Genomic DNA, 1,109,039 nt, shown 5'->3' with positions numbered 1-1,109,039 from the left:
GAGCAGAGGCTACACTGTAGTTACTGCCCGAGGCTTCTGGAAAAGACGAATAAGTCAATAGAATGCTGAAGTCACAGCAGCTGGTGTGTGCATCTACGTCTTTGAAATAGCCGGATGCTTTGCCTTTGGTAATGATGAGTCCTCATAGTACAAATGAAAGGAGGACAAGGCTATCACCCCATAAGATCGTCATGGGGAGAGCTAGGAGACTGCCTGCTGGGCCTGCAAGTGCACTTGTAACCATCACAGATTATATGATTTTCGACTACTACAAAGGACTGGCTGATATAGTACATTATGTGTCTCACCTGGTTAATGCTGCCACTGCTCTCCCACATTAAGAACAGTGCCATAACCTCGGTGCTGGGGACTGGGTCCTGGTGCAGTAACATTTCCGTAAGATGTGTTTAGAGCCTCACTGGAAAGGTCCTTTCCAAGTCATCTTAGTGACCAACACAGCTGTAAAGTGTGGGGAGCTACCCAACTGGATTTATGCATCACACACCCGGTGAGTGGAGCATTACCTTGATGATGTGACTGTACCAAAACCGGAAGTACAATCAGAAGCTGCCAGATCCCTGGAAGTACCAGAGGGAAAGTGAGGTGAGTGAACCTGAGCCCAAAGATCCGTTGGAGAGTCAAGACTCCAATGTGGTGCAAGAAAGGGTTGAGGTGATCCTTGACTCAATGGTGGCCAACGCTGGAGCAAATAAAGAAACCTGGCTGTTTGCGAAGGTGCCGACTGACCCTGATCCTGGTGAAGGGCCAAGTGGTGTGACCAGCAGAAACCGAGTCAGTGGCGAGTGGCCGAAATGGCAAGTAAGGGTGAGGCAAAGCCTGTCAATTGAATGCATACCACAAACTGTTGTTGAAGAAGCAGCGAACAGTGGGGCAAGTGACAGTGAAGAGAAACGGTCAGTGCTAAGGAGGGCAAAAAGGGCTCGGGTGCCTTGCTACAGACGGTCGGCCCCTGAACGGACTTAGTATACAAATAGTGACATTGTTCGAGTTCCTTACTCTTTCGATGACAACGGTGCTTTACTAACAAAGCCCACATGAACCCGAACCATGCCATACAATATAACTTGATATGGATTTCATGCTCAGATGACCTATTCAACAAACTGTGCTTGCTAAAAGTTTTTATTGAACTGAACTTTGAAATTTTCCTTTGAACTTTGATCGATTGAATTTTGAAGAGTCCCTAGGGTCAAGGCTGCTAAGGAAGAGTAAGGGCGTCCTTCTAGAAGAAGACAGAATAGGGAAATTGATGTCTCATGAAAACTGCTGTATATAAGAACAATTTTTTTTATCAACTTCAGTTTTGCCTTTTGCACAATTAGAAATGTTGCAGAGGATAAATCTGTTTGCTGTTGTACTCAATGGTCTGATTGTAGTGAAGTAATGAGTACATATAACCTGATAGACATAGGTTGCTGGTAGTAGGGATATTAATTATTGTTATTATAGTGCTGATTGCTTTGCTCATATAGTTAAGTCACCCAACACCTAATGATTCTGCAAAGTCCAACTTTCCACCCACTGAGCTTAGTCCTGCTGTAGGAAGTTTGCAGAATTTTGATTTTATGTTGCTACATAAGGATGTTTCTAAGGGAGATTTTTCCTTGAACACATATTTTAAGTTGTTTTATGACTACATTGACACAATGGGTGCAAAGAATTCATCATATCCCTCTCACTTATGGTATTTCTTGTAGTATTTTGCTTAGTTTTCTGTATCAGCAGGGTCACTTTGAGTATTACTTTTCCAATTATGATCTAGTTTTCTCGGACATACCCATGTACAAACATGTAAACCTACACCTTGATGTGAAGGAGCTGGAGACTGCCTGGAGCTTCTTTAGGTCCATAAGTAAGCTTTTGACACTGCTTATGCCCATAGATGAAATTTAACCTGCTATGGGAATGTGATTTAAAATAAATGTATTTATTCACAAATTAGAGGATAGGAGAAGGGTGATTGATGAAAGAACAGAAATTGGAAAAGATGTTGGAAAGTATAAGTGCGCAGCATGGGAGATTAATCATAAAATGAGTGGAGTTCAACCTACCTTGACTTTAGATTGACAAGATTAGGCGGAGTTGTGTGTGTATAGAATGTGAAATGTGGTGCGTCATGCTTTTATGGGAGAAAGTAAGTATGAACAAATTCGAGTTAGGGGGAAACACTGACCAGATTATGGGAGGGAAAGATCCTGTCATTTCAGGAGTCTATTACGTGTTCGGCTCTAATGCATATTTAACCATACCCAGAAGTAGGTCTGGAACTTGATAAATATAGCTGTAGTTTTCCCAAAGATTTATCATGTAGAAAAGTTAAAGGAGCATTAAGGGCATTTGCCTGCTATGCTGAAATGTAGTAATAGAGTATCTGAAATAGTAGGAGATGTTTTTGGAGCAATGATTCCATCTGTGAGGGTTGTTCTGAATGATTTGAAGATTAAAAAGCTTTCTACAATAGTGGATAAATTAGCAACCAGTACTGCTGGATCATTGTTAGCTATTGATATTGAAATTATTTCCATTAGGTCTCTGGTGTTACAGAATCGCCTTGTATTAAATAGGTTCAGTGACACAACATCGATGTAAAAAATATTGGGTAAATAATGTAGACAACAAAAATATTGACTCCTATACTTAAACAGGTAAGTACAAAAATATCCACTAAAGAATATCAATGTATAAAATATCGACTTTTATATACATATTAAATAAAATAATATATATGAAATGTATTAAATAGTAATTTAACAAAATAACATACATGTAATATACATTTTAATAAAATAACAAATAAACTTAATAAAAAACATAAACACAAAAATAATAATATATACATATATATTTATTTTGAAACAATTGGTAAACTATTATTTTTAATTTATGTTAAAATATTGAAATAATATAAAAAATAGCAATATATTAATGATTTAAAATTTTAAAAAACAAACATTTGTAATAAATTAAAACATTAAACTATTTAAAAAAATTAAACTTACATTTTGAAATACAATCAGTGCAACAGTAGGGAAAGTGTTGGATAGCATAGGGGTAAAAATAACTATTCCCACTCCAGTGAGTGCAAACTTAGGGTAAGTTTTGGATAGCGGAGGAATTCAATTTACTATTTCAACTACAGTGTGTGCAACAGTAGGGAAAGTGTTGGATAGCGGAGGGGTTTAAATTACTATTCAGCACTCCAGTGAGAGCAACAGTAGGGAAAGTGTTGGATAACGTTGGGGTAAAAATTACTATTTCCACTACAAAGAGTGCAACAGTAGGGAAAGTGTTGGATAGCGGAGGGGTAAAAATTACTATTCCCACTCCAAAGAGTGCAACAGCAGGGAAAATGTTGGATAGCGGAGGGGTAAAAATTACTATTCCCACTCCAAAGAGTGCAACAGCAGGGAAAGTGTTGGATAGCGGTGGGGTAAAAATTACTATTCCCACTCCAGTGAGTGCAACAGTAGGGAAAGTGTTGTGTAGCGGAGGGGTCAAAATAACTATTCCAACTCCAATGAGTGGAACAATAGGGAGGATAGCGGAGGGTTAAAAATTACTATTCCCACTCCAAAGAGTGCAACAGTAGGGAAAGTGTTGGATAGCGGAGGGGTAAAAATTACTATTCCCACTCCACAGAGTGTAACAGTAGGGAAAGTGTTGGATAGCGGAGGGGTAAAAATTACTATGCCCACTCCAGTGAGTGCAAAAGTAGTATAAGTGTTAGATAGCGGAGGGGTCAAAATAACAATACCCACTCAAGTAAGGGCAACAGTAGGGAAAGTGCTGGATAGCAGAGGGGTACAAAATACTATTCCCAGTCCAGAGAGTGCAACAGTAGCGAAAGTGTTTGATAGCGGAGGGGTAAAAAACTACTATTCCAACTCCAGTAGGTGCAACAATATGGAAAGTGTTGGATAGCAAGGGGGTAAAATTTCCTATTTCTACTCCATCCAGAGCAACAGTAGGGAAAGTGCTGGGTAGGGGAGGGGCAAATATTACTATTTCCACTCTGGTGAGTGTAGCAGTAGGGAAAGTGTTGGATAGCGGAGGGGTAAAAATTACTATTCCCACTCCAGTGAGTGCAACATTAGGGAAATTGTTGGATAGCGGAGAGACAAAAATTACTATTCACACTCAAACAGTTAAAATAAAAATAAAAAAATCATAAAAATAAAAACAAAATCATAAAAATAAATATATTAAATATATAAAAAGAAAACATATTATAATATTAATTACATATAACAAATACCTAAAAATAATATATAAAATAAAATAAATACATTTATAAGATATTATTCTTTTAAGCTAGAAAATATTTACAAACAAAAAAGTTAATTAATACATAAATGTATTAATTTTATTTCCTACCATATAACACCACACCAATAACAAACACTTCAACATTTTTAATTACATTTACTTCCATAATTAACATAATTAATAATCAATTAAACAAATATTATTATTAAAAAAAACTAATAAACATTAATTGACTACACACACTTTAACACTACAATATCCACAACATACACCTAAATTAAACTATAAAATAATAAAGCACAGTTAAAACTTATTTTTAAATTAAAAACTATTATCAACCAATAATAAAGTAATTAAAATATATTTTAAAAAACACACAAAAAATCAACAATTACCCAAAATAAATATCAAATAATTAACATTAATTAACAACTATATATTAATTAAATACAAATTAATTCCCACCCTTTACTCCTATAAACTCCACAACATACACCTAAAATTACACAGTTACCATAATTAATTACCAATTCATTCATTAAAATTAACAAGTTATTAATTAATTAATAATAAATTACTTTACACATTTAACACTATAACATCTCAATTAAACAAATATTAATAAATAAAATATAATCAATAAATGTAATATAATTAAATTACTTCCCACCCTATTCCCCTCTATACCCACAACCCGCTACGGAACTAAAAACGCAAAATTCCAATAAATTAATAACTATTAAAAAGTTAAAACACAAATAAAAAATAAAAAACTATTATACAAAAAACATACATCACATACATATAAAATATATACTAAAAAACATAACATTAATTAAAAAATGATATTTTTAACAACTATATTTTTGCAAACGATATTAAACACTTTGATATTTTTAAAATCGATATTACTTACCTTAAGTCGATATGCGTGACCACGAAATTCTTGCTGTCAATATTTCTGAACCACGATATTAATGACTAGATATTTGTGCAACTCAATATTATTTACTCGATATTCTGTCCCTGCACTCATTAAATATTTTCCTTGCAGAGGAAGGCAGAGTTTGTAAGATGTTGAAAGTTCACAATCCTGTACTTACATTCCGTACAGGAGTGAAGAGATAAGAGGATTTGTGAGGAACATCACTGATTTGAAACACCATTTAAAGGAATTAGAAGCTGCTGGTGTCTAGGAAGCACTTGGAAAGGGATTTGCTGCTGTAGGTAATTGGTTTAGGTAGTGGGTTTTAAAGCACTATATTGAGGTCTATTATAATCACTGCTATTTGTTTGCCTTGCTGGTTTGTCATGTTTCAAGGATTCAAGTGCATGACATCAAATAGAAGGGGGATTAAGAGAAAGAGGGACAAATTATAACTAGAGGACCATCAGCAGTGGCATAGTGAACCCCCGCTTTCTCAGCTTAAGCAGGGGTGGTGTTCACACATAATTATTTATGAGCTCTTAAAAACAGTGTAAAGTTCTTCTGTACGTTTTTGTTCTCTCTCCTTCTCCTTTTTTCTCTCAATATTTGTAATGCATTGCCAAAATGTCTTTTCATTGGATCTTGGCTCACAGGAAGGGAGGGAAAGGGGGGAGGGGAGGGTTCAGTTTGGGAGGGATGTTGAAAATATGTTTTATAAACATTCTGGTAATACCTGAAAATTTCAAGGAAGAGAATACCCGGACTATTCGACAAACACTGTATAAGAAATTAGATACCTAATGGCTATAGAGGAGAACAGTGATTGAATGTATTACCATTAGGGGTGGGCGGAATTTGCGGAATTAACTTCCGCAAATTATCGCGAAAATGCAGAAAATCTCCGCAAACACGCCGGAAATATCGCGAAGACGCGGAAGTTTTTTTGCCGCCTGTTCGCGGTATTTTTTGCGTGATCGCGGGTCGCCAACTTACCCATGCGGTTGCTCACGGGCGCGGCCATCTTGTTTTCACTTGTCCCGCCCTCTCGCGATGTTTACTTCCTGTTCCGGGTCGCGCAATGCATGTTCGCGGTCGATATTTCCTGTTCGCGACCGCTTTTACTTGATCGCGTTGCTTTTTGCTCGCTCGGGGAGAAAATATCGCGCGAACTTGCGCACGTGGTCGCAATGGGCGCGGCCATCTTGTTTTCCACTCTATTGCATGGTTCTGGGGCCTGATTTTCAATCCTCCCTAAATCTTTTCAATCCTTTGTTTATAGCCATATTTTTGGTTTTTGTCTACTTTTTTTTTGTTTTTTAGCTACTTTTTCTCTTTGTATTGCCCGCTATTTATTTCCTTTACTCCTTTATTTATTTTACCTTTTCTTTCCCGCCCCGTCCCCAGAACCATGTCCAAGGGCAGGGCTGTTAGCCGGCGCAGCCAGAGCCGTGACCGCCTTCCTTGCGGAAGGCGGCGCCCACAAGGGGTGCAGGCACGGGCCTTATTTGGGGAGGCGGAGTTGGCTGCACTAATTTTCTTTGTGCAGCGCCACCTCCCCTCAACCCTGGCAGCAGGTGGCAGGCCTGGGTCCGGGTACGGCCTCCGGGAGCGTCGGCAGCGGTGGGGGAAGGTGCGCCGGGCAGTGTCGCGCATCTCTGGGGTCCGGCGCACCCAGGCACAGCTGACGCACCGGTGGTCCGACATCCTGGACCGTGAGCAGGACCTGCTGGACCTGCTAGGAGTGGAGGTCCCGGGGCTTGGTGAGTACCTATTTAATTATTACAACTTTGTGTCTGTTCTTCTGCTCTATGTTATATATTGCGAATATCTTTTTTTCCTTCCAACCAGCTAGAATGTTGCTGCTTACAATACATTCCAGGTTAATAACGTTTAAAAGTCTTCTGTGATTATGACACAGGTGCTCTTCTGCGCTACTACTAATCTTACTTGTTTGCAGCTTTACGTTTGCGCTTGTTTATTTTAGAGAAATTAAGTTACGTAATGCTACAGTGACTCACGTCCACTCCTTACTTTGTCCTGTCACTAATAGATAGGGGCGGATTGATACTTAGGTTTAGGTACTTTGTATGAGCTTCTAATTGGTTAGTGGTATGCGTGATGCCCCCCCTCACTCAGTTACGTGACGTGCTGCTAGTACGGCAGTCTTTAGAACCTTTTCTAGTTTGTTCAATGAGTGGAGGTAGGCTTTGCAGTTACTTAGCAGTAGCAGATCAGCATCAATAAAACCAAAATTTGGTGTATACAAAAAATGTAGTCATGTTCATGTGTCCTCCATGATTGGATCATACACATTGTTGAGGAATACAGTGGAAATGCATACTTAATGTACAATTGGCATGCCTGGAATAGGTGGGCTAGGTTGGGTGGTACGTTGTACTAATACTTAGGCTTACTTGTAACTTAGTTTTCTGGAATCAGAATGGAAGAATGGATTACTGTTGATAAATAGTAACTTAAGTAGTCGAACTGCGAATCCCACGATATTACATGTTGACCAGATGAGATCGGTCAATGTAGTTATTGCAATTGTTGTTTACATAAGTGTTTTTTGACCGTTGTTGAGAAATATTGTATTTGTTTGACACCATCCATCAATGTTTGTCTCTTTCTTAATTCTTATATCTCTCCTGTCCATCAGCACCCAGGGGCAGACCGACAGGTACTGGACAGTCGGCGGGACAGGAACACCACCAGGAGGACACCGCTGAGGGCTCCTCTGCTGGCCCCAGTAAGTCTTCTTGTTTTTAATAATATTTCTTATTCCATAACTTTTACTGCCCCATTTCTCCCGAACTATAGTGTGTTTCCAAATGCTATTTTTTTACCACCAATTATCCTTCGATCTGTACGGTTTCAAAAAGCTTATCCCTGCCTCCGCTATGATGACTGAGTACTACTACATACTATCAGTCTGTCTGTCTGTACTGTAGTAGCTAGTCTTGCCCAGTTGGCCAGTGCCACTCTTTGTGAAAGGTTGTAATATAAAACTCATATTCACCAGTAGCTCGTACAATCCGTTGGGTCGTTGTCTTGTACTACTTTTACTCTTATTGATGTTGAGGCTTTGAAAATTCACAGCAACAACAGCCCTACCAGATTTCTTAATATTTTGATATGATACCCTATAGGACATACCACTGTTGTAGGGATCTTGCACATACATTTGCACCAGAAAATAGGATGTTGGTGATGGTAGGTTGGACCTTCCTTGCACACCTCAATCAGAAATTCCGCACCCACCACAATTCCACTGCTTGACTATAGCACTGTCTTGTCATACCTATTAGGTCTCGGAACCCTCCCCCCAAGATAACCAACAAGTAGACAACCCAGAACATAACACACCCAACCTCTGTCGTGGAAGCAATTCACATGCACACCCTTACTTTAATTTGCTCACTAGTGTAAGTTAGTCCACTCCACACCAAATACCACGAAGTCTATGTAAGTTTAAAATGTTTATTTCAATTTGAGAAGGTCTGTACACTGTTTTCTTAGCAGCACCAACCGGCAAATCAATAACATTAAAACAATATACATTGTTACACTTATACAGTTGGGAATTAAATCATGATAACTGAACAGTGGTGGAAGGCAGCACCACCATCCCATAGCAATTTAGTTTATATACATTTATAAATGAAGATGTGAGTGAAGGGACCCCTCACCTCAGAAGAACCTAGTACTGGTCGTTGGTGCATCGTTCAGAAGCTCTGGTTCGTAGAAGGGAATCTTGCGTCTGTAATGCGAAAAAAGAAATGGTGTGCGTTGGTATATTGCAACTTGCAAGCATTTCTCAGCCGTGCCAAAAAGTGTAGCATCTATGGATAAGCAATATGGACTAACAGTAACAGTAGTACACCAGTTCTTCCTAAAAAAGTGGCTTGTTAATGTTTGTTGACCGCTTGTACGCAGCGCGTAGACTAGACAGTAGCAGTGTGAGGCAGGTCATGTGGGCTCAAAGGTGTCTTAAGAAGCTGCAAGGTAAAGGTAACGTCACATGTGCATGGCTAGGGCTAATCAAGCAAATGCTACAATGATCATATAACTTAGTGTCTACTCTATTACTACCTGATTTGTACTAGTGATGTATGTTAGTATTAACTCATTTTTCAACCTTGCTACTGATCAATAGGGGGGAGGTGTATATGTCGCCTAATAAATGTGTAATGTTTTCTAGGCGCACTACCGACCACCATTGCTGGGGCCAGCGAAGGCGACGCCGAGGGCGAGGATGCGGCAGTTGCAGATAGCAACGGAGGGGGAGTGGCAGCACCAGTGGCAGGCGGTGGTAAGTTAGATTCATAATCTTTAACTATTGTTGAACTTGACAGCACACTCACTGCAAAGGTGTACTGTATGTATATGTATACTGTACAGTTGTGAATTAGGGCCCCATTAGGATGGTGGGCGTATTGCCCCCGCCGGGCCGGCTGGAATTCACTGCCGTCACCGCAGGGGCAAACCTCCCGCCATCCCTGTAGAAAATATTCAGACATGTCAAGGCGGAAAAGGGTTCAATATGGCGGTGGTGTCTCTCTCACCACACCGGCAGCCATATAATCTGCATTTTGGAATGCCTTTGCGTGGCGGCATTGCCGTCCGCCACGGAAAGGCATGCACACATTGCAGAGTATGCTTGGGGGCCCCCATGGAGGGTACCTACCGATGCTATGGTACCCCCCCGACTTTCAAAGCAAAACGTGACAGGCTCCGTGCGAGGCCCGTCATGTTGTGCTTGGAAAAGCAGCACAACATTTTAGCATTGCTTTCAGCAAAGCCAACCAGAATTTAAATTTAAAAAAACAGGGTGCGCCCGCCACTGTGCCGGGCGCATCATCCTAATTAATTGTCCCCACGGGACCCCCACCCTTTTTAGCAGTCGGATGGCGGGCGGACAAAGTCCGCCCGCTATCCGATGTCGTAAGTAAGTATGAGTTCTTGGGGACGTTTGAAGAGTGAACTAGAAGACTAGAATTCCCTTTAATTGGTATAGGACTAGGAGCCGGAGTATTGAGTAACCAATGTCCTCATCTATCTGATTTCAACTCCGCTTTGAAAGTTTTATGGAGAAGAGCACCTGGTGCACTGTTCAACTAAAAAGTGTAAGACAGGTGGAAGGAAGAAGGACGGGCGACATTTAAAATGTTATGTACTACTGTGCTTTATTTTATAGTGCTACTCTACCATGCCACTATGTGTATAAATAATTACCTTGTCCTACTGTTTTATTAAGACTATATTTTACAATTGTCTTGTTTTTTTCTTTTTGATACACAGCAACTCCGAAACTCAACCGTAAGGAGTTGGCCGCCAAGGCACGGCGCCGGAAGCTGGAGGCAATCCAGCAGGAATACCGGCGGCTGGTGGTCCTAGCCGAGGAGGAGGAGGAGACTGCTGCAGCTATTGAACCCTCCTCCAGTGCCCCGGGCCCCAGCCACCGCCCTCCAGCGGTACGGCGCCACCGCCTGGCGGCTGCCCGCCGCCACCGTCTCATCTCCGGTGCCCCCCCCCACTGTGGCTGCAACTGCAGCGGCCTTAGACGCCGCGTCGCCCATTTAGAGGACCAGATGCGTGTCCTCCTCCAGTCCCGCCCCACCAGTTAGTCCCTGTAACTGCCCCTTTTTTAATTCCTGTTCGTTCTTCACTCGTTTGGGCGTTCTCTACTTCTATGGACAGTCGTTGGGGTTAGGGAGGTGGGTGGGTCAGCTTTTGTGGGTTTAGTTTATTTGTTAGGGTCAATTAAATATATTTTTCTATGTTACATGCAATGTTGTTAATGTTTTGTAGGTGGGGTAACTGTTTTACATCACACTGTTTCCTTGCTGGTGCATGGCCGCCCATAGCGTGTGTTTGATTTCAATAATTTGCTGACTGTATAAGACACAAACAGATAGATGCAACACACCTCACTCATTGACTGGTCCTACTATGCATTCTTTGGAGTGGTGTTTGAAACTGAAATCATTGACAACATGTCCATTATTAATTCTGCCTCCCCCAAACTTCTCTCTTACCGGTGCTTGATGTTTATGTCCAACTGTGGCACAGCACTGGCTGCATGGTGAAGATGGTTTCCTTTTTCATACATGCCATGATTGGGGTGGTGGTGGTGGTAGTATAGTAGTAGTAGTAGTATACACTGGCAGGGTGGCAGCATTTCCAAAAAAAGAAAAGGAGATAGTCAATCGCCTTTGAGAGACTGTTAGAGGAGTAGTTGAATGAAGTACATCACAGAATTTACCGAGCAACAATTATATGCTCAAATATTTGACAAAAAAACTGAATGCTGGTTATTATGAGGATAGCCTACTAGACAGAGTTACAAACTATAGTTTTGTCGACTTGACTATGCCTACAGTCTAACAGTTAGTGCTGCATATGAGGAATGACAACAAACAAATCCAATCAATGCCGGCAATTCATGCTGAGGTATATGTTCCTTTGGTAAATAAAATAACCTCTGAAATATCCTACTCATGGGTGGGCAAGCAGAAGAAGATCATCGCTCTGCATTGAAATTGAAGTAGTGTTGCTTTCACCACATCCGCCCCAGCAAGTGTGTGATTAAGTATTGGTGTACATTTAATTTAGTTACACCTCGACAATAAGTCACACAGCCCGGGGGAAGAGGGTTAGGGTCCGTTGATTGGATGGGAAGGGGGATTTTGAGAAAGGTTTGACATAGAAAAACAGTATGCATACATAGACAAACAAACGACAATCATTGAAGACTACTATACCATATCCATTCCATATGTTAAGGGAGAAAAAGGCAATGCATGCATGATGATGAGACCCGGATTACATACACTTCTATTTCTTGTTCTGTTCCGGCCTTAATACTTTAACAGATAGCAAATAGAAATTTTAAATATTGGTAGTGAAGAATCGTAAACACAGAGCAAACGTAATGATGATTGATAATAACAACTCCAAGAACACACTGTTGTAAAGAATGTATACAAGATATTAATCAAATTATTTAAAAGAAGTGAAAAGTGGATACTGTTACTGTCTTATCCTGGTAAAAAATGTGGACTGGTTTTTTGCATCTCGGCATTCCTCTTGCTCCTCTCGTCCATCAATCTTGGGTGTGTCGCCTCGCCACTGCCCGGCTGGAATAAAAAGGTGATTGATTGGTAAGGTAATTAATATGCATTGTAATGTTTTACAAAGTTTTGGACAAGGCCCGGCCTGTAATTTTAGATTGATAACCAAAGGGGATATTCAGAAAGAAAGTGAAAACAAATGCACAAGTGATGGTGTAGTGCAACAAGAACACTTTCCGAGGTGGCATGTATGCATATGCATCATCTCTACTGTAGTCTGTTTCCAGCATAGACCTTCAACAGTAACAGGAGAGATCAGGCTCACAGTGCTTACCATTAGCACATCCTACTTTAACACTTTAGAGTCCTTTTTTTTTCTCTCAAAGAGTTGGACAAACGCAAAGCACATTATCCATTCCAAACATAGCATTTTACAGTTAAAGTTAGTAAAATCAATGCACTGCAGTCATCCCACCGCTACACTCTATTCAACTTCTACACAGACATTTGGGTGTGCTGTGGTTGTTGTTGACGTGTTTACCTTTAGGCTTTTCCGTTTTATGCCACTCATGAAACATCCTCCTGACTTCATCATCAGCTCTGATACTTCTACTGACTGACTGGAGATCGGCCTGCAGTACAAGTGTAATTTTTATGACACAACAAGAGTAGAAATATAAATATTACTGACTTGAGTCATTCTTTATTGTGTACAGAAAGATAGATTACCACTAGTACACTTTGACATCACTTTGTGCACAACAAACAACGCAAACACAAAGACCAATAGCTCAGAGTCAGGTGTCCAATGCATGCCATTAATTGTCATCATTCATTACCTGTTCCTTCTCATCTTAAGTTAACGGGCCGTCTCTTTCGCCATCATCATGATGGACGGTGCTGTTAAGTCACAGTCATTTGCATTGCGCAGATTGAGTGAGTCCCCTTCCTGTATTGAATTAAAAGCAATGTATCACCAAGATGCAGGAGAAGTACACATTTCTTGTTTGCCAGAAGGGGAAAATTAGTAATTACTAGTGTGTTCTGTAGAAAGTTGATTAGTGGCAGTGCACAATTACATCAATTCGTGCGCAACACACACCACAAAATCTACATCATTCAGTCTGCCATTCTGCGGCCAATGCATGGCATCAATCATTACCTGTTGCATCTCATCTCGTTAACGCTGCAGGCCGTCTCTTTCGCCATCATCATGATGGACGGTGCTGTTAAGTCACAGTCATTTGCATTGCGCAGATTCAGTGAGTCCCCTTCCTGTATTGAATTAAAAGCAATGTATCACCAAGATGCAGGAGAAGTACACATTTCTTGTTTGCAAGAAGGGGAAAATTAGTAATTACTAGTGTGTTCTGTAGAAAGTTGATTAGTGGCAGTGCACAATTACATCAATTCATGCGCAACACACACCACAAAATCTACATCATTCAGTCTGCCATTCTGCGGCCAATGCATGGCATCAATCATTACCTGTTGCATCTTATTTTCAGTTAATGACCAGTCCCTCTCGGCTCTGAAGGAGGATAGCTATAGAAGTCATCAGATTCATGGTCCACTTGTTTTGGAAGGACGAGGAAAGTTTGAATTTGTTGTTACCATCATCCAATCATCATTCATGAGGGAAATGGAATTGACCAGGAGATGCGGTATGATCGAGCGGAGGAGCTGGATTCTGAGGACTGTAGTGTCAAATGGCAGACACCTGAAACTTGTATCTTAAATTAGAAGAGTAGAAGACGGTGATAATGCATTTGTTGCGATTCACAAGTTTATAACCGGAACGACAGACACAAACAAAGGGGGAAAAAGGGGAGGAAGACAGTAAGTGTGAGCCTAATTGTCAGGGAAGTATAGCTCGTCCTCAAACTCTGGGGGATCTTCCAGTAGTAGGTAATCATCTGACACAATACTTCCGTCACCTGAGCCGCTGTCCTCATCTTCCTCTGTTGATTCCTGCATTGTGTAATTCGGTGGTATGAAGTGCTGATTCATTTTGATCATTGTTAACCTCTCCACGTTTTTGGGAGATAGACTGGTCCTTCTCAAGGTTACAATGGAACCAGCAGCACTGAAAACTCGTTCAGAAGAGACACTTGCGACAGGGCAAGCCAGATAGCTTAGCGCCAGCTTGCTGAGCTGTGGCCAATCAGACCTTTTCATATACCAATACTGCACTGGGTTTTGATCAACGTACACCTCTGTTGGGTCGTCCAGATAGGCCTGGACCATCCGCTCAATGTTCAGGGTTGCTGCTGGTAAGCTTTTGTGCTGTTTTTTCTGTGCATCAGCACTGTGCTTAAGGCCCATCTTTACGTACCAATCTGATAATGATTGTACTCGGCCGAATGATCCAGTTATTGTTTTTGTAGTCGATGGTGATGGTGAGTGTTGCGATTGTGAGCCAACCGCACTGCCCTCAGCCGACGAAGTTGCACTTGATTCTGCATGGCCTGCTTCAGTATCAGTACTTGTTGTGGGTTGATTTGGCGGGCTTTTAATTAGCAGCCCTTCGTTTTCAAACTTGATGGCTGCTTCAGCTATACAACTTTTGTAGCGGGCAACATCATTGTCGGAAAAAGAAAGGAATAGTCCTAATTTTGCACGTGGATCCAGAATTGTGGCACAAATGTAATGTTCTTGTGACAAAATTTTATTTTGTATCCTTACATTTTCTGATAAGCGCCTGGATAAGCTCTCCACCAAGTCATGGGCTTGCCTTCTGTCCTCTACACCTTTGTAGGATTCAGACACATTATTCAGCTCATGCTCTAGCATTTGCAACAATGGGATAGCTTGGCCCATTGTACAGTCCTCCTTGCTGACTTCACGTGTGAAGACCTCAAAAGGAGACAGCATCTCAGTCAGGCATTGAATTAGGGTCCATTGCTCCCTCTGAAGGGTCATGCCTTTAACACTAGCATCACTGCTTCTGTACCAGACATATTCATTGAGTGACCTGTGCTGTTCGTACAGACGATCAAGCATGTAATACGTTGAGTTCCAACGTGTTGCCACCTCCTGGATGAGTGCCTTGACTGGCATCCTAAGGTCACGTTGGATGATCCTCAGCTGCTTCCGAGCTTTAAAAGAATGGCTGAAATGAGTGCATATTCTTCGGCAGATGGCCAGTAAATTGCTTACTATGGGTTCTTTTTTCAGAAAGTCTTGCACTATAATGTTTATGCAGTGTGCCAAACACGGAACCCTGAAATAGGAACCAAGTTCCATGGCCTTCAGTACATTACTGCCATTGTCTGTGGTAACAAAGCCAATACCAAGCCCTCTGGGCCGCAGCCATTCCAAAACCTTGGTGCGAAACTCTTCTAAAATGTTTTCAGCCGTATGAGATTTCTCCATGGCGAACATGGCTACAGTTGCATGTTTCCGAGTACCTTCAAAAATCGCAGCTGTGTCAACAACACCTCGTGCAGATAGTTGATCTCTAACCCCCACAAAAGAGATCCAGTGTGCAGTGATGCACATGTAATCTGTGGCTTGGCAACTGCTCCACATGTCTGTTGTCAGGTGGATATTGTGCACAGCACTCTGCTGCAAACCGCGACCAACCAATTCCAGCACATCATGATGTAGTGCCGGAACCGCAATTCTTGTGAAATAGGACCGGCTGGGAACTTTCCATTTCAGGCAGATGGCAGACACAAATTCAAGGAAACCCACCCCTTCCACAAATGAAAAAGGAAGAAGGTCCAGCGCTAACATTTTAGCCAGCTTCGCATTGTACAATCGTGCCGTTGGGTGGTTGCGTTGGAACTGCCCCTCCAACCTAAACATGCTGTCAATGGTAGGCTGGCTTACTTTCCTTAGTGGTGCTGTTTTCATTAACCCACTAAGGCTAGATTGTCTCATTGAGGTACTCGCTGGTCACCTTGGTGTCTCACCCACACTCTGAGTATGGCTCTTACTGCGGTGCCACTCTGATGTTACTGAGGAGGATGTGGGCGTTACCACTGCAGTGACTGCACTACTGGAGAGAGGGCTAGAAATGCCTCCCTGTTCTTCACCTGACACCACAATAATATCGCTCCCTGATTCCTGACCAACTTCAAAGGGTTTAGTTTTTCTACTTTCTTTTAACTTACGTAGGTGATCCTCCCACACGATATTGTGGTGTATTTTTAGATGACTTGCTTGTCCTCCGGTACCATAGTTTGTACCAAGCTTACCACGCCGAACACCTTGCCGACAAATTGAGCATATAGCAACGTTCTCCTCCTTGGCGCTAACAGAAAAGAAGTCCCAAACTGGGGAGGAGAACTTTCTGGCACTGCTGGATGTGCCACTTTCAACACCAGATGAACTTGAGGGGGTGCTTGAAAATATGTGACCCGGTCCACCTACACTGTGACTTTTACTACCACTTCCTACTGAGATGGTTGAGCTGGATGTAGGTCCCTGCCGGGCCTTGGAAAATATGGCAGCTGGAGGTAGTGGTGGTGTAACCTGTGTTGGTGAGATCCGTGCTACATCCCGCTCAGTAGCAGCCTTTCTGGATAGGGTGAGAATGTCGGTCTCCAATCCCTTTGGGGCGGGAGTAATGTGCGTGATGACTGGCTCGTCTTCATCAACATCATCACCCCCCTCTTCTACATCTACCTCCATAACTCTAAGTTTTTCTGGGACCTTCCTTTTCAGAAGCAATGTCTTGTGGCGTACTTCACTCTCAGACCGAGCTGGTGGGACCCAAGTGTCATCACGATCATCAGAAGCGGGGCTTGAAGAAGAAGATGATGGACTAAGCCTCCTTTTCCTTGCTGGTGGTCTGGAAGACAATTGATCTTCTGAAACAGTGGTTTGACTTCGCTCCACTTTGTCTGCAGGAAGCTCGATTTCCTGAAATGCCCCTACGTCAGGAGCAACAACTACTATGGTGGGCTATTGCGGCTGCTGCTGCTGTTCTGGTTGCGGCGGCTGCTGCTGCTGTTCTGGTTGCGGCGGCTGCTGCTGCTGTTCTGGTTGCGGCGGCTGCTGCTGCTGTTCTGGTTGCGGCGGCTGCTGCTGCTGTTCTGGTTGCGGCGGCTGCTGTTCTGGTTGCGGCGGCTGCTGTTCTGGTTGCGGCGGCTGCTGTTCTGGTTGCGGCGGCTGCTGTTCTGGTTGCGGCGGCTGCTGTTCTGGTTGCGGCGGCTGCTGCTGTTCTGGTTGCGGCGGCTTGACACTGATCTGCTGAGTTTGCGCCTGCGTTGAACTGGATTGTGTACTACTTTGCGGTAATGACATTTCTTCAACATCGCTGCTCGTTAGTAGACTGGCTACCTCTGCGACACTAAAGCCCTTGGGCCTAGGTTGGTGGGGTTTGACCGCTGTGCTGCTCCCAGCTTGGTTCCCGGACAACGCTTTGGTGCCAAAAAAAACATTGGCCGGCACACCACCAGTCGCGGTTAATGGCACTTCCTTTTTCGGTTCCTTCTTCTCACCGGCAACTTTCTTGGTACTGGACCTGGTACCTTTCTTTGGGGCCATCTTCTTCAGATGTCAGGCAGGAGGCAGATGCACAACAAGTTCTGGTCACACGTGGGCGTGATGCGCAGCAGGACTTCTGTCTGGCTGGCAGTACAACGGGTAGCCAGGTGATGCCGATGACACCTCCTACTATGTCTTTTGTGCACCTAAAAGCAAAGAAGACAGGAGAAGAACATCAGTGAAATGTTGCATTTGTTTTGGTGGTTGTTACTTAGTACTGTACTAGTGCAAACAAAAGATAGTCTAGCCATTTATGACTATTTTTTTAACTAGAGCTATGTTATACTACTACTACTGTGTACAGCCACACACTACACTCTCAGGAAGGATAGGAAAGTTAATAATAAACAACAAAATAAAAAACTAATGGAAGTGTGGTGGACCATTGCATTATTTGAGCATCTCAGCATCCATGGAGCTGCTGCTGGCAAAGGGGGTGGATGGATGGAAGCAGTAAGCCAATAGGAAAACCATGCAGGCCTATATGGCAAAAGCAGGACACTAATAACTCCCAACACAAAAAAGGCCACCAGCCACATGGACACTCACAAATCACAAACAAGCAGGGGGCCTGGGAAACACCAGGAGCTGACAAAAGGCCTATAAAAGTCAGGTAAAGGATGCATGCTGAAGCACACTGCTCTGCCTTTTTAATGCAACAAAATGCAAATACGAACATTCACAGGCCCCAAAAAGGTCTGCAGGGAGCATGCATCGCACACCAACACTCACCAGACACACACAACAAAAGCATGTCTTTAAGACAACCAACATCAGAAAGCCCACCCCAAAAAAACACACGTCCCCAACTCAATCCAATGCCATCCATGCCCTAATTGATGTCTAAATTCAACAGAGCACACAGAAAACAGTAGATTACTAAAGCTGTGGCTACCTGCTCTGGTAGCAGTGGATGAAAGCAGGCCTGTTGGCAGACAAGGCCAGGCAAGCTTGCAGGCCTAGGCCTCAAAATGGCCACCAGCCACATGGCCAGGCCCAACAACATCAGCAAGGCCACCCCAAAAAACACACTTCCCCAACTCAATCCAATGCCATCCATGCCCTAAATGATGTCTAAATTCAACAGAGCAAACAGAAAACAGTAGATTACTAAAGCTGTGGCTACCTGCTCTGGTAGCAGTGGATGAAAGCAGGCCTGTTGGCAGACAAGGCCAGGCAAGATTGCAGGCCTAGGCCTCAAAATGGCCACCAGCCACATGGCCAGGCCCAACAACATCAGCAAGGCCACCCCAAAAAACACACTTCCCCAACTCAATCCAATGCCATCCATGCCCTAAATGATGCCTAAATTCAACAGAGCAAACAGAAAACAGTAGATTACTAAAGCTGTGGCTACCTGCTCTGGTAGCAGTGGATGAAAGCAGGCCTGTTGGCAGACAAGGCCAGGCAAGCTTGCAGGCCTAGGCCTCAAAATGGCCACCAGCCACATGGCCAGGCCCAACAACATCAGCAAGGCCACCCCAAAAAACACACTTCCCCAACTCAATCCAATGCCATCCATGCCCTAAATGATGTCTAAATTCAACAGAGCAAACAGAAAACAGTAGATTACTAAAGCTGTGGCTACCTGCTCTGGTAGCAGTGGATGAAAGCAGGCCTGTTGGCAGACAAGGCCAGGCAAGCTTGCAGGCCTAGGCCTCAAAATGGCCACCAGCCACATGGCCAGGCCCAACAACATCAGCAAGGCCACCCCAAAAAACACACTTCCCCAACTCAATCCAATGCCATCCATGCCCTAAATGATGTCTAAATTCAACAGAGCACACAGAAAACAGTAGATTACTAAAGCTGTGGCTACCTGCTCTGGTAGCAGTGGATGAAAGCAGGCCTGTTGGCAGACAAGGCCAGGCAAGCTTGCAGGCCTAGGCCTCAAAATGGCCACCAGCCACATGGCCAGGCCCAACAACATCAGCAAGGCCACCCCAAAAAACACACTTCCCCAACTCAATCCAATGCCATCCATGCCCTAAATGTGCTTGAAAATGAAATATATTCAAAAAACAAAAGGAACAGTTGCTTCATCATGCACACACACACCCATGAGGCCATGCCCATGGCTAGCTCGGGCCTACTACTGCAACCCACAAAATTTAAAAAAATTTTTTAAAAAAGGAATGATGATAATTAATTATCAAAAATAAATTGTAGTTACACAACAACTGCAATGCCCACAATCAAACACAACAACCACTTACTTGTAAAATATCCTAATCCAAAAATCCTGAAATCCAATTGCAATGATGCAGCAGACAAAAAGAGTGATCTTTCCAGCTCCAAATCCAAAGGCAGAATGAGCAGGAGATGGACAAAGCACTGGGAGGAGCCTGCTGGACAGGAACAGGAAGTTGGAGATTCTGTGTCACTTCCTCCCTCTCTCCACCTTGTAAAAAAATGACTCCTTGCACAAAAAAGGAAAGCCAAATGTGAATGTAAGGAGTTCTTTTCATCCAAAATCAGTATTTGCAGATGGTTTCATGCTGCTAGAGCCGATATTCCTCTCAAAATTGTAAATTTTACGTTGTTGAGTTCTCGAGCCTCACATTACTTCCGCCGGCGTGTCGAAAACGATATGATCGCGTTCTCTTCTTTGTCCCTGTCGCGTTGGATATGACGTGTTCGCGGTCTCTTTCTCCTGTTCGCGTTCGATTTCAAGTGCCCGCGTACCCATCCTCTGGCTCGCGATGTAGAATGACATGTTCGAGATCTCAATCTTCTCATACTCGCGCGGTGCATGATCGCGAGAAGAAAGACGTGATCGCGCGACAAATGACGTGATCGCGTGAAAAATGACTTTAATGCGGCCGCGAACTCTCGCGAGACAGCGCAAAATGGCTACCAAAATCCAACATCTCGTGGAGAACGCGACCGGGTCAAGAAAACTTGTCGGAGAACGCAGGGATTCAGGTAAGGCGATCGCGCGCGCGCGAGAATGTATTGTTTTACAGCGCGAGCAAGAAAAAAATTATCGCTAAGCTGCGGAATGCGGAAATTTTGACATTTTCGCGCTTTCCGCGGAACGCGAAAATGCCAAAATATCGCAATTTCCGCGAACGGAACGGAATTTTGGCCCAGGCCTAATTACCATGCTTAATGCTTTGAAAAATAAATAAAAACAAGTTTGACAAAAAACTTAAAACTGTGTAAAGGAAACTGAAACCGAGGTCCAGGATGCAAATCCAATCACAGAAAAAGAGGCCCAAAAGGTGAAATGATGATGGGAAGAGAGGAAAAGAGTTTGCATAGGCGTAGTTTTCATAGGTGCAGCAGGTGCAGTGCCACCACGGCACAGAGGCTTAACAGGCCCACCCAACTCTGATTTTTGCTGTATTTTAACAATTAAATGCCAGAGAGGGGGAATTTTTTTCCTTGCAGGAAGCTTCACAATACACTGGCTATGGTACTCAGACTGTGAGAGAAGGGTTGGAAGTAAGAGTGAAATGAATGGCACATAAAAAGAAGAAAAACTGACAAGAAGAAAGGCCAATATGCATGAAAAGATGCATGCAAGAATGAAAGGACTAATGATAGTTGAAAACAATATTTGCATGGGTGGGTGAAAGAATGGCTGGAATTATGAAATGCTGGATCAACGAACGGATGGACAAATGGAAGTCTGGATGGATGAGTGAATTGATAAAAGGAGGGTGAAATGATGGATAAATGAAAAAGAATGGATGTATGGGTGTGAGGATGGCTGAATGACTGGAAGTGGGAGTGGAAGAACAGAATGAATGGGGGCGTGGCCAAATGGTCCGACATGGCGGACGCGCTGTAATGTCACTCCCTGTAGCCCACCAGTAATCCGTCACTAATCCTGCCATCCCGCAGTCACTACACTACGCGGAACATTGAGGGGACGTGGTGCAGCTGGGGGACATCGGTGCTGCTGATTCTGGGTGCTGCTCCTGACGTGGTGCAGATGTCCTTACCTGCGGGCGTGGGCCCGGGAGCCAGCCTACATGCATCCTGTGCAAGGACAATGGGCCTGCCGCCACGAGCTGTGGACTGGTGCTGGCTGTGCGTGCCTCTAGGCTTGCCCTGAGGCAGCCCCAATCGCAGATGTGGTTGCCTGAGGTGTGCCTGCGTGGCGTCAGCGGTCAGATCGAACTGCGAACCGGATGCCCCGCTCTCCATTTACGGGTGCGGATTCCGACATCGGGGACCTGCTGCGGGCTGCAGAGTCTGCTGGGAGACGTGCTGCGGTAGACCTGGGTGTGCGAGGCCCTGAGCGTGCGGCCTGCTGCCTCCCGGCTCACCTGCCTCACCCTGCGTTGACTGACTGCAGATCTCCCAATGGCGGTGAGTTACCACTTCAGATCTCTGGGAGCTGTCCTGATCGTGCCCTCTGCGAGTCACTACCGCGGTGGTGGCTCGATGTGGTGCGTGTGGGGCCAGCACTTCTCTGGTGGGGCTCTGGTGAGTGCCCTGGGCCCCCATGCCTGCTCTGCTGCTGTTTATTCCTGCCAGGTGACCAGGGCGCCTCTCAGTCGGTGTGCTGCCCCGGGCACTCCTGGTCTACGTGCTCAGTGGCCCGCTTTGCACTGGAAGACACCACCGCCCTGCCTTTTGTAGTGCACACCACAGACTTCCTAGCCCACTTGGATGGGGCTGACTCCGGCTCGAGGCCTGCTGTGTGACAGAGGGCTGGGGACACCCGCTAGGGGGGTGTAACGGCCACCGCCTACAGAAGCATCCGGGCTAGGTCCTGGTGCGGTTTGTGGGTGCTGGGGCCACCCCCGGCTGCCCTGAGATCTTCTCCTGTGCTCCAAGTTAAGGTCTGGAGACCTACTGGCACACCACCTGTTCTGGACTGGTATACTTAATTCTCTCCCCTCAGCCTGCTCCATAATGGCTAAGGATAAGCCTACCGGAGCCACGTCGAAGCAGTCAACCACGGACGAATACACGGGTGCCCAGCTACCGGGTCCTGAGACGGCCCCAGCGCCTATCCCTGACAATTACACAGTCGAGGGATACCTTGGAGGCCAAAATTGGCGCAGTGGGGTCTGATGTCATGCTCTTTCGCCAGGTCCTTCGCAACGCAGTTCAATGAATTACTGAGGCAGAAACGCGAATTTCCGCAACGGAGGGTACAGTGACCACCCTTTAAAAGAACGTGTCTAACCTGGATTCGTTGACGTGCGGCCTGGCAGCCTGAGTGGAGGATGCGGAGGGCCAGGCCCGATGAAACAACCTCCGCTTCGTGGTCTTTCCGGAGGGTTGCGAGACCAACGATGCTGCAGCCTTCCTAACTAAATGGCTTACGGAGTGGCTTACGGTGGACACCCTTTCTTCGTGCTTCATCATCGAGCGGGCGCATCACGTGTTGCAGCAGAAGCCGCCCCCGGGGGCACGTCCCCGTCCGCTGATTGCCCGCTTTCTCAACTACAGAGACAGGGATGTGATTATCCAACAGGCTCGGCTCAAAGGAGCCTCATAGCCCATCATGATCTTCCCTGATTACACTCAACCGGTTCAACAGCAGCGGCAGTCAATCTCCGAGGCAAAGGCCCGCCTACGTGGCCTGAAAATTCAGTACTCCTTGCTATTTCCGGCCCGCCTCCGTGTCTCATACAACTCGCAAACCTACTTATTTGAGACACTTGAAGAAGTCATCAATTGGACAGATGAATCCAATCCACAAAAGGCAATACCCCTCCTGGCGCAGACTCGGATGCCTCATCGGTGGGTTCCGGCTGGGACCTGTCCAAACTTAACGTGAAGCACCAGCACAGATCGCGTTCGAAACGGAAATCACAACCTTGTAATAGTCCTCGCAGACGCACGACGGAGGGTCGCCTATCCCGGTCGCCCACATGAGAAGAAACTTTCTCAAATCGTACCTGGGTCATATCTTCCTTGATGGCAACTCAAATGTGGGCTGCTTAGGTTCCTGTACATTGGGGTGAGACTGTGGGTACTGTAATGTACGTATTATGTTTTGTTGGGATCCATTGGGTGGGAGCTGACCTTGCCACCCGTTGGGGGTGGGAGGCGCTCTGTGCCGCGACAGATGCTTCATCGTTATTGAGGTATTGGGGGGTTGAGGGGGGTTTTGGGAGAACTTATGTTTTCTTGTTTATGTCACAGTGCTATACATTCTTCTTAGGCTCCGCGCGCACTTTACCCGCTTGCTGGTCCAGTTGCATGACATACCCCCGACATGACGGAAGTTCAGGCTAGACGCTTGACCATTGTCAGTTGGAACGTTCGCCGCTTATTAGATAAGATTAAGAGAGGGGCGGTGCGCCGCCAGGCTAAGCGACAGGAGGCTGACATCCTAATGTTGCAAGAGAGACACCTACTAGGTAAAAAGACGCCCTGCCTAGCACGCTTCGGGTTTGCTCAGACCTACCACTCTGGATTCACTAGTAGCTCGCGGGGCGGGACGATATTAATCCACCGTAGACTGCCATTTCTTCATGACCGGTCCTGGTTTGATTCTCAGGGCAGGCACTTGGCGGTGTCCGGCACGCTATATGGTGAAAATCTCACTCTGGTCTGTGTGTATGCCCCACCCTCCTCTACCGCCGTCCTGCGTGTAACGGATTGCTCCCTTTGGGCTGAGCTTCCACGGGGTCTGCTGTTGGCTGGGGGTGACTGGAACGATGTTATGCATCCCTCCATAGACAGACGGCACAGCGCACGGCAGCAGACCGACACACACAAGTCAAAACTCCACATGCTGACACAGGGACTAGGATGGATAGATACCTGGCAATATATGCACCCTACGGACGAAGCATACACATACTTTTCAACCGCACACAACTCCTTTTCTCCCCTTGATTATATATTCATATCGGCTCATTATGCCCATAAACTTCAGATGGCAGAGATTTTGCCCAGAGGCTTGTCCGTTCATTCTCCGCTTGCACTGGTGCTGCGTTTCAGCCCAAACCGTTCCCCGCTGGTGCCTCTTGATGTGGCTGCTACAGGACGATTCCTATCACCAACAAATGTTCGCTGCCCTTACTGACTATTTTACATACAATATAGGTATGGTGGACTCCCAGAGACCCTTTGGGAGGTTATGAAACCGATGCTGTGGGGGTGGACATTGCCTTCTCTACCGTGCGGCATAGACAGAGACACAAGAGGCTGGTCCGTACAGAGGCACACTGAAGTACTGGGTATTTTAAACCCAGCGGTGCAGGGGCACACACCCTATGACTTCCGGGTTCTCCCTGTTCCAGACCTACAGAAACACAGAGTCTTCTGGGTGAAGTCAAAGATTCATTTATTGGCTGCAGACCAATTACAGGTATCCTAGAAGTACAACAGCGTGTATGTTCTCAGGAGACTGCTAAAAATCATAGAAACGGACTTCTTCTTAAATACACTTTTTCCTGCTTCAGGCATACATTCCTAGGTTTATGATACGGCAATATACAAGTGTACATTTCAAACGAAAGAGCAGAGTCATGATGACCATCCCACATTCCAGTTAAGCCAGCCCACAATTATTTACACAGCAAGGTTCAGATCCCACATCAGATATCGATAGGCCCCAATAAAACACGGGCAGCTCCTGTTGATAGAAACAAGTCATAAAGCAGGAACAGTCAGGTGTGAAAGAGATTAGCCAGAGGCTTGTGGGATGAAAGGACTTTATGGCGTGTCAAGCCCTGATGCTAATCACAGGTGGCCGGAGGAAGGGGAGCTCGTGAGACCAGTTTGACCTGGGGCAGCAGAGCCAAGCTGCCCAGGTCACAGAAGAGTCATGGAAAGGCAAATGTGCTGTGAGGCCCGTATTTGCTTCATTATAGCCTATGTGAGGGCAATCACAAGATGGCCACCGCTTCCAAAATGGAACCCGCGTAGTGATGCAGAATAACGTGTACACAGTGTATTCATAGCTAGAACGGTATACAAAGCACTTGTACATACCGCATTAACCATTTGCGGTTCGCCAATACCAGGATAGACAGGGGTGGGGCCCTGTCCCCTACGCGGTCACAGAGATTAAAGTACGACAGACCCTCCTTTTGCCCTTACATAGGCAATCACTATACTCATCTTAATCCGAGTCTAGGTCAATGTTCACAAAGTCATGGAGATGTTGCTGTAGCATCATCCTATTACTTAGCTCGTCCCTCGATACAGGTTTCCTTACACATAAGGTAGCGCAGAGGCCACATATCGCAGGAGCACACTGTATGCACAGACAGAACAGGAAAAGAATGGCTAAGATCATTCCAATGACCATCAGAACTTTCCAACCCCAGGCAGATATCAGTTCCCAGAACCACCCCACCAGTGACCAATCTCCTTTATCCACGTGTATGGACTCAGATATTTTATGGAGTCTGGAGATGGCTTGATAGACTGTTGGAGCATTATCTGGTATGAAAATGCAACAACTGGATTGGATAACCTTACATACCCCACCGCGGTCTGCAAGAATAACGTCTAGAACCATGCGGTTCTGCAAAGTCATGAGGCGATCCGCTTGGAGCTCAGCTGTCAAATTACCGAGGGCACCAGCCGTTACATTGACAGTGGATTCAACCACACGAGTCAGTTGTCTCAGGTTCCTACTATTTACCATAGGTCCCCAAAACGGCAGGAAACCCAAGAAGAAGTCTCCCGCTTCCTGACCGGCAGTATCCTCCTTACTAATTACGCCCCTCACAACTCTAGTCTTGTGATAGTCAGAGGCAGCAGTAAATGTTGGCGGTAGCAAGTTCGCAATATAACATGTGCCCGAGAAATCAGGGGGCAACCATGTATATGCTCGGTCATTGCAGATGAAATATGTGCCCTTGGCAGCCAAAAACGCAGGAGAAAACTGTGATGGGAAAGTGTACGTTTCAGTACAGTCACTTCTCCCCAGTTGAGCTCTAGGATTCTGACCATTACCCTGTAAGCAGAACTGACCTATGTGGGGTACGACCCAGATTGGGGATGAGATTTTTCGCTGTCTTTCACCCAGACTAATACTATACCCCGTTGCGTTCCATCCTACATAAGGTCTCAATTCTTCCTTGGGTATGGACGAGTATGCATCGATATCTCTGCTCATATCGGCAACTCCTTTCATCAAAGCCTTATTATTGGTGATAGGTCTGATGGAACGCGGTTGTCGCGGGGAGTACGTATCTAGAGCATAGAGAAACATGGTCTGGAATGCCCATGACGATCCATTGTAACTAAATGGCAGCACCAAATAGGGAATACCCTTATTAATGGTATGTGGCATTAACCCACACACCCAGCAATTGGTTGTATTCATTACTAGTTGGTGTTGGTGCAAGAGCTGAATAAACAAGTTATTTACAAACTCTGATCGTCTGGTTTGTTCATGTTCAGGCAGAGGGTGAAAAGAGTGTGAGGAGGCAGTAGAAAGAGGTATAGGCTGTACAGTGGGTGCAATGGGCTTTTGAGAGGAGAAAAATACAAATCCAACGATGAACATTATTATACTACATAGTATAAATAGGCACAAAAATACAAAACATTTACTCTTTATAGTTTTACACATCCTTGCTTTAAAGGTCATTTCCTCAACGGGTCTCTCCATCTTAAAAAACTCCATCCTCTAATCGGGCCGCTCGCGGCGGATGAGTTTCTTCTGCTAAGGAGTACGCCTGTCAGTCCAGGGAAACGCCCTAGACCAACCAGAACCGTTGACCTAACGTCTTCGGCCTGTACCCCAAAGTCTTGGCACCGCGACCCTGCGGCTGAACCCGGATGGTGGTTCGAAAAACAAATATCAAGAAAGTCCTTCAGATGGGAGAGCTTATAATGTCAAAAAGAAAAGATAGTAAGGAAATCTTTATTTGTCCATAGGCCTTGGTCTCAAATTATAGCGGAGACGGCCAGGTGCTGTTTGATCCTGGAACAAAAGTTCAGGCTCTGTGGTGTCCAATCGACTTGATGGTGGCACAGCTTCTTGCAAAATATCGTTACTCTCTTGGTCTGAAACTGTGCCTTTTATGCGTGCATCACTGAATGGTACAAAACGAGGTACAGTGTCTGTTTCTGAGTCGGCGATACCCTCCTGGACCCACTGGTCATATGGCAGGGGCAAGGGGACTACCTTGCAGTGGGTGCCATGGACCCAATTCTTTCTCCCTTTCACCCGAACCGCTGATCTCGTTGACAGAAGTACAAGGTGGGGGCCGATCCAACGAGGCTCGTCGTTGCTCTTGCGCTGGAAATTTCTAATCAGCACCCATGTGCCAGGGTCCATAGGGTGTCCAGGAGTTTCAGAAGCTTGGGGAAGAGTATCATGCACCTGTTGATGTAAAACACGTAGTTTAACAGTCAAATCATACAAGTAATCGAGTAGTACTGGATGCTCGATCTCACTGAATTTCGTACGCCTTGGTACACCCCATACGTTGGCCGGGCGGCCAAAAACCACTTCGTAAGGACTAAGTCCCACTCGTGAGTGTACGGTCATTCTGGTGGACAGGAGTGCTAAAGGCAGAGCATCAGGCCATTTAAGACCGGTGCTCGCCTGGATTTTGGCCAGTTTAAGTTTTAGAGCGCCGTTGTAGCGCTCTACTAATCCAGCTGATTGGGGGTGATTTGCAGCGTGGAACTTCTGCCTAATACCTAGCCCCTCACACACATTCTTCATCACTTTACCCACAAACTCACTTCCGTTATCACACCACATCATTCTTGGCATTCCAAACCTAGGGAAGAACTCTTTCACAAGGGCTTTGGCTGTGGATAGGGCAGTGTTATCCTTTAGAGGATAGGCCTCTACCCATTTTGAAAAAGCGCAGACAACCACCAATACATATTTCAGGTTGTTGCACCTTTCCATGTGGATAAAGTCCAGCTGCAAAACTTCAAATGGGTATGATGGGGGTGCAAAATGACCAGCTGGAGTTGGCGTTCCCCTACCAGGGTTATACTTCAGACATACCATACAATTCTTGACCACATTCTCTGCACACTTGGGAATTCCAGCATTCTGCCATACTGGAGCCAACAACTTACAAATTCCTTTCGTACTGATATGTGCCATTCCATGTGCCATTGTAACTACTGGAAGCACATATGCATCAGGCAACAACCATCGCCTATGTTCTGTCAGATCAATCCAACAACCATTCTCATCCAACTTACCCACACTTTCTCTCCACTTGCTTAATTCTTTCTCTGTAGCTTCAGCTTGAAGCGACTTCACACTCTCTATCGTGTTTTCACACATTCCAACATCATCAACCCATCTTGCGGGGCCTGCAACATACATTCTAGTCTTTACATTCTGTGCTGTTTCTTTCGCAATCTCATCAGCAAACGCATTCCCACGTCCAACATCATCTGTGATTTTCCTGTGCGCACTGCATTTCATAATCGCAACTTGCAACGGTAGGGTCAGTGACTCAAGGAGATCATTCACCAACTTGCCATTCTGAATTTTAGCTCCATGCGACGTCAGGAACCCACGTTCTTTCCACAATCGCCCAAAACTATGAGCCACGCCAAAGGCGTACTGGCTATCGGTGGATATATTCACTCTCATTCCTTCAGACAACACGCATGCTCTTGTGAGGGCGATTAATTCTGCTGCTTGGGCCGAATTATGTGGCACTCGTGCAGTTTCCACAACCGTGTGTAAAGTCGTGATAGCATATGCAGCAGTCGTGTCACCATTAGGGAGCTTGAAACACAAACCATCCACCCATAAAGTACCATCACACTCAGTCAGGGGAGTATCTTTTAGATCTACTCTCCCTTTCGTCTCTTCTTCTGTTCTGAACAGACAGTCATGTTGCTCAATCTCATCTAGGTCTGCTGGAATTGGCAATAACGTAGCTGGATTCAGCGTGTTGCATCTCTTTATGTGTATGTGGTTTGCTAACAGTGTGAGCTCATAGCCTAATAATCGCGCACTAGTCAAGTGTTGTGTCTTGGTTCTGTTTAATAATGTGTCTACAGCATGTGGAACCATAACGATCAATGTGTTGTCCATTACCAAACCAGCAGATTGTCGGATAGACATAGCTGCAGCAGCTGTCGCTCTCAGACAGCTTGGCAATGCCCTCGATACAGGGTCCAAGGTTGATGAAAAATATGCGCAGGGGCGCGGTCTGTCACCAAAAGGCTGTGTTAACACTGATAATGCACAACCATCTTTCTCGTGAACATACAATGTAAAAGGCTTGCTGTAGTCAGGGGTACCCAACACAGGAGCTGAACATAATGCATTGCGCAATTCCACAAAACTTTTCTGGCACTCTTCAGACCATGGGATAGGATTCGGTGTGTCTTTGCATGTTAATGCTAACAAAGGTTTTGCCAACAGGGAAACATTTGGGATCCAGTGCCTACAGTATGAGGTAATGCCCAAGAAAGCACGCACTTCTCTCTGTGTTCTTGGCACACTCAACTGTGCAATGGCTTGAATTCTTTCTGGGGTCAGTTTCCTTCCCTCCTTCGACAAGAGATGACCTAAGTAGGTCACTTCTTGTCGACAATATTGCAGCTTTGAGAGAGACACTTTGTGATGGAAAGCAGATAAATGACGCAACAATGATAATGTGGCTTCTTTGCAGATCTTCTCAGTATCCGCGGCAATTAGTAAATCGTCAACGTACTGAATCAGGATAGCGCCACTAGGTAAAACAAGTGCATCAAGCTGCGCTTTCAAAGCTTGGCTGTATATTGATGGACTTTCACAGTAGCCCTGGGGAGCGCGTTTGAAGTGGAAGCTTCGGCCTCCCAGACTGAAGCCAAAAATGTCTCTGCTCTCCTCTGCAATTGGGATGCTAAAGAAAGCATTCTTTAAATCGATCACTGAAAACCATGCAGCAGAGGCTGGAATCATCGTTAACAAGGCAGTTATATCAGGGACAACTGGAAACTGTGGCACAACAATCTTATTAACCTCTCTAAGATCAATCACAAATCTGTAAACAGGTGGCTGTGAAGGGTCCGTTCGTTTTAAGACAGGTAAAATCGGACTATTGCAAACGTTGCCTCTTGTCTCTTCAATTACACCCTTATTAATCAAGTCGCTGACAATGTCTAACAATGCTTTCTGGCCTTCATTAGAGATCTTGTACTGGGGAATACGTGGCAGTCTGACATTAGCCTTCAAAGTTACCACGTATGGCGGTATCTCCAAGAGGCCCACATCATTGGGACCAGTAGCCCAAAGGACATCCGGAAGGGATGACAATTCAGGCGGCATTGTATTTTTAGACAGGTACATCGGGGAAATAACTTTCCTGCCTAATGTAAGTTGTACTCCTGATGGTGAACAATACAGTGTAGCATGCAATCTATTTAACAAATCTAACCCTAGCAAATTTTCACCACAACCTGTTGTTAGGATCAGGGGTGCTTTCAGCTCGCAAGGTCCAATAGAAAGTGACATGGGACTAGAAATCGGGTTCCTAACTGGGGCACCAGAAAAACCTACTGAAACATTTATATCGCCAGACAAAGGTGCGCCAGGGAGTTTTGAATGCATGATTGAACTCTTTGCAGCACCAGTGTCTAGCAGAAAGGGCTCCGTTACATTTGCTGTAGTCACCTCAACATACGGTCCGCTCTGATCCACTGGCACTGAAACAACTCCCTCTCTCTGTCTACGGCTGTCCTAGTAATCATTATTTTCTGCATCGCCGTCCTCTGCATTATAATCATTATTGTAGTACTGAGCTGTATTACTAATCGCGTTGGCTTGCTGATCAAAGCTATTGATGGTATTTTGAGGCGGAAGAGGACGCGCGTTCTGGGGAACATTCCCATGCCCTCTGCCTCTAGGAGCTTGCTGACCACCCCTCCCTCTTGCGCCATACATATTGCCGTTACGCTGCATCAATTTAGGGCAACTATATTTAAAATGACCTTCCTCTTTGCAGTATGAACATTGGTTGGGACCTACAGGGACACGTGGTTGATAATACCCATTCATTTGCTGATTGTCTGAAATTGTTGGGTTTGGTGATAGACACCTTGGGGTTGCCTGTAATTATTCTGACCTTCACGTGGCGGATAGGCCTGCTGTAAAAGGACCTTTGTTTTTAGTTCTTTCGTTTTCTTTTCTGTTCTATCTTTTTCGTCTTTATCTCTGTTTTCATAATACTGTGCAGTAGCCAGTATTTGCGCTGAAGAAGAAACAGCCCAAGAACTTTCTGAATCTTTTAACTTTTTACACAGGTCAGGAAGTAAATTCTGCACAAATTTATCCACAAATAACCGTTGGCCACCCTCTGTACTCATATCTTGCCCACTGTGGTCAATAAACGTTTCTTCAAACCTGGTAAAGAAGTCTGACACTGTCTCATCTTTCTTCTGCTTGCATGCAGATAGCTTGTCCCAATTTACGCGCATCGCGGGCATTATTGTCTTCATATACGTGATGATTCTACCAGGGAGTTCTGCTATTAAAGGCTCTGGTTTCGGGCCACCAATCTGTCTAGCGTCAGCAGCGATGATGTTAGCCCATGTGTCCCCTAGTTCTGCAGCATGATCCATATTACGAATGGATCCCCACAAAGGCTGTGGAACCACATTCCCAAACAGCATATCTATATCAGCCAGATTCATTACACAGGATTCTGCAGTTTGTGACAACTCCTTATAATAACCGGTAGGGTTTTTACGGGGATCACACAATGTCTGCTTAAGTGCTAACACCTCAGATCTTTTCCATGGAACATGTACCCAAATACGCTGAAAATGTGCTAAGACAGGTGGATTAGCATTTGGTTCAGCAGGTCTCCAAACTGGGGGAACCTCACGCATCGGATATTGGCGTGCTTTTACCCTTTTTCCCACAGGGACATCAGGTTCAAACAACGACTGTTGACAATCATCATTCCTGAAGGATAATACAACCGCAACTGCTTTATCTACATCGCGATCCACAATGGTACCAGTTCCAAAATCAAATCTCACTCGACACAACTCCTGCGGGCTTGGGTCTTTACCACTATCATCCAATTCCTCACAGAGAATTTCGCACATTTTCTCAAAGACATACCTCTGTTTTGAGGCATCCCATTGATGGAAAACGTTGACAACTGATTCCACATCATATAGTGAAGGGAAAACAATCCATCTACGCGCCATGCGATCTATTACCTTTTTCTCATCGGCGTTAGGCAATTGACTGCGCAATTGCTTACGCTGTAAGCCAGGAGTCGCACCGGATGACTCAAAGAGAGGTGACATTAACGTAGTAACCACATTAGCTAAACGCTGTCGCGCTGAAGGAGAAGTTGAGGCGAAAACAGGGGGATAAACAGAGGGGAGAAAAGAGGATGCAGAAACAGGTACTGGAGTGGTGCAAGGAAGAGTGTCAGGGGAGGCAGCTGCTGAATTAGACAAAGTCGCAGGAAGCGCGGGGGCAGTTGGAAACACAACTGGCGGCCCTTGAGAGGGCTGCGCTATAGGGATAGGAGCCGGCTGCGAAGCAGCTGGCGGTAGCGGCAAGGCTTGCAGTATATTAACTGGAGGTGGCATATTCACAAGCTGGGGAGGCGCCGTGGCATTTTGAGCATACGGGGGTGGCGAACTCAACAAATGCGACATCAGGGGATCTTTCTCCTTTTCTTCTAACTCATTCTGTTTAGAGTGCGGTAAAGCTGGGTAACATTTGTCGATCCCTAACTTACGCTGTCTGTGCAATTGCTCATTCATCTGCTCCTCCTCATTGTCTTTGAATTGTACAGCTGCTTGCATTACTGTCATACCTTTTTCTCTCCTATTCTTTTTCGCTAGCTTAATTTCCTTCTGTTTGGCTTCCTTCCGCCATAAGCGGAAAGAATCGAACATCGCCGGCCGGGCTTTCTTTTTAAACAATTTAATTTCCAAATTATCTAAAATATCGGTATCGAAACTACCATTTTGGGGCCATTTTAAAACACCGTCTTTTCTGGTGTAGTGGATCCATACTTCGTTATATGTAATGGGGCCTACGCCATGTTTTACATAGAGCTCATAAGTTGGAGTTCCAACCGGAGGAACCGGACATGATTCCTCCAGCTGGAAATCTCTTCCACAACCCAAACAAAACAATCTACCAAATATTCTAGAACCAGGCATCTTCGCTCACTAGTCTAGATCCAAACGTCAAAGGATTATCGATTACGATAGTCTCGTGAATACACGAGTCCTCTGGCTTTGGCGTTTGCAAACTCCAAATTTCCAAATCAAAACGATCCCGAGGGATACCAAACAAATGGGAGACGCTCCACTTATACTTAACTGAATATTGATGATCAATGGCGTCACCAGAAGACTCTCTCGATTGTTTCGGTCTATCAAAACTCGTCAAGGGTCCAAAACAGGTCGATTAATCAGGGCAGCAGTCCTTCGTAGCCGTCGGGACGCGGAGAACCTCGCAGAAAAGACTTTCGGACCACGTCGACATGCAGGGGTCGATGAAGTGGCGGCCTTCCTCCGGAATTTCCACACGAAGCTCCTCACGAACCTCTGGCTTGGACTGGTACCGCTGAAATCGTCCTGAGTTGGGCGCCAAACTGAAGTACTGGGTATTTTAAACCCAGCGGTGCAGGGGCACACACCCTATGACTTCCGGGTTCTCCCTGTTCCAGACCTACAGAAACACAGAGTCTTCTGGGTGAAGTCAAAGATTCATTTATTGGCTGCAGACCAATTACAGGTATCCTAGAAGTACAACAGCGTGTATGTTCTCAGGAGACTGCTAAAAATCATAGAAACGGACTTCTTCTTAAATACACTTTTTCCTGCTTCAGGCATACATTCCTAGGTTTATGATACGGCAATATACAAGTGTACATTTCAAACGAAAGAGCAGAGTCATGATGACCATCCCTCATTCCAGTTAAGCCAGCCCACAATTATTTACACAGCAAGGTTCAGATCCCACATCAGATATCGATAGGCCCCAATAAAACACGGGCAGCTCCTGTTGATAGAAACAAGTCATAAAGCAGGAACAGTCAGGTGTGAAAGAGATTAGCCAGAGGCTTGTGGGATGAAAGGACTTTATGGCGTGTCAAGCCCTGATGCTAATCACAGGTGGCCGGAGGAAGGGGAGCTCGTGAGACCAGTTTGACCTGGGGCAGCAGAGCCAAGCTGCCCAGGTCACAGAAGAGTCATGGAAAGGCAAATGTGCTGTGAGGCCCGTATTTGCTTCATTATAGCCTATGTGAGGGCAATCACAAGATGGCCACCGCTTCCAAAATGGAACCCGCGTAGTGATGCAGAATAACGTGTACACAGTGTATTCATAGCTAGAACGGTATACAAAGCACTTGTACATACCGCATTAACCATTTGCGGTTCGCCAATACCAGGATAGACAGGGGTGGGGCCCTGTCCCCTACGCGGTCACAGAGATTAAAGTACGACAACACATTCTGGAACTGGAACGTAGGGGCCGGGAAGCCGATGGTGAGGCAGCTCACTGCCAACTCCCCGTAGCCCAACAGCTCTACGCCAGTGACCCTCTAGACGAAGCCAAACTGTACTGGCTTGCTACGAGCAGCCGCATATACCAGTGGGGTGACAAATCTAGCGCCCTATTGCATCGCCTGTGCCAACAGACGCTTCGACCGGCGACCCTCCCTGCAATCCGAGGACCATTGGATGAGGTGCTCACAGACGCAGCCTACATTGTGACCAGCTTTGCCGAATACTACACAAATCTTTTCGCCCCGTGGGAGACCCTATTGGCGGCCACCGTTGACCGTTTTTTGGCTGACTTGCCCCCACAGTCTCTGCCAGACTCAGTGCGCTATGACTTAGATGCCCCACTCACCGTAGAGGAGGTCCAAAGTGCCCTCGCAGAAATGCACCCAGGCAAGGCGCCGGGTCCCAATGGTTTTCCCTGTGAGTTTTATAAGAAATACTCATCCTAGCTCTCAGTATACTATTTGGCTACTCTACATACTGCCGCTGTGGACGGCCGTTTACTGGCAGATTGGCGCCATGCCAAGATACTAGTCTTCCCTAAGCCGGGCAGGCCCCCAGAGCTGAACGCGTCATATAGACCTATTTTGTTACTTAATATCGAGGCCAAACTCCTGGCCATAATATTTGCCAATCGGATAGTCCCACATATCACTACCCTGGTCCATTCTGATCAGGCCGGCTTTATGCCCGACTGCGCCACCCATCACACATTTTGTCGTGTGCATAATGCGATTGCCGCTGTTGACCGACTGCAGGAACCTGCTGCGCTCCTTCTCGCAGACATGGACAAGGGGGTGCTGTGCGGGTCACGCTACGAACGTGCTATCAATCCACGTTCTGTTAGGGCCTTGCGACTCCAGATATTCAGTCGTATCACGCAGCATCACATCTCTGTATCCTTAACGATTGGTGGTATGGGGATCGCCGTGACCCTGCCTGAACACTGGCTGATGGGCTCTAAATAGCTACACTTGATTCTACATGCCAACATGATTCTCAAGTCGCTGCCACCTGCGGGTCCGGGTCGGACCGTCTTTGTGACTTTGCGGCAGACCCTTCGCAGGGTCGGTGGTGGGGCAAACTTACAAAGGAAACCAAACTTTGGCGCAATGGCCTTTTACCTCAATTGCTTGACCTCTCCGGGTTTTTAGGCTGGGATGCCATTGGCATCTGAATGATTGGGGCTATTCTCCAAGGTCAGACCCTTAAATCCTTTCAACAATTACAATCCGACTTCGAAATGCCCAGATCCCAATTTTATAATTATCTCCAATTTCGCCACGCGCTATCTCCTTATCTTGCGCGACAAGACACTATCCCCGATTTCAATCCCATTGAGGCCAAAGTGTTTATGGGTGCGATAGGCACACACAAAATCACAGCGCTATATCGCACCCTGGTCACTAATATCCACAAGACACTACACAAGACTAGAGATGCCTGGCAGGAGGACCGCTCGATGAAGTTGACTGGGTGGAGGCTCTCGAATCCCCGCGGGGTGCGGCTATCGCGGCGCGCATACGCTTTGTACAATTTCAATACCTCCACAGGGTCTACTTTACACGTCACAGACTCTGGCAGGCAGGCATGATTGACTCCCCCATGTGCCTGCGCTGCGGGCAAGCGGAAGGTACTTTCCTTCACACTATATGGGACTGCACCACCCTATCGCGGTTATGGCGCAGAGTATTGACTTGCCTCTCTGAGGTCTTGGGGTGGGATGTTCCCCATTGTCCGTGCCTATCCATGCGTCATATTACCGATGGGATCGGAGGTAATAGGTACTAAAGGCATCTGTTGTTCCTGGGGCTCACCTTAGCGAAACGTGATATTGCAAGTGCTTGGAAGGTGGCTCTCTCATCCTCTGTTGGGGCATGGAAGAGAGGCCTTGATTTCTCCATGGGGCTGGAACTTCCGATTTTCAAAACGCGAGGATGTCCCCAGAAACATCCCAAAATATGGAAGCGAGGGGCGGCCAATCGAGGTATATATCTTGAGCCTCTCCCTCCAGCCCCCTGCGCAGAAGATTTGCCGTAAGGATCAGTAACTGGGTATGCGCATTTTGATTCATTGCTCATACATTGATACGTTGAGATCGGAGTCACTACCACAAATTACTTAGATGTACACTGTGACACTGTTGTTCATGGTTTATAAAGTTTTCTTTTGTTTGATTCGGACACGTATCTTTTATTCTTCATCGAACTTATTGTAAAACGTTGACATCTTTATCAATGCCATTTTATGTATGTGATGTACTGCCCTGGCCGTTCTTGGACTCATATTGCCTGTCAACAATAAAATTTGTTGAGAAAAGAAAAAAGAACGGAATGATCGATGAAAGAATGAATAGTCTGTGGGCACCACCCGCCACAATGCTGGGAATGGAGGATGCCACCGCCACGGTGGCATCCTAATTGCAGGTGCGGGACCGCCGCACCACTGGCGGCCGGTCCCAACAGCGCTATGGTAGGGGGAGGACTAAAGTCCGCCCCCATCCTAATCGTTCCCAATATGTTGAAAACAACACATTTTTTAGATGGTCTCAAAGGGAAATATTCATTTATTTAGTGGTGGCAATCCTAGTCATCAGAAGGAGGATTGGAGCAGTGTAATCTAGACTTCACCCTCTACATATATCGTATTCAAATGTTACAATATAGAATCTGTAGATTTAAGGTGTGCCTTAACTCATTAACTCGTGTGTGTCACTTATATGCATCATCATTGCTGTGTACATTTACAATTCACATGTAGTGTATTGGAGTGAATAAATAACTAATGTATTTGTATTTATTGAATATTCAAGTTATAATGAAAACAGCTCATTTACCTATGGTCAATAATGTTATAACGTGCCTCCATTTTGATTCTCTAACTAATTTAGTCGAGTAGAATACATTTTAAATTGTTAGTATGCTGTTTCTATCTTTCTTTGCAGGTGCTTTATTAAGTCCCTCATTAGCTAAAGAAAGACTCATTATTTTGTACTAGACTGATAGTGAAAAGTTGCCACTAGATGTGGCAAAAGGACGATGAAAGGAGTCCCCTATACCTGGCGTACTATGAAAATGCAGCTCTCAAGGACGAGCAGATGTGTACCCAAATTGTATTGGAATGGGAGCTTAGAGGATACCTGTCTATCTGCAAATGCCGCCAGGGGATTGGCTCTGGGCTATGGAAATGAGATATGGATGCTCTGGGACCTTTGATTGTGTTTTAATTGGTGTTCCATAGTAGTTAGGGGAGAGACCTCTTTCTGACTTAGAAGAGAGCAAATCGCTCAATTTTTCTGATTTTCTTTGAGTTTTGAAGCTTCATGCTAAACACTGTTTTCGTTTCCTCTGAGCTTCAACTGAGGTTCAGATGATCCTGACACTTTCCTCGTTTCTCCTGTTGAAATCCCCTTTGCACTTTCATTGCTTACTTTAGCTAGGGTTAGTTTCTTTATGGGACACTCGGTTTGAATGTTTTGCATTCTTTACAAATTGATTATTTGCATTCTATACTTCATAATACTTAAATTCAGAGTGCTTGAGCGCCCTAACATTTTTCCTGTAATGAGATATTTATTTACTCATTGCCAATTTTGCTGATTGCTATAAATAATTTTAAAATCAACCTTTATGGTTGCATACCAATCTCTCCGTTGTTATTGTGGACCTGCACTAGCTTAATTGAAATACAAATGAATTCTAAATGTTAGCTCTCCCTCCATTCTTCAAGTCGACTACCAATGGTCCATACGACCACTGGGGGAATCTGTTTGATGACTATACCAAGAGAAGAGGATTAAAAATCCCCACTCCACTACTGAAAAAACTGAATGAGAAGGCATCTTGAAAAAGGCAAATATATTCAGTTTAAACCGCTGAAACATGACACATGTATATTGTCAGTATTCACTATTAACCAGTCAGTCAATGCGGTTGTAATGAATGTACTGTAGATCTGATGTATGGAATAGAAGTTAGGAACTCATAATTTTTAATTGTGTAAGTGAAAAACACTGATGAATGGCTGTGCTGGAGAGAGAAAATTAAATCAAGTTTCATGTGCTTTATGGAATAGAAAAGCTAATTTAAATATCCTGTAGAGTTGTATAAATATCGATTATAAAACATAATTCAAGGTTGCCACTACTTCTTAGCAGTATGCAATGCCTAATCCACTAATTGAACTATTTTTGAGAGAGAATAATGAACTAGAGCTAGACGCTGGGAAAGGAGGCTCCTCGGCTGAGATGACAATAAAAGACGCTAGATATGTCGAGGCACAAACTGAACCAAATTATTCGCCAGAACTTTCCTGAGTCCTATATAAATAATTTAGGAGCGCTGTGATCAGGCCAAGCATACTGAAGGGCCAATCAATCACATGTTGTTATGTAGGAAATAATGCTCTTTTGAACCCTGTCCAGTAATTTGGTGTCATCTGACTTGATAACCATGTGCTGGTCCTATAATAATATTGAGGTAAATGAATAGGCAACAAAGCAGCATCATGTCTCATATATGAGACTAGAAATGCAATCAAGGGCTGAGCATCCATTAAGCCTTTTGGGCAGTATAATGCATTCAAATGCAATTGGAGGGGAACACCTGCTCAATAGGCATTTACATATTATATTTGTGCCTCCGAGCGCCTTTGGCGTTACTGAAGGGGATGCACACATTTGTGAGGCCTCTTCCATAAGTGCATTGTGTAGACACAGTGTTAGCACATAGCAGAATGGGATCTCTTGCATTTTCAAGGGGTCTGACCCCAGGCAAATAAGGGAACGCCTTCGCCAGTACTTATGTGCCATATTACAGAAGAAGTAGTATGGGCAATGAGGCCCTTAAGGTATATTCTAACAAGTGCGACACCCAAGTGGAGGAGTAATTAGAACCCACTCCAAGGGCACTTCTTAGGAGCAAGCATGGAGTGTGGCAGGGTCCTCCCCATACATGAGGTTGCAAGCAGCAGTCACAGATACAGCCCCCACCCCCAAATAGTATCCCATCAAAGGCAGGGGATGACCCTGCATTCTAACTGCCCCAAATTAAGAAAGCAGCAAGACGGGCCAATGCAGGTAGGAATGGCGCAGCATAGGTATCCACCGTCAGACCTCCAAAATAGGCATTACTGGAGGGGTTAATCAGTGGAGTCAAGGGCCTAAAACCAGTCAGTTGTAGTTTGTAAGGAGGCAGTATTAAAGGATTTTTCTACTTTTCCATTGAGGTGTTGAGGAGCCAGTCCAAATCCACCATGAAACCAGGGGACGGGGGTATGATGCCCTGGTAGGAAAAGCGGCATAGAATTGATTTATTATTATTCCCCTTGATAGTACCACAGGCCGGTTACATAAAACATTTGGAACCAACTCGCAGGGCTCTACTATTAATTACCTGATAGTCTACTCATCACTCAAAGTTCTTTTTAGAGATATACAAACATACCCTCTGCACTTTAGTGAACACAAGGCATTAGTGTGTAAATTGAAATGGAAAAAAACACACGTTAAGGATACTTTTTGTATTCCAAAGCCATTAGGGAAAAAAATGGGATATCTCTGATATGGACTAACATTGACGATGAAAAAGTGGTTCCTTTGGTGGTCAATAGTATATATTCTGAAATAATGATCTGCCTTAACTTAGACTCTCCCAAAACAAACGTGGTGGCAGCTTTTGAGCTAATCATGAAGGATGTGAAATCAAATCTTGCATGTAATGCCCCTAGCCGTAATTCTTTTAGACGAGGCTGGTTTGATTCAACCTGTACCAAAACGTTAACTAAACTCCATAAAGCCCTTCATTCAAACCCTAGGGAACAGCCAATGGTTAGCTCCATTCGTAAACAATATAAAGAGGCCAGAAAGTATTGACAGAAAGTATTAAAAGAAGAGGCCTAGCATCGTCTCGAACAGGCTGCCATCAAAAACAATTCAAAAGATTTTTGGGCGGTAATCAACTCTCAGTTTTTGGCAAATAATTTAGATCCTACCCTTGAGACTCATGTGGATGAAGATACTTGGGTAGAAAATTTTCAAAAAATGTTGGTCTTATTTCTGGCGAGCTGGAATCTTATTTGAAAGATCCCTTAATAATTTCAAACACCTTATTATTCTTTGAAGAACCCGAGGTCAGAAACGCGCTAGAGAAGTGTAATAGGAACCAGGCTCCTGGACGGGATGGTGAGCCTATTGAAATCTTTTTTGATAAAATGGACCTGTGGGGATCTTTTTTAACTAATGTTTTTAATGCAATAGCTAGAAGGGGGCCACCAGAATCCTGGTCAAATTGATTAGAGTTCCAATATATAAAAAAGGTGATCGACTAATCCCTAAGAATTACAGACCTATTTCTCTGATGGAGGACATAGCTAAATTAATGGGACATGTCCTATTGAATAGATTAGAGTAATAGGCCAGTCAGAGAAATATTTTGATCCCTGGGCAATATGGTTTCAAGAAACACAAAGGTACTATGGATCAATGTTTAAATCTACATTTGCTTATTAAATACACTGTAGCCAACAGGGGATCCCTCTATATGGTCTTTATGGATCTGTCAGCATCCTGTGTTTCCCACCCTCAACTGTGGCTTATTATGGAAGAGATGGGCATTGATAAAACCACTATCTCCTTCATAAGACAGTTGTATGAACAGGCCACGGCTTGCATACGATATGGAAATAAAGGAGAATGTGCTAGGTGGTTCAAGTTTGAAAGAGGGGTTATAGAAGGATGCATCCTTGCCACTTTTTTATTCTCTTTATATACCAATGGGGTGGAGGCGCCCTTGCTTGCTTCAACTCTCGATGTCCCCATGATAAAACAGACCCATATTATCATACTTCTTTATGTGGATGACTCAGTCCTAATTGCCCGGATGGGCATGGCACAGCAGAAACTGATAACGGAGTATGTGTCGTTTATGGAATTCCTGGACCTTCGTGTAAATGAAGCGAACTCCTTTGGGGTAGTGGCTGGCAAACGGGCAAAGAAAATTCCGGTCTTTCATATGAATGGGTGCAAAATTGAACAAGCAGAAATTTTTTCGTATTTGGGAATACTGTTTAATAAAACCATCTTGTGGAACCATATGGTTGCTAATAGAAGCTTGTTTTTAGAGACAAGTATTAATGCAATTTTCACTTTTATTAAAAACTGGGTTCCAAACCATTGGATGCTATCAAAAAGATAAATAGGGCCAAAGCTATTTCTGTGGCAACATATGGAGCAGGAGTATGGGGATACACAAATTCTGAGTCTGTTCAATCGATAGAAGATACCTTTTTGAAAAACCCAGTAGCCCTCCCCAGAAGTTGTTGCTCTTTTAATTGCCACTGTGAGCTAGAAGTACCTTATATAACTGACCAGGTCCGCCTAGCAGCAATATTGCTGTGGCATTCTATATGGAGAAGGGAATCATTACACTTAACTCAAAATATCATTAAGGTTGTCTTTTATAATGCTCATAAAATGCCATGGATCTCATACGTTCAACGTACTTTTACTACTCCAGGCCTGCAACAGCTTTTTGAGATACCATCTACATGTGGGCCAATGTCCAAAAACCTAATTAAAAAACAATTTTTATATAAAATGGAAAGAGTAAGATATGATTGTAATAGCAAAAAAAGAACGGTTTTAACCTATTTCAACGTACCTGTTATCCCAGAAGGAACAGCGTCCTATCTGTCATTTGTAACAAATTCTCAGCATCGATTTGTACTGATAAGATTGACACTAAATGTTATCCCCTGTATGCTTTGCTATCCTTCTGGTATCTACTCGCAGCAAGCTTTACCTCCTTGCCATTGTGATGGAGTTTCAACTCAAACTGATCTCAATTTTCTGTTTTTGTGTAAACACTATGCAATTTATCCAAAAAAATGATGTGCAAATATAATATTAGGCAATGCCGAGCAGCGTTCTACTTTTTGCAAATGTTACATGATCATTCTATTTGTTTTTCAGTAGTATCTTCTCTATGTCTAGCGATAAAGGCAAGAAGGCTTATGAAGTAACGATGAAATAGCTATTTTTAAACATCTGTTTTTATCTGACTTATTTTATTACCTCGTGTGTATATTTTTTTGAAAACTGTGTTTTGTGCTTTTATTATCTATGTGTGTTTTAGATCAAATAGAGTATTTTGATTTTATTCATAAACTGTCAAAGTACTGTGTCTTACTGTAGGATCAGCATGCATCTGATTCCAATAAAAGCATGACACCGGTAATTGGAAAACCTTGCTATCTATAGCAGAACCTCGTGAGAAAGGGATAAGAAAGGAGACAGAAAGAAATAAAGCCGGTGGTGGAGAAAGACAGAGGACGTTTGTGTTATAGCTGATCTGGTATGGCTCATTTGAAAAAGAAAGATATAGAGAGTCTTAGTTTCTTTGCTAGTATCAGGTATGTATCGTAAGAACATAAAACACAGAGAGGCATGTTTACCCATGAAAAGAACAATCTGGCACATGCATCAAACAAAAATCTCCGAGCAAAAATACCGAATCACTAAAATCTCCCGTTAGCGAGTGACAAACAACGAATTCCAATTCATCAACACCAATAGCGAAAAAATAAAGAAACGCTAAAATATTCCCCGTAAAAATAAAGAATCGCTAAAAAACCCAGTGAAAAAAAAGAATCGCAAATTAAAGAATCGGCAATACCGAAAATACAAATGGCGCCTGACATTAGCGATTAGCAAATAATGAATCGCAAAACAATGCATCAAAACTCGCAAATACCGATAATCTCCAAAATCGGTATTTAGCATGAGCAGATTAAGGGGAATCAGAACCAGGAGGTAAAGTTGCAGAAAAAAAAAAAGCACAAGTGTACCACAGATGTAATCAATCCGAAAGCCATAAAAATTGGGCCTGGAGACCCCGTTTCCTTTCACAAAATGGCAGCCCTCTACGTGCTTGCAAGGAGGATAAGAATAAATGCAGCAGCACAGCGCAGAGGGTATTCAGAGTGCGCATTACATTGCTGGGCCAAAATGAGGATGAAGTATATGACAAGTACCGTCTCAATCATGCAATGATAATGTGCCTAATTGCTGACCTGGAACCACTACTGCAGCACCAGACACGTAGGACCAATGCCATTCCTGCGCACGTCCAGGTCCTATACAGCCTGCACCTACTGGCGTCTGGAAGTTTCCAGGGGGTCATAGCGGTAGCGGGAGGCGTATCACAAAGCGCACTTTCACGCTTCTTCCGTAAATTCATTGATGCCATGCTGACAATGATACATACCCACATCAGCTTCCCCACAACCCCACAGCAGATGGACCACACCAAACAGGAATTCTACCAGGTGGCCCAATTCCCCCATGTCATAGGATGCATTGACTGCACGCATGTCCCCATCTGTCCCCCCTCAGCCAATGAGTACATCTTCTGTAACAGGAAGTCCTATCACTCCATCAACGTGCAGGTCGTGTGCGTTGACAAGCACATCATCACGGACTTAGTGGCACAATTTCCAGGGAGCACACACGACTCCTATATATTCAGACACAGTGGCATCCACAGGCGTCTGCTCAATGGAGAATTCGGAGAGGGACTCCTGCTTGGTACGTACTCATACCTATTCATAACATCTGTATCACACATTTATCATCATTACTGCCGCTAAGCCTTTGCTTCCCCCTGTAGGTGACAGTGCATACGCCCTGCGGGAATATATCCTCACCCCCTACATCAACCCAGCTACACCACAGGAGCAACGCTACAGCACGGCTCATATTAGCACAAGAAATATGATTGAGAGGACATTCGGGATCCTGAAGAGTCGCTTCCGAATCTTACATAAGACTGGTGGTGCTTTGCAATATAAACCAGACACCTGCTGCAGAATTGTAGCAGTATGTGCCATGCTGCACAACATTGCAACCAGAAGGGGGATACCCATAGAGGTGGACAGAAATGACAACTATCGGGATGATCATCCACCCGCACAACACCGACAGTCACACGTTCCAAACACAGCTGAAGGTCAAAGGAGGCGGACATACATCACACAACATCATTTCAGAGCCAGGTAAGAATGAGCCATGACGATATATGTAGGAGTGCTACTGTTTACTTCACATGAGCACTTATGAAAGTAATGTAACATTACTATGCAAATTACAGTTCCCCCAAACATTGTGGCAAAAAACATGACCGTTGGCATCACGGGAGTGCCAAGGCAAAATTAAAGTGGCCCATGGTTACCCCACCATGGTCAGGGATGCAGGACTGAATGTCTAGTGGCACTTCCCACGAACCCCCAGCCTCCTATGGCGTGTCTCCTCCACCTCACCACACTGTGTCTCTGTGTCTGTGGAGCAGCGCAAACTGCGCCTCCTGGTGCAGGTCTCCAGCACCGACACGCTGCTCATACTGGATGCGGTCTCACTGCCCTCCTCCCCTCCCAAGTTGCTGCCACTGAATGTCACTGACTGCAAGTGTTCCACTGCAGTGGTCACCTGGCCTAAGGCCTTCACCACATCCCCACAGTAATGGCCGAGGTCCACCTGCAGTGACACGGAGCGGCGGGACAAAACTGCAGTGCTATTGCAGAGCTTTGTGATGGCCCTGGTCGATGCAGTGGTACGGAGCAAGTTCTGCCTATGCCTCCGGCGCTCGCTGTGTTGTCCTGCTCGGATGGCACGGGTGAGCTCCTGGAGGTTCTGACTTATGTTCCGATTGCCCTCCGCCACAACTGTGGTCATGTGCCGCACAGCGTCTGTTAGAGTGCACATGTGTTTGGCGAGTTTTGAAATATTGAGGTTCATTGTCCCCATGTGTCTCCCCTGCAGGCGCTGAACACGCAGCATCTGGGCCTCGACACCACCATAGATGTTCCTTGGCTGGTCGCCTCCCTCGGCAGTACTGTGCATGGACCTGCGCCGCTGTGTGACTCTGCCACGTGCTGGTGGTGGGGCTGGCGGTGTGACACGTGTCTGACTGTGGCCACTTGTGGGTGCTGGACTCGGGTCTGCATCCATCACCTGCAGGGAGGGGACATGTGCCCTGCGTCTTGGTGGTATTGTCGCTGGTGGTGGTGGTGGTATTGTCGCTGGTGGTGGTGGTATTGCTGCCGGTGGTGGTGGGGATTGACCTTCCTGCGGAGTGTCGCCATCGGTATCTGCCGGTGTCTCGGAGATGATGAGGCGCTCACTGTCATCAGAATCCCCAGGAGATGCATCTGTGTGTGAAACAGTGCATTGTTAGTTTATTTTGTGACTACATCTGTTTGTCATTCTGCATTTATTTCCTACAATGAATTACATGATTTGACACTCTGTTGGCCCTGTACTGCTGATCAAATTTATTGTGCATTGGTGACTATACATGCACACTTGGCTGACATGACTACGACTCCCATGATGCAATACTAATGTGAGGGCATATGTGTTATGTACTTCTCCCTGCACACTGTGATTGACCTGGGGGGATGGGGATGGGTATACAATACGCAGCGTATGGGCGCAGGCATGCATCTTACCTTGTTCTGTGGTAGCTGCGCCGGAGGTGTCCATCGGGGTTACTCCGACGACTGCCTCTGGCTCAATGGTCCCCTCAACGAGCTCCTCCAGGGCAGTGTTGGCAGGTACTATGGATGGCCCCCCTCCTGTGCCAGCTGCCTCCTTGACCCTTTCGGCAATGCGTTCCTTTGCCCTCTTCCTGAGGTCATACCACCTCTTCTTTAGGTCGTCGATGCTGCGGTGCGTCACTCCGACAGCATTCACCCTCTCCCTGATGCGAAGCCAAATCTTCCACTTCTCATCTTTGGGCACCTTGAGTGACAGCTTCCCAAACAGCTTGTCATGCTTGCTGCTCACCCCCTCGATCAAGTGCTCAAGTTCCCTGTCAGAGAACTTTCTCTTCCTCTTTCTGGGCGTGTCTGAAGTGGCAGGTGCATCCTTGTCCATCCTGTATGAAGGTAGGGTGGATGGGTTCAGAGGGTGAAGTCTCCTGCCTCAGCCTGTATGCTCTGCCTCCTCCTGTGAGTTCCTCGGGGCAGTGAATGAGGGATGGCTGGTTGACTTCCTGGTTGTGATGTCATCAGCCCGCTTCTTGTGCGACCTGTTTTTTGCGAATTCGCTAATTCCGAACTCGCTAATTCCGAACTCGCTAATACCGAATTCGGTAATATCGATTTCGGTAATTGCTAATCTTTATTTTAAAGAATCGCTATTGAGTTTTCGGTATATATTAGCGATTTTTAAGGAAACGCTAAAATATACCGAATCTGTTCATGCATTCCGGAATGCGATTCCTTATTAGCGATTCTTTATTTCTCGCTATTAAGGAATCGCTTTTCAGAATGTTGATGCATGTGCACCAATATGCGCCATTTCCAAAATATGCTGAACTCACCGCAACACACTGTAGACTCATTAGGGGAAAGAATGCAAGTTACACTCACTGGCGTGGTTCCCGGTAGAAGAACAATGCATACCATGGCTGTATGCTCCGATCTCACTGCACATCTAAACTCATAAAAGGAGAAGTAATGGACCTCATACGAGTGTCTAGTAATCTGAATTAGCTTGGTTTACATGAATGGTTCCTTGAAGCTTGTTCTAAGGCAAAGCTTTTATCATCTCAAGATCTTGGCATCCAGGCACCTTTCTTGGGGTTTCAGTGATCTGTCAGGGTACACCAGCACGGATGAGGGCAATATAACTGCTATTAAGAAGTAGCCTTCTCCAACTGCGAGGACATCCGTAGACTTCACCGGATTCGTTAACTTTTACAGACATTTCTGGTGCCTTTTCATCTGTCATGGCTCCTGTAGTAGCTTTGGCTTTCAGACTTGCCAGGTTCGTTTGGGGATCTGATCAAGGTGGAACCTTTTCGACTATGACAAAAGACTTCACTTATCCTACACTTCAGTAGCTAATGTGGTGTTTCACCCTTAGAGGAGGAGGAATGTACAGACAGTGTCAGGGATGGCTTCCAGAGAGAGCAACATCCACGTGCAGGGACAAGCTTAGGGGTCTGGCTCTTAAATTGCGCCAAGGGCAGAGAGATTTGATCTGCCTACTATGATAGGAGTGGGATCCGCAGTGACTGCGCGGCATCACGCAGACATAATTGTACATTTGACAGGAGGGCCGTGGCGCACACAGTTGAGAATTAATTACTAGCCCTTAGTCGGAGTAAGAGGGACTGAACACCGTTTAACAAGCTCAAAATGGAATTATTAGGGGCAGAAAAAACACAGCTACAGTTTACAATGAGGGCTTGAAAGATAACTCCATGAGCAAGGGAAATGTGGAAATCTGATACAGGTTGCAAAGATACTTTGAAAGGCTGATGTCAGGAGGTTGCAAGAGTTTCAATGAAGTTAAAAGATCAGTTCAAAGACTGGTTTGCACAGATTCTAACGGCCAAACACAATGGATAGAATCATTAGGTACCTGCTTGAAACTGACGGTGAGAAAACGTAAATGAAGACATATTTTTCAAGACTCACTCTGAGGTTTGAAAGGGCAAAGGAAATTACAGTCGGGCAGATATGCAGAATAAATGATCAACTCAGCAAAGACAAACAGGAAGAAAGGTGAGTCAGCAAGATGGATACTGGGTGGCAAATGTCCAAAAATGGAAAGGAAAAGCGATTACTTGACTGCAGTGGGCGTCAATCCCTAGAGCCAGGCACATAGTACTCCATTTAAAGAGTGAGTAGCTAACACCTTACAGTGGGTGATTCTTGTCCATTAATATGTGCTCAATTTTGCATAAGTGGCAGGAAAATACTAATGTACACACTATGATGAACCATGAGGCCTGCATATGCACAGTCACTACCTATTCATTCTATTCTAGTGAAAGCCAAACAGAATTTCTATGCTGTTGATGTACCCATCTGTTGTTCGGAGCCTTGGCAAACATGGCACGTTTGCAGGTGACATATTTGATCAGTCTTGTGGAACTTTTACCATTCAATTTGCTAGATGAAACACAACATAAGATAACTATAGGCATGCCAGAGATGTCTGAGAACATCCCGGAGACCAACTGAACAATTATGCAGTTGGCTTGACATGTAAATGCTGTTGGTCCCCTTTGTAAAATATGACATGAAAGGATACGAGTTAGAAATCTGTACTTACAAATTTATTAGCCATCACATTGTAGCCATTTAGAAAACAAGGTTTGTTTTGTGTGACCAACGCATTGAATTTCCAGGATTCTTCAGTGAAAAGGGGGTTGAAAACCTACTCCCACATTGTGACTATAACTACAAAACAGATTTGATTCTAAACCCTGGTCACTGTCCCTTGGAATCAAATGTACACATTAATGGAGGACAGACAATCATTAAATAAAGCATACAATAGATGCTTCATAAGGCCATCTGAGTCACTAACTTTCCAAGGAAGAATGAGACGCTTATTGCATTCATCGATTTTCAAGCTATAAATAAAATTACCATCAAGATGAGAAGTTAGCTCCTCATTCGTAAGGGGGAGGGAGCACACTGCCTCTCATCCCAGCAAAGTTCACCTCATTGTATTCTGGTAAATGCAGTATGCTTATTCCAATGTTGCTGTAGTTTTCAACAAAGCTGGTGCAGGTAGTGCTGTTATCTCTAGACACGTGTTTTGGGGTTTAGCCCTACACCAGTAGAGATCAGAAGTAGTAGAGAGCAGAGAAAATGTATCTGGGGTTGCTGAAATGCTGCCAAGGCTTTACAGGTCACAGTACCACTCCACAGGCACACAGGAGCAACCCTGTCAGCTCGTCAGCTCGTTGGCTCAAGGGAGCTTTTAAACACAAGGGGGAAGGGAGCACACTGTCTTTCATCCCAGCACTGTTCACTCCAAGCATTCTAGTAAATGCAGTATGCTTACTTCAAAGTTGCTGTGAGCTGACAAGCTTTTGGAGATGCACCTGTGAGCCTGCGAGATGTACTGATGCCTGAGAGGACCGTGGCAGGATTCTCAGCAACCCATGATATAATTTGTTTTTTATCTCTACTGATGAAGGATAATATCCAGAAACACATGTCTAGAGATGAACAGCACTATCTGCTTCAACTTTGGTGAAATCTACTACAAATATTCAAGTAAGCGCTAATTGTGAACTGCATTCACCATAATGCACAGGGAAAAACTGTGCTGAGGTGTAAGGCAATCTTCTCCCATCGCCCTTCAGCTCCTTGTTCGTGTTCTTCTTAAAATGGAGCTCTGTAATACATGCAGGGAGGGTGTTTTTAGAACAAAGTTACTTATCTATGGTCACTTATCTATTACTGTTGGGTCATAATATTTGGGTAATGAAACACCACAGCCGCGTTCCAATAGGCTAAGTATTATGAAAATACTCAAACCAGTTTGTGGAAGTTTCCCTGGAAGACATGCTGACATTTCCCACCTCACCAATAAGCATGTGCATGCAGTCCTTACAAAAGTTCGAAATATTTTCACCAAATTGGAGAACAGTGAATCCCGTGTGAGGAAAAGTGAGTTCCTAAGATTCGTAATTCCAGTAGGTCTAACAAAGGAACATAAGGAGAACAAGCAGTCCTGAACTAACTAATGCCCACCTGTCCTCGTGCCAGGCATTACATTTCTGAAAGGAAAATTTACTTCCAGTAAAATCCTCAGTGCGGATCCTTAACAACCATTCCAAGTGGGTATTTTCAATCTTGTAAATTGGGTAGTGTGACCCAAAGACATGGATGCACTGGATACATTCATATTATTAAACTCCTTTCTTCAAAATGTCCAGCTTGACGATAGCATCAAGGTCAAGTCATTGTTTTCTATAAAAGCAGCCATACATGAGTGAAGGAGCTCCTCGCTGCTCCAGTGATCACTGCTCTTTACTGGCTACCAATATCAGGAAGAATTGATTTCAAATTATGTTGCCATGGTAAACGGCGTTTACTTAGCATGCGTTACTTCGCATGCCATTACTACGCGGACGTTAGTACGCACGCGTTGTCACTTAGAAAAGCTTTACTACGCAAGTCGGAACAGCGTCTTGCGTTAGGGGGGGGAAGGTGTTGGATTTAAAATCCAACACCTTCCCTAGTGACCGCATAGACTGGAGTTGGAATAGTAAATTATACTATTCCAACTTCCAGCACCCCCTACTGCAATTCGTTGTTCCGAATTGCGTAGGAAAGGAATGCGAACTAAAAACGCGGTCGTACTAACGACCGCGTAGTAATGGCATGCGTACTAAACGCATGCGAAGTAACGTCGTATATTCTGTTGCCATACCTATAAAGCCATCAACTGACTGAGACAACCCCTAAACCTATCCGAATTGCTCACCATTTTGGGCAACCAAATAAGATTCAGAATCAAAACTTCCTGAAGCTTCATGAACCAGGGGCCAAATGAGCGAACCTTTTTCTGAAGGTCCAATTTTCAGAATTCGGCAGTTTGCAACTGTAAAATGTCTTTCTGTTATGTGTGAAACCCAAACTGCAATTCTGTAACACATTACTGAATGGCAATTTAGGTTTGTGACCAAATACTTAATTGGTATTTGGAAGGGGCGTGTTTAGGGCGTCCCTTCCAAATACCGATTCGGAATGGGATGTATTAACGGTTGCAGCGAAAATCCGATTGCAAAACATTAATATTTTACTGAAGACTCAAATGTAGTGGTAGGTGTTTTGGAAACTTCCATATGGGACCCTTTACTGTTTGAGAATGCTGCAAAAATATTTTTTAAGAGTAGTCAGTGGTCCACGGAACCACTGCCTGCACTTAAAAACGGTAACTTAACATTTTCAGTTTATTTCCACCTCATTTTCCTTAAAGGAAAACAGGTTGTACTCCCAAAAAATTGCTTTGTTTAAAAGCAATCACAGACATGGGGATTTTCTGTCCTCAGCAGGCCACCATCCCTATAAGGGCTGCGATTCATTGTTGGTTGCAATTTGCGACATACCTCATTAATATTCATGAGGTAGGTCAAATTGCGACCCACTGCAAATCGGATTTTTGCAAACTGACCTATTAGAACATAGGTCACTTCGCAAAAACAGAATGATTAAGTTAACTTTGGTGCGCAATTCACAACCAGTTTTACCAAATCCACTCTTAAGACATCTGTCCCCTAGAAACAAAACATTTTTTGCCCAGAAACGCTTTCACTGATGCCGCATCAACCTTATGCATCTCTTCCTATCAATATAAGAACAAACCCCAGACTTCTCTAGTTTAGTAAATACCTAAAAACTCACCTCTCTTGAACATATGTCTGATGCATTCTTCCAAATCAGTTAACAGTCTGCCTGCCTCAATGCATTTTCTGTTGCCATTCTTTCTACTGAAACACGTTTCTCTATGTGCAATTATTAGCTTCTATGCTCTTGCCAATCTGAACAATACAATTCATCTCTGATGTGAGCTCAAATGAGTTCTCTGTAAAGCACTCCTAAAATTCTGTAGTGCAGAAGCTCTATATAGAAATTATTAAACAAATAAATTTTTTTTAAAGTATATGTTCGTGCTACCCATACACTGACTGTTTGAGACTGACTGCTGAGACCTGCAATGACCGAAGGCAGCAGGTTTCGAGCACTCGTCATTTAAGATACCCATTGTATTCGTTTTTCACATTACGAATTTCCAATCATTTCATCCAGGTAAGAAAATGGGAAGGCATATGCCTTATTACATGCACCAGACTGTATTCAGGAGCTAGTATAAACAGACTTCCTAGTCGGTCAGCACCACATTTGGTATTTAAAATGCAAAAAGATGCAGAACACGGCTTTAGGGGACAGGTACTCTCCGTTTGAACTCCAGCTATTTAAGTAGCAAGTACCAATGCATACAACACATAATAAGTTTCCATATGTAAGGACATATGGACATCTCTACACCTTCCACCCCTTCCATGCAAAGAACCACCGTCAAAGGCCATTGAGCAGTGTCACAGTTCTGTATGAGGAGAGCATGAAGGCATGACTTAGATAGTGGTCTTAGTAGAAACAATTCCGGTGGCCAGTCTTACAGACTGATGTTCCTTGTTATAGTCAGCCCTGCATGCATATCTTTGCAGTAAGGCAGATAAGCAGCCCATACTCACTAGATGCTTACGACCTTTATCGATGCCACTGTATCCATATCATATTATTGCTCTAGGATTTGTAGCAGGCCTAGTCAACAATCTAGCGGGGACACTATTCTAGACACTATAGCTGCCCTAATTAATCTGGGACACTTCATTGTACACAAAGGCATTTCTCTGGCACCTACATTATGCAGGGTAACAAACTGAAGGTGGCCCCTGAGGTTGTTACTACAGGCAGGGGTGGAGGCAGATTATTTCATGTTTCCAGGAGGCGTTTTTTGAATTGGTGGGACTGACGTACGCCTGTTAAGTGAATACTAAAACTGTACCGATGGCCAAATCAAAAGGGCCAATCAAGAGGTCGAACAGTATCTACAATTCTTTTTACAAGAAAACGAAAAATAATTGTTTGACATTATTTAGTGTGCATAATTCAAGTACAGTGCACTACATTCCTCAACCGAGTATTCCACCATTGTTTGTCATGTATTGTCCTCTTAAAATAATAATGAAACCCTTTTAGTGCCTCATTACCATTTCTTGGTGACTCGGTACATTTGCTCAACTGTGAACATATGGACCTGAACTCTGACCAAAGCTCAAAATAAAACTGTAAGTGTTCCAAATTGCTCATGACACAGATACGAAAATATGACTAGCACCTTTGTGCAAGGCAAGAGGCGAGCAGGGGTATTCACAAAGATAAGTTACATCTGTGAGTAAGTTACACAGGTAACTTTACTCTTACACTTTTTTTGAAACCGTTTATTACAAAGTTCAAAGAATATACAAAGATGGGCCTACAACCTTCAGGCCGGCCGCTAGCAAACAAGAGGAGCATATGATACACACAGTAGAACGCATGCTGCGGCAAAGGGAAACGTACAGGAGTTAGCCGCGTTGATGGCCACACCATCCGGACCCCACATGACGGTTTCTTTTTAACATAAATAACAACAAACAAAATCAAACCACAAGGCAACCCACGATCGAAAACAGCAGCATGTGCTCCCCTAGAAGGGGGACCCTACCAATCCATAGGAGTATCAAGGGGGGGGAGAAGGTCAGAACAGGGACTGGGTGGACTCAGGGTCCGGTACCGGAGGGCTAAACCGGCTAAGGGGACGGGGCAGGCGATGGATCGGGCAATAACGGCGGGGCACAGATTCCCCCGCGGTAGGCGTTCCAGGGGCCCCATACTTTCACCCATGTCCCAGGCTTACCTCTCGCTACATACACCACCTTTTCCCGAAACATGCACCAGTCCATATTTTCCTTCCAGGCCGAAACAGTCGGGGACCTCTGGGAACCCCACAGTTGAGCAATATCGCGCTTGGCCACCATATATCCCAGAGTCACCCACCACGTCTGTGGCGCCGAATAGTCGGTTGGTTCCCACACGTTCAACAGGCATCTCCTCGCTTCGGGCAGCAGCGGCACACTCGTAACCACCCGCAGGACCTCATGCACACCACGCCAGAATCGCTCCACCTCTGGGCATTCCCACAAAATATGAAGAAAGGTCCCCAAAGAACCACACCCACGCTTACACAACCCGTCCACAGCATAGCCCATACGCAATAGCCTTGGCCCCGTTATGTAGACCCTATGGAGTATCTTGAGCTGGACGAAGCGAAGGCGGGCCGGTATGGCCACCTCTTTCGGGGAGGCCACCGCAGAGACCCAGTCCTCGTCGTCCAGCTCCAATCCATCGGCAACCCAAGCCTCGCGAAGATCAATCAGCAATCTCGAGTGGTCATTAATCAGTTTTTTATAGATTAACGAGATCGTGCTTTCCGGTACATGTCCATCCAGCACTCTATCCTCCAGAGGGGAGTACTCCGGGATGGAGGCGATGTCCGGGAAGGCGGAGCATAGTGCATGACGGATCTGCATATACCGAAAGTACTCCCTGTCTTGCAACTGGAATTCCGTCTGCAGCATCTCGAACGTTTTGAATCCCCCCCTCGTCCAGAGATCCCCCACCCTGCTGATGCCTATCATGTCCCACTTCTCGAAGCCCTTCGAGGTCCACAGGGAGCCCAACTGCTCAGATGCGTACAGTGGTGACGCCCGGGTCAAACGATCCTTCCACCCCATCGCTACATTAGCCGCGTGCCACACTCGTACCATGACACGCGTGGGGCCCGTCAGACGTGCGTCGAGTGAGCTGGAGTAGAGCGCTCGATTATAGTCACCACCCGGCAGTAGCATCTTATCCATTTCAAAGGCCGGGTTTAGGGCGGGCCCGTATAGGCCGTGATTAATCGGAGCCAGCTGGGAGGCCCAATAATACCGTTTAATATCCGGGAGGGCAATCCCCCCGTCATACCACGGGAGCGTCAACTTCGCCAGGGCGATACGCGGTCTCCCGTCCCAGAACAGGCGGCGTTGCAAACTCTCCACCTCGCGGAAGTAGCGCGCCGGGACGAGGTCCATTGCATTCTGCAGAGCGTACAGGAAACGCGGCAGCGACATCATCTTAAACAATGCCGCCCGGCCGAGCGGCGAGAGCGGCAAACGCCGCCAACGCGCGACATCCTCCTTCAGGCGCTGGAGGGGGGGAAGCAGGTTTCGATCATACCGGGCCTCCGCGTCCAGGGTGATGAAGATACCCAGGTACCTAAATCCCTGCGGGGCGATCTGGATAGGACAGCCCCGCGGAAGGATAGGAGCCTCCCCAGAGAGAACATACACGCACGATTTAGCCCAGTTGATGACAAGGCCGGAGTTACGACCAAATGAATCCAATACATCAACCAGTACTATCAGTGATTTACGTGGGGAAGCCAGGTACAGGAGAATATCGTCAGCGTATAGAGATACGCGGTCCTCATACTCGGGGGTCCAGCGGAGACCACGAATAGAAGGTTCCCACCGCAGCCACTCCGCCAGGGGCTCCAAGGCAAGCGCAAAAAGGAGCGGCGATAAGGGGCAGCCCTGCCGCGTGCCCCTGCCCAACTCAAACAGAGCCGACACTCTACCGTTCACAACCACCTGTGCCAGTGGGCCAGAGTACAACAATTTAACCCAGCTGATAAACCCCGGGCCAAACCCAAATTTCGCGAGCGTCGCCCAAATATATGGCCATTCAAGTGTGTCAAACGCCATAGTGGCGTCCAAGGATGCCAAGATGGCCGGCTCCCGTATGAACGGGACAGGTGCGAGCACCCCATGCAAACGCCGCAGGTTAAGCGCTGTGTTACGATGGGGAATAAAGCCGGACTGGTCCTGGTGGACCAAGTCACACACCACGCCGACCAGCCGATTGGCCAACACCTTGGCGAGAATTTTGGGCTCCGCATTCAATAACGAAATGGGTCGATAGGATGTGACCCGGTCCCGTGGCCTCCCCTCCTTGTGGATAACCACGATGGTAGCCAGACGCTGGTCTAGCGGGAGGGAACCCACCGAGTGGGCCGCAAGGAACATAGCACGGAGATGCGGCGCCAGCGTATCCGGTCGCAGTTTATACAACTCGATGGGAAGACCATTAGGACCCATGGCCTTGCCGGAAGCGACCGAGCGTATGGCGAGGGCAATTTCTTCAGAGGTTGGAGCGGCGTCCAACAACACTCTGTCCTCCTCCGAAAGGGAAGGCAGCGCGATATCTCTGAGCAGGGCCTGGGAATCCTCTTCAGAGCGGGAAGACACTGGGGAATACACCCCACGGAAATAGTCCGCGAAGCAGGAGACAATTTCCTCCGGTTCAGTGACACACACACCATTCGTTTTCTCAATCAACGGGACAACTCAACTCGCTCTCTCTTTTTTATCCAGCCACGCAATCAATTTACCAGCCTTATCACCCACATCATACAGTCTCCCCTGTTGCTCTCTACTGAGGCCCCTGGCCGCCTCCGTGACGAGGGCCTTATAGGCCGCTTGCTTGAGTTGGAGAACATGTAATTTGTCATCCGTCACCCCACATTCTAGATCACCCTCCAACTCGGTTATCTCAGCTTCAACACGGGTCACCTCCTCCCGCTCGCGGCTCCGGGAGTGGGAAATAAGGGACAGGGCCTCTCCTCAGAGTACTGTCTTGAACGCCTCCCACAGTGAGACCGCCGATGACACAGACCCCACATTCTCGTCAAAATAGCGCTTAAGGGATTTAATCAGCTCTGCGCGAATGGTGGGGTCACGCAGGTACCAGGGATTGATCGGGACCACTCTACCCTCTCCCCTCAGCAAAATATCAAAGTGCAACAAGAGCGGGGAGTGGTCCGAAATACCCCGTGCCAAATGGCGCATCTCTCCCACCCTCCCCACATAAGCCGCTGGGACCAGGACATAATCTAGCCGTGAGAGACTACCATGAGCCCCTGAATGGAAGGTGTACTGTAGCTGCGTGGGATGTTTTAAACGCCAACAATCCACCAGCCCCAGGGTATCCAAGAGGCCAGATAACCACGCTTGGGCCCGGGGGAGATCCCTAGGGGGGTGACGATCCACAGTTCCGGAAACTACAGCATTAAAATCCCCCCCCACCACTAGAATCCCCTCCGGAAGGCCAAGGAGGAGGCGCCCCAGGTCCGCAAAGGTGGTCGTCTGCAGCCCCGGCGGGACATATACTGACACAAAAACGACCACTCTGCCCTCCATTCTGCCCACCAAAACCGTGTAACGTCCCCTATCGTCATGGCGCACCTCATCAATCTCCAACGGGAGCGAGTTTTTAACCATAATGCCCACACCCCTTGAACCAGACGTGAAGCCCGAATGGGCCACAAGGCGGTAGCCCCGTCGATTCCTAGCGCAAAAGGAGTTGCCAATGAGGTGCGTCTCCTGCAGAAAAACTATATCGGGCGAAATTCGCTTCAAGAACTGCAGGACCACACCTCGTTTTATCCTGTCCCCCAGCCCATTAACATTCCAGGACAACAAACTCAGTCCCCTACCCCCCATCATAAACAGAAGTCATCACTCGTCCCCCAGAGAGCACTGTAGAGATAACACAATGATACGTTTGCCTTGTGGTGTAAACGAACAACACCCCACCCCAACCCACCCACTCCAACAAAACTCCCCCCTCCCTGCACCCCTGCATGAGCCCGGACAGCCCCCCCAACTTGCAGTGTGCCTGTCGCCCCTATAGAATGAAACTAGCTAGACCCCCTAGAGGAGGAAAGAGTACCCCTTCTAGACCCCACACAACCTCCATGGGAGGGGAATGTACAAAGACAGACGCTTGATCGAAAGTAGCATCATATTCGTCCAGAGTGAGGCCCAATATTGACCCCTCAGTCCCGATCCAGTGGGCCGTCTCCTCCCGCCGCCCCCCCCGCCATCTCGATCACGATCCCCAGACAGAGTGTCCAGCCAGTCCCCGGCCGCTTCGGGACGATCAAAAAAGTGCGTGCGACCATCCACCTCCACTCGCAGCTTGGCCGGGAAGAGCATGGCGTACTTTAAGTTCTGGTCCCGGAGTCGGCGTTTGACGCCCAGGAAGCTCAGTCTTTGCTTCTGGACCGCTTGGGTGAAATCAGGGTAAAAGTTCACCTCCATATTTTCCAGCTTAACCGGCCCATGTAGTCTGGAAGCTTGCAGGATCGCGTCTCTGTCCCGAAAGTTAAAAATCCGGGCAATGAGAGGTCGCGGAGGGGCTCCGACCTTCGGCCTTCCCCCGGGAACCCTGTGGGCCCTCTCCACGGCAAAAAATTTACTCAGTCCCCGAGGCTGAAGATGGGTAGCGATCAGGTCCTCCACAAATAGATCCGCCGCCGCTTCCTCCCGTCCCTCGGGTACTCCGATGATGCGGATGTTATTCCTCCGGGCCCGACTCTCGGAATCCTCAAGGCGCCGATCCATAAGTGCGCTCGCCTGACTAAGCCGGCGTACCTCCAGTTGTAGTGCCGCCACCTCAGTCGTAAGGCCCGATGCGGTTTGGGCCAAAGAATCAACTCGATCGTTGGTCTTGGAAAGATCGGCCCTCACCAGGCCAACATCCACAAGGACCGCGTCGATCTTCTGTGCCAGGGTGTCGAACCGCTGGCCCACCGAGGCCTTCATCTCGGAAATGGCGCCCATGACGTCGTGGAGAGTCAGATCCGTGGGCAAGTCCGGGGCATCAGAAGGGCCCTCAGGGGACTTGTGCGGTCCGCCGGGAGATCCCCTCTGGAGGGTATAGCGGTCCATGCTGTTGGCCTGATGGACGGTGCCACGCCGGGTCGACTTGGTCTTTGACCGATCCCCGTCTTGTTTCGTGGCCATCGCCGCTGGTCCCACAATCGCACCAGCAACGCCGTAGAGGGCAGGCAATCAGGGCCACGAGCTCCGGGGGGGCCATCCCAGATCGGCGGGGTGGGTCACAGCCGGCAGGCAGGCAGGGTCCCCCAGCGAGGCCACACCAACACAAAAGGCTCCGCGATCTCACTTGCAGAGACGGTGCGAAAGCGAAAGCGAAAGCGAAAGTGCGGGGTACGCGACTCGCCAGGCCCGGCCCGCCGTTGTTGTTCACTTTGCCACTGGGTCACCCCCCAACGCAAATCCGGGGTTCGGCGAGTAGAAGGCCGCAAACTTCAATCGGTGCTCACTCCGGCACCCGAGGTCCGATTCGAGAACGGAAAACGGGTACCACCTCAGCTCAGGCTCACCAACACAGTCCCCTCAATCGAGGCAGGATGAATTCAGGATAAATGTAGGAGGTTGCGGAGGTCCTCGGGAGCCTCGCACCTACGCGGCCATCTTGGTTGCGCGCTAGGCTCCTCCCTACTCTTACACTCTTAACTTTACTACTTCTGGTTATTCACCACTTTGAGTGTAAAGGTACTCAAAAGTGTAGACTTGCATGTCTCCACTCCCTCAGTTTAGAGGGTGGAGTCAGAATAATCACAATTTATGGCTGAATACTTATTATAAGTAACATATAACCATATTTTGTGTGTAGAGGGACCTTTGCACTCATGATTGAACTTCTACATTCAGGCCACAGACCTCCACGGTAGTGAATAGGAGACCTCCGTACTCGGAGGGGAATCTCCGCACTCGGGGTGGAGACCTCTGGATGGTCTCATGGCAGGAGAATACTCTGTGACTGCCTTGGGGAGGATGCCTGCACTGCGGGAGATGTTAAAAAGAAGTGCTAAGATGAAATGAGCCGGGTGAAGGAGAGGTTCTCCAGGAATCAGCTGGCAGAAGTTCTTCCTGGAGTTCTGGAAACTGGATCCCGTTTCAGTCTCACCCCTCCTGAGAAGACTTTCCTCTCAACAACGCATCTCACCTGTTATATGTGCTACCTCTTTCCGACAACACTAACATGGTGCAAAAAAAGAATATAACCACAACTATCCCTCTCTAAATTCAAAGCAACATGCATTCATTCATACCTGTCCTTTACACAGATCTGAGTTATCACACACCACATATATACCCCTCCGAAACACACTGCACCAAAAACTCTAAAAAATCATTGATGTTGTGTTAATGTGGATAATAGCAACTTTTTCAAGTAGATTGATTACTTCAGCTAAGGCAGTGGTCATTGTAACTGCAGAGGGGAAACACACAGGGCACGTCTTGTAAAGCAACCTCCCTCCATACGCAGGTTATGTCCTTATGCTGATGATCTTTTAATACACTGTAGAGGATTTTTATCACTTGTTTTTTATTAAATCCCAACACTATTTTTTTTACTGTGTATTCTGCAATGTCTTCTAATAATAGTCAAATGTACACTTATTGTTAATACTGTTACACTATTTTATACTCATACTTTTATTTTAATCTATTTAAAGCCCTGTGTTGTTGTCCATTCAACACCTGCCACAAAATTGACTTCTCCTCGTAGCAGTACAACAAAACCTGGACTGGCACCACACAGTAAAAAAGTGGTACACAATGGTAAGTTAAATGTCTGCTCTTTAGCCCAAGGATTTAACCTCTTTGATACTGACAGGGAAGCTGTATGTCTTTTATCACACCTCATGGTTGGTACCATGCTCAGTATGAATGCAGTAGCGCACCCGGAAATGGGGTGAGTCCCCCTGGGCACAATCTGGATCCTGCGTAGGGTTTTCACATTTAGTCATTCAAAAAGAAGAAAATAATCCAGAATTTGTTGAATATTCCATGTATATTCTCTACATTGTATGAATTTAAAGTTTCAATCCATAACAATCAAGTATTGGCAAAGGTTATCAATGACAATTAATAAATAATGATTGTCCTCCTTTGGTTTATGCGTCCCAATGCATTTCGGGCGTCTCGCTCTTCATCAGGGAACAATTGTATAGTATAAAGAAAATGAAATGCCATGAGGAATCCTTCCTGGGTCAAAGTATAACAAAAAAAATAACAGTATGAAGTACTGTACTTTGGTGATACCTCAATGATGTACAGTGATCACATGCACATATAGGGAAAGCGATTGTGATACTCAATATGGAGTGGCAGCTGAATTCACATGGTCAAAAAGGGTTAAATGATCATCATGAGAAATTAAGAAGAGTGTTGTGAAATATAGTGAAATAGAATAAAATCGAGTGCCGTGAGCCGTATGAGCCAGTAAGTACGGCATTCTCAATGATTAGTGTGACGGGAATATAAAAATGGTGTATAGAGAGCTTCAAAAGCGATGCAGACATGTGTTTATGTGACAACATGCACAAAATGTTTCACATGAAGCGTGACATTCCACCGTTACTCATAGACTCAAACCAGTGATAAAGCTCATGGATAAATTCAAACCAGTGATAAGACTCGTGATTTTAACTAGGTGATACGACAAAAGTCAAGCAAACCCAAGCTTCAGGTGGCGGTTAGTGGAAATCAGCGGATTAAAAAACATCGAGAGTCTCAAGATACACCGGGCCAGATGTGTCTAGCAATCTGCATGTTTTTAGTGCTCAAGTACTTACTCGTAAAACTTGCATTGGTCGACTCACTGAGTGCACGGTCAGTTCACGGTTGTGGCATGCTTCAAATATGTTAAGAGTGAACGCGGTAAAAGCAAGTATAACGGGGCAGGTATGTTCTACTACGTTTCAATGAGATAAATGTCCAATCAATCAACGGTTACAAGTAACATTGACATTCCATTCCATCATTTAGCCCACGTCGTTTCAATGAGTCGGGTGTTTAATCCAAACATTCTCTCTTTGCAACAAATAGTTATTATTGTCTCTCCCCTCAATCTTGACAATGACTTCTAAAACCAGGAAATTCAATTGTGATTATGCTCAATGAAATACCGTCACAACAGACTTCATATTTTTAGTTCTGATATTACTTTTATGTTCGTTGATCCTAGTTTTAACTTTTATCTCTGTTTTTCCGACATATACCTTGCCGCACAAGCATTTCAATAGGTAAATCATATTCATAGTGTCACAGGTGGCTGTAACTTTAAATTGATTTTAGTACCCTTCCTAGGGTGCGTCATGGTGGAACCTTGGATAACATTATGACAGTTGTTACAACATGGAATTGTCCCTTTAAATTTGGATTGCTGGTCATTTTCTGTGGGTTGTCAAGATTTATCCTAAGTTCTAGGCAAAGATCGGATTTTCAGTGAGCAATTGGTTAAAATCAGGCTCCAGTGTTAAAATGGACCAGTGTTGTTTATCTTCTTGAATGCACCACTTATGGAGGAAAATTTAGATACAATAACCATGCGGTTTTGTGTGGGTTTGATCCTGCTCAAAAGTAATTCCCTGTGAGTTTTTTGATGGCAGCAAAGTTTTGCTTGGTCTAGAACCAGCATAGAGTAACCACATTGTGCGAATCTGTGCACCATGTCTTCCATCCGTTCTGTCGATGTTGCGGGGTTGGATACTATTATTTTGACTCTAAGTAATTGCGAATATGGTAAATGGCATTTAAGTGATTGTTGGTGAAAGCTATTGTAGTGTTGTAGTGAAGTGCATTATGTCTGTCCGTCTTTTTCCTAAAGATGTCAGTTTCAAGACCATATTGGGCTTTTCTGATTTCAACATCCAAAAAGGTAATACGATGTTCTTGTATTTCAAACGTGAATTGAATCATTTTGTTGATTTGGTTAATTAACTATTTACGCTCACTTTTTCTGAATACGAGGTTGTGCGCATACATCAAAAAAATTTGGTATACCATGCTCAGTATGTCATCCTATCTTTCCAGATATTATATATTGTCTTGAAATTGGCCCTAAATTTGGCAATGTAAGAGTAATACTATAATATGTCTGGTAGGCCGTGTTTTAATTGGCAGAATAACAATATGTATGGTTCTCAAAGTTAGTATATTAGTATTGAAATCATATTCTTAACACCTTCTTTTATGATTAACAATGATTTACTCCACTATGTATGTCTCTCTCCTTTCAGCTTCGGTCATACAAAAGACCCTGATGTTCACCTTGACAACATCCACAATGATGAAATCATGGGACATCCTGGTAGCTGCTTTTAGGCCACCTTCCATCTGTCAGTCAGGTAAGCCTGGGAATCTAAGATCTTACCTTTTGCATCTCATCAGTAGTCCTTTCACTAACTCATTTATCTCTGTTTGTAAGTTTATCAGATGTTAAAAGTCTGTTTACTGGGCTCATATATATATATATATATATAAATATATATATATATATATATATGTATATTATCTACTGGCGGTCGCCAGTAGTTAGTTATAGTTAGGACCGTGTTTCCATAGGAAATCTGCAACATTCTATTTGGAATAACTTTGGCGCCGGTTGACGAATCCTCGCAAAACTTTCAAAATAGGCGGGGCGCTCCGCTCCGCTCCTACCCTGAAAGTCTCGGGGGGATTCGTCAAGCGGGGGCTGAGATAAAAGGGGGGTCCCAAAACGCGTTTTCCCCATGCAATTTTCCATAGGGACCTTTAGTCCAAGGTACAGCCCGAACGGCTGAACAGAATTACTTGAAATTTGGCAGAGAGGTAGTCCTCAGGTCAGGGAAGTGCCTTTGGCAGGTCTGGTGTCAATCTGTTCAGCAGTTCCTGAGAAAATCAAAAGTAAAATCATATACATATGTGGGCGGAGCCTAACTACACATCTCATCCTGAGATCTGATTGGCTGTCAGCACTTCATCCAATAAGTGTTGGCAGCCATCTTGGGACCAATATACATGATAGCACCTCATTAAAAAGCATTGCAGTTAATAGAAGGTTTTAAGACTTTAGTTACATTATAAATCATTTGTTGATGGTACCATACGCATTTTAGGAATTGTGGTATGTTCTGAGGTGATTTCACCATGTGAAAAAGCCTTCTGCTGGGATATCATGATTGAGAGAAAAATATTTTCTCATGCTTTTCCCACAGAGGTTTGGAAGGTGATCTATAAGCTAAACTGAGAGCTTATTTTCTGTAAATTCACATTATATTTCTCAGTCATGTGAGAATGAAGTCTGACATTCTCAGTAAAACATGTACATCCAACAAGGGCAGAGACTGTCAGTTGATTCCTTTGTGTTCTACTGCAGCTTCCCAGAGTGTTCCAAAGAACAACTAGAGCGCTAACAGTCCTACTTATGATAAACGTATGGCACACCTGAAGCCATCTTGCTTGGATTAAAGTGGTAACTCTTAAAACATTTAATTTAAAAAGGAACAAAATGAGGGGGTTCATTTTTCCATAAAAAGTATGATTAGTGCTGCAGAAAGAAAAATTAGGGCACATTTTGAGTGACTTCTCAAATCCTCTTCTATTTCATTACAAAATTCTGACATGCAGACTGAAACATGCACTTTCAATACCAGCAGCAGTTTTCCCTGGTGAGCAGTAGCTTTACTACAGTGATCTAATGAGCAAAAAGAGTGCTAACATTCTGAATTTATGGCAAATGTGTGACACATCTGAATGCCTTCTGGATGGAATCAAAGTAAAAAACTGAAAGTATTTCCTACTGAGTAGACTGCAGTAAATGAGGAAATTAGGAAACTTCATAACAAATAAGTCTCCCAAGATGGCCACCAGAGACAAAAGAGCCCAAATGTAGCCCAAATATCACCCAGATGTAGCCCAAGTATAGCCCAATGACAGAATGTCCCAGAGTGTTCTTAAAAACAACTAGAGCGCTTACTGTCTTCATTATGACAAAAGTATGACACACCTGAAGCCATCTTGATTGGAATAAACTGGTAACACTTAAAACATTTAATTTAAAAAGGAACACAATGAGGGGGTTCATTTTGCCATAGAAATTATGATTAATCCTGAAGAAAGAAAACGAGGGCATATTTTGAGTGACTTCTCAAATCCTCTTCTATTTCATTAAAAAATTCTGACATGCAGACTGAAACATACACTTTTAATACCAGGAGCAGACTTCCATGGTGAACAGTATTTTTACTACAGTGATCTAATGAGCAACTAGAGTGCTAACATTCAGAATTTATGGCAAATGTGTGACATATCTGAATACCTTCATGATGGAATCAAAGTAAAAAACTGAAAGCATTTCCTACTGAGGAGACTGCAGTACATGAGGAAATTAGGAAACTTCATAACAAATAAATCTCCCAAGATGGCCACCGGAGACAAAAGAGCCCAAATGTAGCCCAAAATCACCCAGATGTAGCCCAAATATAGCCCAATGACAGAAGTGTGCAAAACACTTATTATTTTGTGTTTTTGCAGTGTTATATAGTGCAGACTTGTCAGGTATTGGAGTGCTTTACATGAGCATTGGTTACAGAACACAAGAACAAATTCATTTTGGTTGTCGACATGGGGAGACTAAGTGATTTGACCAGAATCACAGAATGTCGAGCTGAAGCAGAAACTCCAACCTGGTTCCCCAGTTGCAAAGTCTGCAGTTCTGGAAGTAACACCACATCCTCTCCCCTAAGTGCAACATTTAATCAAGTGGTCAACTGGATAAAAAAACATAAAGATAACAAATAATTTAAAAGTGCTTTGGCGCTATTTGAAAACTCAGAAAATATGTCCTTATTTTAGTCTTTTAGAGCACTAACCATAATTTTGATGCCAATAAGACCCTCTCATATATGTAATTTCTAAAGGAAATGCTCTAGGTATTACAGTTTTGATTACATCAAGATGACGTCAGGCGTTCCACACTTTTGTAATAAATATAGAATGTTAGCAATCTAGTTGTTCATTAGGATACTGTTGAGAGGCAGAGGCCAGGGGCACAGACTCTGACAATTGAAGGCAGGTAGGAGGGTGCAAAGGCAACAATTTAACCACACTGAGCAGGCAGGAAGGGCCGTGGCAGCACAACAGACTATGGAGGGCAGTGGAAAGGGGGGCAGGGGCAACAAACCAACAATACAGGACTTGCAAGAGAGGCTGTGGCAATGTAATAGACCATTGTGGGCAGAAGGAAGAGGCAATGGTAGTACAACCATACATGCCAACAGACCCGATTCAGCCAGGAAACGTCCAATGTTTTTAAGCTCAAATGGGCTTTATTTGATCTGTCTCCTGTCTACAATCTCCTCTTTTTCAATGTAACTCAAAGGGGAAAATCAATACCCCAGTTTTTTTTCAAAATCTCCCTCTTACCAAGTTCAAAATGTTCGCAAGTATGGTACATTGGATCATGGAAGGAAATGGGGTAGGGACATGGACTTGGATAACAGAGGACAGGAGGGACATGGAGAGGTGCACCAAACTGACCCTGCAGGGCAGGCATCAGGGTTTGCAGCAGCACAATACACCACACAGGGCATGCGGGACGGGAGTGCAGCACAACAATCCATAGAAAGCAAGAGGGAGGGGACAGGACCATGCACATGGACAACAGAGAACAGAGGGGCAAGAGGCAATGGTAGCTATCTGACCATAATGGACAGACAGGAGAGAAAGCTGCAGCATAACAGACCATAAAGGGCAGGAGGGACGGATCAGGGGCATTACAATGGAATAGACAAGCCAGGAGGGAGGGAGTAGGGGTCTGCACATGTAAACAGAGGGCTGGGGGCAAGGGGGCAGGGCAGGAGCAGCAAGATAGCCATGGAGGTCAGGCAGGATGGGCACTAGAAGCAAGACACACCATGAAGAGCAACAGTGAGACTGGGATGGCATTCACACAGAACATGGAGGGAAGGTGGGAGGGGGTCAGGGGCAGCTAACTGACCACACAGGGAAGGTGGGAGGGGCCATGGCAGCACAGAAGACCATGCATGGCAAGTGGGAGGGTTAGTGGCAGCACAATGGCTATGATGGGCAAGAAGGAGGGTGCAGGGGCATGCACAAAGGACGATGGAGGATAGAAGGGAGGGTCAGGACCTGTGCACAGACAAGAAAGTTCAGGGGAAGGGGCCTCACAACAGACCGCACGGGGCAGGCAGGAGGAGCAGTTGCAGCACAACAGACAAGGGAGGGCAGAAGGGTGTGGCAGTACAATGGACCATGTAGGACAGGAGGAAGAGGATAGGGGCATGGCATGTGGACAGGCAGGGTGGAGGTGGCAGAGACAGGTTACAGTCATCTGACAATGCTAGGCAGGTGGGAGGGGAGTGGCAGCTCAACAGAACACTCAGAGTAGATAGGAGTGGCAGGTCCATGGAACATGGTGTGCAAAAAGGATGGAGCAGGGGCATGCACAAAGACATCGGAGGGCAGGGGGAAGGAGAATAGGGGCAGCAAGCTAAGCACAGAGTTTAAGCAGGAGGTCAATGATGGGGCATAGAATTGGGCAATGGAGGGCAGGAGGAGTGGACTGGTACATCATACTAAATTGAGGGCAGTGGCAGCACATCAGACCATGCATGGCAGGAGGGAGGAGGCTAGTCCATGGATTCACACAACAGAGGATAGGGAGGAGGGGGCAGCAAGCTAACTGTTCAGAGAAGGCGGGTATTAGGAACTTTATTGTATTTAAAACATGTGTCTGTGCGAACTACTTAAAATATGAACAAGTATGCAGCATAATCTCACTTTTATTCAGGAAGAAGAGGACGTTTGTGACTGTGACTCCGGGCTCACTTGGCAGAAACACCCCCTGACCCTCCACCCCCTATCGCAAAATGTAATGCCCGTGAAAAGGGTAGGTGAACACAGTGTTATATAGAACATAGTCCTGAGAGCACGATTGAAAATGAAAACTAGATATAGTGTATGGTATAAACTATGCACCAAAAAGTGTGATATAAGATGAACCGGGCGTGAAATATAATATGCAATACATTGTGCGCAATGACAGATTCATTGGAGAGCGCGAGATAGCACAGGCACTAGCGCGTGCTATGCGATATGCGCCTTGGAGTGTAATATGTAATATGTTGGAGCGCCGGTGGAGGTCATCCTATTCTATTGACACAAAACTTAAACATAAACTGGCCCTCAAAGAATACCGTAGGAAAATAATTGAGCATAAAAAACGTTACCTGGAGGAGAAAATTAATAGAGCGCATGGCTCGGCCAGGGAAATTTTTAACACAGTGAAGACTTTCACAGATCCCTTGGCTCTTAAACAGTGTCTTCAGTCTCTCAGGCCCTTTGCTCCCGCCTCTCTGACTTCTTTGAAGACAAGATCGCAAAGATCTATGACACCTTCCCCAAGAATAATGATCTAGGGAGTGATACGCCTTTACCTGACCGCATCGAGTCTTCTTCCACCTTTTCAGACTTTGAGGCAATCTCACTGGAACACTCACTGATGGAACTGTCTAGATGCCGCTCCGGCTCAGCACTTGACCCTTGGCCAGCCAAGCAATATAAATTATTGGCCTCTTTTCTTAATCCCTTCCTCAACTACATCTGGAATGACTCGCTCAAAACCGGAATTTTCCCGGAGTCTTGGAAATATGCCCAACTGGTCCCGATTTTAAAGAAAGCTAATATAGATCCTAATGAGCCGGAGAACTATCGACCCATTTCTCTGCTCCCAGCCCTTGCCAAGGTCCTTGAAAAGTTAGCTCAGCAACAACTGGCAGGTTTTCTTGAATCCCATGGCCTACTTCATGAATCCCAACATGGTTTTAGAAAGTGCCATAGCACTGAGTCTGCCCTTATAGAAATGGCCGACTCTGTGTGGTGGAAACTGGATGGGGGTTCCAGAGCGGTGCTGCTGCTGCTCGACTTGTCGGCAGCATTCAACACCGTCTCTCACCCCATCCTGATTGACCATCTTCGTTCGAAGGGCATTCAGGGGAAGGCCCTGGAGTGGCTGACCTCTTTTTTGTCTAATCGCACCCAGGCAGTCTATACTCACCCTTTTACCTCTGTTAGCCGTACCCTGAAATGGGGTGTCCCTCAAGGCTCGCCTTTGAGCCCACTATTGTTCAATGTCTATTTTTCTCCTCTGGCTGAACTCATTGCTAGGTCGGGCATCATAGCTATTTCCTATGCAGATGATATTCAGCTGCTTTTCTCCTATGAGAGTGCCACGCAGACTACTTTTGATCCTCTGAAGGATTGTCTGCGGGACATTTCAAAATGGATGGACCATAACTGCCTCCGCATGAATGCGGCGAAAACGGAGGTTCTCTTTTTCCATCAACCCTCCCCTCTTGATGCAACTCTCTGGTGGCCACAGGAACTTAGCCTTCCCCCTGTCCCTAAGGACTCTGTAAAAAATCTAGGGGTCAAGTGGGACTAAAATCTTTCTTTTAGCAACCAAATACAAACCGTTTCAGCCGCTTGTTTTTCCAAGATCAGGATGATTAGGAAATTCATCACCTATCTCCCTAGTGACACCAGGAAAACCATAGTCCAGGCTTTGATTACATCTCACCTGGACTATGCGAACGGCCTCTATTTAGGGTTGCCCACGGGCCTCCTACATCGGCTCCAGACAGTCCAGAATGCGGCTATTCGGCTGGTCTGCAGGGTTTCCCTACGCACCCATATTTCGCCTCATCGCAGAGCATTACATTGGCTACCAATCCATCAAAGAGCTGCATTCAAAGCCATGACCTTAGCCCATCGAGCAACTAGGGGTAGGGGATCGGCCTACCTCTCTGTTAGTATCCGTCCTTACTGTAACTCTCGGAACCTCCGTTCCAACTCCCAACATCTGCTTTCCATACCAAGATTCAGGAAAGCACGTTCTGGAGGTAAAACCTTCCAGGTCTGTGCCACAACTCTCTGGAACGAACTCCCGATCGCAATTAGGATGATCCAGGAAGAATTACCCTTCCGTAAGGCACTAAAAACTTTTCTCTTTTGTTAACCCCCCCAGGACTATCACTCTGCTTTCACTCAGAAGCGCCGGGACACCCCGTTGGGGTAGCTGCGCGCTATATAAAATACACAAAATAAATACATAAATATGCACAGGGCAGTGTTGTGTAACCTAACTAGTCTCTAAAGTTGAAATATAAAATATGTGCTGGGGAGTGTAACGTTGCATATGCACTGCGACAAAGATATGGATCCCAGATTGTAATATGTATGGCATAGCACTGTGCGTTATAACATAGGCATCGAGGAAGGCACGTTAGAAGGGGCAATATAACCCGTGCGAAGACAAGTGTGGCATGACATATTCACGGGGTGGTGTTACAGTACACATGGGCTAGAGAGTGTCATAGCATACGCACTAGCTAGTGGAATACAACACAGAGGTGTGTGGCACTCAGCAGGCAATGGTGGGTGTAACACAGCATTGGGCTCTGCCAGGAGCACGCTGTGACTCTCAAGTGATGTTCGTCCCCTTTCCAGAGAGTAAAATAAAAAGTATTACACATCCGGCAGTGGATGTGTGTTTTATTAACCGTGAGGGGGGTTTCTTGCATAGTTATGGTCGAATTTTTGTCGAATCCCCTTTGAATAGCTTGGTGTGCATGTGTATTAAATGTGCCCGTCAATAGCTACCCATGTTTGTATAAATAAACGACAAGGGTGTCTACCAGGATTAGGCACGGTAGGGCATCAGACATGTCAGAGCTTCACTAGTGGTGTGAATACATTCCACGTGGATTCATTGTATGCATAGTCGCCTTTTAATGAATATCACGCGAATCGTCATGGTGATACGTACAGTTTGTCCAGCATGTCCTAGGTGTGTCTATAAATATATATTTTTTAAAAATAATAAAAAACAGTGGCCGTCCCTGGGGATTGGGGTCAAAAAAATATAATTAGGAGACAGGCCCTGGGGGATGGGGTCATCAGGGCCAATAAATTAGAATATGAAGGGGAACCACACAGCCCCCCCTTCTTAAAAAATTAAAATAAATAAAAGACTGGCATCGTGCCGGAGGCCACGCCCCCTCCTTGCAGCACTCTGCAAACGCGCCCCCTGGCGAGTTGTAAGTTGGGGAATTAATTCCTCTTCAATATTGAGGGTCCCTGAGGGCCAACTAGCCCAACAGGCATCTCCAGTATGCGCCAGGGAGCTGCGCTGCAGACAGGTGTTCTGAGGCCAAGCCCCTTTTTACACCTCTCTGCAACGCAGCTCTGTGGCGCTTACTGGAGGTACCTAGTGGTCTAGTTTGACCCTAGGGACCCTTAGGATTCAAGGGGACTTAATCTCTTAACTTAGAACAGCCACAGGACGCGTTTACACAGTGGTGAAGGGAGGGGACGGGGCCTGAGGTGACGTGTGCAAACACACACTATGGCACGTTTTAAATTGGGGATATAATTTCCCTTCAATACTGAGGGCCCCTGGGGCTAACTAGCCCACCAAGTGCTTCCAGTAAGCGCCACTGAGCTGCATTGCAGAGAGGTGGTCCAGGCTGTGCCACTTTGTACACCTCTCTGCAACGCAGCTCTGTGGCACTTACTGGAGGTACCTAGTGGGCTAGTTGGACCCTAGGGACCCTCAGGATTCAAATGAACTTAATCTCCCAACTAAAAACGGACACAGGGCGTGTTTACACAGTGGTGAAGGGAGGGGACGGGGCCAGAGTTAACGTGTGCAAAAACGCCCTGTGGCCTGTTTTAAGAGGTAGTTTTAATCCCCCTGCCCTATTATATACTAGGGGCTTACAGAGGAGGTCATGCTGATCACAGGGGGACCCCAACGCATAACGTTGTATGTAGGTGTTTTCACTGTATTCTAAGTGTCTTTTAACATAGCACTGGCTCTAGGACTGGTTAGTCAGACTCAGTTACCACCAGTATCCGTCTGAAAAAGTTGAGGGTACAGGATGATTTTGCAACAAGGCTTCTTTCTGCTCTTCTTTTTGTTCTTTCTGCACGTTATCCTTCTTCCTGCACTTTTCTTCGTCTTTGAGGACTTCTGTTTCTTCTTTCTGCACTTCTTTTTTTTCTTTCTGTGCATTTTTTCTTCTTTCTTCACATGTCCTATCTCTGTAGGCATAGTTAGAAATTATCATTTAAAAAAACTTTGAAATTCACAGAAAAAAACATAGGTTTCAGCCACGTTATAGTTAGGAATTAGCATTTAAAAAACCTCAGAAATTCACTGAAAAAACCATAGGTTTCAGGGGTGTTATAGTTAGCTGGACTTTTCACTTGTACAAAACCATTGAAATTCCCCCGTTAAAGTTAGTTCAGCTAACTATAACTCACGCGCCCGCAATGCACTGCTGATGACGTCACATATTACATCACTCATGACATGGTCAGTGACATCACTCATGACATCACTGATGACATCTCAAATGACATCACTGATGACATCATCCTTGTGATAGAGTGGCAGACCTCCTCTCACCCTAATATAACCTTTGATACACACATTCAAAAATAGAGACTAAAATTTTCAAAACAATGGACATACCAATACCAGTTACACATCCACTCATTCACCAACAGTCCTATACAGTCACTCATACATGTACTCACTCATCATATGTACTCATACACCTATACATCCTGTTACACAATGCCACTCATCCATAGAGTTACTCACACACATAGTCACTCATGCTAATAAAGAATCAAACATACATTTACTTGCATATACAGTTATACACACACCACCACACTTACTTCTACGGAAACTTACACATACTTAGTCTTTTAAACAATCACTTATAGAAACACATACTTATTCATACAGGAACTCTTTTAATCTCTCACTCTCACATATACTCACTTATATACACCAATAGTCACATATACTAGTTTAAAACATATGTAGTTACTCATAAAGACACTATTGAGACAGTCATTCACTCACTAACACACCCATACACACACTCATCCACCCATACAGTCCTGCACACATGCTGTCTTCAACACATACAAACAGTGAGTCACTCATTCATGCACCTATGCTCTACGTAATACCCCCCACCGAACCATGCAGACACTCAGACTGATACTCAAAAAAACAACTAATAACCTATACAGACACCCATGTAGCTACTCACCAACCCATGCAGCCACTTATACACAAAGTGAGAGACTGATACAGATATTTACATATTTAAACATTACTCACTAAGCCATGTATTCACTATGATACACTTAATCAGTCAGTTACACAATCAATTTTTCAAAAACAAATCATCCATTTAGACACTTATATACCCATTTATTCTTTCATCGACCTTGAGATATACATATATAAAACACATTTAATTTTCAGAAAAACACACATTCACTGGATGATGTCATCAGTGATGTCATCAGTGATGTCATCTGAGATGTCATCAGTGATGTCATGAGTGATGTCACTGACCATGTCATGAGTGATGTAATATGTGACGTCATCAGCAGTGCATTGCGGGCGCGCGAGTTATAGTTAGCTGAACTAACTATAACGGGGGAATTTCAATGGTTTTGTACAAGTGAAAAGTCCAGCTAACTATAACACCCCTGAAACCTATGGTTTTTTCAGTGAATATATATATATATATATATGTATATATATATATATATATATATATACACATATATATATATATATATATATATTCACTTAAAAAACCATAGGTTTCACACATGTTATAGTTAGGTGGATATTTCACTCGTAAAAAACCAATGAAATTCCCCCGTTATAGTTAGTTCAGATAACTATAACTCGCGCGCCCGCAATCCTGCTCATGACGTCACATATTACATCACTCATGACAAGGTCAGTGGCATCACTCATGACATCACTGATGACATCATCCTTGTGATAGAGTGGCGGTCGCGCGAGTTATAGTTATCTGAACTAACTATAACGGGGGAATTTCATTAGTTTTTTACGAGTGAAATATCCACCTAACTATAACATGTGTGAAACCTATGGTTTTTTAAGTGAATTTGCAAGGTTTTTTAAATGCTAATTCCTAACTATAACGTGTGTGAAACCTATGGTTTTTTCAGTGAATTTGTACTGTTTTTTAAATGCTAAGTTATATTTGTATTATTATTATTTTTATATATTTATTTAACAATAAACTACGTATTAAATTATTTTTTTATTGTTTTTCACTGTGCGCGCACCCCCGTGATTTACAAAATAAATAAATTAAAATGTTTTTTTCTGCCTTCGGGGTCCTTCAGGGACCCCCTGACAAAGGCTACGGGGTCAGGAACTCTCTACCCTGCCCCCTTTTCACGTTCGCCACCTTCCTTTTTCACTCTCGCACTGAAAACAAACAAAATGGCGGCCGACACTTCCTGATTTCGAACGTTGACTGACATGTAACCACCAATCAGAATTACGCTCGCGCACGTTAGGGTGCGCGCACGGTGCGTGCACGCTGCGCGGCTATAGATATGTATGGGCTTTTAAATGCAATTTTCTCAGGAACTACTGAACAGATTGACTCCATATATGCAGAAGGCACATCCCAGACCTGAGGACTACCTCTCTGCCAAATTTCAAGTAATTCTGTTCAGCCGTTCGGGCTGTACCTTCGACTAAAGGTCCTATGGGAAAATGCATGGGAAGAACGCGTTTTGGGACCCCCCTTTTTTCTCGGCCCCTGCTTGACGAATCCCCCCGAGACTTTCAGGGTAGGAGCTGAGCAGAGCGCCCCATTAGTTTTGAAAATTTCGCGAGGATTCGTCAACCGGCGCCAAAGTAATTCAAAATAGAATTTTGAGATTTCCTATGGAAACACGGTCCTAACTATAACTATCTACTGGCGACCGCCAGTAGATAATATATATATATATATATAAAAAAAAGAGCTGAGCCATTCCATATTACAGGATACAGTCAATCTATAACTATATACATAGGTAGTTTATTGTAAAATAAATATAAAAAAAATATAATAATACATACATAAATTAGCATTTAAAAAACCTTACAAATTCACTTAAAAAACCATAGGTTTCACACACGTTATAGTTCGGAATTAGCATTCAAAAAATCTTGCAAATTCACCTAAAAAACCATAGGTTTCGCACATGTTATAGTTAGCTGGACATTTCACTCGTAAAAAACTAATGAAATTCCCCCATTATAGTTAGTTCAGATAACTATAACTCGCGCGACCGCCACTCTATCACAAGGATGATGTCATGAGTGATGTCACTGACCATGTCATGAGTGATGTAATATGTGACGTCATCAGCAGTGGATTGTGGTCGCGCGAGTTATAGTTATCTGAACTAACTATAACGGGGGAATTTCAATGGTTTTTTACGAGTGAAATGTCCAGCTAACTATAACATGTGTGAAACCTATGGTTTTTCAAGTGAATATATATAAAATGTATCTGCATTTAGGGTCACGACTTCTATAGATTTACAATATAAATTGAACCTAATTCTTACCGCTATAGTTGCTGAAACTGTAGCTACATAGAAACCACCAACTAAAAGGACCCACGTTCAGCAGCTGAGAGTTAAGGGGAAGCTCCCAAAAAATCATCTCTGTGACTGGAGCTGAGGAATTCATATTGCTGAAATATAATAATTTCATCCATGGATCAACCCTTAATTATATATGATGACTCATGCTCACATAGTACCAACATTATTATTTATTTGCAGATCAATGCTCATTAACATATTGTGTTGAAATTTAGACACAAGATTGGATTTAATGTACTGCATCTGTTGTATCTTCTTGTTTGGAACTGGGGACATTGCCAGATGATGATGATGCTGAACCATCTACAAGCAGAGGAAGGCATGCAATCTAAGGAGAGAATTCAAACTTATTCCATGCTACAATATCCGCAGTAAGCACTGCTCAACAAGAAGAGAAGGGGGAGGAGAAAGAAATGGTCAAGGAGGAGGAGAATGTGAACAAAGATGAGAAAATTTTTGGCCCCACACAGAACATCTTAAAGAAAGCCACTTCACAGCCTGACAGCAATGTTCCCCCTGCTTCATTTCTAAGGATTGAAATTCCCCAGCCATTAGTTGAGCAGCCACGGATGCCAGTTTCACCTCCAGACAGCCCTCCACTCACTGGTAACTCTGTACAATCTCTTACATACTCCTCCCATGAACTTGCATTTCTGGTCTTCTCTCAATCATTTGTGGGAGAAGACCATGGTGAGGAGCAGGTATGTCCCAGTCACGATTCTCACCCCTAAACCTCCCAGATGCCACCCATCTCTGTGCTAGACAACCTGCTGGCTATGTCAGATGGCTACACATGTGAGGAGGGGTGGGTTGGTATGGGCTAATGCTGATCACTGGGAGGATCAGTTTAACCAACAACAGTTTAATGTGAAAGTGGAGGTTTATGCTATGGGCCTTATCCTTCGTGAGATAGCTGATCCCCATAAAGGACTCCCACTGATAATTGTCAGGCAGAGCCTTCCTTGGATAACGTTGTGAAATGTTATCAAACCATGGTAAAGATGCAGCAAGAACATCTTTGAATTTTTAGGAAAGAGAGTGCAAAGGCCTTGGCAATCAAGATGATGGAGGCAATAGGCAAAAAATATAGATGTCAATCTTCACAGCCTATGCATACAGGAGATTGTATGGAGGCACCTCGTGTAGGGAAGATACAACACCCGAAACCTCACACATTTGCCACCTCTACCTATGCTACCTCAATCTCCACCAACACCAACTCACCCACACACAACACAAGCAGTCTTAATCATTCTCCTGCTACTCTGCCTACAGCATTGTGTAGGCAGAGTAGCAGGAGGAAACCCCTAAAAAAACTGTTTATTAACTATAAACAATTTTGACTAATGGAAATCTGTACATTTTGGATAACAAACCTGTGTCAAACGTTCATCTGTGCTCAATGATTGATGTTGCATTACCTATATAGGAAATTGTAATGTTGTATTATTTGGGAACTTTCAAAGTATAATGCATTTAAAAATTGCATTCTGATATGGAAAGCATCTTCTAAATAACTAAACCTTTCCTTTGCTGACATACAATGCATTACACAGTAACATTTGTAGACTAAAGAAAGAGACTGTTCTTTAAGATTGAATGTTATATACATATGTATATAGCGCTATGGAAATGAACAAATATCTTAATAAGAAATACATATTTTGGTGATACAAAAATCTGCCCTTAGGAAGGGGCCACAATGTGGGGAAAGGCTAACTTGGAGGGGGTTAAGTAAATACTAAAAAGATATCAGTAAATGTTAAGGGAACTACTCTATATACATAGGGGAAAATAAAAGCTTCTTGGTTAATAAGGAAACCAAAAACAAGAGTCCACTGTCCCAAAGTCTCAGAAACATGTTTGTAGCTTGGGGGCAAAAGTTGCTGGCCTTATTTGCTCTCGGTGTTCATAACGGTGTTCAAATCCTTCTCAGATGCGTATGTCAAATGACTGGCTGTGGCAGGACACTGCACTGGAAAGACGAATCAGTAGGGTGTCAGGGGAAACGGGACACAAGGAGGGTGGGGCAGGTTGGGGAGGCAGACAAGACATAAGACCTGCTATCAAGTAGGCCATATAAAGTTTGGAGCTGTTCAGTAACCGTCTCTCGGAGTAGCCAGACCTTGTCAATGAAGTCCTGGATATTCCAAGAGATTATTCCCTGAACCTGCCCGATTGGCCTCAGGGCATCCTTGAGAGCATCCAAGGACACACATTCAGGTGGAAGGAATTAGGCTGCACAGAGGGGTATAGAGTGACGAGGGGCAGAAGTGTCCCTCAACTCTAGTTCTGGGTGGGCATTGGGAGAAGGAGGTGATGCGTGGGAAGTGGTGCAGCTGGAAGCCCTGATGGAATTGGCTGCTCAGGACTTAAGAGGGATGGTGCAGATCCAGAAAATGTGGGGTCTGCTCTTAGAACACAACAGGTTGATCATATTTAGGCCAGTAAGAGACCCAAGATATTCCTCATTCTTGCTGTTACTGTCCAGATCCACTGCCCCCCACTGGCTCTTCAGCCTCCACCTAGAGCCTCTTAGCAACCAATCTTGTTAAGTCTTTCGGCCGGAGCATTAACCCTGCTGGTGGTTGGTTCCTCCTCCTCGCTGGTGGTGTCAAGTTGTCGTGCCCCTCTCCGAGCCAAGGATTTACATTCTTGCCCCTGATCCTGATGTGATCCTTCTTGGCCAGCCCAGTTCTCTGAAAAGGAATGTGTAATAAGAGACTTTTTGAGTTAATTTGGTCAATAATACATGCTTACATAAATTTAGCTAAATACAAGTGCTGACATTGTGGGGTCTTTAACAAACGTACACTATCCTCTACTTTCATACTGAAATGTTGGTAGTTACAAATAGTTAAAACGAAATATTCTCAGAATATCTGCAGAATCAGCCATTCAAAGAAGGAGAAATGGCAATCTGTGAAACATTCAGTTTAAACTGTTGAAAATACAGGTTTTCACTGAGATCCAAACATAGATTATCTGAGAGGAGATAGATTTAAACATGGCTACAAAGTATTGCAAAAAGATGTTAAACTACCCTACATTTTTAACATCAAACATTCTACACATTAATTAATTAATTTTGTGAACTTTGAAGGCAAAAGGTAATTGTGGTTAGGTAGTAAGGTAAACATGCACAGTGTCTGCATCTCAAAATAAAATTGGTAATATTGAAATGTTACAGATTTCAAAGGTATAATGTGAGTTTTAACTTTTATGTTGACAAAATTGTCCCTTTATGTTAAAAGCATTTCCATAATGTCAAGATCATATGATTAGTCAATCAAAAGTAAATAAATACTAAACATGCATGCTTGGAAAGTTTAACTTTCAAACCTATCATACCACAAAAAAAACAAGTTATTATAATATAACCTGGAATGTTATTGCAAAGCTCCCAGTGAACACATGACAGGATATTAATCTCAAAACGCATATGCACTTAAGTTGTTCATAATAATATACACTTACCGTCTCTCTGTTGCTCAAACTCTTCAAGCGGAGCATGGTGGGTTGGTCAGGCAGTTTTCAGGACCCTCCCACACAATGGTGTTATGAGGGTGCAACAAGAATGTGCTATGCCTTTATTCTGGCCCAGTAATGAAGTTCTGCCCAGCCCTCGTGGCATAGCCCACTGCATTGCAGCACAATACAATGTCTTCCCAGATTTGTGCCCTGCTGCACTGCTCAGATGGGTCTCTATACCACCATAAAGCTGAGGGTACTTGTCGATTAAATCCTGACTAATGATGTTCAATGCAGTCTCAGAGAATTGGGTGGGGGGGGCATTCTCATTAAATCACGGATTTTAGTAAGTTTTACCAAAAACATGTGTGGTATATGGGATTTGTGTTGTGATTTTGTTATTGGAATGATAAGTTTTATACTGTTTGCGAAAATGAATAGTCTAATTTAAACTAGTGCATTGCATGTTAGCCAACATTATGTGATGTAAATAGAGTTGTCTCAGGATGGTGTATACTGACAGTGTGTTATTTGTCACACACTGATGACAAGATACTGTACAGCCACATAAATGCAGTACCCAGATTAGCAGCTCAATAGAAAATTGAGTTATCTAGCTGATCCTGCACCTGCATACCCTTACCTGTATTCTGAACCCGACCCCAGTTACTTGGATGTGGGCATGGCTCAGGGTGAAAACCTATTTGAAAGCCCCTTCACATAATGACAACAATTTTGAGCACAACTTCTGCGACACCAACACTTCCCCCATACCATAATGACGTCTGAATTGTGACCTGAGGGTCCCAAAAGTGCGTTCAATAATCGCTTGATTGCGTATTTGTCTTTTTGTACCTCTGTTTAGATACTGTGGTTGGAAGTCTGTAGGCTGTGAGGAGATGAAGGAGGGAGCATACTTGGTTTCCCCTGCAACAAAGAAAAGTATTTTTTGTTTTACAAAGGGAAATCTATTCTAATTGTGATACATTATGGCTACATATATGCCTTGTGTATCAGGATAATGTCTGTGTATATTGTGTAGTGATTACCGATTCAGTTTGAGATGACACCCTCAGATGCACATGCAGTCCCAGTGTTAGGTGTTGTTAACAATAATCCACAGTCACCAAAATCCCACCAACCAAGCTAAATGCAAGAGGTGAATGTTGGAAAATGTAGCTGTCGTATATGCTTCCAGGAAAGGCAGTGTAAGTCAGTGAAGCAGCCACTGGCATCGCAGACACCCTGCACGGTGATGGAGTGCCAGAGGTGTCTGTTGTGAAAAACGTGTGCTGCCTGGTGAGGAGGCTGATGTGCCACGTGTGCAGTCAATGGCACATAGCACCCTAGGAAAATGGCCAAAGGCATAACATTTCCTTACCACCCTTTGTCTTTCCGCTAGTGACTGTGGCATAGCAATAACATGGTGCAAGCTTCTGTTAATGCATCTCAGAACCTGATGCAATGATTTCTGTGGGAGGGTGTTGCATTACCATGGTGTGGCCATTTGTGGTGCTGAATTTACTCCAGCTGTAATCTGGATTACTGTGGTAAATAATTTAATTACCGGGACTTAATTTGATACAGAAAAATAATAAATATAGCTCAGTAAAATAAGAGGCAAAATCCGTGATATTAGAGGTTCGGAATGGGCTTTATTCCAATGGACGATTTGAATCGTTGACTCCAGGTTCCATCACCACGGAGGTTCAGGAAGTGAAGTACATATTTTATTGATAAGTAATCACTTTTATACAATAGGCATTACAGTGAAGCAAATGCAGGAGGCGTAACAATTGATAGTGGGGATAAAACATACATGCGTAGCAAAAGTAGGCGTAACTGGGTGTAACTAAAGAACGTCATCAGGTATGATGTCATAATAGGGTGGTTCCATGAAAGAATTTCGCAATGTCAGCAGAAATACTTGACAGAAATGCGCGCGCAGCAGCATGACGTATGATTGACGTGCAACTAGGGGGTGAAGGGGATTTGACATTTAACTCTACATGTGGCGACAGATGTCTGGAGGGTCAAGTCAACCTAATCCCAAATCATATCTAACATCCTATGTTTAAAGAACTATGTTATCCAAAAGAGAGGTCTCTTAGAATAGAATCTTATTCTATACTGACTATACTGACTGTTAGTGCGTGTACAAGCGTCTAAGTGTCTACACTAGATGCGAGGGCAGAAGTCTTCCATAATAATAAGGCTATGAATTACTTGCATAAAGACAGAGAAGCCGGGCCTCTGCTCGGTAGCTGGAAGAATGTTTACTTAAACTACCAGACAGGAATGCATTGGGCAGGGAGCGGAGCAGATAATTTCGAAGGTGAAATACAGTTTTTGGCAGGCTACAAGCTGATGTCAGGCACCGTTAGCTGCGCAGAGAATGAGGACAAAGTTCATGGATGCAGATGCAGGCTCAGACTGGAGCTCTCAGAGGCAGAAAGCAAGAAAAGCTTGATGGCAGAATCAGGACCTACTTGCCTGGACTGTAAAATAGCATAAGTGAACCATATAAAGCCGGTGGCCTTTCGTACTTAGGAATGGAATATCCGGCCCATTCATGGCGGATCTGAAAGAGGACATGTTAACGGTGGACGCACATGTATTTGCGTCTTTATAACTGGAACTGGAGGGAACATACATGTACTTGTGATTTATACATGAAACCGTTGGGGTCCAAGATAGGGGACATAACTGATCATAAAAATCCATATTTCCACATTCCCTCCTTGTCCCCTACTTGCCCGTCAAGAGATATCAATCTTCATCAATCCATTGATCTGTTCATATAGCATCATTTGTTCTTCTTTTTTCTTCTGGGACGAACGAAATCTTGGTGGTGGAATACACGATGTGGCACACAGACCACAAATCGCTGGTCCACATTGTAGGCATAAGCAGCAACTGAATAGTATGAGAAAGCCAATACCTAGGAAGGATAGGACCCTCCATCCAAAGGTAGATAATACACTCCAAAACCAACCGGACCAAGTCCAGGTGCCTGGATTCTGGTGTATCTGGCTTACAATCTTATGAAGGCGGGTTATGGCTTTATATACAGACGGCGAATTTTCTGGTATGAAAATGCAACAACTTGATCCGATGACCCTACAAGCTCCGCCCCTATCGGCCAGGATGACGTCAAGGACAAGACGATTTTGAAGCACAACAATCCGCATAGCAGACTGCTCTTCTGTTAAATTGCCTAAGGCGGAAATAGTTTCGTTCACTACTGCTTCAAGGGTTCTAGTTAATCTACGTATCAGCTTACTATTAGTAACGGTACCTATATAGGGAAAGAGACCTTTATTGAAATCTGTGTATTTTTCCCATGCTGTTTCAGTATAATCGACTATTGGGAGATCTCTCCTTTCTCTATTGTGTACTAAATGAGTATTTCTGTGATAATCAGGAGGAGCTAGGAAAACAGGTGGCAAACGGAATCCGATGTAGCAGGTACCATCCCAATCTAGAGGCAGACGTATATATGCCGTCCGACCACATATAAAATAGGAATGGCGGGAAGCTCTAAATGTCGACTTGCCTTGATCACTAAATTCTATTACAGTGGTGCATCTACTATGGCCCATATGTATGGAACCATTCTTTCTTACACATAATTCACCTTTTACTGGAAATACTGACATTGCGGGCAAAATTGGAGTAGCTTCGGATTCGACATTTAGGATCATAAGATTAAGCGTAAAATTACCTAATCCATACACTTCGTTTTCTAGATCAGTTCCTGTTCTTTTGGGAAGTCCCTCCTTGTTAGGGTAGCAGACCTTAAGTAAAACTAAGTTCAAATTTCCCCATACCCAGTTGTCTTGATAAACTGCAGAATTCGAATCTAGGGAATTGATTAAACTAAACCATGCTCCACAGGAGCCGTTGTGTGTGAACGGGTATGGAAAGAGAGGTAAAATTCCTTTATAATTCTGATAGGGAGGGAGTCGGCCACATATCCAACAATTTGTAGCATTGCTAACCTGATGGGAATGATGTAACATACTAATAAAAGTGTTATTGCGCAGGCAGAATCTATAAGACAACTCATGCAGAGGTAATTCACTAAAAGAATGTTCAGCAGTAACATTATAAACATGTCTAGAAATAGGATAATATATGTGCAACAATATACTTGCAGTAATTATTAAAAGACTTAAGAAAAACAGAATTAATAACGTCACTGTGCAATGACTACGCAGTGATTTACAGTACGCATGTCGTTTCAGCTTTATCCTTTTGTTTCTTTCCCTGTACAGGTCTAAGGGATACATGTCAGAGACAAATTCGACCGCTTCACCTTGGAGAGGACTTAAACAATCAAATTGCCTGACTGGTTAGACCTGAGTTTTAGTTTATATAGTTCACGATTATTCACTTCAACCAAAGGAAGTTTAGAGTCACTCGGGGAAGACACGCAAGGTGTGTCGTTTACATCCGATGGTAGTCCATGAAATTTCTTGATATGACTTGAATGTATCCAGCCTTTTCGACCCTCGATCTTCACGGCTGTCCTCGTCGTTAGTAGTACGAGCTGAGGCGACCTCCACCTAGGATCCAGCTGAGACTTCCGATCAAAGTTCCTCACTAAGACCAAATCTCCTGGAATTACGTCATGGGGTTTCACCTCAGTGTTGTCGGGAAAAGCTGCAGCTACCTGTGAACGACAAGATTGTAGTGCAGACATCAAGGAAGCCAAGTAATCTGTCAGCATATTACAGTCAATATCAGTTATTTTGCGTGGTATAGGCGTCCCCCACATATTTGGTGGTCTACCGAAGATCACCTCATAAGGGGATAGCCCTGTTCGAGAGTGTGCTACCATTCTCATGTAAAAGAGTGCAACGGGTAAAGCTACTACCCAGTCGACACCTTTCTCTCTACAAATTTTGGACAATCTAATTTTCAGGGTCTGATTATGTCTTTCCACGAGACCTGCTGCCTCGGGGTGTCGGACACAGTGAAACTTCCACTGATAACCTAACAGAAGTGAAACGTGTTTCATTAGTTCGGATGAGAACGGCTGGCCGTTATCTGAGTAGACAACACGTGGTAAACCGTACCGTGGGAAGAATTCTCGAACTAACTGTTTGGCAGTAGTCGGGGCAGTGTAATCTCAAACCGGGTATGCCTCTGTCCAACGGGAAAGAGCACAGACAACTACGAGAACATATTTGAATCCTCGACATCGTTCCATCTGGATATAATCCATCTGGAGGACTTCAAAAGGGTGATCAGGAGGCTGAAATCCACCCTGTTCTACGGGAATGCTTTTTCCTGGGTTAAACTGACAACAGATCATACAGGTACGAACTTTTTGTTTAGCTGCTGCTCGTAAATGTTTGTTGAACCAAATGTGCTGGATGCTGTCTAGCATAGCTTTTTCTCCTAGATGTGCTGGACTATGTACAGTGTTAATAACGACTTGGACCATTGAATCAGGAAGGAACCACACAGATTTTTCCTTCATCATCCATCCTTGATCCGTTTGGATCCCTCCTAATTCAGTCCATTTCTTTATTTCGTCTGGAGTAGCATGTGTCTGTATGTCAATTACGTCAAGAGCGGGATCCTTAACCCTCATACAATGCGTTGGCGTCGGGACTATTGTCTTTGTCATGTCGGACGTTTGAGTTTGAGCAGTCTGTTTAGCTGTTCTGTCAGCTAGATCATTGCCTCGAGAAATGACATCAGTAACTTTCGTATGAGCTTTACATTTCATAATTGATATTGCAGTGGGTAGATGTATTGCATCTAATAAGGCATGAATGAGGGGTCCGTGCTGAATGTGGGCACCGTGAGAAGTTAAATAACCTCTCTCTCGCCACAGCACGCCGAAGTCATGTACAACTCCGAATGCATAACGTGAATCAGTGTATATGTTGACTTTTTTATTTGTGGCTTGAATACAGGCTTGTGTCAGAGCGATGAGCTCTGCTGCTTGAGCGGACAAGGTATTTATACAATTTGTTTCAATGATTTCGGTGTCTGTTGTGACTGCATAAGCGGCCACTAACTCTCCTGTACCTGTTCTCATACATGAACCATCTACATACAACGTCAGATCTGGGTCTGACAATGGGACGTCTGTCAAATCTTGTCTGGGTTTCGTCGTGATAGTGATAACTTCAATACAATCATGTGCAAGTGGGTCTGTTCCCTTTACAGGTAACAGTGTGGCAGGATTCAATGTACTACAACGTCTGATTTCTATATGTGGCTGAAACAATGTTAATTCGTAACCAGTGAGTCGTGCTATAGTCAGGTGTTGTGTTTGTGTGCGGTTCAAGAGAACCTCTACTGCATGTGGTACTTGTACTGTCAATGGATGTCCTAATACTATGGCATCGCTTTGTCTGATTGCTAAAGCTGTCGCTGCCACTGATTTCAGGCACGCAGGCAAAGCCTGAGCTACGGGATCTAATGTACTAGAAAAATAAGCACACGGTTTGTGTGATCCTGCTTGTTCCTGAGTGAGTACTGACAAAGCAGTACCTTTGCGTTCTGTAACAAAGAGTGTAAACTGTTTATTGTAACATGGTGTTGCTAGGACAGGTGCTTGACATAAAGCTTTCTTTAAACTTTCAAAAACGTGTGTATGTTCCTGAGTCCAAGGGAGGACAGTCGATGTGGCTGCCTCCTGTGTTGTCAATTGAATGAGTGGTTTTGCTAGAAATGCATACTGAGGGATCCACTGCCTACAATATGAAGTGAGGCCTATGAAAGCCCGCACCTCCTTTTGTGTCTTGGGTATCGGCATATTTGCAATTAGCTGGATGCGATCTGGTGTAAGCTGCCTTCCCTCCTTGGACAGCGAGTGACCAAGGTAAACAACTCGCTGGACACAGAATTGCAGCTTAGAAGGGGACACCTTGTGCCCCTTTTCGGCCAAAAATTGTAATACCGTCAGTGATGCTTTCTCACATTCAGATTCGTTTCTAGCGGTGATCAGCAGATCATCGACATATTGAAGCAGGGCAGTGTTGACTGGCATGTGGATACTGTCGAGTTCTCGTTTCAGTGCTTGGCTATAGATGCTGGGGCTTTCTGTAAATCCTTGAGGTGCGCGTGTGAATTTAAAGCTACGTCCATTTAAACTAAATCCGAACAAGTATTGGCTTTCCGGATCTATTGGGACGCTGAAAAAGGCATTCTTGAGATCAATTACAGTAAAGAATGTTGCTCCGGAATCAATAGCTGTCAGTAATGACGAGATATCTGGGACCACAGGGAATTGTGGCACAATGCATTTGTTCAATTCGCGCAGATCAATAACCAATCGATACACTGGCGGGGCCTTTGGATCTGTTCTTTTAAGAATCGGAATTATCGGGGAATTACATACATTGGAGTCTGTTTCCACAACCACTCCTTGGGCAATGAGCTCGTCAATGATTTGTAGTAAAGCCACTACAGCATCTGGTGGTAACTTGTATTGTCGCATTCGTGGTAGTACCACTCCTGCCTTTAGCGTAACTCGGTATGGTGTAATATTCATGCAACCAACATCAGTAGGGCCTTGTGCCCATAAATGTGTAGGTAAAGTCTGCAGTCGGGGATCCATGTCTCGAGACACATAGTGACCTTTGAAATCACGTAAAAACAATCTTACTCCTTCCGGAGAACAACATATTATAGCTCCTAGAGCTTTCAGTGTTTTTATACCTAACAAGTTTTCTGGACATGATTTAGTAAGCAATAAATCTGTAGTTCGGGTCAAAGGTCCTATCGTAAGTGGAAGAGGCTGTGATACTTCATTAACAATAGGTTTTCCTGAGAAACCAAGGGAAATATTCTGTGAGCCTGAGAGGGGTGCCCCCGGAACTTCACTACGTTTTATAGTTGTTCGACTTGCCCCTGTATCAAGTAAAAATTTTCTATCTTGGCCTAATAGTTCACTATGTACATAAGGTCCTTCTTGGTCTACGGGGACCTCGATAAGGGGTAAGTCAACTTCCCTCTCTAGGCTGGTTCATGCGTATCGTTGATAATCAGGATAGTCATACTGTGCGGTCTGGTACAGCTGTCGTGTCGTGGTTTGTGTGGCAGCAACAGGCAATGCTGGTGCGGCTGGCACAAACTGTATAGACTGTTGTGGAGCTGGCATGGACTGTGCATGCTGCGGTGCTCCTTGTTCATTCTGATCCTGTCTAGGTGGCCGTGGTCTTTCTTGTGTTTTACCTGTGGCGATATTACGCTTCAGGACTGGGCAATCGTGTATGTAATGACCTGGTTGTTTACAATAGTTGCATGTCCCTTTTACAGGTCCTGCTGAATCACCGGACTGTGTCGTACCCTTTTTATGACCTTCAGCTGGAACTGTCTGGGAGACTAGCATTTTCATTTTTGTGTCTTTCATGCGTCTCTGTTCATGTTCTTGTTCCTCTCTAATTCTATTGTAATGGTACTGTAACATTTGTAACATTTGTGATGGGGTATTACCTTGCCAGGTACTCTCGAATTTTAATACTCTGTTCTTCACCTGGGGCAAGGAATTTTCAACTAATTTTGTCACAAACAGATGTGGGTATGACTCGCTACTTGCTTTTATGCCACTATTTATACCAAAACATTTTTCGAATCGGGCATAGAAATCACTAGTGTCTTCATCTTGCTTTTGTTTACAGGCTGAGATTGCACCCCAGTCTTCCTTTTTCGTGGTTAATAAACGTGGCAGTACCTGTACTAGTAATCCTGGTAGTGCTTTAGTTTTATCCCCAAGCCCCGAACCTGGACCTCGGGCCTTTTCTTCATTTTCTAATGCTGTCCAGTCTATCTTTTGGTCTCCCACCTCCCACTCTTTTTCCTTGAGTTTTTCATAAATGCCAGCAGGCATTAATACCTTTAATATTGTCATAATGTCGGGATAGGTATACTCTCCCATGAGTAACATGTCTTTAATTTCTCGGTGAAAACCCGCTGGGTCTTTGTCATGACTGGGTACCACTTTCTTCATTTCTAACAATTCTATTTTCGATATGGGCGTATATACATATACACGTTTAAACTGATTGTCCTCGCCCTTTATTGGGTGTACTTCTCGTAAGGGATTCTGTCTGTCCATGTAATACGTCGTTCTTTCCTTGATGGGCAGTGAGACATGTTCTGGGCATACAATAAGAATGTACTGCTTTCTTGATTCTAGTATATCTCTAATTAACTTAGTACCTGAACCTCTCCATCTATTCGTGAGTAATTCAGTCAATATATCAGGTAAAAGACCAGGATCGGAATGTTCATTTTTATAAAGTATAAGAAGTTGTTGAATCATATAAATCCCAGCTAAACGTTGTTCATCTGGGGTGAGGTTCAAAAATGTGTGTGCTACTGTATCATCACCATATTTTCCGGGACTGTCAACCCAATGAACGGCTGACCTGGCTAATTCTTGTTCATCCATGGAATCGAGTAAATGATAACCCCTTCGTTCTCGGAGTAATTTGTCAGCGGCTTGGAACGAATGCTCGGGGGACCTTATATTCATTATAGGTGTTTGGAAATTCCTGTTATTATCTGAACATATCGGACGTATCGGGTCAGTGAAACATCTAGTACTATTACAAGATCTTCCTCTACCTACATAGGCTATGGTTTCTGACTGTCCTGTGGGCAGTCCTGATCCTTCCTCCTCCTCGTTTTGTTCAAACTGGTCTACCGCTAATCTCTCTTCGTGTAGGCGTTCTATTTCCTTACGGATCTTTCGGCACATGGCTATTATACATGTTTGCCTATCATGTCTTCCCTCTGATATATTCTGGCTCCATCTGGTAAGAGTTTGCATTATTTCCGGATCTACCCCCGGTCGGTCTTGATTTCTGATCACACAGTTTATGAGGAAACGTAACAGTTCCCCCTGTATCTCCACTTTCTGGTATTCCATAGCTCTGTTAATACATTCAGAATCTCGCCCTGTTTGGACAAAATGATATATATTATCTAGATGCATAGTCATTCCTGGTAGCTTCCCTAAATACACCGCAGCTCGTCTGATACGTAATGATGCCAGGATCATTTCGTCCTCTTTTCCGGGCACCGGGTCATATCTACAATCTACAAGAAGTTCCTTAAGCGTGCGGGAATTTATGAGTTTGGGGGTACGTGGATGTGCTGATTCTTGAAAAGTAAGTTTATTTATTCTGGGTGGCGTAGAAAGAATGTTGGTAGCACCTCCGGTAGCCCCGTCTGGGGTATCGGGCGTGAAAGGATTCGTTGAACGCGATACAGCAACTATAGGTGTGGACACAGCTGTAGAAGCAGCTGTAGGAACAGATGTGGAAACAGATGTGCTTGCCGGAACTTGTGTCAGGATTTGATGCTGTAGAGATACAGATACAGGATCTTGGCGTTGAACCTCCCCGGCAGACGGTCTATGTGGGGCGGAGTTAGCATACTCGGGAGCTGCGTCATGTAAATATGAGGAAAGGAAAACATCTTCTGCTGTTCTAGGATGCCCCTTAGGATGCGTTTTTATTGGGAACAATGGGGGTGGCAAGTCTTTTGGTATCTCCGGAGTAGCCTTAGGTAATCCCTCGGCCAGAAGGGGATACATACCATTCATAAGGGCATTTCTTTGTCTGTCTACTTGTTCTGATTTCACTCGTGTACCTTCTTCAATTAATAGATTATCTCGGACTTTATTTGAATTTTCCTTACTCTTCTCTTCCTGTCTACGTGCTTTTTCTGTACGTCTATACGATTCTTTACGCCATAATTCAATGGCGTCTTTCTGTGATTGTCTAGCTTTCCTTTTCCATAATTCTTCCTCTACTTTCACGATGCAATCTGCATCCCAGGTCCCAGCTGCGGGCCACCTCTGACTTTCTGGTAATTCCTTAGTGTAGTCTACCCATAGATCAAGAAATAATATGGCGTCTAGGCCATGTTTATGATACATGAAGTACCCTGGAGTGTCCCTAGGAGGAATGGGAACAGCTTCTTCGAGTACCCCTTTTCTAGTTGTGATCTGTCTTAGTTTCGAAAAGAGCGGCATATTGAGAACTGATCTGATACTTGGTCTTGAACAAACTTAATACAATAAACACAATGATGAACAGTCATTCACACCACAATATGCAGGACGTATTAACACATTTAACATTTAACGTTTAAATGAGCAACAATGATGATGACGATCTAAGAAAACTTAATCACAAGACATAATCCTCGGCCTTAACTGAATTATTCTGAATTTATATACTTGATATACTAGATATACTGCTAAACAGTACAGATACACTGCTAAAACAGTGCAGACCGGATTTGTGTACCCAAACCCGTCTGGACCGGCACAACTTATGTGCACGCCAGAACGCCTCCCCAGTAATGGTACTCACCGGGTAGCTCGGAACGGAAGGCCTCGGAACGGAACTGAACTGAACTGGACTCGACTCGACTCGAAAACTTCGGAAACTTCGGAACATCGGAAACCTCGGAACTTCGGAACTTGGTGGGCCTCTGTATACCTCGGATCTTGCTCTCTCAGCTAGGCTCTGGTCGGGATACTTCGCACTTCTCACCGCCTCGTCTGGGTGTTGATCGCAGCCTCAGTCGCCCCCGCTTGACCGGAGGGAGATACAGGAAATCCTGCTGGTACGCGTTGTTGTCCGTCCAGCTGTGGCAGGAGACCGGGCCTGCAACGCACCGCCGGCGCGTGAGATGAGAAAGTGTCCCTGTTCGGGCGCCATTCATGTGGTAAATAATTTAATTACCGGGACTTAATTTGATACAGAAAAATAATAAATATAGCTCAGTAAAATAAGAGGCAAAATCCGTGATATTAGAGGTTCGGAATGGGCTTTATTCCAATGGACGATTCGAATCGTTGACTCCAGGTTCCATCACCACGGAGGTTCAGGAAGTGAAGTACATATTTTATTGATAAGTAATCACTTTTATACAATAGGCATTACAGTGAAGCAAATGCAGGAGGCGTAACAATTGATAGTGGGGATAAAACATACATGCGTAGCAAAAGTAGGCGTAACTGGGTGTAACTAAAGAACGTCATCAGGTATGATGTCATAATAGGGTGGTTCCATGAAAGAATTTCGCAATGTCAGCAGAAATACTTGACAGAAATGCGCGCGCAGCAGCATGACGTATGATTGACGTGCAACTAGGGGGTGAAGGGGATTTGACATTTAACTCTACATGTGGCGACAGATGTCTGGAGGGTCAAGTCAACCTAATCCCAAATCATATCTAACATCCTATGTTTAAAGAACTATGTTATCCAAAAGAGAGGTCTCTTAGAATAGAATCTTATTCTATACTGACTATACTGACTGTTAGTGCGTGTACAAGCGTCTAAGTGTCTACACTAAATGCGAGGGCAGAAGTCTTCCATAATAATAAGGCTATGAATTACTTGCATAAAGACAGAGAAGCCGGGCCTCTGCTCGGTAGCTGGAAGAATGTTTACTTAAACTACCAGACAGGAATGCATTGGGCAGGGAGCGGAGCAGATAATTTCGAAGGTGAAATACAGTTTTTGGCAGGCTACAAGCTGATGTCAGGCACCGTTAGCTGCGCAGAGAATGAGGACAAAGTTCATGGATGCAGATGCAGGCTCAGACTGGAGCTCTCAGAGGCAGAAAGCAAGAAAAGCTTGATGGCAGAATCAGGGCCTACTTGCCTGGACTGTAAAATAGCATAAGTGAACCATATAAAGCCGGTGGCCTTTCGTACTTAGGAATGGAATATCCGGCCCATTCATGGCGGATCTGAAAGAGGACATGTTAACGGTGGACGCACATGTATTTGCGTCTTTATAACTGGAACTGGAGGGAACATACATGTACTTGTGATTTATACATGAAACCGTTGGGGTCCAAGATAGGGGACATAACTGATCATAAAAATCCATATTTCCACATTACATTTACTACTTTTTGGGTTCTTTTTGGCTGTAGTAACTTTAAAGTACAGTTTGTTGTACATCAATGGGCTTACTCTTTTGTGAGTGGATCTTTCCCCGTTCATAAACCACTTCTTAATCGTCCCTTAACTCCTCCCCTTTAATAATAAGTAATCTCAATTTTCCAGCCACTCCCCTCTGTCCGTTCCACATTTACTACTAAAATGTATATACGCATGTACGGAGACTCTGCAGTCAGGGCAGAGATTTCTGCACAGAAAAAGACAGAGATGGAGGTGGAAAGTCTGCACATAGGTTTGAGAATATCATTTTGCAGTACGTTTGCAGTACTATTGTAGTACTACAAACGTACCACAAATGTAGTTTGTGAATAGGCCCCAAGATGTGGTTATCAACTAAGCACCTTCTTCTAGAAGGACCACACAAATGTTAACCTTCATAGAAATAAAGTCACCCACCCTGCAGTAGCATGATTTAGCTTTCTAGGAAACAGGGAAGTATGCTCAATGTTTATGCATCCCTAGTGAAACTAATAGCATGCAGTCTTTGGCTGAGGAAGCAACCATGTTTGAATGTAGTAGAAGATCCATAGAATGTAAAGTTAAAAACCCGTGCTCAACGAGTGTGGGAAATCAGAGTGACTCTTTAACTAACTAGTTGTGAATGTTTGGTGAACATTCTGTAGATGCATTGTGTTGATGTTGCTTGATCTTTATGTGGCATTTCACTCCCTTATTAGGTTGGTGGGTAGGTTAACAGCTAAAAAAACTATTCTCCTGTTTCTTATTGCATATGTGGTCTGGAGTGCTGTTGGTAAATTTACCTCAACTGAAACGGGAGTGACTTGTTGAGTGCCGTAGGACTCTTTTGCTTCACCAGCACTTTTTTGTTCCGGTGTTAACCATGACATTTTGACACAGATACAAAATATTCCCTTTTGGTGCTAGGGACCTTTTGGAAAAAAAAAATATATATATATTTTTACATCTTTATCTGCTTTTTATTTTTATTTTGCAAAGGGTGGGTAACTTCCCAGATACAGTTACCAGCTTCTCCCTGTGGCTTGTAGTGCGCTGCATCAAGGACTCCAAGCATGAGCAATCGTCACTGGGCTTAAAAATCAAGTATAGACACACATAGGGGAGTCATCTTTCAATTTTTTTTTACAGAAGTAAAAACCATTTAATGATGGACCTCTAAGCATTCGCATTATTGAACATGTAGAGGGATATCTTTCAGTGTTTTTTGTAACAAAAACAATTTCAAGATGAGCTCCTGTTTGATCACGTGTTTTGTAACAACGTATTAATTTTAAAAAAATCACAAGTAAAGCAAGCACTGGTAAAGCCAAAAGGCCTGCAGCCAATGCCTGACCTATTGACCTCGACAATAATTGTTAATATACGTGTGCAGTACACCAAGCCTCAGGACCGCTTTCAATGAGACCCAAATCATGTTTAAGCTGTCACATCCACTTGATAAGACCCTTGCTTCGAGCCATCCATTATACTTTTTCCATCATACAAGACTGGATGAGCAGCAATGTAAACCTTAACAAAATCGGCCCTGCTACCCTAACAATCAATAACATGTTTTAACTTTTCTTAATCACTCCTCAGGCCAAATTGAAAACTTAGGTTGTCATCTTTGAATTAACGTAGCTATGGCAAGCTCTATCATTGGTGTGCTGGCCACAAGGGGTGTGCTTCTTTGCCCATGTTGGCAGAAAGGCGTTGCTACAGCAATTAATAGTACATAACAAAAAATGATTGTAACATGAAAAAGTTTCGAATTTGACCATCATGCAACATATTACCCTCACTCTCAGCAAAGTCTCCCGTCACCTGCTAGACTGCTTCTCCGCAAAGTAGCCAGCTCCTATGCAAACCAAAACTCAAAAGGGCCCCTGAAGACAAAATATGGGGGGAGAGAGGCAGGGGAAATACTAACAATGAAACAACAAACACTCCCCTCTATAACTTTTTCATAGGCAATTGATCCTACAAATAATAGACAAACCTCATTACACCACAGAAAATATTTGGATTTTTAGTTTATTAGGTATCAAAAAGTATAGAAGCAATGCAACAGTATTTTCAAAATGCTTGATATTTGGGGGCACTCTATAAATTAAGTAGATCTGTGGTTCAGAAAGCCCTAATAGGCTATACATACATTTGCTCCTCACAGTACAAATTGGAACAATGAAGATACTAAACAGACTATACAGGGAAAAATATAGAAGGATAAAAAAAGGACAGACCACATGTATCGCAAAATTAGACAAAAAAGTACAAAAACATTAGAAAAACAGACAGAATTACGAATAACAAAAGAAAAATGAAGCATTTAGTATCTTCATTGTTCCAATTTGTACTGTGAGGAGCAAATGTATGTATAGCCTATTAGGGCTTTCTGAACCACAGATCTACTTAATTTATAGAGTGCCCCCAAATATCAAGCATTTTGAAAATACTCTTGCATTGCTTCTATACTTTTTGATACCTAATAAACTAAAAATCCAAATATTTTCTGTGGTCTAATGAGGTTTGTCTATTATCTGTAGGATCAATTACCTATGAAAAAGTTATAGGGGGGAGTGTTTGTTGTTTCATTGCCAGCTCCTATGCAACCAACCACCTAAGAACACACCGCACCAAGGGAAAGCTTTTTCTGTTGGTGCCTACAGTTTGCTGGTGGCAGGTCGTTTTTTTCTGTTTCACAACAGAAGCCTGAGGGGTTCATTACCCAACCTGTATTTCAGGAACACGGTAACATCTTAAATTTGTTGACAATTGACATCTGATCTGTAGATTGACACTACCCGAATCCCTCTGTCATGATGTCCTGGTTACCGTTCTATGAGACAATACAACTAACCAAAGGAGATATTGTTGTAATGTTCCCCCATGCGTGTACGTGTTACGCGATTACCTTATTACTACATGTATTTTTACATCCCTTATCCAATTAAAATATAAAGATATAGATTTGCAAAGAGAGGATTATATATAAATACAACTATTATCGGGTATTGAAACCTAACTATCCCAATTAAAATAACTCCAAAAAGGTATTTTCTTTGGAAGGATACAGTTGTGGGGTGTTTTTTGAGCAGCTATGCATTTCTGAAACACTGGCAACAGGGGAACTAGCTAATTTATAAGCCTTTATCAAATAATTGGGAAAAGTACATTATTGAAACTGCCAGCTATTCTTGAAAGACACTTTCAATAAAACCGCATTCAAAATGACATGGTAAGTTAGAAATGTACTGAACTAATATTACATTATCGAATGCAGTAGTGTTCAGACTGGCAAAATACATGACAAATAAAGCAGAGACAATGAACTCCTTTCGATAGATGGGAGAGGGAAGAGCTCTGAAATGCATTAAGATATTAGCTGAATAAAATGTAGAGCACACATGCAAAGTTAAATCAATAACTTTTTTGTCACCATCGGACATTACCGAGGTGCAGGACAGTTCAATGGAAATGTTGGAAACAATAATGTATTATCCTTGAAACAAATGTATGTGTGTGGTACGTGACATTTCTGCACACACACTGCAGGCCACACGGTCATGGCGTGGGCTGCTGACAAAACAAATGTTGTCAAATTCTCCCACACTCTAGTCAGCGCTCCGAAACAATTGAAAATAAGACCTTCGGGGCCCTACTGATTGCAGTCTCTCACTTGGATGGAGTCCAAAAAAAAGTGATTCAACAATAGCTGCTGATGCAACTTGAACTGCTTTGCACGAAGAATGGCGGAGGTGTGGAGGGCCCGTATTATGCCGTTTCCATTTGTTAAGCTGCTCTCATGCAGGATTCGGATTGCATGTTGTGCTAAATGAGGTAGAGTCGAGTGTTACGCCACAGAAAGCCCCACTGAAGATCAAAGGGAAGTCAGGAGGCTTACTCAACACAAATGGTACAGAACATTGTTAAATGGGGTTATAATGCCACATTACCTCGTCATCCACATCTCTCATTCCATTCTTTACTAGTTGCATTTGTGAGGCTCTGACTCATTTCTAGGACCCCTTAACAAGCACACCTTTTCCATTTCTACTAAAAAATAAGCCCACCCCTTTACTATGTAAGGGAATTATGTCATGAGTTTAAAGTCATGAAGACTTTCTTGTGTGCCACTCTCTCTCTGGTCATAGTACGAGGGACTTTTATGTTTATTTTTTTGTTTTTTAGAGGAGTTGTTTAGAATATAATGCGATGCATTAGCCCACATTATGGTGAATTATTTTCAGCTCTTGCATGAAAATATTTTAGAATGCATTATGCAAACTTCCTTTATTACTGTGCAGCAGCCCGTGCTTTGTGGGAGAAGCAGCCTTCACCCACTGCGGTGCAGCATCCCACGTGTTGTGATCTGGGGGAGCCTTCATCACAGTGCAGCAGCTTCAGTTTTATGATCGTTCGCCTTCATTATGGCCCATGTTTAGTGATCTATTCTAGGCTGCCTTTGTAAAGGTTTAGCAGCCCGCGTTTACCAATCCCACTTCTGATGTCTGCCACTGCCTGGGAGGTGATCGACAAGCGGTTCCCAGCAGTGCCCTCCTAACAGCATTATGGGCCCCCAGACAAAGCAGTGCACTGGGCCCTGTCTACACAACCACTCATAGGAATAAAAATATTTAATTGAAAATTTGTGTTAAATTCTGGTCTGCATGGGGCCCCTATGCTCGTGGGGCCCAGTGTGCCCATGCGTTAGACAGAACTGGTCCCCAGGACAGTTTAAGGGGGAACCGGTCGACTGCTATGGCAAGCAGTCAACAATTCTCAATTTTAAATCTGACTGGTGTCAATAGGTGGTGCAGGAGGGCAGCATTTGTGTGACATGATTTTGGAAGCCAGGGAAAGCACAGGTGATTTAAAAAAAATCTTACCTGTCATTAAATTGCCCATATGCAGTGGAGGGGCAAACAGAGGTGCATGCAGTGAGAATGACACCTCTTACGCTCTTAGCAGTGACTCAGCAGTGCTGGAGCTATTTGGATATCTACATTGCATGCCTACATAATTGATTAATTTATCGTTTGCTTACCTGCCATAAATAAATATTTTTGAAGAGATTTCGTTAAGAGTATTTAAAAGACAGGCAGTGTGTAGGGGTTGGTCCGAGGTGACAAAATGGAGACACAACCAGAAACCTCTGACACTTGCCTCCCTCTCCTCCTCCCAAAATGGGGCAACGGCAGGATTCTAGGAAGTCCTCAAGAGTTCGAGACCAGAGGCTTGGGTCACAGCATGTCAGGTAACCCATTACAGCTGATGGTCAAATCAATACCAGAAGCTTTTAATAAAGAACCGGAAGAGAAGGGCAGATGGAATTCCCCTGATTCTTCTCAAGGGTCATGTTCTTCTCCATGATAAGGAATTAGACAACAGTGAATTTGCTGTTCCTAGAGAGAAGTATATTCACAAGGAAGAACTTCATAAAATAATTTATAGATGTCTGCTAATCGTTAACAACCATCTGAAGATAAGTAAAGTTCAACAATTGGGGAGTAGTTCAGACAATTCAACAGACCTATGGCGAAGATTCCTGTTAACTCTACCATTCAGGATTCTTTTTTTTAAGCTTCAGTTCCGAGGACCGTGGTTAGACCCACACTTCCCGTTATCAAAGGGTGAGATAGAGCTGTCGCAAACATTGAGGGTAGAATTATTAAAGGTGCCTCCTTGAAGGGAGTGTATTTAGACCTGCATGTGGCAATAAGGGCAGGTCTTTATTCGATAGACACCTCTTCGCCCCTGGTGAAAATGTTTCAGTCCAAAGCCAGTCAGAACAGTGAGGATGTTTGAAAACTGTTTGCGACAATGCATTACTTTGCAAAACATTATTGGCGGTCACTTTTGATAACTTAAAGACTTTTTCTATGGCAGGTGGTCGTATAGTAGCAGCTAGAAGACAATTGTTTTCAGGAGTTTGGAAGGCTTTTGATACATAAGAAGCCTGTTTCTTGAAATTCCTTTTGCATGGAATAAACTATTTCGGGAAGAACTGTTGGATGCGATTCTCAGATCCTTTCAGAACCAGAAACAAGGACAACCTTTTAAGTAATATTAAGGACAAGAACATAATTTAGGTGATTTTTGTGGGATATTCAAAGAGCCTTCTGTCTCTTCCTTTTCGATTCTTGCTATGCAGCGACTCCTAATCAGAGGAACTAAGAAAAAAAAGCAACCTTGCAAGATAATGTGTTGATGCTGTTGGGTAGGAATGCAATTGTACCAGGCCCACAAGAGGGAAAGTGTTTAGGTTGGTACTCAATAGCATTACTAATAAAAAAAGTAATCAGGCAATTACTCACTATCATAGACATAGGCATCAGATTGTTTTCTCTGTCAACAATTCATTTCAAGATGAATTCCTTGCAGCATTAGTAGCAGAGGGTGATTACTTGTAGTTAATAGATCTACAGGGCGCCTCACCGCATGCCCTTATAATGAAGGACCATCAAAAGTATCTGAGATTTGCAGTTTGGGAAAGCTAGTTGAAATTCCAGGTACTACCGTTTGACCTTAAACTATCTCACAGAACATTCACCAAAGTTCTAGCGCCAGTGAAGGCACTCTTACAGAAGCTGGGAGTTCAAGTACATGTTTATTTGGATGATTTATTAATTGTGTCTCACTCTAGTATACACATGAGAGAGATCATACACAACACTGCTCTGATTCTGGAGAGCTTTGAGATTTTGTTGAACTTTCAGAAGTGTCATCACCAGCCACTGCCGAGCCTAGAATATATAGCTGCCTCATTCCGCACAGTCATGAGGATGGCGTGTTTACTACTACCGACAGGTGAACATACATGCTGGAGTCCAGCATCTCAAATGTTTAAGTGCAAGATGTCATTGACCCAGCTCCTGTGGAGGCTGGATTGTCATGACTTAGAAAACAAGCATTTGCAATGCAATATGTCTTGCATTTACGCGAGTTTAAGTTATTGGCATTGTAAATGACAATGCCTTTTATTTTATGTTTTAAAAACCAAAACATAAATAAAAGGCATTGTCATTTACAATGCCAATAGCTCAAACTCGCGTAAATGCGAGACCTATTGCATTGCAAATGCTTGTCTCTGTAGTTTAGAACAAGACCCGTTTTCTCTTGCGAAAATCTCTCCCTCCGCAAAAACTCGTCTTCGCCAGTAAGAAAACATGTGAGGAGGGGACACACACCAGCGCTCTGCACAGCCACTAAAGGTGGTGTGTGTGCCACGATGCCGCATCCAGAGTGGGCACCGTGTCCAGGGGTGGGCTTCCCTTGAGCCAGCTGCACACACACAAGCGCCCACGCACAAGGAAACCAATGTCAACAGCGGCAACAAATCCAAAGGTGCACAACCAGGGGAAAGAGTCACACCAGGGGAAAGAGTCACAAGAAACAGCGCTGCGGTCACAATCAATCATAAGGTGCTGTAACGCATGACACAGACACACACGCACAATTTAGCAAAGTGTTGAAGAGGCCCCTCTTTAAAGAGCACTACACAAAGTAGCAAGAGTACACATCTGCTCCCAGAACCCAGCTACCCCTCCTATCATTTACTGAGCAAAAGGGTGCCTGCTGTCTTTTGGTTACAATTGTGCTACAAAGATAACACATATATACAAATAGCATTAGGACAGGGTGGTAATGCTTTCTCTGATCGTTCTTTGTTCTGAGACACTTCCTTATATCAAAGAACTGCCAACGCTTAATAAAACAAGAATTGCGACAAAACACACCTTACTATGGTTAGGACTAATCCTCCTTCCTCCCCAACCCCCCGCCATTTCAGCACTGTATCGTTATGTTTACGTTTATGGGAGCACGACATATATTTCACTCAGTCAAAACACCAGAAAGGAGAATACAACTTTAGACCGAATCTATGCAATGAAGGAAAGTAACACTTCAAAAACGAAGCGAGGGGCATCGCTGAAGGATTCCCGAAGAGACGGAGTTGAAGTAGCATGAGATCTCAACTCTGCTCGGAAAGATCTGCAACTGTTACAGCCATCACTTTCCCTGCGCAATCCGCTCTGCACAGCCCCTAAAGGTGGTGTGTGTGCCACGATGCCGCATCCAGAGTGGGCACTCGGAAAGATCTGCAACAGCTACAGCCATCACTTTCCCCTGCGCAATCCGCTCTGCACAGCCCCTAAAGGTGGTGTGTGTGCCACAATGCCGCATCCAGAGTGGGCACCGTGCCCAGGGGCGGGCTTCTTTTGAGCCAGCTGCACACACACAAGTGCCCACGCACAGGGAAACCAATGTCAACAGCGGCTACAAATCAAAAGGCGCACAACCAGGGGAAAGAGTCACACCAGGGGAAAGAGTCACAAGAAACAGCGCTGCTGTCACAATCAATCATAAGGTGTTGTAACGCATGACACACACACACAAACACACACGTGCGCACTGTGGGAGCCTATGTTACGCCACAAAGTCATTACCTCTGGCAATTGGTCTGCTTGACAAACAAGTTTACCCAAAAAAGTGCGGCAAGCTGCTAATATCCCTACAGTGTCACGCCGCGGGTAAGAGATCCAATCCCGCTGGGCGTGGCTAAAAGGAGACAGGGTGGCAACAAGCACTGATTGCCATGCCTTCAGTGCAATCATTGCACTGCCTTTAGCATAATTTGTGACGTCAAACGACGCGCACAAATTAAAGCTGAAGGCAGAGCTAAGACGAGGCTTCTGGAATCGTATCGATTCTAAGAAGCCTCGTAAGACGAGAGCAGCGCATGCGCTGCTTACGTCACACGAGAACTAATAAATGGAGTTTCTCTGAGCAATCAGTCTTGGACAGTGATAACAACATATGTAATTAAATTGTGCTGGTAAGCAGTTCAAAGACCAGAGACAGCACAAGGGGTAGAATTGTGTTGACAGTAAGGTTATTTCTCCAGCTGGAGAGAGTTAATGGAGGTTTGGGAATCTCTGCAAAGTTTGTTGAAAGAAAATCAGGCTTTGGCAGCAGTCATAAGGATTCGCATTTTAGTGATGATGTCCCACTTGAACTGTTTTGGACCAGGTCAATCGTTGAAATGTCTAATACATATAATTCTGAAACGGGCAGAGAAGAATGTTTTCCCTCAGAGCAGTTCATATTTGAGGAAACAAACATTTCTTCCCCCCTCATCTCAGAATTTCATTTATTGACAATAATGTTATGGGGGGACTTGCAGGAGGTTCGATTATCCAACAGTAGATCTGTTTGTGAACTGTCGAAATGCCCTACTTCTTCAGTTCTTTTCCAGGTTCCCTTAGTGAGGTGGTAGATGCATTGTCATGTCAATGGTCTGCCTCTGAGGTATTTGCTTTACGTCCAGCTCTCTGGTATCTCACCTAAGATTGAGAATTATGAGGGACAAGAATGGCCAAAAAGACCGCAGTTCCGGCTTTCGAGGGGGATGCCCATAGTTCCTTTCATTGGAACCATGTCCTCTGGGCACTTCATGCCTGCCTCTGTCAACACTTTGGCATCCAAGACTGGTGACTTAAGGTTGAAGGGGAAGGCTTAAGAATCTGGGTCTTTCTCTTTCTGCGGCCAGTGCAATTCAGGCTTCTAGAAAAAATTCTAATAGAAGGTCTTACAATAAATACAACTACATCTACTAACATATGTTAAACATTTATCACCTATACATTGTTCCCATGAGAATATTCTTCAAAACCTTCGTGATGGATTCAACAAACAACCTTAGAAGTACAGCGGGATGCGGTCAAGACATTTAGATCTCAATGGGATCATCTAGGATTAATTGGAGGTTGGGTAGCTATGCTTTTCAGAGGATTTGAGCTCTGGACACGCAAAGATTAGATTAGAAGCACATTTTCAGGTTGAGTGCTACATTTGGTTTTAGCATCTCTACAAGACACTCACTTTGAACAATAAGACAAATGTTCATAAGAATTGAGGTTATTTAATGTCGTATTTTTAGTATTTATCAATATGGTAATACAGTTAAGGGAGTTAAATGCACTAAAGTGCAAAACTCCTTATCTTGAATTTTTGGATAACTTAATTGGATCCAATTTCTGTCCCAAAACTTAATTCAGCTTTTCTCAGGAGGCAATAGATAATACTACCTGTTTTGTTTTGCAACACAGTAAGATGTTATACAGAAATTATTCGATTTGGTTAAAGCATTGACGCTTTACTTGAATGGAACAGTGGAGTGCAGGAAGTGTTAATCACTTTCACAATTTTGGTGACGAAAACAGAGGATATAAGTCTTTCTTGTCCATCTTGAATACAATGGTGGCTGGCACGGCTCGCGGGTGGCAGGGCAGGAGTCGCGCCGGGATGGTGAGGGGGGAATCGGAGGGGGGAATCGGAGGGGGGAGGGAGGGGGGAGTCCCGAGTGGGTGGGTTGGGGTGCGCAATATTAAAATAAAATAAACGTACCTTGCGCCGGGTCCCATGCCTTTGCTCCTGCTCTCTTCGTCTTGGAAAAGAAAGCACAGTCAGGCCCCACTGATGTATGTTGTTTGTAGGCGAGGGGAAAAAAGATCCTCATCCCTTACTCATCATTTAATAAGCAAGTAGCCTTCTTGTACTGGTTCTTGCCCAGAAACAGGGGGAGATGCCCCTTTCCCCCTAAATTGAAGTGTTTTTTGTGGGTGTATCTGGGCTAGAGTGTAAATTTCCGTTGATTGGGATAAAAATCCAATTGATGCAAATAGATCAGATGATGAGAATCAGATATTTGTATTTTTTATTAGTAGCTGCAAAAGAAGAAAGGATGGCACAGCCAACACGTGTTTCGCCCCCTAATTGGCCATCAGGCCTGGGGCTTCCTCAGGGCTGTACATATACAATGTGAAACCAAGGGTTGATTAAGACACGGTGTGGCGAGTCATGTGTATATCATGTACATAATAGTGGGTGGTAAGTATAGAAGCAAAGCGTTAAGGGGGAGGACAACACAGCAATTCAGCGTTGTGATTGGTAAGCACCCAGGCTCCCCTGACTAATCACAATGCTGCAATGCAGTGCTGTGACACGGCGCTCAACCGGGGGCTGGAGGGATGGGCATGCTCTCCATGCAGGCTGTAATGCAGCCTGCATGGAGAACAGGCAAAGTGTGCATGACTGGTTTGGATGGCCCGAGAGAGCCGACCAAACAGTCATTGTGCACTTGGGAGTTGGCAAACCACTCCTCCCCTGCCCTTCTCTGAGAGCAGAGCAGCCCTGCCCATCCTGCCCGCCAAGCAGCACAAAGCACAAAATGATAACTCAAAGGTATTATCATTTATGTTTCGTACTTTGCAGTACTTAAAAGCAGTGGGGAAACGCTCCTCCGCCATTGCGGAGGAGCCGCCGCTGCTTGAATCGGTGGATTAAGGAAATTATCATTCTAGTATATTAGCTACTGATCATTGTGTTCCAGGTTCTGTGCAGGGACATTAAACAAAAAGAATGGCTGCCTTTTGGAGAAGTAGACTGGAGCCTCTATGACAGATACTTTAACTTGGGCTAATTCGTCTATGTTTCTTTATCACTACAGATTGAATCTAGCCCAAGCCAAATAATTTGAGTTTGGTACTAAGGTTCTCCAAGCGAATGGTGTACATTAATTTGCTTACTTTTTTAACAGGAATATATCTTGAATTAGGGTGATCTTTGTTTGCATAATTTCTGTCCTATTTGCATTTTCATTATTGCGAAAAAGACAGTTTTGGCTTTGGCATGTCTGCAATAAGTAAGTGGTAGGACTATAAATGTGAATGAGAAGATAATGACTAGATTACTTAATCAATCAATCAATCAATCAATCCGAGCATTTGTAAAGCGCACTACATACCCGTGAGGGTCTCAAGGCGCTAGGGGGGGTGGGGAGCGCTGCTACTGTTCGAAGAGCCAGGTCTTGAGGAGTCTCCTGAAGGTTAGGAGGTCTTCGGTCTGTCGTAGGCGGATGGGGAGGGTGTTCCACGTCTTGGCGGCGAGGTGGGAGAATGATCTGCCGCCGGCGGTCACTCATCGGATGCGGGGGACGGTGGCGAGGGCGCGGTCTGCGGAGCTGGCGGGTGGGGGTGTAGAGGCTGAGTCGGCTGTTGAGGTACGCTGGTCCGGTGTCATGGAGTGCCTTGTGTGCGTGGGTGAGGAGCTTGAAGGTTATCCTCTTGTCGATGGGGAGCCAGTGCAGGTCTCTCAGGTGGGGTGTGATGTGGCTGCGGCGGGGGGATGTCGAGGATCTGGCGTGCGGAGGCGTTCTGGATGCGTTGGAGCCGTTTCAGGAGTTAGGCCGGGGCTCCTGCGTAGAGTGCGTTGCCGTAGTCCAGTCTACTGCTGACGAGGGCCTGGGTGACCATCCTTCTAGTTTCGGTGGGGATCCACTTGAAGATCCTGCGAAGCATGCAGAGGGTGTTGAAGCAGGAGGAGGAGACGGCGTTGGCCTGCTTCGTCATGGAGAGGGTGGAGTCGAGAATGACCCCTGGGTTTCGTGCGTGGTCGGTGGTTGTAGGGGGTGCTCCTAGTGCCGTCGGCCACCAGGAGCCATCCCAGGCCGAGGGGGTGGAACAGAGGATGAGGACCTCCATCTTGTCCGAGTTCAGCTTCAGTCGGCTGTTTCTCATCCAGTCGGTGACGGCCTTCATTCCTTCGTGGAGGTTGGTTTTGGCGGTGTGGGGGTCATTGGTGAGGGAGAGGATCAGCTGGGTGTCGTCAGCGTAGGAGATGATGTTGAGGTCGTGCCGTCGGGCGACGTGGGCGAGCGGTGCCATGTAGACGTTGAACAGCGTTGGGCTGAGGAATGGGCCTTGGGATATGCCGCAGATGATCTCAGTGGCTTCGGAGCGGAAAGGGGGGGAGGCGGACGCTCTGAGTGCTACCGGAGAGGAAGGAGGTGGTCCAGGGCCTTCTCTTGGATTCCGGCGTCGTGAAGGCGCGCTCTTAGTGTGCGGTGGCAGACTGTGTCAAAAGCGGCTGACAGGTCCAGGAGGATGAGGGCCACGGTTTCTCAGTTGTCGAGCAGGGTCCTGATGTTGTTGGTGGCGGCAATGAGGGCAGTTTCGGTGCTGTGGTTGCTGCGGAACCCGGACTGGGACGGGTCCAGGATGTTGTTCTCTTCGAGGAAACTGGTCAGTTGTTTGTTGGCGGCCTTTTCGATGATCTTCGCCGGGAACGGGAGCAGGGAGATGGGTCGGAAGTTCTTGAGGTCCTTGGGGTCCACCTGGGGTTTCTTTAGTAAGGCGTTGATCTCTGCGTGCTTCCAGCTCTCCGGGAAGGTCGCAGTCTCGAAGGAGATGTTGATGGTTTTCCGGAGGTGGGGTGCGATGGTGCTGCTGGCTTTGTTGAAGATGTGGTGTGGGCAGGGGTATTCCGGGGATCTGGAGTGAACGGTGTTCATGATCTTGATGGTGTCGTCGTCGTTGATGTTGGTCCAGGCGAGCAGGCGACTGGTGCGGGTAGTGGTCGTGGGAGCGGGGGTATCGGCGGTTGCCGGGGTGGTGACGGCGTTGAAGCTGTCGCAGATGTCTGCGATCTTGCGAAAGAAGAAGGTGGCCAGCGAGTCGCACAGGTCTTGTGATGGTGGGATGTCGTTGGTGTTGGAGCTGGGGTTGGAGAGTTCCTTCACGATGCTGAAGAGCTCTTTGCTGTTGTATGCGTTGTTGTCTAGGCGGTCTCTGAAGGCGGTCCTTTTGGTGGATCTGATGAGGTGGTAGTGTCGGCGGGTGGCGTTCCTGTGGGCTGTGTAGCTTTCCGGTGTTTTTTCGCGGGTCCAGTTTTTTTCTAGTTTTCGGCAGGTACGCTTGGAGGCCTGGAGGTCTTCGGTGAACCAGCTGGCTCTCTTGCTGGTGTGGGCGTTGGGGGGCTTCTTGAGTGGGGCGAGCATGTTGGCGCAGTCGTCGATCCATTGTCTGAGGCTGTGGGCTGCAGCGTTGGGGTTAGTCGGGTCTGCAGGTGGGCTCTGGGCGAGGGCGGTGGTTAGCTGGTCCTCAATGATCTTGCTCCAGCTGCGGCGAGGCATCTGCTGGGTGCGGTGGTGTGTGGTGGGTTTCCGGAAGGTGAAGTGGATGGTCAAGCCAGTGGAGTACGGTGGTGCGGTCGAAGAAGACGTGGGTGCTTGCTGAGAAGATTGGGTCAAGCGTGTGGCCGGCGGAGTGGGTGGGTGTTGTGACGAGTTGTCTGAGTCTGAGGTTGCCGATCAGGGTGGAGGAGCTGGAGTCGTTGTTGTTCTCGAGGTGGAAGTTCAGGTCCCCAAGGAGGATGTAGTCCGTGAAGGCGAGGGCGTGTGTGCTGATGAAGTCGGCGATGGAGTCACTGAACTGCGGTCGGGGTCCGGGGGGTCTGTAGATGAGGGTGCCTCTGAGGGTGGTGTTGGGGTCGGTGTGGATCTCGAAGTGCAGGTGTTCGGCAGTGCTGAGGGTGTCGTCGGCATCTGTCGAGATTTTGAGAGTGTTTCTGTGGATGATGGCAATTCCTCCTCCTGCTCCGTTGGTGCGGTCCTTGCGGGTGAACTTGTAGCCTTCTGGGATGGCTATGGCGATGTCGGGTGCCGAGGAGGGGCTCAGCCAGGTCTCCGTCAGGAAGGCGACGTCTGGGGCGTTGGTGTCGAGTAGGTCACAGAGTTCGACGGCGTTTTTGCGGGCGGAGCGGGTGTTGAGCAGGATGCATCTGAGGAAGTTGGGTCCTTCGGTGGGTGGGCTTGCGGGCCGGATGCTGGTGGAGCTGCAGTTCCGGCAGGAGAAGGGTCCTTGGGTGCGCTTCGGGGCAGCCAGGCAGCAGGTGCGTGATCGTCAGGCATTGAGTGCGTGGAGGGTACTGGAGTCGTAGCGGAGGCGGGTGTCGTGGTGTAAGTGGGGGCCAGGGGTCCTGGCGCTGAGCACGGTCCAGGCGCGGTCGGGCGCAGACAGGTTTGCCTTAGGCGCGCGGCCTCCATATGAGGGGATGTGGGAGGGAGGAGCAGCTGGGAGGCGGGAGTGGGGTGGCGAATGGGAATGCAGGGAGGTGGGGCCGCAGCGGTGGGAAACACGAAGGGGGGAGCAGGCGGGGGTCACAGAAGGCAAGTGAGGACATAGGCAAAACGGGGCACAAGGGAGACACAAGGCAAAATGGGGGCAAGACAGCAGAAAAGCAGGAAAATACACAGTAATAGCAGTGGATCAAAAAAGCAGGCACAAACCAATTACGGGGCACAAACCAATTACGAGCGGCAGCAGCAGCGGGCACAGGGCACACAGGGGGGCTGTGTGGCAGTGAGGGGAGCGACCTGCCTGGTGACAGGGTCTAGGGTCGCTCTCTCTACCACTGCGCGGCCTCCATATGAGGGGATGTGGGAGGGAGGAGCAGCTGGAAGGCGGGAGCCGGGTGGCGAATGGGAATGCAGGGGGGCGGGGCCACAGGGGACGCAGCGGTGGGAAACACGAAGGGGGAGCGGGCGGGGTCACAGAAGGCAAATGGGGACACAGGCAAAACGGGGCACAAGGGAGACACAAGGCAAAATGGGGGCAAGACAGCAGAAAAATACACAGTAATAGCAGTGGATCAAAAAAGCAGGTACAAACCAATTACGGGGCACAAACCAATTACGAGTGGCAGCAGCAGCGAGCACAGGGGGGCTGTGTGGCGGTGAGGGGAGCGACCTGCCTGGTGGTAATCCTCCTTACTCTTATTGCACAGTCCTTGTACCAATGTGCATGTTATACATCTTCTTTGAGGGTTTTGAGGGCTTAAGTGTATCAGGAGGTCTTCATGCCATCATTCCTTTTTTTTTTGTAACCAGAGTTTACTATAGCGAGAACTTCACCCGAATCGGGTATCAGAGCGCTTGACATAGCACCATTTGCATTACATGAGATCACATTCATTTTTGTTAAGCACGGGTAGATAAAGTGATTTGACCAGAATCACAGGATGTTAAGCGTCATTGCCGAGACTCGAACCCAGTTCCCAAGATTCGAGGTCGACCGCTCTAGCCGTTAGGCCAACTCCTCTCCCTTTAGGTTGTAAAAGAAGTGGGGTCTTTTTATCACAAATTTAACTGGTGTGCTTGCATAGCGTGGTCTAGAAGTGAGACAGGACATCACAAGTGCAATTAGTTAGTACTGAGGGGAAGAATGTGGAATTGGAGTAATGCGGATTACATTTATGTATTCTAGACATCATATACTTGGAATACTATGATTTCCACAGATAAAACCACAGTTTGTGTGTGAGGCAAACCAAATGTTGTCAAGGACGTTCAGGGCCAATATCTTGGAAGAGAAAACGGTATGCTACTAGTGAAGGGGTCCAGTGTAATGCTGGAGTTCCACAGAAACAGCTGCAAGCTGGTGAATGCCAAACATGATGGCCATGAAAGATACGAGTTCATGGTCACACTAAGTAGGTCTGTTCTGAAACAATTTTGAAACATTTTATTTTTTTGTATATATTTTATTGTTCTTCACATCAAACCACATTGCATACAAAGCAAAATACATTGAGCATAACATAATGCATTTTAATAGGAAGCAGCATACCAGGTGTACTTACAGTGTAGAATTATAAACGATTGATGACACAAACACACCTAAAAATGGGAATAATTATGGATTATCAAGGATGTTAAGAAGGGAACAAAAGGGGGCTCAGGAGAGCTGTTGAGAGGTGGATCTCAAGCCATACAGAATTATGTAGTTCAAGTCAACATTTTCCATTGATTATGGACAAAATTCGCAATGGTAATGTTAATACGCAATAGTTTGATCAAGAAAACAAGGTATGGAAGAGTATTTCAGTCTATATACAACATATACTCTTCAAGCAGCTTTTCAATTTTAAATTGCTTATATTGAGCAGTAAACCCACCTAAAAGCTGTCAACAGAAACACAATATAAACTCAAACTCATATGTCGTTCAGGAAGGATGCTGAGTAGCGTGGCTAAAAACCATTGGCATTATTTGGTCCAGCGTTTGCCAAGAATATACACTTGGCACTTCTCAGAAAATCTCTGCAATGACAGCACTTCAAGTACCCACTATTGAATAGAGGACATGCCACCTGGCAGTATTCAAAAAGTATGGGCGCTCTACCTAGGACTGGTACTGTCCTGATGTACCCTTCACTCTCCCGGAGCATACCTTTGCCACACTGGGTCAGAATGCAGACAAGCCCTTTGGCATCCCCATCAGGCTACAGCACAATCCTGCAGCACCATCTTTAATATGGTGTCCGATAGAGGGAGGCAGAGACGTTTTAAGGCATGGGCAGCTTTCAGTGGCCCCCTGATAATACCAGCTCTGTTCTGCAGAGTCTCGTCCTGATGACCTTGAATAATTTGTAAAGAGATGGTTTTAAATACCGTTTTCAATAAATGCATTTTTAATGTATGTGTTGTGTGACAATATATTACAGACATTTTACAGAAAAATGTGTTTATGTTTCATGCAACATCTATCAAAAAAGTCTCTTTTAGCTCAAAACGGGACTTCACGTATGAGAAATGGGAAGGTGTTACAGAGATTATTTGCAGTAATATTACTGAGCTGCTGCTGTGTTAAAATATTGAAAATACATGTCACTATTCCTTAATATTAAATGTAAACAGATTTAGAATTTGCACCACTGGGCATGTGCACTGTCAGAGACCTGGCCAAATAGGGCATTAAAGGGCTGAAATTGCATCATACATTTAAAGTTGTTCTGAATAGGGGCTCCAAAAATACGATTGGCACAGGGCCCCTAAAATCCTTAAGATGTCCCTGGAGGGTGGGCTCAGCTGCCTGTGAATTTACAGGCTTAACGGGTGTCACCCATTCATCCAACTTACAAATCAGGGGCTCTGGTACTCGGGTATGATTTTGCTACCTCAGCGCAGAAGCTTCATTGAAGCTCCTCAGAAACTTTTCTTCTTGGCTGTCCAACAACTCCATGCCCTGGTACAATCTCTTCAGGGCAAAATGGAACAGTTTACAAATAAATGCTATGAACATTACAAATGCTGTGGGTGCAGGAGGTAACAGTGAAAAAGTACTAATTCTGAATCTTTTATAATAAGATGCCATTGGACATAAAGGCATGGCTGGCATAGGGAGAGGGCTTTCCCAACTTGTGATGATCCGTCTCGCTTAGTGTGATCAGCAATGAAACGATGCTTGACCAGGGGCAGCTCCTCTGTTATGGTGGAGGAGCGTCGCCCCACTAACTAAATTTACCCCAGAGATGGAAAAATAAAATGGCAATAGAGTTTATTTATTAACATTTTATTTTTCAAAACCCTGTCCCCAGCCAAGTGTCAGGACAGGGGGTGGGGCTTTCTGCTGCTGCCAGTCAGGCAGCAGCAGAAAGCAGTGATGGGCAGAGCACTTTAAGTTTAAAGTGCGCAGGTGTCTTTGGCCAGCTGTCTTGCGATGGTCAGCCAGACATGCAATGGGTTAGAGACAGCATATGGTTCCAGTGCCCTCGGGAGGCCACTGCGTCCAATCTTGGCACTTATTTCATGCTGCATGAGAGCAGCGTCAGGATTTGTTACTGCAGGTTCCTGGGTCCCATGTTGGGGCCTGCCTGCCTGGAGAAGACCCGAGCGAGGAGGACGTAACACCAGGGAGGTAAGTGAAATTATTTTTCAACGTATTTATTTACTTCTATTTTTGTCCCAGTGGGGCACCACCCTCTGTACATGCCAGCCGCCACAGTGCTTGACTGATATCAACCCTGGTACAGCTACCCACCAGAGTGCAGAGGTAAAGTGCTCAGTTTACAGACTCTTTTGAAAGGGGCTGCATTCTACGTGAATAAGTGGCTGGAAGAAGCCAGTCCTTAGACTGCACGGTAAATGCACAGCACATGCAACGTTTGCAAGCTGTAACTCGCCTCTGACAAACTCCTGAATCACACGTCTGCGGGCAATCAATCCAATGCTTTTCTGGTATCGATTCAAACATCTACATAGGTGTGAAAAAGCAAGAGTTATTTTAGTATTCTGCGTAGTGAAATAACGCAATGCTTAGGTACGAAGGCAGAAGGAAAGTAGGCAAGTCTGAAGTGCTGCAGGTTTTCAGACGAGGATGAGCTTGTAAACATCACCACGGATAAGAAGCCTGAAGCTCTGACCGGTTCACAAGGCTCTGCGCTGCAAACTGCGTCACAGCTACCACACACACGCTCTCTTTTATGTACTGGTGATACAGGAACAGTCTGCATTTAAATTGAGCTCATCATATCTGTTTATTCCTGCTTACCGAACACATCAGACATGATTTTTTCAACAATTTTATGAATGTATTTGTGACAATAGTTTGGTACTGGGCAGAGACACTGCAACAGAGAAAATCAATACTTGGGGTCGTCTACGCGTAAGGCCAGGTTACCGAAACCACTCCCATCCAACCTCGACATAGTTTGCCAATTTCCATGGAAACAAAGTCCCTGAAATGTCGCATATCACGGGGAAGAGCTCTTCCCCTCTAATGGGGCAGTCACCCAGGAGCGCAGATTAGCTGCTAATTTTGGAGTCAAACAAGAGCCAAGCAAAGTTCCTTTTCTAATGACCCTCCATGAACATCCCAACACCACAAACCATAGGACGGGCCTGGGGCCGCAGCAGCGTAGATTTCTTGTCGAGCAGTAAGCACAATCCACACGTCCGTAGCAGATATTACACTTACGAGTAGCCTCAATAGATAAACACTGACCGATATTGCGAAAGATTCTCTAAATGGCCCCTGCCCTTATTCACAGCAGAAACCGCTGTCCCAAACACGCAGCCATCACTGACAGGACAGGACCAACTGACAGGTCGCATCCTTTGCAACAAATGAGCATCTTTAGCCTCGCACAGGGTAGATGCTTGGGGTATATCGTATGCATTACTGATGGAGACAGGCTGCCTTAAACACTGTGACGGGGCTCGTTTAGAGTTCTTCTATTTTTATCAAGTGCTTGTTTGCAGATTCCGTTCACTCTTTTGGTAGAAAGTTTTGGACACACACAGACGAGTTAGTATCATGGCTTCCTGTTATCTAGGCTGACATATTTCTTTTTATAGATTTTGCTATTGGCACTGCCATAACGTCATGGACGCTTACAGTGGAAGCTGAGATGTTTTTATTGTTTTAAGTGGGCCGGGCCTCACCGGTGCTGAGCACCGGTAGTTTTTTTAAGGAGGCCTCGAAACGGGTCTCTATCGAGCTCTGTTGTGTGCCTTGGCACCGGCAGTCCGTTTTTTTCCGGACTGCAGTGACAGCAGGCACATTGATGTGCGCATGCTCACACTGCTCACTTCTCACTAGTGGAGAAGTTACTTCATGAGGTCATGCCAGGTGAGCTTGGAGGGGAAGGGAAATCCGTTAAAGAGAGTCATTTTCTCTCTGGATTTTCCATCTCTTTTTGAAACTCAGGAGCAGCAACATTGTCGTGGTGTCACAAGGGCTTTAAGTGGACGCTTTTTCAATATTATATACAAGCCATAGTCGCTGCTTATTTATCTTATGCAACTAACAACCACTGACAAAGTCAATAGTCCTGACTTCTTGTAGGTATGGTGTTACTTGTTGTATCATATATTTGCATGCAATGACAGAAACAACAAAATACAAGTCGGGTGGCACACTATGATAAGCACAGATTTTTAGCTTCCCTGTTTTTAAGCCACACTCTTAATTACATTGGCCAGCCGCTTTGAGAGACCCCCCAGTTTTTTCATCCCACTTAAAGCCCTAGGCATATAGTCTATTTGTAAATCGAGATGACACATTTCTCGCCATATTGATTTAATCTTGTTGAGACTTTAGGGTCTGCAAGTACTGTTTTATTTTATAAATATGAGTTATTATTGGTATTCGGATATTATAAAAACCCTGGTATCAGAACATTAATCTGCTCGCAGGCAGGTCACTCCCCACGCTGCTGTACTGCCTCGGTCTGTACTGGTGTTAACTCTGCGGCACTGCATTGTCTGCCTGATTGTTTTTGTTTGGTTGTAACCTGCCGTTTGTTTTCTATCCCCTTGTTGTAACTTTTTCTCCTCCCCTGTCTTGGTGTAACGTACCTTTCTCTCCTTCCTTGTTCCCCCCTGCCAGTTCTGTGCCCGATTTGCCTTCTTTTCCCGCCGCCCGGCACCTATTCTTTACCCGCTCTTCCCGCCACTGCCCCCCTGCCCCCCTGCTCACTCCTTCGCCGCCCGCTCCCGCCTCCCAGCTGCTCCTCCCTCCCAACTCCCCTCATATGGAGGCCGCGTACAGTGGGCGCGCCGCTGGCGTGCCTAAGGCAAGCCAGTCTGCGCCCATCCGTGCCTGGACCGCGCCCAGCGCCAAAACCCCTGGCCCCCGCGTACGTCACGACACCCGACTCCGCTACGATGCCAGCACCCTCCACGCATTCAACACCAGACGATCTCGCACCTGCTGTCTGGCCGCCCCGAAGCGCACCCAAGGACCCTTCTCCTGCCGGAACTACAGCTTCAACCCACCTACCAAAGAACCCAACCACCTCAGATGCATCCTCCTCAACACCCGCTCTGCACGCAAACACGCCGTCGAACTCTGGGACCTACTCGACTCCAACACCCCAGACGTCGCCTTCCTGACGGAGACCTGGCTGAACTCCTCCTCGGCTCCCAACATCGCCATAGCCATCCCGGAAGGCTATAAGATCACCCGCAAAGACAGCACCAATGGAGTAGGAGGAGGAATCGCCATCGTCCACAGGAACACTCTCAAAGTCTAGACAAACACAGACGACACCCTCAGCACCGCCGAACACCTGCACTTCCAGATCCACACCGACCCCAACACCACCCTCAGAGGAACCCTCGTCTACAGGCCCCCCGGACCCCGAGCACAGTTCAGCGACTCCATCGCCGACTTCATCAGCACACACGCCCTCGCCTCCACAGACTACATCCTCCTCGGGGACCTGAACTTCCACCTCGAGAACAACGACGACACCAACTCCACCACCCTGATCGACAACCTCACCAACCTCGGACTCAGACAACTCGTCACAACACCCACCCACTCCGCCGGCCACAAGCTTGACCCATCTTCTCCGCAAGCTCTCACATCTACTTCAACCACACCACCGAGCTCCACTGCATCCACTTCACCTTCCGGAAACCCACCACGCACCACCGCACCCAACAGATGCTGCGTACCTGCTGGAGCAAAATCACCAAAGACCAGCTATCCACCACCCTCGCCCGGAGCCCACCCGCTGACTCGACCGACCCCGACGCCGCCGCTCACAACCTCAGACAGTGGATAAACGACTGAGCCAACACCCTCGCCCCGCTAAAGAAGCCCTCCAACAGCCAATCCAGCAAGAAAGCCAGCTGGTTCACCGAAGACCTCCAGGCCTCCAAGCAAACCCGTCGAAAGCTGGAGAAGAACTAGATCCGTGAACGAACACCGGAAAGCTACGCAGCCCACAAGAACGCCACCCGCAGACACCACCACCTCATCAGATCCGCCAAAAGGGCCTCCTTCAAAGTCCGCCTAGACAACAACGCACACAACAGCAAAGAGCTCTTCAACATCGTGAAGGAACTCTCCAACCCCAGCTCAAACACCAACGACATCCCACCTTCGCAAGACCTATGCAACTCACTGGACACCTTCTTCCACCGCAAGATCGCAGATATCCATGACAGCTTCAACGCCGTGAACACCTCGGCAACCACTGAGACACCCGTCCCCACGACCACCACCCGCACCAACCACCATCAAGATCATGAGCACCGTCCACTCTGGATCCCCGTCAGACCCTTGCCCACACCACATCTTCAACAAAGCCAGCACCACAATCGCACCCCATCCCCGGAAAACCATCAACATCTCCTTCGAAACAGCGACCTTCCCAGAGAGCTGGAACCACGCAGAGATCAACGCCCAACTCAAGAAACCCAAGGCAGACTCCAAGGACCTCAAAAACTTCCGACCCATCTCCCTGCTCCCGTTCCCGGCGAAGGTCATCGAGAAGGCCGTCAACAAACAACTGACCAGCGTCCTCGAGGAGAACAGCATCCTAGACCCTTCCCAGTCCGGGTTCTGCAGCAACTACAGCACCGAAACTGCCCTCATTGCCGCCACAGATGACACCAGGACCCTGCTAGACAATGGAGAAACCGCGGCCCTCATCCTCCTGGACCTGTCAGCCGCCTTCGATATGGTCTGCCACCGCACACTACTAACACGCCTCCATGACACCGAAATCCAAGAGAAGGCCCTGGACTGGACCACCTCCTTCCTCTCCGGCCGAACACAGAGCGTCCGCCTCCCCCCTTCTGCTCCGAATCCACCGAGATCATCTTTGGCGTACCCCAGGGCTCATCTCTCAGCCCAACGCTGTTCAACATCTACATGGCACCACTCGCCCACGTCGCCCGACCTCAACATCATCTCCTACGCCGATGACACCAAGCTGATCCTCTCCCTCACCAAGGACCCCCACACCGTCAAAACCAACCTCCACGAAGGAATGAAGGCCGTCGCCGATTGGATGAGGAACAGCCGACTGAAGCTGATCTCGGACAAGACGGAGGTCCTCATCCTCGGATCCACCCCCTCGGCTTGTGATGACTCCTGGTGGCCGACTGCACTAGGAACAGCCCCAACGCCCCCCAACCAAGCACGCAACCTAGGGGTCATCCTCGACTCCACCCTCTACATGACGAAGCAGGTGAACGCCATCTCTTCCTCCTGCTTCAACACCCTCCGCAGGATCTACAAGTGGATCCCCACCGAAACAAGGACGGTCACCCAGGCCCTCGTCAGCAGCAGACTGGACTACGGAAACGCCCTCTACGCAGGAGCCTCAGCCAAACTCCTGAAACGGCTCCAACGCCTCCACACGTCTGATCCTTGACATCCCTCGCTGCAGCCACATCACACCCCACCTGAGAGACCTGCACCGGCTCCCCGTCAACAAGAGGATAACCTTCAAGCTCCTCACCCACGCACACAAGGCACTCCACAACACCGGACCAGCGTACCTCAACAGCCGACTCAGCTTCTACACCCCCAGCCGCCAGCTTTGCTCCACAGAACGTGCCCTCGCCTCGGTCCCACGCATCCGAAGAGTGACCGCCGGCGGCAGATCATTCTCCCACCTCGCCGTCAAGACATGGAACACCCTCCCCATCCGCCTACGGCAGACCCAAGACCTACTGACCTTCAGAAGACTCCTCAAGACCTGGCTCTTCGAACAGTAGCAGCACTCCCACCCCTCCCCCTTAGCGCCTTGAGACCCTCACGGGTAGGTAGTGCGCTTTACAAATGCTATGATTGATTGATTGATTGATAGATAATTGGAGGGGTTCACGGTAGGGCTATCAAGCAAGAGGTGACGTCAGTTTGCAGCAACAAACGGCCTTAGTCAGGGACTGCTCTGGGAGCAGTGCAGAGAAGTGGCCTTCAGCCTTGTACTGATTGTCATTCCCAGGCAAGAGCTGTAATAGAGAATAGTTGAGCAGCTATTTTTATGGTAAGGAGTATGCTGTGTGATTCATCCTAAGAAACTCAATTTATAGGCTTGCTATTTTCTCCTTCTACTAAAATTTAATATAGTGCTTAGAAGTACTGATAGGGTATTAGGATGCCATGACCATGTTAGGAATGTTAATATTGTGTTAGCCGGCCATATCATGCATTGCTGCACTTACATTTTAAACCTGTGTGGTTGCCATTCATATTTTATGCACACCTGGGTCTTAGAAATAGACATTTTATCCCGTTTCTTAGAGTTATTTTGAGTGTGTTATTCATTTACTTAAGAGGTTTTCGAATTTCACTATGGGGCAGATGTTTCATCATTGTATTGCAAAAAAGCATATTTTTCTAGGAAATCACAAATTACCACCAACTTCAAGTTGGTAGTAATTTGCGATTCTTTATGGCCAGATCGCAAATTTTGAGTGCTTCCAGATTTGCATTTAAGGAATCGCAATTTGTGAATCACAAATTATTTTTCGATGGCCTTTTGGGCCATCCCAAAAGGCTTTTTCCTGTTAGCAAATGGGCCGAACGGCAAAACCCTTGATACATCTGACCCTATGTCTCTGAACTCATCTAGTGGGAATGATCACGATCAGAAACCACTTTCCACACAATACTGCCCAGTGGGTTGTGTATGGATCGCATTTCAACTGGATTTCTAATTTTTACTGGTGTACCGAACTTAGTCCTGGTAACAAGGGGTTAGAAATCCAACCTCTGCAGCTCTGAAAGAGAGGGGGGGGGTGTGAGAAGTTGGCCTGATGTATGATGTCACTAGTTATAGTGTACACCTTATATCAGTCCAAATACCCTTATGGTGATTGGTTGTAAAGTCAACCTTATAGACCAGCTATCCTAGTGGTAGCATGGACAAGAGCAGTCTTAGGCTAAACTCTGAATGGCATGTGAAGCCAGCTGTGATACCATATATAATCCCTTGAATACCAAATGAAAGGACACCACAACAGATATATATATATAAAATAAAGTGTATTTATTCTAAGCAAACCCTCAGCACTCTTTATGAGTTTAGAGGTAAGTACAACACAGTCTTATTAATGCATACAGTAAGTCACACAGGTAAGTAATACAGTTAGGCCCTAGGGGCCACGCAAACCATATACTAAATAAGTGGTATAAGGACCACTGTCACGGAAATAGAATAGGCCTAGGCCTAGGGAATCGCTGGGGCTACACTACACTAGCGTGAGTTAGGAAGTGGGAGGCCCACGGGATTCGTGTGCAGAGTGGAAACACTCACGCGTAATGCGTAAAAGTCAATAGCAATGTTACAGTTTAGAAATAGATAGATTTAGGACACTTCCGGAGTAGCTAGGAAGTTGAGACTTGAAAACTAGACACTAGGATAGTCACTATCCTGATGAGCACCGGAGTACCCAAGTTACCTAGCCCACAGGCTGCGGGTGCATAGGGGTGAAGATGCGTCGTTTTCGTCGTCGACTCCTATGGATGCCTGAAGAAAGATGCTGACAGGCAGTCAGGGGAGAGTGTCCGGTGGATCCCAAGCCTGGGATCAAGAAGAGAAGAAACCTGCAAGCAGAGGGGACAGAGTCAAGGTCACTAGCCAGTGACCACGTGGAACCAGGAAGGAACCAGGCGATGTCGTGAAGAGTTGCAGGGGAAGGTGAAGCTTGTCGCTGCAGCCAGGAGGACCAGGAAGCGTCGAGGACGACCAGGACCAGGAGGCGAGCTGTCCCACGAAGGCTCTTGCTGTCGGCGGCGTCGAAGTTGGACTAGGACTCACCAAGCCTTGGCAAGCGGAACCCACGAAGAACAAGGGACTTGCTTCTGGTGCAGACCAGGAAGGTCTGGGGTGCTTCTTCTTTGCAGAGAAGCGGGTGCCAGTCTGGAGGAGCCAAACCAGCGCAGAAGATTTCAGGGAGCGTCGTCACAAAGGCCACTAGCCAGCGGGCAAGCAACCGGACAGACGCGGCAAGCAGGAAAATGCTGAAGGGCCCCACGCAGGACTCGTGGAGTGTGGGGGGCTGGTCTTCGGTGCAGATGGTGCTTGGGGTTGGGGCTTCTCAATCCCCGGTGCACAACTTCGAGGGTACCTCAGAAGCTGCGCTGTAAGTTACTAGCCACTTTTCCCAGGTAGCCGGTCCCACGTCGCTCGTCGCCTCCACGGATCTCAGCTCTGCTGCAGATGTGGATGAGGGTCGGAGAAGTCTGGAAATCAAGGCTCTGGTCGGGCTCTGCAGTCGGTTCCTCGTCGAACGTTTCACAAAGCAAAGGGTAGTCACTTGATGGTGCCTGTTTGCACAGGGTAGCCACTCCTTGGCTACAAGGGAGATTCTTCAGTCTTCTTCTTTCGTCGAATGTCGAAGGTCCAGAGTTTCTGTTCAGTTTTGCAGGTTCAGGATAATCCAAAGTCTTGAGGCCCAACTCCCACTCTTATACTAATCTGGGGGGCTGGGATACCTGCTAGGTCACGCCTTATGGGTGGGACCTGGGAGGGGGTGGTTACACCCACTTCCCTTTGTCCAGTTTCGCGCCAGAGCTGGGGCTGGAGTGCCCCAGCGCCGGTTTGAACTGGACTATGCAAGGAACACCTTGTGTGCCCCAGGCATGTCTCATTCCTTTCAGCCCACCCTGCCCCAATACACTAAAGGCTGTCTGGGGAGGTGCTAGCACCTCCCCAAGCAGGAAACCTATTGTCCAGGCTTCCCTGGCTGGGATCACTCCCAGCAGCAGGAGGTCAGACTTGTGTCTGTGGCAGCAGCATCCATTTTGTGATGCTGAGGCTTTGGTTAGAGTTAAACAGCAAAGTAGGATTTTAACATGTCTCTCCCTCTAGAAGGGAGGAATAATATCCTCATCACCAGAAATGGTATGGGGGTATTATTCCAAAGTGTTAGACACCTTACACGACATGTTTTGATAAAGCCAAACCATAGTTACCATAACCGTTTAAGATTATAAGGCACTTTAAGAGTATATGGTAGGCTATATCATAGAACAGCTATAAGGACATGGTTCCGAAAGCTGCAGACAGGCTCAGCTCATGCTAGAGCACCATCTCACATGTTACCAAGCACTCTGCCTCCAGGATTGTTAAGGCCTGCCATAGGAGTGACTGATAGGTACACATGTGTCTATATATAAGGGTAGATATAGGCATACTATATCTAAGCAAGGGGTGATTACACAACCTTGCCCCAGCTGAGTGATCAGCCAGTTGTGTCTGATTGGAAGGCCAGACCAGGGGTGGCATAATACATGCTACAGCCCCTGGGAGGCCTAGGGTACACCTATGCCCTGGGTACCTAGGGTACACTGTACAGGGTCCAATAAGGTGATCCTTACCAATTGGTTATGTACCTAGGGTACATGGAGTCCATTTTAAAGAGAGAGCAGACAGCCTGAGACCCTGAATGGCAGGATCTCAGGCCAACTAAGTCGAAAAACCAGCTAGACACTAGGCAAAAAGTTGGGGGTAACCATAGTCAGATATCCACCTTCCTACAGGGGGGGCACATGATAAGGTAAGCTCTTGTTAGGAATTTAAACTGTGTGAATCTAATCCTAATGTTGCTAATTCCCTTTTGGTATAAACAAAGATTATGCCGCACTCAGCATCAGAAAATTGCATCCCACAATCTTCCTTCCAGTGAGTGAGTTAAAAGTTTTGAGTAGCAAAGTAACCTTTTCTGTATGGTTCTACTGTTATTTTCACCTTTTTCTGGGCTCTCTGTGGATAGTAGGACTCTGTGCACTGTGATAGTGCCAGTCAATGTCCCAGTGTCTCAGTGCCACAGTGTGTGTGCTCTGTCCCTAAAAATGGTACAGCAAAATAATTTTTTGTTAATTGGGATATTTAACAGTCTAGTAAGGCTATTATAAATTAGCATAGCACTGTACTTGCATTAATGGTGTGGAAGTTAAATGTCATATGTTAACTGCAGTGTGTTTTTACACAACCCTCATATATGACAAAAATGCATGGCTCAAGGTAGCACCATTGTGCTCTTGCTGGGCTGCACTTAAAAGGACTCTAGTGACACATGGCAGGGAAAAGTGCTCTTGCCACGTAGGAAAATCTTTTTTTATACATTAGATAAGTCATCCCTAAAGTGTGCGTTGAAGGCCTACAGAGCTGAGAGCTTAGTATATGCGACATACTACATATTAGAAATCATATGCCCTCATAGTGAAGAATTACACAAAAGCTTTTTAGGTCTCGCCTGACCCAGTGCATGCGCTGGTCTGGCGAGACTTATTGAGAGGGCTCCAAAAAGTGCTACCAGGCCAGCCTAGAGCTACAGTGCATGTGCGCGGGTGCGCGTGCCGCGCTTTTCCGCGATTACTTTCACGGTCGCATGGCCGCTTTGATGTTTGATCGTGATCACTTTCGCGGCCGCACGGCCGCTTGGCATAGCCAATAGGTCTCGCTATTGGGACCTTATAAGTATTTAGTTATGCAACTGTTGCATGGCTAAACACTTATAAGGTCCCAAAGGCGAGACCTATTGGCTATGCCAATGCTTGTTTCAATTGTAGTGAAGGATAGATTTTCCGATAACAGGCTGGGTGGAGTCTGGGGCCTCCGTTATTAGATTTCAATCACTTCCCTCCTGTTTCTCTATATCTCGTTATAATGTGGATCTGATCCCTACTGCAATTTTGATGCAGTGCCCCTAAATCAATGCCTTAAATGCGTCCCATCTAGAGTGATGACACAGTGCCCAGGTTTTCTCTAAATTAACTATGTATTTCTTCTCCTGTCACATGTTTGAAGACCTAGCCCTCCAGCCTCTCTCCCGTTAGTCTCCAGATAGGGACTGTTGTTCTCTGTTTGCTTCATGCCAGCACTATTGATCGCACATTTTGGTCTGAGAGTTTTCTTTTTATGTATTCAGCTCTCTCATGGTTTGTAAATGCAGGAGACTTAATATGCTGTCCAGCCTCACATGTAGATCGCGTAGAGCTCAGGAGTGAGAGTAATCTCTACTATTTGGATGCAGTGTTCTCCATGAATCTATTGACTTCAACTGATATAGCCAAGTCAGCAATGTCCTTTTGTTACTTTTCTGTAACATTTAGAAATAAAACTGACTTCACCACTGAACTGAATTGTTTAATAACTGTTAAAAATTGTTGTTTCATTATATTTCTATGTAGTCCTATTCCTGAGATGCATTATTAGTATTTAATATTGCATCCAAGTGCTTTGCTATGGAACAGCCAACTCTGCTACAGTGAAAATAGATTTTAGGGGTTTTCACTGTAAGGACATGTTTAACATTAAACTTTTTCATGTCCTACATTTAAATATCACGCACCCTGCCTTATGGGCTGTAAGGCCTGATTAAGGGTGAATTATTAATATTTAAAAAGGAAGGTTTAGGCTTGTCAAAAGAGGTTATTTTGACAGGTTGAAGTAGTAGTTTTAAAACTGCACAGCTAAGTTATAATGGTAGGCCTGGGGGTATGCATTACTGTGCCACTGTAGTGTATGCCACAATGAGCTCTGCAGTCCAATGGTAGAATTTAATTTACATGCCCTGGGTACAGTTGGTACTATATACTAGGGACTTATAAGTACATTAAATATGCCAATTAGGAGTATACCAATTTAACCATGTTGAAAGTAGGCCCATGAGCACTATACCCCCTGGTTAGTAGGGGTAAAGTGCACAGAGGTCTAAAGCCAGAAAAAATAAGAGTTCAGCAAAACAAAATCCAGGGTGAACCTGCAGAAAGGGTACATTTCTAATAGAAGGCCATTAGCAAATATCTGCAGGGACTACCAAAGAGATCTGTCACACCGTACAAGTAAGGAATTCACATTTGCATCTTACACTTAAGGAGCAGATGTTCCAACTACTTTGCACCCTACCGAATCTAGGTATGTGCTCTTAAGAGATAAGAAAAAAGGTGAAGCCACTCTAGGAGTTTGAGAGACTTGAAAAGAGTGAGATCTACATGTCAAACACAAGGAGATGATGGACGGAGCGCTGAAACTTTTTAGACACTCACCCCCAGTCACAGATCTGGGTTGAATCAATCATCATTCTGTAGCTCACTTCGCCACCTCAGTTCAGACCCAGCTAAATGCAAATCAGTCTTGACCCTGTGCTTCATGGGAACAGTCCAGCCTGAATTGCCAAGCCACTCTTCTCTGAACCGGAAACTAGCATCCTGGGACCAGCTTCGGGGTAACACCCCTCATTAGCCAGGCTAGCTTGAATCCAGTGGCAAAGTGAGCAAGGGACCCACGTCTGGGCATACCCTGCTAACTTACAGTGAACAAAGCAAACACAAGGAGATGATGGACGGAGCACTGAAACTTTCTAGACAGTCACAGATCGGGGTTGAATCCATCATCGTTCTTTAGCTCACTATGCCACCTCAGTTCAGACCCAGCTATATACAAATCAGTCTTGACCCTGTGACTAATGGGAACAGTCCAGCACAAACTGCCAAGACAGGTTTTCCCTGAACCGGAAACAAGCATCCTGGGACCAGTTTCAGGGTAACACCCCATATCAGCCAGGCTAGCTTAATGGGTTGGCAAGGAAAACCAAGTACCTAGCCATGCCCTGATTGCGGCTTTTAAAAATTGTATGGGCTTCAAATACTGCAAGGTGGACACAGAGTTCATCCTCTCAGATGTTTTCAACTTGTAGCACATCTTGGAACTTTTTCTATAGGGTCACTTCAATAATGTTCTTGTATCCTTGGAACATAACTCTTCAAAGAATATCCTTGCAACTTTGGAACTTTTTAACCTCTTCCAGTGCTGTCTTCAGATGCCCCAGGTTAGCCACTAGGTAAGGAGAGATATATTTGTTTGTTTAGATTGTAAACAAGTTGGATTCTTGAACTGTCCAATGCACCTAGAGCTAGAACTCTACCTCATCTTCTAAGTTGTGCTGTAACACCTATCTCTTGGACCTTCACAGTTATTTAAAAATCCTGGTTAACCTTTGTTTCTGTTCAGTGCCTTAAGTTGTGGATTTTAACAGCTGTGTATAGGTCATCAGAACAAGACAAGTGTCACAATGATACCCTTGGCTCTAGCAAGATAAAAGTCCTCCAAAGGTACTGTACCATTGTTGTGCTGTAACAACTATCTCTTGGACCTTCACAGTTATTTAAAAATCCTGGTTAACCTTTGTTTCTGTTCAGTGCCTTAAGTTGTGGATTTTTAACAGCTGTGTATAGGTCATCAGAACAAGACAAGTGTCACAATGATACCCTTGGCTCTAGCAAGATAAAAGTCCTCCAAAGGTACTGTACCATTGTTGTGCTGTAACAACTATCTCTTGGACCTTCACAGACTTATTTACACATCCTGGGTAACCTTTGTTTCTGTTCAGTGCCTTAAGTTGTGGATTTTTAACAGCTGTGTATAGGTCATCAGAACAAGACAAGTGTCACAATGATACCCTTGGCTCTAGCAAGATAAAAGTCCTCCAAAGGTCCTGTACCATTGATACATTGAGTGTTTATTTTAACACACTTGCTGCTAGAGTGTTTCTTGGGTATTTGTCAGTTTCTGTACAATGTTAATGTGAAATCTATGTACAATTAAAAAGTGCTAGCAATTGAAATGTTTATTTTACTCAAACGGATAATATGCCCTTCCACACACTCAGATATGTCTCTAACAAGCTAAAACAATCCTGTACTTCCACTGCTGAACTTCTAACCAAAATAAAGAGACTGGAACATTCTTTTTATACTTTCAAATCGAAGGAGTGCTTATCAGAACTTATCAAAACCACAATCCAATTAATAAGGAATCCACTGATAATACCTCGTTATACTTGTTGAAAACTAGTGCAAAATGTTATGGAGGTCAAAATAAATCAGGTAAACTGTTAGCTAATTACCTTGAAAATCGGACATAGTAAGCTTCAAAATGAATCCATTATTGATGCACACCAGACACTAAGATATAAGGATTTGGAAATTTGAGACAAATTTGTGCATTGGCATAGATCATTATACAAGCCGAAGATTATACCTTCAGACGCTGTCATATCTCAATACCTCTCTGCTATTCAGAAATCTTGCAACATTTTGGTGAATTTCGATCTGCTGGAATCCGATGTGTCACAGATGGAATTGCATAATGCATTGAAGGATCTTAAAAAGGATAAAGCCCCAGGCCCAGATGGTTTCACAGTCACATTTTACTTACATTTTGCTCATTTACGCTTTCCACAATTGCACACTCTCATAACTTCCTTTTTACACTCACATAGGTCCTCTGGATCCTTTTTAGACACTTTAATTTGTCTTATTCCCAAAGAAGGAAAAGGCTTGCACTATTGCAAAAATTACAGACCAATTATTTTAGTCAACGTTGATATAAAAAAAAATTCTAAAGCTCTGGCTATCCGTCTTTAATCCTGATCGCCTCAACTACTTGGCACGGAACAATCTGATTTTGTTAAAGGGTGTTACATTACTGATAACACAAGTTTATTTTTTGATATTCTGTCAAAAACTTCACACTGTACTGAATCTCTTGCAGCGATTGCCTTAGATGCCGAAGAGGCATTTGACCAAGTATACTGGCCTTTTATTTTTCATACACTCAAATGGTTTTCCTTATTTCTCTACTCTATACTGGTCCAAAAGCTGCTATTTTTGCAAAAGGCCTTACTTCTTCCTATTTTACTCTGCATAGAGGTGTTCGCCAAGGCTGACTTCTATCCCCTTTCCATTTTAATTTGGCACTAGAACCATTTTTATTCAAAATACGACAAACCAACTTATTCATGACTTCACGTTTAACACTTATCAGATTAAATTAGCGCCATACGCTGATGATGTCTTACTGTTCCTCTCTCAATCTCAGTCCTAGCGTTCTTACATGAAGTTGAGTCCTATATGTTGGCATCTGTCTACAAATTGAATAATGAAAATGTGAAATATTACCTCTAACTAGTTATACTTTTAAGGAGGAATTTTTAATTTCCAATTTTACATAGTGTCCCCACCATACTAAATATCTTGGCCTATGGTTCACCCAATCTATTAAATTTCTTTAAATTTTGACAATTGCCTCAACACATTAAATATGCTCATAATGAAATGGCAGGGGGGCATGGCCAAGATGGCGTCTTGGTAGGACGCTTACACGGAGCTCTCCGCTCCCGCAAGGCCCTAAATAGCGACTCTAGCGGTGCGAGAGTGCCGATAGCGTCGACAAAATTCTTGGAAGCGGGGCTGTACTACATCGGAGGTGCAGCAGTACCGTCCACGTTCCGGAGCCAGCCATCTCCTGACGTTGAGGTCGCCTTACGGAGACGCAGATTATCCAGCAGGGCCTGCGGCGTTCCGACAGTGCACTCGGGGGACAGGCACCCCTTGGCGGCCCCAGCGAGTCCTAGGGGGGGGCGCTGCTAAACGCTGTCCCTGCAACATCCACCCCGGCAGAGCAAGAAGCTGATCCTGCCTGACGCCACCGGGAAGGCATTGGCCCGTGACACCTATGCGAGGCCTGGTGACAGCCCCGCCTGCAAGCCTCCCTCCTGACGACCCGTGGGGGAGGTGTTGCCCCAGCTGTGACCAGCATGACACCCTGCCACTGGCGATCATGCTCCACCGCAGTTTGGGGGACCTGTGGGGGAGCCCCTGTGGGCCAGCTGGGTGGCTCTCCAGACCTGGAGCTGCGCACCTCAGGACGACGAGGGCGTGGGAGACCACGTGCGGCCCGGAGGCCGGGCCTGGACACCGGCGGGCTCCCAGAGGTGAGCGGGCATTGATTGGCAGTCCCGGCGCATCCTGGGGTCCGCCCCTGCACTTCGATTTCACTGCATCCCCCCCGGCGAAACAGTTCCGGACCCTATCTGGGGCCACAGAGGCAGAATCGGGCTGTGGCATTCATGCGGACCCCCGGCGCCATTGGGACTAGGCCTCACCCATGTGGCTCGGAGGGGGGTGGAGCTACATCGAACACGACCCGCACGGCATTGAGCTGCTTCTCTGCCACCTTCCATTGCCCACTGCCTGTGGGGCTTACCGAGGAGCCCTTCGACGCCGGCTTGGCCGATTTCCCTGCCTACGGCAGTGTACTCTGGCCCGGAAGATGTGGTGAACAGCATACACGCTGCCTGTGTTTGTCATTGGGGGCCTAGGGGTCAGGCCTCGATCTCAGCGTACTTTCAGTATTGAGCGCACACGACGAAGGCCCTAGGTTGAGCATCTGTACATCCTGACTTGAGTGGGGGCTCCTTGTACTCGCTTTTACTGTGTGCAACACCTCCTGTCGCGGCAGAGCTCCTCTTCACGGACTGATCAGTCAACGGATAGCCCGGCACGGAGGACCAGGCTGGGATTCAATGGGGCCCGAGCGGAGGGCTTCGATAGTGGGGCCGACCCTGCAATCAGCTCTGGGCCCGCTACCTATTGTGAGCACAGGCATCACCCTGCGGAATCAACAGCGGGCCCTCCTGGGTACCACTACTGGGTTTGCACTCTTTGGGGCCTCACTCGCTACCACTTGCGCTTCTTGCTGGCAGAGGGGCCCTGGGGCAGAACAGCACTGCCTGCTGACTTAGCAGGAGGGGTGACACCTCAGCGACGCAGCTGAGCCAGAGAAACAACCCAGGCCACGGGCATCTATTCAGCCCAGACCGTGTTGCGAACCCTGCCACCTGATCTTGCTTTCCAGCAATACCGCAGGAACTCTTGCTCCAGCGGAGCCAATTCCTCTTGCTCTCTCTCTGTCCCTGAGCCCCGCGGACCTGTTCAACGTGGCTGCTCCCAAGGGCCAGAAAGACAGGACTGTCAAAGAGATGCTGCTCAAACCCACTCTGCAGTCCGAAAGCCAGGTGGGCCCGGGGCACGCAGACGACAGTGAGGGAGACGAAGGTCTGGCGGCCCGGGTCAGATGAGCGTTCTTAGAGTCCCTCTTTTCCTCCTTACAAGAGGACCTAGCCACGATGAAACATGACATGCAGGCAGATGTTCGGGATGTCTGACGTGACGTGGACTCCCTGGACTAACGAGTCCACACGCTGGAGGAACATGACGTTGGGAGGGACGAAGAAATTGAACATCTCCAACAAGACATCTTCCGACTGCAGGAGTAGAATCTGGATCTGCAGGCCCACACTGGGGACCTGGAGAACAGGTCCCAGCATAACAATATCCACATCTGCGGCATGGCACGCGATGATGGCGATGGCGACCTTGTGGCCCTCGTAGCGGGCCTCTCTGCTCTATCTTGGGAGAACCCTCTAAGTTCCCGATCAAGCTGGACCGCACTCACAAGGTGGGCCCTCTATGAGCAGCACATGTGCCTCCGGCAGACATCCTGACCTGCGTCAATGACTGCCAGCTCAAAGAGAAGATCCTCCGTGAATCTCGACGTAACAAGGACTTTACATATTAGGGACAGAAACCTACGCTTTTCCAGGACCTAGCCGCCTCTAAGCTTCTCAAACACAAATCTTTTCGACCAATCACACTTCATCTCCGAGAAGCTGGTATAAAATATTCGTGGGCCACCCATTTAGACTGATTTTCGTCTATAAAGGGGAACTGAGGCAAATCCGTGGCTTACATATTCAGGGCATAGATGAACCCGCCCCGGACCAACCTAGTCAGAACTCGCGCCCTCGCAAGTGCCGAAGCGGCCATTGATGGACCACCATCAAACCCCCAAGCCCAGTGTCTCGTCCCGACCAGGACACTATGGCCAAAGAACGACAGGCAGTGCTGTCATCTCTCACTGGGGCATCTTTGGAATGAGAGAGGATCTCCGCCAACCACCTTTTGGTGCACTACCAGTATGGCCTCGCCATAGAGGAGGGTGTTGATAAGACTCGCATGGACTTTCTCTGGTGGGAGCGGGGAGCTGTGAGCCACGAATACCTCTTTCTCTCTTTTACCAAGAGCAAGACGCTCTGGACATTGACTTTGATTCAGGTATTGTTTTTTGGTTTCGTTTGTTATGGAGTTTTCCTGTTTTTCATTGTAGGGGCCTCCTCCCCTTGTTTTGCCTCTCTAAATGCGCGCTCAAGGCTGCAACCCATGCATGGTATTGGCATCGTATTTAGGATATACCATTAATAGGGCGTTTGCGACTCAATTTGCTCTCGCACACACCCAGCTCATAGCTTTCTCCCTTTTTTACTCACTACGCAGATGAGTGTTAAGTTCCTCACACTCAACGTCAAAGGGCTCAACAACCCAGTTAAGCGCCGAGCCATCTTGTCTTGCTTAGAAAACTCCGGGACTCATATTTGTTTGTTACAAGAGACCCACCTGCTGGCCAGTGATACTCACAGGATGCGCTCTAAGGCCTTCCCATAACAGTACTTCTCCTCCTTTCCTACTGGGAAGGTTGGAGTGGCCATCCTGGTTGCGTGCACATTCCCTGGGATGATAGGGACTAGGGTATCAGAGTTCAAGGGGAGACTTCTGACTCACTCAGTGAACATAGGGGGACACACACTAACGTTGGCCACCATATACGTCCCCAATGAAAGGCAGGAGGCCTTCTTGCACATGGCAATAGCAGACTTGACCTCTACATCTGCCCGCCAAGTCCTTATAGGGGGTGACCTGAATATCTTATTCGATGGCCAGCTAGATCGCTCTGCACAGAGGTAGGGACAGACGGGGGCTCTCTCTGACACCCATCACCAGTGGCTGCATGATCTGAGGCTGGTAGACCAGTGGCGGCACCTTCACCCTCACTCTTCTGATTACACTTTTTACTCTCACGCCCGGGGGACTTATGCGCAACTTGATTATTTCCTAGTGACCCGCTCTCTCCTCCCGATAGCACAGTCTCGACGATTGCACCCCAGGCACTATCAGACCATGCAGCCCTCACTGTCACTCTGCAGTTTCCCTCGACTCTCAGACCGTCGTACTCCTGGAAACTTAGGGTCTCACTTCTCCATCGTCCTGACGTTGTCACACACCTCACAAAAACACTGGAAGACTATTTAGCTATAAATGATACACAAGGCACCTCTAGCGTCTCTCTCTGGGAAACCCTCAAGTTAGTGGCCAGGGGTGACCTCATGGCAACATCAGCTGCCGATAACAAGGCACACAAAGAGAAGAGGGATGAGCTCTCCACGCATGTACTCGAAATAGAAGGGATTCACAAATGGACGGGGCACCCCGCATATGGAGGAAATTGAAAGCGGCCAGGGCGCAGTTTGCCAGCCTCGACTTTGATAGGGCAGAACACGCCACGCTCCGCTTGACAAACACATTTTATGTTGGGGGACAAATGTGGACGGCTATTAGCCTATAAACTACGCTCGCAGCAGCAGGCGGTGACAGTCCCACTCATCTTGACTGACGCAGGCATTGAGGCGGTAGAAAATGTGTTTCGAGATTTTTATGCAAATTTATACACTGCACAGTCCCTGCCTGAACGGAATCCCTCCGGGTATTGCCCGGGTATAACCCACTCTAAGCTAACTGCTGATCAGAGGGCGACACTAGACAGCCCCATTAGAATAGAGGGAGTCATCTCGGCCATAGCTCGACTTAAACTTCTTAGAGCTCCCGGCCCAGACGGATTCACCGTCCTTTTTTATAAAAACTTTCTGCTCCCTTATAGCTACGATACTAACACGACTTTTTAATGCCACAGACGACACTACGGAGTTACCGCCCACAATGTTCTAAGCGTCAGTGGCAGTATTGCCTAAACCCGGCAAAGACAACAGATTCTGCGCCTCCTATAGGCCGATATCTCTCTTGAATATCGATTTAAAGATTTTCATGGATATCCTTGGGACCTATGATGCCGGGATTGATAGACCCGGACCAGCCCGGATTCGTGGTGACTAGGAAGTGCATCGATAATACTAGGCGGTTGTTACACTTGTTGGATAAATCCCATCGGCAGCAAGAGGAGCGGGTCTTCCTGTCCATAGTTGCCAAGAAGGCCTTTGATAGAGTCCACTGGCCCTTCTTGGAGACTGTCCTGGAGAGGTTTGAGCTTGGGCGTCGTTTCCGACAATGGGTTTTTAGCGGCTACCGCCACCCCTCGGCCACTGTCCGGGTAAACGGCTTTACCTCCGACCCCTTTCCTATCTCCAGGGGCACGTGCCAGGGCTGCCCGCTCTCCCCATTGCTATTTGCCCTTTATATGGAGCCATTTGCCCAATGGGTTCGGGAAAATCCACAGATCCAGGGGATTCTTTTCAGGGGGGGCGCTACACTATCAGCCTTTATGCCGATGATGTGGTCGCTTCGCTGAAGTCACCACATACCTCAGTTCCGGCGTTCCTGGCCGAACTAGAGGAGTTCGCGGCAGCCTCCGGATTTAGGGTCAGTGTGACTGAGTCCCAGGCATTGGGCTTCTCCTTGAAGCAGTCCACCACCACGGCTCTTGCCCACGCATGCCCTATCCCATGGGATCAAAAGACCATGCCATACTTGGGTATCACCCTATCCTCCTCCATTGCCGAGACAACATCTCTGAACTATTTCCCGCAGCTACGCCAGACCAGGCAGGAGCTCTGGCGATGGCGTCCGTTTAATCTCTCATGGCTCGGTAGAGTTACAGCCCTCAAGATGAGCACACTCCCCGAAGTCTTATACCTTTTCCAGACTCTCCCTGTTGAGCCACCTCTGGGGTTTTAAAACAAATACAATCCAAGTTTGTCAATTATGTCTGGGCAGATAAGAGACCGCAAATCAATAGGTCTCTGAGCTTTAGACCCCATGGAGAGGGGGGATTGGGGATACCCGATCTTGACCGTTATTATAAAGCCACCCAGATACGCTCTCTTTTAGAATGGGCTCAGCCAGAATCTGAGAAGTGCTGGCTCTTCATGGAGCGTGCACTAGTGAAAAAGGCTCTCTGGAAGATCCCCTTCCTTTGCAAAGCTTCCAGGCCCTCTGGGCTATATGGCTCCCCGGTGGTTCGCGCCACACTAAACGCTTGGGACGCTACTGCTACCTGCAACGGCCTGACAACTTTCCCATCACCCCTCACTCCTATTACCGAAAATGCGGACTTCTCCCTAGGCCTTGATTGGACCGCTTTCAGCCAGTGGGACCTAGCTGGGTGCAGCACATTAGGGTGTTTTTTCGACACAGAGGGCCCTAGACCATTTGAGGACTTTAAAACTGACTATGACGTACCCGAAACAGAACGCTTACACTATTTCCAAATACGACACGGGCTATGCAACCCCAAACCCTTCCCAGTGCGGAGAGTCCCCTCACTCAGTACAAATGTTGGCTACTCTCGAAACACTCTACAAAGCACCTTATTACAGAACTCTACCATATCCTGCGTCCCCCAGAACCGGTGGTCAAATCAGTGAGCCAAAGACCGTGGGAGGCTGAGCTGGGCCGGACCTTGCCCCTAAAGAATGGTCAGACGCCTACTATAGAGCCCGACACACAGCACGCAATACATCTAGCATCGAGACGGCTACTAAGATTGTGACATATTGTTATCTCACGCCCTCCCCACTCCATAAATACGACCCAGATCACTCCCCTACTTGCTGGAGGGGCTGTGACGCTGAAGGTACACTCTTGCATCTCCTGTGGGAATGTCCGACTCTTGCCACTTACTAGACGCAATTGCTGGACGAGATAGACAGTCACTTTGACACTACACTCTTACGCTTCCCTGCCTATGTGGGCCTGGGAGTGTCTGACATACTTACCTTTCCCCTCAAGTCCCATAAAGGTAAACAATTAGGTATAGCCCTAGGGGCAGCACCACAGAATATTTTATCACATTGGGGCACAGATAGAACACCAACCTTGCAGGGATGGTTGCATCGTTTGTGGTTTGTTCTTGGTATGAAACGCATCTCTACTACGCTTCAGGGGGACGGGGCCTCCTTTGCTGAGGTGCGGCAGCCATTTGTTACCTTGTTGTGCACTGAATTTCGTGGACTGTACTGCCCTAGAGATTTAGGTCTTTTGCGCCTTCCCGAACGGCACCAATGCGGGAGTATGGCCCTGCGCAAGGGAATGTGGGGTTTGTTATTCCCATTTTCTTTTGTTGTCTAGCTTTTCTTTTGGGGGAGGAGGTGGTGCAGGAAGGGAGGAGGGGGGATTCTGTTTTGGGGTTATTCTGATGCTCTTCGAAGCAATATGGTGGATGCGGGCCTGTGACATAGGCCTTATCTCTTGCTGCATCTTATTTGGTAATAATTCAATAAACAGATTTCAAACTGAAATGGCATCCACTTTATTTGTCCTGGTGGGGCCACCTTGACACCATTAAGATGATGTTAGTTCCTATCATACTTTATACTATCTATAACATTCCACTACCTATACCACTCAAATCCTTCTATACTTACATCATTTTTGTGGAATAATAAAAAATCTTGTATATAACTTTCAAAATTGGAACATTCAAAATCAGAAGGAGGTGTAAATCTTCCTGATTTTTCAAGATACCATAAGGGTTTTTTTAACGACAATTATCTAGTTGGGTTTCAGAAGTCTCATTAAACTCCCCATTATGGGTTGACTTTGAACATTACTTTCTTTTTTTTTTTTCTTTACAAGAATACTTGTCTTTTACCTGCAGACCACAAACTGTGTCTACACCGGTCCTTAAACATTCCTGTAAATTGCTTAATTCTGTCCTTTACTCTACCCCGAAGGATCTAGATACTTTTCTTACTTCCACTATTTGGCACAATAAATGTATATTAATAAACAATAATTCAATATATTGGAAATTATGGAGAAATAAGGGATTACTCTGGGTACATTAACTTTTTGATGAAGACACATTTCTACCATTATTACAAGCACGCCATCTTTTTCACCTTCCATAGAAAATGTTCTGCTCTACAAACCGCAGTGCACATTGCATATACTCACATCCAATTGTCCCTCTCCTCCTCTCTTGGTATGGGGTGGTATAACCTCCCACGTACAAGTCCCAAAGCGTCTACTATTTATTCTCATTTGACATCCTCTTCTACTGATAGAATTAAATCAATGATAGAATTATCCTGGGAATCGGATTTAGGTACGGATTGGTCCATCTCCCTCTGGAATAAGATCTGGACGAAACTCAGGAAATCTTCTAGAGAAGCAAACAACACACAAACTCTTTTCTTCATTTATAACAGACTTTTATTATCTCCTATGACCTTACATAAAATGCATTTTGAACTCCCTGATACTTGCTGGTCGTGCTCCTTTGAGCACGCTGACTTAAAACATTTACTTTCCACAAGGCCATTAGCGCTTGAGGTTTCGATGCAAATTTGGACTCAGATTAACACAATTTTTGATACCACAATTCCTTTTTTCATTTGCTAATATCTTCCTGGGAAGTATATCTATTGAATGGGATGTGTCCCTCTCGGATACGAATTTTGTATTTACTGTTGGCAGGCGCATTTCAGCAGATCATGAAAAATTGGAAGGACTCATCTAACCTATCCTTTCAACTATGGTGGTCTGCGGTTTGTCACAACCATAGATTGGATACCACGTTTGTATACCCTATATCTCTTGATGTGAAACGTTTACATTTATGGTCTCCAGTTACACAGTTCTTAGATGATAGTGCAAAGCGCACCCTTGCTCCTACACCCTACCAACGAGAAATTTTTCAGCCTCCTTAACTTTCACTTTATTGATATTAATACTGTTTTTACATGTTTATTTTTATCATTTAAACAATTGTATATTTTTATTTATTAAGTTTCTACATGTACAAGCTAGCTTTTTTTCATTCCTTGACTTATATTATTCCTTTTTTCCTTGGACAACTTATTAACATTAATACTGTTCCTTATGTAATCCCTTATGTTTCATTGCATTATATATTGATGTTTTAATATTTCTTCAACAAACTTACATTTGAACTGGAAATATATGTAAGAGCAGAGTACCAGACATCTGGTGTTCTGTTTAATACAGAGATCTATTACTTATGAGAGACTGCAGGACTCCCCAGAGAGCTTCCATTTGATGAGATGAGCTGTGTGACTAAAACCCAACTTGTGCCTTGTTACATATCGGTGCAGCTGCCATCAGTATAGAGCAGTCTTGGATGTGTTTGGCACTGCCGATGGGGAAGGAGAGAGGTGGGTTCCACATCATTTCTGCATAAATACTGGCATGTACAAGCTAGTGACAATGATCCTTATGCCAACATTCCACTCAGTTCTTTTAGATGAAGAACAAGGGTAGTATGCGACGTACTTACTCCTCAAATGGATGCTAATAAATTGCACACTCCTTGATGATTCTAGAAAATCGAAACAAAGGTTATCCAATGTTTTTGAGAGCAAGAAGATAACAGAGGTACATTTTTATGTTCACTTTCAGAAGTTGATTTACACTGCTATAATAAACAAACACTGTGTTTTGTCCTCCTTATTTTACAATAACAAATGTTTATTGAAGATTCACAGCAAAATTCACAGCATGTTTATGTGATCACATACATATATTCCAAACAATAGTGAAAGAAAAGAGTACCAGCGCTAAATGCCTAACAAACAGGATGTTTTCAGGATATTCATCCTATGATTTATCGTTGAATGGATCTCAAATATGTAAATGTTTAGAAAGAGAAATCCTGTTTCAGAATCAGACACAGATTCATAAACTAAACTACTCCTTAAAAATTGGGTTTTAGCCTTAAGACGACCAGTTTTATCTAACTTCAGCGTGGTATTTTTCAAAGGCAATTCTAATGATCCAGTTTTCCTATAAGAAAAAGCCATCAGACTGACTAAACAATTACATATTGGTTTTACGAAACAAATCTGAAATCCAAATCCGGATTACATGTTTTCACTAGGCGAATTAAGCTTGCTCAGATTTGTTCAAGGCCCCCAGGAGCGTGTTGTCCATATTTAAAAAAAAGTGACGGTGAAAGAGTCTTGGGAACAACCTTCGATTCTATCCAGCCATGTCTGAAGCTGTTGTGGCCAGGTGAAGATGGTATGGCCCTCTTTCTGAAGAGGTTTCAGTCGATCTTATAAATGAAAACTACAAGCGCATTAACAAATACATTAACATGCCTTACTCAATTCTTCCTCTCCTTTGCAACTGAATCAGTTCACTGGGCATTGGTGAGCATCCCTTTTTTAAAGTCACTTTATTAGCAATACAGGATGCTAGTTTATTAAATAACTACAGCAGCTCCTATAGTAAATTCTGGCCATTTGTTAATTTACATGAAATTTAATCCTGCTTTCGCAATTTGTTATTTGATAATTTTTTTCAATGCCTATCAATTGATCTTAGGAAGAATGGGATTTTATAATGCAACCTACAAGAATGTCAGAATTTCAGAAAAATACACTCTTAGTGAAAACTTAAACAATCCGCTTCTATTACCTTTTACTTCTTTGTAATTTTAATTTTCTGGGCTGATTTTCTACCTTTTTTAGGTTTTCTGGGATAAGGGTATCAAGACTGCAGCCTATTTTCACAGGAGAGACTTTCAGAACAGGGGCAACATCTTCAGGGCGCAATAAAGGTTTGTTTTGGTTTATCTGTTCCAGGGGATTTGCGGAAATATGGCCCTGAAGCGCATTTTCTACGGGTGCAGGGATCCTCAAGTTGTGACTACACACCACTGGATGTAAAGTCTGCACTGGATACTCAACACTGCTCTCTTGAATTGGCTTCACATCTGTAGGGATACAGTTATCCCTTTCGTAGGCTGCTTTCTTGCTTGTGGCCAAATTTTCGTCAGAGAAATGCCTCCTGCGCTTCTGCTGTGCTGGCGCTGCACCTCCATTTTGATTCCCATCTGGCAATTGTGATTCAGAGCTACATGGGAGTTTCCTGCTTAAAGTTCCTGCCTTGAAACACTCCCCAGAATTAGGTTTTTGCTGGCTGTTAGATTCATTTGGCTGTCTCGGATTAGCATAAATGTCCAATTCTGGAAGACAAGGCTCCACGCTGCTAGCAGCTGTTGTCATGCTGTCCAATGGCTGTCCTGTTCTGAAACATTGCATTTTAAGTGATCCATTAGAAGGAGTTTCTTCTTTTTCTTGATGGTTGTTTTTGGATTCCTTTGGTTCAAGAAGCATTTTTCTGGCTGAAGGCTCCATAACTTGTTCTTTTGTTTTTGTCTTCTTTATGCTGAAATAAAACACAAAAATACAGATGTATATGCATCAGTAAAAAATGTGAACTGATTCCAATTTAGGACATTATGGGCCAGATGTATCAAAGGGTTTTACCCATTCTATGTCTATGGGAAAATGTGTTCATACATATGACCCTATGCATTTTGGTTGCTGATTATGAACTACACCATATGAAGGTGTTTTAATGCTCCTATTCATCTCTGACAAGCAGTGTTGGTGGAACAATGTTTGTAAAATCCCCTTTTGTTTTTCCACCCCACAACACAATGAAGTAATAATGGCGCCGCTCTGAAGGAGGTCAGCCTTTCTTCCAGCTGGCAAAGCTTGATTCCTTGCAGATGCAAAGGGTCAGCGCCACATTTGCGTATTCATTTCTAGGATCGGTCGAATACAGCGTGCAATGATCAAACCACCCTCTTTCTTCGTACGAACTGTCTCTCAGGACAATCGCTAAAATTACTGCACTCGCTTCTCTGTTGAAATCAGGCCCACTTACTGACCAGCTGGGGAAGGAGTGAGGTCATGGCTGCCTTCAAGACAGGGAAGAGGAAAGGAAGAATTCACCGGAGAGAAGCAAGAGTGTTGTATATCAGTTTCTTCTACATTCCTTGTTAACTACAAAAGTAAAGACCGCGTAGGCTTCACATGTAAACTATCTAGCAACGTGGCACAAAAGCGGAGAATAGTTTAAATTTGGAAAATGTCGCTTATAGTCGAGGTCCCGAGAATAAAGCAACTAAAAAAAAAGATCTGAAGCAATTATTCAACTTTGATTAGTAACTGTTCAACTTTAATTGGTAACTGTTCTGTTCCAGACTTGCCTGGATAGGACTAAGGAATGTTCTTTAGCCTGCTAGGGTATGTGGGGGAAGAGGGGGTATTTAGACTGGCCTGGAGATAGCACTGAAGGAGGCTCCAGCAGCCTCCTACATATATTCACTCAGTGGCCCAACACAAGGGCAACCCTGAAGAATGTGAAGAGCAGGTCCGGATCGGGCGTAGCGGGCACCAGCCGTCCCCAGGTGGGCCAGAAGGGAGGGGGCAAGTTTTGTACCCACGGGGGGGCCAGTTTTGCCCCCTGTAACAAAAGCGGGAGCGGTGCTTCTCACTAGAAGCACCCCCCCCCCCTCCCAAGGGCCGGTCCGAGCAGCACTCTGCCAGGGCTGGTTGCTGTTCCCAGTCCGGCCCTGGTGAAGAGGGGCCCCTAAGCCTACCATAATTCACAGATATTCATTGGCCTTGGTCTGAATGGGGGCACATAGATGGGGTGGGGGCCGGAAGGGTTGCCGGCTTACCACCGGCACAGAAGAGGCTGTTGGGGCCTGCTTAATGCACGAGTGCCTTTTTATACCATCACTCCGTTCCAGCCAAGTTAAACGAATCCGATACACTACTTACAAAGTCTGCTTGCTAACAATGCACATTGAATTACATCAAACGTGAATATGCTTATTGTAAACAATAAAGTAAGTGGGTACACCTACATTTCCTTTAGGATAAATTGTTGCTTCTTTGTGGCCGAAGGAAGAGTAGCATTTCCGTTTTCTGTGTGTTGGATAAAATATTCGGATGTCCCACCGGAAACGCTGTCTTTCTACTCAAAAGGAAAACAAAACAGTGCAATTTAACTTCATAACAGCACTATTTCTAAAAGAACGGTCAAACCTTTTTAATTTAGACATACTGTGGCAGATAGGTTAGATTCGAATACTTTTCATTTTGTTGCCTGTGGTACTGAATTTGGCTAAAGCCAGGGTGGGGAATAAAAACAGTTCTGTCAAATGTTGTCATATTCGCCCCATATTGAGCAGAACTACTTTGACTGCAACAAGTAACACCTTTTACAGCATAAACGTGATAATCTCACAGTGATATAGAGCTCTAGTGATGGTGTGCACACAGGCGTTTAAAGCAAGCTTTGGGAAGCCCAATAGCTCTCGCCTATGGAAGGGCTATTGGCTTTGCCAATGCATTTTAGCCAAATTGTACACCAGCGTGGCTGCTGTTCAGGATGGCAAAAACTTAGTGGCACAGAGGAGAGTGGCGTGGCGTGGAGTGGCTTAGAGTGCTGGATATTGGAGTGTCAGAGTGGAGTTGTGTATAAAGGCATACAGTGGAGTGGCAGAGTAGACTGGATTAGAGTGCATTGGCGTAGTGTTGCAGAATACAGTGGCGTAGAGTGCAGTGGCATTGATTTAATCGGTGTAGAATGCAGTTGCGTTGATTAGAGAGTTGCATAGTAAAGTGCAGTGGCGTAGACAGCAGTGGTGTAGAATATAGTGCCGCACAGTAGAGTGGCATAAAGTGCACTGGCATAGAGTGGTGCAGAGTACAGTATAGTGCCGTAGAGTTCAATTGCATAGAGTGATGGAGAGTGCAGTGGTGTAGAGTGGAGTGATGCAGAGTAGAGTGGTGTAGAGTGCACTGACACAGAATGCAGTAGTGCAGAGTAGATTGTCAGAGTTCAGTGGTGCACGGTGAAGTGTTGCAAAGCAAAGAGTCGTAGAGTGCAGTGGTGTAGAGGGGCAGAGAGTGAATTGGCATATAGTGCAGTGATGTAGAGTACAATGGTGCACAGTAGAGTGCAGTGGCACAGAAAGGCATGGACTGGCGTAGAGTAGAGTGGAATGGTGTAGAGTGCACTGGCGTAAAGTGTTGCAGAGTATAGTGGCGTAGAGTGCAGCAGCGTATAATGCAGTGTTGTAGAATACAGTGAAGTAGATTAGAGTGATGGGTAGTTGAGTGCAGTGGCATAGAGTGAAGTGGTGCAGAGTGGAGTGGTGATGAGTAGAGTGGCATAGAACACAGTGTCGTACAGAACAGTGGCGTAGAGTGACGTAGAGTGTAGTTGCATAGTGTGTGTAGAGTGGAATGGAATGATGCAGAGAGCATTGACGTTTAGTGCTGCAATGTAGAGTGGCGTAGAGAGCACTGGCATGGAGTGCAGTAGTGCAAAGTAGACAGGCAGAGAGTGCAGTGGCGTAGAGTGCATTGACAGAGTAGAGTGGTGCAGATTAGAGTGCACTGGCGTAGAGTGAACTGGCATAGAGTGCAGTGCTTTAGAGTAGAGTGGCATAGAGTGGCGTCTAGGGCACAGTGAGGTAGAGTGGCGTTGAATGAAGTGGTGTAGAGCGAAGTGGTGACGAGTAGAGTACAGTGGCATAGAGTAGACTGGCATAGAGTGTAATGGCATAGAACAGTGTTCTCCAAAGTTGGTTCTGGAGGGCCGGATCCATGCCAGACTTTTAGCATATGCCTATTTAGATAAATTTAGTTATCCTAAAAATCTGGAATGGATCCTGCCCTCCAGGACCAACTTTTGAAAACCGTGGCGTAGAGTAAAGTGGTGTAGAGTGCAGTGGCATAGAGTGCAGTGGTGAAAAGCAGAACAGAGTGGAGTACAGTGGATTGGTGTGGAGTGCAGGGGCCTAGAGTGCAGTGTTTCAGAGTGGCATGGCTTAGAGTGGAGTTGTGCAGAGTAGAGTGGAGTGGCCTAGACTGGAGTGATATGGTGAAGAGTGCAGTGGTGTAGAGTAGAACAAGATTTACAGGCCAGTTTACAGAAAGGAGCACTTGTGGAAGCATATAAGGAGAGGTAGTGTGAAAAGGCTTTAGTTCTTGAGAGGGATGAACTCACGCTGGATAGTCTAGAACAAATAAAACCAGAAAATAGAAATCCAGAATATGTGAGTAACAAACCACAAAGCCAATGGTAAGCAGCGGGCAGAATAGATTCCCAGAGAAGCCTTCTGAATGTCCCTAAGATGTCTTGTCTTGTAACTGGCTCCCTCACCCTCTAGGATTTTGCTTAGGTTTGAGACAGTACTGCAGTTTACTAATTCCAAGGGATCAGCAGTTGATTCCTTCAGCATGGGAATCACAATTGCTTTAAAAGGATTCTATTGTAGGAGTATATTTCTGGCTTTTAAAAAAAAACATTTGTGAATCTACACCTCACAACCAATAGCAAGTCATACAAAACGCAGGAGAATTACGCTGTGGAGGTAGAGTGGACCAGTGTCACGATGGAATCTGGTACATTTACAAAACTTATGTCTGGAATTGGGTTACAATTTAAATTGGAGTGCACAACCTAAGTTGAGATAGCATCAACTTCTGGCAGTGACAGCTGATGCCCACAGAATGTGTGGTCACCACAGACCAGTGCAATACCCACCCCACTACAACAATGCTACAAATACATATGTTAATACTCTCAACTAGGTATGCCCCTGAAATGGAGCAAGAAAAGAAAATGGTTGTAGTTCACCAGCTACCCCTCGTCTCTGTGCAGGGGCCTTCTGATCGCTTTTCTATCTGTATACTTCGGTTGCAAGTATGCTACGAGAAGACCCAGGCAATTACAATTGTGAAAGAGACTGTGGAAAGTGATACAGACAATTCTACAATCTCAAAGCACTGTGAAAGTGCTGGAGTGGGCACACATGCTTTGTCAGGATAGGATATATCACCAGAATACCTTAGATACTGTTGTAGTTCTGGTATATAGATAAGGACTCATATAGGCAGTAAAATACCTTAACTGCAAATGGGGAACAGGGCAGGACATGATCCTGTGAATGCTGCATGTTCCAGATGCTTGCTTACCACAGGCTGCATTACTGCAAGAATCCCAAAACTCTGACTCCTACAGCTTTTCTGAACTCGCTTGTTTAAGCACAGTACCACCTGAGACCTGCAGAACATTAAGATTATGAATGACTTCCTTGTTTAGAAGTAAGTAAGGACTAAGACTAAGGGAATATTCAGGGAAAGAGAATCTTGGTTAAAGTGGTTAGCTGAAATGTCATTTTGAATGAAGAAACTGAGAATACTGAAGCTGTGTCAGCAAAAACTATTTATAGATCAGAAGGATTCCTGTAGCAGAAGGTATACCTGTAACTCCTGTTCTCTCATACAGGTATTTCCATGATAGTTAAAAGAGTTGAATAGTCCTGTCTGCCTGCGGGGACCCCAAAGCACTTTTTCCAATATATCTTCTTGAGTGCTGAAGTTTGGCCTTCTTCAGGAAGGCCTTGAATGGTCACTTTAGAAAGTCATTATGCAGCATATAGAATTAGGCTACAGTGGTCAAAATTCTTCATCTTGTTATAACAAAAAAGGGGAATATCCAAGGAAACATGCAACTATTGCATGTAAGACAACAGAAACAATCTTTCACAGATCCTTTGTTATATGGGCGAAGGATGAAGGCGTGCAGGGAAGTGTGGCCCACAGGTAGCCAGTATAAGGGAAGAAAAAGGAGGCTGTGCCTTTAAGAACTGTGTGACCTCCAATATTCCATCATGCTCAGCCAGAGGCAGTTACCTCTTTTCGTTTTGTGGGCTCTACTAGCTGAATAAGAGCAGAGCATAAAAGTGTCTCTGTAATCCACTGGGGAGGAGGGAGGGCTGCTTTTGACTATCATGGAAATACCACTATGAGAGAAGAGGAGTTACAGGTAAGAAACAATACCTTCTCTCGTAAGAGATTTCCATATATAGTCATAAGCATTGAATAGAGTATCAAGCCCATCCCCCCTGAAGCGGTGGAGTAGACAAAAACAATAGCAATCAATCAATCAGGGAATTATAAGGGCACTACTCACCCGTGATGGTCTCAAGGTGCTGGGGCTGGGGTGGCGGGTGAAGCGCTGTTCCTTTCAGCCGAAGAGCCAGGTCTTGGGCGTCTTCCTGAAGGTGTTCAGGGAGGGGGCGCGTCTCATGTCGATAGGGAGCTCGTTCCAGGTCTTGTCCGCGATGCAGGATGAGGCTCTTCCACCTGTTCAAGATAGATAGCTAAGCAAAGAGATTTCTTAGGGAAGTCTGTCCCACTTGAGAATCCGTTCTAGCATCAGCGTCCAGACAGTAGTGTCTTGTGAATGTGTGGTCTGACCTCAATGTAGCAGCTTTGCAAATATCTGCCAAGGAAATAATTCTTATCAAGGCAGAAGTGGATGCCTTGCCCCTAGTGAGGTGTGCTTTGGATTTACCAGCAAGAGTCTTATTAGTAAGCTGATTGCAGAGAAGGATGCAAGAAACAATCCACCTTGAAACTGACTGTTTGGAGGTAGTGCCTATGCGAACTGGGCCATAATCGATGAACAATTATTGTGATTTGCGAATAGATTTCCATTTATCTAAAAAAAACTTTAAAACTCTCTTAACATCCAGAAAGTGAAGGGCTTTTTCTGCTGGAGTAGATTGAGTTTGAAAGGAAGTTGGTAAAGATAATGTGGTTTACGTGAAAATCAGAGATAACTTTAGGGAGGAACTTTGGATGGGTCCTCATCACTACTTTGGAAGAGTGGACGACTGTGTATGGCTCATGAGTATCTCACTAACTCTACACACAGATGTTATTGCCACAAGGAATTTTCCAAGTGAGATGTTGGAGAGATGCCTTATGTATGGGCTCAAAAGGTAGTAGCATCAGACGTGAAAGAACCACGCTGAGTTCCCATGGAGGACAAGGGTGCCTAACAGGAGAAAAGACCTTCTTTAACCCCTCCAGGAAATCTCTGATGACAGGAATCTTAAATAAAGAGGTGTGTGAAGGACTTTTCCTGTATGCCATGAGAGCAGCCAGGTGGACTTTGATGGAAGAGAAATGCAGGCCAAATTTAGCAAGGTGCAAAAGATATGGGAGAGTAACATCCTCCTGGCAAGATGTAGGGTCCATCTGTCTGGATGAACATCAGATGCAAAATTTCCTCCATTTGAAGGCATATGCAGACCACGTGGATGGCCGCTTTGCCTCCTTTAGACTCTCCATACAGTCCTGAGGAAGGTTCAGGTGGCCATACTGTACTATCTCAAGAGCCGTGCGGCAAAATTGCTCCGAATTTCGTCAAGAAGTCTTGCCTGCATGGCAGCCTGCGATGTGGAAGGTGCAACCGATGAAGAAGGTCAGCGAACCACAATTGTCTCAGCCACTCTGTTGTGATGAGGACCATCTTGGGTTGTAGTTGAAAGCTTGAGCAGGACTGCAGCGATCAGAGGAATTGGTGGAAAATTGTAGAGAAATTTGTTGGACCAGTTGATCCATAGGGAATTCCCCTATGATTCTGGATGGTAAAACCTGGCGGCGAAGTCGCTGCATTTTTTGTTTTCCGTTGTAGCGAAAAGGTTGGTAGAAGGTGTGCCCCACAAGCAGAAAATATCTTGCACAACATCTTCGTTCAGCACCCATTGTTTTCGTCGAGAGACCTGCTGAGCGCATCTGCTTGGACATTCTGAACGCTTGGAAGGTTAGTGGCTGTTATCTTCAGATTCCTGGCGAGGAGCTAGTGCTAGATCATTTGGGCCTCTTGTGACAGGGCTCTGGGTATTGTTCACCCCCTGCTAGTTCAGGTAGTACATGGTGGTGGTATTGTACTTCTGAACAAACATGTTGTCGTTCATGAATGATGGGTGAAATGCCTGGAGCGCCTGATGAATTGTTGGGAGTTCGAGGAGCTTGATGTGGTATGTCCTCTCTTTCGGAGACCATAAGCCTCGTATTTGCAGGTGACCCATGTGGGCTCCACATTCGAGCAGAGAAGCATCCGTCACAAGGGTCTGTGTTGGATCCTGTTGCTGTAATGGCATCCCCTGCAGGATGCTCGGAGAACACCACTACTTGAGGGATCTGATGGCATAGAGGGATAGAGTGATCCTGTCTTCCCAGTGTCCTGAAAGCTGGTTTCACTGGTCCTCCAGACACTCCTGGAGAGGGTGCATGTGGAGTTGAGTGTTGGGAGCAAAAAAGATGCAGGAGGCCAACGAACTGAGAAGTAAGGAGATTTTGTGGACCGTTGGACAACACATTAGTTGGAGTGTGTGACATTTCTGGAGATTGGATAAGTGATGTTCCTCCGAAGGACACACGCTTGGGTGAATTGTGTTGTTGGTGCAACTTCTAGACCAGTGTTCAAGTGGACTTGAGAAAATTGACCTGACAACCTTTAAATGTAGTTGGGCTTCTGGAAAGTTTGATTAACCAGTCATCCAGGTAAGGATAGACATAGATTCAGTGTTTTTCGGAGATGTGCTGTCACCAAGGCCATGCACTTGTAGGACGTCCTGGGCGCTGACTTAAGACTAAATGGTAGGACGGCATATTGGTAGTGGTCTTTCTCCATGACGAATCTTAGGAACTTCTGATGCTTCCTTGCGATAGGAATATGAAAATAGGCATCGTGCAGATCAATTGAGCAAAGCCAGTCTCCCTGGTGAAGCTGAGTGTATTCCTGGTGTAAAGCCAGCATCCTGAACTTCTTATTTCGAATCTGGTTGTTGGCAACCCTGATGTTGACAATGGGGTTGAACTCTTGTTTGTCCTTTTTTTGGCACGGGGAAGTACCTGGAGTAAATGCCCTTTTCGCTTTAAGAAGGGACAGGTTCCACCATCTTCTTGCGACACAGAGTGTTGACTTCCTTCTTTGGAAGGTTGAGGTGGGAGGTGGATAACTTTGGTGGAGTGAGCGGTGGTGGGGAAGTAAATCTGGTAGACAATACCCATTTTTTACAATATTCAAGACCCAGGCTTCTGTCGTTATGCGGTCCCACTCTGCCAGGTAATGTGATGCTTCGCCCTACCGGAGTGGGTAACAGAAAAGAGGGAAGGGAGGATTCAGGGCTTTGATGCTGTTGGTTGTCAGCCCCCCTGGTGCTTGCACTGAGGTTGGTATGACGTTCGGTACTGCTGCTGCGATCTTCCAGTCTGCCATTGAGGGGTTTGAACCATATGTGAAGATAAACTACTGTGGTAGGGATGGAACGATGGGCGCTGGCCCTTAGATTTCTCAAGCCCTACGGCTTTTAAAGTGTCCATCTCCATCTTCATCCTTGCCATTTTGTCATCAGCGTGAGAGCCAAACAAATAGAGTGGAACCTAAAAATGGCAAGTTCTGAATATGCAGCTGAACGTCAGGTTTTAAAGATGTCAGTCAAAACCATTCATGTCTGCGCAAGGACCCTCCATGGCGGTAACAGTGAGCCACTAGACTATAGGGTACCTTCTTGGACAATTTCCAGAAAATCCTGCCGGTGATGTTTTGGAAGGTGTTCTGCAAAATGAAGAATGAAATCCCACAAGGGTCTGTCATATCGGCCCAAGAGGGCTGTTGCACTGGCCGCCTTCATAGATGTAGCCACAGTGTCGCAGACATTGCGACCCCAAGAATCCAATCTTCTACTCTCCTTATCCGGAGGAGAAGTGGCAGAAAGAGATGTGGGTTGAGACTTGCAGGCAGCCAGAATTCCCATGGAGTCAGCTGGGGGGTTGGAACCCAGAAATAACGGATATTGATCCGGAGAATGACATTTTTTCTGGAGGGCGCCATCTTTGCCACAACTGGAATAAGTAACACGTCCATGACTGGCCCAAGAAGACCTGGCACTACTGGATGAAAAAGACTCGAGGCTGTACGTTGGTACAGCATCTCGAAGATCACTGAGGTAGGTGGCGTTGAAACAGCCATTGGTATGTTCAGTTTAGCTGCACCTCTAACAAGGTCTTCTTGAAAGGTGTTTATAACGTTAACCGATGGGGAACGAGGCTGTGGAGAATTCGACAAGGTGGGTGAATAGTGGGGGGATGGGAACACACTACTTCACCTCCCAGCACAGTTAACCCCTCAGCATCCTGGTAAATGCAGTTCAGTTTAAATGCTTACTTGAAATTTTGCTGAAGTGTTTCACCAAAGTTGGTGCAGGTTAGTGCTGTTAATCTCTAGACACATGTTTCTGGATATTATCCTTCATCAGAGGAGATAAAAACGAAATTCATATGGGGTTGCTGAGAAAGCTATATTTGTGCATTTAGATTTTCCACTCACTGTGGCAATTATTATTACTATTTTTTAGAGTTTTCAAAATTATGGGTTGGAATACTACGCTACTTCGAGTGATTGCTGATGGCTGGAATTATGGCAAGCATGAGTCCCACCACCTTTTCTGTGTATGCCCAACCATGGGCTCCTTGCTCTCTGTGCCACTGGAACCAAGCTGCACCTGAATGACCCCAATCAGGGCAAAACTAGTCTTGGGCTGCTTGAGTTCAGGTACAGTGAGGACTTGGTCTGACAGTTCAGGCTGGACTGTTCCTACTAGTGCATATGGCTGGGTCCAAACTGAGGTGGCATGGTAGGCAAAAGAACGATTGAGTGGAGAAGTGTGGCTCAATGATTAGAGCGGCAGACCCTGATGCAGAGGTCTAGCCCGGGACCAGGGTTCAATTCCCCGCCTCGGCGGGTCTTGGGCTCAAAAATTCCACGGACATGATAATTCTTGCCTCGGTGCCTATTCCAATCATGGAGTCCCACTCTGCAACTCTGGGCAATAGCTTGCTTAATCTCCACAACGGCCCCCACAACGCTAAGGATGCCTGGCCTCCACCTTGGGGGTGCCCAGGAGTGGATGCCTCACAGGGAAAGCCAGGATGGGTTCCACAGCGGTATTCGTACAAGCGCCTTGAGACCCTTGCGGGTGAGTAGTGCGCTATACAAGTATCAATTTACATTTTTACATTTACATTTACAATGCTATCCAAGTGATTACCAGTGGTTAGATTTCTTGCAAGCATTCTTCCCATCACCTTTTCTGTGCTTGGGTTCCCAAACTAGCCAGAGGTTGAAATGAGGCTCCCCAAATGTTTGTATTTTAATTAACCAACTAACCAAAAAGGGATGCCGTGAATCAACTGTCTTATATTACCAAATATGAATATTAATGACAACTTGAAACATTATCTGTGGTCCTTCGAAATAGGAACATGAACAATGAACAGTGTCGTGTACACTGAAGAAAAACACAAGCCCCACCCCACTTCCCAAACATCAGGGTTTGGGGTAGATAACTATCTTCAACTTTTTCCGTTATATGGAACGTTATTTATCGTAGTAAGTCTCATTTTCTCATTACCAATACTTCGTAAACTCTTGACAGAACCTAACGAACAAGTTACTTACCTTCGGTAACGATATATCTGTAAGAAACATTAGTTAGTTAGATTCCTTACCTTAGAATATCCCCAGGCGTCAGGCTGGATCCTGAAAGATTTTTCATCAGCAATACCCTTGCGTGTCGCTAGGCGTCGTCTGCGGCTCCGTGTCCGCCGTCGGCGTCGTGATTGCCAGTATGACGTCGGAGTACTTAGACGCCGCCCTCGCGCGCTGACGTCAGTTCTTGTACATAGCTTTCCGCACCAGGAACGCAGAGCCATGCAAGAAACCGACACTGGTGCCATGAATCTAGGGCCCTGAAAGGGATGACCTTAACCCTAGATATCAGTTCGCACAACGGGGAAGATGGGTGGGGCGGTAAGGAATCTAACTAACTAATGTTTCTTACAGATATATCGTTACCGAAGGTAAGTAACTTGTTCATCTGAAAAAAAACACGTTAGTTAAGATTCCTTACATTAGAATAGATACCCCAGCAATACCAACCCCGGTGGTGGGTCTGCGAACCAAGATCACACCAGGAAGTCCTGGAGAACGGAACGGCCAAAGAAGCCGTCTCTCTGGACTTGGCTGTCCAGGTAGTAATGCCTGGCAAACGTGTGCAGCTAGGCCCAAGTTGCTGCCTGACAAATGTCCTGCAGAGGGACTCCCCGTCCCAGGGCAGTAGTAGCCGCTGTGGCCCGAGTGGAATGGGCCCTCAGCCCCACAGGAGGTTCCTTCTTAACCAAGGAATAACAGGTCTTAATGCACAAAACGACCCACGAGAGATGGTCCGCTTGTGCACCGCCCGCCCCTTCTTAGCGCCCACGTAGCCAACGAAGAGTTGGTCGTCCACCCGGAATTGTTTGGTGCGGTCCAGATAGAAGGAGAGCGCACGTTTTGGGTCCAGACGGTGGAGCCTCTCTTCCTCTTTCGAGGGATGCGGAGGCGGAAAGAAGGTGGGCAATGTAACAGACTGGCCGATGTGAAAGGCAGTAACCACCTTAGGGAGAAAGGAAGGACGAGTCCTTAGAACAACCTTGTCCGGATGGACAGAGAGGAAAGGAGGTTTAGAAGAAAAAGCCTGGAGCTCACTCACTCTTCTGGCAGAGGTGATGGCAACCAGGAAAGCAGTCTTAAGAGTCAGAAGACGAAGAGGACAACTATGAGGTGGCTCAAAAGGAGCGCACATCAGATAGGTTAACACCAGATTCAAGTCCAACTGAGGCATTACGAAAGGGACAGGAGGAAACATGTGAGTAATGCCCTTAAAGAAACTAGCAACAACAGGGGACTTGAAAAGAGAAGGCTGATCATGAAGCCACAAGAAGGCAGAAACAGCTGAAAGATATCCCTCGAGGGTGCCCAGAGCAGAGCCCTGCTGGGCCAGGGAAAGAAGAAAGACGAGAACTTCAGAAAGAGGGGCGGAAAGGGGATCCACAGCCTTTGCTGTGCACCATGCCTCAAATTTGTTCCACCTGTAGGCGTATACCGTTTTAGTGGAGGGACGCCTGGCTGACAGAATGACATCACAGACTTCAGGAGGCAAGTCAAATGGCATCAACTGTCGCCGCTCAATCTCCACGCATGAAGGTGGAGGCTGGACAGGTTCGGGTGGAGGACCATCCCCTGCTGCTGCGACAGAAGGTCCTCCTGAAGAGGCAGTCGAATCGGGGGATCGATGGACAGACTGAGTAGCTCGGGATACCAGTACCTTCGTGCCCAATCCGGAGCCACAAGGATGACTTGGGCCCGGTCGCGCCTGATCTTCTACAGCACTCTGGGCAGAAGCTGTATAGGCGGAAAGGCGTACAACAGACCGCAACTCCACTCGCGACGAAAGGCGTCTCCGAGCGAGTGCCACCTTGGAAATTCCAACGCGCAGAACTGATGACATTGCGCGCTCTCTTCGGTGGCGAATAGATCTAACCAAGGCTCTCCCCACTGCCGAAAGAGACCTTGCGCCATTCGTGATCCATCATGCACCGGCGGCGGAGTTCGTCCGCTCTGGCGTTCAGAGAGCCCGCCAGGTGTTGAACCACCAGGGTAATGCCCTGATGTTCCAACCATGTCCAGAGGCGCAGAGCCTCCTGACAAAGGGTCCACGACCCCACCCCGCCCTGTTTGTTGCAATACCACATGGCGGTGGTGTTGTCCGTGAACACCTGCACTACACTTCCCCGAACAGAGGGAAGGAATGCCATCAGTGCAAGCCGGATCGCCCGCAGCTCCAATAGTTTGATATGGAGCTGGGACTCCGCCGGAGACCAGAGGCCTCTGATCTCCGCCTCCCCCATGTGGCCCCCCATCCCAGAAGGGACGCATCCGTCACCACCACATGCTCCGGTTGGGGGTAGGGAGAGGGATCTGCCACTGACCCAATCGCGGTCCATGAGCCACCACTGCAACTGTCTTGCAGTGCCCTCCGAGATCAGGACGTGGTCGGACAGGCTGCCCCAATGTTGAGCCCACTGGAACTTCAGGTCCCACTGCAGAGCCCGCATCCGCCACATGGCGTGATGTACCAGCAGGATGCAGGAGGCCATCAGACCCAGCAGCCGCAGCACCAACCTGACCGAAACTCGGGATAAAGGCTGAAAGATCGGAATCAGAGCCTGAATATCCCGAACCCGCTGTTCTGGAGGATAGACCCAAAACAGTGCCGAGTCCAGAACCGCTCAGATGAAAAGAAGCTTCTGGGAGGGACTCAGATGCGACTTCGGCACGTTGATGGAGAACCCCAGCAAATGTAGGAGGTCGGCTGTAGTCTGGAGGTGGGAGACGACTGCCTGGGGCGAGCCCGCCTTCAACAACCAGTCGTCGAGATAGGGGAAGACTGGAACCCCTAATCTGCGCATATGAGCTGTGACCACCGCCATCACTTTCGTGAACACCCGAGGGGCACTGGCGAGTCCGAAGGGGAGCACGGTAAACTGAAAGTGCTTGTGGCCTACCGTGAACCGCAGGTAACGCCGATGGGCCGGCAGGACGGGGATATGGAAATATGCGTCCTGCAAGCCCAACGCTACCATCCAGTCTCCAGGCTCTAGGGCAGCCAGAACCTGAGCTAAGGTGAGCATCTTGAACTTCTCCTTCCGGAGGAAGGCGTTGACGCTCCTGAGGTCCAAGATAGGGCGTAGGCCCCCTTTGGCCTTCTTGAGAACCAGAAAGTAGTGGGAGTAACAACCCCGACCTACTTCTGGGCAAGGATGGCCCCCTTGGCCAAGAGGGCCGTAACTTCCTCCTGCAGAAGTTGCAAGTGATCCCCCGACATGCGGTGGCATGGCTGGAGGGGCCGCCTTGAAGGGGAGGGAGTAGCCCCTTCGGACGATTTGCAGCACCCACCGGTCCGACGTGATGGTATGCCAGTGGAGCAGGTGATGGCGAACTCTGCCTCCCACTGGCGTGGAATGGGCCTGAAAGGTCAGACTAGGAAGGCTTTGAGGCAGATGCTGCGGGGGCAGATGTCGGCTGACCGGCTCTCTGTCCCCCTGCTCCGCCTCGGTGGAATCCACGTCTGCAACCGCGTTGAGGCTGGTTCTGCGGCCTGTGGCTAGACTGACGTGCGGCGGCGCCCCTTCCTTGGCCACGAAAGTGGCGAAAAGCGGAAGTTTACGGGCGCGGGCTGAGAGGCCCAAGGACTTGGCCGTAGCCCTGGAGTCCTTAAAGTGCTCCAGCGCACTATCCGCTTTGTCGCCAAAAAGGCGACGGCCATCGAAGAGCATGTCCATGAGGGTGCTCTGGACATCCCCGGAGAAATTTGTGGATCTCAGCCAGGCGTGGCGACGAATCGCTACCGTCGTCGCAATCGCCCTACCTAGGGAGTCCGTGGTGTCAAGCCCACATCGAATTGAGTACCGTGCTGCATCCCGCCCCTCAGCAAGAGCCTGGGCGAGCCGTGTCCGGGCCTCCTCCGGACACTGGAACAGCACGTCCGCCACTGTATACCACAAGGAGTGGGTGTAACGGTCCAAAAGGCACGCGGCATTAATGGACCGCAACCCCAAACTGAGGGAGGAAAACAGCTTCTTCCCAAACTGTTTCAACCTTTTGGATTCCCGTTCTGGAGGAGCGGACGGGAAGGCGGTCTGGGACGTAGAGGTCTGGATAACCAGGCTCTCAGGGGTGGGGTGCACCGACAGAAAGCTGGGGTCACCCGGTGCAAGGCGGTGGCGCCGGGCCACGTTCCGGTCCACAGGAGTGACTGTGGAGGGCTTGGACCAGGTGCCCATCAGAACGTCAGTCAGTGCTTCATTGAACTGCAGTAGAGGCTCCGTAGAGCATACTGGCGGTTGAAGCACTTCAGTGAGGAGGTTAGTCCTCACGGCCACTGCAGGGAGCTCCAGATGAAGGGCTTAGGCAGCCCTGCGTAGCACCACAGAATAGCCACGGAGGGAGGAGAGATGAAGCCAGTGTCAGGGGAAGTGTCGAGACCACTGGCATCCCCCAGCTCTTCTGCCCAGTCCTGATGAAACTGGCACTGCTGTGCCAGAGGGTCCTCAGACCCCTCCCAGTCGTCCCCGTCATCTGATTCCTGGTAGACAGGTTGAAAGGATGGAACCGGGCTGTAGATGAATTGCTCATCCATCGGCACCGGAGACGGCGCCGGGCGGGGCCGCTCCGATGCCGGTCCCGGACTAAAACTGGGGACGACGTTGTCCGAAGATGGCGCCGGGGGGGGCACCATAGGGGTCGGCGCGGAGGAGTCGTAAGGTCAACCGGCATCGACCGGGATTCAGGCCTGGATCCCATGGGGGCCGACGGCCGGCGGCGTTGGGACCGAAGTGGACGACGGCACCGGGGCCAAAGCCACTGGCTCGCTAGGCCTCCCAGTCGGACCTGCGGGCCCGAAGGCGCGCTGGCAGGCCTCGGCGGCGGAGCAAAACTCCTCATGGCCACGAGGAAGTCCTGAATCTCGCCCGGAGTAACATTAGGCCCAGGGACCGGAGGGTATGGGGCCGGATGCGACTCCTCTGGCTCCGACGGAGCCGCGCGGGTGGTGTCACCTGAACCCTCAGCCGAGTCGCGCCACCGGCGAGGTGAGTCAGAAGAGCGATGTCACTTCTTCGACTTCTTACTGTGCCTCGACTTACCTGAATGCGAGAACTTCGAACCCGACGAGCAGTGATGGCTCCGCGACAGGTCCCTCGACCTCTTCCTCGACCGAGACCTCGAGCGGCGCGGAGCCGACTGCCGGATCTCAAGGAGCTTGCAGGACCACTCCCGCCTAGCCTTTGAGGTCAATGCCCGGCAGTCGGGCATGACTCGGCATCATGGTCGGCCCCAAGGCAGTGGAGACACCGACGGTGGTGATCCGTAACCGACATCAGTCGGTTACAGGCGTTGCACGGCTTGAAACCAGGCATCCCTACCGCCACCAGGAGTCGAGGTCGACTCGAAAGATGAACCAAAAAAGTCCAAAACGTTTAGTCAAAAAGTGATTAAAGGGTATGCTCTTCCCGGATCTGCGCTTACTGGCGCGGAAAAAAGAAGAACTGAAGTCAGTACACAAGGGCAGCGTCTAAGTACTTCGATGATGTCATCCCGGCGATCACGACGCCGACGACGGACGCGGAGCCGCAGACGACGCCTAGCGACACGCAAGGGTATTGCTGACGAAAAATCTTTCCGGATCCAGCCTGACGCCTGGGGATATTCTAAGGTAAGGAATCTAACTAACGTGTTTCTTTCAGATAAGACTTTTAATGTATGAGGAACTGGCCATGCACCTGATGTTCCTTGGCCTGCTCACTGCAAGCCTTTTCATAAAGGTAAATTTACATGTGATTTAATCTACAGAAGTAAATTTACTGGCTATTCACTACTGGTGGGCGGAATTTGCATAGTCGTGCTACGCAAAGTTCAGCGAAACGGTAAAAAATTTCCGTGAATGCTCAAAAAGTTCCGCGAACACGTGGAATTGCTTGTTCTGCATGTTCGCAATGCTTTTTTCCTGTTCGCGAACGCTGTTTGCGTGCTCGGGGAGAAATATCCCGCGAACACGCATTTTGAAAGCGCGAACAAGCAAAAAATTCTACGAAGCCACGGAATTTTTGGCAATTCCGCTTTCTCCGCGGAACGCAAAATTACCCAAATTCCGCGAGCGGAATGGAATTTACCGCCTACTATTCACCATTTCGGAGTGTAAATTTACGACAAGTAGATTTATATGTCCCCACACCCTGCAACAAGGAGGTAGAGCCATATTAACAAGTGAAAAGTTACAAATAGTAAACAGGAAAACTTAAAGATTATTACATTTTTAAGAAAAGGCAGCAAAAATATTGTTCGTGTTAAATACCACTGCAAGTAACTGTATATATGTATTTGAAATGTAGAACCAGTAAAAAAATGTTACAGCACTATGAATTTTGAATGACATATTTAAATAATGTAAATATACAAAATTAATAAAAAAAATATTTATTAAAAAAATCACACCTAATGTACTTTATTTCCTTATTATGTAGAAATAATTATTAAACATGTGTAGAGAATTAATGTAAAATATTTTAATTATTTGCTAAAAAAATGAGTTACATTTATTTTAAAATGTAAATTATGGTTATTAATGTTTTAATATTTTCAAGATTAAATTCAACATCTATATTTAACAAAAGTCAAAAAAAAAATTAATTTATTTTAGCATTATTTCCTACAGGGTGTTTCTTTAGGTCCTCGCCTCCATTATCATGTATGGAAGGGTGCTGCAGTACCAGTGGTTGGCCATGTGTGGTCCTGGGCATACTCCATGCCTGAGCTGCAGTACCTTTACGACTGTTTTGTGACTTTTTGGCTGTAGTAACTATAGACACTTAGATTTTGAATAACAATAGGCTGACTCTTTTGTAGGTCGGTGGGTGTTTGCCCCTCCCTAAACATATCCTTAACCACTATTCCCATTAAATCCTGTAGTTGGCATTCCCCATTTTCAAGCTACTTATCCCTGTCCCTTCCACATGTATAGCATTTTATAGTATGTGAGTAGTACTACAGCAGTGCTACTAAATGTACAACAAAAAGCAGTTTATGAATGGGGCCCTGTGAGTTCTGACAATATAGCTAGAGGATTATGCTATTGGCTACACCTGATCCCAGATGAGAAAGGAGCATGGTGTGCTCTGGTTATGTTTAAGCAAGAGATATAACAGTAAGTAGCTTCTCATATTACATTCCGCCACTGTGCCAGGCTATGGACTGCACTGCCAACCCATGAAGCACTTGTCTGCAAGTGGGTGCATCCAAGAAAGCTGGGGGCAACACACAAGTTATTTTGTAATCCTGGTGCTAACCATGTTCCTGGCTAGGACACTCCTCTAATACCAAAAGGCAATTGTTCACTCCTATTTAGAGGTGTGGGGTTATCCCATTGCATTCTTTGCTCTGTAAACACCAAACAATCTGATTTATATGAATAGTACTTGATTTTATGATTTAGCCAAACCTCCTTGCACTTTCTAATTCTCACCTGAACTGCCACATCGGCCATACAAAGGGAAATGACTCTGTAATATCTAGCAAACGCAAACACAAACCGAGCCCTATTACCTAACTACAGATGCCCGGTAGCTCTATTCCCTTTCATTCCATTAATTTATCTTGTGAGCTTGCATCTCAAGCTCTATCCCTGTTATAGGCCGTAGTTGGGAATAGGGTAGATAAAGTGCTGCTCTCCTGGAAATTAGGGATTTGCTTGTGTTTATGTGTGTGTGGGGGAGCAACTGGGTGGGGGTTTGTTTGGGGGTGTGACACGACCTCCCCCACCTAATAAAATGCATTCTTGGCTTGGTAGTTTGGTTTGAGTGACATGGATCCTGTTGGTAATGGCTCTGACTGTTTTTACTCCAGATCTTATGCAAAGAGACCTTTCATATTTTAAAGTGCAATTTCGTCCTCATTTCACTAATAAAATAAGTTTTAATTTGTTCATTTTTTGCATCAGGAATTTAAAGATATATGGCGCCTGCTTTACACAGAAAATAATAAGTCTACACTCTGAGAAGAACTCCTATGAACAGGCGCAGATTTACTACGTTTTGGAATTCACAAACATTGGCAGTAGTAGGCTTGGAAAGATGCGCCAATTTCATATCCCTGGGTTCACTACTGGCAGTGTCATGTGACATTTTGGTCATGTAACATTTTGGATGGATGTTACTCTTTCCAAAATGCAGCTTGTGCACACCATACCGCTCCTCGCTGGGAAAGGTAGATTTGTAGTTGGACTTTTTTTTCTCCACGTTGAAATCCTTCGAGAAACCCCTCACCCCACAACATTTTGGAGTGTTCCATTCCCCTTCCTACCATGTCAGAGGATTCACTTCAATGCTTTGCCGGAGTAAATGTCCAACAATTTCCAGTGAGTTAAAATGGTCAGAGAGGAGTCTGTAAATGCCCACCAAATCACATGTTGGCCACTCCTGCCACACTTCCTGCATGGAGTTTAGAACTGTACACGTACAACTATGCAGTAGCAAAATGTTAGGTATCCTTTGGTTGATTCTTGACAGGCGTGAATCTTTGGTAGTAAATTTGACTTTCGAAATTCGACCCACAATACCATATAGTTTAAGGGAGAGCAACGTAAATATCAAAGATCCTCTTTTCCTTATGTTTTTTTTGTCGTAGCGAAGTGTGATGTGCAGCAGCATGGCAAAAGAACACAACTGATCCATCAATCTAGCTCTGATGATGAACCTATCAGTAGAGCTAGATTGATAGATCGGCAGAGATAGAGTGCAGGGCTACACTGGGGGCTAAAAGCAGCCCATCCCTCATTGCACTGAGCCAGCAAGAGAGTTTGACCTTCTCCAGGAAGGTTTGAGTCATCCTACCAACAACATCTAAAATAAAGTAGGGGCTTAACAATCGATTTGAAAGCACACTTTCCCAAAAATATTTAATGGATAAAAAGCCATTTGCCCAATTAAAAAACTGTGAGAAAGCTACACGCACAGGTTTCTGACCCCTCAAGGGTGCAGTACTCCTTGTCATCTCACCCCTCTACCCGCGGAAGAGGTGTGGCGCAGAGGCCAGGGCGCCTGACTCCAGAACACGGGGGCTCATAGCATGGGCGTCTGCAGAAATTTGTCCGGGGGGGGGGGGCAAAATGTTAACGTCAACACCATCCTCCGACATAATGTGTGCCAGGTGGGGCACAAGAAACACTGGGGCGCAGGAGGAGCCATGGGGGCGGAAGCAGGCCGCATATGATCTCATACACCATAGGCAGGGGGGGGCAAGCGCCCCTCCTCGCCCCCCTGCGGACGCCCATGGCTCACAGTCGATCCCAGCACCATGTGACTCTGGGCAATAGCTCGCTTAATCTTCCTGATGGCCCCCAGCTCCTTGACACCCTCAGGGGTAATTGTTGGCGCTTTACAAATACCGGGTTTCCTTTCCTTTGCTGCCCACCACTATGTTAGTTGGGAAATTTGAGATTCACATCCCCCGAATCTCACTGACTAAATAAAATACGCCCCTAGCAGGAAGGGCTCTCTACCCAGCCATGGCTGCTGGTAACACCCTCTCTCGGAGCCGATGTTGGCCAGTAAGGAAACGGGTCAGACAGCAACTAACTAAGTGGAAGCCAGTGTTCACGGTCGTCTCCAAAGGTATCTCCTTATGGGACCTCTAACGAAAGCAAAAAACAGAGAAAACAAGAGGTTTTTTTTTTTTCCAAAAGATTTTTCATTTAACGTCTGTCTGAAGACGGTCACAGTGGAAAACACCATCAGTTGTATCCGTTTCTATTTTTCACTAAATTGGACAGACTTTAATATCCTCTTTTAGTCTTGTACACACCGCAAACATAATTTTGAGTTAAACTCGCCTTTGTGATCAGCTTCCTAGATGGTCATGCTCGGTGCATTGACTAAAGTCTTCAGTGTAATTTTCACAGCTGTTTGCCCTGTCCAGTAAGTTATTTAAAATTACAGGGAACAGGTCGCAAAATTGACATTCTTGCTTAAATGGGCCTCCCCACAGGCAGCGCTACACGTGTGTGTTAGTTGTCAGCGGGCACTCGTTCGCAGGCTATAAACGCTGAGATTATTGGTAACAACGCGTTTAATTTTGTGCTATCAAAAGTTCTTTGGCTTCGTGTGTTTGAACTTCATCATGCAGACGGACTTCAATATCTGACCTTTTAATCGGAGGTGAACTTTGCTAGTTCCCAAACGCCAAGATTTGCGAGGAGAACGCCCCAGGCACAATGAGGGCGTATTCCAAGTCCTTCTGGCGTCAGACCCAAAGCACCGTCTCAAATGGACCTTATCAATCGGATGCCAAACATTCAGAAAGTCTGGGTACTTTTTTTTTTTACACAAGAGGGTTGAATCACGGCAGACCTCTGAGAGTTCGGTCCCATTGTGCTCCAGAATGCGTTTTTTTCGTACAGTGGCCACGCTGAGGATAAAACAAATGCTGAAAACGAAATGATTTATATGTGAAACACTTCAGAACATGCCCTAGGAGTGCAGTAGACTTTCCCTTTGCAGCCACACCCTTGAAAATGCTGTATTTTGAGAGCTGAACAATTAACATAAGGAGCATGAGTCAGACACTGAACAACTGTGGGAAAGCAGAATCGTGGGCTGCGAGGAATGATGTAAACTCCCCGAGGCTGGACAATACCGACAGTCGAGCTGAAAGGAGCCATAAAAAACAACAAGGGATACTTCATGTTTGATGTCAATCTCGGCCTTACAAAAGGGGAGAATTATTTTATGTTCATAATGCGACCTAATCATGTGTCTAGTTGGTTGGCCCAGTTGCGTCGGTGGATTTATTTAGATTGCTGTGGGGTTAAAACGCGCACAAAGGGTAGCTGCGTCATTTAAGCAATCTCACACCTCAGTAAAACCATGGGCATGGGATTGTGCCCACCCTTACCACTGCACCCTAACACGAAACAAATGGAGGCAAATGGGTGCACAGAGTGTTTCACAACTTGTATCCTGCACAAAGGAATGGCTGCAGAAAAAGGAATTCCTACAAACTTCCTAGAGAACCCTCACGGTGGAAGATCATAAAATCCCACTGGTGCAAGATGACTTCCTGCTGTATCTACCTATATGGATCTAAAATTGACAGCATACATAGCTACTAAGGTTTCAGATTGATATGTGTGCCATTCTCATAAATTCAGTATAATTATGAGTGACGTTTCAATGACTGTGAGTGACACTTTCTTGCAAGCAAAATCAAGCAGTGAAGACGAGGGAAACAGAGAAATATCTGAAATTGCATTTGAGCAACGAGAAACTCTAAGATCTTAAAACCACTGCAAAGCACCAGAAATCCGGACAGTGAGGCCCACACAATACACCAGCCATGACGCTGCATTAGACTTGCTTGACTATAGTACTGCATGTTCAACCATAATAAAAATGATTACAGAGCTCTACTGAGCGGTGTCCTTTCGATCAGCGCACCGCTACCTGCTGTCCTGCCCCACTGACACTGGGGGTGGCGCCAGTTCTCCAACCTAGTGGTAATATATGTTTGCTGTAACTGCAAAATAAAACTTGTCTCTAGTCACATCACATGATTCTTGGTTTTAAAAACCACACCAGGAATTTGGCTTCGAGGTACCCTGGAGGAACTTCGCTGGAACAAGACCTGCGTGTCATTATTCGGCTCGGGGCTTCTATTTGCTGGTTCTACGAAGTGTCAAAAACTTCTCTTGTTTGTATCAGGAGTGGCAGAGTGACACCGCGTCACAGTGTTTGGGAGACAGGTACTGAGAACAGGTGCTGGAAAGGTAAATCGCCGCAGAACATGCATGCACATTATACCTTTGGCCAACCGCCTGTAGAAAACAAGCAGAAGCGCGGCAGGCGTTTATACTTGGGCAGTTACACAAAACAAGCTTAATCTCCTGTGGAAATAAGGAAAACAAACTGGACGGCCATTTTGAATCAAGGCGGCCATTTATAGTTGGGCTGTAGAACAAAGTAAGCACAATCATCAGTTGAAAGGAAAAAGGACCACCAATTTGGATTGGGTCCATCTATTACGGAGGAACACTTGATGGGCGTCACATATAAGCAATATGAAACATTGGCAGCTATGAAGGTGGACGCCATGCAGCTGTAAATGTAGTTTCGACGGTTGCAGTCGCGTACCTGCTTCACCCTTAGCGCGCAGGTGGTCAAGCCGTTGCTAAGATGTGTGATTAATGCATTTTATTGCGGGGATGTGGACCACCACATTAAAATGCGTTAGTCTAAAGCCTAATGCGTAGTACTAGGCAGGGCTGAGTATATCTACGATGCACACATTGCTTACTTATTTGTTTACTCCACCCATGTGGGTTTCAGAGCCCGATACAAAATGAAGAACAAGGGAAGAAAACGCATAAGGCGAACATGGTTTCTGAATTCTTAGCAGAGTGCAGACATGAATTAAAACGCTATTTAAATACCTCTGCTGTCACAAGAACATAGGAAGCATCCATTATAACATTCTAGAAAGCTGTAGAAACATTTAGAATGTTAAGTGGGAGAAGCGCAAAAGACCTGCGCTAACACAACAATAAGAGTAGTACTGACATGCAAACGAGTACATAGAAAAGTAGAAATGAGTAGCAGTCTCATAATTGCTATTTAAGGGTGGGTTTATAGAAGTCCTGAGAGTAGGTACTGTCCAGAGAATGGGCCATCTAATTCAGAAAGATCACAGCGCAGATTAGTGCACCACAGATGGAAGCACAATAAGGGCCTGATTACAGGTCTGGCGGTCCAAGAACCAGCAGACTTGTGAGGGCGTGGCAGTCCAGCCACCTCCGCACCGTCGGTCCAACTGCCCAACTAGGACTTTGTCAGTCGGACTGCCTTTGCACCACTGCAATCGACAGGGAACTGCGTACCCTGGCGGTCCCGCAGCGCTCTGAGGGCCACAATATGGTTGGTGATGCCCTGAGGCACCGCCAAGCATATTACGACTTTCTTTACCGCCGGCGGTGTTATGGAGGTTCTTCCTCCATGTAACTGCTGGTGGTGAGGAAAGAAAGAGGGCCCTACAGGGCCTCCACTTGCCCCCGTGCACGGGGTGCATGCAAGGGGGCACATGTTGTGCCCCCCCTATAGTTTTGCACTCAGAGATCCTGCACAGGAAGGAATGCACAACATGGTGCATTCCTTCCCATGCATGAACGTGCACTGGCAGTCTTGCCGCAGGGATGTTTAAGGCTCACAATGAGCCTTTAAACAGCACCGCCGCAAGACCACCCACCTGCCAGACCACAAAACTACTTGTAATCTGGCGGGCGGGTGGCAGCGACTCTTGGCGGTGTGGGGGCACGGCGGTGGCGTGCCGCCCGCTTCAGCACAACCAAAAGTCATAATCAGGCCCGAAGAGTCTTTAAACAGAACATTAGTATTGAGTTGGGAGGGTTGGATAGTTATCTTGTGAATCCATTCATCCCTTGTGAAGTGAGGTAAAGTTAAATGAGGTCAGTATAGTACAGTGAGAAAAGGCTACTGAATAAAGCAAGGAGTCTGGAGACATTTCCCGGGTAGCATTTTTAGAAGGTATTTGACAGCAGAGAAATAGGGAGAGTTCCTTATAAGTATCGACAGGGCAGCAGATAGTGCTTGCATTTTCTAAGATCTTTTGTTTCAGGAACGATGCCTCTGAGAAGCTCTAGTAATGGAAAACGTTTCAGTGAGTTATCTTGATGTGTTGAGGTGTAAGGCTTTATCAGTGGGGTAGGCAGATTTCATAGTGCCCCTAGTGTCAATAGGTAACACTATGGAATGCAAGAGTTACCTAGTATGTTCATGGTTTGGGGTTTGGTCAACGGTTGCCTCTCGCAGATGAATGTAAGACTGCTCTAAGAGGAGCCAATCTGCCTTGGGAAGGCTGGTGAGGATTGCTAAGCTGTAATCAAGGAGAGAATGTTACCAGAAACTTACCAGAGTTTCTACTGCCAATTTTAATGCAGGTCTTATGAGTTTTAGGTGTTTTGGCGGCTGAAGGTTAAAGTGTGTCTGGTTGAGCAGGTTGAACAGGAGAAAACTTGTTTGCTTGTGACTCGATTTAAACTTTTTTGTGTCTGTTTTTTTGCTGAGTTAATAGGGAGTTTAGGCAGGTGTCTTTTGCGGAGAGAATAGCTGATTTGTAAATTTTTGGGCAGGATTTTTAGCTTCTTCAGTGAAAGTGGGATTCTTTTAAGTCAGTAATTTCTTTCAGATTTTCGGGGCGTACATTTGCTTAAGAAACAAACGTCTGAAGAGCCATTTTATAGATTTTGTTTAATTTAGGGTGTTTCTAGGTAAAGGAATACATTTCTTAAGGATAAAATTAGCGCCAGTATGGTCAAGTAGTAGTTAGTCCAGGCATATCTTTCTTTGAACGAAAGGGCTAGCTGTTTGACTGAAGACTGAGTATTGTTCCACCTAGTGTTAAAATTCCCTAACAGGACAGTGTCAAAAAGGGGGAAGAAGATTAGAGGCCACACATTTGGTAATATCACTGGTGAATACAGAGTTGAGCACTGTGGTGCTGTAGATTAAATCAGTCTCTGCTTAGTTATAGCGGGGAGCGAGAGCTCAGCTTGGAGTAGGTCAAAGGATGAAAAGGCTAGAGAGACAAGGAGGGTGCATAATAGACTGCTTTTGTAGATGACAACCCTTATCCTCATTCAGCAAGACAGTCTTGTAATGGTAGAATAACTGGCAGGGACAAGAATGTCTAGGAGAGCCCTGGATGAGAGGTTTAACCATATGTAACCATATCTTGGTTAAGAAGAAGTCTACATTCCTATCCTTATATGGTAAGAGCTATTGGTATACTTAAAAGCTGGCAAGTACGAACTGAGAAGGGCACAACTTCAGGCATGAGAGGCAAAAAGGTTGGAGGATGAGGCATTGCTAGAAAGGTCTCTCTTCACAAGATGGGTATGGCACTGCTGTGTTCTGGAGGTGTGGTGTTGTCTGGACCATTTAATCAGAGGCATAGAGGAGGTCAGAAATGCAGTGGTGACATTTATTTCTCACATGCAAAGGAAGGTGCACCAAAAGGTAAGACCAGGTAAAGCAGATGCTTATCTCTGCAGCTCCTGATGGCAAGATACAATTCAGGGATATCTAGAAAGTTCAAGCTAAACCTATAGCTAGTTATGAATAAAGTTACTGTTGTTTACTTCCAATACTGTGTCCATGTTACTTCAACTGTACACTAACAACTAGACGATGCTTGAAATCCAGATATATATTCAGCGAGTTGCTTGACTGCTTTTGAGCTGCTTCCTGATGAGAGGCCTGAATTTTGTTCCATACAATGTTGTCCTACAATAAAAAGGTGAGTGGGCCTGGACCCAAAAAGGAGCCTGCGTCACCAAAAGGCAGTGCTGCCAAGCAAAGTAAAGGGACCTGATGAAGCTGATTTTCATGCATCAGTCAACCCCATGGTGCTAGTGTACCACCTCACTGTGATACTTGAGCCAGGTGGCACTCGATCGTGAGCTTGGATGTGCTGTAAGGGAACCCTGGCTGTGCTCCAGTCTTTTTGTTTGTTTCCTATCTTATGTTTCTAGTAGAAGTCAGGTGTAGTCTGGTACTGGAAGTTCCTGAATCTCTGTACACTCAAAATGAAGACGTTAATTCACTTCTTGTTGTTTACACGTCTTCTGCCTGCAAGAGATGGGTATCATTATTTAAGCCGTGCTGCAGACAGGTAAGGTGCTTGTCTTTAACGCAGGTCTTTCCAGAAGTACAGGTGGCATTTACTGGATGTAGGAATCAGTCCCATACGTCATTGATGGCAATCTTGCCACTGGCAATCCCGTGGCTTTATTCTATGCCACATCGTTCCTTTGAGAGTGTGATAGCAGTCATGGTTGAGCGTATACAATGTTCTCGGAGGTATTTACAACTTCCCCATGGTTTTTTGTGTTTGCCACACTTTAATTAGTATTTTGACAGTTGCTGATGCCACACAGATTTTAGAATGTTCAATGTTTCTTGTTTATTGGCATCCTTGGGTCACTGCTTTTTCTGGAAAACACTCGTTTCCCTATTAGGTAAGGGACTTCTTGGATATTAGGAGGTCATTTTAAAGAGTTGTGACTGCTCATTGAGGTACTTCTCAAGTATTTGTAACTCAGCAAAATAGTATATGAAGTCACAGATGTTGAGTGAGATACTGTTGTTGGGCAGTAACTCTGTTCTATGATTTTTTCAGATCCTTGAGTGAAATACTGTTTCCTGGTAGTAGCTCAAGACATTTATGGTTGGACATTGTGTCACTTGGGTCTGCTAAAGTGTCTAGGTTAAGAAGGTATTGTCAAGTATTGAGACAGACCTTGTTCACTATATAGTTTTAGACTAAACACGGACTAGTTGTTTCTATGGACTAAGCAAAAGCAAGTCTAAGAGACCTGTGCAGAGGAACACTCATATCTCCACTGGTGATAATATTCTTCTGGAAAAAAATGGCTCATCTTTCTCTTTGAAGTAAGAATTAAAAAAAAAAAGGACATAATTATTCAGACACTGAAAGATTCCTATTTTACAGAAATCACTGTGAAGACGTAGAGGAACATTCACTCTGAATGAAGCCTGCCATTATTTATTTTGGCCTCCGTACCACATTTGTGTATCACTTCCAGGCCCTAAACTATATTCGGAACTGAGGATGAACAGATTACTGGGTAAGGTGGGCCACTCACGTCTCCGCAAGTCACTTTTTGGATCCTTGAAAGGTTAGTGAAACTGTGAAAAGACCTTGAAGTCCAGGTCACAGCAGGCTTTGAGTCATCTTCCTAGGCATTTAGGCCTTTCCCTGCAACTGTTCAGGTGAAGGCATAGATTTCTACAGACAATCAATGACATCATGGGGTCAAATTTGTCATGTAAAAGGCGGTAACTGGAATAGAATACAAGGATTGTTCCCAATATGCAGGTGACTACAATATTTGTGGAGCGAGTGGTAATTTCGAGAAAGTATAAATTTATCAAAAGGCTGTTAAACAACATTCTCTCTTATGTAGTTCCCCAAGGCGCTCCATGGCGTAGCACAGTGAAGTGAGCAAGACAAGACATAGAGAGACAAGGCTTTACATAGCAAAAGCAAATGTGATTGATCTCAATCTCCTGAACGTGCAGAGTTGAGACAGTTAATAATACACTCGAAATCAAATGACGAAAGAGAAAAACATCACTGAACTGGTGCTACTATCAACAGCTGTGGCACAAAAATCCCATTATTGCTCAATCAAGAAGCACAAATAACGACTGGCACAGAATTTATGAATTCTACCACATCATATCTCATTGCAACCTGCAAACACGAAAATGTATGCTTATAACTCTGGGAAACTAAGGGTGTTTTCATTTCACACAGTCGCCTGAGGGATAGCAAGACGACTTTAATATATTTGTTATTGAAGCCACTGCTGGCAGAATGCCTTGTAAACTTTCGTTTAGCAGTGAACATTGGTCTGCTTCTGGTACTCTACTGCTAATTGCAAGCACTGAGACATTAGAAGAAAACAACATTGTCAAGTGTTAAGGAATAGGCAAGTTAAATGACCAGCAAATCAGACTGCATATTAAAGAAAATGTTAAGCCTGTGGCTCAGCATTTTGCAGAAACATACACTTCAACATACATAAGCAAGTTCAGACAGAAGTCAACAGTTTCTTGAAACAGTACATTTTTGAACCTTTGATAGGACCCAAGATATGATCTTCAAGAGTTTGTGTGCTCAAGAGACATCATGGTGGAGAGATCTGCCTCTGTGTGGACATGCACCATCCAAACCTGGCTATACAAAGAGAACATCACTTGTCCCCAACATCAACCAAACGGCACACAACTGAGCCTCAATAAACATCACCAGATGGAGATAAAATAATTATCAGTACTTCAATACATTTGAAACAACTACGGTTCTATTTTGATACAAAAACTTCTTTTCATGACATATCTTTCAGGAAGAAAATCAGAAGGTGATCTAAGGTGTTTGCAATTCTCAGCAAGAACACAATGATGCCCTTCTGAAAATCTGCCAAGCAGCGCCCCAAATCTAACCTGACCATTAACAAGAGCTGATGAGATTTTTGTCAGCCCTCACTTAACTTCTATGGTATACATTTTCTTGTGTTAGAGAACGAAACCTGATACAGACAAGACAGAAGCCCCTGCACCAGTGTCAGAAATTTGCAATGTTTCATCCTTTCAGTGTTTTGTTTCCAGGAAATTGCCAATTATTTTGTGAAGTACACTAAGGACTTTTTATATATCAATGCTGTGCTATGTGAGCTTACAAAAAAGGGACATGAATTACAGGGGTCCAAAGACAGTCCAGACAGTTCTAAGTATATGCACACAAGGATTCTGAAGCTGACGTAACACACTGTAACTCATTTTTAGGTTGCAGCCTACCAGACAGCGCAGCTGTGTGGTATCCGAAAGACATCTTGGGGAGTTTCAGAAAGATGACCTGGGAATGCATTCTGCCTATTGCTTGCCATTGGCTGTGTGGTTTGTAACTTACATTTTCTTGCTTTCCATTTGCTGGTTTAGGCTTTCCAGGTTCACTTTGACCCTCCCATGCCATAACCTTATTTACCAGTATCCTTCCAAGAGTTCCCTTTCCGTAAAGAGGCCTGTAAATCTGGTTCTTATCTCGTTACATTTGCTGTGCATTCAAAGACAGAGTTCAGATGTCAGCTGTGTCTTCCAGGGAGCTAAGTGTTTACTTTGGTTTCGGCTGATTTCAATCTCTTCATGGAGCCTACTGGTGCCCCTCCTATTTCTCCATTTACGAGGCTGTAACATTACCCTTATATAGCACATCATGTAATATGCGGATGTCAGATTATTATATATTTGTTTAGACAGAGAGAGAGAGATTAGTAACTTGCCCAGAATTAACACGATGTTGCAGCAGCGACGCCGTCTCAGATTGTTAAAATATGTTGTGATTGCTTGGGTTTTAACTTTCAAATTATGCATAAATGTGCTTCTGTAACAAGAGCTACTCACCATAATTATTAATTGAAGAGCCCCACGTCTCTGTCCTTAGCCTTTGCACCCACACTTACAGTGGGAGTACATTCTATTCATTCAGCAGGCGCAACAAGGAATCAGGGACATATTGAACACAGACTAGTGCTTATTTTATATTTTAAACAGGAGCCGAGGAGCCTGTTTCCTTCTGGGAAATGGAAACATTGTACACTGTCCACTTAACTGAGCACTTCCACACATGCGCACTTTCACACATTCCACTGACAGCATACTTTGTTAACTAAAAAGTATGCTGCCAGTGCTTTAGTGAAATTTCCACTACCTTCACCATTCTTCACTTACCAGCCACCGCTATAACACCCACTTTTTGCCTTCTGTCTGATACTGCACTTACTAGACCGTAGATTCCATTTGTGCAGCAGTTGCAGTGCACAGTGCCCTGCCTACACAAACCCATTCAACCCAGATGATTGCTTTATTTCTACATAGCCCTTTCCCATCCCTAGCCTTTACCCTCACATTTTCAGGGTCGTAGCTTCTGTTAGTGCAGCAGGCGCTGTAGCTCCAGGACAGTAGTCTCTCTCCCGTGTGCTTTTCATCATGATCTGCACAAGTTGTGATTTTTAGTACCCTTCTACTTGTAAACAACCAGAAGCCCATTATTATTATTTTTTTATACATTTTTATTGAGCAGAGCTTACCGGAGCAATAATATATTGTAACATATTAAAAATAAGGTAAAAAAGAGAGAGAAAAACATTTAATTCCTTAAAAACAGTTCAAAAGAATTCATTGTCTGGTGTATCTCATTATTCAGCCTGTTAAGCAAAGTACAATGAGTTTATACAGCTAAATTGTGATCTTTAACCAAGCGAATTTGCTTATGTCATCCATTAATTTTTTTTTTTTTAAAACCCTCAAATTTCACAATCAGCGAGATATTTCCAAGTCTGAGAATTTTTTTGGATTACCCCCGCTCGTTTAGCATAAGCTTCTTCAAACATTTTAGTACGCCTCATCTTATTAAGCCACTTCTCATACAACAGTACTTTCACCAATCTCCAGTTTTGTAAAATTAAAGAACGAGCCACCAACATTGACATAGCTAAAAAAAAAACTCGGATTTAGACAGCGGAACCCCGTGACTTGTTATACCAAACAGGGCAGCTTCAACTATTGGAACGTAGGGTTTCTGGATTGCTTGACTGAAGTGCCCAAAAATGTTTTCCCAAAACAACCCCAGTTTTGGACATGTAAAGAATATGTGCCTCCATCCCCCTTCAGATGGGGTGAGACAACGAAAACACCTATTTACAACCTCGGGATACATTCTGTGTAGAGCCTTTGGAGTGTAATAGGCCATCCAGTGAGAAAGAAAGGCCATTGTTTTATAATTAGCAGCTCTCAGGGCCCTATTTCCAGTAGTAGATATAGTTTGCCATTCTTGACTGGAAAAAGAGCATTGGGTTTCTAAGGCTACTTTATCCAAAAACTTTTCTACCAATGGGGATTCATTTTGGGCTCGTAGCAGGCGGTACCAGTTTCCTACCGCACTCATATTTACTGAGAATAATGCTGTAGCTGCCTTAGAAGGGGAACAATTTAATATTAACTTGTATTTATTTAAAAAATGAACTATTTGTAAGTATTAAAAAAACGGTAGCTTATTCCGAACGCGGCACCTGGTCTGAACTTCTTCCCAAGTAATTATCCTCTCCTGAATAAAAAACTGACTCATTACACCCAATCCAAAGTCCTGCCAATTTCAAAGATGGATGGAGTGAATATGAAGACCCAGATCTCTACACTCATTTCATTTAAGAGTGTAAAGGCTAGAAAAGCCACTCTGTTGAAAGAAAAACGGAAGTATACTCGACAAATCCAAAAGCGTTTTGTACCTGGTTTTTTTGGGAAGTTTAGAGCTTTTGAGAAATGTGGGGATTTGAGTTCCCGCTTCTTGGATTATCTTATTTATAAAAAAGTTATCTACACTTCTTGTATTAGACAATAAACAGGCTGCCAAATCCAAGAATGCTGACTCGCAGTATGTGCGAATATGTGGTAGTGCTAAGCCACCCAAGTTTGTATCTAGTTGTAAGACCGGGAGTTTAACTCTAGAGACCTTTTTATTCCAGATGAATGATCTTATCATAGAATCGAGCCCTTTAAAATAGCTAGCATTGATCTTGATAGTGATATTGGAAAAAAGAAAAATGAAAAGGGGTAAAATCGACATCCTAATAAGCGCCACTCGACCTATCAGAGTTAACGGAAGACTTGCCCATTTTTCCAGTAACTTCTGAATCTTAAAACTAGTAGCCTCATAGTTCAGTTTAACTAGCTGGCCATATTGACCTGTAACAAGAATCCCAAGATATTGTATAGGATCAGTGTTGCGAGCCTGCTGTTTTAAATTATCTGGCAAAAACTCGGCATCAGTATTTAATATTATAATTTCTGTTTTTGTTGGGTTAATTCTGCACCCCCCAATTAGTTCATATTGTCTAAATTCGGCCAAAGTCTGGTCTATGTTGGGCTTTTCAGGACGGAGATATAGAATGGCATCATCGGCAAAGAGCTTTAATTTTGCCATGTCTAAAATCGGAGCTTGAATATTCAAAAATTCAAAATTCAAAATTTCTTTATTCGGTCTTTCATAAAAAAAAGGCCATAAAAGATACAATTAAAACGTATACATGATAAAATTTTCGATGAAAAAAAAACCCATCAGTTTAAAATTCATCGCAGACAGGAGTGATCACAGTGATTTCTATTTACATGGTTAAAGTGGCAATGCAGGGAAGATATCAAGGTTAGGAGCATCAATTATGATCAATTTAACAGTAAATCAAATAAATTAAATTACCCTAGGTTCGGTCTATGTCGCATGATATACTGTAAGAGGTTAGAAATGATGTAAACCAGCCCCTCCCCCTCGAGTGACTGTAAAAAAAGTAACAGGTACGAAAGCCCAGACGTTTTAGTAGGGGGATTAGTAGGTTTCTCCGTTGGTCCATGTAATATTTACAGAAGAAAATGGTGTGGATGGTAGACTGAGAGGAACTCCCATCACAAGGGCAGGGTGGCAATATTTTAGCCCAATTATTCCTCAACGGGAAAGTCACCAAACGATGAAAAAGATTCAGTCTAAACCTAACTAAAAGAAACAGTTCATAGCAAGTTATAGTATAAGTTAGGTAAGGCTGAATCCCAAAGACCGTCTGGACTGTTAAACTGTGCCTGGCTGTTTGTTTCATAACCTCTGAGTTTAGTCTTAGGTCTTCAAGATGGTTAAAACAAAGTTTATGGAAAACCTATTTTGTTAACTCCTGGATCTGTGTAGGGTCATGGTAATATTTTGCCAACCCTAAATCAGTTAGAAATTTTTTGACATAGACTCAACCACCTAGATCTATGTGCATTATCAAGGCCCTTGCAGTCTTGAATAATTTTTTGGGTGAAGACTGTTTGTTCTGACGACCAGATTCGGTGCCATAGTAGCAAAGGCTGGATTCTCGCCAGGTCTATCACATAGGGGAGACCCAGTTCCAAATGGCAGGAATAATTAGCTGCTGTAGTTGGTAAGGCGAGAAGATATTTCAAAAAGCCATTCTCTACTGACTGAATAGGACCCACAGCTGCATGACCCCATACACCTGCTCCATATAAAGCCACTGAGATGCATTTGGCTTTAAAGATTTTAAACATTTCCACAGGTGTTTTCCTCCCTAGTTTCCTAGAGAAATTTACAAGTGCGGAAGTGGTTCTTGCAAATTGCAGTTTTCTCGCTTCAACTGCCGGTTTCCAGCTTAGTTTTTCATCAATCATGACACCGAGATAGGGATATTTGTCAGTGGTTAATAATCTTTCTTTGTTCAAGTAAATGGGCCTAGTTTTATTTTTCCTACCAATGCCCGCCTTCATGACGGAAGTTTTCCCGATGTTGACTTTAAGGTCTAGGGTGGCCATAAATGATGCATAGCTATTTAGGGCCCTCTGGAGTTCGTTGGGTGTGCGAGCCAATATCACCGCATCGTCGGCGTACAAAAGAGCTGGTACACGGCGATTTGCTACCATAGGAAGGTCATGGGCTCCTCTCAACATCTCCCTCTCCAGACCGTTGGTGTAGAGGGTGAATAGAAATGGAGCCAGAACACAACCTTGCCTCACGCCCTTCTCCACCCCGAACGACACAGTGAGTTCTCCGCTGATTCCAAACCTTACTCTGGCTGTTGCGTCAGCGTAAAGTTCCCTGATGTAAGTTACTACAGTCTGTTCCACCCCTAGATCTAATAGGATGGACCAGAGTTTTGAGTGGCTAACGCAATCAAATGCAGCTGATAATTCTACGTAGACCATATAAAGAGCTCCAGCCTTGATGTTGACATATTTATCAATCAATGATAAATTCAAGGCTTGGTCTATGGTCCCCAGACCTTCACGGAACCCATATTGTAAGTCAGATAGAATATTATTTTCCGCTGCCCACTCCTGCAAACGATCGAGTAGTATCATTTTTCCCGTGGAATCCAATAGGGAGATGGGGCGGTAGCAGGAGGGTAAGTTCCTATCCCCTTTCTTGAAGATAGGAACTAATATGGATTTCTTCCAGGATTCTGGAATGCCAATAGTAGACAGCGCATTAAAGACCCTGGTCAAAAGGGGGATCCAGAGCTCGGAGTGGATTTTGAAGAAGTCTATTGGGACACCATCAGGGCCCGGGGCCTTCCCTTTCTTGCTTGTGTTTAAAGCCCGTGCGACCTGGTCACATGTGATAGACAGATCAATGCGGAAAATCGAAGGCTGTTGGTGAGAAAAATCATTGTCTCTAGGGGCAGTTGATAACGAATTGGTCATAAAAATTTTTGAAAAGTGCTCTACCCATTCCCTTTCATCTATAGCGACCTCTACACTTGGAAGACTACCCTGATCGATCAAAAATGGTGTTTTTACCACCTTCCAAAAGGCGGCGCTGTTATTGCTAAGACAACTCTCATGTAGTTGGTCCCAGAGTTGTCTTTTTAATTCCAATTTCCTTTCCTTTGTAGCAGCATTATAGGCCCTCCTTAGTTTAGATATTTCTGCGCGGTCCCTAACTGTCTTGTGTAAAGCAAGTTTTAATTTAGTGTAGGCTACTGTGCACGTGTGGTTGAACCAACCCTGTCTATTCCTCATGGAACAGTTCTTTTTTACCATTAGGGCTTTTTTTTACGGTCTGTATCACAGTGCCAAAGTTAATAATAATGTCTGCGTCTAAGGTAGTCAGATCCAGACATTTCATAACAGACAAGTATGCTTCAGTGACCACTGTATTAACAGTTTCAATTGGATCAACTAAAGCCCACTTGAGAGAGTAGCCATTAAATCTAGCTAGCTCTAAATTGTTTTGATCAAGAACGCTAGGGATTTTAGTGTCGGGCCTAATGGAAAGAGAGAAAGTGATACTAAGAGGGTAGTGGTCGCTCAATACGGTCTGATGAACGTTAAAGGTAGTATCCCTCATTATCGAGCCATTTGAAAACAAAATGAAATCGATAGTGGAATTGCATCCCCTCCCATGATAGGTAGGGGCCAGCATCGTATTTCCGTTAGCTAGTTTGTTCGCAATTCTCAGATCTAGCTTAAAAAGTATTTCATTTAGTGAGCTACCTAAAGTCGAATGGGTGAAATGTGGAATGGGATTATCGTCCTCGTCATTTAAACCACATAAAAAAGAATTGGAAACACCACAAATAGTCTGGTTAAAGTCACCACCCCATATGATGGTCACCTCTCTGGCTGATTTCTTAATTATAGATAGTATTAAGGAAAAGATAAAATTAATTTTTTCCATTGCGTCTAAGTCAGAGAGATTATTATAATAATTGACCAAGAGGAGAGAGTCCCTCGCATTTAGAGTGAGGCTAAGAAGCTGAAAATTGGGGTCAAGTTTTATGACCCTTATCTTTTCCATCTTGATCAGATTTGATATATAGATAATTAATCCTCCCTTAGCCCGGCCAGAATTAGAGTGTTGGGCGGGTGAGAAATATGTTCTATAACCATCCAGATGGGTCACTGTTGTCAACCATGTCTCCTGTAGACACAAAATGTTAAAATTTAAAATAAAATTGGTCCAAACGTCGTTCCCTAATTTGGAGCGTAGACCAGCTACGTTCCAAAATGCAACCGCAACTTTTAATTTGCTGGACTCTTGCTCGAATGTAGTTTTAGGATTTAATATAGGTGTCAGAGATTCCAGCGATTCGTCCATCGATTGAGAATCGGTATTTAATGACAAAGATAATAGCTTCTTAGTAACTGAAGCGGTGCAAGTTAGAGAGGAATGGCAGGGATCACTATTTGCTTGTATCTTCGTTAAACCGCAAAAGGTGCCCCGGTTGGAATCTCGTGGGGAAAGTCAATCAACATCCTCTAACCCTCTAAGAGGAGAAAAACGGTTGGATGTTAAAATATTAAAATTAGAGGACCTTGCTCGGGCCCATGAATAGGTATTGGGCTGTATTAAGTTTCTGGTTAATATCTGTGGGTAGAAATAGGTCAGGTCATAGGTTCTAATGGAACTATGACCCTGACCTTGGAACCAATTAATTATATGCCTAGTTGCCCTGTAATCTCTAAAGTTGACAATAATCACGTCGCCTTGAGTTTCCTTCGGCCGTGGGCCGACCCAGCCAAGTCTGTGGACATTGAGAATTTCTCCATTAATATTTGGAGGTAAAGGCCTATTCTGTCTCAGCCAGTGCATCACCTTGTTTTTCAGATCGTAGTAGCCCTCTTTTTTCCCTGTTTCCAGGACCGGGACTCCTGTCAAAACTACAACATAAGGGACTGCCTCTGGGGGTAAGTCTATATGATTACAATTAAGACCCTCATTTATTCCAGGGGCGATACCAACAGATGCATTACGTGGTTTATATTCTGGTCCACTAATTTGAGGATTGACAGCAATCTGACCTTGTACTAGTTCGTTATTGCATTTTCCGCTAGATAGCAGGTTTTTTGGGCTAAATAAAGATGGTAATTTTTTATTTGCCTCTAAATTGGGTTGTCTATCATTAGTCACTGAAGATGGTTTAGGATCGGTAAGGCTGTTTAAGGGTACCAATGTATTGGGCAGTAGGTCTTTCAGTTGGTCAGTGTTTTTTAGTGTCAGCTTCTCTATTGATTCTAATTGTTTGGACAAACCCTTTATTCTTTCTAATAATGGAAGAACGAGTGATTTGACTAGTAACTCTAGTCGGCCCGTAATTTCATTCATTATTGGGTCATAATTACAAGGGCCTGTCTGAGTATCGGGGCCTTTTATCTGTTTAGCAGGTGAAAGACAATCAATAACCATGTTTCCCGCTTGGTTAAGCTTGTTGTTAGCGGGTGTCTTGATTTTATTGTTTTTCTTCGCTCCCCTCTTTCTTTTTTTCAGGGGAGGAGGGGCTGTAGTAGTCATTCTTCTACCCTTCTTCTTTTGAGGGCTTATGACAGTGGCCCTAGAGGGCGATAAGACCAATGTTGTGCAATCAGAAGAAAGGTTCGAATGAGATTTAGGAACAGGCGATGTTAAGTGGATACGGGATTGTGTCAAGGAGGTAAAGTCACAAGCGGGTGAAGGGATTCTAGAAACACTCCAAGGATCATGTATTAGACAGGGAACAGGTGTTGTAGGGTTCGGAGATACAGCCAATTCAATCAGTCCAAGCGAGGAGCGTTTGTTTTGAACATGTTCAGCCGATAGGCGTCTCTCCACCATAGCAATCTCCTTTTCGAGAACTGAGGCAGCCCTAGTAATAAAATTATCCAAGGTGCTTCGCACTGAACCGCCCAACAGTGAGGCTCTACTCTTCGAGGTACGTGTTGACATTTTGTCTGTATAGTTAGTCAGCTCAAACTAATAGATGCAGATGATACAGTCGGTACCACACAGTGGTATACACAGTGATCAGTCACGGACTAACCAATAGGGATTAGATGGTCACAGTATGTAAATGTAGATAATGTACCTTTCGTTGCGTTGGTCGGATCTCAGGGAGTGGGCCCAGCCCAGCCTCTTCCTGCCCCTGACGGCCACAGACGGCCCGCCCTTTGCCTGGGCTTAGCCCGGCGCGCGATCGCGCGGTGCGGGGGTTACGGCGATCTTTTGTGCGCCTATTGGCGCGAAACCGGCGTCGGCGGCTCCCCTGCCGCAGAGACTGCTGGGAAGGGTAGTCCGTCCCCACTCCGCGGCCGCTGTTGGAATTAGCGGCGGCGGGAGACGGAAGTGCAATGGCGGGGAAGGCAGTGCTGGAGCAGGTAAGGTTACTCTCAAGCTAGGTCCACAGGTTTTGAAAAAGAGGCTTGAATATTCCTATTAGCACGTATTTTAATCGCTAGGGGTTCTATAAAGAATGTGAATGATAAGGGATAGCCTTGCCTGGTCCCCCGATTAATATCCACAGTCCCTATTTGATTGCCATTGATAACTAACTGAGCCTGAGTTCCCCGATAGATGTTTTATAGCATGGAGATAACTTTAACCGGAACACCAAACCTTTTGAGCAAAAAAATAAAGCGTCCCAATTAACTAAATCAAAAGCTTTTTCCGCATCAACCATCATGATGCAGGCTGGTGTCTTGTTAACATTAAAATAATCAAGTGCTTGAATCAGGTAGCCAGTATTAGATGTCATGGTCCCTCCTGCGACAAAACCCGTTTGGTCGACATGGATTACTTCCTGAGCCAAAGGGGTACATCGGAATGCTCATATCTTCATCATTATCTTGTAGTCGGCGTTTAAGAGACTAATCGGTCTGTATGAGTTCACATTGTTGGGGTCCTTACCCTTTTTCATAAAACTGACCACGATCACCCTCTTAAACTCCGAAGGAACAACACCCCCAGTTTTTATATGATTAAATAATTTCTTAAGAAACGGTGTCAGCTCTTTAGCAAAAGTTTTATAAAATTCAATGGGTAATCCGTCTTCCCCGCAGGCTTTTGCCCTAGCCATGGACTTTATAACTACCAAAATCTCTGATGATACTATTTCGTTTTGTAACTGAGCAACTGAGTTCATGGATACCCTGGGAAGTTCTACTTTAGCAAAATATTCAAGAATCGCTTCCAGACTAATCATATATTTAGTGGTGTATAATTGTTGATAATGTTCAACAAAGACCCGGGCAATATCTGCTCTATCAGTTACTGCTGTATTAGATTTAGGGTCTATTACCTCCAAAATGCAGGCTGATTCCTGTTGTGCTATTGTTGACCAAGATAGCATTTTCCCCACCATTTGACTTTCTTCATAAACCCTTTGTAGATAGGTCTGAGAGCATTTAATTTCCTAGAGAATAAAATAGTCTCTCAGTGTCTTCTTTGCTTCTTCCCACTGCCCCCGTGTTGAGGAATTACGAAGCCTTGAGGCGCTTTCAAGAGATAGCTGAAGTTCTGCTATTTTTTCTAGACATTTTCTCGCCTTTCCTGCAGATGCTGCAATCATTTGACACCGGGCTACGGCTTTAAATCCACCCCAAACAGAGAATATTTCGGCTGTTCCTTCATTCGTATTAAAAAAATCTAGAATCCACTCCTTAAATCTCTCAACCCATGAAGGATCTTGGAGAAGGAGGCGGTCCATCTGCCACCTGGACCTCCTCCTCGCCCCGTCCCCAATTTCTAAATCGACTTGAACATACGAATGATCCGAAAAGGCATTCTCCCCAATTTCTGCAGCAGTAAGAACCAGAGAACATGATATAAAAAAAAAATCAATACGTGATGTGGTGTGAAATTTGTGGGAATAGCAAGTGTATTCCCAAGCAGCCTGATTAACCCTTCGCCAGCCATCAATTAACTGGAGATCCTGAGTCAAGGCGGCAAAAACTTTTTTTGTCTTTGGCTTCAACTGTTTCTTATTCCTGTTTGAGGTATCTGTTCTCAAATCTTGTATGAAGTTAAAGTCTCCACCTAAAATAATTTGACCAGAAACCCCAATAAGAAGCCTAAGTATTGTTGATAATGTGGCTGAATCGTCCGTTATGGGCCCATAGTAATAAATACAATTTAAAATATTCCCATTAATTTTGACCTTAATCCACATCCACCTACCCTGGGGATCTCGTTTTTCTTGTACAAATTCCCAATCCATCTCTCTAAAACAATAAATTGCATCCTCTCTCACCCCGACCCCAGCCGAAGCAAAAAAGGCTCTAGAAAACAATCCCGGGATAAAATGGTTTGGTAAGTTAGTTTTCAGATGAGTTTCTTGCATAAAGAGAATTTGAGGTTTTAGTATAGCAAGCCATCTTATTAACCCCCCGTATTTTTGTCTTTTCAGTATGCCATTGACATTCAACGATATAATACGACATCTACTAGTTGTATTCATATTCCCAGTATTGAAAAAAAATTCATAACATTCCTTTTTCCATTCTGTAGTTTACTATCCTGTTTGCTACTGCTCTTTTTTTAACAGTTTCACCCGTCCCCTTACCCCAAACCCAGTGAACTCCCACCCCCGAGACAGCCCCAAGCCCCGTGACCCCCCAGCCACCCTGGAAATGTGGTCGTCCCCACTATCTGCATTTCACCCCCCCTACTTTACTATATGGTGCCCTGGTACTGCACCTTGGGTGACCTGTCCCCCCTCTGGAATAATGCTACACCCCGAGCCTGTCCAAAAAACGCTTTTTTCACTTTACAATGGAAATCACTTTCAATAGTTCCTGCGCCTCCTCAATTCGTGTAAAAATATGACATTTCCCTTGGACTAGAACTTTGAGTTTGGATTGCTGTGCAATATAGGCTTGCGCTCCTTAAGCTTTAAAAAGATACAAAAGTTTTACGAACTCCTTGCGCCTCCGTGCAGCCGCTATGGACATATCTGCGAAAATCCTGCAATTAGTCCCCTCATTAATGTCAAATTGTCTCAACTGAATTGCCTTACTCCAAATGTTCTCCTTCACTTGATAGTCAGCAAGGTTGATTAGGATTGTACAGGGGAACTTAGAGTTAGGTGGAAGATGAGCTGGGACACAATGCGCCCAAGTCAAAGTTAAATCTCTGGAAACTTCTGGGAGCACTTTTTGTTTAATAAATGACTCCACCCATTGCAATGTATTGGCCCCCTCGCTCCCCTCTGGGACTCCCACTATCCGTAGATTCGACCGACATGAGTGATTTTCTAACTCTTCGATTTTGTTCTCTTAGATTATTTTGTCTTTCGCAGCTGAATTAACTTGCTGAAGTACGGCATTCATTTGGTCCTCTAGTTGGGAAATCCTCAACTCGGCTTCTTGGATCCTGAAAGGAAAACTGGTGACTGCTTCTTCAATTTTTCCCAGTCGGCGACGAAGTGCCGCTGTCTCGATCTCTTGCGATTTCTTCATGTCTCTTATCTCCTCTAGTATTAAGTTCAGCATGGTCTTAATGTCTATTTGATGCGTTTTAACTCCACTGATATGAGTTTCAGATTCAGATTCTTCAAGTTGTGGTCGACTCGTGAAATTATAATTTTGCCCACAAGACTCTAGGTTGTCCTTATCTTTAATTGGAATTAATTAACTTTTCTGGACCTGCGGGTAGCCCTCGGTGTGTTATTGTGATCTGGTTTCACAGGTGGACAAGTGTGGGAGCCGGGGTACTGAATTCAATGGACTTGTTAGAGTGCAAACTGGACGAACTTCTTCTATCAATATCTCTCCTGGTAGCGAAGCCTGAACTGAGATGCCTGAGGACGGCGGTGGAGATGGCGACGATGATGATAATGTTTTGGAGATCAGCGCTGAGTACTCCTTTGGCTCAAGTGTTGCCTCCCCAGCCTTGCCTTGACTTGATTGCAAAAGGACATGGCGAATAATAGGTAGAAGATTCTTTTTTACGAAGAGTGGAAAGTCTCTGGGGTTTTTTTATCTCTTGTTTTTTCATCCCGACAAGAGCCCCTGATGTTTTTTCCTGCTCCTTCTCCTGTATTACTGAGCCCTCCATTGAGATTGAATCATTCATGTCTTCCTGCCCTTGCTGCATTCTGACACATCTACCTCGGAGCTCTCAGGACTAGAGCTCATCTCAACCCGGAGAATTGTATTTCCCGCTTTAGTTGATACCTGATTCAATCTAGCATGAACTAGGCATTTTTAAGCCTTCGCCGCAACGATGGCATCCGTTTTAGCAGCAGCTGATACGAGTTTTAAATGCTCCCCATCTCTGTTGTATGGCTCGAAGTGGTCTTGCTGCAAACTGCAACCAAACTGCTACCAACAGGACCTAGCCACAAATCCACCACTTTCCTTTTCCCCCCTGTAACAACATTGCACGCAAACCACTTGTCGCCTTTCACCTGCTTCTCCCCACTGACTTCTATTGCGCCACCTCCTCTCCTCGCTGTGCAAGCGGTTACTTCATTGAATGGGTGCAGACCGAAAGATCAGCGTCCAGCATCCGGCGTCAGATAAGCGGAATCACGCTTTTCGCTTCACCGCATTAGTTGCCTCCTCGCTCCAAGACTCGCAGCTTTTTCTCCACCGCTCACCAAGTGAATTTATGGGATGCTGCAGCAGATTCCCCTTAATTATTTCTCGCTTGCTTCATAAGCGAATTTCACAGCGTGCAGGATCAAAGCGCTAGAGCCAGCATGTCCGGCATCGGATGTGCTCCATTACCGAGAGGAGGAGCAAGAGTCACCTGAGGCTAGGTGGAGGCGGGCATCTCCACCGGCATCAGCCTCGAGCGTGTCGCAACCAGAAGCCCATTAGTTGTTCTCTAGCTCCCCCATGCGCATCTCATTCTTCCTGTTCAGCTTAAAGCTCCACATCCCACCTTCATCCCCTTTTGCCTCCACAGCCTCTACTTGCATTGTCTCATCATACAGAGACTGCCTGTATTCCTGGAGTTTACTTTCAGCATTTATGGAATTTCGCTCTGTACCAATTACTCTCCATCCTTCATGCATTTTTTAAATTAGCTATTTACTGGCTGCTGGTATTCTCACCTGAAAACTATTGGGACATATCCTTCTGAAACAACAACAACTCCATTACTGATCTTCTATAGCGCCTCTCCCGTTCCTGCCCTTTGCATCTGCACTTCCCCAGGAGTACTTTCCATTCATGCAGAAGATACGGTGGCACCAGGATATGGTGGCTTTCGGGACCAATTGACCACAAGTTAATGCTTCAGTTTATATTCTAACAGCCCACATGGAGCCTATTTCCTTCCTTGCACAGAGGCCATCACACACTGTCTACCCCACTGCTCACTTACACACATTTTGTACTTAGCTCCGTTGTTAACTACAAAGTGTCCTCTTTCTGTGCTATAATAACACCATAAGCAGCTGTCACCCTTCTTCGCTGCACCCCTCTCCCAACATACCTCTCCATTCCGTCCCGTCCGTAGCCAGCGCAGCTAAACGTCCAGGCCCATTGCTTCCTTTTGTGCAGCAAGTGCAGTGGTACCGTGCACCAAACAAACCTATTAACCACACACTTCTGCTTCATTTCACCCATCTATATATCCTCTCCTGTCCCTGGAGTTTGCTCCCCATTTCCAAGGGCCTAGCCTCCATTGGTGCAGCAGGTGCAATGGTGCCACTACACCGTTCTCTCTCACATGTGCTTTTCATCTGACACCACGCTTGCTGTGCTTTTTTCCACTCATGTTACTTGAGAACAACCACAAACTGCAACTGTCATCTTTCTGGGAGACCACCCCCTCTCCATCTTCCTGTTCCACATGAAACTTTCACAACCTCCTTTCACGCTAATTTTGCCCATTTGCTGCCACCACATTCCATTCTAACAACATTCACACGCTGCTTATGCTTTTTGTTCAATTCTGTTCTACACCAATTACACTCCATTCTTCGTGCCCTTCCAGTCCATTCAAGAATACAATCTTTTCTCTTTCACACAAAGTGTCCTCTTCATACAAAACCAACTACTAAGGTATGCTGTTCTTTCCCGCCCCTACACCACACTACTACAGCTACTGGGCTGTAAGTTCATCATGTGTGCAGTACCACCGTATACCAAAAATACAATACTTTACAAACAAACATTAGCAAAGTCAACAGCTCAGCACTCGCATTATAGGGCTGAGACTTATTGACTTTACCAATGCTTGTTGTACACTGAAATCATTGTAGATGCCAGACATGTCGGATTAGTGCTCACATCTTACAAGGTCACAGTGGCACGAAAGCTCAATCAAAGTAACTGTGTGTGCCTGTCGAAACTTCACCAATCTAGCAACAGCTCACTCTTAACATGTAATGGAGGATTTAGCAGTGTTCTGGATGTGTGCACAGTTCCACCTGTTTGTATATGGAATAGCTGTAAACTGTTGTCACCGATCAACAAACACTCTCACGATATATGACAAAATTAAACCAAAATTACCCATTAGAACTGGTCAGAATCTTTCAGTTTAGCTCTATTAAAAGGCAAGAAAAGTCCCAAAAAACAGCTGATTTTTTTTCTCCTGGCTCACAACTCCTTGAAGCCAATTGCTGAGGAACATTTGTGATAGGATGGGCAGCTGAAACAATCAGAAACAATAAGTCGAAGCAACATATTTTAGGGTACCTGCACTAACACATCACCATTGATATTTGACCTCAATGAATCTCAGAGTAGAGTTGAATTACGTGAAGAAAACCTTTAGAAAATTAGAGGTGGGCGAGCCCACAAAATAAGAGAAAGCTGAGCTACAACTGAGGCAATGGTCCGGCAGGGCTCTAAGAGTCCACGCACGAGCCCAGTCCGGAAAATGTTTGGCACGTAAATAGTGTAACAAACACCAAATAAAAATAAGACGGCTCAAAATTCCAAAAAGAGATTTTTTTAACATGTGGAAGTGTTTCAACTTAGTACATCAGTTGACATCACTGCCTTGAGAGTAAAAGCGACAATTATCAAACATTAACTAAAAAATATTCATGCCCAGTGGTGTGGAAGGGGGTGAGGGGTTGGCGGTGGGGGCTGACTACCTCAGGCGGCACAAGTTTTAGGGGTGGCCCCCCATCCTCCGCTCTTACCTGCGGCCGTAAGAATCGGCTGCAACTCCCCTCCCCTGCTCTTCAATCAGGGTGCCACGGGGGCAAACGCAGGGGCCGTCACGGCAGCCTAAGGCCTAGCTACACCACTAGTCATGCCCCTCTACCTCGCCATGAGGACAATGCCATTAGTGAATTAAGAGACAAGTCAGTTGTTAGGTGTGTCCTATGTGTGGCCTACATTCTATCGTGGAACAACAATGTAGTCTATTTAAATCAGACACAAGAGAGGTGTTTGTATAGAGTACACCCTGAAATCCCATATTGCTAAATGCTCTCAAATACAATAAAGAGGCAAAAGAAAGCAAAGTGAAATAAAATATTTGCCCAGGATCATACTATTTGGTCAAGCTAGAAAGCCGGAATAAACCCTATATTTTCTGATTTCCTATTGTGTCATTCATCCACTAGATGAGTGCCTTATTCTGTTTCTTAGATTACATCAAAGGTTAAAATGTTTCTTTAATTCTCGCCACATGCGGTTAGAGTGTGGCTTGCAGGTAGAGTCCACATGAAAGCACGGCTGGTTTTGGACTCGAGGGTGAAACAGGACTTGCAGCAGTCAGAGCAAGGCATCTGGCTCGAGCTTTCAGTGGCCCGTCCATCTCTATAGAAAATGCAACCTCAAGGCGTTGAAAGAATTTTGCCATGCTCATAGTGAACCAGCAAAGTATTGCAAGGGTCTACTTGTTCAAGAGACTTGCTTAATCATTCCCCTGATCACTGAGGAGGAAAGCGGTTGACTTGGCCCGCAAAGACAAAAGAGCCTTTTAGCCACAAAGGGATTACTTACACATAAAGATTTTATATTCTGTAACTTCTTAGTACATGCATATAACCCTGGAACCCACAGCCATCTTCCTTCCTTGTTGCTGCTCATAGACAGATTAGTACAATTACAGTCTGTCTTACTATGGTGTATGAGAGTGGCTTACTTTAAATATATGGTCCCTCCAGAGAGGACGTGCCAGGGGAAAATGACTTGTCTCACTCTGGAAGGCCTGAGACAAATACCTGAAAGGCAGGATCCAGGAGAGTCATCGGAGTGCAGTTTGGTCGCCCAAGATGGAAGTTAACCCCAGGTAAAGAGGAACAGCTGGTTTGGCTGGACTTCAACCAGACTTCGAGGGACATCGACCCCTGTGGCAAAAGTTGCCCGACTGTGGATTGAGGAGTAGCCCTAGGAAGACCACCCGTCAGAGAATCAGCATCCGCAGCATCTTCAGCATCCTGTATTCTTTGCATCTGGACCACTCCTTTGAAGTTTTTGGCAATTCGCCCCTAGAACCTGGAACTGGAGTGGAGACTGCTTTGACTGCGAGGTATCAGCCCAACCAAGCCTCATGTTGGTTCAAGGGGTGTAGTAGGGCACTTATAAAGTCGGAGAAGTGTGGCCACGACGGACACACAATAGACTCTGCTCTGGCCAAACTTAAGGTCTTTGATTACTGCACTTCCTACACAGAATGTGTCCCCCTGGGCAAACTTCTGGCCTTTTTATAGGCTCTTCAAGTTGATAATAAAGGTAAACAGCTTATTTCTGAATGAATGTAAATTCATGTATTTTATTCATACATTGTATATCTTCATCTCAAATCTTTACTCATACTTTTGTAACTCATAGTATATGGATTGTGACATCCAATGCATTTCGGGTATCGTTACCCTTCATCAGGGAATAGTCCTTACTGATAGTAGTTAGTTTCATCTATCATTCAGTGTGTTGCCACAACAACGTAAGTAACTGAATTGTGTAAACTTGGTGGGCATTATGGGAGACGCAATTCACTTGTTCCGTGGCCATCCTGCATTGCTTAACTGTCAGCACAGTCCCCGGGCACTCCTCCCATCCTGTAAGCCTGTAAGCTGTGTATAGCATTGTGACAGCTTTCCTACCCAAGCTGTGTGTTAGGATGCACTGAAGTCCGTGAAGAAGGGTTGGTTTCTCCTGACCTACCGCCCATGTACCTCTGACCTCCAGGATGAGTGCTTTATAGGTAGGGCTCCCGGTTTTATGGTATTTATTTTTTTGTCATTTCTGTCTGTATTTATCCATATTTATTATTGGTTTTGTGAAAAACGTTAAGGTGAAACTGGTATATTTCCACATTTATTTAACCAGTAACTATGCAGTAATGCTTGAATGCCTGCCAGGTTTCGGTGATCTGAACACCCGCAGAAGATAAATCAACGCACTTACATGAAAATATGCACATTTCAGTATCAGCTTTGTGAATAGCTACTGCTGTGTAAGCCTCTTTACTAAAAATACTTTCTTTTTTAACTCCCCTTACCTATCAATCCACACAATTATTGGCCTGGCACTCATGGCAAAGTGTTTTTAGAATCACTCAAAAAGCACCCAATTTCCGTTTTTATCCGCATTTAAAAATAAATACAGACAAGAGAATAAATGGTGTTTGTCTGTATTTATCTGTAAAAATAAGTAAAAACGGAAAACAAGGAGCCTTAATTATAGGTAAGAAACGCTCAGCCCATATACTTCCTGCAGCTCCTGCAAGGAGCGCAGTGCACCATCATTATAGAAGTCACCTATACAGGACGCCCCCGCCTCCTGCTATGGTATTGGGTCATGTGTCCCAGCAGGGCTCTCATCATAGGCATGCTCCAAAGCGGCATTTGAGGTGCGTGGGGTGTCGGCTTGCGTTTGGGTTGCATATACTTGGCAGCGTGCACCAGTCTGCCAAGATCCCTGGACGGGTTGGCTGTCTCAGCAGCCAGTCCGGGACCCTCACATCTCGCAGCTCCACCCAGATTGTTCTACTCTCTCCCATGGTGTCACCTACCAGCCATCGCATTGGCCACTGTATCTGTGCCGCCGCAAAATATAGTTCGAGGTCCGGCACCCCCAGACCACCCTCCATTAGCGGACACTGGATTGTTTGTATAGACACTCGCTTGCAGGACCTGCCCCATACCAAGTCGGAGATGAACCCCTGCAGGTCTCAAAAGAATACCTTGATCTGGATAACCGGTACTGTCGCAAAGCAATATAAAAGCCTTGGAAGCACTAACATCTTGGCATGGAAGCCCAGCCCATAGGCGATGGGGGCAAAAGCGTCTATAAGCTCAGAGACTAGCGTACCACTGCCAGGGTTCTCCCATGGTTACTGCCTAGGAGATCCTTATCAGTGTTGTACACATTGATACTTAGGTATCGAAACGTCTTGTGATACCAGGGTAGGCGGCCAGGCTCAGGAACCTATATATGTGCGAGCTCCACTTTGCATAGGGGAAGTACACAAGACTTCCCCCAGCTGAGTTGGAGGACCGTCATTTCCCTGAATAGGTCTAATAGACCAAATAGCAACGGTAACAAGCGCTCATGGTCACGTAGGTACACAAACACGTCGTCCGCATATCGGGAGATGGTATGCCAGACAGGCCCCTTGCCCACAGGAGTGCGGCCAGTGGCTCCATGGCCAAATCGAAAATTATGCATGATAAAGAACAGTCCTGGTGTGTGCCTCTGCAAATCCCAAACTGCAGGGAGATTTAATGACCTGCTCTCACTCTGGCTCGAAGAGCCATGCAGAGCTACCTCACCCATTCTAGAAATACAGGTCTCTCCCCAGGGCCTCCGACACTAGTAGCAAATATGACCACAAAATGGTGTCGAAAGCTTTTTCTCAGTCTAGAGAGACTGCCATTGGAGGGCTTTCTGCCTCCTCAGACGTACCCATAATGTGACACAGACAGTGTATGTCTTATACTAAGTTGCCCCTTGGGGAATCAATCCACACTGGTCAGGGCAGACCAGTGTCCGAAACAATGTAAGTAGTTGATTAGCTAGCGCCTTTAAAAAAAACTTATAATCAATGTTGAGCATTGGTAGTGGGTAATAAGAACTCACCTCTAAAAGGTCTCTGCTGGGTTTAGGCAACACCGAGGGCCTCACGGAGGGAATCTGGCAACATGTCCCGTTGGTGCGCCTTCTGGTGTACCACCAGCAACTTGGGGGCAAGGGTGGCCCTAAACATTGCATAATATCCTACAGGGAACCGGTCAGTTCCTGGGACTCTATTTTGGACCATCTGGATGTATTGCCGCCTGTATCTCTTCGATTTGTAAGGGGTGTTTCAGTTCTTGGAATTGCAGGGGTGTCAGGCAGGGAACAGTAGCTTCCTGAATATAGTTACTGGACCTGGTCTGACGGAGGGTCTGGAGGAGCGGAGCAGAGCACTTCATAGTATTGGACAAAGGCCTCATTTATGTCCGCTTGAGTGTTTATGATGTCCCCAGCAGAGTTACGAACCGCTTCAATGAGGGTCCTAGGCACCAGCAATCACAGTAGCCATGCCAGAGCACGTCCAGGTTTGTCACTGTCTGCATGCTGGCGAGCCAAGGACGACTTATAGTCGATGTTGCCCAGGCATCACTAACCTCCCTACATTGTTTCTAAAGCTCAATTAACTGTGCATGAGCCTCACCGCTTCTACTTCAGAGGTACAGCGAGGGGCGTGGCACAGCAGGTGAACTGTTGAACAAGAATCAATTAATACCGTGCATCTGTCCACATCCCCAACAGCATCAGTCACGACTCCTGATGGGGCAAGAGGGGGAGGAATGGGGAGAGCGGCGCCTGGAAGTCAGTTTTCCAATGTCCTGAGTGCAATTAGAACATCCGTGGAGTCCAGATGGAGGCGTAGGCGGCCGTTCGACGTGGCCCCAGAGATACCTCACCAGTGATAGTTTATGACTGACTCTATGTGCCCAGTCAACAAGAATGAAGCCAAGCCACATCCAACGCTCGCAGCAAGCCAAGTCACAGTGCACGACCAAAAATTCTCCAGGCGTAGAGCAGCCTTATGTCACAACCCTATTGAGTGCAAATAAGGAGTGTGATATGCAGCGTTTGGGACAGGAGCAACAATCGACCAACGAGCCCTGCTCACCTGGAAGCAGGGGGTAGATGGGAAGACATGTTTCGCATGATCTATGTATTGCTCCTCCAGTAAGAGCTGCTGTTTACTACAGGTTCCCAAGTGCTTCACTCAGCTGATCAAGAGGCAGAAGGAGGCATGACCGTGTTCACAAAAACGGCCGCACAACTCTGCCACAGTTGGCCGCATGGGGCCTTTAAAAGAATGTCCTGCTTAGTGATGCAGTTAATCAGAGCAAGCATGGCTACCTCTGCCCTTTGGGCAGCCACACAGTAATCACTGAGGCCTCTCTTTGTCGGCTTGAGTGGCTAGGCAGCACGGCTGTCCCCCGCCTCACACAGGTGCTAGTTCTCAAGGGGGCCCGCGCTCTAGGGTCCCGCTTGGCCTCCGTGGCAATGTCTAGCACCGCAGCCGTCCAAAAAGCTGCACTCCTTACCGTGGCTGGAATCGTCCCCGGTTCTGATCGCCCCACGAATCCGGGCATGCCATGCCCCTTCAGCGCCTCATTTTCAGCCGCAAGGGGCCTGTGAACAGGTATCGCCCCTAGCCGTGCAGGTGGCTAATGCAAACGTGCCTGCCTCTGCCCTCCGGGCACCATGCAGGAAGGCAGCAAGGCCATTCAGGGTCCGACATGGGTGGCCACAGCTGATCCACTCCTCACCCAACACCATGTTTCCAGTTTCAAGGGGGCCTGCACTATAGGGTCCCGGATGGCCCCTGCGGTAACGATCAGCGGTTCGGCCGCTCTCCTTCAGACCTTGATGTCCCACCTCACCTCACACCTGCAGCCGATCTAGTCCCAGGCACCGTTCAATCCACATGGCTAGGGAAGTCTGACGACCCCACCATGGCTAGCCGCAGCTCCTCAGTCTGTTCAGGCAGCTAGGGAGAGTCAACTATCCAGTGTAGGGGGCCCAGATCGCCTTTAAGTTGAAGGATGCATACAGATGGGTCCGGTATAGAGAGGAGCTCTATTCAGGGGCGACTGCTCCTGAGCCATCCCACCGCCCTCCTCCGCCCAAAGGTAAAGTCTCTGACCATGACGAACCTGGTTGGAGTATCTGATCCCCGCTCCACTGCGGTCAATCTAAAAGCGTGCCTAGGTTTTGTGAACACTCTTTTCATCTATTCACTGTCCTCTGATATCTGGTTACGAAAACCGAGATTTATCACCTTTATGTTTGATAAAAGGACATAGGGCTGTTAGGTGCTATTTCAACTTAAAACCTTTGAAATTCATACATCTGGTTCCCTTTATTAGATGTGCGTTATTTTTGGTGTCGATTTGTTCATTGCCTTTTTAGGTCGAGCCTAGCGGCAGCGCGCAGGCACTGCTCGCTCTGCGAGGCATGCTGTAATAGAGTATGTAGGGGAAGCCCCGCCGACTATCCGCCCATATTTGTCATTGGCTTGTGTCACTGTACTTCTTAAATACTGGCTTCTGATTCGTAAAAAGGCTTGTTAATCCCTCCTTGGTACCGCCTTGTCTCCTTTAGTTACCGCCCATAACGACCGGACCTTTTACCTGGCTTGTTACACGGGCTGCCTTATTTAGTCTGTGAGCACTATATTTCTTTAATGAATAATGTGGGACAATGGCGGCGCTTGAATTTGCAGCGCGCCCACACAGCACTCGTGGGACAATTGCAGTTGCTACTTGTATACCGAGTGTGCAATGCGCGCTTTCACTTTAATTAGGCATGGGTCAACGAAGCAGCCTGGTGATGGTTGGGCAGAAAGTGAAAGTTTTACATGTGAGCAGGTACATCGAGTCTTTCGCATCTTCTACCTAAACGGGTTTTATACCGTCAACAGTCTAAACATGTCGGCTTCATGGGTGTGACACTCCAGGTATTTTAGTTTTTGTTGCTGGAAAAAATAACGTTTTCGGTTCTGGGATGATCAGGAGATGGTATTAGAAGTTCAGCTGCTTGCCTGCTTTCTGTAATGAAGTAAGTGTGTTAAAAGCTTGTGAAAGCGCAGCACACAAGCGTTACTCAGGACACTGAGTCACTCCTCTCCGTACAGCAAAGGAAGAGGCCAGTACGATTCGTACCCAAGAAAGGCAGCGGCGAACTGTTATCAGGGTCGCTGAGTTACTCTGAACTGACTATCTTTGTCTTAAGGACCCTGTTGTCTAATTTTGTGTTTTTCCATCTCGAGTTTTGCACAGAACACTAAATTGTAGCTCTTACGCTATGAGTTTTCATTAGAAAGAGACTGGCCCGACCAGCATCTTGCCACAGTTGTATTACTTGCAGTGAATTATTGTATGTATAACCTGGGATGAAAAAACTGGGGGCCTCTAAAATGGGCGTGGTAAACCTGTCGGGCGTGGTAAACCTGTTGAAGGAGTGTGGTCCACACAATTAGAGGCTTGGCTTAAATCATTTTCATGTGTTGACTTTGCAAACTGATCTTGCATCCACAACTGAGTGGCATGCCTTTGTCCGTTTTAAAGTTTACCATCACTCGTGCAAGTAGCAAGGAAACAAGCATTTGCAACGCAATAGGTCTTGCAATTCCGAGATTTTGAGCTATTGGCATTGTAAATGGCAATGCCTTTTATTTATGTGTTTAAAAAACCTGCAATAATAAAAGGCATTCAGGCACATGCATCAAGCAAAATACCGGTCGCAAACGGGCAGATTCTCAGAATCTGACCCTTTGCTCCCGGTATTTTAGCATTTGGGATGCATCATCCCAAATGCAAAAATCGCTATTTAAGGAATCTCAAAATAGGGATTCCTTAAATAGCGATTGCATTTAAGGAATCCCTAATTGAGATTCCTTAAATGCAATGCATTACACTTTAAAAAATAGCGATTTCGCTATTAGCGTGAGCAAATTACCATGAGGCTGGACCTCATGGTAATTTGCGAAAACTTAGAAAAATGCACTTCTTTGCATTTTTCTAAGTTACATGTTGCCCACACACATGCCCTTAGAGCATGTGTGTATGCAACATTTGTGCAGAGTGAACATACATGGGTGCAATAGGGTGTCATTTTGACACCCTTGCACCATCGAAATTGCGGGAGCAATTTGCGAGTACCTACTGGTACTCGCAAATTGCTCCCGCAATCTCTAATTCATTCCTATGGGCCTGGAGGCCCATAGAAATGAATGGGAAGACATTCCTTAATTGCGACTCGCAATTTGCTAATCGCAATTAAGGAATTTGTGGGAATCGCTATTTCTTTAGCGATTCCTACATGCATAGGGTTTTGCTATTCCTTAATTGCGATTCCTTAATAATCGCTATTAAGGAATCGCAAAACCCTATGATGATGCATGTGCCTGATTGTCATTTACAATATCAATAGGTAAAAGTGTCTAAAATGTGAGACCTGTTGCATTGAAAATGCTTGTTATAATTTGGTTTGGGATTTTTATTGCTTGGTATTGCATATATACTTCACACATTGCCCTAAGTTAAGCCTGTATACGCTGTGCCATAGCTACCATGGGGTTGAGTTCAGGTTAATTTAGTGATTTAAGGGTTTGGTTCATACAAACAGCAGTTGAGGTAGCAAGCCCAACCCAAATAATAATACCACTTCCTTGAACTTCCATTAAAGGTCTAGCTGTTGCTGCTACCAATGGTTTGTTCAAATTATCTTGAAATGTTTATTAACCTTTATTAAGGTTTTGAATCTTTTATCTCAGGATGTAACTTTAATGTTGGAAATGGTGCCAAGAATTTCATATGGATTGATGGTAGGAACTTTTTTTTTCCTTCCTCCCCTTCCTTACCCAATCGTTCAGTAATAGTGTTGCAGGGATTCTGCTTATACACAGAACTATGCGTAGAACCCCAGGACCTCAGTGAATTGTGGTGTACCAGAAACTCACCTCAGAACCCAGAACCCAGTATCCGGCTAGCATAAGTGTCCCATTCGTTATCCGAGATTTGGCTCGGCGGTCCCAATGAAAAGACAACCCAGAACAAGCGACTCAGTATACTCTCAGGAATGGTGGGAATCGGAAATACCCGTTCGTATATTATTCTCACATCAGTCCACAACAAGAATCAACAGAGACACGGTGAAAATAAAAAGAGTTTATTTTTATAGACCACGTGTCCTAAGATGCAGTACTTTGGCTAATACAAGCAGACAAATGATTAAAATCAAAACCATCAGCATCGTTACAATACCATAGAATATAAAAGGGGTGATCATGTTATAATGACAGTGGATACGACCACCTTCCCTTTACTAAGAAGCTAATATTATTATTATGCTAATAGAAGGTCTCTTAGGCTTGAATAGGGGACCCCATACCTCAAAGATCAGCTTAGTGAAATCACATCACAGGAGCATCAGGAGTCTTCTCGCAGGAAGGCTCGTCTTCGGTCTGAATAATAAACATGAGGTCCGTGATATTAAAAGCACCAACTTTCAGGTATTTGCAGCTGGCTGTGTGTTATGGCTAAATAGTGGGTCGCTCAACCTAGAGTAGAAAACATGCATTGTCTAACAAACCAGACTGTTTTGTCACGCCATGTACAGACCAAGGTCGCTGCGCAGAGCTCGGGATGGTAACAACAGATTGCTTTCGTGTGAGGCAAAGCTCGAGTCAGCAGTTTGTTTAAGCAATAACATGTAAACGCAGTGCCGTGCGCAAAAGCAGCAAGATGGCTTTCTAACATCTAACGTGGTTATGCTAACTTAACAATGTATGTACGTATTAAGGGAGTCCTCACTACATGCCCCCTTGATCGAAGCACTATTCAGTAGGCAAGAAAAACAGAGAAAGCAAAGTTCAGTGTCGACAGAGCAGAACAAGGCGTATTCAATTAAAAAACAATTGATAGTCCAGGCAAAAGCCGAAAACATGAAAAACGAAAAGGGGAGAAAAAATCAAAAAACCACAAACGTGTGATGGGAAAAAAATAAAAAATGTTGCTTTGGGCAGCAGTCCAAAGGCACGGGAGTAAAAATCTAGAGGACCACAGTCACTCAATCCATGAACGTATATGAAGCATACGTGGCAACTGCTTCCAACAAGAAATCGTTTGCAGAGCCACGAAAAGTTTCAGCCATCCAATTAATCAAAGAAAAGGAACATACATGTTCTTCAATAAGCGGAGCCTCTAGCACGATCAGAGGGCAACCGAATTGCTCCTCCAGATAGCTCATATTCAAGATATCATAGGCAGCCCTTGCGATGTCCCAATTACCCAGGATACCATGCGCCACACCACAGGCCATAATCCGAACACCAGAACAGGCAAACTCGTGAGACACTAAGGGCCTCATCAGTCGATCATAATCCGGCACCGGAGACACCGTGTTGGTTAAGCACAAATCCAGAGGCCATTCAAAGGGACAATCTAGGCAGTGAAAGACAGGTTGCACGCAGGTGAAGTATGAATACCGGAAGGATAATCCATATGCCAGGCTCAAAGTCGCCAATGGCAGCGTACCATAATATTCAAGCATCCTGTCACGGAGAAGATGTAGACGGGACAGGTTGTCGTGTGGCACAGAAAGAGCAGCCATTTCGTAGAATGAAAAGTAAAAGTAGCACTCCTGCCACAAGCGCCAGAATCAGCGGGACACCTCCAAAGACGCTCGAGAAAATGGAATGAAAAAATGCCGGAATCACACCAAAAATAGTTTGGAAAGAGGTCACGAGGCCGGAGCCCACAAGTTTAAAAAAATGAGCCAGGCCCGTCGTGGATGAGGCATTGAAAATTGTTTGGATCAAAGCTCCAAAATGCAGGGGGAGGTCAGTATTTAAAAGCGCCTGCACCTCAGTGCGCGTATTTGCAACGTGAAGGGCAAATGTTTCACGAGAGGAAGTCAATGGCACCTCCTTTTGGGACAAAAGAGCCCTTATTCTGCTCATCTTGTTGAACTCTGCTTTCAAGGTCGGAATCGAAGGCCAGATGGAAACATCCAGCCGCCCATGCGGGGGTGGAAATAGAACATTATTGCAGCAGACAACTCTCTGCGATACAGTTACTATGTATGGGATTCCCACTAGCATCCCGCAGGAAGCTTCATTGTTCAAAATTAAATAACTACCGTTTGCAAGCAGCGTGAAAGATGGCGTAATCACTGGCACTGGGATACCTTTCAGGACGCAGGCCAAATTCGGAGCTTGTACATTGCATGCACCGTGTAACTGAATGTGCCTACATACTACAGAATGATCAGGTGTCGTTGTACATTCCTCACCTTTCAGATAAACCTCAGTACCGTCCCTTGTACATCTATACATAAAAGGGAGGGACCAAACCTCATGTATGAAAGCGGTACCCAGCTGTTCATATCTACCCAGAGCATAGTGTTTCATACAGGACGTAAACTTGAAAAGCGTGAACGGGAGAGTGATCAACCCATGTAATAACCACACGGCTGAATCCAATTCCGCCACAGAGAAAGGTAAAGGCTCTAATTTTTCAATATGTAACAATGAATATGTAGCATCTTTCATGGACATGAACTGCTGTTTTTCAGTAAGGTTAAAGGGAAGAAATAAAGATGTTGTATTCAAATAGTCCCAGGGGACCTTCCCTGCCTTTAACGTTTGTAATGTCCATGCAAACTGCATAACAGAACGCAACTGGTTTTGACCATGATACAATACAGACACATCATCATGTACAATATCAACAATTGAAGAAACAATATTGTCCAATGTATAAATACGGGAAGACAGAGTGCTAATGCTGTTATCAATAACTGCCAATACCTTTTCCATATTAGCCTGATCAATAGCTCTCAATCGTGAAGCTGCCTCAATTTGCGACAGTTTCCATACTTCGTTGTAAATAGCATACGCCCACCTTCTGGATCTGCCACCCACCGGACCTTTAACAAAATCATTCAAATCTATTTTGTCATGTAATCTTGATAAATGAACTTTGACAGATGCCAAGGTGGAATGTCGCAGCCAGGATTGACATAATTTTCCCACAGAATATGTAGTTACTGTATGTGATGACTCAAACCGAGGGTCCACTCGTTGCTGAGTATACCCCGGTTTCAGACCTAGAAAACGACGTTGACAGGTATCAGAACTGCTTTGCCAAACCAACCATCCACCACTACTAAATTTCGAAATATTGAAAGATGTATTGGAAACCAATGACTGCAAAGCAGGAAGGGACAGATCTGTGTGGTTATCCCAATTGGGGTAAGCACCCAGATCCGGCACAGAAGGTGACTTTAGTTGTTTAGAAGTGGCCAATCCGAAACAGGTGGTTTGGAAGATGGTTGAATTTAAAAACAACATATGATTTGGTACGAGACAGGCACGATGCAAAGCTTCAGTTCCCTGAACCTGCCACGGTTTGGAACCCCAAACCGACTTAAGATCAATAGTAGCCTTCTATAGATCATAACCCTTGATTGACAACTCATCCATAAATGATTTAGAATAAAGTAATTTGGTGTGTGTCAGTCTAACCTTCGAGGCAGACTCAGGCATAACCTTAAAATAAAAGGATGCCGGGTCGGAAACACTGAAATCAGTAAAAGAAGTATACTTATCAACTAATGTATGTGAACTGCCGAAAGAGGGGGTGGGACAGTGTTCCCATTGGGTAAAATTTACAAAATTACGAAAAGTGTTTGCTTTATGCAGAAAGTGATTGCCATAATGCTGGAAACAATACTGTTCCGCATAATTAGCCGCATTCTCATACAAATCTTCAGCATCAAAAGCGGCATAATATTTCAAATCTGAAAACAGTGCTTCAATGGCGTGTACATCCCAATCATCAGAACGTATGTTCTGCTTAACTACATCACCCATAGAAACACGAAATACATTAGGTACATTAATGACCTCTGTAGGCCCATGAATTTGAAATTTAACAGCATCCCACGCGATTCCATCCATGACGGGCCAGGCAGTAATATTCACAAAAGTCTGGTCCCTTTTCATGATGTGGGACGAGGAGTGGGGGGCCAAAGTTCCATTGACAAGTCTAATTGTTGATCTCTCTTTGAGATAGTAGCCATCCACCAGACGGAAAAAAACTATTACAAATCCAATGGACATAAACAAAAAAATACTGAAAAGCAATAGCCAGATGTATGTCCAAGGGGTAACCAAAAAATGTCTTTTAAACCAGCTTGCAAAAACAGCAATGTTCGAAGGGGGAAAGGAGGGCAATGAATGAGTGTCAAAGGAGAAACGGGACTGGTCAAGCGCCGTAGATTGTAAAACAGGCAAGTGACCATTCGTAGGATAAGCATACTCAGTCTCGTCGGGCAGACCACCAGCCGGTGGTATTAACAGGGGATCAGTAACTGACTGCATCTCGATGGCAACATCAGACAAGGTGTTAGAAGCAGGAACCAACATTGAATTTCTTTGCATCGTCTGGCATGAAACTGCTGGAGTCAGACTAAGAAGTATCGGCCATTCGCTGAAGTTTGACATTGTCAATAGAGATGTACCTGTTTTCGTTTCGACCAGGAAGTGGAGGTAAAATGACTGTTCTTGTACCCTGCACTCCAAGCACTGGAACCGGTGCACGGTAAGAGGGGCCGAACTCCTTCTTGTTCTCCACCTTCTCACGGACCAGGTCTCCAACTCGGGGTAGCCAGCCGACTACCGGAATCTGAACCTCAGCTTCAGACGTGGAGGGCAAGTGTTCCTTCGAAAGAGTGTCTCTGGCTTCTTGTAGAGTCTGCAAAACAGCACAGTGATCATCTACGTCAAAGGGCGCGGTCGACGCCGCCATGTCTAGACCATCAAGGTCTGGAACAAACATTCTGATTCCGAAGAGCATCATGTATGGGGTCCGCCCACCCAGAGACCTTCTAGGGAGATTATTATTATTTTTTTTTTTTAAAAAACCTTTATTTCTTCAAGAGTCTGGACACAGCTATTCAGCCGACAACCCGGAGGTTCGGCAGCTTCGATAGGAGAGTACAAAGAATCGTCCACAGTACATTGAAGGAGCAGTGAGAAGGTTCCATTTTTAATAATTACAAACACACAACAAACCCCAGCAAGGCAACAACACTGAATGCCCACGGTGGTAGCCCCTCAGGGGGAGCCGGACCCCAATCGTCTAACAGTCACAGTACTATAATAAGAGGAAAAAGGGGGAAAAGCAGAGGCCCAAGAAGTCATTTAACCATCACATCTGCATACTGAGCTGGAAAGGTCAAGAAGAAAGCTGTTCCTCGGGAGGATCCAGATCAGGGGCAAGACATATTCCCCCCCTGTATTGATTCCACCGCCCCCAGATGGCATGCCACTTCCGAGGGCGGCCTCTGGCGCAATAGACTGTCTTCTCCCTGAGCATACTCCAGTCCATATTTTCTTTCCACGCAGTTAACGTGGGGGGCCCCCCGGAACCCCACAAGCGCGCGATGTCCCTCTTAGCAACCATGTTACCCAGGGTCACCCACTGGGTCTGTGCCTCATCATGGTCAGTAGGCCCCCAGACATTCAGGAGACAACACCGCGCTTCCAGCTGCATAGCAATGCCCGTCACCTCCCCCATCACCGCATGAACTCGCCTCCAAAATTCCGTGATGACACCACATTCCCAGATGATATGTAGGAAAGTACCCACCATACCGCATCCCCTCCTACATAGGCCTTCCTCAGAGTATCCCATATGAACCAGTCGCGGCCCCGTCACATACACTCGATGCAGGATCTTGAGCTGCACCAGCCTCAGACGCGACGGGATCGCAACCTCCTTAGGAGAGGAAACAGCAGACTGCCAGTCCTCATCATCCAACTCGAGTCCGTCCCTAGTCCACTGGTCCCGCAGCCCCAGTAGCAAATCAGCCCGAACATTTATCAGTTTCTTGTAGATGAGCGAGATCGTGCTCTCCGGCATATGGCCATCAAGGATCCGGTCCTCCAAAGGAGAGGACTCAGGCACCTTCTCACCCTCCACGAGGACTGACCGCAGGGCATGACGCACCTGAACATATCGGAAAAACTCAGACGCCCCCAACTCGTACTCCTTCTGCAACTCTTCAAAGGACTTCACCCTACCCTTAATCAGCATATCTCCAACCCTGGAGATGCCGATCAAGTCCCATTTGTCAAACCCTTTCGTATGCCAAAGCCTACCCAACCTTTCAGATTCAAACAACGGGGCTGCTAGGGTGAGCCTATCCTTCCAGCCCAGAGAGTCAGTCGCCATCTTCCATACACGCACCGCCACCCCAGTGGGCCCCGTGAGGGATGAGTCGAGGGACCGCGAATACAACGCCCTAAGATAGTTCCCCCCGCGCAACAACCATCTGTCCATGGCATAACCAGGGCTGAGGGCCGGGCCATAGAAACCGTGGTTAATCGCGGACAACTGGGTGGCCCAGTAATAGCGTCGGATGTCTGGAAGCGCAATACCCCCGTCATACCATGGAAGCGTCAATTTAGCAATCGCTATCCGCGGCCGCCCATCCCACAACAACGTCCGTTGGAGGCTTTCGACCTCCCGAAAGTACTTGGCCGGCACCCAATCTAGAGTGTTTTGCAATGCGTAGAGGAACCGGGGAAGAGACATCATTTTGAACAAGGCAGCGCGCCCGACGAGGGAGAGCGGCAGCCTCCGCCAGCCCTCAACATCCCGCCGCAGGCGCGCCAGGGGGGGGGAGCAGGTTTCTCTCATACCGCAAGGCGGGGTCCATGGAGATAAAGATCCCCAGGTACACGAAGCCCTGCTGAGCAATCTGGATCGAACAAGTTCGCGGGACCGGCGGAACCTCACCACTCAGGACGTATAAATACGATTTACTCCAGTTGATGACGAGACCCGAATTCCTACCGAAGGACGTAAGAACGTCACAGACCACTATGAGTGAGTTCTTGGGCGAGGCAAGGTACAACAAGATGTCATCAGCATATAGCGAAATGCGGTCCTCGTGTTCGGGCGACCACCGAAGGCCACGTATATCCGGGTGCCAGCGTATCCACGCCGCCAGAGGTTCAAGAGCAAGAGCGAACAACAGAGGCGACAGGGGGCAGCCCTGCCGAGTCCCCCTCCCAAGCCGGAACGGAGTCGATGCCCGGCCATTTACCACCACACTCGCAAGGGGTCCCTCATACAGCAACCTCACCCAGCTCACAAAACCAGGGCCAAAGCCGAACTTGGCTAGCACAGCCCACAAATACTCCCATTCCACCGTATCGAAGGCCATCGTGGCATCAAGAGACGCCACAATAGCCGGCTCTCGCAGCGTGCCAGCCCTGGCGATCACCCCATGAAGGCGCCGAAGGTTCAACGCGGTGTTGCGATGCGGAAAAAAACCGGATTGATCAGGGTGAATCAAGTCTCCAAGTACCCTGACCAATCTGCCCGCCAGGATTTTAGCCAGGATCTTCGGCTCGGCGTTGAGGAGTGATATGGGCCTATATGAGGCACACTTATCTCGGGGTTTACCATCTTTATGTATCACAACAATTGTCGCCAGCCTCTGGTCCAACGGGAGGGTCCCACTCCCCCGCGCCTCCACGAACATGGCGCGCAGGTGAGGGGCCACCTTATCCGGGAACAGTTTATACAGGTCAATCGGCAAGCCATTTGGGCCCGAGGCCTTGCCCGAGTTCAGCGCGCGAATAGCTCCCGCCACCTCATCGACCGTTAAGTCTCCATCAAGATCATCTCTATCTACAGCAGAAAGACAGGGAAGAGCGATATCCCGCAGGAGGTCACACGAGTCCTCGGGCGGCCTATCCGACACTGAGGCATAAACCTTACGGAAATAGTCCGAGAAACATTGGACAATCCCCTCAGGTTCCACAATCACCTCTCCCCCCTCTCCCATCAGCTCCGGCACTGCTCTATTAACCCGTTCTTTTTTATCCAGCCAAGCTAAGAGCTTCCCGGCCTTATCACCAACATCATACAGGCGGCCCTGCTGTTCCCTACTGAGGGTCTTAGCGGCATTTGTCACAAGGTCCTTATACTCGGCTTGCTTCAAGCTCAGCTCATGCAGTGAGGCCGCTGTTACCTCCTCCTCTAGCGCTCCCTCCAAAGCCACGATCTCCTCCTCCACCTGCATAACCTCGCCATCTCTCCGCCGCTTGGCCGCCACTACAAGTGAGAGGGCCTCCCCTCTCAGCACGGTCTTAAATGCTTCCCAGAGCGACACTGCCGAGTCCACGGACCCCTGATTATCCTTGAAAAAATTATCTACTGTCTTTACCAGTGCGCTGCGCATCTTGGAATCTCGAAAGTACCAGGGGTTAATAGGAGCCACCCTTCCCCCTCCCTCTCGGCCGACATCCAGCCTGACCCACACTGGCGAATGGTCCGATATGCCACGCGCCATGTGCCTGGCCTCAGACACCAAGGGGGCGTGCACAGCCAAAGTGAGCAAATGGTCAATCCTAGAAAGGCTACCATGCGCCCCGGAGTGGAAGGTGTATTGACGCTGTGTGGGGTGTCGGAGCCTCCAGCAGTCTATCAGGTCGAGTGTGTCTAGGAAGTCTGGAAGCCACTTCTGAGCCCCCCCTGTGTCTCTGGGCGGGTACCTATCCAGCAGTCCAGAGCCAACAGCATTGAAGTCCCCCCCTACCACTAACATACCCCCCGGGAGATCCAGCAAGGCCCTACCCAGATCTACAAACGTGGAGGCCTGCAGGGCTGGAGGGACATAAACCGAAACTAAAACCAAAGTTCTACCTTCCCACCTCCCCGCCACCGCCACAAACCTCCCCCTATCGTCAACAACGGTGGAGTCCACCTCAAATGGTAACGAGGCCCTGACAAGGATGCCCACACCCCTAGACCCGGAGGAGAAACCCGAATGAGCTATGAATTTATAACCCTTCCTATTAAGAGCAAAGCACGTGTTACCTATAAGGTGTGTCTCCTGCAGTAGGGCAACATCTGGCATTGACCGTTTCAAGTGTTGCAAGACTATCCCGCGCTTAATGCGATCCCCCAAACCATTAACATTCCAGCTCATAACACTTAAACCTCTACCCCCCATCCCCAACCACAAGGAGGCCCACCCCCCCCCCGAAGAGCCACCATGGGACAATACCGAAGATGATCACTACGCCTTGCAGAAACAGACCCCCCAACAACAACCCCAAAATCCCAACCATCCCCCCCACCCTGCACCCCTGCTGCAGCTTACAAAGCCCCCCCAACTTGCAGTGTGCCTGTCGCCCTACAAAACCCAAAATCTACAAAAAGCACCCTAAGGGAGGAAAGAGCTCCCCTCATCCTCCCGCAACCCTCCGCATTTACTGCACTCTGATCAAGTCATCAAATAAAGTCAAATCGAGTCAGACCGGCTCCGAAAAATCAGCCCTGCCCATCCCGGCCATTTTCCCCATCCGCGGCAGTGTCCTCTCCCGGCCGCCGCCGGGGCAAAGCGTCCAGCCATTCATCGGCCATGACAGGAGACTCAAAGAAGAATGTCCGATCTTCGTACACCACACGTAGTCTGGCAGGGAAGAGCATGGCATACTTCAGATCCCTCTCCCGAAGTCGCCTCTTCACCCCCAGAAAGCCTTGTCTCTGCCTCTGCACCTGCTGGGTGAAGTCCGGATAGAAATTCACCGACGCGTTCTGGAAGGGGACCGGGCCCGTCACCCTCGATGCTTGCAGGATAGCGTCCCGATCTCGAAAATGAAAGAGCCGGGCGACAATCGGCCTCGGTGGGGCTCCCACCTTGGGCCTCCCACCCGGCACTCTATGGGCCCTTTCAACCGCAAAGAACTTTCCAAGACCCTTAGGCTGCAGATGGTTAAGCACCAAGTCCTCGACGAGCAGGTCAACATCCGAGGACTCCGGGACCCCGATAACGCGCACGTTGTTGCGCCTGGCCCGGCTCTCAAAGTCCTCCAGCCGGCGGGCGGCGAGATCACTCTCGGTCCTCAGCTTACGAACCTCGGTCTGCAATTCCGTGACATCATCAGCGAGGCCCGTGGTCTTGAGGTCCAGGGTTTTAACCCGTTCATTCGTTTTGCCCAAGTCCGCACGGATCAGGTTAACATCCACCAAAATGGCATCCACCTTATGCGCCAGGGCATCAAACTGTCTCCCAATCGAAGTCTGCATCCCTTCGAGCGCGCCCATGACATCCTGCAGCGAGAGCTCCGGGGCCAAGGGCGAGGCCTCCTTCTGGGTATCCGGCGACTGGCTCGACCCACTCGGTGATCCCTTCTGCAGAGCATAGCGGTCCATATTATTGACTTGAGTATAGGCTCCCCGCCTGGTAGACTTAGGCTTCAGCCGATCCACCTCTGCTTTGCCCGACATGGTTGGTGCCAAGCGGGTCGGTTCAGATAAGACGGCCCCCTCTCAACGAGAGGAATCAGGAGTAATCAGTTCTGCAATGGGCCGCCAGAGTAGCATGTAGAGCGTCCAAAGGATAATAAAGCCACCAAGAGCTCTCCAGGGGCAGGGCAGACAAAGGGAGAGAAAACGAAAGTGAAAGGACGGGGACCTCCATCCGACAGTTCACACCTCGCCTGGCCGTTGTTGTTCAACTAGAAGTCGGGCATCCTGCCAACTCTAGCCCCTGGCATCCCTCGGAGATAGGCCGCAATCTTCCGCCATGCTCAACTCCGGTTCCCGGTGGGCGATTCGACCGCGGGTAGCATCAATCGCCTCCCTGACAGGTCATCTACACGATGCCATGCATACAGACAGGATTAGAGACAGGATAGTCGACGGAGGGCGCGAGGGTCTCGGGAGCTCAGAGCTCACGCGGCCATCTTGGTCAAGCGCTAGGCTCCTCCCCTCTTCTAGGGAGATTATTAAGTGCACGTTGGACGTTATACAAATGGGCTAGCCAGTTCCGGCCTGTGCCTAAAACACGTGCTGTCAAAGATTGCTTTAAGTCACGGTTCATTCGCTCCACCACACTATTACCCTCAGGTCGGTAGGGGGACAAAAATTTGACTAGGACCCCCAAATTTCTCATAGCCTCCTTGTAAGCCTTAGAGGCGAACGCAGGGCCCTGATCAGAATGCAAGGTACCACACGCAAAAGTTCCCACAAAGACACGCAAATCCCTGATGACAGTTCGCGAATCAGCACTCCTTTGTGGCCATACCCAGAGAAAACGTGTGCACGAATCCACTGCAACCAAGATGTACTTGTACGCAGTATCAGAAGAAAAAGGACCGCAGTGATCTAAATAAACACAACCAAATGGCTTATTTGATATGTACAACTGTGTTTGTGGTGGGCGCGCAACAGTAGAAGGTTTAATCTGTTGGCAAATGTCACAATCAAGAACATAAGCGCGCGCTTGTTTATATAAACCAAACCACCAGTAACGTTGTTGTAACAGAGATATAGTAGCGGACACACCGGCGTGAGCTGACGCCAACCCCTCGTGCGCCGCTAGTATCAGAGATGGTCTGCAGTCCGCGTTGGGAATAATTCTGTCACCAACGTCGTTAATCCTCACTAATGGGACGTTATCAGGACTTAAATGATAAAAATAACGAGAAGGAAAACACTTCGGGTAATCACTTCCCTTCTCTGTAGCAGCAATAGCTGCCAAGATGTAATCATCAATCTTACTTTTGGATCTTGTAACTGCTGCCACTAAGTATGTAGCCACTGCGGTTTTTGCTGCCTCGTCAGCCAAGCTGTTGCCGACAGCATGGACACCAAGTCGCTGGTGACCAAGAGTGTGAATAACATTCACAAGAGGGAGACGTTCTTTAAAGTCTGCCACTCGAACCCAAAGCAGTTTATGCTTAATTGTGCTACCTTTGTTATCTCGATAATCATTTTGAGACCAGAAGTGTAAGTTGTCATTGTCGGACTGGACACAATAAAAGGAGTCACTCACTATAAGAGTCGTGACTCGGGGATCAGCAAACTCCAGTGCAAGCACCAGAGCCCTAAGCTCCGCCAATTGCGCGGTACAATCACCCAATGACTGCGTATGCACTGCATCAGATTGGAATTCACCATTTACGAATGTACCTACGACAATTGCGCAAGCCGCTGAATAGGCGTGCTTTGATCCAATCGCGGGCTGCGCCGAGCCGTCAGTGTATATGACACAATGGTATTCTTCGAGCGGGCGCAAAGACAGAGGAGCCTGATGAACGAATTCATACTGCAAGTACTCCTGAGTCTGTAATGAGGCGTCAAAGATATAAGTGACATCTGGAGACGTCAGAGTTGTGACCCATTGTATCCACCTTGGATGCAAAGCTTTAGAATTTGGTACACTTGCTTTAGTCACTGCCTCTAGGGCAGGATACGGTGTTACAACCAGAATCTGTTTCCCATGCGACAGTGCGCGTTCCTTAAGGATCGCCATCTGTACAGCAGTCAGAACTTTCTCGACTGTGGAAAAACGTAATTCAGCAGAGGTGTACAAGTGTGATTTATACGCAATGGGGACTGTATCGCCCTCATTAAACGTCAAATACGTGAAACCCACGGCGCCTGGTACTATTCTTATTACCAGGTTAGTGCGGTTATCACGCGTCAGCAAGTACTGTGAAGCAAGAAGATCAGCCTGTAAAGACTGTAAAATAGCAGAGTGTTCTAGCTGCCAGCTAGACTTCGAAAAAGAAGGTTGTACCAAGGCATAAAGCGGCTTGATACGCTGGGCATAATCAGGAATATACGTACGTCCGAAATTCAGAAAGCCCAGCAGAGATTGCAATTTCTTCAGTGTGGTAGGAGCATGCAAGCATGCGCACTTCTCCAGAAAGTGGGGAGCTAACCCCTTACCTTCATTGTTGAGCTCGTAGCCCAAAAACAACACTGTATATTCCGCGATGTGAGACTTCGCAAAATTGAATTTGTAGCCATAGTCAGCAAAACTCACTATAATATTGTCGACTCGAGACAGATGCGGCATCAGCTCATCATCCGTGAGATAGATATCGTCAACATAGGAGTATGCGTCGGGGTCTATTCTTTCTAAGAGAGAAACCACGCGAGCGGAAAAGACGCCAGGGCTATTTTTGTAGCCCATGGCCAATCTCGTAAACTGTTTTTGTTTGCCGCCCGAAGTAAACGCCGTCCACTGGCTACTCAGTGTGGACAGGTTGTGGCTAAAAAAGCCATTGGAAATGTCAAGTGTCGTTTTAAATCTTTTACGCACGAGACTGTCGACAAGAGCCGAACTGTGTGTATTTTGTACCGCGCAGGTCCGGCAATGGGAATTTAGGTGCCGGTAATCCAAAACTAAACGGTACGAGCCGTCAGGCTTCGTTACAGTGAATAAAGGGTTATTCATAGGGGACACACAAGTTTCAATAACACCCTGATATTCCAATTGCTCAAGGATAGCCGCGACGTGGGGTCTAGCTTCACGACGCATGGGATACTGGGGTTGAGGCTGGGGCATAGACCGCAATGGAATCTCATGGCAGGGGGACAACCGGTCCCATCCCACCTGAGTACGATACACCGCCGGCGCAAGCGCCAGCGTCCACTCCCCAGCGTACACTTCAGCCTGGTCCTTAGGCACTGTGTGCGCAAAGGACGGGAGGATCACCTCCTCCCCTCTAGGAGTCTCTAAAATGAAAGCTGGGGGCCAATCCGCCTCCGGTAGGAGGATATCATAGGTGGTGGTCAGATTATCCCAAAAAATCCCCTTTATTGTACGTTGTATGTCACCCTCAATTAATAAGACTATTTCATAAAGTCTGTCAGGGGGAGCCACTCTGGTGTCAGCTGTTTCAACAGTAACCAAGATATCAGTTGCTGTCACCACCAGAAATGGACGCAGAGCTTGACGGACTATGGTAATTTCCGCTGCGCTGTCCAGTAGCGTCAGCGCCCATGTCCGGTTCCGAAGCTGTGTCCGCACTATCTGAGGCATACCTTGCCGTCAGAGCCGCCACTTTCTTCTTCTGAAACAGGGGTCTTTGTCGTGCAAGTTCGTCCTGCTTGCCTTTACCCTCAGTCTGTCGGGGCTGTTCACGTGGTTGTGGAGCACCCCGACCTTTGCCACCGCCTCCGCCACCGGACTGTGAAGCCGATGTTTCCTGTGAAGAACGAGGAGAATGTTGTTCAGAAACCTGAAACCTATCAGGAGACTTAATAGTAGCACGATCTCGCAGATCATAAGTGCGTTCACTACCTGACTGAACGGGAGAGGCAGGCCGAGAGCCCTGTTTCTGCTGCTGCTTTCCCTGTTGTTTAGACCGCCAACTTTGTTTTGGAAAGCTTGGCCAGTCATCCTTACCAGAGGTTTCCGCCTTACCCTGCTGCTTAATATCGGGAGTTTTGATCACAGGCTTAACTCCTAAAGAGCTACGACCCAAATCTCTGTATGCACACGAGATTATCTTCGCAAATTCCTGCGGCTTGTCCTCTTCAGCAACTTTCTTTAGTTCATTACGAACCTGGAACTGCAAAGCATCACCCTTAAGGTTACCCATTATCATGGTAGCCACCAGGTCAAACTGTCCGAGGAGCCGCATCCCTAACTCTATCGCAGACTCCGCACCGTGGTTCTCTTGAACACGTTTAATAACGGAGGGCAGCATTAACATAGACGGAGTGCCAAAGCACTGCGCGTACGTCGCTGCAAAGACCTTACCCCAATTAACACAATCATCTACGTTGGGGACCAAGTCTTTAGGCTAACTAATGGTAAGGATCCTGTGTTTCTCCACAGGAGATGTATTCGGGTATACCGCTTCTATTTGGTCAAATTTTTCAGCAAGCCAAAAGGGGAAATCATCCCTCGTTTGGGGGCGCTTGCCCATAACGGAATGAACCATAACAGGACTAATGACCACCGCGTGGCGATCAGTAGGTTGTCCCGCAACAGCAGGTGCCCCCGCCTGCACATTGCGCGACACATACTGCACTAACGCCCTATATACTGATATAAGGGCAGTGTGTAGTACACGCAACTCAGCCACCGTCACTGTGAGGTAACGGGGATGAGGCGTAAATCCGGCTAGTACCGGCCAAGTGGCCCCTGCAATTGATAAAGGGCCCATTCTCGGCGGTATAACCACATGGGGAAGGGCGCCATTAAACCAAATCTGATGCTGCCAAGCAGATATAGGTATTTCCTGTGTCCTATACGGCGTATAGTTCGCTGGCACGGCAGTGGCAGTGTAAGAATGAAAGGTATTATCGTCCCCACTCACTGCCGGAATCGTCACCCAAGAGTAGAATAACTCAAAAGGATGAGCCGCATCGGCTCCTACCACAAAGATGACGTTCATGCCAGCGTCCGGCACCCCATACTGCGTCAAATGACGTTTCAGAGCCGCACGGCTATGCGCCGCAATATCTACTGCCATAAGGACAAGCTACACTCAACGTAATCAGTAGCCCAAGGGTTCAATAACCTTTTTAATGATCAAGCTTGAAGAAACTTTTATCAACAGAAATAGGTAGGTTTAAATCCGTCAGACTTGTTATCCGGAAACAAGAATGAGGGTGTTGTGGACTAATATAAGCACTACTAAGGTGTTTCAACTCATAGACCAAACGTTAGGTGCGCCATGTTGCAGGGATTCTGCTTATACACAGAACTATGCGTAGAACCCCAGGACCTCAGTGAATTGTGGTGTACCAGAAACTCACCTCAGAACCCAGAACCCAGTATCCGGCTAGCATAAGTGTCCCATTCGTTATTCGAGATTTGGCTCGGCGGTCCCAATGAAAAGACAACCCAGAACAAGCGACTCAGTATACTCTCAGGAATGGTGGGAATCGGAAATACCCGTTCGTATATTATTCTCACATCAGTCCACAACAAGAATCAACAGAGACACGGTGAAAATAAAAAGAGTTTATTTTTATAGACCACGTGTCCTAAGATGCAGTACTTTGGCTAATACAAGCAGACAAATGATTAAAATCAAAACCATCAGCATCGTTACAATACCATAGAATATAAAAGGGGTGATCATGTTATAATGACAGTGGATACGACCACCTTCCCTTTACTAAGAAGCTAATATTATTATTATGCTAATAGAAGGTCTCTTAGGCTTGAATAGGGGACCCCATACCTCAAAGATCAGCTTAGTGAAATCACATCACAGGAGCATCAGGAGTCTTCTCGCAGGAAGGCTCGTCTTCGGTCTGAATAATAAACATGATGTCTGTGATATTAAAAGCACCAACTTTCAGGTATTTGCAGCTGCCTGTGTGTTATGGCTAAATAGTGGGTCGATCAACCTAGAGTAGAAAACATGCATTGTCTAACAAACCAGACTGTTTTGTCACGCCATGTACAGACCAAGGTCGCTGCGCAGAGCTCGGGATGGTAACAACAGATTGCTTTCGTGTGAGGCAAAGCTCGAGTCAGCAGTTTGTTTAAGCAATAACATGTAAACGCAGTGCCGTGCGCAAAAGCAGCAAGATGGCTTTCTAACATCTAACGTGGTTATGCTAACTTAACAATGTATGTACGTATTAAGGGAGTCCTCACTACAATAGTCTGCCTTCTCTTAGTTAATTGTCCAAACGCAGATTGCACATTTAGTATCATTAAGCACTTAGTGAAACTTTTATTTGGTGACAAGTTAAGTCAGAAAGACAATACCTTCAACTGTCCAGCGTCCACAAACATGCAGAATCAGGGTGTTCTCAAGTGTGGAAGTAGGCATGTATTGGGTCTATTTTAATGAAGAAATTCCCCACTGCTGTAACAAATCTATTTTCATAGAAGGACCATCCGTAAAGGTTGTTGCTATAGGAATTTGCTTAGAAACGTAGGGTTGAATAGTATTCCCCAAATTCATTGATTATCCTCCTTTTTCCTTTCTGGTCATGTGTTTTTTTACTGCTTCTTTGAGTTGCATCACAAAGAATATTTTCTTGTGGGTGTCTTAGGTGTTTTCTTGTAGAGTCTCTGTATATGTGAATAGTGGTGTTTTGTAAACTCAAGTGCATATCCATCCTTTCATATTGATTTCATCCACCTGCCGGCGGGTATGGTCTCCCAAGAGTCTACGTGTTGAGAGACTCTTCCTTCGCCTTAGGTGAGAGTAGAAGGGAGAAGATGCATTCATTTGATAGTCAAGCTAACTTCTTTGTTTGGGTCTTGTTTTGTGAATACTCTTCATCTATTGTTTAAAATGAAATACAGTGTCCGCTGATATCTGGGTTGGAAAACCGAGGTTTATCGCCTTTATGTTTGATAGAAGGAGCCTCTTCCAGTTCCAAAAGTTATTTTTTAATAGCCCACACAACCTTTTCGTAATGATCTGAACAGAATAAAAAGTGTGAGCCAGATTGATAAAGCCATTCTTGCACGTGTATGATTATGACTGCAAATTGCTCCACCTATGCCGGTCCGTATTCACAATGGGAAATACATTGGGTGTAAATTCTTTTACTACTGCGTGATTGTACGCCATAACGGAATTCAAGCAAGGGGTGGATCTAGGCGTGGTTTGCCTTGAGATTTTGTGAACACTGATAATTTCAGAAGTTTGTGGTAATTCAAAAACTCCTTTCCAACTCTTTTCTACCCTGAAAATGGCTTGAAATTACCTCCAGCAAAGAGAATAAATCACCTTCAATGGTGTAGAAAAGAATGGAGCTCCCCAACTTATTGAGGGAATGGAGGAAGAAAATTATTTCCCGATGGAGATCAAAAAGGAAAGAAAATAATGTAAATTGCACAGCGGTCAGCCTAGGACCCATAACATTCAGACTGAGCATACTTTGGGGAATAAGAAACAACAGATATGACATTTTCAGCAGCATGTCCGGAATCCAACAACTGTTACAGCTTTCCAGGCATAGTATTGGGAATGTGCATACATTCCCAAACACTTAAAGCTATCCTGGTGCATATAAGTACTTGTATTATTGTGGATATGTGAGTTTTCTTTGTGAATTGAACCTTGTATAATTGTGGATATATTAGTTTTATCTTTTAATGCAACCTTGTATGATTGCGGAGATGTGAGTTTTCATGGTGAATAGAACCCTTTGCTGCTAATCTTTCTTTAGTCCTTTTCTTCTCTGCTCCAATTCTACATTGGCCAGCCCTCAGCTTGCTTTTTAGGAGCTACAAAGGTCATCAGAAACTGACAAGTTGAAAACTGCTAAATAATCAATGGAACCCACAAATGGAAAGATCTAGGATGTAGGGAATTGGACAGCCTTTCTTTCATGTAGTGCAATTTACTTCAAACACGAAAAATCAGTAGGAAATACGATGATAATGATCCAACCATCAAAAAGGTATTAAGTCGTAACTTTCATTTCCCTGCAACATCCTAACTGCCATTTGGGGCAAAATGGTATAGTTCTAAACAACATATCAAATGCTCCCTAGGAAGATTACCTTCCAGAATGTGATTTGCTCAAAAAGTACTAGTGTCTGAAATGGATTCTAAAATGTATTGCTAATTTGGGAGTTTTATATAGTGCCATGCTTGTCCCCATGTGGCTACGGCAGAGTGCGTTTAGACATAATTACACAATTTACACAAAATGGGCTAGTGCGGCCTCCATTGAGGATAGAGGTTCATGTGTTATTAATGTGGATATCAGGGCTAGATTAAACATGCCCAATACGAAGCTGGTAGGGCAGGTAAACTTTGGGGGATGCTGAAGAGCGAGTTTGTGATGGGTTCAGTGGAAAAGGGGGTGCCCATTGATTAGTCATTGTGCCTAGTCTTAGTGGTAAGGATCCCGCGCTTAATCAAATTACACGCTCCCCAAGAGATAATAGTTCAACCACACGCACCCTTACAACGCTTGCTTTTCACCATCTTTCTGAGGAGAACGTTTATTGGTTGGGCTTTCAAGAGCAGATTATGCGTTCCAAATTATTCTGTCAACAAGTAGATGGCAAAATCTTGATGCGTTTTCGTGTCCTATTTTATAATAAGATAAGACTACTAAAGGCCCTAAAATTATCATCTGGCAAAAAAAAAAAAAAAAGTCACTTTAAAAGCGCGTTTTTTCACGTTACCCACTGTCCCGGGGCAGGGAGTGAAGGCGGACAACTGCATCATATTTTTCAGTGTAAGTGAGATGGAAAGCTGTAAGAATGCAAGGCTCAGAGAGAGCATTAGAGGCATTATCAGCATCACCACGCTGAGGCCAATTACACCGAGTAAATGCACTGGGAATGAGTTTCCGCATGTGTCATATTAGTGCGCCTGTTTCAAGAGAGCTTAGAACCAATTAGACTGTAATGTGGAAACAGAAGACGCACAAAACCGGACCAGGCCGTTTAGTTGACACTAAACTTGATATCAACTTGCTTATGTGAAACATTTTATGAAGCGGACACAAGTTTCTTTTGTGTCGCAGCTAACTGGAAGTTCGCTACAGAAGGTAACTACAAATTACTGTTCTGGGGCAAAAACATCCTGATATGCTCAAAGTTATGAGAACAGAAACATTTATGTTTAAGACTACCACATGTATTTCAAAAAGACTGCCGGGCACATAAAATATTTGCCAAACTATGGGATGCTGCTTCTAATCTCACTCCTCTTACCTTTTCCTCTAGCGGTGGTCACAATCTTTAACAGATAGATCTTAACAAGCACTGTCAATGACAATAGGTCTGGCTTTAGAGGAATGCTGTATGGTAGTGGGAAGCATTACAAGTAAATAGCTTGGGAATGGAATTATGTTCATGTAGAAGCAAAAAAACTGTAGAATAATATTGCTGTAGGTTAATAGGTCAAGTGACAGTTGCACTATCAAGGCAGACCTAAAAATCCATGTAGTATAATGACAGCCTTCCTCCTATCCCTGCTGCTGCCACAGAAAAACAAAATAAATTATACAATTATATAAGCATTACAATGCGTGTGCCCCTGAAAGATCTGGCCCAATAATCTTGATAAACCAAATGATCACAGCTGTGTGCAGGGCAAGCACTTCTTTGTGGAAGCACACAGCTTCTTTCCAATAAAAACATGTACTCCTGGCTCCCAACATGTGGACAGAGCCAAAGCTCTGGTGCTTCTCACATAATTGTCTGGAGATAAACGAGACTATAAAAACAGGACTCCAAAGTTGACAAGCTTGGAAGTGTTGTTCATGGTGACATCGGAACTGCAACAAGGATGAAGCAGCCTTCAAAATATGCACACAGACTTTATAATGCTTTGTTCAGGACAGTAGTTAAGCTTTGTGCATTGCAATTTGTACTTGTGTGTGTTACTCAATATACTGTTGTGACTCTTGTGAACAAAGCCATTCCAAAGTCTTACTCTAGGACAGTGGTCTTCAAACCTTTTTATTCCAATGCCCCTTGAGAAACATGGGTATCTGCCCTCCCTCCAACTCACCCCAAAAGGTAATCTGTTAACATTAGAAGGTAAGAAGTGTTTGGAACAGAACTCAAAATTCTACCACAATTTCCAGTGAGTCCTATCCACCCCGCTCTCCGCACATTAACTGCAAAGTATACATAGCACAGGTAGGAGCAGCCTTTCTCATCCAGTGAACAGGCACATCACAGTAATGGGCAAGGCACCAGCAGCCACAAAGAACATGATCAGCAAAGCAACAGCAGTACATGCTTTCCCCCAAACACAGAACAAGAATAACAGACGTAGCAGCAAGCCTCTCACCCACAAAGAAAGCACAGAATTAACGGAAGCTTCGCAGGCTTACCCACAGACAGAACAGCTATAGCAGGTACAACAGAAAATGGAGTATGGGGGGCTTCTAATCTTGACCCCAGTAGTGTATGGAGGGAGGAGTGGGGCATGGCCTGCTAAAGGGCCTTTATGCAGTGTGCGTCAGAGACCAGATGAGAGCATGGGAGACTCCTTTGGAACCATCTTTTCCACATCTGTTTATGTAGTGTTTATGTGAATTTGTCTCTTACAAATAAAAGCTTGTTTAACTGAAAAATCCAAAAGTATGTGAATATAAAATGTCGATTTGAATGCCAATTTGCAGTAAGCAGCCACAGACAAAATGAGCATAAAATAAATAAATAATGTACTGACATAAGTTAGCTTAACTGTTGATGCCATATTAATTGAAAATAATGCATTAACACTGAAAGACCTGTTTTCCACATTGAATTGCTGTTTGCTCAGATGTATTTCTCTTTTTTTGTAGATGTTGTAACTTTCCAGAAGCCTTCTGTTAGTTAGTGAATAGGCATTTATTTTGTAATAGACAACTGACAGTGAGCTTCTCACCGGGTGAAGTGGAGTCGACAGGAAGGATGATTCATGGGAAAAAGTGTCTGAACCGCAAAATGTGGATGAAGTATTGTTCAAGGACATGCGTCTATGGTCCATTGTACAGACATGAGAAATTGGAGTGTTTACCTATTACGTGGAGTTTACTGAAATCAAGTTGTATGTGGTGGAATGTAAAACGAAACATGTAACTATTTAGTATATATTGTGTGTTTATATGAGTGTGTGTTCCTAGAGTAGGAGAGGGGCTTTTTTTCTTGGGCTCTTTTTCCTTTCAGAAAATTGTCTTAGGGCGCTCCACTCATTCGCTTTTGCTGAGATCCTTCTCGGAGTTTCTCTACTCATGGGAGATTTCTTAGCCTATTTTCTCATGTCTGTTGTTTGATAGCTGAGAATACTTTCCAGCTTGATCTCTATTTTATTTGACATGCAAAGGCTTTATGCCTATGCATTTACTTCTCTCATCAGAAACTCTTTATTGGTTATCTGATCTGACAACTTATTCTATTTGCATTCTAATTTAAATTAGATTAGGGAACTTCCTTTATGGAACATGCTTGTTGTAACCAGTGCGGCACCACTGGGCTGAGCTCTAGACTTGGGCTGTGTCCTTAGAATTTGTGTGTCTTGCAGTTTTCAGGCAACAATAAAAATGTCAAGATAACTCTGGTGATTAATGTTTCTGCTAAAGATCTTAAGTCCAGTGGCAGTTGTCACTCATCATAAAGAAGAACAGAGTGTTTATATGCCTGCAGCAGAGAACGTGTACCATGCAGATCAAAGAATGTATTTTAGGTATCTAGCTCAGTGGATTACTGCTTTTGTCACAGACATCCTTTTACTTCTTGCAGTTCATAAGTTACAATTCTAATATAGCACAGTGTTCTATGAATTGCCATCAAAGAGCTGCATGCAACCTGTATCCTATTGGTTACAAAACTATGTTTTTTTGCCCCAGTCTTTCATTATCCTAATGTTGCTAAAAAGGGTTTGTTTGGGTAGAAATACATTCTTATTAGAAAAGCCAACAACAACCACTGTGTCACCTTTTAAAACCTGAGTTTGTGCTTATACGGACAAAACACTCTTAAAATATACTACCTACTAGTATGGATGACATCTGATTCCTACACCGTGTAATCCTCATTGTCTTATGTAAGATTTCCTATACACTGATTTACACACACATGATTTATTGTCTCTGTCTAAAGTGTGTGTGATGTAAAGAACCCTGGCACCCCTATACTGGTATAAGCAGCACTATAAAATAAATGAAAAGTATGTGATAGAGGTGCTATGGCGAGATGAGGGATATAGTTTGAGGGTGGTAGTGTGGAAATCCGGCGAAAAGGAGATTGAGGTGGGGGGCAAAAAAGATTGTTGCACCGGGCGCAACCAGTGCAAAAGCCGGCCCTGGTTGGCGTTAAGTAGGACACAGAGCAGGGAAAAAAGCCAACATAGAGTGCTAGGTCTCAAGGTGAAGGCCAGGCACTGCAGGGTAGTGGTGGGTCTGTCAGAAGATATCAACAAGTGTCATGCAGTTGTAGAGTCCATTGATAACAGAGACAGAGCTTCATGGTATCACAAATACAGGGTTTCAAAGGGCATTAGGATTCACCTCTTTTTCCAGAAATTTCACATGTGGTTGACACAGCTTTGCACCATGTTTTGACAACTATCAGAGCTGCTATACGTTCGATATGGCACTGTAAGTATATCTTTTTTTCTCTTCTCTTTCCTTTGTTTCTTGTTTACCTTGCTGTAAGGTTTCAGAATATGTCTAAAATGAGGTACCCTCTGCAATTCTCATGGCGCTTTAGATATCCTTTCTATCTCCTGCAATGCATATCCTGGCCTTCACAACTTATAAGACTTCCATGCCAGCCTGCACTCAGATCCCTGACCAACAGAGTCCACCACCAATACATCCAATGTGCAGGCAGTCGCTATACCAATTTTAAGCTCCTACGCTGGCAAATTTGCTTCAAGCAAAAGGCAGACACTAGGTGGGACTCTTCTAGGCTGCTTTACAGCAACCTTTATAACAGATTGCAAATACATATATATACATACATAAGTATGCAAGTATGTTAGTGCATTTACACAAATGTGTACTTGTCCTTGTTTATATACACAACTTGTTATCAAAATCTTGCAGTTTAGTTAGAATGTTAATATATTTTCCGCACAGCACGGACTGCATGCAAGCCGTAGGGAGTTGGATGGCCCAAAACTGCCTGAAACTTAACTCTGGGAAAACAGAGGTAGTGTTGTTTGGCAACGACCCTACCTTCTGGACTCCTAAAAAAGACATAGGTCCCCAACCGACTCCCATTAGGAAGGCGAAAAATCTTGGAGTCTGGATAGACAACAAATTAAGTTTCAGGGATCAGGTTGACACAGTCATATCATCCATATCCTATATCCTGAAATTTTGTAAAAAAATTATGCACAACAAACAGTGGTCACTGCACTTATAATGTCCAGATTGGACCACTGCAACAGCCTTTACTTCACGATCCACAATGGATCAGTGAACAAACTACAGATTTTGCAGAACGCAGCAGCCAGGCTGATTACTGGTACACCTAAATACGAGTCTATCTCAGATCAAATAAAAAAAAAGCTCCATTGGTTGCCAGTCAGGAAACGGACTCTGTTTAAGTCTCTCTGTCTGTATTTCAAGGCTCTACATGGAACCGGAACTGACTGCCTAAAACAACGTCTCTGCTGGTACACACCAAGCAGAGCACTGCGATCTTCAGACGCAAAACTAGTAAGGGTACCCAGGGTAAAAAAAGCTAACTGGGGCGGCAGAAGCTTTGTTGTTAATGCGGCTAAATCTTGGAATTCTCTCCCATTATCCATGAGAAAAATTTCCAATCTTAGGGCCTTCAGGAAAGCATTAAAAACGTGGCTTTTCTAATACTATTTTCCCAAGTATTCTCAGTTGACGACGACTGAGAATACATGGGAAAATACAGAAACAAGACTTATCAAGGTCCAGGGAGCCGGGTTGCCTGTAATTTAAAAGGGACATATTACTTTAGTGTCCATCGGTGTGGGAACCGCGAATGAATTTGAAATGGCACTCTACCCGTGAAATTTTTCGGCCTTGAAGAAGCCCAGGGGGGCGAAACGTACGTCGGCTGCTGATGCCTTTCATTCTAGTGTGAACTGTAATTAAAGCATAAAGAAGAACCTGATTCAAGACTTTTTTCGTCTTTCCTCAACCCAAAGGACATTTTGACTTGCGGCCTACTGGATTGACATTCTTCCTGAGTGTCACTAATTTTCCCTTCTTACTTTGTGACAGTTATCTTTTGGATTACAGATATAGTGATTATGTGTGCCCTGATGTTTTTGTGATTCTATATTGCCTTAGATTTTTTAATCTTAGCATTTCTATACCCTGGTGGGTGGGTATTTCAACATCATAGGAGCACCCGTAATAACAGTTCTTTTTAATATAGATTTGAGATTACTAATACAAATGGATGTGTAGGTCATCTAGCATACCCATGATCCTTTTGAAATGAATTTCAAATTATTATACTGCCGTCCTCCAGCCTTGACAGCTAAGGACAGGATGCGCTATAACGCATGATAATTATTTTTAATGTGGTGATGAAGGTACTTGCCTTCAAATGCGTTAGGCTAACGTGTGGTGTGTGGCACTTGGCAGGACTGCAGAGGAATTTTGCTGAAACTCAAACCTTTTTCTGTAACCCCAATTTTGACCACAAGCGTTCTCTGGCTCTACCAGAAAAATGTTATTTTGATAAACTGGCCCTGTGCTGCTCAACCCCTGTAAAGTCGCCCTTTCTGACCAGGGCCGGACTGGGAACACAAACCAGCCCTGATAATTCAGTTGGACAGGCTCCGGTGGAGAAGCAGTCTGGCCCTGTTTCTGACCTTCTCAATAATTACTTGTTCAGAAAAGGGGAGCATTCAATTTGGAAAAATTCCTACATATAGCCTGGTGGTTCCTAAAATTTTAGAACTACAACCCAATTTTTAGAGCAACAAACCTTTGCGACCCACCTTGATTTAATGGACATGAGGCGGGCAATTTTTAAATGTAACTAAAGCATTGTTTGGTAGTGCACTGCCATTACAGACAGAACATTTTCCATTGAAATGACCACTAAATTTGCACAGAGAGACATACAGTTTTATTGATAAATCTATATTGCACACAAATGATAATGTGTGGAAATCTGGTTTCAGTGAATATTTATAATTTGGGCACCACCAATTAAAGTGTCTTGGTTTGTCTTGATCATATTCAAATTGTTTCTATCACACTTCGGAATCATACCAAAATGTTTGCTTTCCTAACTGCGGAATGTGTACAGTTCATTTACAGGTATTTAAATTTTCTTGCTTTACAACAAATGAAATCCTACAGCCTTTACTTTCACCCATCTGTACCGCAGCAAGATTGTCACATAATTCACTTTACTTTTCTGTTGCTGACTGCAAAGTGAGATAAGTTTGTAAACACCAATCTCCATGTTAACATGATCCTAACTATAACTACCTACTGGAAACTGCCAGTAAGAGATGAGGGGGGAGTGTGTGTGTGTACGAACAAACAATGGTTCCTGATATCAATAACTTACTTTATGTTAAAAAAAACACACACACAACCAGACCATTAGAAATTCGCTGAAAAAAACTATTGTTAAAGTGACATTATAGTAAGGTGAAAATGTCAGTTAAAAAAAGTACAATTTTTTTGATGTACTGTATGAGCTCAGCCGTGAAAGATGAGGCACAAGTTTTAGATAGCTCAGTAGGCTATAATTGGCAGGTTTCAGTGTCTTTGTAGTTTAAAATGGTGCTATTTAACTGACATTTTCATCTAACTACATTGCCAGTTGAATCTTTATTTTTTTAAGCGACTATCTTGGATTATTTTAAAGTAAAGTAAGATCTTATTACCCTACCTAACTATAACGTCACTGACCTGTGGTGGACAACCCCAGCCTCGTGCACAGCCAACCAATGAGAGCCCTCATCCCATATAAAGGGGAGTAATTTTAAATAAGGCAGGTCTACTGGCTTTGTCAAGCGGTTACCACATCAATAAAAAAGGTAGGTTTATTTGGTTTGTCTAGAGGTGATCACATCAATATGCAAGTCACGTCTATTGGCTTTGTCCAGGGGGTCACCATATCGTTATATGGAGACAAGCCTATTGGCGTTGTCAAGCGGTGACCCCATCAATAAACAAGGCAAACCTATATGCTTTGTCAAAGGGGCACCACATACATATATGAAGGCAAGCCTTTTTGCATTATCAATTAGTCACCACCTTAATAAAATAGCATTCATGTTAGGATTAAACATTAAAACCAATTGAGTCCAAAACCATATTAAAAGGCATTTGTTACTAATGTCAATGAACCTTTAAATAAAGCATGTTTATTCAAAACAACACTATAAACATGTGTGTTAGTTTTTCTTTTAGATTCCTTAGGCAAAATAATTCAGCCATAAGACCACCCAATGGGGTTCTGCAATCCTCAGCTTCAGAGCAAAAGCTCTAGCTCTGGGAATTCTTAATAACTCCATAAACACTTTCTGTGGTCATGTTGTATAAGCTCCAGAAAACATAAGATTACTTTTAATAAATGAATTCTAGGGGATTCCTGCACTCGCAGAACCCCACACAAAATGTTTGTGGTGCCCCTGCCCAGGTTGGGACACCACAAAGCAAGATGAAAATATGGAAATAAGGCCACAAAGGGCATGAGGGGGCGCTCCTTGCTGGGAGCAGTGAACAATAAATTAGGGGCTCCTGCTGCTTTGTTTAGTTTTGCGACCTTGAATTGGTTTCACTTTCTTTTTAAACTAGCAGCGCTCTTGTCCCACCTCAGGCACCTGTATCCTTGCTCATTTTTTTTAAAACTAGTAGCAGGGCAGGGAGCCCACTCCTGCATTGCCAAAAGCAAGGCTTTCTGACTCCCCTCTCACGTGCACTCCTATTGCTGCAGCCGGCGGTGACCAACTTCAGTCTCTATTCGTGGAGCATGGGTGGGGTGCTATCAGCTTCACCCTCTGCAATCTGAGACACGGGGAAGGAGGTATGTTAGATTGCTCCTCGGGCTCTTGCCACCCCAGGAACAGTGTATGTGTGTGTATATATATCTGAAAAAAAACATAGGTTTCAGGCACGTTATAGTTAGAAATTAGCATTTAAAAAACATTTGAAATTCACTGAAAAAACCATAGGTTTCAGGGATGTTATAGTTAGTTGGACATTTCACTCATAGAAATTACCCTGTTATAGTTAGTTGAGCTAACTATAACTCGTGCCCCCGCAATGCACTGCTGATGACGTCACATATTACATCATTCATGACATGGTCAGTGACATCACTGATGACATCATTCAGTGAATGTGTGTTTCTATAAAATGTAAATATGTTTTACATATATATGCCAAGGTGTATTGAAGAATGAATGGGTGTATAAGAGTCAGGATGGATGATTAAGTAGGTGTGTGACTGACTGTATAAGTGAGTGATTAATTGTGTCTTGCTTAATGCATGTGTTAGCGACTGATACAGACATTCACACAGTTTAGGTTGTCAGTTGGTGTATAAGCAGTTCCATGGTTTGGTTAGCAACTAAATGAGGATTTATACGAGCTATTGATTGCTTGTCTGAGTACCTGTATGGGTGCCTGAGTGTCTGTGTGGGTGGGTGGGGGGTGTGACTGTGCATAAATGTGTGAGTGGATAATTCACTGGGTATATGTGTTCAGGTCTGTATGGCTGGGTGAGTGTGTGTATGAGTGTCTTGGTGAGTGAATGGATGCCTCAGTGGTACATGTGTTAGTAACTCCATATGTAAAAGGCAGTATATATGAGTGTTGGACTGTATAAATGACTATATGTGAGAGTGAGTGATTGTGAGAGTGCCTTTATGGATCAGTGTGTGCTTGTATTAGTTATTGTATTAGAGTGTAAGTATGTGTAAGTATATGTTTAAATAAGTGACGTGGTATGTGTATAACTGTACAGGTGAGTAAATGAAAGTGTGATTGATTATCTCATTACTGACTAGGTGTGTGTGAATAACTCTATGAATGAGAGGCGGTGTGTGAGTGTCTGTATAGATATGTGACTGGATATGATAATGCTGTATTAATGGCTGACTGTATGTATGAGTGAGTGTATGGGTGAATGAATGGATGTGTGTGTAGACCTACAAATTAGTGAGTGGATATGTACTAACTGGTATTGGTGTGTTCATGGTTTAGAAAATTATAGTCTGTATTTTAGAGTGGGTGTATCAAGTGTTATATTAGGGTCTGATGAGGTGCATCAAATTTTGACATGGATGATGTCATCAGTGATGTCATTTGAGATGTCACCAGTGATGTCACTGACCAGGTCATGAATTATGTAATATGTGACGTCATCAGCAGTGCATTGTGGGGGCGCGAGTTCTGAACCTGCTCTACGCAGGCCGGTGGGGCCACCAACGTATGCACATGGCTGTGGGCCCTTGCTCACCGCTACCTCTGGCCTACACTGTGGAAGAGCGGCGACAAATGGTGCCACTAACGGTCTTCAACACAACTGTGTCCTGAATGGCAGTCACCCCAACTCCGTGAGACAACCACAGCACCATACTCCCTTCGATCAGTGAGGCATATTTCCATATGCAACGGTGGAGACACGTGGTACCAGTAACCCTGTTCAACACAAGCCGAACAATCCCACATGTGGAACTGTGTCCTGAGTCCTGAATGGCAGTGACCCCAAGTCCATGGCAGAGAGCACAGCAGCATACTCCCTGATTAGTTAGGCATATTTCCATATGCAACGGCGGTGACACGTGATGCCAATAACTCTGTTCAACACAAGCCGATCCCACATGATTAACTGTGTCCTGAGTCCTGAATGGCAGTGACCCCAACTTCGTGGCAGCGACCACAGCACCAGACTCCCTTCAGTCTTATTTGTAGTTCTTTTCTTTAAATAATATTTTTTATATGTAAATCTATACATGACTATGATTCTTCTTTGTCCAACCGCACAGGGACACTTCCAGGCCCAAGAAGGTTGTTGGGGGTATGTTGGTAATGTGGGAAGAGGGTGTGTTACCTACTGATGTGGGGAGAGGCAGAGTCAAAGGGGTATCTATCACAGAAATAACTCCAATATTTTTTCACAAATGCCAGCTGACGAACTGAATCACAAAATGGTTTTTCAATGCTTATGTAATGTGAGTTATGAACAGTTCGCACCCAGGCTTGCAGAGGGACAGCTGCAGCCCGTCCGCTCGACTCACAAACGCAGTACTATGAGCCGTCAGCATCATTGTAGCTATCCCTGCCCTGTTCCGTCATACGCCACCCCACGCCACTCCGATTATGTTCCGACGTTGGCCCCACATAGCTACCTGGCGCAGGCGTACTCGCAGGTTTGCACACACATCACACCCATCCGGCACATGCGTCACAGGCCATGTGACCATGCAAATATAATAGATCGACAAAGTCACATCCTTTATTGCCGGTGCTGACTAGATGGCGGACGCTCCACGTTGCTCAACCATAAAGAGTCTTTGAAAAGTTGCGCAGAAGGTTAGTCGCACCCTGATCTATATAGCCGTCAGGGGCCTACCACCCCCTTGGCGCGGACTTCAGCTGCACAGGGTTAGTGCCACCTGAAGCTCATATGGCCATCAGGGGCCTACCACCACGTGGCACGGACTTGAGTTCCACAGGCTTAGCGGCCCCAAAAGCTGATGAGGTCTTCGCCATTGATGACTCAGCGACGTGTGAGATCTGCCGGGCCGCGGAGAAGCTGATGTGGTCTCCGCCATTGATGACTCAGGACTCAGCGACATGTGTGAGATCTGCCGGGCCGTGGAGAAGATGATGTGGTCTCCGCCATTCATGACTCAGCGACACCTGTGAGATCCGCGGAAAAGCTGATGTGGTCTCCGCCATTCATAACTCAGCGACATATCTGGGATGCACAGAGTTTTGACGGGCACGTGGAGTGTCGACTGCTGCACACTCCGATGCCACCAGGTAATTATTTGCTCATGGATGCGTAGGGGCAGCAGTGTCTGTCTCTCTCTCTCTCTTCCTTCTTTTCCTTCTATCTCTATAACTCTCTCTCTTCCTTTCCTTCCCTCTCTGGCTTTTTTTTCCTTCTCTGTTTCTCTGTGTCTCTCTCCTTTGATATGCCCATTACACATGTTCTTATTTTGTGCTTTATTTTCCAGGCTCTGTCGTCATCCATGGTCCCCACAGGAGTGTTCCGCCTTGTTGTTTTGTATTATTTTTGATCAATTTTGTTTATTAGTTTATCGTTCATTTATATATGTTAATAAAAAAATAAAGTTTGAAAATAGTTTATCGTTTACATATTTATGTTTATAAAAAAATAAAGTTTGAAAAAAGAAATTAATAACGTTTTTGGTTGTTCTCTTAACTGCTGTGTGACTCTTTCTTGTTCTTATTACTGTTATTTGATGGAGTCCACCATGGTGTTAAAGTTTGGGGCACTTATCGCGGGAATACTGGTGATGTCTGCTGTTTGCACCAAGTGTGCTAGATTTATGTCAACTTTACTTCCATTAAAGTGCTGATAATGAAATGCAGAATAGCCGTTCCCGTGCAAAAAGACACGAGGTGCACCATTGCGATTTATTCTAAATACTAAAATCCTGTATTGAATTGCACTGAGGTAGTGGCTGCACTTACAGTGTAAACACAAAATCAATTAAGAAATCTCATTGTATTTATATTGATTAGGAATAGTGCGTCAGGTGCTGGATCTTGACGAGATACACTGCTCAGTTCGTATATTGTTCTGCACACGAAAGAAATCACATCACAACTTTCACACCAACTGCAATGTGAAACAAATTCCGGCGATAAGCCACGTTAGCACCAGGGATTTTACACCTGCTTTCTGCTGGTGTCAAGCAGGACGACTACCTAAAAGGGAACACAGCCAAGAGCCACACCAGAACACCCACAGGTGCCATAGCGTCAATGAGCATGATACAGGGATACCCATGAGGGCCACAAGACTCATCGCAACAACTCCAGGACCGCCAACGCCCCCCAAACACGCATCTGAGCAAGTATGTCCCTGTGGTCATTGTCTTAGCATGATAGGCACAAGCCCTGCAACATCACAGTGTGCTGTCACCTCAGCGTTGGCAGTGAGCCTGGACATGTAGCTACGCACGCATCCTCCTGCATGCACAACCGGCGTGTGCTGGTCCGTGGTACACAGGTCAGCGCAGGGGGGTGCCTATCCGGCAAGGGGAACGGAATATCTCAGACATGTCTGTGTACAGGAAGTGTAGAAAGTGAGTCTCTGTGTTCTGGTGTGGCCTGCCACAAGGGCCGCAGCAGTCGATGTTGTAAAGTGGCATGCACCACCTCCAAACGGCACTGTGATGGTGTAGTTGGAATGTAGCAGGACATGCGCGAATAGGCATTACAATGGTGTGCCGTACGAGTGCACGAGGAGCAGCTGTTTGGCAACGTAACACACAGTGAACTCGCCCATATGCCACGTGCTGGGCATCTCATCCAGGATGACCACGGTCGCAGACATCCCACAACACCAACGACCGGCCTTTGTATACAACCTGTATGAATGCAGCGTGGTTTTCACTTCTATGCTCGTTCAGTGGTGTGATGTTGGCGGGTTGTGTGACTTGTGCTCCTTGTTGGTGCGTTTCATTTTGGCCATTGTTTGTCTATACTTGTGCTGTACTTAATTGTGGTTGTCTGTTGCCATTCTGCCCATCTCCCCCGTGACCCCACTCCCTGCTTCTTCCTCTTCCTGGTGCTGTTGTGTCTATAATTTTGTTGCTCCACACATAAATACATGTAAAGAACAAATTCAAATAGTTCCTTGATTCTTTTAGGTTTCAAAACTTCTCTCTATTGGTTTCTTTATAATTTTCCATATAAACCGTTTTTTAAATATTCAACAACATATAGAAGTCCGAAGTGCAACGTATTCTATCAACACACTTTCTAGAACATTCTACAACACGTGCAGGTTAAAATCTCATCAATTTTTTTAAACTTAACGATATTTTTTGCAACATTTTCTCGAACATTTAGCGGCACGTGCAGGTTAAAAGTTCACGATTGTTTTAAGTTCAAACAGTGCCTTCCAAATGCAAGTAGCAGGTGTGGTTGAGTTGAGCAAATTTTATCCTATGATATATACTCCATGTTGAAACTGCTTTTTCTTAACCAATCACAAATATGCTTTTCCACAAAACTAATGTGCACCCTACTTTTAAAAAAGAATGCTTTTCATCTTCCAATCAAGTATCGTTTTGTATGGCAAAAAGATGTAGTTCCCCATCTTTAAACATATCTCTTATTCTATCAAAGAACTGCATGAGCTACAGACATCTTTCCATACTTTCCAGCCATACCTTCAAAATTCTAGTATGGATCATAGGACATAGCTATATTTTCTGGTGCAAGAGGTATGCAGAACACAGACGTATTGACTTAGACCTAGGTTTATAAAATGTGGACATTAAATGGTTTGCACAGAGAAGATTGAAGTGGCATCAATTGCTACCTTTGGTTAAAACCTCTTTGCATCTTCCACACCCTGACCTCATGATTGTGCATTGTGGTGGAAATGACCTAGGCACATTGACTGGGGTAAGTTTGGAAATGCTTATGAAGGACACCTTTGGACACCTTAGCTCAGCTCCATGTGACTCTGGGCAATAGCTCACTTAATAGCTCACATAATTTCCATGCCGGCCTCGAGGGCCTTCAGACCCATAGGGGTGAGTAGTTTGCGCTTTACAAATACCGTATTGATTTGATACGCGCAAATTTACCTTCGCACTCCCAATATAACACCCTCTAAGCACCATACACTAGTTACAATGTTCAAAACAAAAGTTCCTCCAAGTAGGTATAACTACATGCTAACACTACTTGACAGATGTGGCGCAGCGGCCAGAGCACATGACTTCACAGCATATGACACACAGTTTGGACTCACCCTTTCATCCCCGACTCTGGCAGCACCTCAGCTTAGCACCATGAGACTTTAGACAATACCTCACATATTTTCCGTACCCCAGGACTTTCAAACCAGTAGGAGTCAGTAGTTCGTCCTAGTAGGTATAAACACATGCTGACACTACTTTCACAGGTGTGCTGCAGCGGCCAGGGCACATGACTTCACACCATAAGACACACAGTTTAGGCTCACGCTTTCATCCCCGACTCCTGCAGCAGCTCACCTTAGCAGCATCAGACTCTATGCAATACCTCACTTAATTTCCGTACCCAGCACTTTCAGACCAGTAGGTATGAGTAGTTTGCTTCGCACCCCCTCTATAGCGCACCCTAAACACCCCACAGAGGTTACAGTGCTCCTACCCTCCTTTCTTCACCCTTTTTTCCCCTTACTCGCTTCGACAGAATCAGAAAATGGCGGCCAACACTTCCTAGTTGCAACCGCTCGCAGCGCTCCCAACCAATAAGCAGCAAGCTCGTGCTCGTAACGCCTCAGCCAATCAGATGGCAGAATTCCCAAATATCAATATTTGTAATTTTCGATATATCTCAAAAACTACTGAACGGATTAACACCAAATAAACAAAAGTGTGCTTTCTAGAGCAAGACCCTTCTCCCTGCCAAATCTGGGATAATTCCGTTCACCTGTTCGACCTGTAGCCTTGTCTAAAGTTTCCTAGAGAAATTAACATGGAGAAAACATGTTTTGGGACCCCCCCTTTTTAGGTCGAGGACTACCGGTCTGCCGAAGGCAGAACCGGAAGTCGAGATTTAATGTTTCCTAGAGTGGCTCCTTAGCCCGCCTCTCTTTTTGCCTCTCCTCCATTGGCTGGCTTCCTAAACGGAGGCCAGCCATTGGAGGAGAGAGCCGTCCCTCCAAATAGGCTCCGTCTTTTTCAGATTCGGGGGCGTGTTCCTTGCTGTTCTTTCCACTTTTTAGCCACGCCCTTTTAGAACAGCAGGAACACGCCCTCGAAGCCGAAAAAGTTTTGGAGCTTCCATCCGTCCTTTTCGGATTCGGGGGCGTGTTTTTGTTTTTCTCTCCTCCAGCCAATGGCAAGAGGAGAGAAAAGAAAACCCGCCCCCGAATCCGAAACCTCCACTGCGTTTCTCCGAGGCATTTCTGCTTCGCCTCGGAGAAAGGCAGTGTTCCGGCCTGTGCCCTCTGCACGTGTGTCCTGTCTTCCGCAGCGCGCTTATGCCTTCTTACCACCAGTTATGTCGAGCTCCATGTCCCGGGTTCTACGGCCTGCTCTTGGCCTGGCTATGCGACCACTGGAGCCTCTTCTGCCTCGCGTGTGTTTGGGAGCCGCCGCCCCTACGCGTCCTTTCACTCGTAGCCTTTGGCTACTGGGTTTTGCCTCCACCCCTTAGAGACCCGGTCTGCTGCATTCCCAGCGAGGCCTGCCATCCGTGTCCTGCGGCTGCGGAGGACTGCACACAGAAGGTGAGAGCTGAATATAGGGAGGAACGCCAGGGCTGGGGAGAGGGATATCATTGCCAAGAAGCAGGGGGCGGTAACTGAATGAGCTTGTGCAGAGGCTAGTTATCAAGAGAGTTCGCCGGCGGCACGGCGTGGAGGAATACCGATAGACGCGCGATGAACAACTCTTAGAATGTGCTCTGGGTAAGTAGCCTTTACTGTAAGGATTTACGGAGACCGGTGTTGCAGATTTTTACTAGTGTGTCTTAAGTCCGATGTCCTTGGAGTTAGGGTACTTGGAGAGTCCTGTGTATGTCCTCGAACTGATTAATGTTACCGGATCTTTCTTTTGTTAACTGTTCGTAGTGAAGCGTCCAGAGCTGGTCAGGTCTCCGCCCACTCCGAGCACTGTGTATTGACTGCTAGGGATTGTAAGGGATTTGTGTCCCACGTCTGTTTTTAGTCTCCCTGGAAACGGCCCTCCCTGGACTCCCTCCTTCGGGAGAGGAAGGCCAGGCTGCTCGAAGCTCGCCACTAATTATACCATTGGTCTGAGCCTGCCTGCACACATACACGTCTAGCCTCCCATTTCTTTACCTGTCATACTTCCTGTCTGCCTGCTCACTCCTCTATCAATTGCGTTATCTGTTTTGCTTGTCTCTACATCGTAGCTACTCTTTCTCGATCTCTAATCCCCACCCCACCCTCTCGTTTGGTTTAGCGCCGATTCTGAAGCCTCAGGGCCCTGCATTGGATTCGCCCAGGGCAGTAGCGGAAGCAGCGGCACTGTTACGAGGCAGCTTTAAACACGGAACCCCCAAAACATGGAGCAGAGATCACAAAGAAACGCACTGATACCCCCTACCCAGCACTTTTTCACTTTGACCACATCTGTTCCCCATCTGCCCCAGCTTATTCACCTATACAGTCTTTCCACTGTAACCCTCCTCCCCCTTCTCCGTCCTCCTCGCTTTCTGTCCCCTCCCTTCCTCAAGAGCCCCCCTGCAGAAGGGGGAGGAACCAGGAAGCGAAGAGCAGATGTAAAGTGCTTCCCTGCCCCCTTTTTTCCCCAACCACGCCCCCGGCCTGCCACAGCTGCGTCTTTTGAGGTCACTGATGAAGTGTGGGGTGGGGGGGGGTTCTCCCGCCCCCGCTAGTCTGCATTCAAACCTGTGACCTGCAGGTTACCCAAACAAATCTTAGCAGCCACCGCATCGATTCATTGAGCAAAAAAACGTAAGCATTGAAACCTGTGACCTGCGGGCCGTGCTGATCTGCAGGTGCATTAGCCATCCGAGCAGGCTCAAAGCCTGTGATTTACAGGTTAAAAATGGACATGTCCAGTGGACGTTCAGCCCAATCCGCGGTCTATGGCCTTGAAAGCCTATCTTACCCGGCTGAAAATGTATTTATTTAGAAAACTGTATATGCCGCCAAGGCAGGCGGCCTCCAAGGGGGTCAGAGCGCCTCACAGCGCCTCACATTTATGCATGTTAAAGTACAGTATATACAGCAGTCCAGTCATGTAAGAAAGTATGGGGACTTTGAACCTGAGCACAGTGGGTACAGCGTCGGGGAGAGGTCAGTTTAATAATAAAAAAAAAAAAAAAGCTTTATTGTTGGGCTTCCACTGAGAGTAACTTCATATACAATATAATGCACAGACCATATATGGAAATAGTTAAACTGATGTTTAAAGTGCAGGAGACCTACTTCTTTCCTTTCAACCTGAGGTAACACCATTAACCCTGCCGGAACAGTTATTATTTGACAAGAAGTATGGGAATATATAAACATTGAGTAAAACATTAACTTCAACTGTGTGGCTCTGTGTGTGTGTGTGGGGGGGGCTCTGTGTGGGGTGGCTGTGTGTGTGTGAGGGTGTGGCTCTTTGTGTGTGTGTGGGTGGCTGTGTGTGTGGGGGAGGGTCTGTGTGTGTGTGCGTGGCTCTGTGTGTGTGGCTTTTTTTTGTAGGTGGCTCTATGCGTGGTGGGTCTGTCTGTGGGTAACTGTGTGTGTGTAGGTGGCTCTGTGGGTGGCTCTATTTGTGTGTGGGTTGCTCTGTGTGGGTGCCTCTGTGTGTGGGTGCAAATGCAATAGGTCTCGCATTTGAGAGTGATTAAGCTATTGACATTGTAAATAACAATGCCGTTTCTTTAAATGTTTTTAAAACATAAACAAAAATAATGTCATGAGCAATGCCAATACCTTTAACCTTAACAATGCCGAGACCATTGCATTGAGAGAGAGAAGTTGTCTGCAGGGAAAAGTGGATATCTAAAGACAAGATGAGATATAGTAATATTCCATCAGTAATGTTTCTCAAAGGTTCCTTGCAACCAGTTGACACCTCAGTTTCCTTTGTAGGATCCGTATCTGCCTGAGCCATGACTTTATGACCTCCTCCAGGGACCTTTCCAGTGGGCCCAACCCCATCTCTCTCTCTATCTCACTACTTCACTCTCTCTCTGCTAATACAATAGGTATCACATATGCAAAAAAAAAGCTAATGCCAATAGAAATGACAATGCCATTTATTTAGGGGTACAAAAATGATACAAAAAAATAATGAGCAATACCAATAGCTCTACCTATAATATTGCCGAGACCATTGCATTGTAAATGCTTGTTTCTCAGCCCCCCTTGACGAATCACCCCCAAACTTTCAACATAGGAGCTGATATGAACAAAGAATTAGTTTGGAAATCTTCATGAAGATTCATCAAACGACGCCAAAGTTATAAGTAAAACAAAAAATGCTCTTTCTATGGGAACTTGGTCCTAACTATAACTACCTACTGGTGACCACAGGATGGATGGAATATGAATATATATATAATATACCGTGACCAAGGTATTGTGAGAATACCGAAACGCGTTGGTTTGGAGACCTGTGTGTCTGGCACGATTGCTGATGGAATACTGAAATAAAACTTCTACAAACCGAGTAAACTGGAGTGCGACCCTGATTTCTCCTACGGAGAAGATTTTCGGCATATATATATATATATATATATATATCTATCTTGAATCCACCCTGCCGTCCCCCTTGTGACAGTATCGTTGAGCACAAACTCCTCTTGCCTTGCAAATAATTTATTCCCCAATCCAACAATCCAATATGCCGTTATCAGTTTCGGTCAACAAGTGACCTTGCTCACATGAATATATACATCTCACAGTATTCATGATAACATAGAAAGTGATAATGGGATAAGCATAATCCATGCTGAACAACCCAATTGTAAAGGTGCGTATAGCAATGACAGTAGGCAGCACAACAATTACATCTTACTTTTTACAAATCAACAGTACAATTTAATATTATTATTTACATTTTATAAGTGTTATAAGGAATATCATATTGGTGTTGCTGTCTATTGACATAATTTTGATTGGAAAAATGGACTGCTTAATTTAGTCTTTTGAGTAATTTGCATAGAGAGAAGAAATGAATGTGTTAATTGCTGATGATGGGTGTTACCCCGAATCCGGTCCCAGGATGCCGGTTTCCGGTCCCGAGAAGACCTGACTTGGCTGTTCGGGCTGGACTGTTCCCATGAGGCACAGGCTCAAGACTGATTTGCATACGGGTGAGTCTGAACTGGGCTGGCAAAATGAGCTAACGAACAATGATGGATTCAACCCAGATCTGTGACTGGGGGTGAGTGTCTGAAAGGTTTCAGCGCTATGTCCATCATCTCCTTGTGTTTGCTTTATTTGCCCTAAGTTGGCAGGATATGCCCAGATGTGGTTCCCTTTGCTCACTTTGCCCCTGGATTCAAGATAGCCTGGCTGATGAGGGGTGTTACCCCGAAACTGGTCTCAGGATGCTTGTTTCCGGTCCAAGGAAGACCTGGCTTGGCATTTCGGACTGGACTGTTCCCATGAAGCACAGGGTCAAGACTGATTTACATATAGCTGGGTCTGAAGTGGGGCGGCAAAGTGAGCTAAAGAACGATAATGGATTCAACCCAGATCTGTGACTGGGGGTGAGTGTCTGAAAAGCTTCAGAGCTCCGTCAATTATCTCAGTTTGTTTGCTTTGATTACTGAGAAATCACCATGTTATTTAACGAAAATTGATAAGTGTAAATTATTACATATATTTATAAGTAATTGCTAATTGACTCACGGACTGACATGGCGAATGTGATACAGACTCTAGTAGTTTCTTGTATTCCACATGATACACAGAGGACATGAAAGTTGTAAATACTGAATAGATCGCCATTTTTGTAATGCAAACACGGCTATGTGTGGCATATTGTATATTCATGAATTAATGTAAAATGGCTCACAGACTAACATGGTTAAATAGAATGCACACTATAGAAGTTGATTGTAGTTTACGGTCTTTGAATAGATCTTATATTGTCACTATAGAAATTCTAATGATAATTATAAATGACATCTTGTTACCCATTGTGAGAAGTTGGCCTGGCATATGCTGGTCACTAGTTCTAGTGGCCACCTTGTACCAGTCCAATTCGACTCTTAAGGTGATAGGTTAAAGACAACCTTTAAAGAAAGCTATCCTAGTGGTAGCTGTGGAGAGCAGCCTTCAGGCTAAGTCTTGAAGGAGTGTTAAGCTTATTGTTTTACCATAGATAACCTCTTGAATAACCAAATGAAAGAGTAGTCCACACAAGTATATATATAAAATATATGTATTTATTCTAGGAATAACCCCACTAGTCTCTTTATGAGGCTAGAGGTGAAGATACAATTCAAACAAGCATTGATAGTTACAATAAATAGCACTGGAATCACAAGGCCTCAGGGGGGGACCAAACCATATATCAAAAAAGTGGTATAAGAACCACGACAATTCTACAGACAATGCCTAGGGCATTTAGGGTCGCTGGCCCCTTGTGAAACCACCGAAGATAGTGAGGAAGGGGACCCACGGGAGACGCGTGCAGTGATTGAAGTTACTGTCGGGATCTCTATTATAGCCTATGGAGAATGTCGCGGTTTGATTTTACAAGTTTAAAAACACTTCTAGCAGGAGTTCAAGTTCAACACTTTAGAGTTAAGCTTTTGAAGGGCCCACACCCACAAGAGTACCGAGGTACCACTGTTACCTGCCCCAGGGAAGCCGGGTGCATAGGTCGTTTTCGATGTCGGGTCGCGGGCTGATTTTCAATGGCAAAACGGGAAGAACTGCTGCAAGCCACAAGCGTCGTCGTTGTCGTGAAGAATGAAAATGTAGATCTTGTAGAGAGGAACCTGAAAGCAGAGGGGACAGAGTCTGGGTCACGGCACAGTGACCAGGGGGCTCAAGAGAAGGAGCCCTTCAATGTCGGGTGCTTCCAGGTCGAAGAGGTGTAGCTTGGATCGTCAGCCACGGGGTCCAGGAGGCTTCAAGGAAGGCCAGCTTCTGGAGGGCGACTGTCCCATGAAGGAAGAATGAATGAATGAATGAATATATATTTATAGAGCGCATGGCTACCAGAATGAGGGTCGCTGCGGTGTTAGTGTCCGGATTGGATCCACTAAGCCTTGGCAACCGCAATCCACGCAAGAAACACAAAGCAGCTACTGGTACAGACCCACGAGGTCTGAGCGAGGTCTCCAGCGAGGAGACTGAAGAGCAGGCCTGGAGCAACCAGGGGACCTCTTGGAATCGAAGATTGTCCTCCGCTAGGGCCCACAAGTCGAGAGACAAGGGACCGCGGAAGGCAGCAATTTGGAGTGCGTAAAGGTGCGCCCAAGGGTCGCCGGAGCGGGCTAGAGCGTCGATCTTTGGCACAGTTGCTGCAGAGAGGTTGGCTCATTTATGGGCCAAAGCACAACTTCCCCACTCGTCGGGGTCGGTTGCTATGCAAGAGGTGGCCGGTGTCCTGGGGTATTGGGGATCTCGGCACCCACGGTGTCCACGGTGCAGAGCTTTGCTGTGCACACTCACTGGCCTCTGGGATACTTGGAAACCCACCTCAAGGTAGGAAAGGGTCGTCGATGTCCGAAGGAGCAGCGAGGTTCCAACTGGGTCACTTGCAGTGTTTCAGTTGCCTGCCAAGCAGGGGGGTAACTCCTTTACCCCAAGGGAGATTTCTTCAGGTAGCTGTGCGGCAGCAAGTCGAAGGTCAAGACTGTGAAGTTCAAGAATAATCTGAGGCTCTGGGGACCCAGTATTCACCTTTATCCAAAGATTAGGGGAGTGTCCAGATCAGGGCCCACCAATGAGAGGTCAGGCAGGAAAGGGTGGCTACACCCTCTCCCCTTTGTGTGTTTCCCACCAGGGCAGGGGACAGGATGCCCCTAAACCAGTTCCAGGCGGTGTATGCAGAATATAGGCACTGGAGAAGCCTACGTGCAACTCTGAAAGGTATCCTATGGTGCACCCACCCAGTTCCAATCCACATAGCCTGTCTGGGGAGGTGGGAACACCTCCCTGCAACAGGATCCCGATTGTCCAGCTGCCGTGGCTGGAGTTCTGCCCAGCAACAGGCAGCCAGAGTCGTGTGGGTGGCGGGTAGTATCCATTTTGTACTTCGCGTGCACTTTTAAATTGGTGTCTAAATTCTGCCGCTTTTCCCATATCGCCCCTCTATCAGGGGGGAATCATGCCCTCAGTCCCATGGCTGGATTGGGGGTATGATTTCTACATGTTTGACACCAAACACGATATGGTTCTGTGTAGCCATTCTCAAGCTATCACGCTATCGCGATATACTTATAATGCGGTTAAGAGTATATGGTATGGCTACATTACAAACAACCCAGTAATGATTTTACGAAGGTTGCAGAGGGGCCCTACTCAGGTAGGGGTCCCCCCTCACACATATCTCAGCACCCTGCCTTGTAGGATTAGCAAGGCCTGCTCTATGGGTGTCCTATGAGGATATATGTGTTGTATTGAGTGGGATAGAGGCTACCTATATCCCTGTAAGGGGTGCAAGCACCACCTTACCCAGACTACAGTAGTGGTCTGATGGTATCATTTGGTATGGCTGTCCCAGGGGTGGCACAATACGTGCTGCAGCCCCTGGTAGGCCTCTGAGGGACCCATGCCCTGGGTACCTAGGGTACCATCTACAAGGGGCTGGTAGGGTGTCCTCAGTATCCAATTGGTATGTACCTAGGGTACTCACATCAGTTTAGAGAAGAAGCAGATAGGCTGGGGTCCTGGATAGCAGGGCCACAGCCTGGCTAGTGTCATAAAACAGTCAAAACATCAGCAAAAAGTTGGGGGCAACTATGCAGTCGATGCCACTCTCCTACACCCATATTCAATTATTGCGAAGTATTGTCTAATTGCAAACTGAAATGCCAAGACAATTATGGCAGTTCATGGTGCCGCATAAATCTGCATAAAGTAAAACCGATATGGGATGAAAAAAGCCTTGTTAGCCGTGATTCAAATGATTGAATGACAAAAACAGGGAACTTAACAGCGCAACATACATTTAAAGATGCACATATACCTTTTCATCATTATTCATTCTCCTATGGGGCAGACAGTTTGCTTCGGACATCATTTTTGACTCCAGGCACCTTAACTTATGATCTATGCTCCCACCTCTGATATTGCTAGTAATGTTGTTGATAACATAATATCTCAAACCTTTCCAATCACTGTTGTGTGTTTCCTTGAAATGTTTGGATTACACATACTACAAATTCTGTTTTGCATGTGATATGGTTTGTTGTTTTGTATTTGTATCCTGTGCGTCTGATGTCTAGGTCAGTTATGTTCCAGCTGTAATTACAGGCCTCACAGGGGCCACAGATGTAAACACCCTGTCTGGGTATTAGCCATGTTTGTACTGTATGAATTTCCAAATCACCTTGTACTTATTGTCTTTTAGACGTGTACTTTTTCTGTTAGTAATCAAAGGTGTGGTGTATAATACTGTGCTTAATATTTCTCCACTCCTTAAAATGTTCCTGTGTTTATTCAGTATAGAGCGCACTGAGTGAGCCTGTACTGTGTATGTGATACTAAGGCAAACATGATTCTTGTCAGTCTTCGCTGTGTTGTCTCTCTTGTTCTCATGTCTGCCAAAGTCATGGCCTGCTTCAAAGATTTCATGGAATGCCCTCTGTTGCAAAATCTTTGTGTCATTTCATCTCATGTTTGTATGTATAATAGCTCTTAGCTACAATTTCTTTTGGCTCTTAAATACACACTATAGGGTATGCTCAAGCTTCAATTTTGTGGATGATTACTCCTTGCATGTAAGATTGAATTTCCTTCTGTTCCTTTTGCAAAAAAGTGTGCTTTCTATTTGAGTTTGGCTGATGTTAAGCTGTAATCCAAAAATTCAAGTGAGGTACTACTGTAGTTCAAAATAAGTATTATATTTAGGGAATTCTGATTGAGTACATGATGGAATAGTTTTAGTTCATTTTCCATACTTTTTCATATTAGGGAAAAGGTTGTCTATATACTTTATCCATAAACTATATAGTGTTAGGGAATTTTTGCATAGGGTGAGCATAGACCACCTCCTCCCAACAGCCCATGAAAAGGTTTACATTACTGGGGCTAAGCAGGAACCCTTCCCTGTACCTTGCATTTGTATATAATCTTGGTTCTCAAATAGATTTTTGTTTTCATGTGAACAGAGTTCGATAAACTTTTGCAATATCACTGTGTGTTCTAGGAATTTGACTGCTCTTGCCCAAAGATATTGTTTACATGCTCTGGTTCCATCACAGTGTCTAATACTTGTGTATAGTGCAGAGATGTCCTCAGTGATTAGAATATAGTCACACTTTAAATTAAATTGAATTGAAGGCAGTTCTTGGGTAGCTTGTGTAAACCAGACTAAGAATATTTTTTGCTGCTTTATGTAAGCGGATGTGCGAGATATCCTGCCAGTAATCTATCATCCTCCAGTAGAGAAACTGACTCTCTTGAAATGGTGCAAAAATATATAAACATATATATGTTATACAGTGGTGGTCACCACTGTGTAGTTATAGTTAGGGCAGAATTTCTATAGGAAGAGTGTTGTTTTGCTAATAACTTTGGCGCTGTTTAACAAATCTTCACAAACGTTTCCAAAAAGCTTTCATCCACCTCAGATCCTTCTCAGAATGTTTTGGGGTGATCAGTCAAGCATAGTCTGAGAAAAAGGGGAGTGTTCCAAACGTAATTTCACTAAGTAGTTTCCATAGGGAATTTTAGACAGCACTACAGCCAAAACAGCTGTATGAGATTACACCAAATTTGGCAGAAATCAAGATCTTTACACAGAAAGCATGTTTTTTGTCATTTGGTATAAATCAGTGCACTAGTATATGTGTAGTAGTATATGTGAATGTGTATATGTATACACACACCCACACAAAGGCTTAGCGCTGAAACACGTAGATGCTCTTTTACCGATTTGTTACCTTGATGGAATAAACCATATTTTGATTCAAGCAAGCCCTGTGGAGTGCGGTTCCTTCCTGTTGGGCACTCTGGGGTCAGAAGATTCTTGCAAAATATATATATATGTTTCAGGGACGTTATAGTTAGTTGGACATTTCACTTGTACAAAACCAGAGAAATTCCCCCGTTATAGTTAGTTCAGTTAACTATAACTCGCGCCCCCGCAATGCACTGCTGATGACGTCACATATTACATCATTCATGACATGGTCAGTGACATGACTGATGACATGACTGATGACATCATCCACGTGAATGCGCACCCCCATTTTAGTGACTACACACTTGGATCTGGAGCACAGAGGCATCAAGCAACAGCTGGGTTTGGGGTTGGTTGTGCAGGAATACTACGAATTGGGACGAGCGGGTGGTGCGGATGCGGGGGCCCTAAGTTGCTTTTGTAGACATGCATCCAAGACGTGCGAGGAAGTTTAATAGGGCTGGCTGCGAGACTCCTCCGACTCTCGCAGTTGTTAGTTGGAAGATACCAGAGGCCAACAGGTGCAGCACAGCCAGCAGCTTTGTCTGCGCAACGATGTTGATTGTCCGCTGTGTTGTTACCGTCAGCCTTTGGGCAATGTGGAAGCACGCATCATCTCTCGCTGCGCATACGCTGAGTGCTTCAGGTGCCACTAACTCAGTGCACTGCAAGTCACCGCCACGTGGCCTTATTGACGCAGAATTCATTAGGCAAAACACATTGCTCCCAGTGCAGCCCGCCCGGACCACGCATCATCGCTGGCTGCGCACACGCTGAGTGCTTCAGGTATCACTAACTGTGAAGCTCAAGTAAACGCCACATGGCTGTTGGCCCTTCCTGTCCGCTGCCTCCGGCCTACACTGCGGTTAGCAGGGCTGACAATTCAAATATAGTCACGATTGCAGATGACGCAGTCCAGTAGGCAACAGACATGTCATCCAGTGCGGCCCGCCCGGACCACGCATCATCGCTGGCTGCGCACACGCTGAGTGCTTCAGGTATCACTAACTCTGTGTAGCTCAAGTCAACGCCACGTGGCTATGGGCCCTTGCTGACCGCTGCCTCTGGCCTACACTGCGGTCAGCAGGGCTCACAATTCAAATTCAGTCCTGATTCATTAATTTCAGAGTCCAATAGGCAACTAACTATTACGTCCCTGAAACCTACAAATTTCGACAATGTATTCCATACATATTTCATCTTTTGTTCCATACGCCTACACTGCGGTCAGCAGAGCTCAAAATTCGAATTCAATCTTGATTTATTAATTGCAGAGCCCAGTAGGCAACAGACATGGCATCCACTGCAGCCTGCCTGTACAAAGCATCATTGCTGGCTGCGCACACGCTGAGTGCTTCAGGTGCCACTAACTCTGTGCAGCTCAAGTCAACGCCACGTGGCTGTGGGCCCTTGCTGACCACTGCCTCCGGCCTGCACGGCGGTCAGCATGGCTCACAATTCAGATCGAGTCGCGATTGCAGATGACACAGTCCAGTAGGCAAGAGACATTGCTCCCAGTGCGGCCCGCCCGCACCACGCATCATCGCTGGCTGCGCAGACGCTGAATGCTTCTGATGCCACTAACTCAGTGCACCACAAGTCACCGCCACGTGGCCTTATTGACGCAGAATTCATTAGGCAAAAGACATTGCTCCCAGTGTGGACGGCCAAAACTACGTATCATCGCTGGCTGCGCACACGCTGAGAGCCACTGTTGCCACTAACTCAGAGCACCACAAGTCAACACCACATAGTTGTAGGCCCTTGCTGACCTCTGCCTGCGGCCTACAGTGTGGTCACAAGGTCTCACACATATCCAATCCAATCCTGTCCTGCAAGGACACGCCATCATCGCTGGCTGCGAACACGCTGAGCTCTTCAGGTGCCACTAACTGTTTGCATCACAACTCATGGACCCTTTATGATTGACTTTCGTGCTGTAGACACCGGATGCAACAATGTCACCATGCAGCAGGAATATCCCAAAGGGACATTAACAATTTCTTCACATCAGCACGGTCATCTCTGGTACCCCTACCTTAGTGCACCACAAGTCATGGATCCTTTATGATTGAATCTCTGTGTGTGATCCGATTATCACTGTTGTAGTTGTTACCAGCACCAACCATTCCCTGAGGGCTGGCTTACACTCACCCCACACGCATCCAGCACAGATGTCACCGGACATGTGACCCTGGTAATAAAAAGGGGCAGAGCGCACATGTCCGTAGCCAGTTCCACTATCTAACTAACTGTGTCTGTGTGTTCATTATGTATGCAGGATGGCCCTGGTCCCTACCACATTACATTGTGCTGTTGACTGCGCACGCAACCATGTTACCTCTGGCAGTGGAGAAGACCTCGGTTATGTAACTTTGTCTGGGTCATTCTATAAGTACATGGGTAGAGACTGGATGATTAGAGTACTGCAAGGAGAGTGTATAGTGAATTTATAAGTGCTTTGGGATTGGCGGAGTGATTGGATAAGTACATATGTTGGCGGAGCCTAACCCCCTAGCACAAGCTTGGCTCTAATTGGCTGCCAACCAGTGGCAACTCCGGCAGAGCGTCAGGATTGCAAACCAAGCCTCGGGAAAGGTCCAGAATCCTGTCTGCAAGATATTCCCATCCCCACAGCTGGATCATTGACATACGGAGGATAGAATCTACGGAATTCTGTAAGCGTAGGCGGAGTGGGCTGAGCCGGCGTACTCCAGTCAGGGGTGCAACTAGAGCCAAATTTTGGGGGAGGCTGATAAAAATTTCAGGGGAGGGCTAATTCTTCCAGTCGTAGGCAGAGTGGAGATGCAGGGGCTCCCAGAAGAGGTGAAATCACAACAACGCCTCATATACAGTTAAATGGTCTTTTAAAGACCTGTTAATTACTCGGGTGCCGCGCAGAGAGCTGCGCACCCAGAGCGTTCAAACTAGGGGGTCGCGCTTAGAGCCGCGCACCCAGCACATTCACACTAGGAGGCCGTGATGAGCGCCGCCTTAGGATCGCCACTCCCAAACTTTTCTTAAAAATAAAACAGTCCACTTCCATTCATTTATATTCGCCCCGAGGACCCAATCCCCCGGGGCATGCCCAACTATTGAATGTTTTTATTAATCATTAGGAAGGGGGGCCGCGTGGTCCCCCTTCCCTTGTCCACTTCTGGCCCCGGGGACCCCATCCCCCAGGGCCTGGCCTCTTTGTTGGGGACGCCCCAATCCCCCCACGCTCCCGCCGGCTCCCCGCCTCCTGCGGGAACCAGCATTGCTTTTGGGCAAGGGGAGCTGCTAACATACAGCTCCCCTTGCCCAAAAGCAATCCTGATTTACTTCATTGAAGCAGGAGCAGGTTTTCCTCCTCTCGCTTCAATGAAGCAAACCAAGGTTTGCTATGACAGTGTGCGAGGCATGCTTCCACCCTGTCATAGCAAACAACAATGTCCCTGGGGTGGGCTCCACGGGACATTGTAGGAGCCGGCCCTGGATGGTGGCAGTCCCCAGGGCCATCAAGGGCTCCAGGAGAGGGGTTGCATGGCCGACCCTCTATTTTCAAAGCCCCGGGGAGGTGGTGGTCCCCGGGGCTTCGGGGGGCCCGCGAGGCCCACCCTGCATATTTAATTAAAGCCCCGGGGGTGGCGATTCCGGGGACTTGGGGGGGCCTCGGAGGCACCACAACAATTACAAAACAAGATCCGGGGAGGTGGCGGTCCCCAGGGCTGCGGGAGGGCCATGTGCCCTCCCGCATCTAATTTACATAGCCCCGGGGAGGTGGCGGTACCCGGAGCAGCGGAGGCCCGCAGGCCCCTGCAATATAATTTTTGGATTGCCCCTGGAACCTGGCCCACCCGGGGGCTCATTTAAATGTAGTGGGGGAACCCCCCGCTATATTTTATAAAAATAATAATAATTGTTCGGATTCGCGCACCCAGCGTGCATTTGGACGTTTAAAAAAAAAATTATAATCATTTTTGGGCCTGGGGGGTCTTTGTGGGACACCCTGAGCAGGACTAGGGGTTCAGGGTGTTTCTACCCTGTCCCTGTTCTTCTTGGAGGGTGCGCGAACCCACCGCTGCCCCAGATATCAAAACTTTAATTTTTTTAATTTCTCAGCAACTACTGAACGGATCTAAACCATTTTTAAGAAAGTCGCTTTCTGAACTAAGCTCTAACTTTTTGCCAAATTTGGTGTGATTCCGTTCAGCAGTTTGGGCTGTAGCCTGTAATAAAATTCCCTATAGAAATTAACATGGAGAAAACACTTTCTGGGACCCCCCTTTTTTCTCAGCCCCCGCTTGACGAATCACCCCCAAACTTTCAGGACAGCAGCTGACCTGGATAGACATTTTTGGGGAGAATTTTGCGAACATTCTTCAAACGACGCCAAAGTTATTAGCAAATAAAAAAATGCTTTTCCTATGGAAACTAGGTTCTAACTATAACTACCTACTGGCGACACCCAGTGGGAGGGGAGGAGTTGGGGGGGGGAGAATATGGATATGGATTCGTCAACGTGTCAACGACCTTCGTCGCGTTGTTCTTTTCTTGCACATTAAAACCTCCTTGGGGTGATAATGGTGTGCCGCCTTCTTTCTTATCGAAAGGATTGTCTTGAATTTCGTGGATCTTTGCCACCACGTCAGGCACCGGCAGTTAAAGGCAGGTGTACAGAGTTGGGCAAAAACCTTTGGAGATATATATTTATATTTCTTACACGCAGCAGCTATGGTTAGGACCTAGTTTCCATTGGAAGAGCGTTTTTTCATTTGCCTATAACTTAGGTGCCGTTGCACGAAGCCTAACAAAATTTTCAAAACTAATACAACACTTACTTACGCTGCTGACTTGAAAGTTTTTGGGGCGGGGTCTGAGAAAAAATGGGGTCCCAAAACACTTTTACCCCATTTTAATACCCATTGGCTTCAGCCTGAACTGCTGAACAGAATTACACCGAGTTTGGCAGGTAGGTAGATGTTGGTGCAGGAAAATGCCTTTTTATTATTTGGTGTAAATCTGTTCAGTAGTTTCAGAGATATTAACTGAAATCCAAATTTGTATATCTAGCGAGAGTGTGGAACCGTGACCCCTCCCGATCAAGTGCTGAGATCTGATTGACTGCCAACACTTCTAACCAGGAAGTGTTCGCAGCTATCTTGAGACTTGACTTGAGCCGAGTACCAGAAAAAGACATAAATAATGACGAGGGGTCAGTGTAGAAATAGCCTAACCCCCAGGCCTCTTGTGGGGGGTCCCACAGGATCTCGGTAGTGTCAAACTGTGTTTTTTTATTTTTGGCGTGATCCAAGGCTCCTGCTGAAAATGGAAAAACAGAACAAGCACGGGCTCCAATTGCCCCCCCAGGTGGGCCAGGTCCTGAGCCGCATTTTTGATGTTAAGGAGGGGGGCGAATGACCCCCCCAGGGCTTCTATGGACTGGAGACCACCACCTCCCTGGGGCTTGATTAATGATAAGGGGGGTGCTCTTGGACCCGCCAGGGACCAACACCTACCTGGGCCTTACTCCAAACAAATCGGGGAGGGTCTTGAGTATCCCCCGTGCCCCATGGACTACCACCTCCTTAGGGCTTATGCATTCTATGAGGGCTCTCAACTTCCAAGGGGCAAAGTTTATTTTTTTCAAATAGGGAGCAGGGGACACACGCCCCCCATCCCAGGCTGTTCCCGGCTCGGTGACTGCCACCTCCCCGGAGAGGGCCCTAAACAAAGAAATTAGCTGGGGCATATCTGTTTACTATGGCTTATGGGGAGCTTAACCGCTCCAGCCAACCCATATCAAACTGTGCTCAGCTTCCAGCAAGTGAAAGCATTAGGAATGCTCTCACTTGATGGAAGCGGAGCAGAATTTGCTTTTACAGAGGGGGTAGCCGGCAGGGTCCTTGAGGCTCCCTGCAGTCCCCAACAAAAATAAATCGGTTCCATGTGTAGGACCACGGCACTAAGAAGAGTGTCCCCGGGTCGAAATCGGCAAGGTAAAGGGGCCGCGTAGCCATTTTGTTTTAAAGGGGAGGGGGCGACAGAGCCACCACTTCTGAGGGGCCAGCTGGGAACAGATTTGCATTCTGTTTCCGTTCATGCACTGATGCGGGCAGGGAAACAGAACATATATTGTTCCAGCCCAGAGGGAGCAGCGTAAGTAGCTGCTCCCTCTGGGCTGGAGCAATGCTGGCTCATGCAGCATGCAGGGAGCCGGCTGGGGCAGCGGAGTCCTGAGGTCCCCAACATAGGGTTTGGTAAGGGGCTACATGCCCCTCTCCCCTTATTTAGATGTTTTGCCCCAGGGGATTGGTTCATGTGGCCATAGGGCAAACCCTACACTGTACACGCCAAAGGCTGTGCGAAGTGTGGGGTTTGGCTATGTAGGAGAGTAGGATCTGCTTCATATAGTTACCCCCACTATTTGCTCATGTTTCACAGTTTTCGACTTAGACTGACTAGGATCCTGCTATCCAGGACCTCAGTCTAGCTGCTTTCTCCTCTAAATTGACTGCATGTACTTTACACTCCAGATTGGATTCTGGGGTACCCTTATAAGTCCCTAGTATATGGTATATGATGTACCCAGGGCATAGGTACCCGAAAGGTCTCCCAGGGGCTGCAGCATGTATAGTGCCACCCCTGAGAGACCATTCAAAATGACAACACAGGTCTACTACAGCAGCCTGTGTAAGGTGGTGCCTGCACCCCTTACATAGATATAGGTTCACTATATCTATTCTATATCACTGCACATATAAACCTATCAGTCACCCCAATGGCAGGCATTATCAATCCTGAAGGCAGGGTGCTGGGTTTTATGTGAGAGGGTGCACCTGCATAAGCAGAGCCCCTCTGCAGCCTTTGGAACCTATTTTCCGGGGTTGTTTGTGATGCAGCCAACCATATATACCTAAGTGCATTATAACCTCGCGGTAAATGCTAAACTTTAAAACAGCTGCATAGAAACATGTCGTGTTTGGTGTCAAGCACCTTGGAATCATACCAGTATCTGGCAGGGGAGGTATGATTCCACCCTCTTAGAGGGACAAATGTGACATATCGGGCTACCTGGTACCAGCTTTCTCGACCTTGGCATCCCAAATGGATGCTGCCAGCCACAGACATGAGTCTGCCCTCCTGCTGCTGAGCCAAGCTTGAGCAGGGTAAGTCTTGACAATAGGTTTCCTGTCACAGGGAGGTGTGGCCACCTCACAGACAGGATTTAGTGTATTGGGGCTGGGTGGGTGCACTCTGAGAGTGCTTTGATGTCTGAACGGGGGGCACATTTGGTGTCCCTGTGCACAGTCCCGCTCAAACCAGTTGCAGGATGATATGCTCCTGCTCTGGCGCAAAACTGGACAAAGGACATGGGTGTAGCCACCCCTCTGTCCTGACCTTCCCGTAGGTGGGTCCCCAGAGTTTGTCCCACCCCTTCCTTGGGTATAAAGAAGGAATCCCTGACTACAGGACTTTATATTTTACCTGGACTAAACTCTGCTACAGAAACCAAGTACTTTGACGATCTGCATGACGCTGGATGACTGAATCTCCCTTGGAGTAAAGGAGTTACTCCCCTGCAAGGCACGCACCTAATACGCATCTGACTGGTTTGCATCTCCCGAGCTCCTGAGGACTCAGAAGATTTCTGCAACACAGGAGGTGGGTTCCCAAGGTCTCTGAGGTTGATCTGCACTCTCAGCAATTCTGAGGCCCATATCCCTCGTGGGGACTGTGCAACCCGAACCCCTGTGCACCACGTACATTTGCAGCAGCATATGCTTTCTGGCGATCCCCGAGGCTGTGATTTGGGCTACTTGTTGTCCTGACCCCAAGCAGTAATTCCACTGAAGATTTCCGGCCTACACTCCACGAGTGTTCTGTGGGCTGGTATTTTGTGATTCAGCTCGAGGTCCCTTCGCGATCCCTGGTCCGTTGGCCTGTGGGTCCCTGTAAAGGTAACTTTGACTTTCCGTGGTCTTTCCTGGTTGCTCCAGATGTGCCCTGACACTCCATAGCTTGGAGAGTCCCCAGGACCTTGCTGGTCCTCACCGAAGCATCTTTCCTCTGCCCGCATGGGGTGCAGTTGCCACGGTTTGTTGGTGTTCAATCTGGACACTGACACCCCAGCACTCGACATCCTTTGTGGGACAGCTCACCTCCGGACTTTGGTCGTCGTTGATGTCTTCTGGTCCCCGTGGCTGCAGAGTCAAGCTCCTCCTCTTCTCACCTGAAACACCCGACTTCGTTGGGCATTCGTCTATCGTTCCCCTGGTCACTGTGAAGTGACCCAGACTCTGTCCCCTCTGCTTTCAGGTTCTTCTCATCTCCGATCCAGGCTTGGATCACACCGGACACTTTTATCTTCCCGGCAGCAACACTTTTTCGCATCACGCCACTGAAAACGACGAAGGTTTTGGACATCACTTGACCCCTATGCACCCGGCTCCTCTGGGATAGATAACACGGGTATCTCGGTACTCTCAGGGGTGCTGGCCTTAGAACCTTCTATGTTTAACTGGGTTTGCTTAAAGTCCTCTCCGAAGTGTCCTTAATCTTTCAAATTCCAACCGCGACTTTCCCATAGAGTTGTACGGAGCTCGTGTCTGTGTTCTCACACTGCACCTGTCCTCCGTGGGTCCCCTGTGTCACTACTTTGGGTGGTTCCTTGGGGTCCCAGCGATTCTACGTGCTCTAGGCACTGTGTTTAGTCAAGTCGTGGTTGTTATACCACTTTATTAGTAAATGGTTTGGTCTCCACCTGGAGGCCACTGTGTATTGTGCTATTTACTGTCGTTCTAGTGATTTAATATTGTGTGCTTTGATCTCTAATCTCATAAATAGGTTAGTAGAGAGTGTTTAGTAATAAATACATATATTTTATATATACCTTCTGTGGTTCTCCTTTCATTTGGTCATTCAGGAGGTTCTAATCTGGTAAAACAAGCTGTTTTACATTCCTTCGAGACTTAGCCTGAAGGCTGCTCTCCATAGCTACCACTAGGATAGCTTTCAATAAAAGTTGTCTTTAACCTAATCATCAATAAGGATTATTTGGACTGGTAGAAGGTGCCCACTTTAACTAGTGGACAACATATACCAGGCCAACTTCTCACAGGCTACCTAGGGGTAGTTGGAAGCAGGGCCTGAGGCTGACCCCACGCCACACACAACCAAATCGGTGCCATACAGTTGTCTGCGTCCGGTAGGCTACCTGTGGGGAAATGGATGCAGCCAACAAAAAGATAAGGAGGTAACCTGGAATGAATACCTTCAGAGAGGTATAGCTTTCTCCAGATACAAGAAACAAAAAAAGAGCTCCTAGTATAAGTCAAGACATTACCCTTTCAGGCTTAGAGTGCTGTAATACTGTTCTTGGAATGGTAAAAGGCGTTTGTCATTTTTCAGATAGGCGTGGATGGCACTTGCTAATCCTGGGCGAAAAGTGTTACAGCAAACAAATGATGGATGGAATGCTGACAATGCAAACATTCTCCCCCACTCAACCGATCTGGGTTAAATCCATTGTTCTTTTGCCCACTACGCCACCCGAGTTTGGACCCAGCCATATGCAAATCAGTCTTGACAATATGCCTCATGGGAACAGTTCAGACCGAACTGCCAGGCCAGGTCCTCCCTGGACCGGAAACAAGCATCCTGGGACCGGTTTCAGGGTATGTCACCCTTCTTCAGCCAGGCTAGCATGAATCCAGTGGCACAGTGAGCAAGGTACCCACGTCTGGGCATACCCATCCCACTTAGGGCGAAAAGTGTTACAGCAAACAAATGATGGACGGAATGCTGACAATGCAAACATTCTCCCCCAGTCAACCGATCTGGGTTAAATCCATTGTTCTTTTGCCCACTACGCCAGCCCAGTTTCTGTGCATAAAGACTTTGCTATAAATTTGGCAAAAGGCTTTGTGACTCTCAAGCTAAGTGTGGATGGCACTGTGTTAATACTATGCTGAAAAGCTCTGCTAGAGAAACAGACATTTGAGATGAGCAGATTCACAGAGTGTGGGTGGTGTTGTATGGTGCTACATATAAAGGAACTCCTCTCCACATAAAATTAGGACCTAGCCTCACCTTCAATTTTTTGCATAAGAGTGTGACACTCTAAGCCTAAGAGCTCCCTTGTGTCTAGAAAAAGCTATACCTTTCTGAAGAGCTCAAACTAGAGTGAAACACACTGGGTGTTACTTTTATTAATTCCAGGTTGGCTTGGATGGAATTTTATCAATCCCTAGTCATAATAGTGTGCCTGAAGTGCTAAAAGGCTTTTGTCATTTTACAGCATGGTGTAGATGGCACTTGCTAACCCAATGCTTAAAGACGCTGCTGTAAAAAGGGCAAAATGCTTTGTCACTCTGTAGCTCAGTGTGAATGGCACTGTGCTAATCCTATGCTTAAGAACTCCACTAGAGAAGCAGGCATTTGAGCTGAGCAGATTCAGAGTGTTGGTGGTGTTGTAGGGTGCCCCATATAAAGAAGCTGCTTCCCACCTAAACTTGGAAACTACCCAGAGGGCCCTGCTTCTTTTTGCATAATTTATGCGTCACTCTAAGCGAAAAAGATTTATATATATACTCACACGGCTCCTGCAGTGGTGGACAAAGAGTAGAGGCCCGCTGAGGGGGCCGCGGACAACACACCGGGGAACCTGCAACACGCAACCCCTCTGGCGAAACTGTTGCCGACATCGGACGGGCGCTGCGGAAGAGGTGCCTGGCGGAGTTTGCTTCAGTGATACACGCGGTGAGAGATGCGCTCTGGGGCCTGCGCGGCACTGCGAAGTGTGGCCTTGTCGGCGCTGACTCCACACCGGGGCCGCATTTCCTGGGTACTGGCGGAGCGCTGCTGAGGAGAGTAAGAGGGGCGCTGAGTCGGAACACGGATTGCCATGGACCCACTCACGGAAGAGCCACAATCTACAATCAGTGTCATGCGGGCAGCCGGCCTGCAGCGGGGGCGCCCATTATAGATACACTGACTTCCTGGCCCTGCTCTGCGCCCAGGGGGCCTACCCTGGTTGTTGCTGATCCGCCGGTGGTGGGCGGCCGCGGCATGCACCAGCATAATGGACAGGCTGTTGCATAGGGCGAAACACTACCCTTGGTGTGAGACTCACGGCACGCACCCTGCCCTCGGACTGGGAACGTACTGACTCACTGTTAGCCTACACAAGACGCCTCCTCACGGTCCACAACTGCCACCAGTCCACAAACGCACAGTTATAGACCCAGTGGCCTCCTCAGTGGGGAGAGGCATGGCCGACGAACTGGAGGCGCCCACACCTGTCGGCTGAAATAAGCTAGTGAGAGGGAGGCGAGCGTTCTGCCATCACCACGCTCGGCGGAGGGCCTCCGCTGGTGGGGACCTTCTGCTAGGGGCTGCGGCTGACAACCAGGGGTGGGGGAGCCGTCCACAAAGCAGACGCGAACCCGGTGCACCAGAGGCCTCCCATGCTGGGGTCATGCTTAATGCCTCCGCCTGAGCACATCATTTGAGAAACGCACGCCCATCAGTCAATCGACCTCTCTCCTGCACTGCTGACGCGGTTGCATCGTATACACACCCGTTCCGCCGGGCGCTGGCTGCAAATGCCCATGGCGCAACAGCTGGTGATGGGTCGTATGCGTGCCAGGATGCAGCAAGGGCCGCTGCGCACGGGCACTCTCGGCCCTTCGCACTTGAGAGGTGAGAACAAAGCATAGCCGACATCCACAGCGCTCGCAGCCAAAATGGACTCTGTCCTTGCAGCAGTGGAGAAAATAGGGGTCGCCTTAGACCATACCAGGACATCCCTGGAAAACCGGTTTGGCAAAGTCACCTCGGACTTCATGCTCCTGCATGCGGATCACTGCAAATCAGCTGACACAGTCACCGCCCAAGGGCAAACACTCAAGGAACTGCAACCAGTCACTCACAGCCACGCTGCTGCTCTGCAAGATTTGTTGGATCGCATACATGCCCTGGAGGACAGGGCGGAGGACGCGGAAGGGCTTTCTCGCCGCAACAATATTCACGCTGTGGGATTGCCGGAAGGAGAGGAGGGGCGGAACCCAGAGCAGTATGTGGAGAACTGGCTGCGCGATCTTATGCCACAGGGAACAATGTCGACCCAGTTTGCAGTGGAAAGAGCCCATCGGGTGCCCACACAGAGGCCTCGGCCGGGAGCCAGACCGCGCCCATTCCTGTTCAAATTCCTCAACTACAGAGACAGGGATGCGGTGCTACGAGAGGTTCGGAAGTTGGATGGCCTCACCATGGGTGGCAGCCAGGTCATGTTCTTCCCTGACTACACTGCTCTTGTGCAACGCCGTGGAAACAACTATATGGCAGTTAAACGCCAGCTCAGGGAACAAGAGTTGCCATACTCGCTCTTGTTCCCCATCAGGCTGCGAGTGGTCGAGAAGGGAAAAACCCGCTTCTTTGATTCGCCTGCGGAGCCATGGGACTGGCTCGAGGAGTCGGGGCTGTGGACGGGAACAAGGTCGACTGATCCAGGAGACAGCACCTCAGCGGGCAAGAGAGATAGATGGCGCAGACGACGCAGGACCTCACATGGGACAACACCGAGAACAGTAGCCCCAAGCCCAGAGAAAATGCGACTGGAACGTCAAAACGCACTGGAAGCAGTAACAACAATCGCCAGCCCGAATCCCAAAGATCGCCTGGAATCCTACGTGCAACACACGGTGGTGGTGAGTGGCTCCTCGTCACCGTCAACTGAACTTTCTGACGACCTCTGCCTGCCGGAGGTCACCCCGCAGACTGCCGACGGTATCCTGGACTGAGAACACGATTATGCTGCACCATCCGGCGCACCGCTCACGCAAGTAGCTCACTGTTTGTTAATATGGTTCTACTCATGACCTGTGGGGGGTGGGGGAAGGTCAGCAGTGTCATTGCCCGAACATGCCCGTTGGGCGCTGCCAGGGAACCACCCAGCTTATAGCCAGACATCCCTTGGGGACCTTCACAAACAGCTGGCTTGCGCGTGACCTTACTAACCCCACAGGCTAATCTGGCGACATTTCTCAGTGGCACACCGCACACACATGGTAAGGAGGGGACAGCCACAGCAGACCGTTACCTGCGCACACACCCCTCCAGGTCACACCCTGACCTAGTTTCTACCTACGCAAGGTCACAGAAGTTTGGACGGACGCACACGCAAAGTTCGCCCAAGTCGTTATGTTTTTCACTGTTCATACATTGTTATTGTTACCTCAGACCGGTGCATACACGCTTAATCAAATTCCATGCTCACTAAGACACACCCCACCCCTAGCTTCCCAAACGACAATCCACTCTAGCAATGGCGTGAGTTAACATACTCACGTGGAACATACGGGGCATGCACACTCCCACACGGCGATACTCCATCTTTGCCTACCTCCAGAGACACTCAGTCGGAATCGCCCTTCTACAAGAAACGCACATGACACAGCCGGAATAAAACAGACTGCGTAAGTGTTGGAGAGGGCAGGTGTATGGTACTGTGTATTCGGCTCATGCTAGGGGCACCCTCGTCTGGGTTAGAGCAGGTGTCCCGTTCGCTGGCACAGACGTGGCAATAGATCCTGAAGGCAGGTACACCCTAGTACGTGGTACACTCAATGGTCAATCCCTATTGTTGGCTTCGCTCTATGCTCCGAATGTCAACCAGGTACCATTCCTCACACAGCTGTCGCTGGCGCTGACCCCCTACGCTGGGCTCCCCTGGTTGCTGGGAGGGGACTTCAATTCAGTGCTTGACGTGCACCTCGTTAGATTCTTTCCCCCTCTTCGTAAAATATCAGCCGTGACCAATGCGTGGGCGCTCACGGACTGGCTCTCACACTGGGCGATACTGGAAATCTGGCGGACCCTCCACCCCACTGAACGTATTTACTCCTATTATTCAACAACGCACGACCTACATGTGCGACTAGATAGAGTGGTAGGATCCCAGTCTTTGCTGCCGCTGGTTGTGAAATCGGAGTACCTGGTGCGGACACACTCTGATCATAACCCCCTGTGGTTGCAGCTCAGCTGGGATGCCGATTAGCCTCCTATACCCACATGGCGTCTCCAACCCACTGCGCTGGAAGACCCCGAATTCCGCTCCTCATTAGGGACAGCTATCCTTACATATTTTGATCACAACAAACGCACAGCGAGTAATGCGCTAGTGGAATGGGATGCCCTCAAAACAACACTTAGGGGTCACTGCTTAGGAGACACATGGAACATACGAAAGCTGCTAGCACAATCAATCACCCGCCTTGACTCTCAATTGCTAAAATACAAACGTGAGGGGGAGGGAGGTGGCAGGCACGCGAACCATTTGGAAGACCTTCGGACACCGCATGTGGCACTCCTGGAGCGCTTGAGGTGTCATAACTACGCGGCGCATACAGCCCGCACACACGCCACGGCGGATAGGGCAGGCCATCTGCTCGCCTGGCTCTTAAAACAAGAGAGTAACCGAGCTCCGATTGCAGCTATGCGCACACCGGAGGTAGACCTAGTGCATATGCAACGGGAGATCCACAGGGTCCTGGCAGACCACTATACACAACTGTACCGATCAAGAGTCCGTTGCTCAGGCCAAGACCTGGAGAGGTTCTTTGAGCGGGCCCAGTTAGCCACAGCCTCCGAAACACATCAGGAGACACTCAATTGCCCCCTCACCCTAGAGGAAATAGGGGACGCGATCTCCTCCATGGCATCTGGGAAGACGCCGGGTCCGGATGGCCTGCCCACCGAATTCTACAAGGCCTACCGGGAGTATCTTGTGCCTCACCTACACACGCCCTACGTAACGGCGCTCGAGAACGGCATGTTACCCCCCTCGATGCGCAAGGCCTACCTGGTGTCTCTGCCCAAACCAGACTGAGACCCCACAGACCTGGGATCTTATAGGCTGTTAGCGCTCCTCAGCATCGATTGTAAGATCCTTGCCAAGGTGCTGGCGGAGCGTTTGGCGCCAGTGGTCTCCGACCTGGTCCACAGGGATCAGAACGGCTTTGTGCCCAAGCGGAGCACGTCGCTGAACCTGAGGAGGTTTTTCAGGGTAGCCACAGACAATATACAGGAGTGGCCACGAGCGGGTTGCCTAATGTTGGATGTATGACTCCTTGGTCAAAGACGGGGGATTATCACCGGGGCAATTCTTAACTCACCGCTCATTAATCACGACCCTGACCGCTAAATGGGAAGACATGTCCACAGAACCCAGCCAGCACCTTACCATACAGTACCTTCACGTTATGGGGCGAGGCAGGCGTCTAATCCGTTGGTTCACTGCGTCACTATGCACACACTCGGCAATCACCCTAGAACCTCTCCGGCGCAAATGGGAACTAGACCTGGGGAGACAACTAGCAGACAAGGAGTGGGAATGGGTCTTGAAGAGCCCAGTACGCATACGCAGAAATATGAGACTCCGACAAATACAGTTGTTGATTGTGCATAGGGCATACCTCCCACCCGAGGCGCTCAATAGGTACTTCCACCGCACGGATGCAGTGTGCCCTAGATGCGCCGAACCCGGGGCTGATCTAGTCCACATGCTGCAGAGTTGCCGCAGATTACATGCATACTGGCACACAATCAGCGAGTTACTGCGCGTAAGCACAGGTCGCGACATACCCTTTGAGTGGACTGTTTACCTGCTGCACCACTTCCGTAGAACACCGGCCAACAAAGTCACATCCCGGTTTCTCGACCTGGGGCTAGTGGTCGCTAAGCGACTGCTGACCAAGAGGTGGAAAGCGCAGGACCCACCACATACGCAGGCATGGAGGCGCTCGCTCTCCGCGTGGGCCGGAGCAGAGGGAACCTCCATCCGCCGGGAAGAGACACTGGGGTTGAGGAAGGAGCCCATAGCTGCGCAATGGGAGGGATTGCTCCAGGCACTTCAGCGAACCGAGGAGGTATGCTCAGGGGGACAACCCGAGGGGAGGGATCCAGACCCAGGGTAGGTAGTGTGGGCCATGCCAGTGTGTGGCCGTAGTGTTCCATGTATGAAAATATCTGAACAGGCACCATGGTTGAATGCAGCTGGTGCCACTGTTGGGGAGCAACAGCCAGACTGCTGTACAGTGGAGTGTGGAGGGGGGAACAGAGGGGAGGTGGGGATACCTACACCTGCACCGGTCTATGTTGAGGTTGTTGGGTTTTGACTGTTTTACTTACTCGACATCTGTTCAGAAGTCCGCACTGATTCATTTGAAAGACTTTATGCGTTGGACTAATGAAACTATGCTTTCACTGCACTGCAGCCTGTAGTGTTCATGAAATGAACTGACCACGGGACTCGCAAGCATCCTGGTGCAACGGGCACTCCACGGACCCTTATAACGCTCCAACTTCATGTACCAGATATGTGTTTTCATTATTGATATGTGATCTACTGCATAGTTAATTATAGGAGTACATCGCCTTTCATGTACATGTAACCTAAAAGTTAATAAAAACAGATTTAAACAAATCAAGTGGCAAGCGCAGACTCAGACTCAATGAAAGGTGCCTCGCATACGATATTTCAGGGAAAAAAGAGCAACTGGGCAAGGTACCTCAGCAGGGCAAGAGACTCACTGAATATGACAACAGAATGTTTAACTAACACAAGTATAACAGCACAGCAGCTAAAGAGGTCCCTTAAAGAGAAGGACAAGCTGATATCAAGGAAACAGGATATTAATTAAATTAGAACACCCCGGGAGCAGAGGGACTCGAGATATCACATAAAGCCACTACTTGCCAGCCATATCTGAAAGTAGCCTTGGGAAGACAACATTCTGTTGACCAGGCTCCTAACATTGCCTGTAAGGAAATACAGGTCCCACTAGAAGAACAATCTGCAAGGTCATGAGGAGTGCAGACTGTGCCCACATCCTTCAGAATCCATGGTGCATATTGTATGTTGTTGCCCAGCACTGCTTCCAGAGAGGCGAGTATATTTAAGGGCAATTTTTCTGCAACATGTTGCAAGAATATGCAAAGAGGCAATTACATACATCTTTACATCTGACGTCCCGATCGAACTAGCATGGATTGGAACGTTTTTTTCTTTAGGAGGAAGGCTTCTGCGAGACGCTTGCACACTCCAGGGGACATATTTCTGACAAATCTCAAGTAGGAGCTGCAGACTGGAGCTGCTTATAAATGCTGTTGAATGGTATGGCACGACGACTTGGCACCTCGATAGAACAGGCCTGTTATAATCATTGACGAATCAGCACGTGGCACTTAGTGAATTTGCACCTTTGTGTTTCAAGCAGCTGGCTGGATCTGCTTTGAATTATTCGCTAAGTCTTAACAGCTTTGCACCTTGCATGTTAAGCATGTTTTTACTTGGCCCAGAGGTCTGGCATCTTGCACACTGTACCGCTGTCCGGTAATACTTGATATGGCCTGACAACATGCCACCTTGCACCATGAAAGAAAGGGCTGTTTACAATTACGCTCACTGCCCTGAACAATTTTATATGGCCTGACACCTAGGCATTTTGCCCCTTGAAAGAAATGTCTGTTTTATAAACTACATATGAAATGTCCATTCCTGCTGTATTTTATACTCTTTGTGTCATCCAAGCTCATCAACAAACTACAAAGAATCCAGAACGCCTCTGCACGCCTGATCCTCGACGTCCCGCGCCGCGACCACATCACCCCCCACCTGAGGAACCTGCACTGGCTCCCAGTCGACAAAAGAAACTCCTTCAAGCTCCTGATCCACGCACACAAGGCACTTCACAAAACCGGCCCAGTCTATCTCAACATTCAACTCTCCTTCTACGTACCCAACAGGAAACTCCACGCCCTGGCCACGGTCCCACGCATCCGGAGAACTACTTCCGGAGGCAGATCCTTCTCCCACCGCGCTGCCAAGACCTGGAACTCCCTCCCCCTCTACCTGCGACAAACCGAAGACCTGCTGACCTTCAGGAGACAACTCAAGAACTGGCTCTCGACCAATAGCAGCAGCTCCCCCCCCCCCAGCGCCTTGAAACCCTCACGGGTATGTAGTGCGCTTTACAAATTATTGATTGATTGATTGATTGTCGCACTGTTTTAATTTGGTTTTAGAAAAAATGGGTCCTTGATTTTATGTTTGTTTTTAATCTAAGACCCCACGGGCTGTGTTTTCATTGCAAAAATGTATTCTGTGCGTGTTTTGGCTCTTGATTATACTGTAAAGATTTTAAGTAATCACATAATACAGTATTTGACTGACAATGATTATCTATATTCCCCAAGTGTTATTTTAAAAATAAATATATTAAATTTTTTAATAACAAAATATTATTAATTAACAATTCCTAATAATAATACTAATTATAATATCATGTTTACAATTATCTATCATATCAAAAATAATAATACTGTTGATTATTTTAATACTTATGACCATAACAATAATTTGATTTTCAAGAAATAATATTTCTGAACCCAAACAACCATTAAGAAAAACATTCCTGAAACATAAGAAATAATACTAAAACACTCCCAAAAAACCTACCTTTGTTTTTCACTCTGAACACATTCCCACGCATGAACCTTAAAAACGTCATTACCCCAAAACCTCTACCCATCACTGATCCCTTCTAACAACTAAACCCTAAAACTCAAAACATTCCTTCAATTTAAAAACCCAAGAATCCTTAAAAAACACATGCTTTAACTCTGCAAAATATAAAACCTTACACCAAAACACACCCTAAAACCAAAAACTCCAGCCCTAAACCTGTTACCTCCAGGAATCTGTCACTGAACCCTAAAAATACCACAATCTCATACAAAAATCCCGCAACACAAAAAGCCAAGTTCACCAGAACCCGGATCCCATTCCCACCCGAACCCTGAAAACTCAATATATACATTAAACCAAATGATTATACATATAAAAAAAATTAGATAAATTTACATTTTTTTTACAGATTAAATTTCTTTAGTTTTAATTGAAACTATTTTTCCAAAAAGTACTTTTTTTAACTTATAATGTAAATTGAAAATTAATATTGAAATTAAACTTTCGCTAATAAATTAACAATTTACTTTACCTAATTATTGAATGTGCAATGTAATAAAATGTAGTTTGAAGTAAAGGACTGCAAGGCGAAGACAATAATACTTGTATGTTTTATTTATTTATTTATTTACTTGAGTTTTATATAGCGCTGGCTAGACCCGGGGGTATCAGAGCGCTTTACATGAGGCGAGTTACATAGGTTACAAATTAAACATTGTTACAGAAGGTACATACGTTAGAGGTTACATCCGTTGGTTCAAGGCGTGTAGAAGGATAAGGGGGTAATGTAAAAGGGTAGAGGGGAGGGGGATTAAGCGGAGCATAGGCATAAGGATAAAAAAAGTAGGCAAGGGAAGAGAAATTCAGGGGAGAGAGGAAAGAAATAGGGAAGGTAGGCAAAGAGTGAAGGAGGGAAGAGGTGGGGGAGGGGGTAGAAGACACAGTATGGAGACGATGAAGTAACTGTGTCTGACGTCCGGCTGGGTGGGAAATGGTTCCCCGCGGTAGAGGGGTCATTCCCAGTCCTCCGTTATGTGTGATTCCCTTGACGCGGTTGACTCTCTCAACGGGGTCACTGAGACTCCAAGGTATAGATGCTGGATCCCTCCCCAAAAAGGGGAGAGGAGTGCTTTGGTCACGGGCACACTCAGAAGACTGAAGGAGGGAAGAGGTGGGGGTAGAAAATCCAGCGTGAATACAGTGTCTGACGTCCGGTAGGGTAGGATATGGTTCCCAGTGGAAAGGGGATCCATCCCAGACCTCCACTATGTGTGACACCCTTGTCACTGTGGACTCTCTCAGAGGGGTCTCTGAGACTCCAGGGCAAAGATGCTGGATCCATCCCCAACAAGGGGAGTAGGAGCGCTTTGGACAAGGGCATAGTTATGGGCGCCATTTTAGGGAGTTGGGTTGGAAGAGAGAGGCACTCATTGTAGCAGGGTCTCCCCGACTGGGGGTTCTTCCGTGTCAGTCCCTGCAGCGCATTCGTCCACGAGCTGCATGCCCTTTGGACTCTCTCGGATTTGTTATTCATATAGCAGCCGCCGGGTGAAGGGGAAGTTCACAGGGCACGCGCCCCACTCAGGGGGCTCCTGAGTATCCCACAGATGTCCCAGTCCCTCAGGCAACCTAGACAATGATCCCAGGCCCCTCCCCTCCGGCCGCTCCGTACCATTGTGGCGGGAAGCTGGTCTTCCGCGAAAGCAGTTTTTCCTACTCGCAGGGGGCTGAGCTGCAGGGCCATGTAGCAGGATAAGAGCGGGGGGCGCCATAGATGTCCAGTGCAGGTTCCAACGGTTGTATAGTTACAAGTGGCGATATCTTAAGGTCAGAACACAGGCAATATGAGGCATCACAAAATCAGTATCTCTGTGCAAAATAACACTCCTGATAATCATCGGTATTTCACCAAAACCAATACTTGTCCAAAATTAGACATTCATTGCCGCATCAGAAAAGGATCACCGCAAGTGAGAGAAAGCGGTAGTATGGAACTGTAGCAGTTAAAGAGCCTCAGCATAGATCGAGACCGGAGAGAACTTCCAAAAACTAATGTACGGGAGGGCAATCAGGCAAGCTCACAACACCTCTTCTTTAGCACCGTTATAATTACACTGCATACCAACAACGATCGTCATCGAGGCAAAATCGGTCTCATACTGAGCCACTCAACATGTAGAACTGGCGCTGCATCAACACTGTCGCACTCGGCAACCTCAGAGGGGATTGTCCTGCTAAGTAAGGACAGGCTACTAATTAGACTTGCTGATTCCGTCTACCTTTATGACATTTACTCCCATCAAATGAAATGCTCATCAGACGTTGTTAAGGAGAAGTAAAAAATGCAATCCGAGTGCTTGCTTTTTGTGTAAAACATATTCCTTTAACAAGAGGAATGTGAGAAACCACCTTAGGTTTAAAATAGACTACCTAGAACTCCAAAATATTAATACAAAGCCATTCGCCAGCCGTCTATCTCCTCAGACACTACATCTGACATGAAACAATGGCGTTGCCCTTCTCAAGCTAATGTCAGAAATGCAGACCAAAGGGTCTGTAAAACTTACAAGACTAACTATTTTGATAGAATGTTAAATGGAGATTATCTTCATATTTGTTTCCTATGTGTTGTATTTGGCCGTAAGTCCCTCCCTGAGAATTTTAATAGCTGCTCCATTGCTTAGTAGGGGCAAAGACCTGGTGATTTTTCTGGAAGCACATGTTCTAGGTAACCATTTGGATCTGAACTAGAGTAGGTTATCTTTAAGGGCTATGAAACACTGTACAAAGGATGTGAGAATAGTGCAACCTTCTGCATTGACTAACAATACAAGATACAATGAAGTATATATAAATTCAGCTTGATTCACTGAGAAACACAGTGTATACCTCCCGGAGGTCCTCCAGATGCTGCTTGCCTCAAGATTTGGATGAACTGTGGCTGTGATAATTTAGCACTCCGGTTCAGTGAAAATGTGGGCCTATTATTGGAGTAATGACAATTGTTAGCACTGTGGCGAACACTTTAGGTTCTACAGTCAGGTACCATAGTACTGTCTCAACCACAAACACAATACTAGCCAATTTCCCACTGTGTGTCATGGTGATTGAGCAAGGATTCAAGAAAATGAAACTTGCTCGTAGCATTCTCTCATTAACAGTACTAATCATTGAAAATAGTAAAGAAAACTAAATTAATATACACGCACAACATTTACATATGGGAATAAGCGCTTTACGCATGCTTAATTAATGTAAATAGAACGCAACTAAAACCCGCTTTAAACTGGAAAACGCTTTCGCGTATGTGCGAATTAGAACTACGTAAATTGTAGCGTGACTAACCCGTTTTGAGAGGGAAAACTCTCACGCATGCGCAGAAATTACTAACATTGGGTCTTGAGGTACCGCGTGCCTGGCATATGCTTGCCTGAATTTAAAGAGAGCTGTTGCTGCTTATGCTTTTGCTTAACAAAGCAGCAAATAACATGGGATAGAGTAGAAGTGGGTGGTGAACAGTCAAAATCACTTATTTGAGAAATTCCTTTATTAATAGTGTATGTTTGGGCCTCCGGTTTCTAGACCTGGGGCTGGTAGTCGCTAAGCGCCTTTTAACTAAGCGGTGGAAGGCGCAAGACCCACCACACACGCAAGCTCTTAGCATGGGCCAAAGCAGAGGGAATCGCCATCCTGCGGGAACAAATACTGGGACTGCGGAAAGAACCCATTGGAACCCAATGGGAGCGACTACTCCACGCATTGCAGCAAACGGAGAGGAAGGCTCTGGGGGGCAACCTGAGCGAGAGGAATGCGAGCAAGAAGTGGGAGACGCGCGCCCCGCCAGCGAAATGCCGTGATATTCCAACAATACATATAAGCTACTCGATACCCAGCATAGAAGTAGTCGCTGCTAGTGAGTAGAGGCAACTACCAGGTTGATAGTAAACACTGGGTAGATGGGCGTGGGGAGGCAGGGGGGGGGATAAATACACATGTACCGGTCATTGCTGTTGTTGTTTTTCTTTGTTCTCAGTAATACCATCTGTTTAGAAGCCCACGGTGAATGAACTGGAAGGACTTTGTACAACGTCATTATGATAATACATTATTATTGAGATGTAACCTCTGCAATTTGTAATATGGATTGCACGCCAAGGTCAGACTTGATCCTGTACGAATGATGCCATAGGTACTCATGGTATGCCCAGCAATCACACAAAAAGAAATGTACACCAAATTGTTGGCAGATGATCTTATGTATAGATGAATACCCAAACGTATGTTGCCTTTCATAAATATGCAAAATTAAAATCAATAAAAACAGATTTACACAAAAAAAAATAGTGTACGTTTGGACCTAATGTGACACACAAAAGGAAAAGATAGCTTTCAAAATTGATGTGAGCTGGACATGCGCAGTGTAATAGTGATGTGACCTGATGACCGAGTCACTGACAGGCTGCCAAGAGCCAAGGACACCCGCAGTGGGACAGTTTTTCTCAACTGTAGAACTGTATTGTATGTATTTTAAATAGAAACATTAAATACACGTGAACAGGAAATGAGACAGAATATTAAATGAGCAAATGGTGATGGGTTTGGTTAGACAAAGAGTTTATTAAAGAATTAAACATGTCAGCGTAAGGTGATGACAACTCCCCTGTCCCTGCCCAATCAGAGATCATATTCCATCAAGATTTGAAACTTTTGAGGGTGGGACATGCAGAAATGAAGACTATAACTGGAGCGACTTAAAATTTTAGTGTAGTCAGGTGTAGTGGAGAGATCGACATTGCTGAGTGAGAAAGAGTCGACAGCTGTTGCTGCTGAGGAAAGAGAATAGACTGGGAAGATTCACCTTTGAAAGATACTTGATTAGATCGAAGATTCTGGAAGAATATCGAGGAGGAGATATGTAAGTGAGGGATGCGTCCCAGTGCGTCGGGTCTATAGAGAAGTTTAGTAAGTATTACCCTGTCCTGAGCCTGTCCTATAGCCTTTGTCTCTTGAGTCTTAATCAGGAGATCACTACCAGCCCTTTTTGGACAGAGAGTTGGGTTTCTATAATCACCTTTGGGTAATTATTATTCTGTCCCAAATTTGCATACTTTTATGCAAATGTATCATTTATTATGCCTTCTGTCTCTTTATCTATCCACTCTTAATGCATTGATTTGTTGAATGAGTCTGTGAATTGAATGTACATTGCTAAATGAATTTTCTCTCCCATGAAATTTGAATGGTGTTTGCACTGTGAATTTGTTTTAATGAGCGGTCATGACTGAGATTTAGATAAACTTATTAAATCTTACCCAGAGTCTGTGATTTATTTCACTAAGATCTGTATGTTCAGATTTTTTAATTTGTTCATATCACCATTAACTACTCAACTAACGATCCATCGACCAAAGGAAGTGTTGATCTGTAAAGATTAGTTAGACATTGAATACATTTTCAGGTGTAATACTGAATCTCAAGTGAGTTAACTAATCAAGATCAAAGTGAATTACAAAACTTAACTACCAGCAAAATAGCCAGGAAATCTGATTGTTGTATATGAGCCCATTGAAATTTTCAGTTGTTTTATGAGGTGTTTTGTACCTGGCTTTCCGCTGGATCAATGGAATAATGGAACAAACAGGTTACAGCATATGGCCACTTACCTCAAATGTCTCTAAAGTAAAAAGTTTCATTAGCTTTAAGACCTCTTTCATGTAATGTAGTTATACTGTATAAGAATCTATGACCTCATAATGTTACATGAACAGCTCGAAAACCTGCTATATCCAGGAGTTTCTGGATATAAAGTATGAGGTATATAAAGTGCATTTACTGTTGTTATTGGCACTCTAAAATGAAGAGTGCAAGTCTAAAATCAACGATTCAGAGCAGGGTGCGTTCAGAAGGACGAGATCCATATCAGACTTCCAGTATATCCACCTAAGAGAACTTTACATGCAGATAAACTCAAATCTAAGCACATAAACAATGGTTATCCTGAAAATCTGGCACAAGTCCAGCACTTCGGATTCAACACTGGATCTCCCTGATTCATAGAAATGCTCGCTACTGACTACGAAGTCAATTAATGACAAAATGAAGGAACTCTGTTGGTGTGCTCAATGAACTGTCATATTTATTAGGACAGTGATTTCTGCAAGGAAGCCTACATAATCTTTTGGATGTCTGGATGTAGATGACAAAGAATCTTGCAAGAAAAGTTGAAACAGCTCTCTTGCTTGTTACATCAAGTGTCAGCACGCGCAGCAGGAAGGCTTTGCATTTTTTGCAATCCTTGCTTTATGTCATCCAAACAATGCAGAAAGGTATTACACGAAGCAGCATTAGGGTAATTATATAATTAACATGTGGGTCATTCCCATATTACACTTGGCAAGAATGGAAAAATGGTGGGGGGTGTCTTGTGTTGAAGCATTATTATTATTATTATTAGTATTTGTAAAGCGCGACAGCTACTTCCAACGGAAGTGTCCCGGCGCTAGCATTCTACAGGTAGAGAGATGGAAAAAAGGGAAAGGAGAGGAGAGGAGAGGCTTAAAGATCGCAGAAGTCTCTAGGGCAGCCCAAATAACCAGGTCTTCAGGGCCTTCCTAAAAGGCAATTCCGCGTCAAGCTGTCGGAGTTCATTTGGTAGTGTATTCCATAGCATTGCCGTTTTAACGGAAAAAGCACGTCCACCTGTCCTAGCCTTCCTGAAGCGTGGGGTGACCAGAAGATTACGGCTATTGGATCTAAGCGTTCTTGCTGGATGGTATCTCTGAAGCCTCCGTTTCAGATAGAGAGGGCCTACCCCTCTAGTTGCTTTATGAGCCAGCACAAGAGCTTTGAACTGGAATCTTTTCCTTACGGGCAGCCAGTGTAGGCTGCTCAGATGAGGAGTGATGTGATAGCGTAAGGGCACATTTCTTATGAGCCTAGCTGCTGAGTTTTGGATACGCTGCAGTCTCCTCATCAGATAATCAGGGAGGCCGATGTACAGGCTATTAGCGTAGTCGAGTTGAGAGGTGATAAGAGCATAAACCACTGATTTCCTACAATTCATTGGGAGGAAATGTAGAAGTCTACGTAATGCCTTCAGTCTCCAGAAACACTGGGAGGAGACATGCATAATTTGTGCCTTGCCTGAAAGTTGCGAATCAAATCTGACACCCAAGTTCCTTGCCGCCGTTACAGGTATCGGAGGAGGATTTAGCTCTACTGGCCACCATAGCTCAGTCCGTGGTGGAGTAGGTTGATTAAATAATAGAACCTCAGTTTTATCAGTATTAAGTTTTATGCAGCTATCAGTCATCCAGGAGGAGATATTTAAGAGGCATTGCCTAAAATTGATGAACGCTGTCTCGCTATGTTCTTTAAAGAAGACCAATTGCGTGTCATCTGCATACGAAACAACACGCACACCCCATTTCTCTACAGTTGCCGCAGGAGGCGCAAGATAGACATTGAAAAGTGACGGGCTTAATGCCGAGCCTTGTGGCACCCCCTGCGACATGGATCTAGAGCTGGAAACATGAGGATGTAAAAAAACCTGTTGCGACCTGCCTTCCAGGAATGACTGAAACCAATGCAGCACGGTCCCCGTCACTCCTAACAGATGTAACCTATTCAGGAGGATCTTATGGGAGACCGTGTCAAATGCTGCAGATAAATCCAGCAGCACCAGCATTGCACAGTTTCCTAGGTCAAGGGTTTCACGAATTGATTCTGCAACTTCCAAGAGAGCAGTCTCTGTGCTATATCCTGCCCTAAAACCCGATTGGGAATCATGTAGGTGGTTATTAGATTCAAGGAAGTCTGAGAGTTGCCTCTGGACTTCCTTTTCTAGGATTTTTGCTGGAGCTGGCAGTAAGGATATAGGCCTGAAATTTTTTAGTTCTGCTGGGTCGGCATCCTCTTTCTTGGGGATAGGCCGGACAAACGCCTTTTTCCAGTCAGATGGAAAGATTCCCGTCTCCAGAGACGTGTTCCAGAGAGAATTCAAGGTATCATTGAGTAGAGGCGCTAAAAGTTTAAAAACTTTAGCAGGGCAAGGATCGAGAGGTGAACCTGACTTAACTTTCATTAGTTCCTTCAGGGAAGCTTCCTTCTCAAACCGGCGAAAGGTTGACCACTTGTCTAACGTGTTGACAGTTGTCATGTCCTGAATTTCTACCGGCGAAAAAGCAGAATAGATGGTCAAAATGTTATCGTGAAAGAAGGCAGCAAGTTCCTCACAGAGATTCAGAGAAGGTAAAATCGTGCTTTTTAGGATCTGGGGTTTCATAAAGCCCTCTACTATCCTAAAAATCTCTCTGGAGGAATTGTCAGCATCCATAATTTGTTTTGCCATATAGTCTCTCATAACCTTACGTTTCAGCGTATGGAATTTCTTTAGTGCTGCCTTATATACCCCTTTAGCTGAGGGTTGGTAGTCCTTTCTCCAGACTCGCTCGAATCTCTTGCATCGACTCTTTTCACTACGGAGCTCCGTATTAAACCATGGTGCTGATGGTTTGCTCCTACACACTTTACACGATCTAATCGGTGCTGATTTATCAAGGGCTACATTGATCCATGCATTGAAGAGGGAAGTATCTAAATTAGGATTCCCTGACAGTACGGGGGAGGTATTGTGTAATTCATCCCTCATAGATTGAAGCGTAACCTTCCTCCAATTTCTTCTATTCTCTGCGACAGATCTACTATGACTGCCACCGCGCTTCCAACTCACTCTAAATGTGACCAGCATGTGGTCCGACCAGGTTACAGGTAGAAACTCTTCCACCTTAATGACAGGGTCATTAGTAAAAAGGAGGTCCAAGGTATGGCCAGCTGCATGAGTAGGAGATAGTACTTTTTGCGTTAGGTTTAAACTTTTTAGGGAGTCCTCTAGTTGGGTGGCTAGAGGGCAGCTTGCATTGTCCATATGGACGTTAAAATCACCAAGAACGGTGAAATTAGAATAACGTACGGAAAGGTTTGCAATACAGTCAAACAGAACCGGCCAATAGGTGGCCACGGTGTTAGGGGGCCTATATACCAAAAGTCCCGCCATCGAGGAGCTATTTGAAAATTTGATATGAAAGGACATGGCCTCAATGGGCCCCATGCCTTCGATTTTCTTATGTGTGATTTCCAAACCTTCCCTTAAAATTATTGCAAGGCCTCCTCCTAACCTATTGTCTACCCTGTTGACTTGAATTAGTCTATAGCCCACAGGAATTGCTAGGCAAATATCAGGGTTTGAGCACTCTCTCAGCCATGTTTCTGTCACAAACAGCAAATCCCAATCATGAGTTTTTAATAGGAGCCAAACGTCTGCAGCATGTTTAGAGAGGAATCTGCAGTTGATCAGACCGGCCCTAATCTGTTGTCCGTAACTAGGGCTATAGGGGGGAACATAATGAGGCAATTCCTCAAAAATATCAGGGCCCATAGCTTCCTTCCTAAAACGCCTATTTAACTCAAACCCACAAGACCCACACTGGAACTTAGAGTGCCCTCTACCTCCAATTGATGTCTTATCAGGTTCAAAACACATAGGCTTTACACCGTTTGACTGTGAGACAGCAAGCAGCTGTTCTTTAGTCCACAACCTTCTCACCTGGGGGGGGGCTACCAGCAGCATGCCTGGCACTGAGCGCGATACGTGAGCGGAGGGGCGCAGACGGGCTTGCCTTAGGCGCACCTTTGGCGCGCCCACCCAAGCCTGTTTCCTAAGTACTGCCCCTGGTGCAGCGTGATTGGCCCTCTACTCGCCTCACTCAATTGGCCGCCGATGGTGTCACCGCGCATGTGCAAGGCACAGACACTAGCCAATCAAGCCTGCGCTTTCTACACCCAATCACCAGTTAAAACAGGTAATTTCCCAACAATACTTATGGAGCAGAGTTCAAATAGGTTAAAACAAATGTGCAAAGCTAGCAAGTTAAAAATCACAGTACCGCGTCTCTCCTGGCTCACACCTCAGGAGGATACAGTGGGCGCGCTCGCGCCAACCTGTTTCCTAAGTACTGCCCCTGGTGCAGCGTGATTGGCCCTCTACTCGCCTCACTCAATTGGCCGCCGATGGTGTCAGCGCGCATGTGCAAGGCACAGACACTAGCCAATCAAGCCTGCGCTTTCTACACCCAATCACCAGTTAAAACAGGTAATTTCCCAACAATACTTATGGAGCAGTGTTCAAATAGGTTAAAACAAATGTGCAAAGCTAGCAAGTTAAAAATCACAGTACCGCGTCTCTCCCGGCTCACACCTCAGGGGGATGCAGTGGGTGCGCTCGCCCCAGCCTGTTTCCTAAGTACTGCCCTTGGTGCAGCGTGATTGGCCCTCTACTCGCCTCACTCAATTGGCCGCCGATGGTGTCAGCGCGCATGTGCAAGACACAGACACTAGCCAATCAAGCCTGCGCTTTCTACACCCAATCACCAGTTAAAACAGGTCATTTCCCAACAATACTTATGGAGCAGCGTTCAAATAGGTTAAAACAAATGTGCAAAGCTAGCAAGTTAAAAATCACAGTACCGCGTCTCTCCCGGCTCACACCTGAGGAGGATGCAGTCCTCCTGAGCATATCAGCATCCCCTGGATAGCTGTGCCAATTAGACTGACCACTCGATTATAAGAGCAGGTCTTGCTTTTTCAATGCCATCATTAAATAAAGAGCCTTATGCCCTGCATGGTTCTCTACCGGTGTGGGCAACAAATTCCAGCAGCTCAGCCCACATTACAATTTAAAAGTTGGAGAATGCTTCAGGTGAGGCAAATGGCAAAGAATAAGCTCGTGTTTTATTAGATTACTCTTAAAAAGCTGTTAAACTGTCTCTCTATCTCCAAAGCACATAAATTACTTTACCTTAATAAAACTTTATTTCGGCCAAATAGCCACAAAAGTAGTTATACAGGTCTCAAAATACAGGTACGATCATGATTAAAACATTAGGTAAAAACAGCTAAAATCGTTTTATGTCTGTCCAAGTCCAACAATCTCCTAAGGCAACTAGACTGCTTAAAACATAAATGTGGACATGTATCACAGTCTGTTTTGTAGTTTCATTTACAAATTAAAACGCTAAAAAGAAATTTTAGCCAACCACGTTCATTGTAGATCTATCAGCAAATAAAGTTAATACAATACATAAGACTCATAATTTATATTAAAGTACTTTGTGCATGTGCAAATAAAGTTACAGCAGAGCCATAATATTTAATGAATAGCAACCATTCAAGATATTTAGTGATAAAGTGCAAAAAAAGTATCATTAACTGTAAACATTGACCTACACCCATGCTAGCCGAGTTGTCATATGCTGGGCAACAAAGAGTCAACGTGTAGGCTAACCTGCCCATCCTTATGCTGTACAACCTATTTCTGACAAGAACGTCAGCAGATTAACTTTATATAATAAGAAAAAAAAGATGCCTAAGATTAGTAAAATATATTACTCATTAAAAGTTGACTGTTAATTATTACAATGCAGTGGGGGACATCTTAAATAAACTCTTCGTGTGCACCACATGGAAAACAAGAAACCTGCGACCGAAAAAGCTATGTGTAGGCTGGCATTGTATTTCAGAATTATGTAAGCCTCTACTCAATGCCTGGTTCCCAGATTTCTGCAGATCTGTGTAAGCCATTGTTTTCTGGCTTTCTTATACCCAAGGCAAAATAATAGTATGTGTTGTTCAGTTTCAACTCCAATATTACATGCTGGGCAGACTGTGCATTGTGAGCCAGCCCATTTGGACGTAAAGGCACGCAAGGGGAGTACCCCATGCCTAAATTGCAAGTATAGCTTCCTAGCCACTGCCGGCTTAATGTCATCCAGATCTAATCTTTACTGGTCTTTGATTTGTAGGAACGCTAGAGTAAGTCTGCCGGTTGTACAACTCCCCTGTAGCAAAGTCAATTTATGCTCCCAGTAGAGATCCTTTAACATCTTCTTTGACACAATAGGGCAACTTGTTTGTAGACTAATCCACATATTACCCACTCCCATGGATACAAGCATGTTTTGTTTGGAGGATAACCATGGTATTTTTCCTGCTCCGGGTAGACTGATCACCTCATTTAATACTTCTTTAAAGCTAGCCAGTTCTGGGGTGGCCCAAAGACGACGCCAGAATAAAAGGGGTCTAAGGGCAACAGCCACTGCAATTGGTCTGACCCCCAAATCTAGTTTGAGTGGAATAAGGGGGAAGCTACGGGGGAGACCGAAAAGTTGTCTTACAAAATTATTTTCAGCCTGAGTAAGTCTGCTGGAATAACCGTACCCCAGAGTTCCGCCCCGTAAACAGCTGCTCCTCTAGCTTGGGTCTTATATATTTCCAAAACTGGGCCAACTGGTTTGTGGCTAGAGTTTTGAACTACTTTAGACAAACCCTCCATTGTCTGGGCTAGTTTCAGACTGGATTTTTTTAATTTGTGCCCCCCAGTCCATTTTATCGGTGATCTTTAGGCCGAGGTACACAAAAACCGGTACCCTTTCTAATGGGGTGCCATCCAGGCATGGATTTGGTCGAGTACATTTTGCTGGATTAAACACCATGTACTTCGTCTTTTGCGAATTAATCTCGAGACCCCTTTCCTTACAGAAAAGGACAAATTGATTGAGAATCTTCTGTATGCCCATGGAGGATTTGGAGATTAGCAAGGTGTCATCGGCAAACATCACTGCCGGAATCGCCAGTTTGGGTGCATCTAAATCTTGCTCTAAATATAAAAATTCAATTAACCCATTTATAAAAAGACAGAAAAGTGTTGGGGCTAGGACACATCCTTGTCGAACTCCTTTTGCTACTTGGAGAGGTGTGGTGAGTTCACCGTGTTTACTGAACCGTATTTGGACCAAGTTTCCCTTATGTAGCCGCCTCAACATTTGGCACAGATATACAAGCACTCCTAGCTCATAAAGGATACCACACAGTTTGTCTCTCGGTACCAAGTCGAATGCAGATCTCAGGTCTACAAATATTAAGTAGAGGCTGCCACCCTCAATACACACACTCTTCCAGTGAAATAGTTGTAGCTTGAAAATCTGATCCAAAGTAGACATTTTTTCCCTAAACCCTGCTTGTAGCGGGCTCAAGACATTATGCTCCTCCATCCAACTTTGGAGGCGGTCAAGCAGCAAACATGCAAATTTTTTTGGGCTGATATCGATAAGGCTGATTGGCCTGTAATTGGAAGGGAGCAGTGGAGAGCCTTTTTTGAAGACAGGAATGATCTCCGCATCAGCCCAGGTTGCGGGGATGTCCATGTATTGTAATATTGCGTTGAATAGAATCCATAAATATGGAGCCCAAATGGTAGGTTCGCTAGGGTAAAGATCCCCGGCTATTTTGCTTCAAAGCACCAATTACCTCTTTAAGGGTAATCATTGGACTGTCTTGATTACCCCCAGGAAGTATTATATTACCAACAGAAGTGCTGCCCTGTGAGGGGGAGTGGTCGTTATCTTGACTACCAACCTCTGTTTCAGCCCTTGAGGTGAGGGACTCAAAGTGGTCCATCCACATATCCGCCCCTAAGTTTGGAGCTACAGCTGAATTCCCATTGGCACAACTAGTATTAACTGTTAACCAAAAAGTCCTCATGTCATGAGCACCTAAAGCACTTCTCAGGGTGTCCCACTTTGCACTCTTCCACCCTTTTTTGGCCTCGTCTATGCTTTTACGGTAGGCCACTCTGCTAGTTTTAATCATGGATCTATCCTAGGCCTTAATAGCATCAATCAGGACAGTTTTAGGTTTTTGACATTCCCCGCTATACCAGGGATGTTTGGGTTTACTGCTAGTCCTAGGTTTTTTGTTCGGGGAAAAAAATTCTTCCATAGTGGATGTCAAGCTGGAATGGTTAGTGGAGACCCTCTCAAGGCCAATTGTTATGCCATCCTCTTGCACAGATTGCATTGAATTTTCGAGGATGGGAATAGCTGTCTGGTATAGGAGTGCTAGTTTTTCTTGGAATTGACTTAAGTCTGTCCATCTAACTCGCCTCCTGCAGCTAATGAGAGTTAGTCTGTCACCAATTGGTACTTCCTGACCAGGTGCACTCCCCGAGCATGCCACTGATAGCACTAAAATTAATGCGTTATGATCGCTATCAAAGCATGGTTCAATTACCTTTTTCTACCCTCCAAGACCGACACGGACTAAAACCGATGAACTTTTATAACTTCCTAAAATCTCTCCTCTCGATGCGCTCTATTAAACCCTTCGACCCGTCGGTAGCCTCCAAGATATCACAATTACTAGAGTCAGGACACACCGTCTCTAAAATATATAAACTTCTTTCTCACAAGCCTCGTAAATCTCACAGAAAATGTTAAGTTAAGTGGAAATCTGAACCTAACTCCAACAACATCCCAAATGACTGGGATAAAATACATATCACACCATTTTCAAATAAAATATCTCCAATACTGTCGCAAACCAAACTTATGCTAATAAATAGGACATACTGGACACCCGAGAAAAGTTTTAAGCTCAATCTAAGTGAAAGCCCGACATGCTGGAACAGTACAGCCGATGTTGGTAACCTCTCCCACATGCTCTTCTCTTGCCCCACCCTACAAACATACTGGGACAAGGTTTACAAATGTATAAGTAACACTTTCAACATAGCACCTCCAAGGGAATTTTCATATATTATATTAGGCGCCCTGGACCCTAAAGTCGATAATGTAAATGACCGATAGCTGCTAGACCTCATGCTCACCTTAGCCTGTAAAGTTGTACTGTGTAAGTGGAAAAACACCAACAATGTGTCTTTTAGAATGTGGCAAGAATGGCTATATTCCCTCAGAGGAGTGGACAATACCGCGCTCCATACCTCTCCATGGCGTAAAAGCCACAGGAAACTCTGGAAGTCCCTTGATGCCTCATCATTCTCATACGACCCGCTGTGAAAATCTCCTGTACTGTCTTGTAATTCTTGCCTCCATAGCTGCGTAGTATGTAACTTGTGCTATATACTGTACTGTACACTCCCTTGAACTCCCGTGGTGAACTGTACTGATCCATTTGCCTCTATATCTTTTACGAATTAACTGGGAATACCTTGGTTGGGCACTTTAGCAATTTATAGTTTCTTTTATTTATTATTGTTTACTTTGTCTTTGTATCTGTCTTCCCCTGTTTGATTGATTTACTTATCATTATTATTATTATTGCTGTTCTAATTATTTGCTGTTTCTTGTAAGTCAATAAAAACGATTTGAAATTTTAAATAAAGCGTGGTTCAATCTTAAAATCCACTACCCTGCAACAAGATTTAGTATCTATCAGGACATAGTCTAATATAGAGGAGTGCCCGATTCTGCTATAGGTATGTCCACCAGATGTGTCCGACTGTAATCTTCCATTGCATGCCCTCAAGGAGTGTCTGAGCGCGAGAGAGTTCATTTGTAGCACCAGAGGAGTCCAGACTCTTACTGGTGCACATGACGTCTCGGGTATGGCCCAGTGTTGATCCTCTTCACAGGGTTATCTTCATTCATGCCGACTAAAGGCTCGTATTGGCAATTGAAGTCCCCTCCAAGGATCACAGTGCAGTAGTCAGGGATGGTAGCTAAGAATGTTGTAAGCTCATGCAGGGTTTTGGACTCATGACTGCGACTTACGGGTCACGAGTATACATTTATTAGGGCAATTGTAAACTTTGTGGGGAAATTAAGAAGAATACCTTGGATGTCTTTTGATAATGTATCCAATTGATTTACGGTGCATCCCAGATGGGTGACCACCCAGATACACAGCCCCACTGAGGGTCTACCCTTACCCCCCGAAGTTGCAGCTAAACTATACCATGCATTTCCAGATTTGAGTGTATGCTCCCTTGCCCAAGTTTCTTGTTGCATACAAATCTCATGCTGTTCGATAAAACTGCTCCATTCAGGGTTCTCTAACTTGGAGGCTATTCCGGCTAAGTTCCACAAGAAAATCCTTAGCCTAACTGAGTCCGGCTTGTTAGCTGGTTCTACCGGTATGGGTAAGAGCATATTGAATATGCTACTTACCAGTATGCATCTGTTCTTGGCATGTAGGGCTGCTGACATTCATATCTGTGCATAGATCGCCGCCTAGTGTTGGGTCCGGATGTTTGCACGTTGTTGTCCTGGAAGAGTCTTCGAAGTATCCTGGGATAGGTGACTCCTCCCCTGGACTACAGTGCGCATGGGCATCCTCTCCATCCTCAGATTGTTTTTCGCCATTGTGGCAGTGATGGAGTAGATACAGAAAGTGATGACCATGCTTACAGTAACTCTGAGAGCTGCAGCTGCTACAGGCGCCGGGGAGGAGGGAGGGCGATATGAATGTCAGCAGCCCTACATGCCAAGAACAGATGCATACTGGTAAGTAGCATATTCAGTTCGAGGCATGTGGGCTGCTGAATTCATATCTGTGCATAGAATATATAGCAGTGCCCTCTTATTAGCGGCGGCTACCAGTGCCAGCTGCAGCGGTCTGAAAAAGAGTTTTGAGAACAGCCTGTCCTACAGCTGCCTGCTGTTTTGATTGCACATCTACACAATAGTGTTTGGTAAATGTATGTGTAGTGGACCAGGTGGCTGCTCTACATATGTCATGCAAAGGAATGTTTCCTAGGAAAGCCATTGAGGCCCCTAACTTACGTGTTGAGTGGGCTCGTGGGGGAATCGTTAAAGTACGTTTAGCCTTTTGATAGCAAATTTGGATACATTTAACGATCCATCTGGCTATTCCTGCTTTGGAGATAGCGTTACCTTTGTGGTGTGGGGCAAAGGCAACGAAAAGTTGTTGTGTTTTCCTAAAGGGTTTGGTCCTGTCGATATAATACATGAGGGCTCTTTTGACATCTAGTGTGTGGAGTGCCCTTTCTGCGACAGTTTGTGGGTTTTGGAAGAAAACGGGCAGTTCAATGGTTTGATTCATGTGGAACTGCGATACCACCTTTGGCATGAATTTGGGGTTGGTACGTAGTACGACCCTGTTGGCGTGGACCTGTATAAATGGCTCTTGAACGGTTAGTGCCTGGAGTTCACTAACTCTCCTCAAAGAAGTGATTGCTACTAGGAAAGCTACTTTCCAGGTAAGGAATTGAATCTCGCATGAGTGTAGAGGTTCAAAGGGTGGACCCATCAGGCGTGTGAGGACCAAATTGAGGTTCCACATCGGAGCCGGTGGGTGGCTTGGAGGAATGACTCGTTTGAGTCCTTCCAAGAATGCTTTGATGGCAGGCACTCTGAATAGAGAGAGGTGCTGCCTGGTCTGCAGATAGGCTGATATTGCGGTCAAATGGACACGTATAGAGGTGTACGCCAGATTGCATCGGTATAGGTGTAATAGGTAACAAATAATGTTTTGGATGGATGCGTCTAGCGGGTTAATGTCATTATTATTGCAATAAATGACAAACCTCTTCCATTTGGCTGCATAGCAAGCTCTGGTAGTGGGTCGCCTGGCCTCCTTAATGATGTCCATACAGTCAGGTGGCAGGTTGAGGTAGCCAAACTCTAGGACTTCAGGAGCCAGATTGCCAGGTTCAGCTGTTGCGGATCTGGGTGCTGAATCTCTCCATGGTTCTGCGTCAAATGCTCGGGTTTGATCCGTAGCCTTTGATGCGGCACCACGGAAAGTTCGAGAAAGGTGGTGTACCACGGTTGGCGCGCCCACGTTGGAGCAACCAGGACGAGCGTCAGTGAGTGTTGACGCAGTTTGCGTGCCACCAGCGGTATCAGTGGTGCTGGGGGAAAAGCGTACGCAAATCTGCCGGACCAGTTCATCCATATCGCATTGCCCTGCGACTGTGGATGTGGGAACCTGGCGGCAAAGCTTTGGCATTTTGCGTTTTCGCTTGTCGCGAATAGGTCTATCTCTGGATGACCCCACTGCTGGAAGTACGGTTGGAGTACTGATGGGTGTAACTCCCACTCGTGCATCTGGTGGCTGTGTCTCCTGAGCAGATCCGCCATCTGGTTGTCTTTGCCGGGGAGGTGTTCTGCCATGAGGAACATGTTCCTCTGAATGGCCCACTTCCACATGCTCTGAGCCAGATGAGACAACTGTGGAGAGTGTGTTCCTCCCTGCTTCTGTATGTAGTACATGGCGGTCATGTTGTCCATCCGGATCAACACGACTTTGTTGCACAAGTGTACTTTGAATGCTTTCATAGCGAGGAAGATTGCCATCAGTTCTAGGAGGTTGATGTGCATCTTCTTTTGTTGTTGTGTCCATAGTCCCTGCACTGTGTAATGGAGTACATGAGCTCCCCATCCCTGGAGAGACGTGTCCGCCGTCAGTATTATCTGTGGGACAGGCTCTTGGAACGGTCGGCCCTTGCAAAGATTTTGTGGATTCCACCAATGCAGAGAGTTGTATGCCCGACCGCTCACCAACACTAGGTCTTTCAACTGTCCTTGAGCCTGATTCCACTGATGTGCTAAGCACTCCTGAAGCGGGCGCATATGTAGTCTCGCGTGTGGGACTATGAAGATGCAGGAGGCCATCATGCCTATCAACTGCATGAACACTCGCGCGGGCAGGGAGTGTTGTGGTTTGAACTTGGAAATTAGCATTTGCATGCTGCTGATTCTCACTAAATTTGGCTGAGCTGTGGCTGCCAGAGTGTCTATAGTTGCACCAAGGTACTGTTGTACGTGTGCGGGCTGGAGATGGGATTTTGGGTAATTCAGTGAGAACCCTAGACTGTGAAGGAGGTGAATGGTGCGGGACATGTGGCTGGCACATTGCTGGGCTGACTTCGCTTGAACGAGCCAGTCGTCCAGGTAAGGGTAGACGTGTATGTGCTGCCTCCGTAGATGTGCCGCCACAGTAGCTAGGCACTTTGTAAACACCCTTGGTGCCGTTGTCACGCCGAAGGGAAGGACTCGGAATTGGTAATGCTGTCCTTGAACAGTGAACCTGAGGTATTTTTTGTGTGATGGGTGAATGGGTATGTGGAAATACGCATCCTTGAGGTCCAGTGTGGCTAGAAAGTCTCCCTGCTTGAGCAGCGGGAGGACTTGCTGGAGAGTGAGCATGTGAAAATGCTCGGAAAGAATGTATCTGTTTAGGGGTCTCAGGTCTAATATAGGTCTGAGTGACCCGTCCTTCTTCGGTATTAAAAAGTACAGGGAGTACACCCCCGTACCTTGCTCGTGGACGGGTACGACCTCTATTGCGCCTTTTAGAAGCATACTTTGCACCTCTTGCTGTAAGAGCGTTAAGTGCTCTGAGGACATAGGACGGTTTTTTGGAGGTATTGTGGGTGGAGTGGAGGTTAGTTCTAGACAGTAACCGTATTTGATAATATCTTTGACCCACCTGTCCGTGGTGATGGAGTTCCACCTGGACAGGAACCTTTGTAGCCTTCCCCCGACAGGTGTTATGTGGTCGGGAGGAAGGGAGAGGGCGTCACTGCTTGTTCTTGGGGGAGGACCTGGTGTTGCCGTAGCCGCGTCCTCTGCCCTTTGTACTGGAGCCACGATATCCACCCCGGGTGTTTTTATCGTAGGTGGTTTGTGTATTGCTCTTGTTGTATGTTTGCTGTGACCCCTGTCCTCTACCTGCTCCTCTATTTCCGGGGCGACGAAAGGAGCCGCTCCGAAAGGACTGAGTTTGGAGAGCCCCCATGGACTTTGCAGTGTCCGTGTCCTTCTTTATTTTCTCAAGGGGGGTGTCAACCTCCGGCCCGAATAAATAGTCGGGGTTGACAGGCTGGTTGAGTATGTTGTTTTGCACTTCAGGTTTGAATCCGGAGATTCGTAACCAGGCATGTCGTCGCAGCATGACGCTAGTGTTTATGGCCCTGGCAGCTGTGTCTGCGGCATCCAGCGCGCACTTGATGGATGCGTTTGTGAGGAGCTGTCCCTCCCTGATGAGGATCTCTGCACCTTCTCTGAATTGGTCAGGGAGATGTTGGATTAGTTGCTCTAATGTGTCATAGTGCGCTCTATCGTAGCGAGCGAGGAGTGCTTGAGTATTGGCAATACGCCATATGTTGGCTGCCTGGGCGGCAATCCGTTTGCCAGAGGTCTCTAACACCTTGGACTCCTTGTCCGGGGGAGGAGCGTCACCTGTTGTTTGTGAGTGTGCCCTCTTGCGAGCATTCGCAACGACAATGGAATCCAGAGGTAATTGGCCTCTGATGTAAGTAGGGTCCCCAGGCGCTGATCTGTATTTTTTGTCTATCCTGGGGTTTATCACTCTTGCCCTGGTGGGTTCCTTGAAGATGTCCTTTGCTGGTTTGAGGACACCCTTCAACATGGGTAGAGTTTTTATATTTCTTTCTGAGGAAGCAAAAGTGTCCATAAGAAAGTCGTCCTCGACGGTGTCCGAGTGAAGTTGCACCCCATGATTGGCCGCAGCACGTTCAATCAGAGCGTTGAATGCTGCCGTGTCCTCTGTGGGAGATGTTTTTGCTCCATAGAGTTGCGGGTCTTGTGCATCCATAGGTGCACCTGGGTCCACAGGGTCATCCCAAGTTTGATCAGGGTCTTGCTGGGCGTCAGGGTCCATGTCTCCGGGGTAGGGGACCTGGTCACCCATGTAGTCCCCCAACGCATCCGTGTCGGAGTGTGTGGGAGAGAAGGATTGTGGATCCTGGTAGGGTGAGTGGAAAGGTTCGTAAAGAACTGGTTCTGAAGCCACAGGCAGCTTTCTTTTTAGTGGAATCCTGAAGGAGTCCAAAGCCGGCTCCGAAGTTATTTTCCGTTTGTGGATAATCATCCTGCCGGTGTCGGCGTCGATTATATGCGATGGAGACGTCTCCCCAGAGTGTTCGGCAGGCGTGATTGTGGTATGGGTCACCCGTGTCCTGATTTGGAACATTTTCGGGGCCGTGGATGGTGGCAGGCCAAAAGTAATGTTGGCCGGTGTCGAAGAGGCTGCTGGAGCTTTAATTGGCTCGGAGCCCGACGTGTCCTGGAGGACCATTTTCTTTTTGGTGCTTTGCGCAGCAATGGGTCGAGTCTGGAGCGCCCTCGAGTCTTTCGCACCGACCGGTTCAGTGGAGGCGGTCGTGGATTTTTTCGACGCCGGTGGGTCATCGAGTCGAGGGGCGGGAGTGGCCGTCGACTTCTTCGATGATGGTGGCGTAGATGTCGCCGTGGAAGCGGCGTGAGACGCAGCAGGCTGTTTGACCTTTGGGGTCGGAGTCGATTGCGTCGGTGCCGGGAGCCGAGCAGGTTTGGTGGTACCGACGGCCTTCTTCCTTATGTCGACTCTGACATCGGCCGCTTCGAGTTCGGCACCGAAGTCTCGTTTGGTGCGCTCGGTGCCGATGTGTTTTGCTGGCGTCGAAGGTGTGGAGGGCCTCGATCCGACCAGCGCCACTTTCGGTTTCGGTTTCAAGTGAACCAATACTGCTTTCGGTTTCGCTTTTAGAGAAGGGAAACCAGCCATTTTTGGCATTAATGGCTGCCGCTGAATGTCCGAGGGCGGGGCCGAAGAACTGCGGGATAAGTCTTGGGTAAGGCCCGAAGGCGATCCCTCGACCGGAGCCATAGACTGTTGCACTGGGCTTTCTTCCGTCTGAACGGGTAGGCCTTGCTCGTCACCGGAGCTACTCTCTTCGGCCCCTAAGGCCTCATCGTAGTCTCCTACCTCGGTGTCGTCTTCATCTCTGCGAAAGAGTGTTTCATCGACATCCCCCGATCCGGAGTCATGTTCGGAAACGGGACTGGAGGGTAGGTTCTCCACTTCTTCGACATCTTCGGTCTCGGCGTTGAAGATGTCGGCCGGGGCCGGTGCCGCTTGCTGCGCCTCGAGTCTCGCCGCTCGTCGATTCCGTAGAGTCTTCTTGGATCGAAATCTGGCACAGGCCATGCATGTAGATTCGTCGTGATCCGGTGAGAGGCATTTGTTGCACACCGGATGGACGTCGACGTGGGGGTATTTCGCATTGCATACCGGACACCTCTTGAATGGTGTTCTCGATTCCATCGCTGATGTCGAATCGACGGTCAGGTAAGATGCGAAAGTTTGTTCTAGAAGTTAGTAAACTAACAGAGATACTATCGATACCGATCGATAACAGTACCGACGCGAGCTAAAGGCCTTTTGGCCTTGAAAACAGGTTTTCCTAACTTGAGTCAAGATAACACATCCGAACCCAATGGCGGAAAAAAACAATCTGAGGATGGAGAGGATGCCCATGCGCACTGTAGTCCAGGGGAGGAGTCACCTATCCCAGGATACTTCGAAGACTCTTCCAGGACAACAACGTGCAAACATCCGGACCCAACACTAGGCGGCGATCTATGCACAGATATGAATTCAGCAGCCCACATGCCTCGAACACCTAGTTACACTATTAGCCTTATCGATTAACTGTGGGATTCCTTTTATTGTATCACCTAAATGGCTAGTGTTTGGGTCCCTAGTTCCCCTATCAGTTGCTCCCATCCTAGCCGCATTCTTTTGCATACTTGTCTCATCCCCTCCTGGGCACACACTCCAATTTTGAACCTCCCTTGTTTGAGTATTTTCCGCCAGTGACTTGCCCTTATAATGAGGTTCCTCCAGCCTATGCCTTGTAGATTCGAGTCAATCTACACCCTCTACCATACTAAACCTATTGGTTGTATGGATGTTGTAATGTTGATGCCTAAACCAGTCCTGAGCTGGGTTAATTGGCTGGTTTGACTGATGGAGTTTGTCCTCCGCCTATCCATTTAACTTTCTTGTTTGGCAAGGACCCCCTATAGGATAGAAGTAGCCTAGCGGTAAAGCCACTATAGGCCCCTACTGTCTCCAGTTGTTTCTGTTTAAAATGGCTCTTGCTACCTGTGGGTTTCTAAAATTTATAACAATACAATCCCCCTGTCTATCCTTAGGTCTCCAGCCCAGCCGGTTAACTCTTCGATTCATTAGGATCTCTCCTGCTTCCTCGTATGGGAATTGCTTCTGACTATTTAGCCAAAACATACATTTGTTTTTTTATTCCTGGTGCGATTCAGAGCACCCCCTCCCCAACTCCTTGACTCCAGAGAGAACAATGACATAGGGTGTTGAGGCAGGTGGTAAATTAATGCATGGCAAGGGTGGATTATTTTCTGGGCTCTTGATAGAACCTGCTCCCCCCGAGGTCTTATTTCTTGCCCTGTTCTAATATTGGGAACTGTGGGATGGTAGAATTTCTCTTAGTTATATTATTGGCAGACAAAGTGTCTTGATTCCCAGCATTACTAACAATAAGGCCATTCAATACTGGTGGCGGGTCATCCTTGGTTAAACTGGGTGAGGCCTGTCCCTCTTGGGTTCTGTACTTTGTTGCTACCCCATTTGTTACCCCACAGTTACCAACATGAGCCTCAAGCATCACATCCAACTTTTCTACCCTTTCAGACAACTGTTTGAGCTCGTCTTTTACAATATTCCGTACTTGTATTTGCAAGTCCACCACTAAATTTGTAATCCAAATTGGTTGATCAGGGACCGTAGCTGCAAGGCTTGAGGTGCCGTCTAATCCCATGGCTAGGTTTATTGTAACTTCATCCGGTCCCTTCTTATGTTTTATCCCCGCTTTTACTGTAGCTTTGGGCTTTCCCCTTTTGGCTTGGTGTGTTAACCCGGCCCCCCTAGGCGAGTCATCATTGGGGGAGTCGTCTACAGTTAACTGTGGCAAAGATGTTTCTGAGACCAAAATTCCTGAGGCCTGCATCACATTCAAGTCAATCAGGGGCAAATCCATGTTTGGGGTTAACGATAACCGTCTCTCGATCAGTTCGATTTCATTTGACACTACCCCTATTGCTCTTTGTAACATTCTGTCAATCGAGGTAGGTTGGGCATTAGGCATCGATTTTGAGGGTGCGATTTTTTTCTTGTCCACACAATTGCGCTTCCCCATGGTTCAACAGATGTATCTAGCCACCAAAGGGAGGGATATAGAGAGGGTGTAGGAAGGTGGATATCTGACTATGGTTACCCCCAAATTTTTGCCTAGTGTCTAGCTGGTTTTTCGACTTAGTTGGCCTGAGATCCTGCTATTCAGGATCTCAGCCTGGCTGTTCTCTCTTTAAAATGGACTCCATGTACCCTAGGTACATACCCAATTGGTTGGATCACCCTGTCAGCCCCTGTACCAGTGTACACTAGGTACCCAGGGCATTGGTGTACCCAAGGCCTGCCAGGGGCTGAAGCATGTATTATGCCACCCCAGGCTTGGCCTAACAATTTGACACAACTGGCTGATCACTCAGCTGGGGTAAGTTGGTGTAATCACCTCTTACTTAGGTGTAGTATACCTATACCTAACCTTAAATGGGACACCTGGTAACCTATAAGTCACTCCTATGGCAGGCCTTAACAATCCTGAAGGCAGAGTGCTTGGTTCCATGTGAGATGGTGCTCTGGCATGAGCTGAGCCTGTCTGCAGTGGTCGGAACAACTTCCTTCTACTGTTTCCAGATATCGTCATACCATATACTCTTAAGTGCATTATGAACCTCGCGGTTAAATGCTATCTTTGGTTTGGCTTTATCAAAACATGTCGAGTAAGGTGTCATACGAATTGGAATACTAACCCCTCGCCAATTCTGGCGACGGGGTTAGCATTCCACCCTTCTAGAGGGACACGACATGTACAGTACCTGAAACCCGGGTAAAATCAGACATAGCCTCAGCTCCACAAAATGGATGCTGCCACCACAGACACAAGTCTGCCCTCCTGCTGCTGGGAGTCCTTCCAGCTTGGGAGGTGTGGACAAAGGGTTTCCTGCCAGGGGAGGTGCGTGCACCACCCCAGACAGGATTTTGTGTATTGGTCAGGTAGGGCTTGAAAGAAACCAGACATGCCTGTGGCTCACAAGGAGCCTCGGTGCATATGCCAGTTCAAACCGGTCCTGGGGCACACCAGTCCCGGGCCTGGGGCGAGCTGGACAAAGGATTGGGGGTGTAACCACCCCCCTTCCTGGTCCCACCCATAGGGAGGGACCTAGCAGGTAGTCCGGCCCCTAGAATCCGCTTAAAGGTAGGAGCTGTGTCCTAAGACTTCAGACATCCTGGAATCAACTTAACACTAAGAAGAAGACGGGAACTTCGACGCTCTGCTGCACAGAGGACTGAAGCCAATCTCCCCTGTGGTCAGGGAGTGACCACCTTGCTAACGCAAGCACCATCCAGCGAATCAACGTCTGCTTTGCCGCCGCCTCCCGCCTCCCGCCTCCCGCCGGAGCCCAGAGACTGACAAGACCTGGACCTCCAGACCTCTCACCGCCCGATCCACAGTCCCTGAAAAGAGGAGACCCGTGGAGGCACCGAGACACGTGGAGCCAGCCATCTTGGAACGACTACGACAAGCTGACAAGCGCAACAACCGAGGCTCCCTCCAAGTTGTGCTTTGGGATCTGAGAAGCCCAACACCCGAGCAGCATCTGCACCAAAGGTGAGCCCTCCAGCATCTCCACGATCTGCATGGGGCCCTTCTGCATTTTGCCACTCGACGCGCCTAACCGGTTGCTGGCCCGCTGGCTAGTAGCCATCTTGGCGACGAACTTCAAGAAATACACCGCTGGTCTGGTTGCTCCAGACTGGCCCTTGCTCCCCTCCAAAGGAGCAGTCCTTCTAACCTTGCTGGTCAGAACCATCAGCTTATTTCATTTCCTACAACAATTGCTTTTGCCAAGGCTTGTTTGCTTCGATCAAGTCGCCGACACCGCCGACAGCGAGAGCCTGCGTGGGACAGCTCGTGAACAGACTCCTGGACGTCGTCGACCTCCAGGGACCACGTGGCTGCAGAGACAAGCTACACCTTTCTTCCTGTTTGCACCCGACATTGCCTGGTACCCACCTGGTGCCACGCTGGTCACTGGCTAGTGACTGTGAACACTGTCCCCTCTGCTTACAGGTCTTCAACATCTCCGATCCACTCTTGGATCCACTGCATCTCTCCCGGACTGACCGCCTGCAGCATCTTTGTCTCCAGGCTCCACGGAACAGATAGAAGAAACCCGACGCACTTCGAGGCCTATGCACCCGCTTCCTGTGGGTGAGGTAAAGCTGGCACACCTGTGCCCAAGTGTAGTATTACATCTCTAGTGCCTGTGTTCCAAATCTTGAGTTCCTAGTCCATCCGGAAGATCCTCTTTGCAGTAACTTTGTACTTTTTACGCACCCATTGAAACCTATGGAAGCACGCGTGTGACTATTTGCTCTGCACACGCCACCCGTGGACCTCCTGGTCACTAACTGACGTTAGCTCCTTGTAGGCCCAGCGATTCTAGAGGCCCTAGGCCTTTTCCCTTTTCTGTTCGTGGTACTTATACCACTATTTTAGTATATGGTTCGAGTGGCCACCAGGGCCTATCCATGTAAAGTGCAACTTCTGTGTATTCTGTGATAATCTTGTTTGACGATTTGTGCTCCTGTGCTCATAAAGAGACTAGGGGTTACTTTGAGAAATAAATACATATATATTTTGAATATATATCTGTGTGGTGTCCTTTCATTGGTATAAAAGGGGGTTGCATTTGGTAAAACAGCTGGCTTAACACGCTTCACGAGTTTAGCCTCAAAGACTGCTTAGCCTACGCTACCACTAGGGCAGCTAGTCCGAAAAGGTTGACTTACAACCACACCATAAGGGTTGCTTGGCATGGTACAAGGTGATCACTTTAACTAGTGAGCATCATATACCAGGCCAACTTCTCACATTGGTGAGCAGCGGTGGGATTTGAGCTTGCTGTGTTTTACCATTGTAATCTCTTGGTTACCAATTGAAAGATCACATAGGTACCTGTAGGTACATATAAAACAAGATTAGATATACATAAGTTCTACTGAACTTAGTTGTTGTAGAGCAAAGGGAGTAGCACACCCTGACTACAACTACTAGATAGGTTTAGTAGGTAAACCCAAGTGTAGGTAGATTGCAACACATCCACCCACACTTAAGAGCAATGGCCGGGGCAGAGGGGTCCACTGTACCCATCTCTGTTGAGAGTGACCCCCAGAGGGCACCATCCAGCTTTGCTACCCTTAACCAGAATGAGCTCAGGCATTTGGCAACTCTTAGAGGCCTTAAACAGCCCAAGAACCCTACCTCTGCTGAGCTCAGAGAACTCTTACAAAATGATGAGAATCAGAGAGAACTCAGGAAAGCTTCCCAGTTAGCCCCCTTAGGGTCAGGAACAGGAGGCCCCCCTTCTGAAGATGCCACAGAGGTACCCCCTTCCAATAGCCATCCCTTAGATGAGCACCATACTACAGAGGAGGAAAGTGATGGGGATACAGAAAGTGGTGAGGATGAAGGGAGAACTAGCCCAGTGCCAAGTGTTATACTTGGCCCAGCTAAACTAAGGCTATTGGGGACTGACAATGGGTTTACCCCATTGGATCTCCCCAGTTGACTTAACACAGGGCTTGGGAGGCAAAGGAATCGCTCAGGTGATTCCAATGCTTCTCATGGCTCTAGAGGCTCTCAAGGTCACTCCAGGAAAAGGATGACCACCCCTCAGAGGAGGGAACATGAGGCCAGAATGCAGGAAGCCCAGCTGAGGATCAGGAAGCAGGAGCTAGAAGTAGCCCTGATGGAAGAAAAACTGAGGAAGGCTAGGCAACCTAGAGAGAGTGGGTCTATACCCACTGGTGGCAGCATTGTCCCTAAGGACAAAGATAGGGTCTTTGATAATAGGAACCTGTCTAAGGTTGTGCCCCCCTACAAAAGTGGGGATGACATCCACAAATGGATAACTGCTCTTGAGAGAGCCTGCAAAGTACAGCAGGTTCCTGAAGACCAGTGGGCAGCAATCCTCTGGCTCTCCTTTGAAGGAAGAGGCAGAGATAGACTCCTCACTGTTAGAGAAGAGGATGTCAGAAATTACAGAGTCCTGAAGAGTGTTCTGGTAGATGGGTTAGGCTTACCCACTGAACAGTACAGGTTAATGTTCAGAGACACCCAAAAGACACAGACTCAGGACTGGTCTGAATATGTTGAATGTGCCACTAAGGCTTTGGAGGGTTGGTTGCTGGGAAGTAAGGTATCTGATTTTACAGGATTGTATAATTTGATGATGAGAGAACAGATTTTAAGTAACTGTCAAAACCAGCTCCTCCATCAACACCTGGTAGACTCAGATTTGACCTCTCCCCAAGAATTGGGAAAGAGGGCAGATTACTGGGTCAGGACCAGGATCAGGCCTAAGAATCAGGGTGGTGACCAAAAGAAAGATACCACCAAACCTCAAGAGAAGGGAGGGGATAAGGCAAAAGAGAAGTCTTCCTCAGGGCCCCAAAACTCCACACAGGGTGGTGGGTCCCAAGCTCCCTCCTCTACCACAGGTAAAAAGCCCTACTGCCATGAGTGTAAAACTCCTGGGCATTGGAAAACTGACAGCAGTTGCCCAAGGGCTACAAACAAAACTGTTCCTCCAATTACTCCTGTCACACCACCTATTACTGTCAGCAGTAATCCCCCAGGTGGTGGGAGTGCCCCCAAAAATTTGGGTGGGTTTACTTGGGGAACACAGGGGGACCCTGGCTTAGCCAATTCCCCTGCAGCAGATACTCTTGTCTGTGATGGTGGCATGGGGTTTGCCAACTTCACTGCCTGTCCCAACACTTTGGGTAGGTACAGACAGGAGCCCTACATCAATGGTACAAAAGCTGAGGCCTACAGAGACACTGGAGCTAGCATCACAATGGTGGCCCATTGGCTAGTTCCCTCTGAGCAGCTTTTGCCTGGTTTCTCCTACCAGGTGACCAACATTGATGGCAAACAGAACAGTCATCCCATGGCAGAGGTATGTCTCAGCTGGGGAGGTGTCACTGGCCCTAAAAGGGTGGCAGTGTCCCCAACCTTGCCTGTAGACTGCTTACTGGGGAATGACTTAGAACTCTCAGCTTGGGCTGGAGTTGAACAAGACACCCATTCTAAAATGGTAGGCCTTTCACAAAAGGGTAGTGGGGTTGTGCCATTCACAACCCCTGTCCAAATAGATTTCCTCCCTGGAAAGGTTGGAAGGGCAGTGGTAGCCACAGCCCAGGCACAGACAGACTTCCCTGTAGAGACTGGCAGAGCTGTGACAGTCACAGCTCAAACACAAACTGAGTGCCCCCCTGAAAAGGTTGGCAAGGCTGTAATGGTCTCAGCCTATACTCAGACTGACATAGGTGTAGTGAAGCCTGAAACTATGGATCACTCCACACAAACAGAGAGTAGTGGGGAGGAAGAAAAGTCTCCCTCTCCCCAGACATTAGGAAAAAGTCAGCCTCCTCAGGGAGCTGACCTCACCCCTTGTGAAGGAACTGCCCCAGAGGTAGCCAGGCCTGGCCTGGCAGAGCCTCTGATGTCAGTGGCCCCTTCCAAGGTGGGACCCAGTCTGGTGCAGGTAGCCTGCCTCTCTCTACCCTGCCTCAGTCAGCCCAGGGCTGCAGAGGTCAGGGAGGCCAGTGGACCCCAAGAGGGCCCCTGTCCACAAGAACCCCCCCATCAAAAGAATGAGGATTGCCTGGCTAGTAGCCCTAGTCAGGTGATGGGTAAAAACATTCCTGAGGGATCTCCTTTACGGGTAGTTAGGGACCTCCCCCAGAGGGATTCTGTTGGGTACAGGCAAACATGGGACCTTAGGGCCCCAGACCTGACCTGTCCCTCCAGTAAGCCCACAAAAGGGACCCAGCCTCCAGCTTTAGGTAGCCAGAGGCTGACCCTGAGAGCACAGTGCAACTCAGTTAAGGAAAGAAAGGCATCCATGGTGGAGGATGATTGGAGGAAGCTGAGGCCTCACTTTGAGGACACTCACTTCAGTACTCCATCTCAACACCAGCCTTTTACTTTGCCAAGACACACCAAAGGTAGAGATTCCCTATGGTGGAGACCCTCTGATACCCTTAGGGTGAGGGATTGCTTAGTGGACCATGAGACAGGGGGTAACCATGCCAGTGCTGGTTCCTCCTTATATGGCCACTTGGGCAATATAGGCTTACCTGGTCAAGGTCAGCCTTATCTCCCTTCGTTTGGGGGGGGGGTTGTGTAGGAAGGTGGATATCTGACTATGGTTACCCCCAAATTTTTGCCTAGTGTCTAGCTGGTTTTTCGACTTAGTTGGCCTGAGATCCTGCTATTCAGGATCTCAGCCTGGCTGTTCTCTCTTTAAAATGGACTCCATGTACCCTAGGTACATACCCAATTGGTTGGATCACCCTGTCAGCCCCTGTACCAGTGTACACTAGGTACCCAGGGCATTGGTGTACCCAAGGCCTGCCAGGGGCTGAAGCATGTATTATGCCACCCCAGGCTTGGCCTAACAATTTGACACAACTGGCTGATCACTCAGCTGGGGTAAGTTGGTGTAATCACCTCTTACTTAGGTGTAGTATACCTATACCTAACCTTAAATGCGACACCTGGTAACCTATAAGTCACTCCTATGGCAGGCCTTAACAATCCTGAAGGCAGAGTGCTTGGTTCCATGTGAGATGGTGCTCTGGCATGAGCTGAGCCTGTCTGCAGTGGTCGGAACAACTTCCTTCTACTGTTTCCAGATATCGTCATACCATATACTCTTAAGTGCATTATGAACCTCGCGGTTAAATGCTATCTTTGGTTTGGCTTTATCAAAACATGTCGAGTAAGGTGTCATACGAATTGGAATACTAACCCCTCGCCAATTCTGGCGACGGGGTTAGCATTCCACCCTTCTAGAGGGACACGACATGTACAGTACCTGAAACCCGGGTAAAATCAGACATAGCCTCAGCTCCACAAAATGGATGCTGCCACCACAGACACAAGTCTGCCCTCCTGCTGCTGGGAGTCCTTCCAGCTTGGGAGGTGTGGACAAAGGGTTTCCTGCCAGGGGAGGTGCGTGCACCACCCCAGACAGGATTTTGTGTATTGGTCAGGTAGGGCTTGAAAGAAACCAGACATGCCTGTGGCTCACAAGGAGCCTCGGTGCATATGCCAGTTCAAACCGGTCCTGGGGCACACCAGTCCCGGGCCTGGGGCGAGCTGGACAAAGGATTGGGGGTGTAACCACCCCCCTTCCTGGTCCCACCCATAGGGAGGGACCTAGCAGGTAGTCCGGCCCCTAGAATCCGCTTAAAGGTAGGAGCTGTGTCCTAAGACTTCAGACATCCTGGAATCAACTTAACACTAAGAAGAAGACGGGAACTTCGACGCTCTGCTGCACAGAGGACTGAAGCCAATCTCCCCTGTGGTCAGGGAGTGACCACCTTGCTAACGCAAGCACCATCCAGCGAATCAACGTCTGCTTTGCCGCCGCCTCCCGCCGGAGCCCGAGCCCAGAGACTGACAAGACCTGGACCTCCAGACCTCTCACCGCCCGATCCACAGTCCCTGAAAAGAGGAGACCCGTGGAGGCACCGAGACACGTGGAGCCAGCCATCTTGGAACGACTACGACAAGCTGACAAGCGCAACAACCGAGGCTCCCTCCAAGTTGTGCTTTGGGATCTGAGAAGCCCAACACCCGAGCAGCATCTGCACCAAAGGTGAGCCCTCCAGCATCTCCACGATCTGCGTGGGGCCCTTCTGCATTTTGCCACTCGACGCGCCTAACCGGTTGCTGGCCCGCTGGCTAGTAGCCATCTTGGCGACGAACTTCAAGAAATACACCGCTGGTCTGGTTGCTCCAGACTGGCCCTTGCTCCCCTCCAAAGGAGCAGTCCTTCTGACCTTGCTGGTCAGAACCATCAGCTTATTTCATTTCCTACAACAATTGCTTTTGCCAAGGCTTGTTTGCTTCGATCAAGTCGCCGACACCGCCGACAGCGAGAGCCTGCGTGGGACAGCTCGTGAACCGACTCCTGGACGTCGTCGACCTCCAGGGACCACGTGGCTGCAGAGACAAGCTACACCTTTCTTCCTGTTTGCACCCGACATTGCCTGGTACCCACCTGGTGCCACGCTGGTCACTGGCTAGTGACTGTGAACACTGTCCCCTCTGCTTACAGGTCTTCAACATCTCCGATCCACTCTTGGATCCACTGCATCTCTCCCGGACCGACCGCCTGCAGCATCTTTGTCTCCAGGCTCCACGGAACAGATAGAAGAAACCCGACGCACTTAGAGGCCTATGCACCCGCTTCCTGTGGGTGAGGTAAAGCTGGCACACCTGTGCCCAAGTGTAGTATTACATCTCTAGTGCCTGTGTTCCAAATCTTGAGTTCCTAGTCCATCCGGAAGATCCTCTTTGCAGTAACTTTGTACTTTTTACGCACCCATTGAAACCTATGGGAGCACGCGTGTGACTATTTGCTCTGCACACGCCACCCGTGGACCTCCTGGTCACTAACTGACGTTAGCTCCTTGTAGGCCCAGCGATTCTAGAGGCCCTAGGCATTTTCCCTTTTCTGTTCGTGGTACTTATACCACTATTTTAGTATATGGTTCGAGTGGCCACCAGGGCCTATCCATGTAAAGTGCAACTTCTGTGTATTCTGTGATAATCTTGTTTGACGATTTGTGCTCCTGTGCTCATAAAGAGACTAGGGGTTACTTTGAGAAATAAATACATATATATTTTGAATATATATCTGTGTGGTGTCCTTTCATTGGTATAAAAGGGGGTTGCATTTGGTAAAACAGCTGGCTTAACACGCTTCACGAGTTTAGCCTCAAAGACTGCTTAGCCTACGCTACCACTAGGGCAGCTAGTCCGAAAAGGTTGACTTACAACCACACCATAAGGGTTGCTTGGCATGGTACAAGGTGATCACTTTAACTAGTGAGCATCATATACCAGGCCAACTTCTCACAGAGGGTCACTGTTGGAGATGAACAAATGGAAGAGGATTCAATCACTAACCTTCCACCAGCAGTGTCCTAGTTCTCGACCCTCTGCCTCCTGGAAAGAGGAACTCAAGGGGGGTAGCCCTGCCCTGTCTCTTCCTGGCACTGACGGGTAAGGACGGACCCGCCCTTTGCCCGGGCTCTGCACAGACGCTGCACGCGCGCCGCGGGAGCCCAGCGTGATTTTTATCGCGCCTCCAGGCGTGTAGTACAGCATCAGCAGCAGGCGCCCAAGCCTGCTGGGAAGAGTAGTTCAAGCCGTTCCCCTCACGGCACGTAGATTGGTCAGCCAAGCCATTCCCCTCACGGCTGTGACGGGCAGAGTGGCGGCTGGCAGTTCCCCTCACGGCAATGCTCCTGCTGGTTGATATCGTCCCCAACATAATCATGGTGAACATCTTCTTTTTGAAAGGCCTGCCTGGAATTCGGCCTTCTCTACTTCACTGTGCATGATGCCTTTGTGTCCACGCGACTCGGAGTTAGGATTCTGACATCAGGTCACATGCTCACTCCCAAAAAAACTCCCCCCTCAAAAAATTAGATGAGTAGAACTTTTACCCCACACACTTGAGTAGATATTATAAAGGACTTTGGGCATTATTTAGAGTCTGACAGACGTGATCAAAACCTGACAAACAACCCAATACACCTTATCACAAGTGTCATAATCTATAATGTTCTTGTAATACGACAGACTGGACCGTTGTTAGAAATGGGGGTCTCTAGTTGGCAATGGCTGGCCACTGTCCAAGTAGGGACCCTTCTTCCTAAGTCAGTGTAAGAGGGCTACACCCTTTGATAACCCCTGCTCAACCCTGTGGTAACGTAGCACGAGCAGCTAGGCTTATCTCAGAGGCAGTGTGTGAAGCATTTATGACCATACACAGTAACACAGTGAAAAACACTACAAAGGGACACCACACAAGTAGTTTTAAAAAATAAGTATCTTTATATGTAGACTTAACGCAAGACCAATAACGGTAAAAAGCCACAATACTGTAAAATAGGATTACTCTTGAAATGCTACAAAAATAGTTCAAAGTGTGCAAAGAGGAGTCCAGTTCAAAGCAGTGGTCTCTGCGACCCTTTTACTTACAATGTACCTGGATTTTGTAGCAAAACCAACAAAATGTCGCAAAGAAGCTGTAGCGATGATTTTCTGCACGCGAGGCCGGCGATGCGATGACTCCTTGCCGCGAGGGAGGAGACGAGGCGACGGTCCTGTTGCGTGTGCGATCGTGTTGCGATGCGAAGAAATGGCGCTCCGCGAGGGAGCAACGATCCTGATGCGATGAAAATGGCGGACGCCCTGCGTCTGCGCTGAGATGTCGTGATGCGATGATCTCGATGCGATGATCTGTGGGGTCAGCGAGCACTTGGCGGCCCGCAAACGTACAATGCGATGATCTGTGGGTTTAGCGAGCACTTGGAAGCCCGCAAACATGCGATGCGACGATCTTTGGTTGCAAGCACTCAGCAACAGCAGCGCAATGATTTTCCTGTGCGCTTTCAGCTGCGGCGGCTCGCAAACATGCGTTAGCGACAATTTCAGCACTCTCTTCTCTGTAGTAGAACTAGAGGCCCTGGAACTCACAGGAGCCTCACCTGCAGATAGAAATCCTCGCTGGGAGGCTGGTGGTGAAGTCTGAAGTGCCTGAGACTTCAACAGCAGGCTAGCTCTCTCCTAGCTGGGTGATTGCTGTAGCAAGATAAATAAAAGTTCTCTCAAAGTCCTTTCCCTCTTCTTCCAAGTCCAATGGTAACCACTGCAGGCCAATCCAAGAAACAGCACACAAGCACAAGGATAGTCACCTCCTGCAGATTCCTTCAGTTACACGGACAGAAGTTTGTCTTGTTGTCCAGGAGCAATGCAAATTGTAGGGATTTCAGCACAGATATTTATACTCCAAAAGTATTTGTTCTCAGAAGCTACAAGTCACTGAACCCAACCAGAACCAGTTCTGCCCAGTCCTGGAGCACTTTGTTTACCAGGCTGCATCCTTCCTTTCAGAAAGAGGGGGTCTGCCATCAGACGCACAGTAGGAGGTGGAGCCAGCATTCACCTTGCCAGGCACAGCCCTATTCAGGTCAAGGAGCTACCCCCCCTCCCAATACTCCAATGCAGATCTCTCTATTCAACCCAGGTCTGACTCAGCCTGCCCTGTCCCTCCAAAACCAGACAGCCAATACACATAACAGCAGAGCACACTGGAAGGCTTAGGCAAGAAAATACCTACTTTCTAAAAGTGGTATTGTCAAACACAGAATATAAAAATAAACTTCACTAAAAGATGTATTTTAACATTCTGAGCTCAGGCATACTAAATTCGTTTTTCTACCATGTTCCTTGGGTCAGTTAGGACTATAGAGTGTAATAGTCAAACGGCCCTTACTGGCCTATGGAGAACAGGTAGCCTTAAAGTAGTGAAAAACGAAATTGGGTGTAATTCACTACCAGGACATGCCACACACACCAAGGCATGTCCCACCTCACACATACAATGCACCCTACCATAGGGGTGGCTTACATGATGCCAAGGGAAGGTTCAGGGGCTGGGAAGTGGGTGCACTTCACAGCCAAGATGGCAGTTCTGGACTGCACACAGACTCTGCAGTGGCAGGTCTGAGACACACTTTACAAGCTGCTTCTGTGGGTGGCGCAAACCAGCGCTGCAGGCCCACATGCAGCATTTGGTTTACCAGCCCTGGGCACACGTAGGCCACGCTACTAGGGACTAACAGGTAAACCAAATAAGCCAATCATGGATATACCAATTCACATGTCATATTTACACAGGGAGCATTCACGCTGTGGCACTGAATGGCAGTGGCACAGCGCCCAGAGCATCTAACACCAGCAAAAACAGAGGAGACAACAGTGAAAATTGGAAGGGAGACCCACGCCAATGGTGCCAGGTCTAACAACCGTGTTTGTGACAGATTACCCCATCTGCTAAAATATAAATTAGGCCTTAAGTCCAGTATACTGTCTTCTCAACACTCCACAGAAGAGGAAGACACATAAATATTGTCATACCTTTTGAAGCTAGGAGACAAAAGGTAATTGCTGCACAATTAAATCTTTTAGAATGTTCTAGATTAAGACCAAAAGGTTTAAGACAAGATTCACTAGTCAACACCTGTCACCCACTAAAAGAGACTCTTTTCCTGATTGGAAGTACAAAATACACTTTGGCGTGGTACTACCTTAACAAGTGCATCCAATTTACATGTGTGTTATCCAATAGGTGATAAAGGTGTGTAAGAAAAAGAGCCTCCATTCTTGTAATATGAGCACAATGACAGGGCAGAAGTAAGATAACAAAAGTCCTCTTCATCTACTGATGTAGGCATCACTTCTGCCCAAGGAGCTCACTGTGTATTAATAGTAGTATTTTCTATGCAAATGAGAAACGAAACCGTACACGATAAGACTGCATTATTGTTGATTTAGTAATTTAACATACATACCATGGTTAAGCTATCACTAGTCCAGGGAGTGAGAGCTGGTTCATGCAAGCTTGTGCAGACCACAAATCTGTATGGAAATACTCTCAGCCCTGTAAAAGATTAATGAAAAGTTTAGTTATTCAACTATTTAAAGTAATGCATTCCAATTTTAAATTCTAACAATACATCTAACAAACAAATAGAAGTGGCATTATGAGCTTAAATTAACACAAACTACATATCCTCTTTCTAATATAGATGAAAAGCAGGCATTTTGGAACAAAGACTGCCACTAAGGCCAGTATTGCCAAGTAGATTGATTTACCTGATGTAGAAGCCACCGTGCAACACGCAAGTCACTCAATGAATCTCAGGTGGCTAAATAAACTACTCCCTCTTTAAAGATTGATACAATGAACACTTAGGGCCTGATCTAATTCGGAAAGCATTGTGACCGAATTGGTTCCGGAATGCTTTCCAGATGACTCGGATCGGGGAAGTCCGACCGAGCGAGTACGATGCATCCGGATGCTTCCGGATACGATTCGGTCAAACTTCCATTGACTTCAATGGGAGCCTGTGTTCTGAATGCGAACACAGGCTCCCATTGAAAAAAGGGGTTGTTGGGGAAAAGCATGCACCCTGTGGTGGGCACCCCATGGTGCCTGCCACACAGTGCATGGGTGGGAAGAGGGAACCCATGGGTATCCCCACAGGTACGATTCAGAGGGCCCAGGGTGAAGGGGGGCCTGCTACGGGCCCCCAATGACCAATTCCTGAAGCTGATTTGTTTCGGTGAAACCGAATCGGAAAGTTTGTCCGAATCGTTCATCGTACTCGCTCGTTTCGGAAACCAAGTCCATAGAGCTGTACGAATCAGATCCGGAAGGCTCGTCCTGTCCGAATGCCTTCCGGAACCTATTCGGTTATGCTAACGGTTTCAAGGCCTCATTCGTAACTGGGAACGAGTTGGTCGGAAACAAGGACTCTGGATTGGATTCTGCCAACCCGAATCTGATTCGAAGCCCTTCCGAACGACATTGGAATCGACCCCAAAGTGTTACTTAACAGTGTTCATATTTCCATAAGTGCTAAGTGAGGTAAGTGTTTTATCAAATCAATCAAACTATATTTCGGTTAAACCATTCTGGCTGACTCGAAAGTGGTAGGGTTATGCCACAGTGACACTACGGGTTCAGAATGGCTTTAAGATCATGGCAATTTAGGGCATGGGATGCTTTTCAATTTATACCAAAGACTAGCTATGAATCTTAAATTCTGAACAATGCTAATATTTGCCCAGGCCTACCCTGATTGTTTTCTTTCCAATAAAGCATTTTGGAAATTTTAATTTCTTCCCCATTTCCATCTTTTTAATTTGCGACACACAGAGACAAAATAACACAATTCTTCACATGTATAAATCAGAAACTGGTACTCAGTTATCTATGCTTTATGTAAATGTTTCTTAAATTTTTCTTACTATTTGGATTTATTATTCTTAGAGCCCCGTTCAGATGGCCAAGGGGGAAGCAGGAGCTATTGGTGCCAACCATGAGGGATGAGGCCATTTAATCCTGATGTCCTGGGGCCTGACCTACTATGGATCCTGAGCAACTGGGCGAAGTAACCCTATAACACTTGACTGACTGTTAGTGATGGAGTGGGTCAAGCAGTCCATGGCTTCTTGGTGGGAAGTATACATGAGGAGTGCGGGGGAGACAGGCTCACAACTAAAAATACATTCAGATGCAGCAGCAATAAATGACAGTCCAGCCAAATACCTGTTTATGAAAAAAGGAGTATTTACATATGAACACAGAGTAAAATACGATGGATCACTGACAGAATATCAGAAACAAAAATATTGTGTGGACAGAATATCGTGTCAAAAATATCAAGGACCAAAATATCGAGAAGGTAAGTGCACATTTTTTACTATTTACTTTTACTATTTTTAACTCCACAGCTATGTATCTTGACGATATATATTATATGATATATGTGGAGTTATATATAGTAAAACTTTGCTTACCTACAGAAACTTATCTTCACAATATTTTTGTCCTCAATATTCTATACACGATATTTGTCCACTTGATATTTTTTTCCAATATTTTGTCTAAACACCAAACACAACATTCACAAACAATACACATAGTCCCCTGAGGTCAGGACTCTATTGTTTTATAGCCGGCTCCCTGAGTCCCACTCCCCTCTCGCTAATGGTAGTGGTTATTCCCCATTTACTATAGATGGCATTTAAGGTAAGCCTTACCAATAGTCCTAGTCTGAGGAGTCTCACACCGACTCTTCATTAAAGTAAAAAATGCACCAGCAGGACATGAGAGCCTGGAGTCTCCGAGTGCTCTTCCTTTGCGGCTGCTTAAGTTGCAGCGGCTGTCTACAGTAAGTGCCTTGGTCCCCTGTCCTGGTCACATGCAGGAGTTACAGAGCTTTTCCTCCTCGCACATCCCGACTAGCTGATTCACAATTGACAATTTTGGGGGCCTCAAGCTCCCATTTTTATAGTCCATTTTCAGACACCAAATGTGATTAAGAGTCTTTGAAGTTTATGTGGGGCATCTGCTTACTTCTGATATGCCTTCTCCTCTATCCTGCCCATTCTCCAGAAAGCAGTCTGTCATAGCAGGAGCGACTCCACATCTGGTAGCCCCATAACACAGGCCATGGGAGTGACTAGAGGTTCACACCTGGATATTAGCCGCAGTAATATGTGTTTCAAAAAGGTTACCCCAGGGGCTCAGCCCTACTCTTTATGATTCTCTTTTCAGCCCCATATCCTTCCAGAGATGTGTCCGGGTCCCTTCCTAGTGACCTTTCTTGGAATCAAAGAGCACATTTGGAAGTGTGCTATAGAGCCTGGCTCTCCCTTCCTCCAATGTGTCCCAACCGGCTCGCAGGAATGCAGCAATCTAGAAATGTATCTGGGGGATTCATCTACCTCCTTATGTTCCTCCAATTAACCCTGGGTTTCCCAAAATGGAGCCCAGCATCTTCTATGTATTGTAACATTCACAAGCACAGCACTGTACAGCACTACATCCTTCACGTAGGTACCATTTCCATGTACATATACACCTGGCACATGACAATAACACCCACCCACTGCACAATCCACATATTGTGCCATTCACAGGCACAAATAAAGCCAGCACATGTACAATACACACACACACACTGTGCAGTACTGTGCATGGGGAGTTAAGCACACAGCAGTGGATTTTTAAATGAGTGAGCCTGTAGGCTTCTCTCCAGTGACACAGGCAGAAAGGCCTGTTCACTCCTACTGATCACTATATGGTATGCTGACTCCACAAGAGCAGCCAGAAGGAGCAGACAGGAGGGTGCTTACCATAGCCCGGAAGGCATCCAATGTTCCCTGAGTTGCCTTATCCAAACATCTTGTTTGTATTTACTTAGAAATGTGCAGACACGTGTAGCATATTTACTCAAAAAGTGAGACAACTTCCAGAGCTGGAAGGCGCTACAAATGTTGCTACGGGGAAGAGGACAAATTGTAAAAATGAATGTGGCACCTAGGCTTAATTATATATTTGGAAGCTGACAATGCCCATTCCTAGGACCAGTAAGGGATATATACGCAACTCTTAAAAACTCCACTTGGGTGACAATAAACCGTATCTAAATGTCTGACTTATATGCCTCCTCGAAAACTGGAGGTTTAAGAATGCCTCATCTTGTACTCTTATTAATTAGCTAATAGACATGCACCTTATTTTACGATTATTCCACCAATATGACATACCACCGGCATGGCTGACAATAGAGATATAATTGATAGTAGCAGAGGACAGCAAGGAGCTCGTTTATGGGGTCACTAGGACTTAAGAAGGGCAGATAACCAGATATTGGACTCTCCAAGACATGCTTGGCAAGTAATACATAAACTGCTCAAGGTACACCCACACGTGCATGCTGAGTTCCCACTGTGGAGGAACATGAAATTAAAAATGGGCGTCTATGCCACTGGGTAGAAGTTGTGGCCTGATGCAGGGTTACGGAACATGCATGAATTACTTCATGACGGACTACAATATACCAGCTAATCAAAAGTAGAGACATTTGCACCCAACTCACTATTTAAGATCGATCTGAGGGAAAACCCATTATGATCATCCTACCTCACCCACTGAGACATATTTATACAAGTGGAGCCCATTTAGTGGTGTTCTGTCAGGGTAATACGGGACAATTGTAGAACACGAGTTCTCGATACATACATTTCAGGGCCTTGAAAAACAAAGTCAAAGCTCGCTGGAACATGAGTACACAGAAAAAGGCTGTGGGAATGGGGGTGGCATTCAAAGAATGTCCACCCCCGGGCAGCTCCGGGCAGTTGGTGTCGCCCAGACCGAGCGCGTGCAGGCGAGGCGCCTGCTTTAGAACGCCGCGTTTTTAAACGCCACGTTTTAATAATTGGCAGTTGGGGGTCCTGAAGAGAGGTAGGCAGGCAGCACGCTCATTTTGTGCCCCACCCACCCTTCCCCTTTTTTGGTACAATTTTCATAGTTGCACTTTTTTCTTTTTGGGGAGGTTTCCGGGGTTCCATGGTACTTTTTCCTTTTTTCACTAGAGGTAGATTGGGACGGGATTGAGGCAGGCAGGAAGGGTTGGGGCAGGCAGAATAGCTTAGGACAGAATGGAAACAAAGATAAGGGGTTGGGGTCGAGGTTCCAGATGGGGGAGAATTGGGTACCTATTTGGGGGGAAAATTCATGAATTCGATTCGATATGGGGGAAATATCTTGGGGGATCGATATGGGGGAAATTTCATTGGGGGATCGATATAGGGATTTTTCATGGGGCATCAAGGAGGGGTGGCGGGGTTACTTGAAAGTCATTGATTACATTATGATACTGTTTTGTTGTTGCTGAAATAAAAGCGACCTTTTAACCCCCATCGGTCTGCGATGTGATTCATTGCCCGAATGAAACCGACGCTTAGTGTCTTCAAGGTCACAAATGGGTGGCACTGGGCACCACAACAGTTGCACAGATTAAACTTGAGTCCTAATTCCAATTGTTGGAGTTGTTGACAAGAAGAAGATATATTGTATATTTTGTGGGCAAGTCTACGACTAACACAATATTGGTAGGAAACTTATACAGAAATGGAGGTAGTAGAGGGGTGGGATATACCATTAATGTCACACATGGTGATGCTACATGCTCTTTCAGGCGTTTGACGTATGGCTAAACACTACCCTAACTGTTTTGCTACAGCCCTTGCTGTGGCAAAGATGTGCATGATTAGGAAATGGAAATATGATACCCCACAAAGAGCTTAAATGTATTCTGGGTTCACCTGGCCCTAAGTTCCAGATTCTGGCATAGTTTGCATTGTCATTATTGCAATGGTGGGCTACAAAAACTCCATTAACAATTGTATTTTAATTGCATTTATATAGCGCTTACTACCCCAGACGAGGCATCAAAGGCCTTTTTCGGCGAGCAGCGCGCTACTGCGAGACCCGTAAAGGATTAGTGTTGAATTAGTATAGTGAAATATGAGGAAATTTGAGTGGTGGATATGTTATTCAGTTATTTGGATAGAGAAGGGTAGCGGCAGGATAGAAGAGGGAAAGAGGTTTGTATTTATATAGTGCTTGTTACCCCTGATGGGGTTTGAAGCACTTTTTTGGGTGAGTAGCACACTACTCTGGAACCCATAAGGATTAGTGTTGAATTAGTATAGTGAAATATGAAAGTAATTTGAGTGGTGGATATGTTAGTCAGTTATTTGGATTGAGAAGGGTTGGGGAAGGGTAGAAAAGGGAAAAGGTTTGCATTGATACAGCGCTTGTAGCCCTGATGGGGTGTTGAAGCGCTTTATTGGATAGTAGCATGCTACTCCGGAACCCATAAAGGATTAGTGTTGAAAATTAGTATGTGGAATATGAAAGTAGTTTGAGTGGTGGATGTGTTATTCAGTTGGTTAGAGAAAGGTAGCGGAGGGATAGAAGAGGAAAAAAGGTTTGCATTTATATAATGCTTGCTTACCTCTGATGAGGTGGTGAAGCGTTTTTTTGGCGAGTAGCACGCTACTCTGGGACCCATAAAGTGTTAGTAGTAAATTAGTATAGTTGAATATGAAATTTGAGAAGTGAACATGTTAGTCTGTTATTTTGATTGAAAAGTATATTGCAGGGATTGGAGAGTGAAGGATTTGGATATTTTTTGGGGGGGGAAGGTCATAGCAGTAGGCGGAGGTTTTTGGATGAGTAAAAAGGGGTTGTGGAGGGGTAGAGTCAGAGGGAAGAGTTTAGAAAAGTTTGTTTTGGGGATCGGTATAGTAAAAGAGGTGTCAGATGATGCAAGGAGGGGTAGAGTAAGGGAGAGTCTAGAAAGGGTTACAGGGGTGTGGAATTTATTAAAATATCTACTTGTCCATGGGGCAGGTTGCTTCATAAATCTACTTGTCCTGTAACAAAATCCACTTGCCCCTTTGGTGCCATGTTGTGTGGCGACAAATTATGGCAGCAATCTCATTATATAAGAGCTCTTATATAGCCTCTCTGATTATGCCAGGGCTCATACCATAGTAGTGTTTGAATACTAGCAATCCCTTTATGTTGCTACGTTTCCGCAGATCTACATACTGGGACTGAAGGTAGTGGTAAACAATAGTTCCAGGGTTGGAATGTCCTTTTGAGTCTGTGCAAACCTACTAACTTGCATGTTTTAAGGGTTTTCAACAACTCTTGTCTAGTCTTTTCCAATACTGAGAAATGTTGGAAATTTACTCCTGACAATAGCAGATGTAAACCTTCTTCCAGAGTTGGGAAAAAAGTGGTTGGAGGGAAAATAAACTTGCAAACACTCAGGTTTTCGCATGAGCAAATCTACACATGCATATTTGCTCATGCTAAAATGCAGTTCACAAATATTTTCTAGGAGTACTATTTGTTGCCCTACTGCTGAAAATTCATGTGAATTCACGAAAGCCATATAGCTGCCCTTAATGCGAGGATATATACCAAGGGTGCACTTTTGAGACTTTCTTTAATAATTGGGCCCTTAATTTGGTCTGGCGTTAACCATGACCTTTTGTGTTTTTTAAAATTAGCGCGCTCTCTCTCTTTATCGGCTGGCTTCACGGTGAGTGACAGCGTTCTGCTCTTTCACAAGGAGCATATCACCACACAAAGTAGTTTTGGTAAGTTCCAGTAACTAATGTGGCAGCGTGTGCTTTTTTTTTTTAGACCAAAAACAATTTTTGCTTTTGCCAATGTTTGTTATAATGTAGAGGGTCCGGCAGCTCTCACATCAATAAGGTTTTACAAAAACCATGGCAAAACAAGTCACGCATTGCCAAAACTAAAAAGCTGACCACCATTTCAAACCTACTGGCTTTTCCAATGCTTGTTTATTTTTATGTTTCCCAAAATTTTATTGAAACTGGTTACACTGATTTTCTAATATAAATATTTTGGGAAAATACTAGCATGCATCAACACATTTTGCTAAATGATGCTGCAAAGAAATGGTACCTGAATTTTTACAGTAGTTTAGCAAAAAAATGTTTTTCCTACTTTCATTTTTTAGGGACATTTTATATTGAAAGCAAAGAATCATTAATCTTGCTTTCAAGCTTCTGCAAATATTTGCATCTAATCAGAGCATTTTGGGAGCATTTTGCATAGCCTCATATTTCTAAACTTTGAAACCGTGTGTACACATTTTTATACTGGAACCACTGTCAGTAGTGTAGTCAGAACTTAGATTTACTGAGAGCGCTCACCCTAATAATAAAGGCTTTCAATTAATGAACCATAAATACAAGTTTGAGCAGCATTAACATATGCACACAAATATTAACTTAACTGCAGGCAGTTCCTTTCCCTGATCCTTAATGTGGTACTGCAAACTGGCAGCCAAAGGGTTTGTGCTGCAGTGGGTTGGGCCTGCTTGTCCCAAGGACAAAATGCACATTAAAACTTGTTGCCCTTGACCCCAAACAATATGTCCTGGGCGTCGGGCTATAGGAATTCCACATCCCTGGGTTATTTTGGGGATCATAGTAGTGGTATGGGGTTTGGGATAAATGAGAGAGTGGGTATAGAGGATATATTGATAGATGTATAGGGTGAGAAATAGGGTCGTGCATTTGATATGCTGAATTAGAAGAAAGTGATACATTTATAGATCCATAAGTACATTGAAAGTAATTGGGTAACAGGATTTTCCTTTGACCTCTCAAACCTTGGTAGGAGGACTTCACCCATAGGTGGTGCAACAGTTAATAGCTGATATTCAGTTGCCTGGTAGCAGAATCTACTTACCTGTGTTAGCACTCTTCACAAGGTAACTCACAGTGTAGCCCATGTTATAGGGCCAGCAGCCAAGGATTGGTATATTTTAATATGCAGGATAGTTATTGGTCCAAAAATTGCCAGATGGCCTTACTCAGGTGAGCACATTTTTATAACACAGTCTCAAACATCTATATTTTCCAGTTGCATTGAAGTGGAGGACCGTTACACATCTTTGGTGCCTACACTTTTAATTGTAGTAACGGATACTTGGCTCTTGTAAAGGGGTACGTTGCTGCTTGATCCTAGTATGAAGAATTGTTCTGGCTATTATGGTGTCCTTTAAGTTGACTTCTTGGGTGAATGAGTATTCGCATCTGGCTTGGTCCTGCAGGAGGCTGTGCGGTATCTTTTGCTGGAAGAAGTAGGGTGGCGGTTGGGCCTTGCTATGCCGGCGTGCCGTGTGGGTCACTTAAAAGTTCTTCCTTGTCCTTGTTTAAAGCATCTATTAATGTTGAGGATTCTGTCGTACTATGGCTGGTGCTAGTGTCAACAATGGGACCCTGCGGTTAGATGCAAGCACATTGTTATTTGTCTCATGCTGAAACTGTAGTATTAATAGTATGGCCAGCAATTCCTGGTCTGATACTCTGTTTCAGAGGTTGGTAGGTATGTACCCGATGCCTGCAAGTGCAGGGTTTATGTGGATATTGGGAATGGGATACTTCCTAATGTAGAAGACAGCCGTCTTGATTTGAGTAACTGATTATGATGCCTTTGCATACTATTAGTCCTCTACGTCTTTCTGTTTGTCTGGGATTCATGTATGGGCTTCGAAGAGGTACCATTGCTGAAAGAGTTGTCCCTTGCTTTACTGTTTTAGTTGCGGTAATGCTTTGAATCGGAAATAGGGACATTTCATGGTTGTACTCCTTTCTGATGTGCTATGCACTGCCTATGAGGGCGAGGCAGCAGTTTGCGCATGTGTACTTTCAGTACCGTGCGACAACAATTTTTCATCGGGTGGGTGGTGACTGTGTATATGTTAGGGGATCACTTTCCTTTCCTCCGACTCCCATTTTACAGCTATGTTAGAAGTACTGTGTGTATACATGTGACTCATTTGTGGTACCAATATCGCCCCAGCTTTACAATAGAGTTTACGATCTCAGTCATGTCACAAAATGCCATTCTCTCCCTCCACCATACTCCTTCAATGCCATAACTCAATTTTCACAAACATGATTTTGCAATCAGATTTGTGAGCCTAATGGCAAACGGCTTCTCTGCGTGTTAAGGTCCTAATTATTTTATGCTACTTGAACAGTCATGATTTTCTGAGAAACTACAGCTAGCTTACTCCAGGATGATCCTTGGATTTAAAAGAAAAACAAAGGGCAGCTATTGTTGCTTCTTTATTGATGTTGGCTGCAATGAGCTGATGTCACTTCCTGACAGAACATGTAAGCTTTGGGAAACATGAAAACGGTTTTGGCTCAATGACCACATGTATTGTGAGGATTTATGGCAGTGGGCTGAACAAATGTTTTCGCTTGCATACACTTGTACCATGCAGTTAACTTTACAAAAGACAATAAAGACTGATTCACTAAAGTGATTCAAAGGGCAAACGCGTTTGGGAGACACATTAAAACTGATCATAAAAACAAAAGGCTTGTGCAACCCACCTGATTGCCCTGGGGGAGTCCACGCAGACCACATTAGACACTGCATTAATTGAGAGCTCTGTGAATTACTTCATTTCACAACAGGAAACAAATCATAGATGCATGCGAATTAAAGACAAGATCGGAAAATAGGGAACTCAAATTGAGATATACTTTACCACGATACTGCTGTTTTAAAATGCAACGGAGGTTGACCCATCTTTTTATGAAGTATGCAGCAATACGACAGCGGGTGCCTGCAAAAGAGACAACACGTTCACCCATCATGGATTAATCATCATTCTTAAGTGTAAAGTCCATACAAACACAATTCATTAGGAAACACAAAGTTACTGAAATCAAGAATCGAATAATCGTCAAATGCTCACAGCTGAAGATAAAAAACATGCACCAGAGTAACAAGTAAGAGCGTTATTTAACAATTGCAAAAACATCATAGGTAGAGACCCTTGAATACAATACAATTAATCCCCTTTAAAAGGGTAATAATAAAACCTCACCTAGGCTTGGCATAAATAGCACAGAATAACAAAAAATGAGTTATTTTTTTGTAAAGACACATGTTCGTAGCCGTTAGGACCTAGTTTTTTAAAAAATTCTTCCATCCTTTTGCGACAGACAAAAGTAAATGAGCTAAGTGACACTTATATCGGGTTAACAAATACAATGGTTAGGGTTAGTCACTGATGGAAGATACACCTCTGCATAAAACACAGCTTTCAGAGATAAATATGCTCAGACAGGGGGGCTTAGAAAATTCCAGGAACTCCACTTTAGCCTGGCATCAGTTTTCCTATTCCAGGTAATTTTTTTTTATTTCAAATCTGTACATTGAATATAATTAAACACAAGAAAGCAAACGAGTAGGAGACATACAGCAAAGGAGTTAAAGCCAAAGTCCATCATAGGTCGCAATATACAACACTGCGATTCCGTCAAACATAATCAATACACTGTAACCCAAATCTAAAGGTGGGGAAGAACTAAAAACAGAAGCAGACCTATGTGGTGCGGTCCCATTGGGAAATGTAATAGAGTATTGCCTCTGCTAAAGAGGCCCCAAGAGCACTAAAGATTAGCGAAACACAGAGGCCTGTCACTATTGAAAAGACTGAGTGATCAATGTTCAGATATATATAACAAATTCGGTATACCTATATTTTTATCTCTTAGAATTCTTAATATCAAACCTGGAAAGGATAACCTTCCAACAATATAAGGGGGAAACAACACCCCAGGAGAGGAAAAAGAGGGGAGGAGGGATGATGCCCCTGGAGCACCCTCCAGGTCAGTTTTAACACTTTTATTAGGATTGACAAATAGATCAGGGCGCCTCAAATGTGCAAAATTTTATCAACATAAAATAACAAGGGAATAAGCGGAACCCTATTAAGAGAGAAACAATCCGCAGTATGTCGTGGTTCAATTTCATCTTAGGCTGCCACCAAATACTTATCCATCTTGATAAAAGAGGAAGGGCTAACTAATCCGATAATTAAGACCCAGCTCTTGATGTGCAATATACGCTGGAGTAGATTGGGGAACGTTCAAACGACATTTTGTTTTTCACAGTCTGTAGTATAGTACTACCAGAGTAACCGCAAATGTTACTGTCTGTTAGCATCTGCAGACAAACATTTTGCCTGATAAATCGCCAGTGAAGTATTCAAAGTTTTTTTTCCCCAAGCCTCGTTAGTCAAAGACAACACAAATGGGTCGCATGAATACATTTTTTCAGTGGTTATAAAAGGGGGTCCAGGTCCAGGGGGTCCAGGTACCTTTCTAATCAAATAAGACTCTCAAGTAGTTAACTTACTCATATTGATTCAGAAAGTCCAAGACCGCCATAAGATTTCTTTTTTGAGGACCTAAAAACTGAGGGTCTCACCATTGTCCTACTCTGAGAACTCAGTTGTAAGGAAATTGTATAATATTCAAAATAGTTAAATCAGGAGCATATTCGATACCCACATTGTTAAAGTTACAATTGTTATTATATATAGAACCTCCTCCTTCTGCATCTGCTGCGGAGCAATTGCCGGCATGACTGTGCTGTGCTGTGTTCTAGATGTTGATTATGAATCATAATTTATGATTGTTCTCAAAATGAATGGCTTGAACATGTGTACCTAAGACCTACTGGTATTCTCTGCATTCTTAGTATGGCACTATTGTTTCTTTTTAAAAAGTTATTTTCAAATAAGTTTGCTTAACATTGGAAATGTTGACATCATTAACGCTGTAAATTATTGCATTTTATTGGTGTTCCTCGTGACACCAAACATGTATTGGCTGTCAACAATAAAATTAAGTTGTGAAAAAAAAGTTACAATTGTTTAATGGGTACGATCAGGTACTTGGTAACCACAGAAAATGATAATTTCTTGAGACCTTGTTCTAACACAAAATTATTGGCAGGTTTAACCACATGAAATATTCAACGATGTATATATCGAGGTTCCCCACCTTGAAACGCTTCATAAATCATCTTGATTTACACACACATATTTTCCTTCTTATGAGAGCTTTCCAAGAACTCGGGAAGCTGGTGGAACATAGCGCCTATACAATCTTGAATATCAGGGTTATCGTTTTTCCAAATCACAAAATACAAAACTGCCATCTTAAAAATAAGACCCACGGGTAGCATTTTAACCTTGCCAGTTACTAACATCACAGATTCTTGCAAAAAACCTCAATAGACCAGCCTCTTTTTTTGCCTCATGCTAGAAATCTTAGGTAAACCCAATATTGTATATTGATACTATACCAACAAGCTCGAAACAGACCGCAATTTGTAAAATATTTATATTCCACTAGAAATAGGCAGTAAAAACAACACAAATATAAAAAGAAAATGTTATGGAAGATACACACTGACTTGTAACAATGACTCTTTGACATTTAAGAAATAGTACTCTGACACTTAATTCTCTGTCAGTACACACTCCCTGAATACCTCTGTAGTGGATATTTCCATGCAATTGGAAATACAGAAGAATCTTCTGGAAACACAAACTATCACTAATCTGGCAATGTTAGAAACCTGGCCAAAGGACCCCGATAAGATTTTTACTAAATTTCCCCTCATTACTCTCGGAAATCTTAACCTCCTGCTGGATCGGACGAAATCTTCCTCTCCTCTGGATCCCTGCCCCCTAAAAACTCTGAAAGAGTGCAGGGACACCCTCTTACCACACATCCTGGATGCTATGAATAATGCCTTACAACATGGTGTATTCCCCTCGGCCTGGAAGAGAGCCATTGTAAAGCCGCTATTGAAGAAACCATCACTGGATCCGGCAGTATTAAAAAATTTTAGACCTATTTCTCTACTGCCGGCTCCAGCTAAAATGCTCGAGATGCATCTAAATCAGTGTCTGTCGACATTTTTGGAGTCTTCTGGTTTTCTGGACCAAACTCAACATGGGTTTAGAAAACTACATAGCACGGAATCTGCACTCACTGTCGTGTCCAATAACATCAGGATGAATGTAGATAAAGGCCTGACCACAATACTGGTTCTACTGGATCTGACTGCTGCATTCGACACCCTCTCTCCCGCGGTCTTAACATCTCGACTTAGGGAGATGGGTGTAGAGGGGTCCGCTCTTAACCTGTTATCCTCCTTCCTAGACCAAAGAGAGCAGAGGGTCAAAATGGATACTTACCTCTCCCCTGTAAAGTCTATGCAATGTGGAGTGCCACAAGGGTCGGCTTTAAGTCCGACCCTTTTCAACATCTATGTGGCCCCACTTGCGAGACTAGTAAGATCCCAGGGGATGGAGGTGGTATCGTACGCAGACGACACACAGATCATGGTGTCTGTGTCGCAGTCTATTAGCATCTCGGCTGCAGGTTTCAGGAGCTGCATGCAATCGATTGCCGACTGGATGACCCTTAATTCTCTGAGGTTGAATGGCGACAAGACGGAGGTCCTCATCTTTGGAAAGGATAGAGATGCCTGGTCGAATGAATGGTGGCCGCCTTCGTTGGGGGCTTGCCCAACCCCTTCTCAGTCTGCAAAAAACTTGGGGGTCATTTTTGACACTGAGCTGGCTATGAACTTGCAGATAAATAGAACTGTATCTACCTGTTGGGGAGTTTTAAAAATCCTCCGTAGAATAGTTCACTACTTATCACCACAAGCAAGAAAACAAACAGCTGTTGCACTGATCGGGTCTCGCCTAGATTATTGTAACGCATTATATACTCAGATCAACAAGGGATTGCTGCTGCGTCTACAAGCAACACAGAATGCAGCAGCAAGATTTGTCCTTGACCTTCCTATCTCAGCCTCTGTCACTCTGGCTAGGAAGAATCTTCATTGGTTGCCCATTGAACATCGTATCTCTTTTAAAATTGTTTGTCTAGTTCACAAGGCACTTATGGCAGGACCGACTGATGGATTGGGATCTCTGCTGTCTAGATATGTCCCTGGCAGATGTCTTAGATCTGCTCAACACAATCTTCTTGTTATCCCCGCTATCAAGAAGGCAAGATGGGGAGCAAGAGCCTTTGCATCGAGTGCTCCGCGTTTATGGAACGCACTCCCCTCTGAGCTCAAGGCTATCTCATCTTTGCCCCTTTTTAAGGGAGCCCTTAAGACCTGGTTCTTTAATAAAGCATATCACTAGCATCGCAGGACTATCCTTGCTATTATTTAGGCGCCTTGATGCCCTTTGGGCTAAGTTTCTGCGCATTATAAATTTTATTTCATTATAAATTTTATTTCATAGTGGCAAAAGTGGTATCTCCTTCATGAACATTGGGGATCAAACTTCCATTAGTTGTAGTTGTAGTGATACAATGTTTTGCTTCATTTTTAAACAATAATGGAAATGGAAACATGCTCATGATAAATAGGATGAAGCGTTAACACTTAACGGTCACACAAAGACACAGAAAGTACCAACACTGGACAATCACATTGCAGGCCATTCGTGCTTTTAGCAATGCATGGTTTACAGCCTTTTTGCAGGGTGACAATATCAAGGCCGCAGAATTTGAGAAGTAAGCATTTATCTTAAAATAATCTTTATGCTGCGCCTGGCGACGACAGCTGAGACGGGCTGCCGCGTTGATGGGAGAACTGCGGGGTGAGTAAATCTGCTCCCTGTGGCCGAGCTTGGGGGTTTCTTCCCCCCCCCCCGTCCCGCTGATCTGGGACTGTTGGGGGGTTCGGCGGTGCAGTCGGCCCGCGTGGGGGTGTCGGAGGGTGGCCCGGGACGCCCGCAGCGCTTCGTGGATGGCCTGGAGGTGCATCCTGTCAGTTCCCTGGGGTGTGCACGAGGCCCAGTGCAGGTACTGGTGAGATCTACGACCCGGGAGGCGCAGTGGTACCGGGGCCTGGGTAGTGACTCTGAGGCGCCACTGTGGGGCTCCGGTCGCCTGTGGTCTTGGAGAGTTGCTGACGTCCGCCAGCTGGGTAAGGTGGAGTGAGGCCGCCTCGCCCGCGCTGCCTGGAGCCGCTTGGCTGGGGCTCCCGGACGGCCGCCTCGGCAGATAAATCGAGCTGCGCGGCCTTGGATCGGTCTGCAGTGTTGCTCTGCGCTGTGCACTGAGGCCCGGCGAGGGGCACGGGACCGGCGCTTTTTGAGGGACGGAGGATTGCGGGGGTCTGCCTGCCCCATCATGACAAGGGACAAACCTGGTGGAGGGCCTTCCAAGCAGAGCACGCTTGATAAATATGCGGGCTCGGGGGGCCCCGCTGGGGCGGTGGCCGGGGCCCGAGTGCTGTGCCGGACAATGCTGCCCTCCTGGCGGCTATCACCCAGTCCAGAGACGCCCTGGACGCCAAAATAGGGGCAGTGGGCTCCGACGTAATGCTGCTGCGCCAGGACCTGCGTAATGCTGTGGCTCGTATCACCGAAACCGAGACTCAGATATCGGGGGTAGAGGATGTGGTGACTACCCTGCAACAACGAGTGGCGTCTCTGGAGACTACCCAGCGGGGCCTGGCGTCTAGGGTCGAGGACGCGGAGGGAAGGGCCCGGCGCAACAACCTCCACTTTGTTGGCTTTCCGGAGGGCTGCGAGTCTGGGAATATGGAGGAGTTTCTCAACCGGTGGCTAGAGGGCTGGCTACCTGCCGACTCCCTTTCCAAATGCTTTGTAGTGGAAAGGGCGCATAGAGCCCTGCTGCAGAAGCCTCCCCCTGGGGCCAGGCCACGGCCAGTGATTGCAAAACTGCTTAACTATCATGATCGGGATGTGATCCTCAAGCAAGCCAGAGCCCACGAACCTCTGCAGTTTAACAATGCCCGCATCCTCATATTCCCGGACTATACTAAACAGACTCAGCAACTGCGGCAATCGTTCCTTGCGGCTAAGGCCCGCCTGCGGGAGCTTAAGCTTCCCTATGCACTGCTTTATCTGGCCCGATTACGGGTCGTTTACCGCTCCCGCACGTACTTCTTTGACTCTCCGGAGGTGTTCAATTGGACGGACGAGACGGTGTGGCTGCGCCCTCACTCTCCACCTGGGAAGGAATCTGACTCTTCCTCGAGTGGGGTGACCCGTGGCGAGCCTGGTGGCCGGGTGAAGAAGTCTCACCGCTCCAGGTCCAGGAGGCGATCTAGGTCCGGGGACGCACTGGCGGGCGGGGGGTTAGCAATGGAACAGAAGACACCAGCGGACTGATATTCTCTTTTTATATGTACATTCATGCCTCTTGAATATATATTTTCAGCGGTCAGGGGAGCTCTGTATGGGCTGCCATCCTGGTTGGTATTACCAAGAAGGGATGGGGGCTAAGGGTTGATGGGTTGTAGTTTGGGGATCCATTGGTGGGTGTGGAGTGGTACCCCCTGTTGAGGTCTGCTGGCACTGCCTGCCGCAACAGGTACTTCTCTGTTCTTGAGGTATGGGGTGGGGGGAGGGGGTTGCAGGGGTTGTATTGGGATTTGTTGCTGTTTTCTTATCGCACTCTCTAATCGTGGGTTGGGGTCGCAATGTGTGGCATGTCCTGGGCAGCTGGAGCTCGTCTGGCTTCTGATGCTCTGCCATGGCAGCCGATACGGGTAGATTGCAGGGTCCCTCGGGGTCCCTGCACATTTTGAGCTGGAATGTCAGAGGGGCGATAGATAAGATCAAGCGTGGCGCCATCCTTAAGCAGGCCAAACGTGCTGGGGCGGATATCCTGATGCTCCAGGAGACACACCTCATGGGGACGAAAGCGCTGTGCTTCCAACGGTTTGGATATGTTCAGGTGTTCCATGCAGGTTTTGTGCGAGGTTCACGGGGAGTGGCGGTGCTGGTTCATAGACGGGTTCCCTACATTCATGTTAGAGCGTGGAGTGATGCACAGGGTAGATATCTCTTTCTACAGGGGGAGGTGTGGGGTGAGCCTGTGATCTTTGGGAGGGTATACGCCCCGCCGCCGCTGTCCTGGGGTTTTGTTGAGAAGCTGGTGACCGTGTGGGCGGATATACCAAAGGGGCTGGTGGTGGTGGGTGGGGATTGGAATGATGTGCTGGATCTGGCTCTTGACAGGCGGAGGCCCGATGGGGCCCCGGCTTGGGGAACCTCACCAAGCTTCATTCCCTCATGATAGGCCAGGAATGGGATGACCCATGGCGCCGGTTGCATGGCAGGACCCCGGGATTCACCTACCTCTCGGCGGTCCACGACTCCTTCTCTCGTATCGATTGTATCTTTGTGTCCCGGAACGACGCAGGCAGGGTGGTGGCGGCAGATATTCTCCCCCGGGGGCTCTCAGAACACTCGCCGGTCGCCATTACGCTGCGTGTCGGCCCTATGCGAGGCCCATTCCGGTGGCGTCTCTCTGTCTGGAACCTCCAGCAGGCGAAATACAAGGAACACATGGGAGACGCCATAGATCACTATTTGCAGCACAATGTGGGGACGGTGTCGACGGCGGCGTCTCTGTGGGAGGCGATGAAGCCCACACTCCGTGGGATTGATATCTCCTTCTGTGCCACGGCGCGCAGGGCACGTAGGGATTCACTTGTGCGGGCTGAGGCGAAGATCTTGGAACTGGAAGAGCGCAGTGGAAGTGGGGGGGGGGACGGCGGGCCCGCCGCCAATTATTGCTGGCGCAACAGGAACTCTCTTCCCTTTTGCTAGATGAGGCCCGTCAGGCATGGTTGGCAACCCACAGTAGGATTTATCAGTGGGGGGACAAATCTAGCAAACTCCTGCATCGACTGTGTCAAGGGGCGACTAGGTCCCTTGTTCTCCCGGGTGTAGCTGGGCCTGATGGAGTGCCGATTTCAGACTCGTTGGCCAATCGCTGAGAGCTTCGCAGATTATTATGCGGACCTCTATGCGCCCCGAGAATGTTTGCCGGCAGAGGTGATTGCCCGATTCCTGGATGACCTTCCACCTAAGACCCTGACTGATGGACCTTCCACCTAAGACCCTGACTGATGAAGTGAGGGCAGACCTTGATCATCCCTACACGGTAGATGAACTGAATTCCGCTCTTCAGGAGCTGCAGCCTGTTAAGGCGCCGGGTCCCAATGGATTCCCGAACTAATTTTTTAAGCGCTACTCTCAGCAGCTCAGCCCTCACTATTGCAGAGTGGTGGAGGAGGCCAGGGAGGCGGATAGCCTGCCCAGAGACTGGCGGCACGCTGCGGTGGTGGTATTTCATAAACCCGGCCGGCCCCCTGAGCACCACACATCCTATCGCCCCATTTCTCTTCTCAACGTGGAGGCTAAGGTCTTGGCGAAGGCGCTTGCTAATCGCCTCCGTCCCCACATTTCGTCTCTTGTGCATCCCGACCAGGCTGGGTTTATGCCCCAGCGGGCGACCCGCCATAATATACGCAGGGCACATGCGGCAATTGCGGCTGCTGGAAAGCTGGGGGTACATGCGGCGTTATTACTTGCGGATATGGATCGGGCCTTCGATTCCCTGAGCTGGGAATACCTATTTGCCCTCTTGAGCCGCTTGAATCTCGGACCTCGCTTTCTCTCTTATCTGACTTTGCTTTACACTGACATTACAGCGTCTGTGCGAGTGGCGGGCTCCGTCTCATCGGTCTTCCCCATTGGTCGTGGCACCAGGCAGGGGTGCCCTCTGTCGCCCTGGCAATGGAGCCCCTTGCTGCGTGGGTGCGTGTCGACGCGCAAGTGTCGGGGTTTGAATGGGCCACTGGCCTGTCCGACCGAATTGCCTTATACGCAGACGATGTGCTATTCTTTCTTGCGCAATTAGATAGAACTGGCCCGCGGCTGTTGCGCATTATGCAGGTATTTGGGGAGACTACGGGCTTGTATATGAACGAGCGTAAGTCTACCATTTGGGTCCTGGGAAATGGGGCAGATCCTGGTGCATGGGCCTCTGCGGTGCAGGTGGCAAGTGGGGGGTTGAAATATTTGGGGGCGTTCCTGTCGGACGCTCGGTCGACCTCGTGGGAAAAGAACCTGGTGCCGGTGTGGAACAGGGTGCGGGATGATATTCGGAATTGGTCTCACATGCCCCTATCCATATATGGCCGCTCTGCCATCTTCAAGATGGTTGCCCTTCCTCGAATGCTATATGAGCTGCAAAATCATCCATATCCTATTCCCTCGGGTTGGTTTCGCCAAGTCAATGCAATACTGGGCCAGTTTCTCTGGGACGGAGGGGTGGTGAGGGTGGCTCTTCGTACATGTTTTAAATCCACGTATTGCGGGGGACTCGCCACCTCCGACATTCTCTCCTACTATATGGCCTCCCACCTGCTGGTCCTGAATGAATGGTGGTACGGCGACAGGGCGGATCCGGCGTATAGCCTTGAGCGCCGCTTAATGGGAGATCATTCACTGCATACACTCCTCTATTCTGCGCCTTTGCGGCGTTCTTTACCGAGCGTGACGCAAGTGGTCTTTCAGATTTGGCGACAGGCACTGCGGAGGATGGGTTGGTGGAATCGCCTAACTGGGGAGACGCCGTTATGGAGAAATGGTGGCCTGCCGCAATTGGTGACCTTGCTAGGCTTCCAGGACTGGGATGCGATAGGGATCTCCACATTGGGGGATGTCATGAGGGGGCCTATTTTGAAATCCTTCCAGGAGCTACAGGCGGACTTTCACATGCCGCGCACCCAATTCTTTAAATACTTGCAGTTCCGACATGCCCTCTCTCCCAGTCTGGTGGGTCTGGAGGAGCGGACGATTTTAGTCCAATTGAGGCGAAGGTGTTCATGGGGGACTTACGAGACCATAAAATTTCGCGAATATACCAATCCCTGGTGACTCACTGCTCCCTGTCTCTGCAGCGTCTCCGTACAGTATGGGAGGAAGATGTAGGTCAGCTGGAGGAGGAGGACTGGACGGAGGCCCTGGCCTCTCCGCGTGGGGCGGCTATCGCGGTGAGCCCTCGATTCATCCAGTTTAAATACCTCCACACAGAGTTTATTTTACCAGAGTCCGATTGTATAAGGCGGGCCTAGTGGCTTCTCCGAATTGCCTCCGCTGCCTGCGTGAAGAAGGGACGCTGCTACACACTGTATGGGACTGCTCTGCATTAACTAGGTTCTGGCGGGGGGTATTGTCATGCCTTTCGGAGGTTCTGGGTTGGGATCTTCCACGGTCCCCTAAATTGGTGCTCCTACATGTGATGGATGATATAGGGGGCAATGTCTATAAGCGCCATCTGATGCTCCTGGGTTTTACTCTTGCCAAGCGGGATGTAGCGAAGGCCTGGAAGGTGACGGCCGCACCCTCAATATCTGTTCGGAAGGCCGGGCTGGATTTCTGTATGGGCCTAGAGGCCCCCATTTATGTGTTACGGGGATGCCCACGAAAACATTATAAAATCTGGAAGCGATGGGCAGACTACAGGGGACTGGAATTGGAACCCATTTCAGTGGAATAATTGCGTGGGTAGCGGACCATCTCCTCCCTGCTGGTGGGGGACATGTAACACTTGAGTGCTGGGCGCAGCAGGACTTTAGGGACATGGTGTATAGTAAAGACAGAATTGTAGTTGTGAACAGATTTACTGCCTTGACTAGATGGGCGGTGCGATGGGTGGGGGGTGGGGGTGGGGATGGTTTTATGTTCCTTTAAGTGGGGGGACTGCCTTTGTTATGCATGTCTCTTCTGTATTTTTCATTAGCTATCTCATGAGAAAAATGTCAAAGACGGTATGTGGACTCTTGATGTTGCGGAAGTCTCTGGGTCATAGAGCTTCGCTAAATGTGTATTTGACGAATAAAATTTGTTTACAAAAAAAAAAAAATCTTTATGGCCCATGTTAGACTTAACTCTAAAAAATAATATCAAGTCAACTACATTTTTTCCAATACTTTATTTCTTAATGTGCTGGTGTTACAACCTTAACTCCTGTAGACTGTTCTGATAATCAAGCAGGCAGGGAAGGTTAGCCTTATAGTCATAGAGACAATTACAAGCTAACTTCCAGTGACTGCACATTTCCTTTTTCAAAACAAACATTTGCCACTAAAAGCTGTTCTTTGGCCTCACGTCTTGATATTAATCGATAAAACACTTGAGATATCATTTGATACACAAAGACACTATTCTGCTGGAATGACGGAGTTCCTCATTACCAGTGGGCAATTATTTGCTCTCTCTGTATTGGGAACTAAGTACCCCATTGTAGCACTTAATACTCTCTGGGTAGTGAATCAGAGCAGCCTGAGGCCTACTCTGGGGAGGTGGGGTGGGCTAATACACGCACCTCATTGGTACGCAACACCAACACTCAATACATCATTGTCCAGTCAGTCCTTTTACTTATAGTAAGGAAAAGTACTTTATTACACATACTAAAAATACTACACATTAAATACATATATATACAAAAAGGTACATGGAAATGCCTTTGGTGACACCCTCAGAATAGTTGGCGCACCAGCAAGCAAGAAACATAAATCACAATAACCCTACACATATGTCTAGACACAATATCACAACACAAGAAGTTGGCATGACCAATATTGCAGGCCTACTGCTTTTGTGAGAGTGTTGCCATATTAGTAAAAGAAGAAGAATTGTATAATCTACCATTGTAACACCACTGAAATCAACGGGGACAGTATCGACATTCAATACTATTCACTTTAATAGCATTGTCCATCATCAACATTGTCAAAAAAACATTATATTCAATAACTTGTCCACCAGTCTTATTCCTACATGTACAATGCGACTGATGCAGCTTTAGCATTAACAGAAGTCCCTGCACTCCAGAGCCCATGTACAAATTTACGGGCTCAGGGAGAGCTTTAAATCTCACTACAACACTAAAACAAGAGGGAACTGACATTTCAAAAAGACTTCTACAGAGAGAAGCATTTTGGATAAAGAGATTAAATTCTCTTACACCTTCTGGGCTCAACCATAAGTTTGAAATGGCATGCTTTATATAGTTGAGACTCACATGCATTCAATCAACACAGATCACATTCCATAACACACAGTAGAGTTGACAATGTTGGTGGGATGTTTAACATGATATAAATCATGGAACCATTTATTTTTATTGATATCTTTATGTCATTAATGGTTGAGTGTCATTGTATGTACAGTATTCAATCTTGTACTCTTATTCAACACAGTATTATTGTAAAGTGAAGAAATTTGTATAGGACACTGATCATAAGTACTCCCTATGTTTGACTTGTAATATGCCTTTGTCTGTTGATTCTATGTTTATTAGAGGGAAGAACAAGTAATTTTAGCATAGGTGTGACCATACTATGATTTTTAGATGGAGCGAGGTAGCAGTACTTAGCAATACCGTGGTTTTGACTTACACCATCGGATACATTTATTGATGTGTGTTTGGCCTCTTAAAACGATGCAAGAAGGTATTTTGACTCGTAAGGATTCACGGAGGGCTATCACTCACAGTATTATTGGTATGGAGGTTTGAGAACACACTCAAAGATGGCATTTACTTTTAGAATCTCACATGAAGTCTTGCGAGGTTATGTGTTTGATATAGAAAGTACGCGGGTACGTTGAGGTATACAACTCTATGACTTTGTGAGAACCTGTTCTGTGTATCGGCACCGTGAAGACTTGTTGCGCTACATCGTTTAACTCAGGTATGACGGAGCTTCGCTACTGGCACTGATTGATTCATTGTTTGACAGAGTATCAGGTTGTTAGTTCTATAATGCGGGCTCTTGTTTTGACAGAATTATACAACGCGTCTAATGGCAGTTCACGTAATTTCGTGAAACACAAAGGAAACAGGTATGACGGCGTGTTGACTTTCCACTACGTTCTACGTTTATATCTAGGCACTTGAACACCATAGATAGGTCCGCTATAACCGAGGTTTGCTTTTTTAGAGATACAGACGTGACCGGAGTGTTTAGAACTATGGCGCAATAACGGAGTAACTTCAGTGAGTGATAACTGTCTGTTATACGACATTGGGCTATCACGGTGGTGGTTCAAACAATTTAGTGCTCTTTACGGATTCATCCTTCGGGTTAACTTGACAAACACGTTGGGGCTAAACATCATGCTTTCTAAACACTTAGAAGTCCCTCTAATTTTCTTTTGTGATATTTCAGAAATGTAAATTCATTGATAATGTGGTACATTAAACCACAAGTGAGTATGATTTGCTGATGATATTTTTTTGACAACAGGCTTGTGCCCCTGACGAAGGCACAGTTCGTCCAGAAATGCATTGGGCGAGGATTACATCTTTATAATTTTATTGTCAATGATTGACAGTGCAAGTTGTGGAACTGTCCATGATATTTAAATTCATATGTAATAATTTTGGTTTTACAAAATTCTGTTTCTGTTGTTTGATGGAAATGTTTGGAAATAAATTATGTTAAATAGCAATTTGCATATGCTTTAGTCAGAGATAATGGCTGTATATCACTAAGGCAGTGCATGCTTGAGTCCAGGTGATTGTAAAACCTGGCCACCACATAAGAGCTTTAAATCAAACAGAAACCATCTTTTGGGGCATAAAAGCAGCCCAGAGGAGACTGAGGGCAACTTTTGGAGGAAAGCTGTGTGGGCTTTGGTGGGAGCTGCTGCACTCCTGGCAACCCACCTGAACACATTATAGAACGTTGGCGGTCTTCCACAGGCACCACAATACCCAATATGCTAATAAGAGAGCAGGGCTCCAAAAATCATAAAAAGGTTACTAGACCTGCAGGTCTAATAAGCTGAATAATCTACTCGACCTAACTGTAATATACTTGACCCATGAACTGGTCTCAAATTGTGTGATCCTAGGCAAATATTTTGTCTTATTGAGCCACCTTTTTCTTCATTATCAAATAAGAAAGCACCTTCAAATATGCAAGTTCATTATTTCTGCTGTACAAAAAAACTCTATGTACTGGACTAAACGTTTGCTCAATGTATAATAAGAATCAAGCCCACATATAGAGTACACATGATACATTGCTTGCCTCTTAGTTCACTAAGAGCAGGAACAAGAATATTTACCAGTTTGAGTTTAAAAACTCACTTTTCATAAATAGATTACTAAAACATGTGGTAGTGCACTGGCATTTACAGATAGCACATTTCCCATTGAAATGGCCACAAAACGTTCCCACTAACATGTAGTTATACTGATAAAACTATATAGAGCATAAACAATGGTTAGAAATTGGGTTTCAGCAGAAATATTTAAAATTTGCACATCACCAGGTGAAGTGTTCTGATTCGTTTTGATCTTAAAAGAATCTTTTTTTTCTACAGAATTACAAAAATTTGTCTTCGGAACTAGTGAAATATATTTGAAATGTTGACATATTAGCCTTTTCAGTGTTGTGTTAGAAAAAAAAGCATGACATCTTACAGCCTTTCATTTCACATGCTTTGCACAGTGTGATTGTCACAGTTCACTTTATAAAATCCTCTAAATTCAGTCACAGAAAGAAAAGTAAATGCAGGGAGACAAAATTACCTTCGACCTCTGTCTCTCAAAGCTGAGCAAATGTGACAAGATAAGATTTAAAGGTATCTTTACTGCTCATTCACTCATTGTGAGCAAGCAGAACCCTTGTTGTCAGCCCTCAGAACAGGTGAGTAGGCTCTAAAAATAGCTCATGTTGATTCAATCTGGCTAGCCATAGCCAGTGGATTTTTCGAGCACTGAATATGCTAAAGAGAGAGCCCAAACAGTGCTTCTGGGAGGCTCTTTTCACCCTGAGGCTTGAATATTAGATTTGTGAATTCCCGCCTTCCCAAGAAGGGAAGCCATGACTGTGCAGTTTTGTTTTTAATTTAAGCAGCATTACACTGCACTGTCCCAATTTTTAAGGGCTGGGTGCTCCTTGCCCCTTCTTTGGGGCACTCAGCACATATACTCAGAGTGGTGTGGGGGAGCCCTCTCCCATGCAGGCCACCGACACAGCTCCAGTGCGCAAGAGCGGAGTTCCCCTTCCTTCCTCCTGGGTGGCAAGAAGTGCAGGTTGGGTGGCTGTGCGTTGGGTGCTTTCCCCTCCTCCCAGAAACAGGTAAGGAAAGACGGGTAATGCCCCCAGGGGTTTGTCTCTCCCCAGGAATTTCAGTTGAAGAAGCGTGATGGCACTCAGGTCCTTTTGTCTCCCTGGAAAATCTCCATGGCGTCAAGTCTGGGGGAAAGGTCCCAGGGGCCTTGGGTGGTTCTGTGGAAGGGGACCCGTGTACAACCCTTTCCCCATGCAGATAATTAAATTAAGTTGCGGCTACATGTGTGGTTGAGCCCTGTCCAGGAGACAACCAAGGATTTAGCAGCAGAGCTCTGTTTCCCCAGGGTCCAGAGTGTTATCTGCCTCATTTTTAGCTTTTTTTGCTGAAGGGATAGTGTATAGCTACCAGGAGCATTTTCTTCAGGGCTCCAGACCCTTAAAGTGTACTTATGTTGGGGTGCTTGGTTTTTAAGGCTCCCTTCAGCAGACGTGTCCTCTGCCTGAGCTCCTAAGGCACTTTCCTGCTTTGGGGTATGAGTTCCATAGCCGCTCTACAGCCACAAAACAGAGCACCTTCACTGCTGCACTCCCCATGCCTCCCGTGTGTCCGCAGCGGAGTCAGTGGCCACCCTTCATGGGAATTGGTACTCCTACAGGACCAGACCACAGAAGTCTCAGAAGAACCTCTCAGGCACACCCCACAGCGGGCCAATACCCCCACATTTTTCTCAGAGGGCAAAAGGGGCAGCATCACCAGCCCTGGAGAAGCCCATCCTAGTCCTGAATGCCAGATGGAGTCCTTCAGTCTCAATGGGTTAGGTGGCTTCTTCCACCACTGTCACTCCGAGGTCCAGTGTCTTCTCTAGTGTCACTCCCTTGTGCAGGGGTTTGTATGTGGGGCAGTACGTTCTGGAAGATAGGCACCTCTGCCCAATTTAACAGTGCCATATCGCCACCCCACCCATGCCTCAACAGTCGTGCACAGCTCTCTGGGACATTACAACATGGCAGCTTCAGGTGGTCTATGGAAAGACCTTCCCGAGGTACCTCAGCAACACTCCCACTTGACATAGATGCCTGACCTCTTCCCACCAAAACCTGAAACAGGAGCCCCTCCTGTGCTTGGCTCCAGATTTCTGGCCTTCTTCCTTTGTTTCCTTAGGTTTGGGCTTGCCTAGTCGATGTGCAGTGTGAAGGTATAATTAGTATATGCAGATTTCTACTCCATCCCTTCATTTCCCAGGAACTTGCTAAGCAATATCAATTGGCTCTACTTTGTGACAAGGTCTCCGGTTCTCCTGCTGGCCAGATGAGCAATTAACTTGGCCCAGTAAGGGGACAAAGGCCTTGAATCTGATTACGGCTGAGCCAGAGAAATATATAAATTCTCGAAGTGTCTTAAGGAGTACATCTATCACAAAAGAGACAGTGGATCTGTATTTTGTGTACATATTTACCCTAAGATTGACACTTGACAGGTACCTCTGGGCCTACAAATAGTGAAACTGCGGGCTGGTGCAGATTTTACCCATAAAGTATAATGCAGTGAGCATACACCCTTTCAGTAAGCACAACAGACCTACGCTATGAAGGCCCACTCACATTATCAGGCCTACATCAGGTCAAAACCAATCCCTGAATGGTCCCTTCTATGAAAGGCTACCTGTGCACAGATACCAAGCTAAACTAAACAGCAGTCTCATACCCAAATGCTCCCATTTCACTCTGAATCAGTGTGCACCAACCACTTGTGCATCCTGGATCAGTTACGATTTTATGTACATAGATTGTATAGCACCAGTGTGCTTTACACTCACTTAGTTCACTTGAACTGCATCATTGCGCCGTTTGGGATCGCTGTCTTTCTTGCAGATTGATATAAATATAAAATTGCTATAATTTTTTCTATTTTTTAAGAAATTTAAATAAAACTGTCTTATTGAACAATGAAACCAATCTCTTGATGGTCAAAATTACTCTCTCCTAGGAAGTAGAGGTTCAAACTTTCCCCTTGAGGGATCACTGTTCAGCCTGCATATGTGTGCACCTCTGTGTGTTTGCGTGTAACTAGCTCAGGGCTTCTTACCATAGCTGTGCAACAGCGACCTTATCTTAAAAGGCAGACACTGGCTGTTAGCACTCTAGGTCCTTTTCCACAGAATTTACATTGAATGAGACTCGCTTATTGTAAACTTCCAAAACCAGGTAGTCAAAAAGTGCAAATTTCTGGGAGAATACATTGGTAGCATCAATTTCCTACACTGATACCATGAGGTGCGGTATTTACTGGGTACCATTTTGATCTCTTTATCTCAGAATTGGAAATCATGGTAATACTATGTTTACACAGCTCCCTGCGTCATATGAATTTCACAGGTGTATTTGTATTTTAATTCTTATTTATCTTGTGGGGTGAACTAAGTGATCCAAATGATAGAAAAGGGACTTTGTACATGGTCATGAATCTAATATTCATCTTTTGCACTTTGTCGTTGCACAACCAGGAATACAATAACATATTTCTATTTAACTCTACATTTACTCTTCGACTACAAATTTCTCAGAAGGTTGGTTACTTAACATTCACTTGGTGTTTATTGTCCTTGGTGCCACCGCTATACCTCACACCCACTTCACACAAGTCAAAGTGTTAATTCACTGCTGAGTGGATAGTTATGAGCACTGTAAATACTCTAATAATATTTATCTTTCAGTCTTGCAGGAAAATTGGGAAGTGGGGTCTATACATTATTCATTGTCAGGAAAAAACAGGACACACAATATAAAACTTATTTGAAGCGGGCATTATGGTTGATACTCCATATACTAAACACGTCATTCACAGAAACACTTACCAAAACTGCCTTTAACAAGACTACTTTCTTTTAAAGACCTCTTTCACTGAAGTCTAAAAATGCAATTTATGATGAAAAGTGTGCATACCAGTGTTAGAAAGAGAGCCATTTTAACCAACACTGACTTTACATGTTCCTCCTCAGAGAGTCCAGAGCTGGACTCCATTACCGCTGAGTGTGATGTAGGCTACACTTGGATACTTTACTTTAATATAGCCCTATAGCCTGCTACCGAGGGCGATACCGGTTGTTAAAGGACTTAAACTTGAGTTACAGACCTGAGCCACAGGCGAGGACCTTTAACGAGGGTGAGGGCCTTTAACAACAGGTATTGCCCAAGGCAGAAGGGCCATAATGCTATTAGAACATTCCACCCACTAAGGCTAGAATGTTCTAAATTAAAAAAGGAAAAACAGAAATACAAATATTGAATGTTGGAGCAGAATGCTTATACCAGTCATTAAAGGCTAGGAGCCACTCCATTGTGTTCAAAGGAGAACTCAATATTCCAATGTTCTAATATAGCTTTAGAGCCTGCCGTAGTAGACTCTACCGGCCAATAAAGGCCTGCTCCCTTGTTAAAGGCCTGAGCCGAAGGCCTTCAATGGCCAGTAGAGCCTGCTATGGAGGATATTAGAACATTCCGTCCCTGGAGGGAAGAATGTTCTAATTTGTAAAACAAAGGCTTCACTGGGCCTAAGGGGGTTGATAATCCCCTCGGGATCCGTGAAGCCTATCTTCACAGCAACAGCTGTGAACAAACATTGGGATATTAAAGCTCTGAGCTTCTACTGGCCATTAAAAGCCCGGAGCACTCCACTGTTTTCAATGGAGCTTCCAACATTCCAATGTTCTAATTTTATTTTTTCCTTCCTCCTCTTATAATTTTTATGAATGGAAATGGAGCTAAAGGTGCATTTTATAATACTGGAAACTGACTCTAGTACTAGTAGCAACAGTAAAGATTTTAGAATCAACCCAGGAGCGGAGCAGAAATATATGGAGAAAAACTGTACAACAAGCCTTTTCATGTCTTATTGCCAGAACAAGTGACAGTTTTGTCAAACTGAACCATTTTTCAATGATTACCGACCTCAGAGTGATAGCTTGCCGTCTCTTGTAGGTATGTGAGTATATCATCAAATTCATAGAGGGCAAACTTAGCTATGAAGAAACAGACTGCTTGTTGTACAAGTACTGGGTATGAGACAGACAGGATCATGTTTAAAAACGGGAAGGGAAATCACTCCACATTGGTCATGTAAGTTGAAAGGGCTTCCTTATTAGTGGTAGATGATATGCTCCTTCTACAGCTAAGTTTTCAGTGCCTTTCTGAAGCACAGGAGTGACATAACAAACTGAATATGTAGCAGAATGTTTTCAGGATCGTTTGTACACAAGCCTGACAAATCTTGTTGTGTTCTTTTCCTTTTTTCAGGTTATTAACTTCAGACGGCCATCATCATTGGTGAGAGGAGTTGGCCTAAGGGCTAGGGCTGTCGACTTCGATTCTGGGGAAATGGGTTCGAGTCTCGGCATTGACGCTGAACATCCTGTGATTCTGGGCAAATCACTTAATCTCCCCGTGCCTAACAAAAATAAATGTGTCCTCATGTAATGCAAATGGTGCTATGTAAAGCACTCTGATACCTTCGGATCAAGTTCGCGCTATATAAAATTCCATAGAATAAAAAAAGAAAAAAGAAAAAGAAATCATGGTTTTCACACTGAGAGGATGAGGTTTGCTGCTAAGTAGGGCGATGTATTAATTGTGACTGACTAATGTGTGAGGCAGAAGGCCATGGCCCATTAAGAATGCCTTCAAGGAATCAAGTACAGGTCTTTGAGGGTGGTAGTAATGCAGTTTTGCTTGTTAAGTCTGCCAAAGTCCATGGCAGCATGCAGACCACAGGAGCCTGTTGAGAGTACGGTGCTGCCTCCTCAAGCTGGGACAGGATCAGCGTTAAGAAAGCATTATAAATCTGGATTACCAAAGGAATGGCCTCTGGGATAGAGAGTCCCAGGCAGTCTGGTTTTTCTTATTGATGATAAAAGAGGAGTGCTGTTGAAGTGAATTTGCATTTGCCGCAGGGTGCCTAACAGACTCGCACATTTTGATCTAGGATTGATATTTGCTGTTGGGGATGAAAATGAACATAGACTTCTTAGGCTTGCATGACAGAAAGGCAGTCTGTGGGAGTGGAGATTTCAAGATAGAGATATCCTGTTTCTGGCTCTCTTTCTGTGGTTGGCAAGAAGGATTCAAGAAATTACAAGGGAAGGGCCCTCAATGGGGAACAAGTAGCTGCTAGGTTCTAAAGAGGCCCATCTCGACAAACTGGTGGTGAGGGCACATCAAATAAGACACAGAGACAATGTTCTTCTGTGCCTATCGTAAGAAGGGCCTCGCCCATGGCATGGATACTATTTGTTCCACTGCTTTAAGTCTGAATGCCGAAGAGCTATAATGCTTTAGGCTGTAGATACTGATTTGGTCATTCAAAGCTGGAATAAAACTGCTGTCTCAATCATTTTCCATCGAAAGGTAAATATTAATTTGAGTGAAGCTGGCAAGGTCACCAGGCTTTGTATTTTCTTACAATTGCAGGAGGATTTGTCAATTCGTATGTAAGGGAAACACCTTTAAAATTAAGTGGTTGACAATATATAACACTGGCATGAGTGCTTTTCCAATGAGGAATTTCACGATGGATGATAGGAGAACACTGTCTTTGGTTGTGGTGGATTTAGGGCATGGTCACTGCAGGTAAGGTATGGAAGAGGGAGCATTCTGAAGTATATCTCCCTTGGAATGATCCATAGGAGAAAAGGAGGGAAGGCCATTACTTGCTTGGACCTGTTGTCAACAGCCCTGCTTTTTCAGCAAAGCATTAATATTGTTGTACTTGTTGGTTCTCTCCAATACCTCACAGTTTGATGACAGCTATGTAAAGGTCAAATTGTTCTAAGAGATTTAGCTGTGCTGATAAAGTTTATGAACAGAGAAAAGAGAGCTTTACATTTTGTAAAGTAATCCTGGACTAAAATTTGCGTAATTGTATCACGTTTGTGGATATCTCGCTTGTGGATAAGTTATAAGGAGTACTATGGGTTTCATGGAGTGTATTTTTATAGGAATGTGTTAATTTTGGTTTCAAAGATGAGGTTGAATGGATCAAGGAGAAAGTTGATGCTAGTTGTGGTCACAAATTAATTTCGATAGGGGAAGTTCTTGACTGTGTGACACTGTTGTTTGGTAGTTTTGGTTGATCTTGCTAGTTCATGGTGGATGCGACTTGGGAAGGCGGTGTGGTTCATGCTGTCAAATAGCATGGGAGATGGCATTTCTGAGGATGAATGGAAGTAAAGATTAAATTGGAAATATTGTCACTGGCGTGGACTTGTTTGCAGAAGGGTGCTTATTTATTTACGTGGATATTTATCGTGCAAACCTAGCCAAAAAGCAATGGGGCACCTTAAAATGACGTGGGTATGGTAAAGGGGAAAGAAGAGGAGATTGATGGATAGAAAAGGTCTTTACTAGGTGGGATGTATGATTCAGATAGTTAAGTGCAAATGAGGTGCTGCCTAAAGACAATAGTCGTCAGCTCCGTTCTGTTGAGCAGGAGTGAAGAAGCTTGCTGTATCTAGGTGGTGAGGGAATTCCGGTCCTAGGAGCACAGCAAGAGGAAGATCTGAATCTTGTATGATATGGCATTGCACATTCAAGAGGTCAAGTGTTCAAGTAATTTCAAAAAGGTAAAGGTCCCTGAGAGCAACGCTGCTGGAGTGGTTCATGGGTCAGGTGGAATTAAGGTTTGTTTCTTTAGAGCGCAGTCCATGGACATTTGGGAACGGACATGTCTAGAATTCGGGTAGAAGTGGGTATGACTCATATTTCTTTCATGAGGGTTGCATCTAATCGGTGGTTGATGGTGTTTGCAGCGCGATTAACTATGTAATGTGCATTAATGAGCATGAGGTGGGTATCTCAGTGTGTGTGCTGATGATGAGAGTGGTCTGTATGAGGTTCCTGGAATTGGATACGATTGTGAGTTGCATGCTAATGGATTGTGTTTTAGGGTGGAGACTGTGCAAGGGGTTTGTGGAAGCACGCACATTATGGTCACTTACCTGGGGATAAGGAAACAGTGGCCTTTTCTCATCCCAGCAAGCTCAAACAGGGGGTATCCTTGTTTTCAGCTTCCCTTTGCCTCGGGTACTTGTCAAGGAGGCCCTGGAAGTCTTGCTCTTTAAAGGGTAGAGGGAAAAGGAGAGCTTAAGCCTCTCAATGGCTGCTGATTTGTAGGTGATATGCTGGTCATGTGACCAAGGACCCTTTCTCATTGAAGGTTAAGTGCAAACTGGATACTCCTTTTTTATGAACTTTGGTAATAGCAGGAAGAGGAGGTTACATCTCTAAATATCTGTCAAGGGGTTGTTTGGTCATAGGGCCACACTTGTCCTGTGAGGTTTCTCAAATGAACATGCAGACAGAGGAGCTCTGCACTCATTTGCATAGCGGTCAATGACCCAATGCGTGTCTGGGGAGAGCACCCAGGGATTGGAAAGGAAAAGTAAGTGCGTGATGACAGATGTGCTTGGTGCACAGAACCCGAGACAAAATGTCAGATATATGGAACAACACGTCTTGAATCGAGCCCGCCGTGGTACAACTCAGTTGAAGATGCAAGATGCTAAGAGGGAGGGTCAAAGTGTAGACTCCCTCTGCTCCCCTGCAACAGCAGAGGAAAAAGATACTCAACTTCGTAATTCCACTGAAACAAAACAAATAAAATGTGACTTACTCCTGTCAAAAGAAACATAGTATATGGGACATATAAAACAGGTAAGAAGGGAGGCTGAGTGCACACTGGAGAACTGTACATGTGCCTTTGGCCTTCCGAATTTTTAGCTTTAAAAAGTGCGTTTGAAATGGAATAGAGATGTTAAAAGCAAAGAAATAAAAGTACGGTGTGCCATTAAGAGTCGGTTGAACCTGTCACAAAGTAGAAAACAACAACTGAAAATGCCAGATGCTCGGTAGCTGCGATATTACAGATGTTAAATATGTTTTTAACAACGCTATTAAAGTATGATGGCAGCTAATGCTGTGAAAAGCAGAAGTTGCATTCCTCTCGCTGAATGGTTCAAAATTATGAGCACAGTGATATCACATGCAGGCTGCCAGAATTCCCAAGACGAATGCCAATGTCAACTGTATAGTCAGCTTTGGTATGCAAGTGGGATTTTCTGTGAATGCCCCTTCTCCAAACGGTTTGACCTGTCGCCCCGTGTGATATTCTGTAATCTGTGAACTAAGCCTCGCAGTCGATGGACGCAGTCACGGGTTCTCGGACTGCTTGCCTGCTATGAGGTCTGGACTGCTTGCCTGCTATGACGTCTGGCTCCTGGGCTGCACGAGATTACTCAGGGGAAATGAAACTCTAAAAATTACTTAAAAGTTGATTTTTGTATAGTTATTACACTTTGCATGCAAGCGACGGGCTGACTCTCCAGGAGCATTCATAAAGTTACAAGTGTTTTGAGCAGATGCAGCCTAGAAAAAAGGTCGCTTTTTGACGTCCGCGTTTTAAGTTCATCAGCAAGCAGCGCGTTTAAGGGAGTAGCCATTTTTGCCTGGCTTGTTATGCTTCCCAGTCTGTCCCATGATAATGGGAGGAACATCAGACTGCGTGTTAAATGCTGGGCTATCCAACAACACTTGCTTTCCAGTGCAGTCACAGCCAAGCTGACTCGAGCTTCCTGAGGCTGCCAAGAGGAGTCTGCGGTGCAGCGTACAGCAGTGGGAAGCCCTCCCTCTCCCACGGCTATTAGTGACCATTCATCTGGGAGCCTGGGAAAATGCCTCGGAGCTGCTGAGTTATCTGGAGCAGGCTGGCAGGTGTTCGTTTCCCAGCACAATCTGGCACCTGCTTGGCTGTGCTGCTGAATCCTGCAAAGTCTCCAAAACCGCAAGGCAGGCCCAAGAAGGCAGGCTGCCTCGAGACGATGATCCCGCATGAGACACCTATCATTTGGAGGGCGCATCTCACATCCAGACTGACTCACCGAGCCGCTTCAGACATCACTGCTCCCTGCACACACTGTGCATTTCAAACGATGCACAGACAGATCGAATACTGGGTCTGGAATTCAAATACACCTTTTACTTTCTAATAGATTTAAACCTCCCGTGGGTGAAATCGAAAAAAGATAATAAAAATGGGAGAGATACAAGTGCTGTTAACTTACAAATCAAATCCCTCATATGGTATTAGTTCCTTATGTTCTTTGCACAGGTAAAAATCAGTGGTAAAAATATCTAACATTTCAGGATATAGTTAAAGTAAGAAGTTATCTCCCAATTATCCATGTATTTGAAATTGGAAATGTTTTGTTATATCACATCTGCAATGCTGGAAGCCTGTGGTCAAAGATGCTCTTCCAAAATGGCTTCAAAACGCTAGCTTCCCTCAACCCCAACCCTGTTTCAGCTGCGATTGTTTCTGGTTACAAGATGACAGGAATGGCCAACTACTACACGCCCAATGTTTGGCTTCCTGCCAACAATACTGAAGCAAGGCAAGGTACATAAAAATGCTGCATGAAGGGGTCTTCCATAGTATCCCTCCCATACAACCAGCAAGCCTTTTTCTGCATGCCCCCATCCCTAAAGCTTCACAAGGGAAATGAGAGGCTGATTTCCTACTCATCGCCAGGTTTGGGAATATTAACTTCTTACTCTTCACCCACTACTGCCTGCGATTCACATTGGGTCCCTGGTCAAGAACAATATAATGCGGGGCACCCAGAAACAACGTGGCACCTAATGAGCTGACTGAATGTAATGAAGACCCATAACAAAGTATTATGTGCCATAATAATTCTTTCAAGCCTTTGGGTCTTCTGTTCAGGAACAACCGCATCTACCAGCTTCCACCTTCATCCGCCTCGCTCAGATACTCATGACACCTCAAATGTGCACGCATTCCTTCATCAACCAATATCTGGCCAAACCCCCAACTAGGCTGCATCTACCATTCCAGGTATCGTTCCCCTCCCAATCACTCTAGACCCTAGCAAAATGCAACTCCTCCTCCTCCTTAAACTTAATATGTGAACACCCACAGTACTGTAGGGTCCCACTAACACTCCACAAAAATCAAACTGCTGCAACAAATTATCACCTTACCTAACCACTTCAATTCACCATCACTATACTCATGTATCTACATTCTGCCAGAACCCATAAACATCTATGGCAAGAGAACTGACAACGACAGCTGCACCTAACACTAGCTGAGCACAGAAAAAGGTCCCCCACATCCATTCCTATTTCTTTACTCAAACATCTCGGACACTTCGCCCTCCATCATAGAACAAGTACAGCCACATTAAATGTACATTCATTGACGACCGCTCTGCTGCACACCATAGACCAAACCCATATAACCTGAGAACCTACAATCAGCAGCTATGAAGCCGCTACACACTGGACCTATACCTCACAACCATCTGCAAATACATGCTCTCATACAATAAATCAACAGTGATTGTCAGTTCATGAGAAAGGAAGGGGCGGGGAGAAAATCTGCATCTGATAATCAGCTTGTCACCCTGCACCTGGAATGAAGCAGTCCAGGCATGCTGGAACAAAAGGAGGACATCCAGACCTCTGAAGCTCACACAGAGCTGGCTCACCTTTGAAATTTTAATGGGAAGGGATCAGGAAGGTGTGACAGCTAGTGGCAGAGCTGAGGCTCTCAGAGTAGTTCTGACAAGTAACAATTCGATGTTGCCATGTTGGATTGTTCCAGAATTCTGTGCATAAGGGTTTGGACAGGGGTGGAGGGATGATTTGGCAGCCAATGATTGGCCAGGGGGTGCCTGTCATCTATCAATTAATCAATCAATCAGGAGAATTGTAAGCGCGCTACTCATCAGTGAAGGTCTCAAGGCACTGATGGGGAGGGGGTCCGCAGATCTGTTTAGTAGAAGAGCCAGGTCTTGAGGGTCTTCCTGAAGGAGTTCAGGGAGGGGGCGCGTCTGAACTATAACTTTGTATGTCCACCTAAAAATCCCTGCACAAGGCAGGAACAGTTGAGAAGACAACCAAAGGATGTCCAGTTGGAAGGACAATCCACCTGTTACCCTGAAGGGATGCCTGAAGAAAACCAGCTAATTACCAGGACTTGGGTCTTTTCATGGTCAGTGGAGTTGGTCCCCAGAGGATCAGTTTGGGGAAAAGACCAGCTGGAGGAAATTGGATGGTTGCCCTGGTAAATCTATGGACTGGCCCTAGATTCCATTGCCTACCCCGGGTGTACTTCAAGAGGCCAGGAGGCTCTGGGGCCTGAAGAGTTCAGGCAGGAGGGTGATGTTCTGGATGATGGTGGTGGGAAGTTTGCACAAGATACCTTCCACAGCAGGGGAATGGTACCAGGAGACAGGTGTGGTGCAGAAAGCAGAAAGCAGTAAGAATCCAGCTCCCCATGCAAAGCATCCTTTGGAGGCCAGGAGACCTGAAGAAATTCCACTATCACTGATGCTGGATAAAAAACAGAAATTGATCATTCAAACTTTATTGTTGAAAGTATCATTATGAACAATGTGATGTGCCCTGAAGAGGTTTATATAAAACATCGATGTACCAAAAATTGTCAACATTTTGTTTTTGTTGTTGTCAACAAATTTCTAGATTGACTTAACCTCTTCAGTGCCCCGCCCTTTCCCCGCCCTGTGCCGGGCGTTGAATTAGCGGGCGGGGTTCATGACGAGATAGTCTCGTCATGGGCACAGCGCAACCGTGCTCCATGACGAGACTATCTCGTCATGGGCACTGAAGGGGTTAATATGAATTGATAGCAAACATGACAGAAATTATTCTAACTACAGGTGCTGCGTTGAAGGTGTTGAACTCCAAAACCAGCTCCATTACCTCTCGCCAGGTCTCACACGTATGCATGTTGTAATGATGCTCCCCTTATTTTTAATATGAGCTCAATTTGACATTGCTATTGAAACGCATTGGACTGGATGTATATGGTCAATGGTCACAGCAGAAAACTGGCAATTTGACTAAATGTTGACTACAAGGCAGTTACGGCCTGTCAACAAGCGTCACTTTAGAGCTACACACTCTGTGCCCTAGTACATTCTTTTTCTATCTCTCCTGTCTTAGCAACGTGAAAACGACCAGTCATTAACGAACTCCTGCTGCTGACTGAAGCCTTCACTTACCTCAGTCCAGCGGTAGATCATTCTCTTTACAGATGAATTATGCTCTGTCTGTTTTATGAGGGAGCCCATATTGACTGAGGCATAGACAAAGCTGTATGAATCATGAGCACCAAAAACCCAACCACTGTATTGTACTTTACGTTTGGGGAGGAGGGTGAGGTACCCAGGTTCCCCCAGACAGCAGGACAGACGCAGTCCGAGCATTGGCACTTGTAGAAATTAAAGTGAACTCTTCCTATTTTGTTTCCGGGTGAGGATGGGGGGCAATGGTCAGAGAGCAGTCACGACTTGTAACCTCTCTGCAACACACCGCCTGCCTGGATCAGGTGCAGCACGTGCACTGTGAAAGAGAAGATCAAGACACAACTACGGGAGGGGTTAAGTGGATACTTCCGTGCCAAGAGCATCTAAATGTGCACTGCAGGTACCACACATTTTCTATTACTTGTCACACTTCTCCCTCTTCGAGTTCTCTGTTGCCTGCAAACAGGATGTCACGCTACCTTACCCTCGTCAGCAGGGCCACAAAAGCTCCAAACCGGCCCACAACAAACGTGAGTGTGTGTGTGTGTGTGTGTGTTTGGGGGGAGAAGGTAGCAGCCTAGCTTCCAAGGATATGCTAAGTAGGATGCCCTCAGCGAACCCTAATGCTTTTTTCACATTTATGCGAAAAGAACTTACATCGTACAAACAGAACAATGACTATAATTTAGTTACCGACTTTTTTTTGCTTTACTTTTCAAAAGTTCGGCTTTTCTGAAACAGCAGTTTATTTTCATTTCAAAGAAATTATCTGACAAGAATATTGGCGAGGATACTGGTTGAGAGCTACTAGACGCAGCAATGCTTAGACTAATTAAGGGGAAGTAAAGTAAAGTCCCAGTTTAATCTACCTGCTCTCGTTCACATGGCTGTGCTTCCCTAATGTATATTGTGCGTCTATCAAGAAAAAAAACTACATAACAAAAAAAAACCTAAGTTATATAACACTGTGCTGCTGAAAGAGTAACTTTTGGAGACGTATCGAACAACTGCATCTGAAATCACCCTTAATAGAATGAGAACACGTACATTGAGTTTTTACAAATGAAAAGCAGACTGACCCTTTCAGCAAACCCTTATTTGAGTTTATAACACATTTGTAACTCGGGATATATGAACGTTGAAGACTCGGGGTTGGTGAATGGAACATTTATCTGAGGTTACTTGGTAGAAAGTGACTTTTAGCGACCAGGCTACATACCTCAACTAGGAGACCTTGCTTTCAATCTTAGCCCACCAACCTTATCAAATTGAATAACGCTTTATGTCCCAGTGACCCAATTCTCTTGTCGTTTAGCACTGTAGGTGTGCCGAAGGTGATTCACTTAGCAGTGTGCTGTACACAAACATGCACAGTTTGAAAAAGCACCGATGAGCCGTTCCTGACTCCCTTTGATATGAAGGGTATGCCTCCTTCAAAATGACCCCTTGCTTCCCAGCTTCCCATGAGGATATTTGCACAACATTTTTGCGCAGGGAATGGTCATTGTTTCAATATGTGGTGGCTCGCTTTCGCTGCTTGGTGCATTTTAAAGGGACACTCGTTTGGGACATAGAGGGACACTGTACACAAAAATGTATATGAGGTATCTTTTTGGCAGAGCTACCTTCACCCGACTCAACTGCACCCCGACTTTTGCTCCCAATTCATTTTAACCTCACCCAAAGTTCTTAGTATGTTGGTCTCAATGGTCATTGGAAGCAAAAACGGCGAATGAAACACACAGGGATGGTTTGCGAAGAGCTAGTCCGGAACCCGCTGGGTTCCACAACAAATTTCTTTTCCTGACCGGGAATACTTTGGGGAGTGCCTTTAATTTACCGCTTAGATCCCAAAACCTCACATCCCTCATAAATAGGGGAATAAATTATGGTATAAGACATCCGCTCTCTAGGCTAGATATTCTCCTACATGCAGTCTTTGGGGAGGATGGTGAAGAACAGCTAGGACATAAACCCCATACCTACCGGGGGATCTTAAGGCAAAGCGGACGGGTAGTAGTGATCGGCCACACGAGAGTCATGCAGCATGAGGAGCAGCTATGGAAAAATTGTCAAGTCAAGTAAGTGACAGCAACAAGAGCTTCTTAGTGAGGAAACACTATTTATTCACAAAGAGTAAGAACTGGAACTGCAAAGCCTGGAGATCAGTGTTCAATTTCCACACTAGTGGACAAAATAAAATACAGAGGCTTACGCGAAAGTGCAGATGGCACACAAAACACACCATGATGACATGATGACTCGTGCCTGGGGTGTGAGGTTGCCAGAAACTGAGGAAAATCACAGGCAGAAAACGGATTGTCCTCTTCACTGGAAATCTGGCCTCTCTATCAAGCCACTGCAACTCAACCCTACTTGAACTTGTCATTAACTATTAACTCGTTTGTATAATTTTCTTTCCAAATAGTAAAGAGAATAGTAGAAAGGATGAGTGCTTTACCTCGGCTAACAGACAGACTCATTTGCCCTTAAAAGTGTGCACTGCATAACAACCCGGCACCTGCATAAAGCATTAGCAGTCCATGGAAATAAAAATGGAGAAAAGGCCAAAAGAAAAGTTCTAAGTCTTTGTCCTGAGTGAACTGAAAGGGCCTACACATATTTAAATAATTTACGCTTGAGTCAGAACATCTTAAATGTTTTGCAGGAGAGGCACCATACGATCACAGTTTCTGCTTAGTGCTATAATACAGCAGGTTTTATCCGCAAGAATGAAGAAGAAATGGTGCTAAGTGATTAGGCCTGCATTTATCATCTAGTAAAGTGTAAATGCATTTTTCCTCCCAGATAACATGACTGAACTGGGTATGATTGATGGCTCAAAGTTTGTCTATAGATTAGAAGTAAATGCTATAAACTCTCAGCTCATCATTAATTGTACTTAAAGTCTTACACAGCAGCTGCAGGGAAGATAAGAACATTCTTCAGCCATATGTTCTCAATACTGTATCTCTTTGATGTCATCCCTTATCAATAGAGATTATCCTCACTTTTTATGGAAGCCTGTGTGGAGTAAAACAGAAAATCAGCCAACAGCACTGAAACCTTGGCTGGGCAACAACTAAAACCTACAAGTTTCGGTTTGAAGATGGTGACACCTGCGGGTGTAGCTATCAATAGTGCAGCATGTACAGTAGCACCACAGCCAATGGCTCTGAGGGGCCCACTGTACCCCACTGTAGCTGCTCTCTACTACCAAAGCGGCAGGGTATATTGTCTTTGCTTGCGTTAGGGCCATAGCACCCTTACTACGTTACTAAACATCTGCCATTTACAGTGCAACTAAATGGCAAAAAACATTAAAAGTGCCACATATATATTATTGATGATGTTATAAAAATGTTGCGAAGTAAACAATATAACAGACCTTATGTTCCACTCCAAACGCCCACTAAATGGAAAAACATTTTCCTCCTTCACCTTCCCATCACTAAAACAATCAAAATTCCGTATGGAATAAAAATAATGACTACCCCCTCCCTTACTTTTAATGGTGAAATTGATATATCTATATACAGGACTGGGAACATACTTGTACAAGCATCTGACCCTCACCTCAACATATTTGATCGACATTTCAGTACTATGGCGACTTTACTCTCACAAATTGGCCAAACACCCCAAAGGCCTCTTTCCTCCGTTTCACAACTCACTCGCCCTGAACAGTCTCATCGTCTTTCTCCTGAAAATTCCCCATCCTTATCTAGGTCACTCCTGAATCCCTCCATCTGCCCTACCTCTGCTTACAAAACTCACAGCAGATCCTTGCCCTCCCTACCGAACTCTTTGCCCTCCCTAACGTGCAACCTCTAACATTGTCCTTGATAATTCGCATGCCTGGCCCAGGGTAGCGGGCCCTCCTCTCAGTCCTGCCTCAGCAAACCCTAGAGCTGATGCCCCTCCTGTTAGCGGTACCCCCCCTTTTCTTGCGCCGAGGTGCGACAATCTCAGGACCTCAGACATGGACCCCCCTCATAGATTAGAGCTCCCTGCCCCCGACCTTAGTTTGACTGCACACTCTCCCACTCTCACTAACGCTCAATCTTCATGGGACACAACCAATTCCCTTAATTCACCTAACACCCACCCTATACAGATTCCCTCTAGATTATCTCCGCCTGCTCTCTCCGCTACACTCACTCACACTGCTACTAATGAAGTCCATGTAAATCTGTGCGATAAAACACTTCCCCTTAGAACACGTTCGAACAAGCACCCTTCCAGCACTAACCTCCATCTAAAGGCAGACCCTAAACATCTTACCCAGAGCATAATAAACCCCAGTCCAATGTCACTGACCAACCTCCCAACTGGTTGATCCCCTCCCCCTTCCTCACTGACCTACCAACATCTCCCCCTCCCTCATAACTGGTTGCTCCTTGAACTCTCTTGCTCAGATTCTGAACCGAATGGAACTCTCGGGCTACAGAATTGCCTCATCCTGGACTGGATCTTTCTAACCAGATCACCCACGCCTGCCCCTACACATCTGTTACTTCACCTACTAGTTCTCCTAATCCCCCTCAATGCCCCCGTGTCCTAGCACTCCCCTCTGCAGGCAGGCAGGCACTCAGGCCTTACCTTGCTCTCTGCACTCTCTCCGCTCTGGAGTTAAATGCCCTCTGCAACTCTTACCTTCCCAAGATCCAAGTGACTGACCATCTCCCCTCCTCCAACATCCCAGTTATAGTGGGTGTTAATCGTACCCCTGCAACTCACAATACACTGACGCAATACACCATCATGCACCCCCTCTATTCGGCTAATGATAATACCTACCCTCTTTCTTGCATGCTCGTTAACTGCAATCTGCTGCACTACATGCTACGGAGATCGCTGAAACCATCCTCAGTGATTATATTGACATTGCTTTCCTCTCTGAAACCTGGCTCAACGACCACTCGACAGCCATTCTTGACCTACTTACACTGCCCGGGTACTCCATCATTCGACGTGACAGACCTGACAGGGCTGGAGGAGGTCTAGCCATAATCAACAAATCTTAAATCCAACTCTCCCCTGTAAAAAAGGCTGAAAACTCAACCTTGAATACCTTGGTGTTGAACTCAGTGTCGAAGGCACTCCATCTATCAAGCTGCACAACATCTACCATCCGCCCGGTGAGCTCCCGCTCTTCGCTGATAAGTTTTCAGACCTTCTTACTCATTTCTCCCTTTCTGACTCGAAGAATTTGTTTTTAGGCGATTACAATATTCATTGGAATAATGCAGAAGATCCCACAGTCAGGCTCCTCGCAAATCTTCTTGAGATGATTGACCTTAAACAGCTCTGCAACAAACCTACCAACATCAAAGGCGCCACTCTTGACATCACAATCACAAACAATTAACTGGTCTCCCTCAATGATATCGTTCCCACTGACTGGTCTGACCACTATCTCATTCTGTTCAACATCTTTACCAAAGTCAACACTCCCCCAGTCTTATTTAACAAACCAAAGATTTGGACCAGAAACATCAAACACGTCCCTCCAGTTGAGCTTGAGTCTAAAAGTCATGCTCAATTCCAACGTCTCCCGCACTCTCAAAAAGCAAATATGCACGCTGACCCCTTCAACAAGGCGATTATGTAAGTTCTCGACCAAGTTGCATCGCTCAAACTAAAACAACAAACAGCTATCCAATCTAAATGTTGGTTTAACTTTGATCTTAACAATGAAAGAAGATAACTTAGACTAGCTGAAAGGACTTGCAGACAAAACCCCTCGTCATTACATTTAGCTCTCCTTAGAACTACTAGGTTAGCTTACAAGAAACACATTTTCAGAGAAAAAGCATCTTTCTTACGCACCCAACTTGACCGTGCAAAAAACAGGCCCAGAGATCTCTTTAACATTGTCAGAAGACAAACCTCATCTGCCCCTCCTGACCAAACCGCCTCAAATTAAATATGTGAGGAATTTGCCAGCTTCTTCACAGACAAAATTGCTAAAATCGATCAATCCTGCTCCAAAGTCATAGTATGTCCTACTCAGCAAATCTCTCTTAACTTCTCCCCTCTCTCCATGTCAACCCAACCTCCCGATCCTCTCTTCAATCAATGAACTCAAATTGAAACCAAAGACAACCTTTTCAACCCCCAATTGAAAAATGATGCCAACTGGACTAACTTCACACCCATGACCGAGCTTGAAGTCTTTAATATCATTGTAAAATTAAAACCAACCTCACACACCAAAGACCCTCTCCTGACAAAACTAGTACACAACTTTAACCACATCATCACCACATGCTGGACAAAAATCATTAACTCCTCCTTACCTCTGGATGTGTACCTGATTCCCTTCAACTTGGGCAAATCACACCCATACTTAAAAATCACAAGTCTGACCCTAATGATCTCAACAACCTCCGTCCCATCTCAAACCTCCCTCTCCTAGCCAAAACCGTGGAGAAATGTGTCTTACAACAACTGGACAGACATATAGGCAAATACAACCTTCTGGACTCCTTCCAATCTGGTTTCAGGAAAGGCTGCAGCACAGAAACCGCCATGCTTAACATTGCTGATGACATTCATCATTCCTTAGAGAATGGAGATGCCTGCCTTCTTATCCTATTAGACCTCTCAGTGGCTTTCGATACAGTCAATCACACATCCTTGCTGGAATCTCTGAAATCTCGCTCTGGCCTCAATGGCATAGCCCTGAAATGGTTCACTTCCTACCTCCAACACAACAAATTAAAATCAATTCCTGCCTCTCAAATCCCACTCCTGTCTCTCTTGGCATTCCACAGGGCTCAATTCTCTCTCCCTCTCTCTTCAACCTCTTTATGGAACCCCTTACTCTCATCTTGAAACAAGCTGGAATTAAGTATTTATGCTGACGCCACGCAACTCTACTATAAAATCAAATCTCACAGTGGCATCCTTCATCTTATCACATTGAGTAAGATTCAGTCTTGGTTACACGCCAATCATCTAAAACTGAACCCTAACAAAACGAAAATCATTCTATTCTCCCCCAAAAGTAACCTCCTCCCTATCCAAAGCTAAATCACTGACCTCAAGCCCTCGACTGTCCGCTCACTTTATCCAACATGGCTAAATCCCTTGGTTTCACCCTGGACAAAGTTCTGTCACTTAATGGCCCTAACAAAGACGCAGCCACAGGAGCCCTCTTCGCTCTTAAACACCTCCAAAAAATCAAACCTTTCATCCTATTCTGACGACTTCAAATGGGTTGTTCAATCGCTAGTCCTCCCAAACTTGACTATGGGAACACTATTCTCACTGGGACCACGAAAGTTCAGCTTGCTCCCCTTAGATCAGTACTCAACATGGCAGCCCATCTCATAACTGACTGCAAAAGGTATGAACACATCACACCCGCCCTCAAGCCTCTTAACTGGCTCCCCATCGAAGGTCGATGCATCTACAAGACTGCCTGCATCACCCACAAATCACTTCACTCTCTATCCCCAGACTACCTAAACAAGAAACACACAAGAGCAGGATGTACCAGACCAATGAGAAGCTCCAATGCTCTTCTTCTTGTACCCCCATTACTAAAAAAGAACTCTACCTTGACTCGCTCTCTCAGGCAGTGCTCCCAGCATCTGGAATGCCCTCCTGAGGGACCATCGCTGCAACCCTTTCTACCCAGGCTTCAAAAGAGACCTGAAACATCATCTCCTCAATAAATACTGGAGCCCCTGAATCTAATCCCCACATATTTTTGTCCCAACCTCATTTCTGTAATTTTTCCATTCATTGCTCTGCTACCGTTGGCTCTTGCCGAGCCAACACTTTATGTACTCTAAATTGTTACTTGTTTGGACTCCATTTTCAGCAACTTCATCCCTCATGTCCCTACAAATCGTTATTTGTACTGATTTATGTGTTTTCTTTTCTATGTTACACTTCACTTATTTTTAAGCTTATGTAAACATTGATTTTAAGATTATTGCCTTGCTCCTAAATCTGCATTGTTCTTTCACTTCCTTTACCATTTTGTATGTAACCTCTTCCATTGATTGCTGCCTTGCTCTTAATTCTGTAAAGCGCTCTGATATCCCCGGGTCAAGCTCGCGCTATATAAAACCTCTAAAATAAAATAAAATAAAAATATAAATTTAATAAAAACCAGGACAACTGTCAAAAGTTACTTGCAAAATCTCGACAACAGATTTCGGTAGATATTAAAACAACATTCATGAGGAGGAGCCTAGCGCGCATCCAAGATGGTCGCGTGAGCACAGGGCTCCCCGGACCCTTGCTGCTCCTCGGAATTTATCCTGAGAATATCCTGATGTGGTTTATGGAATCTGGCAGATGAAGACCGGCTGAGCACGTATCTCTTTTCAGAACTCGAATCGGACCTGGGAATCCTGAGTTGTCGTTGTTCGAACTTTTGGGACCCACCCGACGGAGGTGCCCGGGGCGAAGGTGAACCGTGGAGCCGTGTCGTAATTGAACAACAGCGGCTGCAGTGCGGTGCCAGTGGCCGCTCTACCACTTTCGGTTTCACTTTCGGACTTCAGGGGGCTGGCCTGCGAACGCACTTGATGTGGCGGGGTGTTTCCTTGGCCTTTGCACGAGGCCTTGTCTCCACCTGCCACTAGTGTGCCCATCGCCTTGGGTCCCCCCGCACCGCTATATTGTGGTCCCTGGTGAGGCGCTGGTCTGCCGTGCCGGTGCCCCTACGACTCTCGATCGGCGGTCCCCTGCGGTGTCCGTGACCACATGGGGGGCAAGGGGGGCCCCGAGGGGCGTAAGACTAAGGCCTCCCTCCGCGGGGGACCGGTCCAGGCCAACAACATGGACCGCTACACTCAGGGCAGAGGGTCCCCTGGAGCGACCGGCCCCCCCCGGATGCCGCCGGCGGTGGCACGACCGTCTCTCCGGAGCTTTCCCTGCAGGACATCATGGGCGCCATTGATGGCATCAGGGAAACCATCGCCACGCAATACGAGGCCCTGGCCCGTAAAATCGACACGGTGGCAATTGATGTCACCTTAATTCGGGCAGATCTCTCCAAAACTAACGAGAGGGTTCAGGCTCTCGATGCGCGGACCTCCACCCTTGGTGCGGATGTGTCGGACCTGCAGGCCGCGCTTGGTGACATTAAGGCGGTTAACGATCAGATGGCTCGGCGGCTGGAGGACTTCGAGGGACGGGCCCGACGCAACAACATCCGTGTCATAGGCGTACCGGAATCCTCCGACAACCGCCCGGTTGACCTCCTGGTCGAGGAACTCATCCTTCAACAGTTGGCCCCTGCAGGCCTAAGTAAGTTCTTTGCCGTGGAGCGGGCCCATCGAGTTCCGGGCGGTCGGCCACGGCCGGGGGCCCCCCCGAGGCCTATCGTGGCCAAACTGTTCCACTATAGAGACCGAGATGCGATTCTGCAGGCCTCACGGGTCCACGGCCCGGTTCGTCATGAGAACTCATCCATTAACTTTTATCCGGATTTTACCCAACTTGTCCAGAAACAGCGGATGGGATTCCAGGGGGTGAAGCGTCGTCTCCGTGAACTGGGCCTAAAGTACTCTATGCTCTACCCTGCAAAACTCCGAGTGGAACATGAGGATCGGACTGCCTTTTTTGACTCTCCAGTGGCCGTGAGCGACTGGCTGGACTCGCTGCCGGACAGAGGTGGCCGTCCCGGGCCCTCTGCAGGCGCAGGAGGTGACGGGTCCCCTTTGGAGTGACTTTTGGTCCTTGATTTTGCCATTTTGCACTGTTCAGCTGGGTTTTACTTCTTTTGTTCATTTTGTCTCGCTAGGACCTGTGTGGGGGGCGGGCGGGGACGGGTCCCTTTCCTCCTCCGGGGTCTTTTCGTAGAATGGGGTTAGTAGGGCGACAGGCACACTGCAAGTTGGGGGGGTTTTCTGGCCCGCAGGGGTGCAGGGTGGGGGGAGTTGGATTTGGGGGGGGGTTGTTTTGCTGTGTGTTTTTTGTTTGCAGGGCGAGGTACTGATTTTTGTCAAGATTCCGGAACTGTGCTACTGACTGGGGGGCCTTTGATCAATTGGAGGGGATGGGGGGGGACGGGTTGAGGCTGTTGTCATGGAACGTCAATGGGTTGGGGGACCGTATCAAGCGGGGTGTGGTACTGCAGTATTTGCGTCGTTTGACTCCTGATGTGGTGTTTATCCAGGAGACGCATCTGGTTGGTAATGTTTGTCATGCAATGAACAGGGGGGGATACCGCCTCGTGGCCCATTCTGGTTTCACAACTGGCTCCAGGGGGGTGGGCATTCTCCTGAGATCCTCACTTCCGTTGGATATCACTAGGGTAATCTCGGATGACAGAGGGCGCTATGTGTGTCTGATTGGGAGGTGGGAGGGACAGCCCCTTTCCCTGGTCTCAGTTTACGTCCCCCCGGGCCTCCAGAACTCCACCTTCGCGGACTTGGGTCGAATGCTGCTTGAACTTCCGGATAGTCTTTTGCTTATGGGCGGGGACTTTAATTCGGTGGTTTCGGGTGGCCTGGATCGTCACCCACCCAGGGCCCTCCCCGCTGCCCAGGCATGGCTTGGTGGACTGCTGGAGACCTTCGGTCTGGTAGATAGTTGGAGATTAATGCATCCGACCCAATGTCAGTACACCTTTCATTCTGGGGCGCATGGGAGTCTTTCTAGGTTAGACTATTTCCTTATGCCCGCGGCACAGACTGGTCGGATACGAGAGGTTAGGCACCTGGCGCGGGGTATCTCCGATCATTCCCCGCTGTGGCTGCTCTTTGACACCGAGTCGCGGTCTGCAGGGCGGATCGCTCCCATCAACCCGTGGTACCTGCGAGACCCTACGACTCGCGACAGCCTGGTTAAGGCTATGGACCAATACTTCCTTGAAAACGAGGGGTCGGTGTCGTCCGCGATGTCCCTGTGGGAAGCCTTTAAAACCGTAATCCGCGGACACGCCCTCTCCCAGATAGTGGTGGCTAAGAAGCTCAAGAGTGAGGCAGTGGTGAAGCTGGAGACTGACATCTCGGGGCTGGAGTCGGCCTTGGAGACGGGTGTCACTCCGGACGGGCTCCATGCCCTCAGCCTGAAACAGTTTGAATACAGGTCTCTTGTCACTGACGCTGCCAAAACGATGTATAGGGAGCAGCAGGGTCGATTGTATGATGCCGGGGACAAGGCGGGAAAGTTGATTGCGTGGCTGGATAAGAAGGAGAGAGTGAATCGTGTGGTCCCGGAGCTGCGTGTCTCGGATGGAGTGTGTGTGACTGAGCCTGGTGAGATTGTGGAATGTTTCGCTGACCACCTCCGGGCCGTGTACTCCCCGGTGACTGATAGGGATGAGGAAGACTCTCGCCTTCTGCTGCGGGATATTGCTTTGCCCTGCCTGTCCGTCGAAGACCGTGAGCAGCTGGACGCCCCCTTGTCTGTCGATGAAATTGCAACTGCGATTCGGTCCCTTCGTTCGGGCAAGGCGATGGGTCCCAACGGTCTGCCTATTGAATTATATAAGTTGCGCCCGGACAAACTCGCGCCCTTCCTCCGTCGTATGTTTCAGGAGTCCCTTGCGGCAGGCTCCCTTCCTGACGACCAGCGTCTGGCTACGATAGTCGTGATCCCCAAGGACGGTAAGCCACGTGACCGCTGTGCCTCCTATAGGCCTATTTCACTGCTAAATGCAGAGCCTAAAATCCTGGCTAAAGTCCTTGCCAATCGTTTGTTGAGCGTCATCGGCGATCTGATTCATCCTGATCAATGCGGCTTCATCCCTCACCGTAACACCGCTCTTAACTTGCGGCGGCTTCACGGCGCCCTTGCCAGGGCGGAGTACCTCTCCGAACCAGCCGTGCTGGTTTCTTTAGACGCCACGATGGCCTTTGACACCATCGAGTGGCCATTCCTCTGGGCTGTCTTGACCAAATTCGGCTTTGGGGACGGATTTCTTGGCTGGGTGAAGCTTCTTTACACCGGGCCCATGGCTCAGGTGGTGGTTAATGGGCGGGTCTCTCGGCCCTTCGCTCTCGGTAGGGGTACGAGGCAGGGGTGCCCGTTGTCCCCTCTGCTCTTTGCTCTTGCCCTGGAGCCGCTCGCTGCTTGGCTCCGCTGGGAGCCCTCGATCAGAGGGATCCGGTGGGCCCCGGGCTTCGAGGATCGGGTCTCGTTGTATGCGGACGATATTCTCCTGTATCTCACCTCGCCGCGGCAGTCGCTGAATGTTCTCTTTGATGTTCTGACTTCCTTTGGGAGAAATTCGGGTCTAACGATCAACTGGTCTAAATCCTGTGTCTATCCCATCTCCGGCGACCCTCCTCTCCTGCCGCCTCGGCTTCCGATCCAATTATCTCTGTCCGGCTTTAAATACCTGGGAATATACGTTTCGAAGGACCCGGTGGCTCGCTATGAGCAGAATCTCCTGCTTCCACTTCGGCGTTTGAGGGAGGACACGGCTCGGTGGTGTAAGCTGCCCCTGTCCCCTCTGGGTCGGGCAGCACTGTTTAAAATGATGTCCCTTCCCAGATTCCTCTATGCACTTCAGAACTCCTTCGATATCATTCCTGTGTCCTACTTTCGGGAGGTGGAGAGCCTGCAGAGGAGACTGGTGTGGGACGGACGGGCGCGTATCGCTCTGGTAAAGCTTACTCTCCCCTGGTACGACGGGGGCATCGCGCTTCCCGACATTCGCAGGTATTATTGGGCCTCACAGCTATCGGCCATTAACCATGCCACGTATGCGCCTGGCTTGAATCCGGCGTATGAGATGGATAAATTCCTGCTTCCCGGCGGAAACTATAATAGGGCACTTTACTCCAGCTCGGCTGGACGGCCCCTTACGGGCCCAACTAAGATTGCGGTACGGATCTGGAAGGCGGCCAATGTAGCCATGGGCTGGAGTGAGCGGTTAACGTGTGCTACTCCCCTGTTTGCCTCCGACCGACTGGGAAGCCTCTGGACAAAAAAAAAAAAAACAACATTCATGGAAGAAATCCTTAATCAACAATATGTGACTGCTGCATTCCAATGAACGATTCTTCTGATTTCTTAAAACAGATGAGCTTTATTTTGTCAAAGACTGCAACAAATGTCACATCATAAACAACATTTTCCCACTGTCTTGTCAAAGTGTCTGAAACCCGGATGATCTCCATGAAAGGCATCAAGAACAAAGTGATCAATCAAACTCAAACTGCCTTTTAACACCAGTGAGACACAGAAAGATGTCAGCTCTGAAGAGAAAAACTCAAAACCCCTGAACATGCAATACAGGTCCTCAGGCTCAGGTCTGTCCAAGGACAACTACGGAGCGAAATTACAGAGCTGAAGAGGTACATTTGCGTCTGGAAAATGTAAGGCCTAGTAAAAATGGTGAACGCTATAATGCTTGTAGTAGGATGCCAAGGGCCAAAATCTTGCGTACTTGTATTTGGCCATCAAACACGACAACCTAAATGATCTATATACAAACATTCGCAATTGGTATAAAAATGAAATTATGGTTCTCACACATGGCCTTACCCCTTACCGTTATGGAAATGAAGAAAGACATCACATCTAAAGGAGAAAGAAAACACTTTGAGGACGTTTACAGCCCTTTGACTTCGCCATAGAGCCTTTCTAATCACAGGTCTAAATGTTTCCTAGGGTCCAAAGTGGTATGTCTTGACCCTGTAGCATTGGAATGGTTTGACCGCTATTCAGAAGATCACTAACCACTGATCTTTATGTAGCCCCACAGAGGTCCATCTGCTATGTCGATTGATCTTACAGGATTTTTTTCTCATTCCTAGCAACAAGATGTCCCTGGGCAGATGTCATGCTTTTAGGTGAATCACTTACTTACGAGAGGAGATCTCATAACTGGGGAAAGAATGTGGGCAAACGCTAGGGCGGTCGAACTCGGAGCTGGGGAACCGGGTTCGAGTCTCGGCAGAGAAGCTCAACATTCTGCGATTCTTGGCAGATCACTTAATCTCCCCGTGCCCAACAAAAATGAATGTGTCCGTCTGTAACGTAACTGGTGCTCATGTAAAGCGCTCCGATACCTTCGGGTTTAGTTGGCGCTATATAAAACTCCACAAAAAAAAAACTAGACAGAAAGGGATTCCAGATCTAGTTTCTGCACAGCAGTGGGTTAACTTCCTCTGTTTGTGCATACATTAAAAAATACGTAAGCAAATGTATTTACGTTCTGGAGGGAACCATTCAGCTTTTTATGATTCGAGATGGTTGCTAAAAAATTTGAATGCATGTAATATAGAATCCCCATTGAAATGAAGAGCAAGTTACTTACCTTTGATAATGCTCTTTCTCTTGGATACTCTACCTAACAGCAGATTTTTCACCTTCAGAATATCCTCATGTGCTTGAATAGACAAGGAGATTTTTTTCGGCAATGATATTCATGTGCTACTATATGGTGCTACATGGCACAAATAGCGCAATCTTCACCACCATAAAAGATTTCACCTCTCCAGCAGCAAATTCCACGAGTATCAGCCCCTCATAAGACCTCTGCACTCAGCTGTCCTTCTTCAGCAGCAGGATCTCCAGGATCTACGACAACTTTGAGACCAAACCGGACCCCTTCCGACTGGCAGTTGCCTTAGCAGTCACTTCCAATGCCCAGAGGACCACCCTGACTACCTGGACCAACATCACCATTCACGAAATGGCAGCGACCAAGTGCATCATACACTCCAAAGCACAATGGACTCCTACAAACACATAAAAGGGTGATAGGAGGAATGCTTGCAATAAGTCTAACCAGTAGTAATCCTGTCACCTCTCGTGTGTTTGATGTGACACCCTAAGTGGCCAGGGGTATGCACAAACGTGGGTCCCTTGCTCACTGTGCCACTGGAACCAAGCTACACCTGACTGAAGAGCCCAAATCAGGGTGGACCCAGTATTGGAATTTCAGGCTGAACTGTTCCTTTTGGAGAATCATGGTGGGCAAAAGAACAATGTGTTGGAATGCTACCCCAAGCAATTACCAGTAGTTAGACATATTGCAAGAATTCCTCTGGTCACCTATTGTATTACTGGTAGTGCCTTAGTAATTTCATATGTTAATGATGTTAATGCTAATGCTAATGAGACTTATTGAGCGCATGAATAACAGGGGGTGTCTTGGCGCTATTGACTGCAGTAATTCCTCCTAGTTACTCATAGTGTGACAAAGGCCAGGCATGGCCTGACTTAGGTTCTTGGTCAGAAACTGCCATCAGAACAGGATCTGGTACCAGCAAGGCTAGCTCTATCAGTGGTGCCAGAACCCAAGAAACTGGCGAGGACCCAGGGCCAGAGTATGAGTCAGCTGGCGTAGGGGAGGATTCTCCAGTAAAGGTCCAATTGGGGGCCCCTATGGCTGCATCAGGCCCAAAGGTGTATCATAGCGAGCTGTTAGAGCATGGAAAGTTTGCAGTGTGGCCTCCTGGAAGGGCACTTCCTGATGCAGGGGCAATGACAACCCAGAGAATTTGGGGAACACCAGGACCCAATACAAGATCAGCTCTGAGCCAGAAGTTGATGGGCCCTATGAGTGATGCTCTTGCGACTTCTTATCAGACTCTTCGACAGACCACCTCCTTGATGGACTGGAACCTGCGACCCCCCTACCCCCCAGCGCCTTGAGACCCTTACGGGTGAGTAGTCGTGCCTAACAAACACCTGATTGACTCTAAGTGGTGGGATGAGGATGAGTCTCGCTTAATTTTCTTGTGCTTATGGCTTACTTTCGACTTACCAGAAAACTTTGATAGGAAACAGTGCACAGAAGCAGCCTCATGACCACAATCAAGCACGCCCCTCAACATGGAGTGGAACCTCTGTTTTGAACACAACCACATATTATGCTCAGTGACGTAAAGTTTTGTTTCCCTCGCCCTGATTTTATACGATGCATGAATGAGCACTTATCACACAACGTTTAGTCATTACCTGAAATCCCACACCACAGATACACACTGTGAGGGTTCATGATCGAAATCTGTTGCCTTGAATGCTACCATTTTTCGAAAAGACATCTTCCATGGATAACTGTTTTAGAACTAAATTTTGAAATTTGGGGAAAACCAACAAACTTGGGAACAGAGATGACATCTACCTTAGAGGGTTCAGAAAAAAAGAACTGATGTCCACGCACAGGCGTAGCGCTTATTTGCGACTCCGCTCCACTACTTCTGAGGTTGTGTTACGTCAAAATGGAGACATGTGGCACCACCTAACAGCTCAGGTGAGGAATCTGGAGCTAGAAGTAGCCATCAGAAGTAATTTCTACCATTGAAAGTCCCTTCAATCTGAAGGCTCCTAGAGAGTTAAATTTGACTTTCCACTGATCTATAAATTGTCATGATCTGTTGGTCCTCCCCGAGATGGAGGGATCGGATTTCTAACCCCTAGGTGCAAGGACTCAGTTCAATGCATGAATACAAATTAGAAATTCAGCTGGACTGCGACGCATACACAACCTACTGAGCAATACCTTGTAGGTGGTGTTTTGTGGTCATGATTAGTCGAAATAGACGAGTTCAGGGGCACAGTGGAACACCAACCCCTCTTTCGTAAATGAACACCACACTCAAAACAGCATTAAGAAATATGGGACTTTTAAAAGTTTGTTTTTAAAACCTAAGTCTAGTGCATAAAATATGAATGGTACCCTCATAGAATGAAAAAAAATAGGTGCAGCAATGTATGACATGGCAAGCAAAAACGATAGGAACATTCCTAACATGGTTAGCAAGTTCCTAACACCCTTTTGCTACTTCTAAGCACCATGCACAATTTTAGCAGAAAATAACCAGCCTTTAAATCGAGTTTCTTAAGATGGATCTCATGCCATTACTTCTCCCAGTAAAAATAGCTGGTTAGCTATTCTCTATCATAGCTCTTTCCCAGGAATGATAAGCAGTGCTGGGCTCAAGGCCACTTCTGTGCAATGCTCCTGGAGCTGCCTCCGACCAGAGCTGGTTGTTGCTGCAAACCGGCGTGACATATAACTTGAAGGCTATCTCGCAAAACCCCTTCAATTATTGGTCAATTACCTGGGACAACATAGTACCGGATTGCACATTTTATGACATGTTTTTAAAACTGGAGACACTAAAGTCTCAACAAGAAAAAATAAGTGTGCTGATAAATGTGTCATTTCAACTTACACATAGATAATGTCAACCTTCAAGGCAAGCGTCCATATTGTCATGGCAGCGACCATAAAAAAACAAAAAAAGGTCCGCCTAAATAGAAGGCAGATATACTAACACTTTTGTGTGTGCCTACAACTTCACACTTTCGTAAAAAGGAGGTAAAAGATCCTGCAAGTGAGCACACGATAAAAACAGAAAAGGCCTTAAAGGGACTCGTCATGGTGTTCACGACACGACTGATCAACCTTTGAGTGGATTCCCTGCAGAAAAATACAGACATTCCTCAAGGCTGGGACTGCGGCCAGAGATCTTCTGTTTAGATGGGGTGGAGAGGGGACAGCAGAACAGGAGTTAACAATACAGATTCGGTCACAAATCAGTCAACTGTTTTGAAGTTTGAGACCCTAAAAGCAAAGGCAAATTGCATGATGCTGTTAATGTACACACTCTGCAATCTCGATTCTGCCAAAATGTTGCTCGGTACATCCAAGTGGGTTTATAAGTGCACAAGTTGTGAAACACGTTAATGTTGATTTTTCTTAATGCTAAGCCCCCGAAAATAAAGGGTGCACACATTTTGCAGAACTCACAGTCAGCTTTCGCATGCTTACAGCTTACAGGTGAGTGAGTGACCCTTTCCTAGTGACTGGAGAATGCATCCCTCGTAGTAAAAAACACGAAAGAAGAAAGGCAGTTGCGCACCCCCCCCCCCCCCATTTTGAAGGACCGTGGGATCTACAAGCACCTGTAGAAAAGTAGAAATGTGGAGCAAATCTAACTCAGTAGAACACAGAAGTTACCATACTAAAGACAAGGGGGATTTGATTTTTACAACAGTCCATGAATGCACATTTCTTTACCCAAAAACATTAGGAGATGACCTCAACCGCACTGGGCAACAATCTCATAAAAAGAACTCTGAGCTCTTGGACATTGCTAAATAGAATCACATCCAAAAATCAGGCCCGCTTCTACTAGGTGGGTAATCCCTGTTTCCATTTGAAGCCCGTTTCATTAGAATATTTTAGCATGTTGTAGAGTGATATGAACACTACCAAACTCCCAGAGAGCCTTTTTCCATTTATGTTGGATATTATCTACTCGTCACACAGAGAGAACAGAGAACCTGAAATCTGGAAATCTCTGGCATCAGTAAAAATATGGTAAATATTTTATAGAAGGAGGTTGTGGAGTAACTTAAAAGAAAGCTTTGCCCATACCATCTTCTCTATCTTGCAAAGTCACAGCTTGGAACATTTTGTGTGACAGACACAAGTTACGCAACTGGAAAATTATGTCTGGGCATTTATTACAGATTTGAGGTTTTCGCTACTGAGTGAAGGTGGATAGACAGTGGACATTGTGTTTGATTTTACCTAATAATGAATTATATTTGACAGCGTCCAACAATAACACATATTGGATAGTGTACACCCAGATCCTGCATTTGTCCATGTAATGCGGTTATGTGCACAGATGTGCGTATCAAAGAACTTCGCTGTTTGTTCCTTTCTGTAAGGGGGATCATTAGCTGCTTATATGGCTTTGATGCAATGTTGTGCTTCCACTGACCAGTTCCTTTTTTGACTTTTTCCTAACACGTTTTGCACAATCTATTCTAATCTATGTATTGATTCTTTTACTTTCTTTTCCTTTGTTTTGTAGTATGTTGTGCTCCTTTGCTAAGGCGGTGAGACTTGCACTTACAAACGTGTTACTAAAGCAAAATTAGACTACATGCAAGTTACACAGCAATCAATGCATGGGTAAATATGGCTTCCTTTGCAAGGAAACCAGCACTATTTAAGTGCACCAGACATTCAGTGGGCTATATTTAAAATTAAGAATGATGAAGAAAATCTATTTTCTTGGGCATAGAAAAACAGCTGGGGAGATGGACTTGGAAATTCGTGATACACTTGTGTTTGATCAGTTTTCATCTAGATGCATCCTACCTAACATGGTATATACGCTACTCTACATTTAACTCATATTTGTATGGTGACATTTTGGTCAATACTGTCTGACGGATGCTGGAAAGCGCATGTCCAGTCCAAAAGAAAGCATATGTGTATATAAGGTGGGGACAGACTGCAGCTTTTGCCGCCTTCTGGAGACAATCTTAAAGTAACTAAATCTTTGTAAACTTGGCACAAGAATAGGTTACAGATACATTCATATCTATTCTGACATCACATGTCCACAGCTTTTTTCCCAGTCTGTGCTGTGCAACGGAACGGACGCCCTATTCTCTATGTAGGAGTTCAGTCATTGAAGCAGTAGTAAGCTTGGGAGAAAGAGGAGGTAAATGAGAAAGACTGCATGTTTAACTGGTCAAAAAGAAACCAAGGCGGAAATTACGTCTGCCATTCTGAATTGCTGTCCTCATTTTGTACAATACTGTTTCAAGCTTATTTTTCTTTATATTATGTCAATTTCGCTAAACAAACATAAACATGATCACAGGCTCATTAATACTTAAATCAAGTATGTAAACAAAAAGTTTTAGCCTCACACAAAACAGCTACATTTAAATTATACAATACATTTTGAAGCATCCTTTACTAGCTAGAAGAATGAGCCAAAGACGATATGCTATAAAAATTCTTAAAAATCAGCAGAAAGAAATTTATAAGGTGCATAATGTTCTCCATTATTAGTTTTAAGTGCATTCTACAGAAGATTCTTTCATAGAGTCCAGAGGGGCTGAAGATGTATGCAGATATCCTCAGAATGTGACACACAGAGCATTATAGTTTAAAACCCATAAAAGCAAAGCAGCACTATATATAAACTGCACTGCGTTCTTACTTCTTTAAACTGATAAAATACTGTACAGAATCTTTTCAGAGGCGCGACATACCACATTCTACATAAAATAAGCACAAATATAACAAGACATTTTTAATCGCTTTCTTCTAGCTTATTCTAGACTGGAAAATGGTGCTGCCCCAAAAAAGTATGTGTGCAACATTTATCCAAAATGTCTATTTATTGCCTTGGTTTATTACAATTACGAAAAATGGTGCTAGCCCAAAAACAAAATCGCATGCTACTTTAATCCAAATCGCTTATTTGTATTGGTTGTCCCAATCGCAGTCTACTTGTCTTGGTTTCTTAAAATGAACTTAAATCAGCCACCCATCCGCTCTGACGTTAACAATAGTGAAAAGAATGATCCAAGTGTAACACATAGCTTAAATTACCACATTGCATAACTGCAGCAAGAAGGCTCTCTATTTTCCTGATATTCGAGCATCTGACACCCGGGATTAAGACGCTCCTTCTTATGTGCAAGATACTGTTGGATGCAACAGGGTCATTTTTACAAAATGGGAATATTACTGTTCCCTTAGTGACTTTTCCACCAGCGTTTTTCTCCAGCTCAGTTGATGAATACCGTACTTGCCGGAGTCTTAGCTCCAACATCCATCTCCAGGTACCTCCCTCCTCCCTGTTTTAAGTGTGGCTGCCATTTTCCATTGGGCTGTAGATCCTGCATGTGACAGTGATGCACCCACCCTTTTTTCACGCTCCTCTCCATCTTTGCTACCAGATATTTAAGACTTTCCACCTGTTTCATAGTGTTATCTCAGTTCTCCTGGATTTATTTTTCCGGTGGGGTCAACTATTGCCATGATTTCACTTAAGTTACTGAGCCAAGATATTTGGGTTCCTGACTGGAGACAGTATTTTTGCTAGCAGACTTCTGCGATCACTCTGATGATGCATACACTGCCTATAATTAATTATTCTTTTGATAGTATTTACATTTTATATTCACCAATCCCAGGTCCAATTTGAGAGTGGAATTAAGTGTACTTTGGGAAGTTCGAGCCATTTCTCTAAAATATTCATTTCCACTCTATCAATGTATTTTATGTGCCTTTCTTCAAGAATCTCAGTACCTTATAACAAAAGGTTTACAATTTTCAGATTACAGGTTTCTTTTGAAACCTCCACCTATCTAATTGTGTCCTTGTTCGTGATCAAGTCAGCCATGACTCCAGCCACTGCGTCACTTCGTTGTTGTTGAGATGCAAAGTGGTTTATAAATTTAGGAATTTCTTTAACTATCATCCCAGATACTTGTATTCTGTAACTAGCGCTACTTTTCGGCCATTCAGCCAATATTACTGGTCATGATTTTTCACTCTGATTCTTGGAGGAAAAAAACATTGTTTTTCTCATTAACTCATTTTTTAGCAATTTGTTTTTGCTGCAGTATTTTGCAAATGCATTCAGGTGCAAAGGTTGCACTGGGCACACAGTTTATATCGAAACATACATGGTTACCCGCAAGAGAGAAAAGTTGCGCCTGAGTCCCTGTTAAGTAAAGAAATATTTCAGAACTGCCTTCATAATCTAAATGATGGCCTTGTATTCAATGTTAAAATGTGTTCTAAAATAAATCAACGTAGCCTAAGGTCTACAAAACGTACTTTGATTCAACATAAACCTCCTTGTCAAGGGTTGGACTAATATCACTCGGTGTAATATACTGCTGGTATGAATGAACACTCTGCCAAGGCTGCTTTAGGATTCAAAGCCGGTGCGATAGGCGGTCACCGCCATCTCTATAGGAGCTCCATCAGTTGGTATATTCGGTGTATAGTATTAGTTCTAGAGTCTGCAACTTGCACCACGAATCTGCTTGAGTGTGCAAACGACACCTTTAGAGCGATTCTGATAACTAGCCTTTAGCAAAAGACGTTGCTTATGTAGGAGGCAGTTTGCTGCTTATACAAAGACTGGACTGAGAGCCAACCCGGAAGCAGTCATTAATCGTTTACAAGGTTTAGAGACCTGCGAGCACTTCGACATCCAAACTATGGATTATTAGAAAAGATACTCAGGAAACATACGTTTAAGTTTCCCCTTTGCTTATTATTGCACCACAATGACTTGGTTCGCAAGTGCAGTAAATAAAAAAAACCACAAAAAACTGGCACTTCTACAGGATGCAGTCATAGCTATGAGAGAAAGATCTGTGCTGCCCTGCTCTTTAACCCATGAATGAATGGCTGGTACATTCTCAGTGGGCAGTGGTGTGTGCACGGTATACCCACAAAAGATTGGTTTGGAAGGTTGCCTGCAGCTTTTATATGTGAACAATGCGGTAATATTGGATGTTATTGAAAGACAGCTTAGTAACAGCAACTATCACATGCTTTTGATGATTAAGTACAGTAACCATTAATCACGACAGTGCAACGCAAAAATATGTTGCTGCTCAATTACTTTAATGAGCTAGTAACTGAGGAAACTGTAAGTCTAGTTAGGTGTCAAATCGACTAACATTGATAGGATCTGTCATAAAAACATAGCAGTTCTCAAATGCAAAGTCATTTTCCAGTAAATAGCTTTACAATGTACCTACTCATACATAAGAGGTATTTATGTAGGGAAAGCAGCTGAGAGGCCCTTTCTAGCAAAATCTTTATCATGCATTTTTGGAAAGTGTATAGCACATCCTTTCCTTGGGTATCTGCATTCTAGTCACCCCTCTTCCCTTTTGTAGGGTAGTCTGGCAAGGAATTTCATGAACAACGTCTTTGCATGAGTTTAATTTCAAATATAGGCCCCAAGAGGCAAATTCTGTTAAATAAAACGAAGGATAGCCACCCTACCCTTAGAAACACATCACACAGAGCTCCAGCTATCAGCAAACGACTTTGGCACCAGCAAGCAGATTTCAAAGACTCTGTGACAAACTTGCTCCCAGCTGAGTGACTATGGCCCAAATAGAGTTTATAAGTGACCATGACTACCCACATGAATAGCCACCATTGACTTGTAGACGTAGAATTAGGGTTTGCAACTGCAGGAGCCAGGTCTTTCAAGGTGCTGAACTGCAATATTTATATAGTGCTTAGAACCCCATGTGGGGCGCTGAAGCACTTGACTACACAGGCAGCGTGCTACACAGTTTACAGTGTGCGGTTGCAAGGGTGTTTTCTTTGCTTTGACATTAGCGCTCGGAGGCCACATCATAGACTAACTTGCTGTTATCTGTAGCATGGAGGTGGTTAAGACTTGAGGCTGCAATACTTCCGGTTGGCCACAGTTTCACTTTGGATAGGAATACAAAATAGAAAAACTATCGCCCCCTGGATTGTTAAAGAAATTAAAATGATGTAAGCTACCAGGTGGACCCTTAAAAATACATCCACTTTTGGGCTGTCCTACGGTATCCCACTAAGAATTATTTTGGCCCCGCGGCCTATTCAGCATTTGCAACATCTACGATACACACTATTTCTCCACAGAACCTAGTGTGACAGTATTCACAATAGTGTGCATCATTTATAAAAATTTCTGTACTAGAAGCTTTCATTGCTCCCTTCAATACTATCACTGCACTTCATCCAGGCTCGTAGAGCATCATAAATGTCGGATTGTTTTGCGCTATAGACAGTCTCCTGACGAAGGCAGAAGTGCCGAAACGCGCGTAGTTGTCATCTACCGCTAGCTTTCATCAAAAATGACAAGTCTTTATGAAAGACACAAGTATCGGTTGTACTATCTGAACTGATTTTTGTCTTTTATGTATATGCATATGTGTGTATTCCTTTTGTATTTATGTATATTTAAACAATTGATTCAGTATATAAAATATATAACAAAAAGAGATTGAATAGTAAAAAAATATATATTTTTACAATATAAAAAATATAAGAACGTGTCTCAGTTAGTTGTTAGCAACGGTTTGTTGTGTGGTTACACTTGGTTCCATTGTGCCTTGAATGCTTTAACCCCATAATAAATTGAAAGCTTGCTATAGTTTTCTTTACCTAATTTGCTTTGACATTATGCAGCAAGTGTGTCCATGGAGTGCGTTAGGACGGCCAAGGTGTGGTTCTCGTACTATGGGATGCAGCGCTTAGCAGTGTAATGGATGAAGAAGTGAGTGGTATAGGCACGTTCATGGTTTTCAGTAAGCTAGCGACTTCGAGCAGTTCTGCTATTTCCTTTGTGGTATTTCTTTTGATCGTAGTCCACTTAGCTGATTAATGCACCGGCTATCCATTCTGAGTTAATTTGTTCAAAGGTTATGGTCCTGAGCAGGCTTAGGTTAGTGGGAAAAGTGATGGAGGGATCTGTTGGGATGGTCTTTGCTACAGTCAGCCCATATCTCATCATTGTGCAATGCCAAGAAGCAGTCATAGTATGTATTTTGTTGGGACCTGCATTGGAAGACTAAATTAAGGTCCTCTGTCAGCGAGAGGCTTTGTAGATCTCTTCAGATAGTGATGGGTGATTTATTAAAGTGGACAGGTACAGTAAAGGGGGCTGGGCATGGCACATAGCATTTTAGTCTTATGTGAATGTAAGTAAGTCAAGCACCATAATGGAATTACTATGTAGCCTGTATGAACTACAATCAGCTGCCCAACTGCAAAAGTATTAGTGTGGGCCAGGAGGATTACATATGATTTAACATTACTATGTAATACCCAAGGTAGGCAAGGTCATCCCTTCATGACTTACATTGACACAGAAAGTAGTGTGCTATCGACTGCAGACTGTACTTAAAGGTGAGAATATTCTGGGTTCTATTCCAGGGCTGTCAGATGATGTAGTTATCTAGGAAATATCAAGGTTTTCATCTACCTTCTGAAGTGCATATGCCCCTGAATGCATCAAATCTTGGCTAGTAGAAGGTTCTACAAAATGGTGGCTTGTATTGAGAAATCAGTGCCTCCTTTGAATACCTAGTGGAAAGAAGAAGGCCTACTATCTGATGAGGAATATCAGTAACACAACATTTCATACCCAACAACCCCAGTAATTTATTTTTCGCCAATAATTCCACAAATTTTATATAGCATGTTGGTTTGATGATCTGTGGGGAAAGCGTGGAGCACAGTGATCAATTTTGTTTGTATTGATTGATTTTAACTTGCTCTTCTAGATAGAGGTAACTAGAGGAATGATCACAGGACGGGAGTCTTGCGTGCTTGTTTTTTGTGCCCTAGTTACTAAGGCAAAACTTGATAAAAGACAAGAACTTGGCTTTCTTCTATGGAGCAATGAGGGCCAATGTAAGGCATAGGTAGGAGCACTGTGAAGAGAAGGCACTATAGAAAAGTAGCATTAGAAATGAGCCATTTTGGTGTGACAATCCACAATGGTACTTGCTGAGGATATACCAGTTTATATGAAAAAACTCAAGCAATGTTAAGGAGGTTTACCGTTTTAATTTTACAATGTGAATTGTGCACTTTAGCAAATAATATTCAGTAATGTTCCATTTTATTGTGATTCCTTTTTCATACACGTTGTTTTGTTTACTTTTTCTCTATCCTGTCCCATTTGTGGAATAATTTGGGTTCATTGTATATTAATAAATACACATTACAAATAACTATCATATTGTCAATGTATGAGTAGGCCCTGAAGTAGCTACACTTTGTAAAATTAAACATTTTTTCAGTTGCACCCTTTCCTCTTTTTCTGAATAAAGTTCAGAAAGTTTTAACCTTAACAAGGACATGATTGCTTTCAATTATGACCTTTTGACACAAACAATCTCTCTAGTCTTCGAGAAATCAAAATGAATAGTGTCAGAGGGAGAGCAAGTTTTTGGAATTAACTCGGCCAAGAAAAGTATCTGCTAGACCATTACCTGAGATATCTTATCAAACAATGAAGGACCTGGATGACATACAGACAATTGTACCTCTATTTGAGCCTGAGTCAGTTAGACTGGAAACAACAGAAGAACACCTACATATATTTAGACTGATTTATGTATTGAGAGTGGCCTGAAATCTAAATATTTTTTTCCTAAATTGATGAATGAGAATAATATTGACACCTTACGAAGTGTACATAGAGATCTAGAGTCCATGAAATTTAGTAGAGAGCCAACTAACCTAAATAAAAAATAATGTGAGGCTCTTAATACATTACAAACCAATCAAGATATTGTCATTAAAGTGCGGATAATGGAAGCGGGTTGTTGTACCCAACTACAGAGATCATAACTTAGAATAAGGAGACAATTAACTGATGCTTCTTGTTATGTTACTGCTACCTCCAGCAATCTAAAGAAAACATATCTAGAATAAAAGCAGACTTTATTCAAATGGAAAGAGGTAGGTCTACTATCTGATGAGGATATAAATAACTCAACACTTTGTCGTGTAGTTCCTACAAATAAATAGGATCCGCGCATTTAAACAACATAAACTAAGGGATTGGTGTCCAAGACTGATTCCAGACACCTCCAAAGGATGTTAGCCTTTAGACCAGCTATCTGAAAGGGCCACTATAAGCCCCCAAACCTTATCAAGGAGAAAATAGTTTCTGGCAACTATCCAACATGACAACCCTTGATCCTTCAGGGATCGTGGAAACAGTGCAGAACTTTTCACTAAGTCACTCGTGCTCACTTCATCTCAGAGGTACACAGAATAAACGATGCAGACGTTTTCAATAAGCATTTATTGAACCAGCATCATCGTAGTATAAAACATGTTTAGCACCAACAGTGTAAATAAAAGGTAGAATTCTACCATGGTGCTAAAACAGTGAATATATTCAGGCATATAAATACATGTTAGTAATCAAGCTTACTCCACCATACCTAGTATGTGGTTGTAGAGCGAAGAATCCCCTAGGAAAGAGCCAACCCCATTACCGGATGGGAGAGAGCAAAGGACCCTGTATTGGTCTCGAGTGGGACATTTCACAAGGGATGTCAGACCACTGCGTGATGGAGCTACTGTGTGTAGGGACGTCAGCGTCTTATGTCAGTGTGGAAGCTTCTCCTCTGATTACCCAGTGAAGATGTGGTTCTTTTATACTATAAAGTTACCCTCAGGGGTTCTACCTAAATATTTAATGGTTTGCCATTATGTACAGTGGGCCTGTCGTCCAAGGATGACGATACCGGTGACTTTTGTACACAGTTATTATACAGAATAAGTTAATCCTGCTGTGTACATACTGGGCAGGGGATTAAGATATGATACTAGGAATCCTCATGCATAATAAACGAGGCCAGTTTCAAGTAAACTGATCGACATTTATTCAGTACATAACTGGGTAAAAGGTCAGTGCTAGAACCGTTATGCAGAGCAAGGTAGGACAAATGTAGGTAAAAGGTTGTGTAGCTATCTAGGCCTAGATTGTGTTACATTGGGGCTCATAACAATTTCATACCCAGCAAACCCAGTAATTTATTTTCCGCCCAAAATTCCGCAAAACTCTTAGTAATCTGCTAGGTAGACCATGTGTTTTTGGTAAATGCCTGCCCACTGAAAGACTCTCTGAATTTGTAGAGATTTTTATTACCCCTCTGGTTAAAACACTACCATTGTGCATCTCTGACACCATAGAATTTCTGAAATCAATTGGCAACATACATGGGAAGAAGGCATGCTACTTGTTTCAATGGGCGTTAAGTCCTTATATACCTGAATTGACCATTAAGATGGATTACATATTATGAGACAATACTTAAATTCTAGACTAGAGAACCTATAGTTACAAACTAAAGTGCAGACGGTATTTACCACATTTGCCCTGAATAACATCTTTTCTATGTATATTATGAGGGAGATGTATATCATCAGTACAATGGGTTCTTGTTTTGCTCGCTCATATGCCTCACTCTTTATGGGGTAGTACGAGAGGCACAGTAACTCACAGAGGTGATTTATTGAGGTATGAAGAAAATGCCTTGCTCTGGTTACGCTTTATTGACAACATCTTTTTCACATGAGAGGGAGGGTGATATTAATGAATTGTGTGAATTTCATGATTTGTTGAACATAATAAATCCATATAAAATAAAATGTTCACCTGATTTTAGTGATCAGTCAATTCATTTTCTTTTTTGTGTAATATATATATATATATATATATATATATATATATATATATATATATATATATATATATATATATATATATATATATATATATATAATATATATTATATATATATATATAAAATAGCATTCGATCTCCCAACCTCCATTCTGGTGATGAGAGAGATCCGGACTCCAGAATGCGTGGCAAAGTAGGTTTATTAAACAATCAAAGCCGTTATGACGCGTTTCGAGCACCTCCATGCTCGAGATCATATACGGAAAAACACAGTCTACTTTTACTTTTTATATTTTCCAAAACCACCTCCCAATGTCACGTGATTTCATAGACATAGACAAAATCGTGATCATGCACCATGGAAACAGTCTGTTTCCAGTAACCGATAGTTTCAAAATTACGGTTTCTTAACACATGGATATTTTGTTTGAATAAATAAATATATAAATAAACATATATATATTTTCTTATTTGCAATAAATTATTTAATAAATAATTTATAAAACAAACTTGAAAAGTAGTAACTGCTATTTCTGCTTAAATGCATTAATTGTTACAGTTATTAAAATCAGATGCATAAAATCTGATAAAAACCCATATGTGCAAAATCCACTGATATATAACATGCCATTTTAGACCAGGAATGCTTCATTTGAACCTTCAGTGGACGCTTGCGCCTCTGAGTATTCTTTCTAAATGTCTGCATAAATGCTGATAGAAAATAATTAGGCTTCGCTGGTCTCATCAATTCCTCATGATTAAACATTGTTGGCTGACATAAATATGATCGGTTATACTAATGATTCAAACTAAGGTGCATGTGTGAAAAAAACTCATTAATTTTTTATCTCTTCTTTTTCCAATTGATCCGGTTGGACAACCGTCCTACCATATATTAAAGTGCTAGTGCAAAAAGATTTAACAAAAAATATGTCTATAAATATATATGGTCACTGTGAGGTTAAAATGCGGATAGATTTAGCTGCCTGAGGTCTAATAGCAATGTGTGAAGGGAAATACTATTAACAGCAAGCATATTTTGTCTTTATGCATATTTTACTCCCTTCTCCCTATTTTTTACTCTATATTTCTTTCATGGTGCTAGGTAAACTTTTCTGATTATGTACACATGGAAAAATAAAAACATTTTGTAATGTTTTTATAGAAAGTTATGGAGATCCTCTGTGTTATTTAATCCATTGGGAGCCTTACAGTCAAGTTTGAGAATCATACGAGACTCAAGCTGGCGAATAAGTCTCTCCCTATTGCCTCCTTTGGGCATAGGTGGCACTGCTGAGATCACAAAATATTTAAGACAGTTCAAGTTATTATTGTGACATGTCTTGAAATGTCTGGCAACAGGGTATGCTGTATCATTGTTGACTATCGCTCTAAGATGTTGCAGTATTCTGACATGCACCTGCAGTTTAGCACTTCCCACATATCGTAAGCCACAGGTGCATGTCAAAACATATACAGCATACTCTGTCCTACAATTGTAGGTGCCTCTAATGTAGATCTCAGATTCTTGAAAATGGTGTGATACTTGGATTTGTTTTCTCCAAATCTACATGCCCTGCAAGTAGAGCATTTGAAAAACCCTTGTCTGAGTTGCAGCCACATTTTTTTCTTCAAATTAGATTCTGGACTGCTCCTAACTATTTGTGCTCTCATGGATATTCCTTTTCTGAACGTTATTGTGGGATCACTCACCACTATAGGAGCTAGAACTGCATCTGTACGTATTATCGGCCAGTTTTGTTTGATGATTGATCTTACTATTTTCTCCTGCCGATTATATGTTGTGATCAATCTAGGTGTACCATCTTCAGTTTCTTTCTTGTGGCTATCTTGGATATTAGGTTTCAACAGTGATTCCCTTGATCTAGCATTTGTTTTGGCTATCGCTTCTGTGAGTACAGCTTCACTATAGCCCCTATTTCGGAACCTAGTGACTGCATGTTTTATGCACACATTCAAATCCTCTGGAGTGCTACATATATATATATATATATATCAGTGAGAACAGAAATCTTAGTAAACTATACAGAAAGGCAACCTCAGTAAACAGTGTATTAAATGGATGTTCGGCTCATCTGAAACACCAAAACGACAATATTTTTATTTTTTTATTTTACTTAGTTTTATATAGCGTGAACTTGACCCGAAGGTATCGGGTATCAGAGCGCTTTACACAGCACCAGTTGCGTTACATGAGGAAACATTCATTTTTGTTAGGCACGGGGAGATTATGGGCCCGATGTAGGTGGCTCAATACCGGTCGTTAACGCCGAAATTCGGTAAATTTCAGCGTTACCGACCGGTATTTAGCCATGTGCGATGTAGGTATTACCGAACGCCATCAGTAATAACGAATCGGTAAAAATAAGGGAAACCAGTTACCGATTCCTTATTTACCGATCGGCAGACACCGAAACACTAAAATACAGAATCAGTAAATAAGAAATCGGTAATAAATCGCAAATGCGATGTACCAAAAATCGGCAATACTGAATTTGGTAAAAATCGATATTTAAGAATCGGTAATTACCAGAGACTCAAAGCAGGTGGTTATCAGCTGGACTGCATAAAAACAGCTCCAAAATGCAACAGTGTGAACACAATGGCAGCTCTCTACGTTATAGCAAGGCGGGTACGTTTGCGAGCAGCAGGACTGAGGGTCTGGAGGCGGGAAGAGCGTGTGTACAGACTGCGTATCACACTGTTCCAAATGACTGAGGCAGAAATACATGAGAGGTACAGGCTACACCCACAAACCATCCTAGACCTGATACGGGACCTGCACCCATTCCTGGAGCATCAGACACCAAGGGCGCATGCCATACCAACACATGTGCAGGTGCTCTGTAGCCTGCACCTACTTGCATCAGGAAGTTACCAGGGTGTGATAGCTGTAGCAGGTGGTGTGTCACAGAGTTGCCTGTCCCGTTTCTTCAACTCCTTCTTGGATGCCATGATGCAGAGAATGCATCACTACATACGCTTCCCCAGCACACAGGCGGAACTGCAGAAGACAAAGCTAGATTTCTACCAAAAGGCACAGTTGCCACATGTAATAGGGTGCATTGATGGGACCCACATACCAATCTGCCCACCTGCTGCTACAGAATACATATACCGCAACCACAAATCCACGCATTCCAGCAACGTGCAGGTGATATGTGATGCAGACAACATCATCACTGACATCGTGGCCAAATTTCCAGGGAGTACCCATGACTCATACATATTCAGGAACAGTGGGATCTACGCACGTCTGGCTTGTGGTGAATTCGGAGAAGGATACCTGCTAGGTATATCAATGTGACACACCCTGATGTATACCTTGGATGATTGTATTGGTGACTCCAATTAATGGCACTTTCTTTCCCATTTAGGTAACAACGCATATGCCATGCGGTCATTTATCCTAACTCCATACCTCAACCCTTCCACCCGAAGTCAGAGGAGATACAATGGGGCACATAAAAGCACATGCAACATTGTGGAGCGCACCTTTGGACTACTAAAAAGCAGGTTCCGTTGCCTCCACAAAAGCGGGGGTGCATGTCAGTACCGCCCCATCATCTGCTGCAAAGTAATAGCAACATGTGCAATGCTGCATAGCCTTGTCACAAAGAAAGGAACAGCAGTGGAACTAACTGACTCTGAGGGCGAGGACTGTCCACAGCCAGAGCACAGTGCAGCAGGTGTGGCAGCAGCACCGAATGGGAGACACAGACGGACTGAGATAACAAGCAACTGTTTCTGAGTAAGTAAGGAGACAGAACCAGTTACTGTATGTGAGTGATGGTGTTTAATGATCATAGCACACCACCACAACTTGAAGTGCTTCACATGTTAGGCCTAAATCAAATGCAGTGTCCATGCAAAAAATGGGTTACAAGTAAAACCATGTTATGGCTGGCTCTACTTCCTTCGCCCACGCGCTGCACTGCCGCGTTCCTTCTCCCCACTGTCCGCACTGCCAGTCAGTGGCAGCGCTGTGGCGTTCGTTGCACCTCCTGTACTCTGTGGGAGGGGGTGTTATGCTACTGCAGCTTGTAGCCTCTTCACTTTCACCCCCATCACCTGTAGTGGCCACCTTGTCAGTTTGAAGCACTTCAAGTGTACTGGTCACTGTGACCAGCCCCCTTGCCACATCACAGCTGCAGTGTGCCATCTACTCCTGCATGGCCACCGAGCGCCTGCACAGCAGAGAGGTGGAAGTGGAGAGGCGGTTCACCGCCTTGGTGTAATTATCAACTTTCTGCCTCTCCCTGCGCCTTGACAGACGGTCCTCGTCTTATTTGCCGCATAGCAGCCTCACAGCCTCGGACACGTACCGCATGCCCTCAGCCATGTTAGTGTTGATGGAACTGATGCCCTTCTCAATACGGTGCATGTGGGCATTCATGTGTGCCATCTCCAGCTGCACTGACCTAATTGCTCCTCCTTTTATGCGCTGGACCTTCAACATGTTCCCTTCAAGGCCAGCGAACACACTCTAGTCTTCGCCCTGAGAATGAGGACTGGCTGCCCTTGCCCTGCGGTGTCTGGAATGTGTGTGGGTGCGCTCTGTGGGGGACTGTGACGCTGCCCCGTTGGCATCCTCAGTCACCTGGGACTGTTGTCCTCCTGTGCTGTCCTCCTCGTACACCTCCATCTGCTGGAGGGTGGCCACCGGATGCCTCCTGCCTCTCTGTGCTGGTGGCGTTGATGGTGTTGATGGTGGTGGTGGTGATGGTGGCGGTGGTGGGGTGGTGTGCCCTGCAGGCGGCTGGACCTCCTCCTCTCTGTCCTGGGTGCCTTTACTTTGCTCCCCTCTGCTGCCCTGCGAGATGGCTCGCCTGTGAAGACAGAATGTACATATGCTCACTTATCTGGCAGCATTTGCATTCTAATAAATTTCATGCCTGACAATCACACTGAGTGTCCTCTGCTTGCTAATTGGTGTCACATGCCTTTGGGTTCAGTGGACTGACTGTTCTGACATGTGTTACTCCTGACTACATCTCCCATAATGCATTGCAGGTTTTAAGTAAAACATGGACTGGAGTGGGAGTCCTTATGCCTCTTTGGGGATTGGGGGTCGGGAGTGGGGGGCACAGCATGCTGTGAATGTATCTTACCTTGTTTGTTGGCAGCTCTGGCTGAGCTGTCTGCATCGCCAATTCCACTCACACTCTCCGGCTGGAGGGTGGACTCAACCAGGTGTTACAGAGCAGATGGTGCAGGTGCTGTGTTCCTCCCTCCACCTGTACGTTCGGCCTGCTTCTGCCTCTCTGCCATCCTCGCCTTCGCTGTCTTCTTTAGATCATACCATCTTTTTTTAAGGTCCTCAATGGAGCGCTGGGTGACTCCGATGGCATTGATCTTTCCCTGAATTGCAAGCCAGATCTGTCTTTTTTGTGACTCTGGCATGTGCAGGGACTGTTTTCCAAATAATTTATCGTGGTCCTTGGTCACATTCTCAATGAGGACCTCCAGCTCACTGTCACTGAATTTGTGCTTCCTTTTTCTTTCTGTAGACTCCTTCTCCCTCTCCTGGTTGGGCATTTTGCTGAGTATTGGTTGCAAAATGCAGTTAGTTTGCTCCTGGCTTCTCTGCTCTGCTCCCTGCCTCACAGTCAGCTCCAGGCTCAGTGCAGCTGCATGGGTGTGGCCACTTCCTGTATGGGAGTTAATGAGGATGCACAGGATTGGATGATTCAACATTTACTGATTTTTTAAATTACCGATTCGGTATTAACGAATCGGCAATGGGGAATCGGTAATTTTGTTTTACCGATTCATTCCGAATCGCTATTTTTTAGTGATTTTTACCGAATCGGTAATTTTTACCGATTCTTTACGTACATCTGGAATACCGAGTTCTTAATAACGAATCGGTAAAATTCAGTATTAAGGAATCGGTATTTCAGGATTACCTACATCTGGCCCTAAGTGATTTGCCCAGAATCACACAATGTTCAGCGCCATTGCCGAGACTCGAACCCAGTTCCCCAGATTCTAGGTCGACAGCCCTAGCCATTAGGCCAACTCCATTTCTTATAGTGAAATATTGAAGACTCGTAAATTGTGCGTATCTGATTTTCATTACATTAAGGATGCAACTTTAATTTTTAAAAAATCAATTTTTAGACAGAGTATCATTCCAAAGTAAATGACAAAGCACTTCATCAAACTTTAAAAATCAATAGCTATCATCTACTATATGAAAATAAACCGTCCAAGAAAGACAACCCAGGTGATCAGATTTCTAGATTTATCAAAAGATATAATATGAAGAATTTGAGTAGCTATAGAAATTTTTCTAAACACTGGCATTTCTTCCAGCGTGATAAGGAAGTATCCCAAAGCCAAAGTATCCAAATATTTAGGTGAGGGACCACCCTCAAAAACTGATTATGTCCCAGTGACTCAATAAGATATTCGAAGAAGAACTATTCAAAGGACCATTATTAATATCCCTGAATTGTTTAGATGAGGAGATTACATTTATTGTCCCTTTACTAACAAGTAATTTGAATTGTGATTCTCAAAAGAAAAAAGGATATCATATCAAAGAATTTCTAAATTGCAACAAGAAATCTTGCATTTATATGATTACCTGTGCATGTTCTATAATCTACGTAGGATCAACTCTCATACCGGTTAAGAAGAAGTGGAAGGAACACCTTAGAGCTTATAAATGTTTTTATTCCACACATCCAATGTCACTGCGAATTAGAGACTATGAATGCATTTCAAAACCCATGAAATAAAGTTTGTGGCAATTGAAAAGATATTTCTTCTAATGACCTTGTAATTAACGTTTGTTGTGAAATTCAGTTTAGCAGTTTGCATGATAGAATGCTATTTTTGACAGTGTGTTTTCTTCTGTGAAGAGCTATAGCTGACTTAGTGGATTTACAGAAAACTTTAAAAAAGATTCCTATCACTTTTATGAATGATATTATACGTACATTGTATAGCTAGTGGAACACTATCTAAATTGCTTTTAATTTATGATGATGCCGCTACTCAATGGCAATATCGAAGGTTTGTGTCCCACTTCCTCATTATTCCGCTTCATTATTCTAATAAGTCTTTCTTAAAACTTATTTTCAGTTGTAACATATTTCCATGCCATGGTTTTCAATTTGTAAAAGGTGTGGGCTTAATTGTATTTTATTTTTTATCTAATACACATATATTTGCCTACAACCATCCGGCTGGCAAGGAGCTCTGATATCAGTAGTGGCTAGTGTCAGAGGAGAGTGGGGGATGGGAGAAACGATGCAGACAACAACAAAAAAGGGAAAAAAAAAAAAAAAAAAAAAGAACATACCTGCTGCCCACCGCATTGCCGGTCTTCTGCTCCTCTCATGGCTCCAATGCAGGCACAGGCTCCCAGACTCCCCTGCAGCCAATCCTGAAGCTGCTCTCATGCATGAGGCTGGAAGCCTGTGCTTAATGTCTCCAACGCAGCTTCAGTGCACATGTCAGTTTGGCAGACCCGGCCTGAAAACAGCCTGCCAAACCAACATGAACACTGACAGCAGTGCATACCACTCCCCGTCGGTGCCTGTCATCCCCCTGGCCCTGTCCCCAAGTCTCAGCTGGGAAACAAAATAAAAAGATAATAAACCCAGGTTTCTTATTGTATTCTTTTTCCTTTATGCTGCTGGCGGGGGTGGGTGGGGGACGAAGTGCAGCCACTGTATGATACAGATAATTATGTAATTAAATAATGCCCCACCTCCCTTCGGTGGTTATTTGTGCATCTCTGAATTTGTGAATACCCGTACTAGCATGTGGTTCAAAGGGCTTTTTGCAAAAAGTCTACTTTCTTACACACTGGCTTACATTTGAAAAGCACAAATGCAAAGAATCCCAATTGGCAATAACACATTGCCTTCCATTCTGTGATCCCACATGGCTCCTGATAATTTTTTTTTTACCCCACGTGTGAGACTGGGCCTAGCACCAGCAACAACATATACCCCAGATACGCAACCTGGAGGCATCATATTTTACACAGCAGAATCCAATCCGTGCTTTCTTTTTACAATGTGGGTATTTGAAGGATTTTGCGCTAGCTCAGCCGCAACCCAGGAAAACCTTCCATTCCCAGACATTTCTGAAACAAGACACCTGAAGGTGTTCAGGGTGGTGTGACTTCTGTAGTTCTAACAAAGTTTTCTTACCCAGAAGTCTTTGCAAACTTCAGACTTTTTGCTAAAACACATTTTCCTCACATTTCTGTGATGTAAGTGTACACGGAGCCACACATTTCCTACCATCCAGCGTTCCCCCAAGTCTCTAGCTAAAAATGGTACCTCACTTGTGTGGATGGGCCTAGTCCCCCTGACAAGTAAGGGCATGGACACATTAACTTTTTCCACTGAAAATCAACCCATTTTCTGCAATTTGTTTAGCTGTGGACTTTCTGACCTGCACATTTCTGAAAACTAGACACCCGGGAGAGTCTACAGTGACATGACCTGGATGGCTCTCACCAGGTTATTTTACCCAGACATCCTTGCAAACCTCAAACTCTGGCTAGAGAGAGGGAGAGACAGTATTAATAACACAAAAGGTCATGGTTTACGCCAGACCTAATTAGGGGACCAATTATTAAATAAAGTCTCAAAGTGACCCTTATCCTTGCATTAAGTGCAGAAATACGGCTTTCGTGAATTCACAAGACTTTACAGAAATAGGCTAAGAAATAGTACTCCTAGAAAATATTTGTGAACTGCATTGTAGCATGAGCAAACATGCAGGTGTAGATTTGCTCATGCAAAATCTGAGTGTCTGAAGGTTCGCTTTCACTCCAACCACTTTTTCCCCAACCCTGGAATAAGTTTTATGTCTGCCATTGTCAGGAGTAAATTTCCAACCTTTCTCAGTATGGGAAAAGGTTAGAGAAGAGTTGGAGAAAACCCTTAAAACATAGTTAGTAGGTTTGCACAGACTCAAGAGGAAATTCCAACCCTGGAACTATACCTTCAGCCCCAGTATGGAGATCTGTGAAAAAGTGGCAACATAAGGGAATTGCTAGTATTCAAACCCTACTATGGAAGGAGCCCTGGCATAATCAGAGAGGCTATTTCAGAGCTCTTATATGATGAGGGACAAGTGGATATTGTTATAGGACAAGTAGATTTATGAAGCAACCTGTCCCATGGATAAGTAAATATTTTATTAAATTCCACAACCCTGAGAATATATCAGAATTGGTACAAATGAAGCACATTTTCTTTGTAATTCTGAAGTGTGGTGGAATATTTGAATAGGATCAAAACACATCGATACAATAGGTGATGACATGCATGTCCACACATTATCATTTATGTGCAGCAAAACAGTATTTCGGTGCAAATGTAATGGTCATTTCAAATAAAATGTGTTTCCTGTAATGGCAGTGCACGAATACACCATGCATACTTCACACTACGTCACTCCACTCAATCTAGTCCAATCAAACCCCATCTCACTCCAATCTCCCCCACTAGACTGCACTCCACTCAGATCGATCGCACTCTGCTCCTATCTACCCAGTCTACTCCACACCACTCCACCCTACCCCAATCCACCCCACCCCAATGTACCTCAATACAATCCACTACACTCCAATCTACCCAAATCCACTCCAGTCTAACCCCCTTCTAATATACCCTAATCCACTCCAAACTCCACTGCAATCTATCCAACACACTTCACTCCAATCTATCCCAATCTACCACAATTTACCCCACTCCACTCTATACAAAATGTACCCCACTCCATTCAAATCTATCACACTACTCTCAAATCTACCCCACTTCATCCAAATCCACCCCACTCCAATCTAACCCTTCTCACTCTACACTACTACAATACATATCCTCCCCTATCTACTCCACTATATTCCACTCCAGTCTACTATGCTCCAAACTACCCCACTCCAATCATATATCTTCAATCTATCCCACTACCATTCCAATTAACCCTACTCTAATCCACCCAATCTACCTCACTGTACCTCCACCATAATCTACCTTGCTACACTCCACTCTTCTCCAATCTACCTTCCTCCACTCTATCCAGCTCCACTCCAATCTACCCAACTTAACTTTACCCCAATCTACCCCACTCGAACCCACCAAATCTACCGCACTCCACCCCAATCTACCACATTTCAATCCACTCTACCCAATCTACCCCACTCGAACCCACCAAATCTACCGCACTCCATCCCAATCTACCACATTTCAATCCACTCTACTCAATCTACCCCACTCCACCCCAACCCAACCCACCCTACCACACTCCACCAAAAGAACCCAACTCCAATCTACCCCATCCAATCTGCCTCCCTCCAATTTACCCCGTTTCAATCAACCCCACTCCACTCCAATCTACCCTACTCCAAACTATCCCACTCCTATCTCACTCCACTCCAGTCTACCCCACTTCACTCCTATCTACCCAACCATAATCCACCCAAACTATCCCACTCCACCCTAATCTACCCCACTTCACTCCAATCTACTCCTACCCTTCATTCTAACCCCACTCCACTCCCATCTACCACACTCCACTCCAATCTACGTCCCTCCACTACAGTCTACCTGCTCCACTCTAATCTACCCCAATCCACTGCACTCTTTCTCAATGTATCTCACTCTGCTCCAAATCTACCCCAATATCTCCACTCAACTCTACCCAATCGACCCCACCCTACACAAGTCTACTCCTCTGCAAACCAATCTACCCCAATTCAATCGACCCCGCTTTAATCTGCCCCACTCTATCCCAATCTACCTCACTACCCTAGTCTATCCCACTCCACTCTACCAATCTCCAGTCTACCCAAACCTAACCCACACCACTCCGATATATCACATTCAAATTTACACACTCCATTCCAATCTAATCTACTCCACCCCAATTTACCTCACTCCATTCTATTCTACCCCACTTCACCCTACCCCGCTGCAATCAACCACACACCACTTTACCCCACCCCAATCATCCCTCTTCAATCTACCCCACTCCATTCCTATCTACCCTAGTCTACTCTACTCTAATCCACCTAATCTAACCCACTACCCTCTTCACCAATCTATCTCATTTCACTCCATTCTCGACTGCACTCCAATCTCGACTCCACTCCACTCTACCCCAATCTACCACACTCCATTCTACTCTAACCAAACTGCCCCACTCCACACGACATGCCACTCAAATCTACCCCCTCCAGTCCAATCTAATCTACTTCACCCCAATCCACCAAACTGCACCCCAAGCTATCCTACTCGAATCTATCCAATCCGTCCCACTACAATCTACCCCCACTCCAGTCTACTTCACTCCAATCTACCCAACCCTGACCCAGTCTACACCACCCCATCCCAATCACACCCACACCACTCTATCCAACTCCACTCCAATCCACCTCACTCTACTCCAATTTACAGCAATGTACCCCACTGCTAGCTATCTCACTCCAATCTACGCCACTCCACTCCAATCTACCCCACTCCACTCCGATCTACCCCACTCCACTCCGATCTACCCCAATCCACTCCGATCTACCCCAATCCACTCCGATCTACCCCACTCCACTCCAATCTACCCCCCTCCAATCTACCCCATCCTAGTCCACTCTACGCCACTAACTTTTAGCCATGCGGTCAGCAGCCACACTGGTGTACAACATGGCTAAAACAGAATTGTATAGGCGAAACCTATTGGCTTTCCCAATGCTTTTTTATTTTTTGGTTTGGGTAATGACGATCAGCAGACAGGGTGTGCTTACGTCATTTACTACAAAAGTGAAAATAAAATGAGCCGATCAGTGCTTAGGGGCCTGCCTCAGCTCCCTAAGCACTGACTTGAGTTGAGGGAGTTGCCCCCTGAAAAGAGATAATCTCCTGTTTCCAATGGTATCCATACCCGGTGCAGGGAAGGGTGATCAACAAGCAGCGATCCACATACTAGACACCAGAATTTGTTTTTCCAGAATAAGCGGCCTCTTGGACAAGGGCTTGTGCTCCCTACAATTCCCTCCAAAGATGTGGACGTTCTGCCTTCCTGGGGGTGGATGGGGCGATTACCCCCAAAGTTCTACTAAGGAGGAAGAAAGCCCACTGGACATCAGGGATTACATAAGCAAGCTAAAACATAGGGGAGGGGGCAATGTGGCCCACTCTGCTTCCTCTGAATTGGGGGTGGGGGAGCAGAAAGGCCACTAAACACCAGTGATAAATAGAACATAAATAAAACAGAAGGTCGGGCCGCCCACCATGTACAGGTCCGTGTCCCCACCCCAAAAAAAACAGTACAGACTTTCTGGCACCTATTAGGAGGCAGATTAAGCCTACCAGACACCGGGATTATATAATCAAAAGAAAATGTAGGGGCTGCCCACCATGGGCATGGCCATGCAACCAACCCAAAAAAGGGCGCAAAAGTCTTTCTGCCTATCCCCAGGGGTCAGATTGGAGGTTTGCCCCAATCTGCCTCCCCTAGGAGGGGCATAAAACCCACTAGACAAATAAAAAAACAACAAAGGTGTGGAGGCAGCCCACTATACACAGGGTTATACCCCCACTCCAAAAAAGGCAGAATAGTCTTTCTGCCCCCCTGGGATGGCATATTGAGAGATTTAAGACAGGGGATTTATGCCCAATTTGCTCCTTGGAAGGGCAGAAATCCCACTAGAGACCAGGGATCTCAAAATGGTGCCAAAACAAACACAAGGTTGGGTCGACAAACTCTGACATCGGTTCATACCACCACCAACCCAGAAGGGGCAATAGTGTCTGCGGGCAGATAGAAGGTTTGACCCAACTATAACACACCAGGGTGGTAGAAAGCCCACTACACTCCAGGATCCACCAAATTCCTACAGCCCAGCATTCCCCCAGTTGTTCTGATAAAAAGAGTACCCTTCTTATATGCGTAGGCCTAGACGATGCAAGACAGGAAAAGCCCCAAAATGTAATGTGGGGACATCAACATTTCCTGTCACAAAATGTACCTGATTTGCCAATGGAGTAGCTGCGTTAACTGGGCACAGACTTGACCGCCATCTAAAGAAACCTACCAAACCCAGGCATTTCAGAAAACTAGACACCTCGAGGGTTCAGGGTGGTGTGTCTTATGTTGATCCCACAACGTTTTCTTACACATAGTGCCATGCAATCATCACACTTTGGTGGCTGACGCCCGCACTCAAGGGGTTAAGTTCCGTTAGCGCCTCCTCCTAGTATCTAATCGTGTTAGGGGCAATTCCATAGAAGATGAAGTAAGTTGCCCACCATCAAACATCCTCTCCAGCACTAAATGTCCTCAGTTGTATTCCACATCTCCACTCTCTCCAATGTTTTCTACCACTTCATCAAGACTTTATATTGAGTACTAAGTTTTCCGTAGCCGAACATTTATTGCAAATGTGTGCACCCTATCATAGAGTTTTCACCACTCCTTATACCACATTTCAAAGCCAAGGTTTTATTTCTACTTTTTTTGTCTGGGTTTCTTGCACAAGGAGTGGTATCAGTAAGATATCTGTAGAAAGTAGAGTTCCGAGCTCTGTTATACAGGACATCTTTAAACCATTTCTCAAGCCCAGCGAGGGATCTCGAGTCAAGCGGCAGCTCTTCCGCTATAACGGAGGAGCGTACCCCCCAAATGCTGAGAGCCAGCTGAGAGAAACGGGAAAAATAAAATGATAATAAATTGGTTTTATTATCATTTTATTTTTCCAGTTTCCCTCTAGAGCCAGCCAAGTCTGGGCGGGGCTTGGCTGTCGTCACAGCCAGCAGGGGAGGAGTAATGTACGCTGTAAGTGCGCATGACGGTTTGGCTGGCCATCTTAGGCAGGTCATACCATCATGCGCACTCAGGCTTCTCCACAGCCGTGTTGGAGAAACAGCACAGACTCCCAGGTAATGTCTAAGTGGCAAACCAAGCCGCTCAGGCCAATCCTGGCGCTGCTCTCATGCTAGTGAGAGCAGCGCTGAGATTGGGTGAGGAGCCTGTGCTGGTATCCCAGGGACTGCTGAAACACCATCAGGAGAGAATAGGAGCACTGAGGTGTCCGGCAGCATCGGATCAGGTAAATGTTTTTTAAAACATTGTAATTATTTCCCTTAGCCCCTGTTTTGCGACAGCCGCCAATGCTCGAGGCTCCTTCTCTGACTGAAGGATCATATGCCAAACTTGCGTATACAAACACTGTTTAGTCTCCGGGAGACCAAACTGTTGTCAGAGTTTCTCATAGGGAATAATCTGTTGGTTCGAGAAGAGGGAGTCTACCATGAGGCATGTCTTTTCTCTCCAGATACGAAAGCTCGACATCTCTCTAGACAGCATAAAATAGATATAGAAGATAGGTGTGAATGGGGGGAGGAATTACGTGAAGCCTCATTTTGAGATAACTTTGTTCAAGATTGCTATCATGACACTAATGTCGAGTATAAACTCAAACTTCTCTGTGATTTACTCTTCCAAGATACCCGCCAAAGAGACATGCCAGCTGTTAGATTGTCCATAAACACCACTGCTTACTCGTTTATTTTTTTCCACACTGCACTAGAAATCTTAGTTGGTTAGCCTGAAAGTAATATATAATGTGTACAACTGCTAGTTCTCTTTTTGTTACTGCCCGATATTAAATCCTATTATCTATGCATGGAACTTTCCCTTCCCATATGTCAGAGTTTATTAACGCTGGAGCTGCGGAAAGTTTGAGGGTGGGACCAAAAGAGCGATTGCTTGGAGAGAAAGTGTTGACAGCAACATTCTCATCTTGATCACTGTAATGCTTCCTAGCCGAGAGAACTGCTTTGAGTACCATCATTGGAAATGCGGTCTCATATCTTTAATGAGTTTGGGGTAATACAGAGTCACACACAACCTGACTGGTGCTGTGACCAACTAGGATCCCTAGATATTTTATGCACTCAGAGGACCAGGGAATGTGCATGAGTTGGTAAAGGCGTTCCGCTTGATGGTATGAGGAGGGAATCTAAAGTGCCCCAGATTAAGTCATGTTTATTTCGAAGATGGAGGTAGCCTTAAACAAACATAGCTCATCTAACACCAGGGGAACTGAGTTCAAAGAATCAATTAATTAGACCATAATGTCATCAACAAACATGGTAAGTGTGAAAGTATCCTCACCAATGGTCAACAACCTCCTTGAGTTTCATGGCATTCACAAAAGATTCAATGGTAAGTGCAAAGATAAGCAGTGATGGGGGGGGGAGTAGCAATGTCTAGTGCCCTCTCTATCATAACTGGCTGCAATACAGTACCATTCATTCGTATCCTGGCTTTGGCTTTTGGTAATTCACTAAGGGAAGGGAGGACCCGTGCCCAGTCTCCTCAGGACTCCGATCATGTAGGTCAAAACGACTGTGCTGAATGTTTTTTCAGCATCCAGTGACAGTAGGAGAACATTCCTTCACTTCCTTTGGGCATTCTCCAGAATGTGAATTGTTACATTTTTTGTATTGTCCCCACACCGCCGCCCTGGAATAAATGTAGACTGGTCCGCTTTGACCATCTCAGAAAGGAGAGGTACAAGTCGTGCCACCAGAATCCCCGTGAGAAGCTTGACATCAGTTTTGAAAAGAGAAATGGGTCTGTAGGAAGTGCACTCGGCTGGGTCCTTCACTGGCTTGGAGATTACTACTGCTGCTTCACACATTGTATCTGCAAGCAATCAGGGCTCGCTATTGTTGTTAAAAAGGCAAACAAGGACCAGTGTGAGCTTAGCACAGTTAAGCTTGTAAAAGTTTGGTGTGTACCAGTCTAGGCCTGAGGATTTCTCTGATTTAAGCATGAAAATTACTGTTATTACTTTGTCCGTTAGATTGGGCGCATTTTGCCAGTCCTAAGGGAGGGAAAAGTTAAGGTCTTCCCGGAAACAGTACGATACCATATCTGGAGTTACTTGATCCCTGGCAGATAAATGATCATAAAAGGCGCAGAGAAAGTCTGCACTGGCAAAATAATCGCTAACTATTTTACCGGAGTTGTTGGTTATCTTGTGGACCCTTTCACAGTTTACTCTAGCTTTTAGTTGTGTTGCAACGTTTCCCTCCGTTGTTGGCCGAGCAGCAGTATTGTTGCTCGTTTTGGAAGTAAGGTGTACTCTGTCTTTCCTCAATCCAATGCTTTGAGCTAGGTTCTGAGAACTACAACTCCATGTAAAGGTCAATTTGATCAGATCTGTCCGTCATCTTTAACAGCCTGTGGTAGTGAGGAATCCAATGTGCATCTCTTATCACTTCGTACATTCTTATATCTGGCTGTTACTGTGATGAGAATGCCCCAAATGAAAGTTTTGAGTGAGTACCAGAGAATGTAAGATAACATATCAAGTGAGTCTTTTTCCTGTAAGAATCTCAAACTTTCCACACCCATCTCCACTCTTTTAGCTGGGTCATGTAGTGAGTACTCATTAAGGCACCAGGTTTGTTGGGGGGGGAAGGGATAAAGGGGGGGGGGGGAATAGGCTTTCAATGTGATTATAATGGGTGCATGATCTGACAGAGCAATCTAGCCTATTTCAATGTTAGCTTGTGCCCCTCTAATTCTAGGTCCAACCAAGAACTGTTCCAGGCTTGCACACGTTTTATGGGCTGAGAAGTAGACTGTGTAATCTTTATTGTATCTAAGTGTGTTTTCCAATGCATCTATTAGTATAATCTCCCTAAGCTAGTCCTTGTAGTGGGCAGAAACAGAACTGCCACCATCATATCGCTGAGCCGCTCTATCTATTGCATTATCCCTAACAATTTTCAGATTTTGTCCCGCACCAACAGGTCCCCTTGTGTGTATTCCAATGCAGTGGCAATGGAGGTCTTTAAACACAGTTCTTGCTGGGTATTTGGGTGATATAGGTTAACTACAGTGAATTTTCATGTTTCTTTCTATAGCACCGGACCCAAGACAAACTATGATTACACAACCTCTTCAACCCCACCCTTTTTGCAAGAGCCGAAGTAAAACAGTAGAAACCACAAATCGTGGAACATGGCCATCTTGTTTCACGTAGGTCAGCTACTAGATCGCTGAACCCGCCTCAACACCGAATTCTATTGTCCCCCATTGCCACCCGGAGTGTCTACTTCACACATTGTTCACTGTACTCTTTCATGGAGAGATTCCCCTGAGGTGACGCCTCCTTCTTCAGGAGCCAGATCAGCTGTTACCATCTCTCCGATTCACTGAGGGCTGTTCAGTTTGCCTTCTCAATATCACCAGGAGGGGGTGACACGCCTTTGTGATTCTTTGCCATTTGTAGCATACGTTGGTGTCAACCTCACTGGGAAAGATGCTCCTCCGCTCCTTTTCCTTCAGTATGTCCAAGACCAGTCGAGCCTCCTGGGCCCTTTTTAGCATAATGAATGTTTCTGTCATTCCACATGAAAATCAGGCAAAAGGGATTGGCCTTTTATAGAAGATACTGGCCTTTCGAAGGTAGTCTGTGATAAGCATCATGTTTTGTCTGCGCTTGAGAGCAGATGTTGCCAAATTATTGTAGACAGTCAGTTGTGTCTCTTGTAAATGACGTGGTCCAAGGCATGGACACAGGTCATTATCTCTTCTTTCTCTTCGAAGCAGGGAACACGAGTTAAGATGCCTGGAGATGCTTCTCTAAGTTGACCACCTGGTTAGTTCTGTGTGTGCAATCTAAGTTTCAGGGCAGGTCACATGATCGGTTCCAGATATAGTGTAGTAAGTTCAGACAGTAAGCTTTGATGTTATTTCCTTCTGCTCCTCTTGGGAGACCTTGAATCCTGATATTATTATGTCAGGATCTGTTTTCAGGGTCCTCCTGTCTGCGTGCCAGCTCGGCATACTGATCTTTTAGAGCCACGGTTTAATAGCCGCCTGGTGGGTTTTATCTGATTTGTCATTCATGTTATGTTCAAGATTGTGGATTCTGTAGCGGAGTTCCACTATGTCCTGCTGCATATCCTTGAGGTCGCTCTGAACTTTACTTACTCCAACCTTGATCTCCTTGAGGAACTGCTGGGAGAAATTCCTGCATATAGGCAACTCCCAGTGTTGAGCTAAGGTCTTCATTCACTGTGGCTCTAGTAGCCAAGGGATGCTTTTCTGGTCTTTCCACTTTAGAGCTTTTGTTCTTTAGCATAGCTTTAAAGGAGAAGTTCCTTTTATTTCTTTTGGCAGCCACGCTGTCAAAGGTCCGCAAAGTGTGATGAGAGGATGCAGTTCTACCTAGTTTACAGAAAGAGCTTCTTGGCCAGCTTTCAAAGCCTAGTCTTCTTACCGCATTAAGACTTCGCAATTGTGGCTGGTTTCTTGAGAGCTCTCCAAGGCCACCCATGCATTAGGTACTGTGTCTGCAATTCTGACAATGAGGCATGATATTTGAAATAATTTGTTTTGGTTATGATAATCAAATGTAAATATAAATCAAACACATTCTGCCCCTTCTTAACTTTTTATGCTGCAGATGTGAGATGTTTTGACTTTATACAGCATTTTCCCCGGTAACTTCCTCACAAACAATTGTCACTTTTTGTAACCATAACTGAATGCAACTGTTCTACAATACATTTTGTCTCATCTTTATGTTCATATCATGGTAGCCTCGGATGCCCCACATTTAGTTCACAATAATGATAAGAGTTTGGTCCATTTAATAGTAAAACAGGCAATACTTCGCCATACGAGTTTTAGAGGACATGAATGCCAATTCGCTTGTACTTCATCTATATTCATTGTTATGCTCTTCTAAAGAACATTACAATTAATAATTTCTTTCCAATATGCCCATCACTTATACATATTTCTTTGAATACGGCAAATGATTTGCTCACTTTCCTAACCTTCAGCCCTTAAATAGGCTCCAGTGAGAGGTAGATATACAATTTCTTGAAATACTTTACTTTATTTTTTTGTCACGAAACATGTGCTAGCCAGTTAATTTTTAAATACCCTTTCCTCTTTTTTTGAATAAAGTACAGAACCTTTTAAACTTGAGAACACCCTGGTTTTTTTAAAGTGTGACTTTTTGTTCTTAACAATCTGTCTTCTAGCAACAATGTCTAGGTGGATATTTCCGATTGGATGATCGCATCCTTTCATTTTTCCCATTGCTTGTATCCTAACCCCTGCTCTCTCTTCCTGCTTCCACCCTTTATACTTACCCTATGATGTCGAAATGTAGGTAAAGGGCCAGAATAATATGAAAAAAATTGCCAACATCCCACATGTCAGGCTTTAAAAAAACTGATTAAAAAAACACTGTTAGTTTTGTCCCATTTCAATCCTAGATGGTTAGTCAATGCACAAATGGTATGGCTTGTTTTTATTGAGAATAAGAGGGGAATGCGACATTGAATGGTTTTACCTTTACAGCACCTTTCCATGTATTACAGTACGTAATGCAAGGTAATTGTGTCTTTTAGTAATAGCTTAATGGTTTCAGGACATTCTGACATTCATGGATCCTAGAAGAATCAGAATGGAATATGAAAACCAAGGCAGCAAGGTACCAGCTCCCACGCCTGGAAAAAGTGAAACCTTATTTATCTGAAGCTGACTTCAGAACAACAGTGCAAGATTTGGTGCTTCCCACTCGAATGGAGACACTGCTTTGCTCAAAAGCATATCAAAAAACATATTGGCACCATGAAAGGCATCCATCATGCTGCATCCAACTCATAAAGGGTCTAAAGAAATCTGAGCACATAACCCCAACACTGAAGGAACTACATTGGTTCTGCATCAAGACCTGTATCATCTTCCAGATAAGCTGCATCACCTAAAGGGCCATCAGAAGCAACAAACATGAATACTTGGCACAGAAACTAACCACCTCACTTGGACTGCGCCACAAGAGGAGCCAGACATTGGCAGACTGGGGACAATGAAAAGAAGGAGGAAAAAACTAGAAGGCAGGCCTTCTTCTTGACCCTCACAGGATCTGGAAAAATATTCACAACAACATCAGAATAGTTCCTACCATTATGCAGTTCAGAAAGAAACTTCAAAGAAGACTTCCACTATCTACACATTGGGAGTCCATGTATTATCTGTCTTGTGTTAAACAACTTTATTCCTGGTTTCCTGCCCTACATCAAGCACTAAATTGCTCCCCAGCTAAATTATATCAATAATATTATATCAATAATATTATATATATATATATTCACTGAAAAAACCATAGGTTTCACACACGTTATAGTTAGGAATTAGCATTTAAAAAACCTTGCAAATTCACTGAAAAAACCATAGGTTTCACACACGTTATAGTTAGCGGACATTTCACTCATAAAAAACCAATGAAATTCCCCCGTTATAGTTAGTGCATGCAACTATAACTCACGCGACCGCAATCCTCTGCTGATGACATATGTGTCTTTATGAAAAAAAAAATATTTGCAATATATGTATAGCTAAAATTTAATGAAAGAAGACATGGGCAAATAAGTGTCTAAATACAGTATTAGCATCAGCAGAGGATTGCAGTCGCGTGAGTTATAGTTGCCTGCACTAACTATAACGGGGGAATTTCATTGGTTTTTTATGAGTGAAATGTCCGCTAACTAGAACGTGTGTGAAACCTCTGGTTTTTTCAGTGAATTTGCAAGGTTTTTTAAATGCTAATTCCTAACTATAACGTGTGTGAAACCTATGGTTTTTTCAGTGAATTTGTACGGTTTTTTAAATGCTAAGTTACTTTACGCCGTTCGTGGCGTGCGCGCCCACTTCATGCAGTTTGTTCCGTGCGCACACGGTGCGCCCACTTTACGCACGGTGGGCACGCGGTGCGCTACGCGCACCGCGTGCCCACGTTACGCTGGATGGGCCATGTACGCACAATGCGCTTCGCGCACCGTCCGCACACGGAGGACATATTATGAGCTTCGTTATGAAAGGTTATCTATTAAATGTTCAATATCTAAATATGCCATGCACAAAAGGTGCCCTGCCGGAACCTTTTGCACACGGGGGGGGGGGGGGAATTGAGGATATATTTTTTTTTTTAACGGTAAGCGCAATCGGCGTTTAAAAAAAAAAAAAAATGAATTTTTGCCCTTGGGGGTTCTTTTGGGACACCCTAACCAAGGCTAGGTGGTTAGGAGCTGTCTAGCCTGCCCCTTTTCCTGATATCGAACTTTGTTTTTCCTCCCCCCCTCAGAGTGCGAGAGAGAAAATGGCGGCCGCCATTTCCTGGTTTCGACGGATTCGAATGTTTACTAAGATCTAACAGCCAATCAGAATCGCACGGTAAGCGCACGGTAAGCTGCCACAGATATACATATTGATTTATATGCTATTTTCTCAGGAACTACTGAACAGATTTACACCAGACCTACAAAGTTCGTTTTTCAATTTAAAATGCTGCTGTTCCACTTTAAGGTTCTGGCATGATTCCAACCTCGTGGCCCCCTTAAATGTCAGGGTGGTGCAATCCTCCACGGCTGGGCTGCCGAGATAAACACAGTTCCACAAGTTGCCCCTAGAGCAAGGATGCACTCGAACAGCAGCTTGCTTGTGAAAGCCTTTATTTCAACAAAAACTGCAACCTGCATTCCAATAAAGTTTCAGCCTGATGAATTTCAGAGCTCCTTGCTCCTTTCTCAAAGGCTCAACACTGAGTTTCACAAGCTGACACACCTTTGAATAATTAATTCCCCGCCCTCTAATGAGCATTGCCTTCTGGGATCTGTAGTGTGTGCCAAAAAATACCTGCCCAAATGGGTGCTGTGTCTCTCAGGTTGTTGCAGATTTTCAGCCCTCCAATGGGCCTCAGAGTGCAAGTTCGTTTTTCAATTTAAAATGCTGCTGTTCCACTTTAAGGTTCTGGCATGATTCCAACCTCGTGGCCCCCTTAAATGTCAGGGTGGTGCAATCCTCCACGGCTGGGCTGCCGAGATAAACACAGTTCCACAAGTTGCCCCTAGAGCAAGGATGCACTCGAACAGCAGCTTGCTTGTGAAAGCCTTTATTTCAACAAAAACTGCAACCTGCATTCCAATAAAGTTTCAGCCTGATGCATTTCAGAGCTCCTTGCTCCTTTCTCAAAGGCTCAACACTGAGTTTCACAAGCTGACACACCTTTGAATAATTAATTCCCCGCCCTCTAATGAGCATTGCCTTCTGGGATCTGTAGTGTGTGCCAAAAAATACCTGCCCAAATGGGTGCTGTGTCTCTCAGGTTGTTGCAGATTTTCAGCCCTCCAATGGGCCTCAGAGTGCAAGTTTGTTTTTCAATTTAAAATGCTGCTGTTCCACTTTAAGGTTCTGGCATGATTCCAATCTCGTGGCCCCCTTAAATGTCAGGGTGGTGCAATCCTCCACGGCTGGGCTGCCGAGATAAACACAGTTCCACAAGTTGCCCCTAGAGCAAGGATGCACTCGAACAGCAGCTTGCTTGTGAAAGCCTTTATTTCAACAAAAACTGCAACCTGCATTCCAATAAAGTTTCAGCCTGATGCATTTCAGAGCTCCTTGCTCCTTTCTCAAAGGCTCAACACTGAGTTTCACAAGCTGACACACCTTTGAATAATTAATTCCCCGCCCTCTAATGAGCATTGCCTTCTGGGATCTGTAGTGTGTGCCAAAAAATACCTGCCCAAATGGGTGCTGTGTCTCTCAGGTTGTTGCAGATTTTCAGCCCTCCAATGGGCCTCAGAGTGCAAGTTCGTTTTTCAATTTAAAATGCTGTTCCACTTTAAGGTTCTGGCATGATTCCAACCTCGTGGCCCCCTTAAATGTCAGGGTGGTGCAATCCTCCACGGCTGGGCTGCCGAGATAAACACAGTTCCACAAGTTGCCCCTAGAGCAAGGATGCACTCGAACAGCAGCTTGCTTGTGAAAGCCTTTATTTCAACAAAAACTGCAACCTGCATTCCAATAAAGTTTCAGCCTGATGCATTTCAGAGCTCCTTGCTCCTTTCTCAAAGGTTCAACACTGAGGATTGCACCACCCTGACATATATATATATATATATATATATATATATATATATATATATATATATATATATATATATATATATATTCACTGAAAAAACCATAGGTTTCACACGTTATAGTTAGCGGAAATTTTACTGATAAAAAACCAGTGAAATTCCCCCGTTATAGTTAGTGCAGGCAACTATAACTCACGCGACCGCAATCCTCTGCTGATGCTAATACTGTATTTAGACACTTATTTGCCCATGTCTTCTTCCATACATTTTTAGCTATACATATATTACAAATATTTTTTTTTCATAAAGACACATATGTCATCAGCAGAAGATTGCGGTCGCGTGAGTTATAGTTGCCTGCACTAACTATAACGGGGGAATTTCACTGGTTTTTTATCAGTAAAATTTCCGCTAACTATAACATGTGTGAAACCTATGGTTTTTTCAGTGAATTTGCAAGGTTTTTTAAATGCTAATTCCTAACTATAACGTGTGTGAAACCTATGGTTTTTTCAGTGAATTTGTACGTTTTTTTAAATGCTAAGTTACTTTACGCCATTCGTGGCGTGCGCGCCCACTTAACGCAGTTCGTTCCGTGCGCGCACGGTGCGCTTCGCGCACCGTGCGCGCACAGTAAGCACGCGGTGCTTACTGTGCTTACGGTGCTTATAAGCCATGCACAAATGGTGCCCTTCGGGCACCATTTGCACACGGGGTGGAGAGAGTGTGGATAATTTTTTCTTTTATTATTTTTGTTAAAAATATTGTGGTTTTTCACATCACTGATAAGCACAGCACATTTGGTGGCCTGCGGCCACCAAAAGCACAGGGGGTGGGGAGAGTGTGGATAGTGTTTTTTTTTTACATTTTTTATCGTACGCGTACGGTAAGCGTCATCGGCGAAATTAGCGAAAAAATAAAAATGGCATTTTTGGCCTTGGGGGGTCTTGGGGGACTGCCTCATCATGGCTATGTGTGTGTGAGCTGTCAAAACAGCTCTTTTACATGTGTATTAGTTTTATTTAACAACCTAACTCTCAGTGCGAGAGAGAAAATGGCGGCCGCCGCTTCCTGGTTTCGGCCGATTCGAATGTTTACTAAGATCTAAGAGCCAATCAGAATCGCGCTCGCGCACGCCACCGTACGCGTACGGTAAGCTTACGGTAAGCGTACCGTAAGCTGGCTCAGATATATATATTGGTTTAAAGGCTATTTTCTCAGAATGTACTGAACAGATTTACACCAAACCTACAAAAGGCACTTCCTTGACCTGAGGACTACCTCTCTGCCAAATTTCAAGTAATTCTGTTCAGCCGTTCGGGCTGTACCTTCGTCTAAAGGTCCTATGGAAAAATGCATGGGAAAAACGCGTTTTGGGACCCCCCTTTTATCTCAGCCCCCGCTTGACGAATCCTCCCGAGACTTTCAGGGTAGGAGCGGAGCGTAGCGCCCCACCTATTTTGAGAAATTCGCGAGGATTCGTCGACCGGCGCCAAAGTTATTCAAAATAGAATGTTGCGGATTTCCTATGGAAAAGGGGTCCTAACTATAACTACCTACTGGCGACCGCCAGTAGGTAATATATATATATATATCCTACTGGCGGTCGCCAGTAGGTAGTTATAGTTAGGACCACGTTTCCATAGGAAATCCGCAACATTCTATTTTGAATAACTTTGGCGCCGGTCGACGAATCCTCGCGTATTTTTCAAAATAGGTGGGGCGCTACGCTCCGCTCCTACCCTGAAAGTCTCGGGTGGATTCGTCAAGCGGGGGCTGAGATAAAAGGGGGGTCCCAAAACGCGTTTTTCCCATGCATTTTTCCATAGGACCTTTAGACAGGGCTACAGCCCGAATATATATATATATATATATATATATATATATATATATATATATATATATATATATATGTACCTCAAAGTTAGACTGACTATGAGGTATGCTTCTCATCTTTGATAGATTGATTATGAGGAAGTGGTTACTTATAATTAGGGCTCCCGGTTGTATGGTATTTATTTCTTCAGTGCATGCATATCTATCTCTTGGATCCAGGGACTGAACAATGTCAAAAGCATGCCTCTCAATTACATATGAAGTGATAATCTGTGTGCATTTCTTTCCCCTCCCTTTTAGGTGTGTGTCTCTTCACCAAAGACATTTACAACTTATGAAGCTCTTGCTTTCATCGTTTCACCAAAGACAGTCGCGGCTCGCCACAGTGTCCACACCTTTTGGTAGCGGTACATTTTAAAGACACTTCTAAAGACAAACGAATTAAATGATTAGAGGCCAGAACACTGATAAGACAGACATCAATATCTGAACTTAGCCTATTCCTTGTGTTATATTTTAACAAATGTGCTATGGAAAACATTTAGCGCAAGTGTAATATCGCTGTGTTTTACGTTGTTGTATTTTATATTGATGCTATAACTTATTAACAAGGTAGTTGCAGTTTATGTACCCTATAACTTGAATTTATGTTGTTTTTTCGAGTCTGGTACACAAAACATAGTTTGCTTTGTTCATGAATCGCTCTTGTTTAATTTCGGAGTGTTGCAGGTAATGAGTACGCGTGCTATAAGTTCTGAAGCATAAAAGTATATTCAGTTTGCTTAGCGTTAAAAGGCGAACTTAGCAGAATCTGTTCCAGGGTAATTATTCAAGGGTGAAAATGTAATTTAGCTTCAATTATAATTATTGTTAAGGAAGTGGGTTTTGATTCCTTTTTGTGGAGCATAATTGCATCCAAAGATTTCTATTTTCAATACAATCTCCTCCTTTAAATTTCAAATTACTGGCCTAAAAGAACTTACATTATAAAGTCTTTACATAACGTGCAAAATGCGGACAGGTACTTTCAGAAAATCTAGACCCCTTACATGGCATACTTGAATCGTGATAATGATGAAATGACGTGCATCAAAAGATTGCGAATACTTAAAATCTAGGCCCTAGACTTTGTCTGAGCAGCGGCGTTGAAAACTGAGGTCCAGAAGGTGGGAGATTGCAAGCTGCAGTCACTGAGAAGGATGAGGGCAAGGCTTGTCCCTGGGAGGGGCGGCTTGTCCACTGCAGTGAGTAGGGCAGGCTGGTTAAGAGATCGAACAGACTGGTGGGATGGGTTGGGCAGAGGAAGGGGAGTTAACAGCCGAAGAAGGGTTAATGCCCACCTTAAGGTTGTTAGTTCATTCTTACCACTATAATGAAGAATTATTCAAAAATCCTATTTAATCAAAAAAGTGTTATCTTTAACCTGTGTGAAGTCAGCCAACATAGCACTAGAACATGTTATGTTAGCAATTTATAGAGCGCATGGTTACTCCTGTTCGAAGTGTCCCTGCGCTGAGATTCGGAAAGACCGAGAAGGTGATCAAACTACCTCTACTGTTGGTTTGAGGTTCTCCTAAACAGCCAGATTTTTTGGTGTTTTCCAAAGGACGCTTCTGAAGGCTCAAGTCTAAGATGCAAAGGAAGTAGGTTCCACTGTTTAGCTGCCAGAAACCTAAAGGAGCTGCCACCAAGGCGCTTTACATTGAATTTGGGAATGCCGACCAGTCCTGTTCCAGCTGATCTTAAACAGCGCTGTGGGAGGTATGGTGAAATCATAGCAAGAGGATAACTCGGACCATTGCCCTGCAGTATTTTGTGAACGTAGCACATGGCTTTAAAAAATATCCTTTCCTCTTTAGGGAGCCAGTGAAGTGTATCCAGAGCTCGCCCTGTGGGAGCACTTTTAGGAATGTTCAGCAGCATGAGTGCTGCCACCTTTTGCACTCTGAAGCATATGGATGCTCCTCTTGGAAGCCCCTAAATAAAGGACGTTGCAATAGTCCAGTCTTGATCCCACAAGGGCCTGGACTGCCGTTTTTTTCGTGCAGTCCGGAATAAGCCCTAGGATCTCCCTAATAATTTATAAGACCCCAAAACAGGTGCCCTATAAGAGTGGAGGTGTGGTCCAAAAAAGATAAAGTGGAGTCAAACCAAACTCTGAGATTTTTAACTTTGTGGTTCCGGGAAAGTAAAGGACCCAACTCACTGGGCCACCAGGTCGAGGACCAAATAGATGGTTGCTTCCCTATCACTAAGATGTCAGTTTTACTAGCGTTTAATCTCAGACAGCTGTTTTTCGTCCAAATCGCCAAGTCAGCTAGACATAATTTAAAGTCTTCTGACACTTGGCCGTTATCCTGGACCAGAGTTAGTATCAGTTGTGGGTCATCTGTGTGAGAAGTTGGCCTGGTATAGGCTGTCCACTAGTTATAGTGGGCACCCTGTACCAGTCCAAACAACCCCTTATTGGTTATAGGTTAAAGACAACCTTTCTTGAAGGCTATCCTACTGGTAGCTATGGAGAGCAGCCTTCAGGCTAAGTCTTGAATGAATGTAAAGCAGCTTGTTTTACCAGTCTATCATCTCTTGAGTGCCTAAATGAAAGACAACCGCACCAGGTATATATATCAAATATATGTATTTATTTCTAAACACACCCTCCTAGACTCTTTATGAGACTAGAGGTCAAAACACATAAGTTACACTTTAAATATGACAGTAATAAGCACAAATACACATCAGGCCCTAGGGGCGAGCCAAACCATATACTAAAATAGTGGTATAAGAACCACAACTTAACTAGACACAAGGCCTAGAGCCTGTAGAATCGCTGGGACCCCAAGGAACCACCCAAGGAAGTGACACAGGGGACCCACGGGGGCCGTGTGCAGTGTGTGAACACAGCCGCAAGCTCCCGTTAGCTTTTATGGGGAAAGTCGCTGTTAGATCTTTAAAGATTAGGGACACTTAGAAACGAAGTAGGACCAAACCCTTTGGGACTTAGGAAGTTCTAGGGTCAACACCCACGGGAGCACCGGAGTACTCATGTTACCTCACCCAGGGAAGCCGGGTGCATAGGTGTCAAATGGTGTCAGGCCGCGTCGTCGATTTCAATGGGAGCTGGCAAAGAAGTGCTGCTGCCGGGAAGATGCGAAGTGTCCGTAGAGATCCAAGCCTGGATCGAAGATAAGAAGAACCTGAAAGCAGAGGGGACAGAGTATGGGTCACTTGCCAGTGACCAGGAAGGCGATAGGCGGATACCCACCGATGTCGGGTGTTTCAGGTGAAGAAGATGAAGCTTGACTCTTCAGCCACGAGGACCAGGAGGCGTCGAGGACGACCAGGAGCTGGATTCGAGCTGTCCCACGAAGGATGTCGAGTGCTGCAGTGTTGGTGCCCGGATTAGACACCACAAGCCTTGGCAACAGCAACCCATGCAGAAAGGAGAAGATGCTTCGGTGCAGACCAGCAAGGTCTGAGGGACTCACCACTTGGTTGGGAGTCAGGGCACGTCTGGAGCAACCAGGGAAGCCCAAGGAAAATCAAAGTTACCCCCTCAGGGACCAACCAGTCAACGGACCAGGGATCGCAAAGGGACCTCGAGAGGAAACACAAAATGGCGGCCCACGGGTCACTAGGAGTGACTAGGCCGACAATCTTCGGTGGATCTGCTGCTCGAGGTGGGGGCTACAAGTAACCTCAAGCACGACTTCAAGAGATGTCGAGAAGTCAATGCACTTGCAAAAGTGCACGGTGACCAGGAGTTCCGGTTCCACGCTACTCACGAGGGCTGCAGGTCTCAGCTTTGCTGGGGACTCGGGTCGGCCTCTGAGATATCTGGTAATCCTCTTCCTGGGCTGCAAATACTTCGGAGTTCGGCGGGAGCTTTGGAAATGCAGACCGGCAAATTGCTGTGTTGGTGCCTGCCAAGCAGGGGAGTCACTCCTTGACCCCAAGGGAGATTTCTTTAGTCCTCTAGTCTTTAGTAGAGCGTCGAAGTTCCAGGATTCAGCTTCTGAGTTTCGTGCAGGGATATCTAAAGTTCTGGTTACAGAGGTTTCTTACTTATACCTAAGGAAGGGGTTGGACTAGCTCTAGGGAACCACCTATGGGAGAGTTTGGAAAGAGGAGTGGCTACACCCATTTCCTTTGTCCAGTTTCACGCCAGAGCAGGGTCTGGAAGCCCCTGAACCAGTTTGAGCTGGACTATGCACAGGGACACCAAATGTGCCCCCAGTGCAGGACTTCAAAGCACTCAGAGAGTGCTCCCACCCAGGCCCAATACAAATAAGCCTGTCTGGGAGGTGGTTACACCTCCTTGTGACAGGAAACCTATTGTCCAGGCCTCCCCTGCCAGAGTTTCGATCAGCAGCAGCAGGCCAGACCTGTGTTTGTGGCTGCAGCATCCATTTTTTGATGCCAGGACTCTGTTAAGTTTCTACCGGGTATACCAGTACTGTCATGTCTCTCCCTCTAGAACGGTGGGATCATACTCCCACATCAAGAACTGATGTGGAGGTATGATTCAAAGGTGTTTGACACCAAACACAACATGTTTCCTTGCAGCCAGTCCAAAGTTAGCATTAACCGTTTAAGATATAATGCACTTAAGAGTATATGGTCAGGCTGCACCACTGACAACCCCGGAGAAGAGATTCCGAAGGCTGCAGAGGGGCTCAGCTCATGCCTGGGCACCCTCTCACATATAACCAAGCACCCTGCCTTCAGGATTGTTAAGGCCTGCCATAGGGGTGACTGATAGGTTTGTATGTGCAGTGATAGGTGAGATATAGTGAACCTATACCTCAGTAAGGGGTGCATGCACCACCTTACCCAGCCTGCAGTAGCAGACCTGTGGTGTCATTTTGGGTGGCTTTCCAGGGGTGGCATAATACATGCTTCAGCCCCTGGTAGGCCTCTGGGGTACCTATGCCCTGGGTACTTTGTATACCATATACTAGGGACTCAAAAGGGTACCTCAGGAACCAATCTGTGGTGTACCTAAAGTACATGCAATCAATTTAGAGAGGAAGCAGCTAGGCTGGGGATCTGAATAGCAGGTTCCCAGCCAAACTAAGTCGAAAACCATCAAAACACCAGGACAAAAGTGGGGGCAACCATGCAGTCAGATTCCACCTCCCTACAATCTGCATAAGACACCGTCTGCACACCATGGCTTTCCATGGAGTCCGCCAACGGGTGCATATATAAGTTAAAGAGGGTCGGGCTCAGAGATGAGCCCTGGGGCACGCCCTGGTTCAGCTGCCGGGTGGCAGAAACAAATGATTGTAGGATGACTTGAAAGGTGCAACACTCCAGAAAGTTAGCCAGGCAACCCAGCACCATGCCTCCTACCCCTGCATGGTGTAACCTATCTAATAGCAGACCGTGGGAGATAGGGTCAAAGGCGGCACTCAAGTCAAGCATGACTAGTGCAGCTGTTTTACCATTGTCTGCTATTTTGCGGAGGGATTCAGATGCGAGTAGCAAGGCAGATTCTGTGTTAAAAGAAGATCTAAAACCGGAATGCGTTTCATGGAGAAGTGCCTTATCCTCCACAAAGTTCATAAGTTGTTTGTTGACAAATTTCTCAGAAATTTTTGCAAAGAAAGGCAGTAGGGATATAGGTCTGGGATTTTCGGGCAGCGAGGGATCGAAGGTAGGGTTCTTCAGAAGCGGGTTTACCGTTGCATGTTTCCACTCTTGGGAAACAAGCCCGAGCCAAAAGATAGATTTAACAACACAGTGAGTGCTGGAACAATGGCTTCTCTGCCCCGTTCAAGTATAGCCGGGGACACGGGGTCTAGAGGATATCCAGACTTTACTTTCAACATCAGACTGTTAGTTTCAGCCTCCGAAATGGGTTTTACATTTGAGAGCCTTCCTGGAGTATCTAATGGGGGCCAGGCAAAAATTGCAAACTGAAAGTTCCTAGCACTTTCATGGAAGGAGATGTAGATATTATTGATCTTTTCTAAGAAAGATTGTGCGATCTGATCACAAAGGTCAGAAGAAGGTGGAACTGACGCTGCTGTTCGTTTAAGAGATTTCAGAGACTTAATTATCTGAAAGAGTTCCTTCGACGAGTTTTTTCATTGCTCGATTTTTTGACCATAGAAGTTTGCACAGGCGTGCCTGAGATCTTTATGCTAATTTTTCAGGGCCGCAAGTAGGTAGTTTTGTGGTGCTCTTCGTAATCTTTGTGCCACATGCATTCCAGCCGCTTGCAAGACTTCTTCTTTTCCTGTAGTGCCTCCGAGAACCAAGGAGCGGAGGGTTTAGCCCGCATACTGGTGACTTCCTTCTTAGGAGCTAAAACGTCTAAGGCCTGATTAATCCACCCTATAAGTTGCCTACTGGTGGAAGATGGACACGCTACAATTGTAGGTGTGTTTTGGTTTAGAATCGCTGGGAAGCTAACTGAAGTAATGCAGGACCATTTGCACGTGCTTCGTTTCTAGGAAAGGACCACTGGCTGAGGAAGTTCGGAGATTCCAAAAGGGATCAATGGAATGGAATTCGAGTTAGTAAATATTGGGTCCAGAATGTGACCATGCACATGTGTGGGTACACCCACCAATTGAGTGAGTTGGAGCAGGCTGAGATCTTTCACCATGCTTTTAGCAAGAGGGCAGTTCTCATTCCCAATATAAAAATGTAGGTCTCCTTACTAATATGAAGTTGACATAGCGTACTACATAGTCGGGAATTACATCCATTAGATTTTTGACAAAAGTGGCAGGTGGGCGGTGGATTAAGAAACCTGTAAATCTATACTGTCTGGTCAAGGCTAAACTGAAGAAGGCGGCCTCGGAGATAGTGATATTTACCTCCTGCAGTTTACATTCCAAGCAGCGTTTAAATATTATCGCTAAGCCTCCCTCCCTAAGCAGGGGGCAGTCAAGCCTTAGTATGGCGTAATCGGGGGTCTGCATCTAGTATGTGGGAAGCTGAGGATCCTGAAAGCCATGTTTCGGTTAGGAAGAGCACCGCAGGTTGATATTCCATAAATAAGTCCGTTATCTCGGCCTTGAGTTTGGGTAGTGAGCAGCAGTTCAGGAGTAAACATTGGTTATGATTTTGACTCGCCTGGGTGGTCTTACCATGATGACTCGTTGTCTATTCCCCCAAGGAAAATTTGCAGTTATTGCATCCTTTGGGACTAAGTAGTACATAAAGGGAGTGGAAGCAGGCTTCCTTCACAGGGCGGTTTAGTTCCAACAAGTCCCTTTGGGAATCAAAGGTCGGCTTTACGGTATCCACCTTTACTGAACGGTGCAGGTTTAAACACTGAGGTTAAACAAGCCACCTTTTTCACACTTGAATTCTTCCCAAATTAAAGACTTTACTACTGACAAATCGTTACAGGCTAGGACTCCATGCCTAATCACCTGGTACATTTGTGTCAACAGACAAAAAATAGGAACTGCACTAAATAATACAGTCCACAACATAGCAGATGTTTTTAATTCGAAAGCAGTAACATTTCCAAACTGCAAACCAACCAGTGCCGAAACATTATTGCTGTGAAGATGTTTGCCGTCCTAACCTGAAATTCAGATTCCATTCCTGAGTTAACAGACCGATAGGCCTTGTACAACTTGAAAATGGTGGCTTTAAGGTGGTCTTTTTGTTAGTTACTAAAATATGTATAATATACTTACATATAGTGGCCTTCAGCCACCCCTCTTCATTTATTCATTGGTCTATTGTTGTGTAATTCACATTTTGCTTCCACCGTTTACAGCGTATTGCATGGGGCTGTGGGTCAGCCTACTTAAGCCACTGACTAACTTCAATTTTAGTGACTGCATTTTCTTCTCCCACAAAGAGCATAACAACACACAAGCTATTTCCCTTCAGTGCCAGCGTTTTTATTGTTTACTTTATGATTATTTAATTGTTGCCCTTGTGTTTGGGCCTGATGTGATAGCAAGACACTTTTGATGCACATTCTTTCTTTATCAGATCCCATCTCCTGCCAATGCTGTTGTAAATTCTTTTTGGAGTGTTTTGCTTTTCTAACTGCTGCTACTTCATAGCATACCATATCAGATTGTATACTTTGAAACTGTTCTACTTTCTTTTTTTTTCTCTTTTCCTTTGTTCTTTTTATTTATTTATTTTTACTTCTTTCTTGCCTTTTTCTTTTCTTTGTTTTGGTTTCTTTCATTCTTGCCTTACTTTTTTTCCTTCTCTCGCTCTCTTTCTTTCTCTTGCCTTCTTTACGTCTTTCTTTCTCTTTTTCCCTTTCTTTCTATTTCTCTCTGTCTTTTCTTCTCTTTTTATTTTGACTTCTTTCTTTCCTTCGCTTCTCTTGCCTTCTTTAATTTCTTCTTTTCTTTTCTTGCTACCTTTCTTTTTCTTGCTCCATCTGTTCTCTTTATTTCTTTCCCTCTCTCTTTCCTACTCTTTCCTTTTCTCTTTCTCCCCTTCTTTACTTCTCTCTTTCTTTCATTCACTTTCCTTCCTTATTTCCTTCAAGTTCCTTCCTTCGTTCTTTCTTACCTTTTCCTTCTCAAAGGTAGGAGGCATGCAGCCAATGCCAGACAGACTGACATTTTTAGGTTAGTGTTAGCCAAGACCTTTTGATTTGTCTAAAATTATGTGTAAAACATAGTTACCTATAGGGGTTTCAGCCAGACCTCCTCCATCAGTCTGTGGTTGGTGTCATTCACAGATTTTCTTCCACCTACTCCAGCACACATTACGGGGCAATTTATCAGCCCATTTCAGCAATTGGATGACTTCACTATGAGTTACAGCATGACACCCTTACACAAAGAACACATCCACACAGAAAGCAGTTCTTCAGTGTCAGGGAGTACTTTTGGTAATGTGTATGGTAAAGCGTATTTATTTAGGCAAAACAAACTTTGTGTGTAGTATTTTGACGAGGGTCTGATATAAAAACCATAACCGAACAAAACAAAACAAGAATTGACAGAAGGCTGGCGGCCAACGCCAGACCTACTGGATTTGGCAATGCTTGCTTAATCATGGTCCTGTAGCTTAAGATACATTGACTGATGTTCTGACCACTACAAAGGACCATTCACTTCACTACATACCTTGTCATTTTTTTATGTTTTACCTTGCGAAGCGGACCACCAAGTTTAACGATAAAGTGAGCTGTGAAGGGATGCCAGTTAAGAGATATCCAAAGTGGAGTAAAAAACTTGAAGCTAAGGCTTCTGGTGAATTTAATTGCCATTGAACGCAGCACTGCTGTCCTGAGTGCTAGGGTGATTTTTGAATGCATAAATAAACTGCATATCCGCAGTCACCCTGAACAATAGGAGGATCTGTTTCAAGCTTCTAAATTTTGGTGGACCTGCTTTCCAGAGCAACCCAGGCTACTCAGATATTCCTCTCTTTTAGAGGGATGGTAGTACTGCTGCAGATTTGTTCTACTTTTACATCATCTCCCGAACATCCATTAACTTAAGAATCCGTTAGCCACTGTCTGTTCTGGTCCGTGTCTAATATTTTTTGCTTCCAACATCCTTCTCGGTATCCAGTGTGACAATGCTACTTATTAAACAAACTCCTGGAATCCCAAAAATTCATCTTTTTGAAAACTGGCTAATGCCAGGATTCCTATTCTGAAAACACATAGTGGTATCATTCTTGCGGCGTTTCACAAATGGCAACCATAATGAGTACAAAAGTTTTTATTCCCTCAATGTGTTCAGTCAGTCACCCTCAGAGGTTGTCTTTTCAATGAACGTTGCCTTACTCAGTACAATTCCCATTTGTTGAGGTGTCCTTGGTGAAATTGCAAATTTGCTTGCAGCTAGGATTGCCAATTGCTTCTGCTACCTATTTCTCCCCATGAGGCTGGTGGGAGGCTAGTTCTTTGCAACATCCAGAATACAGTGGAAACTGGGCAACTGTAAGAGGTATTGGCAGTGGTCTGTAGAATCAAAGGAACCTGATACTACTAAGCACTTCATAATGCTAAGAGTCTACTTTCTAGTCTGCAACTCTCAGGGGGTGTAGGACAGTGGATTATTATGGTGTGGTTGTAAAGGCTCACCATGTAATAATGTCACAATAAACGCCTTAGCTCACTCCTGGGTAGATGTGGCATAGATCAGTGAGGCTTAATCAAAGGAACATGTGTAAAGCACATACAATTACTAAAATGGTTAATAAGTAAGAACACAACTAATAAAACATTTGACACCAATTTATAAAAATATGGTGTATTTCAATCTAAAAATAGATGGAAAATGTATTGAGGGGAACTGAATATATGATTTTTCAAATGTAAGTAAAATACTTCAACTTTAATCTTTTAGATGCAATAAATCATTGCAAGCGGTTGGCAGCCAATGGGCTAAAACTCCTGTTAAGAGTCCTCTTGGATAAGCTACAATGGGCTGCAGCAAGACACAGAGGCCACTCAGGTTCAGGATGACAGTTTACCTGTCGTAGTCAGCAGTCATGGGGTCCTTAATGCACATTTCTACTTTAATGCTGTGCAGCAAGGAACTGCCCTGATGCTGGGGATGAATGATGCCCAGATGCTGTAGATGTGCTGAAGAAATACTGTGAGTTTTCCTGGGACAATCCTGGGTTTTATGAACTTCAGGGGTGGTCTCCAGCTTATGAATTCAAAATCTAAGTTGCAGCAGGGTAGTCCAGTGCAGGTCGAGGTGCAACTGGTCAGCTGGTCTCCCAATTACAGCACGTTCAGCAGTTGCCTACAGGTAAGCACATTCTTTTCTTTGGAGACCCACATCTACTTTGAATTTGACTAAGGGTCTCACAGGCTTGGGGACACCTTAGGAAGGTCTGCAATCAATCACCCAGCAGACACTTTGTCATCCAGAGTCAGGCAGGCATTCCTAGCTGCTGGGCTTTAGGCAGGTACAGGTTAATTTAGCTTTTGGTGGCCCAGAAGGTTAACCCGAAGGCCAGCTACCTAGCCCTTGGAGTTACTTCTTCCGTCCTGGCACAAGTGGATCTCTTTTCCACGAGTGGGCACAGCTGGCACAGTCCTCTTTTCTGGTCCCTTGGGTGCAGCAGATGCAGTCCACTTTTTGGTGTATCCTCTCATTGCTGAGTCTGGGGAGCAGCAGGGTAGTCCTTCTCATCTTATTTCCAGTCCAGATGTGATTTGAGGATGGGGTTCTGGGGTGCCACTTTTATGCCATCTTCTCGTTTGTGGGAGGGTAGGACTTACTAACGAATGGGCAATAGCTCCTACAATGACACCCTTCTCAATTGACATCACTTTTGAGGGCTTTGGGTACTAAACCACCCCAGGATATGCCTCTCTACCCTAAACAAAGAAGATGCAAGCCTTATTCTCCTGTGAGGACCACTGGGGACACCCTTGGGGGTGCAGAGCATAATGAGCCACTCCTCCTGGAACACCGATTCTACAATGGATTTTCTCTCTGTGGGGGAGATGCCAGCCTGTCTGCCTACACAAAGGAGTAGGCAGGCGAAGGCGTGTTCGCCAATTGCTTCACTGAGGCGGTAGCCTCTATGAAGCTGGGCCATCTGTGGCCATCGCCCAGTAGTCATCCTGCTGGAGGCAGTCACACCTCCTCCCTTCAGCAATTCTCTTTGTTCCCTGTACCTAGGAGCGCTTCACACTTCCTAGCAGGGAAGCAGCATGCTGTCTCGGTGACAACTGCTGCAGATAGAAAAGGCTACTGGAGGTCTGGGCAACAAAGTGGTGGCTTTTTAAAGTCACCTTTCTATTAAAAGTTACCTTATACCCGATTTCAGTCATTTGATACCTTGCAGTATTATCTTTGGCGTTCCCAAATGGAAGTTAGCACTTAGCGTGGAGGCATGTGAAACACCATGTTAGCCAATGGAACTAATGGCCTTGCTACAGTGAAATCAGCAACTTCATGTTTTCACTGTCAGGAAAAGTTAGGCACAAAAGAAACATGACTTTCTTTTTAATAATAAACACCCAGCCCGAAACGCTAACAAGGCCTTCCCTGGGGGTGGCTTACTAATATTAACAAGCATTTGGAATGTAATAGGTCTTGCATTTGCGAGAGTTTAAGCTATTGGCATTGTAAATGACAATGCCTTTTAATTATCTGTTTTGCTAATTAACACATAAATAAAAGGCACTGTCATTTACATTGGCAATAGCTCAAACTTGTAAATGCAAGACCTATTCAAAGAAGCGACCACCATTGTCCCAGCCTGCTCGGAAAGTGAAAGCATGCATGGTGCGCTGAATGTTACAGGAAAGCATGTTGTGCCTGCAGTAGGAGAAACCCATTAAAGAAAATAGCGCTAACAGACTAAAAATGACGTGCCATGTAACAGCTGAAGTAAAAGGGCCAGTCATCATGGGAGGTTACAAATGAAGACAAGGCAGTACTAAGGAGGGACTAACAAGTCTACTAACGAATCAGAAGCCAGCATTTACAAAGGGCAATGACAAAAGCCATTGACCAATATGGGCGGAGAGTGGGCGGGGCTTCTATTCCATACTCCAATACAGCATGAGCATACGCAGAGCAGCTCATGCGCTGCCCAGGCTTGACCTAAAAAGGAAGGTTTTGACATGTCAAAGGCATTTACTTTGCCATGTTGAGCTCGCTGGTTTGAAGTTGCCAGGCCAGGATGCAGTGACAGGCCTAGAGTCACGTTTGCACCTTTTCACAGCAGTGGTGGCACAATTAAGTATTGCAGTCCACCAGTGACCTTTAACTTAGTATCCCATGGTACTTATTGTACCAAATACTGGGGAATTATTAGTAAGTTAAATCAGCCAATCGTACATGTACTTTGGGGGAAGTCAGAACACATGCAATGAGGCCTGGAAAGCAGGACCCAGGACACTACAGAGTAGAAAAACCAGCATCATCAATCTAATATCTTGGGGGTGAAAATACCAATAGAGGTAGTTTCCTACAAAGTCAGCAATAGTAAGCAGTCAAGGCTTACGCTTAAATGTCCTGAATGGCAGGATCAGGTACAATTAATACTGAAATGTCACGCTACAGCCAGAAGATACAGGTTTTGTAAATATTTACAGAAAACAGGGTAAGTTTCCCTCCCATGTAGAAAAGAGTGAATGAGTGAGCGAAATAATGTGACTTCCTGTAGCTTATCCTCCCCTAGGTGGGTAAGAGCCCTTCATGAGGTGATATGTGGTGCAAAGGCATAGGAAACACTGCATTTCTACAGGCCAATTGAGGGGGGGGGGCACAGATAGCCTTGGAGACAGCTGTATCAGAGGTCTGACTTGGCTCGAAGAGGCAAAGCACAAGCATGTGGTGAGCCATCAAACGATGTAAAATAGGCAAAGAATGTTAAAAAAATATATGACAATTTTTAGAGTGTCTCAAATAATCAAAACAATTATATCAATGAACTGAGTGACATTAATCAAAAGTAATATTTTGAACATAAAACATTTAGAATAACCAATGCACTGACGACGTTACCACAAGTTACCCAAAATGTGACCATTTGCCATGTTCTCTATTTATATAGTCTATAGTGTTATTAAATGTGAAGCAATATTATTTTATATTAACAACCTATGAGTAAGGTTTTTGTAAAGCATAGTAAACCAGAGTTAGGTGAAGCTATGAGCTGCTGGTCACACAATTTAGACAAGAGGGGAAGCCAATATTCAAGTCCAAGACTTCACATTGTGCACTTCAGATTTTGTACGATTACATCATTCTTTCTTCCATTTAATGTCATTGGTCAATGTTCTATATTCAGTTATTCAATTATTGAAATTCAATTAGCATTAGTATACGGAGTTCAATCGGTGCTTTGTGTGAGCCGGTGGTTTCCGGTGCTCGGCAACAGCACTTAATTCTTAGCAACAGCGCTTGTGACAATCTGCCACATGGTGGCGCTGCCTGCCAGATTTGATTATGAGCACAGCAGCTGTTTATTAATTTAATATACATTAACAATCACTAATACATGCCACACTAGCCATCCTTATAGCTTTGGGGGCCTTGACTAGTTTGAATTGTCACACTTGTAGGAGGAGTGTGATGTTAGTAGTTGTGTTATTAATAATAATAATAATAATCCACATTTGTAAGTAAGTAATTAACTTTTATTTGCATAATTAATTAAAACTATTACAAAATTTGCATGGTAATTACAATAAGTAAAACATTTATCATTTTAAAAGAGTTAATACTGGGGCTAAAATACTCTTTTCTTTCAGAAGATGTACTTATATTGTCCAGAGGTTAAGCAAGGAGTTTTATTGCTTCTTTAAGGAATTTGACTCCACGACTAGCTAAAATTATGGAGGCACCGCTGAGCCAACATATGACTGCCTGTCTGCAAGAACGAATGTTTAGCACGTTAAAAATAGGTTTCAATAAAAGTCGTCTCTGGTTTATCAGGGCCGGGCATATACAGAAAAGATGAACCAAGGTTTCTGTGTGGTATCCGCAAAGGCGGCATTGTTTCGTCTGATGCGGCGGATTCCAAGATGGTAATAGATCTTTTGAGACATGTATCCCCATCCGATAAGCTGTAAATATCTTTTTGAGGTGTACATTAAAGTGGGATGCTAGGTAGGGCAATGGTTTTGAAGGTGTAAAAGAGTTCATGATAGTCCAACCATGCCGACGTTTTACCAATGTCTCTTTGTCCTCTGCAAAAGATTTCCTTTTTGCCGCCGCATTTGCTAGATCCTGATTTCCATACTGATTCCAACTCCAGCATTTCCACACATTGTTTCTGATATTGGCCCCAAATATTCGGCTTTTCAGATTCCCCACGTTGTTTTATTTCCTCCTAGCTTAGCCAATCCAGTGTTTCTGAGTGAGCAGATAGAAGTTTATGGCAAAGTTTCACAAAACTGCTCATACTCCGATATTTCTGGTTTTGCAGACCAAATTCGAGCCTGACTTGTGCGGCTGATGCAGATTTTGGCAGATTAAAAAAAGACCGCTTTATAAATTTTGGTCTGTAAGGTGTTTAAAAGTTCAGCTTCCTTCCCGCACCATGTTACCAAGCCGTAGGGTAGGGTCGGCATTATCTGAGCTGCCATCACTTTTAATTGGTGGCTATAGTTGGGACAGTCCATTTTACCTTTTATGGAACGATGGGCAAAAATAAGGGATTGAGCCTTTGTTTTTAAAGCTGTTTTATGATCATTATAAATACCTCCTTTTGTTATAATTAGGCCCAAATATTTATAGTTCTCTTGTTCTTTTACTGTTATCCCTTGTGCCATCCATTTATCCATTTATATTTTAATTTCTTCGGATCAACCAACCGGACCACTTTTGTTTTTTCTTTGTTTAATTCCAAACTTTCCTTTTCCAAGTATGATGTTAGTTTGTTGATGGCTCTTTGTAAACCGATTGGGGTTTTACTCAACAACACTATGTCATCCGCATATTGTAAGTAGTAGATTGGGTTGTTAACCAAATGGGGGAGATGACTATCTGCTGAATCAATCGCCATAGTGAGGTCAGCAAGAAAGAGATTGAAGAGAGTGGGGGCTAAAACACAGCCTTGTTTTAGACCTTCGTATGTTGGAATATTTCCTGTTGTACTACCTCCGTTTCCCAGTTTCACCTTTGTCCAAGTGTTTTGGTATAAGGCTTGGATGGCTATTAATAGCTGTTGTGGCAGCCCCCAACTTTGCAACTTACTTCATAAGCGCTCTCTATTTACTCGGTCAAAGGCAGACTTGATATCAATAAAACAAGCGTACAGTCGAGTACCTTTTACTACAGCTTGGTCTATTAGTATTGACAAACAGGTTAAGTTGGTTATTGTTCCCATTCCTTGCCTAAAACCAGTTTGGAATTTTGGCATGATCTTTTTTTCTAAGATCCAAGCTTGTAGTTCTGCTAAGATGTAGGAGGCATATAGTTTAGCCTCTACATCTATTAGGGATATCAGTCTATAGTTTGAGGGGTTTCGATGGTCACCGCTCTTAAAGATGGGATGGAGGATACTCCCTTTCCAGGAGGCGGGTAATTCTGCATGTTTGTATATTCGGTTAAACAGTGGTGTTAGAGTCTCCGACCACAAGTCCGGGTCGTGCTTAAAAATTGCATTTGGCAGCCCGTTGGGTCCTGCTGCCCCCTCTGTCTTTAGTCTTGAGATTATCATCCTTAGTTCGTTAGTACTGGTTAAATCGTCTGATTTTGTTAGCCCATTCTCCATGTATTCCTGCTTGAATTCCCTATTTTTGTTTTTATTATCTCCTTTTAATTTCCCTACACCGGAGCTATTGTTTTGACCCGCCTCCGTTTTGCTATATAGAGATTGCACGTGTCTGATCCAGATGTCTGCTCCGACCCCGGCTTCCTGCTGGAGTTTAGACCCTTGATTAAGATCGTTTATGATGCCCCAAAAGTCCCGGTTGTTCGGATTTTTTTCCCGAAATTAGCAGCTTATGCCAGATGGATTCTTTGTATGAATACTTTGCAGCACTCAATGCCTTCCTGTATGTACTCCTTACTTTCCTCAATTTAGATGTATTTATCGTTAGTCCTAATTTTTTTTGATGTGCCAGGGCCCGGACTTCCTTAGCCACTATTCTTTTTTTTGTTCTGAGATCCATATTAAACCACGGCTCCTTATTGTTGTAATCATTTATGTGATTCCCTGAACTTGCTGGGAACTTATGTTGCAGAGCCTAAATCATTTGTTCCCAGTTCAATACTGTATCCTCCTCCTTTTGGGAGCCACTGTCAGCCATCTGTGCTTCAACTGAGGCCATGATTTTGCCCAGACCCTCCCCACGCCATTTTATTTTATTCAAGTTAAACTTTACTGCGTGTTGTAATAAAGAGTTCATTGTTGGGGCCATACTTGGTGCGGAATTCAAACTTATGATTTGGGGGAGATGGTCACAAGGAATTAGCTCGTCACTGGTTATGGTGTAATCAATTATTGATTGAGCCCTGCCACATAAATATGTGGCGGCAGCTGGCATGTCCTCCTTAAAATTCCCGTTTAGAATTGACAAGCCGTGGTCTTTAAGGCTTGAAGCTAACTGTTTCCCTCCACGGATTGCTTTTATCTTCACCCTCGCTTTGTTTTGGTCAATAAGGACGGTATTGAAGTCACCAGAGATGACCAGTGGATATTGTAAGTGAGTCTTTTGCAGGAACTGAATAAGTGATAACAAGGTCACGTGTTTTTCTTTTTGTGAGAGTCTATCGGGATGGATGTAAACATTAAGAATTAACAATTTCCAAGGTTCCCTACCCGATGACAGGTTTCCCGTAATTCTAATCACTTGGACCCACTTCAGCCCCACGTCTATCTCCTCAGATGTCCAATTGAACTTAAGGGTTATATATGTCGAGAGACCGCCACGAGGGTGGCCATACATGGAGACTCTTTCTGCGTATATTTGAAATTCTTGGAAGCCTGGTATTGGTGTTGATGCTAGTTTCCAGGACTCCTGAATCAAAATTATGTCCTGACGTTGAAAAAAGGCTTGGGTATCATGGTCATAGGCCATTTCTCGAAAGCCATGGACATTCCATGAACAGATTAAGACTATGGGCTCCTTTATTATTTTCTGGCGGGGCAACGGAAGCCATGAAGTCTCCGTAGAATTCAAAACTGGGTTAGGTAGCTTTTTTACTCAAGACAGCAGGAATCCAGGACCAATCCAATCTGTCTTTGTGACGGCAATCAATTTCTTGTGCCTGATGGGCTGCACTAGATGACTCTGGCGTAAAGGCCCTTGCGCCTCGTAGACAAGTGGACGTTTGGCCTTTGCTCTCTTGCCCCTTTGCTTGAACCCTTGTTCTAGATTGTAATGGGTATGGGTATCTCGGGCGCTTGTGGCGCATTATTGAAATTCCCCATGTTTCGAACTGAGGTCTTGCAAGATATATCCTGTCTGCCAGGTCCTTTGAGGCCCAGGTTGTAACTGTTTCTTCTGTGTCCATTTTGTTTGGGTTTTGCTGGAATTCCACAGAATAGAGATCCTGGGAGGTAATACCTTTTAGATTTGATACTTCTTTAAACAAAGTTAACAGGTTACCTCGGTTCAGGATGTCCTGGCAGCCCCTTGTCGTGTAATCAGGAATAAATGTTAATTTTTGCTCATATAAATCTGAGTAATTTCTTCCCTCTTTGAATTTTATATCTTTTTTGCCAGGAATAAGGTTACAACCTTGTAACCTGGTGTTGACGGACTTGATCGGTTGGTGTTCTTGCTCGTTCTGTTCAGAAATTAGTGCTTGCTTCTGTATAAGGGTTGTGTTTTTTGCCTTCAGTCGGGGCGTACTTTGATCTCTTTGTAAAAGAGAGCATTTACGTTCTTTTTCCAGGATAGTAATCCGCAGGGGGGTCAGTACTGGGTTGTTTGTGACTGTTACTGCTGCGCCACGTTGATTATGTAAATCCCTTTCGGGGATTGTAAATAGTTGTTGCTCAATAGAGTTTTCTGATACTGGGTTTGGGACCTCTTGATGGATGTTTTTTATAGCCAAACTGTTTGTTGCCGGGGGTTGGATCATACTATGTTCCTCATACACTCTATGTTCGCCCCCTTGGGATTGTTTTTCATCATTACATCCCCTCACTTGTACTAAGGAATGGTGGTTTGTTCTTGTGATCTCTCTGCATTCATCACCCCTGGGCAGGTATAGGCTTTGGTCGGCTCCTGATGTAGGGCGTTCTCCCCTGTGTGTGAATACTGGGTTTAGTTTGTCAGTTGGGTCTGCTAAAAGGCCCTCACCACCTGTTGACCCGTTCATAAGGCTAAAGTTATTTCCTGGGTGGAGTTTAGTTTTAAATATAGGGAAGATTTTCTCAGGAGCCCCATTGAGTTGTTTCTTATTCTCAAGCCTTGTCTTTTTCGCCCTTTTCCTTTCTCTCTTTGTTAGTCTTTTCTTGGAGTTAGCTTGGATGATAGATTGAGGGTCTTCATTGGCTGACACAATTTCACCTAGGCGACTTTCCTTTACTGATTGGTCTGGATCCGTTGTTTGTATGCTTTTTGAGGCCTTACTCTTGAGTATTTGTGGTTTTTCCGGGGAAGGGGTTAATTCTTGCACCTGTCTGTTAGCACGTGAAAGTTTAACCTCCCCTAGGATGTCCATCAGGATGGCCGGTAGGCTTGTTAGTTTTTCTATTATGCTTCCACAACCACAGTTTTGTGTTTGATCACTCCTTCCTGTGGTCAGATCTGGTTTCCCCTGAGTTGTAAGGAGCGCAGAAAGGGAGTCTAATTTTGCGTTTATGCCTGAGATGTGCCCCGCCATTAATGTAATAAGGTCGATCTGGACTTCCATCTTGTCAGATTGGTAATTCAGCACCCTTATTGCTTGCTCTAGGGTGCTTAACAAGGATTGGGTCCAAGATGATGAGGGTTCATTTTTTTCTATATTACTCAGGTCCTTTAGTTCTAAATCCGACATATTCCCTGTTGAAATTGTGATTGGCAATGGAAGACTCGGGAGTTGCTGAATGACCTGCGTTGTTATGCGGTCATTTGTGCCTGTTTTTTGTTCGTCTTTACTTGGATCCAGGCCTCGAGGGGTTGAAGCCAGCATGCCTGGGCTCAAGTGCTGGTTGCCGAGGCCAGATTTTACTCGTGGAGCTCTCTCTTGAGTGTCGATGTATTTTGTGATTCTCTCAGAGAGTTCCTCAAATCGAGAATCATTTGGTGAGAAAAGGAGGTTTAGCCATGAGTCCGCTTCTGGCCCTAAAAAGATGGATTGATTTTTTTGGCCTGAGTTTCCCTCGTGGACCCCCATATTTCCTTTAATGAGGTCACCCACGTTAACATTGTCGTCGAGTGTCGCGGCTATCACCTCACTTTTTCTCTGTGTCGGCCTTGTGGCCTTTTCGAGGCGCTTATCCGCCGTGACCCTTACAGCACTGCTTCCATTAATTTCATTTGTGGTAGCTGGTGTATTGGGACAATGCACTTGTGCGGTGGTCAATCCATGTTTGCTTTGAAGGGAGTGCATAGGGATGGTTGGAGACTCTGGTTTGGTGTTTGGCAGGTTTACTGGCTCAAGAGGGCTAGGAAGCTTAGAAGCCTCCACTGTTGGGGCATAGATCGGTGCCAACGGGTCTTTTAGGTAAAAGAATTTTAAGAGGCCGGGCTTCCTTTTGGGGTCGGGTCTTGGCTCGGGGGTTGGTACCGATACCAACTTTTCTCTTGTTTTTAGTTCATGCCCCGATTCCGATGTTGATTTTACTTCCATGGTTAACTTTCTGGATTTTTTTTTTTTTTTTTTACTTTCCGCAAGTTGGCGTGTTTTCCCCGATCTCATTTCCCCTTTCTGGGACCCACACTCCTTTGGGCCCTGGCGAGGATCAGGTCGTGATGTTTAATGGCCAAACTTGGTGGAGTCGGACGTGTTTTGGTCCGCCACACTACAGACCACAGACCGTGCTCTCCGGTACTCTCTGGTACTTTCACTGCGTCGAGCTCCCTCAGTCCCGTACAAGTGCAACAGAGGGCGCTATTGTCTGTCTTACTTTACAATTTCCTTACTCCTTGTTTCCGCGCTACCTTGTCCAGCTGCCTAGCCAGGCATGGCTCGTGTTTATTTATTTATCAATGTACTGGCTCGAGCCCAAGTGCAGGTGTGGGTGCGAGTATAAGATACGGAGAGCGGTGGACTGTGCGGTGGACAAAGCGCTGGGAGTGTACAGGGTGGCGGGGAGCGGGAGGACAGGAATTAGACAACTGCCCCTCCACTCAACCCAGCTCTACCCGACTCAGCTTGTTGATACATTTTCTCCATTCCCTTCCAGCTTCTTTCCACTCACCGCTAACAGCTTACACCTCTCGCCTCGCCCCTCTCGTCTCCTCTGATCACTCGCTGGTGTTTCAGCTGATTTCTGCTGTCCTGTCCTGCGAGGACTCTACGCTGCTCGTGGCAGCGTTTGGGGCGGCGAACCAGGGTAGCACCTCCTGTGCCTGCGACCTCCGTCCTACGTCAGTCACTGCAAATGCAGGCGGAGACGTTGCAGCTGTAACGCCAGCTCTGCGTGCACAATTTTAATCACCAATTTTAATCACCAGCTTTACTTGACCACTTAAGGTCGGTGCCGAGGTGAAGCAGAGAACAAACGAGCCGGAGCTCAGGAGCCGCGGGCGGGGGGGGGGGGGGGGTGGTGGAGGAGATTGAACTGCCACTCCAGCCCGCTCAACCCGACCCGACCTGTCTCTCTCTCTCCGCCGGATCGTCACGGCTCCGCAGCACCCGGCTCCACAGCTCCGCTCAAACTACTGCACTGGCAACCCGCGGGAAGCAGGGAAGCTCCTCCTCCTCCGCAGCAGCGGATCCAAGCACAACCGGCTCCACAAGGACAGAAGCAGCAAACTACATTTGTAAAGCGGGAACAATCACCCGTAGGGTCTCTAGGCGCTGCGGGGTCGTCGGAAAGATTAAGCAAGCTATTGCCTAGAGTCACATGGTGGTGGGCTAATCTGGCACCGGGGATCGAACCGTGATCCCCAGATTCCAGGGTCAGTCTCCCTGGCCGCGGCGCCACACCTCTTCCCTGGAAGTGGCAGCACTGGCAGGGGCAATGGGTGGTGCAAGGTGCTGTGTCCTCCTGACGAGGGCCCTGCCACCTTTTGTTTTACAAATCAAACACTGACAATAAATACACTTATCACACCTACATTCAAACGGACTCTGCATACACAGATATCCAGGTCTGTAGTCATGAGATTCAAAGGTGTGTTTCCGTTTGAAAAGTTTCTAAAGAGAATGAAGACAAAACACAGTGACAGAGCATGCTTGTCTGAAACGATGCTGCGCCCGGCAAGCGTCTCCATCCCCGCAGAGCTGTAATCTACATCAGACCGCTTCCTTTTTTTCTAACGATTTAATTATGGTTATTGAGGTGTTAAACTTCTCCTAAAATCAAGTCAGCAGTAACATGAACATAACATAGCATCTTCTATATTCCCTTTCCTCAGTTAGCACGCCTGGCTTGACAAACAAAAGGGCTTTAGAGGAGGTTCAACGCCTTACGGACTGCAATTAAATATTTAACAACACAAAGAGGTCAGTCATACAGCTCCCACCAGGGTTTGCTTCAAGGCGACTTAGGCATGCGCACATGGGTTCCAGACATGTTGTGTCTGCCACTGTTAGGTCAATTTACACTTAAAATATCTGGAAGGTGGGGCGTAAATGCCCCTTGACCCCTCAGTTTCAAGCCGATGGAGTAGTTCTCTAACCGTGTACGTAGAACACATACAATAAAATCATCTCATATAATATCAAGCTTTTTTAATGTGTCTGCAAATATCAGTGGCTATTTTACTATCAGTATTTCCGAGCAGCTTCCTGGAAAGCGCCCTTCTGACCTGGCTCACTCATCTTCAGAGACGAGGCAGTAAACGTCAGCCTCTCTGTTGATTCAGTTCGATCCAAACCTCAGTGGTTTCATTCAAGTCCAGAAACACAAACCAATATGGCAGCGCCACAACACATTAAAACCCCTCATAATACCACAAAAACATACTTTGTCATAACAAATTATCCTGTGCAAAAGATTCTGCCCAGTCAGGGCTCTTATAACTGGCCTAAAGGACAACAATTGTTATTCTTCTCTGTTTTGGTAACCGGTGCCGTACTAGGCAAAACAGCTGATTCAGACAGTCGTGAACTTGCTGATCTCGAAGAACTTTCGCATTAGAATTTGAATTCTTGCAGTCCTTTACATTCATTCATTTTATTTGCTTTTGTTTTCTAATCCAGAGGAATATGACACTGAAGCTCGAAACCTATATGAGGCCATAGAGTCGCGCTTTAGATCAGACAGCTCTTATGTGCAAATTCAAATTATGTTATACAACCAGGTACAGGTTCGACGAATAATTTTAGTGCGTGCTTGTGGGAAACATGCTCCTGTTGGAATAGGTGAATACGATGTCAATGAATACCATGATCTGTGCAGGCCCGACAACGGCAACCCCAATAAATGCATTGTCAAAGTGTGCCATAAACTGTGCCTGCATAACAATGTCAATACCCATAAATGCTATGTTAATGTATGCCGTAATCTATGACCGCACAACAGTGCCAATACTGTCAGTACCAATGACAATGTATGCCATGATCCATGTACGCATAACGATGTTGTTACCTGTAGAAACAATGTCGATGTAGGCCATGATCTAGGCATGTATAACTATGCCAATATCAGTAAAGACATTGTTGATCTACGCTATGACAACTGTACGCACAATGTTGAGAATGTTGACAAAAATGATATCAATGACTGCCATATTATTTTCAAGAGTTCTAGTGAACTCGTATCATTGCTGTCGGATTCACCCAAGGTGACCTCCCCATCAACTCCGTATCAGAGCTACATGATCAGACAAGTCCTACGAACCCAACCCATGCCTATCGCGTGACAGGTCCAAGTGGGGTGTCGCTTAGCCCAAAGACAAATGTGCACCCAAGAGAAAACCCTGATCGACCCTACAGATAGATAGCTGCACCACAAACTGGTCCGAGGATAATGGCCCCAATAAAACAAATTTGGCCAAAGGTGCACGTTCCCCAAAAATATCACATGTAGGTAAGAACAGACAGCCAAACAGAACACGACATGCACACCACACGTAGTGATCACACGCTCCCCACATCGGATATGTGGGCAAATACACTGGCCCACACTAGCTCTCCCCGAGGTCTACAGCCATCTGTGTCCATTTAAGACAGATGTTTTTTCAAGAATGCAGAACGGTTTTATTGTACCTCACAAGATGTATAAATTGACAGCCGAAACTTGTACAAAGTAAAACTTTCCTCAGACGCACTCTGTCGAGACAATCCCGGCTGCTGTATTTAATTAAACTAACTTGTTACTGTTATGCCAAACGCCTCTTGTCTTTCAATTTATTTAACGTAAAATCATATCCGAGCAACAATTTGGCAAGCCAGCCAGAAGAGATTGACATTTGCGCAAATAAGATCGGTGAGCAGACACCATAATGGATTAGAAATTCTGCTGAATCCACGGGGCAGAGGTCCAGCCGGAGACAGCCGTCACAGGGTAAGAGACTACAACTGATCCGTAGTCCCAAGAGGTGGAATGTGATAATATCACTGCCTCTGCCTTGACATGTAGGAATGGGCCAAGTCTTGGTAAATTTACACCACCCACCTTAGAACAGGTAACAAACTCACTAAGAGTTACCTTGTCTGGATCTCCACATGACCCATGCCCTCCAAAGAGAGCAGGTTTAGTGGCAGAGATCACTGCTCCCCCACTGACTGCCATCTTCCAAATCATGACTTCGGCTGGCCAATTTCCATCTATCTCGAAGAAAGCTTCATGTTTCCCACTTTAAAAACAAAAGCAAGCCTGGACCCTAAAAGCCCCAGCAGCTACCACCCTAGATCACGTCTCCCTCTCCCTTTCAAGATCACAAAGAAGTTCATAAATACACACATGATGGACCATATTGAATCTAACAACCATCTGGATACCACACAGTTCGGTTTTCGCAGCCGAAATAGCCCAGAAACAGCTTTAATCAAGGCAACCGAAGAGATCAGGCAGTTGCTCGATCAGAACCAAGGAGATGCACTTATACTGCTTGATCATGGAGTGCTATTAAACCGTTTATCCGAAATTAATGTCAGTGGTACTACATGGAACCTATTGAAATCTTTTCTTTCTGATAGAGAACAGTCCGTCAGACTTCACATCTCAATCTTTCTTATTCCCCTGTGGTGTTCCTAAGAGTTCTTCACTCAGCACTACCTTATTTAATATTTACAATACACCCCAGGCCAACCTCATCAAAAGCTTTGGCTTTTCCTTAACGTCCTATGCAGACGACACCCATATTGTCGTATCATTGGCCAAAAAAGACTCAGGAGTAGGCGGAAGATTTCACGATTGCATGCAGGCAGTACATATCTAGATGAGTAGGAATTGTCTCAAATTAAATGCAGATAAAACTGAAATAATACTTTTTGGAGCACAAACTTCCTTCTGGACACCATCATACTAGCCAGCAGAAATGGGCCATATGCCCGCTCCCATCACCAAGGCTTAGAATTTGGGAGTTCTGATTGAACATAAACTAACCTACACAAATCACGTCAACGCCCTATCAATGTAGATATTTCCCACTTTAAGGATGCTAAAAAAAATCCTTCCTTTTATTCCTTCACATCTGCAAAAAACTCATTGCATCACTAATCAGACCCTCCAGGATTTCGCGATTTGCCGCGAAATCGGCACTTATGTAAAAATGCCGCGATTTTTACAAAAGTGCCCGCGAAATCGGCACTTTTGTAAAAATGCCGCAATTTTTACAAACGTGCCTGCGAAATCGGCAATGTACAATCCCGTAGTTGATGATGTTCTGCCCCCACAGGCAGAGGCGCAACTAGAGCCAAATTTTCAGATGTCCGTTGTTAATATGCCCCTGTGTGCTTGTCAGAACATAATGGTACCTGAAGCAGAATTGTTCACTCAAATAAATGTGCACGTCTCATGTAATGAATGATGCCTTTTTGCGAGACTGAGCTCTGAAACTGTTGTGTGTCTTCCTTGTGGCAGTGACTGATAGAAAGATGGGAGAGAATACGACTTTGCCACGGCTTTTCTTCTTATTTTTTGTAATTCTCCACGGTCAATATTTTATTTGTCCTTCCCACGGTGCAGAGATAAGAGCAATTAAAATACTGGCACGGTACAGGAGCTGGCATCCGCCGCTATCGACAGAGCAGTGCCCATTTGCTAGAAATAATCTCTGTAGTTGTGATGAATCTGAACGGACTGTCACAGTCTATCTGTGAGCAGGTTCTCTCGGAGAAAAAGCGTCAAGTACAGATTACACGTAAAGGAAAGTTGAGATCTTTCATTGTACCTAAGAAAACAACATTTTTTTTTTTTTTTTTGCTCTCCATTCTGTACTGTTCATATCCCAGTCTGCCAGTTGTTTTTTTAAACATATTGCAATTGATTAGTTTGTGAGTAACAAACAACCACACCTTTTATGTACTTTTGTGTAGCTTTTAGAAATATTCTTCCCTTCTGCAAATCAGGAAGTTAGCTTTAGGATGTGGGAAGAAGAAACCAGAATCATTTCGAGCTTTAAAATAAATGGGCAGTGGTAGGATTTCAAAAGGTTTGCATACTAATAAAGTCAGTTATTTTTCACACAGTGGACCTTCTCGGACCTGCTCAACGGGCCATGGCCTGTCCACGAAAGCGGTGTCCAGCTGCCCTCAGACTTTCAGGCGAGAAAAGGGTTAAGGATGTGCCAAACACCGGTCCCGCAATGTGTCAAAAGGTGTGATAACTGCTACCAACCTATACTAAAGCAAATGGAGAATTGCATTTCCAAAGGATAACAGCCTTCACCTGTGAGCTGCTTCCTCTGTTCCATATTCCAGGTTGCCTATTCAAAGTGGAATACTCTGCTAAAAGAGTTTCCATTGATTTAAGGCTGAAAATGAATGATTATGAGTAAAATAAAGTGCCGCAAAAATGTCGCTAAATTTCCATATTTGTGCCGCTAAATTTCCATATTTGTGCCGCTAAATTTGCGAATCCATGCCGCTATATCCTGGGGGGTCTGACTAATTATGTCTAAATTAGGCTACAAGTACTACAAAATTCAGCAGCAAGACTTCTGGTAAAGATACCTAGACATCAATCTGTAACTACAACCATTAAAAATCTGCACTGGCTTCCTATCAGACAGAGGTGCACTTTCAAGGCACTCTGTATTTCCTTCAATGCACTTCACGGCTTAGGTCCCACTTATCTGCAGCAAAGCTTCAACTGGTATATCCCAGCCAGAACCCTACGATCGGCCTCTTTAAAACACATTGTTGTGCCCAGATTTAAACAGTCCATGGCAGGAGTTTATTTCTAGGCACATCCACAGCCTGGAATGCTTTACTATTAAACATCAAAAATGCACCCAACCTGCTGAACTTTAGGAAGCAGCTGAAGACTTGGCTCTTCAGTATCTGCTAATTGACACATATCTGCTTAAATCTCCCTCCATTATCAAAGCCAGTGCCAAGACACCTTTGGGTAATCGTGCACTTTACAAGACTTATTAACATAACATAACAAAACACAATCATTCACAGATCCATACAAGTACTCAAACAACCACTCACTCGCCCACACTGCTGCTCATACAACTAGTCACTCACACACGCACACACTCAGCCATACAGTTACTCACACACCCACTTCTTTACCTATACAACCACTCACTCACCCACGCAGCCTCACAACACAGCCACTCAGTCCCTCTTACAAGCACTCATACACTCACTCACTCACACGCCCACACACTTGCATATCAATAACACATATATACAAGCATTCACACATCTGCTCACTCACCCATATAGTCATTCACACATTCACTCTCCAATACAGCCATTCACACATCAACTCACTTAAACAAACATCCACTTAAACAGCCACACATTCACCCATGCAGCCACTTACACACCCTGTCACTCACTTATACAACCATTCAGACACCCACTCACTCGCCCATACACTCACTTACACATCCATTTACCCATCCATACAGCCACTCACACAGCCAATCACTCATACATACAGCCACTCACCTCACTCACCAATACAGCCACTCACTAAACCAAACAACCCACTTATACACCCATACAGCCACTCACACACCAACTCAGATCCATATACCCACTCACACACCCATACACCCAATCAAACATGTCACACAGCCACTCACATAATATATTTTATAAATAGAATCACTCATCAGTAGTACACAAAGTATACTACTGTTTGTAGTACCTTAGTATATATGTTTAACACTCAAACGCTTAGAAAACACTAACAACCAGTGGATGATGTCATCAGTGATATCATCTGAGATGCCATCAGTGATGTCACTTACCATGTCATGAGTGATGAAATATGTGAGATCATAAGCCGTGCATTGCGGGGGGGGGGGGGGTAAGTTATAGACCTCACATATTACATCACTCATGACACCATTAGTGACATCACTGATGACATCTCAAATTACATCACAGATGACCTCCAAAGAATCTCAGACGCACTCACACCCCAATATGACCTTTCATACATCCACTCCAACTTCCACACTAACATTCTCAAAACTATTTACGCACCCATACTAGTACTTACAAACAAACTCAGTGTCATAGGTCTACACACACACACACATCCACTCAGTCACCCATACAGCCATCATACACCAACTCAGTCACCAATACAGCCACTGATATATACACCCATAAAGCCACTCACACACTGTCAGTCATCCTTGGACCTACTCACATACCCATAGAGTCAATCACACAGCCACTTACTCACCTAAACAGTTATACACACACCCACATACTTATTCATGCAGCTACTTACACATACTCACTCACCTATACAGTCATTGACACAAGCACACACTCACCCATACAGCCACTCTCACAATCACTCCCTCACACATACAGTCCCTCATTCTCCAAAACTCACCTATACTGCCTTTCACATATGCAGTTACTCACCCATATACCACTGACACATCCATTCACTCACCTCAACAGCTATACACACACTCAGTCACCTATAAAGTCCCTCACAGATGTACTCACTGACCCATACATCCACTGACTAACCCACCCACTCATCCATACAGGCAGTCACACACCCCTTCACCCACCCACACAGATATTCATACACCCATACAGGTACTCAGACAACAAATCAATCGCCCATACAGCCACTCACGTACCTACTCACCAACTCATACAGCCACTTAGACACCAACTGACAGACTGATACGGACATTCCCACAACTTAGTCACTCACCCATACATTCAATGAGACACCTAATCACTTACTTATATAGTCAGTGACGCACCCACTGACTCATTCATACAGGCACTCATACACCCACTGATTCTTCAATACACCTTGGCGAGTCCACGGCAAAATTTTTAAAAAAATGGGTTTTACCCCCAGTGGGGTCGCTGAGGGACCCCCACCATATCTGGAGGGTCAGGGTATTCGCATCCTGCCCACTTTTCTTTATTTTCATCTTTTTTTCTGGGATTTGGCTTCAAGCCGAGTCTCAAGATGGCTGTCAGCACTTCCTGGTTGAAGTGTTGGCAGCCAATCAAATTTTAGTGGGATCTGCGAGAACACTGAAAGGACTCATATCCCCAGATATCTATATTTTCTTACGGTATAAATCTGAGAAACTACTGAACAAATTTACAAATCACAAGAAACCACGCTTTCTGGCCCAACGTCTAGCTTTGTGCCAAATTTGGTGTAATTCCGTTCAGCAGTTCGGGATGTAATCGTGTTTAAAAATGTAAATTCTGCAAAGACTTAACATGGGGAAAACGTGTTTTAGGGACCCCCTTTTTCCTCTGCCCCTGCTTGACGGATAACCCCGAAACTTTCAACACAGCAGCTGAACCATAAATTGGAAGTTTGGGAAAAAGTTCGTAGAGATTCGCCCAGCGGCGCCCACGGTATTGGCAAAACAAAAAACGCTTTTCCTATAGAATCTTTGGTCCTAACTATATTGGCTATTGCCAGTAACTAATATACATATCACTGTAAAAACCAAAGGTTACATGCATGTTATAGTTAGGCTCAGATTTCACTCGTACAAATTCTGGGAAATTCAGCAGTTATAGTTATCTCAGTCAGCTATAACGTACGCCCCGCAAAGCACTGCTTATGACCTCACATATTACATCACTCGTAACATGGTCAGTGACATCACTGATGACATCTCAAATGACATCACTGATGACATCATCAAGTGAGTGTAAGTGTTTTTAAGAGTTTATGGGTGTTAAACATATATACTAACCAACTACTAAAGTTAAATGATTATACTAGGTGCACTACTACTAAGTGATACTACTTCTAACATATATTAAGTGAGTGGCTGTGTAACTGTATGTATCCTTGTGTGTATGGGTGTGTAAGTGGCTGTATAGGTTGGTGTGCAAAGTTGGCTTTGGCGCTCTTTTTTTCGCTTAAATTAATTGACTGGGACTCCATACTCCATATGCCGAACTTGCCCTGCGGGGCCCAGGGCTCCCTTAATAGAGGATTTTGTTGCATTACTGATGTGACTTTGGGGGCACGGCCCACTTGCCGCCTTTCAGCACAATGGATTTTCCAAGAATTTCTGATTTGTAGGCATGTAAGGGTAGCAGAGGGGTATGAAACCACCTCTACTTGCTTGCAGGATTTCATGTTTCCCAATGAAGCAGTGACATTTATATGCACAAATGAGAAAATTTCAAATGCAACAAGTGGTTTTAAAAGTGCCAGCAATGCCTTATTTGAATATGCTGTCACACCAGTGCATGGAGGTATTTTACCAGGTGTCAAGTACCAACAAACTTTAGCTTCCACAGGAGCCGATGAGAGTTCCTCAATTCCCAACTTCCCTAGCTGCGAGTCTTGCTACTCACATATAGGAGAGGGGGGAAAGGGGAGTTGGAATAAGAAAGAGAGACTGCACTGCTTCGTCTTCTTCTGACTGGATTCTATTCTTCTTCGTGTTGAATCCTGCAATAAATTACATTATTTGCATGTAACCTCTAACATAACTTCCCACTACTATACCCTTCACTTTACTACAGTGTACCTGTCTTCCCACAGTGCTTAGCTGCTCTCTTGTATGCTGTTCGATACTGGTTCTAGCTCTCGTCAATACTGGTCTGGTGTGAACGTCGTCTAGGAGTCTTCCTGTAACACAAATTATCTGTAACCTCTGCCCACTGAAATAATCCCACTACAATGTTTCCCTCACTAAAACTAAGTTACCTGTGCGGTATTTGTGAGACGACTAAGAGATGCTTCCTTTCATAGTCCAAAAGATCCGTTTACTGCCGATGAATTGATTTGATATAAGCAGCTGATAGCGGACTTATGATTGAAGGGTTCTTGTCTTTAGATTGTTGAAGAAGAGGCAATGAAGGTAGAACAACCATATATATATATATATATATATATATATATATATATATATATATATATATATATATATATATATATATATATATATATATAAAAGAGATTTGCCGAGCCAGGTTTCTGAGTAAAAAATGCAGCTTTATTCACGTCTGCCAATCCTTACGCGTTTCAGCATCATTATGCCTTGTTCACAGGTGGGAAGCATTTAAATAAAGTGCGAGTGCTGTTAATTCAGTCATGTGACCTTCTTCGTGCACCACAGGTTCCACAATGCATTAGTGTCAGTAGAGCAAACGGTGGCATTATTTAATAAAGCTTAATAGCATCACTTGCCAACTCTGCACAGTTAAAACATCGCCAGTGGAATAAAGTGTCTGTGTGCATCCAATTTTCCCAAAACGGCAGTTAATACCTTTGAAGTTGCAAAGTGACTCAAAAACTGTCCGAGTGAGGCGTGCCCTCACCCTCTCCCTTTCTCGCTTTCACTTCCACGAAATACCTGGGCAATCCATTAGGTCTGGTGTGGAGCGAGCGGGTCATGCCCCCAGCAGTGTTAGCAGCACCAAAGTTCACGTCTCCAAATTGGGGGCCCCCGACCCTGCAGGGCGGCTCTGGCGACAACGGGAATGGAGGGTCCCGTCCAAAACATGCAAAAGAGATTTGCCGAGCCAGGTTTCTGAGTAAAAAATGCAGCTTTATTCACGTCTGCCAATCCTTACGCGTTTCAGCATCATTATGCCTTGTTCACAGGTGGGAAGCATTTAAATAAAGTGCGAGTGCTGTTAATTCAGTCATGTGACCTTCTTCGTGCACCACAGGTTCCACAATGCATTAGTGTCAGTAGAGCAAACGGTGGCATTATTTAATAAAGCTTAATAGCATCACTTGCCAACTCTGCACAGTTAAAACATCGCCAGTGGAATAAAGTGTCTGTGTGCATCCAATTTTCCCAAAACGGCAGTTAATACCTTTGAAGTTGCAAAGTGACTCAAAAACTGTCCGAGTGAGGCGTGCCCTCACCCTCTCCCTTTCTCGCTTTCACTTCCACGAAATACCTGGGCAATCCATTAGGTCTGGTGTGGAGCGAGCGGGTCATGCCCCCAGCAGTGTTAGCAGCACCAAAGTTCACGTCTCCAAATTGGGGGCCCCCGACCCTGCAGGGCGGCTCTGGCGACAACGGGAATGGAGGGTCCCGTCCAAAACATGCAAAAGAGATTTGCCGAGCCAGGTTTCTGAGTAAAAAATGCAGCTTTATTCACGTCTGCCAATCCTTACGCGTTTCAGCATCATTATGCCTTGTTCACAGGTGGGAAGCATTTAAATAAAGTGCGAGTGCTGTTAATTCAGTCATGTGACCTTCTTCGTGCACCACAGGTTCCACAATGCATTAGTGTCAGTAGAGCAAACGGTGGCATTATTTAATAAAGCTTAATAGCATCACTTGCCAACTCTGCACAGTTAAAACATCGCCAGTGGAATAAAGTGTCTGTGTGCATCCAATTTTCCCAAAACGGCAGTTAATACCTTTGAAGTTGCAAAGTGACTCAAAAACTGTCCGAGTGAGGCGTGCCCTCACCCTCTCCCTTTCTCGCTTTCACTTCCACGAAATACCTGGGCAATCCATTAGGTCTGGTGTGGAGCGAGCGGGTCATGCCCCCAGCAGTGTTAGCAGCACCAAAGTTCACGTCTCCAAATTGGGGGCCCCCGACCCTGCAGGGCGGCTCTGGCGACAACGGGAATGGAGGGTCCCGTCCAAAACATGCAAAAGAGATTTGCCGAGCCAGGTTTCTGAGTAAAAAATGCAGCTTTATTCACGTCTGCCAATCCTTACGCGTTTCAGCATCATTATGCCTTGTTCACAGGTGGGAAGCATTTAAATAAATTGCGAGTGCTGTTAATTCAGTCATGTGACCTTCTTCGTGCACCACAGGTTCCACAATGCATTAGTGTCAGTAGAGCAAACGGTGGCATTATTTAATAAAGCTTAATAGCATCACTTGCCAACTCTGCACAGTTAAAACATCGCCAGTGGAATAAAGTGTCTGTGTGCATCCAATTTTCCCAAAACGGCAGTTAATACCTTTGAAGTTGCAAAGTGACTCAAAAACTGTCCGAGTGAGGCGTGCCCTCACCCTCTCCCTTTCTCGCTTTCACTTCCACGAAATACCTGGGCAATCCATTAGGTCTGGTGTGGAGCGAGCGGGTCATGCCCCCAGCAGTGTTAGCAGCACCAAAGTTCACGTCTCCAAATTGGGGGCCCCCGACCCTGCAGGGCGGCTCTGGCGACAACGGGAATGGAGGGTCCCGTCCAAAACATGCAAAAGAGATTTGCCGAGCCAGGTTTCTGAGTAAAAAATGCAGCTTTATTCACGTCTGCCAATCCTTACGCGTTTCAGCATCATTATGCCTTGTTCACAGGTGGGAAGCATTTAAATAAAGTGCGAGTGCTGTTAATTCAGTCATGTGACCTTCTTCGTGCACCACAGGTTCCACAATGCATTAGTGTCAGTAGAGCAAACGGTGGCATTATTTAATAAAGCTTAATAGCATCACTTGCCAACTCTGCACAGTTAAAACATCGCCAGTGGAATAAAGTGTCTGTGTGCATCCAATTTTCCCAAAACGGCAGTTAATACCTTTGAAGTTGCAAAGTGACTCAAAAACTGTCCGAGTGAGGCGTGCCCTCACCCTCTCCCTTTCTCGCTTTCACTTCCACGAAATACCTGGGCAATCCATTAGGTCTGGTGTGGAGCGAGCGGGTCATGCCCCCAGCAGTGTTAGCAGCACCAAAGTTCACGTCTCCAAATTGGGGGCCCCCGACCCTGCAGGGCGGCTCTGGCGACAACGGGAATGGAGGGTCCCGTCCAAAACATGCAAAAGAGATTTGCCGAGCCAGGTTTCTGAGTAAAAAATGCAGCTTTATTCACGTCTGCCAATCCTTACGCGTTTCAGCATCATTATGCCTTGTTCACAGGTGGGAAGCATTTAAATAAAGTGCGAGTGCTGTTAATTCAGTCATGTGACCTTCTTCGTGCACCACAGGTTCCACAATGCATTAGTGTCAGTAGAGCAAACGGTGGCATTATTTAATAAAGCTTAATAGCATCACTTGCCAACTCTGCACAGTTAAAACATCGCCAGTGGAATAAAGTGTCTGTGTGCATCCAATTTTCCCAAAACGGCAGTTAATACCTTTGAAGTTGCAAAGTGACTCAAAAACTGTCCGAGTGAGGCGTGCCCTCACCCTCTCCCTTTCTCGCTTTCACTTCCACGAAATACCTGGGCAATCCATTAGGTCTGGTGTGGAGCGAGCGGGTCATGCCCCCAGCAGTGTTAGCAGCACCAAAGTTCACGTCTCCAAATTGGGGGCCCCCGACCCTGCAGGGCGGCTCTGGCGACAACGGGAATGGAGGGTCCCGTCCAAAACATGCAAAAGAGATTTGCCGAGCCAGGTTTCTGAGTAAAAAATGCAGCTTTATTCACGTCTGCCAATCCTTACGCGTTTCAGCATCATTATGCCTTGTTCACAGGTGGGAAGCATTTAAATAAAGTGCGAGTGCTGTTAATTCAGTCATGTGACCTTCTTCGTGCACCACAGGTTCCACAATGCATTAGTGTCAGTAGAGCAAACGGTGGCATTATTTAATAAAGCTTAATAGCATCACTTGCCAACTCTGCACAGTTAAAACATCGCCAGTGGAATAAAGTGTCTGTGTGCATCCAATTTTCCCAAAACGGCAGTTAATACCTTTGAAGTTGCAAAGTGACTCAAAAACTGTCCGAGTGAGGCGTGCCCTCACCCTCTCCCTTTCTCGCTTTCACTTCCACGAAATACCTGGGCAATCCATTAGGTCTGGTGTGGAGCGAGCGGGTCATGCCCCCAGCAGTGTTAGCAGCACCAAAGTTCACGTCTCCAAATTGGGGGCCCCCGACCCTGCAGGGCGGCTCTGGCGACAACGGGAATGGAGGGTCCCGTCCAAAACATGCAAAAGAGATTTGCCGAGCCAGGTTTCTGAGTAAAAAATGCAGCTTTATTCACGTCTGCCAATCCTTACGCGTTTCAGCATCATTATGCCTTGTTCACAGGTGGGAAGCATTTAAATAAAGTGCGAGTGCTGTTAATTCAGTCATGTGACCTTCTTCGTGCACCACAGGTTCCACAATGCATTAGTGTCAGTAGAGCAAACGGTGGCATTATTTAATAAAGCTTAATAGCATCACTTGCCAACTCTGCACAGTTAAAACATCGCCAGTGGAATAAAGTGTCTGTGTGCATCCAATTTTCCCAAAACGGCAGTTAATACCTTTGAAGTTGCAAAGTGACTCAAAAACTGTCCGAGTGAGGCGTGCCCTCACCCTCTCCCTTTCTCGCTTTCCCTTCCACGAAATACCTGGGCAATCCATTAGGTCTGGTGTGGAGCGAGCGGGTCATGCCCCCAGCAGTGTTAGCAGCACCAAAGTTCACGTCTCCAAATTGGGGGCCCCCGACCCTGCAGGGCGGCTCTGGCGACAACGGGAATGGAGGGTCCCGTCCAAAACATGCAAAAGAGATTTGCCGAGCCAGGTTTCTGAGTAAAAAATGCAGCTTTATTCACGTCTGCCAATCCTTACGCGTTTCAGCATCATTATGCCTTGTTCACAGGTGGGAAGCATTTAAATAAAGTGCGAGTGCTGTTAATTCAGTCATGTGACCTTCTTCGTGCACCACAGGTTCCACAATGCATTAGTGTCAGTAGAGCAAACGGTGGCATTATTTAATAAAGCTTAATAGCATCACTTGCCAACTCTGCACAGTTAAAACATCGCCAGTGGAATAAAGTGTCTGTGTGCATCCAATTTTCCCAAAACGGCAGTTAATACCTTTGAAGTTGCAAAGTGACTCAAAAACTGTCCGAGTGAGGCGTGCCCTCACCCTCTCCCTTTCTCGCTTTCACTTCCACGAAATACCTGGGCAATCCATTAGGTCTGGTGTGGAGCGAGCGGGTCATGCCCCCAGCAGTGTTAGCAGCACCAAGGTTCACGTCTCCAAATTGGGGGCCCCCGACCCTGCAGGGCGGCTCTGGCGACAACGGGAATGGAGGGTCCCGTCCAAAACATGCAAAAGAGATTTGCCGAGCCAGGTTTCTGAGTAAAAAATGCAGCTTTATTCACGTCTGCCAATCCTTACGCGTTTCAGCATCATTATGCCTTGTTCACAGGTGGGAAGCATTTAAATAAAGTGCGAGTGCTGTTAATTCAGTCATGTGACCTTCTTCGTGCACCACAGGTTCCACAATGCATTAGTGTCAGTAGAGCAAACGGTGGCATTATTTAATAAAGCTTAATAGCATCACTTGCCAACTCTGCACAGTTAAAACATCGCCAGTGGAATAAAGTGTCTGTGTGCATCCAATTTTCCCAAAACGGCAGTTAATACCTTTGAAGTTGCAAAGTGACTCAAAAACTGTCCGAGTGAGGCGTGCCCTCACCCTCTCCCTTTCTCGCTTTCACTTCCACGAAATACCTGGGCAATCCATTAGGTCTGGTGTGGAGCGAGCGGGTCATGCCCCCAGCAGTGTTAGCAGCACCAAAGTTCACGTCTCCAAATTGGGGGCCCCCGACCCTGCAGGGCGGCTCTGGCGACAACGGGAATGGAGGGTCCCGTCCAAAACATGCAAAAGAGATTTGCCGAGCCATATATATATATATATAACCATTCACACACTCTTCTACCCTGGAGACTATTGTCTTTAGACTAAGATCTTTACTAGATTTGATAATCCTTCTATTCGTGGTTTCCCTTGTTCTCTACGTAGGATTCCACTTGGCTCCAAAACTACAACTGTGGAAAACAATTCTGATAAGCTTTTGTCTCTATTGTAGAATTCTACTATAACTTGTAATGTTCACATATTCCATGAATCCTATTGCAGCCAAATAACTCTGGAAGACTTAGCTGTCTTTTTCTCTGGAACTCTGCTATTCCGGAATGCGTAGAATGATGACTGAAAAACCGAGCTCTTCAGAAACGCTGCCTTCTCCTCAGGAATTCCGTTGAAGTGCGCCACAGTAATCGCGAGCGAGCGCTAGGACAGCTGCGATCGCTCGCGGGTCTAACAACTAGACCGATAACCGCTGCTGCGGTGAACAGCGTCCATCTTGGAATTTCGTGGTCACGAACCCAAAAGAATCCGCATGAACAGGGAGACCTGGGGCATGGACAAGACTCGGCGTAATCTCCTATAAGCCTGATGCAGAAGCGACAGCCCTAAACTGTACCTACCTGACTGGATCCAGCACTCCTGACACCAGGACTTTTTTGAAATTCTGTGATGTGTGTTATGAAGTGAATGAGCTATTTTTGGTGCATTCTGGTCTGTGTATTTTACTTGAACTACAGATGAGATCATGCTTACATTTAAAAGGCAGTTTCCTCGACAAGGAAGCCTTTGCTTCCTGTGAACAAGTCTAGCGCTGGAGCTGAAACGCGTCACGGCTATGACAGGATGACTGCATGCGGTCATATTGAAAATAAAGCATTTTGAACTGCAAAGATGGCTATGGTGCTCTTTGTTTCGCTGAAAATATATATCACAGAAAAAAACAAAGGTTACAGGGAAGTTATAGTTAGTCTCACATTTCACTCGTACAAAACCAGTAAAATTCAGCAGTTATAGTAACCTCAGTTAACTATAACATACGCCCCCGCAATGCACTGTTTATGACCTCACATATTGCATCACTCAAACATGGTCAGTGACATCACTGATGACATATCAAATGACATCACTGATAAAATCAAGTGAGTGTAAACGTTTTGAAAATTTCGTGAAGATTCGTCGAACAGCGCCAACGTTATTGGCAAATCACAAGTCCCACACAGTAGGTTTGCTGAGAGATTTTCCGTGGCTACGCCCCCTTTCTCCACCACTCTGCAAACGTGACTCCCGGCACACTACTAGTTGGGAGATAAAGTCCCCTTGGACTGGTACCTCCTGTAAGTCCTACACAGAGGAATTCCTGAGAGCTGGTCAGAGGCCAAATCCCCTTTCTCCACCACTCTGCATACGTAACTGCTAGTTAAAAAAATCTTAGAAATTCACACAAAAAAACAAAGGCTACAGGGACGTTTTAGTTAAGGTCAGATTTTACTCATACATATATCATATATAATATGTGAGGTCATAAGCAGTGCATTGCGGGGGCACGAGTCATAGTTAACTCTGCTAACTACAATGACTGAATTTCTCTGGTTTTGTATGAGTAAAATCAGACCCTAACTACAACGGCCCTGTAACCTTTGTTTTTTTTGTGTGAATTTCTAAGGTTTATTAAAAATTCTGTTTGCTAACTATAGCGTCCCTGTAACCTTTGGTTTTTTCAGTGAATATATATATATATATGTGACCAAGACCCTGTGTGAGTTTGGAACGAGTCTGGTTTCTGTGCCGAATAAACAAATTTGAAGCATTCAAAACCGGAGTGGCTCCTTCCTTTCCATCTGCAAAGGATATATATAGATCACTGACGGGCACAGATTTGAAGTGAAATATATATATATATATATATATATATATATTCACTGAAAAAACCATAGGTTTCACACAGAGGTGTGGAGAGGTGTGGCTCACTGGTTAGAGGCGGCAGATCCGCAAGCAGAGAATCGGCCAGGGACCAGGGTTCAATTCCCGACGCGGCAGGGTTGTGGACCAGGGTCAAAACGGACTCGATAATTCTCGCCTCGGTACCTACTCTAACCAGGAACACACTCGGCAACTCTGGGCATTAGCTTGCCTCATCTCCACAACGGCCCCCCACATTCGCCGGGGATGCCTGGTTTCACCTTGGAGATACCCAGGAGGGACCATCTCACAGGGATAGCCAGGACGGGTTCCCCAGCGGTCTACAGCGCCACGACGCCTCAGGGCAGCAGTGCGCTTTACAAGACACATACATTTACATGTTATAGTTAGCGGAAATTTTACTGATAAAAAACCAATGAAATTCCCCCGTTATAGTTAGTGCAGGCAACTATAACTCACGCGACCGCAATCCTCTGCTGATGCTAATACTGTATTTAGACACTTATTTGCCCAGGTCTTCTTCCATAAATTTTTAGCTATACATATATTACAAATATTTTTTTTTCATAAAGACACATATGTCATCAGCAGAAGATTGCGGTCGCGTGAGTTATAGTTGCCTGCACTAACTATAACGGGGGAATTTCATTGGTTTTTTAGCAGTAAAATTTCCGCTAACTATAACATGTGTGAAACCTATGGTTTTTTCAGTGAATTTGCAAGGTTTTTTAAATGCTAATTCCTAACTATAACGTGTGTGAAACCTATGGCTTTTTCAGTGAATTTGTACGTTTTTTTAAATGCTAAGTTACTTTACGCCATTCGTGGCGTGCGCGCCCACTTAATGCAGTCCGTTCCGTGCGCGCAGGGTGCGCTTCGCGCACCGTGCGCGCACAGTGAGCATGCGGTGCGCTTCGCGCACCGCGCACCCACTTTACGCAGTTAGTGCCGTGCACACACGCTACGCTAGATGGGCCATGTACGCACGATGCGCTTCGCGCACCGTGCGCACATGGAGGACATATGATGCGCTTCGTTATGAAAGGTAATATTTTAATTTTTCATAGCTGTAATATGCAATGCACAAATGGTGCCCTTCGGGGACCATTAGCACATGGGGTGGGGAGAGTATGGATAATTTTTTTTTAAAAATAACTTTTACCGTACGCGTACGGTAAGCGTAATCGTCGAAATTATCAAAAAAATTAAAATTCCGTTTTTGGCCTTGGGGGATGTTTGGGGACTCCCTCAACATGGCTAGGTGCTTAGGAGCTGTCTAAACAGCCCCTTTACATGTTTTTGTCCTTTGTTTTTTAATCCACACTCTGAGTGCGAGAGAGAAAATGGCGGCCGCCGCTTCCTGGTTTCGACCGATTCGAATGTTTACTAAGATCTAACAGCCAATCAGAATCGCGCTCGCGCACGTCACCGTACGCGTACGGTAAGCGCACCGTAAGCGCACCGTAAGCTGGCTCAGATATATATATTGATTTAAAGGCTATTTTCTCAGAATCTACTGAACAGATTTACACCAAACCTACAAAAGGCACTTCCTTGACCTGTAGACTACCCCTCTGCCAAATTTCAAGGAACTCTGTTCAGCCGTTCGGGCTGTAGCTGTGTCTAAAGGTCCTATGGAAAAATGCATGGGAAAAACGCGTTTTGGGACCCCCCTTTTATCTCAGCCCCCGCTTGACGAATCCCCCCGAGACTTTCAGGGTAGGAGCGGAGCGTAGCGCCCCACCTATTTTGAAATATTCGCGAGGATTCGTCGACCGGCGCCAAAGTTATTCAAAATAGAATGTTGCGGATTTCCTATGGAAACAGGGTCCTAACTATAACTACCTACTGGCGACCGCCAGTAGGTAATATATATATATATATATATATATATATATATATATATATATATATATATATATATCCATCAAGATATATATATATAGATATATATATATTGATATATATATATCACTTCAAATCCTGGCCCGTCAGTGCCTCAACGGGACCACCAGGCATGGACCTCTTAGGCGCCTTCAAAAGAATACACAACTTCAGTGTTGTAGTTTTGCAGTGCTGTGAATTTATTCACCTGTGGCAGATAATCAGCTCCAAAACTGTTTGGGCATAGTGCCCGTCATGACGCGTGTCGCTCGCCACACGCGAGCTTGAACACATGACGCGTCCCGTGACAGGAAACAGATTAAATTACAAAAGTGCGCACAAATAACCATAAAATTGTTTACCTGGTTTGTGAAAATCAAAAACAGACTGTTTTTCGACAATGTCATCGTTAAACCAATTACTACATATTTCAATGCAGGAAAATAAATATGATTACTAAAGACAATCACAAGAGTCTCAAATATTAAACGATGTTCGATTTCCAACTGCAAGAGATCAGAATGTATATGCAAATTGCGCTCCTTATATTGTTCGACAATGAAGTTAAAATGCAACTACTAACGGAATTACTTTGGCAATAAATCGCTAGTGCTGACTACTAACAAAGATAAAATTAAATTGCTTTTGCTGATGCCATATATTAATTCCTCAATCTAGTAACAAATCGAACATAGGTAGGCGACTAAAAACTTCCATAAAATGTCAATGATCTCTATACCATTTCATCGAAAATTTCAATGGTTGTAACAATTTGACCAAAAGTCTTAGTAATCTGTATATAAAAGATTGTTGATTCAAGTAAAATAAATAAAGTGCTGTGCTATGTGCAAAAAAGCAGTTAACCCGTGCAAATATGCTGTGCAACTTACAATTTCTATAGCAGCATAGACAATGATTACTATCCAAGCCTGAATAGTAATAAAGTGCAAATGTCGATAAATAACATAAATATAGAGAGGTTTGCTTTAAACGAATACAGGACCTGGTTAAATTAGTCAGATAATCAGTAACTACTTAGGGAGTCACAAAATCCTTGCTGTGTGTTTGCATCGTAGGGACTCACTGATACAAATGTAGTCTAATCAACACTACTAGAGGAAGTTATGCAAGTCCTCACTGGTATTGAGACCGTTAGGCATCTTGGTATCAAAAGCCAGTATGAACTTCTCGATTCCCACCCCGGCCGGGAATGGGTACTGCCGCTAACACAGAATATTCCAAATCCTTGGGCATATTCTGCTGTACCATTTTAAAATGTCTGGCGATGGGATAGTTAGGGTCTGAATTAACAATTGCCCTAATATGTTGTAAGATGCATTTGTGTACAGGGAGCTTAGTGCTCCCTATATATTCAAGACCACATGTGCAACCTAACTTGTAGACTGCAAAGTCAGTGCAACATGTTAAATGCTCCTTAATCGAGATCATTTTTTCACTGAATGCTTTCACATAATGTGATGCATTTGTCACAAATGTACAGGGGCGACATGAGTTGCATTTGAAAAAAACAGATTTAGCCATGGCAGTATTGGTTTTAACATTTACATCAGTTAAAACTATGGGCCACTGCGAATAAATTATCTTGCAAATTTTACGCTCTTGTTGACTGAATGTAGTGATGAGTCTGATGCTGCGTCTATCACTATCAATCTCTCCAATAGGAGGGACCTGAGCTGCAAGAAAGTCTCTTTTAGGTATTAATAACTCCTCCCTAGGGTGTTCATTGGCTTTATTCAGGGCATGAACCAACATAGACCTCTTATAACCCCGGCTAAGAAACCGATAAAAAGCATCTTGCTGGCATTCTTGTGAGTCAGTTTGCAAACTACAAATACGGCGAATTCTCACGAACTCACCGTATGGTATACTCTGAATTAAATGGCGGGGATGGAAACTTTCTGCATGCAAAATAGAGTTGCCCGCAGTTTGTTTACGGTGCAACTTTGTGTGAATATGACCCTCACTTATGTACAGGAAAACATCTAAGAATTCCACACTAGAATCACTGATTGTGGCTGTGAATCCAAGATTTTGCGCATTAATGTTGATACCGGTCACAAAATTGATAACTGCCTCTCTACTGCCTTCCCAGATTAGACATATGTCATCAATAGAACGCCAATAATGTTTGACATGGGTTTCCCACTCAACCTTGTGCTGAGTCATGAGGACATGCTCCTCACACCAGCCAACATGAAGACATGAATAGCTGGGGGAGAAGCATGCCCCCATGGCAACACCTCTCAACTGATGGTATTCCTCCCCGTTGAACAAAAAATAATTGTTAAACAGACAAAGCTCTATCATTGTGATTAGCATGGCATTGTGTTCTTTCATATGAATAGCTCTGTTTTTCAAATAATATATGGCTGCAGCTAATCCATCTGAATGATTAATACTTGTATAAAGGGATTCTATATCCATAACAACAAGCAAAAAGTTAGATTTTCATGCTACATCATTGATTTTTATCAGAAAATCGGAGGTGTCTTTCACAAAGGATGGTAAAGTGATGACATGAAGCTGCAAAAAGTAGTCCACATATTTAGAAATCATTTCCGTCATGCTTTTCCGGGCCGAGATAATAGGTCTTCCAGGAATTGGTACTACCTTTTTGTGTCCTTTGGAAGAAAATAGAGAATAGGGGTGACAGGGTGTTCCACTTTCACAAAATTCAGTTCATCTTTTGTCAATAGGCCCTGCCTCTTCCATTGTGATAAATGTTGTGCCACTTTATCCTGAACCAAGCATATTTCATGTTTGGATGTTTTTCTGTAGCATACGTCTGACAAGTATCGATTGGCTTCGGCCAGATATTTGTTCTTTGGCCATAGTACAACATTCCCACCCTTGTCGGACTTGTTCACAATAATGTCATGATTGTTCAGCAGTTTTTTGACAAGGAGATGATATTGAGCCAGTTTATAATTCTTACATTGTTGACGTTTCATCATAGTGCTGTTAAGGCGTTTGAGTTCCTCCACTACTCTATCGTTAAAAATATCAACGGCATCCTTTGGCATACGTGGTAAAAAGGTCGATGGGGGGCGGAAAGGGCTTGATGCTGCTTTGTTGGTACTGATGCCCATTTCAGTCATTGCTTGCTGTGTTGATTCACAAGTGGTACTGTTATCGTTAGATAATGATTGCAGTGTCTGGAGAGTTGGAATATCCTTGACCTGTAAGTGGATGTCTGGAGCATGCATGCTGGTTTTGTACTAGAGGGAATTAGAGGTTTATTGAGTTGGAAATATTTGATCAACTTTACTTTCTGAATAAACTTTAAAAAAACGATATATATATATATATATCCATATATGATTCACGGAAGGGAGTCAGTTCCTCTGTTGTGGCAGAAGTACTAGAGGTCACTGTCTGCCTACTGTTTGTAGTCGCAGGAGGATCTATAATTCAGATCGTAAGGCCCTCACACACCTGTTAGGGTGTCATGCTTCATCATAGGGCGCTCCTCGTCAGACCGGCGCTGCAATGTCCAACGGGCCTGGTGGCATCTTTAGCGTAGTTCTTTTGATCTGAGATCGCCGTATGTGAAGGGTGTGTGTAAGTAAAGATTGAGTGAATCTTAGTGTGTGTTCTGAGTGACAAGGTGATTAAAATAGGCTCCAGCCCTATGAAAATTTTAATTCGGGTATTGGGGCTGGGACTAAGTAAAAACAGTGGGGCTACCACAAGGACTCAAAGTATCTAGGTAGCTACTGGGTGTATGTGGTCAACATGTTTCGTGTCGTTAATGCTCCAAAATCGAGCGACACTTCTTCAGGACCAAAAGTAAATGTGCAGGGTCCCCAATGATGGAGGACCAATTCCTGACTCCCCTAAATAAGGGGATGTACAATAAATGAAAACAAGCTCCTAATTCAGGAACCCGCAATACGTCTATGCCTCAATAGGGTGGAGAGTGAAACTTCATAGACGAGGGGGACGCGGCCCGACCACTTGAGCGGACCCATGAAGACAATGAGCAGGCATTACCGGAACTCCAACGCGTCGCCCCAACATCTGAATATGTATATATAAATAAATGCCTTTTATACCTGTCATATGTGGTAAAGACGTCTGCGTGGTAAAGACATGCGTCATACAATCCCTGCAGCCAGCATGGCCCCCTGTGCTCTTCCCATGGGAGTACTGCAGTACCTCATGAGAGGGCCACAAAGGGTCACTTTGTGTCCCCATCAATGAATGCCAGGAGTTCAGAGTGTCCATACACTGCCCTTTCTTTATATGTTTTTACACTAGTTCAGGACACTGGACTGAGCCCTGCTCCTGCAATGGCGGCCTCAACATTTGTTTTCAGGTGATGTCCAGCCCCTGACATCTTTCGTCTTTGCTGTAAAAAAAGCTTTCTTGCAAATCAGAGGCCCTTATTTTTTTTTAATTTAAAGTGCCACGGGTCACTGGCAGGACCAACTGCAAATTTTCAGAAAATGTGTGAACGGATTTTCACCAAATAGCAAAAAGTAGATCTTGGCCCTCCCCCTCACCACTATTCTCCCGGGCTTGTCTCTTGTGATATGTGCTGGCAGCAGAAGAGCTGGCACCTCAATTAAGTTACCGGCAGTACTTCCCAGCACTCCACACATTGTAATACTGCATAATATTCTCGTGGATCCTCTTTGGCATGGTTCAGTGCGGCCTGGTAGTCTGTGGCATACAGGGAGAGATAACTCAATTTCAAACTGCCTTGGAGGAAGTAAGGTGGTTAGATAGGTAAAGATAAACCAGTTCCCTGGCCGGACCAAAATGGACCAATACATCAGCAGAGTGGGCGGGGGAGTGGGGGGCGGGGGAGGTGCTTCGACCACCACCGACCTCTATATTCTCGGGATAGAGGACTGGTTGGCTCAGATGCTATACTGCAGGCCATAAGAGACAACAGTACTGCATTCTCACAGCTGTTGAACGTCTCCAGGAGGGAAGGGCAAAATATAACAATACCAGAATGGTAGGAATTGCGGAAGAAGGTCTGACTATGGAAGTCTTCCTTACAAACTTGCTGCACTCATGGGCTCCGGAAAATAGTCGTTCTCAAAGTTTCATCCTAGAGAGGGCACATAGATCATTGCAGCAGAAGCCTCCCTCCTACAGCACTCCCATCATAGTTTACCACATCCTCAACCATGGCGATCATGAGGCGATTCTCAGAGCACCTGGGTCCGCAGGCATATAACAATAATAAGATGATGCTGGTACCACATTATGCAGTCCAGAAGCAATGATGCTCTTTTGCTGAGGCCAAGTAGCAATTAAAAGCAATGGATGTAACCTACGATCTCATGTTCCCGGCAAGACTGAATACCAGCTTTAATGGTATAGCCCTATTTTCCAACTCCCTGGAGGAGGTTTGGGGCTGGGTGGAAGAGCATAAAGGCCTTAGTTGGAATGATGATTGCCCCAGCCTATGTGCTGCAGTTGGCGGGAAACGGGGGCCCCCGGGGCAGCGACCGCTTTCTTGCTGAGGACACTATTTTCCCTCGGACATCCACAAAAGACGTAATGCAAGAATCTGATAGTAAACACACTCCAGCTCAAGATCATGTAACAGATACAGACCTTCAATACTCACCTTAAGGGCTACGATCTAGGGAATACTCTGCAGCCTCCAAAGACGACTGTCTGTGGTATAGGGGGCTCTGTTGCCCAAGTTGGCAGTACTGAAATCCTGGCTCAAATCTTAATTTTCTTTTGAACTCAGTGGGTGTATGTACCCTATGGGTAGGTGGGGACAGGGTTAGCTTACTATGCCTCGCTCTTATATTTGTGCTGATTTCGTTTTTTTCTATGGGGCGACAAATAATTCAGAGGGCCATTGGTTTGGGCGGAAACTTCAACTCAGTGATGGATGCAGGGTTAGAAACTCACAGTAGACCTAGGTGGGTGGGAGGGTCTGGGCCAACTTGCTGGGATTAATAGACACTTGGCACTAATGGCACATGCAGACCAGACAATTCACTCACTACTCAGGCAAGCATCACCCCGCTTCCTGAATCTCCTCCCGACTCTAGAGATGCTGGTTAACTTGCATGTCTGTTTTGTTTGTAGGTACATGCTTGGTCAAATTGCTCCACTTGTGCTCCTGGTTGGCTCTGTTAAATAGGAGTGAGTTGATAATACTTATGTTGAAACAGCCTATTAAATATTTATGCTTTGTTATTAAATGCAAATAAAAAGTGTTCTAAAAAGATAAATCAATCTTAATTTTCGTTTGTGGTGTCTGTTCCTAATTAACCGGAAACATTTTCTTTAAACACATCTTTATTATTTTGTCTTCTTCCTCATTTAACGTCAATTTCTCTGCCTTCCTGTGTGTAATATATCTTATTTTTTGAAAAGGCATTGTAAATGGTGCAGCCACATGTTTTTGGTTGTATGATTTCTAATAAATATCAACAGATGTTTTTGTGTGCACTCAAGTAATATTTCTGTTTCGACCAGTAAACTGTTATAGGTGCATTAATATATCAGTGGCCTCAATGCATTTCTAGGTGTTAACCTCTTACTAAGGAATAATGATAATTTTAGTCAGTAGAGAGCTAAAAACCTGGATAGAAGCAAAGAAAACAGCTTGCCACTAAATGTACACGAACACAATTAACAGACTTTTTTTTCAATTTAATTTCCAGGTTGTTGAGTGTCGTCTCCCTTAAAACACTGAGTGCACAATGAACGCTACGGCTTAGTTGAACGTTCCATGACGGACAGACAACTTCGTTGGCCCAGGAAGCGTTTCTGGCATCTTAGCCTGCTGGAGGAACTGAAAGAGTCCCGGTCTGGTCCCCTAAAATAGGAGCAGCTAAGGCTCACCACCACCCACAAGCACACATTAACACCTGGTTGGGACACGCTACTTACTTTTAGTAACACCCTGTCTGGTGTACAATCTATCTAACTGCACATCCCCCACCACAGAATATATTCCCCAGACGCCAGACTAAATCTGGAAAATTATTTCAGAAGTCCACCCACACGCTTCTAAGTGGTACAGTGCACATCTGTGTTGGCTCCGCCCCAGAGTCACATATAGCTGTAATATTTTATATTATAAAGATTTTTATTGATCATACAATAAAGGGCACACCACTATAGCTGCCATCCTGTGCACTGATGCCAATGTATTTAGTTTTTCATGCCCTCCGATGTGGAGTCCAAACAGTTGTTGGTACCAGTCAGGTGACAGCATGGGACATTTTTAGATGCTAAAAATATGCCACTCCTCAGAACGGGGAGTGGGAGGGCGGTGAGGAATCTGTGGTTAGGTAGAGTATCCAACAGAAAGAGAATTAAGAAAGGTATGTAATTTGGTTTTCGGACGGCTCCTTCTAACCGCAAGTTCCACACATAAAAAGAGATACCACAACAGTACCTCTTCAAGGTGGGGGGTGTAGTAGACCCAGACCAAAAAATCCGGCAGAACCAAGTAGATGAAGCTTCAATCCTGTCGGAACTTGCCTTCTTTGCAGTAGTGTTGCATGAAAATATCCACTGAAACCCACTCCGCAGTATCGTGGATGTCAAAGACAGGCACTCTGCAAGTCAATGCAGTGGTAGCATCCTTCGCCCTGGTGGAATGGGCCCTCAGACCTTCCGGGGGCTGCTTCTGGACCAGTGCACAGCTGATCTTGAATCAGAGGACAATCCGCCTTAACAGGGTCCACTTCTGCAAAGCCTTCCCTTTCTTCACCTTGGAGAACCCCACATAAGACTTCATTGTATTACTTGGTACAACCAAGGTAAAAGCTTTAATCTCTTCTGGGATCCATCTGATGGAGCCTCTCTTCCTCTTTCAAGGGGTTTCAGGGATCAAAGAACTCAGCCAGGGTGATGTGCTTTCTAGTATGAAAGGGAGTCAAGATCTGTGGTAAGAATGCTGCCCTAGTCCTCAGCACCAACTTGTCAGGGGAAAAAAGAGATGTGCATGTACAACAAAAGTGTCTGAATTTCACTCTTGTTACAAGCTGACATAATCGTGATGAGAAAGATGGTCTTCAAAGTTAGACAACGCAGTAAGCAACTATGCTTCGGCATGATTGGCATACACTTGCAAAATTACAATACCAATTTAAGGACCCACTGTGACATCACAAATGGTCTGAGAGGGAACCTTAATAAATCTCATCACACAGAGTAGATTTTCAATCTGTGCGCAGATCTCCCCCTTTAGTGGTGGCCTCAGAATGTCTGACATACACCTTTATTACTTGGCAGCACACTCGGTTCCAATAAATGATGGGTTCAATGGGAGTTGGGATGATCCCGCCTACTGCCTGGAACTCCATCTAGTGGGCCTGGATGGTCTTGTTGACCTCCAATATTACCTTCCTGCACGCAAATCTCTCTTACCTTCTGGAGGACAGTTTTACATCTTATCCATTGGGACCGCCGCCTGACGGGGATGACTCCCCTGCGGCAGGGTACATGGCTCCGCCACCTTTCTAATTTGAAGGGCTTTACCCAGTGGGACCAAATTGGCATTTCTTTTCTGAGGGATGAATATAGAGGGGAAAACCTGATGTTGTTTCAAGATTTGAAGGAGCGATATGCATTGACCAATTCACAGTTATTTCGCTTTCTTCAGCTGTGGCACGCCCTGCAATCACATGCCCTCCCAGACACCCTGCTTCCTGAATATAACTCTCTTGAAGCAAAGATCTTTTGGGAACGCCTGGGGAAGGGAGCCATTTCTCCAATATATCGCTCACTGGTCATCCACGCACCGGATGGACTTGAGCAACTTAGACAGAAATGGATATTGTGGGTGGGAGACCTTGAGGAAGATGAATGGAAGGAAGCCTGCATGGCACCTCGAGAGCTGGCTATCTCCTCCTGCATGGGCAGGATAGCGTGGGAATGCCAGGCTTTTGGGATAAGGTGGGTCGAGACTCATAGTGGTTCTTGGTCGCTCGCTGGACTTGACCCCAGGTAATGTGCTGCTGGGGGTGGTAGAGGAACTGGGGGGCACACAGGCTGAAAATAAATTCCTTCGGGTAGCATTTTTGGTGGCCAAGAGAGATATAGCTTGTACATGGAGGCAACAGGCACCCCCTTTGTTTCCGTGTTGGCGTCGGGCGTGGACTGGTGTGCGAAACAAGAAAAGCCGATCTACATTGCGCGTGGGTGCCCTCACAAACACGAATGGGTGTGGGGGAAATGGAGCTCTTTCTATGGACTGTCGATGTAATGCAGTTAGTTTTCTCTGCCACGATGATGCCATGTTTTGATGCATCATTCTAAGCGCAGTTCCATCTGTATGCGATAACAAATGGCTTTGCTGTAAAACTTTCAATAAAGTTGGTTATAAAATATAAATAACTTAAAAAAATCTCCTCACAAAAGGTAATTTAAAAGAAGGACAGTTGATCCAATTAACCTAGAAAGGCCAAAAGGGAAGACAAATAACCTTTAAGCGAGCCCACTGCAAGGCCTAGCTGGGAGTAAGATAAAACAAACATAAGGATTTCTGGCAGCATTGTGTGCAAGGGGCCAATATTACGAGTACAACACAAAGCCACAAATTCATTCCAGCACCCGCATAAATGGATTTTGTGGTAGGGCATGTGGAGGTAAGGATGCCATTCACTGCCTCAGGTGGAAGGTCATACACAGTCAGTTGCTGAGGCTCAATATCAGTGCATGTTGGTGTAGACTAGGAATATTCTAGTGGAGGAACCTGCCCTTTTGCTGAGTCAGAAGATTTGCCCAAAGTGGTATAGTGATGGGAGGACAAATGCTCATGCCCAGCCATTCAGGGTACCACATTCTCCTGGCCCAACTCAGAACCACTAAGAGGACTTGCACCCGGTCGATTTTGATCTTTTTCAGAACTTGAGGCAGGTTCGGTAAGCATACAGAAGTCCTGTTTTGTATTCTTGTTGGAATGCATTTCCGAACGAGTGTTCTTGTTGAAACTCCAATGCGTGAAACTTTTTACACTGCGCATTCTCAACAGGGCAAAGTAGCCAGGGTTCTCCCCACAGTTGGAAAATGCCCTGTGACAACTGGGTATGTAGACGCTACTTGTGGTCTACTAGGTACCCACCTGCTCAACTCGTTCTCTCTGACATTCAATGACATTACCAGATGGTTCACAACCAAGGAAATGCCCTGTCATTCCAACTCCAAAGGTGCAGTCGTTCCCGAATTTGACATGTGGCTGCATGTCAAATTCGGTAACGACTGCGCCGCGAGGGAGTTTCGAGTCTGTAAGGGGCATATGATAGCCCAAGACTTTGTGACTACTGAAAATGATAAAATAACTAATGAAATACGTGACGTGGTCCACTACCATACAGAGAGACAAAAACATACCTAGGGACAAACGAATCCCAATGACAAGACTTGGACAGATATATACTACTGTTTGGTTATCCATACAAACAATGATTGAAGCCTTGAAAAAGTTTCTATGAAACGAAACACGTGTTGGCTGCCGGTTAATCGCTTGAAAGGAGGATTGCCACATCAAGCTGTTTATCCAGATTATATTGTTATTGTTTTGAACTTTGTAATTCAAGATTCTGGCATATATTCATATTAAATTGATACAGCAAGAACAATATTGATGTCCTGCTGGTACTTTGAATTGACTTGCTTGAATAACTTTATGAATGAACATAAAATTGAATAGGAGTGCTGAGGTTTATTTCTGTTGTATGTTCTCACTGGGTCCTATCGGGCTCCTGTGTTTTGGCACCTTAGGCAGTGGGGTGCAGTCTCTGTAACCTCGAGGGGCACCAATACTTGTATGCTGTCATTGAACGCACAAGGGGATTATATGTGCTACCAATCATTCCACCACTTCCATTTGTAAATATTATCATTACTTGTCTTGTTCTGAAGATGATTCCAGTACTGTGCTAAAGGGATCGAAACATCGTTGACTTCTCGCACTCTGACACAACCTTATACCCCTCATAATTATGTGCTAGGGTGTTGTAATGTATTTTCTGTTGGCCTATCTGATGTATTGTTTTTTTTTGGCCCCGCTTCGTCAAATGCCTGAGTTCTTCGTATTTTTAAAGGTTGTACATGTTCCCACTTGTATGTTGTTCTTTTAATTCCTTACATTAAACGATCATGTCCAGATGGACAGCTAAATATAGATATCATTGTATTTCCATATAAAAATCTTTTCTGTAAATCGTTTCCTTGTTAGGGATTGTTGTTCCTGCAAAATAGTCCTTTCTTATTGAGCATAACTATGTTAAGTAATGAAATCTTGCTAATAGAACAGGGGTGTAAACCAATCTTCTCAAGTTCTAAGTGGCATCGAGCGGTAAGTGACAGAAACGGTTGCAGTGTGTGCCTACTTAATCTGAAATGTTCATTGTGCCATGTTCTCATGGACTGTGCTTTTCATAAAACTGCCCATATTGAGTTTTTGAGACCCCTATTTTTAAAATATCAAACATATTCTAGGGTATAAACAATGGGATTATTGTCTGACGTGCTTTATAGATGTGTGTACTAGGGATAGTGTGTTTTATGCTTTTTATTAAGAATCATTTTATGAATGGACTGGGCTAGTTTGGTTTTAGATTGCATGTTTTTTAATTGTTTTTAAACTCCATGTTTGATTTAGAAGGTTTTATGGACGATTGCCCCAATAAACTTGCTATTTCTCTTTCACGAAGACAGATGCCCCTGCTGTTCTGGGCAATGCCTGCCAGACCCACACCCACTTATTATCAAAAAGGTGGTCCCTATGGGAGAAGTGCAGCCTTGGACTTCCACGGCTATAGTGACGTGAAGAAACTCTTCTGCTGATTATTTAAGTTATGCGAAAAGTGTGTTGATTTTGTCAAGTACATTCATATAATGTAAGACGGTTCATGATAATATGACACAGCATTCACATTTCGTAAAAGACAAGATAGATGCTGCTACAAAGTGACGGCACAGTGAGAGTGAATAAAGTGATTAAAACTTGTACACTGATGTTATATAAAAAAAATATACATGTGACTGATTGGAACAGTATGTTGTGAATGGCACTCGAAAACCATGATCAAATTTAAAACCAGTCCAAATACCCTATTGTCAACATTTCGACCCCTTAACACAACTACTTTGATTGGGGTCATCATCAGGACAGACTAAGAACAGGAGACACCAGGTGATGCTCCTAAAGGCAAAGAGACCCACAACCGTAGATGTGTCAAATACAGTTTCAAGGGAAAGCCTCAGCAAAATGCCTTAAAAAAGCATGGAACTGTGCCAATATTTCTTACAGGCACGACTGTTGCTTGTGTCCAATCTGAAGGCAAAGATTGAATTTTCATTTTAGCAAGTGTCAAGGTCCCCAACCATTCGGGAAAATATCACTTGTACGCAGTTAACCGTGGTTATTTACATCTGTGATCTCTGTGCATAAATCAAGTGAAAGAGACTCCTCAAAGGGGTGGCACAGAATAAGATATTATATATCTCTCTGTGTGCAAACAAATGGAAATTTCCTTAGCAGAAGAATGTGCAGACTGCCTTGTCTATATACCAACCTTCTGGAATAACCTCTGAACTTTTTGAATTGGTGTGGAGACTGTTTAGCAGGGGTCAAAAACTCTGGGAGCGTGCCATGGCTCTACTCTCCTTAAAGGTTGAACTCTGAATCTGCCTTGTCATCTCAAACGCCTGAGCCATCAAAAGGCATATCTGTGACAGAGGAGTGCATCCAAACATGTTGGCGATGGTAATGCTGGTGCCGACTGCCCTCCTCCAACTGGTAGTATCTAAGACAGTACAGATCACATATTTGGCCATGTCTTGTCCATCATGTGTTGTCTGAGCCAAGAAGGCCCTAAGGGCTTCTAGGACTGCTGCAAGATCTTGATGTCTATGCCCCACAGTACACGTTTGTAGTGACGCAAGACGCAGACAACACTAACCAATCACAATGCTAGACTGCCAGATGAAAACATATGCTTGCCAATGGCCTCAATCCTCTTGGACTCCTTATACAGAAGAGTCATGGGGAATGAATTAGGATCCTCCTTACTAGCTCTCTGGAGTAGGATGTTTAGTAAGAAGATCAGGATCGCCAGGAGCCAGGTCTGTGATGTCTAGCTACCTGCCTGGTCACCAATGGTCAGCAACAAGGCTTTGAGAAAGGACTGTCAAGGTATCAGTAAGGGCCTTGTTAAAAGGGAGACACAGTTCAGAGGTAGCTGGCCCAGGCTGTAAGTTTCTCTAGGGATGTTCATTTTGGTCTCAACTGACAGCAGCTGTACATCAAGGACCCCAGCAGCCCTCCACACCACCACTACAAAGGAGGCACTTTCTTCCAATGGTGGTCATAATGGTGAGTCAAGAGTCAAATCCTAACTTAGCGGAAGTGTCAAGCCCACTAGCCTCCGGAACGACCATGTAAAAGTTATCATCTTTGAAATGAGGGTGGAGAGAGCCATCTCCATCACCACCATCATCACCCTGGCCTGGGTTGTCCCTTGTTCGGAGTCAAAGCCGAAAAGATAGTGTAGTCTCTGAAGCACCGGGTCAGAGTCATGCTGAATGATGATCAGATCAGTTGAGCTTTTGTAATCTTGTGGTATGACTTTTTTTTTGCAGAGTTTTATATAGCGCGAACTTGACCCGAATCCAATCAGGTATCAGAGCGCTTTACATAGCACCAGTTACGTTACATGAGGACACACATTAATTTTTTTGTTAGGCATGGGGAGATTAAGTGATTTGCCCAGAATCACAGGATGTTCAGCGTCATTACAGAGACTCGAACCCAGTTCCCCAAGTCCGAGGTCGGGCGCCCTAGCCGTTAGGCGAATTCCTCTCCCCTAACTTGACCCCGATCTGCTGGGATCAGGCTCAAGTCAGATCAATGTCCGACATTGGAATTAGAACTGGATCCTCTTAAGGAGCCGGTGACATCAGTACGGGCGTTGCAAAAGTTAGGGCATGTCATAGGTTTTAAAGCCAGAGGGGAAAAATATACTTGAGATGGTACGACCCCCGAGGTGGGTCGCAAGGGGTCAGAAATCAATGAGGATGAATTTGCTTGGAGTAACCTGATTGGGAGCCCCTGAGCTTCGTATGGGCTCGAAGGTGAGCCAGAGGGAGCCTGAAGTAAACCAAAAATCTGCAGCATGACCTGCGTAAAGGCCTTAATCTGTTGCAGAGTTGCTGATGACCCAAGGAAACTCGAGGCGCACTGGTTCAGCTGAAGACTTGGATACGCAACCAGCGACTCAAGGTTGGACAACTCACATCATGATACCCTTGCGCCCTTTCCTTGGATTCAGAGGAGGAGAATGGGGACGAATCCCACTTCACTTTTTTATACATTTGCTTGGATTTTGACTCGGATTTATGGGAGGACTTTAAATTGGACGCTGACTGCTCACAAGTGTGGAACCTGCTTCTTGTGCTCGCCAACATATAGTTTTGCCTCCTGGATCCGGATCACCTTAAGGTGCATCAGGTGCATTTGGACACATACTTTGCATGACTTTGAGTCATGGCCTGAAGCCCAGACACAAGAGAAACCTTGTGTGAGTCCGACATCTGTTTCCTGGGGAATAGCTTTGGTCAGTAATAAGAGCGGGGGAGGGCTGCAGATTTTCCATCAATCACGCTGGCAAATCATGTTAAAATACATTATGTGACAAGCATGAAAGGAGCTTTAGGGGCAGGGGCAGTGGAAAGGGAGACGATTGCCGATTGGTTAGTGAGAGAAAACAATATTTGGTAAAACAACCAATATTTTTTAAGACTTTTAAAACAGAGAGGGGGAAAGCATGTGGGTTTCTGTCTGTGTGTATGTAAAAATTCCTGGTGAAATGCCACCGACACCTCACCATACCCGACTGAAAGCACCTGAACCCAACTATTTACTAGAAAAAAACATTTATTGGGGGGTGTTACACCCCAAACACCCCCGCCCTTGAAGCTCTGTCCCTGTTTATTTCCTGCCGTCATGGCATGGCTTGAAATTTGAAGTTTTAGGAAGGGATATCGTTCCCCAGCAATTCTCTGCAATTTTAAGAGTGAATGGGAAACCAGCAAGTTTGGGAGTGGAGCTCACGATACGTGTCAAGAGGCACAGAAAGTAATGAACTGACAGAACGCAAGAGTGTGGCTTATAAATGCCTCTGTTCGGTCAGTTTTGGGGCTGTATGGAGCCAACATGGAATTTCACTGAACCATATAATGGCGCACTGGAGCACTGCTGAAAAACGGTACTGGCTCTAGTCTGGCGCTGGGAAATATCCTAAATTGAGGAATTAACAGTTTGGGGTATCTATCAAAATCATGAATTCAATTACTCTTTTAGTTTTTATGGTAAAGCTAGTGTTAACAATATGAGTCATCCTCAATACCCTTTCAATTCAATATTTTTAAAGAATATGTATAGGTGTAGCCATACCTTCATAATTCGCCCTTCTTGACCAATCTGCACCAAACGTGGAGAAAAATGAATAGGAGAATAATGTACAGAAAGCCATGATAGGAGCATATCTGTCAAACCATTCAAATATTACAGGGGGACCCCAAAATCATTTATCAGTTAGTGGAAAATGTGACTTCCCAAAGGAAGTTTTTCTATATGCAGTATTCTAAAACTGCTGACCGGATGGTCGCCATATTTTGATGACATGGCAGTCTTTGGGTAATTCAATGTATGTTCTTGGTGTGATAAAAAAACCAAGCAGCTATTTTTGGAAATATAAAGTGAGCAGTATGAATGCCAAACTGTGTACTTTTCAAAAACATGCACTGTGGGGGCTTGATTGTCAGTGGCAAGCTAGGCGTGAGACCTGGCCAGAATTCACCCTATGTGACCAACCCCGCACTTCGCACGACCAGTGGCTGTTCACAGATGGGAAGGGACTAATTTCAAAGAAATTGCATGTTGCATACCATCAGAAACTCACTGACAAAACTGAAGTTATAGTTGATTATCACACCTTTACATATGCTTAAAAAAATCCACTGATATATACCAGTTATTATTTACACAAAAAACATGGACACCATAGTTCACATACCAACTTCAATGTTTGTAACCTCACAATCTTCATATCAATAACTAACGATACCTAAAAGCACAACACCATTAAATAAAAGCACATACTGCAACCAATGAATAATACTTTATTGACAATCGTCTCAGCGATCGTGTTAATGGTGATGTGATATGTAATCTGAGCTGTAAGATAATTTATGACATGTTTAGTCCATTTGTCACATCAGGGGGGGCTGTCATGAGCACTGCACCCTATGCCATTCAGGTGCAAAACTGAATAAAAGGAGACAATGAGTAAAAAATGGCAATACCATCTAGTGTTTGGCACGCTATCAACTCAAATACTCCAGTACATGATGGATAGAAGACATTCATCAAACCCAGCAGAGATCAAAGGTCAAAAAGGGTTGGGGATGGCTAACATGAAAACTCTGAAAACAGGCAATATACTTTGAAAAACTGGGCCTAGAGAACATTTGGACCAACCATCCTTTATTCTACACTCTTTGAAAAGAGATGCAAGATATTGAACAAATAATTACAGCCCAACACATTTATAGCATTGGAATTAACTGCACCAGTATTTAGTAGTGCTTGCTGAATGCATTGAAGGGAGCTCCAAAAGCTACAAGGAGATCTACTCAATCATCATGGACTTCATAACACTGTCGGCCTCCGTCAACCGCATCACCCCCCTCCCAAGAACTCAGCAACGACCTATCAAACTTCTCCCACAACAAAACTGCAAACATCTACAGCAACTAAACACACCAACCAGACACTAGCGATCTCATTTCGAACATCTGCTCAGCAAAAGACACACAATTGATGGACGGAATGCAGAACAAATCAAAACATTCACCCCCAGTCAAGAGATCTGGGTTAAATCCATCATTCTTTTGCTCACCATGCCACCCCAGTTTAGACCTGGCTAAATGCAAATCAGTCTTGACCCTGTGCCTCATGGGAACAGTCCACCCCGAACTGCCAAGCCAGGTCCTCCCTGGACTGGAAACAAGCATCCTAGGACAGGTTTCGGGGTTTCACCCCTCTTCAGCCAGGATAGCTTGATTCCAGTGGCACAGTGAGCCCAGGACTCACGTCTGAGCGTACCTGGCGCACTTAGGGCGAGAAAGCAAAAGACACACAATTGATGGACGGAATGCAGAACAAATCAAAACATTCACCCCCAGTCAAGAGATCTGGGTTAAATCCATCATTCTTTTGCTCACCATGCCACCCCAGTTTAGACCTGGCTAAATGCAAATCAGTCTTGACCCTGTGCCTCATGGGAACAGTCCAGCCCGAACTGCCAAGCCAGGTCCTCCCTGGACCGGAAACAAGCATCCTAGGACCGGTTTCGGGGTTTCACCCCTCTTCAGCCAGGGTTGGTATTGCTGCGGTATCTATTCTAAGGTAAGGAATCTATCACTAATTAATGTCTCTTACAGATATATCCTTACACAAGTAGTAATTTGTGCATCTGAAAGAGACACGTTAGTGATAGATTCCTTACCTTAGAATAGATACCCCAGCAATACCAACCCCGGTGGTGGGTCTGCAAACAAGATTACACCAGAAATTCACGGAGAACAGAACGGCCAAAGAAGCCGTCTCTACGGACCTGACTGTCAAGGCAATAATACTTTGTAAAAGTGTGTAGCGAAGCCCACGTGGCAGCCTGACAGATGTCCTGCAGGGGGACACTGCGTCCCAATGCAGTAGTAGCTGCTGTCGCCCTGGTAGAGTGGGCACGCATCCCCTTTTTATCCATAGAAGAACAGGCCTTGATACACAAGACGACGGGAGATAGTCCTCTTGTGAACAGCCCGGCCTTTCTTGGCGCCTGCGTAGCCAACAAAGAGCTGGTCATCCACCCGGAATGCTTGTGTGCGTTTCAGGTAAAAGGAGAGCGCACGTTTTGGATCCAGACGTTGGAGCCTCTCTTCCTCTCTGGAAGGGTGCGGAGGCGCAAAGAAAGTGGGCAAGTTGATAGTCTGCCCGATGTGGAATGCTGTGACAACCTTTGGCAAGAAGGAAGGACGAGTGCGAAGCACAACCTTGTCCGGATGAACCGACAGAAAAGGAGGCTTACAAGAAAGAGCCTGAAGCTCACTCGCTGTCTTGGCAGAGGTGATAGCCACCAGAAAGGCAGTTTTCAAAGTCAAAAGACATAAAGGACAATTGTGAAGCGGCTCAAAGGAGCGCACATGAGATAAGTCAAAACAAGATTCAAGTCCCATTGAGGCATTATGAAAGGCACAGGAGGGAACATATTCGTAATGCCTTTCAAGAAACTCTGTACAACAGGGTACTTGAAAAGAGAAGGCTGATCTGGAAGCCTCAGAAAGGCTGAAATGGCCGAAAGGTGCCAACAGGAGAAACCAGAGGGGTACACCCAACCACATGCACCCTTCCCAATGGTGGCCGCATGCTGCTTACAACTACCCTCCGTTTCCACCATTTGGACAACCCCCTCCCTTTGGACAATCCTGTCCCTATCCCCCGCCTCCACAAGTGTACTCCAACCAGCCTTTTTTAGGGTTTGGCCGAGGACGATCAAGGGGAAGGAGACGGAACCAAGTCCAGTGGTTAGACCAACAACAAGGGACTCCACCATTGAACTCGAGGAACACTCCAGTCGCTCCGAGCACGAGCACGACCTAGTTATTAATTTATCCAGCAGAATCCTCACAGCTGATGAGAACTCCCTTCTTAATAAAGGTCTTGGCTTTGTTCCTTCCTTCAAAGGAGACATGTTCTCCATCCATCAGGAACTCGCCCAATTCTTTAGGAAAATTCGTTTGAATTTTTTCTTCAGAGCAGAATCTCTCAGCTCTCCGAGCGACCATGACTTGAACACGGGCTTACGCATCAAATCCTCTTTTAATCCCTTGCCAAGCCAAATTCCTCCCCAGGTTCTCACCTTCGAGAAAGCAGTGACCTCTCAGGTATCTTCCTTCAGCGGCTCTACTAACCGCCAATATCAGAACCTCACCAAGTCAGAACGCCTGGCGTTACACTCCCTTACCTCTGATGATTCCATAATGATCAAACCAGCCGACAAGGGCGGCGCCACTGTCTTGATGGACACCACTGCCTACCGCTCTGAATGCTTGAGACAGTTGGGCAACACCAATTTCTATCAACCCCTTGCCGAAGATCCCACCACACGTCTACTTCAGACTATCCGGATCTTAGTTAATGAAGCCAGTGCCAACGGCTGGATTACTTCTAATGAAGCACAATATTTGGTCAATTCCACTGCTACCATACCGTACTTCTACATCTTACCTAAGGTACACAAGAAGGTGCACCCTCCTCCTGGCCGCCCTATCATCTCAGGCCTGGGGTCCTTATTGGAACCCCTGTCGGCATTTACTGACCATTTCCTTCGTCCCTTTGTGTCGAAGATGCCCACTTACCTCAAGGACACCAAGGATATTCTTATCCTCCTTAGGGATTTGTCCTTTGATTGCACTACTGATTTTCTTGTATCATTTGATGTGGAGTCGTTATACACATGTATCCCGCAGGATGAAACTTTAGCTGTCATTGAAACTCTCCTGCTTGCAGATCCACCCGACTCCATTACTCCTGTCTCTTTCATCATGTCATGTGCCAGACTTGCAATGAAAGAGAACTTCTTTCAATTTGAGGACCAGCTATTCTTGCAAGTATCAGGTACTTCAATGGGGAGCATTTTTGCTCCCAGCCTGGCGAACCTGTACGTTCATGTCTTTGAAGAACAACATGTCCTCAGTACCACCAATCCATATAGGGATCACATCACGATATGGAAGAGGTATATAGATGATGTGTTTGTACTGTGGCAGGGATCTCTGTCCTCTCTCTTGGCTTTCAAAGACTGGCTCAACAACTGTGATCCCTTTTTGAAATTTACTTGCGAGTACTCCCAGACTCATTTACCATTCCTTGACATTCTCATCACCCCCTCGGAAGGGCGTTTGGGCACTGAGCTATACAGAAAACCCATGGCGGTGAATGCTCTTTTAAAATATGATAGCTTTCACCCACGAGCTCTGCGTGATAATCTGCCCTTTGGCCAATTCCTGCGCCTAAAACGAAACTGTTCCTCTAGTGACAAATACAAGGAACACGCCAACAATCTCTCCAAACAATTGAAGGCTAGAGACTATCCTAAACATCTCATTCGCAGGGCTTCTAAACGAGCAGCTAACAACAACCGAGAGGCTCTGTTAGAACCTAAGATTCCCAAGGCATCCGGGAACAGACTCACGTGTGTTCACACCTATTGCCAATTTTCCAATAAATTCAAGAAAATCATTCTAACCAATTGGAAGATTCTCAATATAGGTGAGGGTGGTCTACCTAAACCCCTCTTTGCGTTCAAACGCAGCAGCAATATCAGGGACCAACTGGTACATACCCGCCCACGCACTAACCAGAGATGCACCCAACCTACCCTGTGGGGTCTCCCTCCAGTTGTGGGCCATTACCCATGCGGTTCTTGTGCTGCATGCAGTCTTACCTCCGTGACCAAGGAAATTGACATTGGCACTGGCCGACCTTGGACTCTGAGGAGCCATACGAACTGCAATAGCTCTCATCTGATTTATTTGATCACCTGCCCTTGCGAGCTGAGATACATTGGCATGACCACCCGCCGTATTAAAACCCGTATCTTGGAACACAAGAGCACGATACGGTGTGGCCGCACCTCCACCAAACTCACAAACCACTTTTTGGAGGTGAATCATGCTCCCGATGATTTACATTGGACCGTCATTGACAAACCCCACATACCACCACACCTTACAGACAGCTCCGCTTTTCTTTTTAAACGGGAGCAGAGGTGGGTGTACAAACTACAAACACATGTTCGGGGTCTCAACGACGATATCCCTTGGCTATCGTTATAAACACACTTAGCCTGTCCTTTTGACCTCGTTTCACATTTCTGAGATGGGCACTCGTGATCCAGCCCGCACCACATCATTGCCTTGCCTACCCTCTGTATACACTGGCTTAAACACCTCTGGCCGTTGTATATATACATATACATTTTGTTCCCTAACCGTCTGCCCATTAATCCGTGGCCTCCCCGGGACATCCCACACCACCCATGCGAAAGTAGGTGTTTTACACATCTGCCCGTACTCTCCATGATGCCTCGCGCATTCCAGAGCAACACGTGCCTTGACAGCCTACCTTCCAACCTGACGGCGGCTTCCGCATTCTTTACGCTCCCGCGTCATCTCCCTGACTCATCATGACGCTCGAGCCAGCGATATCTTGACAGCGTCATTCTTGCCCTGTCATTCCCATCTCCCAGGTTACAGCCAGTTAGTTGAGACAGCGCTTCGTATTGGCTCCTACTCTGGCACGCATACATTACCTGTCGCGCGATTGGCCCTCCATCCGCCGGCAGTTTTTCATTTCTTTCGCCTCCGTCCAACCATACGGGACCTTCGGCTGCAGGCTCATTCCAGCCTGGTTCCCCGACGGACAGGTAGGCTTTTTCGCTCTCTGGGTTTCACTTGATTACTTGAATTTGAAGGCGCCTACCCTCGAGCGTTGCCTTTTTTGCCTCAACTTTGGTTCGCCTCTGTACGGACTTGTATTACCTCACATTACTCTGACTATCTGCTCAGCATTCAGCCACGTTTTAATCTTCACGATGATCTCACTGAGCTCATTTTTGTGTGCAGACACTGCCTCCGGCAGTTCTCCCTCGTTTTCAGTTGATTTTCCCACTTCTTTTACACTTGCTCATGATATGTAAGCCCCCATCAGCAGCCTTACATTTTCCTTTCAGAGCGGTGTTCCTTCCTGAGCGGTTGCCAGGTGGAGGTCCTCTTACCACCCAGTTTGTACGGGTGAGTGGACCATGCTTCAAGTTTATATTTTTCCTATTAGTCATGACTGAGCATATTAGTTCCACACATTTTTACACTGTCTCCCCTTCTTTTGTTATCTAGGTGCTGTATGTATCTCTGAGGAGACTTGCACTCTACAATCAAGTTGAGGGTGCCCATCATATCCTTTGTCACGTTGTTTTTTCCTTGCAGTAGCTTCAAGGTCCTGATGAAAGCCTAGCCTAGATAGGCGCTATGGCTGAAACATGTCGACCACATTCTCTCACGATGCTTCATTGATCACACCAGATTAGTGTTGCCCCCTCTTCTTTTTAATCTAATATCGGTACGGCATTGTTTAACAGAAGTCCTCTGGCCGTCCCGTCACTAGTTTTAATACACTCCCCTTTTCACTACTACCAGCACTGCAATCCCCACTCACTTCAGGCTCATTTGTGGATTTATTCCACTTTCTTGGTGCATAATAATCATAGCACAAAGTACTCACGTCTCACACAAGGGCGCTGTCGCCCCTTGAGATTTTGAGATTTTCTTTGGGATGAAAATCCCATGTGATGGGGTTAGTTACCCACGGTGATTGTATGACCATGGTTTTGGAGCTTTCTCCAGTTTCACTACGTACATTAGGTTTTCCCTCCTCACCCTACATACCACCTATTTCTCTTTACCATTAGACCCCAGGATTTCTTTTGTGTTATAAGCCCTTGATAGTGCCCAGAGCAGAGCCCTGCCGGGCAAGAGAAAGAAGGAACAAAAGGACCTCAGAAAGAGGGACAGAAAGGGGGTCCACAGTCTTGGCTGTGCACCATGCCACAAATTTGTTCCACCTGCAGGCGTATACCGATTTAGTAGAGGGACGCCTGGCTGCCAGAATGACATCACAGACTTCGGGAGGCAAGTCAAATGGTATCAGCTGTCGGCGCTCAATCTCTACATATGTAGGTGGAGGCTGGACAAGTTTGGTGGAGATCCGTCCTCTGCTGCTGCGACAGAAGATCCTCCCGCAGAGGCAGTCGGATCGGGGGCTCCAGGCTCATATTGAGTAGCTCGGAATACCAAACTCTTTGAGCCCAGTCCGGAGCCACAAGGAAGACCTGGGCCCGGTCGTGCCTGATTTTCTTCAGCACTCTGGGTAGAAGAGGTATAGGCGGAAAGGCGTACAACAGACTACAGCTCCATTCGCGATAAAAAGCGTCGCCGAGCGAGTGCCGCCTTGGAAATTCCAACGCGCAGACTTGCGGACATTGCACGTTCTCTTCTGTGGCGAATAGATCTAACCAAGGCTCTCCCCACTGTTGAAAGAGACCTTGCACCACCTCCAAGTGAAGAAGCCATTCATGATCCATCAGACACCGGCGGCTGAGTTCGTCCGTCCTGGCATTCAAAGAACCTGCCAGGTGTTGAACCGTCAAGAAAATGCTGTGACGTTCCATCCATGTACAGAGGCGTAGAGCCTCCTGACGTAGGGTCCATGACCCCACCCCGCTCTGTTTGTTGCAATACCACATGGCGGTGGTGTTGTCTGTGAACACCTGCACTACCTTCCCCCTGATAGAGGGAAGGAATGCCTTCAGTGCAAGAAGGATCGCCCGAAGCTCCAGAAGGTTGATATGGAGCCGGTACTCCGCCGGAGACCAGAGGCCTCTGATCTCCGCCTCTCCCATGTGGCCGCCCCATCCCAGGAGGGACGCATCCGTCACCACTGTGTGCTCCGGTTGGGGAAGGGAGAGGCATCTGCCGCTGACCCAATGCTGATTCGTGAGCCACCACTGCAATTGTTGTGCAGTGCCCTCCGAGATCTGGACGTAGTCGGACAGGTTCCCCTGATGCTGCGCCCACTGGAACTTCAGGTCCCACTGCAGAGCCAGCATGTGCCACCTGGCATGGTTGGTCAGCAGGATGCAGGAGGCTATGAGTCCCAGCAGCCTCAAGGTCGTCTTGACCGAAACCCAGGACAAGGGCTGAAAGATCGGAATCATAGCCCGAATGTCATGGACTCGCTGTTCGGGAGGATAAACCCGAAACTGTGCCGTGTCCAGAACCGCTCCGATGAAGAGAAGCTTCTGGGAGGGAATCAGGTGCGACTTTGGCACATTGATGAAAAACCCCAGCAAATGCAGGAGGTCGGCCGTAGTCTGGAGGTGGGAGATGACTGTGTGCGGCGAGCCCGCCTTGAACAGCCAGTCGTCGAGATAGGGGAAGACTGAAACCCCTGACCTGCGCAGATGAGCTGCGACCACCGCCATCACTTTTGTGAACACCCGAGGGGCGTTGGTAAGGTCAAAGGGGAGCACGGTGAACTGAAAATGCTCCTGGCCCACCGTGAATCGCAGGTAACGCCGATGGGCCGGCAGGACGGGAATATGAAAATAAGCGTCCTGCAGGTCCAGTGCCACCATCCAGTCTTGTGGGTCGAGAGCAGACAAGACCTGAGCCAGAGTGAGCATTTTGAACTTCTCCTTCCGGAGGAAGCGATTTACGCTTCAAAGGTCTAAGATGGGATGTAGACCTTTGTCCTTCTTTGGAACCAAGAAATAGTGGGAGTAACAACCACGACCTACTTCTGGCATCGGAACGTGCTTGATGGCCCCCTTGGGCAAGAAGGCTGTAACTTTCTGCTGGAGAAGTACCAAATGATCCCCCGACATGCAGTGGAACTGCGGTGGCATGACGGGGGGGTGGTAGACTCGAAGGGGAGGGGGTAGCCCCTTCGAACAATCTCCAAAACTCATCTGTCTGATGTAATGGTGCGCCAGTGGGGGAGGTGATGACGAATCCTGCCCCCACTGGCGTCTAGTGGGCCTGAAACACCAGACTAGGAAGGTGTGGAGGTACTGGCAGCAGGGGTGTTGGTGGACTGACCCGCACACTGGCCCGTGACCCGCCTCTGCTAGCCCCACGTCCGCGGCTGCGCTGGGACTGTTGCTGCGCAGGCCTGTTCTGAAATGAACGTGTTTGTACGCCCCTTCCGGAGCTTCGAAAGGAACGAAAGTTAGAAGCGGAAGGAGTACGTGTAGCTGAAAGGCCTAAGGACTTGGCCGTGGCCCGAGAGTCCATGAAACGCTCCAATGTGGAATCCGCCTAATCACCAAAGAGACGAGTGCCATCGAAGGGCATGTCCATCAAAGTATTCTGGACATCTGCTGAAAAACCAGTCGTCCTCAACCAGGCATGAGGACGTAGCGCCACCATTGTGGAAATCGCCCTACCCAGCGAATCAGCGGTATCAAGACCACAACGTATAGTGAATTGGCCGCATCTCTCCCCTCCATAAGAGCTCGGGAGAGAACTGCCCGGCCACCTCCGGACACTGAGGTAGCACTTGTTCAATCGCATCCCATACAGAATGGGAATAGCAGCCCAAGAGACAGGCAGTGTTCACAGACCGCAGTCCAGAACTTGCAGAAGAATAAATCTTCTTGCCAAACTGCTCCAACTTCTTGGATTCCTTGTCTGGTGGAGCAGAAGGAAACGCGCTCGTTACGTCGAGGCCTGAACCACCAAACTCTCAGGCGTAGGGTGTTGGGTGAGGAAGGCAGGGTCGGCCGGGCGATGGCGTCGGCCTACACCCTTGTCCACAGGGGCCCCTGTGTTGGGCTGGGACCAGGTGCCCAGAAGCACATCAGTAAGTGCATCATTAAACGGCAACAGCGATTATGTAGAAGAAGAGGCTTGCCGAAGCACTTCAGGCAGTAGGTTGGTCCTGACAGCCACAGTAGGGAGCTCAAGGCCAAGAGCCTCGGTCGCCCTACGTAGCACCGTGGAAAAGGTACCACTCTCCTCCATAGTAGCTGAAGGGGATGGTGAACCAGGCGCCGGAGTGTAATCCGGGCCACCGGCCTCCTCATCCCAGTCGGGGACAGACTCGCACTGTGCTGCGAGAGGGTCTTCAAACCCCTCCCAGTCCTCCCCTTACTCCACAAGTGGACGAGGACGTGGGTGAATAAAAGGGTAAAAGTCCCCCATCGGTGTCGGGAGACATCCCTCCGGCACCGTCCCGACGTCGGAAAAGAAGTCGATGCCGGCGTCGGACGCCGGAGCTGCCGGCATCGTCGACGTCGATGTTGACGGGGGACATACGGAGTCCACCGGCAAGAACGGGGAGCCACAGCCGGAGCCATGGAGTCCTCTGGGCGTCGACGACGTCGGGGCCAGAGCCGGCAATGTCGAGGAACACGGAACAGTGGGGCCCAAAGGCATGCCGACGGGGCCGCACGGGCAGAAGATACATGCCATTGCAGACACGAACTCTTGCAATTCGGCCGGAGTCGCCGATGGACCCGGGAAAGGTGGGTAAGCCAACGGTAACTGCTCAGGCTACATTGGAGCCGCAGGGGCGGTGCCACCTGCCCCCTCAGCCGCGTCCCGCGAGGGGAGGACGAAGAGCGGCGACGCTTCTTCGACTTCTTGTGCTTCGTCTTACCTGACTCCGAGTGCCAAGACTTTGAATGATGGTGCTTGCTCTGCGACCGGGCCCTCAACCTCCCACGGGACCGGGAGCTGGAACGGCGTGGGGTTGACTCCTGGGCCTCCAGCCACATTCGGGTTCATGGCCCGGCAGTGGGAACACGACTCGGTGTCGTGGTCACGCCCCAGGCAGAAGAGACACTCACAGTACGGGTCCGTCAGCGACATCGTGCGTGGACAGGCCTCGCAAAGCTTGAAACCGTGCATCCCAATGCACCAGGGGTAAGTTTAATTACAAATTATAACAAACAAATACTTAGTCAACAAGTGACAGGGCACCGCTCTCTCCGGATCTGCGCTTGCTGGCACGGAAAAAGAAAGAACGGACGTCAGCGCGCGTGGGGGTGTCTAAGTAGCTCCAGTGACGTCATCTTGGTGAATACGTCGCCAGCAACGCACGCGAAGCCGTACAACGACGCCTATCGACACGCAGGGGTACTGCCGACGAAAGCTTTCCGGATCCAGTCTGATGCCTGGGGATATTCTAAGGTAAGGAATCAATCACTGACGTGTCTCTTTCAGATTCTCCAAGCATCTCCTACACAGATTTCAGACCATTCAGAACACCATCGTAACACTCACGCTTAACCTGCCACCCCACACCAACATCTCACCTCACCTCAGAGAGCTCTAGTGGTTCCCCATTCAGACATGCAGCCAATTCAAACTCCGACCACACACATACAAAGCCTTGAACAACACTGGGCAGCATACCTGAATAGCCAAATACAGTTTCACCAACCTGCGAGATACCTACGCTTAGCCTCACTCTCACTCATAAACACACACCCCCACATTCAAAAAAGCAGAGCAGGAGGTCTATGATCGCCTCCATTGCTCCAAAAAACTGTAATGAACTCACAAAACACATCAGAGCCTCCTCCTCACTTCTGAAGACCTGGCTCTTCGAATAACTCTATGGGGATCACACGCCTATACACCTGCTCAAGTGCCTGGACTCCCTCACAGATGCTTAGTGCGCTATACAAATCGACATAACATAAAATAACAATTGTATCTGTTAGATAAACATATTTCACATGATTATTCAATTCCTAGATCTCATACTCATCAACATATCTGGATCAGTGCAGGTAGGGACTTGTATCATGCCTTACATGCATGGTTGCATCTACAGATAAACGTGTGCCACATTTTCTAGCCTCAAGTCTACAGCTGTTAGTTTAGTCCCCATCACATCTATTTTTAATGCAGTCCATTTAGAGTACAATAAAATGCCTTTCCTACATATGGACTTTAGTGGAATGGCTTTCCCCTGTACCTGTTTTCTGTTTCACTTTCATCTTGTGAGTCTCATTGGCATCAGAGCCAAGTAAAAAAGTGCAACCACTGACTCTCTCCCCAATTGTATTTGTCCTGCCAAGGGTGTCTTTGGAGGCCACCTTTTGCTCCTGCTGTGTTTTGCCTATGGCCTTTCAATTGAGAGAGCTATGAATTTAGCAACTCAGATGAACCCAAGCTCTCCACATATTTCTCAAGCAGCTTGATACCCACCTAGATATATGTACCATATTTTACAACTGAATTCTAAGCTGAGATCGTGCAGAGGACAGATAGTTGAAGTCCACCTTCAGACCAAAGTGTCTTACTCGGTTCTTTAATTTCAAATCTTTTCTTTTTCAAGATATTCCAAAAAGCATGTAAATGCGATACAATGAGAGGCATGCGTCAGACTTCCAACTTTGCAAAGTAAAGCATCATCGTACCCAAGCTAGGCAACAAAAGCATTAGTCAAGGTAGCCCATAAATCTGACATACAGAAAACTGTAGCCAAAGACGGCCACTAACCTTTGGAACAGCCGACTGTGTAAAATTAGAACCGTCAGAAACGTACTCAGTTGTAAATGGTACAAATCTGCTCTCCTGAGGCTGCCGGAGCAGCACTATACTGCACCAGCTTTCACCATCACACCTCCAATGCCACAGCACACCGCTATCTTCACCCTTACAACAGTGTTTCTTTATCTTTACCAAGGTCAGTCACTGCAATCTTCCGCTCTTCGCAGATCCAGGGGAAGAGGTAGAACTTTGAGAATATCTAAATTGAAGATTCATTAAACTAGGTACTGAAGCCTCCTTCTGGGACAAAAGAACTTATGACCCTCTCCTGCAGCTTCAGTTCTAGTTCAGTCTGTTAGATTGACCAGACTAAAAGCATCTGGAGCACAGAGATTGGATGACCATTTAGACACTTGTATGGCCGTTCACCACAGTTTATAAATATTTAGGAAATTTGGAAAATTTTGGTATTTTGCTGTCATGTTTATAGCTGGCTTTTTAGCATGCATCTAAGGTGCTGCTGGGTGCAAATGCAGGAGTAAAAATTGATCTATTTATCAGGTCACTGCCCTCTGTATAGTTCTTTGAGATTCATAGTTCTGTCATAATTTCTTTTACTTGTGGTGTTGTGTTTTTCCTTCATCAATGAGATAAGCTGATAGACTTTCAGTGCAAAATTAATAATTAGTATTTGTAAAGCGCAAACATATCGCCCTTAAAAGTAGCTGGTGCAAGGTGTACAGTAGGTCTAATATAGTTTAGAGGCTTGTCTGGATGTTCTTCAATTTCCTGAATAATTTGAACGTCACTTCTAGTTTCTGTCAAATTCTAGTTTAAGGATGGATAAAGCAAGAGTCCTTATTTAAGGGCCTTTATTTTCCCTAGACTGTTTATATGGAAAGGTTGACCCCAAGTAATTTCCCCTTTTCTTGGATCACTTCTATGCTCACTCCCTTGTCCATTTTGAGCTTTCGTATTACCTTTCCTTTGCCTATTGATGTTCATTATAGAAGCTATTTGGCTGCTCCTTTTCTATATCCTTTGAATTTCTCCTTCAAAAATAGATTTTTAGTGATTAAGTTTTTCTCTGTTCCATGTCAGAAGTCAATAACTCAGTGAATGAATGGGCTTATGTGCTTATTTTTTTACTAGATGTGGCCAATACATTTATCATTAAACAAACATTCTGCTTTTTGTGCAATAAAATTCTGATGTATGATCCTTTATTTCCTTTTTACATTTGTCCATGTCTTGTTGGTATCTAGTCAAATCCCTTTGTGCATGTGCGGTTGAAAGGTCAATCACGTGATTGGACAAATCAGTGCTATTCTTTTCTGAAGACTGCATTAAAGTCCAATTCATGTCATTAGGCTCCACATGTTACAAAACTATGAGGCCAGAATATGCCTAAATCTTTGCAATCACAACCACACAATACCAGCTTTAAAAGCACTCCTCAGGCTCACGGTGGATGCCATTATCAAGTTAGAGTTCCTGGCATTATACATATATCTTACTGAGGGAACTTTCCAGAAGACTTGTGAATGCTGGACCCACATCTCCCAGGAATCTATAGTCCACAACTGCAGGCAATCCACCATCACACAGATCTTTGAGAGTTCAAGTCCTTAGGCTTAGGAATGCCATGTCCCAAACCTGAGAGTGTTATTCGAACATGTTGATTAAGTAACACTTGAAAACCAAACTTTTTAGATGTGCATACAATTAAACTTCATAAAGAAAATGGGTTGTAATCACAAGATAAGGCACCCAAGTTATTCAATCTGACTTTAACTTATGCCATGTTTATTCATTTTTCATTTTCCAATCTTTATTTCGACCATTTGGTCATAAAAGATGCACATGCAAAAAAAAATCACATGAATTCTGTCAGATTTGTTAAAACATCAATACATGATTTTAAGATCAACACAGACAATAAAAACAGTTATTAAGAATTGAAGTGATTCTAAAATCTACCCAGCATTTTTTAAAAGACGAATACGCGTATACCAAACATTCGTAAAGAATTTGGAAAGTGCAAAAACGGTTGGGCCAGAAACATCGGATTTTAAAATCCTGTACATAGGTGTATATTCCCTACCACCCAAATTCTTAATCAAGGGAAGCAGCCAATGCTTTCTGGCTGCCTTGTAGGCTGGGCAGAAAAAGATCACATGCAAATCATTTTCCTCTTTATCAACGCAAAGAGGACAGTATTTGGTGGAAGGGACTTGTAGCCAGGTGCTTGAAAAGGACCGAAAAGGCAATGTACTGTATCTCCACTGGAGAAATAACTTTCTGGTGAGTATGGGATATATGGGATCGAAAGCCTTCTCAAATCTGTAGAGATCCTTAGTTTGCAGGAATATGGAAGAGAGGGACCCCTCTGTCTGGGTAGCTAAGGCCCTTGCCCTTTTGTGTTCGTGATACAGATTCGCCAGGGATCTCTTAGAGATTCCTGGTGCTACATTCGCTGGTTCAGTCCACAATTCAGGGAGCCCCAGATCGGTGCAAATTGACTGGATGTTTTTGACCCAGGGAATACTGAGCGCCTTGGGGTGCTTTAATAGTTCGGCCAATTCCGCCCTATAGTCGGCGAGATCATCGCTGCTCCATAGCCTGCGCCAGAAGGCAATGGGTCTTAGACTTATCTCGTCGGCAAGTGGCCGTAGCCCTAGATCAAGCCTCAGAGGAAGAAGTGGAGTGCTAGGGGGAAGTGCGGTTATTTGTCTTATAAACCTATTTTCCGTGGAAGACAGGTTCCGACATGGAATGTGGCCCCACAATTCAGCCCCGTACAAGATCGCCCCCCTGGCCTGGGCTTTATATATCTGAATTAAGGCCCCCAGTGGGCGGTAGGTCGAACCAATCATCATCCGGGATATACCCCCGGTAATTTGCACTAATTTAAGGTTAGCCCTGCTCTGATGGGTCCCCCAGATCATATTTTCGTTGAGCGTCACGCCGAGATATTCAAACGTGGCTACTCTTTCCAGCCGCACTGCTCCCAGTTGGGGATTCGGGCGCTGTTTGGGGCTCGGATTCAATACCATATATTTGGTTTTTGTGGCGTTGATTTCCAACCCTCTATCCTGGCAGAAGGCCACAAAGGCATCGAGTATCCTTTGGATGCCCATGGGTGTTTTAGATATTAACAATGTGTCGTCCGCGAACATTATTGCGGGCACACTGTTGCCGTTTAGTTTGGGGGCATCTGTGTAGTCGGTGGCGTTAAGATGGGCGATTACCCCGTTGACGAAGAGGCAAAACAGGGTCGGCGCCAGCACACAGCCCTGTCTTACCCCTCTGCCAACGGGGAATCTGTCAGTCAGTTCCCCCGACCTCCCACACCTCACCTGGGCATAATTGTTATGATGCAACCTCTGCAAGGTCAATAAAATATCTGGTGGTACGCCCATCCCTGCCAAGATAATCCAAAGTTTTCCCCTGGGCACGAGGTCGAAGGCGGCCCGTAGGTCCACGAAAATCGTGTACAAACTACCGCCCTCGAACCTCACTGTCCTCCAATAGACCAGATTCAATCTAAAAACCTGGTCCACAGTCGATACCCCTTTCCTAAATCCTGCCTGGTAGGGACTGAGGGCGCCCACCTCCTCTATCCAGTCCTGGAGCCTATTCAGGAGAACCCTGCCGAACAGCTTCTGCGCTACGTCTATCAGACTAATCGGTCTGTAGTTGGCTGGGAGGAGGGGGGATCCCTTTTTGAAAATCGGGACCACCTCAGCCCCCAGCCAAGTACTAGGGATTTCCATCCCACCGAGGATACCGTTAAAAAGAGCAGCGAGGTAAGGCGCCCAGACGGTGGGCTCCTGCTTGAACAGGTCTCCCGGTAGCCCATCCAGTCCAGGCGCCTTCCCCGAAGCCAGGCCTGAAATAGCAGCAGTGACCTCACTCAGTGTTATTGGATCCGCCTGAGGGCCCAGCCTCTCCGGTTCGATTGGCGCAGGGAGTTCTCCAGACTCAGCGCTATATAGGGACTGGAAGTGGGCCTGCCACACTCCAGGAGCTATGTTAGGCTCCACTGCCGAGTGTAGACTCCCTGATCCCCCATTCACAATTCTCCAGAACAGGCGTTGATCTTGAATTGCTAGGGCCTTTGTAAGTTCTTCCCACAGATTTTCCTCCCATTCTATTTTGGCCTGAGCAAGAAGCTTCTTGTAAGCTTGCCTGCGTTGCTTAAGGCGTTCCCCTCCTGTGCCCTCCTTAATTGCTCCAAGGAGTTCTGTTTTGGCCCGTCTACAGGCTACATTATACCATTGTGTTTTACCTTGGCACCTCTCCCTTGGCTTTCGTATGTTACGAGTAAAGTGGGGTGCCGCAACTTTTATAAGTTCCTCATGGGCAACAAACAGTTTGCTCCTTATATCTATTTTATTTGCCACACTGTCAAGATCCCCAACAGTTTTCAGGATGGGAGTAATCTCTGCATAAAGCAGTGGGAGTTTATCCTTGCTTGTGACCATATGTTCCCACCTAATTCTTCTCCTACTGTTGTCTATGAGGAGCGTGGGGCGATTCCCTTCCTCATGGGTCACTGGGGCCTGAGGTGCTGGATGAGCAAGGTCTAACTCGAGGGCATTGTGGTCACTGTCCAACCTGTCTATTACCCTGAAGTCCTGTATTGTTGACCATCTCGCCAATTGGACCAGGACATAGTCCAAATGAGACTCTCTTCCCCGCCGATTGGAAGTATTTTTGCCTGGTATATCGGATTTAATTCGCCCATTACACGCTCTGAGTCCAAACCTTAACGTAAGGGCAGTGATTTGCAGTGCCAGTGGAGTCCAAGCTTTCGGAGATGGCACATCAACCCATGGTACTGCCCACCTAACTTCTTCTTCTGATAAGAACCCTTCCTGGAGGCCGGGGAGTGGCTCAAAGTGAGAGTTAAAGTCCCCACCCACCACATAATATGAATCAATCGACAGTTCAGATAAAAAGTTCGAGAGTTCATCAAAGGTCGATGATTCTTTTGCCATTCCCATCGGCCTGGAATAGATGTTAACCAGCAGGAGGTTAGCTTTGTTTGACCATGTTAATAAGACCGCAAGGATGTCATCAGAGTTGAATGGGAGCCGTGTGGCCACACAGCCCAGGTGCGCAGCAACCCACGTCGTAAGGCCCCCTGATGGGCGGCCTTTGCCTTCCCACCTTGCTGGGATGAAAAATGACAAATAGCCTTGATGTCCATAGTCCTCTCTGGCCCAGGTTTCCTGGAACATGCTAAGCCGGGTCTTCCAGTTTGTTAGCTAATCCCGCGATGTTCCAGGAAATTATCTTCAAATGTTCGGAGGTGGCAGATGCCATACCATGAGGGTTGGAGGAGGTGAGTCCATGCCCCACTTCAAATGCGGGACCTATAGTAGGGGCAGCAGAAGATGCATGTGGCACCGGTGGTCTTGGCGCACCATTGCCCACAAGGAAAGGAACCGTAGTTATCCCCTCAACAACAACTACCCCATCAGTGGCTTGGTGAAAAGATTCGGTTCTGCCATGGTCTGAAGCAGCTGGATCATTCAGGGGGCCAGAAATTGAACCGGAGGACACAGCGGGGGAGCCCGAGACCCCTGGCACTGTCTTACAGACGGTAAGTCAGTCGACCCCACCCAAACCGTTCAGGCAGTTAAAGCGATTAAAATCGCAAAAAGGTGTTTCAGGCGGTTGGAAGTACGGGCGTTGTCGAAAGCCTTTGTGTTTACGTCTGTGTTCCACCCTTGTCCAGTCATCGTGTGTTGGGACCTGGAGCCTGGGAATCGGGGGGAAGAAAAAAGATACTGGGAGGGTCTGTATGGTGGAATCAAGGGATCGGTTCATTCCTCCACAAATGTGTCGTACCGTTCCCGGATCCTTAAAGGTTACCATAATACAGTCCCCCACTATGGTTTTCCTGGTCTTCCCTAGCCATGGAACCCTTCTCACCATGATGATTTCGTTATTAAAATGGGATGGCAAGGGTCGGTTCCAGTTAAGCCATTTGATTACCTTTTTCTTAAGGGATTGGTAGTCCTCATTTTCCCATGATCTTAAGTGGGGGGCACCAGCTAAGACCACCATTAATCTATTAGCTTCAGGCGGGAGGTCTGGCCTTCGTGGTCTGGGAGTTGGGCAAATGGGCGTGGGTGGGGGGGCGTTAACCTGATCTTGATGTATTCCAGAGGACTCTATTTGAGAGCTATGGGAGGCTAAGTCCACGGGGTGGGTAGGTCTGTTGCTTTGATTATTGTGCCGTGCCTGGAGTTGGATGGCCATAAGGGGTTGCAGAGGGGGGGCAGGCGGTGGGTTTCTGGGGGGGGCTTTATTGGCATTTGTTGCAGCTTCTGCTTTGTAAGGATCCCCAGCAAAGGAATAGGTTCCCACTAGCTTTGTCTGCTTACTTACTAGAGTGTTCAAAGTGGTAAGAGAAGTTTCTAGTAGGGTGAGTCTGATCTCGACTTTTTTTAAGCTGTCGGTAATGGGCTGCAAAAGGGAGCGGAGTAGGAATTCAATGCTCCCTTTGGCAGAGAGTGGGAGGTTTAAGTTTGAAGAAATTACCTCTGGTTCTTTAGTGGTGGCCGTTATACTGGGGTTTGGGGGCGTGGGCGGTGGAATGGTAGGCACTATCTCCGTAGGCTTCCCCGATAGAGCGGTGTTAGTGCGTTTCTTGCCAAAGTCAAGATGTGATATTTTGGATTTCCCCCGCCCCCCCACTGTTTTCCGAGCACGTTTGCTGGGTGGAGGCCTATGTAACTCCGCCACTACATTTAATTTGGACTTGCTCTTATTAACCAATTGCGTAGGTGGGGTTTGAGTTACCAGGTTAATAGGGGTATGGGAGAACTCGAGAGGGGCTGGCTCTGTGTTTTTTCCAAGCGCTATCCCTGGAGTAGAGGGAATTTCCCTTAGTAAGACGGGGAAGTCCTCGAGTGTCGATTTAATCAGACTGCTGGGTGGAGTGCCTTCCTCTTGAGTGGTGGGATAAGGAATGATATCGGTCAAGGGCCTGGTTTTCATAGATTCAATGGAGCGCCTGCGCTCCACCCTACGGTTCTCAAGCGAGCTTTCCTTGTCCGCTTCTCCTTTAGTGGGTTTAAAGTAATTATCCAAAGTCCCAGAGCTGGAGGCGCCATCCCTTGAGGGGGTTTCCCGTGGTGGGGGCGAAGGCATTGCCTTAATTGTAACACACAGGGGGATCAAGAGAGTGGGCCCAGCCCAGCCTCCTTCGGCCACTGACGGCCAAAGACGGTCCCGCCCTTGTCCCGGGCTTCTCCCGGGACGCTCCCGCGCAGCGGTGTTCGTGCTCTTACTTATGGCCTAGGATATAATTGGGTAATGGGTAAGGGCGTGGCGATGAGGGAGAGCGGCCCAGGTGTTGCGGGCGGAGCTGAGCTGTGACTCTTGGGAAACTGGGTCCAGCCCCTCCTGCTCGCAGCCCTCACAGCCCTTAGCCCTGGTCTGTCCCAACAACGGCAGCTCCCAAGTTCCAGGCGCCCCTTGGCGAAGCGGGACCCGCGGAGCGGGTTCCGCGAGGCGTGAGGTCAGAGACAAAGGCAATGGCGATCCAAACGCCGTCCAGCAGGTCCACGTACTGCCCAGGTATGTGCGAGTGTTGTCCCACGTAGAGGGAGGAATCCGGCAGCTTTCACTGGTCAGCTGAGGGCAGGGCGATGAGGGAGAGCGGCCCAGGTGTTGCGGGCGGAGCTGAGCTGTGACTCTTGGGAAACTGGGTCCAGCCCCTCCTGCTCGCAGCCCTCACAGCCCTTAGCCCTGGTCTGTCCCAACAACGGCAGCTCCCAAGTTCCAGGCGCCCCTTGGCGAAGCGGGACCCGCGGAGCGGGTTCCGCGAGGCGTGAGGTCAGAGACAAAGGCAATGGCGATCCAAACGCCGTCCAGCAGGTCCACGTACTGCCCAGGTATGTGCGAGTGTTGTCCCACGTAGAGGGAGGAATCCGGCAGCTTTCACTGGTCAGCTGAGGGCGGGGCGATGAGGGAGAGCGGCCCAGGTGTTGCGGGCGGAGCTGAGCTGTGACTCTTGGGAAACTGGGTCCAGCCCCTCCTGCTCGCAGCCCTCACAGCCCTTAGCCCTGGTCTGTCCCAACAACGGCAGCTCCCAAGTTCCAGGCGCCCCTTGGCGAAGCGGGACCCGCGGAGCGGGTTCCGCGAGGCGTGAGGTCAGAGACAAAGGCAATGGCGATCCAAACGCCGTCCAGCAGGTCCACGTACTGCCCAGGTATGTGCGAGTGTTGTCCCACGTAGAGGGAGGAATCCGGCAGCTTTCACTGGTCAGCTGAGGGCGGGGCGATGAGGGAGAGCGGCCCAGGTGTTGCGGGCGGAGCTGAGCTGTGACTCTTGGGAAACTGAGTCCAGCCCCTCCTGCTCGCAGCCCTCACAGCCCTTAGCCCTGGTCTGTCCCAACAACGGCAGCTCCCAAGTTCCAGGCGCCCCTTGGCGAAGCGGGACCCGCGGAGCGGGTTCCGCGAGGCGTGAGGTCAGAGACAAAGGCAATGGCGATCCAAACGCCGTCCAGCAGGTCCACGTACTGCCCAGGTATGTGCGAGTGTTGTTCATTGTGAACTATTTTGATAAAAAATTTAAAATTCTGAAAAAACTGAGTGGGAACATGCAGCGTAATATTTTCAAAATAAGTAAATAATATCAAATAAGGGGACAGATTGTGTGTGGCACTTCAAAACTTTTACATATTTCCCACCACTCAGAGTTCCCCAATCAGTCTTGTAGGCTCCATGATAATGGATCTTGCTTTCACACCCTGTGACGTAGACAGGAGCATTATGGGTTGGAAAATGTTTATGCAACAGCCTGTTCTATCGATATTCATATATACTGCATTCACTGCAGTTAAGTCAAAGTTGTGTTTCATTCTGCTGGTGTACCTCCCGAGCTACTCTGGAAGTCGGCTGATGGACACTTAATGTGGAGTTTCAATAACATGTCACTTGAGAGATCACTCTTTTCATATTAACTCATCATATTAAGAAAAACCTTGCGTTATTCATGCTCCATGGCACTTTAGGACATATTTCTTTTACTTTTATTGTTCATTATCAACTTTTCTGTCAAATCTATCGATAGGTACCTATAAACTAGTCTTGAGGAAGGTCTACGGGAGACCCCAAGTGAGCGAAACACGTGTCGGCTGAATCAGTGACATTTTAGCATGATTGATGAATCTGAATAATCAAAGAAATATTAAGACTCATAACAAATAGTACAAAACGTGACACTGAATTACTGATACAGTTATAATTGTACTGATTAGGTACCCAATAATAACTCTTTTAAGTATGCAATTTCACAAATGTGAAGAGGGGCTAACTCAAGGGAAGGGGAGGGGCTATACAGCTGAAAGTAAAAGTAAATAAAAATAGGACAACTACTATGTTCATCTTATTGTTATTAGATCATGGTAATAGAGTGAGCTCCCTACTGTTATATGACTTTACCATTAAAAACACTCTGAAAACGGTCTTTATCTTGTTCTACTGAAACATTCAAGGAGCTGAAAACACACAGAAGTTCATATCATAGAAGCTCTAAAATTGACATTAAGTACAAGTTACTTACCTTTGATAATACTTTTCTAGTATAGACTAACTGCAGATTCCTCACCTTGTGAATTTCCCAAGGTGCCAGACTGGATCCATAAACTTTAACTGCAATTCTCTAGTGCATCGATAGGTGGCATATTGCAGCTTTGCATCGGATCAGTAGGTTCTGGATGTGAGGTTTGGTATAGGGCCATCACCGTCACATGCTGACATCAGTTTCTTTCTGATCTTTGTCTGTGCCATCGGACGTGGAGCATTTGAAATCAGAATTTCAGTGTGTAGATGTTTCAGGTTTAGGATCTTATTAATGGATCATGTAAGTCAATCCCACGGAACAGGGAAGGGGGAGTTGTTGATGATTCTGCACTCAGATAGAGTCTCTAATAGAAAAGGTGTTACCAAAGTAACATGTTCTTCTGATATACTTCTAACTTAAGATTCTTCACCTTGTAAATAGATACCAAAGCAGTACCTCCTCAGGTGGTAGGTCTGTGGAATGGCTAAGACCAGGAAATTGTAAAGGACAGATTGGGCAAAATTCCTGTTGAGCCTGAGCTGGTTATACAGGCAGTAATCCTTTGTGAACATGTGAAAAGATGCTCATGTAGCAGCCTGGCAAATGTCTGTGACTGGCACACCATGCCTCATTGTAGTGGTAACTGTATTTGCTCTAGTAGAATGAGCACACAAGCCTTCTGGGGGCTGTTTCTTAGCTAGCCCATAGCAGATCTTTATGCATATAACAATATATCACAAAATGTCTCTCTTCTGTACTGCTGTTCTCGTTTGGCTCCAGAGAAGCAGACAAAAAGTTGGTCATCATGCTGGAATTATCTGGTGCGATCGGTATGAAAAGTAAGAACCCTTTTGGGGTCAAATCAGTGAAGCTGTTACTCCTTCATAGAGATGTGAGGTGGTGGTTAGAAAGGCAAGGTGACGGATAACCCTATATGGAAGGGTGTAACCAACTTCAGTAGGAAAGCCGCCTTTGCCCTAAGGACCAGTTTGTCTGAAAAAAATGACGTGTATAGTTGCTGGAAACACAAGGCCTGGATTTCATTCACTCGTCTAACAGATGTGATCACGATGAGGAACACTCTTTTGACAGGCATAAGCGACAAAAAAGCACATGTTTAATAGAGTGCACATTATATAAGTGGGAGCCATATTTAGGTCCCACTAAGGCATCACAATAGGTGTTGGTGGTACCATGTGGGTTGGCCCTTTCAAAAAACGCATCACAGCAGATGACTTGAAAAGAGATGGTTGATCGAGTAGGCATAGAGAGGCCGAAAAGGCTGACAAATAACTTTTTACTGTAGCCAAAGCAAGCCCTTGCTAGGCCTATGAAAGATAAAACAGAAGGATGTCTGACAAACTTGCTTGTAAGGGTTAAACATCATGGAAGGAATACCAGGCAATAAACTTCTCTAAGAGCCCTGAACATGCAGACTTAGGGAGGGGCATCTGGCTGCCGGAATGACACCAACCACTTCAGGAGGAAGACAGAAAGCCATCAAATGTTGCTGCTGAGTCTCCACTCATGAAGCTAAAGGCTCAGGTGCAGGATCTGGCTGTGCTACTGTGACAGAAGATTCTCCCAAAGTAGGAGTCAGATTCAAGGACTAATGCTCATGGACAGACCTTCCGAGTACCACAATCTCCTTAACCAGTCCAGAGCCACTAGGGCGTGGTCGTTGCTAAGCGTTTTCAACACTCTGGGCAGGGAAGGACAGAAAGGCATAAAGAGGTCCCGATCTCTAATGCAGATCAAAGGCGTCACCCAGGGAGGATTGTATTGGGAATTCCAGCGTGCAAAATTTACACACTGCAAATTCTCTGCGGATACGAACAGACAGAGCCAGGATCCTCCCCATTGCTCGAAGACACCCTGTGCCACCTACAAGTGTAAACGCCATTCATGATCTGACAGGCACCGGCGGGTGAGTTCATCAACCATGGCACTTAAAGACCCTTCTAACTGTTGGTTGATCAGGGAGAAGTGTTCAGCCACTTCCTGAGGCGGAGAACCTCCTGAAGGACCCACAACCCCAATCCCAATAACGATGCATCCGTAACAATAGTTAAGTTTCAATGGGGTAGGGAGAGGAGTCTGTCACAGGTCAATTTGAGGTTGAGCAGCCACCACTGCAGATATTTTGCAGTCTCCTTCGACACCTGGATGAAGTCTAACAAGCTGCCTTGGAGCTGACCCCACTGAGACTCCAGACCCCACTGCAAAGCCTGCATTTGCCACATGGCATGGTCCACAAGCAGGATGAAGGAGATCCAAAAGAGACGCTCTCACTGATACTCAAGTCAAAGGCTGAAACATCAGGATCATAGCCGGAATGTCCTGGACTCGTTGAGGTGGAAGAACAGAAGGAAAAAGCACAGTATCAGGATTGCTCGGATGAAGGGGAACAGCTGTGAAGGAGTCAGATGTGACTTCGGGACATTGATAGAGAATCCCAATGATTTTAACAGGTTGGCCATCATCTGGAGGTGGTTTACGACTGTTTGAGGCGAGTCAGTCTTCAGTAGCCAGTCATGAAGGTGCTATACCAAACCTCCGCAGATGGGCTGTGACCACCCCCATCACCTTTGTGCACACTGACGTGCAATAGTCAAGTCAAAAGGGAGTACGGAGAAGTGAAAGGGCTCTTGGCCTACCAGAAACCACATGTAGCGTCTGTGGGACTGCATGATGGGAATGTTGAAGTATGCGTCCTGCAAGTCGAGAGACACCAGCCGTTGCTGTTGGATAACTGCTGAGTTGCAGTGGCGTAACACAGGCCCCATAGAGGAGCCCCCAAGCTCCAGGAGGGCTCCTCAGCACAGTATTCTGGCAGGAGAGCTCCAGATTGAGTCTGGAGGGGGCCCCTCCACGTACCTTGCAGGGGGGGCCCCCTCAAGTTTCGTTACGCCAGTGCAGAGTTGGGCCCAGCCCTTGACCTTTGCCCTAAACGTTTGAGCCTTTGAACAGCATGAGCATGAGGGACTGGTGGTCGTTAGAGTAAAAACTGTGGAGCAGATCCAGGATTAGTGCCTACGTACCATGGTGGTGGTGACTGCCCTACCCAGGCAGTCGGTTATGTTCAGGCCAGAACGGACTGCAAATATTTTACAGCATCTTGGCTGTCAAGGATCAGACATTGTAGGGTGTGTCTGGCATCCTCTTGGACAGCTGGCAATACATCCATCACTCTGCCCCACAAGGTGTGTAAATACTATCCCTGGAGGCACAATGCGTTGATGGATTGCAGGGCAAGAAAGGCACTGTAAAAATGTATTTTGTAAAATTTTCCATTCATTTGGGTTCTGTAAGGTGGAGTGGTGGGAAACAGTTGGGGTTCTGGCAGCTGGAGGATGCCTGTACCATCAATATCTCCAGAGTTGGCTGTTGTATCAGAAAGTCTATGTCTTCAGCAGTGGACCTGTGTTGTCTTGCCATCTGTATTTTGAACGTGAACAAGAGCCTGGCTTCGCCCAGGGGCCCACAATTACATCTAAAAGGGCCTCACTGAAAAGAAGCAGAGGTTCCTCAGTGGTGGCTGCCTGGTTAAGATCCTTTGTCAAAACGTTTGTCTTTACCTCCTGCTTTGGCAGGGTAAGGTCAAGAACGTCGGCAGCCCTCCTGATGACTGTTGCAAAGGAGGTATATTCTTCCATGACCAGCTTACATCGATGTGAGGGGAGGTATCCAACTCACTGGCATCTAGCAGGTCCTCAAAAACATTGCCCTTCTTGTAAAATACATCCCCTTCAACATCTGGATCATAAAACTCTTGATCAGCATCATAAGTAGAAACATAACATGATGGAGAAGGCAGCGGCCGAGCTTTCAATTCTGATAAAATTATCGGTTCCGGGTCTGGCGTCATTGAAGTAGGTGTCAGCAGAGAGGCTGTACCCCATGGAAACAGTCTCGCCACTGGAGATGGCACCAGGCATTGTGCACGAGCTAGAACCAGTGGTGCCATACCGGAAGGCAGATCAGACCTCGGGTAGAGGTCAAGTGGTGCAGTCTGCGTCAGGACGGGTCAGCCGAAGGGCCTCCAATGAGCTGCCACCTCAAATCCTTTGGGGTCCAAAGGTGCACCAGAGGAAGGTGGGGTACCAAAGATGACTACAACGGCCTGCTTCAGACAACACATCTCGTCTGCTTTAACAGTCCGCTGAGACGGATGAGGTCGAGCGGAATCGCTAGTGGAGCCTGCTATCGCGAGGCATCAGACAACTCCGAGTGAGGAGAGTGGCGGGATAACGGAGAACTGTGCTTTGATTTCTTGTGTTTCTTTGACTTACCTGAACTGGATCTCGAGGAGGAGCAGACACGGTATCTGTCACAGCAGTGGACACGTGACCACACCCTTGACCTGCTCCAGGACCGCTTGTATGACTTCTTCCAGAGTTCAGCAACAGCGAGCTTGGTGGTGCAGTCTCAAATGGCCTTACAGATCATTTTAGCACAACACAAGTATGGCTTCATGTTATGAGTAATGCTGAAGCACCATAGGCAGACTGTGTCTGTCTCCGTCACCGACATCCGTTGTTGACAGTCATGAAACGGTCTAAATCCTGCTGCTTTGGGGTCCATATTCTGTACACTGTGAGAGTTTTGATGAAATAAACTAGTTTTCCGAGGGGAAAGTTCTGTCAAGAGACAGGACTGCTAGCTACTGATCTGCAGCAGAAGGCGTGAAAAGACAGGAATGGACATTAGGGCACAGAGATGGCGGTCTTGTAGTGGCCCTGACGTCACATCCCGAACTAGCAGACCCGATGCAGAGCGGCACAATGCCTACTGTCGATGTACAAGGTAATTCTATTTAAGTTTCTGGATTCAGTCTGGCACCTGGGGGAAATGTATATGATGAAGAATCTGCAGTTAGAAGTCTCAATCAGAAAAACGTAATGTAGCAAGACTGCCTATGCAAACAGTTCAATTAATTGAAAAAGCTGGTTCTAATCAAACGCCTGATAATATTTTGGACATGCAGCCAGGGCGACTTTCTTTTCTATGGATGTTTAGGACAGTGCAGATGTCTGCAAGAGATACTGTTAACAAATATTTAAAATTTATATAGTGTGGAGTTTGGGTCTGCCTAGAGGAGTGTTACAATCAACTCTTGCTATTGGCTGTTTGGTGTGTTACTACCCGTTCTATGCAACACAAGAGGGACTATTTTACTACTCAAAAATACCCGATCGCATCATATATTATTTCCTTGTCTATTCCATGCAGAACTCTTTTTAATGTTTTAGTCAAGATTCACATTTTGCATATTGGAATGTATCATATACATGGACAAACACGCTTTTGCAAAACCAATAGGTTTAAATGTAATAAGACCACAAAGGCATGCACACACACTTTTTGCATACTTATGGAATTAGAGCTAGACATTCTGGATTTGACAATGCCAGTTTAGACTGGCACATAGATTGTCGGTTAAACATGTAGTTGTATAAAAATGTTACAATTTCATCATCCCTCGAAATTAAATAAACTAGAACTAAAGATTTCGAATGTTACAAAATATTCCTATAAATACAATAATCAACGCTGTATAAGTAGTTTTCTCTCTGTCTCAGTCAAAGCTCTGAAATTGCATAATCCTTTTACCTTTTAGAAACAATGGATTGCTCTGTGTAAATTCCTTGTTCTTCTGTTGACCATTAGATTTTCGAGCTTCCACAAACTGTTTAACTCTTGCATCAATAGGATCTTTGAGAAGCATACAGACTTCCTGAAACATACAATGTACACGCTAAGTCAGTGCACAACTAGTAAGAAATATCCTCAGAATGCATGTGCATCATGAAAACATGTAACTTTAAAGTGTTCTAAGATTTGACACTCACTGATGTGCAACGTCTAATAGCAAATTAGATACATCCACAATTTCGAATGGCACTATGACATATTTGTAATACAGTGAACCTGTCATGGTCACAAAGCAACAGCAATGAATGATCTCTGGGGCAGGCTTAGCTGCACAAGACACAATATATAAAAATATATATATTTATTAAATATCAGTAAATATACGCAATGATTGGAATGATCATGCTATGCTATGCGGTCACTGGTGAGTGGCGAGTGAGTTTTGGTGGAGACAGGACATTCCCTTAAAAAATACCCCTTAGCAATATGTGGGGTGAGTCAGTAGTTCCTAACCTTTTGACTTTTAGGGACATCAAGTGACTGACTACTGGACCCCAGGGCCCCCCACCTAAGCAATTTCTATTATAAGAACCTCAAAAAAATATGCAAAGCTACAGAAACAAGTATACATTAAACAAATACAGAATATTAAAATATTTAGTTTAATATATACACAAAAGATATACAAATATCTACATTTTAATAGACTGTTTCAAAATGTTTGTTTTAAAGAAGATAAAGCGATGCTAACGAGTCGAGCATATTGCTCTGTCTCTTTTGCTCATAATGTATGCTCTTTTTTTATTGGTGCATAATAGTGATTTAATTAAGGTAACCAATTTTCCATACAACTGTTTTCTGTAATTGCGCTGCTCCTGCAAATGAACTTAATTTTTAGCTTCCAATTTCATATTCCTTTATATGTACAGAACATTCTAAAATAATCAATTTTCAGTTTCCATTTATCTTTTTTATGTATATATAGTTTACTAATCTGCTAATATTATTGAATTTTTGTAAACAGTTGTGGACCTTCTGAGTAGTTGTTGTGGACCCGGGTTAAGAACCACTGATCTAAATTATATACTAAAGGAGGTGAGTTTCTTTGTATGGATCTGAATAAAACTGGTGGAATACTGCGACTACCCTCTTTTGTCTTTTTGCCAAGTTCTTATTTTTGGAGTCTTCAACGCAAATGAATGAATCTCTTGCTCTCTCGTGTTTTGCTTGCTAAGCTAAAAGATTAGCAGTGCTGGTGATGTGTTATGTGTTATTGCCCATAGAAAGTTTATATTTCCAAATGGGCCTTGTGTGCTTCACTTAGAGATGTTGTCTTCTCAAAGTTAGCATTTTTTCATTTCTGACTATCTGCAGCTTCCTATGAAATGCAACTGCCACTTAGGACTGCTTGAAAGCTACACTAGTACTCTCCAGATTTATAATCAGTATTGTGCCCCTAATTCGTTCTTGAAATTGTATGTGTTCCAGTGAGGGTCCTTTACATCTCCATCTTGAGGGTGCTTGTTTCCAAACCTGCTAGATAAACTTCCATTATTACACTGATAAGATTGAATAAATGGTAGATCTTATTGATATATGTGTAACCCTTAAATGTGGAGTAACTAAAAGAAAATGGAAAAACACTTAAGTTGGAAAGTTTAAAAAAATAAACCATGAAGGGCACGGATGCTTATCTTTCACATTATCTATTAATTTATAACTTTTCGTGAATTACTGAGAGGTTTCACGGCCATTTTCCTTGAGGAATTAGCCCACCTAAAAGGTTAGCTGAGAAAGAGTATTATAACATTTACACCCTAAAGGATAGCTTATGGGTAGGGTATCTTGATTTGGATTATAGCACTAGGATAGTCAACTACAGGACCATACTATAAACCAATGATTCCCTTGAATATTTATGTGAGCAGTAATCCAAATGCCATTTAAGTGGTTCATATATTTTAGAATTTGTAGCCCCAGTATCTCTAGAAAAATAATGACTGTGCTGAAGATGCACATAAATATCTGGTTTCTAGAATCCATCTATACATTCCCTTATATTGTAAGCCGTTCAACTTTTCTGAGGAAACATGTTTCCTGGAGTACACCAAAGCTGGAAACCTTGCTTTTTAAACATTAAAATGAGGAACTGCATTGTCTGGAGTCAAGAAACCCCTTCACGCTTATGAGTAAGCACCCCATTCTAGTGAAATTGCAGTAGTTTCATCCTTTACTGTTTTTCCTCAATCACATACCAGGTATTCTTTTTGACTCTTCGTCTAATCTCCCCTTCCACCCAGTTCCCTCCCAGCTCAAACCCCTCCCTCCCTTTAACTCTTCCACCCTTTCGATCCCAATGCTTTCTGACAGAGGAGGATTGTTTCTGGAACCAACCTTCCCTCCTGCCAAAATGTGCATCTTGGCAGTCTGTCATAGAAGAAGGCATAGTGATGCACTGGTCCTTTACTCCAAAAACACAGTTTGTCCCAGCTAAATTCAAATATATTTCGACTTTTTTCTGCTATGTCCTCACTTTGATGTAGTCAAACCGTCTAATCCTGAATCATACTGCCTGGATTTACATAGGAATTCATATGGTCACAGTCTCGATATCAGGTCCTTCAGCTTTCTGGCTTCATCAGCTTCTTCAAGGATGTGGAATGACCCTTTCCATAACACCTTCGGGTCCACCATGCCAGTCAGTATAGGAGAATTCCTGATTTCTTAAACTCTGCCATTCGAGATCTCATCTCCTTTTGTCGCCTGGCCAAGCTCAAGGCCAGGCCAGGAACATTTTTAAAAGTGAAATCAAAAGTTGTACAGATGCGTCATTGATTTCTTGCACATGCTATGACCTTATCCTTGATCAGGTATTCATGGAAATGCACAAAACGTTCTTGGGGCCCGAAAAGGTACAACTTGGGTTTAGGTGATGCGCAGTCTTGTAGCAACTCAACTAATAATTTAATGATGGATTTCTCCTCTTTTCCACACGTAGTTTCTGTTACAGAGGGGCCGTCTATGTCCTAGGAGATCCCAACAATATAATATTTGCATATTGTGACTGATTTTCTAAATCTTTGCGCCTTCTCTCTAGATTTTTGACTTCGCCATCTTGGTGTGCAGTTTTTGTGTGTATCATAACCTCTATTTTTGACATCTTCTCTTCAGTATGCACAGTGGCTTAGGACAGATATCGGATACTTTCCAACAGCTCATCCACTTTTGCGTTGAAACTTTCATGATTTATCATGTAAATTGTTTGGGGAAGGGGTTTATTGTCTTAGCCTGTTGGAGTATGCCGTTTAGGAGCGAGTTAACAGATGACTAGAGTTATGGGGACCTCTGGTATTTGGATGGCACTTTCTTTACCTTTTCCTTTTCTCGTTGCAAAGGTTTCATGGCTATGTTTATTTGCTTTTTCTCTTCCTTTTCCCAGCAGGATCTAAGTGTCCATCTCAGAGCTAGACTCTTTTACTGCTTAATCTAATGGAAGCCGTGGTATTGAATAGAAGATTGCATCATGAGCCCTGGCTCAGTAAATATGCAGCATGATCTTTTGGCTTCACACTTTTTCTTCTTGACCTTCTCTGTCTAAGCAGCTTCTCAGGCCCTAGCTAGAGATAAGGTGTCTTTGGTTTTCTGGAGAAGGTTTTGGCCTATTCAACCTTCTCTTGTTTTCTCAAATTTGTTCTTCATGGCTGGAGGAGAAAGCTCCAGCGATGCTGGGGTAGCTCCGAAAGTTTCAGTTTTTCCTTTGATATGGTGGCTAGGCCAGTTGGCTCAGCTACCTGCTAAGTTCTGACCTGACTTCATTCTGATTGTTTCTCTCAAATGGTAATGATGTCCCCTCTTGATCTTTCCTCACTTTTACAACTTTTTCAAAAGGTTACCACTTGTGATTGTATGAATGTATTGCCCTTATAAATGGGTTATATCCCCTGAAATGAAGAGGAGAATGTTTAATGGACTGAGTAGAGAAGGTGGTTAACCTAAGATGAGCTTCCCTTGCAGTTGAGGGGTTGTGCTTCAGCTGGAAAGACCAGGGTCGGATCATGAGGATTTATAGTTTTCCAATCCATTTGAGCTGCTATCTCCTCTGTTTCTGTGCATCTATTAATGTTCAGCAGAAGATTCCCAAGGCACTCCTACTTTAACATGATCATGGCGAATAAGCTGTTCAGATGTGCTGACCTGGTTGACCCTCTGTCCATGGGACACAGAAACTTCTGAAGTAGTGATAATTAGAAATAATTTATAGTCCTAAGTCGCACTGTAATGGCGGGGCTAAAAGTCTGTATATAATTGTTTACACTTGTGCTAATTAGTATTTTCAGATGCTTTATTGTTGTTTTAAATCCACCATGTATTCATACGAATAAATGATTCTGTGCATCATCTTTCAAGCTTCATTATGAGAAAAATAATAATTTCTTCTTTGTGAAACAATTCACAATGTGCAATTCCCAATGCATTTCTGACAAACTGATGTTTGGATACCTTTGATGAGGAAAAATTAATCACAAGGTTTTCGCTTGACTCCTCATGTTCCAAAGTGTTGTTTCTTGATCTTTCTTTTTCCTCTCCAATTTCCTGATTGATCTGGAGGTTTGTTGTTGGATGTTGGGCTGATGGATAAAAAAACTGGATCTTTCACGTGGATGCTATCGAAACTTGATTTTGTTCATTTCGTGAATCTTCTATATTTGCTTGTATGTAGTGTGTGGACCTTGTGATTACTACTTTGTCATCCTCAGAAGCGCTGCCTTCCTCTCTTCTCATTCCTGTGCTTCTCCTGGCTACACGCTTTGGTGTAAGCTTCTGCCCATTTGCAAACTTTCTGTTTTCTTTAGTCAATGGTAGCACATTGACCTTTTCTTTCATTAATTTCTTTAATGTATGTCTTGAGTTTGCTGTTGAAGTTTTCTAATGTTTTGTGCCAGGTTTCTTCCTTTATGCTATGTGTCAATTAAGATTTTGATTTGCGTATTTCTTCTACTAGCTCTAAGTAGCTTTGCTAATTATTCAATTATCAATACTATAAATTTTCAATATCATCATGTTACACAGAAGCACAATCAAACACCTAGTAAGTTAGGGAGATCATACGTTTGGATTTGGTAATCTAACACAGCCACAGCTTTACAATCTTTTCATCTGATTAATGTGGCTTCCACATGTGTTTAATAACCTACCTTCCTTCGTCCTCGCACTATTTAATAAAGAGATTTTTTGATTAATGACAAACACAAAACACAGCTTGATAGGCACCTTTTGGTAGGGACAATGGCATGTTTACTAGGTTTTTTTTGGCCTCCTCCAGTTAAGGACAGCTATGTTTTGCTTTTTCAGAAAACAAAGGAAACTTTCCAGATGGACAGATTGTTCAAAATGGATTCGGAACTACAAATTGCAAATTATTTTACAAAGAAGAAATTATCTCTAGCTAGATTTTGAACAAAGTGTGTGTCACTCTCAAGGAGGGGACTTTGTTGACTAATGCAACAAGGCTAATAGTGTAAGAGATGGGTATTCCATTGTTCTGAGGCTTGCTTGTATCTGGGGTTGGATCTTTTGGTTCGAAGGTGGCTTCTTGCATTACTACTCCCAGCGCTCTGGGCAAAAGCTTTTGATGGTCTTCTAACACAGGGCTGAGAATTGGCTTAACTCCTTATCCGCCTTTCACAAAACAAGGCTCATTAGTGAGACTTTAATATGGGCAACATTTTATTAGAAGAATGGAGTAGGCATATATTGATGAGGAGCTTTGCAAACATTTATGATTGACTTTTAATTGCAGAAATGTGTTTTAACTGTGGGTATTTTTATGTGAGTTTCTCCAACTTATGTTGTGTTTTGTGTTTACAATAACAGGAACACAGCTGCAGTATGTATAGACAGCTTTCAGAAATGACAATTTACAGTTACAGAAGACAGACTACTTGAAAGGGAAATGCACAAGTAGGCCTTTCATCTTTATTTATTTATATTTTCGATGGCATAGATGGATTTTTTTGAATGATATGCACAGTTGAAGCATTCCCAACTGGGGCTTAATTTCTCTAAAGAATGTTCTTTTTTTTAATGTGGGAAATACTGTTTGCTGACCAGGTGTTAGATGAAAATGAATGCCGTTGACTTTTATCAAGGATGTTATTTTGGTTGTTATATTTATCATCACGGTTTAAGTATGTCATGCTACACAATGGTCAAAAGAGCATGCAGCATGTTTTCAAACAGGTATTTAGTCACTGATCTTACATTTAATTTCACAGGAGCGTGCACTTTACATAGCTTGGACAACTGAAGTAAAATTGTTCCGGATTAAATTGTCTGTCACTATCAGCCAGTTCTATCCTGCTCTACAGATGTTATTTGCTTCATAGTCTACCTCCATATTTTATATTTTCTGTTGTATGGAATAATATGGAGCATCTAAATACGCCCATACCGTATCTATACTTTGCAATATTGACCTTGAGTTGACAAATATCGCAAATTGACTGTTTATTTGGAATATTGTGGTTTTTATGTCTGTGTAACTTCATTGTTTATGCACCAGCTTAAGATGATGTCAAGACCACAAAGCAATGTTCAGTCCTTTGTTTATGTTGAGTTATGACTATGACGTAGTTTTAAAAACTGTGTTCTGACTACAAGTCAGTGTTGTGATCAAGGCTTGTCCAAGACGAAACGCGTTGCTATTTTCTCTGCCAATTTGTAAATAAATCCTTTGATTTCACACCACCAGGAGTGCTGCCCTTGTTATTTTCAATACTTGCGGAGCAGGATTGTAATATATATATATATGCACAACCCCTACTCCCAAAGGAAGAGGGCACGCATACGAGGGCTGCAGGTTTGAGGCTTCTTTATTGATTAGGGTCTCCTTCGACCGAGCATCCATGTGAGATGCATTTCGGATATATATATATATATATATATATATATATATATATATATATATATATATATATATATATATATATATATATATATATATATATATATATATATATATATATATATATATATATATATATATTCACTGAAAAAACCATAGGTTTCAGGGGTGTTATAGTTAGCTGGACTTTTCACTCGTACAAAACCATTGAAATTCCCCCGTTATAGTTAGTTCAGCTAACTATAACTCGCGCGCCCGCAATGCACTGCTGATGACGTCACATATTACATCACTCATGACATGGTCAGTGACATCACTCATGACATCACTGATGACATCTCAAATGACATCACTGATGACATCACTGATGACATCATCCAGTAAATGTGTGTTATTCTGAAAATTAAATATGTTTTATATATGTATATCTCAAGGTCGATGGAAGAATAAATGGGTATATAAGTGTCTAAATGGATGATTTGTTTTTGAAAAATGGATTGTGTAACTGACTGATTAAGTGTATCATAGTGAATACATGGCTTAGTGAGTAATGTTTAAATATGTAAATATCTGTATCAGTCTCTCACTTTGTGTATAAGTGGCTGCATGGGTTGGTGAGTAGCTACATGGGTGTCTATATAGGTTATTAGTTGGTTTTTTGAGTATCAGTCTGAGTGTCTGCATGGTTCGGTGGGGGGTATTACGTAGTGCATAGGTGCATGAATGAGTGACTCACTGTTTGTATGTGTTGAACACAGTATGTGTGCAGGACTGTATGGGTGGATGAGTGTGTGTATGGGTGTGTTAGTGAGTGAATGACTGTCTCAATAGTGTCTTTATGAGTAACTACATATGTTTTAAACTAGTATATGTGACTATTGGTGTATATATGTGAGTATATGTGAGAGTGAGAGATTGAAAGAGTTCCTGTATGAATAAGTATGTGTTTCTATAAGTGATTGTTTAAAAGACAAAGTATGTGTAAGTTTCCGTAGAAGTAAGTGTGGTGGTGTGTGTATAACTGTATATGCAAGTAAATGTATGTTTGATTCTTTATTAGCATGAGTGACTATGTGTGTGAGTAACTCTATGGATGAGTGGCATTGTGTAACAGGATGTATAGGTGTATGAGTACATATGATGAGTGAGTACTTGTATGAGTGACTGTATTGGACTGTTGGTGAATGAGTGGATGTGTATGTGGATCTTAGAATTACTGAAGAGGTTGTTGTAACTGGTATTGGTATGTCCATTGTTTTGAAAATGTTAGTCTCTATTTTTGAATGTGTGTATCAAAGGTTATATTAGGGTGAGAGGAGGTCTGCCACTCTATCACAAGGATGATGTCATCAGTGATGTCATCAGTGATGTCATTTGAGATGTCATCAGTGATGTCATGAGTGATGTCACTGACCATGTCATGAGTGATGTAATATGTGACGTCATCAGCAGTGCATTGCGGGCGCGCGAGTTATAGTTAGCTGAACTAACTATAACGAGGGAATTTCAATGGTTTTGTACGAGTGAAAAGTCCAGCTAACTATAACACCCCTGAAACCTATGGTTTTTTCAGTGAATTTCTGAGGTTTTTTAAATGCTAATTCCTAACTATAACGTGCCTGAAACCTATGGTTTTTTCTGTTAATTTCAAAGGTTTTTTAAATGCTAATTTCTAACTATGCCTACAGAGATAGGACATGTGAAGAAAGAAGAAAAAATGCACAGAAAGAAACAAAAGAAGTGCAGAAAGAAGCAACAGAAGTCCTCAAATACGAAGATAAGTGCAGGAAGAAGGATAACGTGCAGAAAGAACAAAAAGAAGAGCAGAAAGAAGCCTTGTTGCAAAATCATCCTGTACCCTCAACTTTTTCAGACGGATACTGGTGGTAACTGAGTCTGACTAACCAGTCCTAGAGCCAGTGCTATGTTAAAAGACACTTAGAATACAGTGAAAACACCTACATACACTAGGGAACATTATGCGTTGGGGTCCCCCTGTGATTAGCCTTACCTTCTCTATAAGCCCCTAGTATATAATAGGGCATGGGGATTAAAACTACCTCTTAAAACAGGCCACAGGGCGTTTTTGCACACGTTAACTCAGGCCCCGTCCCCTCCTTTCACCATTGTGTAAACACGCCCTGTGTCCGTTTTTAGTTGGGAGATTAAGTTCATTTGAGTCCTGAGGGTCCCTAGGGTCCAACTAGCCCACTAGGTACCTCCAGTAAGTGCCACAGAGCTGCGTTGCAGAGAGGTGTAAAAAGTGGCACGGCCTGGACCACCTCTCTGCAATGCAGCTCAGTGGCGCTTACTGGAAGCACTTGGTGGGCTAGTTAGCCCCCAGGGGCCCTCAGTATTGAAGGGAAATTATATCCCCAATTTAAAACGTGCCATGGTGCGTGTTTGCACACGTCACCTCAGGCCCCGTCCCCTCCCTTCACCACTGTGTAAACGCGCCCTGTGGCTGTTCTAAGTTGAGAGATTAAGTCCCCTTGAATCCTAAGGGTCCCTAGGGTCACACTAGACCACTAGGTACCTCCAGTAAGCGCCACAGAGCTGCGTTGCAGAGAGGTGTAAAAAGGGGCTTGGCCTCAGAACACCTGTCTGCAGCGCAGCTCCCTGGCGCATACTGGAGATGCCTGTTGGGGGCGCGTTTGCAGAGTGCTGCATGGAGGGGGCATGGCCTCCGGCACGATGCCAGTCTTTTATTTATTTTATTTTTTTAAGAAGGGGGGCTGTGTGATTCCCCTTCTTATTCTAATTTATTGGCCCTGATGACCCCATCCCCCAGGGCCTGTCTCCTAATCATATTTTTTTGACCCCAATCCCCAGGGCCGGCCACTGTTTTTTATTATTTTTAAAAAATATATATTTATAGACACACCTAGGACATGCTGGACAAACCGTACGTACCTATCACCATGACGATTTGCGTGATATTCATTAAAAGGCGACTATGCATGCAATTAATCCACGTGGAATGTATTTACACCACTAGTGAAGCTCTGACATGTCTGATGCTCTACCGTGCCTAATCCCGGTAGACACCCTTGTCGTTTATTTATACAAACATGGGTAGCTATTGACGGGCACATTTAATACACATGCACACCAAGCCATTCAAAGGGGATTCGACAAAAATTCGACCAAAACTATGCAAGAAACCCCCCTCACAGTTAATAAAACACACATCCACTGCCGGATGTGTAATACTTTTTATTTTACTCTCTGGAAAGGGGACGAACATCACTTGCGAGTCACAGCGCGCTCCTGACAGAGCCCAATGCTGTGTTACACCCACCACTGCCTGCCGAGTGCCACACACCTCTGTATTGTATTCCACTAGCTAGTGCATATGCTATGACACTCTCTAGCCCATGTGCACTGTAACACCACCCCGTGAAAATGTCATGCCACACTTGTCTTCGCACGGGTTGTATTGCCCCATCTAACGTTCCTTCCTCGATGCCTATGTTATAACGCACAGTGCTATGCCATACATATTACAATTTGGGATCCATATCTTTGTCACAGTACATATGCAACGTTACACTCCCCAGCACATATTTTATATTACAACTTTAGAGACTAGTTAGGTTACACAACACTGCCCTGTGCATATTACACTCCAAGGCGCATATCGCATAGCACGCGCTAGTGCCTGTGCTATCTCGCACTCTCCAATGAATCTGTCATTGCGCACAATGTATTGCATATTATATTTCACGCCTGGTTCATCTTATATCACACTTTTTGGTGCATAGTTTATACCATACACTATATCTAGTTTTCATTTTCAATCGTGCTCTCAGGACTATGTTCTATATAACACTGTGTTCACCTACCCTTTTCACGGTCATTACATTTTGCGATAGGGGGTGGAGGGTCAGGGGGTGTTTTTGCCAAGTGAGCCCGGAGTCACAGTCACTAACGTCTTCTTCTTCCTGAATAAAAGTGAGATTATGCTGCATACTTGTTCATATTTTAAGTAGTTTGCACAGACAAAATGTTTTAAAAACAATAAAGTTTCTAATACCCGCCTTCTCTGAACAGTTAGCTTGCTGCCCCATCCCCCTCCTCCCTATCCTCTGTTGTGTGAATCCATGGACTAGCCTCCTCCCTCCTGCCATGCATGGTCTGATGTGCTGCCACTGCCCTCAATTTAGTATGATGTACCAGTCCACTCCTCCTGCCCTCCATTGCCCAATTCTATGCCCCATCATTGACCTCCTGCTTAAACTCTGTGCTTAGCTTGCTGCCCCTATTCTCCTTCCCCCTGCCCTCCGATGTCTTTGTGCATGCCCCTGCTCCATCCTTTTTGCCCACCATGTTCCATGGACCTGCCACTCCTATCTACTCTGAGTGTTCTGTTGAGCTGCCACTCCCCTCCCACCTGCCTAGCATTGTCAGATGACTGTAACCTGTCCCTGCCACCTCCACCCTGCCTGTCCACAAGCCATGCCCCTATCCTCTTCCTCCTGTCCTACATGGTCCATTGTACTGCCACACCCTTCTGCCCTCCCTGGTCTGTTGTGCTGCAACTGCTCCTCCTGCCTGCCCCGTGCGGTCTGTTGTGAGGCCCCTTCCCCTGCACTTTCTTGTCTGTGCACAGGTCCTGACCCTCCCTTCTATCCTCCATCGTCCTTTGTGCATGCCCCTGCACCCTCCTTCTTGCCCATCATAGCCATTGTGCTGCCACTAACCCTCCCACTTGCCATGCATGGTCTTCTGTGCTGCCATGGCCCCTCCCACCTTCCCTGTGTGGTCAGCTAGCTGCCCCTGACCCCCTCCCACCTTCCCTCCATGGTCTGTGTGTATGCCATCACAGTCTCACTGTTGCTCTTCATGTTGTGTCTTGCTTCTAGTGCCCATCCTGCCTGACCTCCATGGCTATCTTGCTGCTCCTGCCCTGCCCCCTTGCCCCCAGCCCTACTCCCTCCCTCCTGGCTTGTCTGTTCCATTGTAATGCCCCTGATCCGTCCCTCCTGCCCTTTATGGTCTGTTATGCTGCAGCTTTCTCTCCTGTCTGTCCATTATGGTCAGCTAGCTACCATTGCCTCTTGCCCCTCTGTTCTCTGTTGTCCATGTGCATGGTCCTGTCCCCTCCCTCTTGCTTTCTATGGATTGTTGTGCTGCACTCCCGTCCTGCATGCCCTGTGTGGTGTATTGTGCTGCTGCAAACCCTGATGCCTGCCCTGCACTGTCAGTTTGGTGCACCTCTCCATGTCTCTCCTGTCCTCTGTTATCCGAGTCCATGTCCCTATCCCATTTCCTTCCATGATCCAATGTACCATACTTGCGAACATTTTGAACTTGGTAAGAGGGAGATTTTGAAAAAAAACTGGGGTATTGATTTTTCCCTTTGAGTTACATTGAAAAAGAGGATATTGTAGACAGGAGACAGATCAAATAAAGCCCATTTGAGCTTAAAAACATTGGACGTTTCCTGGCTGAATCGGGTCTGTTGGCATGTATGGTTGTACTACCATTGCCTCTTCCTTCTGCCCACAATGGTCTATTACATTGCCACAGCCTTGAAGGAGGGTAGATTTTGTATCACAGGGGGCCCCTGGCCCGTTCTGTCCACACCTGAAGTATGAGACCCTTGTTCTTGCCCTGCCAGCCGCATTTGTAGGCCGTATTAAATTGACCAGCGGGTCCTGTGTTGCTATATAATTATCCTGAGACATCCTTACCACTCAGCCAGCATAAAACCCCTGTGTAGGCCCTTCTGTTCAATATGTAGGCCTCTTTGTTAAATTGACCATAGCTCTGCAATTTTAGTGTATAGCAGTCTGAAGGCAGGTCTGCGAGGCCTTCTGCTCCAAACTAGTAGCCCCCACCCTACCCGAGTGCTCCGTGCTCGGTATCAAAGTTCAACATCCCCCTGAAGCTGTCGACATACAGTAGGCTGCATCCTGGACTGGTACTTGCTTCCTGGGCAGGTTTCCCGCTTTTAAGGAAGTGGCAACCGCAGAGCGTCAAGTTAGGAGAACTGAGGAGATTTTATACATGAATATATTGAATTCCTGTACAATACCCATTATTTTCTGCTTGCTCTATGGAACTTACGATAAGCGATTGGCCTGAGAGACTGACCTTTTCACCCAGTCCATTGTCAGCATTAAGTGGGTAAATGACGAAATGTCTGGTAAAATCTGCAGACGAAGCTTTTGGGTAGCATACGTAGGTAGATGTAGCGTGCAAAGGAGCCCACAAAATGATATAAAAGGGAGCACCCACAGATATCGACGGACTACCTCGCCGTCTGTATGTAGGTTAACAGGCAGTGCAGGTTTTCCCCAAGAGCTGGGAGCTCTTGTCTTCCTTTGCTTAAAATGTCTTGCTCTGCTTTGCTTGAAGTATCTTATTCTATTTTACCTATATGAAATGTCATGTTATGTTTAACCATTGTTCTCTTTACTTTTGCATTTAAAAGATGTTGTATTGTAATTGCAGGAATGCTTGCTCTAAGAGTAAACGTGAGTGTTCCTAGGTAACATTTTCCTTGGTGTAACTTGTTTCTCATGATGCATTTATAGATGTGTTTTCTCTCTCTCTCTGTCAGTCCATTAATTGAGATACAGAGAATATCATGACAGCTGTATGATTATCTGGATTCTGTATTTTGTACTTTATGTCTCTATTCTGCGGTTTCTTTGAAGTTGCATCTTCTCATTAAACTGCCATTGTATTCTGCCTCCAATTCCATGTCTCATATGTCTGTTTTCTTCATTTTTGGAGCAAGCGTTCCTAGGCGCCCCGGCTCAAATTAAGTTGCCCCTTTTGTCCCTGACTCACTCTCCTGCTCAGTTCTGTGGTGGCTCCCGGGGCTCTGGGGACCGCCCCTAGCTTCCTTGACCCGTAATAGATCTTCCCTCCAACAGCCTCTCTTGCAAGTCCTGTATTGTTGGTTTGTTGCCCCTGCCCCCCTTTCCACTGCCCTCCATAGTCTGTTGTGCTTCCACGGCCCTTCCTGCCTGCTCAGTGTGGTTAAATTGTTGCCTTTGCACCCTCCTACCTGCCTTCAATTTTCAGAGTCCGTGCCCCTGGCCTCTGCCTCTCAACAGTATCCTAATGAACAACTAGATTGCTAACATTCTATATTTATTACAAAAGTGTGGAACGCCTGACATCATCTTGATGTAATCAAAACTGTAATACCTAGAGCATTCCTTTAGAAATTACATATATGAGAGGGTCTTATTGGCATCAAAATTATGGTTAGTGCTCTAAAAGACTAAAATAAGGACATATTTTCTGAGTTTTCAAATAGCGACAAAGCACTTTTAAATTATTTGTTATCTTTATGTTTTTTTATCTAGTTGACAACTTGATTAAATGTTGCACTTAGGGGAGAGGATGTGGTGTTACTTCCAGAACTGCAGACTTTGCAACTGGGGAACCAGGTTGAAGTTTCTGCTTCAGCTCGACATTCTGTGATTCTGGTCAAATCACTTAGTCTCCCCATGTCTACAACCAAAATGAATTTGTTCTTGTGTGATGTAACCAATGCTCATGTAAAGCACTCCAATACCTGACAAGTCTGCACTATATAACACTGCAAAAACACAAAATAATAAGTGTTTTGCACACTTCTGTCATTGGGCTATATTTGGGCTATATCTGGGTGATTTTGGGCTACATTTGGGCTCTTTTGTCTCCGGTGGCCATCTTGGGAGATTCATTTGTTATGAAGTTTCCTAATTTCCTCATGTACTGCAGTCTCCTCAGTCGGAAATGCTTTCAGTTTTTTACTTTGATTCCATCATGAAGGTATTCAGATATGTCACACATTTGCCATAAATTCTGAATGTTAGCACTCTAGTTGCTCATTAGATCACTGTAGTAAAACTACGGTTCACCATGGAAGTCTGCTCCTGGCATTAAAAGTGCATGTTTCAGTCTGCATGTCAGAATTTTTTAATGAAATAGAAGAGGATTTGAGAAGTCACTCAAAATGTGCCCTCATTTTCTTTCTTCAGCATTAATCATAATTTCTATGGCAAAATGAACCCCCTCATTGTGTTCCTTTTTAAATTAAATGTTTTAAGTGTTACCAGTTTATTCCAATCAAGATGGCTTCAGGTGTGCCATACTTTTGTCATAATGAAGACAGTAAGTGCTCTAGTTGTTTTTAAGAACATTCTTGGACATTCTGTCATTGGGCTATACTTGGGCTACATCTGGGTGATATTTGGGCTACATTTGGGCTCTTTTGTCTCTGGTGGCCATCTTGGGAGACTTATTTGTTATGAAGTTTCCTAATTTCCTCATTTACTGCAGTCTCCTCAGTAGGAAATACTTTCAGTTTTTTACTTTGATTCCATCAAGAAGGCATTCAAATGTGTCACACATTTGCCATAAAATCAGAATGTTAGCACTCTTTTTGCTCATTAGATCACTGTAGTAAAGCTACTGCTCACCAGGGAAAACTGCTGCTGGTATTGAAAGTGCATTTTTCAGTCTGCATGTCAGAATTTTTTAATGAAATAGAAGAGGATTTGAGAAGTCACTCAAAATGTGCCCTCATTTTTCTTTCTGCAGCACTAATCATACTTTTTATGGAAAAATGAACCCCCTCATTTTGTTCCTTTTTAAATTAAATGTTTTCAGAGTTACCACTTTAATCCAAGCAAGATGGCTTCAGGTGTGCCATACATTTATCATAAGTAGGACGGTTAGCGCTCTAGTAGTTCTTTGGAACACTCTGGAAAGCTGCAGTAGAACACAAAGGAATCAACTGACAGTCTCTGCCCTTGTTGGATGTACATGTTTTACTGAGAATGTCAGACTTCATTCTCACATGACTGAGAAAGATAATGTGAATTTACAGAAAATAAGCTCTCAGTTTAGCTTATAGATCACCTTCCAAACCTCTGTGGTAAAAGCATGAGAAAATATTTTTCTCTCAATCATGATATCCCAGCAGAAGGCTTTTTCACATGGTGAAATCACCTTAGAACATACCACAATTCCTAAAATGAGTATGGTACCATCAACAAATGATTTATAATGTAACTAAAGTCTTAAAACCTTCTATTAACTGCAATGCTTTTTAATGAGGTGCTATCATGTATATTGGTCCCAAGATGGCTGCCAACTTTTCTTGGATGAAGGGCTGACAGCCAATCAGATCTCAGGATGAGATGTGTGGTTAGGCTCCGCCCACATATATATATTGATTTAAATGCTATTTTCTCAGGAACTACTGAACAGATTTACACCAGACCTACAAAAGGCACTTCCTTGACCTGAGGACTACCTCTCTGCCAAATTTCAAGTAACTCTGTTCAGCCGTTCGGGCTGTAGCTGTGTCTAAAGGTCCTATGGAAAAATGCATGGGAAAAACGCGTTTTGGGACCCCCCTTTTTTCTCAGCCCCCGCTTGACGAATCCCCCCGAGACTTTCAGGGTAGGAGCGGAGCGTAGCGCCCCACCTATTTTGAAAATTTCGCGAGGATTCATCGACCGGCGCCAAAGTTATTCCAAATAGAATGTTGCGGATTTCCTATGGAAACAGGGTCCTAACTATAACTATCTACTGGCGACCGCCAGTAGATAATATATATATATATATATAATATATATCTCACTTAAAACCATTAGGAAAATGACTTACCTGCATTGTAAAGTACCATTAAAAAAGTCCTTGTGGTACTTATCAACATTGGAAATACTTGCATGGTTCTTTACTCCATTGTAATGACTGCTTTGTAAAGGTGGGAGGCTGCATACTATTAATTATTTTATACATTCATTTGGATATTTAAGCTGTTTAATTGTATTTATTGGGAGTGCTGTTACGTTCTTCACCCCCATCGAATAACTAATAATTGTTGTATGTTTGCTCAGACCAAACTACTAATGGCAAGTCAGAGGATGCATTCAGAAGACTATCCTTCTGGGCTATCCTACTCAGGGGGCGTGGACACTCAGTCAGAGCTCACATCAAGACTGCGGCTGTTCTCCACCAGGCAGACATGAAAGGATTTAATGTTCCGCTCACCATGCATTCTATTGAGGCCATGGTCAAGCGTACAATAATCTCAGTAACAGGAACACAGTCAATCCCAAAACCGAATGTGGCGGAGACGACTTCATGCTGGTTTCAACCAATGAACTGGCAAATGGAATGGAGGACATTCTGATTCAAGTCGCGTATATTCTAGTCTTCCCAGGTAAATAGTTACGTAGCACTATGTGCGCTGAACTGTGAATACAGGTCTTTATTTAACAGTTCCTGCCTGCTCATCAGTCATCAATGCAGTAATATGAAGTCCTGAACTAACTACGCGACTCCCAATGTAGCATAATGATCCCTTGAGCGACTAACATTTAAGAAGAGCATCACAGCACTAAAGAACGGTTCTCTTCACTGTAATGCATGGATTTGCAAAGTCCAAATCCACCATGTTTTTGCTTGAATTACTAACTAAAATATACAAAATTACAATACAAATTTGAGAAATAACATTTCCCCTTTACCGTAGCTACGCACTTGTAGATGATCTGTAATCAAAACAACCTGAAGAACATATGTCAGACGTAGCCTGAAAGAATCACATACATTTTCTTGGACTTAAATTTCCTAAACTTGCTGTATTACAGAACTGTTACAATAGCAAACACGAGCAGATGAAGTCATAATTTTTAGCAGAAAATCAAACAAGGGTGCATGTTCTAAAGGCAGTGTTTCCACTGGCTACCTTCAAAGCATGTAACTTCACTGGAGCTACGCACACACTCCTGCACGGACTCAATTAAAAACGCTTGCAAAAAGGTCAGAAAGACGAGGATTCGCATGCTATTATCAAACAGGCCGACACCAAAGCCGTCACTAAGTAAAGGAAAGGAAAACAGAAGACATCACAGAACTAATAGTCCCAGGGGAGTAGTTAGGGGTTAGGCATCACCCGGAGTGCTCTCAGCCTAACAATGAAAATAGGATCCGCGCGCTAGATCAGTGCGGCCGGGCTCCCTCCCTGCAGCTATGCGCTTTTGAAGTTGAAATGGTTTTGTTGTACCTCCTTCTCAGGGTCCGAAAACCAGCTGGTGTCTGTGCTGGAGCCTCGAGGCAACACATGAAGATCCACCAGGACGGCGAAGTTCCCACACTGCAAAACAAAAGAGTCCCATTACAAGCTGCTGTGAGGCGCGAGTCTGAGAGGCGAGAGGCGGAAGCCATGTTAAGCAGGCGCCTCGTGACATTACTGCAGCCCCACAGGTAACAATGGGCTCATGGCTGGGGCAGGCACGCTTGCACGCTTTCACACTTTGTCTGCATCTTGTCCCCAGTCTAATCACCACTGTGAGAAACACGGCAAGGCTGCGCAGGTTGAGGTGTCAGAGAGAAATGTAGCTGCAATATATCTATTAATTATCTAGTTTTGGACGGTCCTTCCATTAAAAAGGCATTTTAGCGTATGCCTTTTGACCCGGTCAACAGATTTGCACGAACGAATTTAACAATATATTTACTCAACTAAGTTTCGACAACCCTCGTTTTGTGACAAAACGCCCACCGGGAAAAGTAGTAAAGGGGAGATTAAAAAACAGTATGATTTCCTATTTTAGCATGAGATTTTGCAGAAAGGTAGAGCAAAAAGTGCTGAACAGATTTACTACAAAGTTGGCATGAACGTAGAACTTTACTCAAAAAGCGTGCTTTTTTTATTTGATGTGAAACTGTTCAGTAGGTTTTGATTTCTAAGCATTTGAAAAAGGTGCTGTGGGGGGATGAACAGGTGAACACTTTTGTAGAACTTGTCATTTGAAAAGCCATCTGTTAATTTGCTTACAACTTCAACTCCTTTGAACAATATGCCTGGAATTTGTAGGTTCAGATTACAACTGGTATTTTGAAACTAGTGCATATCTATAAAAGGAAGGGGGCAAAAAAGCGTCCATTTGCTAATTTGTTGGGCACCATGTGATGAATGTGGACAACATTAGGCAGAAGCTACAAAGGAACAGGTTTCTAAAGGTAAGTCGTGTTCTCTCTATCCATACAGGTGTGAAGCTGGCAACGTTATAACTGTGACTTTGATCAATCTTTGGATCAAGCAGTTAGCAAGTGATAACCAGAGCAGGTAAGTTAGGTTTTGTGAAAATCCATTTTTGGGGGGAGGGTCCAAAAACAATTTTCATGAACTAGTAACTTAGGTGTCATCTGATGTATCTGTACAAATGTGGCAGAGACTTAGCATGTTTAGCCTACTCTTGGTTTTCTCAGTTTCATATAGGCATGTCAAGGTGGGGTGGGGATTTCATGGGGGTAAGAGAAGTGTTCATCTCCTATTAAGTTTGGCATTGTTTGATGATTTGGCTGATGTTAAGCATGTTTAGCTTACGGTTGGTTATGTCAAATTTTGAGCCGATCCATCAGGGTGAAACGGGAAAGATACATGGGAGGGCAAATACAGATTAATTCACTAATAACTTTGGTTCGTTTTAATCAGTCTGCATGAAATTCTGCAGCTAGCAAATTAAACCCAGTGCAGGTCAAGGCAAGCCCTGTAACCTCCCCCGCTGCACACAGCCAAAAACCGTTAGGCACAGTGCCTGGCCAAAGTGTGCACACAGAACTTGTATATGGTGGGCTGTGCGCACACTGTGGGTTGGGCAGCCACAGTGGGCCGGGAGCAAGGCCAGGCTGCAGGCCTAACTGTGCACAGCCAAAGACAATGTGCAGCAGTGTTCCGGGACAGGATGCAGGCGTGATTCCATCCCTTCCCCCCTACACTCATCCAGGTACACATGTGGTTCCATACCGCGACTTACCAATGGCTGAAACTAAGCATGAGTTAGATAGATGTGATCAAACATCTTTTTATAGATAGCAGTTTGGTTGTTGTATATTGTAATATTTTTTTTTTAATTTCTTGTATTTTCATGCAAAATTAAAGGAATATAATGTTACCACTGCATTAAGTTAATTGTATATGACATACCCTGAAACCCTGTCTATGTTGCTCAAGCAATTGCTATGGTAATGTTACGCATAAGATTATTACCACAAGAAATTCACTTGTATAATTTGCTGAAAACCAATAAAGAATACTTAAAAAAAAAAAATATGCAATGTGCAGCAGGGATTGAAAATTAAGTGAAACAAAAAAAAATGAAAATCTATGAAAAACACAGTCCCAAAGTGAGTTATGTTTGAGGCTCAAACGCCTAAAACCACTAAAATTCCTCTAGTATGTTTAAGAACGCACACAACATAACTCACAATCGTCTGCCATGTGGATTTCAACTTTATTTTTATTGTGGGCAACCTTGACTTTTGCTGTGCCGAGTGCAGTCTTAAACATAACCATCAAATTTCAGCGGCTTTACAGATATGAGGTACAATCACAGCCCAGATTGTAACTGTTTTGCTGAAGAAGAAAATAAAAAAAATATATATATATATATATGCAGAGTATAATATGTTTGATGAAAAAGACTTGTTTGTATATATAATTTCTATGCAGCAGCGGAGTGCAATTTATTACTATTGTTAAGTGTGGGGAGGGGCCATAACTCACAAGTTTTGCACAAGGGCATCTGATTTACCACTACATTTTACCATAAATCATAGGAATTGATGGCACCATATCAGTGAACAGATATATTAAAGAATTAAAGGCCAATGCACGTAGTTTTTTTCTGGTCACAAACGTCCCGATTTGCAGAATTGGGCAGTTTGTGACTGGAAAAATGCATTTTCCTATGTACCAAACCCATTTTTAGTTCTGGTAAACTATTACTGAATCGCAAAATGGGTTAGCGATTCGGTATTAGGAAGGGGCGTGTTAAGGGCGTCCCTTCCTAAAAGCGTTTCGCAGTGCTATGTACAAATGTTTTGTGGTTTCAAAACATTAGCATTTTAACACCTACTTCAAGAAGGCGGTAACCCATTCGCAAACGGAAAGTGGTCCCCAGGGTACTCAATCCCTTTTTTGAATCCATGCAAAAGAGTTTTCAGAGCAGGCAGTGGTCCTACGGGCCACTGCCTACTCTTAAAAAATTTAAACCTGAAATGTTTAAATCTTCTCTTTGAAACGCATACCGTTTTCCTTCAGGGAAAGCGAGCTGCAATTAAAACATTTTTTTTAAAGCAAACACAGACATGGTGGTCTGCTATCCCCAGCAGGCCACCATCCCTGTATTCTTAGCAATTCCCAGTGGGTCGCAAATTGCACCCTACCTCATGAATGTTAATCAGGTAGGTCAATTGCGACCCCATTAGGAATCGCCAAATGTGTCAAAGACACATTAGTACATAGGTGTTTGTGATTTCCTAATAGCAAATTCGCTATGAGGAAATCACAAAATGAAACCTACGTACATGTGGCCCTAAAAGATGAAAAGACCCCTTTGAATGCGCTAAGACCATACACATACCACCTCCTGCCGAGGACTGAAGAATGCCCCAAAGATAGTTTCACTAAGGTGAGAGGCACATGCCCGTCTCCCCAACATCTGTACAGCCCTGTGGATCGGCATCCTCTACACTTTTTTCCGATCACTTTCTTAACAACCAACCAGTGATGCTGGAACAACTTCCAGAGAGTGGGGTGCTGCTATCACTGTTACATCTCCGAAGTTATAGGGTTTAAATAAAATCAAAGCGCTACATAAAAGACAGCACTTTGCAGCAGGAGCGTGCTGGGAGTTGTGAAATGTGTTCAGTGGTGCACTTTGAAGCATATTGTCTCAAATATATGAGTGCAGGATGGAACGGTAGGTTACCGCCATGTACAGACAGCTTTTCCATTAAAATGTCCTCTTTCAATTGCTCTCACATTCGCATGAGGCATTAAGTTTCACTGCTAACTGTATATGGCATGCACACAATAACTTGTGGAAATTTGGTTTCTGTGCATATTTATCACACAGGTGATAGTGTACTGTATTTTTGTTACCCTATTAACATTTTTGTATCCATCATAATTCTGAAGTGGCAAAAACCATGGCTTATTCGCACTTTACTTGCTGCTTATTTATTTAGAAATTTTTGTAAAGTTAATTTACAAGTATTTCAATTTTGTTGTGTGCTAGAAAACAACAGCATTTTCCTTTCACACATTTTGCAAAGCAGAGGTATTGTGACATTGTTGCAAATTCATTCTCTTTGCAGTAGGAAAAGGGACAGGTAAAGACCAGTCTCCTTGTAAAAAAAAAAAAAGGTAACAGTGAACATACTACATTGCCTGGCATTTGACCTCCGTGTTTGAATGCACAGTAAATGCTACACGATAAAAACAAAAGTCAAAGGACTCTGTATTGATCGTTCTCATTTTCAAGTCCTGCAAGGTTATTCTGGGGGTGCTGCAGATGTACCCCCACACCCACCTCTTTCCAGAGCCAATACAACCAGGAACCAGACGAGACATTGCTAAGTGGGAAACAAATTTGGGAATGGAAGTCGATAGTTGTCAACAGTGACAGCATAATGGCAAAGTAAAGAAAGAGTATATTCTTATTCAACTTCCTGCATTTCCAACCAGTTTTGAAGCATAATCAGTGTACATGTTCTGATTCTTTGAACATATTCTTTGTTAGTTTTAGCATGAAAATTGTTTACAGGGCTGTTAGCTTTGTCTCTCAAACACTAAAAATTCTCAGGTCCCTAAAAAGAGGAATCGGAATATCTTTATGAAGGCAACAACTCTAATCCTGCATCAGTGCATCTACTCATTAATACAAAATGGTGAAAGAGGACACAAGTGGATTTTATGGCGATGGTAACTAACCATGCCTTCTTAGACTCTGTAAAAGATGGCCCATAATACATACTGCCATTTGGTACAGTAAGAATTATTTTTTATAATAGGAAAAGAGAAATGAAACAACAAGGGGTAGGTGGACTTAAATATCGTGATCTTAGACATTATTTTAGGTATTTCATTAACCTTGTATTTTGAACTGTAATGTATTTTGCATTATATATATTTTTATTTTTTCCATATATGTGTACATGATGGAATGTTTTTTTCAGTATGCCAATAAACATAACTAACTAGAGGTTTTAACGTGTCTGAACTGTCAGACCTGGGGAATTATTAATACCCTTGGTGAAGAGCTAAGAAGTATGAGTGGTGGCACAAGTTACCTTCAGTAACAAATAGGTACTTGACTGTCAAAGTAATTAAGTTGCTTTGTATCGGATGAAGTCGGCATTAAAACGTTTAGGATGATGTTGCTATTTAATATGCATCAAAAAGTTCCATGTTTCGACAACCGGTGACTAAGAAAAAGTTGCACGATAATATGGTACCATGCATAAGCATTCAAAGTTCCTCAGGCTTCATTGTCAGATGGTATTAAAATTCTTATATGGTGTTTAGGTAGTAGGCTAGGACATCTTTCAAACAGATATAAACTTGCATTTGGTCCACTAGAAGCTAATGGAAAGTGAGGTCGATACAGTTGTGCCACAAGTGAATTCTTGAGATAGGCCATACTTATCCTAATCTTAAATTTTGAAAATAACTTAATGGGGCCAATCAGGTTTGACAAAAAGTAAAATTTCTTTAATTGCCGCAATAAACACCTGGAGCAAACAGTTTAGCTAAAGCTTTTGGCTTACAGTTTAGAAGCCAAAAATAAAAATAAAAACCTTTGTTCTGTTGTGTTCAGGGAACAAATTTGGTTGAATAAGCGCATCTGCATCTCCTTTTTCACTAAGGGTGTGGGTGGCAAGTGGCACTCACCTAAAGATAACATGTAGGGTTGTCTTAAGTAATGATAAGACTGAAGAAATAGCTTACATGCTGACAAGGGTCTTCATTATATCTGGTTTGGATGTTTGGTGTACAGAAAGATGCTTCACATTCATGCTATGGTCCCAGATATGCAGCTGCATCCTCTTCCTCACCCATTTGCTCGAATACTGTGAAATGACTTCCCAAATCTTAAGTACTAGCAAACTGTAAATACTAGCAAACTAGTAATCTAGTTACACAATTGCAAAATGATCCTGTTGTCTAAGTCTTTACTTAAAAAGACATGCAGTCAGTTGTTCGTGTAGCTACTAATCACTGGACCTTTTGTAATGTAAATATATAATTTGAGGCTAGTACAAGTGATGCATGGAAAAAGAGCCATTCACATGTATCATGATAGCAAATGTATTTGGGCTATTGTAGAACTGTATCTGCACACAAGAAGTTGACCGATTTACCCTCTAATTGCAATGCTACCACTGCATGCAGGGGCCTGGTGGCAAGTGTTTGCAGTATGAAGAATGACCTTCTGCAGGATGAAAAGAAGGAAAACAGTGTTGAAATATTTCAAGGCATATGATCATTTTAAACTTCTTTGAGGATTTCCGACCAAATGTGCATCTTTATTGATTTATATATACCTTGAACCATACTTGACTCACTCTCCTGCAATACGAAGACTAGAATTAAACATGGGAATGTTGTGCCAGTGGCTCACCAAAACTAGAGCCCCCCCGGCAAAGTACATGGAGGGGCCCCCCTCCACGGCCCACCACCTACCACTTTTGCTGACGGACCCCCTGGAGCTTAGGGTCCCCCCCGCACTGCGAGGGCTACAGGAGCTCAAGTTATGTCACAATGTTGTGCCATTTGTTTTCTATTGGAGAAGTACAGTTCTCCAGCATGGTAGCCTAATTCACACGCTTAAATTATATTCTGTGGCCAGTATAGAAATCTTCAGTAGTCAGTGCTTAAACAACAGCGGGGGTATGAGAAAAAATGTACTATTGATTTAGCCAGGCACTATGTGCAGTCCCTCCGCTTCATTATGTGGCCTAGACTCTGGGTAAAGAGACTTTGGCACAGAGACTTCTGTATCTCTGACTTTCAAAGTAACACGTATAAACATGATATAGCCTCATAGACTAGGATAAGAGAGAGGGCTGTGTGTCGGTGTAAGAAAGAAACTAAAGATGGAGACCTGTAGGCCCAGATAAGTAACTTTTTCCCCTCCAGTATTGGATCTTTCATAGATTTACATGCTTGAAGTATCCTTGAAGTATAGCTCCGAGGATTCCTCAATGACAGGTTGTACATATTCTGAGCTATGGAAGCCTTTGAGGGCAGTGGATTTCAAACTTACTTCCAAATGGGCCATATAATGAGTTGGAGGAACTGCACATAGTGCATGCTTAAAGCAATGATAAATGAGTGTACCTGACCCCTGCTGTTTAAATATAGGCTACTGGTCACTGGGACTGCGCGACCCTGAGACCTGGTGGGGCGCGGTGGCAGCAGCAGCAGCACCGGCGGACGACAGTAGCCGACCCAGCATTTCCCATAAGACGCAGCTGTCCAGCCATGCAGCAGCACAGGAGCAACGCTCGGAACCAGGAAACGGGAGCCTAGAGCCCACAAACGGTGAGAGAACCGAGGCCCCCCCCCCCGCCCGCCCCTCAATTCATTTGGGGCAAGCGAGGGGGGTTACGGAGGAGGCTGCAGAGGGTCAGGGAGCAGAGAGAGTAGCAAGTGCGACAGCTGCAGCAGGCTGCCGCGAAGTGTGGCCCCAAGGTGCCGCGGAGACGACCCGGTCAGACCGGGCGCGGTTTGCGGCACCTCAGGAGCGCTGCCATTTGCTTGACGGCCTCTGACAGCACCCGCTCTCCGGAGCGCACCAGCCAGCAGCGGGCCAAGTGGAGCCCTTAATCAGGCCCGGTGCAGCTCCAGTCCTCGCAACAGCCCCACTCCCAGCCCCTCAGTCAAGTGTCGGCAGTGCAGAGTCACCTGAACGCTGAGTTGAGCGCAGAGAGGAGTGCCAAGGAGTTGAGGACAGCTGGAGGAGCGCGCAGGCATCAACATCACTGCCAGCAGTCTATGCAGGGGGGTCTCCTAAAACCTCAACACAAAGCTAACCTTGGACACGATTCAGGGGAACGATCACCCCCGCACCTCTGGCATCTTTCTAGTTTCAGTGCATTCTCAACTACTGACTATACCACACCAGTCCAGGCCAGACAGCCAAAGCACTATCCCCCTCTTTCTTTAGCAAGATGGGACCTAAAAAGAAGGATCGACCACGCATGACCCTTGAAGAAATCGCTAACAGACAATCGCCAACAAAAAGGATCACAAGGAGTACATCTCTATCAGAGAGCCCAAATGAAATCCCACAAGACGCCCTACAAAGGGGGTCGATCAGGCACTTCTTAAAAAAAAAATGGTAACCTCAGCACCACCCATGGCACCATTCAGGGCTGGCAAAAGGATGAACTCCAGGATACACCACTTTCTGGCTATGATCCGTGCATCTCACAGGAGATCAGCACCAAAAGTACGAGCAGAAAGTTCTCCAACTGCTCGCATACCCTCAAAGGAGGAACACCTCCAAGTCCGGCAAGCCGCAGTGAGCCGGAAATGGCTGATTCAGTCAAATCAATGGATCACCTTGTGGCCATATTACACCCTCACTCAAAGAAAAGGTGCCCGACTCCACAATTAGCAGGAAAAATGAAACAGCATTGTCTAAAGAGGATTACATCCCTGTGGCAGTGGCTCAAATTCACGGGACCAAAGGCCATGATAAAGACATCCAGAACGCGGTGAGCACTAAGCCCACCCTATCAGCCACAAGCCCAGTGTCGATTCTAGATGACCCGATACCAGAGTCTTCAGTGTTAGGGGCCCTCACAGCCTCGTTCCTTCAAAAACTGGACCAAAAGATTGAAAGAACCCTAGAGTTAACCCTTAACCTGATGACTATTACAGCCTCCACGGGACTCTAAAGCAGATCACCTTACTTCTAACAACAGTATAAATGAAGATCTATAGAAATTATCTACGAATTAGATAAACAGCTCCAAAAACAGAGCACTACGGTGGCAATCATCAAAGATGGAGGTCCAAATAGACCTCCTGCAATCGATAGCAGCCCGCCTAGTCAATTTAAGCACCAGCGTGAAAGATCTGGAAAACAGGACTGTCCAGTACCTGGTTTCAAACCCTGGGGAAGGCTCCTGTTCAATCCTTATGGAAAAGTGGGCGTCTCTTCCTGAGGTCCTAGCGGATATAGTTGAGATAGTTAAAGGAAGTAGGGACACGCCAACTTCCAGCACCACTGACGGTAGGGCAACTTCAAACAACTACCATCCGGCTGCGAATAAGAAAGAAGGAGTCCCGCCAGGCCCGAAGTCAACAGAAAGAGCCGATCATAATCTGGCATAAAGGGTGGAGAGCCCTGCTCACATGCCGAAAGCAGCTCAAGGTACACAAAAGGCTAACAAGAGAGGAAGCAGGGGAAGCGACGTTTCGGCAACTGATACGCAAGAACCCACTCGTAGCACAATGGACAGGTCTGATCCTCCCCTATCTAGGAGAGCAAATAACGCGGAGGAAACAACTGAAAAAAACAAAAATAACAGGGAGACAATTGCAGCTATGGAAGACAGACCACTCACCCCCACAAAGTAATGCTAAAAACAGACAGTTCTATCCAATATTTTCAGTCAAAAACTGGGGTAAGAAAGACGCCTCATCTGTCCCGTCTCATGGAGACCACCAAGTGCAGACAAAGTTACCAAGCCATTCCATTGCGAAGGACCCAAAGACATTGGAAGACCAAGTGTGTCTTCAGGGCATGAATTAATAACTGGAATAAGCACTGCACTGGAAGATATAACCTCCCAGGCATTGACAGCCATTACACCACTGCAGCTGGATGGTTCAACACAACCCTAGCCAAGTATCACGAAGCAGACAGGCACAGTGAACAACCAAGTATGGAGAATCAGGGCCCAAGCAGAAAATACCTTGCGTCATCAAGCAAGCTCAAACTCTGCGTTAAGACCGGCAGTGCATGCATCAGGAACAGGAAAAGTGGTTCCAACCTCAGATTCCCCAACAACAGCATGATATTCTGAATCGGAGCAATATTCTCAGCCTTTTCAAACATCTTGCCACACTGGACCAGATACAAACAGGGGACCTGGAATGGGTGAGATTCTTGAGCATCCAGGGGGATACCAATGGCGAATCCACAGTGGTGGGTCTGAAGCAAAAGGAACTACAACAAGCCGTTTTGAACGAATCATCACAACTTGCTGAGTGGGGCATAGACATCCAGATTTTGCCACACGCAAAATATCCACACGTCCTTGCATTAAATAGCGGGGGCAAGGGATCCTGGTCGGTCCTGCACGGGACAAATAGTCTAGAGACTCACAGCAGCAGTTTGACGGGCTCCAAGGACCCCATGGGCATTAGGATTTCCTGTCGAAACAACCATCGGGCCATTTATACAAGCCCCCGTGCTCTGGACCAAACAGGAACTCAAAGAAGACGGCAGCACTATTCCTAACAGCTGTGGCACCAAGCCAGGCAGGGCGGAGGCCAGGGGAGCAATTACATCCAAGCAGCAATTAACCATAATTTCATGGAACATTGCAGGGATCAGTAAAATTACAGAAAAAGAAAATACGAAGCAGTTTCTAGAAAATGGAGATATACTGTGCTTCCAAGAGACATGGGCCCTGACCAGTACTCCATTTGCAGGGTATTACGAACCCCATGTGTCAGCAATAAAAAGGAATCTCTTTGGTCGACTATCCGGCGGGCTATCGATTTTCATAAAACATGCCAGTAGCCTTGTGGCCACAGATATCAAACTGACCACACCTGGGATACAAGCTTTACAGATTAGAGGCCTGAATTCTAACTCTCATTCCCTCCGCCTTCTACTAATAAACTGTTATATTAATCCAGCACAGACCACAATGAAAGACTTTATGGATGCGCTGTCACGGAAACTAGAGGATCTCTTAAACAAACATAAATTTTATCAGGTCATTTAAGCGGGGGACTTCAATCTGAGGGACCTCGACAAAGCTAAATCCCCTCCTCCGGGGAAGGGCCGGGCAGAACCCCTCTACAATCTCCTCAAAAATCATAAGCTATCTACAACTCATGCACTGAAAGAAGTACGAACGACATCCTGGAAGCCGCAACCAACCTTCCGGGATACCTCGAGAATTGACTATATTATAGTCAGTGAAGCAATCGCAGCCAGACTGAAAGACTTTGAAGTCGATGATAGGACGGAAAGTGACCATAGACCATTAAGAGCGGTGATTCAGTTGGAAGTACCGACAGCCACCATCTTTCAAGCCATCGGATAGTTGAGAGGGGAAGAAAATCATAAAGTCCTGTGGAGGATAAAATGGTCAGAAAACATAGGCAAGAAGATGCAAGTCTGGTTTGATCAGAAGCAGGAAGGCACTCCAACAACGCACCTATCATCAATAAAGGATTGGGCGAATATCGTAGAGGACCTCTAACTGAAGCTGAGAAACCCTCAGCTCCAAAGCTCCAGCATCAAAGCGCCATTAATAGCAGGAAGCAAACGCCTAACGAAAGACATACTTGAAGGCAAACGACCCCTCCGCAAGGCCTTAGAAGCAAAAAAAAAGAGGGAGTACTTTAACGGAGGGACCATTGGTCACAACACTGAGGTCTGCCCTAAGAAAGAAATTGTGGGAACACAAAAAGAACACACAGAAAGGGAATGGCTTAAAGTTTTTTCTCTGCTTAAGGAAAAGAACCTCGCTGGGCTATAGAGGCACATCAATCAGCTGAGTAGTCGAGGGGTAACAAGAGAAAACAGAGTAGCGGAGCATGACTGGCCGAATCACGTGAAGCAACTATATTCGCACGCTCCTTCAAATAAAGGTTGCTCAGAAGAAATTACCTGTGAGGAGGGGCAGAGCCTGCCAAAAAATGTCAAGTCTCAATAAGTGAACGCCACCCCTGACATCACCCTCATCGAACAGAGCGCCCAGGTAGAGGAGCATCACAGGTCGCCAGGCTTGATAAACTCCGATATGGTCATCAAGACCCTCAAGATTATGAGGAACGATGGAGCTCCAGGGCCTAATGGGATACCTGCACCTACTTTTAAAATTGCCCCAGACTTTTGGGCAGCAATCCTAAGCCCTCTTTACAACCATATCCTCTCGACAGTCAAGACACCAGATTCTTGGAGGGGCTCCATACTGGCCCCTATCTTTAAAAAAGCCGATCGTTCGAAGCCATCAAACTACAGGCTCATCGCCCTTCTCGATCTCAAAGCTAAGGCCTATGCTCGCCTCCTCTTGAAGGATCTGGAGTCTTGGGCACAATAAAAAGTCATTCCTTTTATCAGTCAGGCTTCATGTCACAGTCGTCGACCCTGGGCAACATTTTGGGGCAGGAGATCCATTTTCGAGGAGACAGGTTTGGTCTGGCAAATCAGCCTGGGCAGAGCCATCAACATACTGAAGATAGAGGAAGCAAGTTTACAGTTACTGGAAAGTCCACATAATGCTTGGAAAAAAGCGATAAACAAACAAGTGTGTGAAATATCTTTTGCTCAAGACACTAAGCCCCTCCGTTCAAGCTCGATCCATTGACTAAATCGTACACATCAGGAAAAGCCCAACTCTACCTAAGTGAAGCCCTAACACCACAAGCCCGAAGCAAAATATTTTTTATGAGACTTATCACATTATGTATCGCTGATTTTAATCCAGCATGGGCCCGCAAGGGAGAAAACACAGAATGTAGGCTGTGCTCCTACACAATGGAATCCTGGTTGCACCTCCTATGCTGCTGCCCCAATCAGCCTTGTGATTTCCCACAACAAAAACTATGACCTTAGCAAGATTGGGGAAATTCACGCATCTGATCAGAGTTGCCTTTAAGGCCTCGAATTAATGCAATCCAACTTTGGCGACTGGTACGCCAAACCCTACGGAAGCAAGCAGACTGGTCCCTGACAGGCACGGAGTGCACCACCTTTTTTACCAGTCCTTTCAAGACCGTGCTTTTTAAAATTTCTAATGAGGTGTTTTTAATCAAAATGAGTATTAAACAACATTGGGGACTGCATAACGTGTTTGAGGGCACATGGCCAACTATAAAGCCAGGTTTTGGTTGGCATGGGAAGGTGCCGGGGAAAGGAGGGTGGCATTTTGCCAAATACAAATACGATTATTTTTTTAACAGTGTCTGTTTTTACTCTAATGATTTTAATTAATCGATCAGTTAATAAAATTCTATTCAAAATATATGGAAATTTATTTTAACAATTAATTGAATCTAGAATATTAAGTTGGGTGGCGTCTTGTTCTCAGAGTGCACGCTGCATTTTCTCCCCATAAAATTGTGATACAGAAATTACAGTCAATGGATCTGGTGGCTGGAAGGTCAAATTGATGGGCTGCAGGAATATGGTTTGGTGCCCTACATCACAAGTCTCAATCCTGATGTGTGCACTAAACTTTTAATCATCCTTTTAAAGTAGATGAAATTAGTATGACTGAGTTTGGTAACATTTAATATACATTTTTTCTGCAAAAAACTTTATAACTTGGAGCGCAGGCATGTCATTACAATATTTTATTATAATTTATCTACATTTAGAATGTCAAAAGATGTGTAACTTGGCAACATTCAATGCAATGGTTAAGTTGAAGCTGTTTTAAAAGCTGTGTTAAAAGCAGCGTTAATGCTAATTTCCATAATTAGACCAACTAAAATACATTTAAGCAAAGGGGCACTATGGTTCGCCACTCCTTTGTATATTTAGCAGACTACTTAGGCCCTCACTAGGTTTCGCCTAATAGTTATTGAGGTAACAGTGCACCTAATAGCTACCAATGACACCGCACTCTGTATTATCTGGGTGCGGTATTACCCCACTAGTCTGAGTTCCGAACCTCAGAATGCAGGACTATGGAGTTATTATAACTCACTGTTTGCTACAAAACTCAATTTTTTTTCCACCAACACAAATTTCACCTTGTTTTACCGGGTGAAATGTGTGCGTTGGGAAAGTATGGTAGTTTAGCATAACTTTTAATCAGGGTTGCTACCTGGCCGTTTTTATACCGGCATAACCAGTATTTTAATGCCTTTGCCGGTAGAAGAATCTCCTAAAGACATCATTTTTAGGTCTCGCCTGATCCAGCGCATGCGCTGGTCTGGCCGCGACATTTAGTATACAGCTTTTCAAAGTGCTGCCTGTGGCCTAAAGCTTTCGTGAACGTGGGCGTGCACACGCACAGCCGCCATGTGTCTTACCTCCACCGTGCTTGATCGCGTCCGCGATAATTTTCACTTTCGCGGGCCGTGTCATTTTCACGGCCGCGCGGCCAATGCTTGTTAGTGCTTGAAGTGTCACCCTTTCTTACTGGTACTTGAAATGCACACTATCATAATAGTGCTTAAATTGTTTTCCTCCTTGCTGGTGTATTCTTCCTGGTATCTGAAGTGCTCACTGCACATTCTTGGCACCAGAACTGTCCTGCCTCCCCGTCCCCATTTCCTGGCACGTGAATAACCCCCTGTTTCTTGGTGGGTGAAATTCTCGCCCCAGGCACCTTAATTGCTCCACCTGCTCACAGTGGCCTGTAACTACCTCTTTCCTATTGGTGCCTGAAGTGCCCCTTTCATTTCAGATGCCTGTATCTCCTTATCCACCTTCTTACTGGTGCCAGAGTTACTGTATTTTCTTACTGGTTCCTGAATGGCCCCGCCATCCATTCTGAATTCTGAACTGACCGCCCTGTCTTACTGGTGCCTGCATTGGCCTTCATTGATAGTGCCAGAGGTTTATCTTCGTCTTACTTGCAGTTCCAGTGCTTATATACTCTGACATGCACTTCAAATGTTTGCTCCTTTGTACTTGTGGCTCAAGTGCTCCCCTCTTGGGTGTGCATTAGATCAGCAACTCCCACTTTGCTGGTGCCTGAAATGCCATACCTTTGCTGGTACACCCGCCTCATCATGGCGTCTCAAGTGCTGATGACGCAAGGGCTTATATTTCCGTACTAGCATATGCTGTGCCCAGGCCCCTTCTTCGAGGAGACTGCAGTGCTTCTACCTTTTTCTAATTGCACCTTCTGTGCGCTGGCCCCTTCCTCCTTTCTGGCGCCAGCAGTGCTCTCACCTTCCCTACTGCGGTTTGCTTGCAGTGCCCCTCCTTAATAGCAGCTGTTGTGCTCCCGCTCGCCTTACTGCCACCTGCTCTAAACCGCTTTCCTTAGCTCTAGTGCTGGTGTACCCCACCCCATGCTTCATGGATACAGCATTGTTCATTTCTTACTAGCGCCTACTGGGCTCACCCTACCTCGCTCATTACTGGTTCCTGGTAAGCTCTCTACCACCCTCCTTACTGGCTCTTGCTATACTCTCCTTACCACCGCCCTCACTAGTGTCTGTCATGCCCGCTGCACTGTCATCCTTGACAGCCCGTACTGTTCCCCACTTGCCTCTTTACAGCGATTTCCTCTGCCTCGTCTGACTCTCGTAAGTAATCTGCTGTGTCGAACCCTTACTTATGCAGAATGCTCTCTTTCCCTACCACCTTACTGGGCCCTAAATAAATCCACCCCCTCCTAACTGCTGCCCGGAGTATCCTGCCACAGCCTTAAAGACCGACCCACCCCCCCATCACTGCTTGAATAGCCACCACACCTTCACAAAGTCTCCCTCATTTAGTGCTTCCGGGGCCCTTATCTCTTCATATTTTGCATTTATACTTGGAGTCACCTTCATTGATCGCTTGACCACTACCCCGCTGTACTCCTTACTGATGCTCAAACTGATCTCTTCCTTACTGTTGAAGGTGCGACTTTTATGCTCACACTGTCAATTCTACTAGTTTTCCTTCATCCATCTGGTGCCTGCAGTTTTTTTTAACCTTTTTATTTTACTGATGCCTGCAGTTTTCCCAATTCTCTTAAAGGTGACTGTAGTGACTTACTCTGCATTGGCCCCTTCTTATTGACATCTGCTGCGCCCATCCTTAATAGCATCAGAGTGCCCTATCAACCTGCTTATTTCACCCAAAGTGCTGCATAAAACTTCTTACTAGGACCCGAATTAACCAGCTGTGCTGCTTACTGGCAAAGGATTCCGCCGCTCTTTAATAATTGAGACTAGAAATGCCATTTGCAGGGAAGTGAGTCACTCCTACTGGATCTCATGTATTTATTACATTGGTAACTGCCCAAAGAACTCCACAAATTATATAGACATGGGATGTTCATAGTGCCCTTGTTAGTCTGAAATTTTGTTTGCAGTGTCACCGGCTTCTTTCAATCTTTAAAGGTATATACAGACCGAGAGCCATCTATTTTTGCATCTGTATATATTTTTCAATTTGGATTAAGAAACTAATATTAAGAAGTTTTTGAGTGATTCTAAAGGCAGTCAGTCATGACTGCTAAGCTAAAGGCTGTGCAGATTGGCTGCTAAGGGAGTAAAGAGAACGTTTCCTAGTGAGGCTTAAGCAGCTGTAGATGTGCACAAGGTTGATACTAAAGTGTGCATGTTTTCATTTGTTTATTGATTTATCATCCATGGGTATTCATATACTTGTAAGCGGTCAGACATTCAAGCTGCTACATAAGAACGTGAAACAAATGCTTGCATGCAAATACTAATGAGGCTCCATTGCCAACATTTAGAAGACTAGTATCACCATCACTCTTTCCTTGCATGCTCCCTGAGTTTGTTTCTTGCGCACTTGTTTCACTCACTTTCTGTTCCTCTTTTCTAAGGTATGTGAAGACCAGAAATGTCTTTCCCTTGGCCATGAACTATGTAGACCGCTACCTGTCCTGCGTGCCCACCAGGAAGTGTCACCTGCAGCTGCTTGGGGCTGTCTGCTTGCTGTTGGCCTCCAAGATGAGGGAGACCACACCACTTACAGTGGAGAAACTTTGCATCTACACAGACAACTCTGTGAACCCCCAGGACCTGCTGGTAGGAACACTGCTCACTACTGCCGGTCATCTGGAAGGGAGGTGAATACACATTTATTAATTAAAACAAAAAACAATCTTCATCAGAAGTTGTATAGCTGTAGTTAGAGCACCTTACAAATGTTAGCAAACATAAAATAACCTGAGAAATTCAGTTAAAGTACTGTTAGTACATTTATGGTGTGGTTACATATTAAAATAGAACAAGCATTGGCATAGCCAATAGGTCCGCCTTTGGGGCCTTATAAGTGTTTAACCATGCAACAGTTAATTTTATTGCACCAAGGATATTGTGCTGCATAACTAAATACTTATAAGGTCCCAAAAGCGAGACCAATTGGCTATGCCAATGCTTGTTTCCTCTTATCACTACGTATTTCAGGCGGTGATTGTTAGAAGAAAACATTTTAAAATGCGTTCTACGGCTGCCCTTAAGGCCCCTCACTGATAATTAAAGTAACCAAAGGCGGAAAGGCCATGCTGAAAATGAATACAAACATTTCATGTAAAGTTCTTATTAAAAAAAGCATGTCTGGGAATTTGCTGAACCTTAAAACGTGATCAGACGGCTGGTGTTTTTCTCTAGCAAAGGAGGCAACCCCATTTGTAATCCTGATGGCAATGAGGGCCTGAGAAGAAAAGTGCATTCTGAAAAGCTAACCATTGTCCCAAAAACCAACTGCTCTTAAGGTTTATTGGGATCAAGGATTGTTATATCTTTGCATTTTCATTCGTCAAATCTCTTAAAACCAAAATAAAAAACAGAGGTCAGTTATACCAAACCCTCTTAAGGTAAATTGTTCTGACAGGTATGAGACTAGTCTCTCTTCCTTTCTCGCTTGACCGCAGCTCTGGTCTCCATCATTTCTAGTTCCCCTGATCTATCTCCCAGTTCCCTACTGACAAGCGCTGTTTATTTTATTTTTTGTGTGAGCTTTGGTAAGTATGAAGGGAAATTGCTCAGCACCTCTCTGCCCTTTGGCACAGCTATCAGGACTGAGATTTTATCAGCCACGTGAGCAAAGATCTTAGCAAAAAATCTGTCCTTGAAAAACAATGTCTGTGCACGGTTGTACAGTTACCAGGAACAGATGTTGAGAGGGTGTAGGACATGGGGGCACAGTCAGAGGACTGCTCCAGCAAAAACGTAACTGATTTAATAAAGCCTTTTGGAGCATTTAAAGGAGGGTGTTTACTGCACAACTGTTAGCAGCTCCATTTTCTTTTGGCGTGTTTATTTTCAACTTTGCTGTAAGCTGGCTCTGTCCATTATCATCTTTCCAGAGCACAGTGAACTGCAACCTAGCCTCCCAATGTAACATGAAGAATCTGAAAGAGAAAACACACCACAAAGGAATGGCACGCTGCATCTTGAGAAGTATACATTAAACCCTTTTAATGATAAGAGAGTCTATGTAAGGACCGGAGGCGAGGATTATGCTTTTACTTTATTCACTTTTGATATAGTGCAAACTGCATTTTATTATTTGTAGGGGTGCATTTTAGTCACAGGTATAGAGCGCACCCACATGTAATCCTTTGTCGTATTAGCGTGAAGTGTTAGAATTCGAAATGTAATAACATGAAACATGAACTATTAAGGCCATTGAAAAGTAACTTGAAGAAGTAAATGTAACTAGCTGAAACCGTTAACATGAAGAACTCATGTTGTGCAACTGACAATCATTCATTTATTAAAATGCGTTTATTAATGTGTCATTTTCAATGTAGGTAGGAATAATAACTGAACGTGCCTTAATTTCTTATGCAATTAGTTAAACTCATATGCCATTTCCTAATTGTTAGCTGAAATTGTAGGCCTGAAATGCAATTTCCCTGGAAGCTCTCGCTTTAGAATTAACAGTTTGAATTGCATGTGTGCTGTGGATTTCATTCTTTCTCACGTTTTGTGTTGCAGGTGGAAGAAGCAGTCTTGTTAGCGAGAATAATGTCTTTGTTTTTTTAGTCAAGCAAGGAGAGAAGGAGATACATCGTAAGCTCAAGCCGATAATGGAAATTGTTGTGTTTTCACACAGGAGAAGGCCTGGAAATCAAGGTCAACATGCTTCATGCTAGGAACACCACTTTCCCATGGAACATTACCTATGAGATAGTGTTCAGAGGGGATGGCGTGACCTGCACGGACTCTTGGGAAAAATACCTTTAATAATGCAATGTTAGAAATGGGAAAGTGCCCACTTGTTCTCTGCCTTCAGAGAGAGAGCATCTTAGAACAAGCTCTGTATCGATATCTTTATGCTATCCGACCTATCGATGGTGGAGAGACTTCTTAGGAAGACTCCACATACTGACACCTTTATGCCTTTCCCTGAAGATGCTTAAGTAGGGATGTCATGTTAGTGCTAGTGTAAGGATAGACTGATGCTTTATTTTCATCAAACCTCAATGCAGGGAAATTTGGACTCATGCCTTCTGATCCTCTGCATCCTATTTCTTGAGTTAATAGTTTTGTGCATGTTGCATCGCCTCAACCTTATTCGCAGATTTGGCTTTATGCTGATTCCCATGTATTTTTACACTCTCGTTTTGAGGTGTCTCTATGTCCAGTTATATTTGGCTTTGTACTAAATTAACTAACCTTATGCAGTCGTCTGTGCGTACTTTGTGTCCAGAAAAAATTCTGGTTGAATTGATAGGCATTGATAACTACTTTCTGCCCTCTATGCTTACATGCTGCTAAAAACAACCATTGCATTGTGATTCTAGAGTAGGTATAGAACATATGGGCCCGGCCCTTTAAGTTGGTAGCAGAGTAGGATGCCAAAATACAGCAAAAAACACATTGAGGGAGGGGGGGGATGGGCTACAGAAGAAAGTGTCTGTTTTTTCCCTGCAAATGGTGTCAACAAAGGATTTGTGGTGCTAAAATCACCACCTTCCCAGCTTTCAGGAACAGGCAGACTTTTGTCAAAAAAACAACATTTTTGACACTGTTTTGGTATTTTACTGAGACATAGCGTATTTTTCCAGTTTTTTGTGCTTTCAACCTCCTTCCAGTTAGTTGTAGAAATGGGTATGAAACCAATAATGGATCCCGACAAGCTATACATTTCTGAAAAGTAGACATGATTCTGAATTCAGCAAGGGGTCATTTATGTAGATCATGCAAGGTGTTCCTTTAGGAAGAAACAGTTGAAATAAAAAGAATTGAAACTGAATTGAAAAAAACAGCCATTTGTGGCTACATTTTCACCTGTCTCTTCATCTAACTATGGTAGATTTTTGAAAGCAATACACCATTACGTCAGCGGAATCCCTCGGATTGTGGGGATATATAAGGCGCGGAGGTTCACCAAGAACCTGAGGTACCCAGAACATATAACTGAACCGCACCTTGCAATGGTTTTTCATTGTGTACCAGGCTACACAGCAATTCATTTGGTAAAATAACAAGAGTCAAAAATAGGTATCAATGAAACCTATGTATTTCTGAAATGGGAACAAGATAAGGAGTCAGAGATTATTTGTGCATCTCTGAATTTGCGGGTACCAATATTAGCATGTTGAAACGAAGGCATTTTTCAAAATGACTTATTTTTACACACTGTCTTACATTTGGAATGCAGAAATACATAAAGACAAATGGCAATAACACTTGTTCTACTATTCTGTGTTCCCCTAAGTCTACCGAGAAAAATGGGAAACCTACCAAACTCAGACATTTCTGAAAACTAGACACCTAGGGAAGTCCAGGGAGGTGTGGCTTGCATGGATCCCCCAAGGTTTTCGTACCCAGAATCCCCTGCAAACCTCACATTTAGCTAAAAAGTCAGATTTTCCTCACATTTCTGTGTGGTAAGGTTGTGAGAACACTAAGCCGGCATAAATTTCCCACCACCCAAGGTTCCTGATAAAAATGTTACCTCACTTGTCTGGGTGCCCAAAGCAGAGTCAGCCTAAAACCTTATGAGAAAAAAAAAACCTCACAAGTGAGGTATCATTTTTATCAGGAGACCGAGGGGAACGTTGGGTGGTGGGAACTTTGTGCTGGTGCAGTGATCCTACAACGTTTCAACAAAAAAATGTAAGGCAAGTGTGACTTTTTAGATTATTTTGAGGCTTGCAGGGGATTCTTGGTAATAAACCGATGGAGGATCCATGCAAGCCCCATCTCCACCCAAGCTCCATCCATGCACACCCCCAGCCAAGCACCATCCAAGCGCATCGCCAGCCAAGCGACACTCCGCACAAATTGCCAGCTAAGCGACAGTCCACGCACACCGCCAGCCATGTGTCATCCACTCAGACCACTAGCCAAGCGACAGTCCACGCACACTGCCAGCCAACCATTAGTCCACACACACTGCCTGCTAAGCCCAAGTCCACACACACCACCAGCAAGATGCAGGTTTTCACAAAGCCAGAAAAACGCCAGTAAACACAGACCGTCAGATGAACTCCAGTTCCCACAGACACAGAGATTTTCGCTCGTGTCTAGAATTTTTCTGCCCCCAGCAGGGGTAGATGAGCCTAAAAAGATCACTAATATGCCCTCAAGGGGGTGAAGAAACGGCCAATATGTGTGCACAAAAAAGGGGGGAACAACACTTGCCTAAGGGGCTCACTGACATGCCAATAAACATATCACTGCTGCCTAGTGGGCTTTCTGCCCCCACAGGGGCAGATCGGGGGCTATTGCCTCCATGTGCAACCAAGGGGGGCTGAAAGACTGTGGCTTTTTTTTTGGGGGGGGGGGCATGGGCATCCCCATTCTGGGCAGCCCCAACCCAATAACTGCTAAAAAGAAAATAGTCCCTGGCTTCCTAGTGGGCTTAGATATGGGGCTATTACCCCCAAATACCCCCGGGGGCAGTAAGATTGTCCATTTGTTTTTGAGTCGGGTGGGGGCACTGGCATGCCCATTCTGGGCAGCTCCCACCCCTACACTGGTTAAAGAAAATACTGCAAACACAAGGAGATGATGGACGGAGTGCTGAAACTTCTCAGACACTCCCCCCCCAGTCACAGATCTGGGTTGAATCCTTCATCGTTCTTTAGCTCACTTTGCCACCTCAGTTCAGACCCAGCCATATGCAAATCAGTCTTGACCCTGTTCCTCATGGGAACAGTCCAGCCTGAACTGCCAAGCTAGGTCTTCCCTGGACCGGAAACAAGCATCCTGGGGCTGGTTTTGGGGTAACACCCCTCATCCTCCAGGCTAGCTTGAATCCAGGGGCAAAGGGAGCAAAGGACCCACGTCTGGGCATACCCTGCCAAATTAGGGCGAACAAAGCAAACACAAGGAGATGATGGACGGAGCGTTGAAACTTTTCAGACACTCACCACCAGTCACAGATTTTGGTTGAATTCATCATCGTTCTTTAGCTCACTTTGCCACCCCAGTTAAGACCCAGCCATATGCAAATGAGTCTTGACCCTGTTCCTCATGGGAACAGTCCAGCCCGAACTGCCAATCCAGGTCTTCCCTGGACAAGAAACAAGCATCCTGGGACCGGTTTCATCGTCTCCTTGTGTTTGCTCTCTTGGCCCTAAGTTGGCATTAAAGATTCATTAAAATGTAACCCCTGGTTCCTAGTGGGCTTTCTACCCCCCCCCGAAGGGCGGGGGGCAAAAAGACTGTGCCTATTTGTGGGTGGGGTGGGGCATTACAATGCCCCTTCAAAGCCGCCCCCAATCCTAAATTTACATTTAAAAAAAATCCCTGGTTCCTAGTGAGCATTCTGCCTCCCCTGGGCGGTGGGGCAGATCAGGAGCCATTGCCCTGATCTGTCCCCCACGGAGGGCAGAAAGAGTGTCTGTTTTATGAAGGGTGGGGGCATTGTTATATCCATTTTGGGCAGTCCCCTCCCATCCCAAAATATACAATTAAAAATAATCCTTACATGTACCGAGGCGAAATTTGTGCCCCCCCCCCCGACAGAGTGACCCGGATATTTCCCCCTCCCCGTGAGTCCAACGATAAAAGTATTTTGTGTACTGATGCCTCCTTGTATATGCCACTGCCTATATTGTATCTCTGTGAACTTATGCCATGTTGTCGAAGTTCTTATAATAAAAAGAGTTTTAAAAAAAAATTAATAATCCTTGGTGGTTAATGTGCTCTCTGCCCCCCGCCCCCGGGGGGGGCAGCTTGGGGGCTACTGCCCCCCAGCTGAGGCAGAAAGACTGAATATGCCCAGTTCAATATGGTGGGAGCAACGGCCCTTGCCCAAGGGGCCGCTCCCTCCTCCCTGGTGTCTAGTGGTGGATCCCTGCTTGGGGATCACCCTCCTGAAGCAATTCCCCAAGCAGGGATCCACTAGGGAAAGGTACCATCGGAAACAGGAGATTCTCCTCTTTTCAACGATACCTCTCATGTGTGTTCCGGTGCTTGGGGGGCTGAGATAGTCCCACAAGCACTGAAGCAGTGTAATTGAAAATAGGCGATCGGCTAATTTCAGTTTCACTTTCAATGTAATGACATCAGCGCGCCATGCGCGTAATTGTCATTAAAATGAAGAAAAATAAATGCCTCGGGAGTTTGAGGAAGCTCTTCCCCACCTTCCAGGGCAAAAAAAATAAAAAGGAAATCCCTCTGCTGTGTATAGCAGAGGGATTTCTCTGTGGTGTGCCCAGGACGGAACAGTTACGTCCTCGGCACACCAGCGCACAGCTGAGGACATAACAGTTACATTCTCAGGATGAACGGGTTAATGTTATTACAGTGGTGACATCACTCAATGTTTATTTTTGCTTAAGACACTCCTATGCCATCTTTCTTCAGAACTATTAAAAGGTATATCAGCATTTATTTGGGGATAAAAAAGGCTGTTAGCAGCAAGGAAAAACCTTTATGCTTCATAAGAATAAGGGGAATGGGCACTTCCTGATTTAGTCTTACTACCCACCAACCCAGTGAATTATCATACCAGACATTAGTACATAATATAACACCTTTCCTTTGCAGGTTATTACTGGTGATCATGTGCTTCATGGCTTTTATGATAAAATCCATAACCCTACAACTTACAAAAGAACTGAGTACCATACACTTAGGTACTTACGCGGGGTACGCTCTATGGCTAAAAGCCCAAAATAATTAGCTAGGATGAAAGTCTACCACTGACACCACACTGAAGGCAGTTTTATCCACAAACATGAGTAGGAGGAATGCCTCTGGGTGAACATGTGTTGTGTCATTTCAGTTAATTCAACAATTCCTAAACCTTCATTTTTGAGGTAGTTATATAAATCTCTATTGCTGAGGAACTATTTTTCAAATATTCAAAAGATAAGAGTCCAGAACATTTAAAGTGGTTTTTCTCTGCCTCCCAGGAAGTGCCTATATCTGTATGGGTTTATGAGAATCTGGTGGAACTGTAAGCCACAGCCAAAGAGAACGTAAAACAATTCTGGCAACAGGACTTGTGAGGCCAGCTTCTAGAAGAATAACGGAAGAGTATCAATGGGGAAATTGATCGTTAGCTCAAAGATTTGTTGAATAAGACACTGTATACCAGCTGTACATGACTCCAAAAAGAATAAACCGCTTTACTCAGTCACTCTCACCATTGAGTACTAGAGTGTCTGGAGGCAACTGAAAGCTTATGCTGTAGGATTCTTCTGAAATCAGGCCATCCTGGAACTTGTTTTCAGTTGGACAAGGGACAAGCCTGGAGGAGTGACAGACCTGGGCACTTGCATACCTAAACTGAGAACATGGCAAGAGCCTGAAGGAAGAATTAAAGCTAAGCTCTCTAAGGTGGCTATATCTCTCATAGAGCAGAACTGAAGATCTGCAGAGATACTCACAGGTTTTGGATGGATTTTGGAAATGAAGAGAACACTTCAATAGTTATTTTGCATTAGGAAGAGGTTCTAGGCTACTTTTGGAAAAAATAAGGGAATAGGCAAAGAAGTGATTCAAATAGTGAATTATTTTGAAACTGGGTGACATTTTTATATCTTCCAACTTCCTTTTGTGATATTTCTCTTATGGTTATGAAAGAATCTTTTATATTGTTTGAAGTTCACTTTCCACCTAGAGTGGCAAATACTGGCAGAATCACATCAGGCAAGACTACTTTAGTAACAGTAAGGTCTACCCCAGGCAGAGTTGCCAACAGTAATGTCCAAAACCTTACAACAATACAAAATACCTCAACACAGGTAATAAAATGACAGTCACTACGGTAAGAGCCCGTTAAGTATATTTTGGAAAACCATCATCTTGTCTCCAAATAACAGCATATCAGTAAAAAAAAATATAGACATTTCAAGTACAAAAGCTTGCCAGTTTTAGAAAACACCACAGAAAAATACTAGCTTTCATTTAAAATAAATACAGTTTTGTCCCCAAAACATCATTGTGTCATTTATTCACACGTACAAATACGAAACATTCTGATTCTGCCTCAAATCACCATGTGCTTCCATCACATGATAGAGATGGCACCATAACACTTTGTTATATGTGCACTCTACAATGTCAAGGAAGCACACAATATCCCTAAGATGATATCCATTATGCTACTAGAACCACACTTGTGCTATTGTTGGACACTTTAATGCCAAGGATGCCTACAATATGCCAAGAATAGCCATAATTATATCAGGGGTGGCCCTCATTGTTTACAGGTTGGCAGAACTAGGCCAATAATGAGCATAATATATAAAGGATGGACACCATTATGCCAATGCTGACTACAGTTAGGCCACAATATACCAAAAATAACCACCAACATGCTACAATTGCCTGAATATTTCACAGATGCACATTATCATGACGGGGGGGGGGGCACCATTAAGTTAAGGCACTGTATATTTTTATTCCGCAAGCATGATCTTATGTAGATCCCAAATATGCTGGTACCAACAGCTTGCATAATTTTCCATTGTGCAGTACTTGCTTTGAGTGAAAATGTCTTTCGGGAACTGTGAAGCTGGATGTGTGCTGTATACGCTATGATAGTACAAGAAAAAAGGTTGCAGCGGTACACAATTCAATAGACAAAATGTAACATCACCCAGAAACAGATCTTACAATGAATCAAATTTCAACATGTGCTGATTTATTCAGTGACACAGCATGAATAGCATGTACATTTGTATATGAAATGCAGGTGCTCCAGAGGAGGTGAGAAGAAAGTGCTCGAAAGGAAGTATGCAATTGTGAGGGTTGTAGAGAAGGAAAGGCAATGTGCAAATAATTACATCGGCGGACTGATAGAGACCTATCCAGCCACATAAAGCCAATATTTACATGTGGACATAGTGACATTTGACATAGATAATCAATTTCTATTGTCGGTAATATATTCATTGTCCTTTTATCTAATCATCATCAAATTTAATATGTCCATCACCAGAATAATGAGGTTGCATCATTAATTTATTGAGGGTGTCTCCTCCCCCCCTTTGTTCCTGATGAAGACCCCAATGTAAGGATTAATCAACCTACATGAGTCAGGGGGTTGAAACGTCGACGGTCCTTGACAGAGTGGATGAGCACAGACAATAGAAATTGAATATATATGTAAAATGTCACTATGTCCATAAGTAAATATTGCCTTTATGTGGTTGGATAGGTCTCTATCAGTCAGCCGATGTAATTAATTGCACATTGCCTTTCCTTCTCTACAACCCTCAGGAGTGCACACTTCCTTTCGAGCACTTTCTTCTCACCTCCTCTGGAGCACCTGCATTTTATATACAAATGTACATAATATTCATGCTGTTTCACTGAATAAATCAGCATATGTTGAAATTTGATACCTTGTAAGATCTCTTTCCGGGTGATGTTACATTTTGTTATTGAATTGTGTACCGCTGCAACCTTTTTTCTTGCACTGTAATTTACCCGGGTCCAGTGGTCTTTCAGGTTACCCCATTGTTATATAACAGTATATGCTATGATAGCATCATTCACTGCATAACTTAAAGAAAATAGTTTGACAAATAAAGTACATATATTAGGAATATTTGGCCCAGCGATGATGCACCGATTTCAGATCATCTTGGCAGGTTGGTCAGGGTCTCCCATTGGTTCTCAGAGCAAAAAGTTGGCAACAAGTTTCTAAATCTCAGGTTTCCAGATTTGTTAGGAGAACATTTAGACACCAGGTAGGGGTCAAGAGGACATCATTTGTGGGATCAATACGCATTCCAGCAGAGACCAGCAGCATGGTCCAAAGCAGGTCCAGTTGGAACTGGTCATTTTTACTCAAAGTAGAATTCATGGAGCCCTCTTTGGCCGCAGCCTGCCACCTTGCCACCCCATAGAATTTTTGACTTCTACTCCAGAGATTAAGTCCAAAGGTAAACCTCGTCTCGAGGATGAACCCAGTCATTGTATTCAACCTGTGCTCCATCGCAGTCTGCATTAAACCAAACCCTTATCCTGGTCAACTGCAACTAGGTGACCATGGTTGGCGCTTAACACTTTTTGATGCTATTTTGAACCTTAAACTTTAAAAAGTCATACCATGGTCAACTTCTTTTTTTTTGTTGTAATTTTGGTGTCATTTTATTTATTAAAATGTACTCTTCATTTTCTTGGTGTGAGTTCTTGCTGCCCTGACTCTTGACACCTACGCTGTTGTGAATACAGGCGCTGCCGTGCACGTGCCCGCCCACTCCAGTCGCATTGAGAGCCAAGCAGAACGCTGATCGCCGGCATCATCCGCACCATCTTCGTTAGTTGGACCCGTTTGGACTCTTACTCTTGCTCATTGCATCAGCTCCCCAGCATTTCCCTCCACTCCATGTGCAATTTTTGTGACACCCTGTCGTGGGGCATAAGACGGGGAGCCGGCTAAAAGGCGTAGGGTGAAATCATAATCTGAAGCCTGAAATGTGATTTACCAGTCCCCTAGGGGCCCAATGTGCTGCTATTGTGTCTGCTCAGCTCGGGGAGCCCAGAGGAGCATGGCGGGCATCAGCGCAAGACCGCCGCCCACTGGGGGCCAAGTTTGGCAGCTGGTTGCAACCTATTTGGACCGAGTTTGGAGGGGGCAATCAAAGTCTTGAGTGTCAAGGAAAACTGGTTTACTAATGAAGAAGTGAAAGGGTGGAGGCGATGGTAAGAACAAAAGACATCTGTGGGAATCCAGGGATACAAGGAGCATCTAACATATTCCCCCTAGTGTGGGTAACCATGGGATATTATCCAAGGTGTGCTAAAACTGTGGGGTGGGATCTCAACACTGACAGTTAAAAAATAAATAAGGCACTGCAGAAGGCTTTGTTGGGGTGCCTCCTCAAAGGAAAAGAGGCGCAAAACCCATGGCTCTAGCTAAGAATACGAAAAGGGCATGGGATGTGAAGGGGCTTGCCGCAGTCTCAAGGATTTTTCGGGACTGGAGAGTTTTCCACCTATGGAAGGGGAGCATGCAAGTCTCCTCCAAACAGATCGATCCCTAGGAAATCAAAATATGCAATTTTCAGCAAAGGCCCTAGCTATTTCAATCAAGGGCTTTATGGGGAAACATTTTAGGAACATAGTTCTACAGGATTCTGGGACAACCTGCCACATGACCCCCTTATAGGAGATCAACAGGAGTCATTGAAAGCCCAGGAGAGGGTAGCCCTGGATGCCCAGGAGAGGGAAGCTCTGGATCTGTTTGAAGAGATTGAAAAGACCCACCCCGTTTATCTACTTCTCCTTGCCTGTTACATCCCTCTGAGCTAAGCTTTGCAGGCTCTGAGTAGGAGTCGGGAGCTAAAGAGGGGAATGGAGGGAGTGGGGGGAGCAGGGAGAAGCCAGAAGAGGCCATGTCTAAGGGAGTTATTGCTGCCATGATGGGGACTCATCCGTGGGGATCAGGGAAATCTTACTTTGTTTATGGTGAATATATATTCCTCACTGTCTGGCCCCTCCCCGATACTCGACGTGTTGTTAAAGACCTTACATGGCTTACTGGAATCATTCCTCTTTACATCTCTACTAATGAATCCCTGAGAGCAGAAACATGCTTCCAAAAGAGATCCTCTGTACGCTAAAATCAATTAACTCCGGTGTGCCTACCCTTGTCAGGACTGTGCCCTCTCTGAATCCTTTGCCTGGCGAGGAGGCATAGGAGGATGTGGGGGAACAGGGAAACCCTTCTGTGTATACCAATGTTGGTGAAAAGATGGTGTCACAGTGGTTTGAGAACTGGCAGCTTCGCCATCGTAAGCCATTGAAAGGCACATGTAGAGGTAAAGGTTCGACAAACGTCCCGCATAAGGCTAGGAGATTGTGCTCTGCGAATGAGTTGGTTAAATCCCCAAAAGCAGCGGAGAAGAAAGGAAGAAGCACAAGGGTAAAAGAAGGGGGAAGGTTGAAGATAGAAAAGGCTCCTGTTCCAACAAAGTTGGACCCCCAACTGTAGGGGAAAGTCTAACCGTAAGGGACCAAAGAAAGCAAGGCGTATGGGGAGTTCTGTTGGTGGGACTATAAGAAATACTTTTCCAGGCAGGGTAGAGAACTCAAAGCACATGAACCCTCTTCACATTACGATGGATAGCCAAGTTGGGCAGGGTAGAGAGCTCAAACCACATGAACCCTCTTCACATTATGACAGATAGTCAAGGTGATTTTGCTTCAGATCAGATTTTGATACAGGTCCCTTATAGAGCTCCTAGAGCAAAGCATTGGTATCTGGATGTTATGCACAGGGGAAAGAAAGCAAATAAATCTAAGCCTCTGAATTGGTCTAATCTATTGCAGGTGTTTACTTTGTAGAAGATTCTGGAGGAGGTCTCATCTTGAGATCTAGATCATGTGAAATTTAGAAAATCAACAATGGGGAAGGGAATTATGAAAGTCTGCTTTACCTTTCCAGTCTTTGTCGATTTGGCAGCAGAAGCTGGTGATGATTTTATGGATTTAGGTATACGAATTGTGCAAGAAGGAGAGGTTGCGACCCCGAAGGACGCCATTATTATTAAATCATGCCGGCCTAAATGTGCAACAAGTAAAGTCGGTAATAGGAACAGACTGCTTCTCGCCCCCCTCTCTTCTAGATGGATATAAGCATGGTAGCTTAGAGGTTACAGTAGCAGCCCACTTAAGAGGTGAGGTGGTGGACTACATCCCGCTCCACAACCGATTTGTGTGCCTGAGAGTTGATTGGGAGAGTGTTTCCTCCTGGGACAGGGGATTTAGGTGGACTAGGTAGATGGCTCTACCGACAGCCTGGATGTTTTTTCATGGAAAGTTCCCACAATAGATATTACACAATTATGGGAGGAGAAAATGATTATATGCTTTCAAGAGACCTGGCTGGTGGGAGAGTTAGCATACTTATGTGGATTCAGGCAGTTTGCAAAGCAGGCAACAAAAGTGGGGTGAGGGCGTCTAACAGGTGAATTGCCGACACTAGTTTCAACTAAATATTTCAAAGGGGCAATTATCATTCAGACAAGTTGTGAATGGATTTTGAGTTGTCACCTTCACTTGCAGGACGGGTGCCACTTAAACAACAGCCAGATAATCATAAATGGGTATATAAATCAAGGTGTGGCTCCCGTTTGGAGATCCCGGGGGCCTCAACCATTTTACTAATGGGTGACATTAATCATCGATTGTCGCCTGTCCAGGAAGAGGTCTGTTCCAGTGATATGTTGGAAAGTTATAAAATTCCATATGCCACATTCCTGAAATGTACCCAATCTAAGTACGATCTTCAATTAGTTAGGTTCCACAATGAGTTAGGATTTGCGTGCTTAAATAGGACGGTTTAGGGAGGATCAGCTGGCATCCCAAACATTTGCTTATTGTAACCAGAGCTGCTAGGCATATTATAGGTTTATACAGGCAGGGTACTTCGAAGCTTGTTAAGGCTTCGAAGTGGCAAGATGGTCCCAATGGTCAGGCAGTGTAATCATGAGGTATTAAAGAAAGCCCACGCTGGACATCCACCAAGCCTTGGATCAATAACGAAAGTTTGGGTTTAAGGGAATGCTAGACCATTGCGGGGTTTCCCAGAGGGCTCTAGGGTAAAATAAAGGTACAATCCCATAAATATGGAACATGCCGCCCTGATCAGAAGGAAGAAACATGCTTACTTATCAGGTAAAATGGGATTTGATGATCTGAACCCTCCAGTCTAAAGATATGCAAAAGTTCTGGAGGTTAGTTCAGAGTGGACGCAGAAAGTCAAAGGAACCCCTAAGGTGTTTTGTGCCAGAAATGCTTGGGTCACATTCCTAAGAAATATCTATAAAGCCAGAGAAAGGAAGGTGGCCCAATCCGGGGAACGATATATTTGGGTTTTTCTCTGAACTCTCCTTAGAGAAACTGATAGCCTCTTTAAATTAACCAAGGCATCAGGCCAGTATAATTTACCCGCCATGTTTTAAAATCCAACCCAAAGTGGTGGGCTCGTTTTTTATCGAAGGGCTTTGTAGCAAGGACAGGTATTTTTTCTCCTAGCTGTAAGGGTGCAATAATTAAGCCTATTCACAAGAAAAAGGAGCTGGATGACCCAAGAAATTATCGTTTGATAAGTTTGCTTGATGTCAGAGCTAAATTGTATTCCAATGTGATCTTATTTTCCCTGAAAGACTGGACTGAGACCAATAGCCTCGTCCCAATGAAACAAGGAGGTTTTAAGCCAGGTCGCTCTATGGTAGACCATTGCTTCAGTCTGTGGGCTCTTGGGCAGAAGGCAATGGGAACGACAGGGAATCTTTTTTATTGTTTCGTTGATTTTAGTTCAGCCTTTGACCTAGTGGACCACGCTATTTTGTGGGATAAGCTACGACTTCTGGTTATTCCCAGTAGCTTACTTGCAATCCTACAGCAACTACATCACCAGAATTGGGCTCAGGTAGATTTAAATGGGACCCTTTGAACAAAAATTCCAATGGGTAATGAGCTAAGGCAGGGCTGTGTCCTGGCTCCCATGTTGTTTTCACTATTCCTAGCAGATATTCCCTGTGCCCTAGATAGTACTAAATCTTTTTCGCCGCAAATGGGTGGCAGGCATATCTCATCTCTCCTCTAGGCGGATGATATGGCCATTTTAGATCTGACACAAGTGGGCCTCCAGAGGAAGCTGGAAAGGTTTAATTTGTGCTGTGTGGCTAATAAAGGTTAATTTGGAGAAAACAACATTAATTTTGGGAAAATAGCGAAAGCATATACGTGGGTGCTAGGTATTGATACAGTGGAGGTGGTAACATCATATAAATATTTAGGAATGTTGTTTAATAATAAATTTCACTGGGCCTCGCATAAATAAATAGTGGAGCCTCATGCACTCTCCACTACAGGATGTCTAGCAAAATTTAAAAACACATTTGGAGGACCATCTCTGTCCTTAGTATTTACTGCTTATAATGCTATGGTGCCAACTCAATGCCTATATTGGGCAGAACTGCTGATCCAAGCTGGGAGAAATGTGTGGGTAAGTGCCTGAAAAAGCTATTAGGGCTGCCCAAAGGCACAACGTGTCCGGCAATACAACTGGAAGGGAACCTGCAGGTGTGGATTTTTTTAGCCCATAAATCTACCTTACGCTTTTGGGATGCTTCAAAAGGTTTCAAGTATTTGTGCTGTGGATATATCAAGAAGTGAACTAAAGTGAGATGCGCAAGTTAGAAAAGATTAGTGAAAATTGCTGAGACACTGAAGGTGGGAAAATTTGGAGTAATGGAGGCATCCCACCTATTGAAGTGGGAGCTGAGAGAGGCCTGTAAGACAGAATGTAGGGCAGCAGATTTCCATTACTTTTCAAGAAAATCCTTCGCGAACTACATGTTGGAGTCCTGGGACAACTAAGGTTGTATTCTTACACATTGACATTGCCTAACCCCCAGATGCGTATGCTGATATTAAAATTTCAGGTTGCATTTAATTTTCGATTTCTAAATCTGGAGAAGTTTGACGCTCTTTTTGACTGTGAAAATAAGTGCATCTGTTGGTTACGGTCCACAAATTTTTATGTTCATCTTTTAGTAGATTGGTTGCATTTTTCCACCCTCCTTCTACCATTTTTACTCATTTGTTCTATTTTTTGCTTTATGATTATGATCACGAATATGATATATAATATTATGTTCGCAAGAGTCATTGATATTCATCTAAGCTTTTGTCACATTATCATCACATTATTACTAGGTTATGTTTGATTCTGATTCCGCTTTTTATAAGTTATTTTTGAACCTATGTTGTACCTTATACTCATACAAAACCAATGAAATTCATTGAAATAAAAAAATAAAAACCCCGCTCTTTTTACAATATAATATTTGTCATCGCAACGAAGCACTGACGCTTCTCACAAACATGGAGTCCCCGAGAAATAACTTGTGCTTTAGTAAAATTCTTAAAAATAAGCTTGGGCTAGCATTATTGTTAGAGACTAATCATGATTAAAGCTGACCTAACTCCATGTTTATTTTGCTGGAGGAATATTGGAGTGGCAAACTTGATTACTTGTGATATTATGCTATATCGTTTCTAGTGTGATTAGGTGTGGGGGGAACGAGTAGGTTGTTTTAATGATTTGGAGGGGTGGTAGGGGTTTTTATAGTGAATGTTTTCATTGTTTATAGACATGTGTCTTAAAATGTACCCTATTTTCGAAATTGGCTTGGGCTTTTTCTTATGTTCTATCGACAATATTACTATTTGAGTACTGCATAAATGCTTTACATATTGCCTCTAAGTTAAGCCTTCCTGCTCTGTGCCATAGCTACCAGAGGACTAAGCTCAAATTAATTTAGTGACTTTAGTGGTTCACCCAGACAAGGATTGTGATTATTATCTGAGGTGGGTTCTCATCCTTCTCAAATAATACCCACATTTCTTACATGGAAATATACATAACAAACATGTAATAGTTAGTGTGGGGGAAAAAACAATAAAAATTTAGGATGTTTTGCAAATACTTTAGCTATTTAATGCAAGTGAATTTTAAATTCAGCTTTGAGCCGTAAGATTCAAGTAGATCCCAGTTAACTCTAAAGAAATCCAGTAGTGTAATAAATAATAAACACTATAAATGTCCCCATATCACCTAAGGGCTGAATTTTCAGGGTAATAGTAAAGAAGAAAGGGATCTGAAAAGTCAGTCTGTTCCACAGCTCTCCTTTTGCACTGTCTGTTGGTTATAGCAGTAGACATCGAGACACAACTATAATAATTTATGATAGTGATATTCTTCTGATATTACAAGTAAATAGTGATAACACAAATAGACTGTAATAAGGAAATTAAGTAAACTGCAATACCCCGAGAGGGTACAACCCAAAAACATTGCCTGGAAAATGAGTCCAGAACAGCCAATTAGGTTGCCATGTTTTCTGGATTTCTCTCCAGAACAGACCCTGAGAAAAGGTTTTCTAGACCCTCTGGCACAAGAACGTATTCAATATGCCAACATGAGACAGAGAATCTGATGGACAGCAACCCTCCCCTACAACCCACTTAGCATTACTTGAGTAAGGTGCATTTTAATTAATGATCAGTCCTGGGAAACTCACAGGAATAGTTACCAGAACCCAAACCCTCTTTCGTCCTAAATAGACACACTCAAGAACGCTAGGAAACTAAGAATATAATTTCAGGATTTATTAAAATCAAAATCTTACTTCAGTTAACACAATATGAATACTAAGGATTATAAAAGTAAAACGAGATTGTGGAAACAATATTTGTCAACAAGCAGGACAACAAAAATATTGTAACAGTAAGATGACATTTTAGGGCTTTTTTGAATTGACATACTCAACCCATGCCTTGGCTAGCTAAGCTAAATTGAGCACAAATAGGGCTTACTAGAGATTTAGAGGCAGTTTACATCTGCATAACGTTTCTGAAGAATATAAGCAGAATTTAATATCTGTCTGAACATTGCTAAATAAACAATTAATAATGACGTCCCTCTAGCCTTTTACCTACTTTTATTCGCCCAAACATTACCTACTGTTCAAAAATAATAACTGAGAAATCAGGATATTAATTTCTACGAAGACTTGTTCATTGCTGAAAAACACTACTGTGAAAAACTATTCGAATCATGTTAAAATAAGCATAAACGTGGGGGGCGTGGCTTGCGCGCCGCTGTGAAATGGCGGTCAGCGCTTGAGCTCCGTGCTGAGTAGGAGCCGACGGAGGTTTTGCTGCCGCGTCGGAATGCCCCGTTCTCTTCAGAAGCTGGCCTCAGGGATATGAAGCTGCCAAGTGTATTATTACGGAGGTTTCCTGATGTTTACCGCTGCCGGTGACCACATTTCAGACGTCTTCAGGTGACGCTCGGTGTTTTCGCGAGTGGCCACCATTTTGCTTATTCACGAGCGGAGATGTTGTTTCTCTTCAGCACGATGATGATACTGCTACAGTCTGGCCAGGACTAAGAGGAATACGAGCTGGTGATGTTTTTTACATTTCCTAAGTCTATTTTGATTTTTGATTTCCTCCTGCTGAATTGCTGCCGATTATGAATATATTTTCGGTTTCTTTGTGATATATTTTTCGTCAGAGCACCGCCATTGCCCTTCTATGGGGCCTCTTTGACTTATGTTTTTCTGCTTTTGGCTGTTGGAAGGAGCCCTCTTGGTACCTGCAGGGCATGATATTTTTGTGAGGAGGTTTTCTTTTCCTTGACCTTGCAAGCACGCCACTACTATTTTCCTGTTCTTTTGCTGAGGGCGCGCTCGCCATTTTGGCGCATTTCCTTAGGGCACATTGAGTTTTCTTACTTCCTCTGGCGTTTTCTTTCCTAAATTAGCCTGAAGGGGTGTATTTTGCACTTGCTGAGGTGGTGTGCTCTATGGCTGCGAATATGGGCCCGTCTCCTAATGCTAAAGAAGCAAAGGAATCTAAGGCGTCTCTTAAGAGGTCCAAACAGATATCCCCTACACCTGAGTCTGTGCCAAAAGACCCCAGTTCCACTCTTGAGACTATCCTGTCGCGCCTTAATGAGGTTTATGAAATTGCGCAGTCTACCAAGACTAACACAGATTTGTTGCAAGTGGTGGTGTTAGCCATCAGAAATGATTTTAAGGCCCTTTCCCTTTGTGTTTCGGACACAGAAGCACGTATTAGTGGCACAGAGGATTCCATGCAAAAGCAATCTAGATCTCTCTGCCAGTTAGAGCGCTCAATGGCATCATTGCGGAGAGACCTCACTGAACAAGAAGATCGTAACCGTAGATCTAATCTGCGCATTTTTGGTCTTCCGGAGGATGTTGAGAAAGATGCATCTTCTATGATTGACTTCCTTTATCAGTGGATTCCTTCTACGTTGCAAATTTCTTTCCAAAGAGATTTTGAACTGGAACGTGCACACCGGGTACCCACCTTTCGTCCTAAGTCTGCTACGCAACCTAGAGCGATAATTTTTAAGCCACTGCGCCATCAACATACAGAACAAATTCTGGCCCATATGCGGAAGGTTAGAGTTGTCTCTTGGAATGGCCATCGCATTTCAATTTCGCAAGACTTTGCCAGGGACACGGTAATAAGGAGGAAGGGCTTCCTTAATCTCAGGAAGCGTTTAGCTGAGATGAATATTCCCTTTTCTTTTGCCGGCCCTTCAAAATTCCGCATTTCTTTCAAAGGTCGCTCCAGAGTCTTCGATGAACCTGCTGATTTGGCCTCTTTTTTGGATAATCAGATGGAGGCACAAATGGATCTTCAAGTGGAGGCCTCGCTTGAACCTGGTCCCTCTGGCACCTGATGTGACTCTACATACTGCAATGAGTTTTCTTCTTTGCCAGATCTATTTGATCTCATCTCTCATAGATCTGCGCGGTGATTTTAGTGTTCATTGCTCTTGATGTGCTGTTGTCGTCTTTTGGTGTTTCCTCCCTATCGTTATAGTGTTGTGGTCTTTTATGGTCGTTATTTCTATTGGATGATTCTTCCAATAATTCGTGGTAGTTTCTTGATGGTTTTGTTTCACCCCTGTTCACTTGTCGTCCTTATTACTCCTTTCCTTCCCACTTTGTCTCTACACATATTGGTCCGGGTCCGTTTCTTATCCCATTGTATGACTTCTTTATTTGCTTCAAATTTGTGGGTGTGACTTGGTCTCTTCTCTATTGGGTTTTGGTCTTTCTGCCTGATCAACGTCTTTGGTTGTCTCGTATTTATGGAGTACGCTATTGTTTATTAATGTTTTGGTGTTTCGTTTGGTTACATGTTTGATTCATAGATGTTTATTAGATGCTTATTAATTGCTATATTTAGTGTTAATTTTTTTTTTTTTTTTGTATAGTTAGTTTTATATCTCTTTTACTGCTATATTATTGCTTATTTTGATTACTTGTTATTGTTAATTGTCTTTTTCGATTAGGTCGGAATTCTATTGTTGTATTGTAATTGTTGGGTTCTTTGTATTTGTGGTCAGTTATCTATAAGCTTATCTATAGTTTTTACATATTTATATATAGTCTCATTTCTCCTATGTATTTGCCATAGGCATTCATTGATTGTTATATTGATCTTTACTATATGCCGTCTTCTACTATGGTTCACTTATTTTCTTCACAATGTCCCATATAGTATCCTCTCTAATAGTGACGATAGCTTTTAGCTCATGTTCCTTTATAGGTGGTATCTATTTATTAACTTTGTTACACATGTCGCCTTTATAGACTTATATGCTGCACTGTTTCTAGAGTATTATAATTAATTCCTGTTCATATCCTCTAGATGGTTCTTCTTTTTAATTACGCACAATCAATTATGTACTGTTTTTGGGGCTATTTTTGCTGATGGGTTTTACTCCTTTGTTGTTTCTCTTGCTCTTTTTCCCACGTTCCCCCTGATATGAATTTGGTCTTTTTCAGACCTTCCTTGTGGGCTCTTCTCTCTCTTTTTCTGTCCACTTTCTTGCTTTCTTCTTCCTCTTCTTCCTCCTCTTCTTTCTCCTTTTCTCTTTGGATTTCCTCCTTGGACTCTCCCTGTTTGGTGTTGATGTTTAGTGTCTGGAAGCGTATTTTTTTGGAGGTTGTTGTTCATATATCATTCACGCAATATCCTTTTCTCTTGTTTCTGGCTCTATGTCTGGTTTGAATATACTCTCCCTTAATGTTAAAGGGTTAAATCACCCAGTTAAAAGGTCAAAGATTTTAGACTATTGCAAATCTCTTTCTTCGGATATAGTCCTTTTTCAAGAGACAAAGGTCTCTGTCAAGGAGGCGTTATTGCTGAAGAAAGATTGGGTTTCTGATGTTGCGTGTTCAGATGCTTGTGGTAAAAGAAATAGGGTACTTACTTTAGTTTCTAAACATTCTGGATTATTTATCGTTTCCTCTGAACAGGACACAGAGGGACGTTGGTTACTATCTAAGGTGTCCGATAGTAATGCTGTTCTCTTTGTCATGAATATTTATGCCCCTAATAGAGACGATCCGTCTTTTTGGAAAGCAATCACCAAAAAGCTACATGACACACCTCATTTGGGCAATCTTATTGTAGGTGGAGACTTTAATTTACCAATGGATCCTATATTGGATAGGAATTCTGCCTTTAACTTTCGTCCCCCTCAAGCACATAAACAAATGATTAATATGTGTTCTCTGATCCATCTTCAGGACGTTTGGCGTCTCCATAATCCCACTGGCAGTGACTTCTCCTTTTTCTCTTCCCCTCATTCGTCTTTTTCACGCATTGATTATCTTTTGGTTCACTCCTTTCTTGTTCAATCTTCCTCTTCTCCGCTTATTCATCCTATTTTAGTTTCAGACCATGCTGCTGTGACCTTCACTCTTAAAAGGAACTCACGGACTTAGCGGATGAGATTAAACGTCAGGAATCTCTTTTTCGACATTCTAAGGATAAGTCATGCTTACAATCTATTAAGAATTTAAAATATACGTACAATACTATTGTCACTAAGAGGGCTCATATTGGTCTTCAGGCTCAGAAATCTAAGAAGTTGCTGTTAAAAAATCGCGCGGGCAAGATCCTTGCAGCTACATTGAAGTTCCAGGAATCTTCTTATAAATCTTCCCAAATCTCTTCTATTTCTGATCATCTTGGTCAGAAAAAATTTCAGACTGAAGAGATTCTTGAGGTCTTTCGCGATTTCTATAATAATTTATATACTCCCGCTACTCAAGCTTCTTTTGAACAATGCCAGGAGTTCTTGAAGGCAGTTCCTTTGAAAGCTGTATCGGAGGAAGATAATAATTCATTGAATTGCCCGATTACCTCTGATGAGATTATTTCCGCGATTAAAGCTACTCGTTCCGGTAAGGCTCCGGGTCCCGATGGGTATCCTATTTTGTTTTATAAGACCTTTCTTTCTGTGATTGTTCCTAAACTACAAGTGGTCTTTGATGCTTTTATTAAAGATGGCTCTGTGTCTGGTTCCGCTGCGGATGCTACTATTGTAGTAATCCCCAAAGAAGGGAAAGACCATTCAGACCCCAAAAATTTTCGACCTATTTCCCTTCTTAATATGGAAGCTAAGATTTTTGCTAAAATCTTAGCTAAACGTTTAGAATCCTTTATTCCTCAATTGGTTCATCCTTCCCAAACGGGTTTTGTAAAGGGACGTCTTGCACGTGATAATATCCGTACTTTTTGTCACATTCTCGGTGCCGCCAAGCGATCCAATCTTCCGGCGGCGGCCTTGGCCCTTGATGCTGAAAAGGCCTTCGATAAGGTTTCTTGGCCTTTTTTACGAGCTGTTTTATGTGCGCATAACCTTGGTGATTTCTTTATTCGTATGGTTATGTCTCTTTACTCCCGACCTAGAGCTAACATAAGAGTGAATGGTGCTACGTCGTCCTTTTTTAACCTTCGCCAAGGCACTAGACAAGGTTGTCCTTTGTCTCCTCTGTTATTTTTGTTGTCCATTGATCCTCTTCTCAGAATGATTGACTTACATCCTGATGTTAAGGGGTTCTCTTTTGGGTCTCATCAGATAAAAACAGCTGCTTATGCGGATGAATGATGTTCTCATTTTCTCGGATGACATTGCACTGGCCATCCCTGCTATTTCTGATACAATTTCTATTTTCTCAAAGGTTTCAGGGTATACCCTGAACAAAGATAAGACAGAGATGTTCCCCTTAAATGCTTACTGTTTCTCCTCTCATATGGGTTCGGCGGGCTTTAAGTGGCAATCTAAGCAACTAAAATATTTGGGTATTTATTTTTGCTCCACCCTTTATGGTACGGTTACTTATAATGAATCTCAAACTATTCTTAAGGTGCGACATCTTTTAGAAAATTGGTCTCCGAAACATATTTCTTGGTGGGGCCGTATCCAAACTCTTAAAATGATGATAACACCTATTATTAATTTTGTTTCTTCTATGCTTCCAGTAAAGTTCTCTGATGCCTTTTTTCACGAACTTGATTTACTTACTTCCAAATTCTTATGGAATGATAAAAGGGCTAGAATTGCCCATAAATTTTTGAGGAAATCCTATGATATGGGAGGTTGTAATCTTCCTGATTGGGGGAAATACCAGTCTGCTTTTTTGGCTTCTCAGGGTGCGCTCTGGTTTTCCTCTCCCTCTATTCATGTTCCAGCTTGGTTGCTAATAGAACAGGAGTTGGCCTCTCCTCTTCCGACTGCCTCTTTCTTAACCTCGCATACCCTTTCTATTCCATTCTCTAGATCTATTATTCTAGACACTATTGCTGCGGTTCCCAAGGTTGATAAGAGAGTGGCGATTCCACTGCATAAAACCAGATGGTCATCTATTTGGCGGAATTCCAAAATTAAAATTAATATTGATCCAGACTTGATGTCTTATTGGTCTGGGAAAGGTATCTTGCTTGTTAAACATTTATATGATTCCAATAATGATCCTCTCCCTTTCTCTACCCTGGCCCATCAATTCTCTCTTTCTAATTTAGATTTTTATACCTTTCTTAAGATAAAGGTAGCACTTGCTAAAGTACATCTCCATTCTTCTTCCCCTACGATTACGCTTTTTCAACTATGGATTAAATCTGGTCATGTTGCATCTAGGATTTATAAATTTTTGTCGACTTCGACACCTCCTTCGCAGACTGTTGCACAGCAAAAATGGCTGCATCATTTCGAGCATGGTGTTACTGATCATATTTCTTCAGACACTTGGCAAGATATTGGTAGACTCTCTCTTCGTAATAAAATCGCCCCCTCATTAATGCAATCTAAGTTTTTTTCTATTAATCTTCTTCACTGGACTCCCACTCGTTTATATTCGTTAAATCTCAAAGAAGATAATCGATGTTGGAGTTGTGGTCTGGCACCAGGCGATTTCCAGCATATGTTCTTTGATTGCTCTCTTCTCCAACCCTTTTGGGGTTTAATTCACAAACAACTTATGATTATCTTTAATATCAAGTTTCAACTCTCTTTTCCATTAATTCTTTTAGGCCCGTTGGCGGCCTCGGTCCCTTTGCCTTTAGATTCCATGGATTTACAACTGTTGGATCTTTTACTAACTATTGCAGTCAAAGTAATTCTCATGGAGTGGAAATCTTTTTCTTCAGTTTCTTACCATACTTGGTGGGCATGGGTTTCTTTTTTACGTAGTGCTCATACGTCAGTTGATCATGCTCATCTTTCTCCGTCTATATCTAATGGTGTATGGCTGGCTCTAGATAAGTATATGCAATTGGCTTCAGAGGGGTTGGTGGATCAATATCCTTTTGATTTGTCTGGTTAATGTTGTCTTGGGTGGTGGGTGAATCCTTTGGAAATCCCTTTCTCTTCTTTCTTTTCTTCTTCTCTTTCTTCTTCTCTATTCTATCTTTTTTCCGTCTTTGCTTTTTTCCTTTCTCGTCTTTTATCCCCAAATTAATATCTGATAATGATACTTTTGATAATCACTTCTCCCGGTTGTTAATTGCTTCCTCTCTAATTAATTTCTCTGTTATTTCTAGTTTAATGAATTTTATGATGATATTTTTATTGTTTAATCTCAATCTACCATCTTGTGTGTTTTAGCTGATATCAATTGTATCATTTTTGCTTGTATATTATGCTTGCATTTACTCTTTTAAAATAATAAATTCTTTTGAAATAAAAAAAAAATAAGCATAAACGTATTTGAGTAAGATGAATTATCATAGTCATGTGTCTTAAGCCCACATACAAACAATGCCATCTTTCAACATGAACACATTTCTTAAGTTGCCTTCCCTTTCACACAATACCCTTTTACACACATTTGCAGGCCTGACAATGCTGGTTTAGTTTCTCTGAAACTGCTTCGCTTACAGATTCCACTTTGTGAGACCATTATCACGACTCCTTAAACACCACGTACACACATTATGCAAATGTTCTATTTTTCATCCACAAGGCGACATGGCCATCTATAGACCATAACAATGCTGGCTTCCCCAGGACTCGCAAGGATGCTCTTCAATATGCTCTATAAATAAACAAGCATTTCCGGGTTTAGTTAGAGGAGCACTTTGTTGTCATTGGCGAGGTCTCTACACTCTGAAGCTTCAGTCCAGCAGCTTGCTGATATCCCTGCGCGGGTGTCCAGCTTGTGACCAAGACGTGGACTTACATTCTTTCCCTTCTTGGAACCAGGGTTGGATCATACTGTATGGGGATTCTTGGCAGAACACACACACACGCCCTAGACACTTAGGTTAGGGACTGCATAGTAGGAGTACGTCAGATTTTCTATATTGTTTTATATGCCTGCATATATACATTGCATTAGCATGATGAGGGAACTTTTTATTCTCTTCAATGTCCTGGTCCTTCTAATAACTTTCATTGGCTTCTGTCTATTGATCATTACAGCACATATATTCTATACAAGAATCACGTTGGTTCAATAAACATTGAAAACGTCCCACTGTATATTCATTGTATACTTCAGTGAGAATAAGAGAGCACGAGTGACTGAGCAAAAGGGTTCGAGATCTGTTACCACAATTCCTGGGGGATCAGGGTTGTCATGTTCAGTGGTTGCCAGAACCATTTGCTATCTGCCTAGGTTTAGGGGTACTCGTGGTGTCATTGTGAGCTAGCTGGCATATAGGACAGCATATCCTGAGGGGGTGCATAGAATCAGTCTGGCACCAACCCAACAGTTATGCCGCCCACAAAAGCGCAGTTCCTACCATAGGGTGGAAACTACATGACATGGCGCTGCCAACGTAGGTTAGGTACTCATTTTGGTGGATCGACTGAGCAGTTCAATTGTGCCTTCTCACCCCTACTTAACTCCAAACTGGAGACATCCATGGTAGGAGGGAAAATGCTCCTAAGCTGGGTAGGTAGCCCCTATGTATTGGCCGTAGGCTGTTCAAGCTGGAACCGTAAAAGTATCTACCTCCCACTGTGCTTACCCACTCTGTAATTCATTTCTTATGTCCGGGGACAAAGGTTCTCAGGCATTAAACATTGCAGAGAACTGCAGACATGCGGTTACTCTGAAATCATTACACCATGGTCTCATGTCCAGGGGTGAAGATGTTACCTTCGTGATTGTGGCACACGAAGCATTTAGGAGAGAGGTGTTCTATTATGGGTTATATTCCCGGCTGCAGACAATGTTACACAATTATTTCACACCTGCACGGAGAATGAAATACCGGATATCTACACTTCATATGAGGAAATAGAAGTTCCTCTCAAGAACACATAAATTGGTTTAAGACGCCCTCCCACAAACAACAGCAAATGTTAGGTTCAGTCCACTCAGCAAGGAAAGAGCAACATGGCCAGTTTTAACCGGTTACACACTGCATCCTAATGTTGATAATTTACCAGCATCAAGGGTGCGAAGACTATATACAAAGACTTAGCAACATTATATACAAGTCATACACAGTTCGTTATGCGAACCCTGGCACTTAACCCTGCGCGGATTGCTCAAGCTGCACAACCACAATTGGCTACCCCAGGCGCCAGCCCACAAACGCTAAATGCAGTCATGGGAAAAGTTCCCGTCAGACGGGAGGAGATGCTGTTCTGGATTGCACAGAAGACCAGCCAGCTTGAAGCAGTGTTTCCTCATATGGGCCTGCAGGAAAAGCAAAGAATGCTAACAATTTGCTTGCCGATGGGATGGCTCCCCCTGTGGAAGACTGCACAACTTGGGGTACAGTCTTTGCTGCAGTATATACAGAGAACGTGGTACCCCTTCTTTGGCTGTTTTGCCTGAAGTGCTGAAACAGCTACAGAATGAGTATAGGGAAGCACCTGCCCTGAACTTAGAGATAAAACTGATGGGCAATGTTGCCGCCGTAGCCACAATTATGTTAAACAACGTAAAGGGGGAAGCAGCAGCGTTGACCATACGTCAACACCTAAGGGATTAGACTCCTGCACAGCAGGAGCAAGAATTTACTAAACATTATCAAAGCAACCTATGTTACGCTAGGTAGAGATAATTTGGGAACCAGACCAGGAAAACCACTATTAAAGAGTAATTCTGAAAGGCATAACTCTGAGCAAGCACCTGACTCTTCAACAAAGAAGAAGTGGGACAAAAAGCAAAAAAATAAAGATAAAACAAAATCACGGGACAGGTCTTCTCAACAGGAAGCAACTGAAAAACGATATAATCTTTGGAATCGTGATAATATTAGACCGCCTAACAGGTATCAGGACACTGATAAATGATCGTCTTGTTCCTTTTGTTCCTTTCAGGAGTCATCCGATAAACGTTCAGAGAGAGGTGGATGGTCAGAGCGTAGATTGAAAGAGTATGTGAAAATTAAGAAGGACTCACAACGCTCATTTGGATACTTAATAAAACCGGAAGATAAAGCGTAACTTTCCAAGTCTCAATTTAAAAACGAAGAAGGTAGCCGGACTAAAAGTCAGGCAAGCCCTGGATATTGAGGACCCTGCTTCTGAGCAGAGAATGAGCAGTGATAATGCTAGACAGCATTACAGAAGCCACGATAGCTAGCCGGAACCTGATGCGATTGTCTGGTGAGAGTAACACTGAGTGAGCAGATCAGAGAGGAAACACTTGATACTAGGATAAGTGTTCCACATTGTTTATACGAAATACAACTCCAATTGGAGCGGGACATACCCAAATACATCAATTGGCTTGTGTCTATTTGGACCACTGTAGTGCTAGAGGCACTCTTGTGGTCTGACACCACGTGATGACCTTTGACTACCATCATTTTAATTGACTTTGGTGTGTTATTTTATCCTAGCCTGAATGTACGACGCCCTGCATATGCCTTGTTTCTCTTGAAGATTTCTTCTCGTAGTTTTGAAGTGGGAGCTGTCACAGAGTAGAACAGCATTGCCAAGAACAGAATGTGTAGGATGTGCATTTGAAAGCATGAGAGAGAGAGGTGTGGAATGTACTTTTTGGTCTCGAAATGCAGTGCTATGAGCAATGGTGCACCCATGTGCATTGTGCTGTACATTGCGAGATGAAGCATGTGATGCTATAAGCAGTGGTGCACAAATGTACATTATGTTGTACATTGGGAAGTAATATAAAGTTCTTACTATTCAATCAATCAATCAGGGGGTTTATATAGAGCGATACTCACCTGCGAGGGTCTCAAGGCGCTGGGGGGGGAGGCAGCTTCGGGTCAGACGAAGAGCCAGGTCTTGAGGTCCTTCCTGAACGTGTGCACGGTGGGGGAGCGTCTGATGTTCACAGGGAGCTTGTTCGAGGTTTTCGCTGCGATGTAGGAGAAAGCTCTCCCGCTGGTTCTCTTTCTGCAGATGCGGGGAACCTCTGCCTGGGCGAGGTCGGTGGAGCGGTGGATCCTCTTGGGTACGTGGAAGGATAGTCTTTCGTTGAAGTAATTGGGGCCAATGTTGTTGAGGGATTTGTTGGTGTGAGTTTGAAGGTGACCCTCTTTACGACGGGGAGCCAGTGGAGGTCTCACAGGTGTTGTGTCATGTGCTTGTGGCGCGGTGTCCCGAGAACGAGTCTGGCTGCCGCGTTCTGGATGGTTTGGAGTTTGTGTAGGAGATTCCAGCGTAGAGGGTGTTGCCGTAGTCCAATCTGCTGGTTATGAGTGAGTGGGTGAAAGTACTTCTGCAGTCGGGGGGGATCCATTTGAAGGTCTTACGGAGGATGCAAAGGCAGTTGAAGCTGGTGGAGGTGACAGCGTTGATCTGGCGGTTCATAGAGAGGAAGGAGTCAAGGATGATGCCGAGGTTCCAAGCGTGGTCTGTAGGGGTGGGTGGGCTCCTGAGGGCGGAGGATCACCAGGTGTTGTCCCAGGCGGTGGTGGAGGGTCCGAGGATGAGGACCTCGGTTTTCTCTGAGTTTAGCTTCAGGCAGCTGTCCTTCATCCAGGCTGCCACGTTCTTCATTCCTTCCTGGAAGTAGAGTCTGGTGTCTTCGGGATTATTCGTGAGTGAGAGGATGAGTTGGGTGTCGTCGGCGTATTGTAATTGTATTGTATTGTAATTGCATTTGTATATCGCTTACTAACCCTTACGAGGCGTCAAAGCGCTTTTTTCGGCGAGTAGCACGCTACTACGGGACCCATAGAGGATTAGTTTTGAATTAGTATAGTGAAAGATGCAAGTAAATTTTAAGTGGTGGATAGGTTAGTCAGGATTTTGGATTCGGAAGGATAGCAGAAGGATAAAAGAGGAAAAAAGGTTTTTATTTATATAGCGCTTGTTGCCCATGATGGAGTGTTGAAGCACGCTACTCAGAAAACAAATAAAGGATTAGTGGTGAATTAGAATGGTGAAATATGAAAGTAATTTGAGTGATGGATATTAGTCAGTTATTTGGAGTGAGAAGGATAGCGGAGGGATAGAAGGGGAAGAAAGGTTTGTATTCATATAGCACCTGTTACCCCTGAAAGGTGTTGAAGCGCTTTTCTGGCGTGTAGCACGCTATTCCGGAACCCATAAAGGATTAGTGTTGAAAATTAGTATAGTGAAATATGAAGTAATTTGAGTGATGGATATGTTATTCAGTTATTTGAATAGAGAAGGGTAGGTGGCGGGATAGAAGAGGGAAAGAGGTTTGTATTTACATAGCGCTTGCTTCCCCTGATAGGGTTTTGAAGTGCCTTTTTGGCGAGTTGCACGCTACTCTGGAACCCATAAGGATTAGTGTTGGATTAGTATGGTGAAAAATGAAATTAATTTGAGTGGTGGATATGTTAGTCAGTTATTTGGATTGAGAAGGGTTGGGGAGGGGTAGAAGAGGGAAAAAAGGTTTGCATTTATAAGTAACCCATATGGGGTGTTGAAACGCTTTAACGCCCCATCACGCTACTCTGGAACACATAAAGGATTAGTGGTGAGTTAGTATAGTGGAATATGGAATTTGAGAAGTGAACATGTTAGTCTGTAATTTTGATAGAAAAGGATAGTGGAGGGATAGAAGAGTGAAGGATTTTTTGTTATTTCTTTTTTTTAGGTCATAGCAGTAAGAGGAGGCTTTTGAATTAATAAAATGGGTTTTTGGAGTTGAAGAGTCAAAGGGAAGAATTTAGTGAGGTTTGTTTTGGGGTATCAGTATGGTAAAAGATGTGTCAGATGATGCAAGGAGGGGTAGAGTAGGAGGTTAGTTTGGGGATAATAGTAGTGGCATGGGGTTTGGGATAAATGAGAGAGTGGATGTAGAGGATATATTGATAGATGTATAGGGTGAGAGATAGGGTAGTGCATTGGAAAGAGTAGTAGAAAGTAGTTTGAGATGTCAGAAAGTTGGGCTAGAAGATATATTGTGAGAAGTATAGGCTGAGAATAGGGTAGTGCATTGGAAATGCCAAATTAAAAGAAAGTGATACATATATAGATCCATAAGTACATTGAAAGTATATAGATGCATAAAGGAGGTAAGTATATGTAGATTAAAGATATTGATAGAGGTACAGGATGAGAAATTGGGTAGTGCATTGGATATGCTTTTTCTGGAGAAAAGTAATAGACACACAGATCCAAGTACATGGAGGTACATAGATGCACAATGGAAGCAAGTACATGTAGACCAAAGATAAAAAAAAAATTAACATTATTATTCTACATGTTTATACAAAGCAATACACAAAGAGAGATACATATCTATAGTGAAAATAAATGCTTATATACAGAGGGATATGCTGTCAATGTCTATTTGATTATGGTTTTCTGAAAATAAGGTGGTTGTCAGTGGATCTTATGTTGGGGGTAAAGAGTTCCATAGTTTGGCTGCTTGAACAGAGAAGGATGTGCCACCCATGTTTTTTTTCTTGTATCTTGGGATTCTGAGGCGAGATGCTCCTTTTGAGCGGAGGTTCCTTTGTTGAATGTGTTTGGTGATTTTATTCCTGATGAAGAGCGGTCCCATTCCATGTATTGCTTTGTGGGTGATACAAAGTAGCTTGAACAAGGATCTTCTGGCAACCGGTAACTAATGCAGGGCTTTCAAGGCAGGTGAGATGTGGTCTCGCGGTTTGATATGCAAGAGTAGTCTGGCAGCCGAGTAGGATACGATGTTGAGCCCATGCTGTCTGATGATGGTGGCGAGGGGGGCCATGTAGATGTTGAAGAGCATGGGGCTGAGAGATGATCCCTGGGGTACTCTGCAGCTGATTTCCATGGGTTTGGAGAGGAAGTGGGGGAGTCGGATCCTCTGGGTTCTGTCGGAGAGAGGAAGGATCGGATCCAGTCGAGGACGGTTCCTTGTATTCCCGCATCGTGAAGTCTGGCAGTGAGCGTGTGATGTGAGACGGTGTCGAAAGATGCGGAGAGGTCCAGAAGGATGAGGGCAGCGGTGTGTCCCTGATCCAGTAGCATGCGGATGTCGTTGGTGGCGGCGAGGAGGGCGGTCTCGGTGCTGTGGTTGCTGCGGAATCCAGATTGGGAGGCATCAGGGATGGAGTTCTCTTCTATGAAGGTGGTCAGCTGGGTGTTTATGATTTTCTCGGTGACTTTGGCCACAAAGGGGAGGAGAGAGGTGAGCCGGTAGTTTTTCAGGTCCATAGGGTTGGCTGTTGGGTTTTTGAGGAGGGGTTTTACCTCTGCTCGTTTCCAGTCGTCTGGGCAGATGTCTGACCTGAAGGAGGCATTGATGGTGTGTCCTAGTTCGGGTGCGCTGGCGGCGGCGGCCCTGTGGAATATGTGCGGTGTGCAGGGGTCCGTTGGGGCTCCTGAGTGGGTTTTCTTCATGGTAGCGGTGATGAGTTTGATGGTAGCGGGATCCCAGGAAGTGATGGTAGGTATGTCGGCAGGGGTGGGTAGGGGGGTGGTGTTTGTCATTGATTCGCTGAAGTTGTCATAGAGGGACTTGATCTTCTGATGGAAGTAGGAGCTGAGCTTGTCGCAGAGTTCCTGGGAGGGGGTGACATCCGTGAATTCGCAGGTGGGTTTGGCGAACTGCTGTATGACGTTGAACAGTTCCTTGGCGTTGGATACGTTGGTCTGAACTTTGTCTCTTATGAAGGTCCATTTGGTGTCTCTTATGCGTTGGTGGTAATCCTTAAGGGCGCTCTTGTGGTTGTTCTGTGATTCCGTGGTTCTCAAGGTTCGCCAGGTCTTCTCCAGGCATCTGCGGGATTGTCTGGCTTCTTGAAGTTCTGCAGTGAACCAGGTGGCTTTTAGAGGGCGTTGTCTGGCGGGGGGGGGGAGGGGGAGAGAGGCAGAGGGATGCGAGCTTGTCGGGACAGCAGGAAACACAGCGGTGAAATTCCCTGGCTGCGGAGTTTGTGTCGTCCGTGGTGATGTGGGGGTTTTGGCGGAGGGTGGTGTTGAGGTGGCAGGCGCAGGGCGGGTTTGGGTGCGGTGGTGGTGTTGAAAGTGAAATGGACGCAGTGGTGGTCGGTCCAGGAGGGTTGGGTAGTGTGGCTGAATCGATGTTAGTCCCTCCTGCGAAGATGGGGTCGAGGGTGTGACCCGCTTTGTAGGTGGGCGTGTTGACGAGCTGCTTCAGTCCAAGGTTAGCGAGGTTGTCGAGGAGAGCAGTAGAGTCGGGGTCGGTGCCGCTGTCGAGGTGGAAATTCAGGTCCCCGAGTAGAATGTAGTCCATGGAGGTGATGGCTTGGGGGGCGGCAAGCTCGGCGATGGTGGTCACGTAGTGAGTGCAAGTCCAGGCGGTCTGTAGATGAGGGTGACGCGTAGCGTGGTCCTGGGGCTAGTCTGGATCTGGAAGTGGAGGTATTCTGTGTTGGAGTGGGGGTCACTCGTGCTGGATGTGGATAGTCGGAGGGGGATCTTGTGGCGAGTCCTCCTCCTGGGTGGTGTGGCTGGTCTTTTCTCTGGATCTTGTAGCCATCGGGGATGGCAATGGCGATGTCGGGGCCGGAGGTGGCGTTGGTCCAGGTTTCCGTGAAGAATGCGACGTCGGGTGAGAGGGCGTCGATCAGGTCCCAGATCTCTACGGCGTGACGGTGCAGGGAGCTCACTTTGAGAAGGATGCAAGTCAGGGTATTGGTGGTGCGTGCACCGGGCGTGCCTTCGGCAGTCGTGGGCGATTTGGCTTTGACATGGCCTCATGTCATCCAGAATTCTGACTCTGCCTTGCTTGAGCTTTTCTGCGCGCACAGACAGGCCCCCAGAGTGTTTGACCCTGGAAGGCTTTCATAAGCTTCGTCAAGATAAAGGGTGGAGCATATGAGAATGTATAGGGAACATGGGAACTTCTACTTGCCGTGGAATACTTGCCTGGAAACTGGCCAGTTCCAGTAAGTTTCCTTGGTGCAGAGGGAAAGACTCTCGAACCTTCTAGTGTGTTTTGAGATTATAAAGCTGAGCGTTGTTGACTTAGAAACTGGGATTTTGGAACCCGAATGGGGACGGACGCGTCTATTTCGGTACGGCGGAACCCTGGTTGCTGAGGCTCTTATCCCCGGCTGTTAAATCACCCAGTCTGGAGTGGGCTGAGATGCAGTGTTTGCACCAGATGAAGTGCTGAGTTTTGATCATTGCCATTGTGACGTGTGGCCAGTGGCTTTGATCATTTGAGGTGTTTTCTTTGTGATGTGTGAGTGAGTCAAGGTGCACATCCAAAGTAATCATTTGATGTATTTAGTGTACATATATCTTTCAGATCTCTTGCAGGACGTCCCGTATTATTTGCTTGAGTTTTATCTCATATTATTTGCTGCTTGTATTTTATAATATTATCCATATATTTAACTGTTGCATTTACCAAGCGTGTTAATATTGTTTGCATATAAATATATATCTCTATATACATTTGAATGTTGTTCATTTGACATTTGGGAAAGTCTTTCTGTTAGAGAGCTTTGCATAAATAAAACCCCAAGCCTTATTCTAAAAAGAGAGTCTTTTCATTTTGTAAAGTGAAACCCTTTTCTAGGTGTTGTTGTGTTGTAGGTCTCCTGCTTCGCCATGTTTGAGCCACTGTGTGGGAGTGGTATTTGTGGCACTCTGTATTATCTGAAAGGCGAAGCAAGACAACCACTGCTGCTTTCTAGAATCAGATGGGGCTTACAAGTATATCTTGGTGGCAGTGGATTCCTGCTATTGATTCCTGTGGGTATGGCCACAGCAGTCAGCTGTCGCCAAAACTGTTATAAAGAATCTGCGTGTCTTTATTGGGACATATGCAATTGGCACATTACACTCTGACCAGAGTCTGGCGTTTAGGTCTTGGGAGCACAAAGAATCCATGGGAAGATTGGGTGTGACCTTGCGTTACTGCTCCCCCTATCATTCTGAGAGAAATTATGTAGCGGAGAAGAAAAAAACGTGACTTAAGGCAGTCTTTAACAGCGAGGGTACTTGGCTCAGGTCGCTGTTGAGTCCATATGGGGTCCAGAGAGCACTCAACAACATGCCAAACAAGCATTGGCATAGCCAATAGGTCTCGCCTTTGGGACCTTATAAGTGTTTAGCCATGCAACAGTTGCATAACTAAATACTTATAAGGTCCCAAAAACGAGACCTATTGGCTATGCGGAGCGGCCGTGTGGCCGCAAAAGTGAAAGTAATCACGGCAAAGCGCGGCGCGCGCGTCCGCGCACATGCACTCTAGCTCTAGGCTGGCCTGGTAAGCTCTTTTGGAAGCCCTCTCAATAAGTCTCGCCAGACCAGCGCTTGCGCTGGGTCAGGCGAGACCTAAAAAATCTCGGGGTGGTCAAACTCCCTAAGAAATCCTCTTTGAGGTAAAGATGTGGGTCCCAGACCTAGACAATCCCAGGAGAGTGGTAACAGAAACACCCTTTGACATCAAAGAACGTTTGGCTGTTTTACAGGAACTGTACAAATTACGGGATCAACAAAGCAACATCCAAGTAAAATGCACCGCCACTGAAGAAGTGAAGGTAGGCGAGGCTTAGCTGGATCCTGGAGGTTGAGGATCTAGTCAGGGAGCACATTGGGGACAAAAAAAGAGTTTGGGTCATCCTACAGAGTGCCTGAACCTGTCACGGCTGTTGAAGGTACCAGAACCTCACTTCTTAAGCCCCTTGCCGGTCACAAAGAAAAAAAAGACTTGTCTCCTCTGATCTGATCAAACCACCTTATGTGGCCGATTCTCAACAGTAAGACATAGCGGCTCCTGGGTAGCTACCTGCCTCCTCTCGCTACAGTACAGGAAGTTCAGATGGCAGGTTTAATAACTGAAGAAGCATCCTCTCTCCAACGAGAGACAACAAAAAACAATGAAGTATCTCTTCTACCTGTTACAACAACAACTACTGTACAGTCAATTAGTTCAGAAACTCAGATTTCTATTCGGAATCAACACAAGAATAAAGTCTACATCAATGTACCACAGATTGAGTCATTTCCCAGTTCTACAACACCTGCCGAGCTGCCAAGGATTGATCAGATTGCCTCTGGCTACTTCATCAACTTTGATGATCTCTTCCGGCGCTTCAGATCCACCACAACCACTGCCTCTGCCATTGAGGCTGAAAGTACATATTTCCTGACTTTGGCTGAAAAGGACATATTTTGTTTCTCCTTGGTTACACCTTTGGATTACAACTGGGTTACTTTTCCTGGTCCTCTGGATTGGTTTAGTGACAGTCTTTTTCTTGCTTCTAATTGGACATTATCTTCCAGAATGCTCTGCAGTACAACTGGTGAACTTGGTACTCAAGCCACATGCGTCCTCACACCGTGAACGAAGAGACATTTCCCTGATGAACATTTCAGAGGTTCCAGTTCTCAAGGGGATTGTTTGGGATAGGGTATAGTATGATGAGAATGGTCCACTAAACTTTTACAAATTCCATATTTGTTAAAAATCTCTTTGAATTATAAGATTACCCCTAGTACTGTTTCTGATGATTGTGACATTAATACAGTGCATAAACTGCTACAAGACCTAGAGCATTCAACTGTTTTCCTCTGATAAATTGTAGGATGGTACATCGAATTATGATGACATGTTCTGTTTACAACATTACGGCCATCATTTCCTGCATAAAGCAAGTGTTCCACGTGCTATTTACTATTACACTCAATGGGAACACTGCCCTACAACACCACAGGGTAGTTCAAAAACATTTGCACACAAGTTTGCTTATTTTTCTGGTTACGATACATCAGACCCAGACTCATATTTATATAGGCTTGCACCATCATCTGCAAAGTAAAATATGTTAATTGACACCAAGCTGTTATATGCTGCCTCTTTTCTTTCGCAGCTTTCTGTGCAAGGTTTCGACTTTTGGAGGGACACCATAGATGTAAAATCGATTTGGGGGACAAGAGACTAGCAGATTCAGGGAACTGAGGCTTTGTTTAGAGTATGCTTGATACCACAAGAAATGATTTTCCTGAACAAAACTATGCAACAAACATTTCTTGGAATAGCCAAGATGAAAGATGTGAACACACCACAAATTCCCAAATTTGCCAATTTGTGAAAACTTGCAACAATTTACACACTACAGTGATGATACATTGGATGCCATGCTATGTAAGGTACATACAATTCATCTGACCCCAATTGGAAGGGATGGTTAGTTTGGCCACTGAACACTAACAGGTGTCAGGCACGATTTCTTGGTAATACCGAGGGTATTAGACCTGACATGCATTATGTGCAGTCTGGACACGCGGGGTAGTGACAACTTCCAGTGTTGGGAAGTTGTACCTTGATTAGCTAAAACCCTCAACACTGTCTCAGGTGAAACAACACTTGTTCCTTTTGTCTGATGACCTGGAACGCAGGGACATTTTATTGGGCCCCCGGAAATCACATCAAAAGTGCTTCTTAAATGTCATACACAACAAATTAAGGATACTGGTGAAAGACTGCCAAAGATTGACAGGGTTCATTTAGAGAAGCCTTCGGCAGTGGTTGAAAACAGTATGACCACCTTATCCTCTAGAATATCGCCTTTGAGCAACATAGCGTCATCTGCAATAGACATTATACAACAGGATATGTTCACATTACAAAATACAAATACTGACAGGGTGAGAGCCTGTATGTAACTGTGCACTGTTCACAAAGTGTCTAGTCTGACACTATACCATTTTTGAAATCATATTGTACTTTTAATTTACAAAAAGAAAATCATCAAATTATCTAGAACATTTCGCGTTTTAGGTGCGAGACAACAAAAATGTATTTACGATTCGTTTAAAAAAACAGTTCATTAAATATTTACATGAAGAACGCAGTATCATACAAAGGTAATGTGTAACATACTGTCAATTACATGTTACAAGCATATAATAATGCATCAAAATTTCATCACAACAGAAGTGTCAATGCCCAATGCATTGCGGAACCAGCCGGTTCCTTCGTCAGGGCCCAATCTGAAAAATATAAGATAAACCATTTTCTAGTGAATGAAATAGTACCCTCGGCTCGTGTTCTTTCACTTGCTTATCCTGTGCGGAGCTTGTCGGTTTCTCTCTCCCCCGGTCATTTTTCAGGTAAGGGTCCTCTCACGGGTTTCCGTTGTAGGCATATCCTTTTGTTTATCCCGGTCGTAACTTACTCTGACACCTCGTTCTGCTTACTTTTCTCCCCAGCATCTCACGTACCTCCTTCTCGAGGTAAGATTTCCATTCCGTTCTATCGTATTTTTCCTAAGATCACGTAAGCCTCATAATTCTAAGGTTTTGCTATTCACATTTGCTCTACACTACCCGGTATTCTATTTTTGCAGAGACACGAGTTCCCATTAACTCAGGTAAGCGTGAGTCTTTCAGCCAATCATCGCCATTATTTACGTACACTCCTCTGCTTTAGCTGCTGCTGACACCAACACATTGTTGTTTTTTTCAGAGCATATCAAATTGAACACACCAACAGGTAACTCACAGAGTGACGTTTGCACATCATCAGATCAGTAGAGATTGAGCCAAAATACTTTTCATTCACTAGAAAATGGTTTATCTTATATTTTTCAGATTGGCCCCTGACGAAGGAACCGGCTGGTTCCGAAATGCATTGGGCATTGACACTTCTGTTGTGATGAAATTTTGATGCATTATTATATGCTTGTAACATGTAATTGACAGTATGTTACACATTACCTTTGTATGATACTGCGTTCTTCATGTAAATATTTAATGAACTGTTTTTCAAACGAATCGTAAATACATTTTTGTTGTCTCGCACCTAAAACGCGAAATGTTCTAGATAATATGATGATTTTCTTTTTGTAAATTAAAAGTACAATATGATTTCAAAAATGGTATAGTGTCAGACTAGACACTTTGTGAACAGTGCACAGTTACATACAGGCTCTCACCCTGTCAGTATTTGTACTTTTACGTAGTAGGAGAGGACAAACTCCTACATAACTGCAGCACCGCTGTTCTAAAATTCCCTCAGAACTTTGCAAAAAATTGGTGTACTACACGTACCGGAGTGCTCTCCCTTCATAACCGTTTTTCACATTACAAAATAGGCACTCACAGCTTAGGTCTATAATGCTATTGAGCTGTACACTTCAAACACTACATACTGCTCAAGTGCCATGGCGACATAATGCCACTAGTCTGCTTTCTCCATATTACCTGACGGAACAGCAGATACTCATGGCACGTAAAGATGCAAAATACACCATGTTGCACATTGAAAAGATAGAGAATTTACCTTTCACCTTTGTGGAAACGCCATCTGCGGATTGGATAATCCATGGGTATTTACTTGCTAATTTTGACATTCCATTTCCAAAATTGTCTGTAACACCACCAAGTAGGCAGATATGAAGCATTAGGGGAAGGGTTTCTACATGAGTATTGGGAACTGCCTTTCAAGTGTCGATGTAGAAAAGAGGAAACTGAAGTCTTTCTTAGTGGTTCCGACTGAGAGAACACTTTAAGTGGGTCCTTAGTCTGCAAAGGCATCTCGTTGCACGGTGCTTGTAATGCCTCTTTGGAGAACTTGTACTGTTACCTGAAAGGTTCCACAGCGATCGTGATTCGTCCAGCTTTCAGATTTCTCTCTAATGGGAGCTATTTGAAGCTTAACAATCAAGGCTGTTGTGGAATGAAACCCGGCAACGTTTGTCTGGTGACAGTAAATTCCATAGTTACTTGTTATACTCAAGTTCAGTTTCCACCTGCCTGCACAGTTAGGGAGGCAAGCAACGTTTTGGTCTTCAATAAATGTTTCATGCGCTTTGATGCTCTGAGCAAACTGAAAGCCATGCTGTTTCAAAGAGATGTGGCCTTAACATCCGCTAAAGAGACGTTTGATCTCCAGGTTGCAAGGTCCTTTTCGGAGATACATGCGCTACTCCGTACTAACTTCCCACTGCATTTTGGGGAGCTGGTCCATCGTATTTTTAACAAGTTCGATACGAAGGTGATAGCACACTTTTTTAAGACTATAGGCTCTGGGTTAGTTAGTACCTTCCAGGCACTTTTGGGAGAAATTCCATCCTTCATACACTCCATACTCTGAAGCATTTTTGGAAGTTTTCCTGCTTGTCCTGCTCCTGGATGCCGGAACTGTGATTTTAATTTTTTCTGATCCACATTGGATGTCTCAGTTCAAAAAGAAATGAACGACCACTACCACATGTGCTGCTGTGCCGTGAACGCATGGTGCATTGCTTCTGTACACCTCTGCTTCAGGAACTGAATGAGCATTGGTTCTTGTCATTTCGGCCTGTCTGGCTGAACTGCGTGCAACCTGAATTCTGCTGTGCACTTTCGAGTGTGACTTGGATTTATGCCTCGGATCGCAATTGGTTGAGCCGCCAGACATTGGTGTACTGGTGGACCCCTTAAAGGCCCATTTGTATAGTTGGCCCCAGCGTATTCCATTGCTGTTGAACACATTTTTCGAGCCATCCTGGGATGCTTCAGCTTCTAGTGAAATGGATCTTGGCACTGCTGACCTTCTACAGGCTGCGGTCACTCCCACAGCGGCTGATGTGGGGGCTGGATGGGAACACATTTGCTCCATAAACCTGCTTTGAGGTGCGTATTTGGGAACATCGTCTGCGTGGCCGGGAACAGATTTGTTGCGTCTGCCACTCAGAACACAAGCAATTAGCTATTCTGTATGGTGGGAACTCTTAATTTGGCCTGATTTTTCTAAAAGTGATTTAAACCAGATTTTATTGACTTTTATATGTTTTATACTTTGAAGCAAACGGCTTTCCGTGTGCTTTGACTTTCAAATCGCATGATTGCCTTTTTCTAGCATTAGTTTTAGATGATTTTATATCATGGCTTTTATGTGGCAATGTTTTTATATAGCTTTTCTATTTTTAGATCGCTTATTGGTCGCACCTTTGTCTGAGGAGTGGGTGTCATGTGTCTCAGTTAGGTCCATGTACAAACAATGTGATCTTACACCATGAACACGTTAATTAAGTTGCTTTCCCTTTCACACAATAACCTTTTACACACATTTGCATGTGTTACAATGCTGGAGATTAGGTTCTCTGAAACGGCTTCGCTTACAGATTCCACTTCACGAGACCATTATCACGACTCCTTGAACACCATGTGCAAGGCCCAACAACACACATTGTGCAAATGTCGTCCTACTTTTTATCCATGAGGCGCCACGGCTATCTATAGACCACAGCAATGCTGGCTTGCCCAGGACTCGCAAGGATGCTTTTCATTATAGATAAACAAGCATTTCCGGGTTTAGTTAGAGGAGAGATTTGCTGTCATTGGCAAGGTCTTTACATGCTGAAGCTTCGGCCCAGCAGCTTATTGATATCTCTGCAAAGGATGTCTGGCTTGTGACCAAGATGGGGCTTACATTCTTTCCCTTCAGGTAACCGGGGTTGGATCATCCAGTATGGGGATTCTTGGCAGAACACACACACACATGCCCTAGACACTTAGGTTAACGACTGCATATTAGGAGTACATCAGAAGGGGATAACAAAAGGGGATACCTAAAATACAGACTATATGAAGATTATATCAAAGTATTATACAAGTTTCCTCTCTAGATGCTTGGTGAAAACCATGTAGGCTGTGGTGTAGTGTGCATGTACGTCATCTGACAGTGCAACAGCCTGAGCCTTGGAGCAACAGGTTATGCTGGACCACTATAGTAGGCGCTTCTGATGAGCACTTGCCCCCATATTTTTTCGATTCAACGAATAACAAAATCAATAATAGATTTGAGAGACAATTTTCTTAAGAGGTGCAGCAGGATGCCTAGTGGGCTTTCCAAGACACAGAAACGCATCAACATACAAGTAGAATGGATGGCTTATAGGTTAAGACCCTATTGTTGCTTTACATCTTGTAAAAAGGAGGTGAAACTAAAAAAGTCAGATATTCTACAAGTACGCAATTTTTGTTAGGTGTCTCAGGGGGCATTGAGCGAGACAGACACCACTCTCCAATGAATGGGATTACAATATAGTGGATAGGCGGGAGGAGGATAAAGGGGTGGGGGTGAGATTTCTTAGGTCAGCTTTGCCATGCCTCACGAGATTGTAACGGAACAGACTCTATGATGAAGCCTGCCACACCCTATGGATGAGGATCCGATGTTTAAAATAACAACTTTATCCAGCTACACCACATCAGTACCCATATTTAACCCAAACAGGGCTGGTAACCCATAGAACAAATGCCATATTTTTGTGGGACTTGCATTAGTCACAATGGGACATAATTGGCCTGAGGGAACAAGGCACTGATACTCTGGAAATACTTGGGGACAATGAAAGGAGATAAGCTGTAAATAGCCTGGGAACTAGAAGCTGCAGAAGCATCCTTCATCCTTAACTTCCAGGAAAGAAGTTGAGTTGGAAATCCGCAATATAACAATTAGTAAGAGAAAGAACACATGCAGAATTGGAAGTTGACTGCTGAAGTATAATAGATGGTAACAATACATGCACAACAGTATGATTCAGTCTTAGGAAGGGGCCACCTGAAATCATGGTAGATAGTGCCTAGGGCTCTTAAACATTGGGGCCAATGAACAAACTTTGAAATGCTGGATTATGTCAGTGAAATAACCCTGGCCAAGGGTGGGGCTCACAAGGTGGGGGTAAGGTTTCTCGCGGATACTTTGCATCATTAAAGATATTCGTTTTGCATCACTAAGCTACTTAATGCTTTGTATGTCACAACCCAGAAACTAAGGCTGCCACAATGGAGTGAATAATTCAATGTATCATGTGGAACACAATGCCCATGTGCTGTCCTTTGGCTGTGGATAGTCTCCACAGCACACTGGATGTTCTGATCAAAACAAAGTAACACTATTTTCCAATCGAAAGTAGTAAATTCTGTACCATGCCTCATAAAATTGTCAATATCACACATTATGCGTCCACATTTTATATCGGTGGTGCCTGGTAAGCTTTGTTCCATGACGGAATGCACAATGTAACCCTAACTCTGCCAAGTCGTCTATACATCTGCTGTACACACATATGACATGAGAGTCATCAGTATTCGGTGCGCATATGATTTTCACTCCATTATGCGCCGATGGCAAAAATATGGCATTTGTTTACCGTCATTGAACAGATAAATGATCCGGCAGTTGAAGGTTTGGTCGACCCTGTTCACTCGCATGTATATTAGACTATCGCTTCCAAAACAAGCATAAGTAAGGGGTTCCTTACCAACTGCCTGGCATTTCCTGTGGTAATAATGCTCTTAGTGAATACACACATGCAGGGCACGGTATTACCACATCATTCTGAGTTCTGAGTCTTAATTGAACGTCAAAGCGTAAGGGGGCTCACCCTCCAAATGAATGTTGTTGCTAGCGAAAGCAAGCATTGCAATAATTACTGCAAATCTTGGAATCCAGGTTCGAGGGCAAACTGGTGTTTCTGGAGGGAAAAAATCTGGAATAACTCAATAGGCAGAATGAAGGCCTACTGTGTACACAGCTGACTTTATATATCCTGGGCACGCACAGTGATGCATCAAGCTAACATCCATTACTTTTAAGCAGTGCAGATAGTCCGCACACCATCTATCCGAATGCACCGATCCAAATTCGAGCAGTAATTGTTCTGTAAATCCCAGCAGTAAACAAACTCGTTTCACATTTAAGTTGTCTTCCCTTAAGAGGTTACAGGTCTACTGGTTCCGGCCAAAACAATGTTGACACAGTTGCACACCGAATTATTACATGCTGATATTGGGAAACAGTGCACAAAAAATATTTTTCCACTTTGTGAAAAGGCCAGACTGTTTACATGCTTAAGTGGCTAGAGACCCTTCTCTGCCTGTGTGTGTGGTCTCGCGCTGCAGTTATCAGAGCCGCGGATAGAAAGGACGAGCAGCCTTCGACGATGTACCCCGCGCGCTCGAGGCCTGGCAGTAAATTATCTGCCGCCAGAACAAATGCTGGAGTTCAGATACCTTACATGGGCATTTCAAAATCAGGATTTGGTTGAATATCTACGCGTCTTATTGTAAGCAGCCGCTGCTCCGTATCGGTTTAGTTCCAAGCAGAGGTCATAAAAAGAGATAAAACGAGCTCGCCTGCTTACGACAAAGCCAACATATTAGCAGCTACGCTTACCACTCACACGGAACGTGCAGCAGTACTGAGTGGGCGCATCAGTGAACTTTACACATATGTACAAACACGCATTATTTAAAAATCGCAGATCGCACAAACATTGTCTAGTAACAGGAGCCTGCTCTTTCAATGTTTTATTGGATAGGTGTCCAAAGGGAACCCCTCAAAATATGTAAATACATTACATTTCAATCTACTGTACGCCATTTCATTTTATGAGATCAGCATATATGGCAAGGATCCGGGCGTCTAGGATTGACCTTGGGCAACCCTGTTCACTTGGACGCGCAACGGTCACCTAGGAAACATACCACTAGGTGGTTTGAGTTGCTAGCTTTCCACATAAGCTCATGCAGTCTAACCTAGTTCCTTACATCTGCAGACCCAACTAATGTTTCCCCCAGCACAATCCTGCTCATTAGGGCGCGTGCAGAGAATACAACCTCGGCCCATCAGCAGCAGTGCTAAGGGTCAAATGAGTCCAGACCCTCCCACTCCCTCCCTCCCCGCAAGGCTGCGCACTCAATATTTGGCAACATTAAACTGACACGTTGATCAGACAGTTAACGGTAGGCAGTCTGCGATTCACAGAACCCCAGTGCTATTGCGCACACAACGCTAATAAGAGTGTAATTCACCCTTGCATCACTGGACCAGCAGCGGCTGGCTCACGGGCAAACAGAAGTGGCAATCACAGGAACAAGTGTATCCAGGGAAACACTAACAGTCCAGCATGAGAAGCAAAGATTAAACTGACTCGAAGAAAAAACACAACCGCATGGTACAAGGAAGTGTCCATCGATTCGCACTCCATAGAGAAGCGCGTGTAATACTTCAGAGTTCAGGAGAGGAGCAAACCCGTTATCAACAAGTAACACGTTATGGTACGAAGTTCATACAACGGCTAGATTGCCACACAACCTCCAAGCCTGCGCAGCACCGACCATCCCCAGCAGAGGCGGCACACTACACAGCAATACCAGCAAGTAGGCTCGCACCCACTGCCCCACACGACCCCAGGGCCTCTTCCTTCCGCGGTGCTTTCCTAACACGATTGCTTTGCGCTCATCACCCGCCACATGACTGTCGAATCAGTCAACTGGCTTTCTAAAGCCTGCTTGGCCACCCACAAAATAACGTGCCCTCCATCAGCAGCGAAAAACCAATGTAAGGGATCGTTTCACTTCCAGCGGCGTCTCCCTTGGAGCATAAGTTTATAACGGACCGCCCCAAGGAGCACCAACAGGCCCACCTTCAGATCTTCACAATCAGTATCTCCCGCCGCCTTCAATATAAATAGAAATATTGGCTGCATTCGACCACATTTTTTTAAACAGTGTAAGAAGCCACTATGAAATGAGAAACTAGCCTCCTTCTTAACACATCTAACGGACAACCATCCCACGATAATGAGTTAGCCAATGACCTATATTTCACTGTCACCCAAATAATTCTCCCTTATTGAAAATTGGTGGTTTCCTGACATCAGCAGGGACTTTTATAGTACTTCCTTTAGGAAGCAGGACTGGGTGTCTCTCTCACTAGCCCCTAGAGCCCAAGTGCCACGCCGCAACAGTGCCAGCTCCGCATTACCCTCTAGGTTACCACATTACATGTACACTGAGCAATGGCTTCAAACATGTCCTCCTTCCGGCTTCCGGCAAACTGTCCAAAGGGCAATTAAAATGTGCGGTCTTCTGGCAGTTCGGCCTGGACTGTTCCTATTAGGACCAAGATTAATTTGGGTCCTGTGCCCACTCTGCCATTGGACTTAAGATACAACTCAACGACAAAGCCCAAAAGGCAGAAACCAGTCTATGGATGTGTATGTTCCTTTATGGAGAGGACTTGGTCTGGCAATTCGAGCAGGACTGGTACCACTGGAACAAATCATGACTGATTTGCATATCAGTGGTCTCTGCCTAGGGCAGCAGAATGGGCAAAAAAAAACCAATGGAATGAAACCCTAAGTAATTTTGGGTGATTAAGAATAATGAAAGCATTTTCCATCACTTTTTTGTTTTACCACTAGAACACAACACCAATGACCGTATTTATCTAATGTGCCCTGGCGGCACACAAGGCATGTGTGCCTGCTTTCTGCATTGCTAGGACACTTTAGTACATATAGCACAGTGTTCTCTCGTTTGCATAAGGGTGTGGGCTCATGTAAACGAAGGGAACACTTTGTGCTGCGCGCATGCCATAATAGGGACATGGCCACAAAGGCAAGAGATCTACAAGAAGTGGCGCAAAGAGGTATCACACAGTTAGGGCACCCCTCAGGGCACCCTCTGAAACGGTGTAAAAGGGAACCTATGGCCCACAGACATTCATCTGAGTTCAGTCACTCACTGCACCTGTGTGCAGGGGATCCCGGTCCCCCTTTGTGGAGCAGATCAGGTGCTACCTGCACTGTGAAAGGTGGAACAGCTGCTAAAAACAGGTGCACCTCTTATAAATAATGGGGCTCTCCTGAAAACCGAATATTATAAGTAACAGGGCAAACTGACCTTGTTTCATCTCGGGGCACCTAGTTATAGGTGTACCAGAGTGTAAACAGGGACAGTGCGCCTGTAGGAAATCCACCTTTTCTGCTTTTGTCAACCCAGTGTTTTCACCTTTATCTGGACCCTATATTTACTGTACTTAGAACTCTGTGCTCTTTTACCGCCAAATAGTGTCTGTGCTACCCGTTTCAATATGGTTAAATTAGCTTAGCCCTGAATGACATATTTAAGTTGACTTCAAGTCCATAGTATATGGTCTAAAAAATACACCCAGGTCTAAGTTAAATGCCACCTGTGGTCTGCAGCACCTATTGTGCCATCCACAGAATGGGCCAGAAAAATATAGCTTCAGGCCTAACATATGTAGCCTGACTGCAGCAGCCTAAAACCTATTGAGAAAACTGTCAAAATACCCCTTTCTGCCAGGTGGGAAACCCTGCTTTTAGATATTAATAACACAAAAGGTGATGGGAGGCTGCTTACAATAAGTCTAACCACTGGCAATAGCTATGGGTAGCATTCCAACCCCTAGCTCTTTTGCTCACCAGGTCACCTCAATATGGACCCAGACATATCCAAAGCAGTCTTGACCCTATTCCTCATGGGAGCAGTCCAGCCCGAACTGCCAAGCCAAGTCCTCTCTGACCCGGAACACAAGCAACCCAGAGCGGATTTCACTCTAGGGGATGCAGCCCGAGTAATTATCAGTGACTGATATTAATTCAATCATCCATCTATCACTTTTTTGTATACATTGATGCGTCGTCCTAAGTGGGACGAGTATGTATAGACATGGGTCCTGTGCACTCTGTGTAATTGGAACCAAGCTGTACCCGGCTGATGAGCCCATAACTGGGACGAAACCAGTCCTGGGTTGCTTGTGTTCCCGTTCAGGATGGACCTGGCTTGGCAGTTCGGGCTGGACTGTTTCCATTGGAGTAGGGTCAAGATTGATATAAATATAGAGGTGTTCAAACTGAGGTGGCATGGTGTGCAGAATAACAATGGATTGGGATGCGGCCTGAAGTAATTACCAGTGGCTGAGATTAATTCAAGCATCCCATCCATCACTTTTTTGAATACTTTAATGTGTCGCATTAGGTGGGAGGGGTATTCCCAGATGTGGATCCTATGCACACTGTTATTGGAACCAAGTTGTACCCGGCTTATGAGCCCATAACTGGGGTGAAACTGGTCCTGGGTTGCCTGTGTTCTGGTTAAGGATGGGAATGACTTGGCAGTTCCGGACAGACTGTTCCCACTGGAGCAGGTTCAAGACTGATTTGCATATAGCAGAGTCCAAACTGAGGTGGCATGGTGTTCAAAATAACAATGGATTGGGATGAGGCCCAATCCATTGTTATTTTGGACACCATGCCATCCTTCACTTTTGTGTATACTTTAAATATCAATACATCACCCCCAAGTACATCTTGTCACCCACAAGGTAGGGTGTCTGATATTTAAAAGCGGAACATATGAGATTTTAAAGTTGGCATGTTCCTCCAGTGACTAGCTCCAAAAGCGATTTTCACTATCAGTGCTGTTGTTGGGTCCCAGAAGATGTCAAAGTAAAGATTATAAACTATAATATGTAACGTTTAACAGGAAACTGCCAAATTAGTCATTCAAAGACTATTTTTCATATTTATTAAATGTCCTATTCAATGATGAAGTTAGATTTTTAATAAATATTCAGGAAAGGTAACTTTTAGAAAGTTGCCCTTTTACTGCCTTAAGCTTATGGAGGCTAATTACCATTAGCCTACAAGCAGCTGCCCAGCAAGTGCTTGACCTTAATGTGACATAAAAACTGCTCACAGAGCAGAACAATGGCCTGGGAACAGAATGTATTGGGCGTGAGGAATATGATCCCCATCAGCCCATGAGGGAGAGTGGGCCAAGAAACTTCATTAACGTCTGAGGGACAAAGGTGAGGCTTGGCCATTCATAGTTTAGTGTAAAGTGAGACCCCAAAAAAGGCAAAGACTTTGTCCCCAAGGTTAATACTAGCAGGCTCGCTCTGAACCCAGTGGGAGGGCAGCCACCCCCTACAACTAGTTTAGAGTGGGGGAAGTGCTCATTTCCTTGGCCACACATCTGGGTGGACACCAGAACTCAGCACAAGGAAGAAAGTGTTTCCCCATCTTGGATTGCAGGAGTGAGAGGTACTGTAGGATTTTTTGCAGTAGGGAAAAATACAGACACTGCTTAAAAACTGAGAAGAGGTGCCCCCAGGATAGGGAGTACAAGAGCCACCTCATACACTAGCTAGAGCCAATCATAAATAAGTCACCCCTATGAACCCTTCTCATAACACTTTCTGGACCTGCAGAAGATCAGAAGAGGACTGGACCTGCTGTCTGTGAACTGTCTGTGACCTGAGAGGAGTCATGAAGGACTGAGTCTGCTCCAATTCCTTCATGTACACAGGACAAAAAAGTGGACTCCAAGGGCCAGCTGCCTGACTTATGTGGCTACAGGGACAGAAAACATCAAGAGCTCTTTTTCCTAAAGTGACCAGTTCCAATTGGACGGGGACTGGACATTGCTAGTGGCCTCTGCTGGAGTGAGTCCTGGCTCTTGAGTTCTGTCCCTGAGCCTTAGACGAGACACAAGAGAGCTGCTTCAGAATCCCTGAAAAGCTATGACTTCGAATATTTTTGGACTATCAAGACCCCCAGAGCCTTTAGGGGGACCTCATGGCAAAGGTGTCCAATTTCGATGCACCTTCCGTGGCTAGAACTTCAGGCTTGTTCAGCTGGAGGATTACGAGCTTCATGAGAAAGACTAGGTCAGAAGGTAAGAAAGTAACATTTTTGACCGGAATGAACCCGATTGGTGTATGCAACTTGCGCCCCATCGTGGTCAGCCTGAAATCGTGCCCAGTTCCCAGTCTACCACATCCATAGACTATCATCGGTCCTTAGTGCTACTGGCCTTGCTTTTACTTAAAACTTTAAAAAGTCATATCTCTGGTTCCGCTTATTGGCATTTTTATAATTTTGCATATTAAATTTTACTCTATTTTTCTAATTTGGTTTGGGATTTTTATTGTTTGGTGTTTTGCCTTGATTACAGTTTAGGTACGGCATAACTACTTTACACATTGTCCTAAGTTAAGCCTGTCTGCTTTGTGTTGCAGGTACCAGGGGGTTAAACTCAGGATATTTTAATGACATCAGGAAAATGAGTGTTATCATTCACTGAGGTGGGCGACTGCCCACCCCAAACAATAATACAATTTCTTAGACACACTTTCTGTAATGTGGCTCCAAATTTGCATGCCAAGGGCTAACAACCTTGAGACTAGTCAAATGAGGGAACTTCAGTGTTAGCGTGGATTCCTGATCACGTTCATATTACCACCTCTAGCCTGTGATGCAAAGTACAAACACAGAATCATCTAGCACATATGTGTCTGTTTTAGGGAATAATGCAGCAACACAGTGAACAGGCAATCCACACTAAATTGAAACCTAAAGGAATTAAAATGTGATACAGGATCTGATAAATATACCAGAAGACACATGACAAAAAATATTCCAATTCCAAAAATTCTTTATTTCGGTCATATAGACCATAAAAGATGCAATAAAAGCATTACAGACATTAAAACATTATAAAAATACATTTAAGTAAAAACGGCTCTCCCAGCGAGGAATGGGTTAAAATCGCATTTGGAAAGTTCTTTAAAAAGTTCAAGGAGCTTCAGACGATTTTTTTTCTTCTAATCAGCCATATGGCCATAAGAAATTTGGAAACAGCAAACACAATGTGGCCCAGGGTACTAGTTTTCAAAATCCTGTATGCTTGTGCATACTCTCTGAACCCCAGGTTCTTACAGAGTGGCGCTATCCAATATTTTCTGGGCCTTTGGTATGCAGGGCACACAAACAAGATATGGGGGTCGTCTTCCACATGGTTGTTGCAGAAGGGACATATTTTGTCGCCCCCATTTGTCCACTTCGAGGTGTATGAATTGATAGGTAGTGTGCTATACCTCCATTGAACATACAGTTTCCTTGCCAGGATAGGAAAGATAAAATCCATAAAAGGTTCAAAAACATAAGAATTTTTGGATTCTAAAAATTGCAAGGTTAAGGTGCCACTATTTTGAGCAGCCGTCAAATGTGCAAGGGACCTGGCTTTGTAGATTTGAGCCAGAGCCTTGCGCGAGATTGCACGGCAGCCTCGTGCAGGGTCCTCCCACAGGAGACGGAGATTAATGGCAGACAGTTCGTTTTCCACAAAGGTGAGCCAGGGGATTTTGCCGCTAGAGTTTAAGCTCATGACATGGATGAGATCCTCCCTATAATGATGGAGTTCGTCCGTAGACCAGAGCCTGTGCCAGAACTTCACTGGCTTTGACACAAGCTCCTCTGCAATAGGGGGGAGACCCATGTCCATTCTCAGAGGCTGGAGTGGCGTGGCACTTGGAAGGGCTAGAAGGCGCCTTAGAAAGCTATTTTCCACTATTGATAGGCCCTTCACCGTTTTATGTCCCCATAGCTCACTGCCATACATGGCCGCAGCCTTGGCCTGGGTCTTGTAGGTTTCAAGGGCCGGGCTTATGGGCTTGAAGGAAGAAGTGTTGGCCACTTTCAGGATTGCACCCGAGAGTTGGGATAGTTTGGCCTTGGATCGTACTATCTGTCGATCCCATGCCAAGTTTTCCTGCAGTGTAACCCCCAGATTTATGAAGGTGGACACCCTCTCAAGGCTCGCGGTCCCCAGAGTAGGATTAGGCCTAGTTTTAGTTGGTGGGTTGAAGATCATGAACTTGGTCTTTTCTGTATTCACCTCCAATCCATGCTGACTGCAGAAAAGACCAAAACCATCCAGGATCCTCTGGATCCCCATTGGGGATTTTGAAAGGAGGAGGGTATCATCGGCAAACATGATTGCCGGTACCCTCCTACCTGCCAAACAGGGGGCGTCGTTATCCTTGACGTTTTCCAGGTGTGAGATGACATTATTGATGAATAAACAAAACAGGGTCGGTGCCAAGACACAACCCTGCCTCACACCTCGGCGCACAGGAAACCTGGATGAAAGTCTACCGTCCTTCCCACACCTAACTTGCGCATAGTTGTTCTCATGCAGCCGGGCCAGGATGTTAAGCAGCTGGGGGGGAATTCCTAACTTTTCCAATACCTCCCAGAGCTTCCTGCGCGGGACTAGGTCAAAGGCTGACCTCAGATCCACGAAGACCATGTACAATCTCCCGCCCTCAATCCTCACCGTCTTCCAGTAGAGGAGAACTAGGCGGAAGATCTGGTCCATGGTCGATGTGTTTCTCCTGAAGCCAGCCTGAAGGGGACTCAAGATGTCATTTTCCTCCACCCAGTCTAATAGATGGTTCAGAATAAGGCGCGCAAAAAGCTTTTGGGGAACATCTATCAGGCTGATAGGCCTATAATTTGCAGGACTCAAAGGGGACCCTTTCTTATAGATCGGAACTATTTCAGCCCCTAACCAAGAGGAAGGGATCGCCATACCTCCCAAAATGGCATTGAAAAGGACAAGAAAGTACGGGGCCCAAATGTCAGGGTGATATCTAAACAAATCACCGGGTAGCTTGTCCAGCCCCGGTGCCTTCCCCAGCGCTAAGCCCTCCAGTGCCAGCTTCACCTCCCCCAAAGAAAATTCCAAGGCCCCCTCTGGCAGGCAGGGGGACTCTACCACCATCCCTTCCGGCCAGAGAGTGGATTCTTGATATAGTGACCCAAAGTGAGCCTCCCAAACAGAGGGGGCAATATTGGGTTCTACTGCAGACAACAGATCCCCTGTACCATTGTTTACCAGAGCCCAAAATTTTCTAAAGTCTTTAGATTTAAGGGCTCCAGACAAGTCATGCCAGTGGTTCCAATCCCACTCTGCCCTTGCGTTGGCCAGTACTACCTTATACCCCCTCCTAAGGGCAGCGATCTTCACCTTATCACTACCCTCTTTAATTGCAGAGAGAAGCTCAGACTTAGTTTTCCTACAAGTGGAGGTGTACCAAGTCGGAGCACGAATCTTTTTCCTTCTAATAGGCAGGGCCGGATTGAAGACATCTGCAAGGTCCCTTACTAGGGCCTGATGAATACCAGATAGTCTCTCATTGTAGTCTGCGGGTCTAGATTGGTTGATGAGGGCATCCACCTCCTGGAACCTAGGGAGTGCTATGCCATAGAGGTTTTTTAAAGCTTCTTCTTTCTCAACTAGCTTCCCCCATTTCACTCGGCGCCTGCTTGTGGTGAGTAATATGTCTCCCTGGTCGGTTACAAAATCGGTAGTTGGCGTCCCTAAGGCAGGGGCTGGGTGCTGGATCACCAAGGAAAGGGCATTGTGGTCACTGTCTATCCTCGGGATCACTCTAAAATCTAGAACTTTGGGCCACAGGGAAATATCTATAAAAATGTAGTCCAGCCTTGACTCATGGTCCTTTTTATTGAAGGTGCACACCGAAGGAGTGTCAGAAGGGGTGCGCCCATTGCACGCCCTCAGAGCAAAATTCAGGGTGAGAGAAGTAAGTTGTACTGCCAACGGGGACCAGACTTTGGGGTGAGGTGATGAAGAAGGAGGGACTCCCCAATGGTCATCCTCGGCAGTAAAAGCACCCTCCGTTAGGCCCTCCAGGGGTTCAAAGTGGCAGTTAAAATCTCCTCCCACCACTATTTTCAGGTTACCTGTCAATTGCCCTAGAAAAGATGAGAGATCAGCTAGGGTGGGAGATTCTTTACCCACAGCGACTGGTCGAGAGTAGACATTAACAAGAGCCCACGTACTTTTATCAGGCCATCTGAGGAGCACACACTGAATGTCCGGTGAAAGTGTATCCATACCAATCGCCTGACACCCAATATGGCTTGCCACCCAGATTGCCAAGCCTCCCGAAGGTCTCCCTCTCCCATTCGACTTTGCCGAAATTTCAAAAATGTCATATCCCCTCCTGGCCAGTGGTACCCTAGCCCATGTCTCTTGAAAGAGGAGTATGTCACTTTTGCTAACCAAAGTTTCCCACTCTGGGGTATCCACCTTGCTTGAGATGCCAGCTACATTCCAGGACAGGATGGTCATACCTGGACCTTGGAATTGGGGACCAGCTTCACTTAGTGCAGACGGGATGTCATATGCAGAATTACCCAAGTCACCCAAGCCAGTGGTGATGGGCGACCGAGTGGGTAATTCAGCAAGCTCCACCAATTGCGTTGCAGCAACAGTTAATGTATTTGGTGGATCCTCGTCTAACACTTGGGTGCTTCCCATTGTAGACCCTCCGTCTTTTGCAGGGGCCAGGGACCTTTTTTTGTTTACGGGAGCGGATGTACCTTCCCCCCTAAATGTAGACCCATAGGCAGAATTTATCGGGTGTTGCGGAATGACCCCCCTTATTGGTCAATCTACTAGGTCCAGACAGGAAAATCTATTCTGAAGGACAAAATCACCATGGACAGGCAATGAATTATACTTGGGTCTGTACCGTGAACCGTCTACGGCAAAGCCCACTCTAGTCCAACTCTGTTCCCTCCCCACTCCTAAATTGGAAACATTTGGATAGAAATGCGAGAGAGACACTACGTCTATGTTGGATTTATCCGGCCTTACCAGCCAGTTACAAATGTAAGGGGCAACTAGTGGGCTTTTAAAACTGATTATGATACAGTCCCCTGCCCTATTTTTGGGGGTAGTTCCAATCCATGGGATCCTTCTGACCATCAGCACATCACCTTTGATGTTAGAAGGGAGGGGCCTATTAATATTAAGCCAACTAATTACTTTATTACGAAGTGAGTCCTGTGGCTCTCTGATGTCACTAATGAGCTCAGGGACTCCCACCATAATCGCTGTGTAAGGCACAGCCTCAGGGGGCAAATTTACCACCCTACGCCTACTGTTAGGACTCATGGGGCGATCAGTATATTCATTGTTGGCTCGCCCCCCACTCATTGGGAGGGGTGGTGTTGGTTGTTTAGATCTTCTGGGTGCCGGGACAGGGGGCCTAAGCATTTGTAAAGGGGGCAATGGGGGAGCATGGCTACCTGTAACACTATCTTGTGCCCCAACCGGGACCTGTGTACTTGTTCCAGCAGTAGACGGTCTAAACCCTGCAGAATCCCGGGGAGCCGTCTGTGCACCTGGACCCAACCCCCTACTAGGACTATTCCTATTCTGTGCATCTTCTATAGCCTTAAGTCTAGCAGCTATGGAATCCAATTTTGCAGACAGTGGCTCCAACAGGCTCCTAAGGATGTCCCTAAAAGAGCCAATCAGAGCCTCGGTTGCATTTAGAGGATTTCCACCGAATACAAACGGGCCAGAACACCCAGGTACCACTTTTGCTAATGGCGAGTCTGAGTGATCAGAGCCCATTCCCGGGGAGCTAACCACGGGAGAAGCCGGAATGCCAGAGCTAGCAACTGATGTTGGGTTGATTTTATCCACTTTGGCCCTTTTTGCCCCTCTTAGTTTCCTTAACCTTTTCCTTTTCGAAGGGTGGTAGACTCTCCTGCCTACGGGATCTGTTGGCGCTACAACCTGCCCTTCATCCTGCACTTTAGACATTTCCGCAGAGTTAATATACGGAGTGCTCTCCACCACCCCCGAGGGGCACAGAGACTCACTATCCCTCAATAAATTTGACGGGGTCCTAAGTTGTTGGAGGACTGTCTCGATTGTCTGATCGATACTATCCATGAGAGATAGATGAGTGGCGTCAAATGGTGTTGGGGTACTGATATCAATAGCTGAAGAGTCCGAGGGGACCATTGAGACTGACACATTTTCGACATTTACCTCACGGAGAGTGTCTGATGCTGTGCGACCTTTATTAGCCACGGCACTAGACTTAAGAAAGAATTTGTCCAGTGTGCTGGAGCACTGTTGGGCAGCCTTACTCCTGGATACTCTAGTGGCCATGGCGGGCGGGACAGTCAAAGCCACAGGCTGTTGGAGTAGAGAAAGAGCCTTGGGACAAAGACAACGTTGGAGAGGGGGCCCGGTCCGGTCTCTGCCGGCCTGTAACGGCCTAAAACGGCCCGCTCTTTGCCCGGTCTTCGCCCCGGGCTATGTCCCGCGCGCGTCCCGCTTGCGCGTTGAACAGGTTCGCAGTTTTATGGGCGGAGAGCGTTGAGGGGGGAGGAGCCGGGAAGAGGAGACAGCTGGTGCGGCCGCCAAGCAGCCTGGTCCTCGCAGTCCCGGAGTAGAAGTTCAAATGGTTAAAAGCACCCCCACTCAGCACAGCGTCTTAAGTGTCCGTGAAATCCTTGTACTTCAGAGCCCAGGTAACGTGAAGTTGATTGCCAGCCTCCGAGCGGCACCCGCGAAGCGGGGGCCGCGAGGCGTTATGTACCTGCAGGGGGAGGGGCCGGGAAGAGGAGACAGCTGGTGCGGCCGCCAAGCAGCCTGGTCCTCGCAGTCCCGGAGTAGAAGTTCAAATGGTTAAAAGCACCCCCACTCAGCACAGCGTCTTAAGTGTCCGTGAAATCCTTGTACTTCAGAGCCCAGGTAACGTGAAGTTGATTGCCAGCCTCCGAGCGGCTCCCGCGAAGCGGGGGCCGCGAGGCGTTATGTACCTGCAGGGGGAGGGGCCGGGAAGAGGAGACAGCTGGTGCGGCCGCCAAGCAGCCTGGTCCTCGCAGTCCCGGAGTAGAAGTTCAAATGGTTAAAAGCACCCCCACTCAGCACAGCGTCTTAAGTGTCCGTGAAATCCTTGTACTTCAGAGCCCAGGTAACGTGAAGTTGATTGCCAGCCTCCGAGCGGCACCCACGAAGCGGGGGCCGCGAGGCGTTATGTACCTGCAGGGGGAGGGGCCGGGAAGAGGAGACAGCTGGTGCGGCCGCCAAGCAGCCTGGTCCTCGCAGTCCCGGAGTAGAAGTTCAAATGGTTAAAAGCACCCCCACTCAGCACAGCGTCTTAAGTGTCCGTGAAATCCTTGTACTTCAGAGCCCAGGTAACGTGAAGTTGATTGCCAGCCTCCGAGCGGCACCCACGAAGCGGGGGCCGCGAGGCGTTATGTACCTGCAGGGGGAGGGGCCGGGAAGAGGAGACAGCTGGTGCGGCCGCCAAGCAGCCTGGTCCTCGCAGTCCCGGAGTAGAAGTTCAAATGGTTAAAAGCACCCCCACTCAGCACAGCGTCTTAAGTGTCCGTGAAATCCTTGTACTTCAGAGCCCAGGTAACGTGAAGTTGATTGCCAGCCTCCGAGCGGCTCCCGCGAAGCGGGGGCCGCGAGGCGTTATGTACCTGCAGGGGGAGGGGCCGGGAAGAGGAGACAGCTGGTGCGGCCGCCAAGCAGCCTGGTCCTCGCAGTCCCGGAGTAGAAGTTCAAATGGTTAAAAGCACCCCCACTCAGCACAGCGTCTTAAGTGTCCGTGAAATCCTTGTACTTCAGAGCCCAGGTAACGTGAAGTTGATTGCCAGCCTCCGAGCGGCACCCGCGAAGCACAAAAAATATAAAAGTAACAGAGTGGGCACATCCTCTCTACTCAGACAGATTTCACACAAGTAGACAAATAACTGATGCACCACATGGCAAGAAGCTATGTCACCTTGATTCAGGGGACTTTTCCATGAACTTGCATCCAATGAGCACCTGTGCATATTGTGATGTGCCAAAATATAATCTCTGCTGCAACACTAAGTCAGTCATAGAGACAAATGGGCAGACCAGCATGAAATTACTGGTGTGCCACAATTTTTTTTTTGGTGTGATTTGCATTTTAAACAACAGCAATACATGGCATCTTACAGCCTATTGCAGTAATGTGGAGTAAAATAATCAGTATAGTTAAGCATGAATGCACTAGATAAGGCATCTGTACCGGGTGCTCCTGGGTGTGGAGATTTGCCCTGTTTTGAGTGCTTACTGCTCATGGACTGCCATATCTGGCGCTATTGTAATGTAACTTGGAACTGAGGGGACTGAGTGGGTGGGGGCGGGCAGGTTCAGCTGTAGTAGTGATTGTGGGCTGGGCGGTACTGGGCAGGGGGGGGGCACGGGCGGGCGCCCCTGTGTGTCGATCGAGAGTGGGAGTGGACTGGGTAACTCCGTCTTAGGGAATGGTCCTTACAAGTCTAGTCCGTTCATGGAAGCAGGTTGTCAATTCCTGCCACCTTGTGGAAGTGCATAAGTAGAAAGGGGATATGGGCTGCTGTCGTACCTGATGAACTCCTCGTATCGGAGAGCGCCCACCTCCACTGCACCCAGTTTGCACATCACTCCTCTCCACACCTCCACCGGGAGACTTGTTGGGGAACGCCAGTGGAGTGTGAGCATGTGTTTAGCGAGCAAAAGGGCCAGGGCTGCGAAGTGGGTCTGTATTTTATGTCGCTTCTTGCATCTGAATATGTCTAGGGAGCATGCTTCTCACGTGTGGATGTAAGGTAGCTCTGTTACCTCGTAAAGGGTAGTGTAGATAGTGTGCCAATAGCTTTGGAGGGCTGAACAGGACCACAGCATGTGTATAAGCGTCATGTCTGGGGTCTGGCAGCATGGGTATTCAAACTGTGTCTCAGGGAAGTAATGGTACAGAGCAGCTGGGGTTAGGTAGGCCCTGTGCAAGGTGAAGAACTGTATGCTCTTGAACTACGAGTTGAGGGAGACCGTTTTGGGGAATTCAAGTGCCCGTTCCCATTCACTGTCATGCAGCACCCTCCCAAACACGTCCTCCCACTTTTGGCGGAGTGCTGTGAGGGGGTGATCGTCAGTTAGCATATGGCCTTATACAACCAGGTGATAAGGTGGCGACCAGCCCACATAGCCAAGATGGTCTTAAGGACAGGGTGCATCGTAGGTTCTCCCCCGAAAGATCCCAAAAGGCATGGCAGGTGAGACTGAGCTGTCTGTGAAGGAGGGACTGCCCAGGTGATAGACCACTCTCCCCGGCCAACTGGCCGAAGGGAAAGAGATGTCCCTCGGCAAAGAGGTCGCCCACCTCGAGCAGTGAATGGTCGGTCCAGACCCTCAGCTCCCAAACAGTGTAATAATCTTGGATGTGGAGAAGGTCAACCAGGGGAAAATATGGGGCATAGGGCCGAGTCTTCAGTGAGAGGTGATGTATCCAAGCCATGCATGTCTTCGCTGCCACTACCTGTATGTGCCAGGGGGGCTGTGGATTGTGCCTTTGGGGGGGGTAGGCCTTGGCTCACTGGTATCGACAGGGGCCCAAGGTCTGTGCTGACCTCGCCCAAGGAGCGCCCAGCTGTCCAGCGGGACAACCATTGGATCTGTGACGCCAGAAAGCATGCTTCAAAGGATGGGGCGCCAAAACCTCCCTGGTCCATTGGCAGCTGTAATTTGGTCCAGGGGACTCGCCTGCAAGAGATCCCCCCTATGAGTGTGCAGAGGAGAGAATCCAGTTCCCTGAAGAAGGAGAGAAGTGGTATAGCCATGAGATTCGCAAAGTAATACAGAAGGTGGGGCAGGATAACCATATTCGTCAAGGATATTTTGCCAATAGAAGTTAGGGGAAGGAATCGCCAGGAATGAACCTGGGACCGGATGCCCGCCAAGGCCCTGCAAAGGTTTCCCTCATATAAGTCCAGGGGGGTGTGGTTGAAGCAGACCCCTAAGTAACGCATCACTGCTGAATGCCAGTTGAGGCAGATGTCACTGAGATATATATCCCGAGGTGGCTGCTCAGGACAGAGTGGATACGCTGCCAACTTCGCCCATTTGATTCTAAGTCCAGCAGTGGAGGTGTAGTCCACCAGAGTATCTCGGAGGGGCGTTAGGTCGGCTACTATGCCCCTTATGTACAGGAGTAGATCATCAGCATACAGGGACACCTTGTCCGTCCTGCTCGCTAGCGGGATGCCCCACTCTCGGCCTCCCTCACGTAGTTGCACAGCCAGAGGCTCCATTGCGAGCGCAAATAGTAGGGAAGAGAGTGGGCATCCCTGTCTCGTCTCAGCTCCCTTCTATGTTGGCCGAGGGACAAGGCGACACAGGCGGATCTGGGATGTAGAGTTGGTGTAAAAATTTTTTAATAGGCTTAAAGTCTGGGTCTGATCCCCATACGAGTTAGCACTGCGAACAGGTAATGCCAGGTCAAGGTGTTGAATGCCTTCTCTAAACCAAGACTGAGGCAAGCCATCCGCGGGAATCGCCCCCTCATTTCGTCCTGCACATGGAAGAGGTGGTGGATAAGCTAGGAGTTACTACGACCAGGGACGAAGCCATTTTGATTGGGGAGCACCAGTTCCTGGAAGATCTGGACATATCGATCAGCTAGAATCTTGCCAAGAATTTTGTAATCCACCCTGAGTATAGCGATGGGTCTGTATGAAGCCAGAAACTTGGGATCTCTGTCTGACTTGGGGAGGGAGACCAGGAGGGAGTCACAAAGTGAATGGGGAAAGCTCAACAATGCTTAAAGCTGCTTTATACATTTCTGGCAGTTGGGGGTGCCAAAAGTGATGAAAAGGTGTTACAGTACTCTAGGGGCACACCGTCTAAGCCCGGTGTTTTATTCCTGGCGAGGTCATGTATCACCTGCTTTACATCCATGGTGTGATCTCCGCTTCCAAGGAAAGTCTTTTGGGGGTCAAGATTCCTTTCAACAGCAAACAAGTTGGACGAGGTACTAGCAGCCATTGAGCATTCCCGAGCCTCCAGGATTGGCGCCCTGCCTACAGACCTTAACTTCTTATGCGATGATCACTGCAAGCTCACAGGCAAAGTCTCAGAAGGGTAAAAGGCCCTGGGTAGCCTGCAGCTACTCACCAAAGGCAACCAATCGGTGATCCGGGACCTGCAAGACCACGCCCTAGACCTTGAGAACGGAACAGAGGATTTGGAGAGACGCTCCGCAGGAGCAATATCCCCATCTTGGGGCTCCCAGAGGCAGTTGAGGGATCGGACCCACTCGCCTACCTAGAGACATGGTTTGAAAATTTCCCACCAACGCCGGACCTCATTCCCTTCTACTCTCTTGAAAGGGCACACCGAGTGCTTGTGAAACTCCTGCATTTTAAAGACTGCAACACCATACTTGGAGCCGCCAGGTGAGTGGGCCCCCTCCAGATCAAGGACAAAGCCATCATGTTGTTTCCTGACTATACCCGGGCTGGACAGCGCCAGTGCTCCTCCTTCCTGGACATTAAGTGACGCCTCCATCAACAGGAGGTGCAGTACTCACTGCTGTTCCCCCGTCCGCCGCAAGATCATATTCAACGGCACTACCGTCTTCTTTACAGACCCCAGAGAAGCCTAGGTTTAGACAAACCTGCACCTGGCTGAGGCCACAGTCGGTTAAGTCAAGCCGGCAGTGAATCCCCCTGTGCTGCACACCCGGCGATGAAGCAAGCCATGCAAAGACCTTTGTCCAGGGTGTCCTCAGCCAGCTCCCCCAAACCTGGAGCAAATCATTACAGACAGATGGCGGGACATACAATTGCCGCCAGGTTGGTACCCAGTACCACTACAACGATGACGAGAAGGCCCCCAGATATTCTACTCTGAAAAAGACAACACCCACTCTGAAGAATCTCAAAATTACTCACAGACCCCCCACTAATAACCCCACAGATAGCAGACACTGTCATTTGAAGATCACAATATTGATCTCTCTGACAGAATGCCTAATGTCAGAGCTATGTCTTGATATCTCACCAAACCCGAACTGGCCATCACTGACATATGGGCCCCCCCCTGCCAATGCGCCACGCTCAGGCGCCTTGTGCTACGCATATCTGCCCCTCATCAGGGACGCGTGCCACACGCATGGCCCTCACAGAATGCACCGCGGTCACCGGCGGCTCCCCGCTGTCACTGGCAATCCTTGATCCTCATCTCTGAAGGGCATTAGGACTACACTGTTTCGCTCCACGACTAACCTTACCCCCATGATACACTAGGGCTTAACAAACATGCTATGTTTGGGTGCACCCATGGTTGAGGTAAGCTCCCAGCTTTAAGATTTTTGCCTCCCCAAGTTGACATAGTTCCTGTTAGAACTGGGGGTCTCTAGTTGGCTGAGGTAGGTACCTTAGGCCAAATAGAGACCCTTGCTTCTAAGTCAGGGAAAGGAAGGACATCTTCTCAGATAGCCCCTGCTCACCCTCTCTTTAGCTTGGCACGAGCAGCCAGGTTTATCTTCAAGGCACGTGTGTAAAGTATTTGCAACCACGCTCTCAGTAACCCAATGATGACACCACAAATAGACTCCACACAAGTTTCATAAAACAAGTATATGTTTATATAAAAAGATATACGATGAGACCACACAATATACATCCAACACATGTGTATTTGTAATATTCCTCCTGGATGTTTATTAGGTCAGCCAGCCCTTGTAGGTTCTGGCGATATTAATGAGCAATTCTAGATGATCCAATGCAGTCCTAATGCAATGCTATGCAGCTAGTAATGCAAGATTCAGGCACTTCGCAATGTAAAAAGAATGCAGTTTGTTATGCAACCATCAAGCAGTTCGTAATGCCAAAATAATGCAATGCGTAATGCAACAATCAGGCAGTTCGTAATGCAGATATAATCCAATGCGTAATGCAACAATCAGGCAGTTCGTAATGCAGAAATAATGCAATGTGTAATGCAACAATCAGGCAGTTCGTAATGCAGAAATAATGTAATGCGTAATACACTCCAGCACCGATCACGGTGCTTTAGACGGTTACTCCGCCACTCGTACTGACTCGCGTTCAGCTTCCACCATCATATGCCCCCAACACGGGTATGGTGCAAACCAAAGTGCAGCTTCGCACTCCGGCCCCGGTACTGCCACTCCTTGGGAAGTACGGGACGCAATACGAGCTGAAGCAGAGGCCCGTGCTGCAAGAATGGGAGAGGCCGAGAGCATCTCTCTCCCAGCCCGCACCCCGCCCCAGGAGGCGACACACGTTACCTGGGGGGTGCGACCTCGCACTCCTCTTCTCGTGACTTGGGCCTCCGATGTGACTTTGTGGATTCCGGGCAGTGGCGATAACAAAGATCTCAGGCTGCAACAGGGCACACGCACACAGTGTCGCTGAAACTCCCTTGAGCTTCGGGTGTGCACGATCATAGGCCAATCCTCACAAAGGTCTCAGGCTGCAAGAAGCACACGCACACAGCGTCGCTGAGACTCAGTTGAGTTCCGGGTGCACACGATCACAAGGCAATTCTCACGAAGGCTCAGGCTGCAAGAAGCACACGCACACAGCGTCGCTGAGACTCACTTGGACTTCGGGTGTGCATGATAACAGGGCAATCCTCACGAAGGTCTCAGGCTGCACAAAGCACAGGCAAACAGCGTCGCTGAGACTCACTTGGACTCCGGGTGTGCACGGTAACAAGGCAATCCTCACGAATGTCTCAGGCTGCACAAAGCACACAGCGTCGCTTGGACTCCAGGTGCCCACGATCACAGGGCAATTCTTACGAGGGTCTCAGGCTGCAAAAAGCAGACGCACACAGCGTCGCTGAGACACACCTGGAAACATTTGTGTTCCTGAGTTTCCACAACAGGGAGCCAGCTCTCCTCGGGCCCTTGGGGACAAGTTACATCAGGACACAGCACACATCAAAGTCCTTTCAAGCAGGGGGACACAGCACAGAGCAACGCCTCTCCTTGGTTAAATCAGCAAACTGCAGGTCAGCCCCAGAACACACAGCAAGGGTCAGTCCTTTCCTTCAGTCTCTTCAGGTGTTTCTTCCTTGGCAGAGGTTCCTCCTGACCACTAAGTAATTTCAATCCTTTTCAGTCTTTATCAATACAATTCCAACGTTCAGGGGATTCAGCTCTCATAGTTATACCCCTAAATGCCTTTAAGTCTTTGTGTTCAGGGGGGCACTGACCCCTGTCTAAACCAGTTCTGGGTGTCTCCCTGCCAGTGACACCTTCTTCCCTTGATAGTGGGGGTCTGGATCCTTAATCACTCAGCAGGAGATGGAGCCATTGTTTTATGGCAGCAACCCAGGCCTCTTCACCTCCAGGGGCTGCTCCTCCCCCTACACTCCAGATGCAGGTCTGCCTGTTGCTGTCTCACCTCCTTCCCTGGGTCAAGACATTCCCCAGATCCTATCACTTTCAGATCCAGACAGTCAATCCACAACCAGGCAGAGACACACAGAAATATTAGAGTACAAAACTCCAGCCACTTTTAAAAGAGTGGTTTCTAAACACACAATGCAAAAACCACCTTCACAAAAAGATGGGTTATTGAATTGTGAGTTCAGGCACACTAAACTTCTCGTCTCCATCTTAAGCCTTTGGGAAGACAGGCTGGAAACATATTACACAGCCTCCCCATTCTGTCCTATGGACAAGATGGCCTTTCAGCAGTGAAAAACGAAATGGAGAGTGTTTCACTGTCAGGACATGGTACACAGATCAGTGCATGTCCTACCTTTCACATACACTGCAGCCTGCCCAGGGGGTACCTTGGACCTACCATGGGGATGTCTGATGTGCATAGAAAGGGAAGGGTAAGGCCTGGCAAGTGGGTGCACTTGTCAGGACAACATGGCAGTTTAACAAACTGCGTGCAGGCACTCCAGTGGCAGGCCTGAGTTCTCTCTTTAAGGCTACTTGTGTGGGTGGCGCAATTAGTGCTGCAGGCCCACTAGAAGCATTCGCATTACCAGCCCTGACACACATAGTGCACTTTACTAGGGACTTTACTAGTAAGGCAAACATACCAATCATGCACAACCAATTACCAGTACACTTTACACAGGGAGCACTTGCACTTCGACACTGATCAGCAGTGGTAAAGTGCCCAAAGCATCGAAGTTGGCAACACCATGTCAGAAAAAAGGTCTAGGGGGAGAGCAAAAAGTTTAGGGAACTTTAGCCAAAAAGGGCCAAGTCCAACAGTTCCCATTAAAGACGTCCTCCCCCACAACTCCACCATCCTGGTGGGCTGGCTTTTCATGGTTCCCAGTGCTCAAGCAAGGTGAATGGGGGCGGCCCCCCTGCAGTCTGCACTTGCGCTACTCACACTAATCATGGTTCCTAGCACGGACATTCGATTCCTCTCCCTAAACATTTGCGGCATGCACAATGCTAGGAAGCGTTATGTCATCTTCTCCTATATCATACACCAACAGGTGCAAGTAGTTTTCTGCAATAGACCCATGTCACTGTGGGGAGCTAGACCACTTGCACAAGTGTTGGAGGGGCCTCTTCAGCACCACGACCTACTCGGCATATGCGTGTGGTGCCATAGTGTGGATTTGCCCAAGAAACTGACAATACAATGGACAAGAACGGCCGATACGTCCTCCTCGAGGACCACCTAGAGGGCCGCCCAGTTTCCTCAGAAGCATTTACTCGCCCAAAACTGATCAGGGGGTATTTTGGGATACCTTCCCTACTGCACTAGCCCATTGCATCGCATTGCCATGGATGTTAGACGGGGACTAGAACTGCATTCTCGATCTAGCCATAGATAAGGCCCATCCTCCCTTACCTTGCACCCCCCATACACAGGTAGACCATTTCCGAACCTGGGCGCACCACTGGGCACATACGGACGCATGGCAATCACGACTCCCCAGGTCCCGGCTCTTCCTACTTCCACTCCATTCTGCCCAACTGGCATGTACGGCTCAACCGCTTCCTCTTCTCTCCCTTATTCAGCATGCAGATTATCTGAGGCGAATAGTCTTCGATCATGATGCACATGTCATGGATCTCAAATGGACACCCCCCTTTCCCGCCACACCTACTTGGAAATTGCTGCAAGACTGTCTGGATGATCTGGTGTTCCTGTAGGAGCAGGGAGTCTGAATCCGGCAGTATTTTTCCGAAAACCACAACACTGCGTGTATAAGACTTTGGAATGGGGTGTCTTTAAAGAGGTCATGAGAGGAGCCTGTATCCAGCAGATAGGAGTCCTCACGACTCTGGAGAGGGACATAGAAGCAGCTGAGCAGGCCTTAGATGACCTCAGCAAAGCAGCAGACATTGATCCTGCACTCGCCCCGCAACGAGTAGATGTGAAAACCACATACTTTGCCCTCTTTGAAAACCTATGGCGCTATAACTTAACAACTCATGCGGCTAAAGTTCACCGGGAAGCGACAAACCTGGCATTCTCTTAACTTGGCTTATCTGGCAGGAGCCGTTGACTCTGCCCACAAATTAAGTGGTCGATCTAGCAGTTGTTACGGTCCGCACCCAAGTAGGTATACTGCAGGACTTCTATGATTACTACTCATCCATCTACAAGGTGCCCGAAGCACTTCGACAGACCACGAAGACCATTTGCTGGCCCATGTTCCCTGGCATATGCTCGAGGGTATCACCAGGTGATTCCCTGTGCCAGTTTGGGAGCCCACCCATGCTGAATTGTGTGGCCCTTCACGGGGGTAGGTATGGCGAGTCGACTCCTGCCGGCCATGGGTATGGTGTTGTTGTGGGGAGTTCCTTCGGCCCCCTCAGGAGGTCTGCGCAGATTCAGCAGTGTATGGGTTGCTCTGGGCCCTCGGGACAACAGTCCGTGGTCAGCCGCTCGCACCTGGATTGATGAGAAAGGTAGCAGAAAGAAAGAAAAGTTTGCATCTTGCCGACTTGTCGTGAATGGCTGTGCGCTCCCGCCCACCTAGTTGAAGTCGTCTATTGCCTCACCGGATCCCGCACACCTCGACTGTGGTTCCAGAGTAGGATACCGGTGGGTGTGATGAGTAGGGTGTCCGTGACGTCCTTAGACTCTGCAAAAGAACGGGCCCCTCAAATCTCCAGCTGCACCTGCGCTAGTAATGTTAGGAAGTAAAAGGGAGTGAGGCCACCCATTTGCAATATCAGGGATCCGCTCAGGGCGTGTAATAATGAGACTCTGGCCTCCTCGCTCAGGGTTGCTTCTGGGCCGTGGACAAGCCGATCCTTTACTTGCGCACCTCGATTATGGTGTTGGTGTGCAACTGCTGAAGTAGAAGACAAGGAAGAGAGGGCCCCGCCAGCTTGCTGTGTATGGATGCTTCCCCTCTATGTGCCTCGATAGTGGTGCTGGCGCGGGAGCTAGGGGGGTGCCAGGGGCAGACTTAATGGGTCCCCCCTTCTTGGCTATGACTGTTGCGGGCAGTTGCTACTCGTGCCTCAATAATGGCACCGGCAATGTCAGGGAGTGGAAGGGAAGAAGGCCTCTCCGTGACCTCTATTTGGGCAGTAGTGTAGGGGGTGCACAGGATGATGCAAAGTCTAGTGCAGTTTGGGGCAGTAAAGGACCCATGGAGGCAAAGGAGAGGGGCGACCTGCTGGGCCACTGGGTAGTGAGCTGGAGGCGAAATGCTAGGAGGGAAGCTGTTATACTTGCTGCTCAGCCAGTGTGAGTGTGGTATGGAATGTTGGTGCGTGGTGATGCTGTGGAATGTTGGATGAGTGAGAGTATCAGTTTGTGTATGGGCTGAGCAGCAGGAAGGCTGCTACTGGTGGGGCTCCCTGTACTTCTACTCTTGATCTTACATTCTTAATAAATACTACTTAAGCTACCCAGGAAGCTGGATCCTCATTCTTTTAAAAAAAAATTGGCGACGCTTTACAAAGAAGAACCTGCGTGTGTGAACTAGACTCTGGCAAAAACTAATAAAGAAGAGACTTGACTTGAAACTAACCGCACGGAGTGTAACAGGTAGTCTGGCAGCCCTGAGCCCAACCTGTGACCATCAGACCGGTCAGCCCCAACCAGGTGTGCCAGATCTTGCTGTGTCTTCCTGGACTTGTGCAGTGGACCTGCGGTGAATTCAGCTGGTGTGGCAGCGTCCTCTCCCACCTGGAACCTTTGGTATCGGTCTGTCTCAACCACGGTGTGGAAGGACCTATCACGACATATCTCAACCAGCTGTGCGTGTTCCTGTGTATTCCACCGTTACCAGCATTGCGGTGTTTTCAGAACTGTGTGGGGATTTGGGCTATTGATCGTGCTCAACATGCTGACTTCGTCCGCAGCGCAAAAGCAAGTAAACTGCATCCCTGAGTTATTTTTGAGAATCTAATGCGAGGCTGTTTCTGTGACTTCCCCACACTTCATGGTGAGAAGTGCTATAAGGAAGGAAGGAAGAGGCAATCGACACCCACCCATGTGTAATCTGACCGGCAGTGAGACGGAAAGTGGTCCGGTGTGTGGTGCTACTGAGGCAACTGATCACTTCTCCTGAGGAAAGGTATGACCGCTGAACCGTTTTTTAAAGAAAAAGAATATTTTAAGTTCGAGCACTCACCTGTCTTCAACGGTTTTGTCCAGTGCGAGCCGTGACATCGGGAGCTCGTGGAGTGGTGAGAAGCCCTTTTCCCTTATGCTGTGCTGCACGTGCATGCCTAGAGCCACCTGGAACGCTCCTAGTGTGCGTGTTGCCGACGTGCTGCCATCTTTGCACCTTTGGTGAAGGTTCTGGATAGCTGATGCCTTTGGTGATGGTTCCCTATGAAAACATGTGTTCCTCCTACTCCAAGTAATCGGCATCCGTGTCAGAGGAACTGTCTGTGTGGCATGCTGTTTCAGCGTACCCTTGGATATCTGGTGAGGGCTGTGCTTTCTTTGCATTTGTTGATGGGCTCTTGTTCCCTTCATGCTTTGGCTTGCGATGTTGGTGTGTGGGCAAAGCTACATCCTCGTTTTTGGCACCACTGCTGCTGCTTCGTTTGGAGGAATATTCACTCTACTTCAAGATTGGTGTCGCAGCACACCATTGCAGCCCTGGCACCCTCTAAACTATGAGTATGCTAGCCGGCTTTGTTGTATCATCCACACTTCAAATTGTTTGGGCTTTTGATAGGAGGAAAGATGTAAACGCAGAGTGGGGATCGGAGTAGGTAACATGGATGGGTGCTCCTTTTGACGAATGTGTGACCCCAAATGTCCCCACCTCCTCTGTGACCATGATGCTGGTATACCCTAAAATCTAGGGTTTCAAGTTTCCATGAACCTACTAACAGGTAGGATAGTTTGGTAGGACCTAATTAGGAAACCTCCTTGAACAACCTAATCAGTCTTAAGAGTAGTTTGTTTAGAAATACTTCACCAATAGGGATCCACATGCCCTGAGGAATGCCCCAGTCCTTTCAGGCTATTGACGATGGGCAGAAACATGTTGGCAGGTAGTGGATGGGTGTGAGTCAATGTACTCCATAACCCACCTAATTTTGACTTTTTAACCATACCTAGTGTTCCACTGAATAGAGGTATTTCCCCTAGTATTTTTAAGTATACATCTGGATCCCCTTTCCTGTGGTGTTGTCCAGTAAGATTTATGTAAGAACTCCCTCCTATTTAGTCAGTCGTCAAGGAGGTAGAGTCCGCCTTGGTGGTACTGTCCTACAAGGGTGGGGAGAGGATTCCAATGATGACGCATGACACTAAAAAGTGTGTGAGGTATCCTCTTCCACTAAGGATGACTTTCAACAGGCAGTAATCTAAGGTTAAAGTTCTGCTCAGCCTATATACATGTCAGAGCCAATAATCTTGGAGCATAATTACACGGCGCATCAATTTATGAAAAATTGCCACTGTACACTTATGTTGTGTTAGATGTTATGCAAAGGGACGTACGGTGTCACACCCTTCTCTTCTCCTTAATTGTGTTTTCACAAAAGTATATACAACACAAGATCGACGATACTGAAATTCGTTCCAGAAGAACCCATATCAGGCTAAGGGGCATCAGTAATGACATTACCAATGCAGACTAAGAGGCCCACATACAGGCTCTTTTTAATCATCATCTGCAGACGTCGGGGTGGGGGGCGAGAGACCATCTACTAACACAACACACATAGGGTGTAATCAAAATATCAACAATGGAGGAACTTGGTCCCTGACCTTATAACCACAATACACTATTTTAAGGATGAAGAAAGGATGCCGTCTGCTGCTCGCAAACAAGAACCGATATTCTTCATGGGCCATCCAATCTCGGTCTTTCAGGAAGTCTCCTCTTTCACACTGGCCAAACGCAGAGACGTCATAGATATCACTTCATACCTAAAAAATAAGAAAATCTCCACAGTTGGGGATACCTGTTCCGCTTGCATTTTACTGTACAGGGGAAACAACATGCTGTGACAGATGTGAGTAAAGCAAAAGAGCTACGCGGCCTTCCGATCCAAAGAGATGCATCGCAGACAAAGAAACAGCCCATTCAAAAGATATCCAAGGTAGATGGAGGAGCACAAAAACAAATAGCGCAAAGAAAGCAGGCACTTGTGAGAGCATCCGGTGGGCTGGTTATAAGAGCGCTGTGTTGCACAGAGAAATGAGTAAAGGTAGGGGATCAATTGATAGGGCTCGAGCATGAGACCATTTACTGGATTGACTTAGAAAACCTGACATGGATGATATACCTGGAGAGGAATGCACTGAGTAGTAATTTCTGAACAATCTAGAGAGGAATGCACGCTGTAACAATTTCTGAATAAACATACCTTGGGGTGAGAGGCGTTAGACCATGCCCCTGGGCTTAATGCAACTCAGTGATTCAGGGTGTAATAGGGTCGGGAGCTTAAGGGGATAAGGGGGGAAGAGAGGGAGTTATTGGTTAATTCAAGAAAGACTGATTTCATTGATGGTCAATAATGCTTACGTGATGATTTTATTATCTTGATCATATAATTTGAGAAATGTTTGTCTTATCTAAAATGCTAATAAAATTCTGTTTACAACAGGGAAAAAAAGACCAATATTTGGTTTCTGACAATGTCTAACTTTCTACTATTGTTTATGCACCAGTGTCTCCAGCACTTTCAGATGCACAGAACTTTTGTAACGAATAAAACTATTCGATTACAAGCCAATTCAAATTCTTTCATTGTGACATTGTCGAATAATGGCTTGTTGGTTTGGAAAGCTCCTAACTAGTTTACATGTTGCATACCAGATTGGCTGACAATTAGAGATTCTGTGGGCATGAATCTATGTCGGTTGGGTTGGGCATTAGCCTGAAACCCCATAACAGAGTTAGCCACAGAGATAAGGACTGGGTGGACTACCACACCCATATTCACTGACTGGGGCTGCACGATTTTGACTATCTTGATAACATGGTTGAAATTGCATAAACATCACTCAGCGAGTTTGCAATTGCTAGCTAATGTTTATGTTGTTTTAGCTCAGCAACTTTGGCTGGTTTAAATATTATCAAGGTGCACCATTGGGGAGAGAGACACATAATGTGCAGAGTAGGCTTACAAATGGGGGAAAAGGTACCGAAAGTCCTCCAAGGTTGGGAGCAGCACAGACGTCTACCACAATACAACCAACTAATCCATTAACAGTGATATCCCTCAATATACAGGGCATTAATTCCCTGGTCAGACAAAGAGCAGTGCAGTAGTGGCTGAAAATTAATGAGCTTGATATAGCTTTCATAGAGGAAACTGATGTTCTCACCAACGGCATACCAGATTTACGTTTTTTTTTTGTTCCCCACACAGTTCCATTCCACTAGAAATGAGAAACAAAATGTGTATCTGTTCTCCTGCGACGAGGGTAAGCAGTTGCATTGGATACAAAATATGTAGACAAGTATGGCAAGTATATTGAAATTAGAGGAAGGATTGATCAATTATCAATAACATTCATCTCAATATATGCACCTAAAGACAAAGAAAGATTTTATTCCTGACTTCTGTCATGAAAAAGCACATTAAGTTTAATCTTGGGGAGAACCTTAATGGCATATTACATCCTACGTAAGACAGATCCCCTCTGCTGAAAGCAAGTCCAAAGTCCTCATCTTCCTTATTACAAGGCATTAATGACCTGAACCTTCTGGACATCTATAAGAACCAACACAAAGGTGAAAAAGACTTTACATTTTTTTCTAATGTATCAAATCATACATGTGAATAAACCTTTACCCTTTCTCTTTCTCGGGAGACCTGTCCCCAAAGATTCGCATTTTTCCATAGAGGTTAAAACTCTAATAGACTATGCTCCAATTTGGCTAAACCTCGACCCACTATCACCTCAGGAACTCAACTTACGACTATGGAGGGTTAATGAGACAGCCTCATGTGACCCAGCTATGAGATACAGCATAAAGAAAGTAACAGAAAGAGATTGTGGAGTAAATAATAATGATGGGGTGAAATCTAGTGTATTATGAGTTGCAGTAAAGACTGTAATATGGGGAGAACTAATCTCTTATATGCCTAATTCTGAATGGCTATCTAGAAAAAGGAAACTGGAATTAGACGCTCCGCTCTAAAACAGCTAGAATACCACCATAAACCGAGCTGGTCCATGTGAATGGACAAGGACTTCAGAAAAGTCAGAAGGAAGCTAGAGCAGGTCACCATGAAATATGCAGATAAAAAACTTGAAAACATTAAGCAAGCACAGAACAAAAAAGTGGAGAAGGTGGATAAAGTGTATAAATTAACACAGATGCAAACGCGCATTAAATAAATAAAAGGTGAAGAAGGCACTACACACAGACACCTCTGGTTTCCTTAAGGCATTTACTAATTTCTATTCATCTCTCTAACAGCAACCACTAGACTAACATAAACAGGATGAATATCGAATCCATTGTAATCCACCAACACCAATTAGAGCCGAATCCCTAGAAGAAGATATCACCATGGAAAAGGTCAAGGCAGCCATGAAAGGAATGTCAGGTCAAAAGATAGCAGGACCTGATCTCTTGCTGGGGTCGTTCTATTTTAGCCTATCCGCTCACATAGATTTTCTACGGCATTTCAACGTTCAGCAAGGTCGCCCACATCATGCTCGAATCTCTCTTACTGAAACCAGACAGGGATCCAATGTCCTCTATTTCTTATAAGACTAAAGCGCTTCTTAATTGTGATGTCACATTGTTCAAATGTATTGTTGTCTCAAGACTGCATTCTATTTGACCTCAACTAATCTTAATCCAACAATCAAGAGTATTATTAGACTGCGTGACAGGGGACAATTTGAGTTTAGCAGCTACGCTTTTAGAAGTGGCAGAAAGGAGAAAGGAGGCCTTAGGTGGGGGTCACTGGCAGTACTTAACCCCTTCCATGCGGGGCGGATTCCCCCGCTGTGCTGAGCGCAGCTTGCGCGGGCGTGGTCATGACGGAACGGTTCCGTCATGAGCACAGCTCAACCGACGCTCATGACGGAACCGTTCCGTCATGAGCGCCGAAGGGGTTAAAGGTGCTAAACAAAATAACACTGAGCCTGATAATGAAGACATTAATTCACTGTAATTATAAAGAACCCTTTGCTAAATTAAAGGTAAATTGGAATTGTTCTACCACAATCCCTATAAGAAGAGGGATGAAGGAGTGTGTAGCATGCCGATCATACCCGCTTGGGATACTGTTATTGTGGCTTGCCCCAAAATAGGTCCAGGAGGGCAGATCATGGAGGGGGAGGCACTCCTTGGGTTTCCTCCCCGACTGCCGAAAAGCAGGAATTGGCACCAGCTCCGATAGAGTCCCCTGACCTCTTGAGATTAGAATGGTGTGTCTGACTGGGCCAATGGATGGGTATGGATAAGATAGCAGGATTGTGGGACACCTGAATACCAAGGTGGGGAAGTTTTTGCACTTTATTTACTTTGTTAAGATTTGTGTAATGTGATTCCCCTGACAGTCCTCTTTTACTGTGCCGTATTGACAGTTACTGACACCACACATTCATGTGCTGATTGATCCATTATTGATTACTTTTCTGTAAGCCCCCATATGTCCCACTGTATTATGAAGATTAGTATGTTATGTGTTGTGGGCGGGAGTAGAGCGAAAACAAGACACTTGTGTACTTTCCAATAGAAGCTTTATTGGAGCACATAACCTGGTGTCGATCCGCAGCCAGAACAAGGGTTAACTGCCTCCTTGGGAACACACTACGCCTTACGTTCTAGAATGGGTTAACATCTTAACACATCCCGCTCTCTCCCAGGAGATACATTAACAATAAAAACATAGTGAAGTAATAAATAGAATAAGATTCAACAAAATAATGGAAATAAGCTAACCTGAGCCCCAAAGGAGTTCAAATTACCAAAAATAAGCCCGTTAAAATGATGATTAATGAACCAACAGTGAACAAAAAGGATAAACCACGAGGTAGTTAAGACAACACATACTCCTTCAGGTAAGATGCTGGTCTTCGAACTCTTGCTTCAATGCCCACTATTGAACCACACACCTCGCCTTCCACTGAGTCGTTAACACTCTCAACAACCTCACTAGAAACTTATTTTCCCAGCAACAACGTGCCCGAACATCCATCATCCTCCTCCCTCAACACACGGTACATCTTTGATACAAAGTCACATTCCTGAAACTCTACCTTTCTACACCTTCCGACACAATCAAAAAACGCCCCACCTTCTCCGCACGGAAAGGGCCTCTGAATTTAGTGAGTCCCTCTTTCACCCTTCCTGACTTGATCTTGACCCAATCACCAATTTTAATTCTGGACTATTCCGCAGGCCTTACTGCACTCTTCCCACTGAAAAAAACCCATCCTTTAAGCCATGCCGGAACCAGCTTGGAACCCGCTGAGTGCCCTCTCATGAGGTGAAATGGGAACTTACATGTGACACTTTGGGTGGTGGTGCGACAGACCCACACCATATCAGCCATCATCCTTTTCACACAACGACTAGTGACCGCCATCTGAATGGTACCTTTGACTATTCTGTTGGCTCTTTCTGCCATACCATTTCCTTTAGGATTACATAGAGCGGTATGTGATTGTTTTATTCCACACCTCTGCAGAGAGTTTACCATCTCACTAGAGGTTAACTGGGTCCCATTAACAGTAGTGGGCACAGAAGGAACACCCTCCTCCTCAAAAATATTCTCCAACATCTCTATGGTGGACCTAGTGGTGGTATCGCTCAAACACTTCACAATAAGCCACTTGGAATGTACATCCACGACCGCCACAGCAAATCTCATCTCATAGGGCAACTCCAACAAGGGACCAATAATGTCTAAGCACACCGTATGCCAGGGCTTGCCTGGATCCTTAATGTGACCTCTCTCCCTATTGCTGCCCACTCTCGATCTCTTTTCACTCTCCTTACAAATTCTAAAATGTATTTTCAACCCACCTTTTGACTTGTTCGTCCAAACCTGGCCACCAAAACTCCCCCAGAGTCACTTACTGGTCAAACACTGACCCAAATGACCTTCGTGAGCCAAATGGAACAACTTCAATCTTAAACCTCCCGGACGCACAGACCGATCTTCCCTCATCACCACAGTATCTCTACACACCAACAATTCATCCAATACCTTAAAATATGGTCTAACAGATGAAGGAAGTGACCCGACTAGGGCCACCAGGGTCACTCGCGACCACGTCTCAGCCTTCTATACAAATGAAGAAGCGGTCAGACAGTAGAGAATACAAACCAAGTATATTTTATTCAGGTACACTCGAGCGGAGTCCAGTCTGACCAGTCTCTAAGGATTGCTGCAGAGGGACTGACTTCAGCCAACATAGAGATACATTATGTACATTTCTAAACCAAGAAGGTCCCTCCTATAATGGAATTCTACTAGCAAGTGCAGCTAAAACAAAGGAATAAAGTAAGACAAGTCTCGACTCTGAGACCGGGCACACATTACCTTTATGCCAAGGTCATTCAGTTTGTGTCTACCGCTAGGCTATTGGGAGAAAGCCTCTATCTGTGGGAAAGGAATGCGTTAATAAGAACAGTGTATTTATTAGCAGAGCAAGGCCTAACCTTGGGTAAATGGGACTTTCCACAGCCTGCTTCTTGAGAAGGGAATACGCATCTTACAACATAGTTCAAAATGGCAGCTGAGCATAAAATGGTGCCACGAATGCTAACTTAACATAAGAACAAAACACAAGCACGGTAGCGAAACAGTCATTTAATCAGACCCTCCTTTTAGCATTCGCTAAACTCATTTTAGAGTGTGGGTGGAAATGATGTAAAATTGTGAGGAGCAAAAGGTCATCAACACTCAGAACTATCCATATACTCAGAATTGGGAATGGAAGTTGCAAGGGACGATGTAGAACCAAAGATGCCCTCATCAATCTGCATCATGTCATTAATGTCCTTTTGCAACATGATGGCAGCACTAGTGTCATGAGCTGGCTTTTTTGGTTTAGGGGTGAGAACTAGGGATGTGGAATTCCTATAGCCCGACGCCCAGGACATATTGTTTGGGGTCAAGGCAACAAGTTTTAATGTGCATTTTGTCCTTGGGAAAAGCAGGCCCAACCCCCTGCAGTACAAACCCTCTGACTGCCAGTTTGCAATACCCCATTAAGGATCAGGGAAGGGCACTGCCTGCAATTAAGTTAATATTTGTGTGCATATGTTAATGCTGTTCAAACTTGTATTTATGGTTCATTAATTGAAAGCCTCTATTATTAGGGTGCGCTCTCAGTAAATATAAGTTCTGACTGCACTACTGACAGTGGTTCCAGTATAAAAACGTGTACTAACGGTTTCAAAGTTTAGCAATAAGAGGCTATGCATAATGCTCCCAGAATGCTCTCTGATTGGATGTAAATTTTTGCAGAAGCTTGAAAGCAAGGTTAGTGATTTTTAGCTTTCAATATAAAATGTTATGTTACTAAAAAATGAAAGTAGGAAACTTTTTTTTTGCTAAACTACTGTAAAATTTCAGGTACCATTTCTTTGCAGCATCATTTACTAAAATGTGTTGATGCATGCTAGCATTTCCCCAAAATATTCATATTAGAAAATCAGTGTAACCAGTTTCAATAACATTTTGGGAAACATAAAAATAAACAAGCATTGGCAAAGCCAATAGGTCTGAAATGGTTGTCAGCTTTTTAGTTTTGGCAATGCGTGACTTGTTTTTGCATGGTTTTGGTAAAACCTTATTGATGTGAGAGCTGCTGGACCCTCACCATTATAACAAACATTGGCTAAAGCAAAAATTGGTTTTGGTCTCAAAAAAGCACACACTGCCACATTAGTTACTGGTACTGAACAAAACTAATTTGTGTGCCGATATGCTCCTTGTGAAACAGCAGAATGCTGTCACTCACCGTGAAGCCAGCCTATACAGACAGAGAGAGAGAATTTTAATAAACACAAAAGGTGATGGTTAACGCAAGACCAAATTAGGGGCCCAATTATTAAAGAAAGTCTCAAAAGTGCACCCTTGGTATATGTCCTTGCTTTAAGGGCAGCAATATGGCTTTCGTGAATTCACAAGAATTTACAGCAGTAGGGCAAGAGATAGTACTCCTAGAAAATATTTGTGAACTACATTTTAGCAGGAGCATATATGCATGTGTAGATTTGCTCATTCGAAAACCTGAGTGTTTGCAAGTTTATTTTCCCTTCAACCACTTTTTTCCCACCTCTGGAAGAAGGTTTACTTCTGCCATTGTCAGGAGTACATTTAAAACATTTCTCAGTATTGGAAACGATTAGAGAAGAGTTGTTCAAAACCCTTAAAACATGCAAGTTAGTAGGTTTGCAGACTCAAAAGGACATTCCAACCCTGGAACTTTTGTTTACCACTACCTTCAGTCCCAGTATGTAGATCTGCGGAAACGTAGCAACATAAAGGGATTGCTAGTATTCAAACACTACTATGGTATGAGCCCTGGCATAATCAGAGAGGCTATATAAGAGCTCTTATATAATGAGATTGCTGCCATTATCTGTCGCCGCACAACATGGCACCAAAGGGACAAGTAGATTTACGAAGCAACCTGCCCGATGGACAAGTAGATATTTTAATAAATTCCACACCCCTGGAGAACACTAATACAATAAGTGCAGCAGGTCGGGAGACAGTGTATGCAAAGGTAAAATGTGAAGAAAATACCAGCAATCACAGCTAGAAAGATAAGGATCTTCCAACCCCAGGACGTGAGCATACCCAGAGAGAGTCCAAGTACTGTTTTCTTGGTGTATGTCAGATGAGAGTCTATGCAATTTTTGTATGGCAGCATACACACTGGGGGCGTGGTCAGGTATGTACACACAACAGCCACTCCCAATGACGGGACTGGCCCCACACCTATCTGCAAGTATAACGTCTAACACCATCCGGTTCTGCAAGGTAACTAACAGCGTAGCCTGAAGTTCAGCAGTGATGTTTGTCAGTATACCAGCTGCTGTATTAATGACCCCTTCAACAACCCTTGTTGAATTTTAAGGCTATTGGACATGGGGTCCCAAAAGGGTCTGATACCCTTCATAGCATCCTCAAACTGTTGTAAGGTGGTATCCGTCTGATCTATATCCTTTGTGTCAATGACCCTTCTGCCTCGGGCAAGTATACACTCCTACGCTGCAGCTGATGATCTTTATCTGAATTGGGCGGAGCAACATACACCGGTGGAAGACGAAAAGAGAGGTAACATCTGCCTGACCATCCCCTAGGAAGCCAGACATAAGCTTGGGATCCACAGACAAAATACACATTAGGGGGTAAGATCAAAAGAGGACTATTAATCGTGCTGAGTGGGTAGGTGAAATTGCATTTACTTTCCCCCTCCTCTATCTCCCCCCCTCCCCTGGACAAAGAAAGCAGCTGTTGAACTGACTACAGACACCGGTATTGGTTTGTCCTTAGTGACATTATGATCTTGGAAAGATTGGGAATACTCAGAGGTGTTAAACTTCTGGAAATCAGCCATTTAATTTGAAGCCATGTGTTGTTCTTCACCTTCTCATATTTGCTCATACAGGAGTTTGGGGACAAAGTACCAGAGATGCTTAGTCCTGCCTTACCTTTAGGAGTGAACCTATGATGAAAACGTATATAACCGATCACAGTGCGAAAATCAGCAGTTGTCATAACCTGAGCGGAGTGGTAGAAATGGTAGTGTACCATGACAAACAATGCAAACCAACACTCACAACTTCTCAGATATGACAAAGGCATGGACAACAAATTATCACTTTTATGAGTAACTGAGGGGAGCAATCCACAAACCCAACAATTTGATGATTGGACACGTCATGAGCTTGATGCAACATTTGTATAAAAACATTATCTGTGTAAGTCTTTCGGTGCTCTCCTTTGTGAGGAGTCAAAGTAACAAAAATGGGTTCGGGGGAACGGGCGTTGTACCAACCAAGGAATGTATGGGATACTTCTCCTCTAGAAACCAAGATATTCCAAGTATTGCTACTAGAGCAATCCCAAATATTAATGCAAAAACTGTTTTACTCTTTGTAGACCAACCCAGTGCTGGACGCGGTGGTGCAAATGGCTGTTCCTCCTCATTACTTGGCCAACCAAACAGATGCATTATGAAGCAAAAAGGGAATGCAGTAAAAGGTAATAACAAAGGCAATTGTTCCCAGTGTCCGTCTGAGCCTCACTGGTACAGTTCAGTTGTTCATCAACGTTGGAGCTCTTGAGCACCGGCGGTGGAGCTGCTCAGTCCTAGCTCTCGAGGAATCCCGCGTCGCACAGGATAATGTACCCCCCGCCAAGGGAGTACGTTCGATCTATCCTGTCCAATGTCAGAACAATGCACCAATCTCGCCTCACCCTGAACTAACACTGTTGGTACTATGACAAAGTACATCCTGACTTGCAAAGTCCATCCCTAACTAATCTGACTTCTCCTTTGGTGCACCATTCTTCAACAGAGGGCGCAAATTGTACCTGGTGACTCCAGGCACAGAGGGGTCAACGAAGAGCAGCTCTTTTATTGCTCTGATTTCGGGAGGAACCGCTGCATTTAGTACATCGTTGTTCTCAGCATCCGTTTGGGTCCATATAAGCTGCGCATCACTGTAGGGGACGAACTGAGGTATCTTTTCTCCCTCAGCATCACCAATACCATCCCTCACCCACTGGTCATAGGCTAATGGCAAGGGTACTCTGCGGCAGTGACTGGAATGAATCCAATTCTTTCAGCCAGCGACTTTGACAGCAGTTCTGGTAGCGAGGAGGACTAACTCGGGACCCTTCCAACAGGGCTCTAAACTCTTCTTCGGCTGAAAATTTCGCAGCAACACCCAATCTCCCAGCTGGATGTTATGACCGGGCCCCTCTAGTATGGGCGGAAGCTACACTTTAATCTGTTAGTGAATAGAACGCAAATTTTCAGTTAACTGACATAGGTAATCTGTCAATAAAGGGTACTCAATCTCTGAGAACCTAAGCGGGCGTGGGACGCCCCAAACATTCGCTGGGTGTCCGAATACGACCTCATAGGGTGACAATCATGTCCTAGAATGTGCTGTAGTTCTTGTGGACAAAAGAGCTATTGGTAAAGCATCTGACCACTGCAACCCGGTGGTCTCCTGAATCTTTGCCAATTTCAGTTTGAGAGTACCATTGTACTTCTCAACCAAACCTGCTGACTGGGGGTGATTCGCAGCATGAAACTTCTGTCTGATGTGTAGTCCCTCACAAACTAACTGAATAACCTAAGCATTGAAATTACTTTTGTTATCTTTCCAGATCAAACAGGTATCTTTGCAGTCGCAATGGCTGTATTTTCGTTCATGGGGTAGGCCTCAACCAATTTACTGAACGCAGAGACAACCACCAACACATACTTCAAATTATTGACCCTGTCCAGCTCTATGAAGTCCATTTGCAGGACCTCAAAAGGGAAAGTTGGAGGTGCAAAATTACCGGGTGGTGTAGAGGTACCCTTGCCAGGATTGTGCATCATGCACACCATGCAGTATTTTCCTAAATGTGCAGCTGTCTTCGAGAAGTTGTCATTTTGCCATACGGGATCTAACAACTTGCAAATACCCTTAGCAATGATATGAGTCGTGCCATGGGCCACTGTCACTACAGGAAGAACATATGCATCTGGCAACATCCATCTTTGCTTCCCTGACTTATCAATCCAACATCCCTCATCGTTCAAGTTTGCTGTACTTTCTTGCCACATTGCTAATTTCTCAACTGTGGCCTCACTCTGCATCTCCTTCACATTGTCAAGTGTATCCTCAAACATGGAGAACTCGGGTACCCACCTGGCGGGACCTGCTACAAAACATTCTTTTAATCTTAGTTCGGGTCTGATCTGCAGAAGCGTTCCCCTTACACACATCGTCAGTAACTTTCTTCTGGGCGCTGCACTTCATTATTGCCAACTTCTTAGGGAGTGTCAAAGCAGACAAAAGCCTATATATGAGAGGCAGTGCTTTATTCTCGTCCCATGGGAAGTAAGGAACACTCTCTCTGCCCACAGTCGCCAAAAATTATGCCCGGCCCGAAGGCTGTCAGTATAAATATTGACAACCAGTCCCTTAATCAATTCACAGGCTCGAATTAAGGCCACTAACTCTGCAGCTTGGGCCGACTGATAGGGAACTCGTGATGTCTCAACTACCCTGCGCCGCGCAGTAATCGCATACGCAGCTGTTGTGGTGCCATCTGGTATTTTAAAACAGAGCCATCGAAATTTAGTTCCCCTTGGGGGTCAGATAAGGGAACATCAGTCAGTTCTACCCGTCCTTTCGTCTCTTCCGTCCGGAAGATACAATCATGTATATCGATTTCCTCATTCTCAGAAGGGAGGGGTGGTAATGTGGCTGGATTCAGAGTGGCACAGCGTTTGATTGTAATGTGCTTTTGAAAGAGCGTTAGCTCGTAACCTGTCACACGTGCACTGGTGAGGTGATGTGTCCTTGTCTTATTCAAAAGTGTATTCACAGCATGGGGTACCATAACTGTGAGGTCAGTATCGAGTACGAGTCCTGCCGATTGTCTTATTTAGACAGCTGCGACCGCTCAGACAGTTTGGGAGGGCTGGGGCGACAGGGTCAAGCACAGCAGAGAAATAAGCACACGGTTGTTGCTTATCTCCACATTTTTATGTTAGAACAGAAAACGTACAACCATCTCATGGACATACAATATGAAGCATTTAGCATAGTTAGGGGTACCAAGCACTGGAGCCAAGCAAAGCGCAGTTTTTAATTGCTCAAAAGACTGCTGACACTCTGGCGTCCAAGGCAAGGGGTCATGCACATCCTTTAGTGTTAGCGCAAGCATGGGCTTAATAAGCAATGAATAACCAGGTATCCACTGCCTGCAATAGGAAGTGATACCTATGAAAGCACGCACATCTTTCTGAGTTTGCGAGACAGACATTTTAACAATGTACTGATGCACTCAGGGGTCAATCTCCTACCCTCCTTCGATAGTAGGTGACCTAAGTAGGTGACGTCCTGTCGACAATACTGAAATTTGTAAAGGGATACTTTATTGCCATGTTGAGCTAAATGTAGCAGCAACTTAACTGTACTGTCTGCAACCTTGTTCTGTATCCGAAGCAATGAGCAAGTCATTGACATACTGAAGCAATACATTACCTGTAAGGAGTGACAAGGAATCCAGCTGACCTTTCAATGCCTGACTATAGATACTCGGACTCTCTGTATAGCCTTGAGGAGCGCGACAGAATCTAAAACTTCTTCCAGCGAGGGTGAACCCGTACAGATATCTGCTATCGTGATGAATGGGAATTCTGAAGAATGCATTTTTCAAGTCAATGACAAAAAAGAATTTAGCAGAAGAGGGAATCATCGTCAAGAGAGTTGTAATGTCAGGGACCACCGGAAAGTAGGGGATCACTATCTTGTTAACTTCACGCAAGTCAATCACAAAGTGATAAACATCTTCGGGATACTCAGAGGGACCCGAAGTTGTCCTTTTAAGAATGGGAAGAATAGGGCTATTACAAAAATTATCAGTCGACTCCTCAACCACTGCATTCTCAATCAAATCCTGCACAATATTTTTCAAAGGATGCTCACCTGCTCACCTGCCTGCGGTATTTTATACTAAGGAGTTTGGGGTAAAATAGCACCTTTCTCGACACGTTTTGAAACAGGCAATATCTGCAACAAACCCATATCTGTGTCGCCCGTTGCCCACAATGTGAGTGGCACATCATTAAATTCAGGAGGGAGGGGCGCATCTTTGGACAGACACTGCTTAGCGCACACCACATCAGGACCCATCGTCATATAGATGCCGGCTGCGGAGAAGTAAATTGTAGCATGCAATTTCTTCAACAAGTCCAAGCCCATCAAATTCTCTCCACAATGAGACGTCAACAAGAATGGCGAATCCAAAGTGAAAGGACTAATAGTCAAAGCAAGAGGTTTTGAAATGGGGATCAGAACCGGTACACCAGAAAATCCTACCAAAACATTATTATGACCAGACAGAGTAGCCCCAAGGATCAAGGAATGAGAAATAGAGCAGTTTGTTGCACATGCATCCCCCAAAAACTCCTTAGTCGAACCATGCACATCCGCACTAACATACGGACCTCACTGGTCTACAGGTATCAGAACTGGTACCTCACCCTGTCCCCGGCTGTCCTAGCTGTGAGACATCCCGGTCACCTTCTCCGTATTATAGTCATCATGATAATACTGTTTGCCCCGAGGGTCGTCAAAGTAGTTCTGATCAGTACGACCCTGGGATGCCACAGCATTCCGAGCCCTGTCCTGGCCACCATCTTCACGACCCCGTCCATGAAACACTCATCCTCTTGGGACCCCCACCTTTTGCAGAAAGACAGGACACTGGCTGCGCCAATGTCCCACCTCCTTACAATACACACACTGATTCGGCCCCACCGGCGTAGTATTCCTGCTAGTACGGGGAAGCTGTCAGGCTAAACCACCACGTCCTCTACCATTCCCTCGAGAAGCCTGCTGTAACAACACCTTCATCTTCAAATCCTTGTGCTTCTTTTCCGCCTTCTCCTTATCCTCATTGTCCCTGTGCTCATAATACTGCGCCATATTCAAGATAACAGAAGGAGAAGATGTGGAACGGGTTCTCTCAGAAGCCTGTAATCGAGTCGCAATCTCGGGTAGCAAGTTTGAAACAAATCTACTGACAAATACTCAAACCACGTTCAATTGACAAATCTTGTCCACTATAATCTAGGAACACACCTTCAAACTGAGTGAAAAAAATCAGACCCACTCTCGTCATTCTTTTGACGACAAGCTGAGAGCTTGTCCCAATCAACCTTTCTAGGCGGGATAAGAGAATGCATATACGTGATAATGAGGCCTTGCAAGGCAAGTATCTCTGCTTTAGGCTTCTCACTAGGCTTCCTCTCCTGGTCCCATACTTTATTTTGATCCCAGGTACCACCCAATTCCGCAACATGATCCTGTGTGTGTACTTGTCTCCAAATATCAACAGGAACCAACAAACCAAACAACATTTCAATATCCGCAAGCGTCATTACTGTCGAAAAAGCTGCCTCAGTCAATTCTTTATAATATGCAGTGGGATTTTTCCTAGGGTCAGGTAACTGAGTTTTAAGGGACAAACCCTCACTCCTTTTCCATGGAGTATAAACCCACTGTTCTTGGAAAAGGGTTGCTAGCCCTGGTCTAGTAACAACATTATGCTGATCTCACAGCTCTGGTATTTCAGGGTGATATATAGGGTGGACCTCCCTCATTGGAAACTGAGATACTGTATTCAGGCTTTTCTCAAGCAGCCTGCCCCGATAAGCAACCAGCATTGCAACATTACCAAAAACTTGACCAGATGCCATATCAGCAACGTATACATGATCCTCAATATCATAGATAATCTGCGGTGCCGCATCATTGAAACACTGCTCCCAAAGTCTAATCAAAGTAGCCGACGTGCTTATGGGCATGCTTTTGTACAAAAGGCTCATAATCTTCCATTACATAAGATTTATCAATATTCAGTCGAAACCTCCTATCTTCTTGTTCAATTCCTATCTCCTGCTTCTCTCTATCATGTGCTGCAGCTTTCTGATTCAATGTTTGCATTCTCCCCTTCCGGGTCTCTTTCTCTGCTTTCATTCGCCTCTGTTTAGCCTCTTTTTGCCATGTTCTGAGTGAATCAAACATAGACTGCCGGCTTCTTCTCGCAAACAACTTCTCCTGTAAAAACTAAATTTTTTGTTCATCAAAAGTGCCCGTCAACGGCCACTGCAACTCGGCATTGTCCCTCGTATATTTGTGCCATAACGTACTAAACATAATAGGGCCAAGGCTATGTTTTACATACATATCAAAATTCGGAGTGCCTTCTGCAGGTGCTGGCTGACTTTCTTCCAGTCGAGCATCAGCAGAACAACAACGACAACAAGAAACCAAAAAAGCGACTGAACACCGGCATTTTCAAAAGTAAGCCAAATTCGTTATGTTGCCGGGCAAAGTGTTCACAAATACTTTGTATCCAAATCTGTCCTCAGACCCTACCGAATGCAAACCAAAATCTGTCCTCAGACCATACCAAAGACAAACCAAAATGATACTATATCCACAAAGAACCAAAACAAGCTCCCCTGGTGCACATACGTCAAACAAATGTATTCTCTACTGCCGACTCTTTGGACCAAACGGTCAAATCCAAGGTTTCGCCATTCAGGACCCTAGTCGGGATGACCGCTGGGCGGGGCACCGACCAGCCTGACAGACGGGGCAGCTGCAAGTTCAGGACTCTCTTGTGCAGGGATCCCTGGTCCGCCAGTCCCACCCGACGATGGCCCGACCTCCACACCCGTCCGCGGGCGAGGATGGGTCACGCGATGGAGTCCCTGTTTGAGCGCAAACTGAAGGAAGTGAGCCGACTAGGGCCACCCGGGTCACTCACGCCCACCTCTCTGCCTTCCATACAAATGACGAGTCGGTCAGACAGTAGAGAATACAAACCAAGTATATTTTATTCAGGTACACTCGAGCGGAGTCCAGTCTGACCAGCCTCCTAGGATTGCTGCAGAGGGACTGACTTCAGCCAACATAGAGATACATTATGTACATTTCTAAACCAAGAAAGTCCCTCCCATAATGGAATTCTACTAGCAGGTGCAGCTAAAACAAAGGAGTACAGTAAGACAAGTCTTGACTCTGAGACCGGGCACACATTATCTTTATGCCAAGGTCATTCTATTTGTGTCTACCGCTAGGCTAGTGAGAGAAAGCCTCTATCTGTGGGAAAGGAACGCTTTAATAAGAACAGTGTATTCATTAGCAGAGCAAGGCCTACCCTTGGATAAATGGGACACTCCACAGCTTGCTTCTTGAGAAGGGAATACGCATCTTACGAAATGGTTCAAAATGGTGGCTGAACATAAAATGGTGCCGCGAATGCTAACTCTACATAAACAAAATACAAGCAAGGTAGTAAACTTATTCATTTCATCACAGACAGACTTATTGTACTTTCTCTCATGGCATCATTTTGGATCATCTTAACAACCTCCTTGAGGACCACATCAGATTCCGTTTCCCACTCCAACCTTGTGTAAGCACCCAAGCCACTACACATTACATCCTGGATGGCTGCCACCGCTCCTTCCGCATCAACGCTCCTCACAGCCAGTCCATCCACCACCTCCCATTCCAACAACAACCTAGAGAGGCAATCCGCTAGTACATTCTTCTACCCCTGAATGAATTCCACCACATACAAGTATTCTTTCAATCTAGCAGCTAATCTGGCCAGTCCTGTTGAGCCTTTAGCTGCCCCAGCAGATGACAAACTCTTGATCAAGGGTTTATGATCCGTCCGCATGACAAACTGCAACCCCCCACAAATGCACCCTAAAATACTCAGCTCCCAAACCAGCAGTAAAATGCAAATAATTTGTATTAACCAAAATTAAAAAATAGATGAGGAGTGAGAAAGGGCTCCCGTCTTCCACCCTAATATTCACTTTATCAATGGAACCACTTGGCCAAAGAACATAAAAGTTCTGGAAGTAGGCAATGTTGAACATAAATTAGCAATATTTGTGGATGACATCTTCTGCTTTGTCACAGACCCAGACACCTCTTTATGAGCGCTACATGGAGAAACTCACCCTTTGTGGCAAAGTCTCTGGCTTTAAAATTAATCTCTCAAAGTCACAGGGGAGAGTGTTTCCGGTTCGATATAAATGACATCTGTGAGTCACTTAGATGCAATGTTTTTAGTTGGACTGAATGGCGCATTAAATATTTATAAGTAAAATTACTAGAAAAAGCTTCTGACATGTGTAAGTGCAACATCCCACAATCACTCCAGGCATTATACAGAGACCTATACTGATGGGGAGGATTGAAATTACTTGGCTGGGGAGGACGACAATTTTCAAGATGAACTTATTGCCCCACCTACTAAATATAGCTAAGACGAAACCTCTCAGGTTCTGTAAAGCTATACTGAAACAAATTCAGGAGAAATTATTGTCATGTGTATGGAAAGGCAGAATTCCCAGAGTTATGACGAACAGTCTACAGAGAAGCATGGAGGGAGCTTGGGGGGAGCTTTACGACTACCCACTGTCAGAACCTGAATGCAAGCAGCCCAAATTCTACCAGGCTTAGAATGGAATCATGGCTATACATTACATATTATAGCTTCCCACTAGAGCTAGGCCCGGCACCAAAAACATCTTGAAGTCAACTTTAATTTTTCTATAATACTGGCAACAGACTGCAAGAAAGAAAGGGCGCCAATCATAAATATCTTGGCTTCCAGGTCAGACTAGTGGATCAACGTTTTTTAAAATGGAATAATTATAGCCCACCATCGTTGACTGATCTTTGTGTATGGTGAGCTTAATACAAAAAAACAAATTCAAGACAAATTGGGCTTACCCTATGAAGATGGATACCAACTCACAAGCAGGGGGCAATCATGCAAGGCAACGAGTGCAAGACTTGTGTGGTTCAGGCACAGAGATCTCACTCTGTGAAGGACCCACACTAATTACACTAACTTTATGCATCACAAACCACTTTTGAAAAAAGGCACAGAAAAGTCGACTGAAAAAAGGCTACAACAACTTAGAACGAGTTGTTGCATATCTGACACAGAAACTCATGATCTCCGGAGGAACCAGAAACTCCAGATCCGCCAGGGATTTCCTGCTCCAACCTGCACGTTTTCGGAAAAATAAAACGTACAATCGGGCCTTCTCAGGGGCTGCTCCACGAATATGGAACTCTCTGCCACCCCACATCAGAAGAATCCCCTCACTGTCTCACTTCAAAAAGGATGCCAAAATCTTCCTTATGGGCAAATTTCTCGTCTAACACTACCTCAACTACTTCCTTGGCATAGCCTATGACGGCCCACTACCTCCCCCCTAACTACCGGGTCTCCTGAAACACCAGAATCTTGGGACCGGGTCAGAATTATTGAAAATGTACTCTGTAAATATGGTTTGTCGCTCTTTGTAATCGGTTATGTAAAATGTAAATACATGCTTTGTGTATATATATTCCTGCACTATACTGCTACTTGAGCTGTAACCGATGTATATTGCTTTGCTCCCCTGTAAAGCGCTCTGATACCCTAACGGGTCAAGTTCGCGCTCTATAAAACACATAAATAAATAAATAAATAAATAAATAAATAAATATTACACTCCAAAAATTATCTCTAGGTGGTCCTCTAATAATTCTTTCAATGATTGCACAAAATGCCCTAAATGCTCCGCCCATGCAGTCGACTTGGATCATATGTTGTTTTCCTGTCCTACTTTCATAGATTATTGGAGGGACATTCAGAAGGTTCTTGAAATCAAACATATTCAGCTGCCTTCATTTTCTGCTGCCTCGGTTTTACTAGATATATATCCTACCTCCTTCCCACAGCCTGCTCTGGCCTCAATTCTTATGTCCTGTGCTAAATTAACTTTGGCCAGAGCTTGGATTCGCCCTGACCCACCAACGGTGTGGGATTGGTGGGCGCTGGTAACCGAGATCCACTCGATGGAGTTAGCATTAGCAAATCTTAGGGGGGCACGCTCTATGATCAAATATAAAAAGAACTGGGGTACGTTTATGGAATAGTGTGGTTCTTCTCCTCTGTTTTGGACTTGTTTTATGTTTTTTCGATTATGTAAACAACCTATTGATTGTAAAGATGAATACATGTATTAATGTATGTTATATCCTTCAGCCTGTACTCAAATAAAAAAATTAAAAAAAAAAAATTCACATTAAACTAAAACTCCCATATGGTCCCAGTGAAAAACGGAAACACTGGTACAGCCCAATGTAAGGCAGTGGCCCACAAGAAGAGACACGACGAGGGAGAGCAGGTAAGTGTCTTTATTAACACCTCAGCTGTAAACTGATTTCTAGCTTTCACTCCTCTACACTATATGATCGCTATAGCATCATAAGAATCTAGAGTAGAATCCTATGATGTGATGTACATGTCGTCTTACAAAACATCACACAGCCCCCTTCTTTACAACAACTAATAATAATTTTTTTAACTACTAAGATACATGTGTTTAGTATACAATAAGAACAACATTTGCATATTCTAGACATCTAATAAAGATGCCATGTATCTTTAAAAATGATAATACAAAAAATATAGAGAACAGTATACAAATATTACACAAAAAACTGTCCTTATTCACCAACATATGCGTCTAAATAGGTGGTCTCCTACATATCCTGGTACTTCTCATTGCCGTACCTGTACCCTACATCAGTGAATCTTTATTTACACCCCACCCTTCATTTTCCTTTCTTACATTAGCTCTAAACTCATCGTCTCAAGACCCATCAAAAGGTGAGTACAATAACACGATTTTTGTTCCATAGTCTACGATCATCTATTTTGACAGAATTCCTAAACACTTTTGTGACTTTTTGAGCATTAGTAAACCTTGACCATTGGGCACACCCAACAAACACTCTTATTTTCACCCAATCACCAACTCGAACATCCAACTTTGACATTTCTTTTTAATCAAAATAGACCTTTCACCTGTTTTGCAAATCCCTCTCACACTCCCTCCAGACACCTTTTCCCAAGTTCACCCCGCAGGGCATATTGATGGAAAAATAAGGAGGGTGCGAGAGCGAGATGATGCGGATTAGAAAGCAGGCCTCAACTGTACTTTAACCCCTGTGTTGCATCATTTCCGGCAGCGACCACATGGTGGCACTATTCCCTCATGTTGGGATAGCCAGGTCGTTAGAGGAGCTGTTATGAAGAACAAAGCAGCATATACCCACTTATTAAACAAATGGTTAAAATAATATGAAAAAAAATGTCTCGTAAGTGAACAAACTAGACTAAAAACAATTAAGATAAAAATCCCAGTGACACTAATGTGGTTGGCAATTATGCTATGTAAGCTTATACAATGGAACCCTTTCTAGTTAAACTTCCGTTAGTTTTCGATATTTGTAGTTTTTCGATTTGTTTTTTTGAACTGCTGTGCCACCACTTCAACTTGAAAGTGTAAAGAAAGCGTGCTGAATCACGAGTTCATCTGAACACTTCTTATCAAAAGTTCTAACCCCCAAACCAGGACACAAAGCAGCAGGTGCGGCTAATGAAATATTAACTGGGAAACGCCCACGCTTTCACTTTGGGAGCTATTTACACGGAAGTTTTACACTCCAGAGCTGTGAAATATTAACAAGACTGTTTTAGAAAAACAGACAAGCCTAAAAAGCATGATCGACAGTCATTAGACGGAATGCTAAACAATCACATAGTCAGGGCTACTGAAATTATGCGGCAGGAGAGGGTCAAATCACGCGGTTGAATGAATTATGCTGCAAGAAAAGAAACATTATGCGGCGTAATGCGGCACATTTTGGGATAGTAATACTTCATTATTTTGTCATATTTACACTTGGTAATACTGTGTGAGTGTTGCTAGAATCAGTTTAACACCCAAATATTGCAGAAAGGTGACAAGCCACAAAAGGCCTTCCACTGCGAGGCAACACATATTGCTGCGTTTTAGTAACTTTTGAACCGTTTGAGTTTGAACCAAAATCTGCATATTATGGAGCAGATGATGGATTCTGTGGCAAAGCAGAGTCTGACAGTCCACTTACACATTTATTAAAAAAAATATGCTAGCACAGAAATTGGCAACAAGGACAAATGTGACAGTTAATCTGTTCACAAACAGGCTGCATTTTAAAACATCTTACAGGGTTAAGACACCTGCTGCAGAGATCTTTGTGCGCCCACCAATTTTGAGGGGCTTATAATAGTGGCAAGATAACTCTAGCGGCTACTGCAGCTCTGGGAGAGTTCTGTGTTTTGCTAAATCACAGTTTTAACTCAAAGTAGCATAGAAGGTTAACGTGCCTGTTGCATGGCGCATAATGTAATATGAAGATCACAGACTTATATTTTATGTAGATAGGCACGTGGGTTCCTACGTTTTAAACTAAGATCATTTTGTAACTGCCAGTTCATACATTATTTTCTCAATCTGTTGTTATTCTAAGATTGCAAAGAAGGGCTCCTCCGAGAGTTAATAAAGTCTTGTTAGTACAAACCACCCCAATCACTGTGTTACTTTTTATTGACTGGCTTTGTGTTTCTCCCGGCTGTTCACGCTTAACATATATTGTATACAAGTATGGATGATATGTGATTGCTAGACCTTATAACCCTAATTCTCTTAAGTAACATATCCTGTAAGTTGATTTAAACACTTGAATTATTTACTGGTTCTGTGAGTGTGATGTCCAGAGCTCTGACACATATGCACTAGGATGAGTAGCGCTATACAAAAACTAAATAAAAAACAAATTAGCAGGTGCTATGTATATCCTTATTAGTGTATTTACTCACAAACTCAGATAAATCTTGCATTCTTCCAGTGCATGCATATATCTTACACAGAAGGGTTGAACAAAGTCAAAAACCTGCCTTCAAGTCATAGTTTCTCTAAAGTAATTGTGAAGTGATAAGCTATGTGCGTTTGTTTCCTTTCATGGCATTGGCATCTAGGTGTTAGGCTCTAAATGGCTCCAAGCTAGGATGATATGTACACAAAAGAAGGGCTGAAGACTATTTAAATCAGGCCTTTGCGTGTGCTCGGCAGCAAGGAAAAATGAAAAAGCCCCCTTGCTGCAAACAGAAAGCTCAACTCGCTTTGTGGCCTAAGAGCCAAGAGAACCTAGAGCTGAGCCAGAGCCTTCAGTGGCTCACCCACCTCTATCACACAATGGCAACCGAGGGGACAAAGGCATAGGAAGGATATCATTTGATTATCTTAAAACAAATTAGTGAAGCAAGAGTACCAACACCACAGGGCAGGACTCCTTGTTTCAAGATTCATAAAGTTCTCACTGCGCCATATTTGAGTGAGTGGGCTGGGACACTCCCCCATGGGTAAAATAAATGACTTTGGGTTACAGCCCTATTATTTTATTACATACTTACTACCAGTGTTTAGTTTTAAGGTTTCATTAAAAAAAAGGAACAGACAAATATGTTCAGAAAGTGATTACCAAAGAGTGCACAATTTGTCACAAGGGGAGCCCAAGTAAAAAAAAACACCCATGCCTTCTGCTTGCATAGTTTCTATCTTGCTCATTACAAAACAACTGGGGTGTGAGTGGTTCGGATGGTGAGACTCGGAGACTCCTCTCACATACGATATTCCACAGTGCTGTGGAACGTGCCCAGACCTTAAGTACAGATTTCATAACCATCATATTTTGGTAAAATGGCAAAGCCGGGATTAAATGTCAACTCTCAGTGACATGGCCAAAACCTTTCCACTGTCCAATGTTTACTGGTGGAGGTTGGGTGTTTGTGTCTGCCCACGTCAGTGAATTGCACACCTTGATGGGGAGGGGGGGGGGGGTGTCCTTGTCATGGATTTAAAGAGCACTTGCTACTTTAAAGATGTTTCTGAGCACTCCTTATGTTTACAGATAAGAGACTAGAGGCATAAGGAGATTGTTGGGGCAGAATAGCCAGCAGACGCGTACCCTTGTCCTGAAGGGCCAAGCTGTATTGTTGTCTGGATCCCTAAGGCTGATTTTTTGTCATAAGCGAACAAGGATCATAAGTGTGCACCTTGACATAGGCCTGCCTTACGGATTGCAGTCTTTTTAGACCAGGAGGGGTGCCCAAAGAGCTCCCTCATAGTGGTGGAAGGCTCCAGCAGTTAACAAGAACAAGTGAGGTGGTGGCGGTACACCGGGTAGTGATAAGTAGTAGTGAACAGGGCCTTTTTAACCTGTATCACTGGTGTGAGACCCAAAGGCTGACTCACCTTTTTCAATGTTCAGCTGAAGTGGGCTTAAACTCACCCTTGGCCTACAACAGGTAGAGGTGAAATGCTGTGCAGTGCAGAAGTAGTGACTTTGCATTAGTTGTGTGTGTGCCTGGGAAGGGTACAATACAAGGACTGAGCAGTACTGTGCAGTCAGTGTATGTGAGGTTAGTACATGTACTGGATGCATATATGCCTGAGAGGAATACATTACATGACATATGTTGTGCTGTGCAGTAAATGTGTGGATAAAGCATGCGGTGTGTGTATGTATGACTGCGTGAAGTCCAATACATAAAGGGTGAAGTGTTGTGCAGTGCACACGTAGTGAGTGTGTTTTTTGGCAGTGCATGTGTTTTGAAATAACACACCTGGTTAAAGATGAAAAAGCTTCAGTGCTGAACAATGCGTGCAGACTGAGCGTGTGTGCTGAATGCATGGATGCACGTAAGCGTACAATGCATAGCGGTATTAGTGCTTGACAGTAAAGTGTGCTGTGAATGTACACTGATTAAATGCGACTGCAAGAGTACATTGTTTGGAGGACCCTGTGTTCCATTTTGGGAAGCCCAGGCCTGCCTAGTAAAGACATGAGGAGGAGAGGAATACCCCCAGACAGATATATGTATTGTTGCATTCCTCTTAGCTGGGTGGGGGCACACTTAAGAGAAAAGGAAGAGACTCCCTTACATTCAAAAAGACTCCTCTTTGATCAGTGACAAACACAAAAAAGCATTTGCAATGCAATAGGTCTCACATTTACGAGAGTTTGAGCTATTGGCATTGTAAATGACAATGCCTTTTATGTGTTGTTTTTAAAACAGATAAATAAAAGGCATTGTCATTTACAATGCCAATAGCTTAAACTCTCGCAAATGCGAGACTTATTGCATTGCAAATATGTGTTATATTAAATTTGTTCAAAACCATTAGAGGGAGCATGTCCTGCAGGTAGGACAAAGCCATTTGAGAAAATAGTGCTCGGAGGCTGTAATTAAAGCCTACCGAGTAACAACACACGTAACAGGGGATGTCTCCATGGGAGGTCACAAAATGAGACAAGGCGGTAGTAAGGAGGGACTACTAAGCCTTTTGCTCAATGCACAGCCACAGTTTACAGTGGACAAGGACATAAGCCAACTAAAAATATGGGTGAAGAGTGGCGGGAGCTTCAAGTTCCTACCTGAATACAGCATGCCTCGAAGAGCATCGCATGCGCTGCCCGGACTCGACCAGAAAATTGGGCCGTTAACAATTCTGTGCACTGAGCAACAGGTGCCCCAGCAGCCCGTGCACCACTTTAGGCAACATGCACGAGGAAGACCGAAAATAATACTGTGCATTTAGGGACACATGTCGTGCAACAGCCAGCAGCCATACCGTGCATTTGCAAAAATGAGCACTAGAGCAGGACTGTGCGTTCAGGAACATGGGCTCCGGCACGAAAAAGCACCAGGCTGCATTCAGCAGAACGTACAGCAGCAACAATGTATATTCAGGAACAAAAGCAACAAAACATCCAAGAACGAGAATGCGCAGTCAGCAGCACGGTAGTACACCCATGAACCAGGCTGCGCAGTCAGAAGCACGTGCACCAGTAAACCCATGAACCAGACTGCACAGGCAGCAGCACTCGTCTCAGCACACCGCAGAATGAGTCTGTACATTCAATAGCATGTGCACCAGCTCATCCAAGAGCCAGAGGATGAAGTCAGCAGCACATGCACCAGTACATCCAAGAACAGACTACACAATCACAAGTATGTGCATCAGAACACCCAAGAACTGGTCTGTGCAGTCAGCAGCGCGTGCACTAATACACCCATGAGCCAGATTTTGCATTCAGCAGCACGTGCACCAGTACATCCAAAAACAGACTGCAAAGGAGGCAGCACTTGCCTCAGCACACCCATGAACCAGACTGCGCAGTAAGCAGCACATGCACCAGTACATCCAAGAAGCAAGAACAGACTGCACAGGCAGAAGAACTTGTCTCAGCACACTGCAGAATGAGTCTGCACATTCAACAGCAAGTGCACCAGCACACCCAAGATCCAAACGGTGCAGTCAGCAGCATGTGCACCAGTACATCCAAGACCACACAGTCAGCAGCAAGTGCACCAGTACAGCCAAGACCACACAGTCAGCAGCAAGTGCACCAGTACAGCCAAGAACCAGTCTATGCATTCAGAAGCTTGCGCACAAGTACGCCAAAGAACAATTCTGTGCATTCAATAGCATGTGCACCAGTACACCCATGAACCAGACTTCACATTCAGCAGCATTTGCACCAGTACATCCAAAAACAAACTGCACAGGAGGCAGCACATGCACCAGTACATCCAAAAACAAACTGCACAGGTAGCAGCACTTGCACACCGCAGTGTGAGTCTGTACATTCAGCAGCATGTGCACCAGCACACCCAAGATCCAGACTGTGCAGTAGGCAGCATGTGCACCAGTACACCAAAGAACCAGTCTGTGCATTCGGGAACTTAGGCGCAAGCACGCCGAAGAACAATTCTGTGCATTCAAGAGCATGTGCAGCAGTATGCCAAAGAACCAGATTGCGCAGTCAGCAGCATGTGCACCAGTACACCCAAATACAAGACTTCATTCATAGCATGTATTGGAACATGTCAAAAACCAGACGGTGGGCTTGATCACGTGCACCAGCACACCAGGAAGAGTACTGTGCACTCAAACAAATACATGGATGTATGAGGTATTCATAAAGCACAAACCTAGCATAAGAGAGCAGTGAGGTACACAGGGTCAAAGACAAGCATAAAGTTAACGAGTGATGGGAGAGGAAGCGGTGTTAGGGACATTTAACATTTTTAAAGAGGTGCACCAACACAAAATGGAAACGACTGTGTATGACTTTTGCTGGTTTATCACTTAAGCAGCTAGGAGACTGGACCTGTACCATCCGGATTTTGTCCTTTGGCCAGATGATGCAGGGGTTTGTTTAAAGTGCTTGGTCTGGTGTCCCTGCCCATCTTAGCTAGGAAAAGCTTTGCCTTTAATGCTGAGCCGCTGTAGTCTGCATTTGTGGACTTCTCCCCTGCTTCTGATGCAGTCAACCGAGATGTATTATGGTCCAAATGAATTTGAATATTAAACACCCAAAAAATCTACTCTCAGTTCTAGGCGAGTACACTTGAACACACAAGGCCACGTCTGGCTTGAAAGTCACAGCACTGTGTAATAGGATGGAAGGAAAGGTTGTGTCCCTGTGCCTCTTATTTAATGTAGACATTAATAATGTTCTCAATATGCTGAGTGCTGCAAATTTACTATTGCCCAAACGTGGCACAGAGAACATGCTACGTGTAGGACATGCCTACGACACTGGCAACAGCTTAAGGACACTTCAAGAGACAGTCCACGTACTCTGACTACGGTAGCACTCCAGGGCGGGCAAAATTGGATGTTTGCAAACACCAAAAAACAAATTAAGTTGTAGAAAAATATAACAGGCTCCTCAGTGGCGTTGAACGGCACAAAGTATCCACAACACCCTCCATCATCAACGCTCCATGTTTTGGAACTGCTTCCGTCTGCCCCTCCAACCGAAGGCCTGAAGATTTCCTGATACAAAAAAACTGATCGAAAATACATTTCTTCCTTATTGAATGTGGTGTCCCTGAAGCGGGCGCCGCACTCCGTATGAAAGTTTGAATTTTAAAAATAAAACAGAAAACAAAATGCAAATGAGGTTAGGAAGCGGCCACCATTACCGAAGCTGGCACCCCTTGCGTGCTGTGTCCCTTAATGAAGTAAGTAGTTCTCGGAGCTGGTAACGAAAGCAAGCGAGTTAGGACACAGTAAAAGATCGAGTCCTTATGGGCGGTACAAAATGGAGACAGAGCAGTAACAAATGGAGACAGGGCCGTACAAAGGCGGGACTAACAAACCTCACAATAAATCGGAAGCAAGTGTTTACCAAGGACAATGACACCAGCCAATGAAAAATATGGGAGGAGAGTGGGCGGGGCTTCCACAGCACTTCCACACCATACCCTACTACAGCATGCCTCGCAGAGCGAGCAGCGCATGCGTGCTGCCGCTAGGCTCAACCTAAAAAGGACCTGGTCACATCTCAGGAAGGGAAATGGGGCTGATAAGAGAATCATAAAAAGAGTTGAGCTGGTGGTCTGCGTGCCAGGGCTCGTGAACACCTAAGCTGCGATCCCATATGCCAGGGTGGGGCGCCATGGGCAACTGGACCTGAGGAGTCTACGTTGCATCTGAAGGGTACCACGACAACTCCATATGCCATTGAAGGCTGCCAGCATTCAATCATCAAAGACTTGAGGCAGTCGTCATGGACTGACGTGAAGCTGTGACCAGTGGGTCTAGCCACACCGAAGGATCGGCTTGGACTGACCCCTGTGGACCAGGAGGATGCTGAGAAGGACAAGATCCCCCTCCCCACCTTTGGGACTTCAGTCGAGAGCTGAAGGACTGAATTCCCCCAGCTTAGACCTTCACTTACAGCATCGCTATGAGCTGGAATCAGCTCCGATTGCTGGGAAGAGCAGCCACGCCACACCGGAGAGTGAGCCAGGGCTTGCCCGATGCTGCAGCGCGTACAGCGAGCAGCCTGACTCCTCCAAGCAGGATCTGATTTTGCGAGTGCCCGCACAGAGGGCACCCCCTACAATGCAGGAGACTTCCGTGCTGAAAGAGCAGGTAAGACTTTAACTAGGGCATTTGGGGGACCAGGAAATTCGCTGCTGAAGGTGCTGCTGTACCACAGACACTTTTGACAGAAATCCTGAAGAGTCAAATGGGAACTCTTGAGCACAGTCTAACAGTTTGCATTCCCTGATGCAGCCACCAGTGAACAGGGAATAACCTTGAACACATTACACGAAGGAAGGTGGAACAGGGATTTTCCTGAGAACTACAAGAGCCCTGACCTCAAGGGGGATATTATTATTGCATTGGAATAGCTCATCTCTTTGCATGTGTACAGTTAGGAATAAAATACTATTTTTTAAAATAAAAGATAGTATTTGGCTGTACATTGATTTATTGGTCATACTGTTTGCAGTTTGAGTTATGAGTGGTAGTCACTGACCTCTATTTATATCCTCCCAGAGGGAGCCTAGACTGTTCGACCACAGCTACCGCTGAGAGTCAAGTGCAGAAGGGGTACTTGGCCCAGTTGAACAAGATTCACAGTACGTCGAGCCTCGGGACATCAGGAGTGAAGGGCCTCAACCACCACGGTTGGGCCCACTAACCCTGCATGCCCCTGGGCATCTGACAGAGATTCTGAGGCCTAAGTATCTATTACATTCCAATTATTACCAAGGGTAGTGATAACAAGCAGAGAAGGCTTACCCCAAGGCACAGGTAGAGATACAGCGGCTCAGATACAGCATAACACAGTACTGTCAAATCTATGACTCTTCTAGGGATTAGCAGCCTACTTTAAAGGGCTTCATGGAACGAAACCCTCAAAATAACTGTGCACACCATGGACATCTTTTGTTTTCCCTACATAGCCCTTCCACCTCTCCTGCACCCTGGCAGTAATGTGGCCCTCGGTCACACCACAGACCATAATTTTTGGCCCCTAGGAAAATGTTTGAGAGCACCCCCGCTTTAATGGAATACTTAAAACATGTCAGCACAAGATGGCTGACAACCGAAGTTAAGTTTAGGAAATTGGAGATCAATCAGTATGGGAGATTTTTGATCTACCCCTCAATTAGACAGCATAGATCTCAAAGTCATAGAGGCTTTGAAACAGATCCTTAAAGGTCTAGAAAACCGCTTGCAGCAATTGCGAACACAGGATGCAAAAAAAGAATTACTGAAATGTCAACATGAAGTGGATTGTGAGAGACAAGAGGCCGATTTTGTGAAATGTGAGAAATTAAGTTCGAAACAGATTTATTATAGAATCGGAGTATAACTAAAAGGAACAGGATTTATAAATGCGCCTAGACATATGGCAGTGCAACCATCAACAGACCAAGGCCCAGCTGGCAGACTCTCCATTATCTTCGGATGCAGAAAGATCAACAAGTGATATAAAAAGGCTGTGGGAAGCAGGAAGACCGCTCAACCTTTCTTGGTTTAAGAGAAACCAAAAAACTTTCCCATAAAGAGATGTGTCAGCACTATAAGAAGGAAAGAAAATGTAAGAAGAAATCTAAGACAGCTACAATATGAAAGAACCACGGGAAGGTGTGACAATCAGAACAAGAGAAGAGGGCCATAGCAGCCAATACTAGAGGGACCTCACTAGCAGTCATTCCTAACATCAACAGCTAACAGGGATGGAAGAACCATTAGAAATACTAATCCTTATGCCCAAAGACAAACTAAGAGCTAGATAGCTCTGGAACCCGTCTGTTGCGGATTAGAAGCGCCGTTAAAAAAATAGCACATTGCAACCAAAATAGTGGACAGTAGAGAAATATACAGCAGACCAATACCAAAATAACCAGTCAAGGGATAGAGGGTGTAGAATGTATATGTTCAGTGGCAGAAGGTGATGAGTCCACACCAACATTAGAAACATTACTGTAAAAATTGGGTATAGACAGCAACTGTAGGAAAGAAGTCTGAAATATACACCCACTTTTGTTCTGACTTTTCACCCAGGAAGTTCTATACACATGTTCATTGGTCATTTAGCACTTAGAAGCCCAGAAAAACAAACACTGTAAGCCAAAATAATACATCAGTCACAATTTAATGCATGAGGAAATGAAATGCTGCACTCCTTTAGCAATAACAAAGGCAAAGTTGAGAAAGAGGCCGTCTCCATGACAAGAATGATGAACTGGTGGCCTACATTTCATATCTTAACGCCAACCGACATTGCTGATTATACTTACACCTGGAGTAAGATGTACTACAGTTGTGAACATATGGACCTTGAGTGAGATGTATTAAAGTGTTGGACATATTTATTTATTGCAGATTTATAATGCGCATGGCTGCCCCAGCAACGAGGCGTCCCAGCGCAGTACAAGGACCAGAGACGAGAACCAAGGCAAATCGAGGCAGTTAAATAGTAGAAGTGGTAAAAAGCCAAGTCTTCAAAGCCTTACGAAACGGCAGATGGTTAGAAATGGTTCTGATAGGGGTCGGGAGTGAGTTCCATAATTTTGCCGCCAGCCAGCGGAACGAGCGCCCCCCTGCCCTAGCCCTCCACACTCGAGGGGTGCAGACCATAGCTAGTTTACTTATGTATTGAATAATTTTTTTCACCCCAGACTTTACAGGAAGTCAACTTCCACGAAGCAGCTCCAGAGTAATTGATATTTAGGAAGAGGGCATAGAAAGAGAGCACTGAGTTTTAATACTCAGGAATTAATGAGCATTAATGGAGGAAAGGTCTACCAGCCTGATACAAAAGAAGGATACAATGAGACCATATATATTTATTCTATTTCTAGGCACACTTCAGCATGCTTTCATCACTGTATTATAATTGTATTAATAGAGTGCTTCATTTCCCCTAACAAAGCACCAGTACTCATGAGCGGGTAGCATGGTATACCCGGGGAATGCTTGGCTTGGAAGATTCTTGATTGCAGTTTGGTCAACCTGGGAAGTGTTTTGGTGTTGTGTGCGCGTGATTAAGAAGTGAAGAGAAGGAAACCATAGACATGCAATGTAAACAAACCGCCATGATAAATCATCTTGCTACATCCAGGAGCATTGCGGGGAATCCACTGGGGTGGATAGGAGAAATGCAACCATATTACTGCTTGTTTGAGCTCTCAGGAATGACCCACAAGAGAACACATGACATAATGACTGCTGTACAGGTTCCATGCAGGAGCCAAAGAGGAGTAGCTCAGCACAATTACCTAATGAAGGCAGTAGGGATAAATGCTCTATAGTGTTCATCCTACAAACAGGAGTACCCTGGATAAAGACGGCCTGAATAAATGATCAATAAAGTTCACTGAGAGGAGAGTATCCCTTGGGCATGGACTCGATACAGTCAGTCATCATTGTATATGTAAAGATTCTGTTCAGGAGTGTGGAGAGTAGCCTACAGACCCACAGTCATAGTAGGTACACTTCAGAAGCTACCCAGCAGTGACATGAGCATTATTCCACAGGTCAGCCAGGGCTTCAACGTCACCGTTAGCCATGCAGGCTTACCTAAGAAAGAATCTACACAAACAAATGTGGCAAGTCACAGATCATGGAGGCTGTAACCTAATGCCCAGTTCATGAGGATATCCTCTGCCTTACGAAAAACATCAAGCAGCAGAGGAAGTGAGACAAACACCTGTATCACAGTAGTAGATCCATAGAGTGCCCCATATTAAGAGAAGAGAGGGTACCAGGGTTACCACAAGCACCTCAGTCTACTGGGTCCATCTAGAGGCTGAGAAGGCGCACCCAGGAAATTTGCATTCACCTCAGTAGAGAACAGATGGAATACAGTGATGGCAGAACCAAGGAGACTCAAAAACACATTGGTACCAGCAAAAAGCAACAAAGACACAACCAACAGAAACCCTAGTCTAGGGCCTTTTTGGAAATTCTCTAACACAGAAGTAGAAGCCCATGGGGTGTACCACAAACAATGATTCTCAGACACCTTAGTAGAGGGACTATGTAGGATGCACACAGGAGCGGTGAGGGAGCATCCCAAAGAGATTTACAGAAGCCTCATTAAAGCGTCTATGACATCCTACTCAGAACGATGGTACAGACAAATTGCTGGTGGTGATGGGATTAAGGACACGTGTAAAATATGAAAATTAAAGGAAACAGAAAGTGAGGTAGAAGGAGAAATGCAAAGGTTAAAACATGCACCTAAGTTGAGAGTCTATGTTTTACCTCCCAAAAACAATGAAGGCATGACCAACAAAAGTGGGTCTGTATTAGGAACCCTGTAGGAAGAATGCATTTTGATGAATGAGAAGGGGCGGTGTGGGGACAAAGGCAGGACTTGTTGAGAAGTAACAGGCAAAAAGGTAAATTTATGGGTCATGTCCTACTCAGCCCAAACAGGCACAAATAGGGAAGCCAGCTTTAACCTCTATAGTCTTTACCAGGATACCATGGAAGGAGAGGTGGCACAAGGCAAGTGGGCGGGCCCCTGACCACACTTGTCAAGACCAGGCCACTAACATATAAAAAGGTCCTGTAGGACAGGCAGAACAAGTAATCAATCAATCAATCAGGGGTTTGAAAAGCACACTACACACCCAAAAGGGTCTCAAGAAGCTGGTGGGGGGGAGGGGCGTGTTTGAGGGTGTTCTTCGGAGATGAAGAGGAAGGGTGATCCATGCCTTGGCCACGAGGAAGGAGAAGGAGCATCCTCCTGTTCTGATCTTCCTGATGCGGGGTTCTGTTGTAAGCGAGAGCTGGGCAGAGCAGAGGGAACTATGGGGTACGTGGAACAAGAGGCGGTGGTTCATGTAGGCTGGTCCAGTGTAGTGGAGGGCTTTGTGGGAGTGGGTGAGGAGCTTGAAAGTTATTCTCTTCTCGAGGGGGAGCCAGTGTAGTATCCGTAGGTGTTGGCTGATGTAGCAGTGGTGTGGTAAGTTGAGGATCAGTCTGGGGAGGGCGTTCTGGACATTCTGGAGTTTGCGGGTGATGTTCTTGTTGATCCCAGAGTAGAGTGCATTGCCGTAGTCTGCTGCTGATGAGTGCATGGGTGACTGTTTTCCTGTGTTGGAGTGGAATCCAGTTGAAGGTCTTTCGGAGGAGGTGGAGAGAGTGGTAGCAGGAGGAGGTGACAGCATTGATCTGGCAGTCCATCTTGAGTTGGGAGTCTAGGATTATTCTGAGGTTGTGTGCATGGTCCGTGGGGGGAGGGTGGGTTCCAGAGGACGGGGGGTCACCAGGCATCGGTGTGTGGGCCAATGATGAGTACTTCGTTTTTTTCTGTGTTAAGTTGTAGGCAGCTGTCCTTCATTCACCTGGCGACTGCTTCCATTCCTTCTTGGAAGTTGTGTTTGGAGATGTTGGGTTCGTTGGATAGGGAGAGGATGAGTTGGGTGTCGTCGACGTACAATACGATGTTGACTCCCTGTGATCCGACGATGGATGCGAGCAGTGCCATATGGGTGTTGAACAGGGTTGGGCTGATGGAGGATCCTTGGGGGATGCCGCAGGTGGTCGGTGTGGGTCCCGAGATGAAACGGGGGAGTCTGACCCGTTGCGTTCTGTCAGAGAGAAATGTGCGGATCCAGTCGAGGGCCTTGTTTTGGATTCCCGCGTCGTGGAGTCTGCAGGTTAGGTTACGATGAGAGACCGCATCGAAGGCCGCGGAGAGGTCCAGGAGGATGAGGGCCACAATCTCTCCTCTGTCGAGGCGTGAGCGGATGTCATCTGTCACAGCGAGTAGGGCGGTTTTGGTGCTGTGGTTTTACCTGAAGCCGGAATGGGAGGAGTTGAGATGTTGTTTTATTCTATGAAGGAGGCGAGTTGGCTGTTGACGGCTATTTCCATGACTTTTGCCTGGTACAGGAGTAGGGTGATTGGTCTGTATTTCTTGAGGACGGTGGGGTCCACCAAGGATTTTTTTTAGGAGGGGGTTGATCTCAGCGTGTTTCCAGTCGTCGGGGAAGGAGGCGGTCTCAAAAGAGCGGTTGATGATTCGTTGAAACACCGGGCTCTGTGGTTGATGTGATGGGGGCAGGGGTCTGTGGGGGCCCTGGAGTGGATAGACTTCATAGTCTTCAGGGTGTCTTCAGTGCTGAGGCTGGGCCAGCTGTCAAGTATCAGCAGTGTGTTGTAGGAGGTGGCAGGTATGGGTTCAGTGTGGGGGTTGTTGTCGTCAAAATTGTCGTTAATGGTCTTGATTTTGAGATGGAAAAAGGCGCTGAGTCTGTCGCAGAGGTCCTGGGAGGGTGGGATGTCGGTAGTCTCGCTGTTAGGTTGGGCGAACTCTTTGATTATGCCAAAAATGTTCTTGCTGTTGTGTGCGTGGGTGGAGATTCTGTCCAGGAGTGTTTTCTTCCTCGAGTATCTGATGAGTTTGTGGTGACTGCTTTGAAGTTATTGAAGTGTACTGTTGTTTTGGAGTTCCTCCATAGCTGTTTCTTCCTCGAGTATCTGATGAGTTTGTGGTGGCTGCTTTGAAGTTATTGAAGTGTACTGTTGTTTTGGAGTTCCTCCATAGCTTTGTAAGGCATCTGCAGGTTCGTCTAGATTCTCGGAGTTCGGTGGAATACCAGCAGGCTTTCTTGGCATGGGGGTTGGAGGTTTTCTTGAGGGGGGCGATGGTGTTGGCGCAATCAGTGATCCATTTGTGTAGGGTACAGGCGACAATGGTAGGGTCGTCATCTGTAGCGGTGGGTGCAAAGCTGCTGAGGGAGGCGGTGAGCTGGTCGTCGATCTTGTTCCAGTTCCTGCACTGGAGCTGGTGGGGACGTTTGGGGGTGATGTTGGTTTTGAAGGTGAAGTGGATGCAACGATGGTCCGTCCATGGGAGTTCTGAGGTGTGGCTGAAGGTGATGGAGTTTCCTGCTGTGAAGATGGGGATGAGGGTGTGTCCTGCTGAGTGCGCTGGTTCTGGTACGATCTGTTTGAGTCCGATGTTGGGGAGCTTGTCCAGGAGGGAGGCGGAGTTGGGGTCTTGGAGGTTGTCGCAGTGGAAGTTGAGGTCCCCAGCAGGGTGTAGTCGGTTGAGGTGATGGCTTGCGGGGGTGATGATGTCGGTGATGGACTCGTAGAAAGGTGCGCGAGGACCAGGGGGGTCTGTAGATGAGGGTGCCTCGGAGGGTGGTGGACAGGTTGGTATGTATTTTGAAGTAGAGGTGTTACATCAAGTCTGTAGGTCTGTCGGTGTGGGTGCTCAGGCAGAGGGTGGACTTGTGGGCAAAGGCGATGCCTCCTAGGAGAGTTTGGGGCGGTCCTTCCGTGTGATCTTGTAGCCTTTGGGGATGGCGATCGCAATGTCGGGTCCCGAGGCGGCGTTTGTCCTGGTTTCGGAGAGGAAGGCGATGTTGTCAGGGGTGGTGCTGTGGAGGAGGTCCCAGATTTCTGTGACGTGCCTGTGGAGGGAGCAGACGTTGAGGAGATGCATTGCAGGGTTTGTGGTGCGATGGCGTTGTTGCTGGATGTTGGAGGAAGGGCCTGGGTCTTGGCGAGGGTGAAAGAGTGATGGCAGTGTCGGCAGGTGAAGGGTCCGTGGGTGTCGAGAGGTGAAAAGAGTTTGCAGTTGTTACTCTTACCGACGTTGAGAGCATAGAGAGCCGAGGAACTGTAGTGTTGGCGGGTCGGAGGGCCAGGGTTCCTGGCGTTGGTCGTGGTCGGGTCGCGGACGGGCGCAGACGGGCTTGCCTTTGGCACGCCTTCAGCACGGCTGCGGAGTGGCCGCCATTAAGTAGGGGTCGGGTCAGGCGGGAGCGGGAACACGCTGGAGGAGCCGCAGGGGACACAGCAGCAGGAAGGGAGAAAAATAAACGGACATAGGAAAAAAGAAAGAAAAATAACTAAATAAAGGAGAAAGGAGTAGATAAACAAAGAAGGAAATAATAGAGAAGATGAGAAGAATAAGATTTTTTTTAAAAAGACAGCAGAAACCGAGAGGGCAGAGAAGGCAGCAGAAGGCCGAAGAGGAGCAGGCCAGAAGCGAGGCAGAGCGAGGCGCGGCCTCGAACTGGGGTCAGCGGAGGGACCAGGATGCAGGGCACTCACTGTGGAGCTGCGTACCGGAGAGCAGTATACTGGCCAAAAGGTCATGGGTCTTGCTCGCTTAGGCACGCAATCAAGTAAATCAAGTAACAGACATGATTCTTAGTAAAGTTTGAACTTTCTGCCAAATTTGGTTTAATTCCATTCTGCCATTCTTCTGTATAGGAGTGCAAAATTTCCTATGGGAATTAACTGGGGGATATCACACTTTTTGGACCCCCACACCCCTTTATCTAGGCTGAAATCTCTCCATGAAGGAGCAAAGGAGGATGACATGTTTTGCAAAGTTTTGTGCAGACTCACACTTTCCCAAAAATATTAGTGAAACAAAAAACGCTCTTCCTATGGAAACTCTGACCTAACTATAACTACACAATGGGAACCACCACTCCGTTTCATATACATTTCACAGTTATATATAGCGTGAACTTTGTCTAAGGGCATTAGAGTGCTTTACACGAATACTAGATGTTTTACAGGCAAGAGAAGATACACTTTAAAAAAAAAAAAACTAGGCCTGGGGAAGTTGAATAATTTCTATAGAATCACAGAATGTTAGGCCAAGGCGCCAGATTCGAACCTAGGTCCCCAGTTCCAAAGTCGCCAGCTCTAGCTAGCTTGAGGTCACATCTCTAGCATTTTGCCAGATTCGAACCTAGGTCTCCAGTTCCAAAGTCGCCAGCTCTAGCTAGCCTGAGGTCACATCTCTTGCATTTTGCCAGATTCGAACCTAGGTCCCCAGTTCCAAAGTCGCCATCTCTAGCTAGCCTGAGGTCACATCTCTTGCATTTTGCCAGATTCGAACCTAGGTCCCCAGTTCCAAAGTCGCCATCTCTAGCTAGCCTGAGGTCACATCTCTTGCATTTTGCCAGATTCGAACCTAGGTCCCCAGTTCCAAAGTCGCCATCTCTAGCTAGCCTGAGGTCACATCTCTTGCATTTTGCCTTCGAACCTAGGTCTCCAGTTCCAAAGTCGCCAGCTCTAGCTAGCCTGAGGTCACATCTCTTGCATTTTGCCAGATTGGAACCTAGGTCCCCAGTTCCAAAGTCGCCATCTCTAGCTAGCCTGAGGTCACATCTCTTGCATTTTGCCTTCGAATCTAGGTCTCCAGTTCCAAAGTCGCCAGCTCTAGCTAGCCTGAGGTCACATCGCTTGCATTTTGCCTTCGAACCTAGGTCTCCAGTTCCAAAGTCGCCAGCTCTAGCTAGCCTGAGGTCACATCTCTTGCATTTTGCCTTCGAACCTAGGTCTCCAGTTCCAAAGTCGCCAGCTCTAGCTAGCCTGAGGTCACATCTCTAGCATTTTGCCAGATTCGAACCTAGGTCTCCAGTTCCAAAGTCGCCAGCTCTAGCTAGCCTGAGGTCACATCTCTTGCATTTTGCTTTCTCGTATCAGCAGCCTAAAGAGATGGCAAACCTGAACCAAATTATTCCTTGCAACTGCAGTGACCTCAAGAGGAAAAGCAGACAACGAAAATGCAGTGAAGCCCTTTCAGACACTATTATGGCATACCCCAGATTCAGCTCCCTAAGAAGTGCTGGAAGGACTTTCTCTAGACATGGGCTAGAAGTCATCTGCAGGCGGCTATGAGCACACCCCAGCGGTTGTGTGACCACCACAGCGGCTGTGAGCACACCACATCACCTTGGTCTTCGAAGAAGATTTTCAGCGACCGCCTTGTGCGCTGTCAGGGTCCACCCGCCTGCTGGCTGGATGCCAGCCCTGAGGCTGTGCCAGCCCATCCATCCCCACACGTTTGTGGTTTATGAACGCAGATGCAGGCGCAGTGCAGACAAGCTTAATTAACTACACCAATTCCGCTGAAATAACTCTCATGCGCCACTCCCCTCCCCTCCTGGCTGCTAAATAAAAGTTCAGGAAACACAGATGTAGTTTTCAGTTGTTTACGCGGAATAACATTTGAAAGCGTAAGTCTCTACATGCAGGCCCTTGTTTAATTACACACTAGCTTGATTTATGTTTTACTGTTGCGTAACAATGTGACACGGGCTGGCCGCCTAGTTCCTTGCGTTCCGGTGCATCTCTGTCGTCAGTAAGAGCGCACAGGCCCCAAACAGCTTTATTAGAAACTCTTGATGCAGAGCTCGAGGAAACTTGCAGTGAATTTTATATTGCTTTTCTCCGGCTTGCGAGTTGAACATCCCTCAGTGAAAAAAACAGTAATTACCATTTTAGGAAAGCCGACACGTCGTTTCGTCTGCATACAATAGTTACCTTGTTGGCATTTTGCTCAAATGTAGAGCAATTGCTCCCCCTGCTGTAAAGAACACATCACTTCTCTGCATGACACACTGGCGAGATTGGACTACTTAGTAAGAATATACGACACCAAAGAAGAGATTTTAAGACACGGTATATTATCAATTATATATCATGAAGTAATGCAGATAATAACATATCACAAGACCACACAGGACAGCACCACTAATGCGCCTTACCCCGTCAAGCCTATTATATATCCAAGTTAAATTAAGAACATTTGCTTGATCAGACATCTGTTTTCTTGGGACACCTTAATTAGTCATTTATGTTAATCTGTGCAATGTCGTATGTATTTATGTTTTAGTCTTGATATTTGTTATTTCTGTATTTTTCATTTAGGTATTGTATATGTTAAGTAACAGTCCTGTGTGGTCTTGTGATATGTTTATTATCTGCATTACTTCACGACATATGACTAGTTATTTATTAATTTTAGGAGTTTTATATAGCGCTGGCTGGACCCAGGGGTATCAGAGCGCTTTACAGCATATACAATTATGTGCAAATAGACGGTACAGGTAATAGGTAGAGCATGAGAGATCGGGCCGGGAAGGGAACAGGTACATAAGCGAAGGGGCAAAGGGGAGGAGGGTGCAAGACAAACCAGACGATCATCCGAGCGTATTCATTGTTCAATTAGTTCGTACACAGAAAGTTTTCTTGATCCGAGACAGTGTCATCGGTCCTCTATTATCTCTATCACCTCGGTTATCTATTGTGTCGTAAAAATCTCTTCTTTGGTGTCGTTTATTATTATTTTGTTTCAACTAATGCACAATTTATTTGTCAATCAAGTTCAAGAAAACTTTATTTCGGAGTAACTCCATAAAAGTACATAAAATGAATGTAAAAACATTTGACAACAATAGATAAAATGTTTAAAAATAGTGCAGCCACACGGCTAATACATGCTAATTACATACAATGAATCAGATTGGCATTTTTAAATATTTTTTCCGTTTGTGCCAAAAAGCCCCCAAAAATTTTGCCACTGCGAACACAATGTGCACGGCCGTTTCGCTCTTAAGAATTCTAAAGGCTTCATGGCACCTGGTGAAGCCCAGGTTCCTACAAATAGGAATAATCCATTTTCTGCGCGCCTCAGTATAACCCGTGCAAAAGAATATAAGATGCAGCTCAGTTTCATCGCTTACTCTACATGCCGGGCAAATACTGGGTGTCGACAGGGACCAGGAACTAGTAAAAGCACGAATTGGCAAGGACCTGTGCCTCCATTGCAAATAAAGCTTCCTGATTATTACAGGGTAAACATTGTCAAGGGCCAATTCAAAGGTGTAAGTACTCTTCATGAGAAGGAATTGATTTGTTAGAGACCCTAAGGATTTAGAAGGTCGGAGTGAAGGTGCTTTGGAATCATGATACACTTTGGTTAGAGCTTTTTTAGAAAGCTTGGGACAGGCGTTACAAGGATCATTCCATAGTGCATCTAGACCTAGGCTCACCAAACTATTCCTTACGAATTTAAGCCAGGCAATGTTCCCCGAATTTGGGAAGCTGAGAACTTCCTGGAGGCCCTGTCTGTAGTGAGTCAGTTCGGGCACCGTCCACAATCTGCGCCAATAGATCACGGGACGAAGTGCCAACTCTTCCTCCAGGGGTCTATCAATCCCTAGTAACAAATGAGAGCAAATAATGTGGAAAATAAATATTGCTTCCCCCACACAACCGATTGTTGTTACATACCACTAGATTTTCCAGGTACTGAGGAATACAGTCACCCCATTATTCTTAATGGTACTTTGTAAGCACAGCAGACAAAAATGTCTTTACACTACATAAAATATTAGTCAGGATGGAGAAAAACATGCGCAAATTGAAACCCTAGGATGATTTGAATTTTTCTAGCGTACTTTAAAAAAAAAAAAAGCAATATGTTAGTAAAAAATAATTGCTGTTATTTATATCTTTTAACACACGATCATTACTCTTCACCCCGCCCTTATCCCTTCCCAGGCCTCCACTATCTATACATCCTGTTCAGTGCGTATTTATGAAAACTGCATAATGCTTCTTCACAGAAATCTTTAGCGCCTTTTAAAACCTGCATATCAGGGAGCATGAAGGAATGCGGTCTTATTGTACAAGCTTAGGTACAAAATTCTACTTTAACGTTTCATAAGGCGTCACATAGTTGTCACAGAAGGTATTCTTTTTTATATTTATTAAAGTAGAAAGTGAATCACAAATAGAAACTGATCCTTGTCTGCAAGGAGAAAAATCAACATCTATCTTTAGTCACGGTTACCTTTACCTTTCAAGATTCTATCTATAGTTCAAATTTCTTTTTTTTCTTTTAACAATTCGTTATTAGGATGACCACAAAAATTTGTAAACAAACAAATGTGCAAACAGCTACCAAAAGAAAATATTCAACACTATAGTATAACAGCTAGACCTGGCCCTCTCTGCAGGGTCACTCCAAACTTTTTGACTCCACCCCCTCCTGTTTAGATGAAATTGTTTTTGTTCGCTTTAGGACTCTGTGCATTTTACTGCAGGTAACCTGTGCTAAAGTGCTTGTGCTCACTCCCTAAAACACCCAATTAGCACATTAAATTTACTTGTAAGTCGCTAGTAAAGTGGTTCTAAATGTAGCAAAGGCCTGTAAATTAAATGCGACTAGTGGGCCTGCAGCCCTTATTGTACCACCCACTTATGTAACCCCTTAAAACATGTCTCAGGCCTGCCATTGCAGCCTGTGTGCATACGGTTTTAAACTGCCAGTTCTAACTGGCAAAACAAACCTTTTGCCAGGACTAAACCTCAATTTTTAATACATAGAAGTCACCCCCTAAGGTAGCCCCAAAATAGCGCATAGAGCAGTACGCAATTTTATTTAAAAAGTTGCACATGTATTTTAAATTTTCACATATCCTGGTAGAGAAAAACTAATTTTTCATTACTGTTAGGCCTACCTCTCCCATAGGATAACATTATGGTTACCTCATTACATTGATTAAGTGATAACCATTGGTAGAGAGCAGGTAGGAATGTCATGTTTGCTTTCTGAGGAACTGTAACTTAAAACCGTCTCTAATAATAAAGTTAGATTTAAAAACACAATCCTAAAAATGTCACTTTTAGAGAGTTGCAAAAAGAATAGTTGAAGGACGGAATGCTAAAACAATGCCAAACATTCACCCCCAGTACAAAGATCTGGGCCTAAATCCATGTTTTTTTTAACGACCATGCCATTCCAGTTTAGTCCCAGCCATGTGCAAATCAGTCTTGACCCTGCTCCCCATGGGACCGGTTCAGCCCAACCTGCCAGGCTAGGTCCTCCCTGGACCGGAAACAAGCATCCTGGGACTGCTTTCAGGGTATTATCCCTCTTCAGCCAGGCTAGCTTGACTACAGTGGCATCTTTTTTGCATGGTGTGCAATAAAACCTATGGATTAAACGCAGATCTTTGTGACTTCGGGTGAATGTTTGCATTGTTCAGCATTCCGTCCATCATTTGTTCTTATAGCTTTTGTACCTAAGTGGGAAGGGTATGCCCAGACGTGGGTCCCGTGCTCAGTGTACCACTGGATCCAAGCTAGCCTAGCTGATGAGCGGTGATACGCCAAAATCGGTCCCAGGATGCTTGTTTCTGGTCCAGGGATGACCTGGTTTGGCAGTTCGGGCTGGACTGTTCCCATGAGGAGCTGGGTTAAGCCCTGATTTGCATATGGCTTGGGCCAAACTGGGGAGGTATGGTGAGCAAAAAAATGATGGATTAAACCTAGATCTTTGTGAGTACAGGTGAATTTTTGCTTTCCGTCCATCATCTGTTCTTTTCACTTTTACAGAGTTGGCATTTTCTTGTCCTAACTATTTGGTGCCTGAAGCCTGTTTCCTGGGTCAAATGACCAGGTGTGGTTGGCCTTTGTGTATTCCTCCCAGACAGCCACACAATAGAGGGCCTGGGTGTTGGCAGGATAGGCCATCCAAGGCAGAATGGAGGTGTGGAGCTGTGCACAGCCTTACATGCAGCTCAAAGACACTTACTCAGCTCTCACACAAAGACCTTCACGATAGCCTGTTGTGACTGCAGACAGACTGGGACCAAGACAGGGAGGTAGGAAATTACAAACACCTCTGTGGGGGGAAAATTCCAGAAGCTTCTCCCATTTGAAAGCTAGCACCAGGTATAAAAAAAGGGACCTTCAGACCTGCTCTTCAGATCACTTCTGGACCTGTGGAAAACTTAAAAGAATGAGTGCTCTGCTGCACGAAGACTGGAACGAAGACTGCAGTTGCTCGTTGAACCCAGAACCCACAGAGTGATTCCAAGGGCTTGCTGAGTGGCCCCCTGTTCGGAGCTACAGGGACATGACATAAGCGCCAGAGACCTGTCGGCATCTGCCCAGTTGCCCATACTCAACAGGATCTGCCTGTGTCCTGCTGCTGGCCTCTGCTGTTGGAGTGAGTCCTGATCCCCAAGAGGTGAACCTCAGGCCCCAGATGCTTGGTTGACATCAGGATGTACTCCTCCTGGTTTCCTCAGAATTGCAGTAGTGCAACACAACACAACACAGGATCTCACATCGCAGCACTCGCAGCTCCTCATTGGAATTGACACACTGTGGCACAGGAACAGATGCAACACAACACAGGACCTTGCATCGCAGCTCATCAGAACAGATGCAGCATGACACAACTCAACTCTGGGCATCACATCGCAGCTCATCAGAATCAACACAGAGCAGCTCAACGCTTCGCATGAAGGACATAAGATACCATTCTCAGTGGGACTAACCTGGTCCTTGTACCTTGCCCGCACTCCATTTCGGTTGACCGGAACCTGTGACTTTGTCATGGGGCGGCGCGACTAGATAACAGTATGTTCTCTCCCTTGTGCAAGAGTTTTTGTTTCAAATCTGTTTTTTAAGAATACAATTCAAATAAAAACAATACAACCATCAAGAGCATCTGGAAGGAGAGAGAAGAATAGGAAGAAAAAGAGGAGAGAAAGAGAAAATCAAAAGAGAGGAGGGAGAGGAGAACATTCAGCATCCCACAGTGTCGGTGAGTGTAGATTTAGGAAGCAGGACTGCCGTGTGTGACAAAGCCGGCATGGGCCAGAAGTAGCGCTCTGAGGGAGGAAAAGGCTACTCAACTTGCAAAACATGGTTGGAGGATGAAGGGTTCCAACTGAGGGAGGGGGGCTGTGTATTGAGGAGGCGTGATGAATAAGGCGTCCCACAACTAGAAGCTGATTTCTAGTAGGCGGAGAGGGACATGGAGAAAGAGGGGCATGATTGTGTGTAGAGGATCCCCCACGCAGTGAGGACATTAGTCAGCATCTCTATTGGGCCCCCAGAGACTATCCGCATCAGAGGGGAGTAGGTTATCCCCAAATAGGCGGAGAGCCCAGAGCTTCGGAGGCTGAAGACGGGCATGGTCCAATTTGCAAAAATAGTCTATCAGCGGTTGCCAGAGTTTGGTAAAGTTAGTATCTCGGAGCTGCAAACGTGCTGTCAGTAACTCCATTGCCATGGTATGCCACAAGTGGATGAACCAGATATTCACTGGAGGCGTTTCAGCCTTCTTCCAGTAGAGGGCTATGATTTGCTTAGCTGCACCAAGCATATGCAGGCTTAGGTGCCAATCCCTGCGAGTCATGGCAAGCAGGTTCACAGGCTTGAGGCCTAGAATGACTGTGGATGGATCTTCGGGCAAGGGGTAGCCAATTACCAGTTTGATGTGGCTAAGGACCTCTTTCCAATAGATGGTCAAGAGCGGGAAATTCCACCGGATGTGGAGAAATCTCCATTGGCTCTCGAACAACACCAACAGACAGGGGAGGAAGTGGGAAATATTTTGTGCAGCCTATGGGGGGTGTAATACCATTGTGTCATAACCTTGTATGCAGTTTCTCCCTGGGGGATGCTGCGGAAAACCTTCGGAATGTCGTGCCACAGATGGTCCCGTTGTGTAGGTGTAATGTCAGCAGATGTATCGGACTGCCACCGGGACTGGTAGGTGTGTGGGATAACCCGAGAGGCGTGTTGAAGAACTTGATATGTGCAAGAGATCAGACCCCTGGAGTTGTCAAAGGAGCACACCAGCCGTTCAAAAGGAGTAAAAGGGCGGGTGGCTCCCTGCGCAGAAGACGACGCCTGTACCCAGTGCCAGAGTTGAAGATACTGTAGGTGAGCTCCCTCGGAAAGCTGAAAGTCTTGTTTGCATTGTTCAAAAGATTTAAAGAAATCCCCCTTAAAAAGGTCCCGGAGTGACCGGCAATCCCCATCCGACCAGGCCGAGAAGGAATGTGGATGCAAGGCGGGCAGGAAGTGTAGATTATGTGCAATAGGAGTGTGAGGAGACGGAAAAGAGGTGAGGCCCCTGGACAACGCCAACTTATCCCAGATATCGAGCACAGTTTCTGTTGGGATGGCCATATAGGCGCTGCGTGATCTAGCCTCCCGTGGAAGCCAGGCATGATCCCATATGGGTCTACAGGTCACCGCCCTATCCATATGAAACCAGACTTTCTCCCTCTCCCACACCCTCCATTCTGAAATGAAACGAAGATGGGAGGCCCAATAATACTCCATTAGATTAGGACAAGCCAGCCTCCCCTGACCCGCGGTAGCAGAAGTATTTTATTGGAGAAGCGTGGTCGATGCCCTCCCCAAATGAAATTAGTGAGTTCACGGTGAAGATTCAGAATCTGGTGCTGTGGGTGGAGTCTGAAATAGATATATTTTTGGTAGGACCAACATTTTGACTGTGTTCAAGCGACCCAGGCAGGAGAGGGGGAGAGACTTCCACATTCGCAGATCCTCGAGAACGGCCTTTTTACATTCTTGCCAATTGGCTTGCGACCATGTGTTAAGAGTAGGAGTCAAGTTAAGCCCTAGGTAGTGAATGGAATGGAAAGCCCATTGATATGGGACAAGAAGTGCAAGAGTTTTTAAAAGGGTGGAAGGCTCTAGAAGCCAGGTGTCCCTGGCCTATCCATGGGTGCCACATCATGTTTTAACCCCTGTCTCAACTCTGCTGCACCCCATGCTGGGACAGTTTTACATTCTTGCCAATTGGCTTGCGACCATGTGTTAAGAGTAGGAGTCAAGTTAAGCCCTAGGTAGTGAATGGAATGGAAAGCCCATTGATATGGGACAAGAAGTGCAAGAGTTTTTAAAAGGGTGGAAGGCTCTAGAAGCCAGGTGTCCCTGGCCTATCCATGGGTGCCACATCATGTTTTAACCCCTGTCTCAACTCTGCTGCACCCCATGCTGGGACAGTTCAAGGTGGCATCATCCAGGAGTTACTGGTCACATTTTTTCCTAGGGTCTCAGCTTCACCCCTCGCTGACATGACTGCCGGGTCCTTTCTAACCAAAACTTCAAAGAGGAGCCCCTCCTGTGTTGCCTCCATTTGTCTGGGCTTCCTCCTTGGTTCAGCGAGCCTGGGATCCCCTCAGCCCTGGTACAATTTGACATGTAATTAACAGATGCATATTTTCATCTCCACCCCTTCCTGCACAGGAAGAGAGGGAAGCACTGTTAATTACTCCTTTTGTGTGGGGAGGCCTTTGTTCCTGCTGCTGAAGAGAAATGTAATTAACCTGGCTCAGTAGGGTGACAAAAGGACTGAGCTTTGATCCTGAGCTGAGCCAGAGAAATATGACAATTCTGGATGAACCATAAAATGTACATGTATGCTTGGGACCTGTGAATATGTACTGGATACATATTGTCCACCCCAGTTTCAAACCTCATACCTCACTGGACTTTGTAAGCCTAAGGGAAGCAAAACTTCACTCTAAGGCAGATTTACCCGTATGTGTATAATAAAGTGTCACTCCAGACAAAACAGTACATCACACTAACTTTACCTATGAGTGCCCACTAATATTATAAGGCCTATCCCAGGTCAATATCCAATCTTTAAGTCCCTTCTGTGTCAAGCTACCTTTGTGCAGTTACCGGTCTGTCAATGACTGCAGTTGCACATGCGTAGCCCGCACACATGTACACATACATATGCACCTGTTCACATGTAACCAGCCAAGTGCCCCTTACCCTAACAGTGTAGCAGCAACCTGATCTTAAAAGGCAGACACTGGCAGTAAACAAATGCAGTCCATTTACTGTGTGATTGCAGTGCGTGGGACATGTAGTGAGACTCACCCACCGTAGAAGCCAAAAACGGGTGATTCAAAAAGCAAAAAATCTGGGCGTTTTAAATGAGTGGATCCATTTTGAAGCAGGTGTCCAATTTTAGTTACAAATACATAGTTTGTTCACATCATGCCGTGGGACAATACAATTTAAGTTATGTCTTCCACAAATTCCTCCACCACCTCCCTTGAGTAGAAAGCGATTTTATGGTTATTATATTGAAGGGTACCAGCGTACCAGACTGCTCCCACTATGGAATCCCAACCATTACATTTAAAGATCCATGTAATCAGGGCACCTGGTATGAGCCTAGCAGTCAAAGCCCTGGGAGCCATTTCCACCGCAAACATTTTAAATAGTCCTTGAGAATTTATCTCATAAAAAAACTATTTCTCCAGGAACAACTGAGTCACTCTCCCCCGCTCCAGGAAGCCTGGCCACCAAAAATAGTTACGACATGACTGTCCCTCAGCATCCTCTGCCCTTTTTTCCAGGGTTCTGGTTACCTGTGTCATCATGGCACTTGTTCTAAGTACTTCTCGTAGGTCCATGCATAGCAGATTGACCTCTATTTAGTCCGTTTCAATTTCCCCTTCCAATGCCATTCTCGAGCCATGAATAGCGCCAGAATGTCTGTCCTTGACGGTTACTCCACCTGGACCTACTGTGCTGCCAGGGGCTGAGCCCCTGTCGTCTAATGGTCCTCTAAGAATCTATTGCATGGTGTACTGCATGATGGCATTGCCCTGTTTGGCCCTGGGGCCCCTGTCCTATCCCATTGCATACTCCTACTGTCAGTATCTTTATGAGGAAATTATGAATATCCGATGACCACCAGGCACTGCAGAATACAAGTATCTGACTAGCCAGGAAAATCACTCAGTCACTCATTGATTTTCTCTGCCACTGTAGCTCCAGTCAGAGCAGAGCAACTGAACCAGGATCACCCCACATGAAAAATGCCTTTAGATACCCCGGTATCCCTTTATTATTGTGTGTAAAATTTTGAATTATAGGTGTTTATAGGGGGATTAGTATTCTTACACCTATCTTGTCAACATGTTTCAGCCTCTGATCCTGGCCTCTTAGGTTTCTAGGCTTTCATCAGGATGTCTGGAAAACGCCCAGTTTAAATTGTAATATATAGCCCTGTCCCTATTGTTTGCACGAGTACAAGGAAAGACCAAAAACACAAATTCACGCGCTCTTACTTTTCCTTATGAGTCAAGCACCTATTAGTGCCTAGAAAGAATAAAATAAAAAACAATCAATGATGCCTATGGTAATGCCAGAAAGCTGTAGGGTACCCTGGCATAATACCTAACAAACAAACAAATTAAATACATGCTGGATGGCCCGCTGAGGAAGGTGGACAAAACAACTTGTGCAAGACATGCAATAGTCACACATGATGCATTGCATTGCAAACTTGTGAAGGTATGCACACTGACATCACAAGTGAAAGTAAGGTCTCATCCTAATTGTTACTGGCTATTTGCCTCTCTCTTAGGAAAGCGGGACCAACATGTCACCGTAGTTACACACTGTACTTGGAAATATATACCATAATATATGAGAGTTATTAATTAACAGACACCCAATAGTCAATCTGTGTCACCTTAGAAAAGGTATGCAGTACTTACTCCCTCAAGGGTGCCATTTCACATTTCAACCTACTTATGTCCTGCTGTCTTCCTGCTTGTGTGCTGTAGTCCTGAGAAGCACCTGTTATATTCGTCATACCAATGTGTTTCTGTAATGTGGGTTATTGTGACCACATCAGCCCGGATATGACGTCACCACTGTGACCAAGAATGCTGGAAAATGTAGTTGCTGTCATTGGTGTTGCAGTACTAGCAGTCCTGGGTTTTTCTAAAAAAATGTATTAAATGCCATTGCTATATAGCGTGCTTCAGTGCTAACAAAGGAGGTTTGATTATTATTGGGAAGAACATGCCTTCAATTTTCTAAAAGAATGTTGCCACAACCCCTGTTTATTATGTGTCTTGTTCTTGGCATTTTTTCATTTCTCACCACATAAATACTTTATCTCACAATGTGGTCATGATCATGAGTACGTACACTGTTTGTTAACCATTGTCTAAACTCTGTTTTGTCGTTATCCAATTGAAGTTAACTGATCCCAAGGAGTTTTGTAATCGAGCCCCTTATGTCACTTTTTTTTATTTAAATGTATTTTTATTTCGTTTCTAAATAAAACAAAACATTAAACAGAGCATGAGTACACAATACACATTGCATAGCATTCCACATTGGCCATGTAGGGCAATTATAGAACAGAATGTCTATCGCAACTGAATCTGCAAATAGGTTTGAGCGGCCTGGGCGCAAAGAAAAATCAGAAGCACTGTTACAGTTTTTCATGGTTACACATACTTGGAACAAACAGCACATCTTTCAAGGCTCTTCCCCCGGTCCTTCGAGCGACAGACTCCCACCCTCTGCTTCTCCCTCCATCTCCAGACCATAATATTTTATCCATGGGGCTCTTATTTTCCGGAACTTCTTGGGACAGCCCCGGGCATTGTATGTCACCAGTTCCGCAACCATATACAAGTCAAGACCCTCCATTCGTTAAGGGTAGGTATTTGCTGAGCCCCCCAGTATTTAGCAAAATCCTGTTTGGCTACTACCAACCCCAGGTTAGCTAGAACAAGTTTGCGCCTTGGGATGTCTACCTCTGTCGGAATTTCAAAAAGTAGAAACCGTGGCTCCAGTTCTATTTGGACTTCCAATATGTGATTGAGCTCCCCCACAATTGATCCCCAATATGCCTGTATCTCATTACACTCCCTAAAAGGTATGTATGAACGTCCCAAGTTCAGTGTGGCATCGAAGACACTCCAGGCTCTCGGCTCTCCCTATTGTATGCAATTTGGCTCTATCAAAATAAGCGCGGTGTAGTATTTTGTACTGGATGAGACGTAACCTTAATTTAATTGCCACTTCACGTGGATGCATGAGAGCGGCCTCCCAATCTATATCCTCCAATACACCAGTGATCTTTTCCCATTTTGCTCGAAGTGGACCCAGTTTATCGGACATGTTATTAAGTAATGTTTGGTAGGTAAATGAAATAGCTTTAGCCGGGAATTCTTCCTGGAGGAGACAACCTTCTAATGGGGCGTATTCCGGTAGTGCCACCCCATCTAACCCCTCCGCCACCCATGCATGTTGCAAACCCATGCATATGTCTGAGTGTCATGAAGTTGATATCTAGCTTGCAGCGGGTTGAAAGAGGCCAACAAACCATGCTCCGATGATATGTGTAACGGGGCCAGACTGTAGCAGGAGGCGGGACAATTTATCCAGCGTAGGCTGCTGGAGACGCGGGGGCATAAACACTGACAATTAGCCAAGGTGTGTGATTCCAGGTACCCTGGACCGCTACGTATGTGCCGTCCGGGTCCTCTCAACGTCGAGTGACCCGGAAGGGGGGTGACCTTTTGAAGACAATTGCCACTCCTCTCGACCCTAGGATAAACCCCAGAGTGGTGTAGTGCCCCCTACCCAGGAAAGAGCAGTGTGGCCCCATGAGATGAGTTTCCTGTAGTAGTATAATATCCGTTTTAAGCCTTTTAAGATAGTTCGAAACTAACCCCGTTTGATTGTATTCCCTAGTCCATTGATGTTCCACGTCATCACTGTGTACCCATCAATAGCCATTGTGTAAGAAAAGCTAAAGCTTCCCGTGATCATCTAAGTCTTCCAACACCGCCCATGCAATCTCAGTATTCATGCAAATTATCCGAACAGAACTACCCTCCCCTCTACCCAAAACACATAATCCAGAACATTTAATATTGTCTTTGTATCCCACTGCCCACACTCTGCAGGTACCCCCACCACCCCCAAGCTTGTCAACGTGACAACACTGGTGCAGGTAAACCACCCAGAGGTCTGTAGTCCTCCCCCTTCCCCTACTCACTCAACTACATTGCAATACAAAAATCACAACCCGCTGTATACTTCCCTCTCCCGTGGCAAAGGTTCTAAATGTCCTATAAGCGTCGGGAATCGTACAGCGTCTCCAGGAGGGCGTCTGGCCCCAACTCATCATTCCTTCTCACCATTATTTAAAGGTTGCAGTGGTTGAGAGTCCTCGCCTGGAGGGCTCGGGCCTGAAGCCTTCAGCTGTTGAATTCTCTCCAAAAGAGGGTGTGCGTCGTCCAGAGACAGGGACTCGTGCTTCTCCGACTGCTCAGAATCTCCATGGCCACTTGATCTCTGAGAAGTTCTCGACGTGCATTCCAGGGCTGTGTCATCATCCGAGTCCGATATGGTAGTTGTCTGGTCCCTGAGCCTCAGGGATCTCCCCCGGCGTAGCCCTGATGGAAGCCCGGTGTTTGAGCACTCATCTCCGTGGCTTTTCCTGAGGCCGTTCCCAACTGGGGCTTGGTTGCTTGTTAGCGAGGAAAAGAGAGCAGTGGAAGTCGACCCACGCCTCAGTCGAGGCCGTTCTTCAATCCAGGACCATGCCTCTTGTGGTGTCTGAAGAACTGCGTAGTACCCTGAAAGATAACTTTAAGTTTGGCAGGAAACAGCAGCATATACTGGATCTCAAGAGCACGAAGTTTCACTTTTATGGGGTCAAAGGTGCGCCGCTGTTTTTGAACATCTCGCGAATAATCAGGTAACACCATCACTCTTGTGTTCTCATATTTGATTTCACCCTTCTTTCGTAACTCTCTGAGTATTAGATCCCTGTCCTGAAAATTCAAGAATCGAGCTATCAGTGGGCGAGGGGGGGCCCCAGGCTGCGGTGGGACACCAGGCATCCTGTGCGCTCTTTCTATAACAAAGCATGATGAGAATTGTGTCTCTGGAAGGGCATCTTTAATAAAGGTCAGTAGGAAATGTCCCGGGTCAGAGCGTTACGCGTTCTCCGGAAAACCTATAAATCGCAGGTTATTCCTATTTTGTTTTCGGCATCATCGACTCTCCAGACCACATCCTTCACTGACGCCATAAGTTCGGCTACTTCTTTACGTGTGGTCCGTGACGTGTCCTCAAGCTCTGAGACACGCTGTTCAACTTCGGTCACTCTTTCGGCAACCTTGCGCCGATCTTGGCGCAGAAAGAAAACCTCCGTCCGCACCTCTGCCATCTTGCCCTCCAGGCTTTCTCGTGATAGGTGAATTGCCTGCAGTAACTCATCCATGTCTGGGCAGGGGGCCGAACCTCCCTCTGCCCCTAAGGGCGCAGAAAGTACCTTTGCAAATCGGTCCAACTTCCCCTGTTTGGATGCCTTGGGCTCCTTGTCTTTTGCCATCGTGGCTGAGCTGTTGGCAGGCCCCCACCACGCGCCCCACTTAGGTTAAGCGCCAATCACTGCCCCAGGGAAGGGTATCCCTGCACCTCACACCTCGGACCCCCAACAGGCTTGTAGCACCACAAAGTTTACTACTCCCAGGCTACAAAGAGTCTCAGGAGTGTGCCCTTGTCACCCTCACCAGGCAGGCAGGCAGGCTAAGAAACAGTCTGCTGCTCCATCCTCTATTTACATGTCTCCAGGGTGTAGGCTAGCGAGCCGGTAGCGCCCCCATAAATCAGGACAGTGTCGTGCACTTACTTCAGTCCCCTGGGCTAGAATCTGCTCTGCTCCCCGATGCTATGTCCGGAGTGCTGTAGTAAGCCTCAGCCAGGTCATCCTCAATCGCACCACGTCAAAAGGTCCAGTGTAGGAGGCGGTGGTACTCACCAAAACTGTAAACCCCTGGCCAGGTATGTCTCAGCCTCCGGTGCTCCGCTGTCCCACACAATATGCCCAGGAGGTCAGAGCTCAATAGTCCCCTCGTGTCACACCATGGAGGGCTAAGATGTCGCTGTGAATGGCGTCGGGAGAGCGGTGGCGGGTGCACCCCCAGGAGCTGCGCCACCACATGACAGGCCCACCTCCAAAGTGCACCCCTGCACCAGGAATGCAGTGCAACCCCTTATTGCGGCCCACCGGGGAGTCCGGGCTCACAGGACCTCAGGCTCACCGTCTGCCTAAATCACTGCTGGGGCCCAAGATCAAATGTCCAATCACACTGGTTACTGGTGCCCTGAGCAAATCACTATGTGTTGTACTGTTATGTGCAAGTCCCTGTTGCTCAGCTCTTCATTTTAGCAGGAGACACAGGGAGCTGGGCGTCCTTCCACGGAGGCTCCCACCGGTCTCCCGTGTTGTGTCTGTCTTTTATTATTATTAGCTATTTGCATGTAAGTATTCCATAGTTTACATCATTGATGACACATGGAATTCCCAGGTGTCATCAATGGTCAGTTGGAGACTTCAAGCCGTGAGCAGCTGTTCCTATGTATGCTGTGTTGGCCTTTACTCTGTAATACTCAATAAATTCCTTTTCAACTACTATGTTCCAGAAGATCTTTTACCTAACAAAATTGGCGACGATTTGAGGAGAACACCTACGTTTTGACTAACGTCGAGTCAACACGGATTCGACAAGGAGGCATTTCACGGGGAAAAAAACTGGTTCTAAGGTTGGAACTAATTGGATTGCAGAAGATTGTGAGTACGCAATCTATATTTTTGTTATTTGGGCCAACACAGCGAGCTAGGTGGTTTACCGGCAGTTGAATTAATTAGGTAGTATTTTTCAAACTACCGAACATTCCTTCAACGTACCTGGGAACCGCGTGAGTTGGAGCATGGACGCGGCTCGGCTCGAAGTTCTTTTGGCAAGTCTGCATTGTGTGTGACGTCAAAGAGCGTCCCCAGTGAACTCTCAACTTGCGTCTGTACGCAACGACGCAGTACGTGCCGCCATATTGTTTTACGTGTGCAGTGTAATTTAGCAGCACACGGGAAGTACTGTGAGTATAGCGGCATACGGAAGGTACTGTTATTTAATTCCGCTTGTTTTTTTTAACTTTAATACCTTGTTATCCACGGTGACAAGCACACCATGAACTAAGGATTATTATTATCGTGTGTTTTCTTGGTGCTAACATTGGAAAGCACATCACGAAGTAAGAGTTAATATCGATCTGGTATCTTCGTACAAACATTGGTAGATTCAACTTCCAAATGTGTTAGTTATTGAGTGTCATTTATTGCAACAAGCACACCAGGGGGTGAAGTACCTTATCAGCATATCTGGTGATAGGTACACCAGCGGAGCAAGAACTTACATTAGTATATTGTTTTTTTTGCAGGAAGCACACGTTACATGTTATTACTCTGATTTTTATTCTTTACTATCTACAATTTTTGCGGGAATTTACAAGTGTTACATACTTGCCTAATTCTAGTAATTATATAAATTAGTAAAATGTGTGCTGCGCAAACATTTTCATTAACTCCACCACAAGCCTTCCTGTCTTCAAAAGGAGATCCCCCAATTAAATGGAAAGAATGGAAAGAGTACTTTCTAAATTATATAGATGCACTAGAAGATGGAGAGGATGAATTAACACAAGCAAGGAAAAAGAAAATTTTACTCCACTCGCTTGGTCCTCAAGGTCTGATAGTATATAACTCAATGAACAAGAAAACACACGCTACAGATGATGTAAATGTATTTACTCATGCCTTAGAAGACCTTGATATTTACTATTCCACGTCAGTGTGCATTGCCATCGACAGGCATACATTTTTTGGAAGGAAACAAGAAAAACAAGAATCTGTTGAGGATTTTGTGTCGGATTTAAAGAAATTGGCCTTGACTTGTAGATTTGGCATGTTGGAGGAGGAACTCATTCGTGATCAAATCATAATGTTTGTGAACAATGAACATGTTCAAGAAGGTCTATGGGTACATGGTGAGGCAGCGTTAGCAGATGTTGTTGCTTTGGTTAAAAAGGCAGAAATTACTAATAAATGTGCTAAAGCCATTTCTGAACCGTCTAAAGAGAATGAAAAAGCTACGGTGAATAAAATATCATCTAAAAATAAAGGAAAATTCCAGAGACCATCCTCCTCCTCTAAAGAAACTGATGACAGTCAAATGAAATCTACAGTTTTAAGATGTTATAGGTGTGGAAGCAAAAACCATTTGGCCAATTTCAAAAATTGTCCAGCTAGGAGACAGAAATGTTTGCATTGTGGAGTTTTTGGTCATTTCACAAAGGCATGCAGACGTAATTTAAAAAAAAAAGAAAAAGGTTAATTTATTGAAGGAAGATTATAATGGATCTTCACCTTCATCTTCGTGTGATGACACACCTACTAAGAATGTTGATTGTGTATTAGGAGTGTCTGATAGTGTCAACTCGTTAAATATTAATTGTAAATCTAAACCTGTATGCAAAATGTCCATTGGTGGGGTTGCAACACTCATTGTAGCAGACTCGGGGTCTCCATATACGATTATAGACAAGGAACAGTGGGGAAAAGATTTTGTTCCTAATATAGGATCCACTTTAGCTCCACCAGATATTTCCCCGGAGAGTTTCACTGGAGAAAAGATTGATTTAATAGGTTTTAGGGAACTTATTTTTGAATTCAAAGGGAGGTCTTCGGTGGGGAAACTTTATGTAGCATTAGAGGGTCCTCTGGTATTAGGTTGGATTGATCAGAGGAATCTTAATATCATTTTAAATCCAAATGGGGTGGAACAAGTCATGATTTTGGACCACAGTACTGATTATCAAATTGATCTTAAAGATAAATTTCCAGAAGTTTTTAATGATAAAGTAGGCCTGTTGAATGGTTATGTACATACAATTATTTTGAAGGAAATTGCACAACCTACAGTACAAAAATCCAGACATATTCCTTGGGCTGCTCGTGAAGAGGTAGTCAAGGAGTTAAAACGTCTTTTGGATGATAAGATCATTGAAGAGGTTGAAGCTTCAAATTGGGTTGCGCCTTTGGTCGTCGTTCGCAAGGCTAATGGCAAAGCCAGCCTATGCATTGACTTGAGGTCTTTAAACAAGAATATAGTGGTAGAAAGATTTCCGCTGCCTAAAATCAATGAGCTAATTGCACTTACGAAGGGCATGCGATGGTTTTCAGTGATTGACTTAACGTCAGCGTATCACCAAATTCCATTGCATGATGATAGTAAGGATTTAACAACATTCATGACTCCGCAAGGTTGCTATCGGTTTTTACGTATGCCGTTTGGCCTTGCGTCAGCGGCTGCGGTGTTTCAGAAGCTTATGTTTAAGTTATTCCATGATTTACCAGGCATTCTTTTCTTTCAGGATGATATCCTTATAATGGGAGAGAATAAGTCTATACATGATGAAAGAATTTATTCGGTTCTTAGGATTTTAAAGGAATGGGGTCTTACTGCAGAACTGTCAAAATGTAAATTTGGTGTCAATTCTTTAGATTATTTAGGCCATGAAATCTCGGCGAAGGGTATTATGCCGAAATCAAAATGAATGAGTGCTATAAAGGATGCTCCTTCTCCAACCAACAAGGATGAATTAAGATCCTTTTTAGGACTTATAGAATTATACAGTAAGTTTGTAAGGAAGTTCTCAGAAAAGACTTTCAATTTGCGTCAATTGTTGAATAGTAGATCTGTTTTTGAATGGTCTCAGACATTGCAACATGATTTTACAGTACTCAAAGATGAGTTATGCAATGCAAAAGAATTAGTAGGGTTTGATCCCCTTTTACCTTGTATTGTTACAACTGATGCAAGTCAAAAAGGACTCGGTGCGGTTCTTTCGCAAAAAGAGAAGAATGGTAAAGAAGTAGCGGTAGCATATGCATCTAGAGCCTTGTCACCGCCTGAAGAGAGGTATTCAGTTGTTGAAAGGGAGGCGTTGGCTGTAGTATGGGCACTTGAACATTTTAGATGTTTTATTTGGGGCTACAATGTGGAGGTTAGGTGTGATCACAAACCTCTGGTGAAAGTACTTTCTTCTGATGGACTGTTAGCTGCTACACCTAGGATAGCAAGGATGTCTATTCGGTTGTTGGACTATATGTATTCAGTGAATTATATTCCTGGGGTTAAAAATCAAGTGGCTGATTGTTTGAGTAGACTGCCGTTACCATTGGAAGTGTCTAGTGATAATTTAGATGATTTCCAAGTAGCTGGTATAGATCTTAAAAGGGAAAATGTAAGCCTCAGTCCACAAGAATGGGAAGAGAGTATGAGTAAGGACGAACTCCTTATCAGAGTCAAAAGTTGTGTTGTGAATGGGTGGCCAGTTAAGAAATTACTTAGTGAGGAAATGAAACAGTTTTGGGAGATAAAGGATGAATTGTCTCTTAAGAATTGTAACATTTTAAGAGGTGAGAGAATCATTCCTCCAAGGAATTTGAGGGCCAAGGTCATTCAACTTTGTCATGAGGGGCATCTTGGCATTGTTAAAACGAAAGAGTGTATCAGAGAACTGTATTGGTGGCCAGGAGTAGATGCGGAAGTAGAGAGAAGTGTAAGGGACTGTTCCCTGTGTAGCAATTCTGATAAATCTGTAAGAACACACTGCCCTCCTTTGTGTCCTGTTGAATGTCCAGAGATGCCTTGGGAAACACTAGGTTTAGATATTACGGGGCCTATTATGAAAGATGATTCTGCTAAGTACATTTTAGTCGCTGTAGACTACTTTTCTAAGTGGCCAGAAATTAAGGTTGTTGAGAAAGCTGATGCTTCTTCAGTTCTGGAATTTTTAGATGATTTATTTCAAAGAGAAGGACTTCCCAAGGTTATTATAACTGATAATGGAGTCCAATTTAAAAGTCACATTTTAGAGGAGTTTTTAAAACGTAATGGCATAAATCATAGAGTTACTTCAATTTATCATCCAAGTGGGAATGGTGAAGTTGAAAGGTTCAATCGGGTGATTAAAGAGTCTATTCAATTAGCAAACCTTAAAAACCAAGACTGGGTAGTAGGAGTTAAGAAAATGATTTGGATGTATCGTATAACGCCTACTGTCACTGGTTATAGTCCGTTCACTATTATGAAAGGACGTGTTCCGTTCACGAAGGACAACCAATGTTGGATGAAACATTCTCGATTATTAGAATGGTCACCTGAACATGTGAAGGGGAATGTTTAGCTACATCAAAAGAAATACAAAAGTTACTATGACAGTAAAAACAAGGCTAAACTAATAGATTTTGAAATAGGTGATCAGGTACGAGTTAGATTACCTTTTAAAGTGAGGACAGGGCAAAGTAAATTCTCAAAGCCTTTTTCTATAATTAATATTGGGAAAAATTCTGTTCAATTATCTGATGGTAAATTTTGGCACATGGGCAGAATTGTGAAATGTAAAAGTAAACTTGGTGAGTGGAGTGGAGAAGGAACTAGTCGTATGAGGAGTTTTCACTGGTTGGATGAAAAGAATGTAGGGGTGGAATGTAGTTTGGGATCAGTACAGGATGAAAAGAATTCACCTGATTCTAATATGGTTGATGTTACAAATCATGGTGATGTTCCTTCTGTTTCTTCACAAGTTGAGAATGATGATCTCTTAGATAAGGTTCATTCTGAATGCATTTCTGATGATGTTGCTCTTCATTCTGATTCTTCAGAGCTAATTGGACAGGAAAAATCTTCTGTTTCTTAATCTCGACCTCAATCTCAACCTCAAGGTAATGATGCTCATGTTAACAGTTTTGGTAGGGTGGTTAAACCACCGGAGTATCTCAAGGATTTTGTCACTAATTAGTTAATTCATTCCTGTGATAGGTGCATATGTATATACTTGTGTTGTTGTGAATTAGTCATTGTTAGAGAGAGGAGATGCGTGTTATGTAATGATTAGTATTTCAAATGTTAGTGTTTATTATTTTAAGTTAAAGGGAGAAGATGTGTTGTGTCTGTCTTTTATTATTATTAGCTATTTGCATGTAAGTATTCCATAGTTTACATCATTGATGACAAATGGAATTCTCAGGTGTCATCAATGGTCAGTTGGAGACTTCCGGCCGTGAGCAGCTGTTCCTGTGTATGCTGTGATGGCCTTTACTCTGTAATACTCAATAAATTCCTTTTCAACTACTATGTTCCAGAAGATCTTTCACCTAACACCCCGCCAGCACCCGCAGGCTTCAATGGTGGCCGCAGCAGCCTCAAAACTCCTTCTCTCACAAGCGCGGGGAGTCCCCCTCTCTTCCAACCTCCTCTTCTCCGTCGGCTTCGGGGCCGCCGTGCCAGCAGAGGGGTCCCGCAGGGCAGCCGCTAACCTCCGGTAATGCCGCCGCAGTGGAGGAACAGGGCGGTGCGATGTGTTAGTCTCTTTCACCGCAACCAAATTGGCATGCGCTTTGTTGTTATGTGCCAGTCACCGCAGCTCCGGTCTTCAGTTTAACAGGAGACACAGGGAATCAGGTGTCCCACCATGCAGGCTCCCACCGCTCTCCAGTCAAAACCTGCAGGCCTCAAAAGTGGCTGCCACGGCCGCAAAACGCCGTCTCTCGCTGGTGAAAGGAGCTCCCCTCTCTTCTGACCTCTGCCTCCCTGTCCGCTTCGGCGCCGCTGCACCAGCAGCGGGGTCCCTCAGGGCAGCCGCGAGCCTCTAGTTATGCCGTCGCAGCGGAGGATCAGGGCGGATCGCGGTACTAGTCTCTCTCACTGCAGCTTACGCTCGCTCAGGCCCGCCACTGGCACGCCGGATGACGGCTCCACAACTCCAGCCTGCAGCCTCAATCAGTCTGCCCCGGCCGCCATCTTGGAAGACCGCGGGCAGAACGTCGCGCCGGAAAGGTGCCAATTTCGGCCAGAAAAACACCTTGAAACTCCTTACCAGGCACACCACCACTTGCCCGTGCCCTCCGACCACTGGCACAGTGTTTTAGAAGTGAGGAGGAACAGGATATTAACAGGATTTAGTTTGGGGCCAGCGGAGCTTGCAAAAACGCAGCTACCCATGTTGTTGGCCATGCCCCTTTATGTAATTTTTTAAACTATAAACTCACCTTTGTTCCTGTCAGTAACTTCTTTCTCATGTTGGTATTTGGAGGTATTTTTTACAATGACGTCCATTGCAAATTTTTTATGAATGTCGCAGAGCGAAGAAATGGGTAATCATCCTAGAAGTAATCTTAGTAGTAGGACATTTGCACTACATATTGCTGCAGCATTCAAAAATTCAATGGGCGCGCCTAGTGCCTCTGCCAATAAAGGAAGTGAACCCCAGGTGGAAATTGTTGAGCAATATAACCAGATGCAGGATGTGCAACTACAGAGCAGAATTGTTGGTACACCTAATATGTTGCTGCCCTGCCCTACTGCAACACCAACACAAATTGTTAAAACCAATATTTTTATGGCATGGTCTCAGAAAATGCGTTGACGTAGTGGACCTGCTCCAGACCTGCACAGAGCCTACGGATCTGGCCAAATTTGGCAAATTTATGAGCATGACATGAAGGGTCCTAATTGAAAACAGCACAGATGAAAATTGTGCGGTCGCAATCGTGCATACCTCTGTTGTTACAGAAGGGGACGAATGGTGATGTTCCACCTCCAGAACAAGTTCCATGTGGTCCCCACAAGACCCGCAATGCACTAAGAGACTTTCCTTGTCAAGAACATATAAGGGACTCAGACATTTAAAAAAAAAAAAATGTAATCATCATTTTAAATGATGTATTTTAGGGCAAAACTCATATTTCACAAATGGTACAAGACCGGTGTTCAAATAATATTTTTTTATTTGATATACGATTTGATACAGGTATAATGGTGTGAGACACGTTTTTATACAGTAATTTTAATATCGCATTGCAATGATTTTAAGTAATTACTCAAGTACATATGTATTCATTCATTCACAGATCATTATTTTTACTTTGCTGGAAGTCATCCCAATATAGATAAGACCACGTGGGCATCTAATCATGTAAATGACATTTGAAGAACTACAATTTGTGTGGTGGTGCTACTCCCAAGGTCAAGGTAAGCCTAGATCTATAGTTTTAGATGCTGAGGTAAGGTTATAAACAAAGCAATGACCACACAGGTGATGTCCAGTTACCTGTAGTAAATTTCACACTTGTGTCTCATCCCTGTATTTCTTTTAAATGAGAACACTTGATTCTCTAAATTCAATCCATTTGCGTTCAATTTATGCCAAAGTTTACTGATCATTTAAAAAAAATCTGATTTGAGTTGTTGGTATAGGTGCCGACACAGATGATCTGTTTTGGTTCAGTCCTTTTTTTGTCCATTAATAAAGAGTCTCGCTGGGTGTATCTAGCCCTTTTCTGTTTTGGCTAATGGCTGGTAATCAATTTTTTGCTTAACGCTTCTGCCTCTGATTTGAAGTCTTCCAAATTGGAGCAGTTCTGTTTAATTCCTAGGAACTGCCTAAATGGTGGGTTCTTCTTCAAGGCGTGGGGATGGGCACTCCACCAAGAGCCATGATTGATAGAGTCAGAAAGGACATCTCAAGTTCTCTCATTGACTTAATTGAATGTTAAATATTGATTTTGAACATTTAGTTAAATCAAAAAAGTGTTTGCCAGTTCCTCAGACCCCTGCAAAATGATGAAAATGTCATCAATGTATTGATGCCAAAGGCACACAGGCATGTAGTAAGGATTATTTGTCTGGATGTTTTCTTCTTAAAATTGATGTACATATAGGAAACAAAAGTACTGCCCATGGAATTTTCATGTTGTTGGTATATTGCACCTTCATATTCACAATAATTCTGAGGAAGGGCCATCCTGCCTAGTTTTGTGATGAACTCAATATTGCATTCCCCTGCAAGTTTGTGACATGGCACCCTTGATGGTGTAAGTACTGCATACCTTTTCTAAGGGGACATGGGATTGACAAATGTGATTCTGTTAATTAATGACTCTCATATTATGGTATATTTTCTAAATACCGAGTGTGACGACAAGGGCATGTCTGTCCTTGACTTTAAGGATGAGACCTTACTTTCAGTTGTGATGCCCGTGTGCTCACCTTCACAAGTTTGCTGTGCAATATATAACATATGACTATTACAATTCTTCCACAAGTTGTTTTGTCCACATTCCTCAAGGGGCCATCGAGCATGTATTTGATTTGTTTGTTTGTTAAGTTTTACATCACGGTTATAATTAGGACCACTGGACTCATGCGGTAGGAGAGGGACAAATTACGCGGCAGCATTGAGTAAATTATAACTGGCTGCATTATAAACACACACTTTAGTTAATTATGGAAAAAGGTCAATGCTCAATTAGTCATCTTGAATCATGTACAATTTGCATTTGACATTTGTATCCATATAATTAGGAAGGGAAGTAAATAATGTGAAGGTCCATCAATAAGATATGCAGTGGCTGCAGTAGTTGTATAAATACTTTAAGATTTGCGACATGTTTATGGTTTTAATTGACTGATAAACTATTATTACAATGAGTAAATTAGGCAGCAAGAAAAGGCAAATTGTAATGAGACACATTTTCTGATAGTATTACTTCATTATTTTTTCATTTTTACACTTTGTAGGAAAGTGGGATCTGTTTTATGGTTACCTCCACTTTTTGCCTGGTGCCATGTTGTTGTTACTGACTAGCCTGACTGGGATCCTACTAATCAGGACCCCAGTCTCCGTGCTTTCTCCCCTAAATTGGTATGGTAAGTACTTAGGTACATCCCAGATTGGACACTGGTGTACCCTTATATGTCCCTAGTATATGGTACTGAGGTACTCCGGGCATATGTACAACAGGGGTCCCCCAATGGCTGAAGCATGCATTATGAAACTCATGGGGGGGTCACTCAAACTGTAACTATGGGCCTGAGATTGCAGTCTGTGTAAGATGGTGCTAACACCACTTACGACAGATATAGGTTTCCCTATATCTGAGGTGACTGCACTTAAAACCTATAAGTCACCCCTAAAGCAGGTCTTTCAATCCTGGAGGCAGGGTGCTCTACAACCTTCGGAGCCCTGCCTCCCGGGTTCTAAGTGCATCACCCATTACGATACATAGAGTGGCCATGCATCATTACGCGATGACCATCTCTAAACTGGCTGTAACGAACTTGGTCATGTTTGGTATTAAAAATGCTGAAATCATACCTCCCACACCGTAAACTGTGTGGGAGGTATGATTCCATGCATTGTAAAGCTCCTCCGGGAGGCCCTCAGTGCTCCCGGTACCAGTCTTCTAGACCAGGACAGCACAACATGACTGCTGCCTACCAGAGACACGATTCTGCCCTCCTGCTGCAGAGTCAAGCTCGAGCATGGGAAGGCAGAACAATAGGTATCCTGTCTCAGGGAGGTGTGACCACCTCCAAGACAGGGTTTAGTGTTTTGGGGCCGGGTAGAAGCGCTTGCCAGCACCACTCAGTCTGCTTGAGGGGCACATTTGGGGCCCTCCTTGCATAGTCCAATTCAAAACAGCTCAGGGATCTGTTGGCTCCTGTTCTGACGCGAAACTGGACAGAGGACATGGGAGTATCCTCCCCACTGTCCGACACATCCCCTGGGAGGGAACCCGGAATCGCTCCAACCCTTTGCTTAGGGTACTTAAGGACTTACTTGTAGGTGTGTCCCTAGATTCGTTGTGGGACAAGATTCATTTCAAGACATCACTTCTTCGACCGTCTGGGCACTCTGGACTTCGCTCTGGGCATCAAGACTGCAACTGGGAAGAATCCTGCTGCACCTGGTTTCATCGCCCTGCTCGTCTGGTGCAACCTCAGTGCCTGTGCTCCATACAGGAACCTTTCAAGGCCAGTGGACATCCAAGACACCTTAAGGAATGTCACTTGAAGTGAAGGAGTCACTTCCCTGCATCTGCAGGCACCACAACGAAGCTGACAGGTCTGCTGATCCTTGGCTACCACGGACTTTGAAAGGCTCAGCAACACATGTGGTGGTTCTTCACAGACATTGAAGCCTGCCCTGTCCTCTCACAAACTTTGAGGCCAGTATCCCTCATCGGAGCCGTAGGAACCAAACCCCTGTGCACAGACTCGACTTGCCGTTGCAAAGGCTTGTTGGTTTCTTTTCAAGATCTTCCGGCTCCAAGTAGCTCCAACCTCAAGCATCTCCTGTGACCAAGGGACCAAGATCTTCGTCGTCACCACATCATTTGCACCGTGAGCCTGTATCTTTAGTGAGCTGCTCGAGGTCCTCTTGCGACTCCAGTGCCTCTGGCCTGTGTGTCCTCTTGAGGGTCTTCTTTGATTTCTGCCGGCTACCCTGATTGCTTGGGGCCTGCCCTGACTCTCCTGCTTGTGGTGGGTCACCTCAACCTTGCTGGTCCCAACACTGCACCTCCTTCGCTTTCCACGTTGTTTGCAGTTGCCAAGGCTTGTTGGTGCTCCCGACAGACACCGACCACTCAACTCTCAACATCCGACGTGGAACAGCTCGTGAACGGCTCCTGGTCCTCCACAGCGTCACCTGGTCCTTACAGCTGCAGCTCCCAGGTCACCGTCATCTCTCCTGCAACACCCGACATCGGTGGACATTCGTCTTCCGTGCCTCCTGGTCACTCCTGAGTGGCATAAACTCTGTCCCATCTGATTGCAGGTACTTCTCATGTTGAATCCACCTTTAGGTTCCAACGGACACTTTCGCCTTCTCCAGCAGCGGCATCTTCCTGAAGTCCTCCATTGAGTTCAACAGCGGTTTCTGACGAAACTTCACACCTATGCACTCTGCTTCCCTGGTGTAGGCATCCTGGTTCCTAGGGTATCTCTCCAACCTTCTGTCTACCACTGGGTTTCTTCAGGGTCCACAGGGAAGGGTCCTTCTTCTTTAAAAATTGCAACCGCACTTACCAATTGACTTGTATTGAGCCCGCGGTCGTGTTCTCACTCTGCACACATTCTCCGTGGGGTTCCTGGTTACTTACCTCAGATGGTTCCTTGGGTCCCCAGCACTTCTACTTCTTCTGGGTATAGACTTGACTTGAGTCGTGGTTCCCATACCACTATTTTTGTATATGGTTCGGTCTCCCCCTGACGACCACTCTGTATTCGTGCTACTTACCTGTTTTTATTGCAAAGTATTGTGCGCATTGTATATATCTCTGAGTAGGAGATATTTGTATGTGTTAGTGAGTGTCTTATAATAAATACATATTTTTATAAATACACTGTGTGGTTCTTTTTTACTTAATCTATACCAATAAGATTTTGTTCTGGTAAAACAAGTTGCTTTACACTTCTTCTGGACTAAGCCTGAAGGCTGTTTTTCACAGCTACCACTTAAAGAGCTTTCTAAGGTTGTCTAATACCACTAAAATCACCATAAGGGTTGTCTGGATTAGTGCAGGGTGCCCACTTACATAAGTGTGCACCGTATACTAAGCCAGCTTCTCACACACTTATTAACACTGTCTGGGCATAGGTTGTACCTAATTTGTACCAGTTTAACTCCCAAATATAGCGCAATAAAGTATAGAAAAACTCTCCAGTCTGTATATTGCTTTAGTAGGCGGAATCTCTCGCCATCGTAACATCGCTCCCTAGGAAAAAGCCAAGAAACAGCAATGACTATCAGGGCACCTGAAATAAATGCACATATATTAGGCAAAAAACATACAATGAAAAAAGCAATATATATGTTATCCTTTTTACTGTAGATATTAGAAATCAAATAGTTTAGATAATATGTAATCAAATAGTTTAGATAATATGTAATCACATTTATAGGAGCTTATATATAAATAAGTAGAGACAAAAATCAGACACTAAGAATTAAAATATCCCAATCTCTAATCTAAACTTCCACACATACCACATTCATACAACATCCAATAAACACATCCTAAAAACAGGAAAAGATATATACAGGTCTGGCGAGCCAGAACCCATGCAGTATTTAGGAGAGCCTAAAGTAGTGATGAACAACTCTATATAAATAGTTATAATGTAATAGATCTCAATGTCTTGAACTGGTGGTCTCTCCAGTCATTGATAGTAATTAATCTTTCTGTAGAAATAATTATTGTATAATCAATCTCAATGCCCTGGACAAATGCTCTCTTCAATAGCTATATACAGCGGTCTTATCTTGAAGGTCTCCGGAACTTGCAACGATGCGCGTTTCGGTGATGACCCCAGTACTCAGGTCGCACCTTCTTCAGGGCGCTAAAAGGATAAGGTGATCAGAGGGTCTTGGAGTCAAGCAGTAGATAAATACTATCCAGAAAAGGGGAAAAACTAAACACCTCAAGGTGCAGATGCACCGAGACACCGCGAAAATGAATGGAAGTCCCCCATGGTTAAAAGTCTTCCTGTGATAACCTTGGGAGGGATCACTCAGCAGCCTAATGCAGAAATATGTGGTGGGGTCGGAGGGCGTCACAGTTCGTCAGATCAGAAATAGCTAGAAACAGTCTCTCTGTGTGCTTACAACAACTCCAAAATATAGCAATAAGCAACAGAAATTTGACCATTCAACCTTTGCAAAGGCCCTTCCACTATCCAGCAACATGTGTAGCTACATTTTTAGTAACTTTTGAACAGTCTGATCAAGAAGCAAAATGTTCTTTTTGTTAAAGTCAGAAGATTATGCCGAAAATTATGGATTATGTGGCAAATGTAGTAAATCTACAATTATGTGAAAAACGCAGCGGGCAGACAATTGCTTAATTCCAGTGGCCCTGGTTAGAATACCCTTCTTTGTCTGCATGTCATGGGTTTAACTTCAGAATTACAATAGCCTACAGATTTGTCCACATACAGCGCAGCAGTATATGCTTTTTTAGCATTACCAGGAATCATTGATTAATTTATAGTTTTACATTTTCTAGGCACCAATAGGTGCTCAAATCATGAGACTCACACAGACATTATGGACAGGACTATACATTAAAATTTAAATTAGGTGTTTTCCAAACGTCCTGATGAACGCCTAGGACCTTAAGTGACCATTATATCGTAACAGGCTGTAACATGTCGACGAGATAGGATAAAGGATACTAACCTCCTAGAAAAACCTATAACTCATCATTTTAACCTTGCTTGTGAAACCCAATAATACAGGGATACTGGGGTATATAAAGACATTGATATCCTTCTCTCTCCCTGTTCCACAATATCTAAAAGTGCTCCCTGGAATACGGTTGAGCACATGCTGGTTTTTAGGAACCAGGATGAGAACCGCTGATGAAACATGACACTATTAGAGTGTGTGAGGATCTAACAAACTACTAAACAATTGTTCATGAAATTTCACTGAACGTATTCTTGAATAAGTAGCAGGGTCAGACTGGGGGCGCAGAATAATTTGTGGTTGATAAGCTTCATGAGTTGAGGGGAAAATATGATGATTTGAAGGATAGATCCAAGAGGGATTATGTAAGATTAAGAAATATAAAGGAATACTTAGAGGAAGATGATAATCAAGTCTTTCTGCACCGACCTATTTAAACATATCCTACAAGGTGGGGAGACTGAGACAATGGGTGTATTGAAAGCGCACAGTGTGGGAGCAACACGATCTTTGCCAGCTCACAGACGTGAGACGCCTTGGTTAAGCTATCCTCTTCAAAATTCAAGGGGAAGATATTACAAGGGACCAGGAAATTCAGACATAATTGACTTCAAGGAGCGCCAGATCCAATTGCACCAATAGTTGTCTAAAGGAACACTAAACAAACTGAGAGCTCTGTAAGAAGCAACAACTGTTCACCAGATAAGGTATGGGTAGGCTTGTTTTTGTTTTAATATTCCAGAAGGATGGGAAAGCTCATGTGATCTGATATCCTGAACAATCCAAGGCTTTCAGAGACCGCGTCCTCCAGTTTGAAACAAGAATTACGATTTCAGACTAGATATAATGGCAGGTGGGATCAAACTTGCAATCACAGAAAGAAAGGCAACTAAGGCTTTTCCCCCAGAGAGACTTGCCTTAGATGATGCCCTTGCAAAGGGAAACAGGAAAAGAGCTCATCTTTTAAGTTCACAAATGTTCCTGTTTCTCTTCCTTTTTGTTATGTTGTGTACCCGCTGAGCTGCCAGCAGAAGTGGATTCACCAGAACTCTAGGTGGCATTATGAATAATGTTAAGTTGGGAGCGGGGGGTATAAACCAAGGAAAATGTTGGTACTGGGCTATGCGCATAGACTCAAGCAAGGGATTATGAAGGGAACTGGGAGAAGCATAATGCCTGATGATCATCACTCTTGATACGAATGCAATGTATGGGACTAAATTTCACTATTAAGTAACATAAGATGTGGAGGGCACTGCTGCAGAAATCGCCTTATACAATATGTTTACAGAAAAACCATCTTATTGCCAAGGGTACTAGAATAATGCACCACATGTCTTATCCCACCCGATATTAAGCAAGAGTGAGGCAGGTGGTGCAGAGTTACAATTCATAGGGATATTTAATTTGATAAAGACGAGGCATAGACAGATATCCAACAAAAATGTATTCAATTCAAGCAATAGAATGTGTCATTCTTTACTGAGAACATTCCGGGAACTAGGAATCGTTGATGTGTGCAGAAGTACTCATCCAATGAAGAATAAATATAGGCGCTTCTCTTACAGTCACTGAACATATTCGAGATTAGGTATGTGGAATACAGATGGGCTACTTGTGGAAACAGATACAATAGAAACAGGAGTAATTACTAAATCTGAGCACTCACTAGTTATATGGAATTGTAACACTGGGGAGAGGTAAAAAAAGAGAAATACCTAGAGAGTTGCCCCTAATTACTGAAAGACAAATCTCCGAAATCAAATGGGAACATATTTTCAAAAGAATGATAATGACAAGTCACAAATAGGTATTGTAAGGAATTGGATAATTAGTTGTGAAGGATGGGAGTCCTTCACAAGTAATAGGTGCAAAATTATCTTTTGTAGCACTTGATTCTCTCAGGGGAGAGAAGCAGAGCAGGACAAAACCTACTCAGGGGAGGTGGTTTGGGCTAGTAATCTCAGTTCGCTGGCGCACAATAACAACACTCTATAAAGAATTGTCCAGTTAGTGCTTTTTCTTCTAAAAAGGAAAAGTACTGCAGTTGCACACACACACTACTAATAACTGCACATTAAATTAGAACTATATGTATTAGGTAGATGGAAATACCTTTGGTGACACCCTCATCAAATTACACCCCTACTGGGTCCTCAATCCCATAATCACAATAGCTCCCATCTATACCAGATCCAACATTATAATTAGGGTTCCCGGTTTTCCGTTTTTATGGATTTTTACATATAAATACAGACGGAAATCTATATTTGCTTTCTCTGTATTTATATTTATAAACAGCAAAATACTAGAAAACGCTGCTGTGCTCAAAATCCAGAGTTATCCCTCCACGTCCCCTTCCTGCTGCTGGAAATTCCTTCCCGGGCACACATACAGCCGCACCCGAGTACTTTACTGGTCTTTTGAAAGACCATTTACTTGTTAACGAGGCTCTATTGTTCTTTCAACCCATGCTGTAGCCTCCCCCTGTCCCAGGCCCCATACAGTGCACGTTGTAAGCACTTAAATTCACAGTGCTGCAGCAGCGCATCCTAGCACTCGGCTTTTTAAAACTTAAACAAAGATGATTTCTCCTCGTATAAGGAGGTGTTGTATCATTTATGACGCACAAAAGTGCTGGCGGGCAGGTATTTTTGCATTTCTTTCACTCCACAGTTATGCAATGTTGCACACAATCACTCAGTGGTTTAATGCATAGTTAATGATGGAACACATCATGACTAGTCTGTGGTACACGGACGTGCCTGTGAGGGAAAGGAGGGAAAATGAGGGGCAGATTGCTGGTGGCAGGGAGGCGAATGAGGGGAGGTGGAAATGTCAGACTGCCCAAGACAGAGGTAATGAGGGAAAGGTAAAATGCATGGAATAATAGAAAAATATTTCATTTATGTAATGACAGCATCTGTTCTGTCAACCAGCATCAGGTAATTTTTCACCCGAGGAGTTCTGTCTATATTTTAAATTTGAAAGGAAAGCTTGATGTCATGAAGCATTTCATGAGGCAGATCAAATGCAGTTCGTCTGCCATCTACAAAATATGACTGGTTCAATTTGTCAAAAAATGGCCATCTGCTGTGGAATACCAATTTCACACAGCATTCTGTCTGTGGTTGAGAATTATCATTTTTTGGCACAGCTTTATATGTTCATACCCTTCGAACTTTGCTGTGGTGTGAGAAAACATGGATGGAGTGGAATAAGAGACAATTTATTCTGCTCGCTGGGATCACCCTAGAGTGGTTTAGCATCTATTTTCAGTCGGTGAACCTTAGACCGAGATAGTACCTTTCAGGGCACGTATCGTGTAGCTTGGGATCTATCTATCTGTCCGTCTATCTACACATAAACACACCACCACCAATATAGGTAACCTTACGTACTTTGTGTGTGAAAACCATAGACATTTGAAGGCAGATTTCTAGCTGGCTTTAGATGGAAATACAGAAGCGCTGGCACATGTTTGCTCCTGATAAGTGCTTGTACTCTATCCTAAAGTGTTTTTATAGCAGAACTGAGAAGCACAGGTACTCTCCTTTTCAAATTACTCAGTACCGAACCATTTAAAGCACTGCTAAAGCCACAACAAATCGCTAGTTTAAGTGAGCGCATGTGTGCATTGTCAATTTAAATAAATGTGGAAAAATACTAGCTGTAGCATCGTCTTTTCCTTGTGGCAAAAATAAATGTGGATAAATACAGAAAAAATGCCCAAAAAATAAATATGGATAAATACAGACGGAAATGGCAAAAAAATAAATACCGTAAAATCGGGAGCCCAAATTATAATATAAGAGGTGTCATTTTAAATAAAGCAGGCCTACTGGATTTGTTAAGGGGTTTTTTTCTCACCTGTTGTCTGTGTGGACTGAAGAGGGAGCTTTGGACTGCGAGCACGCTGGAGCTGCTCTTCCTTTAATCTCCTCAATCAACTCCTCGCGGAACCCGCTCCGCGGGTCCCGCTTCGCCTCTGGTTCTCTGTTTAGCGCTGCTGGAAGTGCGCTGTGACTGTGAGGTATTTCATCAGACAGAGCCTCTGTGGCGGTGGTGTGGGCAGGGCTGTGGCGGTGGTGTGGGCAGGGCTGCGAGCGTGGTCAGGCGAGGACTTCAAGTCCCAGGAGCGCCTGACCCTCGGCATCACCAGCAGCTGACCCGCTCTCCCTGCTGGCTCCTCCCCCGCCTCAGCGCGGCTAAAACCAGCGCGTCAGTTTCACTGTTGGTTTTCTCACCTGTTGTCTGTGTGGACTGAAGAGGGAGCTTTGGACTGCGAGCACGCTGGAGCTGCTCTTCCTTTAATCTCCTCAATCAACTCCTCGCGGAACCCGCTCCGCGGGTCCCGCTTCGCCTCTGGTTCTCTGTTTAGCGCTGCTGGAAGTGCGCTGTGACTGTGAGGTATTTCATCAGACAGAGCCTCTGTGGCGGTGGTGTGGGCAGGGCTGTGGCGGTGGTGTGGGCAGGGCTGCGAGCGTGGTCAGGCGAGGACTTCAAGTCCCAGGAGCGCCTGACCCTCGGCATCACCAGCAGCTGACCCGCTCTCCCTGCTGGCTCCTCCCCCGCCTCAGCGCGGCTAAAACCAGCGCGTCAGTTTCACTGTTGGTTTTCTCACCTGTTGTCTGTGTGGACTGAAGAGGGAGCTTTGGACTGCGAGCACGCTGGAGCTGCTCTTCCTTTAATCTCCTCAATCAACTCCTCGCGGAACCCGCTCCGCGGGTCCCGCTTCGCCTCTGGTTCTCTGTTTAGCGCTGCTGGAAGTGCGCTGTGACTGTGAGGTATTTCATCAGACAGAGCCTCTGTGGCGGTGGTGTGGGCAGGGCTGTGGCGGTGGTGTGGGCAGGGCTGCGAGCGTGGTCAGGCGAGGACTTCAAGTCCCAGGAGCGCCTGACCCTCGGCATCACCAGCAGCTGACCCGCTCTCCCTGCTGGCTCCTCCCCCGCCTCAGCGCGGTTATAACCCTCCCTTGTGACACCGCAACGCGGGAGCGCGCGGGAGCGCGCCGGGAGAAGCCCGGGACAAGGGCGGGACCGTCTGAGGCCGTCAGAGGCTGAAGACGGCTGGGCTGGGCCCCCTCCCTTGGTTCTCCGGTATTAAATCTGTGTGACACTGCCTCTATAGATTCGTATTGTATTTTAGGATTCTTAGGTTTCTTATTCTACAATTGTTATTAATTGATTCTTACTCCCCTTCTAATACAGTCTCATGACGGCTAAAAAACTACGCTCTGGGCGAGTGATTGTAGGGAGATCTGGGTCTAAAACCAAATCTAACCCCCTACGGAACCAAATTGCAACTTCTATGCAATTGAAAGGTCAATGTCAGCTTTTCAATTTATGGGACAAAGGGAAAGATAAACCCACTGATCTGCAGCCCCCGAATGAAATCCCAGGGTTTAGTGATTCGGTGCCTGTTAATGGGGTCATTGATGTTTCTTCTAGTTTAAGCTTGGTTGCTAGTCAATCTTTGCCTATTCTAGTTAGTCCCGAAGTACTAAGGGGCTCGCCTTCGGCGTCAAACAATGTACATCTGAAACAGAATGCTCCCCTTGAATCTTCGGGTAATATGCCCTCAAAATCTGATAAAATTGTCCCCTCCCAAGTTGCACTAATGGATGTTCCTAAAGTTTCAGTGAATACTGATCTTTTGTCAGCCGCGTTAGTTAAATCCCCTGTAGTAGGGAATGATTTTACACTGCCTGACATTGATTTAACAGCTCATAGGGCGCGGGTGGGATCGTTACATGGGAACCCTAAAGGTGTGCCTTTGGAGGAAGCAATAACTATTTCGAGTACCGGTCCTCTAAGTAGCACACCTTCTAATAAACTAGATTTTTCCCTTCCACAATTAAACTTTACATCTTGTTCAGGTCCAGTGTTGAACAATTTAGCTGAGGGTTCTCCAAATATTAATGGGTGGCTAATTTCTAATTCTTTGTCCTCTTTGGAATCAATTCTTTCTTCGATTTTGAGTTTACTTGAAAAGTTTGTGGGAGGTTCGGAATGTATTTTTGACACTGTAACGCAAATTTTGCAAGTTCTCTTGCTAAGTAAAAATGAGTTAGTGTCAGATCTTCCCATACCATCGGCTTCTCTGTTGGTGCCCCCAAAAATAAGCGCTCCTTCCGCTTCGGCAGTTTTGGATTCAGCTCAATCTTCTCCTTTGACAGAAGGTCAAAGGGAAAAGAAGCCTGTAGTTCTTCCTGCTGTCCCCAATCCTTCCAAAGTGGTTTCGGCTGGCGCTAATTGTATAGCCCCAATCAGTGATAAGATAGAGGTAATAGTAACATCTCCTCTCATTCCCAAATCCGAAATTCCATCTCTCTTTCCGATATTCTCCTTGCCATCAAGCAAAGAAGAGGAGATTCCCAAAGTAAATACTGGATTGATGGGAAAAGTGAGTCCCCTGAAACACAAAAAGATTAGAATGAAGAAGAGGAAACCCATCCGAAGATTCGCTAAAAAAAGACAGAGGAAACTTCTTTTTGATAAGAATGCTGAATTAAGTCTAGAAGATTCTCCGCAGGTGGAGCAGTCTCCTACCTCTCATGTAGAAGCTAGGGTTGTCTCGCCTAAAGAAGACGCCCCTTCCTCTGGTCTAGGTCCTATAAGCTTTACCAATCCTTTCCTCCCCAAGGTTTCCCACCCTTCCGCCAATCCTTTTTCAGCATATTGTAATGTTAAAGCAGGATCTTGCCAAGTTATTTCTAAGGTTACCTCTTCTTCTGTCATCCCGTCCCCTACTTCCCGAAATCCTTCAGCAAGACCCTTCCAGGTTCCATCCTCAATGACAGTTATTCTCCCAAAAGAAAAAATAAATGTGGATACTTTATATCTTGATTTTTCTCCCTTATTTGAACCAGATTTAATTTTAAATAGATCTGCCCTACTGATCTGTTTTAAAGAGATCGAAAGTTTGAAATTAATTCAAACGTCCGATTTAGATATTGTATTTCTCCTTAACTCCTTTGTGGGGAAACCAATAAGATCAACAAGGGTGAAATTCCATTCGAAAGTTGTGTTAAATCTTGTTCTACAGTGGGCAGAGGAATTACAAGTTAGAGGGATAGATGTCATGCCACACTTTGGGGAAAAATGTACTCAAAGTATTCTCGCCAATTCTTCACTATCACTTCCCTCTAATACGGGTGTGCTGTTGTCGGATTGGTCTAATCTCAGATCAGAGGACCTAAAAATTTGTGTGGCTAGGAATGAAAGGCTAGTTTCATACAAAAACCCTCCCCTTAAGCAGACAGTGAAGGATGACCAATCTAAATGGAGTTGGTTACCTGGAGTTCTAGCGAGTAAATCTGCTCCCTGTTCTAAACAACATTCCAATTTTTAACAGAGAGCTGAAATTTATCTCATGGAACACTGCCGGATTCAAGGATTATAAGGAGAAATTGGGTTTCTTGCATTCTCAAAAGGCAGATATAATCTGTTTGCAAGAAACCTGGGTTGAAAGAAGATTAGCCTTGGAAAAAGACTATTTTATTTTGGAATACAGCGCAACCAGCACTAGAAGAGGCCATGCTAAGGGAGGGTTAGCATGCTTGTTATCTAACAGATTGCAATGGAACTATTCACACTATCTAGATCCAGGGAAACTGTTTCAAGCAATAACCCTAAAAGATGTATTTGAGGATTGCCCTAATAGATTGTTGATTGTGGTTAACATTTATATTCCCCCCAATTGTAGTTTTAATGCTGGTTTAAAAACTTTGTTCACTTTTTTAACTAAAGCGTTGGATGTCTCCCCAACTCCGCATGTGTTAATGTTTGGGGACTTAAATTGTAATATATCTAACTGTGGGTTGGAGTTGTTTAGAAATATTCAATTGGAAGAGTCTTTGAATATACCATCTGCCCAGTTTCCCTCCAAAATTAAAACTAACAAAAGAGGTAAACTTATCTTAGATGGTTTACTTAAAGTTGAATGCTTAATAGTAAATGGGAGGCTTCCGTCTGACACCCCGGCAGCTTATACTCGTAAATCTAATAAGGGAAAATCTATTATTGATTTTATCATGGTAGATTATGCCGGTTTTCACCTATTGAAGGATATGAAGGTCATTGAGTCTATTCTCAGTGACCATAATGCATTGATGCTTTCTGTCTCCGTTAATCTTCAGAAAGTGGATCCGTGGAGTCTGGATATAGATTTTGTGAATTTTGATTCCAGCTCAGGGAAATGTTTTTGGAACCCTTGTACTGTTGAAAATGTGGTGCCTCTTTTGTATTTTACTGTTGAGAATTTACCCCTCTGGGAAGGGAGAGAGCTGTTGAGTTTTATTAATTTTTTAGATTCTGTAACTGCTAGTGCAAAAAAGAAACCAGGTGTGAAACAATCCCTCGTAGTCCCTCATCCTCTACGGGCTATAAATAGAGAAATAAACAAAGTGGTAAGGGGACAATTTTTATTCTTTACCCAAGAAGCTAAGTCTAAGTTGTTTATCTTAAAAAGAAGGAGAGGTAGGCTTAAGGCCCGTTTAAAACGTTCTAAGGAAGATGCCCTCTGGATTCAACTGAGGGAAGCTTCTTATAATGGCCAAGCCAAGACATTCTGGTCCTTAATCGGCAAAGGTTGTGGTACCAGAGCCAGTCCTACGCCTATTGCCATTGAGGAACAGGTGTGGGTTCATTATATCGAGAAGTTGTACAGTAACAATAATTCTCAAGTTTTTAATGTTGAATCTGATAATGTCTCACGTATATTTGACTCTCCAACGGAAAAGGAAATTGAATGTGCCATTAAGAATATGCGCTCCTCTGGTGCGATGGGTCCTGATAAAATCCCAATTTTAGTATTAAAACACCAGAGTGAACTTTGGAGTAAAATACTCTTTCCAGTGTTTAAATTTTGTTTTTCTAGTGGAACAGTCCCCCCCTCCTGGAAAGGAAGTATTATTGTCCCTTTATATAAAAAAGGGGCAAGAGATCTACCGCAAAATTACCGTCAAATCGCTTTGCTTGATGCCATTGGTAAGGTTTTCGCAAAATGTGTGCTTATTTTAATGAATCAATGGGTATCTGAACATAAAATCCTTCCCATGGAGCAAACAGGTTTTAGACAAAATCATGGAACTTTAGACAACCTGACTGCATTGCAAGTTATTAATGAAAAATATGTGAAAGTCCGTGGTGGTCAGGTATATGGCGCCTTTATTGACTTCTCCACCGCCTTTGATAAAGTAGATAGAATTTTGCTGTGGAGAAAGTTATTTAACTTAGGTATGCCCCCATTCCTGATTAAGTTAATTCGCGCCCTTTACTCTGACACCTGGTGCAGAGTTCTACTTGGAGGTGAACGTGGTGTATCTAAATTAATTCCCACTTCCAATGGGTTGAAGCAAGGTTGCCTTTTGGCTCCATTGCTATTTTCCTTATATACAGTTGATTTACCCGTCACACTTTCTGCTTGCGCCGGTATTGCCCCGTCCTTGGGTGGAGTTCCAATTGCATGCCTTATGTATGCAGACGACATCCTGATTTTGGATCTCACCCCAAAGGGCCTGAACAATCGGTTGCAAGCACTCTCTGAATATGCGGAAAGTCATTTCTTATCAATAAACACGGCAAAAAGCAAAGTGATTTGCTTTTCTGGTAGAAAGAAGCCTAAATGCCTTAATTATCCATGGGTTGTGGGGGGGAAAAAACTGGAATGTGTGAAATCTTACACCTTCCTAGGTAAAATTGTCACTTATAATTTAAGTGACAAATTACACATTGACAATAACTCTCGGAAGGCTATTTCTCAGGGAAAGAGTTTAGTTTCCCTGTATAAAGCCACAGGTAGAAGGCATTTTTCTATTCTTTTAGATGTTTTCAGAGCGAAAGTTCCGGCCTCCCTGTTATACGGAATTGAGTTAATTGATGTAAAAAAGTGGAGTTTTTTAAACTCTGCGGAAGGGAAAATTTTACGCAGTTTAATGTCTGTAGGTACAGCAAATTCGACTGCTTCCTTGAGACAGGAACTGGGTTTACGTAGCAGCTGGGTTCAAGGCCTGGCAAGTATCATACGTTGGGTAGTAGCTTTATCTAAAGGTGAACCTAATACCTTAAGAGATCTTATAAAAAATGAATTATTAGGATCTTTTAATGATTTCTCCCTGATTGTAAAAAACTTCAGATTTGCCGTGCTGCAATTGAAATTGGATGAGGAGACTTTATTTTTATTATCCTCTCATCAATTAAAAACTGTTCTGAAGTCAGCCTCCTGGGAATTGGGGTTTTGTCAGGATAGAGACTTCTGTTTAGCGAAAAAAGGTGGTACGCCTGTTATCGAATCTTATACCCTGCGGAAAGCTCAACCGTATATGTATTGGAACATCTCCCATGGCGTCAGACGCCTTGTGTACTTATTAAGACATAATTTGCTTCCGCTGAAAGTTCTACATGCCAGCTGGTATGGTCATTCGGCATGCTGTGATCTTTGTCAATTGTATGATCAGGACTTAGATCACGTCATGTTTGTTTGTCCTGCACTGATGTCTTGCAGGCGTAGATGGTTAAGACCAATTTGCTTACAACTCAACATATTATCTGCTTCTTCATTTAAGGCAGCCTTGATTAACCCACCTAATGAAATGTTTGCTTTTAAACTGTACAACTTTTTTAAATGTTTTTTGGACCTGTATTAAGATGTCTCGTGTAATTGTGATGGAATAATATTTTATGTATTTTTTGTTTTGTATGTATATGTTGTTTTATGTGGACCTCATAAAGAGTTCCTTATCATAATAAAATAAACTATACAAAAAATAAACTATGTTAAGGGGTCACAACATTACTAATAATAATAACCACGTCATGCTTTGTCAAGATAGCACATTATAAGGAGTGTCAGTATATATAAGGCAGGCCTACGGGCTTTGTTAAGGTGTCAATGGAATCAGCCACATATCATGTTTGAAACTTTTAACACAATTTAAATCGATGGAACCAATAATGTTAGTCACTAGCATTTACTATAATGGCAATGTATACTGTTCAATATCCATGTAGTTAATAAAGGATTTCAATTCAAAACAACATGAGCATCTGAGTCTTTCTTTACTTGCTGCAAGCCACATACGTAGCCATAGAACCCACCGCAAGGGATACCCACACTCCTGAGCTAATGACCCTAAAGCTACAGCTCAGAGCAGTACAACAACAGTGCAAACCTTTCCTAGGGGTTATAATTATAATGCTTCATAATACTCAGAGCACATCTTTTACCACCCTAGATCTGCGGGGCTGCTGCACCCCTTGCAGCCCCTACATATATGTCATATGGCATTGGTGGTGCCCCTGCACTGCTTGGGGCACTACAGAAAGAAGAACACTATGCTGCAGAGCTGATCATTATGGAGTGCTTCTGGTCCGATATTCAGGAATATTGTATGAGCTGGCTCGCTCCCCTCTACATTTTGTTGAGCAGCCAAGCACCACATTTTCTTCTTTTTTCTTTCTCACGGTGCGGGGTGCCCATGCCCAATCAGGCACCCGCGTCTGGGACTTTGTTGGGGGTTGCCGGGGAGCAACAAGTTCCCCATAGCCCCTGCCAACTCCCCATGCACACAGCATTGCAAGTGCAGTGCAAGGAGCCGGACGCACAGTTCAGGGCTTCCCCACGGCGGGAGCCACAACACCTTTCTTTCTTTTCGCTGGCCCTTGGAATGGGGCTCCATGAGATTACTGCTGTTGCGTCTGACCTCCTGGAGCCCTAGCACCTGCCATGATTGCCGCAATAGTCCCCAGGAAGATGAGGGTCCCTGAGGGCAGAACTCGGAATGGGGAGGAGGCACCAAGTATGCGCCTAAACCAAAGGGGAATAAAAAAATGAAAGATGCACCAACACCCAGGGTGGGCCATGGCTCTGAAATTCAGCAGAGCACCACTCTCTTGGTTTTTTATTTTCTTTTAGAGGGAGCAAATCTTTAAAACTCTACATCTCTGGTCCAATTTTCCTGATTTTCTTCACACTGGACTCGTTTTGCTCCTGGTGTTCAGACCTAGCAACCAGGGACATCATTATCAGACCTCCTGGGGTCCAAGTGGGTGTATTTTGCGTGAGCTTGATTTTCAGGCTCCCTGTACCATCCTTTTCCTGTGCCTGGCTCCTACTGCACCACTTGCATTGGAGAGATCGATTCTAGTCCTGGGGTCAACGGTGACAAAGTTCTTAGTCCATCTTTGAGGGTCATCAGGTAGCTTCTCTTTCCAGCTTGTCCCCCCAGGTCCAGGGTCTTCTACACTGTCTCTCTCTTGCGTAGAGTTTTTTAAGTGGGGTGGAAAGTTCTGGATGCCAGGCATACCTGGCCAATTTCAAAATGCGACATCATTTTTCCAACCCTGTCCTAACCATCCTGCATTGCATTCTGGAACACTCCAAAATCACAACTTCAAGTTTTCTCTGAAAATACCTCCTCTGTGGACCTTAGTTTGCCCCCAACTGAAATGACTCCCAGATCCCTTCCCACCAAAACTTAAAAGATGCCCCTACTGGGTTAGCTCCCGAGGTCTCCAGGCGTCCTACTTTGTTCTAGTGGGCCTGGGCCATCCCAGCCAAGGAGAAGTGTGAAAAATTAAATTATTAGATGCAGATTTACCTCAACCCCATTCCTCTCCCAGGAACTGGGACAATCACTGATAATTGATCCTTTTGTGTTGGAGAGGCCTTTGTTCACTCTGCTGGGGGGCAGAGTAATTAACTTAGCCCAGTAGGGGAGACAAAGGCCTGGAAACTGATCATGAGCCGAGCCAGAGAAATATGACAATTACCAAAATCCCAAAAGATGTGGATGTATTGTGTTCAAACCTGAAGTGCATGTTTTACACCATGTTACCTTGCTGGACCCTGTAGCCCTAAGTGGAATGAAACTGCTCTTTAGGACATATTTCGACTATATGTATAATATAGTTTAAGGGCTACAGATTTTCCAGAAAACGTTACAAACTGATTTATAAACGTTCACTAATATTACGAGGTTTACCCCAAGTCAGCACCGATCCTTGCAGAGTCCCTTTCTGCGACAGGCTAACCGTGAGCACATATCGGGATGTGCATGATGGCAGTCTCACATGTGCAGCCCACACATGTATTACCGTGAATGTCCTTTCAATGAGTGTTGTGTAGTGAGACTTGCCCACAGTAAAGATCCACAAACAGGGTAGTCAAAAGAGAAAAATCCTTGTCAACTTAATGGGTAGAGCCCATTTGCTACAGATATTTTATGGGACACCTTCAAAGCATTCATGAGAGGTAAATTGTAGCTGCTAGAGATGCGATTGAGTAATTGGTGAGACAGAAACTGGAATGGGATTTACAGAAAGCTGAGTGAAACGACTAAGATAGAATGTCAATGAAAGACCCAAGACCCACGTTAAGGGGGACAGATTAATGTGCTTGAGGGAATGCTCTGAAACGGCACTACTAGACAGAGGAATAGCTTTTAGGAACGAGTGAATTCCAGCAGACAAATTGCTGGTTGCAAAACTGTGCATGGCCATGCATAATACCAATATCCAGAGACATGATGGAATTCTATGTCAGGAGCGGAAACTCCGATTATGCTTCTCATTTCTTTGCTTTTTTTATTACAGCAGCCAATCAAAACACTTTATTCACAAAAAACTACAAATCCCATGAACACTCAGTGCACATAACAACCATAGAGTGTATCATATAAAGGTCTCAACAGAGGTAACCACTTCCTCTTTCTTTGCTGCTCCGCAGCCAGTTAAGTGCCTCTTACCACTATTACTTGCAAGTTATAGCGCTTGATTTATGACTGTGTTTGTTTAATTGCGTTAGGTAACGCGCGGTATAGTACTGTCTTAAGCAGTTAATTGCTCTGCAGTAGCGCTTACTGAGGATTGGCTTCCCTTGTGTTAGCCGTTACAAGCTTGGATTTTGATGGTCAGCGCAGCGGCAGCTGTCCGCTTTCGCCAAGCTTGCCTCCCCTTGTCCTCGTATTTAACGCTTGCGATCGGGAGCGCTTTGGCCTCCCCTGCTGGGCGCGCCACACCTTTCGCAGTCACCTGTGGAGAGGGAGCCAGGATGTGAGGACTGCGCGTCGCTCGATCGCGCAGTCCTGTTTCTATCGCTGCGGGCGGCCGCAACCGCGCATGTGCAGCGGCCATTTTGGGGCATAGTTTTCACCGCATCTCAGAGCAGAGATCGCGTAGCGGGAAAACAGCTCCAAATTTAAATCCAGCTGTATATTCAATTTCAAAAGTGCCCGTTTGCAACCCCCACCTTACGCCTGCTGTTTTATATGTGCAGTGGGTTGTTAAACGTTGCATAGGCTTTGCCTAGAGGGGTGTTTTGGCAAGCCTTCCCTCCACAATTAAAGAAAGGTTTGTTGCTACAGGCTTGCCCGGGGTCTTACCTCTCCCCCGTGACTGTCCAGGTCCTTAACTTTTGGTTAGAGGATTACTCCTCCCGTGATATAACTTTAAGGTTAATTGATTTGTTGACCTGTGCTCCAATATGGCAGACTATATGTATGAAGAGGAATATTATTATGAGGCTGAGCCTGCGGGTTCATTGGAACAGGACCTAGTAGAGGCACTAGATGCTGGGCTCCAGAAATCAGTTAACTCAGCTCTGGTCAGGGCTATTGTCCCCTTGAAGCGACATCTCAACAAGTATGCGCTGCAGCAGAGATGGATTCCTGCTGCGCCTAATCCTCCTAAGTCTAGCGCTGCGCTTGAAGCTAACCCACATAAAGCACATTTTGCAAAGCTGGCGGATTCCTTGGCTAAAGACCAGGCCTCATCCACACAAGCCAACCCTTCTGACTCTCTCGACGAAGAGCCTGGCGATTCATCCCCAGACCAGGAGTCTGATGACCAAGTAGCGGCAGAGCCAGCCAAGAAAAAGAGAAAAGAGCATCTTTTGGAGACCTCCTCTCAACCCAAAGTCCTACATTTTGAGCTGGATGATATCATCCACCCTAATTCGACGGCATGGCTCACGACGCAAGAGGTGGCAGACTATGTACAATCGCATCTCCGTCGGCCCTACGACAAAGACGTAAGGGCTCGACTGCGGTCCGAATGCCCTAGACCAGATCTGGCGGCGAAGGTGGCTGATACCCCCGAGGTGGATCCCACCATGCTAACATACTTAAAGAAATACTCAAAGGATCCAAAAAAAGGCATAGACCGCGCTTGGCGGTCATGCCAGGACAAGCTTCTGGACTTGTCGGCCCCCATCACTAAGATTCTCGAGATAGGATACAGGGCCAAGGAAACCGGGGCATCCATCAATCCAGACGAGCTTATTGGATGGGCACAAAGAGCCGTATGCCAGCTAGGCAACGCAAATTGTGCCATGTCTAGCGAAAGAAGACGATCCATCCTGCTCAAGCTAGACCCCAAGCTCGCGGAATTGTCAACTTCAGAAGCAGTACCCATCGCTCAGGGCCTCCTCTTTGGCCAGCCGCTCCTGAAGGAACTCACGAAATTCGTGGCGACCTTCAGTGGTCTTCAGTTTTCAGTCGGGCCGGAGGAAATAGAGGGCGGTCGTTTGGCCGAGGAAACCAAGGCGCCCCAAGAGGCCAATATCAGCAACAGCGGGGAGGATATCAAGACAACTACAACTCCTTCTACCCCTCCAGACGGGCACGGAATAGGTTCCGCAGGGGCAGATTCAACGGCAATCAGACCAACCAGCACGTCTACGGGAAGGCAGGTGAGACTGGTTTTACATTCAGAGGTAATTTTGGGAGGACGCATTCAGTGTTTTAAGGTTTGGCAAACGATCTCACAAGATGCTTGGATCCTGGAGACCGTTCAGGGCTACAGGCTGGAGATGTATGGCACCCCCCTTCAGGGCCCGTTACCACCTCAGATATATTTTTCACAACACGATCAGAGTTTTATCACGGACGAGATCCAGTCTCTAGTGCGGAAAGGAGCTGTTGCTCCAGCGCAACTCCATCCGTGGGGTTTTGTCAGCAACGTGTTTCTGGTCGAGAAAAAAGGGGGCGGTTCCAGGTTAGTCCTAAATTTGAAGGAGTTCAACGGTTGGATAGTGTATCGCCACTTCAAGATGGAGGGTTTCCATCTTGTATGCAATCTTTTACAGGAAGGAGATTGGATGGTACGTCTGGATATCAAAGACGCGTACCTATCCGTCCCTATTTACTCCCTTCATCGACAGTTCCTCCAATTCGTCTGGCAAGGCATGTGCTACGAGTACAAGGTCCTTCCCTTCCGGCTATCCTCGGCACCGTGGCTCTTCACGAAGCTCCTCTGCTCAAGCTAGACCCCAAGCTCGCGGAATTGTCAACTTCAGAAGCAGTACCCATCGCTCAGGGCCTCCTCTTTGGCCAGCCGCTCCTGAAGGAACTCACGAAATTCGTGGCGACCTTCAGTGGTCTTCAGTTTTCAGTCGGGCCGGAGGAAATAGAGGGCGGTCGTTTGGCCGAGGAAACCAAGGCGCCCCAAGAGGCCAATATCAGCAACAGCGGGGAGGATATCAAGACAACTACAACTCCTTCTACCCCTCCAGACGGGCACGGAATAGGTTCCGCAGGGGCAGATTCAACGGCAATCAGACCAACCAGCACGTCTACGGGAAGGCAGGTGAGACTGGTTTTACATTCAGAGGTAATTTTGGGAGGACGCATTCAGTGTTTTAAGGTTTGGCAAACGATCTCACAAGATGCTTGGATCCTGGAGACCGTTCAGGGCTACAGGCTGGAGATGTATGGCACCCCCCTTCAGGGCCCGTTACCACCTCAGATATATTTTTCACAACACGATCAGAGTTTTATCACGGACGAGATCCAGTCTCTAGTGCGGAAAGGAGCTGTTGCTCCAGCGCAACTCCATCCGTGGGGTTTTGTCAGCAACGTGTTTCTGGTCGAGAAAAAAGGGGGCGGTTCCAGGTTAGTCCTAAATTTGAAGGAGTTCAACGGTTGGATAGTGTATCGCCACTTCAAGATGGAGGGTTTCCATCTTGTATGCAATCTTTTACAGGAAGGAGATTGGATGGTACGTCTGGATATCAAAGACGCGTACCTATCCGTCCCTATTTACTCCCTTCATCGACAGTTCCTCCAATTCGTCTGGCAAGGCATGTGCTACGAGTACAAGGTCCTTCCCTTCCGGCTATCCTCGGCACCGTGGCTCTTCACGAAGCTCCTCCGCCTGGTGGTGGAATCCATAAGAGCGGGCGGAGTACGGTTGATCGTCTACTTAGATGACACCATTATCATGGCGAATTGTCCTCGGCTTGTGATCACTCATCTGGAATGGTCCATATCTCTCCTTCAGAGCTTAGGCTTTGTGGTAAATCCTCAGAAATCCATCATGTCTCCCACATAATCAATAGAATTTCTGGGGTTCCAGATCGATTTGTGGAGCTGCCAGCTGTTGCTTTCATCTCAGAAGATCAGAACCATCAAGAAAGAGTTGCGGGTCATATTGAACAAGCAAGTTGTGTTGTTGAGGTCAGTGGCGCGGATAGTGGGGCTATTAGCCTCCTCGATACAAGCCATTTTCCCAGACCCTCTTCACTATCGGGCGCTCCAGCGCTTAAAGATCTAACATCTCCGCAAAGGCCTCGGATATGCAGAAAAGATTCCTCTTTCCGAAGAGGCGAGGTGGGAGATGCTGTGGTGGCTCGAGCACATGGAGTCACGGAACGGCAGAGCCCTATTCGGGTCCAGTCCCGAGAGTGTGATTGAATCAGACGCCAGCCGCTGGGGCTGGGGAGCGCGTCGCGGCTCGATATCCACTGGGGGTCATTGGTCACACCAAGAACTATCCTTGCACATCAATTGCTTGGAGCTACTGGCAGGCTCTTTCGTGATCCGCAGTCTTTCACCCCAGAGCACAGATTGCTGCATTCTCTTACGAATGGACAATATTTCAGCGGTTCGCTATGTCAACAAGCTGGGGGGAACGAAATCCAAGATTCTGGCAGAAATAGCCAAGGACTTTTGGCATTATTGCCTGCTCCACAGAATATCAGTAGTGGCAGAGTATCTCCCTGGACGAAACAACGAAGTGACCGATTGGCGCTCCCGCTACCTTAGAGACTTCAGCGATTGGAGGCTTCACCCTCGAGTCTTTCGTGCTCTGAACCTCATATGGGGTCCTTGTCAAATAGACCTCTTTGCCTCGCACCTCAACCGGCAATTACCGGAATTCTACAGTTGGCGTCCCGATCCGGAGGCGATAGCCTCGGATGCATTTCTCCAGATATGGCCCCAGACTCTGAATTACGCGTTTCCACCATTCATGATGATTCCCAGAGTCTTGGCCCAGACCAAGCATCAACAAGCGAAATTAGTGCTTATCACTTCGTTGTGGAGGGCTCAGGCCTGGTTCCCGACGGTCCTGGATCTGTCCTGTGCTGTACCCTTTCTCCTTCCACAGAGATGGAATCTGCTGTTAGATCCTCAGAAGGCTCCTCATCCACTGATAGAGTCAGGGCAGCTTCCTCTGGTGGCTTGGCGAGTTTCAGGGATCGCTGGGAGATTCCAGGACTTTCGAGCGACGCTCACAAGTTCATTTATGAGGCATGGTCGCCAAGCACACATAAACGATATTCATCTGCATGGAACAAATGGTGTAGTTGGTGTTCTCAACGGAACGCCGATCCCACTACAACGACTGTCTCCATGGTAGTGAATTTCCTTGCTTCACTAGCGTAATCGGGTTTAGCTTACAGAACGGTTCACAATTTAGATCCGCCATCTCGGCAGGACACGTTCAAATAGACGGTAAATCAGTTGGAGAGCACCCTTTAGTCTGCAAACTACTTAGGGGTATTAGGATAGTGAAACACCCGCACCCTAAATACTCAGTCCTTTGGGACGTTTCTGTGGTTTTACAGTTTTTAGAGTCCTGGCCTGCCAATAAATACCTATCTCGAAAGCAACTTTCTGTAAAATTAGCCATGCTATTGTGTCTGGTTTCCTGCAAGAGGGTTTCGGATATCCGCGCCCTCGATCTCGCGGGATGTCGGTTTTCCCCTGAAGGAGTAACCTTTCTTATATCCAGACGGACCAAGGGAAATTCTACCTCGGTATCTTATCCGGCGTTCCCGGATAATTCTAAGTTGTGTGTAGTTCAATGTTCGAAAGCGTACGAGTACTGCTGAATTCAGATCTGATATGAACGGCCAATTGTTCATTGCATTACAAAAGCCTTTTAGACCAGTGACCCCGGCCACTTTATCTAGGTGGGTGCGTTGGCTCATGGAAGAAGCAGGCAATGATGTCTCAAAATTTGGCGCCCATTCTGTGCGGGGTGCGATGGCATCCATATCTTTCTCCATGGGAGTAAGTCTTACTGATATAATAAATGCAGCTGATTGGTCAGCGGAATCTACGTTTGAGACGTTTTATTATAAACCTATTTTGGATGTGGCATCATTAGTGGTGGCTCAGCTTTGAAAAAGCATAATCGGAGCCTCCGGTCCTGACATAGAATTAAAGATTTGCGAACATACGTGACAAGAATTTTCAATTCTATTAAGGACAACGGAGGCGAGGATTATCCCATCCAGAGTTATGGTACTGTTGACATGCATTGTTGTTGATATTTTCATTCATGTTAGAGTTATTACACTGTATAAGATTTCTTCCCCCCTTGTGTCTGAATGGCATGCTTAAGATATCCATGGGGTTGTTTCCTATATTACGGAAATGTATCTCTCTTTTTTCAGGTACTGATGGCAAATGAAAGATTCAACGCTTCGACGTTGGTCACGTTTAAAGGGTTGGTCCCTCTGGATCCTTGTTGCGATTGCTCACCGAATGTGAAAGGTTCATGGAATTGTCTTCACGTTCTGAGGCCTCAAAGTTCATCTGTCTCATGTCTGGGTCGTGAAGGACTCTTCCGCCAGAGAAAAAGTTTCAGACTAATGTTGAGTTCATGTTTGTTTCAAGTATGCTGAGATCAAGCAAAGAAAGAGGAAGTGGTTACCTCTGTTGAGACCTTTATATGATACACTCTATGGTTGTTATGTGAACTGAGTGTTCATGGGATTTGTAGTTTTTTGTGAATAAAGTGTTTTGATTGGCTGCTGTAATAAAAAAAGCAAAGAAATGAGAAGCATAATCCTCACCTCCAGTGTCCTTAATAGAATTGAAAATTCTTGTCACGTATGTTAGCAATTTTTTTATTGTGACAAACTCTGAAAAGAGCAAACATATGGCATCTATGGTATTTTTTTAACCCTTTATCAAGGCCTTTCGATAGACTACTAAACTATTGTTGCCTTTTGGGAGGACTTAGGCTTACCAACGTTAGACTAACAAGCAAGGGAGGACCTGGGGCAGTACTTTTTATTCAAGGAGATTGAAAAATTAACTAAGAACTGACAGACTAATAGGGCACCTGGCCCTGGTGTGCTGACTGGCTATTTTATAAGATTTCTGTTTACTTTTGACCCCACAACAAACTAAACTTAATACCTTCTGTGACTGAATGTTGCACTCGCGGGTGGCGTTGCCGCAGGCAGGTGCCTCCCACAGGAAGGTTGCAGCGCCAATGGGTCCTGTCAGGAGCAGGGCTGGTGGCAGCAGTAAGGAGCAGAGTTCAAACTTACCTGAAAGTGCTTTGGGACCACTGCACATCCTTCTCTCAGGTCTATGACAAAGGTTTCCTCTGGCTGTTTCTTGCCAGTTCCATCCTGGAACTCTGCCCTGCCTTCCTCCACATCACAGCAGCACTGAGACCCACTGGCAACCTCATGGGCGTCTTGGAAGAGGAGGGCTATTGCTAGTTTAAGGGTACCCAGAAGCCACTTTAAAGGTTTCTAGGATTTAAATCCAGTCCTGGTGTTTGATTTTTCTTTTTAGTAAATTCAATATTAAAAAGTATTCCTTTATGTACTCCTTTCTCCAATCCAAGATGGTAGTCATCACAGTATCACAACGCAACTGTAGTATTATTTTTTGAGGGGTTAAATGCCCACACAGTCTCTATTTTGTCCCTAATTTTGCCCTTCAAGAGACTTTGTGTGGATACTGCCTGCATTCCATTTCTCAAGTTCCTCTGGAGCTATTTCCTCAAACATTCCTCAAATTCCTGGACACTCAGACTCTCTTTCATCACCATGGAGGTTTTTGTGACACTGGCTTTTTCTCTAGATAGCTGAAACACTACCTTTAGATACCGGTCCATTGAACTTTTAACATTAGTGGAAAGGCATATCGGCTTCACAAAGGATTTGTCCATATCATGAAAAGACAAAGAACTGGACCTAGAAGAACATGCCGTATCCAGCCCTTGGCATTTAGGTATGGTCACTCCAACAAGTGGTCATGTTGAGCCAAATCTACTATTTTTCCACCACTATTTAAAGCATTGTCCAGCAAGATTCTAAATTATCTCCATATTTGTTTACTATCTATGTGAGACACCTGTGACTAATGTTTGCTCATTTGGTCTTAATCTTAACACAGAGGCAGATGACAAACAACTTCTTTTAAAAATGAGCACTCACCCCGAAGATTTCCTTGCACTGAATCACATTTAGATGGGTCGATATTGGCTAAAACTGAATAAGGACAAGAATGAAATTCTTATAACAAGCACTTTCCATTCTCCTTTGCAAGAAGCTATCGCGGCAACCAATTTTGTTTCTTGCCCACAAGCAGTCAAAGAAGTTAAAAGTCTGTGTGTGAAAATTAATTCCATGCTCCAACTGGATTACCAAGTAGCTTTTGCTGTTTGCTCTTGTATCTATCACATGAAATGACTATTCCCCATTCGCTCTCATTTCTATCCTCAGAATGCAGATGCATGGCAATCTTGGGTCTAGACTGGACTACTGTAACAGTAGGTACCTCAACCTCTCTAAAATAAAAACAGTCTACAATTTATAAAAAATCTGGTAGTTGGTTTAGGGGTGTGTTTCTCCCTTCAGCCCTACTTCTACATGGTGGCATCCATTGCAATGTCTACCGGCCCTTTTTAAAACTCTAGGTATAGACACTATTGATACTATCGCCCCAAACAAAATAACGATAATTCATGATAGAACTACTCCGGCTCCTTGGTACTCTGACAGTTTAAAGGTGGAGAAAGCTTCTTGCAGAGTTAGAGAACGTAAATGGAGGAAATCAAAACTAGGGGAAGACAGATTGGCCTATAACATAGGATGTACCTTAAGAATTGTAATATAGCAAGACGAACATTTTTAGCCGCCCGAATAGATGAGGCAAAGTGCTCTTCCAAAGAGCTCTTTAGGATTCTCAAAGAGTTCACCACTCCAAGAGCCAGCAATCTCGCTTGCCGCCCCACGCAGGAATTCTGCGATGAGCTTAATTAGCATTTCAAAAGTAAGATAGACAATATCTATGACTCCTTTGAACAGGAATCAGAGAATAGGGAAGAAATTCTAATCCCAGATAATCCCTCCCCACCAAGACTGGAGACTTTTGCAACTATTACTATGGAGCAAGTCCTATCAATGTTGAAACATTTTAAGTCAGGAGCCCCATCTGATGTGGCGCCCCCCAACATCATTTCCGACCTAGCAATGGAGTTGGTAAATCCAATTAGGGAAATCTGCAATTTGTCTTTAGTAACCTCCTCCTTCCCATCGAAATGGAAGAAGGCATTTATTAAACCTCTGCCCAAGAAACCATCAGCAGATTGTGCTGATCTACAAAATTATAGACCCATTTCTCTTCTTCCCAGCTGCTCAAAAATAATGGAGTCCTTGGTCAACCGAAAACTCTCAGACTATCTGGAATATTACAATCTTTTGGACCCCTCGCAGTCTGGCTTCCGTGCTGGATACAGCACGGAGTCTGCCTTAACAGAGGTAATAGATATAATCAAACTGCTGCTAGACGAAGGGACCCCTACAATGTTGGTCCTTTTAGACTGTCAGCATCCTTTGACACCATCTCTCACAGAATCCTGTTAGATAAACTGCGAGAGATTGGTGTCACAGGGATGGCATTAGAATGGCTGCAGAGTTTTCTATCGGATAGATCTCAATGTGTACAACTGGACACCCTTGTTTCCCAGACTACAACTGTGGACAAGGGTGTGCCTCAAGGCTCCATACTAAGCCCCACCCTGTTCAATATCTATGTGTCATCTCTGGCCACCGTTATCAAATCTTGTGGGTTCCAAACCATCTCCTATGCGGACGATACTCAGGTGATAGTCGCCATAGAGAAGGACCCCGCGGTGACCAGAGAAAAATTCAAGCTCTGTATGCTAAAAATAGCCACATGGATGAGAAAGAACTTCTTGCAACTTAATTCCAACAAAACGGAGATCTTATTGTTTGGGAAAGCTGAGGACTTGTGGACAGAGGAGTGGTGGCCTGGGGAACTTGGAGAAGCTCCCACCCCAAATAAATGGGCAAAAAACTTGGGCATTTTAATGGATAATAACCTATCCATGGAGGAGCATGTCCAAGTGTTTTGGACTGATTCACACATTAAAAAAGATCTTCCCTTGGATTCCACTCTCCACCAGAAGGGTCCTGATACAGGCACTTCTAGTCAGTAGACTAGATTACGGAAACGCTCTGCTGGTGGGGATGAAGGAGGACCTGCTCTCTAGGCTACAAGTCGTTCAAAATACGGCGGCACACCTAGCAATGAACAAGCCAGCACGTACTCCATCTGTACCGCTATTGAGAGAGTTACATTGGCTCCCTATTAGGAAAAGAGAAGTTTTCAAACTTTTATGCCTAGTTTTGAAAGCACTTAACGGACGGGGACCTAGTTACCTAACTAAGAAATTAGAATGGTATACCCCGGTCCAGCAGCTAAGATCCAGTGGCCAAAGGCTCCTTCAATCGCGGAGAATTAAAAAAGTTAAGATGGGTGGCCGTGCCTTTTCCTACCTGGCCCCCAAATATTGGAATGCGTTGCCAGAAGACCTGCGGGCATGTCCCTGTTTGATTATCTTTAAGAAACACCTAAAAACCTGGCTATTTTAACTGAAAAATTCTGCATTATGTTACCTGCCTCCCGGGCGCCGAGAGATCCCCTGGGGGATGATTCATGCGCCATATAAATAATAATAATACTCGTCTCATTGTTGCTGGAGGTCCCAGGCAGATCTAAGTGCATTGTCACCCTGCCTTTGAACAAACCGGTGGAATTCCTTTCCCTGCACCTGAACTCCCTGCCCGGTATCACCCTGTTGCCTTGCATCCGTGCCGTCCATTCATTTAGATTTTCTCTTCGGCACCGCAATCCCCGGTGTGGCTACGCTCTCCTGCATTGCCAGCGAGTCTTCCCTGGATTACGTACCTTGACAAGTACTCCCAACTGTTACTCATACAGGTCTACTCCCCTGGTTGTACCCTTGGTGGTGCTCAGCTAATGTTAGCTGTTCACGCGGTCTCGGTACCTCGCCTCCCCTGAACCACTTCCCGCTTCCAGTGGGCAATTTCTTATGCTCAGGCCAGCAACTTTAATTTGTCCTGATGATGATCCTAGTATTCTAAGACAGGATCGAAACGTCGTCGACCTAAGTTAACAACGTGCACATTAAGCCATTGTGTTAAAAAAGTGCATGTGCTGTTACAAAAAAGCTTCAAAACATTGGATTTGCATACAAGCTCTCTCCGTGTTGCCTGAAATGCCCCCTTGTATGTAATTGTTTTACATGTATTGTCTGCTTTTTTCCCCCAAAGGATACAGGACTGTGTCCCACAATAGTATGTATATTTTACGTGTGATTATTACATTGTAGAAATAAATAGGTTTGTCCGGCTGGACATCCCACAATATAGTTTCGATTCCGGACTATATTTATCCCAAATGTACCTTCCCTTTTTCTAAGGACCACTGTTTCTTGTTAAAAAACAAATACAATCCAGGATATTATTTTCAGAGCGTTTACCATTCCACATGTTGTTGGCCTGTTTGATCCCTTTGTGCTAGGAACAGTTTGGTTGAAGTACTCCCAGATTAGTCGCCAGCCAGCTCCAATCGTTTGTGAGATCTGCGTCCTTTAATTCCTCCGTAATTTTGCGCCCCGTCATGGCGTTTGTAAAGGTAAAGCGTATTCTCAGGTTAGAAAATGTCTTAGGAGCTGCTGCTGGCATCGTACACCTTAGTATGGACTTTCTCTGCGACAGTGTCATTTTTGCACTAGATTGATCCAATAGCTTTGCAGGTATTTTTCTGATTCGAGTTCCTGTATATGAATCCCCCAGTTGGCATGTTGGACCTTTGCTGCTATAGTCATTTGAGCTAAGGCACTGGTTTTCCATCTGACTAATGTTGATTCTTTTGTTGCGTTGCTGCTCAGGACCTTAAATTGTACGGGTGTTAGATCTTTTGTGCTGAGGTGTGTTAACTGTGGAATGTGATGGAGAATTTGTCAAATGTTTGCCCTGTTTAATATGTTCTTGCTTCCTCAGGATATATATTCAGGGGTAAATACAGTGATGTTATTCTCTAGGTTCCTTGTACCATGATCCCCCAGTTCTTATACTGACTGTGTGTCTTTTCAAAACTTTACTCATTTATTGTAATTGGGCTGGTGCAATCCCATCGTGGACCAGTTCCCCATGTCCCATTTATGTTTGTGTGAGATGGCAATGAACCTGTGGTATCCCCAGTGGGTAGTAGGCCCATTTGATCCTGCTTGCTTGAATACCGCGCCGTGTCATTACTCATTCCAATTTCCACTGGGGCGGGATAATGAGACTTCTGTAAGGCTTGATTCTACCCCTCCTCCTCGTGACTTACTCCAGTATGCAGAGTTAGCTGCATGGTCGGCATCTTTATTGTCTGTTCATTGTCAGAGCTAGTGGCGGACCTCGTCGTTTGGAAGATTAGAAAAAGCTTCTGCGACATAGGGGTCTTTGATTGAGAAACGATATCAGGGACAGCCTTGGTAACGGGGCTGTCCCTTTCTGATGCTCTAACCACGACTGGAGTTCCTTTGCACGCCAGTGCTGTTTGTTATTTTTAGCTTGCTTCTTCAAACGTGTTTTTGCTCTTCTAGATGGAAGACTGCATGTCTCTGTGGTTTCTTCTAGCAGCACCGTAGGTGCACTTCAGCTATTTGGGGATTTGCCAACTGAAGCCTGATCTTTTTCAAATTGGTTGCAATGCCCCGTTATAGCCAGTTGAGACTAGGTGGGAGGGGTATCCATTCCTGCTATGGTGGCACAAATGGTGTTTGTAGTGGTAGTGATGGACGGCCCTTCTTCCAGGGCTGAGGCAAGAGCCCTGTCCTCTATGTGTTGGCCCCGCTGATCAATATTCAACAGTAGCCTTTGTTTTAGTTCTGTTATCAATGATGAGAAAACTTCTGGTAGAGAGCTTAGTTTCTCCACAATGGGGAGACATGAGCACTTATTCGTTTGATGGCTATTTATTGAATCCAGTTTGCCCTCCATTTTATCTATTTTGTCTGCTATCTCAGTTATGGCTATTGCTATCGCCTGAATCATGTCCATTCGGATTTCCAATTTTTAAGCCTGCAATGTGAGAGCATTGATTGTGGCAGTTAGTGACGTGTTTATTGAGGATAGGAGGGAACTTTGTTGAGTACACCCAAGCTGGGGTACTCATACTTGGTATTGCGAGATAGGAGTGAACAGTCCGGGTCCCCCTCTGTACTGTTTTCTTCCGACTCTGGGGGTGGGTGGGGTTATGAAGGGGGGGGGGGGGGTGAGATTCTGGTTAACATTATAGGGCTGAAATGATGAAGGGGTTTGTGTGAGAAATAGGTTGCTGTAAAAGCAGCTTATTAGACCCTGGAAAAGTTAATCATTCCTTTCATCAGCATTGTTGATGTTAACTTGGAGACGAGGGCTGATGATATTTCAACAGCTTCTGGTTGTTCGCTGCCTTGCTCCTTTTCTAATGGTGATGATATTTCAATAGCTTCTGGTTGTTCGTGGCCTTGCTCCTTTTCTAATGGTGATGATATTTCAACAGCTTCTGGTTGTTCGCTGCCTTGCTCCTTTTCTAATGGTGATGATATTTCAATAGCTTCTGGTTGTTCGCGGCATTGCTCCTTTTCTAATGGTGATGATATTTCAATAGCTTCTGGTTGTTCGTGGCCTTGCTCCTTTTCTAATGGTGATGATATTTCAACAGCTTCTGGTTGTTCGCTGCCTTGCTCCTTTTCTAATGGTGATGATATTTCAATAGCTTCTGGTTGTTCGTGGCCTTGCTCCTTTTCTAATGGTGATGATATTTCAATAGCTTCTGGTTGTTCGTGGCCTTGCTCCTTTTCTAATGGTGATGATATTTCAATAGCTTCTGGTTGTTCGTGGCCTTGCTCCTTTTCTAATGGTGATGATATTTCAATAGCTTCTGGTTGTTCGTGGCCTTGCTCCTTTTCTAATGGTGATGATATTTCAATAGCTTCTGGTTGTTCGTGGCATTGCTCCTTTTCTAATGGTGATGATATTTCAATAGCTTCTGGTTGTTCGTGGCCTTGCTCCTTTTCTAATGGTGATGATATTTCAATAGCTTCTGGTTGTTCGTGGCCTTGCTCCTTTTCTAATGGTGATGATATTTCAACAGCTTCTGGTTGTTCGCTGCCTTGCTCCTTTTCTAATGGTGATGATATTTCAATAGCTTCTGGTTGTTCGCGGCATTGCTCCTTTTCTAATGGTGATGATATTTCAATAGCTTCTGGTTGTTCGTGGCCTTGCTCCTTTTCTAATGGTGATGATATTTCAATAGCTTCTGGTTGTTCGTGGCCTTGCTCCTTTTCTAATGGTGATGATATTTCAATAGCTTCTGGTTGTTCGCTGCCTTGCTCCTTTTCTAATGGTGATGATATTTCAATAGCTTCTGGTTGTTCGCTGCCTTGCTCCTTTTCTAATGGTGATGATATTTCAATAGCTTCTGGTTGTTCGCTGCCTTGCTCCTTTTCTAATGGTGATGATATTTCAATAGCTTCTGGTTGTTCGTGGCCTTGCTCCTTTTCTAGTGAACACTGACCTGATGGCCAATTAATATCAAAAGATTGGGCATGAAGAGAAGCTCCACTGTCCATGTTTCCCATGTGTTGGGTAATTTGTTCCTGTCCCTGTGCAGCTTCTTGGTATTGATCTCCCTGTTTCTTTGAAATCAGTCGGGGCAATGAGGAGTTATAACATGGCTGCCCCTTCATGAGAGCTCTCAGCAGAGAGAGCACTGGGGTAAAATGTTTGCAGATTGTCCAAGCATGAAGGGCAAGAAGTACAGCAGGGCTTGAATATCTTCGATTAATCCTTTTGTAGGATGGATATTACTGGTGAATTTTATAAACCCTGGTCTCCTTTTTGTCATTATCAGCCTCTGTTGCAGACTTACTTGTTTGTATCTATTGAGGTGGTTCTTATCTTGCAACTTAAAAGGTAGTTTATAGATAGATTCCAAGTAACTGAAAAGCGCTTTTCTTTTTAATGCTGTCAAAAGTCCCCCGCCGCTCTTTTTGTATTCCATATCCTTCGGAGGTGTGGTTAATGGCATTTATGTATTAATCTGTAGATCCGTGTGTTGGAGTCTTATTAAGTTGTTGTTTGGAGGATTAAATCCTAAAGCGGTCATACGTAGGTCTTGGTGTTCCTGCATTAACTAAATTTTGAGTTTTGAGGTGGAGATTATCCAGTGGGCCGACTCAGTGTAGCTTTTACTCCTGCTCGGGGATGGTGCACCAGGTGCAAGAACAGGCAGCCAACAGCTGAAGCAGGGAGCTCCTCAGGCCACAAGCCACACCCAGACCTGGATGGGCTGCCTCCGTGATCTGGGGCTCACCTGGGACAACGCCCACGCTGCAGGGTCTAACCCCGCTGCTACCTCACTGAGGCCCATCTTCAGTCCTATTTTACTGCAAGTTATTTCCAGTACTGGCACCTGTTCGAGCTCCAGTGGGGCTTGTATACTCTATTGCTTAGTGAGTTGACGCCCCAAATAGGTGCAAAGTGGAAACCTTTTCTCATCGGTTGCCCAGCTCGCCTGTACTTCTTTTCCCCAAAATTCTGGTTGATCGCAATAGATACTAATGGATGGCGTTAGCTGGATTGGGCGGGCTAGCCTAGCCAGTCTGGGCTATAAACTGGCCTCCCCCCTGCCTTCGGGGACAATGATGTAGAAGGCTATAAAAGGCCGAGGTCTCGGGGGCACAGAGCTACATAATCTCTGGGCCTCCAGGAAGGGGCTTGTATTACCAGAGATGCGGGGGCAAGTTCCCCCGCTAAGGCAAGCCCCACTGTGCTATTACCGGCAGAGACCTTTACCACAAAAATGTCTTAAATGTGCATTTTCAGAATTGAAATACAATCTAAGGGAACCTGGAGAGGTGCCCTAGTGTACAGACCTCCATGCCAGAAAACTAATTTTATAAACCAGCTACTCGAGACGATTGCCCCACATGTATTAGCTGGGGATAACTTTCTCCTCATTGGAGATTTTAATTACCATGCGGAACTGCCTTCAGACCCTGGCACAAGTCAACTGATGACTAATCTGAACACATTGGGACTAGTCCAAATGGTGGCGGGACCTACTTACTCGGCAGGCCATACTCTTGAACTTTTGTTTACTAACACAGCCAATGTCAGAGTTGAATCCCCCCTCCCTCTGCTCTGGTCTGATCATAACCTGCTGAAATTCTCCCTACCAATATCCACCACTAAAAACTACCTTAGTAGTGAACCCACCTGGAGAAGGCCTTGGTGGAAAGTCACTCCAGCGACCTTTTCGGCTCATTTTAACCCCCGGTCTCTATCTTACACTGAGAATATCGATCATGGAGTAATAGCTTTGAGGACGCAATCACATTGGCCTTGAACACCGTGGCTCCTCTTTCAAGGGTCAAGATTAAGCCTAGGGCATCACCCTGGTTCACAGAATCACTGAAAATTGAAAAACTGTCTAGTAGGAATGCTGAGCGTAAATGGAGAAAAACCAAGACCAGTGAAGATCGACAAAAATATAAACATATCCACCGAGCCTTCTTAGATAACATCAGACATGTTAAAAAGTTGTATCTTGTTGACAGAATTAAAAAAGGTGCCAATTCCAACAAGGAGCTTTATAAAATATTTAAGGAATTTATTACCCCTCTTCCCGGTCAGCCCTGTAACACATCTTCGCAAGAATAGGTAGACACGCTGTCAACTTTGATTGAAGAAAAGATTATAACAATTCATAGTTCCTTTCCATACCATGACAGCAAAAATCCTGATAACAACCCTGACATTAACCTCAACCCCACCTTTCCTCTTTTACTGGAGCTGACTGCACTTACCACAGATGAAGTCTCAACCGCTTTGGCAAAGATTAAATTAGGTGTCTCCAGTGTCCCCAAAAGAAAGCATCGGTGAGTGGGGTGTACCACTACTGAAAGCCGGGTGCTATAGTGGACTGAACCAAAATCTGAATGACAATTAAACAGACCAATGGATGAAGAGTCCCTCAAAATGTGTGTATTAGAATCACTACACCACTTGTTTCATTCACTCAGAGACTTCCATGCCCTTAACCATTCACCTACAAATCACTGGTATCAGGTGTTGCAGTCTAATTAGTTCAATTGAAGCAAACAATGTAATGCTTAGGCTGATACACTCTAGCCCAGTACTGGACCCTGTGTCCATAATGACAGCTTGCAGTGGTCAATATAAAGTATGTAAGAATGTAATCTTTATTTATAATTGTAATATATATGCTGATAAAACGACAAAAGTCATACCTAAAAATCAATTGGGGATCATAAGGCTTTAAAATCTCATGTCTGGCCCCCTTTGCCATAGCCAGGCAAGAAAGCTCAACCTGTTTAATAGTCTATGCAGCAACTGCTGTGACCTGCAGGCCATCCATTCCTAGTTTAACAAGACCACGCCAGCCTTTCATCCTTCCAAAGATGGTAATCTACCATTTATTGAGGACTATTAGCACCTATTATTTACATCACTTACAAATGGCAACAACTGTGGGATGAAGAGTAACATAAAAAGCAAAATATTATTATAAAATATGAGAGTTCATAAAAATGCACACGGTAAAACACTACAAAGCTGCACAGGCAACAGCATAACTATTTGCATGCCATATAACAAAAATACAATAAAGTACTTACATTATTTTTTTTATTACACAACCTTTTTGATGCCTTAAATGCTTGAATAAGTCAATTACTTTACTATTTGCTTGCAATACTTACATAAAGCACAAGTCCTTAAGAAGGCAGTCATCTCATCAGGCAACTCATTCCTTCAGACTGTTACAGATTGCTTTGCGAGCTGACCTACGTACATCAGGTTGTCCCACTTGTGTAGAAACCGCAGTTTAGGCCCTACACATAAACTGTATTTTGTAGTATGTGAAGTAGCACTGCACATATACTACAAATCCTATTCACCAACCTAGAAGCGGAGATTTCACCCTCTCCTATTATTTCTGTGTCGATTTCTGTGTCTGGCACACATGCAAAATATTGTGGAAAATCTACGTCAACAAGCCAGCATTAATACCACAAAAACCAGCCACCTTGCCATTGTTGTCACCAGGGCAGTCTGCTACACTGTGAGCCGGAGAACCTTTTACAACATATGTACTCTGGGTGTCATTAAGACAAAATAATTTAGAAAAATGGTAAGTCCTGCTCAGTCGCGAGAGAGACCTCTGTGCACAAATCAATTCATAATAAGTTGACCACTTGAAATTTGAGAAAGCAATTCATGTATGTTTTAGTCTTACTAGCCCATCTTCTTGCCTTGCTACCCAATTGCCTTCTACTGTGACAAGACATTCAAGAATGGATTAGTGCTTAAAGCCCAACAAAAGCACCAACTGCACCAAGATAGCAGACAGCTGGAAATGTGATCCCAGGAAGAGGACACAGCTATCAGTGGTGCCGCAGATCCAGTGGCAAGCTATCCCAAATGAGTAGGCATTCCACTGCTCCTCCTATAGGACTGTCTTATTACCATACAGTGGACAAGAGGGTGCATTTTCCCTGCTTGCTCCAGGTCTTATGGCACCATTGCTAGGGTGTGAAAAGAGTGGATGTGATCTAAAGAATTTTATTTTCTGCATCTACTCATAGCACTCCGATTTGAGTCTGGAGTGGTAGGTGATGGTGGGTAGGCTACACTACTCCGACCAGCCGAATATGTGGAAATGAGAGGGAGGGCTTGGGCACGGCGAGGCTGGGCGAAGTACGGATATTGAAACTATAAACAATTTAATAGCCTGCAGGATCCCAGGACAATTTTGTTAATGAAAAACGTCTTATTACTAAACTCAGCATGTTTTAACTACTGACCAATACTGCATCTTGTGCAAGGATAAAGTTACCTAATTTCATTTATGTTTTCTTCTTTAGCCCACTGAAGCTTAAAAATACTCTATAGAAAAACGAACTGCATAAAATGAATGTTGCTATTCCCACAGGTAAAACATGAACAACGAGGGCTGCAGAGCCAGCAAGGCAGAAGCTCTCTGGAGCCAACATTTGAAAATTAACCCTGTAGGACACCAGCAGCTTGCCAACATGCCTTGCAGTGGAAGTTGCTCAGTTGTTTTTTCTAGCTTCTGTTCGAAGAATCATTGAACTTTCAACTTTTCATCTTTTTCTTAATAGTTTTTTTCACAGCCGTCTGCTTTGGTACTACACTCAACATCTGTCCATGATAATAGTGTTTTCAATCATGTTTATAAAGCTTTAATATGGCAGGAAGATGGTTGAGAGAAATTCACGTTATGAGTTCTCTGAGAGTGTGAAATATACCAGCAGATGTCAAAAATATATCTTAGGGATAAGGAAAGAATTTTCTAGAGAAGACAGGGAAATTATGTAAAAATCCAGAGATGCACAGATGGAATATTCAGGAGTGGGAAGAAAATGACTTATTGTGTTATAAGCCAGTTCTCCTCTTTCCAAGGCCCCCACAGAGAAAGAGCCAAGGGAAAACAATGATAAAACTTAACATAGTGACATACTTGTGTTCATGATGGACGCAAAGTAAAAGACCTTGCTGTGATTGAAAAGAGCATGTCATTCGACATGGAGAACTTCAAAGTCAAAACATGATTCTACATGAAACCCATTATTGTTAAGACATTTGCCATCTACTTTATCATCATGATGTCAATGTGACCCTCCTTATACCAATGAAGGTACAATTCAGGAGCAGGTTTTCAATTTATGTAAGTCTCAATGAGGCACCCCATTAGTGCTTTAGTGCTAGTACACCATCAGTCATGACAGTTCCTGAATGACACTGTGGTTCTTAATTCAGGGCTCAATCCAGTACCCTGTTTATCAAGCAAGCATATTGATTACAGGATGAAAAACATACCATATGATTTTCAGGGATGACTTGGCAGGCAACAAAACAACACTGGACTACTTTTAAACTGTTTAGATAAAGAACAATAGCAAACTACTAATTAAAACCATCCAAAGTGAGCCAGGCGCAACTCTGCAAAACAGGACAGAAAATTCAACATAACTCAATGTTACTTGATAAGCAATATATAATTATTTATTGTTTTTTTATACAAAAATAGGAATGGACCATCAATAGGAATACCGTCGGTACATCGGATAAGCCGCATCGTAATGATTTCCCGCCTTCATCCTTTTGCTCTGCCTCATTAAGATATCTCTCCAGAAGAACTCTCTGGTTCCTGATAAAACTTAAAAGAATAAGGGCTGTAATCTGAATACATCTTTAAAATTTAAAGTACTCTCTTGTGAATATCCTCATAGCCCTTGCTTTGATTAGACCTACATCTTACCTATGTTGTGTGAGTATCTTCATAAAAGACTAAAAGAGACCACTGCCTAACAATCATAACTAAAACTTAGTGATAACTATTATTTTTTCCATAGAGACTCATTTTCCTCTATGTAAAGGCAGATTTACTAAACTGGCGGATTCTGTAAACTTCAAGAACTCCACTAACACTCAAAAAAATGTTCTTAGATGGTCCCTAATACCAACAGCTATATTTTAGCGACCAAGAAGTGAATATCGTCTTCTGAACTTCTATTTCTATTCAATAGACAGTCCCCTGAAGAAGGCAATTCAGCAGAAACGCGCGTCGTCTCCATCTGCCGCTATGTTTCCATCAACCATTATATTGACCGTGTGACATTTGTTTTCTGGAAATTAGTTTATACCAGATCTACATTTTGTGCTTTCTGAATAGGATATTTACATCACCGTTTTTTTCTCTATTCATGGTTTATTCCTATTGATGGTCCATTCCTATTTTTGTATAAAAGAACAATAAATAATTATATATTGCTTATCAAGTAACATTGAGTTATGTTGAATTTTCTGTCCTGTTTTGCAGAGTTGCGCCTGGCTCACTTTGGATGGTTTTAATTAGTAGTTTGCTATTGTTCTTTATCTAAACATGTGTCTATCCCTGCGTATAGCAAACTCATTGTTTATGAAGGGGTCCCCTTTTTCTCAACAACTACTTTTAAACTGTCCATTACAAGTGACAGGGGCTTAGAAAAGTATAGACCTTGTGAATGTCCCATGGCATACCCTTTGTATATTTGAAAAACAAATTATTCCATTAAGTGTTCCCTTAATGGTAAGGTGTGATCACGCCTACCTATGCCAGTGAGAACACAATGTTGGTTTATAATTTGTAGTATGCCAAATCACTGTAAATGGGACTGTTTTGCTCATTATTATCCCCAATTTGGTAAGGATGCTTAGCGTTCATTCTCTGTGTATTTATATACGTAATACAGAACATTAGTTAAAACTTTGCGCTACATTCCACTTTCCTTTACTAATGTTTACTAAGCAGCAAAATCTTCAGTTTCTACTTTTTAACCACTGTTTTACTGCATCAATTTATTTCTCCCTTATGCCCTTGATTTAATGCTACCAGGGCCCATGAGTGCAAAAAATAAGGGGGATAGGGAGGAAATAATGCATTTGTGCAAATCTTGCAGCTGCGATTACTTTACCAGACACATTCTAGCATCATGCTAAGCCAAAGACAATGCTTCCCATCTCCAACTTGCCCACAGCTTGGTTAAAGCTTGCCATCTTAAGTATTTTAGGGGCCCCTGATCCCCCATATTTTGGAACAACTTTGAATTTATTACACATTTTTAGCTATTTAAAGCCCTCATGATGCCAAATACTATTTAATTATAAGTTAAACTTTCATCATATAAAGCTAAAAGGAGTCTGCCAACCAAACAGTATCATACGAAATCTTCAACAACCATTTATAAAGTAATTTTTCGCTTTGATTTATAGTTTTTGACTTGCAACAATATCACACACGATATTTATCTAAGCTGTTCCTACGACTGTAAGAAAAACATGCAAAGAAAAACATGGTGGATGTTTAGAGGACTAGTACATAATATTAAAATAGGACATATTCAGGCAGCATTTTAAGGTGTAGCTTTAATTGCAGGAGATATGTAATTAAAATCCTGCTTCATAACGGACATTCTCGTTACACCATTGAAAATCAAGACACTGCTCTGAGGATTATTAGCATTTCATGAGGTGAAATCGGATTTCTTCTTAATTCTCTTTCCTTGTCTTGTACTTGCGTCTCTTTCAATGCATATACTTTTTGGGCTAGACCTTACTACGCTGATTAAGAGAAATAGGAGGGTGCAGCAGGCAGGAAAAGGGCATTGAGGTAAAGAGAAACGTAAATAAAGAAAAGTGAAGCAGAGGAAGAAGGGAGGTAAAGTTAGCGATGATGTAGGTGAGGTAGGGGGGACATAAGGTAATGAGACCAAGGTGAGGTGGCCAGAGAGAAAGATGGTAAGGTTTAAGATTGCGTTTACGAGGTACAGCGAACTAGAAGTGGGTTGGAGAAAATGTAGGGTGGGAGTATGGAGTGGGGTGAGGATGACAGAGTCGCACGGGGGAAGATGAGATGAATTTGAGGTGAATAGAGGTAGATAGAGAGGTGAGGTAGTGAGAGAAGTATAGAAAGATGCAGGATAAAGAGACAGCAATAACAGATAAATGAGAAAATGTAAGATACAGGTCAGTTAAAGAAAGTAGAAAGGCAGAAAATACAGTATAGAGCTGGGTGAATGGTAGAAAGAAAGAACAGATGTTAAGCAGAGAGAGAGGAGCAATCTACAGAAAGAAGTGAGGTCGAGAGAGAGGGAGAAACAGACAGGGGCAGGGTGAGAGATGTGAGGTAGCTGAGACACCAGAAGTGGGTGAGGGGGAGATAATCATAGAGATAAAGAGAGCTAGTGAGAAACGAGTAAGACATTGTGAGAGGCAAGGCAGAGGGAACAGTAGTAGAGAAATAGTTGGAGAAGTGAGGTAACATGAGAGGGTATGTAGTGAGGGATAGAAAACAGTGGGCTGTACAGAGAGATAAGAGGTAGGGAAAGAAATGACAGAGTGAGGTGACGAAGAGAGTGGTGAGATAGGAAAGAGAGAAAGTGGTAAGGCTGAGAAAGAGATGTTACGTACTGAGAAAGGGCTGAGAACAAGGTGGAGAGGGCGCACTGAGAGATGAAGAAGTAAAGAGGTAAGAATAAACAGAGATAAAGTTGAGAGAGGTGTAGTGGATGGAAGAGGCCTACTGGAGAATAAGATGGAACAGGGCAGTGAGGGGCCTTCTTGGCCGCTGAGCACAGGGCGAAGGACAGTAAAACAGGGAGCTGCCTTCGGCCTTCTCTCGCAACTGGAAATGCAGACAGCAGTCACTCCAGTCTGGACCTAAACCTGCACAATACACAACCAGCGGGTTGGCGGGGGGAGCAAGGGGTTAGGCCGGGTGACCTTTAGCTATGTGGCCTGTGAGGGAGGGGAGGGGGGGGCGCATTTTATGTAACTGCTCCCAGACTTCACTGCTAGGGCTCTGTGTTGGTGGTTGTTACCCCAGCCATCTAGCCCATCCCTAAGGCTCTACCACCACATTAGTGACCATTCAGGGAGGATCACCTCGGTTTGGATCTGGGTACTGTAGGTCTTAGCCAACAGATTCAGAGGGGACAGCCAAGATGCAGCCTGGTTTGATAATCACGGTCCACCTCAACCCCTATATCTTCCTACAACTCCACACTTCTCAGCAAGCACAGGCTACAAATTGAAAATCATGCTGCTAATCAAAAATGCCGCCACTAGTGAGGGTGGTGCAGGAGATGAGGACTTGTCGGTCTGTGTTAATGCTGATTTCAGTGCTTATCTTTCTTAGTGGGACTGTGCCTATGTCAAAAGTATGTTTGTGAATGTGCATTCATAAGTCACCTGTTTTGCATGCGTCCATGTGCCTGACCTTCCTCTTCATTCCACTTCAGTTTATCCGGACTCTCAATGTCCTCTCTCTCTTTCCATGCGAAGCTGACTGCTCCCTCCATCCCACTGAATGCTTCATCCATCCTGAATTCCTCAAACATTCTTTATTCTGGCCAGGCCATGAACATGTCATCACTCTGACCTCCCCATCAATCCTATCTTTCTGACTGCGGTATCAGCATGCCATTCTGACTGTTCCTTCTAGCCTACTGGCCTGACTTTTACTTCCAATCTCGGTTCCTGACCGCCCTGTCGTCAAAGCATCCTCACTGTCTCATCCATCCTACCCCCATGCCTAACCCTCCAGCTGTGTTGCCCCTCTACCCTACAATGCTGGCGGCCCCACCATACTAGCACCACGAGTGCCTCTAAACCATCTTACCATGATTGCTTTCTTTGTCCTTCAGTCCTGATCACCCCTCCACCATTCATCCTGAACAGGGCAGGCAAAGCACCATCGTACCTGCTCCTTGCGTCTCATCTATCTGCCTCGGTTTTAACTGGTCCCTCAAGCATACCATCCTGACTACTCCCGATATCCTACCCACGTCATTCTACCGCACCGACAGACGCCTCCAGTCTACCTCCCCGTCCACTCCGCTGCCCTGCTTATCCTGAACGGCCCTCCGTCCTGGAGTTATGACACTTCCCCATCGGTTCTGCCATTAATGCGAACCCCTCTATCTGGCCATAGTGGCTGCTCCTCATCCTGGCATCTTGCCTGCTCCTATAAACAGGAAACACAGAGTGGTGCTTAACAAATAAACACGAAATATTAAAGACTGCAGTTCCAATATCAAATAAAAAACGTGACAGCAAGGCGTTTAACATAAAACAGAAAAATTACCTTAACAACTAATTTGTTTGAAGTCATGACGGAAGACTCAATCTCAGCAGCAACCTATAAATATGAACACAAATTGATTAATTTACAAACAAGCATATGCTAGAAAATAGCCTGCTTCAAAGCTAAATAACGTGCTAAGGACTCGAGTCTATGTATATCCTAATTTAACACCCAGCAGATGTATTTGAAGTGCTCATTAGAAAATGTTAAAAGTGCATGGTCTTGTAGTACGTTACATTTTTCACGATAAAATACTCTTTGAAAAATATATTTCCATATGAAGCAAACATCCAGGTTTTATCCCTTTTAAGCACATAACTTTCGTGCAATCCTTCATCTGTGGAGCCAAGCATCTGTTTGTGCAAGCACAAAATGGGTGTAGGGAGACATTATAATCCTTCCATGCCGACGTGTAATATTCCTTAAAGTAATTAAATAAATCCCATAACTAATTTGAAAAATTCTTTTGGAAGCCTGTTACAAATCACTGGGCATCGGCCTCATGGTGTAAGTCGTCAACAGAATCTCTCGATGGACCACACTGCACTGCTACCAGTTACATATTCCCCTTTAAACTCTCTCCAGATAGATGTCCCAGAAAACGCAATATTTGGTGCATGAGCAGTTTCCAGCTCAAGACTAGTTTTTCATAGGCGACAAGGATAACAAGCCCTTCATTCTTAAAGCCCACTTTTACAAAAACCTGGGCAAAAAAATGATATTGTAAGGCGCTAAAATATTCCTGGATCCAATTTCGCTTTCAAAACTAGTCAAACTAGGAGACTAGCTACACTGTCAACTGGTCCTACCAGGAGTGTGGTGCCTGGTCCAGGCTCTCCAAGGGAAGACATGAATGGCGCAAGTCGATTGAGCATGATATACAGTTTCAACCTGACTGGGTTCGGTTCCAGTGCCACTCCTGATCCATCTACTGAAGGGAGGGTGTAAAGCAAGACAGGCTGAGTGGACTCGATACAAGGCCATCGCCACAAGCTATGCCTCAGGTCCGGGTGACTCAAACCAACTGACCATCCTGTCATGGAATGTTAATGGCCTGCTCTGTAATCTTAAAAGAGGGGTGGTTACACAATTGATTAGATGACAAGGCCTGGACCTGGTACTGCTGCAGGAAATGCAGTTGGTGGGCAATAGTGTTCCTTTACTTAATGGGGCAGTATGTGACCGTGGCACATTCTGGATACAGCAGAGGGTTCAGAAACGTGGCGATCCTGGCGAGAAATTACACCTCCATTTCAGGTTGACAGGAGCTAGAATGACCCATTGAGTAGTTTCGTAGGGGACCTGTAAGATGTTTGAGGAGCCAAACACTCCAAAGAAGGCAATACTTCTTTTGCTCAAGGGTCCATGGGAGCTTCTTGCAGCTGGATTATGTGTTTGCTCCAGCTCGGAATGCCCCAACATTTTCACAGTGGAATACATACCGAGGTGAAGTTCAGGTCATGCCCCCCTGCACGTGACACTAGGAGACAAAAGCAGTGCCCGGAGGAGTAAGCTGTACCTGAATAGATGGGAGCTCCAAGATAGAGTGATCTATGAGCTTCTTACAGACCCACTGCTTTATTTTAAAGAAAAAGGAGATTCCGTGCCCTGCTCAGAGACATTTGGGAAGCGTGTAAGACTGTACTCCGAGACAAGGCCCAAAACACCATAGCAAGGAAGAAGATTTGAAAAGAGAAAAGAATAGTTAAGACAGAAAATAAGATTAAAGTCTGCGAAAGACACTATATTGAGACTGGAGAGCAGGCAACATTAAACCAACCAGAGGCCCTGCTTAAATCATACAACACACTGACTCATGACATAGCGACTACCGGGCACTATACAAAGAGCGGCTTTTATTGAGGAACTGCCAATCCTGAAATTAGACATGAACAGCAGGGTAGACCAGTACCAGGATTGCTCTCTCACTGAAATAGCAAAAGCTTTATAACAGATGCAGCTCAGCAAAGAACCTGGGTCGTAATGGGATCTTGGTAGAGTTCAATAAGCATCCTCTACATCCTGGGACCATACCTCATGGCCATGTTCAATGAAGCGTGGGAGAGGTGTGAATTGCCGCCTGACCTACAACATGCAACAATTGTTGCAATTCCCAAAATGGGAAAACCGGAACGGCATGCGTCGCTTATTGGCCAATTCCTCTGTTGAATACAGAGGTGAAAATCTTAGCTAAGATTTTGGCCCTTCGACTGGCGAGAGTCATATCTCGCCTGGTCCACAGTGACCAGACTGGATTCAGGCTTGATCGCGCAACACTGCATAACTGCAGCCAACTGCATACCTGGCTTGATTATCAAAGGAACCCTCAGGAGCCTCTAGCCTTCTTGGACTTAGACGCAGAGAAAGCGTTTGATTCTTTAGATTGGATATACCTCCATTAGGTGTTGAGGAGATTTGGGTTTTGCTCTGTTTTCGGCCTCTGGTTGGAGCAACTATTCAGGAAGCCAATGGTGAGGATGACAGTGAACAAAGTGCTGTCAGAGACTTACGCGCTACAGAAGCGGACCGTCACCCAACAAGGGTGCCCACTGACCCCTCTACTGTAAAGCCCCTGCATGGAGCCATTGGCAACCGGGGTGAGAATCAGGGGTGACATAGGTAGGGATGACCTTTAGGCAGGAGTTGTGGGGGGGCCAGATCGTCGGGAAACCATGCTGGCCTGTGGCGGTAAGGTCATGATCGGTGAGCAGCAATTTAAGGTCCTAGGGGGGGCGTCACCATCCACGGAGGGGGCGGCCCAGGGGGAGGGGCCACTGGTCCCTCCTAGAACTTCAGGGGCAGGAATATCCGCTAGCTGCTAAAAATGCAGGGGAGGGAGTCACGCTTTCCTTAGGCTGGTAGCCACCCCGCACATACATCATCACGTCAGCATATGACGCAGAATGTAAGGGCCCTCCTTGTTGGTTAAATGGAGTTCACGATGCCGACGGGGTAGGCGGTCCCCTGTCGCGCATGCGCACCTGTGGGTAAGGGCGTGGTTAGTAGGACTTGACACCGGTTAGCGACCTTGCTGTCCGGCCAGAAATGTTAGAATGCAAAATTCAGGCAGGATGTTAGATTCGGATAGGAAACACGCTGTATTAGACGTTTGTTAAGGTTAGCCTTTGATATTTGTCTTCAATACTGTAAATCTAATGTCATGAATTTTGCGTATTCTTAACATAATTGATGTAATGTTGATATTCATCCTTTATTGTTTTGTATAATAAATACGGCCGGGGGGTCCCCCGCCTTCCAAAGACAACTTGCCTATGTCAATCCTTCAAGGTGGTGTGGAAAGCTGGGAGGGGAGGGTAGCCAGTCACGGACCATGTGTAAAGTGGGGGCCGCTCGGCCCTCACGCCCACATGGCGGTGCGGCGCCCCCCCTCCCCCGGCCTTTCGGTGTCGGGGGTGCGTCGCGGGGCGATGACGCGCGCGGCGCGCCCCCACCTCCGATAGGCTGATGCCTCCCCCGTGACCCGGAAGCAGCTGTTCAGCTTCCGGGGCAGGGGGGCGGGTCGGTCGGGGGGCGGGCCGGCTGGGCCGGCGACCCCTGGTGCAGCTGCTCTTTAAAAGTCGCGGGGAGCGAGCTGGGCGCCCTCTTGCCCCTGGTTCGCTCCCCGCATCTCCCGTGTGCCCCACGCCCGGGGCGTGCTAATTTTTCCCCACCCACCATTTCGGGGATGTGGTGGACGAAACAGAAAAGGTATTAATGCTGATGACATCCTGCTTTCCCTCTCCAAACCAGAAATATTGTTACCAGCGGTTTTTAAGGTTTTCACAACTTGGAAAAACACACAGGATACAGGATTAACTGGGAAGAATCAACTTTGCTTACATTGGTGGACAGGAATGCAAAGCTCCTAGCCCCAGTTAACATTAAGGTAGTGATGGAAGGATTCTGCTACTTAGGGATCAAGATGGGATCAAGATGGCCCAGTTTCTGGAGAAGAACATAGAGGTTTTTTTATCGACAGAGGGACATGCTTGCCGCCTTCACTTATGGGCCTTTCACTTATGAGCAGGCTTCACTTATGGGCAGGCTTCCTTATTCAAGATGTTCACCCTACCCACGTTCCTATATATTCTTCAGAATACCCCTTGCTTAATCCCTGACATCTTACTTGATAGAGTGGACAGCAGACTGTGCACATTGCTCTAGGATGGAGCCCCATCCCCCCCAAATAGCCTGCGAACTTTGCACAGAAATGCCTCCAACAGTGGTGGCATCTCCGCCCCCAATTTAAAGGCATACTATTAGCCCTCCCAGCTGCAAACAATAAACAAAAAAGAGATTTCCCCCTAGAGATGACCCCGCAATAAGATTAGAACGGTCCTTGGTGGAAGTGAGCACACACATACATTACATATATAGTAGTTTGTACAGGTACCTGTTTGGAGGCATGGGCCAAGGCCACAAAATATGTGAGATGACAAAACAGGCACTCTAGGGTTACCCCCTTTGGAAGGGCAGCAGACTGAAGGAAACTGATGAGACACATGAGAGGTGGGACCTGACCGGTATCTCCACACTAGGCGATCTGGCTGGGCGATCTGGCTGGAAGGGGTGAGATGAAATATTTTTGAGAGTTGCAGGGAAAGTATGAGCTAGACCTGTAACAGGAGAATCCTTTCCCCCACCACTGCTCATACCTAAGGAAGAAACTAAAAATCTAAGGTGCAAATTGGGTTTTGAGAAACGCTCAGTTCCTTCTCCATGAACAGCCCTGCCAAATACCACGCATCAGGCATTAGACTTACGCATTTTAGGGTTGTGGTCTGCATCACCGCAGCACTCCTTGTTTCAAAATTAAGATAGGTTTGCAGGTGGCTGCTGACGTCCATGCTCATCAGCCCATCTCCTGCCCCCTTTGTGTTTGTTCACTGTGCACAGTTCCAGCGGTCTAGTATGCAGTGCAGCATATTTTGGGTCAGTGAAGGGTATCTGCTACTGCAAGTGGCTCATCTGCGAGGAACTGCATTAAAAGGGGCAGGTTTGTTCCACTCACCTCACACCAGACCCACAGTAAGTATTCACATGGATTTTGGGGCCGTACCTTGCCTGTGTTATTTTGCGGCAGTCACAATGCGCCTGCTCCCTCCCCCCCCCAGTCTGGGACAAGGCAGGTGGTGATTGGTCCCAGATATCACTCACAGTGAGATATGGGGTGGTGGGAGGCAGCCTTGTTTCAGCTGCAACAGATCATTGCACGTGCTAAAGCAAAGCAAGTCACGCAAGGAATGGACTCTCTGTGCAATATTCAGCACATGAGTGCACCTCCTGGTCGCCCCAAGGATGGACCGATGACAACACCCTGGCGCTCATCCTGGCAGTGAGTTACCGAGGCGGCACTTGTCACAAGTGAGTTGTGCTGTGAATGGGATATGGTGATGAGGGATGGGCCAGTATGGCCGCCCCCTTTCTCAGGGAATAATTCCGGCGTTTTGTTCTTGTTTGAAGATTCTGCAGAAGCCTAGACATGATAAACAGGACTTTATACAAATAGTCTGTATTCTTTTTTAACACTGCTTTCGGACCAACAAAGAACCTCTGTAACATATTTTAAAGTGCTTTACTTATATATTTCCTGTTTTAAAGGTGCACTGATAAGAGGAGAGAATGCCAGCTTTGGGTGATTTTTGTTTTTTGCCGAGACATTAAAATACTAGTCAGGCAAATAAAAAAAATAGCCTGGTAGCAAAACTATAGGCTGGTTCTGGGTGCTGAACTGACTGGGTTGCATGGTTATAGTTAGGCTTTCCTGTTTTCAGTTTCTATTTTTGGTCAATTCTGGTGGGGCTTTTTCAGTGTTTTCAAGTGATTTCAATACCTTAAAAAAACAGTGGTTATCAGTGGTTACACATTTTCGCGCCATTAAAAACAAAAGAAAGTGTTTTTCCGGTGTTTATGGAAAGTGCTGCTTTTATTATTGCTTCTGCACTGAATGTGCATGGTATATAGACAATGTACGTACAGTGTATATGAGGTCCAAATAGATTTATTCAAATCAAACTTATTGCAGAAGACCATACAATATTTCTTCAATGAGTCTTTGTTCATGCGCACTCGCTCTTTTTTTCCCATGTAAAACTTTTTCTGTGAAAAGGCCCTCTCAACATTGGCACTTGAGACGGTCAACGCTAAAACAGCCAGTACACAATTTGCTAACTCTGGCCACTGACATAGCTTTCCATGCCAATACTGGTGCACTTGAAGACAGCGATTCTCTGGACAGGTTCTGCAACATTTACGTTGAACTGGGCGCCTATGCCCTCAGCATTATTGAAGCGGTCAGAAATAAAGCGGCACTTTTAAAACTACCGATAAAATTCCAGTTTATGGAAGGGATCTAGAACCTGTAAGAGTACAACAGTGAGGTTTCATTGACTTCAAATGCCATGGTTGGTGAAGGAACATTTCTATGCCTCATTGGAAGCCATTTCTCATACATTGTAAAATAAAGTCCTGAGTTGCTCTTCAATATTGCTTGGCTTACCAAGTGGCAAGCACTCTAACATGGAACATGTTGCAGTTCCAAAGTCACTAAAGGTGTCATCTAGCCTACTTTCAGAAGATGTTTCACATATACATCAATTATGCTGAACTCTTGGCAGACAAGGGTGTTTTCAGCCTCTAGTGTTTTTCATTATGACCACTACAGCAGTTATGTTTTCCTGGAAAAATCTAAGAATGTAGTACAGTATACTTTTTTCACATCACTATCAATATGAGACCAAAGATCCTCACATTTCTTGCCTTTGGCATCATCACTCAGCAAAAATTCTATAACATGGAAAATATAGCATTCACAGCCCCTTGGACTGAGAACCATCAGCTAAGTGACACAGTTGGGATGACTTTCTTTGATTCCACACAAAGCACAAAATGAGAAATATTTGTGTTTTAGTTCCTGCGCATAACAAAACAGTGCACCGGAATGGACTAAAAAGTTAATAATATTCTTCATTAACTCTGAAGATTGTAAAGATGCTTTCAGCATACCATCTAACAAGTGGTAAGGATCTCTTACAGGGATGCACTTCAGCTCAGCTATTGATTTTGTCAGGTCATCACACAACTTTTTCATATACGTAGCTGAATCACTGCAAATACAAAAAAAATCACAACAATCTTAGTTGAACTTGGAAATAACCTTATAGCAGCAGCATTCCAAGTGACACTGCGTTCCATGTTTTCCAAAAGTCTGTTGTCATGTTTTCACCACTATCCCATATGTTTGGTGATAGCACTCTTTTCACATATACTTGTCACTATACCTTGCATTGAATGTTTAAAGCCTGAGGTGTTGGCAATTGCCCTACTATCAATACTGACTTATTAGAAACTGGGGGCTGATGTATCAAGGGTTTAACCCATTTTCGGTGGGTAAATGTGATGGCACATATTGGGAAAGATTCTTATGAAACCAGCCATTTTACCTATCAGTGAAAGACTCAAAAGCAGCCAAAATATCAAATATGATTTTGATATTTCCTGATTCTCTACAGTTTATTAAATAATTGAACAAGACCTAAAACATGCTTCTTTAAACCAAAGACCACAAAACAGAAAAAAGAAGAAACAATAATTTAGTGACATCCCTAAACAACAAACTCAGGCAGAATAATGTTAGCGCAGTCTTTCTTGCTGCTAGCTTGCATAACAATGTTATATTGTATTGGCCCCTTCAGGAAGAAAAACAAGCATTGGCAAAGCCAACAGGTCTCGTCTTTGGGACATTATATGTGTTTAGCCATAACTATTGGCTTTGCTAATGCATTTTAAGCTATGTTGTAGAGCAGTGGGGCTTGTGTGCAGCATGTTGCAAAGAAATAATAAAAAAAACTGTTATAAGCATTTTTGTGACCTTGTCTATAATTAAGGGGAGAATATGTATATTTGAACGACCATACTGAAAATATTTAATATAAAAAATGTTTAGTGTACGGGTGAACAGTGCACACTCGTCCGCAGCATAAGGAGAGCGTGTGCTCTCAGTAGTGGGAGAGGGGGGACACACAAATACCCTACATCAAGCTACCAAAACGAAACGGCGTTCACAAACTCTTGCATATTGCATATTCTGCACAAAGGAAACACTGCGTGCACCATGCGGTTCTCACAATGCAGTGCACATAAGGCAGATGATGCACATTACACTTTATATACTACTGCAGCACAGCCTGGCCATGTATTTTACTCTGCACACGATAACTTAATGAAAATCATGCTGTCCTGAAGCTCCTCTTCAAAATGTTGTCCAACAACACTTCTATATTTTGTCTAGCACTAAAGTACAGGAAGCCACTTTAGTATTGCTTTCCTTTATAAATCACAGAGAAAAGCACATTTTGTTGGATGCACCATCTAAAACATTGCACTGAACAGAAAGCAAGTCTAAAAGTACACACGTATGTAATGAAAGGTGTGCGCCATATGTTTCACAAGCACAGCGTAAGCGATATGCAGGAGAACCCTAACAAGTGGATCCCTAATGTGAGTTATCTAAATTATGCAAAAAACTATAAAAATGATGTGGCACATTTCAATTTGAACTGGAAACAAAAATTTTTGTGAAATTGACACATTTTGCAAATTATGTGTCAAACTCAGTATAACTATAGTTCTGTGTTAAACTCGGCAGCTCACAGAAATGCATACATTTGCAGACCCCACCATAGCCCATTGTTTTTTTAAGAAAGTATTTGTGACAGGTAAACAAAACAAACGTTCTCATTCTCATCATTGCCCATTGTTATAAGCACTTTGAAGAAAACTGCTATTTCACGTAAAGTGCTCCAATTCGGGTCGACTTCATGCTATATGTGAGAAGTTGGCCTGGTATATGATGTTCACTAGTTAAAGTGACCACCTTGTACCATGCCAAGCAACCCTTTTGGTGTGGTTGTAAGTCAACCTTTTCGGAGTAGCTGCCCTAGTGGTAGCGTAGGCTAAGCAGTCTTTGGGGCTAAACTCGTGAAGCGTGTTAAGCAGGCTGTTTTACCAAATGTAACCCCCCTTTATACCAATGAAAGGACACCACACAGATATATATTGAAAATATATATGTATTTATTTCTCAAAGTATCCCCTAGACTCTTTATGAGCACAGGAGCACAAATCGTTAAACAAGAATACGTTAGAATACACAGAAGTTGCACTTTATATGGATAGGCCCTGGTGGCCACTCGAACCATATACTAAAATAGTGGTATAAGTACCACGAACAGAAAAGGGAAAAGGCCTAGGGCCTCTAGAATCGCTGGGCCTACAAGGAGCTAACTTTAGTTAGTGACCAGGAGGTCCACGGGTTGCGTGTGCAGAGCAAATAGTCACACGCGGGCTCCCATAGGTTTTCAATGGGTGCGTAAAAGTTACAAAGTTACTGCAAAAAGGATCTTCCGGATGGACTATGAACTCAAGATTGGAAACACAGACACTAGAGACGATACTCTACACTTGGGCACCGGAGTGCCAGCTTTACCTCACCCACAGGAAGCAGGTGCATAGGTCTCGAAGTGCGTCGGGTTTCTTCTATCTGTTCAATGGAGCCTGAAGACAAAGATGCTGCAGGCGGTCGGTCCAGAAGAGATGCGGTGGATCCAAGAGTGGATCGGAGTTGTAGAAGACCTGTAAGCAGAGGGGACAGTGTTCACAGTCACTAGCCAGTGACCAGCGTGGCACCAGGTGGGTACCAGGCGATGTCGGGTGCAAACAGGAGGAAAGGTGCAGCTTGTCTCTGCAGCCACGTGGTCCCTGAAGGTCGACGACGTCCAGGAGTCGGTACACGAGCTGTCCCACGCAGGCTCTCGCTGTCGGCGGTGTCGGCGACTTGATCGAAGCAAACAAGCTTTGGCAAAAGCAATTGTTGTGGGAAAAAAAATAAGCTGATGGTTCTGACCAGCAAGGTCAGAGGGATTGCTCCTTTGGAGAGGAGCAAGGGCCAGTCTGGAGCAACCAGACCAGCGGTGTAGTTCTTGAAGTTCGTCGCCAAGATGGCCACTAGCCAGCGGGCCAGCAACCGGTTAGGCGCGTCGAGTGGCAAAATGCAGAAGGGCCCCACGCAGATCGTGGAGATGCTGGAGGGCTCACCTTTGGTGCAGATGCTGCTCGGGTGTTGGGCTTCTCAGATCCCAAAGCACAACTTGGAGGGAGCCTCGGTTGTTGCGCTTGCAGCTTGTCGTAGTCTTTTCAAGATGGCTGGCTCCACGTGTCTCAGTGCCTCCACGGGTCTCTCTTTTTCAGGGACTGTGGATCGGGCGGTGAGAGGTCTGGAGGTCCAGGTCTTGTCAGTCTCTGGGCTCGGGCTCCGGCGGGAGGCGGCGGCAAAGCAGACGTTGATTCGCTGGATGGTGCTTGCGTTAGCAAGGTGGTCACTCCCTGACCACAGGGGAGATTGGCTTCAGTCCTCTGTGCGGCAGAGCGTCGAAGTTCCCGTCTTCTTCTTGTAGTTAAGTTGATTCCAGGATGTCTAAAGTCTTAGGACACAGCTCCTACCTTTATTCGGATTCTAGGGGCCGGACTACCTGCTAGGTCCCTCCCTAAGGGTGGGACCAGGAAGGGGGGTGGTTACACCCCCAATCCTTTGTCCAGCTCGCCCCAGGTCCAGGGCTGGTGTGCCCCAGGACCAGTTTGAACTGGCATATGCACCGAGGCTCCTTGTGAGCCTCAGGCATGTCTGGTTCTATTGAAGCCCTACCTGACCAATACACAAAATCCTGTCTGGGGTGGTGCACGCACCTCCCCTGGCAGTAAACCCTTTGTCCACACCTCCCAAGCTGGAAGGACTCCCAGCAGCAGGAGGGCAGACTTGTGTCTGTGGTGGCAGCATCCATTTTGTGGAGCTGAGGCTATGTCTGATTTTACCCGGGTTTCAGGTACTGTACATGTCGTGTCCCTCTAGAAGGGTGGAATGCTAACCCCGTCGCCAGAATTGGCGAGGGGTTAGTATTCCAATTCGTATGACACCTTACTCGACATGTTTTGATAAAGCCAAACCAAAGATAGCATTTAACCGCGAGGTTCATAATGCACTTAAGAGTATATGGTATGACGATATCTGGAAACAGTAAAAGGAAGTGGTTCCGACCACTGCAGACAGGCTCAGCTCATGCCAGAGCACCATCTCACATGGAACCAAGCACTCTGCCTTCAGGATTGTTAAGGCCTGCCATAGGAGTGACTTATAGGTTAACATGTGCCCCATTTAAGGTTAGGTATAGGTATACTACACCTAAGTAAGAGGTGGTTACACCAACTTACCCCAGCTGAGTGACCAGCCAGTTGTGTCAAATTTGTTAGGCCAGGCCAGGGGTGGCACAATACATGCTTCAGCCCCTGGTAGGCCTTAGATACACCAATGCCCTGGGTACCTAGTGTACACTGGTACAGGGGCTCACAGGGTGATCCAACCAATTGGGTATGTACCTAGGGTACATGGAGTCCATTTTAAAGAGAGAACAGCTAGGCTGAGACCCTGAATGACAGGATCTCAGGCCAACTAAGTCGAAAAACCAGCTAGATACTAGGCAAAAATTTGGGGGTAACCATAGTCAGATATTCACCTTCCTACACAACCCCCCCCCCAAACGAAGGGAGATAAGGCTGACCTTGCCCAGGTAAGCCTATATCGCCTAAGTGGCCATATAAGGAAGAACCAGCACTGGCATGGTTACCCCCTGTCTCATGGTCCACTAAGCAATCCCTCACCCTATGGGTATCAGAGGGTCTCCGCCATAGGGAGTTTCTACCTTTGGTGTGTCTTGGCAAAGTAAAAGGCTGGTGTTGAGATGGAGTACTGAAGTGAGTGTCCTCAAAGTGAGGCCTCAGCTTCCTCCAATCATCTTCCACCATGGATGCCTTTCTTTCCTTAGCTGAGTTGCACTGTGCTCTCAGGGTCAGCCTCTGGCTACCTAAAGCTGGAGGCTGGGTCCCTTTTGTGGGCTTACTGGAGGGACAGGTCAGGTCTGGGGTCCTAAGGTCCCATGTTTGCCTGTGCCCAACAGAATCCCTCTGGGGGAGGTCCCTAACTACCTGTAAAGGAGATCCCTCAGGAATGTTTTTACCCATCACCTGGCTAGGACTACTAGCCAGGCAATCCTCATTCTTTTGATGGGGGGGTTCTTGTGGACAGGGGCCCTCTTGGGGTCCACTGGCCTCCCTGACCTCTGCAGCCCTGGGCTGACTGAGGCAGGGTAGAGAGAGGCAGGCTACCTGCACCAGACTGGGTCCCACCTTGGAAAGATCCACTGACATCAGAGGCTCTGCCAGGCCAGGCCTGGCTACCTCTGGGGCAGTTCCTTCACAAGGGGTGGGGTCAGATCCCTGAGGAGGCTGACCTTTTCCTAATGTCTGGGGAGAGGGAGACTTTTCTTCCTCCCCACTACTCTCTGTTTGTGTGGAGTGATCCATTGTTTCAGGCTTCACTACACCTATGTCAGTCTGAGTATAGGCTGAGACCATTACAGTCCTGCCAACCTTTTCAGGGAGGCACTCAGTTTGGGTTTGAGCTGTGACTGTCACAGCTCTGTCAGTCTCTACAGGGAAGTCTGTCTGTGCCTGGGCTGTGGCTACCACTGCCCTTCCAACCTTTTCAGGGAGGAAATCTATTTAGACAGGGGTTGTGATTGGCACAACCCCACTACCCTTTTTTGAAAGGCCTACCATTCTAGAATGGGTGTGTTGTTCAACTCCAGCCCAAGCTGAGAGTTCTAAGTCATTCCCCAGTAAGCAGTCTACAGGCAGGGTTGGGGACACTGCCACCCTTTTAGGGCCAGTGACACCTCCCCAGCTGAGACACACCTCTGCCATGGGATGACTGTTCTGTTTGCCATCAATGTTAGTTACCTGGAAGGAGCAACCAGGCAAAAGCTGCTCAGAGGGAACTAGCCAATGGGCCACCATAGTGATGCTAGCTCCAGTGTCTCTGTAGGCCTCAGCTTTTGTACCATTGATGTAGGGCTCCTGTCTGTACCTACCCAAAGTGTTGGGACAGGCAGTGAAGTTGGCAAACCCCATGCCACCATCACAGACAAGAGTATCTGTTGTAGGGGAATTGGCTAAGCCAGGGTCCACCTGTGTTCCCCAAGTAAACCCACCCAAATTTCTGGGGGCACTCCCACCACCTGGGGGATTACTGCTGACAGTAATAGGTGGTGTGACAGGAGTAATTGGAGGAACAGTCTTGTTCTTAGCCTTTGGGCAACTGCTGTCAGTTTTCCAATGCCCAGGAATTTTACATTCATGGCAGTAAGGCTTTTTACCTGTGGTAGAGGAGGGAGCTTGGGACCCACCACCCTGTGTGGAGTTTTGGGGCCCTGAGGAAGATTTCTCTTTTGCTTTATCCCCACCCTTCTCTTGAGGTTTGGTGGTATCTTTCTTTTGGTCACCACCCTGATTCTTAGGCCTGATCCTGGTCCTGACCCATTTATCTGCCCTCTTTCCCAATTCTTGGGGAGAGGTCAAATCTGAGTCTACCAGGTGATGATGGAGGAGCTGGTTTTGACAGTTACTTAAAATCTGTTCTCTCATCATCAAATTGTACAATCCTGTATAATCAGATACCTTACTTCCCAGCAACCAACCCTCCAAAGCCTTAGTGGCACATTCAACATATTCAGACCAGTCCTGAGTCTGTGTCTTCTGGGTATCTCTGAACATTAACCTGTACTATTCAGTGGTTAAGCCTAACCCATCAACCAGGACACTCTTCAGGGCTCTGTAGTTTCTGACATCCTCCTCTCTAACAGTGAGGAGTCTGTCTCTGCCTCTTCCTTCAAAGGAGAGCCAGAGGATTGCTGCCCACTGGTCTTCAGGAACCTGCTGCACTTTGCAGGCTCTCTCAAGAGCAGTCATCCATTTGTGGATGTCATCCCCACTTTTGTAGGGGGGCACAACCTTGGACAGGTTCCTATTGTCAAAGACCCTATCCTTGTCCTTAGGGACAATGCTGCCACCAGTGGGTATATACCCACTCTCTTTAGGTTGCCTAGCCTTACTCAGTTTCTCTTCCATCAGAGCTACTTCTAGCTCCTGTTTCCTGATTCTCAGCTGAGCTTCCTGCATTCTGGCCTCATGCTCCCTCCTCTGAGGGGTGGTCATCCTTCTCCTGGAGTGACCTTGAGAGCCTCTAGAGGCATGAGAAGCATTAGATTCACCTGAGTGATTCCTTTGCCTCCCAAGCCCCTGGTTAAGTCCACTAGGGAGATCCAATGGGGTGATCCCATTGTCAGTCCCCAGTAGCCTTAAGTTAGCTGGGCCACGTATAACACTTGGCACTGGGCTAGTTCTCCCTTCATCCTCACTACCTTCTGTATCAGTACCCTTCTCACTTTCATCCTCTGTAGTATGAATCTCATCTAAGGGGTGACTATTGGAAAGGGGTACCTCAGTAGCATTTTCAGAAGGGGGGCCTCCTGTTCCAGTCCCTAAGGGGCCTAACTGGGAGGCTTTCCTGAGAGCTTTCTGATCTTCATCAGCCTGTAAAAGCTCTCTGAGTTCAGCAGAAGTAGGATTCTTGGGCTGTTTAAGGCCCCTGATATTTGCCAACTGCCTGAGCTCATTTTGATTTAGGGTAGCAAAGATGGATGGTGCCCTCTGGGGGTCACTCTCAACAGAGATGGGTACATTGGACCCCTCTGCCCCAGCCATTGCTCTTAAGTGTGGGTGGATGTGTTGCAATCTACCTACACTTGGGTTTACCTACTAAACCTATCTAGTAGTTGTAGTCAGGGTGTGCTACTCCCTTTGCTCTACAACACTAAGTTCAGTAGAACTTAAGTATATCTAATCTTGTTTTATATGTACCTACAGGTACCTATGTGATCTTTCAATTGGTAACCAAGAGATTACAATGGTAAAACACAGCAAGCTCAAATCCAACCGCTGCTCACCAATGTGAGAAGTTGGCCTGGTATATGATGTTCACTAGTTAAAGTGACCACCTTGTACCATGCCAAGCAACCCTTATGGTGTGGTTGTAAGTCAACCTTTTCGGACTAGCTGCCCTAATGGTAGCGTAGGCTAAGCAGTCTTTGAGGCTAAACTCGTGAAGCGTGTTAAGCAGGCTGTTTTACCAAATGTAACCCCCCTTTATACCAATGAAAGGACACCACACAGATATATATTGAAAATATATATGTATTTATTTCTCAAAGTATCCCCTAGACTCTTTATGAGCACAGGAGCACAAATCGTTAAACAAGAATACGTTAGAATACACAGAAGTTGCACTTTATATGGATAGGCCCTGGTGGCCACTCGAACCATATACTAAAATAGTGGTATAAGTACCACGAACAGAAAAGGGAAAAGGCCTAGGGCCTCTAGAATCGCTGGGCCTACAAGGAGCTAACTTTAGTTAGTGACCAGGAGGTCCACGGGTTGCGTGTGCAGAGCAAATAGTCACACGCGGGCTCCCATAGGTTTTCAATGGGTGCGTAAAAGTTACAAAGTTACTGCAAAAAGGATCTTCCGGATGGACTATGAACTCAAGATTGGAAACACAGACACTAGAGATGATACTCTACACTTGGGCACCGGAGTGCCAGCTTTACCTCACCCACAGGAAGCGGGTACATAGGTCTCGAAGTGCGTCGGGTTTCTTCTATCTGTTCAATGGAGCCTGAAGACAAAGATGCTGCAGGCGGTCGGTCCAGAAGAGATGCGGTGGATCCAAGAGTGGATCGGAGTTGTAGAAGACCTGTAAGCAGAGGGGACAGTGTTCACAGTCACTAGCCAGTGACCAGCGTGGCACCAGGTGGGTACCAGGCGATGTCGGGTGCAAACAGGAGGAAAGGTGCAGCTTGTCTCTGCAGCCACGTGGTCCCTGAAGGTCGACGACGTCCAGGAGTCGGTACACGAGCTGTCCCACGCAGGCTCTCGCTGTCGGCGACTTGATCACAGCAAACAAGCCTTGGCAAAAGCAATTGTTGTGGGAAAAAAAATAAGCTGATGGTTCTGACCAGCAAGGTCAGAGGGATTGCTCCTTTGGAGAGGAGCAAGGGCCAGTCTGGAGCAACCAGACCAGCGGTGTAGTTCTTGAAGTTCGTCGCCAAGATGGCCACTAGCCAGCGGGCCAGCAACCGGTTAGGCGCGTCGAGTGGCAAAATGCAGAAGGGCCCCACGCAGATCGTGGAGATGCTGGAGGGCTCACCTTTGGTGCAGATGCTGCTCGGGTGTTGGGCTTCTCAGATCCCAAAGCACAACTTGGAGGGAGCCTCGGTTGTTGTGCTTGCAGCTTGTCGTAGTCTTTTCAAGATGGCTAGCTCCACGTGTCTCGGTGCCTCCACGGGTCTCTCTTTTTCAGGGACTGTGGATCGGGCGGTGAGAGGTCTGGAGGTCCAGGTCTTGTCAGTCTCTGGGCTTGGGCTCCGGCGGGAGGCGGCGGCAAAGCAGACGTTGATTCGCTGGATGGTGCTTGCGTTAGCAAGGTGGTCACTCCCTGACCACAGGGGAGATTGGCTTCAGTCCTCTGTGCGGCAGAGCGTCGAAGTTCCCGTCTTCTTCTTGTAGTTAAGTTGATTCCAGGATGTCTAAAGTCTTAGGACACAGCTCCTACCTTTATTCGGATTCTAGGGGCCGGACTACCTGCTAGGTCCCTCCCTAAGGGTGGGACCAGGAAGGGGGGTGGTTACACCCCCAATCCTTTGTCCAGCTCGCCCCAGGTCCAGGGCTGGTGTGCCCCAGGACCGGTTTGAACTGGCATATGCACCGAGGCTCCTTGTGAGCCTCAGGCATGTCTGGTTCTATTGAAGCCCTACCTGACCAATACACAAACTCCTGTCTGGGGTGGTGCACACACCTCCCCTGGCAGGAAACCCTTTGTCCACACCTCCCAAGCTGGAAGGACTCCCAGCAGCAGGAGGGCAGACTTGTGTCTGTGGTGGCAGCATCCATTTTGTGGAGCTGAGGCTATGTCTGATTTTACCCGGGTTTCAGGTACTGTACATGTCGTGTCCCTCTAGAAGGGTGGAATGCTAACCCCGTCGCCAGAATTGGCGAGGGGTTAGTATTCCAATTCGTATGACACCTTACTCGACATGTTTTGATAAAGCCAAACCAAAGATAGCATTTAACCGCGAGGTTCATAATGCACTTAAGAGTATATGGTATGACGATATCTGGAAACAGTAGAAGGAAGTGGTTCCGACCACTGCAGACAGGCTCAGATCATGCCAGAGCACCATCTCACATGGAACCAAGCACTCTGCCTTCAGGATTGTTAAGGCCTGCCATAGGAGTGACTTATAGGTTAACATGTGTCCCATTTAAGGTTCGGTATAGGTATACTACACCTAAGTAAGAGGTGGTTACACCAACTTACCCCAGCTGAGTGACCAGCCAGTTGTGTCAAATTTGTTAGGCCAGGCCAGGGGTGGCACAATACATGCTTCAGCCCCTGGTAGGCCTTAGATACACCAATGCCCTGGGTACCTAGTGTACACTGGTACAGGGGCTCACAGGGTGATCCAACCAATTGGGTATGTACCTAGGGTACATGGAGTCCATTTTAAAGAGAGAACAGCGAGGCTGAGACCCTGAATGGCAGGATCTCAGGCCAACTAAGTCGAAAAACCAGCTAGATACTAGGCAAAAATTTAGGGGTAACCATAGTCAGATATTCACCTTCCTACACTATATAAAACTGCAAAAGAGAGCTCTCGATGCAAAGGGTCCAGCAGCTGGGCTAACACACTCCTTACACCGCAGTGCCTCACCTGCACTCCCCTACACATCAGTACCGCCATGGCTGCTATTAAGGACACCCGTGAAGTCGCTCTGACAGCCCGCACCAAATCGTTACGAATACCCACTCTGATGATAAGCTGCTATCTACCACGACACACTGAAGGGGAGGAGTTCATTGGAAATAAAAAACAGACTACAAACAGATGTGCGAGGAAGAGGAATCAAACTAAAAATGTGAGAAACTGACTGTAGACGGGTAAGGCACATTTAAAAGACTGCTTGCAGTATGAACTGACTTGAACGAGACTGGCAAATGTGTGTGGCTCTCTGGAAATGATAAAGACCACCGTTGTTTTTAAAGCTCTATTGGATATTTTACCGATTGCATGTATAACCTTGAAAAATGCAAACACAAGTGCATTTCTGTAGGCCGATTTTACTTTTACTATGAAAGGTAGCGACTGTTGATTTGAGTACAGTATTCTAGTAGGGCTCTTTCACTCCCAAAGTCTTGCCTGACTTCAAGATGTCTACAGCTCATGAAGCGCAAATGGTCACTAGTAGTCTAGTGTCGACTCTTAAGTAGTTCTGATGAATTGTGCAGTGCGGACTAAGCTTGGCGTCAGTGTAGTTTCATTGGGCCGGCGCAAGCGCGTTGCCCCTCCCATGGGCCCGGTGCTCCTGGAGTCTCAGGCCCGAAAGCGACCAGTCCGGGGGGAGCAGAGGGGGCATAATGGCTCGGGGGCGGAGTCGTGCATATGACTGAGGTCAGGGGCCGGGTAACAAGGATGGATAGGAACAAGAGAGATCAAAGGTTAGGGGATGAGTTGAAAAATACTCCATCAGGTCACCATGTAAAACACAGCTTTACGGTCCAAACACCCCTACCGATCACTCACATACTCCACGGGCACGCTAATTATTGCCCCAGAAATGTGGCAGTAGCTACACGTTTAAATTGATGCATGGCTGGCACTCAAGCGTGAGGAAGCGTGGCGCGGCCCCGCGGCCGCGAAAGAGAAGGCAAATTAACTCATGCTTGTGCTGGCATCCGCCTTGCAGGAGCGAGCAGCGGCGCACGAGAGCCATATGTTTTCTATTACCACGCGCGCCGCTGCTCGCTCCCACAAGGTGGATGCCAGCACGAGTGTGCTTGAAAAGGAGCAGACCAATGGCTAAAGGCCTTCCTAGAGCAACGTATGCGCGCTGCCTAGGCGAGACCTAAAAATGACTCTTTCACTCTTCTTTTCCTTTCTTTGAATGGCATTTATTTTGTGGTTGTGAAGTGTTTTTTCAGTGTTTATATGTTTACACTGGTGAGGGCTATTTCCCTTTCAGTGGGGTTTTATCAGTTATTATAAGTTTAAAACTAAAACCGGACAGCCTATAGTGTTTGAATGCACCGGGCAGGGCTGACTGGATCTTACTGGGGAAGGGCTACCAGATGGAACTGGGCAGGGCCAGGCCGGTTCTGTTCAGGGTTAAATGTTCAAGAATAGACTGGGCAAGGCCGCCCTGGTTCTGGCGGATACGAATGAAACTAGAATGGAATTCAGCTGGCTGGGATGGCTCTGATGGAGATAAGGCGGGTTAGAGTGCATTGAGCAGGAGGAGTAGATCTGCTAGAAGTGTGCAGGGTTCCAACACACTGGGCGCCCCTGGTTGCTTCTGATCCTGTCAGTTGACTAGGGCTACATTGGGTGGGTCAGGCTACTTCTGATTGGCTGTTAATGGTGTTAAAAATGGACAATGTTGCCAGGTTAGTGCTTCGAATTGCCCAAAAGGTGGTAATTTGTGATATTTAGCTCTCCATATGGATTTCATTGCTCATTTCTACTCTTGATAAAGTGTAGCTTATTTTGTCACACACATGTATACTAAAAGCATGGATATCTCACGCATAAGCAATCTGAAAACTTGGCAGCTATGCATGAACCCCATTCCCTTTAAGAGGGAACGTTACATGCCCCAATTTTTCCCTGGAAGTGCCACAAGTCTGGAACACTCTCCCTCAGAGCCTCTGCTTGACCCTTATCACTTCAAAAGGACCTGAAAGTTGCCTAGAGAACTCTCGATCGTCATTTGGGTTAACTATCTATACTTCTCTCTCTGAACGTGTTAAAATCATGTGCTTAATTGTGTTGTCTCTATTCTATTGTATTGTATCTACTGTACAGAGCTCTGGTGCACCCGGGGCTAGTCCGCGCTACACAAAACTACAACTAAATAAACCTACCCAGGAAGAGCTCTCTGTTCCCAAGTTTCTCTCCGCGCTTGGTGCTGCTTCATCGGTAGTCTTTTGGATTTAGGCGGCTCGCACTGGTCAGGTCACGTGACGAACTTCAGGAAACATCGTTGCTTTGGAAGTTATTCTCAAGGTCAGAAATTCCCACAGCACAATCTTTCCATTTTAATTCTTATGCGTGGAAATAACAGGAAACTTTAGTTTATAAAAAAAAAAGTCCGGATAATTCTGTTAAATATTAATTCTTATCTTCAGTACGCTGTTTTGTAGTCATTCGTGATTATTATGTAGGTGGTAACTTGTTTCGGACATTTGTGCCAGCACATGAGTGTTTCGGTCTGTTTTTCCAAAGGACGTTACGCTTGTTTTTATGTTTCCGATTGGCGAATCCACACGTGATTTCACCGGGGCAATCACTATACAGAATGGAGGCAGGAGCGGTGGTGTACTGGCAGTAAGGTGGGTGAGCCCGACAGTACTGATGATCATCACAAATTAATTCTTTAATTGGGAGCACACTACAGCCAAATACACTCACAGTGATTATGGAGACTTTGCGTCTCTTTGCAGCCATGCCGCTTCCCTCGCACTTTTATTTTTCAATATTTTTGGGGGGCAGTTTTATATAGCGTGAACTTCAACCGAAGGTATTGGAGCGCTTTACATAATAAGCACTAGCTACATCACATACGGCCCCTCATATTTTCCTTAAGGTACGGGGAGGTTCAGCGATTTGGCCAGAATAACAGGATTTTGAACCAATGCCGAGACTTGTACCTGGTTCACCAGGTTCGAAGTTGGTAGCTCTGGTCCTAACGCGATATCCTCTCCCTTGCCCGACATCTTGAGAACATGTCAGGGCACCTTTCACAGTGTCAGTTCTGCACTCCGGAATCCCTAGGCGTCCGCCTGTCACCTTTAGAGCACAGTACGTGACCTTCAGCCGTCTTATGCGACGCACTGTATGCCTCGTTCCATGGCAGCCTGTTTTGTTATGACTAGTAGTGTACCTCTTTCTTGCGTGCCTTAGGACATTGCGAAGTCCAATAAGTGGGGCTACAGCTCCTTACCCTCTTATGCTGTGCTGCTGCATGTCTCCTCTTAGACGGCATGGTAGCTGAGTCACTCAATGGGCTAGAGAAGACCCAGAGGGAGGGTCGGATTGACGCTAGAAACAGACCCTGATAACCCCCCAAAAAGAGTTTTCTACTAAAAATTGCTTAGTATCGGGTGGCTGTCTTTTATTTTTTTATTTTTATTAAAAGAAATGTCAAAGGCTGCGGTACATTAAGGGCAGTTTCTAGTCACTTAGGGGCATATCAACAAGGGCTTTATCTCTGCTTTTTTGGCTTTAAAAGCCAAAAAAGGAGAGATAAAACTAGCGCCCTATCAACAACAGGGAGCTAACATGCAAATTTGCATGTTAGCACCCTTTTACTCTATGCTTCCCCTTGCATCTCTAATGAGATGCAAGGGCGTTCCAGAGTAAAATAATAGGAGAAATGTCGCTAAGTGACATTTCTCCTATTATCAAGAATGTCGCTAACCCTGTTAGAGACAAAAAAAGTAGCGCTAACCGCGGTTAACGCTGCTTTTTTACGTCTGGTATTTTTCTGACTTAGCCATGATATCCTATGGAAGGAGGATATCATGGCTAATGTTGCCTGTCCCTATCAACAAGGTAACGTGAGCTTATCGCTGGGTTTCCAGCGATAATCTCACGTTAGCCTGTTAGCGTGAGGATTTTTATCGCTATTGAGATAAGCGTTGCTAATAGCACGCTATCTCAGCGATAAAAATTCACGCTAACCGGCGATAATTATGCTAGCGCTAAGTGTGCTTAGAGATAATTATCGCCGGTTGTTGTTGATATGCCCCCAAGTTGGTTCCTATAATTTCTCTTGCGATGATCGACACTGGACTAGACAGGTTTCTGAAGTTTACATTGAAAGAACGTGATGCTCGGACTACTTGATATTTTACTGTTTAGTTTTTGATATAAAGTTTGACAACAAGTAATTCAATTCAACACGTGTTTCCCGAACTATTACTTAATTTGTTGCTTCATCAGAACTCACAGTATTGGTATCCGGTAACGTTCCGCTGATAGTTGCTTGTGATCCTGTCTATGCTGGTTATCATGCTGAAAAATTGGATGTAAACTCTCAAAACCGAACTGCAATATGAATGCGAATTTGATAGCTATAAAGAACATTACATTATTCCATAACTGGGAGCCCAAATTAAATGTATTCTTCAACTTTATCCGATAAATCTTGCTGTACATATTGGAGCAATTCCTACTCTCGCTGCTAAAGTGACAAGTTAATAGGCCAGGAAACACATGTTGGCTTGAGTTGCTTTTTGACAAAATTTATATCAAAAACGTTTAAGCAGTAAAATATCAAGAACTTTGGGCATCACATATTTTCAATGTAAACTTTGGAAATCTGTCTATTCTACTATTAAACTACACAGAAATTAGGAGCTTTGCATTTTCCGAAGTAGTGCAGTTGGTCCATCAACTGTACCCTTCTACTTTGTGTACCAATCTCTTAACCTGGGTTTGTTTCTCTCCCCCCTTCCTGTGATGTGCTACAGTGATTTACTCTCTCCTCAACCCTTTTTTCAGTATTTACATCCAACCATTGATATCACTTTATGTGGTAGTTTGACATACTAATTAGTTTCAGATGAGGCTCCAGTTATGATCTCACTGAATGGCACCCCTGAACCATATAACTTGCTATCTCTTGAATATATTAAAACATGGATACTTAATAAGTGGCCACAGATAAACCAAGATGAGACCAAAATAATCATGGTTGGCGCTAGAGGAACAGTGAGGAACTTTGTTGGTTCAGGATTAATCCTACCCAGCTTCTAACAATGTATTGAGCGAAACTCAAAGGTTAAGAAACCAGGCTCATTCCTTGACCAGTAGTGTTTAATGAAGGCACAAGGGACCCGTGTTTTCGAAGACATCCTTCCATGTGGAATAAGCGCCCAGAATTCATCATCTTCTCCTACTGTCAGAGCTTATGATGGTAGTAGAGTATCTAGATAATTAGCACTCAGAAGAAAGCTGCACTGGCTTTAGGTAGATCATACTTCAAATGGTTGTGTTTACTATACAGATTTACTCGCAACCTAGCACTTCTTCATTATTTGGTGGGCAAAATGTTGATTCTTCAAACGTCGAGGGAGCTTAAATTCATAAATAGAGATTTGCCTACCCTATGCTTTTTTGTCTTTCAGCAATAGGGAGTAAAAGATTACTCAGTCTAGCAATTAGCAAGGGAAATTCACTACCAGAATGACCTAAAAAGCATTAATCAGTAGCACATTTCAGAACCAGTCTCAAAATCCAATAGTTTTCACAATTAATTTGATTATCCTTCTGATTAATTGCTTTTTTATATAGTCCACACCATAATCTTCTTTTGGCTTTCCTCCATCCTTCCGTCTGCTTTTTTGCTGCAAGTTATCACAACTTCAGCCTTACCTCTTACTAACTCTTGCATAGTGTGCTGTATATATGTTATATTTTATTCATTTTGCGCTTATAACTCTCACTGACTCTTGCACTTTACAGACAGTGGTGCGTATCATGCACTTTCAGTGAGTTACCTCTTTATCTCATGAATCACTGTCTCACGTTGAACTTGAATTTTATTTTGTGTGTGTATAAATATGTATTCTTCTAAACACTGTGGTTTCTCACCTATTTATTTTATTTACATATAAAGCGCCCAAATAGCCCCAAAAAGGGTAATTCCGCACTGTAGCAGGTGTAGCTGTCGGTGCAACTCAGAAGAGCTTAGTCTTAAGAAGTTTTCTAAACTAAAGATATTCTTAGCATTTATGAAGATTAATTGGAAGTTGATTCCAATAGTAGGGGGCTAAGTAGAAGAAAGCTTTTCCGCCCATAGGAGATTGCTTAAAATGGGAAGTGAGGAGCAGCAAGGATTTCTCTCCTGATGAGAGGGATCTATTTAGCTGGTATCGGATGAGTTCATCAGTCAAATAACCAGGTCCTTTGCCATTCAAAGCTTTGTGCACAATGCAGCATATCTTAAAACTAACCCTCTTTCATATTGTTAGCCAATGCAAATTTTGTAAGAGGGGAAGGTAGGCTGTTCTGGCTGGTGAGACGGGCAGCAGTGTTTTGTACCACCTGGAGTCTGTTTAGTGAAGAATCGCTTGCCACAATCAGGAGGGCATTACAGTAATCCAGGCGGCTTATCACTAGTGCCTGAACAAGTGTTTTACGCACAGAGAGAGGAAGAAAAGGAAATTTTCTGCGCAGGAGGCTTAACATATGGAAGCAGGAACCTACAGTGGCTGCCACCTGATCTTCCATCGTAAGTTTCTGGTCTAGACGGATGCCCAAGTTCTTGACCACTGTCGCAGGGGCAACACTCAACTCTGGTGGCCACCACTCTGGAGACCATAGCAAAGGAGCGTCACTGAAAAGCATGATCTCAGTTTCCCAGTATTTAACTGGAGAAAGTTCTCCATCATCCAAGCAGCAATTGCTGTCATACCTTCTGAGAAATAAGACTGAGTATTCCTAGAATTTTGATCAAACAATAGTAAGAGAGGGGCATTCTCAGCATATGAAATTGGGGAGAAGCCAAGTTTTCTAAGTAGTTTTGCCAGGGATGCCACGTAGATATTGAATAAGGTGGGGTTGAGGCAAGATCCCTGTGACACTCCTTTGGTAAGCTCCATAGTTCAAGAGCGGAAGGGTCCAAGATTGATAGTCTGTATCCCATGGCTTAGGAAGCACAAGAACCATATTAGGGCTTGTCCACAAATCTCGATCTATTTAAGTTTCCTGAGCAAAATAGAATGGGATGTCGCGTTGAAAGCTGCTGACCAATCCAGCAGCACCAACAGGACTGCCTGGCCGTTGTCGAGGGAGTGTCTTAAATTGTCTGTGACAGCATTCAGTGCTGATTCTGTGCTGTACATTGGTCTGAACCTAGACTGTGAAGGGCCGAGGCATCCAGTGGACTCAGTATATTCTGAGAGCAGTTTGTTGATGTGTTTTTCTAAAAGTTTACTCAGAAGAGGCGAAGGAGAGATCGGGCGATAGTTAGATAGATCCGCTATTGAGGCATTTGCCTTCTTTCGGATGGGGATTATTTGTGCGGCCTTCCACTCTGTTGGAAGCTGGCCCTCTCTCATAGAAAGATTAAGTATTGTACAGATAGAGGGAGCCAGATGTTTATGCAGCAAGGAAGAGATTCTAACTGGAATTAAATCCATAGGTGACCCGAATCTACATGATATGGTATCAAACGTTGTCAATGCACCTGTGTCAAACAGGAGCTGCTCACCTAGCCCACCGCTCCTCATTTTATTTTGGGCAATGGTGCACCATACATAGATCCAGGAGCTTAATGCCAGGGTCATGGGCATAAAAAGTGCATCCACAGACATTAATTTACCTGAAAGAGTGCACATATTTTCTTTCAATTTATGAAGATGACAGTAGGATGCTCGGAGAGCATAAATGGTGAAAAGATGAAGATGGGTTCCTTCTTCAAATGTTTTACTGGGCGTGGGAGGAAGTTTTGTCATGAATAGAAAATTACTTTCAGTGTTTTAGTGATCTCTTTGTAAAGTTTTATTTTTGTTCTTTCTTAGCTTGCTGAATCGGGGGCCTTCCATGAGGCCATCTATTTGTGGTGCAAAGAACACTATGGATGTGGAGTTTCTTTGAAATTGTCTTGTATTTTGTGAGTAGGTTGCCTTGTAAATTTCTGAGTGGGCTTTTAAATTGATGCAGTTTTCTTTTGGCGAGTCTCATGCGGTTGATTTTCTGATAGTTGGTGATCAAGCATGCAACTACAATCAGGGCAACTTTCATTAGAGCCAGTGTTATGCACAGTGGAAGAGTGTTGAAGTGAATCCATCAGTATTCGAAAAAGCCAGGGCTGGAACTGGGGCTGCAGGAAGTTGTTGTTCATTAGCACAAATGTGTTTTGGTGATGGTCAGCCTTAAGTAGATTGTCAATATCCAGTTTTTGAAGAGTGTTTGTTATAAAGCAACACAAGTCATTGGCTGATAACACTAGGAGATGAAGATGACATGCTCAAAGAGCAGAACTCCTAATGGTTCTATGTACAGTTTCACCTAGATGGGGGGAGGGGGGGGGGGCAGGGTGATGACTTGGGGGCATCTGGTCCAATTTTGATCCTTTCAACAGGAAAGAGATGAACCCTTCCAAAAGTGCAGAATATTCCCATGAGGGAGGAGACGTTGGGGATTAGGTCCTGAAAGTTAGCAATATTCAAGACAAACAACTGGCTTAGGTGTACTAGAAAGTTATATATTGTTTGTCATTGTTACATTAAGGTACTCCTTATATGGATGCAGGTTTAGTGTGTAAGCAAGGGCAGAATCCAAACAGCTGGTGCCAGTGAATGTGCCATTAAACCTAAATTGTGACGATTATCTGAACGATTCTTGTAAGAAGGAAGTAACGGTGATGGCAAATACGTGGCACGTTCTTCTGAGTCCTTGTGAGGCTTCTTGACACAGAAGGTCCAGACCTTTTTTAGGTAAGGAGTTGGGGGTCTAAGTGCCAGCCTGGATAAATGGTTTTAAAAATCTATATCAAAACCTGCCATCATGGATGTAGATCTGTTGACATATTTACTGTAGATTATTTTTGGATTGGCAGACAACTCTGAATTAGGTGTATTTTTTACCTCCAATATACATTTTAAACATGCCAATGGCAGTGCATTGCACTGTAAAATCAAAGTGCAGTCGGTTATCTACGTGCATTTAATAAAATCCCTTGAAGTACAGGAAACACCAGTCTGTGTACCTAGAAAGCAGTCTGTCGCTGCTTCATTGAAGGAATTGTACATTAACTATATGTTTCTCTATCTGCTAAATTTACAAGACTGATCTTTTGGCACAGACAGTGATTGATTCTGTATTATCTATAGTTTGTATTATTACACTCTTTTGCCATAAAGAGAGAATTAATTTTCCTGAAACAAAAAAATAAGCTCCGAAATACCCATCTTCTGCCCTCCTCTTGCCGTTTCCTCGCATTTCTTACAAATAAGTACAGTTTCCCCCTACCTGACGCAGGCACCTTATCATGGCCTGCAGAATAACATTTTAAGGGTAAGAGTGGAATGCAATACTAACTACTTATCCAGCTTCTTTTGGGCTATGGTCCGGGATCATAATGAACTTTGTCCCTGCCCCCGATGGTAAAATGCTCTTTGTTGCTTATACTTGTATACTGGGTTTTTATCTTTCGAACCAGATTAAGTTCTTTGTTTATTAAATGCAGAACTGTGCAAAGGATGAAGGCTGTAGAGTTGCTGTCAGAAATGCGTAATTGAGATGTGGTATTAGGAATTGCTCGGTTTTTACATTCTGTTAAAACAGAGTTTTAAGGATGACTTACAATAAGGGGGGGCTGATGGGCTTTAAGTTAGTTTTATTCTGTAACTTTTTATGTATTTAGAATATTTTATGGACAATTTGTTCCAAAAACTTGTTCGCTATTTACCTTTATCTGTCCCTCAAGATGCAGCTTTAGGCAGATAGTGAACTGGTTAGTGACAGGGCGCCATCCCTCTGTTTTGTGTCTCATTCAGTAGCAGCACTTCCTCTTTGTCAGAACAACCTCCATGTTCGAGGTAGTAGCCAGATTTCAAACACTTGATTGAGAGCGCCTCATCTGAATTGCAGATGAGGGCAGTTGATGGACTGGCCCTGTGAGCATCGGAAGAGGAGAGGACCCAGTCACCTCTATGAGTTGCTGTGACACATCCCCAGCTTTAGGAGCGCTGCCATAGACAGGCAACAGCTCAACATAGAGCATATGATGGTGAGTGCTGCCGGGCCGCTCCACATATGTGCAGAAGAGGCAGGTGGTGGATAGGCCACATGGGCTTTAAAAGAGGAGAGAAGCCAGTCACTCAGTGTCAGCCACTGTAGTACAGCCACAGGAAATCTAGTCTGCCCCGGCAACAGACAGGACCCCTGAAAAGTGGAGGGACTGATCTGACAGGTGCTCATACAGGAGAAAACTCCAGATACTCGTCTCGGCAAATGGACCCACCAAATGCAGTATCGCCGGGGAACAATATCTGGTCAATTGCAATAGCCAGAATAGAAACTTAATGGTTAAAAAAAACAATGTAACCACGGAGTAGTAATTACTTCTCCAGTCAGCTGTTCTGCCATTTCCCCCTACTCGGGCCAAATCTCTGTTGTCCGCATGTTGTGAAGCATAATTGAGCTTTTAAACTTTAGTGCTCTAGAGAGTACTACCTGTGTGATGGATGTGACTTAACCCTAGCCATATTCAATTTAAAATAGCCAAACCTGGTAGCTGTATTTAAGAATATCTTGTTGTACGATCTCAGAAGTTCCTTTTCTTGGTGTATACTGATGAGAACAGATTAATAACATGCATGCAAGATAATCGGTCTTGCATTTAGACAACCATTTAAACTTGCTCAGTGGCAATCGCCCAGAGGATAAAACACAATTTATCAAGACATAACTTAGATAATATAGAAGTTCTCATCTTTTGAAGCCCTGGTAGCACCTTTTCAGACAATTGGCGAAACACCGAATTGTATGTTCTCTGAGATCCCTGTGGTTAACAATTGCAATCTGGGATCATTTTTGATGAGTCAACATTATTAAGGTCATCGCAACCTGTTTTTAAAAAAAATTGCAAGTCAGCTGGAAGTCCATTTCTCTACTACCTGCATTCTAGCTCAATGCCTTGGTCCAGGGTACCATAATCTCGTGACTGGATTTATATAACTCATTTTACCTTGGCATGCATAACTATCTTTCAACTCATATGCACACCACATAAAACTCCCTCTTTTTATCTCGCCCTCTGTCTTTCTCAAATTCTTTCACATTTCATCCTATCTTGCCTCTATACATTGACTGCCTATCTTAAATGGTCTCTGTCATCGTCTAACAAGGGCTACCTCAGACACAGATTTGTAAAGGACTTTCCTGTTTATCTACTTCACTGGGTGTCAGAACACTTTACATCACACATATACAGAGACAATGAATCATACATGTTTAAAACTGTGTGTAGCAAATTTTACCTAAGGCAAAGGGGACTACAAGGTGTAAGATTCATATATCATCCATACTGGTAAGCGTTTTTTAAGGATGCTTGCTCTGGAGAAACACAAACTCTGGATTCAGAACATAGCACAGTGGTTAACTTTGACTTTAATAACAAGAATGTATTTCTACTCAGACCTTTATTAAGTAGCATCAGGATAATGTAAGACTGGGGAAAAACATAACATACTGACTTGTACAATGCTGTTTGCATGCAGCTTTTTGATGGCAGTTCACAGCTCACTGGGCTAGATTACTATTGTAATTTATGAACTGCACAGTAGTAAAATAATTTCTGGTACAAAAGCAGTAACCCACTGAGCTATGTCCATAAAATACTGTTTTTTGAAGTGTGTGGTACATGCTCTTTGCAGCAGGCAAATTAACCATCTGCACTACCTTAAATAAATCAAAGCTGCCACTGCAAAAAAAAACTCCCATCTCTCTCCAGCCGGTACATTAATCACTGGAGTTATCTTGACATTTTTTGTTGTTGACTGAAAACTGCTTATTATTCAAGGAACTTTACAGTGCTTTTAAAACTGTTGCCTGCTGACCCCCTGGGAATGTGTCATGGACCCATGGAGGTCCGCAGACCACAGTTTGGGAACCACTGGTCTACAATACCAATTTACCTGTAGTGAAGTTACCTAAAATTAAAATGATCTCCAGAGCTCCTACAACCAGCTTACCTTGTCCCTGGGATATGGATATCTGGGGCCACAACAGGCACACACCACCCACTTATAGATGAGCATAGACTGATCCAAAGATTACTGTGGCATGTGAAAAGTATTAGCCTGCAGGATAACTTCCTATTAGTGTTTGTTGACACAATCAAATTTCTACAGCCATCTGTATGTAGGATAATTTTAAATATTGGTTATGTTCATTGATGCAACCCTAATTGCAACTATGGATGGATCCTAATTGCAACTACTGCACTCTGATAATTGATTTTTGTTTTTTGTTAATCTGTTTGACTGTGTTATTTATCAATGCCTGCCACCCCTTTTACAGTTAGCAATGCTTTTTCAGTTTTCTAGTAGGTCTGGAGGAACAGGGACTTGGTGTATCCTTTAGGGAAAGCTACTCGCATTAGTGAATATTGTGCTATTAGTTCCCCATTTTCTGCAGCCAGACTTAACGAGTATCCTTCTCTTTACCTCTGTGTACAAACCAAAAAAACTGCTCTGAAGTGTGGGGAGATGTTGGGTTCTATCAAGCATTGGCAAAGCCATTAGGTCTCACCTTTGTGACCTATTGGCTTTGGCAGTGGGTTTTAGCCATACTATACAGCATCCATTATACTTTACAGCATCCCTTATGCTGTGCAGCATGCCTAAAGAAAACAAAAACCAGGATACTGTGCTGCATAACTAAATACTTATAAGGTCCCAAAAGCGAGACCTATTGGCTAAGCCAATGCTTGTTTTGGGTAGGAATTAGAGAGTGAAGTATGGAAATCTTACATGCACTGGCCCTTAAACAGCAGCAACTAACAAAGCTAGGACAAAAATTAGGATACAATAGAATCAAATCTCAGATTAGGAGCATCTGGGAATGATAAAAACTTTGAAATTATTTTGTGGGAGAAGGCGAGTTTGGAGTGTTGCTTAGGAGGTTTTCTAGTCGAAAAACCTTCATTTGATAGATAGGACATAGCGGTCTCCGTACGCGTTTTCGAAGGCTTCAAAAATGCTAGTGTGCGCTTGTGCGAGGGGACACTCTATCCACCTCCTCTTGTCTTCTCTATCACCACTGGATGTCTATGTTCTACTTCAATGGAGTTGCCCCAAGAATGTGCTTTCCTGGCAAGGGTGTGTCATGAGACAAAACCCATTAACAACAATTTAATTAAATCAAGTGGCTTGCTCAAACATCAGATCCACTGGCGTGACAAGTGTGACACATCCACCATCTAGGAGGGTCACTCATCTGTGAACAATTGTTCTGCGGAAAAATGCGAGACTCAAGTGCCCCGTGGCAATGAAAAAATGAAATATATCTTTAAAAGGTAGATAACTTCATATCAAAAGGGGAATGGCGCGAGTATACATTAAAACTTCTCACGTTACATTTATAGATGCTCCTCCTTGTGTCGTGGGCGCCTCACACCGACTCGTCGAGTAGTGCCAACGGACTGCGCTGTTTGTCCGAGCCTTAATCCCCCGAGCTCTGTTAATCGGATAGGGTGCGAGTGAACAGCGCAGACAGACACACGAGACAAAGCAGCATCCCAGGAGTAAACATGAAGGGTGCATGGGCTTGAGATAAGCAAGGGGGGCGGCGGAGGCAGGATCGAGAAACAAGTGGGGGTCCGTGTCGCTGGTCAGACCCCCATGGCTGTGAAAACATGCAATATCTGACCGCAGACTACAATGGAATGTTGTATAATAGAACGTCAAACTGGGGATTTCCTCAACAGACGTCACCATGAGTAGTTCCCTGAACTTTATTAAACACGTAACAAGTTTCTATTGTATGATTTAAAAAAACGCGTGAAATAACGGTCAGCGCCTCTGTGCACGGTGCGGCTCCGTTCGACAGCGTCCCGCTGACATTATCAGGCTTCATAACATGGGCCACCCCATTGACCCCACACTGAGAAGGCTCTAAAGCCCCCGTGGTGTTTGCATGAGAACACCCCCTCCTGTTGCACCTGGGCCTGGCTAACAGCACAGGGGCGTCCAGGACCTCCTCGGCACCTGTGGAAGGAGGTGGCCTTCACGTGCCCCGAGCTCGCAGCCCCCCACGAGGCCCCTTTCCTCCCCACTCTGAGGGTGCTATTGCTCCACCTTCCCATTAGTCCCCTGTGTGTGAGACCAAAAAGCCTGGGAATGCAGCGCTCTCCCAATCTTATCTCCCCTCTGACAGAGCTGATAAAGAGAACAATGAGGCCTGCCAGGCCCCGGAGACCCCCCTTTTACACGCCAGGTTTCACCATAAGAAAAGACATTCTCGCGCCTCACCCCCATAGACTACGGGGAAACCATGCACGCGAAGACACGTCGCAACGAACACTGCTACGGATTTCACCCCCAAGACATAACACAGACAGAACCACTATTGACAATAGTCTGCTTGGCATCAGGTTGTCAGCCCAGACACTCCTCGTCCTCTGGGTTTAAACAGAAAAAAGTTCAACTGGGAAAAAGGAGGATCATGGGTATTGTCACGGGAGCTGATAACTTTACAGGATTAGCTGCCCACGTCCATGACGTATTTGCTCGGCTTTCTCGCCTGCTAAAAGGTTTCTTGTCTTTATGGGGCCATGTGTTTGGCCCCATAAAGATAAGAAACCTTTTGCAACGAACGCAAAGCAGGCGAGGCCGTCCAAGTGGGACGGCCGAAAAAGCAGAGCGAATACGTCACAAGGAGCTCTTTTCCAATGGCTGGCAACCGTTTAGCATAAACGGTGACGCCAGCCAATGGAAAAGAGGGGCGGGGCTTAATGCCTTACAGAAAATACCCATATCATTAAATCTCACCAGCGAGACTGCGCTGGCGCGCAGCCTTCGCCAGGCGAGACCTAAAAAGCACAATGGCAGTCGTGTCATTTTGAAGGCATGCCAACCTACAAAATAACTCCTATTTTATTTTTGAAACGCAGGTAGAGGTGAGCAACACTAGCGTAGTTGGCTTTTACTTGCTGGAGTACACTTTAAACCCATAAAAGGCAATTTGCAGTGATTTGGCACCACCACTTGGTCGTGCTGGCACAGAAGAATAGGTCCTTAGCTCACTAAGCTTAGCAACTGTGAATAAATTGTGTCTCGGAACTATTATCAATGAGGTATGTCTCTTTTGAGAGAAATTAACTTTATGATTTTCAAAGTAGCATAGGGCATGTTTTTAATTTAAATATGTTTTGCATGTTCGAGGCTGCCATTGTGTTTTAATGTTTATCTCGTTAAACAGCCAAAATTAATTTTCTTTTGTGCAGGTAGAATCTAGAACATGGGCCTCAAAAACATTTGGAAGAACTATAAAGTTTTGATTGTTATGGGAACTGGACTCGGCCTTGTGCATTGGGGCTGGTATAACATCAAAGGGAATCCACTTTTCCACCCCAAAACAGAGAATGTCATAACAGAGCCTGCTATTGTGACTTATGTAATGCAAGGCAAAGAACAAACGAAAAACAAGTAGCAATAGAACAGTATCGATCTTTATATCGGGTAAGTAACCTTATTTTTATAGAGCCAAAATAATGGTGTACTGTAATAAACCATAATAAGGGTGTAATGTGTAATAAACCAATATGAAAACTGTTGAAATCAATATAGAAAGGCATGTCTTACTAAGTAAAGAAAAGTAACTCTGAAGAATGCAATTTACCTTAAGGTGTATGCATGTACAGACACTCCAGCCACAGATGTAACACTGCCGCTTTGTCAAAATCTGCTGCTAAGGCTGCTATTATAAAGTAATCATTGCGTTTGCACTTTAACTTAGTTTTAAACACTTATAAAACTGCGACTTGATGTTCATGAAGTTGTATTCCTAGCGCACCGCACATTATTGCATCTACCTCGCTACTGTGCACTGATTGGTATGGGGGAATCAATCGTCGCCGTACCGGGAGGAGCCTGTTAGAGCTCCCTGGACACCTAATGGTGGCTGCGGTGCAGACGCGCCGGCCATCGATGTAACTCTGCCACTTTGTCAAAATCTGCTTTAAAGGCTGCTGCCATAAAGTAATCATTGCATTTGCACTTTAACTTTATTTTTAACACTTTTAAAACTGCGCTTTGATGTTTATGAAATTGTATTCCTAGCGCATCGCACCTGATTGCATTTACCACGCTACTGTGCATTGATTAGTCCAGGGGGGAACCAATCAGTGCCGTACCGGGAGGATCCTGTTAGAGCACCCTGGACACTTAATGGTGGCAGTGGCGCAGATGTGCAGCGGAAGCATGCAGCGGGCGCGCCAAAGGCAAATTCGTCTGTGCCCACCCAAAAATGTACCTACTCTTCTGAGGACCATAGATACTTCCACTCGGCAAGTTATAAATCGGATCCCTCCCTTCTGCAGATGCTACATAATTTAGGACTACTAAACAATAACATTTCAGTCTCAGACGTGATTAAACCTATTAAATCCATTTTCATGCCACCAGTCAAACTCTAAACCTAACTATTTAAGGTTCATATCAACCAACTCACAATTCCTTTTCTCAACAATTACTTATCTCAACACTAGATCCATGGCCAAACAACAACTCAAAATATTTAATTTACTCTGCGCTGAATCCCCCAATATTCTACTTTTGACCAAGACATGGTTAACTGTTGACTCCTCCCCGAACATCTTAACTGCTCTCCCAGCAGGATACTACATACCTCAAAGTAACCAACCTGAAGACAAAAAAGGTGGAGGTGCAGCAGCAATAATAAAGAAACCTTAGTTTCACCAGAATTGTATCACTTAGTGTCCCAGCTATTGACAGCCTTCCGATCAAACTTGATTCATCAACCTCCCCCTTGACCTGTTCTCTTATGTACAGAACCCCAGGATACATGCAATAATGCCCACAACTTCTCAGTCAATCGCCCACATAGTTATCAACCATGCTGAAATACTGTTAATTGATGACCCCAATTACTGTGCCAATTAGCAAACTGGAGAGAAAATACACACAGACTTAATTGACCTGCTCAGCAATCTTAATTTTGAACAGCATGTATTTTTAACCACCCATATCAAAGGCCCACAATCTCAACCAGGTCTGGTCCACCAATCTAGCCCATTCTAACCACATGGTTTCCCCTTGTACATGGGTCAACCACCATCTCATCTAAGTTTCACTAACTGGCCAACATCACCCTAAAACCTACTCAAGACCTGAAATCTTTTCCAGAAACTGCTCCTGAGTGGATTTTAACTCCTTCTGCAACTCACTGGTCAGCACCCTCCCCAACCAAACCAATTGCATAGACCGGCACAAGCAGTTACCAAATGGCTAACCATATCCAGCTACACACATGCACCCCTCCATAAAGCTAAACAGTCTAGACACAATGTGTCTAAATGGCTTCCTGAAGAGTTTAAATAGGCTAATCTTGATCTTCAGCATGCTCAACTTAAATGGCGAAACAACTATTCGCCTGATAAAAAAAGTCTATGCATATCTCCTTAAAGAATATAAGAAACTCATTATCCCTTTTTCTCCAACAAAATTCTTAACTGTGCGAATAAATGAAAGGAGATTTTCAGCATTGTCTCAGAATTGTCCAACCCAGACCGAGTAACTGTGCCTGTATTACCTACACAGAATCTATGCAATGTCCTTAACACTTTTTTTATTGATTAAAATCAAATTGATTAAAGGCAGTATACCCTGCATCATATCTTCCAAATGTAACACTTCCAGAAGACAGAAACCCCACTACCCTCTGACTTCCCAGCTATCGGGTAAGATGGCTTTTTGGATTTGTTGACTAAAGTTAATTTGGCATCTCCCTACCCTACTTGCCCCCCTAAAGTATTAAAAACAGTGTTCTCTGCCTTCCCAGATCCAACTATATCCCTCCTTAACTCATCTATCAGCCAAGGCACCATCCCTGGCCCTTCTAAAGCAATCCTCGTAGTAACGCTTAAAAAAAAAAATCAAACGACGACCCACTTTTCCTAATAAACTACTGTCCTATATCCTTGCTTCCTTACCGTATTTTATTTTATTTTAGGAGTTTTATATAGCGCTGCCCTGACCCGAGGTTATCGGGGTGCTTTACAACAGTGTTTCATAAGAGATACTTAATAAAGCAATATTAAACAAACGTTCAGAAGTCCAGGGGTGCTGCGTATTCTTGAGGTAGTAGAAGAGTCTTGAGGTGTCCTTGTTGTATGCATAGTTGAGGTAGTTCAAGGGACCTGAGGGAACCTCGGTTTTGGCTGAGGTGAATCTGTTGGTGCGGAGCCAAAGCGTAACGGGGATAGGGTTTGGCGTGGGGGCGGGAGTTATCCCTTTGGGATGGAGCGGTTGAGGAGGAGGGCTTTAAGGTGCATTTTGAATTTTGTAAAGGACGGGTTTGTTCTGATGTCTGCTGGAATGGAGTTCCAGATTTTGGGCGCTTTTCCCGCAAATGACCTAATGGTTGATTGTTTGCGTGTTCTCAAGGGGATCAAAAGGAGGGAATTGGTGCTCCTGAGGTTCCTTGTCTGACCTGCCCTCTTGTGCTTGGCAGCCAGGCAGTCGGGGTTCTCTGTGTGTAAGGCTTTGTGTGAGAGGCAGGCCGTTCTTAAGTACGCCTGCTGATCAATTGGGAGCCATTTTAGTTCTCTGAGTGCAGGAGAAATGTGATCATATTTCCTGATTCCAGTGACCATTCTGGCTGCATCGTTGAGGGTTATTTTGAGGGGAGCTAGGTGGGTTTTAGCGGTGCCGGTTAAGGTTGCGTTACCGTAGTCCAGTCTGGGTAGCACCAGTGCTTGGGTGGCTTGTTTGAGGTCTTTGTTAGGAATGAATGGTTTAATCTTGTACAGAAGCTTCAGGTTGAGGAAGGCGGTCTTTGCAGAATTTTTGATGTGTTTGGTCATGTCCATTTTGGGGTCCAGGGTGATTCCTAATGATTTTACGGAGTTAGCCAGGGTGAGAAAACCGTTTAGATTATCCAAAGCTTTAAGCCATTCTGCAATTTGTGGGTTCTCTTCTTTGTTGGAGATGAGGAGGATCTCTGTTTTGTCCTGGCTAAGTTTAAGGTGATTTAGGGACAGCCAGTGTTGAATTTCTTTTAAGGTGTTGTTTAGTCTGAGGATGTCGTCTGGGGAGGAGGTTTCCAGATAGATCTGGGTGTCATCAGCATATAGTGGAAGGGGATATTAGCATTTTTAGCTCTCGGCTAGTGTGGGCTGTGCACATGCGCAGTCTCGCTGGCGAGATTTCATGTTTTTAGGTATTTTCTGTAACGGGCTTCAAGCCCCCCCCCCCCCCTCTTTTCCATTGGCTGGCGTCACCGTTTATGCTAAACGGTGGCCAGCCATTGGAAAAGAGCTTGTGACGTTTTGGTTCTGCTTTTTCTGCCGTCCCACTTGGACGGCCTTGCCTGCTTTCCTTCTGAAGTAAAAGGTTTCTTATCTTTATGGGGCCAAACACATGGCCCCATAAAGATAAGAAACCTTTTACTTCAGAAGGAAAGCAGGGGAGGCCGTCCAAGTGGGACGGGCGAAAAAGCCAAAAGTCTATGTCATGGCGAGCGCTTGTTTTAAAGCTGTTGTAGTAAGTCCCGTGAGTGACGTGTCAGAGGTCCCTGTGATCAGAGCGCTTGTGATCGGAGGGTTTGGTGTTGATTTATTCTCGTCTCCTTCTCAAATAATCGTACAATGTCCTGTACAACCGAAGGGCTTGCTATTTAAAAACCCCACTAGTAAAGCAGCCGCCTCAGTGAATGTTTTATAATGTAAACATGTTTATTGCAAGCGTGCGGCAGCCAAGTTTAGACACCTGCATTTGATTTGATTTAATTTTGTGGCATCTGCTTGCATTACACAAAGAGAAGCAACGGAAGCCCCACCTGTTGGGTTTGTCAATGCTTGATACGTTTGTGATTTTAAGGGCGCACAACTGAGTGAGAGCTCACACTGGACAGAGCGCACGTCTAGGAAGCTGGCAGGACAAGCTCTGTCTGCTCCTTGGCGCTACATTTGCAGTTTTCTATAGCGCGACCTCGACCCGAGGGTATCGGAGCGCTTTACATGAGCACCAGGTGTGTTACACGAGGACACATTCATCTCTGCTCGGCAGGGGGGGGAATAGGTGATTTGGCCAGAATCACAGGATGTTTAGTCATTGCCAAGACTCGAACCTACCCGATCCTCTGCTCCAAAGTCGTCCGCTCTGGGTGTTAGGCCACATCCTCCCCAGGTGCCTGTGCGGCTGAATTCTGCTGCCACTAGGCACTCTCTTGCACCAGGATATAAAAACCACTGCAGACCAGACAGTCTGTTGTTGATAGATGCTGAGAAGGGAGATAGAGATGGTGAGGTGGTCTGATCCGGAGCATGTGTGGTTTGCGTTAGATTGCTGGTGAGAAGACGAGGTCCTAGTTGTGGCGTTTGAAGCATGTTGGTTGAGCGATGTGTTGACTGTGTCGATGAGGTAGGTGAGGGTGCCTCTTGTGTTTTTGAGCTTTGGTTTTCTGGGAAGGTGAAGTTACCCAAGAGGGTGGTGTGGGTGTGTCTGAAAGTTGAGGTGGTGAGACCACCCTAGAATTCATCAATTATGATCTTATACGCCCAAGGAGGCTTTGGCGTTGTGTTACTTGCATAAGGTGCAGGACCAGGATGACTTGCGGATGATAGCAAAGCCTCCTCCTTTCTTTTGTGCACAGTCCACACGACGGCTGCTGTAGCCTGTGTGGAGATGGTTCCTAGGATGTGTGATTATGTGGGTGTGCGCCATGTTTTTGAGATGAGGAGGGTGTCAATCTTGTCATAGCTGATGCAATCTGCGACGTCTGGTTCATGGAGTATGCTGAGTGGGCGTTAATGAGCATGAGTTGGAATGTGTGTTCTGTAGTTAGGGGTGTGTTCAGTAGTTAGTGGGGCATGTACAAGGTTGTGTATGTGTAGCGCCAATGCTATGAGAGTGTCTGGCTTGTCTGTATCTCGGTGTGGGGGTTGATGGTATGCGGGGCTGGGTGACGCACAGGGGTTTCTGGCACAAACAATCAGTGCTTTTGTCTGAGTCCGCACTTTGCTGGGGTGCCCAGGGGAGTTGACTGAAGTAAGGAGAAGGCATGAAGTGATGTCACTTCCTGTGGAGATGAATGATAGGAAGTGAAGTGATCTCCTCTTGTTGGCTTCTCCTTTTCAAGTTGGTTTTGGTGGGATGCCAGTAATGTTGCTTGCTGAGGAGATTAGTGATGGGTCATTTCTTATGTGGTGCCTCTGTGCAAGATAAACCTCTCTTTAAAGTTTATAATCTGTACTGTCAATTGTAAGCAAGTGGTGAGCCAATTGCTCCTATAAGCTTCTTAACTGAGGCATTTGGGCATCAAATACTGTTTTTAGGTCGAGCCTGGGCGGTACATGCGCTGCTATGCAAGGCATGCTGTATTCAGGTATGGACTTGAAGCTCCGCCCACTCTCTGCCCATATTTTTCTTTGGCTTGTGTCATTGTCCACAAGCTGCCTTTCTTAAGTATGTGTGAAGTGCTAACAAAGTGTGAGCCTTTGTTTTCCCTGCTGCATTTGCATCAGGTGTGAGGCTCCTGACTGCTCCCAACCAAGAGACTTGAACAAAAGGAGGCCTACACACTTACCTATATATATGCATATATATAAAGATATATATGTGTACATATTTCAATAAATATATATATGTATGTGTGCATATATCTTTTCACATATATATGCGCATACATATATATATGCATATATATATATATATAGATATGTATACACTAAATAACAAACATTACAAATGCAACAGGTCTCGCATTTGTGAAAGTTGAAGCAATTTTATTAGATATCACTATATATACATATATCCATCCCAATATCACTAAAATATGCTTTTATACATGCATAGATATGTATATGTATGCACATTATGCTATTATATACCTATATACATATATAGACCAACAAGTGTATGCACATATATACACATACAATACATCTGCATATCTAAATAACGAAACCTCTAAATGCATGCATAAATATGCATATTATGTACATTGAAAACTGCTAACAATAATAAAAACACTTCTTAAAAGAATCACCATTTGCTAATAAAAAATGCTCTAACTTGGACAAAGACGAGACCTGTTGCATTTTTAATGCTTGTTAAGTATGGAGGTGAGGGGTTCCATGTATATGTTGAACAGTTGCGGTGAGAGCACTGAGCCTTGGGGTACACCCCTGCTGACTGGGTGAAGGTCGGAGGTAAAGTTTTAGATTTTTATCCTTTGTGATCGGTTGTGGAGGAAGGAGGTGAACCAGTGGAGGACCGTCTCATTGGCACCCACCCTTTCTTGTAGGGCCTTGATGAGAGGATGGTGGTCAACCGTGTCAAATACTGTCGATAGGTCAAGGAGAATGAGTAGGCAGCTGTGATCGTTATCGAGTGACTTGTGGATATCATCTGTTTAGGATCGCCGACTCCGTGCTGTAGCCTTTTCTGAAACCCAATTGGTGGGGATCAAGAAGGTTGATGCTGTCCATATGATGAGTCAATTGTGATAGGATGCATTTTTCGAGAATTTTGGACAGGAGGGGGAGATTGGGAGACTGGTCTGAAGTTGTTCAGATCTGTGCAGTCCAGGCCTTGTCTTTTTTTAGTAGTGGCGTTATTTGGCCTACTTTAAGGCAATTTGGTATGATGCTGGTTCTCAGGTAGATGTTGCTGATTCTGCACCAGAACGGGGCTATTGTGAGTTTGAGTTTTTTAGTCATTTGGGAGGGTATGGGATCGAGGACGTGAGAAGCGGGTTTGGAGGTGGAGATTAGCTTGATAATCTCGGCTTCCGAGATTGGGTTGAAGGATTTCAAAGTATTTGTGTGGTGCCTGTATGTGCTTTCAGTTGGGAGTGGGGGCATGCTTTCGCAGGCGTGGTTGGAGGTGATGTCTAGTGAGAGCTCAATCTTGGAGATTTTTTCTTCGAAGAAGATGGCAAAATTTTCGCACAGTTCCTTGGAGGCCTGGGAAGTGGGCACGGGGGGCTTGGTATTTTGTTGCTTGATGATTTTGAACAGTTCGTTGAGCCTGTTTTTTGCATTGTTCAAGGCCGAGAAGAAGTAGTTAGATTTTCCCTTACGGATGTGTTTTTGTAGTTTCTTCGAATTACTTTGAGTAGCTCGAGTAGGCTAGTGGAGGGGTTGTTTCTCCACAGTCTTTCTGTGGCTCTGAGGTGTCTCCTTTCGTTATTGATGTCAGTATTGAACCAGGATCTGGATGCAATGTTCCTGGCTTTTTTTTGTTTCAGAGGGGCTATCTGGTCAAGAATGTATGCCAGGGATGTGTTGTAATGGTCGGTGGGTTCTGTCGTGGATAGATTCCCCCGTAGAGGTGGTGAGGAGGGAATTGACTTTTTCTTCCAGGTCGGTCATGTTGATCTGGGTGAGGTTTCTGGTCCATTTGGGCTCTTCTTGGGTGGGTGGTTGTAGAGTGGCTGGCTGAGTGAGATTGGCCTCTACTACCTAGCGAAGGTAGTAGAGGCCCACTTCGCCTGTCACATTAACTCCTTCCTAGAGGAAACCAATTTCTTCGACCACCATCAAGCGGGCTTTCTGCTAGCCCACTCCATTGAAGATGTCATCCTCTCTGTGGTGGTGAACTTGAGAGATGAAGTTGATCGGAGCATCACCCAGGTGCTGGTCCTCCTCGACCTATCGCAGCTTTCCACATGGTCGACCATGACCTCCTAATGGACCGTGTCGAGGCAGTGGAACTGCAGTGTACAGCTTTCAATTGGATTGCCTCCTACATGAGAGACCGCTCTTCTTGTTCAACCAGTGCATCCTTCCTCTAGTACACTCCTTAAAACAAATGAAGGTCAGAATATACAACTATGCAGATGACATGCAGTTAGTCTTCACTATCAACAACTCGTCTGAATCAAAGGAATCATTTCGAAACACTATGCTGTTCATCGTGATTGGATGAACAGCAATCATCTAAAGCTAAACTCAGAAAAAATTGAAATTGTTTTAACCAGAAACAAGCTCAGTCTTTGGAGTCCCTCATTCTGGCCACCAGTGATTGGAGACTCCCCACAGCCTAAAAAATCTGTCAAAAATCTCATTGATGAGTATCTCTCTATGAAGCCCCAGCTGGTAGCCGTCACTTCTTCTTCCTGCAACTCAGAAGAATTCATAAATTCCTTTGTTCTGAGGTCCTTGTCCAAGTAGGCATGGCCCTAGTCATTACAGGATTAACTACGCTAACTCTCTCTATCTAGGTTTCCCCAAATGCCTCCATCACAGACTGCAACTTGCCCAGAACTGCTGCATCATTTTCAAATCCCTTCGCAGAAGAAACGTGGCCTGTATAGCATCCCATATTAAAAAAATGCATCCCCAAACAAAACCTCCGATTCATCCAAATGAACCTCCTCACCATCCCCAAATTTAACAAGAAGAAAATGGGTGACTCCAGATTCTCAGTGTTGGCCCACTGCATCTGGAACCCCCTACCACTTGCGATAAGAAGCTCTCCCAGCTACATGAGCTTCAGGCAATGGCTAAAAACGTAGAAAATTATCGCCGCTTTTGCGGCTGTTTTCGGACGAAAAGCGGCGATAATGTTATCGCTTAATTAGCAAGGTCACGCTAACGCGTGAAACCTTGCATTAGCTCTCAAATTCTTAACGCCCATCTTTGCATCTCTAATGAGATGCAAAGTGGGCGTTCCTGACCTGACATGACAGGAGAAATGTCGCTAAGCGACATTTCTCCTATCAAGCCCCACGCTTATGAAGCATAGCGGCAGGAAAAGTAGCGATAACCCCTGTTATCGCTACTTTCCTTACGCCTGCTTCAGGACTGACTTAGCCATGATATCCTATGGAAGGTGGATATCATGGCTACGTTTGTAAGGCCCTATCAACAAGCTAACGCCACACTTCGTGAGATTATCGCTGGGTTTCCAGCAATAATCTCACGTTAGGCAGTTAGCGTTAGGATAGATCCTGTTTTGGGAGAGGAATGTAGGCTTAGTCATAGAGCCATAAATCATTCCCACCCAATGACCAAGGCAGGTGGGTCTTGACCTTGCGTGGCCAAAATGAGGGCCAGTCGGTAAAGTGTCTAGATGTCCGGCATGCTGAGCACATGATCACTGCATTTGCTATGTGTGCTGCATTCTGATTGGCTGAGTGTTCCTAATTTCATGTGGCATCTGACTTTTTTGTGTTTTGATAACGCCTCCCCACCCTCCCTCCCTCCTGCCTTGTGTGTTTTATTGCGGCCACTCTTACCGTACCTTTGAGGTGTCACTGCCTATCTATGGGACTAATCTGTGTTTTTTCCTGTTCGTGCTTTTGTCCTGCTGGCTACGTGCCTCCCTGCCTGTGGTCGTTCAATCAGTAGCCTTAGGCCTAGGTCGTAGGGCCTGCCTGACCAGTTATTTCTGACTCGAGGTTGATAGAGAGGTCATATGGGGAGATTTCAACAACAGTGATTCAGTTTCCTTTTTGTACATACAAGTATCATTGCGTACATCGACAATAACATGCCCTCTCTAGTTGAATTTTCAACTACATCATTTACCCCATACTTCATGACAGTCATATTGTTAGGAGCTTGTCATGTTTCAGTTTTAACTACTGCTACTCCCCTAGTTACTTGCATGCTATCCAAATTGAGTGCTGCATTTTTTCAGCAGGAAATCCCCACTTGTAGTAAACTACACAAGAACAGTACAAAATAAGAATAGGCAGCAATGACTTGTATTGTCTTGTCATCCACCGGGTAGCCAGGAAAAAAAACTGTTGTACAAGTCCTGCTCAGGGGCGCCTCCCTCCTTACACATGTTGATTGGTAAACAATGCAGTGCTTGGATGGCAAGAGTCTTGTCCCATTGTTTGTGTTGCCTGGAATGAATGTGCAACACGACGCACTGATCTCGGCACACATCCCTCCATTGTCGTCATCAAGTCCAACACATACTAACGTTGCAGCACCCTTAAGCGGATGGCTCTTAGTTCTCCCTAAATTGCATTAAGGCCGACCTCAGTACTATTCATCTTTTCCCATCTGGTTATTTGCCACCAGTGGGCGTTCGCTTTAGTCTGTACGGTGAAGAAGGGTATGGACTCTCCCGTATTCACTTGTGTGTCAGAAAACAGTATGAATTTTTCCGGAATGTCCTTGACATGAGCCCAGCCAAAATAATCAGCAGTTCTGTTTTTCTCAAGCCAGTGCAATAGATTGTTTTTTTCTGTAGCGGATGTTGGTACAACTCTGACCGATTTTTCTCCAGGAATGACCAGGTTAAAGATGTGTATAGTGAACAGGGAGCACAGGCCCGCCATCCGGGGACGAGCTGGGTGAAGGCAGATTGACTGCATTGCCAATGGGTATCCATCAGCGTGGAGGTGACCCATTGCATGTCTGGTACGTGCAGTATTGCACTACAGTTCTCATTTGTGCCAAGTGAGTTCCTTCCTTTAAGTCTGAAACACAAGGAATACAGTGTAAGTTTCTGTACAATAAGGGGTTTTGCCTTCCCTTCCATCCACGTGTACCTATCTATCTCAGTGTCATTTATTTCCTGGCATGGGTTATCTATGCTGGTGTTTAAACCTCCCCAACGAGACTCATTTCCCTTCGTATCATCAAGGTGGATGGCCCTACACTGGAAATCCATGTATGGCAATTAAAGAAGACTCCAACAGGCATGCAAATGGCCACACTGGGACCACAGACTGAAGCGGAGCAGATGTGTTTGTGCACTGGTGCTGTGTCTTTGCTACTTCCAAGAAACTCTTTTCTGGAAAGTCTCGGGCCCAAACAGTATCCTTCCCTATAGTCCCCACCTGCGCATCCTACCTAGCTCTGTTTAAATCGCGCTAGGATCGGTGAAAAGGTACAGTGCTGTGACATTGGTCTGGTAACAGGTCACATTCACTACTACTCTATGATGTTCTACTCTGTTTGGTTGTATCTTGGGCCTAATCCTAGTGTGGAGAAGGCATTTTGTTTTTTCAGGGGCTACCTCTTGGGACAAGTAAAGCCTGTCTGCGCCTACTGCATGTGGTATCTACGAACATAAGTAACCTGACTGATGCCTGGGCGCCCACGGCGATCATGTGCTGATACCATGTGTTGCATAAGAGTGTGCTGTGTAGTGAGTGTGGAATACTAGTGTTATGTTCAGTGTAACAGTGTAACTATAGGTGACATGGGAGAGGTCCCTATGCAAGTGCTGTGCAAATGTTGGGGTTCGCTCCATTTGACTAGGCAGATCTATGGCAACATATATCTGCGGCCACACCCACAATAAAAAGAGGGTATACAATTGTACAACAATACATAACTTATGGAACATTGCAGGTCTTGGGATGGATCCAGAAAGATCTCTGTAGTCCTGTGGTGGTTTGGGGATTTTTTCGCTTAGAAAAGGTTTGAAAAGAGTTTGGTAAAAAAGTTTGAGGTCTTGGACTTGCACACTTGGGTCTTTGTTAGGATTATGGAAATGTTTGCTAGAGAGATGGTGGGCCGCTGTAAGGTTGGTGCACTCTCGTGGCTAGATTGCAGACCTGTGAGATAAGAGTTGCTGTTTAAGTTTTAGAGAACATTTGTATCCTTATGTATCATCAATCATTCTTGGGGATTCTTGTGCTTTCTTTTTTAGGGGTGAGTTTTTACACTCATATGTCGTATTTTGGTGGGGCACCAGAAGGTGGCCCCCAATCAGGATGTCTGCTTTTTTGGAGAGAGTGGGTATTTATTCATGGGTTGCCTTAATTCTTGCTTACGGGTTATCTGTTCTGTCCCCTCATTATGACCAGAAATAATTAATTTTGTTAAGGGGTAGTTTTCATCCTGCGGGTGTTCTGGGACTTTTACCTAACGTTTCTTTGGGTGTCGCTTGATGTCTAATAAACTGCCTTCCTTAGTGAGGGAGTGCAGGGCATCTCTTTTGACCTACATGTGTGCAGAGTGATGTGTAAAGAGGGGCGTGCCGTAATTGGGTGTTGTGGGCGATCGCAAAATGCTCTGGGGTCACATGCCTACCCCTCTATTCCTGACATGCTGTGGGTGTTTGGAGAAGTTTGAGGGAGAGGAGGCAGCATGTTGCGCAATGGAGAGTCCGGTGCAAGGCCAGAACTTTTCGAATTTCGCCCGATACTATTGTGACCGATTGTTCTGGTGAACTTCCTACTGTCTCAGTGCCATGCGATAGTTTGTGAACGGACGTAGTTTTATGTGTGCTGTAGACGTCATGGGATCTTCATCATCCCAAGTGTGTGGGAAACTTGGCTCTCTACACTGGAACTCTGCCTCATTTTGAAACTGAGAAGGGGCGCTGTTAGCTGCGGTTGAAACCACACGTCGCAATGGAAATTTGGTCCCCGGCCAGACACCCAATAATGGGGTCTTTTCGATCTTGAAATTGGGACCCCATCCCAATTGGACTTGAGTGAGGGGACCTCCGTACTTGCTTTTATCCCTTGTCAGACTGCACCCCCCCCCCCCCCCCCCCCCGACGTGGCCAGTCAACCCCACCCCGAGGGATCAGCAGCATAGTGGGGCCTAGGCCCCTGCAGACACCCAAATGGCGGGCTCTAGTGCAGATTCCCGATCAACACTACATACAGCAGCCCCGAGTTTCCCAAACGCAAGTACAGATTTGAAATCCCTAATATTGTCTTACTAGTCTTCATTTTGAAATGCTTTTTGAGGTGTGCGTGAAGTGTGTGTTCTGCATCAGGGGTTTTGACCTTACTGCGCAGGTGGGTTTTGCGATTGCGTAAAGGCATTGCCTCCCCAAACAGTTACACCTCCTTCTGCGTTTCTTGTTGGGCTGGGGTCCTGGTCTGTTGTTGCTATTGCCATGTATTTGACCAATCACCTGCTCCTTGCTGCGATGTTGCAGTGGCTGTCTGACCTCTCTGCCGCTGAGCGTAAGGTGCATTCAAGTTACCTTGGGCTTGGTTTTGAGGATGGGGATTTTGCAGAGACTGGCCCAAGTTTATCGATCTCTACTTGTGTTATGCTTTTAAGTGCCATTGGTCGGCCATGTGGCCCATTCGGTGGCGATATTAACTTTCTGTGAGGTCGGGCTGCTGCCAATCTCCCTGACCTCTGCAGTTATAACTGGGATTTGTGGTAGAGTTCCCTTCAAGATTGGTTCCATTTGTATATTGGCAGCCAACACAGCCCCCTTGAGGGCATTGTTTTTCAATTTGTGTTGGACCAACTTGGCGGTGTGTCCCTGGGCTTGATCCTGTTTTTCCCTATCCCTTTCCTGTTTATTTCTGTTATAATGTAATATGTTGACCTGTATTTCCCGCCAGGGTTTGGTGTCTAACCCTACCATGCTGTCCAGTCCACTTTGTATTTCAAAGGGTAGCCCCTCTTTGAGGATGTTGTAGAAGAATGCGACCTGGAGGCCCATGTCTGTCCTGTCTCTTGTCCCCATCGTTCCCTCATTCTGGCTAAAAAAGTCTGTTGTGGTCTTCCCAAGCTTAATACTCTCTGCTTCAATCCTCTTCTATCTGGGTGATCAGGGAATATTTCCCCTCAAGGCCGTCCATTTTGGGTGCCTGTGCGAGTTGAATGTTGCACTTGATGCTTGGTGTTTGTCAGTGTGACTGCTGGGTTGTAGGCTCGGGTGAACACCGTGTTAGTCTGCGCTCTGATGAGACTGCTTAGAAGAGTTTTGACATTTCCTATTTCTAGGTTTAACCCTTCTGTATTCTTCTAAAAAACAAAATGAGATCCGTTTCCCTGCCCCATCCATCAATAGCGTCCGTTTAGTTCTGTGCCCTTCCTTATCGATCTGGACCAATGGCACATAGATGGTTACCTGACTAGCCCTTCTGCAGTAGTAGGCCCAATATGGCTTGAGGCAGCGCTGATGGTTTCTCTCCAAAGTAGCGCTCTCATTTTCCTGGGCAATCCTGCATGTAGGGAAAGTTCGATTTGGGATCTCCAAATTCAGGATACGGTCCTCCATAATAGCCATGTCCTCTGGTTCGAAAGATCCTTCCTTCGGCCACGGTCTATCATACTGGCCCTCCCTTTTGGGCCAGCAGGCTAGCAGATGGCAAAATGGTTAAGCGACTGCCTCGCCTTCCTCTTAAGTCCATATATACCTTGGGGACAGGTGTCTGTACTGCGCGTTCAAGGGGAGCAGCGGACTTCTTCATCGCTGCCGTCCGTGGGCGCACGCAAAGGTACTTGTGGTATGGGGACGTATCGTGTAAGGGTGTCTCAGAACACAAGGGCTTCAGACTGGAGATATGGAGACATGCGTGAGTCTTTTTAATGTGGTTAGCAACAACAACAACACACACAAAAAAAGGAAAGATAAAGCGAAGCAATACGTCTGGCTTCCAAGTAATGAGTCATAATAGTTCTGGGGTATATGGTCTTATGTTGGTTGTTTCAGTTCTCCCTGAAGAACGTCCCCTTGAGTAGACCCAAGTCCCCTGGGTCTTCCGTGGTACCCCAGGTCCTGCTTGTTGGAATATTTGAATGGAAGCTTCCGGAAATGGCGATGTCAGCTGGAATGCCCAAACAAAACATAAAGAAGATAACAGAGGGTGAGTGGGCTGCTCTTTAACGTACAGAATAGTGCAACCGCCACCGCACCCATCTCCCTGTGATGTTTGGGTTACATCAGTGATGTGTTACACTCCCCTCTACCACCTGTGCTTTGTTATGTAATTAAAGAGGGAGACTTGCTTGTAGCCACGACCCTGCTGGGATGTGGCAGGGTGTGTACCGGCAGGTTCCTGCTTGGAAACCTCAGTGGTAACCGGAGCGCTTTTCTGTAACCCGTTGTCACAAGGAGGTGAAGTCGCAGTTCCGTGGTCCTCCCCTGGGTCCTCGTTGCTCTCGGTTCCCTTCTCTGCCTCTTAAGGTCTCTCTGGAGTCAGCTCTCTCTTTTGCGGCGTCCCGAATTTGCAGTCCCAGGTTCTCGTCCCTCCCTCGGGGCTGTCGCGTCAAGCTCTTCTTCTGCCATGCACGCCGCCAACACTCGTGCACTCACCTTAATTTCCTTTTTTCTATCACCGACCGCCATGTTAATATCCGAGGAGGCGGCCGGTGTGATATTACATTGTCATGTTGCCTTTTCTGCGTCTTAATTGAGTCTCTATCAGGCTACCTTGATCCCTAATCACCTGGTCAGCCCATCTCCTACGCTGACGGTGAGGAGCGGACCCATGCAGAAGCCTCCCTTCTAGTTTTGCCTCAGACTCATCTCTGAGTGGTGCTCTATACCTACCTCTGCTCTCCTCATGTGGAGGGCGTGCTGCTCTGTTCTCTCGCTGAGCTCCCAGGGTGAGTGCTCTTTCTCTCCATCCTTAATTCTCGCCTCTCCTCCAACTCCCACATGGGTTGGCTCCTTTCTGAGCCAGGTGCTGTTTTTCTGGGTAGGAATTTGACCTCCAGCTCAGATTCTGTTGTCTCTTCGGCTGCCTGAGCATACCCTGCGGTTCCCCCCCTTATCAACTGATCCCGTAGGACTGCGACCCCTTTCTTCGCCCCCACTAGTTGTACTGTTGTCCAGTACTGCTATGAATATCCCGGTCACTGTGCACGAGTGGGAGTGCACATTCTCTGTGGCGCTGGGGTTCGATGGGTTGAGCGAGAAGGATGGGATGTTGAGCTTCGGAGAGCTAAAGTACTGGACTGGGATTGCCTTGGCCTGTGGCCTCCGTAGTCTGGATCTAGTAGTTTATTTGGTGGGTGGTCCCCTGGCTCCCTCGACTTGTGAATTAGTATAACCTAAGGCTGGGATGGCACTCATTGGATAGAGCACCTCCATTCCCACAAACTGTGGGGGAGGCACGGACGCTTTACTTCATGGAGTCTAGGTTAGGATTCTAAGTCTGGGCATCCTCAAAGATGGCCCATAGTTCTAGCAGTGCCTCTCTTCTGGTCTTCTTTTGTCCTACATATTTGGTCCGAATGTGTGTTTTCGTATGTTCGATTATGTTCGTCCCGAAGGTTCCCCCCTCTGGCCAGAGGAGCACATGTACCCAAGTGTGTGCGTGTCATTCATGGCAATACTTACTAAGTTGTTTTTTTAAAAAATCTGAGTAGGGAACCTAGTTTGCGTGTGCCTTAGCGCCGACTCCTTGGTAGCTGGCAACTTCTTTAAGGACTGATACTCTCTAACTTCTCGGTATCAAATAATAGATTCTACTCTGATCATTGGGGAAATAAATACACAGGGATTACGGATTACAAATACTTCTATGACCTTAATGCTGTTTATATAGATGCATCAGAGTTGACATTTCACAAACCCAAACAAAAAATGCCTATGAATTAACACAATCTGAAAGAAAGACAATTGTTGGTTCAAAACGTGAAACAGCAGATATGGAAAAACTAGTGTAATGATTAGCGGCGCATTCATAAGCACATTGAGTCATTAATAAAACACAACACTCGATAAAAGACGTGCAATTGCATCAATGTACCACACCAAAACATAAAGAATGCATCAATTAATAACCACAATGAAGCAAGGAGAAGAAACTAACATAGAAAAATTATGACTTTGCTAGAAAATACCTTAGCCCGCTCCTTAGCTTATGCTACCCGATGATGAGCAGAGGCTTTGCACGGTACACAGGACTAATAGCCGTCTGCTATTGGGTGTACCTAGATTCCAGTCAGCTCACCTAGCCATTGCACAGGATGCCGATAAACGGAAGAGTACAATTCAAGGCACTATGTGTGACGCATCGTGCGAGAATTGAATCTGGTCCACAGATTCTCCGTCAATTTTGGGAGAGGAATGTAGGCCTAGTCATGGAGCCATAACTCATTCCCACCTGATTCCAAAGACAGGTATGTCTTGTGTCCAGATGTCTGGCATGAGGCGTGTGTGATCAATTGTGTGTGCTGCGTTCTAGTTGGCTGAGTGTTCCTAACTTCATGTGGCATCTAACTTTATAGTGCTTTGGGTACGCACGCCCCTCAGGACATGGGCGCTTTATTGGGGCCATTCTCCCTGGGCCTTTGTGGTGTCCCTGTCTGTCTTAAGGACTAATCTGAGGTTTTCCTTTTTGCGCGTTTGTCCTGCCGGTTACATGCCACCCTACCTGTGGTCTGTCAATCAGTAGCCTGAGTCCTAGGTTACAGGGCCTACCTGACGACTTATTTCTAATTCTGGGTTGATGGGGAGGTCATATTGGGAGATTTCAAAAAGTGATTTGATCTCGTTTTTGTACGTACAAGTATCATTGCGTACATCTACATCAATATTAACATCAGTGTTCCTTTTTATCAGCCCATCTCAAACAGTTGACCAACACTGGGTTTTGCAACCAAATATCCAGATGTACCCTCCATTATTCATTGACTCATCATTTGGTTTGTTTCTTTTCTGCTAAAATCCCATCACAGCATCTTTTTTCCTTGGTTCCTCGGGGCTACACCAATTAGATGGCAGGATTTTGACAGAATTCTAATGATTTTCTGTGAATAGTACTTTGTCAATCAGGCCTTTCAACCAAACAGTATTTTTTTTCCACATATATGCGATAGTTTCTGGTGAAAGTTTATACACTAGAATATTTTTTAACATAGTACTGCAAACGTTGTGTGGTTTACCTTCATTTTGCGCTAACACTGTTAAATGAGGGTTCCTTTTTGCTTTCCATCCTGTATTTGCCATACCTAGCACCATCTCATGATGTCAACCTTTGTGGGCAGTACCCACTACAAAGCAAAATGATGTTGGGTCAGGAAAAAAAACTACGAGCCATCCTCTCTCTTTGACTGTCCTTTTTGTTCTGCTGTTTCAGAGAGAGTCACTGTAAAGCTTCAGGTTTTCAGAAGTCTTGTGACAGCAGCTGACCTAGCAATAGAATTACTCCTAGAGAATCAGGACTTTGATGTCAGGCATCAAAGGCAACTTTTGGTGTGCCCGGAGCCTTTGCTTTGTACCTCTTACCCAGAGCACTTATGCTGTCTCTTCAGCACAGTTGTACCAAGTGACTGTTAAGTAGGTGCTGTAATTGCACACACAGCCTGCATCTGCCATTTTCTATGTACTGGGAAGGACCTCTCCACCCAACCATTGCTCTAATGTTGAGGCACAGCACAATCCTATCTCACCTTGTTCTGTCTGATAAAGATAACCCTTTCTGAGACTGGCCTGCTTTGCACCTAATGACCCAGCTGCCATTTGCATTTTGAATTGCATCCATGTTGTAGTTTTGGTAATAATGTGCATTTGCCAAACGTATGTTTCTGTACGTGAAAATTGTTTTCCCCCAGGGGTCATCCGCCACTTGTCTTTCCCTCTTTCTTCACGATCACACATGTTATTTGCTTTGTCTTGCTTTTGTTTCCTCCAGTTAACTTGCTTCTCCACGACAGTGCCAAATTTGTGCTTTATAAAGAGTTTTCACTAAATATGAAGGAAACAAAAGTGCCTATTGAAATAATACATAGGGATCCTCTTTTCTGCAAGGTAGATGAGCTACCAAATTGTTAATATTTTTAAATTTGAAGCATTTTTAAATAAATTGCTTATGTATCTGTTGATCTATTCATTAACATTCATGAACATGGAGCACTGTTTGTAGAGCTGTCTCTTGGATTCCCATGGTATCAGTTCAGTAATGGTGCCGTGCAATCCGACCGTACAGCATTTCCTTGAAGCGTTCACCCTAATAATAAAGGCTTTGCATTAATGAACTATAAATAAAAGTTCAAACAGCTTGAGCATATGAATACAAATCTTATCCTTAACTGCAAACTGCTCTGTCACAGATCCTGAATGTGATACTGTAAACTGGCAGTCAAAGAGTTTGTGCTGCAGGGATTTGCCCTCGGGGCAAATTAAACATGAAAACTTGTTGTCCTTGACCCCAAACGATCTGTCCGTCATAATTGTGAAAACGGACTAACCTGTGCCAGAGGATTCCACGGGAACAGATGTGCTAGCTCTAATTCTTCCCTGTTTCTGTGTGCACAGAATTAATTAAAATCCTTTAAGACAGCAGTACCAAGGAGGAAAGGGGTATGGGAGAAAGAGACTGTCTCCAGAGTCAGGTGCCCTTCTATAGCTCTTCTATTCTTCTTCAAAGTCTATTTCCTAAAGGACCACCACAGCAACACCTAAATAAAGGATGACAATTACATGCTTCACAAGTCTAAACATTTCTCACAGCTGTGCTCTCCCATTCTCTTTCAAATTCAATCATTCATCTACTTTAATAACTCTCTTGGCTAGCTCCTCCCTATAACAGCTATGCAGCGTTCTTTCAAATACTTACACTCTCATATATGAACTATAGATGTCGTCTTTTGAATCTTTCCAAAGCCTTTCCATATCCCTGTATAGCACAGTCTCCAGTTTTGGATACATGTGTACATATCTCTAGAAAAGGCATTGCTGAATCTTCTGGCTGAATTTTATCTTAAAGGATAGTCTTTCTTTGAAGCAGCATGCTAATATTATTCGTATGCCTTAATATAATGCTGTCTTTCTTCTTATACCGAGGAGGCTCATTGAATTTTTCCTCAGAGAAACTGTTCGTGAATATGTTTCTGCCTTGCATCTTTAAAAAAGAGTGTTCTTGAGAATGGAGAATAATCCCAGGTGTGCACACCTTATTTCCTAGGGTGGAGCCCACAAATACAGAATAACAATTCCAAAAACTTTCTTTGAGCAAGTGCGCTCAAAAAACACAAATCTCATCAATGAGGAAGCAGTTGAAGTGCGCATGATCGGAGTCACACATGCATGATAGAAAGACTAGCGTGAGGCAACAGAAAAAGACTAGAATGCTCACTCAAAGTGTCTGCTGGCGGCCGCCATGTTAAGTTGTAGTGAAGCATGATAACATTACGAACAATCTTTTAAGCAACAACGTGAGATAGGGCCTCCGTAATCTACAGCGGGGTACAGATAAAACTCAGTTTTTTCCATCCCTGGTGAGTAATTTCCTATGCTTTCTACCATGTTTCAGACTTTGTCCAATGCATTGGGCTATATAAATTCCATACCCCTGTAGAATCCAGCGGGCCTTTGAGCCTTTTCTCTTTCCCTGAGGAAGGAGCCAGGTTATGTTGTTAAAAGCTTAACCTTTTGTACAGACATTCAGTCCCACATACTCTTCAACGAGCCGATATACAGAGCAGCACTATTTCTTCAATACTGCTTAGAGAGTAACCTAGGACAATTGTCCATCCAGGATTTATTGCTGCGAGCCTATTTTCAGCACCTACATTTTCGACCCTCCAAATAAAGTAGGACTGCACCAAAGATTTAAGTAACTTGAAATGTTCTTGAAACAGCAACCAGAAAAAATATGGAAGACCGACCCAGTAGAATACTTGAACCATTCCTGATATCGGCAGGACCCATAAGGTGTGGCCTTGCACTTGTGGACCAGTGCAGAGATTGTAAGCTGTGGCTGTGTTGGATTCTGCGTGGTGAAGCAGAGGTGACTCTCTCTTTTAGAGTCTGCTGCCTGTGCCAAGGGATATGGTGCATTCAGTGAGATCCAGGAGATGAGGCTGGGGGCATAGAGTGCTACATTTCTGAACCATCTGTCCTCAAAGAAGATACTGTGCAGTAACTGTTAAGAGAATTTGACAATGGATGTTGAGAGAAGAGATTAAGTGAGGATGAGGGCCAAATTGATAAAGCCGAGCTCCCTAGGCCTATTGGCAGTGTGCTTCTGTTTATCACCCCAGGGAATACTTGACAACACTTGTATATGGTACTGTGAAGATTGTCTTGTTAGGAGCCTTACTAAGCCAGAGTACAAGAGTGTGAGGATGACCTGAAAAAATGGATGTGGCGAAAGCTCAAAGCATGGTAGAAGACATTCTCAGAACAGCAGCAGTAATTTCAGGAATCTAATCGCAAGTATTCAGATTTTCAGTAAACCAATAAACCAAATATCTGAACTGTAAAATGTGACCTGCCATATGTCACTTCCGAATAGACTGTAACTCGGAGCATTCAGTAAGTACACCGATCATATCTGTTGAACATTACCCTGTATCACATCCTGGTAAACTGTACCTCTAGCATTTTAGTAATCTTGTGCATTCGGTAATCTATTTTGCAGCTGTTGTATTTCAGTGAATGGTATAGCTATTTGTTGGGTGCTTGGCACCCCATCCCACCAGGGTGAATTGTACACGTGTGCCTCAAAAGATCCATGTCCTTCTAGGATGATGGAAAGTAGTAACCATTAAATCTTGGCATATTGTTTTCAATGCATTGAGTGATTGGAGCCTAATTGCATATTGATAAACCGTCTCATCATGCACGGAGTGATCATTCCCCTATTGAGGAACTGTCCTATTGTCCCCTCAGCCATCATTTCCCCTGTCTCACATTGGTGTACTGTACCCCCGTTACTTCTTTGTGAACACAATCTCATGCCATACACGACGCCTACGCACAGAATGTTCTTCCTATTTACACAGGCGTATCGATACTGAAAATGGACTACATGTCATACTTTTCCATGGTGGCCATATTGGAATGTTTTAGTTTATACAAATTTAAATAGCTTTCCGTTGAATTTTGTGCCATCTTAGTATCAGTGCTGATGTCTGAGTCCTACCCCAGTGGGCCTAAATATTCATTGTCCTGCGAACATATTGCATTATACAAGTTCATGTAAATTAACACATCTGGCAAAATAGCCATTTAATTGATAAATATAGAATAAAAAGCAACATTGGCGCTTATGTTTCCTGAACAGTCCATCTGTGTCAAACTCATACTATCTGAGTAACATTTCATTGGACAGCAGTGCAAAATATGCAAATTGGCATTGGTTCACATAAATGTATTTGAATCCTGCCCCATTGGGCTTAGCCAGATCTAGCTCAGAAAATCCAAGAAAAAATAGAAAAAAAGAAGATATCTCAGCTCTTCTGCATTCCACATGGATCTGAATTATAGCAGGAAACAGTGTAGCATGCATTCCCGTCAATAAATTAAAATTTTTGTTTTTTAAAACTCCAATCCGTATCGGTTACAAACTGACAACAGAAAGTGCTCGTTTCGTGCAATATTAAAATACAAAGTCTAAAAACCTATGTATTGCTGAGGCCGAGACTATTGGATTACTATTATAGATATGTATACAATGACAAATTTCCTAGCTAACGTAAAGGAAAGTTTCAATTTTATTAAGGACACATCGGCGAAGATTAGGCTTGTCTCTCCTCACTTTTATTACATATAAAACACTCCAACAGCCATTTTAGAAAACCATAGAGTCCATAAAAAAACTACATTTCCCATGAAAACTAGGTAACAACATTAACAGAGTTCATCCAATCATGTCCCAGTCTCTTATATAGTGTCCTGCGCAGCCCTTCTAGCTCCCTCTTTCTTCCTGCGACGGCTGTAAATCGCCACTTTTACTGTTCCTGTTTGTTAGTCTATCCCTGTAAACAAAGGGACACACATTACTTGCCACGGTAAAGGCAACCTTAAGTACCATAAACACATCATGAGTCGACATTATGACAACAGTTCCAGCAAGTCAAACACATATCTTTAATCCATAAATCATCAAATAGTTCCAATAACCTGTTTTCAATATTGGGAGAGGGAGAATTTTTCAAGAATTCATAGGGCGGGCTAATCCTCGCCTCTATGTCCTAAATAGAATTAAAACTTTCTTTTACGTTAGCTAGGAAATTTTTTATTCTATGTCAGGACCCGGAGGCGAGGATTAGGCTAGTTCAAATCTTATCCACCACCACGCTTGCCAGAGAGGGAACCAGTCTAAAATAAAAGGTCTTAAAGGTGGAATCATTTGACCTGCCTGGCGCGCTGAGAATATCCTCAAGGTGAGCTCCCAGACAAAATGCTTTTGAGCCCACGGCCCCTCACTGAGTGGGCTCCAAAACAGGATGTATCAATCCCTCCTTCTTACATGACCCACCTGACCCAACTGGCAATTGTAGAGGACAAAACCACTTTATAAGGTTTTGTGATGTGATCAGCAATTGTTTCTCGACGTGTTGGCATAGTTCTTCAGTCATAATTTCGTAAGCCTTAACCTCTTCCATGCTCATGATGTCTCCCGGCCCTCATGAGTCACGATGGGCCTGTGCGGACGACGGCCGTGAGACGTCATGACCACGCCCAGGAATGGAATGTCCAGCACTGCGGCAGCGCTGCGGCAGAATTTGCGCGGCAGCGAAGAGGTTAATAGTGCAAACTATACATAATGTAGGATGTTCTCATGAGGCTGGATAAGAAACAGTTATAGAATTGTACTTTGTTCTGCGAGAAATATGAAATAAGACCCCTTCCTGGGTAAACACTCTTCCTGTTACATTCAGGGTCCGGACATCCAAAACTTTGCGACAGGATAACAAGCACAGAAGCATTGCCAACTTTGCTGACAGTTGCTTCCTGGATAGATTTTATTATGAGGCCAAGATTGAAATATGGATAGGACCTTGTTAAAGTCCCATAACGATGTGTATTTGGGTTCAGGAGGGACTGAGCGTCTGATACCCCTTAACAGTGACCTCACCATTGGGTGTTCCCCGGCTGGGTGACCATCCACTGGTAAGTGTCCCTCCAAAATCGCTGCTTTATAGGTATTAATAGACCGATATGTGAAGCCCTGAGAAGCCAGGCTCGCTAGAAAATTAATCACGTGGACAACGTCCACCCCCAAGGGATCGATTTGGTGTTGATGACACCACCACAACCATCGTGACCAGGCGGTATTGTATTGTTTGTTTGTATTGTCTGCCCAGGCCTTAGTGAGCAAGGAGGAAGCTTCTGCTGAAAGGCCTGGGACTTGCTAACGTCGCTTGTAACCCTCCAGGCCATGAGACGAAGAGATCTGACCAGCGGGTGAGGATTGTCCTGGGGATCTCGGAGAAGATCCGGAAATAGAGGTAGAGGGATTGGAAAATCCAAAGGAAGTTCTATCATCACTGGAAGCCAGGCTTGAGATCTCCAGATTGGGGTCATCACTACCACTTCCGCCCTTTGCTCCTTGCTCCAGTCTTGTAGGAAGGCGTCCAGGGCTGTTGCCTGTAGATGTAGTCTCCAGCTGCTATACCTGTTGAGCTGTAAGTCCAGTCGAGACGCACATAGGTCTATGAAGAAGGAACCTCACCTGGTCTGGATTTGACGAAAAATCTGTGGGTTCAATTTCCACAGGCTGATATCTCTCTAATGGCAGAGTGCCAATTGGCTACCTTATTGGAGCGCACCGGGAGATGCTCTGCTGACCAGAAGATCTGATTGGATAGACCGTATTCCCAAAGGGTTCGGGATAGGTCCAACAATGTCTTTGACCTCGTCCCTCCTAGGTGATTGATGTAGCATAGTGCTGCCACATTGTCCATCTTGAGAAGGACAGAGCACTTCACCATCTGCTTGGTCCAACATCGAATCGCGAAAGATCCCGCCATCAACTCCAAACAGTTGATGTGCAGAGAGCGTTCAGTGGAGGACCATTTTCCGCTGGTGGAGAAATCCCCGCAACACGCGCCCCATCCGGAACCGCTGGTGTCTGACTCGATTATGATTTCAGGTTAAGAGCGTAAAATCACCTTTCCATTCCAAGCTTCCATGTGGCCTAACCACCAACTCATCTCTTTCGCTTCGAGCGAGAGAAGAATCATCTGTGAATATGACAGGCCTTTCCTAAGATGTTCGATTTTTAGACGTTGCAGGGTTCTGTAATGGAGAGAACCTGGATAGAGGACGACAGGAGCCCCACTATCCTGGACTTTAATCTGAGTGCCAAAGTAACATGTGGGACTTGGAGATTGTCCTCCTCAATTCATGTCGGATTTTGGACAGTTTCCTCGCTGGTAGACGGAGAGTCACCTCGGTTGAATTCACCGCGAAACCCAAAAATTCCATTGACTGAGATGGGATCAGAGCTGACTTGCCTTCGTTTAACACGAACCCTAAGGATTCTAGCAGATCTATTGCCGTCTGCAAATGCGTGGAAAGTTGTGCCGGCATTGCCAGGATCCTGCCATTGGTTGCATCTTGAGTCGCCACCCTTGGAGGCTGCTTGGAACGGATGGCCGGACGAGCGCCCCCTACCTTGACCGGCTGCAGCAAAAACACGGGGGTAAAAATTATTTTGATTGAGTATTGCGCTTTATCCAAAGAATTGAACGTGATTACAAATGTACCCAATTCTTTTATAAATGGGTCTGCGAACAGATCCCCCTGGGCTATTGTCCCTGCCTCTGATGTAGAGAGCTCTCCCAAATTTGTTTGATTGATCAACTCTTATTGTTAAATACTACGCATCTGATATCGCAAGATTGAACTGTATGTATACCAATGTTTGTGATGATTGGAATTTGATAATCAATAAAAAAAAAAATATATTTTTTTTTTAATGAGTGATCTACGCCTCTCCGTAGAGGTCGCGCAGTTCACGTTCCCTAGAAATATGATGGCTTGTTGAGCCCAGTTAGAAAGTACCTCTGGGGATATGAGGGATCCGGGGACCTTGGCTTCCTCCGCCATATCCATGATCTTTGCCAGGGGGCCAGGGACATCCAGCAGTTTATCCTGGCATGAACTCCAGGAACGGTCAATGCCTTTTTTGGGGTCGCGGACAAACTTGGCGAGAAAAGTGACCGTTTTGTGGTCTATCTCCGGTGTGGTGTCCACTTTTCCCATAATTCAGTGTACGCGGGCCCTCTGTCGGTCCGGAAGAACGCACCGTGTCCAGTTAGCACTAATTCGCACGGCCGCATAGGAGCGAGGGCTCTTGTGGCGATAATTCCATACAAAACAGTCACCAAGGGCAACCGCAGAGCGAAAAGCTCCTGCAGCGCATGCAAATATATTAACAATGAAAGACTCTTTTTTTTTTTTTGTTGTATTTTTTTATTGAAACTGAAAGGTGTCATACAACATTTAAATACAATACAAAAAACAAAAAAAGAAAAATAAAGTTACAAAAACCAGAACATCTCAAAAAGAATAAACCAAGATCCATCTAAAATAACGGAAACAGTTAAGCAAATAACCTCAATACAAAGAGAGTCAAAAGAAATTTCCCCAAATTTTTTCGAATTTTCTCCCCCCTCCAATCCTCGCCGCATAGTTGCGCTCACTGATCTTGACTCTGCGCATTTTACGTAGCCATTCATAAAAAGAAGGTATCTGGGTTGATCGCCAGTTCTGAAGTAACAATGATCTAGCCACAACCATACAAATGAATAAAAGTTTGGCAAGTGCGACAGAGAGATTAAGATTCTGATCAAAACCATGAAGCATCAAAATAGAATTTACAGATATCTGAATCTGAAAAATCGAAGATAAGAAAGCAAAAATATCTCCCCAGAACTTTTTGACCATGCTACATTCAGCCATGACATGTGTCCAATTAGCGGGGGTTAAGCTTTGAAAACGAAAGCAGATCGGTATAAAATTACTAAACATTTTGGCAATTACCGCCGGAGTATAGTAGAGGAGCCATTTCCCAAAAAATATCATTCTGCGCCAATTGGCTCCCCGTAATGTGGAAAAATTATATTTATTAATAGTCCGCCACGTCGTTAAAGATAAAACCTGTTTTTCATGTTCCCACCATTTTTTAACTACTTTGGATCCTAAATCGTCTTGTTTAATCTGAGCCAGCTGACGTTTCCATTCACCAGGTTTCCTTATTAAAGTACTATTGAAAAAAAGGTCGTTGTTAAAAGGGGAAATCTGATGAAAGGAGGTGGGTGCAAATGGCTGTAAAAGTTTATAAATTATATCATAAGACCCGGCTAACAAAAAATTGCCAGAAAGTAGTAGGCACATCTCGGACGGAGTTAACCACCTGGAATGATGTAAAAAATCGCCCACTTTGCTAAAGCCGGCCTTAGTCCAATAGCGCATTAAATGCGAACTTACCCCCTGCCCTCTTGAGGAGAGTAAATTAGTCAGCAAAGAGGAGGTATTGAAAAGAGAGAGAGAATATCTGATAGTCATGGCCGAACGCTTCATGAAAAACCAAGCTAATATTTTATACCGAACCAATTTTGGGGATTTAGGTATTTGAAGAGGGAAGGATATTTGACTCTCCGAAAAAATTAAATCGAAGAAAAATCTAATATAGTAATTTGGGTTCGGAGTAGGGACCTTGAAACGAGTTAAATACTGAGCAAAAAAGGCAAAATAATAATCTCTAATGTTTGGAAGTGCTAGGCCACCGTTATCTAAACCGTCATAAAGAGAAGTCATCGCAATCCGGGGCTTTTTATGTGCCCAGAGAAAGCTTGAAAATAAGGATTCTATTTTCGAGAAAAAAGACCCTGGGAGAAAACACGGAATTGTTGAAAACAAGAAATTAAATAATGGTAAAATAGACATTTTAATCAGGGCGACTCTACCCAGTAATGATAAAGTTAATTTATTCCAGCGGGTTAGCATTGAGTGAACCCTTTGAAGAAGGGGAACAAAGTTCAAACTGAAAAGATCTGTAACTGAAGAGGAAAAAAACACCCCCAGATATCTTTTAGGTTTATTATTAATACAGAACGCACCGTGTCCAGTTAGCACTAATTCGCACGGCCGCATAGGAGCGAGGGCTCCTGTGGCGATAATTCCATACAAAACAGTCACCAAGGGCAACCGCAGAGCGAAAAGCTCCTGCAGCGCATGCAAATATATTAACAATGAAAGACTCAAGGAAAAAACGTATCTGATTCGCGAAGAAAGAGGAAGCTAGAAGGGCTGCGCGGGACATTAAACAAGAGACTGGGACATGATTAGATGAACTCTGTTAATGTTGTTCCTAGTTTTCATGGGAAATTGAGTTTTTTTTAATGGTTTTCTAAAATGGCCGCTGGAGTGTTTTATATGTGATAAAAGTGAAGAGAGACAAGCTTAATCCTCGCCTCCGAGTCCTGACTTATAATTGCTCATCAGTGTTCAAACCTAAAGGTTCCTTGGTTCTTACTTTCAGGATGTACCTTCATTCTAGTTTTCTTAGTATTTTCTCTCTATCCCCTCCACGTGGAGATTTCTTAACCTGGTCTAACACACTGTAGGTCAAAATGTTAGGATTACTTCTATGACAGTCCCTGACATGCCTGGCTACAAGATATGTATCATCCTTATTTTTTACAGCCCGTATGTGCTGTAAAATACATTTATGAACCTGGAGTTTGGTACTTTTCTATATAGCTTTTGGAGCAAGGACATTTGAGTATATACACTGCATAGACCGATTTTCAGTCCAATGTTTTCTGAATCTGTATTCTTTCTCCAATATCAGTTCTGACTTTTGTGATGTTTATGCCATGTGAGCAGGCTTTGCATTTGCTGCATTTTTTAAAGCCATTCTTGGGTTCTAACCAACCGCCCCAGTGTTAATCTGGCTCCTTACAAAAGTGTCCCTGATGGATTATGACTTCCTGTAAGCGATTGAGGGTTTTGCGCTAATTTCTTGTCCAACTTCCGAATCTTGTTGGAGAGAGTGCCAGTGTTTCAGTAAGGCCTTTCTCACTGTATTATGCTGCTCATGATAAGTACTGATAAGTCTACACTCACTATCAGTCTGTGATTTCTCTGATGGTTTTTTGAGCTGCATTTCAGCTCGTGAATGTGTGGATACTCTGGATCTTGCCTTTTTCAAGCTAACGTCACCATACTTTCTTTTTTTCCCGAGAGTATTTCACCATACCCCCTTTTCCTCAATCTTTCAGTCATGTCTACCTCTGTCTTTTTGAAAAGTCTTTGTGAACTGCAAATTCTTTTCGGCTTTGAGTTCTCCATAGGGTATACTATTTTTGAGCGCTGTAGGGTGGGAGCTCATGTCATGGAGTGTGGATTGCCAGATATTTCTAAACATAGTGGATTTGAGACTTGTGCCTACTAGTTAGTCTCACATCTAAGAATTCCTCACAGCTATTGCTATTGCGGCTGGTGAGGGAGAGGTTAAGATCATGGATATTAATTCTCTTAGCTAATTCGTCAGCTGATTTCTGACTCCCTTTCCATACCAGGAAAAGATTGTCAATATATCTTGTCCACATTACAATGTGTGGGGACCTATCTTGTAGCTCAGTGTTGCATAGCATCTGCTCCTCCTACCAGCCCATATGCACATTTGCATAACTGGGGTGAAGCAGGTGCCCATCACTGTCCCTTGCATCTGTTGGTAGATTGCATTATTTAATAGAAAGATACTACTTTTAAGGCACCATACAATCATGTCTAACAGCATTTCATTGTGTTTAAGATAACGTATAGGTCTACATTTCAAAACATGTATCGCTACCCTTAGTCCATCTTCATGCCTTATGCTGGTATAGAGTGAATTTACATCTTTCCTCCCAATGTATCTCAAGCACTCTCCTAAAAAAAAAAAATCAGTAGTATCTCTGATATACAAGGGTAACTCAAGAACCATTGGTTATAGAAAATAATTACACATTTAGACACTTTGTCTAGTAGACTGCTGATTGCAGAAATTATCAGTCTTCATGCCATTCTGTTATTGAACTTTTATTGAAGTAGCCTGAATAAATACACGCCCCAGCATTTTACAAAGCACCCCCGAAGGTCAGACGGGACGCTGTCTATACTCATTGATTGGAATATATATATGCATATGCCTAAACATGATCTTCATCCCTTCTTTTATTGCCCTGGGCAATCAACATAAAACAGAAATTTACCAGAAAGAAATCCACCTTTCCTAATTTCTCTCTTACAATTTACCTTTCACGACTCACTAAAATGTCCCAACCTATTCACCGATCCATGCTCCTCCTATGATCTAACTCACTGATACTCTTCTCTTGCCCTCAGCCACTCTCTTACTGACCCTTTCTGGACCGACAGATGATCCCTCTCTTTATACCAGATCACCAGTGCCCATCCAGTCAAAAGTAAAATCCCATCTGATGTAAACTCTTCATCCCTAGGTTAGATTCATTGTGACATTAATTTTCGCATTGCCTCTACCGTCTATGATTTCTTCAACAATACACCTCTCTTACTACATCTATCGCCTCTGCACTGTTAAACCACTGTTGCTTAACACACTCTGCTCCGGATGACACACAGAATCCGCTCTGAAGATTCAAATTCATGCTTAACCATAAGTTGTATGCTTTAATATTTAGTTACATTTCTTCAATTTGCAGTCCCTTTTCTTTGCCCATTTCTGCCTGGCTTCCACCTGGCGCTAGATGGGGTTAGTGATCTTTGCCTGCTAACCCCCCCCTCACTTTTGCCCATATAATGACTGCTGCAGTGTGCCCAAGCACTTCTTGCGTCAAGCCTTAATGCCCCCATCTCCCTAGAATAGATTGTTCATTTTAGTACCTTTTGGAATGCTATCCCTGGTAAGACGAATAGCTGCAATTTAATCCTTGATTTGTGCATTTCTTCCTTCCTGCTAAACAAGCATTCTATAAAAGTGTTCACTAAGGAAGATTTTTTTATGCCCTAACTCCATCCTACCTCAGAAATGCTTCACTCTAGCTGTATCCACCATCTTCCATAAGCCCAACCAGGGATCTGAGAAGTATGCCCTCCACTCGACCCTAGGGCAACAAATCTCCAACAAAATGACTGTTTTTTGGGGGGGTTTATTTGTTCAATAAATTGTATTGCTTTTTATCATGAAAAGCAATGCAGAGTAAATGAGGAGGGACAAGAAAGATTCAACCTGCGACATCCAACAGTTGCATAATGTGTACAATAATGTAGTACATACAGATACTGATGATAAAGGCATGAGATAACAGACATAAGTCAAGTACATAAGAAGCAACAAAAGCATTTGACACCTGGCTATGTGCATCAAATAGGACTGGATGAAGTAAAACAAGTGGAACTATTCGATGTTCACCTTTCGCGACTGTCCCAGTGTTATAATAAATGAAAAAGTAAAAAGGGGGATGGGAGGGGAGTATCCACCCAATCTACATCCTAGTTCTCGCTCTCCAGTCACTCCTCTGGCACAACCAAAGCCAGCCTTAAAATCCCCAAACCAGTGTGAATGCCGAACTGTCTAACACATGCGCCTCAGTAACACACTGCTCATTAATTCATTCACTAATTACTAGTGAGGACCTAGACCTACTCTTTATAACTGAATCTTGACTTGCCCCCAACTGCAACCCTTTTCAAAAAAGACCTGTTCCTGCTGAATACACTGTGAGGCAAATTATGCCATTTCTTTCTTTTCCCCCCAAAACTATCCTGGCAGATGTGTTCCCCCCCCTCCCAACCCCCCAGTCACACGTGGACCACAGAAGCTCTCCGTATTTGTGCCTCATGCGAAAATCTTTGTGCGGCTTACAAAAAATACAGAATACTTTGTTAGAGCAGTATTCAATCTAAAAAGAATTATTCTATCTCTGCCAGTTACACTGACGACATGTCAAATCAAATAGCACATTTATGTTTAAATCTTCCTGTCTCCTATATACATTTTTCCTCAAAGTTGCCCCTAAATTTTTAGCCAACAAATGTAAAGCCTGTGCCCCCCTAGACTCCTCCGATCTTCCAATAAGACACATTTTAAAGTACTTGTCCCCCCAGAGGCAGCCCATTCAAATTAAAAACTAGCATTTGTAATGCAATAGGTCTCGCATTTACGAGAGTGTGAGCTACTGGCATTGTAAATGGCCATAACAACACAAAAACGGGGGAGGGGGGTCCAAGGGAAAAAGTTCATAGACCAAGGAAAATATCCTCTATCCAAATATATTAGTAACACAAAAAATCCTCGGGTCTGTGCAAATGTGCAAGAAACTAGAAGATAGCGGCTAAATGTCGCACAACAAAAAAAAATCGGGGGAGAGATCCCTTTAAGGACTAATACCCTCACCCACCATAGGTGGCATGCTTCATCATGTGGGAAACTTAGTCCCACTGAGTGCTACAACCTCCTCACTGTGAGGAAGGAGCTCAGGGATGTTTTACGGTGTTTCTACACTCTAAAGGATGCTAAAATCCCATAGATGGATAATAGTATGGTGAGGACGCAGCACAAGTGAAATGTGCATAAAAACTAGTGGGGGCAAAAAATACTTTATTCGCTTGCTCACACTGGTAGGGTTAAAAACAGTGCAGCGAGCAGTATGGATTTGAACTGCTCGGTATCATAAAAAGGTCGACACGTTTCTGCCTAAGTGATCACAAAAAGTATGTAGGCTTTCATCAGGACCGGAAGGTTTAGAGCTGCTGCTGCGTGAAAGTGAAAAAACAGAGTAAAGCGATAGGGATACTAAACCAGTACTCCTATGTATCCTTTTCGGATTCTACTGGATGTAGCTGTATGAGTGAGACAAAACAAAAACAGACGCCACAAGTCAAACACTCAGTTATCTAAAAGAAATTGTGCTACTGGCGAAGGAAAAGCATTCTATCGCCTCAAACCCAATTGGGAATTCATATCTACTTCAATAGATCCACTTACCTCATGTGTTGGATAAGCGGCCACACCTTAGCCTGGCAACAGCTATGGGAAGGGGTCCCACTCTACAACAAAGAAAAGGGGTACACATATAATACAAACATGTGTCAAACATTGAAAAGATAAATGTTGACACTGAAACAGACAAAGTCTGTTGATCACAAATGTACATAGTCTAAATAAAGGAAGACAGAAGACACTCTTTGGTCATCAGTTACTTCACAAATAAGTGTGGGTTATATTGCTAAAGTCCACATCAATTGACATTAGTAATCGACCAGAGACGCCAGGGAACGTTGTTGATGGATGGTGAATCGATCTCTAGAGATTACTGTTCATTTAAAGATGCTAATGCAAAAATGTGTGTGACCAAACATAATAACGTGTGTGACCAAACAAGATGTGAGCTGTATAACCTTGCAGATCACTTTAAAAAAAAGATAGAACCCATGCATGATAAATTAGGGTTTACCTAGGGCAAGCCAAATGATATTGTCGGATCTGCCATGCTGAAAATTGATGCTATTGGACTGTCATGGAACTGACAGATACTCTCAAGCTACAGGCTCTCTTAGTATAGGGACACATTCAATCATAGCTACGATACAGATTTAGGTGAAACAAAACATCAGTGAGCACTCAGAGGCACTTACTGCTCCATCGGTACCCCGTTGTGGTACATGAGCTGCGACCGGAGGTACCGGCGGAAGTTTTAATCTGGGGTAGAAGTACTCTCCAGAAACTGGCGCGTCTTCGCTGATTGCATCTCGTTCACCTGTGCGTGGACCCATAGGTGACTAATGCAGGTGCCTGTGTGTGTGGACCTCGCAGCAAACTGCACATGTATGTAAATCCACAACATACTGCACATGTCTGTTTCTGAGACACCGTGTCAAGACCCATAGCCGCTCTCTTTTGAAAAAACTTTATTGCATAGTCCCGCGGAGTGCAATGCTTTTTTTGTTATAAAAGTTACATAGATCGACTGCATTGTAATGTGGTGACATGTATATACCACATTATTAGTAGAATGCAAATTAAGACAGGGCTTTATTGAACACACCAACTGAGTATAGCGCTACTCTCTCGTAGCAGAAAGCGCGATAAACGCCATGTTTTGGTTTACCCAGCTCATAACTCATCATTGATAGACTAACTACTAAAGAACGTGCAGAATGGCACCATTAGCGGGGCAAGAGAGTCCGGATAGTCTTAATGTATACCAAAAAAGATGGTGACGTATGATAAATAAAAACATTGGTGAAGTATGATAATAAAAACAGCGTACCACCATATGTCTATGTAGCACCCTAAATTGTGGAAAACAGAGAACCATGTTTATGGCTATTGAAGGAGTTCTTATGCTAACAGTGTATGGCAGAGAACTACCGGACAAATGAGTGGTTATTGCAGTTTGTATGTTTTGTCAACATCCACGGTCTGTTAGTTCCAATGTCAATCTCCGTTGTCCGTTTTGTCTGTGGGCGCACGGCACAGGATCCACAAGGAAAGAGTCCTTTGATAGGTGGTAGACCCCACAGGGTTTCTTGATCAGATGGTCTATTGGGCGTGGGCCGGGTGTGCACTACCTGATCTTTGATATTAGTGCTCCTCTGGAAGGCAAACAGCGGGCGAGGCAAAAGTTTGTTTCCAATACTGAGAATTCTCCAATGTCTGGGAATGCTCTTTTTTTTTTCTGGTTTGAATTACTACAGAAGGTGTTAACACGCGTAAGCGTAGATTGTTCTTCTTTTGGAGGCATCACTGCGATCAGAGCCTCTGTTATTCGCAGCACGCTTTCTTTATCTACGAATAGTACTTACAGGATAGTTCTTTTCTTTAAGTTGAAAAGTAAGATTACTGGCATGTTCATCATATTTCTCCTAAACCGCAGAAATTGCCCAAGGGCAGATTCTCACGGAGAGCCTTAGGATGGTGGCTCTGATATGAGAGGAGTGAGTTACGAGCCATCGGTTTCCTACATAACTCCGTCCTTACTCCTGCTCCCTCAGGAAATATCCGAATGTCAAGAAAGGGGAGACTGGTATTGGAAAACTCAAAGGTGAATTTAAGAAACTCATTTTTAGTGTTGAGCCACTGGTGAAAAGAAGTGATTGTATCAGGGGCACCCCTCCATACCACAAACACAACGTCTATGTAGCGTTTCCACACGTGGATGTGTTTTAGGTAGGGGTTGTGTTCTTGTAGAATCTGTCTGTTGCAAGTGGTGTACAAAGAGATTTGCCAAGCTTGGGGCGAAGACAATGCCCATCGAAGTCCCTGATGTTTGTAAATAAAGATAATCTTCAAATTTGAAAAAGTTCTCTGTCATTGCCAGACGTGCACAGACCATGATAAAGTGCACTAGAGATTGATGTTCCATAGTATCTCCACTGTGACATGGGTCTCCTCCAGCGGTATGCAGGTATACAGGGATTCAACATCAAACGAGAACAGGTAATCCTGTTTTACATCAAAGTAGATTTCGGCAAGCAGACGTAGTAGATCCTTTGTGTCTTGGAAGTAAGTTGGCATCTTAAGTTTCAATGGGCGCAGAAAAAAGTCTGGGGTGGCAGAGTGGGCTAAAGAACAGTGATGGATTAAACCCAGATCAGTTGACTGGGGGTGAGTGTTTGCAATGTTCAATACTCCGTCCATCATTTCCTTTGGTTTTCGCAGAAAAAAGTCAACAAAGGTTTTCAAGGGCTCCAAGATAGACCAGATGCCGGAAATAATCGGCCTCCCTCGTGGTGGTCGCTGTTCTTTTTGTATTTTCGGCAATACATAAAAGTAAGGGATGATGGGAAAGGGTGTGACCAGAAATTATGCTTCTTGTACAGTAATCCAACCTTCTTCCTTTGCTTTGTCCACAATCCTTTTTATTTCTGCTGATAGACGATTAGTGGGGTCCATCCTTAGTGGTCTGTAGAACCTACGGTTGTCGAAGTCACTCACCTCTGTACGTAGGGGCGTCAAGAATAACTATAGCTCCCCCTTTGTCCGCTGGTTTCACAACGATGGAGTCATCTCCGGATAGTTGTTGGAGTGTCAATCGGTCCTGTTTTGGTAAATTCTGGAAATGTCTAATGTCTTTTTCAAAAAGGTCCCTTACGTCTTGTAGCGCAGCTTTTTCAAAGGTTGTGATCTGTGCTGGAATCAGATGGGCAGGAGGGTTGAATGTTGTCCGTAGTCTCAGTCCTGTGTTCTTTGTGTCCTCTTCTTGTTCGTTCGCAGGCTTATCCTGGAAGAAAGACCGTAACCGGATTTTGCGAACGAAGGAAGCCAGTTCCTGTTTAATCTGGAATGTATTTCCTTTATACATTGGAACAAACCCCAAGCCACTATTTAGGACAGCTGTCTCATCAGCTGTTAGTGCACGATTGCTCAAGTTGACGATCAAATCACCTCGTTGCTGCTCCCTGGTTGGACAGGGGGTTTGGTCATGCTGCGTGTGGTCCTGGAGGCCGGTGGTGAGCTCCAGTGCACATTTGCTGGTTGGTTTCTTCTGCGGCCCCTTGAGAGGCCTTGGTCATACCCTAAAAAAGGCTGGTTAGGAACCATGTTGTATGGTTGAAAAGGATCCATAGTTGGTTGAAACTGTGGTTGCTGGAAACCATAGGGGCCCGGTGGCCACCATTGAATTGGTGCCGGACAAAGTATCCTCCTTGTTTCTGACCCCTAGTCCTTCTTTTGGATCCTCTCCACCCTAGTTTGTTGAGGAATCCAAGTCAGTTGATCCTTCTTCACCAGCTGAAGTAGAGTAGTTTGACCCGTATCTCTTACCTGTTGCATTAAATTGGGGAGGTACATAGGTGTCATTAGTGTAAGGGTACACTTTGTCAAATGCAAATTTTGCAAGGTCCTTCTTAAATTTAGTTATTTTGGTTGCAAGGACTGAATCTTTAAATTCCTTATTGTTTTTTGTTTCGTCTGCGTGTTTTTTGTACACCGAGGTGACCAATACTGATTTTATCTGGGATTCTAATGTCTGTATCTCGATCAGGATGGTATCCACAATGCATTTTGCAGTATTAATAATCAGTATAATCCAGTCCCTTGTACATCACCAGGCGATAAGGGACCACACTTTCAAAAAAGATTTGTCTTCTAAAAACAAACGTGCTGCATTAGTGATAGTAAGGCCAGTTGGTGCGCAATTGCCTCTTAAATATTCGGTCATAATTGCACCGTGTATGTATATGCGGGAATGCGAACGTTTCAGTACCAGTAGTTTAGCCCAGTCATCACTTGGGGCGGAACTTGTGTTTGGAGCAGTGTCTATGATACTTGCTGTTGTTCTTATTGCTTGGGCAACAGCATCATCATAGGTTAGCCCTAAAAACTCTGCCATATCGAAGAGTGTCGAAAGTGCTTACTCTAGTCTGTGTCACAAAAGGATATAAACAAACAGTACATACAAGGGATTTGAGCGGTATAATGATGTCAGAAATTATTTAGGACTACCAAGAGAAGGACCCGCGGCCGTAGCCGCACAGTATTAATAACACAAAAACAGGAGAGGAGGGTCCAAGGGAAAGCGTTTATAGACCTGCAAGAAAGATATCCCCTATCCAAATATATTAGTAACACAAATAAACCTCTGGTCTGTGCAAATGCGCAAGATACTAGTAGATAGTGGCTAAATGTCTCGCAACAAAAAATACACTGGGGAGAGATCCCTTTAAGGACGAAAAGCTCTCAATCACCATAGGTGGCATGCTTCATCATATGGGTTTCTCCCCCGAGTGGGAAACCTAGTCCCCCTAGATACATTCCAGATTAAACAGGAACTGGCTTCCTTCTTTCGCAAAATCAGGTTACGGTCTTTTTTCCGGGATAAGCCTGCGAACGAACAAGAAGTGGACACAAAGAACACAGGATTAAAACCACGGTCAACATTCAACCCTCCTGCCTATCTGATTTCAGCACAGATCGCAACCTTTGAAAAAGCCGTGCTACAAGACGTAACGGACGTTTTTGAAAAAGACACTAGAGCTTTCCAGAATTTACCAAAACAGGAACGATTGGCACTCTAACAACTATCCGTAGATGACTCCATCGTTATGAAGCCGGCGGACAAAGGGGAATCTATAGTTATTCTTGACACCCCTACGTACAGAGCTGAGTGCCTTCGACAACTTGACAACCGTAGGTTCTACAGACCACTAAGGAAGGACCCCACTAATCGTCTATCCGCAGAAATAAAAAGGATGGTGGACGAAGCAAAGGAAGAAGGTTGGATTACTGTACAAGAAGCATCATTTCTGGTCACACCCTTTCCCATCATCCCTTACTTTTATGTATTGCCGAAAATACACAAAGAACAGCGACCACGACCAGGGAGGCCGATTATTTCCGGCATCGGGTCTATCTTGGAGCCCTTGTCAACCTTTGTTGACTTTTTTCTGCGCCCATTGGTACATAAGATGCTAACTTGCATCCAAGACACAAAGGATCTACTACGTCTGCTTGCCCGAATCTCCTTTGATGTAGAACAGGATTACCTGGTCTCGTTTGATGTTGAATTCCTGTATACCTGCATACCGCAGGAGGAGACCCTTGTCACAGTGGTGACACTATTGAACATCAATCCCAGCGACCGCATTACTCCAGTGCGCTGTATCATGGCATGTGCACGTCTGGCAATGACAGAGAACTTATTCAAATTTGAAGATTATCTTTATTTACAAACATCAGGTACTTCGATGGGCAGTGTCTTCGCCCCAAACCTGGCAAATCTCGATGTACACCACTTTGAACAGACAGAGATTCTACAAGAACACAACCCCTACCTCAAACAAATCTGCGTGTGGAAACGCTACATACACTATCTGTTTCTGGTATGGAGGGGGTGCCCCTGATACTATCACTTCTTTTCACCTGTGACTCAACACCAAAAATGATTTTCTTAAATTCACCTTTGATTTTTCCAATACCAGTCTCCCCTTCTTGACATTCGGATATTTCCTGAGGGAGCAGGAGTAGGGAAGGAGTTATATAGGAAACCGATGGCTCGTAACTCACTCCTCTCATATCTGACCTACCATCCCAAGGCTCTCCGTGAGAATCTGCCCTTTGGGCAATTTCTACGGATTAGGAGAAATTGTTCCTCCATGGAGAAATATGATGAACATGCCAGTAATCTTACTTCTCAACTTAAAAAAAAGAATTATCCTGCGAGTACTATTCGTAGATCAAGAAAGCGTACTGCGAATAACAGAGAGGCTCTGATCGCAGTGATACCTCCGTAAGAAGAACAATCTAGGCTTACGTGTATTAACACCTTCTGTAGTTATTCAAACCAGATAAAGAGCATTCTCAGACATTGGAGAATTCTCAATATTGGAAACAAACTTTTGCCTCGCCCGCTATTTGCCTTCAAGAGGAGCACTAATATCAAAGATCAGGTAGTGCACACCCGGCACACACCCAATAGACCATCTGATCAAGAAATCCTGTGGGGTCTACCACCTATCAAAGGACACTTTCCTTGTGGATCCTGTGCCGTGCGCCCACAGACAAAACGGACAACTGAGATTGACAATGGAACTAACAGACCGTGGATGTTGACAAAACATACAAACTGCAACAGTGATAAACTGATATACTTGATCACATGCCCATGTGGGTTAAACTACGTGGGTATGACGACGCGTAAGATCAAGACAAGGATATTGGAGCACAAAAGCACAATTTGATGCAAAAAGCGCTCTACCAAGATGACTAATCATTTTCTCGACATGAATCACACTGAAGGAGACCTGAACTTGGACAGTCCTGGAACAACCCCTGATTCCTGCCCACATCACAGACATTTCTAAATTGTTGTTCTGAAGAGAACAACGGTGGGTGCATAGACTGAAGAGTGATACCACCCGTCTCAATGACTATTATTCCTTGGTTAGCATTATAAATCCATAATTGCTGAATCCTTACATATTCTCATTTACATTATAGACTATACCGATAACCACTAATTTGTCCGGTAGTTCTCTGCCATACACTGGTAGCACAAGAACTCCTTCAATAGCCATACTCATGGTTCTCTGTTTTCCACAATTCAGGGTGCAACATAGACATGTGGTGGTGCGCTATTTTTATTGATCATACCTCACCAATGTTTTTATTTATCATACTTCATCATCTTTTTTGGTATACATTAAGACTATCCTGTCTCTTTTGCCCCACTAATGGTGGCATTCTGCACGTTCTTGAGTAGGTAGTCTATCAATGATGAGTTATGAGCTGGTTAAACCAAAACATGGCGGTTCATCGCACTTTCTGCTACGACAGAGTAGCGCTATACTCAGTTTGTGTGTACAATAAAGCCCTGTCTCAATTTGCATTCTACTAATAATGTGGTATATACATGTCACCACATTACAACACAGTCGATCTCTGTATCTTTTATAACAAAAAAAGCATTGCACTCAGCGGGACGTGCAACAAAGTTTTCTCAAAAGAGTGGCTATGCGTCTTGACACGGTGTCTCAAACAGACATGTGCAGTATGTCACACCTTTAAATACATATGCAGTTTGCCGCGAGGTCCACACACACAGGCACCTGCATTAGTCACCTATGGGTCCATGCACAGGTGAGCGCGATGCAATCAGCGAAGAGGCACCAGTTTCTGGAGAGTACTTATACCCCAGATTATTTCCCGCCGGTACCTCCGGTCGCAGCTCATGTACCACGACGGGGTACCGATGGAGCGGTAAGTGCCTCTGAGTGCTCACTGAGGTTTTGTTTCACCTAAATTTGTATCATAGCTATGATTGAATGTGTCCTTGTACTAAGAGAGCCTGTACCTTGAGAGTATCTGTCAGTTCCATGACACCCCAATAGCATTGATTTTCAGCATGGCAGCTCCGACAATATCATTTGGCTTGCCCTGGGTAAACCCTAATTTATCATGCATGGGTTCTATCTTTTTTTTTAAAAGTGACCTGCATGGTTATACAGCTCACATCTTGTTTGGTCACACGGTATTGTATTAACATCTTTAAATAAACAGAAATCTCTAGAGATCGCATCACCATCTATCAACAACGTTCCCTGGCGTCTCTGGTTGATTACTAATGTCACTTGATGTGGACTTTAGCAACATAACCCACACTTATTTGTGAAGTAACTCATGACCATAGAGTGTCTTCTGTCTTCCTTTATTTAGACTGTGTACATTTGTGATCAACAGACTTTGTCTGTTTCAGTGTCAACATTTAGCTTTTCAATGTTTGGCACATGTTTGTATTGTGTTGCCCCTTCCCATATCTGTTGCCAGGCTGAGGTGTGGCCGCTTATCCAACACATTGGGTAAGTGGATCTATTGAAGTAGATATGAATACCTATTGGGTTTGAGGAGATAGAATGCTTTCCCTTCTCCAGTAGCACAATTTCTTTTAGATAACTGTTTACTGAGTGTTCGACTTGTGGTGTCTGTCTTTGTTTTGTCTCACTCATACAGGTACAACCAGTAGAATCCGAAAAGGATAAATAGGAGTACTGGTTTAGTATCCCTATCTCTTTTCTCCATTTTTTCACTTTCACACAGCAGCAGCTTTAAACCTTCCGGTCCTGATGAAAGCCTAGATACCTGTTGTGACACTTAGGAAGAAACATGTCGACCTTTTTATGATACAAAGCAGTTCAAATCCATACTGCTTGCTGCACTGTTTTTAACCCTACCAGTGTGAGCAAGCGAATAAAGTATTTTTTGCCCCCACTAGGTAGTTTTAATTTCACCACTTTTTGATGCACATTGCACTTGCGCTGCTTCCTCGCCATAGTATTATCCATCTATGGGATTTTAGCATCCATGAGAGTGTGTAGAAACACCATAAAACATCCCTGAGCTCCTTCCTCACTGTGAGTAGGTTGTAGCCCTCAGTGGGACTAGGTTTACCACTGGGAGGAGAAACCCATATGATCAAGCATGCCACCTATGGTGGGTTAGGGTATTCGTCCTTAAAGGGATCCCTCCCCAGTGTATTTTTTGTTGTTTGACATTAAACCGCTATCTTCTAGTATCTTGCAGAGAACCGAGGCTTTTTTGTTACTATAGTAAATGACCATGCCTTTTTATGTATGTGTTGTTTTTAAAACAGATAAATAAAAGTCGTTGTCATTTACAATGCCAATAGTTTATACTCTTGCAAATTCGAGACCTATTGCTTCACAAATGAGTTCGGCGCCTGTGCTTTGTTTTAAAAAGCGTTAGGCGAGAGAGTGCAGGCAGGACAAAGCTATTTGAGATAATTCTGCTCGGAGGCTGTAATTAAAGCCTACCGAATAAGAACACACGTAACGGGGGCTGTCGCCATGGGAGGTTTCAAAATGAGACAAGGTGGTACTAAGGAGGGACTAAGCCTATTGACCAATGAACAGCCACAGTTTACAGTGAACAATGACACAAACCAAAGAAAAGTATGGGTGCAAAGTGGGCGGAACTTCAAACCCGTACCTGAATACAGCGTGCCTCGCAGAGCAGTGTATGCACTGGCCAGGCTCGACCTAAAAAATCGGGCGGCAGGGCCTTGAAGAGACAAGGAGTTAAGCTATGGAACTGCATCCATCCAGAAATCAGATCTCTGTAACCATTATTAAAGTTCAGGAAAGCAATAAAACCTGCCCTTTTTCCTAATCCAAACAAAACTGCAAGGGTAGGCCTCCAAAGGAAGTTATTTAGAGCCAAGGGACTCCATTGTTGCGCTTTTACTAAAAAAAATAAATAAAATTAACCCTGAACCACCGCCGCGCTGCCTTTCAGCTTCTGAAATGCGTCCATTGCCACGCCCTCATCAACTCACTTTCATTTCGTTCTCCAGATCTATCAAAATGATGGTGTGGCAGCCCCTGGCCCAGCATCCACCCAGCCTTCTCTGTTAGCAGTTGTCTTTCCCTCCGCTATATTTCACTCCTCAGAAACACCCTTATTACACTTCTCATGGCCCACCTCTTCCATCAGGCTCATTCTCATATCCCTATCCGCTTTCCTTGTGTGACTCATACACACTTGTATGCCTCAATTCATCAAGCCCCTTGCACACACCTCCAGTATATTGGTCTACCTTTCTTAATTCTTCAAACTTCTGTCCTCGCCGTAATCTACTCACAGTGCTTTAAATTTGTCATTAATCCCCTTTGTTAAGAATCTGAGATCCGATCCCTCCTCTCATATCATCATCTTCTTTATCAAGTAAATTTCTTCTGTAAGTGTTCAAACAGCTTATGTTCATATGGCTCCCTCTTTGCCTTTCCTTCTGCATTAGGTACTTGCTAAATATAGGAAACCTTTTAATTGTCTCATCATTGTCTTTAAGGCAGTACACAGCACCTCTTTTTCTCCCATGACCTCAGTGACGCATGTAAACATGAGTGTTGTTATTGAAAACTCCCAGTCATGTCTCTGCCCGCAGGCACCCTATGATCCCATCTGTATTCATGAAATACCAGCACCTCGTTCGTAAAACTGTCTTCACAGCAAACTGCAGGCATTCAAGCCTCAAGGTGCAGTCTCTCCAGCCTCGATGACTTGTGTAGCTGAGCTACACAGGCAACAAGACTCCCCTAATTGTCTTGGACTACCTCACTTACCTCGCTGTGTTTTTTGGCACCAGGCCAGTGCCGAATGTATTTCTTTATTCGCACAAAATACTGAATTTTATGTGTAATGCATACTCGGCTATATTGCCATTCTTCAATCTTCATTACAGGTATATTTATTTAGCTGTCTTGCTCCACCAAGTTCTAGTAGACCGTTTTGTTGTGGTGCAAATGCTTTATCATCCAAAAATAAAAACACTAAAAAGCCAGTAAGCTACTATGCTCGGTCTAAAGTGCAAGATGAAGGAGAGAAACAAACCACGTCGGAAAACCATTCTAGATTTTTCAAATGTTATAACCACTGGTCAACTAAAAACGACTTTTCAGAAATGGAATACAGTAGTTTATATGCTTAAGGAGAGACCAACAGACTTGGATACAGGCACAAGAAAATGCAATACAAAATGAAGTTTCAGTCTCTGAGCTTAAGTTTCCAAAAGAGACTGAATTTATGGTATATCCAACTTCATAATATTAACACCGCTAGAGAAAATGTAAAACAGGTATACAAGCATTCACAACCCATGCAATTGAACTGTGACTGCTTCTGTTTCACAGAGATAATGTGAACGCCCACACCTGCACTATGAAATGGGAATGCCTGGCAGAAGGTTTGTACCACAGGAGAGGGTGTCACAAATGAGGGATTCCAGTTAATAGTCTTAAAGAAAGCCACAGGTGAGAATTATTGCCTTGCCCAGAATGAACAAGCGCCTTCCCTGAAGACTATACATGACAAGCATTGGTATAGACAATAGGTCTCGCTTTTGGGATCTTATAAGTATTTAGTTATGCAGCACAATATCCTTGGTGAAACAACATTAACTGTTGCATGGCTAAACACTTATAAAGTCACAAAGGCGAGACCTATTGGCTATGCCAATGCTTGTTATTTAAATGCTATTGAGAGGGAGTGCGTGGAGGCAACACTGCAACAGAGGGCATTGGGTGGAGCCCTTTGACACAGTCATCAGTATCTGCGCCATAGCACGTTTTAGTTACAGTAGGAAGGTGGGAGGCAAGTGGCAACAAGGATGAGGGAGGAAGGGGGTGAAGCAAGCAGGAAGACAGAGCGAGTATTGCGGGGAGGCAAGCAGCAAAACGGATAAGAGTGTTAGTAACAACACATACAATGAAGTGAAGGTGTGTGGCGGGCAAGCAGCCACACGGACAAGGGACAGAATGAGGGTGGTGGCGAGCCGCAACACTGTGGAGAGATAGAGGGTAAGGGGCAAGCAGCAACACAGACAAGGGAGGGGGAGAGAATGAGGGCAGGGGCAAGCACCAACATGAATGGGGAGGGAGTGTGGAGGAAAGCACCAACACATTGCCCGGATGATGGGAGGGCGAAAAGAACACAGAATGATGAGAAGTACAAGAGGGGGTTATCTAAAAAAGACACACTCTGGTAGTGTGCTTGAACATAGAAACATAGTGCGCCCAAGAAAATGAGCAGCGGAAGGACACAAGGAGAGGGACAACGAATGAAGACTACAGTAGAAGACCAATGATAAGTGAGGAAATGAAAGGGACAATGAAGCTTACCGATGGTAAGCAATGTGGGCAGCCTCTAAGCCCACTGCGCCTGTTTCCCTTGCGGGAGCGAGGAGGAACCATCTGTTAATTACAAACAGATGGGTTCAAAGCTCGCTCCCGCAAGGGAATCGCCAAACGTGCACGCGTTGCCATTGAAAGCAATGCAACGCGTCCACGTTTTGGGGCCAAAAACTGAATCTATTCCTAAAAGTCTCCTCCTATGCAGCGAATGCGCGCTGCGTAGGCGAGACCTAAAAACAAAACCGCATTATGGCTGAATCTGGATCACATGAATGTAGTACCTACACTAGAACAGACAAGGGTCTTGCTATAGATGCAAGAAACTTGGAAAAGAAAATGAGTCTTTCCGCATTTGCCTCTCTTATACTGCATCAATTTTGATTCGTATGTTTCTGTATACTTACATTGGTGTAGCATCGTATGAGAAATGGTGCCCTCAAGGCTGACATGTTTGTTAGGTGATCTCTGAACATCTAATGAGGGGCCATGGCTCTGCACTGTCTAAACACCCTTTAACCTCCACACCAATGTCATGTAGTTGCCTATAGCTCTCTACCCATTTGGCTGTTACCTTGCCTGATGCAGGGAGAGTTTGAATAAGGAATACGTTTGTTGGAAAGTGGAGTATCTTAAGCCAGCAATGGGACATGGTAACTTTGTGGAGCATGTTATTAGTGTATGTTTTTTTTTTCATGTGCTATCATGCAGTGCCTACACTTTCCAGCTCACCAGTTACCCATTTCACAGTCACTTTGTATTTGAATTGGGGTAAGCCATGCAATGGCATAGTTGAGAAGAAATGTGTTTAACTAAGAATGGCTCACAAGGTGGATTGCCAGTTGACATGGCAGTATGAGTTTCACTCTTTCTGAAGTGGCCATATGCTGCACTTTACTTAGGACCAATGCAGAATGGCTTTTATTTTCAAGGTCCATTGCCTAATGCAATCTCCTTTGTGGGGAGTTACACTGGTTAACAGTGATTGTCTTCTATATTTATCTGTAAATGTGACTGTCTTCAACGAAATTAGAATGTGGATTGGGAGCCAGTCTGCATAGATATTAATTTTCTGGGAAGTCAAAGAAGCCACTGGCGAGGGTGGCACTGTGATTGGCAAACCTTTGATTTATAGCCTGGAATCAATACAAAACATTATATTTGTGGCAGAAGAGCAAATATAAATAAATGTTCCTGTTTGTAGTACATCTCCCAATAGTGCATAACAATAGTACCAAAGGGCTTGCTGGATAGATTTATTAGTAGTTTCTGTGTTACTGTTATTTTGAAGTGTAGCTGATGCAGCAGTGTAAATCCAGATCTAACTAGGGCATTTGAGTGCTTTCCGTTGGTGTGGCTAAAACTTGGCTCCATGCTATAATATACCTGAATGCAAACCATGAAGGTGCAATATTTTGCTAGTAATAGCTTTAGAATATTTGATAACAGTAAAAAATTATATTTTTAATTGTAACTGCAGAAAAGAAAGTATGATAATGTACGTGAAATTGTGTATATAGCCACAGATATAACCACAATTAGTAGGTTCTAATCACATCAATTGCAGTAAACAGATATTGAAGGAAGAATAAAGATATTTTAAACTCTGCATACCTAAATGTACTAAAACAAAATTATCATAATCACTTATTATTCTGCGTGTGGTATGAAAAAGAAAGGGCTGATCCATTACAGTGATTAAGAGAGAATTGAGAGAATTTACATATTTACCACCTCCTGATGTTCACAGATGTCGCTGTCCTCTTGTTGATGGAGATTTCGTCACTGTGCTTCATGGGCATGAAATGATCTCAGGGCTGCTGCAGGTATGCTGTAATTTTCTCGGGCACAGTAAAGCATCAGTAGCGCCAGGTATGATGACCAGGTTTGTTACTGTAAGGGATAAAAGGAACTGCATAGTTTATATAAAGATGTAGCTAATAAGCATATACAACTTGGCCAATGGGTTTGATGACTATGCTCTGTTTGGCGACAACAAATATAAATTTCTAAACTGAATTAGTCAAGCAACGGATAATAATAGATTAAAATGGGTATATTAGACATATTGAGTATATTTCATCTATAGATGAATCCATAGTATGAATTGCAAAATGTACCTGACACTTTACGTGAACATATCTTGTGATAAATCTTATTTTATTTAAATATATTAAACAGTACAATTAAAGTTACGAGTAGGTCTTAAGTAGGACATAGTTTGATTTTTTAATTCTATTTCAAGATTTTGTATTAAAATATTACAGATTCATAGCAATATGGAACACAAAATGCAACATATCATACACTGCCCACCTTCATCATCCAGTACTCTTCATTCAAGCTTCAACACAAAACGTATATTTGTATAGCAAGGCATCTCAAAGGAGATACTTTAAGTACTACAAATAATAGATATGTTCTGAAATATGATCTATTGCAGGCTTACAAAAGTGAGTCTTTCCAGTAACAGCAAAAAAAATCTGAACGACCTTCCGCAATATTTGACCTGTGCTTTGCAATGCGCAGTGTCCGTGTATTCAGATATTCTCTCATTACAATACACCATGTGCTCAAGTGTATCTGTATGTGTAGAAAGTTTGGCTTTCATCCAATGCATCACCACTTGCATTTTAGCAACGAGAAGGGCCATGACATAAGTGTATACACTGTTAAGGGATCACACAGTTGGGCCAGCACAGGGAGTAGAACAACTGCAATTTCAGACTTCTTAGCTAACAAATCAAGTTCCTCGCTCTAGAATTTAAACTCTGGAGAATAGAGCCATGTAATATGAAGAAAAAAACGTTATCGTCCTCCGTTTTGTTTTTTTCCTTTTTTCTTTTTAGTGTACAATGCCCTCTCACAATCTAGCCATACACTCCAGAGTAAGGTAAATCCATGAACACACTGAAATGTAATCAATTTTTTCTTTCTGTAATTAAAATAGCTTTATCTGGCCTACAACAGTATGTCCAACTTGCATTGGTTATTTAATACCCTAACACCTCTTTCCATGTGGGCTTAAGCCCATAGTTTTAGACCTTCCTATTTCCATCTAACTCTGCATACTTGAAGCTTGTCCTAAAAGCACCTTCCTCTTTAAATCATTTTAGCACTTATGTTGAGTTCTGGAAAGGGGCTGAGTTATTCTTGGGAGATGGCTTTTGTAGCCTGCCTTCATCTATATAAACAGCAGTAGCGCCATTGCGGTCATGCCATACCTACATCTGTATTCTGCAAAGTCCAGGAAGAACCTGTTGGGAAACAATTCAGCCACTACATTTATGCCAATATCTCCAGCATCTTTTTGCCATTTGTTTCCAGCATGTGGTGAGGGGCAGAAGAGGATTATACTATGTTTTTAATAATGGCAAGTAAGGCATTACACATCCAGTCTGCTTCGCTAGCTCCCACTACGCCCAGCCAGTTACCTCAATCACATCTACATCATCTCTCCTAACTGTTGCTAGTCTTCATTTTCTTGAGTATAGCGAGCAAAGTTAAGCCAAAAACGTCTCCATCTACTCACGCGTTAGGGGGATCTGTGCACTCAGACAGTACTTTGTATTTCACTCCTGTGCGACCAGATAATATAGAAAAGTCTATTACCGCCATTACCCCTTTTTTCATAAGCTGGGGAAGAACTTCCCATTAAATTTGCGCTATAATCAATCAATGGAGCACCTGCAAGAGCTGGCAAAAGAAACGTATTGGGTATGTGTATCAGGAGATTATTAAAGAAGTACAAAATTCTAGGTAATATTACCATTGTTGCAAACTATATTCGGCCCTGCATTGCAGTAGACAATCTTATTCAGTGTTCGGTCCCTGCTTTGAGATTCTCCAAGGCTGTCCCAAACTTAAGTGGGAGCAGATAACTCATACCCCAAAATATCACCTTTGCAGCGCATCAACAGGTGGATGAATCGAAGGCGGTGTTAAACCTCCGTTTCATGAGCCAATATATCCCCTAGATTAAGCACCTTACAGCATATTAAAACAAGCATTGGCATAGCCAATAGGTCTCGCTTTTCGGACCTTATAATTAAGTTATGCAGCCCAATATCCTTGGTGCATGGTTAAACACTTATAAGGTCCCAAAGGCGAGACCTATTGGCTATGCCAATGCTTGTTATTGAGAGAGATTGCATTCCATTTGTATTATAATAGTTTTACCTTTGCCTCGCAGCCTAATGAAGGCAAAATTGTGTTCGCTGATTTATTGCTGCTTTGTAATGGTTGTGGCAGTTTTGATCTTGACAGGCTTAGCGTTACCGATTACAACTAGTGCTGAATTCTCTCAACGATTCAGATGCTGGATTTGTATACGTTAGTTTTCCGATTTTAATCTGAGCGTGTAATCAATGCATCTGGAAACGAAGAGATAATGAATGTTAGTACTTCCCAAGGAAAAAATTGGAATATCTACAGTGGGCGACAAAAGAGTAAGGAAATAATAGCACGCGTGTTTTTTAGTTTGAGCTGTAATTTCCATGCGGTTCTTTAAATCTTCATTTTCACTCCGTTCCACGTGCACATTCACGAAACAAAACTTTGAAATCTGCGCACCAGTTTAGTGCCTCGCAATTGCACATAGTTTATAAACTTTAGGGATTTACAAAGCTTTCCAAGACTACTACTGGAATTTTGCTACAGTCGTAGAGTCGGGACTTGTTCTCACATCCTACTTACAACCATTAGAAGGGCTATCCTCACTCTGAGTTGCATTTTGCGTACAATACAATTGTGCATGGAAAAAATGCTTCACATGTGTGAGATTGCACTTTCCGTCAAATAGTAAATATATTTCTCCCTGAAGAAACCATTTCTCAAATACCCACCCCCCCCCCCCCAACCCTCCCTCCACCACCACCCCCAAGCCCTCCCAATATCAATTTTGGGGTGTTTTTCATTCACCTTCGTAACCCAGAAAATAGTTTGCTCCTACCCTTCACAAGTGTAAATTGACTGTTTACGGGATACTGATGTGTCTGAATGTCCATAGCCCACGTAATTCCGCTCTGCAACACTTATTCTCCACCCCTGGAGAAGAATTTGAAATGCCTAATATTAGACCTCCTGGTGGTAATATTGCACAAGGTGCTAATACAGACTTTAATCCCAAACCAGATTTTGCATTTCCCAAAAAAACGCTATTTTCTTATGTGAGACTCGTATGTGCAAATGGCTTTGAGAATGGGTTAATCAGCGGAGTGTTCTAGGCCACCTAGCTGGAAAGAGGTCCTGGGGCACCGCTCATAGAACCGGATTGGTATCGATACTCGGAGATACAAAGGCATCTTTATCAGCACATCACTTTAGATTACCTTCTGTTTTCCCGTCTCATGGTGAGAGCCCGGTGCGTCTTTGGATATATGCAACATGGTGTTGGGATTGTATAGTAGAAAAACAAAATGAATAGAGTAAATATTTATGATATTTTAATCACAAGTAATAAAAATTTGTTGCAGTTTGTTACCAGAAGCTAAATCATTTTAACAGTGATCAGAAAAATCAGTTTAGTTGCAGTGAAACCTTTAATTTGTAGCTATCTGCTATAAGACCGAAATGCATTTGAACTAAATTCACCATAGCCAGACACACTAAAGGGATGCTTGCAGGAGGAGGGGATCAATAGTTCATCGCAAATGGTGGCCTGTGGCAGATGGAGAATGAAGGAGCGGGGGTGGGGTGAACAAACATTCGATACCTAATGGGAGCCTCTGAAGAAAACATTGTTTTTTGTATAGTGTAATAATATCTGGCGATAATCACTGCTCTATGACAAGCCCCTCTTCTAAACAGCCAGTCTGACGCATGGTTTTTCATTCATTACTTTGTGCCTAATGAGCGTAAAGTATGGACTAAATGCTGCATCTATTGTGTTTTTATTACCATAGTACCTTTTCTTCAGATGAGCGTGTTTGGTACCCCTAATATAAGTATGCACTAAAGTAAAGCAAAAAACTAAAAGTATCTGACATAACATGATGTCACTATTTTTCTTCAGACCCTTGCTGTCAGAAATGTGGTCAGGGGCAGGAGGCAGTTGGGTATATTTACTTTTTTTAACACAAAATGCGGATATCAAAAGCGTGGGGTGCCAACCTGAAGTGTCAATCGTGAAGCTAATGGAAATCTCGGGCAGTGAAGTTTGAAATTGCTGGGAGTATATTTCTTTTAAATAAACTGAATATCCCTACGTGACTCGAAACAGTACACTCCGTATATGGCCCTTGCTATTTCAGCTAAATGTAGCACAATGCCACCCGTCGATTGCCCTCCAGAGCCTGCGATGGCCTTTTAATTTGGTTGCCTGTAGAGCCCCAAAGCCCGCGAGTGGTGCGCGCGCGCATTTCTTAAAAGAATTTAAGGAACGCAGCAGGGACAGTGCGGGGCCGCTGCTCACTCCCGAGCTCCCTAGGCCAGGGGAGAGAGGAGGTGGGACATGCACCTTCCTTTGGCCAATTGCGTGCTGTCTTTCTTAGAAAGACGCACGCAAAGGCCAATAGGATGTGAGGGGGAAAAAAAGCACACACACAAGCATGTGTTCAGAGTTTAAAGTCCTTACAAGAAGCCTCGCAGGGCAGCGCATGCCCACTGGCTCAGGCGAGACCTAAAAACAGTCAGTTAAGTAATTACAGACTCTAATTGCGTTCTAGATCACAAATTAAAAAAAAAAAAGTTTTATTGTAAAAATTTGAAAGTTGCCGTACAGAAATATTAATTTACAGATGCACAAAGAATCAGTGCCATTAAGGCTCTCTGTAAATAGGATAATACAATTGACTAGCACATCTTGTGATTCTGCATGTACCGATTGAGACCCATGAACCTGTATGTATGCACAATGCAAATATCTCTAACAGAAGAAAGCACTGTGCAGTGTGCTGCCTAGTTCTGCCCAATTACATAAGCCATGCCTCGCTGCCCACTGAACTGTTTTCTGTGGTCTACTTTAAACAGGACCCAAACTCCATGTTGCTGCTGCAGTATAAATGTTTCTTTAACTTGATTCGCTGTTCCACGGGTGACGTGTGTGCTGCTACATCTAGTGAGAAAAAGTAGTTTCTAGATCATAGTAAAATAAGAAAATAAAAATATAATTAACCCTTTCAAGCAGTTTTACGGAGCGAAACGGTGAGAATTGGAGAAGACTGGGCGGTCTTAGAACACGTTATAAATTACCCTTCTAAAAAAAAAATTTAAAACACTTAAATTGACTTACATAAATTCTAAATTTACTGTGATAAACCGTCCTGATCGTATTGCTGTGTGTCTCTCACCTTACACCAGAATATTTTGTTACTGAACTCTTTTTTAGAATCCCCTCCGACTCCCAACACACGCCCAGGTGGACTGACAGACGATACCATCACAAAGCTGAAAAAAGGACATGTATGTAGCATGTCTCAGATTCAAAACCAGGACGGCGTTTCACCTTTCGGCATTATTACACCGAATCTCCGATGTCTAACAAGACAGATGACCACTTTAAGAAGTCAAGCGTTGGCGGAAAACAAACCGTAATAAAAACATTCACAAGAGTTCCAATTATGTCACTGCTATGCCAAATGCACATACACGCATTCCACTGCAATTTCACATGTCCTTTTTATGTCAAATAACCCCTGCCCCCAGTTTCACACAAATGAGCCTCGACGCATCTTCGATCACCCCTTTGCATTTTAATTGTCTTTAAACTGTGCCGCGATTGTCCTGGGCTGCTTTGCAAGTGAAAGCGCTTGACGTGCTGAATCCTGTAGGAAAGCATGTCATGCCTGCAGTACTAGAATCTCTTTAAAGAAAATGGTGCTTACAGACTAAATAAGACGTACTATGTAACAGAAGTACAAGGTCCAGTCCTCATGGGAAGTTACAAATGCAGACAAGGTGGGAGCAGGGAGGGACTAACAAACCTATTTACTAATCAGAAGCCAACATTTATGAAGGACAGTGACACAAGCCAATGACCAATATGGGTGGAGAGGGGAGGAGCTTCCACTGCATACTCCAATGCAGCATGCCTCGCTGAGGTTCGACCTAAAAAAATGAACCCACAGTCGAGCGCAGTCGAAGATTAGAGTGCTTGGAAGAGGTCGATCAAGGCTTAAATAGCTGAATGTATGCTTATTCCCAGAAAGTGGGGTCCCTAGCTCTTACAATTTGCCACAGTGAAGGTTTCTGCTCACAGAGAAGGCTGGCAGTGGCTGGGTGTTAATTCCTTGAAATCAAAATTAATGATTGAAAACATAATTAAAAGGGAAACATTTGGACATCTGGTTCCAATTGGAACTGGGCTCGGAGTTCTCTCTGCATGTCTGCAATGCTGATGCGATTTAAATAAGCCTTGAGTGACTAATGCTGGTCAAAGAGGCGGAAGGTGGCTGGTGATGGTCTGTGAGAGCTGCAGAACAGCGTCTGTGTTAGCATAAGTATACCCTCATAGCGGGGTTTAAGATTCTGTCTCCCATCATTATGTGCCTACATAATGATGGAATAGATTTTCTGCCGTATGCATGGTAATCTCAAGTAAAGCAACATGTTTTTTTTTTTTCATTCAGCAGTCTGTGTGTGTCTCGAGCATCTTTTCTTAATGGATGACTCTTAAGAAGCAAGGTTTTTGTTTAGTGCGACCGTGAAACCCAACTTCAGGGTACAAGTCACTACGCGTGTTTTATTCATTCACACATTCTATCTGAGCTTGCTTCCCAGTTGATAGCTTTTGATAAAAAACACCCTCCCTTAAGGTATGTGTCCTGAACCACAGCCAGGGGCGTACAGACATTGAGAGTGAGTATAAAGCATTGTTCGGCTAGACTTGGCAGGGAGGAGTAGTGGTGGTGTAGAGGGACGGTTAATGAGGCCTGAAGCTAAGGCGTAGTTACACATTGTGAGATGATGGACATTGTTGGGAGGTAGGAAGACGTTTAGTTGAGGATGGCGGCAGGCAGTGCAGCACACATCACTTCTCCAGAAATTATGGCCTTTAGGTGCCAGTGACTTTGGCTGTGGTTGATGTGGCTGAGACGAGGCAGTGTTAATTTCCTACATATGTTTGGCTGTAGTGGGTGCTCATGCAGTAGAGTGGCTGGTAGTGACATTGAAGGTATTTGTCTTGAGATGATGTAATTATCCAAGGGGTAGGTTATGGTGGTGTGTTTTGGTGGTGTAGTCTATTGGGGAAAAGGAAGACCACTCTACACAGATGAGCGACTAGAGGTGCTAGGTGCCTTGGTGGTGGTGGCAGTAGAGAGGAGGATGATAGTGAAAGGGAAGGGAAGAAGGTATCTGCAGATTATGGATATAGTATAAAAGCTGGATAGAGTGGTGCATGGTTAAGTAAAGTTGAGGGAGGAGGCATTTACCTGAAGATTATGGATCCAGCAATGGAGTGGGAGCTGGTAGAACTTGGTTAGCAGAAGAGGTGGTATTGTGAAGGTCAACTCAGTCATCTTTAGATGATAGAAGTAGCCAATGGGTAGGAAGTGGTTGTGTGTTGTAGAGGAAAGTTTTCAAAATCAGCATGATCCTGGCCTGTTTTACTCTCTACAATTGGGAAAAAACAACAGAAAAGGGATGGATACAAATAACTCTACCTAAGCTTCCATATGCACTAACCTAATATTATGTATACATTAAATGAGATCAGCCATGCATTTTTCTTACTATTAAATATATATTTTCATGCATGGGAATTTCCATATACAAATAAAGTATGACATACATTAAGAAAGTACATAATGTTTACAATGAAAATGTTAATGTTTAATCATATTAAAATATTTTCATCAGGAATGAGAACTACTTTGTTATGCAAAACAAGTATTTTATATTCAGCCTTCAAAAGTAGGGAGCAAAAATATTTCTATTTCAAAGCCTTATCTGCATATGAGGTGATGGAGGGGCCTGGTTGCTTAATACGGGGCAGTTACTCAAGATATATATTTCTTTTAATTTTCCTTACAAAGGGTGAGGTGTGTCATGGCCATTCACAAGGTCACCAAACCGACACAAATTAGACGAACGACAATACGGCGATACCATCCCCTATTGAGAACAGACATTAACACTCTCAAAAGGTTCCATGTGAAAAAGTTTCATACGGAACTGTAGCCAGACACCGTTTGGGGTGAAAAAGCTGCATGTTTATTTTTGCGTTAATTAAGGGAAAAACAGCATGGATAAGAAGCGATCGGGAAGATGCGGCCTCTGGCTGATTTCCTCTGCCTGGTTGTGCCAGGAACTACTCACTCTAGGCCGCCACTAGCATTCAGGAAGGAGGCCCGGGGCAGCGCTGGAAAGAGCGTTGTCTCACGCCCGGAGTTGTTACGAGGAGCAGCAGGCGTAGTCCCGATTTAATTACGGGTACTTACCTCTGTGACTGACATGATACTTTAAACTATTGAATTTGATCCTGCGGTACAAGGTTGGTGTATCGGCCTGTTTCCATTTAAACACTAGTACAAGTTGTTGCTTCTTGCACTTCGGTGTAGGTGCAGTCGTTTTTGTTATAATGGTCCTGATGAAAGCCTAGATCCAAAAAATTTTGATCGGTATAGGCTGAAACATGTAGACCGTCCTCTGCTTTTTGTTAGTGCGTTTGGTCATTGGGCCAGTCCGCGCTATTACTTTGTTTTTAACGTTGGCACAGGGATATTCCTGATTAAAGTTATTTGTGTTCCTGTAGTCAATTTTAACTTACTTTCTTTACACTGCACTGCTTATATTCACCTCACTTCATCGATCTTTAGGAGATCACATTCCATCAGCGTAGATTAAAACATCTGCGAGCTCCTCCCATAGCTTTACACTGGGAGTAGTAGCTCCTCAGCCAAACTAGGTTTGGTTGAGAGGAGATCCCATATGATGAAGCATGCCACCACGGTGGGTGATGGGATTATGTCCTCTTGGTAAGGACTTTGTTAGCTTGGCTTTAGTTTAGTCACATTCAGGCACTTTGAGCCCATTTGGTTTTGTTTTGTGTTTGTGTAGTTTTCTACCTCTGGACTTTCGTGTTGAGACATTGTCAGTAGGGGGACTTGTCCAGGTTGGTTGTGTGATCCCTCAGACCCTTTCTTAAACTGGTTTTTCTGACTACTCACTCTGTGCCAGAGAGTGCCCGGAATTGCACAATTTTGCCAGAGATGCCCTGGTGCTGTCTAAGCGGTGCCTGGGTGAACCCTCCCTGTACTCTGCATCCCAGGGAACGATTACCAAGGACTTCACTCTGCACTTGGAGAGCTGAGAAACGATTACTCCACACTCCCTGTCAGACACTGCACACTGAAGGGAATAACAGGTGCTGCATCAGAAAGTGAACTTATCCCTGCGAGGGAGCGCCATGCGGTGCACACTCCCTTACAGTGACCACCGGGCTCTGTACACACGCTCCCTGCAGGGCACGTCACACTGTCCCCAGAGAGCAGCGGTCACTGAAGCCTCCCCTACAGAGAGCACCAGACCTGCACACTGCTTCGAGACCGCACCAGTCACTATACACTCCCTTCCAGGGACTACCAGACACTGCACGTCCATGCAGAGAGCATACGATACTGCACACTTAATTGCAGGGAATATCTGGCGTTTCGCACTGCTTTCAGCCAGCAAATAAAACAAACACTGCCCCCAGAGAGCACCAGGCAGTGCCTAAATACCAGCACTGTATGTGCCACAGAGAACCTCAGACTTGAATAACAGGCGTTGCTTACTGCTTTCAAAGAGCAACAGGAACTGAACCCAGAGAGCGCCATGCGGTGCGTACTTCAATTCAGAGACTGCTAGGTCCTGTACACTCCTTTCCAGAGAGTACCTGACAGCGCACGCTGCTTCCAGAGACCCCAGCCAGGGCGCGCTGCTCTCTGGCAGCACAAGTTATTTTTTATTTATTTATTTTTTTTATCACAATGAGCAACTGTTCTAGAAGAGTAGAAGATAATAGTCATCCGTTGTGGTGGAGAATTCTTCCAAAACCCAACTGTCAGATGGAATATCAAAGATATTGAAGTAAAAGCCTCACTCACATAATAGTGACATGCTTCATCATAGGCTATTACTCCACACCCAGAGAAGATGGTACTCTCCGGGCGGACTCAACCACAAATATACTGGGAGTTCTTAGATAAGTGGGTACTGGTTAAGCAGGGAACCAGATTCTAATTAAAAATACCTACGAGTATCCCTTCACTCGATCCTTTATTCTTGGGTACTCTTGGTATTGCTAAAAACTTCGTGATGGGGTTATTTTGAATCAAATTTGATTCAAATGTACCCTCAATTTGCTGCCAACATGTTTCGGCCCTATAACTAGCCCAGTCGGGTCTGGGGGCCTTCGTCAGGGCGATAAATATACTTTTCCTTTATATATCCCTGCCGTGTGTCCATGCACGTTTTTACATGCACCCCGAGAGTGAGGCCTACTGCACTCACCTTAGCGTGTTCGTATTCCGACGCCAGTAGTTTTTCTACTGGGAGATGCCTACTTGCACCATGCAGATCTCATGTGTAGGGGTGATCTCTTGTAGTCACACATTCGTCAAAGAGGACACCCGCTGAACCACCTATTCGGGACACATCGTCTGCCGTCGGATATATAAAGGAAAAGTATATTTATCGCCCTGACGAAGGCCCCCAGACCCGACTGGGCTAGTTATAGGGCCGAAACATGTTGGCAGCAAATTGAGGGTACATTTGAATCAAATTTGATTCAAAATAACCCCATCACGAAGTTTTTAGCAATACCAAGAGTACCCAAGAATAAAGGATCGAGTGAAGGGATACTCGTAGGTATTTTTAATTAGAATCTGGTTCCCTGCTTAACCAGTACCCACTTATCTAAGAACTCCCAGTATATTTGTGGTTGAGTCCGCCCGGAGAGTACCATCTTCTCTGGGTGTGGAGTAATAGCCTATGATGAAGCATGTCACTATTATGTGAGTGAGGCTTTTACTTCAATATCTTTGATATTCCATCTGACAGTTGGGTTTTGGAAGAATTCTCCACCACAACGGATGACTATTATCTTCTACTCTTCTAGAACAGTTGCTCATTGTGATAAAAATTGTTGGACGGGAGAACGCAACTGTGTCGTTCATTCTCTCACTCTCCATGTGTGATAAACAGCACAAGTTATTTCCCTGTGAAAGTGATTTGAAAGGGCCATCCACAGTTATGGGAAGTGAACAATGAAGGTTCATTCCAGTCAGACAGACCTATTGTAATGTACAGCGCGGTGTCCCTGAAGCGGGCGCCGCGCTCAACATTACAGTTAGAAAAATTAAAACATTAAACTTAGTGTGGCGTTCCTAAAGCAGAAGCCACGCTCAGCATGCACATTTTTTGTAAAAAGAACGAATGGGGTCCATGAAGTGAACGCTGCGTTCTTCTAAAAAGTAGTAATAATTAAAAAGCTTTGCAGCCAGTGCTGTGGGGGTAGGGGGCAGCCGATTTTAAAGTTAGAGCGGCATAGCGCTCTATACGAGAAGCGGTGGGCACGCTGCAAATACAAACAAAAAAGCAGCCACCATTGTTTATCCCCATAGTCAATAAACAAAATGGTGCTCACCCACATATAACGCCAACTGTGTGACTAGCCAAATTAAAGGTCCAGTCCTTATGGGCGGTAACAAACTGAGAAAAGGCGGTACCAAGGAGGGACTAACAAGCCTACTTACGAATCAGAAGCTAGCATTTATGAAGGGCAATGACATAAGCCAATTACAAATATGGGCGGAGAATGGGAGACGCTTCAAGAACATACCCTAATGCAGCATGCCTCTCCGAGCGAGCAGCGCATATGTGCTGCCCTTAGGCTCAACCTAAAAATAGTTTCATAGGCAGCAGTATCATGTCAGTCTACGTGTAAATTTGAAAGTGAATCCTCATTCTGCACATTGTTAATGCACAAAAATATAAACTGCACAAAAACGTCAACAGTTAAATTGTGGTGGACTTTGTCCCTGGTTCACAGAATCTCCAAATATTTCACTTCATCAGGCTTCCACTTGAGTGGCTATTCACCCACAAAAACACTAGTATTGTGTATGATGACAATTTGGATATGTTCCTATTTCATTGTAGACCTGAGTAGCCACTAGAGTTGATGTCTTTCCTGATAATGAGCATTAACTTGGTCTCTAAATTTTTAACATATATCACAGTGTTGTCAGCCTAAAGGGATATTAAAAGGGATCTCCCCCGTGTATAAAGACCGCACTAGGGGTGAAGTGTGAAACTCTTGAAATATACAAACCAACGCTCGATGCACAAAAAATATTTCATGGGATACAGCCGGCACCCTGTTGGGGGCCCCACCTTTGCTTGCTGCCTTCGAAAATCACACAAGTCATATGTCCCATGTAAACAAGCTTAAGAAGATTTCCCTTAGCCCATGCAACTGAGAACTTCCTGCATATAATGGCAACTCCAGTGCATTGAATACTTATTCCACATCGAGCAAGACAGCTTAAGCTGGTAAGTTCAGGTCCACTTAATGCAGAATGGCGAATAGGATCAAAATACTGTTAAAATGTCAAACTCACTGTACCAGTATCACAAGTAAGAAAGGAATACATTATGTATGGGTGAGGTACAAAGCTGAACAAAGTACAGGGCCCTCTAGCACAAAACCCACACGAGAAACTGCATATGCTGTGTAGTTGGCATTATTGCCCCATTCCCTGCCCTGGATTGGGGAGGGGCACCGTCTGCTCGAAAGGTGAGACGGCCCACCAAAAGTCATGCATATACTAGTAGGGATATTCACCTAGATAGTAAATGCCAGGTTCTCATAGACCTTGTTACTCAAATGCTAAACTCACCATAGACCAAGGAAGGAGTGAATACCTTGTTGTACTTTTTAGAGGGGTTGTTGTATACATAGCTGGATGGGATAGCCATAGTAGGTCTGGGAGATGAGCCGAAGGGCTACATCATTAATTAAGACCCTTGCAATATTCTAAGCAGGGGACCAATATTCTCTCAATTGGAGACTTGGTCATGCAATTTATATATGGTATGCTTGTGAAGTGGAAGTGTTCTGCTGCCCATTCGGCCACTGTGAGGAGTCTCTGCGAATGCCAGTGGTGTGGATGCAGATTTCTGTAGTGGTAAGGGACTAGCCATCGTTGCCTATAGGCTTAGATGTCATCCGGGTCGGAAGTCGGGAAGGATTGTCAGAACAGCAGACAGGCAGTAGGGAAGTCACTGGTGCCACTTGGTACATTAAAAAGAATGTTCTCTTTGTACAGACATAGAAACTTATGTTGCAACAAAAAACCTAATACCATTCACCCACTCACAAGCGTTCGGACAAGGTAATAACCATCTAACGTGTAGTGTTGGAAAAATATCAATAGAGGAACTCTTTAATTCATAAAAAGCATTAATTGAAATTTATTAATAAGATAAAAAGCATATAACATAATCACGGTACATCACAAATTAAGGAAGAATCAGACACAATGGTTAAAATTTAAACCTCAACCGTGACAGTAAGGTGAGAAAATGTACATATAATTTATAAAGCAAAACTTTCAATATAAATAAAAAATTAAAAGAAACCCCACACAAAGACATACATGTAGATGTGTAATAGGAGGAACAATGACAAACATCCAGGTTATATCTTGGATGTGTGGATTTGTTGTACCAGTAAGCAGACAGTCTGGTGACAATGCACCCTAGTTACTCGGAGTTCTGTTCTGTGACAAATTCCACCAAATAATTTATGCGTCGACGCGTTTCGGTGGTATGTTATGATAAAGACCACCTTCTTCAGGACTGACAATTTGAGATTCCTCCACAGAATACCTTTAACAAACGTCCATCACTGTCCCAAGGATATTGTTGACAGGCAGGTTGGCAGTTAGGATAATGCCTATCTTTTGTGTGTATCTTTTGTCTTGATCCAACAAGGTGGGGCCTCACTGCATACATGAGGTTATGTTCATTATCTCGACGTTTTTTATAAAAAAAGTTTCGTGAAAGTAAGGCAGATCCCGAATCTATTTGGTTGATCTTCAGGGATGATACGATCTCCTAAATGGTGAAACACAGATGGGTAATTTGTTGAGTTCCCAAAGCGTCTATTTATGTGAGCCGTTCAATCAGGGCCAGAGAAATGTTTGTTTTGTTCACCCGAAGTTTTGGGTGTTGCTGCATCAATAGCGATTCCGGAATCGTGCGACGTTTGTTTGAACGCGTACCGCTATTGATGCAGCAACACCCAAAACTTCGGGTGAACAAAACAAACATTTCTCTGGCCCTGATTGAACGGCTCACATAAATAGACGCTTTGGGAACTCAACAAATTACCCATCTGTGTTTCACCATTTAGGAGATCGTATCATCCCTGAAGATCAACCAAATAGATTCGGGATCTGCCTTACTTTCACGAAACTTTTTTTATAAAAAACGTCGAGATAATGAACATAACCTCATGTATGCAGTGAGGCCCCACCTTGTTGGATCAAGACAAAAGATACACGCAAAAGATAGGCATTATCCTAACTGCCAACCTGCCTGTCAACAATATCCTTGGGACAGTGATGGACGTTTGTTAAAGGTATTCTGTGGAGGAATCTCAAATTGTCAGTCCTGAAGAAGGTGGTCTTTATCATAACATACCACCGAAACGCGTCGACGCATAAATTATTTGGTGGAATTTGTCACAGAACAGAACTCCGAGTAACTAGGGTGCATTGTCACCAGACTGTCTGCTTACTGGTACAACAAATCCACACATCCAAGATATAACCTGGATGTTTGTCATTGTTCCTCCTATTACACATCTACATGTATGTCTTTGTGTGGGGTTTCTTTTAATTTTTAATTTATATTGAAAGTTTTGCTTTATAAATTATATGTACATTTTCTCACCTTACTGTCACGGTTGAGGTTTAAATTTTAACCATTGTGTCTGATTCTTCCTTAATTTGTGATGTACCGTGATTATGTTATATGCTTTTTATCTTATTAATAAATTTCAATTAATGCTTTTTATGAATTAAAGAGTTCCTCTATTGATATTTTTCCAACACTACACGTTAGATGGTTATTACCTTGTCCGAACGCTTGTGAGTGGGTGAATGGTATTAGGTTTTTTGTTGCAACATAAGTTTCTATGTCTGTACAAAGAGAAAATTCTTTTTAACCTAACAGTTATTGGTGCTCTATCTCTTTGTACGTGTTTGAGCCCCTCTCCTTGTTTTTCAAGCCACTTGGTACATGCCAGACACCTTCCTAATAGTCGTCCAGTTTTGGGCAAGACTAGAGTATATGGAACAGATCACATCTTGAGTGCCCCTAGCTCCAGCATAGGTCCTCTGCACTGAAACCTGCTTTATGCAGCTTGGAGGAGGACTGTTAAATTTATCTTCATGAATCCTTCATTCTTTTGATGAGAGTACTATTTTATAAACCTTTTCTTGTGTGTTTTGGTTTCTTAACCAAAGTAGAATAGTGATTGATGCTAGTACGAGTATAGTTAGTTTAGCCCATCTCCTACAATAGATGAATGCTCTTTGTGACACCACACACATCCTTACCAACAAGCAGAGTTTCATATAGGGAGTCAGTCGCACATACGTATCACGCGCCACCCCTTCTACAAGTCACTATACCCACCATCTTCTTCACCCCAGCCTTTCAATAGTCACAAGCATGACTGATTCTAAGATTTCCCTTTTGACCTTGCTGGGTACCTCCATGTCGTCGGTTGCATCTTCACCTAGTTCTTTAGCAATTTCACTTTGCAATTGTAGTTTCTTCTTTTCAAGCCAGAACTGGAAATGTGTGTTCCCGATGACAGTTCTGGCCGTCTGTGTGTAGGTAGGTCCACCTCCGTTTCTGGAGCAATGTAAGCCCGCGCCCCCTAATTGCAAACCCTTTTCTGTCCATGCTTCCTGCTGACAGTGACGCAACTTAATTATAGTCATGTTTCTTTTTATGAACCATTCTAGAAGCTATGGGAAATACAAGGCTTTAGAAACATTTGCAATTGATCCTTCATCTTGGGACAGTTTGTGTGGTGTGGGCCTACAGTTTTGTTTATTTGAAAAGTTTTATAAAAAAAAAAAACATGACCCAACAGGGTACATGTTAGCAAAACAAAATAAGTTAAGCAGACATATGGAAGTCATCATGGTTAAAAGGAAACAAAGTAGAACATGGTTAAAAGGAAGGTCCAGGATGTGAAACATGAGCTAAAAGTTAGTTTGGTGGTTGTGTGGGGAGACGGAATTAGGAGCATGAGTTAATGGGAACTGCTCCAGTCCAAGACTTTGGATTAACAAGCTAATGCTAGCTTCACTAACTGCAGTCCTGCTGTACTGTATATTAAGTTGTAATTAGATATGTGGGTAACTTCATTATAATAGTTGTGTGGGTGTGGCCTTTCTTAATGTGTTCTTCATGTAGATTGTGTGCCGGAAGTGTCTTACAATGTACTAAACGTGGAGTAGAGTACATGTGTGACGATCAACATTTAAAAAAAGTTTTATTAAATAATATTGTGCGTGTTTAATGTAGAAAAAAGTTTGTGTGTCTACTTACTGATTAACTTATTTTGCAGGTCTCAACCCTTTCAAGGTGGAGCAACGAACCTGGATACCATCAGACATGAAACAGAAAAGCTGGTTACGAAGGAATTGGTTCCTAGTGGCAGGGGCATCGTTTTTAGGTATCCATTTCGGGACATACCTCATACAGAAATTTGCCAAGAGATCTGCCAGGTCTAGCTCAGAATTAAAGCAGCAAAAAGATGATCAATAAAGCTGTCCAATGACTTTTCTGTAGTTATTTTTTTTCCTTCACAACTTATTGTGCTTGTGTTGCTCTTTTTTCGTAATTACGCGTTTTAAGGCGTAATTTCCTACATGTAATGTATTAATTTGTCCTTGCAAACACTTGTTTACTGTACAGGTATGCTAACAATTCATTAAGCCATTTTATTAAATAATACGAAATTTAGAAAACTCAGTACCCTGCCTATTCTGGAAGCAAAAGAGGCAGGTGAAGCTACGATGTCACGTCTGGAATTAAAAAAGCCTTCATTATGTTCAAGCGGGCCTTTAAACGCTGAGATACTCGGTAAATCTCTCTCGGTGCTAAGCGAAATCATGATTTCGTCTTATGGCCCATCCGGCAGGCTCAAGCATGTCCATAACGGTAGGGGTGGTTATGTTCTGACAACATCCCAATCGTCAGCTTTACTCAAAAGCATTTCGGTTACCCATCCAGTGCTAAAGGTGTTGATGGCAGCAGTTACCAATCATACGTCCATCTTTAGTGATTGCGGTTTGTTTGCAGCCATTATGTGCTGTGCCTTAGTTAGACATTTTCAAAGAATAAACGTAGCTCCCAGAAGTGTAGTCAACATAACAAGGCATCTTTTAAACAGCTGCATAGACTACCTCAATTCCAAGGAATGTGTCTGTAAATTAACAGTTGAGTTTGATAGCAGCAAGGCACTGATGTGTCTAGCACGGACAGCATTAACCAGTAAACCTGCTTGCATGCTTACCATAAATGAAGCGGAATATGTCAGCTCGTTGATTGTTAGGGCCTTTCTGCTTACAGTCCCAAATGAACTAGGAACTCATGTTTTAGGAAAGGGAGTAATAGTGCCAGTCGAAGGTCAAAGAGTTATGGAGTCTGTAGTGCTTCCTGGGCTACTGATAGAAATGCCAGGGTTTAAATTGCATAGACTCTTCTCCGAAAACAAGTTTTCTGCAAACTGCGTTAAAACTGCCCTCTTTAGTATCTCCCTGTCGGGCGACCTTTGCAATAATGGCGAGGCCACACTGTTCGTTCAGTCGGATGTGTCTCCTGAAGAAGCAGTTCTGGAGCAGTTGCTGTGTCTTGCAAAACAGATGATTAATGACCAAGTAGACCTTGTTTTGTGTCAGAAAGTTATCCACCCATCGTTGAAGCAATACCTCCATGAAAACCATGTGATGGCTGTGGAGAGACTTGGAGCAGCCCAAATGGAACCATTGACACAAATGACAGGTAACTTTTCCCCCCATAATTTGTCTTTTAAATTGTGCTTTCTAGTTTCTAGACATAAAACACTGTAGAAAATTGGAAATACAGTTCATACCTGTGGCACCTGTTTGGAAGTGGAAATCTTACCCCCACGTCCCCACCCCACATCCCACCTCATTGTGTGTGTTCGCATTGGCAAGGCCACTGGAATTGGGTCATTTTCTGTTTAATTATGGATGTGCTTCATTGTCTACACAATCAATCATCTGCTACTTATTTTGCAGATTTAACCAAAATTAATTCTAGCTCCAACAGATCAAAAGTTAACAAACAAAAAGCGTCACACGCGGTTCCACACAATTAAAGATTCTTTCCAAAGGTGCACTGGTCACCTTCCATTTGCTGATTGCTTCATTGATGTGTAAACGGGTACTAATAAGGTGCAACTTTGCCCAGACAGTATTACTATTTGTTGAATTGACAAAATGTCAAATATTACTGATAGATTGTGCTTTATAATGCTGCAGAACTTGCTTTTTATTGCCACATTATTTAGTCAACCCTACTATGCAATTTTGCACACACTGCTGCATAATTCCAGTGGCCTTACTCATAAGCAACATTAATATGAATGCATCATGATGAATTAGTTGCAGTGTTTCATAGGAAGAGGCACAGTAGTAGTTATGCTCCATAATCTTTCTCTGTATTTTTTATTTTCCTATTATGCTGTTGAACCTCATTATGAATTTGATCATCATTTCCTGTGTGCACCTCTTTCGTTTGAAGATTGTGTTTTAGTGTTGCCAAGGACATGGAACTGACAAGAGGGTTTAATCTTTATATTGGTAACTGATATGTTTGATGTTTTTGTTCAGCTACCGCTTTCTTATTTGAAAATAAATCGTCTTGACACTTTTTCAGTTTTATGCTCTGGATTTTGATAACTTATGTTTTCCAGTTTTTGTAGAACCGTACCTGGTGAAAATCGCCTAATGGTTGTGGACATATGGAGTATTTTTTTAAGCTTGCTTAAAAAAAGAATGATTTTCCAGGTACTACATCTTACATTGAAGCACTAGACAGACTCCTGTTTATCCGTCATACTTCAGAGCATGTTCATCAGCCCTACTGCTAACATGGACTTCAATATGAGTAGCAGGAAATGTTTTTGTACCACTCTAGGCGACCATCAGGCGATAGAGGGCAGCAACTGTGAGCTAACTGTGCGCTTCAGGAGGGAAACTTCGTGCAATATCGAAGTAATGACTCCCCACACCCCCACCCTCACTGTTACCTAAAATTCTTTAAAAAACGAGTCAAATTGATATTTGATTCTTCCTATTGTGATAAGTGACTGTGCCCAGAGATTAAAATCGTCTCCTTCAATCGTACAATTAACTAGGCCCAAGAAATGCCATGTTGAACACCTCTCACAGGTGGTCTGTTTGTCCATTGAAAGCAAGCAATCGAGTGTGTACCACAGCCTCAAATGCACAAAGGCAATACTTTCTTTTGCAAAAGAACCTACATAAAAGTAATTCAGACCCATCTTGGACAGAAGAAGAGCCAACAAGAAGTTGAAAAATATAAGCATGTTGACTGCATCAAACTTTTGTGGTACTCCCAACACGTGAATAGGATGTGTATCACAGAACTTGCAAAACCATTTTTTGCGGGCCGAGCAGATGTGAAAATGGACCAGTCTAAGTGAGAGTAATCAAATACACTGGGAGGCGTGGACAGATGTAGCCCAAAAATTTGGGGGAGGAAGAAGGTTTGAGCAATGAAGAGCCAGTGCTGATGAAGGACCAAAATAATGGATGCAAGTAGTAGGCAGAAGAAAGGAGTCTAGAACACTGTGAACGCTGATGGAAAGAAGAGTTGGGTGCGTGCCACAAAAGAGGGCTGAAGAGGCAATAAGTAGGTAGACAGGGAGGGCAGGACTTCTCCGTTACAAAATGAGAGCTACAATAAGAATTGCAATAAGAAAGTGCTAGGCATACTTCTAGCATTGAATAAACACAATTGCGAGGCGTAGTGTAACACTCTGCTTCTGATTTTTTTGTTGGAAGCCAGAATTTGAGTGTTGTAGCCTCTGCGGAATCTCTTGTGTTTGACAGCTTGAACAGAACCCAGATAGTCTCCTTACATGCATTCGTCGGAATCATGGAGGTGGCACCCTGTACCCTGTTTGCACACTTATCGACTGTCTCTGTAGAAGAGTTCACCAAGCTTGGAAGCTCAAGGCAGCCGTCGGTTGCAAGCAAGCTGGAAGACCCTGGTATGTGGTGCTGTGGGTGGCATTTTATTGGCAGGAAATAAAAAGGCTGAGAGCAGAGTTGCTATGAATGCTGGTCAATGGCTGACATTGAGCGCCCTACAATATATAGCATCCTTGTTCGTTCACCAGCACACTTTGTTGAATAGAGATTGATGAGTTGTATCAGTTTCTTTGAATTGTGGCATACCACTGTCCACACATTACAGGTCTTGAGTATACGTTAGTTACTGGCTTAAATGCTCCACCCTGCAGCAGGCTTTCTTGAGGCCTAGCACCACTCAAAGCCCATCCGAGCTTCAGAGATTTTCATTAAACTACTCTATAGCCTGAGAGTCTGAGGTGTACAAGCAGTTTCATTATTTTATTTCCACTGAGAATGTAAATGCTTGTTCACACTTAAATATTAATATACCGCTAATCTCCAATGCATTTCGGACTGGAGTAAAGTCGAACAAACCGTGACTACATAAAGAACACTGGCCCAAAGTTTCCTAATAAACACATTACCCGGGATGGGCAGCTAACTGAAAAATTCTGCTTTTGGACCATGGAAAATTGATAAAGCAGTCAGGCTTGTCATTTATGATATACTTTTTCCCCCCAATAAATAAGGCAGTGAGGCTGCTTCGCTTTTCAAATGTTATGCCCAAACCAATAATGTTTACAGCTGTAATAAACCGAGTGCTCGATAGAGCAATTGTATAGAACCAAAAAACAGCTGGTTTTCTGCAATTGTCAGAAAGCATAATCCCTTGGTCTTACACTAGTTAGTGAGGTCTGGCAGATAGCACATTGACATTCAGAGGCAACTTGTAGCTGTGAGAATAATCACTGGATGTAAGCCAACTCCATTAGCAGCTTTGTCCACGTACTGCCAAAACTGGGCAATGAGACGACTCAAAAATGCAAAACAAAAATATACTATTTAATATATTATGTTGACCTTGGATAGCTACATCACCAGAGCAGTAATTGACTGTGCGGAGAATCTTAGAATGAATTGTTGAATGCAGCGTCAGTCAGATAGGTATCAAAAAGGGGGCTTACTAATGTGTTTTCAGAAATTCAGCGAATGCTTAACACACGTTACTAACAAATGGCATTGCGAGACTAGATTTAATAATGCTGGGTTGATTCGATAAAAATTTCACAGAAAACAGTAACTATTTTGTGACCAGTAGAACACCATAAGCATAGTGCAGTTAGGCTGTAAACAATGTTTCATTTTGCGGCACCGACAGCGGAAGGGGCATCTCCCATCCCTAGGGCCAGCACCGGCCCTTTAAACCCACAGGCCGCGCCCCCACAAGCTAGGGTTTCTTAAGCCCATCTGCGTGTGATGTCCTAGCTAGGAAACCCAAGCCTAGCCTCAGGATCCCTTTTCACTGAGTGAAGGACTGCAGGAAAGGAAGCAGCAGACACACATCACCCGGAGGCCGGGAGGAGGAGGGCGCATTTCAACAAATAGCAACTCTTGGGTAACTCAAACGTGTGATTTTCCTCTTTTCACAGCAGACTTGGCCAGGGTGCACTAAAGGCAGCAGCTCCAGACACGTCATGAGCTAAGAATGCGCCCTTGTCTATCTTGTGTTCTAAATCTGGATGCACTTCTCTCTGGAGGACTGTTTGCAGCTTGTATGCCGGTGGGGCCACGAGAAGAATTCCAACTGCGCAAATTACTACATAGAAATAAACCTGTTAAACACAAAAAGCGGAAGCTACATTTCCACTATTTTTGCACGTTTACTGTCCTTTGCCTTGCGCTTTCCTTCTACTCATCTCCAAGGGTTGCCATCTTTGTGGGAAGTAAAAGTCAATGGTGCTAAACACTCTATTACATGAACAAAAGATAAAGGCACGCACGGAAGCTCAAGTGCACAGGTTATGGACTGCTGCTTTAATAACTGTTTTCAACAACAGTGGTCCCCAGAAAGTGAAATGGAAACCAAAGGAATGAATATAGACTCAATCGTAGCTATATTTAGTGGACTTGTCCAGCCGGACAGAGGTCTGATATTTACTTGTAGGTTTAGGATATAATCATACAAAACAACACATAAAATGGGACACAATCCTGTGTCCTACTTAGCCAGTAGTGTACATAAACAAGGGAAAAAACGAACAACAGGGGGCTCAGGCAAAGCTTTTCCGGTTTTTACACAAGGAGGATATACAGTGTTACAAGAACAAAGCACTACAAAACACCTTTACAGTGGAATGAACGAAAGGTTTTTCGCGTATCAGGTGTTTTAGGGTGTCGACGGCGTTTCGATCCGTTTGAAGGATGAGCGGATCATCATCAGGACTTAAGTAACATACCTGTTAAATACAGCCTCATTAGCCGCAATTCCAGAATGGGGGAACTAGGGAGAGAAGACCAGGGCTGCTATAATGGCAGCTCCAGATATGATGAATTTCAGCTTGGATACGGGGGGAGTCGCCTTCCCCGGAAGAATCCTGCTTTTCAGCAACTTCCCTGCAACATACTGGCAACTGAGCCGTTAGAGTACGCGAAAAACTGGCACTAGGCGTGCCATCAGTTTATCGCGATAGGTCTGGAACTTTGGCTTTCCCCCGGTCAAGTGTGACCAGATGTCCCAAGTTGGCGCTTTGTGTTTTTAGGAGCTATATGGTACGTAATCTTTAAAAATTCATTTCTTCGGTTCCCTACATTGGAGTTTTGTCGTTATGGTATCATTTTAATCATAAAAATATTTACCATTTTTATAAATTGGTTTGGGATTTTTGGTGTGTAGTGTCTTACTTATTTAATCAATTGGTCTTTTTAAATGCTTTATACGCCTGTCTCCTAAGTTGAGCCTGCCTGCTCGCAGCCAGCTACCAAGGGTTGAGCAAGGGAATAATTTATTGAGACCTTGCCTGGGCCTTATATTGTGATTGTGATCTTATTACATGTGGTGTACCTACTTCTAAAACACATTCCAACAGTATGTATTTCTTTTAATATTTACTTGAATTGTTTTTGGGTGCTATTGAGGCCCACCACTCAAGAGTTAAACATGAACATCTAGCCAGAGGGAACTCCTCCAGATGGACCTCCACACACTCCTCAATGGAAATATCTTTAATAATGTAATGCGATCTTTTGAAAAGCTATTCATATATTTATCCAGAAACTAACTTCTTGTTTGTTATTGCAATGTTGTTCACAAAGCAAACCATATATCCAATTTAATTTTCAATGCTTATTTTATCAACCAATTGCCACTTGATGCATTTCGTGCCAGATCGGCTCTTCATTAGAAATGAGGACATAAATTCGACTAACCTGTTCAAAACAAAGTAACCCATTATTGCTCATCTACCTTTCCTTGTCCATGTAACCTAGGAAAGGTTGGAATGGATACCAGAAACGACAACACAAAGGGAACTGAGCATACAAATATTCGGGCAAAAGGTCCAAATTATTGAGGCAGTCCACATTAACACTGTTAAACACAATTTGCATAAACTTGCATTGTGTTTCCAGATTATAAAAAAAAAAAAAAAAAAGGGGGGAAATGTTCTGTTAAGGATATTGCTTATAGAGTTATGCATTGATTAAATACTTTGAAAGGTTTAAACAAGCAACATAACTTTGGTTGCTTTCTGTAGAATTAAAACTACATGTGGTAGAAACAGAAAGATTGCATGGTCAGGTAATGAGAAGAGATGGGACCATGTGACTGGGTGGATAGCACATATGTGGTAGTGTGGGATACAAAACATAAAAATATGGGCTGGAATGCTGAACAGCATTGTTTAAAAAAAATCTCGGTTTGGAATGGCAGTACTATGGGGTGTTTGAGCAGGCTGATAGAAAGTGAGAAGGAAGATTAGATAAGTAACAATGTATTTCTTTATAACCAAATGTAATTGTTTTTTTAATATACATCGCAACACACACAGTGCAATCGCAATAAAGAGATTTCTCCAGTCGACATACATCATAGTTCGTTACATTCATCATGCTAAGCCATTATATTCCTACCATTTGCCCCATATTTTACGAGGTTTATGGGGACAACCTCTTGCCACGTATATAGGCTCTTCTTGCTTTGGTTACCATTCCATGGCCAAATGCCACTCTGCAAGTGGAGGGGAAGTCGCAGAGTTCCAGTGCCTTGCAATACCTTTTGGCAAGCATGGTGCCAGTCCCAACTAAAGTACGTTCTTCCAGGCTTCCAACCAGGTCCTCCAGGATACCCAACAGCTCAATTTGGGGTTTAGGCATCACCAGCCTCTTAAGTATCCCTGATAAAGTAATACAAAATACCAACCAGTATTTGGCAGTCACAAGACGTCGTTGCAGGTAGCTTCTTTGCTCGCCACAACCTCCTTGGCATGTATGTAGGCAGTATGTAAATATGTAAGCTGTCTGATCTGTGAATAAATTACATATTTTAAACAACAAGGGAACCCAAAGGTAATGGACCAGGGACCTTGGGAGTTAATTATTCTAGACAACAATGGTCCCTAGAAGGAAGAATTTTTGAGAGCGAAATGAATATAGACTCAGTCGTTACTATATTGGCTTGGCTTGCCCAGCCGGGCAGAGGTCTAATATTGACTTTTAAACAATTTTTAAAACAATTAGTACAAACAATACATAAAGTGGGACACAAGCCTGTGTCCTACTTAGCCATGAGGTACAAGAGAGAGCGGTGAACAACAGGAGGCTCAGGCAATGCTAATTGGTTTGTTACACATGAGTATACACAGAATTGTGAGGAACAAATCGCAAAAAACACCTTTACAAAGAAATAAATAGCAGTTTTTCGTACAAGGTGTATCAAGGTGTCGATGGTGTTTCGAACAGTGGAGAGAATGAGCGGTTCATCATCAGGAAATAAGGTACATGCCTGTTAGGTAGAGCCTATTAGCCTGAAGGGAAAGTGTGGAAGGAAAATACAACAAGGAGGCAATTAGGGTATATATGCTTAGATGTCAAGAAGTTAAAAGACAACGCGGTTTTAAACTCAGGAAGGTGTGGATTGAAGAACGGCGAGTGGTAGTGAGTTGCGTAGTTAAGGAGCGGTACTGGAAGTGATAGGGTACATGGTATAGTGGATTAGGGATATGCGTGTGACCTATCAAGGTGGCTAATTAGGCCAAAAGCGTACAGTGCAGATGCGAGCAATAACGGCAAATAGGAACTATGCTGGGGAAGATGTAAATAGGATTAGTTAGATGCTACGAACACGTAGAATGAGCATATTTAAGGTTAAGGTGTCAGCGGAGAATAACTTGTGTGCGCATTACAAAGTAGGGACGCAATAAGAATAAAAGGAAGTGAGCCGCTAGAAAGTTAGAAAGGACATGCCAATTATAAATATACGAATCGTGATAATTTGTGTTGAGCCCGCATGAGTCGTGCCCACAACCGGCAGAAACCTTAGACGTGGATCTAGTCAGAAGGTATCACGAAGATCTTATAATTGTGGGTCAATTTGTTCTAATACATGATAGTTAAACATAAAAACATAGAAATCGGTTTAAAAAACATACAGTTGATGGAGTGAAACTATAATATAGGCAGCACGAGCGATTTCTAAAAACAGGAAGGTCTTGTCATAGGACCCCAATTTACTGGCAATTTGAAGCGGGAATTACGAACCACATCATAATGCATTACATGAATGAAAAATTCAGAATTATGCAACCCATGGAAGCGTAATTAGTAGAGGGAGGTTTGTGGGTGGGCGGTGGTAAGAAATCTTGTGCCAGAGTTATGACTTGTGCGGGCAAATTACTTACCTAAACGGGTTTGGGTTAGGGAACAGAAGGTGCTTCTGGAGCGCTACTGAATTGGCGGCGATTGGGGGTGAGAGCGCTGCTACAATGGCGGCGTCTAGGAGTGAAAATAATTGGTTAGACCCATGCGGTGTCGTGGGTAGGGCCGAAGTAAGCCAAGGTAGGCACTCACCAGTAGAATTCTTCGGGAATACCCGGTAAAGGATAGGTACAATTATGTATCTTGGACGGCTCGATCGCCTGGAAGAAGGGGGGAAAAGGTTAAGGTACTGGCAAGGAGTGGAAGCGCGCGTGTTATCCCGTTGGAGTCTAGGACTTTCCGATTAGAAGCTGTGGCTCGATGGCGGAATCAGTTGGACGTGTATACGTACCGAGTCATGCATTCAATGTTGAGTTATATGGAGACGGGGCAGGAGTGTTGATTGGATGTTATGGGTCAGGTGGGATGTGGGGGAAATAGAGGAAGGGCTAAGGTAAGGGGATTGATGGAAATGGAGGATGGACTGAAGGTGGCATGGAGGTGGTGACTTCTTGGAATGGGCTGTGGGTGGCTAGTAAACAATAACAGAGATGGGAAATTCAATATATTTTACAGAAAACATTTTTCAGAACCCAATTTTAGGAGTTTATAATAGAGACATTTTTAAATCAATGATGTCCAGTCCTCAAGGCGATTCAGTCCAGTGTTGAGGCTGTCAATTCTAAGTATCCATTTCAATTCTTCTTTGTTCAGAAGTTTGGCAATGTCCCCCCCCCCCTCTAAAGGGTAGTTTGACCACTGTGATAATAGTCCAGCGAATGTCATTTTCTGAGTGTCCATTTAGTTCAAATTGTTCTACCAAAGGTGCGTTGGCTGTTTTTCACCTGATTCTGCTCCGATGTTGAGAGATACGTAGACGGATTTTTTGAGTAGTCTGTCCGATGTATATTTTGTCACAAGGGCAAAGAATTGCGTACACCACATTGCAAGTATTACAATTTGTAAACATACTCAATTCACTTTTTATATCTTTAAATACAAATTCTTTGCCTTCTATGGTGAAATCACAAACCACACAGTTACCACATTTGGAGTGTCCTTTAAGCGGTGCAAAGGCCCATAGATCATTAAGGGTATTGGAGCTTTTTTGTTGCTGGGTAGTGCTGCGCGAACAAGGTGGTCTTTGATGTTCTTGCTTTTCGTAAAAGCAAACATTGGGTGTTGTAAATTTAGTGTGCCGGCATTTAGGACAGACCAGTTGCGTAATATGGTTTTGCGTATTGCATTTGAGACTGGAGAGAAGGTGGTTACGCATACCAAGCGTTCTGAGTTGGATTTAGTTTTGGGCTCTAATAGGACCTCTCGGGGACAATACCATGCTCTTTTCATTGCATTTTTGACCAATCTACGTGGGTATCCTCTACTGGCTAGTTTAGCACAGACTGTTTTTGCTTCATGGAAATAGTCAGTTTTAAGGGAACAGTTTCTCCTAAGGTGTTGCGTTTTGTGGGTTTTCGGAATAACCCAGTGATAAGAAAGCCATCATTGGGTTTAAAGTTGAGGTCAAGGAAGGAAATAGAGTTCCTATCATGAGTTAAGGTGAATTTCAGGCCCCCACAGTTGTTATTGAGCCAGTGGAGAAATGAAGTAAGTGTGGTCTCACTCTCCTGCCATATCATAAAAATGTAATCTATGTAGCGTTTCCATTCTCCTATGCATGAGCTGAATGGGTTTGTTCCTAGAGGATATGGTTGGTTTCTAATGAGTCCATATAAAGAATGGCCAGATTAGGGGCAAAAATAGCCCCATTGATGTGCCTTTCACTTGTTGGTAGAATTGGTCTTCAAATAAAAATAAATTTTTTGTTAGGCAGACCTCTAGGAGCTGAAGTATAAAAACAGTGGTGACTGTGTGCGGTCGAGGTCTTTTGTTGAGGATGGACTCCATGACTAGAAGGGAGTCCAGTCCCTCTGTGGTATATTGGTGTACAGGGACTCGACGTCCAATGTACACAAAATTTCACAGGAAGGATCAAAAGGATAGTTCTCTATGAAATTAATCATTGACATACTGTCCCTGATAAAACATTGTGTGAGTGGGACAAAGTCCTTGATTAAGTACTTGACATACTGTCCTAAAGGTTCCAAAATGGACCCGCAACCAGAGACAATTGGTCGGCCGGGAGGGTTAACCAGTTGTTTATGTACCTTAGGTAAGGTATAGATGACAGGTGTGCGAGGGGATTTGGTGTTAAGGAATTGGTACTCGTGTTTGCTAAGAAAACCCTGTTGTAGACCATCATCGGTAATTTGTTTTATTTGGGTTTGTATCTCTTTCGTTGGGTTTGTAGGGAGCCTACAGTAGTAATCTGTGTTGGAAAGTTGACGGTTAAGCTCCTTTTTGTATTGATTGGTTGTCTGAAGCACAATGCCACCACCCTTGTCAGCAGGTTTAATAACTAGGCTACTATTTTCACGTAGGGTTGATATGGCTGTTTTTTCACCCATAGAGATATTATATGGGATACAGTGGTGTGTATCCACTAACCACGATACTTGTTTGAAGACCAATTTCTCAAATGTGATGATTTCACTCGGGATCATGTTGGCAAAAGGTGAAAAGGTTGAAGGAGGTCTGAATGGTGTGTTAGATGTTTTAGTAGTGAATACATTACAAGCTTACTTGAAGCCATATAAGCCTTCCATCTGGAGAGCTGATGATCAAGGATTTATAAATCCAGACTATTCCCCTCCCCTTCCCTTCCCTGGGGACCCATAAGGATCTTGGTTTCCAGAGTGCTTCATTCGGGTATGTCAGAGGAAGGGCTCTTCTGTTTTGCAAGTGATGCATTTACGAGTGTTTATAGAAGTGGAATTTGTGTAATTCGAACTCAGTGTGGAGGTCCTCAAAAAACTTCATATGATTGTCCTGGCAGACCTCCTCGCATTTTGAAATACCATTTAGGTCCTAAATGCCAAATCCCTCAAGCTGTGTGCATTTTTCAAGCCAGCGTTCCTGCCGCAGGGGTTTCTCCAATGTGATCCTTTGGTCCCACCCAGACTATCCCAAGTCTGATCTCACAGCAAAAAGCACCACTCTGGTAACCCCAAAGAGGAACTGGGAATTGGGGAACCCAAAGAGTAGCCCCAGGATATCGTGGCCCACCATTTTGCTGACTTTTTGCAGAACGTGTTCACTGTCACACTGCAATCAGAAATATTTCCAACCTCCTGGAAAAAAGTGATCGTAATTTCTCTTCTTAAAAAAAGCTAACGCGGACCCCGAAGATATAAAAAAACGTTTGCCCCATATCCCTGCTACCAGCTCCTGCTAAGATACTTGAAATATTAATGAAGCAGCAATTAGTTAAATTCATTGAAACCCATGACATCCTTGACCCGTCGCTAAATGATTTCAGGAGTGGCCCAGTACAGAATCTGCTCTCATTATGGCTGCAGATAGTATCCAGCGCCAGGTTGATCAGGGTGGGGCTGCCATTCTGGTAATACTTTATTTATCTGCAGCATTTTGACACCATTGTGCCTGTACAAATGGCCGATCGTCTACAGCAAGTCGGTATCTGTGGAACTTCCCGAAGCTTCTCTGCTCTTTCTGAACTAATAGAATACAATTGTCAACTGCAGGGTTTCTGAGCGGAAGCCTTAAGCCTCCCTTAGACCGTGTCTTTTTAATGTATATGTTTCCCTATTGGCAGAACTGGTGCATTCCTTTGGGTTCCATGTGCTAGCGTGTGCCCATCATACCCAGATCATCATGTCCATCTCCAATGACCTGACATCAATGGCAGAGAAGTTCAATCAATGCATGATCAGCATCAGCAGGTGGATGAAAGACAGTGCCCTAAAACTAAATGCAGGAAAAAACAAGGTTCTGGTGTTTGGCACTCAGGAGATATTCTGGTCCAACATCTGGTGAACCCCTTCCCACGATGGTCAAGTCAGCTAAAAACTTGGGTGTCATCTTTGACAACACCTTGAGCTTTGACACTCGGGTCATCCGCACCTCTTCTTCATTATCAGGACCCTGAGGAAGATTTTTCCTTACATTCCCCTGAAACTGCACCAGTCAATCATCATCACATTGGACTAATCCAATACTTTATATATCAACATTAATGCTTCTTGCCTCAATAAGCTTCAAATCCAGAATGTGGTGGCCTGTCTTGTCCTTAATATTCCTAGACGCCTCGGTCAGGGACAGGATTCGTTCTCTTCACTGACTCCCTGTCAAAAAGAGGATTACTTTTAAGGCTTTCTTTATGGTTTTCTTAGTCCTGCATCAGAAAGGACCCACTCAACTTAACTCACTCTTTTGCTGGGACACTCCTAGCAGGCTCCTCAGATCCTACTTCCATAAGACGGCAATAATTCCCAGATTTCGGAAGCCCAGATGTGGCGGTCTCTCCATTTCGGTGGCTGCTGTCGGTGTGGAATACCTTACCCGCTCACATCTCTAGACTTGACTCATTTTTCTTTTTTTCTTTTTAAAGCATCTGAAAACGTGGCTTTTCTCCTGTCAGACCCCCTAGTCATCTTCCGAACTACAGACTGGTAATACACTGCCTCCCAGCGCGCTTTGACACCTTTGGTTATAATGCGCTGTGTAAATTCATTTTTCATTCATCAGAGCCACCTCAGCTCGAGAGCCGGTGTCATGCCATCTTTCATTCAACCAGCTCATCCCCGATAAGAAAGACGGCCTCACACCCAAATGCATCGCATAGCCCTAGACAATTGCCCTCTCCCTGCTCACCATTCCCTCTGGACCTTGTGGAGTCAATATTGGGCTCCCTTGTATCACTGAAATCTCCACCTATAATAGTGATACCCTGTGACAGTCTGAGAATAAGCACCTTGAGCACCTAGGGAGTAGATTTAGCTAATTCCAGAGGGGTGTAGGCACATGTTGGGTAATGTCAAACCCTCCAAGACAGCCTTCATTTGCAATATATCTCCCAAGTGGGTCACGGGTGGTTTAAGAGATGGTGACGGAAAGGATCGCTACCTCTCTAGACCCTCTAATGCACCCCATCAAAGCCAAATCTAGCTAGGAACGAGCATCTGGTGCCCAGTAGATGGGTGTCTTGTAGCATCTGCTCTGCTTGTGCATGATGTTTCTCAAACCTGAGGACACCCTGGCCCCCTTTTTAATGCGGTTATTTAGCCTGTTTCTATTCCAGGTCATATTTCTAAATTCATACATGACTGTGTAAGATGTGCATTGGCGAGTCTGCGGAGGCTACAAGTGTCAGGACTGTTATTGCTGGATGGTGTTGAAAGGTCCTGCACATAACACATATAAGTGATGCATGCCATCTTTAAGAAGGCACTGTAATTAACCAGAGGGCACTGTAAGTAAACTTAAACTATGTGAAGAACTGGCAATCGATTGATTGAACCTAACACCCTCCCCCTGCACCCCCCAACTGCCACCCTTAAAGCATCTGTTGCCCCATCATTGACTTTGGACAGTGAAGGGGGGATTTGAACCACACAAAACAATATTTGTGGCCCATGCAAATGTATGATGTATGGCAGTGGTTCTTAACCTTTTGACTTCTTTGGACCTCCATTTAATCATTACTGCAATTTCAATCATTTAAACTGCTAAACAATACACAAAATAAGGAAACTCATTTATCAAACAAACGCACAATTTAATTCACAAATATAAAAAATATATATTTTCATTTGTATGGGACGATTGGAGCTTTTCCAAATTCCATTGAGTCCACCCATTATTCATACTATATTCTCTTTGATACACTTGCTCTGTTTCCATGAATTATCCTGAAGATACTAATTTAATTTTTAGCATCCAATTTCAAATTCTTTCACTTTTACAGAAAATTTTACAATGTTCAATTTTAAATTGTGCTACTTTATTTATATACACTTTATTTACTTATATAAGCGGTGGCGGATCCCCTGAGCAGGTGTTGCGGACACCCCAAACCACAAGTTAAGAAGCACTGATGTGTGGGATACAGCAATGCTGGCATCAGGGGCATAACACAGGCCCCCGCAGCCCCTGCAGTGCGGGGGGCCCCCAGGGGCCCCCTCAGCACCGCACTCTGGCCGGAGAGCTCCTGATTGAGCTCGGAGGGGGCCCCTCCACGTACCTTGCAGGGAGGCCCCCTCAGGTTTCGTTACGCCAGTGGCTGGCATGGCAGAATAGTGAGGCCTTAGTAACCAGCCACCAGGTAGTCTGTGAGGCGTTCCTCCCTGCTACTCCTGGGCTCAGGAACCTTGGTGATCTTCGTGTAGGACTTAGTCTTTGCCTCCAGGGCGGTTGCCTTCTGGTTCTGAGGAGCCTGGTGTTCTGGGACAGAGAGTCAGTGGGTAGTGCTCTGTCTAAATAGTCTAGACTCCCAGGTCAGTAAAGAACCTGCAGTTCTAGGTTTGTAGCCCCAGCAAGCTTTTAGTCACGGGAAGGGGGTTCGCAGGATGATCTGGCTCCAGTCCAGTGGGCTTTTCATCTTGTGCAAAAGGCCCAAATTGGCAATGAAAAAGCAGTTTGGATTCCCTTCAAAGGTCTGCTGCGGGGCAGGAAAGTCCAGGGGACAGGTGGACCTCAGGCCGTCTGCAGCTCTGTCTCCTGGCTGATCGCAGGCATGTGTAACTGGGACTGTTCTCTGAGCCTCCGAGGGACATAAGATCTGTGTTTGATTCCAGTCCAGCAACAAGGTGTCAGAGTAGCAGAGAAAGGTCAAGCCACTCTGCTCTACCTCCTTCCATGCACTCCAGGGTTGTCACTACATGTATATTCCCAGTGGCCCTTAATGTCTGCACAGTGAGCTACGTGCTCCTCATATAAATGGTGATCCAACCTGGGTGGTATAGTGTCAGCGTTCACAGTGAGGTCCGCATGAGTGGCCCCAGCTCTCAACCAAGGGTGTTGCCCCCTCGGGGATGTGATGGAGCCCAGGACGGTTCTCTGTGGTGTAAGGCACAATCCTTATTTCTTGTGGTGGGGGGGGAGGCCCTCACCTGTAATCCTTCGTCCCCAAGAGACCCAAGTTCAGTCTAGGCCTTCTCCTGACTTGCACCCCAGGACCTCAAAATTAGTCTCCACTTCCCCACTTATCATTGGGTGTACCTGGTATTGGCCAAGTGGAGAGGAGCATTCAGTGGCCAGCAGGGGAGCGTTTCCCTGATGCGCTCCTCTGCTGTATCGCGGCCTTGTGCTCTGTTACTTTACAAGGCCCTGGGGTAAGGGTGGTCCAGAACCCCTTTGCAGCTGCAACTCGATCCCCATCCGAGGCTGACTCAGGCAGGCATTCCAGGGGCACAGAGTGTCTCAGGGACCCGAGTTGGGCCACGACACACAGGCACCAGCCCCTGCTCTAAGGCATTTGAGTGCGAGCTGCAGGCTGGGGACATCATCCCTAAACTCTGCAAACAGACGAGGCAGGCACATGATAGTCTTCTCCGGGAGAGACTCCACCCCTAGTGTTAAAAATGTTATGTTATGTTAATAACCGGATAAAAAAGCGCTCAACAGAGCCAATGCTTTAGATTGTATCCCACATTCCTTTAAACGGTCCATCAGAATACCATGATGGACCGTGTCAAAGGCGGCGGACAGATCCAACAGGATCAGGGCTGCCGTCCCACCCCAATCCACTGCCTCTCTAATGGGGCTTCTGGTTGGCAAAGGTATGTACCTAGGCCAGGCATAACCCACCACTCTAGGCAGGGTAAGCTAGATACACAACAGGATAGCCTGCACTCACCCTCTGGTAGCTTGGCACAGAGCAGACAAGCTTATCTCCAAAGGCAATGTGTACAGTATTTGTGCAACACACACACACAGTAACACAATGAAAGCACCACAAAAAGACTCCACAACAGTTTAGAAAAAATTGGGAATATTTATCTGAATAAAATAAGACCAAAACGACAAAAAATCCAATAAGTAGTTAATGAGATATTAATTTGTTAGGGAATAAATGCAAAAGCAGTACTTTTTTCGAATGCAGTAAAAGATAGGTCTCGCAATGTACCTGCATTCAGCGGTATAATTGTGGTCACGCTTGACTGCGGGGAATGGCACCACCCCAATCAGGGGACCCCCATGGAGGTGACCACCTGAACAGTGAAACAAAATAATGCTCTGAGCCCCGCTGCTTAAGACGTGAGTCTCAGGGATCACTCAGGAAAGGTACTCGCTGTTTAATGCCGCCCGCAAGGCAGCACAGGTCGGCTATGTGGGTTCTCCTCCCTGGTCCGGCTACACCACAGTACCTTGTGTGGGTCCGTTTAGGGCGCCGGCTAGCTCCAGTGCCAATGTAGGAGCCGGGTCGCAGGGGTGTTGGCAGTCCTCCAAAGGGGTTCACCAAAAAGGTGAACCTGCAGAAAGCCTTAAGGGACTGGGTAGAAACGAGGGGTCCAGGGGATCATGACGTGGATAGAGAGCAGGAAATTCCAGAGGAGGTTGGGGAGCTGACTCTAGATGCCAATGTAAATTTAGGACTGCTTGTGGAAGCAGCCGACAACCCGCCAGCAGTAGTGGTTTTTACCTGGAAGAAAAGGGAGCAGTGTCTCATCAAAGAACCTGTCCCCAGAGGAGCTGCAGAACTGAAAACAGAAGAGGAAATTGGAGCTTGCCAAGTTAGAGAAGGAGCAAGCCCTAGAACAAAATAAGCTGGAGCAGGCTTTTGAGGAGAAAAGGCTGCAATGGAGGAGAGGAGGATGACCCATGAGCTCAGCCTGAGAGAGCTAGACACAGGAGCCCTACAAGTGGGGTCCAGCAACAGCAGTAATGTTAGTCCAGAGTTCATATCCCAAAAGATGTGGTGCCCAGCTATGGGGGGATGACCTAGATAAATGGTTGACAGCCTGTGAAGTGACTTTAAAAGTGCACAGGGTCCGAGAGGAGCTCTCAGGGTGCAGGGGTAGTCTTTGGCAGTACATGCCCACAGTGGGGAGGTATACACTCCTTACATTCGCGGCGGGGGACCAGATCAACTACAATGCCTTGAAGGCCATTTTACTCAAAAAGTTTGGTTTCACACCTGAGAAGTACAGGTGGTTCAGGGCTAGTCAGAAACTCGCCACAAAAACATGGGTAGATTTTCTGGATTATCCTGGTAAGGCAATGAAGAGCTGGGTGAAGGGCAGCAAAGTTGATGATTATGAAAGGTTGTATAATTTTTCTTTGAGGGAGCACATCCTTGATAGTTGTGTCCAAGAAGGTATCTGGGGGTGGCTCCCAAAAGGGTGGTCAGGGTCCCCAACAGAAGAAAGGGGGAGATAAAAAGGAGTTCTTTAAAGGCCCCCAAAACAATTCACAAATGAAAGAGTCTGGGTCCCAGCTCCAATCTGGCCACCAGAAATCAACCTACCGTGACAAAGGTCAGCAGTCCAAACCTCCCAAGTGTTATGAGTATGGACACTACAAAGGGAATCCCAAGTGTTCACAAAAAGCTCACCCACCCACTGGAGGCAAGAACCCAGGGGTGGCTAGCATAGTGCTAGGGTAGAAGTTTATCCCAGTTAACGGAGCGGGGACTTGACGGGGCTTACTTTAGTTTAGCTGGGAATCTGGTTGGCTCCACAGCAGATAGTTCTACCTGCATCTGTAATAGATCTAAATTATCTGGGGCCATTCGAGCTTCCAGAAGGTTATCATAGATAACTTGAACTTTATTCTGAAAAAATGTTGCTAGTTTATTGCACATAGTTTGGTTCGGATGGAAGATACTGCCTACCTGTGATTTAGAGAGCAGATTTACCGTTTTAAAGAGCTCCCTAGAATAATTGCCAGCTTCCTCAATTTTAGTGGTGTAAAACAGCTTTTTTGCCGCAATAATTGCCTCTTTAAATTGTTGGAGAGCAAGATTATAGTTAATTTTCATAGCATTATCATAGTCTTGCCTCCACTGACGCTCCGCAGTTCGGCATTTAACCTTTAAACTCTTCAATTGTGGATTATACCAAGGGGACGATGGCTTAAGTCTCCTAACTGTTGACCATTTTTCTGGAGCTACCTGGTCAGCCGCTGTCCGGAGCCAATTCTTAAACTCAGAGGCTGCCTTATTGTTATTTTTAGCCAGCGACAGGGAACCTTGCCCGAGAGCTGCTAACATATCGTCGGCGTTGACTTTGTTCCAACGTCTGGACTTTACCTTAGTTGGTTTTACTTGAATTTCTGAGTTAGCAGCGGGACCCTGATCTTAAAGTGGACCGCATGGTGGTCTGTCCATGGAAGAGGTGCAACTCTTGACACGAGTGTCTCAGAATTATTCGAAAAGATACCATCCAGAGTGTGAGCAGCCTGGTGAGTGGGCTCTAGACCAACTGGGTAAAACCAAAGTTTGCCAGGTTATCTAATAGTCTTCTTGTATCTGGATTATCAGCAAGTTCCAGGTAAAAGTTAAAATCCCTGAGAATCAGCTTTAATTGTAGCAGCTGAGGAGATTCGGAGAACAGTTGATAGTGGGGGTAATGCAGTTCTTGTGTTGCTTGACTTGTCGGCAGCCTTCGACACTGTGAACCACACGGTGTTGGTGCAGCGGCTGCGGGATGTAGGGATTGGGGGTTCGGCTCTGTCCCTCCTATCTTCATTCTTGGACGGGAGAGTACAGAGCCTGTACTGGGAGGGCCTGCAGTCAGATAGCTTTTATCTGCCCTGTGGGGTTTCCCAGGGTTCAGAATTATCACCAACGATATTTAATATCTACATGCTGCCCCTGGCCAGTCTCATTAGGAAGCATGGTTTTGCTTTCGTGTCATATGCAGATGACTCCCAGCTCATAATCTCAATGGCTAAACAACCGGAAGACACAGCCATTAGGTTTCACTCCTGTTTGGAAGAGATTATGACCTGGATGAATCATAGCTTCCTAAAAATTAATACGGATAAGACGGAGGTTATTGAATTTGGCCAGGGGCAACCCCAGTGGGATGATTCTTGGTGGCCATTGACAGCTGGTGAATGCCCCAGTCCTGCTCCTAAGGTTAGAAATCTGGGAGTTATTTTCGACCGTCAACTAACCTTCTCCGCCCAGGTAAACAGCCTCGCCTCCTCCTGCTTCTTTTTAATTAAAACCTTGAAGAAGATTTTTCCCTTTATCAGGAAGGAATTACAGAAGTCAGTGGTAGTGGCTCTTCTGTTGTCTAAATTAGACTATGGTAATGGCCTGCTATTGGGGATTAACAAATCCCAAATGAGCAGGTTACAATCACTACAAAATGCTGCTGCCAGACTACTCCTAAACATACCAAGAGGTCAACCAACCTCTGCTGGAATTCGAGCCTTACATTGGCTTCCCATCCAGCTGCGAGTTGATTTTAAGGCCTTGTGCTTGGTCCACAAGGCATTTTACGGTGGAGGAGCAAAGGCTATTAAAAAAATGTTCAGACCCTATACTCCAGCTCGATCATTAAGATCCGGCACATTGGGTCTTCTCCACATTGATAGGATTAGGAAGGTGAGATGGGGTGGGAGATCTTTTTCCCATTGCGCAGCAAAGCTGTGGAATACATTGCCAACAGCCATGCATTTTCAATCAAACAGACTAGTATTTAGGAAAGAATTGAAGACCTGGCTATTTGCTATAACATAGGCGTATGACACAGGCTCGTACTCGCCCTACGCCACGGCATTCGAGCGCTCTAAAAACACGTATCCTATCCTATCCTAGTGTCACTGGGTGACAGTGAGATAGTTCCTAAGATCCATGTGCCATCAGATACTACGAAGTATAGGCAATGGGTCACCATCAACAGCCAAGGGGGGGAGGCCATGAGGGACACAGGTGCCAGCATGTCTATGGTAAGGAGTCAGCTCATGTTCCAAGAGCAGGTGATTCTTAATGCCTTCCACCAAGTTGTCGTGGCTGACAACAGGGAGGGTCACTATCCTGTGACCCTTGTTCCATTTGAGTGAGGGGGGAGCAGACCTCCTAAAAGTTGCTGTGACCCCTGCCATGCCTGTGGGCTGTTAGTTGGGTAATTACCTTGAGCACACTATATGGAAAGTGGAGCTCGAGGCTTATGTGGAGATGTTTGGGTTAGCAGAGTGGATCTGTGCAGCAGCAAGATCCATGACTGCCCGGGAGGAGAGTCAACAAGCATTGGCATAGCCAATAGGTCTCACCTTTGGGACCTTATAAGTGTTTAGCTATGCAACAGTTGCATAACTAAATACTTATAAGGTCCCAAAAGCGAGACCTATTGGCTATGCAAAGCGGCCGCGAAAGTGAAAGCGATCACCATCAAACATCAAAGCGGCCGCGAAAGTGAAAGTAATCGCGGTAAAGCCCGCGCACATGCACTGTAGCTCTAGGCTGGCCTGGTAGCACTTTTTGGAGCCCTCTCAATAAGTCTCGCCAGACCAGCGCATGCGCTGGGTCAGGCGAGACCTAATAAGGGCTGGAGCCTGGAATAATGGCCCCGCCTGCTGCTAAATAGGGGAAGACAGCGTGGGAAACCAGTCCCTGAATGTACCCCAAGTGAGATGGATGGGGCCCCTGTGGTAGCCGCCCGGAGTTCACTGAGAAGGACATTGTGCTCCTTGGTGACCTGCCTATACCTGCTGATTGGCATGCTGAAGAAGGGCCCACCAGGGAGGAGTTCTGTAGAGCACAGAGGGACGGCATGAGGTGCCAGGCCGAAGCCCAAGCCCAAGCAGCAGGTGATGTCTCTGGGTGCTATTACATTTCCTGGGATGACAGCCTCCTTTACAGTGAGCCTAAGGTTCCTGTACATTGGACAACAAGGGCCCTGGTGGTCCCCCAATGCTTCAGGGCCTTTCTACTGGAGCTGGCTCACAAAACACCCCTGGGAGGACACTTGGGCCAAGACGAGACGTTTGCAAGGCTAACCAGCTATTTCATTTGGCCCAAGATCAGTCCATCCTCAGATATTTACTGTATAACCTGTGTGACCTACCAGGATAGTGGGTAGACATATAAAAAGCTCCCCTGGAACCACTACCTGTCTTTAGCACCCCTAGGAAAGGGTGGGTATTAACATTGTTGGGCCTATGGATCCCCAGATTTCTTCTGGTCATAGGTTTATCCTGGTTCAGGTGATCATGCTACCCGGTACTCCGAGGCAATCACTCTGAGGACCACCACTGCACCTGTGGTGGCAAGGGCCCTGATGGGGATTTATACCCGAGTGTGGTTCCCCAAGGAAGTCGTGTCTGACATCGGCACAAACTACATGTCTTCATACATGCAGTCCATGTGGAAAGAGTGTGTGGCTACTTACAAGTTCTCCACACCGTAACACTCCCAGCCAAATGGGCTTGTTGAGAGATTCAACTAGACCTTAAAACACATGATCAGAAGTCTGCCTGAGGAAAATGTGGGATGTCCTCTTGCCCTGCTGCTGTTTTCTCACAAGGAGGTACAGCGGAAGGGAGTGGGATTTAGCCCCTTTGTGCTTCTGTAAAGTCACTGTGTAAGAGGGCTGGAGATCTGGCTTGCTTTGAGCACAGATTGCTGGCTCTTTCTGGGAAGGTGATGAACTAGCGATCAGGCCAGGACTGTCTGCAAGCACTTGATCCCTTGAAGCGCTGGCTGTAGCGCCGACCGGGCTAACAATCAGACACGCTCTGATCCTTGATCGAAGCCAGCTGGTGGACTCTCCATTGACAGTCTACAGCAGTCCAAACAACGAAGGCTTGTTGAGTTAATCACGGTGCGCTGAACACGCGCAGTTGTTTCCAAAACACGAACATCTTGGCTCCCACAGAGCTGAGCATGGCCTGTAGTGAAGGCAAAAAGCAGATAACAAGCTCTTTGATGTCTCTGAGACCTCGGGGCAGAAAGGGGGTAAGCCAGTGGAGTCACTCTGGGCTTAGTTCTTGGTCCTTAAGCAGGGCAGTAGGGAAGCTCAGCAAAGCAGCAAAACAGTTCCTCAGAACAGTCAGGCACAGCAGAGTGGCAATCCTTCAGCACAGTAGCCTTTACCCCAGCTGAGTTCTTTCCAAGCCCAGTCATGTACTGATTTGATAGGACCAGAACCATGGTATTTATACCCCAAAATTCCTTTGGTGTAGGGGGTGACTTCAAAAGAGTTCTCTGAAGTGCACAGTGATCCCTTTCAACCCAGCCCTGACTCCGGACTACCAGTAGGGGGTACATCAGCCCTTTGGATGAGTGCAGGACACAACCTATTCAAATGTAAGTGTGAACAATCTCTCCCTGCCCAGGAAGACTATCAATATGCAGATGTATCCCCTGTCACTCACAGCCCTTCCTGTGTTGTGGCTGTCTAGAGAGTATGCACAAAGTATAGCTGTAGCCCAGACTAGTATTGGAGGCAGGTTGCAGGCACACAGAGCAAAATTAAGAGCAGAGAATGTCCACTTTCTAAAGTGGCATTTCTAAAATGGTAATGTCAAATCCAACCTTACCTCTAAAGAGGATTTATCACCACCATTCCAAAGATATTAAACATGAAGTAGATACTCCTTTCTAATTACAGCTTAAAAGGTATTTTCAAGGAATTCCAAATGCTAGCCTATGGAAGAAGTAGGCCTCACAGCATTGAAGACGAATTTAGCTGTTTGTCACTGCCAGGACATGTAAAACTTGTAAATACATGTCCTGCCTATAAGTTACACAGCACCCTGCCCTCAGGGGTGACTTGTGTGTAATAAAAGTAGAGTTTTAAGGCTTGGCAAGAGGTTTTAAATGCCAGGTTGACGTGGTAGTAAACTGCATATACAGGGCCAGTAATGACAGGCCTGCGACAAGTTTGATAGGCTACTTATGTGGGTAGCACAATCTATGCTGCAGGCCCAATAGTAGGCCCTGGGTACATGGTATACAGATTTACAAGGGGCTTATAAATAAACTAAATATGCTAATCGGGCATATACCAATACCAACATGTTTTAGGGTAGAGCACATGTACTTTAGCACTGGTTAGCAGAGGTAAAGTGCTCGGAGGCCTAAGGCCAACAAAAAACACAGCAAAAAGTGAGAAGCAAAAAGTTGAGAGAAAGACCACCCTAAGGATTACGGGTCTAACACTTGGTCACAGTCGTTCAAGTTGCCGTCTCACAGGAGTCTTACAAGAGGGCGGTGCCTGATCCTCAAGGCCACTCAGCATTTGGAGACCACAAATGGGGACAGACTGTCACTCCAAGCCTGAGCCAGTTGTCGCTTTAGGCACAAGCCCTATTGGCCTCCCAACTCCCAATCAGCTTTGCCGCTGTCAGTTCAACCCACGTGCCACAATTTTGCAGTGTCCCCAGGATGTAGGCTGCAGTCACTGTGATGGGCGATTGGTCTGAAATAACTGCAAATCCACAGTCAAAAGGCTCCTTGGTAGTCAGTTGTCTCAGAGGGGCACTTTAAAATTTGCCAGTAACCAGGATAGAACATGCTTCTTCCAAAGGGGAATCAAGAGCTCACATCTTGGCCAGTATGCCACGCCCCTCCGCAACAGTGTATGTCTTTCATTTATAGATGATAATTTGGCCGATTTTCTCACTGCTGATAAAAGGATGGACAGGTTTGAAGTACATTGATCTGTGAGTCATTCAGAAGATAAATATTTTGATTTAAAATGTGGATAGATTTGACTTTTTCTCCACCACGGATTTAATGGTGGTTCCTCCTTCATGAAAACCGTGGAGAAGAGGAAACAAAGGGAACCCTACAGGGCCCCCTATTGCCTCAGGGCCATTAGGTGCATGCAAGGGGCACATGTTCCCCCTCTGTGTGCATGCACCCCAGTACCTACACGGCGTGTACTGCATGAGTCCATGCCATGCAGGTTCTGTCTTTGACGTTCCCATTTCAGTACCAATTTCATATGCCAAAGAACTGCCCGCCAGTGACTTAAAAAGTCGCACAGGTTTCTTGGTGCTGCGGCGGGCCGCTCCTGCCGCCAAACTCGTAATCAGGCCTGCACCCTGAAGTGCACACCCACCACCATCCACTTCTACCAACAGTAGCCCCAATCCCTTCATGATGAACAGTGAAAAACAGCCTGAACTGTGGTCTTAACTTGCACTTGCCATCTCACGACCTTCCACAAGGTCAGGCAAAGTGAAAAAAACTCTGAATTCCAGTTGTTAGCAGTGTACTCCCAAAATTATTCATGTGTTTATCGTAACTTCCTACTGCCCAAACATAGGTTGAAGTAAAGCAGAGGGGCTTATTCTTCTGAGAATTGAGTTCAAAAATATAATCATGCAACGATATAGATAACCAGAATATTATCAAGGTTTGAACCATGCCGTTAGTATCCTACCACGAGTGGGAAAGGGAGACCATCTATTTTACCAAAATAAAGCGTTCATTATCTTTATGAATCACTCCCTCACAACACTTTTATGTGAAAAACCTCTTGCTGAAACCTACAGTGCACTGAGATGTTTAAGTCCTTGCTTAGACATCCTCAAGCAGACAACCAAGAATTCACTAACGTACTGACCACACCGTTTTATCTCTTTGTTGGCACTACGTCTGAAGCACAAGACGCATGCTGATCACTCTTTCAGTCATTAGCATATACATGCTGAATACTGTTTCTGTTGTCAGTGTCCACATGTTGGATACTATTTCAATGAGGGGCACAAAGCATTTCTTTGGGAGTGAGGGACAATGAAAGGCTGCCTTCCACGATGAACACCAGATTGGCATGATCCGAGTATTCTGTACTCTTACCACTGCTTTGTCTATTTGTGTTGCCATAACATGATGTGGTACAAAGTTTATCCACAATTGTGACACCATACTCTTAAAAGCATAGGTCCTGCAAGTTTCTTCAATTGAGGGTAACCTGCTTGAAGGACCCAATACATGGCCCACTATAAAGTTAATGAGTTGTTTTATGGTTTTGCGCTACAGTAAAGGTTTTAAAATGGATTTCTGCAAGGCTTCACTCAAAAGTCTTTTGAACCATTGCCGAAGTACTGTAAAACTGGTAGCATCTTGGCCCGCAAGCCTGCGGCTTGGTTTCACAGGCAGAAATGTCCTTAAGAAATCCGTCTTCATTTTTAGCCAAGTACTCTATCAGCTTCATGATGTATGTGTCTCTAATATTTAGTTATTTAAAATTAATCTATTAAAACCCAGTTGTTGGAGCAATAGGCTAGCACACATTTGTCCTCCACGATAAATAAAGCAAAGAGCCGAAATTCTGGGGGATTCAACTGTAGACCCTTTTTAGGTCGAGCATTCAAGACCTTTTTTAAATACTTTAGTATATACTTATGTGTGTGTGTACTTTTTAGGCTCTGGAGATCAGCCCTAAGACTTGTCTGCTTCCTCTTAGGGACTTTTGTTTTCTGTTCAACTGCCTCTATTTAACTGTCTTGATAGAAAACGACCAGTAAAGGTCAGTAAAATAACAGAATTGGTTTCTGCTTGTTCAACTGCCTCTATTTAACTGTCTTGACAGAAAACGACCAGTAGAGGTCAGTAAAATAGCAGAATTGGTTTCTACTGAGGGACTTACTTTTTAAAGTTTTCTGGCAACTGCCTCTATTTAACTTTCTTAATAGAAACGACAAGCAGAGGTCAGTAAAATACCAGAATCTCTTTAGCATTCTCTAGATTCCAGTCCATAGAAATTGTCTTCCACGAGCACCCGTAGACCATAATGTTTTTCAAATCTTGTTTCTTTTTGTAATATAACCACCGAAGGCCCTGATTTTATATTAAAAATAGAGCTTTGGACTATACAATTTTCTGCTGAAAGGCAATATTAATCTCCATGTGTTCCCATACCTGGCATGTCATGCAGTTTGGTGTCTACGTTCCCTCCCTGTTAAAGAAAAGTAGATGTTTCAGCACCCAGGCTAATGTGCTGCATAGCAAAAAACATATAAGGTCCCAAAGGCGAGACAGATTGCACTGCAAATGCTTCTTATGAATTGGGTGAAGAATTGAACCACACTAAGATTCAGGGATGGATTGTTTTATAATGCAGTGATTGTATAGCGGGGTCAGGGCACTTTTCCCAAATTGTGAGTTATGGTTAAACAGTTCAGCAGGTAGACCTTTTATACCGGCGGAACCACCTGAACAACTCTGTTTAATGGAGTAGAGAACAAGTGAGTTTTCATATTTGATGAACTCCATGCCTTGATCTAAAAGCTCAACTGGTGATATTCTTTATCATGGTGTCTTCATATGAAGTGTTCAGTTGAATGTTCCAGTTCTCCTCTGTTATGTTGGGATTATTTTCTCCAGAAGAGCCATATTCAATCTGGTTTACAAAGGACCAAAAATCTTTCATAGATTATTTTACAATTAACAAAGAAGGTTTCCCATAGTTTGTTGTGGCGTAATTTGTCACTTTCCAGATCACTTTTCTCTATCATTTCCTTAGATCTTGCACCCTTTTTTTTATTTGTTGGTGCTAAGGGGAGTTTGTTCCTAATCCGAATTTCTCTATTCAATTATTTTTTTTCAGTCCCAAAAATTTTGTAGTACCATTTGTTCATGATTTTTGAATGGCGATAAGGACGCCAAATTTTCGAACTTCATAACTATTATTGGTATTTGTTTCTTCTTTTTTAAATTTCCAAAGCTGTCTGTTGAAAGGTCTCCTCATAACCTTGATATGAAGGCAAACCTCTGCTTCATTTTGGACCTTACAAGCATGTAGGAAGTCGATGTTTTTTTTGTTTGTTTAAATAAACTTTATTTCATAAAAGCAAATACGATTGGACAGAGGAGTTGCAATATTCAGGCTTTCCGAGTGATTTTTGTTGGTAGGTTAAGGCAAATTATGTAGATGAATCATTAATTGTGGGAAGATAAAGGGAACACCCTCACCTTGTCAGGTGTACTGCAGAATGTTATTTTTCAAATGCAGTTGTGCACCAGTAAAATATTGATATGTATTGGGCACTTTTAATCTATCTTTATGTACTGTTCTGGTCAAGGAAACTAATATATCTCTCGGTCATCATAACTTTACGAATTTGAAAGAATTTCGTTTCAGGACATACATTAGTCTCCCAAAAACATAAAGCAATTTAGCAAAAAGAAGCATTGACCAAAAGACAACTTGCGTGATAGGGTTAGTTTGACATCCTCCTCCTGCCCCCCTCTCTATTATCAGTAAAGTATTCTAGGGACTTAACAAAGTTGTAGGGAGCTCAATGTGGGAGCAGAGGGGATGCAGCTCAATTTCACAGAAATTCATTACTTTCCTGCTTGATAGCCTCTCAACATTATAGTACCTTGACTTTCTTCGGTCAAATATAGTTTGTTTTGCAGTCCAATATTCTTCATTTTAACAAGATATCTTCTGCCACCAGTATTATGGTGTGATTTTGGCTCATCAGATTAAACCAATCTGTTTACGTTGTGTTACCAGGGCCCCTTTATGCTGCTCAATTACTTGATAAAATATATCCACAAAGGCACAGACAGCCCTTAAGATGCAACACTGAAAATTGGTGAATGGCGTAGTGGTGTGGCACAGTTTCACATGACCGCATCATTACTTTCAGGCGTTAGACCCTTAATAATGCCTGGCTTGATAATGCTTTGAGCCCTTTCTATGTTATATAGTCAAGTCCTAGGAACTAAAGTCTGAGATATGTATGTAATATTTTGTTAAGGCCCAATAAAAGGGCCTGGGCACTCTAAATTAGTCTAGATCAATGTAATGGACAGTGTAAGAAATTGGAGGTGAGGACCCACCTCCAGTAATAACCCAAAACCTGTTCATGGTAAAGCAGATAAGTCACTAAATTAACCTGAAGTCAACCCCCTCATAGCTATGGCCCAGAGCAGACAGGCTTAATTTAGATGCAATGTATAAAGTATTTATGCAGTATCCGAAAAGTACCAAACAGTAATAGTCAAAACGCAACACAAGGATAACACCCCAAACCAATTTTGAAAAATGTAGTACATTTTAATAAAATTACACCAGAATGACACAAATCCAATAAGGGAATATGCAGTTGTAATTTATTTTAAGTTTAACTTTGAAAATAGCACTAAAAAACATTAAGCGAAACTATGGCCAGCTGGTTAAAGCTGACTGCGATAGAGCGCGTTTCAGATACAGAAACCAGGTTTGACCAGGTCAGATGTTTTACCTTCGGACTTGGTCTCTGAAATAGAAGTCAAAAATTGTGAGCGGGGCAAGGCAGCAGGCTGTGACCGGAGAGGGCTCAATGGTGTCTGACAGCTACTGGATGAGGTTGTTGACTTTTGGCGGGAAAGCTCAAAGGAAGAGAAAAGTGATTTTCACACCCAGAGAAGGTCCCTCACCGACAGCCACTCACCAAATATTTCTACCTATGGACTTACACCTTTTTGGAGCTTGGATTCTTCCAGCAGAGCAAGGCTCCACCTGAAAGAGGGCTCCAGAAGGCTGGATGCTTTTTCCGCAATGTCCCACTAAACTGGATTTGCTGCTGCAGAAAAGCTCTAAGCGGGAGCAACCTGAATCTTAGGCCCAGTAGCAATGCACTTTCGTCGGATTGGTTTGACTGGTTGGGGTTAAAAGTCCGGAGGTCTTTGTAGCCAAAACTGAAGTCTCAGGTTTCAGAGAAAGACATGAGGAGAACATTTTGACTCCAGCCAACAGTGCAGGGCCTGGGGACAGCACTTGTTGGGTCAAGAGTCTCACCAGAAATGCTTGCAGCACACTGCAGTGCAGTTCTAGTTGAAAAGTTGCTGAAAATCCCTCCTATAATTTGTTGTGTTCCTGTAGCTTGAACAGGAGATCCATCTTATAACCCTTGGAGTCTACTACTGTGTCCAGGATACAAGAGCGAGAGCAGTTCTAGTTTTCTGGTCTCTTCTAAGGTCACAGACAGTAGACCCAGTCCTCTTCTGTTCTTCCAGTAGGTCCAGAAAATATTCTGAGCAGGTTACTGTGCATGTCACATTTATGACTGGCTTACACTGTTGGTGGGAGTGACCCCTGGCCCCTCCCTAACCATTAGGATAAATATTCCAGGTTCAGCCCTACCCACATTTGCAGCACTTCCTGTGTGCCTCTCCCATTGGGATTTTCGCTTCTCTAACTGGGGGTACAAAGAAGGACCCAGCCCATGTGTCAGCTTACATTTGCCTGTAACAGGGTAGGCCTCCGTGAAGTTAATCAAGTTCCGGGGCACAACCCAGCTTGGCATTCTGCCAGAAGAATAGAACACCTTCCCACACCCAAGGCCGTTGTCTCAGTTCTGGGAGGAAGTTTGCATCTCATCAGTGGACTATTCAGATTTTGGGTGACGGTTGGAATTCATACAAATGGGTCTCCAGAGGCTTTTGGCATGGAAAAGGTTACTTTCTAAAAGTACCTTTTCCCAAAAATCTATTACAAATCTGACTTCACCAGTGAAATATTTTTTTTTAAAAAGGTCCAAGAATGAAATTTGTAGTTTTTTAGCCAGAGCTAACCTTAATACATTTAATATTGTATCCCAATGCTTTCATATATAACAACCAGCCATGCTACAGTGTAATTAGCTTTTGGAGCCTTTTTACTGCCTACCTTGTGGCATTTACGCCTTTTTATGGCAGACTTATTATATTTTATTCTAATTTAAAGGAAGGTTTAGACCTGTCAAAAGGAGTTATTTTGAAGGTCGAATTTGAAATTTTAAAACTGCACAACCGGCTTCCCATGGTAGGCCAGCAGTCATGTTTACACTGCCACTGTAGTGGATGGCCCAATAGGTGCTGCATTTTGCCACTGGGCAGTAGGGGTAAAGTGCACAGAGTTCTACATCTAGCAAAAACAGTCCGGGCAAAAACCTTGTATGCACAAAAATGGACACCCAGGGCAGTAAATGGTCTTGAGAAGGATATCTTTCACCAATTGGGCTGATGTTCCTTGGCAGAGCCTGGTGGCGGAAGCCTATCCATTTGCTCTTCTGCTGTGCTTTTATACATGTTTTCCAAACAGTCTCCAGGATGTCAAGCTTCTCAAAGGAGATGATGAGGTGTACAAAGGAAACCTACTCAGGAACTAGTGGTTCAAGTTAAGCAGTGGTAGTGAGGGCTGCCAGAAAAACAGAACTGGCGATGGGGTGTCCTTGTAGATGAGCACACTCACCTGTGCTGTAGGACTCGCACAATGCTCAATTATTAAAAAGCTACAGAATCTGCTTGTAGTCCTGCCACTCCATAGTGCAATATGCATAGGTGAATGGAGAGAACCAGGTCATTGAAGCAATCGCAGTATGTAGGGTTCATCTTCATGCTATGCAAAGAAAATTAGAATGGCTTACAGCACTTCTTTGAATTAATAGGAAACACCCAGCCCTATAAATTACCATGCAAAATATGGTAATTTCCAACAGGTTGTGTGGAAGGCCCTTGCCAAAATCAGTTTGTTGACGTGAATCATGCCAGACTCCCAATAGCTTTTCCAAAAACCTATAGATATCAATTTTAGGACAATAAAATTCACTTTTAGGACAATAAAATTCACAGTAAAATCAATTGTCCTGTGCCCTTACACAACTTTTTGTCACCCTTTGTGAATTGTAATCCTAGCAGTTTATTTAAATTTTGTGGATGGGTGAAAGGGAATGAATACACTATTGAAATGCTCACATGGGAAAATAATTATTCCTGCAGTCCAGACCTCAGGTCAAATTTCATTTAATTTGTTTTCTGGCAGATGTGTCTCCTATAGCATCAGGAGATTTATTTACAGAATATTTAATTCCACTGTTTAATCACCTAATTGAACCCTTCAATTTTCCATGTAAGACATTTTATCAGCCCTGTATGTGTGCTATAGTCGTACATCCTTCTCTAGTACCCTATCTTCCAGTTTTAGTGGGTTTGTTTCTGCCATGAGCAACACCAGTAACTCAGTGAAAGTCATACAAACCATGATCTAGGTGAGTTGTTCCCAGGGTAACAATCATTTGGAGCATGCACCCTCCTTCTATGCCATATCCAGGTGTGCAAAGCAAGTCAGTTAATAAGACTTAATTTTACCAGTAACCATCTAACTCGTGGTCCCCTTTCTCCTTGCTTCAGTTGTCTACATACAAGTCCACAGTTGGTGCTGCTATGCCTGCCACAGTACACCTTGCTCAGTCACGCCCAAAAAATGTTGCAATTCTACTATGCTTGCTCTTTTAACAATTGCGGCCAAGGTCAGCCATGTGTTGCTTCGTATAGTTCTGTTGTTTTTATCCCTTCTGATGTATTCTTTGTGCTCCAGGAGTGTGCTATGTTGATCTGAATTAGACTTCAAACCATCCCCATAAATTAGTCCTGTTGTAAAATATTCATTGAATCGGCCATTGTCTGACGCATACAGCACCAAGTCCAAGGTGCAGCCACAGGCCTTGGCTCCACCAAATATCGATGTCATGGAGCCAAAATTGCTACTGTCTAGGCCAGCGATTCTTGACCTTTTGTCTTCCGTGGACGCCCAAAGAATCACTGCTGGAAGCCGGGAACCCCAGCCTAAGAAAGTTCCATGATGTGACTCTCAAAACAATATGCAAAAAATACAGAAAAAAGGTAACATTGGCTAAATATACAAATTATAAAATATATTTCTTAATTCACAAACAAAAACATGCAAAAATCTAAATTTTTATGGAAAAGTTAGGGCGTTTGAAACTTAATTTTTTTTCTTAAAGATGAATCAATATACTAGACTCTAATATATCACTTTGGGATTATTTTCATCCTATTCCATAGTCTGTTTTTGTTGGCATATTCCAGTGCTGCTTTCGGTTGAGGACACGTAGTTCATACTAGGTTCTGTTTGCTGTATTTCTGATACCACTATTCAAGCTAATTATGCCAACTCAAGTTTTAGCTACCAGTTTCAAATTCTGTCACATTTAAAGATTGTTTGAAACCTTAGAGTTTTGCTTTTTTTATGTATATATACTGTATTTAATATTTAATTTTATAATCAGTTGCAGATCACAGGTTAAGAACCACTATCCTAGTCAGCTATCCATGCAGCATCCCGAATTTGCTTCCCCATCTCACTGCTCTCTAACCTGGCATTGCCCTGCTGTCGCTAGCACGTGATTGAAATACTTCCTATCTTATTTTGATGGCAAGCCCAACGGAGTGTCTTAAATGCACTTCACTCACCCAGACCAGATTGTGCAAGCCTTCTGCCAATGTTGTTGCAAATCCCCAGGGGGCTGTGAGCCCACCAATAGTCAATTTAGTATGTTTCTTACCTGCCAAGCTAGCTGAGGTAGGCAGGAGATTGGCTTCCTGGAGGGAGCAGGTGCCATTTCACGTGCATGCAGTGAGTGGAATTGACTGTCATTATCAACCAAAAGCCATATATGTTTGTGAATTAATGAAAACGTTCCTCTTGCACGTTTTGCATTTCTATCCACAAAGGTTTTCATTGAACCTTCATATCCTCCTTTTGACCTTTCTATGGCCTTGAAAGCACGCACCACACCGCTTCTACTGTACATCTCTAGTTTGATCTTGTAGGCTGCACTGCTCCCTTCTTGTGTTAAGATTGTTCCTTGGCATCTCCTGAGGGTTCCACAAATAACATAGCAGGCTTTCTCAGTAGAAGACTGTATCTTGTCCTTGGGGTTAATTCATTACTTTGCTGTTTGTAGCTTGGCACATTTCATTGGTCTTTCTACTGCCATTTTGCAGTCATCTCTTCATACAGCTTTCTGGCTTTTCATACCAGCAGCGAGAATTTGGTATGGGAGCTTCTCTGCTGGTTCTGCACATTTCATCGCCTTGTCTCTTACAACCTTCAAGATCTTTCTGTCCCTGTAGCTAAGAATTCATCCGGTACTTGGGCTTGCCTCCTGGTGCTATCCTGGGCCCCATAAACGTAATCTTTGGAAAGAGATCTGCTGGCAGGACCCTTGTCATGCCCAAAATATGGCTCATAGACCCCTCCTCTGATCACTATGGCACTCCCAATACCTGAGTATATACTTATTTCCAATCCAACCGACCTCGCAGCACTTATAGATTCGATTACCAGCCTGTACAGTCCCCGCAAAGTCTCTGATGTTGATTCTAACAACGCTGACCCGGTGTTCAGCTTTGACAATTCTGCCATGTTGATAATTAATCATTTGTTGCAGTCAGTCCAGTTAAATGCCTTTATAGACATGTTTTTTAGACTCATTTCACTGCTGCGTTTCTTTATGCATATTAGCACGTTGCAGTTCAGCTGCGTCCTCTGCATTGCTGCCTGTCCTGTACACTCAAGTCGCCTTCATTTGTAGGGTTTCACTCTCCTTGCACTCGCCACCCTGAATATATCCTTCGCTGTCCAAAGAAAGTTTGATCTCTTTTTATTTTAATAAGTTCATCCTTATTATGGCCGTCATTGGGCCAGTCCTCAGAGACTCAGAAATGTAAGGCAATTCCACAAAGTAGATATTACTCAAGATATTAAATACCGTTAACCATTCATTTTTAGAGGTGCAGGAGCCAAACGGATTGCCTCCATTCCCACGTTTCATCAGTGCATCCTTGGTAAATTGATGTTTATGTCAAAATGGGGTGGGTCTTCATATTTGTAATTTTATTTGGATTATTTAACCAAAGTCGTTTGCGAGGGGCACCACGGGTCGTGTATTAGCACTAGACTAGAGTGGTTTATCCATCTGTTTGGTTTTTTAGGTCTCGCCTAGGCAGCGCTTGTGCTGTCTCTTCGAAACATGCTGCATCTAGGACATGGGCTTGAAAAAACACCTATCTTTTTCAATGGTTCCTGTTGCTGTCCTTTAGAAATGCTTGCTTTTTATTTGGGAATAAACTTAGTAGTTCATCCTTTTGGAATTTTGTATTCTCTCATACATGTGTTCTTACTGTTCAGGTTATTTATACTTTGAAAGAACTCTTTTTTTTAGTTGGCCTGCCGCTAAGCTTGTTAAATTCTCTTTACTTGTACAATGAAAGTTAGTCGCATCTCTTTATCTCCGGGCCTCCCCCACACCCCTCCCACAACACTGCTCACAGGCCACCACCACCCCTCCGAGGCCACTGCTGTTCTACTTGTTTTTTTTGTTGCTTTGCTCTTTTTTTGTTATTTTGCAAACAAATTCTTATAATATTTTAAATAAGTTGCTTTTATCTGTATAGCACACCTATCCATGCCCTTGGGGGAAATAAACAATCCGTGCACACCCGACTCGAACACAGATCCCCAAATCCCCAGTCTGCAGCTCTCAGAGGTACGCCATATCCTTTCCCTATCCATATTGCAGGGTGCAGTACCATAGGTGGCCAAAAGCGGTCCCAAGTGACACCTAGTGACAGCCTGTACTACGCACCCTCACAACACTGTTTGTTTTAACGTGGAGTTTATACAGCTATTTTCACTCCCAACGCTACAGCACTATTGCAGGTGATTCATATTGGCGTTGTTGACGGGCTTTACAAAAAAATCAAAATACAAAATCCAGATAATTGTAAACGATCCTGATTTGTTTGTAATGGTCTCTGCCCTTATTCACTCTTCCGTTCCTCCCTTTCAGTGCTCAGTCTCTCTTTAGTTAGGTTAGCCCTCTACAAATAACTAAACATGCAAACGTGAGGTTTTCTTGTAACTGCTTTCAGAACATTGCTTTTGAAGGTAGCGTTGCTTTACCAGTTCTGGGATTAATGTGTACATAGGAGTTGACTCCTTTTGCAACGTAAAGGCGTAGTGCAATGCTTTGTGTCAGAGCATATTAAATGTTTTCAGAAAGTTACTGCTTTACATTGCGCACACTTTGTGCGCTTCCTGAACTACTTGCACTTGTGATTATTCTTGAGTTGATGATGATACTTTGCCTGAAGTGAATTTGTAATGATAGTAATAATGGCCACTTAAGGATAGACTTTCAGATAACTCTTCAAATTCAGAGTATTCTGAATTTAGCCTGCAGGTCGGGGGGTTAATGGATGGCATAGTCCCGTTGAATCTCTTTCATCCACGAGTACCTTTGGGTGGGGGCAGTGTCTCCTCTCAAAGCTGGTACATGCAGCTTGAGGCGCTACATCCAATTTGCACTCACCTTTGAATGAATGAGGCGATGGTTGAAGGTAGTCCTGCAGCACAGAGGTATAATTGCCCTCTTTTTGCAAAGTTCATCACTTCTCTCCCTTTTTAAATTTGAAAATCCTGGCCTCAGTGAGTGGATTTGGCTGTTAAAAGTATTCATCTTTTGCAATAAAATGTGCTCTGTAGATTGCCTGGCCCTGGTGCCAAGGTGACATGAGGTGTAAGCATGTGACCAATCCTTGGCAGTGACTGTATTAAAAGTAGTGTTTCTTAATCAGTATTGTTCTCTGCTCTGTTACAAAACCCTCCAGCTCATAATCCAATGCCAAATGCTTGTTTTAATAGAAACCACCTAACTACCCGTGCCTTCCACATACTGTTCTAATAGGTAGGTCTGTTATTAAGGTTTTTCTGCATTTCAAACGATGAGACTGTTTCTGCTTTCCAACTCCAATAATAATGGAGAAGCCGCAGTCCTTTCACTATAAAACCCCTGAAGCGAAGGTAAGACATTGAGTCTGGAATATCAGCTTTAGCCATGGCTTTTTTTCCTCAACTAGCGCGCCACAGAGGGACAGGTTACGGTGATGTGTTACTGTTGGTCTGCTGCCGCATAGGTCTTTATTTTTGTAATATTGGCTGTAGTTCATCCTTTTCAGTCGGCGCATTTCATTTTGAAGATATTATTTTGTTCATGTCTTAAAATTCAGTAATGTTTGTTATTAAACATTTCTTCCAAAATGAGCAGTGCTATTAAAAAAAAAAATTATGCACTTTTGCTATAATGCATGTTTTTCATACCAATAGCTTTACACTTCGCACAGTTGAGGGCTATTGTGTTTATTTTACATATTTAATTTGCCCTGCAGTTTTACCGTATACACTCGCCTCCGGTTACAGGCTCATTTGAGCACGGAGTACCGACGGAGAGGTGAGTGTCACGGCGGGGCTCTGCTCTAATTTATCTAGCTGCCTTTTCCTTCCTAGCATTATGAAATTGTTCTAAACTGTGTTAGCGCTAGCCTGCTCAGGGTCCCCCTCCCATTTTTTATGGATTACATTAAGCAAGGGGATGAGCGGCCACGAGTAGGTTGCCCTTATAGTCTTTCATTTAAAATGACCGGATCTACTTAGCAAGATGTAGATATTTCCTTGCTGAAGGGTTGGTCTTTAAGTGTTCTATAGCGAGTTAGGCCACACCCTGTGGTTTGGTGCATATGAATACATCTAGACTTTCCTACCTATGGGATTAAACCACCGATAGACACCAGGGTAAGACTGTGCACTCCATCAGGTTCTCTTCCATTTATGCTCCTTGATTCATGCCTACCCTAGTTTCATGAATTAGGAATACTGCTATAAGACTATGGGTAGTACATGTTGTGTGAATGACACATGCACCGATACTGATTTGCTTTCCAGAGCGGTGCCCCCATCCTGAGCTGTCGCCAGGTTGAGGTGGAGTCCCTAACCCAGCAGTAGCGGGTAAAAGCTTTCTTCTTTACTTTCTCAGTCTTACAAATTGAATATAATGATTAAAGCCACCAGTTATACCACTCTCCTACAGGTTGTTAAAATCTGATTGAATGGTTTTGTTTCCATTAGGTAAAGTCCCCTTCCGAAGCAGACGAACCATGAACATTTCTGGTTCACATATCCTTTTTTTGTTTATTCACTTGAGCACTTAAAGCAGCAGCATCTGTATAGGTCCTGACGAAAGCCTTGCCCGACTGAGGGGCATTTCGGCTGAAACATGTTGACCACCACCTTCTACCATACAAATGCGGTTTAAATCCATACCGCTGGTGCACTGTTTTTAATTCTGGCAGTGGGTGCACCTGAATAAATCTTACATTCTGCGCTCGCTAGCCAGTTTTATTCTCACATTCCTCATAGTATACATTTTCTTTGCGCTGCGCCCTCGCTCACACTATTTTGTTCATCACATGTGGATTTAGAATATCCTGATAGAGTAGATATTAAAACATCCCTGTGCTCCTCCCTCTCAGAGAGGTGGTTGTAGCCCTCAAAGGAACTAGGTTCTTCCTTTGAGAGGAGAATTCCATATGATGAAGCATGTCACCTTTGGTGAGTGAGGGATTTTGTCCTAATAAGGTAACTTCCCACAGCTAGGTCTGTGTGTTATAGTGTGTGGCTTTTCTGTAGTTCTTAACCATACAATATCTTTTCTTCTACTTTCTGTTCAAAATAAACCCAAGGATTCTACATTTGTTTGTGTCTGATACTATTGGGGATATAATCCTTTGCAGGTCTTTAACATTTCCCTAGGACCCTCCTACTTGAAACCATACCACTATCATCAAATAACGGGTACTTCATGTTGTATAAAATACTACAGGACAAAACACACAACGGAGTTATATATATTATTAAAGTGGGATGGGCATATCTATTGCATACGTAAAAAACATTGCCATTTACAAAGCCAATAGCTCCAACTCCAGCAAATGCGAGACCTATTGCATTTCCAATGCCTGTTTTTCTAAAGCTATGGTAGGAGTTCTGAATATTTCCACCAGGTGGCAGTGTTTCGACCGTTTGCTAGCATGTAGAAGAGTGTGGGCTAAAAGGGGATTTGCTGTAAAGCTTAATTCTTTGGAAGGAAAATAAATGTTTTCCTAAAAGATTTGGGAGAAAGATTTGCTGTCAAACAGAAAAAGGAAGCAATAAACTAAGGTTCACAAAAATAACCGATTTATTTCGAGATTCTAGATATGTACATGAAGAAACTAGAGCCTTGCTATGAGACATTCTCTAATTTGTAAAGGTGTTATTCATTTCAAATATCAGATGGTAACGTGGTAGTGAAATGGACCCTGATTGCTATATCATAATGACTACCTTTTCCTGAAAATACAATTTGTTGAATACGGTTCGTTATTAAAGCAGATTAAGTGCATTTGCTTAGTTTTTTTTCTCCCTATGGAACAGGTGCACAGCCGATTGCTTCCCTGACTCACGCTTCTCCAACATGTTATGGCCATCTAAGGAGCGTTCGTGTCGAGAGTCTTGCCTCAAAACAATTTTTGCATTTAATATCCGATGATACAACAATCTGCAGCATTTTACTCTGTAACAGGAATGGAACGGCACTCGATGAACTAAAGGTAGGTGCCAAGACTTAATACCAATATTCCTGCTTTAGCCATGGAAATCTTTGAAATTAAAGTTGAAGTATGAATTTGTAAAAAAAAATATTCTTTTAAACCTGTTTTAGAACTTTCTCGTTATTTTAATTATTGATCTCAAGGCAACAACTTTTCTAACAATTTAAAAAAAAATCTTATTTAGAATTAAGCGCATTATAGAGCAGGGTGTTTCTCATTAATTCAACGAAGTACTGTAAACTGTTCTAATTTTCTTTGAACAGCATGTAGATGAACACTACATACTGCGATTGACCCAATGACCTGGTTCTCTCCATTCACCTATACATACTGCACTATGTAGTGGCAGGACTACAAGCTGATTCTGTAGCTCTTTAGTAATTGAGCGTTGTGAGATTCCAAGCGCACAGGTGGGTGTGCTCATCCGCAGGTACACCCCACTGCCAGTTCTGCCTTCTCCCTTTACCACCGCTTAACTTGAAACACTAGTTCCCGAGGGGTTTTCCTTTGTACACCTCATCCGCTCCTTCGAGAAGCTGGACATCCTGGAGACTGTCTGGACATTATGCACGGAAGCACAGGACAGGAGCAAATGGCTAGGCTTCTGCCAATGGGCTCTGCCAACGAAAATCAGCCTGAAAGATATCGTATCCTTCTCAAGACAATTTACTGACTCAGGTGTCCATTCTGGCACATACTAAACCTATCTTGCGGTCATTGGGGGTTTTATTGGTATTGGCCAGCGAATACTCTTATCAAGATCAACTACATGTGACTAACTCAAAACTACTGTTGACAGGGCTTATACAGCACGCCGAAGTGCCTTGGCATTTGAATCAAATCCTGACCTGGTCACTGGCGTAACGAAAATTGAGGGGGCCTCCCTGCAAGGAATATGAAGGGGCCCCCTCCGGGTTCAATCAAGAGCTGTCCAGCAAGAGTGCTGTGCTGAGGGGGCCCCCTGGAGCTTGGGCCCCCCTGCACCACGGGGGCCTGTGTTACGCCCCTGGACCTGGTAGATGCACAAACGCTTTGAACCCGTGGCCTCTGTCACGAAGCTGCTCTCCTGGAAGACCTAGAGTCCTTCTATCTTCTGCCAGATCTATTTGCAAGCATCAAGCCCTATGCCCTCCACAACCAAACAGCATCAGTTCTAGGTACTAATGAGCACTCATGTTACTTTTGTTTCCAAGACTTTGGCCAGGTGCCACCGGAGACAAACCGTTTCATCACCGTCCACGGTGGCATGTATGTATATATGTATAAATGTGGTGGCACTGGTGTAGCACAAACCAGGTTGGACCGGAGGGCTAAAGAAATGTTGCACAGTCTGAACATTAGTCACCTCTTAAGTTTTTTTTTTTACCTTAAACCAGGTCTTGCGTACTACAGACCATCTGTTACAGAAATTTGGGGCAATGAATCTAATTAAGCTCAGTTACAGGCTATTTCTAGACAGATCACATTCTGCATCTCCCACTAATATACCTGTGTAGTACAGAATCTCCATCTATTATCCAAGCATACGCCACCAGATCTAAGGTGACTTCAGTGGCATTCCAGGCATATGCCTGCGAGATCAATGTAAAGTATGGAGATGTGGGCTACTCTGCACGCATTCTGCTGACATTCTACTCGTGAGCAGTCTCCAGAAGCATGACTCTGCTTTGACCACCTCACCTAGAGGTGGAACTGGAAGCTGATTTGCTAGCTGTTTAACCAGACCCCTGGGTGCAGTGGACCCAGATATGTGTTTTACCCTCTGTATTTCATAGTCTCCTTGTGATACTTCCATCACCAGGCCACTCCAGAACACTTTGGCAGGTACACCTACGCCAGACCTATTTTTCGAAATATTTTGTAATCTGCTTCTGATAAGTACCTTCTACACAGGGCACTAGCTTCATCTCTCTTAGAAAGTTTTTTTTTTAAACTTCTTTTTGTTGAACAGTTGTTACACCTTTATAGTAATACAGAGACAGGGTGATTTCAAGCGGCGGGGAGCGGAAGGAAGCCACATTTCACATATAACAGAGTACCATAGCATCTCATTTCCTGGTCCCACTTGAGCTTGTATCCCTCCTGCTTTATTCTATTTAATTTCTATATTTCTCCCTCGAGGACCAGATCTTTTCCCATTTTGCTGGGCACCCTCTGCTTTAATAGACCGCTTTCTCCGCCTGCTGGTACCATTCTAGGTCATTTTCCCAATCCCTGATTTTGTGAAGACCCGTGTTTCCCCACATTCTCGCAATGTGCCTTTTAGCCACCCCTGAGGCCAGCATGACCCAAATTTTAGTTTGTAGTCCAATAGGTGTCTCCCGTCACTGCAAAACCGGCCCCCACCCCGCCGGCCCACCGAGGAAATGCCTGTTGCCCACTACGGCCAGTCCGACTCTGTTTACTATGATATTAAAGTGGTTTATTTTTCCATAAAAATAAGCATTGAGCTGGACAATACTTTATTGTGCCTGTTGTTTGACTGTTAAGTTCTGAGCTCCTGGAAGCCTGTGACTGCTCACATTCGCCACCCTGAGAGTCAAGTGTGGAAAAGGTTGCACGTGTCCCAGTTTGCAAAACCATAGTAGAGAAGACCCCAGGGAACCAGAGGCAAACTCCCTCAATTATATATACACTGAGAGAAGGTCCGAGGAAAACCCCTGGCACCGCCTCCTGTCCTAAACATACACACGCACACAAGGTACTGGGGTAAGTATGATGCTTGAAGTACGAAACTATTTCCCTATGTGCAAGAGAATACTATACCTGTTAGTTCAAATAAAGATACTTAGGGGTTCGCTTCAATCGCAGCTTGACCCCCTCCACACTGGAGTAAAATGGTACTACACCAGTGGACTCAACCAAAAACTGGGAGTTCGTCAATATTATTTGAGGGACAACATCAAAGGTCCAGATAATCAATTAAAAATACCTAAGGGTATACCCCAAGAGTATCTCTGTTTTTAGGGGTACCTTGCATATAAATTAAAAACATATGGTTAGTGAGTGAAATTAATGTTTCACCTAACTGTAAAACCTTGCCAACATGTTTTGACAGATTTTAATGCCAAAAGTTGGTCAACTTGCTTCATCAGGGCCATAGAACTTCCTACCTAGTTTGTGATTATTAGGCATGCAAGAGAAGTTGATGATTTGATGCAACTCCTCAATAAGTTGGAGTTTGTTAAAAAAAAATCTCACAATATATCTCTAAAAAATGTTTTCATTTAAGTGATCAGTTGTCAATAGTGTATTGCTCTGCACCATTTTATACCACTCTCAGCATGCTCACCCACTCATGAGGACTGCAAACTTCTATAGCATGTGAGTGTTCCAGGTATGTCAACAGAAACTGTATAAAAAAATAAATAAATAAAAAACACTAACAGGTACATGCATCAATGTAGGCTTTTGCGATTCCTTAATTGCGATTATTATGGAATCACAATTAAGGAATTGCAAAAGCCTATGCATGTAGGGATCGCTATAAAATTGGGGATTCCCAAACATTCCTTAATTGCGACTCGCAAATTGCGGGTCGCAATTCAGGAATGCCTTCACATTCATTCCTATGGGCCTTCAGGCCCCTAGGAATGAATGGGAGATTGCATGCACAATTTGTGGTACTCGCAAATTGGCATGCAATTTCAAAGGCGTCAAAAGGACGCTCTGTTGCACCCCTGAAATTGATCTGTGCACACATGTTGCGCGCACACATGCCCCAATGGCATGTGTGTGCGTAACCTACAACTTTGAAAAATGCACTTTAATGCATTTTTCAAAGTTTTTGCAAATTACCATTAAGTACAAATTGATGGTAATTTGCCCCCCTATTAGCAAAATCACAATTTGTGATTCCATCATGCATTGCATTTAAGGAATCGCAATTTGCAATGCCTTAAATGCAATCGCAATTTAAGAAATCTAAATGATTTGCGATTTCTTAAATTGCGAGAGGCTGACAGGTTGATGCATCACAGAAGCCCTTTTTGCAGGCGCATACGGACGATTTTTGCAAAAATGGTTGATGCATGTACCTGTAAATATTTACACGCAAGTGAAAGTACTGTTAGCCATTATCATCCAAAGCCTCTTACCCTATTGTGGGACGCATCTGAGCTTCATGGTTCAGAGTGGTGGGGCGCCTCGGCCCCTGTCGTCACATACTGCATGTATGGTAGGAACTGGTAAATATATTTATCTAGTCAACCAGCTGGCAGAACATTAAAAAAATGAGGGAAACCAAACACATAGGAGGACAAAAGTAGAACCCATGGGCTCCAGATGGTATAAACAATCAGATTATCCCCAATCCAAGTCTTTACAGAGAGAATGTAGATATGAGTACGATTTGATTGGGACTGTCCTCGTACCACAAAGTTAACATCTTCCAAAACAGATAATGACCTACAACAAGTCTGTGTGAAAGCTAACCAAGCTTACACAATACACATCATGATATAGCAAATGTAATACACATATGAGCTTTAAAGGACAGCTACATGACAGACATATCCGTACAAGATACACATGTTTAATTATGGCTTTGTTGAGGACGTTGTAGTGCCCTTAAAACCCTTGAAGAGAATTCTTTAAAGAGGTAACTTTCATGAAGTCTGCTGTGTCCTTGATATTGCAGGGTCAGAAAAGCCAAAAAACTGATTTAATTCGCAATATCATACTTACAAAAAGCAAGTGGAAATACAATTTTGGACCATTGCTAAAGGGCTCTCAATGTTTACAGCAGCTCTACAGCCTTTGACACTCAGTAGCACAATTTAAATCATAATAAACCGATTGCTTTTTTCCTTAGTCATTCACTATTAAAAAGCTGTAATTGTTTTGACAACCACTACCATGTGAATAAAAAATGTGAACAGTTCAGCACTGATGAATATCTCAGTGCAATCATACAATGGGGTCAGTGCTGGAATATAGGGTGTTGCAGGCAGATTCTAGATATATCCCACATTCTTGTGCCCTGTCCCAAAAAATGTTCCAGCTTGCGTCTCTGTATTGTGGGCAAACAGCAAGACACGACTGTGGCAGTAGCTTCTCTTCACTGTGTGTGTGCTGGGGAGATCGAAATGCCTATCAACTCCTTAGGTCAACTTGTGTCCTAGGTGGTGTGGGAGCAGAACTGTACCCCCAGTATCCAGGACATTCAAAAAATCATATCACCTAAATTTCACCTTCAGACTGTTCTCCCCAGGTTGATCGTGCACAAAAAAGGCCCCCTCCGTAACAGTTTAGAAGAGTAGTATAAATAACTGGGCCCACTCAATAATTGAGTTCTAGATCAAGGGAAAGTTAAAGGGTTTTATTACAAAAATCTCAAAATAAGGTAATACAGAAGAAGTGCCACGAAGGCTTAAATGCAAAATTATACAGAGTAGTCAAAATCTGTAATAATTATTTGTACCAAATGAGCAGCAAGAAAAGAAAGAAAACAAACCGTATCCCTAGCAGCTTCAAGGAAAGCCCAAAAATCTTCTGGCTCACCCCCAAAACAAGGGGTTCTTATTCACAATTCTGATTGTAATAATTACTTAGCAAATAAGTTAGAACATGATTACTTAATACATAAGCACAATCCCATTTTAAGAAAACATCCAGCATCTTCCGTGCTACTGCCACCCGGAGATGTTCGAACAAAATATGAAACCTTTCTAAAGTATCAGTTTGTACAAATGATTAAGACCTATTTATGCAGCGAAACTACATCAGAAGGGCCTTGGCAATTACAACTTAACAGGAATACTAGAAAGGTAATTCTAGCGTGTGTATTCATGGCAGGAGGAAAAACACATTAGATCCGCTGTCTTTGCTCTGTAAAGCTCGTGGGGAGAGAAGATGTGCAGGGGGACCCGATTTGAGGGTGTAAATACAGGAGCAAATGATAGAAACCGCACCAAAATGGTGTATTTCACATAAATGTGGCATACATTACTCCTATTAAGAAAAACAGTTCAATACATAATATTAAACTTGTGTAGCTGTAATCATGTTAGTTCATCATTTGCATATTGGATCCAACAAAAAAAATATTATTATTTATTGCACAGAAACATAGATTTTTAAAACTCTCCCAGACTGGGAAAAGTTGGAGCTCATGCTGAGCATTGCTGGAGTCTAAAGATTAGCCTATTATATACTTTTCACTTGAAAAGTTTTTCAAGAGATATTATACAATGGGATTTATAGAGCGCATGGCGACCTGAAGGCATCCCAGCTCTAGTTTGGGTAGGTGCACCTAAAGAACAGAGGCACAATTAGGGAGGAATTCCTATTTAAAGGGCCAGGCTTTAATGGCATTTCAAAAGTGCAGGTCTTTATCTGTTGCTCGAATGGCTAGGTGGAGAGAGTTCCAGAGCTTTGCTGCATTTAAGTTAAACGATCGTCCTCCACTTCTGGCTCGCTAAACACTGGGTACTGTAGCCAGATAGAGATTTGAGGAGCGCAGGGGTGTGTTGTGGATGTAAGAGCTTACAAATTGGTGTAGAAATGGTGGGCCTTGACCATGCGGGGCACAGTGGAAGATGCACAGTGATTTAAATTCTGTTCATTGAGAGATGGGGTGCCAATGAAGGTTTCTCAAACCCGGTCTAACTGATTGGGGTCTTGAGATCCCAAGTAACATGCGTGCAGCCACATTTTGCCCAACTTGTAGTTTGTGCCACTCCGTTAGATGACCCTAGATACAGTGAGTTGCCATAGTCTAGCCGCTTGGACTACTACCTGTATCTAATTCTGTGGGAGCAGGGGCAGGATCTTGCACAGCATTCTCAACAGTCCAAGACAGCTAGCTGAGATTTTAATGGCTTGGGCTTCCATCGTTAGGGTTTTTCCTGCCACATCCCCAGACTCTTCAAGACCGCCTTAGAGACTGGCAGGGGGCCAAGGCTAGTGGGCCAGTCTAGGACTTGTTGAGTGATGAGGTTATTTCCAAGAAACATTAGTTCTGTTTTTGATCCATTGAGCTTAAGGTAAGACTTATTCATCCAGCTGGCTACCTGCTCCAAGTCCAAGTGTTGATAAAGAGGTGTCCAAGCTAGGAGCAAGAGAGAAGACCAGCTGGGTGTCGTCCACATAATAAGACTATAGTAATCCCATAAGGATCTACAATGTCCATCACTGGTTGCAGGTACATATTATGGAGTTGGACTAAATGAGGATCCCTGTGGAATCCCACAAATGATTGGCATGGTTTCCGATGAGGAGTCCTTGTCAAAGACTTGGAATATTTGTTCCCTCAGAAAGGTGCTCTCCTAGTCCAGGGCTTTTCCTGTGACTCTGGCCTTACCAACCCTATTTAAGAGCGTGGAGTGGTCTACAGTATCAAAAGCCGACTTTGGTCAAGGAGCATGATGGCCCCATGATCCAATCTCCTTTCAGCCTCCTCAACGACAGCCAGAAGAGCAGTTACTGTGCTATGTTTGCGTCAAAAGACTATTTGCATGGTGTGAAGGATGGAGTTGTAATTAGGGAAATTGGGCAGTAATTCCCTAAACCATCGGAGTCTAGGTTGGGCTTCTTAAGGTCAGCTATGGCCATCGCATGTTTCCAGGAGAGGGGCACTGTTCCTGTCTACAGTGACCAATTAACCATGTCCTGAACGGTAGGAAACATAGTTTCAGGTTCAAGGGCAATAATTCTCAAGGGTGGGAAGAACGGGGCCTGAAAGCGCAGAGAGTCCGCCAGGATGATCATGGCGCTAAGCAAGACTTTCGGCCAGAAGCCCGTTAAGTTTCAGCTGGAGGAGGGCGGAGACTTCTTCATGATCGGCTCCGAGGAAGGAAACTACCTGCGCATGTTCCGCGGCTCTCTGTACAAGCGTTACCCATCTCTGTGGAAGTCTTGCCAACACAGCTCCAGCCTGGTAAACAAAATCTTGAGTAGACATCCCGGAGATGTAATTGCTAACTCCCTGACCCCTTTTATAAAAATGTTAAATAAAAAAAATAAAAATAAAAAAAGGATGTAATATTGGATTGAAACAACTGTTTTAAGAACTTGGGAGGACAGGGGGAGGGGGCATACATTCTACTTTCAAGGCAGTAGAAAGCTGCTAAGCACCAATTTTCCCCCCCTTTCCTCCCACTTGCATCACCCCATGAATTTTTACAGGTAGTGATGCATTAGTGCTACATGACACTGAAAGACCTGTGACAGATGTCCCAAGCCCTCCTATACACCTGTGTACGTGACCTCTGTAAAGAGTTTGTTGTTAATGTTTAGTTTTTTATTTGTATAGGTGCCGTGGGCACTTCTAGAACTTTTTCAATAAAAAGAATGCTCAAAAAAATAATAATTCTCAAGGGTGCTAGATCCAATGGGGATCCTAACTTGACTTTCTTGAACAGGGCAGTAAACTCACCCAGGGAGAGAGGGTTAAATTGAGAGAAGATCGGGGAGAGTTTATTCTTGCTTTTATTCAAAGTAGTGAGGTTATCACTTTTATTGGCCACCTTGAAAGAACAATAGAGGTCAATAATTTTAGTATTAAAATAGGTCGCTAAAGATTTGCACCTATCAATAGATGGTTCAGCCATGGATGGATTAGTATTAGAATCCACCAGGGATTTTGTAATTCAAAGATTTCTCTAGGAGAGTTGGCAGCTTTGTTAATTCTCATTTCAAAGTATGGGGCCTGAGCCTGGCAGGATTTGGTGTGATATATCCTCACTCTCTCTCTCTGTATAGTGTTTTTTCATTTTCTCCATTGTTTTTTCTCCATGCTCTTTCCTTAACCTTATAGATTTTTTTTTTAACGTTCTGAGATGAGGTGTAGCAGATTTGGTCTTGCTTTACAATTTTCTTAGGAATATTTTGATGTAAAGACTGGATCAGCTGAGATCGTATTGTTAACAACTTCAGGGTTAGGGTCCAATTTGGGTGACATTAGACTCAGAGTACGTCTCCAGCTATCTTGATTTAGTTTGGGCCAATGTCTTGCCTCTATCACACTATATTTCGGGGTGGAGTTGATTCAGATATCTTGAGACTCATGGGGATCAATAAATGATCCGTCCATGGTAGGGGCGTCTGATTTAAAACCTGTAAGGCATAATTATTAGTAAAAATTGGGTCTAATAAGTGACTCTTTGTGTGAGTTGGGCCCTGGATCCTTTGCTCCAATTGGATAGTAGGCAGTTCATGTTTTAGGCTGGTTGCTTGAGTGTCAGTAGCCTCAATAAAGTGTAGGTCTAGATCCCCCAACACTGTGAAGTTACTATGTTTTGTGGCTAGACTTGCTAGGATATCAGGAATGATCTGGTTTGGAGGTCACGGGGGGCGGCGTATTAAAACTCCAGAGAAAGTTGATGTATGGGACAGAAAGATTTCAAACACCAAACTCTCGCAGTGTGGGAGCATGATGGGGTTAGTTCAGCATTTCAATGATGATTTCAAAATAATGGCGAATCCTCCTTTTTTTCATGTCTACTCTATCTCTCCTTACTATGTAGTAATCCGGGGGAAGGCTTTGGAAATATCAGGACCTGACTTCTCATGGAGCCATGTTTCCGGAAGAGAAGTCACATCTGGTTTAGTATCTTCCAAAAACCTAAATAGATCCTGTTTGTGACATGGGAGAGATCTACAATTAAGCAAAAACATGTTGCTGTTCAACTTGGTCAGTAGGGAATTCCTGGGTGGGGAATCAAATGAGCAACTGAAATGGCAGTACTTACAGTTTTTGCCCTCTTTAAGGAGGTCCATTGTGCATTTATCTTTAATTACCCCTCTTAGGTTAAGCAGAAATTCCCTAGAGTAGGCTTCTTTGTGTGAGGGTAGTGAAGCAGGGCCCCTGGTCCCGGTCGGGTGCAGACTGGCTTAACTTGGGCACGTCTTTGGTGTTTTTGCTGCACGCCCGCTGAGCTGCTGTTCTTATAGAGAGGCTATCCCCAACCAGTAGAGCGCCGAACAGTTTTGGGCAAATCTATGGTAGGCGTATAAAGGGAAAGTGCAGACTGTACTGTGTCCCCGCAAAAAACTGTTAAAAACAATTTGCTCACAATTGACCCCTTCAATTTAGCGTTTTAACACAAAAAGCAGGATTAGGCATAAAAATCACTGTTCAGCGTCAGCCTCACAGTGCAGCCTCTCCTGCGTGTCCGCTCCACTGCCATTCTTATAGAGAGGATAGCCACAACAACTAGAGCGCCAACCTGTTTTAGGCGACTCTGTTGTAGAGGTATGAAGTGCAAGTGCAGATAGTACAGTTTCCCCACTAAAAACAGTTCAAAACAATTTCCCCTACAGTCCAACTATAAATTCCCTTTAGCATTCTGGCACAAAAATCTGAATTTTTATTAATTTTTTTCTCTTATTTTATTTTTGGTTTGTAAGTCATAACAATTAGTCACAATGAGTCAACAATGAATCACCATTTCAAAGGGTAATACAGTACAGTCATTGTGGTATCAGACGTTCTAGTAATCAATAAAATGTGTGAGCATGCACAAAGGTACAGAAGCGAGTTTATAATATATTTTTTTCTAATTCCTTAGTATCTCCATCAGTCATATCCAGTCCATAATATGTTCACCAAGGACCCCAGATCTTAAACTTTTTGGGGCAGCCCCTAGTCTTATATGTGACTTTCTCTGCTGTCATGTAGTTGTCTGTCCCCATTCTCCATTGCTCCAGGGTCGGCATTTCAGGCGCTCCCCAGTACTTCGCCAGGTTTCTTTTTGCCACTGCATCAAGGAAGACATACTTCGGGTTGGCCTGAGGGGTGCCAGAAGGATCTTAACCAGCTTGTCTATTATGTTTTTCCAATATGTTGTAATAACTGGCCATTCCCATAGTGTGTGGTAGAATGTGCTGTTCTGTTGCCTACATCGCAATCTGTGAGGTGACTTGGCCCTTCCAATTTTATATAGTCCGGCCCAGTCATAATAGACCCTGTGGAGAATCTTGTATTGTACTAGTCGCAGCCTTGATCTGATCGCCACCACCCTTGGGTGCATCTTAGCTTCTTCCCAACCCTTATCTTCTAATTCGCCCTTGTCTCTTTCCCATTTCTCTCGGTTTCTTTAATGTATTGGGCGTATTATTATTGATGGTCTTATATGTACAGGAGACCGCCTTCCGCTGGATTTCCCCCTGTAGTAATCTCTCTTCCATAGGGGCGCATACAGGAACATCAGTCATGTCAAGTCCCTCAGCATCCCATGCGTTTTCCAGTTGCATATACCTATAGTATTGTGTGTCCTGGAGATGGAAGTCTTGTTGTAGGGAACTAAGTGGCATTAGCTGTCCTCCCTCCAAGGGGGCACCTAACTTAGAAATCCCTATTGCGTCCCAGGGACAAAAACCTCTCAATTTACCCAGTTCTGTGAATGTTTTGTCCAGACACAGTAGAGTCTCTCTGGTGTATCGTGATTCCTACCCCAAGTATATCTGTGTCTTATTCCAAGCAGAAATGGTTACCTGAGTCGCTATCCAGAGTTTCCCAACTCCGCCTCCCCTGTATAAGTAATGTATATAAATTTTGAGTCAAATTGTATATGTTTGAGTGAGTAGGTGGGGTGATATCCAGGTGTGTGTGCCCAGTCTTTGATAACCATTGTCTGGGCAGCCCAATAGTACGCTTGGATTTATGGCAGAGAAATCCCACCATCCTATTGCTCACTCTGCAAGGTTGACAGCGCTATCCGGGGAGGGGGGGACGCCGTCCCACAATAATTTGAGGAGTTCTTCGTTAATCCTAGCGAAATAGTCATCTGGGATCAGGTAATAGCTATTTTGGAGCACATACAGGAACTTAGGAAGGGTGATCATCTTGAACATGGCGGCATAGCTAAGCAATGTCCGAGGAAGGTGTCTCCATCTATCATCATCTGCCTGGAAGGTCCTCACAGTTCAATGAAGATTACAGTCTAGATCCTTTTTTCTATCCAAGGTGACCAAAATGCCCAGATATTTGAAGTCCTCTCATTCTATCCTCAGTCTCTGAGGCAGGGTGTGCAGATCATGCATTGTGCCTGTGTGGAAGAGGCTAGATTTGTTCCAGTTAATGGAGTCCCCAGAATGTGCACCATGGAAGTCTTGTAGTACTACCGGGAGGGTTTTTCTGGATTGAGTTATTCAAAGAAGGATGTTGTCTGCATACAGCAAAAACTTCTCAGTCAACCCTTCCCTCACTTGGACCCCACTAATATCGGGTTGTGTCTGAATCAGGCAATCCAAGGGTTCCAGGACCAGTGCAAATAGGAGGTGAGACAAGGGGCACCCCGCCTGATTCATCTCCCAATTGGAAATTCCTCCCAACAGAATTCCATTGACCTGCACTGCCACAGTTGGGTCCCTGTAGAGCAAGCTTATCCAGGCCTGGAATTTGGGGCCAAAACCGAATCTGGTAAGGACCTTCATTAAAAAGGGCCAATGAACTATATCAAATTCTTTCTCAGTGTCCAGTGTGAGGAAAACATGTGGATCTTTTCTATGTCAGGCCATCTCTAGCCAATTGTACAATCTGCGGAGGTTAAATGTGTTCGACCTCCCAGGCATGAAGTAGGACTGGTCGTTATGGATTAAGGGGGAGATAATTTTACCAGTGTGGAGGCCAATATTGGCACCAAGATTTTTGCATCCACATTCAACCGAGAGATTGGGCTGCAAGAGGTGGACTTTTCCCTGGTTTATGAATCACCACTATCATGTCTTTCTGAAGGTCTAACGGTAACCTTGCCTCCTGTTTGGCCTTTTGATAGTCGCAGTAGGTGTGGACTGAGAAGTTGGGCATTACCCTTAAACCACTTGTCCGGGCACATTGCCTGGTTTGAGTTGGGAGATGACTTTGCGTACTTCTTAGTGTAATGTCCTCCTCCTCCAATGTTAGTTCGTCCTCCAGTGGGAGGGTCGGAATCTGGATCACTGCCAGATATGTATCTATTTGTGGTGCAGTGGCTAATGGACGCGCTTCGTAGAAAGCTGCATAGTAATGAGCAAACACTTGTTCGACCTCCGTGTTGGTGTTATATATTTATTATCTGTGTCTTCTATGATGGTATGCACCCAGCACGCCTCCAGCTCTCTATGCCCCAACCAGGCTAACAGTCTGTCAGCCTTGTCACCCGCATTGTATAATCTATGCTGTGTAGCCAGTATCTGGGTTTTTACTTCGTTGCTTGCTAGGAGACGATATTCCTTTCGGAGGATTGTCATAGTACAAAGAGTTAAGGAATTCTGCTCACGTCCCACTTGCTCCTCAAGTGCAAGCAAGCGGCTTTCTATTTCATTGCTGTCTTGTGTTTCTTTCTTACGTTTATGTGCTAGGATATTTATGGCCCTATCTCGGAGTACAGTTTTATATGCCTCCCATAGTATAACTTCTGAATTTACAAATACTTTGTTTTCCTTAAGGTATAATTCCTTATCGACTCTCAGTTCTATGGATACTTGGGGATCTCGTAGCTCCCAAGTGTTTCATCTCCATCTCATACTGGGTGGAAGGGATTGGAATCCCAGGGTAAGCCAAAGTGGTGAGTGTTCAGTGATCCCCTAGCTCTATATTTGGCTTTCGTCACTATGGCTGCCTCTCCCGCTGGGGAAAATATATAACCAAGTCGGGGAAAAAACTCTATGGGTGCTGGAGAAGTAGGAGTATCTACGACTGTCTGGGTGACGCTTCCGCCAGTGGTCTACTAGTCCTAGGGTGTGTGCAAAGCTAACTAGCGGTGTCTCCCTAAAAGGGCATGGGGTGGGCCTTGACCTGTCTAGCCCTGGGCACATGACATCATTAAAGTCCCACCCCCTACTATGTGTAAAGAAGAGTCAGTATCAAGTAGTATCTCTGTGATCTTTACTAGGGTACCTTGTTGTAACCGCGAGGGGCATATACACTTATAAGTGTGACATCTCGCTGACACCACATACTCTGCACTGCCACAAATTTCCCATCTGGGTCTACCTGTTGCCTGTGTATTTTGAAGGGGGCATGGGGTTCGAACCAGGATCACTACTCCCCGAGAGCCAGAGGTAAAGTTTGCTTGTGCCAGTGTGGTAGATGCCGCTGTACTTAGGAAGCGAGTTCACAACCCCATCAGATATGTCTCCTGTATCAAGACGACATCTGGTTTAAGCCTCCTTATATAGGTGGTTACCAATCCTCTCTTCACTTTATTGCTTAGCCCATTGATGTTCCATGACAATATGATCTAGTCTCCCACTATCTGCCACCTCTGCATACCTAACATGTCTGACCACATTCCCTGGCCCCCCAGGATCTATCGCTGCTAAACATGTCTCTGCTCTTTTGACTGTAAATCAAACCCCTCTAATGACAACACAGTAAGCGTCTAACAATACCCTTCTTACCCCCAGCCCACATCCTCCCGTGCCCCTGACTGCAAATACCCACATGTCTATTGTGGCAACCATACCGGGCTGTCTGGAGAGGTCAGTAACACTCCCCCCCCCCCCCCCCCCAACAGTTCGACAAAAAATATTTAGAACTACACGTAACTCATGCAACATTCACTCAATTCTTTCATTTGTCCCGTACACACAGCAGTCTCCAACACTCTCTGTTGCAGTATAGTTCCAACACTTACAACTCACATGCATCTCGATCACTCTCACATTCAGTCTTCTGCAAGTATACTCAATTGTACAGGAAAAAGGGCTCACTGGTGTATACTCTCACACTCATTCCTGTGTTAACTTTGAGTCAGGGGAAAAATGGAAAAGAACTTCCAAAGATTGAAAACAAAGTAAATACTAACAGCTCCCAGAAGCCTCTGAGAACCCCGGGTGGGCGAGATTGAGGCCCAACTCACCCACGTAAGCTATACTATTAACACTGTACCACCATTCAGCTTTCCAGTCCCTCTGCCTCAGCCGTTTCATTTCTCATGGGGGGCATCCCTTGGATCTCCCTGTCCCAAGAATTTAATCTGTTTAGCCAGTGCATGCAGATCATCTGTATCCGAGGATAAGTGGCCACCTGAGGTGTCTGGATTCTGGCTACCATTGTGCACAAACATATTTCGGTTTTTTTGCAGCACGTGGGTGGGTAGCCCTCTGTGATTGAGGATATTCCTGGCCTCCGCTCTCTCCCTTGCATCACCGGACTCTCCTTGTGCCAGGGCCCATCAGTCCAGTTCTGTCTCCTTCTACCATACCGGTGTGTCTTAGATCGCGCCCTCTCCGGACGAGGAGCACCTCCACTGTGCCAGTGATCTCCAGTATTTGGCAGGGTTGTGTTCCTCAAGCCAGTTCCAAACCCCCTCCTCACAAAAATCAGGATTAGGCATAAAAATCAACGTTCGCGTCAGCCTCACTGTGCAGCATCTCCTCCGCTGCGCACCCGCTGCCCTTCTGTTTTTACAGTGAGGCTAGCCCCAACCACTAGAGTGCCGACCTGTTTTAGGTGACTCTGTGGTAGGGTTATAAAATGCAAGTGCAGACAGTACAGTTTCCCCGCTAAAAACAGTTAAAGACAATTTCCCCCACAGTTGACCCCTTCAATTCAAATATAGATTCCCTTGAGCGTTTTGGCACAAAAATCAGGATGAGGCATACAAATCACTGCTAGGCGTCAGCCTCGTGGTGCAGCCTCAAGAGATAAATTGAGAACTGAAAGTTATTTTTAAAGACTTTAACAAGCCATGTAGATAGGTCTATGCATCCTCTGTGAGAATGTCAGGTGTATCTGTCTTTGTGAAGGTTCCATCATGATTATCATGTATCTCACTAAACAAAATTAATTCTTACCATTCCATAACTGGTGTTCAGTACTACCCATTGCAAAACATGTATCGAATTTAGGCTAACAAGCAAATGTGTTATGAGGTCCAAGGTTTTAAACGTATGCCTTGTAGTTACATGGAGCTGCATGAAGTGGCTGCTTTACTCATTCGGCTATTTGATGAGAATTTCATGAGGACTGTAACGTGTGACCTGCAGAAAACAGAAGGATTTCTGTAACACAAGAACCCACTCACCTATCTTATGTAAAACTGAAATCTTTGATGTACATTTAACACCCTATGCTCAGAAGCAGATCAGTTACCCTCTGTGCTGTTTTATGAAGTTTCAAGCCTGTGACCAGAGATGGCTCACATCTCTTCAGTAAGTCCATTAGCCTCCAGAGTCACCTTTCAACTATTTTCCCCAATAACCTACTGGAGAGCCATACATTGGTCTGTGCAGCGATGCCTTAATCCAAGTCCTCTTAATGTGTGGGTCTGGAGTCTCCTTTTTTCTCCATGCCCCCAGAACAAAAAATTCTGAAGCAGTAAAAAAGAAAGGGCTAAAACCTTGTTTGTACCTGGCTGGCCTAGGGTTGTGGAGGGTTAGAAGTAGAACCAGTATCCCCAGGAAGACTAGAACCAAGAGGCATAGGAGGAAAAGCACCCTACACCTCTGGCCATACTCCTCATGCTTATTAAACCTCTCTCTGGTAAAGAAGAGGTCTTGTCTTTGGTCCCACAGGTTGCTGAAAGCCAGACCACAATTATTCCACCTCTAATTTGGGGCAATTATGAATCCAATACAATTGCACTCCGAGTTACGCAGGGGACAACCAGTGAAACTGCCTGGGATTTCTTCCACAAGACTTGTGCCCCGATCCTCAGGGCAGTCAATGAAATGCTGTAAATGCAAAAACATGCAGCAACAATGTTTGAGACTATCTTGGGGTCCCCCTGCTCCAACTTGGATTTAATTTTTCTGCTTTGTAAATCCTGGTGGTGCCCTCCAACCACCAGAGCAATCATCTGTGACCTCTTGGTACCTAAAATTTAGAATAGTGATTCTTTGTACCTTCTTACTGCTGCTGGTACTGCTGCACATTCTTTTGTAGCAGCAGCAAGACAGTAAGGGCATGGACGTACCTTTCTGTCCAGCCATGGTAGTCTCCTGTCCAGGGGTCTTTCTGGCATTAGCACCCAACAGCCTTCATGACAAATTAATTTTCCTGACAGCACTCCCCAAATACCGTGGCCTTCAGCCAATTGTATGGTGTGTGTGTGTTTCCAGTAAAATCCTGCAGTACTCACTACTGGGGCACCCGCGAACAGGGCGTAAGAGACTCTTTAAAATCAGTGACTCCATGGGAAAGACTGCTTAGCTTCATTGGGCTCTATTCTGTTGTTGACTATTAACATGGATATTTCCCTGTGTAATGATTCCTAATTAATTCAAAGAAAATATTAACTGTGGCCATTTCTGGCCATCAATAGATACATAACATTATGTAAGAACAATGAAAGAAAAAGAAATTATAACGTAATAACCATCCATTTCTGTTGGCTTGACTGAGTAATCTCAGTAGTTCCTCAAACCTCGATAGTATTTTCACTTACCTCTTCCATATCCACTTATTTATGAGATCTTCTATCTCCAATTCCATTCCCAGTTGCTAAGTTACACTCTCAAACCTCCCACATAACTCCACAAATTAGTCCATTTGGTCAGCCTATCTAGTGTTCTTTCATATGCTGCATATGTCTTGCAGCTGTGATTCTTGTGTAGGTATAGCTGGTGTCTTTCTGCGTTTCAAAATCCCAATTTTGGCAACTGCTGACAAAAACCATCTATGGTGTTTGGGCATGATATCTGGTAGCTCAAATGTTCAAACTAACAAAACAGTATGTGCATGTGGGTTCTTGGTTATCTCTACAACATCACTTTGCCTTTTCCACAGGGAAATCCAATAATATCCTAGGTTTTCACAATCCCAGTGAATGTGGACAATGTTACAATTTGGCTGTGTGCATCTCAGCATGATTAGACTGGACTCCATGTAAACAGGGTGGTGTCCAAATCCAGCAGTATAAGATCTCAAGTAACCTAACCTCAGTATAGCTTCTCTCAAACCTTTGTTGTGATTTTAATAACAAGACATCCCAATCCTTTTACTACTATGTTGTCGACAACCGTTCTTCCCACCAAGTCTTCAGCTTTCTATTTTTTATAGAATATCTTTGACCTAATATGATTTTGTGCAGCCCTAAGACAATGCTTTTATTCGCACCCAATGTATGAAAGCATTTGTGAGTATTTGATTGATCTAAGTTTTTTGGGTCTGGTCCAAATGTTTGTCACGGGCAGTGTGTCAGCAGTTTTCATTTCCAGGATTTGGACTGCGAGGGGACAGATATTCCTTACACAAATCTCAAAACGATTTGAGTCTTTCAATCTTTAGTAAATACCATCTTGTTAATGTGCCTTTGTCTCTCCACATGGTCTATGATATCTTAGAATTGGTTGTGTGCTTTCTGCCATGCACATGTCAGCAAGTGGATTCTTGGATTTGCCTTGAACTTCCACCTGCTTGTCAGTAGCATAAGTTATAGATATGCTGTCTCTCACATTAAGATTTGCATTTTGAATTCCCACCCAAAATGGTTTGTCAATACAAGATAGTAGTGGATGTTTAACATGAGAGAGCTGATGTGTGACCCAGTAAAACTCCATATGTAGTAGTCACATGTTTCATGGCTGGGTATAATTTTGACGCTCTTAATCTAGGTCTTATAATAAACAACAGGAGCATAAACCCATAAACCTCGTTGAGACAGGGGTAGTAATGAAATAAACAAGAAGTAATCTCAACTGGTATCATTCAATCTAGACAAATAAAAATGCATGTATACAACATTACAGTTGAGATAAGGAAGACTCTGAATGAGAAAGTTTAGAAAAAATGATATTGTATTGAAAGAATTAAATACAAAGGGACATACAACAACTTAATAAAGCAGAATAATGGAACAGTTGTAACAGCACTGCACGAACATTCAGTATCACTATCTCTTCCAATTTATTTGGTCTCTCTTTTAGTCTTTTGTTTGTCTATTAGAATGTCAAGGGAGACTCTCTCCTACTCTGAGGACTATATCCAACGGTTAATTGGTGGCCCTTCTCTTCTGTCAGGGCCCCCTCTTTCCACTCCCCCCATCTCTACTCCCAACTCTTCCCGGCTATTATTGGATAAACTTGAAAAATTGAAAAAGAAACAAATTAGAACTGATATACATGCCTGCATGCTTACGGAAAATTTCAAATCCGGCGTAATACCACTTGGCCTACAAATCAGAAATATCCCAGCTATTTTCACCCAGGACCCTAAATTTCGTTTAAGTTTCAGCCATCTTGCCACCACTTGCTCTCGCCACTGGATGGTTTTGGGCATTGATACTGCAATAGAACATAGTTGATTGGAACTCGAGGAAATTGCTGAATTAGAGAAATTGATTCTAACTGATACCACCTGCACAGAGGCCAAAAACCTTCTTGAAAAAATCAGTGCCACCATTTCGACCTTTAACACCTTTGAGCTAAACAAGAAAGTCACTAAAATCCAAAAGGATATTAAATTTTACAGTGTTGAAAATACCTACCCTTATCTTCGCGAGGAATTTTACAACACCTCATATACCCCACTCAGAACACGCACTTGGGGCAGGTCGCGTAACAATCAGCGCGTTACCTTTTCTGAGTCCCCAAACACCTCTTTGGAAGACTCAGACGGAGCTGTCACCCCCAATCCCATTGGACCGGTCCACAGACCCCAACCTCTTCTACCACCCGGCTTTTTAGGGCAAAGCCGCGGACGCGGCCAAACCCAATCACGACCACGGAACAATCGCCAGTACCAACACCAATACTCAGGCGAGAGGCAAACCCGAAACAGATATTACCAATGGGGACCCCCCTCAATGATTCAACCTAGTCCTACTAGTAACTGCAACTCACCTGATCCACTGACCATACCCATTTTCAATCTTTCCAATCACATCCTCACCAATGATGAGACTCAGATACTTAGTAGAGGACTTCGTTTTGTACCAACAGAACGTACTCATTTTCTTGATCTACAATCAAACCTACTAACTTTCTTTTGTCGTATAAGATTAAAACAGTTTTTTTCTGACAAACCCTGTGATCCCTACTCTCCCATTCCACGCTTTCATCCCCCCTCCAATTTCAATGCCCCTTCTGCTTCCATGCCTGCTGAAATTCTAGCTTTCGAACATCTAGTTCTACAAGAAGTAGTTGACTTAGGGACTCGGTTTGAATATGTTCCATATAACATACCCTTATCTGAAAAACAAGCTCTCAATAATCTTGCGAATAACCCTGAACTTACCATTAAACCAGCGGACAAGGGTGGCGGCATAGTGCTCATGAAGAATCACAAATATGACCTAGAAATAAGACGACAACTCTCTAATAAAAATCACTATTTGCAATTGACTAAGGATCCTCTACCTGCCCTTAGAGACAACATATTAACATTGACTGGGCAGGCCAAAGCTCTTAACATTGTATCCTCCAAAGAGTTTAATTTCCTAAACAATAAATTTCCTCGGACACCTGTAATCTATATACTTCCCAAAATCCACAAGAACTCTACCAATCCGCCAGGCCGTCCAATTGTGTCAGGCTGTGGTTCTATTTTAGAACCATTAGGAAAGTATATCGATGCTATTCTCAAAGAGGTTGTGCCCATAACAGATACCTACATAAAAGACACTATGGATCTCATTGTAACAATTGAGAATAGACCATTTGACAACAACACCGAAATCATGGCAGGCTTAGACATCGAATCTCTTTATACGAACATTCCCCACTCCAAAGGACTTCAAGTTATCAGAGACCTCCTTGATACCAGACCACGCCCTAGTTTGATTCCCACAGAGTTTGTAATGGATTTACTCCAAATTGCACTGGAGAACAACTACTTTCTATACCGAGATTCCTTTTATTTACAAATTAAAGGTGTTTCTATGGGTGCTTGTTTTGCCCCAAATTTTGCAATTCTCTACGTCTACAACTTTGAGAAAACCCTTATTCTCACTTGCAATAATCCCTTTCTTGACTGTATTTCTCTCTGGCGTCGTTACATTGACGACATCTTGGTTTTTTGGAGAGGTACATCGGATACCCTTGACCAGTTCATGATTTGGCTCAATCAGTCTCAGCAACATCTTAATTTTACTTGTGAGACAAAACACAATGATCTACCCTTCCTAGATGTCATCATACATGCTGAGGAGGGCTTTATCGGGACACGTCTTTAGCGAAAACCCACGGAACTAAATACTCTCCTTCAATACTCTAGTTATCATCCTCGAGGTCTCCGTGATGGTCTTCCCTACGGACAGTTCCTACGGATTCGTAGGAATTGTAAGTGGCGTAAAGATTATTTCTTTGAGTCAGATGTCCTACTAAAAAAATTAACAGACAGAGGATATCCTAAACGCCTCTTGACCCGAGCACGCAAAAGAGCTTGGTATTGTCCACGTGAAGTACTTCTTACTCCACAACCCAAACAAAGCATGACACAAATTCCTTTTGTCTCTAAATTTAGTCCATGCAGTAACATGGTCTCTAAAATGATCAAACGGAACTGGTCTGTACTCAGACAGTTGGACTCCTTTAAGGAATTCCCCCTTTTCTTGTACCAAAGGGGTAAAAATCTGGCCACACATCTTGTCCATGCCATAACATGGCCGACCAACACAGTCGTTACCAACACCATTACATCGGCCTGGGGCCTTCCATCAACCACTGGGTATTACAAATGTCAGAATTGTTCAGTTTGAGACCTCACACAAAACACCAAAGAGTTCAAAACAGGCAATAAAACCTACATGCTTAAAACTATGACGAACTGCCGGTCCAAGAATGTGGTCTATGCAATTAGATGTCCATGTGACATGACATATATTGGACAAACAACCCAAATGATAAAACAGCGGATCATCCAACACAAAAGTCGAATACACTGTAAAGTACTTACTGCTCCCTTTGTAAGTCATTATCTGGAAAAAGACCACAATCCAACAGATATTGCCTGGCAAGTGGTTGAACAACCAACACTACCACCAAGAGGCGGCAATATCAAACTACTGCTCAATAAAAGTGAATCCAAATGATGACCATCTGCAATTCTGTTAACTCGGGGCTGAATACCATTGATGAGTGGAACAGCACCATACTGCTCTGAACCTTCTGACTTCAACTAAATAATTCTTGCTATATCACTCACTCTTGTCCCCAAGATTGACTATAACCAGTGGACCTTTTTACAATCTCGATCTGACCCTTACTGTATTGTGTTTCAGGCTTTATGAATGAATTAGTTTTTAATTTATTCCCTCATGTACAGTATAAGCTGCGTTTATTTAATTACCAGTGGACCTTTTCACCATCTTGATCTGACCCTTACTGTATTGTGTTTCAGGCTTTATGAATGAATTCGCTTGTAATTTAGTCCCTCATGTACAGTATAAGCTGCGTTTATTTAATTATCAGAGAGTATTTCATTTATGCCGCCCTGTCTCTTTGAATGCAACTTTATATTTACTTTGCGATTACAGCATTACATAGTTACATGTTAATATATTTAACTTACTGCCCCTTGTGAGCAACTTTTAACTATTTAGGTTTTCTAATTTGTAAGCACCTTTTCCCTCTCAATCATTAAAATAAATTTGATTGACCTTTTACATCACTCTCCTGTCCTTTCCGTTTCACTGCTTTCTTTCCGTGTTTCTTTTGTTTATTTCTATTCATCTGACCTCCCACACGGACGTTATTACGTTCAGTTACGCTCCCTTCTTCCCGTTGACTTCCTGCAACAGTCCCGCCCATTGAGTGTTGACGTTGGACCTGTGGTAACTGAGATGCCCTTCTCCCGACGCTCTATTCATTAGGTAATTTTGCACACAACTAGCTGCCCGTTTTTCGCTTGGGTTCTCAGTATAATCTAATAGCTTGCTCTGCTAATCCGTGCCCTTTCTATTTTAGACTGTCGGGCCCTTGGCGCCGTGTTCGCCATTATTTAATTGGGAACCCCTAATAATTGCCTTCCTGTATCATTCACGCCGGTTGATTCATGACGCCGGACCCCCGATGACTGGGATACCTCATTCCTGATGCTCTGTTCATTAGGTATTTCACACCTGCATTAGTTTTCCCTTCTCTTCACACACCGTAAATTTGTTGTCCTTACGTTTTTCATGTGTCCATTCTTTAGACTCCCGCAACCATTGCGCCTTGTCCACCCCCGAGATTATGAGTAATTGTCTCGGTTCCTTGAGGTAATTACCTCTATTCCTGGTTATTAGGTTTTTTGTTAACAGTAACCCCCATTTACCCACTGCTTGTCAGACGTTACTTCCTCCTGAGCATCTTTAATTAATCCCTTTCCCCCCCCCTCCCTTTTCCCTCTGGAATTTAAACCTTGGCTACTCTTGTTTCCATAGAAATTTTGTATCATAACGCTCTGCCTTCTCCTGGAATATGACCTTAATTACCTATTTCCAGGTAACTGTGCTTCATTTGTCTCTGTTTTATCTCTGTCCTTTAAATTTCAAGTGTCGCTATATTTTTACCAATTTTTATTTATTTTTCTCTTCTTTCCATTGCTCTGAACTTTTCACTAGTTCGTATAGGCCATTCATATCACTCTCTCCTTTCCTCTCCCCCCCCCCCCCCCCCCCTTCGGCTCTTCCAACATTACTATTCCCATATTGGTTCCTGATTTGGTCTCTTCCAATTGGTTTTTAGTATTCGCGTTTCTGTACATGGATTAGTTCCTCTTTTTTCTTATACTTTTGGCCTTTTCTCTTATCTCACACCCCTCTATAATTTCTTGTACAGCACCGTTTGAATATTGCATCCCAGTCCTGATGATGATCCCAATTCAACCGGATCGAAACGCCGTCGACATCTCAGCTCAATTGATGGCCTTATGGTTCTCTAAAATGAATATGTAATCATTTTTATTGTCACAAATTGAATTTAGAACCCCTGAGTTTTTTGTTCAACCATTCACTTTCACTTCACCTTGCGCCGTCCCCTGCTGATCGCACCTTGTCACTTGCGTCGCCGTTCTCGTGTCACGTACACCTTAAGCACCAAGTACAAGTTCGGGTTGCCTTTATGTTTTACTGAATTTTCGTGCAGTGCTGTTACAACTGTTCCATTATTCTGCTTTTTTAAGTTGTTGTATGTCCCTTTGTATTTAATTCTTTCAATACAATATAATTTTTTCTAAACTTTCTCATTCAGAGTCTTCCTTATCTCAACTGTAATGTTGTATACATGCATTTTTATTTGTCTAGATTGAATGATACCAGTTGAGATTACTTGTTGTTTCTTACTTAATCTAGGTCTGGCACTATTCCATATGAAAGTCTTTATTTTCTTGCCTGTGGTTCGGTATAAGTCTGTTGGTATTTTTAAAGGCATCATGGAAAAAAATGAATTCAATCTCGGAGCTAAATGTATTTTAATTTGAGTCCTTCTCCATTAAGAGAACCTTATCTTAGGCCACATTTCCAAATTTAATGTTGTTTCTAGTAGGGGTGTCAAGTTGTCTTTCACTATATTATTGTTTATTTAAATATATTCTCAAGTATTTCAGTCATAATTGCTTCCATTGAAGAGAGGAGAGTACTTAATGCTACTTTTGTAGTGTATTTTATCAGTGTGAGATTCACATTTGTCTTAAATTATTTTAGCTGAGATATAAGTGCAGGTATTAACCTGTGTGGGTGCTTTAAGGTTACGATAATTCAATCTGCATAACATATTGTATTCTCCTGATGGCTTTAAGATTCTCTACATATCCTTATTTTGTCTAAGGGCTTGGGCTGACTGCCTGACTTAGTAGGAACAGCAGTGGAGAAAGAGGGCAGCTCTGTCTAGTACCTCTAAAGATCTTGAATGTGTGTGATGTAACACATCCGGAGATGACCAGCACTGAGAATTCCTTCCCTATAACCATTTTAGTCTTTTGATAAAATCAGTCCCTGTGTTCATCCTAGCCATCTTGTTAAACAGATGGTTCTTTCGACATTGTCAAATGCCTATTATTTATTTATTATTTCCCCCTGCAGTGAATGTATCAAGTCTGCTATGTGTTTTGGTACAGTGATTGTTTACTAGAAATGCAGATTCTATTAATGAGTTGCCTATGTGGGCAGAATGAAATACCTGGTGGTGAAAGGAGACAAATTTGTTCATTATTTTCACAGGGTTATTTAATAGCCGGCCTTTACCATTAATTAATAAGTCCAGGCATGTTTTATTTACTTTCAGTAACTTTCATTTGCATTGCTATTAATCTTCCCACCCTCTCGCCCTATTCATGTTGGTTTTGCTTCAGGACAATCTACGCTTTAGATGTTTATAACAAGGCCTATGTCTGCAGTTGAATAAACTTGTGATCTGTTACCCCGTTCAGAATTAAGGATGCTTCTGTTAGTTGTTCTAGAAATGTGGCTAACGTCAAAAAGAAGTCAATACACAAATGTGTTCCATGAATGCAAAAGGTAAAAGTATAGTCATTTTCTGTTGGGTGTAGTAATCTCCAGGGGTCTGCTAGAATGTGGTCTAATAAGATGTCATGTAAAAAGAGTCTGTCTTAATCCAGCATAGGTCCTCTCTTCCCGATCTTACCAATAAGGGATCTATTGCCATGTTCCGTCCCCTCCTAGTATTTCCTTTGTTCTACTATGCAAAAACAACAATTGATGGACAGAATGCAGAGCAATGTAATGTATTCACCCCAGTACAAGTTCTGGGCCTAAATCCATCGTTTTTTTGCTCACCATGCCATTCCAGTTTGAACCCAGCCATATGCAAATCAGTCTTGACCCTGTCCCCAATGGGAACAGTCCAGCCCGAACTGCCAGGCCAGGTCCTCCCTGGACTGGAAACAAGCATCCTAGGACCGGTTTCAGGGTTTTACCCCTCTTCAGCCAGGATAGCTTGACTCCAGTGGCATGGAGAGCACGGGACCCACGCCTGGGCATACCTGTCCCACTCGGGGTGACAAATGCAAAAACAATTATTGATGGACAGAATGCAGAACAATATCATACATACACCCCAGTACAAAGATCTGGGCCTAAATACATTGTTTTTTTGCTCATCATGCCAATCCAGTTTGAACCCAGCCATATGCAAATCAGATTTGACCCTGTGCCCAATGGGAACAGTCCAGCCCGAACTGCCAGGCCAGGTCCTCCCTGGACTGGCAGCCAGTATAGCTCTACTCCAGTGGCATGGAGAGATCCTTTGTGACAAACATAATTGCTAGGTTAAGCAGGTCAAATCATTTGTCTAATTTTCCAAGTTCTAGTTGCTATGCTGAAAACCTTTTTCATTCTGCATTGGTTTCAGCTGAACAATCTTGCCAAATATATATATTTTGCCCACCATAGGTGAAGGGACCTTGCATCTCAGCAGGTATCATAATCTAACATACTAATTGATGTCTCAGAAGACAGGCAATTATTTTCCTCTCATCGTGACCCTGTAGGCCCTCTGAAATTCTAAAGATGGAGTGAAACTTGTGTGAGAGGTCTGGCGGGAAACTAGAACGTATGACACAGTGTCATTACCATCCATATTTTTGGGGATTCCAGATATTTTGTTGTTGTCCATTCTGTTCCTGTCCTCCAGGTCAAACAGTTTTTTTTAATGAATCTCCAATGATTTTGGTCTCAGTCTAATGATTCTGTTAATCTGTTTTACTGTGGTCGGTCTGATTTCAGTTGTGGAGAGTCATGTATTGAAACTGGCAATGTCGGCCCGTATTGTTGAGATCTCATACACTTTCTGCATTAGACTGGGACAGAGATTGGGCACTGGCACCAAAATAAAAGTGGCCCCCATTAGTGAATTGGGTAGCTAAACCTGAGTGACCTATGTTTGGAAACTTGGGTATTTTTGATCTGTTGTTTTGAATAGTGTTTTGCAAGGTATGGAAGACTGCATGGATTTGACCTTGCTGCAGGCAATGTTTGTTTCAATATCAGGAAAATCAATAGCAAAACTGCCCCTACAGACCATAAAACAGGCCCACCAACTGCCAAAATAACAGCCTACATAAGGACCTGCCATATCAGCCCTCTGGGCACTGCCTGATTGTCCTCTAGCCCAGTCCTACCCTGTCCCACTCTCTTTTTAGTGGTGTGTTTTACTGAGTTAATGGATACCTTATTAGTGTTAACTATTTCTTGATAATTTCTTCTGCGACTTCGGGCATTGTAGCAGTTGATTTATCTGTGGCAGTCTAGGTGTTGGGGTGCTGGTGTCAATTTGGGTGTAAGGACAATCCTACCCCGCATACTCTTTATCTAACTAGTGTACCCGTGCCTGTACTTCTCTTTTGTAAAGTTATCGCTGAATAAGCAAGTTAGTGTCGTCTCGTGTTGCTGGTGTATTATACCCGGTCTGTATATGCCAGGGGTAAAGCTATGGGATTTTAGCATTTGTAGTTGCAGAGCTCCGATCTGCTCATATCCTGTGTGGGGAACCAGGCCTCTGTTACCCACCATTTTCCCAGGCATCAGATAAGCGGTGGGTGAGCAGTGTGACACATATGCGACAGCTACGCGCACTTGTTCATAGAGCTGATCCATAAGAGTTTTACAAGCCACATATTTTCTCACCAATTTGGTACTTCTTAAATCGATTTATCTTTAGTAAGCACCACATTGAGTCAGTAGTTCTCACTCTATATCAACTGCCAACATGTCATTTGCATCCCTGGGCCAGTTCTTTATTTTTTCATTTCTTTGTTCATGAACTGGCAAGCAAGCACCAGTCTCTACCTCACTATAGGTGGTGGAATCGCTAACTTACCTACTTACTTTGCCTCCACTCACTCGTCTGGGCGCCTGCTTGATGTCCGCGCGGCATCTGTGTCTCCGGCCAGTGCTGGTTTGTCTCTCTGTATTGTCATGCTCTGCTCTTCTGACTTCGCTGGTTCTCCGGTGCAGCTCCTGTGCTTTACCATGGCGCGGCGCTAAACCACTTACCGTGCAGATGTTTCTCTCTGACATTTGTATTCCGATATTGATTTCTTTATTCATTTTTTCATTATGCATAACCACGAAAGACCTGAGATATGCACTGCTGTTGAATGACTCGGGTGTCTGTTTTGTTAGAATACGGTTGTGGTGAAATACCCTTATTGAGGTGACTGTATTCATCAATACTTGGGTCGTATCCGTTAGATCATGTAATTTATGATCTGATCTACTTTATTCTGATCCTCGTTATCTACTGTTTCTTTCCGCAGAATTAGGTGTAAAGAATAGAATTACCCGCCCCACTTTAGGAACGCTGTTGGCAAGTGTAATAACGAGAACTGGAAAAACAGAGGAACAAGTTAGAATTAATGTATTTATGTATAAACTAATACATGTTTGGGACACTTACATTATTCAAACTACTGAGTTTTCATTCGAACCTAAAGGGATGCTCCTATGAGCAGTGAATGCAGTGTCTGACCCACAAAACCCTACATCATTGTGGAGTACTTAAACCAGTGACTATGGCACATTCATGACCAGTAACGTGTGGTGGTGGGCACGCCACAAAGATAAGAAATCTACAGAATATTCGAAACCACATTTAAAAAGAAATGTGCTTAAGAAAGTAGTCGTGCCATTACACAATGCACGCACAAAACCAGACCAGTCTACAGAAGTCCCCCAGTAAGCCCAACCCTCTACTGGTCCTGAAAATAAGTTGTGGAGCTGATGCCAATCGCTCTAGAGGCAGAGTCCACAAAAGTCAAAGGGTAAAAGTCCACAGTGGTTCCCCACACTCCAGGTAGGGGTTCATGAGCTGTGCAGGTATGTGCTCCTGTCTTGCCCATTGTCTTCTCAAACCTTCTTTCTTGTACAGGATTTTCAAAACGAAGGTGGAGAGTTCTAGACCCCAGGTGTTGCGTACCCAGTCTAGAGATGTCACATTATTCTTACCCCCCCCCCCCTCACCTCTAACTTTAAGGGATCAACCCACTGACATTCTAGTTCCCCTTGCAAGGTATTCTGGGAAAAGGAAAGATGGTGACTTGGAGTGAAATTGCAGCACACCTCCCCTCTTAGCTAGGCTCCACCTACTCGGGACTTCAAAGGAACTCCATGTGATGGCTGGAGACCGAGGTCTTCCTGTCCAGACCTCCTTCTCCAATTTTGCAACATTCTGCAGTTGCTTGACAGGCTGGTTCTGCTAATCAGCTTCTGTAGATTTTGTACACAGCCATTGATTGCCAGGAGAAATCCTCTCTCTCCACACTGAGCCTCTTGTTTTAGGGGGGCTTTGACCTGTTAGCTGGATAGCAGAGTAATTAACTTTCCCAGCATGGCAGCCCAAATGAAGAATCCCATTCAGCCAGGTTTAGGGAAAGATGGCACATTTTATAGTACATGAAGGACTTTATATGGAGTAAAACAGACCCAGCTCAATAACCTCTCTAGGTTTTTCGAATAAATAGCTACATTTTATGCACATTTTACCCAAAAGCAGCTTAAAGACTACAGATGTATACTTCCACCAATAAGAATGGCGGTATTTCTTTTGGATTCCCAAATGAATTTTAAGGCTTTAGCAGTCCGCAATCAATTTAGTTGAAATCCATCTTGGAAAGGGCACCCTGTGCACAGATGCCAAGCTGAGTCAGACAACAGCCTTCCTCGCTCAGCCTGCATATATATGTAGACACATGTCCACACACAACCTACGAAGAACCTCTGATCATAGCTGTGTGGCAGCAGACTTTATTTGGGTAAAAGCGGTATCTGAAAGAAACACGTTAGTTAGATTCCTCACCTTAGAATATCCCCAGGCGTCAGGCTGGATCCTGAAAGATTTTTCGTCATCAATATCCCTTGCGCGTCGCTAGGCGTTGTCTGCGGCTCCACGTCCGTCGTCTGCGTCGTGTGCCGGAATGACGTCGCCGGAGTACTTAGACGCCGCCCTCGTGCGCTGACGTCAGTTCTTCTTTTTTCCGCGCCAGACAGCGCCGATCCGGGAAGAGCTTACCCCTTAGTCATTTTTTGACTAAACTTTTTGACTCTTTTTGGTCTATTGTCGACTCGACCCTGGTGCCGGTAGGATGCCTGGGTTTAAAGCCTGTGACTCCTGTCATCGACTGATGTTGGTGACGGATCACCATCGCTGGTGCCTTTACTGTTTGGGGCCCGACCACGATGCGCAATCGTGTATCGACTGTCAGGCCTTGACCTCGAAGGCTAGGCGGGAGCGGTCCCATAAGCTTCTCGAGCTTCGACACTCGGCTACGCGCCGTTCAAGGTCCCAGTCCAGGAGGAGGTCGATGGACCGTTCGCGGAGCCGCAGCCACCATCACCGCTCGTCGGACTCGAAGTCTTCGGGTAAGTCGAAGCACTCAAAGAAGTCCAAGAGGCGACACCGCTCTTCGGTCTCCCCTCGCCGGTCGCGTGACTCGGTCGAGGGTCAGTGTGGTCCCACCCCCGCGGCTCCATCTGAGTCGCAGGAACCGCGTCCGTCCCCATACCCGCCGGTCCCTGGGACTAACGCGACTCCGGCGGAGATCAGTGCCTTCCTCTCGGACATGAGGGGCCTGGCTCTGCCGTCGACACCTGCCGGTGCGCCTTCGGGCCCCACGGGCTCTACTGGGCGACCTCGCGAGCCGGCGGCTCCGGCTCTGGCGCCGTCAACGACTTCGGTCCCGACGCCGCAGGTCCCCGAGGGATCCAGGCCTGTATCTCTGCCGGCACCGGTCAACCTCACGCCGCCTCCTCTGCTGGCGCCGACACCTGTTCCACCTCCGGCGCCGTCTCCGGACGACGCCGTTCCTCGGTTCAGCCCCGGTCTGGGCCCATCGCCGGCGCTGCGCCGTCCGACGCCGCATCCGACGCCGATGGATGAACATTTCATCTACCGCCCGGCTCCGATTATTCCCCCTGTTTATCAGGAGTCGGATGACGGGGGCGACTGGGAGGGGTCTGAGGACCCTATGGACAGTCAGGCCCATTTAGCACAGGACTGGGCGGACGAACTGGGGGATGCCAGTGGTCTGGACACTTCCCCGGACACTGGTTTCATCTCTCCTCCGACTGTGGCCTCAGAGGAAGTTGCAGCTTTTTCAGTGGTGCTGCGCAAGGCGGCCGACGCCCTTGGGCTGGAGTTGCCTGCTGTGGCCGTGAGGACTAACCTCCTCACTGAAGTACTTCAACCGTCAGCAAGCTCCTCGGAGCCTCTGCTGCAGTTCAATGGGGCACTGGTGGACGTTCTGCAGGGCACCTGGTCCAAGCCCTCCACAGTACCTCCTGTGGATCGGAACGTGGCCCGGCGCCACCGCCCTGCTCCGTGCGACCCCAGTTTTCGGTCTCACCACCCCACGCCCGAGAGTCTGGTTATCCAGGCCTCTACTTCCCAATCATCCTTCCCGTCTGCTCCTCTGGATCGGGAATCCAAGAGGCTAGAACAGTTCGGAAAGAAGCTGTTCTCTTCCCATAGTTTGGGCCTGCAGTCTTTGAATACCGCTTGCCTCTTGGACCGTTACTCCCACTCTCTGTGGGATATGATGGAGGACGTGCTGCCCCTGTGTCCGGAGGAGACTTGGACACGGCTCGCCCAAGCTCTCGCCGATGGGCGAGATGCAGCACGACATGCTATACGATGTGGACTAGACAAACAAGTTACTTACCTTCGGTAACGCTGTATCTGTAAGAAACATTAGTTAGCTAGATTCCTCACCTTAGAATATCCCCAGGCGTCAGGCTGGATCCGGAAAGATTTTTTGTCAGCAATACCCCTTGCGCGTCACTAGGCGTTGTCTGCGGCTCCGCGTCTGTCGTCGGCGTCGTGCGCCGGAATGAAGTCGGAGTACTTAGACGCCACCCTCGCGTACTGACATCAGTTCTTGTACATAGCTTTCCGCGCCAGGAACGCAGAGCCATGCAAGAGACCGACACTGGTGCCAAAAAAGTCTAGGGGTCTTAGAATAGATACCCCAGCAATACCAACCCCAGTGGTGGGTCTGCGAACCAAGATCACACCAGAAAATCCTGGAGAACAGAACGGCCAAAGAAGCAGTCTCTCCGGACTTGGCTGTCCAGGCAATAATGCTTGGCAAACGTGTGCAGCGAGGCCCACGTTGCTGCCTGACAGATGTCCTGCAAGGGGACTCCCCGACCCAAGGCCGTTGTCGCCGCCGTGGCCCGAGTGGAATGGGCCCTCAACCCAACAGGAGGTTTCTTTTTAGCCAAGGAGTAACAATCTTTGATGCACAAAACGACCCACCGAGAGATGGTTCGCCTGTTTACCGCCCGCCCCTTCTTAGCGCCCACGTAGCCAACGAAGAGTTGGTCGTCCATCCGGAACTGTTTTGTGCGGTCCAGATATGAGAGCGTACGTTTTGGGTCCAGATGGTGGAGCCGCTCTTCCTCTTTCGAGGGAGGCGGAAAGAAGGTGGGCAGCGTAACAGACTGCCCAATGTGAAAGGTAGTCACAACCTTAGGAAGGAAGGAAGGGCGAGTGCGGAGCACAACCTTGTCCGGGTGAATAGAAAGGAAAGGAGGCTTAGTAGAGAGAGCCTGGAGCTCACTCACCCTTCTAGCAGAGGTGATGGCTACCAGGAAAGCAGTCTTAAGCGTCAAGAGACGAAGAGGACAATTATGAAGTGGCTCAAAGGGAGCGCACATCAGATAAGTCAAAACAAGATTCAAATCCCACTGAGGCATTACGAAAGGGACAGGAGGAAACATGTGAGTAATGCCCTTAAGGAACCGAGAAACAACAGGGGATTTGAAGAGAGAAGGCTGATCAGGAAGCCGAAGGAAGGCAGAGATAGCAGAAAGATAACCTTTAAGAGTGCCCAGAGCAGAGCCCTGCTGGGCCAAAGAAAGAGGGAAGAGTAGAACCTCAGAAAGAGGGGCGGAGAGGGGATCCACAGCCTTTGCTGTACACCATGCCAAAAATGTGTTCCACCTACAGGCGTATATCGTTTTAGTGGAGGGACGCCTGGCTGCCAGAATCACATCGCAGACTTCAGGAGGCAAGTCAAATGGCATCAACTGTCGCCGCTCAATCTCCACGCATGAAGGTGGAGACTGGACAGGTTCGGGTGGAGGACCGTCCCCTGCTGCTGCGACAGAAGGTCCTCCTGAAGAGGAAGTCGTATCGGGGGATCGATTGACAGACTGAGTAGCTCGGGATACCAGTACCTTTGTGCGCAATCCGGAGCCACCAAGATGACTTGGGCCCGGTCGCGCCTGATCTTCTTCAGCACTCTGGGCAGAAGTGGTATAGGCGGAAAAGCGAACAACAGACCGCAACTCCACTCTCGACGAAAAGCGTCCCCGAGCGAGTGCCGCCTTGGAAACTCCAACGCGCAGAACTGCTGACATTGCGCGTTCTCTTCGGTGGCGAATAGATCTAACCAAGGCTCTCCCCACTGCTGAAAGAGGCCTTGCGCTACGTCCAAGTTGAGACGCCATTCGTGATCCATCATGCACTGGCGGCTGAGTTCGTCTGCTCTGGCGTTCAGCTTTCAGGCCCATTCCACGCCAGTGGGCGGCAGAGTTCACCATCACCTGCTCCACTGGCATTCCATCACGTCGGACAGGTGGGTGCTGCAAATCGTCCGAAGGGGCTACTCCCTCCCCTTCGAGACGACCCCTCCAGCCATGCCACCGCAGTACCATCGTATGTCGGGGATCACTTGAATCTTCTGCGGGAGGAAGTTGCGGCCCTCTTGGCCAAAGGGGCCGTCGAGCGCGTTCCTGTTCCAGAAGTAGGTCGTGGCTGCTATTCCCACTACTTTCTGGTTCCCACGAAGGGCAAAGGGGGCCTACGCCCTATCTTGGACCTCAGGAGCGTCAACGCCTTCCTCCGGAAGGAGAGCTTCAAGATGCTCACCTTAGCTCAGGTTCTGGCTGCCCTAGATCCTGGAGACTGGATGGTAGCGTTGGACTTGCAGGACGCATATTTCCACATCCCCGTCCTACCGGCGTTACCTGCGGTTCACGGTGGGTCAGGAGCATTTTCAGTTCACCGTGCTCCCCTTCGGCCTCACCAGTGCCCCTCGGGTGTTCACGAAAGTGATGGCGGTGGTCGCAGCTCTTCTGCGCAGATTAGGGGTTCCAGACTTCCCCTATCTCGACGATTGGCTGTTGAAGGCGGGTTCGCCCCAGCAAGTAGTCTCCCACCTCCAGACTACGGCCGACCTCCTGCATTTGCTGGGGTTCTCCATCAACGTGCCGAAGTCGCATCTGAGTCCCTCCCATAAGCTCCTTTTCATCGGGGCGGTTCTGGACTCGGCGCAGTTCCGGGCTTATCCTCCGGAGCAGCGGGTCCGGGATATTCAGGCTCGGATTCCCATCTTTCAGCCTCTATCCCGGGTTTCGGTCAGGTTGGTGCTGCGGCTTCTGGGTTTGATGGCCTCCTGCATCCTGTTAGTGCATCACGCCAGGTGGCGAATGCGGGCTCTGCAGTGGGACCTGAAGTTTCAGTGTGCCCAGCATCGGGGCAACTTGTCCGACCATGTCTTGATCTCGGAGGGCACTGCAAAACAGTTGCAGTGGTGGCTCATGAACCGCGATTGGGTCAGGGGCAGATCCCTCTCCCTACCCCACCCGGAGCACGTAATGGTGACGGATGTGTCCCTCCTGGGATGGGGGGGCCACATGGGGGAGGTGGAGATCAGAGGACTCTGGCCTCCGGCGGAGTCTCGGCTCCATATCAACCTTTTGGAGCTGAGAGCGATCCGACTTGCACTGAAGGCATTCCTTCCCGTTGTCCGGGGAAGTGTGGTGCAGGTGTTCACAGACAACACCACCGCCATGTGGTATTGCAACAAACAGGGCGGGGTGGGGTCGTGGACCCTTTGTCAGGAGGCTCTACGCCTCTGGACATGGCTGTAACATCAGGGCATTACCCTGGTGGTTCAACATCTGGCGGGCTCTCTGAACGCTAGAGCAGACGAACTCAGCCGCCTGTGCATGATGGATCACGAATGGCGTCTCAACTTGGACGTGGCGCAAGGCCTCTTTCGGCAGTGGGGAAAGCCTTGGTTAGATCTATTCGCCACCGAAGAGAGCGCGCAATGTCAGCAGTTCTGCGCGTTGGAGTTTCCAAGGCGGCACTCGCTCTGGGACGCTTTTCGTCGCGAGTGCAGTTGCGGTCTGTTGTACGCCTTTCCGCCTATACCACTTCAGAGTGCTGAAGAAGATCAGGAGCGACCAGGCCCAAGTCATCTTGGTGGCTCCGGATTGGGCACGAAGGTACTGGTATCCCAAGCTACTCAGTCTGTCAATTGATCCCCCGATATGACTGCCTCTTCAGGGGCACCTTCTGTCGCAGCAGCAGGGGACGGTCCTCCACCCGAACCTGTCCAGTCTCCACGTTCATGCCTGGAGATTGAGCGGCGACAGTTGATGCCATTTGACTTGCCTCCTGAAGTCTGCGAAGTGATTCTGGCAGCCAGGCGTCCCTCCACTAAAATGGTATACGCCTGTAGGTGGAACAAATTTGTGGCATGGTGCACAGCAAAGGCTGTGGATCCCCTCTCCGCCCCTCTTTCTGAGGTTCTCCTCTTCCTTCTTTCTTTAGCCCAGCAGGGCTCTGCTCTGGGCACTCTTAAAGGTTATCTTTCTGCTATCTCTGCCTTCCTTCGGCTTCCTGATCAGCCTTCTCTCTTCAAATCCCCTGTTGTTTCTCGGTTCCTTAAGGGCATTACTCACATGTTTCCTCCTGTCCCTTTCGTAATGCCTCAGTGAGATTTGAATCTTGTTTTGACTTATCTGATGTGCGCTCCCTTTGAGCCACTTCATAATTGTCCTCTTCGTCTCTTGACGCTTAAGACTGCTTTCCTGGTAGCCATCACCTCTGCTAGAAGGGTCAGTGAGCTCTAGGCTCTATCTACTAAGCCTCCTTTCCTTTCTATTCACCCGGACAAAGTTGTGCTCCGCACTCGCCCTTCCTTCCTTCCTAAGGTTGTGCCTTTCACATCGGGCAGTCTGTTACGCTGTCCACCTTCTTTCCGCCTCTGCATCCCTCGAAAGAGGAAGAGCGGCTCCACCGTCTGGACCCAAAATGTGCGCTCTCCTTCTATCTGGACCGCACAAAACAGTTCCGGGTGGACGACCAACTCTTCGTTGGCTACGTGGGCGCTAAGAAGGGGCGGGCGGTGCACAAGCGAACCATCTCTCGTGGGTCGTTTTGTGCATCAAAGCTTGTTACTCCTTGGCTAAAAAGGAACCTCCTGTTGGGTTGAGGGCCCATTCCACTCGGGCCACGGCGGCGACGACGGCCTTGGGTCGGGGAGTCCCATTGCAGGACATCTGTCAGGCAGCAACGTGGGCCTCGCTGCACACGTTTGCCAAGCATTATTGCCTGGACTGCCAAGTCCAGAGAGACGGCTTCTTTGGCCGTTCTGTTCTCCAGGATTTTCTGGTGTGATCTTTGTTCGCAGACCCACCACGGGGTTGGTATTGCTGGGGTATCTATTCTAAGGTGAGGAATCTAACTAACGTGTTTCTTTCAGATGAACAACTTCGGTAACGATGTATCTGTAAGAAACATTAGTTAGTTAGATTCCTCACTGACCCACCCATCCTCCCCGTTCTGCGAACCGACATCTAGGGTTAAGGTTATCCTTTTCAGGCCCCTAGACTTTTTTGGCACCAGTGTCGGTCTCTTGCATGGCTCTGCGTTCCTGGCTCGGAAAGCTATGTACAAGAACTGACGTCAGCGCGCGAGGGCGGCGTCTAAGTACTCCGACGTCATTCCGGCGCACGATGCCGACGACGGACACGGAGCCGCAGACGACGCCTAGCGACGCGCAAGGGGTATTGCTGACGAATAATCTTTCCGGATCCAGCCTGACGCCTGGGGATATTCTAAGCTGAGGAATCTAACTAACTAATGTTTCTTACAGATACATAGTTACCGTAGGTAAGTAACTTGTTCTACAGCTCAATTTCATTTTTTCGTAGAGCTTTCATTGAGTGAGAGTCCATTAGGGGCCCAGCCTACAGCAGTGGACCAAAAAACAGCGCTGAATTAGCAAACAAATGGGTTAGAACCCTCTATCTTACATGTACGAACTATGAAGCTGTGTCAGATAGGAATTTAATTGCATTCACGTCCCCTTCATGACTGGTAACCATACACTTTCATCCCTAAGTGTTCTCAATTTTAATTAGTAAGGGACTCATTCTTTGCCAGTTGTCCAGATTTGTACATAAGGAGCATACAATGCTTTACATGCTTTCTGACCGGCTGACAGATAAAACTTTACATTGGTGACTGTGTTTCCTGATATCATAACTATTTCCATAACCATTTTTATATCTGACTTTTTTGGGGGAGGCTCTGTTGTGCTATATTTATGTTTTTATATGGTCTGTATATCAACAATACAATGACCTGGTCTCAATTTGTCTTCCAGCGTGCTTGTTACACTGCACAGCATATTCTTCAGTTAACAATTAAGCAACCTCTGGCATTGCTGGGAGGTGGTTGCACAGAGAGTCACCTGGCTTCTTATCTAAGATACAAGGTTAGTAATTCGATTATTTTGATCTGATCTTTTATCTAAGCTTCCAAATCGCTCAAATTATTTCAGAAACAGCCTTTTATTGTGTATATTTATAAAAACGATATCCAGCATCCTTTGTAAGAGATTGTAATCACATTTTTTCGGTAATAATCGATTTTAGTTCCGTTTATATTTTATGGACAATTTGGCTTTTTTTTTTTAATCTAGTCCTTAAGAACTGTGCTTTGAAGACCACAAAGTCCTTTATCAGTTGGATTTCAGCAGAGGTCTTAACTGCAGACATGGGTCTCGTGCAGCCTCCCCTAACCATTAACCCACATTAGAAATGATTTATAGTAATCAATCCTTAATGATTTTCATGCAAGAGAGGATTGGGTCAATCCAAATTTCAGCCTCTTCCAAAACTTTAAAATAGTCTTCTAAATCCAAAATTGCAAAAGCGTAGGGCTGACTTACAGTCATAATGTGTTTTTTGCAAAACAGTCCATTACCAATATCCACCCATTAAGTTTTATGGTAGGGACACGTATATAAATTTGTGCCCATAGCTCTGTTACGGGCACAATGCCCTAGTCGCCGATAATTTCGTTGCTGGAACAAAAGTTGCTTAGCCTTCTGTTTTTTAAAGTGTTTATTCGTTTTCAGTTTGCAAAACACGGGCAAGAGATACAGGACAAAGTAATTTTGGGCTTCTCAATCAGCTCTTACTCCTTCCTCTAAAAGCTGGCTTATTTGCAGCAGCCAGGCTACTCTACTCGACCAAGAATTTCGATCACATCCCTCAATACTCTTGGATCCCCACTGGCTTCCTACTGAGGCCAGGATCAAATTTTAGCTGGGATATTTAGCCTTCAATTAATCCAAGTAAAAGCTCAGTCTTATTTGACCAACCTCGAGTCATTAGACGGTTCAAGGAACTTGTAGTAGAGAAAGCCTTCTTCTGGAAAGACCTTTATTCAGAACCTGTCCGGCTCTACAACATTCCTTCTCCAGAGCAGCCTCCACCTTCTGAATCTGCCGAACTATGGTCATTGGAACTGCCCCAAACCTCCCTTCAACATCTAATAAAGGCTCACCTGTTCAAGCTATACCTGACCCAATAATCCCCACAGTTCATGAATGATCAACCCGAACCCCACTATGCTATCAGAACTGATTTTTGGGATAAATTGTAATCCTCACCCTCTTCTTCTGCCTTTGGATTAGTTTGTCACCTTCCTCTTCCATCCTCTTCTCCGTGTTCCAGCTAATCACTTCTTTCTGTGCCCCTGCTTCTTGTTCCCCTTCTCTTCTGCTACCCTCTCTTCAAGTCTTCCTCTGTCCTTCCACTCCTGCCCACTCACTCATTCACCTACCCATGCTCCTCCTCCCCTCTTACTTGGATCTGTTTATGTTAAACCTTTTGGCTTCAACAAATGACCTGCAAAGCACATCTATACCCTGGGCCACCATGTGCTATTGAAATATGGTAAGTGAATACAATGAATAAATACATTTGCATATTACTGTTTTTTACAATCGTGCCGGGGTGTGTAGTACCCACGGCCGATGAGATGTCACATGCATTCATTAACTTTGAGGTGCACTTAAAATATGTTAATATCATCACCAGTGTCATACCCTGCCCAGCCCCAGCTTGGCCATCACAGCTAATGTCCATTGTTCAATATCTCGGGTAGTCTTTGTATTCTGATGCAGTGCTGCAGTGGAGGTGAAAACCACAGCTGAGACAGCGTGGTTACCCGTGCATCTTAATTCCCTCCATAAATCCCAAAGGATGCCTGTACTTTACAAACAGTATCCCCACTCAGTCTTTGTTCCTCTCTGGCATCTGGGAGATCACTTAGCCCCTGTAGCAGTGTAGCCCAGTCAGCTAAGTAGTCTGTTCATTCTTAATTTCTTCTTATGCGTTTCTTCTGACTTTCTTTAGCCACCACCCATTCCCCCATGTCCCTGATCCAGATGTTAAGTGGTGGTGCCTGTGACTGTATCCAGTGGACAGCTAACCATCTTCTAGCTGCTATTGCCCCTAGAGCCACACATGTATAATTCATGATGCCCTTCTTTCTCTAAAGCACTATTCACAATAGACATTGTTTAGGGGTCTGGCTCGACAGACCACCCATGACTGACTGCAACCTCATCCCAAACTCGTACCAGAATGTGTGAGCCATTGGACAACTCCATTTCCTATGTAAAAAAATCTTTATTAGATATTCTACATCTTAGACAACTAGATAACCCTTTTTAATTGGCATAAGCGACATAAGATAGGTTCTCAGTACATAATGGGACACCGCGCCACGAACACATGACCCAACACCTACGAGACCTCCACTGGCTCCCCGTTGAGAAGAGGGTCACCTTCAAACTCCTCATCCACGCCTACAAATCCCTCAACAACATCGGACCCAAATACCTCAAAGAGCGATTATCCTTCCACGTACCCAAGAGGAACCTCCGCTCCGCCGACCTCGCCCTGGCAGAGGTCCCCCGCATCCGCAGAAACAGAGCAGGGGGGATAGCCTTCTCCTACATCACAGCCAAGACCTGGAACGAGCTTCCCGTGAACATCAGAAGCTCCCCAACCCTGCACACGTTCAGGAAGAACCTCAAGACCTGGCTCTTCGACTGACCAGGAGCTGCCCCCGCCCCCCTAGCGCCTCGAGACCCTCACGGGTGAGTAGTGCGCTTTAAAACTACCTGACTGATTCATAATGAAATTGGAATGATGTGAATCTGGCATTGCTCTGTACTTTATTTTTTTTAATTATAATCTTTATTAAAATGTTCAGCCATCCAAAGTGATAGAAACGTTAATAAACATTAATATGCTCATAGACATACAATGAAATCATTTTCAGCACTGTTGGCATCATTATAGAACTGTCTTATAGGTAAAACCATGCCAAGTCATATTCCTATAAGGTCCCCCACGTGTATATAGTGCTACTGTCTTTGGCTTTTCATAGCATAGTTGCTGGTGGCTCACACCCACCTGCCCTCTTTGCAGTAGGACGTGGACCTGGCGCCATCCTTTGTGTACCACTAAAGCATCGAGGCACAATGCTTAATCAAACATGCCCCACTCACTCACTCTCCTGATGGTCTAGTAGGTCCTGTATCATTGCAGCCAGCTTTCTCAGATCCTCGTCGGCTCTCTCATCTTTTCTGATTCTTTTCAGTTGCACATCTTTCATACCTCCCGCTCATTCATATCTCTGCCCCATTTCAACCATGTGGGGCGTCTATTAGATAGTCAGTGGATTGCTGTTTGGCTTTTGGCCAATTGCAGGCCTAAAGTTATGAATTTCTGTTGTATTTTGCCCTGCTTGGGTTTACTTATAATACTCAGTAGACAGTGCTGTACTGTTGTCATAAGCCTAAGGCATGTCACTTGCTTAAGCTGTGATATCACTTCCTCCATATACTTCGATATCATCTTACATGCCCATGGCATTTGTAGGAACGTGGCACCTCTGTCATCACATTTTAAACAGGTCAATGTCCTGGTAGTGTATATTCTCTGCAGCTGACTGGGTGTAAGATATGTATGGTAGAGATAATTAAAGTGCATCAATTTGAACCGCGCATTGCCTGCAATTTCCTACACCTACATGAAGGTTTTTGCCCAATCCGTATCTATCAAGGGGGTCGGCAAGTCGCTGTTCCCAGCCTGTATGGCTTTTATTGTGATTGAAGTTCTGTCGTTCTTCAATGCCTTATAAAGACCAGAGACCATTCTTCTTCTTCTGACTCCACCCCATTTCAAACCTCCCAGGCAGTGCACATCACTTGTAACAAATGACAGGAACAGCCCAGATCAAATTCCAAAGGTCTCATGAGCCTCTTCAAAAGTTTATAGACTTATCACCCAGGTATACATCACACAGTGTGTGGTTCTCTCTCCCCCCCCCCCCTCCCTCCCTTCCTCCCCCCCTCCCTCTCTCTCCCTCCCTCCATCTAATAACATGTTCTCATGTATGCTCTTATCAGATAGACTGGCAGAGTTCCCCCCGGTACCACCCACTTTAGGAGTCTGATTTCCAAGATCGGATCCTCCGCACACCATCAGGCATAGTAAGCATTATATAAATGCAAAAGCAATTTTGCTACCCACTGCTATTGTGCAGCAATATAATAAAGTTCCAGGTCCGGTAAGCCCAATCCTCGGTGCGCTCTATTCATTTTCAACACCTCCGAGTGCATTCCGTCTCTTTTCCCCACCATACCAGTAGGACTTACAAACTATCAATTTCCATGAAAATGGGCTTCAAGACCGCACACACAGTTTTTTTTTTAATATGTAGAGACCATTTTCGCCAGTCCCACTCTACCCATGATGGAGCGCAAAACAGAATTCCAAGCCTCTTCAATATCCTACCCAGCTTTTGTGCATGATGCAGTGCTGGCCACCCATATTCCCATTTACCATAGTGCCATCTGTTCCCGTCATAAGGCCAGGGCGGGTAGTTTTGGCTGCAGCATTTCTCTCAGTCCTGCTAGGGGCTACAGTAGTGTCTTTGCTTATTAACATATAATACTGAAACTGCTGCACATTAAAATCCAGCCCCCCCCCCCCCCCAATAAGAATGGGGACAAACTCTTGGGGTCAAGCTAAGTACTCCAGTGCGTCATCCACATATAGAGAGACCGCATTTACCATGTCACCCACCTGTACTCCCCTTGGCTAAATTTCTCAACACCACCATATTGCCAGTGGTTCCAGTGCTATTGCGAAACAAATAGGCAATAGTGGATACCCCTGCTAGGTTCCACTCTCCAGCTGCCAGATGTCCGGCAACACAAATGAAATCTGCCAACTGGGTCCTCTCACTGGAGCAACAACCATCTCAGAAAATTCCTTCCAAATCCAATCTCATTAAGGACCTCAAACGGACTTCAAACCGTGGAAGTCGAATACCTTTTCAATGTCAAGCACCACTGGGGCACAATCATCCTTAACCTCCTCTATCGAGGCGATGACCTGGCTGAGGCATTTGATATTCATGAGCGTATTGCATCCCTGTATAAAGCTTCATTGGTCCACATGGACCGGAGCTCCAACCCTAGGCAGCAATCTGTATCTTGGAGAGAGTTTTCATATCTACATTTAGCATAAATAATGGCTGGTATTAGCCAAGTTACACTGTGGTTTTATCAGATTTGGGTAATATTACAGTAATAGCCTCTTTCATGTTATCTGGAAATATATCTTTCAGCTTCTCCTCCATGTAACTTGTGTGCCACAATGGCAGCGTATGCTTTATAAAACTCGGAGAATAATTTGTCCCGTCCAGCAGACTTGCCCATGGACAGAGCTCAAAGAGCAGCATCCTCCCCCTCTGTAGTAATTACTAGCTCTTGTTTCTTCCTGGATCAGCTTTGGAAAACTAAGGGGTTCCAGGAATTCCTTGATCCATGACGGATCTGGCAGCACCGGGCTTTTATAGAGGCTCCCAAGATATGCAAACAAGGCATCATTTAAAAAAAAAAAAAGCTTTTATTAAGCGTACGACTTGGAACATCATCTTATACAGAATTAATTACATGTATACACAGTTTGAGCTCTGTGCTACAACGGATCTGCTGCCTTGGTTTTTCCTTTTTTAAACTTCTTAGACTGCAGTCTGATGGTGTCCCTGCTGCAGTTGTGTGAGCATTGCTAGAGGTGGTGAGCTTGTCTGTATGATAAGCAGGTGTGCTGGTCTTGATGGCTTTGTAAATGATGCAGCTGATTCTGAATATGGTGCAGCCAGCAGGGGGAGTCAATAGAGTTCCATCAGGATAGGGGTGATCACATTTTTCCCTGGAAGATACATGCTGCATCATGTAGAATGTACTGAAGGGGTGTCCGTGTGGCGTTTAGGAGCCCGTGCAAGAGGGCATTACCAACATCCAGTTCCAAAAATGAGGGCATGAACAGCAGCTCTGAAGTCGCTTTCCAGAAGAAATGGCTCAACTTTCTTTTCAAGATAGCTGGTACTGGACCATCTTCGTTTTGGTGCAGAGGGTTCTTTGTGAGTGACGTTGTGGTGTCCAGGGTGAATCCAAGTGACTTGGTATTCGGTGAAAATTGTGGTTTGAAGACGTCCAGGTTCATGTCATTGAGCCAGGTTTGTACTGTTTACTGTTTATCTTTGGCAAATTACAGGAATTCTGTCTTGGTTGGGTTGGGCTTCAGGTAAACACTGGATATCGAGGTCTTGATGATGGACAGGCAGTGTTTGAGGCATTGGATGCCTAAAGCATAGGAGACTTTAAAGTAGACTATTGGTGAATCCTAATGCTGCTTCTGAGTAGAACACCAAGTGGCTCTATTCTACATAGAGCCACTTGGTGTTCTACTCAGAAGAAGGTGTTCTAGGCCCTAATGACTTTGTCAACTATTGTCCCATCACTCACCTAGAATTCATCAGCAAGATAATTGAAAAAGCAGTCTATATTCAATTCCAGGTCATCTTCAACCTCTACGGTTGAAGATGACCTGATACAGTATGAAACCCTAGGGGACTCTGCAGGTGATGAGGATCTTTTGGAACCTGGAGGTGCCTATGTGAACAAACAAGTGTCAGTTGGAAAGGTACAGGGAGAAACAGTGAAGGACATTGCCAGTGAATCCCATTGGAGACTCCTGGTTGAGTATGAGGGTGGAATGGTCCAACATATCTCAGGTAGTTGAGAGTTCCTACAATATCATGACCCAGGAGTCATCTTCAGTCAGTGTCTCAGTGCTGCAGGTGGTGGTTAGCACTGATGTGATCTTGGAATTGAATATAGACTGCTTTTTCAATTATCTTGCTGATGAATTCTAGGTGAGTGATGGGACAATAGTTGACAAAGTCATTAGGGCCTAGAATAGGTTTCTATAGAAGTGGGCGGCTCTGGCCTTTCTTGTTAGTTTCTGGGAAGGTGCCTTGACTGAATGAAGCACTGGCAATGGGGAATAGGGGTGAGAGCTTCCCCAGAGCTTTGATGAAGAATGTGGGTAAGACATCATCTTCATAAGAAGTGGCTTTGAGGGACTTGAGTATGTCTGCAAGATTTGCAAGTGATGCAGCTTTAAAGGCTGACTGTTGCAGGATCCTACTGTAAGGGTTGGACATAAGAGATGATGCTGGTTTTCTGTAAACTATCTGCTGTTGGATCTTCTGTATTTTTCACTGTAGAAGTGGTTGATGGCAGTGCACTTTTCTGTGGATTGAGGATTAGGTTGGTCTGGCAGGTGGTTGATGCAGTGCTTGATTGTCTTGAAAAGCATTTTGCTGCTCTTGGTGACTTCATTTATGCTGTTGGTATAGTACTTTATTTATGTATTTATAAAGTTTTATATAGCGGGAACAGGGGCCAGGGGGATAACGGAGCGCTTTACATTAGGATGGATGAATGGAAGTAAGGAAGGAAGGACATGAATGCAAAGTAGACAACAAGTAGCAGTAAAAAAAAAAAAACAAGCAGGAATTGTTACAAATTCAGGAACAGTTGCACCATGGAGGGTCATACAATAAACAAGTTTGCGCGGGCTCCTGGAAAAGAGGAGCAGTAGCGGATGATGGTACAATGGAAGTAGGAATAATGCCTTCGAGTAGGTGAGCCCTACCCAATCAGGGTAAGAATTTATTTATTAAAAATCTTTTGGATTCCAATTTGAACGCCGTTGTTGCAGAGATTCTGCGTACTTCTGGAGGAAGCGAGTTCCAAATCTTTGGGGCGGCGCCGGAGGAGGCTCTGTGCCAGGTTCTCTTTTTCTTAAGGATTAGTGGTTTCAAGAGGAAAGTATTGGTGCTCCTTGAGGCTCTTGCCCCACAAGAAAGCTCAAGTTTTTGCGCTAGGTACCTGGGAGAATTGAAGTGAATAGCTTTGTGTGTCAGAACAGCAATCTTTAACTGAATACGAGCTTCAAAGGGCAGCCATTTGAGAGATTTTAGAACTGGGGATATGTGCTCATTTCGCTTTGAGCCTGTAACCAGTCTAGCCGCGGAGTTCAGCGATACTCTTAGAGGAGCCAGAATGTATTTGGGTAGGCCGCAGAGGGTCGCGCTGCCGTAGTCAAGCCTCGGCAGGACAAGCGCCTGGACCACCTGCTTGAAATTGTTTTGTGGAAGAAAGGGTTTGATCTTCCCGAGTGTCCTCATCAAGTGATTTGCTCCCTTGCAGACCTTACTCATGTGATTTTTCATGTTCAGGTGCTTGTCCAGGGTGACTCCGAGCGATTTGGCTGAGTCTATGATAAGAGGAGTGCAGTTGAAGGCAGTGAGGTGATTCAACCAAAGGTCAAGCTTGGGGGTGTGGTTCGGAGGGGAGATGACCATGAATTCTGTTTTGGAGGTGTTGAGCAGGAGATGGTTCTCAGTTAACCAGTTTTGAGTAGAGGATAGGGTTGTGTTGAGAGAGATTACATTTTCTGGGGGAAGAGATTACCACATAGATTTGCGTATCGACCGCATACATATGAAAGAGAGTGTCCGTGGAGTTTAAAGAGTTAGCTAATGGTTCCAAGAACAGGTTGAAGAGGATAGGAGCTAGGGCGGAACCTTGGGGAACCCCCATGTGAACTGGAGAGGGCTGGGAGAGAGAGTGGTTTGCCTTGACCCTTTGAGATCTGCAGTGGAGGAAGGACAAGAACCATTGTAGCACCTGACCAGACAAACCCATCCTGTTTTCCAGAATGGAAAGGAGGTTGTCATGATTAACCGTGTCGAATGCTGAGGAAAGGTCCAGGAGGATCAGGAGGCAGAATTCGTTTTGGTCAAGCATTTTTAAAATGTCATCCATAATGTGAATGAGCGCCGATTCGGTGCTGTGCCCCTTCCGAAAGCCAGATTGATGCTGGTCAAGGAGTTGGTGCTCCTCAATGTGAGCACAAATCTGGGATTGAACGCATTTTTCCAATGTGTTTCGCAAGGGTGGGAATGTTGGAGATGGGACAGAAGTTATTGAGATCAGCTTTGTCTGCGTTGGGTTTTTTCCAGTATAGGTGAAACCTGAGCTGCCTTTAGGCAATCGGGGATCGTTCCTTGAGAGAGTGAAGCGTTTACAATCCTTGTCCAGGTGGGGATGAGAACATTCTTGATTTCTTTGAAGATGGTTGGGGGCAACGGATCATTGAAATGGTTAAATGGGTTTATGTTATGAAGGATCTTGGTAATATCTTTTTCACTATGGGGTAAAGGTGCTCCAGGACGCATTGTTCTTGATGTTCAGGTTAGTAGAACTACGTTTTTCACAGAGGTCAAGTGGTGATCTGTCACTGGAGGAAGGCAATAGAGCCTTCTTAGAGACTTTGCTTTGCCTCATGTGATGAAATGTCTGTGTATTTTTGCGGAGGGCCTTCAGTATCAAGAAGTCATCAGGGGTTCTTTTTTTTCTTCCATTTTCGTGCACTAAGTAGCTTGCAGTTGTGTCTTTAATTGGGGCGTCGATGTTCACATAATTTTTAAAAAAGTGTTTAGAAGGTTGTTTGTTTCAGACCACTGTTTGTTCAGTGCATCACAGTTTTAAATCAATATATACTGATCAATCTTGTCGCTTTAGGTCGGCTTAGCTGTTTCACCTTTTCCTTTGCCCTACAAGTCCAACACAGCATCCTCTGCCAGTTGACTCTGATGAGTCCGCGTCATCAAGCTGGTCCTCTTGGACTTTTGCTAGGTGCTCATTGCAGTTAGCAGTGCCACCATGGACCTTAGCATCTCTAGTCTTGGTTCTCACTTCATGCCAGCTCATTATGTAATATCTTTAGTGTAGATGGGTGCTGCCTCAGGGTTCACACTCAAAGGTAATAATAGCGTTGTAGTGGCACCGAGCCCTAAGAAGCTGTAACCGTCACCCAGCATCCAGCGCCCGAACCATCATTCAAGGTTGTGTCTAAATCTCTAAGTCGCACTAATGAACACAATTTAGGCACACTCAGAATCTTCCTGTGTGGTGATAACCAATCTTTGCTACGCCGAGCTCCTTGTTTCATGCATAGACGAAACATAGATTTGGCGGCGCTAACTGTCATGAAAGAAGCTTCTGCAATTTGAGCCCCTGCCAAATTGTTCTAAATGTAACCCTTGTAATGCCAGATGGATTTTTAGCCTGTTCATACTTTTGACAGTTAAATACCCCATTGGATGCACTCCCAATGTGGGCCTCTCTTCCTACCTTCTCACTGCTTTATCCCCCATCTTCCTGTCTGTATTTCCAGTGCTTTAGCAAAGCACCAGCACCTGTCTGGGGAAACCTCGCAGCCCTCCTTGATTGAGCCCCTTGTTGTCTGTGGGACTCTTTTTGGGCCTCACACATCCCCAGTTTCCCTTGATACTACCCTCAATCACCGTCTCTCAGCCTCCCTCTCTGCTGCGGCTCCGTTCTGTTGAATCCTTCACCGCTTTCGGCGTGGAAGGCCTGCTTCCACCTACACTACAGGTGTCTTCAGCTGATCAGTGACCACCTCCTGGGTCGGGCGTCTCTACTAGTCACATCAGGCCACTTTGAGCCGCCATTATGAGGACCCCCACCCTTCATTCATCGCCTGGCTACCAGTGTACTCCCTCTGTTAGCAGTGTCCTGCCTCAGACATTTCTCAGATGAGGCTTGTTGGAATTGGCTCTTTTTGCAGGGTCATCCCAGAACGTTTTGCCTTCCTCCTGTATTGTTTCTGACCTGTTTTTGTTGGTTTTATGACTGTGGGCACTTTACCACTGCTGATCAGTGCTAAAGTGCATATGCTCTCCCTGTAAATTGTTGTTATGAATTAGTGATTCCATGATTGGCATATTTGATTTACTAGTCAGACCCTAGTACAGTGCACTATGTGTGCCCAGGGCCTGTAAATCAAATGCTGCTTGTGGGCTGCAGCACTGATTGTGCCACCCACAGAAGCAATCTGTAAAGTGTAACTCTGGCCTGCCACTGCTGTGTGCCGTCTGGGACTGTCATGTCGACTTGGCAAGTGCACACACTTGTCAGTCCCTAAACCTTCCCTATTCTACATGTTAGTCGCCCCCAAGGTAGGCCCAAGGTACCCCTGTGGGCAGGGTGCATCGTATGTGAAAGGTAGAACATGCACTGATGTGTGTGCCACGTCCTGATCGTGAAATACTGTCCATTTTGTTTTTCACTATTGCAAGGCTACCTGTTGCCATAGGACAGAATGGGGAGTTTGGTTATAACATCTTTAAAACATAACTGGCCCTGGGAACAAGGTAGGAAAAGAAAGTTTAGTATGCCTGAACTCAGAATGTTAAAGTGAATCTTTTAGTAAGGGTGATTTTTACATTCTGTGTTTGATAATACCACTTTTAGAAAGTAGGTATTTTCTTGCCTAACCATCCCGTGTGCCTCTGATAGGTTTGTGTATTGCATGTCTGGCTTTTGGATGACAAGGGCTGGAGAGGGGCAGTGGCTCCAGAGAGAATGATGAGTCAAGGCTGGGCTGAATAGGCCTGGTCTGCATTTGGAGTGGTGGGAGGAGTAGCACCTTCACCTGAATAGGGCTGTGCCTGCCTTCCACAATTACTGCTCCGCTCCCCTGTGGTGTGTCTGGAGCCAGGGCTCACACTGACAATGGAGGTTGTTATGAACTTGGAAAGTGCCCCACAGAACTGTTTTTGGCTGGGTACAGACACTCTCTGCCTTCAGAGAACAACGATTTTTGGGGTATAAAAAAGAAGGGCCCAGACTTTTAGATCACTTCTGGGATATCAAGAGGAACCTTTGCCAAGGAAAACAGCCAGATAACCTGAGAAGGACTACTTTCCCTGTGCTGTTTGCTGTCTGGGGTTGGCCTGCAGTGTCTGCTTGCTGCCAAGGAAAGGAGTAAAAGGACTTTACTGTTTGCTTTGTCACCTGCTTGAAGAAAATATCTCCAAGGGCTTGAAACTGAGCTTGCCTCCTGTTCTGAAGTCTCAGGGACACAAAGACTTCACCACCAGCTCCCCTGAATTTCCTTGCTGGGCATACCCACCTGCATAGCGGTGACTGCTGCTGTTAGGACCTCTAGAGGCTGTGTGTTGCTGGGATCTGGAAAATCGACGCAACATCAAAGAAGCGTGTCGCATCTGCACCTGTTTTCCAACGCATTGCCGAAGAAACCGTAGCAGTGCTTGCCGCGGCCCGAGAAATCGTTGCATGACGCATTGGGTGCAACGATCTCCAAAGTCCAAGATCACCAAACCTGACGCAAGCGTGCTGTGCTGCTACACGAAACCACGCATCGTACCAGATCGACGCATCGCACCGAGGCGCCAAGACTGTCGCATCATTGGGGGCCGCAGTAAGAAACAGACGCATCAACTCCCTACGCAGTAAGAAAATGACGCATCACCACCTTCCGGTAAGGAACCAACACATCAACTCCCCTGCGCTGCAGTAAGGAACCGACGCATCACCTCCCCCGGAGCAAGAAATCGACGCATCACCTTCCCTGAGTGTAAGGAAACGACGCATCATCTTCCCTAAGGCCATTTTGTTTGTTTTGCGTGACGCATCTAAGGTGCTTTTGAGAAAAGTGTTGTATTCACAACTTGCATTGAACCGAACTATTTCTACCATTTGAAAGCCTTATTTTAAATACTGTATTGTGGATTTTTGTTGTTGGGTCTTGCTTTGGTGAGATAAAGATTACTTATTTTTCTAAACTGGTTTGGTGTCCATTTGTAGTGTTTTCTTTCACTGTATTGCTGTATGTGTTCACAAATGCTTTACACACTGCCTCCTAGATAAGCCTGTCTGCTCGTGCCAAGCTACCAAGGGGGTAAGCAGGGGTTATTTTAGGAGTGTATCCCCCTCGCCCAGACTAGAAGCAAGGGTCCCTATTTGGACAAAGGTACCTACCTCTGCCAACTAGAGACCCCCATTTCTAACGAGGCTCATAGCCTACCAACAGTGTGGGTTACTGCTCTTTTTTTCTTGACCTGACTCAGCAGTTAATTGATGTCTGATGTATTAGTGGCTGTGCCCCATGACTACTATGTTTAAAATCGTGGTAGACTAGATCCTCTAATAGAAAAGGTGAGAGCATAGCAGCAATAGCATGGCAGCACTTTCAAATTTCTGTGTAATGGGTCTATAGATTAATTTTAACAATACCTCTTTGGTGTTTCTATGTCGTCTTAACAAAGCAAAAGTATTTGGTAGATAAGGACCTATGTATTTGGAAATGTAATGAATGTCTGTATGCGAGCATCTAATTATTTTTCTTTTCGCAGAGCGCTAGCGTGCCTGACAGCGTTCTCAAAGACCTGAATTGCTCGCACCCTGATTACCAGATTGTGGCAGAAGTTTTTTCCCAGTCACTTGAATCAGTAGCTCGCAGCTTGGAGCATGATGGGGGTGAACTCCTTACTGATACGTGCAGAGGACATTTGTGGTCGTCTCCACCTGGTCCACCATTGGATTCACATGATCCTGCTTCACTTGTTCAGTGTGGCTGTGGCTTATACAAGAAACACCAGTCTCTCGCTTTGACAACTCTGGGAAGCCGTGGTTGCCCATTCAATCCTCAAGACTCTTCTCAGGAGCTTCAGATGAACCCCAAAGACCATCTCTTGTTGGATTGCTTCGCTGCGAAGGTCAGTGGCCTGCAAGTAGCGGTGGAGACAGCCGCTCTCATTCTGGACCTGGCCTATGTCATCGAGGATCAAAATTAGCTATGCTGCCATGTTTTTATCAGAATGTGTTTGATTTTTGCAAACGATTTTTCCATTCTATAAAGATATACAAAACAAAAGTCTGGTAATAATGCAGCGTCGTCAGAATACCGTGTTCCAGACGTAATTGTAATCTTTGCTTGAACGAAAAAGCCTGCTGATATTCTGTTCACGGTGCTGTTAAAACATATGTATTTTATCTTTCCTGTTGATAGATCCAATTAATTGATTCATATTTTTGCAGAGAGTAATGTTGAAGTTTAATCAGTTTGCGGATGTTACCAGATTAATTGTACAGTATTAATGGGCCCATTAAGAAATAAATGTTGTTACGGAGCCAGATGTTTTGTTCCGCAGAAGTTGGCTATCAATCTATTTTAAACGGTTATGGATTGATTAACACGTTCACCATCCAATTTATATCAGTGATTATTGCAATGTGTTCTGAAATATTCCATGTTACATCTTCACTCATCTATTCATGCTTGGTGAATGTAAAGTAGGTGAGGAAAACGACGTAGTTTTCACTGAGTGCTCCACGAAAAGCGTTTTCATATTTTCAGTTGCCTGGTTTTCTCTCAAGGGTAGTCATTAAAATGTGATCAAAATCACGGTCATAGATGGCCGCATGTCGTGCTATCTTGTTTAATAATGAAATGTGATAAATCTCAACCGTTCTCTAGTTACTTCTTCTTTTTCACGACCAATGAGCATGGCCAGAAATAAACATTCTAACCAGACTCTGGAAGTGTGCCTTGGCCACTCTGCCACGTCAATCCACCGGGGACTTCGTGCCAGCTGGCTATTGGTAATGATGTGCATTAGCAGCGTGCCAACATCCTAAGACTTTTCATTATAGAAGTAATATGTGCACCTAGGTTGTTGCTGTAAAGCAGTGGTTCTTAACTTAGGGTCGCTGGACCTTTGGAGGTCTACAACTCCTACTTGGGGGTCCGCGGCTGCTCTAGTATGGATGACCGGTCACCTCAGCTGGTAAGCACTGATGAGAATGTTATTAAGAGCAAAGAAGGCAGTGTGATATGCTAGAGCAATGATTCCCAAACGTTTTAGAACCCCAACCCAAGTTTTTAGAACAACAAACTTTCGAGACCACCTAGCTCTAAGGGTCTTGAGGCTGGCGATATTTTTTATGTAACTAAAGCATCATGCGGCAGTGCACTGTTATTTGCAGAAGGCACATATTCTATTGAAATGGCCTCTAAATTTGCTCAGCCATACAGACAAGTAATGTGTGGAAATCGAGTTTAAGCAATTATTTGTCCTTTGTGCATCACCAAGTAAAGTGTCTTGATTTGTTATTTATTCTATTAAAATATTTGCTTCCATCACACTTCAGAATTACAAAGAAATTTGCTTCATTTATGCTTTCCTAACTGCTGATTGGTATATTTACAGGTGTATACATTTTGTTGTGTGTTACAAAAATGACATCCTACAGCCTTTCCATTCACACTTAATTTACTCTAGCAAGATTTTCACATAAATCACTTTACTTTTCTTTCTCTGGCTGCAAGGTGAGAGGAGTTTGTAAACACAAAAATTCATGTTACAAAAGTGAGCAGTGATTTGTAGAGAAATGCAGAATTTAAAGGTATCTTTATATATTTATTGGACTAGCAAATCACTTCATCTTTTAAAAATAAATTACATTTTGAAAACTAGATAATTCAAACTTCGGTTTTCAAATTTTTTTCTTTTTAATTGCATTAAATATTGAATACTTTCTGCGTTTGTTGGATGTATACTAAGCTCTGTATTTGTAGGGATTGATTTGAAGTTCTAACTGCTTAGGCGGGGTCCCCTGAGTCCACTCCAGGAAGTAGCCAGAAAATGAAAATAACCCCCACTTTAAATTGATGCCACCAAGCAAGTGAGCCAAACCCTTCCTAGGACAGCTTTCTGGTCTCTTCCAACCATGCATCTTTCTATTCATTCTTTCACCCTTCTATCCACCTGCTGATATCTACTATTTCACCTTTACGTTCTGTCAACCATTCATTCTTTCATCCATCATTCATTCTTTCCCTAATCCATTCAGCAATCTATCCATTCGTTCCTACACACTATCCATCCAGCTACTCCGCCATTTTTCCCAGCCATTCATCCATCATCCACTGTGCCATCCATCCACTCATCTTTTCAACCACTCATCCATCCTTTTACTTTGACATCCTTTCACCTCTCCATCAATGCCTTTATTCTGCCATCCTTCGCCTGTCTGTACACCCACCCATCCCTTTACTCGCCTATGCTTTCACCGGCCCATCTACCTATCCATTCACACATCATCCATCCCTTTATTCTGCCATTCTTTTACTTGTCCATCAACCTATCATACCTAATCCTTTCACCCACTCATTCATCTGTATACTCATTTATTCATACTTTGCCCCCCGATACTGCTCTGGGCTCCTAACTGCTCTACTTTGCTTATCTTCCTTACCTAAGGCCTCCTCAGACCCTTGGACCCATGACCGGGCTCTTCTGCAAGCTCCCGGGAATCAAAGAGCTTGCACCCTCAAGTGTTGGCGCAACCCTGGAAAATAATTACTGAGCCTAGGCTCCCTGGGGGCCAAATTGAGCAACCCCTTTAAATCATTTGCCATGCTAACCATCACCCAATCATCCAATGCGCGCATGAAGGCATCTCCCCCTTCACCCAGAGGGTAATCTTGCATTAAGCCTTGGGGAATGTACACTTCACCTACTGGCACTGGCTGTGCGCTGCCACCATTCGAACTGGACTCCACCTGTTTAGCCTTAATGTCCGGTTCTCTCATGCTTAACTCATTAGTTAAGAGAATGTTCTTCTCTTCCAAGGCGAGAGCATTCTTGCTCTCCTCTGCTCGCTTTTCACTTTCAATGAGCAGCTTATTCTCTTCTGCTTGAGCCTTCAGTTTCAAAACCTCCAACTCATGCGCTCTTACCCTTTGGTTTTCCTCCAGCTCCTCTGGGGAGAAACTCCGCCCGGAATGGTCACTACCAGCCCCTAAGGCTGGCCTTCCCACTGGCAAATCCTGTATGCCAAATCCATTCCCTGGGTCATCCTCATCAACTCAGCATCACCTGTCTCCTGAGCCTCTTTGGCTTCCGACCAAGCCATCAAGGCCGTTTGCAGCTCCTCCTTTTTGGCGCTACTTTTCATGGGACATCCCAAAGCTCTGCAGAATTGCCTCAATTGATCAACTTTGTATGTAAGTAATGCCTCAATGTCGAATTCCAATTCTGCAGCCTCACAGGCTACTTGACTCATCTGAGACATGATGTGTGGATTAAAGGTCAAAAATAGAACCAAAAATCAAAAACACGATATGTGGTTGCGTCGTGATCTGCGCTAAAACGAGTGATGTGCACCAGTCAGAGTCAGTTACAAATACATGTTCAAATCCCCTACCGCTGACCACAAATGTTAGAACTGGGGGTCTCTAGTTGGCTGAGGCAGATGCCTTAGTCCAAATAGGGACCCTTGCTTCTAGTCAGGGAACGGAGGGACACCCTCTTTGATAACCCCTGCTCACCCCCTGGTAGCTTGGCACGAGCCGCCAGGCTTATCTTCAAGGCATTTTGTAAAGCATTTGCAACCACGCTCCTAGTGACACAGTGATAACACCACAAATGGACACCACACTGATGTATAAAAATTGCGGTATTTATATCAAGAAGAAAAATACGGTAAGACCAAACGATACAAATCCAACATATGCGTATTCGTAATATTTCACTTTGCTGGTTATTAGGCCAACAAACACTTGTAGGTTCTTGCGGTATTAATGAGCAGTTCATGATGTTCAAATGCAGTCCTAATGCAATGTTTTGCAGTTCATAATGCAGTTCGTATTGTCAGACTAATGCAGTTCATAATGCAAGAATAATGCAATCCTCAATGCAAGTAATCAGGCACTTCGTGATGCAATCCTCAATGCACATACTCGGGCACTTCGTAAGGCAAGAATAATGCAATCCTCAATGCACGTAATCGGGCAGTTCGTAATGCAAGTATAACACACTCCTTAATACAAGTAATAAGGCAGTTTGTAATGCAAGAATAATGCAATCCTCAATGTACGTAATCAGGCAGTTCGTAATGAAAGTCTAATGCAATCCTCAATGCACGTAATCGGGCAGTTCGTAATGCAAGTATAACACACTCCTTAATACAAGTAATCAGGCAGTTCGTAATGCGAGAATAATTCAAGCCTCTATGCACGTAATCGGGCAGTTCCTAATGCGGGGATAATACAGTCCCTAATGCAAGTAATCAGGCAGTTCGTAATTCAGGAATAATACCAGGTCAATCGATGTGATTAGCGCGGGCACCACTAGGCCCCAACCACAGATAAGTCCTGAACTTCGGAGGGTGGCCCCGGGACTGCCGGGCAGGTCCGGGCCGCTCGAGGACTCAGCGTGTCTAACGCGATGCAGCGGGAGAGAGACAGGAGCACTCCTGTACTCTGCCTGCATGCCTCCCCAGGCCACACACGCTTGCGGCTCCCGACCGAAGTCCAAGCCTTACCTAGGGGATGTGCTGCCTCGCTCTCTGTCTCTCCCCGCTCATCGGACGTCCTGCTGGGTGCTTCCGATGATGACACAGCTCAGATGCAAGGCAACGCTGTAGCAAGTCTGGTTACGGTGCTGCCTTCTCTGTCGCTGATGTTCTTGGGCAGATTCCTCTTGCGAACAACGATCACAATTACCTCCCAACTTCCTAAGGTTTACGAAATCCTTCAGCATGTTACGGCTCGGGCCGGCGGCAGCAATCTTGATCCGCAGCCTCCGTTACGATGACGGTTTGGGCCACAAACAGCTACACTGCAGCGTGGACGATGAATCACATTGCCGGGGCACCCCATTCTGTCCTATGGGCAAGATGGCCTTGCAACAGTGAAAAACGAAATAGAGAGTATTTCACTGTCAGGACATGGTACATACCTCAGTACATGTCCTACCTTTCACAGACACTGCACCCTGCCTAGGGGGGTACCTTGGGCCTTCTATAGGGGTGTCTGATGTGCATGGAAAGGGAAGGGTAAGGCCTAGCAAGTGGGTGCACTTGTCAGGACAACATGGCAGTTAGCAACTGCGCGCAGGCCTGAGTTCTCTTTTGAGGGCTACTTATGTGGGTGGCACAGTTAGTGCTGCAGGCCCACAAGCAGCATTTGTATTACTAGCCCTGGCGCACAAAGTGCACTTTACTAGGGACTTTACTAGTAAGACAAATATACCAATCATGGAGTCATTAATCCATACTACTTTATAGAAGGAGCACTTGCACTTTGACACTGCTCAGCAGTGGCAAAGTACCCAAAGCATCTACGTTGGCAACACCATGTCAGAAAAAAGGTACAGGGGGAATGCAAAGAGTTTAGGGAACTTTAGCAAAAAAGGGCCAAGTCCAACACCGTTTTTTCCAAACCACTTTAAAATGAAAACAATATATTTGCTTTGATCACGTCGTAATCAGGTGGTAATTTTTAGGTCTTGCCTAGACAGCACAAGCGCTGTCTCTTTGAGAGGTGCTGTATCCACTCTGTGGGCTTACATCCCGCTCATCATTGTTGATTCATTTGTTTGTGTGTTGTTTCAAAAAGCTTGCGTGGTTTTTCGGCTAATCTGAGTTGGTTGTCCCCTTGTTCTGGTGTTTTGCTTACACCCACGGAGCATTGGCCTATTACTTGTCTCCTTGCACTATTGTTTTTTCAGTTGTTGTGCACACTATTTTTTATTTGCTTTCAGACCAGCCCAGGTTTTGGGAATATTCCCTTTTCAACTTCTGTGTGCACTTTCGCGTGCGTTTTTTGTTCGGAACCGAAGATTGAGTTTCAACATGAAGTTTTTACAGTTGAATATAAATAATGCTTATTTAAAATAAAAGGCATTTTTTGTGTTAACAAACCTTTTTAGGTCTCGCCTGACCCAGCGCATGCGCTGGTCTGGCGAGACTTATTGAGAGGGCTTCAAAAAGTGCTACCAGGCCAGCATAGAGCTACAGTGCATGTGCGCGGGCACGAGCGCCGCGCTTTACCGCGATTACTCTCACTTTCACGGCCGCTTTGATGTTTGATTGTGATCGCGATCACTTTCGCGGCCGCTTTGCATAGCCAATAGGTCTCGCTTTTGGGACCTTATAAGTATTTAGTTATGCAACTGTTGCATAGCTAAACACTTATACGGTCCCAAAGGCGAGACCTATTGGCTATGCCAATGCTTGTTTGTACATTGCTTTCAGCGCAGCCTGTGTTTTGGAAACGTTAGCTTTCTGTCCGTTTTAACTGGGACACCACACGCACATTCGGCTGTGTTTTTTAATCAGAAATCCTAAACCCAGATTGCTTTCAGACTTAAAAACAAATACTCTCTGTGATCATCTCACCATATTGTGAGGATTTACCAGCCCTTTCGAAATAAAGCATCCATAACAACATGTTTATTGAGCACCCGCATGTTCTCGTTTCATATTATGTCACCTTGTTGCTAAAACGTACATTTGTTGGGGGTATGAGAGTTGTCTGGGATACTTTTGAAGCTTTTAGTCCAGGCTCCCACTCAGCATCTGAGCACCGAAACACAGTACTCCGACTAATCACAACGCTGCTCAGGTGGCATTGTGATTGGCAGACTGGGAGCCTGGGTGTGCTTCCTGTTGAGGCCCAGCGAGGGAAGACTGTGGAGGAGAGATGCGGCAAGAAGGTAAGTTTTTACTTTTTATTTCATTATTTTATATCCATTCCCCTATTTCTTTAGCCATAATTTTCATTAAAGTCACTGTATTAAACACACATTTGCAATGCAATAGGTCTCGCATTTATGTGAATCTGAGCTATTGGCATTGTAAATGGATGCTTTTTTTATGTTTTGGGTTTTAAAACATAAATAAAAGGCATTTTGTCATTTACAATACTAATAGCCTAAACTCCTGCAAATGCGAGACCTTTTGCATTGCAAATGCTTGTTTAAAAGGCAGGGACACTGCCTACTAGTACTGTATGATTATCATAGACTTGGGGAAGAACACCGTGATGTGAAAAGACTGATGCTCTTAAATATTTTTCCCTAGTCCTCCTGAGGTGACCCGTCCTGGACTGGTCTGTGATCCCAGGGCAGTGCAGAGCAGTTTGCACGCACGCACAAACAGACATAAGGTCAGTCCCTCGTGCTCTGCAGCAGCTCCCCCAAATTCCGCCGCTGTTACACGAACAGGTCACAAGTGCCTGTCACACACTGTAAGGTGTCTGTGCGCTCTGTGAAGCCACGAGGAGGCGTGCTGGACACAAACAAGCACAGACATCACGTCCTCGACCCACAATGTCTAACATCATGCATTGTCTGGACAGGAGCACATGGGATGTGCCCAGTGGTCGAAGTGGGCGGGATTGGCAGGGCACGGCGAGCCCGTACTTCTTTAATTTTATGCAATCCGTTCCCCTACTTTTTTTTTTATTTTAAACGGGTGTCCCTGGACGGCAGAAATAGCCATGTCCTACAGATAAGGCTCAGTGTTCCTGGCTGTTTGGGGACAGGCGGGGCGGGCATAAAGAAAATGGGCTCTGTCTCTTCGTTCTTGCCCGGAGACCACGAGGACAGTCAGTCTTCACTTCTCCTGCTCTGCTGCTGCTCCGCCTGTTTTTTCTTCTCTTCCTCCTCTTCCTTCTCCGTCACTCCTCCTCACTTGCTGAAACCTGTGACTTCAAGAAACGTCCCCTACCCTCTCTTTTCCTTTATTTATTCCCCTGTGAAATGGGTCCAAAACAGAAAAACACTTTTGCTGGAAATGTCGGTCTCCACCACACATAAGCGCTCACACACACAAATCAAAGATGTCAGGTTGGCGACCGCCCTCTCCTCCTGCAGTACAGCAGGATGTCACCTGACTGACTCCACCGCACACTGTACGGCGTCTTGTGCCCTCAGTGAAGCGCCAAGAAGGGTGAACACAGGCGCACATTAAGTGTCACGTCTACTGCCAACAACAGCACTCGTGTCTGGTCTCAAAGCACGGGTGCACAACACGCAGCGTCTGTTACTGCACCGGATAAGGAACACCCAGGCTGTGAATGTCCTGCACGCACCCTCGTGATGTCACTGCACTGCACCCCTATACACACACGTGTCCGTGCCATGCTGCACAGTGTCTCCGGCAGTGGTGCCAATGAAGGTCCTCGGCATTCATAATGCCGATATATACGATAAAAGTCCAACAAATGCGAGCCTCATTGCATTTTAATGGTTGTTTTTCTTTTAAGTTTTATATAGCGCGAACTCGCCCTGAAGGTATTGGGGCGCTTTACATGAGCGCCACCAGGTTCGAGGCATGTGGGCTGCTGAATTCATATCTGTGCATAGATCGCCGCCTAGTGTTGGGTCCGGATGTTTGCACGTTGTTGTCCTGGAAGAGTCTTCGAAGTATCCTGAGATAGGTGACTCCTCCCCTGGACCACAGTGCGCATGGGCATCCTCTCCATCCTCAGATTGTTTTTTTCCGCCATTGGGTTCGGATGTGCTTATCTTGACTCAAGTTAGGAAAAACTTTTTTCAGGCCAAAAGGCCTGTAGTTCGCGTCAGTACTGTTCCCGATCGGTATCGACAGTTACTTGTTAGTTTACTAACTTCAAAAACACATCGACATCGACAATGGAATCGAGGACACCATTCAAGTGGTGTCCTGTTTGCAATGCAAAATATCCCCATGTCGACGTCCACCCGGTGTGCAACAAATGCCTTTCACCGGATCACGACGAATCCACATGTATGGCCTGTGCCCGATTCCGATCCAAAAAGACTCTCCGGAATCGACGAGCAGCGAGACTTGAAGCGCAGCAAGCGGCACCGGCCCGACCAACATCTTCAGCGCCGAGGACGAAGAGGTGGAAGGCATGGAGAACCTACCCTCCAGCCCCGCTTCCGAACACAATTCCGGATCGGAAGACATCGAAGAGCAACTCTTTCACAGGGATGAAGACGACACCGAGGTAGGAGACTACGATGAGGCCTTAGGGGCCGAAGAAAGTAGCTCCGGTGACGAGCAAGGCCTACCCGTACAGACGGAGGATATCCCAGTGCGTCAATCTATGGCTCCGGTCGAGGGATCGCCTTCGGGCCTTACCCAAGACCTATCCCGCAGTTCTTCGGCCCCGCCCTCGGGCCCGGCCTCGGACATTCAGCGACAGCCATTAGTACCCAAAACGACTGGTTTCCCTTCATCGAAACCGAAACCAAAAGTCGTGTCGGTTCCACAGAAACCGAAACTGAAAGTGACACTGGTCGGATCGAAGCCCACTACACCTTCGACGACAGGAAAACCCGTCGGCGCCGACCGCACCATACGGGACTTCGGTGCCGAACTCGCAGCAGCCGACGTCGGCGCCGACACACGGAAAAAGGCCATCGGTACCGCCAAACCGCCTCGGCACCCGGCACCGAAACAATCGGCTCCGGCCACGAAGGTCAAAATGGCCGCTGCGTCGCACACCACTTCGAAAGCAGCACCTAAGGCCCAATCATCGACGCCGTCGACGGCTACTACCTCTCCTCGACTCGATGACCCCGTGGCCCCGAAGAAGCCCACGCCTGCCTCTACAGAACCGCTCGGCGCCAAAGAACCGTCGGCGCTCCAGGTGCGACAAGTTGCAGCGTCCTTGCAACGCATCAAAGAAAAGGCAGCCCTCCAGGACACGTCGGGCTCCGAGCCGAAAAAAGCTCAAAAAGCTTCTCCAGCAACACCCGACATCACTTCTGGCCTGCCGCCATCCACGGCGCCCAAAATGTTTGAAATCAGAACACGTGTTACCCAAACTAGGATCACACCTGCCGAACGCTCTCCCTCGGAGACGTCACCATCCCACATCATCGATGCCGACACCGGCAGAATTATGCTCCACAAGCGGAGAATATCTTCCGAGCGAGCTTTGGACTCCTACCGGATTCCGCTAAAGAAAAAGCTGCCAGCGGATTCGGAACCAGTTCTTTACGAACGTCTCCATACCTCTTACCTAGATCCACAGCCCTTCTCTCCGAAACCGACGTTTTGGAGGACTACATGGGTGACGACGTCCCCTACCCTAGGGAGATGGACCCTGAAGGCCAACAGGACCCTGACCAGGCTTGGGATGACCCTGTAGACCCGGGTCCACCCATGGATACACAGGACACGCAGCTATATGGCGCGAAAACGTCTCCCACAGAGGACACTGCCGCATTCAACGCCCTCATTGAACGTGCTGCGGCCAATCATGGTGTGCAACTCCACTCTGACACCATCGAGGACGATTTTCTAATGGATACTTTCGCATCCTCAGAAAGGAATATCAAAACTCTACCCATGTTGAAAGGTGTCCTCAAACCAGCAAAGGACATTTTCAAAGAACCCACCAGGGCAAGAGTAATGAACCCCAGGATCGACAAGAAATATAGGTCGGCGCCTGGGGACCCTACGTACATTAGAGGCCAGTTGCCTCTGGATTCCATCGTAGTCGCTAATGCTCGCAAACGGGCGCACTCGCAGACAACTGGGGATGCTCCTCCCCCGGACAAAGAGTCCAAGGTGCTAGAGACCTCCGGCAAACGGTTTGCAGCCCAGGCAGCTAACAAATGGCGTATTGCCAATACCCAGGCGCTCCTAGCTCGCTACGATCGCGCACACTATGACACATTAGAAACCCTACTCCAACATCTCCCTGACCAATACAAAGAGGGAGCAGAGATCCTCATCAGGGAGAGACAACTCCTCACGAACGCATCCATTAAGTGTGCACTGGATGCCGCAGATACAGCTGCCAGAGCAATAAACACCAGCGTCATGCTACGACGACACGCCTGGTTACGAATCTCCGGATTCAAACCTGAGGTTCAAAATAATATACTCAATCAGCCGGTCAACCTCGACTACTTATTCGGACCAGAGGTTGACACCACCCTAGAAAAAAATAAAAAAGGACACAGACACTGCAAAGTCCATGGGGGCTCTCCAAACGCAGACCTTTCGGAGTGGCTCCTTTCGTCGCCCCGGAAATAGAGGAGCAGGTAGAGGACAGGGGTCACAGCAAACCTACAACAAGGGCAACACACAAAGTACCTACGATAAAAACACCCGGGGTGGTTATCGTGGCTCCAGCACAAAGGGCAGAGGACGCGGATACGGCAATACCAGGTCCTCCCCCAAGAACAAACAGTGATGCCCTCTACCTTCCTCCCGACCACATAACACCTGTCGGGGGAAGGCTACAAAGGTTCCTGTCCACGTGGAACACCATCACCACGGACAGGTGGGTCAAAGATATTATCAAACACGGTTACTGCCTAGAATTAACCTCCCCTCCACCCACAATACCACCAAAACACCGTCCTATGTCCTCAGAGCACTTAGCGCTATTACAGCAGGAAGTGCTCAGTATGCTGGAAAAAGGCGCAATCGAGGTCATACCCGTCCACGAGCAAGGCACGGGGGTGTACTCCCTGTACTTCTTAATACCAAAAAAGGACGGGTCACTCAGACCTATACTAGACCTGAGACCCCTCAACCGCTACATTCTCTCAGAGCATTTCCACATGCTCACCCTACAACAAGTCCTCCCGCTGCTCAAACAGGGAGACTTCCTGGCCACGCTAGACCTCAAAGATGCGTATTTCCACATACCCATTCACCCCTCACACAAAAAATATCTCAGGTTCACTGTTCAAGGGCAGCACTACCAATTCAAGGTTCTTCCCTTCGGCGTGACAACAGCACCCAGAGTCTTCACAAAGTGCCTAGCTACTGTGGCTGCACATCTACGGAGGCAACACATTCACGTCTACCCTTACCTGGACGACTGGCTTGTTCAAGCAAAGTCAGCCCAGCAATGTGCAAGCCACATGTCCCGCACCATTCACCTTCTTCACAGTCTGGGGTTCTCACTAAATTACCCAAAATCACATCTCCAACCCGCACACGTACAACAGTACCTAGGTGCGACCATAGACACTCTGGCAGCCACAGCTCAGCCAAATTTAGTGAGGATCAACAGCATGAAAATTCTGATTTCCAAGTTCAAACCCCAACACTCCCTTCCTGCGCGAGTGTTCATGCAGTTGATAGGCATGATGGCCTCCTGCATCTTCATAGTCCCACACGCGAGACTACATATGCGCCCGCTTCAGGAGTGCTTAGCACGTCAATGGAATCAGGCTCACGGGCAACTAAAAGACCTAGTGTTGGTGAGCGGTCGGGCATACAACTCTCTGCATTGGTGGAATCCACAAAACCTTTGCAAGGGCCGACCGTTCCAAGAGCCTGTTCCACAAATAATACTGACAGCGGACGCGTCTCTCCAGGGATGGGGAGCTCATGTACTCAATTACACAGTGCATGGACTATGGACAATACAACAAAAGAAGATGCACATCAACCTTCTAGAACTGATGGCAATCTTCCTAGCAATGAAAGCATTCAAAGTACACTTGTGCAACAAAGTCGTGTTGATCCGGACGGACAACATGACCGCCATGTACTACATACAAAAGCAGGGAGGAACACACTCTCCACAGTTGTCTCATCTGGCTCAGAGCATGTGGAAGTGGGCCATTCAGAGGAACATGTTCCTCATTGCGGAACACCTCCCCGGCAAGAACAACCAGATGGCGGATCTGCTCAGCAGACACAGCCACCAGATGCACGAGTGGGAGTTACACCCATCAGTACTCCAACCGTACTTCCAGCAGTGGGGTCATCCAGAGATAGACCTATTCGCCACAAGCGAAAACGCAAAATGCCAATGCTTTGCCGCCAGGTTCCCACATCCGCAGTCGCAGGGCAATGCGATATGGATGAACTGGTCCGGCAGATTTGCGTACGCTTTTCCCCCAGCACCATTGATACCGCTGGTGGCACGCAAACTCAGACAACACTCACTAACACTCGTCCTGGTTGCTCCAACATGGGCACGCCAACCATGGTACACCACCTTTCTCGAACTTTCCGTGGTGCCGCATCAAAGTCTGCGGATCAAACCCGCGCATTTGACGCAGAACCATGGCGAGATTCAGCACCCAGATCCGCAACAGCTGAACCTGGCAATCTGGCTCCTGAAGTCCTACAGTTTGGCTACCTGAACCTGCCACCTGACTGTATGGACATCATTAAGGAGGCTAGAAGACCCACTACCAGAGCTTGCTATGCAGCCAAATGGAAAAGGTTCGTAATTTATTGCACTACCAATAACATTAACCCGCTAGACGCATCCATCCAAAACATAATTTGTTACCTCTTACACCTATACCGATGCAATCTGGCATACACCTCAATACGTGTCCATTTGACCGCAATATCAGCCTATCTCCAGAACAGGCAGCACCTCTCTTTATTCAGAGTGCCTGCCATCAAAGCATTCTTGGAAGGACTCAAACGAGTAATTCCTCCAAGCCACCCACCAGCTCCAATGTGGAACCTCAACTTGGTCCTCACCAGACTGATGGGTCCACCCTTCGAACCTCTGCACTCATGCGAGATTCAATTCCTCACCTGGAAAGTAGCTTTCCTAGTAGCGATCACCTCTCTGAGGAGAGTTAGTGAACTCCAGGCACTAACCGTTCAAGAGCCATTCATACAGGTTCACGCCAACAGGGTCGTACTACGTACCAACCCCAAATTCATGCCCAAGGTGATATCGCAGTTCCACATGAATCAAACTATTGAACTGCTTGTTTTCTTTCAAAACCCACAAACTGTCGCAGAAAGAGCACTCCATACACTGGATGTAAAGAGAGCCCTCATGTACTATATAGACAGGACTAAAGTCTTCAGGAAAACAAAACAACTTTTCGTTGCCTTTGCCCCACACCACAAAGGTAACGCCATCTCCAAAGCAGGTATAGCCAGATGGATCGTTAAATGTATTCAAATTTGCTATCAAAAAGCTAAACGCACATTAACGATTCCCCCACGAGCCCACTCAACACGTAAGTTAGGGGCCTCCATGGCTTTCCTGGGAAACATCCCCTTGCATGATATATGTAGAGCAGCCACCTGGTCCACTACACATACATTTACCAAACACTATTGTGTAGATGTGCAATCAAAACAGCAGGCAGCTGTAGGACAGGCTGTTCTCAAAACTCTTTTTCAGACCGCTGCAGCTGGCACTGGTGGCCGCCGCTAATAGAGGGTACTGCTATATATTCTATGCACAGATATGAATTCAGCAGCCCACATGCCTCGAACTGAATAAGCTACTTACCAGTATGCATCTGTTCTTGGCATGTAGGGCTGCTGACATTCATATCGCCCACCCTCCTCCCCGGCGCCGGTAGCAGCTGCAGCTCTCAGAATTACTGTAAGCATGGTCATCACTTTCTGTATCTACTCCATCACTGCCACAATGGCGAAAAACAATCTGAGGATGGAGAGGATGCCCATGCGCACTGTGGTCCAGGGGAGGAGTCACCTATCTCAGGATACTTCGAAGACTCTTCCAGGACAACAACGTGCAAACATCCGGACCCAACACTAGGCGGCGATCTATGCACAGATATGAATGTCAGCAGCCCTACATGCCAAGAACAGATGCATACTGGTAAGTAGCATATTCATTACATTACACAAGGACACATTCAGCTTTTTTTAGGCACAGGGGGATTAGGTGATTTATCCAGAGTTACAGAATGTTGAGCCTACGCCGAGACTCAAATCTACTTCCCCTGTGACAAAGTCGGCAGACCTCTATTCTTTACCCATCGTTTAATTCTTTTTAATTTATAAATGGTCAGATCGCAAAAACTGGAGTACACTGCAAGCAACTAAAGTTAATACGTTGACATAATATAGTATACATAAGGTCGTTATTAGAACTGCGCACCAAAGACCACGTGGTTCTATTCGCAGGAACAAACATACCATCAGCCATTTGCACATAAGGTGTGTGTGCAAGCCTCCAGTCTGATTCAGTTCCTGGTTCATTATTACAGGTGACCACAGGCTACACTTCCCGTCACCCATTATACTTTGCAGTCATGGGCATCCTAGATGACTGGCCAATAGCCTGGCTCCGATTTCCACAGAACGCACAGAAACGCGAAGACGTTTTAAAAGCGCCAAGCGGTTTGAATAGTGTATGTACGTCTCATTTCTGGCTATTCATCTGGTGCGCGTGATCTTTCATATAAGCTGCCTGGACGGTGCTAGCAGAGTGAACAGCCTCACTTACTGAGCCTACCGTGCTCCTGGAATCCAGTCTGCCCTGCAATTATGGTGGATGCGGCCTCTATCCCAGGCGCCTCTCTTTCTCCCCAGTAGCAGCTGTACTTACAACAGTACCGGGAGCAGACTTACACCAGCTGGCCCTTCACAGAAGGCTGTGCCTGCACCCCTCAAGCGGTGAGAAAGGGTTGGGCGCGTTTGTGTGATCCCTTGGCGATCATCGTGGATGACAACCATTTGATTTATTTTTCGGGCATATGCTTTGGAGGTGGGGAGTACTGGCTTCTCTTTTCCCATGCTTAAATCTGTTATATGGCTGCCAGGGCCTAGAATAGGGTGGGTCTGAAGGGTCTCTCGTTTGTGTGCCAGTCTAGAGAGAATAATATTGTGCCCTCCGGTTAAGCGGGTGTTCGTTTATGGAGTGCTTTTAGTGGGAGTAAAAAGGATTTGGTGGGGGGAAGGGCGGCGGCGAAGTTTCTTGAAAGGGGTGTGGCTGAAGAAGCGTAATTTGTAATGCCCTCGATGAGTGTCCCATGTAAAAATTGTGTATCATAGTCGTATTGAATAATGAAACGGGTGCCGTAAATCCCCACAGACCATGAAGTGGGTGAGGTCGCGAAGTCTTGGTATTAAAAAAACCCAAATAATCCCAAAGGGAATCTGAGAAAGGCCTACAGCGCAATAGAACTGTAGTTGCTCCGTGCTGCTTGCGATAAAACCAGAAGTGATGCATTGGACCAGCAACCAATAGGGAGGCCAGAAAATCTCAGTAACACTAAATAAGCCTAATGCAAGCAGGAGGCACGTGGGAGGTGGGATTACCCTCGTTATATGGATTACCAGATGTATCGGAGAGGCAGCGCATGCGCACTGCCTAGCGAGACCTACAAATCAACTATGGGAAAATATTGTCAACACTCAAATTATCTAATGTCAATGAAGATCTGAGAACGCAAATAAATGCTGTGCATGCCCGGCTTTTCTGATTTTGAGGACATATGGCTTGAACAGTTTGTAAAAAAACATGCAAAACACTAAGTCAGCAAAGAAGTTAGAGCTCAAAATATATTATTATTCATTGGTTTTTCCACCACGCATCTAATAACATTGACATCCAAACAACATTTCGTAATCGAGGAACTTTAACCAATTGTAAGGTGAGGAATTTGTATCTTGCTGGTTCCCATAATTTTGCAATCCTTTGATAGATAGTGATGCTAAAGCTATCTTGAGAACAGTATTTTTGAGGTATTCGCTTACAGTACCGTGTCTAACATTATGCCGAATTAATGTGCTATCAGTGCGTAGCATTGCATGCTACAGGGTCGTACTCCAATCCATGAAAAAATAAATCCCTTGCATCCTGCCAGTTGGTGTATCTTCCCAATTACATCAAAGGACAACACTTTAGGCAAGCTGAATATGTTTACAGTATACTTGTTATCATGCATGTTGATTCGTGATAGTTGTATGTTTTTTGGCTCGGAACAGCCCAGCAGTAGGCTTTTGAAAGCTGGCATCTACACGCATCTGAACCAATCGTCCGCAGTAAACATTTTGTTCTACTCTTGGCAGTCAGAGAACCTATATTTCTGCTGCAGACCACTGTTAGAAATGGGATTTCTGGTTGGCTAAGGCTTGCGCCAAAGTCAGGCAGAAACCACCACTCTAGTCAGGGCAAGGAAGGTACACGCCAAAGATAACCCCTGCTCACCCTCTTGGTAGCTTGGCACGAGCAGTCAGGCTTAGCCCGGAGGCGATGTGTAAAGCGTTTGCGCGCGCACCCAGCAACAACACCCAAGGCCCACCACAAAAGAAACTCCACACAAGGTTATATATAAAAATAGCCTTTGTATTATACCAAAGCACATTAGATAAGAACACACACTTTACAATGTGCCAACAGGCACGGTCAGAATTTACAAGGGATTATATGTACAGGGGACAGGGCCACATGGACCACTGTCAGGAATTAGCACTTTTAGAAATTAGCACTTAGAACATAGGAATAATACTTTAGCACATACAATCACTGTAACACTAAATAACATATGTAGCACACGACCAGTAACTACTGGTAACAGGTAAGTACCACCTACGCAACCCTAACCACCTTAGGAAAATATCGCGCAGGGAACCAGGACCTCACTAGCACCACCTGTACTAGGAGAAAACAACCACCTAAGTATCACAATACCTGTAGGGGTAAAAGCACATTACACATGACGCATAAAAGCACATTCAGAGGTGTAAACACAAGGCACATGACGCATAAAAACACATTCAGAGGTGCAGGTTAGGAACAATAGCGCAAACTCACATTAGCCACCACCTGTGGCAGTCCCTAGGCCAACTGGCCTTGTCGGGGCTAGGACGCCCTATGTCCAGCAAGGCTGCGCCAGCTGCGCAAGCCAAAAGCGTAAAGGCCACAACCTAAACGTTGCAGCTGCCCACTAAGTGCTGGGCAGCTGGAGAAATGAGGCTGGGCACCACTGTGCCTTTTAAACCCAATCTGTCGCCCTTGGAGCCTCTCTGGGCTCTGAAACAATAATCTGCCCCGTTGTTGGAGCGACCTCTGCGCTCAGCAATCTGCCCCCTTAACGTTGGAGCGCACCAGCGCTGTAAACAAACAATGCGCCGGTACAAGTAGGTGGGGGCCCCCTCTCTGGGGCCTGGGCAACTAAAAATCACCCCCCGACGTTGGAGCCACGGGGCTCTGCACACCAGAATGCCCCCGAGTACATTGGAGCCTCACGGGCTCAAGGACACAGACAGGCACCCCCAACACATGCGCGCAGTCCCCCAGCCCTTCGCACTTACCGGGCTGCTCTCAGGGGACTCCCGCGTCGCCTCCGCTCTCCCGCCGTCTGCTCCAAGGGACCGGCAACACTCCAGCAGCACTTCTCTCGCGGCGGACTGGGGCAGTCACGGCGCTGCTTCTCGTCCTTCTCTCCTCTTCAGGGAAGCATGGGGTAGGCTCCCGTCCGCTTCCCTGGATCACAACGCGGCTTTCCTCTCTCTCGTCCGGGAAGCGCGGGGTAGGCTCCCGTCCGCTTCCACCAACCAGAGCGCGGCGTCAATGTCCCGCCCACCACCAGGCGTGACTTCTTTTTGCTTCCGGGTCGCCGCAGGCAGCGGCGGTGAGCTCCTCAGTACGGCGGCAATGCGGGGTGGGCTCCCGGAGTGAAAAATAATTAAGCGGGGTAGGCTCCCGCTCGAGCCAATAAGAAAAACGGCAAGGTCCCTGGCGGGGTGGGCACCCGCTAGGGATATCAATTTCCTTAATAAGCGGGGTAGGCACCCGCCAGCGAGCAAAGTTATTCCCTGAGGCGGCAATAACGCGGGGTAGGCTCCCGCCAGTCGTTTACAGATAAAATACACGGAAATAAGCGGGGTGGGCACCCGCCAACGAACACGGCAATGTCCCTGGCAGGGTGGGCACCTGCCAGGGGACTTCAGGATCAGCACAGCCTACACGCTGCAAATGCCGGGTGGGCACCGGCTTCCAGAAATAAAGCGCTCCTAGCGCTAGGGATATAAAGTGAAAGCGCTCTCAACGCTAAAGGCCAATAAAAGCTCCCAGGCGCTTTAGGGATACAAATAAAGCGCTCCCAGCGCTTAGGGGAGAATAAGCACAAAGTCCAGCAAAGTTTTTAGGAAGGTAGGCAGGGGACAAGGTTGGGCCAGGGGCCAGCTCACTGGGCCCTCCAGGGCAGGAAGGCAGTCCCAAGTGGCGGTTCCTCCTGGCCTCCAGCAGCAGCAGCAGCCCCCCTGAGATAGGATCCTGGAAGAGAACAGATTCTGTGGGGACACAGCCCCATTTTTATACATAGCTTTCCTTTGTCTCAAGGTGCAGGGAAGGGGCGAACCAGTTACAACTGGTTCCTGAGCACTTTGTTTTGCTCAGCCCCTCTCCCTATTCAGAGTGCAGGCCAGGGTCATCAGTCGCACCACAGGGGGCGGAGCCAGCATTGTGTGGGGAAAACCCAGCCCTATTTAGGACCCAGGTGTACTCCTCCCACCCATCTAGCTGCTGATCTCCCTATTCACCACTGGGTGACCCCTCCTGACTCTGGGGATTCCCTAGCCCGTCACATGACCTCAGCCAGCCAATCACGCGACAGGCAGTCACTGCACATTTTACACTAATATGCCAACTCCTAGAAGTGGCACTTCCGCACATGACATAATCACGCATTCTACATCATTGCGAAGCATTCGATCACACGAGTCTGCACATACCAAACTCGAGCCTGCACACCCCATGCATCAGGAACTACCAGGGACACATACATTCCCCATGCATTCCTATGGGAGGGCAGGCCTATCTCACCACATGCACTCAGAGGGCGCACGCACTTTACTCTGGGACACAGGGAAAGTGCGCAGAAACCAAAAATCACTACCACCAGGTCACCAATAGAAGCAAAAAGTCCAGGGGTGAACCTGCCAGCAGGGCCAAGTCCAACAACCACAGTCTTGTGTGATAATCAACAGCCCACTTCCACGTATCCACTGCAGCTTATTTACCTGCTGCTGATATGTTACACTTGCCTTCAGTAACCAGCCTTTTCCACCTGCCAATTGCAACAGGCCTTTACACTATGGATGCCAAGTACCCAAAACGCTAGGGATACCAGAAGTGACACCAAGCACCCAGATTACATCATAATCTTCACAGAGAATGACCAAAGAAAGTAATTTTACACTTGTCTGACCTTGATGACATCAAAGGAAGTAGCATCACAGAGCCTACGACGTGAATGGGGATCACATTGTTGAAGTGAGTAAAGAGATCCCCCAGTTAGTAACCAAAACATAATCTCACTATAGCAGATAAAGTACAATTCATTTTTCCCGCTAGGTCCAGGATCAGTGTCTCGAATGTAAAGCCAGGAAATGCAGACTCACGGTGTATGTGTTTGAACGTTCAAACATTGCTCTCTCGAGTAGTCGGAGGTCTTCTGCTGTACCTTGGACGCTCAGTAGCCGTAGGGCCAGAGTGCCTGTATCCCGAACGCCATGGTCATTGGCCGAGATGCGGACAGCCTCCATTCTATGCAGTGCATAAAAAAGTGCCATCCTGCGAAATGAAGACCTAGAGAACGGGCGGGAAATCTCCCTGCACAGGAGGAGCGTCATAACAGCAGAAAGATGACGCTGCAGCTGGTGTGACTGCGCCCCGCGGTTTGCCCGGCTCTGCTGCGAGAATTCAAGCAGATTAGCCGAGCAGACGTGAAAGTGCGCTTTATTAAACGATAACAAGGCCAGGCCGTGGCCGTTGTTTCCGCTTTATGTGGAGGCGAGGTATTTTACTGACCTCAGTATGAGCACTCTGTGTGTTACTTTTGTACATTGCACTGCATTTACCAAAGACCTCTGAGAACTTAGGTGCCCATTACACACTATTGAACGCTAATGGTGTAAAAATGAGGACCCTGCTACCAAACCGGAATGGCGAAAACCTAATAACCAAGGACAAGCTTAAATGTGAAACATGCCTCTTATTCTAATAAACTACTTTGTGCCCAAAATTCTACTTACATGGTCTTCTCAGTTATTTGGGAACTACAAGACTTTCCAGCCCAAAAAGACCCTTCCAATTCTTTTGGCAAATATAATCATATTGCTGATTGTTTTCACTGTAAGTTTGTTTCAACTCTGGCATCTCTTTTTGGAGCGCTGCGCAACATTAACCCCTCTTCCAGAGATGTCTCTTGTTCATCCACTGCACTGACTAAATTCAACCGTGTGAGAGCTCACCAGCTTAATTTTAGCCTGCTAACTCTGGAGCTCTACTTGATCATCTACCTCCTAGACTCTACAAGAGTCCTCGACTTCTAGATCCCTGTTGTACCACAGCTGTTGTCCATGGATCTCTCTTGTCCGGCCAGGTTCCTGGCTGTTTAATATTGGCAAGTATGACTTGTCTGATAAAGAAGCAATTACTTGACCCAGACAATTTGACCAATTATTGGACAGGTTTCTAGCTATTTTACTTGGTGCAATTGTTGTAGAAAGAAGTATTTTACCTGCTTAGCTCAATTGTTGTGGCCAACAATTTGTTCCATCCAACCCAGGTGGGTTTTCATCCTGGTCACAGCACAGAGCTAACTGTGCAGCTTTAGATGATTTGTGCTACTAGAATCTCCACCACTAAGTGGTAGCATCACACACTGGTCTCAGATCTGTGCCAGTCCTCACCATTGCATCAGAGTAAATGCATTTCAAGGAATGCCATAGCTTAAAATTCTTCTTGGTGTCGCTTGAATGTTGCATCTATATACAAGCTCCTCCCTCTTTGGAGAGCTGGTGATCAGTTCCAGAGCAAGGATTGTGCACCAGACAGCTGTTTGGTAATCATCCACAGACACTAAACAGCTGATTATGTTCCTCCTAACATCACACCTTGCCCATCGAATGAATAAAACATGTGTCAAAGGCTAACAGCACTAGCTGCTCTTCAACAGTCCAGTGACCACAAAAAATATGCACATGGGATGACTGGGACACACCTGTGACCAGTGTGCAACACCACTCCTTAGCAATTTATATTCAAGCTCCTACCCTGTGGTGGAGCTGGTGATCGGTTCCTGGAGCCAGGAGTCTGCATCTGGGAGCTGTTTGGCATGCCTCTACAAACACTAAAGAGCAGATCATGTTCTCTCAAACAAACAGTTTCCCCCCTCTGAAGTGTTATGGGGAACGAAACACTGGTGTCAAGGGCTAACAGCACGGGCTCTGCTTCCACACTCAAGTGACCACTAGACAAATTGTAAGTTATAGACTGACTTTACCATGATGCACAGGGCAGGACGAGAGGACAGTGTGCAAATCCATCCCTTAGCAATGTATATACAAGCCCCTGGTCCTCCGGGGAGCTGGTGATCAGTTTTTGGAGGTAGGAGTCTGCACCTGGGAACTGTTGCCACTCATCCACAGACACTAAGCAATTGGTCATGTTATCCCCCAACATACTCTTTGCCATTCAGAAAACCGACACACTGGTGTCAAACGGCTAACAGCACTAGCTGTGCTTGAAAACTCGAATGACCACTAGAAAAATTGTAAGTTATGGGCTGCCTTAAACTGCATTTACCATGATGCACTGAGGAGGATTGGGAAACATTTGTGACCAGTGTGAGACTCCACACCCTAACAATGTATATACAAGCTCCTGCTCCTTGGAGTAGCTGGTGATCAGTTTTGGGACTGAAAAACAAAAAAGTTCAAAAAGGAGGGTTCAAGGGAAATTTTTTAAAGACCACTAAGGATTATCTCCCCCAAATAACTAATACCAAACATATAAAAACTAGGTATTTCCTTTGGGAGGAGAATCCCTATAATGAAGCATGTCACCTTTGGTGAGTGAGGGATTAAGTCCTATAAAGGGATCTGCCCTTGGATGATTTCATGAGTTTTAATTAAGGGATCTATGTTCACTTAATTCACTCTTCGGAAAAAAAATTGGGGGGAGTGTTATTAATTTACAGTCAGTTATGTTACACGGTTAGACCCTAGGATTTATATGTTTGGGAGCTAGGAGTCTCAAATGAAACTGTGAGTCACAGACTGCTTTTAACTGCATTTGCCATTATGCACTGGGAGGGACTGGGACAGACCTGGGACTAGCGTACGACTTAGCGTGCGACTTCATCCTCTAATAATATCTCTGCCACCTTGATCTTCCTGGATAGGTCAGTGGTGTTCAACGTAGTGTGTCATCAAACACTGATGGACAAAATCTTGACCTAGCTTAGGTTTGCAGACTGATTGTCCAACAGATTTTTTCAAGTTATCTTTTCCACCCTGTTATACTTGTCATCCTGTGGGAGATCTTCCGCTAACTTTTTGCCTGTTTACCTCCAGTTTTTGCTGTATCTTTTTGTTGGCCTTAGGACTCTGAGCAATTTATTACTGCTGCCAGTGCTAAAGTGCATGTGCTTCTCCCATAAAAACATGGTGACATTGCTATATACCGATTGGCATATTTAGTTTACTTACAGGTCCCTTGTAAAGTGGTATACCATATGCACAGGCCCTGTAATCAAAGTGCTACAGTGTGCTACAGCACTGGTTGTGCCACCCACACATGTAGTCTCTCAAACCTTGTCTCAGTCCTGCCATTGCAGGGCCAATGTGTGCAGTTTATTGCAACTTCAACTTTTGCATATAAAACCACTTGCCAAACCTTAAACTCCCCTTTTATTACACATAGGTCACCCCTAAAGTAGCCAATAGCTAGCCCTATGGGCAGGGTGCCTTGTAACTAAAAGGTAGGACATGTATTGTTAAGTTTTGTTTTTCACTACATTGAGGCCTACTCCTCGCGTAGGCTAGCTTTGTGAATTCCTGAAAACACTTTTAAGTTGTAATTCCTGATTAGAAAGGAGTAGCTAAATCGTGTTTTATATCTTTGTAATGGTAATGATAAATCCTCTTTAGTGGTAGTTGGATTTGACATTACTGTTTTAGAAATGCCACTTTCAGAAAGTGAACATTTCTCTGCTCTAAACTTTGCTCTGGGTGCCTGCAGCCTGTCTCCAATACACGTCTGGACTGGTTGACAGCTACACTTTGTGCATTCCCTCTGGATAGCCAGAAACGCAGGGAGGTTAGGCTCATCTGCATTCTGAGCACATCTGCATTGTGATGGGTCTTTCTGGGCAGGGAGGAATGGTAGGGGCTGGAACTTACACTTCAATAGGTAGTAGCCTGTCCACACGCAAAGCACTGATTCACTCCCCACAGTTAGTCTAGCAGACAGGACTGGGTTGAAATGGATTTCTGTGCATTTCAGAGAGCTCCTTTGATATCACCCCCTATATCAAATACACTTTGGGGTATAAGTACTGGGGCTTTGACCCTACCGAAGCAGTACACTACTGGACCTGGGAAGAACTCTTCTGGAGTAAAGACTGCTATGCTATCAAGATTGCCACTTTGCCTTGACTAACTGTTCTGAGGAACTGCTTCCCTGCTTTACTGATCTGCCCTGCTGCCTGCTGATCTCTGCCCTGCTGAGGACAAGGACTGGACCCATTTCACATGAACCCAGAGCGACTCCAAGGACATGTTGGGGTGCTGCCTGTTTTCTGAAGTCTCAGGGACACAAAAGACTTCCTGAAATCCTACTAGTGCTGTTGGAGTCTGCCATCTGTGAGTACTACCTTTTTAAAAAATCTCTTTATTGGGTTTTTGCAAAAGCATACATGGCATCTCTGCCTTGCAAGGCAGTATATACATTCATCAACAACAAACAACATGTGATTGACCGACCCCTTGAGATATCTTAAGCTTTGCATCATATAGTATACAATTATACCAACTTATTAGACAAGAACAGGATAGTATATTAACATCACTCTTCGTCAGGTAATGGTTGTTCCTGGGCTTGCAAACGGAGATATTGCTGCAAAGGCTCCCAGATGTCCTTGGGCTTGGATGATGATGGAAGCTCTTCTGCAGAGAGTTCGAGATTTTCTTTGCAATATACTAGATCTTTGCTCCAATGATCCACACGGGGGCTAAAGTTTTTTCCCATGACAGCGCCACTCAATGCTTTGCCATCAGCAATGCAATTCGAACAAACCTGCCGGCGATCCCCTTTAACTTAGGCACATGGCATAATAAACAAACCTGTGGTAAACATTGTAGTGGGATCCCAACCATGGTCTGTATACGCTGCACTACATCATCCCACAAATTGAACACCAGCCTACGCTCCCATGCTAAATGCCAGAAGTCTGCCTCTGTCTAGCCGCAGTGCTTGCAGTTACTTGTCTCTCTGAGGCCTAGTTTGTGCAATCTGCGGGGTGTATGGTAAACTTGGTGAATATATTTAAAATGTATAATCCGCAGATTGCCATTTGAGGTTAGGGAGCCAGTAAGTTTGCAAACTTGTTCCCATTCGGGTGGGGTTAGTTTTCTCAGACGACGACCTCAGGATCTCAGTGTACCCAGATACCCATGTATTTAACAGGGTCAGTAGACCACAGCAGTGGGTATTCTAGACTAGGGGGAGTTGTGACCTCTGTCAAGGGGATTATCACTGACTTGTCCTAATTAATAGTCAACACCGAAAACAGGCCAAATCGTATGTGTTCATGTAGTACGGAAGCCAGGTGTTATTGGGGTTCTCTGATGAACAGCACCATGTAATCAGCATACATAGATATACCAACAGGATGGTGCATGAAAATTAGAGCGGTCTCCCTATGTTGCTGACGTATTCTACACGCCAGAGGCTCCAGCATGAGAGAAAACAGCAGTGTCGACAGGGGCATCCCTGCCGGGTACCTCGTTCTATCTTAAAAGGCTCTGAGGTTAATTCCCCCACCGTACCCGTGCCGAGGGGTCAGAGTATAAGAGTTGCACCCAGCCGATGAAAACCGCAGGAAACCCCATATGCCTTAAAATACAAAACATGTGCCACCATTTAACAGAGTCAAATGCTTTCGCTGCATCTAACATTACAGCAGCTTCGGGAAGAGCAGGATCCAGAACATGAAACATGGCAAATATAGTGCATAAATTATTGGACGTGGATCGTTCCGGTATAAAACCAAATTGGTCCGGTAGGACTATACAGGGCATGAGGTTGATCAAGGATAACGGTCAGTATGACTCGCACGATGATAGCGATTTGTCCTTTTTAAGTAGGGTAATGATCAGGGCTTGGCGAAGCGAGGGAGGGAGACGTCCAGTCTATTGTACCTCACCATAAAATTCCAGCAAATGGGGTATTAGGAGTTCGGCATATTCTTTATAGAACTCTGCTGTGAGGCCTTTGGGCCCTGGAGCTTTGTTATATGACAGGAAATGTATTGCCAGGATGTCAGAGGCCTCAATCGGCTGGCTTAAATAATCGCGATGGGCGTCCGCTAACCAGGCACATGCAATATCTGAGAGGTATTCAGCAAGATCTAGAGAGTCCATACACCCCCTGTGATTTATACATGGTGGCATAACAGTCGCTAAATTGCTCAACTATGTCTCGTGGTGTGTATTGCTCCCTACCGTGGTCATCTACAATTTTGGTGATGTGGTGATGGTCAGCCCTGAATTTGAGCTTAGCAGCAAGGTTACGACCTGACCGACCACCTTCCCCATATGCCCGAGCAATATGACGTTTAGATGGGTAACTTGTTTCTGTTGTTGCCATTTCATCGTATTCTAGAAGCAATTCATGAATACGAGTGTGATTGCGCATGGGTCTGCGGTGTAATCTTTTTCGAGTTGCGATAGTGTCTTCTCTATTCTTGTGAGTTGTCCTCTAATGTCCCTGAGAATGCCCATCATGGTGCTAATACAGGCTCCCCTTATTGTGACCTTAAAGGCCTCCTATACGGTAGCGACATTGTCCACAGAGCCCATGTTTAGCTCAAAGAACTGAACAATTTCCTTTCTGATAGTTTCTGAAAAAACGGGGTCTAGTAATTCCTCTGACCGAAATCTCCAAGTAAATGGACGATGGGTGCTAGTGGGTATAGTGATAGTGAGTCTAACTGGATTGTGGTCCGATAATGTGCGAGGGAGATTACCGATGTCTGTGACCCAGTCATTCGCCCCTTCGCTTAGTAGCCAGTAGTCTAGTCCGGTTCAGCTACCATATGCCGGTGTTGCATGTGTGCCCTCCCTCGTATCCCAATGTCGAAGTCGCCAGGCGTCTAACAGATCAAGCTCCGACATAGCATCTCTAATGCATTTGGCGGCTTTAGGGGTGCGTCCGCCTTGTTGACTCGACTTGTCTCGTTGTGCATCTAGATGTGTATTAAAATCCCCTCCCCATACTATCTCGGCATCTGGCCAGTCTCACAGTACATTAACAATCCATGCAAACATTTCAGGTTCGTCCGCAATGGGGCCATATACATTAACAATGGTCAATTGTGAGACCCCCAGTTTTCCATGCACTAGAGCGTATCGCCCTTCAACATCAGTGTGTGTTTTAATTGGTGTGAATAGAAGACCACGCTTTAGCAGGATGAGATGACCTCTGGCATAGGAAGAGTAAGATGAAGCAAGCTTGTACCCAGCCCGTTTGACAGCAATCTTAGCCTCAGTTGCCTTAGTTAAGTGCATCTCCTGAAGGAGAGCGATCTGAACCCCGTGCCTATCCAAGTAGGCAAAAACCTGCTGGTTTTTCTTGGGGGGGATTAAGCCCTCGGACATTCCGCGTTAAACATATTAATTTATCACCTGCTGATGTCATGGAGAGTGATGAACATAGATATATTGTGTATATTGTGTTCCCATCTGTGTAACAGCATATTACAACATAAGTACCAGAGCCAGAGTATCAGGTCGATCACTGTGAACAAGCCCTCTCGTATAGCAATAAAAACCCCACCCCCACTCACTTTAGCACACCCAACTTGCCAAAGCCATCCCTTAAACTAACACATACCCTACCGAAATAAATCATGGAAGAAATGTGATGTGGGGAACACCCATTGCGGAGCACTGTGGCACTTTCTATCCCTAGGTGACAAGGGAGGTGGCCGGCTATTATGGCAAGTGCTCCTACGACCAGCCATCAGTAAACAACACAGATGTGCAGAGTATCATCCACACTATCGCGAAAAAGCATTAGGTGCACATTATATAAAGGAGACAAATGAGTGAGCATAACACTTTAGAAGCCGCCCATATTCATTACAACCAACATTGTAAGCAGAGTTCAGAGAGCATGAATTATAACCAAAGTGACAGTTAGGGGTACATAACACCACCCGCTTTTAGACCTTAGCTTTCGTCATCCAATACATCAGGTGCAGTTCTTTCCTTGCGGCTAAGAGATTTAGCATAGTCCAGTGCCTGTTTCGGGTTTGTGAAGATCCTAGCCTTGTCGTCTGATCCAATGCAGTAGCACCGGGTATAGTATAGCGTATGGCGCACTTTATAGCTATCAAGATCTTTTTGACTGATTGATATTCCTTTCTTGCTGCCTGAACAGCGGCCGTAAAATCAGGATAGAATGCCAATGTGTTACCCTGATAGGTGATAGTGCCTTTCTGGCGAGATATACGCAGTACAGAGTCTCTGAAATTCAGCAACCTTGCAGTTATCGGCCTGGGTGGAGCTCCATGGGGAGGACGGACCGACAGGGAGCGGTGCGCTCTTTCCACAATAAGTAGTTGGGAGAGATTCTCGGCCCCGCAGACAACCCGAAGCATGTTTTCGACACATGTTTCCAGCTGGCCCACATTTGTCTACTCTGGCAAGCCCGTTATGCGCAAAATATTGCGGTGAGATATTGCTTCTAGTTTCTCGTTTTTGGCCTGAATGATAGCCAGCACCTTCTCCATATCCAGTGCTTTGGAGGCCACCTGCTGGAGGCCATCTTCCGTGTCCGAGATGCGTTGTTCAGCTTCACCGATCCTTGTGGCCTGTTTGTCTAATTTTGAGGACATGTGGTCAATGCGACCACTCAGAGCCTCAATCTTCCCGTCTATAGACTGCAAGCTGGCTTGGATCGCCGATAGTGTCTTTTCTAGTGAGGTTTCGGTCTCAGTAGGAGTATCCAGTTCGGAATCCAACGTGGCCCCATGCGCTGGTTTGCTTGATTTCCGATGCTCGAACGTGAGACGCGGTTGGGTTTTTATCAGTTTTTCCCATCGTAAAAATTCATTGGCAGTCCAAACAATATGAAAGCAGCACAGACCGCACACATGACAATGCACATGTAACTACAAGCCTCCACTGCCCAAAACAGGCCCACTTCAGGAAGCCAGTAGTGAGATGGGAAAGCAAAATGTGTCGGCTCGGCCAAGTCTCACTCGCCGTACTCCCTGTGCACAACAACGCGAGCCCCAGCCTGCTAGGCTTTAACAAGGACCAGTGATCAGAGGCAACATGGCCACCTGTCAAGGAAAACTCTATGATGCAGCATTGGCAGTCAAATTCACAGTCTTTAAGAATGAGGCAGCCTGTCTCACGACACAATCCCCAGAAAGACCACAATAGCCCACAGCTTGGGGCCCGGCATGTATTAGGCATATATCCAAGCCCAGGAGAGCCAGTAGGCACAGCAGAGGGTTCCTCGGTAGTGCTGTGTCATATCAGTAGAATAATGAGGGGAGAAGGAGGGAGACCCAGCACAATAGAAAAGCACAGCGATGTGAGCGCAGGTCCGTATCAGTAAATGAGTGCGCAGGCTCACAAGGGCCTCATAGGCCGCAGTTGCACCACACCCCATGTAGCCGCACACCGTTCCAGCAGTAGCTTCAGCCACTACCACCTTAGACGTGCAGTACTCCTCTAAGCCCCTGGGAAGGATGTGGCTGAATGTGGGACCGCCACCTCAATTGCAAGTAACACTGGTGACGAGGCTCGTGGGGAACACAGCAAGGTAGCTAGGCCTCAGGCAGGTCCCGGGCGCATATCGCCCGCCCCTCTCCCACCGGGCACCTCACCTCACGCAGGAGTGGCCCACCGTGGGTCGTGGAGGTCGCAGGAGGTATTGTTAGCACCAGGCGCTGTTCGGAGCTGTTACACCAATCTCCCGTCGTCCTTCCACCCAGGATGTTGCCCGCCAAGCCTCTGTAAGAGAGCAGGATGTTTCTGTGTGCACGCCGGTTCCAATAGTCACTATTATCCTGGGGGTGGGGCTACAGGGATCACACATGCAGCCCTCGTTCCCGATCGCCAGGCAGATCACACGCAACAATGCCGGTACCTCAAGAGGCCCGCAAGCTTGGGCTCCGCTACGCACGGCGAGCCTCAATGTCAGGCCGCAGAGCTCGGTCAGGCACTTCGTCGCAGATATCGTGATGGCTCCAAGTGCCTCGCAGGAGCCCCAGCATGAGATCGTGAGCCCCTCTAGGCATCGCTCGCACCTGCACCAGTGGGCAGAAAAGTAGAGATGGCCACACAGCAAAGCTCTGGGCGTCATCGGGTGTAGGCCTCCTCTGTGGCCGCCATGTTTGTCTGGCCCCGCCCCAGCATAAGTGAAGTTAGAACAGTACGGGGGCACCGATCACCTTCAGCGATGACGCCGCTGATCGCTCCGCAGTGCCAGTAAATCGTGCCACCTGATTGTTGTCAAGGATGGCGGTTGTGGAGTAGGAGATTTTAGCATGCCGGCCAGTGGAGCTGCACTACAGCGCAGCCATCTCGCCGCTCGCCAAGCCCCGATTGTGTGAGAAATTCCATTGCATCGCCCTTCAACGCCGACGCAGAGGCTGTTTGATGACAGCGGAACCACACTTTGCACGGCTCGACGGTGATGCATTGCATTCACTTCAACGGACCTTGATGACACAGAACCCACTTTTCGTGGATTAACAAAGACGCAGTAGGCTCTCAACATGAACACTTGCTTCAGCCAAGGTATTTCTTCAGCGGGACCTCTCTGGGGGTCCTGTAGCTGGCCATCGCAGTCAGCCTGAACTTTGGATTTGTAACAGTGCCTCGCAACCTCAAGTAACCTTTTGACCACTAGTGTCTTTGAAGCACTATTTTTGCATTTTTTTCTTTTTTAATTCATATTTTGACTTCTCCTGATTGGATTACTGTAATTTTAGTCTTGTTTTACTCAGATAAATATTCTCTATTTTTCTAAACCTGTGTGGAGTTTTTTTGTGGTGTTTTCATTGTGTAACTGTTTGTGTGTGTGTGTTGCACAAATACTTTACACATTGCCTCTTAAGTTAAGTTTGCCTGCTTTGTGCCAAGCTAAAAGAGGGTGAGCGCACGTTAATTTAAAGTGTGTAACTAGCTTACCTTGACCAGAATTGTGGTCCCTACTTGACTGGGTGCTAACCTCTGCCAACTAGAAATCTCAATTTCTAACACACCTTATATGTCATCTGTCAATCAGTGTCCTTTTGGAGTTCTGCAAGGCTCAATTCTGTCACCATTGCTCTTCAACTGGTACAGGATAACCAGTTTAACTGATTCCTGTGGGTTTGATATTTTTCTCTAAGATCTTTGGAGATACCCATGCCATCGAAAAACAAGTTTTAAATCTCTTTCTGAAGTGGACCGTTGGATGGGTCCTAGCTACCTCAAATTAAATGGGGACAAAACCAAAGTCCTCTGTCCTTTGAAGCCATCACCATTGTGGGTCGTTCATGTTTGGCTTGCATCTTTAAGCCCAAAGCTTTCTCAGGCTTCAGTTGATCGAAACTTAGGGATAAAGCTTGACTCGGCTGTACTACCAACTACACAGGTCACTGCTGTAGTGAAACCTTGCTTTTTCCAACTGCTTTCTCTGAGACTGGTCCTCCATCTCTTCAAGGTCCAACTTACCAACACTTTTTTAATCTTCTCACTTGGACGACTGTAATGCAATTTTCTTAACCTTCCTGACTGTGATTCAAAATTATGGTTGGTCTAGAACTTATGCAACACAAACAAGTCTAATGGTCTCAAGAGGGCACCTAAACTTATGGTGGCCTAAGTGTCAGTACGTACACTGAGAAACTAAAACTACACAGGAAGTCCTATCTAAAAGGACGGAATCCCATCACTCACCGAAGTGACATGCTTCATCATCTGGGTCCTCCCCCAGCTGTAAAACCTAGTACAGCTGAGGGCTACAACACCCTCACTGAGAGGGAGGAGCACAGGGATGTTTTAAGATATGTGTCACTATCCTGTGGGTTCCTAAAACCCAGAAGTGAGAAGCTGTTGTGGTAAAAAGTGAGTGATGCGCACAGTGCAAACTAAAGCAATAAATGCGCTGATGTGAATTAAAACTGACTATCAGGAGACACAAAGACATTTAATAATTGTCTCATGATGACAGGACTAAAAACAGTGCAAAATAGCAGTTTTAACAATGTAACTGCAAGCGTGGTCTACATGTTTCAGCTATCATGACCCTACTGGTGTCTTGCTTTCTTCAGGACCTAGATGTAAATTGCTACAGCGTGTGCTCAATAAAGTCAGAACGTGACCAAATAAGTGAAACGATACAACCTATACCACACTAGATCTCGAAAAGATGGTCCATGTGTATAAGTCAACCCATCACTTTTGAATAATGGACAACACCACACCTGGCAACAGCTCAGGACGCGAGGCACCGCTCTTTCCGTCGGGACCCCGGGCTATTCAAGTCTGTCTTTGTTCCTTAGCTGAGAATCAAACATGCTCAAATTTCACAAGCTTGTGAAAACATGCCTGAGTTCTGCAATTTAATTTTGTTCTCCATTTGTCTCTTTTCCATGTAGCAAGCCTTGCTGCAGTAGCTATGTGTTGTAGATAAATACATTGGCAGATATCTTTACAGTACAGGCATAACTTAAAGTGCAAAAATCTTCATTTAAATTTTAGAAAAGAATGATGGTGCATTTTAGTTTATAAGAAAAATATCACTGTAGGGAAATGCTTTTTAAAAAAAAATCATTGTGTTATGTCAGTGACCATCCCATTGTGCCAACCTATCAACCTTTTTGATTCTTTGATTATAAAAAAATAATAATCATTCAGTCCATTTATTTGATAGGACAACATATGGTGCAGGCAACAAAGACCATAGGCTCATGTTTATTATTAGTAGGGTTTCCGGTTTTCATTAATAGCAATTATAACTGATAAAACAACAGTAGTGCTTCAGTAGAAATCAGAAATCACTGTTTTTGCTGCACTTTTACTGCTTAGGCATTCTCTAGTGTGAAACACTAATAGGGCGGCCACAACTGCTAAACTGTCTTCTCTGATGGATGCTCCCAGTATGGGCCACTGTAAGCCACTTAATATGCCTATGTACTATGTGTAATGTTCCTGCAATCCTAGGATGCACTTCACTCTGTTTCGGAGCCGGGCTCACCTCATGTGGCTTCAGCATAGTGTACACTGCATATTGCAGTGTAGTGGCTAGCAGGTTCGCAGCTGAACTCTGAGAAGTGTCCCAGACAAGGGCATGTGGCATCACCCTGATATCATTCACCTTTACCAATACTATTACGAAGATTTGCTTTTTCAAAGTTCTGTTATCAGGATTGTGGCAACAAAGATCACTGTGCATATGGATGCTAACAGAATCAATGGTCTCCCATAAAGCACTGTATCCAGCACTCATGCTCCTAGGTGTACTTAATGGTGGTCTGAAAAGCATGCCTATATGAGTCACATCACCCCACACAGAAGAATCAGGGGCCATATCATGAATATCTTCAGTGCCCATGTGCAGGCTCAGAAGGGGTCCATGCACCTGTTGTGCTGAAACTGCGCTGGTTTTAGCACATACATTAACTCAGAAAACCTACAAATTGGTGTCTGAGCTGTAGCCAGTATGGATTAGAAACATGGAGAAGCAATCCGTGTTCTGTATTTCCTATTATTTGCTGCAGACAGCTACGTTTCAGGAAAAACAAGAAAAGTAGAATGCCTTCTTGATGTGGTCCCAGGTTCATAAGGTTCAACTTTCATTACTACTTTGTCCGTGTCAAAATGAAGCTTGGAACTTGTGGTGTTAAAACACAAGAAAAGTGCCAATTTTCACATATGCTTGGCAGGAACACAGTTCATCACTGCTTTCACATAAACAAAGGCTCACAACATTGGTAAATACCTATCCTAAAAATTTCATCATGCTGAGCTTAAAACTAAAAAACTCTAAATTTCATAGACACAGTCTAACGGTGTAAAACAAGCGTCATTCACGTTGTGAATTGCACAGGCAACTGATCCAAGCTATCACACAGGTTATAAAGGTTCTTTATTACATCAGCTGCTTCTTCATACACCGCCACAATTTCCTGTCACTTAAGTCTCCCTAGCTAGCATAATGCCTATTAAATCCTTAGTGGACTTCACCCCTATGACCTGGGAAACCTAGATAGATAGATAATAGATTGCAGTGCAATCCTGATAAGACGGAAATCTTATTATTTGGACGGGACACCTTTCCTGGCTGGGTTGGAGCCTAGCCTGAAAGTGTTCCCCGGCCGCCCCCACCAACTACTGTGGCAAGAAATCTGGGTGTGCTGTTCGATACCCAGGTCGCGTTTGGAGCGCAGTCATCAGCAGTGGTGAAATCCTGTTTCTGGATTTTCTGCATGCTGAGGAAGTTTCTTTATTTGCTTCCTCATGAGGCTCAAATCACAGTGGTTAGATCACTACTTTTATCCAGGTTTGACTATGCTAATGTCCTTTATCTTGGTCTCTCAAAATATCTGATCCAGCGCATACAGTTCTTGTAGAATATGGCAGTCCGATTATTATACAAAATTCCGAAACTCACGGCAGTCTCAGTGTATCGAGGCAAACTTCACTGGCTGCCAGTTCGTCAGCGAATTAGGTATAAAGCTCTGACCCTAACGCATCAAGCCTTCCACAATAAGGGGCCTAGGTGCCTAAAGGATTGTATCAAGGCTAACTGCCCAGGGAGTCTGCTGCGGTCGAGCTCAGCTCTTTTTCTTGTGTCCCCGTGCTTTTTGAAACCGCGGAGGGGCTTCCTTTGCAGTCCTAGCAGCGAACCTGTGGACCTTTCATCTGCTACAATAAAATTTAATGAGGTGCAAACATATCTCCACACACGTTTGGTATGGGTCGGGGACTAGATTGATGAGAGGGGGGAATCAGTACTGAGAAATCCGGGCAAATTCAAGAAAATGGTACAAAGAGTTAATAGCAAGAATGAAGGGAGAAATAACTGATTATATAAACGAAGATGGAAGGAAATTTAAAAAAAAAGTGGTAAATGCCAATAATCGCTGTTTTTTGTTATAAATTTTGAAAACATTGAAACCACCTACCAGGTTTCACAACAAATAGAAGCTGAAAGCAGGAAATCCTAATTATAAGATAGATATTAGTCTTCCCGGCTTTCTGCTGCACAAATGGTTCCAGCTGAGAGAAGGACTGGCCTGGCTGTTGTAAGAACCCTCCTGTGTAGTCTTGTCAATTGGGTGTGCCACAGATTGTGTCTGGGAGGATACGCCCAGCATAACCTGTGCCTTTTGACGTACCCAGCGCCGAAGGCCCTCCGAGGACTTGTGCTCATTCTGTCTGCAGGTGTGAACACCTACTGCACTGCAGCATGTGGTGATGTACCTCTAAATCTGCGACCCGGCTACATTGCTCATCTGTTTCTCTGGACCCCTTTAGACACAAGGGTGCTGCTAGAGGACACCCTTGCAAATAATTTCTAGCTCATCTGTAAAACTGGCGGCACTCTCATTTTGTCTCTGTTTTGAGGGTATCAATTGGCAAAAAAGCAGCAGGATGGAAGAGTATGCTGTTGTGATGAAAGGATTATTAGAATTGTTAACATGTTACTATGTGTCATTTTATTGGTTATAGCAGTAGGTGGAGGCCTCTGCCATGTATACAGAAGTCTCTGTCCTGGGTTAGAAGATTAAGGAGATCTCCTTAAACATTACAGAGAAGTTTAGGGGTTGGGGTGTCATCAAGACCCTAAAAAGGATTGTGAATTATTTGTCCCCTCAGGCGCGGAAACAGGTGGTGATTGCCCTTGTTGGCTCAAGGCTTGATTACTGTAACTCTGTGTACGCCGGGGCCAACAAGGGCTTGCTCCAGCGTCTACAGGTCATACAGAACGCTGCAGCGCGGTTTGCCCTCGCCTTGCCCTGGTTGTCATCAATGACCTTAGCGAGGAAGAACCTTCATTGGCTCCCCATTCCGTCAAGGATCACTTTCAAACTTCTTTGCCTTACATTTAAGGCTCTAACTGCAGGCTCGGCTGATGCTCTTGGTTCATTACTTACCAGATATGTTCCGAGTAGATATTTACGTTCCAGCGAGCAACACCAACTGGTAATCCCCAGAGCCAAGAAGGTTAGATGGGGGTCCAAAGCTTTTTCCATATTGGCACCTCTAATGTGGAATTCACTCCCCCTTGAAATCAAACGACTTCCTTCCCTTGACCTCTTTAGGAAGTCCTTGAAAACTTGGCTCTTTATTAAGGCATACCAGTAGGTTCTGTTTCTGTCTGCTATCAGCTCTATATTTTGGTTTAGGCGCCTTGACGCCCACTGGGCATAGTTGCGCATTATAAATAATATTTCATTCATTCATTCATAAGTTTTAAATGCTAAAACAAGCATGTTTACATACTTGTGTGAATTATGTGAATGATTTTACTTTTGTCAAAGTATGTAAGCGTGATAGAATGAGTGAGAAAGTAAAGACCAAGTGCACTAATAAATTGAGCATAGCATGTTTAATTGTTACATTATGGTAGGGTAACAGTATTGTCTCAGTTTGATATATGTGGATGTTGTAATAGTCCACCATCCGTCATCGACTGAACACTGTCTAACCGTAATAAGGCTACAATAAAACTAGTTGCTCAGGTGAAAAATGAGGCCACTAGTCAATCTCACACCTGCACATTTTGACCTCAATTCTGTGTCCCACTGATGGAGCAAGGATTTGTAAAAGAAACTTGCTTGGATTCAATCCTCTCAAAAAACATGTAACAATGTAATCAATCTGTTTTGTGAACACTAAAACTGCAATATGTCACGAACACCTTTATCCAGGGGAAGCTTTTCTGTGTGCATTACTAACCCATAACTTGAATGTCCTAAAATGTCTGACAAAACGCTGGATTTCTATTGCGCATGCGTCTACTGCATCTACGTAGTATGACTGTCGCTTTTGGTGGGAAACTTTTGCAGCTGCGCAATGGCAGTAAAAATGGCAGCTTCGAACTCACATGCTAATGCACCTGCTGCTGATAAACTAAACCTCGTAAGTTGTATTAAATACTAATGCAAAATATTTAAATAAGTAAATGGGGATAGAGTATAGATAAGTGGTATACAGTGAAATCATTTGTTTCTGTGTTTTAACATGTCTTTTTCAGACTTTATTATTAGTTCTTATTTGGGCCTCGGAGGGTGACTGGAATCCCTACTATGTGCATGCTCATAAAGATTGGCCGAAAGCAATGGCGGCACCCGTGTCACTCAGCCAAGGACACCTTGAATGAAGAAGCTTGGGAAATTCAACTGATGACCCTAGCGAAAGCAACAATGTTGAATAAAATGTTTAATTTACTGAGTAATGTGAAATGCGTGTGGGAATAAAGCTATGGGAAAACATAATTAAGGGGCGGGCACATAGACAATGGTTCATGGAGAAAAAGTTAAAATTCTAAGTGGTGTGATGGATTCACCTCCTCATCCCAACCATTCAGAATAAGGGAAGACATAAGAACTGATACTTGGGAGGGTGGTACACGAATCAAGAACAGTATAATTGAGTTAAGATAGCTAGAAATCTGGTCCGACCCAACGCGTTAGCTGCTCCAGTTCTTGTCCGAGATGCTGTCCCAGACCCTGCTACTGCCAGAAACTCTGTCCGAGAGTTTGAGATACTGATCGATAAATCTATTCATCTAAAAGGATTGCAGAAAAGGGACACCCGAGGAGAGTAGTGTCAGAGAGGGGTGCAACAATGGCATTGTAATTTAGAAGAAGATATCCTTCCAGATCTGAATCTGCCTGTTCCTCTACCTGTGACCTGCTTTGGAGATTCTATTTTGGCCCCCCATTACGGTGTTTGGTGCATCTTGACCAATAGGTAAATATAATTAGAAAATCTGTCCTTTATACCTGTGCTATCCTTTCCCCCCCACCCCCCCCCTTTCTTCCCTTTCAGGTACCATCTTCATTGATCATTTAGTTTGCTATGAAATTATTAGTGTATTTCCGCCTCTTGCAAATGAAGGTGGTTACTGTAATTTAATTTTGACTCAAAAATTAATTCAGGTAAAAGTTATCAAAACTTCTTGAGTCTGTGGTTATTCAGAGTAAAGAGGTAATTGCCATTCTACCTTGAACTAACTCAGCAACCTGATTCATTGAGGAAAGGAAACTATATTATCAAATTGGTAAGACTTGGTATAGGTGAATAACCAAGTTACAGGTATTTTACACAAAATTGATGCCAGCGGGGTTTACTAGCTTACTGTGTGAATGTGGTTTGGGCCCAAGTGAGTATTAGGTGTATGTGTGACCAGAGTTGGTGACCCGCGCTCCATCAGTTTTGCTTGGTAGCAGAGGCATGGTTAGGTTCTAGTTAGTTAGGTAGGGAATACTGTAATAGAAATTATTGATATATGCATTAACATTTGTTGTTGTCGTCATCGTTATTCATGTTGTCTGAAGTTCCCGGGAATATTGAATAGCGGATGGTGAATGGAAACCATACTGCAGTGAGGTTACTTGTCAGGATTCAAGAAAAGTGCGGAAAGTTAGGTAAAACTATAAGCACTGTTTTAGGGATTATTTTCTGTATGTGAGTGAGAGTAATTGGTAGCTAAAGAGGTCATTGGTGAAACTTTGGTCTTAGATCACCTAGAAAGGGTAATTCCGAAGGAGAAGCAGGTTCTCTGATGCTTGAGAGAATAGTAAGCGGAAAGGTTTGACTCGTAGTGTGTGAAGAGTAGGCGGAAACGTTTTACTCGCAGTAAAAGAAAAACTGACTATTCTTTGGAATTTAGAGAATCAAACAGTAGCAAATGTTTTATGTTGTCGATTTATGCACGATACGTACAAAATACGTAGAAATGTAAGTTACGCATTACCTTGTAAAGGAGGGGTCAGTTGCGGGTCCTGCACTGACGTCACAAAGAGCCGTGCTGGTATTGGTAGGACAGCGGGTGTATGACTTATGCAAGTTTTGTAAAGGAGGGGTCAGTAGAAAGGAGTGATACTGACGTCACTTAAAGTCGTGCTAGCATTGGCTAAATGCACAGAGTAAAGTTGAGTTCTGATTTGATATGAAAATAAGAGACGCGCTAGTATTGGAGGAAAAGATTGAGTAACTATAAACATAGAAGTACCAAGAATAATAATAATAGACAACAGATGGTGTATGTGCAATCCCACATTAACTGGGAGTCGCCCAGATAGAAACTATTTAGGGTTTGCTTCCCAGCAATACTTAAGAGGAAGATCACGGAAAATGTATGGTGAGAAAAGAAAAATGTCGTTTTTACAGAAATAAAGAATTATTTAAAAAAAGATAAGCCCATTAAAACTAGGGAAGGAATTCTCATTCCTCCTCCGAAAACTCCTGCATCCTATATGATGGTAGGGAGAGGTTATTATACTTGTGTATGGTTAGAAAATTGGATCGAATACACAAAGGATGATGGAATTTTGGCTTTCCCAGAATATGGAACATTTAATGGGAGAATTTTACATAATTTACGTACAAGAATGAATGAATTAGAACCCCGACCTAGGTTGACTCAGTATGAGGCATTAGAAGAATGGGAAACTGAGGCATTTGAACGAGATAGACCAAGGTGTAACATGAATTTGAGTAATTTCTCCCCAAAATATCCGCGTGAAACTCGAGACAAACAAACGAAACAGTGGAGACAAGCCATGTTAACCGAGGGATTATATCCTGTATTAATGGCTGATGAACAGACAGGAAGTAAATGTATAGAGAAGAAAAAACACTTAATGACAGTTGGAGGAGACTCTGATGAAGATTATTTAGATGAGATAATAATGAAAAGTCCTCCACCATTTCAGGAAGGGCCAAGTAGAATTACCCAGAGCGCTCCACTCCTAGAGAGACCCTTGGTGCCACAAGTAGTACATGATAGAACAATGGAAAGGGTACTCCAAGAAAAGGAAAGAGAGGCAATAAATAAAAATAGAGCAGAATTAATTCAGAAGATAACACAGTTAAACGCCCATCCAGAAGCTCTAACTATATCTGTAACTATAGGTCCTGTTGTCCCGTTGTACAGAGATAAATCAAACTGTCCTAAAACTCCCGTCATGACCACACCAATCATAGAACCTGGAAAAGGATAAATAATAGTCGACGACCAAGCTAGTGATTGCGAGTCAGTAATTTCCTTAATGGACTTGCCGATAAGAGGGCAAATAAATGACACACCCAGAAGAGTCACACCAGGTAGTTCAAAAGAGGTGCGAATTGAGACATCCACCGGAACAAAGAGTGCCACACTAATAAAACCAGAAGAGTTAGAAAGATGGACACGATATATAGAAAAACACGATCCTCCACCAAAAATACTAGATGTTTTCAAATTAAGTTTAGAATTGGAAGAGATGAAAGCAGGAAATGTAGGGTTGGAAAGGTTGAGTACCTTTAATGAAGAAGAATTGCTGTTCATGTACAGAAGTATAACTCTAAATACAAAAATATTTCATGAGAAATTAATGAATCTGGCTTTAGAAATGGGAATCGAGTGGGAAGATCCAAGGTTCTGCAAAAAACTTATAGAGCAGAATTTTCTGATAAGGATTTAGAAAATATGAATGTGTCTGGGAGAATGTTGCAAATTAAGGAATTGATGACGATATTGCAAAAATGTGAGACCTAGACAGATGGAAAGCAAGGTGGAGTATTTAATGAAAGAAACAGAAAAAGCAGAAGGGTTGTACCTAATGAGAGAAGTTCCAGGGGGAGGTTATGTACATGTCCCATGGACTAGACAGGATATTTTGTAATTTACAAATGATTTCCCAAAACTGAGGGAGAAGCCTGTGGAATGGTATAGACAAGTCGAAAGGTTTATGAAGGTTTCAAAAGTTCTGTTGAAAGATGTGGGTGGTTTGTTTGACATAGTTGTACCAGCTGATTTGTGGGCTGAGTGTAGAATTACGGTTGAATGGCCAAATGATGAGTACCCGAGAGACAAGAAAATGGGAGCCCCGTCTGAAGAAGTAATGTCATAACTTTCTTGAAAGGGAAAATTCCCCCAAAGGAGACCGATTGGGTAAAGATAGATAGGACAACTCAAAAAAAAGATGAATCAGCCCATGCGTACTATGAGCGCCTTCTACAAGTGTTCAAACAGTATAGTGGGGTGGATAGGATTGGGAATAAAGATATGACTCATTTTGTGTATCGATTTGTCAATGGATTAAAGAAGGACAATTCTGAAATGATTAAGCAACATAATCTGTGTTGGCAAGCAAAGCCCATAGACGAAATTTTAAAATATGCAAAGTACTGTGGAGATGAAATTGACAATAGACAAAAGATTTTAGAGGAAAAGGTAATGTGGGCTCAAGTTAAATTGGCAGAACAGCAAGAAATTCAGTTAAATAACATGGCAGAAAATCAGGAAAAGGGCAAGGAAATGGCGAAAATAATGGGGGAAAACCAAAAGGGTGATTAAGTAGAGAAGAGGCAAAGAAGAAATTCCGTTGTCACGGGTGCGGAAAAGTGGGGCATTGGAAGAACGAGTGTAAGAATATACAAAATAATAATAGCCCAAATCAAAATTTAAATCCACAGACGCAGAATGAGGTGATAATGAGTCAACCACAATAGGTTGTAAACCTGCAGAATCAATTGCCACCTGCCCCTATGCCACAATTTGTGAGTCAAGCCAAGTACAGTACAGACACCGTATTTCAAGAAGGAAGTGGTAAGAAAAATTACCTAATCACAGTTTCTTTTGCAGGACCTCTATTTCGAGGACCAAGATCAATAACGGTGCCTGAGAGGTGGGGATGAGGATTGCGTACTTTCGCATCCTTACCGGTAGATCAGTCGGGTCCGTATATCGACAGGAAGGTAGAGGGAAATGACATTACCTTTCTGTTGCACACCAGTGCTACCCGTTCTACTGTAAGAACATTAGACATTCCAAACCTACCCCTCTCAGGAGAAGCGATCCAAGTAGTGTGCGTTTCTAATAAGCAAATTAGGACCCCTATTACAAAGCCAATGGAAGTATGCAATGGAAACTTTAAAGAGATGCACAAGTTTGTAGTGTGCGACTCCAGTCCCGTAAATTTGTTGGGAAGGGATTTGTTGTGCAAAATGAATTGCACCATATTCTGCACACTGGATGGTGTTGCCATTCAAGCCCCAGATGAAGATGGAATATAGAAAATCATGTTAGCTAAGCAAGGAGCAGAAGTAAATGAATTGTATTCCATAATAACCCAGAATGACTTGCCAGAAGAAGTAAAATTGACAGTAAATACAGATGCATGGGATTTTACTGGAAAAGAAGTAGGATTAATGACAGATGTAGACCCTGTAAAAGTGACCGTAAAGGAAGGTGCGTTTTTTCCAAACACCCGGCAATACAAAATGAGTCCTGAAGTCAAAGCTGGTATTGCAGCAGAAATAAAAAGAATGATCGAACAAGGCATATTAAAAGAGATTTTAAGTAGTCCCTGTAACTCACCTATAATTGGCATTAAGAAACCAAATGGCAAATATAGGGTAGTTCAAGATCTACGAAAGATTAATAAAATTGTTATGCCCTGTTGTGCAGTGGTGCCCAACCCTGCAATGATTCTGTACCAAATACCATGGAATGCGAGGTGATTTACCATGATTGATTTATGTCATGCTTTTTTCTCCATCCCATTGCATCCAGATAGCCAGTTTTTATTTTATTTTAAATTTGAGGATCGTGTTTCTGTTTGGAATCGTGTCCCTCAAGGGTACACAGAAAGTCCATTGATTTTCAATCAGATTTTGAAAAAATGTTTTAAGACTTTGGTAATGCCTAAAGAATCTGTCCTTGTACAGTATATTGATGATCTGTTGGTCACTTCAAAAACAAAAAGTGCCTGTGTGACAGATTCCATAACCTTGCTGAACCATTTAGCCAAAGGTGGACATAAAGTGTCCCCTGAGAAGCTACAGTTTTGCAGAAAAGAAGTGAAATATCTGGGACACCAGATAGAACGCGGAGAAAGGTGAGTGACCTCAGAAAGAATAAAAATAATAAAACAAATGAAGTTGCCACAAGCCCAGAGGAAATAAGAATGTTCCTAGGGGTAGTTGGGTATTGCAGACAGTGGATTATGGGATTCTCCATGCTGGCAAAACCTTTGATACAAATAACAAATAACAAAGAAACGAGCAAAGGAACAGATAGAATGGGATGATGAGAGCACAAAATCTTTTCTGATATTACGAGATTGTTTATGTGAAGCCCCTGCTTTAGGTAAGCCCGACTATTCAAAATATTTTGTATTGTTTTGTTGTGAAAGAGATAATTGTGCCCTCTGAGGTCTAACTCAGATTCATGGCCTGATGCGACGCCCGGTGGCATACTTTTCTGCTACCTTAGATCCTGTAGCATCCGCTTTGCCAGGAGGCCTAAAAGCTGTCGCAGCAACATGTGTGAGTCTGGAGCAAAGTGTGACAATTGTGATGGGACACCCTGTAAAGGTATATGTCCCCCATGCAGTTGTTATTCTTTTAACACAAACTCCTACTCAGTACCTTACCGCAAGCAAATTAACGAAATATGAAAGGATAATTTTAGGTGCAGAAAATGTGACCATTGTTCAATGTACTGTCCTTAATCCAGCTACTCTGTTACCAGATCCATACAATGAGGAAGTAAAAGATGACCCAGAACATGACTGTCTTCATGGAACAGAACTTAGTACAAAACCAGGTCCAGACATACGAGATGAGCCGTTGAAATATGCTGAGCATGAATTCTTTGTAGATGGTTCATGTATGCACCATGAAAAGGGAGGATTATGCTTATGATGTGTGTACATTGGCTGAAATAGTCGAAGCATCCTATTTACCAGGAGTCAGCTCTGCACAAATAGCCGAATTGATTGCCTTAATTAAAGCCTGCAAAAAGGGGAAAAATTGGATAGTAACCATTTAAACTGACAGTCAGTATGGTTACGGGGTTGTGCATGACTTTGGCCAGCTTTGGATGCAGCAAGATTTTCAGACTTCTTCACGGTCTCCTATTAAAAATGGACAATTTGTCAAATAATTGCTTGAAGCAATACAATTACCAAAAGAAGTGGCAGTGGTTAAGTGTGCCGCACACCAGTCAGGAAATAACCGTGTGACTGCAGGCAATCGGTACGCTGACCAGGTCGCCCAACATTGTGCCAGATATCGAATGGCAGTAAACAGACAAATTGAAAGTTGTCAAAACAGCTGCCAACTTATGCTATTGTCAGGGTTAGAAACATGGAAAGAAGTGTAAGATCTACAAAACGAAGCAGAAACAAAAGAGAAGGAGGAGTGGGTGAAAATTGGTTGTACACAAAGGACTGAAGATGGTGTGTGGGTCTACTTAGACGATAGACCTGTGTTGCCAGACAGCATGCTTGCACCTATGGCTAGAATGTATCACGAAGACACTCACATAGGCCTTGATGCAATGATTAGACTTTTCAGGCAGGATTGGTTTAACCCAAGGTTTAGAAATGTTGCTGAAAGACTTTGCCAAAGGTGTTTGACATGTCAGCAAATGAATCCAGGCAAGAGAACAGTAGTCTATATGGGAAAAATTGGAAAGGCTAAAGGACCATTCATAAGTCTTCAAATCGACTTCATTCAGTTACCTGCTTGTCGGGGATTAAAATATGTACTTGTCATCGTATGTTTATTTTCAAAATGGGTGGAGGCCTACTCCACCAAGAGAAATTACAGTTTAACAGTAGCCAGGCTCCTATTGAGAGAGCTCATTCCTCGGTTCGGTTTTCCAGTAACTATTGAATCAGATAGAGGGTCTCATTTTAATAATGAAATAATTTGATTAATTTGTGAAGCATTTAAAATTGAACAGAAGTTGCACTGCGCATAGCGCCCAGAGGCATCTGGAGTGGTAGAACAATTGAATGGCACAATTAAGTCAAGGTTGTGGAAAGTGTGTGCATCGACTCCACTAGACTGGCCTGATGCCCTACCTCTTGTTCTGATGGGACTCAGAAGTATTCCAGACAAAAATACTGGATTGAGTCCCCATGAAATCATCATGCAAAGAGCAATGAGGCAGGCATGCATACCAGGACACAAGTTGTTGAATATAACTGATGATTTGGTACTGGAGTATTGCAAAGAATTGGCTGACGAAGTGCGTTCTATCTCTCACCAGGTTGGAGAGGACGCAGACGTAAGGCAGCCGATTCAAGCGCATGATCTGAATCCTGGTGAATGGGTTGTAGTGAAGAATCACACACGAGAGACTTGCCTAGCACCAAGGTGGGAGAAACCACATCAGTTTACATTAGTCACAACAGCTGTAAAATGTGCAGGCTTGCCTAATTGGATTCGTGCAAGCCACACTAAAAGAGTACCAGCACCTGATGAGGAGGAACCTCAACTGACTCAGGTGGTTGAGGGGGCTGAAGGTTGCCCAGCTGAAGGATCTCAAGTAATAGGTCCTGAAGTAGCTGACGAAGAACAACCGAGCACCAGTCAGAATGATTGGATACCTGTAGTAGACATACCAGAGATAATTGTAAGAACCAGGAGTCAAAGTAGACAAATTAGTCAGGAAAAGAGTGTGGGCCAGATAGACAGAAAGGAAAGTGTCAAAGAAACAGAAAATACATTAGATTATAAACCTGAGCAGGACCAGGTAGAGAAGGTACCAATTACCCAAACAGAAGAAACCAAATTTATAGAACTTGAAACTGGGGAAGAACAGAGAGAATATAAAGCAAGTGAACAGATAAATGACAAAAAAGATTAAAAGGAAAATTAGCAAGAGCCAATAAGGAAAGTTACAGAAATTCAGGCAGATACAGAATAAGCGACTTTAAAAATTGAACCTGAACTAGGTCAGACTTGTGAAAGAGAACACAATCAGAAAGGAAGTAATGAATCAGTAAGCCCTACACAAGATCAGACAGAGAAAGAATCTGAGGACAGAAATAATCACGTTGTGCCACAAATCAACGAAAACAAAAGAACATCTGAAGAAGGTACAAGTGCAGTGCAAGCTAAACGAATTAGAAAAGGTGATAATAGGCCAGATGTTATCAAATGATTGAAATATCACCTCAAGACGGTACCCGAAGAACCAGAGCAGGTAGACTAAGTATCCAGTTGGTCTGGGCAAGCAGCTGAAGGTTCAAAACGAAGAAGCCCCAGAGCGAAATTTGTAAATAACAAATATAAAGGTCCTGAATGGACATATGTAATTCTCGAAGATTTTGAGAATTTAGAGATAATTGCAGAGAAAATTGAAAATTTTGATGCAGAGCAAATTGACGAAAAGGTGAGGCCACCTTGAACGAATTTCTTCCTTTGTAACTCTGTTCCAAAGAAGAATCACTCAGATAAAGAAGAGAAATCTTCTATCCCCTTAGAAAATGGCTGACAATAGAGCTGCTGGAAAACCGAATTATTTTAAGAAATGTTGCAGAATGTGTATATGTAGTATATTTCTAATACTCATAACATGGTTGATATTAGCCGTGGCCATACCTTATTTAATGGTCAAAAGTGTACAGAATACCACTAACACACATGAAAAGGTAGCTACTATCAAAGGAGATAGAGCAGAATTAGAAGCACCAAATGAGTCAGATTTACATCACACTGGGAATAAAAATGGCACTGATTTAAATGTTTTCATAAACTTATTAGTACAATATGTAGAAACTATGGAAGTTAGTGATTGTTATGTGTGCATGAAATGACCTGCATCTGTAGCAGAGGGAGTGAATTATCATCATTTACCCTTAACCTATGGTATATCTTGTAGTGTTTTAGCAAGTTTATTTTATAAAACTGGAAAATTGCAATATTATTATTCTAACATAGATGTGATTTTTTCTGAGGTTCCTATGCGAAAAAGCATGAACCCTGTTCTTAGTACAAAAGACTCAGAATTTATGGGTGAATATTTCTTAACCATGAAAGCAATAGATATAGCTGAAGCACATAATAACAATTTAACCTGTAAATTACATGAAGAAGAGAAAATATTTTTGAATTTAGTAGAACAAAGAAGACAGGATTTCCAACGAAGAGCCTCTGAACCCAAACCTCAGATACCGAAATGGGCTGAGGAAGAAGAGCATTTTGCAAGTGACAAAACTCATGCTGCCATGTGATTTTGAAAAGAAAGGGAAAATCTGTCTCCATAGGTTAAAAACAGAATATAACCATGTGTTTATTGGTTCCAGTGAATGCGAACACAATTTCTTAATACTTGGGGGATGGGGACTAAAAGGAGGAACTGATCCAGTATTTCCTGGAATTTATTATGTGTGTGGCAATAAAGCCTACTTTAGGCTGCCAGACCATAGGTATGGGAGTTGCTATTTCGGAATAGTATTCCCTAAGGTTTATCATGTAAAAATACTCACTGGAAACAATGAAGACGCAAATGGACTAACACGTATAAAAAGAGCTCGTTTTTCAGAGATTGTAGGTGACATTTTTGGTGCATTGATACCTTCAGCGGGAGTTCTTCTGAATTCACGGAAAATTTGTCAGTTGTCTACAGTAGTTGATCAGTTATCTACTGACACTTCTGGAGGATTTCTGCTTATCAACACTGAATTAGTTGCGGTCAGGTCTATGGTTCTGCAAAATCGACTTGCCCTTGACATATTATTGGCAAAAGAGGGTGGAGTCTGTAAAGTATTGAAAACGCAACATTGTTGCACGTATATTCCAGATAAAAGTGTTGAAATTGGAAAATATATTAAAAATATTACGAAATTGGAAGAAGAGTTGAAACCACTGAAATTTGAAAATGTATGGAATACATTTGCAAATAGTTTTTCCAACATAGGCAGTTGTTTTTCTCATTTAGGAATAGGTATTCTAGGTCATATAATACTACCCATAATGGGAATAACCCTATTAGTCTTAGCAATTATGTGTTGGCACAAGTGTTGTAAAGCTGCAAAAGTTTCCCACCAAAAGGGACAGAGTCATACTACGTAGATGCGTCTACTGCATCTACGTAGTATGACTCTGTCCCTTTTGGTGGGAAACTTTTGCAGCTGCGAAATGGTACTAAAAATGGCCCCTTCGAACTCTCATGCTAATGCACCTGCTGCTGATAAACTAAACCTCGTAAGTTGTATTAAATAATAATGCAAAAGATTTAAATAAGTAAATCGGGATAGAGTAGAGATAAGTGGTATAAAGTGAAATCATTTGTTTCTGTGTTTTAACATGTCTTTTTCTGACTTTATTATTAGTTCTTATTTGGGCCTCGGAGGGTGACTGGAATCCCTACTACGCGCATGCTCCTAAAGATTGGCCGAAAGCAATGACGACACCGGTATCACTCATCCAAGGACACCTTGAATGAAGAAGCTTGGGAAATTCAACGTATGACCCCAGCAACAATGTTAAATAAAAATGTTTATTTACTGAGTAATGTGAAATGAGTGTGGGAATAAAGCTATGGGAAAAGAAAATTAAGGGGTGGGCACATAGACAATGGTTCATGGAGAAAAAGTTAAAATTCTAAGTGATGTAATGAACTCACCTCCTCATCCCAACCAATCAGAATAAGGGAAGACATAAGAATTGATACTTGGGGGGGGGGTGGTACACGAATCAAGAACAGTATAACTGAGGTAAGATAGCTAGAAATCTGGTCCGACTTGTCAGATCTGTCATTCCGACTCGTCACTGACCCAACGCGTTTGTTGCTCCAGTGTTGTCTCAGACCCTGCTGCTGCCAGAAACTCTGTCTGAGAGTTTGAGATACCGATCGATAAATCTATTCATCTAGAGCAGAGATCTTCAAACGTTTGTAGGTTGAGCCCCCCAGCTGAATCTTTTTAGATGTTGGGCCCCCCCACCACCTGACAGAAATTTCTGGAATCGACCGCCACACGCATATTCCGGGCATATCAGGCAAAGAATGTTCAACACAATAAGAGTGTTTAGTAAACTGCAGGTTTGTGAGTGGGTGTGGTGAAATGACAGAGGCTTATTACACAGCTCAAAACACAATTTTCCAAGATAAAATGTTCGCAAATTGTTTTTACTAGGATGCTTTGTTTTACACATGACATAGATTGATAATAACACCACCAACATAAATGTGAGAGGTGTGCCTGTTTTTCCGAGACGGTCAATCTGTGGATGGATTTTTTCTACTGCCATCCTCAGGATGTGCTCCACATCCAGTCTTGAACGGTACTTAGTCTTTAATACTGCAAGTGCTGAGAACCCAATCTCACATAAATAGGACGAGCTGAAAGGCAAGAGAGTTTTGATAGCAGTTTCTCCCAAAGCTGAATATTCTGCAGACATTTTCAGCCAAGACGGGCACTGTAAGGGAGACAGTGTTGTCAGATTTTTCAAGCACTCCCTAACTCAGAGCTGGTACACGAGAAACAAATCTTCTCTAGAAATCATTACCAAACGTTTTAGGCAGCATTATAATGGGATAATTGCCCATCAACCAGTTATGGATCTGAAGACAGTTGAAAGTCCACAGAGAGGGTGCTGAACGAACACCTAATTGAGAATTCCTTAGTGGTACGATAAGTTGCTTGCCAGCAGCAGTGGGGGTTAGGACACGTCGGGCTTATGTTTAAAAAAAATAGAACTAATAATAAATTAATGATGATGTCTATTTTACTTCAGAGTAATGTTGTCTGACAGACTTTGTGATGGCATGGACATGTTAGGGATTTTGGGTGCCCTGGGCCAAACCTATTTTGGGGGCCCCTGTTCAGTACAGCTTTGAGTTTAAAGGATTTACTATTCAGCTCTGCCATACCCTATTTGGCCAGGCTACTAACGGTGCACAGGCACTGTAGTCGAAATTCTAAAAGTGTTTACATCTAATATTCAGAGATAGTGAGGTGTTTTCACTGCTGTAATAAAGCAGCAGCCCACTAATTTTACACTGAATAATATCTGTGATATCCTCCAATTTCTCATATGTGAGGACCCGCTTGGATCTAACTTTTTTATGGTAAACTTTGTTATGGTTGTTGCATGAAACAAACACATTTCTCTGCAAATAGTAATAGACTCCCTCACATCAATCACATTAAAAAGAAATTAAACAAAACGGTATTTGCAAGAATCTGTTGATGAATTATTCCAGGCCATCAGGGCAAAAACAGAACTGTCTCTATCAAGGGCCCCCTAGAAGGCTGGATTGCAGTGCATTTAGATGTATCCTTTTGTAATTTAGGACGAAAACCTTGATGGGGCAAGACATGCCCATACTTGTGTACAGGGGTGAGTGAGGTGACCACATGAATTTGGATGCGCATTTTAGTGCAGAGTGGGACGAATGACTGTATGGTTAGTGGTTGGCTTATTTGAGTGAGGTTGCAGATTGAGCAGTGAGGGAGACAGGTGTGTGAAGTATCACATGAGTGCAGATTGAGTAGTGTGCTCGTGTGACTGCAGGGTGGGGTACAGGGTGAACAGTGCTAGTGCATTGTGAGTGCAGAGTGATCACTGTGAGTGGAGGGTAAGTGGGTGAATGGTGTGAGTGCATGGTGATCAGTGTGAGTGCAGGGTGAGCGGGTGAATGGTGTGAGTGCATGGTGATAGGGTGAGCGCATTGTGATCGCTGTGAGTGCAGAGTGATCACTGTGAGTGGAGGGTAAGTGGGTGAGTGGTGTGAGTGTATCAGATCAATGTGAGTGCAGGGTGAGGGTGAAAGTGAAGGGCGAGAATGAGGAGCGAGTTGTCTGAATGCAAGGTGCAATCCCAGACACTTGAAGTAATTCAGCATGTTATTGACGGCAGCGTACGGTTTCAAATGTGTTAAACTATTGCTTTTATGGCAGTCACCAGGGATCAGGTCCACTTCCACCACAGTTTACAATTTAGCTCAAGATGTAATTAGCATTTTTCTTTTGGGCAGTTTTATATAGCGTGAACTCGACCCGAAGGTATTGGAGCGCTTTACATAAACACCAGTTGCATTACAAACAGACACATTCCTTTTAATGAACGGGGAGATTAAGCGATTTGCCCAGAATCACAGGATGTTTGAGCCTCCAGCCAGACTCGAACCTGGTTCCCCATCTTCAAAGTTGGCCGCTGTCTTGCAGCGGAGGCATGCGCAATTTATAATCACTGCGGCCCATTTCTAGACTTTGCGCTGCACAAAAAGTGTTAAAATAGAGAAAAATAATTCATAACAGGGCTGTAACAGCTTTGGTATATTAGAGGTAAATTCATGTCAGAAGTGAACTGACATTGCTATAGTTCCCACCACGGACAGACCACGAACGAACCCATTCGACTATCAATGGCTGCTGAACAGAGGCACGTACGGGCTCTTCAGCCAATCAACACTTCGGAGTTTTGGGCACGCACATGGATTGGCTGAGGTGCCTTCAGTTTGTTATTATGCGACCCGGAAGTGCTATAAGTACCCACAAATGACATCTTTTGAAAGGTTAAAAACGAGCGACTGACTTTGGGCAGAATTCACAGACTGCACGTGTAAGTAGCGGGCAGGTGTTCTCCTTAGTCATATGATCTATGGTCAATTCAGATCATTTGCTTGAACCTTCCATTGCTCGCTTAATCAAAGAGTGATGGAGAAGGAGTAATAGATAGGAAGGCGGCAGAAGACTTAGAGATGCGAGGAGAGAAAGCGAAGCCCTAACTCCAGGAGTTATAAGGGTTAACTTGTTGAGATATGGATGACTGGAAGCGGAGGTAAGGGAAAAGAGACCGGACTACTAGCGATGTTGTCATAGTGTGTTTTTTGCTTTACAAGAGGATGCATGCAAGCCTTTCAAAGAGGGGAGATTAATGGGGGCGTAAGGAGATGTTAACTTTTCCCTAGTCTCTTTGAACCAGGATTTGAAGCATGTGTTTGACTTGCTTTCCTTTTGATCAGAAGGGGATGTCATGGAGCAAAGATGAGATTGGATGTTCGGACATCACACTATCGGACATTTAACTATTTGGTGCTGCAGACAGCGTATCACATAAAACCTACAGATTAACTTGCACATTTCTAATGGCGAGGAAGTGACAGGGATTATTAACTTTGCGCTTAAAGCCTGCCAAGGACATGTTCAAGATTCTAACTCGCCCCGAGAGCCGCATCTTTCAGGCGGAGAACGCCAAAGTAAAAAAGCACAAGTGCAGCAGGCTGCCGGCAGCAGGGGGAGGCGCTCGGCAGCAGGGGGGCTGCGCGATTCCCTTGCGAGAGCGATAATTGCTACCATATGGCGGCGCTCGCTCCCGCAAGTGAATCTCCACACATCTATGCGTTGCCATTGAATGCAATGGAACGTGTGCACGTTTTTGGCTGAAAAGCCAAAGCGATAGCTAAAGGTATTTTGCCTATGCAGCGCATGTGCACTGCATAGGCGAGATCTAATGAATGATAGAAAAACGCTATCCACAACATTGTGTTTAAAAAAAATTCAAGCTCATGAGGGCTAGACTCTATATAACAGAGCTGGCTCTTTCAGCCCCCCCACTCTGTCCCCTTTGAAAGGCTGGGGTCCTGGGCCAGAGCCCACTTTGCCCATGTCTTAAAACATCTCTGGAAACTTTGTCTCCTTTCTAGGAAGAGCTAACTCTCCCAGGAGGGGGTTTATTCATAGAGCTGAAATGCTTCAGCTGCAGTGGGAGGCAAGGGGTCTCCTCTGCTATGATATCAAATGGGACTGTCTGTTCGTTTGCTTTCGGTTTAAACAGAGGAGACATCCTGCCTCCCACTGCAACTGAAGCATTTCAGCTCTATGAATTAACCCCCTCCTGGGAGAGTTAGCAAGACAAAAGCATGGGCACGAGGTGCCCCATCGATTTCCCCCCCCCCCCCTCCAACCATACCGGAGTTCTCCAAGAAGACTTGCGATGCAGGGAACGAAGGTAAGATTAGAGTGGAGTGCGCGCCCCCCCTGAAATGGTGTTGCGCGCCCCCCCCGGGGGGCATGCCCCACAGATTGAAGAACTCTGATCTAGAGGGATTGCGGAAAAGGGACACCCGAGGAGAGTAGTGTCAGAGAGGGGTGCAACGCTGGCGTTGTACTTTAGAAGAAGATATCCTTCCAGATCTGAATCTGCCTGTTCCTCTACCTGTGACCTGCTTTGGAGATTCTATTCTGGCCCCCCATTACGGAGTTGGGTTCATCTTGACCAATAGGTAAATATAATTAGAAAATCTGTCCTTTATGCCTGTGCTATCCTTTTTCCCCCCCTTTCTTCCCTTTCAGGTACCGTCATCATTGATCATTTAGTTTGCTATGAAATTATTAGTGTATTTCCGTCTCTTGCAAATGAAGGTGGTTACTGTAATTGAATTTTGACTCACAAATTAATTTAGATAAAAGTTATCAAAACTTCTTGAGTCTGTGGTTATTCAGAATAAAGAGGTAATTGTCATTCTACCTTGAACTAACTCAGCAACCTGATTCATTGAGGAAAGGAAACTATATTATCAAATTGGTAAGACTTGGTAAAGGTGAATAACAAAGTTACAGGTATTTTACACAAAATTGATGCCTGCGGGGTTTACTAGCTTACTGTGTGAATGTGGTTTGGGCCCAGGTGAGTATTAGGTGTATGTGTGACCAGAGTTGGTGACCCGTGCTCCATCACCACCTTGGAAATTTAGATTGTCGCAGTAAATCAGTGGTTATATGCATATGCATGCGCAAGTATATGCAAGGGAAGTTTGCATTTCATTAGAATTCCCTTGCTATCTGTTGCTTTTCTGACAGCGACTGTAAGGAACTCTACCTTACCTTTGCTGTGTGGCCCGTGACGGCGGACTTCAATCGGCTTTCCAGTGTAGCGGCAATGCCCCAAACCGCTGTAAACTTGGATTGGGCATAACACAGGTGCTGGGAGTCATTCCTGCATGCGAGTTCCTGACATACACCACATTAAAGTTAAAATAAGATAATATTGTACGTTATTAGATATACCCATATGTTCTTCCTGTAAAATACACCTTGCAAATATTTTTTATGCAGATTTGTTCCTTACCTTCATCCCAGTCTGGATAGCTGAACCTTTCCTTACCTAGGTGATTTCCTGGTTCGCACTGTAAAAGCGTACTACATCCTGAGGCCAGTTGCGTTGCAATTGTTTCTTGGTTTCTCGCTCCTGGTTTCTGTCTGTCTCTGCTGTCTCCAGTTTCTTGTCGCCATGTTGCTCTGCAGTTCGTCTCCTGGATCCCGATTCAAGTTTTCACCAGCATGAAGGTTTTTTCTGGACTCTAGTTATTAACTTCTTGCTGGGTTATTCCCTGGAACAGTTCAAGTCTCCTGGTTTTCCATTCTGGCATTAGCTCCTGACTCTGACGATAAAAGGCCTTCTCTTCATGCAAAGAAGTTATCTCCAGTGTCGCCTAGAAGACCGGCTCTTGACAGTGGCTATGGCATGCGATAAACTGGTGCACCTGGCTATTTGCTGCATCACAGAATCTGCTGCTGTGAGATTGGCTTGCCTTTGAGATGCCCACAGTGTCTCCAGTGTCTGTCTGGAAAGAGCCAGTAGCCAGGAAATAGAGCATAGTCAGCATTTTGATATGGGCCTTGTCAGACCCCTTTTGAGGGGGGCACAGGCAGAAAGGGGCTGCTGGATCCCAGCTGTGGTACCTAAGGTAATTTGCCACTGGTGCCCTGGGGTTCATCTTACTATGACTGCAAACTGGACCAAGTCCAATCTTTACAATCAATCAATAGACAATAATGTATTGTCCAGTGCTTATCGTTTGAGTAAAATGAAACCACTTTATAATCACACAGCATAACGCAATACTACATAGTTAAAAATAAGTAGAGTATGTCCTCCTGTTTATATTTGTGATTCCAACCTATCAATGTCATATATAGAGAGACAAATAAGATCTTGTATTGTTTGCAGTGGTGTCCTATTCACTGCTTCTGGGTTGGGGCGGCCATCTGTGAAAGATGGAGAACAGAGGTCTCTGTCTCTAGCAGAGTCTCGCTCCACCTCAACCTTCTGGAGCTAAGGGCCATCCACTTGGCATTGAAAGCCTTCCTTCTGTTCATCAAGGGGAAGCTCGTACAGATGCTCATGGACAACACAAACTCCATGTGATATAGAAACAAACGGCAGCGTGGGGTGATGGACCTTTTGCCAGGAGGCCTTCCAGCTCTCATGGCGGCTAAGCTGGCACTAAATCGGCCACGTGGAGCCTCGGCCTCTTTGGCCTTAAAGGACCTACATTGGCTGCCCATTGCGCAAAGAGTCCAATTTAAGGCGCTCTATATTGTCTACAGGGCAATACACAAAATTGGGCCTAAAGTACTACAAAGGAAATTTGTATGGTACTCCCCTGTCAGATCCCTGCGCTCTTCCTCTGCTAACTTGGTCTGTGTTCCCCATGTCAATAAAGCTCAAATGGGGGGCAGATCCTTCAGCTTTACAGCATCCAGACTTTGGAATGCATTACCGCCGGAGCTTAGACAATTGAACACCTTGTCACGCTTCAGGAAGGAATTGAAAACCAGATTGTTTCCTAGAGACTAGATCTTCGCCTATCTTAGTTCAGATACACGTTGATTGGTAATCTAAGCGCCAGGATACCCTTGGGGTGACAACCGTGCTATACAAATGCGCCTTACTTTACGTTACATAAATGGCTGAACTACCAAGGAATTTTCTTGGTGGTGAACCACCTGACGGGATCATTGTATGCCAAGGTGGACAAGCTAAGCCGTCGACGCCTAGTGGACAATGAATGCCAGTTACACCCAGAGGAGGTGCAAGGTCTCTTCTGTAAATGGGGAGAACCTTGCCTCAGTCTTTTCACACCACCAAGAAGACGCAATGTCAGCATTTCTGCTTGTTGGAATTTCCAAGGCCTCTCTCTCTCAGAGACACGTTCCACCTTCAGTAGAACTCGGGACTCCGGTATGCCTTTCTACTCATACAAAGCCTGCCCACAGTTCTCAAGAAAATAGGGACAGACCGGGCACAAGTCATCCTGGTGGCTCTGAACTGGGAACGAAGAGTATGGTATCTAGAACTCCTGGGCTTGAGCATTTGTCCTCCGATCAGGCTGTCCCTCTGGAGGGGACCTGTTGTTGAGGCAACAGGACAGGGTACTGCAGCAGGGTCTTCCCACTCTCCACCTTCATGCTTGGAGATTGAACAATGAGAGCTGAACATCTTTGATCTTCCTTCAGAGGTGGTTAATGTCATCTTGGCAGCCAGACGTCCCTCAATGAAAACTATATACGACTATTGTGGGAACAAATTTGTGACTTGGTCTCGCACTCTCCAGATTGATCCCTTCTAGGCCAAGTTATCTGATGATCTGTTATTTGTTCTGTTTTGCTTTGGGCACAGTTAGGGGTAATCTTTGGGCCTTCTTACGGTTACCAGATCAACCCTAATGGTTTAAGTCACCGGTTATGATGCGATTTCTTTAAAGGACTGCAACACATTTCTCCCTTCTTCCTTTTTCATGCACCAATGGATCTTAATCTGGTCCTGACTTATCTGATGTGCACTCCATTTGAGCCGCTTCACAACTGTCCATTATGGCTTCTTACTATCAATATGGTGTTCCTCATCGCCATCACCTTTGCACAGGGGCTGGGAGGACGCAGGGGAAAATATCCCCAAGATTTTGAAGTGAAAACTGAAGATTAAACTGTGACAGTCAGACCATGTCTTTCTGAAGGCATGCTGAACATCATCTAAGGCTGTGCCTGTGAAGCGCTGCTACCGGAGGAGCAAAATCTGTGAGGGCGCTCTTAGTTTTGATAGTTATTTAATTTCAGCCATTGAGGTGCTGAGTCTCTTAAAATCATTCTGTTTGTGAAGCCAGGCAGCTGGGACAGAAACGGAAACCAGAAGATGATGTATGTTAAAGTTACTGCTGGCCCGGTTGACTTGAGGAAGGAAGGATTTTGGATTTTATGACAGGCTCAATATTTAAATGACCACAATTATATAACGAGCAAAAACAAAATAGTCTCGGAGTGTCCTCACCGCCCAAGTTTGCTCCTAGATCACAGCTCTTCAAAGAGACTCTTGAGGGGTGCAGCCTGATTTTAGACAGGTGTATTTTGCCAATGTTTTTGATAGTATCTGTGGAAAGATTCCAAACAGAAAATCACACCTTTAAATCTTACATATGTGTATGCGTGTAGAGTTTCGGTTTGATTTGAGATGTGAAAAGTGCATTTATTGAACTGAACTCCAAATACTCATTCTAATTGATTAACCAAGCTTGAATAACTAAACGTAAAGCACTTACCTTTGGTGTTAAATGGAAAAGAAAAGGAGGTAACCCTACAGACTGAACTGCACAACATGCAATCCTGGGCTCAAACATCGACTTTCCCACTTTGCCATATTGCATGATCCACAGCCCATCGCTTTACTTCACCACGTATCAATATCCTTAACCATCCAGTTTAATACCACAGTGAAGTAATTTAGTAGAGGAGCACTACGAAAACTTCACTTATGTATGGTAATATAAAATAATTGTGCTTCACATGTAATAATGCAGGCTAAACAAATAAATAACATGACAAACTGATATATTTCAGGTTTATAAAACATATTACTTTCATTAATTGCCTCTCAATTGAGACACTACAATGATGAAAACATAAATATTTTAAAGACCTTATCATATTTTTTCATGATTTTTATTATCTGATATACATCTTTTGAAAAACATGTCCAGGGATGGCTAACGCGACACTTATTTTCATTTTAAACTTTTGGCATAGGAGTACCCGCCGACGCTACTTCATGGACCTCAATTCTTTGGGGTAACACGCTGGTAGGACTAGCAGAGTGCGGCCAATCGGATTTTTGTTTACATTCAGGCTCCCTTGAGCCGGTGGGGCTGACGAGCCCATGGCTACGCACCTGCGCGCCTTGAGCGGGTACTTTACCTGAGAATATTTTTTGGCAGCCTACGCAGCAACCCTACACACATACCTACTCCCTGCTGACGAGAGGCAACTACCTCGAAACACGTGTCCAGGGATGGCTAACGCGACACTTATTTTCATTTTAAACTTTTGGCATAGGCGTACCCGCCGACGCTACTTCATGGACCACAATTCTTTGGGGTAACACGGTGGTAGGACTAGCAGAGTGTGGCCAATCGGATTTTTGTAGACATCTTTTGATGGTTTGACACTTAGAGCCAAGTCAGACCGTTGACTCAGCTCTCCCCAAGGCTGTCTGTGTTCTCCCTAAAACAGATGGGGGCACATTTACTATTAATTCACACAATGGGGCAGAGCAAGGGAACTTTCTGTGCAAAGGGAGAGAGCATAAATGCTGCATTTTTGCAAAGATATGGAACATTTATGCCCTCTGTTTGCGCTGGTGCACTGGGTGCTGCATAGCGCCAACGCAGGCACCATGGTGCAAGGTTGCCTGTGTTACAGGCAGGTTTGTTTTTGTGCAGAAAGGGATACCTTCCTGCACTAAAACAATGCTTAGAGGTATATTCCTATTTTGTGTCTGCTGAAGAATCCATCACACATGGAAAGAAGAAGTAACAAGGAGAAAGAGAGTGTTTTTTTCCTTGTTTTGCTTGTCGGGTAGGTGCACTATTTTGGCGCAAACCCAGGTTTACAAGTCTTCATAAATCTGGATGTGCATCAGATTACACATGGGAATGCCAATGCCCCAACCATGTAATGCCTACCCTGCGCATAGTAACGCATAGCGCTGCCTTGTCTTTCTTTGTATTTACTAAACCATGCAAAGTGGCTTTGTGCAGGTTAGTAAATGCCAAAAAGGACGTTGCGTTGGGCTGTGCTCAAAAGTGACTCAACCCCTATGCAAAATCATAGTAAATCTGGGCCTTAGTGGTTCCTGCTCCCTTGCTGTTGGAAACTGACTACTCTAAAAATGGTAGGTATGCGATTGCATATATTTCTCGCACTCTCCGCAACACCTTCTTGGTTATGCTTGCGACATTCATCGCAGCATGCTTGGAGCACGTCTTTTAACTTTATCAACATATTCTTACATACACCAAACTACATGCAACGCATTATGAGGTATTCTGTCTGAAAAGGCACCGAGAGTTGATGCACATCAGCACTTTGCAGCTTCAAGAGGGGTGTAAAGCACTGAATAGTTGCTAGAAATACATGTTTTATTGTTTCCTGAACTGGGAGCAAACAGGCTGTGTATTGGTGCAACCCCAAGTAAAACATTCAGCTTTTCTTTTCTCAGTCCATACTCCTTCTGCCTGGGATGATGCAAATCCCCCGAAGGTATCTTTGTCAGAACAATTTTTTTCTTGCTTGCAACACACTACCTCAGGCAATGCTGTGTTAGACTACATTTCGACCATCTATGAAAAAGATACTGTGACCTTCAAAGACAATGTCGTCGTCGTTTCTAATTCTGCATTGCTTTGTCGCTGTTATTAGCATGTTATGTTTCCAGGGTTTTGCACCTATTGTCCCCTTTACACGTAACCACGGTGTTTTGCAGCAAGTGGGCAGCGCACAGCTCTCAGTGGCAATAAATGGAAATGAGCTGACGTGCTGTAATGCAGGTATCCCCCAGGGACATACAAACCGCACGCGATGAAATGTAGAACATGCTTCCTATTAAAATAGATACGGTATCAAGTGACGTTAATGTCCTTGCCTGGTTTATAGGCGCACAAAATGGCGCGATCGTCTCATAAATACGCGGAGAACGTAATACACCGGGGGAGCTGGAGGTACATTAGTGACTGTGACGTTTGTATGTTGAAGCCCTTAACCTTCACAGAAACCCCTTTTGCAAGGCGGGTGGTAACCTTGAGAATTCACCCCGCAGTTTCAAGCCGCTATCACGAGGATTTATGTCGGCTCACCAGATTCACAGAGCCCCCACATAAAAAAAAAGAAGCGCCATTGCGCGGTTAAAACCGAGCCCATTCAACAAAGCCCCAGACGGGGGAGGCTTGTGATATATGGATTAATGGCGCGGTGACAATCAGCTGTGGCGGGGCTCCAGAGTGAGTCAGAGGGAGGGGGATGGCGGCCAGAAATGAGATTGAGGCAGATAAGCAATGCAGGCCCCGGTTATCCCAACCTTACGTAGACATTTTCATAAATCAGACCCCATACATTCTAACAGGGAAACCATGTTCATGTGAAATAGGCCACGGGCAGGTATTCTCTCGGCGCAGCGATACGCAATTCTTTATTCCAGCAGCCGCTGCCTGAGGAGGCGAGTCACGCGCCTTGCATTCTGATGTTTCATCGGCCTGAAGCCGAGGGCTCTCACCATAATTAATACATATGCTTGCTTTCCTCACGTTTGCTTATGGAAGCAGGCTGTCAGTTTATGTTTAGCTGGAACAGAGCTTAAATTACGGCCCTGTCCTCCCAAAGCCGTTTACCAGCTGCAAGACCAATCACTGTGAATTTTATTGCAAAGGTTACATTGCACTAGTAGCAAAAATGTAAAATGTGCGTCAAATCCTCCGAGTATGGGTTACAATGCAGCGGATGTTCAGTGCCCATATTAATTGACACATTGGTACTTCGTGGCTAAAAATTAAGGTGCACAGCACAGGGCCCCTTTGCCAACGCCATCATTAGCAACAAATGGCATGCTTTGTGAAGGCATGTTTATTTAGTTTATCTGTGTTTCACAGCATTTTGCAGGTGAACATGTGTTTTTTCACTGCTGGTGATCACATTGAATTCTATGTGAGGCTCTTTGCTTGTTTGGAGGGTCCATGGAGGGTGACACATTCCAAATAGGAGTGAGTTTTTGCACATGCACTTGTATGTTGCTCAGATTCTCGAGTGGTGCGACTTTGGTTTTCTAAACATGATAAGATAGCTCACTGGGTTAGCGCATGTGTGGAAGATATGGATGTGAAACCTGCAGGTCTTATACTTAAACCACTGTTGGGACGTAAAAGTGCTCTACGTGCACCACTGCCCTGAGTGTCCAACTGTACTGATGTCTATATCCATAATGCTGATTTTTGTTGTCCTAGTCAAACACAGCACATGCGTGTGTATCATGACATAGACCTGTCTCACAGATTGTGGTCTTGTTGGACCAGCAGGGGTGCCCAGAGCGCTACCCTCATAGTGATGGAAGGCTACTGCCTTCACCAGGAGTTAAGCATCTTGAGCGCCGTAGTGGCAGTGATCAGTAGGAGTGAACAGCTCCTTTTTAGGTCTCGGCTAGACAGCGCATGCTCTGTCTCGAAGAAACAAGTGTTTAATCTGTGGCCTTCAGTCCGTCCACACGTTTCCCATTTGCTTGCTCCATTGTCTGTCTTATATTATTTGTCACCATTTGTCCCTGGCATGCATGGTCATGCCTCTTCTTGTGTTTAGCCCTCTGCCCAGAGCATGGAACAAGTACGTGTAAACATCCACTGCTCCTGTTTTTACGACCCTTTTAGACCTACTTTTTTCTTTCTTTGTAAACACTCTACACAGTGCTCGTAATTGTACCAGCTACATCTCCACCCTCACGCCCGTCCACAGATCACCCCCTCCCCATCACTGCTTTTCCTATTGTTGCTGCTTTCCTTTTCTCCCACCTCCTCCCACCCGTTTCTGCTTGCTCCCTCACACGTCCTGGTGCTTCCCTCGTTCACAAATCACCTCCTCTCCGACCCCGTCACTGCTTTAAACCCCCATTGCAGTCTGTTTCGTTCTAGTGAGGGGTGGTGTTCTGACTTTGAAGTCCTGGTAGTGTATAGCTCACTTGCTGATAGCTGCATGTGTGCACGGCTGCTAATACTTGGCACACGTGTAGTCTCTGTCTATTTTCTGCGTGTGTGGGTACTAGGTGCGTGTGTATTTACACCAAATGTGGTAGTTTCAGCAATGGTGTTTATAACTGGAAAATCAGACCTCAAGCGAATCAAGTATTCGTTATCACAGGGCAGGTCGGAGCTACTAAAGTACCTGTGTCTGCTGTTTCTCCTGTGCAAAATGATTGAACTGTTCATGTCTCACCTTGTTGCTTCTCATTTCATAAGGTGGGACTCAATTTCTTCAAATTTCTCCCATTGGGACACTTTCTTACTTTCTCTGAATTCACCGGTGAAGTGTTTGTGTGAGCCATTGTTGTTTAACTAGAATTCTCTTCAAAGGAACCAGGCTGAGTCTTGATGCCATCAAGGTCGGCATGCCCCTCAGTGTCCTTGGCAAAGTCCTTTTAATGTGGTTGACGATGCAATGTACTTGCATTTCCCTAGCCTCGGCCTCAGTTGCACATTTTGTGATTACGGGCAAATCACTTAGGGCCTGATTTAGATATCAGTGGCTGGGTCACTCCGTCTCAACAGTGACGGCTATCCCATCCACCAAAATATAAATTCCATACGATATAATGGGATTTATATTTCAGCGGATGGGATATCAATCACCGTTGCGACGGAGTAACCCCACTGCCGAGATCTAAATCAGGCTCTTAAGCTCCCTGTGGCTCCCTGCATATGTTGTTGGTTGACTGTCTGCCCGTAGCTGCAGGCCCCCGCTTTACTCAATTGCACAGACCCCTCCTTTTTTGTGTGCAGTTTTATGTAGCGCCAACACCACTCAAATGTATTGGAGCGTTTTACATTAACACCAGTTACTTTTTTGTGTGCAGTTTATCATAGCACCAGCACCACCCGAAGGTATAGGAGCACTTTACTTTAGCACCAGTTACTTTTTGTGTGCAGTTTTATATAGCGCCAACACCACCTGTAGGTATTGGATCACTTTCATTAGCACCAGTTCCTTTACACAAGGACACATTCATTTTTGTAGGCATGGGGAGATTAAGTGATTTGCCCAGAATCAAGGATGTTAAACTGATGCCGAAACTCAAAACCTCGTTTCCCAGCTCCATAGTCGATAGCTCTGGCACTTATGGCACATCCTCTCCCAAGAAGATGCCACATTTTCTCCCTAGACACGACCTCCGTTCCAAATTGTGTGATTATGGCCAAATCACTTGATCTCCCAGTGGCAGCCCACATTTTCTGTTGCTTGCCCATCACCTCCCGCCAGTCGCTGCATTCCCTACTAACTCTGTTGCACAGATCCCCCTCCTCCCCTGACTCGGCTTTTCACATTTTTTATGGAGCAGTATTATATAGCGCCAACACCACCCGAAGGTACTGGAGTGCTTTACATTAACATCAGTTACTTTTCATGAGGACACTGTAAACTTAGACAAATCAGTTAATCTCCTGTGGCAGCCCGCATTTGCTATTGATCCCCAGTCAATGCCACTCATCGTTGCTTGCCTACTCACAACTCCCGTTGCACAGATCCTCTCTTCCTCCATCCCCTCCTCCCCGACTCTTTTTTTCACATTTGTTATTTTTGTGCAGTTTAATGTAGCGCCAAAACCACCTGAAGGTGTTGGAGTGCTTTACATAACCACAAATTACTTTTTTGCACAGTTTTACATAGCAGCAAACACCACCCAAAGGTATTTGGGCGCTCTACATTAGCACAGTTACTTTTCACAAGGTAACATTAATTTTGGTAGGCACGCAGAGATTGAGTGATTTGCCCAGAATCAAGGATGGTAAGCCAATGCCGAAACTCAAACCTGGTTTCCCAGCTCCATAGTAGTCAGCTTCACAGCTGACCCTTATGGCACATCCTCTCCCACGAGGACGGCACATCGTCTCCCTAGCCTCAACCTCAGTTCCACATTTTGTGATTACAAGAAAATTATTTATTCTCCCCATGTCTGCCCGCATTTGCTGTTGGTTGCCCGTGCACCTCCAGCCCATCGCTGCTTGTCCCCGCTGAATTCCGATACATAGATCCCCTTCTCCACAAACTCTGTTTTTCTAATTTTTTTGTGCAGTTTTATATAGCGCTAACACCTCCCAAAGGCTTTGGAGTTCTTTACATAAGCACCAGTTACTTTTTTTGGGAAGTTTTATATAGTGCCAACTACAGCTAAAAGAATTACAAGGCTTTACATTAGCACCAGTTACTTTACACAAGCACACAATCATTTTTGTAGGCAGGAAGGGATTAAATGATTTGCCCAAAATCTAGGATGGTAAGCCAAATGCCGAAACTCCAACCTGGTTTTTCCAGCTCCATAGTCGGCAGCTCTGACCCTTACGCCACATCCTCTCCAGAAAGCATGCCATATCATCTCCCTAGCCTCGGATTCAGTTCACCATTTTGTGATTATGGATAAATCACTTAATCTCCCTGTTCTAGGCACAACAAGGATTGGCAAAGCCAGTAGGTTTCACCTGTGCGAAATCTATTGTTTTTAGGTCTCTGCAAGACATCGTATGCACTGCTCAACTAGACAGCGAATGCGCTGCCTCGAAGAGACGTGTTGTGTTCTAACTGTGGGCTTACAGGCCGCCCATCTCCTACTACTGGTAAACTTCAGTGTCGCTCTCATTTTCTTTGATGCCATTCGTCATGGCATGCATGCGTCATGCCTTCTTCTTCTGTTTGGCCCTCCCATAACGTATGGACCAAGTACATGTCTCCTTACCCTGCTCTCAGTTTGCACAGCTATTTTCTTTCTTTTCAAGGACTCAATAGGAGTACTTGTGTTTTCAGGCCATCTCCCTTGTATAAAGACACACATAACACTAAAATGCATGCACGTGTTCATAAGCAAATGCATTTCTTTAAAAGTTGTTAAAACACGAACAGCTCTTGCTTATTTTTATTTTTTGCACGATCCGGTGGTATTGGAGTGCTTACTCTGTCTTGCTATAGCGCAAACACGAGCCAATGGTATTGGAGAGCTTTAAGTGTTCACCAGTTACATTCCACAATGACACATTCATTTTTAGGTCTCGCCTATGCAGCGCGCTTGCGTTGCTTAGGAAAAGACCTTTTGAAATCGATTCAGTTTTGCTCCCAAAAATGTGTAGCATTGCATTTCTTTCAATGGCAACGCGTGCACGTTTTTGCGATTCCCTTGCAGGAGCGAGTTTCAAACCATCTGTTAGTAATTAACTTGCAAACAGATGGTTCGTGCTCGCTCCCGCAAGGGAAACAGGCGCAGGCCCCCTCCTCTCTTCCCTCTCCCTGCTGCCTCCTCCTCTCCTCGTCCTTTTTTTTACCTTCAGCACGAGGCGCGCACGCGCTTGTTGCCAGTGGGAACCAGCAGAGGAATGTGGAGAAAGCAAGAGCAGGCAGTGTTGGCGAGGTTCCTCTAAACAAACATCTCTTCGTTTGTGGTCTCGCCGTGCTGAATGAAGTGAAGGGCGTGGGTTTTTTCTTAAAGTGTCTTGCCATCGTTCCACTGACAAGGAACTCTGTGCATCCTCATGGAAGTGACTTGTCAAAACGGCCCAGTTGTTAGGATTACCGACCATCGGTTGGATTCACCGCGAGAGCAGATTAGTTACGCAGCACTTCTATGTTCAGTATTCTTTGTCTGAGTCAGTGCATAAATGTCCTCTCCATGGTAATCAGTTGGGTGTTCACAAGCCGTGATTAGAAGTCATGGGAATTGTTCAGCAGAGAAAGTCGATAAGTGGGCGGCGGAGGAGGTTCACTTTCTGCGCAGCCTTCTTTTCTTTGTAAGACGCATTATTTTCGGAGGCACGTAACCAGAAGTAATTTGCAAGAGATATTTGAAACTAGCCAGTCCAATCTGAATTGTACCAGGTGCTGGTGTCTGTGCTGCGTTACACCACAGCATTGTTTATGTCTTGGACTAGGTTGGCGTAATTGAATTCAGTGAGGCATATTCCTGTTGGCACTTTTTTATGTATGAAACCGATTTCTTATAAAACAGTGCGTGTGCAGACAAATGGATAATTACAGAGGGCTGTACACTGCCGAAAAGCAAGCCGTCAATTCGATTGGCTCTGAAGGCAGCCAATAAAAAAGAATCTTGGCTGCAGACTTCCTGTCACTCATTTCTTTTACTTGCACACGCCCCATCCCTGCTGTTTTTCGCAAGTGATGAAAGGGGCACCGGTCTGGACAGTGTTCGCCTAACCAAATGTCAGACAGATTCCAAGAATATTTTGCACATTGCTCAAAGGTTTTGTGCATTCCATTTCTATTCATGCAGTTTGATTTAACTTTTTGAAAATCTTTGGGGAAGTGGAGGGCTCTTTCCAGACTACTTTTTGATTGAAACAGTTTTTGTTACCGTATGTTTGCAAGAAAGTAAAGTTTAGACAAGAGGTCCGGCATTGTCTGTTTTTCTGACACTCGAGCTGCCTGGTGTTTTTTTGTCATCTCAGAATACATGCTTCTGAATAATGGAGCCATCTACTCGCTGTTCCTAATAACCAATGAGAGGAGGCAGAGAAACGGAATTTTGCAAACCAGCAATCGAAGATCCAAATATTCATTGCGAGCATCCATTATTTGAAATTTTTCCCCAGGTCGTTTTCCCGTCGCATTCGCGTGAGCTAGAATTACATCCCAATACGGAGCTCAAAAAATAAAAACAATATTTCGTATACTTTTTGTTTCTTACACGAACTATGTGGCTCACTACACAAAAGGCAATCTTTTTTTACTCATTTTTTCATAGTTTCAACATGCAATGGCTAGGGATACATAGTAGTAATCGATGGGTTGCTTTAAACAGTGGCAGTGGCAGCTGGCTATGTCAGTTACTGCACGGAGCCTGTGTTCTTTGCTCTTCACCTCTAGTTCTGTGTGCTATTTCTGCAGCATGCTAGGATTCCAACTTACCATAGAAAAGACACCCAGATGGTCCCATTTATCATGCAGCACACTATGGCCTGGATTGATGCAGTTGCTCTGCAGTTGACCTTGGATTAGTATGGAATACATTAAAAACAAGCATTGGCATAGCCAATAGGTCTCGCCTTTGAAACCTTATAAGTATTTAGTTATGCAGTACAATATCCTTGTTGCAACAACATCAACTGTCGCATGTCTAAACACTTATAAGGTCCCAAAGGCTAGACCTATTGGCTATGCCAATGCTTGTTGATATTGTTCCTGCTTCAATTAGGGTATTTTTGATTTTTACCCTTTCGTTGTTGCTTCCTCCCACCTTCTCCCGTCGTTGCTTGCCCATCTCCCCATCCCCTCTTGCTTCTCTGCTATCTCCCTTGTTGCTGCTGCTTTTATTTTTTTATGTACGATCCAATGGCATTGGAGTGCTTGTCACGTCCTCTGTCTTGCCTAAGTCTCCCTCATACACATTCACAAATTCTACTAAAGTGCATGCATGTAAACATAAACAAATGCATTTCTTAAAATGTTTTAAACATGACCAGCACTTGTTTATTTTTTTGCACAATTTGATGGGATTGGAGCATTCGCTCCTTCCTCTGTATTGCCACAGTGTGTGCACAAGCCAATGGTATTAGAGTGCTTTAAGTGCTCACCAGTTACATTCTACAATGACACCTTCATTTTTGTCGCTGATCCTACTTTAATTAAGGTATTTTTTCTCCCCTTCATTGTTCCTTCCTCTCTCCACCTCCTGTCGTTGCTTTCCCATGGCTCCATCCACTCCTGCTTCCCTGCTTGACCCGTCACCCCACTACCTCCCTCATTGCTGCCGCTTTTATTTTATACATTTTTTGCACGATCCGATGGTATTGGAGCACTTGTTCCATCCTCCATCTAGCTATAGTGCTAACATTACTCAATGGTAGTAGAGTGCCTTAACTGCTCACCAGTTACATTACACAACACATTCATTGTCATACACAGGGAGAAGCGTAAGTGAATTGCCCAGATTCACAAACTGTTCAGCCTACTCAAAGAGTTGAACATGGTTCCCCAGTTCCCCTGTTGGCAGCTCTGGCCGTTATGCCACATCTTCACTTCACTTCAAAGCTCTTCAACTGTTTCTCACATCACTTCCTCCTTTGTTCTGCAAGAACCCGTCAACACCGAACAAGCATTTGCAAAGCCAATAGATTTAGGCAATGCCCGTGGTATTGGCCTAGTCTACGTGAATGTCTTTTAGCCATGTTGTCTAACAGCACATCTGCTGTTCAGCATGGCTGAAAGTCACTGCAAAAACCCCTATGATGCGGCTAGCGCAGGCCACCTTATAGCACTTTTTGGAGGGGCAGGCCAATAAACTCAACACAGGGGGGTGAAGAAACTTGGCTTCGGCTCAACAACCTGTGAATCTGTGATTTCAGTGACTTTCAGACATGCTGAACTGCAGATGTGCTGCTAGACAACATGGCCAATAGCTTGGGCATTGCCAAGACATACTGGCTTTGCCAATGCTTGTTAACCTGTGGCACTGGAGTGAGGTCAATATCCTTACTCACTTTTAAAGTTCTGCTGCTGTGTGCTTAACTCACCCTTGGCCTACATCAGATTGCTGTGAAGTGCTGCGTACCACAGAAATGGTGTATCTATACTGGGTGTATGTGTGCCTAGGAAGGAGGCAATTAAGGGATAGTACAGTATTTAGCAGTACATGCATGGTATATGCGTGTGCTGGTTGTACATGTGCCTATGAGTGGTACAGTACCTGAAAAATGTAGGTTGTGCATTGTGTGCAGGATAAATGTATGCGCTGGGTGTAAATGTACCTCTGAGTGGTACAATACATAAAGGGTACAGTGCATGCAAGATCTGTCATCTTAATGTGAGATCGCTGGTTAAACATCACTTGGGTATCCATACTCTATTAACGGAAGAAAGCCCTGACATTCTTTTTATGTCAGAGACATGGCTGCATGATGATGCTTTAGCTGTGGTTAATCTAGCCCTTCCTGTAGAGTATGTGATTTATACACATAACCGTAACTCACGAGGTGGCGGTATTGCAGCCGTGGTCAAATCCTGCTATACATGCTTATGGACGGGGTTAGAAATAACTGGTTGCGAAAGTGCTAATTTTCGCATTTTTGTTAGTCCGCATTTTACCTTTTCTGGACTATTTATTTACCGCCCACCAGGGCCAGACTCGGCTTTTAGATCTGCTCTACCTGAAGCTGTTAGTGCCTTAGCCTTAAAGGCTGCCAATTTCAGCATCTTGGGTGATCTAAATCTGCATCTGGATGCTCCCCACTCTCCTGCGATCTGTAGCGTCCTCGCCGACTTAGTAGCTCTTCAGCTATCTCAGCTGATTAAACACAGTTCTCACATTGGTGGGCACATTTTAGATCCTTTTTTCACTAATTTACACATGGTGAAAGTGTTGCCCCCCAGGCCTATGGCTTGGACTGACCACCATCTTATAGAACTGCATTTTCGGATTGAGGACTCTCCTCTTAGAGCAGCTGCGCCTGCGTCTCTCAGACGCCCATCTAAAAACTAAATTTAGTTGACTTCCATCGGCATCTTAGTCTACACCCTTTGGGCCCTTTTTCTGATACTGCAGCGGGATATGAACACTTTTGCAGCTGGCTGACGGGAGCTCTAGACTGTCTGATTCCCATGACTGAGTGTAAGCGCCGTTGCGCTGGACCCAGTCCTTGGTATGACGACTCACTCCGGCTCTTAAGGAAATCTTGCAAACAAGCTGAAAGAGCCTGGCGTAAGTCATATCAGCCTGATCAAAAGTTACTACATCTTGCTAAGATAAAAATCTATCATAGGGCGATCTGTAAAACCCGTGCCGCCTACTTCTCTTGTGAAATTAACTCGAGCTCTAACCCCACTAAACTAATTTTCAAGGTGCTCAAGGACCTTACTGCCAGCAGAGCTCCAGTTGCTGATATCTGTTCAGCTTATCACTGTGAGGGTTTGGCAGCCTTTTTTGTGGAAAAGGTGGAGGCTATCTATTGCTCTTTCCCTAGTCCATCTATCCCTCCGGAGAAACTGGCTTCTGATTCAAATACTACCAAGGTTTTGCGCTCCTTTCCTGAGCTTTCGATGCACGAATTTGATAAAATCGCAGGGAAAGTCCAATCGGGGTCTCCTATGGATCCTCTTCGGCCTGCCCAATTCAGGGAATCTGCAACACTTTGTTTTCCTTTGCTTCGCGACCTTGTCAACCTATCCTTGAAGTCGGGCTCCGTTCCGGATAGGTGGAAGCAAGCTCAGGTGATACCTATTCTAAAAAAACCTGCTCTTGATCCCTCTAAGTTTGAGAACTATCGCCCCATCTCTCTCCTCCCTTGGGTGGCAAAATTGACTGAGGCCTATGTTAATACCATCCTCTGTAATCATATCCATTCTGCCAATATTTTAGATCCTTCGCAGAATGGTTTTCGGCCCGGCCATAGCACTGAGACCGCGCTTCTCTCTATGGTTGAATATCTGCGAACTCTGGTGGACTCTGGTCAAACGGCGGCTCTAGTACTTTTAGATCTTAGAGCCGCGTTCGACACCGTCTCCCACGCAATTTTACTACAGCGTTTAGCTGAGGCTGGTGTCGATCACGTGGCACTTGACTGGTTTCGATCGTTTTTATCTGGTCGGACGTTTAGGGTTGTAACCCCTCCTTACCAGTCTGAGCCTCATTCCATCACACGAGGTGTCCCACAGGGGTCAGCTCTTAGCCCCACACTTTTTAATATCTATGTCCAGCCGCTGGCTGCGGTCATCAAGCGTTGTAATCTGACTATGGTGTCCTATGCTGATGACACGCAGCTAGCGGTTGCGATTAGTGGGGCATCTGACCTAGAGACCACCAAGTTCTGTGAGGGAATCAGATCAGTGGCATGCTGGCTGACAGACAACTGTTTGCAATTAAATGCAAAAAAAACTGAAGTGCTGATTGTTGGCAATCAGAGCCAAGCCTGGGGAGACCGTTGGTGGCCATCCGAGATAGGTCCCACCCCTCTTCCTGTTACCGAGGTGAAGAATCTCGGAATTTGGCTAGACTCTAAACTTAGCTTTGTTTCCCATACTAAGAAAACTGCCGCAACCTGCTTTGGGATTCTTCGTAGGCTTAGACCTATCCTCAAATTCTTTGATGCTCCAACCAGACAGCTAATTGTACAAGCTACTGTTCTGTCTCGGTTGGATTATGCAAGTTCTCTTTTGCTCTGAGCCAATCAGACCGAACTTTGCAGACTCCAACGAGTTCAAAATGCTGTTGCTAGGGCCCTGGTTGGCCTGCCTAGATTTTGTTCGGCAAAGAGAGCTATTTCTGGTCTTCACTGGCTCCCTGTTTCCCAGAGGATTAGGTTTAAGTCTCTTTGCCTCTCGTTTAAAATTTTGAAACATTCTTCTCCTCAGATTTTGGAACACCTCATTTCATCCTATGTACCATCGCGGTCTCTAAGGTCTTCAGGCTCACATCTGGTCATAGTTCCGCGCTTTAAAAGGGCTAGAGCCGGTGGCTGCTCTTTCAGTGTGCTTGCTGCCAAGCTGTGGAACTCACTTCCTGCCCACATTTGCGCCATTGATGATCTTCTGACTTTCAGGAAAGCCGTTAAGACCTATTTGTTCTCTTTGGGTGCTTAGGTTTGTTATGGTTTTTCTTTGAATTGCTATGTATCGGTTTCTTGTCAAGAAGCGCCGGGACGCCCCTTTGCTGGGGCAGCTGTGCGCTATACAAATCCGGTTAACATAACATAACATGCATGTCCACAGCATATGCTGGATTTATGTGTGCGTCTGAGTGGCACAATACATAAAGGATACAGTGCTGCGCAGGGCTTTCATTTTAAATGCACATGCTGGATGTATGTGTGCCTGTGAGTGGTAAAGTACATTGACAATACAGTACTGTGCAGTGTGTACATGCTGATTACATGCACTGGGTGTATGTGTGTCTGTGGATGGTACAATACATGTAGGACCCTGGGGTCCATTATTGGAGACTCAGTCCGGGAGGGTGAAACATGGGGCAGGGGTAGAGAGATCCTCCAGACAGATTTGTGTATTGCTACATTTCTTTAAGCTGGGTGGGGCACACACTGAGGATGGGAGGACCGAGCCTCCCCTGTACACTTCAAAGGGTGCTCTTTGATTCATTGAGAGGTCACCAGGAAGGGGCCTGGACACATCTTTGGAAGGAGATGGGACTGATAAGAAAATCATAAAGAGTAGGGCTGAGGGCCCTTGAAGCATATATCTCTGTGGATGACATCTAGGTGTGAACTCTAGTCACTCCCATGGCCTGTGTTGTGGACTATCAGCTTTGGAGACACTCCTGTTATGACAGACTGCTTTTCAAGAGAATGAGGGATCAGATGAGTGGGCACTTCCAAAGAAGCAGAACCCCAACATAAAACTTTAAACATTCAGAACCTAAATCACATTTGGTGTCTGGAAATGTTCTTTAGGAAAGGGATGTTGATACCCTAAGAAGTGTCATCTGAGAAGCAGCCAGACAGCCTGAGTGAGAAGGAGAAACTCTGTGACCAACATTTGGGAGCCAAGGCCTGCTAGGCTCCCTGCTGGGTGAGGGAATATCACCAAGGGAATCCAAGACCATTTGCTCTGGAGCCTGGAGAACCATTGCCTTCCTGCTTGCCAAGTCTAGTGTGCCCTGTGAGGAAAAGGCGCGTTGGAGGGAGCAAGGTCCAGTGGATAACCCTGTCAAGTGGACTCACTGTGTGAGGAAAAGGCTGCTGCACTGATCAGGTTGTTGCCTGTGTGCAGAACAGAGTCGGTGACCCCGGTATGCCAGGATAGGGCTGCTGCGAACTTAGCTGTATGTAGTGCTGCGCTCATTGGGCCAGAGCATGTGTGTAATAGCAAGGCTGCGACCCCGTATACCAGGAGGGGCTACCACCAGAGAAAGACTGCTGTGCGGAAAGGGGCCTTAGCCCTGTGCGATAGCGAAGTGGCAGCCCTTGTATGCCAGGAGGAGCCACCATAGAGAGTATTACCGTGCTGATAGGGCTGGAGCCCATGGACTGAGTTACTGTGACCCTGTATGAAAGAGAAGGTCACCAGGAGCATCAAGGACTGCAACTTGTTCTGCCCCATTGGAGATGTGAGGACTCTCTGAGAGCACCGGTGCCCCATCAAAAAGGCGGTAGATCCAAGACAAGATCGTCGTAGCCACCTCTCATTGGGAGCGGAATAAACTCTTACTCCACAGGAGGAGCTGAAGGAAGCTGCAGGTAGCTTCAGGAGAGCTACCGCAGCTGAGAGTTTCAGCACCCACTGAGTACAGCAGCCTTGACTGCGTGCGGATAACACACCAGAACTTGGCTGCAGCCGCTGTGCGTGCACGCAGATGGTGCACACTCAGGATCTCTTAGCACTTCACTCATGCTGGTGCTGGTAAAATTGGTGTAAGACTTGTCGGCCTGGGGGGAACTTGCTGCTAGCAGGGCTGTGGCACTAGATCACTGTTGACTTTAACTAAGAGTCAAAGTGGACTCTGGAGACTGTTAGAGGGCATACCCTGGTTGTTACTAATAGTAAATGAGGAATAACCACTTTAGCTAACGCAAGGAGGGATTGGGACAGGGAAATGCCATTGAAACAGTAGGGCACCGACCTGAATGGGGATTGTGTAGTTGTCTGTGAATGTTGTATGTTTCCTTTGTGTGAGTAGCAGTAGAAATAAAATGCTTCTCTAGTTTCATAAAAGGGAGTATTTTGCTAGACAATGATTTATTGCAGCCCAATGCATATTGAGTTGTGAGCCTGTGTTCACTAATCTGTAGCTGCACCTTCCCCTATGAGGGAGCCTTGGACTGCTCAGACCATGCTACAGATGGGACTTCAGAAGTAAAAGGCCTCATCCCCCATGGTTGGGCGCAGTAGCCCCTGCATACCTGTGGTCCTTTGAAAGGGGGTGTGACAACAGTATTAGGTATGTGCAGCTTATCGTTGTTCTCGGTTGCTCACAAGGACTGCTCGTTAGAAAGTTTCTGGTATAGAATAGCAAATGTGAATAATGGCTTAACAGACTGTACCCAAGCTTTCAAATCTAGCGAACTCATCTATTCAGGGAGAATTAACTCAAACCTAAAGGCTGCAAAAGGTAAGGAGGAATGCAAGAAACAACATCCACAATTTCAAACTGGTTAATGAACAACAAATATAGTGTCCAGACAAAAGGTACATGAAAAATAGCAAGCACGTATTACCTAGACTATTGGCTTAAAAGATAGTACAAATTAATATTGTTTCAATTGATAGAACTTACATCTTTTAATAAATACGTCTGAATTTTTTCAATTTTAATTTACAGTCTTTCGCATTTACCTGCAGGCCATTGCTTCATGCATTTTAGGCCACTCGCTTTTCTTCAGGAGCATTTACGTTTCATGTACAAAGAAAATTGTGGAAATTATATAAAAAAAATTCAAGGTCGAACATGTAACATAACAATCTATAAGATAGAATAAATATTTACCAATATCAAAAACGTTTATAGGGCAGTTCATGCTGACTTACTGCTCCCTCCCAACATGATCACTGTTGGGCTTAAAAACCCTTACCTCTTTCCTTGTATTGATATTTTATTGCCGATTCCTTCACAATGTCTTTTATGTCATCTCTAATTCTTTGAAGGCAGCATTTTTAAAAAAATGCACGTTAAATTTATTGAGGAGATTAAGACAGACATTTAAACTAAATACATGTCAAAGTACTAGGGGGTTTAAACCCCACCATGCATTTCATCACTATTCTTTTATTATATCATGTGCTTTTTGGAGATGTAGGTGGCAGGAGAAGTTCATCTGGACACCACGCCATCTTCATAATTTTAAAAATGTTACTCTTTAAGATTAATAAAACAAAACCAATGTAGTCATTCAGTCTTTGTCTTGTGATCAAGATCAGTTGAACTCTTCAGCTTGATAGCAGTGCTTAATTTGGGCCGGTGGTTTCCAATGCTCTGCACCGGCACTTAATTGTCAATGCTGGCACTTATGACAGTCTTCCACATGGTGGTGATGTTTGTTTGATTAATAGATGGGAACAACAACAGTTGTTTACTAATTCAATATTTATACAATAAAAAATGACTAATAGCTGCCGTCCATGTTTCTTTTAGATTTGGGGGCCTGTAATAATCTGGATTATCATACTTTTCATAGTATGATGGTTAGTAGTTGTCTTGGTACTGTCATTTCATGGTAAACTACCGGGTCACGGAAGGAAGCTACAGCAAAGACATCCTAACAGCACCCTCAAGAGCTCCCGCAGCACCTGAGGGAGCTTTAATATATATCTCCGTACAAGTTATAGGTAGAACAATACCCTATAACATTGACAAATAAATGAAACAATGACGAAGATGGGCAAGTGATATCAACTCATCCTACTGTTAGAGTGATCCAGTTCCTTATCATTATGCCTACAGTCCTGATGAAAGTCCACCGATCTTTAGAGACACTTATGGACTGAAACATTTCGACCACCGATGAAATGATGGTGCGGTGGACCACTATCACATCCACCAGAGCACCACATGCAGTTTTTATTCTTGCCCCTTCCTGACGAATAAAACAAAATGTCCAGGAAAGGAGCTATTTTTAACTTCACTTTTTCCCGCTTAAACCAACGAAATCACGACCGTCACAGAACCAGATGGTCTCCCACCAGGTGGAGGAAGGTTGAGTGCCTGGAGAATGGGAAGCTCAGGGGGAAAAGGACCCAATGATAAAACCAAACACCTAACTTTCTCTAGCGGAGAACCAAGATATACCGCTACCCACGAGTCAGAGTGTATGAGGGCCTTTGTACAACATCTCTAGACCCTGGCTTCTCATAGACATGTGATTCATTCCCCTTTGATAAAAAAAATGGTACTGTCATTGTCAGCTCTGGCAGGTGCAATGGGTGGTGCAAGTGGCCACCTGACGAGGGCCCTGGCGCTTATTTTCCTTTTTGAATTACAAATTAAGCTCTACTTGAGCAGGAAACTAACATCTCTTAAACAAATGTAGTAGCCCAGTAGCAGTATGTACGTGTCACACAAATTCGAGGAATAATGCCATACTACAAAACCCACGTGTACTAACCCAACAACATGACCACTTTTCAAAACATATGCAGGCAGTGTAAGTACGACTGAAGCACTGGGCACACAAGTGTGCATGCTGATGGTCTTCAGTGTTCAATAGCAATATTAAAAGCAATTATGAAAAGTTTACCAGTCTAAAAAAGAGAGATTAAGAAAGAGGTTAAATGAGATGCTTATAGGGACAGCGACAGCTAAACACAAATGTACAAACAAGTGATAACTATAGCATGTAAAATGCCAACATGTCATTGAAGTATTGTCTAGTTACATTACTACTGGGATATTTTCCTCAATAAATATTAACATACTTAACAACTTGAAAAGTCCAGTCTTTCATTTAGACCATTTGAAGCTACTGAGCACCGGTTTTCCATCCAATATTCTTCTTTTGTCTGCACTATACTGTTAATTAATATAAGCACCCTTTTTCAAACTGAAATCTAAGGAGTATTCAATAATCTTTTTTTTTTTAAAGCTTTATTTAAGGACAAACTCCCAGTGACCTCCATGGTACACATAGTTGTCAGTCTAAAAAGCAATACAGAAAGCACCTGAATCTACAGTTTATATTGATACATCGTGATCACAGTAACAACAAAGATATCTTGTGTCCCTTAGTCCAACTCTCTTTATCATCGAGTTCCCCCTTGCTTCTCTGGCAAACCTAGGTGAGTTGCTAGTTTTGTTCAGGTCCCCGTGCATTGTTCGTCTTCTGCCAGCAATATAGTTTCTCAGCAGGTTCCAAATGTCCCTTGGCCATGATCCCCTAGGCAGTAATGTGCAATACGTGTCTGAGTTTTCAATACATGAAGCCAGATCTGTGAGCCAGTTATCAACAGTGAGGGGGTGGTCCCCTCCCCCATGACATTGCCACGCATCATTTTCCCATTAGTAGGGCCGGGCCCACAAGCTTCTTGCACTGTTTGGGTATCCCTCTAACATAACCTAGAAGTGCCATATAGGCCTCCGGTAGAATGGCCAGGACCGCTATATCGCTTAGTACTTGTTATAAATGAGACCAATAACTTGCAATCCCTGCACAATGCCATGTCAGGTGTATGAAGTCAGCCGCTGTTTCATTACATCTCTCACATGCATCGCTGTCCCACAACCCATATCTATGTAGCTTAACAGGAGTCTAATAGCTTTGATGGAGAAAATTATAATGCAGCAGTCTATACCTGCCATTCATAGAGTCCTCTATAGTGTGGCAGCAGCAATATTCCCATTGTGTGTCTGTAAAGCGAATGCCTAGATTCACCTCACAGCTGTTCTTAGACTGGTGATCTACTCTGGGCATGTCTTGCAATTTAGTGGTGTACCTTACAGTAATGACCTTGGTGTTCAATCAGCCGGTGACAGCAAGGGTCAGCCGTCTCCAATCTGCCAGTTTCTGAGGGTCGGTAGGGAATGCCTTCTTCATTGCCTCCCGCAGCCTGATAAATGTGAATAGCGCTGGTGGAGTAGAGCTATCCCTTTTTACATATTCAGTTAGGGGGAGAAATTTCCTACCCCTCATATAAGCTCCCCAGTGTGAGGAGTTGTTTATCCAGTAAGTGTAGAATTACCAAGGGTTCACTGGTGAGGGATCATTTTGGGTTGTGTATCAAATGTATATGTAGGGAGTACATGACATCCACACCAGAAACCCCTGCCAGGTGCGCCCAGGCTCATATTGTGCAGTCTACTAACTGTATGTCAGATCCTGGCCTTGTGGGAGTCTTCATAATAACATTATTTAGCCTATGGGGGATTGCTAGAGATCCAGGTGTGGCACTTTTCTATAGTTATGAAACCAGTGTGTGGCAAATTGAGCTTGTGCGATGTAATATTACAGCTCTAAATGTGGAAGTGCAAAGCCGCCTTGCTCGTATGGTCTCTGCAATAACCTCCAAGTAATTTATAGGTGTATAGTAAGCTCGATTTGGGAGGTTTGTAGCAGAGAGTAAAATCCGCGAGCCAATGGATGTGGGATATTCTGGAACAAAGATAGGAGTTTTGGAAGTATAATCATCTTTATGAGGGCGACATGACCCTCCATTGTTATGGATAATTTCATCCATTTGTCAATACTAGTTTCAATTCTCTCTATTAAAGTACCAGAATTCTCATGTACAATGACCTACAAACCCCTGTGGGTACATATCTCAAGATAGTGGACGCAGTCTACTTGCCACAGCAGGGAACATAGGAGTTGTGGTCCAACCATACTGTTCGAGAGTAGCCTCATGAGTGATTTGGACCAGTTTACGGTAAGTCTGGACCAACAACTAAAGTCGGTGATCTCAACTAGACTTGAGTTCAAGTTACTGCTGGGGTCTCTAACTAGGAGTAAAATGTCATGAGTGTAGAGTGATACCAACACCCTGCGCATCCCGAATTGAATGCCGCTATGCCTGTGCACCTCTTCGTAAACACCAATGCCAGTGCAAGGATTATTGGAGAGAGGGAGCATCCCTGCCTGGTAACCACTTTGTATTTCAATTGGGGCGGAAATGCAGTAGTTCACATGTATTCATGCAGTTGGTTTGGTATAAAGCAAATTGATCCATTTTACCATTGCTGCGCCTAAGCCCATTTCCTCAACACTGTTATGATATATGGCTATTCTATAGAGTTCAATGCCTTTGCTGCATCCAACTGCCATTGCGCGAAGCTCAGGATTGATTTACTGCAGAACCGTGAAGAGGGTACAGAGATTATCAGTTGTAGATTAAAATGTATGAATCCCGAGTGCTCTGGTAAAACCAAGCCTTGCAGCAGCAGCACCAATCGGGCCGCCAGAATTTTCACCAGGATCTTATTATCTATATTTATTAGGGATAGTGGTCTAAATGACCAACAGTCCTGCTCATATTTACCAGGTTTAAGAATGGTAACGACCACGGCTTCCCACACAGTGGGTGGAAGCACATCATTCTGAAGTTCTTCATTATACATGGCCATCAGATAGGGGGCAAGGAGTTCACAGTATTCTTTATAGAACTCTCCAAGCAAATCGTCACTGCCTGGCGCCTTATGGTTTCTGAGGTCTCTAAAGGTACAAAGCACATCTTCTGTGGTGATTGGGGAGCATAGCAATTCTTGCTCTGCCCTTCCCACCCAGGCTAACGTGATTTGCTCTATGTAGTCCGTGAGCCCTTCCTCATCTGCTTGGTATGTTGAGGTATACAGGGCCCGTAATAGGTCGTGAATTCCAGCCGAGCAGGATTTTTCATCTCCTTCAGCAGTGTTTATTGTAGTAATACAGTCTGATGCCCATTTGGGTTTAATCACCCTCGCCAATGTGTGCGTAGGTCCGGGTTGCTGTAGATTTCCCCATGTATTTGCACTCGCGGTTCATCTTCTCTTGAAATTCCCTCAGCTTCATCTGAAGCTGCCTAAGTGTGTCCAGCACCTGGTTCAAGGCGTACTGTGACTCTAGCTGTTTCAAATGGCTCTCTATGCATTCGAGACCACTCCTGGTTGATTTCTGGATGCTGTGTCCCTTTGACTTGCATTCCTCACATATCACGGCCTTGAAGGCCTCCCATATTAGTCCATGCCCTTGCACTGAGTCCTTATTGGTATCAAAGTAAATTACTGTGGCCTGTTTGATCTCCTATCCGAATGCCATATCTAGAAGCCAGGCAGGCTACAAACACCACAGTGCTTGTGTGCTCTCTGCGTTTGGTAAGTGCAGGGCAAATCGCACCGGTGAATGACCAGATAGTGTTTGGGGCATGTGTGTGACTTCATGCATTCAGCTCAGTATGTCCTTGGTGCCAAACCAAAAGATCAGCCTAGAGGCATAGCAATGGGCCGTCAAATGAAATGTATATGCCCGCTGGGTGCCAGCGCACACTCACCATATATCAACCAATTCCTGAGCCTGCATTATTTCGGTCAATGTATGTCGGGAAAGCACATGCTGTTGATGTCTGATGTTTGTGCTGTCTAAGATGTCATGTAGCTTTGAAATAAAGGCCACCTCCCATGGAATAGTATTGGGCTGGAGGTGGGTACAATGTGCCATGGCCATGCAGTAAAAAGTTGAGTCATCATGATTAGGCCCATAAGTGTTAATTATGATGAGATGTATATGATGCAACACCTTGAACTATCAAATAACGTCCCTCCGGATCCACTTCTATCTGATTGGGGTTGAAGGGGCAACATGCTGGCTTCTAGGGGGGTAATAGGTGCATCTCCTGAAGCAGGAGTATGTCATACATGTGCCTTCCGGCATTGGCCAAGAATTGACGTGTCTTTTTAGGATATTTCAGGCCTCATACTTTCCACATCATGCATTTTATCGGAGGAAGTTTCCTCTTCCTCCCTACATCAGGGACGGCATGCATTAGCTTGTGTTACCAAATTAGTCATCTCAAGTATGTCAGGGTCACTCACAAAAATATGCAACAGTTGTAACCAGAAAACTCCCTTCGCCATCCTCCCACCCATGCTGAACCTGATCTGGAAAGACACAAACACCACCCTCCCCCACCCCTCCTCCCATCATCTCTATTCGTCCCAAATTGCACTCCCATAGTATGTGTGTATTGTGCCTGGGGGTGGCTAGGAGATCATAGCATGCATCAAACAAGATTCGGTTTGGTTAAAAACTTTATTCGACAAGTTAAAAACTGTCATAAAAGTAGATAAAATAATATAAAATATACTCCTTTACAACAAATCACATTAATAGATACGATAAACAAGTCATCATTATCTTTCAACCAGTAAAAAAAAAATTCTTAACATGATATTATCTAATGCATGGTTCTTTTCCTTACATAAATAGCCTTTGTAATGAAAAGAGACATTTAAACACACAAAGTGGTCATTTAGTGCAATCAAATATTTCAATGCATCTTTATGAGCTGTAATATTTTGCGAAACAAAAATAGGTTTCAGATAAAAGCACAGAATATTCCCATAGAATTTACAAAACAACATAAAGTGCCACGTGCTTTGTTTACTCAGACCGTCACATGGACGAGGGGTCATATCTGAAGGGCAAGATCTCATAGTGGGGAGGGCAACCAGATAGAGCACAATATCAAGTCTAAGTCTGGCATGGACAAAACGATGCTGGATTTTTGTAACACAAAATAAGTAGTTTTGACAACCCTCCGCCAGAGGCATAGACATATAGACTGCAACCATCAACTTATTCATCTCATTGCCCATTCAGCATTCAGATCTATATTAATAAAAATATATTTGATAGATTTCTTAGCGAATTATAGCACCTGAAGTGGATCGGACCACATTGACAGTTTGAACAAGGCACTAAAAGTTGAATTTATATAAGCTAACCAAGGATTGAGGGAAACATTATCCGGTGTTCAACAATCTAAAATAGTTGATGTGGTAAAACAAGTTTCCTCTTTGGACCACATGGAAAACTATATTAGCAAGGGTCTTACCAAAAGCTGGTCCTCCAAGTAATGTAAGCCAACCTCTCGATGGGCAATCAGAGATGTGGCAGGTACATGTAGATAAAGCAGACACTTCAAAAAGCAGTTTTCCTCAACTTGTAGGAGATTGCTAGAAGTATAACCTCACTAGCCTGCTCCCTAAGTGGCGGTAAATACACCTCTGGCCTTATATTTCTGAATAATTTTCTTAATAGGCCAACTGCCCAGTTTGGTTGAACGCCTACATATCCCATGAGATAGCCTGCTCATTTTAGCTTTAGCATTCAAAATCTGTTGTGCCCAGGAACCATTATTCGTGGATAGAACATCTAGATAACAAAAGGAGCTAACGCTAGTAATTGGAGTATCACCAATAAAGAAAGATCTCAAATGTTTAGGCGTATTCCCACATACCACAGTATAGGTTTTAGATTTGTTAAGCACGATTTGTTTAGATGTCATAAACTTCCCAAAAGCATCCATCAGTTTCTGTAAGCCAACTGGGGTCCTAGACAGCAATACGGCATCGTTGACGTGTAATACCACCGGTATAGAACGCCCAGTGATGCGTGTGGCATCTGCTTGTAAGGCCTGCAAAGTGTTATCCATCCTATTAATAAAAAGTAAAAACAGTAAAAGGGCTATGATGCAGCCCTGTCTTATACCTCTCCAAACATTACATTTGGGAGTGTATTCCCCTGGGGGGCCATAACGGACTTGAATAGTTAATTTCTCATATAAACACGCAAGGAACCCAATAATCGCCCTAGGGGCACCAACAGAGAGCAGCATTGACCAGAGGATGGAATGGTCAACTAAATCAAATGCACTGCTTAGGTCTGCAAAGCAGAGATATAGAGAGTACGATTTGGCCCTGGTATATTTTCCAATCAATAAATCTAGGTTAACAAATTGCTCTAGTGTGCCAAGACCCTTCATAAGTCCATACTGGGCTGTTGATAAAATGGACAATTCCAGAGCCCACTCCTCCAGCCTCCACTATAGGATTCTACTAATCAATTTAATTGAGGAATCCGGAAGTGCTAGAGGACCATGGTTTTTAGGTTCTGACCTATCGCCCTTCTTGCAAATAGACCCACACAGTTCTAACCCACTATTCTCACAGCTGTTTAAAAATATCAGAAAAATGTGTCACCCATGCTTTGCAAGAAACAAAATAATTAAACTCGGCAATTGTATGATTTTTCAGAAAAGGAGCATTAACCGTGTCCCAAAATAGCTTAATATCAATAGTTTCTGCAGCTAGAGTCAGTTTTGTCTATGCCTCTTCCTGGACTGCCTTCTTCATGCTGCAAGTAACTTCCTATACACAAGACGTAGAGATTTAACTATCATATTATCCCAGTGGGATCTATGTAAAGCTTCCTTCAGGCGCTGGGAAGCCTGGGTCCCATGCAGCATGGTGGAACCATCCCTTGTTTCTAACCCAGTCGGGGTTCGATTTTTAGGTCAGGAGGGAATTAATGGAGCAAATAATATGGTTAAACTAGACAACACCTTCTTAGAAGCCACCTCTTGATTTAGACAGTAATTAAATTCAGTAAAATGTTTGACTGCTATTTTTTCTAAAATGTTATGGGACTCACTTTCCTGCCCATTTAATTAGTACTCCATTAGGCCTGGTAGGAGCAATATTAGTAACAAAGGGAAATACTTCCCACCTCTTGACCTAAATGGAAAATGATAACTTAATGGTTTCATGATCACTTACTACAGTCTGTATAATTCTAGGAGTGCCAATCAGGGAACTAGCTGAGGCAACACCAAGATGTGATCAATACCAGTAGAGGCATTTCTACCAGTAAAAGATGGAATTGGTTCCCCATTAGCCCCACATTTACATTTCAACATAAGGAGGTCATGCTTAGTAATAATGGAATTCAATCCATCCCCATACTCACAGAAATGTACTGACCCCACCCCATCCTGATCAGTGTAGCCGCATACATGCAGTGCTGGAAGAGGGAAAGCCTGAATCTTTAAATCACCTGCCCAAATTAATACAAAATTAGCATGTATCGGGGCGTAAAAAGGCTGCTAGACTGTAATCGAGTGCGTGGGCCACCTTACTTCGAGAGGGATAAAAAAGTTGTTATTGAAAAATGCACTAATACCAAGTCAAGGCCCCCCTTAATAAGTTACCCACATCAACTGAGAATGTGGTCCAACAGATGAGTACTTTTTAACCATTACCGGGAGATTATTAGATAATAATATCTGTAGCCCTCCTTTAGCCCACCCTGCATTAGAGGGTACAGCGACTAAGAAATGGGAGGAGAAACCTTTCACATGTGTCAGGTTAACACACCATGTTTCTTGGAGACCAATAACATACAAACCAGAAATAGCAATTATCCACTCAATGGACGCCAACTTGTTCTGCAGACCACCCACATTCCATGTCACTAAATAATAACATCCATAAAAGTATTGCTAGGAGCACTCACACATGGCTCATGAATAGGCTGATAATTAGAGCTAGGGATGGCTTCATTATTAGTAGCAATGGGCCTTAGGTTAGCCTTTGCAGCACAATTCTCTGATCCAATTGTACCTATTACTTCACAGAGGGGCCTCTCAGAAGCAGAAACCAGCATATTACATCTAGTACTTATATTACCACATGACAATGGATAGGACTCCCTATAGTTGAGTGTCATTATCTTGTAGAGAGTTCAGCACCAGATACCTGTTGGACAAAGTTAAAGGAGAGTATAAAGCAGAGTCGCATCCCATTGCCCCTTGCAAATTGGGATTACCATTAAGCCCCGAATCAAATTTACGTAGGTGGCGATAGAAAAAACTCAACCGGAGGAGACACATATTCCTTGTAAACGGAGAGGATGTCATTGACATTGCCAGGGTTTCCACTGCAAAATTAGGTTGTCAAAAGTTGATTACAATACAAACGCCCTTGAAGTTTTTTCTAGCGGCCCAATCCAACCTACAAATGTGGTGTGCTCTTCCAGATGGGAAAATACGAATCATGTTGAGCCAGTGTACCACTTTATTCCTCCAGTGTTTCACTTATTCCGGGGCTCGGGGGGAACATTAACCAGAACAGTCGCAGAAGGACAGTAAGCTGGTGGCAGGTTAATCGTCACAGGATAGCTTGACATCTCTCTTACAATAGTAGCATTGTGGCTCATCGCTGGAATTTGTGACTGTGCACCTAAAAGTCTCAATTGAGAATTATCCAATGCTTTAGTTAACATGGAAGATGGCTCATGTATATCCTGCATACTATGGATTCTGAGCAACTGGACCAAGTACCCCTTTCCCAGGAATAGTGAGCTCCGAAAAATCCAAGGCTCCTGGGGGGGTGGGGGGGAGGGAGGTAGATACAGGGTTGAACACAGGCTCACACATTACAATACATGCAGCAGCAGCAATAAATAATTGTCCAATCAAAGACTCACTTTTATCGAAAAAGAGAAGTATTTTATTTTTACCGCTAACACAAAGGTAAATATGGCATTCACACACAATTGCACCCTCCTGCTGAGGTCAGGGCTCTAGTGTTTAATAGGCAGTTCCCTGTGTTCCACTGTGTTCCACTGAAATAAATCCCCAAAAATGGCAACCTTTCCCAGATTGGAATCCTCATAAATCAAATCCATATGTTGATAATCACTTTGATAAAAATCTGCTGCTCACATCTATCATATCATGGAATATAGCAGGAAGCAAAAAACTCCACTCTGATCCTGAGCTAGAAAAGTATCTGAGTGGGTTCATTGTATGAGCTGTATGCTTGCAAGAGACCTAGAGATAGATTGACTGACATTTTGCACTGTGTTAGCTTCACAAAACTGACTCTAACAAGCACACATTTTTTTCTCCAAATTTACTTTCCAGTGCAAAACTTGTCTTGCACTGGAAAGGACCAAGAAAGTAAAGTAAAGCAGTGCAAAGCACTACTTTGCGTTGCTTAGCGCTAAGGGGGCGTTACATGGGTGGTGTACGGGCGTTCCCCTGCTACCACCCATTACTTTTGATGCAAAACCCTATCTATAAACATTAGTAGACAGGGTTTAGAGCCAAACGTTAAAGCCATTTAAAAGGAGCTGTTAAGAGGAGAAATGTTTTTATTTCTCCTTTCTTTTCTGACTGCACTGTGCAGCACACATGCAAAGCAGGAAACGTTTTAAAGTATGTGTATGTATAGTATTTTGTACAGAACCTGTACAAAACCTATGGTAGACTCATGCACACACCTTAGCACTATGGCGCTAAGGTATGTGCCTGGCACACGGCAGCAGAGATCAGCTCCAGCACTGGGGAGAGGGAAGGAAAGAGCCATATCTCTGTAGATACAGCACTCTCCTTCTCCCTCTCTGTCACACTTCGCAGCACAGCATTTTTGGTTGCTGCCCTCTGTTCCGTGACTTTTATGTAAATCTGGGCCCAGGAACGAGGAGGAACTTCCACTGGGGGACTATGTGGAATTATTTACCCCAGCAGAGAAAGCCAAAAAAATGGGCATCCGAAAGGTGACATAAGGTGACATCTATATATGTGTCGCTTGCCAAAACCTTCATTCTAAGTTGCCTTCCAATCGATTTTCCATTTATACTTGGAAGAATAAAACACAATTGGAATTGTATTAATGTCACAGGTCGAATTATAATTTTGAATATATATGTATATCGTAATCTAAGTTCCTCTAAAAAATGACAGAACTTAAAGGTGCTAGGAAATCTTCTTATGGATCTTAAAACCTCACATGGAGGACAACCACGTATAATTACCGGCGATTTTAACTTGAATTTGGCCAATCATGCCAGAAGAGGTGGCAATTTAAAAAGGAATAATATGCTCTGGGGCATCCCAATCCAATCCTCTAATTTCAGCACTATCAATAACCTAGACCATGAATTCCTTTGCATGCTGGAGGCTCACGGCCTCCTGGATTTTAATGGGCGCTGTCGAGGAGCTATCCCAATGACTGCGACAAGGAGAACCTGTAAAGTTGAATCTGTTTTAGATTATACGTTTCTATCGCTCTATCTTGTCCATAAAATCTTGTCCTTTAACATTTTGTGTAGGTGTGAGAGTGATCATTCGTCACAGGTTATTGGGTTTAAAAACTTCAATGAGTTGGGGCAAATGTATAGGGCTATTGGTATGCAAGATCTAGGCGCTCACTGTCAAAGAGAGGTGGAACAAGTTCTCGCCAGCCCCTTATGAGATCTGGAAACAAGCCAGTATAACATCCAGATGAGATGCAGAAAATCCACTTGATGCATGGCAAAAACCCAGGATGAACTTAAGGCCACTCTGTTTACATTACGGCTGAAGAGGCAAATATGGTATTCAAGTATACTCAAATTACTACGTAAAGCACTAGATAAGAAAATAAGAGCTATAACAGCTCAGTCAGATCCTGTGGCACAATCTTTAAAATTGCGAAAGGATAATAAAAAAGCAGTTTGGAAGGCAAAAAGGTCTCATGTTGACCAGGGCTGGATTGACATTGTTCTAGCTCATGAAAAGAATAACTCAAAATCACTTTAGTCACTAATAAATCGTCTTGGTAGAGATACATCGGGCTTTGCAGGTAATAATGTAGTGCAAGAAGCATGGCTAACACATACAGTTTCCTTATATGATAGCCAAGATCAGTACTCTTCTCTGACATCAGATAGTCAGCCAACTATGCCTCTAATCTTCTCTCAAAAAAAAAAATTGAAGAAAAGATCAAGAAAAGCAGAAGTAATGGTGCCCCTGGTCCAAATTGGCAGCATGCAGCAATATTTTAAGAAGATTGCGCTTTTTGGAGTTCCCGCTTCTGTAAGGGGTTTAATTTTTTGTCTATCAGTGTAGATCATCCCAGAATCTTGGCGTGGTTCCAGCTTTCAACCAATATATAAAAAAGGCCCTTACACCTCTCCCTTGATAGCTATCGTATGATTGTCTTTGGGGATACTGATTCTAAACTTTTTGCTGGTTTGATTCCATCTGAATTGGAGGATTCGGCTGAAAGAGAAAAAGTAATTCCTCTTAATAAAACAGGTTTTAGAGCATAATTAAGCACTTGCGGACTAGTATTTTCCTGTTTTGTGTATTTCTCAAAAGCTTTTGATCATGTTAACTGTAATCTATGATGGAGAAAACTGATTAGCTCGAATATTCCAACAAACTACTACACACCATCAAGTTACTAAACTCAAATATCTGGACTCAGGTCAAACTTGGCTTGACCCATGTCCTATCTAATAAAACACGAATAAAAAGAGGCCTAAAGCAATGCTGCGTTCTTGCGCCAATTCTTTTTAATCGCAGCTTTTCAAATACTACACGGTAAAGAACAAAGCCTTACATTTCTGCCGCTATCTACAGCAGTAAAAACAAAGATTCTTTCAACAATTAGTTTCAGGTCAGAAGCATTTCCAGGCAAATTAGAGACCTTTTCAACTCTTCACAGCGTAAGGTAATTCCAGTTGCGGCCGGCATGGCTAGCATTTGGGGACGGGCAGGGGGGGGGCACAGCGGGGGTCGTGGATGGGGTGAAGCAGGGGTCGCAGGGGGTCATAATAATATATATTTTTTAAACTTACCTTGAGGCCGGGTCCAGCGTCTTCTCTGCTCCTGCTCTCCTGCCTCCGACTCGGACAGAAACAGGCAGCCAGGCTCCCTCCCCATAGCCAATCACAACGTACTGCAGCATTGTGATTGGTCTGAGCGCTGTGACACGGCGCTCAGCCAGGGACTGGAGGAGTGGGCATGTTCTCCATGCATGCAGCCTGCATGGAGAAGGGGAAAATGTGCATTAATGGTTTGGCAGGCCGAGCAGAGCAGCCCCGCCCACCCGCCCGCAAAGGAAACATAAAATGGTAATAACTAAAAGCTATTACCATTTTATGTTTTTGCTTCTCGCACTGCGAGAAAGCAGTGGGGTGATGCTTCTCCGCCATAGCGGAGGAGCCGCCACTGGGTATTTTGTCTCCTTTTTCAGCTTCCTCAAAATGCATCACCATCCCAGATTCTGTTGGAGTTTGGCTTGATGAACCAAGAACCGGTGCAAAAAGGCTTTATACTTAAGTGTATGTCATTATTAAGATCTTCAGAACAAGCCACACTTCGCCACCTGTTATGGGAAGAAATACAAATGGATAGATCAACTAGAAGAAATGGTTAGGCTATGGATTTGGCCTTACCTCATAACACTTTTAAAGGTGTTTTTAAATAAACAAATCAAGAAGTTATCACGTAATAAGGAGTTTTTCAATTAATTTTACTTAAGATTTTTCTTTAAAATAATCTGCTACACCTGCGCTTTGACCTGTGCCAAACAAGTGACTGTATTCCCAAATGGTTGCCAAAACCTCTCATGACCAATGCAGACTCTGTCATCTATAGGAATAAAATGTGATGCATAGTTTATTGACTTGTCCCATGTTGTTAATTGAACGCAAGGGTTTGTTGTGGAGAATTGTTAATGAGTATGGCATCAGGTCATGTTAACATGCACTACTTTTTTGTCTGAAGGGCGAATTTCCTCAAGTAACTTCAGCCTTCATAAAATATATTATGAATGCTATTAACAGCGAAACATGTAATGAATGAGCTGCAGCAGGCAGGCAAGAACTGTGAGCTATAGCTATGGGTTAGGTTTCTAGATTTTAATTCCATTGCAATGCACTTTCAGCTAAACTGTTAATATCCCTCTCGCCTTTCAGGGTTTGCTAAGAAAGTTAGCAAATAGTGGCGTTGCGCTACCGTATGCACTATTCTGTATTTCTTTTTTTATCGCACTGCACTTTTAGCGGTATATGCGAACTAAAAACTGCGATGCACTAAACATCACATGTTCTATTGCCATGCACTTTCAGCTAAATTTTGCATTATTTACTTTGCCCTTCAGGGTTGGCTAAGGAATTTAGAAAACAGTGAGGCTGAGATTTCATGTGTACTTTGTTACATTTTTATTGCACTGCACTCAGCGTGATTTGCACTAACATCTGTGGACGTTAATCTACAGCATGATCAGAACAATGACTAATGAGAAATAATGATACTGTCTTTGTTATTGCCCAATGCAGTGCTTCGGCACTTTTTAGCGAATTTTTCACTGCTGTGTCATTCTTGCTCTAATATTGAATAAGATCACATGGATATGGTGTTATTATTTGGATTAGCTTATAATTTTATTGAATGACATTGCGCGGTAAACTTGCCTCATTCTCCTTTCCATCTGATACTGAAAAGGACAGGAATCATATTCTGCTGATTAAGGAAATAATAATATAGGAATTGTTTTTTACCTTAATGCATCGTACATTTAATGTAATTTGACTGAAATAAAGATAACTTTTGACCTGTGTTTCACTCCCTCCCCTCTCAGAGTGATAGTGGCTATTGCCCATTCAATAAAGGCAACATCTAAGGTAAGCCCCACTAGTAGTTCGAATCTCAAGATTGCACTCTGACTCTATATTGAAGTCAACCGTATTCCAGTGCCGCAATGCCATCTAGAAAGCAAATTACCCCGGGCTGACTGGCCCAAAATCAGACTTGCCCACATGTGCAGCATCGGAGCAACCAAAATTCATGAGCGTGCCCCTTATAAAGGTACTGGAACGGCAGCAGTGGATTCAGGTGAGTTTACTGCACACAGCCCAAGCAGGCTGCTCTATAATGGTCATATAGTGCCTCATATGTTATCACGCCACTACAGCGACCAGAAGTTCTTTGCAGCTCCTCCATGCAGGATACGCGTCTGGTCCGAGGACGGTGGGAGGGTGGTGTGAAGATCCTGGTGCGAATCCTTCATCTCAGTGCAGGTCCACGGGGGTCCCCATGGCAACCTCACTTCTCCAGTGATGACTTCAAGCAGGTCAAAGATTTTGTTGGTCCCAGTGACCCCTATGGCATATGAGCTCACTGTAGCCTCACTGTACACGGAGTCCAGCCGTATCGGCACAGCATAGACCTCACCAGTGGCCCCTCCCGCATAATGGGTTGTGTTTCACTGCCACACAATGGGTACGGCCCTCACAGCATGGCAGTCTACTTGCGGTTGTCCCTCCTTGCATACAGGGTTTCTGACTCCTCATTACCCACAGGGGTCCAGCCTGATCAGTGCTTCGATTCACATGGATCACTTCACAGTGGACCTCCTGTGACATACAAGGATTGCTGACTTCGCCCTACACACAGGTAATGACCTAATTGGTTCAGAAGCTGTCTCCACACACCTTGCAAAGGGAGTTCCCTCGACTGTGCTCCTCACTGGATCTTGCAGCCTTCAACACTCGCCTCTTCCTCACAGGGCACACTAGTCTTGGCAAGCAGGCAGTCAATGGTGCGCTAGTCTCCAGCACTGGTGGTCTTAGATTACGTAGATGATGTCCCCTCACCCAGCAGGCCATGGTCTCCAGTCCCGGTCACAGGCAGGTGGCGGATCCCCATGTACTTTGTAGTCGGTCCAGTAGAGGTCAAAGGTCACCTACCTTCTGGGGAAATATCTTGGCCCCCATGGGGCCAATTTCGATGATCGTGGCCTCTTTTTACACCTGGAGCACTTTTCGCCACCCTCCTGGCCTGCATGAGGGTGAACTCAGCAAGGAGCTGTCTTCACTGGCTTCCTGCACCAGACTTTCATCTGGCTCGCCTTCGGGGCTTCTCCTTTCCTTGTGCAGAAGCCCAGGCTTCCTCACTGGCCCTGGACTTCTCAGAGGCACAGTCCAGAGTCCTGGGCGGTCAGGGGGTTCCTCCTTCCAACTGCCCATGTCTCCAGCATCAGTCTTCCTCAGCAAGACGACACCCCATATAGTGCTCCTCTTTCTGTGCAAGACCTTTTAGGAGAAATTGGAGGGGGCTGGCAGGAATGAACGTGTGCCCTATCCTGCAGTGACACATCACCTCTCTGCCCACATCCTTCCTGCACAGACCTCTTGGATACTTCAAGATGGCGTCATCCAGGGATCTCATGCTACATGGTCTCTGAAAGGCCCCCTTCCATCACTGGCTGACTTCATGGACTGGACCTGGAGCATGCCTGGTACCTGGCACCAGGTGACAGCTGCTGATTGATGCCCTGCAGCTTCACCCCATCTCTCCCTCTTGGAGAGAAGAACTTCACCCTTGGGAATACTTGCAGTGAAGGGCTAGGCCTCTGATGATACAGCTTGGGAGGAAGGTAATTAATCCAGCATGACAGGGTCACACCAGACCGGGCTCTGGTTCTGAGCTGAGTCAGCGGAATATGACATTTCTGGATGACCCATAAGCAATACAGATATGGCTTTGGACATTGCAGAATGGTTGATTTCACACAATTTACAGTGTACTTCAGTGTGTGTCTGGAGTTTGCAGGCCCTAGGGAACTGAAACTACCCCATGTGGTCTCTTTTTCCATTAGAGAATAATGGAGTGTTCATACAGTGAAACAGAAAAGCACACTGACTATCCGTTACATTTGTCTCCCCATATTATAAGGCCTATTCCATGTCACCACCTAACTCTCCATAGTCCCTTCCACACCATTCTATCTGTATCCAGCTCCTGGGCTGCACATGGCAGGAATCACCCCAGCACAGCCCATATATCCGGGTGCACACATGTGTGCACACATGTCCACATGTAACCAGTCCAATGCCCCTTGCCTTGGCTGCCATGCAGCGGCCTTATCTCACAAGGCAGACACCGGTGGAACCCACATGCAGTCCATTTCATCATGAGTTTACTGTGGGCGAGTCCCAGCTTATGAGGCTCTCCTCCAGTAAAAGCTCGAAAATCAGGTGTTCAAAAAGCAAAAAATCTAGGCGCCTCAGATGGGCCGAACAACCTTCTCACATCTACAAATAAAAACATTAAAAGGGAAAGTTCTAAATCAAACTTTGAGTAGATAGCAAAATTTGTACAAGTTAAAGATGTCATCACCAGCATGGAAAAGGCCATGCCATGATCCTGAATGGGCCTGTCTGAGCTCAGACCTGAGTTCTGCAAATCTTTGTCTAACCTATGAGCATGAACCTTGGTTAATGCAACCAATGAATGCTTCTTTCATGAGTGCTTAAATCATGGGCACGTGTGACAATTTATTTGATCTGCAAGCGTGCCAATGTTTGAATATGGGTCTTATAGGCCCCTTTAACTTTTTAACCCAGAATATAACACAACATAAATGTATTACAAAAATCCCAAGAAACAGATTTCCACACAGTAAAAAAACTGGATTTTGGATACAGTGAGTCAAAGGGAAGAAGCTGAGTGGTCCGCCTAGTAAATGTCTTGACAGAATATTTTATCAGATCTAAAAAGTAATTAATAATAGATTACGTCAATTCACATGGCGACAGGCTGATACAATACATTTATGATGTTCAACCAGTAAATCGAAAGAAGTGAACTATTTCATGCTGTGTTGACTGTATTTCTCATTTATTAAGGACAGGGAAATAAGAGGTTTGCAACTTGTTATGGATTAGGCACTCTCTATACAGATACCAGTTCATTGTCTTCTGTGGGTGTAAATCCTGTCGTCATTCTACTTCTAAAGGAACAATGGTCCATTACACACAAGATAATATACAACATAAGTACATAGAAATATAATAAAGTCTATGGGGCTCATTATGATGGCACACCATAGCGGTGTTTGGGACCGCCCGCCAGACATGCGGCGGTCCCACCACTGCTATTAGGATGTGCCCACCAGTATCATTGCGGGCGGTGCTGCTGGCTGCAGCACCTTCTGCAATTATAAAGGTGCATGCACCGCTTTTCCCTGCACCATGTGGCAGGCACCACGCGGTGCCTGCCACTAGGTGCATGGAAATGCAGGGGAGTACCATGGGTACCCCCCAGTGCAGTGATCCCCCCCCAAGGGGGGCCCGCAATGGGCCACCAAACCCAATCCCCGCCAGCCTCCTAAAACCCACATCCTATTATTGCAGACGGTGCCTGCTAGGCACTGCCACCATATTAGTGGCCCCTGCTCTGTCCGCCAGGCAATCGGTGCAATTGCCTCTGGCGGGAAAGCGGCAGACGGACTTTTCAGCCGCCGCGGTACCCACCGCCATCCTAATTTGGTGGTGGGTAAATCACCATGTGATTGAGGAAGGACCGCGGTGGCGATGGCGGTCCTTCCGCCATCATAATGAGCCCCAATGTTTGAAATCCAAATGGAAAACCATACATGTATTGGTTTAGAATGAACAGTTAATTGAAGCGGGGGAATATAAAAATGAAAAAGGAAGACTTAAAAACTCAGGCATTTTTAACAAGTGGCTAAGGTAATAACACAATGGTCAAGCCACCAATACACAGTACCTTTGCTCATATATCAAAATAAACAAATACAGAGAATTACATCAAGGCACTACAGTCAGGACAACGATGTTTCAATCCCTTAATTTGATATAGGGATTATCATCAGGACATAAATTATGCCTGATAATGGAGACCTGCTAAGAGAGAAAAACAAGGAAAAAAATGGGAGTGAAGAAAGAGAGAAAGGGAAGAGGGTTTACAAATTTCCATAATCTAGCATAATCCGCAACATTGCATCATTAGGGGTTCATGCATGGAATATCGGGATGTGACAATGCAAAGTCAGATAATGAATCACAGTGAGTAAATCTGGAAATGTGGACATGCAAGAGTGTGCCCGTCATGCAACAATCTATAAGGGCCCTAATGAGATTATAAGGGGGGGCTCTAATAAGGTTATCTGCTGTTGACCTGGGGAGGAGGTTGAAATGGTCTCAGGTGGACCCTCTGCTCCTTCAAGCCTCCCTCTTTGCAACTCGCCTGCATGAAATTAACATTTGTCTCGATAGTGATGCAGGGGTTGGGAGGTATTGGAAGCTATTAATGGCATAGCTCCGGGGGTTTGTAAACTAATGACTGTTACAGCCTCTAGTGCCCTGGTGTCACAAAATCCTAAATGGTTTGATAGGGACTGCTCGAGAACCCTAGGCCACCTGAAGGTGGCCTTGAAGCAGACACCCAGGGACGGACATTTGATGAGAGATTGTAGGCGGACTTACAAGCAGGCTCAAATGGCGTGTAAACATAACTTACAGGAATCAGCCCTGGTGGAGCTCTGTCAAGCTGGTGAAATGGGGACAGCTTTCTTTTTTGGAGTGTAGTTAACAAGCCTTGCTTTGCTGAGGGTTCTGGTCTGCTCTTATGCCATCATATCTCAGAACAACAGTGGGTGGATCATTTTGAGGGTACTTACAATCAGGGGGCTGGTAGGGGTGTTATAACCCCTGTTGCACCCATTATAGTTGGTAATCGAGTGGTCTTCACTCTAGATGAAGTTACACAAGGCATTCTTGCCTTGTCTAGCAACAAGGCGCAGCACCCTGAGAATATACCGCCAGACCTGTTTAAAGTAAATACATAGATCTGGGCCCCAATTCTAATGCAGGTCCTGAATGCGGCTGCACAGGAGGAGTCGTTGCCCTCATGGTCTACTACCGTGATTCTTCCAATTTTTAAGAAAGGGGACAAAGAGAACCCACAATGTCATCGGCCGATATCTTTATTGTATGCAATGGTCAAGGTATTGGGGAGGGTGTTCTTAAATAGGTTGTGCGACTGGGCAGAAGAAAATAACATTTTGAGTAATGTCCAATATGGCTTTAGGGCAGGGAGATTGAATTCAGGACCAATGATTGAACCTCCATCTAATTAGTAATAAATACACAGTGGCTCGGTCTGAATTTCTGCTTTTAGCATTTATGGACTTGATGTCCACATTTCACAGAGTGAATCGAGTGAGATTCTGTGTTTGCTCAGTGAGATGGGTGTTGATCTTAGTATTGTGGCCCTCCTAGCTGATCTCCATTCAAAGACCTCAGCCTCTCTGCGTTTTTCTCAAGGTGCGGCGTGCACTCACTCAATCTTGACGAGCTGTGGGGTTCGTCAGGGGTGCATACTTGCCCCTTTTTTGTTCACCATGCATGTGAATGGGCTGGAGTATGTATTGTTAGCAGTTTCGGCTGAATGCCCCAAGATTGGAGACAAATTTCTCCCTGTTTTATTATACGCGGATGACTTTGTCCTTATGGCTCCGACCGCACACGGGTTTGATTTGCTGCTGGCCAAGTATGTGTCTTTCATGGGGCACCTTGACTTGAAAGTCAACTTTTCAAAGTTATACGTAATGGTAGTGGGCTCCTAATCGACAAGAAGCAAGACTTTTAAGGTATCTAATTTTACCATGAGCAAAGTCAAAGCATTCCCTTATTTGGGTACTTTATTTACGCTAATTATTGTTGGAAACCCTTGGTTGAGACAAAAAGATTAGAATCTGTAAAAACAATGGTGACAGTTTTTAGTTTTGTACACAGGCTTGGCTCCAGGGCACAAAGGGATCTCCTGAAAATCTATCAGGCCAAGTGTGTCTCACAAACTTCACTGTGGCAGTGAGGTACGGGGGTAAGTCAGGTTGGATCGGATCCAAACAATAGATAATAATTTTTTACGTCAGATGGTTCAGGTCCCCCAGTCTACCCCAGCATTTACTGTGCATGTGGAGGTTGGGCTTGATCAAGTTTCGGACTTAATAGCTTTAAGCTCACTCCTGTGCTGGATTAAGATCTGGTGCAGGGTGGAACTGAAGCTAAACTAGTTGATCCTTGAGGACTGTTTGGCCCCGGATCAGGTAAAAAGTATACCATGGATAGCTTATGTTAAGGCAGCTTTTTCTTTCGTAGGCATTGCTGACATTTTTTGGGACCCTACCTCTCTCCTCGTTCATGAGCTGGGGAGTATTAACATTTATATTATATTAAGGAAACAAGAGTGACCCATACGTCCTTGTGAGCTGGGTAAGTACAGAAGCACAAAACAATGTTCACAAGGAACTAATTTATCTTGAACGGTACATGATATGCAACTAAGGTAGTTGCTCTGATTCAATCTCAATCAAAGATATATTCATTCATTCATGACCCTCCATTGAGTCACAGTACAAATTATTTCAGAGTATCTATACACACTCTTGTATTAGCATTCCTTATAAAACCCCAACAAATCTTTCAATTAAGGATATACCTTACTTCAGCCGAAGTAAGTAATTTTATTCTGCAGTTACAGCCTGTACCACAGACATATTTCCTTAAACATAAGTAATTAGACTATTTGCATTAGTTGCACATTCTGAGTGGTATTGTGAACCCCAGTGAATTAACCATAACCAATTTTAGTGAGTACTGTGTGACATAATGAAAAAGCTGGGAAACAGGTTATTTGTAAAAATACAAAAGGACGAGCTTAGTACAATGGTTGATAATTTAATTCAGGCTCTCTCTTTTGTATGTCGATGGCATTTCTCCCCTCTCTAGATACGGGGTCGCTTCAGGACTGTGTTTCTGGGGACTAAGCTGGGGAAATGAAGAAAATAATAGGTGTAGGAAATACATGATAGCAGAGAGAAGGGCTTGATACAAGTGTGTACTATGGCTTACCAGTACAGCACAGACATGTGATTCGTATATTATCCTGGATGTAAGATGTCAGTTGAACGGTGAAGAAGGTGAAGTAGGAACGATATCCAGAACCTGTAACCAGGAAATGCCATATTATAGTAATAGTATTAAATAGTATGGTGCACACCTAGGTGCGCTTTTCTTTACTATGCATTACTTTGTGTCAGGGAGGCGTTCCATGGGTGGTACATAGGTGGTTTTCTTAGCCTATGCTAGACATGGTGTTGACACCTTTGCACTGAATTGCCAAGGTGTGTGCATGGCGCTAGGCAGCCTGATTGTGTGCCAGTGCTAAGGAGAGAGCAGGACAGTGGCAAATCTTAGTAGATATGATGTTTTCCTGCTCTCTCACACAATGCAGCGTAGCAACTCACCCTGTGCCAGTGGCTGGGGGTTGAAAACATTGCTCTCTTGCTGCAACAGGTAATTGCTTTCTTACCATTTACATTGTTCTGCACCATTCAAAGCCAGCATCACCTTACAAGGTCAAGATCCACTTAAAAGGGAACCCCTCATTTAAAATTAAATTGAACGATATTCCCTGCTTAAATGAAGAGTGAAATGAAAAACGAAAAGACTTCTTCTACCACAAACTTATGGAACCGTATTTAAGGTACACACCTGCGACAAGTCCTGGACTTCTTTGACTAAGCTTGGCCACTACTGTTTTCAGTCTTAGTTCAATTTGATTGTGATTGTGCTTGTTGCTTCCTGTCTCTACAGCATCTTAAGCAGGCGAGGGGCCTTATTTGAAGGAGAGTGGAAATGGGACAGAGTGGCAGATGCCCTGTCTCCCTTCCACCGCACTCTGACACAATATTCTGAGGCACGTGTCAGCTCTGCCATTGAGAACACCATTCGGCAGGCGCGCTGCCAGCGGATATGACATTACATGACTGAACTGTGCTAACCCGTCTGACGCCATTTCTGCAAAGGTCCCTTCTGTCCGAGACTGCCATGGCAACCGTGATGGCCTCACACAGGAGAACGTACCTGACATGCTGGGAGAAATGTTAGCTACACTGTAAATGTGTCTCCTGGAAAGCTAAATATTTTCCCCTTTGGGGTGACATTTGTAACATCCACATTCGGTTGCAGCCGGTCTGGGAAGTAAGCCTGCAGCAAGGGGAAGTCACAGAACTGAAATGAACATTAATGCAGGTGTTGCTGTGCAGGGGTGAGCCACTGGGAGTGAAAATGTTATGTTATACTATAATATCGAACGTTTGCAGTATTCCCACAGTGGTTGTAGTACGGGTGGCACTGACGCTACACTGGCAGTTTGATGGGCGGTCTACGACATTTGAAATTTCCCCCTCAAACCTTTTGAGCCCTACTTGTGAGACCATTGGGGGGGGGGTATCAAGGGTCACTTCAAGGAGTCCTTCCGACTTGGCTCTGCTTGTAAACCTGTGGGGTTGGATGCCATGGACGTTAATCTCGATGAAATATAGCCTAACATCTCCCTAGTTCTATCCATGCCAGTGCATTTTTCATGTGAATGCCTTCCTGTGCAAGGGCGAACTCAGGGTCTTACTTATGTTCCTCCACTTCTGATAATGCTCCCTCGACTCGTTTCTTTTTTTTATGTTTGAAATGCTTTATTTGAGAAAGCTATTAAAACAAAGAGATACCAACCAATACAAATAACATTATCAATACTGAACTAAGAGGACAATAGGTTAATACCATCTAGCAAAAAAAAAAGGCAAAAGGCATTTTATAACATTTTATAGGTAAGAAGGGAAGGAAAGAGAGAAAGGAAAGAAAAAGAAAGGGGGAGAAGCAAAGAAAAGAAGAACAGAAGGCATTGTAGAGAATATAGAAAGAAAATAGGGCGAATTGAAAAGGCAGATAAGAAAATCAAAAGAAATTATCATTTGAATGTAGGAGAAACAAGTAATATTTGAAAAGTATGAGAAGGAGGACAGAGCAAGAGAATCACTCATGGAGGTTTAAAATTCTCAGAGGATAAATGTGAGATACGTTTCAAAGCCATGCGATCAAGGTATGTTGTGAGGGGCAACCAAAATAGATCTCTATTGAGAGTGGGAGTGGAGGAGGCTGCAAATCGCACATCAAGTCTATGATGGTGACAAAGAGAGTTCCACCAGCATTGTATAGAAAGTTTGTTGAGAGTTTTCCAGTTAAAAGATATGTGTTGGAATGCCAGAGCAAGCATAAGGTCTAATAGACCAGAGCAATTTGAGGGAATATCCAAGGAATCAGAAAGACTACCTAAAAAGAGAAGAGGTATAGAGTAGGGAATAGATACAGGAAATAGGCGAGAAATGTAGGACCAAACTTCATCCCACAGTGTAACAACAGGAGGGCATAGAAAGAAAATATGAAGAAGGTCAGCATCAGGGGAGTCACAAGTCCAACAATTAGAATCTTTAACGAGAGAAAAGCGAGAAATAGAAACTGGGGAATGATACAATCTGTGATATAGAAAAAACAAAGATTGGGTCAAGGAAGCAGAGCGAGAAATTTTTAAAGATCTGGACAAAATTTTATCCCAAAGAACAACAGGCCAATCACATCCCAGATCTAACTCCCAAGCACATTCCAATTTAGATTTAAGACGATTCGGAGAGGGGGAAGAGAAAAATGTATAAATAAGAGAGGCTTTAGGAAAGGTAAACAAAATTTGAAGAAAAGGAGAATGGGAAATAGAAGATGATGACGAAGGAAGGGAATAGTAAACGTCAAGAATAAGACCCATGAGAACAGTGAACTTGTGTAAAAAGGATTGAGGACAATGAAATAAAAGTCGAAATTGAGGAAATGAGCAGGCAATAAGTCCATCAAAGAGTTGCTTAACCCATACGAGACCCTTTAATCTCCAAGAAGTCCAACATATAGGTCTATTGTTTAGGAGAATAAGCAAATTATGCCAAATAGGGGACTCTAAAAAGGATTCACGAGTAATTGGAGCAGATCGAACCAAAGAGTTTAGAAGAGAAGAGGTATATCTGAATAAGGGAAGAGAAGTAGATGGATTTTTGGCAGAGAAATGGATAACCTCAAGGAGAGATAACGGTGAAAGTAACGAACGTTCGATAGAAAGCCAAAGAGGAGCAAAAGGAGAAGGCTCTGACGTAAGCCATCTAGAAGCCTGACGTAGAGAAAAGGACTTATGATAGAGACGAAAGTCTGGGAAGTTGACTCCACCATTCAATTTCGGTTTTCGAAGAGCAGTTAAAGCAACCCTGGCTTTTTTATGATTCCATAGGAACCTGGAAAGACAGGAGTCAATGCGCTTAAAATGAATATCAGGAATGTGTACAGGAAGCATGGAAAAGGTATATATACGAATGGGGGATATCATCATCTTGATCGAATCGAGCCGACCCCACCACGAGAGATAAAGAGGATTCCAAGAGGATAATAGTTTATCAATACGGGAGCGGACTATAGACATATTCAATTGAATGGATGAGAGAATGGAATTAGAGAACCATATACCCAGGTATTTAATTTTCGAAGAATTCCATGCAAAACCGGTAGAAGAAAAATGATGAGGAAGACAGAATTTTGTAAGAGGGAGAATCTCCGTTTTATCAGAATTAATCTTGTAACCAGAAACTTGTGAAAAGGAGTTAAACTCAACTAATAGGGCAGGAATAGACGTGTCGGGAGCAGAGATAAATAAAAGGATATCATCAGCATATGCAGAGAGTTTCAATTGAGTATTGCCATACGGAAAACCAGAAATAGATACATTATTCCGGATAGACGTCAAAAATGGCTCAAGGGCAAGAACAAAAAGAAGCGGAGATAAAGGGCAGCCTTGACGAACACCGCGCTGGAGAGGAAAATAAGAGGATAAATGACCGTTGACTAGAACAGATGCTTTGGGGGCCGAATAAAGCAAAGAAATGAGGGAGATGAATCTAGGACCAAAGCCATGCCAGCGCAAAGCAGCAAACAGAATGGACCAATCTACTCTGTCAAATGCCTTCTCAGCATCAACAGAAATAGCAGCTAGAGGGATGGAAAGAGATGCGACTTTATTTAAAACATTGAGGAAAAGGCGAGAGTTGTCCGAGGTAAGTCTACCTTTAACAAAACCACATTGTTCTTTACCGATGAGATGGGGCATAAGAGGATCCAAACGAAGAGCGAGTAATTTAGCAAATAATTTATAGTCCACATTCACTAAAGATATTGGTTTGTAATTTTTACAAAATTGAGGGTCACGACCTTCCTTGGGAATAAGGCAAATCGTAGCCTCATGAAAAGTACCAGCCGCCTTGCCGGAAAGAAAGAATGATTGAAAGAGTGTTAGAAGTTTAAGAAGAAAAAGATCAGAGAAATACATGTAGAATTCGACAGAGAAACCATCAGGTCCCGGCGATTTACCTTTAGTAAGAGACTTTAAAGCGCTATCAAGTTCAGCAATGGAAAGATCATGCTCAAGGCCAAGAAAATTGAGATGGGAGGTAGAGGGGGCAGGGAGCTTCTCAAAATAGGATTGAATAAGAGTGGCGGAGGGAGGAGATTCAGGTGTATAAAGGGACTGATAGAAAAGCTGGAATTGGGTAAGTATATCTTGCTCTTTGTGGAGAAGTAGGTTATCTGAAGAATAAATAGAGTCTATAGAGGTACGCTCCTTACGGGACTTGAGATAGTTAGCTAAAAGTTTACTCGATTTATTGCGACCCCCATAGTAACGAGCACTACTCCGAAGCAGAACCGAGGAAGCATTATCAGTAGTGGTTTTATTAAAATCAAGTTTAGCACGTATGATATCTGGCAAGACAGAATTGTTAGAGGAAGTATAAAATTTATGTTCTAAGGACTTAATATGAGCCAACAAGCCTTTCTGTTTATTAGGAAAGTGCTTCTTTTTTTAGAAACAAAGTCAATAACGAAACCACGTGCGGTCACCTTAAAAGAGTCCCAGATAACATGGGGAGCCAGAGAGGGATCAGAGTTAAGTAAAAAGAATTCCTTGGCAAAGGAAAGAAAAGAAGAAGAGAAAAGGGGGTCCGTAAGAAGAGAGTTATTAAATCGCCAGCGAGAAGATTTAGGATGTGAAGGAAGAAGATCAAGGACCGTGACAATAGGGGCATGGTCAGAAATAACTATGGTTTCGATAGAAGAGGATAAGAGATTCTAGGAAAGGGATTGAGAAAGAAAAATGTAATCAAGACGAGAAAGAGAGGCATGAGGAGGCGAGAAAAAGGAGTAGTCTAGAGTATCAGGATGTGAGAGTCTCCATGAGTCAATGAGATGCGACTGTGAAATGATGTCAAGGAATTGTTTATGTGATTTGTGAGGTATAAAGCGGACAGAAGATTTACGATCAAGAAACGGATCAACAATCTGGTTACAATCACCGCCTAAAATAAACATGGTATCTCTGTATTGAAAACATTTCGAGGTAATTAAAGGCCAAAAATTACAATCAGGTTGAGTAGGACCATAAACATTGAAAACAGTTAAAGATACAGAATTGATTAATAACTTAACTAGTACCCATCGGCCTTCAGTGTCGGTATCCTGGGATACAACCTTACATTTTAGTTTCTTGTGGCATAAAATAGCAACACCATTTTTTTATTAGAAGATGGAGAGAATAAGACCGTACCCACCCAGCCTCTTTTCAGCTTAAGGGATTCGGCTTCAGTAAGATGCGTTTCCTGTAAAAGGACTAAATCAGGGTTATAAGAAGCTAGGTGGGAAAGTATTCTCTGTCGCTTAATAGGATTAATAAAACCTTTTACATTCCATGAAATAACTTTGAAGGTAAAAACAGTAAAATTGTAAACAAAAGAGAAGAGCCATAAAAACAAGAAGTAAGAAAGGAATGCCAATAAATACATGAGAAGAAAGGGCGAGAAAAAAGAGATTTTGAAAGTACATTTAAAAGAGGGTAAGGAAAAAGATAGAGTAATAGTACAAACAGAGGAGAGACAAAAGTAAATAACAAGGGAAACAAAAGAGAGAGGAAAGAGGGGAAAGGGCGAGAAAAAAGAAGTACAAGAAGAGACAGTACATATCCAAGAAGGATGACTGAAAGTAACATACCTGAGGGGGGGGAAAAGAAGATAGTGGGGTTATGGAAGGATTCGACAAGAATGATCTCCCAAGCCAGGAGAACAAACTGCACCAGGACGGAAGATGAATAAGACGAACCGTATGGGATGGAGAGGAATACACCAATCAATCTAGGTAAGGAAAAAAGATAATACAAACAATTATATTAAAAGAAACAATCCAGAAGCAAAAGATACATGAAAAAGAGAATACAATCCAGCAACTAATTAAGAACAACAACAAAAATGACAAACAGATGCCAATACGAGAACATTATCAGGAAAACCTGCAAGAAAAAGGGGAAATTAAGTAATCAGCCATTAGCAGAGTTGGAAGTGTCCATGCCAGCATTACTGTGGATATGAATACAGTTTTTGAGTTCGGCAGGATCTTGAAAAGTCCAGGTATGATTTTGATGAGTCACTTTGAAGATACAAGGGTGAAATAAACCATATCTAGCACCAAGAGAGCGTAGAGGAGCCCGAAGATTCAAAAACTCTTTCCTTCTCGCAGCAGTAGCATTAGAGACATCCTGAGAGAGAAATACCCTCTGGCCCATCCAGGAAACTTGGCGTTTGGATCGAGCTGCAGAAAGGACCAGAAGGAGATCAGTAAATTTCAGAAAAAGAATGATGACACCTCGTGGTTTAGTTAAAGATGAGGAACGAGGGCCAAGTCTATGGGCTCTTTGGATACTTAGAGAAGTAGTAGTAGGGGTGTCCAAAAGTTTCAGAAGAAAAGAGGAGAAGAACGCAACAGGGTTATCTCCTTCCAAAGATTCCAGCAGACCATAAATACGTAAGTTATTCCTCCTATTTCTATTTTCCAAGTCCTCAGTGTGTTGTTGGAGGGTGAGAACAGACTTTTCCAGTGAGGAAATACGTTGAGTGTTAGTGTGAATTTTTGTAACCTGCTGTTCCACGGAGGATACACGAGTTTCCATAGTCGACCATTTTGCCTCAAAAAGCTGCATCTTCATGTTGGTCTCTTCCACGAACGGACGTAAAGCGTGTATCTCCTCCAGCAATAACTCCATAGATATAAGGGATGGCGGCTTATCAGGTGGAGGGGAGTCCTGTTTCAAGCGCTTAGACGATGAAGTAGAGGGAGAAGCTTTGTTTAAGGCGGACTGTGGTGGAGAGGAACGGCTGGAAGCCGCTGCCGCCATTTGATCTGTGGAAGAAGAGTGGTCTGCCGTTGAGGGAGAAGAAGAGGAGGCCGTAGGAGAGCTCTTCGAGGGCACAAAGACGACCTTTGGGTTACGTAATTTGCCCATAGAGACCTGAACGTGCAAATAATGGAATGAACAAAAACTAAATCACAGGTGCACGTCGTGTTCAAAATACAAAGATTCCAAGATGCTCAATAAGGAGACGCAGAAACCAGCAGGAACAATAAAAGACTACTCTGGAGCAGTGGCATTCCTGGTACCAAAGGTAGTCCCAACCAGCGTTAAAGTCTTCCTCTGATAGTGGCAAGGAGACCGGAGGTCAACGTGGTGCTCTTATGCGCCGAACCTTAGTTATATATTGTTAATGAAACCCAAACACCATTGCTCAAAAAAGCTTTGTAGTGGGTAATTCAATGACTGATGTATAAAAATATACCCCTTTGACAAAGCCACAAAAACTGCATATTCATAATAGTCGCAGCAGGCATGGATCCAACTACGCTCTGCAGCACAAGCCAAAAAGTGCAAAATCATTAGCCATTGTTGTGACAGGAATGGAAAAAAAAAAGAAGGAAAAAGAAAAAACTGAAGACTTTCTCAATGAGGGCACATTAGGAGCAGTGTCTTTTGTGGAATACATGAAAACAGTGACCCTTCATGAAGCATCACTAATGAGCAGGAGAGAAATATTTCACTAATAGAGCAATCATGATGTAACTGCTACTCAATATGGACGAGGAGACAAGGACGTATCTGTTTCGAAATGAAGAAAAGCTGAAGGTGTAGCAAGCCAGGAGCAGTGAACAAATGGGGAAGAAGCCATCAAGCGCTGTCGATTTTCCGCATTATGAGGAGGAATGCGCACAGTCCAGCCTCACACGAGCGTCGCGCCGGTCTTAAAATGGCGGTCGCGCTGAGGCACTTACATGATGCGATGAAAACGGGGCAATACAGCATGAGAGTCGAGCCTGGTGGTCACATTAGCAGCGCAGCACGTTCCGCTCACTGGAACTGAAGGAAATCCGCTGGAACGGTAGCAAAATACTGAGAGTAGAAGAAAAGTCCGTCTTGGAGCAGCGGAGCTCCGAGCTCAGGCGGCCATCTTACTCGGCGTCCAAGCCACGTCCCCCTCGACTCGTTTCTAATAAGGGTTCTGGTCTCAAATGAATGGGTTCTTTATTATTTGATGGTAGTTAATGCTGCTCAAAACTAACAGTGTACAAAATTGTCATATGGTCAGGAAATTTTTTAAACTTGCAACTTGGACATCTTGCAAAATTCTATGAATTTTTTACAGCTGTAAAATGTTACACTATTTGGGCTTGAGCAGAAAATCAAATGTCTTGCAGGAGGCATTATCTCCTCTGCCCAGTTTTGTGCCAGTATCTTGCATGATCTTTGAACAGGAAGTGTATCCTCATGCTCAATTTTCACAAAAGAAACCACACATTTTGCAAAACTTCACATAATTTGTGTGCAATTTTGCAATCTTTCGCACGCCTCATCCAGAACTATGGATGGCTTTGCTTTCACTTCATCCTTTAGAGCTATTTACTGGATACCCTATTCCCTATGTTGTTCCTCAGGCTACCTGGCAATGTTAAATTGCCTTAAATCTCGTCATGCTGTCTTTGGCTCCCTGTGCCCATCTCCTTTTCAGTTCCTGATTTTGCTTTCTTGGTCAAAGCAACAGTAAAGTGCTCAGTTTTAGCACTGAGTAGACTCATTGCTGCCGGTAGATCCTTCTTCGTGCTATTTTACCATTTCTACCTGACAGATTTGTCTATGTATAAATCCAAAACAAAAATGTGGTGTAGTTATTGTGAAGTACCCCCTTGCCACAACCATGTCTGCTGCTGACCAGGAATCTGCAAAGAACAGAGAACTGCAGTCAGAACCGCAGCCCCTGCTACCGCGACTGTAATTCACACACACAGGCACATCATGTGTGCGTCTGCTTCTACTTAAACGAGACCATAGGCACTTCCTGTGTGTGTCTCCTTCTTATTAAACCAGACCATAGGCACATCCTGTGTGTGTTTGCTTCTTCTTAATCCAGAACACAGCACATCATCTTCTTAATCCAGCCAATAGGCACATCCTGTGTGCGTCTGCTTCTCAGGGGCGTAACACAGGCCCCCGCAGCCCCTGCGGTGCGGGGGGCCCCCAAGCTCCAGGGGGCCCCCTCAGCACAGCACTCTGGTTGCAGAGCTCCTAATTGAGCCCGCAGGGGGCCCCTCCACGTGCCTTGCAGGGAGGCCCCTTCAAGTTTCGTTACACCAGTGCTGCTTCTCCTTAATCCAGACCATAGGCACATCCTGTGTGTGTCTGCTTGTTCTTAATCCAGACCATAGGCACATCCTGTGTGAGTATGCTTCTTCTTAATCCAGACCATAGGCACATTCTGTGTATGTATGCTTCTTCTTAATCCAGACCATAGGCACATCCTGTGTGCGTCTGCGTCTGCTTAATCCAGACCATAGGCACTGTGTCTCCTTCTTCTTAATCCAGACCACAGTAAAGCCCTCATTTAGAGCGGTCAGCAAAATCTTAGTTCAATTATGTTACAGTTCCTTGAACCTGCAGTAGGATTGTGAATATGGCTTCAAAAGGGGTACAGGTAATGGAAATACAATTTCAGGAACTTTCCCCATATTTATTAGTGCAGAATTCCCTGCAGTAAAACCCTGGTTATAAGGGACATGTATTTTCTATGCTGTGATGTGGTATTACTGTACAGTAATACTGCTTCACTGTAAACCCTCTGAACTCAATAAATATGCGGCATTCTGATGAGGTTGAAAGAGGGAAGATGTTTGCTAATCTCATCTTCCTTGTACTCATGAGAAGTTTCCCTTAGGGAAAGCTTAAAGACAGCATTAAATGGGTGTGAATCTTGAGGTCTTTATGTTAAAATTCATTCACTATATCATGAAGTATACTGTGCAGTGGCTCATGAGTGCGATGTCTGCCAGCAGTTACAGGACCTGCTTCAAAATCTGACCCACTCATTATCGTGTTTCCATTTAAAGCTGCTAATGCCTTTTTTTCAAATAACTCTCTTATAGAGTCATTATGACTGATGTAAACAAAGATATTTTTTCCTACAAAATACATACTATACACATACAGCAGGCTTGGCATCAGGTCCCCCAAGGTATTGAATGTTTAGCTCAACATACTTTATCCATTGGTTTGATACATTGTCAATCACATCTTTGATCAGCCCACTGGAATATATAAATTCTCACCGTCTTTCTATTGGTTTGGGTGCAACCTTTCACCTCCACTGGGATAAAGAAGGGTACAGCTTACATCTGTAAAGGACAGATCATCATAATGTAATCAATATTTAATGCCTTACTTTCATGCTGTCTAAAATATGTTTTTTTAAATGTGTTTAATTTGTATTGTCAGCTCTCGAGTGCAAGTCTGTCACTAAAATGGCTGTTCAGTTTCCCCTCTCCATTATCTCCAGTTGGGCATAACTGTGTAAGGCTTACACTCAACCACTGGTAACTAAAAAACAAACAAACTTTGAAGCAGCAACAAAAATAAGGTTGCTTTGTGAAGAGCATCAAAGCATGAAATAAAATATTGAATGCTTCCGGTCTTGTTTTTTTCATCAGCACCTGAAGTTGAGACGCTACTCACACAGTGGTAGCTTCTCTTCAGTCAGGCGTAGCCATTCCCTGTCGTTGTATGTAGGCGAGGGGAAAAAAGATCCTCATCCCTTACTCATCATTTAATAAGCAAGTAGCCTTCTTGTACTGGTTCTTGCCCAGAAACAGGGGGAGATGCCCCTTTCCCCCTAAATTGAAGCAAGTTTTTTGTGGGTGTATCTGGGCTAGAGTGTAAATTTCCGTTGATTGGGATAAAAATCCAATTGATGCAAATAGATCAGATGATGAGAATCAGATATTTGTATTTTTATTAGTAGCTGCAAAAGAAGAAAGGATGGCACAGCCAACACGTGTTTCGCCCCCTAATTGGCCATCAGGCCTGGGGCTTCCTCAGGGCTGTACATATACAATGTGAAACCAAAGGTTGATAAAGACACGGTGTGGCGAGTCATGTGTATATCATGTACATAATAGTGGGTGGTAAGTATAGAAGCGAAGCGTTAAGTGGGAGGAAAAATAGGTATGGGAAGAGAGAGTGAAAATAAAGTGAGAAGGGGATCAGGGTAGGCGTGCGGCGGATTAACAAGAGTAAGGAAAGCAATATGTGTGGCGTGTTTAAGAACGGAAGTGTATGGGTGAGGGAGACAGAAGTATAGTAAAATGGTTATGCAGAATATAGTAAGTTTGGTAGGAAAGGATAAGCGATGTGATTAGAATGTTGAGAGTAGAAAACGAGAAGTGGGTATATTTGGCGGAGAAAGTTAACATTTTACAATTCAAAGAACATTTTACAATTTAATAAACAATTCCCGGTTATCAGGGTGTATGTTTGCGAAAAAAAACATAGTACCAATTACATTGTTTAAATTCAACGTCAAGCGGTCATATGGAGAAAGAATAGAAAAGGAATTGTAGGTCAAATAGGAGCAGAGTGATAAAATTAAGTCAACAGTATTAATTTTAAGTCATTAAACGTTTCCATGGTTTGAAATGAAATGACGCGATCATATGACGTATAGAATCAGTTATCAACATTTTTAAGAAAGTAGTAGATATTCACATTCGGCATTACGGGTGTATGTTTAAAACAGAGGCAGAGTGTCAATTATCATGCAAAATATAAGATAAAAATATAGTTACAGTAAGAATTGAGAAAGCCACATCAAGGTTGCCGGGTCAGGCACGAAATAAAAGAGAGGAAAGTTGGCATTAGTCATGTCTTAATAAGAATGGATAAGATGGTGTTTGGCGCCAAAAAGTGAATCAGTGACTTCGTGTGGTTTGAGGTACCGGCGCGTCATGGGTCACAAAGTCTATTCTTATACATTTTTTTAAAAAGAGAAATGTGACAAATGATAGAAAGGTGTGTGGCGCCGAAAAGTGAATCAGTGACTGCGTGTAGTTCGAGGTACCGGCGCGTCATGGGTCACAAAGTCTAGTTTTATAAATTTTTAAAAAAAGGATAATGTGACATGCAAAGTATCAAATAAAGGTTAAGTTATACAGGTGATAGTTCGTCGGTAGGTACGATCTCTGTCAAAGAAGTAAGCACATGATTTAAAAAGTGGAACCATCGCCGAGTGAAAGCGGTGCTCTTAGATTTTCTATACACTGTAGGTAGTCAAAACCAAACGTGAATGCTAGCCTATACGGAGTTCAGAACAGTATTGAGAATAATGCAAGGCATACGCATGCTCTAAACGGTAAGGTGAGCAAGTTCGATTTAATTATTAAGCAGGATCAGGAATTCCTTACCAGGTATTCAGGTAAAGTGGTATATTTGAGCGGGGGTTTGTGAACCCGAAGATTTCTAAAATACGGAGAAAGCACAAAGGGGAACAAGTATAGAAACGTGTAAGCGGGAGGGAGTCAGATAATGCAAGGAGGCGGGGAGGGGGAAGGCGGGAGCGGGGGTTGGTGTCTCTTACCTCTGGTCTCGGCTAATGCCAGGTGCTGCTGGTGTCCGTGTTATGGTGGTAATGACAGCCCGTAGCAGCGAGCAGTGAAAAGGAGTCGTGTGTGAGAACTTCCGGTTCGTGACCCGGAAGTAACAAGGTGCTTTCGCTGGGCGCCATATTGGATTGGGGTATATGCCTAAGCAGATTGCAGGGGGGTAGGCGGGATGGGAATATCGATCGTCAATTTAGAAAAGGAGTTGAAGCGATGAAAGAAAAAATTATGTTGGTAGAAGTATGAGGAAGGTTGACACTAAAGGAAAGTAATATAGTGTGTCAGGCATGTAACCCATTGAAACATATGCAAGAATTTTGTATTTACAGCACATCTGTCAATTAACTCTGAAAAGCAGAATATCAAGAATCAAAATATGGAGGGCAGAATTATGTTAAATTCACACAAAAACGCCCAGTGGTCATGGGGTTTGCCACCTGGTATGTGCACATATTTGAAAGAGTTGCATTCAACAGGAGGGTACGCTGTATGTTCTCTGGTTGCCTAGGGGGAACCTCGGTTGAGAATTGTTGACAGCGGCAGGTAGTGTTATCCTTGGGTTAAGGATAGCGGTTGGATCAGTGTGTGGGAGCAACTACTCATCTCCTAACCATATATGCATTTCCGCATCCTTATTGAGCCCCAGATTTGTGGTTCTATAGTTCATTATCAGTTCACTTTCGCGTCTTCGTAATTTGAGTTCACGGTCTCCCCCTCTTTTTGTTTGGTGTACAACCTCCAAACCAAAAAAGCGGAAGTCCTTTTTGTGAGGATGATGGTCTTCAAAGTGTTCAGTGAGTGGATGGCCTGAAGGGTACTTATGGATGTTGCGGTAATGTTCCTGAATCCTGGTCCGTAGAGGTCTGATTGTACTGCCGATGTACGGAAGATTGCAGGGACAGATTATCACATAGACACAGAATTTACTGTTACAGTCAATCCATTCTTTTATAATGAATTCTCGTCCTTCCGTTAATTGGACTCTTGTTGTTTTGTTGCAGCTTAGTTTGCAAATGCTGCAATTTCTGCAGGTATGGAATCCTGGAGGTCTGTCCAGGAATGTAGTGACCATGTTCCGTTTGTCCACAAATTCTGATTTACACAGCATATCCTTCAGATTAGGGGCGCGTCTGAATGTTATCTCTGGGTATGTTTTTAGATCATGAGTGAGGTTTGGTGTTTGTTGTAACAAGTGCCAATGTTTCTTGAGGCTTTGTCTGATTTGGTGATGGCCGTTATTGTAATCAGTTATGAAGCGTATAGCTGAATCGTTCTTTTTTGCTTCTCCTTTGTTTTGTCTGAACATCTGTTTTCTTTCTATTTTGGCAACTGTAGTCATTGTGTTTTTAAGCATTGATTGTTCATATCCTCGTTGTGTGAGTCTAGACAAAAATGTATAAGAATAGACTTTGTGACCCATGACGCGCTGGTACCTCAAACCACACGAAGTCACTGATTCACTTTTTGGCGCCAAACACCATCTTATCCATTCTTATTAAGACATGACTAATGCCAACTTTCCTCTCTTTTATTTCGTGCCTGACCCGGCAACCTTGATGTGGCTTTCTCAATTCTTACTGTAACTATATTTTTATCTTATATTTTGCATGATAATTGACACTCTGCCTCTGTTTTAAACATACACCCGTAATGCCGAATGTGAATATCTACTACTTTCTTAAAAATGTTGATAACTGATTCTATACGTCATATGATCGCGTCATTTCATTTCAAACCATGGAAACGTTTAATGACTTAAAATTAATACTGTTGACTTAATTTGATCACTCTGCTCCTATTTGACCTACAATTCCTTTTCTATTCTTTCTCCATATGACCGCTTGACGTCGAATTTAAACAATGTAATTGGTACTATGTTTTTTTTCGCAAACATACACCCTGATAACCGGGGAATTGTTTATTAAATTGTAAAATGTTCTTTGAATTGTAAAATGTTAACCTTCTCCGCCAAATATACCCACTTCTCGTTTTCTACTCTCAACATTCTAATCACATCGCTTATCCTTTCCTACCAAACTTACTATATTCTGCATAACCATTTTACTATACTTCTGTCTCCCTCACCCATACACTTCCGTTCTTAAACACGGCACACATATTGCTTTCCTTACTCTTGTTAATCCGCCGCACGCCTACCCTGATCCCCTTCTCACTTTATTTTCACTCTCTCTTCCCATACCTATTTTTCCTCCCACTTAACGCTTCGCTTCTATACTTACCACCCACTATTATGTACATGATATACACATGACTCGCCACACCGTGTCTTTATCAACCTTTGGTTTCACATTGTATATGTACAGCCCTGAGGAAGCCCCAGGCCTGATGGCCAATTAGGGGGCGAAACACGTGTTGGCTGTGCCATCCTTTCTTCTTTTGCAGCTACTAATAAAAATACAAATATCTGATTCTCATCATCTGATCTATTTGCATCAATTGGATTTTTATCCCAATCAACGGAAATTTACACTCTAGCCCAGATACACCCACAAAAAAGTAGCCATTCCCTGTCCTCTGCTTCTGGTTTGCTCTTGCTGTTCAGAATGCCTAGAGGCTCCTTGCTACTGATATTTATTGGCATTGCCAATGGCTCTGGCTCGTAAATCACAATGCTAGCCAAGCCTTATGGCTTTGCCAGTGCTTGCCTTTTCTTGCTCCTTCAAATGTCTGTGGTAGGCCGCAGCAGTGTTTTTCTTTGAGTCATTATTTAAAGGGAATAAGATAGTACATAGAATGGTATACTAATTAAAAATGAGGATGCGTCCTAAAAAGTACCATGGTGAAAGGAAATGCACTACTTCACCCTCATTCCTGTACTGACGCTCGACCCATTACTCACCTATGGCAACCTCCACCTTTACTTACCCCCTTTCTTTAGCCAAGAAGAACCACCCTCGTTCTACATCTACCCTGTGGGACAATTTCCCTCATCGTTCATGGCTTGGGCCCCCATACACTCACTTTACCCAGCTCACATGCCATCTCCTCTCCCTCCTCTCTTCACCTCCCCGATCCTCTGCCTTTCTTCGACTTCCATCTCTCCCCTTCTCATCTACCATCATCCCACCACGGCCTTCACCTTTCTCCACCTCATTTAAAACACATTACATCTATTTCTTTCAATGAATGCCTCGAGAATTTTCTCTTTACCACAGCTGCACCCATACTTATTACTAACCAATACCACTTGATGATACTCCCTCCACATTTTAATCCTATAACCCAACACATCTTCTTCCCCCCCTTTCTCTGCCTCTCAAGTTGAACTCCCTTCAGAATACGTTGCCCCTATTGAGCAACATAACTTTCTGTGCTCAGCTCTGTCCTGATTAGGAAATAAACTAGGCAACCTCTTCTCCTCAATCTCCCAGCTTGAAGCTACCATCTCCCGCCTAATCTCTAAACTTTACCCGACTCCCTACTTCCGCTGTCGAGTACACAATACCCAAAATTCTTTATCCCGAGGAGCACTCTCCGCCTAAGCCCCCAAAAAGCTGCTCACAATCTGTCCCCAACATACAATTCCAATTTAGTGGCTAACTACAATACTTCTAACTCCCCCATCCTTTTCTCCAGTCAACACGAATCGTTGCACTATACTGACCATCTCCGTGGTCCGAACTAAACGGCAGCCATTTGTAACCCAGGCACCTAGATACAGCAACATCGCCCCTATCACTTTTAAAAGCCCTGTCACCCTCTTCACCAAAACATTCATATCAGAGTTGTGTTGTCCGCTTCACAACTGTAGATCTGCAACTAAACACAAGCTGAAAATCTCAGACCCCATCAATCAATACAATATTGATATACTTTACTTCACTGAGACCTGGTTCAATGATACCTCTCATACCACATTCGATCTTCTGCTCCCCACTGGACTATTCCATTATCAGAAATTATAGAGAGGGTAAAGTCGGGGGAGGCATCACAGCTGTCATCAGAAACTCCCTTCAATTCAAGAAATTTCCCAGTAGCTCTTTCCACACCTTCGAATGCCTTTCTCTGGAAACTTCAAGTACAGCCCAGCTCCCCTTTCAGGTTTCATACCATTTATCACCCGCCAGGTGGCTGCTCTGCCTTCATGAAGGAATTCACTGCGTTTGCTAGTAACCAATACTCACAAAGTGACAAATTGATCTTTCTTGGAGACTTTAATCTTCACTGGGGCATTTTTGAAGACTCCGCTGCCAACCAGCTTGCCACATTTCTCTCAGGAAATGATCTCTTACAACAGAGCGCAAAACCTTATTTTCAAAGAAGACATGCTAACAGCCGTTGATGCTATACCAGTAGACTGGTCTGACCACTTCCTCGTCCCCTTCTCCCTGCACCTATCTTATTCTGTAACCCTTGGCCATCCTAAAAGGACTACTACCTGGTTCAGCAACAGCAAAAACATTGACCTTGACACTCTCTGCAACACAGCTATGAAGGCACTTCAAGTCTTCAGCCCCAACTCTGACGTCAGCAATTTGACCACCCAGTATCTCACCAGTCTTTCTGTCGTGATTGAAAATGTTGCTCCTGGAGAAGCAATGGACACAATCCCCTTCCACCATGAATCTCTCTAATCTCCGTTATGAAAGATCACACTATCACAAACACTTCTTGAGTGAAAAAGCGAATCACTTCAGAACCCTTCTCGACTCCATCAAGAACAGACCTAAAAAGCTATTTATCTTTATCAAAACTACCAGTAAAAGTTCCTCAATCATCAAATTTGATGACCCTCCCAAGAAAGCAGTAGAATATGCACTATTCTTCGATGAAAAAGCAAAATCCCCCGTTGACAGTGTCACCCATCCTACCCCCCTCGAGGACTGCAAATCCAAAGTCTCCTGGCAGAGCTTTGATGTCATTACCTAAGATCCCCTACTCAAGGCCATTCTGAAAGCAAAACCTTCAAACCATTCTACCGACCCTATCCCTAGCGACATTGCATTGGACTTCTACACCTAGGCGCTCCCCTACTTGACCAGTCTGGTTAACCTCATCCTCAGCCAAGATTCCTAAACTATTGCCCTCAAAACAGGGCAGGTTACCCTACTTCTAAAGAAACCCTCTGCTGATGTGAATGACCTCAACAATTTCCGCCTCATTACGAACCTCCCTTTTCTTGCTAAAATCATCCAAACGTGTAGTGGAGCAACTCTCCCAACATATCATGGACAGCAACCTTCTTGACGAATTTCAGTTTGGCACTACTCAAGGCTGCAGCACTGAAACAGCCCTTCTACAAGTTATCGACAATGCCCTGCAAGTACTTGACTCAGGCAAGCCCTGTCTCCTGATCCTTCAGGACCTATCAGCAGCTTTTGACACGGTTAATCACAACACTCTTCTGAACACATTTAATCAAAGAATGGGTTTTGAAGGCACAGTGCTCAAATGGTTTGAATCATACCTCTCGGGCACATCTCTGATGATCAAAATAGCAAACTGTCTCACTAAATCAAAGGCTGCGGAACAAGGCATTCCCCAAGGCTCTATACTTATGCCCAACCTTTTAAATCTTTACATGGAACCTCTGGGAAATCTCCTAAAAAAGACTGGCATCCTTTATCATGTCTATGCTGATTACAACCAAATCTACCTTAAGGTGTCCTCTGCACATGACATTTCAATCCTCAACACCACTGTGAGAAGTTGGCCTGGTATATGCTGTGCACTAGTTAGAGTGGGCACCTTGCACCAGTCCAGACAACCCTTAGAGGTGATAGGTTAAAGAAAACCTTTTTTGAAAGCTATCCTAGTGGTAGCTATGGAGAGCAGCCTTCAGGCTAAGTCTCGAAGGAATGTAAAGCAGTTTGTTTTACCAGACTATAATCTCTTGAATGACCAAATGAAAGGAGAACCACACCAGGTATATATATAAAATATATCTATTTATTACTAAACACACCTGACACAGTGGTCCCATGGGGGACGTGTGCAGTGTGAGAACACAGCCACGAGCTCCGTTAGCTTCTAAGGGGAAAGTCGCGGTTGGAATTTTAAAGTTTAAGGACACTTAGAGGTGGACTAGAAACAAACCCTTTTGGACTTAGATGGTTCTAGGGCCAACACCTACGGAAGCACCGGAGTACTCATGTTACCTCACCCAGGGAAGCCGGGAGCATAGGTGTCAAATGGTGTCGGGTCGGGTCGCGTCGTCGTTTTCAATGGCAGGAGACTGAAAAGTGCTGCTGCCGGGAAGAGGAGAAGTGTCCGAAGAGATCCAAGCCTGGATCAAAGAAGTGAAGAACCCGAAAGCAGATGGGGACAGAGTCTGGGTCACTTACCAGTGACCAGGTGCACGATAGTCGAATGCCCACCGATGTTGGGTGCTTCAGGTGCGAAGAGGGGAAGCTTGACTCTTCAGCTACGAGGACCAGGAGGTGTCGAGGATGACCAGGAGCTGGATTCGAGCTGTCCCACAAAGGATGTCGAGTGCTGCAGCGTTGGTGCCCGGATTGGACACAACAAGCGTTGGCAACAGCAACCCACGCAGGAAGAGGAAAGATGCTTCGGTGCGGACCAGCAAGGTGCTGGAGACTCCCCAAGCAATGGAGAGTCAGGGCACATCTGAAGCAACCAGGGAAGTCCAATTAAAGTTAAATTTGCCTTCACAGGGACCCACCAGTCAACGGACCAGGGATCGTGAAGGTACCTCGAGCAAAAACACAAAGGGCTGGCTCACGGAACACTCGTGGAGTGTAGGCCAGCAATCTTCAGTGAAAAAGGTGCTCTGGGTCTGAGTAATGAGTAACGCAATGCACAGCCTCAAGGAACATCAAGAAGCTAATGCACTTGCAAATGTGCACAGTGTCCAAGGGTTACGGTTCCACAGTACCCACGAGGGCTACGGGTCTAAGCTTTGCTGGGGACTCGGGTCAGCCTCTGAGAAGCCTGGAAACCCACCTCCTGTGTTGCAAATACTTCGGAGTCCGGCGGGAGCTTCGGCGATGCAAACCGGGCAGATGCGTCTTTGGTGCCTGCCAAGCAGGGGAGTAACTCCTTTACTCCAAGGGAGATTCTTCAGTCATCTAGTCGTGTAGATCATCGAAGTTCTGGGAGTTCTGTATCAGAGTTTCATCCAGGTGTAATCTAAAGTCCTGTAGCCAGGGGTTCCTTTCTTATACCCAGGGAAGGGGTTGGACATACTCTGGGGACCCACCTATGGGAGGGTCAGGAAAGAGGGGTGGCTACACCCATTTCCTTTGTCCAGTTTCATGCCAGAGCAGGGGCCCCCAGTGCTGAACTTCAAATTACTCTTGGAGTGCACCCACCCATCCCTAATCCACTAAGGCCTGTCTGGGAGGTGGTAACACCTACCTGTGACAGGAAACCTATTGTCCAGGCCTCCCTGCTGGAGTTTCAGTGAGCAGCAGGAGGCCAGACTTGTGTCTGTGGCCAGACTTGTGTCTGTGGCTGGCAGCATCCATTTTGTGATGCCAGGGCTCTGTTGTCACATACCGGTATACCGGTGCTGTCATGTCTCTCCCTCTACAAGGGTGGGATCATACTCCCACACCTGTTACTGGTGTGGGGGTATGATTCCAAGGTGTTTGACACCTAACACGCCATGTTTCCATGCAGCCATCCCAAAGTTAGCGTTTACCGTGAGGTTATAATGCACTTAAGAGTATATAGTCAGAAGGAAGGAATGTAGGAATGTAAAGCAGTTTGTTTTACCAGACTATAATCTCTTGAATGACCAAATGAAAGGAGAACCACACCAGGTATATATATAAAATATATCTATTTATTACTAAACACACCTGACACAGTGGTCCCATGGGGGACGTGTGCAGTGTGAGAACACAGCCACGAGCTCCGTTAGCTTCTAAGGGGAAAGTCGCGGTTGGAATTTTAAAGTTTAAGGACACTTAGAGGTGGACTAGAAACAAACCCTTTTGGACTTAGATGGTTCTAGGGCCAACACCTACGGAAGCACCGGAGTACTCATGTTACCTCACCCAGGGAAGCCGGGAGCATAGGTGTCAAATGGTGTCGGGTCGGGTCGCGTCGTCGTTTTCAATGGCAGGAGACTGAAAAGTGCTGCTGCCGGGAAGAGGAGAAGTGTCCGAAGAGATCCAAGCCTGGATCAAAGAAGTGAAGAACCCGAAAGCAGATGGGGACAGAGTCTGGGTCACTTACCAGTGACCAGGTGCACGATAGTCGAATGCCCACCGATGTTGGGTGCTTCAGGTGCGAAGAGGGGAAGCTTGACTCTTCAGCTACGAGGACCAGGAGGTGTCGAGGATGACCAGGAGCTGGATTCGAGCTGTCCCACAAAGGATGTCGAGTGCTGCAGCGTTGGTGCCCGGATTGGACACAACAAGCGTTGGCAACAGCAACCCACGCAGGAAGAGGAAAGATGCTTCGGTGCGGACCAGCAAGGTGCTGGAGACTCCCCAAGCAATGGAGAGTCAGGGCACATCTGAAGCAACCAGGGAAGTCCAATTAAAGTTAAAGTTGCCTTCACAGGGACCCACCAGTCAACGGACCAGGGATCGTGAAGGTACCTCGAGCAAAAACACAAAGGGCTGGCTCACGGAACACTCGTGGAGTGTAGGCCAGCAATCTTCAGTGAAAAAGGTGCTCTGGGTCTGAGTAATGAGTAACGCAATGCACAGCCTCAAGGAACATCAAGAAGCTAATGCACTTGCAAATGTGCACAGTTTCCAAGGGTTACGGTTCCACAGTACCCACGAGGGCTACGGGTCTAAGCTTTGCTGGGGACTCGGGTCAGCCTCTGAGAAGCCTGGAAACCCACCTCCTGTGTTGCAAATACTTCGGAGTCCGGCGGGAGCTTCGGCGATGCAAACCGGGCAGATGCGTCTTTGGTGCCTGCCAAGCAGGGGAGTAACTCCTTTACTCCAAGGGAGATTCTTCAGTCATCTAGTCGTGTAGATCATCGAAGTTCTGGGAGTTCTGTATCAGAGTTTCATCCAGGTGTAATCTAAAGTCCTGTAGCCAGGGGTTCCTTTCTTATACCCAGGGAAGGGGTTGGACATACTCTGGGGACCCACCTATGGGAGGGTCAGGAAAGAGGGGTGGCTACACCCATTTCCTTTGTCCAGTTTCATGCCAGAGCAGGGGCCCCCAGTGCTGAACTTCAAATTACTCTTGGAGTGCACCCACCCATCCCTAATCCACTAAGGCCTGTCTGGGAGGTGGTAACACCTACCTGTGACAGGAAACCTATTGTCCAGGCCTCCCTGCTGGAGTTTCAGTGAGCAGCAGGAGGCCAGACTTGTGTCTGTGGCCAGACTTGTGTCTGTGGCTGGCAGCATCCATTTTGTGATGCCAGGGCTCTGTTGTCACATACCGGTATACCGGTGCTGTCATGTCTCTCCCTCTACAAGGGTGGGATCATACTCCCACACCTGTTACTGGTGTGGGGGTATGATTCCAAGGTGTTTGACACCTAACACGCCATGTTTCCATGCAGCCATCCCAAAGTTAGCGTTTACCGTGAGGTTATAATGCACTTAAGAGTATATAGTCAGGCTGCATCACAGACAACCCCGGAGAATAGATTCCGAAGGCTGAAGAGGGGCTCTGCTCATGCATGGGCACCCTCTCACATAAAACCAAGCACCCTGACTTCAGGATTGATAAGGCCTGCCATAGGGGTGACTGATAGGTTTATATGTGCACTGATAGGGTGAGATATAGTGAACCTATATCTCAGTAAGGGGTGCATGCACCACCTTACCCAGGCTGCAGTAGCAGACCTGTGGTGTCATTTTGGAGGGCTTCCCAGGGGTGGCATAATACATGCTGCAGCCCCTGGTAGGCCTCTGGGGTACCAATGCCCTGGGTACATAGTATACCATATACTAGGTACTTATAAGGGCACCCCAGAATCCAATCTGTGGTGTACCTAAGATACATGGAATCAATTTAGAGAGGAAGCAGCTCGGCTGGGGTCCTGAATAGCAGGGCCCCAGCCAGACTAATGTCGAAAAACAGTGAAACATCAGCAAAAAGTGGGGGTAACCATGAGAAGCAGATCCTACTCTTCAACAATCACCCTCAACTCCATCCATTGGATGTCATCTCATCATCTAACTCTGAATCCCTCTAAAACGGGATTCTTTCTTCTCTCTAACTCAAACTCTCCTCCTCCTGTTCAATCATGGATGGATAATCTGAACACTCTTAACAACAAACCTACCATAGTTAGTTGTGCCATATCCCTAGGCGTCATCCTTGACAAAAGACTCAACCTACATTCCCATATCAACACTATGGCCAAGAATGCAAGCTACCAACTACGCCTTCTCTGGTGGTTCGACGTTTCATTCCTGAACAAGACCTAAAAACTCTGGTTCAATCATTGGTTCTTTCCAGATTGGACTACTGCAACTCTCTCCTTGTTGGCCTTTGCCAAAACCCACCTATCCCCTTTAAAATCCATCCTCCATTCAGCTGCACATTTTACCTATGGGGCCAAAAGAAATGATCATGTTACACCCATACTGATTTCTCTTCGCTGCCTTCCCATTGAAGCTAGTTCAATTTACAAGACTGCCTGCATCACCCATAAAGCCATACACACTTCCACCCCTTGCTACCTGCAGAACAAACTCAAGATCAAAGCTTTATTCGGTTTGTAATAACAACCATAAAAGCGACAAAGAAGAAAAACATTATAGATTATATCAACATCTGCAACATTCACAAAGTAAAATACATAGTAAAATATCTGCAGATTTTACAGAAAGTGACATGTGCTAACAATGAACATTATGTGCAAATTACGCTATAAAGTGTCATACACCAACAATATTCCTATTTTAGTTAATGTGCTAACAATGAACAATTGTGCAAATTACGCTATAAAGTGTCATATGCCATCTGTATTCCTAATTGGATTACTGTAAAATGGCGCTTATCAACTGTATTCAGTTCTGTGCAAATTACTTAACCGCTATATGCCAAGTACCAAATCATTTTAAAAACAAACTTTACAAAATTATGGATTTACTAGCAGCAATACGTTGTGTAAATAGCGTTTCCTCTTTCGACCATATAGAACGCCATAATAGAAGGGGGCGTAATGCGGCTAAATCTGAGATATAATTTAGTCCCACTTCCTGATGTATCAAATCTATAGAGGCTGAAGGGGGAACGCTCAGCAAGCGTTTGAGAAAAGTGTTTTCGTCTTGCTGTAATGACTTCACAAAGTGGTGCCCTCAGATGCCAGCTCCATAAAGGGCAGAAGACACACACCTGGCATTATAAATAGCAACCATATCTTTAATTCTTCTTGCTCCCACTTTGGTTGAAAATCTGAAAATACTATTGGTATTTCTACTCATTTTGAGTCGTATGTTATCATATTCGCGTAGCCATTTCCCATCTCCTGTAAAGGTTACGCCGAGGTAACAGAAAGATTTAACCGAATACATTTCAGTGCCCTCCAGAAAAAAAGCCTTACTTGACTTAGATGTTTTTTTCCCACATGTCATTACAACTGTCTTAGATTTGTTGATTAAAAGTTTTCTGTCCTTAATAAACAATATAAAATTATTAATAAGGCACTGGAGGCCTATTGGGGTACGTGACAATAAAACCGCATCATCTGCATATAATAAAATTGGGACAGCCTGGCCTTCTATCACGGGGGCATCTGCGGGTAATTCTTTTAAGGTTGCATCCACTTGGTTAATAAACAATTAAAACAGAAGTGGGGCCAGAACGCATCCCTGACGGATGCCCCTTTTAACGTTAAAAAACGGGTTACATTCACCTGCGGTGCCATAGGGCACTCTACTGGATAGACGTTCATAAAGTCTTGCCAAGAAATAAACGATTTCTTTAGGGGCGCCAGTATCCAGTAGTATGCGCCACAGTATAGAATGATCCACAAGATCAAACGCGCTACTTAAATCGGCAAAACATAAGAACAAATTACCGCCTTTCACTAAAGTGTACTTACTAATAAGAAAGTCAAGGTTGACACACTGTTCCAGTGTACATAGGCCCTTCCTAAACCGATATTGGGCTTGTGAAAGGATTTTGTTGTCTAAGGCCCAGGATTCGAGCCTTTTTAACAGAATCCTACTCGTTACCTTAATAGATGAATCTAGTGGCGGCACCGGGTTTGGATGGGGTCCCATCTGATCTCTTCCTTAATAACAAGCCTTGCTGGAGCAAGTATATTGCCTTAGTGGCTAATGCCGTGGCCGAAGGCGCCCCAGTGCCCAAATCTTGGGGGGGTGCTATTATAATCCCTATTTTTAAAAAGGGGGATAAAACCCTCCCAGGAAACTACAGGCCCATCAGCCTAATAGACACAATTCAAAAGGTCATTGGGAGGATGGTACTGAATGTGCTTTTGGCCTGGATTGAAGACAACAGGATACTCTCCAGTTTCCAAGCTGGTTTTCGTAAATTTACCAGCACTGTGGACCAGGTTTTACGATTTGTACAATTGCACTGGAAGGTAGTCACGTTAGGCAAAGGCAGCCTCTATGTCGCGTTTGTGGACTTAAGAGCTGCCTTTGACCTTGTTCCTCGCGAACAACTCTGGAGGGTCCTTGAAAAGCTTGGGCTTTCCTTGGAACTCTTGACCTTAATCAGGCGGATCCATGAGCCTAATTTCGCAAAAATTCAGTGGGGAGGCCCGGGGGATACAACCCCCGAGTTTCCGGTTGAGCGAGGTGTGCGACAAGGCTGGGCCATGGCACCCACGCTCTTCTCCCTGTACATCAATGGAGTAGTAGATTACATGCTCCGAGTCAACACCGACGCTCCTAAGTTGGCCGGAGTGACTACGCCAATATTGATGTTTGCTGACGATACTCTTATAGTATCCAAAACCCCGAGCGGCATGCAGAGGGCCCTGACAGTTTTTGAAGATTTCTGTAATAATCATGGCCTAGAGGTGAATGTAACCAAGACCAAACTCATGGCCTTCAACCCGCACCCAAGTTATAGAGCAGGAAAACTCATAATGAACGGGCAAATACTTGAGGAGGTTAAACATTTTGTCTATCTGGGCATGCACGTGACACAAGATAACAGGTGGAATAGACATTTGGAAATGTCTACACTGAAATTCACGCAGATAACGGGAACCTTGATTAGCGAGCATAAAAAATCCTACACTAAGCCTGTCAAACCCGTGCTCCAAGTATATGAGGCAAAGGCCCTAAGCTCAGTGTTGTACGGGGCCGAGCTCTGGGGTTTCGACGCATTGTCATCTTTAATAGTCGCTGAAAATAAATTCTATCGCAGTATAGTTGGTCTCCCGCAGAGTACACCTATGGTACCACTACGTTACGATCTAGGTAGGAAGGCCATCAAGGATTTAGCCAAACTCCGCCCGGTCCTTTATTGGAGGAGACTCTGGACCACCCCGGAGCTCTAGTCTTATGCAATGGGCCTCATGGATGTAATGCAGGCCGATACGTTCCACAAGATTGGGTGGCTTAGGAACCTCCGGGAAACTCTGAAAGACCTGGGTTTGGAGGAGCTATGGAGTGACCCAGTTGCTGCCGGGTTTCCCACAAAGAGGCTTTTGAAAATGCTCTATTGGGAGCGGGTAAACCATCGGGTTTGGAGTGATTCTATCTCCCCCACGATGACTAGCCGATTTTTAGAGGCAAAGGTAACTCCAGTTTTCGAACCCTATTGGGATCTGATCACCCAACCCAGAGATAGGAAACTATATTTCCAATTTAGAGCAGGTTCTCTCCCACTCAGGGCCCTAACTAATGGGTGGTTTGGTGCAAGTGTAGGACCTTGTCCCGTTTGTGGTGCTCAAGAGGAATCAATTGCCCATTTCCTGTTTGTTTGCCCAATATATGCCAACCCTAGACGAACATGGCTGTCTCCATTGTGCAAAACATTGGCCACAAGGAGTTCCGCTGTTGCTTTGAGAGTCCTGAGCACAAGCACTTTTCCAGCCCATTCAATTGCCCTAGCTAAATATCTGGGCTGGGCATGGGTCTTAAGGCACAGGGCTCTCGGGGAAACTGCGGGAGTTGTCCTGTAGGGCTTCACCCTTCGGGGACATTGGTTAAAAATTTTCCAATCGCAAACGTAGTCTTATTCCATCAGTATTTCATCAGTCCGCTGACTTGTTTAATTCCTTTTTAAACCCAAATTTTAGGTATTTAATGGATGATTTTAAATATTTTATAGTGAATGTGATCAGTAATAATTATGTGTTTTTGTATATGTTTGTGTCTTGTATGAATTATTTTTAATTCGAATAAAGACTATATGATGATGATGAATCTAGTAGCGATATTGGCCAGTAATTGCAGGCTTCTGATTTAGAACCTTTTTTAAAAAGGGGGATAATTAATTAATGTCCCCAAGACGGCGGGAAATGATCTTCTACTGCGGCATTAAAAAGCCTAGTTAAAATTGGGGCCTATAGGTTAATTTCATTCTTATACAAATCAATAGGAACCCCATCCGGACCTGGGGCTTTGACTCTTTTACTAACCACTAGTCCTTCGTATACTTCATCAATATTTATCAATAGTGGTAAAACCAATGGAAAGGCTATTATCAGTCCTATCTGGGTTAAAAATGTTAGTAAAATATTCAATCCAGGCATTACAGTTTACATACGAGGTTAATTCTGGTTGGCAATCATCTTTTAAAAAAGGGCTATTTACTGTCTCCCAGAATAGTTTGCTATTATTAGTTGCTGCAGCTAAACTAAGTTTATCCCATGCTTCACCTTGCAATTCTTTTTTACAGGCATCAATAGTCCGTTTATATTTAGAACGTAATTCTTGTATATTTATTTTATTACGAGGCTTAATTCCTAGTGCTAACTTCAGGCTATGTAAGGCCTGGGTACAATTCATATTGAACCATCCTACGTGTAATTTTTTTTTTTTGTTGCATTATGATTCTTGTTAAAGAGGTCCTGTATAATCTTGTTATTTTTAAGGAAACTAGGAATCAGAAGTGTTGGATTTAACTCTTCACTAAGACAGTGATCTATTTCCTGTCTACATTTAGCAATCACTTCCTTTTGTATTTTCTCGTGGTCAACGGCTGACCATTTGATCCTCGTGCCATTTGCTCTTGTGGGGGTAATATTAATAATACTCTTAGTGTTATTTAGTTGTCTTTTCCCCCAACATAATTATGTTAACGAAATGCTGTTGTGGTCGCTGACAGCCTGTTCTGTAATCCATAAGTTGGCATAATCAGTATTACACAAAATCAAAACATGGTCAATGCTAGTAGCGGCATTCCTGCCTGTAAATGTTGGGCATTTAATGTTATCCCTGTTCACGGTGCAACTCAGAAGTTCGAGGTCGAACTTAGCTATTAAAGAATTTAGTGCTGTACCATATTCACCGTGTGGGAAATGCACATGGTCAGCAACATCCTCCACGTTATGACCTTTCGAGAATCCACAAATTTTTTTTGGGCCAACGGACACACTTGAATATTAAAATCGCCGACCCAAAGGATAATAGCTTGTGTATTTGGTTCAGACAATGCCCTCTTAATTTCTATTTCCAGTTTGTAAATTGCACTCCCCCTATCGCCATTAAAAATGTTATTATAGTAGTTAACTAAGAGCAAGTCTTTGCCCTTATGGAATTGAAGCCTCATAAGCTGGCAATGATAATCTATTGTTATACAGCTTTTAATTTTGCATTCCACAAGTTTATTGGAAACGAGAATCAACAGACCACGCTTCGCCCTTCCTGACCTGGAGTCAATAGCATTAATCCAATTTGAGGTATATCCCTCTACAAAAATTGTATCTCTATGCCAGGTCTCATGTAAACAGATTATATCATAATTAGAAGTAATAAAATCTTTCCAAAACGGCGTATCTAATTTCCTTTTAAGACCTGCTACGTTCCATGTCACTATTGTATATCCTTCATTTACGCCTGCCGTAGCTGGCTTACTCCTCAAGTGTAAATTATTTGAGCTGTCCTCTAGTAAATGCATTAATATTGCAGCACTTGCTGTCATCTCAATTTCAGTCTGCCCCTCCCAAGTTATTTCTTGCAGTTCACTGCCTATATTTACAACCATATTACGATAGGACTTATTATAAACTTCTTGTACTATGGGCAGAGAGAATGACCGCCCCGACTCTGATGCCGCTCCTTGTGCTATGGCATCGTCGGCCCCTATTAAATTAGATACCTGCCCTATTCCATCAACTAACACAAGTCAGTCGTTATCTTCCAAAGAATTTAGTGCCTGATATCTGTTATATAAAGAAACATTTATACAGGATGATGATTGCGCTAATGATAATGCTTGGTTAGGGAAAGGGAGGTTGTGAGTTAAATTACCCTGATTCCTACTCAGCATTTGATGCCTATAACCTATAACCCAATGGCAAGAGAGTTGTATTGTACTCTCGAGGGGACGGTGGTGGAGCATTTCCTAAGGTGTTCTTCGCCCAAACAGAGGACTTAAAATTAATAATGATACAGTCTCCTTCACATTTTTTATTCAGAGGGCCTATCCATCCTACCCGTTGCGTTAACAATATCTGGTTAGCCCCTGACAATGGGAAACTGCAGTTGTTAGACAACCAATGCAAGGTTTTATTTTTAAGTGTGTCATGATTTTCCCGCTGGTCCTTCCTTAACTTAGGTACGTTCACTAAGACTGCCACATATGCCCCACAATCAGGGGGTAAATCAATAGATGAAGGTATTTTATTTGTTTCAGAAAGTAAATAATCGTTGTCTGTTCTATTTGTATCTATTGCCGGGGGGTTGCTAACCCCTACAGGTAATTTCTCCCTTAGATTTTTGCCACAATTTAAAAAAGTAGCATTAAATTTTCCATCAACACTTGGTTATAAGTTTGATTCCCTACAGAGAGGCTCTCTGTCTGATTAGTTGCATTAACTGTTGGGGGATTGCTACTGCTATCGATGACCAAAATCTGGTCCTCCCTGCAAATAGCTGTCCTCAAGCTGCCCTTCTCCATTCCTGCATATATTTTCTCAAAACTACCATGTAATTTATGAACTTCCTTAGTTATATTATCTATTCTATCATGAAGTGGCCTAAGTAGTTCAATTAGTTTATCATAAATAACTTCTGCAGATATTACATTTGACGCATTTTTAGGGGCTAAATCTTTAATTGTGTTAGCTGGCGCCCCCCGTGTAGGGTATCTCTAATCTTTCTTTACCTTAGAGTTCCCTTGGCCATTTATTTTCTTTTTCTGTACAGTAGTTTTTGGCAGAGAGGGTGAGGGGACATTAGGGGAGGCAATCAATCAATGGGTGTGTTAGAAATACAAGAAATACGAGAGTGCTCGTCTACAGTATCATTCACGTCCTCAGCATCAACAGATTCATCTCTTATGATTGGGGGAAATTCAGAGGTAGTTAATCTTTCTTCATTAGCCAAAATTAATTCGTCGCTAGACATATCACCGAGCATTGTACTAAACCCTGTGGACAGACGTCTCTCCGTGCGATTGATCTCTTCTGATAAAGCACTGACAGCTTTAACTAAATATGTATCTATGGTATTACATGTTTTGTCCATCAGGGGTTTATTCGCCCGTCTCATTGCCATTTTACAGCGAAGCCAATACTCTGTCCTTCACTCTGAGTTCAAGAAAAATGTCAATAACAGAGTTTATACACTTTAGGCAATTTAACCAAGTCAGTACCTTTTGGCAGTGTTACGATGGCATGACCAATTTCATGCAGGCATCAGAGAGGTGGCCCAGCCCAGCCTTTTCTGGCCTTTGACGGCCTAAGACGGTCCCGCCCTTTTCCCGGGCTTCTCCCGGCGTGACCCACGCGCGTCCCGCGGGAGGAGGATCCGAGCAGACCTTTATGCGTCTCCTGGCACTGGCAGATGACGTTCGCGGCGTCCTCGCGGCAATCAGGGATGATGGGATTTGTGGTCCCGGTATGGCGGAGCCAAGCCCGGCCCGAAATTCTGCTGAAGGCTGAAAGCAGGAAGCAGCTGCAGATACACCAGGGAGGCTCGGCGGAGAGAGTCCTGGCCAAGCAGAATGGAGGAGCAGAGCCTGGCCAGCAGTTCCGCCCCCAGCCAGGTAGATGATTCACAGGGGACTCGGCCCCAAGCAGACTGTATTTTTATTGAGTGGAGGGTTTTTCCTCATGAAAGCTTACAATTTTCGGAACTTTCACTTGAATATTGCTTTGTGGCCTGCTACCAGCTCATTGCTCCCATTGACGCTCTGCAAAGCAGAGTCTCCCAGGGCTGTAATAATTGTTATTTTATCAGGGTGTATTCCAATCCCCCTCCTTCCAATGCTTGTTACCCTTGCTTCGCTCTGGGGACCTCAGATTGCGAGGCTTATCCCTTCTAATGACCATTTCTGACTATGAGACATTTGAGCAAGGCCTGGAGGCTTATGGGCCTAATGAGGGCAAGGATTATTATTATGACGAGGGCCTTGTGGAAGTAATTGCCCGTTTGGTCCAGCGCTCCCTTAACAAAGTACTTACTTCGACCCTCCAACCCATTTCTAAACACCTTGATGAGTTTTCGGGATGCCCCACTGCCCCCTCAACTACCCCTCTAGTGAGTTCCTCCCTTCCCCTCCTATCCTTGTGACTGATTCCGCTTGTCTGCATTCAGGTGGCTATATAAGTTGTCCCAGGGTGTTTTAGGTGAACACACCTATAGTGCTAAGAAGCGCTCTAGCTCTCCTGCTCCACTACTTTCCCCCAACACTGATACAGATACTGACACAACTTCTTCCTATCACCAGTCACAAACTAAATGGCATAAGAAACGCAAAAGTTCTTCCCTTGCTCAACCCTCTTTTCCACCACCCCTTCACTTTTGAACCCTCAGAAGTCATCCACCCCAGGTCCTCGGATTGGGTTCCGGCTCCTACTGTTGCAGAGTATATGCAACACCACCTCTGAAAAAGAAGGAGGTTCAATCCAGATTCCGGGTTGAGCGCCCTAGATTTTACTTTCCCTATAATAATGCCCTGACTCGAGACATTGACAGCACTATGCTTAACTTCCTTAAGAAATTCAATAAAAGCCCCAAGAAGGGTATAGACAGAGCCTTTAGAGCTTGTCAGGATACGTTGCTCGATATTTCAGGCCCTTTGGTGAACATTTTAGAGCTGTTTCTCCACGCTTAGGACACTGGAGCCCCCATTCATCCAGAAGTCCTTGCGGGGTGGGCACCAGATACTATTTGTCTATTAGGCAATGGCAACTGCGCCATAGCTTCTGAACGTCGCAAATCAGGGCTCTTGAGAATTGACCCCCAGTTAGTCGAATTGGCTACAGCTGAACCAGGTCCCTTGGCTGAGCAGCACCGTTTTGGGAAATGATGTGTCAAAGACATTGGAAAATTTGCTAACATATGCACTTTACTTGACAAGGCCAGGTCTTCCTTGGAGAGAGTAGTCAACCCCCTTTTTAGCTGGTCCTGCCATGACAGAGGACGTTCGGTTGGCCGTTTCGACCAGCAAGGCCCTCAAAGGGGCTTTGTCTGTCGAGGCAGAGGCTACGGACAGGACCCCGCCCAGGCAGGCTTCTACCTCTAAAGGTCCAGGGACTACTGAGGGTGTTACAACAGAGGCGTCAACAGGAGTAATCAAGCCTCCAACAATTGTGCAGGTAACAAATCCTTCTTGTCTTTTAAATCTTCCACTGGGGCAGATTGCATCACTTTGCTCACAACTGAGCCAAGATTTCGGCAGATCGTTGGGTGTTGGAGACGGTTCAGGGTTACTGTATAGAACATTTACAGAGACAATCTGAGCCAAGATTTCGACAGATCGTTGGGTGTTGGAGACGGTTCAGGGTTAAGGTATAGAACATTTACAGAGACCTTTTCAAATGTCCCTCTCCCCACCTCTCCTTTTTTTCAACAAGATATGTCTTTCATAAACTCCTAAATTCTGGAACTATTGTCAAAACAAGCGATTTCCCCAACTTGGCCGCATCCCAAATGTTTTTGCAGCAATGTGTTTTTAGTTCAGAAAAAGGGTGGAGGTTAGTCTCAGAGAGTTCAACCCTTGGGTGGTTTACTGCCATTTCAAAATGGAGGGTATTCCCCTGCTGAGGGATCTTCTTTAAGAGAAGGAATAGATGGTGCGTCTCGATCTCAAAGACGCCTATCTTTCATTCCTATTTCCACTCCTCACTTACGTTACTTCAATTCTGGTGGCAAGATCAATGGTATGAGTACCTAGCCCTCCCATTCGGACTCTCGTCAGACCAGTGAACGTTCACGAAGCTTGTGAAACCTGTGGTGGAACGTCTGAGAGAGAGAAGGGTGTATTTGTGATTGTCTACCTAGATGACATGATTCTCATGGCACAGGACAGGGATCAACTTCTGATTCAGCTGTCTTGGATGGTGCTTCAGGTCTTGGGGTTTCAGGTGGACTTCTACTCCAAGAAACCTATGATGATTAGTTCCCAACAAATATAGTTCTTGGGGTTTCAGGTGGACTCAGTCGAGGCCCAACTACTTCTTCCAGCCCCAAACTTACAATCCAGCAAACGGAAGTTGAGATTGACTCTTTTCCGAATAGATGGTGTCTTTAAGATCCCTGGCTCAGATTGTGGGACTGTTAGCTTCTTCGATTCAACCCGCGATCCCCGGCCCGTTGAACTAAAGAGCGCTTCAGCGATTAAAAATCCATTACCTGCAGAAAGGTTTAAGCTACATTTGCCAAGTTCCCTTATCTCCTGAGGCTCAGGAGGAAGTACAGTGGTGGCTTCTACACATGGACGCTTGGAATGGCGAAGCCATTTTCAGAGTGGTTCCCAATGGCATTATCGAATCCGACGCCAGCCATTGGGACTGTGTAGCAAGGTGCTGGGACTTTTCCACCAGAGGTCGGTGAACGTCAGAAGAAGTTCAACTTCAAATAAATTGCTTAGAGCTTCTGGCACGCTCATTCACCATAAAGTCTCTCTCGTCTGTGAAGGGCAATTGCTGCATTCTTCTTCGTATGGACATCGTACCAGCGATTCGCTACATCAGTCGATTGGGGGTACCAAGTCTTGCCTTCTAACGAACATAGACAGCGAATTTTGGCACTTCTGCCTCTCTCAAAAGATTGCAATACTGGGCAGAGTATCTTCCTGTCAAGGACAGCCTGGTGGCAGATTGGAACGCCAGATTTCTTGTGGACTACAGCAATTCGAAACCCAATCCTGGTATTTTCCAGAAGGTCATGCGTTCCCTGTGCCCATGTCAACTGAAGGACTTTTACAGTTGCAGCCAAGGCCACGGATGCTTTTCTTCAGAATTGGGAAGGTCAGGTGAACTATGCGTTCCTGCCCTTTGCCATGATTCCAAGGGTCGCAGCTCAAGCCCAGCGCCAGTTGGCATCCTTAGTCCTGATTACCCATGTCTGAAAGAGAAAGCCTTAGTTCCCGGCACCTCTGGAGATGTTGATGGTCCTTCCCATTGTCCTCCTTGTATTCCCACGTCTTCTTGTGGATCCAGTGGGCTCCCCCCTTCCTCTTATCTTCCAAGGCCAACAAACTCTTATGGCTTGGTAAATATCGAGAGACATGGAGAAGTTGAAGATATTTCAACCACAGCTGTCACTTTTATACAACAAGCTTGAGATCCTCCACCCACAAATGATATTCTTCTGCATGGAATAGATGGGTGGGTTGGTGCCTTCAACGGGAGGTGGATTCCGTATGATCCAAACTAAAATATGTTCTCAATTTTCTTTCTGAGTATGCTGGGTCTGGATTATGTTGCAGGTCAGTAAATAATTTCAGGTCAGCTTTGTCAGCTGGACACGATCTCATTGATGGCAAACCGGTAGCTATGCATCCTCTGGGGTGTAAGTTGTTGAGAGGTGTCAGAGTGAGGAACCCTCAGAGGCCTCGATATTCACAATTGTATGATGTGAACCACGTTCTGTCCCTTCTTGATTCCTGGACAGATAATTCAGATTTATCCTTGAAACAGATTTCTGCAAAGTTAACAATGTATTTATGTTTGGTTTTGTGTCGAAGGGTGTCGGGTGGCAAAGCCCTTGACGTAGCAGGTAGGTTGTTTTCTCCTGATGGTGTTTCTTTTGTTATCTCTAAAATGTCCCGGGCCATTGATTACCTGACTTTTCCTCACAATGCAAAACTGTGTGTGGTGAAATGTTTGAAAGTTTATGAGGAACGCACTGTGACTCCTAGAGCTGATCCCCTTGGTCCTCTGTTGTTGGCAATACAAAACCAATTTAAACCGGTTTCTGCTGTGACCTTGGTCCTTTGGGTCCGTTGGATCATGGCTGAAGCTGGCATCAATGTGTCTTCCTATGGGACTCATTCTGCTAGGAGGGTGCTTCCAAAGCGTTTGTATTGGGATCCAGGTTGAAGATATTCTACAGACCGCTGATTCTAGATAACATCAAATCTTGCCTGCTAATCCTCCTGGACCTATCATCAGCCTTTGATACAATCAAACACAACAGTCTTTTGGGCTTACTTGAACACAGAATGGGTTTATCAGGGGCTGTCCTTAAGTGGTTCCCCTCTTTCCTAGACAACTGAACTCAAAGAGTGAAGATTAAGTAATTGCTGTCCACGACCACGCTGGTCACCCTGGGAATCACTGAAGGTTCCTCCTTATCACCTACCCTCTTAAATCCATTCATGGAGCCCTTAACCGAAATTCTGAAACTCTTCAATGTTCATTACCATATGTATGTGGATGATACAGAGCTATACCTAAAAAAATGACCAGATGATATCCATCTACTCAACACAACTTGGCAAAAAAACACAACTGGGTGATAAAACAAACACCTCCAACTCAATGCGCTCAAAACTGACTTTCTCTTAATTTCCCCACAACTAAGACACGGAGATATAGAAAACTTAATGAAACACTTGATAGCCTTCAACTGCACACCGCACATCATAGATTCCACAAGATCACTGGGAATAGCACTCAACCAGAATCTCACCATGTAGAAACACATCAGCACAGCCACCAGAGGAGCCAACTTTCATATGAACATTCTTAACAAAACTTAAACCCTTTCTCAACTACGACGACCTAAAAACAGTTGTACAAGCTCTAGTGTTATCCAGAATATACTATGGGAATACAACCCTACGTGGTTTGCCGAGATCCAGACTGGCTCCACTAAGAGCCTCACTCAACGTGGCTGTAAGACTCGTCACCGGCTCCAAAGAGAACAACCACATCACCCCTGATCTAAAGGCTCTGAACTGGCTCCCTTATGAGGCAAGATAATAGCTAAAAATGCCTGCATGACACACAAAGCCCTGCACTTCAACACACCAAAGTATCCAGCCAATAAACTGGAATTATCAGGAGGTAGCAGAACTTTGAGAAGCACCAACACCTTGCTATTGAGACCTCAAAAATTTCAGAAAAATAAAACCTACAACCGCACCTTCTCAGGCCTAGCACCTAGGATCTGGAACGCCCTGCCCCTGGCAATCAGAATGAACCCTTCAATCTCCTCCTTCAAAAAAGAAATCAAACTACTTCTAATGAACAAAACTCTCCCCTGATCCCAGTTCTGTAGCGAGCTGGGTACCATCTAGACTCAGCTCACCTCCCATGATCTGTGCTGAATGAACTCGAAGCGAGAATACTAAAGCACTCCTGAATTCCTCCAGATCTACAATGTTTATTGCCAACATTTATGTTCTCCTGTTCGCTATTCTTATCTATGTTCCTGGTTCTCACTTTTCTTTTTGATGTAACATTTGTAAAGCGCTCTGATACCCTCACTGGGTCTAGTTCGCACTTTATAAAACTTTATCAATACAAAATAAAAAACTTTTTATCTTACTGTGGGCCAGATTTACCACTTACTCATGCAGCGCAGTGCCGCAGCTGCAAATACTGTGCTGTGTGAAAAGGAGGGAGGAGGAGAGCACCATATTTACAGATATATGGCTGTCTCCTCCCCTTTCCCTAGCTCCAGCGCTGAAATCAGCTGCCATGCGACACAGAGACACCTTTGCGCCATAGTGCAAGGGGTGTCATCGTGAGTCAAGTATTGGCTTTGTACTGGAAGGATACACTTCCAGTACAAAATTCTATGCATATACTGACTTTAACTCTTTGACCTCTTTGTATGTGTGTTGTAAACTGCAGCAACTTATAAAGTCGGAAAAGGAAGAAGAAATTAAAGCATTTCTCCTTCGTTGCGCCTACTTCAAAAGGGCACGTTTTTCTGACGCTAAACCCTGTCTACTTTTTTTAGTAAATAGGCCTTAGCGACAAAAAACTTGGGTAGTTGCATGGGAGCGGCCATACTCCACCCATGGTACTCGCCCTTGGCACTAAGTAATGCAAAGCTGCGCTATGTGCTGCTTTACATTACTTTCACATTATTTCCAGCGCTAAGCAAGTTTGGCGCTGGTAAGTTAATCGGTAAAAAGATTTTACGCCAATTTGCATCACCTTTGTGATGCAAATGCAGCATAAAATCTTAGTAAATCTCTCCCTCTGTGTTTACGTTTTTTTTTCAATTACAATCCTATTGTGCATGCTTCTTCTGTTGTGGTTCGTCAGCTTTGAAACAACATAATCGGAGCCTCCGGTCCTGTCATAGAATAGAAAATTGTCAAGCATATGCAACAAAACTTTTGCATTCTATTAAGGACATGTAGGAGAGGATTATCTTACCCGTTAGGACAGGTAACTGATTTTTCATCCATGTATATATCAGGATTGTTACTGTCATTTGTCCGCCCGTATGATTCTTTTAGGGTTGTGGATCTGGATTTATTCCTTTCCTTTGTTTTCAGGCTCTGATCAGAAGCAGGGCTAAGGCGTCATGGAAATACAGTTTTCTTTGGGCTCCGATCACGAGCAAGACTGAAGAGCCATAGACCCACAGTTCCCTTTGGGTGTCGGTGTTTCTCTGGAATTTGGTAACTCTGCGTTGAAATGGTTCCTGGTCCTGTTGTTCGTTCCTGTTATAGACTTGTGTGCTACTTATACATTGGCATGCTATTCATGCAAAGAAAGAGTTAGTCAAGATGGTGCCTCACTGTTTTGTAGGTGAAGCCTGTGCACTATTGGTGGACTGTTGAGGAGGCATGGTTCAAAGCCTCATGGGAAATGTTGTTGTGTTTACTGTTTTTTAATTGGCTACTGTTTTGGAGTAGTAAAGATTGAGAAAGCATAATCCTTGCCTCTGTGTTCTTAATAGAATCTAAAATTCTTGTAGCAAATGCTTGAACATTTTTTATTTCCTCAGTGCGTAATTCGCTAACGCAGGATGACAGTGTGATGTAGCCACCACGCTTGTGTACGAGGTCGTGGTACATGACCCTATGTGTCGTCATTTCGTTTATGGCATTTTCAGCAATGTAAATACACAGAGCATAACACAGAGCTTTTCTGTAAGTTCAATGGAGCATTTACTGAGCATTTATTGTCATGTAAAGAAACATGTGATGCAGACTTCTACTGAAATTACAAAACCGTTTATAGGTACATTTACTCTTATTTATTTTCTTTTACTGCATATTGTGCATGTACAGAAACTTGTGGTAAGGATATCAGTAGCATTTCTCACTTGGTTTACAAATAAGAGGGCCACCTCATACTGTAAACTCTAAGATAAACTCCACAATATGTTTCTATGATAGATATAAGCTCAGCTAGTACCAGGAGTGTTTGCATAACCTTGAACACGCCCAAACAATTTCTTACAAATCCTGGAGAACCTTGTAACAAATGGATAGAATGGAAGGGGTGTTTTTAAAATTATATAGCTACCTTAGAAGATAATGGTAGTATTTAATCACCTGAAAGGAAATAGTGAATTCCTATGTACTGTGTAGGTCCCGAAGGTCTCAGAGTTTACAACAAAATGCAAAAGACTATGTGTTCAAAAATGCTATTTTAGACTTGGATGAGCACTATTCCCCTCCGGTATGTTTTGCGGTTATGAGACGCACATTCTTCCAAAGGAAACAGGAACAGCATTAATCTATTTAGGATTATGTTCCTATTCTCAAGAATTTAGCTGCAACATGCAGATTTGGCAATTTGCATGAAGAGTTGATCTGTGACCAGATTGTTATGTGCACAAGAAACAAAGGTGTCCAAAAAAGGTTATGGATTAAGGGAGATTTAAGATTAAAGAAAATTATTGCTTTAGTTAAGAAGGCAAGTTTATCTGAGAGATGTGCCAGAGCTGTTATTCCCTCATCTGACAACTCATCTTGAATAAGATCTCTGCAGGAAAAAACGGTAAAACGATGGCCTCAAGGGGGTATCAATGATACCTATACTAGCTAACTATAATAAATGTTTGGGGATGGAAGTAAACAACAACTAGGGAAAGGTCACCAGTTTATTGTTTCCATTGTGTAAGTAATTTTTAACATTTCACAAGTTTGTAGAAAGAAGAACAGAGTAACTTGTCGTACAGAAAGTGATTCCAATTCTTCTGAACATGAGTCTAAGAATGTGTCTGATGGAACTTACTTGAAAAAGCATAGCAAAAACAAAAGTTGTGTTGGGTAGTAAGGATAACGATCTTAACAAACCAGTATGTGTTATGTTTGGTGGGTTTCCCTTACAGGTTTCAGTGGATTCAGGGTCCCCTTTTACTATTATTGCTGGTTTTGTGTGGGGAAATAAATTGTGAATGTTGTTGGTCCTCATTAAGAAACTACTGATGTGAATAGATATGTTGGGATTTAGATCATTAGTGTTCAAGTTTAAGAATAGAGAAGCCACATGTGGCAACTGATGGGCCTTCAGCTTTAGGATGGAAGGACCAAAGGGGCTTACACATTGAATTAGATCCCAATAGTCCTGAGCAAGTCCTGGCTGCTTGTGAATGGGAGAATACTAAAAAGTGGGAACCAGTTGAGTTCCAAAATGTGTTTAATGGAAAAATTGGGAAACTCAAACGGTTCACCCATCAAACAATAGTTGAAACCTCAGCCATTCCCAAAATACACAAAGTGCATAATATACCCATTTCTGTGAGAGATGAAGTTACGATGGAGCTCAGGAAGTTGCAAGAACCAGATATCATTGCGCCTATTGACGCTGCTGAGTGGATTTCACCAATATTTGTTGCCAAACGAGCTAATGGAACCATTTGGCTATGTGTGGACTTTTGGTGTTTGAATGACAACATAGTGGTGGACCAATTTCCACTACCAAGAATTGATGAGATACTTTCATTAACCAGGAGTTTCAAGTGTTTCTCCACAATTGAACTTTCTTTGGTACATCACCAAATGTCTCTACACCGCTCCCTCTAATAGAAGTTTAACAGCATTTTGAACCCCATTTGGGTGTTTCCAGTTGCGTTGCATGCCTTTTGGCCTGGCCTCTGTGGCAGCGATGTTCCAAAGACTTATGAAAGAACTATTTGGTGATATGCTGGGGGTAGTGCTCTTTCAAGATGACATCTTGATAATTGAGTGTAGTAAGAAGGAACATGATGAAAGGTTTTGAGGGTTGTTGAACTCTCAAATGTTCTATTTGCTGAGAAGATCACGTACTATAGCCTTATAGCCCGCCGTAGCGGGCTATACCGGCTGTTAAAGGCCCGCTTTAACAAAGCAGAGGGACTTTAAAAGCCGGTATAGCCCTGCTACGAAGGGCTATAAGGCTATTAGAACATTCTGCCACTAGAGGGCAGAATGTTCTAACAAAACAAAGCCTTCAGGGAGCGCGAGGGGATTCAAATCCCCTCAGGCTCCCTGAAGTCTTTGTTCACAGCCAGAGCTGTGAACAAAGACACATTGGAATGTTGGTGCTCCGGGCTTATACCAGCCATTATAAGCCCGGAGCGCTCCATTGTTTTCAATGGAGCTCCCAACATTCCAATGTTCTAATTAGGTCATGAGGTTAAGCTGTAATGGAATAAAACTAAGGAGAAACTGTTGAGGTAAATTGTTAATACACCCTCGCCCAAATCCAAGGATGACCTCAGGTCAGTCTTGGGTTTGGCTGAGTTTTATTCAACATGTGTCCATAGATTTTCTGAAAAAAACGTCAGTGAGTTTCGGTGGTCCGGTGAGTGTCAACGATCCTTTGATGAGATTAAGGACGCTATTAGCAAAGCACCCAATCTACAGGGGTTTGATGCTACTGCAAACACAATTGTTACTACTAATGTAAGCAGCAGAGGTTTAGGTGCTGTACTCACCAAATTGATGAGGGTGTCAATGAGGTTGTGATTGCTTTTGCATCACGCTCATTCACACCTATGGAAGAAAAGTACTCCGTCATAGAGAACAGAACTTTAGCGTGTATTAGGGCCCTGGAACATTTTGGGAAGTTCTTATGGGGTAGAAAATGTACTTTAAGTTAACAACGTTGTTATCTATGGAGGGATCATTTAGAGTGACATCTAGAATAGCCAGATTATCTATGCAGTTACAGGATTTTAGATATGACATCCAGTATGTTCCAGGGCCAACATCAGGACAATATTTCTTTAAAAATGGGATTTTAAAAAGTCTGGTGCACTTTGCAAAAAATGTACAGAAAAACATAAAATGAAGCACAGATTGTTTAAGATAGGTCATCACAAGGACAGGGCTCGATTTCAAGATTGTGTGCATAGGCCAGGGGAAACCATAGCAAATATTTCACAATACCAGATCTGAGAGGAAAGAGCACGGAACGTTCACAGGTAGTACAAGCTAGCCTGATGTAGTCTATAGTGCAGTCAGATTCCGACAAATAAAGATATTGGCCCACACTAGTCTTCCCCTCCGTGTCCCTCAAACGCCTTGATTCCTCAAGGCCATAAATTGCTTTGGCCACAGCTTACTTATTTACACACTCACATGTTAGTGGGTCAGCCCACAAAGTTTGCATCCCGACTTTGCTAAATTCCTCCTTTACAAATGCAAGACAAGTGATAGATAATCCATAATCTAGAGAGAGACAGTCCCTTATTATCTCCTTAGTTAAGACAGCCTCAGAATTTCGCCAACTGGCAAGTCATAGCAAGACCCTAATCAAATCTACTATACAGGAAAGCCCAAGTCCTTTGTGGCAAATAAAATGTGAGGCTGAAAGTGGGACAGAAAAGAGTGTTCTACAAAACCTGTTTTCTTCATGCTGTATGACCATTCAATTTGAAGTCCTCCACACCTCGGCTCCATACATGGCAATTGGTAAACATTGCGATCTATATATTTGCAGCATTGGAACAAGGTACCCCCTCCCCTTTTAGGTTGTGGAAGACTACGCAACAACCCATTAGCCAATGAAAATTTGATAGTGCTGAGGGCAATATTAGAAGACCAGGATCCCTGGGCAGAAAAATTAATGGCTAAATAGGAAAATAATGAATACTACTCAGTCAATGGTTGCTAAAAGCCATATTCTGGACAGAACCACACTTGGGGCCACAAGGCATAATATGAGATTTTGTAAAATTAGTCTGTAGATTAAGGGAAGACATAAAAGCAGCAAAAGCATGGACCAACATGTGCAATGCCCTGGGGGTGTATGCCATAAGCATTTCATCATCCGCATAGAAGAGCAGTGGAAGCGGTCTACCTTTTATAACAGGCACACCAGGGGTGGCCTGTATTAAATGAGAGTGTAAATCATTAATATAAAGAATGAATAAAAGAGGGCCCAACACTCACCCGTTTCAGTCTGTGGTGAATTCCAATGTCTCCAGGCATAACATATGTATTTGTAAAGCACACACTCACTGAAGGGTCTCTTGGTGCTGAATAACAGATGTTTATTGTTACTCAACGGTACTCATTTTATCAACCTCAGAAGGATGAAAAGCTGAGTGGATCTCCCAGGATTTGAACTTGTGACCAGGAGGTCAAACACAGACTTCTACAGTGGATGCGTTAGTCCACTAAGCCATCAGACCTACCCTGTGTGCTAATACGAACCCTGGCCCTCATATCCTTTTGCAGATAAGAAAGAAAATAGACTAAAACTATGTCCAAACCTCGTGCAGCAAGTAGATGCCATAATGTGGCCCGATTCACACATTTGAATGCTGATGAGAGGTCCATGAATGCTAAATAAAGGGGAGACTGTTTCGCCACCATGTATTTTCCTAGGACCAAATTTAAATTGAGACACTGATCAATGGTTCCTACTTTGTGCCTAAACCCGTATTGGCAGTGATGTAGAACAGACTCCTATGACACCCAAGCCATAATCCTGTTATAGATAATTCTGCCAAGTATCTTTGCAGTAGTACTAATAAGGGAAATTGGCCAACAGCAGCCAGAGAATGAACAATCCCCATTTTTTAAAATCGGGACTATTATGGAAGTACCCCAATTATCAGGAAGCGCAGAACAGGCGAGATTGTTAAAAACATTTGTGAGGGAACCCATAGAGTGGTATTACTTTTAATAAGATTAGTGGGGACCCCATACGGACCTGGTGCTTTGCCACCCATACTTTGATTGATAGCATGGATCCTCTACTTCCTCTAAAGTTGTCTGAAATCAAGATACGAAGCAGTAATATATAGTGTAGAAAACAGGATATAAGGGTGCTGTATATATAAGTGCTAAAATGTTCCTCTCAAGTACTTCTGACAATATGATAAGAAATTGAAGCAGAAGGTCTATTGATACGCTTTAGGTCAGCTGCGGAGGCACACAATCACTTGCTATTACCCAGTTGCGAGGCCTGAACTAGTGCTTCCCACTGTGCTTCAACAACCTCCTGCCGTCGCATGGCAGTGGTTAATTTGTATTGCTAGCGCAAAAAAAACCCCACTAGGGCCAAATACTAAGGGTTAGAAATTAGTGCTAGTCAGAGAGCCCGATTTGCTGTTGAACAGTCAGAGTTGAACCATGTGGGAGTATCAGATATAGGCTTAGCAGGTTTCAGGAGTGCCTTCCTAATCTCTGAGTAAAGATTAGTGAAAACTTTTACCACCCGCAAGCCTTGAACCTTTACTTTCAGACACAAACTTACCAGCTCCAGATTAGCTTCAATGATCTCTTTTAGGGTTTGATTGGGGTTACGCAATCTCCAGACCAATCTAAGGTTATCGGTGCTAGGTTGAAAGTTGCATGCGCCAATACCCTACCTAAACTTTCCCTTAAAACGCAGTGAAAGTGTGGCCTCAATGGGATTGTAGTCACTATAACATGAAGAGATGACCATATCATGTGTAAATAGGCCCTCTAATGTAAAAAAGAACATAGTTTATTGTTAATGATCTGCCATGCCCCTTAAAAGTGGGATCCTCACAGATGGACAAGCCATAAATAGCCCGCATATTTACTAAATCATGTGAGGCAAGAAAACAACAAATTCTGCACTTAAGGGTCTGTACTAACATAGGGTTCAGACTATAGGTCTTCATAATTAGTCGGCAGCCGCACATTAAAATCACCAGATAAACAGACATACATGATATGCCCTAAGCAGGGCAGGTCATCTGCTATTTCGGAAATGGATTCAAATGATGGGGGAAATTCAGTATTTGGAGTACCACTAAAATTATTATTATAAAAATTCACAATATGCAGAGTCAAAGCTATTTTAACTACTGTGATTTGAAAGCTGCTATACATATACTCGTGGCTTGTGACATGCCCACCTAGTGCAGTACTCACCCTGGTTGCTTCTCCCCCGATGCACGCCCACTACATGATGGAGTAGCAGGAACACTAAAACAATGAAAGCCATCCACGTATACAATCAATGTGTCCCATGTTTCTTGAAACAAAATAATTTCATACCCCCAAATAAAATGAAGCGACTCCGGCTATTCAATCTTAGATCTAAGACAAGCCACATTCCAGCTTAGTATTTTGAGGGACTCAATACCCTTATCCATAGAATTACTTCTTGCCCTATCGGAAGCTTCTGAGTTAGACCCAGCTGTAGGGCTTTCTGGACGAGTATGTAACGAGGAATGTTCAACGCCCAACTCTCAAACTCTATAAATGGGGTAATATCCCAAAAAGACTCCCCAGACTCATCCTTCCTAGGGGATGCTTGAATAATTGTTGGGGTGCACTTTCTAAATCAGTCTACCTTCTTCAGATCACTGAGTGCGGAAAGCATATTAGCACAGGGGGCACCACAAGAAGTATTTGAATTTTGAGAGTGGAGGCGCAGGGAAGGGGTCAGTGGTCTAGAAAAGAATCCCAATGGAAGAGTAACAACCTCAGTATCAATTGGGCTATTGGATTCCTTTGTGCTTAACACGTCGGGAACACAAGCAGGCCTTCGAAAAGTTACGACAATACAATCCTCCATGCTACTTTTCACAGAGTGACCAAGCCAACCAACCCACCTCACCATAATTATCTCATTTGGCTCCAAGCCAATAAAGTGCTTATTCACATATAACCAATGAGCTACCTTGTTCCTAAGTTGGTCCCAGAACTCCTGTTGCCCAGTGTTTAGGGATGGGACCCCAGCCAGAGTTAGCACATAAGGGCATGATGAAGGTTGGAGGCTCACAGTTCCTTGACATGGCGCAACAATGGAGCTATCAACGGCTATGTGAAGTGAATCAGATAGTCCGGGATTAAAAACTGATTGACACAGAGCACCTTTGATGGAATTAACCCTAGTACGCCCCCTATCCCAAAAAATCAGAAAGGGCCATCTATTGCCCATAGCAGTCACAGTTGCATTCCCGGTAACACTCTGAGAAGAAACATTAATAGGGTTGCTCACAAACTGTTGGTTAGAAGATGCCAGTGGGTCACTACCCTTATCGCTAGTAGTCATTGGGGAAGACAGTTACAAACTCTGCCTAGGAGGCCTTCGAGCCATTCCAGATGCTCAATCAGAGGCTCACGTTTCTCATCAAGGTTTTACCAACTCTCACACACAAAGATCCAGATAAAAGGGAATCAGGAAACAAAAAGTCACCAGTCTGAGAAGCCGTAGATTGTTTTGAAGAGACTGAATGAGATTCAGGTTGAAATTGTAGTGCCGCCAATGGTTGAATCCAGGAAAGTAATTGTTTGTTATTGGAGGGGGTACGCGAGGGCTGTTTCCACTTCACAGCCGCTGATCTTCCAAGTTCTCTTTTACGCTTAACAGCAGTGGCGGAAGCAGTCTGCAGGGGAGAAGAGTCGCTCCGCTCAGGTGCAGACTCAGCAACAACATCCAAACCAGCATATTTATCGGGAGAAACAGTTGCCGGCTGGTACTCAGCCTGGTTCTCAAGCATAAACTGGAATAACTGGAATATTGCCATTTACAGACACAGCCAGTAACACCCCGAGTTCCTTGCTGTTGATAGACATGGAGCCGCGTGCAGTAACAGATCTCTTGTCAACCTTGCGCTTCCCCATTGTAATTACAGTGAATACGTAAAAAACTACCCACCTTTCCCACAATGATGCTCATTGTGTGAACAAGATTGAGGATTCAGGTCGCAAATCAAAGAGTGGGGGGGGGGCAGCGTAGCCTTGTCCGGCCACGGAAGGGTGCAGACGGGCCCGCCCTTGGCATGGGCACAGCCTGGGCACGTCCCCATGCGTTGTGCCGCAGGAATGCTTGATACACTATGAGTAATTGATGTAAAGCACAGCTGCGGGCAATGAATGGGGCTCTCTGCCTGCCCCTAGATATCCTGGGACATGGAGTCCCTTCATGATGCCTCCAGAGTCTCTCCCCACACTGTGGGACTGCTTGGCGCGCTATAAGCGCTTGATGTAAAGCACAGCTGCGGGCAATGAATGAGGCTCCCTGTCTGCCCCTTGGTATCATGAGACCTGGAGTCCCTTCATGATGCCTCCAGAGTCTCTCCCTTACATATGAACTAAGAATGTGGAAACAGTTTGCCCCAACGGAAGAGAGAATGATGGAACCTACTGGAAAGTGGCCTATTGTGGGCCTCTGCACTTGTAACTTATTAAAAGATAGAAATATGAGATAGGTGGTTAGTTGTAGAAAACCATTGTACTAGGGAACAGCGAGACAAGTTGAAAAGGCTTATTAAGGTCAAAAGGCAAGTGACAAAATCACTAGAATGACAACAGGATCATTCAGTTGAGACTTAAGTTTATATCAAGGCATGTGAAATCTCCAAATAACTAGTAAATAACTTTTAGATACTTGAGAAATGGGCAGAAGTGGGTGAACACTCGCCGGTAGGTCGAGAATGAGGTAGTGACAGTTACTGTCCACATGCGAGAAACAGACAGCAAAAATGGCCGCCATTATACTACAACAGGTTAATAATGATGTATCGGCCAGAAACTGCAAATCTGGGTATACGTTGTAGAGCATTGATGTACAAGGGGATATACATGAGCACAATAAAAGGGTATCACATATAACATATATGAATGACATATTAATAAAAAGAGACAGGTAGTTATGGAATAAATGAAATTACAGTAAGGACCATTCATCCAAGTTATTATGTCTCTATTTTACTGAATTCAGTTTGTCTATCCAAAGAAATTCAGCCTGCAAATTTTTATATTGACATCTCAACCCCTTGGTGGTTTTTAGATAACATCAATTGTTTACCAAGTCAAGTAGTTTCTGTTGTTTCCGGCCTAAATGTCTTGTTCCACCAACTGAGCCTTTTCGGTCCTGCTGCGCATCCTCCTTGTATAAGTCTCAGCTGTGCCTGTAGCATGGTTTGGCCTTCCTAGATGAGTTGAATGGACACCAAATATAATATACCATGGTACTGTTATTGCACTTTAACTGAATTTTAAGTAGAAAAGACTTAAATTGATAGGGTAGGTAATTGGTATTAAAGGCGAAATCCTAAGTCCCTCACTTGCTACATTGCAATGACATATTATTGGCAGGAGATCCCATTCTGCTGTGATGGTACTGTGTGCAGGTAAGCTCTTATCAAATGATCTTTTAAGTGGCAATTCCATTTGAATGCAGCCATTGGAGCTGGGTGGTTAGCATCACCAGCAGCAAAAATGTACCAGTGCCTTTTGATGCATATGCATATCACAATTTAATTGGAAACTGTGCTAAAGGTGGAAATGCATATATGCCTGTCTTCGTAGTTAGACCTGGACCTAGTTGTTAACATAGTTCTCTAAGGCCTTACTATACCTGTTTGATAGCATGTCTGATGAGATGTCTAGGATAATATATATTGTGACGTTTTGGCTCAAAATGTAAGTATGAAAAAAGAATCCTTGTCTACCCAATTACAGTGGACCCTAAGTGATTGATTGTACAGGATATTATTTCCAAGGGTTAGTGGCTCATGGCTCTGGTATTACAGGAGGGAATTATGTTTCATGGTTTTTCCCATGTATGCTTTTAAATAGCTTGCCTCCTGGAATTGCTTGACCTCGCAGCTGCCTTCAACACAGTTGACCATCCCACTCTCATACACACCTTTGGGATTCATCGGTAAGTACCTTCACTGGTTTTCCTCCTTCCTTTCCAAGCAACACCAGTTTAGTCACATGGGCACCTTTGGGTCACAAAAAGGTCCCTTTGTGGAGTCCACCTGGGTTCCATACTACCTCCTGTCGTCTTCATTCTCTACAGGGAGCTGTTTGGCACTTTACTTTTCGATAACAGCATCAAGTTTCACCAATATGCAGATGATCTACAACTCTTCATGAAAGTTCCCTGCTTGTCAGACATCCAGTTCAAAGTCAGTATATTAGAGAAATAAGGGTGTCAATACAAACTACAATAAAACAGTAGATGTTCACCTAATACAAAATAACTCTCAGTGTCAGAAATATTTAGATTGGTAAAAAAGGAAGGAAAAAAGAACAAATAATACATTTCATACATAGGAATATAAATCAACATTTAGGAAAGTCATGGGGGTTGAAGAACGTCTTGTTGGTCAGGGCTAAGGGTGAAAAATTGTTTAGCACTAGCATCAATAAACAATGTAATAGGTAACCAAAGGTTTAAGCATTTTGTGGCCAAATCAATAGGGTAAACAAAGGAGGTATCCAATCTGTGGTTATGACAGACGGCATACCACCATGCCTGAAATGATATTTTGGTAAAATCTTTCCAATTTTTGGTTATTTGTTGGAAGGCAACTGCCAGCAACAAATCAATGATCTTAGTGTTAGAGGTGCAATTTGTCCATATAGGGGATAAACTACCCAGAAACACATGAGTATTAGAAAAGGGTAAACTGGAACCAAAGACAGAATTAATTTGGGACCATACATTCTCCCAAAAATTGCGAACATATGGGCAAACAAATAATAAGTGAGTTAAATCTGCATAAGGAGATGAACACGTCCAACATGTATCAGGTGAGGTAGAGTAACTTTTTTTTAAAGTGACCGGACAAAGCAAAAGCCTATTATATATGAAGATGAGAGTCTGCATTGTGTTTGCTGCTCTAGAGGATTTTCTGATTTTAGTCCAAATTTTATTCTATAAGGATATCGACCAACAAACTTGTAAATCTTGTTCTCAAGCAAGTTCCACCTTAGTTTTTTCCCTTATGACACAGATATATCGTAGATAATTATATATGACAGAAGCCTTAGGTTTAGAGCAAAGCAGGGTGTGAAACCGATTGACTGGAACGTAAGTGGATGTACTAGGTGAAGTAAGTTGAGCACAAACTTTTAATAATGCTTGTTTCAAAAGGTTATATTTGGAATGAAAGGAGGGAGGTAAGTCAAAGAGTCTACTGATTTGAGGGAAAGACGAAATTTCATTTTGTGTAAACAATTGATGAACCCAAATTAAACCTGTCTGTCTCCAGGATTTCCAATAGAAAGGCCTATTACGTATCAATAATAATGTATTATGCCATATTGTGGAGTTAAGAAAAGAGTCAAAGTCTGTAGGAGTTGAAGGAGAGGTGGAATCTAGAATTTTACAAGTGTGTTTAAGTATAGGAGCAGAAAGAGTTTGTGGTTTACAAGAGAACAAGATATATTCTTGAAAGGAAAAAGGGGATAAAAAGAGGCGTTCAAGTTTGGTCCATAAAGGGCAATCTTCCAAGGGGTTGGTCAACCAATTTGAGGATTGACGGGGGAGAAAGGACTTCTGGTATGTAGGAAAATGAGGGAAATTGACCCCTCCTTCTGACTTGTAACATATTAATTTTGATATAGACATGCGTGATTTTTTATTGTGCCATAAAAAAGAGGAAATGATAGAATTAATCTTCTTAAACAATTTTGCGGGAATGGAAATTGGGATGTTAGAAATTTTGTAAAGTATTAAAGGGGTTATCATCATCTTTATGGTGTCTAAACGGCCCCACCAGGATAAGTAGAGGGGGTGCCACTTGACAGTTAGTTCGGAGACCCTTTGTATACATTTATTCATACATAAAGAGATTGTGTTAGAAATGGATGGAGTGAAGTGTAAGGCTAAGTATTTAATGTGAGTGGGGCTCCAAGCGAAATTCGAAGTGACAAAATCATCTTTGAATGTGTATTTGGTTAGTGGTAAGATCTCACATTTATCCATGTTTAATTTGTAGCCGGAAATAGAGGAAAAGGATTGAACTTCCTGTAAAGAGGCAGGAATCGAGGTCTGTGGCTGCGAGATAAATAATAAAATGTCATCTGCATAAGCTGAGATTTTAATTTGGGAATTGTTAAGCTCAAATACGTGTATTTCTTGGTTTTGGTATATTCTAAAGGTTCAAGGCCCAGATTGAAGAGAAAAGGGGATAAAGGACAGCGTTGGCAAACACCTCTACCCATATCAAAATATGAGGATTTAGTGCCATTAGCACAAACTGCTGCACGTGGGTTCGAATGTAGGAGAGATATTAGAGATATGATTTTGGGACCAAAACCAAACCATTTGAGAGCATGAAAAAGGTAAGGCCATTCAACTCTGTCAAACGCTTTTTTCGCGTCCAATGCTATGGCTGCTAAGGATTGAGGTAGGTGGGATGATTTAGATAGAATGTCGAAGAATAAACAGGTGTTGTCTGTAATGAGGCGACCCTTAACAAAACCAGATTGTTCCATTGCTAACAGTTTGGGTAAGCGAGAGTCTAAACGTATGGCCAGAGCTTTGGAATTGTTTTTATAGTCAATATTAACTAATGAAATAGGTCAATAATTTTTGCAATATTTTAGGTCTATACCATCCTTGGGAATTAGGCAAATTAATGCCTCTGAGAAAGAGCCAGAAGAGCCACCTGAATGTAAAAAGGAGTCTAAGAGATAGTGTAATTTGGGAAGCAACAGTTTTGAGAAATGTAAAAAACTCAACGGTAAAGCCATCTGGACCTGGTGCCTTATCTGTTTTAAGAGCTTGCAAAGCGGTAAGGTGTTCGTGTTGTGATAGATTAAGTTCCAAAGAGGAAAGGTCATGCGGGGTATCTGAAGAGTGTTGAATGTTGGAGAAACATTGAGAAATATGATATTGTGAAGAGGGATTGTCTGAGGTGTAGAGTGATTTGTAAAAAAAAGAAAAAATTCATTTAAGATTTCTGTGTCTTTAAATTTCAGTGTTGAATGCTCATCCATAATAAAGTCTGTGTTGAGTTTGTTGTGTTTTACCTTGAGATAGTTGGCTAAGATTTTCCCTGCTTTGTTCTGACCACCGTAAAATTTGGCACTAGATTGTAATAAATATAGCGAGGCATTATCTGTAGATTCTTTGTTAAATTGTAGCTTAGCCATTATAAGAGCAGATAAACAATCTTTTGATTTCGATGATTAATAAGAATGCTTCAGCCTCTTTATCTTGTTCAGGAGATCATTGGTGAGTTTACGAGCATTTTGAGGAGGTGAAGGAGGAAGTAAACGATGGATCTAAAAGAAGAGCATTATTAAAACGTCATCTTCTAGGGGTATTAGGTTTTTGTAAAATGTCAAGATGGTTAGATATAGGAGCATGATCAGATATTAGAATGGAACCAATAGCCGCATCTAATAGGGATTGGGAAACATTATAGGAAATAAAAAAGTAATCAATGCGTGATTGAGTAGGATGAGCTGGAGAATAATAAGTATACTCTCTTGTAGTAGGGTTACAGAGTCTCCAGGCATCAATAAGTTTGTGTTGTTTGATAGTTTGGCCAAAAGGTTTATGAGCCTTATTAGGAAAAAAAGAGGCTTTTGAATTACGGTCAATGAATGGGTCTAAAACTTGATTAAAATCGCATGCTGAAATAAAGTTATCCTCGATACAATGTGTGATTTGTTCGGCTAAGGAGAACCAGAAAGAGGAGTCACCAACAGTGGGTGCATATACATTGAGCAAATAAACCGGAGCATTCCCAATCAACAATTTAATGCATAACCAGTGTCCTTCTTTATCAGCATCTTAAGAAAGAAGCTTAACTGAAAGTGATTTACGGGAGAGGATCATGACACCATTTCGCTTACCATCTCCTGGAGAGAAGAAAATGTCCCCAACCCATCCTTTCTTTCACTTTAGACATTCTTCAGCTGTTAGATGAGACTCTTGTATGTATGCTATATCAGCTTCTACTTTAGCTAAATGAGTCAAGACCCTCTGCATTTTTATAGGAGAATTAAGACTCCTGGCGTTCCATGAAAATAATTTCAAAGACATAAAAGAATTAAGGATAAATGCAAAGAATACCAATACAATTTGCTCACTGAACAACAAAGAACATAGCAAAGAGAATCCCAACAAATTGAAGGATTAACCACGTAATACATAAGAAAGGATAGAAGAAAATTCAATTGTAGAAGTGAAAGAGTAGTTAGATGAAAGAATGTAGAATATGGTGGAGAAGCAATGGAAACACCTGAAAGAGATATAGAGGAGAGGATAGAAACAGCAAAGAAAAGAAGAGAGTAGAAGAGGTGTAGGGAAAAAGACATACCTACATGTATCGTACAAAAATGAGGGAGGGGTGGTGAAACCACATGGAACAGGTGGCACATCCAAGTTCAACAGAACGAACGGCAAGGGAGGGATCATGTCATATACGACAAGACAACTGCGGCGACGAACATCAGCCATTCTATAAAAAAGAGAAAAACAGAACAAATGAAGAAGATTATTATAACAAGGTAAACAAATAACCAGTCAAGTCATGTAAAAATATAACATAACACAACAGTAAAGTGAACCGCAATGAGATATAAGTCCAATGCAAGAACAGAGAGTGAATATAAAACAAAAAGTGAAAGTTATTTCAGATAACTACTAAAAATTAGATGTTATGCGAAGATGAGGCTTCCGAAAAATCCATGGACTCTGCTTTGCAGAAGTTAATGAAGCTCTGTAATTTCAGTGGATCATCATAAGTTGTCGTTTTGTTTATGTAGGTAACTTTAAGGAGGCAGGCATGAAAGAGTCTGTAACAAGCTCCCAAAGAACGTAGGTCAGGTCTCATGTCCAACCCCTCGGTTCCTTCAGGTAGGCCGTAAATGTGTAAGTTGTTCCTCCTATTACGATTTTCAAGGTCCTCAAACTGTTTTTGCAGTGTGGAGACTTGAGATTGGAGTGCAGTGACTTTAGTGTCAGTGATCCCCAAGGTAGACACACTGTGTTCAACTGCAGTAAGTCTTTTGTCCACTTGAGAACAGTTTTCAGTGAGAAATTGCAGCTTGGTGTTTGTTTCCTCCACAGAGGGTCTCCTCCAGCAACAACTCCATTGAGACGGGGGAGGAAGATATTGGTGGAGAGGGAGGGTCTTTTTTCAAGCGTTTTATGTTAGACTTTCCCGCTGCTGAAGAAGCAGGGCTCACTGAATTGGGACCCTTAGATAAAGACAATACAGCGTCCTCCAGCTTGGAAAATTCAGTAAAAATCTTGGAGTTCTTAAAAAAAGATTGAGTGGACCTTGAAGAGGAAGGATCAGATTTCTTTAGTCTGCCCATGCGACATAGTTAGGAGAATAAAAAGTACTATATGAGAGTCGTTACAATGCCAACGGGATATATTTACTTGCTGAAATGTAAAGAGAACCACAGAGCTTGAATAATCAGTAACCTCGAATATATTCAACCAAAAGATAGAAAGATAGCTTTAAGACATCTCAAAATTGATTATCTGTGACTGGCAATATGACACATGTTGATATCCATTTAAATAATGATTTGATAAGATTCCATGAATTAGAGGAAGAGAAAGGGATCTTGTTGCAACCAGAGTTCACTCGGTCACGCCATGTGAGGATGCAAATGCAGGTCCGGCAGAAATGGTGAAGGTTGAGCTAAGATGGCTGCCGTTTACTTTTTTTTCTCTCAGTAAAAGGATACCATGAGGGAAAAATGCATCATGACGAGCGAGCAGGCAGACACAGAAGCCAGTATTGGGAGTAACGGTGTGAGGTGAAGACAATGTCAGAAGGCTAAATAACAAAAGTGCGTACCGCTTCAATTATATCCAGATGAGAGCACAGCGAAGCAGACTAAATGGCGGGCGCAATTTTACCGCGAAGGTGCCGTGAGCGTCTTCTTCAAAAACTGGCTTCCGAGGCTGAAATATGGAGTGCTGATGGCAACATCTTGAGCAGGACGTTTTCTGCCGCTCACAGCATTGCTTCAGTTGTATGCTGATAGCGGAATAACGTAAGCCCACCGCTCCGCTCCGAGGAGTGTCACTCGGGCGCCGCCATGTTCCTTGGGCATCAAGCCACGCCCCCCAACTTGTCAGACATGCAAAGTCTGCTTGCACATCGGAGAAACTTGAGTGTCCAGTGCTTATCTGAAGCACAACCCAACCAAGACAGAATTCCTAGCATTTGCCAAAAACAAACAAGATACGGTACAAAGCTGGCTCAATGACATGAAACATGACAGCTAAGAACCCCAAGTCTCAGCAAATGCCGAATAACTTCGATTCACCCTGGACACCAACCTGTCCCTCAAGTAAAGCATTGCCAGACAAAAAGTGACACAGCCTGGTACCTGCTCCATCTTCTAAAGGAAGTCAAATCATCACATCACCCCCACTCTGATGGAACTCTATTGGCACTTCTTGCCAGCCCGAAACATCTTCCAAACTAGCTGGATCATTTGCAATGCCATCAAGACCAGCACCCTGCTTATCTGCAGACAATAAAGCATCCCCTCACCCTCTTTGGTGTTTCTCGGCACAGTCACAGCCAGAACACCATCTATCTTCAGAATAAAAAATGTAAAAGAGAAAAAAAGTCAGAAGGCCTTTTCCATCTATGCACCTAGTTTCTGGAACAACATACCTGTATCCATCAGGACCAGCCCAACACTGCTCCAATTTAGAAAACAGTTGAAGACTCATTTTGTTGACGAATACCACATGACAGCGCGTTAATCTTCACTAGCTACCTTTCCTACCACTCATTGACTTTATACTTGTCTTTAATTTGTGCAGTGCCCTGCTGCCTTTTGGTGAGGTTCGCACTATAGAAATACCACATGCATACATATTATCCATCCATATTTTGAATCATGACCGACCATGGTTGGAATCAACGGTTTAACAGTGGTATAAAATAAAGTACCTCTGTCTTACCAGGACTGATGTCCTAGTTGACCTAAGACTGGAGCTGTGAAATGCAGACTTGGCTGTCAGCACTAGAGAGTGGTGGGCGGGCAAATGGGTAGTGGGTGGGGGACACATTAAATAAAGAAAATAAATAAAAACACATTTGCCAGCATAAACGTCCTCCGTGCTCCGGTCCGGTTCTCATCCCGTCTCTGCCTTCAGCACAGAACCCTCAACAACTCCCCTAATCAATCCTGGTGCTGCCCTTATGCTGTTAATCAGCATGAGAGCAGCACCAGAATTGGAGGGAGCGGCCTCTCTCGTTAAAAGGGACGTGTTTATTTATTTGCATGACGCTTTTATTCTTTTTGATTTAACAAATGGTTTAGTCTTTTACAGCAATGTATTATTTCCATTCATGTATGCTCTTTGTATTCTATGTGTCCTATTTGTGGTAAAGTATATGCACTATCTCAGTCCAGGTACAGGCAGTATGAAGCTTTTCGTCATCTATCTGAGATAATTCCATACTTTTCCTCATGTAATTGTCTCTATATTCTTTTTACTTGCCCTATTTCATTGTACTACCAACTGCTGCCGTGCCAAGCGGGCAAATGAGCTCCAATCCAGGGAGTATATTAATGAAAATAGTGGCGCTAGGTAGCGCAGCAAGTCACCTTGCTGCACTTTCCCTGCGTCACTGGGAAATGGCAGGGTTGCGCTGTATTGCTTACAATGCAGTCCTGTCCTTTCCCCCTGCACTGGCACGTTTCAGCAGCCTAGCGCCAGTGCAGTAACCCTTGCATCATGGTGCAAGGGTGCCTATGTTGTAGGCAGGATTGTTTTTGTGCAGCAAAGAGGCCCCTTCCTGCACAAAAGCAATCCATAGAGACATTTTCGTCTTTCCATATATGCTGCAGAATGCAGCACACATAGAAGAACAAGCATTGGCATAGCCAATAGGTCTCGCTTTAGGGACCTTATAAGTGTTTAGTTATGCAACTGTTGCATGGCTAAACACTTATAAGGTCCCAAAGGCGAGACCTATTGGTTATGCCAATGCTTGTTATAGGTGTGTTTGAAATGCAATACTAACAAGCTGTAGCCCAATGATTGACGAGGAGGGAGGGGAGAAGGGAGGGGGGAGTGAGAGCACAGAGCAGGGGGTGGTGGCAGAGAGCGCCTCGCGGACAGCAAGCCTGTGTTTACAATCCCTAGTGGGGGTGGGGTCATGGCCTTCACAGACGCCTGCCAAAAGCTTTTTAAATGTTAGCTCGTCACTAACTAAAACGCCAGTGCCTCATGAAATCAGTATCCCGTGTCCTTTGTCTAAATAAAACTCACCGTGAAAACGAAGAGGACGTGCCCCGCTACTGCTTAAAACCCAGGTGTACGCGCGGTATATTTAAATTAACAAAGTGCTTCCGACTGCTCGCGTCTCTAAATGCAAGTACAAAACAAGCATTGGCCGCGCGGCCGTGTAATTAACGCCGCGCGGCCATGAAAGACAAAGTGAGCCACAGGGAAGGCTGGCATATGGTGATCACTTTTGCGGCCGCTTTGATGTTCTCAGTGGCCACGCGGCTCACTGAGAACATCAAAGCGGCCGCGAAAGTGATCAGCAGGCTAACAAATGGTGCGTGCGCCCGGCGCACATGCACTGTAGTTGGCGGCCTGAAAAGCCCTAGTTTGCACTTCCAAATCCCGCTTTCTATAGCTCTCGCCAGAGCAGCGCTAAAGCGCTGGCTCAGGCGAGACCTAAAAAACTAGGAGAAATAAAGATATTTCTCCTCGTTACGCCTCACCTGGGGAGACGTATCTTTTGATGCATTCCTAGGTTTAGCAGGTTTGGTAAATATGTTAATGCATACAAATTCATGGGATTTGCATGGGAAAACCCACCGCAACGCTCATGGAACGCTTCCCTTGTGCAGAGTAAGGCAACGCAGCGATGCATACTGCATTGCCTTACTCCAAAATTTTTAAGCCAGTCAAAGCCATGCAATGTGACTTTGCTTGGCTTGATAAATCTGACTTAGAGGCTTGCATCACGCATACACTACTTTGCATGTGGCAAACGTGGTGCAAGCCTCTCATAACTATGCATACAGGTTTTTATCATCTTTAGCTGTCTTTTCGTTCCCATTGGTGTAATGTCCCTTAAGTGTTGTAGTAGATTTCTTTTAGCTGCTTCTGCCGAGTGACTATTTAACTGTGGGGTTTAGTCTCTGAGCATATCATTCTCAATCCTTTGAGGTTTTGCGGTAAATGACTGTGCCATGTATTTCCTGTTCTATGCTGCGGTAGGTGTCCACAGCACACATTCCTCATTGTGTGGCCATCACAGGTAAGGCTCCATGGCATATCATTCCATTACTGTTTCTGTGCTGAGTCTGGTTTCCACAGCATTTCATTGCTATTATGTGACTGTTGACACTGTAGTTTGTAAAATCTTCATGTCAGGTTATCTCTTTCTATTCTGTGGTTAATTTGTAAAAAATAGGTCCTGGGGCTCTCGTCAGGAGGCACCTTGCACCAGCCCATTTCTTCTGTTAGCGCCGCTTAAAGCAGAGCCAACTACTAGCCATGAGAGAGGGGAGAGAATATGGTGTAATGGCCAGAGCTGCTGACTTTGGCGCTGGAGAACAATGTTCAAGTCTTGGCGTCAGCTCAACATCCTGTGATTCTGGGCAAATCACTTAATCTTACTGTGCATACAATAAATGAATGCAACCTTAACAGGTGCTCATTAAAAACTCAGGTGTTGATGATTAAGTGCCGCTGCTGAGCACGGGAAACCACTGGCTAAAATTAAGCACTGTTTCTATTCCTGCGAAGGGTGACATCTCTGCTGAAAGTCTCTTGGTTTCGTAGAGTGGCACAGCATTTATGTTTTGAGTATCCTACAGCTTTTGAAGTTTATTATTTAAGGTAGTTGCTTTGGGGTGCAGCATTGTGGTGTTCCATAGCGCTTTTGATCCACAACAGTAACATTCAATAACATCACGAATATTTTCAACCACGGTTATCATGTAGAAAATACACACAAACTTAACTTTAGATACTCCCTTTATATACGACTACGGCTCAGAGTTTTCAGTTTTTACTGAATTTTACAGACAAATACAGACATAAATTAATCTGTTTTCTGTCTACATTTATTTTTAACGTGGAAAAATACAGACAATTGGATTACTTTTAAGTGACTCTGTATGCTGTCTTTCATGAATTAAAGGCTTACAGCTGTGCAGATAGGAAATATCCTTAAATGATGGCAGATGTCAAAATACCTTTAAGTATAATGCTAACATGGACGTGTGGGTGTATTGTTATGGTATATCTGCCTGCTTAATTTGCTAAAACATGACAGGTATCTAAGTATGAGTGCATGGCATGTTGAATGTTGTTCTGTAAAACGCTACAAAAAGTTATTAAAAAAATAAGTGCGAGTGGATGTTTATCAGTTAAACAAAATATGGAAATATACAATTTTACTGCTTCATTTATTACAAAACACAAAATAAATATAGATAAATACCGATAAAAACAGCCCAAAAATAAATACATACAGACGGAAATTAAAAAGAAATGCATACCATAAAACCCGGAGCCATGTATAACTAATTCAAAGTTTTATTCAAGTTTGCATGGCTTAATTCATGCCTGAGCAAATAGTTTGAACATACTCGTACTTTAAAGCCATATCAAGTGGTTTGATGTCATGTTATTTTAGTAGAGATTTGTTGTATGTATAGCGCTTTATTGCAGATAAAATGGTCTCGTACTACTGTTGGGTTTGTTTCCATCAAGTCGTGGTCTCGAGAATTTCCAAAGGGACTAGAGTCAGTTTTCACTTTGAGTAGGATCATCCGTTGTATGGGTGAGGTTAGCATTTTGTCTGTATGTTTGCTGGTCGCACTCTTTTTGTTTGTGTTTAGCCTGAAAGTCTGAAGAATTGGTTTGTGCATTGACTGGCTTCAGGCAAGTAACTGAGACTATGATGTTTTATTAGGCCCCTAAGTATGCCTTTAAATCAGTGTAAGTGTTGGGTGATGGATGGAAGTGCTTTAGTGTGTTATGCTTTGATTTGGAGAGGAAAGCTGTTGTGAGCTTATTGATGTGCAAATGTATGGCGCATGTACTGAGCTGCATGTGAGCACATGTTTCTGATTAATGTGTTCTGTTGGAAGTTGAGATTGCATGCTTTTATGGTAGGTACTGTTGTAAGCTCCGTGATACAGCTATATGTAATACCTGTGAGATGTATGTGTGTGCTCATGTTTGGGAACCAGCTCTATCTTTTCCTCATCAGACTGTGACCCAGAGTACAAGAGAGACAAGCATTGGAAATGCAATAGGTCTCGGATTTGCTTGAGGTAGAGCTATTGTCATTGTAAACGACAATGTCTTTTACTTATGTGTTATGGAGTATATGTATGTGGTTTGTAGTGGAAATGTGTCGGTTGGATTGGCAATTGTGAAAGTATAGTTATGACAGCAATAAAGAGATTTTATATAATGATGTAGGTAGCTGCTTATTCAGTATAAGCAGAGAAGTCCATAACAGACTTTGAAATAGCTATGCGGAGTTCAAAACCATTGGCATAAGGCAACATTTATTATTAGATCATTGAGCATTGCAAGTGCACAGTTACCTTACCTAGAGTATTCTAGAACGTTACTCTGACAGTGAGTAATGACTGTACTAAATATCCACAACGTCAGTCAAAAACAATTCAAGCCTCAAAACAAAAGTACGAAGGTGCAAATAATAAAACAAACACACAAGCTGTGTTTTGGTCAAAACAAAACAGCCCCCACTGACCATACTACCACGAACAAGAAAATGCCAAAAGCAATCAACTATGGAAAGTGTCTAACAGGCGGGCTGGCTCTTTACAAAAAAAAGGTCTTATCATGCATTTTAGCAGTTTTAGATGTCTCCACAGTTAATGGGCCGTAAAAATTGTGAACTTCCAAAATCTCCACGTTCGAGTGATGTCGTCGTGAATGTCTGCAAGCAGGGTTCACAGATTGGGCTAGATCGTGCACAATCTCTGTAAACTGTTGCCTGAGTGAAAATTAATTGATTTGTGCGGGATGGCAATTCTTATGCTATTTATAATATAACGTTTTGCAATTTGGAGTAAAGTTCAAGGCATCCCCAGGCACCGTTTATTCTATTAGATCTCAGGCATTAATGCCAGATTGGCAGTATTAGAGGTAGAAACAGTGCAGCTGGAAACATGGCAGGAATTAAGTGGAGAGACTTACCTGGAGTGTCAAGGTATTCCTAAGCTCCTTCCCTGCAATAATGACACGCAACTGGTCAGTTGGAACTCCCTTTTGCTTAGCAACTGCCTCCTAGAGTTGGAAGATACTGGAGTCTGCATCGACTTCTAGTCTGGTAAAGTATGGCTGGAGTTAACCTGACAAACATGAGCCCAAATCAGAACAGCTAAGAACCTAACAATGAACGGAAGCCCCTTCATTACCGGAAGGGTGCGTGCATACCTTCCCGACACTGGATTCAGTCCAAATGGCCTCTCGAAATGACTGCCACTGATTGCAATTCAATGTCAGCACTGCATTGAAGGCACGGTAACCAAAAACAAGTCACAAGTTAGCAAAGAGCTGAACTAACTATAAAATGAAAGTAAGGCATTTTCTCACAGGCTGTAAAAAAGGGGAAAGAGCTCCCTCACAGAACGAGAGACAGCCTAGCCTGTCTGTTCTCAGGGCAAGCACGGTACCTAACATGACATCCCCAAATGCACAATGTATGCGAAGCACTACAACAGGAACAATTGCGTAAAGGTGCTTAAAAACAGCCGTTAATTATCTTCCAACTGAAAGGCACGCAAGGTCAAACTTGTGTGCTGGACATCACGTGATGGTCTTCGCATCGCGTACACAACTAACGGAGATCTTGTGACAGCTTTGGAACGTTTGACTACAGGTCGCACCAGAATCAGAACAAATGACCGAGCCCACTGTGACGCAGTGTAGGATTCAATCCCTGGGACCTAGTCACAAAGTGCACTGCAGCTGGCACGTTAACCACCTGAACTACTTCACCAAAAGACGATACTTGCTGCCGATGCACATTTCCGCATAGGTTGTCTTACCCACTGAGCTATCTTACTATTTGAGATGTGCCAATTAAGGTAGCTCAGTCGGTAATCTTACTCGCGTTGATATATCCATTAAGACAGCTCAGTGTGTTCATATAATTACTATAGGAATCTGTAGATAACCACAAGGTCATATGACGCATTTAGGTCAGTACAACCATTCATCGTTCGAAGGCCGATCGCACCAGTAGGAGAGGTTAGAAAGAGTAACACTTTCTGGTTTGAGGGCTACGTAACAGCAAGACTGTGGCAATGGGGGCATCTGAAAAAAGGTAGTAAACTTAAGGCATGTAGGCAGCTATATACCTATGCATAGAAATGTAAGAGTAAAAGCACCTACCACTGCCTCACAATCTGAACGTTCCCACACATCTGTACTGAGCATGTCTGCAGGTTCTCCGCCAGCTCATCCCGGAGTATCCTGGGATTGGTAGTTTGCCCACGTGAGCTGCGTGCATGTAACCTTCTCTGGGAGACTACAGTTCCCAAGCTGGCAAGTAATTTTCGAAACATGCTTGCATTAGTCACCGGTAAACAAAACGAGATGGTAGCGCGCGCATGTTAATACGCACTATTTTAAATACGCTGTGTAAGCGTAAAGAGACTGTGGTTAGGCGGTGCTGCTTCCGGAATAACCGGAAGTTATGTATCGGGTGAAAAGCCAATAACAAGCCCGCTACCAAAAAAGAAACAAAAGTTAACTAATGGCAAGCGGCGATACAGTCCCAAGTAACAGGCCGAGTTTCCCCTCAGATATAGATTACTAGATGTCTCGAAGAGACAGCGCATGCGCGCTGCCTAGCCGAGACCTAAAAAACGTGATAAAGGGAAGGGGCAATACTGGAGATGCAACCTGGAAACTAGCAAGTGTGAGCAAACTCTGGACTGACAATGCTGTGCAAACTGGGTACTGACAAGGGTGTCCAGTCTGGGAAATGTTGGTTGTCTGCTTACTGGAAGCAAGTCAGTGTTTGTCCAGTTGAAGCTGCATTGCTGCAAGGGATGGGAGTCATGCTTTGCAATCAAGAGTGCCTTGGAGGCACTGACAGATCTGCTCATAGGTTTTCTGTTGAGGGCGGTGGCTTGGAGCATCAACGCTCCCATCTCCGTGTCTTTACCCAAGAAATAAGATATGCGCCTGTTCAAAAATGCAAACTTCTTAAACATTAGCATATAATGAACAGCAGAAGGAATGGATCCATTTAGTTTCAGGTTTGGCTGTTTCAATTTTATTCAGCAAAACACTGACATGGCAAAAACGCTGGCTTTTACATAGTGTGCTGCCTTGTGTATTGCACATAAAGGTGTGTTTTATTTATAGTTGCGGTGAGGCTGAGTGATTATTAGTGTGGAGTTGTAGGATGGTGGTGTGCGGTAGCGTGACGATGCTGCCGTTATAAAGTGGTGCTGCGGGGATGTGGAGCAGTGTTGGAATGGTCAGGGCTGGTAGTGTGGAGGTCGGGATATTAGAGCACTCTGGGGTGGAAATGTGGTGCTGTGGGTGACTGTATTGTCACCATGGACAGAGGTGTTGTGCTGGTGTGGTAATCCATTGGTGCAGAGTGTTAGTGTAGTGCTGTTTAAGGTCAGATTTGCGTTGATGTGACAACCCACATTCTTTGGTGATTGTGCCCCTCTGGATGGTGGTAGCAGAGTGGTGGTGGTGATATTTTAGTAGTGTCAGGTAGTAGGTAGGGAAGGTAGTGTGGTGACTGGTGTTGTAACGGTATATACTGTGATAATGAATCCTAGAAAACAGCAGTTCTATACTATGTGTGAAAAGCACTACTTAGCAGTGGAAATGCAATGCGTGGGGAAGTAGTGCTTGTAGTAGTTTAGTAGTTTGACTTTGGGGTGCTGCATGAGCGTGATAAAATGGTGGTGTAACGTAGTAGTGGGAGTGACCTTTGTTGGGCCATAGTACAGTGGAGAGTGTAGTGATGAGGGAATTGAGGATCTGGTACTGTGAGGTCACAGGGTAGTGATGGTTTGGCAAAGTATTGGTGGAGGACGGAGGTGCAGTAGTTGTAGTGTAATGCAGTAGTAGTTGTGTGTGCCTGTGAGTTTGGTGCTCTAGAGTTGCAGTGCATGCTTCTGGGAGGAGAGCTATGCTGTTGAGTGATAGTGTGGTGCTTGCAGGTGGTATGCGTTTGTATGCAGTAGTAGGGCTGTGGTGTTGAGCTAAATGTGCAGTAGTGTGATGGGGCAGGGTTTTGAGAAAATATAAACCTGCTCTGGTGGAACCCTCAGTAACATTTACTAACAGTGTGCGGTGAGAAATATCATTTAAATACTTAAACAAGAGAAAATGCTTTTGCGCATACGTGCTTTAATGCGTGAACTAATGCACGAAGACTAGGCTGCAACTGCGTTTTGCTTCAAGAAAATAAAAGAATAATGCCACTTTTGTGCATATTAATGCTTTTGCTAGGAATAAACATGGAATAGTACAATGCTGGGTGGCGTTTTGTGAAAAATACATTTCATGAAAATAATAATATTATGTGTTTGTTTTCTGTAGAAAAGCAAGCATGGGCCTACATCCCCGCAAGCGAGTTGAGGGTTAAATGTTAGAAACGAATAAATAAACAGAAAATCGAGTTTCAAGAGAAGAGAGAATGGAGAAGGCAAAGGCTACATGACCTTCGCAGTGTATTGTGTGACTGCCAAGAAATGGAAGAAAGGCCGTGATATCAGTGGAAACGGCAGAGACAAACAATGGGAGTGTAGAGACTTGAAACATGTTTCTTACTGCAGGAAATGTGTGATCATGGCATGTGGCTAACGTAATGCTGAAAAGTCTAAAACAAAGAAATATTGAAAATGTATTTTGAAAAAGGACGCGACTACTGTGGTTTGATAGTATTCCCCCTGAATGAGCTAATGAGAGATCAAGTTCTTACGAATATTGTAACAAATTTGGGTTGGACATGTAGATATTTAGGGTATAACTGGGGTGCCTGGGGAAGGAAGGGAGGAGCCTTGGAGAGAAGCCTAGGTAGCGGGAGATCATCGCTGTCCGTCGGTTTGCTGTTCCCGATAGAGGCCTACCTGTTTCCTGATTTCCTGACTTATTCTCTGCCACTCGAATCTTCTCGAGGGGCCATTGCTGTCCTTTTTGGCCAAGGGGTAGTTTCCCCAATCTTGGGTTAGTATAGTTAATATATCTGAATTTGCACTAAATTTGCAAATGTATTTTGTCTCTAAATCTTTTCTCTCTTCGCCTATCCACTCCTTCAAAGCATTTGTTCATTTGATATGAGTTTGTTTTCTATTCATTGCTAATACATGTTCTCCGTGATATCTATGTTTGCATTGTATGATGGTACTTCATGAGCATTTATTTCACATTGTTTCCGATAAATACTTTTAACTTTACACAGAGTCTGTGATTATTTTAGTAGAATAGATAGTACTTATATTACCATCAACTTCTCAACTTTATGTCCATCGCCAGAAGAACGAGAAGTGACATACAGGCTTTATATTGCACTTAGTGTGTTAGGTACGAGCTGACATTACAAACTGAACCCCCAGCGTGAAGGGATTCGCTTGGGTAGTGTAAATGGGCCTGTGATTGTGAAAATTATCGATCCCCGAGGGCTGGATCAGTTTTCTTGTAGCAGAGGATGGTTAAATATTGATTAATTTGGTAATAATTATTGATTATAGATTATTGAGTTTTCTAACATGAAAAGTTAGTGTTTTGTTTTATGTTGTCTGGAAGTGCGGTTACAGAGTTACCTGAGATCCCGAGATTATCATATTTTAGCCTAAAAGGGCAGAGGAATAGTGTGAAAAGGTATCACACTGCAGAAGTACTTTGTCTGTTGTCATGCTACCGAACAGTGAAAGGCTGTTGGTGTTACTTTAGGGACTATTCGTTTGAGAGTTGACTGCATGAAATTGTGAAGGTTCCACTTCCGAAACTCTAGCCTTACATCCCCAAAAGAATACCAAGACCTCTTTCCTCAAGGGAAGTCCTCTTCCGAAACTTTGGCTAGTATCCCTAGAGAAGTACCAAGTCCTCCTGTAGCTTGATTGTGTGTAGAGTAGCGCTGGTCGTTATTTTACTAGAAGTGAAAGAATCTCTTTTGAAAAGTGAAACTATCTCTTTTTCTAGCGGAACAGACAAGGTAGCATTGTTTTGTGTCATTGTCTAACAAAGATTTAATTGAGAAAAATGTAGAAATACATTGCCGTATTATTTTGTAAAGGGAGGGTCAGTAGCAGGAGTAATACTGATGCCACAAAAGGCCGCGCTGGCATTGGTCAGGTTGCGGATGCATAGAGAGCAGTGATTGGTTGTTTGCTGCGAGTCGCGCTGGTATTGGTTGAAATAGTAACTACTTAGTGAGCCGTGATTGGACGGTTGGTGTGAGCCGCGCTGGTATTGGACGAGCACTAGCAAATAGAATAAGCGTAATCACGGAAGGGTTTTTGTTTGTTTATTGAACAATTTTAGCGTGAAAGAGTCGAAAATGAGGATGGTAAATAGAATAAAAAGTTTCTTTAGGAAAGACAAATCAATAGTTAGCAGAGAAGGACTTCCCATTCCACCTCCAATGATGCCTGCTTCCTTTATGATGTTGGAAGACGGTTATCATACAGTACTTGGTTAGAAAATTGGGTGAGATATACAGAAGATGATGGTGTTTTAGCATTTCCAGAGCATTGGTACATTTAATGTAGGATTTTGCAGAACGTGAGTGAACGAATAAACTCCCTAGGAACCAAATCCCAGACCTACTCAGTATGAGGCGCTTGAGGAATGGGAACATGAGGCACACTAACGAGAGAAATTCAGGAATGGAAATGGATACATGAATATGATATCTAGGTATGCTGAGGCAAGATGGGATGATCAAATGAAAAGATCGAAGAGTGCTGTAAAAGCAGGTGGTTTATACCCAGTTTTAGTTGCTGAGGAACAGACTGGAGGCAAATGTAAAGAGAGAAAGAATGATATAGAGACATCGGGATTAGAATCTGACCTGAGTGATACTGATGATGAGTTGTTGGATGACATTTTGTTAAAAAGACTCCCACCATATCAAGAAACTCAAGGTTGAGTAGTTCCAAATGCACCATTAATGGGAACCCCATTAATTTCACAGGTTCCACAAGTCCCGGTAGTTACTAGAGTGATACAGGAGAGTGAGATGAACATGTTGAATATGGCAAGAGAAGAGTTGACTCAGTGAATTAGTCATATGAATCTGAATGCGGAAGCATTAACGGTGCCATTAACAATTGGTCCCATAGTTTCATTGTATGGGAAAATCAGAATATATCGAGAGTACATGCATTGACTGTTCCAGTGAATGGTGTCAGGAATGAGGTTGTAACTGTAGCTAAACAGGCTGAACAAGCTGAGGTGAGTACTTCATTGCTTGATCTTCCAGTTTGTGAGAGGGTAACGGAACCCCAAAGAGAAGTGCACAAATTGATCCGAGGAGGATAGTGCAGAATGTCACTCCGGTGTCAGGGGGTTCAATGGGTCCTTCACCAGAGGAGTTGAATGACTGGATAAGAGGGATGGAAAAGCGAAAAACTCAACCACAGAGTATAGATGTGGAAAACTGAGAGTGGATCTGGAAGAAATGAAGTCCAGACAGGTTGAGTAGTTACCAAGATGAAGAGTTGTTGTTCCTGTGCAAGAATATTAATTGGAGAGCAAGGAATCTTCATGAGAAATGTGCAGAGCCTGCTGATAAATGTGGAGTGGACATAGAGAGGTCAAAAGTGTTACAGAAAACATATAGATTAGATTTTACTGACAAGGATTTGGAGAGTTTGAATACACCTGGCAAACGATTGCAAGTAAAGGAATTAATGAATACCTTGAAGAAATGGGGTGATGTAGAACGGTGGAAAGGTAGATGGGCGAAAAAGAAAGAAGAAATGCTTACAAATAAAAATGCATCTTTATTTCCATTGAGGGAGAAGGGACACGCTGAAATAGTGTGTACAATAAGAGAAGTTCCGGGTGGTGGATATGTTCATGTCCCTTGGTCAAGACAGGATATATTATCCTTTACAAATGATTTTCCCAGATTGAGGGAGAAGCCAGAGTGGTGCAAGCAGGTAGAGAGGTTCGTAAAGGTTTAAAAGATTTTTTGGAAAGATCTAGATGGTTTGTTTGATATTGTAGTTCCAGATGATTTGTGGACTGAGTGTAAAATTACTATTGATTGGCCTAAAGAGGAGTTTCTTAGATTTGCGAGGACAGGAGCACCCTCAGAAGAAGTAATGAGAAAATATAATCAGGTAATCACTTTATTGAAGAGTAAAATTTCTCCGAAAGAGATTGATTGGGTTCAAATTGACAGGAGAACACAAGAACCTAAAGAGTCAGTGCATAGAGAGAGGAGTCAGAAAGGTGACAGAGGAACGAATAAGTGTGATTCAACAAATGAGCCCTCCTAAAACTCAAAAAGAAGTTTGAATGTTCTTGGTAATGGTTGGATACTGCAGATAATGGATCTGTGGGTTTTCACTAATTGCGAAACCTTTACAGAGGTTGACACATAAAGATGTGACTGATCTGATTTAATTAGATGAGGAAAGTATGGAAGCTTTTACTGAGTTACGAGACAGTCTATGTTGAGCATCTGCATTGGGAATGCCAGATTATACAAAAGATTTTGCATTGTACTGTTGCGAGAGAGATGGATGTGCACTTTCAGTTTTAACACAAAAACATTGAATGGCACGACATCCAGTGTCATATTTTTCTGCTACTTAGGATTCAGTGGCTGAAGCGTTACCAGGCTGTTTGAAAGCAGTGGCTGCTACTTGTGTGAGCTTGGAACAGAGTGAAACAATTGTGATGGGTCATCCAGTGAAAGTATATGTGCCACACTCTGTTGAGATACTGTTAACAAAAACTCGAACTCAGCACATGACCTACAGTCAGCTGATAAGGTATGAAAGAGTGATCCTGAGTGCTTAGAATGTGACTGTGGTGAGATGCACAACAATACATCCGGCAGCTCTGTTACCTAGTCCATTTTGTGAAGTAGTGAAAGATGAAGCAGATCATGATTGCTTTGATGTGACAGAATTATGCAAGAAACCAAGGCCAGACATTAAGGACACACCACTGGAAGAACCAGATAGTGTGATTTTTGTGGATGGATCTTGCCTGAGAGATGAAAGGGGTGCATTAAGTGCTGCTTATGCTGTATGTACTGTGGCTGTGGTTCTAGAAGCATCCTGTCTCAAAGGGGTAAATTCTGCTCAAATTGCTGAGCTAGTTGCTTTGACTAGAGCATGTAACATTGGCAAAAATCTGAGAGTAACTATATTCACTGACAGTCAATATAATTTTGGGATGGTGCATGATTTTGGTCAGTTGTGGATGCAATGGGGATTCTTGACTTCTTCAGGATCACCAATTCGGAATAGTAAAAATGTCAAGGATTTATTGGATGCATTACAACTGCCCAACAATATTGCTGTGGTTAAATGTTCTGCACATAAATCAGAAAATGACTATGTGACAAACGGAAACAGATGCTCTGACCAAGTGGTGCGTTTCTATGCACAAAATTAAATTTCAATCTACAGTGGGTTGGAGAAAAAAGATACAAATTGCCACTTGATGTTTTCCTCTTGGGAAAAATGGGACGAAATTAGGCAGCTACAGTAAGAGGCAGGTGAAGAAGAAAAAGAAATTTGGATGAATTCAGGTTGCAAAACTAGAGCAGAGGATGAAGTGTGGGTGTATACTGATGGGAGACCAGTAATTTCAGATTCTTTACTGTCTCAGATGGCAAGAATGTACCATGGAATAGCACATGTTGGAAGAGATGCTATGAACAGGCTCTTCAAGAAGTCATGGTACAACCCAAAATTTAGGGTCATTGCAGAGAATCTGTGCCAGAGGTGTGCTACATGCCAGCAGGAAAATCCAGGTAGAAAGACAGTTGTTAGTTGGGGTTGAATGGAAAAGCAGCAGGACCATTTACCCAACTACAGCTGGACTTTATTGAGCTTCCCCCTTGCAATGGACTGAAATATGTGTTGGTTGTTGTTTGTTTATTTTCTCATTGGGTAGAGGCTTATCCAACAAGAAGGAATGGCAGCTTGACTGTTGCTAAGCTGTTTTTGAGAGAATTAATTCCTAGGTTCAGATTTCCAGTCTCTTTAGAAACGGATAGGGGAACGCATTTTAACAATGAGATAATTTGGATGATCTGTGCAGCATTACACATTGAGCAAAAACTGCATTGTGCCTATTGACCTGAAGCATCTGGAGTTGTTGAGCAAATTAATGGCACTATAAAGTCCAGACTGTCAAAAGTATATGCGTCTACAACACTGAAATGGCCAGACGCATTACCTCTGGTATTGATGAGTCTTAGAAGCATTCCTGATAAAAAGACTGGATTGACTCACTGATGAATATTACTGATGATCAAGTGCTTGATTATTGCAAAGGATTGGCTGATCTGGTGTGTTCTGTGTCTCATCAGGTTGGAGAAATTGAAACCACAACACAACTGGATCAAGCAGATGATTTAAGTCCAGGCGAGTGGGTTCTGGTGAAAAAGCACATGAGGAAGTCATGTTTAGAACCCAGATGGCATGGACCCCACCAGATTATACTGGTGACAATGACAGCAGTGAAGTGTGGTGGCTTGCCAAATTGGATTTATGCATGTCATACAAGGGGAGTCCCAAGTCCACTTGAAAGTGAAGGAAAGCAGCAAATAGTAAAGAAAAGTGGAAAACCAGAAGCTGGAGGTTGTAAAGCTGAAGAATCTAGTGAGACAGATTTTGACAATGCTGTGGATGATGAACAACCAAGCACAAGTTTCGTAGAGTGGGCACCAGCTACTGGGTCTCGACAGACTGCTGTTGAGAAAGAAAAAGAAAAAGCTCCTGAAAATATAGAGCAAGTATAACAAAGTAAAGGACTGAATAAAAGAACTTGCGAACATGATAACAAAGGTGAAGAAGCAGTTCGAGTTAAGAAAGCAAGAAAAGGTGAAGAGTGGCCAAGAGGAGCGAAAACACTGAAATACACTCTTGAAAAGAGAAAGCCAGATCAAATAAATGAAGTTTCACGTCAAACTGAACAAGAAGAAATGGAAAAAGAATTAGTGCGAAAAACAAGGAGGATAAGAATTGCGAGTAAGAAATACACAGCTCTAGAATGGACATATGTAATATTGGAAGAAATTGAAAGCACAGAACAAATCAAGAGGGAAACTGGAACCGGTACTGAGCAAATTGAGGAAAGCAAATTGAAACCGCCTTAAAAAGAACTGTGAAAATTAAGGTGCAACAAATTTCAATTAAATAATTTAAAAGTTCCAGAAGATTTGAAGAAGAAAAAGACTCACTTAAAAAAAAGAGGGGGTAAAGAAGAAAGGCCTGAAGTGTTGGGATACACTGCTGTAGGTGGTTTGGATAAGCCTTTTAAAGTTTTAATAATGTCTAGGGTTTTTTCTTATAGTTTTATATTTTTGTAGTACAAAATGGCAGAAGCTACAGAGACTGGACATCAAAAACCTAGTTTAAAACATAGATGTATTAAAGCTTGCTTATGTAGTGTCTTACTACTAATGTTGATGTGGTTAACACTGATTGTCATTGTGTCTGTTCTAATGGTGACTAATCACAAAAATAATACTATTAATGAGGTAAGTGAGAGAGTGGATTCTATTACTAAAGAAACTCCTAATACTAATATGGAACAGATAGGTGATAGTATTTATCATCATGATAAATTGATGAATGATTTTTCATTAAATGTTTTTACAAAATTATTGTAGGAATATGTGGATACAATGGATGTGAGAGATTTTTACGTGTGCATGCAGTTACCTTCGTCTGTCTCGGAGGGGGTGACTTACTATCACTTACCTTTAACATATGGTGTGTCATGTAGTGTATTAACACATTTATTTTATGTGACTGGGAGATTGTAGTATTACTATTAAAATATGGATTTAGTGTTTTCAGAAATTCCTATTAGAAAAGACATGAATAAGGTGTATAGTAACAGAAATGCGGGATACATGGGAGAATCTTTTCACATTACACAGACACTGGACACAGTATATGGACATAGACATAACCTTACATGTAGGTTACGGTCTGAAAGAATAGAATTTATTAACATGGTAGAAGATAGAAGACAGGAGTTTCAAAGAAAAGCTGCTGAGCAAAAGTCACATGTACCTCCATGGGCTTTCAGAGAAGAAAAGCACAAGAATGGTGAGACTTACGCTACAATGTCTCTAGATTAGTACCATGGAGGGAAGCTTTGCTTACTTAGACTAAAGACTGATTACAATAATTATTTCATTGGCACTAGTGAATGTGAACATACCTTTCTAATCACTGTTAGTTGGGTATTGAAAAACTGAACTGATCCTGTCTTTCCAGGAGTTTATTATGTGTGTGGTATAAATGCCTATTATAGATTGCCTGCACATTGGTATGGTAGTTGTTATTTTGGTATTGTTTTCCCTAAAGTTTATCACATGGATAAAAATAAGAAAATCAATTAAATAAAAATTGGACTAATACGTAATAAGAGTGCGAGTTTCTCTGAAATAGTTGGAGATATTTTTGGTGCACTGATACCTTCAGTTGGAGTCATTCTGAATTGGCATAAAATTAGATAATTGTCCACAGTGGTTGATCGTTTATCAACGGATACTGCTGGTGGGTTTTTGATGATTGATACTGAAATGGTCGCAATCAGATGAATGGTTTTGCAAAATTGACTTGCCCTTGACATTGTATTGGCAAAAGAGGGCAGAGTCTGTGGCAAGTTGAAAATACAACATTGCTATACTTATATCCCTGATAACAGCAAAAGTCCTGAGGGGTAAATTAAGAACATTACAAAACTTCATGAAGATTTGACTGAACCGGAGGTTGATGGTGTTTGGGAGAAACTTGGTAAGAGTTTTTCCTCAGTAAGTAAATGGTTTTCTACATTTCAGGGTAGCCTATTAGGAAAAATACTAATACCTATTATTTCAATAGCTGCAGTGACATTAATAATGATCATGGCTTATAAATGTTGTAAACATAGATATAGAAAGAGGGAGACGTCAGACATCAAACGTAGGGCTAGAAAGAGAAAGAGAGATAGAATTAGAAGATATGAAAGGAAATTATTACGAGATCATGAAGGATTTAGACGAAAGAATGACAAAAAGGGAAAAGAGTACAGCTTTTTGTTTTAAAAAAGTGGTAAATTGTATTGATTGGTATTTTGTGATGGCTCCAAAACGCCATCAAATGGGGGACTGATGGAGCAGGATTTTGAGAAAATATAAACCTGCTCAGATCGAACCCTCAGTAACATTTACAAACAGTGTGCAGAGAGAAATATCATTAAAAGTACTAAAACAAGGGAAAATGCTTTTGCGCATGCCTGCTTTAATGCGTGAACTAATGCACGAAGACTAGGTGGCAACTGCGTTTTGCTTCAAGAAAATAAAAGAATAATGCTGCTTTTCTGCATATTAATGCTTTTGCTAGGAGTAAACATGGGATTGTACAATGCTGGATGGCGTTTTGTGAAATATACATTTCATGAAAATAATAATATTATGTGTTTGTTTTATGTAGAAAAGCAAACATGGGCCTACATCTCTGCATGCGAGTTGATAGTTAAATGTTGGAAACGAATAAATAAGCAGAAAATCGAGTTTCAAGAGAAAAGAGAATGGAGAAAGCAAAGGCTATATGACCTTCGCGGTGTATTGTGTGACTGCCAATTAATGGAAGAGTGGCCGTGATATCAGTGGAAATGTATTAACTTCCTCCGCGGAACGGCAGAGACAAACAATGGAAGTGTAGAGACTTGCAACATGTTTCTTACTGCAGGAAATGTGTGATCATGGGATGTGGCTAATGTAATGCTGAGTTTGTTTTCTATTCATTGCTAATACATGTTCTCCGTGATAATCTATGTGTGCATTGTATGACGTTACTTGATGAGCATTTATTTCACATTGTTTCCGATAAATACTATTAACCCTACACTGAGTCTGTGAATATTTTAGTAGAATAGATAGTAGTTATATTACCATCAACTTCTCAACTTTAGGTCCATCGCCAGAAGAACGAGAAGTGATATGCAGGCTCTATATTGCATTTAGTGTGTTAGGTAGGAGCTTGCATTACAAACTGAACCCCCAGCGCGAAGGGATTAGCTGGGGTAGTGTAAATGGGTCTGTGATTGTGAAAATTATCAATCCTCGAGCGCTGTATCAAGTGCAATTTAGCAATGTAATGAAGGCACAGTAGTAGTTCAGTAGGGTAGAGATGTTGGAGAGTTCTTCAAGGCTTACTGCGAACACATTAGAAACACACAAAAGAGATGTATCGCTTTCTCTAGCCAGACGTAAAACAGAGCAAGAGCCAACGACTGTGGTGGCATAGAGTAGGAACCTGCAGGACTCTGGATCCTGCAGTTGTTGCTGCACTCTTGAGCAGGAATCCTAGCTCGTCCGATTGAATCTCCATGAACGTTTCCTAGTATTATGGGCCTAGATTGGTACAACATCACAGGAGTGACACCCTTTGTTTGCTTCGTCATGCAAAGCTGTAGCCTGCAGGAGTGCACAACCTAAAAGTAAATGGCCCACTTCACAGTTCCTTTTGTATGAATTGCATATGTTCTACTGGGAGTGGTTGAAAGGCAAATGGAACACAACAGCTGGAATCTTGCCTCCAAATTCAGTAACAAACAATGGCACACCTTGGTGTCACTTCATATGACTACAAAAGAGAAAGTGAGATTTAAAAGTGTTTTTGTTTCAAGCGCTCTGTCTTGTTAAGAATGTTTGCTTTGTTGGAATGGCAGGTGCCTCTACTGTGTGTGTAATTATACCAACAATCATTACCCTTTGCTCATGACTTGTGATAGAAACATATTTAATAAGTCTATATAGCAAAAAATGCTAAATGAATGTTTTCAACACTTAACGATAAATACCAGTTACTACCAAAGCAAACTTATTTTATCAACCTTAGGTAACAAAAACTTGAGTTAAAAAGTGCAATGATTCAAAATGATGCCTTACAGTTTACATGAAGATGTTTGTGGATAGCCCATAACTCAATGAGCCATTTTCCCTAATTGTAAATTGTAGACTAAATAAGTATCTCTGCAACAAACATATTAGCCCACTGACCTACCGTTTATAACAGAGAAACCTGTTACCTACACATGATTACATGAACATCTCTGCAACAGACATATCAACATACTGAGAGATTTAATTATTCAAACCTTTGACTAGATGACTAGAGATTATGAACAGATCTTTCTGGCAAGTACATTAACCAAGGTGTCTGTCAAATGGGAGTAGCTTGAGGTCTGTTTGAAGGTGACTAGGCAGTTGGTTAGGTGGAGGGAGGGAGGCAGAGAGTTTGAGATTATTGTGGCACTACCAGAGAATGACTGGCTCATGTATCTTTCTCGACGGAAGGTTGGGGGTTCTAGGAGCAGGGGTTGGGCATTTCTGGAACCCCTATTTGCTCCAAAGAGTTTCAGTTTCTGTTTTAGATAGAAGGGTGAATAGGAGTACAGTGCCATGTGGATAATGCAGACAGTTTGGAATTGGGCCCACGCTTCAATGGGAAGCCATGGGAGGGTTAGCAGGGCAGGGGAAATGTGATCAAATTTCTTGAGCCCTTGTTGCTTTCAGTGGGACAGGGTGAATGTTAGGGATGCCTGATAGCAGGGCAATTCCATAATCTAGTCTGGAGAGAATGAGAGACTGCATCACTGTTTTGAGGTCGTGTTCCGGGATCCATTGTCTGATTCCCCAAAGATGCCTAAGTTGGTGTCATGCACTTTTAATCACGGTTACGATGTGGCTGCGAAGATTGTGATGATTGCCAAGGTTAATACAAGTGATCTGGCACTCTGGACACTGGCAGGGCAGCCATCCAGGGAGGTAAAGTTAGCCATCCATTCCTGTACTGGAACTTGCTTTCAGAGGTGAAATCTAAAGAAATTCTGTTTTGGTTGGGCTGAGTTTTAAATGATGCTTATACATCCAGTTTTGAATCTTTAAGAGCATGATTGAAAGCAGGGCAACATCTTCTGGGGATGAGACTTTCATGTATATTTGGGTTTCGTGTAGAGGTGGAAGAAAATATCAGAATTTGTGAGAATCCTACATAGTGGTTCTTAGTAGATGTTAAAGAGGGTGGGGGAGAGGTTCGAGCCTTGAGGGACCTCTTGATGTACGCTGACTGGTCTAAAAAATGAGTTACCCATTTTCACAATTCTAGAATGGTTGGTTAGGAATAAGTAGAACCAGTTGAGGACTATGCCTCCACATCCAATGCATTGTTCTAGAGTGTGAAGGAAGTCTAGATAGTTAGCAGTGTTGAATGCAGCGGATAAATCCTGGAGGACCAGTAGGTAGGATTTACCGAAGTCGAAATTCTAAGAGAGTCATCAACTATTTAGAGGGTTGCAGTTTCTGTACTTTGGCCGTGGCGGAAACCTGATTAGGAGATTGTCGAGGGGGTTCTTTATCTGAATGTGTGAAGCGAGTTGGGATGCTATGCAATTTTCACTGACTTTGCCTAAAAATGGGACTGTGGAGACTGGGTGGTAGTTGTTCATATTCTTTGATCGAGAGGTTGTTTTTTGAAGAGAGGAGAGATTTCACCCACTTTTAGTCATTTTGAAAATAGGACCTGTTGGAGACAAGAGTTGACCGTGTTGCTCCATATGGGGAGTAGGTGTGTGGCAAGAGGTTTGCTAATAGAACATGGAATGGCATCCTGAAGGTGGTTCAAAGGTTTTAGTTTGGAGATTGTTCGGTGTAGGTCCTGTTAGGAGAAAGAGGACCATGAATGCATCACCTGACGTGATAGATCTTAACCATTTCCAGGGAATCGCTGGTCGGTAGCAAGATATGGATGTTTCTAACTTTTTTATCAAAGAAACCCACATAGGTTTTGCAGCGGCGCACTGATGACTTAGGAACTGAAGCAGTGGAGGGATTTATAGTCTGTGTCTGTGTGATAATCTCAAACAAGTGCTTCAGTCGGTTCTTTGCAGAATTCGTGAGGGCTTTGAAATGAGAGGATGTGGCTCTGAGGATTCAGTCTTTTTCTTTTTTTCTAGTTTTGCGAAGTTTAATCATACTCAGATGAGAGGACGCTAATCGACATTCTTTTTCACATTTTCTGATAAGCTTTCTTTCTTTGTAAAGTTCTTTTGAGAACCAAGGACTAAAGGGTTTTGGTCTGGATAATTTGCACTTCAGGGGTGCACATTTGTCAATAAGGGATTCCATGCAGGTGTTGTATTTGTTGGTGGCCTTGTTAGTATCAAGATGAGGTGTAATTGAAATTAGGGTAGGAAGGGCCATGATGACCATGACTTCTGTATCATGGATGGATGTGTCCCTGAACCATATTTTTTCTTTCTTGGGTTGCCCGGATGTTTCGGTATAAGAGCCGGATAGGGAGAATGGGATCTGCAAGTGGTCAGAGCAGTTGACTGGATTGGGTTCATATGTCTGTAGACTGGGGGAATTGGAAATTATCAGGTCCAGAATGGTGCCTTTGTGGTTTTTGGATTTATGGCAGTTTCATTGGAGATCATTGTCTTTTAGAAACAAGATAAATGTGTTCACGTAGCTTTTACCCTCGCCTCCCCACTGGATGTTGAAGTAACCAAGGAAGATAGTGTTGTCCGAGCTGATAAGTTGAGAGGTGAAGAGATGCATGCATTCTTCGATGAAGGTGTTGTTTTGACTCGGTGGATGGTAAATCACATGCAATCTTATGTTGGAAGTAGTGGATGAAGACCTTTCCACCGACATGAATTTGAAAGACTCAAAATGAGTTGTTAAGAGGGTCCAGCATCTATGGGAGTTTCTGTGAATGAGTGCAAGACCTCCACCTGGTCTATCTTCCTGGTTGTGATGCAAAATGGAGTATTTGGATGGGAGTAGTAAGTCAGAATAGCCTGACTACCACTTTTTAGGTCTGTCGTTAGCAAAGACCTTGTGATTTTACTAAAGTTATCTGTATATTACACTTACTTCTAGGGGCTTTCAGGCAGCCTTTTCGTCCATTGGCCTGTTATTATGTCATTCACATTTTAATTCCACCCACTACAGCACAGAGCATGAGGCAATGGGTTAGCCCACTTCTGCCGCTGGCTAACTTCACCGTGAGTGATTTAATTCCTCCCATTCACAGTTAGCGCATTCACACACAAAGTAGTACTATTATATGCCAGGAACTACCATAGCAGTGTGCACATTTTGAGACCAAAGATATTTTTGCTTTTAGCCAATGTTTTAGTTCTTAGATTGATGAGAGCCCAGAGCTTCTCAAACAATAAAGTTTTGAAAAAATATTACAAAACAAAACAAGCACTGACAAAGCCAAAACACTGGCAGCCAATGCCAGATCGTTTAGCTTTGCCAATTCTTGCTTTTCATGTTAGCAACTTTGTTGGTGTTAGAGCTTGAAAAAAGATAACTGTCATTCAGTGTCTGTGAACATCTCCTTGGGACTCCAACCATCATATATCTGCCCCCTTTCTGACCTCACTTCTGGCTCACAATTCGCGGATATCCAGAGAAATGGTTTCTAATTTCCAGCTCTGCTCATGAGAGGCAGGAAATTACCAGGGGTGCATCAGATGGAAGGGTTTATGAGGAGTACAGCTACAATCGAGTTTATTTGGATAGTCTACTTCCAAGGTTGGCAAAATCAATGAATACGATTTAGCTTGAAGCAGGAAAATGATAACATTATTTATTTAGAACTGAGGGCATGAGTGTATTAAAGGGTCTTACGCATTCTGTGTCTATGGGAAAATGTGTTAATATATATGGACCTAAGTGACATACCAGTTTGTGGCATGCAATTGGCCAGTGTTTTATTTTTATGATGGTTGAATTCATGAAGCAGTGGAGGATGAGGTGGGTCCGGAAATGAAAGGGAAAAATTCCAATAGCTGTCATAAATTCCTACATATTATCTGGATATTTGATACATTTTCAGTAAACTCCAGTGTTACTGAGTTGAATGATTTCGTTGACCCCACTGCCCTTGATGAAATTGCACGTTGGTGTTACCCTAGTGGTGTAACACAAAAGGATAGGGGCCCCACATTGCGGAATGCAATGAGGGTCCCTGATTTCTCCTATGTCCCAAGAATATTCATCAGCCTAGGGTTGAATGGGGGGGCTTGAACAACTGGGGGCTCCAGGGCTGCATAGGCCTGCAATACACACCTGTTTTACCCCTTGTGTTGACCCTGGGAAAGGCACAGAACTTGTGCTGCTACATTTGGTCATGTCACTTGAAAAGAAGAGGGTTCTTCGTGATGGAGTTCGTACTTTTATTTATAAGTACCAAGTACATGCCACCAATGCATCACATCCCGGATCTCTCGACCAGCAACTGCCAGTCATAGACTTCCCCCACCCAACATTCCAAATCATAACATTCCCACATTAACATTCTAACCAGCAACCCAACACATCCACCCCTCATAATGACTTGCGTGGTAATGGCATTGTGTTGTAACTAGGCCTGGGCGGACAACTACGCTACACTCGTGAAGTTTGTGTAGTTTGTGCTACTTCGCGCTATGCAAATTGCAAAATCACATAGCGTAGCTGTCATTTTTTGCTCGCGAGCAAAATGACATCTCGGTGAGACTTTTTCCTTGTTCGCAATCAGCAACATCAAGTTGCCGATAGCAAACGAGGCAAATAAACCTCCCGGCGAGATTCTCAACGTGGGGAGGTCAGGTTTCTCATTGCGAGTGGTCGCATATGCTCGCGACCGCTCGCGATGAGAAACTACCAGTCCGCGTTGAGAAAGCTGCCGCTCGAGTAAAAGTCTACTCAAGCGGCAGAAAATGACAGCTCGCACTGTGCGAGATGCTGTTTTTAATGATTGCACAGTGCGAACGAGCATTCGGCACTGTGCAATCATCGCCGAACAGCGTACAACGCAGTTCGCGAAGCGCTACACGAATCTCGCGTAGTGCGAAGTGCACTTCGCGTAGCTATGCGTAGCGCTACTATGCGAACTACGCCCAGGGTTAGTTGTAACAACGCGGTCGTTGTAACGACCGCGTTGTTAAGGAACACAATGTATTTGCATGCGTTGTAGCATGCTATATTTGTGTGAATGTGTGTGTATGTGTAGGTAGAGTATGTGTGTGTATGTGTGAGTGTGTGTGCATGTGTGAATGTGTGTTTATGTGTAAGCATGTGTACCCCTGGCATTTAGCTGAATTCACGTCCGTGCCTGCACCACAGATTTCTGAATATCAATGTCAGCTGCTTGGCTTTGACGGTATGTAGTGATACTACTTGAAGGCAATAATATTATTCTTGTGCTTGGAATAATTGGCACAAGTGGGTGTTGTTCACCGAAATAAATCTACACTTTTGCTTGTCCTTCGGTTCCAGAGTGATATCACTTATGAAGAGCTGAGTGCCTTGTAAATGATGAGAGGGAATGCTTACGTTTCCACTGTACATTACAGTAGGCGGTTTCCCGACTTTTTTTGGAACCACGCAATTGAACTGTCTTGGGGTGCATTACACTTACATATCTAGGTATATGATTCTCTGTGGATGGGGCAGCCATTGGCAGAGCTCTCGAGGTGTCCCATGTTAGGTGTTAGAGGTTTCAGTCAGTCCTTCTACTTTGTCTACCATCCCTGTGCATTCTGGTACTAGATGTTTTACTTTTCCCTTCTCAAATACAAAGCTGCAAGAACCAGAATGCAAAGTAATGTGAGACTTAAACCAGGACTGGCTGACCATCTCACAGGACACAGGTATGACTTGAAAGCGCGTTATTTGATTTCTGCGTTTGGCGCTGGTGCAAAACAGAGGTGTTTTCGTTATAAAGCAGGACTTCAAAGCCTCTGTCGTACCTACCTGATCATGTGCAAAAGTAGAAGGAGGTTTAAATAAAGCACGAGGCCTCTAATTATATTCTACCTCTCAAAGTAAAACACTGAGTAAAAATGAGGGATTTTATGAGGCACAGAAAAGGTGGGATGAACTTACAGTGCAAAGTCTGTGGTAAGTAATCGCCACAAATATTAGAGATTAGTCTGCCTTCCCAGGATCAAACTCATGGATTTCAGATCATCACTCTTATCAACGGTGAGTGTTTATAGAACCAGATGTTCGTAGCTGTGATGGTAGTATAATTCGAAACGGGTATAGGCAGCTTAAATCTTCACAAAAATATATGCAAAATATGCCAACATATTTTTACATTTCTGCAGAAAAATAGAAAAATCCATAAAGTTTGCAAGGTAATTTAAATTTTTAATTTGAGATCTCCTAATGAATAGCAACAATAATAAATCATATTACATTAAATGGCACTCACTGCATTTATTTTGGATGCTGCTACTAGCTGGATGCAATTGACACATTATTTTCTTGTTGAATCTACCAGAAGTATGAGCCACCCCTTCCTGTAGCCACCGCCTTATGTAACACTTAGAAATATCATGTGAAAGGGTCTCTGATTGGAGGCATGAGGAATAAACAATAGCCAGGCACACATGATATCCTAAGCGGAGAATTGTTACAGATTGGGTCCAGTATGCACAGGATTCTGAGAGATGAGAAAGGATTCCAGGAGATGAAGCAGGAAAACACACGAAACTAAGAGCAATTAACCAGGTGGGAGTTCACCTTCTAAGGGGCATATTATCAAGCCAGGTGATAAAATAATCGCCGCTTTAGCGGCAGAAAACTGGCGCTAAAACGTCGATAATGGGCTTGATAATATGCTCTATGGAATTCCAATTGGAACCCATGTTAAATGTGAAGGACATCTAACCTGAGCTTCAATTGGAATGCCAGAGAGCATATTATCAAGCCCATTATCGCCGTTTTAGCGGCAGTTTTCTGCCGCTAGCGCGGCGATAATTTTATCGCCTGTCTTGATAATATGCCCCATAGTTACTAAAGCATATTATTATTATTCAGTCTTTATTTCGACATAAATGTCATAAAAGACAAATTAAAACACATTTCATCATAAAATAGATAAAAAGAGAGAAACACGATACATCATCAAACACAGCTTTGAAAACTGCATATTTAAGTTATACACAGAGAGCATATCACTAATATAGAGAACCGCAAGATTTGAGTACACTACGTAGTTAATATTCATTCTCGCCCAATTAAAAAAATAAATATCTGTCTTCTATAAAAACATACTAAGATTTATATAATAAAAATAAGAATGCCACTATTATACTTGGTTGGTTTTTGGCGACTGGAGACCTTTCAATTTCCCAACTCTTATTAACCACATACATTTCAAAAATTTAGCTATCGCTATCACCATTGTTTCAGAACAGTCAGTTTGAAGTATTCTCAATGCAGTAATCCCCGTCATGATCCCCTTTTGAATGCAGAGAGCTCTAATCCATTTATGACGGGGAACTTTATATTCTGGGCAGATAAACAAAACGTGAGCTATGGATTCCGGGTATATTGTACAGAAAGGGCACATTTGATTACTCTTGCTTGATGCCCATTTACAGGTAACCGTGTTCAGTGGGAGAGTACCTACTCTGAACTGATGGAATAATTTCCTATCATGGGGCATCGTAATTAGATCCCAGTACAACTCATACCTAGGAGTAGGTTTCAACTCCAGGAAGGCTTTAGTGTATGATGGGGCAATGTGTGACTGAAACTCTTCCTGGGATATGAATGACCAGTAGACCTCTTTTAGCTGTTGTTTATTTGGAAACAATGCCTCCTGAGGATTCTCCCAAAGATCACCCAAACCTAAAGACATAAGAAGAGTTTTAACCTTTCTAAGCCATACAATTTTACCCCCAGTATCCATATCACGTGTTTCCAGAAGTGCTAGCGCATAATGTTGCAATTCTGGGGTCACCCACAATCTTCTCCAGTAGGCTACTGGTCTAAATCTACATATATTTTCTAGACTCTGACAGCCCAAATCCATGCGCAAGGGTACAAGTGGTGTGGAAGGTGGAAGCCCTGTTATACAGCGGAGAAATTTATTATGTGCTTTTTGTAAACCCGCTGTAATTGACGACCCCCACAGTTCCGCTCCGTAAAGCATAGACGATCTTACTTTAGAGTCATAGATTTTTATTACTGGAGCTACAGGTTTAGTGGATGACTTCTTAAATTCTCTTAAAAGGGCACCTGTTAGTTGTGCGTGTTTAGAAATTAAGTGGGCCACATGCGGCTTCCACTGTAGCCTGGAGCCCAGTATGATGCCCAGATAGCTAAAACAGTCAGTCTGCTCCAATGGTTCCCCGCTCATATGGACTCTACCCCTAGTGTTCCTGTACCTATGCATAGTCATAAATTTGGTTTTGGACACATTAACAGAGAGCCCGTAGTCATAACAAAATTATTCAAAGCAATCTATTGCCTTCTGAAGCCCTTCCTGAGTCTTAGACAGTAGGAGGGTATCATCGGCAAACATTAACAGGGGGACGGGGATGCCGTTCTGTTTGGGTGGATCGGTAGTGGAATCCTTAAAATAATCCGTAACTTTATTTATATATAGAGTAAATAATGTGGGTGCCAGCACACACCCTTGCCGCACACCCCTTTCCGTTGGAAAACTGGCGGTCACCTGGCTCTGGTTTCCCCATCTGACCTGCGCATAGTTATTTTCGTGTAGTTTTATCAAAACCGCGAGCTGTTCTGGTGGGATACCCTGCTCGTGGAGCGCTCTCCACAGCCTGTCTCTTGGAACTAAATCAAATGCAGCCTTTAGATCGACAAAGGCTGCATAGAGTGTACCACCCCCCAGAACCACCCATTTCCAGTATATAGTGGAAAATCTAAAAACTTGGTCTACCGTACTGGTAAGGGGTCGAAAGCCAGCCTGTAAGGTAGACATGACTCCCGAGTCCTCAATCCAATTCTGAACTCTGAGCAGTACCATCCTAGCCACAACCTTCTGTATACAGGCTATTAAACTAATTGGCCTGTAGTTTCCTGGGTCCGCTCGGTCACCTTTCTTATATATTGGTATGATTTCTGCTCCCCGCCAAATATCAGGTACCGTGGTACCTTTGGCAATGGTGTTTGCCAATAGTTCGATGTAAGGGACCCAGACTGATTTGTTGTGCAGAAACAAATCTGCAGGAATTTTGTCTAGGCCCGGGGCCCTGCCCTTAGGTATTAAGTTAAGGGCACATTCAACATCCTTCTTAGTGAACACTAGCGTATTTACTAGTAAGGGACGGCTAGGGGAGGCTGGGGCAAATATTGGGGCATTGTTTATTTTAGCAAACTGGGACTTAAAGTGCTTAACCCAGTGTTCTGGCGGGACATAATTAACCGGGATTGGCTTTTGATTCCCCATGCCCCATCTCACAAGATGCCAGAAGTCCTTCGAATCTCTGAACTTACTGGCTGCCAATAACTCCTCCCAATATTTAATGTCCCATGCTTTTTTTGCTGTATTTTGTGTCCATTTATAGTGGTTCCTTGCCGCCCGAATAGCCTCCCTATCAGTAGAACGCACTGCGTCTGCTAAGGATTTATATGCGGTCCTGCAGTTTTTATCATACCATGACTCCTGTTTTCTTTTCCCCTTACCAGGGTTCCTCTTCCTCGGAATACTAAAATATTTGCTTAGTTTAAAAAAAAGGGTCGAGTGGATATGAACTACCCTACTACAGTAGTCCTCATGATCTAACTCCCCCTGTATTTCAGTGATTGCTTCTTTTACCAAAACATTCATTTCGCTAATACTTTCGGGTTTACCCAGACACTCGGCCCATCTGACCCGCCGTGTGTCATTTGCTATGACGATATCGTTTATTATATCATCTGAAATTAACCCCGGCCCTATATAAAGCTGTAGCTCAAGACTAAGAGGGTTATGATCACTTTCAAAACGATGAATTACAGTCATATCCCGTATTGATGACCACAATTCAAGGTTGACCAAGATATAGTCAATTCTACTTGAACTCAATCCATTATTAAAAGTTGGATTGCCCTGCTCATCCCCTCGTGTCCTACCATTCACAGCTCTCAACCCATGTTCTAAGCTAAAGGTCTTAAGCTGAAGGGCTGCCTGAGTCCACCGTTTGATGGGGGGTATACTAAGGGGGGGGATTTGCCAGCAGATATCCTCTGCCTCCGTGAGCTCTAGATCCATATGGTCCAGAGGCTCATAGGAGCAGTTGAAATCACCGCAGATTAATATATTGGCACCTCCCCTCCAGATACTCAAATAGTGGCCCAATACCTCCACAACTTCTGATGATTTCCCTCCTGGCTTACCCCTGGCATACACATTAAAAATGATGAGTTCACCGAATGAGGGAGATTTTAACCTAACCCCCAGAATATCCCTTGAATTAATTGCTAGTTGGGTGGTTGTGAATCCATCATCCTGTTTTACCCACGTAGTTAGTCCCCCTTAGGTCTTCCTTTGTTTGTTTTAGTTGCAGCTATTGCAAAGTGAAGATACCCTGATCTATATTGGGGTTCTAATGCCCATGTTTCTTGCATGTTGACAATCATATAGTGATCAATAAAGGAGGCCCAATCCCTGGATGCCATCTTTTTTTTAAGACCTGCCACGTTCCATGAAACCAGGAACTGGCTCTCCACGTTTCTATTTAGGAGATTGTGAACATTTATTGTGACTCCAATGCTACTACTAACCTGCACTCCCTCTGTCTCTGATCCTCTGACCTCCACCTGATAGCCTGATTCATTAGCCTTCCCTGCCCGGTCACTAGATGTTTGATATCCCGTAACTCCAGGGAAAGCCTCATTTGTTGTTAAACCATGAGTTGATGTACCACTTAAGTGACTTCCTTGGTTGTCTATTTGCATACAGTTATCAAAATTAATTGGCACGTTAACAGTGACACTGATCGGTTCAGGAACTCCATCAGATATACTTGGAACAATGGGTGCATTCTCTTCCAGAGCCTCATCCAAACCACCTGAAGTTAGGGAGTGTGTACCCTCCATCTCCTCCCCTTCTAACTGTAGACTTCAATCGCAGGCATCCAGACTACTGAAGACGTCAAATCTATTTGACAACTCAAGTGGAGTAAATGGCACTGGACAGTCCATGCCTACATGTACAGCAGCGCCCGGCCTGGTTGGTACTATATTCCATCCAGGCGTTACTGCAGGAGCTACATGATGAACAGAAGCAGAGTTCCTATTATTCAGCATAGAGGAGAAGTTAGTAGTAGAAAGAGAGTAGGCATGGGCAGGTTGGAGGGGAAATACTACTGATCTTGGGTAAAAATAGGTCAGAGGGCGTGGAAAAATGCTGCTATTAGGATTTGTCTGGGGCCAATTCAGGATATAACGTACAGCATTACAATCTCTAAAATTGACCACAACCACGTCTCCCCCAATGTCTTTAGGTCTTCCACCTAACCACTGTAGACGGCGTACATATAATATTTTGCCATCGATATTACTAGCAATTGGCCTATGTAGTGTCAGCCAATGAGTTATTTTATTCTTTAATTGGGAAAAGCTCTCTCTCTTGTTTTCTGGGAGCTCTGGTACCCCTGTAAGGATCACTACATATGGTACAGCCTCTGGTGGAAGATCCGGTAGCGGTCTCCTAATCTGTTCCCCCCGTATCTGCCTGAGGCCTCCCTCCTCATTTCTCACTAATCCAATCGGGCTACTGCCCTGATTTCTGAAAGATTTATTATCAGAAATTGATGGATGGCAGTTAGTTTTGACTGTTGTAGTGCTCGCAAAAGTATTTATCTGGTTAGTAGTAAGATTGCTATGGGCAGGTTTAGGGGTAAGAACTATCCCATTCAAAAGGTGTCTGCCAGAGGACGGGGCATCCATTAGGGGATTGCTAGGAGTTGTATTTGGTACTGAGACAATTCCAATAGACGATGGTTGGAAATTAATGGCGGTGTTATCCACTGGGGTAGGGACTGAGACCAGTTTGAGCTCTGTATTGGCTTCTTCACTTGTGAGACTTCTCTTCCTGCCCAAATCTACTTCTATTTTCCCTAATCTATTCTCCATTTTTTCCAATCTTTCCACTATAACTAAAGTATAGGTTCGCATGATTAGTTCCATACTATCCAAAAGGTTACTGGTGTGTATTGAATTAAACCCATTGTCCTCCGGGCTAGGTTTAGTACTAAGTTCCCCACGCTGAAGTTAACGGTGACACAGGAGCATCAACCGTTCCAGTCACATCCTTGAGAACTGCGGCAGTTGCAGCATTGATACAAGAGGGGGTAGCTTTTTTCCCAAAGTCAGTCGAACTGAGCTTCTGTTTATTAGGCTCCATCCTTTTACGTCTCCTCTTAATGGGAGGTGGACCGTACTTTGCAGTTTGTATGAATTTCTTGAGCCTCAAATGAACTGACTTAGGAGGGATGGGTGACACAGCAGTCGGAACTCCAAGAGTGCTGGAAATACAATTAATATTAATATTGTTTGTAGAAATGGGAATGTCTGTTCCAGTATGACTAGTGCTAGGCACTTCACTATCTCTCAACAGGTAAGGTACACCATCTGTAGATAAAGTATCATTTGCAAGATCTAGAACTAGCTCATTGTTAGAAATGGCTGCAAAATTAGGCTCAGATAGTGCCCTTTTCTTAATGTTTTCAATAGAGCGTCGGCGATCAGCCCGGCGCTCTGCAAGCAGACCATCTAACGTGCCTCCCGATGGTGTTCTGACAATGTAATTGTCCAGGGTTCCATTCAGTAACATACCCACTCTGTTGGCCACCGTTTTTGTCGGACTCAAGACATCCACAGACATAGTATGAACTTGACAGCCAATAATAATAACAATAAGATGTGCTGGTAACTTACTGGGCACGCAGGTCGTTGCGAGCACGAATAAACCAAGGGGGCGGGTCCAGTCCGGTCTCCTCGGGCCTCTGAGGGCCACAGAGGGCCCGCCCTTTGCCCGGGCTTAGCCCGGCGCCCGCCCGCGTGCGTCCCGCAACGCGGAGGGAGCGCCGATCTTAAATGCGCCTCCGGGCGCGTAGGTAGCGTCAAAGGAGCGCCGGAGCACCTGGGATTAGTAGTTCTGGCCGCTCCCAGGCCGCGCGTGTAGTAGCGGCAGCGGTAGCCTTGAATGCTGCATGAGGGACCAAGAGAGCACCAGCAGCAAGAAGAGGAGAACAGCACGTCCTCGATACAGGTAGGACCCGGTCTGCAGGGATTTGAATTTCGAGCTTCCCGCTCCACCGAGGGAGCGCCGATCTTAAATGCGCCTCCGGGCGCGTAGGTAGCATCAAAGGAGCGCCGGGGCACCTGGGATTAGGAGTTCTGGCCGCTCCCAGGCCGCGCGTGTAGTAGCGGCAGCGGCAGCCTTGAATGCTGCGTGAGGGACCAAGAGAGCACCAGCATCAAGAAGAGGAGAACAGCACGTCCTCGATACAGGTAGGACCCGGTCTGCAGGGATTTGAATTTCGAGCTTCCCACTCCACCGAGGGAGCGCCGATCTTAAATGCGCCTCCGGGCGCGTAGGTAGCGTCAAAGGAGCGCCGGGGCACCTGGGATTAGTAGTTCTGGCCGCTCCCAGGTCGCGCGTGTAGTAGCGGCAGCGGCAGCCTTGAATGCTGCGTGAGGGACCAAGAGAGCACCAGCAGCAAGAAGAGGAGAACAGCACGTCCTCGATACAGGTAGGACCCGGTTTGCAGGGATTTAAATTTCGAGCTTCCCGCTCCACCGAGGGAGCGCCGATCTTAAATGCGCCTCCGGGCGCGTAGGTAGCGTCAAAGGAGCGCCGGGGCACCTGGGATTAGTAGTTCTGGCCGCTCCCAGGCCACGCGTTTAGTAGCGGCAGCGGCAGCCTTGAATGCTGCGTGAGGGACCAAGAGAGCACCAGCAGCAAGAAGAGGAGAACAGCACGTCCTCGATACAGGTAGGACCCGGTCTGCAGGGATTTGAATTACTAAAGCATATGCTACACATCAAACTGAGAGTTCCAGCTCCTTTTATAGGGTGAAACAGGAAGCAGGTAAAGGAGGAAGCAGGAAGTCATACAGAAGAAGTAGTGCCACCATGATAGGTTGGAATTTGAGAGCATTACAAACTGCGCAGGTGAGCATCATGGTTTTGAAGCAACCACATGTTGCTTCCTGTTTCTTCACGGAAAGTGCGAATAAAAGCCATTTTAGCACGGACCGGGCTAATCAAGGAACTCAGAGAAAGGGATGGTAACTGGATCAGAGGTTTAGGAACAATTTAGAGATGGACAAAATTACAGAAAGTGTCAAGAGAGGATGTGGTCCCACGGCTAGACTGACGGCCTTGGAGATGGGAAACCAAGGTTCGAGCCTCGGGCCGACTCCACATCCTGTGATTCTGGGCAAATCACTTAATCGCCCTGTGCCTACCCCAAACAAGCATTGGCATAGCCAATAGGTCTCGCTTTTGGGACCTTATAAGTATATTTACTTTTGCTATAATCGCTGCACGTAAAGCGCGGGTGCCGCAATTATAGCAAAAGTAAAGAAATAGATGTTTTTTTTTATTTCTTTACTTTTGCTATAATCGTGGCACCCGCGCTTTATGTGCCGCGATTATAGCAAAAGTAAACATAATTATAAGGTCCCAAAAGCAAGACCTATTGGCTATGCCAATGCTTGTTTACTTGTGCTATAATCGCGCAGGAGAGGGGGCGAGATTCCCTTGTGGGAGCGTGCGACTGTAGCGGTCTAGTGGTTAGATAGGCCGGTGACCCCAGCCGGAAGAACCCCCACACATTGTATCACTCTCTGACCAGGCGTGGCCAGAGAGCTTAAATAAAGGAGCCGGGGTCACACGGTACTTCCGGCTCACACCAGCTACGTGTGTCTAATCTCTGTCTCTGGTGCCGAAAGAAGTTAATACACGTTGGGTCCCTCGTGGCCCAACTCTACACTGGCGACGAGGGTGGGTCCCGCAACATGGCCCGACACTCACTAATCAACTGGCGAAACGCTCCCGGACCGTTGGCCTGGTGGAGTTTGCCCCGCGTCACACGGTCTCCAGCGCTATTCTTAAGAGCGCTGCATCGGGCGCGTGCACCGCTGCGCCGTGGGGGTGAGAAAGTGCATCCAGCACTCAGCGGCCGTCCTGTGCGCCTGACGCGCTCCGCAGTGCTGACGCTTCCGGTCTCTCCCGGTGAAGCTCGCGCTCTGTGCAGTTTAATACGGGCACGAGGACCCGCCCCCTTTTCCTGGAATTCAGCGCGAGATAGTGAATGAGCCAACGCGCACACGCTGAGGCCCTCCATTGCCTCAGGGAGTAACAGGGCACATCTGTTCCTGCACATTGAGTGCCAAACTGCCCCCACAGCATCTCCAGGGTGCTCCAAGCTGCTCCTCCAGCACCACTACATGCCCCAAATACATAGACTGCTGCACAGGCCAGAAACTCAGGGAGATACCAGCAGAGGGGCAAAGCAGTGTCGCAGAAGCAAGGTAGCGTCGCAGAAGTCCCACATTCTGCCAGAAACATGTCCAATCCAGCAGCGCCATCAGCTCAGCAAGCGACTCCACAGGCGGCGGCCCCAGTGGCACTGCAGGTCGCTCAACACTCTCAGATTGGCGCGCTTCCCCCGTTCAGCGAGGTGATTGACCCAGCTACGGCGTCCCCAAGGTGGACTGTCTGGATTGGCCGGTTGGACAACTATTTTATCGCCACGAGGGAAACTGATGGAGCGGTGAAGCGCTCGCTGCTACTCCACTTCGCAGGGGACGAGATATACAAACTGTTTGCGCACCTCCCTAACATGGGACCACCAACAGACTACGACGCGGCAGTGAGGGCCCTGAATGCCCACTTTGACCCTCAGCTAAACCCCGATTACGAACGTTTCAAGCTCCACCAGGCACGCCAAAGAGAAGGAGAGTCGATGGACGTATTTCACGCAAGACTGCGGGAATTAGCTAGTACATGCACCGAAGATGACCAAATCAAAGAGGTACGAGCACAGGTAATCCAAGGGTGCTGCAACAAAACCCTGCGGACCCTCATCCTCCTGCAGCCGCGCATATCCCTGGAAGACATCTTGGTGCTAGCACGGTCACACGACCTATCGGAAGTCAGGGCAACAGCAATGGACGCCGCCCTGATCCAACCAGGAGAGCAGCCGGCGACGGTGAAGACCGAGAAAGTGGACGCAATACGCATGCAACAGAGAGGAGCCCGAGGCCGGTGGCCACCCAGAAGTGCGCGAAAGTCGCAGTGCGGATACTGTGGAAGAGAGGAACACCTGCCGGAAGAATGCCCAGCACGAGGCAAAGTATGCTCAAAATGCAACATCCCCAACCACTTCGCAAGCGTATGCCGTGGAGGCATTAAGAACAGAGGAGTACCCGGCCGAAGACTACCGTCAAAAGCAGTCAGGCACTTGACATTAGAGGAACCGGAAACCTTGAAGGGTAGTAGCCCGACAATGCAGCGCAGGCAGTATCTCGAAGATTCGTCAACAGAAGAAGAAGGGGAATGTCACATGATCTCGTTTGCCAGTGACCTCAAGCGAAGACGACAACCCCAGCCAACCTGCGCCATTGAGATTGCTGGATCCCCCGTGACTGCACATATCTACACGGGGGCGTCCGTAAACGTCATGGGGTGCCAACAATACAAGCGGCTGAATCCGAAGCCAGTACTGTTGCCATCACAGGTGAAGATCTTCACATACGGCAGCCAAACAACGCTACCCCTGAAAGGCAAGATGACGGTCCAGGTGAAATCTGAGGATCATGAGATTACCACGAAATTCCATGTGGTTCACCGGGAGGCAGACATATTAGTAGGGAGCCACACATATTAGTAGGGAGCCACACCACTGAAGATTTAGGTCTCGTGACCTTTGCCAACGCAGTAAGGACACTACAGACAGAAGAGATCCTGGAGCTGTTCCCCCAGCTGTTCAAAGGCCTAGGGAGTGTAAAAAGACCGCCTGTGAAACTCCATATTGACAAGGCAGTGGCGCCCGTAGCACTACGGCACCGACGAATACCTTTCCACCTCCAACCGCTCGTAGAACAAGAACTAGAAGAACTGGAGCGACAAGGCATCATAGAAAAAGTAACCGGACCAACCCCATGGGTGTCACCGATGGTGATAGCGGAGAAGCCAAAGCAACCAGGAAAGTGCATACCCAACCAAGCCATCAAGCGGGAGAGACATATCACACCCACCGTAGACGACATTCTAGCAGACCTCAATGGTTCCCGGTGGTTTTCCAAGTTGGATCTTATCGCTGGTTACCACCAACTGAAGCTAGCCAAAGAAAGTCGGTACATCACAACTTTTTCGACTCATCTCGGACTCCGACGTTACAAGCGATTAAACTTTGGCATCTCCTCAGTGGCGGAAATCTTCCAAAATACAGTGAAAGAAACACTGTCTGGCCTTCATGGAGTACTAAATGTCAGCAACGACATTCTGATCCACTCTGCAACAATCGAGGAACATCATCGGCACCTGCGAGCCACTCTCCAGAGACTTGCTGAGTATGGAGTAACCCTCCACCAGGATAAGTGCCAATTCATCAAGAAGTCCATTGACTTCTTTGGCTACGTCTTCAGCCAGGAAGGAGTGAAGGTGGACCCCCAGAAGTCTCAGGCAATCCAACGAGCCCCGGCCCCTATGACGACATCGGAAATGCGGAGCTTCCTAGGTATGGCAACATACTCCGGACGATTCATTCCCAACCTTGCCACCATCTCCGAGCCCCTGCGGGCACTGACAAAGAAAGATGCTGTGTGGACATGGGACCAAAAGGAGGAAGACGCATTTCGTAAAGTGAAGGCAGCGTTACAAGAGAAGACGACCATGGCATATTTTGACACCGCCAAGTCAACTGAACTGATAGTCGACGCCAGCCCCGTCGGCCTGGGTGCTCTGCTAACACAAGAGGCAGAGCCTGGAAAATGTGTCCCACTAGCTTTCACGAGCAAGGCGCTTACACCCACTGAAAGCAGATACTCGCAAATTGAGCGAGAAGCACTCGCCATCAAGTGGGCATGTAATCATTTTCATCTTTACCTCAGTGGACATCCGTTCCGTGTTGTGAAGGATCACCAACCGTTACTTTCACTGTTCAAAGGTACCTCGCTACATCCACCACCCCGAATTAAACGCTGGGCCATACAATTACAGCACTACCAATTAGATCTAGTATACAGACCTGGAACCAAGAACCCAGCCGACTTTCTCTCGCAACACCCTTCAAGCCCAGCTGATAGTGAATCCCAACAGGAGCAACACATAGAAGACTACATAAACATGATCTCCCAGTGGGCCTGTCCCAAAGCCCTTACCATCGAAGAAATCAAGAGACACACGGAGACCGACGTAGTCCTTCAGCGGGTGGTAGAAGCCCTGCGGAAAGGGTTGTGGGAACATTTTCTACACGATGTCAGCAGATGGACTGAGACCGATCGAACTCGATTGGGTAAAATCTGGAGGATCCGAGACGAACTAGCGGGGCCGACAACTGAATAATAATGAGGGGATCGCGAATCATAGTGCCAGCAGACCTCCAGGAATGGACAACTATCCTGGCACACGGAGGCCATCAAGGGACCAACAGAATGAAGTCCCGATTGAGGGAGAAAGTGTGGTTCCCCGGGCTAGAGGAAGCAATCGAGAGGATTGTCAGGAACTGCAGAGCATGCCAGCTCACCAGTAATCAGGAAGCTCCGGCACCGATAATAACGGAAGAACCGGCCCGTCCCCATGGTCATGGGTGAGTCTAGACTTTGGAAGCTTCCCAGACGGGAGAGTGACAGCTGTCATCATTGACAGCTACACCAAGTACCCCATTGTAGAAATACTCCCGTCCACGGCGTTTAACCATTTGCAGCCAGTTTTAGAAAAGGCATTTGCACTGTTCAGACTGCCACAAGTCGTCGAAACGGACAATGGACCCCCGTTCCAAGGGGGAGAGTTCAAGGAACTCCTGGCGCAGCCAGGGGTAAAGCACCACCGCATAACTCCTCAATGGCCCCAAGCGAACGGCGAAGTAGAACGTTTTATGCGAACCCTAAGCAAGGTGTTCCGCATTGCCCTGGCCGACCAAACAGATCCAGAAGCAGCACTTCAGAAGTTCCTGCGAGAATACAGAAGCACCCCGCACTGCACCACCCAGAGGTCACCGTGGTCGCTGATGCTGGCAGGACCCAGGAGAGACACCTTGCCCATGGCTGATAACTGGGCACCAGAACCCTATGACCCAGAAGGCACGCAAGCTCACAGGTCAGCGACCAATGATAAAGCCAGTAGACGGAGAAGGGCCCGTTCCCGAGTAATCCTACAGTGTTGGTGAGAAACCGCCGGAGTGGAAGCAAATTCCGCACGGCATATGAACCTGGTCTATGGACTGTAACGAAGACCTGAGGAACCGCCGTCACAGCAGAGAAGTGAGGAGAGACCATCACCCGGAATGTGTCATGGTTCAAAAGGGTTCAAGCTCCAGAGATCAATGTGCCGGCCGGCCACCAACCAGCAGGTAGCAATGCAACGCGTGCACGTTTATGCCCCCAAAGCGGTGCCGATGGCATTAGGTCTCTCCTTTGCAGCGCATGCGCGCTGAATAGGCGAGACCTAAAAAGATGAATGTGTCCTTGTGTAATGTAACTGGTGCTCATGTAAAGCGCTCCAATACCTTCCGATCGAGTTCGCGTTATATAAATCTGCACAAAAAAAAAGTGTGATTTCAAGAGAGCGTGACATGCGCGTGCTGGGACGAACATAGATTTCGGCCTTCTACACTGTGCCAAGGGCAGGGATAGTGCTTCAATCCGGAGACCATGGCTTAAGTGAGCTCCACGTTGACTGCGTGGCATAGCATATGTTCCTGAAAATTCAGATGTCAGTCTATATGAAATATAAGGGGCTTCTGTCCCAATAACATAGATCTCTAATCAACCCTCTTCGTCAGTCTGATATCACAATCTCTAAGCACTTAACATAGCTTACGTCCTGCTCCCAGCATCTCTGAAGTTTTATATGTCGCTTTCACTTGCATGTGGATTTCTACTACTAAAAGCCAAAGTCCGTTTTCCACATTCAGTAATATGAGACATAAGAAAATGTCAGAGGATAACCAAGTGACCCAGGCAGGGTAGTTGCTTCTTCAAAGACTCTGTATAGTGATGAGAACTATTCAATTTCACCAGCAACCCAGCAAAGCATTTACAATACATTAGTTCCTTGGGCCATGTAACCTCACCTTCATAGCGCCGGAAAGTCCTCCTTCTTTTCCCATTATTCTGCTTGCTTTTTTATTGTTGGAAATTCAGAATGAAATGCAAATTCTGCAGATATTGTCCAAAAGATGCATCATCTACAGAAACATCTGAACTACGGCTATGAACTTTCTTTGGTGATGGCTGTGTCCATAACAACCATAGAATGTGTCTGAATGGTGTCCCTAGCATCAGCAGTGGCAGAATTTTTAATATCAACAGTGACAGGAAATGATGAAATATCACTTATGTTTTTACTGGGAGGAAATGTGGAAACTGGCATTGCAATGGTGCTTTCCCATGACAGGAGTTATGTGGATGAATGGCATGATGATGGTTGTCGGTTGGACCTTGCCCCCTTTGCAGTGTCACCCCCAAACTGTTTGCCCTCACCCCTCCTGTTTCTGACCCTGTTGGCATTTAGGAGTCTGCGCACTTTACCACTGCTAACCAGTGCTAAAGTGCTTGTGCTCCCTCCTTTGAACATGTTAAATTTGGCTCACAGACAATTGGCACATTTTATTTACTTAGCAGTCCCTAGTAATGTGGTACTACATGCAATAAGGGCCTGTAAATTAAATGCTACCTGTAGGCCTGCAGTACTGATTGCACCATTCACTGAAGTAGCCTTTTGAAACATGTCCATCTAAGTCACCCCCAGGGTAGGCCCAACATAGTCTATTGGGAAGGGTGAATTAAAATAGTTGGACATGCACTTTTAAGTTTTACATGTTTCCTATTGCAAGGATAACATTGCGTTACCTCAATACATTTAATAAATGATAACATTTGATTGGAAGCAGGTAGGATAATAATGTATGGTGTCTGAGAAATCGTAATATAAAACCCTCTTTAGAGGTTAAGTTGGGTTTTAAGTTGCAATTCTTAAAATGGCACTTTTAGAAAGTTGGCATTTGCTTGCCATAACCATTTGGTGCCTGCGGCCCGTTTTTGGGTCACATAACTAGGTGTATTTGGCAGTTGGTCTTTGCATATTTTCCCCAGACAGCCACACAATAGAGAGTCTGGTTGTTGGCAGGATGGGCCATCCTGACTTGATGAGGGGCGCAGAGCTGTCACCTGTCACACTTGAGCTTCATAGACACTGCCTCAGCTCACACACGTGACTTCACACCAGCCCCTTTTGTGCCCCCAGACAACCCTGAACCAGGGCAGGGAGGCAGGAAATTCCTAATACTTCTTTGAGGTGAAAATTCCAGAAGTATTTTCAATATCAACGTGGGCACCAGCTAAATAAACAGGGGACTCCCAGACACTTCAGTACACTCCTGAACCTGTGCATAATACAGCCTGCTGCTTCCAGAGGACTACCCTGGAGCCTGAGACAGAAGACTAGCCCTGCAACCTTCATCCCAGGCTAAAGTGACTCCACAGATCAGCTGACTGACCTACTGTTCTGATGTGCAGGCACACAACAAACTCCAGAGGCCTCCCTGCAACTGCCTGGCTGACCTGCTGTACTGGACCTGTCTGGACATTCAACAAGGCTCTCCTGAGCCCTGCTGGCCCCTGTTTGAGTGTGTTCCGCATCGCCAAGAGGTGCCCCTCAGGTCCTGGACCTTTGGTGTGGCACAGTTGTGCCCCTCCTCAAAGAAAATGACAAATCCTGAAGTTTTGGGCTCTTCGCGACCGTGAACGGGCTGATTTGAGCCAAGAACTTGCCGTCCACACTGACCGCCAGTCCAAAGCTCCACTTAACCCAACTCTTGGTGCTTCAGCGTCCGCCAGTGACAACCAGCAACGTGAGCAACACAAGATCTGCAGTTTGCGCTACAGCAGCTTTAGCATGCAGTGACTACCTGTTTTGGTCTCAAATTATTTATTCAATTCTCTTCTATTTTTGTAAATTGGTGTAGGATTTTCCTTGTGTAATGCTTTCTCTTTAGTACTAATTTTGTGTTACTGAAATACTTTACACATTGCCTCCAATTTAAGCATGAGTGCTTTTGTGCAAAGCTTCCAGAGATTTAAGCACAGGTTAATTTAGTGACTGTCTGTGGTTTACCCTGACAAGGATTGTGGCTGTTGCAATACTAGGGTTTCACCCCCCTTAACCAATAACCCAATTTGCCAAAATTGTGCTTTATATCTTGGGTGTACTGTGGATTACATGCTTTGAGATATGTAGATGACTTACATAACAATGGTGCTATATTTTGTTAGGCATAATGGGGCGTATTATCAAGCCAGGCGATAAAATTATCGCCGCTTTAGCGGCAGAAAACTGGCGCTAAAACGGGGATAATGGGCTTGATAATATGCTCTATGGAATTCCAATTGAAACCCATGTTAAATGTGAAGGACATCTAACATGGGCTTCAATTGGAATTCCATAGAGCATATTATCAAGCCCATTATCGCCGTTTTAGCGGCAGTTTTCTGCCGCTAAAGCGGCGATAATTTTATCGCCTGGCTTGATAATATGCCCCAATGTAGGTTACTAGCATGAGAATCTGTGCTTTACATATGGGGACATTGTGGACATTGTTGTCAAGTCAGTGACAGTAACTTGACGGATACATCTAGTGTTGGAGGCTTGAACTTGTAAATTCAGTAACCTGATTAAAGTATGGCATCTGCGCCAGCCCTTTCACCCTTAGCAACAATCCTAGCCTTTTCAAGCATCTGAGATCACCTTTAGAAGGCTAGCATATTGAGCAGAACTGTGGCATATTTGACCATCACCTCTAGAGGGTGGATCCTGAAATAAATATTTATTAGCTCCCCTTTAGAACCAACGCCTTTAAAGTATATTTACAAAATGTTTTAGATTGTCCTGTAAAATATGCTGATTTACAAAATGTTTCCAAAATGTTCTATTTGAATGAGTCCGTCATAACTCCTTATGGAAGGTCAGATGAATGACTCAGTTATTTACTGGTATTCTTCATTATACCGAATACTAGTCTTCCTCGCCACAGTCCTTATGAAATGAGCTACTCTGTGGCTTGTGCATAGTGTTCATCCAGAGTAAAACAAAAGAGATGAAAATACAACTGCATCCACCAATATGGCCTCACAGGAAGTAGATAGGAATATGACCATACAAGGCCAAGCCTTACAGGAACACTTCCCGGAATTACAAAACTACGAATCATAACCATATCGATCAATTTGCTCCCTGTTTCCTTGACATACAGAGGGTTGGGAGGGTATGTAGGACTGTGGCAAGGAAGACTATGGTTCAGAGTAATGAAGATTACCAGTAAGCAACTGAGTCTTTCCCTACCTCATCCGTCTTCCTTACCACAGCCCATCTGAAATGAGCGTATCCCAATGCTAATTGAAAAAGGAAATTGAATGGTACTCCAAAATTGATGCAACACCCAGTGAATTTATTCCAAAACAGAAACAAAAAGAGCAAAAATTCCAGCATATGCATTACTGTACTGTAGAGAGAACAGCAGATCCGAAATATGAAGAAAATATATCCCCCATTCTCAGCTCATTATGAAATATGAAGATATCTGGATCTGACCACTTTGCTGCAGCACAAATATCTTTGAATGAAGCTCCCTTGAAAGCCACTCAGGAGGAAGAGACTCCCCTCGATGAATGACTGCACCACTGAAGGGATGAAAATGTCAGCTTTCTGGTAAGCCAAAGAAGTCACAGTCTTGATCCAAATACTAAGTGTAGAAACAGAAGGACGTTGACCCCCGTTGCTCATGCCAAAAGAAATGAACAAAAAGTCCACCTTTCTAAAGGAAGCAGTTCTCTCTGAATATTGTCAGGGTCCTGAGCAAATACAAAGAATGACATGAGAGCTCATGTGGACGAGGAGGGAAAAAAGGAAGGAAAGACCAAATCATGGGAATGAAGGAAGAGGAGACTGTGGTAATAAATACCACACCTGGACGCAGCATCATCTTATCTTGAAACAATTTGAGAAATAGATCATGATAAAAGAGTTCCCCCAATTTCTCCAAATCTCCATCCTGAAGCTATGGCTAGTAGTAAATAGACCTTTAGAGTTAGATACTTCAAGGAAACGTAGGAAAGAAGCTCAAAGGGAGAATCCTGATGACATGCTAACACCAGGGGTAGGTCTCAAGGAGGGAGAGGGGATTGGATCACTGGCCTTTTAAGGTGGAAGCCCTGTAGCAGATGGGAGGCTAACGCCTCAAACTGTGCAAAAAAAGGTCCTTTGTAAGCCATAATCGCAACCCTCTGGCTACAGAGGGTTGCCACTGAGAGATCTAATTGAAGCACAGCCCCAAAACATTCTAGAGTATTATCGATTTCACAGGGCAACGAACGAAGACCTCTGGAAGAACACCATCTGGAAAAATTCCTCCATAGCCTCTTGTAAACCTTTAGAGTGCTACTCTTTTTAGAGTTCTGAATAGATTCTGCAACTTCAGAAGAATGGCCCAAGGACTCAGCCTTTCAATATCCAGACCCCTAGGCAGATTGGATGAAGAAATGTCTCCAGTACGCTGAAAGATTGGAGTGGAGACAGAACTAGAGGGAAAATACAAGGTGCTTGGATCGCCAGATGGAGTAGCCAAGGAAACCAGGGATGTCTCTTCCATATGGGACCACTAGTAGAACATTGACTTTTTCCTCAGAATCTTCATTGGAACCCTGGTGATCAAGGGGAATGTGTGAAATGGGTATAAAAACCGGGGTGCCCAGGAATACTCATCACATCTACTCCCCATGCCTCCTGACAAGGAAGAAGAGCACAAAAGTTGGAAGCAGGGCATTTCTGGGAGATGCAAACAGGTCAAACCACAGGGTGCCACACTGGCCTGATATCTCATGAAATGTCAGAGGTGAAAGGCAGAGGGAGACCGAGGAGGGGAGTGTTTGACTCAAGAGGTTTGCATACCAATTCCCCTCCTAGGAAGATATCCCGCTGTACGAGAGAGCAAGTTTGCCTCACCCCAAATCCCTATCTACTCTGCAAGATATACCAATAGAGGAGAGTGGGTACCACTCAGATGATTCACTTAAGCCCTCATAACTTGACTGTTCGTTCTGATCTGAGCAGGTTTGTGCAGGATTTGAGGTGCAAAAGACAGGAGAGCTTCATGAACTGCTGCCCGTTCTTTCCAGTTTGATGATGTTATATCTGACAGCCTTAGGATGGTCTTTCTCCCAAGTTTTTGCCTACCTCCTCCACTTTTCTGACCTTGTTTTTGCTGGCTTTAGGACTCTTGTGCTCTTTGCCACTGCTAAGTGCTTGTACTTTCTCCCCTAAACATGGTAACATTGGTTCACCCCTAATTGGCATATTTATTTTACTATAAGTCGCTTGTAAAGTAAAACCCTCTGCACCCAGGGCCCGTAAATTAAAAGCTGCTAGTGGACCTGCAGCACTGATTGTGCCAATCACTGAAGTAGCCCTTTAACCATGCCTCAGACCTGCCACTGCAGGGCCTCTATGTGCAGTTTTAGACTGCCATGTCGACCTGGCAAAATAATCCTTTTGCCAGGCCCAAACCTTTCCTTTTTATACACACGTCACCCCTGCACAACCCAGAGGGCAGTGTGTAATGTGTTTAAAAGGCAGGACATATACTTTTAAATTTTACATGTCCTTGTAGTGAAAAACTCCCAAAGTCGTTTTTCACTACTGCACGGCCAATTGCTCCCATAAGATAACATTGGGATTACCTTATTACATTTTTCAAGTGTAATTTCCAATTGAGAAGCGATAAGACCCTTCAAGTCTGGTGTCTCTGGAATCCTAATTTAAAATCCTAATTTATGGTGAAGTTGGAGTTTAAATTACAATTCAGGGAATGACACTTTTAGAAAGTTGGCATTTTCTGCTGCCTTACTCTGATCAGTCCGGGGAGGGTGACAGCTGGGCTTTGTGTGTTCCCCCTGGACAACCACACACAATCGGAGTTTAGGTGTGACTTGATGGGCCATCCTGGGAGCATGGGCTGGAGGATCTGGACCCAACCTCACTTACACCTGCATAGGCTGTGTCCTTTCTCCACACAAAAGGCTGCATATCCCCCTGTAGTGAGTCTGGAGCCAGGGCACCAAGGGACGCCCTCTTTGCACTTCAAAGACCTGTCTTTAAAGTCTCCTTCACTTCAAAGGCCCAACTGGGTATAAGTATTGACCCTCTAACACCATGACTTGAGTACACTTCTGGACCTGTCCACTCTGCCAGGAAGAAGAACTGCTGTGCTGCTGAAAGGGCTGGCACTCTGCTGGACTGTTGTTTGCTGGACTCCTGCCTTGCTATGTTGCCCTACTGCTTTCTGCTCTCTCTTGTCTGGGTGAGAAGTACTGTACCTGCATCACTGGAACTCAGAGTGACTGCAAAGGCTAGCTGGCTGGCCTCCTGATCTGAAGTCTCAGAGACATATAAGACTTCCAACAATCCTGCTCTTGCACCTGGACTCTGAAATCTGTGAGTCTGCCCTTCCAAGTGCCACCTCAGTCCTGGATCTTTGGAAGTGGGCCTAAGGTGTTTGCTCCAGCTGAACTGATGCATCCTTTGCTGCTGGAGCAGAATCGACGCATCCCGTTGTTGTGGGAACAGAACTGGTGCATCGCCTTGGTAACCGACACATCACCTTCGGTATCGCCACACCTCAGAAACGGTGGATAGATTTCAGAACCAATGCATCTTCTGCTGTGGGAGCAGAATCGATGCATCGCTGCAGTTACGGGCACAGAACCTCTGGAACCACCCATTTCAGAACTGACGCATTGCTATTGCTGCCTGGAGAAAATCAATGCATAACGTCTGCTGCCTGGAGAAAATCAACACATCTCCTCTTCTGCAGGATCGACACCAATGCATCACTTTGGCTGCACCCCTCATCTTCATCAACATAACCAGGATTAAGGTACTTTTGTTCAGTGGGCCTCACTGTGTCCCTATATCCGGCCTGCACTCCATTGCGGTCAGCCTGAACTTTTGACTTTTGCCGTCCAGCTCTACCAGATATCCCAAACAAACATTATTGCTTCTAAGAGCTCTTTTTCAGTGTATTCTTTTTTTATTATTCATATTTTGAGTTCTACTTATTGGATGTTTGTCATTTCGATCTTCAGTTATTTATTAAATTAAGAGCTATTTTTTCTAACCTTGTGTGGAATCTTTTTGTGTGGCATTTTCACAGTTTTACTGTTTGAAGTGGTGCACCAATACTTTACACATTGCTTCTAAGTTCAACCTGACTGCTCTCTGCAAAGCTACCAGAGGGTGAGCACAGGTTAAATTAGGGTTTGCCTGCTTCTAACCCTGACTAGGATTGAGGTTGCTGCTGGACTAGGGCTCATACTCCAGTGAACCTACAACCCAATTTCTAACAGATGACATCTTGGATTCTGAAACATCCAAAGACCCTGAGCTAAAAGATTCCTGCATGTGACACCCGAGCCCAGACCGCTGAAATCTGTCCTGACTGTTAGTGGAGAAGGGGGAGAGAGGAAAACACCCTTGATCAGGTTCACCACAGTCACCACTGTAACTTTTGAACTATTGCTAGGGACACCTAGACCAGGTCATCAAAGGTCTTATAGCTCGGATCTCAGAAATACAGGAGATGAGTCAGAAGAGGAACTAGGTGGAGGTGAGCCCAGTGAACCAGGAACAGAGAAGCTGGCATGTCCTCCTGAACTCTCGGACACTCTCTTGCCAGGGATTAATGAAGACTCAACAGATTCCTGATGTGGGACATGAGCTTCTGCTGATGGCCCAGAAGCAGGATAATCTTCCAGGAAGCATTCTTGTACGGCTTCGCCAATATGGTCTTATTCCTCTCCACTTCCTGTGCGGCCACATTTGTGGAGGCATTTGTGTTCAAGTCTTTTAGGATGGGTGAATACTGTGTGTGAGCCACAGAGTAGCTCATTTCCTAAGGACTGTGGGGAGGAAGACGGATGAGGTAGGAATTAAACCACTGCACTGGGGAGCTGGTGGGAACCCATTCTAGTGCTGCTTTTAGTTCCTTGCAGGGATGCACGTACACGTAAATAATTTACCATCCTGGCATTGCAACTCGTTAACCTACATATCTACGTATCTGGCCTCAACTGCCGTCAGCCCTTCAATGATTACAATGGCTATTTAGGATAGGGTTTTAACTTAAAGCAAAATGCATTGCACATCAAATGATCCATGACACTGAACGGCTCCTTCTTCAACTTAATCTCCATTCTTACAACCTAATGAAGCCACTTCTCTCTAGACTGAGGCCACTCTTGGCCAGTCTTTGCTTCAAAAAGTCTCTCACTGTTCAGGCAACTAAGATATACAACGGGATACGTGAGTAAGAACAACTGAGAGGCAATTACCTTGAATTCTGAAACGCACTGAAAACCTGGCTCTTCCCACGCACACAAACAGACACAATGAGACCACTCTAAAAGGTATGTGCACGCGAGTCTCACACTTTTCGACAGCACCTGATGATTGCGTTCAGAAATCAGTTTGACTCACCACATTCACATCGTGCCTCTGAGGACCAGGCACTTTATCCAACACCTCCCATGTAAGCGTAATTTCAACAGGCACTTTAAAAAAAAAATTATTTATGTTTTATTTTTATGTTGTGTGAACTTGGCCCTTAGGAACCAGGGCGCTTTCACATGAGCACCAGATTACATTATAAACGGACAGATGTTTTGTTTTCTTGTTATTTTAGGCACAGGGGTGTTAAGTGATTTGCACAGAATCGCAGGATGTTGAGGTGACGCCGATACTCGGACCTGGTTCCCCAGTTTCAAAGTCGATCGCTCTTCTTCCCTACCATGCACTCTGAAAAAGGAGCCCTGAAACCCTGTGGATAAGAGCGCTTCGTGGCCTCATCAGGGGTTTGAGGCACTATGTAAATTCTACAGTGTAATACTCAATTTTTAAGACATTGAAGTGAAAGTGGGCACCTACCTATGCTTCCGGTGAAAAAACAAGATGTGAATGTAAAATCTCCTCTGATTTCATTACCAGCAATCCTGGCTGCCCCTTCGTCATTCCCCACCCTCCGTGGACCCTGCTCCAGTTATTACATTGCTGCTGGGAAGCACAACTCATCCTCTTTATTTGATTGTAAATGTACTCATAAATTAAATGCACAGCTCTGGTTCCTATATTGTTTCCAATAAGTTAAGGGAGGTTTCCTTTGAATTCGATTAGATGAATCACTTTCTGAGAAGGTAACCTCTCCAACACAAAACATGGTGATTTTACAAAGCACTTTTGAGGGAATCAAAATAATCATCTATTCTGTGGGAAGGGTAAATGATGTCAGAGCTTCAGAACAAAGCATTTAACAGTGGCGGTCCTCGTTATGGCCTCTACATAAACACGGGAATGAATCAAGCATTCCCATTTCTTTTCGTTTGATTAAGCGTGCCATCTCAGAGGTGTTTGATCAGAGTGAACCTGCTTTTTTTCCCCTCAGAGCTTTATATAGCGCGAATTTGATCCGAAGGTATCAGAGCACTTTACATGAGCACCAGTTGATTTACACAAGGGCGCATTCATTTTTGAATGTTAAGTGTCCTTGTCGAGACTCGAACCCCGGGGTTCTGCAGGTTTGAGGTTGAGCGCCCTAGCCCTTAGGCCACATCATTTCCCCTTGCAGTGAAATAGAACATGCTATGTTCGCTGCATTTGTAGAGTCCATTCCGGCCATGTATATGGTCCTAATGAGTTTTCAAAATTATGGTTCAGGGATTCTCGTTAGCCTTAGCCACAATGCTCTGTTGACTATGTATTCAGCTGTTTTTCCTATTATTTAGACCTGAGCCACACTGGGTAGGGGATTTCATGTTTGGCGTAGGCTAAAGCATAGTTTAGTAATGGAGTATATGGAATAGTGGCAGCTAGATTTAGTTAAGGCTCTGCGCAGACCAAACTGTGAATGGATGTGTGTGAAGAAGGACGGTGCTGATTGTTCTGTAGTGCAGGGTTGTACATTTGTCAGTTGCTTGGCTTCTGATACTTTGATCTGTTGCAGGGATTCTGCTCATGCACAGAACAATGCGCAGGAAACCAGGACCTCAGTGAATTGTGCTGTACCAAAAAACTCACCTCAGTACCCAGAACCCCTATCCGAATAGCATCAGTGTCTCATTCGTTCTCTGTATCATATCGAAGCTACCAATGATTAGACAACCCAGAACAAGCGACTTAGAGTACTCTCAGGAATGGTGGGAATCAAGAACACCTTTTCGTTATTATTCTCATATCAGTCCACAACGTGAGTAATCAGAGACACGGAAAAGTTTAAAATGTTTATTTTCAACTACGTGCTCTAAGATGCAGTACTTTGGCTAACATGAGCAAACAAATGAATAGAAATAAAACCATCAGCATTGTTACAATTCCATAAAAAACAAAGGGAGAAACCATATTATAATGATAGTGGAAACAGGTCCTATAATACCTTGTGTACCACCCTCCTCTGGCTAATAAGCTAGTTTTATATAATAATAGAAGGTCTCTAGGTTTGAATCGGGAACCCCATACCTCCAAATCAGTTTAGGTGAATCACATCACAGGATCAGCACTGCTCACTGTGTCTGGAAAGGTTTTCTCCAAGAGTGCCAGCATCATGCATGCAATGCAATATTAAAGGCACCCGAGTTTCAGATATTTGCAGCTGTGTGCTTGTTGTGTCTAGAGCGTGGGCCGATCAACCTGAATTCACCAGCATACATTGTTATTTGACCTTGACGGTTTCTGCACACAGTGTTCAGACTAAGATCGCGATACACGTCTCGGGATGTGAAAAACATACCATTCTCATGTGAAGAGAAAGCAAGCAAGCAGTTTTACTTATAATAACAGCTACCTGTAGTGTCGTGTGCAAAAGCAGCAACATGGCAAGATGGCGTTAACATCTAAAACGCTTATGCTAACATAGCAATGTGTGCAGGCAAAACCCTGTCTTTACTACAGATCAACATGTGTCTCTGCTGCTCATGGAGAAAAAAATAATATGGAATGGTGCTCCCAATCCCTAAAGACTCCACAGTCCTCTAAATTTCTTTATTAACTTTCGATGTGTTGCATAAAAATAGCCTGAAAACAGCCAACGCTCAAAAGGATTGTCTGTTCAGTGTGCATGTGGGTGTGAATTTAGCATGCAAGCAGCTGGACATTATAACAGCATAGTCTTATGAATGCACATGGGAGCCAATACATTACAGCTGTTTTACTATTGAAAACTGCTGGTGTGAAAGAAGGAGAAATATGAGAAGAAAAGGAGTGGGATTTGTTGAAAATACCCCAATGTGAAGTACATTACAGTGTAGGAAGTGCAGGTAGGGAAAAGGAATGAGAGGGGGCAAGTACTGGATAGGGCAATGCACAAAAAAGCTTTCTGCTTTGAATGATTTGAATGATACTGCCACAAAGAGAGGACACAGAAATGACCTAGTCTGCAGGTGATGTAATGGAGGAACTGAGTGAAAGAGTAACAAGAAACAATCGTGAGAGTCAGTAGCATAGAAGTATGAAGGCAGCATGAATAAGTAAATAAAGGCAGCAAGAGGATAATGTCAATTGAGAATGGAAGAGGGCAGCAGTGAACCATGTGACACCTAATAGCCAGAATGGGGAATGAGGGAAAGAGAATGACAAGACCAAAAAAATGTGGACAGCTAGAAAGGAGTATGATCATATGAGAACAAAGCTTAACAAGCGATTTCCCGTTGGGCCTCATAGACACACGTTGAGATGCTAGTGTCCAGGAGGCTGTGAGCTACCCCTCATTGCAAGCGTGGTGACAGGCCACCATGTCACTGTCACAGTGACGCTACAGAGGAAAGAGCACACCATAATTAGGGGCCGGCAGAGAAATACTGATGTATGTATGGCAAGAGGTATATTCTAAACTGCTTGCTTAACCCACAAATCTCTCTACATAGGAAAAACAATTTACCTCGCAAACAAACCATCAAAAGCCGGCCAAAGGAAACCTTTTTGAAGCTCAAACAGTCTACTCCTGATTCCACCCAAATTAAAGAAAGAAAAATCGCGCACCTGCTCCCTCTCCCGGAATGCTATCAGAATCTGGAACTCGTTTCCTCAGGATTTACATGACAATCACTCATTCCCTCATTGCAAGAAGAAACTTAAACTTCTTCTCAATAAATACCTAAACTCTCCCCCCTAAACAATCCAATTGGCCTGATGCTCCTCTACATTTGAGTATCCCTAACTTGGGGAAAACTGTGTCTCTACTCTCCCCACCTTTGCAACTCCGTACCATAGCTACCTCAGAACAATTGCATTTGCATATCCTACTATCTATCTTATACTTCTTTAATGTATGGGGGATTTTAATTTGTTATTAGATCCAACGAAGGATGGTACGTCTAATGCAGTTGACACTAAACCCCGAGCGGGCCGGGCTTTACTAGAACTTTGCGCAGAGCTAAATTTATTAGATGTCTGGAGTCACTGTCACCCTGGGGAATTAGCATACATGCATTATTCTGCGCCGCACCACACCTGGACAAGATTGGACTACAGGTTTGTCTCTCCCTCCTTGCTTGCTTGGTTTAGGGAGGCCCAGCATTTGCCTAGAACGCTATCGGATCATTCACCTGTCCTTATGTCCCTTCGGCTTCCATGGCCGGAGGGGTGTGAGAGGCAATGGAGGTTTCCTGGGCAGGCCCTGATGGATAATGTGTTTTGGGAGGAGCTCCGGGAGGCCATGTTAGAATTTTTTTAGATTAATGTTGGATCAGTCACGCTATGGTCTACTTTATGGGAGGCCTTTAAGGCATATATTAAAGGAGTGTGCATTTCTAAACATGCAGGAGTTTTGCGCGATTTGAGAAATTCGCTCCACAAACTTGAGCAACTGTTGGTCTTGCTGGATCGAGCACAAATTGACAACCCAGACTGTGACATGCAGCATAAACGATTGACACTGTTGATGGACTTTAGAGAGGCAGCAGAACGAGAGACACATTTTTTGAGTAAATACTCAATTGTAAGACGATACAGTGAGGGGAACCGCCCAGGCCGCACATTAGCGAGATTACTGCGTCCACACACAGGGAGGGCCTACATTACGACACTCCACTCGCAGCAAGGGAAATTGTTAACTGGAACCCCGGAGATTCGTGACGAATTTCACGAATATTACACTAACTTATATACCTTTCGTAGATTACACAGTGAGGAAGAACAAGCTCAATATTTAGCTGAAGTCGCAGTATTGTGGCTAGAAAAGCCCATGCAACAATTTTTAGCGGAACCCTTTTCTAAGGATGAAATTATTGGTGCCATTAATACAATCAACGGCTCCACTGCCCTGGGGCTGGATGGATGTAAGGGTATATTTTATAAAAACTATAAGAATATATTGGCCCCTTATCAATTGGAAGTTTACAATGAAGGGCTGGAAAAGTGGATACTGCACCCCACATTACGTGAAGCGGTAATTGTATTACTTCGTAAACCAGGCAAAGATCCTTTATTATGCGGCTCCTATAGGCCGTTGTTCCTGCTAAACCTTGATTACAAAATATTGATTAAAATGATAGCAATACGCTTAGCTTTGCTACTAGATCGCATAATTTCTCCGGTGCAATCCGGTTTTGTACCGCATCGATCCACGGCACTGAATCTTCGTACACTCATTGCTACTATCAATAGGATTGCCCCTAATACTCTAGCAGCAGCTGTACTTTTAGATACAGAAAAGGCATTTGATTCTCTGGAATGGCCCTTTTTCTTGGAAGTGATGAGAAAGATTGGCATGCCAAAGGGCTTCATTGAACCTACCACACTTCTTTATAGCTCGCCTACCGCTAGACTTAGACTGAATGCCGCACTCTCCTCGACCTTTCAGTTGACAAGTGGCACGAGACAGGGTTGTCCGTTGTCCCCACTCCTCTTCATTATGGCTCTCGACCCATTAGTCAGACATTTGCAGGAGCAACATTTACATTGGAGGCTCCAATTCACTACTGGGCCGCTGCTGATATCCCGCTATGCTGACGATGTAATCCTCTATGTGCGGAGACATCAAGATAATTTCGATTCTTTAATTAGAGAAGTTATCAGGTTTGGGGCCTTCTCTGGTTTGGCTATTAATTGGAATATATCTGAGATATTTCCATTAACCCCTGGTACAGTTCAATGGGACTGTCAATTTCCCCTAACATGGTGCGATGACACCACTAAATACTTAGGCATTCACCTTGATAAGGAAGCAGACCAAGTAATACGATTGAACTATGGTCCTGCAATGCATACGTTAGAACTGCAAGTGGAACGCTGGATTAAACTCCCCTTTTCATTGGCAGGCACAGTGTCTCCTATTAAAATGATAGTATTACCTAGGTTCTTGTACCTGTTCCAAAACTTACCAATCCCACTCCCTACCTCCTTCTTTATAAAACTACGTTCTCATCTTATTCGCCTTACGGGGGGGCTAAAATTGCAAGAGTTAGTTGGGACACTTTAACTCTTCCATATGATAGAGGAGGCCTGGGAGTCCCGAACTTTCATATATATTATTTAGCGGCGCAATGTAGTTTTGCATATTCACGGTAACACCCAGATGCACACAACCTTACACTGAGCTGTAGGCTGATCTAGTGAGCCCGGACCTTTTAAATACGATATTACCCAAGGGCTTCCCTAGGGATCCAGTGGACATTCAAACCGTCTCCACAACTAGCTGGGCATGGCGGAAGCTGGTGGCAGTTATGGGAGGGCGCAAACTATACTCCTCATTTTTTCCAATAGCAAATAATCCATGGGAGCCCATCACGGCGAAAAAATATTTTAAAAGACACTCAGTACATACTCACTGGTTACCTGCGGCGATCTTTTTCCATGTAGGCAGATATTTCATTTGTCAGAGGATGTGCATTTTAGTGCAGCACCATTTATAGATAGATTCATATTGAACAGGCTGCGCTGCGCCCTGCGAACACTGTTGCCTGAATTTCCCCTATAACCAGAAGCATACTTACCTTTGACAATCTTAATCACAAGTGCACAAGGAGACCATTCAGTTTTTAAAATTGTGCAAAGCCTCAATGTCACTGATAAAACCCAGAGATGCGAAAATCCGCGCCTAGTTGGAATGTGATTTGGGTTACCCTATAGACGACTGGCAATGGGCCTTTTGGTGTTCACAAATTAAGGAAGTATCACTGAACAGCCAACATGAACTGCTACATTTTAAGTTTTTATGGCATGCAAATATGTCGCCATTGAAGTTACACTCCTTTGACCACACAAGATCACATATGTGTCCCAAATGTGGGACGCAATATGCAGATTTTTCACACATGACTTGGAATTGCAAGAAAGTGGCTGATTATTGGAGGGCAGTCTGTGTTGAACTGTGTTGGATGACAGGACTGGATCTCCAGCCTACCCCACAGATGGCCTTTTTGGAGTACGTTCGCAATATCCCTGAGCAACTTCGTCGTTACACATCAATTGCATTGCTGTTAGCCAAGAGGGAGATAGCAGTGGTCTGGGGGAGCAAGCGTACCCCTACTGTTAAAGACTGGTTGGGTAGCTTCATTTACTGTAACACAAACAGTGGCATATACTCCTCAACACTGCCAGTCACCGCTAGACCTCGAGATATTTGGGGCCCCCTTAAAAACCTACCTGTTAGAACTTGAGCAGTCCTCTCCCCCCATTTCTCCGGCTGGGATATTTCCTATAGGGGTGGCGTGAGGATCTCCCCACCACCCTAAAACTATTCAAATAAGTAAGGTATAATGTTCAGTTGTTAGCCACAGTCGGTGGGGAGGGTCAGAAACTTATCATGTGATGTCATTAAATGTATATTGTGTGGCGTGCCATGTTATTTGAGAATTTTGTTGGATTATGGACATGTACCAATGGATATTTGTTTCTTTGTATGTCAAATTGGTAAATAAAGTTGGGGAAAAAAAATCTTATACTTCTTTTATACGGTTACTATGTACTTCTATTTACTCTTTTTATGTAACTCATGCAATTGCTGCTATATTGTTCAGAAATCCTGCTGTCTATTGTATACTTCTTTTTACACTGTTACTATGTACTGTTATTTGCTTTTTGTGTAACTTGTGTAACTGCTGCTATATCATTCACATATCCTGCTGTCTATCGTATAACTCTTTTTATACTGTTACTATGTGCTTTTATTTGCTTTTTCTTTAATTTGTGTAACTGTTGCTGTGCTAACTCTGTAAGGCGCTCTGATGCCTTCGGGTTAAGTTTGTGCTATAGAAACTAGATAAATAAATAAATAGGAGTTGAGAAGGCTGTCAGGTGGAGTTGGCCCGGGTGGTTCTCTTGGCAGTGTACCTAAGGGGCACTTCCACACAACATGACAGTAGAGTACACAGAATGTAAAGAACCTAAAGACCACCCAGAGATAATGACACTGTCCATTCAAAATTGTGACAAGTCATGCCTATAGAAAGACGCAGATGATTGATTGGGGAAGAAGAAGGTCTTACTAAGAATAAAACGATTTGATGGGCAGATAAAAGTAAGGTAAGAATAGGCACAGAGAAGAAAAATACGCATAGAACAGAAGATGAGGTGAAGGGAAAACTGGAGACATTGGAATGAGCGACAAACTGTGTGCACTTAAGTCACTCAAGAATATATAGAAAGGGCCGTTTTGATAAGTGGGACAAACAAGCATTTGAAATGCAATCGGTCTCGCCTTTGGGGCCTTATATGTATTTAGCTATGCAGCACATTAGCCTGGGTGCTGAAACATCTACTGTTCTTTAACATGGAGGTAAAGTAAGCACCAAACTGCGTGACACGCCAGGTATGGGAACACATGGAGAGAAATATTGCCTTTCAGTAGGAAATGGTGTAGTCCAAAGCTCTGTTTTAAATATAAAATCAGGGCCTTCGGTGGTCATATCACTGAAAATATAAGGTTTGAAAAAAATATTGTTGTCTACGGGTGCTTGTGGAAGACAATTTCTATGGACTGGAATCCAGAGAATGCTAAAGTGATTCTGGTATTTTACGGACCTCTGCTGGTCGTTTTCTATCAAGAAAGTTAAATAGAGGCAGTTTTACATGTTTCATATGTGTTTTTTTTTTTTTTTTGTATATCTTTTATGGCCAAATTGGCCGAAATAAAGATTAAATAAATAAATAGAGGCAGTTGCCAGAAACATTTAAAAACAGAAAGTCCCTCAGCAGAAAGCAATTCTGGTATTTTATTGACCTCTACTGGTCGCTTTCTATCAAGACAGTTAAATAGAGGTAGTTGAACAAGCAGAAAGCAATTCTGGTATTTTACTGACCTCTACTCGTCGTTTTCTATCAAGACAGTTAAATAGAGGCAGTTGAACGGAAAAAAGTCCCTAAGCAGAAACAGACAAGTCCTAGGGCTGATCTCCAGAGCCCAAGAAGTACATACACATATAAGTATATACTAAAGTATGTACAAGAGGTCTCAAATGCTCGACCTAAAGAGGTAGTGTGCGCGCACACTAGTATAGGCTCAAGTGATTGCCTTCATGGCTGGATTGGCCATATTTGACAAGATGTTTCTGTAAGGAAAGAGGATGAGGAGGGACAGAGAGTAAATCCCACTGAGACACACAGGAGGATGTATGAAGTTTTATTTCTGAAGTGGGACAACTGTCCTGTTAAATAGATTCAACAGTTTCCCCTATTTTGCTTTCTTTGAGAAACTCTGACAAAACTTTCATACCTTTTCACATATAAATCTAATGTTTGAAAAAACTATTTTTTTTAAAACATAATTTTCATTATTATACCATTTATCTTCCAAATACTTTTTAACAGAAATATAGAACATGAGAGTTACTTTGCTACAATTGTCCTCTGATAATTTTACGTGATGCCATTCCAAATCCATCTACCTGGTCCACTTTACCCTTTAATAACAAGCTGAGCAACATCTATATTTCTGAAAACACTCTATCTTGATCTAAGAGATGAACAGTAATGCAGAGTTAAGATGTTGTGAAACGGCTACTCTGATGTGATATAGATTTCACGTCAGTACCTTAAGTAAAGAGAATACTGGATGTTCTTGTGTGGTGTTATTGATATTTTGCTTATGTGGGGTAATCCCAATGTTTTGCCAGTTCTAGACATTCTTCATCAGTTAACCAGATGTTTAAGCAAAGAAAATAATATGTTCCTTTTGTGGGCTACTAAGCATCAGTTGAAGACAGCCCAGTGATGTACTGGTGAATTTGATGGTAATGAAGCAGCGGCAATGGTGAGGTGGGCAGGGAAAAAAAGCACTAATGTCGCTGAGGTGGCCGGAGTTTACCTTGGATTACGGCAAGCACTCATGTCAGTGGATGAATGAAGGATTGCTGCAGTGTCAGATTACATTTCAACAACAGAAGCAAACATAGTAAAACAATCTAATTGAATCTGTAATTTACACTTACTATGGTATGTCTTTGATACGTAACACAATGGACCAGTCTTTCCTTACAGGGAAGAATGGGATCCCTTGATCAAGGGAGTGCAGTGCAGAAGAGCACACAGTTTCTGGGGTAGCGCAGATCATTGGTCCCAGCTTCTGCCTACTGCTCACAGGTCCTAGGCAGTAGGAAGATTAGTCAAGGGCAGGAAATCAAGAGTAAAGAGAACAGGGACTACCTTGAAGGGTACCTCCTGGGAGAAGAGGCTGTTGAGGTTTGGCTCCTGGCCTTTCAGGTAAATTGTATTTTTTTAGCAGATATGCTGGTAGGGGATTGGGTTCGATGAGGCAGGGGTAGGGTAATACAGGTTAAGGCATGTGCACAACGGAATGCCCTCTTATTTGCCTTTTCCCTGGGCCCCAGTGAGGCCAGATAGCGATTTAGCTGTAGACCAGGCTTCAAAGATGAGAAGTTACGGTTGGAGCAAGAGCTTGCGTAGGAGATGCTGTTCAGGAGTGGTGGGCTAGTAAGGAGTTTTTAGCCTGGTCAGGTTAGTAGGAGTACCGTACAAGGGACATTTGAGAAGGTGAGAGGGTTAGGGTAATTGAGTAGCGGTGATGCTGAGGGTGCTCAGAGATGTGAATAGGGAGGATCTACTGGTAGCTGCAAATCTGGGGGAAATGTGGGCTAATTGTAGAACCAGACCTCGGAGGCACTCTTGAGGAAGAGTAGGAGTTGTGAGTTTGGCGTGTTTGCCTCTGTGCTGCCTGGCCCAGAAAGTAGCCGAGGTTGGGACAGAGATGTTGAGCCAAGAGGTAAGATGGAAAGTTGCAGGACAATAGCAGGCTTGGGAGCTTCTCAAGGTGGTAGCTAGGCAATGTGGCTGTGGGACAGATTCACGTAATTCCAGACCATCCAGAAAGCCGCAGCCACACTAATCCTCGACAATCCCCAGCACAACCACATCACCCAACATCTCCGTGATCTCCACTGGCTCCCCGTTAAAAGAAAAATAACATTGAAGCTGCTCACACAAGCATACAAGGCCCTCCACAACATCGGATCAGAATACCTCAACAACCGTCTCTCCTTCCACACCCCCAAGAGAAACCTCCGATCAGCCGACGTCTCCCCGGCCACCGTCGCACGCTTCTACAGGACTAGAGCGGATGGGAAGACCTTCTCCTACCTCGCAGCCAAGACCCGGAGCGATCTACCCCTCCACCTCCGGCAAAGCACTACACTGCTTCAGTTCAGGAAGATGCAATACCCCCCCAGCGCCTGGAGACCCTAAAGGGTGAGTAGTACGCTTTACAAAACCCTGATTGATTGATTGATTGATTGATTGATTGATTGATTGGTTGATGTGTGCTGGAGTGAGGGGGCCTGTTGCATGGCCTGAAGTATGTATCTCAGAGAGTAGCTATTGGGGTAGGCACTAAAAAATAGATGCAATAAAATTTGAGGTGATGGTTAGAAGTACTGGGTCAAGGGCATTCAGTCACACCCTTGTCATGTGAACATTGTGGATTTACCTGTCCTTATATGACCTTCTATGTCTCCCTTTGTGACATATAGGCCTGTGCTTGGGCCACGTCTCCTAGCATCAAAGCCTTCACCACCCCCCCCTTTTTTCTGCCTCCTTACACTCTAATTGTTCCTCTCCTTAAAGGTCCACCATTGAGTATTCTCTTTAATCTCTTATACCGCACTGTACTGAAATTTGGTAACCAGGTCCTGATGATGGTGATCCAGCGTGAAAGGGGGCAAATTTTACATATCCTCCCTGCGTCACAGACCTGTCGTCACACTAACTCATTCACACACGCATTCATTGGTGGGGCCCATAACACCAACACTCATACGTTTCTCTCACGAGTCTGCACACAGGAGGAACAATGCTCTGGACATGTGGGGGGGTACCTTATTACCTATAGGAAAGAAAAATGTATTACAGTATATACATATTTACATCAACACCTATAGGATCCTAACCTTAACATCAAGGCACTCCACCACTTGGTCGAGTGGACCAATTAGTTGGACTGGTTGATGGTGATTTAAAACCAGCTAAAACACATTAAAGCTTCAGAATCCTCTAGTAATCTAATGGAAGAACCACAAAATCATTATTCTGTTAATCAATATTTACTTTATCTAATCTTTGTTTCAATTTTTATAAATTAGCATTTCGGTCAATCAAATTTGAATTTCAGTCTATCAACACAAATTGCATGACATTACATATTTACCTATTCTTGCTATCAGGGTTTTTTTCTAACTCAATTGCCTCTGCATTACCCAAATTCTTTGCTCAATCGTCTCAATCGGAAGCAGGCCAAGACTCAAAAGTCTGGAAAAAGTTATTTGCTCGGCACAACACAGTCCCAATGATCTCTAAAGGACCAAGTAATCGTGCAAGCGAATCGATCACGGAAATTCAGGACACCCCTTTGGAACGCACTCTCCTTCGGTCACGATCTGCGACCCCCTCTCTATTCTACTACCCTTTTTATAATAAAATTCTGGGTACCATGAAACATTTCTTAGACTACAAGAGAATACGATTGGTCCATTTGGCGAAATTTGCAATATGGTCCAGTTTTCCCACCGACTTGGGTTCTCAGAGAAGTTGCTGGGTCACTTCCTCAGTCTATGTCATGCTCATGCAACATTGTTGAATCTTGGTTATGTGTGACTATTGTTTCCTCTAGTAATTTTCACTGACTGAAGTTTGGCAGTCCTCCATGTTCCTATCCTTGACCAGGAACACTGTGCTCTGAATTGAGGATGCCTGGAGATCTTCGGAGCCATCTGAGTCTGCACAGAAGACATCGCGCTCACAAGACGGTGGCCACTTCTGAACTCCTTTTTGAATGTCAAGGCTTGGTAGGCCCGAATGCCAACTTAAGCAAAACAAACACAAAGAATAATTAATATGCGGAAATGAAGATTCTAATGTTAAAACTCACACTAATCCCTTTATGTATTAGTATTTTTCTAGCTTATAGTGACATTTAAAGCAATAATACTCACCATTTGGCATCAACAGGAACGCAAACGTCACCAAAGCAACATAAATCATGCAACGTGTAATTTGTGTTTACCAAAAATGCATGTTGTTGGTGAGTATAACACAGCACACAGTTAATTCAAATTAAAATATAAATCGATTACGTAATTAGTATTTTGATGCAAAATAGAGAAGGTATACAAAATGTTGCTTTATCTGCTCCATCAATCCCCCTTTGGTGATTTTTAATATCACCATAAATTCCCTTAAATTTTGATAACATTTATAATAGAAATGAATTCAGTTCTCTTAAGTTTTGTTAGGTCACATGATTGTTTCCCCTGTTTCATCCTCTCTTGTCTTTTTATATACATTCTCTTTCCATTCTTCTAATTCTATATCTTCCATTTCTCTTTCCTTTATTTTTTTCTCTCTTTCCAGCGCACGTCAATAGCCTTGCGTCATCTTGTTCCTTTCTAATAAGGACTTTGCGGAAGATTTTCCCTTTTATCGAACCTGACCTTCGCAAGACCGTTGTAGTTGCCCTTGTGCTGTCCAGATTGGACTATTGCAACGCCTTGCTGTTAGGGATAAATAAGACTCAGATGAAGAGGTTGCAGACTCTCCAGAACGCTGCAGCGAGACTACTGCTAGACGTCCCAAGAGATCAATCCATCTCAGCGAGAATCAAAACACTACAGTGTCTCCCGGTTCAGAAACGTATAGACTTTAAGTCTATATGCCTAGTACATAAGGCTGTTTTTGGGGGGGGAGCCAAGGATGTTCAGAAACTATTTATCCACTATACTTCGGGCCGGGTGCTAAGGTCCAGCACTCTGAGTCTTATCAAAGATAAATCGGGTCAGGAAAGTCAGATGGGGCGGTAGAGCTTTCTCTTTCCCTGCCGCCGGACTCTGGAATAAGCATACCTGTTTTCTAAAACTAACAGAAATTCATAAAGTTTTTAGAAAACTGCTACAAACACGGCTCTTCCAAGAGGATCGCTTCTGAGGATTGTGTCCTCCCTCTGTGCTTACCAGCGCCAAGACGCTTCGGCATTCGTGCGCTATACAAGACTTTATCCTATCCTATCCTATCCTATCCTTAGCAGTTTCTCTTTTTATATGATTTTGTAATTTTCTTCTTTTGCAACATAAACATCCTGGTCTCAAAATTAATACTAAAAATATCACACATGTTACTGGAATTAGAATTATACCAATAAATGTACTACCTAATTTTAGTTAAAAAAATGTAATAGTAGAAAATCCTTTTCCAATCTTTTCCCAAACACCTTCAACCTCCAATGGAACAATCTCCTCGTGCATGTCAGTCATATTCTTAATGTATGTCTTTAAATCTTGACTTTCATCAGGAATATAAGTACAACAATGTTGAACCTTCAGCAGTCCACAGACTCCTCCCTCTTTGGCCAAAATAATATCAAGGGCAAGTCGATTTTGCATTACCATGGCTCGCATGGCAACCATTTCTGTATTTACTAATAAAAATCCTCCAGGATTGCTTGTCGATAAGCGATCTACTTCTGTAGACAATTTTCTAATTTTGTGTGCATTCAGAGATATTCCAACGGCTGGTATCAATGCTCCAAAAATATCCCCTACAATTTCTGACCAACTCTCCCTCCTTCTACGTGTTAGTTGTCTACCTATCTCATGTGCACCATCTTTTCCCCTTCCCATATGAAATATCTTTGGGAAGACCAGGCCTAGATAACATGTGCCATACCAATGGTCCGGTAATCGATAATAAGCTGTGTTCCCACAGATAAAATATAATCCAGGGAATACCGGATCATTTCCTCCTTTAAATCCCCATCCACCCATGATTCTATAAGTATCATGGCAGTCACTTGCACCTATGAAGTAATTATCATATACAGTTTGATTTCTTCTAATACACAATTTCCCTTTCTGAGGCCAATCTATAGCTGGACTAGTTTCTCCTTTCAAATGTTTTTCTCTTTCAACGTCCCAGACTGTCTTTTCTTCCTTTTCCAAAGGTATCTTCTTTTGCATTCTTATTCTCCTTTCTTCTACCATATCTAGAAAAGCCTTTTCTTCTTTATTCAAACTACAATTGAGATTATTTCTAAATACTGATTCTAAAGTTAATTCTCTAGTTTCTAGGAAAAATTCACCTAAAACTTTACCAGGTTTTACTCTATTCAGTTCAGGAACTACAGGTACTTGTGAAAAAATGTTATCTACATCAGAAAAATAATATTCTAGTTTCCCTGTTTTATAAAACAAACTTGCTAATACACTACATGTTATTCCATATGTTACTGGAAGGTGGTGATATGTCACTCCCTCAGACACTGATGCAGGTAACTGCATGCAGACGTAGCAGTCTCTCACATCCATTGTTTTTACATATTCATACAATTTTGAGAAAACATTATTATAAAAATCAGTTATGGACCTATCTTTATGTAAGTAAGTTCTATCGATTTCTTTAATCGGATGAATATCGTGAATCTTTTCTACATCAGACTTATCCTCGCTATGACCTTCTATCGTTTCAAACATTCCTTTAAATGAAACTATTAAAGCTAACGCACTCCACAGAAGCATTAGTAATCCTGTACAACAGCAACACACCTTGCACTTTCTTCGAAGGAACACACATGTAGATTTTCTACTTTCTGTCTTTGCCATTTTTGAAAATGATCAGTGTCTTTTGACTTAGCCTCGTCTACACACAACTAGTTTTGTCTAAACCCAAGGCTCTAGGCGCCTACTTGGTTCTTTTCGGTTATGTCTCTTTTCGGTATCTTCAAAATTTTCTTTTGGAACACCTTGGTTTCCTCAATTTGGCATTTGATCATCTTTCACTTTACTCTCACAGTCATGATTCAGAATTTCCTGAACATCCGTCTCTTCCCCGATGTCGGACAAGATAACTCTCAGGATTTCCGATTCTTCGTCTTCCTCAACGACTTCTGGTATAATCACCCCTAGATCCCCTTGGCTGTCTGCTTCCTCTTGTACTTCAGGAAGCGCCACGTATGACCATTCTGGTGACTTATACTTCTGGTTGGGTTTCTTAGTCCGTTTTCTTTCCTCTGACTGTGTCTGTTCAATGTCTTTTGATTTCTCTTGGCTAGATACCTCATTCACTTGTTCAGCTCTAGATGACTTTACTCGTGTCATTCGGTATCTCAATCTCTTTATCTTGTTTGGCCAAACTTCCTCCTTTGCTGGCCTTTTAAACTTATTTCCCTTTTCACTTCTCTCAGTTCTCCATGCTCTTTTTCTCAGAACTCGACCTTCCTGTACTTCTTCGTCACTGTCCTCAGATTCAGTTCCACCTTGACTCCTACTTTCAGTAGTTTTTCTTTCCGCAACCTCCTTTTTCTTATCTACTTCTGTCCCTCCTCGTGTTTCTTCCACACAATTTTCCTGCTGACTAACTGTCCCTTCATCTACCTGGATGTGTTGTTTCCCTATACCTCCTCGGGTTTCTTCTGCAACAATCTTTCCCTCTCTCTCTGTATCTAGTACCTCACCATCTACCTCTGTGTTTTCAGGTGGAATTACTCTTGTTTTTGCATGTGGAGCTTCTTTATCAAGAATTTCTTTGACAGTTTCTTCACTGCTTTCGTTTACTCTTTCATGTACTTGTACTTGTTCAGTGTCTGACTCTGAGCTAGTGTCAGAAATCTGTAATCTCCTTCTTAATGGTAGATTCTCTGGTGCTATAACTGGACTTGATTCTAACTCTGCCTTTTCAGGAGCTGGTCTTGTTCTTGTTTCTTCTGAATCCGACTTGGAACTGGTATCAGATACTTCAAAATATTCTTCTTCCCTGTTATCCACTGGATTTGGAATTCGCAAGGTATGACTAGCATGAATCCAATTCTTCACTCCTGCACATTTCACAGCTGTCGTCGTGGTCAAGATTACCTGACGTGGTTTACCCCCCCGTGGGACCAGACAATTTCTTCCTCTATGCACTTTAACTCTCACCCAGTCACCTGGACTTAGATCATGAGCTGGCTTCTTTTCAAGTGTGGTTGCATCCGATCCAACCTGATGAAACACAGAATGAACGGAATCAGCCAACACCTTGCAATAATCCCACACCAAGTCATCAGATATAGGCAATAGTTTGTTGACAGGAATGAAAACATGTCTCATTGCCCTCCCCATTATTATTTCATGGGGACTCAATCTAGTATTCCTATCAGGGATTGATCTAATAGTCATGAGCACTAGAGGCAAGACATCAGGCCATTTCAAACCTGTGGCTAAACACATTTTTCCCAATCAATTTTTAAAAAAAAAGTTTTTAAAAATATTTTATTAGAAACCGTTATTACACGATAAAATACAGACAAGGGCCTACAACCACCAAGGCCGGCCGCTATAGAGCCCGAGGGCCCGCAATGTGACGCCACACATTCAAATGAATCAGAGGCAAAGCTCCCGGCAGTTCGGAAGCACATATAACAGGCCGTGGCCATAGGCCGGGAGCAATCGGAAAAAACAGTTTCATTTTCTATTAAATACAAAACACACTCAAGGCAATGACAGTCCGAAATAGCAGCGTGCTCTTCCCAGGACGGGGAACAACGTACAGTGTCCAAAGCAGTTCTTGTCTGGAAGCGGTAGTAGGGGGCAACGGGAAGACAAAACATGGAACACACCTCACACAATCCCGCAGAATGTGTGGCTAGGGGGACAAAGCAATATCGACCTCTAATGGCAGAGGCGGGGTGCAGATACGTCCACGATATAAATTCCATGGACCCCGGGGAGGAGCCAAGATGGCGACCGAGACGGCTGCGTAGATTCCCGGCTCCGTGAACCTCCGCATCCCGCACGGATATCCTGTACTAGATCCTCAGCTTGCGCCATGGGATCGTGTTTGTGAAGGAGAGTGGCAACCGATCGTGTGACTCCGGGGTTTCTGGCTACTGTACCGCCTGAGAAATTTGCGGATGAACTTTGCGGCCCGTGCGGCCCCGGAGCCGGGACCTCGAGTGGACGCCTTGGCCGGGTGGCAGTTTAACAACAACGGCCTGTGGTGACTGGGTGGAGTCGGTCCACCGGAGCGGTGCTGCCCCCGGCCTGCATTTCGCCACGGCCGCTCCCGTTGCTGAAGCGTAGTGGATCGAGGGCATGCCCGGGGGTGCAGCTCTCAGACTTATCGGTGTTTGCCCCTGCCTTTGACGGTGAGCTGCCCGGACACCGCCCCTAGCTCGCCCTGATCCTTGCAGACTGCTCCCGGATTTTCGCGGCCGCTGGTCCTTGGTGGAGACGACTGTTGCCCGAGTCCACGCAACGGCTGAATTTGTACCTGCCCCCGGACCCCTGTCTCCAGCGACGTGGACCCCGAGGTGCCTGTCCCTGGGTCCCGGCCCCCATACGAGCCGGGCCTCCCCCGGCGGCCATCTTGTTGCGATGCAGCCTACTATCCTGTCCACCGGGTCGAAGCAGGATTGGGAGTGTGTGACTTCTGGGAGTGTGGCAGAGCGACCGCGGAGAGCAGTGCTGGGGTACGGCGACCTCCTTGAGGCCCTTGGTGCCCTTCATTTCTCCTTGGCTCGTGGCATCGAGGTCTTGGGGAGTAAGATCGACGGTGTGGCATCAGCGTTGGGACAATGGCGGCATGCTAGTCCACAGTTGCACAGGGACTTCCTACACTGCACACAGGAGGATAATGTCGCGGCCATCCCTGCGATTAGTGCGCAGCCGGACACTCCGGACAGTATGCTACCGTATGATCGGCTGACTGAGGGTTTGATCTGTTCCGGAGGTAGTGGTTCCGAGTGGAAGGTGGTGGCCCCGTCCCGTGTACGACCTCCGGTGACTCTGGGACTTTACCAGCAATGTCTGTCTACTTTGGATGATTCAGCCTTCCCGGACCTTGTGTGCAGTACAGATCCTGGGGCAGCACTGGGAAAGACGTCCCTCCGAGATGCGGACTGTGTTGGCGTTCTGAGACCTCCACCCCACCTGTGTGCGTCGCTTCCCGGTCGTTTTGGGACATCCCTTCACCTTGGAACATCGGACATGGCGCTGGGTCGGGGGGTAGGCATGGGCAGCATCGCCAGGAGTGGTCAGGGATGAGGCCGATCCCTCGGGGTGGTCACCTGGTAGACGGGCGGACTCATGGTTGTGTACTCCCAGGACATAGCTACTAGCATATTCGGTGCGCAATGCTCCCCATTCCCCCTTTTGTTATGGTCGATATGGTGCTACTTATTGTTTGCTGCTGGGATACCTTACGGTGCGGGAGGGAGAAGCCGGGGGTATGTTCTGAAGGCCCTCCTCCAGTCTATTATATTTTCTCCACCCCCCCGCCTGGTGGGGTTCTTTCTTATTCCTTTTTCCCTGCTTCTTCTATATTTCGGGTCTAGTTCCAGGGCGACAGGCACACTGCTGGGGGGAGGGGCCATACTCATTTGCAGAGGTGCAGGGTGGGGGGTTGGGGGGGGGACTCTTTTCTTTCTCAGTCTCCCTCTCTTTTTCCATGGCCTCCTTTTTCTTCTCCGTTTCTTTTTGTTTCTTTTCTGGGATCAGCGTGGTACGCCTCTTCTGCTGTGAACCGTTGCCTCTCCGCGTGTGCCACAGTTTCCGGGGGTTCTCTGGGCGTTAGGTATGGGGGCCTGCAGGCGCTACTGTTTTTGATATTCTTCCCCATCATTTCCTGTGTTTGCGCCATGGATTCAATTGATTGCTGTTTATTGCTAACGTCTATCATGCGGCCTGCCCTTTATCGCTGTTGGGAAATTGTTTGGCACCTGATCCTACTGTTTTGTTTCATTATAAAATGAAAAACCCCTTTTCTCCTGGTGTCCTACCTGCGCGGCTCCCGGGCCGAACTATCTTAGTATGAAGATTTTGCTACCGAGGTGCTGCATGTGCTTATATTTGACCTTATTGCTCTGATTGCCTAGCGGCCGGCCCTGGGGGGTTGTAGGCCCATACTTGTCAATGATCGAAATGTCAATAAAGGTTTTTCAAAAAAAAAAAAAAAAAAAAAAAAAAAATTCCATGGACCCCATACCTTAGTCCATTTCCCTGGCTTGCCTCTCGCCACATACACCGTCTTTTCCCTAAACATACACCAGTCCATATTCTCCTTCCATACCTCGATCGTGGGCGGCCTCGGGGAGCCCCATAGCTGTGCAATGTTACGCTTAGCCACCATGTACCCCAGAGTCACCCACTGCGTCTGTGCCGCATTATAATCATTCGGTTCCCAGACATTCAACAAACACCTCCTAGCCTCTGGAAACAGAGCGACGTGCGTGACCTCCTCCATTACGGTGTGGATACCATTCCAGAATCGCACAACCTCCGAACACTCCCATAAGATATGAAGAAAGGTACCCGGCAGGCCACATCCACGCTTACACAGTCCATCCATCGAGTAACCCATACGCAGCAAACCGGGCCCCGTGACATACACTCTATGAAGGATCTTCAGCTGTACGAATCGTAAGCGGGCCGGGATCGCCACCTCTTTCGGGGAGCCGATACCCAGTCCTCATCGTCCAGTTTCAAGCCATCGCCCGTCCATGCCTCCCTCAGACGGAGCAGCAAGTCCGCGCGATCATTAATGAGTTTCTTATAAATCAGAGAAATAGTGCTGTCGGGCACGTAGCCATCCAACACTCTATCCTCCAGTGGGGAATACTCGGGGATAGCAGCAACGTCCGGAAAAACCGAACACAGCGCATGGTAGACTTGCGCATACCGGAAGTACTCTCTATCGTTTAATTTATATTCAGTTTTAAGCATTTCAAATGTTTTGAAAGACCCCTTCGCCCAAAGATCACCCACCTTACATATACCAATCATATCCCATTTCTCAAAGCCTTTCGATCTCCACAAACAACCCAGCCGCCCGGAGGCATACAACGGCGTCGCCCGAGTCAAGCGCTCCCTCCACCCCATTGCAGCATTCGCCGCGTGCCACACACGTACCGCAACCTGCGTGGGTCCTGTCAACCGCGTGTCCGGGGTCACCGAGTACAGCGCCCTATTATAATCCCCACCCGGGAGCAGAAATTTATCCATCTCGAAGGCCGGATTCAAGGCAGGACCGTATATCCCGTGGTTCACCGCCGCCAACTGAGACGACCAATAGTATCGTTTAATATCGGGGAGGGCGACCCCCCCATCGTACCAAGGAAGCGTCAACTTGGCGAGAGCAATCCGCGGCCGCCCGTCCCAAAACAGTTGGCGCTGAAGACCCTCCACCTCCTGGAAATAACGGGCCGGCACGACATCTAGAGTATTTTGCAAAGCATACAAGAAGCGAGGTAGCGACATCATTTTAAACAATGCCGCCCGTCCGAGCGGCGAGAACGGATGTCGTCGCCACCTCGCGACGTCGGCCTTTAATCGCTGGAGGGGAGGGAGAAGGTTTCGCTCATAGCGGACCGCGGGATCCAGAGAGATAAAGATTCCCAAATATTTGAACCCCAGTGTAGCAATCTGGATGGGGCAATCCCGTGGCGGGGGGGGGGCCTCGCCCGAGAGGACGTAAACACAGGACTTGGCCCAGTTGATGACCAGGCCAGAGTTGCGACCAAAGGAATTCAGTACGTCCACCAATACAATTAGCGACTGTCGGGGAGAGGTGAGATACAGAAGGATGTCATCCGCGTAAAGGGAGACACGGTCTTCAAACTCCGGCGTCCATCTAATGCCTCGCAGCGACGGCTCCCAACGCAACCAGGCGGCGAGAGGCTCCAAAGAAAGTGCAAAGAGAAGGGGTGTCAACGGACATCCCTGCCGCGTACCTCTCACCAGTGCGAAGGGAGCCGACACCCTACCATTCACCACCACCTGAGCCAGTGGGTCAGCATATAGTAATTTTACCCAACCAATAAACTCAGGGCCGAACCCAAATTTCGCCAACACGGCCCAAATATACGGCCACTCCAAGGTGTCAAACGCCATAGTAGCATCTAAAGATGCCAAGATGGCCGGCTCACGTATAAACTCCGCTCTAGCAAGCACGCCGTGCAACCGCCTCAAATTCAGAGCGGTATTCCGATGGGGTATGAAACCGGACTGATCCTGATGAATCAAGTCGCCCACGACCCGAACCAGTCGATTAGCCAATACCTTAGCCAGAATTTTGGGTTCTGCGTTCAACAGCGAAATGGGCCTATAGGAGGCGCAGCGATCTCGCGGCTTCCCCTCTTTGTGTATCACAACTATGTTGGCGAGGCGTTGGTCAGGGGGGAGGAAGCCCGCCGCACGTGCCGCGAAAAACATGTCCCGAAGATATGGTGCTATCGTATCGGGACGCAACTTATATAGTTCGATGGGAAGACCATTAGGACCCACAGCCTTACCCGATGCGATCGAGCGAATGGCCAGGGCGATCTCATCTGACGACAACTTCGCCTCCATCAACACTGCATCAGCCTCCGATAGGGTTGGCAATGCAATGTCTCTAAGCAACAGATGAGAGTCCTCCTCCTAACGCACAGAAACCAGAGAGTATACCCCGCGGAAATAATCCGCGAAGCAGTCGACGATCTCCACCGGGTCAGTCACACGCACTCCATCCATTCTCTCCACAACGGGCACCACCCTGCTCGCTCTCTCCTTCTTATCCAACCAAGCAATCAACTTTCCGGCCTTATCCCCCACATCATACAGTCGTCCTTGCTGCTCTCTACTCATCCCTTTAGCGGCTTCCGTGACTAGCGCTCTATAATCTGATTGTTTGAGGCTGAAAACGTGCAATTTCTCATCAGTAACTCCCCGCTCCAAGTCCTCCTCCATTTCAGCTATTTCAGTTTCCAGGCGAACCACCTCTGCTCTCTCGCACCTCTTAGCATGGGAGATAAAGGACAAGGCCTGCCCCCTGATCACCACTTTATAAGCCTCCCATAGGGAGACGGCCGACAACACCGACCCCACATTATCATTGAAGTAGTGATCAGTGGACTTGACTAGTTCTGCGCGGATCTTAGGGTTACGTATATACCAGGGGCTAATGGGTGCCACTCTCCCCTCTGCCCCAGGGACAACCTTCAATTGCAACCATATAGGGGAATGGTCAGAAATACCTCGGGCCAAATGACGCACCTCCCCAATCATACCAGCTTGGATCGCCGGCATAAGCATGTAATCAAGTCTCGAGAGACTCCCATGGGCCCCCGAGTGAAAGGTATATTGCGCCTGTCCCGGGTGCATTAATCTCCAGCAATCTACAAGTCCCAAAGTGTCCAAAAAGCCACCCAACCAGGCCTGAGCCCTAGGGAGATCCCTGGGGGGGTGACGGTCCTCCAACCCGGAGACAACAGCGTTAAAGTCACCCCCCAACACCAGAACCCCCCCAGGGAGTCCCAGGACCAAACGCCCCAAATCAGCAAATGTAGCCGTCTGTAACCCCGGAGGCACATACGCAGCAACAAGAGAAACAGTCCTACCCTCCCATCTCCCCACCAGTGCCACATAGCGCCCCCTATCATCGTGGAGCACCTCGTCCACCTCCAAGGGGAGAGAGGCCCTAACCAAAATGCCCACTCCCCTAGAGCCAGAAGTGAAACCAGAGTGAGCGGCAAGGCGATAGCCCCTCCTATTTAGGGCATGGAAGGAGTTCCCAATCAAATGTGTCTCCTGCAGGAAAACAATGTCGGGCGAGATCCGTTTCAAAAACTGCAACACCACCCCGCGTTTGATCCTGTCCCCCAGTCCATTCACATTCCACGAAAGGATTCTCAATCCCCTACCCCCCATCCCACTCCCATGCATGATACCCACATCCCAGAAAGCACAAACCGGATAAGTCAGCAGAGAACTTCACATTGCCTTGCGAAACAAACAAACAATCCCCCACAACCCCCCTCCCCCACAATCCCCAAACCACAACTCCCCCCTCCCTGCACCCCTGCATGAGCCCAAACAGCCCCCCCAACTCGCAGTGTGCCTGTCGCCCTAACATATACCACAAAAAGAACCCCAGAAGGAGGAAAGGTCCCCAATAAGCTCGCCACAACCCCCGGGCATTTGGAGGGCATATTGTGCCAAACGAGGGTCCAGTTGAGCCAAGGTACAAAACGTCACCAGTCCAGTCCATCACCAGGAATCAAGTTCTAGTCCTGCTCCACCAAATCCCGTCCGCTCTCCGTCGTCCGACTGTCTCGATCTTGTCCCTGAGGCAGGGCATCCAACCAGTCTCCAACCGCCTCCGGCCGGTCGAAAAAAAAGTGTGAGCGACCCCGGAACTCAACCCGCAGCCTAGCCGGGAATAACATCGCATATTTCAGCTCCATGTCCCTCAAGCGCCGTTTGACGCCCAGAAATCCCAGCCGTTGTTTTTGGACCGCTTGCGTGAAGTCCGGGTAAAAGCTGACATTAGCGTTCTCAAACTTCAGCGGCCCGGCCACCCTCGACGCCTGAAGGATAGCATCCCTATCCCGAAAGTTAAAGAGCCGGGCGATTATAGGCCGCGGGGGAGCACCCACTTTGGGCGCACCACCCGGAATCCTGTGGGCCCGCTCCACCGCAAAGAACTTGCTCAGTCCCTTGGGCGCGAGACGATTGGTCACCAGGTCCTCCACAAAAAGATCCGCAGCAGATTCCTCCGATCTTTCCGGCACTCCAATGATACGAACGTTGTTCCGTCTAGCCCTGCTTTCGGAGTCCTCAAGTCGCCGGTCCGTCAGGTCACTGGCTAGCCGCAACCTACGGACCTCCGTCTGCAGGGCGGCCACGTCCACCGTTAAGCTCGACGCCGCTTGACTCAAGCAGTCGACCCGCTCGTTAGTCTTGGACAGGTCTGCCCTGATCAAATTCACATCGATCAGGACCGCATCCAATTTATGAGCCAGGGTATCAAACTGCTGACCCACATCGGTCTTCATCTCCTCAATGGCGCCCATGACGTCCAGCAAAGTCAATTCTGACGATGGGTCTGAGACCTCTTTAGACCTCTCAGGCGATTTATGCGAGCCACTAGGTGATCCCTTTGCCTGCGCATATCGATCCATATTATTGACCTGGGTATAGGCACCCCTCCGGGTTGACTTGGGTTTCGACTTGTCTCCGTCTAGTCTCGCCGCCATCGTCCGGAGGCCACCTAGGTTGGCACCCGCCCGCACCAGGAAAAAGGGAACCAGGTGGCTAATTCAATTAAACACAGCCGTCGCCGACAGTAAGCCCATGTAGAGTCCGAGAGTCAGGCCAGACACTCCGCCGTCCGCACCCCTCTGAAACACCAAAGTCTCTCAGCCGATATCAGAAAACAAGCTTGAAAACGAAAGTGAAAGTGCGGGGTCCGTGACAGGTCAAGCCCAGCCAGCCGCTGTTGTTCACTTCGTACCCGGGCACTTCACCAGCTCGAGATCGGGACCAAGGCAAGAGCAGGCCGCAAACTTCGGAGTGCAACTATTCCGGCTCCCGGCGTCCGATCTGAATTTGGAAAACGGGTGGCACCTCAGCGCAAGTTCATCTGCAAAAGCCCATCAAATAAACCAGGATTAAGTCAGGATAGACGTGGGAGGTTGCGGAGGCCCTCGAGAGCCGTAAGCCTACGCGGCCATCTTGGTTGCGCGCTAGGCTCCTCCCCCCCAATCTATTTTTAATGGTGCTGTTTACTTGTTCCACCACACCATAAGCGTCTGGGTGATAAGCACAATGCAGTTTCTGTTGTACATTCAATGCTTCACAAATCAGTTTCATGATTTCATTATGAAAATGCTTTCCTCTATCTGATTCGATCGTGACTGGAAAATCAGATCTGGGAATGAACTCTCTCAATAGTAGTTTTGCTACAGTAATTCCATCACTCCTTCTTGTAGGCTATGCTTCCACCCATCGAGAAAATAGGCAAACTACCACTAGAACATATCTCAGTCTATTGCAGGGGGGCATTTCAATGAAGTCAATCTGCATTCTTGTGAAAGGCCCTCCTTCTGGTCCTATCGTTCCTAGGCTCACCACTGTTTTCCTTCCAGGATTACATTGCTGATATATAAGGCATCTCTGACATAGGCTCTCAGCTACAAGTCTAAACTTGGCGTTATACCATGTCTGTTTGAAAAGTCTGATCATAGCATCCCTTCCTACATGTGCTTGTCCATGAAACATCTGTGCCATGGTAGAAACCATGCTATCAGGCATGACTGGTCTTCCATCCCGATAAACCCAAACATGATCTGTCTCTCGAGGTGCACATCCTGCTTTTATCCACTGTTTCCTTTCCTCATCTCCTGCTTCTTCTTGTAACTGCCTTACCTCCTCCCATGTATTCACAGTGTTAATAAAAAGCAAGGGACATGAATTCATTTCTTTTTCCCTGCCACGATTTACTGAATTCTGTTTTTGTGCACAATATTGTGCCATGTCATTGGCAAACTCGTTCCCCGCTGAGATATAGTCAGAGGTTTTTGAGTGCGCAGCACATTTTACAACTGCCAATTGCTTAGGCAGCTGTATCGCCTCAAGCAACTTTCCAACCACTTCTGCATTCCTTATAGGAGTTCCACTCGATGTCAAAAAGCCTCTTTGGGACCAAATTTGCCCAAAGTCATGCACCACACCAAAAAGGTACTGACTATCAGTAATCACAGTGACTCTCAGATTCTTTCCCAACTTGCACGCTCTTGTTAATGCAAATAGTTCAGCAACCTGGGCTGATTTTACTCCTTTCAGACAAGATGCTTCCAATACAGCTGCTACAGTACACACTGCATAAGCTGCACTCAAAATCCCCTCATCTGTTCTCAAGCATGACCCATCCACAAACATCACATCGTCACTTTCTGTCAGAGGTACATCTTTTATATCAGGGCGTGGCTTAGTACAAAGATCAAGCTCTTCCAAACAGTCATGATCCACATCATCCCTGACTTCCACATTATCAGCATCAGGTAACAATGTTGAAGGGTTCACATTAAGACACCTCACAAGGCTCACATTCGTTGCACCCAAAATGACTTTCTCATACTTATTTAGACAACTATGCGTCATAAACTGAGTGCGACTTCTAGTTAAAAGGATCGCCACGTCATGAGGCACAAACACTCTCACAGGATATCCCATCACAATTCCTTCACTCTGTTCCAGGCTCTTACAAGTACCTGCTACAGGTTTCAAACAACCAGGTAATGCCACAGGTACAGGATCTAATATAGCTGAAAAATATGGAATTGGTCTTCTCAATTTTCCATGTTTCTGTACTAGTACGGAAGCGCACATCCATTTCTTTCGCTGCAATAGAGCTCAAACTCTTTTTCATAGTCAGGCATGCCAAGAGCTGGGGCTTCACACAAACCATCTCTCAATTGTTTAAAAGCCTGCAACTCCTCTATATTCAACTCAATGGGGTCTTTCACATCGCTCATTGTCAAACGTACCACAGGATTTGTAATCAATGAGAAATTACTAATCCACTGACGGCAATATCCAACCATTCCAAGAAACATTCTCACCTCTCTTTGAGTCATTGGGACTCTTATTCCTTTGATTATCCTGATTCTATCTGCAGTCACTTTTCTTAGCCCTTTTTCAATTTTATGGCCTAAATACAGTACTTCTTTTTGACAAAATTGCAACTTTGATGGCAAATACGTTAAGTCCTCCATCTGCTAAATGATTTAGCAATGCAACTGTATCCACTACGCAAGCTTTTCGAATTCCCGATGCCACTAATAGGTCATCGATATATTGGACTAGTACCGAACTTTCGGGCATTTTTAAATCTTCTAGGGACTTCTTCAGAATCTGATTAAATATCGATGGACTTTCTGTATACCCCTGTGGGATTCGGCACCATGCCAAAGTACGTTCGCCAAACCGGAAGGCAAAAATCTGTTGGCTATCAGGGTGCAATGGAATAGAAAAGAAAGCATGACACAAGTCAATAACTGTGTACCATTCTGCATCATGAGGAATCTGATATAGAATCACAGAAGGATTTGGTACGATGGGACAACATGATCCAACAATTTTATTCACCTTTCTCAGGTCTTGTACTATCCTTAAAGTTCCGTTAGGCTTTTTCAAACCAATAATTGGCGAATTGCATGGACTACTCATTATTTCTCTTAAAATACCTTGTTCAATCCTTCTGTCTATTATAGGACTAACACCTGCAATTATTTCGGGGGTCAATTTATACTGTGGAATATTTGGGTAACTTACTCCTTCCTTTACAGTAATTCTTACAGGGTCTACATTTCTCATTAATCCCACATCTTCTCCTGTGAAATCCCATACCTCCGTTTTCACTGTTTTCTTCAACTCCTGAGGCAATTCCTCTGGGTCAAATACAGCAAATGCCTCAGTTACTTCGGGTTCCATATTAGCTATAGTCATTTTGTACAGTACATCCTCATCAGGAGTCTCAAAGGCTATGCCATCAGGAGTACAGAAAATTGTGCAGTTCATCTTACACAACAAGTCCCGTCCTAACAAATTTACAGGGCTGGTATCGCACACGACAAAACCGTGCATCTCAGAAAATTTCCCTATTTTAACCTTAACTGGTTCAGTAAGATACGTTTTTATCTGTCTCCAACTACTTGGATTGTCTCATCCGAGAGAGGACGATTTTTTACATCAGCTGATCTAACAGTTGAACGAGTAGCACCAGTATCTACTAGGAAAGTAATGTTTTCGTCATTTATCTTTCCATCCACAAAAGGGCCTGTCTGGTCTACTTCCAGAGCTGCCCCAAGTACGCACTCTTCTTCCTCTCCTCGGCACCGTCAATAACTCTCTTCTGACTCACTCTCATCGCGTTGCAGCCAATACTGCGAAACAACACCAGCGAGCGGCAGCTTAGTTACCTGTTCTTCGGTGTAGAATCCTGTCTCATTACTGTATCTCTGAGGGTTTACGCTCTGTGAAAAAGGCGGTTTTGGCACCTCACACTGTTGGGCAACAACCTGCTGCTGTCGCTGTGGTTGACAACTCACTTCATTCTGCACCTGTGGATTTAATGATGCATTATCACCATTAGCACTTAGGGGTAATTTACACTCGGATTTCCAATGCCCAATCTTTCTGCAGTTATGACATGGCCACTTCTTTTTGGCTTCTTCTATACTAATCTGTCCTTTTCCTTTGCAATATTGGGTTTTTGTTTCGTATGGCTCATGCCATTTGCCTGTTCAATCAGTTGGGCTTTTTGTCTTCCTGCCACTTTTACTTGAGCCCACATGGCTTTTTCTTTTAACTTACGTTGCTTGGCTTCAATCTCATCGCTAAAATATTTTGCATGCCTTAATACTTCATCTATCTTTTTATTTTGCCAATCCACAGTATGCTGTTTAATCATTTCACTTACTTCAGGTCGCAACCCGTACACAAATTGATATACAAAATGACTTAAATCTTTCTCACTCAAATTTTCATCACCACTGTATTGTTTAAAAGCCAATAACAATCTCTCATAATAGGCATGTACAGATTCTTTTACTTCTTGATGAGTTCTATCAATTTTTACCCAATCAGTTTCTTTTGGAGGTACTTTATTTTTCAAGAAGGTAACTACCTGTTCCTATTTACTCATTACCTCTGGATCAGGGGCACCTGTTTTAGGATCTCTAGGGTATTCCTGAGTAGGCCAACCTATCGTAATTTTACATTCTGCCCATAAATCTGCTGGCACAATTATGACAAATAGACTGTTCAAATCAATCCATAGTACTTTTGATAATTTGACAAACCTGTCTACCTGCCTATACCACTCTACCGGCTTCTTGCGAAGACGGGGAAGTCATTTGTAAATGACAAAATGTCTTGTCTAGTCCAGGGGACATGCACATAGCCTCCTCCTGGAATCCCCCTCATGGGACACTCAGTTACCACTTTCTCTTTTTCTCTTACTGGGAAAGCTGCAAATGTTTTGTCTGTTACATCGTCTCGTTTCCGAAATCACCTGCTCTTCCATTTATCTACATCGCCCCATTTTCTCAGTAAAACAATTAGCTCTTTAATTTGTGTCATTCTTCCCGCGGTATTCAAATTCTCAATGTCCTTTTCAGCAAAATCTACTTGGTATGGTTTCTGTAATGATTTTATTTTCTCAAAATCGATACCCATTTCACTCGCTACTTCTTCCAAATTTTCATGTAGACGTCTCACTCTCCAAGTTATACTTTTACATAGAAACATTAGCTCTTCATCCTGATATGCTTTTAACTTTTCTGTGGGAATAGTTCCTACTATTAATTCTTCTAAAGTTATTTTTAATTTTGCCACATCTAAAGGTTGAGGTTCTGCATCTTTTTGCTGTAAACTCCTTAACCATTCACTTAGTTCATCAGAAGTGAGACCTACAGGAATTATTTCATTCCTCACTTGTTCTGGACTCTTTGGTGATCCTGGTACTGATTCTGTTGTCATTAGTGTTTTATTCGTCAGGCTCTGATTCACTGTCAAATTTTTAGGAGTACTTAATCCAGAAGTTCCTATCAATTTTCCCCATGGATTTTCTCCTGAATCTCTTTTTCCCATTTCGGGTTGCTTATTACTGTTGTAAGGGATCATTAGACAATTTTCACTATCCTTTTGCTTATCAAAAATAGGCATCACTGGCCCTATTGTTACAGGAACAGTTACAGCTTCCATATTTTTGGTTAATTTCCTAATCTTTTCAGTTAACTCCAAAGTAGTTCTGGCTCATTCAGCTGAGTTTTCATTTGTCATTCTACCAGGTTGTGTATTTTCTGATTCTCTAAAGGGATTATTTTTTCCTACCTCAGGTGGCGTTGACTCAAATTTTATATTTTGTGCTGCCTCTTTCAATGGCGCACTTGGTGTCAACAACGTAGAATTTGGTTGGTACGGGGGAGGATTTTTATAAAACATGTCCTCAAGTACATCATCCTCCGACTCATTCACACCATACTTGTAGCCTTCTGACCCTGTATTGTTTCGCTTCTCTGTACAATTTCTACTACTAGTCTCTTCAGCATTTCTCATAGGGAACATTCCATCAGCCATATTCGCACTCCGCCATCTTCTCATTCTGTCATCATGATTTTCCTGTCCACACGGTCTACCAAACATGTATTTATACCTTCCGCCACTCCACTGTCACTCTCCTTCATACATCTCATCTTCCCATTCTGTCAATGCCTCAAACTGAGTAGGTCTAGGTCTCGGTTCTAGTCTCATCATCCTTTCTCTTAAGTTCCTTAATACTGCTAAATTAAATGAACCATGTTCTGGAAATGCTAAAACTCCATCATCTTTTGTATACTTTGCCCAATTATCTAGCCAAATACATGTATGATACCCATATTTGGCAACCATGAAGGATGCGAGCGATTTTGGTGGAGGAAGCAACTGTCCCTCTCTAGTCACAATCGGTTTATCTTTTTAAAATAAATTCTTGATCTTTCCAAACCAGGACTTTTTCTCTTTTTCCGGCGGATCGTAATACATCATTTTCCTTATTCTGTATCGCTAGATTCCCTCCACGACTATTCTGTAGTCTTATCCATTCGTAGCGCGACTCACACTAACGCACGAATCAGGAGCATCTATGTCACCTCTGCAACTCTCCAATCCCAGTGCGACTTACACTAACGCACCAATCCGGAACATTTACGTCACCCTGTCACTTCTCCACTCCTAGCGCGGCATGCACTAACGCACCAAGCTTGTGCGTCTACGTCACTCTACATCTGGCAAATCCCAGTTTGGTCTCTCTGACATCAGCTTTTCTCGCTACTCCTGCTTCTGCTGACCCCTCCTTTACAAAACATTTCGGCAAACTTTCTTCACGTTCTCTTTCACTCAAAATCTGTTAGTAACGACATAAAAACACCACCATTGTCCGCTTCGCAAAACAAAAGGAATAGTTTTGACCTTTTACACAAGAATTCCGTATTTATCGAGAACAGCGCTTACCTCTGCCCTATCACGGAATTATTCCATTCGCCGATAAATTAGCAGTTCCCTCTTCCTTACCCTTCTAACAAGCGTTAGCTATCCGTTTCTCTGGAGATAAAACATATGTGGAGACTATACTGCTCCTGAGAATTAAGGCCAGAGTTTCACAATAAAGCCGAATGCTTTTTCACTTACACACATTCATATGGGAAATGTAGTCCACTTGTTGTAAATTGGCTGCGATTGGATTAGCATTAGCGGAATCCATCTCGTATTTAGAGGCTATCTTGTCCATTTTGTGGAATCCATTTGGATTTCTGGCAGCCATTTTGTCTGCCATGTGCTCACCAAGAGTTGTTTCCTTCTTCACTGTTGTTTACCCTTGTGCTCTGTTTAAAGGACTGGCTATACTTAGACTCTGCTACTCTGCACATGCGCAGAAGAGTCTAACTGTCCATGCATCTGTTTTTAGTCTGTAGCTGTCAGGTTGTTTCTACCAGAGTCAGCAACTGCTAGCTCCTCCTTTACTGTTGACTGTGCATTTCTGTATGACCATCTATGTGCATAACTCTTCTCATGTATACTTGTACCGCCTTTTTTCAGCCCCTGTGTGGGTATAAAAGGACCATGCTCTTTCTGTTCAGTGTGCTACTTCACTCAATACCGAAGGGTGCTGTTTGAATGTAGTTCCACCTCATGAGGTTTTATTAAACTTTGTATTTTCTATTCCAGTTTCTGTGCCAACTTCTTCCTATTGGTCTGAGGACTCTGTGCAGACAAGGGCGAACCCCTTGCACTGGTATGCCTAGCTGAGGTCTCCTTCAACAAATTGGCGCCCAACCAGTGGGTCTCATCGGTGACTCGGATGCCCAAAGGATTGGTCGCGACAACGGATTGGAATCTCGCTCTGGACGCGATCGCTGCCCGATGAGACCCGAGTCTTGGCAACCACGGCGTTTTTCCTTTCTTTCTGATCTGACCATCCAGGTGGTGCCGGTCCTCGACTGAGATCTCTTCTGTTGATCCGCCGTGCAGCGACCATTTGGTTGATTTTAGAACTTGGCAGTTGGAACCTGGACACCAAGTGATTGGTAAGTGTCCTTCTGCGGCGCTTGCTGTTGGTTTTGATGCCTGGGATTGGTAAGGTAGTTTAGTAACACTTACTGTGGCTTTTGGATTGTGCATTTTGTGTTGGCCAACTTGGTTTGTTATGATATATATATATATATATATATATTATATATAAGTTGCAACCTATATAGGCAGGTAATGAGGAGAATTTTCTCTATCTGAATTGATTTGAACGGCACATCGTACTTAAGGTACCTTAAGTGCTACTTTGATTATAATACTGCATATTCTGTACTATTTTTGGCATGCCTGTTTTTAGCACACTTCGTAGGATGTGTTGCTTTTGTAGTGGTACCAAGTTGATTCTGGATGAAGCACGACCGGCCCCTCCGGAGGGGACGCCTAATAGGGATATGTATATTAAGTATGGTCTTTCTTCTATAATGTACAGCGCATTATGGAAAAAATACACGCGTAAGGATCCTGAGTTGCGTTGGCCTATGTATGGGTCATTTGATTTACGAAAGATTGAGTATGTGGAACAATGTATGTTTAAGCGAAAGACTAGGCAAGATATGTTTGATTGTGTACGAATGTGGGAGAAAGAAGTGCGTGAACGAATGAAGCGTGAACAAGCCTTGATTGAAAAAGAACAGCGAAAGAACATTTATGTGAAAGCATTAGAGCTGAAGAACAAAGAAATAAAAGAGTTAAAAGAGAGAGAAGATAGGGAGCTCAATTTACAGGTAACAGGCCAATACGCTGTTCGGCGGCCCCTTTATCCTATACTTAATAAACCACAAGATGATTCCTTATTATTAGATCGCCCTCCACCTCCGTATACTGTTCCGTCTGCCCTTCATGAGTCAGGTGAGGACTCTAGTTCGGAGGAAGATAAGGCACGAGAAACTCGTTCTATGTTGACTGCTGCACGTTCGTCCCAGCTCCGATCTGCTGCTCGTAAAGCAGTTCATAGCACTGCCCCCGCCTCTGAACTTCTAGATAGTATGAGAGGGTGGTATGAAAGGGAGCAGCTGTATTTTACTGAGGTGTTTGCCGCAGAGGTCCTTGAGCTGTTTAGGAAATATTCTGAGGAGTTAGAGCCTGACGATATAGCAGATAATTATAAGCAAATGCGTGATGGTCTTTTTGTTTTCTCCCAGGTGGCTGATACAATCAGGCGTTTGGTTAAACTGCGTGTTGATGCAGTCCGATTGCGAGAGGAGAAAAAGGCTGCAGACGTAGCTGCACAGACATCTCAGACCGGCATGGCACAAGCTTCTACCTCCGGAACAGATAAGACTATGATAGTTCATGCGAAACCTATGCGGGAGGCCGCTCCTTTGTATTTTCCTCCTAAAGGACAGGGTACAAGTGATGATAAGGCCTCTATTGATGCAAAGGGTTATTTTATTTATAATTGGGTTTACACTCCTTGAAATAGGACGGAGGTTATGGCACTTAAAACTGCATTGCCTGATCCGCGGAAAAATCCAGCCGCTTTTTATGAGGGAGTTGTGGGTGCAATTAGCTCTTGTACTATGACTTTGCCTGATATTGATTTATTTTTCGGATTGATATTACCACCTGATATGTGGAGAACTGTTCGTAAAATTGATGATCGTGCAGCTTTTGGGGCGTTATGGAGAGACTTAGAACAAATGGATGTAGAAAGGGAACCCGCACAGAAGCCATGTCAGTTAATTTTAGATCTTCCCGCAGCTATATTAGTTAAGTTTAAAACGATTATTCTCCCTAAAAAGATAGATTGGACTGTTTTAGCATCTTGTAAGCAAAAGGCAGATGAATCGGTCTCGGATTTCTTTACACGCTTTGAAGAAGCATTCCACGATTTTAGTGGCCAGTCATTGACAGATGACACAGGCAGACATCTGTTTGTCGATAAATATGTCGCAAACCTGTTGCCAGGAATAGCTAGTCGCCTAAAGGCCAGTGAGAGTTCATGGACTACCTCTTCCCCAGTTTCTCTCTTGACTATGGCTCAGTATTATGAACGCCAGGAATTAGAAGCAAAGGGTAAAGAGGATAAGAAGACTAAAGAATTAAAACCGAAGGTTATGTTGGCTCAGGCTTATGGTCCGCCTTTTAGAGGTAGTGATAGAGGTGGACGTGGATCTTATGGTTCGTCTTTCCCTTCTTATACTCGTTCGAATTTGTCTGCTGACCAGTGCGCGTACTGTAAGAAATTCGGGCACTGGGTTTCCGATTGTCCAGCACAGCGTGCTCAGCAGTGTACACGTGGTAGGGGACAAATGAGAAATCGTCCAGGATATTCAGGGCCTAGAGGAAGCACAGGTGATCGTGCTAGGTTTGATGCTAATATACGTGGCAGGATGGGTTCAACACTTTTGATAGAAGGAACCAATATCAAATGTCTGACTATGTGCCATCTGATTCTCAAGATTCTACTTATGCATAGGATTGCCTAGGATGGGGTAAGGAATCAGTTGAAGTTCCAGTAGATCAGAGGGGTCCCTATGTTACAGCAAATGTTTTGGGCTCAACTGATCAGTTTCTGGTTGATACAGGAGCTACTCGTAGCGCCTTGTCTAAACAATTGGTTCCAAGGGCTCCCCTGTCTGGCTTAACCATTACATCGATAGGCTTCGATGGAACCCCTTCCTTAGCCCATTGTCGCAACCACTTGCATTCCATGTGGATAAATTTACTGTTCCATGTCCAATTTTTGCTTTCCCCGAATACACCAGACAATATTGTGGGTCTTGATATGCTTAAGAATTTCAGGGCTATGATACGATGTTCTCCAGAAGGTGTACGTGTTATCTTGAATGACAACCATCCTGTGATGGAGAGAGCTTGTCTTGTTAAAGAGGATATTGCATTAGCTTCACTCTAGTACTTTGTGGGCTACTTCAGACACTGATGTAGGGCAAATGGTTATTCCACCAGTACACATTAGTATCAAGGAGGGCGCTGTGCTGCCACGTTTGCCTCAATATAAAATTTCACAGGAAGGTGAAGAAGCACTCATACGTATTGTCCATGATCTCATTGAAGTGGGGGTTGTTGAGGAAGTTCCTTACAATGTTTGTAACAGTCCGATTCTTCCTATTCTGAAAAAAGATACTGACACTAGGGTTTACAGATTCATTATTGATTTGCGAGAAGTTAACAAGATTGTAGTACCACAATACCCCGTGGTTTCTGAAATAACGACACTTCTTACTTTGGTTCCCCCGACAGCGACTACATTTTCTGTGATAGACTTGAAGAATGCTTTCTTTTCGATCCCTATTCATCCTGATAGCCGATATTTGTTCGGTTTCACTTTGAATAATCGATCGTGTAGATTCTGTAGAGTTCCTCAAGGCTATACTGAGAGTCCTAGTATTTACAGTCAAGCATTAAAAAGACAACTTGATTCTTTCGTTTTGCCTAAAGGAGTGGCTCTCATACAATATGTCGATGACATCTTGTTGGCAGCCGACACCCCTGAGCAGTGTGAAAAATGTACTTTGTCCTTGCTGTCTTTTCTTGCTTCCCATCATCACAAAGTATCACGAAAGAAATTGCAATATTGTAGACCGAAGGTGACCTACTTACGTCACCTTCTGTCTAAGGAGGGACGTGCACTTACACCAGATCGCATTCAAGCTATTCTAGACACACCAGTGCCCCGTACTCAGAAAGATGTCCGTGCATTCATTGGTCTTACTTCTTTTTGTAGGCAATGGATATTAGGATTTTCACACATTGTTAAACCCTTGCTAGCACTTTTGACCAAAGATACTCCAATGCCCCTCCCATGGACAGATGAATGTGAGACTGCTTTCCGACAGTTACGACAAGCTCTTTGTTCAGCACCAGTGTTAGGTACTCCAGATTATATGAAGCCTTTTACATTATATGTACACGAGAAAGATGGATGCGCATTGTCAGTTTTAGTGCAGACACACGGTGACAAACAGCGTCCCTGTGCATATTTTTCAGCAGTACTTGATTCTGTTGCTCGTGCGTTACCTGGAGGCTTCCGTTCAGTTGCAGCAACAGCTGTGTCAATACGTCAGAGTGAAGGGATAGTTTTGTCACATAAGCTGTTGGTGCTAGTACCCCATGCGGTTGATGTCCTTTTAAATCAGACGAAGATGCAGCATTTAACTAGTGCTCGTCTGACAGGATATGAATTGACATTGTTGGCCCCTCACATTACACTAAAGAGATGTGCGACACTAAACCCAGCCACTTTGTTGCCATACCCGGCGACTCAGTCTCAGTCACAGGAGTCTCATGATTGTATATTCCTTACTGAGGAACAGACAGTCGTGTCGATTTGCAAGACACGCCCCTTTCAAGTGTTGATGGGGAACTATGGGTTGATGGGTCCTGTTTGAAGTTACCAGATGGTACAACGTCAGCTGCATATGCAATTACAACACTTCAGATGGTAGTTGAGACAGCTCGTATTCCACAGAAGTCAGCTCAGGCCGCTGAGCTAATAGTGTTGACTCGAGCGTGTGAACTTAGTACTGACTTATCTGTGAACATTTATACAGACAGCCGCTATGCTTTCGGAGTGGCTCATGATTTTGGGCTACTCTGGAAGGAGAGGGGCTTTCTTACATCCCACGGGGTGCAAATAATGCATGGAGAATTAGTACATAATCTCTTGACTGCTTTAACATACCCGAAGAGAATAGCAATTGTTAAATGTAGCGCACATAAGAAAATATTTGATAAGATAGGACAAGGCAATGCTTTTGCAGACCAAACAGCCCGTGAAACTGCCATGCAGCGAAGCACCACGTCTATGTACGTAGTGAAGTCACAGGCTGAACGCTGGCATGATACCAGACAGGAAGTGCTAGATATGCAGAGATCTGCTTCTGCAGAAGAAATTGAGCAATGGTCTAAGGAGGGAACATTGGATGATGAGGGTTGTTGGAGGAATAAAGAGATGAGCAAGTGGAGATTGCCGACAGCCTATTTACAACCTATGATTCATATGGCACATGGGCCGGCACATGTTGGAGCCTCCTCGATAACGAAATTGCTCACGCAAGTTTGGGAGCATCCAGAAATTGCCGGCACAGCTAAAAAGATGGTGCAGTCTTGTCTGATTTGTCTTCAGCATAATCCTGGTAAAGGGACACGAACTCCCACAGGAGGGTTTGCTACGCCAACCGCACCTTTTGAAGTTTTGCAAATGGATTACATCCAGCTTGAGCGCTGTAATAACTTAAAGTAGGTCTTGGTAGTGGTATGTGCCTTTAGTAAGTGGATAGAGGCATACCCTACGAAGGACAATACAGCTCTCACTACAGCAAAGGTGCTTTTGAAGGAATTTTTCCCTAGATTTGGTGTTTGTAAACTTTTATGGAGTGATAACGGACCCCATTTTATTGGGCAAGTTGTCGAATATGTCCTGAAGAGGTTGGGGATAAAGCAGAAGTTCCATGCTGCTTTCCATCCACAATCAGCAGGGTTAGTGGAAAGGTATAACGCCACACTTAAATTAAAACTGGCGAAAATACTGGCTTCCACATCCTTGAATTGGCCAGACGCATTACCTTTGGCACTGTTGTCCATTAGATCAGTGCCACATTCGCGATCTGGTCTTACACCTTATGAGGTGGTATTTAGGAGGCCTATGAACATTTGGGGAATTCCTAAACCACGTCCCATACATGATGTGCCATGTGTATTGATGAGTGACTACCTATCACAATTGACTGACAGTTTGGTCTCTATTCATCAACAGGTTCGAGAAGCTCTTCCTGATAGGTCTGCAGGTGAAGGCCATGGACTTCGGCCTGGAGACCAGGTGATGATCCGATTGTTCCAGAGGTCGAGCAGCTTGGAACCGAGGTGGCGCGGCCCAGAACAGGTGCTCCTTTCAACGAGAACTGCGGTTCGAGTGACGAACAGGAGGAACTGGGTGCACTCCACCCACTGCAAGAAAGTGCCGTCTACCTGGGTGGATCCTGTTGCTTTGATCGACCATCGGGACATCCTGGAAACAGAGAAAGGCCAAGCCATATCAACTGACGAACCTGAGGAAGTCTTCCCGGACCACACAATTCCTGGAGTATCCCGATACCAACTGAGACAACGGAAAGAGCCTGCATCGTCGAAATAGACTGGCTGAGCAACCTCCCTGGGTTAGTGAAACAGAATGCCGATGTGGCAAGGGGGGGGATCAGTTCTCTATAGTGTAGCGACACCCGTCTTGACCCTCGGTGAAGAAATCCACGGCTGCCCAGGGATAAGAGCTCCAACGATTGTTTTCAACAATAACCTGATCATGTCCACAATGAGATCAACTGTTGCTAAGAGAAAGATCATTTGTGCTATAGGGTTTGTTGTTGCTATGGTGGCTGTAGCAGTAATAACCTGGTTCGTTGAGAAAGTGGCTCCTGCTCGAGAACTTTTGATCGCCACTACTCCAGTATCAGTTGAACACCACTACTTTACGCTTCCATACCATGAGCAGAAGCATCGACAATCCTACTTAAATAATACCTTTATCCAGATGTTGCATCATACTCATAATGCCACAAATACTACCAACTGTTGGGTGTGTGGGATGATGCCTGCACATCGAAAGAAAGGAGGAACACCTTTTATTCCTGTTCCCTTTTCTCATAATGGTTCTTGTCAAGCTTGGTATGCGCTTTTGTTTGCATCAGTAAGACGCACAGTAGGCGGGCTTCTTTTTTGCCTTAATAAAGTATGCTACCAAGATAAAGATGGTTATCCTCAAGCCAAAGGGACCAAATGGGAATGGGAAGAGTATCAACCGGACAATATTTCAACGCCATATATCTTCACAAATATGAGAACTTTTACCAGTAATAAACAATTTGTGATTTCTGTTACCAGAGCTAAAGCAGATTTATGTGTAAGCAGTATTGGAAGAATTACCAGTGGGGAAAAGCGAATGTACTGTAATTCTGTCTATTGAAGGTATAAACAATAGCACTTTCATAGCCTCACACAATACTTATTTTATCTGTGGTAGCCACGGATATTATCAACTACCTGCTGGGTGGTCAGGCGTGTGCTATGTGTCCTTTCTATTGCCCCCTGTGTTTCTGGCACCTGCATCATATCACCGGGACCTTAAATTATTTAACGATATCTCTAGAAATAGATACAAGAGGACAATAAGTACTGACGAAGTAGACCAAACCGATACCACTCTGCAACAATATGTCGATTTTAATTTAGGTTTGTTCTCCTTTGTGGGTGCTGCATTAAACAGTAGGAAAGTAAGACGATTAACTAGAGTTGTGGAAGCTGTTACCAATCAGACAGCTATGGCACTTGGGAACATTACGGAGAAGCTGCAAATTGCAAGGATTGTAGCTCTCCAGAACCGAATGGTCCTAGATGTGGTTCTGGCTGATCGAGGTGGTGCATGTCGCATCATCGGTAGCAGCTGTTGCGTATTCATACCGGATCACTCACCTTCAGTATATGACGCAATATCAAAGCTGCATAAGATTGCTGCAGAAATTCATCCAGAGACTGGTACTTGGACTTTGGCTGGATGGTTTTGGACTCTCGTTTCTGCTTGGGGCTGGAAGTTACTAACTATCCTGTGTATAATTATTACAATACTTTTTACATGCTGTGTATGTATCCAATGTGGTCCAATGCTTTGCTCTATTTGCATTTCTGTCTGTATACCTGTCAAAAGGAATATTGCAGAGACAAAGGCCCAACAAATGTTGAATAAAGAAGTGGCCGAAATAATGCTAATAGATGTACGGGATGCATATTTAGATTACCCCAGAGGAACAGATGTCTTCAGCTAATGCTAAAAGGGTCATCTGTTGTAAATTGGCTGCGATTGGATTAGCATTAGCGGAATCCATCTCGTATTTAGAGGCTATCTTGTCCATTTTGTGGAATCCATTTGTATTTCTGGCAGCCATTTTGTCTGCCATGTGCTCACCAAGAGCTGTTTCCTTCTTCACTGTTGTTTACCCTTGTGCTCTTTTTAAAGGACTGGCTATACTTAGACTCTGCTACTCTGCACATGCGCAGAAGAGTCTAACTGTCCATGCATCTGTTTTTAGTCTGTAGCTGTCAGGTTGTTTCTACCAGAGTCAGCAACTGCTAGCTCCTCCTTTACTGTTGACTGTGCATTTCTGTATGACCATCTATGTGCATAACTCTTCTCATGTATACTTGTACCGCCTTTTTTCAGCCCCTGTGTGGGTATAAAAGGACCATGCTCTTTCTGTTCCGTGTGCACTTCACTCTATACCGAAGGGTGCTGTTTGAATGTAGTTCCCCCTCATGAGGTTTTATTAAACTTTGTATTTTCTATTCCAGTTTCTGTGCCAACTTCTTCCTATTGGTCTGAGGACTCTGTGCAGAGAAGGGCGAACCCCTTGCACTGGTAGGCCTAGCTGAGGTCTCCTTCAACACACTTACACAGAAATCCTGTATTTCTCGAGAGCAGCGCTTACCTCTGCCCTTCCACAGAATTATTTCATTCGTTGGTAAAGTAGCACTTCCCTCTACTTTACCCTTCTTACAAGCTTAGGGGAGACCGATTACCTTTCCAGTGATAAGTGTAATCAGAGCCCACAATTGACTCCTGTTACTTAAGACCGAAATTTCACAGGTGGCCTTCGCTATCCATACACCACTTTCACACAGAAGATCCCTACCGATAACACACAACGATGTTACCAATTTCGAACCCAGACAATGCGTCGTGCGACTCTAATCGTCACACGTTTTCCCCGTGTACCCACAGGGCAACCAGACAATACACCGTGCGACTTCACTTGCCACACGTTTTTCCCCGTGTACCTACAGGGCATCCAACTTCCTACATCCCAGAAGTCTTCAGAAACAACATAGAACGCGATGCGACTCAACATAGAATGTTAGAACATAAATCAATAATCAACCAAACATCCGCAATAACCAACAATCAGAAATAAAAATCAATAAGCAGTAATTACCAAACCAATGCAATAAAACCATCAATCTGCTACCAGAAAAACTGATCCAGCGCGAAAGGGGGCAAATTTTACATATCCTCCCTGCGTCACAGACCCGTCATCCCACTATCTCATTCACACACGCATTCATTGGTGGGGCCCATAACACCAACACTCATACATTTCTCTCACAAGTCTGCACACAGGAGGAACGATGCGCTGGACATGTGGGGTGGTACCTTGTTACCTATAGGAAAGAAAAATGTATTACAGTATATACATATTTACATCAACACCTATAGGATCCTAACCTTAACATCAAGGCACTCCACCACTTGGTCGAGTGGACCAATTAGTTGGACTGGTTGATGGTGATTTAGAACCAGCTAAAACACATTAAAGCTTCAGAATCCTCTAGTAATCTAATGGAAGAACCACAAACTCATTATTCTGTTAATCAATATTTAGTTTATCTAATCTTTGTTTCAATTTTTATAAATTAGCATTTCAGTCAATCAAATTTGAATTTCAGTCTATCAACACAAATTGCATGACATTTCATATTTACCTATTCTTGCTATCAGGGTTATTTTCTAATTCATTTGGCTCTGCATAACCCAAATTCTTTGCTCAATCATCTCAATCGGAAGCAGGCCAAGACTTAAAAGTCCGGAAAAAGTTCTTTGCTCGGCACGACACAGTCCCAATGATCTCCAAAGGACCAAGTAATCGTGCAAGCGAATCGATCACGGAAATTCAGGACACCCCTTTAGAACGCACTTTCCTCCGGAGACGACCTGCGACCCCCTCTCTATTCTACTACCCTTTTTATAATAAAATTCTGGGTAACATGAAACATTTCTTAGACTACGAGAGAATACGATTGGTCCATTTGGCGAAATTTGCAATATGGTCCAGTTTTCCCACCGACTTGGGTTCTCAGAGAAGTTGCTGGGTCACTTCCTCAGTCTATGTCATGCTCATGCAACATTGTTGAATCTTGGTTATGTGTGACTATTGTTTCCTCTAGTAATTTTCACTGACTGAAGTTTGGCAGCCCTCCATGTTCCTATCCTTGACCAGGAACACTGTGCTCTGAATTGAGGATGCCTGGAGATCTTGTGAGCCATCCGAGTCTGCGCAGAAGACATCGCGCTCACAAGACGGTGGCCACTTCCGAACTCCTTTGTGAATGTCATGGCTTGGTAGGCCCGAATGCCGACTTAAGCAAAACAAACACAAAGAATAATTAATATGCGGAAATGAAGATTCTAATGTTAAAACCCACACTAATCCCTTTATGTATTAGTATTTTCCTAGCTTTTAGCGACATTTAAAGAAATAATACTCACCATTTGGCATCAACAGGAACGCAAACGTCACCAAAGCAACATAAATCATGCAATATTCTATCACCACACATACTATTGTTAATAGGCGTACCACAATTAGTTATTAGAGTTATTCTGCCATGCAAATAGCAATGAGTCCCGCGTGTAATTTGTGTTGGTTAGCTTTAACACAGCACACAGTTAATTCAAATTAAAATATAAATCGATTACGTATTTAGTATTTTGATGCAAAATAGAGAGGGTATTCAAAATTTTGCTTTACCTGCTCCATCAATGGCCTAACATTGCAGAAAGGCAGAAACGCTGTCGACCTCCACAGCGTAATGTACGGCACCTTGATTGTGATTGCCCAGAAGAATTTTATACATAAAATGGATTAACTGTACAGGCATCACATTCTATCTCACTGTATATATGATCCTGTTTGTGCCTTCCTTCCCGCTGTACATACCCCTCACGTGTCACTTTCGCCATTCACTTTTTCACAAGCACTTTTGCACGTCCTCACAGGTTACATGACAATCAATGTAACGGTGCAATTTATATGTGATTTCATTGGTTTCTGAATTGAGTATTTGATCTAATTAAATATATGTGGAAAGCAAGTCTCCTTTCCTCTAAAAGAACAGTCTTACTCAACTTTTTTGTGTTTCCCTATGCTTTCGCACAGCAATTTATCTTGCTCTTTAACTATTTGCCTTGTGAACGATACCCTTTGAGACATTTTGAGGCATGGCTTGAGTGAGATATGCTGAGGGATTTAAGCCGAGAATGCCAGGGGATTTCGGAAAATAATGTGGAGAGTTGGATAAAGACTTACAGCTATAAGTGAATGACCTGAAGAAGACTGCATCTACCACACATACAAAAGTGGGGAGTGTCATCCCTTTCTAAAAAATCCTTTGATGTTGCATCTCGAAATTGGTGGCATACAAGTTTGTGGGGTGGGTTCCATTCCACTTTATATGTTCAATCTATGTACTGTGAAGAGCTAGTTTAAGTGAGTCTGTGAATGAATGCGTCCGACATTGCGTTTCCAATGGGGATTCTTATTTTCTCTACTATACAGAAGGTAAAACCTGCAGAAAAAGACAAAGTGCAATAAAGACTGAGCCGATTTCCCATCGTATAGGCAAGAACATATATCTGAGGGGAACATATTGGCCTACTGGGAAACAAAGCAACCAGCGTATTGAGCCCAATCTAAATCAGGTCAACATTATATGTTCGTAAACATTCAGTATAAAAAATAAATAGAGTGCAGTCCCTTTGGTCATCTGAATTACACAATAATCTCTCGCCATTGGTTTTAGCACCTCCACCGCCTCCCTGGAGGCCTGCCTATGATTTAAAAAACAATTCTGAACCCAGGGTTTGTCTTTTTTTGTTATGGCCTCAGGGTTCCGAATAAATGGGCACAACCCAGTGCTAGAAAAGGATCCTTAATAGACTTCAGCCACAGTATTTTAAGACCATGGTCCCAAGAAAGGCAATTTCTTATAATAGCCTCACTGAAATCAGCTTCTCTATTTGCCCATATTGAGCACCAAAGAGTCAGAGGGGCAACGTTAATAAAGTCTTCAACATAATCCTGCCCTAATTCCAGGTGTAAAGTTGAAGGGGGAACCTCCAACAGGTGTCTACAAAACATGTTCTTCTATACCTGGATTTCCCCAACGTCATTGCAGCCCCAGATACCCATACCATATGTTACGGTTGGTATACACCTCCTTTTATAAATTTCCAATACTGTTACAACCGGTTTTCATCCAATACTAGCAGCAAGGGAAAAGGTAATGCCAACTGCACGAGTAAAGTGTGCTAACCTGCTTCTAGAACAAGACGAGCACATTCAGGCATCATCACAATCCAAACCGAGGTATGGGAAGGAGCTCACCCTATCCAGCTTTCTTCCTCCTATATTTAGAACTCTATGTTTTGCATTTCAAGGGCCACAAACCATTGTAAAAGTGTTAGTCAAATTGGTTTTTAAATTGGGCCCCTTTATAAAAGTCACAAAGCTGAAAATTAAAATCGTTAGCTCATTGGCCATCCTGGCAAGAAGAACTGCATCATCTGCATATAATAAAGTGGGCACGGCCTTTGTCCCAACACATGGCACATCAGGCCCAGCATTAACCAACACATTTTCCAGGCCATTAATATAAAGCAGAAGGAGAATGGGGGTTACTACACATCCTTTGCATACGCCATGGGTAACCTGAAAGGATGGAGTGCGCTCTCCTGCATTCCCAAACCTTACAGAGGCCGAAAATTCCTATGAAGGAGTATAAAAAGGGAGACCAGTCACTCCTCAAGGCCCATAGCCTATAAGTTGGACCTGTGAACACAGTCAAATGCGTTTGACAGATCCATAAATGCAAGATAATTATGGGCATCTTTTGTAAACTTATATTTGGCCACTATTAGATGTAAATGAATACACTGTTCGATTGTCCCGAGGCCTTTTCTAAACCCATATTGTAACTGAGATAAACCATTTCTCTCCTTTACCCAGGAAAGAAGCTGTTCCAAAATTACTTTACCTGTCATCTTAGTTGTAGGATCAAGAAGAGATATAGGGTGGTAACATTTGGGGTTACCCTTTTAAAAGATGGGAACCACTATTGACATGCGCCATGAAGTCAAGACCCCCTCCTGACACTGCATTGAAAACAGTAGTGAGTATTGGAGACTCAGGGTCCACTTTAAACAAATCAAGAGGTACACCATCTGGGCCAGGAGCCTTTTTCCGGGGACTATTTTGAATAGCTTTAGTGACTTCTTCAGCATAAAAAGTAAGATTTCCACATATGGAGTTCCATGCTAACTTTCGTCGGGTGTCTCATTGTCAAATTGTATTGTATTGTATTTTAGACTTATAAAGCACGCTGTAACCCTACGGGCATTCTGGCGCTGCGGTACAAATACACTACCACCATACTTCGGGGCTAGCTGGTTGCTAGGCTAAGCCTGTACTTTAGGGAAAAGCCAAGTTAGAATTTTTCCCCTGAACTTCGTCAGATCCTGTATCTGTCTTAGCTCAACTGGCATACTATTCCAGAGGCGTGCTGCCGCATAGCTAAATAAGGGGAAACAACGGTTCCTGTGGACTCATAAAAAATGATTCAAGCAATATAATTTGCACAATCGCAATAAAAAGAGGGTAGAATAATGTCAGAGGGCAAGGAACCACCAACACATTTGTACAATTATGACTTGTTTTATAAACACAACAGACTTATTATGTACATTGTTTAAATTTACAATAGAAGAGATATTTGTGCACTGTGTCCCAAAGTGAAAATTGGAACCTAATCGTAAGTGACAGGGTGTATATTTATATACAAGGTTTCCATAAATCTTAAAAGGTGACCATTCTTGTATAATTTCTTTGTAAACAGCAACTGTATATAATAATACGCGCTGGGCAATGGTTCGCTCTTTCAGCTTGTCGACGGCGTTTTGACCCTCTATCAGTACAGGGTCTCCTCAGGACTAGTGATGCAGGGACATCTATAATGAAATAATAAGAGCATTAGGCCCATGTACCGGCACAAATGCGAGAAATAAAAAAGAGGGGACATGGAGTGTGAATTACCTGGATTGCTTAATGCGCAGCCTTGTGAACTAGTGATGTGCCACAAGTGAGAAGTTGAAGGGTATTACTCACAAGAGGACCTGTCCGGGTACTGCCGGGGGGAAATGGGAGAGAAGGAGATTATGGTTAAGGGAAAGCGGTGAGACAGGGCAGGATATGTGATGCACTTTGATTCAAAATGTGCTCTTACCTCAGTGTGAGGAAAGGCTGGCAGTCAGGGGTACGGTTTGGCCGACCGGCTCTTTACATCAACTCGCTATAGCCATAGCAGTATGGTTAATCCCTGGTAAGTTCTGGAAACAGTGACAATGCACTGTGTAGGTCTATGGATTTAATAAAAGGGGAGGTTGGTTTCTAGAGAAGGTGGTGAGCGTAAGGTATTGTGCTCTTCAGTTATAGTTATTCTTACCTGGATGATATTCTGTGCGCGAAGAATCACAGCATCTGTATTCCCAAGCTGCATGAGTCAGCTTCAAGGACGGTACAATGACAGTGATCGCTTTGGAAGACTGCTCCTTTATGCAGTGTTTCCCGCCTTTTTGCATTGAGAACTGGCAGGCCTTGCTAGGGATAGTGGAAAACACCGTTCAATACGGTGCTCGGTATCCGTGAAGGATAGAAAGTAAAGAAAGACCTCTGTGTTCTTGTGGCACAAGTGTAAATGCTGCGCTGCTGTTAAATGCAAGGGATATTGTGAGGCATGTAATATTGTGAGGCATTAACTAAATTCTTATACAAAGGGAACAGATAGAGGAATTTTGATCATGATCAAGGACAGTACCATAATTATTAGTCATCATTTACAAAAATCATATTTTTGAGAGAACTCCATATTACATTACATATGATTTTGTATAAGTTAAACCATTTGTTAGGAATAGTGTGAGAGATAAAATTAAACAGTGAACATTAAAATACTTCATATTTCATACCAAAATGGCATTTCACCTTTGGTCTCAGATTGGTACACGAATAATCAATATTAAGTTCTTATTGGAGGGTGGTGACATACTCCCTCCATTCCTCAGCAGAGTTAAGACCATCATCTATTGAGTTGACCCTGTCAATCCAACGACACTAATTGCGTATGTGTGTAATGTCACCTCCCCTCTCTGGTAGAGTGGTGACATCAATTACTTGCCATCTTAGTTCGTCTGCAGTGTGATTTTTCTCATTGTAGTGCGACACCAGAGGGGCATTGGGAACCGATCTACGTATGCGACTATGGTGTTGACTAATACGTCCTTTGACCGGTTGTTGCTTTTGTCCAAAGTATGGGAGTCCGCAGGGACACCAAATACAGTACACTACATTTCGTGTGTTACAGTTGGAAAAGGTTAATAGATCATGCTTCACATTGCCATGTTCAAATGTGGCAGTGTTAAACGTGAGATCACAGGAGACACAATTGCCGCATTTGTGATGCCCTTTGATTTTGGGAAGGCCCCAAGTGCTGATAAGTGTATTGGTATTGTTAATCTTGATATCTGTGGCAGATCTGACAAGATGATCTTTGATATTTTTCCCTCTCTTGTATGCAAATAGTGGCGTCTCTATTGTGGGGTCAAGACTTTGGATTATGTTCCAATTTTTTGTGATCAGGTGGCGCACTTGATTGGTGTGAGTGCCAAAGGTCGTAACGCATACAATCTTTTCAAGATTTGGTTTGTTTTTTGTTTTTAGCAGTTCCTCTCTAGGGCAATGCCAAGCCCGTTTAATTGACTTCTTCACTAGTCTATTTGGATAGCCTCTCTTGACTAGTTTCATTCTTAATATTTCAGCTTCTTGCATATAGTCAGCTTTATATGTGCAGTTATACCGCACCCTCAAAAATTGGCCAAATGATAAGCCATCTCTTAAGGCACGGGGGTGTTGGCTGCGATAAGATAGAAGGGTGTTTCTTTCAGTAGTCTTTCTGTGGAGGGAGGTGTAAAGTGTGCCACTGTCATGGTTGATATTTAAGTCTAGAAATGGTATACTGGATTCATGAACCGTGGACGTGAATGAAAGATGAGTTTGGATAGTGTTGAGGTATGTGACGAAGTTATTAAAATCAGTTTCACTGCCTGCCCAGATCAGAAAGATATCGTCTATGTACCACTTCCAACATTTAATGTTGGAGCGGTACACATTGTTGTCATTTAGGGCAAATTTGTGCTCAACATGTTCCATATATAGCGGTACATAGACGATATCTTCACTTGAGCCTATCAGCCAACCTCTCTTTTGCATGTTTTCTGAGGTCCTACCAGCGTTTTTTAAGTTCTTAAATTGAGCGCTGGGTTACGCCAATGGCATTTATCCTCTCCTGGATAACCAGCCATATCTGCCTCTTTTGTGATTCAGGGACGTGCAGGGAATTTCTTCCAAACAGCTTATCATGGTCCTTTGTCACCTCCTCTATCAACACCTCCAGCTGCCTCTCGCTGAATTTGTGTTTTCTTTTGCGCTCTCCTGCCTCCTTTTCCTACTCCTGTTTGTCCATTTCTGGTCTGGGGTGTCAGCAAGAGCTTTGCAAAGCTGCTCCTGTGTTGTTTGCTGTGCTCCCTGCCTCTCCAACAGCTTCAGGATCAGTGCAGCTGCATGGGTGTGGCCACTTTCTGGTTGTGAGGTCATCAGGAAGCACAGGATTGGCTGATTCACCAATTTGTGATTTTTCAAAATACCGGATTCGCTAATTACCGAATCGGTATTATGAAATCGGTGATAGCAATTTTTTATCTACATCTGAAATATCGAGTTCTTAATTACGAATCGGTAAAATTCGCTATTAAGGACTCGGAATATTGGTTTTACCTACATCTGGCCCATAGTTTCCTGGCAGAAAAGAAGATACTTTCAGTTTCAAATGCATATGAATATCTCTCTATTTGGATGGCCAATTATAATTCACAACTGAAGATTACACCAAATACTGCAGTACTGAGCAACTAAGTACAGAATAATTTACTCCTACCTGCGTCCAAATTTAGCAGCAACTGAAGCAGGCACAAGCAGTAGCCCGAATGCTAGGGCAGATCCAGTAAGTACTGCCACAGAGCGCACACAGTTGGGGTTAGTTAATGGGAAACAAAATTGAAATTGTGTCTCGTGGCCAAGAAAGTTAGTGACACTAGACTTAGAGCAACGTAAATGTCGGAGCAGATGGTGAACATTAGACAGTAGATTGGAATTAGCAAGTTAAGACTGTTCTCTTCCGATTTCTTGTGCACAGAAGTGAACAGAAGAGGGGAGAAAAAATGATGGAGTGGAACGCACACTAGCTACACCCATGGTTTGACTTCATGGTCACAGGTCAAATGCTGCTAGGTCTCCTCAGCCTTTCATCTTTCCAAGTTGGATAAAATAAGTACCGTTGAGTTAGGGGAACAATAAAGATTTGCTATTTTGCACCACAATACTATTCGAGTGAACATGCGCTTTACAAAAACGCCATATTATTTTAAAATAAGCTATATTTTACGTATAATTAAAGACAAATACGTGTCTGGATATTACGTGATGTTGAAGGGATAATAGATTTTTTCTTTTTTTTTGGGCTGCCTTCAAAATTAGCATTCCTGGCCGACCACAGATTCTGGGCATTGAGCCAGACACGAAAGAGACTTCCTGTGGTTGGCAACGAACAAGAGATTGAGAGGAAAAATATGTATGTGTAGAAATATATTATACGTTGGACTGTGGAAGTTAAAAAAAAAAAAGAGAAATAAATTGCCTAGAATCACACAATTTGGTAACGGGGGAAGCTGAGATTGAATGCAGTGTTTCAGGTTTCACGTTGTGCAGTTTAGTGAAGGAATATGTATGTTTTTATGTGCAGATGAGTGAGAGGAGGTAAGGCATAGGTTTTCGGATATGCACAGCTGTGTGCAGCCTTCAAAATATGAGACAACCAGAGATTCGTAGGAATAGATTACCACAGGTAGCCACCACACCAACTTCCTTCACACATGCCCCAGTGCTAGGAAAATAGAAAAGAATAAATAATACGTGCCAATATAAAGTAGATCTCAATGTTAAAGTACGGTATGCATGGAGTCAGTAATGCTCAGCATCGCAATGTTGTCAGAATAATAGGTGTGGATTTAAAGAGGCCTTTTAAAAGTAGAGTTGCAGACTTTAGAGGTGGTTGCATATATTTTGCAGTTCGACCACTACGAGTTTCCTCTGGTCTCCTATCTCCTGGGGACTATTAGAGTACAATGTTTTGGTTCTTCGTTCACTCTCGGCTTTTGGATTTAAGTGATGTTTCGAGGCTTTTCCAACATTTTTAGAATAAGCAGACTGCACAGGAAAGATTTGTCATGCCACAGGCTCAGGCCTACTATATTTTCCCACACGTTTGGATGACAGCTAGACCATGTGTCCATTATGATATAAAAGCAGCAACAACTTTCAGCAATGCCTGAACGGACTGCTTAAAGATAAAACAGGCAAAATAAGAGCCGCAATTGTTGGAAAAAAAGAAATGAATAAATTGAGAGAAAGCAAAAATAGTTTATTGCCCATGGATCACTCTGTTTTCACTCACAAATATTACAATGTTCTCACAACCACCTAACGCCCCATCTACTTCTCACTGAACAATTAATATATGTATAAGTCACATCAACTCAACCTAACAGTGATATTGAAATTATGAAAGTAGATATATATTTGTATAAGTTAACACGCGCTACGAAGTTTCTTTCTACTCAGGTATTCAGGCAGAAGGAGAAGGGCCCCATCATTCCTGAGTCCAAAGAGGAAGAAGATGGTGATCAGCCACAACAGGAACACCGCCATCTTCACAAGCAGATGTATATATAGAATGGCACTAAGTATATTGCGTTCTTGAAGGTTTTTGAATATTTAAATGGCGCAAGGAGAAGTGCTGTTTCATATGTGTAT

The 1,109,039-nt window shown here is 44.7% G+C and overlaps 4 protein-coding genes across 8 annotated transcripts; 3 read left to right on the top strand and 1 right to left on the bottom strand.

The window, feature by feature from the left end:
• Positions 1-134,946: 134,946 nt before the first annotated feature.
• Positions 134,947-690,882, bottom strand: SLX4IP (SLX4 interacting protein). 2 transcript variants are annotated; one of them, XM_085612687.1, is made up of 8 exons: positions 690,685-690,882; positions 670,758-670,811; positions 480,974-481,063; positions 463,002-463,125; positions 299,243-299,320; positions 289,121-289,209; positions 138,164-138,273; positions 134,947-136,671 (listed from the first exon to the last, which is right to left on the bottom strand). In XM_085612687.1, the coding sequence occupies exons 2-8, from the start codon at positions 670,782-670,784 to the stop codon at positions 135,915-135,917; spliced, it is 1,275 nt and encodes a 424-aa protein (XP_085468813.1). In that variant the 5' UTR covers positions 670,785-670,811; positions 690,685-690,882; the 3' UTR covers positions 134,947-135,914. The 2 variants fall into 2 exon arrangements, with proteins under 2 accessions (XP_085468813.1, XP_085468814.1); XM_085612688.1 differs by lacking the exon at positions 480,974-481,063 and having other exon boundaries at positions 690,685-690,810.
• Positions 690,883-691,108: 226 nt separating this feature from the next.
• LOC146821632 (uncharacterized) lies at positions 691,109-767,834 on the top strand. Of its 3 annotated transcripts, none has more exons than XM_085612683.1 (3): positions 691,109-691,152; positions 750,797-750,872; positions 767,621-767,834. In XM_085612683.1, exon 3 carries the CDS (start codon positions 767,668-767,670, stop codon positions 767,818-767,820), a length of 153 nt encoding a protein of 50 aa, XP_085468809.1. In that variant the 5' UTR covers positions 691,109-691,152; positions 750,797-750,872; positions 767,621-767,667; the 3' UTR covers positions 767,821-767,834. The 3 variants fall into 3 exon arrangements, with proteins under 3 accessions (XP_085468809.1, XP_085468808.1, XP_085468810.1); XM_085612682.1 differs by having other exon boundaries at positions 750,797-750,918; XM_085612684.1 differs by lacking the exon at positions 750,797-750,872.
• LOC146821633 (uncharacterized) lies at positions 691,109-767,834 on the top strand. 2 transcript variants are annotated; one of them, XM_085612686.1, is made up of 4 exons: positions 691,109-691,152; positions 696,349-696,440; positions 703,782-704,016; positions 767,621-767,834. In XM_085612686.1, exon 3 carries the CDS (start codon positions 703,796-703,798, stop codon positions 703,985-703,987), a length of 192 nt encoding a protein of 63 aa, XP_085468812.1. In that variant the 5' UTR covers positions 691,109-691,152; positions 696,349-696,440; positions 703,782-703,795; the 3' UTR covers positions 703,988-704,016; positions 767,621-767,834. The 2 variants fall into 2 exon arrangements, with proteins under 2 accessions (XP_085468812.1, XP_085468811.1); XM_085612685.1 differs by lacking the exon at positions 696,349-696,440.
• A 151-nt stretch (positions 767,835-767,985) lies between these two features.
• Positions 767,986-859,751, top strand: MKKS (MKKS centrosomal shuttling protein). Its single transcript, XM_085612681.1, has 4 exons — positions 767,986-769,059; positions 806,942-807,117; positions 844,325-844,435; positions 857,629-859,751. The coding sequence occupies exons 1-4, from the start codon at positions 768,072-768,074 to the stop codon at positions 858,067-858,069; spliced, it is 1,716 nt and encodes a 571-aa protein (XP_085468807.1). The 5' UTR covers positions 767,986-768,071; the 3' UTR covers positions 858,070-859,751.
• The last annotated feature ends 249,288 nt before the right edge of the window (positions 859,752-1,109,039 follow it).

This window comes from Triturus cristatus, chromosome 6 (genome assembly GCF_964204655.1).
Source record: "Triturus cristatus chromosome 6, aTriCri1.1, whole genome shotgun sequence".
NCBI lineage: Eukaryota > Metazoa > Chordata > Amphibia > Caudata > Salamandridae > Triturus > Triturus cristatus.
Note: the sequence above shows the minus strand (reverse complement) of the source record. Positions and strands in the feature narration are given on the sequence as shown.

What these genes read in the sequence shown, in the direction of transcription:
- SLX4IP (XM_085612687.1), bottom strand. Translation starts at nt 670,784, where the DNA reads ATGACTTCAAACAAATTAGTTGTTAAG. An exon ending in CAATCCATTGTTTCTAAAAG is followed by an intron (nt 299,321 to 463,001) that starts GTAAAAGGATTA and finishes TCTCTTTTGCAG; the next exon opens with GCACCCGCTGTCGTATTGCT. An exon ending in TTTAAAACAGCAGTATCGTG is followed by an intron (nt 289,210 to 299,242) that starts GTAAAGTATATC and finishes AATCTTTTACAG; the next exon opens with GGCTGAGAGTATTTCCATAC.
- LOC146821633 (XM_085612685.1), top strand. Translation starts at nt 703,796, where the DNA reads ATGGGCCTCAAAAACATTTGGAAGAACTATAAAGTTTTGATTGTTATG.
- LOC146821632 (XM_085612682.1), top strand. Translation starts at nt 750,852, where the DNA reads ATGATCTCAGGGCTGCTGCAGGTATGCTGTAATTTTCTCGGGCACAGT. An exon ending in TAAAGCATCAGTAGCGCCAG is followed by an intron (nt 750,919 to 767,620) that starts GTATGATGACCA and finishes CTTATTTTGCAG; the next exon opens with GTCTCAACCCTTTCAAGGTG.
- MKKS (XM_085612681.1), top strand. Translation starts at nt 768,072, where the DNA reads ATGTCACGTCTGGAATTAAAAAAGCCTTCATTATGTTCAAGCGGGCCT. An exon ending in ACCATTGACACAAATGACAG is followed by an intron (nt 769,060 to 806,941) that starts GTAACTTTTCCC and finishes CCTATGGAACAG; the next exon opens with GTGCACAGCCGATTGCTTCC. An exon ending in CGGCACTCGATGAACTAAAG is followed by an intron (nt 807,118 to 844,324) that starts GTAGGTGCCAAG and finishes TTTGTCTTCCAG; the next exon opens with CGTGCTTGTTACACTGCACA.